Here is a 1087466-nt window from a genome sequence, read left to right as displayed (position 1 = left end):
ATGTCATTCAGTTGAAAACCCTCCGGGTGGAAGGCTCTTCGCCTCCCGGCACCCCCATGCCGGCGGGAGGTGCTGCTCTCTGGGTCCTCACACCCCGTTGCTGCAGCCCTTCGCTCAGCCGCCTCTCCAGCCGGACCAGCCTCTCTGCCTGTTGGTCCCTGCCCTCCACCCACCTTGGGGCCCCTCTGCAAAGCACCGAGGGTCAGGGGCGCGCGGGCATCTTCCTCCCAGCCCCACATCCCCCAGCGAGCTGAGCCGAGGGTCCGTCACTCCTTCCGAACCTGAAGCCTCCGTGCTCAGCGCCCCCTGCGACCCCACCCTTGCTGTCTCCTCCGCCTCGGCACCGCCCTCCCGGAGCCGTGTGCCCTCCCTGACTTCATCTTCGCCCCTCCCCTGCCGGGCTCTCCCACTGCCAGCCACCCCAACCCCACCCCAGCAGCAGCCGCGACTTTCCCGTGCCCTCGACGGCCTCGCGACGGACTCGGCGCGCGGCGCGAGGGAGGCGGGAGGCGGGAGGCGGGAGGCGGGAGGCGGGAGGCGGGGCCGCAGCTCCGCCCTCGGGAAATGGCTCCGCCTCCCTCGCCGGGAACTGTCTTCAGGTGCGGTCCGCAGCGACCCCCACCCCGCGGGGCCACGCCAGCTGCTCACAGCGCGGACGGGCCCCTCCGCGGGCGCAGAGCGAGTCACACGTGCATCCTCTCAACCTTCCCAGCTGCAGCGTCCGCTGTCCAGCCCTCTCTTCCTGTTTTCTCCCACTGCAGAGTTGGCTCAAGAACGTTTGCAGACTGGGGCGAATTTGCCCCTGTCCAGATTCCCGCTTCCTGGCCTCGCGGCCCCGCGGCTGTTTTCCTCTCCCCTCTCGGACTTTCTCTCGCTCACAGCCCCAGCCTCTGTGGCCGCGGCCTGCGCTGCCTGAGCTGCGCCCGCGGAGGTTCCGCCGCCCTCCGCCTCCCCCTCCTCACTTCCCGCCTCCCTCCTGAGAGGCCGCTGTCGGGAGAGAGGACTCGGAGCGTGCTCCGCTCACCCTCCGTGAGATTCCCTCAGGGCACAGGCAGAGCTTCCTGCAGCTGGGTTAGCCCCCTCACCCACCAACTGCAAGGATGGGGACCCTGCCTTCCTGATCGCCCGTCGCCCAGGGCCCGGCCGGAGGAGGCCTCTACCCTGGAGGAGCTGCCCGCGCTTCCGTGTCTCAGCCAGCGCACCTGCCCGTGAACTCAGCGCACCTGCTCGTGAACTCAGCGCACCTGCTCGTGAACTCAGCGCACCTGCTGGTGAACTCAGCGCACCTGCCCGTGAACATGAGGCAGCCGGGGGGTCCGCTGGGGCAGAGTGCGGAGTGAAGGGGTGCACTGGGCACTCAGCGCGGCCCTTGGGAGGCAGGGCCGCCCCAGCCTGCTGTCCCGTCTAGGAAGACAGTCCGGAAGCAGAAGCCCGGGGGAAAACAACTGGCTGGACAGGGCGGCCTTCAGGGTCTCACCCAGCCTGAGAGTCGCTTCCCACCACCTCGGTACTAACCTGCTTTGTGGTCTCCAGCAAGTTCCTGCGCCTCCTGTCTGTAAAATGCAGGTCGTGGCGTCTTCCCTCCCCGCTGTGAGGATCGTGAGCCAATGCGTGTGAAGCCACAAACTCCCAATTCGTATTAACGGCTGGAAGCAAGGGAGTCAGAGCACTTAGCGGCTCTCTCCTCTGGTGGGGAGAGAACAATGATTTTGTTAAGGACATAGTTTCCTGCTGGAGGCTTGAAAGTGGCTACAGCTGGGGCCTCTGGACGACGGTGCTGAGTTATGTAGTGGCCAGTTCACTGTAGGATGCCTGCTAGATTGTACGCTTGCTGAAGGCGGCACCAGTTATCTGTCGCACTGTTCAATACAGAATTGTCAGCATCAAGCACAGCATGGACTCTGTTAGCAGTGCAGTAAACATTTGATGAAGGAAGGAAGGAGGGAATTGAGGAAGAAAGGAAAGAAAGAAAGATATTTAAAAAAAGGCCGGGCGCGGTGGCTCAAGCCTGTAATCCCAGCACTTTGGGAGGCCGAGGTGGGTGGATCACGAGGTCAGCAGTTCGATACCAGCCTGGCCAACATGGTGAAACCCCCTCTCTACTAAAAATACAAAAATTAGTCAGGGGTGGTGGCAGGTGCCTGTAATCCCAGCTACTTGGGAGGCTGAGGCAGGAGAATCACTTGACCCGGGAGGTGGAGTTTGCAGTGAGTCAAGACCATGCCATTGCACTCCAGCTTGGATGACAGAGTGAGACTCTGTCTCAAAAAACAAACAAACAAACAACAACAACAAATTTAAAGACACACAAGGCCGGGCGCAGTGGCTCTTGCCTGTAATCCCAGCACTTTGGGAGGCTGGGACAGGAGGATCACTTGAGCCCAGGAATTTGAGACCAACCTGAGCAACATGGTATAAACCTGTCTCTACAAATCATAGAAAAATTAGCTGGGTGTGGTTGGTACGCACCTGTGGTCTCAGCTACTCAGGAGCCTGAGGTGGGAGGACCACTTGAGCCCAGGAGGTCAAGGCTGCAGTAAGCTATGATCTCACCACCGTGCTCCAGTCTGGGTAACAGAGCAAGACCCTGTTTCAAAAATAAATGAATAAAATAAAATAATAAAAATGAAGAACACACAAAGGTAGATTCAAAATATAACACACACTTTTACACCTGTATCTCTCTCTCCATTTTGTATTGGAAAGCACAAGTTCACACTGATAATCTCCAAGTCTAGGCAGCATGAGTCCATTCTTGTTTTCTCCCTTTCGCTTCTCTGCCAGTAAGAAACCCGGGCTCCACGGGGAGTGAAACAAATGAAAAAGCAGCAGTAGGTCACTAAGGTCCCAGCCTCCCTGTGCCAGCCTTGCCGTGGTGCTTCCAAGGGTGAAGACCTGCCTGGGGCAGAGGTCTTTAAGGAGACCAACTTGGAACCAGAAGTTTCTTCAGATTGAAAGAACAATGGGAAGTGTCAGTGCTTAGGACAGAGTTAGGATACCCTATAAATATACAGCAGGGCAAAGTTGAGTCAAGGGCCCCTGGAGCCTTCGGGGTTATGTTGAACCTCCAGGGTTCACCTGGATTAACTCCGGTGGCTTCCAGCTGTTGCTATCACCCTAGACGCAGGAATCTGAGGTATGATCTGAGTTAGAAATGGGAAGTAAGGGAGAAATGAAGAAAATTAAAAGAAAACAGAAAGTGTATCTCCACTTAAAAACATTAGTATTGGCCGGGCGCGGTGGCTCAAGCCTGTAATCCCAGCCCTTTGGGAGGCCGAGACGGGCGGATCACGAGGTCAGGAGATCGAGATCATCCTGGCTAACATGGTGAAACCCCGTCACTACTAAAAAATACAAAAAACGAGCCGGGCGTGGTGGCGGGTGCCTGTAGTCCCAGCTACTCGGAGGCTGAGGCAGGAGAATGGCATAAACCCGGGAGGCGGAGCTTGCAGTGAGCTGAGATTGCGCCACTGCACTCCAGCCTGGGTGACAGAGGGAGACTCCATCTCAAAAAAAAAACAAAAAACAAACAAACAAAAAAAAAACATTAGTATTGATAAAATTGACTGCATAAAAATTAAAAATTTCCATGTGGCAAAAATAGCTAAGATGAACCAAAATATAAGAAATTAACGGGGAAAATATTTGCAACACATGACAGTTAATTTTCTTCACATGCAAAGTACACTTCAGAGTCAATAAGATAATCAGCCCCAAAGAAAAATGGGCAAAAGACCTTTAAAAACCATAGAAGAAGAAATATGCCTGGCTTTCTTTCTTTCTTTTTTTTTTTTTTTGAGACAGAGTTTTTGCTCTTGTTGCCCAGGCTGGCGTGCAATGGCATGAACTCAGCTCACTGCAACCTCCGCCTCCCAGGTTCAAGTGATTCTCCTGCCTCAGCCTCCCAAGTAGCTGGGATTACAGGCATGTGCCACCACACCTGGCTAATTTTGTATTTTTTAGTAGAGATGGAGTTTCTCCATGTTGGTCACACTGGTCTTGAACGCCTGACCTCAGATGATCTGCCCACCTCGGCCTCCCAAAGTGCTGCAATTACAGGCGTGAGCCACCGTGCCCAGCCTGCCTGGCCTTCAAACACATGAAAAGGTGCTCACCCTCACTTATAATAAATAATTCTATTTCTAATAGTTACCAATACATAGTTTCCAATACATAAATTCAAAGTGTAAGAGGCTTTTTTAATGTATTAGATGAGTAAAAATTAAAAATTTTGATAAACTTCTATGTGAAAGAAGATGTGGAGAAATAGGTGTTCCGTGCATTATTGGTGGGAGTAAAAATTGGTACCCTTTCTTTGAAACAATCTATCAAACGCGCATATCTTTTGATCCAGTAAGCCCTCTACAAAATTGTCCTACAGATACACTCACACATGCGCACAAAGATGTCTGCACAAGAGATTTCCTGCAGCATTATTTGAGGAGCAAAGTCTAAAAGAACCTAAATGTCTGTCAGTAGGGGGAAGGGATATGAAACATGATTATTGTGCAAAATCATGCTATATATTGTTCGCAGATGTATATATGTACGTATATGATATATAAACAATTACAGAAAGGGTGTAAATAATTTCTGATAGTGCTCCCCTCTAAGGATGGGAGGAAGGACACAGAACTGGCCCTGAAGGCCACAGAATATTTCAGACTTCATCTGTAGCATTTTACTTATTTTTTATGTAAAAAAAGAAAAAAAACAACTATACTAAATGTTTTTATCAACTCTGGTTGGTGGAGACTTCATTTATTATACTCTTATTTTTCTGTATTTTTTCCAAAAAGCATGATACAGGTGGGTGGGTATAAGATGGTATCTTTTGTGTAAAAAGAGGCGCCCTGAGCTTGTTTATGTGTAAAAGTCCCTAGAAAGATAGTGAAGGTCACAGTGGCTGGTGTGGCAAAGGGCAACAAGGAAGTGGGTGGGGAGACTGGTTTTTTTCATTGCACATTCTTACTGCTTATATGTTTTGCCATTTGAATGTACTGCTTACAAAGAATGATTACAAAAACAAGCAAACAAAAGGCATGCCTCCTGTGCCCGAGAGGAAGGGAGGGGGTAAGAAAAGACTGCTTTCCCTTCTCTGAAGCCTTTGCCTGAGGCCAGTGGGTAAATACTGATGCTGAGAGCAGGGGAGGAGACAGAGACAGAGACAGAGATGGAGACACACACACACAGACACACAGAGACAGAGACACACAGAGATGGAAACAGGGAGGGAGAGACAGAGAGACAGAGACAGAGAGAGGCAAAGAGAGACAGACAGAGACAGAGAGTCCCCGGAGAGGCTGGTCGGCTTTGGAAATACTCGTGGTTCGCCCAGAGGAGCGAGCAGTGTGGGCCAAGCTAAGAGCCTTGAGAGCTATTAACACACCACGTAGGCAGTGGCCCAGGCAGGAAAAAAAACTAAGAAACGTCCAGTGTGGGCCAGGCGTGGTGGCTTGTGCCTGTACTCTCAGCACTTTGGGAGGCTGAGGAGGGAGGATCGCTTGAGGCCAGGAGCTCACGACCAGGCTGGGCAACATAGTGAGACCCCCAACTCTCCCAAATAGTAAAAAAATTAGCCAGATGTGGTGGTGCCTGCAGTCCCAGCTACTTGGGAGGGTGAGGCAGGAAGGTCACTTGAGCCTGGGAAGTTGAGGCTGGGCAACAGAGGGAGACTCCATCTCAAAAAGAAAAATACATATATCCAGTGTGGCCAGGATATTTTAGGGTGATGAGAAGGAGCAGGAAGCCTCCTAGCCAAACTTTCAGCCTCCAATCCTATCCTCAATGTCTGAGACTAGGAAGTCCTCAACAAGAAACAAAAACTAAGGGTCCAAACAATGAAAAACAAGCCATGAAGGACTAACTACCAACGTGAATAAACTTTGAAGATGTTGTGCTAAGTGAAATGAGCTAGTCACAAAAGGATGACTATTCTATGATTCCACTTCTATGAGGTACTACAAATAGTCAAATTCAGAGACAGTAGAACGGTGGCCACCAGTGACTGGCAGGGCAGGATGGGGAGTTAGTGTTTAATGGGGACAGAGTTTCAGTTGGGAAAGAAATAAGATTTCTGGAGATGAATGGTGGTGATGGTGGCACAAAAATATGAGTGCACTTAATGTCACATAACTGTTCACTTGAGTGTTTTTAAATTGTTATTTTAGAGACAGGCTTTTGCTCTGTCACCCAGGCTGGAGGTTAGTGGTGTGATCAGAGCTCACTATAGCGTTGAACTCCTAGACTCAAGTCTCAAGTGATCTTCCTGCCTCTTCCTCCCAAGGAGCTGGGACTATGGGTGTGTGCCACCATGCCCAGCTAATTAAAAAAAACTTTTTTTTTTTTTTAGAGGTTAAGTTGCTATGTTGACCAACCTGGTTTCTTTTTTTTTTTTTTTTTTTTGAGATGGAGTCTCGCTCTGTTGCCCAGGCTGGAGTGCAGTGGCCAGATCTCAGCTCACTGCAAGCTCCGCCTCCCGGGTTCACGCCATTCTCCTGCCTCAGCCTCCTGAGTAGCTGGGACTACAGGCGCCCGCCACCATGCCCGGCTAGTTTTTTTTGTATTTTTAGTAGAGACGGGGTTTCACCATGTTAGCCAGGATGGTCTCGATCTCCTGACCTCGTGATCCGCCCGTCTCGGCCTCCCAAAGTGCTGGGATTACAGGCTTGAGCCACCGCGCCTGGCGACCAACCTGGTTTCAAACTCCTGGTTTCAAATGATCCTCCCACCTCAGCCTCCCAAAGCATTGGGATTACAAGTGTTAGCTACTATGCCTGGGGCCTACTTAAAAATTGTTAAAATACCACCGGGCGCAGTGGCTCACGCCTGTAATCCCAGCACTTTGGGAGGCCAAGGCGGGCGGATCACCTGAGGTCGGGAGTTTGAGACCAGCCTGACTAACCCGGAGAAACCCTGTCTCTACTAAAAATACAAAATTAGCTGGGTGTGGTGGTGCATGCCTGTAATCCCAGCTACTCCGGAGGCTGAGGCAGGAGAATGGCTTGAACCTGAGAGGCGGAGGTTGCAGTGAGCCGAGATCGTGCCATTGCATTCCAGCCTGGGCAACAAGAGCGAAACTCCAAACTCCATCTCAAAAAAAAAAAAAAAGAAAGAAAGAAAAAGAGAAAAAAAATTGTTAAAATAATATATGTTATTTTGTATATATTTTACCACAATTTAAAAAATAACAGTTACCCATCCAGTTGACTGACAACCCTGGCATACCTAAAACCTTTCACTAGACATTTAACCAGTCTTACTGTCATGCGCGAACAGGCTTTGTGTGAGCAATATAGCTTTTTAATCACCTGGGCGCAGGCGGGCTGAGTCCAAAAAGAGAGTCAGCGAAGGGAGATAAGGGTGGGGCCGTTTTATAGGGTTTGGGTAGGTAAAGGAAAATGACAGTCAAAGGGGGGTTGTTCTCTGGCGGGCAGGAGTGGGGGTCACAAGGTGCTCAGTGGGGGAGCTTTTTGAGCCAGGATGAGCCAGGAAAAGGAATTTCACAAATAATGTCATTGCTTAAGGCAAGGACCGTCCATTTTCACTTCTTTTGTGGTGGAATGTCATCGGTAGGCGGGGCAGGGCATTTGCACTTCTTTTGTGATTCTTCAGTTACTTCAGGCCATCTGGGCGTATACGTGCAAGTCACAGGGGATGCGGGGGCTTGGCTTGGGCTCAGAGGCCTGACACTTACTACCTCCTCCTGATTTTCAACTGCACCCTCCTCTGTCTTTTTCCTGTAAATTTTCTGCCAAGAGTGTGAAATACAACTTTGACACACACTTACATAGGTTTTAAAAACAACTAATGACAACAACAGAACTAAACTAAAAGCAACAGACAGCTCCTCTGTGCTGGAAGCAGTGAATCTCAGATTTCCTTCACACAAAGCGGAAATGTCCAGTAAACCCACTGCTGTTTCCGCGCTGGCCAAGGGAGAGAAGCCGCACTGCAGACACCCGCCCCACCCTTCAACCTCCAGACAGACACAGGACTTTCTAACAAAACAAAAACAAACGAAAAACAGCCCAACGACTTCAAAACCACAAAGGAAACCCTTACCCAATCCAAGCTACCCCTTGCTACGGTTTGGGCAGGTGGCATTTCACCACTTTTTGACCTTTTAACCAGTATCCTTGCTGAATTTCTTTCCAAAGCCAGCGTCATAACACGTGAGAGCGAGCATATCTCGAGTGCTGGGCTTCAGGGAGCGCCCTGGTCTTTGGTCTGTGAACAGAACTAGGGCAGAGGGAGTCCTATCTTGAGGAGATGACGCTGCTGCCCTACAGCTGCTTTTGTAACTCTGTAGCATGGCCCAATCTCTGCGTGCCCCAACTCTGATCAGCCCTCTTTATTTCAGTCTCGCCTGTGAAATAAGTCTGGCTGAGAGCCAAGATGTCCAGTGGCCAAGTCATGCTATGCCACTTCTACCAATGAGATGGTACCTCCAGCCTCAGCTAGCAGAGACTGTCCTCTGGACCCAGAGCCCCACGAGTGGTGCTACGAGATCAGCACCTGGGGCCCCACGACCTGGAAGTGTAATTGATTTCAGACTCAGAGAGAGAGAGAAATGGAAACTGCTGATATTGATTGGAAAGCCTAGTTATAATATTCCTAATCTGGCTTGATCCTTGTCTAAAAAGACCTTTTATTGTAGTTGTAGCTTATTTGGCTGGCAAACAGGAGCTCTGGTTTAGGGAGGAGGAATGGGAATGGTGAGAAGTGGGCTATTATAATAATTGAGTACAATTTGAATCTTTTATACATTATGGTTTTTAATTTTTAATTTTTTATTTTTTAGACAGAGTCTCGCTTTGTCACCCAGGCTGGAGTGTAATGATGCGACCTCGGCTCACTGCAACCTCCACCTCCTAGGCTCAAGCAATTCTCCTGCCTCAGCCTCCTGATCAGCTGGGACTACAGGCACCTGCCACCACACCCCAGCTAATAGTTTTGTCTTTTTAGTAGAGACGGAGTTTCACCATATTGGCCAGGCTGGTCTCAAACTTCTGACCTCATCATCCACCCGCGTCGGCCTCCCACAGTGCTGGGATTACAAGGCGTGAGCCACCACAATTGGCCCCACATTATGTTTTTAATCACCCTCAAATAGATGCTAATAAGTTGTCAGAAACATCTTGAGCTGTTGCTGGGATCCTGCCCTTTCACAGCCCAAAGAGCCCCTTGACACATCTTGTTTTATTCTGGTGAAAAAACAAGAGGAATCATTTTAGTTAGGCTCATTCACAAAAACCAGGCGGACTCATTCTAGCCTCACACGGCCTCCAAAAGCTCAGACCAGAAGCGCACCGTGCTCCTGTCACACTCTAATTTGACTCTCTTTCTGGAAGAATTTGGAGAGGTGAGTGCCAATATCATATCACTTTCTCAGACTGAGAATTTGAGGGTGGAGCGGGGCAGGCTCCAGAGGGAAAGAGAATAAACTAGGAGAAAAGGGGAGCGCAGCCCTTTGGTTTTCCTTGGAGGCCTTGCTTGGGGGCCAAAGGTTCTCGGCCTGCGTCCTCCCCTCCTCCTCCCTGGGCGCTCATTAGCAGAGTGCCAGCCTGGCTTCCACTGCGGGCAACTCCACACTGCTCCTCGGGCGCCCTCTCCCCCTCACTCACAGCTCATTTGAAAAGGCTTTACCCCAGCACTTTGGGAGGCAGAGACGGGCAGATCACGAGGTCAGGAGATCGAGACCATCCTGGCTAACACGGTGAAACCCCATCTCTACTAAAAAACTACAAAAAACTAGCCGGGCGAGGTGGCGGCGCCTGTAGTCCCAGCTACTCGGGAGGCTGAGGCAGGAGAATGGCGTGAACCCGGGAGGCGGAGCTTGCAGTGAGCTGAGATCCAGCCACTGCACTCCAGCCTGGGCGACAGAGCGAGACTCCATCTCAAAAAAAAAAAAGAAAGAAAGAAAAGGCTTTACTCACCAACTTTGTCACTTCAACTGAATTACACCTTTTTTCATATGAAGTCGCAGATGTGCTCCCAGAGGGTGTCTGGCCTGGTGTTCTGAGTCATGTGTCTGCGGAGGCCGCTGCCCCTCAATGCCTGGTGAAAGGTCGCCATGGGGCCCTCACTGGTGGTCAGACCTTTGCAGGTGCAGTCGCTCATTTTACCCTGTGGTTCTGAACAAGCAGGAATGACTGAATCCTGAAGTCGAAGTAACGTAGCTTTTCCCTGAGATTCAGATGCGTTTATTTTTACACCTTCAAAAAAAAAAAACTTTTCACGCCTGTAATCCCAGCACTTTGGGAGGCCGAGGCCGGCGGATCACGAGGTCAGGAGATTGAGACCATCCTGGCTAACACGGTGAAACCCCGTCTCTACTAAAAATACAAAAAACTAGCCGGGCGACGAGGCGGGCGCCTGTAGTCCCAGCTCCTCGGGAGGCTGAGGCAGGAGAATGGCGTGAACCCGGGAGGCGGAGCTTGCAGTGAGCCGAGATCCGGCCACTGCACTCCAGCCTGGGCGACAGAGCGAGACTCCGTCTCGAAAAACAGCAACAACAACAACAACAACAACCAAAAAAAAAAACTTTATCGATACAGCTTCACAGACATCACGGCTCCCGCCATTGCTTTTTCTAGCTTTTAAGGCCAGACGATCACGAAGCAAGCTCCCCATCACCACCAGGCTCTTGCCCAGGTCCACAACAGGGATCAGAAACTTCAGCCAAAGCCCCACTGCTGTGGCTCAGACGCCTTGGGCCTGGCATTCGCTGCCAGCTTCACTCACATTGACCTCAGTGGGTTGAGTTTTTAAATAGCTTCCTTGGCCTCTAGTTTCTCATGAGGCTTATAGCCTGTAGTGCCTATGTCCGCCGAGCTTTGGTTCCTTTAGGCATCCCTCTACAATTTAATGTGATCCTGGCGAGGCTAGCAAAGCTAACGCCATCTCCTACCCAGCCCTCAGATGACCAAGCGTGGAAATGTGGCTCACTGGCCAATCTGAGGACTTTATCCTCATGGGCTGTGGTGATCGGTGGGGTGAAAGTATACACCCTTGTCAGTTCAATCAGGGTCCTTCTCAGATTTTTTTTTTTCTTAAACTAAAGTTACTTGGAAAGATAGTCTTTGTCCAGGAGGGCTGCTAAGCTTGGAGGAAGTAAAAAGGGACAACTACTAGACCTCTGGCCCTTGCCAACAGAGCCTGCACACAGTTGGAACAAAGCACTGACAAGCAACGTTCAGACACAGTACCGCGGATTGCATTACTCTCGGCTCAGCACTCCTTCCCTGAAAATTTATTTGTTTGTTTGATTTCCACATCTTTTGCCACTAACTTTGCAGTGCCTCCCAGAAAAGTCAATGGAATTCAATTTCCTGCCCACTGACTTTAGTCTTGGCTGCATGCCTTGCTGTGACCAATAGATTGTGGATGGAAATGACCAGTGTACCAGATCCAAGCTGAGGCTTTAAGACTTTCCACCAACTGTTTTGGACCTTGTCCTCTCTGCCATGAAAAGAACATGTCCCAGTTCATCCTTCTGCCTTGGTCACAGGATGGAGACGTGGAGCAGGTTTGTAGCCAACCTGAAGTCTAGAGTCCAGCTGAACCCAGCCAAGCCCAGCTGATACAGCTTATCAGTTTTTTTTTTTTTTTTTGAGACAGAGTCTCGCTCTGTCACCCAGGCTGGAGTGTAGTGGCCTGATCTCAGCTCACTGCAAGCTACGCCTCCCAGGTGTACGCCATTCTCCTGACTCAGCCTCCTGAGTAGCTGGGACTACGGGCGCCCGCCACAATGCCCGGCTAGTTTTTTTTTTTTTTTTTTTTTTTTTTAGTAGAGACGGGGTTTCACCGGGTTAGCCAGGATGGTCTCGATCTCCCAACCTCGTGATCCGCCCGTCTCGCCTCCCAAAGTGCTAGGATTACAGGCTTGAGCCACCACGCCCGGCCTACAGCTTATCAATTTAATCACAGCCAACCTGTGGACCTGTGGGCATGAAAGAAATGCTTGTTATTGTAGGCCATCGAGATTTTGAGGTTACTTGGTACACAGCATTGAGAGGCTGAGGCTACTTGTCATCATATAGCATGATTATAGCACACCTGACTGTCGTAGACGGCAAGTGAAAACGTTCTGATTACATCATTTAAACCCCTGAATCTTGGCCATGGCCGGTGGCTCACGCCTATAATCCCAGCACTTTGGGAGGCCGAGGAGAGCGGATCGCCTGAGGTCAGGATTTTTTTTTTTTTTTTTGAGACGGAGTCTCACTCTGTCGCCCAGGCTGGAGTGCAGTGGCGGGATCTCAGCTCACTGCAAGCTCTGCCTCCCGGGTTTGTGCCATTCTCCTGCCTCAGCCTCCTGAGTAGCTGGGACTACAGGCGCCCACCACCGCACCCAGCTAGTTTTTTGTAATTTTTAGTAGAGATGAGGTTTCAACTGGTTAGCCAGGATGGTCTCGATCTCCCGACCTCGTGATCCGCCTGTCTCTGCCTCCCAAAGTGCTGGGATTACAGGCTTGAGCCACCGCACCCGGCCAGGATTTTTTTTTCTTTCTTTCTTTTTTTTTTTTTTCTGAGATGGAGTCTCGCTCTGTCACCCAGGCTGGAGTGCAGTGGCACGATCTCAGCTCACTGCAACCTCCGCCTCCCAGGTTCAAGTGACTCCTGCCTCGGCCTCCTGAGTAGCTGGGATTATAGGCACACACCACCACGCCCGGCTAATTTTTGTATTTTTCATAGAGACAGAGTTTCACCATGTTAGTCAGGCTGGTCTCGAACTCCTGGAGGTCAGGATTTCAAGACCAGCTTGGGCACCATGGTGAAACCCCGTCTTTACTGAAAATACAAAAATCAGCCGGGCGCCTGTGGTGCCAGCTACTTGGGAGGCTGAGGCACGAGAATTGCTTGAATTGGGAGGTGGAGATTGCAGTGTGCCAAGAGTGTGCCACTGGACTCCAGCCTGGGAAACAGGAACTCAAAAACAAAACAAAACAAAAACAAACCTTCAATCTCATTGCATCAGAAGCCAAAGTCACCCTATTATTTCTATTGTTGGAACCAAACAAGTCTTGACTAGAGCAGGAACTTTTTCTAAGCTCCTAGAATATAGTTGTCACACCTTGACTAGCTGTCATCAACTCCCTCCCCACAGAATAGTAGCTCTTTATACCTGTTGAGATCCTGCGGTAAATGGTCAGGTCACCAGCAATTACACTGTTGCTACACCCTGACCTTTTTTTTTTTTTTTGAGATGGAGTCTTGCTTTGTTGCCCAGGCTGGGGTGCAGTGCTGTGATCTCAGATCACTACAACCTCTGCTTCCCCATTTCAAGCGATTCTCTTGCCTCAGCCTCCCAAGCAGTTGGCACCACAGGTGTGCACCACCATGCCCAGCTAATTTTGTATTTTAGTAGAGTTGGGGTTTCTGAAACTTTTTTTTGTTTTTTTTTTGAGGCGGAGTCTCGCTCTGTCGCCCGGACTGGAGTGCAGTGGCCGGATCTCAGCTCACTGCAAGCTCCGCCTCCCAGGTTTATGCCATTCTCCTGCCTCAGTCTCCCGAGGAGCTGGGACTACAGGCACCCGCCACCTCGCCCGGCTAGTTTTTTGTATTTTTTAGTAGAGACGGGGTTTCACGGTGTTAGCCAGGATGGTCTTGATCTCCTGACCTCGTGATCCACCCGTCTCGGCCTCCCAAAGTGCTGGGATTACAGGCTTGAGCCACCGCGCCCGGCCTGTTTTTTGTATTTTTTTTTAGTAGAGATGGGGTTTCACCGTGTTAGGCAGGATGGTCTCGATCTCCTGACCTCGTGATCCGCCCGTCTCGGCCTCCCAAAGTGCTGGGATTACAGGCTTGAGCCACCGTGCCCAGCCTTATTAATTAACATTTAATAGCATGGGTAAAGTTGCACAGAGAGAGCCCATTTCAGTTGTGCCGCTGCACTCCAGCCTGGGCAACAGAGCGAGACTGTCTCAACAAAAAAAAAAAGAAAGAGCCCATTTTAGTTGCTGTGTGAGGAAGGACTTCTTAATAGGCTGGTAGGAAGCAAAGGATTTCCAAGGAATGATAGTGAGGCAGAAAGTGAAGGATATATTCTGGGAATGGTAAATAGTTGGTTTGGCAGGACCTTGGAACCTGGTACATGTAATAATGTGAATGAATTTCTGAAATAGTAAGTTAGGGCCAGATTGTGGAGGGCCTTGGATTTCAGTTTAAAGGAATTCGGACTTTGAGAGCTTTTGAAAGTTTTTTCGGCCGGGCGCGGTGGCTCAAGCCTGTAATCCCAGCACTTTGGAGGCCGAGACGGGCGGATCACGAGGTCAGGAGATCGAGACCATCCTGGCTAACACGGTGAAACCCCGTCTCTACTAAAAAATACAAAAAAAAAAAAACTAGCCGGGCGACATGGCGGGCGCCTGTAGTCCCAGCTGCTCGGGAGGCTGAGGCAGGAGAATGGCGTAAACCCGGGAGGCGGAGCTTGCAGTGAGCTGAGATCCGGCCACTGCACTCCAGCCTGGGCGGCAGAGCAAGACTCCGTCTCAAAAAAAAAAAAAAAAAAAAAAAAAAAAAGAAAGTTTTTTCACTTAACTCATTTTGAAAGTTGGTCTTGGCAGCAGTAGATGGAGTGGATTAGAGAGTGTTGAGATTGACGACAGGCAGACCAATTAGGAACCTATTGCAGTAGTCCAGGGAGGCATGAAGGCACATAATAGGGATAAGGTCTGACAAAGCTCAGACCTGTTGAAATGACCAAAGCATAATTGTAGTTATTAACCAGATTGGGGCCAAGAAGAAATGCCAATACAGACATATGACAGCATTCCTTAGAGTAAGTCACTTCCCAGAAGAATAGCATTATGAACTCTTAGAGACTTGGTGATGTCCTGTAATGAAGTCACATGCTGTTTATAAAATGTCAGTTAATTGGCCTATTGAGCCAGCCAGAGTCCTCCTTTGATCTGAACCCAGACTTGAAAGCATGCGTCGATGCAATTTGAAAAACAGCATTAAAATAGAGAAAGTAGAGTAAAACAGATAGATCTGTAGCTCTACAGAGTATAAATATCTGTTTTTAGCATTAGCCCAAAGAGTTTTAAGTAGCTTCCTGTTATTTGCTTCTACTGTTTTTTTTTTTTTTGAGACGGAGTCTCACTCTGTCCACCAGGCTGGAGTGCAGTGGCGCGATCTCGGCTCACTGCAAGCTCCACCTCCTGGGTTCACGCCATTCTCCTGCCTCAGCCTCCCTAGTAGCTGGGACTACAGGCACCTGCCACCGCGCCCGGCTAATTTTTTGTTTTTTTTTTTTTTTTTTTTTTTTTTTTTTTTTTTTGAGACGGAGTCTCGCTCTGCCGCCCAGGCTGGAGTGCAGTGGCCGGGTCTCAGCTCACTGCAAGCTCCGCCTCCTGGGTTTACGCCATTCTCCTGCCTCAGCCTCCCAAGCAGCTGGGACTACAGGCGCCCGCCATGTCGCCCGGCTAGTTTTTTGTATTTTTTTTAGTAGACACGGGGTTTCACCATGTTAGCCAGGATGGTCTCGATCTCCTGACCTCGTGATCCGCCGTCTCGGCCTCCCAAAGTGCTGGATTACAGGCTTGAGCCACCGCGCCTGGCCGTTTTTTTGTATTTTTAAGTAGAGACAGGGTTTCACCGTATTAGCCAGGATGGTCTCGATCTCCTGACCTCGTGATCCGCCCGTCTCGGCCTCCCAAAGTGCTGGGATTACAGGCTTGAGCCACCGCGCCCGGCCAATTTTTTGTATTTTTAGTAGAGACTGGGTTTCACCGTGGTCTCCATCTCCTGACCTTGTGATCCGCCCGCCTCGGCCTCCCAAAGTGCTGGGATTACAGGCGTGAGCCACCGCGCCCGGCCTGCTTCTACTATTAATAAGATCTTCTAAAATCATTGCTTTGGACTTTCAATCTTCACATTTCTTAGCAGGACAATTTAATCACCTATTTCTATTGGGTTACATAGCCTTTTTGTTTTTTTTTTTTTGGACAGTCTGGCTCTGTTGCCCAGTCTGCAGTGCAGTGGCGTGATCTTGGCTCACCGCAACCTCTGCCTCCCAAATTGAAACAATTCTTCTGCCTCAGCCTCCTGAGTAGCTGGGATTACAGTTGTGCACCACCATGTCCAGCTAATTTTTGTATTTTTAGTAGAGATGGGATTTCACCATGTTGGTCAGGCTGGTCTCAAACTCCTCACCTTGTGATCTGCCTGTCTCAGCCTCCCAAAGTGCTGGGATTACAGGCATGAGCCACCGTACTCGGCCTGGGTTATATATCCAGTTAGCATGGTGACAACCCAGATGACTTGGTTTGCATTTGTTTTCCCATTGCTCTAGTATGTTCTAAGGTCGCTTTCATGTATATCCTGTGTGTGAATCCCCTTTCCCAAATTGTTGTGGATTGTATCATAACTTGTCAATTAGCTAAATGTAAATGAACATGGGCTTTCTAGAGATGCCACTTTTTTTTTTTTTTTTTTTTTGAGACGGAGTCTCGCTCTGTCGCCCTGGCTGGAGTGCAGTGGCTGGACCTTGGCTCACTGCAAGCTCCGCCTCCTGGGTTCACGCCATTCTCCTGCCTCAGCCTCCCCAGTAGCTGAGACTACAGGCGCCTGCCACCTCGCCCGGCTAGTTTTTTTGTATTTTTTAGTAGAGACGGGGTTTCACCAGGTTAGCCAGGATGGTCTCGATCTCCTGACCTCGTGATCCACCCGTCTCGGCCTCCCAAAGTGCTGGGATTACAGGCTTGAGCCACCGCGCCTGGCGAGATGCCACTTGTAGCATTTAATTGCTGAATGAAAAGCAATAGGACTATGAAGCTAAGAAGTTATTTGGAGAAGAACTTGAATTACTTGATTCTGAGGATGGGGGATCAAAACATGGTTGTGAAGAAATGGAGTTATTATATATGTTATATATAATTTATTAACATATGTATTTAAAACTTGAATGATATTTTGAAATTACATAGAGCATACTACTAAAAAGCATTCAGATACACTTGGCTCCCTTTTTCCCCTTTCCTTCCTTCTATTAACAATTATTGAGCACTCAGTGTGGGCCAGGCACTGTGTTATATGCTGGAAATTATAGTGGTTTGTTCTTCAATTTTGAAATAATTTGGCAGTTTATAAACATCTTTAAAGTTTGTTTTTTAAAAATAGTCAGTTCTGGCCAGGCATGGTGGCTCACGCCTGTAATCCCAGCACTTTGGGAGGCCGGGGTGTGTGAATCACCTGAGGTTGGGAGTTCGAAATTAGCCTGGCTAACATGGTGAAGCCCCGTCTCTACTAAAAATGCAAAATTAGCTGGGCGTGGTGGTGCACACCTGTAATCCCAGCTACTCGGGAGGCTGAGGCAGGAAAATCGCTTGAATGGGGGAGGTGGAGGTTGCAGGGAGCTGGAATTGCACCACTGCACTGCAGCCTGGGCGACAGAGTGAGACTCCGTCTCAAGAAAAAAAAAAAGTCAGTTTTTGGATTTTGATGACATGGTGCTATGTAAGGCTTACAGGGTTATTAGTGCCCTGAGTCCACACTTCACAGAGTTATTAGATTTAAATTTTCAAATTTTATTTTAGAGACAGGGTCTTTCTCTGTTTCCCAGACAGAATGGAGTGCAGCGGTGCAACCATAGCTGACTGAAGCCTGGAACTGCTGGGCTCAAGCAATCCTCCCACCTCAGCTTCCTGAGCAGTTGGGACTACAGGTGTGCACCACTATGCCTGGCTAGTTAAATTTTTTTTTTTTTTTTGGTAGAGACAAGGGCCTTACTATTTGCCCAGGCTGGTACTGAACTCCTAGGCTCAGACAATCTTCCCACCTCGTCTTCCCAAAGTGCTGGGATTACGGGCGTGAGCCACCTTGCCCGGTCTCATCATTGGTTAAAAATCTCTTTGTCTTTGGTAGTTGTTTTACAATTTTAAGCAACTAGTGGCTGTAGTAGGCATTCTTAACCAGGAATAAAGTCATACATGTAAATGTATGGTCTTGGAGGAGCGGGAGCAGTCCTCTGTGAATCTGTCAATCTTTGGTGTATACAGTGATTTTTCTGAGGGTATAGATGCTCAAAGGAGTCTATAACCCAAAAAAGATTCGGAGCAACTGTTTGCCTTGCTTCATTCAGCTCCCAGGATAGTGGCCTTTGTTACATAGACTAGTGATTATGCGTTTGGGCATTAGAGTCACACTCCTTGTATTTGAATCCTGGTTCTGCTATGTAATAGCTGTGTGACCTTAAAGAAGTCATTTAGGCCGGGCGCGGTGGCTCAAGCCTGTAATCCCAGCACTTTGGGAGGCCGAGTCGGGTGGATCACGAGGTCAGGAGATCGAGACCATCCTGGCTAACATGGTGAAACCCCGTCTCTACTAAAAAATACAAAAAACTAGCCGGGCGAGGTGGTGGGCGCCTGTAGTCCCAGCTGCTCGGGAGGCTGAGGCAGGAGAATGGCGTGAACCCGGGAGGCGGAGCTTGCAGTGAGCCGAGATCCGGCCACAGCACTCCAGCCTGGGCGACAGAGCGAGACTCCGTCTCAAAAAAAAAAAAAAAAAGAAGTCATTTAACCCCTCGGTGCCTCAGTTTCCTTATGTGTAAAATGGGGATAACAACAGTATTATGTCATGGGGTTGTGGTGAGGATTACATGAGTTAATGTATATAAATAACTCGAAAATGCTCAGCACATAGTAAATGTTCTATACATACATCAGCTATTGTTATTATAATAATCACATGGGTGTGGCACTGATGGTAATGATGGTGAAAACCATGATGACTTCTACCTTCCTGAAGCCACTTAAGAGTGAGTAACAACAGCCAAAGTTACTTAGGAATAAAAGATTAAAAAAAAAAAAAAGAGCATGACAATGGACAGCCACAATAAATGTTACCCAGCTGGTCATTCTAGGTAAAGCCGACACTGCCCTGCCCTTCCTGTTCTAGTTTATGGCCAGCGAAGGCTCTGAAGACTCGGTAGTCTGACTCAACTGCTGAGAGGAATGTATTCCAGTTGAAGCACAGTGGCAAAAGTCATTTGTTTTTTAGATTTAGTTGAAACCTATTCCGATTCTATGTTTTAGTCTTGGATGGAACTGGCTCTTTGCCACGGTTTGTTTTTCCCCATGGAATGTGTATTGTTGATGCTGTACCATGATAAAGGGAGTGAGGAAATGGGAACTTTTATTAGCTGACTTAAAGCTTATCTCTCCTAGTTCTGCCACAAAACACTCTGACAGTTTAAGAGACATTTCCTTTATCTCCATCTCCACCTACTGACCTCCCCAGCTGAAAGGGTTAGGCAAAGTAAATCAGATTAGAATTCATTCCAAAAGTCTTTGACTTTTTCCAGCTTTTAATGACCAAAGTTTTTAGATAGTTGCGTTTCAGGGCTATCTGATCACCTTTGTTGGGTCAATTTTGCCTCTCCTCAAATGCCTGAGAATGATATTTTTTCATGTATTATTTTTGAGGTCTCTACTTTTTTTCTTTATCCCTTCCTTGCACAAATAACTGCCAGTTCCTGAAGCCACTGCCCCCAAGAATTTGCTTCCTGTAACAATAGCTATTCTCTGTCTGGACTCTCCCTCTGGAAAAAGCTCATTCAAGTATCCCCTGATTCCAAAGTGCCAAGTAGAAATTGTATAAAGTGATTTAATTCAGATGCTGTATATCAGGCTTAAAATCCAATAGGTATGTAGGTAATTGTCTGAATATTTTCCGCAGTAAAAGATTGAAGGCTAAGGTCTAACTCCCATTGCAGTTTTGTAGTCCCCATGGACTACAAAATTGCAGGGCCTAGTGCAAAGAGATGAGGGGTCTCTTATTCAAAAGTTATTAAAAATTTCAAGACAGTAACAACAGAGCATCAAACCAAGAACAGGGGCCAGGTGCGGTGGCTCACGCCTGTAATCCCAGCACTTTGGGAGGCTGAGGCGGGCAGATCACCTGAGGTCAGGAGTTCGAGACCAGCCTGCCAACATGGTGAAACCCCATCTCTACTAAAAATACAAAATTAGCTGAGTGTGGTGGTGCATATTTGTAATCCCAGCTACTTGGGAGGCCGAGGCAGGAGAATCGCTTGAACCTCAGAGGCTGAGGTTGCAGTGAGGCGAGATCGTGCCATTGCATGATAGCTTGGGCAAGAAGAGTGAAATGCGGTCTCAAAAAAAAAACAAAAAAACAAAAACAAAACCCAAGCATACGGCCCTTTTGAGTATAGGACCCTGAGCAACTAACTGCGTAGGTCCCCACCCAGGAAGCCAGGCCTGCATGGAGCCCACGAATCAGAATCTTTGGAATCTGACTGGAAAAAAAATCTGATTTCTGGGGCCTACTAGAATCTCTCAGATAATATCCGGGAACTGACTTCTTTTTTTTTTTTTTTTGGAATACAGGATCTTGCTCTGTTGCCCAGACTGGAGTGCGGTGGCTTGATCATGGCTCACTGCAGCCTCAACCTCCTGGACTCAAGCAAACCTCCAGCCTCAGCCTTCCAAGTAGCTGGGACTACAGGTGTGCTCACACTGGTTATTTTTAAAAGGGTCTCACTATGTTGCTCAGGCTGGTCTTGAACTCCTGGACTCAAGTGATCCTCCCGCCTCAGCCTCCCAAAGTGCTGGGATGACAGGTGTCAGCCACCATGCCCAGTCAGAATTAACATTCTTTTTTTTTTTTTTTTTTTTGACACGGAGTCTCGCTCTGTCGCCTGGGCTGGAGTGCAGTGGCTGGATCTCAGCTCACTGCAAGCTCCGCCTCCCGGGTTTACGCCATTTTCCTGCCTCAGCCTCCCGAGTAGCTGGGACTACAAGTGCCCGCCACCTCGCCCGGCTAGATTTTTGTATTTTTTTAGTAGAGACGGGGTTTCACCGTGTTAGCCAGGATGGTCTCCATCTCCTGACCTCGTGATCTGCCCGTCTCAGCCTCCCAAAGTGCTGGGATTACAGGCTTGAGCCACCGTGCCTGGCCCAGAATTAACATTCTTAATAAACTCTCTAGATGTTGACTTTTGAGAATCTCACACCTATTTTCTTCATTTGCTTGGGAAGAAGATAGAGCAATGTTTTTTGTTTTTGTTTTTGTTTTTGTTTTTGTTCTTGAGATGGAGTCTTGCTCTGTTCCCAGGCTGGAGACCAATGGTGTGATCTTGGCTGACTGTAACCCCTGCCTCCCAGGTTCAAGTGATTCCCCTGCCTCAGCCTCCAGAGTAGCTGGGACTACAGGTGCACTACCACGTCTGGCTAATTTTTTGTATTGTTTAGTAGAGACAGGGTTTCACCATGTTGGCCAGGATGGTCTTGATCGTGATCTGTCCACCTTGGCCTCCCAAAGTGTTGGGATTTCATGCATGAACCACTGCGCCTGGCTCGTTTTTTTTTTGGAGATGGAGTCTCACTCTGTTGCCCAGGCTGGAGTGCAGTGGCGCGATCTTGGTTCATTGCAAGCTCCGCCTCCCAGGTTCACGCCATGCTCCTGCCTCAGCCTCCTGAGTAGCTGGGACTACAGGCACCCACCACCACACCCAGCTAATTTTTTTTTGTATGTTTAGTAGAGATGGGGTTTCACTGTGTTAGCCAGGATGGTCTCGATCTCCTGACCTCGTGATCCACCCGCCTCGGCCCCCCAAAGTGCTGGGATTACAGGCGTGAGCCACCGCGCCTGGCTGGCTCATTTTTTTTTTCTTAAGAGACAGAGTCACCCTCTGTCACCCAGGCTGGAGTGCAGTGGTGTGATCATAGCTCAATGCAGTCTCCATCTCCTGGGCTCAAGTGATCCTCCCACCTCAGCCTCCTGAGTAGCTGGGACTACAGGTGTGTGCCAGCCACCATGCTTTTTATTTTAGTTTTTGTAGAGATGAAGTCTCACTATGCTGCCCAGGCTGGTCTTGAACTCCTGGGCTCAAGTGATCCTCCTGCCCTGGCATTCCAAAGTGCTGGAATTGACCATGCCTGGCCAATTATCTTTTCTTTTCTTTTCTTTTTTCTGAGACAGAGTCTGGTTCTGTTGCCCAGGCTGGAGTACAGTGGTGGGAATTCGACTCACTGCAGCCTCCGCCTCCTGGTTTCAAGCAATTCTTGTGCCTCATCCATGGAGTAGCTGGGATTATAGGTGTGTGCCACCATGCTTGGCTAAATTTTGCATTTTTGTTAGAGACAGGGTTTTGACATGTTGGCTGGTCTCAAACTCCTAACCTTAAGTGATCCGTCTACCTCTGCCTCCTGAAGAAGCCACCGTGCCTGGCCCCAATTCTCTTTTAAAAGTGTTCTGCTTGCTTTCCTAGATGCACAACTGACAGCATTTACATTGCATCTCTAGCAGCATTTCTTTGAGCTCTCTCACACTTTTACTGTTTTCCTCTTTCTCCCCATCCTCTTTTGTTTTACGCTTGTCTTTTTTTTTTTTTTTTTTTTTGAGGCGGAGTCTCGCTCTGTCGCCCGGGCTGGAGTGCAGTGGCCGGATCTCAGCTCACTGCAAGCTCCGCCTCCCGGGTTTACGCCATTCTCCTGCCTCAGCCTCCCGAGTAGCTGGGACTACAGGCGCCCGCCACCTCGCCCAGCTAGTTTTTTTGTATTTTTAGTAGAGACGGGGTTTCACCGTGTTAGCCAGGATGGTCTCGATCTCCTGACCTCGTGATCCACCCGTCTCGGCCTCCCAAAGTGCTGGGATTACAGGCTTGAGCCACCGCGCCCGGCCTTTTACGCTTGTCTTGGGCCTGACTGCAATACCTCAGGTGTGGCTAGACTTGGCTGACGACATCCAAGGCGTATGAAATTATTAGAGAAAGTTTGAGGGGAAGGAGTAAGACTTTCGATAGTTGGATTTTTCGTTAAGAATTTTATTTTTGCTACAGCCTGCTTTTCCTACCCAGTTTGCTTTTGCTTCTAATCTAAACCGACAGAAAAGTAAAAAAAAAAAAATTGAGAAACAAAGCTACCTCAGTGATTATTTAGTCACAATCATTGGAATTCAAGTCCAGATCAGTTCTTCTTCCTTCACAGTAAATGCCTGCCAGTCCTTGCAACTTATTTCTGCAAATTGTCACTTCACCAGATTGCGACCTCAAGGGCTCAGGAATTCATCCCGTGTAACTTGATGAAAGTATTTATATCAAACTATCCTGACTAAACCTGGTCCTGAGTTCTGAGTTTAGCTATACATCATTGAGATATTGCAAGGTTAATAAACCTCTTTTTTTTTTTTTTGAGGCGGAGTCTCGCTCTGTCGCCCGGACTGGAGTGCAGTGGCCGGATCTCAGCTCACTGCAAGCTCCGCCTCCGGGTTTACGCCATTCTCCTGCCTCAGCCTCCCGAGTAGCTGGGACTACAGGCGCCCGCCGCCTCGCCTGGCTAGTTTTGTATTTTTAGTAGAGACGGGGTTTCACCGTGTTCGCCAGGATGGTCTCGATCTCCTGACCTCGTGATCCGCCCGTCTCAGCCTCCCAAAGTGCTGGGATTACAGGCTTGAGCCACCGCGCCCGGCCAATAAACCTCTTTATATTACGGATTTAAAATTTTAGCACAACAAATAAAATGCTCTTTTTTTGGCTTACAGTTCTGTATGTGTGGGTGAGCGCTTAAGCAGTCACTGACTGGAACAGATGCTGTCTTGAATTCTTAATAAAAAGATGACAGATTTTTAATTACTAGGTGCTTCTAAATTACTTAAGAAATGACATTTTTCTTTATTGATTTCACCTGTATTTCCTGCTTTTCCGTAGTTGTAGCTTCTAACACACATCTTTATTACTCTATATTTTTAAGGTAATGAAAACTTTGTGTTTCTATTTTCATTCTCACAGCCAAGGAGAGATTAAATGGAAACAACCTTTTATAACTTTGAAATATTATGTAATCTTGGCATTCTTTTTTTTTTTTTCTGAGACGGAGTCTCGCTCTGTCGCCCAGGCTGGAGTGCAGTGGCCGGATCGCAGCTCACTGCAAGCTCCGCCTCCTGGGTTTATGCCATTCTCCTGTCTCAGCCTCCTGAGTAGCTGGAACTACAGGCGCCCACCACCTCACCCGGCTAGTTTTTTGTATTTTTAGTAGAGACGGGGTTTCACCGTGTTAGCCAGGATGGTCTCGATCTCCTGACCTTGTGATCCGCCTGTCTTGGCCTCCCAAAGTGCTGGGATTACAGGCTTGAGCCACCGCGCCCGGCCATCCTGGCATTCTTAAAAGAATTTTTTGCTTGCCTTTTACTTTGGCAAAACACTTGTATCTAAAGATATGTAAAGAACACTGATGGCCAGGCATGGTGGCTCACGTTTGTAATCCAAGCACTTTGGGAGGCCGAGGCAGGCAGATCACTTGAGGTCAGAAGTTTGAGACCAGCATGGTCAACATGGTGAAACCCTGTCTCTACTAAAAATACAAAAGTTAACAGGGTGTGGTGGCACACACCTGTGATTCCAGCTACTTGGGAGGCTGAGGTATGAGAATTGCTTGAACTCAGGAAGCGGAGGTTGCAGTGAGTAGAGATTGCACCACTGCACGCCAGCTTGGGTGAAAAAGTGAAACTCTGTCTCAAAAAAAAAAAAAAAAAAAATTTGGCGGTTTCTCATAAAGTTAAACATAAATTTATATGATTTTGCTAATTCACCCTACTTATCAAAAGTAGAGGAAAACACATGTCCTCTTAAAGATTCACACATAAATGTTCACAATAGCTTTATTTATAATAATCAGGGACTAGACGTTGGACACAGTGGCTCACATTTGTAATCCCAGCACTTTGGGAGGCCAACATGGGAGGCTCCCTTGAGGCCAGGAGTTTGAGGCCAACCTGGGCAATTGAGCAAGATCCTGTCTTTATAAAAAATAATAAAATTAGCGAGGCGTGGTGGCACATGCCTGTAGTCCCTGCTACTTGGGAGGGTGATATAGGAGGATTATTTGTGCCCAGGAGATCAAGGCTGCAGTGAGCTACGATTGCATCACTGCACTCCATCCTGGGTGACAGAGTGAGACCCTGTCTCACAAAACAACAACAACAACAAAAACAAGAAATTACCCAAACAGGCTGGGCGCAGTGGCTCACACCTGTAATCCCAGCACTTTGGGAGGCCGATGCGGGTGGATCATGAGGTCAGGAGATCGAGACCATCCTGGCTAACACGGTGAAACCCTGTCTCTACTAAAAATACAAAAAAAATAGCCGGGTGTGGTGGCGGGCCCCTGTAGTCCCAGCTACTCGAGAGGCTGAGGCAGGAGAATCACTTGAACCCGGGAGGCAGAGCTTGCAGTGAGCCGAGATCGCGCCACTGCACTCCAGCCTGGGCGACAGAGCGAGACTCCGTCTCAAAAAAAAAAAAAAAAAGAATGGCCGGGCGCGGTGGCTCAAGCCTGTAATCCCAGGACTTGGGAGGCCGAGACGGGCGGATCACGAGGTCAGGAGATCGAGACCTCCTGGCTAATACAGTGAAACCCCGTCTCTACTAAAAATACAAAAACTAGCTGGGCGAGGTGGCGGGCGCTGTAGTCCCAGCTACTCGGAGGCTGAGGCAGGAGAATGGCGTAAACCCGGGAGGCGGAGCTTGCAGTGAGCTGAGATCCGGCCACTGCACTCCAGCCTGGGCGACAGAGCGAGACTCGCCTCAAAAAAAAACAAAAAACAAAAAACAAAAAACTAGCCGGGCGAGGTGGCCGGTGCCTGTAGTCCCAGCTACTCGGGAGGCTGAGGCAGGAGAATGGCATGAACCCGGGAGGCGGAGCTTGCAGTGAGCCAAGATTGTGCCACTGCACTCCAGTCTGGGCGACAGAGCCAGACTCCGCCTCAAAAAAAAAAAAAAAAAAAAAAAAGAAAGAAATTACCCAAACATTCATCAATAATTGAATGGATAAACAAATGGAATACTACCTAGCAACAGAAAGTGATGAACTATGATGAATGCAATAGCATGAATGAAACTCGAAAACCCCATGCTGAGAGAAAGTCAACAGAAGAGTATGTATCGCACCCTTCCATTAATGGGAAATTCTAGAAGAGGCAAAAGCATTCTATAGTGGCAGAAAGAATACCAGTGGTTGCTTGGAGCCAGGCTTGGGAGAGGAACTGCTGACTCCAAATAGGCATGGGGGGATTGTGGGGGGTGTTGGAAACGTTGTATATTTTGACTGAGGTTATGCTTCCATGGGAGTACACATTTGTCAAACCTCATTTGAACTGTACACTTAAAAAAATGGGTGCATTTCATGGCCGGGCGCGGTGGCTCAAGCCTGTAATCCCAGCACTTTGGGAGGCCGAGACGGGCGGATCACGAGGTCAGGAGATGGAGACCCTCCTGGCTAATACGGTGAAACCCCGTCTCTACTAAAAATACAAAAACTAGCCGGGCGAGGTGGCGGGCGCCTGTAGTCCCAGCTACTCGGGAGGCTGAGGCAGGAGAATGGCGGAAACCCGGGAGGCGGAGCTTGCAGTGAGCTGAGATCCGGCCACTGCACTCCAGTCCGGGCGACAGAGCGAGACTCCGCCTCAAAAAAAAAAAAAAAAAAGGTGCATTTTATATAAAATATACTTCAATAAAGTTGTTTTTTCAACTACTAAAAAAGTTCAGAGAAGTCTCTGATAAATATACATGTACATACCACCTAGGATTAATAAATGTTAAATGTTTTGTTACTTGCTTCATCCTTTTCATATAGAAGAAATGAAATATTACAGATAAAGATGATGTCTCCATGGCTCCCAGGCCTATTTTTCACCCCTTCCCACCGGCAATTACATTCCTAAAGTTGTATTTATCCTTTCTGTCCATCAAAACTATGTATTCACAGACATCTTCATTTTATTGATGAAAATATCAAAGCTTAACAAGAGCTAATGCACAAGCCATAGATAAACAACGGCCTTGTCAGCAGCACAGCCTGTAATGATGTTCTATCTGAAGTTCGATCTGCAGGGCTATGTTACCCAACCTGTGTTTGAGGAGCTGCTAATGTAATTTACGTAATTATTGCAGTGTTTATACTGGTCTTTGTCTTCAGTTTTAAATGTGATTACAACTGGCACAAATCAGAGTTTAGTGTGTCATGACGTTTCTCTAAATTTCCAAAATGCATTGCTTATACATTTTCAAATCCAAGATTAATGAAGTGTTTTTTTTTTTTTTTTTTTGTGAGATGGAGTCTCACTCTGCTGCCCAGGCTAGAGTGCAGTGGCTCCATCTTGGCTCACTGCAAGCTCCACCTCCTGGGTTCATGCCATTCTCCTGCTTCAGCCTCCCGAGTAGCTGGGACTACAGGCACCTGCCACCATGCCCGGCTAATTTTTTGTGTTTTTAGTAGAGACGGGGTTTCACCGTGTTAGCAAGGATGGTCTCACTCTCCTGACCTGGTGATCCACCTACCTCAGCCTCCCAAAGTGCTGGGATTACAGGTGTGAGCCACCGCGCCCAGCCCTGATTAATGTAGTTTTTTTTTTTTTTTTTTTTTTGAGACGGAGTCTTGCTCTGCCACCCAGGCTGGAGTGCAGTGCCGGATCTCAGCTCACTGCAAGCTCCGCCTCCCGGGTTTACGCCATTCTCCTGCCTCAGCCTCCTGAGTAGCTGGGACTACAGGCGCCCGCCTCGTCGCCCGTGTAGTTTTTTGTATTTTTTTAAGTAGAGACAAGGTTTCACCGTATTAGCCAGGATGGTCTCGATCTCCTGACCTCGTGATCCGCCCGTCTCGGCCTCCCAAAGTCCTGGGATTACAGGCTTGAGCCACCGCGCCCGGCCAATGTAGTTTTAAACAGTATAATAATTTGATATCAGTGATTTGTTTAATTGCAATTAAGATGAAACATAGATATTTATGTATTTCCCTCTAATTTTCTCAGATAGATTACTAGACTATTTGCAAAGCACCTAACACCACTGAATCCTAAATAGGTGGCTGGATTTCACTGTTCTATGGATACTATGAGACAATCAGAGGGACTGATTTGACGACATTCCTCGCCCTTTCTTTTGATTTATCTTTTTTATGATGTATCTTCTATGTTGTCTAGATTTCCCCCTCAGTTCTAATGTTTATATTTTTAAAGTTGATAAATATTGGAGCTGAAAAGAAGAGTTTAGGCTAGTATTAAGTATTTTGTAATAATAAAGCTGTTAATTTCCCTTTGTAATTTTTTTTAAACTTACAGACACGGCCGGGCGCAGTGGCTCAAGCCTGTAATCCCAGCACTTTGGGAGGCCGAGACGGGCGGATCACGACGTCAGGAGATCGAGACCATCCTGGCTAACACGGTGAAACCCCGTCTCTACTAAAAAATACAAAAAACTAGCCGGGCGAGGTGGCGGGCGCCTGTAGTCCCAGCTACTCGGAGGGTGAGGCAGGAGAATGGTGTAAACCCGGGAGGCGGAGCTTGCAGTGAGCTGAGATCCGGCCACTGCAGTCCAGCCTGGGAGACAGAGCGAGACTCTGTCTCAAAAAAAAAAAAACAACAAAAAATAAAGAAATAAATAGATAAACTTACAGACACATGTCTCTGAAAGAACACTACTAATTCTGGTTTTCATTGGCAAAGTAATTTTTCTTTTTTCCTTCTTTTTTTTTTTTTTTTTGAGACGGAGTCTCGCTCTGTCGCCCAGGCTGGAGTGCTGTGGCCGGATCTCGGCTCACTGCAAGCTCCGCCTCCGGGTTCACGCCATTCTCCTGCCTCAGCCTCCCGAGCAGCTGGGACTACAGGCGCCCACCACCTCGCCGGCTAGTTTTTTGTATTTTTTAGTAGAGACGGGGTTTCACCGTGTTAGCCAGGATGGTCTCGATCTCCTGACCTCGTGATCCACCCGACTCGGCCTCCCAAAGTGCTGGGATTACAGGCTTGAGCCACCGCGCCCGGCCATCTTTTTTCCTTCTTAAAAATAGATATGATTCTGATAAGAAAAATAATAAATGAAATAGTTTATCTTTTCTCTATAAGAGAAGCAATACAAACCAGTTTCAAACTCAAGTTTAAATTCACACTGGGGTCTAGGGTATCTTTTCTTTTAGAATTTGAAATTTGGCTAGGTACAGTGGCTCACGCCTATAATCCCAGCACTTTGGGAGGTAGGAGGATTGCTGGAGCCCAGGAGTTTGAGACTAGCCTGGGCAACATAGTGAGACTCTATATTTATGAAAAAAAAAAAATGGAAAGCTGAATGTTCATTTGCTTGTAGCTTTAGATACATATTCTTTTTTTTTTTCTTTAAGAGATAGGGTCTCACTCTGTTGCCCAGGCTGGAGTGCAGTGGTGCCATCATAGCTCACTGCAGCCTGGAACTGCTGGACCCAGTGATCTTCCAGCTTTGGCTTCTGGAGTAGCTGGGACTACAGGTGTGCACTACCAAGGCTTAGATATATATTCAAATCTCATTGGCTATTGCCTTGGATATCACAATGGAGTTTAACTCTGTCCATCATGTCAGCAACATACTATAGTGTCACTGGAGCCACAACTGGATTATGAATGTGACTCACCTAGTGATGCGCCATCCTTTTCAATAACATCTGATAATTGCAGAGATGACTACATCAGACTAGTTGAGCTACAGGGTTCTATTGGGTCACTGGTGACTGGCACGTGGGATGGGGTGGAAGGGACTCTTTTTTTGGTGCTGTAGAAGGGGCTCTACCCTCTTGTGGAGTAGTGTGATACCCCAAGAATGGAGAGAACAGAAATTCTCAAGATACGCAGCTGATGCCGGAGGATAGAGAATCTTACTGACTTTTTCTTGTTTTTTGGACAGCTAATCAGAAGACAATATGGTCAGGGAGAGGGCCTGAAAAATCTGCTTTGGAATATTTAACGGTGACATTTAGATAAGGGTTAAGGGTGAAGCCAGCCTTATGGATGCGGGGATCAGGGGAATGTTCCTCAGGTGCTCAGGTCAGGGACAGTGGCAACATCCTCAATAGCTAAGGAGGTGTGGGTGTTTTTTTTTTTTTTTTTTTAATACTTTAAGTTCTAGGGTACATGTGCATAACGTGCAGGTTTGTTCCATATGTATACTTGTGCCATGTTGGTGTGCTGCACCCATCAACTCGTCAGCACCCATCAATTCATCATTTATATCAGGTATAACTCCCAATGGAATCCCTCCCCCCTCCCCCCAGGTGTGGGTGTTTTGAGGAAACCATGTGGTTTGTTTCATCACTATATGAGCATCAGGAACTGGCAGTACTGATATGTGAATGGGCTCAAGGTGACTGAGAACAAGGTGTGAAACTTTAGGGAAATGATAAGGCTGTCTTTTACCTGGTTCAGCATACAGTGAACTTTTCCAGATGTAGCTTCTTAAAGCCCTTCGTTTTGTCAAAGCAGAATCTTTTTTTTTTTTTTGAGACAGAGTCTTGCTCTGTCACACAGGCTGGAATGCAGTGGCATGATCTCAGCTCACTGCAACCTCTGCCTCTCATGTTCAAGTGATTCTCCTGCCTCAGCCTCCAGAGTAGCTGGTATTACAGGCACACACCACCATGCCCGACTAATTTTTTGTATTTTTGTAGAGATGGGGTTTCGCCATGTTGGCCAGGCTGGTTTTGAACTCCTGACCTCAAGTGATCTGCCTGTCTCGGCCTCTGAAATTGCTGGGATTACAGGTGTGAGCCACCACGCTTGGCCTGGATACCAGTTTTTAAGAGAAAGGGATGCAGGAAAGATTGGAGATCTTTGAAGAATCTCTTTTTTTTTTTTTTTTTTTGAGATGGAGTCTCGCTCTGTCGCCCAGGCTGGAGTGCAGTGGCCAGATCTCAGCTCACTGCAAGCTCCGCCTCCTGGGTTCACGCCATTCTCCTGCCTCAGCCTCCTGAGTAGCTGGGACTACAGGCGCCCGCCACCTCGCCCAGCTAGTTTTTGTATTTTTTAGTAGAGACGGGGTTTCACCGTGTTAGCCAGGATGGTCTCGATCTCCTGACGTCGTGATCCGCCCATCTCGGCCTCCCAAAGTGCTGGGATTACAGGCTTGAGCCACCGCGCCCGGCCAAGAATCTCTTTTTTAAAAAAAAATCATCTTTTTCGCTGTAGTTCTGTCACCTTTAATAGACTCTTTATTAAGCCTGCGAATCTTATACTTCTTATCTCTGTTCTATGTGAGTTGGCATAATGGGTCAAATTCGCAATCCAGAAATGCCTGTATTCTGTTTCTGATGTGCTGAGGAGGTGTACAATTGTCTTCCTTGATTTCAACCTCAAAAGCTTTATATCTTTACCTGGGAACATAGAAGTCATTATTATTATGTCTTTCACAAATGATGTAAACTTAAAAAATTATATATATTTTCGATGTAAACTACTCCTTGGAGGAAACTGGTTCCTTTAACATTTATTTCCTAATTTTAATTTCTACTAGTTTTTTCTTTCAAGCTTAAATGAGTGGGCCTTAGTTCTGTATCACTGCCATCTTAATCATGTTCTTTGTGAGTTTAGTAGCTTTACTTTTTAAAACTTACATTTCCAGAATGAAGACTTCTGTATTTTTGCTTTTTTCTTCATATATCCTATCCCAGCTCCCTCAAGACCTGTCAGCTGTTCCCTGCACCGTTTGTTATCTCTTGCTGTGGTCCAACGGCAAGGACAGTAAGCCGTGGGCACAGACTTTTCCTAAATCGTATGGATTTCCTTTAGTCAGTAACAATAATTTTGATAGTTAAGGCATTTACGCCTTAAGAATGTGATAAATCCCCCTCCTACTAAATGTAAAGTATTTTTCTATGCAGACTAACTCATATTCACTTTTCTTATAGAATAAGTATGTAACCAAATCTGTTCTTGGCTTCTAAGAAGTTAGAACTCAATGTAAAGCTGACTTGTGGAAAATGACTTACCCATTCTGGGTAAATGGACACAGGTATTTAGTACTTAAGTAGTTTCTGATATACCATTACATTAACATCATTTTAAAAATCGCTCTGAATTATATGTATTTTAAGAGTGACTGGGTTTTTAAAAAAATAGAAGTGGTAGAGCATAAATCATAATCTTTAATAAGGTAATAAAAGGCAAACACTATTGCTCTGGGCAAAACTTGGCTAATGCTTTTGGATTTAATTCGGAAATCTTCACAGACGACGCTCAGCATCCTATCAGCCCTTGGCAGAGACACACGATCCAGCCTAAATCCTCAAATTCTGGCTCTCGCCCCAAGTGTGTAGCCAGTATCCATAGAGACTGCGAAAAGCATCTGCGAGACGGGGCGGCCCCCTCCTCCTCAGCCCCAAATTGCTTCCTTTTTCGGTGGGAGGAAAAACTCCGAGGAGTTGTGTGGGCGCCCAAGGAGCACACGCTCTTCGGTCCCTCAACGCCCAGTACAGTTTTCGCTAAGTTCCTGGCCGAACCACAGATCCCACGATGCACCAAGCTTCTAGAGCGGTCAGAGGGGCAGCTTCCGGTTTAGGACAGCGCGGCTGCGCACGGCGTGTGGTCTTATTGGCTGGAACCGCCTCGTGCGATGCGCGTCACGACGACGTACGGTCGTGGGGGCGGGGAGACGCGGCGGTCGCGGTCGCGGCGGCGCGAGCGCGATTCCAGAAGCGGCATCGCGGCGGCGGTAGCGGCGGCGGCTACACCGGGCTGGGCCCCCTCCCTCCTCCGTTTCCCCCTCCTTCCCCCTCCCCTCAGCGGTGGCTCCCAAGAAGTCCGAGACACGCGGCGAGGCGGCGACGGACTCCTGGTGAGGGTCTCTGGAGTGTGGGCGCCGTTTCCTCGGCGTAGAGGGAGAGCCTGGGGTCGGGGGGAGGTGAGAGCTGAGGGGGCGACTGTCCCTGGCGCGGGCGGGAGAGCGCGCTCTCGGCCCGGCCGGCAACTTGATCCCTAACTCTGACCTGCTGTTCGGCGCGCCGTGGCCCGAGGGGCGGCCGTGTGGGGGCCTGAGAGCCGCCCTCCTTGCGACCGCTGTCGGAGAAGTCCGGCGCCCACCGCCCCGCTCGCCTCGCTTCTCGCGGCGGAGGGTCGGAGCCCGCTGCCCTCTGCTCACCTTCGGGTGCAGTTGCTCCAGCTCCTTGCCCGCGGAGAGGATCTGCCCGCCCCTCGTGGTCTCTGTGTGTGTCACTTCTAGGAATGTCTTTGGTGGAGGCTTGGGATGGGTTCTCTTAGCACCACTTTAACAGCGACTGGGGTGGGGCGAGTTCCCTCACCTGTCTCAGGTGGCGCGTCGGGCAGCCTGCTGGGGACCCTGGGTCCTGTCTTCCCAGGCCCCTGTCCGTCCGTGTTCGCTTCTTTTAAAATTACCGGTAACAGGGTTACAAGTCAGTTTTTAGGGGGCTCGGAGAGAGTTTGGGTTGGAAACTGATAACTCTTTTTTTCCTCCTGGCTTTTGACCTTGATATAAACGTTTGCCTCTGAAATTTTAACAACTTCATAAGATGGTCCAAAAGTGAATTTTGGTAGAAAGATTTAAATGCACAATTGGGATTTTATGGGGTACGGTGACTTCATTGCAGGTTGACTTTTTTTTTTTAAATGAGATGTTCTTTTGATTTTTTGACTCTGGGTTTCTGAGACTTGGTGGTTGTTCCCATTTCTGTTCCAGAAGCAGACTTTTTATTACCCCTTCCCCTCAGCAAGAGAATCCCTGTAAACGCCGAGAAATCTGTCACGACATTTAAATTTATTTGATTACAAAACTTTTCCAAATGAAATGCTAAAAATTCCTTCAGAAAAAAACATCCATCTACCCATAGCATTCTTTTTTGCGGGGGTAGATTATAAGTCTTGTCAGTTCCGAAGTTTGAAGTGTCCTCTTATCAAAGGCTACCCTTATGTCTCCTTAAACGATTCTTAGGTAATTCCTAGATGTTTTCATCCGTTCTAATAAATTTGTTGTCAGTGCTGATTGTGATGATCTGTAACTAAAATTATTTCATCAGTAAAAATTTACACACATGTGGCAGCTGCTTGTTGGTGAATTATGAAATTTGAAAAAATTTCAAATTAAATGTGAGAGGCATATTTCTTTTAACTTCTCATTGTAACTGTCTGCCCACCAGTATACGTTCCTATCTGGACTTTGGTCTGCTTAGCAGATTTCCTCTTTTCATTTGGCACTAGGAATGAGAGTAGGATTTCCAGAGCCTAAAAGAGAGTTTGTTTTTTTTTTCTATCCCTAGGTTCCTTGTATGAATTTATAAATAAATGTTTTTTTCTATCAGTAGTATCAATTTAGCTGGTGCACCTTTTTTTTTTTAGTATAAATCACATTTTGTTTCCGAAAATGAAAATAATTTTATTTATTTCAGGGATTGACAGATTTTAAAGCCTGCAGGCCAAGTCCTGCCAGTTGCCTCCTTTTGTAAATAAACATTTATTAGCCCTGGTGTGGTAACTCACGCTGGTAATCCCAGCACTTTGGGAGGCCAAAGCGGTCAGATAACCTGAGGTCAGGAGTTCGAGACCAACTTGGCCAACATGGTGAAACCCCGTCCCTATTAAAACTACAAAAATTAGCTGGGTATGGTGGTGCACGCTTGTAATCCCAGCTTCTCAGGAGGCTGAAGCAGGAGTATCGTTTAAACCCAGGAGGTGGAAGTTGCAGTGCGCCAAGATTGCGCCATTGCACTCCTGCCTGGGCAACAAGAGTGAAACTCCGTCTTAAAAAAAGAAAAAAAAGTTTTTGTTAGAACATAGCCATATGCAGTCGTTTAGGTATTGTCTGTGGTTTCTTTTGGGGTACAGCAGCAGAGTTGAGTAGTTGTGCCAGAGAGCCATATGGCCTGTAACACCTAAATATTTATTTACTATGTGGACCTTGATGTAAAAAGTTTGCTGAGCTCCATTAAAAATGATAACTTAGTCAATGTTGAAAATTATAGGCCGGGCGCGGTGGCTCAAGCCTGTAATCCCAGCACTTTGGGAGGCCGAGATGGGCGAATCACAAGGTCAGGAGATCGAGACCACCCTGGCTAATACGGTGAAACCCCGTCTCTACTAAAGAATACAAAAAACTAGCCGGGCGACGAGGCGGGCGCCTGTAGTCCCAGCTACTTGGGAGGCGGAGGCAGGAGAATGGCGTAAACCCGGGAGGCGGAGCTTGCAGTGAGCTGAGATCTGGCCACTGCACTCCAGCCTGGGCGACAGAGCCAGACTCCGTCTCAAAAAAAAAAAAAAAAAAATTATAATGAGTCAGAAAATTGTAAAGGAGAAAAGTTATTTACAAGTACACCGCTTGGGGATTTTTTTGTGTGATTATGTTTATAGAATGTGTTGGTGGTTATTTTTTATATAAATGAACTAAAATTGTTAAATGTTGGTTTATAATCTGCTTTTTTGGTTTGTTTTGTTTTTTGAGATGGAGTTTTCTCTTGTTGCCCAGGCTGGAGTGCAATGGCATGATCTTGGCTCACTGCAACCTCCACCTCCCAGGTTCAAGTGATTATCCTGCCTCAGCCTCCCGAGTAGCTGGGATTACAGGCGTGCACCACCACACCTGGCTAATTTTTTTGTGTGTGTGTATTTTTAGTAAAGGCAGGGTTTCATCATGTTGGCCAGGCTGGTCTTGAACTCCTGACCACAGGTAATCCACCCGCCTCACCCCTCAAAGTGCTGGGATTACAGGTGTGAGCAACTGTGCCCAGCCCTGTAATCTGCTTTTTTCAAAAGTATTTCATTATTCGTAGTTGGGTTTTGATTGCTTTTGTATTTTCTACATTGGAGGTCTTTCTAGAAAGAGGCTTATGAACCGGCTTTTCCTGATTAGTCTTACCAGTCAAGATTTAAAAAGAAAATCCAGGAATAATAAATGCTTGGTAATGAAGATGCTGGTTAACATTTATGGAGCACTTACTGTGTACTAGACAATTTCCACTACTTTACATGTATTAAATTATTTAATTGCTGTAGCAGCTCTGTGAGTGTTTACTGTGATTTCTGTTTTACAGGTGAGGAAACTTAAGTCAAGGAGAAAAATTAAGTAACTGTTGAAGTTTATCAGCTAGCAGATGGTGGAGTTACGATATGATTTCATGCAGTCTGATTTGAGAAACCCAAATTCTTAATATGCTACAGAGCCTCTCCTTATATTATTGCTCAGTATAGAAAGTTTGCACAGTCCAGAGATAAACGGTTATCCCTTGGTGTCTGTAGGAATTGCTTCTAGGACCTTTGGTGGATACCAAGATCCACAGATGCTCAAATCTCTGATGTAAATGGCATAGTATTTGCATATAACCTGTGCATATCCTCCCAAATACTTTATGTCATTTCTAGATTACTTTTAATACCTAATACAACATAAATGCTATGTAAATAGTTGTTACACTGTATTGTTTAGGGAATAAAGACAAAAAAAAAGTCTGCACAATTCAAATACAGATGCTATATTAAACTTTTTGGATCCAAGCTTGGTTGAATCCACAGACATAGAGCCCATGGATATGGAGGGCCAGTTGTATAATGTAAAAAAAATTCCTCCTCATGCACTTATTTCCAGTTTCATGCTTTGTGGGTAAGCATGGGCAACAGTTTGATACAGGTCTTTAAACCTCTCTTTGTATGCATATACAAGTAATTATTTGCAAATTTGTTTGCATATGCAGAATTAAAAAATTAACCTTTTTTTTAACAGCTTTAGATGTACAGAAGTTTGAGCCGATAGTTCAGAAAATGCCCATATTGCCTTCCCTCCCCTCATTTCTCCTGTTGTGAACATCTTGCATTAATTTGGCACATTTATTGCCATTTGATGAGCCAATATCAGTGCTATTGTTTGTTAGTCCATGGTTTACATAGGGCTTGTTCTTTGTGTTGCAGTTTTTTTTTTTTTTTTAAGATCTCTGTAGCTCAGGTTAGAGTGCACTGGTGCCATCATGGCTCTGCAGCCTCGACCTCCTGGGCTCAAGTGATCCTCCCACCTTAGCCTCCCAAAGTGCTAGGGTTACAGGCATGAGCCACCACGCTTGGCCGAGAATTGTTTTTAAAAAATGTGGGATCAAGCCCAGTGGTGGCTTGTGCCTGTAGTCCCAGCTACTTGGGAGGTTGAGGTGGGAGGATTGCTTGAGGCTAGGAGTTTGAGACCAGTCTGGGCAACACAGCATGTCTCTGTTTCTTAAAAAAAAAAAAAAAAAAAAGTGGGCGGGGGGCGGTGGTTCATGCCTGTAATCCTTGCACTTTGGGAGGCCAAGGCAGGTGATCACCTGAGGTCAGGAGTTGGAGACCAGGCTGGCCAACATGATGAAACCCCATCTCTACTAAAAATCCAAAAAAAAAAAAAAAAAAAAAGTCTGAGTATGGTGGTACGCGCCTTTAATCCCAGCTACTCAGGAGGCTGAGGCAGGAGAATCACTTGAATCTGGGAGGCAGAGGTTGCAGTGAGCCGAGATTGCGCCACTGCGTTCCAGACGAGAGCAAAACTCCATCTCAAAAAAAAAAAAAAAGGGCGAAACCAGTCATTCAGCAGTCATTCACATTTTTTGGTGGTTTTCAGGATACACTGCTTTTGGACTTTTTAATGTAAACATTCTTGATTTACTAATTTTCAGATTAATGACAATTTATTTTTGGGAATGGAAGGCTGGCTGGGATGTTACTTTTTCTTTTTTTATTTTTTTGTTTTATTTTTTTTTTTAAAGTGTATCTCATAGTGGCAGCAGCTTTTTCCCAAAGGAATGCTTATTTTTTTGACTGGACATTTTGGCTATACCTAATCATCAAAGTTCTTCTTTTTTCTCTTTATCTCTGGATTTGGAAAATGGATTCATTTTGGTTGTCTTCCTCATAAATTCTTTTTGGTCTGTCCAGCCATTGTAATTGCTAGTCATGTCTCCTTGTCAGACTTTGGCTTTTCATGACAGTCATCGATGTTAGAAAAAATTGCTTGCTCTTTATCACTATCTATTTCTTTTTTTTTTTTTTTTTTTTTTTTGAGACGGAGTCTTGCTCTGCCACCCAGGCTGGAGTGCAGTGGCCGGATCTCAGCTCACTGCAAGCTCCGCCTCCCGGGTTTACGCCATTCTCCTGCCTCAGCCTCCCGAGTAGCTGGGACTACAGGCGCCCGCCTCGTCGCCCGGCTAGTTTTTTGTATTTTTTTAAGTAGAGACAGGGTTTCACCGTATTAGCCAGGATGGTCTCGATCTCCTGACCTCGTGATCCGCCCGTCTCGGCCTCCCAAAGTGCTGGGATTACAGGCTTGAGCCACCGTGCCCGGCCTATCACTATCTATTTCAATACATTTCCTCTTGGGCTTTCCCTGGGGGCAGCACTGAATTTTTTCCTTAGTTGAGCCATGCAGATTTTCTAAAAGTCATCCTTTAGTTTGGCTTTTCACTCCTCCGTAGGTGCTGTTCAGCTTCTAGGAGATTTCTTGCAGTTTCTATTTGTCAACAGATTTACCAGCAGCACCCTCCTCCTCACTGATACTGGTGCTTCCCCACCTATCTTTATCATTTTCAGCCTTCTCTTTTTCTTTCTCTTTTCTTTTTTTTTTTTTTGAGACAGGATCTTACTCTGTTGCCCAGGCTGGAGTGCAGTGGTGCAATCATAGTTCGCTGCAACCTCTGCTTCATGGGCTCAAGTGATCCTCCCACTTCAGCTTCCCAAGTAGCTGGGATTACAGGCATGCACCACCATGCCTGGCTAATGTTTGTATTTTTTGTAGAAACAGGGTTTTGCCATGTTGTCCAGGCTGGTCTTAAACTCCTGGCCTCAAGCGATCCTCGTCCCTCAGCTTCTTGAATAGCTGGATTTAAGAGGCAGGAGCCATTGTGCCTGGCCATGTTCGTGCACTCTTGATTTTATTGGGGCCTCTGTCAGCTTACCCTGGAATTTATTCTGCATCATCTGAGGATATGGAAGAGCTGAATCACAGTTGTAGTAGACAGCATCGTCTTCTTATCCTTGTGTATTTTATACTGGGACAGGTCTTGAGTCTTGAGGAAGTTTTTCTATCATGGCTAGGGGACATTGAGCTATATTACCTCTTATAGCGCTGATTCGGACTGTCATGTCTTCCCCAAAGTTCTTGACCATAACATAATGGTTGGTCACAGTCATGAGCAATAACTAAGTGATCTCTGGGACTTACAGATGATGAAGTGCATGTTTAGCAAACAGTGACTTCTGTTACTTCTCTGTGGTGCAGCAGCAGAAACTTTTGGTCTAAGGCATAGAGGTTAGAAGGCTTATGAATTCCTACCAATCTGGAGATAAGATTTATGAGCATCATGTTACTTCAGACCTCTGCTTAGAGATTTCTAGCTGTGTGCTTCAGGAGTGTTTTGGTAAAACTTTGAGGATCATGAATAAAACTAATAGCTTAAAAGTTAAACACCTTGAGTTTTTTGTTCTTTTGTTTCTCGGGCACTTTTCATAACCTTTTCAGTGTTTTGTGTTTGGAGCCACTCTTTCCAGTGACAGACTGCACTAGTAGGTCTCTTGTCATTTTATTCTCAGATTCTGAGTCTGTCCTATTTGTTTGTCTTCTTCATCTATCCTAGGAAGAATGTCACAGTGGCAACCAATATCTCGAAACACGCAGTTATGATGACATTGACAGTTTTGGCATCAGTCCAGATGTTTCTTGTAGAGTTCACTCATCACATCCAAAGATAACTTGGCTGCAGTTACATTGCTGTCTTTTAACAAGGTGTATATGAAATTCTGCAGTACTGTATCCACTTTATTCTTGTGTTTTACTGTTATATTCTTGCTATCAGTCACAACATGAGTATGTAAAGTCTCCAAAGCTTATTATGGCAACTTGGAAGTTCAAAGAAGAGCTTTAGCGAACTTGGTGGATAGATGTGATACTTCTCAGCAAGATCAAAGCTTTGCCAAATGTTAATAGATGATCTTGATTCAAGACAGTATAATTGTAGGAAAGTAGAACTTTTAGCTCTTGAGGAAAGTTACTTAGATGTTCTGGGTAACAGTGACCAATCTGTGCCATAAATATCACCAGCTCTGTCAATTCTTTACCAGGTTTATTGGTTTTAATTTGATAATCTCCATATTGGATTTGTAGTGCATATAGTATTGCTGTAGAAACCCTTTAATGTCAACCAGTGGCTCCACTTTATTAGATTCTGTAACTGCTGCTTGTTACTGGGCAGCTAGTTTCTGCAGAACATGTTGGCTGTAGACTGCATCCACAGTGAGTAGTTCTCAGAGAACCGTACTGCTGACACTTGCAAACCCATCTCAGCTGTGGTGTGGAGTTGTGGATTTGTACTTCTGGATGTGACGAGAAACAGCATTTGGGAGCTCAGCAGGTGATGCTGTCTTGACTGATTTTGTGTGTGTGTGTGTGTGTGTGTATTTTATTTCATTTCTGAGACAGGGTGTTGCTCTGTCACCCAGGCTGGAGTGCCATGGCACAATCATGGCTCACTGCACTCTTGAACTCAAGCAGTCCTCCCGCCTCAGACTCCCACGTAGCTGGGGCTATAGATACATGCCAGGCTAATGTTTGCATTTTTAATGGAGATGAGATTTTGCCATGTTGCCCAGGCTGGCCTTGAACTCCTGGACTCAAGTGATCCTCCTTGCCTTGGCTTCTCAAAATGCTGGGATTATAGGCGTGAACCACTATGCCAGGCCCTGTGTGTGTGTTTTTAAAATTAATATTTGTGGCTTACTTTACATCTGCATCTACTCTCTTCTTTTTAGTAGTTCTCTAGTGTATTATTAAATGGTTATGCTATGACTTAATACTGCTTTTATTGATAGATATTTAGATTATATAAATGGATTGTAGATTGTCCATACATTCTATTTATATTTATTGCTAGCTAATTCCTCTTCAGTAATTTTGTAATAGTTGAAGAAAACATGTTTTTCGTTTTGATGTGTATTATCAGACTGCCATCCAGAAAGGTCACAACAATGTAAACTCTCACCAGAAATGGGGGTGGGGTCAAGCTTCTCTGTGTCATTACAAACTTAAAAAAAAAACTTCTTTTATCTGATAGGAGGTTAAGCATTTACAGTATATTCTATCTAACTGGGAGATGTACTTTGTTTCAATAGCATTCTTTTAATGTTGATTTACGATTACTTCAGGTGGAGCATGCATTCTGTTCCTGGTCCTCCCTTAGGTGGAGCTGCTCCACCTATTTACCTTCTCTGGCTCTTGAAAGCATATGGTTTTGCTGTCACTGATCAAAAAGAATCTGGGTGCCTGCCTAATAGACTATATATTTCTTGAGCGTAAGGAATGTGTAACTTTCTTCGTATCTACTGGCGGGTCTGGTATATAGCAGGTGGTGAGTAAATGGTCTTTTAAAAACCTAAATTGGTTCATGTTCTGTTGGGGTTACTGCTGAGTGAAGTGCTTTAATTTTGTTAAAAATAATCTTTTCAAATTGTGAAATATAAACTTGGAAAACTGCAGTGTATGCTGGGCGCGGTGGCCCAGGCCTGTAATCCCAGCACTTTGGGACACCAAGGTGGGCAGATCACCTGAGGTCAGGAGTTCGAGACCAGCCTGGCCAACGTGGTGAAACCCCCGTCTCTGCTGAAATACCAAAAAAAAAAAAAAAAATAATAATAATTAGCCAGGCATGGTGACTGGTGCCTGTAATCCCAGCTACTTGGGAGACTGAGGCAGGGGAATCACTTGAACCTGGGAGGCAGAGGTTGCGGTGAACCGAGATTGCGCCATTGCATTCCAGCCTGGGCAACAAGAGCAAAACTCCATCTTAAAAGGAAAAGAAAAACTGCAGTATGAAATTGTCACTTTGGTGTGTGTTGTCTCTTATCTTTCATCTCTAAAATCAGTTAAATAGGATGAATTGATATCTTAGGACCTGTTAGGAAACAGTTAGCCTATTTTATAAGTACATTTGGTATTTAGAAATTGGAAGTTGAGGAATTTATTAAAAAGGGGATTTGCTTAACATTACTTCTGGTTTTGAATTTTCTGGATTGGAGTATACCATGTGTTAGAAGGGGATATATGTTGGCTAATGATATTATAGATTGGCTTAATTAGTCAAGTGTCCAGACAGAAGGAAAAGGGAAGCTAAATTCCGAGAATTGCCAGATTATCTTCAGGCGTGGGAAAAAAACCTGCAGAAAAGGACACTTTTAAATTTTTTAATGGAAGACTACAACAAAATGGTATTTTCTTTATAACTGACTGGTCATATTATACATTATTACTGGATTTATTGAATATAAGAATATTCTTATTTCCACAGTATGTACTGGAAAACAAAACATACAAAGCATATGGTCTTAAAAGGGGCAAAATTAGTTAGCTTATTACACTTTGGCCATTTAGGCCTTTCTTTTGGATGTTTGTTGTTAGTATATCAGCTAATTATTTTTCATTGGCAGCATATTCACTTTAATCTTGTATGTTTTGAAATTAAGTTTAATGAACATGTGTGCTTAGTTGTATCCATATATCCATTCCTTTGGTTAAGGAGGATGTCTTTGTGGTAGGGGTTACATTATGAAAACTTCAGCAGAATGGAACAGAAGGTTGACTTTATTTTCTTGAAATTTATTTTATCCTATTTCTTCCAGAAAGAATTTCTGGTAACTTAAAAGATCTGGAAGTGTAATAAAATATGTGTAAAAAGAAGAAATCAGGGAAAAAACAAAGCATATATTCTTTTCCCAAGTGACAGCATAATTCAATGACTAAGAATAAAAATTGGGTTTGAATTTGCTTGGCAGCGAGAGTAAAAATGGAAATATGGTAAAATACATAGCACTAAACTAAAAGGAGGAACAAGACCAATTTTTCAAGGGTGAAATCCTCTCTTGACAGATTTTAAGAAACTGTTTAAAGTGGACATTGTACAAAAGCTGCCTTAGATTAAAAAAAAAAAAGGTGAGGGCTAAACATTAAGATTTCAAGCCAATTAAATATGTTTTAGGGGTTGATTTGAATTTATGCTGCAGATGTGTGTTTTATTTGGCCAATGTAGGTTTTTTTTTCTTAAAATATTTCAAACGTACATGAGACTACAGAGACCAATATAATTAACATTCATACATTAACCATACAGCTGTAGCACACCTTAGCATGTTCCCATATTTCTCATTTTTTTGGGGAAAATATCATGTACAGTTGAAGCTACTTCTTAGATTACAGTTTACTGTCTTCCCAGAAGTTAACTGTTATTCTGAGTATGGTGTTGATAATTTTTTTTTTTTTTTTTTTTCCGAGATAGGGTCTCACTCTGTCACCCGGGCTAGAGTACAGGGGCATGATCATGGCTCACTGCAGCCCATCTCCTTTGCTCAAGCAGTCCTCCCACTTCAGCCTTCCAAGTAGCTGGGAATAGAGGCGTACACCAGTGTGCCTGGCTAATGTTTGTATTTTTTGTAGAGGTTGGGTTTCGCCTCTTGCCCAGGCTGGTCTCCTGTGCTCAAGCAGTCCATCCACCTTGGCCTCCCAAAAGTGCTGGGATTATGGGTGTGAGCCACCACTCCTGGCCTGATCATTTTTAATGCATGTTTTTATATAATTACTGCATGGGTATATATTCACAAACAAATCATAGTATTGCTTTGCATATTTTCAGATTTGATGTAAATGATATATTCTGCCTATTCTATAATTTGTCTTTCATGAAATTTTTTTTGATTTATATGAAACTGCTGATATGTTACCATTTTTGACCTACAAAAATGACAGTTTTATATGACCCACCCTAATAGTCATTACTTTTATCTGCTGTAAAATTATTTTCTATTATATGAATATAGCCAGATTAAATTTATTTATTCTCATGTTGATAGGCATTTAGATTGTTTCCAGGTTTTCGTGTATGAAAAACAATGTTACATTGAACATTCCTTATTAGGAATCATTGTGCTTACATTTAAGATTTTTGGCAAGTTTTAAAAACTGCATGTTGTGGCCGGGCACGGTGGCTTGAGCCTGTAATATCAGTACTTTGGGAGGCTGAGGTGGATGGATCACCTGAGGTCAGGAGTTTGAGACCAACCTGGCCAACATGGTGAAACTCCATCTCTACTAAAAATACAAACATTAGCTGGGCGGGGTGGCGGGTGCCTGAAATCCCAGCTACTCAGGAGGCTGAGGCAGGAGAATCCCTTGAACCTGGGAGGCAGAGGTTGCAGTGAACCGAAATGGCGCCATTGCACTCCAGTTTGGGTGATGAGCGAAACTCCATTTTAAAAAACAAATGAGCCGGGCGCGGTGGCTCAAGCCTGTAATCCCAGCACTTTGGGAGGCCGAGACGGGCGGATCACGAGGTCAGGAGATCGAGACCATCCTGGCTAATACGGTGAAACCCCGTCTCTACTAAAAATACAAAAACTAGCCGGGCGAGGTGGCGGGCGCCTGTAGTCCCAGCTACTCGGGAGGCTGAGGCAGGAGAATGGCGGAAACCCGGGAGGCGGAGCTTGCAGTGAGCTGAGATCTGGCCACTGCACTCCAGTCTGGGCGACAGAGCGAGACTCCGCCTCAAAAAAAAAAATAAATAAATAAAAATAAAAAATAAAAAACAAATGAACAAACGAAAAAAAACTCCGCATGTCGGGACTCCCTAATGGGTTGTGAAATCAGTTTAGGAATTAGAATAGAAAAGTATCAGGTTGTATTGCAAACAATAAGGATAAAATATTTTGTGAAATTTTTATTTCTGTGTGTATGTATGTGGTTATTAAGTTTGAAATGAAGTCCTCTATGGTAAATTACCCAGAAGTGCAGTTATTGGGCTGAAGATTTTGGAGGTTATGGGAATTTTTTAATCTGTATTGGATATTGTCAAATTTGCTGTCACTTTGCATATTTTAGCACTAGATTTGCTATCTTCCGATTGTTATGATTCATGGCATTGTCAGATTTTTTGTTTACAAATCAGATGAGTGTGAAATGGTACCACATTGTCTTAATTTTTATTTTGATTATGGGGTTGAGTATGTTTTCAAATGTTAGATGACTATTCAAGTGTTTGTTCCTTGAATTGACTGTTCTTTTCCTTCCACAGCCATTTGGGTGATCTTTCTAAATTGATTTTAGAAAGTTTTAAGTTCATTATATACTCTGATTATGTTTGTTAAGTGAATTGCAACTGTCTTTTCTTTTTTTTTTTTTCCAGGCTGGAGTGCAGTGGCCAGATCTCAGCTCACTGCAAGCTCCGCCTCCCGGGTTTTTATGCCATTCTCCTGCCTCAGCCTCCCGAGTAGCTGGGACTACAGGCGCCCGCCACCTCGCCCAGCTAGTTTTTTGTATTTTTTAGTAGAGACGGGGTTTCACCATGTTAGCCAGGATGGTCTCGATCTCCTGACCTCGTGATCCGCCCGTCTCGGCCTCCCAAAGTGCTGGGATTACAGGCTTGAGCCACCGCGCCCGGCCACAACTGTCTTTTCTCAGTCTGTGTGACTTATCTCTTAACTTTTTATATGGTTTGTTTTGTTAAATATAAATGATTATTATAAAATATATCACTATTTTCTTGTTTGTGTTTTATTTAAGAAATCTAGGGTGATCACTCTGGTTTTTCTCATGCACATAAATAGATTTGTTACTCCATTTCTTCAGTTGATTTCTCTCTTGTGAGTTGGTTTTTAAGTGAACCATTAAAGAGCAAAGGAGAAGTTTTCCCTTGGCTCCTACGCTGCTATTCAAAACTTCCTGGGTTATTAAGCCTTCTTGTGAATTGTCTTTAAAATGTTTATTAAAAACTCTTAGGAACTCTTACATAAAGTCTCAAATTGGTGTACAAAGATGCTGTCTGACATTGCTTGACTAGTGAAAAAAGTTAAAACAATCTAAATGTTAAAAATATGTTGTTATATGTATCCAGACTTAGAATTTTTTTTGTAGACATTAAGAGAATAAGCTAGAGCTATACATTGTGACATGAAAATGCCTACTATATACTAGTTAAGTTTTTTAAAAAGTATGTTGCAGAGAAAATATGCACAGTATATAATATGGTGCAAAATTTTTGTGGGCACATATGTATATGGTATATGCAATCTATATATGCATACAGAAGGGTCTGAAAATATATAATAGTTTTCACTGGAGTAGTATGTGTGTTTGCATTGCTTTAATTTTTTTCAGTATACAATTAAACAAAAATAAAAAACAATTTAAAAGAAATTCGGCTGGGTGTGGTGGCTCATGGCTGTAATCTCAGTACTTTGGGAGGTGGAGATAGGAAGTTTGCTTGAGCCCAAGGGTTTGAGACTAGCCTGGGCAGCTGAGCAAGACCTGTCTCTACAAAAAAATTAAAAAATTAGCCAAGTGTGGTACTGCGTGCTGGGGACTGAGGTGGTAGGATCGCTTGAACCTGGGAGGTCAAGGCTTCAGTGAGCCGTGATTGAGCCACTGCACTCCAGCCTGTGTGACAGAGCAGGACTCTGTCTCATAAATAAATAAGTAAATAGGAGAATCTTAATAATCTTGGAGTATGGAATAGATTTGTTTGGTTTTTTGTTTGAGACAGGGCTCAAGTAATCCTACCACCTCAGCCTCTCTAGTAGCTAAGACTAGAGGCATGTGCTACCACACATGATTAATTTAATTTTGTGAAGACAGAATCTCACTGTGTTGCCCAGGCTGGTCTCAAACTCCTGGCCTCAAGTGATCCTCCTGCCTCAGCCTCCCAAAGTGCTGGGATTACAGATGTGAACCACTGTGTCCCCACCAATTTTTTTTTTTTTTTAAGTTTTAGAAGTTTTTTTTTGTTTTGTTTTGTTTGTTTTTTTTTGTTTTTTTTTTTTAATATTTGGGTCTTGATTCTACTTGGAATTTTTTTTTTTTTTGGTGTGTGATGTGAGGTAGGGATCAAATTTAATTTTATTATATGCATACCCAATAACCATATTAGTGTTAACAGAGTGTTTTGAGTTTTTGAATTATAATTTTTAAAAGCAGCTCATGGTTTCTCGTTAAGCACAATTACAGTCTTTTTGTCCTTCACCAGGCTGCTTCATATATTCAAGTTTGTGACCTCTGTGATATGATTGGTGGATTACTTGATCCAGAAATAGAACCTAGAAGAGTAGATACAGAGTATATTTTATAGGTCTCACCCAAATGTCATTTCTCTCACTATTTAAATAGAAATTATATTGCACTTTCTCCTCTAATAAACTTGCTTTCACTTAAAAAAGCAATTGGATTGCAGACAGTTTGAGGATATACATTAATGACGAAACAGATTGCTGGTTTTTTGCATTGCTGGCTACAGACCTTGGAAACTAGAGAAGCAGATGGTTGATTGATTGATATCTTGTTTTAAAACTTGAGCATACTTACATGTGTTTGGTCATCCAGCTATTATCACATATATATTCTAACATTTGAGACTTTTAATTTTGACTTTAGGGGATGTATATCAATAAAGTTGTCTTAACTTTCTGAGGTGTGTGATATAAAACACTGTAAATCACTTAGTTTAAGTGTGAAGACTATTTTTCTTTCATCTTAAGAGAGTTTTTATTATATTTGTAGTCTAAGGACTGTTGCTGCTGAGGCCTTCAGATGTATATTCTAAGTTTTTCTTTTTTCTTTTTATTCCTTTCTCATACTGGTGGTCAGAAGAAGGCCTTATGATTTAGTGGAATTGAGCAATATTGAGAAAGATTGTAGATACAAGTTTATTTTTAGATTTCTTAGACTTGTAATATTGAGAAAGATAACTAACCACTTCCTTGAATTTTCCATCTGCAGCATTATAAAGCAAAAAACAAACAAACAAAAAAACAAAACAGACGTGTTCTGGAGGGTAAGATGTGAGATGAGGTAGAGCCTGGAATGATTGCTATTTAATAATGGGAGAAAGGTGCTTTATCACTTCAAAATAGGGTTTTGATTTTGCCTGAAAGGTTAGCTGTACAGGCCACATGTTTTATCTGAACAGATTTTACTTTTGAAGTAAACAGTGGGTTATGTGGTATTATAGTACAGATGATTTATGGAAGGAAGTCTTTACATATTTGATACATTTTGGCACAAAATATATAATCCTAGATTTTTCAGGATTTCCCTAACTATAATATTTAGAACTGTTGTTCCTTATATTAGCATTTTTATGTACAGATTGAGCATCTCTGATCCAAAAATCTGAAATCTGAAATGCTCCCAAACCTGAAACTCTTTTGACGTTGCAAGTGGAAAATTCCACACCTGACTTCCAGTGACAAGTTGCAGTCAGAACTTTGTTTCATGCACGCAATTACAAAACATTGTATAAATTTACCTGCAGGCTATGAAACAAAATGCATTTTGTGTTTAGACTTGGGTTATATCCCCATGATATTTTATTATGTATATACAAGTATTCCAAAATCGGAAACAATTCTAAATCCAAAACACTTCTGGGTACTAATCTTTGTTTCAAAAACAATACTCAGTCATTATTATAGATCTTGGGAAATGAGGATAACCATTTTAATATGGCTGTAAAAGAGTTGTAGAGAGACTTTCCTTCTTTAAAGACATTGTGTTTTTAGCTTTGACCACTACCAGTGGCTATAATGCATTGTTTCTGCCTTTATTGAAGTCCTGTAAGATGGTGGTAAAAGCATGGACTTTGAAGTCAGAGAGATAAAGATTTGAATTCAGGGTCTTCCACTTAAGTTTGTGTTTTGATGAATTGCATTATCTCCATGAACCTCAGTTTCTTTATCTGTAAAACGGGACCCCGTTCTTAAGGATTGTTTGAGATGATAGGTGAAGGGTGAACTACTGGGCTTTGTTCAAAGTTGTCTTCAGTAGTAAAGTACAATTCACCTTCTCCTTCAGAGAGATAACATCATGATGTAGGAAGAAAGAAACTACTTACTTTTGTGGGAGGCAGTGTTGTATAATAGGCCATTTCTTGCTTCTCTGTTTTGTACATTGTGTAACCTTAGGGAGATTATCCAGAAAGTTTTACAAAACCTCAATCTTCTCATTGGTAAATAGAGATAATGCTCCCTGTGTAACAGACAGAGTTTTAAAGTTAAATGAGAATATTTATAAAAGCTCACCTTATCTGGCACATAGTAACATGGTAACTTCTATTAATACATTTTTATGGTAATAGGCAGTAATATTATGCTTCTGAAGTAGGTAACAAGAAGGGCTTTTGGTTGGAGAAACCAGAATGGTTATGAATTAGTCCGTGTTTACTTTGAGGGAGTAAAGACTAGGGAGTGTTCATTGAAGGAAGACTGTTTAGGAGGTTACTATTACTTGGCCAAAACACAAATAATATGACTCGAATAATAGTTTCTCAAAATTTTGTGTGATCAAGGCTTGTAAATAAACTTTACTGTTGTTTTATTAGGATTTAAAATCAACTTTATTGAAGTATAATTTAAACAACGAAATATGCTCGTTTTAAGGGTGCAGTTAGATAACTTTTGATAATGTACATACCCAGATAACCATCATCCTAATCAAGGTAATGGAATTTCTGTTATCTCCAAAACCTTCCTTGTGTCCCTCACAGTCAGTGCACCACACCCCTTCCCTCCTCTGGTTCAGAGAAACCACTGATTTGTATACATTCGTTTTGTCTCTTAGAATTTCATGTAAGTGGGCTGGGCAAGGTGGCTCATGCCCATATTCCCATCACTTTGAGAGGCTGAGGTGGGAGGATCTCTTGAGCCAGGAGTTCGAGGCTGCGGTGGGCCAGGATCATACCACTGCAGTCCAGCCTAGTGACAGAGTGAGACCCGGTCTCAAAAAAATGTTTTTTGTGTGTGTAAATGGAATCATGCTGTACATATTCTTTAATGTCTGGCTGCTTTCACTCCGCATGTTTTTGAGTCTTCCATGTTGCTTTGTGTTCCAGTAGTTTGTTGCCTTTTATTGTTGAGTAGTATTCACTGTGGTATGGCTATACCACAATTTGTTTCTTCATTCACCTGATATTTGGGTTTCCAGTTTTTGGCTATTATGATTAAAGTGGCAATGAACATTGATGTACAAGTCTTTTTGTGGACTTAAGTTTTTATTTCTCTTGAGCAAATGGGAGTAGAATAGCTGAGTCATATGGTGTATATTTTGCAGTTTCTTAGTAAGTTAAACAGTTTTTCAAACTGATTGTGCCATTTTATCTTCCTGTAATCTCATTTATGTTATATGCTGTGTTTTTAATTTTAACTGTTTTTTTTTTGTGTGTGTGTGTGTGAATTGATATCTTATTGTGGTTTTTATTTACATTTTTCTTTTTGAATGCTTTGCTTTTTGTTTTGAGACAGGGTCTTGTCTGTTGCCCAGGTTGATGTGATCCTGGCTCACTGCAGCCTTGACTTCCCAGCCTCAAGGAACCCTTCCACCCCAGCCTCCCAAGTAGCTGGGACTATAAATAGGTGCATGCCACCAAACCCAGCTAATTTTATTTTGTAACAATTTTTATGTAGAGATGAGATCTTGCTATGTGCCCAGGCTGGTCTTTAAATCTGGGGCTCAAGTGATCCTCCTGCCTCAGTCTCCGTAAGTGCTGGGATTATAGGTGTCAGCCACCATGCCTCGCCTTATTTGCATTTTTCTGATAGCAAATGATGTTGAACACTTCTTCATGTGTTTATTGGCAATTTGTATATCCTTTTATTAGATGAGGTGTCTGATTCTTAATTCATTTTGAAAATAATGATTTTAAAAATTACTGAGTTACAAGTTCTTTTTATGTTGTGGATACAAGTACTTTGTCAGCCGTGTGAATTTTGAATATACAGTCAGCCCTCCTTTTCTGAGGGTTCCACATCCACAGATTTAACAAATCTAGGATAGAAAATGTTTGGTAAAAAAAAAACAACAATATGAGAATAAAAATAATACAAATAAAAAGTACAGTATAACAGCTATTTATATAGCATTTAATCATATTAGGTATTCTGAATAATCTAGAGATTGATTTAAAGTGTAAGGAAGATGTGCATAGGTTATATGCAAATATGATTTTTTTTTTTTTTTTTTTTTTTTAAATAAGGGACTTGAGCATCCTTGAATTTTGGTGTTCAGTTTTGGGTGGATTAGGAGGGTAGAGAGGGGTTCTTGAAACCAGTCCCCCAAGGAAAGGATACCGAGAGATGACTGTATTCTTTTGTTCTGTGGCTTGCCTTTCATTTTCTTAACAGTCTTTGGAAGAGCAGATGTTTCTTCATTTTGTTGAGTCCAGTTTATCACTTTTTACTAACGGTTAATGCTTTTTGTGTCTTAAGAAGTATTTAGCTACACCAAGGTTGTAAAGATTTTCACCTGTGTTTATTTTGGAAGCCTTACAGTTTTAGATATTACATTTAAGCCTATGATCTATTTCAAGTTAATTTTTGTGTATGATGTGAGGTAAAAGTTCAGGGTCTCCTCTCCCATATGAATATCCAGTTTTTCAAGCACCATTTGGTAAAAAGACTATCCTTTTCTCATTTAATTACTTTGACCTTTGTTGAAAATCAGTTTTTCATAAATGAGTAGGTCTTTTTATTATTGCATTGATCTGTATACCTATACTATTTTTTTTTTGAGACAGAGTCTTGCTCTGTCACCCAGGTTGGAGGGCAATGGCATGATCTTGGGTCACTGCAACGTCCGCCTCTCAGGTTCAAGCGATTCTCCTGCCTCAGCCTCACAAGTAGCTGGGATTACAGGCATGCACCACCACGCCCAGCTAATTTTCATATTTTTAATAGAGATGGGGTTTCACCATGTTGGCCAGGCTGGTCCCGAACTCCTGACTTCAGGTAATCCACCTGCCTGCACCTCCCAAAGTGCTGGATTACATGTGTGAGCCACCGCACCTGGCCCTGCGTATCTATGCTTATGCCAGTACTACATTTGATTACTGTGGCTTTATGGTAAATTTTGGTTACTCTAGATTCTTTGCATTTCCATAAATTTTGGTATTAATAGTGTCAGTTTCTATCAAAAAGCCTGCTGGAATTTCAGTTGGCATTGTATTAAGTATATAGATGATTTGGGAGAGAACTGCCGTTTTAAAAATATTGAGTCTTCCGGTCCTTGAAATGGTGTATGTTATTATTTTTTAAGGTTCTTTAGTTTCTCTCAGCAGTGTTTTGTAGTTTTCAGTGTAGGATGTGTTGGACATCTTTTATTGGATTTATTCTTTGTTTTTTTTTTTTTTTTTTTTTTTTTTGAGACGGAGTCTCGCTCTGTCACCCAGGCTGGAGTGCAGTGGCCAGATCTCAGCTCACTGCAAACTCCTCCTCCCGGGTTCCGCCATTCTCCTGCCTCAGCCTCCCGAGTAGCTGGGACTACAGGCGCCCGCCACCTCGCCCGGCTAGTTTTTTGTATTTTTTTAGTAGAGACGGGGTTTCACCGTGTTAGCCAGGATGGTCTCGATCTCCTGACCTCGTGATCCGCCCGCCTCGGCCTCCCAAAGTGCTGGGATTACAGGCTTGAGCCACCGCGCCCGGCCGGATTTATTCTTAATTATTTTAAGTGCTTAAATGAGAATTTTTTTTAAGTTTCATTTTCTCCAGTTTGGTGCTAGTATGTAGATTACAATTGATTGGTGGTCTGTCTAGCATGTAGAAATTCCTTAATAAGTAGTCGATGGAATTTAATTTGTTCTCATCTAACTTTCTGGGGAAATAATAATCTAAAACAACAAAAGATTATCTCTGAATTTGAATGGGTTTGAAATTTGTATGACTGTGTGCCTTATTTTAATTTCTCTGAATTTGAAATATAGAAGTACATTTGGATTTTATGATAAAATGTACAATAATAGATGTAAGTGGAGACAAGTAGAAATCATTCAACAGATAAGAGGATAGAGTTTTAGAAAAGCAGAGTTGAAAATTTTTAGATGGTAAAATAATATTCAATATTTATATTAAATATAAATATTTTAAAGTAGAAAGTGCTTGAGTAGTATGATTCAAAAGAGGAATCTCGTTTTCATTTGAATACATTTTGGCCTACAAGAATGTCTGTTACTGGCTTAAGTATTTTTCTTTGTATATACTGTCAGATGATTTACCATTTCCCAGCCAAACCTGATTGGTTGGCCCAGTACAACTTTATTCTCTCTTTTAAGCTGTGTCCTTGATAGTATTTCTGTTCATCCTGCCCAGAAGATTGTGTTCTCACACAGTTTTCTGTGGTTGGTTCTAAAACATGGTGTAAATGAAAGGATTGTAAAATGCGCCAATCAGCATTCTGTAAAAATGCACCAATCAGTGCTCTGTAGCTAGCTAGAGGTTTGTAAAATGGACCAATCAGCAGGACATGGGTGGGCACAAATAAGGGAATAAAAGCTGGCCACCCCAGCCAGCAGCTGCAGGCCAATTGGGTCCCCTGCCACGCTGTGGAAGCTTTGTTCTTTCTTCACAATAAATCTTGCTGCTGCTCACTCTTTGGGTCCATGCCACCTTTAAGAGCTGTAACACTCACCGTGAAGGTCTGCGGCTTCATTCTTGAAGTCAGCGAGGCCATGAACCCACAGGAAGGAATCAACTCTGGACACATCTTGGCGACCCAGATGGGACTATCGCCAAGTGGTGAGCACTATTGGACCCCTTTCGCTTGCTATTCTGTCCTATTTTTCCTTAGAATTCAGGGGTTAAACACCGGGCACCTGTTGGCCAGTTAAAAGCAACTAGCAGGGCTGCCAGACTAAAGACACGAATGTCAGGCTTTCTGGGGAAGGGCTCTCTAACAATCCCCGACTCTTCAGAGTTGGGAGCATTGGTTTGCCTGGAACCAGCTTCCTCTTTTCCTGTACTTCCAGGCTGAGCCAAGGATCGACAAGAGAGGTAAAGCCATTCAGCTGTGGGGTCCTGACAAAAAGTTGGTTGACCCTGTAGCCATGAGGGAACCTCTGTAGATCAGCCAAAGGGTCTGTGGGTCGGTCCAGGGGTCCTCAGTAGAAGTTGTTAGTTGAACTCATTTGGGGTTCCATTTGTAAGACCATCTGCAGCTTGATGGCATCGATTCTGGAGGAAACAAATTTGACAAAGAGGTTAAAAATACAGGGCCCGATGGTGAGTAATAGCAAGATGGCTGTTATGGGACCTAGAAAGGGGAGAAGCCATGTTGCCCAGCTCCAGAGGTTGATAGAAGAGTTTGAAAGGCGTCTGATTTCAGAAGCCTTTTCCTGTAAAGGCCAGGTGGCGTCTCGTGCTATCCCTCCCTGGTTAGTGTAAAAGCAACACTCTTCCCCTAAGAAGGTGCATAGTCCTCCTTTCTCAGCAGTGAGGAAGTCTAGGCCTTGGCAGTTTTGGAGAGTCCGTGCTGCCGAAGAGTCTATCTGGGATTGTAGAGTAAGGATAGATTTTGTTATTTCTTTCAAACTGTCTGAGAAATCGTTTGAGAGTGTGTGGTAGTAGGATAATGAAGTAGATAAACCTGCTATTCCAATTCCTGTAGCAGTGACCATTCCTAACCCTATAAATAGGGATATTAGTTGTATGGCTCTGCGCTGACAGACTTGAGCTTTGAAGAGGCACTGATAGAGTCTGATTTCCTGGAGCAATGTTAATGTTGGGAGTTAGGAAGACTAAGGTGCAGGTGCCTGTCCAGTTGGTGGGGAGGCAGATATAGGTTGAAGTTCCACATAAGAAGAATATGCCTTGGCTGGGTGGACAGAAATTTACCCTGGCTTTTAAAGGAATAGGGTATACTGTTTTTTCTTTACTACTGCTATCTCTCTTTTTGTCTCTTTGTCTGTTTCTCTCTCTCTCTCTTTCCTCTCTTTCTCTTTCTGTCTTTCTGACTTCTTTGTCTGTCTCTTCTCTCTCCGTTTCTCTCTTTCTGACTCCCTCTTTGTCTGTTCCTCTTTCTCTTTCCTCTCTGCTGGTCTTTCCCTGCCTCTGCCAGCTGCTTATGTTGCTGTTCTCCCCTCTCCTTTCCCTTTTTGGTGGCTTCAGCAGTGTAAGACTGCCACTTCCTTGGGTTTTTGCACCGCATGCAATAACTCCATGATTTCCTTGTGGTATTTAATGGGGGTTCCCCCAGAGGTTAGGAACTCCCTTTCTTTCCATATTGCATCATGGGCATGTAGGATTAGATAAGTGTACTTATTGGCCGGGCGCGGTGGCTCAAGCCTGCAATCCCAGCACTTTGGGAGGCCGAGACGGGCGGATCACGAGGTCAGGAGATCGAGACCATCCTGGCTAACACTGTGAAACCCCGTCTCTACTAAAAAATACAAAAAACTAGCCGGGCGAGGTGGCGGGCGCCTGTAGTCCCCGCTACTCGGGAGGCTGAGGCAGGAGAATGGCGTAAACCCGGGAGGCGGAGCTTGCAGTGAGCTGAGATCCGGCACTGCACTCCAGCTCGGGCGACAGAGCGAGACTCCGTCTCAAAAAAAAAAAAAAATAGATAAGCGTACTTATTATCTGTATACACATTTTTTCTTTTTCCCTTTCCCAGTTCTAAGACTTGGGTAAGTGCCACTAGTTCTGCTATCTGGCCACTGGTCCCTGGGGGAAGAGGCTTACTTTTAAGTACTGTTACATCACTCACTATGGCATAACCTGCCCCTTGTATCCCATTCTCTACAAATGAACTTCCATCGGTATATAGATTAAGGTCAGGATTAGCTAAGGGGACTTCTAAGAGATCATCTCAGGCGGCATAAGTCTGGACTATAATTTGTTGGCAGTCATGCTTGGTTGGTTCCCCATCCTCTGGGAGAAAAGTGACAGGGTTGAGGGCCACACATGTGCATATTTGAAGCACCGGTCCCTCGAGGAGTAGTGCCTGGTATCTAAGCAGGCGGTTTTCTGATAGCCATAAACTTCCTTTGGCACCTAGTGTGCCATTTACATCATGAGTAGTCCAGACAGTGAGATCCTTTCCTAGTATTATTTTGATAGCCTCTGATACTAAGACGTCCACCACTGCAACTACCTGTAAACAGGCCAGCCTTTTGCCACTGGTTGTGGGGTTGTCCCGCGAGTCGGAGTAAGGACTCCAAGAACTATTCCTGCTCTCTCTCAGACGTATAAAGAGAAGTTTTGTCCTGTGGGAAGGCTTAAGGCTGGAGCTTATACTAGGACTTACTTTAAGGTTTTGAAGGCTGTTTCTGCCTCTGGTTCCCATTCTACTAGATGAGTATTTGCCTTCTGGGTCTCCTTGATTAGAGTGTAGAGGGGCCTGGCTATCTCGCTGTGTCTGGGGATCCATAGTTGGCGAAAGCCGGTGATTCCAAGGAACCCCTGCAACTGTTTTAGCGTCTTAGGGCGAGGATAAGCCAGTATAGGCTGTATTCGTTCCTTGCTAAGGGCCCTGGTTCCTCTGGCTAAGATTAGGCCTAGATATTTGACTTGTCATAGGCAGAGCTGGGCCTTCGATTTAGATGCCTTATACCCTTGATTAGCTAGAAAGTTCAAGAGATCTACAGTAGCTTACTGGCATGAGGCTTCCGAACTGGTAGCCAAAAGTAAGTCATCCACATATTGAAGGACCAGAGTGCCTGGGCTTGAGAAGTGGCCTAGATCTTGGGCCAGTGCCTGACCAAACAGATGAGGGCTATCCCTGAACCCTTGGGGCAAGACCGTTCACGTAAGTTGGGACGTGTGGTCTGTGGGATCCTCAAAGGCAAAGAGAAACTGCAGGGGAGTCAGAGTGCAGGGGAATACAGAAGAAGGCATCCTTGAGGTCCAGAACTGTGAACCATTCTGCTTCCTCTGGTATTTGAGAGAGCAGGGTATAGGGGTTGGGTACAACTGGATACAGAGGAATTACTGCCTCATTGATGAGTCTAAGATCTTGCACTAGTCTCCACTGACCGGTTTTTGTACTCCTAAAATTGGGGTGTTGCAGGGACTGCTGCATTTTCTTACTAAGCCTTGAGCTTTTAGATGTCTAACAATATCATGTAATCCTTTATGAACTTCAGGTCTTTTTTTTTTTTTTTTTTTTTTGAGACGGAGTCTTGCTCTGTCACCCGGACTGGAGTGCAGTGGCCGGATCTCAGCTCACTGCAAGCTCCGCCTCCCGGATTTACGCCATTCTCCTGCCTCAGCCTCCCGAGTAGCTGGGACTACAGGCGCCAGCCACCTCGCCCGGCTAGCTTTTTGTATTTTTTAGTAGAGACGGGGTTTCACCGTGTTAGCCAGGATGGTCTCGAACTCCTGACCTCGTGATCCGCCCGTCTCGGCCTCCCAAAGTGCTGGGATTACAGGCTTGAGCCACCGCGCCCGGCCTGAACTTCAGGTCTTAAGGGATATTGCCTTTGATAAGGAAAAACGGTGGGGTCTTTTAGCCTTATTTGAAGAGGGCGGACATTTTTTGCCCTTCCTAATTGTCCTTCTAATGCCCAGACTTCAGAGCGGATTCCCTCCTCAAGTAGGGGACAACAAATGGGTAATTTGTCCCCATATTCACGCAGATAATAGCTCCAGCTTTGGCTAATACATCCCTCCCTAATAAGGGTATGGAACTTTCGGCATAATAAGAAAGGCATGTGAAAAGAGCAGAGTCTCCCAATTACCACTGAGGAGGTGGGAGAAATACAGCCTGGTTACAGGCTGTCCCGGGATTCCTCGGATGGTAATGGACCTTGAGGACAGCTGTCCGGGACAGGAGATTAACACTGAGCCTTGGATGGTAATGGTCCTTGAGGACAGCCGTCTAGGGCAGGAGTTTAACACCGAGAAAGCCGTGCCAGTGTCCAGGAGGAAGTCAATTTCCTGATCCTCAATGGTTAAACGTACCTGGGGTTCAGTGAGGGTGATGACATGAACTGACGCTTGCCCTGGGGCACCTACAGTCCTGTTATTGGATCATCTGGTTGGGGGCTTCTGGCCCAGAGAACCTTTGTCCTCGGGAGCAGTGCGCCTTCCAGTGATCGCCTCGGCATAGTGGACACGGGCGAGGGGGCAGCTTGTTTCTCGTTGGACAATCTTTTTTAAAGTGTCCTTGCAAACCACACTGATGATTGGCCTGCTCCATTTTCTGTCCTTTCTGAACCACCAAGGTCTGTTTCAGGGCCATGACTAAGGTTGTGGCCTTTCTCTTATCTCGCTTTTCCTTTTCAGTCTGTTCCTCTTGGTCCCTACTATAGAACACCAAGGTTGCCAGGTTTAATAATGCCTCCAAATTTTGTTCAGGGACCAGGGCTAGATTTTGGAGTTTTCTCCTGATATCTGTGGCTGACTGGGTAATAAACTTAACTTTTAGAATCAATTGACCCTCGAGTGAGTCGTGTAACAGGGTAGTATATTTTCTTAAGGCTTCCCTTAGCTGCTCGAGGAAGGCGGTAGGATTTTCGTCCTTTCCCTGAGTTGTGGTGGACATCATTGAATAATTCATGGGCTTTTTCCTAATTCTCCTTAGTCCTTCTAGAACATAGGTCAACAGATGGTTGCGACTCCAGTCCCCGTGATCTGAGTTGAGAACCCAGTGGGGATCCATACTGAGGACGGCTTGCTGACCAGTAGGGAATTTGTCTCTTTTTTCGACTGTCATTCTGTCATTTACTTGACTAAGATACCAGGTATCTCCAAACTCTCGGGCTGCATCTAAAGCTGCATTCTTTTCATTAAAGGCCAGAGTTTGATCTAACAATAGCATGACATCTCTCCAAGTGAGGTCGAAGGTTTGCCCTAGACCCTGTAGGACATCTATGTACCTATCAGGATCATCTGAGAACTTCCCCAGGTCTACTGTCATCTGCTTTAAATCAGAGAGAGAGAGAAGGGGACATATACCTGGGTTGGGCCAAATTCCCCTCCCCCTACAGCCTCAAGGGGACATAACCAATAGCCTGGGAGTTTTTGTGGTCCTCCTCCACAACATTGCAAGCTTTGCATAGTTGTGGATTATCCTTCAATGAAAAGAAAGCTTGGACATAAGGTATTCCACTCCATTTGTCTTCCTTCTTACAGAAAAGGTCAAGCTGCAGGATAGGATTATAATTTATACTTCCCTCAGGTGGCCATTTTTCCCCATCAGAGAGAGAATATTGGGGCCAGGCCGTAGTGCAGAAAAAAAATGAGCCAGGCCGGGCGCGGTGGCTCAAGCCTGTAATCCCAGCACTTTGGGAGGCCGAGACGGGCGGATCACGAGGTCAGGAGTTCGAGACCATCCTGGCTAACACGGTGAAACCCCGTCTCTACTAAAAATACAAAAAACTACCCGGGCGAGGTGGCAGGCGCCAGCTACTCGGGAAGCTGAGGCAGGAGAATGGCGTAAAACCCGGGAGGCGAAGCTTGCAGTGAGCTGAGATCCGGCCACTGCACTCCAGCCCGGGCGACAGAGCAAGACTCCGTCTCAAAAAAAAAAAAAAAAAAAAGAGCCGCCTCTTTTTCAGGATTTGCAGGTCAAATTGGTCCCAGTGGCTTATGATGCGTTTCAAGGGTGAGCCTGTTGATGCCTGTGTGTTTCCCATCTGAAAGAAAAAAACACCCGTGGTTTTGTTTTGTTCCCCCCATCCCCCAACCCCGAGTTATCGTGGCTTTAAAAGCCAGACCATTGTAGCTTTGGCTGGCCTAGAGAATTCCCCTTTGGAGGACACTACCACTGCAGGGCCCCTTCTTTGCCCCTATCCAGCAGGAAGTAGCTACAGCGGGCGTCACCCAATTCCCAGCAGCAGTTGGGGTGTCCTGTTTAGAGAGGGAATTGAGAGGTGAAGCCAGCTGGACTTCTGGGTTGGGTGGGGACTTGGAGAACTTTTCTGTCTTAAGAGAGGATTGTAAAATGCGCCAGTCAGCACTCTAAAAATGCACCAATCAGCGCTCTGTGGCTAGCTAGGGGTTTGTAAAATGGACCAGTCATCACCCTGTAAAATGGACCAATCAGTGCTCTGTAAAGTGGACCTCTTAGCACTCTGCTAAATGGACCAATCAGCAGGACATGGAGGGGGACAAATAAGGGAATAAAAGATGGCCACCCCAGCCGCAGTGGCAACCTCGTGGGGTCTCCTTAGACACTGTGGAAGCTTTGTTCTTTTACTCTTCACAGTAAGTCTTGCTGCTGCTCACTCTTTGGGTCCACACCACCTTTAAGAGCTGTAACACTCACTGCGAAGGTCTGCGGCTTCATTCTTGAAGTCAGCAAGACCACAAACCCACTGGAAGGAACAAACTGCAGACACATAAAGATGAGGAAAATTGTTCTTTAGGCTTTGAAGACCTTGCTGTGTGCACTTAGCATTGCTGAATGTGGTGGTCTCTGAGAGCAGTGTAATTCTGATGATACATACAGGCATTTGTCTGTTATAAAAATGGGATGAAATTGAAGATGGGTTTATTGCCTTTTATATTATCTTTTGGATTTGTGATAACTTAAGGACAAACCTTTGAGAATGTTTGTAGTTATTAATATGACCAGAAACTGGAACTGTTTCAGTCTGGCACAGGAGAGATTAGTAGTAGTATTGCTGTTAGTCATTACGTAAGAGATGTTGATGTTTGGATTTAACCTTCGATTGTTTGTAATATGGTATTCCTAACATTCCTGACTAAAAGGATAGTGAATAAAAAATAATGCATTTAGAACTATGTTAGAACTGCATTGCAGAAAGCATATGAAATTTCAAGTTTAGGAAGTTTCCTGCTTTAAAACTTTTTTCTTCACACTTCACACTTTCAGCACGTATGTGTGATGCATCTAGGAGATGCATCTGGTTTCGCAAATACAGTACTGCACCTGAATTACATTTTCTTTTTTTTTTTTTCTGAGACGGAGTCTTGCTCTGTCACCCAAGCTGGAGTGCAGTGGCCGGATCTCAGCTCACTGCAAGCTCCGCCTCCCGGGTTTGCACCATTCTCCTGCCTCAGCCTCCCGAGTAGCTGGGACTACAGGCGCCCGCCACCTCGCCCGGCTAATTTTTTGTATTTTTAGTAGAGATGGGGTTTCACCGTGTTAGCCAGGATGGTCTCGATCTCCTGACCTCGTGATCCGCCCGTCTCGGCCTCCCAAAGTGCTGGGATTACAGGCTTGAGCCACCGCGCCCGGCCTTACATTTTCAGTATTTATTTACTCAGTATTTATTTTCAGTCTTTATTTCCTGAAGGTTAATTTTCTTTAAAACCTTAGCAATTTTTCATCCAGTCTTTTTCATGTTATAATCATTTGCTTGTGTGATTTTACCACACGCTATATCCAACTAGGTAGCATTACTGGGAAACTTATTTGATTTTTTGCCAAGAGATGGTTAGAATATTTTTCGTGGTAGAGAATATGTGGCGAAAATGCTTTAATTGATCCCTGACCAAATTCAGCAAGAAAAACTTAAGTAAACTTTAATAAGCAGGCAATAGGAGTTAAGGTGATATTCTGACTTTGGGTATAAACACTCAAACATGAGCTTTGCTACTGTAAAGTAAGAAATAAAATTAGTGTTAAGTCGAGATGAGTCAACTTGTTGATCATCTGCCTAGCCTACTGTGATAGGAATGGTTAAGACTTGGAAGTTTTTTCCTGTCCTAAGTTGATAAGCATTAGAGTGGAAAGAGAGGCACTTTTCTCTTGAAGTTGTTCACTTTGGAATTTTCAAACTGTTTAAAGTCCTTTAAAATGTTCTGAGTTACTTCTTTCTTTTCTTTTCTTTTCTTTTTTTTTTTTTTTTTTTTTGAGACGGAGTCTCGCTCTGTCGCCCAGGCTGGAGTGCAGTGGCCGGATCTCAGCTCACTGCAAGCTCCACCTCCCGGGTTCACGCCATTCTCCTGCCTCAGCCTCCCGAGTAGCTGGGACTACAGGCACCCACCACCTCGCCCGGCTAGTTTTTTATATTTTTTAGTAGAGACGGGGTTTCACCGTGTTAGCCAGGATGATCTCGATCTCCTGACCTTGTGATCCGCCCGTCTCGGCCTCCCAAAGTGCTGGGATTACAGGCTTGAGCCACCGCGCCCGGCCTACTTCTTTATTTTCTAGGCTATTCCTATTAAGAGAAATATTGCCTTTTTATCCTTTAAAATCTAATACCCTCATCTTTAGTGGTTGTCTCTGCTTAGGTTATGTTGCTTAGGACATAACGTTGATATTTGGTTAAAATGTCACTGAGCCGCCGGGCGCGGTGGCTCACGCGTGTAATCCCAGCACTTTGGGAGGCTGAGGCGGGTGGATCACCTGAGATCAGGAGTTCGAGACCAGCCTGACCAACACAGATAAACCCTGTCTCTGCTAAAAATACAAAATTAGCAGGCGTGGTGGCACATGCCTGTAATCCCAGCTACTGGGAGGCTGAGGCAGGAGAATTACTTGAACCTGGGAGGCGGAGGCGCGGTGAGCTGAGATCGTGCCATTGTACTCCAACCTGGGCAACGAGAGCGAAATTCTATCACAAGGAAAAAAAAAATTCACTGAGCCTCCGAAAAGCACTAGGGAGTAAGCAATTTGATTCTGTAGGCTTTTTTTTTTTTTTTTTTTTTTGAGACGGAGTCTCGCTCTGTCGCTTCGGCTGGAGTGCAGTGGCCGGATCTCAGCTCACTGCAAGCTCCACCTCCCGGGTTTAAGCCATTCTCCTGCCTCAGCCTCCCGAGTAGCTGGGACTACAGGCACCCGCCACCTCGCCGGCTAGTTTTTTGTATTTTTTTAGTAGAGACGGGGTTTCACCGTGTTAGCCAGGATGGTCTCGATCTCCTGACGTCGTGATCCGCCCGTCTCGGCCTCCCAAAGTGCTGGGATTACAGGCTTGAGCCACCGCGCCTGGCCTCTGTAGGCTTTATTATTAGATTTGTGTATTTGTATTATAAGGAAAACAAAATTTTAGTAAAATATAATGTATTTTGTTCATTTTATTTAGTTCATTGCTGGATTGCCAGTCTGTAGAACTTTTCCTAGCACAGAATAAACATATAATAAGTATTTTTTAAATGATATACTTAATTTTATTACCCTACCATGCTTGAAACTGTGACTTTATATTATAGTTTCCTTTAGCAAAAGGTAAAAACTACAGTCAATATATAGACTGTAAATAAATTTTTAAAATTCTTCATTTACTGTAATGTAATAGCGTCATTTTACACGTATATACCTGCTTTTCAGATTTGTAACTCATTTGGTTTAAATTTGGGGCATTTGGATGTTTCTGATGTTGAATGATAAAATGTAGGCTTAAAAAATTCTCCTTCGAGTTTTATACTGCTGTATTGTGTATAGCCTCTCTTTCATAATGGTACTTGGACTGTGATGGTATAGAGTGACTCTTATTTTAATCTGGATGCATTTGAGATATTTCAAGTTCTTGAAAGACTTACACTTCTTGGGATGGTCATCATCATATTTTTAAAGCAGAGATCCTAAAACTTAAAAACCTTAGAGATAGTCTAGCATCTGTTTTCAGCAACTTGTTTTTTAAAGCTTTAGAACTTTGTACTCTTTGGTGAGGTGACAAAACAAATTTAGATTTTTTTTTTTTTAACTGAGGACTTCAAAAATTTTTTGTGATATTTATAGTATTTTGTCTCTTTTTTAGAAAGTCAAATTTGTTGAGGTATAGTTTACACTCAGTAAAATTCACCCATTTTAGATGTATGGTTCTGTCAATTTTGACAAACATTACTGAAATGGCTAAAGTGGACTGCTAACTAGCAGACAGTGCTAAAGTAGCAACTTAGAAATTAAAATGTCATCTTTTTATCACTTTGGGAAGATTCTCATTGGTATTTTTTCGTGGGTACAATAAGAGACCAGCAGTGTGGCAGGCTTTCGCTGGCTTTTTCCCCCAAGTCTGCTTCCCATAATGGTAAGATGTTCCTGTTTTCTTAGGAAAGTCATCCATTGGGGTAGGGTTAAGCTAGGATGGGTTCCTTGTGATTTTATTTAAAGGTTGGTCTACTTAATGCTGGGGGAAAAAAGCAGTGTAGTGATACAACACGTTGCCTGCCTTTACATTTTCAAAATAATTTGAAGGAAATAGATTGCTGTTTGATTCGAAATGCTTCTTTGTGTTATGGCAGTTAAGATTTTATTAACACTCCTTCTCAACTGTCAACTATACCTTTTTTTAAGGGCCATATTAGTAACATATGTTGGGAACTTTTCGCATGTTATCAGTTAAGCTTTTTCAGTTATCAGTTTTGTTTTATTGAGACTTTTCTACTCAGAAAGGTTCTGAGTATTTGGAAAGTACTCCAATTATAATCATTCTTTTTATTGCTTCTGAAATGTAGCAAGGCTCCATGTTCTTTCCTATTTCTTGACAGTTTCTTAATATCGTCAAACGTTGTAGAGTATAATGTACTATCTGTGTTGAAATACTTGGCTTTGGCATTTAAGTGCTATCATGCATTTATTTGAGAACAGTTTATGGCTCATTCAGACGTTGTGGGTAAGAGCATTGACTTAGGTGTCAGGCAGAATAAATTTAATCTGACTCTGCCATTTATTAACTATATGAACATGGATAAATTAATTATAACCGCTCTAACTGTTTTGTCATCTGCCAAATGGGGAAAATAATCATACGTATCTTCCAGTATTGTTGTCAGGATTAAAGAGATAATCAATGGGAAATACTGTATTGCATGTAGTAAGCACTCAGAGCATGTTAGCTGCTCCTGTCATCCTCACTCAGCAGAAGTTTTTTTGTTTTCGTCTTTTTTTTTTTTTTGGAGACACTCTTGTTCTGTCGCCAGGCTGGCGTGCAGTGGTGCAATCTCAGCTCACTGCAACCTCCCCCTCCCAGGTTCAAGCAATTCTCCTGTGTCAGCCTGTGGAGTAGCTGGGATTACAGACATATACCACCATGCCCAGCTAATTGTTATATTTTTTTTAAGCAGAGATGGAGTTTTACCATGTTGGCCAGGCTGATCTCGAACTCCTGACCTCAAGTGATCCGCCTGCCTCGGCCTCCCTAAGTGTTGGAATTACAGGCTTGAGCCACCATGCCTGGCCCTAGCAGAGGTTTTTGAGCTCTTACTTTGCATCCCAGACCATGCTTGATGTTGTAGATACGAAATGGATTCTAAGGAAGCCTTCCCCATCTTAAGAAGTTTCATAGTTCAAGAGGGAAGACAGGCAGTAAACAGTTGTGACGTATACTATATCAGAAACAAATGAAAAGAATAAAGGAGTTAGTATCATAAGCCTGGGAAGGTCAGGGAAAGACATTTCTATCTCTGACTTATTTTTGATGTGTGAAGAGTAGTTTCCTGTTGACTTATTTGGCAGATATTTACTGAATACACTTTACTTTTGCCAGGCGCTATTTTAGGTGCTGGGAATACCACTGGTTTCATGGAAGACAGTTTTTCCATGGACTGGTGGGCGGGGGGTAGAGTGGATGGTTTTGGGATGATCCAAGCGTATTACATTTATTGTGCACTTTATTTCTATTATTACTACATTGTAATATATAATGCAGTCATTATGTAACTGAACATAATGTAGAATCAGTGGGAGCCCTGAGCTTGTTTTTCCGCAGCTAGACTGTCCTGTGTGGGAGTGATGGGAGACAGTGGCAGATCATCAGGCGTTAGATTCTTATAAGGAGCATGCAGCCTAGATCCCAGCAGGGTTCAGGCTTCTAGGAGAATCTCATGCCACCGCTGATGTTACAGGAGGCGGAGCTCAGGTGGTAATGCAAGCAGTGGGGAGCAGCTGTAAACACAGATGAAGCTTTCCAGCCCCTCACCTCCTGCTGTGAGGCCAGGTTCCTGAAAGGCCACGGGAATTGGCTTGTAGCCTAGGGGTTGGGGACCCCTGCTGTGTAAGAGTTGTGTAAGGAAATTAAATCTTGGGGCCCCCATTTCCTAAACTAAAGGGAAAAGTCAAGTTGGGAACTGCTTAGGGCAAACCTGCCTTCCATTCTATTCAAAGTCATCCCTCTGCTCACTGAGATAGATACATATCTGATTGCCTCCCTTGGAAAGGCTGATCAGAAACTCCAAAGAATGCAATGCAGCCATTGGTCTCTCACTTATCTGTAACCTGGAAGCCCCTCCCCGATTGGGGTCTTCCTGCCTTTGCTTCAAGTTGTCCTGCCTTTCCAGACCAAACCAACGTACTTCTTACATGCATTGATCGGTGTCTCACATCTCCCCAAAATGTATACAACTAAGCTGTGCCCCAACCACCTTGGGCACATGTTGTCAGGACTTCCTGAGACTGTGTCATGGGAGCGTCCTCAACATTGGCAAAATAAAATAAACTTTTTTTTTTTTTTGAGATGGAGTCTTGCTCTGTCACCCAGGCTGGAGTGCAGTGGCACGATCTCGGCTCACTGCAACCTCCACCTCCCGGGTTCAAATGATTCTCTTCCCTCAGCCTCCTGAGTAGCTGGGATTATAGGTGCATGACACCACAACTGGCTAATTCTTGTATTTTTAGTATAGATGGGGTTTTACCATGTTGGCCAGGCTTGTCTTGAATTCCTGACCTCAAGTGATCCACTTGAGGTCAGGAATTCAGCCCTGCCACAGTGCTGGGATTACAGGCATGAGCCACTGTGCCCAGCCTGCAGAATAAACTTTCTAAATTAACTGAGACCTGTCTCGAATTTTCAGGGTTCACAGAGTAAAGAAGACAGATGATGTCTCTACTCTCAGGAGCTCAGTCTAGTGGGAAAAGATCAGCAGTAAACAAATAAAAATATCAGAGAGAAATGCTATGAAAGAGACTAAAAGGTGATGTAATAAGGAGAGACTGAGGAGTTGCTTTACATTGCATGGTCAGGGAAGGATCCTTTGAGTAGGTAACCTTTGAGATCTTCATACAGAGGAGTCAACCGTGGCAAGTATTAGAGAGATGAGCATTCTGCCGTAGGGAACCATGTTACACAGACCTCCTTAAGCTTTTGGCACATGTAAGGAGCAGACAGGTCAGTGTGGCTGGAATGTAGTGGGCAAGGAGTAGAGTGGTGCAAAATGAGATCAGAGATAGTCAGGGTCTAAATCATTTAAGGCTTTGTAAGCCAGAGTAAGGGGTTTCTAGGTGTAAAAGAAAGCCATTGGAGGGCTGTTAGCAGGGGGAGTGCCTTTTGAAAAAGATGACTGTCACTGCTGTGTGAGGACTGGATTCTGAGGATAAGGGTAACAAGGGTAGAATTTAGGAGACCTTTGGAGGCTGTTGTATTAGCATTGGTGAGAGGTGGTGGTGGCTTGGGCCGGAGAGTAAATTAATAGAGAAAAACATTGATTTGGGTTATGTTTTGAAGACCAAATCAACAGGACTTGCTGACTGCATGTGATCAAGGCAAATCCTAGGACTTGAGCACTTAGAAGATTGGTGGTGCAGTTTACTGAAATGGGTAAGACTGGAGGGGAGAGCAGATTTGGTGGGACAATCATGAGTTCTGTTTTTTTAAGTTTGAGGTGCCAATTAGACATCTATGTGGAGATGTCATACTTGGTGGTAGGTAATAGTAGTACTCTGGAATTCAGTGAGAGTTTAGGGCCAGGGATAAATATTTAGGAGTAACTGACATTATCTGCTAGATTTGGTAATAAGGAGTTCCTAAGTGACCTTGACAAGTGTGGTCTTAGTGGGAATGGAAACTAGATTGTAGAGAAGTATCAGTGAAGGATGGAATGAGAATATGAAGTTGGGGAATGGAGACAGTGACTCCTAAAAAATTTTCCTGTGAAAAGGGAAGCAGAAAAATGGTTGTGTCCACAAGTAAGGCCCAGATTCAAGTCTTACTTTTATACTTGCCTGGATACAGTTATTATGTGAGTGTATTCGAAAGTTTAAGATATTTTATGTACCCTACTCAGTCCTCTCTACAAATACTGAGGTATCTAGGTGATACTTTTCCTTCTGTGACATGAGAGTCCTTAGTTTAGGGAAGTTAAGTGACAGTCCAAGTAGAACCTGTATTTGGACTCACTCACTTTTGACTAGGTGCAGAGTACTTTTCATTATACCAAAATGCTCCTTAAACTTTTATTATCTTGGTCAAATCCAGTATACCTTAGAGTTTTTGGAAGTATTACAAGATGAGAAATGTGAAAATTCTTTGCAAGCTGTAAATTGTTACACAAATATAGAAATTCCTTACTTTAAAATGCCCCATTATGTCTTCTTTGTACATGATTTTTTAGGACATAGTAGGCAGTGGCCTTGAAGTTCATTTTGGATCATAGCCTACCTCATTAGAGCCCAGAGAATGTAAGCAGATTGTTAAAGACATAGAACCTGTCAAAGCTATCTATGGCATATGAATCGAATCTGGATCATGTTTAATTGAACATTTTTACCTGGTTTAATGATCTTGTCTCCTGTGCATGTTCCATAAGGTCCCATAATTCTCCCCAAAGGAACTCTTCCCAAAAATAATTCCTTCTAAAAATGTGGAGGGGGCTGGGTGCAGTGGCTCACACCTGTAATCCCAGCACTTTGGGATGCTGAGGCGGGTAGATCACCTGAGGTCAGGAATTGGAGCCTGGCCAACATAGTGAAACCCTGTCTCTACTGGGAAAAAAAAAAAAAAAAGCCAGGTGTGGTAGTGGGTGCCTGTAATCCCAGTTACTCAGGAGTCGGTGGCGGAAGAATTGCTTGAAGTGAGAGGTGGAGGTTGCAGTGAGCCAAGATCGTGCCACTGCATTCTAGCCTGGGTGACAGAGCAAGATTCCATCTCAAAAACAAAACAGAACAACAACAACAAAAGTGGAAGTAACTTAAAAAAACTGCAAAAAAGCCAATCCTGAAAGGTTACAAACTATATCATTCCATTTATATAACTTTTTTTTTTGAAGACAAGGTTTTACTCTGCTGTCTAGGCTGGAGTGTGGTATCATAAACACAGCTCACTGCAGCCTCGACTTCCCATGCTCAAGCGATCCTTCCACCTCAGCCTCCTGTAGCTGGAACTACGGGCATGCACCACCTATTTTGTGATTTTAATTTTTATGTTGCCCCTGAGTTTATTTATTTATTTATTTATTTTTTTGAGACAGAGTCTTGCTCTGTCGCCCAGGCTGGAGTGCAGTGGCCGGATCTCAGCTCACTGCAAGCTCTGCCTCCCGGGTTCACGCTATTCTCCTGCCTCAGCCTCCGGAGTAGCTGGGACTACAGGCGCCCACCACCTTGCCCGGCTAGTTTTTTTTTTTTTTTTTTTGTATTTTTAGTAGAGACGGGGTTTCACCGTGTTAGCCAGGATGGTCTCGATCTCCTGACCTCGTGATCCGCCCGTCTCGGCCTCCCAAAGTGCTGGGATTACAGGCTTGAGCCAGCGCGCCCGGCCGCCCCTGAGTTTAAAAGATCAGAAAAGCTGTGGAAAACAGTAAGGTGAGTCCTTAAATAGAATTGCCCTATGATCTAGCAATTCTACTTCTGGGTATATACTCAAAAGAACTGAAAGCAGGGTCTTGAAGGGGTATTTGTACACCCATGCTCATAGCAGCATTATTGACAACAGCTAAACCCTGGAAGTAGTCCAGCTGTCCACAAATGGAGGAACAGATAAGCAAAATGTTACCAGTATACATACAAAGTGGAATCTTTTTTTTTTTTTTTTTTGAGGCGGAGTCTTGCACTGTTGCCTGGGCTGGAGTGCAATGGCGTGATCTTGGCTCACCATAACTTCTGCCTCCCTGGTTCAAGCGATTCTCCTGCCTCAGCCTCCCTAGTAGTTGGGATTAAGGTGCCCACCACCATGCCCAGCTAATTTTTTGTATTTTTAGTAGAGACGGGGTTTCAGTATGTTGGCTAGGCTGGTCTCGAACTCCTGACCTCGTGATCCACCTGCCTTGGCTTCCCAAAGCACTGGGATTACAGGTGTGAGCTACCACACCCAGCCACAAAATGGAATCTTATTTCATCTTTGAAAGGAAAGAAATTCTGACATGCTACAAACTGGATGGATCTTGAGAACAATACGCTAAGTGAAACTGGCCAGTCAAACCAGTCACAAGAAGACAAACACTGTCTGATTCCACTTTAACGAGGTGCTTAGAGTAGTACACATCACAGAGACAGACAGTAGAATGGTGGTTACCAGGGGCTGAGGGGAGAGGGAATGCAGAGTTACTGTTTAACGGGTTTAGTTTCAGTTTTGCAAGTTGTAGAGTTCTAGAGATAGATGGTTGTAATGGTCACACAACAATATAAATGTACTCAGTAACATTGAACTGTGCACTTAAAAATAATTTAGATGGTACATTGTATGTTATGTGTATTTTACTACACCGTCAGGCCCAGCTAATTTTTAGTTTTGTTTTGATTTTTTGGTGACAGGGTCTCACTCTGTCGCCCAGGCTGGAATGCAGTGGCACAATCATGGCTCACTGTAGCCTTGACTTCCTGGACTCAAGTGATCCTCCCTTGAGATCACTCAAGTGATCTCAGCCTCCCAAGTAGCTGATACTACAGGTGTGCACCACCACTCCTGGCTAATTTTTACTAACTCACTGCCTTTTCTGCCTCCTTTAGTATTCATTCATTCATTTAACAGATGATGATTGAACAGCTGTTATGTATTACTAGTTATTATATATTATTCCTGGGTGCAGACTATTAAGAGTCACTCTATACCATCACAGTCCCAAGTGTCATTATGAAAGTGAGGCTATACACAATACAGCAGTATAAAACTGTAAACAGATTTTTTTAAGCCTACATTTTATCGTTCAACATCAGAAACATCCACATACCCCAAACTTTCTTTTTTTTTTTTTTTTTGAGACAGTGTTTCACTCTTGTCGCCCAGGCTGGAGTGCAATGGCGCGATCTGGGCTCACTGCAGCCTCCGCCTCCTGGGTTCCAGCGATTCTCCTGCCTCAGCCTCCTGAGTAGCTGGGATTACAGGTGCGCGCCACCATGCCTGGCTGATTTTTGTATAGTAGAGATGGGGTTTTACTATATGTTGGCCAGGCTGGTCTTGAACTACTGACCCCAGGTGATGCACCCATCTTGGTCTCCCAAAGTGCTGGGATTGCAGGTGTGAGCCACCACGATTGGCCACATGTCCCAGACTTAAACCAAATGGACTATAAAGCAATTCCCTGAAAAACTGGTATACATGTAAAATGATGCTATTACATTACAATAAATGAAGATTTTTAAAAATTTATATATAGTCTATATATTGACTACAGTTTTACCTTTAATATAAAGTCACAGTTTCAAGCATGGTAGGGTAATAAAACTAAGTACATCATTTAAAAATACTTTTATATGTTTATTCTGTGCCAGGCAATGTTCTAGAGACCGACAGTCCAGCAATGAACTAAACAAAATGAACAAAACACATTATATTTTACTAAAAATTTGTTTTCCTTATAATACAAATACACAAATTAATAATAAAGCCTACATTAATACATTGTACTAATCTGTCTTGGTGAGAAGTCCAATTTAACTATGAAGATATAGTAGAAATGCTTTTAGTTTCTTTTTTTCCCCTAGAGAATGTGATGTTATTTATTAATTCATTCATAATAAATTAATGTTATTTATTAATTTATTCATTCACTCAAGAAATCTTTATTGAATGTCTACTGTGTATCAGTTGCAGTTTGGGATTCAGTGGTGAACAAAACATAAATGCTTGCCTTTATGGAACCTACAATCTGTTGGTTTAAAAAAAAAAAAAATCTCTCCTGGATTAGTGTTAGATTTCTAGACCAGAAGTGTCAATTAAGTTTAACAATTTCTTCAGGCAGAGAAAATTGCTTTTGAGGTATCACTTAAACAACCTTAGTGCTTCTAAGCAACATAACTGCCTTTTGAGGTATGAACTGAAGGGAGGTGAAGTATAAAAAATAGAGTTGGGAATTTTTTTTTCTTTTTTTTTTTGAGATGGAGTTTCACTCTTGTTGCCCAGGCTGGAGTGCAATGGCACCATCTTGGCTCACTGCAACCTCCGCTTCCTGGGTTCAAGGGATTCTCCTGCCTCACCCTTCTGAGTAGCTGGGATTATAGGCGCATGCCACCATAGTCAGCTAATTTTTGTATTTTTAGTAGAGATGGGGTTTCACCATCTTGGCCAGGCTAGTCTCGAACTCCTGACCTCAGGTGATCTGCCAGCATTGGCCTCCCAAAGTGCTGGGATTACAGGCGTGAGCCACCACCCCTGGCTGAATTGGGATTTTTAATTTTCCATAGCTTTCCCATTAGGAAGGCAACCTGGTGTGACTATATTTGACTGAGAGTAAAGAGATCTGGGTTCTAATCCTAACTTAATCATCTAATACTTTGTGTGTTTCAGAATTCTTCACAGTCATCCTTGCTTGTCCTCACTCCTTTGTATAGCTTTTTTTTTTTTGAAGATTTTATCCACTGTTTTGCCAGTAACTATGCTAGTGTCACTTTTTTTTTTTTTTTTTTTTTTGAGACGGAGTCTCGCTCTGTCGCCCAGGCTGGAGCGCAGTGGCCGGATCTCAGCTCACTACAAGCTCCGCCTCCCGGGTTACGCCATTCTCCTGCCTCAGCCTCCCGAGTAGCTGGGACTACAGGCGCCCGCCACCTCGCCGGCTAGTTTTGTATTTTTAGTAGAGACGGGGTTTCACCGTGTTAGCCAGGATGGTCTCGATCTCCTGACCTCGTGATCCGCCCGTCTCGGCCTCCCAAGTGCTGGGATTACAGGCTTGAGCCACCGCGCCCGCCAAGTGTCACTTTTTATGCTAGTAATAGTTCTATTTTCAAGTTCATTCTCTTTCCTGAATTTAAATTTGTGTTTCCTAGTGCCAATGGAACATTTCTGTCATTTCATACTCCATTTCCAAAAAGCAACTCATTATTGTTCCACTTTGAATTTGCTTCCCTTCTTTATGATCTTTTCATCTCAGCAAATGGCATTGTTATGTTCCCAGCTGCCTAAGGAAAAACCCTGAGTCATCTTCTTTCTCTGTTTCATTGACCCTCATTCAGTCATTCAAATATTGCTTCTCTTGAGTATATCTTGAATCTATCCTTTATGCTCTAATTTCTGAACAGAACTGACACTCTTTGTCCTGCATATTCTACATTCTTTGCACAGAATACCTTTTCTTTAGTTGGCAAACTCCAACTCATTGGTTAATGTCCAGCTCAAATATTAACTCCTATAAAACCTTCACCATTTCTTTTAGGCAGAATTAGTGATTCCTGAGTCTCTGCTCTTAGAGCATGTAGGTCCGGTGTCTACTATATTTCTGTTCTTTCACAGTTTTTTATTCGATTGTCTATAGATTAGACTTTATTATTGTCAAGGGGAAGACAGCCTTAGCAAAATTTTGAAATAAGTCATTTTGTGCCTAAGCATACGTTAGTTTGTGAGAACATACTTTTTAAAGTGAAATGTAGTGGGGTGTATAGTATGTTTGAGTATCTTTTTCCAATAAACATTGCATGTATAATCATTCACTCATTGCATGTATAATTATTAATTAAATATTCTTTATTAATTAAAGACCACTCTGGTCTCTCCAGAAGTCTTCCATGGCCTCCCTCATCCCCACCCTCCAGAGGAATCTAAAGCCGCATGTGCTCCCTGGCATCCACAGCCCCTGCCTCTCCCAGAGCAGCAGTACCTGAGCCTCAGTGTATTCCAAGAATTGAAACCCTTGGTCGGCTGTCCCTCTGCACCAGAATGTTTCTATCCCATTCTTACCTACCCAAGGCCCTTTCAGTAGCCCCTTGGGGTATTCTCTTCCTACGCACCAGGGCAACTTCCGAACTCACCACTCACCTGGAAAGACCTCCAACATCTTGGGGGAGCAGTCCCCCACAGGCCGAACTCCAGATGCCCATGCACACAGGAACACTTCAAAAAAAAAAAAAGGATATTAGTGGGAGGGACTTTGTAACTGAGGAGGTTTAGGAATTGAAAACTCATAATATTTTCTTTCTTTCCCCATTGTCATTTCCTAGCTACCCAGAGATATTGAAGGACAACTGAGCTTCCCTACTTGTTGAAAATGCCTTGGTCAAATTTGTGTAGATTTCCACATCTATTTATGGGCTCAGAACGCTTTCTAATTACTTGTTCCTTCCTACCAGCTGTTTTCTGTTTGTGTTAGATTTTTTTTTTCTTCGAGATGAAGTCTCGCTCTTGTCCCTTGGGCTAGAGTGCAGTGGCGCGATCTCAGCTCACTGCAACCTCCACCTCCCAGGTTCAAGCGATTCTCCTGCCTCAGCCTCCCAGGTAGCTGGGATTTTAGGCGCCTGCCACTGCGCCTGGCTAATTTTTGTATTTTTAGTAGAGATGGGGTTTCACCATGTTGACCAGGCTGCTCTGGAACTCCTGACCTCAGATCCGCCCGCCCACCTCGGTATCCCAAAGTGCTGGATTACAGGCGTGAACAACCATGCCTGGCCTCATGCAGAGCTTTTAAAAAAAAACATCTTAACACGGCCGGGTCCAGTGGCTCACGCCTGTAATCCCAGCACTTTGAGAGGCTGAGGTGGGCGGATCACCTGAGGTCAGGAATTCCAGACCAGCTTGGCCAATATGGTGAAACCCTGTCTCTACTAAAGATACAAAAAATTAGCAGAGCGTGGTGGTGGGTGCCTGTAATCCCAGCTACTCCAGAGGCTAAGGCAGGAGAATTGCTTGAACCTGGGAGGCAGAGGTTGCAGTGAGCCGAGACGGTGCCAATGCACTCTAGGCTGGGCGACAGGGCGAGACTCCGTCTTAAAAAAAAAAAAAAAAAAAAAAAGAGGTCTGCATGATACAGTACAGTATTCATAGAATTTTGGCCAGTGAAAATTTTCTGTGTTAGTAGAATAAAAATGAGCTCTTCTAATTTACAGGTATTGATAGTCTGGTCTTTCCATCTTCCATCTTGACTCTCTTTTACTCTTAAAAATCTAAAGTAAACAAAGTAAAGCCAGTTCCAAATACTTTTCCTAGTTCTACACTTTTTTTTTTTTTTTAAACAAGACAGTCATTTGTCCGAGTACAACAGGACAGTTCATTGTTAATACTTTGGTTCTGTGTGCTTTAAATCTTTTTTCCCCCTCTACCCATAGTTTCCCTTTGTAAACTTTGTTTTTTTTTTTTTTTTTTTTGAGACGGAGTCTCGCTCTGCCGCCCAGGCTGGAGTGCTGTGGCCAGATCTCAGCTCACTGCAAGCTCCGCCTCCTGGGTTCACGCCATTCTCCTGCCTCAGCCTCCTGAGTAGCTGGGACTATAGGCGCCCGCCACCTCGCCCGGCTAATTTTTTTGTATTTTTTAGTAGAGACAGGGTTTCACCGTGTTAGCCAGGATGGTCTCGATCTCCTGACCTCGTGATCCGCCCGTCTCGGCCTCCCAAAGTGCTGGGATTACAGGCTTGAGCCACCGCGCCCGGCCGGTAAACTTTGTTTTGTCAGTAGAGCATCACCATAGGTAATGATACGGCACCTCAAGACTGTTGGTCTTCCCCATTCTTACTGGAATATGCTGGAAGCTATCAGGACTGAGGTTAATTTCTTCATTCCTAGAATTATATTGTAATCAATATTGGAATACTGACTTTTGTGTATTTTTTTGTGTTATTTAGTTTTTGGAGAAAGGAAATATTTCTAGACTTTCTTGACTTGTCATAATTTTTTATTGTTAAAGAATATAGTTTAAAATTTATTAAATATTAGGGAGCCTTCTGTTTCATTGGGACTTTAAGGAATGATAGCCATAGGAAGGATATGTCTTATAAGCTTTTAAAAAATAATATATTTATTAAAATTTTTTTAATTTTTTTTTTTTTTTTTTTTTTTAGAAACAGGATCTTACTGCATTGCCCAAGCGGGTCTCAAACTTCTGGGCTCAAGTGATTCTCCTGCCTTGATCTCCCAGAGCGTTGGGATTACAGGCATGAGCCAATGAGCTCAACCAGTTTTGTTTTGTTTTGGTTTTGTTTTTGGTAACTTCTAGTTATTTTCTTATCCTATCCCTAATAGTTGGCATCAGTTAATGAACTAGTTTTGATTCCCCAAAAGCCCCCTCTTAATTTCCTGTATTTTGCTTTACGTTCTCTTTTGTTTGTTTCTTAGGAGAGAGAAATGTCATTTATATAATCAGTTGTTATTTTGTAATACTGGGCAGTAAGAAAGCAGGGAAAAGCACAAAACTTGGCACATAGTAAATTTTGTTGCTTAAACAAATTAGTGAATGAATGAACTTGCATTTAGTGGTACTGTTTAATTATTTCGTGATCCTTAGCCAAGAACGAAGGCATACTGGAAGGGAACACACACAAAAAAGGTGAGAGAAAAGTGTTAATATATCATTTAAGTGACTGTTACAACAATATTACATTATGTTGTCACTCTTGAACATGAGATGTGATTCTCATTTACATTTCAAGCTAATTTGGTTAGCTGGGGGAATTCTTAGGCATCTCGAGAGATAATTAGATGTGCCCCCTAGGACCTCACATAATTATAATCTCTATTAGGAGTATTAAAGTTTGTTTATTTTTTTTTTTTGAGAAGGAGTCTTGCTTTGTCGCCCAGGCTGGAGTGCAGTGCCTCGATCTTGGCTCATTGCAAGCTCCGCCTCCCGGGTTCACGCCATTCTCCTGCCTCAGCCTCCAGAGTAGCTGGGACTACAGGTGTCGCCACCGCGCCCAGCTAGTTTTTTGTATTTTTAGTAGAGACGGGGTTTCACCGTGTTAGCCAGGATGGTCTCCATCTCCTGACCTCGTGATCCGCCTGCCTTGGCCTCCCAAAGTGCTGGGATTACAGGCGTGAGCCACCGTGCCCGGCCTAAAGTTTATTTTTTTTTTAAACGAAAGCTTAGGGGGAAAAGTTGTGATTGATCAGTATTTTTTTCTCTTAGTGTTCTCAAGATCTTAGGAGATACATTATTTGAAACAGTTATTTAATCAATACTACTTCAGTAGAAACCAGCCCTCTATATTGTTATAGCTAACATTTTGTTATCTTGGTTTTTAGATGAAACCTTTAGCATCAGTTGGGCTCATTAGCACCTCTTCTAAGAGAAGCAAGCACAGAATGGAAGGGAGAGCAAATTATAACTTTTAAAAACTTAACTTCTCCTTAATTAAAAGTTTGGAAGAGAAGCAAATTGAAACTGTGGACTGATTTGTAAAAGCTTGAGTTATCAACTCTCTTATATGTAATGCAGGCTGATTTTAAGTTTCTGGTCTGTAGTGATAACAAGAAAATTATGTTTATTATTAAAAACTTGTTTATACTGCATATATATGAAGGGCATTATACTGTGACAAAGCTAACAATAAAACATACATTTTAATATTTCAGATTCCTTATTTTATTTGTTTGTTTAGAGACAGGGTCTTACTGTTGCCCAGACTGGAGTGCAGTGATGCGATCATGGTTTACTGAAGCCTCGAACTGCTGGGCTCAAGTGATCCTCCTTCCTCACTCTTCCAAGTAGCTGGGACTACAGGCATGTTACACTATGCACGGCTAATTTTTAAATGTTTTGTAGAGACGAGATCTTATTATGTTGTCCAGGCTGGTCTCGAACTTTCTCCTGCTTCTGCCTCCCAAAGTTGTGGGAGCCACTGTGCTGGGCCAGATTCCTTTTTTTAAATTGTGGGAAAATACACATGATATAAAATTCACTGTATTAACCATTTTAAAGGGTACAGTTCAGTGGCATTAGGTATATTCACAATGTTGTACAATCATCACACTACCTAGTTCCAGAACTACTTTATCATCCCAATCAGAAACTACGCACATTATACAATAACTCCTTATTGTTCTCTTCTCCCGGCTTCTGGTAAGTTCTGTGACACTTTATGATGCTATCAATTTGTCTGTTCCAGGTATTGTATAAATGGAGTCATATAGCATCTTTTTTGTGTCTGGCTTATTTCACGTAGCATACATGTTAAGGCATATATCAAAATTTTATTCCTTTTCTTCGGGTTTGGTGGCTCATGCCTGTAATCCCAGCCCCTTGGGAGGCCGAGCTAGGCGGATCACGTGAGGTCAGGAGTTTGAGACCAGCCTGGCCAACATGGTGAAACCACGTATTTACTAAAAATATGAAAAATTAGCCGGGCATAGTGGCCTGCCCCTGTAGTCCCAGCTACTTGGTTGGTTGAAGCAGGAGAACTGCTTGAGCCTGGGAGGCAGAGGTTGCAGTGAGCTGAGATCGTGCCAGTGCACTCCAGCCTGGGCTACAGATCAAGACTCAGTCTCCAAAAAAAAAAAAAAGGAATTGTATTTCTTTTTATGGCTGCATAATACTCCACTGTATATATAAAGACCAATTTATTTCGTTCCTTTTTATGGCTGAACGTTTTATGATTATACTACATTTTGTGCATTCACATTTGGGTTGCGTCGCCTTTGGGCTGTTCATATGAATAGTGCTTCTATGTATGTTCTTTTTTAAAATGACATTTTAGGTTTTTCATTATGTGACTTAGTTATGTACATGTTAACCCAGATAATAAAACTTAATGTAATTTTGGTCATAAAATGTTCAAAATAATTTGAGATTTAATTTTGTATTGAATTCGTAGGAAGCTGGTGTATAATTCATGCCCAGAAAAAGCAAATTCTTATTTTTGACAGTTGTGTTGGGACAAATCACTAGCTTTTGAAAAATGTGACAGACTCAGTTGGACGTTCATTTCCAGTATTGCCTTTTCACGTAAGTGTGTACCTTGTTATCAATCAGATTGTATACTCTAATGGATGATTTTGTGGTAATTTTAAATTGGCTTGTGTGGTATTCAGTAAGAGACCAATTAAAGAAACAGAGGATACAGTTCATTTCTTCTAAAGTCTTAAAATTCTAAGGCATGTATTACTGCTATTCACATTGGCCTTGACTACCTTAACGTTACTTCCTTGGTTAGTGGCTCACCAATCCCGTCTCTGAAATCAAGGAGACTGAGTTTAACTGACAATTATATGGATTTCCCCTCCCCCCTCTCTTAAAATATGTGCTGTAATAATTGAAAGTTCTACCCAACTCTTTTTTTTTTGTTTGTTTTGTTTTTAAATTAAGGATACTTAGGAAAAATCCCAGAAGGGTAATACATTAATATAAGGTGTTCAGTTTTATATAAGTAAAACTAGGATTAAAGTGCTTTTTTTTTGTTTTTGTGGACTGGACAGCTAGTATAGACTTTACTAGAATGAATTTCATTTCGTTTTTTTCTTTGTAGGAATGATTACTAAAAATGTATTAATATAACATCAGAATACAAAATACAATTTAAAAAGAAAAACATCCAGGCTGGGTGCGGTGGCTCAAGCCTGTAATCCCAGCACTTTGGGAGGCTGAGATGGGTGGATCACGAGGTCAGGAGATCGAGACCATCCTGGGTAACACGGTGAAACCCCGTCTCTACTAAAAATACAAAAAACTAGCCGGGCGAGGTGGCGGGCACCTGTAGTCCCAGCTACTCCGGAGGCTGAGGCAGGAGAATGGCATAAACCCGGGAGGCGGAGCTTGCAGTGAGCTGAGATCCGGCCACTGCACTGCAGCCTGGGCGACAGAGCGAGACTCCGTCTCAAAAAAAAAAAAAAAAAAAAAAGAAAAACATCCATTAATCCATTACCCCAACCAGATGATTTTCACTTTTTCATTCCTTTCTCTCCATTTTAAAAGTTTACTTAAAGGGGGGTGTGGTGGCTCATGCCTGTAATCCCAGCACTTTGGGAGGCCAAGGTGTTTGGATCACTTGGGGTCAGGAGTTCGAGATCAGCCTGGCCAAAATGATGAAAGCCCATCTCTACTGAAAAAACAAAAATTAGCTGGGCACGGTGGCGTGTGCCTGTAATCACAGCTGTTTCGGAGGCTGAGGCAGGAGAATTGCTGGAACCCACAGGGCAGAGGTTGCAGTGAGCCGAGAATGTGCAGCTGCGCTCCAACCTGCGTGACAGAGTGAGATTTGGTCTGAAAACAAAAACAAAAAACACCCAAGTTTATTTAATAAAAAGCTTAGACTTTCTTTTGAGCATTTTTAGATTATAGAAAAATTGAGTGAAAAGTACAGTTTCCATATATCTACCTGCTGCTTAGTACCACCAGTTTCCTGTTACTAACATCTTGCATTAGTGTGGTACATTTGTTGCAGTTGATGAGCTGATAGTAATACATTTTTAATTGCATAGTTTTGCATTAGGGTTTACTAAGTGTGTTGTACATTCTGGGGGTTTTGGCACATGTATGAAAGGTATCCACTATTACAGTTATCACAGAATAGTTTCACTGCTCTAAATATTCAGTGTTTCACCTATTCATCCCTAAATCCCTGCCAACCACTGATCTTTTTACTGTCTCCCTAGTTTTGTCTTTTCCAAAATGTCATATAATTGGAGTCATATAATATGTAATCTTTTCAGATTGATTTCTTTCCATTGGCAATATACACTTAAGGTTCTTCCATGACTTTTCGTGACTTCATAGCTCATTTCCTTTTATTGCTGAATAGTACACTGTTGTATAGATGTGTACCACAGTTTGTTTATTCATTCACCTATTAAAGACTATCTTGGTTGCTCCCTAGTTTTGGCAGTTATGAATAAAGCTACTGTAAACACTTGTATGCAAGTTTTTGTGTGCATATAAGTTTTTTAACTCATTTGGGTAAATTGTATATGCCTTTCTTTTTTTTTTTTGAGATGGAGTCTTGCTCTGTCACCCAGGCTGAAGTGCAGTGGCCAGGTCTCAGCTCACTGTAAGCTCTGCCTCCCGGGTTTACGCCATTCTCCTGCCTCAGCCTCCCGAGTAGCTGGGACTACAGGTGCCCGCCACCTCGCCCGGCTAGTTTTTTTGTATTTTTTGGTAGAGACGGGGTTTCACCGTGTTAGCCAGGATGGTCTCGATCTCCTGACCTCGTGATCCGCCCATCTCGGCTTCCCAAAGTGCTGGGATTACAGGCTTGAGCCACCGCGCCCAGCCTTTGTATATACCTTTCTAACTTGTATTTATGCACACAACTTGTATTTTATATAGTTGTAAAACTTAGTTTTATCTAGTTGTAATAATTTTGTTTTATGTTTTAAGATACTGTAAATAATCTTCATGCTGTTTTTGAATGCTCCCTAATATTCAAATGAGAAAATGAATTTACTATGTACTTTTTAAATTTTTCTGTTACTCATTACTTGCTTCCATTTTCCCCCGCCTTAGTAAATACTTTTGTGTGTGTAGTTTTTCCCTTTTGTATTGCTTTAGGATAAAATTCAAGGAGAAACAGTAAAGAGTACAATTATTGGGATCAAGGCCATTTTAGATAATTCTTGGTATGCAGTAGGATTTCACAATGGGGAACCTTGTTAGATTTAACAGTGGAGGTTTTTGCTGCAGTTTGTTTTGTAGCCTTCCAGGCAAGAGTAGCACCAGTTATCTGTGTAATTTTACTTAGAAAAAACAAACAGCTTTTCACTGGTTCTTTGAAGTGGTAGTAGGCTTCCCTAATGTTGATTTTGTTCAAAAATCACTGTTTGCTATTTGCATCTTCTTGATTACTTCCGAACTTTATGTAATAGTTTATTGAAGTTCTTAGGTACAGGTAGCTAACATGGGCTTGACTTTATCTTACTATGGTACAATCTAAATATATATTTAATGTTGTTAATTAAGATTATCATTCACAGATGCTCACTTATATAGGTGGAGAAACTGAGGCTTCCCTTGAGACAGCATGCTCCTGGATATAACCCTGAGAGCAGTTAAACTCTTGAGACCTGCATTCTTTATTTTTCTTAATTATCAGTACAATTATTGGATCAGTTTCTTTCTTTTTTGTAAGTTATTAAATTCCGTTTTTAAAAGATATCTTTCGAATACATACATTTACAGGTTTGGAAAATATATTTCTAGTTAAACCATGTGTTCCTATTTTTGATTCAGAAAATTTGGTCAGAATTACTGTCTACACAGTGGGCCTGTTTTCATGTCTCCCAGGCATTATGGCTGAGTAAAAAGCCAGAAGGACCTGATTTTGAACTTTTCTCCCACTTACCAGCCATGAGACTGAGCAGTCTGCACAAACTTTGTGAGCCTTGAATTCTTCAGTTGCAGAAATGAGATGTTGAATCCTTCAGATTGTTATGGAGAATAAATGAGATAATGGGCACCTGACAGCATATATTTATGTTAGGAATATATAATTATTGCTGTTTGAAATTGTAGCCTGTATATGTTATATTTGCAGAGTGCCCAAATACTTGTTCCTCAGATACGGAGTTTACGTACATCTCAATGTACCTTTTATAGTTGAAGTTGTTTTGTTTTGAGAGAAGACTGAAGTTATTTGTGTTTTTTTTTTTTTTTTACAGTATTGTCATATGGAAAATACATGTTTATTATCAGGGTTTAGGTTTTCTGCTCAGTGTGTTTCAAATTAAGTCATTTCCCTCTAGAATTGGTAGTTTGTTGTCTTTATGTTATTGATAATCATTTCCAAGTTTACCAGATAGAAAAACCCTTAATGAAATTTTGGGAAAAAAGTACACCAGTGAGTTGTTTGCTAATCTTCCTGTAGTTGTCACACAGACTGACTGTTCATATATATATATATATTTTTTTTTTTTTTTTTTTAGACGGTGTCTCGCTCTGTCACCCAGGCTGGAGTGCAGTGGCCGGATCTCAGCTCACTGCAAGATCCGCCTCCCGGATTTACGCCATTCTCCCGCCTCAGCCTCCCGAGCAGCTGGGACTACAGGCTCCTGCCACCTCGCCCGGCTAGTTTTTTGTATTTTTAGTAGAGACGGGGTTTCACCGTGTTAGCCAGAATGGTCTCGATCTCCTGACCTCGTGATCCGCCCGTCTCGGCCTCCCAAAGTGCTGGGATGACAGGCTTGAGCCACCACGCCTGGCCTTGTTTAATAATTTTTTGGAGACAGAGTCTCACTCTTCACCCAGGCCGGAGTGCCATGGTGTGATCTTGGCTCACTGTGACCTCTACCTCCTGGGTTTGAGCAATTCTCGTGCCCTGGCCTCACGCTTGGGTAATTTTGTATTTTTAGTAGAGATGGGGTTTCACCATGTTGACCAGGCTGGTCTTGAACTCCTGACCTCAAGTGTTCTGCCCACCTTGGCCTCCCAAAGTGCTAGGATTACAGGCGCAGCCATCGCGCCTGACCCAGACTGACCCTTTACAGCATCACTCCTGTTCCTTGCATATTCATGCTTCCAATTTAAGGTTTTGTCAATTACTTATTACAGTTGCCGTGTATCAAGTTCCCTTTTTTGATAATTGGTTCTTTTCTCTTCTATATACTAAGGCAGAGGTGGCACTAAATGTCACAACATTACCACTACTTGATTTGATTTTAATGTGTTACTCTCTTGTACTCCTACCTTATTAGTTTTAGTAGTTTATGGCCTGGTGTGGTGGCTCTTGCCTTTAGTCCCAGTGCCAGTGCTTTGGGAGGCTGGGGTGGATAGATCACTTGAGCCCAGGAGTTTGAGACCGGCCTGGGCAACATGAAGAAACCCTGTCTCTAAAAAAAAAAAGAAAAAAAAAAAAAAGGGTTAACCAGACATGGTGGTATGTGCCTGTGGTCCCGGCTACTCGGGAAACTGAGGTGGGAGGATCACTTGAATCTGGGAAATTTTGGCGGCAGTATGAGCTGTGATTACACTACTATACTCCAGCCTGGGTGACAGAGTAAGATCTTGTCTCAAAAAAATGTTTTAGTAGTTTCTGTGTTTTGTTTGTAAATTTAACTCCGTATTGAGCCAGAAAAGCACAAGCCCTGTAATTTCTCATTTTAGAGAAAATCATTCATTTTTTTCCTTCCCCAAGGAGTTTCTCCTTCCTGTTTTTTTCTTTAAAGAGAGTTTGGCAGAATTCCAGAGCCTAAAATAATAAAATAAAGGTAATTAAATGAGTTCTTCAGCCAACAGAGACCATCTTATCTTGAATTGCTAGTGGTTTATGCTGGTCCCCATTTTCACCTTCTTTCACTTGTTGGAGGTGGATGAACTTTTCCACTCAAAACTATCTTGTCAGTCTCACACGTGTTTATTAAAGGAGTAAGTATGCTTAAGAGACAGATTTTTTGTGTTGGATGAAGAAACCATTTTGGATATTTCTCTCTATTGTGACTGGGACTGAATTTTTTTTTTTTTTTATTTTTTATTTATTTATTTATTTATTTTTGTATTTTTAGTAGAGATGGGGTTTCACCATGTTAGCCAGGATGGTCTCGATCTCCTGACCTCGTGATCTGCCCATCTCGGCCTCCCAAAGTACTGGGATTACAGGCTTGAGCCACCGCGCCCGGCCTGGGACTGAATTTTTAGATCGATTTTTATTTCCTTTGAAGAACAAAGGAATATTTTTCTCGAAAATGGGAATTAACAGGAGCATTAATTAGTAACAACAAAAAATCTGTTAAATGTATTTGGGGAGATTATTTTCTTTTTTCTTTTTTTTGAGACAGAGTCTGGCTCTGTCGCCCAGGCTGGAGTGCAGTGGCCGGATCTCAGCTCACTGCAAGCTCCGCCTCCTGGGTTCACGCCATTCTCCTGCCTCAGCCTCCCAAGTAGCTGGGACTATAGGCGCCCGCCACCTCACCCGGCTAGTTTTTTGTATTTTTTTAGTAGAGATGGGGTTTTCACAGTGTTACCCAGGATGGTCTCGATCTCCTGACCTCGTGATCCGCCCGCCTCGGCCTCCCAAAGTGCTGGGATTACAGGCTTGAGCCACCGCGCCCGGCCAAGATTATTTTCAAAGAATAACATTTCTTGTGTGAGTCATTATATTCAGCAAAATTTCTTTTTTTATAATTTTATGCTGCCATGAAATTTTTTGGGAAAATAACTTTAAGTAAAAAACTTCAAAAAATTTTATTTTAGAGGGGCAGTAGTGCAGTTGGAAGAGGAATTTTAAGTCAAAGAACAGTAAAACATGAATTCTTTCAGAAGACAGTTAAAAATTTACTGTGCATCAGGAACGTTACTTAGCTCTGAACATAAAAAATGATTAAGTTATTGCTGTTTGCCTTTATATCTTGCGTGTAGTCTAATGGGAGACACAAGTAAATAAGAAATAATGGATCACGGTATATATATATTATAGTAGTAGTTACGCAGGTAGGTGCATATGCTTCTAGTCTAGCCATTGGGATGTGTGTTAATTGTAGCCATGTGGAGAAGTCTTGAGATTTCCCTCTCTCAAAGTAAAATTATTGCCTTAGGGCAGGGTTAGCAAACTATAGCTAGCCCCTGGTTATCTACCTGTTTTTGTATGGCTCATGAGCAAAGATTGGTGTTTACATTTAAAAATAGTTTAAACAAAATAATGTTTTGTGATAGATAAATGATAATTAAATGAAATGGAAATCTCAGTGTTAATATAAGTTTTATTGGAGCCACATTAATTCATTTACATATTGTCTGACCACTTTTGTGCTGCACTAGCTGAGTTGAGTTGTTTGTAGGAGAGACCTTTTGTGGCTCGCGAAACCTAAAATATTTATAATCTGGCCTTTTATAGAAAACGTTTGTTGAACCTTCTTCAGAGTGTTATATGAACACTGACTTTTTATTACCTCAATCACACAAACAGCTTCCTTAAATTCTTTATTATATGTTTAAAATTTAAATTAGCCGGGTGCAGTGGCTTACGCCTGTAATCCCGGCACTCTGGGAGGCTGAGGTGGGTGGATGACCTGTGGTCAGGAGTTCGAGACCAGCCTGACCAACATGGTGAAACTCCGTCTCTACTAAAAATACAAAAAATTAACAGAGACGTGGTGGCACATACCTGTAATCCTAGCTACTCAGGAGGCTGAGGCAGGAGAATTACTTGAACCCGGGAGGCAGAGGTTGCAGCGAGCTGAGATCGCGTCGTTGTACTCCAGCCTGGGCGACAAGAGCGAGGCTCCCATCTCAAAAAAAAAAAAAGTTAAATTTTAAGTGGCTGTGTAAAGGATTATGATGATGCCTACCTTGAATGGTAAACTTTGAGATGTAACTTTTCAGTTATTTTTGCAGAAAAATGCTAAAGTGATGTGCTATTCTATTGAAAGCCAAGTGTTGATTTGCTAGGCCTGCCATAAAGTACTGCAGACTCGGTGGCTTGAATGATAGAAATGTCTTTTCTCACAGTTCTGGAGGCTAGAGTTTCAAGATGAACATGTCAGCAGGCTTGGTTTTCCTATCACCCCTCTCCTTGGCCTGCAGTGGCTCCTTCTCTCTGTCCTCACAGGGCCTCTCCTCTGGGCACGTGCTCCTCCCTGCTGTCTCTTCTCACAATGATGCCGGTCATAGTGGATTAGGCCCCACTCTTGTAACTTCGTTTCACCTTGATTACCGCTCTAAAGGCTCTGTTTCCAAATACAGTCACATTGTAAAGTAGTGGGGGTTAGGACTTAACATGAATGATGAGAGGCTACAGTCAGTGCACAGCACCAAGAAATTTCTGATAGAAGCTTCATTTGTTTATGTATTAAGCAGATCTTGAGGGTGTGTACTGTGTGACAGATCCTGTTTTACACATGGATGTGTGTGTACTATGTGACAGATCCTGTTTTAGATACGTATAATGAACAAGACAAACAAGATTTGACACTTAAGAGGCTGGTGGTTTAGTTGAGAAAGACAGATAATTAAAAGGAAAATAAATAATTTGAGAGAGTGGTAAGGACTATGTAGGAAATTAAACAGTGTAAAGTGTTAGAATGACTAGTGTGAAGGGTGGTCAGTTAAGGGCTTCCTGAAAAGGTGACCTTTTACCTGGGAGCTGAAATGGTAAGGGATAGCTGGCTGGTTAAGTTCCCAGGCATGTTTCTAGGGCCTGATGTTGACCAAGATTGGTATGGAAAAGGATTAAAAGAAGAGTGAGTCAATTAGGGAGCTTTATAAGTTGAGGTTGGAGAGCTTGGTGGGGCAAAATCATTAAGGGCCTTGTGGGAATTATGGTAAAGATTTGGACTCCTTTTGCACAAGGAATAAAATCTGGAGGAATTTTAGCAGGGGAGTGACATAATTTTTCTGTTTGAAAGAGCACTTTGGCTGCAAAATAAAGAGAAGAAACTGCAGGTATGAGAGTAGAAGATAGGGAGGCCTGTTTGGGATTATCAAAGTATTGTAGGTCAGAGATACTGGTGGTTTAGCTAAGATAGTGTCAGGGAAGAGGAAAAGAAAGGGAAATAATTTGAGAGACATTTTGGGAGATAAGATCCATGTATTATTTACTAATGGATTAAGTATGGGGGCTTAGGAAGAGGGAAGAATATCTTTGACAATAATGTTGTGTAATACTGTCCACTGTAGCAAGTGAACCTATAGTGTTAGCAAATCAGATAGATGATTGCTGCAGCAGCAAGTTATAGAATATAATTTGGAAAGGAAAAAAGCCTTCAGTCATTAAATAGGAAAACAGAAGGCAGGTAAACAATGTTATGGTTTAATTATGTTCAACTTACAGGCTTATAACTACTAGAAAACCAGTGGGGAATTCATAGTTTGCCATAGAAAATGCCTTTGGGCGGCCGGGCGCGGTGGCTCAAGCCTGTAATCCCAGCACTTTGGGAGGCCGAGACGGGTGGATCACGAGGTCAGGAGATTGAGACCACCCTGGCTAACACGGTGAAACCCCGTCTCTCCTAAAAAAAATACAAAACCTAGCCGGGCGAGGTGGCGGGCGTCTGTAGTCCCAGCTACTCAGGAGGCTGAGGCAGGAGAATGGCGGGAACCCGGGAGGCGGAGCTTGCAGTGAGCTGAGATCCGGCCACTGCACCCCAGTCTGGGCGACAGAGCGAGACTCCGTCTCAAAAAAAAAAAAAAAAAAAAAAGAAAAGAAAAGAAAATGCCTTTGGGACAGATAACCTGTTTGGAATGAAAAAGCCCTGGAGAGTATTACAAAATAACAAATGTCAGGTTTGATAGAATGACTGACTATGCATGCAATTAAGTGATTTTCTTTAGTGCTAGAGTTCTTTTTTCCTAGGTAAATCATTTTGAAAAATGGACCAGACCTTGTGAAAGTAGATATGTTACATAAAATAATGTTAGCTAAAGATGAATGGAATAGGTTAAGAGTGTCTTCTTGAAAATTTGAACTCTTTCACAAAGAATTTTATTACCTCTTGGCTGGACTTGACTGAAAAGTTAAAAAAAAAAAAAAAAGAGAGAGAGAAAATCTTATGATTGTTGAACTCCCAGTGTGAGGAGTCAGAGAATTGTGAGAGCCAGGGTCTGTTTTTTGTCACTTTTCTCTCTCTGTTTTTCAAAGATAGCATCTTGTTCTCCGCCAGGCTGAAGTGCAGTGGTGCAGTCACAGCTCCCTGCAGCTTTGAACTCTCAAGCTTAAGCGATCCTCCCACCTCAGCGTCCTGAGTAGTTGGAACTGTGGGTGCACACCACCATGCCTGGCTTATTTTTGTATTTTTTGTAGAGACGGGGTCTTGCCATGTTGACCAGGCTGGTCTTGAACTCCTGGGCTCAAGCCATCTGCCCACCTAGGCTTCCCAAAGTGCTGGGATTACAGGCATGAGCCACTGTGCCTGGCTGCCACTTTTTTCTGTGTTTAGAAATCTACCTCTGAGCTTTATTGCCCATCCATAAGGCAGGTAACCACTAGATGGCTAATTTTGAAAGAGCGAGAGCATTTAGAGATACACAGTAACTCTAAGTTCTGAGTAGAATACAGTCATCCCTTGGTATCCATGGGGGATTGGTTTCAGGACCTCCCATGGATACCAAAATCTGTGGATGCTCAAGTTCCTGATAGAGAATGGCATAGTGTTTGCATATAACCTATGCACATCTTCCTGTATATTGTAAATCATATTTAGATTACTTGTAGTACCTAATACAATGTAAATGCTTTGTAAATAGTTGTTATACTGTATTGTTTAGGGAAAAAAGTCTACATGTTCAGAATAGATGTAATTTTTAAAATCTGGATAGTTTCCATCTGTGGTTGGTTGAATCCACAGGTGCAGAACCCATGGATACAGAGGGCTGACTGAATAGAAAAGCAAGGCAAGTGTGATAGCAGCCTTCTTTACTTCAGGATTCAGGATTTACTTTTTTTTTTTTTTTTTTTTTTGAGGCGGAGTCTCGCTCTGTCGCCCAGGCTGGAGTGCAGTGGCCGGATCTCAGCTCACTGCAAGCTCCGCCTCCCGGGTTCCCGCCATTCTCCTGCCTCAGCCTCCCGAGTAGCTAGGACTACAGGCGCCCGCCACGTCGCCAGGATGGTCTCGATCTCCTGACCTCGTGATCCGCCCGTCTCGGCCTCCCAAAGTGCTGGGATTACAGGCTTGAGCCACCGCGCCCGGCCAGGATTTACTTCTTTACTTCAGGATCAAATGTTTTTACTTTTCGATTTTATTGTTTTGTTTGTGAAGACTTGGGAGTTGCTGGGTTTAGTTATACTACTCTCTTATTAAGGGAGAATGTAGCAATCCTCCTAGAGAGATTTGCAAACTACAGCGCTTGGGGAAACATTCAAAATTTGCTTATATAAGAAATTTTATGAGTCTCGAGGGCCGGTTGTCGTTGCTCACACCTGTAATCCCAGCACTTTGAGAGGCCAAGGCCAGAGGATCTCTTGAGGTCAGGGGTTTGAGACCAGCCTGGCCAGCATGGTGAAACCGCATCTCTACCAAAAAAAGAAAAAAAAAGAAAAATCCGGGCGTGGTGGTGAGCACTTGTAATCCCAGCTACCCAGGAGGCTGAGGCATGAGAATCCCTTGAACTCAGGAGACAGAGGTTACAGTGAGCCAAGATTGTGCCACTGCCCTCCAGCCTGGGCAACAGAGCAAGACTCCATTTAAAAAAAAAAAAAAATTCTATGAGTCTAAATTACATCAAGTAGCTTTGGAGGCAATAGTTTAAATTCTCTAAAATACTGGACACATTAGCTCATGCCTGTAAGCACTTTGGGAGGCTGAGATGGGAGGATCACTTGAGGCCAGTAGTTCAAAACCAGCCTGGGCAACAGAGTGAGACTCCAGGGCTACAAGAAATTAAAAACTAGCTGGTTGTGGTGGCACACACCTGTAGTCTTAGCTTTTCTGGATGGAGGCTGAGGTGGGAGGATTGCTTGGGCCCAGAAATCCAAGGTTACAGTGAACTATGATTGTGCTGCTGCACTCCAGAGCGAGACCCTATTTCTAAAAATATTAAATTTAAAAAAACCTGTACAACTCAAATTTCCAGGTACTGTTATTAATATGAGTTATCTTGAACTGTTGAAAAATTAATCATTTATTGTTGATTTCTATCTGCATGTTAAAGATCTGACTTGATCTCCTGACATCGTAATCCACCTGCCTCAGCCTCCCAAAGTGCTGGGATTGCAGGTGTGAGCCACCACGCCCAGCCTTTTTGTTTTATTTTTGTTCTCGAGACAGAGTCTTTGGCTCTGTCACCCTGGCTGGAGTGAGTGCAGTGGCATGACCTTGGCTCACTGCAACGTTTGCCTCCCGGATTCAAGTAATTCTCCTATCTCAGCCCCTTGAGTAGTTGGGACTATAGGCGTGCATCACCACGCCCGGGTAATTTTTGTATTTTTTTGTAGAGATGGGGTTTCACCATGTTGACCAGGCTGATCTTGAACTCCTGACCTCAAGTGATCCACCTGCCTTGGCCTCCCAAAGTGCTGGGATTACAGGTGTGAGCCACCGTACCTGACCTACTTGAAAATTCTTAAATGGTTGCCTTATACTTTCTGGTAATAAAAGCACTATTTGAATGTTGAGAACTATTTTCATTGTTTGCTAACCTTAGAATTAAAAAATCCTTTTATATTTCTCTCTGGATAGATATGAGGGGAACCTCAGAAAGTTTGTGGAAAAATGGAATTAAAAGATAAAAATGCAAAATATAAACTTTATTCTCAATATAAGCTCTATCGAGTTCAAGAAACTTTTTTTTTTTTTTTTTTTGAGACGGAGTCTCGCTCTGTCACCCAGGCTGGAGTGCTGTGGCTGGATCTCAGCTCACTGCAAGCTCCGCCTCCCGGGTTCACGCCATTCTCCTGCCTCAGCCTCCCGGGTAGCTGGGACTACAGGCGCCGCCACCTCGCCCGGCTAGTTTTTTGTAGTTTTCTTTAGTAGAGACGGGGTTTCATGGTGTTCGCCAGGATGGTCTCGATCTCCTGACCTCATGATCCGCCCGTCTCGGCCTCCCAAAGTGCTGGGATTACAGGCTTGAGCCACCGCGCCCGGCCGAGTTCAAGAAACTTTTGTAAGCAATAATGCTAGCCATTTAGTCCACTCCTAAAGAAGTAAGGGTCCTGGGAATTTAACCATATCAATATGTGCAGTCTGTTTTTTACATTATTAACTAAAGAAAAATAGGTGCCCTTTACATTTTTTTAAGATTAGGAAACCAAAGGAAGTCAGAAGGAGCCAATCAGCACTGTTTGGTGCATGCCTAGTGATTTTCCATTGAAACCCTAGCAGAATTGCCCATTTGAGAGGAATGAGCAGGAACCTTGTTGTGGTGAAAGTCAACAAGATTCCTTGAGCATTCCAAAAAACTTCTGTCGTGACCTTTGCTCTTGACGGGTTTGCTTTTGCTCTAACTGGATCGCTTTCATCTCTTGGTACCCATTGCTTTGTTTTTTTCTTTGTCTTCAGGATCACACTGGTAAAGTCATGTCTCCTGTGTTAAACGTTTTCAAAGAAATTCCACATGCTCTTGATACCACTTATTTAAAATTTGCATTGAAAGCACTGCTTTTGTCTGTGGCCGATCTGAGCACAATGGTTTTAGTACCCATCAAGTAGAAAGTTTGTTCAACTTAAATTTTTTTGTTAGGTTTGTGTAAGCTGAATGAATTTATATGTCTATGGTATTGGCTGTTGTTTGTGCTGTTAATCATCCGATCTCTACATTTAGGTTACAAAAGAGGTGAATTTTTTCCTAAAAAATTTATGTTGATAGTCTGCTACTGCAGGCTTCATCTTCAATATCATCTTGTCCCTTCTTACAGTGAATTGTCCATTTATAAACTGCTGATTTCTTAGAGGCATTGTTTCTATAAACTTTTTGTAAAGCACCAGTGATTTTACCATTCTTCCAGTCAAACTTCACCATACATTTGATGTTTGTTCTTGCTTCAGTTTTAGCGGAATTCATGTTGCTGTGTTAGTGTGCTCTTCAAACTAATGTCTTATCTTTCTTAGTGCCTCAAACTACATCTTGTTCAGATGTGTTATAACAAGTTAGTACCAGCTTATTTTGGTGCAATTTTTTTTGAAATTCATGCATAGTTTTTTCATAAAATGTATGTTACATGAACTTTTTGAAGATCCCTTGTACCTGCAGTCCAAAATTCAAAAGTTACTAAAGAATGTAAAATAAAAATAATTCTTCCTCTGCTTGTTTTCACTTACCCAGTTTCCTTCCTCGTCTTCCTGATGGATTAAAAAAAAAAAAAATGACATGATCTAAAAAACGTGATCTAGTTTAGGTCTAAGGACATGTATAGGTTGAAAGTGAAAGGATTGAAAGTTATCACATGCAAATAGTAACTGAAAGAGTGCTGGGACAGTTTGCTAATATCAGACAAAATAGATTTTTAGTTAAACACTCTTATAAACTCTTATAAGAGGCTGGGTGTGGTGGCTCATGCCTGTAATCCCAGCACTTTGGGAGGCTGAAGCGTGTGGATCACTTGAGGTAAAACTTCATCTTTACTAAAAATACAAAAATTAGCCAGACATGGTGGTGTGTGCCTGTAATCCCAGCTACTCGGGAGGCTGAGGCAGGAGAATCGCTTGAACCCGGGAGATGGAGGTTGCAGTGAGCCGAGATCGAACCATTGTACTCCAGCCTGGGTGACAGAGCAAGACTGCCTCAAAAACAAAAACCAAAAACCAAAGAAAACCCTCTTACACGAGACAAGGAAGAGCATTAAATAGAAGAGTCGATACACCAAGAAGGTACAACAATTATAATAAACATGTATACACTGAACATCAGAGCTCCACATAACCTGAAGCAAATACTGACCTCATTGAAAGGAGCAACAGACAAATCTAAAATAATAATTGGAGACTTTAATATGCCACTTTCAATCATGAATAGAACAACTAGACAGAAGATCTAGTCTAATTAGAAGTAGAGGACTTAGGCCGAGTGTGGTGGCTCACACCTATAATCCTAACATTTGACGAGACTGAGGTGGGAGGATTGTTGGAGCTCAGGAGTTTGAGACCAGCCTGGACAAATAGTGAGACCTTGTCTCTACTAAAAATTAAAAAATTAGCTGGGCATGTTGTTGCACTCCTGTTGTCCCAGCTACTTGGAAGGCTGAGACGGGAGGATTGCTTAAACCCAGCAGTTTGAGGTTGCAATGAACTGTGTTCGTGTCCTTGCACTTCAATCTGGGCAACAGAGTAAGACCTTGTCTCCCCCACTAACTCCACCCCCCCAAACAAAAACAAAAACAAACCAAACCAAAACAAAGAAATAGAAGACTTTAACACTGCTAGAAACGATTGGGCCTAACAGACATGTATACCACACTCCACTCAGTAGCTGTTTTTCTCAAGTGCACAGAGAACATTCTTCAGGATAGACCATATACTATGCCATAAAATTAGTCTTAATAAATTTAAAAAGATTGAAATTATACAAAGTGCCTTTTCTAATCACAATGGAATGAAAGTGGAAATGTGAGAACGAGACCTGGAAAATTCACAAATATGTGGAAATTAACACATTTAACCATTGGGTCAAAAATCACAAGGTAAATTAGAAAATATCAAGACAAAAACACAGCATACCAAAACTTAAGGGTTGCAATATATATATATCACTTCATACAATTGATTTTTCAAAATCAGTTAACACAAAAGGTAAACATTTGTATAATTACAGGTACTCTTTCTTTTTTGTTGGGGAGTGGTGGGTGGTATGTGGATTTGAATTACTGTTTGAGGTCACTTGCTTTCAGGCTTTTGCATTTCTTTTAAGGGGGATCTTCCAGGAACAAAATTGTGTTTTATTGTTTTTTAAAATCTGAGAAGGTCTGTTTTGCCTTCAGTTTTGAAATGTAGTTTTGCTAGATATAAGATTGGTTGACAGGTTTTTCCTTTCTTTTATTTGAACACTTTGATTATGTTATCTCATTGTTTTCTGTCTGCCATTGTTTCTGCTTAGAATTTAGCTGCTAATCTTACTGGGTTCCATTTTAAAATAATAAATCATTTGGTTCTTGCTGCTTTTAAGTTTTTCTCCTTGACTTTGACTTTCAACATTTTTACTGTGAGGTATCTGTCTGGATGTCCTTGCCTTCCTCTTAGTTAAAATATATTGAGTTTCCTGGATGTGTGGTATATTGCTTTCAATATATTTGTGAAGTTTTCCGCCATTATTTCTTTGAATGTTTTTTTCCCCCTCTACTACTTTTTCTCCTCTCCTTTTGGTACTCCCATAATGAGTACCAAACTCTGCCTAGTGGTATCCCACATGTCTAAGATTTTCCAGTTTACTGTTGAGCCCTCCCCTTTATTTTTAAATTTCCATTATTGTAATTTTCAGCTTCATAAGTTTCATTTGGTTCTTTTTTGTAATTTACGTCTCTTCATTGATCTCTATCTGAGGTGATATTGTCATTATGCTTTCCTTCACTTTTATTTTTTATTTATTTATTTTTAGTTAGAGACGGAGTCTCGCTCTATTGCCCAGGCTGGAGTGTAGTGGCACGATCTCGCTCACTGCAAGCTCTGCCTCCCAGGTTCACGCCATTTTCCTGCCTCAGCCTCCCAAGTAGCTGGGACTACAGGCTTCCACCACCATGCCTGGCTAGTTTTTGTATTTTTAGTAGAGACGGTGTTTCACCATGTTAGCCAGGATGGTCTCAATCTCCTGACCTCGTGATCCACCCACCTTGGCCTCCCAAAGTGCTGGAATTACAGGCGTGAGCCACTGCCTTCAGTTCTTTAATCATGGTTTCCTTTAGTTCCCTGAACACATTTATAATGGTTAAAGTCTTTTCTGTTAAATTTGACATCTTGTTTCTCATCATTTTTTATTGCCTGCTTTCCCCTCCCTTAGCGGATGGACTATACTTTTCTATTTACATGCCTCATAATTTTTTGTTGGAAACTGAACATGTTAGATAATACATTATAACAGTTCTGGGCACTGGTTCCTTTTCCTCCAGGGCTTGTTACTGTTAATTGCTCGGTATTTGTTTAGGGACTAATTGGATTCATTTAGTGCAGTTGGTTTCCCTCCTTAGTGTTCAGCCTTTGCTACTGTCCTCTGGAAGGCGTAACTACGGATATGCCCTCAGTTAGGATGGGTTGATAGTGCTTTTGGTAGGGCTCTCTCCTTTTCTTTCCTGGAACACACCCAGTTGTTAAACTCCACTAATTGCTGGCTGATTGCTCCAATCAATCAGTTGACTGATTTCAACCAATGCCCTGGGGTAAAATGTTCTATGGAATAATCCAAATTCTGACTCATTTGAAGGAATAGTTTCTGAGGTCAGTGTTTAATTTTTGGTCTGATTGTACCAGATACCGTATTCCCTGGTTCACTTCTGCAAACTGACCTATAGTTTAGCCTGTATCTTGATTGTCTAATTGCATGTATCTTGATTATCTTCCCAATTGCCTCTCTACCTCTGCTGTTCTTTAGAGCACCTTTAGGCCTTGACTTCATGCTGTGTTGCAAATGAAGTCAGGGTCTTTGGGAAGAGATTAGGTGCTGTTTTTTTGTTTTTGTTTTTGTTTTGCTTTTTAATCTGCTTCTCACCCCAGGCAAACAGTCTGAGCTTGGACTTTAGAGGTGTGGGAGTGGGAACAATGACAAGTTTCTCTCTGAGTGACATGCCACTGTAGAAGATGAGTCCTCAGTGGGAGGTAGGCAGTAGCCTGGGGTCCTCCTGGTACGGAACCACCACCTCAAGAGCAGGGTCAAGAACTATTGGGGTTTCATTATTCTCAGTGTGCCCGGCCCTAGGTAGGGCCTTCATTCCACAAGTGGGAGTTTGGCAGAAGGGTGCCTCCACTGCTAAACTGGGTTCATGAAGGACTTAGCCTTCAGCAGTAGGTAGCTGGGGAAGGATGGGAAGTACTGATGTCTTGTATCTCTGGAGAAGAAATCCCGTTGTCTGGGTGCTGGGGGCAGAGGGAGCCCTGTGTTCTTGCCTGCCTCAGTAGAGTGGAGTCTTCTTTTCTGAGCTGGGGGAGAGTGGGAAGGAAAAAAGAGGTTCAAATACCACAGACTCTTCCCTTTCTTACTGAATTTTCTATATGTTCTTGAGTAGATGTTTCTTCATTTGCTATTTGCCTTTTGGACCATTTCCGGAGGTTTTTGATGGTTTTTAAAAATAGTTTTTACAAGTTTCTCTTGGGAACAAGCCAGTGGAACCCTTGACACTGTCATTCATGCCAGAAGTCACTCTCCTTGTTGCTACCATTCTTAAATTTTAGTCATTCTGATTAGGTTTGTAGTAACATTGCATTGTGTTTTTAATTTGCATTTTGTCTGTTGCCAAGGCTGGAGCATGATCAGAGCTCCCTGCAGCCTCAGAACTCCTGGGCTCAAGTAATCCTCCCACCTCAGCCTCCTGAGGAACTAGGACTGTAGGCATGTGCCACAGTCCCCCACCTGGCTAATTGTTTTAGTTTTTCTTTTTTAAGAGATGGGGGTCTTGCTGTGTTGCCCATGCTGGTCTCGAACTCCTGGCCTCAAGCTGTCCTCCCATAGCGCTTGGATTACACGTGTGAGCCACCATGCCCAACGTGTGTTGAACATCTTTCCATATGATGATTTGCCATTGGCATATCTATCCTCTTTGGTGAAATGTTTGCTCATGTTATTTTCCATTTTATGGTTGGATTTTTTTTTGGTGCTGTTTAGTTTGGAGAGTTCTTATATAGTTTAACAGGATCATTCTTTTTTTTTTTTTTTTTTTTTGAGATGGAGTCTCGCTCTGTCACCAGGTTGAATGCAGTGGCGTGATCTTGGCTCACTGCAATCTCTGGCTCTCGGGTTCAAGCAATTTTCCTGCCTCAGCCTCCCCAGTACCAGGATTACAGGCATGTGCCACTGCACCCAGCTAATTTTTGTATGTTTAGGAGAGACGGGGTTTCACCGTGTTGGCCAGGATGGTCTCGATCTCTTGACCTCATGATCCACCCACCTCGGCCTCCCAAAGTGTTGGGATTATAGGTGTGAGCCACCACGCCTGGCCTTTAACAGGATCTTTCACGGAAAAGTTCATTTTGATGAAACCCAGTTTATCAGTTTTTCCTGCTAGAGATTGTGCTTTTGATTTTAAGTCTCAGAACTCTACCTACCTCTAGATTTTCCCTGTGTTTTTAATAAAAGTTAACTCTTTAAAAAATAAAAGTATGGTTTTGCGTTTTACTTTTTTTTTTTTTTTTTTTGAGACGGAGTCTCGCTCTGTCGCCCAGGCTGGAGTGCAGTGGCGCGATCTTGGCTCACTGAAATCTCCACCCTCGGAGTTCAAGCGGTTCTCCTGCCTCAGCCTCCCGAGTAACTGGGACTACAGGCGCCGCCACCGCGTCTGGCTAATTTTTTGTATTTTTAGTAGAGACGGAGTTTCACCATGTTAGCCAGGATGGTCTTGATCTCCTGACCTTGTGATCCGCCCTCCTCGGCCTCCCAAAGTGCTGGGATTACAGGCCTGAGCCACTGCGCCTGGCCTGAGTTTTACATTTAAGTCCATGATCCATTTTGAGTTAATTTTTGTATGAAGTGTGACCTAAATTTGTAGGTTGAAGTTTTTTTTTTTGAAGTTTTTTGCCTATGGATGTTCAATTATTTCAGCACCATTTATTGAAAAGGTTATCCTTCCATTATTGAATTGCTTTGGATATTTGTAAATGTGTTTAGGGAAAAACTCTCCTCAAACTGTGTTTTTTCTCTACTGTCATACCACAACAGTAATCAACACAGAAGACGACTTCTGGGATCACATGCATGGGGTTGTTTTCCCCACACACCAAGCAGCGGGCACCAGCTTGAGTGTCCTCTAATTCAGTTAGACACTTTCTCTGGGTCATTGATGTCAGATCCCACAGGTTGAGGGCTCCGTACCCAAGACTGCTGCCCCAGGACACCCACCAGTCGTAAGTCGGGGCATCCAGAACTTCTGACCAACCAACTTCAAGTTGGGGTTCCCATGGCCCCCTCTTTGGGTTCATTAATTTGCTGGACTGGCACACAGAACTCAGGGAAACACTTATTTACGTTTACTGGTTTATTATAAAGAGTATTGCAAAGGTTACAGATGAAGGGACGTGCAGGGCTACGTACGGGGGAAGGGGCGTGGAACTTTCATGTCCTCCCTGGATGCTCCACCCACCAGGAACCTGTGTGTGTTCAGCTGTCTTGAAGTTCACTGAACCCTGTCCTCTTGGATTTTTATGGAAGCTTCATGACATCAGCATCCCTACCCCAAGGGCATAGGATGGGACCCTACATGAGAGAGTTTTAAGATCCGCAATCAAAAAGGCAGGGGAACATTAAGCATGGAAGGAGGGCAGGAGAAAGTCAGAGGCCTGCCTCTGAGGCCTAACACTTCCAACATTATAATGAAAGACTGGAATAAAGGCTATGGGAGTTAAAGCCAGGAACCATGGATGAAGACCAATAAATACCATGGCACTACAGTAAAATAACAGGCATACTTGTGTGGGTCATTTCTGGGTTCTCTGTTCTGTTCTGTTACTGTATTTGTGTATTCTTTTGCCGATACCAACACAGTCTTGACTAGCTATGTAGTTGGGCTTCAGTGAGGTCTTCTTTTTTGATTGTTTTAGCTATTTTGGAGCTTTGCCTTTATGTAAGTTTTATGAGTTTTTACCTAGAAAAATCCTTGGTGGGATCTTGATAGGAATTGTATTAACCTATAGAACAATTTGGAGAGAATTGACATCTTTACTGAGTCAGTATATTGCTGAGAACATAGTATAATATATTGCTATTTATTTAGGGTTTTTGTTGTTTTTTTTTTTTGAGAAGTGGGGTCTCATGCTTTTAGTTCACTGCAGCCTCGAACTCCTGGACTCAAGCAATTCTCTCACCACATTCTTTTGAGTACCTAGACTACACAGGTGCATGCCACCAAACTCAGCTAACTTTAAAATTTTTTTTTTTTAGTGACATGATCTTGTTGCCCAGGCTGGTCTCAAACTCCTGGTCTTGAAGTGATCCTCTTGCCTCAGTCTCTTGTATTTGTTTAGATTTCTGATTTCTTCCATCAGCATTTTGGAATTTTTAGCATACAGAGCCTATACATATTTTGCTAAGTGTATACTTAAAGTATATAATTTTCTTTTTTTTTTTTGAGACAGAGTCTTGCTCTGTCACCCAGGCTGGAGTGCAGTGGCCGGATCTCAGCTCACTGCAAGCTCCGCCTCCTGGGTTTACGCCATTCTCCTGCCTCAGCCTCCCGAGTAGCTGGGACTACAGGCGCCCGCCACCTTTCCCGGCTAGTTTTTTTTTGTATTTTTTAGTAGAGACGGGGTTTCACGGTGTTAGCCAGGATGGTCTCGATCTCCTGACCTCGTGATCTGCCCGTCTCGGCCTCCCAAAGTGCTGGGATTACAGGCTTGAGCCACCGCGCCCGGCCAAAGTATTTAATTTTCTATGGAGCAGTTGTAAATGGTGTTGTTTAAAATTTCAGTTTCTACATGTTTATTGTTAATATATAGAAAAGTAAATGATGGCTGGGCACAGTGGCTCATACCTTTAATCCCAGCACTTTGGGAGGCCAACGTGAGAGGATCACTTGAGTTCAGGAGTTCAAGACCAGCCTGGGCAACATAGCGAGACTCCATCACTACAAAAAATTGAAAAAAAAAAAAAAAAAAAAAAAAAAAAGCCAGGTATGGTGGCATGCACCTGTAATCCTGGGTACTTGGGAGGTGGAGGGCAGGAGGATTCCTTGAGCCCAGGAGTTCAAGGTTACGGTGAGGTATGATTGCACCATTGCACTCCAGCCTGGGCAACAGTGAGACCCTGTGTCTCTAGAAAAAAAAGAAAAGTGATTGATATTTTAGTGTTGATGTTGAATTCTTGCTGAACTCATTATTTCTAGAATTTTTTTTTTTGTAGATCCTCAGTAACATTTGAAGATTTGTTTTGAAGTGTTTTATCTTTTTTCTTTTGAGATATATTCTTCTTTCATAATGACCAAATATTGTGGGGTTTTAGGATCAAGGCTGTTGAAATCCATATGTCAATTTTATGCCCAATCACATTGATGATTTTTCTTATTTGTAAATTTTTCTTTAGTTGATTATCCTGGGCTTTATAGAAAAAAGAGTCATATAATCTGCAAATAGTTACAGTGTACCTTTTTTTTTTCCTTCCAATTTTTATACTCATTTTTTCCCCTCATTTAATTATCTAAGACTTCCAAGATAGAGTTAAATAATGCTGGTAATACCATCTTCTGACTATTTAGACTCTTAGGCTTGTTTGCTTTTTTTTTTTTCCTCCTCAAGGCATTGCATGCTAGTAGGAATTCTTTTTATTTCAGTAGGTAGAATGCAAATAAAGTAAAACATATAGTAAATTTCAGTTCTCTAGAGTGTGTTCTAGTATTGGAATATTCTGTTTTGTTAAATTTATGGGAACCTGAAGGTTGACATACTTTTACTTCAACGGTTCTATTGTTGAAAGTCAGTATCATAGGCCTTCCTGCTTTCTGTAGAGTGGCGAATATTTGATTTCTTTGTAGATTTTGCGGCACTTTATTTTCTTCATTCTCATTTTGTCATACTTGTGAATTTAGAAAACATTATTGATAGGAATGTCTATTGATCTCAGGACTTTACTGGAGAGTTGATTTTCTTCTTTTTATTTTAAGGAGGATCCTTAAAAATTATTGGGGAAATCTTATTTCTTGTCATTTGATTTCTTTTTCTGAGATGAGAATTACAAAACAATTCTAACTAATAGAGCATTTCAGTTTTTCTTTTTCTTTTTTATTACGAGACAGGGTCTTTGCTTTGTTACTCAGGCTGGAGTGTAGTAATGCCATTAGAGCTCAGTGCAACCTTGAACTCCTGGGCTCAAGCGATCCTCCCACGTCAGCCTCTTGCGTAGTTAGGACTACAGCTACTAGCCACGTGCCACCACACCCGGCTAATTTAAAAAAATTGTTTTTTGGTAGAGGTGGGTCTCACTTTGTTGCCCAAGCTGGTTGTGAACTGCTGGGCTCAAGTGATCCTCCTGCCACAGCTACCCAAAGTGCTGGGATTACAGGTGTGAGCCACTGTGCCTGCCCGAGCATGTATTTATAGTCATAAATGAGCAACACTCCTCCATATATAGCTCCTGCTGATGAGAAGTTTGGTGTGGTGATATTTTTCTTTTCTTTTTTCTTTTTTCTTTTTGAGACGGAGTTGCCAGACTGGAGTGCAGTGGCATGATCTCGGCTCACTGCAACTCTGCTCACTGCAACCTCTGCCTCCCGGGTTTGAGCAGTTCTCCTGCCTCAACCTCCCGAGTAGCTGGGATTACGGGCATGTGCCACCACACCCAGCTAATTTCTTATATTTTTAGTAGAGACTGATTTTTTGTATTTTTAGTAGAGGGTTTCACTATGTTGGCCAGGATGGTCTAGATCTTCTGACTTTGTGATCCACCTGTCTTGGCCTCCTAAAGTGCTGGGATTACAGGTGTGAGCCACCGCTCCTGGCCTCTTGTTTTTTTTTTTTTTTTTTGGCTCGCTGCAACCTCCGCCTCCCGGACTCAAGTGATCCTCTCACCTTGGCCTCCCTAAGTGCCGGGATTACAGGCATGAGCCACTGTGCCTGACCTAGTGTGGTGATATTTCAAGAATACTTTACAAAGCTTTATTCTACTTGCTACAGCTTGAGCATCAAGATCCTGACTCTGTAGTTTTCTTGTGATGTAAACCAACTACCTTTAGGGTTCATTTTCTTATCTTTTACTCACCCCAGTCTTAATTTTGTTGCACAGTGGAAAGCACATGAACTTCATGAGGTTCAGAAACTGGTTATATAACACAGCTGCTTCTCTTTGAATCCTAATGACCTTGAATAAGTTATCCAATCTCTAATCCTCAAAATGGAGGATAATAATACCTCAGAGGCTATATTTAAAGATGCATGAAATACCACATGTAAATTATCTGGTACAGAATTTACCTTTGTTTATTCTCAGTAAATGTTTGCTGCCTCTGTTGATTCTCAGTAAATGTTTGCTGCCTCTCCCCTGAAACAAAATGAAATGGTGTGTGTGAATAGCTTTGTAAGCTTTAAATAATACAATTAAATAGAAGGCATTATTAGTTCTGTTTCTTCTTTCAGAAATGGGCATTAACAACATAATTTATAATCTCAGTAGTATAATGTGCTTGGCCAGGTATATGCCCAGGTTTGGTATTCTTTAGATTTTTGTTTCTTCTTGCTCTACATACTTTGAAAGCCCTTCGAGAAATCCTGTAGCAAACTCACATGAATTGTGAAACCAACAGTTGACTAATTTTTACTCTAATTCTATTTCTTTGACTAATTCTTAGTCTGTGTATCCATATATATGAACACTAATCCACCTATTACCTTCTTTTTATGGTGTCTAGGTTCTCCTACTTTGCCCTACTTCTCCTTTCCCCACTAAGAACTTTGAACCATATGGAATTTATTCGCTAGCATATACCCTGGTCTCTTCCTGTTTTGGTATTTCTGGTTAATAATCCTTAATTGGATATTCAACTGATTGTCTAAAATAAGCTTACGTCCATGAGTTAAGAGGTAGAGTGCCAAGGACTTGAAAAGCTTGAACTCCTAAGACTTACTTGCTGCAGTCCAGTTTAGAGATAAATTAATGATTTCTGAAAATGTTCTTAGCACTCAAGAGCATTGAAATATTATCACATATTCATTAAGCGTTTGTATGCATAGCACTTTCTGGTAACCCAGATGGATGTAAAATGTGTATGTTTTGGTCCTGAGTTTCTTCCTTCTAGGGTAGTCTAGTTAGAGTTCAGAATAACTCAAAGTTGAAATGTAAGACATTAAGCCTTTTGAATACAAAATATTATCGATAATATGTGCTTATAAATTTGAAGACTTTGTCCTCTTTATTTTTTGCAAAGTGTGGTGAATTTTGTTTTCCTTTACCTGTGAACTAGAAATAAAAATACCCTGTAGGGTCATTGTGATGTTTAAATGAGATTGGTAATGTAAAGCCCAGTTATAATATATAAACCTACATATATTCTTTCTAATATATACAATTAGTATTTAGAATTCTAATTTCTTTCTTCTTTTTTTTTTTTTTTTGAGACGGAGTCTCGCTCTGTCGCCCAGGCTGGAGTGCAGTGGCCAGATCTCAGCTCACTGCAAGCCCCGCTTCCCGGGCTTACGCCATTCTCCTGGCTCAGCCTCCCGAGTAGCTGGGACTACAGGCGCCCGCCACTTCGCCCCGCTAGTTTTTTGTGTTTTTTTAGTAGAGACGGGGTTTCACCGTGTTAGCCAGGATGGTCTCGATCTCCTGACCTCGTGATCCGCCGGTCTCAGCCTCCCAAAGTGCTGGGATTACAGGCTTGAGCCACCGCGTCCGGCCCTCTAATTTCTAATTGTATACTATTTTTTAAATTAAACAATATAATACATGGTAAAAAAAAAAAAAATGCAGGCAGAGCAAAGTAAATATTCTTCTCACTTCAGACCTGAGGTTCTGCCCTATGTTCTTCTGTACCAAGAGTATGGTTTTAAATATTTTTCATTAATTATTCTAGTACATATACACTTACATATACTTACATATTTTTATAACATGTAAGTGGGAACATAATATTCATGTTGCCTTGTATCCTGTGTTTTTCATTTAAAAAAAGATTTTTGGTTATCTTCCCATCAACAAATATAGCTTTTGAATACATTATTCTTTTATTGTTATTGATTGCTGAATATTCTATCGTTTGGATATATAATAACTGGTATTTTTCCCCCAGCACTCTTTTTAATGGATTTTTTCAAAACTTTCCATCTTCTTAGGATCAACTCACTATCCTGAAGGTCCATTCTCCCAAGAAGAAGGGACAGAAAGACAAACCTGTTTGTAAGAAAGGCTTGGGTATCCCATGAACGAGCCAACGGAAAACCGATTGGGGTGCAGCAGGACTCCAGAGCCAGATGTAAGGCTCAGAAAAGGGCACCACCTGGATGGTACAAGGAGAGGTGATAATGACAACCACCAGGGAGATTTGGAGCCCACTTTAGAGACATCCATTCTGTCTTCCCATCATAAAAAAGTAAGTCAAATTGGAAGAATGGTAAACAAAGGAAGAAATGTGGAGGGTGTGGCAGAGTGAGGATATGGAAAAAAAAAAAGCGTGGGTCCATTGCTGGAGGGAGGATGGCGTGGTAAGAAGGAAACTTGCACATTTGTATTTTTTTCTTCTGGATAACTTGAAGTTGTCGTCGTCGTCGTCGTCGTCCTCCTCCTCCTCCTCCTCCTCCTCCTCCTTTCCTCCTCCTCTTCTTCTTCCTCTTCTTCTTTCCTCTTCTTCTTCCTCTTTCCTCTTCTTCCTCTTTCCTCTTCTTCCTCTTTCCTCTTCTTCTTTCCTCTTCTTCTTCCTCTTTCCTCCTCTTCTTCCTCTTTCCTCTTCTTCTTCCTCTTCTTCTTTCCTCTTCTTCTTCCTCTTTCCTCCTCTTCCTCTTTCCTCTTCTTCTTCCTCTTTCCTCTTCTTCCTCTTTCCTCTTCTTCTTTCCTCTTCTTCCTCTTTCCTCCTCTTCCTCTTTCCTCTTCTTCTTCCTCTTTCGTCTTCTTCCTCTTCTTCTTCCTCCTCTTCTTCTTCTTCTTCGTCTTCTTCGTCTTCTTCTTCGTCTTCTTTGTCTTCTTCGTCTTCTTCTTTGTTGTCGTCGTCTTCTTCTCCGTGGTCGTCTTGTTATTGAGACAGAGTCTCGCTTTGTCACCCAGGCTGGAGTGCAGTGGCGAGATCTCGGCTTACTGCAACCTCCGCCTCCCGGGTTCATGTGATCCTCGTGCCTCGGCCTCCTGAGTAACTGGGTACATGCCACCATGCTAGGCTAATTTTTGTAGCTTTAGTAGAGATGGGGTTTCGCCATCTTGGCCAGGCTGGTCTCGAACTCCTTACCTCAAGTATCCTCCCACCTCGGCCTCCCAAAGTGCTGGGATTACAAGCGTGAGCCATCCTGCCTGGCGTCTTATTCTTAAATTAGCTTAGATATTACTTGATTTTGATTTTATAGTTAACGTCTTTCTGCTGACTCTTTTTTTTTTTTTTTTCCCCCGGAGACAGAGTCTCACTCTGTCACCAGACTGGAGTGCAGTGGCATGATCTTGGCTCACCGCAACCTCTACCTCCCAGGTTCAAGCGATTCTGCTGCCTCAACCTCCTGAGTAGCTGGGATTACAGGCACCTGCCACCATGTCCAGCTAATTTTTTGTATTTTTAGTAGAGACAGGGTTTCACCATGTTGGCCAGGATGGTCTCGATCTCGACTTCCTTATCCACCTGCCTCGACCTCCCAGAGTGCTGGGATTACAGGCGTGAACCACTGCGCCCGGCCTCTGCTGAGTCTTAGAAGCATACTTAACCTGGTTTATCTTGTTGAAGGGAGAGGTCGTGTTCTATGGGTACCATATAATCTTTCGAATTTAACCATACTCTTTAGTATGACCTTATCCATTATTTTTGGAGAAATTTGAATTGCGTGTTGGAGCTACTTTTCCAGAAATTGTTTACCTCCAGTGTATACCATGGGAGTCAGTAGAATTTCTGAAAACTGAAGCAGATTTTACTCTTTCATTTCCCAGAGAAAAGAGCAACCTTTAGGCAACTATACCTGTAGAGCAGAAGTATCAGAAAGTCATTGTGACAGACGTTTTGCTATGTGCTTTGGAATTTCCAAATTATATAGCATGTGTTTAATGTTTTATTACTAATACAGTGTTTCTCAAACTGCGGGTTTTACCTATTAGTGGGTTTTGAAATTAATGTATTATAAAGTTAAAAAATTAAAGATCAAAATAGAATGAAAACATTGAAGTGTGTATATAGTAATACACATTTAAATTGTTATTTTAGTTATTTTAGTTTTAGTTATGTATATAAATGTGAATAATATATGAAATACATTTCTTACTCTGGGTTGTGGTTAACATTTTGAAAGCCTCTACTTAGAGCAGCAGCTTGGGGAAGCGTATTTCGAGGTAGAGGAAACAAGCTAGTGCCGAGGTCCGAAGGTGGGAATATGCTTACCTTCCTTGCCTTCCCCTCCTGCCTCCCACCATCACCTGCGCCTGCTTGGATCATCTTTCTCTTCTTTCATCTTCTCCTTTATTTTATTTTATTTTATTATTATTTTGAGATGGAGTCTCACTCTGTCACCCAGGCTGGAGTGCAGGACATCATCTCGGCTCACTGCAACCTCCGCCTCCCATGTTCAAGTGATTCCCCTGTCTCAGCCTTCCGAGTAGCTGGGACTACAGGCCTGCACAACCACGTCCGACCGATTTTTGTATTTTTAGTAGAGACGGGGTTTCACCATGTTGGCCAGGCTGCTCTTGAACTCCTGACCTCAAGTGATCTGCCCACCTCGGCCCCCCAAAGTGCTGGGATTACAGGCGTGAGCCACTGTGCCCAGCCTTCTTTTGTTTTGTTTTGTTTTTTCTTTCTTTTTTTTTTTTTTAAAAAAAAAGGAGCAAAAGAAGGCCAGTATAGTTAGAGCATGAGGAACTAGAGGGACGAGTGATATGAGATGAGGTCAGTGGACCAGTCAGAGAACAGGTTATACAGGTTTATTGAAGGAATTTAAATTGTATTTTAATAAAATTGCCTGGCAAGTGGGCAGCTTTTGGGGTGTTTAAACATGGAGACATTTGTGTTTTTAAAAATATCACTCTGGTTGTGGAATGGATTATTTGAAGACAGAATAGAAGAGGGACCCAGGTGGTAGAATATAGATGAGAGATGATGTCACTTGAAACAGCATGGTGGGAGCAGCAGAAATGGAGGGAAATGGTTAGATTCTGGGTATATTTTGTGGGCCAAATCAACAAGACCTCCTGATGGATTAGCTGTAGAGTGAGGAAAATAGAGGAATCAAGGCTGATTCTCTGAGCTGAACTGAAATGGTAAAGCAAGAGGGAGGAGTGAGTTTAAAGTAGGGAAATCAAGAGCAGTGTTTTGGAAATGTGAGATTCGAGATTCTTATTAGATATCTTAGAAGAGATTGAGGAGGTAGTAACTGTATCACTATAAGATTTTTATGTACCTCTGTTTCTTAACTGTTTTTAAAACTGATACTGTTCTTATGGGATCTGAGGAATTTTCAAGCTTGAAAGAATTTCAGGCTAGCTAATTTGAGATTTACAATGTCAATAAAATTCTGTTTATCATTCCACATTATTTTAAATTACGTACAAAGATCTGACATGTCACCCAGGGACCATTTCACCCACTGCTCTGTTTGGTCGCCAGTCTTTTGTCTCTCTTTTCGGCAATGGTTAGGCGGATATCCTTTCCTCAGGGAAGAGAAATCCGTGGTTTGTTGCCCTTGCCAATGACAAAAATGTTGGAAAGTTTAGTGGCAAAGCCATTGGCATCTTTCATGTGAACGACATCAAAAGATCCAGGGTGCCTTTCTCTGTTGATTATCACACCAGTTCTTCCCAGGTTAGCACCTACAGTCACCATACACAGGTTACCAGTGTCGGACTTGATGAAATCGGTAATCTTGCCAGTCTCCAAATCAATCTGAATGGTATCGTTCACCTTGATGAGGGAATCAGGGTAGCAGATGGTGCCGAGCATCATGAGTCAGCAGATGAGGGATTCCTTTTGTGCCCACAAAGATTTTTCTCACTTTGTATTTGGCCTCCTCAGGTGTAATAGGATGTACAGCAAAGCGACCCTTGGTGTCATAGATCAGATGGAAATTCTCTCCCGTCTTGTCAATGCTGATGACATCCATGAATCCAGCAGGGTAGGCTATATCAGTTCAGACCTTGCCATCGATCTTAATGAACCTCTCTATGTAATCTTCTTTACTTTATCTCCTGTCAGGGCATACTTAAGTCTGTTCCTTAGAAAGATGATGGGAGTAACTCTCAACTTGTGTGGACTGGTGGATGGACGAGGAGCAAACACATCAGTCAGTTTATCCAGCATCTAATGCTTTGGAGCTGCTGCCCACTTCCGATGCTTCTCGGGACCATGCGCCATGGCTGCGTTAGGCAAGGAAAGCAAAAATATATTTTTAGAGTCCAGAACTTGCCCACCCAATCACTTTTGTGTCAGATTTACATTAATTGATTTTTCTGTGTGTTGTAATACTATGTATTTTTGTTTACTGTCTTCACTGGTTGGAGTGTTATCTTCTGTGGATATTTGTGTTTGAATTTCACTAATAAGTAATTAGGTGGATGGGATTTTTCCCATCCTTATGAATGAACTCGTTTATTGCCCCGAAAGCCTCTATTTGATTTTCGTTTAATCTTGAGCTAATGCAAAAGTTAGCAATATGAACAAAAGAACCATTTTCTCTTTCATTTGTTTTAATAGATTTTTATATGAGGAGCCAAGGAATGAAAGGATCCATAGGTTGTGGAATGTTAGAGCTGAAAAGGCCCTCCAGAGTCATCTTGTTTGCCTTCCTCAATTTACCAGTGAGGAAATTGTGTTTTTATTCCTAATGAAAGTTTGTCTTGTGTGTGTTGTTTCTCTTTGAGTTGAAGTTCCTTGCTGAAAAAGAGAATCTATATGCAGTACAGTCCCTTGCTGCCAGTTTCACGGTTAATGTATAGTGCACATGGGAGCTAGAAAAGAAAGGGGATAGAGTTACAGAGAACTGCAGTTTTGAGACTGAAATAAAAGGCAAAATATTAATAGCTTAATGATTTGAAGAGTTCTATATACTGATTTTTCATTTGTGTTTGGAGAAAGGACTCATTTCTTAAAATTTTCAGTTTTGAAGTTGAAACATCTGAACTGTAGACTGCAGCCTTCTCAGTAATTCTAGTAAGACCGTAATTGTATCACTTTCATAGACATTATCTCATTTGCTTCTCAAAACTGCTCTGAAATAGAAAGAGCAGATATGATTTCTTTTTGAAAGTGGACGAAAATAGGATTTAGAAAGGTTAGTTTAGTAATTTGCCCAAGGTAATGTGACAAAATGAGAGCACGTGCTAAGTCTTCTGACTGCTCTTTCTGCGAAACAAAGCTGCCTTTATGAGAATTGGCACCAGATTGACTTAATGTTTCTGAATTCCAAACTCAGTCCCTGAGTGTTTATATTGAACCTAGAGGTTAGATTCGGTAGTTGGTCTTGTTTTTTGACAGAAGTTGTTGCAGACCTCATTTTCTGTTAGGCCAGGGTAATTTTGCATCTCAGATGCATTCTAACTTTGTAATGGGTTTTCTGTTTATTTTGAAAGCAAATAAAACGAATATATCATAGTACAGTCGTTCACATTCCTAACAATTTTGCATCATTTTCTTTGTTTTTTCCCCTTTTTTAGAAGATGCAGATCTTAACTAAATTTCTTAGGCTTCATTTAAAACATGATGGGAGCCCTTAGGCTGTCTTAAGTTGTGGAGGTTGGCATTCACATGCCGATCGTGAATAAGGATAAAAGCAAAATAGGAAAAGCACCAGGGGTGTCTTGCTTTTTATTCAGTGTAATTCTGAATTTATAAAGTAAGATTTAAGGTAATTATGTGCATTACAGACTGTGGTATCTTTTTGTACAAGTCTTTATTTACTGCCAAGTTCCTTTAAATCAATAAACCTATTAGGAGTGCCCACCTGGTCACATATTGCCATTTATAGAAAAGTACAAATGCCAGGATTTTATTCCAGGCCTGCTCAATCAGAATCTTTGGATCCTGGGTATATTTTTTTTGTTTCACAACTAAGATGCTCACTACTGTTTAAAAACCTCCTTCCTGGCCAGGCGCAGTGGCTCACACCTGTAATGCCAGCAATTTGGGAGGCCGAGGCAGGCAGATCACGAGGTCAGGAGTTTGAGACCAGCGTGTCCATCATGGTGAAACCCTGTCTTTACTAAAAATACAAAAATTAGCTGGGTGTGATGGCAGGCACCTGTAATCCCAGCTACTTGGGAGGCTGAGGTAGGAGAATCGCTTGAACCTGGGAGGTGGAGGTTGCAGTGAACCGAGATCGCACTACTGCACTCTAGCCTGGGCAACAGAGTAAAACTCCGTCTCAGGGAAAACAAAACAAAACAAAACAAAACACCTCCTTCTGGTAGGAGATAGTTAAGGAAAAATAATAATAATAATAATAATAATAAACAGAAAACCAAACCAGTCCCTTTTTAAAAATATTTATTTATTTTAAATAAGTATTTTATTTAAAATAGTTAATGTATTAAAAACTTCTTAGCAACATGCTTTGCAAAGAAATCTCAACACATTCTCTGAGGATTATTAGGGAAATGAAATTAGATTTATTTACTGTTTGTTAAAGGAAAACATCACATTTACTCACAGTTGACTCTTAAAAATTTTTTTTGAGATAAATTTTACATACCATAAAATTAACTCATTTAAAGTGTACAATTGAATGGTTTTATTAGTCACAGGGTTTTACAACCATCACTTCAATCTAACTTTAGGGCATTTTCATCATCCCCTAAAGAAAACCCTTAACCCATTTGCCATCACTTCCCATCTCTACCCCCAACCCTAGGCAACCTCTAGTCTACTTTTTCTTTCTATGGCTTTGTCTATTCTGGACTTTTTAATAAATGGAATTGTAAGACATGTGGTGTTTTGTATCTAGCTTCTTTTACTTAGCATAATGTTTTTAAGTTTCATCAATATTGTAGTATGTACCAATACTTCATTCCTTTTTATGACTGAATAATACTCCATTGTATGGATTACAGAGGTCGTTTCTTATTTGTGGTTTCACATTCTGTGGTTTCAGTTACCCCTGGGTCAACCGAGATCTGAAAATATTAAATGAAAAATTCAGAAATAATTTATAAGTTTTAAACTTTGTGCTGATCTGAGTGGTGTAACGAAGTCTCACACCTTCCTTGCCCTGTCCTATCTTACCCAGGAGATGAATCATCCCTTGGTCCAGCATATCCATGCTACAGATGGCTGGCTGCTTACTTACTTAGTAGCCATCTTGTTATAAGGTCACAGATCACAAGAAGCCTGAGTACAGTACACTAAGATATTTTGAGTGAGAGGGCATATTCACATAACTTTTTTTTTTTTTTTTACAGTATATTGTTAAAATTGTTCTATTTTATTATTGGTTATTGTTAATCTCTTACTATACCTCATTTATAAATTAAACTTTGTTATTGGTATGTATGTATAGGAAAAAACACAGCATATATAGAGTCCAGCAGTATCCATGATTTCAGGCATCCACTGGGGGTCTTAGAACATACTTCCTGTGGATGGGGAAGCTACTGTACTATAGTTTATCTATCCAATAATGATTGATGGACACTTGAGTTGTTTACACTTTTCGACTGTTGCAAATAATGTTGCTGTATCATTCATGTAAAAGCTTTTCTATGGATTTGTTTTCATTTCTGTTGGGTATGTACTCAGGAGGGATTTTTCTGGATTATATGTTAACTCTGTGTTTAATATTTTGAGTGTTTTTCATAGCAGCTGCACCAGTTTATATTCCCACTAACAATGTGTGGGGGTTCCACTTTCTCCACACCCACACTAACTATTGTTACTATGTTTTGAATATAACCATCCTAGTGGGCGTGAAATGGTATTTCATCATAGTCAGTTAACTCTTGAGCTTTTATCAAGAGATCTGCCTAGGTTAGCTTTGCTCAGGATTTTGAATATTAACCTCTTTGAGGAATTTGGAAATAGAAGCTAAATTCAAACTTACTATAAAACTCAAGTTGTGTCAATTTAACTTCAAATGGTCTTCTCATTGTCTGTTCTGCCATTACTTTAAGCCACCACCATCTTCCATCTGGAATACACCTCCTGTCAGGACTTCTGTTTTGTTTCTTGTACTGTCCAATATATTCTTCACACAGTTCCTAGAGAGAGCTCTTAAAAATGCAAAGTTTATTATGCCATTCCATTTAAGAAATTTGTTTGTTTCCCATTGCACTTTTGGTGAAATCCCAAATCCTTTCTATAACCCGTAGGGTCCTGCGTGATCTCACTGCTACCCTCTCTGTCCAGCTTCATGTCAGGACGTTGTTCTCCATGTTCACTGAGCTGCAGCCGTATTGGCCTTATTTCAGTTTCTTAAACAGGCTGGGCTCTTTGCAGCTTCAGAGCCTTCAAACATGGCTCTTTCCTCTGCCTGGAGTGTTCTTACACCCACACCTCTGCCTAACTGCTGCTCATCCTCAGTATTCAGGTTAAGTTCTCTACCCCCACTTCATTCTCTATCAGGTTTCCCATTGTTATCTTTAATCACCTTTTATTTTCCGTTACAGTGCATATCATGACATATATTTGTGTGACTTATATATTTATGTTTATAAACATACATATACAACATATTTTATAAAAAATTTTAATTATTTAATAATTGTTTTTGCTTGTAGACTCTTCAGTTCCATGGTGGTAAGAATCTTGCCTTTTTGTTTTCCACTGGTATCCTCAGAGTCTAACCTGATCTTTGAGTGGCATATAACAAATAGTTGTTGAATGAATTTATCAGCAACAAATTTAAAGTTCTGTGTCTAAGTGGTTTCAAGTAGTTTCTTTAAAGAGATGTACAAAAGGAGCACATGGGGAGGTGTACTATTTAGATGCTTAGGGAAGCTTAACTATTCTACTTCTTTAATCTTCGAGAGAATAAATGCATTCTTATCAGGAGAATAATGGTAGTTCACTTTTATTGATCTTATACAATGGATGAAGCAATTTTTGAGCTCTTTTGAATATATTATTCATTCCTAAAGTAGCCTTATGGAATAGATATTATTAGAATCTGTTTTACAGATGAGGAAACTGAGGTTTCATGTGAATGTATGTGTATTGTACACTGGGACTCTTGTCCAGGGGGATGATATACTTTTTCTCTTCAGAGGGGCAGGATTTTCTTGTCATTGGTTTATTGTAAAAAGTGCGATATGGCAATTTCAGTGATTATTTGCCTTTAATACATTTTAAAGTACATTATTTCCGTAGATGATCAGACTTGTGGAAAAAGAGACCCTGTGATAGGTGATAGTGATCCACTGTAGTTGTGGAACTGGCTCTCAGGTAACATTAAATAAAGGACCTGTGTGTACAGTTAGATTACGCTTACCTGTGCATAGGAATCCCTTCCTTATTTGAGGTGATGGAGAGGTTAGTCTCTTCGATTCCTTATGAAGCAGAATGGATTTTTAGAAAGAGTATTAGAAACTAAATACTTTAAAACTGAAATCTCTGCAGTAGGAATTTGTATTTGTCACAAGCTCCCCTATGTGATTTTGAGACACACTTAAAGATTGAGAGCCAATGATCACAGTTTTTTTTTCATAATATATATATGTAAGTTCCAGACCAGCAGGAATTACATCAGGGTAAAGCTGGGCCTCGAGGAGCTGAGTTTTCCTCTTTTGTAAATGCAGTATGTAATAGTATGCCTCTTGTCTCACAGGGTTGTAATGAGAATAACTTAGTGCGTGTAAAGCAGTGGTAACACTGCCCGGTATAGAGAAAGCACTTAATAAATGTTAGATGTAGCATATCATTGGAGGTGTATATTTGGATCAAAAAGAAAAGACTTCCTCTGTTATATCCAAAGGACAAAGTTAAATCTCTCTTTATTTCTTTTTGTTTTTATTAGATTTGTATTTATCTTATAAAAAATAGATTGGTGGTTATCTGTCTCCACTCACTTGAACATGTTTATCCTCTGCATCCAAAATAGTCTAGGAATGGCTGGGCCTGGTGGCTCACGCCTGTAATCCTAACAACTTTGAGAGGCTGAGGCAGGCAGATTGCTTGAGCCCAGGAGTTCGAGATCAGACTGGACAACATGGCAAAACCTTATCTCTACAAAGAATACAAAAACTACCCGGGCCTGGTGGCATGTACCTGTAGTCCCAGCTACTTGGGAGACTGAGATGGGAGAATCACTTGAGCCCGGGAATTTGAGGCTGCAGTGAGCCATGATTGTGCCACTGCATTCTAACCTTGGCAACAGAGTAAGACCCTGGCTCAAAACAGAAAATTACACAAATGTATATTCCAAGAATATTGTATTTGTGCAGTATTTAAGTAAAGAAATGAATGATTAAACCTGAGTTTTAGTCCTGGCTGTATTGCCAGCCAGATGTGTGACTTTGGCTAATTTTCTTTATTTCTTTGGGTTTCATTTTCCTTACATTAAAATGGAGATGTTTAACTGGGTGATAAACAGCTAAGATTTTCTTATCCTCAAAATTTCTGTGGTCCCCAACACTATATTAATACTTTTTTGTAATGGAATAAAAAATGAGTGAGGGTCATAGTTTACTTTTTTCATAAATCAGTCCAGTTAGGTATCTTTGCTTAAGCAGCCCTTTTAATGCCTTCTTTGATAACTGTTATCATGCCTGCTTTTATTTAGTGAAGCCATTTCTGTGGACTAGTAAGTACTTTTGTAGGAAACAGTTTGGTAGAAGGAAAGAAGCAGGGTTTTGTACTCAGAGTGAGCCGAATTTGTATCCCTGATCTCTTCTATATCATTATTTTTCAAACTTCTGCGAAGGAGGATCCTTCAAAGAAAAACGACAAAAACCTTATTAAAGTATTACACACATACACACGTAGGTATATCATAAGTGGATAGTTTGATAAACTTTTATAAACTAGACACTCCTGAATAACCAGCACTCCTGGAGGTTCCTTATTACCTCCTCATACTAACTGCCTATTCCCACTCCCCCAGAGGGAACCATTACCCTGACTTCTAATGGCATAGATTAATTTTGCTTCTTTTGTACTTTATCTCATTGTAATGATTCCATATATACTCTTACATCTGGCTTCTTTTGTTCAGTATCATGTTTGTGAAATTCATCTGTATTTTCTGGGTATAGCTGTAGATTGTTCATTTGTATTGGTCTGTGGTATTTCTTTATATTACTGTACCAATTTTTATTTTATTTATATGAAGGCAATCTGGGTTCTATCTAACTTGGAGCTATTATAAATAGTGTTGCTATGAACATTCCAGTACTTGTTTTTTAGTGAACAAATGTATATACTTCCATTAGCTACATACCTGTGAGTGGAATTACTGGGTTAGGAAGATGATCCCATTCTCCCTTTAAACATCAGAAATATTTAACAGACCTCACTACATGATACATTCTAAATATTACTTTGAAAAAATACATGATAGAAATTGGCTATGAATTCAGTTCATCTTAAGTGAATTTGTATTTTGTAATTCACGCAGCACCTACTTGTATTTTAAAGTAGTTATACCTACTTTATGAATGAGACATTTATTCAGTCTACAGAAAACATTTGATGTGTGTATACACTTGCATAATTTTTGAAGTAATTAGGCAAGATGGTGGTGTTAGGTTGGGAATTAAGGTACTACTTAGAGCTGTGTACATTCTCATGGCTTCTGTTTCTTCATTTACCGTGCTTGATCTAGATTTCCACTTAATAAAATGGGAATAGAAATATACTCATTTCAGAAACTTGTTATGAAGGTTTGATTAATTTGTAAAAATCACTTAGTACAGTGTCTGGCATGTAGTGTATAATAAATAATAATTGTTACTCTGTCCTTCCTTTATAATAGTGCTTGACTACTATAACTGTAGTAAATCGTGATAAACACATTGAAGTTATCCACATATCTCAGCCACCCTTGACTTCAACAACCTTTTCATAAAGGTGATTTCTAAATCTATCATCGTAGTGCTGTCTTCTTTTTTTTCCCCTAGACCCTTCAAATGAGAAGTGCTTTCTTCTTTATTGGACTTTTAACCATTTCAGATTGAACTAATATTAAACTAACGTTAACTGTCCACTCCCCCACCAGCTTTTCCTTCTATTCTAACTTCCTAATCCTAATTTCTCTTAAATAGTACCAACTTTCTTTCACGTACTCAAACTTGGTTCCTAGACTGTCGAAGTGGAAGGGATCCCAAAAGTCATTTAGTTTAGTAGACACATGGATGCTTTTAATCCTTCTTCAAATGTTTTTAGTTTCTGTACCATGTGTTGGCACTTTGGACTTGAGAAGACATAGTTTTTGCCCTTAAGCAGCATGTAGTTTAGTTGGAGAGACAGGTAAATCAGTACATTTGTGGTGAGTGCTGTGTGATTTTATGCACAGATTACTATGGTAGTAACTCCAGCTGCAAATGGATTTAGCTAAGAAAGGACTAAAGGACATTCTAGACAAAGGGAACAGCAGATGTGAAGATTCAGAAGCAAGATATAATATGGTGCCTGTAGGGAACAGTAATAATAATAGCTAATGTTTATTGAGCACACACTGGCACATACTGATATCTGAACCTGAAAAATGTCCAGCATAGCTGGAATGAAAGGTCAGGGTACAGTGGGGTGGAGGATGTGGTAGTAAGACAAGACAGCTAGGACCTGAAATCTAGGTCTTTAGCCTCCTGGTCCAGTATTATACCATCATTCAAATTTCTTTTTGAAATTTATGTCAGTTTCAAATTTTGTGTAATGCGTACTTGTTGAAATGATTAGACCATTGCCTCTAGGCTTCTGACCCTAAAGCTGGGCTCTTAACTATATTTGCTAAAGTGTATAGTTAGGAGGCATTCTGTAAGCTTTTGGACAGAAATACGGAGGCATTTCAAACCAGGTTGTCCTAATCTTTATATTTATGGCTCCCCTCTGCCTCCTGCTCCCTTTCTGAGCTTTCAAGATATTAGGTTGAATAAAGAGATCAGCCTTTATGGTTGTCCTACTTTTCCTCTGCTCCAGATTCTTCTTTATAAATTGGGAGATAAGGAACTTTTATTCATTCAACCTTCATATTCTGTTAAACTGGTTTACTTTAACCAAACTCAAGAATGCCACTATATAATAGTTTATTATATGAAAACTAACTCGTAAATAGACTCTTGTCAGTCACTTCATTTTATTTTCATGGAGAAGTCTGCTTAAGAAATTCAATTAAGATGAGAGGCTGGGTGTGGTGGCTCACCCCTGTAATCCCAACCTCTTGGGAGGCTGAAGCAGGAGAATTGCTTGAACCCTGGAGGCAGAGGTTGCAGTGAGCTGAGAGAGCCGAGATCACGCCATCACACTCCAGCCTGGGGGGACAAGAGCGAGACCTTGTCTCAAAAAAAAAAAAAAGATAGAATTGCTATTTGAGAATTTTTAAGAAACTGAGTGATTTTAAAGATCTTTTCCATCAAGCTTTGATGAAAGTCAGAGTACATATATTTCTAGGCAGGCCAGAATGAATATTCATGTAGACTACATATTGCAGTTATTCTTTTGGAGAATACTGGGTATATATCCATCAATACTTACTCTTCAGCTGTCTTTTTTTATTTTTATTTTTGTGGATAGCTTTGTTTCCACAAACTTCTTTGTTTTCATTTGTTAGTAGTATCAGCTTGCTAATGCCCTTGGTACACATTTCCAGTTTCTAAAGTTAAGGCTGGCTTCAACCTGTCAACTTGGAAAAAGACCATAAAAATCACCTGTTGATCAAACTAAGCCAGGTTTATTATATACTCCAGTAAGGGTGAACCCTGCCTTAAAGAATCCTAAAAGTATTTCAGAAAGAAAGTATTGGATATGGATATTTACAGGGTTTTGGGGTCTGGGTTCAAGTAGTTTAAGGAGATTTTACTTGGCCCTGTGCTAAGTTGGTGATAGAATTCTTGGACCAAGTCTTGATAAACAAATACTCTTTTGATAAGTGAGCATGTTTGCCCAGTTGAGCAATTTATTGTTCTAAGGATCGAATTGTGCAGTCTGTTGTTCAGTTGAATGAGTTTTTGAGAAATTCCTAAAGCTAATGATGAAGTTATTTACTGGTTTGCATTCTTACCTTCCTGGGCAATAATTTCCTAGAACAAATAATAAAGTTATGTTGATATAGGGGCCATAGATCTTAGTCCTCATAATTAAGCTGTGTGAGTGCAGAAGGTCTCAGTTCTCAATGACATTTATAAAGGCAGACAAATTTTAATCAAAGGTTTACTGTTTCCAGCCCTGGATACTGTACCATTTCTTGACCTTTTTCGTCTAATTGTGGATGGTAGATAGTATCATGATTGAGAGTCTTTGTGGCACTTTGTGCACTTCCACTAACATTTAAATACATCATTTATGTTTTGCTACTTTCCTAAATGCACCTGAAGCTTTAGTTGAACTAGTCTCTTTTACTCAACATGGTACTTTTGCTTTTCCCACTTGGTTATTTTCCTTTATCTTATCTTTGCAAAATTTTTATTCTTCATGCAGCTTTTCATGAGCCTAACAATTTCTGTCTTTGAACTAGCTATACCTTTTTTTCCTATGATAGTTATTTATGTGGCTAAATGAGCACTTTATTAGATTGTAAGTCCATGGAAGACAGAGACTATGTTTTATTCATCTTATTTTTAATCATCTAATAAATATTTGTTAAACTGAATTACTCTATTGAATTGAGTTGGGCCAAAACCAATAAATACCCAATAGGTTTGTGAATTATTTTCATATTAGGCTGATCTTAAAGACCTTTTATCTTTATCACTATAGTTCTGTCTTTCCAAAAGTAAAGTGTACTCTGGAAAATTCTCATTTTGGATTGCAGTTTGGACAGATCATCAAAGTCAAATGTTACTATGTTTTGAAATACAGTCAGCAAAGTTCTCACAGATGGACTTTACTGAAAACAGATGGCAGGAGGGAAGAGATATTTCAAAATGTCTGTGTGCTCATTTCAAAGCATTGACCTCTACAAATTTAAATATAATAGTTATTCATAGAAAAACCTGGAGAATTAAGTTTTATGCCTTTATTCTTGGCAGCTTTGGTGTTGTTTAATCTTTCACAATGTCGTGTATCTTGTCATAATTTTGTTGAGGGTATGTGGTAAGGAGTATGACAACAGAAGCAGAACATAGCATGTATGTGATCATTGAATATAGATACAATTTATTGTTCAGAGAGATATCTTTGGGTACTGTGGTTTGGTGGCTGTTGGATGGAAGTTAGAAATAGTAATTTCACTCATAATAAAATAGTCATTTGGACTTAATATTGGAAGACAGAGACTATTTTAAATATAGTGTCTAGCATAGTCTTTCCAAGCCATCAGTATGTGACATACGGTATACCCTAGGGAAAGTATTTTTTATCCTGTGTTTTAGCCAGTGTTTAACTCTGCCACTGTATTCCTACTTTATCCTCTCTCTAACCCAGGGAACTGCATTTACCACCATCCATACCATGTGGATACCTCGTTAGCAACTCCATAATACTTGAACACAATAAATAGTTAATTATGGTCTAGTATTTTAATTTATCCTTTGAGAACACATTTGTGAATATTCCATTATACAAGGGTGAGAATTGGTCATAATACTTGATAAATCAACAGATTTATTAATACTTTGGCCTTCTGAAGGAAATATTTTTGTTTTGTTTGTTTCTCTTGTTGCCCAGGCTGGAGTGCAGTGGCACGATCTCGGCTCACTGCAACCCCCACCTCCTGGGTTCAAGCGATTCTCCTGTCTCAAGCCTCCTGAGTAGCTAGGATTACAGGTGCGCACCACCTCACCTGGCAAATTCTTGTATTTTTAGTAGAGATGGGATTTCACCATGTTGGCTAGGCTGGTCTCAACATCCTGACCTCAGGTGGTGTACCCGCCTTGGCCTCCCAAAGTGCTAGGATTACAGGCGTAAGCCACTGTGCCTGGCCGGAAATAATTCTTTTATAAAGATTCTGAATCTTGCTCACATATTGGGATGGATGGAAATATTTATTTTTACTAAAGTCATTTTTTTTTTTTTTTTTTGGAGACAGAGTGTAGCTCTGTTGCCCAGGCTGGAATGCAGTGGCACGATCACAGCTCATTGCAACCTTGACCTCCTGGGGCTCAAGGAGTCCTCCCCCTGAGCTTCTTGAGTAGCTGGTACTGCAAACAGCCACATAACACCACTCCTGGCTAATTTTTATATTTTTTGTGGAGATGGGGTTTTACCATGTTGCCCAGGCTGGTCTCGAGCTCCTGGGCTCAAGCCATCCTCCTGTCTTGGCTGCTATCAGTAGTCCTGTATGTAATCAGTTGCATTTAGTCTGATAATCAAAATTACTGATTGTGAGTAAGCGCATTGATTACTTACTGAATCATATTGATTCAGAGTGCAATTTCATCAGGTTTTACTTAATGGTAGTATACATTAACCATATTGTGTTTTATGTGCATATTTGTAGTTTTGAAACTGCTGACAGTAATTTGCATGAGAATAAAGACTGTTTCTGTTTCTTTGTGAAGAATCAAATACGTTGAATATGCATAAATATTTGAGCTATTTTACATAGCATGTAATTTTATATTTTTTGTGGAGATGGGGTTTTACCATGTTGCCCAGGCTGGTCTCGAGCTCCTGGGCTCAAGCCATCCTCCTGTCTTGGCTGCTATCAGTAGTCCTGTATGTAATCAGTTGCATTTAGTCTGATAATCAAAATTACTGATTGTGAGTAAGCGCATTGATTACTTACTGAATCATATTGATTCAGAGTGCAATTTCATCAGGTTTTACTTAATGGTAGTATACATTAACCATATTGTGTTTTATGTGCATATTGTAGTTTTGAAACTGCTGACAGTAATTTGCATGAGAATAAAGACTGTTTCTGTTTCTTTGTGAAGAATCAAATACGTTGAATATGCATAAATATTTGAGCTATTTTACATAGCATGTAATTTTATATTTTAAAATCGGTCTGCTGTAATCGTTTCAAGCTATTGACCGTTTTCAGGTTTTATATAATTTTAATGGAATTTTATCGTTTTAATTTCATGTTTAATTAGGCACAGCCCTCTTTAATCTATTGTTGAAAGTCTTCTAGAGCATTTATTAATTTAGCCATCATGTAAGTATGTTCTAGAAGCCATGGGGAAGAAGATAGACACTTAAAATCTAGTTTAGGAAATAATACATTAAAAATGTAAAATTCTATTAAACATTAAATAAAACAGTATAAATCAATAAAAGCTGTAATCAGATATTACTGTCAAATGAGAGGCACAGACTTAAGTGCTAAAGAAATCAGAAGAAGAAGTCAGAAGAAGAAACAAGTCAGAAGAAGCAACTGCTGTGGGTTAGACAGGTTATGCGGTTATGCAGTCTCTAATGAAAACTGGTTCTTGGCGGGGTGGGCGGTGAAAAACTATTAAATACTACTATGGTTTGTAACCCCCCATAGGGCCACAGTACATAGATAGTGTATCTGTGTTATTAAAATTCATGGGGATTAAGAAAGCAATCTAAAAATGTCCCAGGGCCAGGTGCAGTGGCTCATACCTATAATCCCAATATATTTGGAAGCTGAGGCAGGAGGATTGCTTGAGGCCAGGAGTTCAAGACCAGCCTGAGCAACATAGACCTCGTTTCTACACACACATAAACACGCATGTGCACACACAGATACAGTGGTGCATACCTGTAGTGCGCACTGCACACACATGTGCCCACGGTGGTGCACACACACATGTGCACACAGTGGTGCACACACACATGTGCACACAGTGGTGCACACCTGTAGCCCCAGCTATTCAGGAGGCTGAGGTGGAGGATTGCTTGAGCCCAGGAGGTTGAGGCTGCAGTGAGCCATGATCGCACCACTGAGACCCCTTCTCAAAGAAAAAAAAAAAAAAGATCCCGGGCTTGGGGGTAGCAGTAATGAAAGAAAGGTTGAAGAACATGAGTTTAGGATAGTTAAAGAAGGGTTTTAAATAGGAACTATGAAGGTTAGTCATTGAAGGATAGAGAGTACATTTTAGGTAAGCAAAGATGGAGGGTTATTTTATTCAAGATGGTTTTCTTGGAGATTATATGTTTTTATAAAATCAGACTGGGTGTGTAATATGTCTCACATGCCACATCATAGCCTCTAGTTAGTGTCTTATAAACTGGAGAACAGGAAAATTAAAATCTCAGAATTTCCTTTTAAACAAGATAAAATTTAAAGTGTTGTAGTAGATTACCCATTGCCTCTGTGTTCATTCTTACCAATTAGTTTTTCGATTAGATGTAGAGGATTCATTCATTTCTTTGTGCAGTGATGTTAGCAGTACTGTTTGTCTAAACAGACTCTTGGTTAGATAGGGAATTGTGGTTCTCTTGTGCTGTCTTATTAATTGAGTTAAAGAATTATAGAATTTTTTAGAGATGTAGAAGACTGTAGAGATTGTTTAAACTCCTCCCTTGATATGTAGGGAGAAAATGGACCTGCAGTGAGAATCCGTTGATGTTAGTGGTAGAGCTGGCCTCACCACTTTGGTCTCCTGACTTCTAGTCTGCTGCCCTTCTTCTCACAATATCATTGTATCTAAACCAGTATGAACCTTGGTCTGGAGGCAGAAATTTTAATTTTAGTAATTTATCTCTTTAGACCATACCGGATTGTCACTTTTTTCCATTTGCCTAGACAAATCAGTCATTTTCTTCAGAATGTGGAAAGGCAGCCGGGCGCGGTGGCTCAAGCCTGTAATCCCAGCACTTTGGGAGGCCGAGACGGGTGGATCACGAGGTCAGGAGATCAAGACCATCCTGGCTAACACGGTGAAACCCCGTCTCTACTAAAAAAAAAAAAATACAAAAAAACTAGCCGGGCGAGGTGGTGGGCGCCTGTAGTCCTAGCTACTCGAGAGGCTGAGGCAGGAGAATGGCGTAAACCCAGGAGGCGGAGCTTGCAGTGAGCTGAGATCTGGCCACTGCACTCCAGCCTGGGTGACAGAGCGAGACTCCGTCTCAAAAAAAAAAAAAAAAAAAGAATGTGGAAAGGCAGTGGGTTTTGGAGTTTGACTTTTTGACTTTTCCACTTCAGCTTTAAAACTTGGACAACTTATTTAACCTCTTTGCCTAATGCTCTTAATATGTTAAATGGGAATGAGAATACTTAATAAGGTCGTTGGGATTAAGTTAGATAAGCCTTTTCCAGGCCGGGCGCGGTGGCTCAAGCCTGTAATCCCAGCACTTTGGGAGGCCGAGACGGGCGGGTCACGAGGTCAGGAGATCGAGACCATCCTGGCTAACATGGTGAAACCCCGTCTCTACTAAAAATACAAAAACTAGCCGGGCGAGGTGGCGGGCGCCTGTAGTCCCAGCTACTCCAGAGGCTGAGGCAGGAGAATGGCGTAAACCCGGGAGGCGGGGCTTGCAGTGAGCTGAGATCCGGCCACTGCACTCCAGTCCGGGCGACAGAGCGAGACTCCGCCTCAAAAAAAAAATAAATAAATAATAAATAAATAAATAAAGCCTTTTCCTCTGTGTTGGATATATTTTTTTTTAAATTTGTTAATGTTTTCTCTCCTTTTTCTCTCTGCCACTAGAGTACTTACCACATTGTGTATCACAGTTATTTATTTCATGTGTCCCAGGTGTGAGTCTTGGAGGTTTTCCCCTCAGTAATTTCTCAATTTTATGTAATATTATTATGGATCTATGACATAATTCTTTTTTTTTTTTTTTTTGAGATGGAGTCTCACTCTGCCGCCCAGGCTGGAGTGCAATGGCCGGATCTCAGCTCACTGCAAGCCCCGCCTCCTGGGTTTACGCCATTCTCCTGCCTCAGCCTCCCAAGTAGCTGGGACTACAGGCGCCCGCCACGTCGCCCCGCTAGTTTTTTTTTTTTTTGTATTTTTTAGTAGAGACGGGGTTTCACCGTGTTAGCCAGGAGGGTCTCGATCTCCTGACCTCGTGATCCGCCCGTCTCGGCCTCCCAAAATGCTGGGATTACAGGCTTGAGCCACCGCGCCCGGCCTGACATAATTCTTAAAAAACAAACCAGTAAAGCCAGGAATTTGCTACTGAAACAAACACAGAGATGCTGCTATAGTAGACAGTTAATTCATCTGTCAGAGAAGAATTGAGTACTAGAGTTCATTTTTAATACTAATAATTCTATAATAAACTGACTTACTATATTGTTGATTCTTGTCTAAGGCCTTGTTTTAACCTTAAGAATTTCATTATAATTCTGCAAGGGAAATGTATTGATTGTGTCATTTGGCTCCCAGTCTCTGTCCTTGACTGTTTCTGTGATTGCCTTGCAGAGCTCTGAGGAACACGAGTGCAGTGATGAAGCTCCTCAGGAAGATGAGGGGTTTATGGGCATGTCCCCTCTCTTGCAAGCCCATCATGCTATGGAAAAAATGGAAGAATTTGTTTGTAAGGTAAGAGTGCAGTTTCTTGTCATTGTCATGCTATGTATTTAGCCCTTCCCAAACAGAAACCTTTAGAGAGAGTGGTAGTACTGTAGCCTTTGGTTTGCTTTGGGGAAGATCTGTGGCAAGATGGGGACAGAGGTGGTCTTGGGTCTCTAATCTTGTTGAAGACACAATACATTTGTTGGCTTGTAGTAGCCATGATAAAGCTCTGATAAAACTAGGATATCCAGCTGGGAAGCAAATATTTCCTAATGTAGGTTAAGAGAGTAAATGTCTTATTGGTGGTTTAGACAAACAGAATGAAACATAATCAGAAGTGGTTGATGCCTGGAGATACGAAAATGCCCTCCTCAGGTCCCTTAAATCTGTTCTGCTGACTGACTGCAATGGCAAATGTACTGTTCTTTCTAGGGATTCTAGGAATTCTGAGTAATCAGGCTACTCTTGAGAGAGAAATTTTCCAGTTTTAATGTACATCTGGTATTTTCAGTTCAGCTGGTATATATTCTGTCTCTAAGGTTTTTCTTCCAGTCCATTGTCTGATTCCCTAGGACCTATTGTGGGATTCTCTCTCTTTTTTTTTTTTCTAAAATAGTAATTAGAGTTGAGTTTGCTTGCTTAGAGAAAATAGACACATTGGTAAACTTCTAGGTACTTGATCAATCAGATCAATAAGGGCCCTGGCAGGTAGGATCTAATTAACATAAGTCAGTCTGTCTGTGTGTATATAAATTGATTTATTAAACATTTCTGGAGAGCTACTATTTAGAGAGAAATTTTTGTGACACTTAGCTTTTCATGGCTTTTATGAAACCAAAACTTTTTATGCACATGGTCTTAGATCCAGGAGACTATAGGTTTTCTTACATTCACAATAATGCTGGAAATAATTGGGAACAGTGGACTTAGAATACTATCACTTTGGACCAGAGTATGAAAAGAGAACATTGTGATCTGAACATAGACATCCTTTCCAAGACTAAGGGTCTAGTGGGTTTTCAGGGGGAATTTAAACATGGGTCTGAAATAGAAAATTTTAGACAGTTTGACAATGAGTGAAGAAACTGAACAAAACAATAGATTCGTTCTAGTGATCACTGTCTCAGGAGAATTAGCACAAAGGGATACAAAAGATTATTTTGTTTTTAAAATGAAAATTTGGTGTGAAGAAATCTCTCAAAGTTGGCAAATTTAGTATCTGGGCCATTAGGGAATTTTAATATTTAGAGATCAGCGGGGTACTGTAGCTGACTTAACTGCCTTTTTGTCCTCCCTTTCTGAACAGAGAGCAAAGAATAAAGCAACTAAAACTCTAAATTAAACAGTGAATCGGAGAATAAATAGGGCAGGACATTTGTTTGCTACAAACTATGATCTTCTGAAGAAAAGGAGTGTTTTAAATATCCCTTAGCAGTTTGTTTATGACAGCAGAATGAAGAGGCGTCCTGTTACACAGTGTTGTCTGGTGTGGCTCTACCCTGCCATGGCAATGCAACTGACCACACTTGAAAACCAGCCATGTCTAGTGGTACAGGGATTCTATTTCTTGGATTGGAAGCAAGTAAACAGAGACAGTTTAATAAGAAATATGCTGTGATCTTGGTCATTCTTTTTGCCCCTAGACTTCAGTTTTTGCTATTTTACCAGCATAACCAGGTCCATGTGGGAATAGGATGTATGCTACAGGCAGTTTATTTGTTTTTGAGATTTATTTATTTTTGAGTCTCACTCTGTCGTAAGACTGGAGTGCAGTGGCACAGTCTCCACTCACTGCAACCTCTGACTCCCGGGTTCAAGTGATTCTCCTGCCTCAGCCTCCTGAGTAGCTGGAATTACAGGCATGTGCTACCATGCCCGGCTAATTTTTGTACTTTTAGAAGAGGTGGGGGTTTCACCATGTTGACCAGGATGGTCTCGATCTCCTGACCTTGTGATCCGCCCGCCTCGGCCTCCCATAGTGCTGGGATTACAGGTGTGAGCCACTGCACCCGGCTGTTTTTTTAAGAAATGTTTCTGTGCATTTTATTTTATGGTCTAATATACCCACATACCCAGTGGATTATTGCTAAGATATTTGAAGGTAGGCAGTGTCTTTGTCAAGCTTATAAATAAATATGTCTTTGGCTAAGCTGTGATCTTCTTCTTTTATTCTAGGGGGTAAAAGAGGATATACCTATTTGTGTTGGAATTTGGCTGACTATATGTGACTCCAAGTTGAGAATGAGGGTGCAGTGTCTGTTGAATGTGTCACTAATTGCAGTGTAATTAAGAAAGTATAGCTCCTTGTCTCAGTATTTAGACCACTAGAACATTTGTTTAGAAATAACAGGGAAAATCACTCTGAAATTATATGCATATATAACCAGTAAGAAACTCACATATTCTTTTTGAATGTAAAAAGGGAACATATGACTCTTTTGTCTATGTAGGGTAGCAAAGTAGCACTTCAGATACAGCAGAGCTGTGTGCACATTGTGAATTGCCTTGAAGATGTAAGGATTGATTTCTATCTTCCTCTCCCTCTCAGAAAATAAAATTCCCCCAAAGTAAGGTAATAGTAACATTTTGTAAGGTTAATCTCAACAATAGTGGTCTTTTCCCAAATTCAAATTTGATGCAAAAAATTCAGTATCTTGGTCTCTCTCTGACACTAAAAGAAGCAGACTGCAGAGGCTGACAGACTTCCAACAGTTCCAACAGAAGGGATACTGGATCCCTGATTTCCTTTCTCTCTTTCTCTCCATAAAGTCCTGTGGAAGATCTTATACAGCTACTTTTGTAAGTGGTAGTACTATTAGCAGCAGCTGTTAAAAATAAAGATTAGTCTTTTGGCATTATTTTATTTTATCGTATGTTAGGAACAAGCATAGAATAGCCAGATTTGCACCAGTAACCATAGACCCCAAGTTTTGAGTTGGAAGGGGAGGGAGGAGAGGTTATGTATGGCTGGGGGCAGGAAGAGCAGGCAAGAGGCGGGGGGGCTAGTTTGGATAGAGTGTTAAGAGGACACATCTGTTCTTAAATTGTTAGTCCTCACTTCCTTTGGAGGTGGAGATGTTACACAGAGGATTAGTTCTTTTACAAATATCTGTAAGGAAGTAAGAGAGCACAGAACAAGAAACAGGTTGTGGAGCAAAAGGAATGGGCACAGTAGCTGGGAGTAAGTGGCAGTCTTTCCACAGAGTAGAGAGAGAGCCAAGTTTCTGTGGCTTACCCATATTGTCACAAGACTCCTGTAGTGGGTAGGGTGGAGGTCATTGTCTGAAGGTGAATCTTGCTGATTTGTAGCCTGGATTCTTGCTTTATAGGGTAATAGACTGGAAGAACTGCTCAGCCCACATTAGCCGGAAGATAGACCATATGCCTGCCATTTTTCCTTGCATCCTTCTGTCTAGCAGAAGCAAGTTAGACAAGATTAGTGGTCCTTGTGGTGTGAGCTGTTGGGGCTATGAGACATTAAAAGAAGCAGAGTGCAGAGGTTGACAGACTTCCTACAGAGGGGATATCGGATTCCTGATCCCTTTTCCTCTAGAATCTGATGCGGGAGGGACCATGAGGAAAAGGGAGGAAAGGGCGCTGAGGGACTGAAAGGGCAGTTAGGGCTGAGCTTCTTTACCATCTCTCTGCAGCACAAGCAGGAAGGTGGATTAGACACTAACTGTCCCACAGGAGATAGCCCCTGGGGATAGTCATATACTGTCTTTGGAGTAGATGCCAGGAATTACTAACTAATTCATGAAATGCTTTGTGTCATTTTGTTTGATCTTCATGATTTCCTTATGAAGTAACTGAAGCACTATTTTACAAAAGAAGGAACTTCAGGTTGGAGGTTTTATAATTAATTAAATCTCATAGCTAGTTAATGCCAGGGATCCACAATTTTTTGACTCCTGTTCTCTTTCTTTTCTGCTTCATCATATTTGTGCGGTGGGAAGAGAAGAGAGAGTAAGATGGAGAGAGAGATTTTAGCAAAAGGCACAAAAGTGTTATTCTGTGTAATTCTGTTTTTACCAATAGGAATATTAAAAATAAAAATGTTCATATTTAATACCACAGGGATTTATCAGGGGTAAAGTCTGTTACATAGGATGAAGGGGGTCTGTATGACTGAGACTTTGGAACCTTCATCCCACCGTTAGCCAGATTGAAACGAAGTTTGAAACTACTGTTGTAGGGCGTGTCCTATAAATTTATTTACTCTTTCCTTTTCCTAAGGTCCCCACTTAAAAATACCTCTTTCTTTCCTTCTTTCTTTCTTTCTTTCTTTCTTTCTTTCTCTTTTCTTTCTCTTTTCTTTCTCCTTCCTTCCTTCCTTCCTTCCTCCTCCTCCCTCCCTCCCTCCCTCCCTCCCTCCCTCCCTCCCTTTCTTCCTTCCTTCTTTCCTTCTTTCTCTTTTCTTTCTTTCTCTCTCTCTCTTCTTTTTCCTTCCTTCCTTCCTCCTCCCTCCCTCCCTCCCTCCCTCCCTTCCTTCCTTCCTTCCTTCCTTCCCTCCCTCCCTCCCTCCCTCCCTCCTTCCCTCCCTTCCTCCCTTCCCTCCCTTCCCTCCCTTCCCTCCCTTCCTTTCCTTCCTTTCCTTTCCTTCCTTCCTTTTTTTTTTTTTTTTTGGCAGAGTTTTGCTCTTGTTGCCCAGGCTGGAGTGCAGTGGCGTCATCTCAGCTCACCACAACCTCCACCTCCCGGGTTCAAGCAATTCTCCTGCCTCAGCCTCCCGAACAGGTGGGATTACAGGCATGTGCCACCACGTCCGGCGAATTTTTTGTATTTTTAGTAGAAATAGGGCTTCTCCATGTTGGTCAGGCTGGTCTCGAACTCCTGACCTCAGGTGATCCGCCCACTTCGGCCTCCCAAAGTGCTGGGATTAAAGGCTTGAGCCACCATTCCCGGCAAAAATATCTTTTTCATCAGTCTTTTTAAAGAACTCAGAATATAAGACATTATACATTTTAAGATGTTTGCCTTTTAAAAAATGAATTATTTTTCCCATTATGAAACAGTGTGGTAAGACATAGTTGTTAGGGATCAGTGTTGCTAAATTGACAAAATCACAAAGATGTTTGATAATACCCCTCTGCCAGGTATGGGAAGGTCGGTGGCGAGTGATCCCTCATGATGTACTACCAGACTGGCTCAAGGATAATGACTTCCTCCTGCATGGACACCGGCCTCCTATGCCTTCTTTCCGGGCCTGTTTTAAGAGCATTTTCAGAATACACACAGAAACAGGCAACATTTGGACACATCTCTTAGGTATGTAATGTCAGTGATGTGATGAGCGGGCGATTCACTGTCTTTCTTTTTATTTTCATGTATTTGATGGTAAGGACAGAACTTCAGACATGTATTTGGATTTGCCATTTTGTTCTCTGAATTTCTAATGATGAATTTTCTCACTGGTTTACTCCTAGGTTATCCTGGTTTGCACTATGATTTTGTTATCACTTAAGTCGTATTTCTGTCTACTAGATTTTCAGATATTGTCCTCAAACCAGGCCAAGTAAAAGTAGTTGCTATACAAAATGTGGTTTCATATTGTAGTAACCACTGAGAAGGTATTATTTAATAGAAGTAATCTGATCTTTTAGAATTCATTACTTATATGCACTGGTAATGGATAAACAAAATATGGTATATTCATACACCGGTGTATTATTTAGCTGCAAAAAGGGATGAAGCACTGATACACGCCACAACATGGGTGAGGCTTGAAAACATTTGCTAAGAAGCCAGACACAAAAGGTTACATGTTGTTTGATTCTACATGCATGAAATGTCCAGGACAGGAAAATCCATAAAGACAGATTACTGGTTGTTTAGGGCTGTGAGGAGTGGGGAATGGGGGATGACAGCAGATACAGTACTTCTGTTTGGGGTGATGAAAATATTTTGGAATTAGTGGTGACAGTTGTACAACCTTGTGAATATACTAGTTTCTGGCCTTACTCCTTACTTACCACACATTTGATTTCCATGGTGCCTCTAAGTTCCTGCCTGCTAGTATAGTGAGAGGAGAATAGAGAGTCAAATCAAGTTTGTTGCTGACTTCTAATTCAAGGATAATTTTTAATTAAAATGATAATTACTTAACAAATGTTGAACTTGAAATTTCTGTGCCTGCCTTGTGTTAGGTGGCCCTTCCCTAAACAATAGGAACGTGGCATCTTTCTGTGTAGAACAGTTTAGGAATTGGTTAGGAAATGGCCTGAGTAGGCATTTTACTGTCCTTAACCCTTGAATCTCCTGAACCAGCTGATGAGGACCAGAGAAGCAGCATGATGCTCCCTGACAGCTATTGGTAGAGGAAAGCGGTATTTCTTGGCAGGGTTTAGGGGTATTGGAATTCATTGTAAAAACAAAAGCAAAAGCACAATGGACCATTGAAAGCTGGACTATGATGTATGTGCCAAAAACTGTATAAATGAAACTATTCTACATCTAGAGGTAGGAGTGGCTTCTTATTATCTCTTCTAAGAAGTAGCCACACTGTCCGATTTCTTTTTAGATTATGCCCTTAGATAAGTTTTTACATTCTGTATATTCAGTTTATGAAGCTGAAGTATTTCTGATACCAGCAATGTTGGAAGTAAACCACGATTTTGGACAGGCCTGAGTTACTTGGAAAATTTTTCTCATTGAACTTTTGATTCAGATATTGTTATGATGCTGAAGGATTGAAAACAGAATCATTACATAATATTGTCTCTTTTAAAGGGTGATATTTTATCTATTTTGTGTGCTCTTTTTCCTAGGTTGTGTATTCTTCCTGTGCCTGGGGATCTTTTATATGTTTCGCCCAAATATCTCCTTTGTGGCCCCTCTGCAAGAGAAGGTGGTCTTTGGATTATTTTTCTTAGGAGCCATTCTCTGCCTTTCTTTCTCATGGCTCTTCCACACAGTCTACTGCCACTCAGAGGGGGTCTCCCGGCTCTTCTCTAAGTAAGTATCTGTAAAGTCCGTATTTTGGCCAATGATTTAGAGGTAGTGCATAACGGAAAAACATTCAGCAGAGTTGGCAGAATTCTTAATATCATCTCATGGAAACTTTTTTTTTTTTTTTTAAATAGCAACCCAGTTTGGCTCTTAGCTGTTGTTGATGGCTTATGTCATGAGGGATTTTTTTTTTTTTTTTTTGAGGCAGAGTCTCGCTCTGTCGCCCAGACTGGAGTGCAGTGGCGCAATCTCAGCTCACTGCAAGCTCCGCCTCCCGGGTTCTCGCCATTCTCCTGCCTCAGCCTCCCAAGTAGCTGGGACTACAGGCGCCCGCCACCTCGCCCGGCTAGTTTTTTGTATTTTTAGTAGAGACGGGGTTTCACCATGTTAGCCAGGATGGTCTCGATTTCCTGACCTCGTGATCCGCCCGTCTCGGCCTCCCAAAGTGCTGGGATTACAGGCTTGAGCCACCGTGCCCGGCCATGTCATGAGGGATTAATTGGAACCTGTAGTGGCTAGTAATTTTTAAATTACTGCATTAAATGGATTTTTTTTTTTTTCTCTATCATAGACTGGATTACTCTGGTATTGCTCTTCTGATTATGGGAAGTTTTGTTCCTTGGCTTTATTATTCTTTCTACTGTAATCCACAACCTTGCTTCATCTACTTGATTGTCATCTGTGTGCTGGGCATTGCAGCCATTATAGTCTCCCAGTGGGACATGTTTGCCACCCCTCAGTATCGGGGAGTAAGAGCAGGTAAGAACACTGGAGGTTCTACATTCGACATTCATTTATTCACTAGTTAAATTCACTATTTATTAAAGTTCTACCATTTGCCAAACATTATGCTGTGTATTTGTGATGCCAAGATGAAGAAATCACAGTCCTATTGTTGAGGGTTTTCTTTTATGTTGTAGTAGTAGTAGTAATAGTAGTAGTTGTTGTTGTCAGTAGTGTTTATTAATTGTCTTAAAGCATTAGGGTTGAGGGGTCATGGTGAGTATGAGGTGATATAATTTGGGACTGTTACTTACTTGAGTTTATGGCTAACCACCATCCAGAAAGCGGTAGTCTGTAACTTTTGTAAACAATGATTTTTCTTACTCAGCGTGGAGTGTACTTTTTGTAGTGATTCTTTTTTTGTTGTCATTTTCTGTTTTGTTTTGTATTTTTATTTTATAATGGATAATCTGCTTAAGGCTTCACCCCCGTACTGATTGTGTTTTGTTAAAGCAGGCACCATATCTCCCTTCTGATGTAGGGTAAAGGGACTTTTTATATTTAGGATAATGCCTGTTTAGCTGGAGATCATAGAGAAAGCCACAAGGCCCTCAGTGCCTTGGCTGAGTCTTCTTATAGGGTATGGAGTTAGCAGAGATGTTTTTGTCTCCCACTCAGTGTCAAACTCCGTGCCCACTGAGAATGAACAAGGAGTGTTTTTCCTTTCATCCTTAAACCCCCAAAACCATTTAGTATTAAAATCTAAGCCTTGGATCATCTGCAGGTACCTGGAAGGTTAGACACAGAAGTAACTTCATGTCAGTGACCACTGTTACAACACTCTGCCCTCCTCCTTTTTGTGTTGGTATGAGCAAATGAGCATTGATCAGGTCCGCTTTCAGCAGTACTTGAGTAGTACAGTGGTGTTAAGCCTGTTTGAGCACATGAGATAAGAACGTCTTTGCTGAGTAGAGCTGAGCGTTTTGCTATTTATATACATCAGAAGAACCAAGTTCCTGAGCCTTTGACTTAGAGAATGATAGGCAGAAACCATTAGCAGCCTTTGCTTAGCATGTAGAGGAAAAGAACAAGTGAAGAAATATCATGATAATAATTCCTTAGAGGAGCAGAGGTAGGAAATAGTTTTTCTTTAGGCCTGCTTGGTTCTTATCTTTTGTGAGAGCAGCATTGCCATTTTCCTCTTCTCTCTTAGATGCCCATTTTATTTGTGAGTATGCATCCTGTATCTGTGCTTACATATATTGCTGTATACCAGCAGTTTATTTGGTAATGTCCAAAGCAAGTCATAGGCTCTTTATCTGTGGAGAAAGCTTACCAAATGACAGCTTGTTTTGCAAGGGTCATTGTTAACTCTGTGTCAAAATGTAGGAGCAATTAGTTACTGGCTGAGGCAAGGAGTTCCTATGTTGCTTTGGCTGATACACAGGTTTCAAAGTGGATTTAGACTAGTGGCCTTCAAATTTTTTTTTTTTCCATGACATTTTCTATTACAGTCCTGAACACGTGTATCTATACATAAGTTCATGTATATATAAATTACAAAACTTTAACAAAATAGACTCCACTTATGTTACAGTCTGATATTTTAATTTTATTCTAGTTCATTTAAAAAAATGCTGGTTGAGACTCATTTAATTCATCTTAGAACTTAGGTCATATCTAGAAGTTAAAAAAACATTACTTTAGATTTCTGGAGGCAGTAAGGCAGTAGGGCTGTGGCTGAGTGATTTGCCGGACTTTTGTACCTGATTGTTATTTAGGGGCCTGGGAGCTTTCAGAAACCTCTCTCACTCTCTCTCATCTTAGTATAGTATTCTCTCCCATCCCCCACCCCCATTAGGTCATTTGTTAAAGGCATTGAACAATTTTTAAGTGCCCAGTTAGAGGTCACAGATTTGGATTAAATTTTTTTTTCTTTTTTCTTTTCTTTTTTTTCTGAGATGAAGTTTTGCTTTGTAGTCCAGGCTGGAGTGCAGGGGTGCCATCTTGGCTCCTGACCTCAAGTGATCCGCCTGCCTTGGCCTCCCAAAGTGCTCGGATGACAGGTGTGAGCCACTGTGCCCAGCCCTAGATTCCTATTAAAAATAGGTGATGCCAGGTGATATGATCATTCATTACCTCTCCACCCCAGGAACGTCTGTTGCTTCAAAGAGAAGATGAGATACGTAAAATAGCTTGTATTGTAACCTGTGTCTGTAAAAGGACAGGCTAGGACAGTTTAAATAAACTCCTGGAGCTGTCCTTTCTGCAAACATTTAGCAACATTAATTCAAAACCCTTGAACACTGCTGACTTACTAAGCTAGACCTCTCTTAGCGAGGCTCCTTGCTTCTTTTTTTTTTTGAGGCAGAATTTTACTCTTGTTGCCCAAGCTGGAGTGCAATGGTGTGATCTCGGCTCACTGCATCCTCTGCCTCTTGGGTTCAGGCTCAGGCGATTCTCCTGCGTCAGCCTCCTGAGTAGCTGGGATTACAGGTGTGCGCTACCATGCCTGGCTACTTTTTGGATGTTTAGTAGAAATGGGGTTTCACCCTGTTAGCCAGGCTGGTCTTGAACTCCTGACCTCAGATGATCTGCCTGCTTTGGCCTCACAAAGTGCTGGGATGACAGGTGTGAGCCACTGCACCCAGCTGGCTCCTTGCATTTGTAAATCTTTAGAATATAGCTGTGTTGTCTTGTGTGACAGTGTCCTAGAGTTTGAAGAACCTTCTTTTTCCTTTAAAACTGGAAGCTAATTTTGTATGCTACTTGGAAATATTCAGTTTACAGAGTTAATGGGACCGTGCTGTAATATTGACTTCTGGCTCTTTGTTTCTCTTCTGCGTTACTTCACTCTCTTCTTGTGACTCCTAGGAGTGTTTCTGGGCCTGGGCCTGAGTGGAATCATTCCGACCTTGCACTATGTCATCTCGGAGGGGTTCCTCAAGGCTGCCACCATAGGGCAGATAGGCTGGTTGATGCTGATGGCCAGCCTCTACATCACAGGAGCTGCCCTGTATGCTGCCCGGATCCCCGAACGCTTTTTTCCTGGCAAATGTGACATCTGGGTAAGTATGTCAGGGGTGATTGAGTGTGTGTAGGTACCTGCTCGTGGGTTATTGGCATACTGCAGAGTGATGCAATAGAGAAAGTTTTAGACTCAAAGTTAGGAGAGTTGTATTCTGGTCCTTATTCCTTGTTTAGCTGTCTTTCTGTGGACAATAAGTACAGTAATAACTAACATTTAGTGAGCACTTCCTTGATGCTCAGCATAGTACAGAGTGCTTTGCATTGATTACCTCCTTTAATACATTAGCCCTATGTGGTATGATAACTCCTGTTCGTGTCTTCATTTTACAAATCAGGAGACTAAGGCTTAGGGAGGTGAGGCCACTTGTCCAAGCCATGTGGCTATTAAGTGGTAGAACTGGAATTTGAATTAGGCTAATTTTAATATCAGAATCTGTGCTCCTTTTGACAATGGAAAGTCATTTTGCCATTCTTTGTCTCAGTTTCCTTATTTATGAAATGAGGATGATAGACCAGATTTTTACCTGAGTCCTTTTTAGGACCAGATTTCTACCAGGGTCTTTTTTTATACCGAAATTTAGTGATTTGTAATGAGAGACTGAGTGTATGTATGTCTGGTGGAAGAAGAGGGGTTGTGAAGAAGAGGGATTGTGAAGAAGAGGGAACTGGATTGAACTAGATTGTGGTCATTGGTAAGAGACGACGAAAGAGAGGAGGGAAAAGAAAATATATGGACTGATATAGATAGAAAAACTTATAACCACAGAGGGCCTGAAATATTTTTAACAAGACAAAATTGGAAATATGCTTAATGTGAAATCTGACCTTTGGAATTCTGTTCCTCAGCCTATTGCTGATTATTATAGACTAAGCTGATCATCTCATCTCTTTAAAGTTTAGTTTAGCTATCTGTAAAATGAAGAAGATCTTGAACTTAAGCAGTTTTTTTTAGCTTCAAATTAGCTCATTCATCTTTCTGATTGCATCATCGTAATTTTGACGTTGGTAAGGAGGGGTTTTTGCCCTTTATCCCCTTTCTTTGGGGAAATTAATCCCCTTTGGTTTCCTGGGAAACATCTCTTGGGATGTGACTTAATTTCTTCTAGTTTTTGCTTCCAAAATCAGTGTTTTTCTCTTGGTAAATCCTGCTTAGCCACTGTACTTTTTCATTTTGGGATTATAAGGACAGAATAGTGTAATTTTTGAAGTGCAGCAAGCAATTGATTACCCTTCTTGAGATGTGGAATAGCATTCAACAGAACAGGTAAAATCAGAAATAATGTCACTTGCTTGTAGACCAGCTTCTGACTTGTGAAGTAAAAGGGCCTGTTTGCTTAGTTTTTGACACATTATGTAGTTCATCAAATTTCAGAATCGTAGCACTGAAGGAAACTCTGGGGACCATATGTTGTGACATTCCACACACGATCCTGGAATCCTCTTTAGTTTTTCTAATAAGAGAGCAACATGTAAATGACCATAGCTCTAGTCCTCTTGTCCATGACAAAATGTCCATCAGCAGTGAGTAGGAAAAGGACTGTATGTGTAATCATAGTCCATGGCTAGGTGTCAAGGGATCCTTGGGACCTTTGTGGCCTGTTAGCAAGAGAGTCTGTATGTCATTTGCCACTGGTTTCAGTGTTAAGTGTGTAGATGTTTATGTGTAGAGCTGAGTGGCAGCACCTTGAGTTCTTTGGGAACAGCTGACTTTCAGCTCAGCAGAATGTGATACACCTAATGGATGTTCCAGGATCTGTGGACACCTTGAATTTGAGCTCTGCCACATCCATTCCCTGCCTTCTGCTCAGCGTGAACCAGGATTAAACATTTCTAAGAATCTTTAGCAGTCTTAATAATGTATGGATTTCTCTATCCCCTTCTCTTTTTTTTCCCTCTCCAGTTTCACTCTCATCAGCTGTTTCATATCTTTGTGGTTGCTGGAGCTTTTGTTCACTTCCATGGTGTCTCAAACCTCCAGGAGTTTCGTTTCATGATCGGCGGGGGCTGCAGTGAAGAGGATGCACTGTGATACCTACCAGTAGCCAGGGACTGTGACCCTAAACCAGGGCCTGCAGCACTTGCGGGCCTCCCTCCCGGCTACTGATGCCAGTACCAGAGGAGCCCCAAAACTTTGACAGCCTCGTGGGCTTTGTGACGGCCCAGGGGCTCTGCGTGGTACATGACTGAGAAGAGAAAAACAAAAATAAATCATACCTCAAAGGATGGAATGCATCAATTGGGAGAAAAGGAGACATAGCCCAAACCCTGGCTTATTCTTGGGATCTACTGATTGCGGGCTCTGCAAGACCCTTGGCAAACTGGCTTCTGATCCATATCATATTTATTTGTAGAAGATGGCAAAACAGTTTGGTGGTTCGTTCTTCTCCCTTTCTCTCTCTGTATAACAATAATACAAACCAATTTAGGTGGACATTTATATCCAGTAAGGGGTGGGAGTGTGATTTTAAATGCTCTTGGGAGAACAAAGAAATTAATGTAAATAAGATTTCTAACTGTTTAAATAAGACTTTATATACATGTTTAAAACGGGGTAAGGGAGGGAGGGAGAATTTTTGTATAGAATGAAACATGCAAGTACCACACACTGTTTGAATTTTGCACAAAAAGTGACTGGAGGAGGCTCAGGTGATAGCCCCAGAATGTACCATGTCTTGGTGCACCAAGGTGCCTTCTAAAGGCTGACATACCTTGGACCCTAATGGGGCAGAAAGTATAGCCCTAGCCCAGTGGTCACATGACCACGGTCAAGCCCGAGAGCCTTTGGGAGATCTGAAGTAGAGGGGAGTGGTATGTGTTTTCTCAGTGGAAGCAGCACACGAATGGCTGACAGGATGTGTTAGATAAAGGCTCTAGTTAGGGTGTCATTGTCATTTGAGAGACTGATGCACTCCTACCATCTGGTAAAGGGGTGCTGGAGACCACGGAGGAGCCCTGGAAACATTAGCATGGGCTGATCTGGTTATTTCCTGGCATCCCGCTCACTTTTATGGTAAGTCTTATGAGAGGGATGTGACAGTTTTCCATATCCTTGCTGTGGAGCTCTGGAACACTCTCTAAATTTCCCTCTATTAAAAATCACTGCCCTAACTATCCTTCCTCCTTGAGGGAGTAGAAATAGACCTTTCTCTGACATAGTTCTTGGCATGGAGCCAGCTACAAATGAGATTCTGACATGTCCAGGTTTCTCCTGAGCTCGTCTACATAGATTGGGAGACCTTTCCTTTGGATTAGGAAAGATGAGTTTTACCTTTGGTACACTGTCGTGGTAAGCCTGGATGTGACAGACACCTCGGCTCTCCTTGAACAAGAAAGCCAGCAGAACTCTTAAAGCCAATTGTAGTACCAAGTTGTCAGCACTCACGGAACCCCACTTTACAGGGATAGAGTGACATGGCATTTTAAAGACAATGGTATGTTATTGCCAGGGAGTGAGGTACAAGACAGTGGCTCATGTCCCAGGCCTAACCTGATACGGTGTCAGAGAAAGTGGTGGGGAAAGGATCTGGTTTATGGAATTCTGATCTTGGCCCATAGGTGAACCACCAAAATAGCGCTTGAGTCTTAGGTTACTGTCATCAAAGACTTGGGATGACTCCATTATATCCTGGGATTGTGGGTATTAGAACTAAACATGGAGGTCCTGAGCATGGGGACTGGCATCCTCAGTAGGTGTCTGGGAATATAGGAAGGGCCTCCTATTCAATAGAGTTTTCTCAGTTATTTTCCTCCCTTGCCCTTCCAATCTCCAGCAAAAGCTGGGATCCAGGAAGAAAGAATCCAGTGTAGAAGTTGAGAAGAACTTGAGCGTTTTGGTTCTGGATAAGGTCACTGCCCTAGGTGCTAGGTGGACCGAGCAAAAGACTCAGTGGATGAACTGATGCAGTGCCTGACAGAATAAAGAACAGTATTAATCCCTTTGAGAAAGCATAGTCCAGCAGGACAGTGGCCATTTGGACAGAAGCCCACTTAGTTTCTTGGGAGCAACAGCACAGATCAGAAGCCAGACTTGCTCTTTGGTCATGCCCTTTGGGATACAGGGTACAGGTACAGCCCTGTCACAACACCAACAGAAGTAGCAGCTCTCTGGGTGCAGTCACCCACACCCCAAAGCTGGAAGGATCTGGTTCAACATAGCACAAACCCTTAGGAAAAATGAAATTAACATCACTGATGTGTAATCCAGTAAAATCTCCCTCTTTTGGGTGTGTATGTGGGCATGTGTGTGCCCATTTCTATGTGTGTCTACGTGCAACTCACTACCAACAGCCTCATGTGCACTTGACCTGACAGTGCTCGCTGAGAACTCTCACCAGGTTGGCGCCTGAATGCCTTACTCTCAGCAGTCAGAGGCTTGCTTGCTCTGTGCAGATTTTTAATTTTCTTTTTTGGCCCTAGGCTGGTTGGGACCTCTACAGCTTCATTCTTTCACCATTAAATAGTGGCCTTTTTCAGTATTTTCCCTCTTCCCCTTTATAAATTGCTAAAGCCACAAAGCACATTTTTGGGGATCATAGAAGGTTGGGGTTCCAGAAGGGCATCTGTGTGATGGTTCCATTGATGTGGGGTTTCCCTACTTGCTGTATTTTCAGTTTCTAATAAAAAGAACCAAATGAAATATGACCTTCTGTTGTTTTTATTGTCGTTCAGCTTACCTCCCGTTAGCTTTTGGCACTTTTTCGAAGCTCTAATGTAGACACTGAGATTTAAGAAATATTTGGAAACTTGCCATTCGGGATGCACAAATCAAAGTGCTCATGCCCAACTCCTGTTTCCTAACTCAAGCTTTCATTAACTTGGACCAGGTTTAGAATGGAGGGGAGAGCAGCCCTAAGAGGCAGTTCTTACTTATTGTTGAAGTTTATAAAAATAGTCTCTAATGTAACACTTGATGTCAAGGGATGTGTTAGAGAACTGTCAATGTCACATGATCATACTCAACCCTCTGAGCCAGTCAGGAGTATATTCACTCTCATTTTATACAGGGGGAAACTGAAGCTTAGGAAGTTTAAGAATGACTCTAGTGCCGACACTGTATTGGAGAAAAGAGTGAAGAGAAAATTTGAGAAAACTTTTCTGGTTGTTTTTTTTGAGACGGAATCTCGCTCTGCCACCCAGGCTGGAGTGCAGTGGCCGGATCTCAGCTCACTGCAAGCTCCGCCTCCCGGGTTTACACCATTCTCCTGCCTCAGCCTCCCAAGTAGCTGGGACTACAGGTGCCCGCCACCTCGCCCGGCTAGTTTTTTGTATTTTTTTTCTAGTAGAGACGGGGTTTCACTGCGTTAGCCAGGATGGTCTCGATCTCCTGACCTCGTGATCCGCCCGTCTCAGCCTCCCAAAGTGCTGGGATTACAGGCTTGAGCCACCGTGCCCGGCCGAGAAAACCTTTCTGTATTTATTATTCTGATTAAACAGTCTCATGTACACTGACTTAAAGGTTTTGGAGTTCATTAACCTAGTCCCTTCTATATAAGAAGAGGATCTGGTTCAAGTTGGTGTTTGAAATGAAAAATTCCAACCCATTTGCCTTAGGTAAATTTAGTTTTTGGAAGGGCATTTCCAGTATTGGGATAAAATGTTCATTCTGAATTCTCATTTTTAAGTATAGATTTAACGTTAGAGTGTTCCATACCTTATCTGGGCGTAGACACTGGAATATTTCCTGCTTTTGACAAACAATATTAGCTGAAGCCTACTAATAACCCACTTTGTCTTTTCCTAGTCTCTTACTAAAAGGTATCTGAGCTGGGGTTGGTGGCTGATGCCTGTAATCCCAGCACTTTGGAAGGCTGAGGTGGGCAGATCAAAAGGTCAGGAGTTCCAGACCAGCCTGGACAACATGGTGAAACCCTGTCTCTACTAAAAATTAGCTGGGCGTGGTGGCAGGCACCTGTAATCCCAGCTACTCGGGAGGCTGAGGCAGGAGAATCGCTTGAACCTGGGAGGTGGAGGTTGCAGTGAGCTGAGACCACACCACAGCACTTCAGCCTGGGTGACAGAGCGAGACTCCATCTCATTAAAAAAAAACAAACGGTGTCTGTATGGTTCCTGATACTCAGGTGATGTTATGTGGATGTTGTAGAGGAAGTAGATAAGGACAAGTTTGGATTCTGACTACAGAGTGCTAGGCTCTGGGTGCCTAGAGAAGCCTCTGGGCAATGCTACTTTAAAATTATCCCGGAAACAACATCCTCTTCTTGAATATTCGGCTTCAATTGTGTTTCATTTTGTCCTCCCCTCAGAGGGCATGAACAATTTGCTAGCCAGCACCGCCCCCCAGCCCCCACCAACACCTTATCTAATGTACAAATCTTTCTGCCTTCAGCTGGTGAAACAAGGGCAGCCTGGCTGGCTCATGTAGAGGCTGCTTATGATGGCGTGGGGCAGGAAGGAAGCTTCATATACGGTGGCCTTGTCACTGCCATCCTACTGTACCACCGTCCCTACCCTGCTACGCTACCTGGAAATGAAAAAGCGTAACTTCAGATCTTGGGTTGTGCCATTTGCCATGTAGCTTGTCTAGCCTCGGTGTTCTGTCAAAATGAGGCCAAGGATCCATCCTCTAGATCCCTCACTGAGATGCTGGGGCTCCTACAGATTGTTTGCTCAGACTTTTCCAGTGATTGGCTGGGGTTTCTGCCAAACCCTCACTCCAATTCCGTCCTTTTGTGGACTTCGTTTATTTTTCTGGCCTTATGTTGTGCCCACTTTCTTGCCTCCCTCCCACCCCCGGAACCAAAACTTCACTGAGCTTTATGAAGTGGTTGAAGCATTTTCCCCGAAAGCTCTTCTATTGAAATACAGAACAGTATTAGGTGGATTTAGTAGTTAACATATCCTTGGTACTGAGGAAGGAGGATCTGGCAGCATCCTTAAGTTCCTGGTCCTCCAAAGGTGTACAACGTAAGATTTCAAAATTCCGCATTCAAATTTATTAAATGACTTAGGTTCCAACTTCATGCCTCTGAAAGCAGGTGATGGGCTTTAGAGTGAGCCAGGCTGCCACCTGCTGTCCTGTAGTGGTTCTGCTAAAAGTAGAAAAGGAGGAATCGTTCTGAGCTTCAAAGGCAAAACTTACGAGAATATTTTGTTCTCCAAAGTAGAGAAGGTTACTTTATCAGAAACGGGTTTTCCTTCCAATGGTCTTGAAAGGGATTCCCCTTGGCCATGCGGAGACATGGGGCCCAGAGGAAGCAGACAAAACAAGGCCGGAAGCTGCTCCAGCTTCCTAAGCTTGGCTTTTTAAGAGTTGATACATTTGCCTGAAAGTGCTCTTCCTGTTTGGGTGGGGAAGATAAGCCTTCCAAAAGATAACACTGGGTTATTGTCCTAGAGAGACTGCTGGTTGGTGTCTGTGAGTTGGTAGTTGGGGTCAAATGCAGTTGGAGGTCAGAATGTGCCTTAATGCCAAAGAATGAACAGCAGGTGGGCGGCCACGGCCTTGGCAGGGAGTGGCAGGGCGAGAGAGTGCTCACCCTGCTGTGCGCAGCACAGGTGGGGCCTCGTGACACATGGTTGGGCCACTCAGTGATGGCAGCCCAGGGGCTGGAAAGGGCTCCTTGCTGCTTTTGTAACCCTGCTGGGCTTGCTGGACACCTTACTGTTCCTGGCATCTAAATTGTGATTTCTTTGTCCCCACCTCCATGAAACAAGGTAATGTAATGATAGCAGTTAGCATGTATTTATTTAGCGTTTACTATAGGCCAGGCAGTTTCAAGCATGTTACGTGACTATATCACATTCAATCTTCACAATACTCTTCCAATAATTTGGAGGCAATTTTCAACTCTGCTGCAGTTTCTATAATATGGGACGTATCCACTTTCAGGAGGCTGCTGTGAGGATGGAATGAGCTGAAATACGTTATTCGGTACGTGTAAACCATAGCTGTTCTAGCATTATTCTGCCACTTAAGCTAGCTTCTCCGAGCTGCAGTGTCTTCTGCTGTAAGGGGGCATTACTACCGCCCTCACAGGGTTGTTGCAAGACATGACTAAGAGTGACATTCTGTAACCTACAATGTAAGTGTGTTTTACAGAGTTGGCATTTGGCCTACTCTAGAGGCAAGTTAGGACTATTTGCTGGTAGGAAACTTGAACAGCTTGTACTTTGAAGTGTGGAGGCTGAGGGTGATGGAGGAGCAGGGGGAAGGCCCCCAAATCCCTGCATACTATCCATGCCCATCCCTGGGGTTTGTTACATGGAAAGATTTGAGGCCTCTCCCAAATTTCTCCATGGTTTTGCTCTTAATGTTGCTCTCACTGTGGAGACTGTTGTCGCCTGGGATCCAGGTCTTGGGGTTTGGTGGCGGGAGGAAGCGGCAGGGCCTTGGGACCCTGGGGGAGATGTGTGTGCACTGGGGGTGAGTTCCCCGATAGACCTTCCCTCTCAGTGGACCCTGCTTAGCAAGTTGGAATGTTCCCACAAGTTCCAACCCTAAGGATTTCACTCCGGGGACAGAGTCAAGTAGATTCCTTTGTAAATCATTGGCCAGAAAAAGAACACAATGACTGCTCCTTTTAACTATTTGACAGCTGTTTTTGCCGTCCCCTGAATGTACATCAATTTCCATGCAGCAATTGGATGGCTCAGCCTGTTGGCTTTTCATAGACGCAGACTTTCCTTTAGGGCTTTGTAAAGAAGTTTTGGGAAGTTCTTCAATAGTAGCAGTTCGGGGACATCACATGCAGCCCTGTCGATATTTCCTGAACGGATTTCATTCCTTTCTCAGTCTTGACCATTCCCTTACCCAACCCCCACCCCAACACAGTCAAAACCTTTTTGAGCATCAGCTAGGAAAGTGAGCTGCCTTCCACCCTGAGCCTCACTTTGGGGAATCTATGCTTTAGTTGGGGCACGTTCTTGCCTTAGCCTCCTCTCCGCATTTGGCCTCATTCTGCTGCTTTTTCTCAGTGCCCGGAAGTCCTTAGGTTCTACCAGAGACCACTCTGACAGAAAGGGTCAGGCTGGGTCTGGACTCGGGAGTACAGGGGAACTAAGTTATTTCGTCTTGTTCCAAGCTGAGCTCACGCTGGCTTCCCGAAGAGGAGACAGGAAGGTTAGGTTACAAGTACGCTCATTTTGAGACCTAGGGCGGATGGTACCGGGCACCATGAAGCGTCTTGAAAGTGGTGCCAGGGGATTGGTTTCTTGTTCCAACAAGCATTCTCTGGAGGCCACCAGCCCAGGATTGAGAGGAGCATTGGCCTGGGGGCGACCCGACTGCAGTTAGCTGCATCCCATGTCCGTGCTGACTTTTTGGAATGGCTCTGGAAGGATCACCTTGCCAAAACACAGGTCAGGCTAGGTGGTGTCACCGCAGGAGGTGGGGCAGTAGCCCCCAGACACACAGAGGCAGCAGGAGTAGGGGCAGCGAGGCTGAGGTGTCCGAGGCGCCGCCGCAGTCCTGGGCATTCTCCTGCGAACCCAGAGCAGAGGTGAGAGGGCAGCACTCAGAGGGGGACCCTCAAAAAGGGAGGGGCTTCCACCATGAATGGGGTCAAAATCCTGGGGAAAGCGGAGTTTCAGAAAGCAGGGGAGGCACTGCTACCTTTCTTAGACGCCTCCCTTTTGGGGGAAAAGCCAAGGCTGGCCCCACAGCCTGGGAAGGGGGCACCAGCCTTCTCTGCTTGCCCCCAGGCTTGGAGTGGCTACGGGGTCATCCTCTCAGAATGGCTTCAGGAAAGTCCTCAACTCTGGGAGCATCTCTGATGGGGATTATTGTCCCAGCAGACGGGACTGTGTATGAAGCGCCCGGCTCAGGGCCTGACACCTGGGTCTTGGTTCTGGATCCGTTCCAGCCACTATGACTGTCATCCACATGACGGCCTCCTCACATTGCTCAGATCATTCCGAACCAAGCGTAGCGGGAATGAGGACAAGATGGGAAAACTGCATTCTAATTCACCTAGCGCCCAACCCCTAGGAAGCATGGCTCTTTGTTAAAGCACCTTTGGATCCTGGTTGACGTCGTATTTTAATGACATAGGGCTGTGCTGTGTTTTCACACCACCACTTCAACAAATGTGAAGGGTTTTTCCCACCCCACTCTCTGGACACCAACTGGGTGTCTGTCCTGAAATTCAATTCAAGTCTGACACTATCAAGACTTAGCATTAGATCCCGCAAGTTACAGGGCTCAGGCTCAGTCCCACAAGGTGGCCCTCACCTCAGATGCTAATCGCAAGACCCTGGTCTGCTGTCCTTCTGACAGACTGGCTGTAAATCTAGGGTTCCCATGACCCCGTCTCAGGCTCCGTGATCTGTTAGCGTGGCTCACTAAGCTCAGGAAGGTGCTTCCCTCACCATGACCGGTTTATTATTATTATTATTATTATTTTGAGACGGAGTCTCGCTCTGTCGCCCGGACTGGAGTGCAGTGGCCGGATCTCAGCTCACTGCAAGCTCCGCCTCCCGGGTTCACGCCATGCTCCTGCCTCAGCCTCCCGAGTAGCTGGGACTACAGGCGCCCGCCACGTCGCCCGGCTAGTTTTTGTATTTTAGTAGAGACGGGGTTTCACCGTGTTAGCCAGGATGGTCTCGATCTCCTGACCTCGTGATCCGCCCGTCTCGGCCTCCCAAAGTGCTGGGATGACAGGCGTGAGCCACGGCGCCCGGCCGACCGGTTTATTATAAAGGACGCAGCTCGGGCAGCTGAGTGGAAGAGACAGGGAGGTCAAGGCATGGGGTGCGCAGAGCTCCCACACCCTTTCACCAACTCGGACACTCTCCAAATACCATTGTTCAGGGATTTCATGGAGGCTTTGTTACGACAGGCACGATGGATTACATCTTTGGCCATTGGTGATCAACTCAATCTCCAGCCCCCTTCCTTTCCCAGAAGCTGGGCGTTGGAGCCAAAAGTCCCAACCCTCTAATCCTGCCTTGGTGTTTCCTGTGGCCAGCCCCCATCCTGTCTAGGGCCCCCCGCCACCAGTCATCTAATTCGCATTCAAAGATACCCCTATCATTCCAGAGGTCTTAGAGGCACCTGCGAAGGAACCAGGGACTACGACCAAACACTGTACCGAAAGATGCACCTATCACCCTAATCATTCAGGAAATAACAAGTGTTTTAGGAGCTTGCCAGGAATCAGGACAAAGACCAAATATCTGTTTCTTATTATATCACAGTGTCACAGGGCATAAACGCAAATGTTTCCCCCGAACAGCACAGGCACAGGTGTGTTCATTGGCATGCTCCTGTCTGCAGGGCACAGACCCAGGCACACAGGGCTTGGGGGTGAAGATCCAGCCCACCCTCGACCCGCCTCAACCCGTACCTCTGGATGGAAGGCGTGGCAGGAGTCTGGTCGCCTGCGGGGCTTCTGGGAGCGCATCCGCTCACATTTGACAGAGGCATTATGTGCAGAAGCCGCTGTTAAGGTCAGTATCTCAGGACCGGAGCCCATTCTGAAGACTGGAACAAGGTCTGGAAGAACCTGCTCTGGTGCCACCAGTTGCCCTGCAAGCAGCTTTGGGGCCAGGAGGCAGCACCGGGGCCCAGGGAAGGGTGAGAGAACAAATAACGGAGCCCCGTGGAGGACAGACTGGTGGTGGAGGAGGCTGGCCCCGCTGCTCAAAATCCGAGCCCCACAGACACCTCCTACAGCCCCGCCCCCACCGCACACATCCCCGAGGACTGCAGGATATATTTGACTTCTGTGGCCTCCTGCAGCACTGGCGGGAAGATGCTGCAGTCACAGGTGGGGTCTGTCACCAGGAGGAGGAGGTTACTGTTGGGAATCTGTTGCACCACAAATACCCTGCAGCAAAGAAAGGGAGTCGAGGACGGCTCCGTGGCGACCACGAGAAGCGCTTCTAGGGAAGGAACTTCTGGAGACTTTAGTGTGGAGTTAGGGTGGCAGGGAAGCCCGGAACCAAGAGGCAGTGCGGGTCGGGACAGCTACGGGAACGGCCCGGGCAGATGGTTCAGTTCTACTGGCTTTCCCCACAAGCCTTTGCTGCTGCATTTCCTTTCCTAGCAGACTGGAGAAAGTGAGGAAGTCCAAACTGGGCCGCTCTGGAGAGTGCAGAGTTGTTATTAATATATGCAGGGACAACAGGCGTCAATCAAGACCATCCAGAGCAAATGGGAGGGCGGCAACACTTGCTTTGGGTGAGGGTGGCGGGGGCAGGCCGGGGCGAAGCGGCAGTGCCGGAGCTGGGCCACCAGGTGGCGCGGTGGTCCCGCGCTCGGCGAGGCCGCCCTGCGAGGAGTGGCGCGGAGTGGGGCGGAGCCCGCCCACCGGGCCCACGGCCTTCCCAGCAGTCCCAGCGGCCGGCTGCCGAGCGCCTCCGCCGGCCGGGTGGTCTCCCACGTCCACACGTGCACACCACAGCCATGTACACTCTAAGCCTTCATGGCTCTCCATGAGGCTGCTATTGTGCCCATTTTGTGGCTGAGCAAACGGAGACGAGAGCAGGCGAAGTCACTGGCCCACGGTCAGGAGCCAGGAAGAGCAGAGCCAGTTTTAAACTCAGGTCTCTCTACTCTGAGGCCCTCGCTTCCCTCCGAGACCGCGGCTCTGTCCTCGCACCGAGCCTTGGAGACTAGTGCACAGGGGACGCTCATCTCAACCCTCAACCCTGCACAGAACCCGGGGAGACACCCGCGCGGCAGGACGCGCCGGAGGGGGAGAAGGGAGCCCCCGTGCCAGCGCCGCAGGGGCCGCACTGTTCAATGGGGTGCCACGGCCTGGGGGTCTGGCTGAGGCGACCCTCGAGGAGGCCGCTGCGTTCCCGGGGTGGGGTCCTCCCGGGCTCGGCGGCGGGGGTCAGCAGGAGAGACCCTTCCGTCCGGCCTCCCTGCCTCCCCGGGCCAGGGCGGGTTGTAACGAGCGGCTTCCACACAGCAGGAAGCCTGACCGGGCTGCTGTCCGCGCTCTGGGCCTGGAGCCTCCTGAGGTGGGCACATGGCAGAGGTGGGCACACGGCAGAGGTGGGCACACGGCAGAGCAGGGCCGCGCCATACAGGCGGGGACTGTGCCCAGCGCTCCGCTTCCTCCCAAGGCTCCCAGCGGCCCGAGGACATCGCACACTTTCCGGCTTCTCTTCTCGCACCTCCCTCTGCCTTCCAAGTGCTCCCCGTGCAGCTCAGCCGCGGGCACTGGCACCGCCCTGGGGCCCGGCCTGTGCCCGAGCAGGGGTGGGGGAGACCCGCTGAAGGGTCCTCGCCCAGAGACGCCGCGGGGTGACGGCCGCGGCCCTGGTGGGGTGGGGTGGGGCGGGCTCGCCACCTCTCCCCGCTCCCCTGCGGCAGCGCCCCCGGCGGTCCCGGTCCCCAGCGTCCTGCCCGCCGCAGACCTTCCGCCTCCTGCGTGTCTCCTGCCCGGAGGACGGCGGGGGAAGACCCTGGAGCGCGGGCTCGCGTCTGGAAGCTCCGCCTCCTCCCTGGGGGTGCCGGGCCCGCCCGGACTTCCGTCTCGCGAGGGAGGGAGGAGTGCGGCGGGACGCGCAGCGCCGCCCCGGGGCCTTACTTCTGGCAGGGCCCGCACTCGATGATCCCGTTGGCCTCCCGGATGGCCGGCTGGTACACGAACACGGGGTACTCGGTGTCGCAGGGCTGCAGCTGGTCCTGCTTCTTCTGTTTGTGGGCTGCGGGCAGAGAAGTGACATCAGCCTACTGAAGGGGCCTCGGAGGGCATGGCCTGGGGTGACCTCGCCTCAGCACTCCCAGGGCCAGAGTCCCCCCAGTCCATCTGCAGGGGGTCCCTCCTCAGGCAGTTCTCGGGACCCGTGTGGAGGAGCCGGTGGGGGTGAAGGGAGGGAAGGCACAGAGAGTGGCTTCACACGGGGGCGCCGCAGGGGCCCTGGGTCTCGGTGGAGGGAAGGGCTTGCTCTCTGAGAGCCCGGCCCTCGCTGTGAGCTGGGGGCGGTGCGCCATCGCCAGGGCTCCTTCCAGCACTCAGATCCCGGGGAGGGTCTGAGCGGGGAGCAGAAGCAGGAGGGGCACCAAGGGGTGGTTTGGGGGTACTTAGGCCCACCACCCTCCCCTCACTGTGGACAGACCTAGCGCAGTTCCTGGGCAATCCTGCCCTCCTCTCCCGCATAGCCAGGCCCACCTGAGCGCCTGGGGTGGGGGCAGCCGGGCAGGTGGGCTCCAGGCCTGGGCTGCCGAAGCCCAGAAGGCACAGCCGCCTGGCGCGGGGCTCCTTGGGGGCAGTGCGATTTGCCCTAGCTCCCTGGGACAAGGACAGTGGACTCAACCGAAGGCAGAGGCGAGTGCCTCAGCCCCGCTCTGGGGGACCCAAGTCTGTTCCCTCCTGGAGCCTCCTGAGGTGGGCACCTGGCAGAGCAGGGCCCCGCCGCACAGGCGGGGACTGTGCCCAGCGCTCCTGTTCCTCCCAAGGCTCTCTGCGTGGCCCTTCTGTTCTCAGGGCCTGGCCGTGGCCCCCAGGGATAGACCTAGAGGTGGGGGGCACAAGTGTGAGCTACCTTTCCAGGCTCATGTGGGGTCCTACAGGACAGCATGGGTCTCCTCAACTTCCAGACCCAGACACTTCCAGCCAGAGCTCGAAACCCAGAGGGGACACCAGCCGATGTGCAGAAAACCCTCGCTGAGAAGGGCAAGCCCACAGCGGCCAGGGCTGTGAGTTTTGTCCCCAGGGCTGGGCACAGAGGCCTGACAACGGCAGGGTTGAGTGGCGTCCCCAAGGTCACACAGTGGGCGGGGCTGCAACACCTACACCCCGGCCTGGGACTCCAGGTCCAGTGCTCCTTCACTGAGGACACTGACACCTGGCAGGCCAGGGGGAGGAGCTCCAGTGGACAGGTGCCCCAGAGAAGAGAAATTCTGAGTAGGCAGATTGAGGGGGATCATCCTCAAGATGCAGCTGCTGACAGAGGGGACAGTGTCCCCACCCCACGGTGAAGCCCTGTGTTTCTGCGCAGGGGGGTGGGGACCTGCTTCTAAGTGACACAGCGTTCCTGGTTCCTGTCACTGACACCTATTGACTGCAAACACCCCAGAGCAGCCCCACCCAGTCCATCATGGGTGTGAGTCCAGGAGTCTGGAGACACAGCCCTAACCACCCTGAGCCGAGGGGCAGAAGAAGCCCCAAGCCAAGGCCAGCAGGAGAGAACAAAGAGCAAGCCAGAGAGGGGACCACAGCAGAGATGAAGAGATGGGATAAGCTGGGGACAGCCCAGGTGGTGGGAGGTTTTGGAACCCCGTGGCAAAGGTACTATGAACACGGAGGAGCTGAGCAGAGCCCACTGAGGCAGATGGCCTCCTGTGGTCATGGAGTGCCCAGGCGCCCGGGCAGTGAGTGCTTTGAAAGGCCAGGCTCACTGCCGCCCTGTGCGTGTGGCCAGAGCCACTGGGCTTTGTGTTGGGGCCTCTCATGGTCGCTGCCTCTGGGGCACTCTGTCCTCAGACACAGGGTCCCAGAGGGGAATCGTCCTGAGTGCTTCCTGGGTCATCTGGAACCAGGAGTCCCGCTGAGGGGTGGTGATGCCCGGTCTACGGTGCCGCTCTTTGCTTCTCCAAGGGGTGGGCTGGCGGTTGCTCACTCATACTGGCTCATGGCCACCCGGCCACACCACCCTTCCTCTTGGAATCTTACATGTTCTCACCCAAGGGGAGGCTGGAGTTTCTCATTTTCCCTGGGGCCTGACTGTCCTCGTGTGAGATGAGATCTGGGCTAGACTCCCCAGTCCCCCAACCCCCAGGAATGGTGCTTTAAACCGGGACAGCTCAGCCTGCTTGGGGTCATTCCTGGGACGGGTCATGGAGGGCGGGTTCTTTGTAGCTCCTGCTGCGTCCCCAACCCACCGCCAGCAGGGATTGCCTCAGCAGAACTACTTACAGTGATGGAAGACACTTTTGGCTGGCCGGGACATGAGCCCAGCACAGGGTGGACACGGCACAGGAAGAACATGGTGGCACAGGAGGGCAGGATGTCATGGGGTGGTGATGATGGCACATGGAGTGGCGGTGTCCCAAGATGATGTCACACACGGAGCCAGGAGTGAGGGAGGTGATGAGAGAAGGCCACGCAGGGTGAGATGTGAACAACGATGCGCCTGTCCCCACTGTCACCCACCCCACGGGGAATGGTCTCACGAGTGGACCAAAATGCCGCTGCTCTTCAGCACATGGCCCTGCCGCTCCATGCACTCACCCTCAGCCCCTCTGTCGTACCAGGAGCCCCAGACGCTCCACTCCAGCAGGAACCTGTAGGACACAGGACTGAATCTCGGAGACCTCTGAACCCTCCTGACCTGGGTTACAAGGGGCTGGAGTATCCCTGACAGCCCCCGGCCCATCCCCTCTCCTCTAGGACACCCTCTTCCCTGCTTGAGGGCTCTGGGGTGAGCGGTGAGGTCCCTTCCAGGGGCAGCGTGCAGGGAGGAGGTGGTGTCCATGCCCAGGGGTTGTGCCCTCCTTCCCTGGGTTCTGGTAGCAAGTGGGTTGTCCTGGAGACCTTGCAGCCCCCTGCTCAAGGACACCCTCCTAAGCCACCCTTGCATGCAGCCCTCCACCAGCCCTATGTCTACCCCCACTCACAGCACCAGCTCCTGCAGCAGCCACCTGGTCGCCGTCAAGAAGGCAGAAATTGGCTGGGAAGGAGAGAGTGCACACCACTCACACCTAGGTCCAAGGCTGAGTGTCCCCCCACACCCCAGCACCACCCTCAGAGAGACCAGAGAGTGGGCTGCCCTGCCACTGGGAGCGGGGGCGGCAGAGCACAGGCCTGCAACCCAGCACCCACCATCCCCCTACCTCCCACCTGCCCTGCAGAGCTGAGCTAGCTGGGAAATGCCTATTGCAGGTCAGACGTCTCAGGTGGGGTTGGACATGCCCCTCCAGGAGATGAGGCAAGTCCTCATCCTGGTGCTGTACTGCTGAGGATCCCTGGTGATCAAGTGGCAGTGTCAGGGGCTGAGGCTGGGGCAGGTTGCTCTCTCTGTCTCCGCCAGAGGCCCTGTTATGTCACAGCTACCAGAGCAGTCCCTTTGAAGCCCCAAAGCCAGACCCTCAGGCCTGCCTGAGAGCGGGACTGAGAGCAGTGGCTCTGAGCAGAAGGTGGAGATGGTCAAGGTAGGGTCCTGGGGCCAGACACCCAAGGTGGGTGAGAACAGGGACCAGTGACCTCATTCCAGGAGAGGGCAGAGGACTGGCTGGCTGGCAGAGGGAAGGGCTGGGTAACACTCACGCTGACCAGGGGCTGGGCCGCGCTGTGGTGGTGACTTGAGGGTTTGCACATGGCCTGATAGTCATACATGGTCACTCTGAAAATCAGACGCAGGCTGTGATGAGTCCGAAGCCACCCCCACACCCTGCCCCTGCCTCAGGAGGCTTTACTAGCAGAGCGCCCATTTGCAATTTACTAGCAGAGCTGCCCCTGCCTCAGGAGGCTTTACTAGCAGAGCGCCCACAATTCCCAAAGGAACCTGAGCTAGGACAGCAGATCAGAAGACAGTTCATGCTGAAAATTCCATGTCTGCACTTGGAATGGTTTAAAGACAATGAAGAGCAAATGGCTTGCCCTCTGAGTTGGACGGTTTTCCCTCTAGGGTCTGACCTGCGGGGTCCCTCCCAGGGACGCCCACATGACCTTAAGCCCTCCCCACATCATGTTGACGCCCTGGCTCCATAAAGGTTGCTTTTGGAGCTCTTTAGGGGCACCCACTGTGGGATTTGGAGGTCAGGATCCCGAGATCCGCTTGGGCCACTTAGCATCAGCTCTCGGTTTGCTATGTCTATTTGGACGGGGGAGGAGTGTGCCCCACTTACTGGCTGAACACCCCCATGCTGAGCAGCTGGGTCATGACAGCACCATCCACCTCCCCCAGAAATCTTCCCGTCTGTAAGGGAGGGAGAGCAGAGAGAGAGGGAGGGAGAGAGATGGAGCAGGATGGAGCCTTCTGAGTCCAGCATTACTTTTTTAGCTCAGGTCGAGGCTTTTGGTGCCTGTCGGGCTTTCCCTCTAAATGCCTCTCAGCATCATCCAGCTGAAACCTTCCACCCACGCCCCTCTCCGGTCCTGGCTCCCTCCTTACCGTCCAGCCTGCTGCTTTCCAGGCCAGCTGACTAGGAGACCAGCCTAGAGGTTGCAATATGATTTTTAAATGGTACAGTATTCCTTGGAACAATTCTGTGTGAATCACTTGCAGCAAGGTTAAAGAATGTTTTATGAAACTGGATTTGTTGTACGTGCTGTGTGTGGGGGGGGGTCAGATAGAAAACACGTTTACACGTTTCTGCAGGTGAAGGTCAAAAGCAGCGCCTGTCTCGTGCACACTGGTATCCTCATCCTCCCAGTGTGAGAGGGCTGGTGTGGCTTTTGATGTCCCTCCATCACCTCCCACAATCCGTGTGCCCTGTGGATAGGTCATTTGTCCCCTCCACAACAATGACCTAACCAGATCCCTTGCCCTATCTCCACTGCCCACCTGCCCTCCTCACTGACCTCTCCCCTAGTCCCTGTGGCACTGCCAGAGTCATCTTCCTCAAATGCAGCATGAATGGGTCACTCTCGTCTTCACTTCCAAAAAACAAACAGGACCCTCCCTCCTGCCCTGGCTCCCCTTTCGTTGTCCATCAGCCAGTGCTTTGTGGCTTCTGTGCCCTGTGCCAGGCAGCGGCCCCCTAGCTGGCTGAGAATGGCCTCAGGCCCCCCATCCTGCCACCTCTCATGGCCTCTGTACCTGCCTTGGCCTATTGAGTCTGCTGTTTCTCAGCAGGGCAGGGTGGCAGAGCTTGGGCTTTGGTGTTGGATTTCAACTTGAATGTAGGCTGTCTTTAAAGATTGTGGATAGCGTGTGTCCGGCATGGGGCTCCCAGTAAATACTTGAAAAATGGCAGCCACTGTTAGGAGGAGCGGTCTGGGGTCCAGCTTGGCTGTTCTCCCTGCCTTGATTACCCTTTCTCTGTCCTCAAGCCAAGGAACTTTTTTCCTCACCCTCGCTGGGAAGTCTTTCGATTCTAACTTTTCCAGCCAGAACGAGGCCTTCCTCTGCACACTGGCAGCCTGTGACCTGCATGCCCATGCAGTCCCAGTCTCACTCTGCCAGGTAAGATATTTGGTAGAAAACTGTCTGAGAACAGGACCATGTCTTACTCATCTCTGAATTCCCCAAAGTGTCTTGGTACCTGGACATACTCAGTCAGTGCGGAATTTTGGTAGGGAAGGGAGGTGGGAACCAAGCTGAGGGCCATGTCAGGTTCTTCATGGAGATCTTTCTAGCTGCCAGGGCCCAAAATGATGACATGTGTGATAACTACCAATAAAAATAAATGCAAGGCTGGTACAGGAGCTGAGGCACATGGGTCTGGCCAATCTCAAGGAAAGGTAGGCATTGTCTGGGTGCCCACCTGGGGCCTGCCCTGGGCAGCCAAGTAGACTCCAGCAAGCCTTCTGAAGGGAGCAGAGATTTATTCCAGACAAGGGCTAGTCAGAATGCACAACTCCTGAACACCCAGTGAAAAATCAGAGAAGTTCTCTCTCAAATAAGAGGTGATGGTGCAGCTTCAGGACAATAACCCCAGTACTGTTCATAATGCTATGACCTATAATCAGCCAATATGGGGCCACAGGTCCCCAGATGCACCCACGCCAGGAATCCGGGATGAAGTCAGGAAGTATTACGTTCCAAATTGGAATCAAATAACAAAACCATCTTTACATCCTACAGTCTTTCCTGTGTAAGTGGAAACAGCTGACTTATAAAATTAAAACGTAAGGATGCAACCCACTAAAAATGCATGGCAAATTATAATCTGAAAATGGACAGGTCAATTACAAAAGTAAGCAGGAGGAAAACAGAGGCAGACAAAGGTACTCAGACTTGCCTGTCTACATTCTGCTAGCTCTTCACCTGGAATAGCCTGACCACCAAAAACGATTTCATAACACCTTTCATTCACAAGGCACTCAGCAGGTGAGTCTGATGCAAACATGAATGAAATGGACACCAATCAAGAGCTTCAGACTAGTTTGCACGGACAGACAGGGAACACGCAAACTCTCAGACAGGGCTGGCTGATAACCGGCACCTCCTACAGTGGCGGAAAGGAGTGGGAACCCAAAGCCCTGGTAGGCTGCATGGAAGAAGGCAGTGGACATGGCAGGGAGACAGCAGGGAGGGTCAAGGGCATTCCAGGGACAGAACAGCACATGGGAATGTGAAAGGCATTGAATTCCCGCCTGTTCAAGGTGCAGCCCTAAAGCTCTCCCTGGTGCCTCCAGCTAAACTCTCTCAGCTGGGGCTTGCTTTTTGCTATTCTAGTTTCTCTCTCTCTCTCTCTCTCTCTCTCTCTCTCTCTCTCTCTCTCTCTCTCTCTCTCTCTCTCTCTCTCTCTGTGTGTGTGTGTGTTTCCTCCGTCACTCCCTCACCTGACAGCAGGATTCTAGAGGACAGAAATCCACCTCTGTCCCACGGCACCACACCAAGTCCTGTTTACAGTTATTATTCCATGCATATTTGCTGAAGGAATGTGTGAGGGAATGAATGACCCGACTCTTCTGCTCCCTGGGAAGGTGCAGCGGGGTGGAGACAAGGCTTCTGACGAGGTTGGTCTTAATTCCTACAAGCCTGTCCCATTCTCCTTCCTAATTCTAGGCTTATTCACTAACAACCCTGTTGTTTAGACTTCTGAGAAGTCCCTGAGAGCAAGGATGTGTATCCTGGACACTAGAAAAATGTATCCCCCTCCATAAATAAATAGCTTGATTTTTCTAGGATTTGTCACTCTGGCAGAAAATATGCATTCTCCCCGTCTTCTTTAGTTAGGCACCCTGACTTTAATTATGGCAGCCATGTGCTCAGCGAAAAGACTCCATTTCCCAGTAGCCCTTGCAGCAAGGACTGACCAATGGAATGTGAGCAGAGCCGCTGGGCGAGACTTCCGGGAAGCGTTCTCAAGGCCTCCTGCCCCATGCCGCATGCGCATCCTTGCCCTTGCACTCTGGGAAGTGGACTCGAAGGCAGGAGCCCCTCCAGCAATGCTGGGATCGTGCGGATGGGGACAGGCCGGGCCCAGGCTGCCTTCATCTATCTATTCTTTTATGAGAGAATAAACCTTGAGTTGTTTAAGCCACTTCTCTTCTGGCAGCAGAACACAATTCCTGGCTGATAGTTTCTTTTGAAGTCTGTCAGGGCAAATCCCCGAGTCAGATAGAGTCCCTGAACCTGCAAAGCCAAGGTCCAAACGTCGACATGGCTTGCCTTGTCGATTTAGGAGCCCCGGACCGTCCTCGGAGTGGCACCCAAAGTATAGCAGGATGCCAGGGCCTGGCCGCCCCAGCTCCCCTTTCACGGGGCACTATTCACAAATAAGCAGCGGCCCATGGGCTGCCTGAACGCTGGGGCTGGGTCAGAAGGGTTGAGGACCCCCCTGCCCGGCCTTCAAGTCTGGAGGGAGGCCAGAGGGGAGGCGGGTCCTGTGAGCACCACCCAGAAGCCTGCAGGGGAAGCAGATGGGGGCAGAGGCAGGCGAGCAAGTGATGAGACATTGGGCAGTCCCAGGCCTGGACGAATTTGCATGGCTGTGGGAGGCTGTGCCCAGAGAGAAGGGGTGCTCTTGACTCTGGTGACAGATGGAGTAAATGTCCCATGGCCTCCTTACCTGGGGACAGCCTCCGTTTCTTCTCTAAAGGTGCGAGCTCATCCTCCTAAGGGGTGTGAACGCTCAAGTCCCTGTGTCTGGCTCGTGGGAATCGCTTTCCTTTTGTCTGCTCCTGGCTTGTGCAGCCTCTCCTGCCCCACGTCCCCCAGGCTGCAGTCTCTTAAGGAGTGTTTTGGACACTCAGGGGTGCCTGGGAGGGACGTGGAGGAGCGGGGTGGGGATGGGGCAGCACTGCACTCCCTGGAAAGCCACCTGAAGAACCTGCCTCTGACCACGACAGGATGAATTTTATTCCTGGAGGGCTCAGTGGAGCAGGGCCATTTGGGATGCCAGGAAGGCAGAGGGAGCGCCGCTGCCAGGGCATGTGGTGTCCCGGAAGATGGCCAAGGCAGGCTGCCCAGAGTGGAAAGGATGGGAACTCGTGCCAGGCTGGGATAGGGACTTGAAGATGAGGAGCCTGGGCTGGGCAGGCTTCAGGGGGCAGGGTAGGTGAGAGGGATTCAGAGAAACAGGACCCAAGGCCCAAACAGGCATGCCTGACGCCCCTGATAGCAGAAAGGGACGCCCTGCTCTGAGGGCCTGTCCGGTCCCAGCTCACTGGGCTAGGGCGTGGAGGGAGGAGATCCAGGGAATCTCTCAGGGAAAGGTGCTGGGATGGAGCCTCGGATTCTCTAGGCTGCAGTTGCTGCCCCTTGGAGATCCACTTTGAAGCTCCCATGGGTGGGTGCTGTCAGGAGGCAAATGACAGGAATCAGAGTCCCCAGATTCAGGGTGACAGATCCACTATAAATACGACAAAGCTCCACAAAGCTGCTGTCATTGTCCCCAGCTGTCTGCTTCTCTTTCTAGGCCCCACATCAAGGGTTACAATCTTGTCATCCATAACTCTTTATTATAAGAATGAGCCCCGGCCTGGAAGAGAGGCCAAATGTCTAATCAGCAGGCCTGGAACACCACTGGCGCCAGGAGAGAGCCAAGCAGCCACTCCCTCAGGACCCTTGTGTTTTCCCCACTCACTGACTATGGGGAGGAGGATGTGGAAGGACTTTGGGAAGAATCTTTGCATCTGTAGCTCAACAGGCTTCTTTCTCCAGGCCCCTGGGTGAACCCTAGCAGGGACAAGGAGTCGCTGGAAGCTTTGGACACATTTGCCCAGTCAGGAAAGTGACAGCAGCCAGCTAAAGTGCATCCAGCTCCACAGCAGCCATGAGGCCTGGGGAGGGTTCTCCACCCATCACGCACCCAGTCACCTGGAGGGCCCCTTTGAGCAGACTGCTGGACCCCAGTCCCAAAGTGCCTGAGTCCCTAGGTCTGGTGGGGCCCTGGCAGATCTGCATCTCTGACAAGCTCCCAGATGCTGGGGCTTCCATCCTTCAGCGGCACTGGAGGCCTAGAGATGAGCAGGGAGGAGCAGTAAGGAGTGGATGAGTTAGGGGAGGCCAGACCCTGTGGCCCTGGATGGCGCTTGTGTGTTTGGGGAAGAGGGGCAGGTTTGGGTCAGTTGGTGGGAGTTGGTGGTGGGCAGACTCTAAAGTGGTTCACAATGATCCTGGCCTCCTGGGAGTCCTGCCCTTGTGTAAGCCCCTCCTCTTGAGTGTAGGTGGGACATAGTACCTTGTTTCTAGCAAACAGACTACGGTAAAAGTGATGGGGTGTCCCTTCTGAAATCAGGTTCCAAAAGACCGACTTCCACCTTGGCTTGCTCAGTTTGATGAAGGAAGCCGCCTGCTGTGAGCCGCCCAATGGGAGAGGATGCTTCCGCCTCGCAGCCCTGGAGAAACCGAATCCTGCCAACGCAGGGCCGGATGCAGATCCTTCTCAGGTCAAGCCTGGAAATGACAGCAGCCCTGGGACCTTGATGCTGTAGCCTTGTGCAAGACCCTGAGCCAGCCGCACCCAGATCCCTTACCCACAGAAACTGCCAGATTTTAAGTCTTCTGGTTGTAAGCCACTCCTTTTGCGATAATTTGTTATGCAGCAATAGATAACTGCTACAGAGTTGTTAAATGAATACTTTTTTTCAAAAACAGCAAAAACAGATGGATGGACAGAGGGTCAGACAGTTGAACAAGTGGCATTAGCCCCAGACTTTCTACTGCCCTGTCTTCCACTCACCTCCCAGTCCAGCGCCTGCTACCTCTAGCCCTCACTCTCAGGCCAGTTCAGTTCTCCACACAGTTATCGAGGGTCTGCTGTGTGCCAGGCACCATGCCAGGCGGGGTCTCTGGCCTGCGGCCCTCCCATAACCCGACACAGTTCAGGCTGCATGGTCAGAGCTGTCCAGAGTGAGGAAAGAGGAAGTGAGCCCTGTCACAGTGTCTTGACTCCCAGGGCTTGACACAGGGTTGGGATTCCTGGGCCTTGCCTTTCAGGTCCTACAGGCATTGGTCCTACTTCCATGAGACTCAGCTGAGCGCAGCAAGTGAATGAACTCCGCCTTAAGCGGTGACAGAGTGACCTGGGTGGGGCTCAGGGCCAGGAGTGTCACCTGGCTTGCAGCCTCCACACCCACCAGAGGAGGCCTGTCTAGCTGGGGTCATGAACTGTGCCCTGCAGATGCTCAGGTCCCATCAAGACCAGTGTTCTCCCAGCTCAGTTCCCCTTCCAAGAGGTCTTTTCTAGAATCTTCTTCCCCCTCTTCTTTGCTGCTCTTCAGTTGGCTTTCCGGGTTTGAATTCTGGCTTTTCTGTGGCTGTGAGTTTTTGGGTTAATGCCCTAACCTTGCAGGATCTCATTTTCCCATCCTGTGTAAAGTGAGACTAATAAGGTCCCAGCAGATGATGTGGGGGGCCTTCCTAACCTCTGGGGCCTCACCGTTGGGGAAGCAAGGGTGAGCCAAGCACGGCGGGAGTGGGGGCCCTGGTAGGAGCCTCTAGAAGGTCAGTTCATTTCTGTCCTGTTTCATTTCATGGAGGATTTGGGATGGCATATAAAACTACACACAGGGTAAAAAGGTAATAGAATCATTGAGAAAATGGGGGTGAATGAGTTAAGTAAACAAATACATTATAAAATATAAATCTCTGAGTAACTGACTGCTACCACATCTAATCCAAACTTGTTCTCAGTGATTTTACAATCTGTGAAGACATGTGAGCTAATGTGGTCTGTACAGAATAGGACCAAAGTGGCCCAGTGGGTTATGAGAGGGTCCCTCGAGGGGTTCCTATCTCGAGATGCCACACGCTTGCCAGCTTCTCTCAAGATTGGGGTGGTTCCCCTCCAGGGCTGGCTCCCTGCATGGTTGTCCGGCTGCCTCTGGAGCAGGGGCTGGCAACCATAGCCCGCAGGTCAAACCTGGCTCACTGTTTTTTTTTTTTTTTTTTTTGAGGCAGAGTCTTGCTCTGTCGCCCAGGCTGGAGTACAGTGGCTGGATCTCAGCTCACTGCAAGCTCCGCCTCCCGGGTTCACGCCATTCTCCTGCCTCAGCCTCCCAAGTAGCTGGGACTACAGGCGCCCGCCACCTCGCCCGGCTAGTTTTTTTGTATTTTTAGTAGAGACGGGGTTTCACGGTGTTCGCCAGGATGGTCTCGATCTCCTGACCTTGTGATCCGCCCGTCTCGGCCTCCCAAAGTGCTGGGATTACAGGCTTGAGCCACCGCGCCCGGCCACCTGGCTCACTGTTAATTCGTGTGGGACCTTGATCTAAGACTGGCTTTTCCATGTTCAAGTGGTTGGGGGAAAAAAGTCAAAAGATTGATAACATCTCATGACACATGAAATTTATCTGAAATTCACATTTCAGTATTCAAAGGTTTTACTGGAGCAGTGCCACGTGCATTTGCTAACAGATTGCCCATGGCTGCTTTCTTGCTGCAGTAGCAGGGCTGAGTCTCATTAAGTTCAAAACCAAAATGTGCATCTTCCCCTTTAGGAAATGCTCGCCTACCCCTGCTCCAGAGCTCGCTCTCAGGCTTGCCATCCTCTCCCTCTGTCCTGCCACCTCCCATCCCAGTGTCCAGAATCCAAGCTCTCTCTGGGACGCCTTAGCCCATGCTCTGGCCCTTGAAAGCCAACACCACGGGAGGCCTGGGGACGTGGTCAGGCTCAGTTACCCAGGGCAAGAGGGGTCAGAGCATGAACGAGGGGGCATCAGGTAATCCCAGAGCCTCACACCAACCACTGGTTTCAACTCCTGTCATCACCGGCTTTCTCCCAGAACAATGGAAAAATACAAAGGCCCAGGCTCTTTCTGGGAAGGAGTGAAATGGCCAAAAGGGGGCATGAAAGGGAGAAGGGGGAAACCAGAGGCAGGTGGCCACGATGAACAATTAGCTGAGTCCTGCAAAGCCCTGCCCCCACTGCCACCAAGAGGAAGTTGAATGAAACCGTCTTTGGCTTCTCTGCTCTTGTGGCTGAGAACTGCTGCTCGTTAAGTGGGTCATTTAAACACTACCCCAAGGAGTTAGATTTCATGACCCGCTGGTGCCCTTTTGTCCTCACTTGTCCTCTTTCCCAAGTCTCCTTCCGACACCCCTGCTCCGGTTCCTGCCCTGTTCCGATGACTTCTTTGGATCGGAAGCCGCATCCCGGTCAGGCCAGACCACAGCCCTGAGATGCGTGCAGGTGGCCTTGACCACGACCTCTGCATCAGCCTCCATATCCCAGGCGGTGCGAGCCTTCAGCTGGGGCTGGCTTAGACACTGTGTAGTCCAGCCCCCAGCGAGACACGGCGAGCGGAAGTCGCTTGCCCACATCACTTTTCTAATTAGTAGTGAAGCTCACACAGAACCAAATACTATGCCCCTTTCCCCGAGGCTCAGGCAGGAGGCCGGTTGGATGCTCTTCCTCGCTTCAAGGAAATGCGTCTGGTGAATAGACCTGGGTTTGCTTCAGGTTGGAATGGGCTTCTTTTTCAGTTTGATTCCTGGCTAAAGGAATCATCCATTTTGAGGCCCCTTTGGAGCCCAGCAAGTGTAACTATATTACTGTACTTTCTCTTTTTCCTCTCCGAGTCCATGCTCAGTTCAGAGACAGGCCCACACCCAGCGGGGGCAGGGGAAGGTTAGGACGTGCAAGCCAGGCACTCAGGTGAGAAAGCGTCACATCCACTCCCCACGTCTTCCCTGGCACACCGAAGGCCAGGCGTGGTGGGCGAGAGTATAATGTTCCATAAGGTCCAGACAGGACAAGAACATGAAGTGGGGAAGACGCGTCTTCTGGGCCCCACGATGGTAGAAAGGCAGGAGGGGGTTGGGGGGTGATCTGATGAGTGGGTGTGCTTGGATCCCTGGGGGGAGGCCCCGCGTGAGGCTGGGTCAGTGTGGCCAGGCAGGGCCCTGAGATGGGGTTACTGAGTGGCTCCTACCAGGGATGGGAGGAGGCCAGGTTAGTGACAGGTAAAATGAAGAAGTAATATTTTCTCTGACTCTCTGAGTTGAAAAGTGCTCCAAATTCTGCCATCTTGCTCTGTTGACTTTGGCTTTAAGAACACCGTGTTCTTCAGACCTTTCAGCTGAATTGGCCCTAAGCAGGGCTCCCTCCTGGGGCCGTGGGGCTCTCTTTAGCTGGAGTGGCTGCCCGATGTCTCCAGTCCTCCTGCTGCCCTCTCCCCCTCATTCTACATCCCCAGTGACTCACCTCATGGGACCTCTTGGAGATCAGAATGAACCCATTGTTGTCGATGACGAAGCAGTCCAGATCCTGGGCGGAAACCCAGAAGGGAGGTTACGCCAGGCCCCTCGCCCACCCCGGTCCTCCGGCCTGTCCCCCAGCTCTGGAAGGCAGCACGGGAGCCTTCGCTGCAGGGAAGGAAGGGATCTGGGGGAGGGAAGCTGGCCCGCAAGCAGGACCGGTGGAGGGCCATGGCTCCCACCTCCAGTTTCCTCACTCGGGCAGAACTTACACTGTCCTCACAGCTCTGTGTGCACGGCCCGTCCACAGTGCTGCACTGGAAGGAAGAGGAGAGACTGAATGTGGAGACCGCATGCATGTGTGTGGTAGAAATGGCACGTGGAAGTGGGAGCACTGTGTGTGGGGTACGTTTGCAGTGTGTGTGCATGTGTGCATGGGGTGTGTATCTGTATGCAGAGGGCATGTGTGTGGGGTGTGGGATGTGTGTGTCGTATGCGGAGAGCACATGTGTGAGGTGTGTGCATGTGTGTCTGTATGCGGAGGGTACATGCGTGTGGTGTGTGTTAGCTCTGTGTGTGTGGCATGTGGCCTGTGGGTGCTGCATGTTGCAGGCCCTGGCTGGTGGAGTGGTCCAGGTAGCCCTTCTAGAGGTGCAGGCCCTGCAGCCCCCGGGCCTCAATGCTGGTGTGGGGAGGGGGCTTTGTGGACTCTGCACTGGCTGTCCGGTGAGGCGGAGGGTGACCGCAGCCCCCTGCCCTCCATCCCTCCCCATTCATTCTTGGGCTCCCTGCACTTGCCCAAAGCCAGGCCACAGCAATGAGTGATGGGGGCCGAGGGGGTCGGCGTTGCAGGACACTGGGGCTGAGGGAGCTTGAGGGAGGTGATGGGGGCGGCTCAGAAGCTCAGAGGGACCTGAGGGCTCTGGGGAAGCAGAGGGGAAAGGAGCCAGTAGAATGGACAGGACCGGGCCAGGCAGAGCTGGGAGTTCTCGGCCAGAAACCGCTGTCATCTCTGGCATCTCTTGCCAGCCATCAGGGCCTGGACCCTGGACCTTGGACAGTGGAGTAAGATGGCTCTCCTTCTGCAGAGGGGAGGCGAGCCAGTGACTTTGGGATGGCGAGAGGGGGTGACTCTGGGTCGTGCCCCTCAGCACTGGGCTGGGAGGGGCTGGGGACCAGTGCTGAGGCCCGGCCTGCAGGCTGGGGAGTGAGGGGCTGAGAAGCGGGAGGGGACTGGGAGGGCATCCTGAGAGTTTCAAGGCTGTGGAGCATCCAAGGGGATGCGAGAGGGTCTACACCCAGGGAAGCACGGTGAGTTCCCCACCCGACCTGGCCTGACATCACACCTACCTGCCGCGTTGACACCTACCTGCCGTGTTGCCGCCCAGAATTTGCGCTGGAGGAATTCCAGCTTCATTTGGACGCCCACGGCTACAGGGCAGGAAGAGAGAGGGCAAGGCCAGGGAAGAGACAGGGAGAGAAAAAAACAGAGTCAAGTTAAAGAGAGGAGGTGCTTCCGCCGGAATTGAGGAGAGAGACAGCAGCAGACGGGAGGACTGAGTCAGAGGGCAGAGTGCCACTGAGGTTCCTGGGGAGCGGGAGGGGTGGGGGAAGAAGAGAGACGGCAGCCCAGCAGCGATGAGGCTCCCGTTCCAGAGAGCAATGAGGGCAGATTCATCCTAGATCTCTGGGAACTCAAGGCCGGTGGATGGGACAGCTCAGTCTCCCCTTTCCCGTAGATGGGAATATAGAGGCCAGAGAGACCCACCCTTTTGACCAAATCACATGACCAAGAGTGGCGCCCGGAGACTGGAATTCAGGGCCATTGCCCTAGCAACTCATGGGCTCCTTGGATCTGAACCTGGTGTAACCATTTCTTTCACACCCTCTGCCTGCTCAGGCTCTTCCCCGCTTTATAAGGAGGCTCTTTTCCAGCTCAAAGCCAGGATCGGATTTGTCCGGGGCTGCAGGCAGGTTCCAGGAAACTACAGGCACCACCAGCTGGCAAAGAGTTCTCTTTTGATGACTGCTTACAAGGGCCACCCTTGCCTTTCTGGTTCCCAAATAGGCTTGGAGAACCCAAACGGGTGCTTACATATCAAGAGAAATCTGGGACAAAGAGCTCCAGGAAAACTTGGGGCCAATGAATAGAAAGAAGAGGCAGGTTATATTGAAAAGAAGAAGAATTTCAAAACTAGGCCAGCTTCCTAGTGTCTGGTATAATAATATCAAAACTGCGCTGGGCGCTTAGAACGTGTCCGGCACCTCACATGCATGAGTGTATTGAATCCCACAGCAGGCCAGTCCTATTATTATTCTGACTTTCCAAGCTGAAGAAATGGTGGCTTTTCAGAGTCACATGGCTTGCCCCAGTCACCAGCTTGTTAATAACAGAGGCAGGACTGCAGCCTGGACCTACCTATCCCTGAACCTGCCTCCTCTCGACCTGGACTGAGTCCTGGCGGTCGGGAAGGAGCGGCGGGCACAGGCAAGCCGCTCTCTACTCAGGCTCCGGTTTCCTCATCTGTGAAACGTGAGCAGATGTGGCTTCTTAACCATTACTCTGTGTCCATCACAATCATTCCCACTTCTCCAGTACCCAGTTGGCGGGAGTTCCAGTACGGCACAGAGATACAGAATTGTGTTTTCGTTTTTTCAATCTGGAATGATCTTAGAGAAATTTGATGGGTAAAATGAGAGCAGGGAAGGGTGACAGGCCAGAGGTCCAGCCCTGCATTTTCCAGGGTTGTGATCTTTGAATTTTGTCTTCTCAGCTGCAAGATGAGTCACAGTTCTACTTCCCCTAGAAGGGCAGAAGGAGCATAAGATTGTTGAGGCTCAAGTGAGATAATGTGTGAGGCTGTCACTCCAGACTAGAGCCTTGGTTTTTAAATTTCAGCGTGCATCACAATCGCCTGGAAGGTTTGTTAGAACCCCACCCCCAGAGTTTCTCCTTCAGGGGCTCCAGGGTGGGCCTGAGAATTTCTGAAGTGTTCCCAGGGGTGGACGATGCTGCTAGTACAGGCACCATATTTAGAGAACCCCTGTCCTAAGCCTTACCCACTGAACCTTCTAAGATGATGAAGATGGCCTACAGCTGTGCTGTCCTAAACAGTAGCCAATAGCCACACGTGGCTACTGAGAACTCAGAGTGTGGCTAGCACGCCTGAGGACCTGCATTTTAAAACATTTTACTTTTAATTAACTTAAATTTAAATAGCCACGTATGGTTGTTGGCCACTGTTTTGGACAGTGTTATTCTGGAGCTAATCTGAGTTTGCAGATGAAGAAACCGAGGCCCTGAGAGGCCCCTCCCCTCCCTTGGAGTCTCCCGGCAATCCTGGGGTGGTACTCTGGCTGGCTGGCCTTCTTGAACAGGTCCTATGCTATGGGAACATTTGAGTTCTTTGGGGGTGTCTTTGTTGCTTTGAGGTCCAGGTGGCTGAAAGGTGTGGGCTGGAAGGGGATGCGTAGACCCATTTGTTGGCTCATGACAAAGATGAGAGCTGCAGACACAGTGCACAGCAGCAGGTGAGGTGTGCTCAGGGCCTGGCACGGTCATGCTCCTCCTCCTGCTCATGTGCCCCTTTAAGGTTGCGGGGACCCCTCAGTCTCTTCTCCTTCTTTTCCCTTATAAGACCACCCTAGATATTCATTTTAGACAGATTTCTTTCAGAAAAGGCTGAATGAAAGAGGATCATCAGAGTGAATCATGCCAGTGTTCAGAACGACCCACTCTTCGGGATGGAAGAGAGTTTCCTCCATCCTGCCCTTGGCCTCCGTGGTCAAAGAGGTCTCACGTTGTTCCTAGAATGAGACTCTGCCTTTCCATTGGATGGCTCAGTGTCAAGTCGCATAGAATCATGAGATTTCTGAGCTGGAAGAAATTCTATGATTCTAACATGGGGAGTCTGGAGAGGGTGGGGGTGTAGGTTTTGAGTTTCCTTGGGCAGAAATGGGGGGAGCAGGGCACAGAGCAGATTTTCCCCCACTTGGTTCCATTCCAAGCTCCTCCAAGGCAAGCTGTGTGTCTTGCCTTGGTGTCCTTTGCGAAATTTAGGGCATTGCAACCGCCTATTGGCATGTCCTCTGCCCTTGGGTCACAGAGCGCTAATGAGTGTGTTTTACAATCCTCTTGTAAGATAAAAAAGTTCTCAAAGTCCCCACTAGACCCAAGAAGTCCAGCTGGCTTCACCTCTCACTTTGAATTTGCCATGTTCTTCCCCAAACCTGACCCTGCTTGAGACGTCTCCATTTCACAACACATTTTCTACCTGATTGCTATCATTTTCCCTCCTCCCATCTAAGGTCTGCACACCTTAGTGCCAAAATTTTATAAATCTGTCCGCTTCCCTCCATCTCCACGGTTACCACCCTTGGCCAAGCCAACATTGCCCTCACTTGGATTAATGCAAGCACCCCCGAGCTGTCCACCGCTTTCCACCCCGCCTCTCTCTAATCCATTCTCCACAAAGCCGCAAGAGTGATCTTTCTGAAGATCAAATCACACCACTCCCTGGCTTAAAACCCTCTAATGTCGTCCCATTGCTCTTTTTCGTTTTGTTTTTTTGAGACGGAGTCTCACTCTGTCACCCAGGCTGGAGCGCAGTGGCATGATCTCAGCTCATTGCAACCTCTGCCTCCTGGGTTCAACTGTTTCTCCTGCCTCAGCCTCCCGGGTAGCTAGGATTACAGGTGCATGTGACACCATGCATAGCTAATTTTTGTATTTCTGGTAGAGATGGGGTTTCACCACGTTGGCCAGGCTGGTCTCAAACTCCTGACCTCAAGTGATCTACCCGCCTCAGTCTCCCAAAGTGCTGTACTCTTCAGAAATTACAGGCGTGAGTCATCGCACCTGGCCCCCATTGATCTTAAAATCTAAACTTGTAAGATGGCCACATGAACTGGCCCTGCTGATTTCTCTCATTTTAACCAGAAACACTTCATCTCTCAAACATATTAAGCTCATTCTCACCCCAGGGCATTTGTACCAACTGTTTTCTCCTCCTGGAATGCTCTTCCCCTAGAATTTTACATGGCTGGCTCCTTCCCATGATCAGGTCTCAGCCCAACATCATCTCCTAGAGTGGCTGTCCCTGGCCTCCCGAGATAAAGCAGGTTCCCCCTCCGCCACCACCTTTCACTCTCTATCTCATTACTTGTTTAATTTTCTAAGTGACATGATTTGTTCATCTATTTGATTTCTCATTTATTGTCTGTCTGGGGCTAATACCAGGCAGGGGATTGAGTTTTGATGCCCAGCACCTAGAACCTGTTCCTATCACAGTGTGGCTCCATACATTGTTCTTGAGCTATGTAAGCTAATTCAATTTGAACCAGCCACTTGACAGGGAAGCAGAATTCTAGCAGGACTCACTGTCCCTTCCCTCCAAGCTTCAGGGGCCTTGCTGATCTCCTTCCTCTCCATTTTGCTGTGCCTTCTCACTGTCCCTGAACTTGAGATCCTGGAGCTTTAGCTGTGCTCTGGGTCCCTTGAAGACCTCAGAGGCAATCCACTGAGGAATGGGGATTTAAGTGAGACACGAAGAAGAACTTCCTTATGGCAAGAACTGTAGGATGTTGAAGACAAGATGTGGTATTGGGAGTAAAGGCGGTGAGGCACGGAAATATATTTACCAGTGAGTCAACAGTGTTCTGCGGTGCCCAGCTGCTTGCACCCTTTGGCTTGCATCATACTGAATCCTTCTATCAACTCCTGTCCCACAACCCAAGTTGTGCTTTTCCATTCCAGACACCCAGGGAACCGAGTCTTCTCCCCCAGGATCCCTGCTCTGCTCATTCAGGTGAGTGGCTACTTGTGGGGAGGACTGCCCTTCCTCCCATCATCTCCTGCTAGCCAGCTGTGTGTAGGAGACAACACCTTATGATATTATGTTTGCAGACAAGCTCACACCTTTCGGTGAAGAGAAATTCAGGCCAAGGGCCTGAGGGAATGCAAGGCACTCGGCTTTTCCGGTTGCTTTCCTGGGAGTTATCAGGAAAACTTCCCTCATGCCTGTGCATGCTGGGCCCCTGTTTTAGACCCCGACGTTGGTCCCCAGGGGGTCTGTCATGACCTGAAAGAGGAAGACAAATCTCAGACCCCTTCCTGCCCCAGCTGGCCTGAATCCCTTCCCTCCCTCCTGTCCTCCCTCTCCGGGCTGTCCCCTGCCTTCCCTCTCTGGCCTGCCTCTCCACATTGATCTCATGCCTTCCTCCATGCAGCTTTCCTGTAAGATCTCAGCTCAGCTCCGCTGGCGGACAACACAACAAAGAGCCTCAGTAAGGCCAGGCCGGCAAGCGGCTTATCAAGATGTACATCTTTGCTCTGCACGCAGACTGTCACCTTGGTGCTGCTGTGTCATCACAGATAGCAAAACCAAACAGCTGCACATGCACACACACATACATGCACACACAGACACACATGTATGCACACACACCTGCACACGCATGCACACCATACACATGCACACACGTACACACACATGCACACACATAGCATGCACATGAACATGTGAGTTTGCACACTGTTGAGTGCTGTGGTGCCAGGAGTCAGAAGCTCCAGCTTTGCCCTCCCAGCCCTTGTACCTACTTCTCTTTCCTCCTCCTCTGTCTTGAAAACCTAACCGGGAGACTGCGTGTTGCACGGGATGGGGACTGTGGAGCATGAGAGGGATCATCTTTTGTAACACATGCTGCGGACCCGGCAGGTGCACAGTGAATACTTAGGTCACAGAAGGCCAGTGCCAGAAGGGAGACCAGAGATCTCAACCCATCTCCTCATTCTGCAGGGCAGGAATCCCAGCCAGCAAGGCCCAGGGCTGCTGAGTGAACTCACTAGCTAGCTAGTCACTGAGCAACAGAGTCTGGAGTCTGGGTCCCCTGGTCTTGAGCTCTTTCATGTCCTCCATTCCTCACGCAGTTGACACAAAGTTGCTGCGGCCTGAAGGACACGGAACAGGTGAGGCTGGTCCCTCTGCTTGAACAGCTCTGTGTTGGGAAGGAGATGAAGCAGACCACGGAAAGCCTCTGCACAATGTGAAGGTGGCCCAAAGAGAATACCAGAGATCAGAGGAGGAGCAGGGCCAGTCCTGTGGTATTCCGGGGAAATGTTGCCTTGCAGGTGACATTCTGATTGAGATTTTAAGGAAGGCGGAAGCCACCTGATGGCGGGAGAGCATTGCAGGCCCAGGGAAGGCCACGCGTTCAGGGAAGGCCACGCTTTCAGGGAAGGCCACGCTTTCATGGAGATGGAGAAGCAGGAAGTGTGTTTATGGGGAGGTGGGAGCCTCCTTAGCTTGAAAGTGTGATGTGTGGGAGGCACCGACATGAGAGGTGAGAGGCAGGGGATTCCCCAGAGAGAAAAGACACTGCAGCTGAAGCCTTGTGCTGCCCGGGGGCCCAGCAGAACAGACGGAAAGGAGTGTGCAGGAGCATCCTTCTAGTGACATCCTGAGTCCAGGGGGTTCCTCTACCCCCACCCCAGTCCTGGTTATGAATCCTCCCAGGAAAGCAGGCAAAATGGAAGAGGGACATAGGACACGGTGATATATTGCTAGCATACTGCTTCATCTGTCTACAGGCAGTGGACGCAAAGGAAGGGGGATTTAGGGTTCGTGCTCCAGGCTAGGGGGGCCCTGGCTTCCTTCTAGGTTGGTCCCTGACTCACTTGGCCTTCAGATCAGCCACTTCCTGTCTCTTAGAATATCAGTTTTTCTGACTTGCTTTGTCCTGATTGGTAAAGAAAGAGGCCTCCAAGTTCTTGAATGACAGTCTCTTCCCTTCGCATGCCTGACCCATCACAGATAAGAGCAAGGAGCCCTGAGAAGCCAAGCTCGTCCCTGGCTTGAGAAAGGTCTGCAAGCAGCTGCTGCAGGCAGCCCTGTGCCCAAGCTCCCAGCTGCCAACTCTGGTATTCTGCTTCCTAAAGTAGTCCTGGCCTGGGGTGGTCAGACCCTGAGGCTCAGTGACCTCTGCATGACCATGTGATCCCTGGCTTTGTGGGGGCTCAGGGCCCTTTCCTGTAGGGCCATCTGGCACATGGACATCCCTGTGCACCCTTCTTTTGTATGACTGAGAGGAGGGTTGGGTTTTTCCTTCTCTCAGGCAGGATGGGAGACTCTGCCTCGCATGTCTCTAAAACAGGAGAAAGACCAGCTTCCCGGGGGTGCCTCAATGGGAACAAAAGTCAGCCGCTTGCTCAGTGTCTGCGCCTGTCCCTCTTTCCCCAGATGGAAGGGAAGAGAGGAGAGAGGCACAGAAGACAGGTGCAGCCGGTTGGGGGGGGGTGAGGGAGAGCCTGGAGGCGCAGGATGGAAGATGGAGGTGGTGGTGAAACAGCTTTCCTCCTCCCTGGGGTCGGCAGCGATTCATCCACAGGCGCCTTTTTCCACTGAAATGTGAGCGTGGCCAGGGTGAGCACTGCCCTCGCAGCCGAGGCGCCTCTGGTGTGTGCCTGTGTGTGCTGCTGCCGCTGTCATCACAGATGCACCCCAGCTGTCACTCCCCGCTCTGCTCCGGCTCGTCGCTCGCGCACACGCGCGCTCTCCTCCCTCGCCCCTTTCTTCCCTCTCTCCTCTCTCTCTCCCTCCATCCCTCTCTTTCCTTCTCAGTTTGTGACTGACCCAGCAGTCCCCTGCCTGCCGCAAGCATTCCACCTCCCGGTGCTGTGTGCTGCGTGCCAGCCCCTGCTCCCGCTGAGTGGAGACTCTGGCATCAGTGCCCACTGCGCTCTGCCTGCCGGTGGTGTCTGGATTTCTCTAGGAATCCCAGGAGGGTCTTACTGGAGGGTTGAGAGCCACCTGATTGAAGGCGTTTGCGGTCAGAGTAAAGACGGTGAGTGCCAAGTGACTGGTAGGAAGGAATGGAGGGTTGGTGGGGACGGGGGGGGGTGGTCCGGGCATTTGAAGTGGGGACCGGCCATCTCTGCCCTGCAGGAATAGCTACAGTTGCTTCCTACCTGGGGGCAATTGCTGGGGCCAAGAAGCAGCTCAGGCTCAGGCACCGGAGCATCCCAAAGGTGCACGACACCGGGAACTCTGAGCCCACAGCGCTGGGGACAAGAGCTGTGGATTCTGCTGGGAAGTGGGGAGGAGGGCAGCGCTGGCGCCAGATGACAGTCCCGGGTGGCATAGAAACGGTCCCTGCAGCACGGGAGAAGCAGCCAAGAGCCTTGTGCTGTCGTTGTGCCCGGCTCTGCACAGACAGCCCCAAGAAACTCGGGGGTCATGGGAAGCAGGTGGGATGGCAGCCGGGTGCTGGGGACAGGGCCAGATCAGAGGAAGGCTTGGGGTGGAGGGTGGCAGGGTGGAGGGCCTGGATGTCAGAGGCATGGGCACAGACCCAGGGCCTGGGCCTCCCCATAGCTTGCCTGCAGGTGACTGTCCTTGGACAAGGGTGTGGAGGAGCCCTCCCCCAGATGAGCATGGGTCCACTTGGCTGTGCATGAAGCCTCCCTGGTGACGGTGAGGCTGGGAGTGGGCAAGAGAGAGGAGTATTGCAGCCCTTCCCTGCTAGCCCAAGGGCAAGGCAGGAAAATCAGGCCTGCGAGAACCTGCTGGGGTGTCCCGCGGCTGTACACCCAACCGTTCATCTGCAAATGGGTCAGGGAGCCTTAGGGGGGGCTGTGCACTGAGCTTGGGTTGGGGGTACACAGCGGGGCCAGGCCTGCCTGGCTTCTAGACCCAGGCAGGGGGCATGGACCCCCTGAGTAGAGCGGGACAGTCACTCCCAATCCCCCTGGCCCATTTGAACAGTGCTGGAGAGGGGAGCAGCCTGACCAGGAGTCAGAAGTTCATATTCCTGCACCTCCCCGCAGGTCCGGGGCTGGGTTCCAGTTGGTGGCTCTGTCTCTCCCCTACCCCCAAGCTGTCCACATTTCTGGGGGGTGTTGGCACCTGGCTGTCAGGGCTACTTGGGCAGTGCCTCTTTGTGACTCAGATGACACCCCTGCAGCTTAGATAACTGCCTCAGGTGGGGGCGGGGAGGGAGCCGAGCACGTGGAGCTGAGGCGGGGGAAGTCCAGCTGGTAGGGAAACCCGACAGCAGCTTCCGAGCTGCCAAGAAGAGCCCAGCTCTTCCCACCCCCACCTCCCCACCGGCAGAAAGAAAGTCTCAGCACTGCCAAAAGAGGGAGACCAGGAAAGCCAGGCCCGTGGGGAGGGGTAAGGAGAGAGGCTGCTTAAGTTGCCGATCTGGTGTCTTTGGGGTTTGACGGAAGCTTGTCTGGGCCCAGGAGGAGCAAATCCTGCTCCCATTTTCCAGGCACCAGAGCCCAGGGGCCGCCTCTGGGCTGTTTTGGCCTCAGTGGGCAGTGTAGGAAGGAGGAGGGGACAGCGTGTATGTGATGGTTGGGGGTGTCTGGGAGCTCTGGGGGTGGGCAGAGGAGGAAGGAGCCAGCATAGAGGCCGTCTGACCCTCTGGTCTTCCTCCTTCTTCCCCCAGCCAGGCTTCCCCTGCGCCCTGCCTGGGGACACCACCCTGAGCCCAGCCCCAGGGCCCAGTGGACACCTGAGCCTCCCTCATATCAGGGAGCAGCTCCCATGAGGAGTCACTCAGGAGGCTTCTCTGCTGTGCTTCCCAGAGGGTCTGTTTGAGATGGGGAATGTCTGACAAGAAAACGGTGGTGCAGGAGGCTGGGGGTGAGGATGGGGCATGTGTTTTAAAATGAACCAGGAGGGCATATGGCTGTTCCAAGTACAAATATAGAGATCGTAAAAACCTAGTTCCTTGCTGCCTGGGCAGTGTGTGTGATGGGGGTGATGGGCAGGAAAGAGCTCGAGCATGTGTCCTAGCAGGCCTGGGTGCCCAGATGGGCAGCAGCAAGGGAAGCCCAGTCTAGACGGCATGGCAGCCTCCCTGCGTCCTAGGCATATGGAATCTCGGGCTGTCTTTGGCCCAGGGCTCTGGCTGCCCACTCTCCGGGCTCCCTCTCAGCCTTCCTGGGGTTGGCGGAAGGGCACTGCCTCTGCAGGCCCAGGGCATGGGGCCAGTGCTGGCTCTGCCTCTCTCTGGCCCTCTGCAGAGTGAAGGGGGTGGCAGAGTGGGCTGCCAATGCCCCTTTTACCCCTGAGTCCTGTGACTCTTCCATGCTGAGGGGTGTGGAGGCCTTGTCTTGAGTCAGGGACCCTTGACCAAGGGGAGATTCCAGGGGAGTGGGTGCACCTTAGGGCTAGCGTGATGGCCCAGGAGTCAGGAATTCAGAGGTGGAGGCCCAATGGGCATTATCTGGCTGCATGCCTTGGATGCTTGATGTGGAGGGATAGACATGAGCAGAAGCGTGAGAGGAAGGGCGCGGACACCAGGTCTGTGGAGTGTGCTGGAGGTTTCTAGCTAGAGTCTGAGACGAGATTAATTAACCTCCATCTGAGGAGAAATGGAAGGGGCAGGTGCATGGAGCGGTCCAGGCTCCTGCCATCCCAACCTAGTAGCTCTCTGCAGTGAGTGAGTGCGTGCAGGCTGTTCCATGCTCTGAGGGGCCAGGTGGGGCGCTAGCTGGGAGGCAGCTCCCACCCCCAGTCTCTAGGGGTGGCTGCAGCCCACTCAGCTCTGCACGTGGAACCCCCTGCTCCTACTGGGGCCTCTTGCTCCCCCATGGTCTCCCCAGCCTTGACTCCCCCACAGCAGAGCTCCGGCCTACTCCCCTCACCTCAGCACACAACCCCCAGCCAGAAAGGTTTCTAGAAAGCCCCCTCCACCCTCTGTAAGATCTGGGCCTCCCAGGACTTCAAGAAGGGAGGCTGGGAAGAGGAGAACTTGGCTTGCTTGCATCTCAGTCCAACAAGTCACAAAGTCTGTTCCTTCATCAGGGCAGTGGGGACAAAAACAGCTGCCTTCTCAGCTGCACCAAGAGTGGATCAGGCACTGCCGTGGACACTGCAGAGGGCTGTTCCGAGGAAAGGCGATGTCTTCCTTTCCTACCTCTGCCTTTCCTGCACAAGTAACCCCCACGTGTAAGCAGACAGACAACTGAGTTAGGAGCCAGAGAGCTCGGGCTCAGATCCATATGATTCCATTTGCCTAACTTTAGGCGAGTTAATTAATTTCTGTTGCCTCAGTTTCCTACATCTGCAAAATGATAGTAACAAGAACACGAACCCCAGAGAGTTGTTACAAGGATTAAGAAAACTACACAGGTTTGTGACTGTGGTAATTTTTTCTCCCCAGGTCCCAGTTAACCTCTCAGTGGGTCCTGGAGGCTCAGGGACAGGCCAGCACGGTCTCCTCGGTGACCGTTCGCCCTGCTGAGAGGTGCCCGGCCTCATAGCATAAAACTCGAATATGCATGAAAACCACCTGGGGATCTTGTTAAAATGCAGATTCTGACTCAGTCATTCTGGGTGGGACCTGAGCCTGCCTTCTTACAAGGCTCCCGAGCTAGACCAATGCTGCTGATCCATGGACCACACTTTGAGTTGCAATGGGCTACACTCAAAGGCCCGTGTTTCTGGCCCTCCAGAGTTCCTCATTGGACTGCTTTGAGCTCCTCAGCCTCATTCTCCCATCCTGGCTCTCTCTGGAAGGGAGGCCAGGGATTCTGGGGAGGCCTAGCCCCTCATCTTTGGTCTCCCTGTCTCTAGGACTGGGTCAGGAGCAGGCCCGGCATCCAGAGTGGATGAGGCCATGGGACTTGGAGACAGGAGATCTCGCTGTCCGCCATGCTGCACCCTGGGCAGGGCCTTCCCTCCCAGACTGTGAATTTATCTCAGCAGCTGCTCTCCCAGCCTGCCGCAGCAGCTGCTCTCCCAGCTTCCCAATGTAGGTCACCCCCTTTCCTTAAGGAGGCTCCACTCTTCTGGGGGTGGGAAGGGGCCCTTTGGATGGAGGTGTTGGTAGGCAGAGGCTCAGGAACTAGGGAGTGCTGGCTGCAGCCCCACCTCTCCCTAGGAGTCCTTCTGTGACGCCACACGCGTGTGACTGGTGTCCTCTGCGAGCTGCGCTATGTTTCTCGCTCTTGGGAAGGTCCTGGTGTCCAGGAGGAAGCCCAAGGGACCCAGGAAAGCAGGATTTGCTGCTCAGAGAGCAAGGGGCATATTCGCATGGACCTGCGGGCCCTGTTTGCATCACATTTCTCTAGACAATACCAGGATCAACAGTGTCCTGCCACCTTGCAAGACAACACCTGTGCGTCTGCATGGTGGGGACTTGACTGGCTTGTGCAGGTGACATCCCATTCGAGGCTGGAGATGGGACCTCCAGACCTGCACAAGAAGCCACCTTCGCCAGCCTGTTTGCTGTTAACCCCTGGGCTCACAGTGTGGGAGACACTGAGGGACGGGAAAGGGTGGGGTGGGAGGCAAAACAGGAGCCTACCCGGGGGAGGCAGAGGCCTCAGGTGGAAACTGGCCTGAGCTAGGGTGGGAGGCTTCTCCACTATCTACCTGCCTGCAGCAAGCCGGAAGCAGTGGGAGCAGATGCCTGGACGGGGCATCCAGCCTCAACATGCGCCCTGAGCACAGGAACTATCTCATGGGTTAGGGGCTGCTCCGCAGAGGTTCTCTCCGGACCTTAGCTCCAGGCTGGAGGTGGCTTCCACATAGGTCTGCTGGGGGCACTTGGGAGCTTAGAGGCATCTCATTCGGTTGCCTGAGTGTTGGCATTTGAGAAGTGCTGGAGTGCTGCCAGCAAGGTGCGTGTGCATGTGTGCAGGGATGTGGGCCCATGTATGTTAGCACATGCCTAGCTGCACAGCTCTCTGTGGGTGTGTGTGCATCCCGTGCTGTGTACAGAGCTCCAAGCACATGTCTGGGAGGCCTCTGTGTGTGCCCTGCTCTGTGCACACATAAGTATCTCCCTGAAAGGGCCACTGCCCGGTGACAGTCGCCAGGGAGTGATGGGCAGCCTAGTTCCGAAACCTGCAATCCAGTCCCTTATTTACCGTGTGACCTGAGGCAAGTGATCATCATCTCTATGCCTTGGGTGGCCGTGGACTGTGAGCTCTCGATATGGGCATTCTTGATTGAGTAAGAGAGATTGTGCTGAAGGTCAGGGCTTGAGGGACAGACAGCGTGGACGCTGCTGTTCGAAGGCAGGTCTGCGAGGGCCATAGGTGTGGGGCAGAAATACATAGACTCCACAGGCCCGGGGTGCTCAGGAATGAGAAATAACCTCACATGTGAGGTTGGTGGGATCGGGAAAGAAAACCGACCTGCTGCTGACACCCTCTCCCTTGGAGGGAGGAACTGCTGCTCCCTCATGCCTGTCTTGGGCTCAAGTCCAAGCTTGGAGCAGGAGCCTCTGCCTGGATTTCCATGGTGATGTGCACTGAGTGTGGCAACTCTCTTCCCTTCACTAGACTGATCCTCATAGAAATTCCACCAAGCAGGTATTGCGGTCACCATTTCTAGACATAAAGAAGCTGAGGCCCAGAGGGTTTAAGCAGTTTGTTTAAAGAACTGGCCAGAGATTTGAACCCAGAGCACCCACCCCTGCCAACTGGCACCAGGAGCCCACTTGGGCCTGGCCTTGAGACAGTGGCATCACCACCCTCAGGGCCTCCTCCACCCCTCATGCCAGGGACGTGGGTCCTCCCGAAAGCTAAATGGTGGGGGGTCCCGGGCTGCCTGCAATCCCACACTTGTGCCCAGTCTTGTGACCCCTCTGCCAGCGCCTGCAGGGCCCTCGGCAGACTGGCACCCTTACTGTGTGGGGGAGGGGGAGGAAAGGCAGCCGAGAGGACAGCCGAGTCGGGTCAGAGCTGACTGTCCTGTTCTAACTGGGCACTGCTGTGGCTGTCTAAGGAGCACCCAAGGAGGGAGGGGCTGAGGGGGCTGAGGGGAGAAGACGGGGCCAACAGGGTTTGCAGCAGGACCCTAACGCCCGAGTGGAAACCTGCACAAACAGGCAGAGATTCTGGGCTCAGCACTGATGCTTCCTGGCAACTCCATCTACCTCCGGGCCTGTCTTTTTCACTCTGATATTGTCTCCTGGGCTCCCAGAATTACGTAGGCCCATGGGGGCAGGGAGAGGCAGGCTGCAACCCGGAGTCACCCAGGGACAAATCTGGCAACCAAGGAAGGTCAGAGGCTGGAGCCGCCTGGAGCTGTGGGCTGACGCAGGGAGCCTGTGGAGGGCGAAGGAGAGGGGTGCGGGCATCCTCCCTCCTTCCCCACCCGTCCCCGCCCCTGCCAGCTGCAGCAGGTAAACACATACCAGTCCCCTGTCCCCGTCTCTGATGGGCTGGCAGCCTGGGCCTCCCATCTGGAAGGAAGTGGAGACCCCAGCACACATCCTGTGTCCCAGTTGGGAGACACTGGGGGGCAGACCCTAGAAAGGGTAAGTGTCCCCTTGTCCCCTCAGAAGGAAGCTTGCTCCTGCACCCCGGCTGCCTCAGCGCCCCTGCTCTGAGATCTCACCTCTCCTCTGTGTCCCCGTCTCTTCCTAGCAGCTGCCGCAGCATGAACCCCTGAGCTGATGCGTCTTATTATAGCCCGGCTGGCGGAAGACAGAGCGCTGCTGTTCACCTCTGCGCGGGCGGCGGTGGTGCAGGGGGAAGCGGCAGGCCGTCCAGTGGCTCACACCATACGCGACTGCAGCTGCCAAGGGCCTGGCCCCTGCCTCCCTGGGGCCATGGTGAGCTGTGGTGGGGCTGGAGAAACTGGGACCCAGGTGAGGGGTGCCTCCAGGGACAGGTGACAGCTGTGGCCTGTGACCCTACTCTGCTCACCTTGCAGAGACAACTCAGTTTCTCCACCTATAATTCAAGGAATGCCCAGATGGGAGACCAGGTTGTCATGAAAACATTTGAGTGATCAACAAGAAGGCAGAGGAGGCTGGGTGGGCACTTGGGTGCGCCCCCAGCCCTGCAGCGCTGTGCCTGACCCTCGGGCTCCTGGAATGCCGAAGCCTGTCCCGCCCCCACCCCAGGGGGTTGAAGGCTTCCCGGCTCCTCTCCTTCAGCTCCCTGGCTCCTCTTCTTCCCCCACGCAGGGAATCATAACTGAGAGGTACAGGAGAGGGCATGAGGAGTGTAAAGAGGCACCCGGGCCCTCTCCCTAACCCCTGGGCTGGAACGGGGCTCCTGCGCCGGCCTGCGCTCAGTGCTCCTCCCTCCCTCAGGACTGACGGGCGGTGCACCCAGGGGCTCCTCTCTCCCCAGAGCGACAGGGCCCAGAGAGCCGTGGGCCTCACCATGCTGGCGCCGGGCAGCAGCCCTGAGCAGAGGGGCAGGCTCGCCCTGCAGTGGAGGCAGGTCTCCTGTGAGTACACCCCTGGCCCCGGAGGAGGGTGCGGGTGGGGTGGGGGTGCCGAGGTGACTTTAGGTAGCACCATATGGGGCCTTAGCAACACTCAGGCTGCAGGGAGGCCTAGGCCAGATCTTCCTGGGATACCCGAGGCTACGTTCTGGGAAGCCAGGGTCATGCCTGGTGACAGCGTCTCTACCACAGTCACCGCTGAGTGCTGAGTGGTTAGACCTGGAGTTGGAGGCCTCGACAGTTGTTCTACCTCCCCCAGGTAAGTCTCTGTGACCTTGATGGGGTCCCCGATAAGAGAAGACCTCTGCTGGAATGCAGGCCTGCTGAGTCTTAAGCAGCCTCACTGGTGCCTGAGCTTGTCAGTCTGAGCTTGTCAGCTGTGGCGAGCCCTTTTGCTCCCATGGGGAACTGCCCCGTTGGCTGGCCTCGGCCAGGAGCTGGGTCAGCGTGGAGATGTCTCTTCCGCTCCTTATGCCTCCGCTTTCCCAACTCTCAGTAGAGGACCTGGTGGGCTCTTGGGAGGCGGTGCTGGAAGAGACTTTGGGGAGTGGGTCCAACCCCTCCTGCATCTAGGCAGACTGAGCCCTCCATTTACCAAAAAGGGGAGGAAGTGTGAATGAAGGCAACGCCAGGCAGCTGTCAGGGTGAAAGGAGCCCTGAGAATTCTCTTTATATGTGGCAAAGGGAGAAGGTCAACAAGGGCTGGTCTGCCCAAGGCTACACAGTGGCAGGGAGGAAAAGGTCCCGCGGGATGGGGACGGCATTCTGTCTGACTTCTCGCTGTGGCCAGCCCTGTGATCCAGGGCCCCACAACACAGACAGCCTGAATTATTCACCGTGCGAGAGAGGCTGGCCCCCGAGTGACTCAGATCTCCTTTCAACCTCATTCTAGAATCACTCAACACCTCGCAATACGGGATTATGTTTTCTTGTCACTGGAGCTTTTATGCCACCCTGGTCTCCAGGGCGGTGGGGAGGCAGGGAGTTGCTCTTCTGCCGCGGCTCTCGGCCTGCTGTCAGGCCCTTCCCTGGGAGGGGCGAGTGGCTTCTGGCGATGCAGACCCTTTTGAGAGGGAAGTTGAATGGATTGGATTTTTTTTTCCCCCCTGGGGAAAGTCAAGTCTGAAGAATGCTGATTCTCAGACGGCTTGGTGTGGTGGTGTGGGGCTGGCTGATCTGATAGCAGATAGGCTCAGAGGGGTGAGAGGTGAGCGGTGACATGAGGTAACCCAAGATGGCCAGAAAAAGGGTCTCCAGTGGCTTCCATGGCTGTGCCTGTGCTCACTTCTCACCAAGAACAGGGAGGCTCGCTGTTAGGCTGCAGGGAGGCCTAGGCCAGATCTAGCCACATGTCAGCTCTCAGCTGTCATCGATCCTCCAGGCAGGAGAAGGGGAGAGTCTCATCCTCTTCCTTCAAGCTCCACCCTTTGGGACGTCAGACACCCAGACCCCTGTTGGACAAGACTTAAGGCTGTTCAGACCCAGCTCACAGCCCATTGGTCCACCCCGACCTGGGACAGCCAGGCCCCAGGTCTCAGGTCCCAGGCCCCAGGTCGGGGATGGACCGATGGGCTGTGAGCTGGGTCTGAACTTCTCCATTACTTCTCTGGCTGGAGTCTTTTCTCTAGTCTGTGCGGAACTGACCTTGGCTGGGCTGACCTGGTGGGACTGAACTATTTTGAGCTCTTCCCCGTTCCCTTTCACGATGAGCAGGCTTCCCTGCTACTCAGGAGGACACTTAGGAGTTCTTGAGGCCGCTGTTGGGAAGGGCTGCTCTGCAACGGAAGGGCACGGCTCTGATGTGATTGTTGCCTGAGAGTCACTTCTCCCAGCCCTATACACAGGACCCCATGCTCGCTACGTAGAATAAGAGTCTTGGGCAAAAGATGGGACCGGGAAAGGAATTCTGTTAATCAGGCCATTATGCAGGAATGCTGCCCTGTACCCCTAGGAACAGAAGCCCAGGCTGAGAGCCTGGATGGTGTTAGGGTGGGAGTCAATGTGAAATGCGTCCTGGGCCCTATGATTTGTCAATGTTGAAGTGGGTTTATGCATCTTAGCCTGTCACTCCCACAGTGGAGCACAGCCTGGGCTCTAAACCCTCACGCCAAGTTGCTGGCGTCATCTTGGATGTGGGGTTCATGGAGACCTAATAGCCCGTGGGAAGCTGTGCAGGACAGGGCTGAGAGTGCTGTTTCGTGCGCTCGCCTTTCCACACACAGCTTGTCTTTAGGGCAGCTCCAGAGGTGGGGTGGGCCACAGAGGGGAGGAGCCAGCAGCCTGGCCATTTTCCATGGGAAGGAAAGACTTTGTCCCAGCAGTGACACTGGGAGAGGGCATGGGAGCAGGTTTCTCTGACAACCTTTTCTCCTGTATTGTGTCAACATCCATGGTGTCTGTAGGACCCAAGCTCCCCAGGAAATGACTGTGGGAGGCCCTGCGGGCTTTTCCTATCACTGTGCACCAGCATGGCTTGTCCTCTGGGCTCTGGCTGAGTCTGCAGGGTCATTCTCCACTCAAGTGATTGCTCTGCCAGATGTGTGGCAAGGGAGGGCGCCCTGCAGACACTGTGTGATGTCCATTACTATGGAAGTGGCTTTGGATTTGTTATCCTTTTATGTGGCTAATAAATGTTTATGCCTTGATTGTGGCTTGTGCCAAAGGAGATAAAGCCAAGAGCTTGTTATGATATGAGCTGGAAAGGAGGGAAGAGAAGCAGGAGGTAGTGACCTGGCCTGTTGCTTTCTTTCTCCCGTCTGTCCCCCCCATCAAGGGATCACCTGCTGGGTCGCCCTGTATGCTGTGGAGGCCCTCCCCACCTGCCCTTTCTCCTGCAAGTGTGACAGCCGCAGCCTGGAGGTGGACTGCAGTGGCCTAGGCCTCACCACGGTGCCCCCAGATGTGCCCGCGGCCACCCGAACCCTCTTGCTCTTGAACAATAAGCTGAGTGCCCTGCCAAGCTGGGCTTTCGCCAACCTGTCCAGCCTGCAGCGGCTGGACCTGTCCAACAACTTCCTGGACCAGCTGCCCCACTCCATTTTCGGGGACCTGACGAATCTGACTGAGCTGCAGCTACGCAATAACAGCATCAGGACCCTGGACAGGGACCTGCTGCGACACTCGCCCCTGCTCCGCCACCTGGACCTGTCCATCAACGGCCTGGCCCAGCTGCCCCCTGGCCTTTTTGACGGCCTCCTGGCTCTGCGTTCCCTCTCGCTTCGCTCCAACCGTCTGCAGAACCTGGACCGGCTGACATTTGAACCCCTAGCGAACCTGCAGCTGCTGCAGGTGGGAGATAACCCCTGGGAGTGTGACTGTAACCTGCGTGAGTTCAAACACTGGATGGAGTGGTTCTCCTACCGAGGTGAGCACAGCCGGCCCCGCTGGGGCCCCAGGGATCGGGACAATCACCTCTGGCCCCACACTTTCCTCCTGGCGGCTGGGTGCTGACTCAGAGAGCAGGCCAGGGGAAAGAAGGGGGCGACCCTGCCTCTGTGCCAGCTCGGCTAGAAAAGTCACAAGCCTCCCCTCAGATGAGCCATCACCCTTCCTGCCAGTGGGAGAGAGGCTGGTGCTGCTCCCTCCACCCCCACCCTCCCCTCCCTGCTCTGCATCCCCTCCCCAAGCTACCTCCCCGCTTTCTCCTAGGAGGACTCACAGAACTGGATCTCCCTTTCGTAGGTTACATAAGGGAAGTAAAGACACCTGGACTTTGTATCCCACCAGGTTTGCCTGTGGGCTTCCCGGGTGTGGTAGAAGGAGGGAGAAAAACAGCTCTTCTTCTGAAGAATACAGCCATCTCTTAAACACCTACCCTTACACGAGAGGGGAATAGAATGAATCCTCAGTAAAACCACAGCTTCCTTTTGGTGACAGTGCCAACTTCCTCTCCCAAGAAGTTTTGTCATCCAGACTTTAAGAAGTCAAATGAGTTAGGTTTTACTTTCTTCCCGTCCCCTTTTCTTTAATGTGGGAAAGTGCTGTCATGACCTATGATATGGTCACATGACATGGGAAAGGAGGGTGCGCAAGACGGTGGTGAGAAGGGCCAGATCTGCCTTTGAATTTCGGCTCTGCCACCTGCTAGCTGTGTGATCTTGAGACAGCTGGTTACCCTCTCACTGTGGCACCGTAAAGTGGGAAGGAAACAGTGTCTGCTTCGTAGGGTCATTGTGAGGATGAAATGCGGTAATGCACGACATGTGGCTTGAGAGGTGCCCAGCACAAAGTGAGTCCCCAATAAAACGTTCATTTATCTGTTCACTCCCTGGTAAGAATCAAATACGAAGTGGACTTGAAACGCCACTTGGTGCCCAGCACAAAGTACATGCTCAATGAATGTCTGCTGAGCTGATGAATCAATATTTAAGCAGTGAAAATAATGCCAATGCTTTTTGTTAAAGTCTTACCACTTTCATCTCCAGCCACAATTTCAATTATTTCCGTGAAATTCTTCTGTGTTAGTTAATTAAAAATGTTTTACATACTATAAAGTGCCACAAAATGTTAGTCACTATGATAATTTCTCCCATTTTCATGAGAGGGGAAATAATGATTATTATTTGTATAGTTTCCAGTTTACCAATATCTTTTCATGTACATGATTTTAATCCTTACAACAACTAATTGAGATAGACCTTCTTATTTTACAGCTAAGAAAACTAAAACTCATAAGTAATTAAATAAATTAAATAATTTTCACAAGATGACACAGCCAGGATTCAACTTTGGGTCTTCTGAGCAGGGAAATGAGGCTGCACCCCCATCAGCACTCAGCTCTGCATCCCCAGGCAGTACTGATACCTGCTCCTGGGATGTGAGGTTTGCTGCAGGCCACCCAGGTGTCAGGCGCATAGGGGAACTACTAGGCCAGGTGTCTTCAGACCCTCCTCTGCTATGGTTGTCGGGAACTGAATTCCCAGCACAAAAAGGCATGCCATGAGAATGTGCATTTTTCAGACTTTTTCAATAGCAGAATTGCTTTCAACCTTGCATTTCTTAAAAACAAAATCCTGGAATATTTCCATTGGCATCCCAGGGAAAGATTGATGCCTACTGTATGAGGAGACTTGCAGCAGACGGGCTGCAGAGGGAGCTGCCAGTGACGGAGTGGCTGCAGCCTGCGTCTCTTCAGCAGGGGTCTAGTGCCTGCATCTAGATTTCACTGGAAGCTGAAAGAGGGTCAGAATCCAACTTCCACTTTCTAGGGGACGTCTAGGCGGATTGTTGTCCTCAGCCACCCTCTCTCTCACCCCACCCCTGTCCTGCATCTGTGTCTCCCTATGTCTGAGCCAGGCTCCACCACCATCATGAAGACGTCTTGGCGAGCCTGGGCGCCCATGTACCCACACCTCCTCATCAGCACCAGCCTCCTCTCCTTGGCCTCATGTGCCTCCAGGATTCCCCCTCCAGTTGCCTTTGTACTCACAGGGCTGTGGTTGGGGCACTGATGGGGCCATTGGATTGCTCCTAAGGAGGAAAAGGAGAACATTCCTGCCAACTCTTTTCCTCCCTACACCAAAAAGGGAGCTGCCCATTCTTAGGCAACCAAAAGGTCTTGCATGGAGGGGCAGTGGCAGAGGCAGACGGTTTTGACTTTTGTCCTTTGAGTGAGATGTAAGAACCCTAGAAGGATAAGATGCTGTGTTGAGAACAGTATCCTGGGCTCGCAGACAGGTGATCAGAAGGCAGATTCAGGGGCAGACAGTGTGGCAGGGACACTCAGCTTTCTGCAATGACAGCCCTTTCCTGGGCACCTCCCGGTGTTAGCACTGCCTTACTCTGTGGGTCAGTTTGGCCCCAGAGAGGACAGGCCGGATGAAAGTGGCTGCGAGCTTCTCTATAAAATGGGAATAAAGACAATATCCATTTCACATGGCTCCTGTGAGGATGAAATGGCACGATATACGTAATTCACTGTGGACTTGGCTCAATCAATGCTGTTTTCCCTCCTCCGCTTCCTCTTCTATAGATGGCGATTCCAGGATTGACTACATTGCTGATAAAAACTACCTTCTGGGGCTTCCGTTTTGGGGATCTGGGGACGGGGAGAGGGAGTGCAAGTTCTGGATGCCTGGTCAGCCCCTCTTTCTCTCTCCTGCATGCAGGGGGGCGCTTGGACCAGCTTGCCTGCACCCTGCCCAAGGAGCTGAGGGGGAAGGACATGCGGATGGTCCCCATGGAGATGTTCAACTACTGCTCCCAGCTGGAGGACGAGAATAGCTCAGCTGGGCTGGATATTCCTGGGCCACCCTGCACCAAGGCCAGTCCAGAGCCTGCTAAGCCCAAGCCCGGGGCTGAGCCAGAGCCGGAGCCCGGCACAGCCTGCCCACAGAAGCAGAGGCACCGGCCGGCGAGTGTGAGGCGAGCCATGGGCACGGTGATCATCGCAGGGGTCGTGTGCGGCATCGTCTGCATCATGATGGTGGTGGCCGCTGCCTATGGCTGCATCTACGCCTCCCTCATGGCCAAGTACCACCGGGAGCTCAAAAAGCGCCAGCCCCTGATGGGGGACCCCGAGGGCGAGCACGAGGACCAGAAGCAGATCTCTTCTGTGGCCTGAGCGCCCACTCCCACCCGGCCAGGTAGGAAGGGCGGGGAGAGCACGTGGCATTGCTTTGCCACAGCCTCCACCTTGACCCGGCGCTGGCCACTGCCTCCCCCAGTCCACTCTCCTCCCTGCCCTCCAGCAGACAAGCCACAGCAGGCTCTCTCCCTGCACTTTCGAGGCTCCCTGGAAGCCGCCGTGCTGGGGGCTCCTGTGGATGCTCCTCTTGGAGCCAGTACATCTTTGGAACATCTGGGCGAATCTCCCTAAGCTCTGGCCACGGCAAAGCAAGGAGGTGTGTGCAAGAGGAGGCTTCCGGACTGGGCATTCCCCTGTCGCCCTTCCTGCCCTGGGGTGGCCACAGCTGGTGACTCTTCCTACCTTGCTGGTACCACCTTACCGGCATTGAGGGGACAGGGAGGGAAGGATCTGAGGGATGAAGGTAGATTTCTGAGAGTCTCTCCTAAGCCAGAAAGACGTTCTTAACACCCCTGCAGTGTGAAAGCTGGCCCAGCTCTACAACTGTTGGTACCAATGTGCAAACACACCAGCCCTGCCATCTGGACCCAGCACTCAGAAACACCATACACCCCTGGCTGACGCCATCATGCCTCTGGATCTGCTATAGGCCACACTGACCACATGCTCCTGGATTCACTGATTTACTCACTCTCACACCCATTGCATCACCAGTGCCGTCACACGGATTGAAAGAATACACACACACACACGCACTCACATTCTCACACTCACACAGTCACATGGAGATGGAGGTTATGAGCACTCGGACAGCAAGACATGCTCTTCCCTGGGGGCCTCCCTGAGATCACAGAGCCGCTCGCTTGCTCACTGCAATCTTCTCAAGTCAACAGCGGGAAGGAACTCAAACAGTAACACTAGGATCCTTTGAGATCCTCTAAAGTGGGCCAAAGTGGTACCACTGGAGCAGACTGCCTGTCACCATGGTAACCCTCTCACACCTCTCCTGCTGGGCTTTCCCGGGACACCCCCCAGGGGCCTGGAGCAGCTGCATGTGTGCATGGCGGCCTCCTGAGAATCCAGCCACACACCACTGGTGTTGCCTCGGTCCTGCCCACGCACATCACAGCACCATGCCCTGCGGGGCCCCCACCGATTCCTCCACAGCCTGCAGCCTGGCACCGTGACTCTGTGCCTCTCACCCTCCATCTTCAGTGCTACTGGCCTATGACTTCAGGGCTGGGACATGGTGGTGCTTTGCCATTGGTGGCACCCTCTGGGGAGAGCAGGTGGCAGGCAGAGAACACGGTGGCTCCCCTGAGGCTCGCTGCCTGCCAGCTTATCGCAGCCAGAGCCCGGGAGCAGGAGCGGGTGGCCACATGCTGCCCAGAGGCTCCCAGGATGGGGCCTCTGTTCCCGGCTTTGTCTGCTCAGTGTGGCTCCCCAGAGCACTTCCTTGCACCCAGGCGGGAGCCAAACCAGAGAGTGGGTGGGGAGCCTATCTGGGACGGAGCCACCTGCTGCCAAGGCAGTGCAGGTTTTCCAGGTTACTTGTCCCTCTCCCTAGCTCCATCCCTCCTCAGAGTGTGATGACGGTGGGTATCGAGGTGTAGAGTGTGATGACGGTGGGCATCGAGGTGTAGTGTGATGACGGTGGGCATCGAGGTGTAGAGTGTGATGACGGTGGGCATCGAGGTGTAGGTGTGATGACGGTGGGCATCGAGGTGTAGAGTGTGATGACGGTGGGCATCGAGGTGTAGAGTGTGATGACGGTGGGCATCGAGGTGTAGAGTGATGACGGTGGGCATCGAGGTGTAGATGTGATGACGGTGGGCATCGAGGTGTAGAGTGTGATGACGGTGGGCATCGAGGTGTAGAGTGTGATGACGGTGGGCATCGAGGTGTAGAGTGTGATGACGGTGGGCATCGAGGTGTAGAGTGTGATGACGGTGGGCATCGAGGTGTAGAGTGTGATGACGGTGGGCATCGAGGTGTAGAGTGTGATGACGGTGGGCATCGAGGTGTAGAGTGTGATGACGGTGGGCATCGAGGTGTAGAGTGTGATGACGGTGGGCATCGAGGTAGAGTGTGATGACGGTGGGCATCGAGGTGTAGAGTGTGATGACGGTGGGCATCGAGGTGTAGAGTGTGATGACGGTGGGCATCGAGGTGTAGAGTGTGATGACGGTGGGCATCGAGGTGTAGAGTGTGATGACGGTGGGCATCGAGGTGTAGAGTGTGATGACGGTGGGCATCGAGGTGTAGAGTGTGATGACGGTGGGCATCGAGGTGTAGAGTGTGATGACGGTGGCATCGAGGTGTAGAGTGTGATGACGGTGGGCATCGAGGTGTAGAGTGTGATGACGGTGGGCATCGAGGTGTAGAGTGTGATGACGGTGGGCATCGAGGTGTAGAGTGTGATGACGGTGGGCATCGAGGTGTAGAGTGTGATGACGGTGGGCATCGAGGTGTAGAGTGTGATGACGGTGGCATCGAGGTGTAGAGTGTGATGACGGTGGGCATCGAGGTGTAGAGTGTGATGACGGTGGGCATCGAGGTGTAGAGTGTGATGACGGGGGCATCGAGGTGTAGAGTGTGATGACGGTGGGCATCGAGGTGTAGAGTGTGATGACGGTGGGCATCGAGGTGTAGTGTGATGACGGTGGGCATCGAGGTGTAGAGTGTGATGACGGTGGGCATCGAGGTGTAGAGTGTGATGACGGTGGGCATCGAGGTGTAGAGTGTGATGACGGTGGGCATCGAGGTGTAGAGTGTGATGACGGTGGGCATCGAGTGTAGAGTGTGATGACGGTGGGCATCGAGGTGTAGAGTGTGATGACGGTGGGCATCGAGGTGTAGAGTGTGATGACGGTGGGCATCGAGGTGTAGAGTGTGATGACGGTGGGCATCGAGGTGTAGAGTGTGATGACGGTGGGCATCGAGGTGTAGAGTGTGATGACGGTGGGCATCGAGGTGTAGAGTGTGATGACGGTGGGCATCGAGGTGTAGAGTGTGATGACGGTGGGCATCGAGGTGTAGAGTGTGATGACGGTGGGCATCGAGGTGTAGAGTGTGATGACGGTGGGCATCGAGTTGTAGAGTGTGATGACGGTGGCATCGAGGTGTAGAGTGTGATGACGGTGGGCATCGAGGTGTAGAGTGTGATGACGGTGGCATCGAGGTGTAGTGTGATGACGGTGGGTATCGAGGTGTAGAGTGTGATGACGGTGGGTATCGAGGTGTAGAGTGTGATGACGGTGGGTATCGAGGTGTAGAGTGTGATGACGGTGGGTATCGAGGTGTAGAGTGTGATGACGGTGGGTATCGAGGTGTAGAGTGTGATGACGGTGGGTATCGAGGTTAGAGTGTGATGACGGTGGGTATCGAGGTGTAGAGTGTGATGACGGTGGGTATCGAGTGTAGAGTGTGATGACGGTGGGTATCGAGGTGTAGAGTGTGATGACGGTGGGTATCGAGGTGTAGAGTGTGATGACGGTGGGTATCGAGTGTAGAGTGTGATGACGGTGGGTATCGAGGTGTAGAGTTGATGACGGTGGGTATCTAGGTGTAGAGTGTGATGACGTGGGTATCGAGGTGTAGAGTGTGATGACGGTGGGTATCGAGTGTAGAGTGTGATGACGGTGGTATCGAGGTGTAGAGTGTGATGACGGTGGGTATCGAGGTGTAGAGTGTGATGACGGTGGGTATCGAGGTGTAGAGTGTGATGACGGTGGGTATCTAGGTGTAGAGTGTGATGACGGTGGGTATCTAGGTGTAGAGTGTGATGACGGTGGGTATCTAGGTGTCGGGCTCACAGGCTCAGGAGGCATCAGGCTCATCTCTGGCTCTTGGATGGAATCTCGATGGGGGCTCAGGAAGAGGCCAGCCAGAACCCTGAAGCCAAGGGTCTGAGCAGAGGGAGTTGGCAGGCCTAGCTCCTGATCCCCCCTCTGAGCCTCCCTGCTCATGTGGCAGTGGGTGAGTGAGGTGGGCTGGGGGCCCGGAGGAGTGCCTTTGAGGAGGTCGGTCCTGGCAGGTGGACAGAGGACGCCTGGCGTGGGCTACTTACTGGGACCCTAGGCCACCCTGGCCACAGCCACAGTCTTCCTTCTTCTTTTGGTGTGCAGGCTGGTACCAGATCTGGGGATTTTCTAAAGGGGCTGGGGGAGGGGAGGGCATTGTCAATGGTGGTATCTTTAGCCTGAGACAGAAGATTTTTAAAGGCAAAATTATATTTCTGGTTTGTTGTTTCAGAAGACCAATAAAGACTGTATTTTCCTACGTACTTCCTGGTTTCATTGGGAGGGAAGGGGACTTGGGTGCCAGGAGAGTTGCTTCCTGTCCCCCATCTCCCCAGGAGACTGGAAAAAGTGCCAGTGGCCATGACCCTGATGCGTAGAGCTCTGATGACAGACGGTGCCTCCCACCCAGGGCCAGGGCTGGGGCAACACTGGGAGAGGGCGGAGGCTGAGTCCTGGATCAGAGCGAGGCCCTGTGGCTGGGGACAGTGAGCTCGTGGCCTGGCAGAGCCAGGATGGTACTTCCATCCTGACCTGACAGGCAGCTTCTTGAGCCTTAGGGCAGTTTAGCTGGGCGGCACTGAGGTTGTGGTACGAAGGTGAGCTGGGGAGCCCGCTGTGGCCGTGCCCTGTGGGTGCTGCTCATCCACCCAGCCTTGACATGAATTGGCCCTGGCAGCCAGGACAGATGGGCTTGTGTGGCGAGAAGGCACTGTTTGCCCAGAGGATGCCACCGCACAGTGGGAGGGGAGGGCAGTTGGAGGGGCCTCTGATGACTGAGTTCTTTCAGCCTCACTGGCTGCTGGCGGGGAACAGGAGCCCGTTCAGGGCTTACGAGGGCACCAGCAAACCACACTCTGGGCCTGCAGAGTGAACCCTCCACGGGACTCAGCAGGTGGGCCCCAGAATTACGGACTGGAGGGTTGGGGAATGAGGCACCGAGTAGAGGGGATGAGGAAGAGCATCAGACCTCTGGGGTTATGAGTACACGGCAAGCCTCAGTGAAGAGTGGGCTCAACGCTCCGCCCGAGACCTCCCTCCTCGGCTATATGGTTCATTAGTCTTCAGAGGCCAAGGCGGAATTTTCTCCTTCCTAGGATCTTCCTTTGGATAACAACCCAGCAAGCCAGGAGCAAACCCTGGAGTGAAGTGAACCATCGGGGTCCCCCGGGAGTTCAGCTCCACTCCACGGCAGAGCCAGGGTGTCCGCCTTCCCCAGGCGGTGATAAGATGTTGCTCTCCTATAGCCCTAATAATTACAGCAGGGCCCAAGACAAGTCTTCCCGAGCCCCACTGCAGAAGCAGGAACGGGGCCCCTCCCAGGCCTGCCTGGCACAGGTCTCGGTCATGCATATGTGTGTAATTCAAATGTCATGGTTCCCAGACAGAAGCTCTCAAAGGTCTGAAGGCTGGGCCCGTACCGAGGCCGACCTCTCAGGAGGGGAGACCTCTTGCAGCCCTGGCCGGCAGGAAGGGCCTCTGTGCAGGGCTTGTGTACATTGCAAGTCGTTCTGGAAGAACGCCCGTCTGCCGGACAAACCTTGCCCATTATAGCCCCTCCGTCCTGGGGCTTGACCTCATGCCTTGCCTAGGGCGTGGAGGACATGGAGAATTGAAAACAGATCCTGATCCAAAAGTTAGATCTCTGGAAATTTTGCAGTAGCTGTCTATAAACTGCCTGCTTAGGGATGAACACGATCCCTCCTGGTCTGCTGCCCTTCTGTGTGAGCCGGTGGCGTGAGACACGGCAGTGACGTGCAGCCTGCCGCTGCCCCCGTGGCTGGGCTGAGTGCCCGTCTCCTAACTTCCCCTCGAGCTCGGTGCACAATCGTCACTACACAGCCCCCACCACAGACACCACACTCGGCAGGCCTGGCGCTCACACACTCACAGTGCCAGCCGTTTCCAGGGACAGCAAACGCACCACCCACCCCTCCTTCAGCAACAGGCTCCAGCTGGCCCCAGGATCAGGGAGGCTGAGCCACAGGCCAGGGAGAGGAAGTGACAGAAGGAGACCAAAAGAAAAATCGTAATTGAAGTATCAGGTCTCTAGCACCCCATTTCTTTTCCTCTGGCATTCACACACCCCAGAGTGTCAGAGCGATTGTCTGCAGTGAGTTAAACTGGAGGCACTGGGACACTGTTTCTATGGCAACCCCTCTCGGCTCTTATTCAGCTCTGAGTTAAAAATGCTATCAAATAATTGGAGAGTGCAGGAAAGCACAGCCAGCAGCCTGACCTCCTGTCCACTGTCTTTCCTAGACCTCCAGGTGTACAGGAGCTGAGAAGGCCCCCTTCACGTGGGAGCAGCACAGGCACTGGCTTGGCTGGGAGCACAGAACAGTCTGTAGGGAGACGATTTCAGGGTCAAAGTTTGGCCTGGAAATCAGGTCTGGGTTTCGTGTGCCCTGGGCCCAGGGAAGCATGGCAACTGGGAGGGCACAAATCCCTTCCAAGTGCTGCAGGTGGCTGCATCGCAGACGACCAGTGACACGGGGGTTTCTACCTGCGACGATTCGGCAATGTCAGACGGAGCCGTCCTCCCCCCATCACTTATCCCAGAGTGGCACACAGCCCAGGACCCCAACTCAGGGTGGCCCTGGTGCCCTCTCTGAGGCGGGAAGACAGAGCCCAGCCAGCTCCTTCCATCCCCTTTGCCCTGACCCTGTCTGCTCTGTCCCCATCCTGCTGCGAGAGTCCTCCCCTGGCCAGGGCCTCAGTTACAAGGCAGGTGCCTGACAGCTGCGTTCATGGAGCCAGTACGGCCGAGTTCGAGTGCCTGTTGGATCACCCAATGTTTCAGAACACAGCTGGGTTCCAGATACTGAAGCTAAAACAAGGGTAAGGAGGGCTTCATTGCAGGGACCTGATCTTTCTCAGACAGGCAGAGACACCAAGGACTCTGCGGCACTAAGAAACTGAAAGTCAGGAGAAGCTTGTGAGGGTCGCAGTTGCTCTCATCACATAAGCCATGGCAAACTGCAGCACGGGGCAGTGAACCTGGGTTCCAACAAGAGGCGGTCTGCATTCAAACCCCAGCCTCATTCATTACTAGCTATGGGACTTTGGGCAGGTAATTTTTCTGGGTCTCCGTTTCCTCAGCTGTAAAATAGAGCCCAAACCATCCCCTTCACTGGGTCACCCCAAGGACTGCATGGGAGGCCGTTTCCACAGTGTCTGGCACGTGCTGAACATACATGCTGAGCTCATGCCTTAGGGGTTCGAGTCACAGTCCCACTTCCCTCTTAAGCAGGATATGAGACCCCAAGGCAATAGGAGATGGAGCACGCAAGCGGATGACACAGGAATCAGCATCCACTGTTTGCTATGTAAAGAGGCAAGACCTCTCGGTGGAATAACACTTTGGGGAAGAGACCGGTCTGGACTGGATTATGGCATCCGATCCCCGCTGGCTGGGGCGCTTCGAGCCAAACGTTCTGAGCCTATGCTCCTCATTTATAACACAGGCACTGACAATGATACCTACACTCTAAAATATTCATAAAGGTTAAATAAGTTAATATTGCAAAAGAGCTTTCTCAAGCTTTAATGTTTAGGCAAATCAGTAGGAACCACAGTGAAGTGCACGCTGGTTGAGTAGACATGGGCTGGAACCCAAGACTGTGTTTCTAACAGAGGCCCAGGCAATTTCAGTGCTGCTGGTCTCCAGGTCATCTATTCAATAGCAAAGCGTTCAAGAAGTTACCACACTGTAAATCCTTAGTAAATATTAGCTCTATGGTGATGATGACTGGTTAGCTTTATGATGATGACGATGATTGATAAAAGGCCTAGAATAAAAGAGCTCTGCCTGCCAGCCTTCCTTTCAGCTACAGAATGCCTCAGCAATGCGCTATGAACCCGCAGGAGTGTTTCTCAAGAGAAGCTTGCATAGAGTAAACACATTGTATGGAAGAGGCAGTGGGTGGGGGTGGCGGGGGTGCTGGGCGGCAGTCTCTGTCCGGGGTGGCCGTGCAGATCTCCTGGCCTCTCTGGGCTTCCTTTTGCTTACTTCATGAATACGTTTACATCTAAAGTTTTATCGTTTTACAAATGAAACGGCTTAGGAAGAGTGCACTTCCGTCCATCCCACATTTCACCGGCAGGACTGTGGCCCCGGCCACATGTGCGGGGCCTCCTGCTGTGATCTACGCCTCGCTTTGGACACTGACCCCAGCTTCCCAGCCTCGGCGCCACAAGGGCAGCTCCTACCTGCAGCAATGGCTGTCTTCTTGTCCACGGTCACCGCCACAGCTGTGCTTGCCGTCACCACCGTGGGCTCCCCCGTACTTTCTGGGGAAAGAAAGACAACTCAGTCACTGGGGAAGAGCTGTGGCTGGGGCAGGTGGAGCTACCGCTTTCTTGGAATAGGAGACGGGAATAAAAGCAGGCGAAGACATCCTCGGAAGAATTGAGGTGAGGGTGGGGACAGGGGTCGTGTTTGGAGAAGTAGCTGCTGTGATGGTCATGCCCCAGCACGGGTCTTGGACAGACACATACATGGCCTCTGGCCACCAGAACAGTGCGGGGCTGCAGTGTCCCTACGACACCGGGATTTCTGCCTGTCTGTCGGCTGCAGCATGCATCTTGCCCACAACACCCATGTCTCGCCCAGTGATCCCTTCCAATGGAAGGAAGGATAGGCTGCATTTCAGCACTGGGTGGTGGGTGATCCTGGACTGCTCTCTGTAAGTCCCATTCAGGAAGATGCCATAGCTGAGCCACTGTGCGGGCCTGGGCAGCGAGGCGACGGACCCTCCACGCACAACCACTCTCTGGGTCTTTCACTTGCTTCACAGCTGACGCTCCACTTCTGAGACTCTGCAGCAACTCAAGGCAAGCCCTGAGGCTCCTGAAAGCCACAGGACTTGCCTTGCATTGCTCTCTCCACTTCTTCTGGAACAATCAGGCCACCATAGGTGCACAGTTTAGAGGGCAGTTTCATCTCCACATTGAAGCAGAGCTTTCTGGCTCTGACTGGGGCTGGCTACTGCAGGACCCCAGGCTTCTTCATTCTCATCAGTCCCTGACCCCGGACTTGAATTTCAAAGCACTCTTGTCTGCAGGTGAGATGCAGATTAAACTTCTGAGAAAGGGGCAAACATTTTCTGATGTGCTATCATATTTTGTTAGAATGTCTTGATGTCAAATGTTGCACGAAGCAACAGGACTCTTGTGCGGCAATTATTACAACAGTGTCAGTTGTCCTGGGACTTCACCACCAGCTTCTCACATCTGCCACGTGGCCAAGATGACCCATCACACCTGCGGTCATCAGCTATCTCAAGAAACCTAAAACTGCAGTCTGATTCCAGGAGCTTCCAATACGCAAGGTTGTCCTTGATTCTAGAAATTTGCCCATGATGTCGAAGGGCCCACAATTCCCCGCCTTGCATCTAGAGACATCTCGGAGGTGGTGATGTGGCGGCCCCGGCAGTATTCTCTGGGTCCCACTGCCCATTTTCTGGGACAGACTTTCTATTGCATTTGTAGCCAGCAGAGGCTTGTAGGAAACACTGAGGTGAGGATGTGGAGACCCTAACAATGCAGTCTCGGCGGACGTCAGGGATTTCAGTGCCCGGCTCGCCGTGGCGACCCGGCCCAGCACCTGAGGGGAATGATCAGGGCACCAAGTGCAGGAGGGGGCAGGGCCCAGAGAGAGGTGGGCTGTGGGCATATCGCTGAGGCGCTGCTGTGTGCGGACAGGTTTCTAGGCCAGTGACTGCGCCATGCGGCTCCATGTGGGCAGGACTTAGCCCACCAGGCCCTGGCAAAAGGCAGCCATGTCAGCCTGGACAGACGGGAGCTTCCCCTCACCCTGGAGGCAGCTACTCCTCTTTTCCCCATTGAAACGCAGTTGTTTTCCTCCTCTTGGGGTGGAAGGGAGTGTGCAGAGGTGGCCACGTGTCTAAGCGTGTGCGTGCGCTGAGCGGGTGAGCGGGCTGTGGAGAGGAAGTGGGCTCCGCCTCCCTCCTCACCAGGCCCCCTTTTTGGGCTCCAGCTTCCCTCTTTTCTCCTCGTGGCTCAGCTTCTCACCCACCCACCCTCCCACCTCATCGCCACATAAAGCTCCCCCAGCAGCCAGCAGCTCAGTCCTGGTGGATGCGGGCAGGAGGCGACCTGTTATCAGGGCCCGGGGCCTCACTACAGAACCTCTCCAGGGGCCTGTGGGTGCCCTCCCTGGGGAGCCCACTGTGCTGCTATCGAGGGCGTGGCCATCGAGGATGAGCTGCCTCTTTCAGCCTTGGGGTGGACGGTGTGGGAAGAAGGGGTCTCCCCTTTGCTTCCAGAGCCTTCCTGCTCGACTTGAGTTGGCAATAAAAACTCCCCCTCCCTCTTTCCTTACCTTCAGTGTGGTAACGGGGGCCTGGGCTTTGATTAGGGCAGTGCCTGGCTCTGTGGCTCCCTTGCTGTGTGACCCTGGGCAAGTCACAGAACCTCTCTGAGCCTCAAGTTCTCCTTGTATAAGTTGAGGGATGATGACAGCATTTATTTCATGGGGTTGTATAGATTAAATGAAAAACATGTGGAAAAATGTTTTGTGAAGCATCGTAGTTGTTGGCACGTGTGTAGAGGGAACTGGCACAGACAGGAGGGGGAGCATAGCACCAGGTGAGGAAGGCGGAATTCCGGAGGGGGCAGGGCTGGAGCTCCTCCCTGCCGTTTGCCTTCCCTGTCCTTGTCCCAGGAGGACCCCTGGGATCCTGGGCCTCCCCAGCCATCAGCTCCAGGGCATCTCTCCATCATGATGCTTGAGGATGGTTTTGGCAAAGTGGTGGTGGAAGGCCTCTGGCGGAAGGGCACACTAAAGGGGAAGTTCTGAGTGACCCCAGCCCTGGCTCTCCTTTCAGAAGTCTCCATCCTCCTGCACCCCTCCTGGGGCTCACCCCCCGGCCTGTGCACACCCTCCAGGCCCCTGGGTCCACGTGCTGGAATGGGATCATCCGCCCCAGCACTCACCTGCTGGAGGGCTGGCTGTGCCCTGCACTCTGGGACCCCCTGGACAAGCCCCCGAAGCTCCCTGGGCCACAGTCGCTTCGAGCATAAATCAGGAGCACCAGGCTATGCAGACACTGAAGCCTCTTCAGGTCTAAACATTTGGCGATTTTTCTGGCGCTCTGTTAGAGTCACTTAATTTTTCCTATTTTGGTTGTTTTCCAGAATGGGGGCTGGGGCTGGCTGGCAGTTGGGTGCCCATCAACTCTGAGACTCTTCCTGGCCCCTGGTCTGGCAGGGATTTTGCGACTGCCTCATACCCCACCCTCCCTGCCACCTGCCCGGCACAGCCTCTCTCTTGAGCTGAGAGGGGCTTGTGGAGCAGACTGGGAGTTCCCTGAGGCTGTTCTGGGTGGTCCTGAGTAACTGGGGACTGGCCGCTTTCTTTCTGTTTGGGAAGAGCAGGGCAGCCCCAGTGACTTGGTGAGTACTGCAGCCCCTAATGAAACCACCCATCTGGGTAGTTGATGAAACTTTCACAGACATGCAGGATAAATAGAAGAATCTTAGAGATCGACTCTTCGGATCTCATATTTGGAATCGGGGCTAGAATCCCGTGCTGGATTTTTAAATGCCAACTTTGGTGGCTGGCTAGGAAATAAAAAGATCAGGCCCACCTTCAGCGCAGGACCTGCGGTGTGGGAAGGCGCCAGTGAGCTTTCTTCAGTCACCAATGCATGGCAGGAGGGAAGGCAGGAGGGGAACCCTGGTGGCCTGGACATTCTATTCCATATCTCGTTCCCATTTCCCACTAAGAGCACAGCAGGAGGAGAGATGAGACTGGCCTGAGACTGGCCCAGCCCCAGGAGCACAGGGCCGTGGGTTACCTGGTCCTTCTGCCCAGCGGAGGTTGAAGACGAAGCTGCCAGCAGGATGCTCTGAGGCCTGGCGGTACCACAGTGGGAAGCTGTCCAGGGTGAACACACTGGCCTCGTCTTCAGGCGTCAGGAACTTCCTGCAAGGAGGAAGATGTGGTACCTCTCCCCAAATCTGTGAACACAGTCGTCCCTCTTTCCTGTTCTCATACGAGGTCATCTTGGCTGGGCTAGGAGAGTGATTGTAGCCCCTAAATTAGTACTGCCCCAGACAATGTTTCCCAGCAATTCTGGCCTTTTCCAGAAACAAAATGATGTTGCATCTGACTAGCAGCTAGAAGAGGTATAGGGTCTGCATAATGAGGAAATACTTTCCATTTTTATGTAAACTCTTTTGCCTGCAGCGTTTCTTTCTTTTGGATAGAGCTTAATTTCTTCTTGTCTGGCTCATTGGCACGTCTGAGGGAGGAAGCTGCAGAGTCAGCTCTGTCACTGCACTAATAGGAGGGCATCAACCCCCCAAACGGTTCCTTCAAGAGGATTGCCTCTAGGCTTTTGCATGCATGATGAGTTTCCTTTTTTCGAGCAGCTTTACCTTGCTAATTATGGTTTTGCATTCCCTGAACACACAGCAGCCCACAGAAGGGAGTGTTTGGCCAGAAGCAGAGTGGGAGGCAGGGAGAAGCGGGGTGGGGGTGGGGAGCAGACACATTGCTGTGGATAATCCACAAGGTGGATAACTGAGATTTGGTTCTGAGAGGGACGGGCTCACATGTACCAGCAGCAACCTGCCTTGTGACACAGTTCCTGAGCTGCCATTCACCTCCAGTCTGGGTGAAGGGAGCCCCCGGGAGTGGTCGCAGGAGGCAAAGGCACTGGGAAGGTCTGTCTGCCTCAAATCTCCTGCTTCCAGTCTTAGAAGCCTCTGAGAGGGGGCGAGGGAAGGGTCAGGGAGGCAGTGGTGCTCTTTTCTCTCCACCTCCGCAGAGATGGGTGGGGGGAGGAGGGGAGGGAGGAGGGAAGGAAAGGGAAGAGCAACTTAATTTGTTTTCCTAGAAAGCCTCAGCTTTGCTTAGCAAGTGTGGATTTGTCACAGAGTCCTGGAAGAAGCTCAAAGATGGCGCTCTGTGGCTGGGTGTGCTTAGCAAGAGGAGCAGCTGGCGGGTGGGAGGCGAGGAGAGTAGGGTCAGTTCGGCTCAGGGGCCCTGGGCTGCTCTCCAGGTGCGTGAAGGTCCTCACCTGTTGGAGCCTCCTGGGTTGCGAAGCGGCAGGTGGCACTGCTCGCCCCCGGACCCCTCCTCTGGGCTCCCATCCTCCTTTGAGCACCCGGGTGGGCCAGCCCCTGATTCCCCCAGAACCCGGCCTTGGCTTAGAGCAGGGTTTCTCAGCCTCGGCACGGGTGACATTTTGTGCAGGCGATTGCTGCGGGGGCTGCCCTGGCCTCGTGGGATGTTTAGCGGCATCCCTGGCCTCCACCCACTAGATGGCAGTAGGATGCTCTCTGCCTCCCACAGTGTGACAAGCAAAAGTGTCTGCAGACATTGCTGAATGTCACAAAATCACCCCCAGTTGAACATTCCTGGTGTGGAGGCCTGAGCCTTCCATGGCCTACAGGGAGTTGGGCCTGGATTCCTGCCAGGTAGAGTAAGAAACCACAACTCTGCCACACCAACGTGGGAGTGGGTGGTTCATGAAGGCTCTGTGGGGTGAGGTCTCCACCTACCACAGGGCCTCTCCCCTTAGGGGTGGGGAAAAGAGACACCAGCCAGAAGATTCAGCCTGTCACACAGAGACCAGCCCAGAGAGGAAAGCAATTTCGGCTTTCTCCCTTAGAGATTCCTATGGTGGATTCTCCGACCCACCCTCAACTTCAAAGTCTCTCTCCCTGACTGGTCCAGCCTCCATCGTCTCCTAGGGACAGCACCACCAGGAGGTGTGAGCCTTCGGGGAAGGGCTGCTTTTCCCACCATCCCAATCTGTCAATCCCAATCCTTCTGCCCTGCTGGGCTCCCAGGGGTCCAGCATGCTGGAGATCCCGTGCCAGTCCACCCACAGCCCAGGAACACACCGTGGGGCTCTGCCCCTCTCTGCCCTGCAGGGATTGCCCTCCCGGGGTGGCCGGCCCAACCCACCTGTCGGAGACCTTCTCGGAGCCCACAAACAAGCTGCTTCTCAGGAGTCCAGCCCGGGTGCCCAGGAAGGCCATGTCCACCACCTGCTCAGCCTCTCTGTGTGGCAGACAGAGTGGGAGTGGTCACCATGGGGCTGTGGCAATAGCTTGGGGGAGACCTGCAGGGGTTTGGGGGCCTCTCCTTGCTCCTGCCCAGCCTGGCTCAAGGGAGACTTTCCAGGAAGGCTGGGTTCCCGGGAAAGGGGCCAGGACGTGCACCCTGCTGGCATCCACGGTGCACATCAGGTGTCAGGCCCGGCTTCCGGGCAGCATCTGCCTGTGAAGTGGAGCCCTGGGCCTCTGCCTCTCTGCTCTGGCAGATCTAGCTCCTAATTTGTTCTCCTGGCTTTTGGGGAGTTAGATCTAGAAGACGGAACTTGGAAGGGAGATTCTGTCCTAGGACCTAAGGAACAGGGACTTCTCATGCCCAGCACATACCTGGCACCTCCTGGTCTTACAGCCCTCCACACACTTCCCTTATTACGGAAATGTGAGGGGAGGGGGAGCAGGCACTATCCACACCCACCCAGGAGAAGTCCCAGTGAACCTCATAACCTTGCTGTTGAGACTGGAAAGAAGACAGACTCATGAGCTTGTTGGTGTCACAAACCTCCCTCCCGGTTTCAAAGCCACAATACTTTGACCAGGGTGGGAAGTCATCACTTTTAACCCAGGTGATGTTCTTGTCTTTGGCACAGTCGACTGGAAGCTATTACCTAGTTCCTCTCCATGTGCACGGGTGTGTGCTATAGTGAGCATACAAAGTAGGCAATCCTGAAGCACTGCCAGGCTCAGAGGCTGGACTGTGGGGGTCTCCCTCATGGATAGACCCTGCAGTGTCTATGGTCTGGAAAGTCACTGAGGGAAAGGGTCTCCCCCACCCACTCCCATGCTGTAGCCAGGGGCCTTGTACAGGGTGTGCACGGGGTCATAGGACTCCAGCCTCACAGAGCCCTGCAGCAGACCTCTGACTTAGACTCTTTGGGAACAGGTCCTAAGCTCCTGGTTATCCCTGAAGCTTCCTGATTCCATTCTCTGTTCAAAAGCAGAGAGAATGCGCTAATGGGTCTCACTACCCAGAACCTGGCTTCAACAATCACCAGCCCGGGGCTGGTCTCAATTCAGCCACTGCCTCCTCCAATCCCCCAACTAGATTATTTTGAAGCAAATCCCAGATATTTCATGGGTAAATATTTTAATTTATACAATCAAAATATAAATAATTTTTTAAAAAACCTTTGATGCCATTCTTACACCTTAAAAACAACCCGATGATTCATTCATATCATCAGATAATCCAGTCGCCTCATGAATTACTTTTAAGTTTGGCTGAATCAGAATCTGCCTAAGGTTCATGCATGGCAACTGGTGTCTCTTATTTGTCTGTCTGTCTCTGTCTTTATTGAGATCATTCAAATACCATCCAATTCACCCACCTAAAAGTGTGTGATTCAGTAGTTCTTAATGTATTCACCGAGTTCTGCGACCATCAGCACTGTAAATTTGAGAACATTTTCATCACCACAGAAAGAAACCCCATAACCATTAGCAGTCATCTTTGGCCTCTTTTAACCTGATTCCCTTTCTCTCTCCACTCTCCCTCTCCCCTTCTCTTTTCCTTGCAATTGATTTGTGGAACAAACAGAGCGATAAAGGGCGCTTGCCTGTGGGGTTCTCCGGTTCTGGCCTTGGCGGATGGCCACCCTGGGGTGCTCTTCAGACTGCTCTGTGTCCCCTGCGTTTCCTGTCAACTGGCTGTGAGACCTCAGGGCCTAACCGGGTTCGGGTTTGTGTTTTTACCAGACTGTTCTTCACAAGAGGCACACACTCTCTGATTGATTAGGGCATGAAAAATACATGTATTCTTTTGTTTCTTATTTTATTTTTACCTGAAATACCTGTATAAGGAAAAACTTCTCCTCATCAATATTTAGTTATCCTGAAGTACAATTTTTATAGAAGAGGCAGGATAAATAATTTATTCTTTGTGTTTCTTTGTTAGGTTTTAGAATAATGAGTTGTTTTCCTAACCATCTTCCAAAGATGGCCAATGAGGTTTTTTTTCCAGGATCACTATGAACCCAAGGATTTTAACATATTTCATATGTTTTAATTCATTGCAGTTATTATTATCATTTTTAATTAAAGACAGGATCTCACTATGTTGCCAGGCTGGCCTTGAACTCCCGGGCTCAAACAATCCTCTTGCCTTAACTTCCCATGAGGCTGGAATTACAGCGGTGCTTCCACAGCCAGCTCCTGCTATAATTATAATTACTTCATCTACCTTTGGCCAGTGAGGGCCTCCTCCGGCTGGCTCTGGGGTCCTTTGGGCACAATATCATTTGTCTTTGGTAACTTCTTGCTTCCTCGTGTGACAAGATGTTCCAGGTTCATTGTGTATATTTCCTGCCCCTGTCCTAGAATCAGACTTTTCTTCTAGGAGCATGGGCTCGTTTTAATGAGGACTAACATTGAAAGTCCAAAGTCTAGGGCTGGGCCACTCACTGCAGTGGGTCCTTTCAGGGGAGAGAGCTAGGATATCCATTTAATTTCTTTAAGAGAAACTACATCGTGAGTTCAAACTGATATTTTGAATTCACATTTAGCATTCCATCTAATCTTGACTTCTTTGATTTTTGAAATTTGCATATCTCTTTTCTCTTTTGCTGAAGATCTTGGTTCTTAACGACATTAATATAATACGATTTGCTCTCCCTATTCAGAATAACAATGTCAATACTATTTCTAGCAATGTGATTACTGAGCACTGCTTAACATTTTATTTATTTAGTGTTTACAATTCTAAAGCCCCTTGAAAGAATTCCCATATGTTCGATTATTTAATGAACCTGATATATAGCTAGGTTTATTTGTTTTATTTGCTTTCAATTACTACAAGTTACTTTTTAAAATTTAATTTTGTTTTATGATTCGATAAAGCATTTACATAGTTCCAAAGTCAATATGGAGAAGGCCTATTCAGGGGAGTCTGTCTCTGTATCCATCTCCTTGTTCCTTTAGTCTTCCTGTAGGTAACCTGACTCTTGGTTCCTTGTGCCACTGAAAAGTATGTGTGTGTATGTGTACATACATGTATGCATGTACGTTTATATGTACATTTGTGACAGTAATTATGAAAACATATTTGTATTTCCTCTTTCTAGATAAACGGCGGAGATATCATTCATATTCTTTCCATTACTGAAGATTATTTCATGTAGAGATACTCCAGTTTTTCACAGCTGCATAGCGTTCCATTATGTGGATCCAGTACGATTCATTTAACTAGGCTTCCACTGATGAAAGTTTGGATTGTTTCCAATCTTTTACTGTTATTAAAGGTGCAGTAATGAGCAGCTCACAGGTACTTTTTTTCATATTTTTGCCAGTGTATCTTTGGGATGAGGTTCCTAGAAGTGAGGTTGCTGGATCAAAGTGTAAATGTACATGAAAGTGTGCCAGATGTCATCAAACTCCCCTTGACAGGGTTTGAACTATTTCGTATCCCACCCACAATCTACGAGGGCCTGATTCCCCACAGTTCTGCCAGCAGTGCGCGCTGACAAGCTCAGGTGGTTCTCAATCTGATAGGCGAGAAGTCCAATCTGGGCATAGTTGTCATTTGCATTTAAGATTAATGTTAGGTTGAGCATTCTTTTTTCTCTATATTTAAGGACTATTTGAATTTTTCTTCTAGGGACTATTTGCATTTTTCCTCTGAACTGTTCACATTTCTTGACTACTTTCCCTCTAAGATAGCTGGTCTTTTACGTCTCAATTTTTGAAGTCCCTTATCATGAATACATAATATATAGAGTAACCCTTTATCTATTTTATAAGTTGCAAACACCTTTCCAGTTTGTAATTTCTCTTTTTATCTTGCTCGTGTTTTTATTCCTGCCATAGAAACATTTTTTTTCCTTTTTTTTTTTTTTTTTTTTTTTTAAAGATGAGGTTGGCTGGGCTCACGCCTATAATCCCAGCACTTTGGGAGGCTGAGGTGGGAGGATCACGAGGTCAGGAGATCAAGACCATCCTGGCTAACATGGTGAAACCCCGTCTCTACTAAAAATACAAAAAATTTGCCAGGCGTGGTGGCGGGCGCCTGTAGTCCCAGCTACTTGGGAGGCTGAGGCAGGAGAATGGCATGAACCTGGGAGGCGGAGCTTGCAGTGAGCTGAGACCACACCACTGCACTCCAGCCTGGGCGATAGAGCGAGACTCTGTCTCAAAGAAAAAAAAAGAAAAAGAAAAAGAAAAAAAAAAAAAATATATATATATATACATATATATATATATATATGAGGTCTTGCTGTGTTGCCCAGGCAGGAGTGTGGTGATATGACCATGCCTCATTGCAGCCTCCACCTCCTGGGCTCAAGCGATCCTCCCACCTCAGCCTCCTGAGTTGCTGGGACTACAGGTGTGCACCACCACGCCTGGCTGTTATTATTTTTATTTTAGAGATGGGGTCTTGTCATTTTTCCCAGGCTGGTCTTGAACTTTTAGGCTCAAGTGATCCTCCCACCTCAGCCTCCTGAGTAGCTGGGACTGCAGGCACGAGCCACCGCACCCGACTACAGAAACACTTTTGACGTTGCTGAATTTACCCATCATTCCTTTATTGCTTCTGAATTTTGAGTCATTGTTGGGGAAGGTTTTCCCCACTCCTAGATTTTAGAGCAATTGGCTCATGTTTTCCTTTAGTATTTATATGGTTTCGTTTTTTACATTTGAATCTCTGAGTCATTTGGACTTCGTCCAGGTGTATGGTGTGAGAAAATGAGAAAAGAACACAATTTTATCATTCTCCATATGGCTCTAAAACCGGTTATTTAAAAATCCATCTTTCCTTCATTGATTTGACAGGATATCTCTGTCATAGACTAAATTTTCACATGCGTTTAGATGAGTTTCCGGATTTCCTTTTCTGTTCCCGTAGTCTGCCTGCCTTTTCATGTGCCAATACCACACTTTATAAATCTCAGAGGCTTTGTCATGTGTTTTAATATCTTGGTAGGCCCAACCTCCCTTCATTGCTTTTTTTGGTGTGTGTGTGTGTGTGTGTTTTAGAGATTTCCTGGTTATTCTTGCTTATTCTTCCAAATGAACTTGATAATCAGTTTATCTAGATGCAGAAAAAGACTGATGGTGTTTTCATTGGGGTTGCATTTAACTTATACGTTAACTTAGGGAGGATTAATATCTTTATGACGTTGAAGTCTCCTATCCAAAAACACTGTCTTTCCATGTGTTCCAGCCTCTACTTTTGTGTTTTCAGGAGTGTTTCATAATTTTCCTTATATAGGTTTTTGAACAGTTCTTATAGTTTATGTCATGTGTTCTTGTAGTCTTATAACTTTATCATGTATTATTTCTTGCCTTTTAAAATAAGCCTTCTCATATCTTCTATCTTTTTTTGTGTAGATAAAGGCTATTAATTTTTGAATGCTGATATTATAACCCACTACTTTACTGAATTCTCTCATTGGGTATAGTAATTTTCTTATTAATTCTTCTGGGGTTTCCAGATATATAATTATGTCATCTTTAAACAGAGACAATTTTACTTCTTTCTTTCCAATTCTAATTGCCTCTGCATACTTTCTCTTGTCTAATGCCTTCTGACCTTGCTAAACAGCAGTGGGGAAGTAGGCCTGCTTGTCTTGTTCCTGTCTTTTTTTTTTTTTTTTTTTTTTTTTTTTTTGAGGCAGAGTCTCGCTCTGTCGCCCGGACTGGAGTGCAGTGGCCAGATCTCAGCTCACTGCAAGCTCCGCCTCCCGGGTTTACGCCATTCTCCTGCCTCAGCCTCTCGAGTAGCTGGGACTACAGGCGCCGGCCACCTCGCCCGGCTAGTTTTTGTATTTTTAGTAGAGACGGGGTTTCACCGTGTTAGCCGGGATGGTCTCAATCTCCTGACCTCGTGATCCGCCCGTCTCGGCCTCCCAAAGTGCTGGGATTACAGGCTTGAGCCAGTCTTGTTCCTGTCTTTAGTGAGAGAGCCTCTAGCCCCATTAAGATGTTACTTGCATGCTTAGGTCAATTTTAATTTTATTGAGTGGCTTTAACAAACAAGAATGGTATGACTGGGCGTGGTAGCTCATGCCTGTAATCCCAGCACTTTGGGAGGCTGAGGTGGGAGGGTTGTTTGAAGCCAGGAGTTCAAGACCAGCCTGAGCAACATAGTGAGATCCCATCTCTACAAAATTTTTTTAAATGAATGACTATTAATATTTATTTAATGCCTTTTCTTTATCTATGCAGATGGTTATGTATTTTTTCCTCCTTAACTGTATGCTATTTTTTTGAGAGGGAGTCTTGCTCTGTCGCCCGGCTGGAGTGCAGTGGCCAGATCTCAGCTCACTGCAAGCTCCGCCTCCCGGGTTTACACCATTCTCCTGCCTCAGCCTCCCGAATAGCTGGGACTACAGGCACCCACCACCTCACCCAGCTAGTTTTTTGTATTTTTTAGTAGAGACGGGGTTTCACCATGTTAGCCAGGATGGTCTCGATCTCCTGATGTCGTGATCCGCCCGTCTCGGCCTCCCAAAGTGCTGGGATTACAGGCTTGAGCCACCGCGCCCAGCCAACTATATGCTATTTTATATTAACTTCCTAGGAAGTCTCTTCTGATGCATGCTCTGGTTAAGAATATTTCCTTCTCAATATTTCTGCACATTGAAAATCATCTGTGACTAATCTGTGAGGTTGGAAAGATGGAGATGGTGCCCCTCTCCAAACCTAGTGCTCCAGCCCTCTGTAGCAGGCACAACAGTGCAGGGTTTAAGAGTCTGGGAATGAGAGTGAGGCTGCCCGCTGTTGATTCCAGCTCTGCCACTTTCGAGGCATATGACTTCAGGCAAGTTGCTTAATCTCACTATGCTTTGGTTTCCTCGTCTGTCATATGGCACTAATGAGAGCTCTTGTGTGAGAGGACTGTAGTGAGGATCAAATGGGTTATATACACTAAGCACTGTTCTGACCTAGATTCTTTTTCTTTCTTTATTCTAGTTTAATTTTGTATAGGTCATATATTCATATGGTTCAAAATTACACCAACATGTTAGACAGGGTGAAAAGTGTCCCTTCCATCCCTGTTTCAGTTACCCATTTTCTAGCCAGAAACAGCTAATGAGGAATGTTTCCTGAGTAGCCTTGTGTAGATAGTATATAGATCATAGATGTTATCTATATAATCCACACAAATACTATGGCACTCCCTTTTTACAGAAAACGTAGCATACTATACTATGTAGAACGGTAGCATTCCACATCTTGCTTTTTTCAATAAGAGACTGTCCCTATAAAATTCTGTAGGTGTTTTTTTTATTAAGAAGGATAGCACTAAAAAACTAATATTTAATTTTCTAGTATCTAATTATGTCCTTAAATTTATTGACTGTCTAGGGGAGGTTTGACATCTTCACAATGTTGAATCTTCCTATTCAGGAGCAAGGTATGGCTCACCGTGACATTAACCTCAGTAATACCTTCCCCTTCCCCCCAGCACTCATGGGCACACACACGCCCTACACTCACACTCACATGCCACTCATCTTCCTTCTACCAGGCCACTAAACACGATAGTACCAGGAAAAGACCAGCAAAGGGAGCAGGGACTTCTAAGGGGCTGGGAAAACCGAGGTCAAGTTCATTGGTGCCGTGACCTTACCTGCTGGAAACCTATTGGAACTGCTCTTTGGCCGGGGGCACTTTGGCCAATGAAGTTTCATGGCTGGAGTCCAACCCAGAGAAAGGGGCTGTACGAATGGGACTATCGTGGCGTGGGGATTTAGTCCTGTGCCCAGGGGGACCTGCACTTGTTCTTAGGCCACAGGACGTGGGTGCTCTCTGAAGCCACCAGCCAGGTGGTGAGAGGGGCCCTGACTCAGCCAAGGGAATTCCGGGGGCTGGTTGGGGCCTGGGAACCTGGGAACCTGGACCTACTCGGAGATGTTGAGGGCCAGCGCTGTCCAGTAGGCTTCCATGGGGGCCGTCACCACCGCATCAAACAGCACCTCCCGGACCAGCTCCTCGTCACCTGAGTGCAAAACATCAAGGGACCAGGCCACATGCTTCCTCCACGCCTATGAACACAACTCACCCACCCGAAGCTCAGAGAAGAAGATGTGCTTCATGAACGTGTCTGTGGGACATGTAAAACTCTCTCTGTGAGCATGAGGGAGCCACCTCACCTCTGTCTGTCTTCACTTTCTCAACTCCAAAAAGTATGTCAGTACAACAGCTTGGTATCTGAGGCTCTTTCCAATTGTAACATCTGATGAACTTAGGAGACCCTCAGTGACCTCAGGTGTGATCTTCATTCTCCCTCATCTCAACTCCTCCTCCTTTGCTCCTCAATCATCTGGATATCTTGGCCTTTGGTCAGTTCCATGAATTTATTTTTGCTGTTGTTGTTGAGATGGAGTCTCATTCTGTCACCCAGGCTGGAGTAAAGTGGCATAATCTTGGCTCACTTCAACCTCCACCTCCCAGGCTTAAGCAATTCTCCTGCCTCGGCTTCCCAAGTAGCTAGGACCACAGGAGCACACCACATGCCTGGCTAATTTTTATATATATTTTTTTGTAGAGACGGGGTTTCACTGTATCGGCCAGCCTGATCTAGAACTCCCGACCTCAAGTGATCTGCCCACCTTGGCCTCCCAAAGTGCTGGGATTATAGGTGTGAGCCACTGCCTCTGGCCAGTTCTGTGAATTTGACCTTGCTAAGCTCCTCCTTGTCTCAGAGCCCCTACATACGCTGTTTCCCTTGGATTGGATGTTCTTTTTCCCAGTCTTTGCATGGAGGCTCTTTCTTTTTCCTCTCTTTTTAAAAAAATTTATCTTTGTTGAGGTAAAATTCACATAAAATGGAACTGACCAATTTAAAGTATGCAATTCAGTCAGTAGCATTTAGTACATTCACAATGTTGTACAACCACCACCTCTATTTAGTTCCAAAATATTTTTGTCACCCCCCCAAAGGAGATCCTCCTCACCTTGGTGAGGTGGTGTCACAAAACAGTCACACAAGTGGCTTAGCAGGATCTCCTTTAAAGCAGGCCTATTTCTCTCTCCTACAGCATTGTGTGCACGGCGCTTATCACAATTTATAACAACCTATATCTACATATGTAGGCTTATTTGTTTATCACCTGGCTTTTCCACTAGGACGTAAGCACCATGAAAGCAAGGGCCTTGTCTGGGTTATCTCTGTAGCTCCAATGCCTACCCCAGGGCCTGACACAGGGTGCAAGCTCAGTACAGATTTGTTGATGAAATGAAGAAATAAGTAAATAAGTGCCCTGTTGGGTTGGCATGGGGGGCAGTCTTCTCATGGGGGTGACAATTACGTGACAGGATGACCTGCTCTTTCTTCCAAAGAGAAAGAAGGAGGAACAAGCTAAGGATGTGGCCTAATGAGCTCACCACTCGCATTAGTGCAGGTGAGAAGGCCATGGGACCATGGAGCAGAGACTGAAGTGTCACAACTGCAAGACAAGGAGCACCTGTGGCTCCTAGACCTGGAAGAGGTGAGCAAGGTTAGCATGAGGAACTGGCTTAAAAAACACAGCCCACAGTCTTTGAGTCATCTGGCCAAATGCTCCCCTTGTGGAGATAAGGACTTCTGGTGAAGAGTGGCAGCCATTTGCCCAGAGGTCCACCTCTAGACAGTGGTAGGGAAAAAACTGACAGACTCTGAATGGTGCTCTCTTCTGACCCTTAACAGAGCTTGGTAGATAGAGGCTGAAAAAGATCCCAGTCCCTGACCTGGGGATCCATACATGTCACCACAATTCCAAGGGTGCTTAAATACCAGCTTAGCCCTGTGATAAGGATGGCTATGCCTTTTTCTTTGGGAATCTCCCTGTTTGATCTAAGCCATCCATGTGCTACTGGGATAGGGCTGTGCAACAGCCTCCCCCTGTCTTCCCACCTCTCCTGGCAAAGTCCCGAGCTTCAGGGCCCCAGAGGAAAAGCTCGCCTCAGTGGGTGGCCAGCACTCACACTCCAGATCTGCGTCCTCCCTGGTGAGGAAGCGGATCACAGCCTCTAGCTGGCTGAGCTTCCGGTGGTCCGGGTCAATATCTGTGATGCAGTAGATCCTGAAACCCAGGAAAGTCAGTGTTATCTCAAAACATTCCACCTATCTCCCTCCCATTTTTCACTCCTCACTTACCAGTCGCTGGCCAGGGCCAGGTCTGGGTGAAGCAAGTCATGCAGGCCTGAAACCAGAGTCCACATTCAGGGTGATGCTCCCCCACTTTCATGAGTGTGTGTCCCAATTGTAGAAATAGCCGCTCAGTGAGTTTCAGCTTTGTTTAAAAAACATACTGCCTTGAGGGACCTCCTAGTCCAGTAAGGCCTCCTGCAACCTGGCAGTGTGGCTGGCAGGCCTCAGGCTCTGCTGGTTTGATGACTGACCCACAGATCCTGCATGCCCTGGGAGCCAGGGACACACACACCCCTCTCCACCTGGCAGCATTGTTCTGAGAGGCTGCTCTGGAGCCTGGGAGCAGGGAGGCTGTCACACTGGCTCTGGTTGGGGTTGACCCTGTGTCCCGTGAGAGTCCCTTATTTTCCACTTAACTGTCCCTCAGCCCCTGGTGCCGACCCACCTTCTTCCACAGACGTGTTCCCCAAAAGGATGTATTCTCCATGGCCCCGGGACAGCACCACCCCCAAACTGTGGGGAGAGAAGAGAAGGCACTCATTCAGCAGCAGCAGACGCTGGCCTGCCCCCCGGCCTCATCTTTGCCCTCACCAACACTAGGTGTGGGGACTTTTTGTATCCCTGACGAGTGGTGTGCTCCTCATGCCCCCTTCTTTGCCTCTGGCCTCGCAGCCGTCCCCTCCAGAACGGAGGCAGTGCTTCTATTTTCCCAGCAGCCTCCCTTCCTAAGCAGGACCCTGGTCATTCTGTAGACTGAGAACCCTCTCAGCTCCCATTTTCATCAAGGGACATCCCGAACCTCACAGGGATCCCCTGAAATGTAGAACAGTCTCTGTTGCACAGGGCGTCCTGCAAACAGGATCTCCCTCTCCCACCTGGAGGGTCCTGCTGCGACTTCCTCTCCAGCTGAACATCGGTTTTGAGCCTTGGCTGGATGTCTGACTTTCTTGGAGAGCTTTAAAAGATGTGAGTGCATGGGCTCTACCCCCAGAAATTCTGATTAAATTGGTCTGGCCAGCCTGGGCAACACAGCGAGACCCCAACTCTACATTTTTTTTTAATAAAAAAATTAGTGGGATGTGGTGGCACCCTCCTATACTGTCCCAGGTACTCGGGAGGCTGAGGTGGGAGGATCGCTTGAGCCCAGGAGGTGGAGGCTGCAGTAAGTTGTTTGTGCCATGGCACTTCAGCCTGGGAGACAGAGACCCAGTCTCGAAAAAAACTGGTTTTGGATGAAGCCTGGGCAGTGGCAACTTCACATAATTCCTCAGGTATTCCAATGAGCAGTCAGGGCTGGGAACCAGGGCTTTATGGAGAAATCAGATAATTCAGAGGTAGTGGCCACTTGTTTCCTAATCTGCCTAATACCTAGAGTCAAATATTTCTATAGTTGCATGGAACCTGAGATCTTCCAATTTGATCCTCTCACTGCTTTAGGATCTTAAATGGATGATATCACTTAACTTCACAACATCACCAAGAAGCAGCTGTTATTGTTACCCCCGTGTTACAGATCAAAATCTAAGGCACAGAGAGGTTAAGTGAAACTCAAAGGCCTGTTAAGAGAGTTGTAGGAGGCAGAGGTGACGCATCAGTAAAGCAGGGAGCGCTGGACCTCAGAGCCTCTTCTCAGAGACAGGGCTCACTGCCCTCTGGGAAATGGCCTGAGAAAACGCTGAGGAACAGTGAAGTAACAACAGCAACTGAAGAGCTCACCTGGGGCCCACAGGAGCAGAGCACAGACCATACACTTGACCAAGCTTACACAGCCTGTAAGTGGTAGAGCTGGGGTTCACGTCCAGGCAGTTTGGCTCTGGAACCTGCATTCTAGGCTACACTGGCAAAGCAGGTCTAGACCTCAAGTTTCCTGAATGCTGACCTGGGTCTTTTGCTATGACCACAAAATTGCCAACTAAATATGAGTTGCTGGTATTCATGTTCAACCCCCACCCCCTGCAAATAAAGCCTGTGTCCCTCACCTGAAAGGGGTGTCACTGATGTCCGTGAAGAAGTAGTCATTGGTCAGGAAAAGAACTCGCTTCTGAAAGAGTAGACAAGGAAAGAGTGCTTATGCAGAGAAGAGTGGCCCCCAGCCCCCACCTCCTCCCCAGGGCTCTTGGGGTCTTCATCGAGCCACTGTACAGTCCCCTGCCTTCTTGTCTCCTCCCTCACCACCCCCTGCACACCTCATCCTAGTGACACCCATAGGCAGATCCTCTCGATGCAGCAAATTGCAGCCCTTTGGGGCATGGCCTGGATTTCAGGATCAAGGTCTGGACCTGCACTCCCATCACAGTAGTCCCTAAGCAGCATCGAGCACTTGAAACGTGTGGCCAAGGAGCTGAATTTTCAGATTTTAGTTAACATAAATTTAAACTTAGCAAATATGGCTAGTGGCTATACTGGGCAGTGCCAATGTAGACCATGACTCCAGGGTTCCCAGAGGGTTGAAACTGGGGCTGTCAGTGTGTGCTAAGAACTTCTGGAGCCAATGTATACACACACAATCCACTTAAACCTCCTTGCCCTCAAAGACGCCCAGGGAGAAGGGGCACACCATTCTCCCTCCACTGCCATCCGTGCCCGGGCCATGGGACCCTTTCACAACTTCCTTTTCCTTTCAGAGCTGCCAGCTTTTAGCCTTGGTTTACTTTGTATAAACTAGGACATCAGGTAGTACAGAAGTGGCTAAGGGCCTGACTGGGCTTAGATGAGCCAGGATTGAAGCCCAGCTCAGCCACTTTTGACTTGTGAGCTCTTGAGCAAGTTACTTCACTTCTCTAAGCCTTCGTGTTCTCATTTGTAAATCAGGATTGTCCATGGCCTCTCTTGCATGAGGCTTCCGTGAGGATGCATTTGGGGTGCTGAGGTTCTGCGGATTGTCCTGTCCACCACACAAGTTCGTGTCATTGGGAAACGCACATATTTTGCAGTTGGCCCAGGACTTGTTCTTATTCCCTTTACTTCTTTCTGACTTTCCTTGTTTGATTTTGGAAATTGGAGTGAGGTGCCAGAAGGGACACAGAGGGAGAGGATGGCAACAAAAGCCTTGCTTTCTCTAGGAAACTGGCTTTATGCCAAATCAGAATGCACTGTTCTCAAAACTGGACCCATCCCCTGGCAATGCCCTCCTGCTCCTCTGCCCAGTCAGACCCTCTCTGTAGCTTCTCCCCATTGCAGCAGTCATGGGACGTCCTGGAAGATGTCTTGGGGGAGTTGGGTGTCCTGTGCTCCAAGGAGCAACTGGCTTGAGTGTCAGAACTGGAGATCATATTTCTATCTTTACCTTTTTTTTTTTTTTGAGATGGAGTCTTGCTCTGGTCACCCAGGTTGGAGTGCAGTGGTGCGCGATCTTGACTCACTGCAACCTCCGCCTCCTGGGTTCAAACAATTCTCCTGCCTCAGCCTCCAGAGTAGCTGGGATTACAGGCATGCGCCACCACGACTGGCTAATTTTTGTATTATTAGTAGAGACAGGATTTCTCCATGTTGGCCAGGCTGGTCTCAAACTCCTGACCTCAGGTGATCTGCCCGCCTTGACCTCCCAAAGTGCTGAGATTACAGGCATAAGCCACCGTGCTCGCCCTATCTTTTTTTAATTGAAGAAAAGGGTGGAATGCACAGATCTTACATGTATTACATAATTACATGTATCCAGCCATGTGATTACCACTCCGTCAAGATACAGAACTGCCTCTCCAGTCTCTCTGCCTACCCCTTCTGGTCCATCCCATCCCACTCCTTCACAAGCAAATTCTGTTCTGGATTCTGTCACCCTAGATTGGTTTTGCCTGTTCTTACGGTATGACACACACAAACATTTTTTTTTTGTTTGTTTAAAATAATGTTTTCAGCATCTGTCTATATTGCTGTGTGTCTAGTAGTTTGTTCCTTTCTGCTGCTGAGTACTATCCCAGTGTGTGGACACAGCCCAGTATGCTTCTACGCTCACCGATTGATGGATATTTTGGTATATTTTGGTTTTTCCTACTTTGGGGCTACAATGAATAAAGCTACTATAAATATCCTGGAACATGTGCTTGCATTTCTCTTGGTAAAAACCTAGGAATGGAATCTGGATCACATGGTAAATGTATGTTTACCTTTATAAGAAAACTGCCAATTTCCCAGAGGTGCTTTGCCATTTTATACTCCTATTAGCAATGTCTGAGAATTCCAATTTCTCCACATCGCTGCCAGTATTTGGTGTTATTAGTATTTTAAATTTTAGCCATTATAGAGAGGGTGAACTGGAATCTTGCAGTTTTTTTTTTCTTTTTTTTTTTAACAGAGCCTCACTCTGTTGCCCACCACCATGCCTAGCTAATTTTTGTATTTTTAGTAGAGACGGGGTTTCGTTATGTCAGCTAGGCTGGTCTCGAACTCCTGGCCTCAAGCGATCTGCCCACCTTGGCCTCCCAAAGTGTTGGGATTAGAGGCATGAGCCACCATGCTCAGCTCAATCTCGTAGTTTTGATTTGCATTTCCCTGATGACTAATAATGTTGAGCATCTTTGCACAGCTTCCTTTATGAAGTGTCTGCTCAGTACTCTGAGCATTTTTTTTTACTGGGTTTTAGTCTTTTTGTTATTGCTTTGTAGGAGTTCTTCATGTATTTTGGATACAAGTCTGTCTGCTTTTTCATTTTCTTATTGGTGCCTTTTGAGGAGCAGAGCTGTTACTTTCGATGAAATCTAGTTTATTAAATTTTATTTCATGTTTAGTGCTTTCTGTGTTTTTGTCTAGGAAATCTTTGCATATCCTAAGGTTAAGAAGATTTTCCCCTATTTTTTCTTGTAAAAGCTTCACAGTTTTAGCTTTTACAATGAGGGTTATGATTCATCAGATGAGTTTTTGTGTGTGGTGTGAGCCTATGGCTCAATGATTCCCCTCCCCCATACATTTATTCAGTTGTTCTAGGACCATCTGTTGAAAAGATTGCCTTTCTCCAGGGATTTGCAGAGGTGTCTTGATTGAAAAATCAATGGATAATATATGTGTGGGTTATTTCCGGGTTCTCTGTTCAGGTCACTGACTTGTGTCTATTCTGTGGTCAATACCACCCAACTTGGTTATTGTAGCTTTACAGTAAGTTTTGAAATCAGATACTGTGAATTGTCCAAATTTGTTCTTCTATTTCAAGATAATTTTGCCTATTCTATGTCCTCTGCATTTTCATATAAATTTTAGAACCAGCTTGTCTGTTCCTAGAAGTCTGTTCAAATTTTGATTGGGATTGTGTTGATTAATTTGGAGAGAATGAATGTGTTAACAATACTGATCTTAACCCATAAACATAGTTATATCTTTCTATATTTATTTTTTTCTTTGATATTCTTTCAGCAATGTTTTGTACTTTTCAGTGTAGAGGTCATATATACCTTTGTTAAATTTATTCCTAAGCTTTTTATGTTATTTGATGCTATTGTCATTGGAACTTTAAAATATTTCATTTTCTTTTTTTTTCTTGCCTTTTTAAAGAAAGAGACTTTTTGTTAGCATTGTTATAGGCAATGCATTATGTGAGTTGGTCCTGTGTACAATCCTCCCAAGCCTGTGTACAATCCTCCCAAGGTAAACAGCAGACACTTCAGTAGAGAGAGCATCTATCCAACACTGTACACAGCGCAGAAACAGGATCACCCTGAATGTCAACAGAAGACTGAAAATCACTTTACAAAAAACAAACAAACAAAAACCCCATTTTCCTATATTAAAAAGTGCCAGCCCTTGAGTGGCAGAGTTTCAGAAACGCCCGAGGACATGCCACCAGGTGTCTTCGCTGGAACGTGGCTGCCAGCCTTGTGTGGCCAGGCCCATCCTGTCCAAAGATAAATGTTCGGAGTGCTTCAGTTCATCTTTAAAAGGCAGCCAGGCCCGTTTATCTTTGGAGTTCTTCTGTCTTAGGATGTTCCCTCTCTACTGTCTGTAATATCATGAGCATGTCAGCCTAACAGTGAGCCGACCTTCAGGCTCCTAAGCGTGAAGGCCAGAGACTTTCCCTTTGTAAGGTTTAAATCTGAGTGCAGTAAAGACTAAAGAAACTAACCCTGGACATTTTAAAGTCGAATGACAATGGAGCCAGTGCCAATTTTGAGAAGCACTCCCACCCTCCCTTAGAGTTCTACTTTGGTAAATATGAATGTTTAACCAGTTAGCAAAATATTTAACCCAGTTAGCAAAATTTACACCGTCATTTCCATAGTTACTCTGCTGTGTATAGCAAACGCTGCAAGATGAACATCACATTTGATGAAGCACATTTGAGAAACGTTTGCCAGGAAGTGTGCCTCGGCCTCAGAACCCTACGCCCGGGGAGATGAGCAGAGACCCCTGCAGCTCTGTGCCTGCTGCCGTGCGGGTGACTCCTCTTCCTGCCGACAAGGTGGGCGATGAGGACGAGGAGGACCAGTCCCACCAGGGCGCCGCCGACGGCGATGGGGATCAGCGTGTTACTCTCGTCCAGCAGACGCTCCTCCGCAGATCCGACCTGGTTGCCTTCCACCCTGAAAGCCTGGCCCCACACTGGGAATATGTGGATTGAAAATGGCCTCGTGCCGCGGACACGCTCCGGCCTCGCACTTGTAGGAACGGCCCATGGCGGCCTGCAGTGCTCGTGGGGAGTCGTTGGCAGCTTTAAAAGTGGGGTCTCGGCGGGCGCCTGTAGTCCCAGCTACTCGGGAGGCTGAGGCAGGAGAATGACGTAAATCCGGGAGGCGGAGCTTGCAGTGAGCTGAGATCTGGCCACTGCACTCCAGCCTGGGTGGCAGAGCAAGACTCCGTCTCAAAAAAACAGAACAGGCCGGGCGCGGTGGCTCAAGCCTGTAATCCCAGCACTTTGGGAGGCCGAGACGGGCGGATCACGAGGTCAGGAGTTCGAGACCATCCTGGCTAACACGGTGAAACCCCGTCTCTACCAAAAAGTACAAAAAAACTAGCCGGGCGAGGTGGCGGGCGCCTGTAGTCCCAGCTACTCGGGAGGCTGAGGCAGGAGAATGGCGTAAACCCGGGAGGCGGAGCTTGCAGTGAGCTGAGATCCGGCCACTGCAGTCCAGCCTGGGCGGCAGAGCCAGACTCCGTCTCAAAAAAAAAAAAAAAAAAAAAAAAAAAAAAAAAACAGAACAAAACAAAACAAAAAAACAACAAAAAAGTGGGGTCTCTGGCGTCAGGAAGACTCGTATTCAACTGGATTCTTCGTAGGAAAATCCGGCTGGAACCTGCCTTCATCCGGCACTGGAAGCCCAGGACCCTGCGCCCAGGTGGGTGAGGTCTTGCGCAGGCTGATATTGAACAGTCTGGTCACCGTCGTGTGGTCCCTCCGCTCTGGGTGAGGCTCGGCCGCAGGCCCCGTGGGAGCCGCTGGCGCTGCACCCGTCCGCGCGGGGACTGAGCGGCTCTCGGCGCCCTGGCGGGGAAGGCGCGTCTTGCTCCCTTGACCCACAAACGTAGTTACATCTTATTCCCTGTTGGAAAGCTAGGCCTGGATGGGGGCACCGCGCAGCCTGATGGTCTCGCTGGTCATGCCGACCTGGCTGCCTTGATACCTGGTAGAGATTCCACCATCTTGATCTCCTCGGAGCTTGCACTGGGGGAAATGTGTGTGTCTGACAAGCTGTAAACAAAACTCGTGAGCTGGACGCTGTCACGTGTTGCATTTCTTGTGAAATGGAAGGTCAGTGCCTGTCCTCCTCCAAAACCAATCACGAGCCGGGGGTGCGAGGTGTTCTCTTTACCACAAGGGCTGCTGTCTGCATTTGATGGCAGGTCAAAGGCCACGTGCTTAGAGCCATCTTGGAGTCATAGTTCATCAAGAAGGCCGCAGAGAAGCTGGCCATTATGCAGGCTGTCCCTTTGCCCCTTTTCACCGCATCCACTGTGTATGCGCCATGCACGAGGCCTGGCAGCAGCAGCACCAGGGGCAGCCGGGGGCTCCACAGCGCGAGAGGGATCAGCCCGGGAGACGAGGGGAGCTGGGGTGCAGGGAGACGGGGCATGGGCTGGCGGCAGCGGGGCGCTGGCTTGAGGGCCGGCCTGAGGGACGGTGGCATTCCCGGACCAAATATACGCCATTTTCTGTTGGCTGCTATATATGCAAATAAAATTATTTTTTATAAAATTGTGTTCTGTGAACTTACTACACTTACCTATTAGTTCTAGTGTTTGCTTTATAGATTCTTGGGATGTTCTATGGAAACAATACTTTTGTCCATGAATGAAGGCAAGTTTTACTTCTTCCTTCCTTGTCTTTGTGCCTTTTATTTTGTTTTCTTGCCTTACTGCAGTGGCTGGGAGGTACGGTGAAAGGCTGAATAGAAGTGGTGAGAAGTCCTCCTTGCCTTGTTCTCAGTTTTAGGGCGAGAGTGTTCAGTATTTTACCATTAAAAGGTAGTTGCAGGTTTTTCATAGATGCCTTTCATCAGAGGGAAGAAGTTTCTTTCTGTTCTTAGTTAAATTTTGCCAAATGCTCTTTTAGCATCTATTGAGATTACCCTCTGTCTTTTCTTTTTTATTCTGTTAATGTAATAAATTGCACGGATTGATTAATTTTTTTCAATGTCAAATTAACTTTAAAATTTTGAGATAACTCTGCTATGTGCTATTGTTGCCATATATTTCACACTTACATATATTACAAACCCCACAATGCAACATCGACACTTTTGCTTTAAATAGTCAGTTGTCTTTTTGAGAAATTAAGATAATAAATAAAATATAGTCTTCTATTAACCCACATTATTTATCGTTTCCAGTATGGTTGAGTCTGTCTTGTAAACCGCAGTTCCAGTTGATGTCACTTTATTTCAGCCTTAAGAATGTTCTGAAGCATTTTTGCATTTTTGCTGCTGGTCTGATAGTAATGAAACCCATTTCCTTCTATCTGAAAATGTATTTTTGTTTTTTTTTTTTGGAGACATAGTCTCACTCTGTTGCCCAAGCTGGAGTGCAGTGGCATGATCACAGCTCACTGCAGCCTCAACCTTCTGGGCTCAAGTGATTCTCCCGCCTCAGTCTCCTGAGTGGCTGGGACTACAAGCGCATGCCACCACACCTGGCTAATTTCCTTTTTTTTTTTTTGTATTTTTTTGTAGAGATGGAGTCTCCCTATGTTGTCCAGGCTGGTTGCTGGTCACAAATTCCTAGGCTTAAGTGATCCTCATGCCTTGGCCTCCCAAAGCGCTGGGATTACAGGTATGAGCCACTGCCCCAGCCTGAAAATGTCCTTATTGAAGACATTATCCTTATTTTTGAAGGGTATTTTCTCTTTCTACAGAAATTTGAGTTGACAGTTTTTTCTTCTCTGGACACTTTAACAATGTTATTTTGTTGTTTCTTATAGATGGCAGTCTTATTGTTTCTCGTTATGTAACGCATCTTTTTTCCTCTAGCTTTTTTGGAGATTTTCTCGTACCTTTGAATTTTAGTAGCTGGACTATGAAGTATCCAGGTGTGGTTCTCTTTGTCTTTTTATCCTGCTTGGGGTTTGCTGAGATTCTCGGATCTGTAGATTGCTGTTTTATATCAAATTCAGGACATTTTTGCCAATTGGTTTTTCAAATACACTTTTTTCTGCTTCAGTCTTTCTCCTTTCCTTCTAGGGTTCCAAGAACATGTCATTAGACCACTGGATACCATCTCACAGGTTGCTGAAGTTCTGTTTCTTTCTCTGTCTTTTCCCCCATTTTCCCTCTGTTTTTTTAAATGGGATAATTTCTATTGATCTATCTTTAAGTTCACTGTCCCTTTTTTCTACAACCTGCTGGTCAGCCCATCCAGTAAAGCTTTCATCTCATATATGGTAATTTTCAGTTTTAAAGTTTTCATTTGGAAGCATAAGAAACAAAAGCTAAAATAAAAAGTGACTAGAAACCTTCTGCATAGCAAACAATCAATAAAATGAAATGGCAACCTATGGATTAGGAGAAAATATTTACACATTCTATAAGGGACATAAAAGTCTTATAAAGTATATGGTTTGCAAATATTTTATAATATCCAAAGTATATAAGGAACCCACACAACTCAACAGCAAAAAAACAAAAAAAAAACAAAAAAATCCCCCACACATCCAAATAATCTGATTTAAATATGGACCTGAATAGACTTTTCTCAAAAGAAGACATAAAATGGCCAACAGGTATGTGAAAAGCTGCTCAACATCATTGATCATCAGAGAAATGCAGACCCAAACCACAGTGAGATGCCACCTCATACCTCTTAGGATGGCTTTTACCAAAAAGACAAGAAATAAGTCTAGGCAAGTGTGTGGAGAAAGGGAACCTTTGTACACTGTTGGTGGGAATGTAGGTTGGTGCAACCACTGTGGAAAACAATATGGAGATGCCTAAAGAAATGAAAAGTAGAACTACCATATGACCCAGGAGTCCCGCTTCTGGGCATACACCCAAGGGAAAGGACATCACCACCTCATAAAGACATCTGCACTTCCATGTTCATTGCACCATTGATAGCCAAGATATTGAAACAACTGAAGTATCTGTGGATGGACGCATAAAGAAATTGTGGTGCATATAAATACAAAGGAATATTACTCAGCCTTAACAAAGAAGGAGATTCTGCCATTTCTACAATATGGATGAACCTAGAGTACATTATGCTAAGTGAAATTAGCCAGATGCAGAAAAAAATGCTGCGTGATCTCACTTATGTGTAGAATCTAAAATAAAAAAGGAATACATAGAAACAGAGAAAAATGGTGGTTACTAGCAGCAGGTGAAAGCACAGCAGGAGGCAGGGAATGAAAAAATGTTGGTCAAAAGGTACCAAGTTGCAGTTATCTAGGATGACTAAGGCTAGAGCTCTAATGTACAACATAAGGACTAGAGTTCATTGTACTCTATTGTATTGTATACTGGAAACTGGCCAAGAGCAGAGAGTTTAGGTGTCCTTACCACCCATACGCTAAAGCAAGGGTAACTATATGAGATGGTGGGTATGGTAATTTGCTTGACTGTAGTCATCTCTTCACTTCACTTTGTATATCAAGGTAAGCATAGTTGGCCCTCCATATCCACAGGTTCCATGTCCCTGGATTCGATCAATTGTGGATCAAAAAGTATTCCAGAAGAAAGGATAGTTGCATCTGTACTGAATATGTACAGATTTTTTCTTGTCATTATCCCTTAAACAATACAGTGTAACAGCTATCTACATAGCATTTACATTGTATTAGGTATTATAAGTAATCTGGAGATGATTTAATGTACTAGGAAGGACTGTGTAGATTACACATAAATCTACACCATTTAGCAGAAGGGACTGGAGCATCCATGAATTTTGGTATCTGTGGGGTGTCCTGGTCCAATCCCCATGGATGCTGAGGGACGACTGCTCATCATGCTGTGCACCTTAAATATACGCAATTGAAAAGCAGGTCTAAAGCAAGAAAAAAATTCCTGTTTGGTTTTTATAATGATTTTGTATTGTGTCAAAGTAGCTAAGCTGGAACTACAATTCCAGACCCAATGCCTGGTGTGGTTTCAAGTCAGGGTCGGCCAACGAGAAGCATGTGTGAGATTTATGGACGGAAGTGCAGTGGCAGCCGTTTTGCACACTGAAGTCCTCACAGAATACCAGGCTCTGCCACTCTTTGCTGTAACCTACTGCTGTGCTTTCTTGGCATGGGGCCGCAGCCAGATTCAAAGCCACCTGCTGCTGCTGGTTCTCTTCCTCCAGTTTCCCTGAGACCTAGGCTGCTCCTCGTGGAGGGCACTGGTAGCTCCTCGTGGAGGGCACTGGCTCTGCCTGCAGGTCATCTGCCATCCTTATGGGTAGTGTTGGTGAGTGACAGATGTGGGTTACAGTTTGTTTCCAGGGATTCCTCTTTTTCCTCATGAGTTCCAGTTCATTCTTGCTTTCTTCCACATCTCATCCAGATTTCCTTCCCAACTGCTGGTCTTGCTGACCTACAGTGACTTCAAACTCACCACTGGATGCAGACACCAGCTTTCCAGAGATTTCATCACCAGCTCCCACAATTTCATAAGATCTAATCCCTAGAATAAAATCCTACATTCATGTCACTGACAGAGGCTCTGTTCTTTGACCTAGCCCTAACCATTTCTCTGCTGAGATTTGCCATCTATTCCCTCATTATGAATACCTTTTCGTTTAATTCCTTGTGCACAGTTACAATGTCTGCACTAAAGTCATTCTAATTCTAATGGCTGGGTCATAGCAATTTTATTGCATACCGGATATTTGAGGGGTAGGCCATAGATACTCTTGTCTTCCTTTGAAGAGTGTTTTTATATTAAGCAGTAGTTAAATGATTGGTTGATAAGAACTGAGTGTATAGAGGCTTGAATTCACATTTTGTTTGGGTGGGTCTGTCTCACCTTTAGGCCTAGAGTGAATCTCTTGGCCTTAGGACAGACAGTCTTTACTCCTAAGGTGTAGTTCTTCTGTGCTTTCAAAGGAAATCTCAAGGTATTTATCAAGTCCCTCCACCTCTCTGTGACTCACACTCCAAACTGTCCCTACTACACTTGCAAGAGCTGAGATCCCGTGTTGAGATCCTGCTCTGAAATCCTGTTTTTGGCTTTCCAGTGTCATATTCCACTGGGGAACTTCGAGGCTTCCCTGTGTCTGCAGGGTGCAGGAGTCAGCCAGGAACTTGAGAGGGGTTTGTATACAGATTTGTGGTCTAGCCTCCCTGCTTTTGGGCTAGCCCTCCTCATTTCCAGACACTCTGGAAACCCAAATTCTGTTCTCTGACACTTCACGGTGACAGCTGCAGCCTTCTGCTTGAATTCTAGCTGTTGCACTCCGGACAGACTGGGGAGTACCCTTTGGAAAAAAGCCATCTAAAAGTGTATCACGCCCAATGCAGTTCTCTTGATTCAAGGGTTGTTGCTGCCTGCTTTTGGTCACTTTCAAGTGCCTTTCCATTTTTGTTCTTTGTATTTTGTTCAGAGTTTATCATTGTTATCTGCTGAAGAGTGAGTCTAGTCAAGCTACATCTTACTCAGATGAATGTTGAGATCACCTTTTAAGGCTGAAGTAAAAGGAAGACAGAAGGGGTGTGGGGGGTTGGGAGGGGGTCTGTGAATTCCGTTAACAGAAAGAGAGAACGAGAGAGGTCTGGAAGAGGAGGCTGGGAGTAAAGAGGTATCAGAGCAATCTGCTCCTTTAATAGACTGAGTCCTGCTGGACAGAAATGTGAGGGGAAGAGAGAGAGAGAAAGAGAGAGTGTAAGACATGTCACAGAGTGCTCCAGCCCTGTGTTCCTGAAATCCAGGGCACAGGGATTCAAGGCACTGGAGGAAGACCAGGCGAAGCTGCTCTTCGTGCCAGCTGCTAGTGTGTGTGTATACGTGTGTGTTGCTGGTGTGTGTGTGTGTATGCATGTGTTGTGTGTGTATGCATGTGTTGCTGGTATGCGTGTACGTGTGTGCTGCTGATGTGTGTGTATATACACGTGTGTGTTGCTGGTGTGTGTGTACATGTGTGCTGCTGATGTGTGCGTGTACACGTGTGGTGTGTGTACACGTGTGTTGCTGGTGTGTACATGTGTACACGTGTGTGCTGGTGTGTGTACCTGTGTGTGCTGCTGGTGGGTGTACACCTGTATGTTGCTGGTGTGTGTGTATACATGTGTGTTGCTGGCGGGTGTGGATGCATGTGTTGCTGGTGTGCACATGTGTATGCTGCTGGTGTGTGCATATGTACACGTGTGTGTTGCTGGTATGTGTGTACATGTGTGTGCATGTGTGCATGTGTATACATGTGTGCTGGTGTATGTATATGTGTGTGTGTTGCTGGTGTATGTGTGTACCCATGTGTGCCACTGTGTGTGCATGCATACACATGTTACTGGTGTGTGTACACGTGTGTGCTGCTGGTATGTGTGTGTACACACATGTTGCTGGTGTGTACACGTGTGTGCCACTGGTGTGTGTACCCGTGTGTGCAACTGGCATGCGTGTACAATGCACGTGTGCCACTGATGTGTGTGTGTGCATATGCACATGTGGACTCCAGTCAGTGCAGTTTATCTGGAAGAATGCAAAGGCTAGGAAGGAACACTCTGTCTGCCTCTTCCCTCCCCCATTGCTAATTATTGTTTGAAATGATCAGAAACATGAGAGTAACAGAACGAGTCCTAGGTTAGACTCCAGGACGCTGTGCTCTTTTGCTTTCTTGTTTTGAACCGTGTCCACGGATGACTGGCCGGCGTGCTGCTGATGGGTTAGAAACTGTGACACCTGGCACTGGTCTACAATTTGGGACAAAACCCCTGCCATCCAAGTGGCAAATGGGAGGCCTGCGGCCAAAGCTGGGCTTCTTAGGAGTTGAACATCCTAGATGTTGGCCCAGGTTGTGTTTTTAACATTTTTGGAATTAGTTGCACACATCTTAAACATGGGTCTTAGCCGTCTCCTGCAGATGGTGTGTGTTTTCTCCAGTTTGCCACAGTTCCCAGAGCCCCCTGCACAGAGGCCTGCCTGTCTGCTTCTCTTATTTGCATTTCTTAACAAATACAAGTTTTGGCCCCATAGGCTCTGGGTTTGTGAGTCCTGCCCTAAATCATGCTGGTGATCTGTGGAAAATAAGGATACCTGCAATATCCCCTGGAGAGAACAACACAGCAGGTGGTCCTGTGCCAGGAGGATGGCTCGAACAGTCACAGATATTCCCACAAGGCTTTAAGAAAGCTTTCCTCAGCCTAGACCTAGACCTGGAGACAGTTTCTACTGAGAAACAAGCTCATGAGTTGAGACGCACCACTGAGCTGAGACGGAGGGCTGGGATAGATCACCAGGCAGGCCGATCATGGGGCAGTTGGATGGCTCTATGAGAGCTGTGTAGGGGAGACAGGGCCCTTGGCAGTGAAGAAAATGCAGCCACACTGGGGATGCGTGGCAGCCTAAGACATCAGAGCAGTGAGAGCAGTGAGAGCCAGACCAGCAAAATGCCCTGGTGGACGTTGCCAGGCTCCTGGGGTCAGGGTGAAGAGATGAAGGATGAAGGAGGGTTGAGTGGTGACAGAATGGGGTAGAGGGAGAGGAGAAGGTGATGAGTGTTCAAGGTGGAATAGAAATGCTCTGCTAAAGCGAATTTTGGGAAACCTTTAAGGCTAGAGAGTTGAGAATTCAGGGCCAGTCCTACAGAAAAGGCCTTCTACAGCAGTGGTTATGAATGGGAGATCTAGGAGCAGTTACACGTGGGCTTTGCAGTTGATCATCTGGGTGATGCTGGGCAAGTTTTTAGCCTCTCTGAATATCCTCATCTGTAAAATGGGGATAGGATAGGCCCACCCTCAGGTTGTGAGTGTTCAATGAGTGAATATTTGAAAGCGCAAGGTCCAGTTTCTTATAAATGTTACTTGCTGTCATTATTATTAGCTGTGCTAATAGCAGTAAGACATGAACACCTAAGTGCTATGGAACGTCCATTGTGGTCATGATCATCATCATCCTCACTGAACGTTCTTTACGTTGAAGCACCCGTATGTCAGGAAGCCTTTGTGAAATTGCAAATATGTAACCCAGATGGTTTATTAGTGGCAATGAACAAACTTTGAAAGGATGGGCAGAGGTTTCAGAAGTTCAGCCTGCTGCAACTGGTTAGGACTCTGCCTCAGAGGCTTTGAGAAGCATAAAAGCAGCACGAGATCCCTGGGCACTGGGGGAAAGGGCAGAAGAGAACCACACCCACTGCGTGTGTCAGTCTGTATTAGATACAGTACAGCCATATTCAGATCTACCTTTAAGCTGTCCTGTGCCATAAGCATACGAAATTCTTCATTGTTGGTTCAGTGCTGTGACCGTGCTGGGCTACGTGAGAGCTCATCTCTACATGTGAACAGGAATCTGGCTGGGATAAAGGTGCGGACCTATGGAAGAAGCCTCTATTCTTTTTTTTTTTGAGACAGAGTCTTGCTCTGTCGCCCAAGCTGGAGTGCAGTGGCTGGATCTCAGCTCACTGCAAGCTCCGCCTCCCGGGTTCATGCCATTCTCCTGCCTCAGCCTCCAGAGTAGCTGGGACTACAGGTGCCGCCACCGCGCCCAGCTAGTTTTTTGTATTTTTTAGTAGAGACGAGGTTTCATCGGGTTAGCCAGGATGGTCTCGATCTCCTGACCTCTTGATCTGCCCGTCTCAGCCTCCCAAAGTGCTGGGATTACAGGCTTGAGCCACCACACCCGGCCAATTCTTTTGGATCAGGAGAAGGAACAGCTGCCACTGGCGGTCTGACCTCACTATAGTGCCCAGTCTGCCTGAAGGAGGCCTTTCTCAGCCCAGAGCTTACAAAAAGCCACGCAGATGCCACCAAAATACAACACTGGTGCCAGTGAAAGTCAGTCTTGCCTAAAAGGGATTTTTCCTTGTCTCTCCCTGTGCTTTCTTGTTTGGCTTCCATGGAAGTCTGTGTTGTGAAAGAACTTGGGTCTAATTGCTGCAGGCAGATGCCTGTGTTCTTTTAGCTGAGGCAGATGGGCAGGGGAGGAGGAGGTGGGGGTGGCTGTGAGGGAGGAGGTGACATTTGTAAATATGTCAAGGGACAATGCAGAATCAGTAGACACATTGGAACCTTTTAAGTGAGAAGATGAAATGATCTTTCACAAATGATGCACAGGGCTGTAAAGATAGTAGTGGGATTATGAGGGCATTGATTCCTAACTATCTGGGGTTACAGTGCATGAAAATCAGCTGCAGGGAATAGTGAATATTTTCAAACTCTTCCTGTATAACATTTCACAAGAGCTGCTTACCATTTACAAAATTAGCTGTCACTTTCCCCCTTTTCATTATAAACAACAAAAGGGCCAGTAGCAGACAGCATAAGGAGGAAAGAAGAGCTGTAAATGCCTTGGCCAGCCTTCTACCCAGCTCAGCGGTCTCCCAAAAGCCAAGCGCTGCATGAACAATCCTCTCATTCCCTGGCTAGGTGTTTCTCCGGGGCCAACACACCCTGGGTGTGCTCCCTAATGGACCCCCATTAGGGTGCAGCAAGCACTCAACTCTTCAGCTATAATTAGGCTAAGTCCAGGTCCCTCGTCACTACTCCAAACCCAACTAACGAAGATGCCTTCCTAGGCCACGCCCTGGCTCTGTTTCTAGCTCCTTACCCCTTTATCCATCGGAACCTTCACGTCCATCGAGAGAGTACCTGTTTCCCTATTGATCATGGCTGTTCTCAGCTTCAGGAGGAAAGACAATGACATTAGTTCCTTGGCTCACAGGCGAGGGTGAAAGAATGGAGTTCTTCGGATCAGATTAGAGGTGATCCCCAGAAACATTTTTGGTTCTTGCCTTTGTCCTCTGAGAGAGATACCAGGAGGGAAGATGGACCTGACTCTAAGCTCCATCTAGCTCATAATTTCAGGCATTCACCAAGATCCCACTCCCAAGTGGACTGATGCATTGGGGTACAGAGTGCCAAGTTGCTGGGACACAATTTCCTCTAGGATGAGATACTGCGATCAAAAGCCAGGCCAAAACATCACTAAAACTCAAACTCTGCAGCTTATACACATGATCTCATCCGGCCTCAGTAGTCCTTGTGATTCAAGAAGATATTGTTATATTTTTATAGTTGTTAAAAGAATTGCTCATTTTAGGCATTGCTTGTGGCTTGATCTTGGAAAGGCTCCGGGATGGACCTGTTCTGCCTGACAGGAACAGAGTGACCTCAAAGCTCACAGCCACACAGCTAACCTATTTAGTTGGATGCAGAGCTAAACTAGCTTCCCTTCCCCCTATTTTCCCCACTCACAGATTCAGCCTGGTCTTCCCACTCCACTTCGGAGAGATCCACACTGTTGTAGTTAGGTTTGGGTTTTAGTTTCTTCCCTTCTCTGTACTGGAGTGGGCATGTTAGGAAGAAAAACGTGTGGTTAGTATACGACCTGGTCAAGTTTATCTCTTCTACAAAGCCTTTCAGGTATATTCATAAAAACAAAGGATTCCTTAGAAATCAATCAATCCAGTAATTACTTAAGGTTATCTGGGCAAACTTCCACCTGATACAGAGCTCCCCTTATTGACATCTATGACAGATGGTCTCATGGCCTCTGAGTGAATCTTCCCCATGGCAGGGAGCTCCCTATCTCATGGATCAGCTTGTTGGAGCTTTGGACAGCCGTAATTGTTAGAAAGTTCCTCCTCATACAAAGCGGAAATCCATCTCCCTGTGACTCCACCCACTGATCTTCCTTCTTTCCCCTGGAGCTGCATAGAACGCATTCCACCTGACAGCCCTTGGGATTTCCAAAGGTACGTGTCACGCCTAAGACTGCACTGCTCCAACTGAGTTTGCCCGGTGTGCGGATGCCTCAGCTCCCTCTGAATATGCTCTACTTTGTCTTCAATGTCACTCTTAAAATGGAGTTCCCCGGACAAAAGCCAACCTTCCAAATGGGGTCTGACCAGTGTGGCGTGGATGTGATCTGTGGACTAAGGCATCAGGGGGCCTGACTGCTGCCTGACTGTGGTTCTGCTGTCTTCCTGGCCAGCCACACGGACCTGGCAGTTCAGGCAGAGATTTCAGACAGTTCAGTCCCCTGGGTCCTCCTCATGGGACACACCATCAGATCCCTCTTCACAATTGTGTGCTTGGGCACTGAGTATTTCCCAGAGCTCTCCGTGCATCCCTAATACATTTCATCTTGCTAGTTTCAGCCCATTGTTTTAGAAGAATGCTTTCTGAATACGAATTTTCTCATTTAATGTATTAACCATACCTTCCAGACTCTATGGCATCTGCCTTCTGCATTTTCATCTTAGTGATAAAATATTTGAATGGGACAGGGACAAGGACAGATCAGTGTTTAATAAAGACCTCCCTTCAACTTGACATACAGTCATTAATCAACATGCTGAGTGTCATTATTTTCTGGCCCTGACTTCTCTCTCTCTGAAGCCAAGACAGATGTCATCAAGTTATCTATGATTATGTCTGTAGCACTTCCCAGGTTTAGTTTATTAACCCCAACCAAAAAAGGAAAGAGGATAGTTTATCACTGAGGTAAATTAAGGATTAATTAGCAAGTCTGCTTTGAGCCAAATGAGGCCCCCAGCAGATGCCTGGACAGCTCTGGTCCCCTATCACTGTGTATCTTGCTTCCGCCAGTTTTTTGTCTGCTTGCTTTTTTCGGGGAAGTATCATGCCGATTTCTTGCCTGTTCAGGGGATCTGTAGGGTCCCCTTTCCCCTCTTTTCCCCCTTTCCCATGCCTGGATCATGCTTCTTGATCTTATTAATGACCATATTCATCAAACAGCCCTGCCCTGCCATCTTTTACGTGGGATCTGTTTCCTTTGGGTGGGGCTTAACATTCCACTGCCATCTCCTAAATCCTGACAAAGCCTGAAGATCATCTGTAGCTCCTCACTTTAAAACCACAATTCTACTCCATCAGATACTCCTACATGGGGCACTGACATGGAAAGATTTCAGTCCAATGGGATGGCTCTTTTCATTTATTACTGGGCATATCCTCCTTATTTTTTCTTTTTCAAACGTAACTATTGTTTTCCTGATAGTGCTTTCCTCAGATAACTCATTACATTGGCTTTACTATATCTTTTGTTGTGTCACAGTGTTCTGTGTGGTATTATTCCCTAATTGTTTCATTTGTGTAAGTCTGGTTTTCCTAATTAGAGTATAAGCCTCGGTTTATAGCATTCTTCACAGCATCATGAGGTCAGGCACGAGGAGGTCCACACTGTCAATCAACTGGTTGAAGCCTTATATTCATCCAAAGCACATAGATGGGGACAGGCAGTTTCTGATCAGTACCCCTCAATTCTACAAGTCAGTTCCAGAATCAGCATATTATTTCCCTAGTGAGTCATTTTGCTGGCACTGGGGCTGCCCCCTGCAGAACCCCTTGGTACAAGGGAGTGACGTGGTATGGGTTCAGATGCTTGCCCAGCAGGGCCTGAATTGAAAGACAGTGTGAACAGAGTGGCTTCCAGTGTGCCCCGATCTCTCTCTATTCAGAACCCTTAGAATTTGCCTTAAATAGTTAATCATTGCCTTTCAGATATTCAGTGTCTATTTGAACCAAGTGGAATGAATGGAGTGTGGCTTAGACTGACCTCTCCAAATGACACCTGGACAGATGAGACCCTAAGTTCTCTGGAAGGTGCTCTGCTGTCTGTCTTCAGTTGCCATGTGTTATTCACCACAAGACTGGTAGAGGGCAAAGGGCTACGATTCTCCTAGAACTTTAGCTCCCTCCGTCCCAACAATCACATTGAGAGCTGTGGTCATTATTGCTGCATAGTGCTTGAGTGCATGACTAGCTCCTTAACCCTGAAGGCAGAGCTTTCGGATAAGACAATGCAACTTTCTTCCTCAGCCATCAGATGCTCAGTGGAACTCATGTGAAAATACCCCAGCCTCTGTGTCAGGGTGGAGAGGGCTGGGAGGGCCAGGAGCACTGAGCAACGCATCCTAAGCTGCGCTGCTCAGGAGAGGGCTTCCTGCCATTTCTATGGTTAGCTCCTTGTTCACCCAACTTCACAGGCCCCCAGAGTTCTGAGAGACTCCAAGCAGATGTGACTAATGGCCCTGCAGGCTCTTCAGCCTCAAAACTGCACACTTCATTACGTGCTCTCTGGCCTACTCATCAGTCATTTCACATGGTTTTGCCTTGTCTCTTCTGATAGATTCCAAACAACTTGAAAACAGGGACCATGACTCGAATACATTTTTTTTTCTCATACTACCCACTGGGTTCCTAAATGGAGCCCAATGTGTGTTTGTTGTTTTAATCGTTTTTGTGAATTACCCCCAAATCCCATATAGTAAGGATCCCAAGGCAAAGAAGGTCTGTACCTACCAGGGGTCGGAGGTCAGGATGGGAGAGGATGTAGCCATTGTTGGTGTTCAGAAAGGCGTATCCGTGCACTCCAAGCTGCCAGAGTCCAGGGTGAAGGGGCATTAGGCCTGCTGTTTGTGCTGGGCATCTGGAGTTGGGCAGGGGTTTGGGGGCCACAGGACAGTCGAAGATGGCAGCTCACAGCAGTGAGAGTTTTCAACAGGAGCAGAACTGAGCCAGTGCCATGCCTCCATCCATTAACTGAGGAGTCCCTTCCAAACTTGACTGTTTATAGCAACCATCATAATACATATTATCACCGACTTCTTTCCCACCACATGTTCGGGGTACTTTGATGATGAAATCGCACTCACACTCACAGCAGGACTGTGTGACATGGAGGAGCAGACTGAGAAACTGAGACACTGGGCAGGGAAAGGACTTACTGAAGGCCACAGAGCAAGTCATAGTTCGTGGTGGGAAAGGGACCCAGGGGCACGCGTTGCTGCTCCCAAGCTCAGCACCTGCACTTCTTGGGCGGTGACGAGAGGCCCCATCCCAGCTCTGGGCTTGGCTTGCCTGGAGAGAGGCTCCCGTCACGGGGGAGGGAGTTCGCTCCTGGGGAACCTGTGATCCCCACGGGGAACAGACCCAGGCTCACCTTGTACCGGGGCGCCAGCTTCATCAGCTCTCTCAGGGCCACATCTGAGCCCACCACACCCAGGAGAATGCCATGGGATCGCTGGAAGGAAAGACACAAGGAATGGGGGAGACGCAGCTTCCCTGTTCACAAGCTTAGACTGGATCCCGGGCCTGTCCAGAGCTTGGAAGAGGAAGCCACTTAAGCTTTAAGTGGTTCTTCCTCTGCAATTAGATTCTAGGCTGGGAATAAAAATCTAGACTCTATCAGATGAGGTCCCAGGAGCAAAACCAGCTGCTAGGAAGATTAATACCCGGTATTAATATTTAAGTTGTAATATTTAAATGGAATCCAAAGTTAAATGAAATATTAATCTTCACAGCAGAGGGTGAAGTTATTGGGTTCTTAGGGACCATAATTCATGGGTGCTTTGAAGCATATGGGGCCTGAAACATGGGGGGAAATGAAACATTTCCTGACCAGATGGAGGATGGAAGGCTCAAGAAATCCCCTCACCAGAGGCCTTTACAGACAAGTTAGAGTCTGTACAACCTGGCAGATTAGGCATGGCTTTGCAGGAAGGCTGGCAGGCAACCCGCCAGCCTTACATCCCCAAGGCAGGGGTCCCAACTGCAGAGCAGCAAAACAACTCCCAGCCAGCAAGCAGAGTCACTGGGGAAGCTGTAGAAAGTCACAGACCCCCCGCCCACCTCCAGCCAGGAGAGTCTGGGGAAAATCACAGACCCCCCGCCCACCTCCAGCCAGGAGAGTCTGGGGAAAATCACAGACCCCCAGCCCACCTCCAGCCAGGAGAGTCTGGGGTAGCTACTCTGGGACAGGCCTGGAAATCTGCATTCAAACCCTCCCAAGGTGGCTCAGAGGCACAGCCAAGTCAAGAATCACTGGTCTGAAGATGCCACTGCGGCCCCAGGTTCTAATCCCTGCTACAACCTCTCTAGGAGCAGCCACTCACCGTTTCGTTCTTCTTGCTGAAGACTGGCATGGCCACAGTGGTGAGTAGCATTAGGCTCTGAGCCTGCGAGCTGAGGAGCTGTCAGGGAGGGGAGAACAGGGGTCAGAAGCCGTAGCCTAGGGCCACTGGTTTGCTGTACTCAGAGCACCCAGTGCAGAGAACCCACGGTCACTGCATCAATTATCCAGAGTCACCTTCCCACAGGAAGGAGGAAATCCCAAATGAGGGTTTTTCTGCAAAAGGAGAGTTGGCAGGAATGCTGGGGGCCAGAGGTGGACTGGAGGGGAGGACCAGGCTGATGTCATTCAGTGGGGTCCTGAGCCCCATGACCCTGCCCCAAGCACATTCACTAAGCTCTCTTGTCTCAGGGAGGCCCAGGCCGAGTGTTGAGCGCGAACCCAGGAAACAGGCCTATCTGCACCTGCCCAGAAATAGAGAGGCTTTGCACAGCACCAGCTTTCCAGAAACCTCTGATATGGACTCAAGGTTGCCACAGGTGAAAGGGAGGACATTGACCCAGAGCTACCCAGAAACACAAGCACACCCCAAGGAACGGCAGTGCAAGTGCAGGCCGTGGTGTAGCTGTAGCGGCCCTTGGAGCCATCTCTAGCTCATCGGTCAGACCCACATGGTCTCCACTCTCAACACCACAGCCAAAACCCTTGCCAACCTCTAGATGGCTGTCCACCCTGACTGCCTGGGCTCGCCGTGCTGGCTCCTCCAGTTATTTGAAAGGGGCTCTGCACGTGTGCCCCACTTTATAACAAAGGTAGGATTCCGACAAGCATGTTGGAAGAGAGGTATCATAAGTCCGACCTTGGATGAGATCAACTAAAGGAGATTGCTGAGTTATGGAAGTCCACAGTTGACTTTCTTGGAGAAGGAAGCACATTTTGGCCACCATGTCTCTTTTTCTCACCTCTTCTGAGTTTTCAATTTAGAGTTAGAAGTAAGATTTTCTGAGAGTGAACCATGATGACATCTAATTGTTTTCTGAGCTTGGACACATCTCCATGGGCTACATGAGGGCTTTCCATTCTCCTTCTTGAGTTAGGAGTGCATGAAGCCAGCTTGTCCCTGGCTCCCAGGAAGCAGCTCCCAGGCTCTTGGAGGCCCCTGTGGCCTGCTCTCCCTAGGACATGTCTCAGCCTGGGCGGGGTCCATTCACAGCTGTCCCTGCACTCTTGTTTCTGGACACACTTGGGAGGGCAGACACCTGCCCTGGGCTCAGGGGAGTGACATCCTCCTCTCAGAGGGTTCCAAGGTGGGTCCGGGAGATCTGCAGGTCACTCTTAACTTCAGGGACTCCTAAGCCAGGGCCAGGAGAGGGAAGGAGGAAGACAGAGGAGATGTAGGGACTGGCTGCACAGGGTGGTTCTCCTGAGGGACACCTCAGGAGACAGGTGTAAAAGGGACAGACGTAAAAGTGAAGATCAAACCGTGAACTGTGGCCTCGTCTGTGTGCGTGGAGGTAAGAGAGCGCCAGAATGTCAGGCTGTCCATAGAATGCGAAGGACGTCCTAGCACCACCGTCTGACATCAGTTACAGCACACAAGGAAGCCGTGGTTGCCTCTACCTACCTTCTGCCAAACTCACACCCAACACTCCAGGCCACCTTCAGCAGGTATGGCCTGAGCCCAGCTTCTCTCATCGGATTTCAAGGTTCCAAAAGCCTTTGCTTTCCAGCTCCTGTGGCATGACCACAACACTCCCAGGCAAGGGAGGCCCACACAGAGCACCAGAGCCCTGGCCCCTCCTGCTGGGCTGGCTCCAGGCAGGCAGATGAATGCACAGGTGATGGAGAGGAAGCACAGGTGCCAGGGTTCACGGGAAGATAGCTCAAAGAAGATCCCCTCCTCCTGTCCTCCTTCTCCCCACCCACCTCTCTCTCATCGAACCTGGACACACAGGGCCCTACAAACACTTGGCCAAGGGAGGGAGAGCCCTGCCCAGAGGCAGCCAGCTCGTCCCTTCTCCGCAGCAGTCGGTGATGGTCGGATTACATGCGCTGGGCATGGCCTTGTTGGCTGAGCCCCTTTAAAGTAGATTAATGAGCTTTTCATCCCAAACTTGGCCAGGTGGCTTACGTCTACTATTAACAGGTGGAGGTAAGCATGCCACTGCCTTCGGACATAGAGCAAGTCAGAAGAAAGCTGGCCATTGCATTCCCAGCCTCCTTTGTCAGCACAGGGACTAAGTTCTGGCCAGTGAGAGGTGAGTTCTGGGTTCTGGCAAGAGTCCCTGCAAGTTTCCCTCACAGGGGCGAAGCCTCCTGCTGCCCCCTCCACAGCCTGAGGCTTAAATGTGGTTTCATTTGACTCATGTTCCGCCAGCCTCCTGAGCACAAGGATGAGGGTCACATCCCTGGGACAGCAAAGGGGACAGCAGGGAGGAGCCTGGGCCCCTGACAACCAGAGAGCTTGTGGTCACCTCTGGGCTTTGTTTACCCAAGGCGGACATTCACTTCTATCTTATTTAAGCCACTCTTTTCGGGTCTCTCTAGAGCCCAGCCTGATACATCATCACTGAAGCAGGTGGTTGCCTATGTGATGGGGATTTGAGAAGTGGCAGAACTGTCTGTCTCCCTTCCCCAGAAAGGTCCCATCTGGAGCTCTCCCTTTGATGTCCATTCTTGATCTGACCCCTTTCTCCCCCGGGTGGGTGGGAGACAGGGATGATGAGGGAAGCGAGGACTGTGGGGGAGGAGGGAGGAACAACTTTGGAGCAGGGACCCTGTCCGTGGAGAGCACCCTGGGCAGGTCTGCTGGGGGTCTGGGGCAGCATATGGGCAGTGGCCCCATTAGTGGGCCAAGGGCTGTCAGGAAAAGAGGAGGAAAAGCATGAAAAAGCGGCTTCATCCACCCCTTCTTAATGTTCCCTAAGGTGCTAGGCCCACCCTTCTCCTGATCCAAGAAGTCACTTCTTGCTCCCTGGGGTCCCTAACTCTGGATTGGGCTTCTCTAGCTGGGAGCTGCTGCCAGGCTCACCTTGCTGTCCATGTAGGCCTCTGTCCAGATGATGTCGTGGTCGTGGTTGATGACCATGGGGCGGCTGAGCACGTGCAGGTATTCCATCACGTTCTCCTGGGTGTCCGCCAGCGTTGAAATCTGCGTGTAGTAGCCTGCGGTGGGGAGGGCCGCGTGGGTGTGGAAGGCAGGGCTGCCCCGGGAACTCCTCGTCAGGGCCTGCACCCTCCCCAGCTACTGATGGCTCACAGCTGAATCCTCTCTGGAAACTGGCCCGGGGCGCAGGGAGCTGATTACCCACAGTTGTGTCCTTTACCCAGGGGCAGCTGCAGGCCAGTGGGAGGCCAAGGCTCACCGTGCCTCACCCTGGAAGACCTCTGAGGGGCGCTCTCCCACCCAGAGCTCCGCGAAGGAGCAGCAGGGCCTGATGCAAGGGCACTGGGGGTCAGCGTCTCCCTCTCCCAGGCCCGCCCTCCCCACTTCCTCACAGGAGCATCTCTTGAGAGTGCCCCATAAGCCTTCTTCTGTCATTCTTAGGTCTGTGTTCAGGGAACCCAATCAAAGGCAGAGATTTCTGCCTCTCCGCTCCTCCTTTTTCTGGTCCTTGTCCGGGTTGTGGGGTGGGTGTTACAGCCTCTTCCCCGGAGCCATGGTGACACTCCAAAGAGCAGATTGCGCAGAAAGCTGTGAATGACCTCTCTGCTCTCCTGGCCCCCACCTCCCACCGTGTTCATCCCCCTCACCAGTGAGATGCAGCGACTGTCTGCTCCCAGCAGGTCTCAGACCCTTTGAACACGCTGTTCCCTCTGCCTGGAACACCCTTCCAGTTGCCCCACTGACTTGGAGAGTGCCTCCCCCATGGCCCCCCAGCACCCTGAATAGTCTGTGTCTCTCCACCATCAAAGCTCATTTCAGGCTGTATCGTGGGTGGTGGTTTACTCGTGTGTCTCCCTGCTGGACAATACCAAGAGGCAGACTGACCCTGAGTCCATCCTGATCCCTCTTGGTCCCCCAGTGCCTGGAAATCGTGCCAGGTGCATAGTGGATGCTCAGTGACTTTTTGTTGAATCAATGGGGGTCTGGTCAGAGATAGATGGGGACCATTCACACACAAAATATTATTCCAAAGAAAACAGTGACTCTCTGCTTTTTGTCTGGGAGCAGAACCAGAACCACAGTCTATGGCTTAATTTGCCGACAGAAAGAATGGGGACAGGATGGAGACAGAGCTGACATCGTCTCACCTTTTCCAACTACGAAGGAGGGACTGAGGCTATTGTTCTTGACGTAATGCTGCTCCTCTTAGGGGCCACCGGGAAGCGCACGCTCAGCACCTCCAGGGCTGGGTCACCCTGTGCCCCGAATGCGGGAAGGCAGTTGCCGGCCCGGCACTCACCTTTGTTGTTGCATGCGATCCACTTCATGCGGTCAGCAAAAGACACTTCTCTCCCAATGAGGTAAGTGAAAACTCGGACCTAACCCACAAGACACAGATGCACTCAGCAGCAAAATCCTGGCCGTAAGTAATGTTAACATGGTTTATGTGAGTCTTAGATGTTGGGCCGAGTGCTTATCAGTCTTCGGGTTCTCCAGTCTCACCCCCTGAGGCCCAGGCAGCAACACAACACAACTCACCCAGGGCCATGGGGACTGCGGAGTAGGTGCAAGGCTGAGGTTTACAGCCTGGCAGTTCATTTTTTTTTTTTTTTTTTGAGACAGAGTCTCGCTCTATCGCCCAGGCTGGAGTGCAGTGGCGCAATCTCGGCTCACTGCAAGCTCCGCCTCCCGGGTTCATGCCATTCTCCTGCCTCAGCCTCCCGAGTAGCTGGGACTACAGGCGCCCGCCACCACGCCCAGCTAATTTTTTGTATTTTTAGTAGAGACGGGGTTTCACCATGTTAGCCAGGATGGTCTCAATCTCCTGACCTCGTGATCCGCCCACCTCAGCCTCCCAAAGTGCTAGGATTACAAGCGTGAGCCACCGTGCCCGGCCCAGCCTGGCAGTTCTGATGTCCCCAAACCATATTCTGGTCCTTCACCCCAAACCTCCTACATCAGGCCTCTGTGTCTCGGGTCACCATAGTTTTGGAACACCCAATTAAAATGTATCTGAAAGCAAGAATGGCTCTAATAGGAAAGCAGATTTGCATGGGGGCCATCCTTTTAGGGGCCCTGCTGGTGATCCCATCCATGGCAGTAGGAGAAGCTTTTTTTTTTCCCCGGACGCCCGTGGGAGGGTCACCTTACAGTCTGGCCAGTTATACTTCTCAAACACCGGCTCGTAGTCCTCCACGGCACCGTCACTGATCAGCATGACGGCCTGGTTGCAGAGGCTTCCTTGCTTGGCCTCTTGGAACTGTGTAGGGAAGAGGAGTGCCTGTGACCACAGGCCAAGCCTGCCTCCCCCCACCTGCCCCTTCCTCCCAGTCCTTCCCTCCCAGGCCTCATTATAGTGGGCACCTGCTTCAGGATCTGGAAGGCCTCTCTCAGGGCTTGGTCCACGACCCCCACACCTTTGACCATCAGCTCCTCCACCAGCAGTTTGAAATGCTGTCATGGGTGAGACATTAGAGGAGCATCAGGGGGTTGAGTGGGCCAGTGGAGCTTCCTGTTTGGTGTTAATTTAGGAGGCTGTTTAGGGCCATCAGAGGACATAATTGCAGGGCCTGTGTCTCCATGATGCAGCTAAGTTCATGGACTGGTCCTCTACAACAGGTGTTTCTCAAATGTCCCCAGGATAAACTGAGAGAGGGTGAATGACTTGGTACAAATCCATGGCCACTGTTGGCGGGAAATGCCAAGTGTGAAGCTGACTATGCGGGGAGGACCGTCCTGGGATGGAGGCAGGGTAAGCTTGGCTCCCAGACCACAGCCCGCAGCCCGCAGTCCAGGAGCGCGCGCTTCACAGTAGAAAGTGTGGAGGTGCCCAGGGCGGAGGCCCGGCTTCAAGAGGAACTCAAACCCCAACTCCCCCCTCACAGAGGGAGGAATCTATGATGTGCAAAAGCTCTCCTTAAAAAATTATTGCCATGTCCTCTCCTCCTTTGTCTTTTACCAGAGAAAAAGGACGATACTCGATGGGTTTAAATTTGTCCTCCTTTCAGGGAAGCTTCTCGTGAAAACTGACATAATGGAAAAGCCCAGGTGGGAGGCCAAAGGGAAAATGGAGACCTACATAATCCACAGGGTGAAAAACCAGTCCTGAGTCAGGAAGGTTCCCTTTGGTATGAGGTCTCTATCTGCTCACTGTTTGCTCTGATAAGTAGCAGCGTGTTTACAGGGTGGTTCTCTTGGTTGTTTGCATGGGTAACATGCTCTGTTCTCATTCCAGGTGCCATGGGAATAAGCAAAAGGGGCCACAGACACAGTCTGCAGAGACAATCGCCCACCATCCAGACACGAGCAGGGGCTTGTTAGTGTCAGGCCACAGTGGACACTCACCTCTCGATTGTCTCGGTCTGCCTGGACGAGGATCCCTTTAAAACAAGGCTCGATGTAATGGACGTAGTCATTGTACTGCAGTCGCAGTGAGGCGAGGGGAGGTGGGGGGAGAATAAACAGCATCAGTTTGCAAAGTCCAGGCCCAGCAAACACACTCATGCAGGGTCACAGGGTGGTCAGGGGCTGTGGGTCACCTTGGCACCTGTGTATGATTTCTAGAGGAAGTGAGAGCTATTCTAGAACAGGAAGGCACATTTACCGCAATGATATTAACAAAGTCATTCTCCCCCAGGGTGTCCAAGATAGTGGTGATGGTGTGCTTGGCAATAGTCATCCTCAGCCCCTTCATACTGCCACTCACGTCCACTAAAATCACTATGTCCTTGGGAGAAGTAGCAGCTTGAATGTACCTGCGGAAGAAAGAAAGTGACATGCCCAAGATGGGAAAACCAAAGCCAGAACCAATACCTGACCAAGGGTCTGCAGTTATTTCTATTCAGATGCTGGCTCAAGCCCACCCAAAGTTCAGGGCAACCCATCTATGGCAGGTTTTACATGTTTCATAACCACTCGACACAGTTCTGGAGCCATCTGGAGCGGCAGTGGTTGGAGATGTGCCCACCTAACAGGCCAGGTCAAGCCCTGGAGGTAACCCTTGTCCCTTTTGATTTAGAGCAACCAGGGTCCCTGAGGGGCTGATAGCAGAAAGGGAGAGAGCTGGGCTTCAGATTCTGTTACAAACTTGCCAAAAAAGGGGTGTTGAAGGAGAGGAGAGCCTAACAAAAGGTTGATGTGGAGACAGCTCAGTGTCCCGGAAGGAGGTTTAGGTTGGGAAAGACACGTATGATCAGTCCTGGAGTAAGGCAGCTGCAGAGGGAAGGGAGGAATGCTGGCGCTCTTCCTGTTCTTGTGTCTGGTTAGGGTTCTATACACCCAAGGCCCTTGAGTGGTGGGTCGGGGAGCGGGTGGGAGCGGAGGAGGACGAGGCAAAACCCAAAAGCTATGAGATAAATACCGGGGCTGCAGACCTTTCCCCTGTGAGCTCTTACCAGCCGCGGTTTCGGCAGTCAAAGGTAATGACTCCATTCTCATCAGGTGTCCATTTTATACCTGGGGGAATGAAGACTTGTTCTTTTACTAGCTTGGTGAGGCTGCCCCAGATCCCCTGGCTGGGTGTGGAACCCCAGGATGGCCACAATCCCCAGGGCAGAACAGCTTTGGAGCTAGGGAACAGGGTGGGGACCACTGGGACATGCCCTGTAGATTGAGACAAGCTGGCAAGGAGACATCTACCAGCCAAACTGCCCAGATGCAGAGCTGGGGGTAATTTCAAAGGTAGGCCCACATAGGTGGTGCATGGGACTCATTTGTGAGGCAAAACCTCATATCAAATAGTGGAAGGGGACGCTTTGGAGAAGTGTGACTTTTAACATCCATTACCATCCAGCAAATTGTGGACAAAATGTTGTTCACAACAACTGCTCTGACTTCTAACCCACTTGCCTCTAGGTGTTAAGCTCATTAGCACTCAAGATCCTTCCTGTTGGCTGGGATGGGATAAATGATTTGGTTCTATGACTGTAGGCTCTTTGAGGTCAGGGATTCCTAGAACACAGCAGAATATGTGCTTAATAAACATCTGTTACCTGAATGAAAGGACAAATGAGTGGATATGAAAGATCTTGCGTTGACCCAGTAGCAGAATGCTGGTGTAGATTTTTATCCTATTCACCTAATAAAAAAATCTGTATAGATGCACAGAAAACACTGACATAATCCACAATAGAATCTCGACTTGAAAAGACTTTATGATTGGCAATAGTGGGTTTAAAATAAGAAGAGTAAAAATAACAGGTAGAATTGCAATGTGTTGTGACTGGGATAGAAAAAATGACTGTAGCAATATCATGAATGTCTAGAAGCTCCAAGGGCCCTTCCTACTCCGCAGTGGTTAGACTTCAGATGACATACACCCTCTGAGGCATTGCTGGCCTCTCAAAGGCAGGAGAGGTTTTCAGAGACCATGCTCTTCAAAACCAAACCAATGAGAACACAGCCCCAGGGGTGAGGCGTAAGTGTGAGGTCAGCTAGCACCCAAAGCCTTGAAGGTGGGAAGCACAGCCATGGGAGTGTGGTGTGATGGGAGCTTGAGTACCACTGGTCTGACCTAGTCTTGCAGCCAGTCATGGGAAGTGGGGCTTTCCTGAAGCCGCATTCTTATAGTAACATAGTAGTGGGGAATTTGATCCTTAGAACAGCAATGAGGAGGAGAAGCTGAGTCTGAGATTACTGACTCTTAACCAAAACCTTCAAAGAGGACTTTGGAGGTCCTGGATAAGGGTACCCTCAAGTCCAAGTGGAAACAGAAGCAAATTTTCTTGTGGATTCCCAACTCAGACTCACTGGACTCCAAAGATGACAAGCAGCATGGCCTCACAAGCAAAGATTGCCAAATATATACAGAGAAGACCCCTATTCGCGGGAAGCAGCAGACTCAAGCGCTACCTTAAGAGCTGGATATAGCTTCTCAAGAGTTATAGATGTTGGAATGGCCAAGTACCAAACACAAACTAGGTAGGTATGAGAACAACACACAATACAAAGAACATGCAAGAAATGACCAGGAATGAAGAAACAGTTTTGCAAATATGAAGCTTTCAGAGATGAAAAAATGTATAGGTTGAAACAAATAACTTAAATGGAGAATGCTTTATTCATGGGTAAAAAGAAAATGCATACATTTGTGGATGTGTCTAGAGTTCTACTGAGGCTGGAATGAGAAGGTTTAATACACATCTGATTGGAGTCACAGAAAGAGAAAAGGGAGAGCATGGAGGAAAGGTGATGGTTAAAGAGATGATATTGGCAAATATTCTAGAACTGATTAAAAATGCAATTCTACAGATCCAGGAAGCACAGTGTATCCCAAGCAGGATGAATAAAAAGATATTCACATATAGACATACCGTAGTGGAACTGCAGAACTCCAAAGGCAAATAAATAAATAAATAAGCAAACACCACAAAGGCAGCCAGAAAGCCCACAACACCTACAAAGGAAGAGCAGTTAAACGGATAGATTTTCCTAACATCAAAGAAAGCCAGAAGACAGTGCATAAACAGTTTTCAGATGTCGAGCGAATAGAATTATTAATTTAGAATTGCATTGTCAGCAAAACTATCCTTCAAGAATGAGGATAAAAGGAAACATTTGTAGATAAACACAATCTGAAGCAGTTTATACTGAAGGCCCCGCTGTAGAGGAGCTTCTGGAGGATTTACTTTAAGAAGAAGGAGAATGATCTGGGAAAAACATCCTGACATGCGTGAGGGAATGGTGAAGAAATAAAATGGTAAAGAAGTCATTAATTCCAAGCAAACGATATTTATATCAAATAACAGCACCCGTGTGTCTGATTTGCGGGGACGACAAATCTGAAATATTGGCAATAGGATGAGAGTCTAGAAGAAAGAGATGGAAGCACAGAAGTTCTAAAGGCCTTTGCTGACCGAGAGGAGAGTGAAAATAGTATTTAATTTTAATTTTTTATTTTTAGAGATGGGATCCTGCTATATTGCCCAGGATGGTCCTGAGTTCCTATGCAAGGGAACCTCCTGCCTCAGCCTCCCAAGTAACTGGAACTATAGGTGCAAACCAGGTTCCCAGCTTAATTTTAAAATGTTATTGTATTAAATATGCCTGATAAGATTTCAGGGGTAATGACTGAAAGAATAAAAACAAGGGGACAAGCTCTAAACTGCTAGATAGAAAAAAAGTTATTTTAGGGACATTTATTATTTAAATGTTAAGTACTTAAATAGGAAAAAAGAAGAAAAAGCAAATATAAAAACACCAGGACAAGTAAAAAATTTTAAAAATAAGATAATAGGCTTCAAGATGGCTGACTAGAGGCATCTGGTGCTTTCCTCCTCTACAAAGAAGGACAAAAATAGCAGGTAGATAATCACACTTTGAATAGATCATCCAAGAGAGAACACTGGAATTCAACAGAGAGTGACAGGAAACACCTAAAGCAAGGAAGAAGACAGAAGCAAGTCTCCCCGCGTGGTCAGGATTGGCTGGGAGCCTCTCCAGGCTCCTCAGTGCAATGAAAGGATAAGTGAGAGACCCCCAGAAGTCCTCATTCCCACCATGGATTCATGCAATCCTAGCCACAGGAGAGCCTCTAGACTCTTGCAAGCCTTGTGACTAACATAGGGAGCTGCTTGGAGCCTGGGTGAGGGCATTGCTCCAGAGAGGGAGCTCACACTGGATCTCATACACTCCCAGATCCCTAAGCAGCAGCAGCACAGCACGTTACAGAGTCCAGACTCCACCAGACACCTGGGGGCCCAACAGCTTCTGGATCTTCATATCCCTGAAGACCCACTGACATTTCCTTCCCACAGGCACCACCATGGCTGGATGCTGCCACCAGGGCTGAAGCGTGAGTTATTGGCAATAACACCACTGCCCTTGGCAGTGAAATCACCACACATTTTCATGCACCCTGAGGACAAAATCCTCCATGTACAGCCATTGCACCATAGGCTGCTGCCAACAGGGCTGAAATACAAGTGAAGCAAGCACTCCTCAGCTGCCTGTACCTGGCTGCTGCCACTGAAAGCGACCTCACCCTCCCCAATAGCAGGGCTGCAGCACAGCCACTGCTGCCCCAACCCCAGCATTCCACCAGGGGCCAAGGGATCACCCCACCCTTGCCTACCACAGCCAGTGTCTGCATGCACCAGCAGAGGGCATGGGGACAAGTCCACCTGACCTGGCTCTGTGTTACCCCCACCCAGTACCAGTAGCCTGTCTGGGGCCTGGGAACTGCCCAGCCCACTCCATCACTACTGGCACCTGAGAACTTCTCCAGGGTCCTGAGTTCAGGGCCACTCAACCTCCTGCTACCACCACAGGTCACACCCACCCTTACATGCCACCTGCAGGCCTGGGGACTGAACTGCCCAGCTCATCGCAGCCACTGCCAAGAGCAGCACAGACCACTTAGGAGGCAGAGGGTTGCCCCACCACTGCTACTGGTTGCATCACTTTTGCCACACCCACTTCTCTGGGTCCTGAAATCCTGCCCACCAACCTGGCCCACCACTACCACTACTGTCCCCTGAGCAAGCCAGTTGGAGGCCCAAGAATTGGCCTGTCTGAACCCACTAACACCAGTGCCAGTATACACCTCCCTGGGACCCAAGGACATGCATGCTTGGCCCACTGCCACAACTGGGGCCCAAGGACAGGATCACCTGGCGTCCTTGTCCCCAGAAAAACTTCACCACAGCCTCCACTAACAATGGCACCCTAAGCCACTGAGGAAATCAAGACACCACCGATGCTGTTTACAGCTGAAGAAATCATATGGAGACTACACTACTGCATGCATCTAAGATCAAAGTAAAAATGTCCTACCCAACCATACCATAGATACAGCTTTAGGAAAAAGTCCTCCCATATAACAGCAAATTTTAAAAATGGGAAGACGCGACTATTACACCAGATGCACGGATATCAATGTAAGGACACAAGAAATATGAAAAAGCAAGGAAATACAACACCCCCAAAGAACACAATAATTCTTCAGCAACAGATTCCAATCAAAAAATAATTTATAAAATACCAGAAAATGAATTTGAAATAATATTAAAGAAGCTCAGTGAGATATAAGAGAAGACGGAAAAGCAATGCAAAGAAATAAAAAACTCAGGATATGAATGAGAAATTTGCTAAGAAGATAGATATACTTACAAAGAACCAAGCAGAAATTCTGAAGCTGAAGAATTCATTGAATGAAATACAAAATACATTTGTAAATGTTAACAATAGACTAACTCAAGCAGAAGAAAGAATTTCAGAACTTGAAGACAGGTCTTTTGAAATAACTCAGACAAAAATTTTCTTTAAAAAAAGAATAAACAAAGCCTATGTGACATATAGGACATCATTAAGTGGCCAAATGTTCACATTTTTGGTGTCCCATAAGGCAAAAGAAACAAAAGGATAGAAAGCCTATTTAACAAAATACTAGCTGGAAACTTTCCAAGTCTAGCAAGAGATTACGACATCAGGATACCAGAGGCGCATAGATCCCCAAACAGATATAATTCAAAAAGATCTTCTTCACAATACCTTGCAGTCAAACTGTAAAAAGTTAAGGACAAAGAAAGAATTCTAAAAACAGCAAGGGAAAATTGTCTAGTGGCTTACAAGGCAACGTCCATGAGACTAGCAGTGGATTTCTCAGCAGAAACTTTACAGATCAGGAGAGAATGAGAGGATATATTCAAATTTCTTGGAAAAGGAAAAAACCTACTAGTCAAGGATACTATAACCAGCAAAGTTGTCCCTCATAAACAAAGGAGAAATACAGTATTTCCGAGATAAACAAAAGCTGAGGAAATTCATCACCACTAGACCTGCTCTACAAGAAATTCTTGAATTGTCCTGAAAAAGAAAGGACAATATCTACCATCACGAAAACACATGAAAATATAAAATTCAAGTAGAAAAAAAATCATAAAATTCACATGAAACTGAAAAAAAAAAAAAGCCAGAATAGCTAAAGCAATCCTGAGTAAAAACAAAAACATAAACAAAAACAAAAAACAAAGCTGGAGGCATCACACTGCCTGACTTTCAAAGTATGTTTCAAGGCTATAGTAACCCAAACAGCATGATATTGGTATAAAAACAGACATAAAGACCAATGAAACAGAATAGAGAACCCAGAAATAAATCCATAAATTTACAGTCAGCTAATTTTCTTTTTAAAAATTAATTACTTAATTAGGTTTTAGTGGTAGGGTCTTGCTCTGCCACCCAGGCTGGAGTGCAATGGTGTGCAAGACTCACTGCAGTCTTGAACTCCTGGGCTCAAGCAATCCTCCCACCTCAGCCTTCCAAATAGCTAGGACGATAGCTGTGCACCACCACACCTGGCTACATTTTTAAATTTTTTGTAGAGATAGGGGTCTCACTATGTTGCCCAGGCTGGCCTCAAACTCATGGCCTCACATGATCCTCCCACCTTGATCTCCTAAAGTGATGAGATTGCAAGTGTGAGCCACCATGCCTGACCTCAAGCCAGCTAATTTTCAACAAAGGCACCAAGAACATACAATAAGAAAAGAACAATCTGTTCAATAAATGGTGCTGGGAAAACTGGATTTCCATATGCAGAACAATAAAACTGGATCCCTACCTCTCATGATTTACAAAAATCAACTCAAAATGGATTAAAAACTTAAATGCAAATCCCCAAACAATAAAGCTACTAGAAGAAAACGTAGGGGAAATACTTAAGAACATTGGTCTCTACAGAAATTTTATGGATAAGACCTCAAAAGCACAGGCAACAAAAAACAAAATAAACAAATGGGACTCTATTAAGCTAAAAAGCTTCTGCACAGCAAAGGAAACAACTTACAATGAAGAGACAACCTGTTGAATGAGGATAATTATTTGAAATATTTGAAAATATTTACAAACTATTCATCTGACAAGGGACTAATATCCAGACTATCTAAGAAACTCAAACATCTCAACAGTAAAAACAAAACAAAACAATCCCATTGAAATGTGGGCAAAGGACATGAATAGACATTTCTCAAAAGAAGACATACAAATGACCAACAGATATATGAAAAAATGCTCAAGATCACAAATCATAAGGGAAATGCAAATCAATACTATAAAGATATATCATCTCATCCCAGTTAGAATAGCTATTAAACACACACACACACACACACATACACACACACACACACACAACAGATGCTAGCAAAGATGCAGAGAAAAAGAAACTCATATGCCATTGGTGGGAATGTAAATTAGTATAGCCACTATGGAAAACAATACGGTGATTTCTCAAAAAACTAAAAATAGAACTACCATGTGATGCCATGTCCTAGAATTTATCCAAAGGGAAAGAAATCTGTTTATCGAAGGTATACCTGCACTTGCATGTTTATCACAGCACTATTCACAATAGCAAAGATACAAAATCAACGTAAGTGTCCATCAAAACATGAATAAATAAAGGAGATGTGATATATACACACAATGGAATATTTGGCCATAAAAAATGAAATGCCATTTGCAGCAACATGGATGAACTGGAGGTTGTTATGTTCAGTGAAACAAGCCAGGCACAGAAAGACGAACATTGGGCTGGGAGTAGTGGCTCTTGCCTGTAATCCAAGCACTTTGGAAGGCTGAAGCAGGAGGATCACTTGAGGTCAGGAGTTCAAGACAAGCACTATGTGTTCTCATTCATATGTGGGAGCTAAAAAAGTTGATCTTATGGGGGTAGAGAGTAGAATGACAAATACCAGAGTCTGGGAAATGTGCATGGTGGGTGGATGGAGGAGGAATAAAGAGAGGAAGGTTAGTGGGCACAAACATACAATTAGATAGAAGGAATGAGCTCTAATATTTGATAGCAGAGTAGGGTGACTATAGTTAGCAATGTATTGCATATTTCACAATAGTTAGAAGAGAGGACTTGAAATGTTCCCAACACATAGAAATGATAAATACTCCAGGTGATGGACACCCCCAAATACCCTGACTTGATCATTACACATTCTATGTATATAACAAAATATTACATGTTCCCCATCAATATGTACAAGTATTGTGTATCAGTAAAAATAAGATGATAGCATATTCAAATATACCAATGTTCACAATAAATGTAAATATGCTTAACTTGCTAACTAGTAAAAGCGATTGCCAGTTTGGATAAAAATATAAAAGCTATAAACTATTTTCAACAGATATGGCTAAAATGACAGAAAGTTTGAAAATAAAGGGATAAAGGAAAAAGTATGTAGCAGGTAAATATCAACCATGAGCATGCTGGTGTCACTCTACGACTATCAGACAAAAGACATTAAAATAAAAAGTGTGGTAGGAGATCATAAGGATCAAGCAAATATCAAATCAGCAAAGATATAGAAAATGTAAGCAATACAATTAACAAGCTTGATCTAATGGCATGTACAGAAGTTTTCATCCAACAATGAGAGCACACATATTCTTCTCAAGCACATAGGGAATATTGACAAAACTTGATGTCACACTAGGCCATTAAAATAAATTTAAATTAATTTCCCTTATATGCGCCAAATTCTTAGACCACAAAGCAATCGAGCTAAAAATTTAGAATAAAAACGTAAATATAAATATTTATCTACATTTCCATATTTGTAAATTTAAAAACACACTTTTAAATAACTGAAATATTGAAGAAATCACAGATAAATTTCAAAATATTTAGAAGCAAATGATAATTAAAACACTACCTCTATACCAAAACTACAGGCAACAAAAGAAAAAATAAACAGATTGCATATCAAAATTAAAAAGCTGTATATATCAGAGTGAAAAGGTAACCCATAGAATGGGAGCAAATATTTGTAAACCGTGAATCCGACAAGAGGTTAATATTCAGAATATATAAAGAACTCCTATGACTCAACAACAACAACAACACCTGATTTTAAAAAGAGCCAAGAACTTGAACAGATATTTCTCAAAGATGAGCAAATGGCCGGTAAGCACATGAAAAGATGTTCAAAGTCATTAATCATTAGGGGCATGCAAATCACAGTTGCCGTTAGATGCCACCTCACACCCATTAGGATGGCTACTACCAGGAAAACTAAAAAAAACTAAACAAAAAGAAAACTCCAGAAAATAACAAGCTGGCAAGGATTTAGAAAAGTTGGAACCCTTGTGATAGAGGCCTCATCATTTTACAATCCCACGTGTGTGTGTGTGTGTATATGTATGTGCGTGTATATATATGTACACACACAAATGAAATATTATTCAGCTTCAAAAAGAAGGTAAATTCTGACATATGCTACAATATGGATGGACCTTAAGGGCATTATGCTAAGTGAGGTAAGCCCATCACAAAATGACAAATACTGTATGTTTCCACTTATATGATGTACATAGAATAAATTCATAGAGATAGGCATAGAATGAGGGTGCCAGAGGCTAGGGGGGAGAAGAAAATGGAGAGTTATTACTTAATAAGTATAAAATTTTGCAAGATAAAAAGTTTTGGAGATGGATGGTGGTGATTGTTGCACAACAATGAGAATGCACTTGTTATCAGTGATACTTTTAATAGGTTCACTTAAAATGGTTAAGATAGTAAATTTTTATATTATATATATTTTTGCCATAAATAAAAATAAAATGTAAAAGAACTCACTACCAATAAAAACCTGTGAGATGCAGCAAAAGCAGAGCTTTTAGTGGCATAGTGTAGAATTAACATTTATTTTAGAAATACAGGGAGGCTGAAACTTAAAGCTAAGTGTCTCATTTAAGAAGTTAGGAGGAGGAACAAAATAAACTCAAAGAAAGGGAAAAGAGAACATAAGAAAGAGCTAAAATAGATGGAATAGAAAATAGAGAAATAGTTAAAAGCAGTCAACAAAGACAAAAGATGATTCCTGACAAGACTAACAAAGTAGAGAAATCTACGGGGAATTGAAAAGAAAAAAATGCCTAATACTGTAAATTAAAAGGGGACACAATTACAGATACAGCAGAGACTTAAAATATGATAATAAGAGAATAATAGATTCATACAAATAAATTTGAAAAGTCAGATAACATGGATGGATTCTAAATAAAACTACTTCAAATTTTAAGAAATAGAAAGCCACATTAGCATTACAAGTGATCAATAAATCAAAGCGGTAATTTTATCTTCCCATAAGAAAACATCAGGCCTACATGCTTTATAGATGAAATCTATCAAGCATTTGAGGAAAAGATCATTCTAATCTTATTCAATATTTCAAAAAACCAGAAAAAGAAGGACTAGTCCCAAATATATTCTATGATGCTAGTATAATTTTGAAGACCTAACAAGGATAGTAAAGGAATGACAAATTATGGGACCATTTCACTTATATAGAAGCAAAAATCCTAAATAAAATATTAATAAACCAAATCTGGCAATGCATAAAAGGATGATTTACTATAATCAAGTTAGGTTTCTCATAGGGATACAAGGATTGGTTAACATTAGAAAATTCAATAGTTGGCCGGGCGCAGTGGCTCAAGCCTGTAATCCCAGCACTTTGGGAGGCCGAGACGGGTGGATCACGAGGTCAGGAGATCGAGACCATCCTGGCTAACACCGTGAAACCCCGTCTCTACTAAAAAATACAAAAAACTAGCCGGGCGAGGTGGCAGCGCCTGTAGTCCTGGCTACTCGGGAGGTTGAGGCAGGAGAATGGCGTAAACCCGGGAGGCGGAGCTTGCAGTGAGCTGAGATCCGGCCACTGCACTCCAGCCTGGGCGACAGAACGAGACTCTGTCTCAAACATAAATAAATAAATAAAGAGCCCTTGGGCCCTGAATAATCAGTATTGGTAACCAGGTAGTACACACTGTGGGCCTTGAGTCAGACTCTGAGACATGCTGGCTTCAGGTGTGACCCAGCACATTCACAGCTGTGGTGGCTATGAGGACAGACTCCTGCTTGAGAAAAGCAGAGGGAAGCGTACAGTGGACTTTGTCTTGCAGCTTAGGCATCAGCTTGGACACAGTCGGGGCAGAGCACAAAGTGGGCTGTTAGAGTCCCTGATTCCAGGCCCTGGGTCTCGGGCAGAACTTCTGGACCTACCCTGGGCCGGAGGGGAGTCCACTGCCTTGACGGATGAGTCTCACAAACTGCAGAGCCCTTGGGTCTTTAAGTGAGCATTGGCAGTAGCCTGGCAGTACTTCCTGTGGGCCTGTGGTGGAGGTGGACATGAGGAGTGACTCTTCTGCCCGGGAAAAGGGGAGGGAAGAGTGGAAGACACTTTGTCTTGTGGTTTGAGTACCAGCTCAGCTGCAGTAGAATAGAGCACCAGGTAGATTTCTAAGGTTTATGACTCCAGGTTCTGGCTCCTGGGCTGCTTCTGTGGGCCTGCCCAGGATCCGGGGATCTTGCTCCCCTGAAGGGAAGGACACAAGCCTGGCTGGCTTCAACACCTGCTGATCATAGAGCCTTAGACCTTTGAGTGAACATAGGCAACAGCCAGGTGGTAGTTACAGTGGGCCTTGGGAGAGACCCTGTGCTGCCCTGGTTTCAGGTCTGACCCAGCATATTCCCGGTGATGGTGGATACAAGGGTGCTTGCGTCACCCCTCCTCCAGCTCCAGGCAGCTCAGCAGAGACAGAAACAGAGAGAGAGACTTTGTTTGTTTGGGAGAAAGTAAGGGGAGATAACAAATCTCTGCCTGATAATGGAGAGAATTCTTTCAGATCTTATCCAAGAACACCAAGATGGTATCTCTGCAAGTCTACAAGAACCATAGTGTTAACTGGGCTTGAGGTATTCCCTAATGCAGATATGGCTGTAGTGACCAAACACTTAGATCACAACACCCAAGTCCCTCTGAATACCTAGAAACCTCCCCAAGAAGGATAGATACAAACTTTCATTCTTCACAGCCCAGACTGTGAAGATTATAATAAATACCTAACTTTCCAGTGCCCAGACACTGGAGAGCATCCACAAGCATCAAGACCATCCAAAGAAACATGATCTCACCAAACAAATTACATAAGCCACCAGAGAGCAATCCGAGAGAGAGAGAGAGAGGTGACCTTTCAGACAGAGAATTAAAAATAGCCGGTTGGGGAAAACTCAAAGAAATTCAAGATAACATGGAGAAGGAATTCAGAATCCTATCAGATAAATTTAACAAAGAAATTGAAATAATTTGAAAGAATGAAGCAGAAATTTTGAAGTTGAAAAATGCAACAGAGGCAGGGTGCTGTGGCTCACGCCTGTGATCCCAGCACTTTGAGAGGCCGAGGTGGGCAGATCACTTGAGGTCAGCAGTTCAAGACCACCCTGGCCAACATGATGAAACCTTGTCTCTACTTAAAAAAATACAAAAATTAGCCAGGTGTGGTGGCATGCACCTGAAGTCCCCGCTACTTGGGAGGCTAAGGCAGGAGAATAGCTTGAACTCAGGTGGCAGAGGTTGCAGTGAGCTGAGATCACACCACTGCACTCCAGCCTCGGCAGCACAGCGAGACTGTCTCAAAAAAAAAAAAAGAAAGAAAGAAAAATGTGACTGACAAACTGAAGAATGCATCAGAATCTCTTAATAGCAGAATTGATCAAGCAGAAGAAAGAATTAGTGAGTTTGAAGACAGGCTATTTGAAAATACACGGTGGAGGCAAATAGAAAAAAAGATTTTTAAAAAAGTAGCATAGGTATTGGCCTAAAAGAGGAGGTAGAGAGAGAGAGAGAGAGAGAGAGATTGGGGTAGAAAGTTTATTCAAAAGAATACTAATGGAGAACTTCCCAAACCCAGAAAAATATACCAATAATCAAGCACAAGAAGGTTACCAAGCAGATAGAACACCAAGCAGATTTAACCCAAAGTTGACTACTTCAAGGCATTTAATAATCAAACTCCCAAAGGTCAAGGATAAAGAAAGGATACTAAAAACATAAGGAGAAAACAAACAGATAACAGAAAATGGAGCTCCAATATGTTTGACAGCTGACTTTTCAGTGGAAACCTTACAGGTCAGGAGAGAGTAGCATGACGTATTTAAAGTTCTGAAGGAAAAAAAACTTTTACTCTAGAGTAGCATATCCAAAAAAATAATTCAAATATGAAGGAGAAATAAAGACTTTCCCAGACAAACAGAAGCTGAGGGATTTCATCAACACAAGAACTGTCCTATAAGAAATGCTAAAGGAAGTTCTTCAATCTGAAAGAAAAGGACATTAATGAGCAATAAGAAGTCATCTGAAGGTACAAAGCTCAAAGGTAATAGTAAATACATAAAAAAACACAATATTGTAACACTACAATTGTGGTACGTAAACTATTAATATCTTAAGTGGAAAAACAAAAAGATGAGCTGATCAAAAATAATAACTATAACTTTTCAAGACATAGTTCACAAACGGTTAAAAAGCAGAGGGACGAAGTTAAAATGCAAAGTTTTTATTGTTTTCTTTTTGCTTGTTTATGCAATCAGTATTAAGTTGTCATCAGTTTAAAATAATGGGTTATAAGATATTTTTGCAAGCCTCATGGTAACTGCAAATCCAAAAGTATACAATGAATACACAAAAAATAAAAAGCAATAAATTAAAATATGCCACCAGAGAAAATCACCCTCACTAAAAGGAACACCAGAAAAAAGGAAAAAAGAGAAGCACAAAACAACCAGAAAACAGTAACAAAATGGCAAGAGTAAGTCCTTACTTATCAATAACATGAATATAAATGGACTCAACACTCCACTCAAAAGACGTAGAATGAATGAATGGATTAAAAAAAACAACAACAACAACAAAACAAAGCTTGGGCACATGTTCTCAGGACCTCCTGAGGACGGTGTCACTGGCAAAAAACATTTTTAAACCTAAAAACAAACAAAAAACACAGCAAGACTATTGATCTGTTGCCTATAAGAAACACACTTCAACTGTAAAGACACACATTGAAAATAAAGGAATGGAGAAAGATATTCAATGCAAAAGGAAACCAAAAAAAGAGCAGGAGCAGCTATACTTACATCAGACAAGATAGATTTCAAAACAAAAACTACAAAGAGAGACAAAGAATGTCATTAGAAAATGATAAACAGGTCAATTCAGCAAGAGGATATAACAATTGTAAAAATATATTTACTGGAGCACCCAGATATATAAAGCTAATATTATTAGAGCTAAAGAGAGAGAGAGACCCCAATGCAATAATAGCTGGAGACTTCAACACCCCACTTTCAGCATTGGATAAATCATCCGGACAGAAAATCAACAAAGAAACATCATACTTAATCTGTACTATGGGCCAAATAGACTTAATACATATTTACAAAACATTTCCCTCAATGGCTGCAGAATACAAATTATTTTCAGCACATGGATCATTCTCAAGGACAGAGTATAGTTAGGCCAGAAAATAAGTCTCAAAACATTTCAAAAAGTTGAAATAATACAAAGTATTTTCTCTGATCACAATGGAATAAAACTAGAACTCAACAAGAAGAGGAATTTTGAAAACTATACAGAAACATGAAAATTAAACCACATGCTATAGAGTGGTCATTCAATGAAGAGATTAAGAAGGAAAATTGAAAAATTTCTTGAAACAAATGATAATGGATACACAACATACTAAAACCTATGGGATACAGCAAATGCAGTATTAAGATGGAATTTTATAGCTGTAAGTGTGTATATCAAGAAAGTAGAAAAATTTTAAATAATCTAAAATACATCTTGAAGAACTAGAAAAGCAAAAGCAAACCAAACCCAAAGTTAGTAGAAGAAAAGAAATAGGCCGGGCGCGGTGGCTCAAGCCTGTAATCCCAGCACTTTGGGAGGCTGAGACGGGTGGATCACGAGGTCAGGAGATCGAGACCATCCTGGCTAACATGGCGAAACCCCGTCTCTACTAAAAAAATACAAAAAACTAGCCGGGCGAGGTGGCGGGCGCCTGTAGTCCCAGCTACTCGGGAGGCTGAGGCAGGAAAATGGTGTGAACCTGGGAGGCGGAGCTTGCAGTGAGCTGAGATCCGGCCACTGCACTCCAGCCTGGGAGACAGAGCGAGACTCTGTCTCAAAAAAAAAAAAAAAAAAAAAAAAAAAAAAAAAAGGAAAGAAATAATAAAGATCAAAACAGAAATAAGTGAAATTGAAATGATAAAAAAAATACAAAAGATCAATGAAATGAAAAATTGGTAAACAAAATTGACAAACTTTTAGCCCCACTAAGAACAAAAGAGAGGAGACTCAAATATATAAAATCATAGATGAAAAAGGAGACATTACAACTGATACCACAGAAATTCAAAGGATCATTAGAAGCTACTATGGGCAAATACATGCCAATAAATTGGAAAATCTAGAAGAAATGAATAAATTCCTAGACACATACAACCTACTAAGATTGAACCATGAAGAAATCCAAAACCTGAACAGATCAATAACAAGTAATGCTATTGAACCCATTATAAAAAGTCTCTTAGCAAAGAAAAGACTGGAACCTGATGGTTTCAGAATTGCTGAATTTTACCAAAAATTTAAGAAATAACTGATACCAATCCTACTTAAACTTTATGAAAAATAGAGGCAGAGGAAATACTTCCAAACTCAGTATACAAGGCCAGCATTATCCTGATACTGAAACCCAACAAAGACATATCAAAACAAAAGCCAAACAAACAAAAAACCTACAGGCCAATATCCCTGAAGAGCACTGATGCAAAAATTCTCAATGAAAACGCTAACAAAGTGAATACAACAATACATCAAAAAGATCACTCATCATGACTAGGAGATGAACCATGCAAAGAGATGAACCATGCAAAGATGGTTCAACAAATGCGAATCAGTCAATATAATACATCTTACCAACAGAAAGAAGGACAAAAACCATATGATCATTTCAATTGATGCAGAGGAAGCATTTGATAAAATTCAACATCTCTTCATGATAAAAACCTTAAAAAAACTGGGTATACAAGGAACGTACCTCAACATAATAAAAACCATATACAACAGATCCACAGCTAGTATCATATTAGATGAGGAAAGACTGAAAGCCTTTCCTCTAAGATCTGGAACAAGACAAGGATGTCCATTTTCACCACCATTATTCAACATAGTACTGAAAGTTCTACCCAGAGCAATCAGACAAGAGAAAAAAATTAAGGGACTCCAAATTCAAAAAGAAGAAGTCAAATTATCCTTGTTTGCAGATAATATGATCTTATATTCAGAAAAACCTAAATATGCCACCAAAAAACTATTAGAACTGATAAACAAACTCAGTAAAGTTGCAGGAGACAAAGTCAACATACAATGATCAGTATCATTTCTGTATGCCAACAGCAAACAATCTGAAAAAGAAATCAAGAAAGTAATCCCATTTACAATAGCCACAAATAAAATAAAATACCTGGAAATTAATTTAACCAAAAAAGTAAAAGGTCTCTACAAGGAAAATTATAAAATTGATGCAAGAAATTGAAGAGAACACAAAAAAATGGAAAATATTCCATGTTCATGGATTGGAAGACTTAATATAGTTAAAATGTCCATACTATCCAAAGCAATCTACACATTCAATGCAATCTCTATCAAAATACCAATGACATTCTTCACAGATATAGAAAAAACAATTCAAAAATGTATATGGAACCAAAAAAGACCCAGAAGAGCCAAAGCTATCCTGAGCAAAAAGAACAAAACTGGAGGAATAACATTACCTGACTTCAAATTATGCTACAGAGCTATAGTAACAAAAACAGCATGGCACTGGCATAAAAACAGACACATAGACCAATGGAACCGAATAGAGAATGCAGAAATGAATCCATACATTTACAGTGAACTCATTTTTTTACAAAGGTGCCAATACACACATTGGGGACAGGATAGTCTCTTCAATAAATGGTGCTGGGAAAATTGGATATTCATATGCCGAAGAATGAAACTAGACTCCTATCTCTCACCATATACCAAAATTAAATAAAAATGGATTAAATACTTAAACCTAAGACCTCAAACGATGAAACTACTAAAGGAAAACATTGGGGCAACTCTCCAGGACATTGAACTGGGCAAGGATATCCTGAGTAATAACCCACAAGCACATGCAACCAAAGCAAACATTGATAAATGGGATCATATCAAGTTAAAAAGCTTCTGCACAACAAAAGAAACAATCAACAAAGTAAACAGACAATGCACAGAATGGGAGAAAATATTTGCAAACTCCTATCCATCTGAGAAGGGATTAATAACCAGAATACATAAGAAGCTCAAACAACTCAATGAGAAAAATAAAATAAAATAATCTGATTTTTAAGTGGGCAAAAATCTGAATGTACATGTCTCAAAAGAAGAAAGACAAATGGCAAACAGGTATATAAAGAGGCTCAACATCATTGATTATCAGAGAAACACAAATCAAAACTACAATGAGATATCATCTCACCCCAATTAAAATGGCTTGTATCAAAAAAACAGGCAATTACAAATGCTGGCAAGAACTTGGAGAAACTCACACACTCATACACTGTTGGTGAGAATGCAAATTAGTACAACCACTATGGAGAACAGTTTTGAGGTTCCTCAAAAAACTAGAAATAGAGCTACCATATGATCCAGCCATCCCACAGATAGGTATCTACCTAAAAGAAAGAAAATCCATATATTGAAGAGATATCTGCACTCCCATGTTCATTGCAGCACTATTTACAATAGCCTAGATTCATAAACAATCTAAATATCCATCAACATTAGATGAATGGATAAAGAAAATGTACATGTACACAATGGAGTACTATTCAGCCATAAAGAGAATGAGATTCTGTCATTTGCAATAAGATGAATGGAACCAGAGGCCACTATGTTAAGTGAAATAAGTCAGGTACATAAAGAAACTTCACGTCTCACTTATTTGTGGCAGCTAAAACTTAAAACAACTGAACCCATAGAGATAAAAATTAGAATAATAGCTATCAGAGGCTGGGAGGGGTAGTGATGGGGTGGGGGAGAAGTGGGATGGTTAATGGGTACAAAAAATAGAAAGAATGGATAAGATCTAGTATTTGATAGCACAACAGGGTAACTATAGTCAGTAATGATTTAATTTTACATTTTAAAATAACTAAAAGAGTATAATTGGATTATTTGTAACACAAAGGATAAATGCTTGAGGCAATGGATACCCCATTTGCCCTGATGTGATTATTACATGTTGTATGCCTATATCAAAATATCTCATATACCTCATAAATATATACACATACTATATACCATAAAAATTAAAAATTAAAAAACAAGAATTATTAGTTTGTGGTTTTGGGCACACAATGTATAAAGAAGGAATTTTGTGACAACAGCCACCAAAAGGGGTAGATAAGGAACTGTAAAAGAGCCAAGTTTTTGTATGTTATTGAAGTTAAGCTGTTATAAATCCAAATTAGAATGCTATAATTTTAAGATGTTAAATGTAATCCCTCTGGTGACCAGAAATAAAATAACTGTAGAATACATATAAAAGGAGATGAGAAAGAAATTTAAATGTTTCCCTACAAAAAATCAACTAAACATAAAAGAAGACAGTAATGCAGAAAATGAGGAACAAAAAAGCTTAAGGCTTATTTGTTTTCTATAAGAAAACAAATAGTAAAATGACAGAAATAAGTCCCTCAACAGTAATTACTTTAAATATAAATGGATCAAACTTTCCAATCAAAACACAGAGATTGGCAGAATGGATAAAAACATAAAACTAGCAAGCAAAACTCAGGAGCATATTAAAAGGATTACACACCATAACCAAATAGGCCTTATTCCTGGAATGCAAGGATGGTTCAACATATGAAAATTGATCAAACTCAACACACAAAAATCAGTTGCATTTCTATACATTAATAGTGAATAATCTGAGAAATTATTTTTAAAAATCCCATTTACAATAACATCAAAAAGAAAAAAATATTTAGGAATTAGCTTAACCAAAGAGGTGAAAGACTTGAACAATGAAAACTATGAAACATTGCTGAAAGAAATTAAGGACAGGAATAATGAAAACACGTTCCATATTCATAGACTGAAATACTTAATACTGTTAAGATGTCAGTACTGCCCAAGGTGGTCTACTGATTCAATGCAATCCCTATCAAAATCTCAACTGCAAGAGAAACTCATTCTAAAATGTATATGGACCCTCAAGAAACCCCAAATAGCCCAAACAATTTGGGGGAAAGAAAAACCTATGGAGGCACACTTCCTGATTTTTAAATTACTGAAAAACTACAGTAATCCAAACAGCATGGCACTGGCATAAAGAGAAGTATATAGACCAATGAAATAGGATAAAAATCCCAGAAATAAACCCTCACATATATGATTAAATGATTTTTGACAAGAGTACCAATACCATTCAATGGAAGAAAGGCAGTCCTTTCAACAAATGGTGCTGGGGCAGCTGTATATCCACATGCAAAAAAGTGAAGTTGAACTCTTACCTAATACCATATATAAAAATTAACTAAAAATGGAAATATAAGACCTAAAACTATAAAAATTCTGTTAGAAAACATAGGGGAAACACTTTATGACATTAGAGTTGGCAGTCATTTCTTGGATGTGACACCAAAGGCATAGGCAACAAAAGATAAAATAATCAAATTGGATTTCAGAAAAAAATTAAAAGTTTGTTCATCAAAAGACAATATGAACAGAGTAAAAAGGCAGCCCACAGAATGGGAGAAATTATTTGCAAATCACATATCTGATAAAGGATCAATATTCAGAATATATAGATAACTCATAAAACTCAACAACAATAAAAATAGTGCAATTCAAAATAGTGAGAAATGGCCTCTCTACTGACTGATGAGTTCACATCTGGACTGTGTTGTTTACATATAAGTTGGCATCTCTGGAAGCCCTGATGTGGCAGGAATATTTACAGGAATTCCACCCTGGAGTAGACAGGAGGGGCATGTGAGCTGCGTGGAAGAAGGATAAACCTATTCACTGAAGCTCCAGAGAATCCAAACAGCTGCAATAGCTAGCTGCGAATTCTGGCAGAAGAACACAATGCCAACTATGGGAACTGCAGGAGCTCTGAGGTCCCTTTGCACTCCAAGAGAGAGAATGACTTTCCAGCCTGTGGACACAGAGGAGTCCTTTCAGGCCTTTCTGGTTTCCTGTTTCAGAAAAGTGGGATAACTTTAAGACTTCCTGGACTGTGTGCTAAACTATAAAAACGGGTTGGGGTGAAATGGAGAGCCAACTTATTTTAAATGGGAACCAAAAAGAGGTAGAACTCTTGGAAACTTTGTGCTCTGTGTGTTCTATTTTTATTGATGGACTCTATTAAGTTGGCCACTAGCCACAGAGTGGCCTGTGCCATTTTCTGGATTGCTGTTGAACACTTTTGGCGAGTGCGCCTCATTTTTCCAATTGGGACATAAAGTCCTTAAGGTAAAGAATTGTTTTATCCTTCTTTGTATCTCCCAAAGTACTTTTCATGGGACAGGAGCTTCATGTGGGCATTCAATGACTGGTTTCATGGTGTTTGATGGTTTCATTCATTCATTCATTCATCCAGCCATTCCACAGCCCTTTAATATGTGCATATCATGCAGTGAGAAGGGCTAAAGTGTGGGCTTGGAGATGCTTTGGGATAGGAGGACCAGCCCCATTCACTGGGGACCTGAGTGCCAGGGTCCATCTTCAATGCCCCATTGTCTTATTTCCAGAGAAGAATCCCAGAAGGTCATGGAGATGCAACTCCATGGCCTTACCTGGATAGATCCTGAAGAATCCAGTTGCACTGCCAAAATATTGCCAGGTCAACGTTGGGTCTCTCTGGAAGTTCTCCACAAAGACAGCATTCAAGGCTTCAGACATGTATACTCCATTTAAAATATCTGGGTCTGAAGGGTGAGATTATAGATGATCATGATCCTGTAGAACTTCTCAGGAAAATGGTGATCATGCCTGGTGGGTGTGCCTGGTGAGTGTGCCTGGTGAGTGTGCCTGATGAGCATGCCTGGTGGGTGTGTCTGGTGAGTGTGCCTGGTGGGTGTGCCTGGGGAACTTGCCTGGTGGGTGTGCCTGGTGAGTGTGTCTGGTGGGTGTGCCTGGGGAACTTGCCTGGTGGGTGTGTCTGGTGGGTGTGCCTGGTGGGTGTGTCTGGTGGGTGTGTTTGGTAAGTGTGCCTGGTGAGTGTGCCTGATGAGCATGCCTGGTGGGTGTGTCTGGTGAGTGTGCCTGGTGGGCATGCCTGGTGAGTGTGCCTGGTGGGCATGCCTGGTGGGTGTGTCTGGTGGGCATGTCTGGTGGGCATGCCTGGTGGATGTGTCTGGTGGGTGTGTTTGGTAAGTGTGCCTGGTGGGTGTGTCTGGTGGGCATGCCTGGTGGATGTGTCTGGTGGGTGTGTTTGGTAAGTGCCTGGTGGGTGTGTCTGGTGGGCGTGCCTGGTGGGCATGCCTGGTGGGCGTGTCTGGTGGGCATGTCTGGTGGGCATGCCTGCTGGGTGTGTCTGGTGGGTGTATTTGGTAAGTGTGCCTGGTGGGTGTGTCTGGTGGCCATGCTTGGTGGATGTGTCTGGTGGGTGTGTTTGGTAAGTGCCTGGTGGGTGTGTCTGGTGGGCGTGCCTGGTGAGTGTGCCTAAGCTGAGCGTGCTAGGCTACCTTTGTTGTACACGTTTGTGGGCAGCTGCACACTGCTGATGGAGGTGTTCACCGGCAGGTTGCTGAAGTGCGCATTGGACTCCAGGAGGAACTCGGCGCCCAGCTCCACGAAGTTGCCTTTCTCGTCCCTCTCATTGATCAGGACCGAGTTGTAATAGTCGAACTGGGGTGGACAGGTGAGGCCCATGGAGACGGCCCGAGCACAGGGACAGGCGGAGAGAGAGGAAGAGAAACGGCGCAGGTGAGAGGACGCGAGGGCCAGGGTGGAGCGGCCATCAGTGTCTACACAAGCACTTGCAGCAGCGCGCTGGGCAATGATAGGGTCCAGGAGGCCGCACGCAGAGGCAGGAGGCTGACGTTTGATGACTGTCGTCCTGGCCACTGCCTCAGTCCCCAACTTGGAGCAGCGTGTGTTGATGTGGCCGAGGTGGAGAGGAGACAGGCAGCCGCGGAGTTGAGGACAGGTAGAGACAAAGAGCCCCATCAGCCCCTCCACTTCTCGCGGGCCAGGAAGGTCCCAGAGCCCAGAACGGTGCCTACAGCCTTGGCCTCAGACAGGGCCCAGGTTCCAAGTGCCCCAGGTTCCGAGTCCCGCAGCTGCCCTCGGCCTCTCCAACGCGGTATTGGAGGGTGTGCTAGGATTGCCTCCAGCAGAGCCCCGGCCCCATTTCCTCCACACCACCGGGTTCACACCTGAACACTCCCCAGGACTGCCTCACGGACATTCCGACGCCAACTCCCACGCCAGGTTCCTGCACCCCACAACCTGGCTCCTCCTCAGGACACTGTGGCCCTCGCTGGCCTTCCACGCACACTCCCAGCCGCGTCCCCGCCCTGCTCAAGCCCTCCGCACCTGCCTTTCCCTGCTGAGAAAGGCCAGGCTCCTACGCTGGCACCCAAGGCTCCCCCCACCCCCTCACCTAACTGTCCAAGGCCACTGTCTTCATCATCAGCCTCTGGACACATAGGGCCCAGGTCCCACTGTTTGCTCAACCAACCTTGTGTTTTCTTATTTCTGTGTCTTCTTTCCACTGTGACCAAAGGCCCCTTTTCCAGGCCCTGTCTGCCTAAATCCCTTTGAGCCCTGGGCGCAGCCCCAGGCCGCCCTGTCTGCGGGAGTTTCGGGGCAGCCCTCCTGTTCTCAGCCTGCATTCTCCGGAGGCTCCATCCACCCATCTGTAGTGACTTGTGATGTGCCTTATACTGGAGTTCTTTGCACTGTGAGCTTCTTGAGGTCAAGAACAAGTTCCGATCCAGAGGCTAGCACATTGCTGTGCCTGTGTGGGGTGAGCAGTAAATGTCTATGGAATCAGTGGATTGCCACCCTACACCACCACCCCCATATCTGGTACTCAGGTAATCCTTGCCCTCTGGCACCAGTGCCAGGAGTGGGACTCACCACCAGGGATTCGTTGAATTCGTGGTTCAGGTCGGCCTCCTCGGCAGCCTCCACCAGATTCTGAGGGATGGGAACACAGAGGTAGGGAGAATGGGTAAAAGGAACCCAGCGGGTTTTCAGCGAGTGAAACAGTTGCCAGGTGACCCAGCAATTCCACTCCTGGGCGTATGCCCAGAAGAATTGAAAACAGGGACGCTAACAAGAACTTAGGCACGAATATTCACAGCCACACTATGCACAACAGCCAAAAAGCACGTGCATACAGCTAAGTGAAAGCAGCCCATCGGAAAAGGCCATATACTGTGTGATCCCAACAACATGGCATTCTGGAAAAGGCAAGACTAGGGAGATGGAGAAGATAAGTGGTTGCCAATGGTTGGGGATTTTTAGGGCAGTGAAATTCTTTTGTCTGATACTGTAATAGCGGATGCATGTCATTGCACATGTTTCCAAACCCACAGAATGTACGAGAGTGAGCCCTAATATGTGCTATGGACTTTGGGATAATGCAAATTCATTGATTATACCCAATCTACCATGGATACAGGGTGTCGATAGTGGGGAAGGCTGTGGCAACAGGGGATGTATGGAAACTGTACTTTCTTCTACATTTTGCTGTGAACCTAAAATTGCTCTAAAAAATAAAGTCTACTAAAATACGTGCATTTTGTGTGTGTGTGCGTGTGTGTGTGTGTGTGTATTCAAAGCCAAAAGATGGAAACAACTCAAATGTCTGTCATTTGATGAACTAATGAACAAAATGTGGGTTATGCACACAAGGGAATATTATACAGCCCTAAAAAGGAATGAATTGCTGATGCATGGAACAACACAGATGAACCCTGGAGACATTATGCTAAGTGAAATAAGTCTACAAATGGTCACATATTGTATGATTCCATTTACGTGAAATACCCACAATAGGCAAATCCATAGACAGAAAGAGATTAGTGGTTGCGGAGCTAAGAGGAGGGGCATAGTGGAGTGATTGCTTACTTAGTACTCAGATTCTGCTTGGAGTGATGAAAAAGTTCTGGAACTAGATAATGGAGATGGTTGTACAACATTGTGGATGTACTTAATACCACTAAATTATACATTTTAAAATAATGACCAATTTTATCTTACATGTATTTTGCTGCAATATTTTTTTTTTTTGGAGATAGAGTCTTGCTCTGTCACCCAGACTGGAGTGCAGTGGTGTGATCTTGGCTCACTGCAACCTCCACCTCCCAGGTTCAAGTGATTCTCCTGCCTCAGCCTCCCAAGTAGCTAGGATCACAGGCGCCTGCCACCATGCCAGGCTAATTTTTGTATTTTTAGTAGAGATGGGGTTTCACCATGTTGGCCAGTGTGGTCTCGATCTCTTGACCTCATCATCCGCCCACATCGGCCTCCCAAAGTGCTGGGATTACAGGCGTGAGCCACCGTGCCTGGCACAATTTTTTTTTTTTTTTTTAAGAGCAGGCCAGCACCACAGAGTGTCAGGGTAAGTCAGGGTGGGGGAAGTGTTTTGGGAGTCAGAGGACCCAAGATCCTGTTCTAGCTTTGTCAGAGCCAAGCCACTAAGCCTCTCTGGTCTTCTGCTTATACAACTATAAGTTGGGTAGGATAATCCCTGCCTCCCCACTCTCAGCCTACAGATCCTGGGATAAGGAAATTCCACAGGGAAATACTCATTTCAGGGAGGCTTTGCAGGAAACTTGCCATGCACATCCTCATAGAAGGTCTGCAACCCCCACATACCACCCGCAGCAGAGGCAGGGACCGGTGCTCAGAGAAAGTCCGCAGAGCAGTGCTTCTTTGGTGTCTGAGGCTGTGGAAGGGCACAGGGAGCCTGGAGCCCCAGCCTCTGGGGGTGTCTCAGGACTGCTTACTGCTCTCAGGGAGGAGACCACCCCTCATATTGTCTTTTGCCCAATTTCTGCCTCCAAAGAAAGAAGAAGTAAAAACTAAAAGGCAGAAATGAAATCCACAGGCAGACATCCTGGCGCCGCACCCTGGGCCTGGTAGTTAAAGACCGACCCCTGACCTAACCAGTTATGTTATCTATAGATTACAGACATTGTATGGAGAAGCACTGTGAAAATCCCTGTCCCGTTCTGTTCCGTTCTGATTACCGGTGCATGCAGCCCCCAGTCACTACCCCCTGCTTGCTCAATCCATCACGACCCTCTCACGTGGACCCCCTTAGAGTTGTGAGCCCTGAAAAGGGACAGGAATTGCTCACTCGGGGAGCTCGGCTCTTGAGACAGGAGTCTTGCCGATGCTCCCGGCCGAATAAACCTCTTCCTTCTTTAACTCGGTGTCTGAGGAGTTTTGTCTGCGGCTCGTCCTGCTACACGCTAGTGACACAAGGACCAACCCCTGAAGTCAGGCGAGTTTCATACCCCACTGTCTGTGTTTAACCCAAGGAGGCTGTTTACACAACGCTCACTGATTGAAACAGGCAGGCGTCACTGTAGGTGCCAGGCTATGTGTGAGGCTGGTGCCTTCCTGCTGTGGTGTGTGATTCAGGGACCCCGGATAGGCTCTTGAGTCCCCAGGCATCTTCTCGTTGGTTCCTGATGCTAAGATCTCTTGCCCCTAGGCCTGCAGAAATGCTGCTCATGGGAAAGAAGGCCCCAGCAACCCTGACCTTGGCCTCTTCCCAGAGTGGGGGTTGTGATGGGGGTGAGGGGAAAGGCAGCACACTGAGGAGGCCACAGCTCACCTGCCCTATCTGCCCCTTCCCCTGCTGCTTGGCCCTGGCCTCAGCCTCCCAACCCAGCCAACCACCCCCGATCTCCTCTCTCCTTTTTCTCCTGGCTGGTCTTACGAGTCCTTTCAGGGACAGCACTGGTCTTGGATGGTTCGATTCTTGACTGGATGGAGTGGAGGACTGTATCTCCCACCCACACTGTATCTACTGGTTTATACCATCCAGGTCCCCAGAGGCCTCAGTGCAGACACTTCATCCCAGAGAAGGGGACAGCTTCTGTTTCTCCTGGGCCCCACCAGCCTTGGTGGATGTCTAGTAACAGGGTCACCTGGGCACAGGGCCCATCCCTGTAAGCACCTCTGCTGCCCGGGTGGTCCTCAGAGCACTTTAGCCAGTGCTCTGATGGTGGGTGGGTCCTGATGGCTGAATGAGGGTAAGGGAGGAATGAGGAGAGATGAGAAGGAGGAGAGGGAACAGAGGAGCTTGACTTTACTGGCCCCAGCTAGGTCGACTCCCATCCTCCTTCTGCTCATCTGTCCGTCCATCCCCAAAGCAATTCCTAGGTGCTCACCCTGTGCAGTGCTCTGTACTGGTCACTGGGTATGGCCTGGTGACTCAGAGTTCCCCACAATGGCTGCAGGCTGACCCGGCAGTGCTGGGCATGGCCACCTCGGGGCAGAGCTCTGATGCCAGCCCCTCCCCTCTCCTCTTGTTTCCTATCATTTCCTCTTTTACAGGGATTTTTGGAGTAAGGGTTCTTTTGGCTAATGGAGGTACAAGGTGGACTCTTGTAAGATAGGAGAGGGTCACGAGGGTGGGAGGATGCAGGGCCATGACATGGGGAGGGTCACTCTGTCACCCTGCATCATGGGGCTGGGGAGAAATGCCCTGCAGATCACAGGCCTGGAGTACCTGCACGGCCTCGACTTTCCTCCGCAGCATGTTCTCCATGTCCTCTGAGAACTTCCTCACCAGCTCCAAGCCATCCACCTCCTCGATCTTCAGACTGGACTCCACATCCTTGTACTTCTGTTTGGAGAAGGTGGGAGAGATGGATGCACGTGGTTTTGTACCAGCATGGTTGCACCTGTGTGTGCATGGCCTCCATCCTCTCAACAGGTGCATTCTGGCACACGGAGCCTGCTTTACTCAACTAGGGGGAGGCCTAGCCCTCTCCTCCTTGGACAACATCCCCAGTGATATTATAGCTGCCTCTCTTCAAAGGTTTCTCTGTTCCAGGTGTTCTAGACGCATTGCAGCTATATCCTTAACAGGGGAGTAGACCGAGGCTCAGAGAAGTCAGTGAACTTGACCACCAAGTTCAGTGAGCAGATGACCCTTGATGGGGCCAGGGCTCCCAGGCACCCCTATATCCTTAACAGGGGAGTAGACCGAGGCTCAGAGAAGTCAGTGAACTTGACCACCAAGGTCAGTGAGCAGGTGACCCTTGATGGGGCCAGGGCTCCCAGGCACCCCTGCCCATGTCCTTTGTGCAGAGCCATGCTGCTTCCCAGGGCTTGTGAAACCACCCCGGCATCACTTTTCCCCAATGCCCCCAAAGAGGCATCTTGCTATGAAAGTGCCCCGTGCACATGGATGTGAACCTCAACTCCCCCCGTCCCGACAGAGCTCGGCAGCTCCAGGAACTGAGCACAGCTGCCTGATAACTGCCAGGGAGCCCAGGAAAGCCTGGAGCGGGGTTTGAGTTTTCTCTCTGGGCCCAGGGGAGACCAGCTCTCATTGACTGTGTATATTGTGAATGTCTATTCACCCAGCTCTGACATTTATTGGCCGTGTGACCACAAGCAAGCCAGTCAACCAGTTTCCTCATTTGTAAGATGTGACATTTACATAGCTTTAGTGTATGCTCTAGAACACATAGATTTTACAGAATACTTTTACCCCAAATGGCCACATCAGTACTGCTCTCTACCCCCCGGCCCAGGTTGTGGTGCTGTGCAGCATAGGAGTGTGCTGTGAGGGGCAGGCGGGGTCTTAGCTGTCATCGCTACAGTGACCTGTGGGGGCCCAGGGAGCAGCCCACCCTGGCTCCACTTACTCCAAGGACAGGCCTGGGGGCTGTGGGCAGGGGAGTTGAGGAGGGACATGCGGTCACATGCAAGCATAAAGGCCTGGGATTCAGGATCTTTGTGATATGGAAAAGGTGCCTCATGAATTAGTGGTGGGAATGAAATCATGACTATGAAGCTCTCAGTGAGTGGTAATAATAGAGGAGGGTGAGCTGCTGTTGGAACTGCTCTGGGGAGTTACAAATATTAGAGAACAGTGAAGTTGTTTATAACCTGGTAAGAAGACCAGCCAGCCGTTAATCTGCACAGAAAGCAATGCATATTAAGAGGGCAGATGCTGGACGTGGCTGGGGGCTGGGGGACTGAGAGCTGGAGGTATGGGAGCTCTCCCTGCACAGAGGCCACAGCCCGTCCACCTTCTATGGCCCAAGCAGCTCCTAGGGCCCTGCACATGCCCTCCAAGGCTCCGCTAGCATCACAGGTGTTAGGCCTGCATCCCACTCCATCCACTCCCTCTGTCTCCCCTTTATTCTTTACCCCACCCCCACCCAGTACATCTCCTGCGTTTAATTCCACCTTGGCCTCTGCTCCCTGAGGACCTGGCACAATGCTCTTGACCACGCCCCCAAACCGCCCCCACTGCCTTGCTTTGGGAGTTGAGCAAATCGTTCACCTCCCTGGGCCTCAGTGTCCCCATCTGAAATAAACCGATTTGATGGGAAGCCCAAGGCCCCTCACAGCACTGGCATTTGGGGGCTTTGATGGCTGACTGCCCTCTGCCACCCGGTGGGCTCTCTGGAAGGGGGTGACTGACCTTCTGCAGCAAGAGGGAGCCCGAGTATTTGGTCAGAGTGTTATACAGGTCCTCGCCAAAGGTGTCAGCCCACAGCTTCACTCTGCCAGGCAACGGAAGGACATGTGTATACACACAAGTACATGCACAAACACACGCATAGACATATGGATTCACACACATAGAAAGCAAGTGTCTACACACAGACACCAGCTGACGCATGCACACTCAAACACACAGACACATGATGCATAAGAAATGCACACACACGCACACCCACATACACACACACACACACACATATGCATACACACATGTGATATATGCCCAGAAACACACAAAAGAGCACCTGTCCCTCCTCCCATCCCTAAAGCTGTAGCCACGGCCTGGGCAGGAGACGCGGAGAGCCCTCCGGCTCCAGCGGCTGCACTGCTGTGTGTGAGCGTCCTCGGCAGGCTCTCCTGCTGAGGGTCGTGAGGCAGGGCTGACCAGTCCAGGACTGGGCCTCACCCCAAGCCTCCGGGCCTCTGGTTGGAGAGTGGCGGACCCAGAGGAGAGACGGAGGGGAGAGGCAGTGGACAGGCTCAGGCCAGGGTCGGAGGACCCTGAGGACAAAGGAGGACCTGCCTGGCCACAGCTGTGGCCTCTCAGTGAATTGTTCCCTCCAGGGCGCTCCACTCAAGGCCACTGGGGGCTGCCAAACCCTCTGTTGAAACCTCAGAGAACGCGTGAGGCAAGGGCGCAGGAGGAAAAGGCTCTGAGCTGCCACTGCTGAGGCTGAGGGCACGGCAGGCTGGGAGGGCACGAGGAGGCCACACCTTGCCCTCTGCGTAGGCAGCCTAGTGGGGAGCCCCGACCTCTGGCCCATGCCCCAGAAATGCACCACAATCCCACCATCTGGGCCAGGCTCCTGGGGTCCTGGGGGCAGGCACACAGGGCTGGGTCTGAGCCTCTCCAAATGGAGTGGAAGTGGTTTGCCTGTGCGATCATTTCAAGATCAGCAGTCGCCACTCAACCAGTGTTTATCAGGGTCCTACCATGAGGCAGCCTGGAGCCACCCCACAGTCCCCACCTTTGCAGGGACAGTTTTCTCATGCAGGTAGCATAGTACACGTCTGAAGGTGCCCACGAAGGTCGGGGAGAGGTAGTGGTATAAGGAAAGGCTTCCCGGGGGAGGGAGATCTGAGCTCTGGGTTAGAAGTTTGGTAGAGGTTAGCCTGCAAAGGGATCTGGAAGGCGATTGTAGGTAGGGAGTACAGAAGAGCTTGGAGGAGTAAAACATGACTTCCAGGTTTCCAGTGTGGGCTGTTGACCTGATGGTGTTGTTATTGAATAAAATTAAGACTATCAGGAAGGTCGGGGGAACAAGTTGAGGAGGGTGAAAGGTGATGTGTGTAACTTGGGCTCTGCTGAATGTGAGGTTCCCATTGCAGAGCTACCAAGTGCCATTGGGCAGGTTGTGCACTGCACAACTCTAGAAGGCACCAATTGTGTTTTCTCTTGAAAGACTCACATCTGAATTTAAAACCTCACATGAGTTTAGGAAAAGCTGCCCATAAGCATTGGGTATGTGTCTAACAGGTAGAGACAGGGCCGGGAGTCATCCGCACAAAGCTAAGGATTGAAATTCTGAGGATGGGAGGGCTCTCTCAAGGAGGGTGTGCAGCATGAGATCTCTGAGCGTTGACAGATGTTGGGGAGCACCCCCAACCTCATGGGGAGGCAGGGGAGGAGGAACACTTGAAGATAGCAGAGATAAGCGGTGCCCAGGGAGACCCAGCGGAGCGCAGTGCCATGGAAGTCAGCAGAGATAAGCGGTGCCCAGGGAGACCCAGCGGAGCGCAGTGCCGTGCCACGGAAGTCAGCAGGGATAAGCGGTGCCCAGGGAGACCCAGCGGAGCACAGTGCCATGGAAGTCAGCAGAGATAAGCAGTGCCCATGGAGACCCAGCGGAGCGCAGTGCCATGGAAGTCAAGGCACTGGGATAAAAGGAGAGGGGGGCTTGTGTGTCCCAAGCAACAGGGTCTGGGGAGACAAGGCCAGGAATGTCTCCTGGATCGGGCATGAGGAGGGCTTTGCGGACCCTGTGGAAACAGACTTGGGTGGAGGTGGAAGCCCTGCAGGCGGAAGGGAAAGACTGAGAAGAGAGGTTCGGCGGGAGTGAGGACAGGTAGGGCCAAGTCCTGGGCAGGTAGATGAGGCTGTGTGCAGGCTATGGTCTCCGGCAGCACCCAGAGCTTCTGCATAGACGGCCGCTGGGGCCCCCCTCCCTGAAGGCCTGGGTTCTAGCCACCCTGACTTGGCCCTCAGCCCACTCCTGGAGTTGGCCCTCTCCTATCAGCTGGTGTGGGTTCTGGGGATGAAAACTGTTCTCAACATCTCCTGCAGCAATAGAGAGCGTTACAGGCTGGCAGTGGGTGTGATGGTGGGAGCGCAGTCCAGGCTGACTGGAGTTCAAATCCTAGCACCTTCATTTCCTGGCCTTGTGAACTTGGGGAAGTCACCTGACCTCTCTGGGCCTGTTTCCTCAGCTGCAAAACAGGGATAAAATAAGCCCCTGCTGAATGGCTTTGCAAACTAACGGTGTCATTTGTGAAGCACCCAGCTCCGTGCCAGGCATGAAACAAGGAGAGCTGTGCGGCTTGATGGGAGACGATGCTGCCTAATCCACTGCTCAGCCAAACACATGCGCAGTGTGTCATGTGGGCTCCCTGTCCCCGCTCCTGCTAAGACATGCAGTTGGCAGGTGGCTCTGCTGGTGGCCTGGCTATGGTGCTGGGCTCAAGCGACTGGATTAAACAGGATGGGGTCTGTGCCACCTACAGTCTGGAAGGCTCTGTCCCCCACCATGTAGTGGAAACTGCCTTCCTAGGACCACCAGAGCTCGGGCCTAAAATACAGACACCCCGGAGAGGTTGCTCAGTAATTTAAATTTACACCAAGGGGCACATGACTGACAGCGGGTTCTTCCCTGGAGCTGGTCTTAATGGCCAGCTATAGCATCAAGGCTGGAAGGAGGCAGAAAGGTGGAGAAAGGGAAGACTGCGGCCCCCAAAATCCATCTTTTCCCCAGTTCCTGGACAAGCCACCTCCTGTGTGCATGAGATGTTCTGTGAGTTCAGAACTGCACCCCCTTTTTGGAATGTCAAAACATGCATTTCTTGCCAAATCCCCTGGGGAGCTGCGATGATGAGATAACCCGGCTCCCCTAGGCCGCCTCATCTCAGCGATTATCCTGAAGGAGCACCCGCCCTGCAGGTGCCCCAGAAGCTGCTTGTCAGGCCAAGAAGAGAGCAGCCCTGATGACCAGTTCTGCCTAAAGCCATCCTGCTCCTGGGGAGGGGCAGGTGGGACTCTAGAACTCGCAGAGCTTTTGGGAGGAGAGAAAGGAGGCCGGAGAAGAAACGGGTTTTGCAGCAAGAGAGTGGTCAGTTGCAGCCACTGGGGAAGAGCCCAGAGGGAGGGCAGGGGCGGGAGGAGTGGGCAGAGGAGGGAGGCCCAGCCCCGGAAGAAAGTGGGAAAGGGTGACGGGTTTTTGGGGTGGGGTTGAATGTGATGCTTACGTTTCCAGAGGAATCTTGGCCTGCCCCCAGGTAGGGGACAGGGAGGTGCCCAGGAGCAGCAGCCACAGGAGGGCCGAGGTCTTCTGCACAAAAGCCCAGGCCACGGGTATTGGCTGGCGGGGAATCCAGCAGCTGGTGGAGCTGAGATTTGCGTGGCAGTTGGGGGTTGCCGGCATGGTGGGCCTGGGGTTGGGGAGGGGAAGGAGGGCAGAGCAGCCACAGACCATGAGCTCTGTCTGCCTGCCTCCCAGACCCCAGGGACGCCCCAAGCCTTTGTCTTCTGGGCCCTGGCGAGCCTGGGGTCTCCAGCCTCTCAGTCCTGGGTGGGGAGGGCTTCTCTCTGCCCCACAGCTGCAGCTCACAGAAGAGTCGCCCCACCTAGCCAGCAGGCCTCGGGAGAGGGACTGGGGGAGAGGCTGTGGCAACATGAACCCCTTTAATCTGCTGGCCTCTCCTCTAATCCTCTCCTGACAGCAGGGAGGGGGTGGCAGGGGGTGGGGAGCTGCCTCCCGAGATTACCACGACTGCAGCTGGTTCCCTCAGGGCTGCAGTGCACCCCTCTGCTTTAAAGAGGTAGCCCCGTTCCTGCGGAACCACCTTCTGGACCCAGGAAGGGCTTGCTGTGACTCTGGCCAGAGGACAGCAGCTAAGTTTGCACAGTGCTCTGATGGACCCACAAATCTCTTGTTGACCCTGAGGTGGGGGCATGTCCTCATCCCTGCTTGGCAGAGGCTCTTGAGGCCCAGGGAGTCCCAGGGGCAGGGCTGGGACTCTGGCTGGTGTTTCCAGGCCTGGGGCCTTTGGGCCAGGTCATAGGTCATAGGTGAAGTCAGTGCAGGTCATAGGTCATAGGTGAAGTCAGTGCAGGTCATAGGTCATAGATGAAGTCATTGCAGGTCATAGGTCATAGGTGAAGTCAGTGCAGGTCATAGGTTATAGGTGAAGTCAGTGCGGGTCATAGGTCATAGGTGAAGTCAGTGGACCCACGCCTCCACATCTCAGCTGCTCGTGGGCAGGGCTGCGGACGTGTTTGCTGTGCAACTGATGAAGCTTCAGGGCCCCTGAGTCCACAGACTCCACCCTTTCCTGGAGAGGCCCTAGCAATGTGTTCCTGTGGCCAAACATTTTTGTAAACTATGCAGAAGTGAGATAGTTTAACCATAGCCGGTTGAGACGTCTGTCTCTTTCCATCCCAACTTCTCTTCTGTCTCATAGACCCTTAGTTGGATGATGTTTGGGTGGCCGAGGGCACTTGGGGGATCCAGTTAAGAGGGAAGTGAGCCAGGGAAACATTTAATCTGGGCTTAGAGGGATATGCTGATGTGGCTCACAGCGACTTCTTTGTATAGAGAAGTCACCTCCAGCTGAGTGTAGGAAAGGCTTCCAGGAACACTCGTCCCACAGGACATCCCACCAGCAGATGCAGCAAGAGAGGCTGGGCGGCAATGTGAGCGCACCCCACCCCTCTCACCCCGGCCATGTGTTGTGGGGAGGGCAAAATAACCGTCAGGAGCTCATCTGCAGAAAATCTGCAAAAAGCCACACAGGTAACATCGCTAGTGGAGGATCTGGTTCTCACCAAGGCCGGGCCAGAACAGAAGTTCTCTACTGTTAGGAAAATAGTTGATACTGAGAGAATCTAACTCCACTGTACATTGCTTTGTGTTCTGATGAGAGTTACACAAATTAGAATTGATCAAAATTCTTGTGCTGTGAGCCCAAACCCGTGGTAGTACCACACGGGTCCTCTGGGGTGAAGGCATGGATTTCATGCAGTCCCTGTACCCGATTGTTATCTTATTGTAACTGGTGCACCACGTCTTCACAAAATCTGGTGGTTCCAGCAAAATGGTACACAAAATTGCCGCCAACGCAGAGAAATGCTTGCAGAAGCAAGTGTTCTTATGACAGAACTCCTACACAGATTCATCAATAAGTCTATGTTGTAGTATCAGAGTAATCTGGTGGCACAGTTTTGTGGCTGAATACAATGTATTTTTTAAAGGCGTCTGAATGATTCCTATGAGTGTCTTAATTTCACATACATTTTGTACATGTTTCGAGGATTACAAATCAAACACATTTAGAAAAAATAACACACAGGTTCATTGGGCAGTCAATACATAAAAAAAACGTAACTTCTCTAGGTTTTGTGAATTTGGTGGCATTCACCACCTTCTTAAAATTTGTAATTTGGAATGATTTTTAAAACTAAATAAATATTCACCTTTTTTCAACTTTTTTATTGTGGCCAAATACACATAACATAAAATGTACCGTCTTAATCACTTTTTTAAGTGTATGATTTAGTGTGATTAAATACATTCATAATGTTGTTCCACCATCACCACTATCTATCTCTATAATTCTTTGATCTTGTAAAACTGAAACTCTGAACCCATTAAACACTAGCTCCCCTTCCCTTCTCCCCCAGCCGCTGGCGGCTGCTGCTCTGCTCTCTGTGCCTCTGATGTTGACGGCTATAGGGACCTCACAGAAGTGGAATCATCACATAGTTGTCCTTCCATGACTGGCTTATTTCACTTAGCACAATGTCCGTAAGGTTCAGCCATGGTGCAGCGTGTGTCAGGATCTCCTTCCTTTTTAAGGCTGATTAATATTCCATTGTGTGGATAGACCTCATTTTGTGCATCCATTCCTCTATCAATGGACATTGGGGTGGTGTCCTCCTTTCGGCTACTGTGAAATATGCTGCTCTCAAGACGGTGTGCAAATATCTCTTCGAGATCCTGCTTTCAATAATAAATACTCACTTTTATATTTATGTTTGCACTTGTGATTTGCATTATTTTTCATTTATGGATAACCACTCGCACATTATATAAGCTCCCAAGCCCTCAGAGCCTGCCCCCACCAGGTTTCAGCACCCTGTCTGGAAAGGCTTCACCTCCCTCTACTGTGTCAAGCGTGAGAGCGGCTTAGAAAGCTCCGTCCTTCACAGACATGCTAGTGGCCCGTGTCCTGAGCAGCCCCTTAGACATACTTAGGAAGCCTCCAAAACTAGGCCTCCTCGGCCCAAGGCCACCCCTGGCCTCCAGGCAGCAGACCTGCCCACTTCCCGTTCAGGCTCTAGCGACGGTTTCCTTCCCTGAGTGGGGGCTGGAGGGGCTAACAGCTGGGCTGCATCCTGTGTCTCCTACACTCACACCTTTCCCAAGAGTCCTTTGGAAACCAGCTTTCTCACCTGTTTCCCGCGGGCCCCTGTCTGGGAGCGGGCCTCCCCACGCTGCCTCTCTTCATCGATTCTTAATGCAGCAACTGAAGGATCTTTTCAAATGTAAGTCAGACCCTGTGGCTCCTCTGCTCCGAATCCCACAGGGCTGCCCATCTCTCTTAGAGGAAAAGCCACAGTTCTGACCACAGCCACGAGGCCATACCTGGCTGGAGCTGGCTTGATTTTAAAAATCATTCCAAATTACAAATTTTAAGAAGCTGATGAACGCCCCCAAATTCACAGCCATGAGGCCCTCCGGCTGCCGCCCACTGGGGTCTCCTGCTGCTCCTTGGGTACCTCAGGCACGCTCCCCATCGGTGTGGCTGACCTCTGAGTTTGCAGTCCATGCTGTGGCTCTGTCTGCCTGCTTTGCTCTGCGTAGCCGGCTCCCTCATTTCCATCAGTGCCTGGCGTCGGGTTTCCTGTAAGAAGAGCTGGTACTCTTGGATCGGGCAGCTTGAGAAGAGTGTAACAGAGAGGCTATTTACAGAGGTGTGGACGGAGTCCTGCAGGGACACTGCAGTGACCAGGGCTGGAAACTGCAGCCCTGGGGAGGAGGATGAGGACAGGGACAGGAAAGCCACTGGACCCTGGAGAGAACAGGCTCTATGGGGAGGACTGTGGCCTCTGGCCAAGTGATGTGGCCAGCACAGCAGTCCCATGGGAGGGCTGGGGCAGTGAACACCCACTCACCCTCTGCCTCCCCCCGCTCTCCTGCTGGTGCCCCACCTGGTGAACCCGCTCCCCCCCAGGACAGCCCCTCAGGGCAGGGAGAGCACTCAGAGGAGCCAGCAGGGGATGTCCAGCTCAAGGTCTTCAACGCCACCTTTTATGATGAAGATGTCCTTGAATGAGAGAGTGGCGGGCAGTGACGCACAACTCTGTGAATAGCCTGTCAAGCATTGAGCTGCAAATTTTAACATGGTGAATTTTACGGCATATGAATTACTTCTTTGTTAAAAAAACCTTTTTTTTTTTTTTTGAAAATCACCTTTTTAACGAGTGAAGCCTTTCTTGGCTACAAGATCCATCCTCTTGACCTGACCCCTGACGTTCCCTGTCCTTCTTCACAGCATCTTTCTTCTCCTCCGTGGCTAGCATGGGACATGCCATATACAGGCCGCCTCCTCTAGCACGCAGCCTCCATAAGGGGCAGGGCCTGCGGGCTGTTTGTCCCTGCTGTCTGCCCCGTCCCCCAGCACAAGGAAGTAAAAATATGATTGGAATGAAGGAGGGATTGAAATGGAGGTGATTCTGGGTGGAGGTGAGGGCGCTTGGGCTGAGTCCTGCTTGTCTCCGCCTCCGCTCTCTGGGGCCTTTGAACAGGAGCCCCGGGGCCCCGGGGTCAGTTTGGAAATCCCCATGTAGCCAGGCAAAGGCTTTCATTTCCCGTTCATTTTACAAATGGGTATGGATGGCTCATTTCATCTTCAGGTGACACAGAGCACATCACGAAGGCCTTCTGTGGTATCTGTACAGCACTATTCACTGCAGTGTGAGTCACAGCGGCAGAAGGTGGGAGCAACCCAGGTGTCCACCCTGCAGGGACACGGATCGTGGATAAATCCAAGTGTCAACAAACAAACTAAACGTGGCATTCACACGATGAACTATTAAAAGGAAGGAAATCCTGACACACGCTACAACGTGGATGAACCTTGAGGACATTATGGTGAATGAAATAAGCCAGTCACAGAAAGACAAATACTATATGATTCCATTTGTACATGGTTCTCAGATTCACTGAGACAGAAAGCAGAATGGTGGGCGCCCAGGGCTGCGGGGAGGGAGCAGTGGGGAGTCCGTGTTTAATGGGTGCAGAGCTTCAGTTCTGCAAGGTGAAAAGGGTTCTGGAGATGAAGGGTGGTGGTGGTTTCAGAAGCGTGTGAATATAATTAACACCACTGAACTCGACACTAAAACATGCTTACGATGGTGAATTTTGAGTTACGTGTATTTTACCACAATGTTTTAAAAGAAGTGAGAAAAAAGAGGTGTGTGGGGGGTGCTGTAGAGCTGCCCTGGGAAAAACCAGGAGTCCAGAACCCCCTGAATTCCTCATCTCCCAGACACGGCTTCCCATTCTTCAAACATCCATCGCTCCAAAATGCCAGTCTGGCTGGATTGCAGAGCTTTGAAAGGGAGAGTGCGTTTCAGACTCCTAATGCCTTTTGTCAGGGCCAATTTTTACTCAATGAGGGAGGATGAAATAAGGTCATTAAACAAAATGGTCTTGCTTGAACATGTGCCTCCTGCAACTACGCACACGGACACACACATGCATATGGACACACGCACACGGACACACACATGTACACGGACACACGCACATGGACACACATGTACACGGACACACATGTACACGGACACACGCATGCACACAGACACACACGCACACAGACACATGCACATGGACACACACATATATGGACACACGCACACAGACGCACATGTACACGGACACACGCACACACATGGACACACACAGACACAGATGTACACGGACACACATGTACACGGACACACATGTACATGGGCACACATGCACACACATGGGCACACATGTACATGGACACACACACGCACACGGACACACACGCACACAGACACATGCACATGGACACACACATGCACACGCACGTCTCCCCACCCATCACTAAGAAATGTAGCTTGGATTCAAGTGGTAAACAAGGTCATCAGCCTAGTGTCCACCTAGATTTGCTGGTGCAGTCTCCTGCCCGCGGGACGTCAGGCCTCCAACTTGTATCTTCTGCCTGGAGAGTCTGAGGCACATCAAAGCCAGGGAGCAGAGGGCAGCGGGCTAATTAGAGGCTGGCCAGGCAGGCAGCCGCTGCGAGGCTGTGCGAAGAGGCAGACTGCCAAAGAGCAGATCCCTGGGGACCTGCCGTGTCTATAAATACCCTGAAGGTAACTTGTTAGAGGGTGTGTGTGTGTGTGTGTGTGTGTGTGTGTGTGAGAGAGAGAGAGAGAGAGAGAGAGAATGGGGAGGTAAAGACTGAAGCAGAAGAAACTCAGAGGGCCCTGTGGGGATTTACAGCTGGGGGAGGACTTGGTGGTGAAAGGGGCTGGTCAGTTTCCACAGCTTCACAGCCCAGGAGGAGCGCAGAGAGGCCTCAAGAGGAAATTCAAGCATCAAAGAACAGGGTTTGAGAGGGAAGACCAGAGGAAGTGCTGAGAGGCACCAGCAATGTACTCATTTAACCGACAAGTGAGAGCTAGCTGTGAGCCCAGAGGATGTGCTCCAGGTTCTGACCTGTGATGGGCGGGCCCCAGGACTGTCCCTTCCTACCCTGTTATCCAAGGCATCTCGTTTTTCTTATCTGTAAAATGGGGATGATGCTCCCTGTGTCAGGCATAAATGTACTCAGCTGAAAGTAACAGAAAACCCAGATGACAAACAGGGATTTGTGAAAACAAGAAGTTTGGAGTGGGCAGTTCCAGTAGCATCCCGTCTTGGCTCAGCTGCACCGTGGTGTCTGCAGCGACCCAGGCCCTCCTTTCTGCCTTCCCTCCTCTGCCTGCTGGCTTTCATCCTCATGTGGCTCACCTCACTGTCACAAGATGGCTGCTGCCATTCAACATCACGTCCAGGTTTATAGTAGGGGGCAGGAGAAGGGCCATGCCTCTGACTAATTGGCCAAAAGTAGACAACAGGGTCGCCCTGAGCAGCAAGGGAGGCTGGAAAGATGGAAACAGGATTATCCTAACTTGTCTAACAAAACATGATCTGTTGCCTGGGGCTGGGTGTCATCAGGAAGAACAGAAGGGTATGATGTGGGCAATTAGGTTTGCCTCACTCCTGGGAGTAGTGAACAAAATGAGGCCGGTAAAGCTCTCAGCACAGGGCCTGGCTCTCAAAAACACTCTCCATTACCATGTACATGCGAGTTTTCTTCCTGTGTAAGGACTGATGGGCAAACCTCTACTCCCAAGACACTTTCAGCAGAGCTAGCAAAGGGTGCACCCCCTCTGCTTCAGAGCGGAAGACCAAGGTGTGCACAAAGGGGCAGAGACTGGGCAGGAACTCAGCTGTGGGGCCCGGGGCCCATTTGCTCTGGGAGCCTTTCATGGCCTTTCTGGTTGGGTGCAGTGGAACAAGCCTCCCCCACCTATGGGTCAGAAGACCTGGTTTTTAGTGTGCACCCTGGAACTGATCTCCTGTGCAACCTTGGCCTTTTCCCTCTGAATTCTGTCATCTACATACAAGAGAGTTGGGTGAGAGGATCATCGGAGACAGTGCATGTGAGCTCATGATGTTCTACGCAAATGCGAGACGTTTGAGCTCACGAGGGAGAAGCAAGGCAAGCTTAGGGACCATAGTGAGCTTAGTGACTGCGGGCGGTGGGCAGTGAGCACACATATGAACATGCACACACACGCATGCACGCATGTAATGCACCACACAGTACCAAGCACGTGTGGAGCACACGCGGATGAATGCACATCCCACACACATGAATACACAGGTTAGCTGTCTGCCAAGATGGACCCTGGTAACCCACGGTATAAAAGCCTTGCCAAAGGAGAGGGGGAGACGGGAGATGGAGGATGCGGCTGGGCTGAGGTCAGCCAGCCCCCAGCAAGACGGTCTTGGCTATTCTCATCACATGAGGCCAGAAGGCAGAGTTTCCAGGGTGCTCGCTGGGGTATGTGGACAAGGTGTTGACCATGTTGTTCCTCTTTGGAAACCCCCTCACTGCCCTTTGCAGTGACTCTATCCAGTAGGGTCATGTTGCTAGAAAGTCTGGTCTCCAGGTCCTCTCCATCTGCAGCTTTTCCATCCCTTTCAGGGCAGGCAAGAGGCTGTGACTACACAGTCAGCTGAGGCTGAGAAGGACAAGGGTAAGCAGAGGGGCCCAGTAGCCATGCCGGCCAGAGCCCTGGCTGCCCAGCAGTCAGGAGGGAGGGGGATGGAATCCTGGGGGAGTCGCTATGAAATCAGAAGTCCTCACAGCCTCCCTTTCAGCTCCCTACTTCACTTAGACTTGCACCTCTGCAGCTGTGCCAGGTCAGAGCCCTGAGGAGGTGGGCAGCCAGCACGTGTAGTGTTATACCAGGAGGGTGAGCATGAGAACCTGGCCGGGCAGCCACCACTGCAGTGGAAATCAGTCCCTAAGCCCTGCCATGAGAAACACTGGGGCCCACGCCAGCTCCTCTGAGGTGTTGGAAATGTGCTGAGATGGAACCGTGCACAGCTCAGAGCACTGGGCCAAGCCCAGAGGCCACAGCAGCCTGGAGGAGGCAACTCACACCAGTGAGAGTGGGGAGTGGGGCTTCCTGACAGGAAGCCGAATGCTTCCTCAGAGAACCAGGCCAGCTTCCAGGAAGGATGTCTGGTCCACGTTGGCAGCTTGCTGGGAATTTGCTCTTCTGAGCTCCCCAAGAACTGCATTCCGGAAAGGCCAGAGAGGGCCTTGGTCAAGGGTCTATTGAGGGTCACACCAGGGTTGGCATTACCCAGGGCCAACAAACAAAGACCAGCCAGGAGCCAGGGCTGCTGTCCAGGTTCTCCTTCAGGCAATCCGCGGAGAAGGCGTTGCCTTACAAACTGCGACGATGGGATTAAAACGGATCCCATTGGCGTTAGGAAGAGTTCTTCTACTCCTTCTGATGGGGGAAATGTACAGAAATGGTGCAAATGTTTGGTGGTAGAGAAATGGAATTGGGGTATGACCGTTTCGTGACTGTGACTGGCCTCTGGTGAACTCATGTTCCCTTGGCCCGCCGACCTCAGGGTCAGCCCCATGGCTCGCCATAGTTGGGCTGATGTTCCCGTGCTGAAAGCCCTGGACACACCTCAGAGGATAGAGGAGGACTCCGGACCCTGGTTCCCGCTCTGGGAACAGTCCCTGAGGAAGTGGCAGAGGTGAGTGGGAGCCATCAAATGCTCATGCTCAGTGGGGCTTCTGGAATTGTCGGAGCTCAGCCCTCAACTTTCCAGAAACATAACTGAGACCAGGAGAGAAGGGCCCTCCTCAGTGCCACGCCCCATTCACGAAAGAGCCAGGACCACCGAGCCCAGGCTGCCTGCACTCACCGCACTGCCTGTGCGAGGCTTCGTGCGATGGGCCTCTCTCCGTGTCAGGTACAGCAGGGGCGATACAGAGGCGAGGGGATGGGATCCTTGTGCTCAGAGATACACCAGGGATGCAATCAATGTGAAGATCGTAATAGTCAAGGACAAACGTGAGACGGGCTCTTGGATCGTTCCGGAACACACTGGCAGACACGTCTGAAGAGGTTGACACGACGGGATTAGCATTTGAGTTTGAAAGAAGAATTAGTCCTGGTTAAGCGTCCCACACAGTGGCACCAAGGAGGGTTGTAGTGGCTAAGGGCTTGTTTAGGCCCTGCCATTGACTAACCAAACTTCCAACTCAATTTCCTCCTCGATAGAACGCGGGGCAGTGAGACCTGCCCTGCAGATGTCGGGGGAGGCGATATGGTGTGTGTAACATTCCTCCACACTGCCCAGCAAATGGCGAGATATCTATAAACCCTGTGGTCATCGTGGCTCTCCTTGTCATTGTCATCCTCCTCATGAGCGTGGCCACCGTTCATGGGCGGGGCGCCGGGTCACACCGGGAAGGCTGTCTGCAGCCGTCTCCCTAGGATGGGGCCACTAACACCTGTGCAGCCCTTCCTCTGCCTGAGTCACACCTGTTCTGGACGAAATTAGGTGTGTAGGTGAGGAAGCAGAGGGGCAGTTACTGGTGCCGATGAATACCCAAAGCATTTTGGAGAATCACAGCTACAACTAAAGTTAGTTGGAGGTTTGTCCTCTTAGTCTGAGCCATGTGCTCATTTCAGAGTGTGGGGAAGGAAGGGGAAGGGGGAAGGAGGAAGAGGAAAAGGTCGAGGAGGAAAAAGAGGATAGGAGAAGGAGGAGGAAGAGAGGGAGGAGGACGAAGGGGGGAGGAGGAGGAGGAAGGGGAGGAGGCGGAGAAGGAAGAGGGGGAGAAGGAGGAGGAAGAGAGGAGGAGAAAGGGGAGAAAGAGGGGGAAGAATAGGGGAAAGAGGAAGAGGGGAAGAGGGGGAGAAGGAGGAAGAGGAGGAGGAAGAGGAAGGGGGAGGAGGAAGAGGAGGAGGAGGAAGAGGGGGAAGAAGAGGAGGAGGAAGAGGGGGAAGAAGAGGGGGAGGAGGAAAAGGAGGAGGAAGAGGGGGAGAGGAGGAAAAGATGGAGGAGGAAGAGGAGGAGGAAGAGGGGGAGGAGGAGGAAGGGGAGGGGGAAGAGGAGAGGAGGAGGAAGGGGAGGAGGAAGAGGAGGAGGAAGAGGAGGAGGAGGAGAAAGGGAGGAAGAAGAGGAGGAGGAAGAGGGGGAATAAGAGGGGGAGGAGGAAAAGGAGGAGGAATGGGGAGGAGGAGGAGAGGGGGACGAGGAGGAGGAAGGAGAGCAGGAGGAGGAAGAGGGGGAGGAGGAAGAGGAAGAGGGAGAGAAGGAAGAGGAAGAGGGGGAGGAGGAAGGGGGGAAGAAGAGGGAAAGGAGGACGAGGAGGGGGAAGGCGGGGGGAGGAGAAGGAGGAGGAGGAGAAGACCAGATGGGCATGGGTTTGGTTCCATCTGCTGAGGCTCACTTGTCTGTGCCCACTGGCCTGGGTCCCTCAGGTCTCCATCCTTCTGTTTCACAGCCTCAGTTCCTCTCTTGGTGGGGCCTCCTTAGGTCCCCATGAAGAGACCGCGTTCCATGAATCTTTCCTTCTCTGCCTGTCTGCCTGGCCTTCGGCTTCTCCTTTTCTCTTGCTCCTCAATGCCTCCCCTCCCTTCTCTCCCACAGTGCCTTTGCTACCTACCCACTGTATGCCTGGCCCTGTGCCTGGCCCCAGGGTCCAGAACCCCTTAGCGTGCTGGTGATTTCTTGCCCTGGAGGAGCTCACAGGCTGCTGAGCAGACAGACACAAAAGAGAATACCGAGAGGCCAGGGAGCTCGCTCTGCCTGGATCTCATGCCCTTACGAGTGTGGTTTCTGCCTGGAGTAAACCCCACGTGTCTGAACACCTCCTGCTCCACTGGGCCCTCAGAGTGGAGCATAGACCCTGCCTCGCCCCTGCCTCCGGGAGCTCAGAGTCATCAGAAGAGTGCCCAGCAGGGGTGCGGTGGGTACCACTTAGTACTTCCGGCTGCAAGGAGCAGGAAACCCCCACTTGGGGACTGAAATAATAACAGTGTGACAGCTCACACGAGGCTAGAGGCAGGTGGCTCCAGGGCTGGCGAGTGCAGCAGGTCCGAGATGTCGCCCAGGACGCAATTCCTTCCGTGTTTCCTCTTGCTACCCTCAGCATTTCAGGTTGTCCCCCAGCCAGCTCCCCTCATGGCCATAGGATGGCTGCCACTGCTCCCTTGCTGATTCCCAGGGCTTGTCCCAGACCTTCTGGATCCAAAGCCCTGACGTGCAAAGCCTCAGTCTCCCTGGGTGCCCCCAAGGTCCTGGCCGATGTTTGGGAGCCAGTCCCCCTGACCTTCCTGCGTGGATACAGGAACGTTCAGCCTTGAGCCGGGGGCACGTCAGAGGAGCAGTGAGGGCAGCACGTCCTGGAGTCAGCAGAGACTGCAGACTGGGCTTCCACACAGAACATTTGCCTGTCACCAAATTTGAGGACAAAGGTTTCTTTCTTTTGAAGTCATGGGTTTCCTGGATGGAGCGTCGTCCGACCCCAGCAGTGCAGTACAGGGGAGTGAATGAGCAGGAAGAGGAGTGGCATCTCGTGGGGGCAGGGCCGCGCCAGGGGCCTGTGCGTCTATCCCTGCGGAGCTGGTGGCAGAGTGGAGGATGCTGTGGTGGAGCATTGCGTGGAGTACTGGCGGGTGACACGTGCACATGGCAATGAGGGCGACATGTAAACACGGCATTTAGTGGGGGGAAAGCCAGACAGGATTCATAACACAGAACCACAGAAATTAAAAATAGATAAGCTGGGTGTGGTGGCGGGCACCTGTGGTCCCAGCTACTCAGGAGGCTGAGGCAGGTAGATCGCTTGAACCCAGGAGGTCGAGGCTGCAGTGAGCTATGGCAGAGCCACTGCACTATAGCCTGGGTGACGGTGAGATCCTGTCCTAAAAAAAAAAATAGGTCTACAGAGTTTCATACAACTGAATACTACACAGTGATTAAAAATGGACATAACCAGGATTGAAAGAATCAGATAAAAGACGGTGAAGACGCTGCTTCGTGTCACTCCATTTATGTGAAATTTCAGAAAGAAACCTGTGATGACAGGAATCGGCATAGTGACATCCCAGGTCAGTTTGACTAAGCAGGGTCTATGCAAGACCTTTTGGAGTGTCGGCAATGTTCTCGATTGTCGTCTGGATGTGGGTTAACACATGTACACAGATGGCTGTAAACTTCGCTGAGGTGTGCACTGAGGTCTCTGCGTACTTTTCTGTGTGCATCTGACACCTCTATAGAATTAATATAAAGCCATGCGCACAAAACAATATACATTTTGTAAAAACACAAACAAAAAACACGTTGGACAGAATACAATGGCTGAGGGGTTGTGGCGAATGGGAGTGGGGAACGGACGTAAACGGGAGGAAATGAACTTTTAAAGAATCCTTGTCCAAACCAATGATGAAGGTTTATATAAACTAAGGAGCATGATTACCTCGATTGCTTGTGTGCCTGAGGGTGGGGGCAGGAGAGAAAAGAAAGAGCAACAGCAGCAGAATAGCAGAGGCAAGAAGTTTAGGGCTTCAGAGGCTTGGACCAGATGCACGTGGGGAGTGGCGGGGTCTCTGCGGGCAGCCTGGCACCACAGCTTCCTAGGCCCATTGCCAAGGGCAGGCCGCCCTGGTCTGCTCAATGTCAAGAACATAATCCAAGATAGTGACAGAAGCAAGCAGGACAGAGTTCCTGGCAGTGGTTACCCAGGGCTAGAGCTTCCCAGTCCTGGTGGGGAGCTGGCAGTGAAGTCAGACTGAACGTGCATCATGCGTCTCTCTCCACAGCAGGGGAGATGGTGTGAGCTGGAGCGTGCACAACATTTAGGAGTGAAATTTTTAGTGAGCAGAAATGGAGAGAAGGAGTGTGGGCTGAGGGTCATGTGAGGTGAAGTGAAGAGGTTCTGCCTGCCTCTCCCTGGCTGCAGAGGGAGCATCCACTGGGCACTGCTGCGGGGGCCAAACCACAGGGGACGAGGCTCAGCGATGCTTGAAATGGGATTGGCAGAGGTTTGTTCCGCAGGATAACAGGAGACTGTTGGAAATGGGCTGGGGCGTGTGTGTGCAAATGTGTGTACATGTGTGTCTATGATGTGGATATGTGGAGGTGTATGTGTGTTAATGTATGTGTGCATGTATGTTGTGCAGGCATGTGTGTGAGTGAACGTATGTGGGCATGTGTGAATGTGCATGTCTACTGCATGTATGTTTACGTGTGCATATGTGTATGATGTGTATGTATGTGTGAGGTGTATGTGCGTGTGTATTGCATGTTTGTGTGTGCATATGTATGTATATGCATGTGTGCGTGTGTGAATGTGTGTGTGCGTTTATGGTGTGTGTGATGTGTAGGTATATGTGAGGTATATGTGTGCGTATTGCATGTTTGTGTGTGAATATGTATGTATATGTGTGTGTGAATGTATGTGTGTGCGTGTGTATGGTGTGTGTGATGTGTATGTATATGTGAGGTGTATGTGCGTGTGTATTGTATGTGTGTGCACATGTACGCACATGTATGTGTGCGTGTGTGAATGTGTGCGTGTTTATGGTATGTGTGATGTGTAGGTATAAGTGAGATGTGCGTGTGTATTGCATGTTTGTGTGTGTACATGCATATGTATGTGCATGTGTGAATGTATGTGTGCGTGTTTATGGTGTGTGTGATGTGTATGTATATGTGAGGTGTATGTGCATGAGTATTGCATGTGTGCGTGTGCATGTGTGCGTGTGTATACGTATGTGTGCAGGTGTGTGTACCTGTGTTCTGAAGAGACTGAGAAAGAATAAACAGGAGAGGCTCCCAGCAGGGGTGACTGGTCCTTTAATGAACCCCCCAAACTCTCCTTTCCTTTGCCTCTGGGGCTTGCCGTGCAGCCTCCTTAATTTATGCCTGTAGAATGCGTTCAGAGGCTGGAAGGAGAAGCAGCAGCTTTATAAAGAAACACAGACTTGTAAAGGTTGGCTAATCCCTGAGTCCCTGAGGGACAGGAGAGAGCTGTGCTGTGTTGGAGGAAGGGGCACCTTGAGTGGAGGAGGCAGCTGCGGGGTTCACTGAGGTTTTGGTCCCGGCCCCCATCAGCAAGTTACTTCTCCAGGGGCAGGCCCCGGCTCCTTTCTGGGCTTGTCTCCAGCAGCCAAAGGAAAGGCTTGGATTATGGCCTCACAAGATCCTTTCTCTTGCTCCCATTTTATACAGTGCCTGTTGTGGCCAAGGTCATGGAGCTGCCCCAGCTGAGCACAAAAGGGCACTTGAGAGAGGCAGGCAGGGGCCACGTGGCCGCCTCTCCCATGCAGACAGCCTCGCTGGCTGGAGCCAGCCATGGAGTGACTGTTTGCCGAGGTCCAGCACAGAGCTCTCTAAGAGGCTCGGCAAAGGCCAGCAACGGAGCAGGAGGCTCCCATCCATGGCAAGCCAGACCGGGGCTGCAGGGCCATTCCACATGCTGCAGAGCACCCTGACCTGGGGGACAGAGCGGGTCTGCAGGAGACGTGGAGGCAGAGAAAGTGGTGGCCGCCTTGCACTCATCACTCTGATAGTGACTTCCCCTGAACATACATCTTAACCAGAAGGAAGGACCTGGAAGGAGAAACGGCGCTGGATGCTGAGACAGGAAGAAACTACATCTGGTAGAGACTCTTCACCTGACAGGGGAACCTGCCCTGTGTTTGCCTGGCCTGGCTTTAGTACCCAGGGCGAAGTAGTGACAGAGCCGGCCCACTCGGCCTCCTGACTTCAGGGGAGCTGCTGCCTGCTGTCGGACTCTTTTAGGCTTATCTAAGGGATCCCTGAGGCCGGAAGTCTGGCAGGGCCTACCTGGTGATATGCATGGGGGTCACTCATCTGCGTTTGCCCAGGACAGTCTATGTATGTTTCTGCCTATTGCCTGTGTGATGAGTGACAGTTCACACCCAGAACTATCCTAGTTTGGATGATGAATTGCGTGGTCACCCCACTGATGGACAACTGGATGACACTAAAGAAAGAGGACTTGAATCTCCAGAATCTTTGACTTTTAGAACTTTTTGGACATCTGTTTTCTGCAAAATCCCTCCAAATGTTCTGCAGCCTTCTGCTGAAGTCGTAAACAAGAAATTATTCCTCATCTGCCCACGTTAGAGTGGGGTGTGATGGGGGAAGTGGGTGACCCCGGTATCTGAGTTAGAGGAGGTTCCCTGAGGCCCCAGAGCCAGGGTGGCCCCTACCGGACTAACATTTCCTAAGTGCTCACCCACAGGCACCCACAGCACCACCCAGCTCACAGGCGTGCTGAGTTGAAACTGCATGGAGCCCCTCACGTGTGAGGCATTATGTTTTATTATTGGCATTAGCAACTTCCTTATCTCAGAAAAAGAGGAACAGACTCCTGAGGAGGAGACGGTCACATCCTGCTCTGCGAGTGGCCATGCAGGAGCTAGAGCCCAGGTCCCTGGGCCCCGCCTCCCCTCCACAGGACACTGCCTCTGTGCACCTGGTCACAGTCAGAGCGAGCAGGGCGCCCTGCTGGCAGCCAGGCCTGGGCAATGGGGAGCAGAGGGCAGAATCCCTCACGGGGTCTCTGCCCCCTGGAGGGGCTGGATGGTGCTTTGCCAGCCACATCTCCTGCCAATCTCTGTCTTTTAAGTTCCAGAACACTGAATGGCTTGTATTCTACCCGCTTCCCACCCAATCACACACACACGCACACGTGCGCAAGCACACATATACACAGCACTATTGCTGCTGCTTGCCTTCCTGTCTTGGCTCAGGCCATCTCTTTTGCCTTAAACTCCTGCTGCCCTTTGAGAACCGGCATAGGCATCACCTCTTCCTGGAAGCCTTCCTTGGCCTCTTATTTGCACATAAGTGATGGCCCTCACAATGCCACCTATGGTAAGTCTCTTTCCCACTGGTCTGTGAATCCTCAGGGCCTGGGCTGGGTCTTACTCATCTCTGTCTCTCCAGCATGGCATCTGATGGGTGGAGGCCATTCACACACGGGCTGGGCGCTCCACTGCTGGGCAGAGCCCCTTGTCCTTTCAGGACCCGTTATCTCAAGATTTCCTATATCAAGCCACGGTTTCCCAGCCTCTGTGCATGCTGGGAAACCTCTATCTACACAGGAGGGAATAAAACCTAAGGAACTCGTGACCCTGGAGAAGTGCCATGGGCAGAAGATATAACAACATCAAAAATAATTTTGGACAGACACGATGGGGCCAAAAGTGGTGATAAGAAAGGCGGGGACACACCTGACCCGGGAGGCTGACGGGGGAAGGCCCAACTCTGCCTGGCACATCCCACAGGGCTGCCGTCCAGCGTAGACAACGCCAGCGTGGAGCACGCGCGGCTCCGGCCCAAAGCAACCATTGCAGGGTCCCTCCGATTAACCACAGAAAATCCTTTCCCCTTGACACTCATCTGGGCGGAGACAGGAGGTGGTGGCACTAGAACCCAGAGCTTTCTGAGTGCAGTATTCTCTACACTACGTCACATAGGAGGAGGGACTCCTGACAGCCTAGATCTGGGGACTGCCGCCTTGGTCTTCTGAGCCCCTTCAGTTGTGTAGGTGCCAGGTGTGCCTGACAGGCGGAGGAAGGAGCTGGGGCATTCACAGAACGGTGTGTGCCCACGGCTGGGTGGGCTGCAGCTTCCGTCCTGGGCCAGAACGTCATCTTGGAGACGAGGCCCTGCTTGTCCCCCAGCATCTCTAATGCTGAGAACTCCCACCCGTCCCTCGCGTGTCTGTTTCAGTGTCTGCCGACCTCAGCAGGACGCTTTACCTTGGCTTCTCCCTAGACATTTGGCGCCTTTCATCTTGGCCCTCAGACTTTTAGGGAAATTCTTAGACTTTGGCTTATGACTGTCTGGTCTCCCACCCTTTCTCTTGCCTACTCAGTACATTTTTACCTCCTTCCTGCCGTGCCCTTAGTTAACTTGTCCGAGGCTTGGATTTCTTTCTTCTGCCTCCTTCAGAAGCCTGGGCTGCACAGCTTGGGCTGCTAGCTGGCGCGGGGCCACGCGCCTGTCTGTACTGCCCAGCCGCCGGGAGTGCCAGTCACCCAGTGCTCTGCTCTCCTCCCCCCCAACAGTCTGCACACGCAGTTTTTATTTGTGTACTTTTCTCAAGACTCTAAGCTGTTGGCAGGCATTACTCATGACTCAATTTAGTGAACATCTATCTAGATACCCAAGGTTGAGTTAAATATAGTGAGTATTTGTAACCAACTCCCTCCCTCCTCTAATTGTAAGAGGGAGTGGGGTGCAGAGCATCTGAGATCTGAAAACCAAGTGTTCAGCAAAATGCAGGGCAGGCTCCCCAACTTGAGTGGCCACGCACCTTTCCACCACGAAGCGCTGCCTCAGCCTGCGCGCTGCAAACGACCCATTTAACCTCGAAGATGGCTCCATGTTCCAAAGCCTGCGAGGCAGGCTGATTTCTCGGAGAAGGGAGGAGGCGGCACACGTCTGAATAGAGCAGGCCGTTAGAAAACAGAAGGCTTCTTCATTGCTAATAGGAGTGAGTGGCCAATCTGTCCACATTAATCTGGAGACAGGGTTCCTAAAACTGCACCCAACGCTCTGCCCTCCCCGCCCCACCTGCATCTACACTGACAAATGGAAACCGAGCAAAGCCTGGTGCTCAGAGCACTCGTTTCTAATGTGCCCCTCCCATCCTTGGCACCACATACTCCAGGGAAACAGGCCTTAACACGTGTGGACTGTTGGTTTCTCTTTATACCCCAGAGAACCAAAGAAGGCTGTTACTCGATAGTTGAGATTTCTTGAGGTGGAAACGCACTTTCCTCTCAGATTTTCACCCTTCTCATTCCAGGGGAAGAAGGCAGGTCTTTCTGTCCTTTCTGGGTCTGAAAAGGGCAGGCAGGCTGCTGGTGTTTGCGGGAAGAATGAACTTACCAAATGCAACAGATCTGTGATTTCCAGGGCAGTCCTTCAGCATGCGATATATATATATTTTTGGTTTTGGTTTTGTTTGTTGGCTGGAAGAAGCCAGCACAAGGGGGCTATGTGTGTCAGTGGGGCTGGGTATGCACCAGACAGTTCCAGAAGACACCAACAAAAGTTTCTCTCACTCTGCAATTATCACCATGCCTGGCCTTCTGAAGGGGGAGACTGAGCAGAGTTTCTTTTCAGAAGATCCAGGAAGTACAAATCCTATCAAATAGCACTGCCTTCTCCCACCTTGCAATGAAGGTGGTGCTTTACCCATAACGGCAGGGGCAAGAACAATACCGACGTGGTATGTTACAAGTCATTGTACTGCTGGGTATGTGGACCTCTGACAGAGCTGTGGCACCTCCTTCGTAAGGAAGGCAGAAGTGTTACTGTTTTCATTCCAGTGATAAGGAAACGCAGGGGAGAAGACGGTAAAGCAAGGTGACCACAGATCCCTAAGTGCCAATGCCAGACTGAACACGCAGGTCCTGGTAGATGGCAAACGAAGGCCAGCCCAGCAGCTGCCGGCCTCTCCCAACAACTGGAGCATGGCCCCCCGCACCGCAGCCACGGCACAGAGGAGCTGTTTGATTAAATGCTGCTCCCATTTAATCCTCATGTGGACCGTGTGAGGGTCTCTCATTTTCTAAGTGAGAAAACCACGTCCCAGAGATGCGCTTGTTCAGGAACTGAAGGCGGGTCTGTGTGACTGCACAGCTGGGTGCTCTGTCCCCACAGCAGACAGCTCTGGCTTCCGGAACTTCCGCCAGGTTGAAGCCCACTGCACTGGATAAGGCTGCCTCTATGAACAGAAATCTCAGGGCTCCACCTGAGATTCAATTAGCTGAAAACGGCTGCCTGGGAGCCAGTGGCACCTAAGGAGTGGCGTCCATGATGTTCTCAGAATTTGGGCTGAGGGGAAAGAAGAAAAGCCCATTTATTTATGAAATCTATAACTTTGGGTGCCTTAGATCACCCTTTTTGATCTATTTCTTGGACTCACTAGAGAAAGTCCTTTTGTACAAAGACACTCTCATCTGCTCTGCTGTGTAGAAGAAATAAGTACGCCATCACCAACTGCCCTTTAAAGGCTGCCTTCGTCTTTGGTCTAAATGAATTGGGCCTGTCCCTTTTGAAATGATTTATTCCAGTGAAGGATGGAGAATTTATTATTTTTCAAAACAGATGACTGTGGTGTTGACCTAGAAAGGCCTGACTGAAGCCTGCAGGGTAGGTCTGACCGTGCTGGGCTTGGGTTTGTTCCTCTGTTGCATCAGAACATGGGCACCTTTTCACATCAGGTACTGCGACTGATATTCCTTTCTGTGCTGTTTACTCAATTCTGAAGCAAAAGAAGAAATATTTCAGGAAATTAATCATTTGTTACTGCAAATATGTTAGGAACATTAAGTATGGAATTCATCTCTCCTTAGCTAGTGAGGCAACTCTAAACATGTCATTAAGATCAAAGATATATTTTTCAGGTTGCTAGCAGTTAAGCAGATCATTGATTTTGTCCCGTTTTTGTACATGCGTTGCTGAAGCAAGCACTATTATCATTGGCTTTGGAATAACAGATCCAGGTGCGTCTCTGTCCTTGCCCCGTTCTCCTTACAAGACTATTGAGATTCCATATATGCAATTATTAGTTTCAAGTGTTTTGTGAAAACTCTGCATGGTTTATCACTATGTTAGATGTTGTAGGTGATACCAAAGAAACAGAAGAACTTAGCACTTCCTAAGTGTTGGAGGATAACACAGTAGACTCCTCGCCAAGGTCCGGCACATAACAAGGGTTCAGTAACAGTCAATCCCTTTTCCACCCACCCTTTCTCTTCACAAGAAAAAGCACCCTCCTGCGGAAGAGTAGGGAGGTGGTGTTCTAACAATGCTTTCACTTGATGGCATGGCTGAACAAAGGTCTAGCGCTTCAAGTCCAAGCCTAGGTCTCAGAAACTGTAGGGAAACCTGTTTTCCTCATGCTTCCATTTTATGAACTATAAAATGAGAATAAAACACCTGCCTACTGTGCAGTAATCGAAGATCTTTTTATTATCCGAGAATAAGAGGGGCTATAGAAATGCAAAGCTTTATTTATTACGAATACTCAGCAGGGACTGATTCCCATACATACTCTTAACAACTTGGCAGGGGCTCTTCCGACTCCTTCTAAGATTAAGCTCCTCATCTCTGTGAACATAAAACTCGATCTGCTACACAGCTTGCGGATCATGACGCCCTGAACATCACAGTCACAATCTCCTGTGCCCTCCCCCTCAGCATGTTCTGTGAAGGGTGATATACTATCCATTCGGAAGCTTAGGCGGGCACATCCTGCTGCTTGGGTCCCAAAGAAATACCATGGGCTGGATGGATGAAGTGTTGCTGGAAATCTGGGCCATTTGTCAACTCCTAGAACATCCTCTAGAAACCAGCTATAAATACCTTTAGAAATAACTTCCTTCAAAGGATTGGGTAAAACATGCCAAGTGGGTTTTTACAAATGAAAGGTTTACTTTGTCTGGTAAAAGAAAACCGTCATTACTTCCAAAGGCTCATTAAAGCCTTTGTAGGCTAACTGGTGGGACGACACTGCCCCCTGGTGGTCGGCGTGCACTGTGCACATTGAGCTCCCTGATGGAAATGACACACTGCTCAAAGGACAGCCCTTCCCACGGAGACACTGATTCTTCTAAAGGGGCCCCACACACGCAAGGAAACATACTTTACACTTAGCATTAGTGTGACCTGAGCAAAGAACTTTCCTGCCCACTCAATTCTTGGTACCAGGTGTACTGAAGGACATGATTTCTAAAAGCAAAAACACATAAAACACTTGAAAGGCAGGCCTGGTGGTGACAAAATCTCTCAGCATTTGCTTGCCTGTAAAGGATTTTATTTCTCCTTCGCTTATGAAGCTTAGTTTGGCTAGATATGACATTCTGGGTTGAAAATTCTATTCTTTTTTTTTTCTTTTTTGAGACGGAGTCTTGCTCTGTCGCCCAGGCTGGAGTGCAGTGGCCGGATCTCGGCTCACTGCAAGCTCCGCCTCCCGGGTTCACGCCATTCTCCTGCCTCAGCCTCCCGAGTAGCTGGGACGACAGGCGCCCACCACCATGCCCGGCTAGTTTTTTGTATTTTTAGTAGAGACGGGGTTTCACCGTGTTAGCCAGGATGGTCTCGATCTCCGGACCTCGTGATCTGCTCGCCTTGGCCTCCCAAAATGCTGGGATTACAGGCGTGAGCCACCACGCCTGGCCCCTGAAAATTCTATTCTTTAAGAATGTTGAATATTGGCCCCGACTCTCTTCTGGCTGGTAGGGTTTCTCCAGAGATATCCACTGTTAGTCTGATGGGCTTCCCTTTGTGGGTAACTCGACCTTTCTCTCTGGCTGCCCTTAATATTTTTTCCTTCATTTCAACCTAGGTGAATCTGACAATCATGTGTCTTGGGGTTGCTCTTCCTGAGGAGTATCTTTGTGGTGTTCTCTGTATTTCCTGATTTTGAATGTTGGCCTGCCTTGCTAGGTTGGGGAAGTTCTCCTGGATAATATCCTGAAGAGTGTTTTCCAACTTGGTTCCATTTTCCCCGTCACTTTCAGGTACACCAGTCAAATATAGGTTTGGTCTTTTCACATAGTCCCATATTTCTTGGAGACTTTATTCGTTCCTTTTCATTTTTTTTCTCAAATCTTGTCTTCATGCTTTATTTCATTAAGTTGATCTTCAATCTCTGATATCCTTTCTTTTGCTTGATCAATTCAGCTGTTGATACTTGTGTATGCTTCACGAAGTTCTCGTGCTGTTTTATTCAGCTCCATCATGTCATTTATGTTCTTCTCTAAACTGGTTATTCTAGTTAGCAATTCCTCTGACCTTTTTTCAAGGTTCCTAGCTTCCTTGCGCTGGGTTAGAACGTGCTCCTTCAGCTCGGAGGAGTTTGTTATTACTGACCTTCTGAAGTCTACTTCTGTCCATTCATTCTCCATCCAGTTTTGTTCCCTTGCTGGCGAGGAGTTGTGATCCTTTGGAGAAGAAGAGGTGTTCTGGTTTTTGGAATTTTTAGCCTTTTTGCGTTGTTTTTTTCCTCATCGTCGTGGATTTATCTTTGATGTTGGTAACCTTCGGATGGGGTTTTTGTGTGGATGTCCTTTTTGTTAATGATGGTATTCCTTTCTGTTTGTTAGTTTTCCTTCTAACAGGCCTCTCTGCTGCAGGTCTGCTGGAGTTTGCTGGAGGTCCACTCTGCACTAAATATGGAAAGGAAAAACTGGTACCAGCCACTGCAAAAAACATCAAATTGTAAAGACCACTGACATTATGAAGAAACTGCATCAACTAATGGGCAAAATAACCAGCTAGCATCATAATGACAGGATCAAGTCCACACATAACAGTATTAACCTTAAAGGTAAATCGGCTAAATGACTCGATTAAAAGACACAGACTGGCAAATTGGATAGAGTCAAGACCCATCGGTGTGCTGTATTCAGGAGACCCATCTCATGTGCAAAGACACACATAGGCTCAAAATAAAGGGATGGAGGACTATTTACCAAGCAAATGGAAAGAAAAAAAAAAAAGCAGAGGTTACAATCCTAGTCTCTGATAAAAGAGACTTTAAACCAACAAAAATCAGAAAAGACAAGGGCATTAGATAATGGTAAAGGGAACAATGCAACAAGAAGAGCTAACTATCCTAAATATATATGCACCCAACACAGGAGCACCCAGATTCATAAAGCAAGTTCCTAGAAACCTACAAAGAGACTTAAACTCCTACATAATAACACAGGGAGACTTTAACACCCCACTGTCAATATTACACAGATCAATGAGACAGAAAATTAACAAGGATATTCAGGACCTGAACTCAGCTCTGGACCAAATGAACCTAATATGCATCTACAGAACTCTCCACCCCAAATCAACAGAATATACACTCTTCTTAGCACCACATCGTACTTATTCTAAAATTGACCACATAATTGGGAGTAAAACACTCCCCAGCAAATGCAAAAGAAAGGAAATCATAACAAACAGCCTCTCAGACCACAGTGCAATCAAGTTAGAGCTCGGGATTAAGAAACTCACTCAAAACTGCACGACTACATGGAAACTGAACAACCTGCTCCTGAATGACTACTGGGTACATAACAAAATTAAGGCAGAAATAAATAAGTTCTTTGAAAGCAGTGAAAACAAAGACATAACGCACCGGCTAAAGCAGTGTTTATTTATAGCACTAAATGCCCACAGGAGAAAGCGGGAATGATCTAAAATCGACACCCTAACATCACAATTAAAAGAACTAGAGAAACAAGAGCAAACAAATTCAAAAGCTAGCATAAGACAAGAAATAACTAGAATCAGAACAGAACTGAAGGAGACAGAAACACGAAAAAAACCTTAAAAAAAAAAAACGAATCCATGAGCTGGTTTTTTGAAAACATTAACAAAATAGATAGACCACTAGCCAGACTAGTATAGAAGAAAAGAGAGAAGAATCAAATAGACATAATAAAAAATGATAAAGGGGATATCACCACTGATCCCAAAGAAGCACAAACTACCATCAGAGAATACTATAAACACCTCTATGCAAATAAACTAGATAATCTAGAAGAAATGGATAAACTCCTGGACACACACACCCTCCCAAGACTAAACCAGGAAGAAGTTGAATCCCTAAATAGACCAATAACAAGTTCTGAAATTGAGGCAGTAATTAACAGCCTATCAACCAAAAAAAGCCCAGGACCAGATGGATTCACAGCCTAATTCTACCAGAGGTACAAATAGGAGCTGGTATCATTCCTTCTGAAACTATTCCAAACAACAGAAAAAGAGGGACTCCTCCCTAACTCATTTTATTAGTCCAACATCATCTTGATAACAAAACCTGGCAGAGACACAACAAAAAAAAGAAAATTTCAGGTCAATATCCCTGATGAACATTAAAGCAAAAATCCTCAATAAAATACTGGCAAACTGAATCCAGCAGGACATCAAAAAGCTTATCCACCACGATCATGTCGGCTTCATCCCTGGGATGCAAGGCTGGTTCAATGTATACAAATCAATAAATGTAATCCATCACATAAACATAACCAATGACAAAAACTACATGATTATCTCAATAGATCAGAAAAGGCCTTTGATAAAATCCAACACTGCTTCATGCTAAAAACTCTCAATAAACTAGGTATTGAAGGAACGTATCTCAAAATAACAAGAGCTATTTATGACAAACCCACAGCCAATATCATACTTAATAGGCAAAAGTTGGAAGCATTTCCTTTGAAAACTGGCACAAGACAAGGATGCCCTCTCTCACCACTCCCATTCAACATAGTATTGGAAGTTCTGGCCACGGCAATCAGACAAGAGAAAGAAATGAAGGGTATTCACAAACAGGAATAGAGGAAGTCAAATTGTCTCTGTTGGCAGATGACATGATTGTATATTTAGAAAACCCCATCGTCTCAGCCCAAAATCTCCTTAAGCTGATAATCAACGTCAGCAAAGTCTCAGGATACAAAATCAATGTGCAAAAATAGCAAGCGTTCCTATATACCAATAATAAACAGCCAAATCATGAGTGAACTCCCATTCACAATTGATACAAAGAGAATAAAATACCTAGGAATACAACTTGCAAGGGATGTGAAGGACTTCTTCAAGGAGAACTACAAACCACTGCTCAAGGAAATAAGAGGACACAAACAGATGGAAAAACATTCCATGCTCATTGATAGGAAGAATCAATATCATCAAAATGGCCATACTGCCCAAAGTAATTTATAGATTCAATGCTATCCCCATCAAGCTACCACTGACTTGCTTCACAGAATTAGAAAAAACTACTTTAAATTTCATATGGAACCAAAAAAGAGCCCATATAGCCAAGACAATCCTAAGCAAAAAGAACAAAGTTGGAGGCATCACACTACCTGACTTCAAACTATACTATAAACTATACTTCAAACTATACAGTAACAAAAACAGCATGGTACTGGTACCAGAACAGATATATAGACCAATGGAACAGAACAGAGGCCTCAGAAATAATGCCACACATCCACAACCCTCTGATCTTTGACAAACCTGACAAAAACAAGCAATGGGGAAAGGATTCCCTATTTAATAAATGATGTTGGGAAAACTGGCTAGCCATACGCAGAAAACTGGAACTGGATCCCTTCCTTACATCTTATACAACAATTAACTCAAGATGGATTAAAGACTTAAACGTAAGACCTAAAACCGTAAAAATCCTAGAAGAAAACCCACGCAATACCATTCAGGACATAGGCATGGGCAAGGACTTCATGACTAAAACACCAAGAGCAATGGCAACAAAAGCCAAAATTGATAAATGGGATTTGATTAAACTAAAGAGTTTCTGCACAGCAAAAGAAACTATCATCAGAGTGAACAGGATGGGAGAAAATTTTTGCCATCTACCCATCTGACAAAGGGCTAATATCCAGAATCTACAAAGAACTTAAACAAATTTACAAGAAAAAACAAACAACCCCATCAAAAAGTGGGCAAAGTATATGAACAGACACTTCTCAAAAGAAGACATTTATGTGGCCAACAAACATATGAAAAAAAGCTCATCATCACTGGTCATTAGGGAAATGCAAATCAAAACCACAATGAGATACCATCTCACACCAGTTAGAATGGTGATCACTAAAAAGTCAGGAAACAACAGATCCTGGAGAGGATGTGGAGAAATAGGAATGCTTTTACACTGTTGGTGGAAGTGTAAATTAGTTCAACCATTGTGGAAGACAGTGTGGTGATTCCTCAAGGATCTAGAACCAGAAATACCATTTGACCCAGCAATCCCATTACTGGGTATATACCCAAAAGATTATAACTAATTATTACCCATTACTGGATATATATCCAAAGGATTATAACTCTACCTATTACAGGGTATATACACAAAGGATTGTAACTCTACTATAATTAAAGGATTATCATTCTACTATAAAGACACATGCACATGTATGTTTACTACAGCACTATTCACAATAGCAAAGACTTGGAACCAACCCAAATGTCCATCAATGACAGACTGGATAAAGAAAATGTGGCACATATACACCACGGAATACTATGCAGCCATAAAAAAGAATGAGTTCATGTCCTTTGCAGGGACATGGATGAAGCTGGAAACCATCATTCTCAGCAAACTAACACAGGAACAGAAAACCAAACACCACATGTTCTCACTCACAAGTGGCAGCTGAACAATGAGAACACATGGACACAGGGAGGCGAATGTCACATACTGGGACCTGTCGCGGAGTGGGGGACTAGCGGAGGAATAGCATTAGGAGAAATACCTAATGTAGATGATGGGTTGATGGGTGCAGTAAACCAAGGTACGTGTATATCTATGTAACAAACCTGCATGTTCTGTGCATGTATCACAGAACTTAAAGTATAATAATAAAAAACACTTGACTATAAAAAAAATCTGAAACATTTTACTTCATATTATACATACTTTTTTAAAAAAAGGCAGAAACATTGAAGGAAACAACACTCAACATGAAAGAACCTTGTGCCAGAGTTCTAGAAGGACCTTGAAAATCAGTTTTAAACGGACTTGCTGTCACATAGTCTTTTTCATGGCTGCTTGAGTCATGCTGAAGAGATAGGCTTCATAGATTATATTTAAGAAGTTGTCATCGTTCTGGAAAACAAATCGAAAGACCCAAGAGAATGTAACTTGGTTGGCAGACACCAAAGCTTCCTCTGTCTTAGAGCTGAACTGGCATTTGGAGGCTGAGACACTCATCTCTCCCTGTCTGATCTAACAGCTGGTGGTTTTTAATTGCACGTGTGAATGTTCAGTGGGGCTGACGGCAAGGCTGGACAGAGCTGATGGTTTTCCACGGCCGGTACGCACAGTAGCAAGAGCTCATTACGTGCAGCACAGATGGGCAGCCCAGCCACATGGCAGCATGGAGCAAGGTTTACTCAAGCACAGCCTGAGTCTGCGGCATGAAAAGACATGGCGTTAGGAGGACGTGATCCAAGTCAGTGGTCTCAAAGTTTGGTTCAGAGATTGTTGTGGTGTGTTTTTGATTCCTTGTTTTTGGGGTTTTTCAGACTGGAGCTCACTCTGTCACCCAAGCTAAAGTGCAGTGGTCCCATCATAGCTCACTGCAGCCTCCACCTCATGGGTTCAAGCGATCCTCCCACCTCAGCCTCGGGAGTAGCTAGGGCTACAGTTGCATGCTACTGTGACTGGCTTTTCTTTCTTTTGTTAAGACGGGATCTCACTATGTTGCTCAGGGTGGTCTTGAACTCCTGGGCTCAAGTGATCCTCCCACTTTGGCCCCCCAAGTGTTAGGATTACAGGCATGAGCCAATGTGGTTCTTAAAGGCCCTCCAAGTCACCTACAATGTGTCTACTTTGTTTTGGGCATTACTTAGGATTGTACTTGCAATATGCTTCATCAATACGTCATCAAAGCCAATGTAAGTCTTCCCATAAGTTATGGAAAGTTTCTGGCCTTTGCAAGTGGGCAGGAGTAAGACTGGTAATCTCTGGGCTCTTTTGCCTGGCTAAGAAGTGAGAATCATGGTCTAATCAGTGGTTTTCCTCATTTTTTAATTCTAGAGACTTCTCCCTCCCACCCAAATTCTTTACAGTGTTAGTAATTCACCCACACTCCACATTCCCCCTTCCTTCTCTCTTGGCACCCCATATAGAGTTAGCATCATTCTCATGTAATGAAGGGAGTGATGTTATCCCTCTTTTTCCTACAAAGTAGTCACAAAGTTCCTATGCATGAGACTGTGTCCTAACAAGAGGCCGAGACTAAAAACAGACTGCTTGAGTGACTGGGAATACGAGGTGTGGTACATGGGAAGAAGTACAATGCATGCAGAGAGTGGAGGGAAGGGGAATGTAATTTTTAACCTGCCATGTTCAGCAACTACTCTGGAGTAACAGAGTCTCAAGACGATGTGAATGGAATCAGCCAGAAAACATATGAATCTTTTAAATTCAAACTTAAGAAATTGGCTCAAAGTAAAGAGGTTCACAGACGTCCTATCTAATTCCTCAGGAACTTACCATGAATAGCTTTAAAAGGTGGCAAGTATTTTTATCCTGATACTTACTTATGAATTAGTAAGGCTCAATCATTTGCCGTATTTATCTCTGATTGCTACTATGCTTCTGCTGATTTCTAGCCCCATTCCTTTCATTCTCCCTCAAACGTTTCCTTCTTTTGTAGTCTCACTACGTTGCTCAGGCTGGTCTCAACCTCCTGGCCTCAAGCAATGCTCCCACCTTGGCTTCCCAAAGTGCTGGGATTACAGGCATGAGCAGCCACTGCGCCTGGCCAACATGTGACCTTTTAAAAAATGTTGCACTGATCGAGACCATTGTCTTTTTGAGTAGGATAAGACAACCACAGAAGGGGCTGGCCTGCGCTCTCAAGCACATCTGATGCTTAAGCAAAGTACCACGAAAGTTTTCTTAAAGACTATCTACCAAAAAGACACTTAAATATGTTAACTGGGGTGTCTGAAGTCTGTCTGGCTACAGATGTTCCCCTTTTCAAGGACTACCATTGATTTTTTGGGTGTGCTTTGCTAGGGCACCTGTGCTGAATGTTCTCCCGAGGCTGGTCCCTGGTAACATTCAAGGCCCACGCGAGAGTACGTGGGAAGTGGCACTCGGGGGCCAGGCTAGGGGGCATCCCAGCTCTGCTTATAGTTCTGTGCCTCAGGTTGCTCAGCCTCAGTTTCCTTGTCTGTAGAATGGGAAAAATAACAGGGTTGTTGTGTAAAGGAGTGAATGAGTTAATAGGTATGTAGCACTCAAAACAGGGCCCGGCACCAGCTCTGTGGAGTGCTAGCTATTACAGCACTCATTAGTATTTCATAATTTCATAGACAAGTGAGGCAAGTGGCTCACAAGGAGTCCTGTCACTCCATCCCGTCCTAATGAGCAGGTTTCAAAATGACTTATAAAACACACCTGTAGCAGCCATGGCCATTACTTGCTTCCCTCCCTGTTTTCCACTCGCTCAGTGGCCTGTTCCCCACTCAGCAGACAGCCCCTTGCCCAGGACTGCTCCTACCTCTACTTCCCAGTGGTGAGTTTTCTGTCTGGGCCCCCGGTAGCACCCAGGGTCCTCGCAGGGACTGCTTAATTCTCAGTGTATGTTTCCTTCTCTTCTGACAGGTGACAGCTTGGCGGCCTTACAGTCCTTCAAATTACAAAATCCTTGAAAAGCTGAGACACCCAAAGCCATACTTGGTATTATAAATAACACCTAGCTAACTGAGCACAGAAGCCGCTGGGGTCAGGATGAGGTGTTACGCACACCTGCTAGTCTCACAGAAGCTAAGCAGGCTTTGGCTGAGTCTTTACCTCATAGTTGCAGCCAGGAGGCCAACAGGTGCAGTCAGGTGCAAAGGGAGAGGGCGTGCCCGCTTACCTGAATGAGGTACAGCAGTGCCTCCTGGAGCTGGAGCTTGGTGAGTGGGCTGCTGGTGATCACGGAGGGCTCCGGGCCCTGTATGGGCAGGAGGAGGCTGGTGGCGGCAGCAGGTGGCTCCTGGCCTCCCACAGGCAAGGGGCCGCTCTCCCTTTCCTTTGGCGGGACAGAAGTGGGTTGTGCGAACACCATGGGGGACATGAGCAGAGAAGGAGCTGCTGTAGCAGGGACGCACCGAGGTGAGATGACCTGCTCACAGGAAATACACAGAGGGCGGGGCTCAGGAGCAGCTCACGGCCTCGCAGCAAATACACACAGAGGGCGGGGCTCAGGAGCAGCTCACGGCATGACAACTTGCAGCGGCAAATACAGGTGGTCTAAGCATTCCCTGTCCACAGCTTCCCTAGCTGAGAAGTCTACGGGTAACTGATTCTTGTTCCACTCTCCGCGCACCTTCCTTGGCATCACTGAGCAGCTCTGGTATGGTCTGCTGTGGCGGCTGCTCCCACTGCATAGGAAGCTTGGCCTCTGGGTGACAGCTTATTTTTCAGGCTACTAGTATTTGGCAAGTGCATTTAGGACTCCTGATCTTTTCCTTAGACCTGGCTGTCCATGACTCCGCCCTAAAAGTCTCACAACCTATGTGACCTGCCACCCTTGTTAGGGGCCTACCCATTTCCCCTCCTGACCTGGAGCACAGGAGGCACTGTGAGAGCAACTCCCCTCCTCCTGCGGCCTCACTCACTTCTCATTGGGAGGGAGACTGATGTGTGGGTTCCACCCCTTCTGGGTCCTTCCCTGACACGACCTGCCTGTCTGCAGAGAGCCCGCGTCTTCAGCTTCTGCAGCTGATGTGTTTGGGGTGACCCAGGCTGCCTGTTGCTCAGCCCTGCCAGGGCCTGTCTGGTGAGTCTAACTCCCTTGGCAAACAGACCTGAAACCAAGTTTTCTAACAGCCCTTTCAGTTATGCAAGTGACATTTTGATCCTTACCTGACTGACTCCTACAGCTATCATTTGCTTCTAACTCAGGGAAGAAAAAGAATGTTATTTATCAGCCTCCGAACTCCCCAAAAGAACTCCTAAGAGGGAGGCACGGAGGCCAGCAAGCTAGAAGTTGCTGTAATTTTATCATCAATCCCTTAGCATCTCTTTGAGCAAAAGTTGGCCTAGAGGAAGGCAGGCTGTTTCTTTTAACTTGTCCCTACGTGACATTTCGAGGAGCGGTGCTGAGCAGTGATGCTCCCGGAGGAGGAGTCAGGCATTCTGAGCACAGCGTGGGCTGCTGCAGTGCTTGCCTTTCTCACTTGGCTCTTGATATTTGTGAGTACTGAAAAGTCAAAGGAGTTGTACATCAGAAATTTAAGTCAGACTATATTCACCCCATTCTTCTAATTCTAAATCTTCAAAGAGAAAAAAGCAGACATTTTTAAAAGAGGGTCAATAACACTGAAATGAGGGGAGTGGGAGTTACAAATATTGTTCCTATAGCAGTCAGTACTCAGATTTGGGATGTTAATAAATAATAAATGAGAACACTTTGACTCAGGGGCTCACAAAGACTTTTGGTACATGCCTAAGATCTTTGTTTTCACAAAACTGAATTTTTTGTTTTGAGACAGGGTCTCACTCTATTGCCCAGGCTGGAATGCAGTGGTGTGAACATCGTTGACTGCAGCCTCAACCTCTTGGGCTCAAGCAGTCTTCGCACTTCAGCCTCCCAAGTAGCTGGGACCACAGTGGCGTGCCACCACACCTGGCTAATTAAAATCAAAAAATTCTTGTAGAGACAGGGTCTCACTATGTTGCCCAGGCTGGTCTGAAACTCCTGGGTTCAAGTGATTCTCCCATCTTAACCTCCCAAAGTGCTAGGATTATAGGCATGAGTCACCATGCCCAGCCAGAAGTGAAAGATTTTTGAGAAACTGTTATAAATTACATAATAGGTCAGGTGCAGTGGCTCACGACTGTAATCCCAGCACTTTGGGAACCCGAGGTGGGTGGATCACCTGAGGTCAAGAGGTCAAGACCAGCCTGGCCAACATGGTGACACCCCATCTCTACTAAAAAAACACAAAAAATTAGCCGGGTATGGTGGCAGGTGCCTGTAATCCCTGCGACTCAGGAGGCTGAGGCAGGAGAATCACTTGAACCCAGGAGGTGGAGGTTGCAGTGAGCCGAGATCGCACAGTTGTACTCCAGCCTGGCAACAAGAGTGAGACTCCGTTTCAAAAAACAAAAAAAAGATACATAACAAAACATGACAAAGGGCCAGTGATTATATATGTGATACACAGGCAGAACTTTCCGATTTTTAAACCCAATGTACTTTCAATGAATGTGTTCCAATCCAAAGGGAAAACAATTCGGTGTCAGATCTCCAGATGTTACCTACAGGCAGATGTGGTTTCCTCACTGTCCCAAGTCAGTGATAGACATGGAGAAGCGTCTTCCCCAAAGGACAGAATATTTCTAAAAACGGTCATATTCTCCCTCTCTGGCAGTTTGTGTGGGGGGTGGAGGTGGGTGGCATGCGTATCTCTCCTGATCTTCTGTAGGCTATACTGACGATACAGAGAAGGATAAAAACAGGCCGCACCTTTAAGGAGGAAATATGCTGTTTTTTGTTTATTTCAAGAACCTACAGCATGGGCTGTGGGTACAGGTAAGGGGTCTGTTTTCTTCATCATTATGTATCCACATGTAGACAATGCCTGACACATAGTAAGTGCTCAAAAATATTTACTAAATAAGTGAATAAGCAATAATTTACTGTGGACTGAAAAACAAGAAGAGGGGTCAGATGCTTGGCATTCCGGATTGATTTCAAGGCAGATCATACTAAGTTCCTATAGTCAAAACTTAGGGTTTTCTCCCATGTCTGTGTTGGTCTTCAGACCTCCTAACATTATGAAGATTTAACTCTACAAGTAAATGCTCTCAAAAAGGTGGGGGGAAGTTCTCAGATTGTTAACCAAAGTGAAGATTCTCCTTCCAGGTACAAAGTTCAGGCAATCAACATGCATGGAGGTGGCTTCTGGCACCCTGCTCCAAACAGAAATGTACGTGACACGTTGGTCCCTAGAGCACAGAAGGGGACTCTAAATTTCACTGCATTATAGTAATACCTTTTTCTTTGTCTTTTTTTTTTCTTAACAGACAGGGTCTTGGTCTGTCACCCAGGCTGGAGTGCAGTGGCACGATCATGGCTCGCTGTAACCTCCGCCTCTTGAGCTCAAGGGATTTTCCTACCTCAGCCTCCCGAGTAGCTGGGGCTATAGGCGTGTGACACCAAGCCTGGCTAAGTTTGTTTTTTTTTTTTTTAGAGACAGGGTCTTGCTATGCTGCCCAGGCTGTTTTATTTTGCCCCTGGTACAGATTTACCTGGAAAAGAGGAGTCTGCTGTTCTGTGCTGGATGTCTTGTTGATCCAGGATTCCAAGGGTTTCCCTGTTCCAGAGCTCTGAGTGAGCACAGGAAACTTAGCAGCCAAGGCTGGCCGGTTAGAGGCATGCAGCTGCTGCTCCTGCTGCACAACCTGAAGCTTCTTCAGTAACTCTTGAGGGGAGATCACTCCAGAACTGCCAGTCTGATTACCAGAGATGGGAAGTGTTTGTCTTGGGAGTGTGGACTGTTCTCTTCCACGAGCCTGACGTCCTACTGTGTGAAGTGGAAGGGAGCCATTGAAATAGGCCTGTGGTAGCTGAGTCAGACCCTTTCCTGGAGCCGCAGGGGTGACAGAAGTGGGAGCTCTGCTGCGGTTCAGGGCAGCTGAGCTGGCAGGTGCTGGTGTACTAGGGTCACACTTGTTTGCTGTCCCTGGGATACTCTGAAGTTTCTCGAACAGGTTCTGAGTTCTCGAAGCATTTTGTACACCACGAGAAATCCCACTGTTGTGAGGAGACCCTGGCTGGACAGGTCCTGTGAAAACTTCTCCCAGAGAATGGGTACTGCCATTTTCACAAGGCCGGTTTTCAGGCAGCTCTGACAGTGGGTGGAGGTCTGTGCTTCTGACCATGAGTTTCTGAATGGCTGGACAGAGCTGCTTCTCGATAGAGGGTGAGTGTCTTTTGGGTTCCTCATAGGACAGGGAGCGTACAACCGCCTGCCTAATTGGAAGCTTCTCTTGCTGCTGCGGCTGCTGCTGCTGCTGTTGGAGAGTCTGTGGAGCCTCCACAGTTTCCTGACATGTAGCTTTGTCCTGCTTCCTAAACAGAGCTGTCAAGGATAAGTGTTGGGGTTCAGGGTCTAAGGTCTGGAAAAAATAAAGATATCTGACATGAGTCTACAAACAATTTGGTTATATAAGGGAGCACTATGAAACATAACTTATCTGATGACTTATTCTATTTACAAAGGATTAGAGAGAATGAAAAAAAACTTACAATAAACTTTAAAGACCCCCTTTTTAATGTCAAAAATTTTCACAGCATGATCCCGTACACCCCCAAAACAGTTGTTACATTTTACTATCTGTTGACTGATAAAAATAGGCATAAGGTCTTCAGGGGCCTGGGGTTTCACAGATTGGGAACCACCTTGGTAGGAAATTATATGCACTAAAAAAACAAACAATCTCTTTAATAGGAAGTCCATCTAAGCCTGCAGAGTAATATGAGAATACAAAAGCACATAAGAATTTCAGAATTTCTAGTAGTTGTTCACAGAATTATGGAAATCTAGGGCTGGAAAGAAACGGAAGACTTTTAATCTAAGTTGATCCTTTCAAATATATACTGGTAGGATTTAAAAAGTCCTTGGATACATAAAATCTGCCTTGGCCCAGCCAGTTACAAAGCTATTTCCTTCCTGCTTTTTACTTATGTTGCTTTCTGCACTGTTGCACTGAGAAAACAGAAGGCCAGGCACAGTGGCTCATGCCTGTAATTCCTGCACTTTGGGAGGCCAAGGCAGGCAGACTGCTTGAGCTAAGGAGTTCAAGACCAGCCCGGGCAACATGGCGAAACCCCATCTCTACAAAAAATACAGAAATTGCCGGATGTGGCAGCACACGCCTGTAGTCCCAGTTACTTGGGAGGCTGAGGTGGGAGGATTGCTTGAGCCCAGGAGACAGAGGTTGAGTGAGCTGAGATGGTGCCACTGCACTCCAGCCCGGGTAACAGGAATGAAACCCTATCTCAAAAAAAAAAAAGAAAAGAAAAGAAAACACAAGCTTCATTTTAAAGTCAAAATATTCAGGTCTCGCTATCAAAATATAATAAAAACTTTCCATGGAAAACAAGCAATAAAAAGAAAGCTAAAAATTAGAAAGATTTCTTCTCTTTAAAAATTCAACATAAGATTTTCATTACTAGTCTTTATGTCTTTTGGCTCCATGTTCATTTTCAAAATTGATTTAAACTAATTCCTTTAAGAAAATCTTTTTAATTAGTCATAGTCGTGATAAAATGACATAGCAATATTATATTTACAATCATTAATGGGACCTGCAGATTGACAATTTTTGTCACTGCTGTACTATTCTGAAATATATATATATATATATATACATACACACACACACACTAATACAAAAGTTGATGTAATATTTCTAATTTAGATTGTAAATACAGTGACAAGTCATCATGTCTGAAGAGGAATTTTATACCACTCCTTTGGACTCTGAGCTCTCTGCAGCAGCTACCCCCATCTATTGTGCTAGCACTGCATCTGGCACAAAGGAGGTGCTCAGAAGTGTTCAATTCCATTTTGTTGCCTTGGTTGTTGTTCTCTTAGGTGGCCTGGGGAAACCACCCACCCCCAGAAGAATATGGACCCAATGTTTCTGTCATCTCTGACAATGTTATTAGTTTTCTAGGGTGTTTTTTTGTTTGTTTTTGTTTTCTGAGACATGGTCTTGCTTTCTTGCCCAGGGTAGAGTGCAGTGGCACATCTCATAGCTCACTGTAGCCTCAAACTCCTGAGCTCAAGTGATCCTCCCACCTCAGCCTCCAGAGTAGCTAGGACTACAGGTGCACACCATCATGCCGGGCTAATTTTATTGTAGAGATGGAGTCTCACTATGTTGCCCAGGCTGCTCTCGAACTTCTGGCCTCAAGTGATCCTCTTGCCTCGGCCTCCCAAAGTGCTGGGATTACAGGCTTGAGCCACTGTGCATTGTTTTTTAAAAAATACATTATCTTTTAAGGAGTTCAAGTTCACAAGAGATGAGCAAAGAATGTGGTATATGCCAAAAGTAAAAACTTTAACCCTCTTCTAGGAAGAGTAAGTTATTAATAATGAAAAAATCTGTATTTTGAAATCCCTCTTTCTTGGGTTTACCTGAAAGCATTCTTCAACAACACCAGGCCCTCCCCTGACTATATTCTGGGTCAAAGTTCTTTAAGAATTCTAGAGACACACTGAATACGACAAGCAGAGGACTCCGTACCTGGTTGGGCTGAGGTATACGCTGTTGCTGGTTTTCACTGGGTTTCACTGGAATTGGTTTGATGAGATTGGGATTGTCATAGATGGCAGAGGAACTGGTTATCTTTTTTGGCTCAGAACAGGTTTTACACTGAAACAGAAAAAAAAAAATCACCTCGTTTTTGGCTTAGAAAAGATTTAGTCTTTTTAAAAGACTACCCTTTTACTTTTTATCTAATTTGTAGATGGCTGTATTTTTGATAGATTTTCATGCACAAAACAAAATCTCTTAAATTTCTCTAAGAGCTATGTTTGAGTATAAATCAAGTTCAAATTTAATTTTTCTTAGTTGGACAATTCAGTGCTCTAAATAATACTAACACCACCAGCCTCCAGGACCAGGGTTCTTAGACACCTATATAATTGAAAGGTTCTACGCTTAATATCTCGACTATACATTTAAATATATGTAGTCTAATGCCTTTCAATGATAAACAAATATAGAAACCATTCCTTAAATAACATGTCTAGACAATTTAAGCAGCTGACTTAAAACTGGAGAGTAACAAAACAACTAAACCTTTTTTGGTCTACAAACCAAAAAGCTGACTCAAACCACTGATTTAAAAATTACTAACATCATCTTTATTTAATAAATGACTTCTTGCATAAACAGAATAATTCAAATCTGAGCGTTCTGAGCCACTTACTACAAATTAGAATTTTGTAGAGAAAGAGACAAGAGACAAATCTCATCACTTCCAACACTGACTCATTATCACATATTAATCTAACCAACCATGCAATTGCTAACACAGTAGGATTCATCACAAAAAGAGCATGGCAATGATACTGGTGTCTAGTTTGCGAAAACACTAAATAAAACAATATGGAATGCTGCTTTCTGTACGACAGACTCTCTGAAGCATCATTAGTTTCCACCGTACAGTCAAGGCCTCAGGCCCCAAAATATTCCACACTGTACCCGACATGAAATGAGATATAGACACAGTCTTGTCCCTCAGGAACCCAACATTCCCAATGTATTTTACAGTTATCAATGTGTATTTTCTAATCCAGCGATCTACGGGTGTGGCATCTATTACCACTATATGCACTGTGAGGTTAACCATACAAAACATTAATCATTTTCTTCCGGGCATTATATCAATAATTTCTATATTCAGCACAAGTATTATGTGGGACGCGAAATCACCTTATAAGTCATAAACACTGTTATTTCCAGTTCCTCTTAGGTGAATGATGGCATGGGCTGCACGGACCAACTGGCCTGGCTTTCCCAACTCATGGAAAACCAAGATAAGACAAGAATACAGGCTGAGATATAATCCCTTACACAATTCTGGCATGAAAAGCCTTGCTATTTAAAAGAACATGAATGCTTACTTTCTTTGAATGACCCTTTCTGTATTTCTTGTTTTTCTATGTTCAGAAACACTGAATTTCCGGCAAAGAAAAGCAGATTTTTCCCAGCTTCCCTATGCCCATATCCATATGGGCTAAGAGGCTGCTTTGTCTGTTAATATGCATAACCCTGATAGCTTTTCCGAGTTAAAATGTATCTCCAGAAGCTGTGTTGTGTGTCACTACAACTGTCTACCCACAAAGCCTTGCTTTTATGTAACAATTGCTCCCTCTTATCAGAGTGCTCAGAATTAATCATCCACCTCAGTAGTTTGTAGCTCATTTTCCAGTTGTTTAGTTTTCTATGCTTTCCCCGACCCAAATATCTTTAAAATCCTGGGGGAAAAACAGTTTCTGAAAAAGTATATAATGGATTCTTCACAGAGAACCTAAGGTATTTCCTTTTTTTTTTTTTTTTTTTTTGAGAGGGAGTCTCGCTCTGACACCCAAGCTGGAGTGCAGTGGCGCGATCTCAGCTCACTGCAAGCTCCACCTCCCGGGTTCACGCCATTCTCCTGCCTCAGCCTCCCCAGTAGCTGGGACTACAGGTGCCCGCCACCATACCCGGCTAATTTTTTGTATTTTTAGTAGAGACGGGGTTTCACCGTGTTAGCCAGGATGGTCTCGATCTCCTGACCTCGTGATCCGCCCATCTCGGCCTCCCAAAGTGCTGGGATTACAGGCGTGAGCCACCGCGCCTGGCAAGGCATTTCTTTAAAACCTCAAAAACTTCCTCTGTTGGATGCTGAGGTTAAAATACAATAAAACCTCAAAAAGTCTGTCATATAATGCAGTTTTAATCACACACAAATACATACATACATAAACATATGTATTTATGCCAAGAGAGACGTCTGAAACAAAATACAATAAAAGTGTACAATACAAAATACAATAAAAGTTTCTACCTTTGGGTTATAGGATTATTGGTGATTTTTCTTTTTATATTCTGTTGAATTTTATCATTCAACAAAAAAATTTCTGTAATTTCATAAATAACTCACAGCTATATCCAGAAAAGGGCCAGTGATTATTGTCTTAAACCACAAAACACAAATAGTCCACTTCTGAATACTCCAAGCCTAACTATGCAGTCTGTAGATCATTTCTGGTCCTGACTCTTGTTCTTACTAAAATTTGGTTATTTTATTGTTCACTTGCATCTCAACTAGAAATTGAATAGGGCGGATATAAAAAGACATTAAATGCAAATTTATATCTTTGCTACTTTAAAGCAGATTCACAGAAAGTTTTTTTCTCAAAAGAGAATGCACAAAATTTCGGCCAAAATAAGTTTTCAAATTATTTTATTCACCTCCTGTAAACTAGACAGACTTCACTTTACCAGTATCATATATACTGACAGCTCGACATTTTTCCTACTTCCGCTTCTTGGGATGTTCACAACTTTAAGAATTCTAGAGAGACTTAAACATAAGGCCTGAAACTATAAACCTACTGGGAGAAAACAGGAGAAAAGCTTCCTAACATCGGTCTGGGCAATGATTTTTTTGATGTGACCCTAAGGATAGGCAACAAAAGCCAAAGAGACAAATGAGATTACATCCAACCCAAAGGCTTTTGCACAGCAAAGGAAACAACAGAGTGAAGAGATGACCTATGGAGTGGAGGAAAATACCTGCACACCATACATACGATAAGAGATTCATGTCCAAAATATATAAGGAACTCAAACAACTCAACAGGAGGAAAAGAAAACAAATGTTCTGATCAAAAAATAGACAAAGGGCCTGAGTGGACACTTTTCAAAAGAAGACATACATGTGGCCAACAGGTATATGAAAATGCTCGACATCACTAATCATCAGGGAAATGCAAATTAAAACCACAGTGAGAGATCACCTCAAACCTGGTAGAATGTCTACCATCCAAAAGGCAAAACGTAAGTGTTGGCAAGGATGTACAGAAGAGGAAATCCTTGAATACTGTTGATGGGAATATTAGTTGCATAGCCATTATGGAAAACAGTACGTTGGGTCAGGCGCAGTGGCTCATGCCTGTAATCCCAGCACTTTGGGAGGCCGAGGCGGGTGGATCACAAGGTCAGGAGATCGAGACCACGGTAAAACCTCGTCTCTACTAAAAATACAAGAAAAATTAGCCGGGTGTGGTGGCGGGCGCCTGTAGTCCCAGCTACTCAGGAGGCTGAGGCAGGAGAATGGCGTGAACCTGGGAGGCGGAGCTTGCAGTGAGCCGAGATCGCGCCACTGCACTCCAGCCTGGGCGACAGAGCGAGACTCTGTCTCAAAAAAAAAAAAAAATAGTATGTTGGCCCCTCAAAACATTAGAAATAGAACTACCACATGATCGAAGAATCCCATTTCTGGGTATACATCCCAGGAAAATGAAATCAGTATGTTGAAGAGATAGCTGCATTCCTGTGTTCACCACAACACTACAATAGCCAATAGATGGAATAAACCTAAGTGTCCATCAAGGAATGAATGGATAAAGAAAACGTGGTATATAAACACAATGGAATACTATTCAGCCTTAAAAAAGAAGGAAATTCTGTCATTTGCAACAACATGGATGAACCTGGAGGACATTATATTAGGTGAAATAAACCAGGCACAGAAAGGCAAATATTGTATGATTTCACTCCCACGTGAAATCCAGAGAAGCTGAACCCATTGAAGCACAGTAGGCTGGTAGTTGCCGGAGGGTGGGGGTAAGAGGATTTTGGAGATGTTGGTCAAAGGATAGAAACTTTCAATCTGACAGGAGGAATAAGTTCAGGAGATTTATTGTACATCATGATTACTTTAGTTAGTACTAATATATTGTATACTGAAAGTTGCTAAAAAAGTAGATTTTAACTATTTTTGCCACACAAAAATGATAAATACGTGAGGTAAAACGTGTTAATTAGCTTGATTTAGGCATCCTATAATATACATGCATATCAAAATATCACATTGTATACCATAAATATATACAATTTTAATTTTTCATTAAAAATAATTTAAAAAATAAAACTTCAAAAAAAGTAAGTCTAGCATTGAAAAGCATCTCAGAAGTCTTTTAGTTTCATAGTGATCCAACACAAGCCAAATTATTTTATCACATCACCAATAGGTGACGGTTTAATCTCTTCTTGAACACTTGAAGCAATGGAGACTTACTTCCCAACAATAACTCTGAAGGAAGATTCTGTTTTCCTTCTCTCTCACCACCTCTCCATTTCACCCCTTTCTTCTATCTCAGAACCACTCTCCTCAGGGTCTCCACATTTTCTGAAATATCTGTGTGTGAGTGCAGAGACAACACGAATGTACGAAGGCGATGGAATGCTCCTTCCAAACATAAGGCACTGGCAGCTAGCAGGGCGCATGCACACCTAGTTAGGCAGGCCAAAAATAAGGGGATGGAAAAAGAACATCTGAAACAGGCCCTGAAAGATTGATCATATTTTGATGGTTGAAGAAGGGGAGGGAACAGTGTGAGAAAAAGCATGAAAGCACTCTCAGGAGGCAAAATGGGCATTTGGTTTGGCAGGAGCTTCAAATATTTGTACAGTGTGGTAGGGTTAGAAGAATAATCTGAGGCCATCTTAGGGAAGGCTTGAAGACTCCAAGGGTTCCTGTACTACGCAGTGAGAAACCAAGAAAAATGTAGACTACAAAAGTAGCATAATCATGCAGGTGTCCTGGCACACTGTATCACAACATCTGGCTGTTAATGGAAGAAGAAATAATTTCCTCTATTATTTATCTCACAGTTGGAGCAATTGACATTATACATATAACAACATGTATTTGATTTTTACAGAAAAGCATTGTCTACACAGGAATCAAGTGTCTGCATGTCAACATTATAACAAATCTGTGAGGGCATAAAGATGAACAGAACATTGTTTTAACTTCAACCAGTTTACAATGTACTGGGAGAAGCTGACTTAATGTAATAAATGAGGAAGAACAAAATATGTTTTAAATAGTAATAGACTGAGTTCACATGGATGAGTAATTAATTTGACTAAAGAGATCTGGGAAAACTCCACGTAAAAAGTGTCATTTTTACTGAGCCTTAAAGGATATGTAAATTCTGAAGGGTAAATAAAATAAGGGGAAAAATATTCCAAGACATAGGCACAGTATAAAGTGATGGCCTAAATTAAATCTCCAGAACCGTATGTGAGTGTTCCTGAGCGAGAGAGAATGTGTGTGCCGTTCTTTTATGTGATGGTCACTCAAGTGAGGCCAGAGGAGACACAGGGGAGTCTCAGGAAAACAAAGTCTATTATACTCACAGGTCCTGGAGACAAGAGGCATGCCACGCTGCACAGGGCCACATGTGGAAGCCTCCGGGTGCCAGCAGCAAGGGGAAGGCGTAGGCAAGGCAGAGCGTGGGAAACAGGGTAAGACTGGCCAGTGCGAGAAACTCCAGCAGACTCTAAACTGTGTGAGTGGTCCCTAGTTGCTGGGTACCCGGCCCTGGGATCATTAAGGCAGAGGAATATTATACAGGCCAGAGAGAGGAGATATGTATCGCTCAAGATTGGTGAGTGTACAGATTAAAGGCGTGCTCCTGGCCAAGCCCTTTGCTATCTCTGAAAACTGGCTGGTCTAGGAGGGGCAGTCTCCCCAGCCAGAAAGGATTTTAAGATATCAAAGCATTATAACATATAGAAGATAAAAAACAAACAATACAAGGTATTTGTATGTTGAGAGGAGGAAGAGAGGAAAATAATTTTGTTCAATATTTCTATTTATTATTTATTTACCATTGTTATGCTGTCTTCACAGAACATTAAATTCCTAGAGGGCAGAAATGTCACCTTTTGAAGATTAATCTTTAGTGTGCATAATATAGTATAATTAATAAGTATAACTATTTAATTATTCAACTAGTTGCCAAGTCATCATAATATATTTTAATGACTTTTGAAGAATTAAAAAAACACAAAACGAGTATAGAAATAGTTGTTAGTGTCTGAAGCTGAGATTGAGGCATCTCTGTCCAGGCCACACAATAGAAGGAGAATTAAACTGTGGCTCATTCACATTCACGTTCGTTCCTTCATTCAACAGCCATTATTCAGCGCTCATTATGTGCTGAGTACTTTGAAGACAACAAGGGATATAAAGATAAATAAAGGACGTTCTTTGTACTCAAGAAGCTCACAGTCAAGGCAAAGCATGTTCAAGAAACTTGTCCAACTGCTCTTATGTGCCACTTCATTCAGGATTTTTCTGATTGCTTCCTCGTGGCATCATTTAATTTGTTTTTCTACCTGGTCTCCCCTCACTCCCTCACTCACTTTCACTTTCTGTAAACTAAAAAGTTAGAGCTCAAGGTTTAATGAGATTCAGGATCAACTCTTTGGGCAAGTATATTTCAAGATGGTGCTGTACATTTGATATCTTATCACATTAGAAGCCAGAGTGTCTGGTTATCTAACTTTTAATGATGATAATCAACGGGGTTCAGGTGGAGGCAGACTGACGCTTCCACTGTCAAGTTTCTATCAACCTTTCCCATAACATTAATATTACTGATGATCACTGCCTGAATCAATTATTTTAACTAGAGTGTCTTTAAGTTCTATGATTCCCTCCACATGTACTAGCTGGAATTCTTTGGTAGAGAAGAGCTCTCCCTCATTGACCAGGGCTGTTTGATTACTCTGAGATCTAGTCCCTTTAGGGCAGGCAGGATAAAAGCTTAATTCATTCCCATTAATTACTAAGCTTCAGAGGAAGGGGTTGGTGCCTTAGCACCTTCAAAGGATGACTAATAATTATTCTGCTTGGTTTTATATGTTTGGTTTGCTTGCTCTCTTTCTCATTACCATGAACTGATGGATTTTTACACATTCAATGTGTTTTAATCCATTACAGTCATTCCTATTGATGTAAGAATTTGATGCTCTGATCAGTGTCCTTGAAGCTGATTACTGTGCCCGTTCACATGACCCTATTGGTTTTACTATTCCAGACCTGGAATCAGAAATTTCTTTAAAGAGCCCTGACACCTTTTGGAAGGAAGTAATATTTAGAAATAACAATCTGGGTGATATAGATGCTTACTGCTACTGAGTTAGTCACTTTTATTTTTATGTCCTTTCAGGGCAACAGTTAGAAACTCTATTTTTTGTTTCTATACCTAAGAAACAAAACATGAACTACTTCTGATATTTCCACTTAATCATATATAGTTTTAACTTATTAGATTTGATTTCTTTTTCCCCTTACACTAAGGTTTTGGTTCCAACCACATTTATCTAATTTCATATTTGTTATACCCACAACAGTAGAAAAATTACAATGCCAACAGTAGAAAAATTAAAATGCCAACATTACTATAAACAATAAAACCAATGAATGAAGTTTATAATTTCTTACAGTTCTTTTTGTCCTTAAAATATAACCCACTAAGACTGTTTAGTTCAAGCAGTGGGTTTTGAAGTCACTCTAATTTTTTTCTAAGTAATTACGTCATAATATGATATTCAGTTAGATACATTTATTTCAGCTAGCTTCCAAATTCTATTTTTTTAATTTTATTTTTTGCCCACTTTTCTAGTGTTAATCTTGTACTTCTTAATTTTTAGGAGCTCTTCATAAAATAACCTTCCTGTTACTCTGGTGTAAACAATTTTTTTCTCAGTTGTTTTTGTATCTTTCTATTTGCTTGTGTTGTATTTAGACCTTGTAAAATGTTATTTTATTTTTATGTAGTTTAATTAATTGCTTTTGGGTTTTAAGGCATAACTGAAAGATTTCTCTTTTCCTAGATTATAAAGAAATCCATACAGATTTTCTTCTGGTACTTGAATCATTATATTTTTACATTTAAATTTCTAATACATTTGGAATTTATCCTGGTGTATGTTGTAAGGTACAGACTCAATTTTGTATTTTTCCAAATGGCTACCACTTGCCCCAACACCATTTATTTAAAAATTCACTGAAATAGCTGACTTGAGATTATCATCTTTATCATATCCTAGATTTCATATACAACTGGATTTAATCCTAGACTTAGAATCTTAAATCTGTCCCATTGGTCTATTGCGCTGTTAGGTATCAAAACCATCAATAGCATACTGTTTGAAATGTTTAGGGCCGGGCGCGGTGGCTCAAGCCTGTAATCCCAGCACTTTGGGAGGCCGAGACGGGCGGATCACGAGGTCAGCAGATCGAGACCATCCTGGCTAACATGGTGAAACCCCGTCTCTACTAAAAAAAAATACAAAAAACTAGCCGGGCGAGGTGGCGGGCGCCTCTAGTCCCAGCTACTTGGGAGGCTGAGGCAGGAGAATGGCGTGAACCCGGGAGGCGGAGCTTGCAGTGAGCTGAGATCCGGCCACTGCACTCCAGCCCGGGCGACAGAGCGAGACTCCGTCTCAAAAAAAAAAAAAAAAGAAATGTTTAGGCTTCAATGTTTTAAAATCAGGGAGAGTTCGCTCCATCCCTCCTCATTTCCCCCATCTCCAACCCCTACTAATATCGCTCTTCTTTGCCAGGATTTTCCCAGCTATTCTTTCTTGCATATTTCTTCCCATGAGCCTTACATTCAACTTGTCTGGATCAGAGAGTAAGGGAGAAGTGGGGGGGGGGGGGGGTGAAAAGAAACCAGTGGTATTTATTTAGCGATCACCTTAAATGTAGAGATTTTTTTCTAAGAGCTTTATGTTGAACCTTCTTATCCAACAATAGGATGTATATTTCCATTTGTTCAAGTCTATTTTTATGCCTTTCAGGAGTTTTTAAACATTTTCTTTATATAGGTTTTGTCCATTTCTTGTGAATTTTATTGCAAACAATTTTATTTTCATTTGTTGCTACTGTAAATTGGGGTCCTGTAGTAAGTCTTCTGTTTGTATATATGAAGGCTACTGATTTCTCAGGCTATTTTTTAATCCACCTAAAGGCAAATAAAGATTTTTTATTTGTAATATAATTTTGTTTGGTGGGAGGAACAGCACCCACAGCACCTAGTGTTTCTAAACAAGAATATTCCCACTGCAGAATTGAAGTGTGTATGTATCACAAGGAAGGGCAAACACTCACCTTTGTGTATTCGTCTTTGGCCTTGAGAAGCATTCGTAAAATATCTACTTCTTTGCCCTCTCCTGAATTGAGTATCATCGGGGAAATTCCTGCTCCAGTTCCCTGATGGGCTTTCAACTGTTCATACTGAGTTAGACTAGAAAAACAGAGGGGAAAGTCCAAACAAGAAAAACCAATTCAACACAAACAGTGTTTAAAACCATCCCAGTTCTCACCTAGTTGTTTTCATCCTGTTACAACCATATTAGAAATAAGGCTGCTTAGGAATTTAAAGGAGAAAAATGAGAGTTGAGGTCCTGAATTCACTGACTACATAGATGAATCTAGGGTAGGGGTAAGCAAACCTGCAGGCCAAGTCCAGCCCCCACCACCTGTTTTTGTAAAGAAAGTCACAAACGGCCGGGCGCGGTGGCTCAAGCCTGTAATCCCAGCACTTTGGGAGGCCGAGACGGGCGGATCACAAGGTCAGGAGATCGAGACCATCCTGGCTAACACGGTGAAACCCCGTCTCTACTGAAAAGTACAAAAAACTAGCCGGGCGAGGTGGCGGGCGCCTGTAGTCCCAGCTACTCGGGAGGCTGAGGCAGGAGAATGGCGTGAACCCGGGAGGCGGAGATTGCAGTGAACTGAGATCGGGCCACTGCACTCCAGCTTGGGTGACAGAGTGAGACTCCGTCTCAAAAAAAAAAAAGAAAGTCACAAACACAGCCAAGCTCAACACAGCCATGCTCCTTTGTTTACGTGTTGTTCATGGCTGCTTTCGCATTACAAGGGCAGAATTCTATAGTTGGAACAGAAATCCTATGGACTGCAAAGCCTAAAATACTCACTCTCTGGTCCCTTTGAAAAGAGTTTGCCAACTCCTCACATAGTGCATTCTAAAGGATGCTCTCATTAGTAGCTAAGGAAACCCAATTTAGAGTTCTGAAATACTGAGGAAAGTACCCCTGACTTTACAGACTGCCTTGAAGACAAGGCAAGGTTGATTCTGGCAACTCAAATCCTGTAGCTCTCTGGCAGTTTCAAATCATGGTAAAGATTCCATTCTAACTCGGAGAAGAAGGGCCATTTTAAAAACCATTTACAGCAATGAGGAGTTCTTCCGTTGCCTGGAAAACAATACAGAAGAGACCAGATTGCTCCTACATGCTGCTAGGTGATGCCGAGGAAAATGTACTTTCCCTTCCTGTGCTGTGACTTTCAGCTCACATTCTTATTATTGCCATGAAGTTTATGGTAACACAGATCTGAGTACTTACTGAGAGACTTAATTCTAACTAGGGAGGGAGTCTGAATCCACACCAATCAGCTGCTTATTGCTAGTAAATAATCAATTTCCTGCCGGAGTTGTTAGGTAATTACTGCAGAATGCTGACAATTTTAACGTGGCCTCTTGGCTGAGCGACAGGGTACTTTTTAATCTGTATGAAATCCTACTATTACTATCCACTGCACAATTTACAGTAACACGAATGTTCTAGAACTAGTTGTTACGGTGGTAAGTACCAGTTTGAATACACTTAATCACCATCTGCACCTTGAGCTAGTTACCTGAAGTTAGCTATCTCTAGCTAGCCTTTCAGGAATCGATCTCATTTCTTAAAAGGTGCTCCCTGTTTTTCCTTTCTGTGAGGTCACTTTCTAGTCGTTTCATTGCCCCAGGATTTACAAGTGGGGACTGATTCTTTTGCACACAGAGCTACAGTGTCATGTGGCAGCAGCCATCCTATGTGCTTGGCCGAGTCCAGTCCCAGGCTGTGACACAGCATGTACAGGAAACTCATCTCACTCGGAGGCTCTTACCCACCCCCATAAATGGCAGGGAAATAATTGCCTCACATTGAGCAGCCCTGGGCTCCGAAATTGATCAGTCAACCAACTGCAGAGCAGAGGGCAAGCCCTCCTCTTCCAATGCAATCAGGGAGCCAAGGCGGGGAGTCAGACAGCAATTTTAGAGCTGCCCGGAATGCAGAATGGGACAAATCACAAGGTATCACGAGATTAAAAGAAAGAGACCAGTAACAAGGAAGAGAGAGACGGTCGGCTGGTCACGAAGCTAACAGTAACTCAGCAATTTCTAAGGAAACTGAAAATAAAGACTACCTTAACTCAGTGTCTGAGACATGGGAGGAACTTCTGAGCTCCCACGAACACGTGTACACAGTTAAAGGAAAGCACTTGCGGGAGGAAGGAAATGAAAGATTTTACAGAATCTGGAGCAGGCATTTAGGATGGCTCTGAATGTTCTTTTTACCGACAGGCATGTTGATAACTTTTCAAAGCAAAAAATTGCTAATTTACAAATGAAAATATTAAAGAAAACTGCCATCTGGAACAATTCATATATATTTCACACACAGGAAAAAATGAATCATTCTAGATGATAAATATGACCTAGTGAAAATGTGGCAAGTTGTTTATGTCTATTTTTCATTTCTTAATAAATACTAAATGTCTGCCTAACCACTGTGAAAAGGGCTGCTGTGGGAGATAGATTCTGTTAAGAGTATAGTATAGTTACATACACTTAGAAATACAAACAAAAGTACTAGGTCCTGAAAAATATTCAGCCTTTTAGTACTTACTTTTTCATAAGCTCTGCAATTCTTTGGCATTCTTCCTTATCATAAAACCAAATTCCATAGATGGACACTGCAAAAAGCACATCAAACAAATTATGAGCGTCTTCAAAACCACAAAATAGAAAAAAATCTCCTTTCCATCTTAAATACATAATAATCTATGTATTGAATTGATTTATTCAATAATTATTGAATAAATAAAAACAATCATTGGGGTTAAAGCTTAAAAATGCAGCGTCAAGCCAGGCACAGTGGCTCACACATGTAATCCCAGTACTTTGGGATCACCTGAGGTCAGGAGTTCAAGACCAGCCTGGCCAACATGGTGAAACTCCATCTCTACTAAAATATAAAAAAAAGTAGCCAGGCGTGGTGGCAGGTGCCCATAATCCAGCTACGCGGGATGCAGAGGCAGGAGAATCGCTTGAACCTGGGAGGTGGAGGTTGCAGTGAGCCAAGATCGTGCCATTGGACTCCAGCCTGGGCGAAAAGAGCGAAACTCTGTCTCAAAAAAAAAAGCATCAAAATTTAAGTCCACAGAGAAATCTGTGGTGGTTTTGTGCAAAGATACATACCCACACATATTCAATAAACTGTGTTCTCCTTAAAAATACAGCACCTGAACACAATAGGCATTTGGTAAAATCTTCTTAAGCGAATGAATACAGATTGAAAATGAAATCACAATTTCTAAACTTCCTGGCTTTGAGATATCATTGTTTCTACACTCCATTTGCACATTCATAAACACATCTCATCTTTACTTTTAAATATTCAGAAACCTGATAGTCAAATTATGCCTGGAAGCCTCCCTCCCCTTCTCCTTCTCTCAGGAACGTGTTAACTAAAAAACTGCCTTTGTAAGCTGTAAGTTAGGGATAGGCCACTGGAAAAAATAAAATTTAATAATAAATCTCTGGCTTCAAAATGGTACAGAAATTTACAACTGCTGAAAGATTAGATATGACTGTGATTTCATCACTCAGTAATGAAAGGAACTGTGACATAATATGCCTGCTATTGATTCATTAAATAATGTTCAAATAAGTTGTACACTTTAGTATGTGCCTATCTATATCATTTTTATAGTAAAGGCTGAAACAGCTCCAAAAGACGTTTATAAATATCTAGTTGAGCATCTGATGGCATTAATCATCTAAGTAATGTATTAACTACATACACATTTTAAAAATCTTCAGTGAAAATAGCAACAATATTATGATAGGGCAATGAAAACCAACAAAACATGTTTTTAAAAGGGAAAAAAGACTTTAAATTCAAACTTTCCAAACACGTAATTATATTAATAGTATTTTGCTGTTAAAACAGCTGTGATATTCTAACTACATCTTTTTTCTCCTCTTACCTGACCAATGTCTGGGCATGGAATTTCTGCTTCCTGTCAGTAATGATTCAGATATCAAAAGGTACAAGAAAGGTCTTTATAGTGCTATTTTAAGCAGGTATCTTAAAGAGGAACCTATGAATCTGAATTACTAACTTGCCAAAAGGTGGCAATAGGGCTTTAAACTTTGTTTTGCAATTATCGGTGTACCAGAAATCTTTTATCTTATCTTACGTACCTGCATGTGAAGTAGGGGGAAGTAGGGGAAAAGATTCCAGCTTTTCCTTGAACAGGACCATTTTACTCTCTTAGATGAAAATACATAAACATTTTCCTCCTTGGTACACTGACTTTTTTTTTTTTAAAGAACATCTGAGTTCTGAAGCCCATGGGCTATGAGAGCTTTTACATCAAAACAAAATTCTTTCATCTCAAGATCATTGAATGTGTATCCTGAAACTTCATATTCAAGGTTGCTTCCAGTCCATCAACAGTAATTCCATACTCTGATTCCCTACACAGATTCCTACACTAACCTGCCTACCCTCACGTTCTTGAAGTCAAAGCAGACTGCATCACTGACATTCAACCACTTAATAGATCTGAATATGTTTGTGTGTCTTGGTGACTTTAACCTTAGTTACAAAACTAGAAGCCTGGTCTATTTTTTTGGTTACAGTGTAAGTTTTCTTTCCTTGAAGACTGACTTTTCCAAAACTATCAAAGGAGAAAGGTGGCAGTAAGGGAGAAAAATAGAGCATAACTCAGAAACACGAGGCCCAACGGCAGAGGAAAAACCGGCCATTGTTGTCTCATGAGTAGGCTCTAGTAATAGGAATATTTTGGGTATCTTTTGTTTGATGTTATACATTTGTGGCATTTGACATAAGGAATTAGGCTTTCGTAAGGATGGGATGCCAAGAAAACTGTTGATACAAATAGAAAAACAGTCTGACATTGTCATCACCACGAGATAAGTGAAATGCAGACTTAGGGAGGGAAAATGCCATGGAACATCTTTCAGATGTCAAAGCAAAATGAAGGAAAGACTGAGTTTGCAGTAATCATTGAAGACACTGTGAAGACTTCTTTAGGACCCAATCATTTATCTCCAAAGCAACATGGCTTTAAAAATTAAAATGAGATCATTTCGAGATAACTCTTTTGATCCCAGTTTAGTCTGGACAGAAAATTTAAATAGCCAAGGAGGAAAAAGAAACATTAACCAAGAGTTCTGGCTCCCAAAAAGTGGCACCAAGATAAAATGCAGAACTGGGCCTAACTTTCTTCTCCCTAAAATAGTTTTGCAACTTGAGCTGCATTCCCCTGGGAAAGAGGCTGTGAATTCTATTAAAGTACGCATTCCAACTGTAGTTTCCTGCCTCTCAGCCCTAAGGTCTACCCACCCCTGGACAAACCTATCACTCTTCCACACAAGAGGGTCTATCAAAGCAGTCTGTGGAGATACATAAAAGCCAGAGATCATCATGCCTTCGGGAGGTGATGAGCTGACAGGCTGACAGAAACCATGAAGTTCACATTTCAATCCAAGTTTTCCTGTAAAGCCACTGGGTGAGAGGCCCATCCCTACATAGGCAGGGAGCAGAGCAGGGAAGACAGAAAATACAAGGTTGAAAAGAATCAAGCAAGAAGGTGTTTTGTTTTGTTTTGTTTAGAATTCTAAAACTTAAAAGTGATTTTACTGTAACCTAAACTTGCAGCGATATGATATGGCCGTGTAAACTTTTGTGGCACTCAAATGTTACTGCAGGAATGGCTTCTGAGTTTTAAAAAATTACAAGAGATCATGAGCTGGATAATTATTTAGCTTTAAAACTCAACCAATTGATATATATCTGGAAATTCACAATGCTTCGAGCCTTTGTTCAGCCTGGTACGCCTGCATACCAGCCGCTTCCCAGCCACCTGTCTGCCGACACGGAGGTCAAGTTTAAGGGTACTTTGGTGCACGAAGCTCAACTCAACTATTTCTACATCTCTCCTGGAGGTAAGAAACCCTAAAGCGAAATAAAGAGTAGGAAGAACATGTTGAAATTTACTCTAAATATTCTAATGATACTTAGAATGTGACTGCCTCACTCTAAGAACTCATCTCTCCATATTTAATCAGGATTTACCACACACCATTGTGAAATTTTGCCTATAACTGCACTATCCTGGTTTATGCCGTTCTTTGGAAATTCTCAATTGAAAAAAAAGTGATGTTTGAGGCAACAGGCAATGCAATACTGCCTTTACATAATAAAACACCAATCTTTGACTTTCCTTTTAACTCTGTCAGAAAGATCAAGGAGATCAAAATTTCCGTATCAGACTTCATGTCTGGATTTTGTAGGTCCACAAAGACAAGGCAGAGAGCAAGCTGATTATATTCAATAGTGATGTTTTCTTTTTTAAATTTCTTCAGTGGAAAAATCAAAAGCTGGTCAAATTTTAAAAGGCTAATTAAGAGGCCATTAAAGGTGGTATCAGTGTCACTCAAATGCACATTTTTCACTTGTAACCCTTTGATTCTTATTAGCATGGTGCATTAGTTCATTTTGCAGGTTCTTTGGGGATTTGCCTCATCTTGTTTATGTTCCTAATAAATATTTCTGTTCGATCTGTTAAGATATTTATAATTTGTTTTATATTTTACCCAAATACCATACAACTCCAAATCATGAATGACAGCTTATAATTGTCTAATGAAGACATGTGATAATGTTTGTGTAAAATTTTAAAAGAAGATATATATCCATTCAATTAGGAAGTGGACGATAAACACATAATTACATGGGTAAAATTTAAATAGGCAGGACATCTGATTTGGTAATGCTCTTTCTAATATAATTTCACTAATTCCTCTCAAAAGGATAGGGAAATATGTTTTTCTTAGTATCCAGCAAGGAAAGCATTTAAGTTCCTTCTTTTGACTTGGAAAGCCATGGAAACAAGGGAGTGTTAAATTACACAAACCTCTTCTGGGCATCTAAGGATAAGCCAAAAATTTAAAAATTCCTTCAAACTCCATTCCTTTCATGAAGGCTTTCTCAAAAGAGTAGAATAGTATTTTCAATGTAAGGATGGAGAACATCTAATCATATATTTGTGTAAACACTTGTTTCTGAGACTTCATTCAAATACAGTATTTCTTGATTTACTGCACCATTTATCTAGATCAAGCTTTAATAAATTTGGCCATCCTGATGATGACTAGTTACTAGCATATGGTAGTACACATGCACACACAGTTACTAGGCATTTGAAAGATCTCAAGATATTTAAAAAAACCAGAAAAAATAGAACCACGAAATTTTAGAGCCAGAAGTCAGAAGCATGCAGTTCAATAACCTATTTCACTAATGAGGAATCTGTGGTCTAACAAGGCTAAACAAGCTAGCCAAAGTCATTTTTCTTGGTTTAATCTGTTTCCCCTAAAATATGCCCTTCTCCTAGCCTTTCAAATGAAATAGATGAAGCATTCAAATTTGTTTTTACATATCGGTTGAGTTCTAGGCTTGGTTATAAAAGACTGGAATTAGTCTTTTTAAACCAAAGTTCATCTGGACTCTCTAAAGGAAAAAAAGAAGGATGGAATGAAGGGAAGGGGGAGATCAGTGAGGAAGGGAGGGAGGGAGGGGGAGAAAAAGAGAGAAAAGAAAGAGGAAGGGAATTAAGCTTTCTGGTAGTGGCAATGTTTTCACAGCAGTAAACACTCGAGCGGCAATGACGCTGCCTGTGTGCTGGCATCCATAGATGGGAAACACAGGCTGCGTCTGGCCAGCTCTCTGCGGATTCTGTACTTCTTCCCCATTTGGAATGTTTGCACTCAAAATGCTTTCCTCCAGCATGTTCTCTAATGCCTTTAAAGTAATGTTCTTCCATTCACCTTCCGCCTTAGCTTTACTGACCAAACACGGACACAGTCTTGTAAAATAAAATCTTCACTGGCCACTGAGAGTATACATAGCACTGTTATCTTTGGTCCTTGGTCTGCTTCTTTTCATATGACATGGTTTTACTGCACCTCACAAATCAGTGATCCCATGACCCGGGAAGAATGAAAGGTTCAAAGCAGATGAGAAGCAGTTTCTGTTTTACGGGTGACTAATACTCATGAACATTTTGGGGGAAACAGTAGTAACGACCCTCCCCTTTCTAAATAAATTAATGTTATTAGAAAGTTAATGCCATTAAAAACAAACAAAACTCTCTTAATTAAAGCTTTATACTAATTTGGATTAAATTAATATGTACTCTCCAACTACAAATGAGAATTTATTACTTTCCCAGTAAAAGATGGATTTAATCTTTTAGAAAGTTTTAATTCATAATGGATTCATATCATTCAATCTTCCTAATCTTCACAGAGGTCATTATCTTCCTAAACTGGGAACCTTGAGGTCATCTACTACCCTCAGGTTTACCAGAGGTCATATGGGATCTTTTTCATCATATACTAATTTCCTAGTTTTATTTGTTCCTTTAATCTAAGAGATATAACAGAGTAAATAAACTTTTAAAAGTTAGGAAGCCGAAAAGTCCATAGTTTGTAACAAATATAAATAGACACAACTTATTCTGCTTTACTGGCCACTTAAATTTATATTTTCATTTGTTCATAATCTTGCTGATAAATTTCAAAATCTCCTTGGCCACAAATATCATGCAGGGAGTCCCTAATACATCCTTTCCTTCTCTCTACTCATCCTTGAAGACCCAGGCTCTCTCACTCCTCTAGGGATAAACAGTCCCAACTTTTTCTTTGCTCCTGTAGTTTTTTTTGTACATCCTTGTACTAAAAAAGATAATAAATTAAGCATTTATAAATCTGTTCCCTCCACTAGACTATAAGCTCCTGGAGGGGAGGATTTTGTTAATACACCCAGTACAGCAACCAGCATGTGCCATTCAACAAATATGACATTCAACAAATACGTGCCGAGTTGAACTGAAATCTAAGACTTCAAGCTCTTCTACCATCAATAATCCTTATAATTGTTGATATCAATAATTATCACTTCCTGGAATAATTAAACATGTGGACTAGATATGCTAGAATTCTCTATCAATTGATCACACCTTCTATTAAAGATTTCAGCATGGACAGTCTCCTCACATCACCCCTTTTGTTCTCCTTCAACCTTCACTGAGAGTTTATTTTACTTCAAATGCTTTACCTTTTTATGCTTAAGTAATGTTGATGGGATTCTGTCATTAGGCTATGAGCTCCCAAAGACTATATATTTCCATTGATTCAGCACTATGTAGGCACTAAGGTACTCATTTAATGTGTATTTATTATTACAATCCTGCCATATACCATTCTTCCTAATTGACTACTTGTTAGGCACTAGCAACTAAGAGCTCAAAGAATGCAACAATTCTGCAGAAAATCGAAGATATTCATCTTCCAGTCGTGTTTGATAATGGTAGTCTCAAGCTTACATATATAAGTACCTAAATGATCTGAAAAATGTAAGATTTATATGCATGTCAATTATTCCAGCAACACATTGACAATCTATTACCGTACGGGAATCTCAATGTATAGAAATGAGTCCAGTCTCCTATAATTGCAGTTTTTGAGAAAGTTATATTTAAACATATCTATTTATGCTTAAGCTTATTTTTAAAACAGAGTATTTCTACAGGTCAAAAATTTGTTCCAATGAAGAATAGTCTTCTTCATATTTGAATCAGATGATTTAATTGAGTGTTTCACAATGATAGGAATAGCTCTGCTGAAAATAGCCTAACTATAAAACACATGATCACGGAAATATTTCTACAATTTGACATAGCAGTAGTCTAGCCAAAGAAGCCTAGTGCTACTTCCTGATTAAAGAAAAGTCAGAGTTTCTGTACTTTCTCATTTTTACCTTAGTCTGTGAATATAGACATGGGAGATACTACTTTCCAAAAGACTCTTTCCAAAAACCCTTTATGTTGAAACAGTTCCATTGTGTCTTGGTTCTACTATGAAACAAGAGCTCTAAAGCTATATATAAGGTGATTCTAATACAAGTTCTTGTCCAAAATTGTTTTCCTTCTTCAAAACCCGTAATTTTTCCTTCTGTGGGTTAAGCAGTAAATGTACTTTGATTCCAGAACTTGATTATTTGAAACTATTTGCTAAATGATTTTTGGACAAAAATTAGTAATATAAAACACAGAATCTAAAAGAATATACATTATATAGCCACAATGACCACTTACTATAGATAAAGGGTAGGGAAACTAAAAGATGCTTTCCTTATTAAGCATTTAAGAAAATGTTTTGGAACCCAGCTTTTCTCTCCCAAGATTTAGGCTTCCACCATGCTAAACTGGGCTCTCTTAAACACAAAATATAAAATACACTGCATGTCCAAGCCACAGATGCAGTGTATGAATCTGAACAGCATTACTATGTTTTCTTGGTCAAGCCGAGAACCTTCACAGTCTGTATCGTTCAGGATAAAACAAGTGACTTTGCTTTAATTTTACTCTCACGTAGCAGCTGTAAATCACCATATCTCACTTTGCCACATGAGTTTTTCCTCACCTCAGCATGTCAGATTGTTAAGTTACATAAGAGATGTATATATTCACATGAAGGCTCTCTCCGTGAGTCCCCTAGCAGCTATGACGGAAAAGTAGAAACTGTGTTAATTGGGTGATCAGGGTGAAGAGAAGGGTTGTTTACCCACATTGTGTATCTGCTTATGTGTGTGTTTCAAGGAACTATCTGGTGTCACAACTCAACACACAGAAAAACAGAAATACAAAATCCAGAGATACCACAAGGCTCAAGAGTGAAATTCTGCTTTACTTGAGATTTTTCAGAGCCTTCTTTAACTGGCAGAACACCAGTTCTTTAGAAGAACAGTCTTCTTTAGAGTTTAGATCTCTTCCTTTCAGCCTAAGTGGAGTACTGACAGAGAACAAAAAAGTCATTCTGGATTAAAGGTCAGAGTGACAAGTTTCATCACTCAAGTCACAGTAGATGTATAACCCTTCATCATATATTAACACATTAGCTCTCTAAGCAATGGTGCATAATAAATAGATCAATTTTTCAGTCAGAATGGCAAAGGAGACTTAGAGACACAAAGTAAGATTCAGTGACCACATTATAATTTTTAAATTTTGAGGGCTCTTCTTCCACTCTCATTAAGTGCAGGCTTAAAAGGAGTCCTTGAAAGTTTCTAATGCACCCAACCACTCCTCTCACATACAGTAGAAGAGCCTCAAGACTGTATAGGTTAGCAATTCTGACTGAGTGTGAAATGTCAGACTCCTCAGCTCCCATTCCATACTGCTCATGATTTGAATGCGTCTACTTTGAGGATTTTGTCTTGCTGGGCAGATCCCGAAGACAAATGTATTCTGTTATTCCTACAAATACTAAGTTTTTGCCTAGTAAGAATGTCAAGTATTTTTAGCCATATAGTTACTTTAAATATTAGTTTCTTGACCCTAGAGAGCTTTAGGGGTTCAATAAAATCCCTAAAACTCTATGCAAAATGTCATGTATATATGCAAACAGACATTTTGGGAAGTGAAAAGCTGCAAAGCATAGACCCTCTAGAACAATGTCTGGCACACAGTAGTCAAGCAAATATGTTTGAGGAAAGGGGGAGAGGGAGGGGGGAGGAAGGAAAGTAGGAAGTAAAGAAGGAAGAAATGAAGGAAAAAAGGGAAGAAGAAAAGTATTCAGATTCTCATAGGGATTTGTGACTCACAGAAGATTACGAACTACTATTTGCGACTATCAATATGCCAATAAATATCCTAGAATGGAAAACAGCCTTCAATTATCTGTGGGCAGATAATGTGTCTTTCATTTACTTAGTAAGGAATTTACACAGAGTTCACTTTTAACTTTCCAAATTGCTTTTGTAATCATTGCCTAAACCGACTGCAAGGTAACGAAAAGACATAACAAAGTCTCCAAGTCTTAGAATTTGTTAAGTTGGGCCGGGCATGGTGGCTCAAGCCTGTAATCCCAGCACTTTGGGAGGCCGAGACGGGCGGATCACGAGGTCAGGAGATCGAGACCATCCTGGCTAATACGGTGAAACCCCGTCTCTACTAAAAAATACAAAAAACTAGCCGGGCGAGGTGGCGGGCGCCTGTAGTCCCAGCTACTCAGGAGGCTGAGGCAGGAGAATGATGTGAACCCGGGAGGCGGAGCTTGCAGTGAGCTGAGATCCGGCCACTGCACTCCAGCCTGGGCGGCAGAGCAAGACTCCGTCTCAAAAAAAAAAAAAAAAAAAAAAAGAATTTGTTAAGTTGGAAGAGCTTCTATTCCTCCGTGTAGCCTGAAGCCTCGGAGAAAGCTTAAAAGGCACAGATCGGTTAGCATGCTCAGCCACAGAGAGGGTGAGTCACACAGTTCAGCTGTGGCTACTGGTTTGCTGAAGAGGTGTCGTTCTCAGTCTCTACAATGAAGTGGGAAACAGGAAGACATTTGGGAAAGCTGGGCAACTTTGTGGCTCCTGCTTGATCACTCCAAGCAGCATACCTTCAAAGCTTTGTCTTATGCATTCTGATGTTCCAGATGCTAGACAAAATCATCTATATATATACACACACACACATACACACACATATATAACAATTCTAGAATATGAGTGATTCAGGAATTTTGTTAAGTACACTGTACATGTCTATTTCTTATCTAAATCTGTTTATTCGGCACCACAGAATACAAATAAAAGATAAGATATGGTCTCTGCCCATAAGGGGCCTGTAATTTATTATCCATGCCACTGCCTTCTCAATAGCCTAGATAATTAGCAACCAGTTAATTAATGGTAACATAGTGGCAGAGAAAACGTTTTACAAAATGCATTCTAAGTATAGTGAGCAATATTGTTTCCAAATTATGACTCATCATTGTTCTGTAAATTTGACTTTCTTACTGCTATTATTTACTGTGGGTATATACAGGTACACTTTAACTTTGGTGCTTTGGAAGAAAATCAAGTTTATACTTCATAAGATGTTCTATAATAGCCACCAAGAAAATATCTACTATTATATTTTAAAACTGTATTGTTTTTACACATTTCATTCTAGAGAAAGCACTGCAGAGTAGATGCTAAGGCTTCTCTTTGCTAGGAAATTGACATTTTAAAAAATTGACTCTCAAGAGAGAAGTGGAAGGTTAATTCCTTCCACTCAGGAAAAATATTAAGTTGTACAGGTTTCCGTATTTTTGGCAAAAAGAAACCTTGCTTCTCTGACCACGGGGAGAAAGCAGATGTCACAACCCAGAGAAAGGTGGCATAGCCTTCTGACTGATCTGGAAACTAGAAATGCAGACTCAACTATTTCTATTACCTCACACTACTTGGGGCTTTCAGTTGATGTCAAGCTTTTGGTACCATGTTGGTTTAAAGTACTGAAGACGTGTTTTAGAACAAGGACTGCTTTATTTCCAGGTTGAAAAAGCCAAGACGCAAGGTGATAAGAGTTAATGTAATATTCTAGTTAACACAGCAGAGATCAGTTAGCACAAACAGTGGCCAATAATGTCAGGAAAATAAAGAAGGGTAAAAAGTTATCCTTAAATATTCATTTAGTCAAATATTTCTTTTATAAAGTTCAATTATTTCTACTTTCTTACACTGAAGAATCATTTATGTAAAAGAAAATGCACAGATCTTAAAGTGTTCTGCTCCGTGAGTTGGCAATAAAACCCTCTTATGTAACCAACACTGAAAACAAGATATAAAATATTTTTATCACTCTTTTCCAGTCAACAACCACACCCCACTTCCACCACCAGCCCCAGCAGAGACAACCAGTTTTTTACTTCTGTCATCCTAGATTAGTTTTGCCTGTTTTTAAACTTCATATAAATGGGGTCGTACAGTATATCCTCTTTTGTAGATGGCTTGCTTTGCTCAACATGTTTCTGAAATTAATTCATGTTGTTGAATATATCAGTAGTTCATTTCTTTTTATTGCTGAGCAGTGTTCTATTATTATATACCAAAATTTATCTGTGTAACTATTAATGGGTATCCGGGTTATTACCGGATTTTTTTTGCTACTATGAATAAAACTGCTTTGAGCATTTGTGTAGAAGTCTTTGTGTGGACATGTGCTTTCGGAGTCTCCCTCTGTCACCCAGGCTGGAGTGCAATGGCGCGATCTTGGCTCATTGCTGCAACCTCCGCCTCCCACGTTCAAGAAATTCTCCTGCCTCGGGCTCCCAAGCTGCTGGGACTACAGGCGCCCGCCATCATGCCTGGCTAATTTTTTTTGTTGTTGTTCAGTAGAGATGGGGTTTCGCCAAGTTGGCCAGGCTGGTCTCAAACTCCTGACCTCAGGTGATCTGCCTGCTTCGACCTCTCAAAGTGTTGGGATTACAGGCGTGAGTCACAGTGCCCGGCCTCTTTTTGTTTTTGTTTTTGAGACGGAGTCTGGTTCCATCGCCCAGGCCGGAGTGCAGTGGCGCCATCTTGGCTCACTGCAACCTCCCCCTACAGGGTTCAAGCGATCCTGCCTCGGCCTCCGCTGTAGCTGGGATTACAGGTGCCCGCCACCATGCCCAGCTAATTTTTGTATTTTTAGTAAGGGGGGGAGGTTTCACCATGTTGGCCAGGCTGGTCTCGAACTCCTGACCTCAAGGGATCCGCCTGCCTCAGCCTCCCAAAGTGTTGGGATTACAGGCATGAGCCACCATGCCCGGCCCATTTCTCTTAGGTAAATAACTATGAATGGAACTTGTTGGATCATACGCTAGTTATATGTTTAAGTTTATAAGAAAATGCCAAATAGTTCTCCAAAGTAGTTGTAGCATATTACTCTCTCAGAAGCAGTGTATCAAAGTTTCCATTGTTCCACATCCTCATTAACACTTGTCTTTTTAATTGTAGCCATTCTAAGGAGTATGTGATATTCTTATTTGGGCTTTAATCTGCATAGGTTTCCAATGCCCAATAAGCATATGAAGAAACGCTCAATACAATCTGTTGTTATGGTAAAATGCAAATTAAAACCACAATGAGATATCACTTCAGAATTCCCAGAAAATTTAAAAAAACAAACAATATCAAGTTTTGACAAGGATGTGGAGCAAATGGGAAATCTTAGACATTACTGGAGACAGCATAAATAGGCACACAACTGTTCAGTAGTATCTCTAAAGCTAAACAAACCCCTACACTATGTCTCCATCAATTTCACTCCTAGGTCTGAACCCAAGACAGATAAGCATACCTATTCACCTAAAAACCATGAACGGAATGTTCATGGCAACTTTATTCAGAATAGCTCAAATCTGGAAATAACTCAAATATCTATCGATAGGAGAATAAATAGACTGCAATATAATGATGCAGTGGAATACTACACAGAATAAAAAGCAAGAAACTACTGCTACATGCATTAACTTCAAAATACCTGATGAATAATGGTAAGAATCTTTTCATATGACTACTGGTATTTGTATATCTTCTTTTTTAAAGCATCTTTTCAAATCTTTTGCTAATTTTTAAGTTGGCTTGTCTTTCTGTTGTTAACTTCTAAGTGTTATTTACATATTCTCAATGTAGTACTGTGTCAGATATATGTACATGTTCTCAATATGTTTTCCTAGTCTGTGGTTCTCTTTTAATTTTCCTAAAGGTATCTTAAGAACAGAAGTTTTTAATTTGATGAAATTTTTACTTTTGATGAGGTAAAACTTATCATTTTTTGTTTTATAGTAAATGCTTATAAGTGTCATTTTAAATCTAGTGTTTGGTAATACTACCTTTAACTATTTTTAATAAATAGTTATTTATTTCATTGCTTCTATAAAAATGAAAAAAATTCTTATTTCATTTGCAGATAAAACATCTATAGCATAAGCTTTTCTGTTTAAACCACATGGCCATGTTTAACAGGGCCAGGAGGAAACAGAGATGTGACCTGTTTTCATATATCATAATTAAGATATCAAGTTTAAAATAGTGAATAAACTTCTTAAATATCAAATCACAGTATCTCAATAAGCATAAAACAAGTTGAAAGAGACATCCATAAAAGTGCTTTTTTAAAATTTAAAGTTCTATAAAGAAAATTTATATTATATATATGCATTATACATCATCTCGTTCACATAGATAAAACTAACATTTTCCCACATTACATATCTCTTCCTTGAACTATTAAATTTCCCATGATGAGGATGCATGGCATTCTCACAACTCACAATTACCTTTGAGGTAAATGTTGCTACTATCTATATTAAAGTAACCATGAGAATCAGAGTAGTTCCTAGGTAAGCTGCTAAAATTACTTACTGCTTTGAGTTTCTACACAGCACAGAGGCTTCTTAATGCCTAATGGCTAATGCTCCAAAAGAAAAACTAGAGAAATAGTTGTGAACTTTTAGGTTAAGTTTAATCAGTAGCTTTGAATAAAGAAATCCAATAAAAACAATTCAGTACTCATTGCAAATATTTAATTGTGCACATTTAATGCAAGGAATGCAGTGCTATGGGGGCACTGGAAAGATACCTTTGCCCTGAAGGTGCTTGCACTGTAACAGAAACTAGCACAAAATATTATACATAAGGTAAAATATAAGCACAACTAGTAATTGCCTTTATTTCTAGCTCAGATTTAGCATGTTATTTTGAACATATATGTTTACATGTCTATCTTTTGTGCTAGGATGGTAAACTGTAAGGAGGAAGGGATATATCTTTTTTTTTTTTTTTTTTGAGACGGAGTCTTGCTCTGTCGCCCAGGCTGGAGTGCAGTGGGGCGATCTCGACTCACTCCAAGCTCTGCCTCTTGGGTTCACGCCATTCTCCCACCTCAACCTCCGGAGTAGCTGGGACTACAGGCACCCGCCACCACACCCAGCTAATTTTTTTTTGTATTTTTAGTAGAGATGGGGTTTCACTGTGTTAGCCAGGATGGTCTCGATCTCCTGACCTCGTGATCCGCCCGCCTCGGCCTTCCAAAGTGCTGGGATTACAGGCGTGAGCCACCGCGCCCAGCCGGAAGGGATATATCTTATTCGTTACTTCCAAAACCCAACACAGAATCAGTATCAACAGACAAGTGCTCAATAACAAATGAGCAAAGCAAACATAAATACAACATAAAAGACATATATGCTGCAGGGAGACACCACAGCTATACAGGGGAATCACAAAAACATCCAGGGAGGTCAAGTTCCAGCTGGGTTTTGAAATATGAGTAGAATTTATCTGTTAGAGATTGGTCAGAATGAGGGAGAGAATTCAAGGAGAAAAAAACATATTTAAAAGCATGCAGGTAAGAGTATTCTGGGAAAGTGTATATGGCGTTGTTTACTTGGAGCATTAGGCAAGTGTGCAAGAGTAGTAGCAGACTTGACCTGAAAGGGAAACTGACCTGACTACAGCAAGCTTTACATGTTGGGTGAAAAGTTTTACTTGGTAGGCATTTAAGATTTTGAGAAGGAAAGCAACTTAATTAGGCTTGTGCTTTAGGAAGATAAATCCAGTTGTGGTTTTGGATGGAGGGGATAAGCCAGCTGTGAAATATAAGGCTAATGACATCCTTTTTATGAATTGCTGGATTCAATTTGCTAGTATTTTTTCCTTTTTTATTGTGTTAAAATATTAAAGACATTAAATTTAGAGTTTAAAATATGCAGTTCAGTGGCATTCAACACATCCACAATATTGTGCAACCATTACCACTATCCATCTCCAGAACTTTTTCATCATCCCAAACTAAAACTCTGTACCCATTAAAAGATAACTCCCCACTCTCCATTCCCTGAAGCCCCTGAAAACCACTATTTTACTTTCTGTCTGTATGAATTTGACACTCTATGTACCTCACAGAAGTGGAATCATACAGTGTTTGTTCTTTTGTGTATGGTTTAACTTAGTATAATGTCTTCAAGGTTCATTCATGTTGCAGTACATATCATAATTTTATTCTCTTTTAAAGTTGAACAATATTCCACTGTATGTGTATATAATATTTTGTTGACCCATTCATTCACTGATGGATATTTGGGTTTTTCCCACCACTTGGCTACTGTGAATAATGCTACTATAAACATTATTTTGTTCATATTTTGCCGCGGATTTTTATATCTATGTTCACAAGAGACATTGATTGATAATTTTCTTTTCTTGTAATGTCTTTCCCTTGTTTTGGTATCAGGATAATGCTGCCCTGATCAAATGAGCTGGAAAATATCACCTCTTCTACATTCGGAAAGAGATTCTGTAGAATTGGTATTATTCCTCCCTTGAATATCTGGTTGAATTCACCAGTTAAACTATCTGAACTTGGAGTTTTGTTAGATTTTTAATTACAAATTCAATTTCCTTAATATGGGACTATTTAGGTTACCTATTTTTCTTGAGTGAATTCTGATGATTTGTATTTCTCAGTGAATTAGTCCATTTCATCTGAGTTGCCGAATTATAGTACTCCTTTATTATCCTTTTCATGTCTGTGGATAACCTCTCTTTCATTTCTGATACTGCTAATTTGTGTCTTTTTTTTTCTTCTTCTTCATTAGTCTGGCCAGGTGTTTATCAGTTTTACTGATTCTTTTCAAAGAGAATCAGGTTTTGGTTTCACTAATTTTCTCTAAATAGTTTTTCTGTTTTTTATCTCATTGATTTCTCCTCTTTTTATCTCTTTCCTTCTGTTTGCTTTGGATTTAATATACTCTTCTCCTATTTTCTTTAAGTGAACGTTTGAATTACCGATGTAAGAACTTTCTTCTTTTCCAATACAAGTATTTCATGGTATAAATTTCCCTCTAAGTCCAATTTTGGTTGCATCTGAAATATTGTAATTTTCATTGTTATTCAGTTCAAATGTTCTCTAATTTTCTTTCTTCTTTGACACGAGTTTTTCAGAAGTGTGCTGTTTAATTTCCAAATATTTGGGGATATTCCAGGTACCTTTCTGTTGTTGAAGTCTAATTTAATTCTATTATGGTCCCAAGAATATACTTTATATGATTTCAATTCTTTAAAAATGTTTAAGGTTTGCTTTATGACCTGCGAGGAGGTTTATCTTGGGGAATGTTTCATGTGCACTTGAGAAGAACGTGCATTCTGCTGTCGTTTGATAGAATGTCATATAAATGACAGCTCTGTTTAATTGATAGTGTTGTTCAAGTCTTCCATATGCTTCCTGTTTTCTATCCTCTTGCTCTATTGACTGTAGAAAGTGGAGCACTAAATTCTCCAAGTGTAATTGCAGAATTTAAAAAAAAACAAAAACTTCTCCTTTCAGTTCTGTCACCTTTTGCTTCACACACTTTGAAGCTCTGTAATTAGGTGCATACACATTAATTATTATTATGCCTTCTGGATGACTTTATCCCTGTATCATTATGTAATTTCATTTTTTATCCCTGGTAATTTTCATTGTTCTGACATCTACTTTGTCTGTTAATAATCTAGACACCCCAGTTTTCTTTTCATGAGTATTTGCATGGTATATCTTTCTTTATCTTTTACCTTTAACCTATCTATATCATTACATTTAAAACGGGTTTTGTGTAGAAAGCATATAGTTAGGCCATGCTTTTAAAATCCAATCTGGCAATCTCTGTCTTTTAATCACTATGTTAGCCCATTTACATGTAACGTAACTACTGATATGGTTGAACATGGGTAGGTCTGCCATTTTGTTTTTTGTTTAATGTTTGTCATATTTTTTGCTCTCCTATTACCCTACCCTCTTTCTTGTCTTCTTTTGGGTTATCTGAATTTTTTAGTATTCTATTTGATCTCTTGGTTATATCTCTATATTTCTTTTTAGTGGCTGCTCTAAGAATTACAATATACATGTCTAACTTTACACAGTCTACTTAGAGTTTTTCTTTTACCACTCCAAATAGAATGTAAAGGCTCTATAAGTGTCCATTTGTCCTCTCTTTTTATGTTATAGTTGTCACACGTATCACATCCGTATACACTGAACCGCCTCCTGACAATGTTAGAACTTTTGCTTTCAACAGTCATATGTATTTTAAATAATTTGAGAGAAAAAATAAATCTCTTGTAATTACCAATATATTTACTATTTCTGTTGTTCTTCATCCTGCAGTTCCAGCTTTCCCTTTAATATGATTCCTTCCAGCCTGAATAATTTCTTTTAGCATTTATTCTACAACAGGTCTTCTGGCAAAAAAAAAACAAAACAAAAAAAACTTCTTTTTATGTTTCCTTTATCTGAGTATCTTTATTTCACCTTCATTCCTGAGAGATATTTTTGCTGGAAATGGAATTCTAGGTTAATAGCTCTTTTATTTCCAAACTTGAAAATGTTGCTCCACTGTCTTCTGGCCTACATAATTTCTGATAAGAAATCTGTAGTCATTCAAAACATTATTCTCCTAGATGTAACACAATGATTTTCTCTGGTTTCCTTTCAAGATTAAAAAAAAAAAAAAAAAAATCTTTGTTTTTCAGTAGTTTGATTATGACTAAATGTCATGTCATGGGCATGGTTTTCTTTGGGTTTATTCTGTTTGGGGATTCACTGAGTTCCTTGAATCTACACACATTTGTTTTTTTCACTGGATTGGGAAAGGTTTTGGACATTATTTTTTCAAATATTTATAAGTCTCTCCTCTTCATTGGACTTCAATGACACAAATTAGACCTTCTGATATTGCCCCACAGATCTCTGAAGGCCCTGTTCATCTTTTACAAATATCTGGCTCTATATTCTTCAGGTTTGGAAATTTCTATTGACCTATCGATGAGTTCACCAACTCTTCTTTCAACTGTCATCTGCATTTTGCTATTAAGACCATCCAAGAAATAGTATATTATTCAGTTCCAAATTTTCCACATGGTTATTTTTTATACCTATTTTTTATGCCAAGAATTTCTATCTTTCCATTCATTTCAAGAGTATCCAGTTTTACCTCACAGAGCATAGTAATAACTATCTTAATGTCACTGTCTTATGATTCTAACATCCAGATCATCTCAGGGTGGCTACTGATTTTTTCCTTGAGAGTTTGGCATATTTTCCTGGCTAGTAATTCTGGATTGCACCCTGGACATTTTTATTCTTTTGTAAGACTCAGAGTCCTCTTGAAACCCTCTGGAGAATGTTCATTTTGTGTATTTGAGAAAGCACTCAGTTCAGTTAGGTTTGGATAAGAAGCTCTGTCTTGCTGTCTGTGGATGACGCTTCCACGTCAGTTCCATTTTCTTTTTTGAGACGAGTCTCCCTCTGTCGCCCAGGCTGCAGTGCAGTGACACGACCTCTGCTCACTGCAAGCTCTGCCTCCTGGGTTCACGCCATTCTCCTGCCTCAGCCTCCCGAGTAGCTGGGACTACAGGCGCCCACCACCACACCCAGCTAATTTTTTTTTTTTTCTATTTTTAGTAGAGATGGGGTTTCACTGTGTTAGCCAGGATGGTCTCGATCTCCTGACCTGGTGATCTGCCCACCTCGGCCTCCCAAAGTGCTGGGATTATAGGCGTAAGCCACTGCACCCAGCCCTCAGTTCCATTTTCAAAAGTGTTTATGTCTGCCCTATACATATACTAGTTGGAAACTTGGAATAATGGTTTATATTGTAAGCTAATTCTCAAAGTTGTTGTTATTTCTTGGGTTCTGTTACATATATGTAGCTCACAGGTGGACCCAGGATTTGCATCAGTTCCTAGACAGAATTAGGAGATCTCCTTATCCAGCTCCCTCCTCTAGAATCACTCCCACTGCCAGCTGTCAGGGGCCTTTTTCCCCAGTCTTCCGGCTACAAAGTCAGGGTTTGTCTCAGGGTTTTAGACTCTCACACTGTCAGGCAATCTGTGCAGCAAAAGAAAATCAAAATAAAATGCATAATGGGGTTTTCCTCACACTCTTCAGACCACAGGGGCAGAGACAGGCTCTTTCTTGGGATTTTAGGTGCCTGTGCCACCACCATGACCACCACAGTGGCAGTTCAGCTTTCCTTGCAACTGGCTTCAGGGTAGGGATAGAAGAGAAAAAGAAAAGCGGGAAGTTTTTAGAAGGAGGGGTTTCTCTCAGGTTTTGTTATTTTTTTCCTAGAGTTCTATGACTTGGCACAGTCTTGTGTCAAAGCCAGGTGATAAAAGAGGAAAGAATCAAGCCAGGAACTCACCACCACAGCAGTTTTTCTTCAAGTTCTGATTGCTCTCCTCAGTGTGTCTGTTGTCATTTACTTTCAGAGGCCCCAGTTAGTTGTTTTTGTAATCTGCCCAGAACTTTTAGTTGTAAACAGTGGGAGAGATATATTGTAGTGAACTTACTCTGTTTTGGATGATGCCAGAAATTCAATCCCTTTTTGCTATGGGGGGGTTATGAAACATCCCAAGTAACACATAATGAAAGCCTGAACTGGAATAGAAGTGGGGATGGAAAGAAGGAGAGAAGCTACAGAACCACTCCAGAATTAAGAAACATGGCCACGAAGACTTCACAAGGTTTACTATTACCACACATGCTTAAAAAAACTTACAGGAACTCCCAGCTTTACAAATGATGTGTCAATACAAATGGGAATAAGAAGTACTCTGCCCTGCTGCTAAGGAAATTATACTCTTGGCGTCTATACAGTTTTATTCTTGAATGGATTTTCCTACAGAAATAATCCTACATATGCTAGTGCTATATTTCATATATACATCATTATAATGCTAGTATACTACTCTTAAATAGGTGCCTACTGGGCTAAAAAGGCTTTTGTGAGTTGACTTGGAAAGCTAACCACAACTAAAATTATGTTTTTTATGACAGAATATATTTTGATATCCAATTATATTTTTAATTTTTATTTTCATGAAAAGAATACATGTACATAATTTTAAAAGTTAAATAATATTGTGAAGTTTATAGCAAATAGAATCCTTCTCTAGTCACTCTATTCTTGATTACTGCTCCCTAAAAGCAACTTAAATTATATCTATGACAGTTCTTTCTGCTCTCCATTTCTCATCTAATTTTTCTTAGGGTATTTAAATCCCTTTCCCATATATCATGTACGTAGCATTTCTTGATTCTCAAAAATTGACTGAAGAGGATTCAGTTTTCTTACAATACACACAAATTCACACACAAATACACCACATACAACCCCATCCTTCCAATATAAGGCTCTCCTATTCAGTGTCTTTAACTATGTATGATGATTTGCAGAGCTACATGGTGTACTATGATTACATTTCCTTTTTTGTTCACTATTTTGTTTTCCCAGGAATTAAAGTGTTTCTTTTGTCTCCCTACCCCTTCGTTTTCAATGCTCCTTATATCAGCACCAAACTCTTAAAAAGGAACTGTAAATGCCCCAATAGATTCCAACTGTCAGTTGTGAATTTTTTCTTGGACACCATTCCTGAAGCCATTCACCCTTTGACTTTAAGTTAAATCCCCTCCAGTTGCCAGGGGTCATTATGGGACTCTTCGCCTTTGCTCTAGGAGATTCCCTTCTTCCTGGATGGTTTGTATATCAGTCATAATAGGCCAAGCTATGCTACAGTAACAAATGACACCAAAATCTCAATGGCCTAGCTTACAATGACAAAGGTTTATTTCTTACAAGCTACATGTCCATTATGGGTCACTTTTACCTTTGTGCCATGTTATCTTCATTTCAGAACCTAGGCTGACCAAGCAGCCTCTGCCTGGAATATTGCTGGTCATCATGGCAGAAGGAAAAAAGGCAGTAAATCTTGAGCTAGTTCTTAAAATATCTGCTTAGAAGTGATACATATCACTTTCACCCACATTTCACTGGCCAAAGCAATTAGTATAGCCATACTTGAGTACAACAAGGTGAGTACATATTCTGCAGGGTGGGTCAATGCATGGTAGAACCAACAGAGCAAAGATAAATAACCCTCTGTGAGGAGGCAAAGCTCGCATTTGTGTACAATGAAGCTATTACAGCATGGCTTCCTACTTCTTGTTTAATCCATCTCTTTCGTAAAATGGATCCTCCACTCTTTGGGTGTATGTCTTTTTTATGTTTTCACTGTCATTTCAAGAGAACTTCAGGAAAACCAGGAGTATGCTCACTCTGCTGTGGTTTACCCAAAAGTCTGCCAGCCAATCACTTTAAAAGGTAACTTTTTGGAAGATGCCTGTTTAGAAGATGAGAGCTGTCTGTAATTTTCCTTTTCATTCAGGGCACTATTTCCATTATTTACAGAAGTTTTTCCCAGATCCTATACATGTTCAGCAAGGATTTAAACTGTCATTTCTTTTTTAATACAAAACTACCCAAAATGGTAAATTCACTTTAAGACTTAGGAGGAGTTTTCTAAAATAGTTTTGGTCCTAAATATCTTAAGTTTGGCTTTTCTGATTTGATCTAAACTTCAGGTTTACATTTGCAATAAAATCTAGCATCTAAAAAGAATTTCATTGCAATCCTATAACTGTAGATAATAATATATTCAACTTGTTGGCCTAGCTCTGAAATCTCCCTGTCAGCTGGGCATGGTGGCTCCTGCCTGTAATGCCAACTACTCAGGAGGCTGAGGTGGGAAGATCACTTCAAGCCAGGAATTTGTTGCCCAGCCTGGGCAACACAGCAAGATCCTGTCTCTAAAAAGGTTGTTTTAAATTATCTGGGTATGGTGGTTTAGCCCAGGAGTTCAAGGTTGCAATGAGGCTACGACCATGTGATTGCACTCCAGCCTGGGTGACAGAGCAAGAACTTGTCTCTAAAGAACAGAACAGAAAAGAGGAAAGAGGAAAGAAAAGAGAAAGGGAAAGGAAAGGGGCCAGGCATGGTGGCTCACACCTATAATCCTAGCCCTTTGGGAGGCCAAGGTGGGCAATCACTTGAGGTCAGGAGTTGGAGACCAGCCTGGCCAACATGGTGAAACCCTGTCTCTACTAAAAACTAGCCAGGCGTGGTGCCGCACACCTATAATCCCAGCTACTCAGAGGCTGAGGCAGGAGAATTGCTTAAACTTGGGAGGTGGAGGCTGCAATAAGCCAAGATTGTACCACTGCTTTCCAGCCTGGACAAAGAGAGCAAGACCCCGTCTCAATTGAAAAAGCAAGAAAAGAAAGGAATCCCCCTGTCACTGCTGTCTATAACCTAAGTATTATATTTGGGAAAAGACATTTCCATATGCTAGGTTCTTACTTAGTTGCAAAATGAAAGACACAGTCAATGATGACTATAGGGCAACATTACAAAAGAAGTGGTCTAATTCAACTTTTTGTTCAATTAGTTTTTAATTTGGGAAAAACGAATCTTTCTAATAACTGATATATGCTTGAATCTCAAGGCTAAAAAAACTTGCTTTTTAAACGTTGGAGTGTACTCTAAAGTAAGTGTTCGTAAATGATAAACTTGGCTCAAATGCATTATTTACTGCTAATACTTTACTGCTTGGGCCTTGGGTCTTGAAGTTAAGGTTTCTTGGTTTAAATGGTGTTGCCATCTCAAAATAATCACGGACCACAGTGTATTACTTAATCCCTTTAACCTCAGTATTCTCATTTATAAAACAGGAGTAATAGTATTTCCAAGAAAAAGTTACGGGATAACCCATATAAAGCCTGAACATAGTGTTTGGTAGACAGTAAATGCCCAGTAAATGTTTGCTGAATAAATGAATGAATGAAATGTTTGCCCTAACTTTAACAGCTATCTTATTTACTTTTAAAGTTCATACAGGTCAAATCCCATTTTAACAATGTTTAAACCCTGTAAACAATGTATAAACCCTTTTCTGTAATAAAGTAATCTATTTTGTGTTTGAATGAAGTTACTTTATTTATCAAGCATCTTTTTTTTGACTGATTAAAGGAAAGGAGTTTGGGATTTTCATTTCTTTATTTTGCTCTTCTGCATTCATCCAGTTCAAGAAAGGGTTTTTTTTCCTCTCCTAATGAATCTAAAAAACCTCACCACAAACCTCTATCAATTCTACCTTTGTCTACTTGAAATGCCCAAATATGGCCTATGATAGACATAAGCCAATGTGAAATGCCAAGACCATACAGAGAGATTCTTGACTATATAGAATATCTTGAGGAAATAGTCTTCAAAAGAAATCCTGAGTGAAGCTGAGTTCCTTGCCCAAAGAAAGGCCAACCAATCTACATGCCACCAAAGAATATGTAAACCATACATAATTATTATATAACATATTTGAATTGTATTAAAATGTTTAAGAGATATCTTGGCCGGGCGCGGTGGCTCACGCCTGTAATCCCAGCACTTTGGGAGGCCGAGACGGGCGGATCACGAGGTCAGGAGATCGAGACCATCCTGACTAACACGGTGAAACCCCGTCTCTACTAAAAAATACAAAAAAACTAGCCGGGCGAGGTGGCGGCGCCTGTAGTCCCAGCTACTCGGGAGGCTGAGGCAGGAGAATGGCGTGAACCCGAGAGGCGGAGCTTGCAGTGAGCTGAGATCTGGCCACTGTACTCCAGCCTGGGCGACAGAGCGAGACTCCGTCTCAAAAAAAAAAAAAAAAAAAAAAAAAAAAAGAGATATCTTAAACTCTGACAGCACCTGTGGGCGAGATTGAAAAGGCTTTTGCAAACAACATAAAACTAAATGACTCTAGCGGCAAAGGCAATCAGAATCAGATATAAAGGAGAAAAAAAAAAAAGGGCAAAATGAATCCAGAAAAGTAAATAGATCCGTTCCCTTTCACTCTTTGTTGTTCAACTGATTCTATTTCTTTTGTATGGAAATTCATTAGAAACATTTTAATATGCATCCCAAATTTGCATCCATGTTTAATAGTAGAGCAGTACAGGTGGTGTGGAAAAAGCACTGGAAGTGAAATCAGAATCTGTGGGTTTTTACACAGTCTGCCACCTCACTGAGTCTGTTTTCACATCTGCAAAATGGCAGTGAAAATGTCTACTCTACAAAATTGTGATTATTAAATACAGTAAAATAAATGAAAATCATTATAAAATATGGAAACATAAATGAAAATATGAAAAACAAATTAAAATAGAACAGTGCCGTTCAATAGAAATATGAGGTGAACCACGAACGTGAGCCACATCTATTATTTTAAATTAAAAAATTCAAAGAAGCAGGTGAAATTAATTTTTACATTTTATTTTGCCCAATTTATCCAAGATATTGTCATTTCAACATGTTAGTATAAAATAATTAATAATTGAGGTTTTTCCACTTTTTTTTGGGTACTGTCTGAAAATTGGTGCCTATTTGACACTCACAGTACATCGGTTCAGACCAGCCACATTTCAGGTGCTAAACGGCCACAGCAGCTAGTGACTATTATCGTGGACTGCATATGCTTAGAACCAAGGTATATGTTTATTAGATCTAAATAGTGTTTCCTATCAGATGAGCCCTGTGGGACTTAAGAAGGCTATTTTTTAAATTGATGCATTAAAGAGAATTTGCATTTTTATATTTTTGATATAGTAGTTAATATGTGATATATAATAGGAATTTAAAATATTACCTATAACTGACCAGACCATGTATTTATCCAAAATAAAAGCAACCAAAAATGATGATTATAGGTAACTTTGTAGTTATTTTATTAGGACTTAAATTATATATTAATTTGACATAAAATCTAATAATCTTAAAAAAAACCTGACATAAGTATAAGCGCACAAAACAATTCGAACTATAAACAATTCAAACTGGCATTTCTGTAGAGAAGGAAAGGGTCTTAGAGTTGGAAATCCAAATCTTTAGTAATCAACTACAATTGATAAAGTCTACCTTTTGGCAAAGAAACATGAGGAGAAAACACAGTATTTTTCTACACTGCAAAACTTCATTTCACAGGACCTGCCATTAGTAAGTCATATTATAGTTTCAATAGCTTTATTTTTTTCCTCTCATAAAAATTTATTCTCTAAATAACAGGATGACCACCTATTGTGACAGTTATATATAGCATCATTTTAATGCATCTTAATGATGCATTGGGGTTAAAATGTCAAATATTATTTACATTATACTCACTATTAAAATTACACTGAATAGTATATGGTAGGCAGATTCTTGTATCTTGAGTTCAAAGAGTAGGATGAAAAATCTAAAGCAAACATTTCTTCACTGCAAGGTCTTTATGAAAGCTGTCCACAAAGCGTAAGGTGCCTGTGTGTGCACACATACATATTTATATATTATGTTCTTGTTTTCTGTGTGTGGAGGTGTCCCTGCAACTGGCATATTTTCAGCAGTCTTCCTCTGGGCTGACCAGCAGTGCAAAACAAGTGGTCAGAAAACCATATGAGAGTAAACTGTAGTATTAGAAAGGCGATGGCTACTTCCTTTCAAATCTGACAAGGACTATTTAGTTACTTACTATGACTTCCACATTACAAAGGGTTATGAAATTCTTAATGACGGAAAGAAACTTTTTGGACTTTGATTTTTTATTCACTTGTATTCAGAAGATGGCACTCCTACAACACAGGCCCTCAAACACTTTGTCAGCACACTGGGCCAAAAGTGATACATCAAGAAAAAGGGCCATAGCAGACTCGTTAATTCTTCATTCAGGGCGCCACCTATGTGTCTCTCTGGAGTCTCCTCACTAAGAACTTGCCTCACCCAGCCCTGCTCAGGCTTAAGATCAGCAATGGGTTCACACTATAAATCCATAAAGCTTCAAAAGACAGGGTTTAAAGGTTTATATCATCATATTTATAGTCACTTAAACTCTTCAGAGGAAGCATCTATTCCATCAGTTAGGCATGAATTTCCTAAACATCAGCATTTGTTAAAATGCTGACCACCCCCCATAGCCACTGATACCAAATGCAAACACAATAGCATACACTGTACAATTTTAAACACTTGGCCAAACTTCAGATGTAAAACTACCCAATGTAGTAAGAATGACTCACATCTGGCATTTCTGTAGAGAAGGAAAGGGTCCTGGAGTTGGAAATCCAAGTCTTTAGTAATAGGTTCTGTCCTATTTTCCATGCTCAGCCTATTCATAATGGTGAATCCGTGCTTTGGAGAAGCAGACCTAAAAATCACAAGGGGTCAGGGGGAGATCAATAGAAAAATTGCTTAGTATGCTATATTTTCAGTATAAGTACATTCTGATGTGTCTCTCAGCTTTTGTTTGTATATGCAGCTTTATACAAGCAGCCTGTACACATACTTCTTCACCACTGGTATCATTATGGACTAATTCCCATGTAATGCAGCAGCACTGTCATGATGACTCATTCGGGAAAACTGAGTCACACTTCATTTGTGGGGGGGTGTGTGTGTGTGTATGTGTGTATACAGTTGTTGTTTATTTCTTTACCTACGTTGTAAATTCCTTTAAGGCAGAGTAACTACTTTTTAAAATATTACTGACTTTTAAAGAATACTTTTTAAAAGTTAAATTAAAGATATTTTAAAACAATCTTGGTAGTTAATATTAGAGTGTACATCACAATTATATGAAGCAAATTTTCATAGAAAATGTTAAGTGTTAGTCTGAAACTGAAGGCTGCAAAATCTTAGTGATATGAATCAGCTCTGAACAATGAGTTTGTGAGGACACAGCCTGAACTAGAAGTTTACGTCACAGTGCAAAGGGCAGATACTTTGTTTTCTTCAATGCAAAGCAAACAGCTTCACAGATAAACCACTCTAGAAGTTTTTCTCTATAAAAATGTGACATTTAGTGACGTTTTATTTTCACTTCACTCAATAAACCTTGAATGCCTACTCTGCCAGGCAGAAAGAATCCAAATTATACTGACTCTAACAACTACAAGTGCATTCGTCTACCCTTGGGTGACAGCCATATAGTAATTCAACTGTTCGACTTCCGGTGACAAATGAAACAGCACATATTTACACACTGAAGCTGAAGCAAGCAGAATTCATTTATTTACTCTAAATGAGGGTGCTAGGGCTGTTATGAACAAACCCACAGAAATGTTATGAGCAACAGGAAGACAAGTTGTTTATGTCTTAGTTTTATTTTGCCTCTATTTGATACTGATCAAGGAACACAGCTACACAACCACTGCCAGGATTTTCTCCTGAAACCTCCAATTTTAAAACTGATGGGAGGCAATCCTTGCCTAGCTTATTTTACAAAGGGGCAAAGTGGTGGTGAGCATATGATCAATACCAGAAATAATCATGATCATCACTTCAACTTAAACTCAGAGGAAGAATGAAAATGTACTCCCAAAGAGCTCTGTTAGGGGGTCTTCTGGACATGTCGAGTTCAGAAATCACCAGTGGGTGTCTCTGCGAACTCTCTATTACAGAAAGGAAGGCATGGGAGGAAATAAATGATTTTTTAAATGTTTTCATACAAGAATCAGAATTTGATTCTTCACGTATTTCATTATCACAACTGGATCTCACCTCTTTAATAGCATGGCTACTATACCATCTCATAATTTAGAAAATAGGCCCAGGGGATAAATGTGCCGGCTGCTCTAAAGCGACTTCCGTAAGAGAAGTCAAAATACATCACTGCCAGCTCCATTCCCTGTAACACGCCTCCCGCCCCCCAACCACCATGAGTTTTACATGCTTTTTGTAATTCTCTACTGAAGAAAGGCCTCAACATACTAGGATCTGGGAGGTTTTTGTTTTGCAGGGGATAAGGGAGGCATCCTATTCTTGAGGAGTTAGATTTGGAGAAGAGACTAAAAAAAAGCAAAGGATTATTTTCTCAATTTAATGTTTTGTTTAATTGAGTTCCATTAGAAACTTGGAGTATAGTAAGAAATCCTTGAAAATACAAACCTATATTTGGTTTGGATATACAAAAGAAAATACTTGTATGATTTGTTCCTCTTTCATAGTTAAAAAAAAAAAAACCCTACTAAAAATTCCCAAAACCAATCATTAATACATACGAATACATCTTTTCTGTCACTTCTCCAAAGAGTAATAATGCCTGTCGTGAGAAATGAGTGAGAATGGATCCTGTGCGCACGGCACGTAGTACAGTTCAACCCTATGGCTTTTGCTGTAAACTTCAGAATCCTCAAGAGCGCTCATACTCTATTGAATAAACCTGCCTGGGGGCATGCTCCGGTGCTCTGGATGTTCGGAAGCATAATGTAGATGCAAACGCCAAGGGTTCTTGGGTACGCCACTGCTTTTCTGAGACTGTGAAGAACCTCACCTCCTTGTCACCGAGTGTGGTGGCCTTGCCTCCCATTCCTTCCTCCCCCCTCCCATTGTTACCTCCACTGGAACAGACCTTCCTCCCCTGCAGCTGAGCTCCCTCCTGCCCAGCACACACAGACCTCCATCATGCCCACACTTTGCCCCCAGTGGGCCTCTCTGTGCTGTACTAGTCCTGCTTTTATCTTTCTAGCTGACTCCTCTGTATCCTTGCCGGCCCTCAAACCTAACCATAAACCCTCATCGGTTCCTCTTTATACTCACTCCTTCAGGGAACAGCTTTCTTTCATGGCTTCAACTACCAAATTACTTCAGACAACTCTAAACCATCTCCAGCCCTGCCCTTACTCTGAGGGGCTGGACACCTCCACCCGAATGTCCTGCTACCAGTCCAGATCATTACTTCAAAGTAAAATGAGGGCGGATCCTCAAACCACATTCTTGACCTCCTGTCTTTCTATTCCACCAATGCTTCTGTCATTCTCAATCTTCCATGTTCAAAATAGCGTCATTTTTAAAATTTCACCATTGCAATGCCCTTTCCATTTCAATTCTATTATTCTAATCCCAACTCTCATCATTTCATATCTACTCCACTGCAATAATCTTCTCACTGTCCTGACTCCAATTTCTTCCAGAACCAGTGCATCCCCATGAAGTTAATACACTGACTTTCCCCACACATTTTCTCTATTACGCTCCTGTTCGTAAGCCTTCAGTAACTTCCTACTGCTAAGAAAATAAATCTCAAAATCCAGAGTCTGCCATTCCAAGTCAGCAAATCTCTTTACACTTGCTAAGTACTATAAACCAGTATAAGCCCACTGCACCACATCTCCCTCACTGTCCCTTTTACACACCAGGTTCTATGCCTCTGCTTTTGCCATTCTTCCTGCTGAGACTGCCTTTCCTTTCCTCTATGCAAGCAAAGTTCTACCATATTCCTGAGGCCCAATTCAAGACCCATCACTCTATAAAGCAGGGGTATCCAATGTTTTGGCCTCCTTGGGACACTCTGGGAGGGGAAGAATTGTCTCGGGCCACACATAAAATACACTAACAATAGCTGATAAGCTTAAAAAAAAAATCTTCTAATGTTTTAAAAAAGTTTACAAATTTCTGTCAGGCTACATTCAAAGCTATCCCGGGCTACATTTGTCCAGCGGGCCACGGGTTGGACAAACTTGCTATAAAGCCTTCCACGATCACAGCAGCCCATTCATTGCTCAGAATCTATCCACTGGCACTTAGGGTACTCTATCCTGTATTGTGGCTTCCCATAAACATGAATATATGTAGAAAGAAAATACACTTGTGTGTGTATATTTCCTGTCTCCCCAGTGAAACTGATACCCCTAGAAAGGTTTATATTAGGTCTTTTAATTTCATCTTTGTACCCCCAATGAAGGTGATGATCTTTCGCTATGACATTTTATGTGAATGTTTATGTGAATGAAAAGTTTATTGAGCCAATATACATAATGTATGTCTCTATATGCACTTGTAATTTGATATTAATAATATAACAAGAAATGACTAAAAACATGAGCTTATTAAATCTATCCTGAAACATATTCTGTTAACTAGACAATGGAGGACTGAAAGACATCTTCAATTCTGGATCACGCTTTTTTAAAGAGTCGGTGGTGGGAGAAAAATGATCAACGGCCGGACGCGGTGGCTCACGCCTGTCATCCCAGCACTTTGGGAGGCCGAGGTGGGTGGATCACAAGGTCAGGAGTTTGAGACCAGCCTGACCAACATGGTGAAACCTCCGTCTCTACTAAAAATACAAAAAAAATTAGCCAGACATAGTGGCGTGTGCCTATAATCCCAGCTACTCAGGAGGCTGAGGATGGAGAATCACTTGAACCCAGGAGGCAGAGGTTGCAGTGAGCTGAGAGCTGTGATCGCGCCACTGCACTCCAGCCTTGGCGACAGAGCGAGACTCCATCTCAAAAAAAAAAAAAAAAAAGAAAGAAAAATGATCAATGATCAATGAAACCCTTTTCCAAATATTAACTGAACAATCTAGTATTTCTCATAGTGTTCTTCTAGCTCCTGGCCGATGCATTATATTCAAGAACTTTGTGCCATTCATTTGAATCAAAGAATATTTAATCTATTTTAAACAGTGCTCAATGATTGAAGTTCATCTATATTGAAGTTTAAATTATATTCTGAAATTAGTATTCATCACAACATACCCGGTGACATTATTCAGTATTTATTCCCTTCTTCATGTCAACTAATAACTTCAAAACTGAGATTTAAGGCCGGGCGCGGTGGCTCAAGCCTGTAATCCCAGCACTTTGGGAGGCCGAGACGGGCGGATCACGAGGTCAGGAGATCGAGACCATCCTGGCTAATACGGTGAAACCCCGTCTCTACTAAAAATACAAAAAACTAGCCGGGTGAGGTGGCGAGCACCTGTAGTCCCAGCTACTTGGGAGGCTGAGGCAGGAGAATGGCGGGAACCCAGGAGGCGGAGCTTGCAGTGAGCTGAGATCCGGCCACTGCACTCCAGCCTGGGCGACAGAGCGAGACTCCGTCTCAAAAAAAAAAAAAAAAAAAAAAAAAAACTGAGATGTAATTCTTTTACTTCTTTCTGAAATAAAACTGCATGCACTTGAAGAGTGACACGACTGAGCTAAAATATTATCTCGAAGGTGGTTAGTTTCTTTATAAAACTGAAACACTCTTACCTTGTATAAACAAATAAGGTTCCTTCCACATCCGTTTTCTCCTAAACAATAAAACAAAACACACAAGGCATGTATGTTCTCTTCCTTCACAAAGGTGTAAAACAACTTCTCACAGAAGAGGAATTACATCCAACTTCAAGCAGGTGAAACCGCCATGAGTCAGATACACCCAACATGAGGAGTTATTCTCAGGAAAAGGAGAAAGCAAGTTCTATGCCATCATTGTGCCTCTGCAGATTAGGCAGCAGGAAGCAGTCTTTCTTTTGTCATTTATAAAATAAGCCATCATTATCTCCCTTTACCAAATACAGGGACAGCAACATACCTCTAGCTGAAACAACGAGAAAATAAGTGTGCTATGTGGATTTAATTAGAAAGAAGAGCGCTGTCTTTTTCTCCAGCCACCACACTGCATATGGAGCAAGCTGCAGACATCACTGGTGTCTGCATTTCACTCTTCTTCATTTTGTTTTCCTGGTTCATTTTCTCTTGCCATATCCAGTTACTTAGGAGGGCAGATGATCTGTCAATAACTCTACTTTGGCTGCTAGATAGAGAGGGCAATGACGGCCACAGAGTTCTCAGATGAATCAGCCACCTACTTAGTGTAGTCTATTTACAGTCAAGGTCTGCCCTGAGATTCCTGAAGTAAAGTTACACAAGTACTACCAAGTTAGGACTCAAGATATTTGCCTGGGAAAATCTGGGAGAGGTGGTAAAGTTAAAATGATGCTTCAACTAGTTCATTTGACATTTCTTTTCCACTTCTCCAAAGGCAGGAAGCCGGGCCATTATGGTAATATTCATCCATATAATGCATACTAAAAACATACATATAACTATCCAGGTGTTTGATTAACCAGTAACCAGGCCTATTGTAATTCAGAATTTAAAATGTATTTCTGCAATTTACATGGTTTAATTTCAGCATTCTATTTAAACCCCTGGTATTTTATTATTAATATTCATGACCATAATCATTCAAAATTTAAGTACTCTATAATTTTGGTGAAAAATATGCCCTTTTAAAAAAAGTGTAATGTCAAACAGCAATTTTTAAAAGGCACGCAAGGCATGATCCTTTCACATACTCAAGCAATTTCAGCCAATTTCTCATTCACTTTAGTTCAGTGGGCCTCAAAGTGTTATCCCCAGATCAGCGGCATCAGCATCACCTGGAACTTACTAGAACTGCAAGTGCTTGGGCTCCTGCCCAAACCTACGGAATCAGCAACGCTGGGGATGGTGCTCAGCAATCTGGTTTTCATTAAACTGTCCCGGTGATTCTGATGTATGCTAGTCTGAGAGCCACTCACTGCTTCAGCTCAACAACATACTCTCTGCCCATGAAATTATATTACAAGTCCTGAAAACAAAATCCATTATGGCACAAATCGTATCAAGCTATTATAAAGAGTAAATGGCTATAAAAAAATCATTACTTAGTAACAAAATTTTTAATCTCAAGATGTTTATTATTATGGAATATGAAATTATAAATAAAGAATTTAGACCAGGTTCAGTGGCTCATGTCTGTAATCCCAGCACTCAGGGAGGCCAAGGCAGAAGGATCACTTGTGGCCAGGAGTTCAGTTTGAGACCAGCCTGGGCAACATAGTGAGACTCTGTCTCTACAAAACAAAAATTTTTTAAATTAGCCAGGTGTGATGGCACATGCCTGTAGTCTCAGCTACTCAGGAGGCTGAGGAGGGAGGATGGCTTCAGCCCAGGAGTTTGAGGCTGCAGTGAGCTATGATTGTACCACTGCATTCCAGCCTGGGCAACAGAGGGAGACCCTGTCTCTTATAAATAAATAAATAACAATTAAAACAACTTTAGCCAGTTTTTTCCCTAACATATAAGCATAGGTAAGAAAGTCAGGGAGTTCATCCTTAAACTAGATTCACTATGAAGTTTGTATAAATCACTACCATATACTGTGCAACATATCCTTATTTCTGAAATGTGGCTCATTTACCCCTGTACTTTGAAAAATATCCAAGTCAAAATGAAAAAATATATATACAGAAACATTACCTATCTTTCTTTGAAAACAAACATGGTTAATTCCTATCTGTTGACAAATGTACATTCTGAGTGTACTTTAAGCACTAAGAATTACTTAAACCCAAACCACCAAAGTATTAATCAGGAAAACAGCCCCTACAGTACAGAAAATACTACCTGAACAAATTTTTGGCTGTCCCTAAAGTTTAAATGATTCAGTCAGCATGTATTCACAAGTCCACAAAGCATTTAAAAATAAATTTGTAAAAACTAAGTATTTGGTATTATCCATTATATTGTTAGGAAACTGAGCCAAGATACAGGTGACAGAACTAGGACTTTGCAGAACCTCTATGTACCATCAGGATCACGCCCCACAAGATCAAAACACTCTCCCGGTATTCCAGTATTTGACCTGGGACTGTTTCATCGTAGAAATCCGAATCAGGATATCTATATACATCAGCACACATAAAACTAAAGAGCTTCTGACTTGTTTCCTTTCTTCCTTGATGTAACAGAAATTCTCTTAATTTAAAAAAAAAAAAAACCTTTAATGCCACATTTTAATTTTTAAAATTCCAAGGTCAGAAATGTAAAAGGCATGCTTCTCCTAAAATTAATCTCTAACTTATAACAAGCAATTGTGAAAACTAAGATTTTTATTTAGCGTTACACATAAAGAATATGAATTTGTTCACAGGAAGGAGTTGTGTTTCAGTAATCACAACCTGGGACCTATAGTGGGGTTCTTGTCAGATCATGCTGGGCTAATTAGCTTATTATTATATGTCTCAGTTTCTCCATTGAAAAGAGATAACCAGGCCGGGCACAGTGGCTCACACCTGTAATCCCAGCAGTTTGGGAGTCTGAGGCAGGCGGATCACCTGAGGTCAGGAGTTCGAGACCAGCCTGGTCAACATGGAGAAACCCCGTCTCTACTAAAAATACAAAAATTAGCTGGGCATGATGGCAGGAGCCTGTAATCCCAGATACTCGGGAGGCTGAGGCAGGAGAATGGCTTGAACCCGGGAGGCAGAGGTTGCAGTGAGCCAAGGTTGCGCCATTGCACTCCAGCCTGGGGGACAAGAGCGAGACTTCGTCTCAAAAAAAAAAAAAAAAAAAGAGATAACCAGCTTACTCTACTCAGATCTTTCGATGAAAAAACGTCAGGTGCTCTATGATACCTGGATAAAAGAGACTTTGAAAATGTACATTTCTGTTCTAGTATAGCTGCCCAAATGCATACATTTTCCTGGCCCCTCCACAGTTATCCAAGGACAACCAGATTATTTTTTTCTTTCTGAGCAAAGTCCAGGGTGAGGGATGTGAAGAATAGTTAAAACAAGATTACATGTTCCTTAGATCCTTTAAGGAGGACTTTTATGTTAAAGTATTAGTTACCAATCCTGGGGTATTTTAGCTTAAATTTTAAAAGTACAATTTGATGATTTAATATTATATTCTATTATAAAATCTAACAAGTGCTAAAGAAATGAGCAATTCAGAATTCAAAATACTAAAAAACCCAAAATGGAATATAAAATAGTGCTGTTTTGCAAATTTTGGGGACTGCACACTGACACAAAATAGCTCAGCACAATCTCTATTTTAACTTGATTATTCTCAATTAAAATAATCAAAACGTACGCCTCAACTTATCCTCCCAAATCTCTCTTAATCATGCATGTAGCATCGGCGTCACCTATGAAGCTTTCAACAATCTCAAATGCCTGGGTCTCATTATCCAGAGGTTTTAGTTTGGCATTTTTCACTTTTAAAAAACTCTTAGTTAATTGACTACACCAAAAACTTAGAAGACCACTAGCTCGGAACACAACCTCAGTCACTGTAGGGCAGTTTTCAGGCTCAGCATTCCCTTGCCTCTACTCTGCAGATGTCCTAACACTCTTCCCTTCAGTGCGACAACCAAAAACGTCTCCAGACACTGCCAAATGTCACCTCGGGGCAAAATCAACTCCAGCTGGAAGCCACTGGTCTAAGGACTGACAGCTGGAAAATACCAGGGTTATGGTCTTCAATTGACACATCAGTATTAATATTTTGGAGGGGGGGCATCTTTCCTGGCAACAGGGAGGAGATCTAACTCTAAAATTCCTATTCCAGTCATGACATAATCTTTCTTAATCCTTCTTTAAAGCAGTTCATTTTCTATACACCTTTCCTTCCTAATTTCTCCTCCTCTGAAAGGCTGAAGTCATTCTTCATCCATTTTCAGGGCAATAAGAATTCCCCTCTTTAACATCTCCCCTGCCTTCTTGTAAATACTTTCTCCTCTCTTCTCAAGAATGTTCTCATATTCTTAATAGGTTTACAATCAAACTGCTCCCACCCAGAGTGACAGCACATGGAGACAGTGGTCATAATGTGTTTGCCTCCAGCAACTGCTCTGCAGCAGAACTAGGTCGCTCTCTTTGTTTTACTGGCTACGACAGCCTTGAAGATTAGAACTTTGAAAGAATGACCTTTTCCTGAGTGAATTATGCCCTGTCTGAAGGCAACATGTCCAGCAAGCAGGAGAATATAACTCCTGTAAATAATGCATTGTGACACATCTGCTTTTTGATGAGGCTTTAGGTACAATAACCATCTGTAACTATTTTAAAAGGTATCTATCACATAGATAACGGTCAAAAGCCTATAGGAAACAACTATTATTCAAGAGAAATGCTCTACTTTCTTTACATTAACAGTTTCTCAGGATTCTCCAGGCTCAAATCCCAGTGTCAAGTCAACTTACAGAACTATACATCCCTGGTCCTCATCTCTCTACTATGGAATTAACTTTTACAGGATTATAACATTATACCTTTGGCATTTTTCTACAGAGCCACAAAATAGCCATATGTAGAATATCTTCATATATATTTTTAATTACCATGGAGGAAACTGTCCACTATGTTGCTCAATGTTCTTTATGTAAAGACCTAGGTGACAAATTCCCCTGGAAACTAGGGGGAAATAACCTTTCTCCTGATTAAGTGGTAGGCTTTCTATTACAGAAGAACGAATATTAAAGAGCTCTTCCTGTTCTCCTTTTGAGTTTGGCTACTAGGAGCGCAGACCTAAATTCTTTGCCCCATTCCTGTAAATTTCCTCTGTTAAGACCTTGGAGCAAAACTGTTTGTCTATCCCATTCTTGCTTGTCTTTTTATTTTTATGTTAATGATTTTCAGGTGAGTTTTTACTACAGGCTGCTGAGCTACACTGGAGATAAGTAGGCTTATGAATGTGGGTGTTAAAAAAAAGAGTTGTTCAACATAGATGTTTTCCTTGTCTAAGTTCTGATGTTTATACAACCGACTTGAAGAACACAAAAAGTTTATCTGAAATCCATTCATCAAGGCTAAGTTCTCCATAGTGTTTTGTAACTTATTTTAAAATGATGGATATCATTGCCCATTTAAAATGATATATAATGGGCAATATATAATGGATGATGAATATTATTTGGACAAAAATCATTATGAGGAAAGAAAAAAAATTACATCTCTCTACATTCGAGTGGGTGGGTTACAAAATTACAAGCAGCAATTCTTGCAACAGGATTCCAGTGTTCTAGGCTTCTACGCCATTCTAACTGTGAGGACAATGAAATTTCATTCCATTACCATTTATTGGGACTCTGCTTTGAGAAGAGCACTAAAATAATCTGGCTCCCAAATGGCTTCCAATATCAAATTTGGTGTGCTGTCGTATACTAATCCTCCCAAGAGCATCAGCCTCCTTCTAAGTGTTGGACTCTGCCCCATTTTGTCTTTTATTTGACGAGGTTGGCTCTTTTCTTGGCGTTTCCCTAGTTTACAACTTGCAGATTTCTCCCCTTCTATCAAGTTTTGATTTCTCTTTGCCCCATCTAAGACTGACATTCCAAAATCAGAACTCTGCACTTTTATTCCTCTGCTGTCCCTGCCTCCCCCATAGCCACAGATTCACCGTAACAGAACTCTGCTTTACTGTCTCGAGCACATCGGTCTTCCGACCTTAAGGCATCAGGTCCTTCCTTTCCTTCGGCTCTCGGGGTGCGGTACCCGATCGGTCTGGTCTCCCAGCGTTGGGTACATTAGAGATTTAAGTCTTTTCCCAACTCCAGGTAGCTCCACAGATCCGCCTCCCTTCTCCCAAGCCCCCGGGAGCCCATCTCCACAACTTCGGCCTCAGGCCCCAGATCCACCCACCTCCAGGGCGTCAACGTCTCCTCCCCCTCACCGGGTCCTCAAGTCCTGAGTCTGACGCCCCCCGCCTCCACCCCAACCCTGGTCTGCACTGCTCCGCCGCGTCCGCACGCACCCACTCGTTGGCCCGATGGCCGAAGGTGTACAGAGCCACCTGGCTGGCCACGTCCACGATGCGGTTGATATAGGGGTCGTGGCGCTGCAGGGCCGCTAGGCTGATGTCGCGCCCCTTCCCCACCAGGCCGCCTGCCGCCACGGCTGCCATCTTCCCTCCCTCCCCGACATAGGCACGGGGCTCTTGGAAGCCACTCTCAATAGATCGCAGAACGAGCGAGCTGCCTCCCCACCAAGAACCCACGGCGACCACAAGGCCCGGGAGGCCTTCCGGCTCCAGGCACCCACACCGTCCTGCCCGCCGACTGACGCAAGGCCTCACTAATCGATGGCTGCGCTCCGCCCACTGAGGATCGTTGCCACTGGCAACGACAAGCAGAGGCCTGCCCTCTGCATCCCGTGTCTTTCTCCAAGAGCTGTTTTTCTTCACGCTCGAGCCTTTGAGCTGTGTGCGCGGTACGACTTCCTTCTTGGATGTGTTCGACGCCTTGGCATATCTTTTCTTTGGCGCTTCAGTGATCAAACCTATCACAATAAATAAGCCTGGAGCATTAAGAACTCTGAAGAGAAAGAGAACTGAACTGATTTCTGAATGCGCTGTCAGTGGTTCTCAAAGTGTGGTGTGGTCCTGGAACCCCTTGGGAGTTTCTGAGACCCTTTCAGGGGATCTGCAAGGTCAAAAAAAAAAAAAAAAAAGTTTGATGACAATGGTAAGACTTACTTATTTGACTTATTCACTGTGGTGACGTTTTGCAGACAATGGTTAAAAGTACTGGTGGCGGGCCGGGCGCGGTGGCTCAAGCCTGTAATCCCAGCACTTTGGGAGGCCGAGACGGGCGGATCACGAGGTCAGGAGATGGAGACCATCCTGGCTACGGTGAAACCCCGTCTCTACTAAAAATACAAAAAAAAAACTAGCCGGGCGAGGTGGCGGGCGCCTGTAGTCCCAGCTACTCGGGAGGCTGAGGCAGGAGAATGGCGTAAACCCGGGAGGCGGAGCTTGTAGTGAGCTGAGATCCGGCCACTGCACTCCAGCCTGGGCCACAGAGCGAGACTCCGTCTCAAAAAAAAAAAAAAAAAAAAAAAGTGCTGGTGGCTTACCCCAATCAAGGCAGGGACACCAAACTGTATTGCTAGTCAAAGTAGGCACGCGTCACTAACCTGCATTCTCAGTTAAAAAAAAAAAAAAAAAAAACTCGAGAGCCCGTGTCACCTGATGGTGTTCTTGATAAGCAGTAAAAATTACAAATTTTATTGAAGCTTAATCCTTGGGTACCATTCTTTTTAGTATTCTGCATGAAAAAATAGGAAATAGGCATAAAGCACGTCTGCTACAAAATGAAGTGTGTCATATTTGTCTCTAGGAAAATACTTCTGTGCTTGAGTTGTGGGCCGAATTCATGTTTTTATTTTTATTTTCATAAAACGTTTTTACTTGAAAGAAAGATGGGCAAACTATGATTATTCAAACAGGTACTTGACAGACATTTTCCTGAAAATAAATAAAGTGTGCCTGTCACTTTCAGGAAAACAAGGGACAATTACTGCTGCCAATGATAATTTTTAAGCCTTCAAGCCAGAATTAAAAGTTTAGAAAATGTGTATCTGCTGCCACGAGCTTGACAACGTCTCAATATTTAATGTTTTTTTCTGATGAGATCAATGATGATATTAATGAGTGCAATTTTAACAAATCTTGTGTAAAAAGTGTCAGTATCTCAAAGATCTGCTTACCTCAGTGGTCCAATATTTTCCAAATGACCGATGTCTCATGCTATATCATCATGCACAGGCAAAAGATCCATTCAAGGACAAGGTGGACTAATGGATTTTTAATGTAACAGTATGAAAAGTTAATAGGATTTCAGATAGTACATTGCAGCTAAGCTTTGAGAAACTCCAGCTTGTCAAGTTTTGGTATATTATCCGAGAAGAATATCCACAGTTATCTGAAAAAGTCTATTAAAATATCCATCTGTTTTCCAATTACATTATCTACATATGAGGCCAGAGTTTCTTCATATACTCCGAACAAAACACACATAGCCTGGCCTCTTTAAAGTTATTTTTAATTTCCAACATGGTAAATATAGGTAGATATAACTCACATAAACAAAAGTTCTCTGAGGGAGTCCTTAATATTTTTTAAGAGTGGGCCAGGTGCGGTGGCTCACACCTATAATCTCAGCACTTTGAGAGGCTGAGGCGGGCAGATCACAAGGTCAGGAGTTCAAGACCAGCCTGGCCAACATGGTGAAACCCTGTCTCTACTAAAATTACAAAAATTAACTGGGCGTGGTGGTGGGCACCTGTAATCCCAGCTACTTGGGAGACTGAGGCAGGAGAATCACTTGAACCTGGGAGGCAGAGGTTCCAGTGAGCCAAGATCCTGCCTCTGCACTCCAGCCTGGCTTGGAGTGCATAAATAAATAAATAAAAAGTAATAAAAAAGAATAATTTTTCAGAGTGTAAAGGGGTCTTGAGACTAAAAAGTTGAGAACGGTTGATCTAAACCATGTATCTAGCATTAAATATTAGAACAACTGTGCAGACATTATTACATTCATAAATTCTTACCTATTTGATACAGAAATATCATAGGTATAGCACAATAACCTCTCATAATAATATGTTGCAATATCATCTTTGCAGTCACAATTTCAATTGTACTGACATTCTTGGTTAAGCTGCGTTTTGTAGTCTCAGTCCTGTTGATTCCCAAGCCTAACTTCCCAGTGGGGAAGAATACAGCAATGGCTTTCAAACAACTTTTTTTTGACTGAGGCTGGGGTCATTTGCAGTCTGACCCAGAACATATGTTTATATATTTATACCTGATATTAGCTAGAATAAATGTTTCACGAAACAATACTAAGAGATAGACATTTTTTAAATTGCTATTTGTGACTTTGTAAATGGATCTCATGATCAACTAATGGATTGTGACCTGCAGTTTGAAAAACACAGGGCTACAGCAACTGAACAACCACACAAAGCTGACTAGACAACTTTCCGTGTTAGTTCACTGCCTTTTTCCAGTGTTACTGACCTGTTTACTCTTAGTCACATACGTGCTTCCAAAAACAAGTCTAATTTGTAATACGGGCAATGGAGAATTTTGTGATTAACGCTTGAACTAGTCATACTCTCTCACTTGATTAGCTGTTCTAATTTGGATTTTTCAGCATGAACCCACAGATTCTACTTTGCATTTCCTTCATGCATATAATGAGGCATTGTTTTTCTTTTGTCTGTTAAGTTCTGTGATCCTTACACAGATCATTTTCCAGTCTTTCCATCTTTAAAGTGTAAAGAATAGATCGTGGCCTCCAAAGAATGAATTGCTTTGAGCTCAGTAGAGAAGACAGGCAGTATGGGGGCCATTGTAAAAGCTTAAATGTTCATAAAACAAAAGTGCCTTCGGGTCTTGGTGATCTGTATGACTACAACGGCAAAGCAGTTACTGAGTGCTCACTTGATGAAATTCATTAATCCTTCGTGATTTATTGTTGCTTTTCGTGTCTGTGCTGAAATTACATGGTCATGTCATCTCCAGTCTTTGATCTCACTGATGAGTAAGATGAAGATACCCTTACTGTGCTTATGGGGAAGATTTCACATATGTGAACAACAGGCCACTATGATGCTTAGTAGAGAAGGGTTGATTTTGTGTGTGTTGAGAGTTAATGAAATAACCCACCTTCTGGGCCAGCCTCCTTGTATCTGAACTCTTTTCTCCCAAGTATCTTACACGTTCCCGTCTCTGTACCTTCGCCCATCTGTCTTCTTGGCTTGGAATGACCTTTTCCTGGAAAACTCACCTCCTGTCTTCTCCCATACAATCCTTTCAGTCTGTGAATCCTCAGTGCAGTCTGTTGCGATTTTTCTTGTGGCACTGAATTCACTTTATCCTGACTTAGACTTATTTCTTTACTATGTTACATATACTTTTTTCCAGTTCTTAAAAAAAAAAGAGTCGTTGTAATAAAAGAGAATTGTAATAGAAAATCTAGTCTGAAAACGTTATTGCAATTGAACAAGAAATTTAGCTTTGAGTTTCTTGACAGATAAGGAAAAAGGAGGAAATAGTATGTTTCATAAATTTTTATTTATTTATTTATTTATTTATTTTTTGAGACGGGGTTTTTATCTGTTGCCCAGGCTGGAGTGCAGTGGCAGGATCACAGCTCACTGCAGCCTTGACCTCCTGGGTTCAAGCAGTCCTCCCACCCCAGCCTCCGAGGTAGCTGGGACCACAGTCGGGTGCCACCATGCCCAGCCAATGTTTTTTATATTTTGTAGTGATGGGGTCTCATTATGTTGCTCAGACTGGAGTTTTTTTTTTTTTTTTTGGGGGGGGGGGACGGAGTCTGGCTCTGTCGCCCAGCCTGGAGTGCAGTGGCGCGATCTCAGCTCACTGCAAGCTCCGCCTCCCGGGTTCACGCCATTCTCCTGCCTCAGACTCCCGAGTAGCTGGGACTATAGGCGCCGCCACCACGCCCGGCTAATTTTTTGTATTTTCAGTAGAGACAGAGTTTGGCTGTGTTAGCCAGGATGGTCTCGATCTCCTGACCTCGTGATCCGCCCGCCTCGGCCTCCCAAAGTGCTGGGATTACAGGCCTGAGCCACCGCGCCCGGCCAGAGATGTTATTTTTTATGTGCTTATCACCCATATAGTCTCCCTAGCACTTGGTCCAATGCCTTGTGCATAATAGAGATTCAATAAATGCTTATTCTTTTGAACTAAACCCTGAGTGAGTGGAATTTACTCATTAAATGTCAGCATTTTTTAAAGAGCTCATGATTTATAAAATAATGAAATCCAAGTTGGGATAAAAGAACATATAATAGCAAGTCCGGATTTCTCAGATTTTACATTCTAAGGGAGATAGAAAAAAATGGAAAGGTTTTTGGTTTTTTAACTTTCAAACAAAAAACTCTTGAAGATTAGACATCATACTCAGAGAAAAAAGATAAATAATGTTGCAGTGACTTCAGCATTGCCATATTGTTCATCTCCCCGGCCCACAGAGCTTTATTTTTTTAATTCTTTTTTTCTGCCCCCCAAAGTCCTAAAGCTCTGACCTTCTAGGATGACGCCAGCCTTCTGCCTTCTTTCTGTTTGAATAATCTGTGTTTGTAAAACCAGGTCATCATCACTTATCCAAATATACTAAGTTGCAGGCTCGATGTTAGTAAAAGACCATTTCAAATAGGCAAATTCTTTTTTAATCCATGTAACTTCCATTTCTGTTGGCGTCCAGAGGGCTGGCGTACTTCCACTGTGTTTCCATAAGCCTCACCATGATACCTTGGACAAATATTGGTGACTTCGGGTTTCATGATTATATTATAATTGTCATTATGAGATTAAATATATGCTCACACTTGGTTTTATAAAGTTGGATACTGCAATTTAAAACAAGTTTGTAGTATGATAAAAAAATTAATGTTTGGGTCTGGGGATTTTATACCATGGCAATGACTGGGTAAGACAAAATTCAGCACCTACTCAATTAAGATAATTGTAAGAAGACTGTGTTTAGATTCTTTGAAAATCAGAATATAATTGAAAACTGGTTTTGTCGGTGTGAATGAATGTTTGTTTACAAATATAGATTGACTATATCGTAATTTTAAAACACAAATACATGATCTGCTTTCTTAGTACTCTTTTCTTTGTTGTGTAAATACCCTCTAAGTCAGGCATTTGTCCTGTAGCAAAATATGTTAGAATGAAGAGGAAGAGAGGAGCTTCCAGGATGCCCCTAAGAATTTGTGATTCTGAGATGACTTAAACAGCCTCTGATGCTGTGCTTTTGCCATGTGTATGAGTTGCCCTTTTTTTGCTAGGAATTTTATTCCAAAGGATGATAGAAGTGAAGAATTAACTCCCTCTCCCTGTGGAGGAGAACAGTTTGAAGCAGTGTGTTATCAGTTGTTTTCAATGCGTGGTTCCTTTATTTTTTAAGCAGCAGAGCACAGTAGAAAGGGCACCCCCCTGGAAAGGGAAACTAGTTTCACCTCTTTCTATCTATGTGACATTCAACCAATGACCTCACCTATACCTTGGGGAACATAATATTTGCTCTACCAATTTCACTGGGTAAATGAGATCAAGTGAGAAAATGTACCAGAAAAAGCTTTGCAATCTGTACAATGTTCTGCAAATGAAAAAAAAAAAAAACCAAAAAACTATTATAATTAGCAGTAGTAAGAGTATCGCTGTCTTCATCATGATTCTTATTAGTTTCATGACCCGTATTATTCTTTCTAATAGAAGCCCAGAAGGGATACTTTTAGTCCAATTACCCAATTAGTGTTCAAATCAAAAACATTCTGCATAAGTGACAAAGAGCATGTTAATTTCTAAGGCAGCACATTCCCAATATTTTTATACAATAAAGGATGCAAGTTAAAACATACTTATCAGAAACTTCACAGAGGAAGATAAAATATAGGAGACATAGCTCTTTGTTCTGCAAGGTTGTACAAAGAGGTTACAATTTGAAACAATTGTTTGGAAGCCAGAGCAGAATGAGAAGGGGCAAATATGGGGTGAAGATTGGGTAATGTGAGGAAGGCAGACATCTACCAGGGGGCTTTTGCTAGGGTAAGAGGTGGCGGGCGCCTGTAGTCCCAGCTACTCGGGAGGCTGAGGCAGGAGAATGGCGTAAACCCGGGAGGCGGAGCTTGCAGTGAGCTGAGATCCGGCCACTGCACTCCAGCCTGGGCGACAGAGCGAGACTCCGTCTCAACAAAAAAAAAAAAAAAAAAAACAAGAGGTAACCTATACCTTTGAAAAGGTCAGACATTCTCCAGTCTGGGCCTTATAGCTCCCTGGACTAGACCTCTGTTAACTTGACCTGGAGCGGGGTTGGGGTAATTAGATCTTTTTGGAATGGAGAGACCACTCTTGAATTGACCACTCTTGAATTGACCACTGCATGAATTTTCTCTTTTGGTCTCTCTTTGCTTCTCTCTGCCAGTCCTATGAAATGTATTAATTTTAGTGTCACTGTCAGAAGTCAGGTGAAGGCATAGTGGGTCTAGAGGATCTCTGCAATAGCTACTTCTTTTGATTTGTTTCTTTGTGTTTCTGGGCATCATCCTAAGATATGAGGAAGTACCTTTAATTCCACATGAAGAGATCATGGGCTTAAAATGCAAAGACCTGATGCTGCTACCCAATGTCCATGAGTCTCAGTCAAAGTAATCAGTCATTTGATTACCAAGAGGGAGAAAAAGATGTTAAGACAGAGGAAGTAGAGGTCGGACACAGCGGTTCACACCTGTAAACCCAGCACTTTGGGAGTCTGAGACAAGTGGATCACCTGAGGTCAGGAGTTTGAGACCAGCCTGGCCAACATGGCGAAACCCCGTCTCTACTGAAAATACAAAAAATTAGCCAGATGTGGCAGCGGGCGTCTGTAATCCCAGCTACTTGGGAGGCTGAGGCAGGAGAATCACTTGAACCTGGGACACGAAGGTTGCAGGGAGCCAAGATCGTGTCACTGCAGTCCGGCCTGGGAGATTAGAGCAAAACTCCATCTCAAAAAAAGTAAAAATACAAAAATAAAGGAGGAAGTAGAAACTGCAGAAGACAAATCTCTGTTTTATTCTCAGTGTACCATGGAAAAGACAATGGAAGTTGCTTGCCATGCCTCTGAAAACACAGGCGGCTCTGTGTCACATTATTGAGGAAGATGTTATTGGATGTGGCTGATTTCACATAAAGGAGCCTTGTCCTGGGACATGGAGGAGCGTTGAGGGTTGTCACCGGATTGTCTTTCACATTAACTAGGTGTGTGCTAGCTGATTCATTATCATAGCGCTAAGGTCATAGAGGGATGACCTGAATGATTATCTGCTTTGAGCAAAGAACCCACAGTTCTGGGCAAGTCACTTCACTTCTCTGTGTAATAAAGAGATTGAATTCGAAGACTGCTACCCAGCTACAGATTCCATGGTTCTCTATTAAGCTACCTCCATTCATATCAAATGCATATCAAATCTTTACAAACATACAGATAAGCCCAGAAACAATACTGAACGATTTGTTTAAGGAAACATCTCACACTGAAATTACGTCAGGGAAGCAGCCCATTAAAGACTTTTTAATGTTAAAGCAAAACTAAGGGCTGAAAAGCCTTTCTTCTTCCATTGGTTGTGTTCCCGTATGCTCCAAGGAAAGCTGTTGTGGGGAGGAAGGAATGTTTCCTCTTGCCATGCTGTAGACGGCTTCCTGCCCGGGTGGATGGGCTCTCACTGTCGATTGCTAATCCAGGTGAAATGAGTATTTCAAATCACCTATGATGATTTGCATGGCAGTCTGTAAGAAGCAGCTGGGAGTGTCAGAGACTCCTTGGTGGAATGCGTTTGAAGAATTTTGTAATTACTTACTGTTCTTACAACCTACTATGTTAGCTTTCCACTTTGTCATTGATTTTTCTCTTTTTAAACTGATGTATGAAGCCCCAAAGGTAATTGGACTGCAAAATATTGTGCTAAACTAACCTTAAGTCCAAGATGAGAGGCTTTGGAAAAATACTTGGCTTGGTCAGGGGCTAGAACTCTAGTAGTGGGGACTAGAAGGCAGAGGGATGAAAGGGAGGTATGGTATCTACTTCCATAATGCTGAGATTTGAGAATATTTCCTTACCCAGTCCCTCAAGCCTAACATAAATATTCTATATCGGGTTGACAAATTACAGTTCACAGGCTAAATCTGGCCCTCTGCCTGTTGTGTAAATAAAGTTTTATTAGAACACAGCCATGCTCATTGAATTGTCTATGGCTGTTTGCACCCTGCAACAGCAGAGTTGAGTAGTTGCAACAGAGACCATGTGATCTGCAAAGCCTAAAATATTTACTATCTAGTCCTTGACAGAAAAAGGTTTTTGGCTTATATTATTTAAACAAATCAATACATAAGTTATATTGAGGACTTTCTACATGCTTAGTCGGCAACCAGTTTGTGCACATTGTGAATACACAATAGATTGGAAGCCCAGTTTCTATTCTCAAGGAATTTAAAATGTAGTTGAGGAGACAAAGACTAGCATACATGAAAAAATAGTGAACAGTAAAAGGCAATGTATAATCAAGGGTTCGACTGTGATGTACAGGCAAGTACCAGAATTTGGAGAAAGGGAAGGAGGATCAGTGAGATCTCTAGTAGTTGGGGAAAGCAATATTTAATATAAAAAGTTCCAGGACACAATCAGAGCTTGGTTGCTCCCTTGAGAGCCATTGTAATTGGATTTGACCTGTATTTCCACTCCAGTGTCATTTAAATCACTGTTATTTTTGGCCTTGTGCTTAGAAGACACCTAAACGACCAGAAATATTTCTGAGTGACTTTAGCTGACTGGCATTTGGGATTCCTTCAATCTCCCTAAACTACAGAAAATTAAATCTAGCCATAGTGGCATAATGTCTTTCTCTTTTGAAGACAATACAGCAAAATGATTGCAAGCATGAGCTCTGCAGTCAAAGAAACCCAAGTTTCAATCTCCCTCTAGCTGTGTAACCTTGGGGAGACTCTAAAGCTCTGGGCCTCAGTTTCTTCCTTTATAAAGTAGAGACAACAATAATGGCAACCTGCTGGGGTTATTGTGATAACTAGATCATATAATGCCTATGACGTGTTTAGAATATAAAGTGCCTGCCTGGTATGAAGAGGTCTCCATGAATGTTTAGTCATTGGCCATTGCTCCTGAGAATAGCAAGGTTTATATCCTGCACAAAAGAGTCATACTTACTTCCGGAACAAAAATTAGTACTTTATCATTTATAAAGGCACTTACAACAAAATGTACTCATGTAAAGCAAAGAATTACTGCTCCCCATTATTTGGTTTGCTAATGGTTACGATTTTTAATTTTTAACATATCGCCATTGCCAGGCCCCTGATTTATTTCTGTGATGTCCTTGGAGATCTTGGGACCAGAAGCGTGATGCAAAAAACGCAGATACAGATCTCCACTCTGATACCAATGTAGGCATCTTGGGAGTTTTCAGGACCTGTAGTGACTATCTTTGGAGGTAAGGCAGAGGGCAGTGGTACCAGCCTTGTGGGCTGGGAGGCAGCATCTGCAGGTTCTCACCGATTTCTGTGGTTATGGAAGAAATTATGTAGAATCCAGACCAGTTTTTCTTATCTCTAATAAGGAGATAATGTTATAACATTTATTTTTGTGCTTGTTGTGAGTATTGCTGAAAGAGCTCTTTGAAACACTTAAGTGTTTTGATGTAATCACAAAATATGAGGCCTTAAAAGTAGGGTTTGAGCATCCACAGAAGGCTCTGTTTTCTCTGTGGATAATGTCTGATGATAACATTGTTTTCTGTTTTCCTTGAGGTAATTTGAAGATTAAAGGGCAGGGTGTTTTCCACATTTCCTGTTGGTAATAAACAGCCCTCTCCCAGTGCTTTGACCTTCCCCCGCTGCTATGGAGACTCCTAGGAACAGTGACCAGGACTGCAGCCAGCCAGACCCGTGTTGTTAACACGGCTGACTCCATGGGCCTTCAGTATTAGCGTATTTATAAACAACTCCAAACACTGAAACCACTGTTTGGTTTTGTTCGCTCTTTTTAAAAATTATATGGTCTTTAGAAGAAAACAACAAACTGTCAGAAAAATAGGCATCTTTTTTTTTTTTTTAACCCAAATAAGCCAGTGTTTAGTCTATAATGGGAGAGTTCTTATAATAAGCATAGCCGCTCATGGTGCAGCACTTCCCCATGGAATAGGCAGCAAGTATTGCTTATTCGCTTATGAGATAACCTTTACATTTAACCACTTGTCCATTCAAGGAATATTGATTAGGCTCTCACCATGAGACAGGCACTGGGTGGGAGCTGGGAATATGGCAGTGAACAAGACAGGCACGTTCCCTGCCCTCCTAGAGCTTAGAGTCTCACCGGGAAAATGGACATATAAACAGGTAATCGAAATAAAGTGGGGTGAGTGAAACGTTTGGGATGCTGTGGGAGCATGGCAGACCCACCAGAGGCTCCAGTTTCTTTAAATGAATTGCCAAGTGTATCGACCTGAAGACACTGTACGTCCTGTCTTTGTGCCTAGACCAGGGTGGAACGGTCCTAAGAGTTAGAGGCTGGTCTCAGTTATTCTTGGACATAAGAATTTTCTGATTGGTTTGAGCTTTAGGCCTTAGAGAGGAGCCAGAGACTTGTTTGAGTAGTGCCATAAGTGTCATCCTAAAGCCACCTTGGTCCCCACTGGCCTTGAAGCTAGTCAGACTAAGAGCCTCCCAAGAGCACTAGGAATGGGAGCCATCCCTTCCTACTCGCGGACTGACAGGTCTTGGCCCAGGGATTCACCTGTGCAAATAGTACATCCTTGAACCACCAGTAGTTTTTACCTGCTCAGCTTTCTCTTGTTCTCCTTCTTGGAGTTTCCTTTCCCAAGAAAACAGACTGGATCTTCTGCTTCTCCAAACCCATCCCTCTGAGGCAGGGCTGAGAAGACCATGTCGGTCAATGAAAGGGTAGTTTACCAGCCAGGGGACTCTGCTGTACTCTCTCTCCCTTTACTTGGTGCCGAAAGACCATCCTCAATTAGGGCTGACAAGGGGCACCCACTGGGCTACATTTATCCTCCTTATTCTTCTTAAGAAGCTATAGCTTTTACTTGCTGTACAGCATCTAACAAAATAAGACTGTTAGCTTATCCCAGCCCCAAGTTTTCTGTAGTGGAGGCTGAAAACTTCACGGGAAAGCTTTCTGGAGTCAGATGTGGAGAGTCTAGGAGTCCCCTGTTTGCCAGGGCCTAACGTGGGAAGTGGAGGAAGGGCAGAGATAATTTGTAGGCATTCAAGCTAGAATTATTGCCAAGATAGGTGGCTTCAGCTACCTCTTGGTATAGAAGAGACTGAAGCACAGAGAAGTGGCTTTTGGGAGGATACAATGGCTTAGAATAGAGAGAGCCTAGAGCCAAAGTTCTCAACCCTGGCCATGCTTTGAAATTGCTGGAAGACATTTAAAAAGAAGCCCCAGTGGCCAGGGCTCATCTAGAGGAGTTAACAGGATTCTGAGGTTGGGCCCTGGTCAGTCTCAAAGTGATTCAAACAGCAGGCAGGATGGAGAACCACTGCCTGGTTGGCAGCCTCTGCGCTTCCTGGGTTCAGATCTGGCTCAGCTAGTTTGGGAACTTGGGCAGTTTACTTGTCCTAGGTTAACCTCAGCTTCCTTCTCTATAAAATGAGGTTGCTAATCATATCTATTTGGTAAGATGATTTTTGAAGATTAAACAAGCAAATACAAATAAAGTACCTGGGACATATCAAGCACTTAATAAATACAAATCACTGACTTTGTCATTTGGTAATGATAGAACAGGACTAGACTTCAGGTCTCCGATTTCCAGGCAATGCTCTTTCTACCACGAGGATTTATCAAGGCTTATGATGATCAGTTCAGTGGGAAATGGGGTGCTCCCTCTTTAAAATAATTCCCTTTATTAAAAAAGACATGAATGACTTCATTTCTTAGTTCGGTGTCTCCTGGTTGAAATCATTCATATATTTGTTCATTTGTTTGTTCTTTGATTTGACAAACATTTGTTGAGTGTCTTATTAGGTGTCAAGTACTTATCAGGTCCCGAGTACTGTCTAAATATCATCAGTACAACAAAATAAATACAGACCCTACCTTCCAGGAGCTTAAAGTTTAATGGAGGAGATACACTAAAACTAACTATTATATAATGTGTCAATGAATTGATTATGACAATGGGTTTGTTTAAAACATTTCCTTCCTTCCTTCCTTCCTTCCTTCCTTCCTTCCTTCCTTCCTCCCTCCCTCCCTCCCTCCCTCCCTCTCTCTTTCTTTTTTTGAGACGAACTTTTGCTCTTGTTGCCCAGGCTGGAGTGCAATGGCACGATCTCGGCTCACTGCAACCTCCACCTCCCGAGTTCACGCAATTCTCCTGCCTTGGCCTCTCAAGTACTCGGGATTACAGGCGCCCGCCACTATGCCTAGCTAAGTTTTTGGGTTTTTAGTAGAGACAGGGTTTCATCATGTTGCCCAGGCTGGTCTCAAACTCCTGACCTCAGGTGATCTGCTTGTCTCGGCCTCCCAAAGTGCTGGGATGACAGGCGTGAGCCACCGTGCCTGCCTGTTTAAAACATTTCAAGAACAGTACCTGAGCTACCAGGCAATCTGGATGACCAAAATCCTAATAGAGTTTTGGTGTTACCTAAGGTGCCAGACCCTGGCTTTACCCACAGACCTTCTGATTTAATTGACGCAGGCTGTGGCCTGGGCATTGAGTTTTTTAAAGCTCCCAGGTCATTATAATGTCCCTCCAAGTCTGGGAAGCCCTGGCTTAGAAGCTTCCTGTTCCTTAAGGATAGAGCCAACTCTGGAAAGACAGGCTGGAGCTGGGTGGTTAGGAGTCTTCTGGGACCACGCTGGGACTTGGGGAATTTGGAGTTGATTCTCTAGGCAGTGAAGTACAATGACAAGTCTTTAAAAGGGGAAGTGACATCAGAGTTTCAGAAAGGTAATTCTGACTACAATTTAGACAGTTGTAAGGCTGGGCACAGGGTAATTGTTAGGAGGAAGAGATGACACCGAGGGCCTACATGCGACTGGGATGGTGGCGTTCCGATGCTAGGCAGCAGCAGAAACCCGGGCACACGGGGAAAAAAGAGAATTAGAGCAACGAAAATGTTCTGCTTCTGCTGGTTTTCAGCTTTGAAATGTCATTGTGGCCTTGTTAGTAATCATCTAAAGAATTCAGTTAGTACTTATTAGCTTGGTTGTAAATGGGGACAGTCCCTTCAAGAGCTCTCAAGAATTTGTGGGTTTCAGAATGATACAGAGATAATTGATCACCCTTAAAAAATAAAAGAACTCGACCGGGCGCGGTGGCTCACACCTGTAATCCCAGCACTTTGGGAGGCCGAGGCGGGTGGATCACGAGGTCAGGAGATCAAGACCATCCTGGAGAGCACGGTGAAACCCCGTCTCTACTGAAAATACAAAAAAATTAGCCGGGTGTGGTGGTGGGCACCTGTAGTCCCAGCTTCTAGGGAGGCTGAGACAGGAGAATGGCGTTAACCCGGGAGGCAGCGGAGCTTGCAGTGAGCAGCGATCACACCACTGCACTCCAGCCTGGGCAACAGAGTAAGACTCCATCTCAAAAAATAAATAAATAAATAAAAATAAAAATAAAAGAACTCAGTTAGCTTTTACAGTTACCCAGTTAATTTTGGTAATGTAGATCATTAAGCTCCCAGATAGAATTTTTCACAGGAGGTGAGGGGAGAAGAGATGGTCTGGCTACTTAGACTCCAATTACCTGGATAATTGCCAGATACCAACTAAACATGGTGATGTAAGCATGGTTTCAGTCAATGTATCTTTTTCTCTCTTTTTTTTTTTCGATCTAATGCCTCTACTGATAAAAATATATTTTTACTATTATTGGTTCTGTGGAGCTAGTATGACTGTGGTAGTGAGAGGACTGGATTCATTTGCCTTGTACTCCATCAGAGTCAGCTATCGGTGCGTCCTCATGCCAGACTCATCATAATTAGGAAGGAGGCAGAAAAGGCAAGAGCGGGAGGCTCTCCTTTTGGCTTGAAGGCAGTAGCACCACAAATAAGAAAAATCATTGCTTGCCTTCTACACGGACTCCACACAATACTCTTGTGTCTACCAATGGGAGGTTCTGAATATTGTTTTACAACCTTCGAAAACATAAAAACCATTCTTAGCTCAAGGGACATAGGAAAACAGGCCACAGGGCAGAGTTTGCAGACCCGTGGTCTAAACAATTAGCAGAACAATAAATCAAGCCCGGATGTGTCACATTTGCTGACCTCCCTGTTGTAAATACTCTCACGATGACTTGATTTCAGAATCTCCACGTAAACACGGCTGTGTGGGGAGTTAGGGAGAGTCGTGCAGTGGTTTACCATTGTGTGTGCTATTTCCACCACGCAGAGAGCATAGGCTAATGGGTGTGATAAGCAACCTTGAGAGCAAAGGGAATGGTAAAATGTAGTAAAATAATTAGGAAGGAAGGAGTTTTTGAGTATTTATTCTCTTTGTTTCTCCTATGATTTATTTAATTGTAAGTTTACATAATTTCGTTTTTATACTGGCCATGTTGAACAATCGGCTGGCAAAATTTCTGAAAATTTAACAATCTTCTCTCACAAACTAGTACAAGCTGGCTCCAGTACACCACGGCTGGAGAGGGGAAGCTAGAATGCTGAGAGGCAGTCAGGATGAAAGCAACAGAGCAAGGGAAGCTGAGGTTTATGGTTGCGGATGAGCACTTCCTCCATCAACTGGGATGGAGCCACGCGTGGGCATTGCACAGGGCAGCAGCCGATGATGGGACAGAGCTGATTCAGGCCCTCTGTCTTAATAAGCATGACTCAACTAATTTGGAAAGAAAACTCACTTCAGTTGACCAGTACCTGGCGGGGACAGGGAACTTGACTTAATATATAGTAAATCTGATTATAAAAATACAGTACTGTGCTCAAAATTTACATGTGAGTAGAACGATCGTGAGTGAAACAGAAGATAGAAGTTTTCCCTTACCATAACATTGGATTTTCTTTCCAAACCTAGCTCTCCTACAAACATGCAAATAAACTGAACCAGCTGAAGAAGTGGTCCTAAGGTTTTATTTAAAAAAAAATATTTAACCCTTCCTTAAATACTATCTAATGAGGGAGCAAAATGTGTCACTCTCCCTTAACAGATGGGATTCTGATAGCTGCTGTTAAAGGGGAAAAAGGAGAATCCAAACTGGGTGACTCCTTGAGTTAGATCTTTGGCTCTGAACTCTGTGAGTCTATGGTTTGATAGGTTGGCAGGGCAAAGGGAAAAGCAGAGATTGAGCTGACTGAGGATTAGAAATGGAATCTGGGGCTGGGTACAGTGGCTGACACCTGTAATCCCAATACTTTGGGAGGTTAAGGTGGGAGGATCATTTGAACCCAGAAGTTCAAGACCAGCCTGGGCAATATAGTGAGATCCCATCACTACAAAAAAATATTTTAAAAAAGTAGCTGGGTGTGGTGGCACGTGCCTATAGTCCCAGCCACTCAGGAGGCTGAGGCAGATCACTTGAGCCCAGGAGTGCAAGGCTCTAGTGAGCAATGATTATGCCACCTTACTCTAGCCTAGCCCACAAAGCAAGCCCCTGAATCTAAAATAAAAATAAAAAAGAAAGAAGAGAGAGAGAGAGAGAGAAAGAAAAAGAAAGAAAGAAAGAGAAAGAAAGAAAAGAAAAGAAAAAAGAAAAGAAAAGAGAGAATCTGGATGACTCCTAATGTAACATGGTATTTTTGAGAGGGGATACTATCACCTATAGCAATCATTTGATTTACTCACAGATTGATTTAGTTTTTAGTGTCCATAATATGTTAAGTATTTTAAAATATGAAGTATGTACCTACATGTATTTAATATTTATGACTTAATTGAATCCTTAAGATATCAGTGGTAGATGGCTTTCTGTTTCTATTTATTTCTCATGTTTTTAAACTTTCTGCAGGGAGGAACCATTTGTTAAATTTCTTTTTATGTTTTTTACTATGCAGCATTGCACCATGAATATGGAGGGTGAGCTTTAAAATAGTAGTAAAGGCTGGGCGCGGTGGCTCAAGCCTGTAATCCCAGCACTTTGGGAGGCCGAGACGGGCAGATCACGAGATCAGGAGATTGAGACCATCCTGGCTAACCCGGTGAAACCCCGTCTCTAGTAAAAAATACAAAAAATTAGCCGGGCGTGGTGGCGGGCGCCTGTGGTCCCAGCTACTTGGGCTGCTGAGGCAGGAGAATGGCGTGAACCTGGGAGGCGGAGCTTGCAGTGAGCTGAGATCCGGCCACTGCACTCCAGCCTGGGCGACAGAGCAAGACTCCGTCTCAAAAAAAAAAAAAAAAAAGTAGTAAAGACAAATGTTAAAAGGTACACATTTCTTTCAGAGAACTTTTTCTCTCTCTTTCTCTCTCTGAGAGTGTGTGTATATCTCCTGTGTCTCTCTTTCCCTCTCTCACGTGCACACATATGTGCACACATGTGCACACACATGCATACACACACTTCTCTTGGAAACTGAAGGAGGCAGGAATATGAGGCCATTAACAAATGCTCTTTGGTGGACAGCAATAATAATAACTGCTAACTTTCACTGAGGACTACTTATGTGCCAGATACCATGTGAAGCGCTTTGCTTGTATTAGATCACCAAAACCTCGGAAAAACTCTATGAAGTGCGTGCTAATATTTTCTAGATTCTTCAGATACAATACTGAGGGTCAGGGAGATTGAATAAGTTGTCCAGTGTCACCCCTGGCAGCTGAGAGAGCTGATTTGGGTGCCTAGGGCTGTTTGTCTCCAAACCTATGCCTTGCACCCTTAGCTCTGGTTCCTCCCCTCTCACGTCATGTAATCAGCACAGATTTCCTGAAGTAAGCCTACATGCATATAACAAGAATAAAGGAATAAAAATAGAGGACGCCGTGGAATGGGAGAAGGTGGACTACTTAAGACAGCTGAGGAGACAGTAGGAAAGGAAAACTCTAGATGCTGTAAAGCTTCCTGGGACTGTAAGTACACTTGGCTCCAACAAAATGGTTGAGCAGGAAAGAAGGGAAGACAGAAGGGCTGATTTGGTGGAGGGCCATGGGAGGAATAAAATTAGACATCATAGCTACAGAATAGAAGCGCTGAAATTGCACCAAATCCATCGAATCTCAGGAGTGGAGGAGAATTTGAATGCCATCTGCCTAATACATAAATTTGCTCTGCATCTTGACAAGGTGGTGGTTCAGCCTCCTTGAATGCCCTTGGCCATGAAGAACTCATTAGCTCCTCTCAACAGATGGTGAATTAGAAAGTTCTTCCCTGTATGGAACCCATATTTGCCTACCAGTAACTTCTGCTCAGTGGCCAGGAACTGACTTCTTGGGGCCATACATGAAAAGTCTTTCATAAAATAGTTTACAGGGTAAATAGGAAAATATCCACACATCAACTATTTTTCCCTAGTGGTAAAATTATTTCTAGATACTGGGTTCACAAATGCTTCCTAATCACGAATTATCAGTCAGTACATTTCTTAATCAACTGGCTTTTTACTAGGTAATAATAATAGTTGATAATAACCAACTGCAAATAGCTTTGCATAGTTCATTTTTTATGTTGTCATTTCTAACTTACAGTTGAGGAAGCCGAGGCTCAGAGAGCTTAAATAACTTGCTCAGGGTCACCTACGCTACAGGCAAAGGAGTCAGGATTTGCTACAGGTAATTTAAACACAGAAGTAGGGCACTATCTTAGTCAATTTGGTGCTGCTCTATCAGAAACCTGAGACTGGGTGATTTATAAAGCCATTTATTTTGGCCAGTCGCTATGGCTCACGCCTGTAATCCCAGCACTTTGGGGGGCCGAGGTGGGTGGATCACCTGAGGTCAGGAGTTTGACACCAGCCTGGCCAACATGGTGAAACCCATCTCTACTAAAAATTCTAAAAATTAGCCAGGCCTAGTGGTGGGCACCTATAATTCCAGCTACTCAGGAGGCTGAGACGGGAGAATCGCTTGAACCTGGGAGGTGGATGTTGCAGTGAGCCAAGATCACGCCATTGCACTCTAGCCTGGGCAACAAGAGAGAAACTTCATCTCAAAAATAAAAAATAAAAAAGACATCTGTCACAGTTCTGGAGACTGGGAAGTCCAAGATCTAGGCGCCAGCATCTGGTGAAGGCTTTCTTACTGCTTCTCACACGGCAGAAGGCAACAGAGAGCCATGCAAGCCCTTTTTATGGTGGTATTAATCATTCATGAGAGTAAAGCCTTCACAATCTAAACACCTCTAAGAGGCTCCACCTCCCAACATTATTGCATGGGGGGTTAAGTTTCCAACACATCCATTTTGGAGGACACATTCAGACTGTCGCAAGTACAGCAGGTCTTTGAATAAATTTATTTTGTTCAACATCATTTCATTATGACATCGATGAGAAGAAAAAACTGATTTCTGGCCAGGGCCACTGACTGGGTGGAGTTTGCAAGTTCTCCCCACGTCTGTATGGGTTTTCTTAGCCTTTCCTGTTTCCTCCCACATCCCAAAGCTATGCACTTAGGTGAATTGGTGTGTGTGCATGGTCCCAGCGTGAGTGTGTGTGTGTGTGTGTGTGTGTGAGTGAGTGCTCTATGTGATGGAATGGCCTCCTGTCCAGGATTGGGTCCTGCCGTGCACCCTGAGCTGCCAGGATAGGCTCTGGCCACCTGAGTTCAGGGGAACTGGAACACTTGTGTAAATAATTATCTCATTTCTGGTCATCTTTCTTAAATGTATTATAGCTCACATTTGTTTCAATGTTTAGTATTGTCATTGTTTTGGTCTTTATTTAGAAATGTGGGGTTTTTTGGGGGGTTTGGTAATGTTTTCATGACCAGAAAGATGCCCTAAGGAACATTTTTTTTTTTTTTTTTGAGACAAAGTCTCACCCCAGGAGACTGCAGTGGCACAATCATAACTTGGACTCCTGGGCCGAAGTGATCCTCCTGCCTCAGCCTCCCGAGTCGCTGAGTAGCTGGAACTACAGGTGCATGTGACTACACACAGCTAATTTTTGTATTTTTTTTTGTAGAGAAGGGGTCACTCTATGTTGCCCAGTCTGGTCTCAAACTCCTGGGCTCAAATGATCCTCCCATCTCAGCCTCCAAAAGTGTTGAGATTACAGACATGAGCCACGTTACCCAGCCTTAACTCTTGTTCGTATCCATTAGCTTATGGTAAAATGGGTTTTGTTATACCAATTTTGTAATACCCTTATATCATCATTTCTCTTAAAGTGACAATTCCTGAGAACCTATCGGTGACATTAAGTGAGGACTTATTGTACTTAAACCATTCATTCTACTTGGTATAAAAAGAGAATGCTGTGGAAGGTAGAGTCTACCCAGGGTTAGCTTTGAGGACATGCAACTTGTACAGTCTCCCAGTGAGAAGGGCTCTGAGCCTGTTTTTATGCTCTGCTGTCACAGCCTTGAAATTCTTAATAAAGTTTGAACAGGGAGCCCTGTATTTTCATTCTGCACTGAGACCCCCAAATTATTAACTTGTTCTGGGCCTGCCATTAAAAACGAAAGAAAACAGCCAAGCTGACCAATAGACCACCTGTTTTGGTGGTGGTGCATCGAGCGTTCTGTCATTCTGTAGGTTCACGTATGTTGGAGTGACCTTTAGAACCCATTCTGTATTCTGTGGCTTCTGGTCTTACTACCCTGGAAAGCCCTAGTGGGCAGGGAGGGCGCGTAGGATGTGGAGAGTGGCTTCCTTTCTTGTATCTTTAACACCATGCGTGGAGAAGGGCTGAGTTCTGGCAGGAATGCTTTTACATTTTTGGTTTTTATCACTTTCTACTCCTTAGACACTGTGTCTCCTGTCAAAGGAAATTTATGGGCACATTATAGTAGTTGACAGGAACAACGAGCCTCCAGGATTTCCCCAGGAGAAGCTGCCACCTGCTGAGTGAGAGCTTCCTCCTTCTGGCTGGTGTGGAAGCTCTGGGCTCTCCTCATTACTTCCTCAGCCTGTCCTAAATGCCAGGAGTGCAGGTTTCACAAAAGCAGGCAGAGGTGCGCTGTTAGTAACTGCTCCAGGACGAGTCGTTTGGGAAAGGTACTTACTGTGCTTCTTGGATGTCTGCTTCCAGTCATCTTAGTAAGTCCAGTTTAACAAAAATGTGCCTTTCTGAGTAAATGTGGCTCACAGCTCACCGTTGCCAATTTAAAAAAAAAAAAAAAGGACAGATGTAACGTGTAGGAATGCATAGCCACCCAACGCCTTCTTCAGAACCCCAGGGCCTGATAGTAGGTTTTGCTGCTTAATAGGCTTCATTCAGATTATGAATGCCTTCAAAGTGGCAGTAAGATATCTTGGAAAGAGCACTGCACTGGGAGTCAGGAAACCTGGGTTTCCACCTAGTTTAATCTTCCCAGAGTAAGGGAAGGAGTTGAATGAGGCAATAGCTAAACTCTGCCCTTAGTACCCAGTGCAGAAATGTTATGAGGCTCCCTCTTTTGGGAATTTGCAGATGTTGAGCTTGGGTTTCCTTCTCTTGGCTCCAAGTGAACAGGCTTTTAATCAATCTGGAGATATTTACCTAGATCTTTTCATTTACTACACTGCAAGCCCTGTGGCAGAACGATATACAGGCAAACCTGAGGCTCATTATGAGAAAATTGCATAAGGGGCTTCTTTTTTTTTTTTTTTTTTTGAGACGGAGTCTCGCTCTGTCGCCCAGGCTGGAGTGCAGTGCGTGATCTCAGCTCACTGCAAGCTCCACCTCCCAGGTTTACGCCGTTCTCCTGCCTCAGCCTCCCGAGTAGCTGGGACTACAGGCTCCGAACACCACGCCCGGCTAGTTTTTTGTATTTTTAGTAGAGACGGGGTTTCACCCTGTTAGCCACGATGGTCTCGATCTCCTGACCTCGTGATCCGCCCGCCTTGGCCTCCCAAAGTGCTGGGATGACAGGCCTGAGCCACCGCACCCGGCCGGGGATTCTTTCCTGACTTCCACATAGGCCCAGGAATCTTGGCTCTGACTGTTAGGCCAGCTCCACCTGGGCCAGGTATTTATAGACCACATCCTTAGATGGGGAATACAGAGCTAGCTGCTCTAATAGAAACCCAAAATAGCAATGAATTTAATGGGGGTAGACGTTGATTTCTCTCTCAAGCAATCTAGGGTGTCCCCGTGTCAGACTCCCAGGCCCCTTCTGTGTTGTTGCTCCTGCCCCCTAGAGTGTTGCCCTCCCTGCATGGCCCATGATGGCTTCCCACTGTGTTCACCGTCCAGGCAGCAGGATGGAGGAAGAGGAGTCAAAGGCAGGTTGTACCCATCTCTTTTTCCTCCCAGCCCAACAACCAGAACTTAGTCCACCGAAAGGTAGGAAATGCAGTCTTTGTTCTGGGCAGCCATGTGGGAGAGTGGATACTGGCAGACAAGTAGCAGGTTCTGACATGTGGCCTGTGTCTTGGGATTTGATTAAGATGAATAAAGGGCCTGTGGAGAGCGTCTGCACTCTGACCTGTCAGATCTCTACGCACTGTAGGCCACAAACTTATATGCAACAAACCACGAAGACCAAAGCAGGCTGTGGCACCAATCACCCATCCCTCCTGCAAGGAGCTGGTGCAGACCCTTAGCTGGTTTGGCCATGGCTGTGGTATCTGTGCTAGTCCAGTCTGGGTCTTCTCTGACTATCCTGCACTGTTCTTGTTTGGATTGTTCGGGAGTGCCAACTTTTCTTCACAGTTCTTCTGATTAGGTACTAAACTTCATTTATGCATTTGTCCAAATGGAGGCTCTAGGCACTTATTTCTGGGGAAGGCAGGCTTAGCCTTCCCCACAGCCTCTACAAAGTGCTGCTGTCAGTTCCCTTACTCTGCGTTTTCTGTCTCTGTGCAATTCTATGGCTGTAGTGAAGGCAAGGGATCCCCTTCTAGTGGGAAGGGTCACTTCCGACTTGGATTCAGACTGGAAAGATGACCTCTAGCTGTGCCGAGACATGTTCCATGGTTCTGCATATTCCACCCAACATCTGGAAGAGTTGATCCCAGGCAGTGGTGCCTCAGCACAGCTGGGGCAGTGCTGTCTGCCTCCTGCCATGGTTGACATCCATTAGGTGAGTACCCTGGGTGTTGTGGTGTATGTTAGAGACTCTGGAGGTGAATGTGGTGGTCAACTTCTCCTGTTCCACCTCTGCACTCTCTGCAGAGTGGAGGGTCAGACACTTCCTTGTTGAGGACTTAGTTTACTCTAAGCCTCCAAAAATGGTTCTGGGCCCATGTTACTTTGAGTCTCCAAACACAGTTTGGGCCTTCCTGTTTTCCTTTATTCTCTCACATCTCAGCCTTCCAAAATGCTGTTCCGTCTTCGGTCTTCTGACTCAAATTCTCTTCATCCTTTGAAGACTCCAATAACTCCTCTTGGAGAAGCTTTCAGCTAAAATACCAGCCTTGGGATTTTTATGGCACCTGTCTATTCTCCCCTAATTTCTTTCTTTCATCGGCCGAGCAGAACCATTACCCATCTCTATTGTTCAGTATTTAACTTCACATATTTTTGTCCTCTTCTCAGGTTTTAACCTCCTGACTTGTTTTATTCATGCATTTATCAATCATTTATGAGGATTTGCTAGACACAGAACAAAGACAAATAATTCCCCTCTGTAGCACCTCGCTAGGATAACCAAGGGGGGAAGGCAGTTACTGGAAACAATAACAGAACAAATTGTTATCTTACTAGTAGACGTATGTGCAAAAGCCTTTGAAAGACCAGGAGAAAGCCAACGGCCTGGCAATGTTGGAAAGTTTCATGGAGGAGCTGGCATTCTTTTTGGCCTATTCAGTGGTGGATGGATGGAAACAGTTGCTGGCTGGAAGAGGTGTGAGTATAAATGGTCAACAGTTTGAAGAAGGTGAGAGTTGGAGGTCTATGTATTTGGGTGGGAGAAAAGGATACAAAAGAGAAGGATGGATGAAAGAAGATAAAGCTGAAAATCTGAGCTGGGCAAGATGGGCAAGTACTTATTGGCTCTGCTAAAGCTTTTGGATTTTCCTGTTGGTAATAGGGAGCCTTGAAAATGCTTAGGGAGGGAAGGTACATGGTCACATCTGCGTATTAGAATGATGAGGTTGGATTTGGAGGGAAAAATCGATTGGGGTTGAGGAGGGACCCTCAAGTCAGATGGATCAGTTAGATACAAATTTCTGCCAGACAATGACCCAACAAAGGTGAGAGGTGAGGCGAGTTCTGAATTATTAGCAGTGGCAATGGGTAGGAATGAATGAAGGGAACACATTTAAGAGACACTGAAAGTGAGTAGTTGGATGCGTGTGAAGTTGCAGATACTGGAAGCCTTCACTCCTCTGTATAAGGCAATGTCTTTTTTTTTTTTTTGAGGTGGAGTCTCGCTCTGTCGCCCGGACTGGAGTGCAGTGGCCAGATCTCAGCTCACTGCAAGCTCCACCTCCCGGGTTTATGCCATTCTCCTGCCTCAGCCTCCCGAGTAGCTGGGACTACAGGCGCCCACCACCTCGCCCGGCTAGTTCTTTTGTATTTTTAGTAGAGACGGGGTTTCATCGTGTTAGCCAGGATGGTCTCGATCTCCTGACCTCGTGATCCGCCCGTCTCGGCCGGCAATGTCTTTTTTTATTCAATTAATATTGCCTTTTTTACACTGTGTACAAATGGTGTATGCTTTTCCGAACATTTGGGTTTTGACACAAACTTCTAAGACTTAAACCATGTGAATATTCTTTTTAAAAAGTAAATTGTAAAGATTTCATGTGAGAGTTTAGTGTGTACAAGACTTTGCAGTGTTGATTTTCAGTCAAGCTGGTGGTCAGATTCTTTTCCTTTTTTAAAATTATTATTTATACTTTAAGTTCTAGGGTACATGTGCATAACGTGTAGGTTTGTTACATATGTATACTTGTGCCATGTTGGTGTGCTGCACCCATCAACTCGTCAGCACCCATCAGCTTGTCATTTACATCAGGTATAACTCCCAATGCAATCCTTCCCCCCTCCCCACTCCCCATGATAGACCCCAGTGTGTGATGTTCCCCTTCCCGAGTCCAAGTGATGTCATTATTCAGTTCCCACCTATGAGTGAGAACATGCGGTGTTTGGTTTTCTGTTCTTGCGATAGTTTGCTGAGAATGATGGTTTCCAGCTGCATCCATGTCCCTACAAAGGACACAGACTCGTCCTTTTTTATGGCTGCATAGTATTCCATGGTGTATATGTGCCACATTTTCTTTTCTTTTTTTTTTTTTTTTTGAGACAGAGTCTCGCGCTCTGTCACCCAGGCTGGAGTGCTGTGGCTGGATCTCAGCTCACTGCAAGCTCCGCCTCCCGGGTTTACAGCATTCTCCTGCCTCAGCCTCCCGGGTAGCTGGGACTACAGGCGCCGCCACCTCGCCCAGCTAGTTTTGTGTAGTTTTTAGTAGAGACGGGGTTTCACCGTGTTAGCCAGGATGGTCTCGATCTCCTGACCTTGTGATCCGCCCGTCTCGGCCTCCCAAAATGCTGGGATTACAGGCTTGAGCCACTGCGCCCGGCCCACATTTTCTTAATCCAGTCTGTCACTGATGGACATTTGGGTTGATTCCAAGTCTTTGCTATTGTGAATAGTGCCGCAATAAACATACGTGTGCCTGTGTCTTTGTAGCAGCATGATTTATAATCCTCTGGTTATATACCCAGTAATGGGATGGCTGGGTCATATGGTACTTCTAGTTCTAGATCCTTGAGGAATCGCCATACTGTTTTCCATAATGGTTGAACTAGTTTACAATCCCACCAACAGTGTAAAAGTGTTCTTATTTCTCCACATCCTCTCCAGCACCTATTGTTTCCTGACTTTTTAATGATTGCCATTCTAACTGGTGTGAGATGGTATCTCATTGTGGTTTTGATTTGCATTTCTCTGATGGCCATTGATGACGAGCATTTTTTCATGTGTCTGTTGGCTGTATGCATGTCTTCTTTTGAGAAATGTCTGTGCATATCTCTTGCCCATTTTTTGATGGGGTTGTTTGTTTTTTTCTTGTAAATTTGTTTGAGTTCTTTGTAGGTTCTGGATATTAGCCCTTTGTCAGATGATTGCAAAAATTTTCTCCCATTCTGTAGGTTGCCTGTTCACTCTGATGGTAGTTTCCTTTGCTGTGCAGAAGCTCTTTAGTTTAATTAGATCTCATTTGTCAATTTTGGCTTTTGTTGCCGTTGCTTTTGGTGTTTTAGACATGAAGTCCTTGCCCATGCCTATGTCCTGAATGGTATTACCTAGGTTTCCTTCTAGGGTTTTTATGGTATTAGGTCTAACATTTAAGTCTCTAATCCATCTTGAATTAATATTTGTATAAGGAGTAAGGAAAGGATCCAGTTTCAGCTTTCTACTTATAGCTAGCCAATTTCCCAGCACCATTATTAAATAGGGAATCCTTTCCCATTTCTTGTTTCTCTCAGGTTTGTCAAAGATCAGGGCTGTAGATGTGTGGTATTATTTCTGAGGCCTCTGTTCTGTTCCATTGGTCTATATCTCTGTTTTGGTACCAGTACCATGCTGTTTGGTTACTGTAGCCTTGTAGTATAGTTTGAAGTCAGGTAGCATGATGCCTCCAGCTTTGTTCTTTTGACTTAGGATTGTCTTGGCAATGCGGGCTCTTTTTGGTTCCATATGAACTTTAAAGCAGTTTTTTCCAATTCTATGAAGAAACTCATTGGTAGCTTGAAGGGGATGGCATTGAATCTACAAATTACCTTGGGCAGTATGGCCATTTTCACAATATTGATTCTTCCTATCCATGAGCATGGTATGTTCTTCCATTTGTTTGTGTCCTCTTTTATTTCACTGAGCAGTGGTTTGTAGTTCTCCTTGAAGAGGTCCTTTACATCCCTTGTGGTATTTTATTCTCTTTGAAGCAATTGTGAATGGAAGTTCATTCATGATTTGGCTCTCTGTTTGTCTGTTACTGATGTATAAGAATGCTTGTGATTTTTGCACATTAATTTTGTATCCTGAGACTTTGCTGAAGTTTCTTATCAGCTTAAGGAGATTTTGGGCTGAGACAATGGGGTTTTCTGAATATACAATCATGTCATCTGCAAACAGGGACAATTTGACTTATTCTTTTCCTAACTGAATACCCTTTATTTCTTTCTCTTGCCTGATTGCCCTAGCCAGAACTTCCAACACTATGTTGAATAGGAGTGGTGAGAGAGGGCATCCCTGTCTTGTGCCAGTTTTCAAAGGGAATTTTTCCAGTTTTTGCCCATTCAGTATGATATTGGCTGTGGGTTTGTCATAAATAGCTCTTATTATTTTGTAATGCGTTCCATCAATACCGAATTTATTGAGCGTTTTTAGCATGAAGGGCTGTTGAATTTTGTCGAAGGCCTTTTCTGCATCTATTGAGATAATCATGTGATTTTTGTCTTTGGTTCTGTTTATATGCTGGATTACATTTATGGATTTGCATATGTTGAACCAGCCTTGCATCCCAGGGATGAAGCCCACTTGATCATGGTGGATAAGCTTTTTGATGTGCTGCTGGATCCGGTTTGCCAGTATTTTATTGAGGATTTTTGCATTGATGTTCATCAGGGATATTGGTCTAAAATTCTCTTTTTTTGTTGTGTCTCTGCCAGGCTTTGGTATCAGGATGATGTGGCCTCATAAAATGAGTTAGGGAGGATTCCCTCTTTTTCTATTGATTGGAATAGTTTCAGAAGGAATGGTACCAGCTCCTCCTTGTACCTCTGGTAGAATTCAGCTGTGAATCCATCTGGTCCTGGACTTTTTTTGGTTGGTAGGCTATTAATTATTGCCTCAATTTCAGAGCCTGCTATTGGTGTATTCAGGGATTCAACTTCTTCCTTTAGTCTTGGGAGAGTGTAAGTGTCCAGGAAATTATCCATTTCTTCTAGATTTTCTAGTTTATGTGTAGAGGTGTTTATAGTATTCTCTGATGGTAGTTTGTATTTCTGGGGTCCGTGGTGATATCCCCTTTATCATTTTTTATTGCATCTATTTGATTCTTCTCTCTTTTCTTCTTTATTAGTCTTGCTAGCGGTCTATCAATTTTGTTGATCTTTTCAAAACACCAACTCCTGGATCATTGATTTTTTTGGAGGGTTTTTTGTGTCTCTATCTCCTTCAGTTCTGCTCTGATCTTAGTTATTTCTTGCCTTCTGCTAGCTTTTGAATGTGTTTGCTGTTGCTTCTCTAGTTCTTTTAAATGTGATGCTAGAGTGTCAATTTTAGATCTTTCCAGCTTTCTCTTGTGGGCATTTAGTGCTATAAATTTCCCTCTACACACTGCTTTAAATGTGTCCCAGAGATTCTGATATGTTGTATCTTTGTTCTCATTGGTTTCAAAACATCTTTATTTCTGCCTTCATTTCGTTATGTACCCAGTAGTCATTCAGGAGCAGGTTATTCAGTTTCCATGTAGTTGAGCGGTTTGATTGAGTCTTAGTCCTTAGTTCTAGTTTGATTGCACTGTGGTCTGAGAGACAGTTTGTTATAATTTCTGTTCTTGTACATTTGCTGAGGAGTGCTTTACTTCCAATTATGTGGTCAATTTTGGAATAAGTGTGATGTGGTGCTGAGAAGAATGTATATTCTGTTGATTTGGGGTGGAGAGTTCTGTAGATGTCTATTAGGTCTGCTTGCTGCAGAGATGAGTTCAATTCCTGGATATCCTTGTTAACTTTCTGTCTCATTGATCTGTCTAATGTTGACAGTGGGGTGTTGAAGTCTCCCATTATTATTGTATGGGAGTCTAAGTCTCTTTGTAAGTCTCTAAGGACTTGCTTTATGAATCTGGGTGCTCCTGTATTGGGTGCAAATATATTTAGGATAGTTAGCTCTTCCTGTTGAATTGATCCCTTTACCATTATGTAATGGCCTTCTTTGTCTCTTTTGATCTTTGATGGTTTAAAGTCTGTTTTATCACAGACTAGGATTGCAACTCCTGCTTTTTTTTTGTTCTCCATTTGCTTGGTAGATCTTCCTCCATTCCTTATTTTGAGCCTATGTATGTCTCTGCATGTGAGACGGGTCTCCTGAATACAGCAAACTGATGGGTCTTGACTCTTTATCTAGTTTGCCAGTCTGTGTCTTTTAATTGGACCATTTAGTCTATTTACATTTAAGGTTAATATTGTTATGTGTGAACTTGATCCTGCCATTATGATATTAACTGGCTATTTTGCTCGTTAGTTGATGCAGTTTCTTCCTAGCCTCGATGGTCTTTACATTTTGGCATATTTTTGCAATGGCTGGTACCAGTTGTTCCTTTCCATGTTTAGTGCTTCCTTCAGGGTCTCTTGTGAGGCAGGCCTGGTGGTGACAAAATCTCTAAGCATTTGCTTATCTGTAAAGGATTTTATTTCTCCTTTACTTATGAAACTTAGTTTGGCTGGATATGAAATTCTGGGTTGAAAATTATTTTCTTTAAGAATGTTGAATATTGGCCCCCACTCTCTTCTGGCTTGTAGAGTTTCTGCCGAGAGATCTGCTGTTAGTCTGATGGGCTTCCCTTTGTGGGTAACCCGACCTTTCTCTCTGGCTGCCCTTAAGATTTTTTCCTTCATTTCAACTTTGGTGAATCTGACAATTATGTGTCTTGGAGTTGCTCTTCTTGAGGAGTATCTTTGTGGCGTTCTCTGTATTTCCTGAATTTGAGTGTCGGCCTGCCTTGCTAGGTTGGGGAAGTTCTCCTGAATGATATCCTGAAGAGTGTTTTCCAACTTGGTTCCGTTTTCCCCCTCACTTTCAGGCACCCCAATCAGACGTAGATTTGGTCTTTTTACGTAATCCCATACTTCTTGCAGGCTTTGTTCATTTCTTTTTCTTCTTTTTTCTTTAGATTTCTCTTCTCACTTCATTTCATTCATTTGATCCTCAATCGCTGATACTCTTTCTTCCAGTTGATCGAGTCAGTTACTGAAGCTTGTGCATTTGTCACGTATTTCTCGGGTCATGGTTTTCATCTCTGTCAGTTCGTTTATGGCCTTCTCTGTATTAATTATTCTAGTTATCAATTCTTCCACTCTTTTTTCAAGATTTTTAGTTTGTTTGCGCTGGGTACGTAATTCCTCCTTTAGCTCTGAGAAGTTTGATGGACTGAAGCCTTCTTCTCTCATCTCATCAAAGTCATTCTCCGTCCAGCTTTGATCTGTTGCTGGCGATGAGCTGCGTTCCTTTGGAGGGGGAGATGCGCTCTTATTTTTTGAATTTCCAGCTTTTCTGCCCTGCTTTTTCCCCATCTTTGTGGTTTTATCTACCTCTGGTCTTTGATGATGGTGACGTACTGATGGGGTGTCCTTCCTGTTTGTTAGTTTTCATTCTAACAGTCAGGACCCTCAGCTATAGGTCTGTTGGAGATTGCTTGAGGTCCACTCCAGACCCTGTTTGCCTGGGTATCAGCAGCAGAGGCTGCAGAAGATAGAATATTGCCGAACAGCAAGTGTACCTGTCTGATTCTTGCTTTGGAAGCTTCCTCTCAGGGGTGTACTCCACCGTGTGAGGTGTGGGGTGTTGGTCTGCCCCTAGTGGGGGATGTCTCCCAGTTAGGCTACTCAGAGGTCAGGGACCCACTTGAGCAGGCAGTCTGTCCGTTCTCAGATCTCAACCTCCATGTTGGGAGATCCACTGCTCTCTTCAAAGCTGTCAGACAGAGTCGTTTGCATCTGCAGAGGTTTCTGCTGCTTTTTTTTTTGTTGTTGTTGTTGTTGTTTAGCTGTGCCCTGTCCTCAGAGGTGGAGTCTACAGAGACAGGCAGGCCTCCTTGAGCTGCTGTGAGCTCCATCCAGTTCGAGCTTCCCAGGGGCTTTGTTTACCTACTTAAGCCTCAGCAATGGCTGGTGCCCCTCCCCCAGCCTCGCTGCTGCCTTGCCTTTAGATCGCAGACTGCTGTGTTAGCAATGAGGGAGGCTCCGTGGGTGTGGGACCCTCCTGGCCAGGTGTGGGATATAATCTCCATGTGTGCCCGTTTGCTAAGACCCTTGGTAAAGCACAGTATTGGGGTGGGAGTTACCCGATTTTCCAGGTGTTGTGTGTCTCAGTTTGCCTGGCTAGGAAAAGGGATTCCCTTCCCCTTTGCGCTTCCAGGTGAGGCGATGCCTCGCCCTGCTTCAGCTCTCGCTGGTTGGGCTGCAGCAGCTGACCAGCACCGATTGTCCGGCACTCCCTAGTGAGATGAACCCAGTACCTTAGTTGAAAATGCAAAAATCACCTGTCTTCTGTGTTGCTCGCGCTGGGAGCTGGAGACTGGAGCTGTTCCTATTTGGCCATCTTGCTCCGCCCCCCATCCCCCACTCCCCCGGTCAGATTCTTTTCTTACAAAGTACTATGGGGGAAATTTCAAGGAGTATGCAATATACATTCTTGGAGTACAAAATCAAAATGTGTACCCTGTTATGTTTTAAAAGAAGAACTAAAACTATGAAATGATGCTTTTCCTTCAGGTTTTGTGGGTTTCAAAAAAAGTTAGTGGAGAAATAGCTTTCTAGTTCCTTCTGGCCATTTCCCAAAGAAAGATACTGTGATATTTCACTAAATTAAAAACAGGGTTTTTTTTTTTGTTGTTTATTGTCATCAGGCTAGCAAGCCAGATGATGCTGGGGTGTAAAGAAAAGGAAAATGTTTCCTGGTATAAACTCTCTTCCAGTGCTGAACAAGTGCTTTGCCCCTTGGGTGGCATATACCACCCAAATGGCAGGGCAAGGGGGTTTAGGAGAATGTCTTTTCCTTTTTGCCTGGTGTTGCCCATAACTACATAATTGTTTCTTGGTTAATTGGTTCAGATGCTACATTGTTTCCAAAGGAGATCAGTCTTTCTTCTCTCCATCTCTCTCCTTCTGTCTACCCCCCATGTATTAAGCTCCTTTGCTTTAATGCTTAAATGCTTAACAGTCTGATCTGCTGATCCCCTCAGTTCCCACATACTGGAAATAAATTACCTTTATGTTACGGCTGCTATTAATATATTCCTGTTTGTCTTGGCCTCTGAGTTATGGGTAGCCATCTGCCTTGAACACTGCATCATAACAATTGTATAACCTCTTCCAAGCACTGCAGCAAACTTAAATTGATAAATCCCTGTGAAGTGAGAGGAGAGAATGGAATTGACTTGAGCGTGGGCATTTAAAGCAGAAGGTCCCTTCCCTGGAGGCCTCTGTCAGTTGATCTTTGCAGAGCGAGCATGAAGAACTCACTCTCTCCCTGACACTTTTTATCCAGTGATTCATTGAGCAAGCTTGATGAAGGGGACCAGAGGAAATATCAGTATTAAGTTTTATGAAGAATTAAGTAGTACTACTTTAATCAATGTTAAAAACTCTATTAAACAAGCCAGCTTAATAATTGTGGAGCTATTTAGAGAAAACGCACAGATTGAGAACTGAACAGCTTGTCTCCCGAGAGGGGCCCACTGGGCTGGTAGCATCCAGCAGTTAGAGAAGAGGGTTTAGGTTTTGGACATCCTTATACGTCCTTGGAATGATCCCCTTGCACTTCATACCTGAAACCTTCGCCTCCTCTCTACAAAGCCATCAATCCAAACACATGTTTTTGAGCAAAGTGACCAGAAGATTTTAAGTTTTCCCACAGTGTTAAAGAACGCCTAAGGATGAAGTATTTGAATTAAAGGTTTTTAGGTTTTTTCAAAAGAAACTTTGGAGATTTTCAAATTGTATTCCACAGAGTTACAAGGGTTCCAAGACAGTGTCTCAGGAGCTGCTTGGGGCATGGAGAGTGGGTCTGCATCCTCCTTCCCGCACCTTGAGCCAGAACAGCTCAATGCTTGTATGTTGTAGATACAACATGTAGAAATCTATGTTGTAGATTTCTAAGTGAGGTTTAATCTGAAGACAGTTACACTGATTAAATCATTGGAAAACTATTGATCTAGTTCAACTTCTCATTTTATAGAGGAGGATGCTGAGGGCCAGAGAGGTTTTATAATCTGCTCAAAGTCACAATACCAGTGACCAAGATGGATCTAGAATACAGATCTTCTATCAGTCCAGTGTTCTTTTCTTATCCTATTACCTGTAGAATTCCTCCGTTTATCCAGGACAAGCATGGTCCTATCAGCACCAACCTTAGACCTAAAATAAAATCCACAATAAAATGGATCCTGTCTATGGAGAGGCTGTGAAGCAGAGAGGTTAAGCATGTAGACTCTGGACCCAGACTTTCTGGGATCAAATCTCTACTCCACCAATTATTTCCTGTATGATGCAGGGAATATTTCTGTATGATGCAGGGAACCTTGCATAAGTTACTTACCTTCCTGTAGCTCTGTTTTCTCATCTGTAAAATGACTGATGAAATAAACCAGTGCATATACAAATACTGAGAACAGTGTGTGGCAAGTAGTGAATAATAAACATTAGGTTTTATTTAAAAGTTGGTATCATCAGCCTTTCTCTAAGTTTCTGTCAGATACTCTGTAGTCTGTCGATCCTTCTGCCCTCTGTGTTTGGTGCTGAGGATGACCGTGGTCATGGATGTGTGTTCTCTCATGTCTGTTAAAACCATTCTCCCAGAAGTAGGAGGAGTAATGGGATCACAGACCATCTGGACTGGAAGCATGTCTTATGTTACAAGTACCTGAGTGAGAACTGAGGCCCCATGAGTGGAAATGACTTGCTCAGTAATCTTAAGGGGCTTTCCAAAAGGGCGGGGGGCAGGGAAGGAGAGACTCCTGACAGTCCTGGGAACCTGCATTCTATCAGAAAGCCGGTTTTCATTCATTGGACCGATATGTTTATGCTGCATTTACAAATTTTTAAAAATTGAGGTGTGATTCATTTAACATAAAATTAACCTGTTCACATTGTAAAATCCAGAGGTATTGAACACATTCACAACATACACCATCACCACTAACTTTTTCATTAATCTCGAAGGAAACCCTGTACCCATTAAGAAGTCACTCCTGGGCCGGGCGCAGTGGCTCAAGCCTGTAATCCCAGCACTTTGGGAGGCCGAGACGGGCGGATCACGAGGTCAGGAGATCGAGACTATCCTGGCTAACACAGTGAAACCCCGTCTCTACTAAAAAAATACAAAAAACTAGCCGGGCGAGGTGGCAGGCACCTGTAGTCCCAGCAACTTGGGAGGCTGAGGCAGGAGAATGGCGTAAACCCGGGAGGCGGAGTTCGCAGTGAGCTGAGATCTGGCCACTGCACTCCAGCCCGGACGACAGAGCGAGACTCCGTCTCAAAAAAAAAAAAAAAAAGAAGTCACTCCCTATTCCCGGCTCACCCAAGGCCCTGGCAGCCACCGCTCTGCTTTCTGTCTCTGTGGATTTACCTCTTCTGGAATTTCTATACAAATGGAATCATGCACTAGGTGAACTTTAGTGTCTGGCTTCTTTCACTTAGCGTAATGTTTTCAAGGTTCATCCACATTGTAGCATAAATCAATATTTCATTCCTTTTTATGACTTTCATGTTGCACTTTGGTTAAAGAATTGTATTGCCTTTCTTTGTCTCTCACCACCCCCAAAGTGAGGCTAAGTGACTATGACATAGTTTTCTGTTTTACTATTTCTCTCTCCCTTTTCACCCCACACCTTGGTCATTGGTAAGAGGCTAATACTGTGGTTCTATTATTTACAGAAAACTTGTTCCTGGTTTCTTGGGTCAGGAGACCAACAGCAGAGAAAGTCCAGCTGCTGCTATACTGGTGGGACCTGCTCTGTTAGGTTCCCTGCCTGTCACTGTTCTTGTGCCCAGGTGTTTGTGAGGGCCAAGGGTTGCAGCATGAAGAAGGAAGGGAGTTCAGGGGCTGGGCGATCTGCCCCACCGTGATACCTGGGTGTTGCACAGAGCCCACATGGCAGTGGCGAGGCTATCTCTTATCGGTGCCTTAGGTGTCAGCTTCTTCTCACAACCCCCAGCTTGCCAGGGGAACCACACTGATAGGTGGGCTCTCTGGGTCTTGGCAGCAATGTCATAACGCAGACTACCAGAGCAATATGTCATGGTGTCATTTTGCAGTGTTGAAGTGTTCCATTTGTTAATGGGGTGAATTTCTTGTCTGTAAACATGAACATCTGAACTGTAGAGGAGAGATTAACAAAATAAAATCACCATACTAATCAGGCCCAATAATTCCTTTTTTAAGCTTGGATCCAATGCTGAGGAATCTCTGGCATCCTTCCTTGGAATCAATTATAGTCAATTTCTTCACATTTTATAAAGGAACATTGTCAAGATAAAATCTTGCCCAACATAGATTTTTTTGTTTTAATTTCCTTACTCTCATAAACCAAGACCTTCATAGGTTACTTTGCCAAAAATGCATTTTTAGAGCCAAATCGCTGGTTTGTCTTTATTTGGGCTGTGCTGAGGAAGCAGCGTCTTCCTTTCCTTTGGTTCACGTGTTGCTGTGGGCCACTCTGTGGGTCTCAGATGTGCCCTTGGGGCTGCATTTTGTCCACACAGGAGCCTGTGTTCTAGTTCCTGTGAAGTCGTGTGCCCGTGAAGTCGTGTCTGCCTGGCTGATGGGGTTATTTGTGCTATTCTTTCTGGAGCCTGGGCACAGGCCACAGCAGGGCAGAGATACCTGGAAGGGGTCAGGGCTGGGTGCCAACATCCTAATGGGCCACAAAGTCAGGCAGGCATGAGGCCACATTCCACAGGCTTGAAGGAGCAGGCAGCTTGGGCTCAGGGAACTTAGTTGGGGCAGAAAGGCTCAAAAGGCACCAGAGGTGAGGTGGGTGGAAGCTGGAGGCCCAGCAGCAGGTCAGGAACATCACCCGTGAGTTTAGTTCATAAGACAGAGGCAAGCTTTGTCCTGGCGTCGTTGCCCTTCTCTTTTGTCCTGTGTTAGGCAAGAACTCACAGGTGCGTGTGTGTGCTGCTAGAAGGCAAGACAGGTCTCTGCAGGTCCAACTTACCCATAATTAAGGATGGACAGCAACCTAGACCTCTCAGTGGTTTCCTAACGTGAGTTGCTAACAATAGATTTTGTTCAGTTGCGGTAAAGGGACCCGGAGACTTGCTGCCTAAGTGCCCATGGGCATCCTTGGTTCTTCCCTACCAGGCAGGCCCTCTCCTCCTCATTCGTATTGGAGGATCCAATCACTCTCTTGGGGGTCCAACCTGGATTTTGTCTTTATCAGCATTGTGGTCTTAGTATGGAGACACCAAAACCCATGGCACTCAAGAGCTTGTTCACTCTTCTCTTCTCCAAACCCTCTGGTGTCCAAGTGAGTTTGGACTAAATGGGAGGCCAGATTCATTGGCACACAAGTGGCAGCATGGTGAATGGGGGGCTATGCTGTATTCTTCAGGCTCAACCTTCCAGAAGACAATGCGTGCCTCTCTCCTCTGCTGCCTTCCTTGTCCCATGTCTTTTGTTTGAACAAAAGAGGATTGGATAATGAGTTTCTTTTTTATTTCCATCCTTATGTTCTATGGACATGAAGCTTGAAAGTCAGCCTTCTTGGGTCTCTATCTCTCTACCTATCTATCTGACTACCCCTTACCCTAGAGTAAAGATTCTGAATGTAAAATAAAGTTATTGGCGAGATTTTAAAATTCTGATGTTCAGGCTGTATCCGAAATAAAATTAATGATTGGATTTTATTATACAGTAAGGAATGCTTTGGTACCATTTTGAATGTAGATGACTCAGTGGCTTTCTTTGGCTTTCTCTAAGTCCTGCTCCATCCTTCTGAGATGCCCTGAGAATGCTGGCTTCTTGAGCAACAGTGGCAGGATCTCAGGAGACAGAGGGCAGCTGTGGGCTGCGTCTTTTCACGAGTATGCAATAGTCACCTTTGTTTATTATTTCCGCACCCTGGAGAAAAATATGTTGCTCTCTCTGTGTGAGTGTGTGTGTGTGTGTGCGTGTGTGTGTGTATGTGTGTGGAACGGGTAAGAGCAGTGCAACCACAGCTCCCATCTCCATGCTGCAAGGTAGGGGGAGGGGAGGGGCTCACATGTGAGTGGGAGCATGGCTTGCTGGAGTCTCGGCAACTGGAGGGGGAGGGCATGCTCTAAGGGAGCCAACTTGGAGGAATTTCTGTGGTCCCAAACACCTATCCATCTCTGCTTGAGTTTTTTCCCAGTTTTAGGTTTCATATGAGTGCTTATATTACTGTAAGTCACATCAGCCTTAGTGCCATGGACAATCCCTAAAGTGAACATCAATCTCTCTGTCACCTGCCATATTTTGGATGTATCCTAGGGGACTTTAGCACACCCAGCCAGGAGGCTCAAGCCCGTGCCTGTGGATGGCACATATTGAGAATGGACTCTGTCGCTCTTGAAAAGGATTGTTAAAAGATCAAGTTAGCATCTCGTTTGTCAATGTTAAGAGTGTTGATGTTTCAGAATAATTGACAAGCATGAAAATCTGCTGGAAACAGGAATATTATGAGGCGACTGTGTTTGTGAGTGTTTGGATGTGAATCGAACCAATCCATTACACTTGTTTGATGTTCATTGGGCCTGCAATATTTTTATGCAGAACCCGTGAAAGGAGACACAGTTCAGTGGTATTTATGAGTGACCCTGTCTTGTCCTCTGAATTATGGACAGGCAGCTCAGAACATCAGGAGCCGGTGCTAAGAACTGTGCCGTGTTTTCTTCATATTCCGTATCCCTGAGATGGTGCTGCCATCTCGGGCTTAGATTCTGAAGTAGAGAACATGAATGTGGCTTTTCAAATCAGAAATATTTATAGAACTAGGTCCTGATTTAACCATCGCTGAAGCTCTGGTCATGGAAATAATAACACAAGTCAGGAAAGAGAACCTCCCTCCCTATGAAACATCCCTCCAGTGCTTGCTTTTGAGGGGACTTTTTGTGAAAAATAATGTGTGCCAATCTGATCAGAAGGGTTTTAAACTGAAGGTAGGGGGTGGTGAAGTAAAATGCCAGGTGAGCCTATGACACTGACAGGCAGTTCCTGGTTAGGTATAGTGATTAGCTAACCCTTCCTTGGGGAGTTCCGCTGGCCTGTTCCACCTCCAGAGAGGAGGTGCTTGACTCTCCATTCCTTGACGTACAAGGAACCCTGAGGAAGGTGTGGGCAAGATACCCCAGAACAAGTGAAGCCAGTCTCTGTGTCCAGCTGGGTCCTCTCTCTGGCCCTGACACAGATGCTCCCATGATGCCTGTGCTCGGCAGGCTCAAGTCCGCCCATATGCTCGGCCACCGCCTGGCCTGCCAGTCTATCCTGGGATGCTGAGGGGGCAGCTCTGGCATCCAATGACACTCTGGAAACCAGAACATGGGTCCTGTTTTCTCTCCAAACCCAGACTATGTTTATACCTTCAAAACACATAAGGCCAACTGTCCCTTCTTTCCTGAAAAATGGAGCTTCACCTCCACTCTTACTAGGCTATATGTCTCCTGGGGTCTCAGAGTCCTTGGGGCTTGGGGGCATTGTCTTCAGGACTTTGAACATGATTCACAGTATAATCCTAAGGACAAAGTTTTTCCGGCAACCTCATGCTAAAACATGACAACAATAACAACAACAACAACAACATCCCAGCTTGCTGTCATTTAAAATCATTCCCCAAGTCAAATCTCCAGCAAACATCCCACTAGAGAAATGAGAATAACATAGTCAAAATGCCCAGTAACCTCAGCAGATGCAGCTGCCAATAAAGCTAAAGTAAACGTAGGCACCATGAATAGATGTCTAGCATTCCAAATTGAGGTGGTGAGAGTTTGCCTGGCCCTGGCCATACTGCCCTGGAAGACAGCTTAGCTCTGGCAGCATGTTCTGAGAGGAGCACTGATGGAGAAGAGGAGCATGGAATAGGATGGGAGAGTGGCTCATGTTCTGGTCTAGAGAAGAAAAGATTCATAGAGAGAGGAGGAAGATAATATAGTATTGCAACATTTATTAATAATAATGACCGCATTTTTAACATCTGCTATACCTTAGGCCTTTAGAATATACGAACTCATTTTAATCCTCACAACAACCCCATCAGGTGGATATTTTTATTCCCATTATACAGATGACAAAACTGAGGTTTGAAGAGAGAGGTTTAGTGACTTGCCCAAACTCACATGCTTAGTGTGGCAAAGTTAAGATTTTGCCACAGCCAAGTCCTTTTAGATCCAAGGCCATATTCCTTGTTCTAAGCCTCCCCGGTGTGTGGAAGAGAGTACGCTTTCTCCGTGAGATGCCAGATAACTGAATGAGAACTACAGGGAAGATGTCAGAAGAAAAAAATTCAACTCAACCTGATAAAGAACTTGCTCATGGTCAGAGTTGTCCAGAGATGGAATGAACAAGCCCAGCCGGAACTGCGCTTCCATCCCTGGGAGGTCTCAGGCAGAGGCTGAGGTACTAAGGTTGAGGGTGCAGTGCTGGGTTATTTAATATTATGAGTCCCTCACAATGCTTCCTGTTTTATTACTCTAAAGTAAACTTGCCAAGCACGCAGCTCAAAGAGAAGGCCAATGTAATACGCTGGTTCAGTATCCGATGACTTTGAAATAATTCGAGGACTAACTGGCTCATCTAGTGTGATAAAAGCTCACAGTTTCCCATTCATGTATTTATCGCTTATTCAAAAAACATCTTTCGGAGGGCCTGCTTTGTGCCAGGCTCTGCAGATACCGTTGTGAATAACAGTCCCTGTGCAAGGAATCTAGAGCTGGGAATGGGGAGAGACGGGCAAACAGGTGATTTTCATTCTGTGTGTAAATAAAATTAGGAAAGTACAGGATGCTATGGGACAACGAATCCAACCTTGTGGGAAAGGGGAGAAGACTTAGGCGCTGGCGAGGTGAGGGGGTGAGGAGGGGGAGGAGGTCTGGGCACTGGAAGCAGCGCACGTGAAAGCGGTAAAGGCGGACGCAGCCTCAGAGCCGGAACTGCAGCAGCCCCGTCGTCCACCTCCGGTGCCGGCGCCCCCTGCTGGTGCACGGAGGCGCCCCCTGCTGGTGCGCGGAGACCGCAAGGCCCGGGGGCGTGTCCTCCCCTGCGCCGGGCGGGTGCGCCTGGGCCCTCCGCGGCGCGCTGCGTCTGCGCCAAGGCACGGTCTCCTGCTGCCCCAGAACTGCCACCTTCCAAGTCCTGAAGGAGGCCGTTTTCCTGTTATTTTCACCTGGCCGGAGCCATTCTGGATGTTTTAAGGAAACGAGAAAACCATTCTTGCCTCTTACTGGATGCTATGCTATGTCATTTGGAAACAAAGAAGGGCTCTGTTTCTTGGAGTCCATGGGTTCTGTCTGCAAGAGGGGCAGTCGTGAGGCTTGCAAAGGACTGGGTAGGATGCAGGGAGTGGGTAGGATGGTGCTACAAGCGGCCGGGAGGTGATGGGGTCCAGGGAAATAGACATTTCCATTTCTTCCTCCTCCCTTCTTTTCTCCCCAAAATCCCCTGTGCGAACTTCTTCTGTGCAGACACCTTCCCACCCCACCTCAACAGAGCCCTATGGGCCTCCCACGCTCTGTAAGTGTGCGGACTCATCTGAGTGCCAGTAGGGGACACAGCCCAGATTCAACCTGGAATCCCCATAATATGTGCACCTGCCGCCAGGTGTGACTATAGAACCACAAATGCGACAGGTGAGGGGATCATCTTATTATTTTCCTACTTCCAAGGCAGGACGGTACTTAAACCATCTCAGACAGATGGTTAACTGTCCTATTTTAAAAGATCTCTGGGGAGGACGATTTCACAATTCCCTGTGGCTGTCTGTTCTAGTATTTAATCATCTTCATTACCAGCGAGTTCTTCTTTATGCCGGATCTAAATCTCCATGGTTGTGATTTAACTTTTTTTCCTTGAGGGTAGACGCTGTGGCTCTTCTGCTTCAGGGGAGGGGAGGATTCTGGTCCTAATTCTGCGATCTTGTGAATCATTTATCCTTGTAACACCTTCTTTGGGGTTTATTTTCTTTATTGGTAAATGGGGTTGGAGGGTAAGTTAGGGATGGTTCCCAATGACTCTTCTACCTCTAAAAGCTATGACTTCTCAAATGTCATAGCTTTTAGACAAATGCTGCATTGGTATCCTGTGCAATTCAATACTTAGTGGAAATAATAACGCTTTGTTGCATGAAAAGTGTGTAGCTGAAATCTGAAATGATGCCACGTAGACCTAGTCCAGAAAGCCATCTATCCCTTAGTGGCTGAATGGGCCGTGGGAAGGAATGAGCAGTGGAGTGGGCTGGGCCACTCACAGCTGGACCTTCCAGAAGTCACTTCAGGGTAGGCACTCTGGTCATCTATTGCACAGAAAAGGGGAATCAGGCTTTGTGGGTGCTGCCCCAGCCTCTAGCTCTGGAGAGCTCAGAAATGAACACCTAGCAGAGGGCAGTTGTATGAGACGGTGGATTTTCCTCCTCCCTCCCCTTTCCTATCTTTTTTTTTCTTTTCTTTTGCTTTCTTTCTTTTCTTTTTCTTTTTCTTTTCTTTTTCTTTTCTTTTCTTTTTTTTTTTTGACAGAGTCTCTCTCTGTCACACAGGCTGGAGTGCAGTGGCATGATCTCGGGTCACTGCAGCCTCTGCCTCCTGGGTTCAAGCGATTCTCCTGCCTCAGCCTCCCCAGTAGCTGGGATTACAGGTGTGCACCACCACGCCTGGCTAATTTTTGCCTTTTTAGTAGAGACAGGGTTTCACCATGTTAGTCAAGCTGGTCTCGAACTCCTGACCTTGTGATCTGCCCTCCTTGGCCTCCCAAAGTGCTGGGACTACAGGCATGAGCCACCATGCCCAACCTCCCCTTTCCTATCTTTAAAAAGCAAATGCCCTAGGAAGGGTTATACCTTAAGTCATTATCAGGTAACCCTTTAGCGACCGGATGAGGAAATGGGCTACAGAGTAGCTGCTTAGTCTCCAGACTGGAGGGGTTAGCACAGGAGGATTCGGGATACCCTGGGAGGGAGGTATGCCAACAGCAAAACAAGGGCTCCACACTAGCGGCAAGAGACCAAGTTCACTCATTTCCCCTTGTTTTCAAAACCTTCTTGTCTGCTTACTTTGGTATGTGTGTCCTTAGGAGCTGATTCTTGCTCCAGGTGGCATGAGTTACCTTGCTTTAGGGGGCAGTTTTCAGGAAGGATTCATTCTAGGCAAAGTTCCACCAGCCAAAGCTCTCCGAGCATCCTGCCTCATCTACACATAGGAGTAAACAGAGCTTCAGCCAACGACTGGATCACATCATGAGACAGAGTAATCTGCTGTTTACTTGTATTCTCTTACCTCCTCAAGTTGTTTGAGACAGGCATAAAGACTTCCTTGTTTGGTAGGCATGGGAGGAATTTTAATCTTCTGCACACGTAAATGTGAGATTGTAGGATTTCTCTTGCCTTTATTACTGGTATCATCAAACATTACGTTGGGCTCACTGACTGCTAACAGCAATTCTTGTATTATTTCAGAGTTAGCTGGTAGTTAAAGTATCTTTGGACCTAACTTGGTCTTGAAATTGTTAAAAGGTATTGGGTACACCAAAAATGTCCTTGGGCCTCTGAAGGGGAGAGAAGGGGCAGAATGGTCCCAACTCAGATATGTCTCCTGGGAAGGGACGTGTTCCCCGCTTTGCGCAGGTCAGGCAGGGGTGCACTGCAGAACTGGCTTCCACCATTGTACCAGTCATGGAAGGGTTTCCATTAGTTCAGGATTGCAACTGTGTCCCGCTGGAGGAACAGCATGAAGTTCTGAAGATACTTGGGCCTTCTATATAACCCCCACTTCTCAGAGCATGTTCTGGGGTACAGCAGCATCAGCCTCACCTGGAAGCTTGTAAGAAATGCAGAATCTCAGGTTCTACCCAGCTCTACTGAATCAGAATCTGTATTTTAAAAATAACCCCAGGTGATTCTTATGCACATTTAGGTTTGAGGCCCCCGGGCTAACCCGCTGGAAAATAGAGTCCTTCTTGGTGGATTTCAAGTGCATTGTTCTAGGCAACATTGTAAAGCAGGCGAGGCTTCTCTTCTGGACCACTGACTACTTTTCAACATTCTTTTCTCTCAATAAAGCTTCCTTTTCCCCGCATCTCCCTTCATTCTCTCCCAAAAGCACCCAGACAAAACCCTACTGATGAAGACTGTGCACTCAACATAGCCCAGTTCCCTGACCTACTGGAGAAAAGAGACATGATTAAATAATTCCTATTAAGCTGTTAGTGACTTAGGATTTGAAGGGTTCTTTCTCATATGGATATTGCACTCTAAAATAGGATACTTAATGAATCACTGTTTAACCTAAAGATTATATTTCCTTTCATAGAATTCGAGTCACGGTGGCACTCTGACAGAGACTGCAGATATCTGGGGATAGGGTGACTTTTCTAATCACTAATAGGATGCTATGTGGGTGACTACTTAATCCAACTATGTAACAGACTGGACCCCAGGTTTTGGGTGACCCCCAAAACTTCCCAGCTCAGTAAGCCCTCATTACTGCTCATAGGCACTGGATTCTTAGTGCTGCTTCTCAGATATTTCTTTCTTATCTTTATTATTTTGCTATGTTTGGCCACTTAAGATACAGAGTCCAGTTTTGAAAATAAGGAATGGATTTTAGGAGAGTTTTTGATAAGTCAAAGAAACATAAAAGAAGAGAATTGTTGAGATATGATTCAGGAACTATTTCTGGAGATAGCTGAACCTATGCTTAATAGGGTGCTGGTTTTGCCGGGCGGCTTTGACACGTGACAACTGTTTCTTCTTTTAATTTCCAGTTATTGTAGAAATAAATCTGGCTTATATGGTATTTCTCCTTTTTATTGCTTGACCTGACTTTTTTTTTTTCCATGCAAGTCACTTCCTAGCAATTCACTCCAATATTACAGCAAGTCCCTGACTGTCCTGGGTCCAGGTATATTGACAGGTGAAATCCCTTAACATAAATTTTGTCAAAAAAACCTGTAAAAGACAGATGCTGGGAGATAGAAATGGATACATCCAGGTGTTACAGATGGGACACTGGCAAATGCAAGGATTGCAAATGTTGTATAAGTAAACACAATGTCCACAGGTAGGAAATTGCCAAAGACAGATGCTGTGAATAATGGTCTATGAGGTCAACAGACAGCCCTTTGCCCATAACATGGGCCTCTTAATAGACAAATAAAAGCTAAAACTTTCATGCAGAGTTCCAGTCCCCTAGTAGAGGATCTTTTTAGCTAAGGCACTCACTAAACAATGATGAGAGGACAAGTGTAACAACCTCCCTTTAAACTAATCTCCCTGGGTAACCTGCCAGGGAGTTTTTCCAGGAACATTAGCTACCAGCTCAAGAGCAGCCTTTCATGTAGATATTTTATGAGATGATTGATAGAAGTAGGGCAAGTCTCTTGGTCTCAAAATTTCTCTTCTATCAGCCTGCAATATGCCTGAAATTGCACCATGAGCAATATATTTTTGGATTAATTGTCTACCACCAACAGGATTGATAGATCAATCATTCATTTATTCATCAAATGTTTATGAAGCACTTACTATGAACCAAATACTATTCTTGGTAAAGGAAATTCAAAGGTAAGTACAATATGGTTCTTGCCCTTGAGATGTTCAGAGTCTAGTTGGGAATATAGGAAGTAAACAAATAACTACAGCAATATAACTAGTGCTTTGATACAGATAGCTGTAGGCTCTATGGGAACACAGAGGAAGAAGAACTCGACCTGGGACTCTTGAGCTGAGTCTTAAAGGAAGAGTAGGAGTTTGCACACAGATGCAAAGGATGGAGGTCTGCAGTTTGGGTGTGGGAGGGGAGAAGGAATAAGGGATGATTTTGGACCATTGGGCCATAAGGGTGAGCATCCCTGTACTTGGGCAGGGATTACAGTTCTTGGGTTCATGCAGCATCATGTCAGTGTTGGCTGCCTATATATGCAGACAGAATGCTTCTGGAGATGGAGGTGGGGGTAGGATTTATGCAAAGAGGAGATGGAGGATGGCGGAGACCAGTGCATCTACTTGGATGCCATGGAAAGCCTGACAGCACTAGATTTTTCTTTCAGGTCATCACCTCTTCATTCAATTTGCTTTCCCATCCAGGTGCTTTTCTACCCAGTGGTGATGCACCCATGACTTCAGCAGGGACAGAGTTAAGACTTTGAGGATGGAAGCAAACCTCCATCTATTTTTTGGTTTGTTTGTTTCTGTTTTTAACATTCGTGATTTGGGTATTGTAGAAACTATCAAAGATGGCTTAAATGAGGTCTGTGTGTGATAGGAAATGTTCTTAGCTCTGCGCTTCCCCAACTCTTTTAACATTGATCTGCTCTCTGCAGAACATCCATCTTGGTGGGCCTTCGCTAAATGCATAGAAGTGACAGCAAATAATTTAGCTGGTCTAACTACCTCCCTTATAGGGTTTACTTTCAGAGTTTTAAGGGAAATTTTCAAGCAGAAAATGGTTACATGGATAAAACTGTTGAGATTTAATTAGACTTTTATAAGAAATGTGGAATAAAAGACAAAAAGAAAATGGTTGGAATTGTGGTTAATGATATTTGGGTTGGACCAAGAAAGACTGTTGGGTGCTTCAACGGATTGTCAAAGATGATAGAAAATTCCATCTTTGGCTGGGCGCGGTGGCTCAAGCCTGTAATCCCAGCACTTTGGGAGGCCGAGACGGGCGGATCACGAGGTCAGGAGATCGAGACCATCCTGGCTAATGTGGTGAAACCCCGTCTCTACTAAAAATACAAAAAACTAGCCGGGCGAGGTGGCGGGCGCCTGTAGTCCCAGCTACTCGGGAGGCTGAGGCAGGAGAATGGCGTAAACCCGGGAGGCGGAGCTTGCAGTGAGCTGAGATCCGGCCACTGCACTCCAGCCTGGGCAACAGAGCAAGACTCCGTCTCAAAAAAAAAAAAAAAAAAAAAAAGAAAATTCCATCTTTGTGGTAATAAGTACCCTGCTATATCTACACTTTTCCTTGCCAATACTTTTTCATATAATATTTCACTTTGTACTCAGAATCCATTCCTTGAAAGTTCCTTGGTTTATGGTTGAGGGAACTGATACTCAAAGAACATAAGAGCCCTGGCTAAAGTTACACAGCCAAGTGGTAATAGATACAAGGTTTAAACTCAAGAGTTCTTTCTCATACCTGATGCTTTTTTCTTCTAGACTGTAAATGAAAATACAGCAGAATCAGATCTGTCCAATAAATCCTGACTGAAAGCAAGGCAGGAACTGAAAGTATTTCTTCTGAGGCTGAGAAAAATTCCATCTCTAATCATTGAAAGGGTAGAAATAGGCAGTGAAGTCCTAGTGTCTGCTGTGTTTGGCCTTTCTGGGTTAAAAACATACTTAAAATTGAGTGACTGTGTTGTGGAATAAAATCCAAACAACCTGGGTTGAAAAAGACTGCTTAGGGGTGTGTGGGTCACAGCGCTGCTAAGGGTATTCTTGATATCCTCTGGGATAATGTGACCACAGGACACCTTGCTTGCTCGCTCCAAGAATCTCAAGAAGACTAAAAACCCCAAGAAGGGAGGCATATTGTTCAAGATCATGTTTGGGATAGAAGACAGAGTGAGAATGAGAAAGCAGAGATGTTCATTTGTTTTATGAACATTTACTTATCTGCCAAGGTCTGTAGCCCTGGCCTTCCCTGTGAAGAGCAGCAGCCTGCACCAACAGTCAGAGGCCGGGGCTGCCAAGCTAGGACCTTACAGGGCCGCAGCCTGTGCTGACCCAGGGTCTCCCCAGTGCTTTGCTTGCAGATCCCCCCAAAAGAGCTGTGAAAAAGTCTATGCCTCAGCATGCATTTTCAAGTTGACATCCCAAAAGTTTCATGATAATTTTAAATGGTTGTAAATGATGCAATTTCTGGTGCTTTATAAATCTTGACAGTTTAACATAAAATTGTTGCATTACCCTTTTAAAGTTTCCAATAAAATATAAACACTGCAGCTATTTGATACCTTCTATTATGTATTCAAAAATATATAAAAGCCCTGTTTTTAACAGTCAAAGATTTTTCATCATTTCTTTTTCTCCTTGGATACATATTTACATTCCATTTCCTTCTTAAAATTTTACCCTAATACAATATATTTTTATGCTTGAAAGTCTTTTACTGATCACACTATCATATTACTCTGCAACAAAAAGATGTATATAAATTAAAATTTAAAATTAAAAATTTTATAACCATAAGGCTTTGTGTTATACATTTCTTTTGGGTTGAATTATCATCACAGATACTATTAATATACAGCTGAGCAAAACAACATAATTACATTATGAGCTTTTCAAGGTAATTCTTAATATAAAATGTACCAGAAATATATATTTTAAAAAGATCATGATTGAAGGGATATGTTGTCTGATTCAAGAGGCTTTCTAGACACCTGTATTTCAAATGTCTCCTTGTCTGGGCACCCGTATTTCCTAGATCTCCTTGTTTGGTGTCCTGGGGGCATTCACACCACAGGGATATGGACCTGGAAGGATGCAGGGTGAATGACAGGTGTGCCTCTCTGCTGAAGTGTAGGAGATGGATACCCCTTTGAGAGACAGGAGAGGCGGCAGGTGGGCCCCAGGCTCTGCCCCAGGTTGTTTTCCGGTGAACATGAAGACTGAGCACATATGGAAGTTGAGGATCTGGAAATGAATTCTATTAAATCGTTACTTGTACACGAGTTTCAAGATGTCCTACACTACTCCAATCACTTTCCAAGTCCACTTGGGAAATTGTTAACATGTTCTTGATTCATCCACACAAGAATAGTTTGCATAAGCGATTCAATATAAACACAAGCATAAATATACCTGTACTTTAAGAAGATTTTAAGAGGAAAACGTATTTTGGGGTATTTCATCTGCATAATCAGCTGCTATAGACACCATCACCAGTTTATCTAGAACAAATAAAACTATTATATGTTACATAAGTTATAAATGTTTTCAATATTACTTCATCGCAAGATCATTATGGTTACAGCCTGCCCTCCTACAAATTAGAATCATTGACTGATACTATGCTGATTGGAATAGAAGTCAGTTCAGTGAATCAGAACTTGGCAAATCCCTAACCACACGTGGGTCACACACATGGAGTTGTTGATTTATTCCAGCCTGTTAGTCAAGATAGTTAACATTATACTATGGTAATATTTTCCACATTCCTGGAGCTTAATAGAGTACAAATCTATTTCTTGATCATACTATATCCAGAGGGGGCTAGTGAGAGGTTCTGGTTCACAAAGTCACTCAGGGATCCAGGGTTGATGGATGCTTCTCTATCTTGCAGCTGTACCATCTGGATAATGTGGCAGGAGAAGGGAGAGACAGAATAATTGCAACAGGTCTTCCATCACCTCAAGCTGGAGGTGACACAGTCACTTCTATTTACATTTTATTAGTCAGGACTAGTCCAATATTTGTGTCCAAATGCAGAATGGTTGAGAAGTTAACTCTGCCCTGTGCCCCAGAGGAGAAGAAAACAGAATATTCTTGCTAACTAAACTACAGTAGAAGTTGATATGGGTGGCATTGGTCAATTGTTCATTGGTTAAAAAAAAAAGATTACCAAGAGTTAGTGATTAATAATAAAATAATGGGGTTATATTCATCACAAAAATCATTATGTAAGCAGGACCAAACACGACAAAGGCAGAAAATCTGAATCTGCTATGTAAAGAGGCAAAAATGATAAATCTTGGGAGATTGAAACTTACCTTGAAGTATGACTTTGGCTGAAGGAAGACCTATCTAGCTGGTAGAGGTCCTTCAGCTGGGTCATATGAAGACATGACTGGAAGTGTCCTGCCATACTTGACAAATCTGCTTAGCTCTTGTTTCCACCAGGCTCCACTTGGCCACTGAGTGGAAGTCATTTGGCAAGTTAATGATGGTCACTACTGAGAAGATATCTTTTTGGTTGCCCTCTTGAGTTTGCCTATATCTAGATGTATTATGGAGCAATGACCTCCCTAGCAGGGTGGTGATGATTAGCTGTAACCTCCCCCCTCCCCAGGTACTTGGAAAATGGCCTAATCAACAACTTAGAGTGAACTAGCTAAATGTTCATTAGTTTTATGGCATTCGAGTTTACCGTTCCAGGAATGCAAATATTTGGAATTATTCCTATCAGTGCAGTCTATATTCTTGTAGATTTCAGGGATGGGACTGCTGCAGGTTGACCAAAAGGTACCCCTATAAAAGATCATTGGAATCTACAATTAGAACAGTGCATCATCTTTAAAAAGGAGGTTTTAGAGAACAAATATCCTTTTTCATCTGTTGAGGTGGTCAGGTCCCAAATGTCGTATCAAGTAAAGGGTTACCTGACCTGTGTCAGACTAGGAACCAGAAAAGTTCATGGCTATATAACCCTAGTCTCACATGACTTCTGATACTGTAGGAAAGCAAGCTGGAAATTAACATGTGGAATTCTAAGAGAGATGCATGCAAAGTGACCATTCAGGAAAGAATAATCCAGAATGCAAATACAAACTGAGCCATCATTTATTATTCATCCTTGCGTGAGAGGGAGAAGAACCAGGGGTCAGAGAGAGAAGACATTACAGATTGAATACCAGCTGAAATATGGAAGGAAAGGTGAGTTTGCCAAGAGTTATATTAACAGGAAGACTGTGAATAGAATGAGGGTTGATGGCTGATTTCTGATGGCCAGATAAAGGTGTTTACTCTTAGGACCGTGTTTTGAAAATGACAGAGAACTTAGAATGCATTCAGAGAAGGGCAAAACGAGAAGAGAGAACATTTATAAAGCTAATTAGAAGAGGAAGGTTCTGAAAGCCCTACTGAAAAGAACGCTTTTCAGCTTCCTTTGAGAAGACATTTTTCTATATAGCTCCATTGAATACGTTTGAACTGGCCTGGAACGGTTAAGAAGGTAAAGGGGTTAGGGAGGTTGAGGATCAGAATGGTCTTTGGGGTTTAAAGCCAGGTCCGCTTCTACCCAGCTGAGTTGGCTCGGCCAGGTTACTGAACCTCTCCAAGCATTTAGTTTCTCTAATCAAATAGCCGAGGGTGATTCACTGAAAGGGTTGTTTAAGTGTGAGATTGAGTTCTGTGGGTAGGAGCATCTTCCATAGTGAAGCACCTTTGTCACCACTCTCTTAAGCTCTAACATATGGCAATAACTTCTGTTTTATAAGTGAAGAAACTGAGCCTCAGTGGGAGAGAGAAAGAGGTTGCTAAAGTTTCAGGAATTAGTAAACGTTGGGCTTGAGATTCAAGTGAAAATGGATGAAGAAACATTCCTGTAGGTTAGGGCAGTGTAGTGGGTTGAATAACGGCCCCTCAGAATGTATGTACATGTCCTAATCCCCAGGAAGTGTCAATTTTAGCTTATCAGGAAAAAGGGTCTTTGTAGACATAATGAACTTAAGGATTTTGAGATGAAGACAGTGTCCAGGATTATCTGGGGAGTCCTAAATCCAATGACAGGTGTCCTTGTAAGAGTGAAGCAGAAGGAGATCTGACTGCCAGGAGATGAGGAGGCAAGGTGACCATGGGGACAGAGTGATGTGGCCACAAGCCAAGGAATGCTGCCAGCCAGCAGAAGCTGGAAGAGACAAAGAAGGGGTTCTCCTTGAGGGCCACTGCAGGCAGCACACCCTGCTGGATTTTGAACTTCTGGCCTCCAAAACTGCTAGAGAATTAATTGCTGTTGTGTTAAAACATCCAGCTAGTGGTAATTTGCTATGGCAAAAGTTGAATACAGGTGGGAATGGCTTGCGCTTTGTGATGGCCTTTGAACTCCTAAAAGAGTGGACACAATAGCGGATGGGTCTGAGCCTTGACTATGCGGTTCCTTCTGGGGGTCAGCAGGTCACCCAGATGAAACAAATGTTCTCAGAGCCTTAACAAGTGATGAAGGCATAACTTTGGTGATTGGGCGCTTCCCTTGGTATCAACTTCTCTTTCCAAAGAGCCTCAGGAGATGAGGCCACGCATTCCCATTTTGCAGAAGGTATAACTTTGGTGATTGGGCGCTTCCCTTGGTATCAACTTCTCTTTCCAAAGAGCCTCAGGAGATGAGGCCACACATTCCCATTTTGCAGAAGGTATAACTTTGGTGATTGGGCGCTTCCCTTGGTATCAACTTCTCTTTCCAAAGAGCCTCAGGAGATGAGGCCACACATTCCCATTTTGCAGATGAGCAAACAGACGTCCAAGATAGTTACATAATTAGCATGCACCATTGGTTTGCTGAGGTAGAGAGGGCCATGATTTGAATTCACACATGGTAGATGAATTCTCCCACCTGGAGATCCAGTCCCCAGGATCAAGCCATAAATAACCTTGCTGCTTTCTGTCTTTGGGGGCTAAGTATTGCTGAAAATCACAAGGGTATTCATGTTAGTCATGTTACCACACCTTGGTATCCTAACAACTTAGGCTGCTGTAGGATGAGGCTTGAATTATCCTCACACCCTGAGTACTCCAGCTTCCCCTTGGGACGGACGCTGGGGCTGAGCTGCCAGGAGAGTTTTCCCTAAGGGTGGTGTATAAAGATAGCCCGGTGGGTTAGGTGGGATCTGGTTCGTCCCGTGGCTTCTAGATAAGCAGACAGGAGGAAGGATGGAGATGTGATGGAAGGGAGAACGCTGCCAGCAGAGGTTTTAAATATTAACATGAGTTGTGAAGAACTCAGCGTTTTTATGGGTCTTCCAGAAGAAGGAGAAAGGTCATTCTGCAGCCTCTTCAGCTCTGCTGTCTGAACTGTGGGTTGGGGGATTTTCCCCAAAGCCTTCCTCTCCCCTCCATTTTAGTTCTAGTGCCTGAAATGTTGTGCACAGTAGCGGCCAGTGCATGGCCTCTGGGTTTGTGTAGACTTGGGTTCAAATCCCAATTCTAGAATTTGCTGACAAACCAATCTTGGGCAAGAAAGTTAACCTCTTAGCTACTGTTTTGCACCTGTACAATGGTGGTAAGTCTCTTTGGCAGGGCTGTGGTGAATTCAGGGCACATAGCAGATAGTCAACAAATCTTCCTTACAGGGATGAAGGATGGTAACAGCTAACATTAAATGAGCATGCTGTGCACCCCACACACTTTACCTGGACTGTTTCATTTCATTCTCACAACCACCCTATGGAGGTAGGTACCACTATTAGCTTCATATTGTAAAAACTGGGTGTTAAGAGTTAAAGTCAGGTGTCCACATTCCCATAGCTCATAGCAGGCAGAACCCGGCTCTGTGTCTGGCCTGTCTCCAAAGACCAGGCTGTTAGCTGTATTTAAAGTGCCTATCATAGCACCTGATATTCACCAGGCATATTAAATGATGATAATTAGTATGAATTCAACAAACATATATATTGAGGGCAACTATGTGCCAGGCACTATTTACTCATAAAAATATCTAAACAAGTAACCTGGTCACAGGTGGGAGCACTACACTGATGCATCAGTCAGGTTTGATCAAGGAAGTGGTACCACCGTGAGTGACATGGAGGAAGGGATTGATCGCAGAGATTAGACCTTATCCAGTTGTGGAAGCTGGTGAAGAATCTACAGAAGGCTGCTCCCTCTGCATCTGAGGATGGGTCTGAAGTCGCTATAGTGCCAAAAGGCAGGAGGAAAGCAGGACATGATGTGGGAGAGAGTGAGGCCAAAGCGGAGCCCACAAGGACAAATAAAGCCCTTGTTTGCCTTTTACCATTGCCGATCTTGACTATGAAACATAAGCTGGAATCTTTACTACAGAGCTGGACATGTACTTTGCCCAGGCCTCAGAGTAGCTGAAGGAGGAGATCTAGCAGGAGCTGGAGGAGCTGTGGGCTCCACCGTCAGGGTAAGCCAGCAGATCGGTGACAATGAGTGCATGCTGCTGCTTCATGTCCACCTTCCAGAGGCTCCACAAATACCTGTTGTAGACAATCTTAATGCAGAACCACATAAGGAAGGCAATTCTGGGAAACAGGTTCCAGCTTAGTTAAGCTGACCTAATGCAAAACCACCACACTGATGTTCCCATCTCTGGCCTTTGAGAAGGAATGGTTGTGCGTGGCCCTATGGGGAGATAAAGAAGGGAAGGTGTCAGAAGGCACATTTAAAGTGGGCTTTCTGACTCCCCTCTTCCTACTCTGGCTTGCTAATCAATTTTACCTGGTTTGAAATGTCCACCCTTATATACAAGCAATTATGTGGATTAGAAATTAAGGATGAAACATCTTCCCAAAAGGTCATTGTTAAGATTTACCCATCATCTTGGTGTTCCTAGCTCTCTACCACCAACACAGAGTGACTGACGCTTCAACCAGGCAGCTCAGATTGCAATGAGGACAATGTAATGCATTTGGGCTGGAAACACTGGACAGGTAATTTTTTGCAGGTGGGTGGCAGCATTTAGTGCTGAGTGGCTGTTGTGGTGGGCAGAAGGAGAGAAACAGAAGGGACACCTTGCAGACTTGATGACAGAGTTATTTTGAAGAGATTTATTAGTGGTGTCTTCCTTGGCTAGGCAGTCGGGGGAGGGCTCTGTGTCAAGAGGTGTGTATGCTAAGGGAAGAGGAAGAGCCTGCTTGGTAACCTGGCTTTCCAAGCCTTGGGCCAGATAGGGAAGAAGAAGAAGAAGAAGAAACACTTATGTGTAATCCCCCTCCCAAAGAAAGCTACTGTCAACATTTTTTTCCCCTACATACCCCAGCTTGAGGATACTGTCAACATTTTGATGTTAACCTTACTTAGTCTTTTCCCTAGTTCAAATACAAACCTGATATTAAAAGGAAAATGAAATCATATTGCCTGTAATATTTTTGTGACTTGTTTTTCTTTTAGTGTATATCATTTTTTTCCACGTTACTAATATTCTTAATATTGTTCTTGTCTACGTAGACTTTCACTGTGTGAATGCACTCTAGTTCATCTATGTGGTGGTTAAGAGCATAGGCTCTGAAGACTGCTAGGGTTCAAATCACAGATCTTTCAACATTAGCTGGCTGTGAAAACATGGGCAAGTGAGTAAACCTTTCTGTGCTTTGGTTTCCTCACTGGTAAAATGGGGATAAAAGCAATTCCTTTACAGGGTTGTTTGGAGGAGCAAATGACTATTTATATATGTGAGGCACTTAGAATAATCTCTCAGTGTTATTATTTAACCAACATTTTTGTTGAATATTTAGTTCATTTCCAGGTTTTCACTCTTACAAATACACTGCAATTAACAAATTCAGTGCACTCTTAATTGCTTCCAAATAAAATATCTGTGGTCACATTTAAAAATCTTTTCCAGAGTGAATCATGCACTCAACACAAATTGAGTGTCCATATGTACAAAGCATTATGTTATGCACAAAGAATAAACACAGTTCTCTTCTTGAAGACACCTAAAATGTAGTAAGGAAGAGGAGAGAAAACGCTCATGCAAATATAAGCATAATACTATGTAGACAGAGGGCACACATGAAGACCTATGGGAGATTCTTTAGCTGGAGAATCAAATCATTCAATGACAGAGAAAAACAGACTCCCTCCTCTGCTCCCACCCCTTCCCAAATCCCCAAATCAGAATTCACAATGGTCTCCTTTTGTCACGTTGAGTATTTGTTACCTCGAAAGAGCACACCCAGGGCTGTGTTCCAAGTTAAAAGCTGGGATATGGGCGTATCCTGCAAGACCAAATATTTAGGAAATACCTTTTTCTGGAAAGGAAAGAACACATTTCACAGCTGAAAAGAGAAGTGAAAAATGAAACTAAAGGAGCATGAAGGTAATATTTACTCGCTAGATTTATACAGCGCCTACCTTTAGAAAAGCTGGGCTATCAATCCTGCACGTGACCCCCTAACACACATACACTCTGTTCCCAGTGACTTGGCTCTTTGTGAATTATCTGCAGCATATTTTGCAATCATTTCACACTGTTCATCTCCCTGCAGCCCTGCCCCCACCAGCTCACCCACACTTCACCCCCTCAGAAGAAGGAGTAAGATAATGGTAGAGCCTGAGTTTGGTGCCAGATATGCCTGGGCTAAGTCCAGGCTCCACAGTTACTCACCTGGGTGACCCTGGACATTGTAATTTAAGTCTCAAAGTCTCAGTTTCCGTATCTATAAAATGGGGATAATAATGACAATAACACACAGCTTATTCGGTTGCAATGAGGATTAAATAAGATAAAGGCTGTAAAATGCCTGTCACAGTACCTGGCACAGAGCACTCAATAGTGTTAGCTATTATTATTATTCCTGCACGTGTGTGTAAAGGGGATGCAAACCAAGTTTAGTATTCATTTAAACCAATTATCAGCTACAGCAGCCTCTGAAACACAGGCCTATAATGTATCCTAAAGTAAATGGGAAATATTTGAATTTGTGTCATTTCTAATTTTCTCTATGAGGTTGAAAATTGAGTATGAACACACCAGAATGGCAAAGAGGCCAGATTTCTCTTGTAACCAACAAAATTGAGATCGCTATTCACATTAGAATGAAGATGACTGATACAGCTTAATACCTCTCCCAGGGGCACTTGCATTTTAAACTGGGGCCAGAACCACTGGACAAAGGAAGGAAACACGAGTGGTAAGGTTTCAGGGATCCACTAAGGGACCAACAAGACGCATTTTGATAGGGGGAATTGCAACACTCCTGAAAGTCCTCAGGCACTCATTCATTCATTCAACACATATTATGTACTTACTATCTGCCAGACACTGCTCTAGGCACTGGTGAACAAAATAGATGACTTCCTGTCTTCATGGGGGTTACATTTTAGTGGGGGGATACAGATAATAAACAATAAAGTTAATGAATAAGTAAACTATATACTATGTTAGGCAGGGATTCAATAAGAGTAAGGGGAAATTGGGAGTGCTGTGGGGGTCCGTCAGGATGAATGAGGATGAGGTCCTGGTGAGCCTCACTGAACAGGTGAGATTTGCAGAAAGCTTTGAAGAAGCCGAGGGCGTTTGTGTTCCAGGCAGTGGGAATAGCTAGAGCAAAGGGCTTAAAATGTGTGGTGTGTTGGGGAGTCATTTCTGGACTGTCTGGGGCCCGGCCAAGAGGCTAGTGTATCCCGAGTGAGGGGGACAGCAGTAGGAGATGATGTAAGAGGATTTGTACCCGGCCATTCCTGTAGGTCACCACAAGGACCATGGCTTTCACTAAGTGAAATGGGTAACCACGGAGGGTTTTGAGCAGAGGAGAGCTGTAATGTGATGTTTTAAATGGGTTACTCCGACAGCTGTATTGAGAAAATACCAAAGGAGGGGAGAGGGAAGGTAGGCCGGGGGGACCAGCTACTGGAGAAACCCGGGTGAAGGATGTTGGCTCAGCCCCGGGCGGTGACAGTGGAGGAACTGAGAAGTGGTCAGGTTCTGGATTCACCTGAAGGCAGTGCCAACAGGATCTCCTGATGGACTAGACGTGGAATGATGACAGAAAGGAGTCAAGAGTGACTCCAGGATTTTGATCTGAGCAACTAGAAGTATGGGATTGTCATCGACTGCGATGGGGAAGGCTGTGTGAGGAGCAGGCTTTGAAGAGCTCAGGAATTCAGGGTTTGGATGTATTAGGATTGAGATGTCTATTAGACGGAGTCGGCTGTAGTCTGGAATTCAGGAGAGAGGTGTGGGCTGGAGACAGGCATTTGATCTAGACAGCTGCTGAAAGCCACAGGAATGGTCAGCGTCACCTAGGGAATGAGAGTGGATGTGGAAGCGAGAAGGTCTTATGTGGAGGCAGATAGAGGTTTTCCCCAAGAGGGAGTTGTAGGCCCCCCCTGAAAGGGATCACGAAGCCCTACTGGAGGGGAGCCTGGTCCTGCAGGGGGTGCCGTGGAACTTGCTGCGGTTGCAGGGAGTTCTGGAGGAAGGAGAGGTGCTGGATAGATTCCTGCCGGAGTTGCAGAAATAATTAAGAGAAGTAGGTAAGGATATCCTAGTAGAACACGTGCTCGGCTGCCTCCAAGGAATTAGCAAACCTGGGTCTAGGAATCTGTTCAGACATCTGGGCACCGCTGCCTCGCCTCCCAGGCTCCGCCTCGCTGCCCCTCCCGCTTCCCCTCCCCGCCTCTGTCACTTCTACAACCGCTCTGATTGTAATTGATCAAACAGAATCACGGAATCACGGCTCATTTTGCCGTTTTGTTCGGTGGCCCGATCCGAAACCAGACTCCGGTAGTTGGGCAAATTGTATTTCTCCTCCTTGAAATTCCGCTCACAGAGGCCTTCCCGGCGTGGCTGGCCCAGCAGGGACGCGCCGCCGCAGCTGAGGAGAGAACGCGGGCGGGGGTCTGCAGGCCGGCGCGGGGGGCGCGACGCCGCCGGCGGGGCGCGAGGGGGTGTGTCCGCGCCGCGGCCACCGCGGCCACCGCGGCGGGCGCCCGGGTCCCCCGCGCGCCTCGGCCTCCCCGGGGGCTCCTCACGCCGCCCCTCGCCCGCCGGCGGCCGAGGCCCGCTCCCCTTGACGTCATGCGGGCCGAGGGCTCGCTCGGGCGGCGTTGCGGCGGGCGCCGAGAGGGGGCCCAACTTCGGGCTCCAGTCCGCCGCGGTGCGCCCCGCGCCGTGCGCCCGGCTCCCTGCGCGCCGCCGCCGCCACATCTGGAAGCGTTCAGCGCGTCTGCCTCCGGCGCGCCGGGCGGGCGGGCGGGCGGGCGGCGCGGGCAGGGGCGGGCGCGGGCGCGGCGGGGCTGGGCCGGGGGGAGTGAGCGCGGCGCTCTCGCGCGCCCGGTGTCTCCCTCTCGCTGCCTCTGCAGAAACAGCTCCTGCCAGAGCGGCGCTCGGCGCGGCGCGGCGGGCCCGGAGCGGTGGCGGCGGCTCTTCCTGCCTCCGCGCCCAGGAGTTGCCGGCTCCCTTTGACAGCAGAGAGCCGGGCAGGGGCCTCAGGAGGACTCGCCGGGAGTGGGCAGAGGCGCCTCGGCCCCTGCCGGCCCAGGCGGGCCCCGCGCGCCCCCCGCCCCTCCTTTCCGCCTCTTCTCGCCCTGCCTCTCCCGATTTATTTTTTCAAATGGTGTAGCCGCCAGAGGTGCGGTGCTCAATTCTTGGAAGGGGCCCGGATGTACTGAGGATGCATTACAATTTCACTCGAGGAGGCAGTAGTGGAAAGGAGCAGTTTTTGGGGTTTGATGCCATAATGGGAATCAGGTAATCGTCGGCAGGGAAGAAGAAACACTGCAGACCACGGCTTCCTCGAATCTTGCACGAAAGCCGCCGGCCTCGGAGGAGGGATTAATCCAGACCCGCTGGGGGGTGTTTTCACATTTCTTCCTCTTCGTGGCTGCTGCTCCTTTTAAAACCATTTTTGATCCATGGTCAATGAGAATACGAGGATGTACATTCCAGAGGAAAACCACCAAGGTAAGGCTGGACCCCGCCGCCTCGCCGGGGCTCCCTGCCTTCTCCACCGGGTTCCTGCTCTCCCCGCGCTCCCCGAGGCCCCGGGGTCGGTCCCTGCAGAGTGGCCCGGGGCCGCGTCCGCCAGGGGCGCCTCCGCCTCGTCGGAGCGCCCGGGAGCCCGGCGGGACCGGGGCCCGAACCGCCGCGCGAGACGGAGCGGAAAATTCCCGCCCCTCCCCCCCCCGGGCCCCAGCTTCTCCAGAGCATGTGTTTCCTATGAAATTCCAGGCGAGGGGGGAAAAGTTCCCCAAGTGGCTGCCGCCGCCTCGCTTTCTCGCGTTCGCCTGGAGAGCCCGGCTGCCTGGCTAGCCGCGCGGGGGGCAGAGGGCGCCGGCGCCGCGGAGCCCAGAGGCCCGGGGTCCCTCGCCCGGCTCGGGGCGCGGCTGGGAGCGCGCGCGCGCGCACCCCGCGCCGGCAGAGCCCTGCGCCCACGGCCGCCCCTGGGGCACCCTGGCGCTGCCCGGCGTCCACTCTCGTCCAGGCGCCCCTGCCCCGGGCGGCGCGCTCCAGGTGGCGGGTGGGGGCGGCGGTGCAGATGTGAGCCCCAGCGCGCCCCTCTCGCTCCCCCTCCGTCGGTCCCCTTCTTCCTGTCTCCCTCCCTCCTCCGTCGCTCACCTACACCCACCCACCTCTCCACTGCCGTTGACCCCGAGCGCGCCCACGCCGCGTGTGTTCTCATTCGCACCCATATGTGGGCTAGCACCTGAGGATGGAAGCGGCGAGAAGCCGGGCGGTGTGTGGCTTTGCTGTTTCGTGTTTGAAGGAGATCATGAAAGGGTGTGCCTGGCTCACGCGGCTCCATACTATTGCCCAGTGTTTTCCGAGCATCTCCATCCTTGGCCGCAAGTGTCACCAGCTCCCCCTGTGATGGTGAAAGGCAGTCAGGTAACTCCCTACTTCCTGGAAACTTTCTCCCTCACCGCTCTCCCCCCATATTAACAAGTTATTTTCTTTGACGTTGCTCGGCATTTAAGGTGTTGAGGCGGGGGAGTGCAGACAGGGTGGTCCCGCAGGGCTTTCTGGCAACCTCCAGGCGTGACATCTCCTTCTTCTCGCCACTGCTCTCTCTGTCTCTTTGGGTGTAGTCTCTCCCTTTTCTCTCCCAGTTCCCGGAGCCTCCCTGTTTCTACTCTTCCTCTTCTCTTGCCCTGAAAGCCTGTCTGTCACTGCTGGTCTCTGTTCCTTCCCTGGGTTCTTCCAAGTGATCCTCTGAAGACCAGCCTGGTGGAAGGAGTTGTCTCCAGGTCTTTCTGTCCAGCTTTTCCCCTCTGTTTGCTCCCAGCTCCACCTTTTGGAGACAGGGCCTTCACTCTTTAGAGCCAGAAGCTGCCAGCCAGCCTGCCTGGTCTCCATCTCTCCTGCAACTGATTTTGGGGCCAGTCTTCTCTGCTTTCCAGCATGGGTGGCAGCGTGGGGATTTTGGCCTCCTTTGGAAGAAAGAATCTTGTCAAGGGTCGTGGGTTCTAGGGTGAGCCAGGACTTCGGGGTCACAAGGGCAGCATCCATGTTTGGATTTCTCTACTGGTGACCCCATCCCTCACCTGATCCCCTGTCCCTTCTGTAGCTGATGGGGTAGTGAATGGTTTAGGAGGGAGGCAGACACAAAAGAGAGTGGTATTTGTGAAGAGTGGGGATGCAAGATGACTCCCCTCCAGGTTCTGAGACCTCCTCAGTCTAAGCAGCATTGAAGAGGAGAGCTCTGTAGTATTGCCCTAAGTATCACTGTCAATGGCAATGTACTGTGGTAATAATAATGATTATTCACAGGATGATAATCGTAACTAGTTTACAAGGACTCCTCTTAGTGCAGGATAAACCCCTTCTGATCTCATTTCCTTACTCTGGTTGTTTTCTTTTGCCCGTTTGCATCTCAGCATCTCCCTGCCGTATGCTGGGAGTAGACATTAAAAGTAGGAGTGCCAACCCCAGAGAGGTTCCTGAGAAAGGTAGAGGGGAAGGGAGCAAGGGAACCAGTGGCTGGGAGCTCTACCTTTCCAGCAACATGCCAACAAACACTATGGCAACCTGAATTCCAGTTCTCTCCCTTGAAGCTGCAGTGATTATATAATTCATGGGAGCAGTTTTGCCTCCATTTCTAGATGCGGTTCCCAGGTGGAAGAGCACCAAGATCCCTGTCCCCACTCTGCTCTCCATCTTCTCTTCTTTAGTTGGTTGGCATTGTCCAGGTTTTTGGGGTAGGAGAGGGGAGGAGGGTGGTGGAGGCGGGAAAGGCAGACCTAGAAGAGGATGAATATTGACAAGGAAGAGGTTGCTGTGGCTAATCACTAAAGGGGGTGGGTGAACCATAATAGGGGTTAGAGTTTCAGGAGACAGAAGAGGAGTCTAGGACTGCCTCAGAAGATCAGTAATGGTGACGAACCAAAGAGTCAAGAACCAAAAAGTTGCCAGTGGCCGGGGCTGTGCATCCGTCTCTTCCCAACATGCTCCAAGACATGGAATGCACCAGTCCTTGCTCCCTCACCTTTTCTGTGGAGTGTGTGCATGTGTGAGTATGTGTGTGTGTGTGTGTGTGTGTGTTTTGAGGGTTGAATAGGAGACTGGAGGTCAGTGCCCGGGAACAGTCTGGAAGTTCATGGAAGGACGAGCTTCTGACCCTGGGTTTCAGGCTGGGGTGGCACACTCAAGCCTTGCCTCGCCTCTAGTGCCCTGTCTGCTCTGGGCCTGTGCCAGCCTCCTACTTTTCTGGGCTGATTTTCCGTTGCAGGCTCCAGTTAGCAAATGAGTGTCTTAATAGTCAACCATTGAACAAATAAAACACCAGAATGTCCCTTATCTGCTAGAGACAAGGCAGAGGGGAGAAACATGTGTTCTCAGAGTGCAAGACACACTGTGCTTTTCTTTTAACTACTTAGCAATTCAGCAGAATAAGGATCTCTGTAATAATAATAATAATGATCACAGTTAACTTTCTTTACAAATGGTCAGAGAACAATGTTACTCGTACATCAGCTTAAGCAGGTAAAGAAAGCTGTGGCATTAGCTTTGCTTTTTCTTGATCCTGCGTGGAGGAAACTGGAGGAAAGGGGCTTTTGGAGTTCAGCAAATTATTCCTACTATTGGTCAGGTACTTTTTAGTGTTTCAGAATATGACAGAATATATTAAAAAGAGTCAAGTTTTCATTATTTCCATAGAATACACACTAACAGTATTTAAGTGTGTGTGTGTGTATACACACATGGAATAAGGAAAAGCTGTTTAAAATAGATCACACAAGAGGCTAACGCCCTTCAGGGACCTGGGGTGTTGAGAGGGGAGCATTGATAATGCAGTCTCCTAAGACTGTTTAAACGTTTCTTCTTCATAGTAAAGGGAGACTTGTTCTTACAGGTAGATGCTGCAGGCAAAGTGCTTTGCAAATGAAATGATGAGCCATTAGCACCCTGGGACCATTTCTCCGTCTTGGCAATGACCTAGGACTCTTCAATTTTTTCTTAACTAAAACTGCTTGAGTTGGGTTCTTCTGTAAGACCTACCAAAGGGGTCCAAGGAGCATACCGAATGGAGATTTTGAGACCCAGCTAATCTTCGGATCCCTGCTTCCTAGTACTGGCCGCTGCTCAGTCCAGGGCTTTGATGCAAGGCTGAACAAATCAATGTCTGCGTGAATAAATGAATGCCACCTGGCCAGACCTGCAGTAGATGTGGCTTCTGCCTCTTCCAGTAGGTGGCGCCACAGGGCTTAGGAGTCAGGAAAGGGGCTTCAGGGTCCGGCTGGGGATGAAAGGTGTAGGGGGAGTTTGGAGCTTGTGACCTGTTGGAGCTGTGCTGCTTTCATCAGGACCACACCTGCCCTGGCACAGGCATCCCAGAAGACCAGTGTGTCTCCATGCCATCGCCCACACTGGAGGCCCTCGCGGCATCACTGAGGGACTCAGGTCCCACAGTGACCTCTCCACCCTGTTGTGATGAAAACTCTTTTGGAGACCACCCAGTCCATTGCAGGCTCTTCCCACAGCCGTCTGTTTCCTCCCAGCACAGACAGCATCCCGCTGAGCCTGGAGGGAGCCTTTTGGGTAAATCGCTGAACTGGGTATGGCCGTATGTTAATTTTCTCCCTGATTTTTCGCTGATGGTTAAGTAACGAGAGGGCCCGGTGGTACCCAAGCCCAGTGGAGCATGGGGTGACCTGAAGCCATGGGATCTGGGAACCCAAACCTGGGCAGTCACGAAGCTTGTCAGCCAAAGGCAGGAAGACATTTTCCTAACTTTAATAGGGAAAAGAACACAAAAACAACTGGGTGCATTTCACAATTGATTTCCGTTTATGAGTCTGCCTGGGTCTCCTGCTGGGTAATGGTAGAAAAGCTCAGGAGATCCAGGTTAGGAAGTAGATTTGTTCTAATTTGCAGTGATGTTTTCCAGCGCCTGGCATTTTCTTTTCCATTCCTTTCTTCACTTGGTTTTCTTAGTTGCGTGGCAAGTTCCATGAGGTCTGAGAAGCCCTTGGCACTGTATTAAGAAGGGGTGAGTGGCTGGCAGCACTTTCTTCCTTTTACAGTAATTCCTCCCGCCTGACACAGCAGCTACTTGTTCTGTAGGAGGTACAGGTCAGCCGGCGTCATCTCACCTCTTCCTTGCCAGGACCCTGAAATCAGTGCTCAGCATTCAAATTCAGCAGACAATTTAATTCTCCAATATGGACTACAGAAAGCTGATAGACTGTTTGGGAAACACCTGGAGACTTAACAACAAGCCTAATGAACAAAATAATCACACTGATTTAGTCTGTTTCTAGATTCCATCCTCACAGTTGCCTAGGTTAATGTTGGGCACTGTGGAGGAGAACAGAAGATTGGTTTAAAAAAGGCATGGAGAATTGTTTTGCAACATATCAGGTGCTAAATATTTAGCGACGTAAGTGCTAAACATTCTGATAATGAAATAACACTCTGAGCCATGGCTGTCATTATTAAAATAATTTAGTAAACACCTGTTTACATGTACCTCAAGGTTAGATACCACGTAAAACAAGGAAAAGTGACAGGATCCCTCAGGGAAAATGGAATGGAATGTTTTTCGGTGCCATTTCAAAGCGGGGTGTGTAGACTTAAACTGAGCCCACTGCGGGAAAAGCAGAATGGAAGGCTGAAATGATGAATGCCATCATTTGAACCTAAACCCGGGCCTTCCAAAAGAGCTCTTCTCTGTGTTTTAGTTCCCAGATGCGGTGCTTATTTGTTCAAGACCAGGCTTTCCTGAGCCCATGTAGACACGAGCCTGGACCAGGTGGGCAGACCCTCTTGGCTTCTATAGTTGAGGAAGCCCTGGAGGCAGCTGTTTATCATGGCAGGAAGGGAAGTGGGCGCATTCTCTACTGCCCCCTTTCCCCTGCCGAATTCAGGCAAGACCCGCGCGGGTCCCTGGAGAACCTTGCTTCCGTGTGCCGTGTGGACAGGACCCCAGCTGGGAGATGGGGAGCCCGGGATGACCCCACAGAAAAGCAGACCTGTGAGATGGCTGCAGCTTCCAAGAGCTGAGCTGCAGAAGATGAGGGGAAGCCAGAGGAGCCCCAGCCCACTAGGGTGTCTGGGAGGATTTGGGGAGCAAGGTCATTGGGGCAGTCAGTTACTCTTTGTGGCACTGAACTGAATTTAAGTAGGGATTGTAGGGACTGTAGGAGACAAGTTTGGGCCTGGAGCTCAGGAGTCAGACAGAGGTTGAAAATAGACCCTTCATTCCCCGGAAGCTGAGGGAACTAGAGGAAGGGTTCATCTGGCTGAAGCAGAGGGTGAGCAAAGCGAGGGTTAACTGGCAAGAAACCTGAACCTCTCAGCCCCTCCACTCCCCAAAACCCCACAAAACAGTTCTCTCCAAAACACCCTCACTTTAAAATGGGCTTCTTGTGCTATATACCCTGTGTATATAGGGGGCAGGGAGCTAGGCTCTGGTTCTTTAAAGGGTTTGTCAAACATAGAATAAATGTCATGTCTCTTTGGGAATTTACTTTCTAGGATCAGGACATTTTATGGGTAAAGGAACCTTAGAGACAATCCCTATTTCCAGTCGAGAAAACAGAGGCCCCTCAAGGGTCACCGAGGCAGGGATGTAACTAAATACAAGCTCTTCAGTCTCTTTATCCTCCTGTCTTTACCACACTTGGTGCTGGCTCCCTGAGAGAACATTGTTAGTGCTTCTGGCTACATTTTGCTTGGTAGATCTCTCAACCTCTCTATTCTTCCTCCCCCTGCCTCCACCTTTGTACTGCCTTAAAATAATTTCTGCGATGTTAGATTTAGGAATGGAGTTGGAAGGGTGGGGTGGGGGAAATCTATCATTGGAAAGGTTTAAAAATACTTTCTTAGACTACAGAGTAGAAGTTCATACATGTCCACAAGAAACTCCTGCAAAATTCAGATCACGATTTTGTCTGCAAACAGATCTGCCTCTAAGTCTTTTTTATTTGCTCACTTCCTCTCGGCCCCAATCTAGGCTTGTTTCAGCCCCTCTGTAAGAGTGGCATGGGGACGGGAAGCCAGGCTGTGTTGGCGAGCTGCTAGGGGCTTCATGGACCAGCTGGCATTACCAGTAACCGGGGTACATGGACCAGCTGGCTTTACCAGTAACCGGGGTACGGACACACAGCTTAGCCCCAGGGTAGAGACTGTGAACAGGCTGCCACAGACTCCACCTGAGCTGGGCGAACAAGGGCATCTTTCTGCTCCCATGTCAGGGCTGGTCTCCTAGGACCCCCGGCCTACTCCTAGGAGACATTCTCAGCCCATGGAAGAGAGTCACTAGGACCTGCCTCTGGCATTCCCATCTTCCTTGAAGTGTTCATTGGCTGACTTGTTTGATACTCTTTCAAGTCATCTCCAAGAAACTGGAAGGCCTCTGAGGCTGACTCGGTCTAGCTTGAAGACGGAGGCATGAGCCAGGCTTATGTCTAGAGATGTGGCCTTTGAGTTCCCTGGAGGAAGCCACCATTTCAGAACATAGTGTTGTGATAATTTCATGAAATATTCAAGCTGCCAATTTGCCAACAGGGGCTTCTTTTAATACACTCGGCTACACTTGGTGTTGCCCGCTTGAACCTAGCTAAAAGGAAAATAAAATAATCTTGTCTCCTGTCCTTTAGAGAACCAAGCCAAAATCTAGACAGTAAATGAGTGTTCTTCTCCGTATTGCCTGTGGGCAGAAATGTTGACTTGATTACTCAATTAAGCTCTATTTACTTTATAACCATTGTGTCATGTTCAGTCATTTATATTCCTTTTTTTCTTCCAAAATAATCTAGGTTGGGCTAAAACCTTTCAAAGACATTAACAAAAGTAACAAAGTAAATAGCTAAAGAATAAATAAGGCTGTAGGCTAGAGAAATGACTTGGGTCTTGGGTCACATTCTTTGACTTGATCTCTTTCTCTGAGAGTTCAGAAGGAATCAAATCTCTCTCTTTTTTTTTAATCTGTAAAGTGGAGATAATCATCCATAGCCAATTCACTTCACAGGGCAGCTGTGAGGATCCAAATGGGAGAATGAGTGTATATCACTGTTCAAACATCAGCTATTCTTATTCTCCCCATCAGAGAGCAGAGCACCAGAGTTTGGAAAAGCAATGCCATGAAGTAACATTCACAGCATTTCAAACAACTTTGGAGGTGTTATTGGAGGGCTGATATTATTCAATATTTTAAAGGTGAAAATGTAAAACAAAGAGAAACCAGAGTCTGAGGTGGTCTGACTGATACCAGAATAATCAAGGAGGAAGTGAACCATTGGTTGAGATGGGCCTGGTATTTTGCCCTCCAGAGAGTCTAGGAGCCTGTGGCCAGTAGGCTTCCAGGACAGTGGAGCCATGTGAACTGCTGCTGTTTCCAAGCTGAGGGTGAGGACGTGGGGATGCATGGTTCCCAATGCCTGGCAGCCGTCCACCTGCCATGCTGCTGTCCCCTCACTGCCACCACACATGGCTGCCTGCCTTCGGCCTCAAGTCCAAAGCCATGCTGGCTGGAAGTCCTCTGATGGCCTGAATATCTGAAAACAGGGCCATTGAGGGCAGGAAGGACACCACCTGGCAAACCAATGTCTCCTCGCTTTTGAACGTGAATTCCCCAAACCTAAACACAACTTCCCAGTACAGAAGGACGGGCTGGAAAATAAAACTTTGCTTCAAAAGTAAACTTTGGGTTTGGAAAATAAACGTATTTATTTTTCATAGCAAAAGTGCTGTAGGTTTGGAGATAGAGGGAACAGTTCTGTGCAGCTCCCTAAGACACTGATCAAAATAGGAAAGGGCTTATCATTACAGTCTAAGTGACAGGATTAGTTTTAGTTCCCAAAGCAAAAATAATCCCATCATCAAAAAGTAAGCTGGGAAACTTTCTCATTTGTTTGCACCTTGCTCTACCCCCAGCTCTGGTCCTGTGATCTGTGGAGCCATATATGTTTTAATTTTTATCTAAAGAAAAAAAGCTATATTGAGGTATAACATCTACCTTTTTATAACTTTAAAATGGAGCAAGAGTAGTAGCCACCATTTATTGAATGCCTAGCATGTGTCAGGCAATATTCTTGGTGCTTCATGTGCTTAATATGTTTTATCTTTACACTGATCCTGCCACGTGGGTATTAATTATATTTTTTAGATAAGGAAACTGAGGAGCAAAGATCTTAAGCAATGTGGCCACAGCCACCCAGACAGTGTTGGGGCTGGAAATTAAATTCAGGTCTCTCAAAACATTTGTTCTTTCTCTTACTTCTCCCCATGGGGAAGAGCAGAAAGAGGAACCCACTATCCATCTATCCTGGGAAAATGACCTTGTCCTCGCCTTCTGGAACCTTGGCTTAGATTTGCCTTGTGGAAGCTCAGAGCAGGAATCCTTGTTCTTACTTGATGGCCGTATGTGGTGCCGGTACCCCGCCTCCCCTCCTGGTCCCATCCTCTGGCTTTCCCCTTATTCCCAGGGTTTCTGCCAGGGCCCTCCTTGCGTCTTCAGATGTCCTCATAGGCCTTCGCAGACCACCTGGGTCAATATACCTTGTCTCTTGGGGGACTTCTTTGTGGGATGGCCTTGCTTTAGCACCCATTCTTGGCATATTTTCTCAGTCACTCCCATCTGGAAAATAGACATTCTCCATTCTCAAACGGGGTTCCTGTGAGTCCCAGGGACCGTCCCTGTCTCTCCATTCTCAAACGGGGTTCCTGTGAGTCCCAGGGACCATCCCTGTCTCTCCATTCTCAAATGGGCTTCCTGTGAGTCCCAGGGACCATCCCTTTAAGCTGAGCTCTCCAGACTTCATGCATTATTTATTTATTTATTTTGAGATAGCAGCTTTGTTGAGGTATAATTCACATACCGTAAAATTTACCCTTTTGATGTGTATGATTCCGTGGTCTACCTAGTTCCCCAATATTTTCATCACTCCCCCCAAAAAATCCTTTACCCATTGGTGGTCACTTTTCATTCCCCTCTCTCTCCAGCCCTTGGCAACCATGAATTTACTTTTGTCTTTATGGATTTTCATGCATTATTGACAGCAATAGTAATTCCTTTTCTTTGTTTGTTTGAGGCGTAATCTCGCTCTGTCACCAGGCTGGAGTTCAGTGGCACGATCTCGGCTCACTGCAACCTCCGACTCCCTGGTTCAAGCAATTCTCCTGCCTCAGTCTCCTGAGTAGCTGGGACTGCAGGTACCCGCCACCATGCCTGGTTAATTTTTGTATTTTTAGTAGAGACTGGACTTCACCATGTTGGCCAGGATGGTCTCGATCTCCTGACCTCTTGATCCGCCCGCTTGGCCTCCCAGAGTGCTGGGATTACAGGTGTGAGCCACTGGGCCCGGCCAACAGCAACAATAATTCTACAGTTGGAGTTTGCTGCGTAGTCTGACTGTTGGCAACATATCTCACAAATTTCAGACCTAGATAGGTCATAGCAATCTACATGATAAATGATGAAATTAAAAGGAAGCACGTGAAATTGGTTAGGGAGCTGGCTGTCATTTGGAGGTGGAATTAAGCATTTTCTTTCAATTACACAAGAAAGTGGTTTTAGCGTTTTTCAAAAGTATCTCAGCAAAATGTCTTCAAGGTTCATCCATGTTGTACCATGTGTCAGGACTTCGTTCCTTTTCATGACTGAATAATATTTCATTGAAAGCACATGCCATATTTTGCTTATCCATTCTTCTGTTGATGGACATTTGGGTTTCCACCTTTTGGCTATTGTGAATGGTGCTGCAATGAACACCAGTATTCAAGTATCTATTTGAGTCCATTTTTAATTATTTTGGGTTTACCGAGGAGTGAAATAGCTGGCCCTGCAATATGACTTTTTAGCTTTAAGAGTCCACTTCCTTGTGTAGTGCCCCAAGTTTGAAGCCGGTGTAGATGAGACTACAGCATTAGGAAATCCTATTGTGTCGGTAGTGAGGGTTTGGTATTTACTCTGAGCTCCCAGTTCCTCTATCAGAAATTTGACTTTAATTGGTGTTTCACAATCTGACAGCTGCCTTTTGATGAGGAGTGACTGATACTGCCTCTGTTCAAAACAAAACAAAACAAAAAAACAAAAAAACAAACACTGTCTCTGTATCCAGTTCAGCTTTCACCTCGTTGCTGACCTGGCTTTGCAACTCAACAGGAAATTGGTGTTTGGCAAGACAAAGCTATTTAGTCTGTCTCTGTCTCTCCCTCTGCCTGTGTGTCTAGTCCAGGAGCACCCATGCCTGTGGCTAGAGATGTGGGCCTGATAAGCCTGAGGACTGTGGGAGAGGGTGGCTCCCCTCATGTGTGGCTGGGCCGAGTCCTCCCTGGACTGTGTGGGGGAGGCTGCTCTGTGCTCGGCGCTGGGCGCTGGCCGGGGGCTGCCTGCCCTGCCTCAGGCACGACTGATTAATGAGGGATCTTTGCCTTCAGCCTGAAAGCTACCTTCAGGGGGGAAAAGCAGCTTCCCAGGGCTCTCACCTGCTCCTCACACATCTCAAGTCTAGGCAAGAAAGGCAAAAACGTGAGAAGAAAGGTAAATAGTCCGGGGAGAAAATCAGGAAAGGAGGAAGGAGAGAAGGAAGCGAGCAAGGGGTAGACAGCCAGGGGAAACAGCAGCACGTGGTAGGCTCTTGGCTGTGGATTGATGCCCCAGTTAGATGACTCTGGAAGTCTCTTCCCATTTGGGGTGGGTATTTTCTTGGTAATCATTTTACCTAAGGGTGATAATATCATCAGCTGCATTTCTGTCTTAGCATGCTGAACTCTGCTAATCTGAGGAAGAAACAAATACACACACTGATGCCTCGGCTGAACCCATTAATCAGAGACCGGGGTATGGGCAAAAAAGCACACAGGCTCATGGAGGTGTGTGAAGCTCAGAAGACTTTGCACTTTGAAAGCCAATACACTTAATTTAATCCAACCTACTAGGAGTAAATTCCTCTCCTGTGGGCTCTGCCCTCACACCCCATCACTGGCCCTGCTCACAGGTGCATCTGGGCCACTGTCCAGAGCTGGAATGTTACACAGCATTTCTCCAAGGTGGAAGCTTCTGTTGCCGTATGTGGCTGCCTGAGACATCCTGGGGATTCGAGCTCCACATCCAGGTGGATTTCAGTGACTCAGAGCTCATATTTGGTCTGCCGTGAATAGGATCTTGTGCCTCTGGTTTTTAAATTATTTAAAAGGCAAAAATTTTGACCTGTGCCCAGCTGTCTGAAAGACCGGGAGATAAGAAGCCTTTTCTAGGATAAATTGACTGTGAAATATCTCTGAAGATGGAATGTCTCATGCCAGTTGTGATGAAAACAATTCTAGATAGTTTTTTTTTTCTTTCTCCAGAATAGGCATGGTTAGTCATTAACAAAAAGTTATTGAGCATCTGCTGTCTGCAAGGCAGTTTGCTTATAGGATCTCTGGATTCAAGGTACCTTCAAGGTTATAGCCCTCAACTATCCCTTCCTTTAAGGGAACTATCTATTCTACTAGGAGGTGAGATGCATGCCTAGACACACAGACAACCACAACTGTAACAAAAGGCAGAATATGCTTGATGTTACAAGGATATAAAGGTAAAGGCTCACAGGTTTAAGGAAGAAGGGTGATATGGAAAGATGGACTAAATGGAGGAAGTGTTATATGGAGGTTGTGACTGAGCTGAACCTTGAAGGGTGGACAGAAATGGGGTGGAGAGGCCGGGCGCGGTGGCTCAAGCCTGTAATCCCAGCACTTTGGGAGGCCGAGACGGGCAGATCACGAGGTCAGGAGATCGAGACCATCCTGACTAACACAGTGAAACCCCGTCTCTACTAAAAAATACAAAAACTAGCCGGGCGAGGTGGCGGGCGCCTGTAGTCCCAGCTACTCGGGAGGCTGAGGCAGGAGAATGGCGTGAACCCGGGAGGCGGAGCTTGCAGTGAGCTGAGATCCGGCCACGGCACTCCAGCCCAGGCAACAGAGCGAGACTCCGCCTCAAAAAAAAAAAAAAAAAAAAGAAATGGGGTGGAGAGAAGAGGTGCACATTCCCAATGGAAAGGATGGGATGGCCTGTAATGTATTCACAGGGATGTGCATTGAATTTCAAAGGAGTAGTGAGTTGAGTTTGGCTGGAGCAAAGTTTTGCAGGGGGGAGAAGTGAGAGAGAAGGTTGGAATGGCAGGAAGGGGATAATGTGTGGAGCACCCCGTATTGGGCTGAAGAGTTTGCATGGCATTTGGTAGGCAATGGAGGGCCATTTAAAGTGTATGAGTGGAGAGAGGGTGTACTCAGGGCAGCTCTTCCAGGCAGCAGGCTAGAGGATGAGGTAGGGGAGTTGAGGCTGCAGGTAGAGGGGCAGTTCTGAGGCTGTTGCCACTGTCCAGGCAAGAGAGGGAAGAAGTGATTTTCCCAGCAGAAAGCCAGAGACAAGGGAGCCCTGTACTGTGATCTAGATGGGAAGGGTAGAGGTTGTCTTCGGAGGCAAGTAGAAGTTGCCCAGCATGCACACAGAATTACAGTTATGTCTAAGAAGGTGCTATTTGAAGCTATGGAGATGGAGCCATTAGGGAGAGAGAGCAGAGGGAAGGAACGATGGAGAGCTGAAGACAGACAGGAGGAGGGTAAAATGGAGGAGACAATGACAGAGCAGTCAGGGAGGTAGGGGGAGAGCCTTACTACTGCAGGGTCTGGAAGATCAAGGCAGGAGAGCGTTTCCAGGAAGCTGTCATTGCTGAATGGAGTCGTGGAAGGGAAGATGGGAACTGAGAAGCCCACTGGATTGAATGATTGGCTTGGAGAGTGGGTTCAGAGTGACTCTTGTCCAGCCCAACTGTGCAATGCTGAGGTGTGGTGGTTGTGAAGTCGGGGCAGCACATGGGGACCACTCTTTCAAGAATTTTGGCTGTGAATAAAAGGAGAAGGGAGGGATTTCTTGGCACGTGAGAGATTGGAAATGCAAGAGAGGGGAGCCGATTGGGAAGCAGGCAGTAGGCAGTGGCATTGGGGATGGCAGTGGAAGCCCCAACCCCAGCAAAGGAGGTAGCACTCTGTCTTCAGAGGCAGCCATGCAGTAAAGCAGGGGATGAAGAAATGGAGAGGGGTATGGGGGTGAGCTGGAAAGGAGGACAGGAGAGGCCTCAGGCAGGGGTGCTGAATCCTGGGAGGGATGAGGCACCTGGAGTGGGGCCTGAGCTTGAGGAGACTGGAAGAGGGAACAGTCACTGGGAAACACTGTGAGACACCCAAAGAAATCTGCAAGGGTGCGCAGGTTCCAGAGGGCACCAGCCAAGGTCTGGAAGCATGAGTTGGGGGCCAGGAGTGATTGGCGTTCCTAGAGAAAGCTTCCCCAGAAATGAGTCTGGCAAAGTGAGACAGCTGCTGAGTAGGTCTGGGGGCAAAGGGTTCTAGCTCTGTAAGGAGGCGTGCCAAGCTTGAGCTGGTGTGGGAGAATCGAAGTGGCCAATGGGATGCAGGAGCCAGGATGCATAATTTTAGTGGGAGTCAGGGAGTCTGAATCCCCTAGCCTACCTCCATCCCAGGTGGATTAGTCATCAGAATAGCCAGTGGGCCCCTTGAGCTCTGAGTGGATGCATAAAGGGCCAGGTGGGCTTTCTCTGGGGAGCATAACAGGAGGAAGATGGCAAAAGCCTGGGTGGTGGAGATGGTGGCAGTTTAAGGATGTGGGCTTAGGATTGTGGACTAGGATGCAAGTGTGTGTGTGTGTGTGTGTGTGTGTGTACCTGTGCCTGTGTGTTAGGGTAGGCACGTGAAGACAAATTTTACTGGTTTAATGGTTTGGCCTCCAGAGGGTCTTCTGGGTGCTGACACCAAAGCGGAGAGAGAGCTCGTAGTGTGGAGCCCTGAGGTCATATTTGTAACATGGATGGAAGAAAGTAGGGGATGTGAGGACTGGTAGAGGTGGACCTGAGACACCAGGCTTCCCACAGACTGTCTTAGGCATCAAGGACAGGGAACCTGCACTGTTTTTTTTTTTTTTTGAGACAGAGTCTCGCTCTGTCGCCCAGGCTGGAGTGCAGTGGCGCCATCTCAGCTCACTGCAAGCTCCGCCTCCCGGGTTCCCGCCATTCTCCTGCCTCAGCCTCCCAAGTAGCTGGGACGACAGGCGCCCGCCACCTCGCCCGGCTAGTTTTTTGTATTTTTTTAGTAGAGACGGGGTTTCACCGTGTTAGCCAGGATGGTCTTGATCTTCTGACCTCATGATCCGCCCGTCTCAGCCTCCCAAAGTGCTGGGATGACAGGCTTGAGCCACCGCGCCCGGCCGGAACCTGCACTGTTAACCCCAGTGAGGGCACAACGGTAGAGAGGAGGAGTGATGGGGCCATGGAGACCACACGTGCCAGCCTCAGTACACTCACTGGGAGAACACTTGCCATCACACTCTTCTCGCCCCGCCTCTCCATGCCCCTCCGTCCAAACCAAGCCCAGCTTTACAGCCGATGATGTTGGCTCTCTGGAGAACCAGTTAGCCTTTGTGGAGTGTTAAGCCCTGCGATTGTATATCCTTATAATTATATCAGAATATCAAATTCCTGAGAACAGAACATTTTATTATTTTTTTCTTCATCCTCTCCCCTGTTATCATCCCACAAGAAAAATGTTACAAACCACTGGGAAGCCTCTGGTTGGATCCCATTTGAGCTTTGCAATGCCTGGATTCCCTGTCATCAAGAAAAAATATGATATCCTGAATGTTCCATGAAAGGATGTGAGTATTTGGTGCCAAGGACAATAACACTCTTTGAATGCCATGGAAATATGTTCTGCTGAGTGGCTCTGAGCTTACCCTTGGTGCAGGAAGGTGTGAATGAGCAGGAGGTACCCCCTAGACTCTGCCCGAGTCCCTGTCACATATGCAGAGGACTCTGGTGGGGAGCGGTCTGGTGTGGGGGTTGTGAGTGACCTGGAGGCCTTTCCGAGAGGCAGGCAGAGAGGCGGTGGCTGCAAAGGCCTAGTGTCTCTGATTTGGGGAGGCTGGTCTTCTGCACCTCACTCAAATTCTCGGCAGCAGCCAGAGCCCCTGCCTCCATTCTTGTATGTTGGCATTGTTCCCAAAGGAGGCACAGTTGTTGACTTCTCGTAGATGCCAATTTGCATGATGTTTGGAGTGTTAGCTCCTCATGGTGAAATGCATAGACAGTCCAGTGGCCCCAAGGCCTTGCCTTTGTTCTTCCATTTTTGGCTAGGGAAATAGCACTGTGTGCCTTGCCTGGAAACAGTGTGTTACGGCAGCCCTCGTGGGAGTTGGCATGGCAGGCCCTGTGGCCACCATCTCACCCTGTCTGGCCTCATCTGGAAACCTGCTTGCAGAGTTTGGCCTTATTCTGATGAACTTCGAGGGCAGCACTGACCCCAGCTTGATCTCTTGCTGGGTCTGGGCAACAAAAGGCTTTGGGATTTTTCCTTTTTTCCACTCCAGTGAAACTTAGGCAGAATGCAGTGTTTTCCTCTGAGGGTATCAGTTGGGGAATGAACTCAGAGTCCAGATGGGCAGGGTTCCACAGTTCCAGCTGCTGCCACACTCAGACAACTGGTCCTCTGCATTTCTTTGGAGTTTGACTTGGCTTTAATAAAATGAAGGAGAAAAGAAAATTTTGAGGAAGAAAATGACCAGAAGAAGAATGTCCTTGAGTTGGGGGAAGCCATGGAATGGTCTGGTGTCCCGAGAAATGGACTCAGCTCTTCTTCAGAGACCTGTAGACATCACAGCCTGCAGTCCCATGCATCCTTGGCCCTCAGACTGGCACAGCTAGCACTCCTGATGATTTTTCCTGGGTCTGTCTGAAAGGGAGAGGATAACATGGCAATCAGGGTCATCAACTTACATCTTTCAGGCCCAGAAGGAAATGAACAGAAAATTTAAACCAAAGATGGAACGTTATGGAAAGGTTCCTCTAACACTTGGGGGCCAACCCTTTATAAGTTATTTGACTTGCATGTAGTGGGTGTGCGTGTACATGTGTGAATGTGCATTCATGTGTGTCAGAGAGAAGAAGCAGAGAGAGGAGAGAGCAGTGTGACTGAGTTTGTAACCCCAGAAAGACAGCATGTTGTCACAAGATACAGACATATCTGGGGGCAGGAATTTATGTTTAGATGTATTGTCATCTGTCACATTGGCATTTTGATCGAACTATTTAATTTTCCCATGTCTAGGATTCTGCTTCTGACCTTCCCACCTTATGAATCTATTTATTCTTGTAACCCTATTTATAATGACTGTTACTTGAGTATTTCAAAAGGATTGATGGAAATATGGCAGGAGAAAACTTTGTGTCTGGTCCTTTATGTACTATCAGCTGCATTGGCACATTATAGCATAGGCTTACATGCTTAAAGAGTATTTCTTTTCTTTTCTTTTTTTCTTGAGACAAGGCATCACTGTTGCCCAGGCTGGAGTGCAGTCATGCAATAATGACTCACTGCAACCTCAAATTCCTGGACTCAAGCAATCCTCCCAAGTAGCTGGGACTGTAAGTGTCTGCCACCATGTCTGGATACATTTTAAATTTTTTGTAGAGGCAGGGTCTCACTATCTTTTCCAGGCTGGTCTCAAACTCCTGGCCTCAAGTGATCCTCCTGCCTTTGCCTCCCAAAATGCTGGCATTATAGGCTTGAATCACCATGCCCAGCCTTAAAGAGTATTTCTGAGCTAAGTTCGCACTAAGAAAGAATGTCTTGGGGGTGGAGCGGGAAGAATATAAAACAGCTGTACTCCATGACATCAAAAATAGTACCAGGGACAAAGGACTTTGGGTCATAAAGGAATGGGGATGTCCCACATTTCCATAGCCTTGCATATGAAACTACTGAGAGAGTCTTGAATTGGGGATACTTTATCTTACTTGTGGTAGATGTGACTAAGAAATCACATCCATTTTCAAGAAAGTCTTTGAGAGGCAGCTTTATTGCATCTTGCATTCCTTTTCTTCTTTCTGGGTTTCTTTCCTTAGTACTGAAGCAAAAATTTTGTAGTTCTTTCAACAATGGTCTATGAGTGGTAAACTTCCTCAGTCTTTGTCTGAAATTTTCTTTTATTCCTTTTGGTTTCTCATTCTAGAATGATAGTTTAGTCAGGTACAGGATTCTGTGATAGCAGTCTGTCTTCAGTGGTTTAAAGATATTCCATTATCTTCTGGGTTCTATTGTTGCTGATGAGAAGTCTGCTGTCAGTCTAAATGAATAATCAATATTCTGATTTTTGAAAAGATATATTAGTGTTATGCGGTTTTACAATGGTGTGTTAATTACATAGATTAAAAAAATATTGTTGGGAGTTGGTGAGATACTTCAACTTGAGGATTCATATCACTCACCAGTTCTTAGTCATTATCTCCCTCCCTTCCTTCCTTCTCTTTCTCTTTCTTTCTTCTCTTCTCTCTTTTCCTTCCTTCCTTCTCTCTCCTTCCTTCCTTCTCTTTCTCTTTCTTCTTCTCTTCTCTCTTTTCCTTCCTTCCTTCTCTCTCCTTCCTTCCTTCTCTTTCTCTTTCTTTCTTCTCTTCTCTCTTTTCCTTCCTTCCTTCTCTCTCCTTCCTTCCTTCTTCCTTCTCTCTCCTTCCTTCTTCCTTTCCTTTCCCTTCCCTTTTCCTTCTTCCTTCCTTTTTTCTTCCTTTCCCTTCCCTTCCCTTCCCTTCCCTTCCCTTTCCGTCCTTCCTTCCTCCTTCCTTCTTCCTTTCCCTTCCCTTCTCCTTCCTTCCTTCCTTCCTTCCTTCTTTCCTCCCTTCCCTTCCCTTGCCTTGGCCTTGGCCTTGGCCTGGCCTGGCCTGACCTTGCCTTGCCTTGCCTTCCTGCCTTCCTTCTTCCTTCTTCCTTCTTCCTTCCTCCTTCCTCCTTCTTCCTTTCCCTTCCCCTTCCCCTTCCTCCTTCCTTCCTTCCTTCCTTCCTTCCTTCCTTCCTTCCTTCCTTTTTTCCTTCCTTCCTTCCCTTTCCTTCCTTTTCCTTCCCTTTCCTTTTGACAGGGTCTCACTCTGTTGCTGAAGCTTGAGTACAGTGGCACAATCTCGGCTCACTGCAGCCTTGACCTCCCAGGCTCAAGCAATCCTCCCACCTCAGCGTCCTGAGTAGCTGGGACTACAGATACGCGGCACCATGCCCAACTAATTGTTTCATTTTTAGTAGAAATGAGATGAGGTCTTACTCTGTTGCCAAGGCTGATCTTGAACTCCTAAGCTCCGGTGATCAGACCACCTCGGCTTCTTAAAGTACTGGGATTACAGGCATGAGCTACTACCGCTCCCAGCCTCATGATCTTTTCAAATATTATCCCTCCTCTAGTCACTCTATTTTATTCCTCGGAACTCTATTATTAAAACACGTATTGATCTTCCTCATTTTACTCTTTCATTTAAATGTTCTTTCATATTCTATGTTTTGTTATCTATCTTCTGCTACATTCTGGATAATTTCTTCTGCTTTGCTTTCCAGTTCACCAGTTTCCTCCTCATTTGTATCTGTTGCTTAGCCTTTAAATGCATTTGCAATTTCAATGAAATTTTATTCCTAGAAATTCTACTTTTTCAAATATTTTAGTTTTTTCATAGAGTATCTTTTCCCCTTTATAATTTCTATTGTGAATGAATTCACAATATGTGCATGAATTCTCCATTCCTTGGTGATCTGAGCATGGCTTGCCATATTGCCAGAACTGGAAATTTGAACCTGTGTTTTATAGACTACTAATAATACTTCTACTACCATCACAAGGATGTTGTGAAGACAAATGAGATAATGGATGTGGACATGCTTTGAAAGTATTTGTATATTTACTGGAAAGGGGTTATAATAAATATACCTCTGCTTGACTTGTTAAATAATTCTCTCTTGAATTTAATCAAACTATATTTGTAAGGAGAAACTCTTCAAATTTATGCAACAAGATTATATATAATACACAAATGTATATACAAACACATATATACACACATACATATATAGGTATACACATGTGTACACAAATATACACACAAACATATATACACACATACATATATACGTATATACATATATATACATGTGTGCATATATATATGTGTATATATGTGTGTGTGTATATATATATTTGGAGACAGAGTCTCACTCTGTCGCCCAGGCTGGAGTGCAGTGGCCGGATCTCAGCTCACTGCAACCTCCGCCTTCTGGGTTCAAGCAATTCTCCTGCCTCAGCCTCCTGAGTAGCTGGGACTACAGCTGCACGCTGCCTTGCCTGGCTAATTTTTTTGTATTTTAGTAGAGACGGGGTTTCACCGTGTTGCCCTGGCTGGTCTCGAACTCCTGAGCTCAGGCAATCCACCTGCCTCGGCCTCCCAAATTGCTAGGATTACACCCGGCCTGACAAGATAAAATTTAATAACTTACCTCATTTATTGCCTCCTGTTCATGGCACCTATTGATTTCTAGTCTGTTCGATGGAACTTCCTTATTTACAGAGTGTTTTAAACATTCAAGATGTTAGTCCATGGTTTCTCCTTTTCAATGTTTTGGCATATAATTTGATATAAGATGTATACATTAGATCTACATTAAGATATCTTTTTGGTACCTTAGGTGTCTGTTAGGTAAATTAAGTTAGGTATATGGGGTGTATGTCAGGTATATTAGGCTAACTCATTCTACTGCCTTCGTTTAGGGAACCAAAGACAGGGTAGACTGTCAATCAGCAATCAGTCAATCTGTGTTAAATGTGTGTGCTTACTGTGAGCTTGGCACTGTGATGGCCATTGGCAGAGGGCATAACCAGGCAGAACCAATTTTGACAGCCATGTATTAAGTGTCTACTAGATACCAGACAGACACAGTGGTAGATATGTTGATGAATAAAACAGATGGGCATCTGCCGTGCTAGAGCTGACGGTGGGGCCACTGGCTGGAAGTGCATCACACGTTCTCTGTGGTGGCAACACAGGCCATTGTTAGACCACGCTTGTTTGAGAAGTGAGTGAATCTTTCAGTTCTGAAAGTCTTGCTCTGTTTTCCATGGAGCTCCAGTGCACAGGCAGATACCTTGATCCCATCGAGGACTAAGTGTTTAAAAAAATGTAGTCCAAGAGATCAGCAGCTTTTGGTATAGGGGGGTCAAAGACAGGATGAAACATGGCATTTTGTGAGGTTGAGTGGCTATCTCTATGTCACTGAAGTTTGTCGTTGGTTGTCATCTTACCCATCTATGCCCTTCCGTTGCTGTGGAACGTTCTCGCTTCACCCTCAGGGGTCTAGGGCTCTTCCCTTGTATCTCTCCTTCCCTCTGCTGAAACATGCCCATGGAGAAAGGGCCCTTGCTGCACTGTTCTTGCTCATCCTCGCAATGCAGTGCTGGCTGTGTCTTGGAGGAGCTGGGCTGGCCCTCCAGGGCAACTTTGCTAGGAGAAAGCACAGGTGGGAGGAGAATGGTCTTTAGGATGCAGCTGAAAGCCCCATCGGAGCAGGGCCACCTGGAAGCTGCTCAGAGGCAGGCTGGAATCAACTATTTACATTTTTGTATACATTTAAGTCATTTTGTCTTCCCTCTGAAGTATTTGCATGTTCAGCCTTTTCTCTAATTGTGAAATGAAAGACTTTGTCTCCTTTCCAGGAATTTCAGGCATCAGCAAATAAGTTCAGGAGGAATTAGTCAGATGAAAATCATTCTGTGGATGATTTTGCCGAGTCGATGACTTCCAGTTAAATCCGGCAAAGGAGAAATCTAAGATGACAAATAGGTTTCAGACCCTGTGTGGATTCAGGACTGGTTATGGCCACTTGGAGTGCTGTGTTGAAAGGATCCTGAACCATTGCCTACGCAACTAGGGGAAAGTGTTCAGTGATGGATTAGTGATGTCTGCCATAGGCCTAGGCAGGAGTGAAGGCACGTGGCACAACTGCAATTTTGGCCATTCCTCATAGAGTGAGGGAGGTGCTTAGGTTGTATTTTACACAGCAAATTGATTCAATCATCTCTGTCAAATAGCCAATTCAATGAAAAAAAAATCTGTTGAAGTATGTGTTAGGATAATGTAGGAAAAAGCATCTACCCATTAAAAAATTATATTCTTCCCTTTTTATTCAGCTGGGTTGGTAAATCATAGACATATTGTTAAAGGGGAATTGATTTGAGAGCTTCTAATTTCTGGTCCAGCTTTCCTGAAGGAGTCAGTAAATAGTACTTTATAGTTTTACTGCACCTTCATTCTAAGGATTTTTCAAAACATCTCATGCATGTTGTGTCATTGTATTGTTTACTTGACCTCAGGACAGATTTATTTCCAGCATACAGGTGGGGAAACTGAGGCTCGGAGATGCTCTGACTTGCCGAAAGTTGAATGAGCAGGTGCGGGCGAAAGTCTGAGCAGGTGCGGGCTTGGCCCTGCTCTTCTTCCTTTGCACCATGAACTGGTTGTGACTCCTCTGGGGGATGGAGATTTCCATCCAGGGAATCCTGTTATTGATAGGCTCTCTCAGGGGGAGGGGACTGTTAGTGCGGTGACTCAAAATAGCTGTCTCTTCCCTGCCGAAGATGTTGCCGATTCCGCAGCAAATGGATGAATTAGACTCCCTTGCTTCGATAAAATACTTTAGGGTTTATAGGGTGGAAAATTTTGTTTGGAAATGAAAATAGCCCATAGCCATCCATACCCTGAAGCTGTCAGCTAATGCCGTCTGAGTCACCCCTCCCTGTCTTCTGGCACCTGTGGGGGGCCTCCCTGTGGTCCACCTCACGGGGTCTGAGCTTGGCCATATTTGGCATTCTAGAGCCTGCTGGCTTTGGAAGTGCCTTTCAACCTGCCAACACCCACATGGGGACCCGGATCAAGCCGAGTGTTTAAATGACTGGGCTGTGGAGGGAGCTCCAGTGGAGACGTCCAAGGGATGTAGGGCCATTTACTTAACATAAATCAGTTTCCTGAGTGTGAGTGTCTTAATGCATTCCTTCAGTTATAAACAGTTTAGAGTCATGACAGCCAACATCTTTTCACCCCCACTCTCCTTAGCCCAGGCCTCCATTTGGATTTGTTTCTACAGCCAGAGACTTTGATGATTGCAAGGGATGATAGGGAGGCCATTCTGAAGACAAATAGCCATTGTTTATGGAGCCCTTACTCCTGGGGTGGCAGCCACTCACTGGGTGCAGGCAAGAGCCCTGCTCATCAGCTCCTGGTAGGCACTATGCTAAGTGTGTCCCATGCACTGTCTTGTGTAATCTTCCCCTCCCATTGATGAGGTGGGGACCTCTTACATTTTACACTTTACGGAAAATTTTACATTTATGGAAACCCATTTGACAGAGGAGAAAACTGACGTTCCCAGGGCCTAAGTAATTTGCTCAAGGTCACACAGCTAATGAATGGGAGAGCTGGAATTTGAACTTGGGCAGCTTGTTTTCTGAGCTCTGGCTTCTAAAACGCTCTGCCATGTTTATGTTATTTCCTGTCTAATTTGGATGCTTTGTTGTTGGGCTTTTGAGATCTTTCTTGCTTGCTTAAATAGCAGTCCATAGGTTGGCAGAATAAGCCTGTGGATACTACCCTGGCCTCCCTGAGTCAGAGGAAAGTTTGGGGCAGGAATGTTCACAGAAGTGGCGTCAGTGCCATGGATTTGTCCTTGTCCCAGCCTCCGATGTAGAACAGTGGAGCCAGGTTCCCAGAGTCCTGGCTTGTGCTGTGCCCCAGGTTTCTCCTGGGAGCGGATGTGCCAGGGCTTGTTCTTGGGAGTCTGCCTGCACCCATGGAGAGCTGACAGTCAGGGAACCCATTTTGGTATAAACAGGGGTTGGTATATTTAGAAATAATCTCTAGAGACTGTCATATGTGCTTATCTGCATGCTCAGAGATAAAAGTCAGGGAGGTGGGTCAGTAAGAAAATGCTGGGGTTGACATCCAGTTGACACATGGCTCTTTCCCAGGGACACAGGGCAGCCTGATACATAGGGCCTATTTTAGGGTCTTTCATTATCAGTTTGGAATTGTCGCTGTCTGCACTGCAGTAAAACAAGACTCGCCTGGATCTGCCTTTCCTGACTTGAGAAAAAGATCCTTACACAGGCTTCCCTTCGATTCCCGTCTTTCTCCAACGTGCTCGCATGTGCTAGGGCTTTTTGTTTTCTCTCTGCAACCCACCCGCAGATGTAACCTTCTGATTCACTGTCTAATTTAGGGCAGAAACTTGCAGAGCAATGTCAAATGGGTCTGTTTTCACTTCTGGATGTTACACATACTTAATGTTCTTGCTTTGAAAGCATTCCAAGAGGATACGATAAATAAAGGGGCTCGTACACATCCAGCTCAGTGGCCACGTGGCTCACATGGGTCTGCTGCTTTTGGGAGGGAGCCATATTTCTTCTTCTCCCCTTGTTTCCCTTGCCTCCCTCCCTACCTGCCCCCCCTTCCTCCCTTCACTTTTCCTCCTCCTTTCTTTGTTAAGCAAAATAATTTTTTCATTCATGAGCAAAAACAGTTTTCCAAGGGATGTGAAAAGGCAACAGAGATGGCATCTCTAGCACCCTGTATTTTTCAGTCACAAAATTATTTGCCTCTGGCTTTTTTCCCCAAGTTCGATTCCCATTTATTCGGTAGTCAACTACGCTTGTATCGGAACCACTGCTGTTTTCTATGCGATGACACAGTTAAAATGAGCCTCTGCTTTATAGCATGGGACTTGTCAGATGGGTCACCCTGTGTGGAAGGCCCAGGAGACCTCTGGCTCTTTGAATACGCAGTTGCTGTGTGTGAAGGATACTGGGTGCTGCTATGTGGTACTTTCTGCTGAGTGGGAAATTGAGAGATGGAACATGAACCAGCCACCCCTGGAATCCAGGAGAGGGCGGAAGCACTGGCTGGCCCGTGGCCTGGAGCGGACGCCATGCTGAGTTCACTAGCTGGGGCTTCATGTTTAGCAATGAGGTTGAGCAACATTCGTGACAACACATTGCCTACTTAAGTTTGATTTAAGATGTGTACCGTTTATGATCAACGGGGAAATTTAATTTAGGTATAGCTAGTAGCTGTATATGTGAGTGTGTGTGTGTGTTAGGTTGGTGAGGGTTTCAGGCATTTTGTTTAAATTTGGACATTAGCTAACCTTCTAGGTAAGTGTTTCATAATGGGGTGTCTCACATATAAAAATGACATTAGGGTTCAGACTTTGCAATTGATTGCAGATCTCTCTTTTGTTTTTGTTTTTTTTTTTAGTTAGTTTTTTTTTTTTTTAGACGGAGTCTCGCTCTTTCGCCCAGGCTGGAGTGCAGTGGCCGGATCTCAGCTCACTGCAAGCTCCGCCTCCTGGGTTTACGCCATTCTCCTGCCTCAGCCTCCCGAGTAGCTGGGACCACAGGCGCCCGCCACCTCGCCCGGCTAGTTTTTTGTATTTTTTAGTAGAGACGGGGTTTCACCGTGTTAGCCAGGATGGTCTCGATCTCCTGACCTCGTGATCCGCCTGTCTTGGCCTCCCAAAGTGCTGGGATTACAGGCTTGAGCCACCGCGCCCGGCCAGATCTCTCTTTTCTAAATGTTTTCTTCTGTCTTTTTCAAGAGAAAGGGGAGCTCTTAATGTATGAGTATTCCAAGGTACATAATGTTTTATATCACAGTTTTACATTTGTATTACTTTTTAAAGAGGAAGTTGAAGTAGTATTGGCTAGACCGGGTTGAGTTGGGATTTGCAAGTAAAAATAGCCTTACTTTATTGAGTATCTAGCGTACGCCAGGCCTTATATCAGGAATTTTATGTGAATTGTATAACTTAATTCTCACCGCAACCCTGTGTTGTAGATATGAGTGTGAACAAAGGAGAGGATAGGTGCAAAGTAGCTAATGCTATGGCAGCCTATAGAAGTTTGGAGCTGGATATAGGGTATAGGGTTTGGGGCTGGGGAGGTAAGCGTTATGGCCTCAGGCCTAGAAGAATTTGGTGAGCTGGAATGGAGCCCTTGCATAAAGCCCAGAACCTTAAAGAGCTTCCTGTTCAGGGAAGGGAGATGAGAAAACTCTGTTTACTGCTCTGGAGTCAACAGCAAGGAAGTGTTCTGTGTGTCCTGGGGGTTGCTGTGTCACCTTTGAGAAGGCGAAACTCTCAGGCTGTATCACTCACATGTGTGGCACCTGAATTCATACTACTTGCATACTATAGGAACTTTAGGGTAAAAATTAACGTAGAAATGAAATCTAAGACATTGATAGATGAATGGATAAAGAAAATGTGGTATATACATACTGCTGTGGACTGAAAAGTGTCCCTCCAAATTCATGTGTGGAAGCCCTAGCCTCCAATGTGATGGTATTTGGGGATGGGGCCTTTGGAAGGTGATTAGGTTCAGATGAGGCCAGGAGGTAGGCCTTCAGGATGGGATTAGTGCCCTTAGAAGAAGAAACACCAGAGAGCTTGCTGTCACTTTCTCCCTGCCACATGAGGACACAGCAAGAAGGTGGCCATCTGCAAGCCAAAAGGAGAGTCCTCACAAGAAATCCATCGGCTGGCACCTTGACCTTGGAGTTCCAGCCTCCAGAACTGTAAAGAAATAAATTTTTGTTTCTTAAACCAGCTAGACTATGGTATTTTGCTATGACAGCCTGAGCTGATTAAGACACATATAGCGAAGTATTATTCAGCCTGAAAAAAAGAAGGAAATCCTGTCATATGCTACTGCGGGGATGAAGCTTGAGAACGTTGTGCTAAGTGAAATAAGCCAGTCACAAAAGGAGGAATACTGCATGATCCCATTTATACGATGTATCTAAAGTAGTCAAACTCTTACAAAGTAGAATGGTGGTTGCCAAGGGCTGGAGGAGGGGTAAAGAGGGGGTTGTCCAAAGGATATAGAGTTTCAGTTACACAAGATGAAAAAGTTCTAGAGATCTGATCACAATAACGCACATAGAGTTAACACTAGTATAACTGTACACTTAAAAATGGTTAAGATGGTTGTCTTAGTCAGTTTGGCTGCTCTAACAATTTACCATAGACTGAGTGGTTTAAACAGCAAATATTCATTTCTTACAATTCTGGAGGCTGGGAAGTCCAAGATCAAGGTGCTAGCAGATTTGATGTCTGGTGAGGAACTGCTTCCTGGACGACTGCCTTCTCACTGTCTCCTCACTGGCAGAGGGTTGAGAACTGAAGAGCACTCTCATGGCTCTTTCTATAAGGGCACAAATCCCACTCATGAGGAATCATCTTTATGACCTAATTACCTCCCGAAGGCTGCACCTCATACTGTCACATTGGGGGTCCAGTACTTCAACATATAAATTTTAGGGAGACACACATTTAGTCCACAACAATGGTAAATTTTATTATAGTTTTTGCCTTAATAACAAGAACCCCACAAAACTAGATCTGGGATAACTGAGACACATAGGACCCTTCAAAAATAATCACAAAAACTCTGAAGCCTTCTTCTACAGCTCAGGACCCTTCAGACTTTTATAAAATAAGCAGTCCAGGCTGAAGACAAGCTTACAATAAAAAATAATATACACCTCACAACAGAGTTGAGGAAGAGTCAGCAGATATAACAAATAGAATTACTACCTTGAAAACTAAAGTCACAGGACAATTTGAGGAGAATATAAAATAACTTTGTTTAGGTTGGGTGTGGCTCACACCTGTAATCCCAGCACTTTGGGAGGCTGAGGCAGGCAGATCACTTGAGGTCAGGAGTTTGAGACCAGCCTGGCTAACATGGCGAAACCTTGTCTCTACTGAAAATACAAGAATTATCTGGGCATGGTGGCACACGCCTATAGTCCCAGCTCCCTGGGAGGCTGAGTAGGGAGAATGTCTTGAACCCAGGAGGCGGAGGTTACAGTGACCTGAGATTGCGCCACTGCACTCTGGACTGGATGACAGAGAGAGACCCTGTCTCAAAACAAAACAACAAAACAAAACAAAACAAATAAAATAACCTTGTTTAAAACAAAGATAAAGGAAGAAATAGAAAGCATAGTAAAATATTAGTGCTGTATGAAAAAGGAGATTTTTAAAAAGGGCCCAATTATATTTTTGGAAGTGAAAAACACATTTAAATAAATAACTTAATGGATGGTTAAACATTAGGTTAGATATGGTAGAAGGTAATATCAGTGGATTGGAAGTTAGATCTGAGGAAATTGCATAGAATACAGCCCAGATATATGAAGGAATTGAAAGAATTGGTAGAAAGAATGAAAAAGGTTAACTTACATCTAAATAGAGTTCTAGGAAACAGTGGAGAGAATGATGAAAAGGCATTACTTTAAAAGATAATGCCAAGAATGTTTCAAAATTTAAGAAAGCTATTGATTTTTAGATTATAATAGCACACTAAGCATTGAGTAGGGTAATTAAAAATATATCTCGATCTAGACACTCAATGTAGAAAACTGCTTAAATGTCAAACAAAGTCTTAAAAGCAAGCAGGGAGAAAAGACAGATTATTTCTGTGCAAACGTCAGACTTCATCAACCAACAGAGGACAGAAGACAATGAAATAATATCTTCAAAGTGCTCAGTGAATATCAAACTAGAGTTCTATACAAAGCTAAATTTTCATTCAAGAGTTAGGATGAAAAGACACTTTTCGGCCTGGCACGGTGGCTCACGCCTATAATCCCAGCACTCTGGGAGGCCGAGGTGGGTGGATCATGAGGTGATCAGGAGATGGAGACCATCCTGGCTAACACAGTGAAACCCCGTCTCTACCAAAAAATAAAAAAAAATAGCCAGGTGTAGTGGCGGGCACCTGTAGTCCCAGCTACTCGGGAAGCTGAGGCAGGAGAATGGCGTGAACCCGGGAGGCGGAGCTTGCAGTGAGCCGAGATCATGCCACTGCACTCCAGCCTGGGCAACAGAGCAAGACTCTGTCTCAAAAAAAAAAAAAGGAAAAAAGAAAAGACATTTTTCATATAAACAAAGGCTGAGAGTATTTATCTCTAAAGTGATCTGTGCAGACAGAACTACCAAGGGACATGTTTAATAAAGAAGCATTATTATTTTTTTCATGAACCTGGCATTGCAAATGTATTTTTTAAAAGAAGGTTAAGATTTAGGACGATTGAAAATTAAGGTGGTTTTAGACATTGAACAATAATAAGGTGGAAGGTTAGTGAGAGATGGGGTGGGTGCAAAGATCAGAATTTAATGTATTCTAAGGTCTTGGTATTTTTCAGAGGAATAATGGACTATTATTTGAAATATTTCATAATTCAAAAGAAAGAAGAGAGAAATACCCAGACATTGACCTTTGGGCACCATCATTATCACTAGAATAACAACTAATATATGCGGAGTTCTTACTGTGTGCCAAGGTCTTTTATGATGTTATTCCATTTAATCTCACAGCAACCATGTGGGAAAGGTAATGCCGCCATTTTGAGAGGTAAGAAAACGGGGGATGGGGAGATTTTCACTTCAGTGCTGCCATCACTGAGGGTAATGTACAGCAATAGTCTGTGTTCAGTGAATGTGGATGAACCAAACCAAGCTGAGGTTAAACTACAATAAGCACCTTGCTCGTGTCACATGTTAGAAAAGTGATGAAACTGTGGTTCTAGCTCGGGCCTGTCTAGCCTCAGACTCCCTGCTCTTCTCCACAGTGTCTGCCCCTTACTGTTTCCTTCTCTGAGTAGACGACTCTAGAATTGTCAGACCCTGGCCCTGCACTTCCTGTGAGTTAATGCCCCGCTTTTCCCCTCTCACACGTGCTTTGGTCTGTGCGACTTGCCCCTTTCAGGCCCTGATGTCCTAGTGATGTCTTTCCAGATGTCACAGAGCCTGGCAGAGTCTCCTGGATCCTTGCTTTGCTTTCAACAAGCCCGGGCCAGCTGTCGTTCCCCAGTTTCTCTGTGGCAGTCAGACAACACCCCCAGCCTGGTGTTGCTAGGAAATGCAGGAGCGATCATAGCATTTGGAGAAGGGGCCCTCTCTCCTGCCTCCTGTACACACCTGCCTTTACCATCTGTTCAGGACGCTCCTGACACCTTGGCCCTGCCACACTGAGATGCTCCACTGTATTCTAGACTGTGGACCTTAGAGCTTGGGTTTTCTTAATGGAGGAATTATCAGGGGGAAAACTGGAGTCTGGGGTTGCTAAGCTACACTGGACCCTGTTTCTAGTCACACACTGGAGAAGAGGTGCTGAGAGTGGGATGTCTCGCGTTCGAGGAATTTTCATTCAGTTTCCTATATTTTCAACAAAACGCCTATCTCTGCTCATGTCTACTTTATATCCTATATTTATATATAGATATGCACACACATATGTATACATACACACACTGAATAATTAACTTGTTATGTCTGTGAAAATAGTTTTTTGGTGGTGTTTATTTTTTGCCCCTTTGGTTTGTTTAATCGTGGACTGTGCTGTTTGGTTTCCTGAATTGCCAGTTAATTTCAGGCTAAGGCAGCGAATCAGGTAGTCCCACATGGCCTGGCTTGAACATAGAATGAACAGGGAGCTCTGAATGCATTTAGGTTCTGATTACTGGCTTCTCACACACTGTCATCATTCTTTGGAGGGTTTTTCTTGACCTGAGCTCAAATCATTCCATTCCAGAGGGACTCCTGATTTAAATTGTCAGTGTTAGCAGGCCTGGTGGACAGATGGTGTCTTAAAGGCAAACAAAGGCCCTTGGCTTGCTGCTCATGGAAGCCATGGACTCCTCCAATTTCTACTTTTCCCCCACAGAGGCCCTGGCCGTAGATCCCGGCATTGCCAGGGCATCCTGTGTTGTTGAGGACTGTGTCCTGCGGTTTGGTGGCCAAGAGCATTTCGGCTCTCCCAGGGGTGTGCCAGAGGATCAGGCTATCCCTTTCTTAGGGGCACAGTCGAGGTGGCTGGAAACCGCGTGCGCCTTGCCGTCGGAGGAGCTGGGTTTGTGCTGTGACTCACCCAACCATCTCAGGTTGTGGTCTTGGGAAAGTCTTTGATCCTCAGTTTCCCCAGCTGTCGATTGGTGATATTTATCTCCACAATGTAAAGAGAATTTATGATACAGAAGAAAATGCTGTGTAAACTTTAAAACAATACAAATGTAAGGCATTGCTCCTCTCAGTGCTTGGAGGATGTTTTGTGGGAAGTTAATGGCCCTTGCTCTACCATATTTCAGTGCCAAGAAGAACAAGAGCTGTCAATAAATATTGATGAATGATGAGGTGGAGAAGCCATTTGACTCTGTGGAAGCCCGTGCTTTATATATTAAATGCATGCATTCATTGGATCATTCATTGAGCAAATATTTATTGAGTTCCTATGAAACACGAGGCACTGGGAATAAAACAGTGAGTAGAACAAGTGGAATCATGACGAATGTTTCCTCTGGCTTTCAAAGAGTTAGAAAAAATAGGTGTGTTGTTTTCATAAAATTAAATTATTCTATATATATAAAGGATTTTAAAATGCTGATAGTATATCTGTCCTCCTCTTTGGTGTTCAGATGTCTCTTCTTTTGTGTGATGATGGTGATGGTTGATTTTCAAAAAACTTTTTACATAGTAAAATTTAAAAAGGTGTTGTAACTTGTCCTTGAAATCCATCTCGGGGATGACTAATCCAGCCCAACTCCTCACCCAGGGCAGGCCTATCTTCAGCATTCTTAACAAGTGGTCATCTGGTTTCTACTTGGATAGTTCCAGGGAAGGGGGCCTCACTAACTTCAACACACAGCCGTTGGAATGTTAAATAGTCATTATCTTTTGAATGTTCTTTTTTATATTAAGTTGAAATCTGCCATCTTATAACTTCTGCCCATCAAGCTTGAGTCCTCCGTCTGGAGCAAACAAAATATATTTACTTCATTTTCTTATAGCCCTCTAGATTTTTGAAGCAGACTATTATGTTTCTTCCAAGCATATTTTCCAGACTTCTTGTCCCCACTTTCTTTACCCAAGTTCTCTCATGGCTTCATTCCTCACCCTCTTGCCTCTGCTGGTCAGCCTCTACTTGCCAGTGTTCCTCTTGGAGTCTGTTCCCCAGAAGGGACACAGGGCTTCAGCTGTGTGCTGCCTTGGATGGAGTGCTCAGCCTGCTGCGTCCCTGATTCAGAGCTCTGAATGCAGATTAAGGAAGAAGTAAAGATTGCATTTGCCTTTTTGGCAGCTGTGCTCTACTGTTGACTCATATTGAGTCGCAGCCTACTAAAATCCCTAGGGTCCTTGTCATATAAATTGCTGATAAGGCAAGCCAGGGTTCCACCTACCCTATGTTTATGCAGTGAATTTTTTCATCTAAGTATAGTCCTTTACATTCATGCTTGTTATATTTCGTCTCGTTCGTGTGGACTAGAGTTTCAGCTTGTTGAGGTCATTTTGATTCTGACTCAAACTTCCAATTTACTAGCTCTTCCTCCCAGATTTGTGTCAGCAGCACATTTGACAAATTTGCCTTCATCCAACTTTTTAATTTAGTGTTCAAAAGGCTAGAGCCAAAGACAGAGCCTTGGGTCACATCAGTAGAGACCTCCCAGTGTAAATGTATCGGTGAGTCAACCCCTAGGCATCTGTGCGTAGACTCAGTGCATCTACGCATGTGTCAATCACCAGTGCATTTACGCATGTGTCAATCATCAGTGCATTTACGCATGTGTCAATCATCAGTGCATTTACGCATGTGTCAATCATCAGTGCATCTCTGGATCAGCCAACTGCAGACCCTCCTGAGTGTATTAGCCACACTGGTGATGTGAGTTCTATTTTCAGACTCTTCTACTTCTCCTTTTTTTAGGCAATGTCCACCTTTCCCATTATTGCACCACCATTGGTAGGATTATGACTTTCCAATTTACCTTTTCAGCTCGGATATCTGTCTCAAGTTTACATTTTTAATTTTTTAATTGGATAGCTGCAGAATGTTTTAATTTTTCAAAGTAAGTCCACTATCTCCATGTCCTCTGAAACCTTCTTCTCTTTCTGTGACCACTATTTCAGGGATGGTGCCACCAAGTTGGTCAAGTCAGGTACCTGGAAGCCATCCTCAGTGCTTTTGCTTTCTTCTCACTTCACAGCTAATTCAATTAAATAGGGTAATTAAAAATACCCCTAGCTGTTCTAAGAGATTCTACCTCTTTAATACATCGTAACACACCCGTTGGACTCTGATCTGTCTTGCCTATACAACTGTAAGAACCTTCTGACTAGGTTCTGTACTCCTGGCCTAACTCCTTCTAGCCCTCATCCTCTGCTGTGTCACCAGGAAACAAAGGCACCACTCAGACTATGTCAGTGTACTGCACTGAGGCCTTCGCTGGTGCCCTGTTCACTGTAAATGATAGGTGGTCCTGCATCATCTTACTGTTCTCAGCTTTTACTGTTTCTTCTACCAACCCTACACTTTAAATGTGCTGTCTACTGCTGGTTCCCAATTGCAGCATGTAAATTCATACTTGGGATATGCTGTTCCCTGTACCTGGGATACCTTTCACTCCTTCTAGTCAACTGACTTCTCCTGCTTCTTTGGGATTCAGATCAAGCATCCCCTCCTTTGGGACTCCTTCCACAGATCTAGACTGAGTTGGGCATCCCTTTTCAGCGTCACTGCAACACTCTAAGTGTGCCCATTGGATAACTCATCACTACATGCTAGATTGCTTGTCTGCCTCTCCCACTTGGTTGAGGGCCCTCGCAGGGCAAAGCCTGTGCTCTATTTATCACTGGAGCCACAGCTCTTAGCACATAGTAGTAGGCACTTGGGATTTGTTGAAAAAATGGGCGAATGGATGATTTGACAAATCATTTCCAATTTGCCTTGGACTGAGTGACCATTACTTCCCTTTTAGCATTACTCTATGATTCTGCATCTGTGGCATCTTCTGCATCTGTGGCATCCCTTTGATGTGCTGGCCATATAATTCCATTCAAAAAGTGAAAGTGTACTTTGACATTGATGAGGTTTTTTCTCCATCGGTGTTCCACGTCCTCTGATTTCTAATCTATTCTAGACTTGTTAAACTCCATTTTTACCACGTAACTGCATGTTTGTTTCTCTGATCCTGTGTTGGTTAGGAAAGGCTAGCAGCTGTTACAAGCAGCCCTAAATCTCACTGGCTGGATGCAATACAAGTTTAATTTTCAGTTATGTCATAGTCCAGTGCAGTTATTCCTGGTCAGGTGGCCTTCCACATGGTGGCTCAGTGACCATGGTCCATTTCGTTCTGCAGGGCTTCTCTCTGTGAGGTCTTTGACGTCTTCTCCATTCAGCTAACGTATGGAGAAAGAGAAGCAATTGCAAGTGAGGAAACAGAGGGATGGTGCATGGGAGCTTCTCACCAGCCCAGCCTGGACTAGCACACCATCACTTCTGTGGCCACATTTCACTGGCCAGAACTGAGCCAAATGGTCATATCTAACCGCCACGGCAGCTGGAAAATGCAGTCTAGCTGTGACCCCAGGAAGGAAAAGAGAACACAGATATTTGTGAGCATGAACAGTTGCCATTGCGTCCATTCTTAGATTCTGGACCTCTATGATTCCTGGGGCTGCCTTCCAGAGCTCTTCTTAGTAAGGGCATTTTCTGTGCTCCAAGCACTTTGATCTTCTATTTCCCAGGCTGCGTTTTTTATCTCTGCCCTTTGCCTCTCTGTTCTCTCAAGCCCTCTTGGCCATTGGTACCTGACTTCTCTTTTCTTGCTGGCCTGTCTGATCTTGACTCCTCATCGCTCCAGTTTCCCAGCAGCTGATCCTCGCTTGCTCACGTATCTGGGACTAGACCATCTGATTCTTGGTACCTGCTTGCCATTGCCAGGTGGGTTCCTCAGGGACAGCCCATCCCATTCCAAATCCCGGCACAATCGGGGAGAGTCCTTTCACTGTGTCCTGTGCTTTGAAGTCCTTCCTATGAGTCCAGGGTATGGATTTGAACTCTGTTTTTAGAGATAATTACAGAACTTAGAGAGTTACAGTGAGAGCCATTGGGAGATGTGGGCTTTGGGAAGCCAAAAGAATCCATGCTGTATGTCCCGAAGCAGATAAGCCTGAAGTGAATGGATAATCTTTACATATATGTAGAAAAATTGCAGAGGTAGTGATGCTAGAGGACATGTTCTTTTGTTACTCTGAAAAAGAAGAAAGTGTCACATTTTAGTGTGAGAATTTTAGGTAAGAGACAAAGAAAAAAATCATAAATTTCAGAATTTGGGATGTCATTATGGGTTCCTGAGAGGGGTTAAGTAATGTGCTTTCCTAGAAAAAAACAGGAGTGGAAGAGCCCATCGCAGAAGGCTTTGCAGTGACCTGCTGGGTGGCAGGAGATGGATGAGCAAGCTCAAAATCGCTTCTTGTGCCATGATTCTTTGAAAAAAACAAAAAAGCTGGGTGTTCTGCTTTTGACTCTGACCTTGTTTGAGAGATGCTCATACTGAACGTGTTTGTCTCTGGGTAATGGTTCCGGATGATTTTGTAAGTGGAAGGGGTGTTGCCTCGTAAGGTTTCAGAAACTATGATGCCTGAGTTCCCTTACCTGTTTTGTCACCTACTCATTCTGCAGGTTACTCACTTGGGCAGGTCACTTCTCCTTTCTTTTGATGGTCTGCTTGTCTATTAAGTGGGGATGGGAACAGGATGAATTTTCAGGAGGTTCGAATGAGAAGTAATTCATGTTTCTAACATGCTTCAGAATACATAAGTACAACATCCTATGGGAATTCAAAATACAATTATACTTTTGTTAGGTTTATTTCTCCGTGTGCTGGTTCTTTGGTTCTTGCCTTGAGACATGCAGCTTTTTGCAAATGCTGTTCGCTAGAAATAGCTCTTTACATGTGTCTGCCTCTCCTAAGTGAGGGCTGAAATGGTACCCTCTGCTGGGTTGGAGGCTGGGGAGGAAGGAGAGGAGGCTGGAAGTCAACACCCTCAGGCCAGGGCCCTAACTCTAGAGGCCATGAACATTGTGGTTAAAGCGCGTACTTTGCTGTCAGGCTGCTTGGTTTGCTGGAGGCTTTGCACAAGCTGGTTAGTCCCTCTGTGCCTCAGTGTTCTCATCTGTGAAGTGGGCGTCATAATAATGCCTACCTTATGGGGGTGCTGAGAGGATTAAATAAATCAATGTATGTAAAATCATGAGAACAGGATCTGGCCCACAGGAAGTACTCTGCAAATATTAACTCTTTTTTTTTTAGACGGAGTCTTGCTCTGTCGCCCAGGCTAGAGTGCAGTGGCTGGATCTCAGCTCACTGCAAACTCCGCCTCCTGGGTTCACGCTATTCTCCTGCCTCAGCCTCCGGACTAGCTGGGGCTACAGGCGCCCGCCACCTCGCCCGGCTAGTTTTTTGTATTTTTTAGTAGAGACGGGGTTTCACCGTGTTAGCCAGGATGGTCTCAATCTCCTGACCTCGTGTTCCGCCCGTCTTGGCCTCCCAAAGTGCTGGGATTACAGGCTTGAGCCACCGCGCCCGGCCAACTCTTATTTTTAAACAGGTATTTTAGAAGGATGCTTTGCCTCCGATGTGTTCTCCTTGGTTACTTGCTGAATAAACAACCTCCTCCCATGTATTTGAAGGGCCTCAGATCTGCCTTCATGCTTGCAGACATGAGGAGAAGGACCTTTCCACTGTCCTCGTGCTGGCTCAGCTTATGTTAAGAGATGACCATCAACACATGGGGAAAGCAATGTTTCAGTTCGTAGGATTTAGTTGGAGTGTTTATTATATGTGACCGCAGCACGGATGGAATATCAGAGGACTCCACTGCATCAGGCACACTGGGCACTTGCTCGATGTTGATACTCTTGAATGAATCACAGTGTTAAATGTGGAGGGAAGGCTGTGCGTGCAGACCTATATTCTTACTTCTGGGAGACCCTGTGGGGCTTGAGACTTTGTACTTCTTAGTCCAACCAACTTGAAGCAGTCCCTTGCTGCCACTCATTCTGCTTTTACTGCTGATTCTGTGTTCTTGAGGGATTCATGGTTCGTGCACACGTGGAAGGCTGGGGCGGTGGGTAAAGGAGGTATATTACGTGAGTGTGCAGACAATAGCTGCACCAGGTCACTTACAGCTGGGCCTCTTCCGTAAGCCCTAAGCCACCCCGTCTGTCCCCCCGACCCTGAGGGAAGCCATGGATGTGGGGGCGAGTGGTAGACTAAGCATCCCTTTGGAAGACAAGGATTAATTTGCACGAAGCTAGGAACACACGTTTGAAAAATTAAATCTAACAAAGGTCTGCTGAGCACCTCCGATGTGTGAAGCCCCATGCTGGGTGCTGTGCAAGGTGCTTGGGGTAGTAAGACTCGACTTCCGTCCTCAACGAGCTCAAGATCTCTTGGGGGAGATGAACACAGGAATAAAACAGGTCGTGATGAACATGGCAGCGGAGCGCGGTGACAGCAGTGCCGTAAGAATCCTGAGGCTCTGCTGGGCTCATCCGGGTCATGCTATGTACCCAGAGACTTGACATTTTTTAATTTTTAAAAACTGCGGTAAAAAGTACGTTACACAATTTTCAGTCTGAATCATTTCTAAGTGTTACAGTTCAGTAGTGTTAAGTATATTGTTGTGGAACACATCTCCAGAACGTTTTCATCTTGAAAAATCATAACTGACCGGGGGCGGTGGCTCACGCCTGTAATCCCAGGACTTTGGGAGGCTGAGGCGGGCAGATCGTGAGGTCAGGAGATCGAGACCAGCCTGGCCAACATACTGAAACCCCGTCTCTACTAAAAATACAAAAAATTAGCCGGGCAAGATGGCGGGCGCCTGTAGTCCCAGCTACTTGGGAGACTGAGGCAGGAGAATCACTTGAACCCGGGAGGCGGAGCTTGCAGTGAACTGAGATCGCGCCACTGCACTCCAGCCTGGGCGACAGAGCGAGACTCCATCTCAAAAAAAAAAAAAAAAAAAAAAAAGAAAAGAAAAGAAAAATTGGCCGGGCGCGGTGGCTCAAGCCTGTAATCCTAGCACTTTGGGAGGCCGAGATGGGCGGATCACGAGGTCAGGAGATCGAGACCATCCTGGCTAACACGGTGAAACCCTGTCTCTACTAAAAACTACAAAAAACTAGCCGGGCGAGGTGGTGGGCGCCTGTAGTCCCAGCTACTCGGGAGGCTGAGGCAGGAGAATGGCGTGAACCTGGGAGGCGGAGCTTGCAGTGAGCTGAGATCTGGCCACAGCACTCCAACCTGGGTGACAGCGCGAGACTCCGTCTCAAAAAAAAAAAAAAGAAAAGAAAAATTGTAACTTTGTAACTATATACCCATTAAACAACTCCCCATTTCTCCCTGCCTCCAGCCCACCACCATTCTACTCTCTGTTTTTATGCATTTGACTACTTTAGATACCTCATGTTAAAGTGGAATCATTGAGTATTTGTCTCTTTGTGGCTGGCTTATTTCACGTAACATAATGGACTGAAAGTTCATCTGTGTTGCAGTGTGTGTCAGAATTTCATTGCTTTTTGAGGCTGAATAAGATTCCATTTTATGGATAGACTGCATTTTTTTTTTTTTTTTTTTTGAGACGGGGTCTTGCTCTGTCGCCCAGGCTGTAGTGCAGTGGTATGATCTTGGCTCACTGCAACCTCGGTCTCCCGGGTTCAAGTGATTCTCCTGCTTCAGCCTCCTGAGTAGCTGGGATTACAGGTGTGCACTACCCCACCTGGCTAATTTTTGTATTTTTAGTAAAGATGGGGTTTCACTGTGTTGGCCAGGCTGGTCTTGAACTCCTGACCTCAAGTGATCTGCTCACCTCGGCCTCCCAAAGTGCTGGGATTACAGGCGTGAGCTACCATGCCTGGCCAAGGATAGACTATATTTTGTTTGTCCATTCTTCTGTCAGTGGACATTTGGACTTGTTATTGTGAATAGTGCTGCTATGAACCTGGGGATGCAAATATCTCTTGGAAATCCTGCTTGGAGTTCTTTTGGATACATATCCAGAACTAGGATTGCTGGATCATATAGTAGTTCTATTTTTAATTTTCTGAGGAACCGCCATACTGTTTTCCACAGTGGCTGCTCCATTTTACTTTCCCGCCAACAGTGCATAACGTTCTTATTCCTCCACATCCTTGCCAGCTCTTGCTAATTTCTGTTTTTTGATAGCAGCTATCCTAATGAGTGTGAAGTGATAGCTTGTGATGGTTTGGATTTGTGTTTCTCTGATGATCGGTGATGTTGGCCGTGTGTATATCATCTTGGAGAAGGAGCTATTCAAGTCTTTTGCCCATTTTAACATCAATACTCGAGGACTTCTATTTCTGCTCTGCCTATACCCTCAGACATTGGGACTGGCCTGTTTCTGCAGAGGTGGCCAGATCAACCCTGAGCCAGCAGAGGCGGCAGATGCTTCTGCCTCTGGAAATCCCGAAAGTATGCGGGTTACTCTTCCCCACTGGCCGTATAACTGGCACCCCCCTGAACTGCTTAGCTCTGCCCATCCTGCTGTGTCCACCTTGCGATGATTTACATGGATGAGAGGCTGGGTATATTCATTTCTTCTTCCTTCAGTATAAATACATTACCACGAACTTAGTGGCTGAAAACAACACAGTTTAATTATCTTCTATTTTTGAAGGTCAGATGTCTAAAATGGGTCTGCAGGGCTGCAGTCCTTCTGGAGGCACTTGGAAGACTGTTTCCTTGCCTTTCCCAGCTCTAGAGAATTCCCACATTCCTTGGCTCATACCCCCGCTCCTCTACCTGCAAAGCGAACAGTGTAGCATCTTTTGCTCTCCTCCCCTGCCTTCCTCTTCTGAGGACCCTTGTGATGACCTCAGACCCACATGAATAATCCCCCCATCTCAACATCCTTAACTTAATCACATTGGCAAAGTTTCTTTTGCCACATAAGGTAACTTACTCACAAGTACCAGGGAGGAGGACAAGCACATGTCTGGGGTTGATGGTCATTATTCAGCCCACACTGGGCCTCTGCTATGTGGAAGGCAGGGGTAAGAGCAGCTTTTGTAGGGAGGGTTCTTACTCTGTGCCTTCCGGACTTAGACTTTACCCTGGGTTAGTAGGGAGAGCATCCAGGGATCTGAAGGCTTGGGCTTGACTGTGGTCTGGCTTTGACTGGGTGGGAACCTAGGGGACAAGAGGCTTGCTTTCTCTGAGCTCCTGTGACCTCACCTTTTAAAGGAGGCGGGTGGGCCAGGTGCTCTTCAGGTCCCTCTGTCTCTGCCATATCCTCGTCTGCTCTCATTTCTCGTGTAGTGTCCTCACATTGCTTTTTCCCATTGGCTATGGAGAGACCGAGGCTGCCTTGAAGAGTAGAAGAGGAAAGTCATGTGAAGCTTTGGGAAATGGCTCCTGGGCACCAACTAATTCAAAGGAGGACAGGAATAGCAGAAATGAAGGGCGTGAAGGCACTGCTTTATTGCCCGTCTCCTTCCTCCAGCCCCTACATGAAGCATCCTTGGAACAAACAAATGGAACTACTACACACCCTGTATGCCTAAGTGGGTCATACATAACTTGTACAGTGATTTCCTATGAAACTTCAATTATCCCCCTTTTCCAGTTCAAACCTGATAAGCTCGAATGTTTGTCAACTGCCAAGCAGATGGAAGATGTGTCTCCCTGTGGCTTGGATATCCTGTAACTCACTATGTGTGGTGACTGGCATGGGCATCCATATTCAAGAAGGGAAGGAGCCTTGCACCCTGGACGTGGCATTAAGGGGCAAGAAAAGGTGTTGTTTGTTCTTTTGGGGACAGGTGGCCGGACTCTCCTCTGGAGCAGGCTGGGAGAAGTTGCCAAGGACAGCTGGCGTCCTTCGGAGGCTGGGGAAGCAGGGGGTGATTCTTGGGTTTCTTGTGTCATTCTTCGTCACTTCCAACTCAAGGGAGAATGTTGGTGTGAAATAGTTAACCTTTAGTAAGCATGCATTAGTATTAATGCACCCTATTTAATCCTCATTATATTATCCCCATTTTACCGATAAGAAAGCTGGGGATCAAAGAGGTTAAGTTAACTTAGCAAAGATCACATGGTCAACAAGTGGAGAGCTGAGACTCGAAATGAGTCTAATGTCTAATTAAATGTCAGATTTCAAAATGCATCTCTTTCTGCTATGCCACATCCTATCTTCTGGCCTCTTTCCTTCATCTAAAACCATTGCCCTTGGGCGTGGAGTGTGGAGCTGTGGGTGAAGGAGGAGGCACCGAGCCACAGCCTGGAGGAGGTGATGGCTGCAAACCCCGCACTCTGGCAGAGGCCAGTCAAGCGCTTTGGAATGCCAGGCTGCCTGGAGCTAACTGTGGGCCAATGTTGTGTTGGCCACTTTGGTTTCAGGCCCAAATTTAGTTGCAGACTCAGAAAGAGCAAGGCCCCTAGCCGGGCAGAGTCACCAGAGAGTGTGCGTGGGTATGTGTCTGTGTGGGTGACTGTGCGGCAGGGCCTCTCCTTCCCAGGGAGGCTTCTTGTGGCAGGGGAGTATCTTACACAGCCGTGCCTCCCACTCTCTTGTACCAGTGGAGCCCCTGGTAGGCCTGTACCTCGATGCTTCTTGACCACTTGTCCTATGCTAGGCACTGTGGGGCCACATAGTGGAATGAGACAGGGCTCTGCTCTCAGGGTTATGTTCGATCTGGAGGAGATGTTACGTGGATATAAGAAAGGCAGTGACCAAGGCCACGAGCTGCACAGATGCAGATAGCTATGCTTTGTGCCTCCGCGTCCTATGCCGGCAACATGCGTTCGTACGTGTACTCGTGTACCTGTGTGCGTGTACTCAAGGATGACTGTAGGATCATGTGGGTCTTGCCTCCCGAGCCCCTTCCCCTGGGCAGGTGGTGGCTGCTCCTTTCCCCCATGGCTGAGCCCTTTACACAACTGTATGATCATGGATGATCTGGGGCCTGTGGGGGCGGCTTGGTAACTCTTTGGCTCAACTGGGAAGTTGGAGCAGGTATTTGCCACCCTGAGTGTGAGCCCTAAGACCATAGTTTTATGCAGGAAACCGCCCCTCTTTCATGACACTCAGTGCCCAGTGCCTGCAGTTGCAGGCTGCCAGGGGGCCACCCAGTAACAAAGCTATGTTGAAGCCATCTGCGTTTCATGCTGAAAGGACATTTTTCTTCAGTACCATACTGAGTGCATAGAGCAGACCAAAGCAGACATCCCGTTTTCCCCAGTAACCTCCGCGTGTGTGAAAACTAGGCGGCTCTCACCTTGAGAAAGCTGCTGCGGGGTCACCCCAGAGATTCCACATACGTGCTGTTTGGTGCCTCCTTGTCTGTGTGTAGCTGCTATTAGCCCCATTTCACAAGTGGGAAAGGCAAAGGCAGGAAGGCTGCCAAAGAGCCTGGTATTCAAGGGAAGCGAATGAGCAGGCCGTTGTAATCCCAGTGGCATCCCTTTCCACAATCTGAGTGCATCCCCAAGGGTTAGGGAGAGCAGCTTACGAAACCAGCAGACATTTCAGAAGCTGAGCCCTATGGGCGGTGAACATCCCATGCTCAAGGAGTTCCAATGGTCCTAGCCCGTTAGCCACGTTTGTTGAGACTCAGGGGAGCACCCCCAGTAAGTGGCTGCCCTATTCAGGAGTACTTTTCAGATTTAAGTCTTTATCAGCATTAAGGGAGGAAATTCAGGGGTAGAGGTGGGCGAGTAGAGGCCTCCTCTCTCTTGGGAAGCCTATTTCTTTGGCCAGCATGTCCTGAGTGATAAACTTCTCCACCACCCACTAGTGAATTCCAGAATCACTGAATGCCAGAAAAGTGCATAGGACCTTAGAGATCATTTGGTGAACACCCTCATTTAACAGATGAGGTGACTGAAGCACAGAGAGGGAGATAAACTTGTCTAGAGTCACACAGCTGCTTAGTGGGAAAGGGAGGAAGAGACTCATGCATTCAGCCCCACTCAAAAAAGTGACTCAAGAGGGACAGCCGGCCAGGAAGTGGGAGTGACTGGGACTGTTTGTGCTTCAGGGGAAATGTTGGGGGTTGTGAAATGCAGCCACTCTGGATGGGGCCATGCTGGGGTGCCTACAAGGGCCTTCCAGGTGCTCAGCCCCTCCTGTGCCTCTCCTTCATTGTTGCAGGCCCCAGGGGCTCAACCCCCTTTAACAATAACAAAACGAGACCAATTAATGACTACTTCCCCCTGAGAACTTAGTAGAAGGCTGCACCATGCTAAGTGCTTATAAATGTTTTAAGACTCTTGTCACAACTCAGAGATATCTAAGTCTCAGAAATGTAAATAAGTTGCCTGGGCTTACAGGGCTAGTAAATGGCAATACAGACGGGAGCTTAGGGCTCCTGCTTTTGCTGTTAACCACAAGATCACACTATCTCTTCGCGGAGGTGGCTGCTGTCATTCACTCAATGCCCTTGCAGTCCTGTCCCCCTAAAACTCAGTAGTTCTAGATCCTGCACTCTACCTGTCCACTTTTTCTTTCCTGTCTTCATAGACCAGAAACAGGTCCAATTTGTCTTAAAGGTTATGACCCTCCTAATTCCTATGGGGACATAGTCAAAGGAGAGGACCAGAGGTAGGGAGACAGAGTTACAGAGATGATGGAGTGTTACAGTGTTTTTACAGTCCTGGGTTCTGTGCTGTGAGTCCTGACTCCATTCTGAGATGAAAAATGGTAGTGCCATGGACCTCTGCCTTCTGCTTTCGGGCTGTTAAAGATGGACTTCTCCTGACCTCCCCTTCTTCTCCCTTTTGGCCCAGACTTTCAATGCAGTTGAGGCTGCGGGAGAATCCAGGCAGCACCATAAGTGCCCTCGGCCCGAGTCAGGCCATCCGGTGTTTCCCCAGTCCTTCAAGGAGAAGAGGACCCTGGAGGAGAAGGGCTAGGCAGGGTCGGATACCACTGGCTCCAAAGAGTGTCAGAAAAACCTGAGCAGAAAGAAGAGAAGGGGGAGCGCAGGACACAGGAAGATGGTAAACAGATGCCCACAGAGGAGGAGAGTGCACGCGTCCTGTGGGGACGGAGCGTGGATTTATGATACCAGAGAAATTGGAAGGTTTAGGAGTGGAGAGGTCAGTCTTAGCCTGGGTCCCACTGGATGGAGGCTGCGTGCTTCTCTCTGCCTTGGTTTCATTATACACCATCCTTGGGAATAATGTCATTTGTCTCTTTACTTAAAATGATCAGGCACTGAGTTGAAATCAGCATTCCTTCAGCAAACACTTCTTTTCATCCTGGCTGTGTGCCAGGCTCTGGGCTAGGCACAGAGCCACGGAGATGAGCACGTCATGGCCTGCCCTGGAGATACTCACAGGTACCCAGAGTGGAGCTTTTGGACAGGAATGAAACTGTGCAGAGATGAGGGGTTGATCTAACTTGCCATCAAACCAGCTCTCGCAGCCAAAGGTCCGATGCCTGATTGTTAACGGTGCTTGAGAAAACTGTTGATATATTTGGAGGTGAGTCTGGTTTTACTCAATTGTGAAGGCATGTTTGTGCATGTGCACATGTGATTTATTTGATATTTGAAAACAATTTATGACCAGAATTCTTTGCATCCTTCTCTGGGCCTATGTCATGTGCTGAGGGCTCGCCGGAAGCACTTGTATAGGGTAGAGACTTGTCTTGCCACATATCTCTCCTCTGGACTGGCCTGAACTCTATCCTCCCATCTCCTTCCTGAAGGACAGCTTCCAAATGCCTTCCCCTCTGGTTCTCTTTTCCTGAGAAGGACAGACCTCCTGTTTCCTCTTGGGATGTTCTTCCAGGTATTCTGAGTCTCTTTGGCTTTCCAAAAAACATTAAATTGAGATACTTTTTTGTTATGGTAAAATATATGTAACATAAAAATGATCATTTTAACCATTTTAAGTGTACAATTTAGTGGCATTAAGTACATTCACCATGTTGTATAACCATCAACCACTCTCTGTCTCTAGACCTTTTTGTCATTCCAAACCAACACTCTATAACCATTAACTCCCATTTTTGCTTCCTCCCTGGCCCTGGCAAACTCTATTCTACTTTCTATCTTTACAACTCTTCTAGGTACCTCCTATAAGTAGAATTATTCAATACATGTTCTTGTGTGTATGGCTTACTTCACTTAGCACCATGTCTTCAAGGCTCGTCCATGTTGTAGACTGTAGCAGAATTTTGTTCTTTTGAAGGCTGAATAATGCTCCCTTGTGTGAACAGACCACACTGTGTTTGCCCATCCATTTGTTGATGGACACTTGGGTTGTTCCCATCTTTTGTCTCTTTGCATAATGCTGCTATGGACATGGGTGTACAAGTATCTGTTCGAGTCCTGGCCTTCAGTTCTTTTGGGTATACACCCAGAAGTGGAATTCCTGGTTCGTATGGTAATTTTATGTTTAATTTTTAAATTTTTAAATTTTTATTTATTTATTTTTTTGAGACGGAGTCTCGCTCTGTCGCCCAGGCTGGAGGGCAGTGGCGTGATCTCGGCTCACTGCAAGCTCCGCCTCCCAGGTTCACGCCATTCTCCTCCCTCAGCCTCCCGAGTAGCTGGGACTACTGACGCTCGCCACCACGCTAGGCTAGTTTTTTGTATTTTTAGTAGAGACGGGGTTTCACCGTGTTAGCCAGGATGGTCTCGATCTCCTGACCTCGTGATCTGCCCGCTTTGGCCTCCCAAAGTGCTGGGATTACAGACGTGAGCCACCGCGGCCGGCCATGCTTCATTTTTTTGAGGAACTTTCATCCTGTTTTCCATAGTGCTGGCACCATTTTACATACCCAACCAGAACACATAAGGTTTCCAGTTTCTCCACGTGATTGCCAATACTTGTTATTTTCTGATTTTTGGTAATAGCCATCCTAAGGGGTTTGAAGAGCCATCTCTGGCTTTCAGGATTTCCACGTAAATTATGGTGAGCCGCCAGGGCTTTCTGTGTGGCTCTTCCTAGCCGGCGGCCCCTTGGGTTGAACTTGCCCTGTAAACACAGGCAGATTGGAGGCAGCCACTCAGGATAGCTGAACGTGCTCTCAGGCCACCTCTGCAGCCGGGAGAGCCCAGCCAGTGGGCAGGGCGGAATGGCTGCTGGGCTCCACCTGGTTCAGTCCCTGCTTTGAGATCAGTAGGGAAGGAGATCCAGGCACCAAACAACTGGGAGTGCGGGGGTGAGGCCGGTTGGAGAGGCTGAGGGGAGCAGTGAGATGTCTGGACCAATGAGTTCTGGAACCTGAGCTGTCTGAACTAGAAGGACCTCCTACGGTATCTGGTCGAGCCTCCTCATTCTGTGGAAGAGATTGAGAGTCGAAGAAGGAACATGATTTGCCTGAGTTCGCACAGCAATTGAGTGATGGGCCTGGGGCTGGAATTCAGATTTACTGACTTCTGGCCTAGTTCTTTTCCCACCGAACTTGGGAAGGAGTCAAGATAACATCACATCTCTATGAAGTTCAATATTTACCAAGGAATGACAGCCTCAGGGGAGACTTGCGTATTTTTTCGTTGCCTTCTACCTTCTTGTCTGCCTGCTGTCTGGTGGGGTTTTGTGGGGATTAATCAGATAAATGGCTTTGACTTTTCTAAATGAAAGAAGCATTATATTTTATACAAAGCATCGTTATTAAACGGCCTGTGAGTATGTAGAAATAAGCTGATACTGTTTCTTTTGTCGTGCCTTAGTGAGAATTAGAGACTTCCAGGAGTGGCACAAACAGGCTGTGTGTGGGTACATTTGTGTGTGTCATGTTTTTAGTGTGTACATGTGCAGGTGACCCACCTGCCCCGTACAGTGCCATCCCCGGACAAGGGAAGAATTTCAGGGCCTTTTACTAACAGAGGATCCTTGGGAAATGCAGCAGAATTTTCAAGGATCTCTGGAATTCTGTGTTCTGAATTATCTGGAGAGATCCATTCATATCTGGGTATGGGATATAGCAATTATTTTTAAGAGTTGGTTGCTTACCATGGAAAATGTGCTTCTGGGAAAAAGAGTTTTAAAAACCGGGCTTTCATTGTTTTATTTTACTTCATTGAAATGAAGTGCTTCTTGGGTGCCCCGAGGCTTTATCTGTGGAGTGATTTTGACTACATAATTCTTCATATTCAGGTAGTACTTTCATAGACATCATCCCTTTTAGTCTTCACCATTGTTCTGTGAGGGATGTGGTATCATCTCAGTTTTACAGATGGGGAAACTGAGGCGTGGAGAGCATGCGTCACTTGGCACTAGTGGCACTGCTAGCACTGCTCAGGGTGTGAGGGGTGACCGCAGAGCTAGGGCCTGCGTGCTGAAGCCACGTGGCTGTGTGGCTGGGGAAGCCCTCCCTCCCTGGCGCCTGGTTCTGCGGTTATGTGCATGGTGCACCCTGGACCAGGGCATAGTCTCGCTGCCGCTCACTCCGGGCGCCTAGCCCTGCTGTGCTTCACGAAGCCCAACGGATAGGAAACGGAACGGTTTTTCTTTTTTTTTTTTTTTGAGACGGAGTCTTGCTCTGCCACCCAGGCTGGAGTGCAGTGGCTGGATCTCAGCTCACTGCAAGCTCTGCCTCCCGGGTTCGCGCCATTCTCCTGCCTCAGCCTCCCGAGTAGCTGGGACTACAGGCGCCCACCACCTCGCCCGGCTAGTTTTTTGTATTTTTAAGTAGAGACGGGGTTTCACCGTGTTAGCCAGGATGGTCTCGATCTCCTGACCTCGTGATCCGCCCGTCTCGGCCTCCCAAAGTGCTGGGATTACAGGCTTGAGCCATAAGACGAAAAGAAAAAGGAAAAGATGAAGAGAAAAAGGAAAGGATCTTGCCCATGTTTCTCAGCTAATTTTCTTTCTTTTTTTTTTGGAGACGGAGTCTCACTCTGTCGCCCAGGCTGGAGTGCAGTGGCCGGATCTCAGCTCACTGCCAGCTCCGCCTCCCGGGTTCCCGCCATTCTCCTGCCTCAGCCTCCAAGTAGCTGGGACTACAGGCACCCGCCACCTCGCCCAGCTAGGTTTTTGTATTTTTTAGTAGAGACGGGGTTTCACCATGTTAGCCAGGATGGTCTCGATCTCCTGACCTCGTGATCCGCCCGTCTCGGCCTCCCAAAGTGCTGGGATTACAGGCTTGAGCCACCGCGCCCGGCATTATCTGCTTTTTACCAGTAAGGAAGCTGAGGCACAGAGAGGCTGTGTGCCTTTTCAAGTCTCACAGCTAGCAACTGACAGAGCTCAAATCTGGATCCATTCTGCCTGGTTTCCAGGTCCGTGCTCCTGAGTGCTAAGCTGTACTGCCTCTCAGCACGTGTATATCACCCTACACTTAAAAATAACACTAGTGTTTCCTTCTAGTCTTTCTTCTATGAAAATAAACATAAAATTGGATGGGGGCAGGGTGCGGTGGCTCACACCTGTAATCCCAGTACTTTTGGAGGCTGAGGTGAGTGGATCACCTGAGGTCAGGACTTCGAGACCAGCCTGGCCAACATGGCAAAATCCCATCTCTAGTAAAAATATAAAAATTAGCTGCGTGTGGTGGCACGTAATCCCAGCCTGTAATCCCAGCTACTTGGGAGGCTGAGGAAGGAGAATTGCTTGAACTCAGGAGGCAGAAGATGCAGTGAGCCAAGATTGCGCCACTGCACTCCAGCTTGGGAGACAGAGCGAGACTCCATCTCAAAAAAAAGAAAAAAAATTGTGGTCCCATTGTATATACTTTTGTGGGCCCTGTTTTTACTTAATAGTATACTGTGGAGACAATTTCTATATTCTTTCCTATTTTTCAAAATGTAATTTTCATGGCTTCCTAAAAATCTGTCAGTGGATGTGCATTGATTTATCTCACCAGTTCTCCGGTGATGGACTTCTTGGTGATTTCCAGTTTGGTACTGGTATCATTCACACCGTCATGAGTACCCAGGCACAGAGCTTTGCCAGAGCCTTGGATTACTTCTTTCAGGGGAGCTTCTGAGAAGGGTGGTGAATGTTGGAATTTCTTAACGACTCCCACCAGAGTGCTGAACTGCTGTCCTGACGCAGGGAACAGACCATGCTTCCCCCGGGCAAAGTTCAGGAGGCTCTGGGAGGGGTCGGGGGCTCAGCCTCCCCCTCCCAGGTGGGGCTGTGGGAGCTACAGCTTCATTGTCCTCACAGTGCAGAACAGAAGGGCACGCTCCACCTCCCTGAGGGTCAGGTCTGTGGGTCCATGAGCGCCGAGCCTCAGGAACAGGGACAGCTTCTGCTGCGGGGACCACTGTGCCATCCCACTGAGTCCCGTGACCCAGGAGGCTGGGTGTTCAGAGGCACGAGGTGGAGCGCGAGCAGTTCCTGCGGGCACGAGGGTGCCCAGCCAGTTCGGAGGGTGACAGTGAATACGTAGGGTGACTGAGGGTTAGCTGAGGGTACCATTCTCTTGGATGGTGGCAGAAGGAGGCTGGGGCCACCGAGAATACTAAAAACGGCCCTCGGGAGATGGCTGCCTCCTGTGTTCTAGTTCTGGTGCCCGGGAAAGCTGTACTCACCCTCTGCCTCTGCCCTCCTACCAATAAAGTGGGCCAGAGCGACAGAACCCCTGCATCATGGGACCGAAGCCCAAGTAATTACTATTATGGGGAAAAAAGCCTTGGGACAGATACATGTTGAGTCATCCTTTCATTCAGCATGTTGGTACGGTGCACATACCACACTCGGGCTGCCCTGGGCTCTGCGAATACGGTGGTACAAAACAGACAAAGGCTCAGGCTTCCTGGGACTTCCCTCCCGTTGGGAACAAGGAACACGTATTCATTTAACCAGTGATAATAGATACATTGAACATATGGCAAACATACTAATTTAAAATCATGGAAGAGCATCTTCCCCATATACTTCTGCACAGAAACCTTTGAAGGCCAAAATTAAAGTTCCGTAAAGGAACTTCCATGTGGCCAATGTGTTTTGATTGCCTCCTGGCAATACCGGACTAGGATTTGAGGCCACAATGCTGTTTCCTGCTCGCAAGGAGCTTGTGAGTTGCTGGGAAAATAAAAGAAGGACCCTAGTATTTGAGTTGAACTCATCTCAGGCGTTCAGCAGCCGAAGGAAAGGGGAGGCTGAGCCAGTGGCTGGGTTCCCTCAGTGTGGTGCCTGGCTGCTGGGGCATTCTTCCCCGCCATCTGCACCCCGTCCCTGCTCCCCAGACATCAGCAACCTGAAGGATTTCTCCTTTTTGTAGAGGGCTCTCTGTCTTCAGGCAGGCAGATTATTTTTTCTTTTTGTTTTTTTTGTTATACTTAAGTTCTGGGGTACATGTGCAGAATGTGCATGTTTGTAACATAGGTATAGACATGCCATGGTGGTTTGCAGCACCCATCAACCCGTCATCTACTTTAGGTATTTCTCCTATTGCTATCCCTCCCCTAGCCCCCACTCCCTGACAGGCCCCGGTGTGTGACGTTCCCCTCCTTGTGTCCATGTGTTCTCATCGTTCAACTCTCACTTATGAGTGAGAACATGCGGTGTTTGGTTTTCTGTTCTTGTGATAGTTTGCTGAGGATGATGGTTTCCAGCATCATCCATGTCCCTGCAAAGGACATGATCTCTTCCTTTTTTATGGCTGCAGAGTATTCCATGGTGTATATGTGCCACATTTTCTTTATCCAGTCTGTCTTTATGGGCATTTGGGTTGGTTCCAAGACTTTGCTATTGTGAATGGTGCCCCAGTAAACATACGTGTGCATGTGTGTTTATAGTAGAATGATTTATAATCCTTTGGCTATATACCTAGTAATGGGATTGCTGGGTCAAATGGTATTTCTAGTTCTAGTTCCTTGAGGAATCGCCACACTGTCTTCCACAATGGTTGAACCAATTTACACTCACCAACAGTGTAAAAGTGTTCCTATTTCTTCACATCCTCTCCAGCATCTGTTGTTTCCTGAGTTTTTAATGATCGCCATTCTAACTGGCATGAGATGGTATCTCATTGTGGTTTTGATTTGCATTTCTCTAATGACCAGTGATGATGAGCTTTTTTTTTTTTTATAGTTGATGCATAAATGTCTTCTTTTGAGAAGTGTCTGTCCATATCCTTTGCCCACTTTTTGATGGAGTTATTTATTTTTTTCTTGTAAATCTGTTTAAGTTCTTTGTAGATTCTGGGTGTTAGCCGTTTGTCAGATGGGTAGATTGCAAAAATTTTCTTCCATTCTTTAGGTTGCCTGTTCACTCTGATGATAATTTCTTTTGCTATGCAGAAGCTCTTTAGTTTAATCAGATCCCATTTGTCTATTTTGGCTTTTGTTGCCATTGCTTTTGGTGTTTTAGTCATGAAGTCTTTACCGATGCTAATGTCCTGAATAGTATTGCCTAGATTTTCTTCTAGGGTTTTTATGGTTTTAGGTCTTACATTTAAGTCTTTAATCCATCTTGAGTTAATTTTTGTATAAAGTGTAAGGAAGGGATCCAGTTTCAGCTTTCCACATATGGCTAGCCAGTTTTCCCAACACCATTTATTAAATAGGGAATCCTTTCCTCATTGCTTGTTTTTGTCAGGTTTGTCAAAGATCAGAGGGTTGTGGATATGTGGCATTATTTCTGAGGCCTCTGTTCTGTTCCATTGGTCTATATGTCTGTTTTGGTACCAGTACCATGCTGTTTTGGTTACTGTAGCCTTGTAGTATAGTTTGAAGTCAGGTAGCATGATGGCTCCAGGCTTCTTCTTTCTGCTTAGGATTGTCTTGGCTATACGGGCTCTTTTTTGGTTCCCTATGAAATTTAAAGTAGTTTTTTCCAATTCTGTGAGGAAAGTCAATGGTAGCTTGATTGGGATAGCATTATATCTATAAATTACTTTGGGCAGTATGGCGATTTTGATGATATTGATTCTTCCTATCCATGAGCATGGAATGTTTTTCCATCTGTTTGTGTCCTCTCTTATTTCCTCGAGCAGTGATTTGTAGTTCTCCTTGAAGAGGTCCTTCACATCCCTTGTAAGTTGTACTCCTAGGTATTTTATTCTGTTTGCAATTGTGAATGGGAGTTCACTCATGATTTGGCTCTCTGTTTGTCTATTATTGGTGTATAGGAATGGTTGTGATTTTTGCACACTGATATTGTATCCTGAGACTTTGCTTATCAGCTTAAGGAGATTTTGGGCTGAGACAATGGGGTTTTCTAAATATACAATCATGTCATCTGCAAACAGAGACAACTTGATTTCCTCTGTTTCTATGTGAATACCCTTTATTTCCTTCTCTTGCCTGATTGCCCTGGCCAGAACTTCCAATACTATGTTGCATAGGAGTGGTGAGAGAGGGCATCCTTGTCTTGTGCCGGTTTTCAAAGGGAATGCTTCCAGCTTTTGCCCATTCAGTAATCTCTCCTGCCACACTAAAAGAGTTGAAATGCTGATTTTCAATAAATGTGAATTAACCCTCAACTAGGGCCTGTAATTTAGGTTTGCTATCACCAGGTGGTGATAGCTGCTTTAGTTCAAGTAGGAAGAGGTCGTGACTTCCCTCCTCTCCATGCTTGGAAATAAGTGGAAGAAGCGTTTGGTTATTATGGCAAAAATTATGGCAATTTGTCATCTTTAGTTGAAGGCCATGGCTTAGCTGTGGGTCTCTCAGTTTGTTTTCTTCCTTCTGGTCTCTGATGTCAATATGAGAGCCCTTGAGTGCCAAGGGTGTGATATCAGGCTCCTCTCGCCAAAGCGGTGTTGGCCTTGAGATCATCGCAGGTGGTTTGCTTCTGGGGGTTCCTTACGAGGCTTCCTTTTCCTTTCTCTACCTTCTTTCGGCCAGCTGTCCTGTAAAGAACAGAGAGCAGGTGTGGTTTGCTGGATCACTAGCAGGTGTGAATGCTGTAGCTTTTCGGCTTTTCCCATTGGCTTGGGCCTCTGAAGTGCTCCAGGCTCTTTGCCTTCTCCTGCCTTCATGCAGTCATTGGAGGCAGGTGGGTTGTAGGATAGAAAAGAGACAATTGTATTTGAGGGAGTACTGGTCAGTTGGGTTGGGGAGAGAGCTGCAGATGTCCTGTCGCCCTCACAGTCTCCTAGTTTTGGAGTACATTTGACTGTTGTGGTCATGGGGCCTCTTCTGGGCACCCCGCCTCTCATGAACTGTGTCTGTAGCAGGGTAGGGAAAAGGAAGGCGGGCAGAGTGACAGAATGCTGCTGGAGATGGTGTGAAAATAGTTCAGGTAGGAGGAAGCGCAGTCAGATGCGTCTCGGCGGCGGGTGCATTGGGAAACCACTGGGCGCCCGCCCTGGAGCGGGTTTCCACCTGAGCTGGGGAGTCCTGAAACCAGTGGGCACCCACCCTGGAGAGGGTTTCCACCTGAGCTGGGCATCCTGAAGCCACTGGGCACCCACCCCGGAGCGGGTTTTCACCTCAGCTGGGCGTCCTGAAGCCACTGGGCGCCCACCCTGGAGCGGGTGTTCACCTCAGCTGGGGAGTCCTGGGGATTTCTCTTGCTTAGGCTGGAGGGGAATGCCAGCTTCCCCATTTGCCCATTGAGAAGAAAGTCATCTCTCATTTATGTCATGAGAGTATTAGATACTGAAAAAGGACTTTTGGTTTCTACATTGTTTGTTGGATCTTAGAATCTCTTATGCTTTGAAAATATGTCTTTTTGCATAGGGTGGTTAATTCCTGATCAGAAAATCCACCCACCCATCAACATCTGAATTCATTCTCGATTGCCTTTTTAAAAAGTTTTTCCACAATTTTGAATTCAGTGCTCTGCTCGTCATCTTCCTTACTTCTCACACTTCTTCGTCACCAGGCTCTTCCCACAAGGACTTCCTCTTAATACAGCACAACCTGTGTTGCCCAGTGTGGGAGCCTCTAGCCACACGTGACTATCTAAATGTACAGTAATTGAACATTAAGTAAACTTCAAAATGCATTTTGGCAGATGTGCTAGCAGCAGTTCAGGTGCTCAGGAGCCGCGTACGGCCGGTGGCTAGGGCTCTGCAATCCAGCCTGGGATGATAGAGCGTTTCCATCGCTGTAAACATTGTATTGGACGGCGTTGCTATAGACGGGTCTATATATCTCGGTCAGGGTTCAGGCCTGTCACAGAAACGTCTGCAGCCATTTTTGGAGGAAGGACACTCAGTACAGGAATGTGGGGGTTTATACAATAATTGGAAGTGCTTCAAGAGCAGGCTTTAGGCTGGGTCTGTGGGAACGATTCCCAAAACAACGCTGCAGAACACGCCCGCTGAGGAAACGGCAGCTCAGGTACAATGATGAGGCTGGGGGACCTGGAAGCCACTGTGCCAAGGACTGGCTCTGGGATCACACCACCTTAGGAATGACCCAGGAATCAGGAAACCACTGGCATGGCCCTGCCAGCTTGTTACCTGCAAAATAGACGCCTGCCCCACCTGACTTAGTTTTGATTCAGTTCTTGATTGGCGAACGTTGTGTTGGGATTTCTCGCTCCAAGGGAGGTTGGGAGCCGTTGTGTTTAGCCCTCTATCCCCTGCGGTCCAGCGGGCACAGTAGGAGGAGGGTGGAAGAGCTGCTGAGACCGCCAAGTTTACCAGCCTCTCACCCACCACATGGTGCCCAGCACACGCCATCCTTCCAGAGAAGTGTGCCATTGGGCTTGAGATGACAATTATCAAGCTGGGCCTCGGCCTATCGTCTGAGACCAAGAGACGGTGTCCTCTCTGTTCACGTCCTCCAGCTATCTTTAATAGATAGGGAAGATTAATGGCCCAGCTTTCTAGTCACTGGGCCTTTAGTGGGCAGAGAAAGTCCGGTTTCTGTTCCGGGTTGTCTGCTGTGCTCTTAAAGGGAATGTAGACCCCTTGTCACTACAGCAAGATGACAGACGGCGAGAGTCAAGTGGGCTTCTAGGTGACATGCTGGTCTGAGAGAAGGCATTCCCTTTGCCCCGCGGAGATTGCTCAGTGGTCAGGACTTCAGGGAGAAATTCATTGGCAGTTCTTCCCTTTCTCGGTGTGAGCGGCGGCTGCGCGCCCTCTAAATCAGTCTGGGTGTCTGTGTCTGCAAAGGTGGAGGAGTGACCTGCCTTTGTGCTCACAGAAGGCGCCAAGGCCAAGCAGGGGGACTGCTGCTGAAGCAGGCTGGTCGCCTCAGACCTTTTCCTACACACGGCTGATTGGGGGGTCCCTTTCCAATGCCAGGGCTGTTGGGCATGTTTATTCAAGGGTGGCATGGAGGCAGGGAAGTGGGGAGAACACTGGCAGCTGTTTGAGTTCTGCTTCTTTGGAGTAGAGGCTTGAAGAAGGGATCACCTGAGACCAAACCTGAACTGTGAGAAGGGATTGCCTAGCAAAGGGCAGAGGGAAGAACATGGAGACATTGTAAGTACGTGCAAAGGCACTGTGGCAGGCGAGAACTGAGCATGTCTGAGGCATGAAATGAGCCACTGTGTCAGGAGTGCATTGGACCAGGCCCAGAGGGGAGTGAGGTGAACTCAGAGAGGTGGGCCAGGGCCAGTCTGTGCAGGTGTTGTAAGCTGTCACAAGGAGTTTGGATTCTGAAGGGATCTAACTAGGGGAATGACGGGGCCCAGTTTACAAGTTCTGTTTCTAAAAGGTGACTTTGGCTGCTGCGTGGAGATTGGCTTGGGGATGGCCAAGAGTGGGCTGAGGGACATGGTGGGGGGACATGGCGGGGGGGCTACTGCAGCACTTCTGGGCAAGAAACAGGTAGTGGCCTGGACTAGGATGGACGTCTTCCTCACCGCCCCTTTCCTCAGAACTTCTGCCCCGTGGTTACATCCAAGAAGTCAGTAGAAGAGCACGTGGCTTGAGAATAAGCGCCTTCTTTAGAGATGGATGGACTGACTCCAGACAGCGTCCCTGTAGTCCACCTTTATCTGTATCATGACAACAGTATGATTACAGTCGTTAGCAAACTGTTGAGCATTTTCTGGGATTCGGCCCTGAATCAGGTGCAGAAATAGAGATGGATTAAAGAAAAAAAAAAAAAAAAACCAATTGTTTCATCACTGAACACTTTCCAAGTCCCCAGCACCAAGCCCCTCACGCACAGGGGGCACCCAGGAAGCACATGCCACTGACTCCTCACTTGGACTCCTCACTTGGACCCTTGCAGAGCAGAATGACACGAGGCTGGCCAGACTGCGCTGGGGTCCTGCCTTCCTCCTGGTCCCCAGCAGCAGCACCTGGGTGCAGGAGGAGAATGCAGAGGCTGTCTTCAGGGCAGCTGGGCCATTTGACAGGTGGGAGGCATTTTCTTATGTCTGGGGATTAGGTCACTGCTGGGGGGCACCTACCTATTGGTGTGTGGCCTGATCTTCCAGACAGCTGCTCGGGGCCTTGTTCAGGGGTGGGAGCATCGGTGGAAATAGCCCAGTCAGGCAGAGCCAGAGCAGACTTAAATGGTGGCATCCTTTCAGCTGGCAGCCAGGAGCCTGAGCTTTGAATCAGCTTTCTAATTTGAAAATTGATCTCTTTGCATTGGGTGGTGATTTTGTGCTAACCAAAGCCATCAGGGACACAATGCTGCCTGCCTTACCTTCATGGCACCACTCTGGATTCAAAACATCGAGCCAGAGATGGGGATTTTCCACTCCTGGGAGCTTTGGGTAGTTGTGCCACCCTGTTGTGGGTGACCCGGAGATACTCATGGAGCATTTCAAGTGCTCAGGAGCCACATATGACTGGTGGCTAGGGTATTGGACAGCCTAGGATGATAGAACGTTTCCATGACTGTAAACATTGTATTAGACAGTGTTGCTATAGAATGGTCCGTGTGTCTCAGGTCAGGGTGGGGATCTACCGCAGTGCGTGGGGAAAATTACTTGGAGAAGGGAGGCCCAGGCCCAGAGGTGGCCAGTCCCGTGAGGCCATACCTGTCTCATCTGTGTGTGGCTCCGCGTTCCTGTGCAGGGCCCTCGTCATGTCATAGGACCACAGCAATGCTCAGAGCTGCCAGGACCAAAATAGTGTAGGTTGTTTTCTTGGCCTCTGGCTAGGGAGAGGTTGACATTCCATTTTTCCCCATGGGCTGGTTCCTATGTGCTTTCTCCAGATGGTGTGCTCCAGAGAGGTCCTTGCGCTCTGGGAATGGTTTACAATATAAATAAGGTCCCCCATGGAGTTTTGGGAGGGCTCAGAAGGCAGCTCACCAGGATGTGGTTTTCAGAGCTGCCCCGGGGCTCTGCACAGCCAGCTGCCATCTTGGAAGCTTCTACCTCGTGCTCTAGGAGGTGCACCTCACGCAGCTTTTCTGGGTGGTGCATGTGTTCTCAGGCTGGGGCTTCCTGCCCTCTTTCCAAGTGTTGTCCCCAAACTCCTGGGACTCTTGGGACTGGTAGCCTGTATGAGAGGGGGAGATTAAGGGCAATGCATGGGGGTGAGTACAAAGATTAAGGTCTGGGGACAGTCATCTCAGGGGAGGCGTGAGCTGAGGAGGGCTTACAATGAATGACGGGGTCTGGGAATGCCAACAGTTGGGGACAGGGCAGCTTTTATGTATCTGAGGGAAAAGGAGAAGTTAGTCTAGGAACTAAAATAGTCTATTAAATTTTGTCAGTGCCAAACAGAGAGTCTAGGAAGAAAAAAATTATATACCACAGATTGAATGGAGCAAAATTAGAGTTCCAGCCTTCCCTAGCAAGCCAAAGAGGCAGGAGCTCGGTGGCTCCAGTGCAGCAGATGGAAACAGGGGCGCTTTCCACTTTTGCCTAAGAGGCGCCCCAAGGTTACTGCGGGGGCAGGTGGCGTAGTGGATGCTGTCACGTGGAGATCATAGTAAACAGAAAGAATGTTCTTGGGCTCAGAAATCCAGCCCCTTGTATATCGAGGCCTGGAGAAGCCCAGGAGGAGGTGTGCACCTTGTCTATCACCATATACACGAGCACGTGTGTGCGTGCATGTGGAGTGTGTGAGAGAGGGCTGAGGAGGCAGGAGTAGAGTCTAGCAGCTCACTGTGAGCCCTGTGCCAGCTGCAGCAACCCTCCGTCGCCCATTCTGTGACCTTTAGTGAGTCAGACACTCCTTTGTCTTCTTATGTGTTAGATGGAGACACGCATGCTCGCTGGGTGTTCAAGCAGTTCTCGTGCTTTGGGTGCCTTTATTAATTCAAATGCATTCTTTATGTCTTTTCCTGCTGGATCTTGTGAGAAAGGTTAAGGTCCCAGCCTTACTGGGGTCTTCCTTACTTGAGGCTTGGGATCTACACAGTGAGTGCAGGGAGGACAGGGACGCGTTACGGGAGAGATGAGACGTCTCCTGGTGGGGAGTGTCACGTCCTCCTTGAGCCTGATGTTCTGGTTAATGCAGTTTATCCCTGGGACAGAGAACAGGAGGAAGGTGAAGGGAATATATATGGGAAGGTGAGAGTTGGTGTCGCATTGAGAATGTGGCTATGAGTTGGGTGTGGCAGGGAGGTAATTTTCCAGGCCTTGAGGAGTGGAGGCGGGGCTGTGATGCTACAGGGACCAGATGGAGGTAGAGCAGGTGGCAACTGTTGTGGGATAGGAGGCAGCTGACCAGCTCGTCTCCAAGAGGACCTGAGGGGTCGTCTTGGGATCATGCAGGGGTGGTAGGTATGTGGCATGAGTGATGCCATTCCCTGCCCTTTGTGCCCATGGCGGACAACACTAATCTTTCATCCTCAGAGTCCTTTAAGTATATAGCATTTTGGACAGTGATGTCCATCAATTGGCATAAAAGTTGAAACTTATTGTCTGTCACTGGTGTGATGGAAAGGAGATAGACTGGAGTCCAACAGAAATGAGAGCCCCACCAGGTCCAAGCTTTGGGCACCGACCAAGCATATTAGGTCGTTTTTTGGTTGCAAGGGACAGAGAGCCGTTTCACATTAGCTTTGGCTAAGTTACTTAAGTCACTTAAACATCACGGTGGGTGGGGGAAAATTACTTGGAGAAGGGGAGGCTCAGCCAGCCTTGCAGTACAGCCCTAATGGAGGTCAGCCCCAAGAGGCCACACCTGTCTCACCTGCGTGTAGCTTAGGGAAGGGCTAACTTCAGGTGTGGCTGGATGAGGAATCTGGTGAGGTTGCTGGGGCTCTGCCTCTGGGGCAGACTCTCTCTAGGTGAAAATGTTCACATGGCTAAGCCGGGTCGTGTGCTCTTCACAGGTTCCTGTGGGGACGGGGTGGAGGGGGCGGTGATAGGTTCTAGAAAGCAGGTCACATGGGGAGCAAAGTTACCTTGGAGGTCAAACATAGAAGGATCAGTCCAAGATAAGAGTTGGGGAGGTGGCTGGGAGAGGCACCAAGTGTTCATCTGTGTCTTAGTCACAGGTGAGGAGAGGGAGGGGGTCAATCAGGTTGAGCCTGCAGCCTTTGGACCCAGCGGCTTCCCTGGAAGACCTTGTGCACATGGAACACAAAAGGTCGCTGTGGGCGGCCTCGGAGGTGATGTGTGTGTGCAACTGGTCTGGCTGCTCCGGCCACAGTCTCCCGGGCAGCTGAGGTGGCCTCAGATGCCAACCTCACCGCCCACAGTAGCACCCTCTTCTCTGCGGCTTTTCTTGATCCCGCGGCACCTGGCCAATTGACTAGCGGTACCACATCTCAAGGTCACGCGTGTGTTCTGGGAGATTCAGGTTTGGGCCAGGCTGAGCTGGTCGCTTGGCAAACCTTACAGATTCTAGAGCGAGGCATCCAGCCTAACAGGCCAAAGAGTGTTTGCCAAGCATATGTGCTGTCTTAGGGACAGCCTCAGAGGCTTCGTTGCCTAGACACCGGAGCAGGGCAGCTGTCCCTGTACAGGTTGGAGTCCTGGGTTACACTGGTTCCAATCAGATTTCCTTCCTGACATTGTCCCTCTCCCCTACCCCATCAACCCCTGCCACTCACAGCTTCCTTTCCCAGATAGCCAATGCTGTCTAATGAATCACCCCAAAACAAAGTGGCTCACAACAGCAGACACCCTGTTATTGCTTAGTCTCTGTGGGTCAGGAATTCAGGAAGTTCTTGTGTGGGTCAGTAATTCAAAAAGTTACTGATTTGGGGCAGTCTTGACTTGGGGTCTCTCCTGGGGTGGCGGTCAGATGGTGACTGGAGCGGCTGGGCTGGCCAGGACTCTCTCTTGCCACATGGCCTCTCTGTTGAGGCTAGTCTGGGCTTCCTCACAGCCTGGCAGCTTAGGGCTGAATGGCTGCCTTGTGTAGGGGCTGGCTTCCTCCAGGGCGACCATCCGGAGACAGTCGGGGGGTGCAATGTGGCCTTTTTTTTTTAAGCTATCCTTGGAAGTCACATGGTGTCACTTTTGCTGTACTTCATTGGTAAAACAGTCACCAAAGGCTGACCTTATTTCAAGAGGAGGGCCTAGATCTTTCTCAGTGAAAGGGATGTCAGATGTGAAGGGATTTGTTGACATGATTTAAAACCATCACAGCTCCCCTAGCCTACCCTTCTGGTCAACCAACACTTAAAGCCCAGATGGCTTTGAGGTAGCTGGATGTGACTTTACTCTAGTGCAACCTTCTTACTTTATTATATTTATTTTTGTTTATTGGAACTCAGATGCGGAGAGTTGAGTGAATCATACTCTAGTTCATTGTACCTTTTCATCATTGATTCATGCGATGACCTCTCACATTCACTCACTCATTCATTTATGCTTCCTCCTTGCCCCCATATCTTACTCTCATTTTCCTCCTCACCGTCCTTAAACAGTCATTCTATTTGATTTCATGACTATCCTTTCGTTTGCATGTGTTCTTAAAATACATATTTTAATTTGCAGGTAATGTGTTGTGTTTTATCTGTTACTGCTGAGGTCCATACGTGCTGTCATGCATGGATCTCATCTCTCACCCACCTAAGGTGAGGCAAGGAGACTAGAGCGGAGTGACGTGCCCAAGGTCACCCAGCTGAACCAGGACCAGAAGGATCCTGGCCCTGTTCCCTCAGCATCTCACACTCATGTTTCCACGTGCCACCTCCTAACCACCTGCAATAGCTTGAAATAAGGTTTTGAAAAAATTGTGAATCTGGGGTCCAGAGAGTGTCGGAAGTGCTCCTATTTTCTATCTAGTCACTGTTGTGTTCTTTTCTCTTTTGCCACAGGTTCCAACTATGGGAGCCCACGCCCCGCCCATGCCAACATGAATGCCAATGCAGCCGCGGGACTGGCCCCTGAGCACATCCCCACCCCGGGGGCCGCCCTGTCCTGGCAGGCGGCCATCGACGCAGCCCGGCAGGCTAAGCTGATGGGCAGCGCTGGCAACGCGACCATCTCCACAGTCAGCTCCACGCAGCGGAAGCGACAGCAATATGGGAAGCCCAAGAAGCAGGGCAGCACCACGGCCACACGCCCGCCCCGAGCCCTGCTCTGCCTGACCCTGAAGAACCCCATCCGGAGGGCCTGCATCAGCATTGTCGAATGGAAATATCCTTTGTTCGCGGGGCTGGGCATGTTCCTGGGACCTGCACCCTGGGGCCAGCCCTCTGAGGCCCACAGGCCTGGGCCACGGGCTGTGTCAGTGGTGCTGGGCTACAAACGGGGCCTTGGGCCTACTGCATCTGCATCACTGGGGTGCCATGAAATGCAGAGTTCTGGGCCCTGCCCTAGACTTGATGAATCAGAATCTCTGGGGACAAGGCTCAGCAATCTGCTTGTATAATAAGCTGCCTGGATTGGTTGTTTTGTTTTGTTTTGTTTTTCATAGAATAAGCAACATTTGAGAAAATGAGCCTAAGAAGTTATGAAATATCATCTCCTGTAGCTGAGCTTGCCCAGGGGCCCACTCATGCCTTGGGGTAATAGTCGTTAGTTACATGCTGCCTCATTCGCTTCTCTCCCCTCTGTGCCGTGGCACTGGATGGTTTCATGGCCTTCCCTCTCTCTAGGGTGAAGGGGCTCAGGAGATGCAAGAGCGTCGTGGTCAGGGCCCCTGGCTCTTGGCTCAAGGGCCCCGAAGCAGTGGTTCTCAGCCTTGACTGCACATTAGAGTCTCCTGGAAAGTTCTAACAAACTACAGACCACTCAGTTCCACCTAGGCATAAAAACAAACAAAACACAACAACAGAAAACTCTCTGGGTAATTCTAACGTGCAGACGAAGTTGAGAACACTGTCTGGAAGTGTTCTGTCTGTCCATGTGGAAACAAGTGAGTGGGTCCCTCAGAGACAGTGGCTTTGAAGGGCTGGGCTCTCTCTGGGGAGTTACAAGTGCCTTACTTCATCGGGATCCTGGGGCTGTAGAAATTGGGAAGGAACTTTAAGCGCTGAAGTTCCACCCCCACTTCCACCAGTGATGAAACTGAGCCCCCCAGGAGAGGCTCTCCAGGGTCCTGTGGTCAGGAACAGATGGGACTAGAACCCTGGTACTGACTGTGGGAATTTTCTTAGTAAGAATTCACCCAGGCAGGATTGCCATGTCTCTCAAGGGCCAGGATGGGAGCATTAGGCTTCATCAATGAGTTTCTGCGGAAAGATTTAAAAGTCTCAGGTACTGGTTGAAAGAAGATAGCCCACAGATAAAAGAAAGTTTCTGTTGAGACAGAGATGTTAGTTCTATAAATGTTTGAAGCCAGGTGCTGTGGCTCATGCCTGTAATCCCAGCACTTTGAGGGGCCAAGGCAGGTGGATCACCTGAGGTCAGGAGTTCGAGACCAGCCTGGCCAACATGGTGAACCCTCCTGTCTGCTAATAATACAAAAATTAGCCAGGCGTGGGAGCACAAGCCAGTAATCCCAGCTACTCGGGAGGCTGAGGCAAGAGAATTGCTTGAACTCAGGATGAAGAGGTTGCAGTGAGCTGAGATCATGCCGCTACATTCCAGCCTGAGCATCAGAGTGAAACTCTGTCTCAAATAAATAAATTAATAATAATAAATAAATGTTTGAGCCCCTCAACTTAAAAGTATTTTAAGAAAATGCATTTTAAAACAAGTGGCTGCAGCTGCCTGGCTGGCCTGCCCGAGTGGCCAGGCCTGGTTTTGGTCCCCGGGGGACTAGGCAGGAGGCTTGGTCTTGGTCAGCCCCGTAGGACGGCTTGCATAGCTGCTCATGGTGGAGTCAGGGAGTGGGAAAACTGAGGGCCCTGCAGGTCAGACACCCCTGACAGAAGGGCAGCAAGGCCCAAAGAAGCCAAAGGACTTGCCCTAAATCACGCAGCTGGCGACTGACAGAGCTGGGTCTCAAATCCAGGTTCCCCTAACCCCAAAGTCCATGCATGTCCCACACCCTTTGCATCCATAGTACTAGGCAGGACTAGGCAGGTGCTAGTAGATATTAGGTAGAACCAGTTAGGTACTTGGGAGGATGTTCGGGGGCTGCAGTCCGGGTGCACTGGGACATGCTGGACCTGGATCTGGGCCTAAAACCTCCTCCCTGGGTGCTGTGGCCACTCCTCTGGGGGAATGTACCTTCCCACCTGGAGGAGAGGAGGAGAGCCCAGCCTTAGCAGTGCCAGGTGGGTGGCATTCCAGGATTGCTTGGAAAGAGTGGCTGGACAGGGAAGGAGATAGCCTGGAGTACTAGCCAGCCAGTTCTTGAAAAAGTGGCATCTGACACTGTCATTAGGAAGGAAAAGCAGTTTAAAAAGTAATCTGGGCCTCAAAAGGTGACACGGAGCACTTCCCAGGGCTTACCTGGGTTCTCTGCTTTTTAGCCGGTGGCTTTTCTTCTCTGCCTGATTGGTTTTTACACATGATTTTCTCTGGCATTAGCCCAGTGCCTTTAGCAGAGAGTGAAGGATGGATAGATGGATAGTCTGAATGAGCGGAGGAGAACTGGTAGTACCAGAAACCCCAAGCTCAGCTGCCCCCCGCTGTGGTGGAGGCAGTGAGGCGACATTTTGTGGGTGTGTGTGCACGGGTCTGGCTTGGCTAGGCTGTTGCGTCCTTGTCCCGATGGGGAGAGCACAGGCACCAGCTGATGGGAATGAAATTGGCCAGCCTGTGGGCTCAGTGTCACTTTCCTAAGCAGGCGAGAAAAGGTTTGGGAGGCAAGAGGTGGTGCAGCAGGAGGGCTAAAAGGACTGCCTACAAAGCCTTCAAGGTAACTTTAGAGTGGATCAGTATGGAGTAGTCCTTAACACTGAGACTGCCCGAGCTTGGATCCCATCCTACTACTCGCTCTGTGACCTGGCACAAGTTAACATCTGACCCTTCTGTGCCTCAGTTTTCTCATTTAGAAAGTGGTGATCACAAGCGTACATTCCACGCAGGGCAATTCCATAGGGACATAAGAATGTGCCTGGCACTGAGCAAGCTCTTGGCAGAGGTCAGCTTCTGTCCTTACTGTCACCAGCACCAGCATCAGCATCTGTCTCCCATCATCACCACTTGTGCCTCATCCAGCACAAGGACAGCAGAACGTAAAAGCTTAGTCAGTCAGTCTGGGTTCCGGTCCAGGCTCTGCTGTGTGCCAGCTCGGGGTCTTGGACTGGCTGCTTTACTTTTCACACCTGCAAAGTTGGGAGATTGACGGGTCCACTGTGTGGGATCTTTTTTGATATCAAGGTGGACACAGAAAATGTTCTGCAGGAAAATGGGTCCTCAGAAGTACCCACAGGGCTAGGGAGACCAGTGCTAAGATAATCACTCGGGTTCCTCCCAGTTCACAATTCTGTGACCCTGGCCCAGGGTTGCCGGTGAACACGTCAGAAGGCCATCTGTGGCAGGGGAGTGAACGCTGGACTTGGTGATTGGGAAATCTGGGTTCTAGTCTCAGCTGGTCACCAACCTGCTGTGGGGCCTTGGGAAAGTTTCTCAGGCTCTCTGGGCCTCAGAGTGTTAGACTGAATAATCTCTAAGGTCTCTTTCTGCCTCAGTATTCACTAACTTTGTGAGTATGGATTTCCCTGAGAGAATTATGGTGGTCCCCTCACCCCGGATCTCCACCCTTCTCTGTCTTCCTCCTCCTGTGAGACTCCACAAACTGGGCTACAAACTGGGCTGCAAACTGGGCAATGGGAGCGGGGTAGGTGGGAATGGAGCTGGAAGAGCATAGACAGGCCCTTCCATGGAGGGTGTGGGGTGGTCCCGTTGGAAGGGGTGTTATCACATTAGCTGATTTTTCTCTTGAGAGTGTGTCCTTCCCTGAAAATGTGATGAAGAAGTCAGGGCATGGGAACCTCTGCCTGCACTGCTCCTGGTGAGGGAACCTTGGACTGTCCCGCTAGAGCCCAGCACACACCAAGGAAAAATCAAGAGGTCTTGGAATTAAAGCTTTGCCTGCTGAAGCAGGACCTCTGCAGACCAAAGGTGTTTCTATGCTGTCTGTGAGACTCAGCCTTAAAGAGGAGACAGCCTTCCTTCCCTGTACTCACTCAGGACGGACACCCTGCCATGCTCTTGGTGGTCTTCAGGATCTCTGGATCCTGTCAGAGAATGAGAAGAAATGGAAAACCACTCTTAACTTTAGTTTAAAAGATTAAAAATAAAATCTCCAAATGTCAATGAAACCCAGGGGAAGTCTCTCTGTCTTAGAATCCCATTCCACGCATGTCCCCCGTTCCAGGTGGGCCCACAGGCCGCTCGGTGTAAGCCGTGAAGAAACGGGGTGCTTGGCACAGGCCATGCTCTTTAGAGGCAACCCCAGGCACACATGGGGAAGGATGAAGACCAGTGCAATCCAAATAAATAAAAGAGGGGAGAAAAGTTTTTAGAACTCTGTGTTTACTCTGGCACGCGACTGGCCTCCACTGCTTTTGACATATTAGGGAAAATGTTGGCGGGGACCCACTAGCAGTACTTAAAAAGGCATATGTTTCTTTTCAGAATGCAAGGGGCTTGGAATGCATTGTTTAAACAAAATTCTTATGAATCTTTGATTCATTTGAAAAAATACGTACATGTCTGTTTGTTTCACTTGTGTTTTCTGTGGCATTAACTTCCTTAACTCCCTTTCTCAGACCATTTGAAATAATTATTTTACTGACTATTTTTGCCAATTGTGTGGCCTTAGCGATCTATATTCCCTTTCCAGAAGATGATTCCAACGCCACTAATTCCAACCTGGTAAGTCCACCATCCTCAAGTCTCTGCTTTTTCACTCGATGGAGAACTGTGTTCAGATCACATAGATTCATGAAATGTGGGAGAGAAGTGAGCCATGTGTTTGGCATGTACAGAAGCCCTGCAGAGCTCACATCCCGCATGCTATTTTACTCTTGATTCAAATCAGCACCTGTCTCATCCCGGCCTGTTTTCCAAAAGAATATTCCGCTTAGGTGGTGGTGAGCTGGGTGTGTGTGTGTGTGTGTGTGTTTAGTAGCAAATCCCATGACTGCTACAAGATGGGCTGCAAAAGTTGTGAGTGAGGTGTTTGCTGCAGCAAACACCTATTCTTGGGTTGTGTGTTGTATTAACTTTGAATGTCTTTGTTCCATTGGTGGGGTTTTCTCAGGTGATCTGGAGCGTTGCTGCTTGATAAATAATTTCTAGGAAGCTTTTAGGAACGTTTGCTTTTGCAGCCAAGATGTTATTATTGAGTTAGAAAGGCTTTCTTTTATTAGGAAAGGCGGCTTTCCATTTGGATTGTTGAGGGGCCAGCTCTGGCAATTCGGGGTTAGAATTGATCCATGGAAAAAGTGGAGAGAGTGTTTACTTTTGGCTGAGCTTGAAGTCATTACAAAGACTTTTGCTCCGTCTGGGCATGTGCGGAAAAGAGCTCTGGAATGCAGTTGGCAAAATTGGGGCACTCCAGGATGCCTCTACGAAAGGCACTCAGGGAACATCCCGTGTCTTTCTCCCCCTCCATTGCAGAGACGCCGTCACTCTTCACATGATTTCCACATGGCATGTTTGGTCATCAGAGCCACCATCTTTCCCCTGCCATGAGCACCTTCCTTTAATTACTGAGATGGGACCATCCAATGAGATGGTGTTCAAAAGAAGCAGGCAGCTTGTAGGATTCTCCTTTCCACAGCTGCTGGGCTGATGCCATCACATGGTTGTTCTTGTGTTTTGTAACCTTCGACATTTCCTTGGGCCCTTTCAGCAAAAACAATCTGATGCACATTTTAACTTCTCTGCTGTCACCCCAGTTTTTTCAGGTAGCCGCTGATGCATAGCAGGTAAGGTGTTCGCCGCCTGTGGGCTGTGGTGTCTTGTGGCTTGGCTTGGGGCCATTTGTTGGGGACAGGCTCCAAAAATGTCAAAGCTGGGCACGGCACTGAGTGATGACGTGGCCGGAGTCGGAAGGCAGAGCATCGGCCGCCGTCCATGAGGCTGTCTGAAGCGTGACCTTGTCTCTTAAGGGGCAAGAAATCTTTACTGTGTCAAAATAAATACAAGCCAGAGTGTCTCCCTGAAGCAGGAAGTGTCTGCTTCCCTTGGTTCTGTTTCTTCCCTGTGCAGCCACCTCCTTCCCCTGCCATGGTCCTCCCAACCCTCCCGCAGTTTAACATTTAATCTGCAATTTTTAAAGAGGAGCCTTGGTTCCAAAGAGAATCCATATCTTGTTCTTAAGCTGATGATGCTTTGGGCTGCCCAAGGCCCAAGCAGTGGTGAAAGTGGGTAGAGGAGTTTGGTTTTTCTTAGGTCCTAGACATGGCCACATGTAGCCCCTTCATCCCTCGGTTCTCGGGAGGTTTAAGGGAGCCGCTTGAGTTACTGAGCTAGAGGGAAACCTTGGGCTGGCTGAGACCCCTCAACCTTGGACCTCCTGGAGTAGAGGGGCTCGTAGGAGAGGACAAGAGGTCACCCTAGACTTATTCTGGAGCTGGAGTGAGGTTGCTGGGTACAGATGATGCGGGAGGGATGGTGGGTTTTTATCACACTGCAGAGTGATGGCAATATTCTACACGAGATGATGAGGCTGCTTGCACAACCGTGTAACTTTATCAAACATCATCGGATTGCGTACTTACAATGGCTGAATTTTATGGTATAGCAATGATACCTCAATAAAGCTGCAGATGAGTCCTTATTCTCCGCATTCCACGGTCACAGGGTCGCACTTTCCCTGGGGCAGTGAATGCTGCCAGCTGAAGGGGGAGGGAGGGGGGATCGGTGGGGGGAGCATCAGAAAACCCCTAAAACAGACAAATAAACACTACCTCACATCAGCTAATAAATCAGAACATGATTCAGCCCCATGGAGAAACCCATTGCGAGTGCTGTGACCTCGCCTCCCGGTCCTTGCTCTCTACAGCATCTTCAAGCTGCAGCATCTCTGCAGATGCCCCCTTTTCAAAACACATTCTCCCCTTGCTTCTTCCAGCCTCTCTTCCTGTGTCTGCATGAACGTTTACTAGGCTTCTGTCCTGAGCCCTCTGATTTTCTTCTCCACTCTCCCCTTGGAGAGCTCCTCTGTGTCCACAGATTTAAGTTCCCTTTCCCGGTAAATTGTTGCTAAGACTGACATCTCCAGTGCTAAGCCTTTCCAAAGGCCTGGCCCAGTATTTCCTGCATTGGAGAGGCCTGTGGTCAGGCGCAGCGACCTCAAAATCTGCACATCATTACAACCCCAGAGAACTCCAACCATGCAGACCCCAGCACCCTGGTGAATCCGATTCACATTTAGTAGTTCTGGGGCATGGTCTGGGGATGTGCATTAAAAAGAATTCCTCACAGGGATGCCAGTGATTAGTCAACTTCAGGAAGAACTGGCCTCTTGGGCAGAGCAAAACTTGACTTGGACAGACCTGACTTCAAATCTTGGCTTCTCCACTTTAAGATTAAGTCTGGGCTGGGCGTAGCGGTTCACGCCTGCAACCCCAGCACTTTGGGAGGTCGAGGCGGGTGGATCACAAGGTCAGGAGATTGAGACCATCCTGGCTAACACGGTAAAACCCTGTCTCTACTAAAAATACAAAAACAAAATTAGCTGGGTGTGATGGTGGGCACTTGTAGTCCCAGTTACTCGGGAGGCTGAGGCAGGAGAATGGTGTGAACCCGGGAGGCGGAGCTTGCAGTGAGCCGAGATCGCGCCACTCACTCCAGCCTGGGCGGCAGAGCAAGACTCTGCCTCAAAAAAAAAAAAAAAAAAAAAATTAAGTCTGAATCTTAATCTGAGGTTATTTAATCTTTCCAAACCTCAGTTCCCCAGCTTGTAAAATGGAAGTGATCTCAGAGGATTCTAGGGAAGAGTAGGGTTGGCAGTGACAATTATATGTGCCAGGATGTCTTACCGATACCTCAAACAAGCCCCAAATAGAACTCATTCTCTCTCCTGCCACATGACCCTGTCCCGCTGAAGAAAACAAAACATAGCCCAGGTGAATGCTGCTCCTTTTCTTTTCCCTTGGCCACATTGATGGCATCACTGGCCTTGTTGTCACACAGAACCATCTCTGACATCTTCTTCCCCTTGCCGTGCCCATCTGAGCAGGAATCCAGTCTTGGAGATTGTAATTTGCAATGTATCACATTTAGCCTTCTTTCTATTCTCAAAGTCATTTGTTTAGACTTCCTGTGCCTTAGTTTCTTCATTTATGAAATGGAAATAACAATAATGACAGTACCTATCTCATAGGGTTGTTTTGAAGATTAAATGAGTCCAAGTATGTAAAGCCCTTAGGAGAGCACCTTAGTAAGGGCTAAGTGTTGGCTCTTGTTCATAGTGCTGGATACTATTGTTGTTGTTGTCATCATCGTCATCCTTGTCACCCTAACCCAGGCCCTGTTGCTTTTTTCCTGGACTCTTACAGTTGCCTCCTTCCTGCTGTCCTCCCTCTGGTCTCTCCTTCCACTGGTCTAGCTTGTGTGTGTGTGTGTAGTCATTTGCCAAACATCTATACCAACAAATAAGTACTGTGATTAATAGGGAAGATAAACCTGTAAACAGATGTTTCAAATGGTGAAAGGTCTTATAAGGGGTCAGGGTGGAAGAACTGATTCATTTTGCTGTAGAGAAAGGATTCATGGCAAGTTTCATATAGGTTGACATATTTGCATTGCGTCTCTCAAGAGGATGCTGTAAGAGATACTTCAGGCTGAAGTATACTCATGTGCAAAGGCCCTGTGGTCACATTCTTTAGGACCAGCGGAAGGGGTGCTGGTTTTGAGGGAATGAGAAGAGCTGGGTGATGGGGGCTTGATGGCCCATGCAAACTGTTGGACTTAACTGCAGGTGAGGAGGAGGCTCAAAGGCTTTAACAGCAGAGGAGTGCTCTTGCAGCATGAGGCAGATGGCTCAGATGGAGGCCTCACTGTGAAGAGAAAAAGAAAGCTTGCCAGAGTCCAGATGATGGTGACAATAAGGATAGAGAAGGGGCAGTGGATTTAGGAGGCAAGCTTGCCTGGACGAGTAACCAGATGGATATCATGCATGGGTGAAGGAGAGAGCTGGATCCCAGGATGGTGATATGAGGAGCCAGGTGCCCTTGGCCAGGAGAAAGACTTTAGGAGGAAGGTCATATTTGAGGGGCAGGGAATGATGTGTACGATTGATGATTGTCAGGTGGAGGAGCCCGTGGAGCATGAGGTTGGAGATGTCCCATGGGCTGTCGACAGGGGCCTGCAGCCCAGGAGACTGTTTATGCTGAGGATGGAGACTTGGGGGCAACAGGAGGAGAGACACAAGGAGAAGCTGTAGGTATGGTCCAGAGCACCTGCATCAGGGTGGAGCGGGAGGGTAGCAGTGACCACAGCCGGACCCCGGAGAACAGTGACGTTTGCAGAGGGTAGAGGAAGAGGAGCAAAGGAAGGACATACACCACGTGTCAGGAAGGCTTAGCCCGAGAGGAAGGAGGGCAACCTGCTGAGAGTGGAGTCTTAGAAGCTAAGGAAACAGAGTTTAAGATATCCAAGAGGGGCTGGTCGGTAGTTCAAAAGCGTGGCTCATGGCAACTCAAGGCCAATGACATGAGGATTGGCCTGACTGTGAGAAGAGCTGAGCTTAGGGCCGAAAGTAAGAGAAGAGGATATTGATCTGTGTCTGTACCCCTATGGAGGCCCTGAAGTACTAGGTGCATGACAACGGTTTGCTGAGGTTCAATGCTTGAAACATTCCCATTGTGCCAGAGTGGGTTGCCCCAAATCGTTTATGTACCCCAAAAACGAAGCTTGAGAAATCCTCCATTGGTTTCATAGCTTTTAAAAAAAACATTAAAGAATTGCTATTTCAGAGCCCTGCTCTGAGAAATAGCAAAGAAGAGATGCTGATGCACCTGCAGCAGTGGCTGTCAACCCCTGTGGCATAAGATCCTAGAGATGATTAAAATGCGTGTTGCCAGGCCCTGCTCCCAGGAATTCTGATTCTGGAGTGGGCCCTGGGAGTTGGAAGTTTTAATAAGCTCCCCTGGGATTCTGATGCAAGTGGTCCTGGGCTGCTCTTTGAGAACAGTGACCTAGAATGTTCCTCATGGTGTGACTGGATCCACCTTCAGCTCCCTCCGCAATCAGCTCTGTCTACCCACAAGTTCCCTTTAGGATCCAAGCAGAAAGACGACACATGTCAACTGCTGAGAGCTTTCCCACTCCATTGGGTTCAAGAATAATCTGTTTAGCAAAGCACACTCACACTGTCACAGAATTAGAAAAGATTCTTCTTTTCACACACACTTGCAAATTCACATCTGTGCTTGCTCCTGCTCTCAGATTCCCTCGCAAACTCATCGGCTTCCACCCATTCTCTCGCAGGCCCTTTCCTTTCTCCCACCTGCTTAATTTAATCTCCCCTTATTTTTCTAACACTTTGCTTTCTTCTGTTTCCAAGAGATGAAAAGTATTCCAGAATAGAGTTTTTTTTTTTTTTTTTTAAGATCTCTCTTGCATTATTTAAAGTCTGTTTGTTGTAGGCTCCATCTAACATACACTTTTACACCAAAATCCGTCATCTTTGTTATCTTTTCCTCATGCTAGTGAAGCATAATGAAAGCTGAACTGGGCCATGCCATGACATTCTTTAGACTCAGTGCTGTTATTGGCAATACCACCTCTATGTAGCACATGATTTTAATATAGCCGCTGTAACTCCCGTCTACCAAGAGCTGTCACCTGTTAGGTCGATTGTCTGATGTCTTTTGAACAAGCTCTGCAAGCGGAGCCGACTCACTGTGTGTGGAAAACTCCCTCTTCTCTGCATACCCTGAAGTCCACAAAGACTTGGCTTGAGTTGAAATATTAAGAGAATATATTTGGCATTTGACCTTGTGCAAAGAACAGTGCATGTACTTTCTGGAGCAAGAGAGCCAGGCTTGAAGTGGAGGTGGAGAGAAGAAGGGATGAGGCCAGAAAAGGGATCATCCTTTGGCTGGGCTTTCTTCCTTCAGAGGCTGTGAGAGGAGAAGCCGTCTGTCAGAGGGGCTTGAGCTCAACTAGGAAGAAGGTTGAAATGTCAGATTTGCCCGTTTGTTGGTGTAAACTTGGGGCAACGAGAGTCGCATCATAACCTGGTTGAGAGGATTAAGTGAGTTAACGTAAGTAAACTTCACAGGACATGCCCAGCACAGGCGAATGTGTGTTGCTCTTTAGAACTCTAAACCAGGCTGAAGGCCCCTCCCCTCCACTTGGTCCCTGGGGGTAAGTCAGGGTCATTGGCACCTTGCGCTAGCTTTGGCCTCAGAAGGGTGGGAGAGAGGAGACCAAAATGCTGTGCTTTTTGGCAGCTCTGACCCAGCAGGATTGGTGTCTGTGTGCTCACCCTTGCCTCTGACTACACAGGGAGAGAAGCGGGGATCCATTAATGGCCAGAGAAGAGCCCCAGAGGGAGAGCACTGGTGGGGGACCCCACTCCCCCACCCAGGCTTTGTGTGTCTCTTGCCAGGAGGTGCCTGTCAGCCTGAGGTTCCCCCACTCCCACGCAGTGCTGCTTTGAATCTCGCGACCTGGGGCCCTGCACTTGGACCACCACCGCAAGGTCGGAGATGCCTCTGAGCCCTGTCGGCCCCCATGCTTTGAGAAGTGAATGAACATGCCAGTTTGGGTTCCCCTCTTCTCCCTGCAGTGAACTGTGTTTTCTTTTATTATCAGGTTTGCCTCAGAGTGAGAAGTCTTTTTGTGGGGCTTTCATGCATCAGCAATAATGGTGATAAGGAAATGAGCTTTATTATTTTTGCTATCTCATATGTGTAGTCCTGATGCAGCGGGCGTTAGGGTTTGCAGAAATGCTAGGGTTATAAAATACACTAATAGATAACTGCAAGGAACAAACCACATAGCCACTGTATCATGTACACACACCCTCTCCTGTGCTGTGCAGTGGGGTGTGGAAGGCAGGGTGCAGAGCCTGTTTTTGGATGAGAGAATGAGCTTGACACAGTGCGTTGGGAACGTGCCTCTACTGAGTCAGGTCTCCCCTCAGATTTTCCTGCCGAATGGGTCTGAGTGGGACCTGGGTGTGGGTGTGTCTTAAAAGCTATGCCAGAGCTACAGTTGCAGGCACTGACCTAGGAGGAGAGATCTGAACTGTGTGGCCTTAGGTCAGTCACTCAACCTCTCTGTTGGTATCTCTTTTGGCACGTGGAGTAGTAACGCTTGCTTAGTCATTGTAATTGCCTTTATTGAGTGACCACTAGGTGCCAGTGCTTTGCGTGCCATGTTTCTTTTTGTTTTTATTTATTTATTTATTTATATTTTTGAGACGGCGTCTCGCTCTGTTGCCCAGGCTGGAGTGCAGTGGCCGGATCTCAGCTCACTGCAAGCTCCGCCTCCCGGGTTCACGCCATTCTCCTGCCTCAGCCTCCCAAGTAGCTGGGACTACAGGCACCCGCCACCTCGCCTGGCTAACTTTTTTTGTACTTTTAGTAGAGACGGGGTTTCACTGTGGTCTCGATCTCCTGACCTCGTGATCCGCCCGCCTCGGCCTCCCAAAGTGCTGGGATTACAGGCGTGAGCCACCGCGCCCGGCCGTGTGCAATGTTTCTAATCTCTACAACTGTAAATTATCCTTTCTATTTATTTGTTTACTTGAGGTTCAAGAACGTATCCCTCTTGTTCACGGCTGTATCCCCAGTGCTTTGGCAGTAACAGACACACGTAAGGCTCTCCGTAAATATCTGCTGAGTGAACCCTGGGTGAGTGAGTGGATCCTGTGAGGTGTTGTCCCTTTATTTCAGATAAGAAAGTGAAATCTCAGGGGAGTAAGGTGACTTGGCGAGGCAGTGGCAGGGCTGGAGTGGGAGCTTAGGACTGTATGAAACCGCAGCTTGGGTTATTTGCGGTGTTCCCTGGGATGTGTAGGGTCGCTGTGAGTATCCAATGAGGTATATGTGAAAATGGTTTAAAGATTAAACACTCTGTAGCAGTATTAACAGATTTTGTTAAAAAAAAATCAAAACTTGGTTCTGTTGCAAAATAAATTCGGTAAGCACCAAGTTAGCCAAAGGTAAATACATTATTATAAGACTTCTCCAAGCCTTTACCACAATAGCAACAGACACTACTTATGAGTTCATACCACATAGATGCTGCTCTAAGTGCCTTGTGTATAAATGCATCGAAACATGGTTATAGCACGATGAGATGTTATTATCCCATTCTATAGATGAGCACACAGAAGCTCAGAGAATGTAAATAATTCACCCTGTGCGATGTAGCCCTGAAGCGAAGTCATGGCCATGCAGATGTGGGTGAAGCATCTCCTGGTCTGTGTTCTTAGCCATTCTGCTACAGCTGCCTCCTTATGTGGTAAGGTGCTCCATGAGTCCCTGGACCAGCCAGCCAGCACATCACCTTTCCCACTCATACTGTCACAGTCGTCTTGAAGAATGGTGTTCCCGGGCTCACACCTTCGGGAAATGCTGCTGTATTAAAACCACAGAGGAGAAAACTGTTGCCCCAAGAACCGATGCATTAGGAGAAAGGACAGAGCTGGAAACAGGATGACACACGTTGCAAGGCTGGTGTAGGAAAGCAGCAAAGACCACAGGACTGTCTTCATCAGGAACATAGCATTTTAAAATAGATGGCAGCTTCTGGATGGGTTTGTGCTGAATCTCATGGTCATAAACCTGCAGAGAGCCTGGAGCAATTGTTTGACTCAGTGTTTGCTCACTAAATATTTCAGAGAGAGGAGAAAGCATTGTTTGCTCTGTGTTTGCCAGCGGATGGGAAAAGAGAGATGATGATTTGAAGTCTAAATATGGTGGCACCTCTTGCTCCAGTTTTATCCGTCTTTATTCATTTTGGGGGGGGGGAATGTTCCAAATAAACCCACTGTTCATGTAATAGAACCCCTTTCATATACCAAACTTCTTGTAATTTAAGTACATTTGAAGGAAGTCTTTCCAGAATATAAAATACAAATCCCTGGATCCTTAAAAGAAAAATCTGGACGTGTTTCATCCTTTTTCTGGGACTATACAATTCTTAGGAATTTCAGTGGTTGCACCTGTTGTAATGCTGGGCAGCTGTCAGGAGAACTGAGCAACCCCCAGAGGGTCCCAGAATGTCCTGACCTGGGGAAGATTTGGGGTGCGCCTTTCATGCACCTCCCTGGTGGGGTGTCACCTTCCTCCAGCACCAGCCCAATTAATTTGCTCCCCCCTCTCTCCTGCGGGCTTGGGAATCAGTTGATCAAGTCCATTACAGTTATGTGCAGAGTTAGAGTAAACAGATTCTGATTGAGGACCTGCGGGGCTTACTTATGAATAAAGTGCATTAGCTTTAATTTATGGGTTTTATAACATTGATTTTGGCTTCTTAGCCATTTTTTTCCTTTATCCTCTTTGTTCTCTCTAGTTTCTGTATGATTGAAGTTGTTGGATTGGCGCCTTCTGACTAATAATAATAGCAGCAATAACGTCAGCCCTTAATGCTGCTGGCATTGCTCTGACTATGGTCCATGTGTTAACTCATTTAGTCCCCTTGACTACCCCATGAGACCTTTCTTATAATCACCCCATTTTAAAGATGAGGAAGGGGCACAGGCCAATGAACTAACTTGCCCAAGGTTGCATAGCTATGAAGCAGTGGAGCTGGGATTCTAGCCTGGGTGTGTGGCTCCCAGGTCTGTGCTTTTAATTGCTATGCTGTGTGGCCCCCAACTAAGGTGAAAATGAGAGAGGTATTTTGCTTTGAATACGGTGCCTTAATTATCAGGCTCTCACCTAGAGTTTATGGAGTGTGTGCACTTCTGTTTTTACCAAGAAGACCAGGGGAGGAGCAACAGTGAAGGAGGGAGTGAATGTCCCCGGGCTGGGTGGTGTCTGTAGGGGTCCTAGGGGCATGCCACGGAGCCCCCAGGCCATGCCATTTGGAAAGCATAAGGGGTAGGCAAAGGGAAGGCTTTTTCATCTGCTACCACCTGAGAGGTAGACTTGGCCTTGTGGCCATATTTTCCCAGGGATTGGTGATTCATATTACCTGAGATCCTCAACCAAACAGGCCCCCAGACCTCCTCCTAAATAGATGAGGATCTCTCGTTGGGGTGAGGGAACCCGGAATCAGCTTGACTTTCTGAGACAAGCTTAAAACTTGAGGGACCCTTCTGGTGGACTAAGACCTTGGAAGCAGATCCTGGGAGCTGCCTGGGTCTGCATTTGAACTTGGGGCCTTCATGGAATCCCAGTCAGACTGGTGGTTGGCAGGGCTCAGAGCATAACCTGTGGGGGACCCCCGTGGCGTCCCGCCCAGGTGACAGCAGTCCCCCTCTCATGCTGAGAGGCTCCACAGGTTCTGCCTGCGCACCCTGGGCCCTGCTGGAGATGTGGAGATCATCATAGAGCTACGGCCTGAACACCAGGATGTGGGATGGGTAGTAAGAGAGTGCTGAGCTGCAGGTCGTAGCCCTGGGCTCTGGTTCCACTTCTACCCCTGCCTAGCGGCACGGTCTTGGTACTTCACTTCTCTGAGTTTTAGGTTTCTTGGCTGTGAAATAAAGATAGTAATTCCTACTTCACTGAGTTATGGCAAGGGCAAATGAGAGTATAGATAGAAATGCTCTACCCAGCTCTACCAAAAAAAAATGTACTATATATGTACAGACACACACATTAGCTGGGCCTGGTGGCTTGTACCTGTAGTTTTAGCTGCTTAGGAGGCTGAGGTGGGAGGAGTGCTTCAGCTCAGGAGTTCAAGGCAGCAGTGGGCTGTGATTACACCAGGGTGATGGAGCGAGACCCCATCTTTATTTTTTTAAATGCTCTGGAAAAATGCAAAGTGCCATATAAACGTAGAGGCATTATCACGATCATTATTACTGTTATGATTAAAACTAGACAGATATATTTGTCTCTAAAATATGTACTTTTTTTTTTTCTGGCACATTCCTCTACGAACCTTTTTCCTCAGCCTCCTCTCAAGATAACTTAGAGATGCAAAAGAACTAAAAGCCAAGTTGCACATTTAGTTCTTGACCTTTCCAAGATGGATGGTGAGTGGTGCGGCCATAACCTGCCTGCTGCCAAGAGCCTGGCAGAGCTGCTGGGGTCCGGGAGCGCCAGGCCAGGGGACCCTGTCTTTGTGTGCAGTCCCGGAGCCGGCGCATCGCCTCATACAGGCGCCCCTGCCGGGAGCTCATACAGGCCACTCCTTGTTTTCTCATGGAGTCTAGCTGAACTCCGGCACAGCTGAGTGCAGCTGCTGAGTAGTTCGTTCGGTGCTGTCCTGCGACTTGCAGACCCCTTCCTCAAACGCATAGCAGAAATTGTGGGGAAACCCCAGGGCTTCACTCTCCGGGCTCTCAGGCACGTAGTCAGAAACGTGGCCTGGGGCAGCCTCTCTCCCCGGTGTCTTTGTGTCCTGAGGAACAGGGTCAGGCATCAAGAATAAGGAGGGCTGGGATATCCGGGAAGAGACCTCGTGTCTGCACCGAGGCTTCATCAGATCTGACTGGAAGTGCTGTGGTCCCTGTGGCCAGGCCAGCCTCACAGGGCCGGGAAGCACAAGCCTTGGTGCGGCCTGTGCTTGCAGATGGATCTTGGTTGTGTGGGGGAAGGCAGGTAGCAGGTGGTGGATGTTATGTTTGAGGACTGGGCTGTGTACACAGCTCACAATGTGGAGATGTTTGAACCCTGGTAGTTGGGCAGAGTTGATAGGGACGGGCCTTGTGGGAAAAGGTGTCGAAGGCCAGGACGTGGCTCCGAGTCCCACCTCTGACAGACTGACTAGAGAGAGCAGGTAAGAGAGTGACCAGCAGCGGGCCGGGGTCACTTCCACACTCCCTGCCCATCAGAGGAATGTTCCAGAGGTTATCCCGGAGAGAGGTGAAGCCCAACATGGTCTTTCAGCCCTGTGATCTCTGCACATGCTGGGCTCCCCTTCCCCTTCTGCCATGAGTGGAAGCAGACTGAGTGGAAGCACCCAGAAGCAGATGCTGGAGGCATGCGTCTTGTGCAGTCTGCAGAACCGTGAGCCAAATACACTTCTTTTCTTTTTGAGTAACCCTGCCTCAGGTATTCCTTTGTAGCAACACAAATGGACTTAGACAATCCCCAAGGCCCAGACTTGGAGTCCCTTCTTGTAGGAATTTTTCTCTGCTCCTCCGTGACTGGCTTTGGTGCTGCCCTCTCTGTTTCCGTAGCATTCTAGATGACCCCTATCTAAGCACGTTTAGCCTCCTACTTACTCGTCTGTGTCCCTCATCATATTTGTTTTCTAGCACTGCTGTGAAAATACCACACATTTGGTGGCTTAAAACAATCGAAATTTGTTGTCTTACAGTTCCAGAGGCCAGAGTTTCAAAATCCAGATGTCAGTAGCATTGGTTCCTCTGGGCACTCTGAGGAGCGTGTTCCGTGCTCCTGCCCTGGCTCCGGTGTTGCTGGCAGTGCCTGGCATCCCTTGACTTCCAGGTGCCTCACTCCAGATCTCTACCTCCAGCTTCACATGGTGCACTCCCCTGGGTGATTTTCTGTGTGTGCCCAGCTTTCCCTCCTCTGATAAGGACGGCAGACATTGGATTAGGGCTCCTTCACCTTAATCCAGTATAACCTCATTTTCACATGAGTCCGTCTGCAAAGACTTTATTTCCAAATAAAGTCCATCTGCACCTCTCACCAGCAGCGAGCCCTGTGCAAGAAGGGATCACGTCTACACAGATCCAGTGCAGTACCTGGAGTACAGCTGGAGCCCTGTGCGTGTCTGTGAGGCCAGACCAGGCTGTTACAGAGAGTGTTTCTTAAAGGAAGGTGTGCTTCAGTGTGGATACTGGTCCTGACTGGGCTGCTGCCCTTGCCTGTTACCTCCAGGCAGTGTGGGCTTCTGTACCCGATTACAGCACAGCTGCCTGAGGGACAGTAGCATGTGTGGCAGAGGAGATCTCATGCCCCACTGAGGTCCTCCAATTATAGCTTAGTCCTGCAGCTTAGCAGCAATGCCTCCTCATTCTCTGCCTCCGCTGCCCGCTGGCCTCAGACATGCACCCTAAAGATGGGAGGATACAGAGTGTGAACAGGAGGTGCCGGGGGTAAGGCCGCTCCCAGGACACAGCAGGCCTCATGCAACATGCCCTGGCTTCTGGCTCCCTAAGCACCAAGGCCATCCAGGGAAGGGCTGGCCTCCTCCCTGGCTCTCAGGGTGCTGTGAATCAGGGTTGGCAGGGGTCTCAGCAGGGACTTATCTCTGCCACAGTTCAGTCCAAACAGGATGAGCAGCTCTTGGTGGACCAGCGGTGACCCAGGCAGCTCCTGGTGCTGTGTACCAGGCTAGGAGCTTTGGAGGGTGTCCCTTCCTGCAGACCCCTCTCTCACTGCCCATGCGGCTGTGTGTTGTCATGTTTTGGCAGAGGACCTGTCCCATAACCAGAGAACCTCTGTCCTGGGACAGGGACAGGCCCCAGCTGACTCTGGGAACAGTCACGGCAGGTGGACGATTTGCAGAATGGTCAGAGACCCTCCAGCAAGAGGATCCATTTTTCACGGCTGTGGGGTGATTTCTTTGGGATTGCAGACTAAGGGCCTTCCAGTCACTTTTGGTTTGGCCTATGTTCTTTTTGTTTTTTGAAATGGAGTCTCGCTGTGTCGCCCAGGCTGGGGTGCAGTGGCGCGATCTCGGCTCACTGCAACCTCCACCTCCCGGGTTCACACCATTCTCCTGGCTCAGCCTCCGGAGTAGCTGGGACTACAGGCGCCCGCCACCATGCCCGGCTAAATTTTATATTTTTTAGTAGAGACAGGGTTTCACCGTGTTAGCCAGGATGGTCTCGATCTCCTGACCTCGTGATCTGCCCATCTCGGCCTCCCAAAGTGCTGGGATTACAGGCTTGAGCCACCGCGCCCGGCCTGGCCTATGTTCTTAACACAGTTCCCGAAACATAGAAGGCACTCGATGAGTATTTGCTGAATAAATAACTGAATGAATGTGTGAAGAAGAGAAGCTGTGCGTGGACTAGGGATTCTGGCAAGGTGTGGCCTGGCTGAGAGAGCACCAGGCGAGAGGCCAGGAAGTTTCCACCCCAGACTTCTCTCTGCTCCTCACCAGCTGAGTGACCTTGGGCAAGTGTCTGCTTCTCTTGACCTCTGTTTGTTCATTTTTCACAATCTAGGAGAGGCGTATATTTAGAGGATTCTTTTATGTTCTGTGCATCGGTCGTCTTTTGCCTGACAAGTAGACCATTTGACTTGATATGAGCACATTCCTTCATGCATTCATTCTGTCCTATTTATTAAATGCCTACTGTGTACCAGGCTAGGTGCTGGAAATGCAGGATGTGCAGAAACAAGGATGCGTGGGGTCTCTGCCCTCATGGAGCTTACATTCTTATGATGCCGGTCGGTAAACAACTGGCAACTTCACACACACAATGCTTTCAGAGCGTTGTGAATATTAATACTATGGAGAAAGTAAAGGAGCGAATGAGATGGAGAGTTCCAGGGTGAGGGCCCACCTGGAGTGAGTAGGCAGGAGGGTCTCTCTGAGGAGGTGACGCTGGGGCTGAAAGGTGGTGACAAGATGGGCTGGCTGTGGGCAGACCTGGGGAGGAGCGTGCAGGCAGGGGACAGCAGGGCCCACCGTGGCTGCTGCTCAGGAGGGAGATGAAGGAGGATGTGAGTGGGGTTGGAGGGGCAGACAGGGCTGAATTATGTGGGCCAGCATGAGGAGTTTGCTCTGAGTGTGACGTTGGCAGGTCTGTGCACTTCCCAAGGCTCCAGAGGCGCAGGAAGGATCTGGAGGAGGTTTAGGAAGGTAGCAGAGATAGGTGAAGGTTACGGCCTTGACTTTAGCATTCCCAGAGCAGTTGATGTGGTTGCCAGAGGGCCTGGCCAGAGCTCACTGGGGAAGAAAGCCCTGGATGGTGCGAGCTGCCATTTCTTGAAGGGAAGTCGGTCATGGAAACATGTCAAAGGGACCTGCCAGAAGCTTCCGGGACACAAGGCTCCTGTGGGGTGTTTTCCTGTCTCTTTTCTGTACACTGTGGGCTTGGCCATCCAGTCTTCATTTCCCTGGCAACTTCTCTACATCCAGATCCACAAGAGAAACCTTTCTGGTCACTCCGAAAGGGGTGCAAGCTCCGTAATGAGCACTCAAGGTCCTCGCCTGTGGGGGCTGCGAGGTTCCAGAGGGTTAGCCCATGTAGCCGGCCACTCCTTAGCGGGTCTGGCCCTGGGTAGACTTTGGCCTCAGGGGAAAGGAGTGTGGAGACAGAGCTCTGGACACCCAGATTGCTGTATATCTGAAAGCGCTTGGCCCCCATCTGTCTGGAAGTGGGGTGAGGCAGACTGCATTTTCAAGCTCGACCCTTTCCTTTATGGCAGCTGGGGTGGTGAACAGTCCTGTGTAAACCATAATAACCCAGCTACCATAATAACCCAGATACCATAAAGTGGAAGCCAGGCGGCCCTTTGAAGGGATAATGTGGGAAGGGTATCCACTACTTTCCATTCATTTGGGGAGCACTGCCTCCTTGGGACAAGACTCCGTATAGAGGAGGCAGCACTGAGCGGGGAGGTCCCTGGTCTGGCGGGGTCAGCCACTACCTGGCACGTAACGGTGGTGAGGAAGCCTAATGCTTGTGAGTGCTGCAGTGTGCAGCTCTGTGCCTTACACAGGCCACCTCCCACCATCTCCCAAGGACCACTTGGGGTGGATTGTACAGTTAGGCACTGCGTAACAAGGGTCTGTCATGCCTGTAATCCCAGCACTTTGGGAGGCTGAGGCGGGTGGATCACAAGGTCAGGAGATTGAGACCATCCTGGCTAACTCAGTGAAACCCCGTCTCTACTAAAAATACAAAAATTAGCCAGGCGTGGTGGCGGGCGTGGTGCCTATAGTCCCAGCTACTCGGGAGACTGAGGCAGGAGAATGACATAAACCCGGGAGGTGGAGCTTGCGGTGAGCCGAGATCGCGCCCCTGCACTCCAGCCTGGGCGACACAGCGAGACTCCATCTCAAACAAACAAACAAACAAACAAAAACAAGGGTCTGATCAGCGACAGAGCACGTGTACGATGGTAGTCCTATAAAACTATCACGGAGTCGCAACCTCCCTATCTTCTTGCCATCGTAATGGTGCAGTGGTGCTGTTGTAAACAAACCCACTGCGCTGACAGTCTTATCGGAGTCTGGCACAGACAGTTCCGTATAGTACACAATACTTGATAATAAAGGACTGTGTTACTGACTTATGTATTTACTACACTATACTTTTAACTGTTATTTTAGTGTATACTCCTACTTATTAAAACAAACGTTAACTGTAAAACAGCCTCGGGCAAGTCCTTCCGGAGGTAGCCATAAGAAGGTGTTGTCATCATAGGAGATGCAGCTCCTTGTGTATTTTCCCTGAAGACCTTCCAGTGGGACAAGATGTGGAAGACAGTGATATTGACGATCCTGACCAAGGATCCTGATCCTTGATATTGACGATCCTGGCCTAGGCTAATGTGTGTCTTAGGTTTTTTTTGTTTTTTTTTTTTTTTTTGAGACGGAGTCTCGCTCTGCCGCCCAGGCTGGAGGGCAGTGGCCGGATCTCAGCTCACTGCAAGCTCCGCCTCCCGGGTTCACACCATTCTCCTGCCTCAGCCTCCTGAGTAGCTGGGACTACAGGCGCCCGCCACCGCGCCCGGCTAGTTTTTTGTATTTTTTAGTAGAGACGAGGTTTCACCGTGTTAGCCAGGATGGTCTGGATCTCCTGACCTCGTGATCCACCCGTCTTGGCCTCCCAAAGTGCTGGGATTACAGGCTTGAGCCACCGCGCCTGGCCTGTGTCTTAGTTTTTAACAAAAACCTTAAGAGTTAAAAAAAATGTTGCAAATAGAAAAAAGCTTATAGAATATGGATAAAAGAAAAGTATTTTTGTCCAGCTGTACAATGTGTTTGTGTTTTAAGCTAAGTGTTATGACAGAAGAGTTAAAAAATTAAAAGGTTTGTAAAGTAAAAAAGTTACAGTAAGCTAAGGTTAATTTTTAATTGAAGAAAGAAAATCTTTAATTTTTTTTTTTTTTTTTGAGATGGAGTCTTTCTCTCTCTGTCACGCAGGCTGGAGTGCAGTGGTGCTGTCTCAGCTCACTGCAAGCTCTGCCTCCTGGGTTCAAGTGATTCTCCTGCCTCAGCTTCCCGAGTAGCTGGGATTACAGGTGCCCGCCACTGCGCCCGCCTAAGTTTTGTATTTTTAGTACCGATGGGGTTTCACCATGTTGGCCAGGCTGGTCTCGAACTCCTGACCTCAGGTGATCCACCCGCCTTGGTCTCCCAAAGTGCTGGGATTCCAGGCGTGAGCCACTGCGCCTGGCCTAGAAAATCTGTAAAATACATGTAGTGTAGCCTAAGTGTACAATGTTTGTAATGTCCACAGTAGTGTCCTGTAATGTCCTAGGCCCTCACATTCACTCACCACTCACTCACTGACTCACACAGAGCAACCTCCAGTCCTGCAAGCTCCATTCATGGGAAGTGCCCTATACAGGTGCACCATTTTTTTATCTTTTATAGATTATTTTTACTGTACCTCATCTATGTTTAGACATGTTTAGATATACAAATACTTACCGTTGTGCGACCGTTGCTACAACATTCCATACAGTCACAGGCACGGTCTGTGGCCTGGGAGCACGAGGCTGTAGCGTGCGGTCTGCGTGTGTTGTGGGCTGTGCCATGCAGGTTAGTGTAAGTGCACTCTATGATGTTCACACAACAACGAAATCACCTAACGACTCATTTCTCAGAATGTATCCCCGTCATCAGGAGATAACAAGACTGTAATTAGGGGTAAACTGTAAAGGACTTTGTTGAGAAGGTCATTCATGTGGGGTTTCCTGGATTTGGTTGGATCGTGGTACCTCCTCTAGTGATGTAGAGCCTTCCTGTGATTTTTCTCCCCGCCCCACCCCAATGCCCACCCTTTCATTTGCTATTTCCTCTCTTCACCCCACCCCAACACCCAGTGCTATTTACATGCTATCTGTATGATGTAAGTTGTGTCTTCAGTTTACTGTTTAGCTGCCTGAAGACGTTTGACTGTGAGTTTATAATCACTGGTATTGGTTGCAGGAGGCTCATTAGTTGGTCCAGTCAAACAAAGATGAACTGATCCCTGCTCCCTTGCTTGTGGTCAGCACCATGTGGGCACGCAGGAGGGCTCGTCGCTACTGTGTAAATGTTGAGAAAACAGAAATAAGACACATGGAAAAATTAGGAGCTTTCTGCAGGATTCTGACTGTAGTGTGATCATTAGAAAGCCAATAAGGCAGTGGTTAGCATGAATTGGAGTGGTGGAAATGATTTCTTGGAAGAAGCTGGGCTTGAGTGCCGTCTTGAAGGGTGTAGAGGAATTGTCTGGGCCAGTGGTAGGAGTGCTGGGATTCCAGGTAAGGAAAAGAAGAGACCCCGTTCCATATGAAAGATATCATTTTGACATATAAACACGGAATTTCCAAAGTTCAGTCTAAGATCATTCTTAAGGTGGTCTGCTTTCATCCATTCAGAAATTGTCTATTGAGCACCTATCATGTATGAAACACAACAGTGCTTAAAACACACACAGTTCCTGCCTTCACAGGGCATCCTTCTAAGGCAGACAGGTATTCAGTATCTATTTAAATAATTATTTATGTCATGCACGTCCGTGTGAAGAGACCACCAAACAGGCTTTATGTGGGCAATAAAGCTTTTTAATCACCTGGGCGCAGGCGGGCTGAGTCCGAAAAGAGAGTCAGCGAAGGGAGATAAGGGTGGGGCCGTTTTATAGGATTTGGGTAGGTAAAGGAAAATTACAGTCAAAGGGGGGTTGTTCTCTGGCGGGCAGGAGTGGGGGTCACAAGGTGCTCAGTGGGGGAGCTTTTTGAGCTGGGATGAGCCAGGAAAAGGAATTTCACAAATATTGTCATTGCTTAAGGCAAGGACCGACCATTTTCACTTCTTTTGTGGTGGAATGTCATCAGTTAAGACGAGGCAGGGCATTTGCACTTCTTTTGTGATTCTTCAGTTACTTCAGGCCATCTGGGCGTACACGTGCAAGTCACAGGGGGTGCGATGGCTTGGCTTGGGCTCAGAGGCCTGACAATTTATTCATTTATAACTCACCTCTAAAATGTTTAGGTTTGGGGTGTGACTATATTTGTTTTAATATTTTACCCATGCTACTGAAAAAACAAAACCCAAACTCATGGTCACTGTATTTCATGGAAACGGGGGTTGTCTCATGAAGATGACATTTGTCTTAAATTATGATTGAAAAAATGTTTTAGGGTAGATTGTTTGTGGAGTTTTTCATCCTGCTAAAGTGATCCCTAAATCATAAAACTTGAGACTTGCTGAATGAAAGGGATGAAAGAGTGAGGAGGACCTACCAGTCTTTGTGGGGAGTAGACTGTGTCAGTCTGAAGTAAAGCCACACCTGTCATGAGGGTCGAGGGGAGGGTTCTAGGAGGAAAGAGAACATAGCAGGGAAAGAACTGAGCAAATTTCCAACCCTCTGCTGTATTAGAGGTGGACAGGAGGTCAGCGCTATATTGGAGAGATTGTTAAACTGAAAACTCAATTAGCATGCACAAAAAGTGTATGTGTTTAAGGCTGTTTTAACTGTTGGGGAGATGCTGAGCTGCTAAGAGCTGCCTGCTGTCATTACCTATTAGCAAGACTTTAAATTCTGACTTGCTGAAGTCCTATTTCTCCCTGTAGCTAGCCATTTCTAGTAAAGCTTGTTTATTTCTATTTTTGTAAAAAAAAAAAAAAAGGTTATAGTTAATTTATCCTTTTGGAATCGGAAGAGCTTTCTGCCTGAATAACTTTTTTTTCTTTTCATTTTCTCCAATGTAGAATTCCTGGTTTTGGCCTTTTGGAGCTAAATAATAAAACTCTTTGTTTATTCTGCTGGGTCTTTGCTTGTGTTAGGGCTGTTTTATCTCAAACATTTGTAATTCTATAAACTGAAATCAGCTTTTCTTACACTTGTGGATTCCTCTAGAGTTGAAATCTATTCTTGGTTACATTTATAGCTTCAATACGCCTCTCGTTGTAGGTTTATACATGTGTTTGCTTGCTCATTTATTTTGTGATCATTTGCTCATTTTATTACCATTTATTGAGTGCTTACTGTGTACCAGGCACTGGGCAAGGGGCATTCTGTGAGAGAAGGCATGGTACCTGTGGGCTTAAGTAGCCCATGGGCTTGTGGGGAAAACACTAGATTAAATCTTGAATACTGTAAATGTCAAGTATGGTCAAGTGTGGGATTTCATGGCAGGAGTGAGCTTTCCTGGAATTTGTCTTTCTTGCCTCAATTTGCCTGATAGTCATTTCATGCTAGGGATGTTTTAAAGTCTCTGGAGAGGCCCTGCAGTGTAGAGGAAAATGCTGAGCCCACACCAGAAATGCGAACCTGACTCTCCTTGGGCAAGTCACTTGACCCTCCTGAGCCTCAGTTTCCATCTGTCACTTAGAGCTGATTATACCTACTTAACACCCAGGCTTTTTGTGAGGAGCATTATCTCATTAGAGATAATGTTTTTAAAAGCTCTTTGTAAATCGTGTAGCGTTCAAATGGAAGGTATTGTTATTTTTATTATTGAGTGCCTTCTAATTCAACACTGGGAGGGTAACAAAACAAGAGAGGGGTTAGTATCACCCCTCTTCCCGGTCGCTGTGGGGGTGTTGTGGGTGTGTTTGGATTGGGGCAAGGAGAGGTTCTCACCCTCGAGGAATTTATAATCAGACTGGGGAGACAAGAACCAGTTCGAGAAGCAGGTAATGGTAGTTGAGAGAAGGGAGAGAGGGCTCAAGAATCTCTCTGGGCCTTTCTGGCACCAAAATTCTACAGTGGGAGTCAGGAAAGGCTTCACTTGAGAAGTGGCACTTGATTGAGGCTGTCGTCAGCGTAAGAATCAGAATCATCTTTGTATGCTCATCATAGTCAAATAAATATTGATTGGGTAGCAGTATGTGGCAAGGGACTAAAAAATACCTTTTGGTTGAGGAGTCAGGTTACTTGGATAAAAAATGATAATGACTGGTACAAAATTCCCTCCACTGGTGCCAGAGGAGGGGCAGTCCCAGGCCTGAGGTCTTTGGGAAAGGTGTGGGAGAGGCAGTGGGCACAGGCCTAGGGAAGGGCAGGATTTAGACAAAAGCAGAGCCATTGGAAAGGCATTCTGTGTTTCTGCTATTGACAGTCTTAACTATCAGTTTTCCCATTCAGCTGGACAAGATTGCTTTCTGCTCTCAATACCCCATTCTGTTTACCTGCTGGTGGGCAGAGCACCACACAACCAAACTCATATAGCCTTCTCCACCCTTTCCCCTCTTTTCTGCAGAATGGGTTTTGTTATGATTTGGCTGTGATTTTTCAGGCCCTTAATCATCCAAGGTGAATTACTAAGGGTTAATTGGACCCAAGCAGGGCTGAGAGTTGGGGGAGGCGGGGAAGAGAGGGGAAGGACAGCCTGAGCCCTTCCAGACACAGGCAAAGGAGGACAGACATATCCTCCCTGAGAGCTTCCCAGCCCCTCCAGTTATCAGAGCAAATCGATGTCACTCTAAGTCATATCTCCATACGAGCTCTATCCTTTCTCCTGTCCCTATCTCTAGGTCTATAAATTCGGGGCTTAAGGATAAGGATGGCATCTAGGGCAATTACAACAAACGAATCACTGAGAGAGGGTGGCAACCCCCAAAATGTTGTGATTTGCTTGTTTGATGTTTCAGGATCTTGAAAGGAATTGAGCAATTTAGATTAAATTTCAAGAAGTGGGGCTGTCGAGAGAGAGAGGAAGGTTAGAAACAGAGTGCTATAGAGGTTGACGGTGGAAATAAACTCTGCTATTTTAGCCAGGCCAGGCTTCCTTCCAGACAGTGTGCTTCTGTATGATGTGAATAAATGGAAAAGTGATTGACAGCTTCCTTAGGCAACTTTGGGGAGTGAAATGCCAAATTTGGGCAAAGCAGACGTCTAGCTTTATTGGTATTGGGGCTTCACCAGAATTATCTGCTATTAAATACTTCCAGGGACCTGTTGCCTCTTTGTGACAAATGTTAGATAATTTCCATTAACTGCATTATTGATGGAGAAAGCAGAAAGGTGAGAGAGTGGAGAGAGTAAAGATTGAATGAGTGTCAGAAATAACTGGAGGAAGAGGGAAGATAAAGATGTGAAGAAGTATGTATCTGAGGATAAAATGTAAAAGGAAATTAATGAAAATACGATGGTCAGATTGGAAGGAGAGAAAATGTGAATTATAGAGTGAAAGAAGACGTCTTTCTACTCTCTCAAACATTTTGGGGGGTAAATAGGCAGTAGGTTTTCACACAGGTAAAGCATTTTGAAAAACCCACCTCTTCATATTTTAGCTTTCATGTTCTTGGTTCGTAATCCTAGGATTACCATTGTCAGTTGTGCAGAATCCCATTGGAAAGCAATATACCATCGGTATATCTGGTAACAGGAGGATGCTAGGAATGGGAATACAGTATATTTATGCAACTTCTAGGCTTCTAAAAATTGTATGTTTACATGCATATATACACATACATGCACACTTACGTAAAACCTGTCAAATTTTTCAAAAATTTTTGAAAGGATTAGCATTATAATGTCATAAAGAAATCTCTGACGGGACTTTAGAGAAAGATGTGGGAAAAAGCCTAAATATATCACTCTGCAGCAAACCAATCATCCACACAACCACAGACATCTCTGATAAATCTCTTGTGAACTAAACTCCCTGTTGCCTGACGGTTCTTTCTGGAAACTTTGTCTCTGTCTTTCATATTAAAATATTGCACTGAAAAGACCTGCCATGGAGATATTGATCCCACTTATGGGCAAGAAGGCATCTGAACTTGTCTTCCAGCCATGGCTTAAAGACTGCAGATGGAAATCCCTGCTATTCACATTTGTATATTTAACCAAACTCTTTCCATGGCCTGACCGGGCTCCAGGGGTTTTGGGTCACATCTTCCCTCTAGCTGCCATTTACTTTGATCGTACTAGTAATGATTACCACTGTATACTAGTAATGATTACCACTGTATTCTAGTAATGATTACCACTGTATACTAGTAACAATTACCACTGTATACTAGTAATGATTACCACTGTATTCTAGTAATGATTACCACTGTATACTAGTAATGATTGCCACTGTATTCTAGTAATGATTACCACTGTATTCTAGTAATGATTACCACTGTATACTAGTAATGATTACCACTGTATTCTAGTAACGATTACCACTGTATACTAGTAATGATTACCACTGTATACTAGTAATGATTACCACTGTATACTAGTAATGATTACTACCACTGTATTCTAGAGCATGTATTATGTGCCAGGAACTTTGAATTTGTCATCTTTTTGGTTTTCTTGAGACAGGGTCTCACTCTGTCACCCAGGCTGGAGGGCAGTGGTGTGATCTCCGCTCACTGCAACCTTTGCCTCCCGGGCTCAAGCCATCTTCCCACCTCAGCCTCCTCAGTAGCTGGGACTACAAGGCATGTGACACTACACCCGGCAAATTTTTGTAATTTTTTTTTGAAGAAACAGGGTCTTGCTGTCCTAAGCTGGTCTCAAACTCCCGGGCTCAAGCTGTCCTCCCACCTCGGCCTCCAAAGTGCCTTCCCTCCCCGCGGTCTGGAGGAGGTACCTTGGGACCTGTGCTTCCTTGGCTCTATGCGATACTCGATGCAGTCCAATGGGCAGCCTGTTGGATGTCCCTGGGACTCATTGCTTTGCAGCCTGTCTGGACCATCCCTAACAGTTTATTTTTTTGACTTTTCCTGTGGAGATTCCACAGAGAATTTGATTTTTCCTTGGGTCATCTGTAAAGACTTGGCAAGTGATGTCTTGCATCTGGGAAGATGTGGTCTTGGGGGTCACCTAAGCATCAGAAGAAAGCTTGCAAGATGACATTTGGGGCTAATGTAGAATTAAGTAATAGACGAATGAGTTTGCTTGATCTGAGAACTCACAGAGGGCATTGAGGAAGAAAGGGCAGCTGTGGCCCATCTGGGGGCTGTGCGTTTTGTTCTTGTAACCCTGTGGAAATGCTCAGTTGAGTGCACATGTTCAGCCTCATGCCAGGCCAGTGTGAAGAATCAAGCTGAGTGTGCATCCTTCCGAGGCTCGACGCCAAGAGAAAGAGAGGGCTGGTGAAATATCATGGGAAATGTCATGGTCCTTTCTGGACTCACTTAAAAAGCCCAAGACCCGTTTAATGTTTCGATTGCAAGACTTATCTCTGCTGGATGGTGTTTTGGAAAGCTGGAGTTTAGGAAAATCCTGGCTGTAGGAATGCCCTACTGCTATGAACATTCCCGCTTTATAAATGCTCATAGCAGTACAGAGCGGGCTACTGACTTTTCTGGTTTTCAACAGTGTCATTTTTCCTGAACATTTATTAACTGTCTGTCCTATCGGAGAACTCAGATTGGGACTTCCCTTGAGTAAGAGACAGTGACCTGAAATGCAGGGTGAGAGAAGTTTCTTTTAGTTGAGGGCAGAAGGAGGGACCCAGACTTAAGAGAGCCAGCCCCAAGTAAGGAAGACCAGCTCTCACTGGGCATGTGTGGGGCCCAGGCTGGAGCACACCCCAGGAAACGGCTGCTGCTGGAGCTGGAGGTCTGACCTAGGGTCCAGGCTGAAGTAGAATGTCAGCACCTCCAGTAGCCTGGGAATCTGGATAGCAGGCAGAGTTTAAATGACCAAACTGGAATTATGAGTCAAGACTGATCAGGAAGCAGGAAGCAAGGGTGAGGATCCAGGTTATGATAACTAGTGATGGATGGGGTGTCCAGGCCCAGAGGCACTAGTAAGGGGTCAAGGACCCAGCATGGAGACTGACTGTGCTCATGGAATCTGGGCAGCAAGAGTAGCAGCTCCCAGAGGGGCTGGCTGGCAACCCTTTGTATCAGCTTAGGAATTTTCATGTTGGTCGAGAGCAGAGATGCGGTCCCAGTTTTAGCTGGCCTGAAGCTTGCAGATTGAGATAAGCCTGTGTCTGGCTGCACTGTAAAAATAACACGGAGAGTAGGATGGGTCTTGTCCTTGGTCTCTAGAAGAGCTACTGCATGGAAGAAAGAGGTAGAAGGCGGGTGTCTATCAAGTGACATCAGTGGAACTCAAGAGGACTGAATGTCACCTCCATTCCCCAGTCTCCCACCATTACTTGGGGAACAGGGCAGAGGGAAGACAGAGTAGGGGCATTCCAGGATAAGCTTCACGCACCCAGAATGTGGAATGCTCACCAAGGAAGAACAAGAGCCCTGTTCACATCATGGTATTCCACCCTCTTAATTCCCAAACAGGGCTCCCAGGCTCCAAAGCAGCTTTGATAACAGCAGTGCACTCCCTCTCCTCTAGAAAGTTAGGTGGCTTTAAAATAGGTAAGGCTCATTTTATTCCTTCTGTGAGTTCTGATGAAAGGGGCATTTGGCGAAAAGCGTGTGTGGGTTGGCCTGCAATGAATACTTATTTACACGGGTGTTTGGAAGACAACGACACGGAATCAACATTTAACCCACACATTTAAGTTTTCAGTTTCCTTCTGCTTCTCTCCTTTGAGAAGTCGAGATGGGAAACTGTGTCTACTGCTCTTATTTTCTCACTCTGATAACGATCTTTTCCATTAGTAGAGTGCTGTATGAGGTACAGTGCACTTGGGAAATGCCTCTTGGGAGGTGACATGTAAAAACAGTGGTCAATGCCACTTCTGGGCAGGTGCCAAGGCCTATAGCAGCCTGTGTCTTGTCTTTGGGTCCTGCCTGCTTTCCTTTGTGTTGGCTGGTTCCTCTTGCTGAGTTCACTGTTGGTCTGTCTTTGACAATTACGGAGAAGCGTGGCAGTCACAGCTTCCCTGAGTTCTACTGGACTCATGAACTTGGTTCATAACAGACTTTACAAGTGGTACAGGATTCCTGTGGCCACAGCTCAACTCAACTCAGTAGCAGTCAATGTTTATGGATCATTGGAACTAAAAGAAAACTTGCAGATCAGATCATCTCATCCAATTCCCTGACTTTACAGAAGGAGGAAACTGAGGCACAGGAAGTTTTTTTTTGCCCAGGTCTGAATAAAATTGAAGCCACCCTTACCATAGCCAGGATTCTTTGTAGACACCACTGGCTGACCAGTGGTAGCTGAAAAAAGGGATTTGAGATGGTAGGATGGGTGTCTGACTGAGGAGCCATTTTTACAGGTTTTTATAGGCATTTGCATGGATTTGGAGTAGCAGAACCAGAAATAGCCTTTCCCTTTTCAGAAGCAACTCTGCATAGAAGACTCACTGGTTTTGGACTCTGTCCCTATCATATACATTTCAGTAGCCAGGCCGAGGCATCTGACTGGGAGGCTGGGTGCGTCTCAGCTAGAGAACAAGTGCTTGTCATAGAATGAGTCGTGAAGCTGGGCAGAGAGCCAGGCTTGCAGAAATGGCTTTGTATTGATGAAGAAGGGAGATTTTTACCTTGTCTTGGCCTTCATCATGGTGAGAGTGCTACAAAAAAGTACGCATGGTAGCAAGCCACTCTCGGAGACTCAAACGAAGCTTGTCTTCCTCCATCCCAAATACATAGGTCAGTGGACCCTCAGGAATCCATTCTGATGCAGGGGGTGGATGAGCCAAAGGCTGGGCAGAGGCCATTTCAATAGCTTAATGCTTGCCAGGCATATCTGAGCTAGTGCTACCCCAGGGACAGAGTATGCCTCTGGGAGATCCGAACCAAGCAAAGGTGTGGCAGCTGGCCGATGAGGTACAGTCAGCCTATCTGGGCAGATTTTAAACCCTGGTGTTTTTAGTGCCTTGACTAGTGTGAGAAACTTGGAACTCAGTCTCACTGCTCTTTATGGTGGTGGCCATTTAGTTTCAGGAGAACGTCAACTGTGCCTTTCCCTAGATAGCCACATTGCAATGGACCACATTATGGCATGCACATTCATGTAGGGGTCGCTCCTACAAAGGAGGGCACAGGCGCCACTTGTGACAGAAATGACTTATCCCGTGTCCGTTCTCTACCTCTTTCATCGTGATGGAATTTTCAGCTGGGCACATGACTGCCTAGAACGAAGACCTGTGGTTCTCTTCCTCCCTTGTCGCTCAGTGAGGTTGTGTGACTAAGTTCTAGCGAGTCGGATGTCAGCAGAGGCGATGCGTGTGACTTCCGGTGTGTGCCCTTGAAGGGAAAGGCACGCGTGCCCCTTTCCCTTTCTCCCTCTGCAGGCGTGAGGCCGTCATGGTGAGGAGCCGTTTCGTATCATGCAGACTGAAGACCCTTTCCAGGTGGTGGAGCAACCATTCAGAAGGCCGTGACGGCTGGGGGAGGGCTTACCTTGGCGAGAGGAAGTAAATGTCTCTGATGGGGAATCCCTGTTGTTTTGGTCTCTGTCAACCACGGTTCAATGTAGGACTTAAGTTATACCCTACTTATTGGGAACTTTGATTTTGGAAAACAAAGACATGTAAAAATTAAGACATAAAAATAAAACAACAGATAGCACTTGGAGAAGATGGCCAAGTTCAAGTAACACAAAAAAGTCAGGACACGGAACCAGAAGGTGGACGTGCTTGTTTCTTCTCCCTCTTTCTGGTGCCCGTCTCACCCCTAGGACTGGTGTGCCCTGTAGGAAAGATTGGCAGGTCGGTGCCCATCTCACCCCTAGGACCGGTGTGCCCTGTAGGAAAGATTGGCAGGTCGCACCGGTCCTGAGTATCCTACAGCACTTTGTATTGGATAATGCTGGGACTGGATTATCCTAGAGATTGGGAATGGTGGCAGAAAAATTAAAATTGGGAAGTGAAGGCTCAAGGAGTTAGTAACAAAGCAAAGCAAAACAAGCCAACAGTTTCCGGCGTCCAGCTGCCTTTCAGTGGTGGTCACTATGGCCGAGAACAGCAGAGCGAAGGGCTGGGAGACGGGCTCATTTCTGATCTAACTTTAATAATCAATTTTAATGACCCCTGAGTGAATGGAGCCGTTGATTTTCCTCTCAGTCCTCTCTGTCTGTGTCTGTTGTTCCTGCAAAACCTATTGGGACTTGCCTGAGGAATCGGCCCTTCTCCTTGAGGTTAACGAAAGACGACACTCATTTCATAGAAACTTCCCACTTACAGAGACTGTTTCTCCAATTTAGAATGGAGGCTACTTTTTTTTTTCTTTTTTTTATTGAACTGTGGTAAAATATACATAATATAGCATTCACATTGTAACCACTTTGAAGTGGCATTGAGCAAATTCATGCTCTTGTACCACCATTACATCCATCCATCTCCAGGACTGTTTTCTTCCTGCAAAACTGAAACGCTCTACCTATGAAACAATCAGTTCCCATCCCCCTTCCCCCAGCCCCTGGCACCTACCATTCTACTTTCTGTCTGTGAATCTGACCACTCTGGGAACCTCATGTAAGCGGAATCTCAGAGTATTTGTCCTTTTGTGACTGGAGCTGGTTTTCGCTAAGTCGTGGGAGAGGCGAGTGGATCCCTTGCTGGTAGGAAGGACAGGGCTGTGTTGACGGGGACCATGAGGCCTCCACCCTGCAGTTTTCCTTTGTCCTCTGCGTGGGGTGGGGCAGCCCCCTGGGGGAAAAGCCTCTCCTCATTTCATCTTTACTTTTCCTTCCTGGTAGATGGAGAAAATGGTGCCTGCCTTGTCTGTTTGGAGCACACAGGCATAGATCATTAATAAGAGAGTTGGAATGTACTTGGCAAAATATGAATATTAACGATCTCAGAGAGGCTAAATAATCACAGGGTCTCACCCAGCTCCACCTCCACAAGGGCAGCTTCCACCTGTCCTTGGACGTTTATTTCCCTTTGTCCACACTCTGTTCCCTTTCTCCCAGAATGCTGGGTAGAAGTTCTTTAAAATGCAAGAAAAAAATAAGACTTCATCTTCTCCCCCATGACACTCCCGGCCTCTTCTCTCACTCGAGCGATTTCCTGTATAAAATTCAACAACAGGTCCACCCAGAGGATTTCTTTTTCCTCCAGCTTCTCCGTTTAAAAATCTTGGGTTCTTCCTGACAAAAGGAGGCTTAGTCATCTTCCCCCAGTGACAGGCCCTACTTAAAAACAAACAACGAAGAAATCCTACATCCCACTCCAGCCTATGCCGCGGAGCCTGGCCGGGGAGGGATAGGGGATGGTACACTTGGAAAGGCAGTCAAAGAGTGGGCGGTCAGAAAACAAAACCTGCCAGGTTATCAAAAGGACACCACCTCTGAGGCACAGAGCTGCTTCCTTCCTGCACACACAGAATCTTCCTGCTGCCTGCCCCACTCACCATGGTCATGGCCAGCTGTGTCCAGCAGCCTGGCGCCCACTTAACAAACAGGAGCAATGAGGGAGACTCCCTGCCAGCGTAGGTCAGGGAAGAGCGTTGAGTTAGGGCTCAGGAGTCTCAGCCTGGAGTCCTGTGTTTGCAGCTACAACTCCAAGGCCTTGGGATTTGCCTAGTGGGGAGTCCTGGGCTCCAGGGCAGAAGTCACTGAAGGTTTACCAGGCAGACTCATAAATGGGGAGAAACTGAAGCCTAGAACGCCCCCCTCTCTGATGACTGCTGCCTACGCCGCCTCCTTCCTTCTCTCAGCTCCAAAGGCACAGAATGTCTGATCAGAGAGTTTAGCGTGCTGCTTTCTACTGTTTTCTCACAGTTTCATTTATCAGCCTTGTCTTGCCAATGATACAGAAGCTCCCCGCAGGACAGTGGGTAGGTGGGAGCTTCACGATGATCGTATGGGTGTCGACAAAGCTCCCCACAGCGGAGTATTCCCTCAGGCTGGTCTCCTGAGCCAGCTCTGTGCTCTGAAAGGGGTCCATCCTGCCTTCCTGGGGCATAGCTGCTGTCTCTCTCTGTTTGTTATTGGGAAATGAAAGATTTTTTCACTTGGTGAATCCTGGCATTGTGGGAAGACTCTTCTAACGCAGACATAATTCTCTTGCAATCACACAGGCACGCACATACACAGAGTCACACCCCTGGTGTGTCATGGGCGTTGTTTTGCATGGAGAATGTGGAGCGTGAAGAAACGTTTTCTATGACAGTGGTTCCCTTGGTGTGGGGTTGATTGGCCTGTGGACAACAGGAGTTTTGTTAGTGCTCTTCAGGGTCTTGGAGATCACGTACTGGAACACCTTTCCTCCACAGATGAAGAGACTGCAACCCGGAGAGCTTAGACACACTTAGACACACAATTTTACTTCGCTTGGGCTTCAGTTTCCCTCTATGAAAAGAAAAAAAAAAAAAAAAAAAAAAACAGAATTGCCCTAAAGGATCCTAAGGACTTTTTCAGAATTCTGTACAAAATGAGTTTTTATTGTCATTTTTCTCACCATTCTTTGGGCTTTGTGGAACTGACTAGAATAACTCAATTGTTTGTCAAGGAATTTCTGACCTCAGTCAGTTTTCCTTATATAAGGAGTTACCCGTTTTAGAACCTCATGTCACTTGGGGCTGTGCCTCACTTAGAAGTGCTATGAGAGAGAGCATATTGGATTGCTGAAAGGAGAAACTGACCACCTCTTAGAAGACATCACCACTTCAAATGAGGGTGTCCCCTTTCCCAGTGAAAATGGGCACGTAGACTTGTTTAGAGCCACCGGAGGTGGGAGGATGAGCCAGATGTCCCTGGAAAGCCAGTTTAGGGGTGCTTTTCTCATGTTTTCAGAGTTTAATTGTGCTCTGCGCTTGAGAGAAATATTTTTGAATCTGAGGATTTTTCATCGTAATGTTGAATAAATTATTTATCTTTCTTTTCCTGTCTCCTCCGTAGTTCCCCAATGCCTCTAATTTTTATTATTGTTATAAAGCATTTTTTCTTAAAGAGTAAAGATGCAAAAAAAAAAAAATCTGCAGCGTAGACACCAGAAGGAATCTGACAAAGCTAAGGTACAGTGAAAGAAACACTGCAAAGCGTGTGTGTGTTCAGCAGGACTCCATTCCTGTGAAGCTAAAAATGGGCCAAATGAAGCTATCTTTTAAGGTACACATACGTAAGTGGCAAAACCATGAAGAAAGGTCAGGAAATGATGATAGCAAAGTCAAGGTAGTGTTGTGTTTCTTGATTGATGGTAGTTACAGGAAAGTTTGCTTTATTATTCATTAAACTATAAAAATATGTCATATGTACCTTTTAAATAAAAATCGAATAAAAGGTGACATGGAAATCAGAAAAAAACTAGTAGCATAAAAATTGCAGATTAATATGGTGGATTGAATGCTCTCTTCCAAAACCACACTAGCGTGATGGTAAAGGAATTGTTAAAACATGCATAAACCACAAAGACAAAATGAATCCAAAGAAGACATCACCAAGCATATGCATATACATATACACACATACACATATGTATACATATACATATATATACACATATGCATACATATACATATATATGGAATCGTTTTTTATTTGTTCATTTTTTTTGTCTTTGAAATACTCTTTGATGACATATTTGGCCTTGATTCTTTGGCACTGTCCTTAACAACCATACAGCTGCAACACGTTGCTTACAGGGCTTTGCTTTTCTGCTGATTTTGCAGAGGCCTTACCCATTCCTTTAGTTTGACCAACCTCAGTTAAGCTGATGTGGGTGTCAACAAACAGTTCCTCAAACAGGTTTTTCTGCGTAGACTCATGAGAGTCAGATGCAAGTACACATGAATTCCACAAGCTAAGCCATCGTGGACGAGGGTGGTCTTCAGCACCCATTTGAAGCAGTGTTAATGTCCCTTTTTCCCCCAGCAGTAGTGCCTTTCTTGGCCATGGTGGAGGCTTAAAGTTGGAGCTGAATGTTGAACGCACTGGAGAAGTCCTGCCTTCATGCAGCCCAGTGGTGGCTGGGAAAGCTGGAAAGTAGATGGAGAAGTAGTAACAGACTTTGCATGTACTGTATGAGAGCTGAATCCTAAGCGGCAGTGGGGAATATTGAGACACAAGTAAACTTGCAGCTCACAACCTCCAAAAGGCTTGGAAATTGTGGTCTCAGGTATTTTTGGAAGTGACTGTTAAAATGGGGCTAAAAACTGGAGAATTGGTTCCACATTTGTATTCTTAGAAAATGCTAAGAGTAGATGTACAGTGTTCGCACCACAAAAATAATAACGATGTGAGGTAATGCGTATGTTAATTAGCTAGATTTAGTCATTCCACGATGTAAATATTCTTCAAAACATATTGTGCACAATAAATACATATAATTTTATCTGTCCATTGAAAAAAAGTAATTAGACCTCAGACCCCTACTCCTGTTCTTAGCAACTAATACTCTTTGCCATTTCAGCTGAGGACTGGAGGATAAAGCGGAATGTCCTCTAGTGGGGATAAAGCGGAAGCTGTCTGTTGGGGGCGCCACTGGCACAATTGAGGGCAGCACGCCCCAGGTGAATACAGGGCTGAGACTTCTGGAGTATCCCCTACTTGCTCTCCCATCAGAGCATATAAGGAGTTACCAGTTTTAGTGCTGTCCCATAAGCCCTGACTCTCTGGGCAGGAGGTCTGAATGTCTTTCTCTGAGAGAGTGAATCAGCCTAAAGAAGACAGCCCTAGAGGGACCCCAAGATCTATCCAATAAGGCTTTCCAGCCACAGGCCCCTAAAGCAAAGCCTAGTGCGTCGTAAGCCACGCCTGCGCTCAGAATGTCCCATCAGTTTTTGGTGGTTCTCTCTTAAATAAGGTCCATCAGTTAAGGATCCCTAAATATCCCTAAATATCTTAGGAAGGCCTTGAAATTAGAAACCAAAGCAAACAAGCAAAGGATGCCTATTTAAATCAGAATATACAAGAAGAAAACTTAAAAAGAAAAAAACCCAACATTATTTTCTGTCTTTAGAGAGATAAGATATTATATCCCTGATACAGAAGCTGATTGGTATGTAAAGGGAAAAATTTTAAAATTGATAATTAAGAAATGTAATAGCTGAGTGCTGTGAGTGGTTAGAAAACAAAATTGAAGAATATCCAAGAAAGCAGGGCAAAAAATCAGAGATGGAAATTAGGAGTAAAAAAAACATGACAATTAGACAACCAGTCCAGGAAGTCCAATGTCTGAATACTAGGAGTTCCAGAAAGAGATAACTACAAAAACAGAGGGGAGGAAATCACCAATGAGACAGTTCTAGTACATTTCCTACAACAGAAGGATATTAGTATCCAGATTGAAAGGGTTCATTAAGTGCCCTCACAAATAGATGAAATAGGCCTATACCAAGGGTACATCTTTGTGAAATCTCAGAAAAGTAGGGACAATTGGATCTAGGTTTCTAGGCTGGGTGCAGTGGCTAATGCCTGTAATCCCAGCACCAGAGGCAAAGGTGGGTGGATTGCTTGAGCTCAGGAGTTCCAGACCAGCCTGGGCAATATAGCGAAACCATGTCTTTACCAAAGATACAAAAAATTAGCCAGGCATGGTGGCACGTGCCTGTAGTCCCAGCTACGCGGGAGATTGAGGTGGGAGGATTTCTAGAAAGAAGAAATGTATTACAAAAGGTCAAGGAATCCGCCTGATTTACCAGCAGCAGTGTGGGAAGCTAGAAGTCAATGGAGAATTGCCTTCAAAGTTCTGAAGAAAAATGATTTCCGGTTGACAATTTTATATCTGATCAAACTATCACTCAAACAAAAAGGTAGAAGAGAAACATTTTCAGATAAGTAAAAATATAAAACAAAAAGAAAAAAATAAAACTTAGCCCTGATGCATCTTCTCTCAGGAAGCTACTGGAGTTCTTCACCATAAGGAGGGAGTAAACCAAGGGAAACGTAGGATCCTGGAAATGGGGGCCAACATAGAAGAGTGGCGGATGGAGTATGTAAGAGGAGGCCCTTCGTAGTCGTGATAAAGTGGACACAGGACATTGATCCAAACTAAATCATGACAGAACTGTTGCAGAGAATAGGGAAGAGGTGAAAGAGGGCTAAACCCTTACCTTCTATAATGAAGAAAAAACCTTAAAAATCACTAAGGGCTACATAAGCATATTATTAAAAATATGGAATGAAATACCAAAAGAAACAGCTAAGGAATTGAAAGAGGTTATTGCTGTTGAGGGGCAGGTTGGGGAGGGGGATAAGAAGAGAACTGTGGATTTTCTTTCTTCAATGAACCTTTTAGAACAAATTGACCCTTTAAATTATGTATATAGGCCAGGCATGGTGGCTCATGCCTGTAATCCCAGCAGTTTGGGAGGCCGAGGTGGGAGGATTGCTTGAGCCCAGGAGTTTGAGACCAGCCTGGATAACATGGCGAGACCCCGTCTCTACAAAAAATACAAAAATTAGCCGGGCATGGTAACGTGTGCCTATGGTCCCAGTTACTCAGGAGGCTGAGGTGGGAGGATTGCTTGAGTCTGGGAGGTTGAGTGCAGTGAGCTGTGATTGTACCAGCCCTGGGGACAGAGTGAGACCCTGCCAATAAATAAATAAATAAATAAATAAATAAATAAATAAATAAATAAAATGTATGTATAAGAGATAAAGATTAGAACTAGAAAAATTAATAGCTTATTATTGGTGTTTATATCCTTTAGATTTCTTTCTTTCTTTTTTTTTTTTTTGAGATGGGAGTTTCGCTCTGTCACCCAGGCTGGAGTGCAATGGCACAATCTCGGCTCACTGCAACCCCCGCCTCCCGGGTTCAAGCAATTCTCCTGCCTCAGCCTCCCAAGTAGCTGGGATTACAGGCATGTGCCATTACACCTGGCCAATCTTTTGCATTTAGTAGAGATGGGATTTCACCATGTTGGCCAGGCTGGGGGTGAACTCCTGACCTCAGGTGATCCACACATCTCAGCCTCCCAAAGTGCTGGGATTATAGGTGTGAGCCACCACACCCAGTCTAGACTTATTTCATGTAAGTAAAACAAGAGTCCTGTGTTGTCCATTCATTTATTCCACAAATTTTGTTTTGAGTATCTTATGTGCTGGGCATTGAGGCAATTTCTTTTCTTGTTTCCCCTTGTTTTCATTGCTCCTGATCTGGACTGTCCTGCTGGGATCCTATTTAAGGAGCTCGTTACCACCCGCCCCATACGCCTCTCTCTGGATTTGTGCTGGGTGTGGCTGTGGTCCTAGTGTGATGTTAGGGAGATCTTACTTAATGCTTCTGTCATGCTCTCCAGTGGTGGGTTGTTAGAAGTGGTACGTTTTGCTTTTTCTTCTGAGATGGGAGAAGCCTGCCCTGTCCACAGATTCCTACGTGGCACAGTTGATGGTTTATTTGCTTAGCACATGGCCTGACACATAGCAGACACTCAGTGGATGAACGAACATGGGAACTGTGACATGTACTCACTTTCTCTCTCCTGTCTCTGATCCTCAAAGAGGACCAAACATCTGCCACCCTGCATCCTCGGACGGCTCATAGCTTTGGCAAAAAGGGACCACCACGAGGGCCTGCTGCAGCCTTCCCGGTTCCCTGATGTTTCCACTTTTGCTACCTGAAATCTAATGATTTGAGATCCAGTACTTTGCGTCTTGAAGAACGTTTGGAAATGAAGGAAAATACAAGTGCCCCCTAAGAGGAAAAATACTATGACCTATTATCACAGTAATTTCCAGCCTGGGGTTCCCACACGCTGAGGTCTCATAATAGGCATAATGGTGGCCAGAGAGCACTTTTTAATATTTCAAAACACCTAATGGAAACTGTGCATTTAAGATAAGGCTGCAAAGAGTAACTAAAATGGCAAGTTTCTTTGCTTTCCAGTGAAAGAGAATCGATTCGGTATGGTGGCAATGATTCAGTATGGTAGCTCTAGTTATTTTTTATTTTATTATTATTATTTTTGAGATGGAGTCTTGGTCTGTCACCCAGGCTGGAGTGCAGTGGCTTGATCTTGGCTCACTGCAACCTCCGCCTCCCAGGTTCAAGCGATTCTCCTGCCTCAGCCTCCCGAGTAGCTGGGACTACAGGCGCCTGCCACCACACCTGACTAATTTGTATATTTTCAGTACAGACGGAGTTTTACCATGTTAGCCAGGCTGATCTCGAACTCCTGACCTTGTGATCCACCTGCCTCGGCCTCCCAAAGTGTTGGGATAACAGGTGTGAGCTACCGCACCTGACTAGCTCTGGTTATTCTATGCTGAATAGATGCTTGAGTTGATAGCCATCTATCAGTGATAAACACAAGAATGGAAGGAGAGAATAATTATCAATAACAGCTTATGTGGTTGACAAGACCTTGCCAAAGGCAGTGTGGATGTGGTGGAATGGGAAAGGGGTCTTTGGGAGGGGAGAGACGGGGGCAATGCATGCTACTTAGTTATTCCTGGGGTTTGTTGGCAGCTGCACTGAGGACAGAGGGCTCCAGACAGGGGCAGAGCAGGGGCACAGAGAGTGGTGTGAGGCTCTGAAGGCCAGTTTGGTTGGCCCACTTTGTCATTTTGCTGAGGGCTGGTGGAGGTGCCAGTGTGGCTGTGCCACGCGTCCCGCCTGTCACCTCTCCCTGCAATCCAGACCCTATCGCAGAGCCCATGGCAGCGGAGATAAATGCTTCAACAAGGCAAATGAATCTAGAGGGAATGGGAGCCTCAAGCCGTGAAAAATTATGGGGACTGTGGCCTACTTTCTTGCTTTGTAAAAGTCACTTGCACTTTTCTGGGACACAGCCAAACTGAACGGGATGTGCGGGAATGCTGTTTGGCAAACAAAGAGCGCTCTCTGGCCCCCAGCGGTTCTGGCTTTTGAGCCCAGACTCAAGAAAGCCAGGCTGGAGACCGTATATCAAACTTTGTAAGCCCATTTATATACTTTGCTGGTGACTCAGGGGGCAGAAGTGGTGGTTGGGTATCTTTGTGTTTTGTTTTGAAAGAGTGATGTTTGGAAGCAGAAGCACTGAAAAATCCATCCTGACCACTGGCACTTAAAACAGCCACCAGAGCTTGGTTCTCATGCTATGTTCTAATTTTCTGTTTCCACCTAGATTGTAAGGTCAACAATGGCAGTTTATTTACCAGTAAGTCTTAGTTTTTTCATCTGTAGAAATGGGGATAAAAATGAAGGTTTACTGTGAGTGTTAGGGGTTCAGGGTTTAGTTTTGGGCCTAACTGCTCCCGTCTACCTGTCTTCCCTTCCAGTGCCTCTCAGGATACATCTTACTCCCAAAGCACAATGTCCAAATGGCAGAGGTAGTCCCTTTCTTAAAGAGCTCCACAAGCACCTGACCACCACCCCCTCCCATTTGAGGCCTCCCTGTCCCCTCCCGCTGAACCTAAACAGCTCTGAGGAGCAGCTCACCAGCCATCATTCCTGCCTGGATGAGGATGCTAATTTCTTGTTTCGCTAAACAAGTCTGCCCTGTTTGCTTTCCATATGGAGGCTGAGAGTACAAGAGAAAGTTGGGGGAAATAGCAAGCAAAGTTCAGAGGGCAATGGTCTAATTTTTCTTATCGCCACAAAACAACAAATAAAGGAGGAGGAGGCTGTGTCTTTGAGGCACAGTAAGCCTGCCCACTGAATGTCCCTGAGAGTAACTAGTTATAATAGCCACTCCTTCTACAGGGAGACCTAGAGACGGGGCAGAGAGAGGAAAGGACGTGCTCCCGTGAATAGCAGAGGGGTGAACAAGAGGCCTGGGGGAGAAATTGCTTTCCTGACAAGGAGAGTTGGAGATGATGAATACAAAACCCCTGGCACACTGCCTGGCCCATAGTGATGTTACCATCAGTAGTGGCTTTGCCATTTCCAGATTGACATCCATGCCCTAAACAGAGAACTTTGCTGAGATGAAATTTCCTTGTTGGTATGCTTTTGTGGACTACTCCATGAGAACCAGCACAAAGCCATTGTCTTCTTGAACATCTTCATTAAAACTAGAATCTCTGCCCCTCATTTGCCCATGCACATGGAAAAACCCATGGATATGCCTTCCCTGATGAAAAATATGGCCAGTGATGGGAGTTCAAGACCAGCCTGACCAACATGGAGAAACCCCATCTCTACTCAAAATACAAAATCAGCCAGGCGTGGTGGCGCATACTTGTAATCCCAGCTACTTGGGAGGCTGAGGCAGGAGAATCACTTGAACCCGGGAGGCAGAGGCTACAGTGAGCCAAGATCATGCCATTGCACTTCAGCCTGGGCAACAAGAGTGAAATTCCGTCTAAAAAAAAAAAAACCACTGAAATGTGTTTAATGCTTTAAAATTGACAGTGAATTTTCTCATCCATCATTTGAGCTTCACAACAGCCTTGTGACGTAGGCAGTATTAGTATTCTTACTTCAAAGATAAAGAAGCAGATGCTGGAATGGCTTGGGCGCCAGGCCAGGTTCATACAGTAAGTCAATGGCCAAGGCAGGGCATAAATCTTTGGACTCCACACCCAGCGCTTTTTTTTTTGTCGTCTATGATGCTGCTTCTGCCCTGCTGTTGATAGCCTAGAAACAAGACGTGTGACTTTTATTATCACCCCCTGGTGGGTACATCTTGGGTACACTTTTCTGTTTTCTAGTGGGGATAAGGAAAATGGCTTTCAGTGGTGAAGGTTCGCAGAAAGAATGGGATCCAGAAGCGTCTTCCAGCATGGTCCAGGTGCCAGAAGACTTTGGCAGGCGAGTTTACCATGGCTGAGTCAGGCGCTCCTCCCCCGCTCCCTGGATTTTGGATCGATTTTGCAACGGCTCTGGCGGCTCCATGTGTTTCCCTTGGCCTCTGAGGCATTCCAGTGATGATGATGGCTCGGCGGGGTCACGGCCCTGTACAAAGCAAGGGCTATTTGTGGCTGATCTAAAACATAACTGGAGCCACCTGCATCCGAGCCTGGCTTCTCGGGCTCTGGGACCTGTAACCCAGCCGGAGTAAAAAGTTCACGTTCCCGTGTGGAGCACATATCAAAAGTGACGTCTTGTTTTTTTTTAGGTTTGGCTGCGTAATTGGAAAACCAAGCTGCCCGTTACCTTGCCGTGGCGTCTTCTATCCCTAGGGCCTGGACTGGCCCTCCTCCCTCCCTCCCTCTATCCAAACCCTCCTTGCTGCAAGACCCTGCTCCTTCCATGGAGTCTCCATTCCCAGAATGTATGTGACTTTATTGTTTGTCATCCATGTGGGGGCTTTAAAAAATAACCCCTTGCACCATTTTATGACTGCTTCATGGATGATAATCGTGACTGTGTTCCTTGGGGTCAGACCCTGGGTCTGCTTTCCTTCCTCTCTCACAGTGCCTGGCTGTGCTGGGTACACATGAAGGCTGATGGGTCACTGAATGAGGCATTGTGGAGGGTATAGAAAACATGGAGACCTGGGAAGGCAGAGACCAGGTTTTGTTGTCAGGGCAAATCCCTTTGCCTTTCTGGGTTGCTCAATCCGTATCTGTAAAATGAGAGTTGAACTGGATGATCTCTAAGGCCCATTTCAAATTCAAAGTTCTAGAACTCATTGTAGACTAAGCAGGAGAGATGCTCATCGCCTTTACCTGTCTCTCTGTGCTCCCCGTATTGCAACTCGGTAAGCTGTTTTGGCGTTATCACCTGCACCTATGACTTGCCTGAATGTTGCTTAAAAACATATCTTCATATCTCAGGAAAGTCACGAAAGAGAATGAGGGAGTGTTGAGTAGTGTTTAGAAGCAGAGACTGGGGAATCAAACAAACTTGGGTTTTAGTCTTAGCCCCACCACTTGTTAGTTATGTGGCCTTGGGCAAGGCACCTTGTTAAGTATCCCCTTTCTTTTCAGAAACATAGCAATGCCAATCTCACAAGGCAATGGAGGAATAAGTGAGATAATGCAGGTATGGTGCACACACAGTGTCAGAGCTCACTTGATGGTAGCAATCGTCGTTATTAAAGTGGGGAGGGGCAAGAAGCAGAGGAGTGTGTTTTCCAGTCCTTTGGTGAGCACTTTCTGACTTGTAAACTATTGGTTGCATTTGGAGACAATGCCTTTATCATTTTAATAAGCAATGTAATGATTTGAGGAAAACCACTTCAGTTCTGAGAACACTAGCAGTACTAATTGTGCACATGATAGCATTTTAATAGAATTCCATTATTTATGGAATTGGGAAGACTTACAAAAACATGGGTTGACTCTAGAGTCTTAGGTTTCTAGTGAGTGATTGAAACAGGCTGCTCTTGCTTCCTGCCAGTGCAAATAAATCAAGTGTAAACCTGCACTTTTAAACAAAATTGTGAAAAAGGAAACAAATCCAGTGATAAGAAACTATTTTAACAAGACACTTCATTCTTGAGGTGATTTACTAAGGAGAGATTTTCCAGACTGTCCCTAAACTACCAAAAGCAACAGACCCACTGTGGTACTTGCTTCTCTTTTTCTAGCTGCTCTGGGTTTAAGTAACTGAAGCCTCCTCAAGTATTACATTTGGAGGGTGGCTCAGTGATCCAAGCAACGAAGACTCAAGAAAGACTTTTGGTCTGAATCAAAGTTTTCTAACTGCCTTGCTCTGAGTGCTGAGAAAGTCGCTTCCTAACCTTGGATACCTCAATCTTACCAACTAAAAGAGTGGTGAATGGCAGGATAAACATTGCCCAGCTTTAGACAGTGAAACCTGGATGAACTTAACCTGGCTTAAGATGATCCTTTTCTGTTTAAGTGGAAAATGCATGTTGAGTGAACATTACCTTTCAAGAAACTTCTGGACAGAGTCCAGATGTATGTGTGTGTGTGTGTGTGTGTGTGTGTGTGTGTGTGCATTAGCCTGAAGTTCAAGTACTTGCAAAGGTTTCTAGCACACAGTGTGCGGTAGGTGAGCTAGACTTAGTTAGACTTAGGACTTCCAGATCTCCCATGTCTTATCTTGACAATTATGTTTAACTGAGTTTTAACATTGACTCTCAGAGGCAGAAAGAATTCCAGAAGATAAAGGAAAACCAGAAAGCCAAACTTTAATAAATACTCAGAGAGCAAAAAGAAATAATGGAAATGGCATACGTGCAGAGGGCACATAGTTAGTGAAGAAATAGCTTTTGATGGAACAGGACAGGGTGAAACTTCAAAGACTTGTCTTTTATCCATTAATCCCATTAGTGCTCCAGTGATTTCTCAAAGATTGATTATCTCTGGGGAAATGTGTTACATCAGCCCTCAGCTTTCCAGTCCCATTAGACCCAGCAAACATTCTGACCCAGCAGTGCTGCTGGGATGATGGGCTTCTGTGCCATGTTTACCAGTATTCCTCCAGCTTGGCCCCCTCCTCACCAGCTCCAGTCGGGAACAGAGAGAGGCCTCCACCCTCAGTAGTCACTCTTTGGGATTATCACTCACACCCGTTTGGAAGGGAAGAGAAACATAAAGAGAATGGGCAAGCAGCATGTGCTCAGGTTAACTTTACATTGGCTGATCAATTCTTCATATAGCCTTGGGCGTTTATTAGGACTTTCATGGTGAATAGACACACTGTCCCCATTCAAAGTGCCTCTAAATTGGAAGTGAGATACCTAAGGAGTATCAACAAGGAGGAACAATGGGCTTCTCTTGAAGTCTTGCTCTTTGTCTAGTATGGTGGGCAAAGGAATTTGTCAGTTACTAATTTTGTAAATAACCTTCTCACAGTCTCTGTTTTGTCATATGTAAAATGGCAGCAATATAATGTATCCCTCATAGGGTTGTTAGGAGGACTAAATGGGTTAGTATATGTTAAATGCTTGGCACTGTGCCTGCCTCACACCATACAGTCTCTCAATAAAGGTTAGTTGAAATCATATTAACTAGTCTAAGCAAAGGATTAGTAGGCATGTTGGAACTGATGCTAAGAAGGAATAAGACTCACCTTGGGAAGAGTGGGGATCAGGGAGAAGACTAGGCAGCAGGCTTCTGAGTGTGGGAGTGTGCAGGATGTGAGCACATCTCTGCAGTGCCTGTGCCCTTCTTGCCACAGAAATAACCTACATCAGACATAGTAACTGAAAAAGAACCCAAGCATTTTCAAGACAATGTGAGCAAGGTAGAAAAGGGCGACACATGAGTCAACAATACTCAAGCTTTTATCAGTCTCAGTTTCTTCATTCTTTGTTTCATTCATTCAACCCACGTTTATCATCAAACCTCTGCTGTTCATTGATGTTATAGATGAAAATGAACCACTCCCTACCCTCAAGAAAGCAGAAGAAGGAAGCAGGTAAGTAACTAGACAATTAGATAACAAGTTCCTGAGTGATCAGGAGGAGTGAAGTGCTCTGGGAAGGCTTCTGAGAGGAGTTGATTCCTCAGATTAGATGAGTAAGAGTTATCTAGTGATGGGAAAGGCATGGATGACAGAGTACTGTGTGTGACAGATCCGTGTCTGCTAATTCTCACATCTAACTCATCTCAGGGTCAGTCTCCATTGATTGCCTATTCTTTTAAGTATGGGCTATATTTTTATGTCTAGTAATTTTTGATTATATTCTAGACATTGTTGATGGTCTAGTGTAGGGCCTATGGATTCTGTTATGTTTCTCTGGAGAGTGTTAACTTTTTATTTTAGCAGGCATTTAATTGGACAGAACTCAAACACCAAACTGTCTCCTCCATAGTGGGCAGAAGCTGAAATCTCTGATCAGTTCTATTAATTTTAGATGGGTTGTTTGGAATCTGCCCCATGCATGTGTAGCTCAGGAGTCAGCCACAGATTTGGATGGAGTTTATATGCAGAACTTGGAGCATCCCTTCTGAGGCTTTCTCCTTTTGGGGATTTCTCCTTCCATTTTCCAGCTGCCCCAACCATTTGCTGCTTCCATTTTCCAGCCTCCCCCTTCTGATCCTGCAGATTTCTATCTAGTTTCTAATCACTGTATATACTACAGATTGAGTTCTGCTCTCAACCAAAAAAAAGAAAAAAAAAAAAAAGTGAAGCCCAGAAACTTATCCAATGCTCCCTTCTCCCAGGTTCTACCTGCTTTGAGTTGCTCTCTAGTGCATGCAAATAGGTATTTTTAATTTTTTGTTAAGTAATAGTTATGTTCCAATGATAGGTCCAATATATACTACTCTGAGATATTGGAAGCAAAACTCCCACAATGGATATTTCAAGAACTGCAGGTAGGTCAGTTTGTGTGTGGGGGGGTGTTTGTGTACATGTGTGCGTGCTTGTGTTACAGGGCCCTGGACAGATGCACAGCATCGAGGAAGGCAGAGGTCAGATCATCAAAAGCCTTCTGGGTTATATGAAGGAATTTGAACTAGATCCTGAAGGCTGTGATGGAGATCTTTAATCAGAAGAGTAAAATGATCACAATTGTTCTTAGAAACATTGCTGGGCATCTGTCTGAAGGATGAATCAAAAGAGGTAGAAAGATGGTTAGGGGATTGATGGGGATTTTGTCCTCTGGAAGATGAGGGGTTGAACTAGCTGATCGTTCATGTCTCTTGTGGCTCTAGTATTCTGATCTTCCCATTAATGCCTTTACTTGGTCCTACTGTAGCCAGGAGTTCCTGCAAGGCTGTTTTTTTGCAGAGCACTATACACAACCCTTAAAGCCCAGGCTTTAAAATATGCCATTTAGTGATGTTTTATGACTTGTGAACAGATTAAAGTAATGGAGGCACAAAACAACACACATGAATGCACCACGGGTGGGTAAACAGCCTTTGAATTTCTCCAGCTCTCCCTTCAGACCTCCTGTATCACAACAGGTATTTGGTCATTTTATGTGATCTTAAATGGCCTACTATTAACCTGGCTTTGATTTTTTTTCAGTCCTCAGAGAGATGGAGATGGGCCTAGCAGGAACCCGATGCTAGGGATTCATTGCAATAGGGGTACCCAAATTGGGAAGGGCGAGAAGCTATTCTATGATGGTCTTATGAGAACCTCACGAGATGCTAGTGGTGGTGTGATGGGCATGTTGGTTTCATCCTTTCCTGTTGCTGAACCAATAGGAAAATGAGGCTTCCTGAGCCTCAGGATGCCCTGCCCTTTCTAAGGCTTCCTGGAGAGCAAAGAGTTCCTGCTCTGCCCTGGTATGAGTCAGAGATTGTGATGACACACTGAACAGCAACATCTGTCCTTGCTGGGGAGGGGATCCAAAGTCCAGCCGCTCGCCTTCAACATGACACATTTTTCTGTGCTTTGCCTCGTTAAGAGCTCAGTGCTTGAAAGTAGCTTCAGTGCTTGAAAGTAGCTGAGTGCACCACCTCTGTAAATCGATCCCGCACTCAGTTCATGAAACGTCAGGTTTTAGAAATTGGAGAGGCAGCAATATAATTTTTGTGTGCTGTTGCTTGAGTGAACTGTAAACCACGGCTTGCCACCCAGGATTGCACAGCTTTTTACTTTGATGAATGTCATTTTACTCAGAGTTGACTAAATGATATTGTCTCATGTGGCTCTCAACTTTTTCTCTGATCTGCTCCCAATCTGAAACGTGTGAGTACATCACTTCAGATGTTTGCTAGGCATCTGAGGTTGGCCTGAGGATATTCACAAGCATGATTGAGAAAACATGCTTGTCCTCAGGAAGGCCCAAGTCTAAGCACCTGCCCGTGCCCTTTCCTTGGTTGTGTGGCTTTTCTGCGCTGCAAACCAAGCTTGTAGACATGGTGTACCTTTTCATAACAGGTCTCTTCTATCATGTTGTGGTCACCGAATTGGATTTGGCAGAAATACCAGGAAATGGAGCATGTGGTTGCAGCATGTGACCTTCAAGTCAGGTCGCGGCTGGCATTTGCCAGCCTCCGTTTGTTGATTCTGGTGGAATCAGGCCTATGTGTGGACTCTGCTCCTACTATTTGAGGGCATTGTGAGGCCTTTTCTGAGTGTGTCTCCTGCCTCCTTGACTCCGTGCCTGAAGTTTCTGCCATTGATGGAATTTATATACAGCATTGCTTCTAGAATTCTCCTGTTTATGAAGGCCTGTTCTGTTAGAACAGGTCGATTGAGGAGCACATTACCTACTTATGGTGCTCCATCTGGGGACTGTGGACAGCAGAAGAGGGAGGTGGGGTGAGCTTGAGGGGTTGAGGCAGAGTGACACAGAAGAGCAGGGCTGGTTCCCCTGAAACAGGAGGCTCCCCTGTTTCAGTCGTGGCAGGCTCTCTGCCTGGTTTTTTCCACTCCTTTATCCCCAGCACTTAACCTCATGTTTGGCTCACAGTAGATGCTTAGAAGATGAAAGCCTCAGGTCCAACCATGGCCGGCAGTTAAATCTGTGAATCTCAGACTTGATTTCAGCTTGGCCAGGTCTGAGTCATTAAAGGACGTTTTGCATTTTTGGATAGTGGAACTTTTGCCATCTTATTCTTTTTCCATGGTGTCATGGCTTTGGCATGATCAGGGTTATGAAGAAAGGGGGCTAAGCCCTCTGCTCTGCCGTGATTGAGATCAGACACTGGTTTTTAGAGGGAAATGTCCATTTTAGAGCAAGAGAAAGAGGACCTTAAGCATGACCTAAAGAAAAGAGAGAGGCCAGGCTGTCCCACCACTTCATGCTTGGTTGACTGAGCCAAGTTTGACTGCAGGACAGGGTCTTGGCCCATGATGGAGAATATTCACTAATGAGGCAAATGACTTCAAGAAGATCAAAATAATTAGTCAGTTTTCACTGCTATAGTGAGTCACCCTTGTGAAGACATTATGTTCCAACTGAAGAGTGAGTGAGTTGAGGTGCAAGTCTCCTGGCTCCTGCTCCTTGGGGAGTGCAGAGTGCGTCTAGAAGCCTGGGCTGGCAGGCCATGGAGTGGGGACTGAGCTGTCTCCTTCCGCCTGTGCTTTCGCTCTTTCCTCTCCCACGTTCACTGGGAGGCAAGGAAGATGAGGACGCGTTACCTCAGTAGGTGCCACAATACGCCTCAGAGGTCTGCTTCCCGGGCCCCTGGATTCTAGGGAGGGCACTCCAGGCCTGCAGGGGCCCTGAGGTGGGGGTTGGTGGGCATGAGAATGGGGCCCACTCCTGCTGCTTGGGAGGGTACGTGTGGCCCTTGGAGGCAAGGAGAAGGGCTGGACTGTCCCTGCACTTGGGCACTCCCATCGCCACAGTGCCCCGTGGCAGGGAGAAATGGCTTCAGAGCCTGTTTGGCTTTTCATGTTCCGGACTGGATTGCTGAGCATATCTTTCCCCTGGGGGATCCCTGAATAGGTGAGGTGGACTTGGGTCTGGAAAGTTAATTGATATCTTTTCTGAAGGCCAGGGAAGGGCAGGGGCAGCCTGACCTGTCAGGGCGATACAGTCCGTAGCTGTTGGGCCAGAGTGAGAGGAGTGTCTTATGGAACAGGACTTGCCTTGAAACTGAGCAAATTGGCCTCCTAGAGATTGAGCCTTGGACCTTTGTTCCCCTGAGTCCCCCACCCCAGCCAGCTCACAGATCGGAGGCTGGAGAAGGGAGTGGGGCGGATCACACGCCATCTCCACGTGCTCTCTGCGGGTCTGTTCTCTCCACGTGCGAGGAGGATGAGCATTCTGCAGGGAGTCTGTCAAGATGAATCCATGGTGGAAAAGCTCACAGGTGGGGCGGTGGGGACTCCACAAGGTTCCGCCATTTCCCGGGAAGGAAACCTTAGGAACATCGCTTAAACTCTTTGAGCCTTCTTTCTCTTCTTTCCTCCCTCCCTTCCTTCTTCGTTTTCTCCCTCTCTTCCTTTTCCCCACAGATATTTTCTGAGTGCCCATCAGGGGTTGTCAGTGCTGGAAATGCAGTGAAGAATAGCATAGACAAGGCTGGCGCTATGGTGGGAAGAGAGAACAATGAAGCAAACAGTTAAGTCAGTCAGATTTTCAAATATGGGTAAGTGCTTTCAAAAAGTAGGATAACAGGTGGAGAGGGCTGTGCGACGATCTCAGATAGCGGAGGAGAGGAAGGCCTCCCCGAGGGAATTCCACCTGGTCTGTGACCCTATGATAAAGAGCCCTTCATGATAAGTCTGGGAGAATGGTCAATACGCACCAAGGCAGCAGCACATGCCATGGCCCTGAGGAGGGAAGACCCGTACGCAGATAACCGCAGGGCCCTATGGGAGGACAGAGACCAGTCTCTGAACCGAGCTGTGGAAGAGCGTGAATGCAGGGTTGTTCGTGCTTTGGACTGTGGGCAATAAATAAACTCCTATTGTGCCCAGAGGCCGCCTCAGTGTTGGGGTGTGTTTGCTGCAGCAGCTAGTGCCACCCTAATGACTGCTGTCTAATCATTGTGTGTGGCAGTTCACAGGACCTGAAGCAACTGGGAGCTTGAGCACAGGGAAGTAAAGCTCATTATCGCCTCAGCAGCAGGGGCCCTGGGAGAGCCAAAGGCCTGCTCCTCTCTGCTGCTGGTTCTTCCTGCTAGTCTGAGCCAGAGGCTGTATCCTGCTGTAACGCCAGTTTAAAAGGCAGCCTTTCCAGACTCTTGTCACGTCACCAGAAGCTCTTGGTCCTCTAATTAAGTAGTAATGTGCTTGTCCAATAAGTGCCATATGGTTGCAATGAATCAAACCCAAATTATCTTAGCTCTAAAAATTAATATTACTAATTATGATAAACTTTCACAATTTTATGTCTGCTTTTCTTCTGAAGAGCTCAAAATGCAAGTATTACAATAATATGTGCAAATATCCTACGTTAGGAAGAAAGGAGGACCCACAGAGAAGTTGGGAAGATGGCTTCCAACGTTAAGATAAGGCTCCTGTCTTTCCCTTGTCTTTATCTCTGACTCCATAAAGATAGCTACTCTTTCCTGGCAATAAGCCAGAATAGTGATAGGATTAGGGAAACGGGATTATCTTAACATCACAGAAAGGAGATGAGGCACAAATGAGGGACTGAAGCTAATTAGATACTACAAAATGCCAAGATTGGAGAGAACTGGAATAGACTCACCCTGATGGACCTTGTCTGTGGAGAATGGATATAGGGCAGGGCCAGGAAGACTGGCCAGCCTTGGCTGGGGCCTCATGGGACCAGAAGTGGCAGCAGACAGCAGAGTTGGTGAGGAGCTGGGAGGGGATTCATCAGGAAGGACTGAGTTCTGAATGGCAGGGACGTTTGCAGACAGGAGACTGGCGTCTGTCCAGGAGAGAGCAGGGCTTACTGTGAGCGAGGGAAGCAGTGGGATCGGTGTGTCCAGGGGTGTCTCTTACTTACGAGTGACAAAGGAAGAGTGCAGGAGTTTCCGTGTTTGGCCCTAACCTAGGTCCACTTCACTGCCTCGAGAGATGCTGTGGGATGACGGAGGGGACTGGGTGCAGAGTGGATATTTAAGTCTGAGAGGAGAAGTTAGGAAAGGGTTGTGGGTCACAGAATTAGAGAGTTACCAGGGAAACTGCAGAGACCATTACTTAGTCAGTTCTCCATTTCCAGGAAGGTTTGTCACCATAGGAAAAAATTTCACCAACCTTTTATTCAACGGGTATTAATTGGCTATTATGTGCTTTTCTTACCCCACAAGAGCTTATGATGGAAGGTGATCATCCAATTTATGATCCTAATTGGGACACATTTGAGAAGGAAAGGTGGCATGATTATGTGGGAACAAAGACTGGTCCATGCTAGCTGGGACATGTGGTCACCTTACTTATCATCCATGAAATGTGTAATCACCCCATTTGTTGATAACAGGTGCAATGAGATGCATGCTCTATGTGCAGTGTGTGTTTTCACCCTGTATCACCATCTTCTGCTGGGAGCAGGACTCCCTTTCTCCCAGCCTGAGCCGGTTCCCCTCAGTGTCAGGATCCAGCTCAAAAACTACCCCCACCTGCCCCACCACCGCTGCCCCCCACCACCACCACTACGCTTGCTACTTAACCTTTCTGTGCCTCAGTTCCCTGATCAGTAAAACGGGGCTAACTACAGTACCTACTACTAGAGCTGTGCCCGACTCAAAGTAGGCACCAGATACGTCCTGCTAGGATGGCTGGGAATCCTGTGATTTGGTAACTTCCCCAATCTCTCTGCACTTTTGTTTCCTCATGTGGGAATCAGGGACAATATTACCTGCCTTTTAAGGGCCTGGAATTCAAGAAAAATTAGCCTCCCTTTCCCCTTAGAATCAGCAGCAGACATCGAAGGGCGAGTTTTAATACTTTCCACACAAGTTCACAGATTTATTACATAATATGTTTAGTTGTGGTTAAAGAACATCTAAGGGGCCGAGGAGCTGCCCAAGGGGAAGGAGGCAGACGAGAGGCACATGTGTGGCCTTACATGGAAAAGGGAAGTGGTATCCCAGAAAAATGGTGGCCAGCCTTCCCAGGGTTCTCAGGCAAGAGAGAAAACTCTAGAGGTCAGCAGTGCCTGGGCTTTGTTGCAGGCAGAGATGCGTTCTCTAGAAAGGAGGCAAGTCCCTGTAGTCCTAAAATGACTGTCTCTTCAGCTTCTAGTACTTGACCTCCAGCCAGAATTGATGGGGTGCTCAGAACTATTCTAGGTACTTTGAATTTTTTTTTAACCTCATTAAGTTCATCTATAAGACATTTTTTTTCAATGTTCATCTGTAAGTTTTACATTTTAAAATGGTTTTATAATGGAAAATTTCAAATGTAATCAAAGAGACATAGATCATTAGTTCCCATGCTCCAGTTTGTTTGGAAGCAAATTCCAGCAATTATATAATTTCACCCCTAAGTACAGTTGATCCTTGAACAAAATGGGGATTAGAGGTGCTGACCCTTTGGGTGGTTGAAAATCTGCACATAAATTTTGACTCCCCCAAAACCTAACTACTAACAACCTACTGTTTACCTGAAGCCTGACTGATAACATAAACAGTCGATGAACACATATTTTGTATGTTGTATGTATTATTTAGTGTATTCTTACAATAATGTAGGCTAGAGAAAAGAAAATGTCATTAAGAAAATCCTAAGGAAGATAAAATATATTTACTATTCATTAAGTGGAAGTGAACCATTGGAAAGGTCTTCATCCTCCTTGTCTTCATGTTGAGTAGACTGAGGAAGAGAAGTAGAAAGAGGAGGAGGGCAGCTAGATCTTGCCATCTCAGGGGTGGCAAAGGTGGAAGAAAATCCACATGTAAGTGACCCATGCTGTTCAAACCTGTGTTGTTCAAGGGTTGGCTATCCTTTGGCATGCATCTCTAACAGACAAGATTTTTAAAAAATGTATAACCAAATGCCTCTGTCACTCCAGACAACAATAACAGTAAAACACAAGAGATCCTTAATATCATCTAATATTCAGTTCATATGTAAATTCCCCTTATTATGTCAAAATATCTTTGCCGGTTGGTTTGAATCAGGATTCTAATAAAGTCTACACGTTACATTTGCTTGTATGTGTTGTAAATCTCTTTTTATCTATGATTGTTCCCCCTCCCATTTTGCATGTCATTTGTTTGTTGAAGAAACTAGGTCTGTTGTCCTGCAGAATGTCCTTCATTTTGATTTGGTTGGCTGCTTCCTTATTTTGTCCTTTAATTTGTTCCTTCATCCTCCATGTTTTCTGTGACCTCGGAGTTAGATTCAGGTTCCATTTGTTTTGAAGGGAGTGTCAAGGATGTGCCAGCTGTGGTTATGCCCCCTTCCTGTTCTGATACTGAGATGGGTGGGTGGGCTCCAGGATCGACAGCCTCATCCTTCATCTATTACTGAGGCACCATCAGCCTTTCCCCGATGGTTTTCACATCCATCGACAATTGTTGGCCAGATCCATTATTTCATTAGAGCTTGAAATGCTCATTTTCTGATTCTGTCATTCCTTTTGCATTGAGTAGCTGGAATTCTTCTATAAAGAACACTCTCTCATCAACAGTTTGGTTACCCTGAAATACCATGTGACAGAAAAAGCAGGACAGGTGCTTTCTCATCACTTACTGGCTTTAAAAGTAATGAGTTGGTCCCTTGCAAAGGAGGATAGGTCTTTAATTAATTGATTAAACAAATATGTATTGAGTTCCTGCTATATGCTGGGTATTGTTCTAACATCCTGATGGTTCAGCAGTGAACAAAACAGATAAAAAATCCCTGCGTTCTTGGAATTTACATGCCAGTGGGGGAAGATGGATAGTGAACAAACTGGTGTGCTATATATTTAGTTGGCGGATGATACGGGTTATGGAGGAAAGCAAAGCAGGACAGGGACATGAGGCTGCTAGAGGGGTGGGATGCTAGAGGATGCTAGATATTTGGATTTGCAATCTTGAATAGGGTAAGAAGGCTCAGGAGGTGTCATTTAAGCAAACTCCTGAGAAGGTGAGAAATTGCTGGAGAGGAGCCGGCCAAGCAGAAGGCTGGAGTGCGTGAGGGAGGGGTGCTGGTGTGGAGCCTGTGCAGGGAAGGTGGGAGGAGATGGCCCAGAGAGGCGGTTGCAGGGGCAGGCCAGGCAGAGTCTTAGAAACCATTTTCAGGGCCTTGATTTTCCCCTGAATGAGACGGGCAGCCCTGGAGGACTGTAAGCAGAGGTATAGTTGGACTCACCTTTTTAAAGGGTCCTGCTGGCCACTTGCGGAGAGGATGAAGTCAGGTAAGGGTAGCACTGAGTTTAGGCTTGAAAGCAGAAAGCCTTCAGCCCTGGTCAAGTTTCCTTCCTTTTCAGCTAGTGCCTGGTGTTGGTGGGGTGGGGGTGGGGGGGATGGAGCGGGGGGGTGGGGGGTGGGCAGCAAGTGCTTCATGTGTTCCTAGGGGTCCTCTGTGCATGTAGCATTACACGATATGCTTCCCGCTCAATCCCATCCTTTAAAATTCGTAGGCATAGTGTTCTCCTTGAGCACTTCAGGGCATAAAATCCCAGAGCAGAAACCTTCCTCCCCGAGTCTCTAAACAGAATGGCTACATGTCCATCACCCCCGAGAACTGGAATTCCATTTTATACTGAAAGCGGGATACACGAGGACAATGCTATCACTTGACCCATCTTCTTTCACAGTTGGTGATGGGTCTTTTGGACCATCTTTACCATCACTGAAGAATTGGCGTTGGCTAGCTAGGCACATTCAGGGGGAACTTCTCATGATTCTAGAACTCAGTCAGCATTTGTGATGGGATCGGCCATCCATCTATGGAGGGTGACCACTCTACCCATGGCCAGGTCGGCTTAATCAAGAGATGCCCGATGGCATAAGGTACAGAGCAACAGGTCACCTTTTCCTTTCCATCCAGATTTTCCCAGCCAGCTTGAAGAGCACTTTTTACCCAGGCTGCCTTCCCAATACCCAGAGAACCTTTCTGTGGATGAGCATCTCTCCTTGCCTGTAACTCTCTCCTATCAAAGGCTGCTTGTGAATTTCTGGGTGCTTAGCAACCAGGAGAGGGGACGATCCAAGCCGCCTCTATGCCTGTCAGGTAGCTGCTCCCGTTGTTTGTCTTCTCCTCTGGGTTTGTATATGCAGTGAAAGCAGCCAGAGAGACACTCCACCTCAACTTAAATAGCAGCTTCTTAAATAAATAAAAAAATACACAGAACCCAGTTCAAGCAGATCCTGCCTCAAAGACAGCTTGCAAGTATCACTTCTCATCATTCCCTTCCTGATTTCCAGTGTTTCTCTCTCTCTCTCTCGACAGAGTCTTGCTCTGTCACCCAGGCTGGAGTGCAGTGGCATGATCTTGGCTCACTGCAACCTCCGCCTTCCAGGTTCAAGTGATTCTCCTGGGATTACAGGCTCCCACCACCACACCTGCCTAATGTTTGCATTTTTAGTAGAGATAGGATTTTGCCATGTTGGCCAGGCTGGTCTCAAACTCCTGACCTCAGGTGATCCATCTGCCTCGGCCTCCCGAAGTGCTGGGATTACAGGCATGAGCCGCTGTCCCTGGCTGATTTCCAGTGTTTCGATGTAACCTTCTGAGATTCCCACAAGCCTAGCATGAAGATGAGACACATCAAGGGAGGTGAGGAGCCAGGAGAAGGGCACGCCTCTCCAAATTGCAAGTTTCTTCTCAAAGTGCAGATCTGCAGAGAAAAAGGAAGGACACAGTGAATGAAGAAGATTCTCCAAGGAAGGGGTATCAGGACTTAAGAACAGACTCTTTGCCTCTTATTAAAAGGAAAGTTGCTTGCTGGGGAAGTAGCAAATTATTTCAGATGGGCATCAGTCCTTGGTAGCCACCAGTATCCCTCAGTTTAACAGGAGAGCAATTAGAGCTGTCATGCCAGGAGGATTTTGGAGGAGCCAGCGGCTGGCTGTCGAGAAGGGAAGAGAGCTAGCACTTGCTGAATTTCTTCAAGGGACCGTGCACTAACTGTAGGAAGCATGGACTTCGCTGTTTGCATGGGATGAACCTAACTCAGAGTTGATGCTGCATGTAGGATTATGCTTTTCAGACAGTCCGAGGATCTGCAGAAGGCTTGCTACAGGATCTGAGCGGGAGTCTAAGCAGTTGCCTTGTGGTATCAATGCTTCTGTGTCTGGAGAGCTGGTTGCTAAGTCCTGGAGTCTGGGCCCCTTTTGGGCTGTCACAGAAGGCTGTGAACACCTCTCTGCTCCTGGAAAATGCCTTCCTTTCCCGGCCCCAGGACAGACTTTCCGACTTCCTTCATGACCGGGTTCCCACTGGGGAGCCTTTGGAACCGCTTGAGTACCAGATAATTAGCAGGACCCGTGTTTGTGCTTTTTTCCCCCATACATATTCACAGACCCTGAGAAGAAAAGGAGAAGATAGGCTGGGCGCAGTGGCTCTTGCCTGTAATCTCAGCACTTTGGGAGGCCGAGGCGGGCAGATCACCTGAGGTCAGGATTTCAAGACCAGCCTGGCCAACATGACAAAACCCCGTCTGTGCTAAAAATACAAAAATTAGCTAGGTGAGGTGACAGGTGCTTGCAGTCCCAGTTATCCGGGAGGCTGAGGCAGGAGAATCGCTTGAACCCAGAAGGTGGAGGTTTCAGTGAGCCGTGATTGCACCACTGCACTGTAGCCTGGGTGACAGAGCAAGACTCTGTCCAAAAAAAAAAAAAAGAAAGAAAAAGAAAGATGTGATGAGGGTCTTTTCTGTACTTAGAACAACCTAATACTTATTTAATGGATAAACAAGCTTAAAATGAATGTTTGATGACTTGGAATCCAGTCTTTTACAAAACTCTCAGTGTTTTGTGTCTGCAGGCACTCATGGCTGTGCAGGCATCCTGCCAGTTGGAGCCAGGGGTTCAGCACAGAAGTAAGTGGGGGAGGAGGTGTGCATTGCCACAGACATAGGAAGCGTTCCCTGGACCTGCTGATGATAGGTTAGTGAACTGATGGTCTTAGCCATGTTCCTGAACAAGCGAGTTGTCTAATGAAAGGAAAACATACAAACCTGTTAGTGGAGTCAGCACCTTAGACCCATAGACTCTAAGGTTGAAAGGACTGTTGAAGTCATCTAGCCCCTTGCCCCACTCGATGCTTAATTAATAAAGCACCACAAAAACTCTGGGCTCTGCATACTGAACATTGACCCAGACCCCTGTTGTGTTAGAAAATATTATTGGAATTAGTGGAATGCTGCTAGAATATTGGCTCCAGACCTGAGTCCCCACATTGGAAGAGATTTAGAAAGAAGGATGTTCAGAGGAAGGAACAGACATGAGTGAAGCTGGAAAATGGAGATTGGCAAAGAGTAGCTTGAAAAAGAACAAAGTTTCATAATAATGACCACAAATGAGTATTTGGCTGCTCAATGGAAATATGCCTACTCCACGCTCATTGGATGCTAGCCTGCTCTCTGGAAGAGTTCTTGCATTCCTGCCTCAAAACCACTGTACACACCGTTGCTGGACTGATCTCCCAGAATTGGCTTCTACCATGCTCCTTCTCTGCTTCCAATGAAATTTTGATCATTTCTCTTCATCTGACAGGTGAAAATCAGAATTTTCTGAGCTTGGTCCTCAAGGCCCTTCCTTTCTTTCTCCATTCATTCTTTGGCCAGGCAGGCCCTCCGACTGCCTCCTGAGCAGCCTCACTCAGGTCTTTGCTCATACGTGCTAGAACGGAGAGCACGTCCTCTCGTTCCCTGTAACCCCAAGTGTCTGTTGTAATGTTAAGCACACGGTAGATGGATGGATGAAGCCTTCATTCTGAGTAAACATGCCTGCAAGTATAAACACATACCTACACACAGAAACACCAACACACTCTGAAGTGTGGATGAAGAGAAAGAACCCTTTCTTTCTTTCCTGGGGTCCGGCAAATGCCAAAGGGGTAGTGGGGAAAGCATTAGGATACAGAGGCTCTGGTTCTTGTTCCTCCCTGGAACTGGCTTCTGCTAGGAAGCCCAGCAGGGCCTGAGTGCTGGCAAGCCTGGCATGGAGCCCTCCTGCTTTGGAGGAAGCGAAATGTCCCAGCAGGATGAGTCAGTGGGAGAATGGAACCAGAAAGTGAGTCATTTTGGGAGGAGAGGCTAAAGGATCTTCTCTGCTCAAAGATATTTTAGATCTTGGTAGGTTTTCCCCACTTCTCTTGTTTAGATATAAGTTTGGGGCATGTGACTCTAGTGGCTCCGTTCCCAGATGTAATGCTGAGAGACTGTCCAGTGCGCTGTGTTCTAGAACATTTTTGCTGATAGGGAGGCCGTAAAGTGAGGGGCTGGTTTTGGAGCCAGGCAGATTGGGTTCTAATCACACCATGCCCCAGAATCAGCTGGGCACCTCAAGTGAGTTATTTCATCTCTTAAAGTCCAGTTTTTCTCATTTTCAAAATGAGAGTTGTCAGAAATGTCAAATGTTTGTTAAGCGAGTGTTTGTTGAGTCCCTACTATGTGTCTGGCATAGAGCTGGGTGCAGAGTACAGGGTGCTGAATGCTGCGGCCACGCATCCTGTCCTCTGGGGATGGGTGCAGCTTGGGATTGTGTTATATTTGTAGCAGTTCTGATGACAACAAGAATAAAATAAAACACCCGGATTTGTTTCATGGACATAACCCTCATATCTGCACTCCCCTAGTATGTGTTTGGACAGCTGAATTTTGGAATCTACATATCAGACTCAAATGTTTTCCTCTGGGGGGTTATAGTCTGGGGGAGACCCCTGTGTAAAGCATGTAGCATTGTGCCGGTGGACAGGAGTGCCCAGTCCCGACGGCAGTAACAATGGTCATTACTACCTCTGTTATTTCCCGTAGCCAACTCACCTCTTTGCACCTCTGTTTCCTCGTCCAGAAAATGTTCAGCTGAATTGCAGTCCTCTCACAGAGGCAGTTCCTGAGTCTCTAGTCCCTGGGCTCATGCTTGAAGTTATTTAGAGAATCTCTAAGATACAAGTGGAGAGACAGCTGGAAGGGGCAGCACCCAGGCCTTCAGTGTGGGGCCAGAGTTAAGATCCACATGATCACAGCAGACTGATAACTGTGAGCTGAAACAAACAGGAAAACATTTGAGCCTGATATTCGGTTCCAAAACTCAGTCGCTGAAAGGCGTAATAGGGGAGTGCAGATTGGAGGGTCATGCCCGTGAAAACAAATCCAGGTGTTTTTTTTTGTTTGTTTGTTTGTTTGTTTTGAGACGGAGTCTGGCTCTGTCTCCCAGGCTGGAGTGCAGTGGCCGGATCTCAGCTCACTGCAAGCTCCGCCTCCCGGGTTTACACCATTCTCCTGCCTCAGCCTCCCGAGTAGCTGGGACTACAGGCGCCCGCCACCTCGCCCGGCTAGTTTTTTTTTTTTTGTATTTTTAGTAGAAACGGGGTTTCACCGTGTTAGCCAGGATGGTCTTGATCTCCTGACCTCGTGATCCGCCCGTCTTGGCCTCCCAAAGTGCTGGGATTACAGGCTTGAGCCACCGCGCCCGGCCCAGGTGTTTTATTTTATTCTTGTTGTCATCAGAAATGCTACATACAAATATGACACCATCCCAAGCTGCACTCACAGAATAGTGAGTCGTGTGTCGGCCAGGGCAAGAAAAATAAGAGCAATAATAGTTATTTTAGTTATTGTAGGCCAAGGGACCCACATCCACGATGTCGTTTGTTTACAGCTCATTACTAAATCCTCACAATAACCCTGTGGGCAGTTGTTATTGTTTTTACTATTTTATAGGTGAGCACACTGGAGCTTAGCCAGGGTAAGTAATGGACTGCAAGGACGCTCTGCCCCTGGCCAGAGGAACAGCTGGAGGATGCAGGCAAGATGTGTGTTAAGGGGGTCGTGCAGAGCCGAAGTAAACTGATTCTGGATTACTCATTAATGTAGACCTCTGACCAGTGGGTGGAGGGTATGGGTTCAGTAGGGAGCTCTTCAGAAATGGAACACGTTGAGAGGCCAGGAGTTCTCTATCCCTGAAAGCATTTAAGGAGAGGCTGGGTGGCTGTGGGAGGTGTTGGAGAAGGGATTTTAATGTGGGGAGGGAACTGGGGAGATTATGTGTGAGTTTCTGTCTGCAAAAAAAAAAAAAAAAAAGATGGTACTGACCTTGAACCCGTGTAATCTTCTTTAGTAATATTCAAGCAAGAACAGCCACCATAAAATTGTGTGAGCAAATCAGGTCATACTGGTGAAAGCGAAGCACAGGCTCCCCGTTGTGTGAGTGAGAACATGGCATTGTTAGGGTGATGGATTCCTGCACCCTGGGGTGGGCATGCTGATGGTTTCTTTTGCTTCTGCTTCTACGAGGCTCCTCTCCCCATGCCTTTCCCAAATCTCTCCTTATGGAGATTTTTCCCCCTCCTAAACCACCTTAACTTGAAATCCGCTCACATTTGTAGCCATTTCACAGTCTCTCTGCATATTGGTGAGCCCTGTGGGGGTCACTGGTATCTTATAGTATTGAGGTTACAAAATGTAAAGTTATTCTGGGGAAATTCCTTCTCTTCTGAAGTTGTAATAGGGAGAAGGTGGTGAGCTTAACCCTACACTCCTCTCCTTTCCTTTGTCTGATTCCCCCACAGGACATGTGTCCAGTGCCCACTGTGGACTGGAAGTGTGCTAGGGACTGTGTACTGCAAGGCGACTGGGATGTGCCCCTGAACATCCCTGAGTCCAAGGTAGGGGAAGGAGGAAGTGGTCGACGATCACACTGTGGTGATGGCCATCCTGATGAAGGCACACCCCACCCTGCAGCGGCTCGGGGAAGGGGCACGTGTCCAGACATCTTGCAGGCAGGGTTTCGATGGTGCTGTCCTCAGAAGAGAGGACTTCGGAAGCAGGTGGTCTTGGTTTCAGTCCTTAGTCCACCGGATGCCAGGTCATCCTTAACCTTTCTGAGCCTCTGTTCTTCACCTCTTAACTGGGGATAACATTACTTCCCCAACATGATCTTTTATTTCTTTAAAAAAATTATTATTTTTAATATTTTTAATAGAAATGGGGTCTCACTATGTTGACCAGGCTTGTCTCCAACTGCTGGCCTTAAACAGTCCTCCCATCTCGGCCTCCCAAAGTGCTGAGATGACAGGCGTGAGGCACCATGCCCAGCCCCCGGACATGATTTCTATGAAAATCAAATTAAATGAGTTAATTTAGGGAAGCCACTTAACGTAATTCCTGGCTCAAAAAAAGAGAAGGTTTTCTTCCCTTCCTGACCTTGGAGGAGAACAGAGCTCCTTCCCCTGAGGTGCTTGAGTCCCTGTGCAGAGGTTCCCTAACACCTGGTCACAGGTCAGTGTCCCGCTGTCTGGTGAGCACCGGGAATGGTCTCTTAAACACAATGTTTGGGCTGCCTCCTCTAGAGATTCTGTTTCCACACGTGTGGGAAGGGGCTGCACGGGGATCAGAAAAGTTGCCCCAGTGATTCTGATGCATAGTTCGGTTTAGAGACCTGCTAACAAATATATAGCAACAAAAGTTGTGTGCGACTTTTTCTGGAGACAGACCCCCACCAGCTTTCATCAGAATGTCATGGTCTCACACAAGTGAAGATGCACCCTCGCGTGGTATGTGCTAGTGGGCACAGAGAGTGGGGCTGGAGAACGAGGGCTTGGGAGGCGAAAGGCCCCAGGGCCAGCCCTGCTCGGCCCTCCTCTCTTGCCCTCCCGCCAAGTGGTTCTGGAAATAGAAACAGGTGGTCAGTCCCGGGGCTCTCCAGCAGGTAGGGCAGTGGCTGGGGAAACAGGGGTATCTCATCAGCTCTGTCTCTAGAGGTTCTTAAGATACTTACTTGTCACCAGCCTGAGAAGTCAGCATGGAAAATGTTCCAGCCTGGTTCCTGTAAACGTAAAATCTGTTATGAATTATGTCCATCCGCATGGAAGAGGGAGACAGAGAGTGATCTGGTGTGTGCAGGAGGGCCAGCCTCTGCCTGGTCTGAAAGCTTTTGCAATTGTTCCTCATTGGCCCAGTCCTTTTCTGTAGGAATCTCCTCTCTCTTTTCTCCATCCCATCCCCCACTGCCTGCAGCTTCTGATTTCTTGGCAAGGCAAGCAGGCACCAGAGCTGGGGCTGTGGTGGTTCTGAAGGACTTTCAGGTGTGCGTGTTGAAAGCCGGCAGGAAGAGAATGCTGGCTCTGTGTTTAGCAGCCGAGGGGACTTGTTATTTAATGTGTCTTCTGAAGCCACGAGGCCTCGGCTTTGTAACTCGCTTTCTTTATTCTTATAAATCTTCTAGGATGCTCCGTGGACTGTAGGAGGAGCTCTGACTTCCCGACCATACCCTTGTGTTTACCACTACAGGGACAGAGGTTCACAGCTGCTTCTGGTTGCTGTGGATGATCTGGTCCCCTGGTAACTTGAGATAAGTTTGTGTTAGTTTGGAGTCTTTGGTGAAGACTTTAGGGTACATGTTTCTTCGTCGTTCCTGGCAGGGCTGATCATAGACCACGTCAACCCAAGAATGTGATTCCCTCTCCGATGAGGCTACATCTAGAATATGAAAGTATTGAGTGCTTAAGTATCTTTCTGCATAGTTTATTCATTAGTCTGCTCATTTATCTGTTCAACAAGTATTTCTTGCTTGTCTACCATGTTCTAGACATGCCATGGGCTCTGGAAGCAGGGTGAGAAGCAAGGCTGAGTCCTGCGCTCACAGAACTTAGGTTCTAGTGAGGAAGACAGGCAAACAGGGCGCTGCGGAGAGGCAGGCAGAGGACCTTGCTTTCCAACCCTGCTCAGAGGTGCATCTCTTTATATTCCCACTTCCGCTATCCCTAAACATGCCCATGAGCACTGACATCTAAAGGACTCAAGGTGAATTAAAATGTGACCCCACCTCTGGGTATTTAGTCATTTAGTATTTAACTGGGGTTAAAGTCCTAAGGAAAGGCATGTGGAGCTAATATTTTTGGGGGGACAGGCCCTACTGGAAGTCGTGGAATCTCACTGCGTGGCTCATTGTTCCTGGGCTTTACAACTCAGTGCAGCTGTAACTCATTCACCGTGCCATGGCCAAGCAGCGGGAGTTCACATGTCCCCACTGCCATCCTCCAAGTTGTCTCTCTCTTGGGTTTCTATTTCCCTGGCTTTTGTCCCTCCCACTTCACTTGTGGCCCAAATTCTTCTCTATTTTAATGTGTGGCAGCCAGGCGAGATAGACAATGGGGAGTTGTTCTGCAGGAGGGAAGGGGACAGTCCTTTCTCCAGCCTGGAGCAACTTCCTGCACCTGCTCCCCACCCCTGTCTACTCTCCATATCCCACCACACCCTCAGGGCCTTGCCCTAACCCCAGGAAGCCCACCTATCTCTTGGCTGACTCCCATGGGCTGAGGTGGGTCCCCCCAAAACTCATGTGTTGAAGCCCTGTCTCCTGTACTTGTAGAATGTGACTGCATTTGGAGACAGGGTCTTTAAAGAGGTGATTAAGTTAGCATGAGACCATTAGGGTGGACCTACTCCAATATGATTGGATTTATAAAAAGAAGAAACTTGGACACAGACACACGTGGAAGGAAAAGCATGTGAAGACGTGGGGAGAAGAGGGGCAACTGCAAGCCATCGGGGGAGGCCTCATGAGACAGCCACCCTGCTGGCACCTTGATCTTGGACTTCCAGCCTTCAGGAAGTTCATTTCTGTTGTGTAAGCTGCCCTGTCTGTGGCACTTTGTCAGGGCCGTCCCAGCACTACCTCCTGGCCTGTCGGTGTGGCCCTGGGTGGAAGTGGCCTGGGAGCTTCACTCACCCTCCCCCCTGTACCACGTGTCTTTACCCGGTGGGTTCCAGCCACGCCTGGGCGGCAGTGTAGACTTCCTGCAGTGTCTCAGGCTTCTCTGTGGCTGTCCTGTGCCGAGTGCCCAATGCACACTTGTAGCCTGATTGATTGGTTTTCTCAGCCAGGGCACCGATCGTTTCCCGGCCACCATCTGGCTCCTCTTTCAGGCGCCTCACCCAGTTCCCTACTCCGAGATGGCTACGGCCAGACTCGCGTCAGCAGCTGCCTTTACTATGGGCTGTGGTTTTTGGTAAGCTGCTTTCAGTCCTCTCATCTTTATGGGAAAACTGCCCAGCCCAGGACCGATTAGAGTGGGATGGTTGCAATAAAGGTCTCCCTTCCTGACATGTGGCCAGCACGGAGCCTTCCCTGGTTCCCTCCCAGCATTCAGTCACAGTCCCCAGCTCTGTGGTGGGGCCGCTCAGCTCATGTTATGGGTGACCGGGAAGGCAGGCTCTCTTGGGGTCTAGGCCCAAGTGACTGGGTGAGGCAAGGTGGCTGCCTCTGCATCCTCCTGGGGATGTCCTGAAGTGGCTGTGGGCCATGGGCAGGTGGCCACTGATGGGGTAAAGGTTCCTTTCAGTGAGAAATGTGCCTCTACCCAAGAGAACTTGCATTCACTTTTTAAAAATTATTATTATTTTAAAGAAATGAAGGGAGAAAAAGAGACTAAAAACCCTGGAGGTCAGGGTCTGAGAGACAGAAACTGAGATGCGCTGGGGACATTGTTTATGGATTTATTGATCCCTGATTTGTTCATATCTTGTGCCTGGAATTCAGTACTCACACGTTTCCATAGCATAATGGTCATCAGTTTAACAATAATAGGATTTCTTAAGTGATTACTGTATGCCAGGTACTATGCTAAGTCAGTTATCAACACGACCTCCTTTAATCCTTTCAACAATCCAATGGGAAACCTCTCATTAGCCCCACTTGCCAGAAGAGGAAACTGAGGCTCAGAGTAGGTCACATGACTAAAAGAGCAGGGGCTCTGCCTTCAGGTCTGCCTGACCCAGAGTGTATTCTCTTGAACATACATGACACTTCTTGCTTGCCTTCCTGGTACTGCACCATCTGTTTTTTTTCCTGTGAGATCCCCTTTCCTCCCAAACTGGCTGTGAGCACACCCGACCCCTTGCCTGTCCTGCTGCCCCCATCCCTCGGTGCTTTGCTTGTTGCCGGCAGAGTCAAACACACAGACTCGAGGTAAAATGTTGTCTTACATTTGTCTACCGTTTCATGTATTCAGGACCTTTTCCAGGCAGTATCTAATTTAATTTTTACCATCATTCTGTGAGTGGATATTATTTTCTGTCTTATGGTTGGGGAAACTGAGGTCAGAGAGGTTAAATCGTTGCCTGGGGTGGCACTGCACAGCCTCTGTGGGGTGGAGCTAGGACCCAGTCCAGGTTCAGAGTTCTAATCCACCACTCTACCCTGCTAGGAACCTCTCTGCAAAGCCAGCCCGCACAGCAGCCTCTCTGTCTTGAGCCAAAGATACAAATCAGCAATGGCCAGGAAATTATTTGCATGAGGAACTGAGGTGGGGCGGTGGGCAGGAGAGAGGCTGAGGCAGCAAGAGACGGAGTGGACACATAGAAACTTCCCTCTGGAGGCCTCAGCCTCTTCCCAAGGCTGAGCGTCCGTGCGATGGCTTAGTTTGTTCATTCCTGGGAGCTCCGGGTAAGTCTCCCCTCTCAGAGGGAAAAGCTGATTCTTCCAGGCAAGGGTGAAGAGACCCACCTTTCTGAGTCAGTGACTGACGGGCCAGAGGGCTGAAGGTGTGGGCACTGCGGTGGGAACCGGAGTAGCCGAGGAAGCAGGGCGGTCCCCACGGAGTGGTGATTGGTTTGTGGAGAGCCTGCCTATCCTCCAGGGAAAGATGACTAAGGAGCAGAAGCCAGCTTTGCTCGGTGACCCCTCCTGGTGCCACATCCCTCACGCCTGCAGCAGCAGGTGGGGAGCTCCAGGCCCCTGACAGGTCATTCTGATCTCAGAGAAGAGTCTGCTGCTCCCCAGGACGGGGACTGAGCTGAGGGCGAGGAGGATGCCAGGGGAGGCACCGTGGCCCCTGCTGTGGTATTGGCCGCAGGTTGGGAGCTGCCTTTCCCCGAAGCCCTGGCTCTGCTTCTGTCAGAAGCAGACACCCAACAGCATCAGCAGCCTGCCTAGGAGGCTTTTCACTGGGACTTAAAAACACAAAAAAGGAACTTTTTTTTTTTGAGACGGAGTCTGGCTCTGTCGCCCAGGCTGGAGTGCAGTGGCGCAATCTCAGCTCACTGCAAGCTCCGCCTCCCGGGTTTACGCCATTCTCCTGCCTCAGCCTCCCGAGTAGCTGGGACTACAGGCGCCCGCCACCTCGCCCAGCTAGTTTTTTGTATTTTTTTAGTAGAGACGGGGTTTCACCGTGCTAGCCAGGATGGTCTCGATCTCCTGACCTTGTGATCCACCCGCCTCGGCCTCCCAAAGTGCTGGGATGACAGGCTTGAGCCACTGCGCCCGGCCAAGAAACTTCTTATCAGCATGTACCCTAGGGGCCACATGGAATGATCAGTGGTGTCTTCCCCGTGGTCTCCTAAGACCTTCGAAGGCCCAGACCCTCAGTTGGTAGCTTTGTCTTTCCGCATATCAAACATCTGAAAATGTATCTACCTCCCACATCAAATAGAATGTATTTGCTATAACAAAATTGGAAAGAAGGGTTGTATTTTTAATAATATTGAGTTTTATGAAGAATAAATTATCCATTTTAGTCTTGCAACATAAACTCTATTATTCTGATCAATAACTCTGTGGCTTGAGATGCATTTGACTAGTTGACACAATATTAATTTTTGTAGATGTGTTAAATATTTATTTTGTAGTTTTATATTTTGAACCTAATCTAGTTTTGTTTTTGATTTTCTTTTTTTTTTTTTTGAGACGGAGTCTCACTCTGTCACCCAGGCTGGAGTGCAGTGGCCGGATCTCAGCTCACTGCAAGCTCCGCCTCCCGGGTTTACGCCATTCTCCTGCCTCAGCCTCCCGAGTAGCTGGGACTACAGGCGCCCGCCATCTCGCCCGGCTAATTTTTTATATTTTTTTTTTTAGTAGAGATGGGGTTTCACCGTGTTAGCCAGGATGGTCTCGATCTCCTGACCTCGTGATCCGCCCGTCTCGGCCTCCCAAAGTGCTGGGATTACAGGCTTGAGCCACCGCGCCCGACCTGTTTTTGATTTTCACATTTTTTTCCAGGACAGTGAAAAGCTTATTGGGTATAAGAGTTGAACCTAATGGATAAAATCTCTTCTGTCCCTCCCCATCCCCAGAGAGAGAGAAAAAATAAAAAGAGAAAGACACTGTTTCAGCACATTGATATTGAGTTTTTAGGCCTATATTATACTCGTGTCTCGGGTCCTCTACTGTCCTGTTTGGTGGTGTCCTTATAAAATATAAGAAGTGTTCTCTGAGAAATGTGGAAAATTTCCGACTATTCAAGATGATACTAAATCAATTGCCCCAAATCCTTTAGAAGGAGGAAGAATACGGCTAGGCACACTGGCTCACGCCTGTCATCCCAGCACTTTGGGAGGCCAAAGTGGGTGGATCACGAGGTCAGGAGATCAAGACCAGCCTGGCCAACACCGTGAAACCTCATCTCTACTAAAAATACAAAAAAATTAGCCGGGCTTGGTGGCGGGCGCCTGTAGTTCCAGGTACTCAGGAGGCTGAGGCAGGAGAATGGTGTGAATCTGGGAGGCGGAGCTTGCAGTGAGCCGAGATTGCGCCACTGCACTCCAGCCTGGGCGAGAGTGTGAGACTCCGTCTCAAAAAAAGAAGAGGAAGGAAGAATACAAATTCCCAACGTGAAGCATCAAACAGCTCAGCTTTTCTGAGTGTTGGAAGAAGAAGTGGAGAACACTGGTTCTCCTGGGGTGGTGCCTTGGTTAGCACCATTGTGTGGATCTGGTGTAACCTGGATGCAGGATTTCTCCCCTTGCCCGGTAAGAGAGCCTTGTGCTAGATGCAGTGAGGACAGAGGCCCCTTGCTGGCTGTGTGTGCAAATATAGAGCACCAAATGGCTACCAGAGGAATGGGGAAGAACTGACTCAGGATAAGAGTGGGATGCGTACAAGGAGAGAAGGCTGGAGAAAACCTTGCACACTGCAGGAGCAGGCTGCCCAGGACGTGTCAGAAGGGCCCAGCCCATGGAAACAGGGAGACTTGCCTTATGGACCATCATGGCTGCCTGTGTGGGGACCGAAGGTGGGCACTGGCTGCTGCCCGAGACAAGGGGCCCAGGTCCAGCTTCTAAAGGGCAGCTTCCAGGCAGAAGGCTGCTAACTGGCTGGAAAACTATCAGCGCATGGAGTGGGACCCTGTAGGGCCAGGGAAATGAAGGAACCTTTGGCCGTCTTCCGCCATTATGATTTACCTGCCATAAGAGAAACTAAAGTAAAGCAGCATGAAGTTGTGGTCAGCCCCATTAAAATAACATGCTCATTAAGGGCTCTTATAACTAGTGATATTTAAAGAAGAAGAAGAAGAAAAAAAAACTCACAAAAGTACTTGAGGCAATTATCTACAGCAAAAGAAGATACAGATCCCTTGAGATCACGGATGCAAGAGGACAAAGGAGATCCCAAAAGAGGCTGCCTGTGATCCAGGTGAGAGCCGAAACCTTCAAGGCTGGGTACCAGCGCTTCTTACACCTGAGTGAAGCATCTCCGGTCATGCCTTGTGGTTCTCTGTCAAAGGAGTAACACAGCCAACCAGAACCTGCTCTTTGTTAATGGAATGGAATCCTCTTTCTGCACTAAAAATGAGATGATGTGAAATCCTTTACAGTTTATTGGAAGGAGGGAGGGCTTTTTTGTGCATGATGCGTTGCCATGAAATGACACAGTCTCACTCCTTATTGCCTAATTAGCAATATTGTACTTCTGTGTGAAATGGCGTGTTTAAACATTGCCAATCGATTTAAACAAAAGATTTCAAAATACTGTAGGATGGAGCGCAGTGAAAAACTCCTTGCCAGCCAGCGTTTTCCTAGGTAAGGTTTTTGTCATTCAAAGTGTGGCTGCACAGCGGCAACTGTGCAGCAGGGAAGGCTTTGCTCATCCCTGCCCCCCAGTGCCCCATTCCCTCCATTGGGGGCTTATCTAGCATTGGGTCTGGTTTTCTGTTTTTTGTTTGTTTGTTTGTTTTAATTTTTTCAGGGTATCGTAGACACGTTGGGTTCCCCTGGGCCCTGCCAGCCATTCACTTATTTATTCATTACACACTTAATGAAGACATAAGCTGTGCATTCTAGGTGCAAAGGATGTAGAAATGAGTATAATACAGTTCCTTTCCTCAAGGAGTTAATCCAGTGGGAAACAGGCGTTTTTGTGGAAAATGGAAACAGCCTGACGGGCGAGGAGGCTGTAGAGAGAGGAGCACCACGCTGAGTAGCCTGTCTGCTATAGCCAGTCAGCCTCAGCACCTGGTGGCTTCAGAGTAAAGGATAGTTTCTTGCTCACATCACAGCCCAACCTGGATCGGTGGGGTGGCCATAAGGGTTATTCAGGGTCTCAGAATCCTTCTGCCTACAGGCTGTGCCATCCTCTCGGGCCTTGGAACCCCCCTTTTAAACCCCTGAGTCTAGCTGACAGATAAGGGTGCAAGTCGCACCCATGTTTTAGGGTCTAGGCCTAGAAAGGGTGCCCGTCGTTTCCTGCAAGTCCCATTGGCTGGGACTCAGCCTGTGGCCCTGCCTTGTCCAGGGATACTGGGAAGTGTGGGCCAGTGCCGTGCCCAGATGTGGTGCACATCAGCCATGTCCCCACTCTGCGGAGCAGCTCGTTCACCCTGGCGCCGTCGGGAGGGGCTCTGTCAGAGAGGATTTTGCCAGGGAGACGTGGGGTGTGGGGTGCTGGATGCTAGGTCCAGGAGAGCAGGGGCATGAGAAGAGCGACCCAAGCAAGGAAGAGGAGAAGGCCTGGATGTGTCTTCAGCTAGAAACAGATTGAAGCGCTGGCCACACTCACCAGCCCCGTGGCTTTGGGCCTGGTCCTTAGGTGTCCCAGGTGTCAGCCTCAGCACATCTTCCCAGGCCTTCTCCAGCATACTGGCATCACCTGGGGACTGGCCCTCTGCAGTCACGCTGGCTCCAGGCTCACCAGGAGTCACTTTCTCTGGCTGTGACTTTCCTTTTGTGTGGATTAACCCAGACGTGGGCCTGATGCTTTTTCTTTAATGTATACACACACATACATACATGCACTCACACATACACGCACACACACATGCACTCACACACGTGCACTCACTACACAGACACACGTACACACAGGCACACACATGCACTCACACATGCACACGTACTCACACAGGCACACACAACACACAGGCACACATGCACACATGGTCTCATACACACAGGCACACACGTACACATGCGCACTCATACACGTGCACTAACACAGGCACATCCATGTACACACGCACACACATGCATTAACATACACATACACGCAGGCACACACATGCACTCAGGCACATACATGTACACACGCATGCACATGCATTAACACACACGCAGGCACACACATGCACTCACAGGCACATGCATGTACACACGCACACATGCATTAACACACACACAGGTACACACATGCACTCACAGGCACATGCATGTACACACACGCACACACACACATTAACATACACATGCACACGCACACACATGCACTCACAGGCACATGCATGTACACACGCACACACATGCATTACACACACACATACGCAGGCACACACATGCACTCACAGGCACATGCATGTACACACACGCACACACATGCATTAACACACACACGCAGGCACACACATGCACTCACACATGCACGTACATGCACGCGCACACACCCCCCTCTCTCCCTCTCAAGGTTTTTGATTCAGCCTGCACTCAAGTTTTTGGGAAGATGGAGCTGACATCACGGTAATGTGAATGTTGACTGTCTGAAACTTCTGTGCTGAGAAATCCCCTCCGGCCTTTTTGCCAGGTTGGCTGCTGTGTCTTCGTATATTTCTTGTCCTTTCCACCTCTCCCCCTTGGCTGCTCCCAAGCAACTCTAACACCCACCGCCCCCTGTTTTGGTTATACAGAGCAAAAACAGTCCCCACCCCTGAGCTCAGCTCCAAGCCGCCTTCTGTGCATGGATTCCCGGGCCTGTGGACCCACGGCAGGCCAGGCCGGCTCACGTGGGGTGGCCCCTGTCTCCTTCCACAGGGAGACGGGCAGTAAAGACATCCATTTTCCATGCTTTGAAGGATGTCACTGTCTCAGAAGGCAGAAGCTAATTGTGTCCGTTTTTAAGTACTTTTTCCTTTCATGTGTAATTTCATTAAAGTTAATTTTCCCTTATGTAAAATGGGAATGCTGCCACCACAATTGCAAAGTTGTTGTGAGAATTAAAAAGATAATGGATGAAAGTGTGGAACGTGGTACCTGGCACTCCCCCTACTCTCCCCCTCCTCCACAGAGCTCTGGAAGACTTGGTGGGTTGGGTGGTGCTGTGACAAGTGCAGTGTGTGACGGGGAGCAGGGAGGGACAGCCGGAGAGGGTACATGGACCCAAGTTTCATGCTGTGTATTTTTTCCAAGGAGATGGGCCTTTGTCCTCTGCATTCAGAGTCAGAAGAGAGCTCATCAGGTACAAATGGGAAGAAAACCTTTTAAATAGCTGTCTGTTTGAGCAGATTTCCCCCCCTCGGGTTCAGGATGTCATTCCATGTAGGTTTCCATTTGCAGGGCACATCCAGGAGAAGCTGTTAGTTGCTGTGATTCCATACCTGGAGTGAGGGGAGAACATCATAGTTTCCTGCCAGGTGTGCTGGGGCTTACTGGCCCTGCCAGGAGCATCTGGTTGAAACTTGTCACCTCAAGACCCTGTGCAGAGGCCCATACCTGAAATCCCAGCACTTTGGGAAGCTGATAGGTGAATCACTTGAACCCAGCAGTTTGAGATCAGCCTAGGCAACATGGCGAAACCCTGTCTCTACAAAAAGTATAGAAATTAGCCAGGCCTGGTGGCGCATGCCTGTAATCTCAGCTACTTGGGAGGCTGAGGTGAGAAGATGGCTTGAGCCCAGGAGGCAGAGGTTGCTGCGAGCTGAGATTGCACCAGTGAACTCCAGCCTGGGCAATAGAGCTAGACCCTTTCTCAAAAAAAAAAAGAAAAAAAGAAACTTGTAAACGTTCCACGTGCTCCTTCCCTACAGAGGCTGGTGTTGAGAGCTCGCCACCTTTCCTTCTGTTTAGAGGTAGGAAGAGAACTCAGGCAAGTGGTGAGCAAGCTGTCTGAATTGAGCAAGGGCCTTGGGTTGGAACCCTTCTCTCCCTTGCTTTCCTGGTATCACAGTGCTAGACTGGGCCTCTGCTGCCCATGCAGCCAAGGAGGCCCTTCTCCTACAGCAGCCTTGACAGGTCTGTCTGGCCTCTGCCCTGACACCTCCAGGACTGGCCATCTATGTGAGGAAGATTATGATTGGAAGGAAGGTTTTTCTTAGAGCTGCCAGTCTTTATTTTCTACCTGCTGCTCTTCATTTTGTCCTCAGAGGAGGAATGTGTCCTCTCTTCCCTGGGACATCTGTCTTGGTGTTGAAGATAGTGCTCCTGTGCTTCTTATCTTCCTTGAGGTTAGCCACCTGGTCTCTGCACCCTCTCCCTCAGTCCTGGCCACTCCCAAATGAACCTTGGTGTTTATTCCTGACCCAGGATACCTCAGCTCCAACTGGACCCCAGGCAGTAAGAGGCTTCCTGTTGGAGTCAGCGGATTCCCGCTGATGCAGCCCAAGATTACCTGCCCCTCTGGGCTTCTGCTCCTCTGGCTTCTCCCTGCTCCTCTGGCTTCTCCCATTCTCCTCCTCCTCCTTCTCCTTCTAGTGCTTCTCCTCCTGCTACCCTCCTCTTCTTCCCTTCCTGCTCCCCTTCTGTATTCCTCCTCCTACTCCTTTTCCTCCTCCTCCAATGCCTCCTCCTCCAATGCCTCCTCCTTATTCTCCCCCTCCTGCCCCCTCCCTCCTCCTCCTACACCTCCTCCTCCTCCTCCTCCTGTTCTTCCTACTCTGTGCTCTTTCTCCCCCTCCTCCTCTTGGTCCTCCTCCTCCCTGCTCTTCCCCTTCCCCCTCCTGCTCCCCCTCCTCTTCCTGATGGTCCCCTCCTCCTCGTCCTCTGAGCGGCCACATTACAGACTTACTCACGTTCAACGTGTGCTGCCGGCGAGCTTGGTTTCTCCCTTTCTGTCCGCATACTATTGTTTCTCTTGGATGTTTTCTGCCACATGGTTTTCATTGATGACTTTGCTCTTTGGGTCCCTTGTCCGTCTTCCTTCCCCCTTCCTGCTCTGCGACGTTCTTGTTTACATGCCGTCTCCGCCGTGGGCCTGGTATTTCAGTGACTGGAGAAGTTTTGGGCCTTATGTGAACTTCTTTCCTTGTTATCACTTATGTTCTCACAGCTCGATCCATTTTCTCGTGCAGGAATGTTTCTCCCCAAAGTCCTGACCCTGCCGTGGAGCACCTGAGGGGAGGAGTCACAGGTTTCTGGCCTCAGAGGAGCCCAGTGTTTCCCAGGACTTACCCTGCATCCTATACTGGAATATCTGAAAATTTCATCACTGTTGAAAATAGGAATGTTTTCTGAACTAAGGTCTTCTGAGGACATTGGGGACACTTTATTCCCAAGAGCAAACACTGACTAGGATGTCTTTTTGGCTATGATGGGATCTGGTAGAAAGTTTCAAGTTACTAAAATAGGGAATGGATTCTAATGTTGTCTTGAAAATGAACCAAATACACTTCCCTGAATGAAAGAAGAGATGTGTGTATGTTTAAGTCACCGATAGCAGCCGTGATGATGGTGACGGTCACCCATGCCGTACCTGGCACCTTGCTAAGCGCTCGCACACATTGTCAGTTGGTCCAGGCAGTAAGTCATGAGGAGTGGGTGTTAGTATCCCAAAGCCTCAGGGAGGTTAAGGCCTGTCCTGATCACAGCTGGAGGACCTCACCACGCCCCTCCCTGTGGAAGGGGGGATTGATTCTTCAGCAGGAAACGGAGTTTTCCCACAGAACACAGGACAGCAGGGAGGAACTCACTGGGGCGCATGGCTGTACCGCTGCTACTGCCATCGGGCAAGTCTCCGGGCCTCAGTTTCTCCTGTAGTAGAGTGGTGGGATTGAATTAGATGCAGTTAAGTAGGTTTCCAGCTCTAAACATCTATGATCTGATGTTTCCCTTATTTCAGTGACAAATGCCTTTGGAAAACTGTCACAAGAAAAATGCCATCATCAGAATGTCTTCTGACGTTGGACAAACTGAATGGGGGTTAGGAAACCACTTCTGTAGGAAGCAGGGGTAGGGATGAAGGCGAGGAGGGCAGATGGACGAGCATCCTAAACAGAATAGGGAAATAATTTTAGAACTGATTTTTCAGGGAGTCGCAAGATTATATTAATCTAGCTCTAGCTCTGCCCCTGGAATTGGACAGCGCTTAGGATAGGGAATGTCTAAACCAGGAAGGGGCTTCCCCTCAGCCCCGAACTCAGAATTCATATGTCAGGTCTGGAGAGGGACCACAGTGACCACTTAGTCCACTCCTTCATTTTATGTCAGCATCCCTGCAGACCCCAGCCTTTGGGAGAAAGACACCCCTGATGCCACATGGCCCAAGCTCCTGGAGCATGTCTGGCAGAGGAGTCTTCAGATCAGTTGCCCACCCCCCCCAGCCTGTACCCACCAAGTGTACCATCCCTGCTAAGGAGATCTTAGTGGAGTAGCGCTCACTTCAGGGTTGTAGAGCTTATTGGGATCTTTCAGCCTCTCTTCCAATAACTTCTGCTTTAGAAATTAGGAGGTAACTGATGAGAACTGTCTTGAGATTTCCTTTTGTACTTCGAGTGGATGGGACAGGCTGGTTTAGTGCAGTGTACCTGGGGCAAGGAGTCTGGTGTCCTTGTGTTGGTTTAGGAAGCTCCTCTTGTCTGTCTGGCCTGGATACTTGTGATTTGCCAGCTTAGTCTAACAGTGAACCACCTCTTAGTGGGAAGTAATGAATCCAGGATTCTCTGCTACTTCTCAGGTGATAAATTGTGATAAAGTCAAGTCAGAATTTCTCAGCTTAGGGGCTGTGAAAGTCCAAATGAGGCCTGATTGATAAGATATTTTGAGTTTTTCATACAGAAGTAATTTATAGATGATTCCCAACTTTTGAACTGCTCTTTTATTTATTATTAAGTTGGTGTTTCAAACTTAGAAAACTGCAAATGGCATTTAGTTTTCCAGGCTGGCCTGTTTAATGCATAACACAGCTGACACACTATATGGTTGCCATAAATCATAATGGAAAATAGTATTTTTGCAAATGGATAATGTAGAATTGCAGTTGCAGACTCCCTGAAAGCCTTCAGCGGTTCCAGCCAGCACATGAACACATTTACATTGAAGCGTGAAGACAGTTGCTTTATGCATCTTTACTCAGCTGTGAGGGCCATGAGGAGCAAGAAGTCACTGGGTGTCTTCAGGCAGTCCCAGGCAAGCAGCAACCAGAGCAGCAGGGTTTAGCCTTCTTATGGCCATGGCTGTGTGCAGCCACACGACCTCCTGAAACACCAGTCCTGGGCTTTTCAGAACTGCCCCAGACCAACCAGAGTTGTTAGGAGCCAGGTGGGCTGGGGAGAGCAAAGGCTCTAGAGCTTCTCGGGTTTGGAGCAGGACAGAACCTGTTAGCCACCTGCCTTTTGCTCAGAAAAGGTAGACTGGAGCTGCCCAGCAAAGTAAATGCTGACCCTTTCTAGGTCAGCAATCCAATGCCCAGTTCTACCTCCAGAGCCTGGCTTTCCACGAGGTACAGGCTGACCCTGAACATCTGCCTCCTTCCAGGCTCTGTGCTGTGCTTCTGAGATCAGGAGTGGAAGCTGGCAGAACCAGGAGCATGCAATGCTCTGGCCTCTACCTTGGCCCCGAACATACCCACCACGCCCTTGGAAGTTTAAATCCTATCACTCTCTCTGATGCTTTTCCCTGTCACAGCGTGTAAACTGAGATTCCACACTTGGAAATTCATGTCTTCCTCTCTGGGGAGACCTTGCCGCCCCCATCTCCCTGCATCTTGTGTCCACTGGATCCTCTCATTGACCGTTGAGAATGCGCAGTTTAATGCCAGGCAGTGCACATTCAGACTGTACTCCAGGCAGTTTAATCCTGGGCGGCGCACACTCGGACTGTACCCCAGGCAGTTTAATCCTGGGCAGCGCACACTCAGACTGTACCCCAGGCAGTTTAATGCCGGGCAGCGCACACTCAGACTATACCCCGGGCAGTTTAATGCTGGGCAGCGGACACTCGGACTATACCCCAGGAAATCTGACACAAACCGTGTTTCCCATTGATTTCAAAAATTAAGACTCAATGATATAATGCCACTCATTATTACGTAATAAACCCCTATTATGGCTAGTAATTTTTCAGTGAGTAACTGAATTTTACTTATTAGTGTTCATTTAAATCTTAGCCTATAATATGTTCAGTGCAAGTACTAAAACTGCCTTTCTTCAAACATCAGAAATTTGAAATTTTTTCATCAGTCAGGACTACCTTCCTTTCCCCTCCTCCAAAAACATCCAGAGAAGTGAGATTTTCTCACATTTAAGTCAATGATTGAATAGAGCCAAACTGGGGGATGATTAATTTTTGAATCAGTAGCACCAAACGGAAATTAATTTTACTAATTTCAAAATCTGACAGTTTTGAGGACCCTGTAATAGAACCAGAGCTTCTGAAAATAAGCCCCTGCTGAATCGGTTCAGTGTGGGAATGAACCCAGGTCTCGAACTGCGGTGTTACGAGATGATTTCCAAACCGAGCTGCTGTTTCATTTGGAACGCTCCCTTGATTTACATGTTCTGGGTTTCGTAAGTTTAATTCAAATTAATTTTCTCCTAAATGAATTTTTACTACCGGAAGGCCTCCGTATGGAAATCACCTCTCATTATGCAGCTTGCCTGGCCCAGAGGGTGAGCGGGCCTTGAAACGAGAACAGCCGCCCTGGCTGGGAGTCGAGGCCAAGTTCACATCCAAGGCTGTAGCATAGTGCAGCCCACAGCAAAGGGCGTCCTCAGGAAGGAAGGTGCTTGTGTTTGTGCCTTTGTCCTTTAAGACTGAATACCCAGATCTGGCAGCATCTCCTGCAGCAGCAGGGGCTGATTACCTGGAGCTCTGCCTGCCCCTCTCCCAGCCTCTGCCTCCCCCCAGAGAGGCGGCTTCTGAGGAGGCTGCTGTTTGCGGCCAGGAGAATTCCTTGTCTCTGTGGAACCGGAGGCCTCCCCTCTGCGGCTATTTAAATGTGTTCCTCCGGCTGGAGGATGACTCACCGTTTAACAATTAATTACAGCTCCGCATATTGTAGGCACTGCACCTACATGGGGGTGTAATCTCGGTGCTGCACAATGTTAACGAGCTTCTCCACATTACCAAACTGTGAGGACTTCGGTTTTAAAAAACAGAAATTGAACCAGGCTTGGAGGAAAAGGCAAATTTATACAACGTCTTTGATATGAATTCTTTTTATTTTTTACTCTGTGGCTTGCAATTTCTACCAGGGTAAGGCAGGCAAAGGTGGCAGGTGGGGAGGGAGAGACAGGGGATTCTGGCTAGTAAAGGAATGGGCAAGGAAACTGCCCACTATGTGCTGTCATCCAGTGGCTGCTGTGGCCGGCCCTCATTCCCACCACACCAGAGAGAGGCCTAATAATCTTAGGTGATTTTTTTTTAAGTTTTCAAGGTAAGAATGCATTTTACTAATATGCTAATTTTTCTTAATCATATGTTATAGTTTATTATCGACAGATCTTGTATTGGCTGCATCAAGTCCTCTCTCCTGAGATTTGTTGCAAGTTTGTCGTTTTCGAGATGCATCGAGTGGCTCCAAGTCATTCAATCATGATCATGTCCATGACATCTTGATAGACTTTTAAGCGTGAATCCCCCGATCTCTGTCTTGCTGCCTTCCCCCTACCATCCCCTCAACTCCCCTCCAAGCCACGAATTATACTTCCTCATACCCAGTTTCTTGTGGTACAAGGAGAGGGCCATGCTTGTTCTGGCCTCAGGGACGTTGCGCTCACTACAGCTGACCCTTGAACGGTACAGGTTTCAACTGTGCAGGTCACTGACACGCGGATTTCCTTCCGCCTCTGCCACCCCTGGGATGGTAAGACCAATCTTTCTCCTTCCTCCTCCTCAGTCTACTCAACATGAAGACAATGAGGGTGAAAACCTTTATGATGATCCACTTCTGCTTAATGAACAGTAAATATATTTGTTCTTCCTTAGGATTTTCTTAATAACATAGTCTTTTCTTTAGCTTACTCTACTGTAAGAATGCAGCATAAAATACATATAACATAAAATATGGGTTCATCGACTATCCTGTTGGTTGGTGAGCCTTCTGGTCAATAGTAGGCTATGAGTAGTTAAGTTTCTGGAGATTAAGAAATTACCTTGGATTTTCGACTGTGAGGGAGTCGGCGCCCCCAGTGCCCGCGTTCAGGGGTAAACTGCATTCTTTCTTCTTGGACTGCTCTTCCCACAGGCGTTACCCCCCTCCCTTTTCCTCTGTGAGATCCCAGAGCATGCTTTACCACCACAGAGAGGACTCTGCAGATACCTATCTAAAGGGGCACCATTTGCTTGAGCCGGGAGGTCAAGGCTGCAGTGAGGCAGGACCATATCACTGCACTCCAGTCTGAGCAACAGAGTGAGACCCTGGCTCAAAAATAATAGCAATAATAAAACAAAGGTGCTGCCATCCTCCCAGCTCCTTGCTCCCAGGCATCACTCAGGAGCCAATGGTTCTGTCTTATTTTTTTCATAGCACAATTACTATCTGAAATGATCTCATTTATTTACTTATTTTTTGTCTGCCTCCCACCAGAATGTTCTCTGTTCTCTGCTGTATCCTTAGCACCGAGCAGTGCCTGCACATGGTGAACGCTCCACAAAAATTTATTATAAGGATGAATGAATGGATGGACCCTTGATTCTGTTATTATTATGATGTTTTAATCCAGGCAACACTCAGGAGTTTCACTGTGTCAATGTATCCCTTAGGAAGGTTAGTAATGTGTGAAAACTTTCCTGTGAATGCTTTCATTTCGTCCTCTTACGGTGCCTAACCCAGTCTGTAAGGGGTAAATCCTTCAGCAGATTCTTGAGGAGTGTTTACCAAGTGTCAGGCCCTGTTCTAGAGCAGAGCTTCTAACCTAGGGATGATTTTGCCTCCCCAGGGGCAACTGTCAATGTCTAGGAACATTTTTGGTTGTCAGGGTGGGTGGCAGGTTACTACTGGCATATAGCGGGTAGAGACCAGGGATGCTGCTAAGCATCCTGCCATGGACAGGACAGCTCCGCCACAAAGAATCATCTGGCACAAAATGTCAACAGTGTGAGGTGGAGAAACCTTGTTCTGGAGTCTGAGGATGCAGTGGTGACAGGGCAAGGCTCCTACTCCCCTGAAGCTTATATTCTATTGCAGGAACTGGGATAGATACACAATAAACAAATGAGATTATTCCGGGAGTGACGAGGCTGACAGAGAAATCGAATAGAATGGTGCAGTGGTAGCTGTGGGAGTGACTTAGGTCAAAGGATTGAGGAAGGCTTACTGAGGGGTGGCATATGAGCTGAGACTCCTCCAGATGAGCTGGAGGCAGCCCTGGAGATCTGGCAGACCCTACCAGGAGGAGGGGGACAGCAAGTGCTAATGGGGAAGGGGACAGCTTTCCAAAGGTTCCGAAGTTTAGGTTGGTTTAAAAGAGGATCATTCACTCCGGGGCTTAAATGTACTTTTATTCAATGAAGGTAGCCTAGAAATCTGCTTGAAAAACCATTAGATTAGTATTCTTTTTTGCAATATCTCATTTTTTTGGAAAGAGCTAAGCTTCCTAAAAAACGTATTTTTCTAGACTTCAGAGTTCCTTAGGAGTGGTGGTTTATCTTTCTGAGGTTGGCTGCCATGTTGATTCCTCCTCCCGTTTCCCAGAATTAGGAATCTTACAGCTTTGTCTCTCCACTCAGTGCTCAGAGAATCACATACACAGCCCCAGGATAGGACATTCCAGAAAATAAAGAAGGGCACAGAGAAGGTGGGAGACCTTCCCCGCAACTTAGCTGCAGTTGGATTTTCAATAATTGAGCCTGAAAGATCATTATAACTTCCTCAATAATAGTTTGGTGTTCTTATCTATTAGGTTATAAAGCTCCTAAAATGCAGTACAATTCAATACCATTGTGTTGCAAACCCACTAACACTTTCTTCTCCACTGCCCAGCCTGGCTGCTCCTCTTAGGGGTCCCCTGCCCATAGTTGAGAGAGTCCCAGAAATTCTGCCTCTTTCTCTGTATTCTCCCAGACTGAACAGAAGACTGGAAATGTCTTCCCTAAGGTCTTTGCTGCCAATCTGGGAAATGTCAAAGGAATTAGCTTTTCTTTCTCTACTTCTAGCATGTATTTATCCTTGCTATAAATGTCACTTTTTTTTACTGCTTGTGTGTCAGGTTGCTTTTGGCTGCAAGTGTCCTCACGACCCTAACAACAAGTCATTGTGTCACATATCAAGTTCTGGGAGAGGGGATTCCAGGGGCAGCAGGAGAGCATGTCTTCCTTGAGTGAGGAACCCTCTCCAAGAACCCTCCGGCAGGCTCTGCCATGCTTCATTGGCCAGGGGCTGGCCAGATATCTCTTCAGCAGGGAGGATGGGGTTGGCTTGGGCGAATTGTAATGTGCCTGCATTGCTGGGGGAGGGGTGACGTCAAACCAAATCCGGGCACTCCCAGCAAGGGAGAAGAAGGGAGTGCTTCTGGGTAGGCGACGATTCCAGCTTCATCGTTTGTCTTCCTGGCAAGGACTCGGAAGATACTGATCATTTATATATTTTTTTATTATTATTTTTTAATTAATTAATTATTTATTTATTTTTTTGAGACGGAGTCTAGCTCTGTCGCCCAGGCTGGAGTGCAGTGGCCGGATCTCAGCTCACTGCAAGCTCCACCTCCTGGGTTCATTTATATTTTTCTAGTTCTTCATCACATGCAAGAATGTCTTTTGTTAGAATGATTAGAGAAATGATAATGATCGTGGGCCTTTGTTTCCCCTTGCCTGAGCTGGGCCTTCACAATGCGCAGACATTGCTTTTGATAAATTGGATTGACTTAGAGGATTTTAGACTTGGAAAGCCTTAAAGAACGGCCAGTTCAGTCTTTGTCTTTCCACATGGGGACACTGAGCCCAGGCTGGCGTGTGGCCTGCCGAGTACCTCACCGCTCGTTCAGCTGAGGCCCGCGTGCTTTGGAAGCACAGACTCTCATTTTGTGTCTTTTACCTAATTTTATTTTTTATTTTTTTATTTTTTGAGACGGAGTCTCGCTCTGTTGCCCAGGCTGGAGTGCAGTGGCCGGATCTCGGCTCACTGCAAGCTCCGCCTCCCGGGTTCACGCCATTCTCCTGCCTCAGCCTCCCAAGCAGCTGGGACTACAGGCGCTGCCACCTCGCCCGGCTAGTTTTTTATATATATGTTTTTAAGTAGAGACGGGATTTCACCGTGTTAGCCAGGATGGTCTCGGTCTCCTGACCTCGTGATCCGCCTGTCTCAGCCTCCCAAAGTGCTGGGATTACAGGCTTGAGCCACCGCGCCCGGCTTTTACCTAATTTTAGGATGCCTGGTCCCCGTTTGCCTCCAGCTAATCAATGCTGTTGTACATGTTTAAGTCTCTATCTCAGTTGAAACCTGCACAAGAACTGAAGAACTAAATAGTAGTCATATATAGCTCAGCATGAATATTAGATATTTCATATTTTAAGTCTTCTCTTGAATCATTTGCAGACATTTCAATCATTTATTAACAGGTATGGAAGTTGTTTTAAGGGGTGGAGACCTTCAGTCCTCTTCCTGGTCCTTCAGGACCACACCATCTGGGCGGAGCCTCTTCTGCCCCTTCCTTCTCGAAGGCGCTCGGCCACCACTAACAGCCAAAATGGAGAAGAGAAAGGTGTCTTGCTTCATGTGGGAAGGAGTGTCTCACCTGACAGCATCCTTGGGCTCTTATTTAATTTAAAAATGTTTCGTGAGCAAATTCTGGGCTCTGCTGTCTTCTTCCCCATGAGCAGAGGGTGGGATGAAGCTTGAGGATAAAGGACCCTGGGCCCTGAGAATGCTTTAAGCCCCGGAGATGAAGTTCTCTGTCTCACAGAGGTCCCCAGGTCTGCATCCAAAGAGAGGACCTCTCTTCTCTATGAAGAGATGCTTTGCTTCTGGAAACCCAAGTACAATCCTAGAAACCTAGGAGCTGGCCGTTTGTACACTGAAAGTTTTCTTTTTTTCTGTGTGAATGGAATCCACATGGGGAGCCTATTAAAGTTCTCTGGGGAATTTAGAAAGGTCTTGATTTCCAGGCTGGGGGTGTAGCCATGCATACCCTGTCTGCAGTGAAATGTACATAGTCTTTTCCATGAAGGGAAGTGCCTGCAAACTGTTCAAAGTATCAGGCCATGGGAGCAACCAGCCAGGACCGAGAAGGTGGTGTAGGATGGGATGTGCGCCTGCAGTCTGTCTGCGTGCTGTCCTGTCCTCATGTCCTCATAGAAACAATTATGGACATTGGACTTCTTCTTACAGTCCCCCTCGGTTGTGCTGTTGGCATTTTTGCAGGTACCATTCATTGTTAGGGGCTATCTCACCCACCGAAGGGTGTTTAGGATACTTGGCTTTTACCTTCACTCAATTCCCCACCCAGGTATTGTAGCAACCAGAAGTCCCCCACTGGCTTCTCACCACTTCCTGCTGGGCAGACTGCTCTGGGCCTCTGTTATACACAGGACAGATTAGGAGTCAGGATCCTGGAGGTGGCTGCAATCCTATGGCCAAGCTGGTACCTATAGCTCCAGGGATCCGCATTCTTAGGGCAGTTTTCTGAATGTAGGGAAAGTGCACACCGGGGGACACTGCTCCTTCGGGGTCACCCACCAGTGCATCATGGCTTCACTCAGCCAAGAAGCACATTACATTTCCTTGGGGCCCCCTGGCATCTCCTCTGCCTTCATACTTGGTCCTGGGATGCATGCATTTGGGATATGTTTTCACACCAGAGAGCTTGCTAGACAGAGCCCAAGGGGATGGAACTGAGTGAAGTGACCTATAGGTCTGCTTCTGGCCAAATCTCAGGGCCCAGGTCCCTGGCACAGGTCTTCGCTGCATGTGATGTCTGCCCCGTCATGCAGGGCCAGGAGGCTCTGCAGTCTTTTGGACATTAAACGATGCTTGCAAAACAACAATGTGATGAGTTAGGAATGAATCAGAAGCAGACGAGGGACATTTAAAACCTCTTATATATTCATTCCCTCATGCTCACATTCCTCCCCAAAGAACCTCCTTCCTTCCCAGGGGGAGGGTCTTGGTCACGTGTGTGGGAGGCTCTGCAAAGCCAGTGAGCTCTTCCACCCACAGCACTCCCAGGGCCCTGTCCTTCCTCCTTCCCTTTCCTGGCTGCCAGCCTTCCTAGAAGGAAGCCACGCATTCGGATACTTCTGAAGGACTGAGTGAAACCAGGCAACAGACTTCTGCACGTTACACTGGGAAAGCCAGTGTGTGGAGGTGCAGCGTGACCCCAGCCAGTTCTGAGGGGCCAGGTGTCCACACTTGGCTGTGGGGCTTGGCTGGTGGGGGTGGGGCGTGTAGCCTGGGTACAGGGAGGAGGAGTCTGCCCGGAGGCACTCGCTCTTAATTTGGCTTTCTCTTTGGGACTCATTATGTGTCACTTAATGTGAAAAGTCTGCTTTAGACTCCTATTCTAAATCGTCTTAACCTTTCATCTTGCCCTGTGGTGCTCTTGGTTCCTATAGTGCTGAAAACATTGTGTAATTCTATATTTATTTGTGTATTGATTATCTGTCACCCCCAGTAGATGGTAAACTGCATGAGTTGGGGTCCTGTGCATTGCAAGTGCTGGCATCTAAGTAGCTGCCGAATGAATAACAGTGGCAGTAGCATCCTCTCGGGCTGAGTTTTCAAAGTAGGAAGTAGGCAGAAGGTTTGGGGTCATCTTAGTTTGCTCAGGCTCCTATAACAAAAGACCGCAGTGGGGGGACTACAAAGACAGAAATGCATTTCTCACAGGCCTGGAGGCTGGGCAGGCCCAAGATCAAGGTGCCAGCAGATTTGGTTTCTGGTGAGGGCATTCTTCCTGGCTCGTGGACATTTGTCTCCTCACTGTGTCCTCACATAGTGGAAGGGGCGAGGGAGCCCTCTGGAGTCTCTAAGAGTGTTAATCTCATTCACGAGTGCTCTGCCCCATGACCTAATTGCCTATGAAAGCCCCTCCCCCAAATCATCACATCACACTGGGATTTCAGCATGGGAATTTGGGGGGACACATTTAGTCTATCACCATGTACATGGACTGCAGTGGGAATTACCCTGATTTGAGGAGTATTTAGGTAGGGGGAGGGCGAGCTGGACAGACCTGGGATGGCTCCATATAAACCATGTCTGCAGCATCCTGGGAGCATGCTTGAGATCCGGACCTTCTAAGGCGCTCCGGGAGACTTACAACCCAGCCCTTGGAATGAGATCCAGAGGGAAGAAGGCCAGTTGATGACTTATGAAATGTAGATTTGTATTTTCAGAAGTGCAGAGTAGTATTTTAAAAAAGCAAATGAGACTCTGAGGGTTGGGAGAATGGCAGAGCATGGGAAGTGGAGGCTGCTTCTGATCCGAGAGGAGGCACTGTGAGATGTGGAAAGAGCTCGGGCTTTGGAGTGGAGCCTGCGTTTGATTCTAGATTTCACCGCTGGGTGGTTGTGTAGCTTTTGGCCAAGTCAGTTATCCTGTCTGAAACTCAGCATTTTTATCTGCAAAATGGGGCTAGTAATACTGTCCTCTTTGAGTTGTCATGAATATTCAATGAGATGACATGTGTACCCACCTCCCTGCCTACCACGTGCCTGCTTCGTAGTGAGTGTCCAACGAGTGTTTGTTCTTTGTTCCTTTTCTCTCTTGAATAGCCAGCGTGGCCAGTTTTAGATTTCTCTTGGTCTCCAACCTAGTCTAATTTATTCTGTCAGCTGTCACATCTACTAACTAGGTAGTCCGTAGGTGCATATTGTGTGCATGTCGTGGACCCATTGTTGTGTGAAGGGTGGTGAAGATTTAGGACTACAGATTTCTCCTGCAGACCATCTCCCACATTAACATGTTCCTGGGAGAACACGTTTTGGGTTTTTAATGCCCGTGCTTCATATTTTAGGCACATATTTTAATAAAATGATTTTAAGCTGATGTTTATAGAGGAAATTATGTTTACAGCCTCCAAACGCAATATAACGTTTTAGTGAAAATCTTGAGTTACATTTCAAGCACAGTTGGTAGAATGTGGGAATCACTTGTGGGTGTTGCGTAGAGCCCGTCGAGTGTCAATCAAGGGGACATGCTTTGGGGGTGTGTCTGGGCCCCAGGACTACATTCAAGGAGCATCTTTCCCTTCCCAAGGCAAGGCATCCTGGCCACTTGTGTTGGAGGATTTGCAGAGCCAGGATTTGGGGGAGAGACCAGGCTGCTTTCCCGACCCATGACACACCTGGACTCTCTTTCCTTCCCTTTTTCTGGCTGACAGTCTTCCTAGAAAGAGGTCATTTGTTTGGTCCCTCCATGGGACTGTGTGAAGGCAGCTGATGGGCTGCTGCACATTAAGCTGAGAGGTCAGAAAGTGCTATTTTAAGCACATTATATCCATTGTGATAGTTGATGTGATAGTTATACTATATAATAGACATGCTGTATTTTGTTACATTTTAGGAAATACATGATGAAGTGTTTTGGTTACATTTTAGGAAATTGGCTTTGAGTTGACATGTAATGCATGATAATGTTTCTTATTTAAAAGATGAGAAATAGGCCAGGCGCGGTGGCTGAAGCCTGTAATTCCAGCATTTTGGGAGGCCGAGGTGGGAGTCTAACTTGAGCTCAGGAGTTGAGACCAGCCTGGGCAACATAGCAACACCTCGTCTCTACAAAAAAGTAAAAAAGTTAGTTAGGTGTGGTGGTGTGCACCTGTAGTCTCATTTATTCTGGAGGCTGTCACAGGATGATTACTTGGGCCCAGGAAGTTGAGGCCGCAGTGAACTGAGAGTTGAGATCGCACCACTGTACTCCAGCTTGGGTGACAGAGCCAGACCCTGTCTCAAAAACAAAACAAAACAAAAAACATGAGACATAGGCTAGCATTTCCCACAGAACATCTGACTTTCAGGAAAGGCTTATGATGTTGTGCCTTTTTACAAATGGTCTCTATCTTCAAGGAGTGGATAGTTTTTTTAGGGAGACAGAACGAACAATAATAATGGAGCATTCATGCAAGGAACATAACAAATAGCACAAGGAGGTACGCAGCCAAATTAGTGGACCTTTGAGGACAGCAGGGCTGGAGAGGATGGGTAGCAACCACATAGGCCATGGCTCTTGGAATTTCCGACTTGAGCAGTTTCTCTCAATGAGTGTTCCTTGAGTACCTGCCGTGCACAGGTGCTGTGCTAAGTATAAAGTGATAAGCAAGGAAGCAGAAAACGTAGCATGATGCGCAGCTTGAACTTCTTTATGTCTAAGAGGAATGAGATGACAGTAAAACAACACAGCAACATGATTCAAGGTCGAAAAGTTACAATGTGCTAAAAGAGAAGAACAGTCAGACAACGCACTGCTCAGAGAGGAGAAATGACGTGCATGTCTAAGAGGTTGCTGTGGCTTTGGCTAGGACAGCTATCTTCGCTGAGATGGCCTTAAGGCAAGGTCTTGATGAGGGCTGCCCATGTTATGAACACCTGGCACTGCAGTGCCCGTCAGAGTGGATGCCCCTGGCTGAGGGAGCTGGCAGGCTCTGGAGCCGTCTCTCCACTAGGCATAAATCCACTATGCACTGCATTGGAGGGAAGCTCCAGGGATCTATGGAAGGAGGTCTGGATGGTGGGCAGCATTTGAGGGACTCAGGGCACTGATATTTACCAACCCATACAGTGTTTTACTATTTAATGACCGGTATGTTTTACCATGTATAGTAGCTGAAGATCAGCCCAAATTGGACCCCCAGGGGTAGGTAAGCTAATGAAGCCAGAGGTGTAGGCTGTCCATCCTTTTTCATCCCAATGCAGGAAATGTATTTTACCCAATAACAACTGTCCTGTGTTCTTGGAGGGTCTTCTACCTGGCTTAATCTAAGGGTCGAACTTAGGGTTTAAGTACCCTACATTGAAATAGTAGAGAAACCTGTGACCTGACCACTCTAATTATTCTAATCGGAGGGCTCAGGCACCCCTGGGCCTCACCCCCATCCAGTAAATGGAGGGTTTGTGCATGGCAAAGCTGAGGGCCACAGAGCCCCACGCCAGCTCTCCTGGCCAGGAGCGTCCGTTCTGATGGCAGTGTTTGTGCAGCACCTGGTGTTCAGTCTTGTAGCTATCACCCCCCTGGTTCCCATGCCTGCCACTTCTGTCAGTAAGAAACAACGAGTCACACGGTACGACGGTGAAGTCTTGGTTTTGGATGAGGTATATGATTATAAGAATTTGTTTTTGTGGCCGGGCGCGGTGGCTCAAGCCTGTAATCCCAGCACTTTGGGAGGCCGAGACGGGCGGATCACAAGGTCAGGAGATCGAGACCATCCTGGCTAACACAGTGAAACCCCGTCTCTACTAAAAAAAAAAAAAATACAAAAAACTAGCCGGGCGAGGTGGCGGGCGCCTGTAGTCCCAGCTACTTGGGAGGCTGAGGCAGGAGAATGGCGTAAACCCAGGAGGTGGAGCTTGCAGTGAGCTGAGATCGGGCCACTGCACTCCAGCCTGGGCGACAGAGCAAGACTCTGTCTCAACCAAAAAAAAAAAAAAAAAAAAAAAAAGAATTTGTTTTTGTAAAAACAGTGATCATCCTAAAAATTATGTAAGCCTCCCCTCTATAAATCAGTATGGTTTGAAAGAAGAGCAAGTACAACAAACACCAACAATCCTTACGAACAAAGGAGTGGGAAGGGGTATGTTTGATGGTTGTAATAGTAAGAAATTCACAGGGAGGAGTCATAGTGTGCTTGAAGTTTGGTGGCTCTCTGAAGACAAATGGCACTCCATCTGTGTGAAAGGGAGCGAGGGAGGGAGGGAGGCACGTCCGTGGTTGCTCTGTAGCTGGGGTGCTGTTTCATAAGGTGGTTCACTGGCTGGTACCACCGTCACACAGCACCCTATTACCAGTTGTTTACCCAAGAATAAAGAATCCTAATTATATTTTAGAAATACAATTTAAGGAGCTGAAGTTTAAAGTAACTATCTTGAGCTTCAGAAAACTCATCTCTGGAAAATATTCATAGAGTGATATTTGTACTTCCCAGGGAATCTGATGGGACAAAAAACAAGTCCGATTTCTCTACTTTTCAGTTAGTGGACTCCTTAAAGATTATGTTCGTATTCCTTTAAAATAGTAATTGCTTTGTTTCCTCAAGAGCCAAGATCCATCCAGTCCCTAAATCAAATTCTCAACTAAAATCAGAAGGTTTAAGATACAGTTATTTTAAGTGCTGCATACTCTTAAAAATGTGTGTCTGGTTATGTTGTGTATATAAGTGGCTCATATCAGAGATGCAGCAAGTCAAGCTATATAAAATTCCGTAACACATGCCAGAGAGGGAAGGAGGGGATAGAGAGAGAGAGAGAGAGAGAGAGAGCGAGCGAGAGATTGAAAGAGAGAAAGAGATGCTTATCCTTTTCTCCAGGAGAGGCTCGAATTTTACTTTCAACCGGTTTCTAAAAATGGCAGATACAAAGTAAGAAAACAAATGTATCTGTTGCAGGAAGGAAGGAAGGACAGAGAGGGGAATCTGATCCTCAGCTTGATGTGATATGTTTTTATCTGAATGCTTTTGCAACAGAACATCTGGGAGGCAAGTGAGAACTGGGGTATGCCCATGTTTCAACAATTTCCTTAGGGTCACAGAGCTTTATTTCCCAGGGCTGTGATAGAAAATATGAACTCTTTCCATCGTTGGGAGTTGAGGAAGGGGTAGGCTGAAACAGTGACGTATGTAACAGTGCGTGCCATCAGTGGGATGTGATGATAGTGCTTATCACAATAGCTTTAAGACTTACGCCCTCTTTCTTTGGAGGCATGTAAATAGCGAGCCTTGTTTCTCTTTCCTAGGAGGAAGCCTGGGACTGATGTTGGTACCTCCATCCTGAAGTTTGGGAAATGGGTGGGGGGTTTGTTGACTCATGTTTATGAGTGGATTTTAACCCAGTTCACGTGGTACTTGTGCTGACACTGACATTTTGTGCTGCCTGATCTGGAAGTCGAGGCAAACATTATCAATGTTAGACTGGCAAAATCTCAGAGGACAGAGTCCAAGTTTCAAAGTTTAGAAACATTTCATTGATCAAAGTGTATTAGAGAAAAAAGCGTTAAGTTAATATTTTCATTCAGTCATTGAGTCATGCAACATACCTTTCTTAATCATCTGCCAGGACCCCAGCACATTGCTAGAGGCTGTATTTGGGGGCAGACTGAAGCTAGGTGCAGTGTCATCTCCTCTCCGGTAACTCCTTTCCAATGGAATCTGCAGCTATAACTGGTATTTAGTGCCAAAGAGAAGGAATAAAGTATACAGGTGGGCAAGCTGGGATTATGTGAATCAAGATGGTTATAGTGATGGAGGAACTATCTCTTTTGATGCAGTTTAGCAGAAAGGAACATAGAGCATTCAAGAGTTCTGTTCTCCAGTTAGTGTCGGGACTGACTTTTTTTTGTTCTGTGGTTAAGGAAGGCCCGACTGAAAACTCAGGAATCAAGGTGGGTGTTTGCATGAAGGTGCCTTCAGTGTCAGCAATGAGAGCAGTAAATCAGGCAGAGTTCCCTGAATTAGGAGTCCTCCCAGGCTGTCAGGTCAAGGTCAGATTTAATTTGGGATTTTGTAGCTTACAGGATGCTACCCACTTTCTTACACCTTGCAGTAACCATGTTCCAGCAGCTTATCAGATTGGTCCAGGCTGTGCCTGGTGGTGAGAACGTCAGGTTTTGTGGGTACATGGCTTCACCAGGAGAGGTCTGGGGTGTCTCATGTTGGTAGAGAAGGAGTATGTCCATGGACTTTAACTTCTCTACAGGCAACGCCAAAGGCAAACTGGGTAGCTCTTGCTTCTGTAGTTTTGTAAATCTATGACCCTCTGTTGAGGCCTCTAACTCTAGCAGCCTTATGCATCTTTATGATTAATTCAGTAGGACCCCACCAGCAGATTCTCCTTCTTCCAAGAATGTAAAGTCATTCATGCAGGTTTGGCCTTGCTTGGAGGTTGGGGCTTGGGGGGACATGAGCAGGGCTTGCCCTCACATTCCCCGTCATTTGGCTCCTCCTTTCTTTCACCTTTCACTCTTTCTGCTTCTGCTTCTTTTTTTTTTTTTTTTTTTTTTTGAGACAGAGTCTTTTGCTCTTGTCTCCCAGGCTGGAGTGCAATGGCATGATCTCGGCTCACTGCAACCTCCGCCTCCTGGATTCAAGCGATTCTCCTGCCTCAACTTCCCGAGTAGCTGGGACTATAGGCACCCACCACCACTCCCGGCTAATTTTTTTTGTATTTTTAGTAGAGATAGGGTTTCACCATGTTGGCCAGGCTGGTCTTGAACTCCTGACCTCACATGATCCACCTGCCTTGGCCTCCCAAAGTGTTGGGATTACAGGCGTGAGCCACCGCGCCTGGCCTCTTTCTGCTACTTTTAAGTTATTCACACAAGCTTGGAGGACTAGAGGCAGGAGCTGGTATTTGGATCAATGACTGGGTAATCCAGAGCAGTTAAAGAACCAAGAAATTATTAATATTTTGTTCTGGATTATATGTTTTTATGGGGTGATGGTGAAAGAAAGAATGAATTTTGCTTCCTAAATGTGTGTTTCTTGCACTGATAGCAAAATTAGCCACTGTGTGCATTTCCTGAGCACTCATCAGCCTATGGTAGAGAGAAAGAACTCAAAGGGAAGTGTGGTTGCAAGGAAAGAAACCAGGAATCCTGTGGTTGCCGCTAGCTTCATTCAATATATAGATCCAGATTATTACATATTATCTGAATTAAACAACTTTTACTTTAGAGAGATCATGCAGGTTCTGTGTTTGAGGAAATCTTATGATTGCTTATAAAGGAAATCATTGCCACCAAAATTTTGGATTTTAACTGATCTGATCTGCTTAAATAAGCATGACACCTGCATACTTGCTAACTTATTTTTTGAGAATAGAGAGTTAGATAAGGAATCGGATCCAGTCCTTAGAATGCAGAGCTTATAATTTGAGAAAGAGATGTATTTGATTTAGGTCAGATATTTGTACTGTTAATATCTTCACTGTTTTATCTAGAACGTTGACTCCATTATGCTTGAGTCAGTTGCCCCTTCCTCTCTTCCTCTCTCCTCTGTGTATTTACTGCACACTGACTAAGTGTCTGGGGTGACAGCAGATGCTGCGGTCATAGGGGTGACAGCAGATGCTGCGGTCATAAGGGTGACCAGTTAGACATGATTTCTGCCTTCATGGAGCTTACAGGCGGGTGAGAGGGATGGACAGAGGAAGCACAGAACTGGACACCATGCATTTTCTCCTCTGACATCAAGCCAAACTGGAAGATCCTGAAAATAATTCTATTGCAGGTCCCTTGGAGATATTAACAAATTGCTCAGTGATTTTGATTGTTGAAATGTCCTCCTGTTTGGAATTGTTATCACAGTGGCCCCTCTGGTTCCTCAGTGGTAGCAACCAGGAACTGTCCATGTGCCCAGTCTAGGCTCCTGACTCCCACAGATGCCTCTGGGGCGGGGGCCCAGCTAAGTATTTTCCAGGAGAAAAGTGGTCAGTCAGGAGCCAGCGTCTGCCATTTCCCATTCTGTCAGAGCCAAGGAGCTGGACGGGCATCTGACAGCCTGGAAGGGCCCTGCTCCAACCTGGAGCTGAGGTTAACACTTCAGGTCAGCAGCTTCCTAAGGGAAGGAAAAATCCCTCCCAGGTGTTACTTTGAGCTTTCTCTGGTGCTGCTTGTTGCTGGCCTTCAGATTTTGGCCACCACTATCTTCGGGTACTGTTCTCTGTCCTCCCTTGGAGAGGTGACCTTCCCCTTCTGTGCAGGGCACTGTCTTTCCCATGTGGGCTTCCAGGGCTGGGGTGAGGAGGCGGCGGCGAGATTATTGCCTGTTACACATGGACATCTAGACGGGGGAAGAAACATAACAGCTTTATTTTTAGGCTTTGCTAATTCTCACTCTTCTCCTAGTTCGCTGCTACCTGGCAACAGCTTATTGTCATGGCAACACCGATGTTAATGAGTGAAACTCTCAGTGTGTCTGCTTTCCTGGTGCTCTCACAGACACTGTGTGGAGCTATCTTTCTGGCCATCAGAGGCTAAACGCTAGGCTCCCTTCCCCTCTGCAGGCCTCCCGGGCCCCGGGCCCTGTCCACAGAGGAAAGGCACGAGGCAGTGTTGACAACGGATTTATGGCTTTGCTTACACAGTCCTAGCTTCCCCTCTCTACATAGATGGGCTGCTGGCTCTCGCACTGCCCCTCCTCCCGCAGTCTATCCCTCCACATTTTTAAGCAGCAGCTGTAGCCCGTTTTCTCGTGTTTGGGGTACCTCGAGATTTGAGCAGGTTTTTATGGCGCCTTCTCTGCAGTTGATCAGCAGGGCTGAATCGCGAGTTTTGAGAGAGATTTGTGGCTGGAACTGGCGCTCACACTGAGGAGGGAAGACCTGCACCTTTAGCCCTTAGACTGAGAGTCAATAACTCCACCATAGCTTCTTGTCTTGCTTCCCTGACATCTGTCACTCAAGGGTGCCTTCGCAGCATTCCAATAACTTGTGAGGAAGAGCAGGCAGAGTCTGCTCCAGCCTCCTCGTGCCTCAGTTTGTCCATCTCTAAAGCAGTGCGTATCTGAAACTGGATGGTCCTTCAGTTGGCACTGCTGAGGAGGGGTTCGGGCTCCTGCTCACCATTTCTATGATGTGGGTGACTCGCTCCACCCCTCTGTGACCCCACTTCTCACTGGTAAATAAGGGTAGTAAATAACTACCTCAGAGTGTCATTACCAGACTCCAACCAGATACAGATGTGTCCAGGGCTTATAATAGAATCATGGTTCAGTAAATCTTAGTTCTTATTACGTGTGGTCATTATTCAGTCTTCACACTGATCTGATGAACTAAGGACTATTATTATTCTTGAATTACAAAGAAGGAAACAAGCATGGAGAGGTTAAGCAACTGCCAAGGTCGCTGGAAGCGACGTGAAGCCTAGGCGTGCCCTGAGCCACCACACTGCACACTGCAAGGTGAGCCTGAAGGGGATGGTCCTGTATGCCCTCAGTGACTGCTCCCTGTTCTAGGGAGGTGGGTCTGGGGCCCCAGGAGTGTGCCTGAGCACCTTGTACTCCTTGGATAAGAGGTGCTATGTGAACACAGAATTACCAACATAGTTTTTTTTTTTTTTTTTTTTTTTTTTTTGAGGGACTCGCACTATGTCACCCAGACTGGAGTGCAATGGTGGGATCTCAGCTCACTGAAACCTCCACCCCTTGGGTTCAAGAGATTTTCTTGCCTCAGCCTCCCGAGTAGCTGGGATTACAGGCACCTGTCACCACACTCAGATAACTTTTTGCAGTTTTAGTAGAGACAGGGTTTCACTATGTTGGCCAGGCTGGTCTGGAATTCTGACCTCAAGTGATCCATCTGCCTCAGACTCCCAAAGTGCTGGGATTATAGACGTGAGCCACCATGCCGGCCACCATCATTGTTAAGTGTGACCTCCAGAGGGGTGTCATTCAGCTGCTGTGGCCCATCATGAGGCCAGCACTGCTCTGCCAGGCTCTTTAACGAGCAATGGAGTAAAAACTGCAGCCACCTCTGTGTAACCCTAGCCTCTTCCTTAGGATGCAGTCCCTGGCGAACACCTCTCAGTTGGGCTAAGGAAGCACATTGCCACTTATTTACTGTGCTAGTTCATCCAAAGCTTTCAGCAACGTGTGACAGCTCTACTTTTCTTTTTTCAGAGTAACAGTCCTTTTAATTTTCCTATGTATCTTTTGAAAAGGTAGCACTTACACATGGTATAAAGTCAAAAATATGCAAAAGGGTATATAGTGATGAGTCTCTCTTCCCCCTTGTCCCAGCCCCCCGGTGCCTCCCCTGCAAGGAGGTCTGTCCATCAGTAAGCATAAACATGTATATTGATTTGTAAACCTCTGATGGGAACACTGATACATTCTGTCCTGCGTTATGTTTTGTTTTTTCCACTTAGCAGTGTATCTGAGAAACTGCTCCCTAGCAATTCACAATCTATGAGGGTGACTTCATTCATATTCAACAGACACCTCAAAAATCTTATTGTTTTCCAGGTAAATGAGGTCAAGTATGTGAATCATTGTGAAATATGCTTAAGAAAGCCTAACTGCTTGCAATAAGTTAATAATACTGAACGAATATTATCACCATGATAATAATACCAGGATTCTTCTTAATCCATGATACAGTTTTTTATGTCTCGTTTTAAAGCTGAAACCTGAAGTCATGGAGCTAAAAATGTCCCTGAGTCGCAGTTTGAACCTGAGTCTGTCTGTCTTCCATCCCTCTGTCGGTTTGCCTGCGCCGCACTCCTTCTCTTATAGAAATGTGCTCGGAGTGGGTCTTGGCCACAGCATGGCCGTAGGCGTTGACTCCTGGGAGTTCCCATGATGCTGTAATTCAGCGACAGCATCACAACACAGTTCTCATCACTGCCAGCCCGCCTTCCTGTCTTCCCTGTAGGCCCGGCACTCATCCACAGGCAGACACTTCTAGTTAGCGCACACGGCTGATGGACATGTGAGGTTCCTTTGATCCCATCCCTTCTAGTCTATGCTTCTGCTTCTTTACTTAGAAAGTGTGCAGCCGTGTCTCATCTCCAGCAAAAGAAGTACTCAAGAAGAGAGAAGACGAATGTTCGGTGTCTTCTCCCCATGTCCCCTTTTCCCCCAGTGAGGCAGAGGGGCTCTCTCTGGCTTTGGACTGGAGCACCTCACGGGTGTGAAGTCAGGAGGAGCCAGAGGCAGTGAGGACCTGCATTGCAGCGGGTGTGTTGGAGGGCTGAGCAAACGTGTGCTGCATGAGATGGGGAAACAAAGCTGTGTTTGCCGGCATATCTGGGGTTCCCTGGTCACTGAGACATCAGAGACATGTCAATCTGAGTCCCTTTGCTTGGATTTAACCTTCTGCTATTTGTGGGTGTTCTGTTGCATTAGGTGGGGGTTCAGTTTTCATTTTCCTTGTCCTTCGCACTTCCTCGTCATTCCCTTTCCGTGAGCTTGCCCACGTACTAGGATGGATCCTGGTCAGTGGATCAGGTGCTGGTGCTGAGGGCCTTGTTACCCCGATGGCTTGCCAGCTTGCAGGGCCCAGCATGCCTGTGAGGGCAGAAGGGTTCTGAGTGGGGCCTATTCCTCTGGATGGGATGCGCTCTCCCTCTTCCTAGGCTTGGTTCCTCTCCTTCCTTGGGGCCTGACTCCTCCGGCTCATGCTCTTTCCTCAGAGTTCCTACTACAGTCCCTGTGCCCAATGCCGTTGGCACTTTTACATCAGCATTGCATATGGACATAAAGGGGCATTGCAGCCAGTCCCCTGTGGAGGACTCAGGATGTCCCAGCCCTTCAGGGACAGGCTCCAGGGTAGGCCTGGCAGAGGGAAGGACCATGTTCTCTCCCAAATAGGCCAGTCCTTGGGGCTGCTGCCATGGCTTCAGCTCCCAATACCCTGTTTGGAGGGCTCTTTGCAAAGAGGCAGAAGAGCCCCAAGGTGAGTTGAAGGGCCCTGGAGCTCCAGGCCTGCCTGCCTGGGGAGCAGGTGATGGCGAATCTGTGTCCTAGAACACGCCCTGCTGCTGCCAGTGTCACGTCGGCCGTGGTTGTGACATTTCTGACAAAGATGCTTGGAACTCATCCTGTTCTCGAAGTCACCGTGCTGCCCATCAGTTAACGTGCTCTGCTGTCAAGAACACAAGAACCAGAGAGAGAGCACACGCAGCAGAGATGTGTCCTAGGGTGTTAGAGGAGGGAACCCCATCACAGATGAAAATTAGCAAAGACAGAACTGGGCAGAACCACCAGAGGTCCCTGGGGCACGCCAATTAAGTAGCTTGGCGTCTCTGGCAAGAGGGAGGGGAGGCCAGGGCTTAGGGATGAAATGTGAGCATGGGGAGGGGCCTCTTGAGCAGGCTCAGTGCCTCAGTCGGGCACTGGATATGGACTGGGACCACATCTTCTGGCCCCCTCTTATTGTCCCTACTGCCTTGAAAGGACTAGATGATAATACCTGAAGGACGGAGTAGGCCTGGAAATACTTCCCTAACTGCTTACTCATATCAACATTCCTTCCAAGAAAGAAGCAGGCACGCAGTCCATAATTAGAGATAAAAGGCTTCAACTGGAGGAGGAAAGGCCGTGGAGCGAACGTTTCCGTTGAAATGCAGTCAGTCAAACAACTAGGGCAATTGACTGGTTATCAAACCCTTCTAGGCTTTGATGGGAGGAAAGAAGAGGAATTACTCATAAGGCAGAGATTTCTTAAATAAAGAGAAGGGCGCCCAGAGGAAGAGGCTTCAGGACCCTGATTCTTACTCTTGTCTGTACAGTGGAATAATCTGGGCAGCCTTTTAAAAATACTCAGTTCCTCTGTCTCAACTCAGAGGAGTTCTGCTTCAGTGGGCTTCATAGGGCTGGGTCATCAGGAGTTTTTAAAAGCACCCCTAGGTGATTCTAATATGCAGCCAGCGTTGAGAACTGCTGGTTTAGAGGTGTTTAAAGACAGAAGGCAAAATGTGTAGACTCCAGCATAGAATTTGCTGTTTTCCAGGCTGACACCCATAGAAAGCCTATCCTGATTTTAATTCACAGTGGCACATTCTAAAAGTATACTCCAGGATTTAAAAAGTCTAGGGGCTTTTGGAAATATTTGTTTGCCCATGTTCATATCAACATTATTCATAATGGCCAAAAAGCAGATGCAATGCAAGTATTCATCCATGGATAAATGGATAAACAGGATGTGGTATATACATACAATGGAATATCATTCGGCCTTAAAAAGGATGGAAAATCTGATACATGCTACAACACGGATGAACCTTGAGAACACTATGCTAAATAAAATAAGCCAGACACAAAAGGAGAAATATGGTATGATTCCACTTATATGAGGTACCCAGAATAGACAAATTTATAGTGACAGAAGTAGAATGGTGGTTGCCAGGGGCTGGTGGAGGAGGAAATATGGAGCTGTTGTTTAATGGGTACAGGATTTCAGTTTTTCAAGAAGAGCAAAGTGTTCTGGAGATGGATGGGGGTGATGGTTAAACAACAATGTGAATTTTTTTTTTTTTTTTTTGAGACGGAGTCTCGCTCTGTGGCCCAGGCTGGAGTGCAGTGGCCGGATCTCAGCTCACTACAAGTTCCATCTCCTGGGTTTACGCCATTCTCCTGCCTCAGCCTCCCGAGTAGCTGGGACTACAGGCGCCCGCCACCTCGCCCGGCTAGTTTTTTGTATTTTTTAGTAGAGACGGGGTTTCACCGTGTTAGCCAGGATGGTCTCGATCTCCTGACCTTGTGATCCACCCGTCTCGGCCTCCCAAAGTGCTGGAATTACAGGCTTGAGCCACCGTGCCCGGCCCAATGTGAATGTTTTTAATGCTACTAAATTGTACACTTAAAAATGGTTAAGATTGGGCTGGGTGCGGTGGCTCAAGCCTGTAATCCCAGCACTTTGGGAGGCCGAGACGGGCGGATCACGAGGTCAGGAGATCGAGACCATCCTGGTTAACATGGTGAAACCCCGTCTCTACTAAAAAATACAAAAAAAACAAGCCGGGCGCAGTGACGGGCGCCTGTAGTCCCAGCAACTCGGGAGGCTGAGGCAGGAGAATGGCTTAAACCCAGGAGGCGGAGCTTGCAGTGAGCTGAGATCCGGCCACAGCACTCCAGCCTGGGCGGCAGAGCGAGACTCCGTCTCAAAAAAAAAAAAAAAAAAAAAAAAAAATGGTTAAGATTGTAAAATTTATGTTACATGTATATATTTTACCACAACCTAAAAAATTAATTTCAGATGAATGAGAATCATCTGTCTATTTTAATATTTTAGAAAAACAGAAATTTGTAAAGGAGAAAGTTTAAAAATTACCACTTGGTATCTAGATGTATTCTTCCTCTGCGTGTACTTAATCATGCAAATGCATACACACATTGAATGTTACTTTCTTTTTTTTGTTTTTTGAGACGGAGTCTCGCTGTCACCGAGGCTGGAGTGCAGTGGCCGGATCTCCGCTCACTGCAAGCTCCGCCTCCCAGGTTCACGCCATTCTCCTGCCTCAGCCTCCCGAGTAGCTGGGACTACAGGCGCCTGCCACGTCGCCTGGCTAGTTTTTTGTATTTTTTAGTAGAGATGGGGTTTCACCGTGTTAGCCAGGATGGTCTCGATCTCCTGACCTCGTGATCCGCCCGCCTCGGCCTCCCAAAGTGCTGGGATTACAGGCTTGAGCCACCGCGCTCGGCCTGAATGTCACTTTCTATGATGGCTTGCAATCTGGGTTTTCATTTGTACTTGATTTGGTTTAATCCTTGTTTCTTTACAGAGATGGTTCCATCTCAAGGGTGGAGTAAGTGAGGCGACGTGGTAGGTGGCGCCCTAACATATCCACACAGCCAGCTTTGGAATCAAACAGTGCTGGGATCACAGTGTACCTGTCACGTCACGATCAGTGTGACCTTGGGCCTCCTTCTGAGCCCGAGTGTCCTTATTTCAGGCTTGTTTGGGAAGTTAAAGATAACTTAGGTGCCAGGTCCCTGCTCAGGCCCTCGGGAAATGGGAGCTGTAACTGCAGAGTCACTGGAGACTTCCACGGACACGTCTGTGTACTTGAGATAGATATTCAGTCTCCACTTATACGCCCTGTCTAACTTAGGAGCGAGCTTCAGAGAAGCCCTGATCTGAGATTCAGGAAGTCGCCAGGGCGGCCACATGGTGCTGTGATCTTGGCAACACCAGGTTCTTTCTAGGTCTCCGTTACTACTTTTACAAAGTAAGCACATTGGGTTTTGGGGTCTCTGGGTTCCTCCCACCTCCCTACTGTAGCATCCTTTGCTTCTCCATAGCCTCTCACTCCCTGAGATGATGCAGAGCCCTCAGTGGATGTCCAGTGAATGTTTATTGACAACGAGGCTCCTGCAGGTTAATCATCAACAACATGCAACAATATCCCAGATATGACTGGCTCCTCCAAAGAGGGAAACCTGCTTTTTGGCAAACTCATTGACTTTCCTTCAGGAAATTAATTTCTGGTGGTGCAGCACCATATTCTGCAGGAGCTTGGATAGGCTGTGCCGGAAAGACAGGGATATTTTTCCCTAAAGGCAGTGCATAGGGGCAGAGGGGCAAAACTCCTTTTTTGATTCCTGTAGTGCTTGTACTGGGGCAGAGGAAGCAGATGGATTACCAAGAGCATGGAAAGAAGTCCTACGTCCAGCCTAGAGCTCAGCACATCTTTCATTTGCCAAATGGAAGGTCTCTCTGTGGCAACGCCGGGGAGGAAAATTGAGTTGGACTGGCTTGTTCCAAATAAAATGCTATATTTAATTTCACTCTGGGAAACATTTGATGTCCGGGCTACTGTAATATGTGAAATACATTTAAGAAGATCCTTTTTTTGTTAGAACAACAGAAAATACAAAACAGGGAGGTCCTGAAATCAGTTGCAGGTTGCACGTAGGGATCTGATCATTTCAGTGTGGTTTTTAATCATCTGGCAGCTGCTGGTCAAGGGTTGACTAGTCGGTATCTAGCAGCCTGAGTGTCACTGTACACGTTGAATCTGTCTCAATAGTTCAGCCTCTGAAATGCCTTTCAAGTTAAGCCAAGGCACTCGGCGCAGGAATGGGAAACTGTCAGTTTGTAAATCTGGGATGTGCCTTTGTGTGCTTGACATGTGGAAGGGAAGGGCTGAGTATGAACCAATGCCGAGTTAGATCAGCATATATGTATCTGACTGTAGGATCTAAAAATCAGCCAGATACAGTCCCATCTTCAGAATTGCTGTCCCTTTTATGAGGGTCATAAGCGCTGTGGCTGCTGGACGCTTCTCCCGCTTTGTGGAGCTCTGCCCTGGTGCATTTCTGGGCTAACTGGCCATGCAGGAATTTGGGGAAGGAACTCACAGACCTACTCTACTTTTCACATTGTTCCTATCCCTTTGGGCTTCCACTTCTTTCCTTCCTGACTCTCCTGTTATTTTTTGGTGTGAGGTCAGAAAAAGCTCTTCACCGCTCTTCTGCCTTCATTCATTTACCATTCAGATGACCTCACTGAAGTGGAGATACCAACAGATAGGGTTGCCAACTCAACCCTGGAAATGCTCCTTTTTTATTTTACCTGGCCCACTAGAAACCAAGTGTTTTATTTGTCTATTTATTTAAAAAAAAATACAGAATGAAGTATTTTTGGGGACTGTGCCACTCTTCTGGGCTGTAAGTAGAAAAGAACAAATATATATATTTTTGTCCAGCTTTTCCTGTTAGACCCTCAGAGGAAGAAGCTCCAGCCCGTAACCTGTGAGGCTTTATCCCTTGGTGATTATGTGAATTAGAGAGAGAAGCTAATCTTTTTGAATGACTATGAAAGTTTCTCTGTGGAGCACCTGAAACCCTGGAAGCACTTGCTTCCACACACACTGAGGGCACCCTTATATGTGGAAAGAATTTCAGAGGCCAGGTGTCAGGAGAGGCCCTGGGAGAGTAACGAAGTACAAGCAGCTTTTGGTGGGATCTAGAGGCCTGTGACCCAGGCAGAGGAGGGCCCAGGAGGGAGGCAGTCCTTGAAGAGCACTCTCTGATGTTGGTTCACCTCTCTGACGTTAAAGTTGTCATGAGAACCCAAGCTGCTCTCCATGGTAGAAAAGATTTCCTCTTCCTCAGACGCTGAGGGAAATGGTTCTTTGCATCCTGCATTCAGAGTCAGCACAAGACGGTGGAAGTGGTCAGGGACTGGCATCTGGGCTTCCCCGTTCTCCAACTGGGGTGCTATGGGGTCCCTGGGCAATTGTACAGAAAGCACATATATAGAGTCAGATAGATATGTGTTGGAATACTGACACAATTCATAGCTCCCTCTGCTCAACTTCTGTGAGCTGAGCTTAATTCATGGCTCTCTGAACCTCAATTTCCTTATCTGTACGAGTGGGAATGATGATACTGCGGAGTTGTGAGGCCTGTGCATGCTAATGCATGTGATACACTAGCTACAGTGCTGGCTCCCTGGTAAGGCTCAGGCTTAGGGAACTGGTTCAAGCATTGCCTCTGCCCTCCCGTGGGCAGAGGGGTGCTGATATTTGGTGTGAAGAGGGGCTGACACTAGGTGTGAAGGGGTGCTGACACTAGGTGTGAAGGGGTGCTGATACTAGGTGTGAAGGGGTGCTGATACTAGGTGTGAAGGGGTGCTGATATTTGGTGTGAAGAGGTGCTGATGCTAGGTGTGAAGAGGTGCTGACGCTAGGTGTGAAGGGGTGCTGACGCTAGGTGTGAAGGGCTGCTGATACTAGGTGTGAAGGGGTGCTGATATTTGGTGTGAAGAGGTGCTGATACTAGGTGTGAAGGGGTGCTGATGTTAGGTTGGGTTCTCCTAGATCAGTCTGATGTAGGAGAGGTATTTTCAGCTGGAGCTTTGGATCTGGAGTTACTGACCAGTCTGGACTCACCATTGTTTGTGGTGTCTCTTGTCTTTTTTTTTTACTTGTTTCCGCAAGGCAGCTGGTGGTAAGTTTTACATTAGATTTAGCTTGAGTATTATGCTTGGTTAGTGCAATACTAAAATTATTTCCTTTTTCCTGTGCATTCATCTGTTCAACACGTATTTATCGAGGATGAACTATATGCGAGGCACTTTGACAGGCACTAATGATGCTGTGCTAAGTGAGAGTTTACATTCTCTGTGCATATGAGGGCAAGAAGAGAGGAGAGATGGAAAATGTAGGTGTAAGCAAATAAACGAAATGAAAGAGAAACAAGCAGAGTTTTGTGGTAACTCTGCTATGGGCGGGGGTTACTTTAAGCTGGTGGTCAGGGAGGTCACCTCTGGGACCTGGAAGACAAGAAGGAGCTAGGGTTGCAAAGAAGGAGAGAAAGAGCCTTCCGGGGGAGGGCATTGCAAGTACAAAGGCCCAGAGGCAGGACAACTTTGGCATGTGTCAAAAACAGAAGAGCAAGGCTGGCACACAGTGAATGACCAGGAGGGTGCAGGTGAGCTGGTCAAAGGGTTAGCAGCGGGGGGAGGGGGAGCGCTAGATCATGACTGGTAGGGAGGTTGACGTGTCTTTTTTATTTTTAGGATATCATCATTCTGCCTGTGGATTAGAAATGAGAGTTGGGAGGGAATGAGAAACTGGTTGGGAGGCCAGTTGGGTAAGAGAATAGAGGCTGGCACCAGGTGCCAGCAGTGGAGGTGAGATGAATGGGTAGAATTTGGCCAGTGGGATGAATGCGAATGCTTGGGAGGCAGAGTTGCCAGGGCCTGCTGGGCAGTTGGGCAAGGAGGCCCCAAAGGATGCCAGGCAATTTGTTCAGAATAAACATCAGCAGTGAAAGTCTTGTCAAGAGTGTTGGGAAGTTGGACATTTTCAGATACAGTTGATGGCAGTGCAGAAGTTCCACTCACCTTGGAGGGTCATTTGACAAAATGCTCAAAGGCTTCAAAATGCTCCTTTCTTTTGGTTCAACAAGTCCATAGGATTTTATCCTACGGAAATAGTCAGAAATACACAAGGATTACCTACAAGTGTGTTTGTTGTAGTCTTATTTGTAATGGGGCTAAACCTGGGATAATTTAATTTCTCTCCTCTATTTTTCAATCACCAGAGGGCTGGGTAAATAAGTTAGGATGCATCCATGCAATGGAACACCATGTAGCCATTTAAATGATAACCTAGAAGGACAGTTAATGGCACATAAAGCTGTTCAACTTCACTGCTAAATGAACAAATGTAGACAGTTATCTACAATATGGTCCCAAATTTTATGAGACGTATAAACTATTTGCATCTCATGTAAGTGTAGACAGGATATACTATACCCTGGAAGGTCTAATAGGTATACATTAGAGTGTTAATGGTAAGCCAGTTCAGGGAACAAAATTTACAAATTATTTTATTTCATTATTTATGATTCTTCTAAATTTTCTACCATAAACATTTGAAATAAAAACTTTTTAAAAAAACCCTGTTATTTGAAAAAACTTGTGATGTCTTACCATGTCCAAGTATAAACTGAATAGTGAATAAATCAGTGGGCTGGTGGCCCTTCTTAATACACAGCCGTACATAGGACAACCATTTGTATTCAGAAAGTTTGTGTTGAGAAAGTCACTGGATTTGAGTCAGAAAACTTGGAGTTGGAGTCCCAGCTCAGCCGTTCACTGGCTTTGTGATCTTGAATGTGATGCTTAACCTCTGACGTGCAGACCCTAGGCTGCTTCAATTTGCAGTGGGAATGAATGGTGATAATAAGAACAAGAGGCTGGGCGCGGTGGCTCACGCCTATAATCCCAGCACTTTGGGAGGCCGAGGTGGGTGGATCACAAGGTCAGGAGATAGAGACCATCCTGGCTAACACGGTGAAACCACGTCTCTCCTAAAAATACAAAAAAATTAGCCGGGCGTGGTGGCGGGCGCCTGTAGTCCCAGCTACTCAGGAGGCTGAGGCAGGAGAATGGCGTAAACCCGGGAGGCGGAGCTTGCAGTGAGCCAAGATCGTGCCGTTGCACTCCAGCCAGGGGGACAGAGCAAGACTCCGTCTCAAAAAAAAAAAAAAAGAAAAAAAACAAAAAACAAGAATAATGCTTTCATGCAGTTGTGAGGATTCGATGATAGGGAATTAGAAAGTATTTTGTAAGAGGAAAAGCACAATGTAAATATTAATATTCCAGGGCCCAAGTCTTTGACATGGACATGACTATGGGCACCAACAAATTTTTGGATGGATCATTTATGGTACCCTGTCGTGCCCTTTAGTGTGCATCTCATGCAACCAAATGGCCAGCTCACATCTCATCCCAAGCTCTGAATTAAGCAAGCAATCTGAACATAAGGGACAATGAGTTGTCCTGAGCGGCAGGCAGCTCTCAAATGAGGAGTGCTTTCCCATTCACTGGAAAGCTGTAAGTGAAATGCTGCTTCAGCAGCCGCACCCAGAGCCCCTTTGATACATGGTTCAGCTGTTCTGTTACATAAACCTATTGGAAATGAACCTGCAAAGGAGTTGAGCAGAGGGAGGTGCCCATTGGAGTAAGGATGAAGGAGCAATGCACTACCTCTCCATTTAAAGGAGACATGACTTTTTAATGGACCATAAACACTGGGATCTGAAATGTCACAATCTTTACATACTGGAATGGACATGCACATAAATGCTGATGAACAGCTCAGCAGGTACTTCATTTTTAAATCCTTGATTGTTCAAGGACAGGGATATCCTACTTGGCTCTGCAAGACGCATAGTGTACTGGACAATGTTGTCTGCATCAGGATGTCTTAATGGGGAGTCACACCTCCAAAAGAAACTGTATAGTGAATGGGTCCAAACATAAGGGTTTGAGCCCCTGTTTTCTGCTGGGATTTTGGGATAAAGGGAGATGAAGCAGCCAAGTCTAACCAACTGCTGAGGTTTATTTCTTGGGGACTCCCAGCTCCATTGAGGTGTAGAAAATATAGCACCTACCAGTTACCAACAAGGATATCTGTTCCTGGATGGAACTGCCTGGTTGGAAAGAATGCTGGTGGTCAGTAGTGCCTTCTGATCCTAAGAAGAGGACCCTAACCTGGCCATTTTGAATAAGGGATCCATAGCTGCTGATTAAGTGTGTCAATAGTGGGTTCCTTGTGATGTAACATTCATTGTCCTTCCTGTGGTGGATGACCCTACAGACCCACCTGCTGATAAGCTAAGCTGCTTGCCCAAGGCCATAAAGCTACAGAGGTATTAATCCAGAGTTTGAACTGGATCTCTCTGACTCTAAGATTCCTGCTCTGAAGTCCTCCATTCTCCTGCCTCTTACTGAGTTATTTTGCCAGTGCTATTGGATTTGAATTCAATAGTATCCTATGTACATTAGAATGACAATGTATAAATCTTAGAAAATGAATAAATCATGGTTCCATCGCTCAAGAAACTTATATATACTCTTATTATTTAAGAGTCTGAAGTGCATAGCAAGAGCTCAATAAATCATTATTGAGTAAATGATAATACACAAATATATTCTGGTTTATTTATAGATATCCATAACCCCAATCAGATTATGATGCATCTCATAAAAGGTGCACACACAAAATCCTGTGGGAGTTTGAAGACGGGAGAGAATACCTCTGGAGAAATCAGGAAAATATCAAGTTGGATGTATCATTTGAGATGGGTCTTAAAGACCTGTAGGCACTTTGACAGGTAGAGATGGTGAGGCTTGGTTCCCACCCTGAACCTTCTGCCTGCTGACTGACTCCTGCAGTAGACCCTAGGTGCCCTGGTTTATTTCTGCTTTGTAATTCCACTTCTCAATGACATCAACAACTGGGAGCTGGGAAATGAAGTTTTTATTCTGATAAACCTGACTTGCCACAAGAGGCCTACATGAGAAAGTATGATTTCTGGTCTCCTCTCCACTGTCTCTGATATGCAAATGAGTCACACATCTGTATCTTCATTCTGGAACTCTCTTTTGAACTGCTAATCCCCCTGGCTGAGCCTCTAATCCTGGTTATCCAGCATTCTTCTAGATTTAAGGTTGAAACAGAATGCATGACCTTCCCAGATTCCCTTGTACATGAGCTCCCAACCTCCCAACCCCTGTTCTGTTCCACCCCTTGTGGTGGTGGCCAGGGTGGTCAGCTGCATTGCATGTTAGTAGTAAGGGAAGACTGGGGTGATGGGTCCAGAGTTGTGTGTTATAAGATGACTTTGGAGGTCAGGCTGTTGTTTTGGCTCACTTCGGGATTTTGGGAAGTGGCATACGTTGCCATCAATTTCCTGATGAAGAAAAGGCAACTTGGCGTTCTTCGTACAAGCAAACAGGTCAGTGTTGGAGATAATTACCTTATGAAGCACCGTGGGTCCCAGAGGTGGGAAGCCTCATGTAACTACTACTATGCTATTGCCATCATGGTCTGGAGGAGATGATAATGTAGTATTTGCTTGCAAAATGGTTTTCTGATGTTTGGTCGAAAGAGACAGTTATGTACCTTAGCCAACTGTTGGGGCTGTTTTTCTTCTAGCACAATTTATAAAGTGCTTTCTGTCACACCCAAATTTTGCAGGACTGGAGAACTCAGATATTTAAGGTTGTGGCTTTTTAGAATGGATGAATAAACATTAGCACTCCAAACTGAAGAGTGTGAAGACTTGTCAAGGCTCCATTTCTGATTTGCTTTCTGATCTCATGCAAGTCACTTCACCTCTCTGCTTTTTGTTTTTCCATCTGTGAGACATTGCTCACTTTGTCAGGATATCTTCAATATGAATAAGATAATGTGTGGAACCCTTTCAGTTGCTGCATCATTAAAAAGCATTTATTCAGCACTTATGTAGCATTGCACAAAGAGAATTATAAAGACTAGATCCCTGCCTTGGTTATATTCTAATATCTTCTTAAAAAGGCAGAAACTAGGCAACTAAAGAGAGCAATAATTCAAATGTTATCTTTTAGGCTACACAAATAACAGTAGCATAAATAATTAGCAAGCACCAATGTGGAAAGAAATCAGTTATCAAAAATACATAGATAAAATTATCAGAAATTTCTCACCTTTCTGGAGCCAAGTCATACAAGAATCTGGTTTCATGTACATGAAATTGCCAGACACTGTCCCCTGGAACCTGAGCAAGAAGAAGATCCCAGTTTTACTTGGGATTCTGGTATTTGGGTTTCTGTCACTGTCTCTTCTCCCTTCAAAGTCAACTAATACTCAGACATTAAGGTTTAAGGCCCTGTTAAGGGGAAAGGTCTATGCTTTAGAGAGGATGTGTAGAGTGGTAGGCAACCATCATTCCTCTTCTGAATATTGTGGTCATTGCATTGTGGGCCTTCACTGAATGATGAACCACCACGAGAATGAGATCCAAACCAAGCTGGATGGAAACCAGATGGATGAGGCCCTAGAGATTGAGGACGCCATACACATGTCATCACTGAGCTGTCTGAACCATCTTGAGAAACTTCTGCAAGTCTGTCTACATCTGACTTCCCCATCAGTTACATACTTTGAAAAGAGTACCATTTGCTTCCCCAGTGCTAGGAGAGGAAGGTGATGAGACCGAGATTACTAACTAAATTATTTCCTGTGACTTCTTAGAAAAGCTGAACTCCCAAGGTATGCTGCTTGGAGATGTGGGGGCATGCACATACGTGCGCGCGCGCACACACACACACGCACACGGAGTTTTCTTCATATAGGGGTAGTAAAACCTCTCAGGAAATTAATTAAATTAGCTATTATTTGTGTTTCTCTTATAGTTTACAGCATCCTTTCGCTGATTTGATCTCATTTGACATAAAAAGACTAGCTGTCAATGTAGGTGAGACTAATATGAATCATCCCCATTGTACATAAAAGGAAACCGAGACTCAGAGGTTCGGTAACTTGGCCAAAGTCACACAACCAGTATGAACCTGGCGGAGACCAGATTTAGATATTCACTCTAATACCCTGACTTTCTCTCTGGAAGGTGGTCAGCATTCTAAAGCCAATGTATTTAAATACCACCTGTCTATCACAAATTTTGCATACAAAGATATCAAGCCCCATCTAGATACCTAGATTTCCTCTCCATATGTCATGTTTTTAAATTACTATTTTGTGTCACCATAGTGCACAGTATGCTTAAGACCCGGCTTGCTGATGTTAATAATTACATAGTATCATTGTTTCCTCCACGGAGACTCACAGTGGAAGCTAGCAAGCCAGGAACTTGTCCTTCACTGCACTTGGGTCTTAAACAACTACTAAATACACAGAGTTTGACTCCCATCTCCCTCCAGTTGTCAAGCTGTCTCCCTGTTGGTTTTCAGCAAGGGTTTCAAGTATTCTTTCGGCAGGAGAAGAGCTCTTGAAAAATGGCCCATCGCAGTGCAGATTCTTTTCTAATGAATGCGCTGGGCAGGCAATAAATCTGAAAGGGCTGCATCTGAATCCCGGTCCAGGTGGAAGATGCTAAACGGGCCTAAGGCTTTAAAATATGCCTGTCCTTAGCCTACTTGATTGCTGCCATTACTGCTGATGCCACGACCTGTGTGGGGGGAGGCGATCCTCACCAAGAGCTCCCCCCGTAACTGCTGGGTGGTGGGGGGAGTGCTGCAAGCTTTCTCTGTTCCCTGCCCTCCCCTTTTTAGCTATTCCCCTCCTCTTTGAAATCATCCCCTCCTGACTTTGGTCCAGGATCTCCTTCTAGCTCCTCTCCTTCCTCTAACCAGGACCAGCTTTCTGGAAAAATGGTTCTTGCACTCCAGTGTCAATTTTCCCTAAGAACATGAGCATTTCAAGCTTTGAGTGCTTGATTTGGGGATTTATCCAGTCAAAAGGGGTTTCCAAGACAGACACTGCATTCTGCTGATTCGGAACCATAGTGACTCTGTGATCAGAGGGACCTGAGTTAGAATCTCTACACCACCTTTGACTGACTTTTGGCAAGTTACCTAACCCTTCTGAGTCTGCAAAACGAAGACAAGGCTATTGTCCTGTTAGAAGGATTAAATGATATCACATAAAGTGCCTGGATGTGCTCAGCCTGTGACGAATCATTATATTTCAGTTCCATTTTTCTGTTTCTCTCCTGAAGAACTCACAAAGCCTCTTTATCTGTTCAAGGTCACTGGACGACTTGCTAAGAACTAGGCAGAAGCCAAAGGTCATTCTCCCATAAGTTATCACTCCTACTTGACAATACACACCTGATGTCAATTTGTTTTTGGTTTGACCTACTACATTTGACTGATTCTACTGATCCTGACATTTTTTCCCCTACACTTTCATTTCTCTGAAACTAAAGTGCAACCTAAACTAACAGGTTACACTTTAGTTGGCATCATTTTTTCTTTCTCACTGATACATAAAATAATGGGCACGTCTTACAAGTTACAACTTTGATTTGATAGACATATGGTAATTATTTTTAAACACCTGAGTTTAAATTCCCTGAACTCAAGTGGCAAACAACTGCCCTGACCTGGTGATTCTTGATGCAGTCTCTTCCCAGGTGCCTTGTGCTGGAGCGTCTGCAAGATGTCCCTATGTGGTGGGCTGCCATCTGGATAAAGGGGCAGCAGGAAGAAGAGTTTCCGGGCTGCTGGGAGACATTTGAATAGAGTGCCAATGACCCTTAGGGTTGCATTCTTACATCAGAGTTCAGGTGGCTTGTGCAACCCCGCCCCTGTGTTTGGCCCCAAGATGCCTTCCCACATCTCCCAATATTACAGGACAGGAACTCTGTCATGTAATATTCAAAGTGGGCTTTTCAACCAAGATTTATTGAGTGCTTACTGTGTATTAGGCCTTGTTAAGCACTTGACATATGTATGCTGTTTTAATTAATATGATTTCTCCATAAAGTAGGTAATTCTTTATCTTACACATGAGGAAACCGAGGCTTAGGAATTAACTTACTTGCCCAGGTCTTGAACTCAGATCTGTCTGGCTCCAAATGTCCTGATCTGAATCTCTCTGGCCTTCTGCTTCTCTCCTAGCCTGAGCTGGCAACTCTGCCTTACCTAGTGGCAATGACAAAACAGCATGGGAGTTAAGTCTGAGTTTTCGTTCTCCTAAGAATCTGGTTGACAAGGTATGTGCTAAAGAGGTAGGGGTAGATTATAGAGTTTGTAGAAAGGGGAGGATGGAGAGGAGGAAAACCCACTACAGAGTTTGAGCCTGTCTGAGTGAATTTTCAGCTCCTCTTCTCCAGGTACACTCATTCCATCGTTTCAACTCTGGCATCGCGCCAGCATGGTCTCAGGGCCAGGGGTGACTGTGGCCACCTGGCATGAACAGTGCCCCACTTTTCCCGTCTGTGATTTTTTTCCTGTCTTCTGCCTTGAATCAGATATGCCCCAGGTGCCAGGGAAAGAGGAGTGTGTGCTTGATGTTCTGTCAAGACAGGTAGAGGGAAAAATTAACATCTTTAACAGTGAGTGATTGAGATTGAATATTTTCCAGGAGCTAGAATATTATGTGTGTGTGCGCACATCTCCTGGAAAAACAGGAGGAGACGCTCCTGTGGCCTCAAGAGAGCTCAGTTTGGTAGTGAAGACAGCAGATGTATGGACCCATTACTGTTAGGGAGGCAAGTTCTTAGGGGTGTGAGAACCAAGAGAACCGTTGTTTGGTGGAAAGTGCACAGGATTTGGAGTTCTGAAGGGCACGTTGAGCGTTTTCTTTTCCTTGTTCCTTAAACTCCAAGCATTAGTCTCAATTTTATAATGTGGGTAGTCCATTTTTCTCACGGCCTCATTGAAAGACTTAATGAGACACTCAGAGTGCCAGGCTTGATACAGGCCTGGGATGTATAAATTGATACAGGCCTCCTCCAGGGCCTCGGATGTATTAATTGGTGGTGCTCCCTCAGCGGCAGCCTTGATATGTACACTTAGGAATATATATATATGCGTTTGTATATGTGTGTATGGGTTTTAAAAGTCCGTCCTTCATTCATCAAATATTTATTACGCATCTGTTCTAGGTGCGAGGGAGTTAGCAATAAATAAAACAGGCCTCGGTCCCTGCCCGCGGTGAGCTTACATTCTGGTAGAGAGAGACAACGAATAAAATAAGTCAGTTAAACACAGTTTGTTGGATGGCAATAGGGGCTGTGGAGAAAGGTAAAGCAGAGTAAGGGGGTGTGAGCGGAGGTTTATGTGTAAAGACGATGAGGGGACGCCTCCGGAGGGGATGCCTGAGCACGGTCTGTGGGAATGAAGGGGCCAGCAGGGTGGACTGACATTCGGGAGGAAGGCATTCCAGGCAGAGGGAATTGCAGTCGCAGACACTGACAGACCAGCGAGCGGCCTGGCAGGCTCAGGGAAGGGCGAGGGAGCGGCACGAGCAGGGTGGGCGCTGGTTGCAGGTGAGGGGTCAGGAGACGGGCGGAGCAGGGCCTTGCAGGCCACGGTGAGCACGTGAGCACGGCAGCTTTTGCTCGGAAGGAGGCCAGAGCCATTGCAGATCTGGAGCGGGTGTGGCGTGGTCTGACGCGGGCTCCCCAGGTGAGCACGGCTACCGTATGGGAGGTGACAAGGGGGCTGCCCTGTGTGCGCGCCGGCCTGGCTCCGCGGCAGCGCCGAGAACTGCCGGCAGCGATTCCCTCAGGTTACAGGCGGAAGGGGAAGAAGAGGCCTGGAGAGGTGTGGTTCTCGGGCGGGACGTCCCTGGCGGACTGTGTGCAGAAGGTCCCGGCCCAGGCGGTGAGGGGCTGCTGCCGAGCTCCACATCCCGGGGCCGGGCCCGGCGCTCTAGCTCGTGGTCCGAGGCCGGGAAGGGCGCCATGGGCGTGCGTGAGACAGCGCCGGGCTGCGGCTGAGACGCCAGGGCCTGCGGAGGGCACGCGGGGCCTCTCGCCGCGCACGGTGCCTTGTGAGGAGCAATGGCGGTCCCGGAAGGGAAGGCGGGACCGGAGCCTGAAAGCATCGTCAGCCCTCTGCCAGCGAGGAGCTCTCAGTGCGACCGCTCAGGAAGCGTCTGAGAACGGAAAAGCTGAGAGTAGAACCTGAGTGTCCGAAAGGCTGAGAGGAGAACAGAAGGGAATGCTGGCTGAGGTGACACAGCGCCCATCCCGCCCTGCGGACCGGGCTCTTCCCGCGCCTCATCTCTAATGTGGAAGGACTGGCTGGGCCTTCTGGAGAAAAGAGACTCGAATCTTCCATCTTGGGTTGGGCGGGACTTTATTCCACTGTCAGTCACAAAGCCATAAATGCATTTCTCCAAGACGAGAAAAGGGTAACAACAACTAACCCTTCTCCAGTGCGTATTTTGCACAAGGTGCTGTTCTGAGTGCTTGGTTTGTACTAACTCCTTTCATCTTCAGTAAGATCTGGTGAGATGGGTCGTATTACTATTCCCATTTTGCAGAGGAAGAAACCAAAGAAGGACTTGGCCCAAAGACCCACAGCTAACAGGTGTTGAGACATTATCCAAACGCATGCTTCTGACTTTGTCAGTCTCTTAATTTCTTATTTGCCACGTGGACTATTGTGAGGGAGTTTTTGGAAATAATATATACAGATACACACAAAGGTCAGAAAGGGAAAATAAAAACCCGCTTAAGCCCCTTTCTTCCCATATGCATATGGGTACCTACCTGCCAGGCAGCTGCTGACTGGCAATTTTCACTTCTTATTTTATGTTATAATTTATTGATGTATATGTCATCCCGCTTCCTAAGGCTGGAGACTCATGAGACCAGAGTCCATGTACAATCCATTTTTATATTCACCATGGTATCTAAGCCAGTGTCTTTAATATAATAGGTGCTCAGTAAATATTAAATCATTTGTAACGTTAAATGGATGCATGTGGTAACCAGCTCTCACTTAAGCCATTCCGTTCTGAAAACAATGAGAATGAGAACCTTTAAATATGTGAATCATAACACAGTTACAGCTGCATAATGTTTTTATGATTTTCAAAATGCTTCCACACAGTTTATCTTGTTTCATCTTCCTGCTAACCCTTTTGAGAGTGGGAGGCACACATTACTTAATTATAAGAAAATGAGAAAACTGAAGGCAGAGACAACAGATGAGCTACCCAAGATCACAAATAGGTTTTGTTATTGTTTCTGATTTTGTTTTTAAAATCAGAGCAGAGATCAGAACCATCTTCTCCTGATCTTCCTATTTTGCAAGCAGTGCCCAGTACACACCTGTTGGATACACAGCTTGAACACAGGACCTAATTGTTCACTAGGCATGAACAACAGGGTGTTTTGACTCTTGTAAACTGCCAACAGTCTTGCATAGTGCTAGACTGTGCACTAGCACCATCTAGAATGTGATCCTTTGACCGGTAGACCAGTTATCACTTACCAGTTTTTGGCAAGATCAGGAGCTTGTGACAGCATGTAAATCAGCTGTGTCTATAAACACACTGCCTAGTTTACCTTTTATTTTTATTATTTTTTTACATTTTATTTTGAAATAATTTTAGGCTTAAAGTTGAAGAATAGTGCAGAGTTCCCATAAACCCTTTTGGAAACTTCCTCTAATGTTAACATCTTGCATGACCATAATATAATGATTAAAACTGAGAAACTGACATTGGTATAATACTTTTAACAAACTTCAGACTTCATTTTGATCTTACCAGTGTCTCCACTTCAGTCCTTTTTTTTCTGGTGCAGGATCCAATCCAAGATCCCACGTGACATTTAGTCATCATGTCTCCTTTGTTTAATCCAACTGGTGGTAGTTCTCACTCTTTCCTTGTTTTTTTTTAAATGACTTTGACACTTTTGAAGAATCCAGGTCAATTATCGTGTAGAATGTCTCTTAATATGGGTTTGTCTGATGTTTATTCATTATTAGATGGAGGGTATGCGTTTCTTGCATACTGAATGCATACTTCTGAATACCGCAGAAGTGATGTGCTCTTCATAATGTGCCCTATCAAAGGGTAAAGGATGTTGATGTCTTTCTACTGGTGCTGTTGACCTTTATCACTTGGTGAAGGTGGTGTCTTTTGAGTTTCTTTACTATAAAGCTGCTATTTCCCCATTTCTAATAAGTATCCTGGGGGAGGTATTTTGAGACTATGCAAATACCATGCTTCTAGTCAAGCTTTTGCCCATGGTTTTAGCATTCCCCGGTGCATCTTGTTTACAACAGTTCTTATGTTTGGCTAATTATGATTTTTCTGTTGTCCTTTTTGCCTCCATATCTATTAACTAGAATTCTTCCATCAAGGAAAAAATTGTCCCTTCTTCCCCAGTTATTTATTTATTTAGTCATTAATTTGTGCCAGCATCATGTTTATTTATTTTATTCTATGGGCAATAATCCACGACTACTGTTAATTTTGTTGCTCAAATTGTTTTAGCTTTGGCCATTGGGAGCTCTTTCTGGTTGGCTTCTGTGCCTCTCAACATACCACCATCCTTAAGTGTTTTCTTGCTTTGGGACCACAAGATACTCCAGGCACATCTTTTATTTTTCCTCCCCCAGCCCTAGAATCAACTGTTACTCCAAGGAGTACTGATTCGTTTTATTGGAGAGTGATAGTATGTGAAAACCAAGACCTGGGCACTAGGTGCGCTCATTGCTGTCAGCTTGTATTTATATGGAGACTCTCCTGATGAAGAAAGTAGTGTGTTGATTCACATTTTGGTGCTAGCTTCGTATCTCATCATATCAGGACCAGTTTGTGACTCTCCCACTTTGAGTCTCAGTGGTCTTTAAGTTCTGTTGTGTCACCATGTCCATGTGATTCATCTGAGGGTAATTTCAAATTCCATTGAAGTAAAGTTATGAATCAGTTTCACTCATTCATTAAGTTAGTATGTCTTGCTTGTACACTGTGTGTTGGGCCTTGTGATAGGCACTGGGTTTACAGTGGTGAGTAAAATTCTGCCCTTAACAAGTTTATACTATAGTTTCTTTTTTTATTATTATACTTTATGTTCTGGGGTACCTGTGCACAACGTGTGGGTTTGTTACATATGTATACATGTGCCATGTTGGTGTGCTGCACCCATTAACTCGTCATTTACATTATGTATATCTCCTAATGCTATCCCTCCCCCCGCCCCAACCCCACAACAGGCCCTGGTGTGTGATGTTCCCCGACCTGTGTCCAAGTGTTCTCATTGTTCAGTTCCCACCTATGGGTGAGAACATGCAGTGTTTGGTTTTCTGTTCTTGCGATAGTTTGCTGAGAATGATGGTTTCCAGCTGCATCCATGTCACTGCAAAGGACACTAACTCATCCTTTTTTATGGCTGTATAGTATTCCATGGTGTATATGTGCCACATTTTCTTAATCCAGTCTGTCATTGATGGACATTTTGGTTGGTTCCAAGTCTTTGCTATTGTGAATAGTGCTGCAATAAACATTCGTGTGCATGTGTCTTTATAGCAGCATGATTTATAATCCTTTGGGTATATACCCAATAATGGGATGGCTGGGTCAAATGGTATTTCTAGTTCTAGATCCTTGAGGAATCGCCACACTGTCTTCCACAATGGTTGAACTAGTTTACAGTCCCACCAACAGTGTAAAAGTGTTCCTATTTCTCCACATCCTCTCCAGCACCTGTTGTTTCCTGACTTTTTAATGATCACCGTTCTAACTGGTGTGAGATGGTATCTCATTGTGGTTTTGATTTGCATTTCTCTGATGGCGAGTGATGATGAGCATTTTTTCTAAACTATAATTTCTTCAGTGGCGTCTAGGAGACATTACTCTTTTTCTTGGTTCTGCATATGATCAGAACTCAGATTGTTCAGCATTCTAAAATCACGTAAGTTCAGCCTAGGGAATTTCAAATTTTGATTTTAGATTCAGAGGTTGTTGGAATACAAAGAGACCATTCCCTATCTCAGTAGCTCCTGGGGCCATTAAAAACCTTTGCCCATGCCTTGTGTCAGATACATAGAGGGTTGACTTCTTCAGATGCGGGGAGAGTAAAGATACATACTTTGACTTGATAAGACCTCTGCAGTCTTAACTGTTCCCTCTAACCAATGCTCTCTGGCCAGTGCTTCCCTCTCCTATGGTGTTGGGGTATAGGGTAGGCATCCTGCTCTTCAAACCACTCTCAGACCCCAAAAGGATCCCTTCAGCAAAGACCCAAAAGCATCCCTTCAGCAAAGGTTCTGTTGCTTGACTTTCCTCCACCTACAAATCAAGTTGCATCTGGGATCAGCTTCAAGGGGGTTGAAAGTGATGGCAATTAAAGTCATTTGGATGGGCATGATCCTCACTCCCAGGTCTACCCTTCCCACTTGATTTAATACAATCTGGCATTATTCCAACACTTCTCCCTCTGGCTGGTTATTAGTGTTTCCTTTAAATTTTTGAACATAAATGGAATAAGAATCAGTTTCACAGCCCAGAAAGTGTCTCCAGCAAGGCATGTTCTGCTGGACAATGCAGCCTTTTCTAACGAGTCAGTTAGCTGGAAGTGTCCGATATTTCCTTTACTTTTGGAAAAGATGGGAGTGTTGAAAACTCATGCTAAGGCTGGTTCTCTGTTTCTGTTGGTTCCTTCCTGGAATGTGTTAAATTATGTCTTTTGTGTTCTGAACAAATGTGTGTTCTCAGCATGCAAAATATGCACACAATGGCTGACCCATTGCCTGTTCTTGGGAGGAAGGGAACAGTCAAGCTGTGGTGAGTTGATTGCCATGCCCTCTGTGGTCAGAAATGTGAGGGCACCATGGGTCACCTGCGTTTGCCTTGAAAAGTAATGTAGGGTCTAGGCACCTGAGCATCTGTTCATCGGGTGTGCCACAGATACTGCCAGAGGGCTGCTGTGTGCAGGCTCCTCAACAGCCTGGAGCATTTGCCGGAGGTGGCCCAACCCCCAGCTTTGAGCCTGGTGTAGGGCCAGGGGCCAGATTGTGGAAATGAGTCTTTAGTGCCTCCCTCCATTTTTATGTTGGTGTTTTTCGCAAAAATTTTCTCTCTGTGTGTGTATTTTAATACATGAAATCCGGTTTAGAGAACAGCCTCGTATGTCCCATCCTGCTTGTGATGCAGTGATCTGCCCTTGAGAATTTTAAATTAGCTGACCTACATAGCTTAACTATTTCAATTAAAAGTAACAGGCAGTGTAGATTGGCAAGAGGTGGAGGACAGGGACGGGAAGATCCCTCCCAGGAGCTTTGGTTCAGGCAAAACAATAGAAGTGACAAGCGATTCTGGGAAGAAGTCATGACTGATCGTTGTCACGGAAGCTCTGACACCCTTTCCATGGCGGAGGTTCTCATGAAGGTGGCTTCTGGATATCTGCCTGCCGTGAACACATAGCCTTTGTGGGATGGTGCCAAGCAAACTCTCTTTAAGGGAAGGATTCAGGCAGCATTATTCCTTGCTCTTCTGCACATCCGCTCTTCCATTTCCAGCATCTCTATACATGGCTGTCTGAGGGCCAGTGTTCTCCCAACCCCTTTGGCCTGTTCCCAGGGGAATACATGGAGCGCAGACACTGTCGGTGGTACAGGGGGGCCATTCTTTCTCCCTTTCCATTTCTTCTCTACTGTTCAGAATTCTGATTCCACAGAAATGCCTCATTAACTCAGTTGCTCTGCAATGACAAGCTAACATCTGGAGCTACCAAGTCAGGAGGGCCATTCAGCCGGGGTCCAACACAGATTTTCTCCCCTCTGCACCCAGCTCAGCCACTTGGCACTGCACCAACCCTGATGTGGCAGGATGAGGATGCCAAGGGCTGGAGCAACTCAAGGCTAATTTTTTTTCACCTAGAAAATCATGGGTTAGATATTTTTTAATTGCTGGCTTATTTCGCAGCTTTTTTTTTTTTTTTTCTGGTAGATGAGGAGATCTTGTCATCGCTGGGGGTCCATCTCTCCCACATGGTGCCTTGCAGTGCTCCTCTCCCTAGACTGTCTCTGGGTGATGCCAGTTTACCCAGGAATGGGATGGGGTGCAGTGTGTTATGCTTCAGGTTGTATATATGGCCCCCTTGGGAATCAGGTGCAAAGCAGGGCTGTGCCTGATGTGGGGGCTGGGACAAAGGTCTGAATGACTAACAAAAAAGCTGTCTCTGGCAGGCAGGTAGGGGCAATCTGGTGCACTGGAGCTGTAGAATGACTCCCAGGTTCCATTCTTCACCTCCGGTTTGCATCCATCCTTCCATCTGCCTGCCCACTGCGTACAGTGCTTACTACCTGCCTTGCCTAGTCTAAGTGCTTTATATAAATGAACTCATTTGACGTTCACAGGACATCACAGATAGGCATTACCGTTGTCCCTGTTTTATAAATCAGAATACTGAAGCATTGAAAGGTTAATAATTTTGCACATGGACATTTGCTTCTGGAGCTGGGCCAGGCAGTTTGGCTTCCGAGTCCACTGGGCTCTATCAGAGTCTTGCTATCAATTACATAAGTTCCATTCCATCCCAGCCCCAAGTGTTTTCAGAGACAGAGACCTCGCGGTGTCTCTCAGGACAGTACTTTTCAGGTTTAAATGTGCCTATGAGCCATCTGGGGATTCTGATAAAATGCACATACTGATTCAGCAGGTTCAGGTTGGGGCCTGAGAGTCTCAGGTCCAGCAAGCTCCCAGGTAATGTCAGTGTGACTGATTGCTAGTCCACGCATTGAGCAGCAACACTGTAGTAGACTACTGTCATGCCTGTGTACTATTTTCACTGTCAGCTTGGAGTTAACTGCATTTGGGTAGGGAGCTCTTTTAGCGATAGAATAACACCGGTCAGAATTTTTAATGGGTGATCGCCTATAGTAGCAGACAGTAATCAATTTTTTGTTTAAAAACTATCTTTCCTAGGACTCTAATGGAAAATGGAAAGGTTGTGTCCCCCTTTTCTGTATCTTTGCCAAGGGGCTTTCCTTTGTTCCTGGGTTTAACTTGGTGCTTCTAGGCTACTTGAGTCCTAACTTTTCTCAGTTACCATTATATGCAGTTCTCCCAGCCACACCCCGGCCATGTACAAGGGATCAGACACAAGGTTGCATTCCATCACAGAAGGAGAATCACCATGGTAACTGTATCCTTTGATTCTTGAGTGTGCCCAGCAACCTGAGCAGAGGCGATAAAGTGAACCAAGTTCTCCTGAGAAATGGAGGAGAGTGGTGCCAGGCCCACGCTAGGGTGCAGTATCTTCCTCTCTACAGTGAGGGGCTTCCATTTTCTCTGAAGACTCCAGACACTCAAAGTCTCCTCCCCTCCCTTTAGTCCTGCAGTTAACCTCCAGGGGTTTCTGGTCCTCAACTGCTACAACGATGAGATTACTACAATGCCTTGTAATACTCTTGTTCTTCTGGTTTGGGTTTTGATGGATAACCACATCTGAGTCTTGCTGTGTTAATGCGTCAGTATTTTGGTGTATCTGCTTGCTTGTCGTGTGTGGCATATGCCAAGTCCAGTAGTGGATGGGCTGGGGAAGACCAGACCTTACTATACGGTGGCCTTGGGGGAAATCTTAATTCTAATGTGTGAAACCAGTGAAAGTGTGATTTTCTGGATCAATTTTTAAAAATATACATTCAAGCGAAAAGCAACCTACTGTCTCTTCTCTTTCTGCCTCTGTACACGGCAGCCTCCACTACCTAGCGGATGATAGTGTGGGTTCACTTTGTCCATCTCATTTGGATGACATCAGCAGACATGCACTCTGTACCTCTCCACTGAGGCCTGTGACAGGACCTAATGTTTAATGAAGCTGAGAGAAAATAAACCAAAATGACCCAACGGGATATAAATGCTGATTTCTGTTCCCATTGTTTGAAAGGAAATAATGAACTGAGATGCAGTAGCCTGGCCATGTGATGTCTTGACAAGCAGCTTTCAGATTTGGAGATGCTTCAGAGTGTTGTATTGAGTCTCTAGGAAGACCCTAAGCACTCAGTTCCCAGTGGTCAGTGGTTGGCCTCTTTTGAGACATAACCAATTGGAAGGAAAGATGGACCTTCCTGCTCCCTATGACGTGGCCTTTAAAAGACATTTTCTGAGAAGAACTGGGCAGATGGTGGCTTTAATCTCAGTAGCCTTGTTCTTCATTTCTTAGCTAATGCTAAGAAACTAGCATTAGCCAACAGCACTGTTTTTACTGCTAACCAAAACTTCAGGAAAGAACATCCTTCAGTAGAACGTTAATTAACAAACATGCTGTCAGTCCAGATGAAGACCTGTGCTGCTCCCTCTGCCCTCCCCAGCTCCACGTTTATTTACTTACCCAAAACATTTGCAGTGGTATTGAGGCGACAATGATAGGTTTTAATATTTAAGACCTAACATTAATAAATGCAGTTTTGATTGCTGTTCCTATCCGTATGTTCTTTAAGGAGGTTTGTTTAAAAGCCAAACAATCCCACGGGTTGCAGAGACTCTTTGTTCTAGCCTTCATCGTCAAAACAGACAGAATCAGGTTTGGGAGCAAGACTTCTACACAGGAGACTGGGAAGCTGTTATGCAGAAGAAGCATTTTTTGTTCCCCTAGGTAACCAATATAGTTATTAGGCTTGATATGTATATAAACCGGTATATGTTTCCTGTGATGGAGTAACGAGGTAACTAGGTGACTTTGGCATGACCCTCCCACGGACATAATGGTGCTGGACCATATGCAGACAAAGATAAGCTTTCACTTAATATGGAAAGAACTGAAATGTAGCCAAAAACTGTGTCTCCTCACCCTTGCCTTCACTGTGATTTCTGAGCTACAGACTCGGAAGTTTCTCGCATTCCATGAGATAGTGGTGAACGGTAAAAGGTTTGGGAATCAGGGAACTTCTGTAGGAACTCCACCAAAGTCGTGTGGAATCTTTCAGAGAAATGGGAGGAGTCAGTCAGTCTGACTGTCTTGTAAATGAGAATGGGCAGGTAGCTCTGACAGGCCTCAAAGGAATAGGCTTTGGAACTGACCCGCCAAGTGCCCACTGGCCATTCTCTGGGAGCAGAGGGAACCTGGATGACGTGGTCCTTTGTCCAAGGAGAGTGTCCTGGAAAGGCATTCCCCATCTAGGTATTTTCTCTGAGAAGCAGAGGATGAGGGCTGAACTTGCAGGAAGCCAAGAGGAAGAAGTGAAGTCGGGAGAAAATCTGCCTGGTTAAGGCTGAAATTTGGGGACTCATGATCCAGAGAGGTTCTAGAATGCCTAACCCTGGTTTTGGAGGCCAGGGTTTTTCATTTTGACTGGCTTAGCTCCTTGGCTTATTAAATGTCTTTTATTGAGTGGCTAAACCACCCTGAGCCTTGGTTTCATTACCTGTAAAGTGGGAATAACACTTGTTTCCGAAGGTGGTTAAGAGGATTACTTGACATAACACATATGAACCACTTAGCTAGCGTCATGCCTGTCACAGGGTAGCTCGTGAAATTTTAGCAGCTATTTTTACTCCTCGTTTTACTACAATAGACTGGGAAAGCGTCCGTGGGCAGCGCAAAAGGGAGGAGCCGTGAAGATAATCAGGAGGTCAGCATTAGAGTGGGTACCAAAACAGCCAGAGAACTGTTTGAGAGAAGTCGCCTCCAGAGCACCCCTGTTTGGTCCCCTCCATCAGGGTCCACTGGTCATCGTGTGCCATGTTGCCTGAATGACAGCAAGGTCTGGGTCAACACCAGCTCTCCCAGGCAGTGAGGCTTTCCTACCACACACACAGGCTTCATCTCAGAAGGCTCTTGGTGGGAGCCGCAGCTGGGGCACTGCTGGAGGAGGGGTCAGCTGCACAGACCTCGCGGCCCTTTGCCCAGTCCCTGACGTCAAAAGGGCCATTCATTCCCAGGGCTGCTGTCTCCACCCAGCTGCTGGGTCTCAGCTCCTTTCCTGGGAAGCCCAGCGCTTTGTGGGTAGGAGATTCTATCCCGACAGCCTGTTCTAGCTCCCTTCCCTGTTTGTGACTGTCCCTCTTCCCTCCCACTCGCCTCCCACGCTGTCCCCCACCCCCTGCCTGGTTTCCAATTTTAGCGGTGTTACCAGGGCAGGTTTTCAGGAAGCCTGCTCCAGTGGCTCTCGCCTGGGCCATTTCCACAGAGGCTGTGTGCCCGGCTACCATTCCCTAAGGCTCAGCCATTGCACCCATCTGTTCCCCGGGCTACAGCCAGCGAGCATCTGTGGGGGGCGGTGAAGGCTGAGGATGCCCAGACAAGGGGCAGGGAGGGCCAGCCCACGTGATGGCCAGGGGAGCGGGATGCCCAAGGGAGATGGCATAAAGGGTTCACTGGTTGGGCAAAAATGGAAAACAGAAATAAGGTTAAAATTGAAATGTTTTTAAAAAGTAATTTGTGAAGACTTAAACAAATTTCTTTCAAACTGCTTTATTACTCATAGAAATTGTATCAATCAACAGTGATGGCTAAATTGCTGGATCAGTCAGAAAATATTGTTGCTGCTGAAGAATCAATGCTAATTGGATCATTAGGGCATTATTACATGAAACACAAATAGCTCAGGATGGTCGCTCTTTGCTTGGCTTGATCTGTAGTCTTCAGAGAAGCAGGGAAACCGGGATTGTTTCCTGCTCAGCTGACATGCAGTTTCCCCTCCCTTGCTGCCTTTCTCGCTGGAGTTAAAGGTGGATGCTGGTTGCAGACATTTCCCCCTATTTAGAAAAGCAAAGACATACCATGGTCCTTGAAATCAGTGATATTAAACAGTCCTAAAAAGTAGAGAGGTTAAAAAGGGATCTGGATTGCATTTTAGCAATCTTCTGTTGGGGTCTATGATGTGTGAAGACACATCTGCACCTTCACTGAGGCAGGTAGAATCCAACAAAAGCCAGTGATGAGGCTTGAGACAGGGGTCAGGGCCTGCATTGAGGGTAATGGTCACAGCCTGGACACTCAGCCTGAGCCGTAAGCCAGCTGGAAGGACTCCTGGAGGGGTGAGACGTTTCGTAAGATCTGGGAGGCCAGCGTCAGCGTTGGGCACACCATCCCCCAGAGTGCCTGGTAGTGGTGACCTTGCTGCATGGCAGATGCTGTTGGGTAATGACTGAAGGGGCATGGTGCCCTCTCCACCCATGCTTGGTCATTAGCAAATGGTTAGGTGGGCATGCGTGGCCTCCTCAGGGTCTCCTCTTCCACCTCTCTTTTGACCATTTTCCTTGCCCTCTCCCCGACCCCCTGACCTCTGGCAGCCCAGAGCTCTCCTCAGCAGTGCTCCCCCCAACTCCCTCAGGGCCTGAATTTCCAAGGTGAGCGTCCCCTCTCTACACCATCGCAGCAGGTGCTTCTGCCGGTGTGGGATCTCGCCAGGGATTATGCTTACATCTTAACAGGAAATTTACAGGAGATGGAAGTATTAACCCAAATGGAGTTACCAGGGAGGGGGTTTCACATGTTTCTCAAATAATGCCACAGAGAGCCATGGTTTACATAATCAGTACGAGGTGATGGTGGTGGGAAGAGGGCAGGCATTTCCTTGCGAGGCTCCCGGCAGCTTTATTTCTGACTTGCGAGTGGTTCAAGAAGCCTCCGTCCTGCGATGCGTGGAGAAGGCCAGCATTGACTGCAGCCCCGCTATGTCCCCGCGCTGGCCTGGCTGTGTGTTCTCACATAGATGAGGTCATGGCAGCCTTATAAAAATTCTCTGAGGCAAATCTTATTGCCCCCGTTTTTAAAGACAAGAAACCAGAAGCTGAGGATCATGTGATTTGCCCAAGATCATGTGAAAGGGCTCGAGTTCAAGTCACCCCAATTCCAGATCTTTTTATCATGCCATGTTTTTTATGCCTCCCCCCTTGCCCCAGAGTGTGGCAAGCAGAGGAGAACACGTGTGTGGGATGGGATCAATTGATCAATTGTGTGCAGCCTGGCCAAGCAGGTGGGGGAGTGGCAGGACCAGCTATGTGTGTTCTCACACTCAGGTTCCTCTGTGTCTTCCGAAGATAGATGGGGCGGCGGGTTCCAGCTGCTTTGTGCCTTCACCAGCTGAGCATTGGCAGGTGGGGCATTTTTAACCTCACGCCTTAACTGTCCCCTCTTCCAGTCACAGTCAACTCTGCCAGTTGTCCTCCATGACTCAGAAGCACCTATCTTTAATTATTCATGGGGGAATTTTGTGGAAAGATCCCTCCCAATGTGGCTGCATCTGCCACAAAGTGGAGATTTTTGTTGTGTTTGATCCCCTGCCTGCTGTATTCCCAAAGAACTCAGTGTGTCTGGCACACAGTGGGTCCGCAGTAAATTTTTGAATGAATGAGTTTGCGAGGCATTTCTCCTGGTTCTTGCCCATCAGAATTTCTATTTCTCCTGCTCCCTGGGCTGGCATTACCATGCATGGTGCCCTTGTCCCCACCGTCGCCATCATCATTCATGCTCCCCGCTCCATTGTGCAGCCTCATTTCTTAGCCCTAAAGTCTTCCCAGTCATCCGTTGTCCCTGTCCCCTCTGTGTAACCCCTCCTCCCAGTCAGGCTGCATCCTCTGACCTGGCCTCCCATCTCCATGCTCAGTTTTTCCAGCATACTTTGCTCTTGTTACATTCCCGACACCGTATCTCCTGGGAGTCTCTTTGTCCTTCAGGTCAGACAATGCAAACTTAAATGCCTGCTGAAATAAGCAAGAAAGGTACACAGGTGCGGGAGGAGTCTTCACTTTCCCACAGAAACACACTCCCATTGCTACACGGAGACAGCAATGCAGGGGTAATGAAAGCTGCTGACACTTGGTCTCCATGCTGGAGGAGCGGTGGGGGACCAGGGGCACTGTGATGAACTGAAATGACAGGTGTTTCCTGAAGGTGGCGGCCACAGCAGACGGTCACCACTGAGGAAGTCTGTGCCTGCTGTTATGAGCTCTTCTGACTTTTCAAGGCAGAAAATTTGGATTTTATATGAAACCTACTGTTTCTTAAGTGTTGACTCAAAAACAATTATTCTTAGTCAACTCTGTCAGCCAAAAAAATCCCGTCTGTGGGCCGCATTGGCCTGTTGGCCGCGAATGGGTGACCTCTGCTTCAGGGAGTCTTCCTAGATCACTGAGGCCCAACCGGATTCTTTACTTCCTACCTGGTCCTAGTTAGTGAAGCATCATCATGGACAGGACAGACCTCCGGCCAAAGACCCTAAAAACCTGAGCCCTGGACCCGGTTCTGCTTGCGGCCTCAGTTTCCTCATTTGTAAATGAGAGCAATAATATTTGGCTTGTCCAATAATCTACCACTGTACAGCTGCCTGGCTTGTAATTTCAAAGTGCTTTCATACATGTGATTTCATTTGAGCCTCAAAAGAACCTTGTGTGGTTAGCAGGGGCAAGTATTGTTATTCTTAATTTAAGAGGAAAGAACGGAGGCTCCGAGAGGTGAAGTGACTTATCCACGATCGTACAGCTTATACGTGGTAGAACTGGTTGTGTCATTTGAGTCTTTTATCTGCTGTGTGGTTTGGTGTTTTGTTTGAACTTTTGGATAGAATGAGATCTGTCTTTGTAAACTGTTAAGTGCTATGTGGGTGCATAAGAAGGAGTAAGGAGCTTACTTATATGGGTTATTACTAATAAGTATATGCTCTCCATTTCCTCATAGTGTGGCACTCATCCATATACCATGGTAATTGAGCTCTGACGATTTGATATGTAATGATCTTACCTCTCTAACCAGGTTGTGTGTGAGTACCTGGAGGCAGGGATGAAGTCTAGTGCAGAGAGGCCCATAGAATCATTTGGTAAGTAATTGCTGATGAATTAAATCATAGGAAAGTGGAGATGCCACTTGAGAGAGAACCATAGCTTGAAACCAAAGCTGGGCTGTGCTTGAGGTTCGTCAGTAGCCTGGTGGCTCATAGTCCTAAACCCTCATCTCATGGTCTGCTAGTAGCCACGGATCAAACATGCATGATAGCCTGTATGACTGCTGCCGTCAGTATGGTCACCATTGAAGAAGACCACATGGGGGGATGATGAGAAGGTATGAAATGATATAGTGGAAATGGCATTTTGGAGTCAGATCTGGGTTTGACTAATCCCTGGCTGTGGGGCAACTTAACTCTGTTGAGCCTTAGTTTCTTCACCTATATAGCGGGATGATAATAACTACCTCACGAGTCTGTCCCTGGAACAGGCCAGGTGCTCAAGTGCAATGCATAGCCCAGTTATAAATTGCTTTGTTAGAGCAGTACTCACAAGGGCACTGTTTATCTGGTTTTGCCAATGCTGGGCACCGAATTCCTCACTGTAATTGTCAGATGAGGTTCAGTCAATACAAATATTCCTTTATAACAGTACTGGGAGGAGCCTTTTAACTTGAGGTTTTATTAAGATAATAAAGACAACTGGAGAATGACTAGGTACACATAAGGGAAATGGAGCTATTTTCAATTAAACTTCAGGCCAACTATGTACAACTATGGATATAGAGCTGAGTTATGATGTGGAATTCCAGTTTCTCTCCACTGAGGACCTGAGTGAACTGTTACCAGAGAGAGAGGCATCTCTGGAGAGTTCCTCTAAGCATCCTGCCCGCTCTGTGGGGCCATCCCCGGCTGCTCTTGGCTCAGATTCATTTCTTTGTTTCAGGGCCTTTGCCCTCCTCAGTCTGTAGTTAGCCACTTGCTCCAAGAGTCTTTCAGCTACAGCCTTCATTAATTTCATTGTGAAGGGGCCTTCAGCTCCCCTAGCATGCGTTGTGGAACGTCAGCGGCCTGCTCTGCTCATTACCACTAGCCCAGGAATGCGGTGTTGACTCATGGCTGCAGCTCTGCTTTTGAACAGAAGCACTCAGGGCCTGAGCTGTATTTATCACTAGGCAGGAAAGGTCCTAAGGGAAGGTTCCCGGTGAACACAGACCTCATCCTTCCATCATTACCTATGCAAAACACTAAATACAGCCATCTCCTCCGGAAACTGCCCCCCAAGTCCCAGCAGTAGTTCAGCATTCCCTTGTTAACCATGTTGTGCCCACTGCCTTTCAGGCTGCACACACTTCCCTCCGTGTTGAGAGAGAAGGGAATGCAGAAATCTGCCGTGTAGGGCATGAGGGGTGAAGCCACAGGTCGGTCCTATAAGCACCTCCTCCTTCCTAGAGCAGAGCCATCACCTGCTTTAGGCCGTGCCAAGGCTCTTGTTGAGCAATTCAGTGCCTCACGTGGACTCCCCCTGCAAGAATTCACTGAGGATTATTGGTTAATGCCGGTAAAGCACTTGGGCTATAAATGTCAAGTTTAATGTTAATAAACAGGGGGATTAGGTTCATTTATGTAAAAGGGAACGTTTCACAATGGATACTGGGCAGGGGAAGACTACTTTTATCAACAAAAAACAAACAGCGTAAACTGTAAACCCAGACCCATGGAAGCCAAGGCCTTCTTGTCTGCTCACTATGATGTTCCCACAGAGTTTCTCTCTGCGGCTGTAAATGCAGGTCCGTTGCTGAACTGATTGCCTGAATGTACTTGTGTGCTTGATGTCTTTCAAAAAGAAAGTGTCTACGAAAGTGCAAAAGAGGAGCAGGCGAGGCGAGGTAGTGCGGCCATGTGGAGGGGCTGCGCCGATGGTGAGAGCAAAGGGAATTGTATTATTCCTTGGGATTTGCCTACCTTAAGAAGGTGGTTCAATTAATGGCCTTCTGTTCCTCCTCGTTGAAGACGGCAAAATGGAAGCCTAAGGATTTGCTGAGTCCTCCCACCAGAAAGCTTCGTAGCTGAGCCATTCTCAGCTCCATTCTCCATGGAGAACCCTTCCGCACATGATGCGTGCGTGCTTAGCCACCCGGGTTTCGGTTCTCACTGACTGGACAGTAAAGGGGAGAAACAAACACACATGAGATCGCTGAGCAGAGTGTGTCAGGTGCTTTGTAATAAACCTGTCCTTGCCTGGACTGTGTCTTCCCATTTCACAGACCAGGCAACTGAGGCTTAGTCCAGAATGCACCCACACTAGGGCTCCTTTCCTTGTGCCTCCCAAAGGCAGCAGTTGTACGATTTCCTTTGTGTGAAAGTATTTATCCTTATGACCCCAGAACACCTAGGACAGATCCAGAGCCATTTCTCTGTAATTCTGAAATCCCCGAATCTCTGAAAAGTGAGAGTTCATGTATTATCCCGCTGACAACAAAACTTGGCCTATCCCGAATTCGTCTGGGGCAAAGTTGGCCTAAGCTGATACAAGGGTCGTTGCAGTCTTATTTAACCCGCTTGGAGTGAATCTTCATATGAGTCACTGCAGAAATACCTTGGCTTCTGGGGCCCTCCACCCTGCTGTGCTGTTACATACAGTAGATACACAAATGACTTTACCTGACACATTCTGAATGCTGAAATGCGTTTGGCCTCAAGAGTTTCCAATCAGGAACCATGGAGCTCTGGAAGGCCCTGCACACAGTGAGCACTGCCCGCATGTTGTTGCTTAATTAGAGTGAACCCTCAGTACCCTCACTTTGTGCGTGGTACACCCATGGTGGGATGGACACAGAACCAGGCCCCCTCTTCAGAGTCACCACAAAGCACCTGCCGTGAGGGTGGCAGGAGGAAGGGCCAGCAAACAGAGCAAGAGAAGATGTGGCGCCGGCAGCAAACAGCACAGGGCAGGGCGTGGGGATGATAAAGGTGAAGAGTGCCCACAGTCAGTGCTGTGGCGGACAGCTGCAGTAGGACCAGCTGGGCAGAGCTGGGCAGGGGGTGCAGAGCTGGGCAGGGGTGCAGACGCTGGAGGCCTTGCTGCCCAGCAGATGAGAGTGGACCCAATTCTGTAGATTGGGGGCCAAGGCTGAATTCTGAGCAGGAAAGTAATCTGCTGAGTAGGAGGCTTTGGTAAGGCCTTTTAGATGGTGGCTCCCGGAGTGAACAAGATCCTAAAATCTCAGGCTTTCCTTATCCCACTGAGCCATGCTTCCCTCCCTGAAATGTGTTTCTGAGTAACAACAGCTAACACTTATACAGTACTTCCTACGTAATAGGCACTCCTGTAACTGCTTAACCCGTGACAACTCTGTGCAGTTCATACCATTACTGTCCCCGTTGTACAGATGAGAAAACTGAGGCACACCGAGGGTAGGTCATCAGGTCCTGTGAGTCGTGAGTATAGGGGCTGTGGTGAGAACCCAGACAGCATGGCGTGTGTGTGCTCTTAACTGCTACCCTCTGTCCTAACCTGTTCTTTTATAGATCCCAGCAAGGAAGCTTTTCTCCTGGTCTACACCGCCCCCTGGGCGTGGAGAAACCCACTGGCACATTGGCCAAGGTCAGGGGTGAAGGGTGATGTCATGACCCATCCAAGGAGAACTGTAATCTCCTGTCTTCAAGGCGGCCAGTTCCCTTGGCTGACACTCATGCACAGAGGCAGCATCCCTGCCTTCCCACTTCTCCATCCCCTCCCAGGCCATTCTTCCCCCATGCACACACATGCCTATGTATTGTGTGTCCTGCAATAACTCCCTGATAGATAGAATTAAAATTTTGAAAAACTTAAGCTAAGGCTATAAAGTAAGAAAGGCGAAATCAGCTTCCTTCCTTCTTCTCTTTGACTCCTGCAAATCTGTAGCTTCCTTCAATTCATTCTGGAATTTTTTTTCCAGTTTTCACCCTGATAATCCTTTATTCTTGTCTTAAAAATAGGCAGGACATTTTCTTTGGGCATTGGGGTTGGCCTGTTACAACCTTGCCTTCTCTATGTGGTCACAGTGCATTGCATGGAAGTTGGGAGCACCCTTGCATTTTCCTATGAGGCCACTCTTTGATTTCCTGCACCCTCTCTGCCCTGTCAATGCCACAGGGTCTGTTTTTCCTGTAAGTCTGATGCTCTCTTGCCCTTGAACTCCTTTTCTGGGTGGGGTTTAATTAGCTAAATTTGCATGTGACAAAATGGGATACAAGCTTTGTAGGGAAATTCCTCACAGATTTCTAGGCTGGGAGAAATCGACCATGCCATTTTGTGCTGGAGTGTCCCAGTTTAACATGGCAATGTGACTTCAGACTTCATTCGCCTGGCGGGCACTCTGTCCCCATGGCAGAGTTCCAGGCTTCCTGACCTTCCTGGTGGGCAGCCAACGCGAAATCCAGACTTCCTGGTCCTTCCTCAGTTCCCTATGGACGATGGCAAGATTTTGCAAAGGGACAAAAGGGAACTTTTGCTGAAACCTTGTAGGTCTTTAATCACTTGTTCTTTTTCCTTCTAAAATTCTGGATTCTTACTGAGCCTCTTTGTGCTTCCTCTCTTCGTTCTCTATCACCTCCACTTAGTCTTGTTCTTACCTGCTCCTCTTTCTCTTTATTCTCCAAGGGAGGGGAAGACAACTTGAATTTTAGGAACAAAGCAAGAAACAATACATGGAAAGGAGAGAAGGTAGCTGTGGCTACTGCAGAGGGTGGACAGGTGGCTGGGAACCTTGGTAAGCCAGAAAGAACTCTTCTCTCCCATTCTCAAATATAATTAGTTATTTCTAAAATTGAGCTGAATCGTGGGCATCTTTTTCCACTCAAACTTTTTTTAACTTAAAAGTTCTATGTATATATGTGTGTGTGTGTTCACTGGAGAAACAGTAACACCACAACTTAGCTAACCTAGGAAGGTTTGGCTCAAATGTCCTTTACAAAGTAATTAAGAATCTCCTCTTCTCTGCTGTGTTTACACTGCACATTCCCATAATGTCCACTTCCTGGCTGCTGGACTCTGCTCTATACATATAACCAGTGAGCAGTGTCTCTTTCATGCTCAGCTCCTGACTGGTTAAGGTGAGGAGGAGATGAGTCCAGGAACCACAGTTGGAATGCTGGGAATCTCCATGCTGTCCTTCCAGGGAACATTTCTCTGCACTGGGCCAAGGACCCAAGAGAACATCCCTTTCCATTGTGAAGGAACCAAGGCTCCATCGCTGGGCTCCATTTTCCAGTATTTTAGTTAGCAGCCTGCGAGTGAGTGTTCTGCCTGCAGTGCTGTAGAAACTGACAGATGCTATGTGTTGAGTGGCGTGCGGGACAGACAGGAGTCAGTACTGGAGAGGCGATGGCTGCAACTGGGGCACAGAAGTGAGCCTTCCTTTCTTCCTGGGGGTGATTATCCCCAAGGCAGTGCATCAGGCTCCTGTGTCTGCCTTTTCTTTGGAAAGAAGTAACCAAAAGACGGGAATGGATGTTGCTTCCTGGCAGGAAGGCCTCACAGTGTGGAGGGCAAGGGCCATCCCTGGCGGCGATAGTCTTGGTTCTATTATGGCTGTAGTGCTTGCTGACTCTGGGACCTTGAGCATGTTATGGTAACCCTCAGCCTCCATTTCTCCCTCTGTACAGTGAGCATCACGATAGTCCTGTTCTCACAGAGCTGCTATGAAGGTTGCATCTGGGAAGCACCTGGCACCGTGCCTGGCGTAAAATAGGCCCTCAGGAAATGTTGGCTATTATTATGGCCATGCTTGACTGGCACCTCAGTTTGATGTAGTGGTTGTCACGTTTCATTTCTAGCGTTCTGAAGAGGCTATCAGCAGAGCGGTAAGGACTCTGGGGCCAGACCGCCTTTGTTCGAATCCCAAGCCTGCCACTTAACAGCTCTCTGACATTGAGCAAGTGAATTCGTGTGACTGGGCCTCACTTTTCTCATCTGTAAAATGAGTATGAACTGACGTATACCTCACTGGGCCGTGGTGAGGGGAAGTATGCAAAGCAGGAGTGGTGAACTGGCGAACAGGTCACATCCGGCCCACCATCTGCTTTGGTAAATAAAGTGGTATCAGAACATAGCCGCACTTACTCATTTATGTCCTGTCTGTGACTGTTTTTATGCTGCAGCAGCAGAGATGAGTAATTGTGACAGAGACGGTCTGTCCTACAAATCCTAGAATAAAATCCTAAAATATTTACTACCTGACCCTTTACGGAAAAAGTGTGTTGCCCTCTGGTTGCCAAAGGTTTAAACAGTGTGTGGCACAGAGCAGATGCCAGGACCATGTTTCTGTTATTCCTGCTGCTGCTCCTCTGCAGTTCGTCACCCCCAACCCTCACATTCGCCGCGTGAAGTGAACACAGAGGTGATGGCTGTTCCCTGTTTACTGTACCTGGGATTCAGGGGACTCACGTGACCTGTCCACGGTGAGGCCAGGCCTAAAATCTGGTCTAGGGCTCACTTGGCCGGTGGTTCCACATCAGTGACATCTGCCTTGCCTTCTCTTTAGATTCCTTGAGGACAAGGACATGTCAGTCTATCTCCCTGAGGCATGGACAGTGCCTCACAGAGCCCACCCAGTCAGTATCTGCAGAGTTCATTTGTCTTCCGCCCTCCACCTGGCCAGCATCAGCACCGAGCACTCCAGAAAGAGACATTTCCAACCCTGGGCCGTTCACCTCCCAGCGCCTGGAGTTGGGAGCACTCAGCTTCTTAACAGGGCAGAAACTCCCAGGTTGCACACACAGCCCCGAATCCTGAAGGGCACAGGTCGAGACCTCTCTCCATCCCCAGACCTTGAGTCAGGATTGTGGGTGTGGTTGATGACAGCTGGTATCTGGGTAGTAATTTATGGTTCACTGCATACTTTTACATCCATAATCTCATTTGGTCTTCATGGCAACTACTCAGGGGGCGAACTGGGTGATGGCCCAACCTGTAGCTGAAGTGGAGAGAGACTAGCGCCTCCTCCAAGGCCATGCATTAAATACCCCCTGAGCCAAGAGATCTCTGGTCATCCATCTCTAATCCAGTGGCCTCCCAACCCCAGCTGGCCCTCCTGACTTAATCATTGTGGTGATGCCAATGCTGTAGCCTTGGGCACTCATTCCATTGTCTAATGACCCTCACTGTCCAATAATTCTTTTTTGTCTGTAACGGAAATTCCACATGCTTTAGGGGTTGGTTCTGCTCTCTGTGGAGATGACGACAAGCTGCCCAGAATAATAGCTCTACTTTTTAGTCTTCAGCCTTGAGGCTGTCCTCTCCCTCACCAGTCCAGGCTGGCTTTTCTGTCCTTGTGGGTTTGCTGGAACACAGACCATCCCATCCACCATGGTGACTTCTACCACATCCTGTACTTAGAGCAACTTCCAGCATGAGGCAGAAGGAGGGACAGTGTGTTCAGCGTTGGCTCAGTCCGTCTGCAGAACAGTCGTGTCACTTTGGAAGAGCCTGAGTTTGGGAGGGATGTGCGTGTGCTCATATGAATACTTCTTGATCATTTAATTTCTCTCATCAATATCTGGGGAGTGGAGAATCGTTGCTGAGGGCTTCTGAACAGCAAGGGAGAAAATAGATTACGTTGACAGTCAACATAAGGTCGTGGGGGTGAAGGGCAAAGGGAAGCTGAGTGGCTGCTGGACAGTGTGGTCTACTGACACGTCTCCTGGGATTGTGACCATCACAAGGGCAGGCGGTCGATGGCTGGTCAGAGCTACACCAGCTTTCTAGTACAGTGATCCTAAAGGACATGGCTGAAGCATGTTGAAATCCTCGTTTGTAATGAAAATTCTCCCCTGCAAGGGGAGAAGTAGCTCCTGTGAAATTTCCAGCAGAGGTTTCTAAGACAGGGAGGTTGAGGTAGGTCATGGAGGCTGCAGGTGCTTGTCTAAGCGGCACTGCCACAGTCTTTGAGTTTCCATTACCGGCCTCCTGGATTCAGTGGAGGCCTGCTAGACGTTGTCATTGCAGGGCAACCAAACCCAGCCCCGGGCCCATGGGAATGAACATACATATCTTCTGATGGTTAGAGAAATAAATTACTTTATCACCAGAATACCCTTTTGGTTATGTGTCTCCCTTGGACAAATAATCAGAAACAGCTGCCCTGCAGTTCTCCAGAGAATGGAGTCTTCCTAGTTTCCGTGAAACGAGCATGCTTCGGAAATCAGAACTGAATGAGGCTGGAGCGAGAGGTGGGGCTGAGAATAGACTCCTGGCACCTCCTCTGATTGATCCTAAATCACTTTCTCACTCTGGCCTTCGGTTTCTGCATCTGTTAACAGAGCTGATGAAACCTGTTTCTTACTGCAACTTGACACCATGAAAATTTATTCTCTCATCCGCGGCAGGCTTAGGCAAAGTGGCTGGCCACATAAAACAGCTTGAATCCTTAAGCATGGTGGATAGAGTTTGTTTAATGAGTGAAGCTGTGTAGCCCACTCCATGTCTGTCCTACCATTAAAATTTTTATTGTTATTTGTGAAGTATCCACTGGAGTTCAGGAAAAGACTGCACACCACTAAATCAAGTCGGCTCAGCTCCTGCTGCAGTTAAAATGAGTGCTGTAACCCCAATTAATAACGATTTTTTTTTTTCCACCAGAGACGGCTGCTTGCATGGATGTATTATTTGCTGGGGGCTCTTGTGGGGCTTGCTTGAAGTGTGTAAATAGTCTGCCTGAAACAGAAAGTCTAAACAAGGGCTGGTTTAGACAGAGTGGCCTCTACAGTCTGGCCACAGTCAAAGGCCTCTTCAAATCAGTGGCTCTGATACGATACACAAACGTTTGGGTTGTAGGATAGTCTAGAAAGAGGACCCTCTGGGAAGCCAACGTACTGAGTGGAAGGTGGAAGGAAATGGAAAAGCAGCAGCCACGCAGCTGAGGCTGAGAGCTGAAGAAGCCCTGGAGCGGGCTGGGGGGGCTTCTGTGTGATTCATCGCTTGTCCTCCACTGTCTATCGAGAAGCAGGGACAGGAGTTATGCACTTTAAATGTCAAGGTTGCCTTCGTAGGTGGTAGAGACCTGGTTGCTTCCAGGAGATTATTCAGGTTCTATGTAGAGCCAATTCCAGATCCGATCAAGGTGTTTGTGCGGGGACAGCTGTGTGTTTTCCGTTACAGACCTGTTAGGTCAAACCCCTTCTTTCTTTTCTCTAAGCTCTTACTCTGCCCCAGTTTCTACTTCCCAAGACTTTCTTGGGTCCTTCCAAGTCCTCCTTAGAGGATGGCCCTTTGCTTGGTCCATGGATTTGACTTTTTGCTTTTTTTTCAATCTTCCCCATATTTTTGAGTTATGTTGAAAGTGTTGATGACCCTCTCCCCCGGGTCCTTCCAAGTCCTCCTTAGAGGATGGCCCTTTGCTTGGTCCATGGATTTGACTTTTTGCTTTTTTTTCAATCTTCCCCATATTTTTGAGTTATGTTGAAAGTGTTGATGACCCTCTCCCCCAAAAGGAATATCATTTACTCCCTACCCCCTGTGTTACATAGGCAGGGGGAGGAGGGAGTTTCTCTGTCATGTTCCTAGAAGGGGAGGTGTGGGAGGAACACATCCCACTTTTCCCTGTCTCCTTATGCCCGTGTCCCCAGGGGAGAAGTGGCCTCTCTGATTGGTGCGTTTGGTGTAACCCTTCCTGGGACTCTTGTTTGAATCCACTTATCCCCGAAGAAGAGTTCACCGAGTGACTGGGACTGACCTGGCCCTGTGGGGAAAGCCTGTGGTGGGCTCACCTTCTGGCAGGGTATGTACGTTTAATAGTGGCTAAAATATTAGGAAGTCCTTTGAAGCCCATCTAAGCTACTTCCTCTATTTTATAATTTGTTCCTAATCAAACTTTTGGTTTGATTTCAATCTGTGTGTCTCCTATATCTTACTTCTTAATTGGTTCTGAGCTTGTAAGGGGCAGAAAGGATGATTGTTTATTGGCTGTCACCCAAAGGCTTAGAACTCCTCCTTGATCATTGACTGAGCCATTTGGAAGACTCTCCAAGCAGCTCTGGGTACAGTGGAGGCCAAACATATGTGAATCCTTTTCCCCACCAGGGTACTATTTGCAAGTCATTGGAACCTAAGTCTGTGGCTTCTGTTTTCTAAGAACATCTGCTTTGGAAATGCTATTCTTTTCCTCTTTCTTCATCCCTGAAATAATGATACCTTCCTGGCAGGAGGGTGTCTAGGACTAAATAAAATAAAGCACATTCACACACTTAGGTAGTCCGTAAATGTCAGTTTCCGTCTCTCCTGCCATCCACTGGTAACCTACGTTGTGGTTAAGTAGCGCTTACCACTATTCATTCTGATGTCCAAAGCGTGCCTCTCATGTTGCAGTGGAAGATTTCTTCTATCTCATTGGGAGCACTTTATAACCTTTAATACATAATGGGAAAACCTTCTGTCTCACATGCCTGATTTGTGGGATCATTGAAGAGAGAAAACTTTGAAACCAACAGGGAAGTGAGGGATGCGTACTGACTGGGAGAAGCAACAGTGCTGGGATCCAGGGGAGGGCTGGCGGGAAGGGCTTGGTCATGGATAGGACTGAAGGTGTGCTGGTGAACCTGTAAGCCATCACTGGGCGACTGACCTCACCTGGGCACTTCTTAGTTTGGATTGCCTTATTTAAAGTAAAACTTGACACAATCCAGAAAAACTCACAATGCAAAAGCACCTCACTTTTCTGGAGCTTTACTGTGTGTGCCCAGCACTGTGCTCACCACTTGAGAGCCCCTAGGCAGGCACACTCCCTCCAGTTGCTCTAGGAGAGTGGGGTGGAGAGTATCAGTACAGAGGAGAGCCTCAAATGACCCCAGACTCTGTCAGTGTGCTTCTGGAGGACGTATGCTGAGTCTTACTTATCCTCTCAACCCCCGATGGTCTGTGGTGGCCCTTCCATTTCTTGTCTTCCTTAGACACATGCTCCAGTCTGTTGTTTGGAGTGTTGGCTGTGAACTCTGCAATCCTGTATTTTCTGTTTTCCTCTTAGTTTGAGAATGAAGGTGTGGGCCCGGATTCCCCTGTTACTCTTGTGTCCTGTGCACCTTTTGTATCGTACTGTGGCAAACCGGCACAGGGGCACGTCGGCTCTGCACCCTCTGCTGCGGATTGTCCAGGGTCCAGGTTTCCTCTTCCTACTGCTCAACCCGTCCCCTTTGCTGTTAACACCTGCCCGTGGGATATGGGAAAAGGAAAAAGCCACTCAAACGACTCCACTGTGAGAGTGGCTGTGGAGTCAGGGCTGAAGTGGGGTTGGTTGACTCATCAGAATCTGTGAAGGGGGACGATGTGTGTTGAGAAAGTGCCTGGGTGATTCTGATACGTCCCATCTACACTTTGAAAACTGCAGGTTCATTACCACTGCCAAGAAAAAGGTCTTTCCGTATCCCCCTGTCCTCTCTTTACTTGGATGGCAATTGAGCCTCTGAAAGAGATTCATCCCAAAGGTCTTTTAAGTGAAGAGAGGCAAAGCTTAGCTTAGTATTTCCTTTCTGAAGAGCACATGCCCCTGTGTAAAACTGAGGAGCAAGAGCTTTAAATGGAAGCAGCTGTGATTCCCCGACCCTGTGAAAGGGCTGTGGCCCTGCGGATGCCGTGGCTGTGGATGCATAGAGCTTGGATACCCTCCCTGGCTTCATGGCTGACCTGCTGTGTGACCTTGGGCAAGTCAGATTTCCTCTCTGCTTGCCATCTGCAAAATGTGGATACAGACCTGTGCTCCCTTCTGGTTTTACTGAGGTACTGTGAGAGCCAGTGAAATCATGGATATGGGATGCTCAGCATTCTGCTGCAGAAATTAAAAAAGAAAACAAAAAACAAAAAAAAAACCTAGTTACTAGGAAAGCACCATTCCCCAGGTGTGGGAGTTCTCAGTATCTGTGTGGAGTTTGCTAACAGACCTGGGGTCATTTGGGGTGTGACAGGCGGGCCCTCTCTCCTAGATCCAGGTCCATTTACTAATGTCCTTGCCCATCCGTGCCGCCAAGAAGGAAGGGATGTCTGAGCTGTCAGGAGGTGGTGGGTACAGATGGTCCCTGGCAGAGCAAGAAGGAAGTGCCAATCAAAGGAGGTCGGTCTCTTCAATTAGAACTCTGAGCAGATGGGGCTTTGGCAGCCAGAAGGGGCACTTTCCCGGTTTACTAAGTGTGTGACAGTAAGCTGGTGGCCTTCAGAAGACCAGAAGGGTCACCTAGTTCATTTCCTTTCTTGAAGGAAGGGTAGTATTTAGGATAAGTCAGATGAGATTCCTCCTCATTGGACAGATAGTCAGCTTTATTGTGAGTTAGGCAATATGCTCGGCCCTGCACATGTCACATTAAACAAAATAGACCTGATCCTGACCTCACTAATTTACAGTCACACCCACTGTTCCTTGCCACTTGCATACAACTCATGGATGGGGTAGGAGGAATGTCATAAATGCAAATTCCTGTGCCCTACACTGGAACTACTAGATTAGACTACCTGGAGGCCGAGCCCAGGAACCTACATTTTTAACAAGCTTCATAGTTCAGCCTTGCACATACTAAATTTTGAGAACTGGTTACTTCTCCACCATGCACAGGGTAATCAGTCACCTTGAGCACACTGGTGTCTTAAAAATGACTTAAACACACAATTGGAACTGTTGTGCTAAGTCTGGCCTGTGTCTAGATTGCTAGAAAAGCCCTTTTCCCTCTTATTCTGATGGTCTAGAAGGAAACAGCTGCTTAAATCAAATGAATTAACGTGTTGATTGAGCTTTTATTACCTGCCTAGCTTCATGCTGTTTGGAAAATAAATATAAAAGCTATAATCTTGGCCCCTGATGAGCGTACAGTGTTCTTGAGTTGATAAAACACACCAGTTAACCCGTTAGAAATGACGAGAAGACGGTGCAAGATTAGGAGCCAGGACATAAAGCAGATGCGTTTCCAGGGGTAGAGAAATGAGGACATCGGCAGGTCAGCATTGCAGCCACATCCTTTCTAGCCACCCTCAGATTCCAGCCTAATGATCAGTCATAACCTCCAAAAGAATTTTTTTAAAAATCCTGGGAAAATACAAGAGATCCAGGGTGTAGTGTAGGAATCTGTTTAACTAAAACTCTCCACAGGTGGTTCTGATGGGTGTTTCCAGGTTTGGAAAGCAGCACACTACCTTTTAACATAGTCAATAGATTAGTTATCTCTTTTTAGAGGGAGCATGAGAACAACAATTCCTTTATCCATTTTCCTATTACACCAGCTATGTGACAGTTGCATTTAAAAATCATGGTGACTCAACACAGCGGAATGTAAACCCAACCAGGACTGGGGTGGCTCTGCTCCATATTGTAGGGGACCAGGACTTTGCTGTCTTCGTTGGTGGCTTTCCAGGCCTCCCTGGGTGTTAACATCCAGCACTCAGCCAGTCACAGAGGAAAGAACACAGGCGTTTGTAATGGCGGCCAAGATCGTCCAGGCCCGGAAGTTGTGACTATCACTTTCACTGACATTTCACTGGCCAGAAGTCAGCCATGGGCCACACCTGTCTCCAAAGGAGGTTGGGAAATGTTGCCCAGCTGAGTACCCTGGAGGAAGGGAACTGCCTGTGGTGGGACAGTTCAGTCTTCTCTAGCACGGCAGTCTCCAGCCCTTTTGGCACCAGGGATCGGTTTCGTGGAAGACAGTTTTTCCGTGGAGGACCGAGAAGGGATGGTTTTGGGATGAAATTGTTCCACTTCAGATCATCAGGCATTAGATTCTCATCAGGAGCATGCAACCTAGATCCCCAGCATGCACAGTTCACAGTAGGGTTTGCTCCCATGAGAATCTAATGCTGCTGCTGATCTGACAGGAGCTGGGGCTCAAGCTGTAATGCTAGCTTGCCCACCGCTCATCTCCTGCTGTGCAGCCTGGTTCCTAACAGGCCATGGACTGGTACCTGCGGATTGGGGACCCCCGCTCAAAAGCATGTTCCCTTCCTCTACAAGTCTTTTTTTTTTTTTTTTTTTTTGAGACGGAGTCTCGCTCTGTCGCCCAGGCTGGAGTGCAGTGGCCGGATCTCAGCTCACTGCAAGCCCCGCCTCCCGGGTTTACGCCATTCTCCTGCCTCAGCCTCCGGAGTAGCTGGGACTACAGGCGCCCGCCACCTCGCCCGGCTATATTTTTGTATTTTTTTTAGTAGAGACGGGGTTTCACCGTGTTAGCCAGGATGGTCTCGATCTCCTGACCTCGTGATCCGCCCGTCTCGGCCTCCCAAAGTGCTGGGATTACAGGCTTGAGCCACCGCGCCCGGCCGCCTCTACAAGTCTTTAAGCATTTTCAATGATCTCTTCTCCTCCAGATTCTCCCAGGTTCTCAAGCAGTGAGGTTCCAAACTAGGTTTAACTCTCTAGTCTTCAGCATGTTCTCTTCTAACTATTAGAACTGCAAAGACAGCCTTGAAATGGTGTATTCTTTATACCTGTTGCCTCCACTTCACTTGGTCTTACTGTTAGGCTGAACCTTAGGAAATCACTGATATTTTTTGACCTTCAGAGGTGGCACTTTCATACAAGTGAATGCTACCCTCTCAACTTGATCGGAAGAGCACCCTCAATCTGCCTTCAGCGCGTGCACTCCCACTCTGCAGTAGGCAGAGATTTGAGAACCAAGCCAAAGGAAAGAGAAGATGGAGGCAGAGTTTCTTTGTACTAAATCTCATCACCTGGTGTGTTTGGGGTCTGCCCTATCCCACCATAGTAAAGCTCATATCCCACCTCTTGCTGAAACCTTAATAATGACATCTTATTTCTGGTGATTTGCCAGAAGCTTTCACACATATGATCTTATTCATTGATTTGAGGAATTCGTTTGTTTCCGCCTCTCAATTCATGAGATAATGAGAGTTAGGTAATAATTCCCTTCTTCAATTTAACTGCCAGGAAACTTAGGCCAGCATTTGTGATTAGAATAATTTTACTGTGTTTTTTGTTGGTATATATTGTTTAAAAATATGTATTTTACTCATTAATTTTTGAAAACTCATTTTTTTCTCAAGTTTTTTAAAGAATGAAATTTTAAAAATCTCAAGTTCTTCTTAAAAAAGGATGTGGGATAAAACGACTAATGTTAATTATATCATCATCTTTGGAGGACGATGTTATCTTCATCTTGCATATGTAGAACCTAGGTCCGTAAAACCAAATTTTCTGAGCCCGTAAGGCTCCTTGGTGGGGTAACTGGGACTGGGTTTCCCGTCCAGATTTAATCCTGTGCCTTCTGCTGTATCGGTGCTGCCCTCACAGACTGCTCCTTCCATCTTCGCTTTAGTCTCTTCCCTCTCGATTTCAGATAACTCGTATTTTAAGATGTCTGAATATTTTCTGTCTTATTTATTATTGTAGATATGTGAGCACCAGCTCCTTAAAGTTACCGAATATTTCTGATAAAATTCTGGTTATTTTTGTCTCATTAAAATGAACTTTTAAGTTTTCAGGAGAGAAGAAGGCACAAATGTCCCTTAAAAAGTAATCCATTTCAGAGATTGATTAATAAAGTAATGTTATAAATTCAATATAAATTAACTTATATGCGTTTTCAAATTCCAAAAATTGTGAGAGAAGATGGAATTACATGAGTGAGTTCAGCATGATCCCTAACCAAGGCCATTTCATAAGTGGAAGTCTTTTACCTGGCCCTGGGGAAATCACGGAACTCAACATTTCCTTCACTTCATTGTTTTTCTTTTCGGTTTAAGGAAAGGTAGTTTAAAGCAGTGGTTCTCAGAATATGGCCCTGAACCAGCTGCATCAAAATCACCTGGGTACCTATTAGACGTGCCGATTCTACAAAAAGGACCCCCCCATCCCCACCCACGCTCTGCCCTGCCAGACATGGGACCCAGCAGTTTGTGTTTTAACAAGCCCACCAGGTTTTTGTGATGTATGCTGAAGTTTGAGACCAGTTAGCTTAAAACAACCTCTGAGAGGGGCTGGAAGCCACTCTTTATTTGGATCATAACTGAGTAGTTAAAACATCCCTGAGTGAATTCAAAATGCTAATGAGGAAAATTAATGTCTTTAAAAAAAAAAAAAAAGAACAAAACAAACCTCAGGAGACCAGAAGTAAGTTGCCTCTTTAAGAAGCAGAGCTGCTTTGAGGTGTTACAAGGGGGAGCTAAGAGCATGGCAGAATTTTCCAGGGTCTTTTGACAGGAGGAAGTAGTTGGGGATGACTTATTTTTGTGGCCTGGAGAGAGCCTGTCGTTATTAGACTAAGCATCGTATCAGATCTAAGTGTGTGCTTTCTTAATGTATTGTAGAGCAGGAGCTATATGTTTTTTGTTTGTTTGTTTTTTCATTTTATCATTAAGAAGGAGTGCATTGCAGCCTGGGCAATGTAGCAAGACCTAGTCTCTACTAAAAAAGTAAAATAATTAGCCAGGCATAGTGGCACATGCCTGTGGTCCTAGCTACTTGGGAGGCTGAGGTGGGAGGATTGCTTGAGCCCAGGAGGTGGAGACTGCAGTGAGCTAGGACTACACTTGTGCCTGGGTGACAGAAAGCACTAGTAATAGCATTGTGAGCGAAGTCCTGCTTTGTTGGGTGTTCTCATGGTCATGCTCAGAGAATCCCCCTCTCCCCACCAGCATCCACCAGATTGCACACTGGGGTGCAGGAGAAACCAGCTTGCCTTGGCAGCCTGGGTCCAGCAGTCCCAAACCGTCAGAAGGAAAGCTGACATAAGCAATATTGTTTCTGAAAAATAATTTTTTTCTAAAACAGAAAAAAAAAGCAGTGAGAAGAGTGACATTGCTTTACATTTGTGTAGATCAGCGTCTGGCTTACTAGTGCCCTTCCATGTGGTCACTAATTCCCTGCTGTGGGTGGCACATTTTGGCCTGAAGTAGGCACTTGGCTGACACAATCTGGGGAAGAAAAGAGAAGAACAAGCTGGGTACTGTGGCTCTCACCGGTAATCCCAGCACGTTAGGAGGCCGCAGCAGGAGGACTGTTTGAGCCTAGGAATTAGATCAGCCTGGGCAACATGGTGGGACCTTGTGTCTACAAAAATAAAAATAAATAAAAATAATTAGCTGGCCATAATGCCACATGCCTGTAGTCCCAGCTACCCGGGAGGTTGAGGTGGGAGGGTTGCTTGAGCCCAGGAGTGTGAGGTTGTAGTGAGCCATGATCATGTCACTGTGCTACAGCCTTGGTGACAGAGACCCTGTCTCTATTCAGAAGAAGAAGAAGAAAGAAGAAGAAGAAAAGAAGAAGAAGAAGAAGGAGGAGGAGGAGGAAGAAGGAGGAAGGAGGAAGAAGAAGAGAAGAAGAAGAGAAGAAGAAGAAGAAGAGAAGAAGAAGAAGGAGAAGAAGGAGAAGAAGAAGAAGGAAAGAAAGAAGAGAGAGAAGAAAAGAGAAGAGGAGAGGAGCACAGATTGCTCAACCCCATGGAGGCAAGGATCTCACTTCTGCTAGTGAAGCCCTCAGCCCGTCCTGGAGTTGGGGTAGCATCATGGTTAAGATCACATGGACTCCTTGGCTCAATTCCTGTTTTGAACACTTGTTGGCTGTGTGATCTTAGATGAGCCATTGTTTCTCTCTACCTCAACATTCTTGCTCCTAAAATGGGGATAATTATATATACCTTGCAGGGCTATTCTGAGAATTAAATGAGTTAATGCAGCAATTCTGAGACTTTTTAGTCTCGGGACTCCTATATATTCTCAATAACTACTGAGAACCCCAGAAAGTTTTTATTTATGTGAGTTATAGCTACTAATGTTTATTGTATTAGAAATCAACTTAATTCATTAAAAAACCGATTGTGGCCGGGCGCAGTGGCTCACACCTGTAATCCCAGCACTTTGGGAGGCCGAGGCTGGTGGATCGTGAGGTCAGGAGATCGAGACCATCCTGGCTAACACGGTAAAACCCCGTCTCTACTAAAAACACAAAAACAAAAATTAGCCGGGCGTGGTGGCGGACGGACTACTCCCAAGTAGTCCCAGCTACTTGGGAGGCTGAGGCAGGAGAGTGACGTGAACCCAGGAGGTGGAGCTTGCAGTGAGCCGAGATCACGCCACTGCACTCCAGCCTGGGCGACAGAGCGAGACTCTCTCTCAAAACAAAAACAAAAACAAAAACAAAAACAAAACTGATTGCATGTTAACATAAGCAATATTGTTTCTGAAAAATAATTTTTTTCTAAAACAGAAAAAGCAGTGAGAAGAGTGACATTGCTTTGCATTTGTGTAGATCAGTGTCTGGCTTACTAGAAAACAGCTGGGTTCTCATATCCGCTCTGTCATTCAGTGTGTTGTGGTACCACGTCATGTAGGCTCTGGGAAATTCTGCTGTATATTTGTGAAAGCATTACAATAAAAATGTTAGAATTATTATAAAAATAATTTTCTCCTCACAGATACACTAAAAAGGTCTCAGGGATCCTGCTAGGGTCCCTTTGGGACACACTTTGAGAAACACTGGATTAATAAGTCATGACAAGTATTTAGTATAACACCTTGCATGTGGTAATCACTGAATAAAAAAATTATTACAGACAACACTATTTACTAGGAGATATAGCATCACAGGTGGTTTTCTATACATGTATGGGCCAACCTCTAGAAGGGTCCCTGTGCAACACACACACACACAACAGATGCTTTTGCTGTTGCCACCAAGCAGTTCCATGTCATCCCATCTGGCTGGGGGGAGCCCTGAAAGTGTCTGGATGTATCTGAAGCTGCTGTCCTGGGATGTGTGCAATACTAATATGGGAATGACGGTGGTGGACATCACATCACATAGTAGCCTTTCCTCCAAGGAGGCAGAGGACTCACCTCCCCATCACCCAGCAGTTATCCTCATGGAGGAGGGAGCCAGTCCAGTCCCTCGGGAAGGCAGTGCCAGGGCCAGGATGTGAACCTGCCTTTCTGACCTACAGCAGAGTCAGGCTAAAGAGGGCAGACAGAGGCTTGCCAAGGGGCACAGCAGAGTGCTTCAGGACTCACAGTTGCTGGGGCTGAATGCGGGAAACGGCCTGTCAGTTCAACCCAGGAGATGCTAAGATGCAGGCCAGAGTCCATGACTTTGTCCTCCCATCAGGGGACTTGCAGACCATGTGACAGTCAGCTGGCACTCCCTTGACCTTTTGGTTAAGTCCAGAAACAATAATGCAAGCAGTGGGCTGAAAGCTGTGGCAAGCTGCTGTGTTGGCATGTAATTTGGAAAGCCTCTTCACTTAGCCACCTATTAAACACCTGGTATGTTTTGAGACCCCAATCTGTTTTCTCGCTCATCTCCCACCAAGGGAAAAGCAACACTGACCCATCAGAAGGCAGGCTCAGTCTTATAGTCTCAGTAGTACAGTCTTCCTTGTAGCCAAGACAGTGTCTCCAGCATCTGCAGTGGTGTGTGCAGCCATAGGTTGACAATGAAATGCAGGGAGCCAGGATCAGGAATCTGACCTGCACCAAGAACTGAGGGCAGAACAGACCAGCATCTGTCTGATGCTGAAGCTGGTGGTGCGGGAGGCCAGGAGGCGGCCAGGAGCCAGAGTGATGCCTTGCAGGACTGGGGTGGGGTGGGGGCTGTCTAAAATGTGGGACGAATGCTAAGAGTCAAAAAGTTAGTGACCACAGGCAGAAGCTCAGAAACACACAGTAGATGTGAAAAGTGCTCCTTGCCTGGCTTTTTAAATGTTCTCTGAATGCTCACAGTCGGCAGACGCTGCTATTCAGTCAACAAGTAATGGTCAAGGGCTGGGCATTGTTGTAGGTGCGTCACTAGTTACATCAGTGAATAAAACACAACAGTCCCTACCCGCAAGGAGGTTGCACTTCTGTGGAAAGAAGAAAATAAAGGAAAGGAGAACATGAAGGAAAAAATATAAATAAGATACATAGTATTGGGCACAGTGGGGGGATGAATGCAGGGAGATAGGGCGCTTCAGGGTGGGGTTCTGGCTTTCCATAGTGGGGTTAGGGAAGCTGTTACTGTGAAGATGATGTCTGAGCAGACCGGTGGGAGATGGCGAGGTGAGTGCTGTGGATCTGGGGAGAGGGCATTCAAGGGAGCAGGAGGGCCAGGTGCAGAGGCCTTCAGGGAGGAGCAGGGAGGAGGTGGGCATGGCTGGAATACAGCAGGTGTCCAGAGGTGAGGTTAGTGAGGAACAGAGGACACTTAGGGGCTTGCAGTCATTGTGATAACGGTGATGCTAACTTGGGGTGAAGTGTGAAGCTAGTGGAGGCTTTTGAGCAAAGGAGTGACGGATCTGACTGTTTTGAAAGAGAATCATTGCCAGGAGCTTCTCGGGGTTGGTAGAAGTGTGACGGTCAGTCAGGAGACTGGATCGGTAATCCAAGAGGCAGATATTAGCAGCTTGGACCAGAGTGATAAAGGTGGAGGTAGAGAGAAGTTGCTAGATCCTTGATACATTCTAGAAGTACACTAGAAATAATCTGCTAACAGACTGGACATTTGGTATGTGAGAGAAGGAAGAGGGAAGATGGATTCTATATTTCTTGGCTTGAGCGAGGGGAAGGCTGAAGAGTCGCCATGATCTGAGATGGGCAGGAGCTGGTTGGGGTGGGGGAGGCTCAAGAGTTGGGGTTTGGACGTGCCAAGTTTGAGATGCCCAAGTAGAGACTGTAGAGGTCTAGACTGGAGCAGACAGAAAGACCCAGGATGTGCACAGGAAAGAGGGAAACAGCAGCAGTAGCACTTGTTTAGCCAAGTCCTACTTCAGGGATCAAATGCATAAAGGAAAGGAAATCTCAGAGCCAACCTCTAACCCTGAGCTTAATCCCAAAGAGCAGCAGAGTAGCCTGGGCTATCCACTCCTCCATCCACCCTGGTGGTACTGCAGAGCCCCTCTTGTACTCACAGGGGGCAAGAGGCAGGGCTCAAAGCTTACCTCACAGGAATGGCTCCCAGGGAGTACATGTGGGGTGAGGGCGCCGCTGGAACTGGAATGTACACCTGTATCGTGGTGCCTTCTTTTTTTTTTTTTTTTTTTGAGACGGAGTCTCGCCCTGTCGCCCAGGCTGGAGTACAGTGGCACGATCTCGGCTCACTGCAAGCTCCGCCTCTCAGGTTTACGCCATTCTCCTGCCTTAGCCTCCCGAGTAGCTGGGACTACAGGTGCCCACCACATCGCTCGGCTAGTTTTTTTGTATTTTTTTTTAGTAGAGACGGAGTTTCACCGTGTTAGCCAAGATGTTCTCAATCTCCTGACCTCGTGATCCGCCCGTCTCGGCCTCCCAAAGTGCTGGGATTACAGGCTTGAGCCACCGCGCCCGGCCTCGTGGTGCCTTCTAAGCCTGGGGATGCCTCTCAAAGAGAAGCAGGCTCTGCCTTTCTCAGATCAGCCCTCTGGCTCTGTTGTTTCCTGGGGTCTGTCTTCAGATAACCACAGTCATCCAGGGAGATGAAATTGGCAGATGAGAAGCCCTTGATTAGACCTGCAGAATGTCTGAACTGACAAGAACGGCAGAGAGCGTCCCGTCCAACTCTCCTCTTACAGATGGGGTGACTGAGGTCCAGGAAGATGATGGGACTTGTCTGGGTTAGAAACTTCATGACCTAGGGCCAATCACTGAACCCTTGCAGTCATGCCAGGGTGAGAGCATTTTCCTAAATGCTCTGGCTCAGAGATGGCTGTGTGCTCATGGTTCCTCCTGTTTCTCCCTAACCCTCTTCCACACGGGCTTTTTACTGCCAGATCAGGGTTTGGGGAATGATTGGCAGCCCAGAGGTCAGCCAGCCCTTTTGGCAATCCAGTCAGATCTCCCCATTGGCTGATGAAACATGGACTCCCTTGGCAGCCAGTGCTTCCTCAAGAGAGATTTTGCTTAAAACTGATGGTCCTCCTTTGGCTTTGCTATTCCCCATGTCCTTGGTGGGGCAGAGAGGTAGCTCCATCCCAAGTTCTTCTCCATTGCCAGAGTCCACCTCCACCCCATCCCAGAGCCGTTTGCTTTGCCCTGTCCCATATTGGCTCCTTTCACGCTCTGCAAACCCTTCTATCCTTCCCATAGTCTGAGCTGCCTTTTTCTTGACTACTTCTTAAGCCTCTGGATTTCTCCTTAAATATCAGCTCTAGGACGCCTGCCCGATGAGCTGAGGTCATTCCTACCCTCAAGTGACCTGATGAATTAAGCAACAATACCAGGGATTCCAGGACAGTGAGTTTGAAGATCAGCATCTTTGCTGGCCTGGGGGAGGCCCTTGGCCTGCTGGGGGTGGATAGAGTGATGCTGACCTTCTGCACAGGCTTTGGGAGGGAATGGTGAGTTACCGCAAATGTCTGGCTGTCTAGGTGAAGCACTCCCGACCCTCTGCCCCTCAAATGTAGTTGTGAATTACAGAGCTGGAAACAGCCCACGGGGGCATTTGTTCCACTCCTGTTTCAGGGACAAAACTTAGGCCTGGGTCTCTAAAGCCAGAGGTGTTTGAAGCTTCATCCCAAGGCTAAAGGGGCAGATGCCCTCTCGATCTGGCCTTGTGTCTTCCTCTACTTCCACCTTACTGTAGAGTGGGGGGCTGACACGTTGGCAAGGATCAAGGACTCCTGTACCCTATCTCATTCTTCTGCTACACCCCATCCCTTCATTACAGATAATCCAACCTCTTTATTCTGTGGTTGCTGAATAGCATCCCCCAGGAGACCATCTTCCCTGCAAGTGCAGGGTGACGCCATGGAGTCGTTTCTCTGCCATCATCTTTTCTCTGCTGGGGATGCCAGAGCATAAACCCATGATACAATGGAATGTGCCTGGCAGCGAGGAGGAAGACGCCAGGGCTCCAGTGTGTTCCGCCCCTTCCTCTCTATCAGCCTGAGTGCTCCCGCTCCCTTTGGGCCTCAGTCTCCCACAGAAAGGGAGAACTGGGTGGCCCAGCAATCTCTGGAGCCCCTTCTGGCTCAGACCTCCTGCAGTTCTCTGTAGCCTCCTGGTTCCCAGTGTATTTTTAAAGGATCCTGTGTTATTTATCTCAGCATCTCTGCCCCCCTCCACTGCACACTGCTATCCGTGCAGTAATGACATCCAAACACCCACACTGTATCTTAACAATCTGATGAGATAAATCCCTCATCCTTGGGCTCCGTGGACACAGAGTAGCAATTCTCCTATTCTGCTATCAAAGAGCTCTGAAACTCAGGATACCAAGGCAGGACGAGCAGGCATGTGGATTGCCATGTGCACATCATTGCCCCAAAGCCCCTGTTTTCCCCCAAAGCTGCCTCACTTTTTCCCTTCCTCCACCTCCAAAACAATGCCTTTGAGCCTGCTGGCATTTGAGAATGTGCCAAATGGCATTTGCGAATGGGCGGGCGGCACTGGGGGCATGTGGCCTTGTTATTTTGCATGGAGCCCCTAGTGGGATGCACCAGCCGCTGGCCAGGTCCTGGAAATAATTAAGCTGAGCATATTGATCTGGGGGGTTGCAGGGCCTTGGGCATGCTCCAACCTCCAACACCTGCTCTCATGCTCCTTCTGCAGTGACCCTCTCGTGCTCTAGGCACACCTGTTAGATGGAACATGGGACTTTCAAGGTTGTCACTGCCAGGGCTGGCATGATGTGCTTGCACCCCTGCTCCCTTTGTAGAGCCGGGAGCTGGGAAGGTGCATTGGGTTCCAAGAGAAGCAAAAACTGATTTGGTCTTGTAGTGAAAATAGACCTGGCTCTGGTCTGGTAAGTGAGTGACCTCAGACTTAGTTTCCCTAGAAGCAGAAAAGGATAACAATAAGTCTTCCCACTTTAAGGAATGTTGTAAGGATCAAGTGAGAGAATGTGAAATTGTCAGGAAAGCTGCAAGGGAGCCTACCTGTTAAACACAGAGGCCATGGGACACAGAGGAAGGAGTAAGGGCTCTGGAGCTGGGCAGGCCTGGGTGTAAATTCCAGTGTTTCTCTTCAGGCTGTGCTGCCTGGGGAAATGTACTTACCTGTTCTGAGCTTTTCTTTGCTCTTCTGTAAACCAAGGGAAAATGAAGCTACACTGACTGGTTACTCATAATGATAACAGGAGTATCTATTATTTATTAAATGTTTATTTGGAGCCAGGACCTTCGTTCCTTTTCTTTTTAAAACCTCCCTAAAAGTAGCTGGATTTGTAATCACACATTACTTCACATAGACTTTGGATGGTTTGTGTAGTGTCTCTGTGAGAGCAGGGGTTCTGGGGGCTTTGCCCAGTGCTGTATTTCCAAAGCCCAGCACATGCCTGGCCCACGGTGGGCGCTTAAGAAATGTTCATGCAGTCGAGGCAGTGCAGCTGCCTGGCAAGGAGAACCCGGGAAGTTCATTTACCCTTCTTATTATTCAGTTCCTTCACCTGAATTCTCTTAGGCTGGAGCTGAGCTTTGGGTTCATAATATATAATTATTATCCCCATTTAAAAATGAGTAACATGAAGTCAGGAGAGGTTAAGTGCTGTGCCCTAGATCACTCAACTAGGAACTAGGGAACTAAGTCTTGTTGTACAGTACTTGTTAGAGCCTCCTTGAAAGCTTGGGAAAAGGGTGTGGGCAGGACTGGGCAGGGAGGAAACAGCTGGGCACCTACCGGATTCACGGTCTGCCCCAATGAGGATACATGGAATCCTCTGTCTCTCATCACGGCCCCCAGCAATGCTCATTTTACAGATGAGAAAATGAGGCCGAGAGGGAGAAAGAACCCGAAGCTCAGCTCCAGCCAGAGAGAGTTCAGGTGGAAGAACTGAATAATAAGAAGGGCAAATGAATTTCCAGAGTTCTTTCATCCCAGAGTAGGATCCTCAGCCTTGCCAGGCAGCCGCACTCAGCCTCCTGCCCTCTCTGAGCAGGGGGGTTGGAATGTGTCTGCGGAGGGCAGCGAGGAAGGAGCCTGCTGGAATTCCTTCCCTGTGGCACATCTGGGAGGGGTATTCCCCCTGGTGATACTTGGGAAATCTTGCTGGCCGGCCGGCCTCACCAGTCCTTTTTTCCACTGTTCTTTTGGTCTCGGAGCACCCGCCAAACATCTGACACTGTTCAGGATCGATTACACATAAAATGAAGAATGGGTATTTAAAAAACAGGTTTTTTTGTGTGTTTTTCCCCCTGTTGTCATCTAAGAAGCAGGTTTTTAGGTTCTTTGATTCTCTCCCAGAATAACAACCATATGGGGCCTTCACTTACACTGAGCAGCCTGTGCCTTGTGCCAGGGACTGGTTTGTTTCCATTGTCAGCAAACCTTGACTGGCTCCAAACATTTTCAATCAGGTGGTTTCTGAAAGAGGGAGAGACTGAGGGGAAAGTGATGATGTGGTCCCTCTGAAGAGGGTTTAGCTTTCAAAGGTATGGCAGGGGTGGGGCGGACAGCCAGAGGGATGTGACTTTGAGAAGCCAACTCACCGGCAGGATCCAGCGAGATCCAGGCTCGGCGGCTGGAACAAAGAACATTTTGAACCACATGGGGCTCTGGCATGTTTGTTGATCGACTTATCCAAGGACTGGGCCAGCTGCTTTTGTTCCAGAAGATTTCATGGATTAACTCCCTGGGCTTTGGAAAATTGTTTCTTTTTTAAGAAAGGGAAGTTTTGAAAAGCAAATGCTCCTGGGCAGTCTGGGGGTGTGGGGAGTGTTGGCTGGAGTGGGAGGTCACATTCGCCCTATGGTGCGATGGCCAGGGGCTCCCAGCGAGGGAACAATTGGACCTGTGGTGTCCTGGGGGGAGGGTGCCTCTGAGGGTCCCTAATGAACAGAGGAGTGTGGACGCCTAAGCCTGGGAGCATCGTGGGCATTTAGACCAAACCACGGGAAGGACCCCCGGTGCTGAAGTTGCTAGGCACTGGGGGAGGTTCCCAGGGAGACTGTGGCTAGAAACACCATCTGCCAAAGATGATTTAGTACCGGAAGAGACAAGGGATAGAACGAGATGGTCCTTTCTGTCCCAGTTAATCTTGGTGCTGTTCATTCAGGGCTGAGCATCCCCTCCCTGAAGTGGAAGAGAAGACAGACTCTGAGCATCTTGTGAAAGGGAGTCCTACCTCTGTGGCTTTGTCCCCAACCCGTGACCAGGGCCGGATGTCTTGGGAGCTTGCCGGCTCTGTGCCCACTGTCCTGCCCTGTCAGCAGGTACCAGCAAGCCTGTGTGTCATGTGGGGTACAGGGAGTCACGGGCATATGATTAAATACTCACGCTTTGTCAAAACACTGACAGTTACAAAATGCCTCCGCCTCTACTCAGGGAAGGGTGAGCAATGAGGAAAATGACTTCAATATGCAAAAGACATTCCAAGGAGTCTGGGAGGGAATGCTCATTCTAGAGCCAGGAGGGAGTAATGGGAATTAGTTCTGGATTTATAGACTGATTGAAAGAAATCAGCTAGGTTAAACGTGCCTAAATTGTGCTATCTGAGTATGTGCTTAAGGAGATGGGCTCAATGAACTTTGAAAGACTGTCTCTTCTCTACTGATGGGAGTGACAGTGAAGTTCCTGATGAAGGAAGGTTTAGGGTGGAAGAATTCTGAGCCCCTGGGTTCTGGATTCAAAATCACACACAGCCCTCTAGACAACACAGAGGTACAGTCTTTGTGGATAATTTGGAAAACGAGAATGGTGATTGTCTGCTTCGGACAGATTTGGGTACAGCCGCTCAGGGAAGCCAGGAACCAGCTTCTAACCATGGAAGCTTTGTGTTTTCTGTATAAACTGTCCTTGACTATGGACAAAGAATGGGTACCCAGTGTTCAGTTGGCATCGTAATAGGAAACAGAATTCTACACAGATGGTTCAATGGAACGGAGTTTTCTGAGGGGCATATTCACAGAGAGGTAAGGAGACCAGCAACGGATATCGAGGCACTCAGGGCTAAACGTAGAGGGAAGCTGTTGCCACCTTAAGGCCTGAGGAGGAAGGGGAGAAAATAGTGTTTGGGGGGCCTGGTGGCAGCTGGAGCAGGGAGGAGGACCATGAGGGAGAAACCATAGTCATGGAAGGATGTTGTCACTGCCAGGACCAAGGCACCAAGGTGGGGGACATGGAAAGAAAACACCCTGCCTTCCCTGCCCTCCTGTCTCTAGTTTCCTATTGACACTGCTCATTGGCGAAACCAATCTGAAGCTGGAGAACCAGGGAGCCGGGCACCTCGAGCAGTCCCCAGGTGCCAGGCTTCCAGGGCACGGGTCAGGAACAGAGGGTGGAAGGGGTCTAGGGGAGCCAGCAGGGAGCCAGAGCTCATTTGTAATATTTGCCTTGTTTAGCCAACTCGAGAAGGCTCGTCCTGAGAAGGTGAGCTTCAAAAGCTCTTACCGACTCTCAAATTATTCTGTCGTCAAGACTAGTGTGTTTACCTTGCAAACTACCTTGAGCCAGCTGTAATGAAATTCTGAAATGTCTCCCATAAACCCTCCTTCTCTGTGAAATATCAGCTTTTTGAGGGCAGGGCCTGATTCTTTTATGAACAGTTGTCTCGATCACTTCAACCCCTCCACACCTGGAGTGCCTTACACTTTCCAGAGTGCTGTACTCAGTGACCCCATCAAGTCAATGTTTTGAGGCTTTTGAATTGGTCAAGGTGATCATCTTGCTGAGTGGCCTGAGTTCCCCAGCGAGAGAAAACGAGTCGTCTCCTCGAGTGAGGGCCACAGCACTCCAGACATGGTGGTGGAACCCTTTAGGGTGAGAGCCCACAGCCATGCCACCAGCCAGACAGGAACCCAGGAGGCCAGGATGGAGGAAGCAGGAGTGGAAAGTCATCGGATTCCCTTTCTGGTTCAAGCTTGGCCATGCAATGTCTTAAGTAGGGCTTGTGGTCCTAAATGTCACCTCCATCCTGATGCCACAATGTCTATATTGCCACTATTCCATTTCTTCTTTTGGGTGAAGGCTTACTCCACCTGAGGAGAGAGCACATGAAATCATTAGCAGGTGCTGGCACAGACAGCCAGCCATTCCCCGCCCTGGCCAGGCTGGAGGGGCTGGGTGGTGGTGGGGAGTGTGGGTGAAGTGAGCGTGAAAGGAGAGGTGAAGTGTCACACTTCACCTCTGTGGTTTGTTCTCTAGGACAACGCGGATCTGTTTGGGGTAATGGCAGGCACTGCTCTTTCTCATCCAGCTGTCTCTTCCTCTTCTGAGTCCCACAGGGTCCTGGGGCCAATAGGCTCTGTCACCTCCAGCCTGTATTGGGTAGCCACCTGTCACTGCTCAGGCCGGGTTGGAAGGGCCTGTGAGGGGTGGGGTGTGGGATCCAGTTCATGCCTTCCAGGGCCAATTGGGGTGAAATGCAGATGCTCTTCCACTCCTGTGTTTCTCCTTCCCAGTTTCATTCTAAATGGAAAATATTTCTGTAGGTTTAAGTCCAAGGTGTAGTCCCAGAGCAGGTGTTTTCCCTTTTGACATAAAACAGAAAGTGGAGGCTTCCCTGAGCCTTGGGAAAAGTACTCAGAAAGAATCTTCCCCATGAGGCAGCATAGCTTAATGAGTTAGGTATTCTGAGTACCTCCAAAGCCTGTTCGTTCTTTCCATTCCAGCTCAGACTGCCTGAGTTAAAGTCCTGGTGTTGCCACTTACTAGCTGGGTATAAGTTATGTAACATTTTAGTTCCTCGATACCCTAATCTATAAACTGGGGATGAAAATAGTGTCTATGGTAGGGAATTGGTATGAAGATTAAACAATTTAAATTGTGTCAAGGCCAGGCATGGTGGTGGCTCACTCCTATAAAGCCAGCACTTAGGGAGGCTGAGGCAGGAGGATTGCTTGAGCCCGGGAGTTCGACACCACTCTGGGAAACCTAGTGAACCCCATCTCTACAAAAAAAAAAAAAAATTAGCAGAGCATGGTGGTGCATGCCTGTAGTCCCAGCTACTTGGGAGGCTAAGGCAGGAGGATTGCCTGGGCCCGGGAATTTGAGGCTGCAGTGAGCTATGATCACATCACTGCACTCCAGCCTGGGTGAGAGAGTGAGACTGTGTCTAAAAACATTTTTTTAAAGTGTGTCAAGTGCAGAAAACAGTGCTTAATGCATGCCATGTGCCATGCAAATGTTTGCTCTTATTTATTTCAAGAAGCATACTCTTCTGAGCAGAGCATCCTCCTAGGACTCTGGAGAGATGGAACATCTGCAGGGCCACCAGCGGGACCAGGATCTCCCCCCAGTGGCCCCCAAGCATCTCTTCCATCGAGCTATTGCCTTGCTCACAAACCCTCAGTGAGTTGCTTGTCTGGAGATACAGGCCAAATCAAGCCTGTCTACAATCTGTTGTCTGGCTGTGTCCATTCCTGGCCACAAACCCTCTGCTTCACCAGGAAAACCTGTTTATGGGCCCCATTCTCCTTCTTGTTTTCACCTCTGCCTTACCCTGCCTGAAATGCTCTCCTTCCTCACGTTCCCCTCCAAAGCCTATCCATTCTTCGATTCCAGCTCCAGTTCTGCCTTGAAGGCTTGCCCATGCCTGTGGATCACCGTCCTCTGCCTCCTGCCTCCTCCTGCTTCCCCGGCTGGTGTCTGTCTGGTATCATCAGTCATCTCCTCCCAAGCAGCCTATTACTTTCTCTAGTGACAATGCCTTGAGCTGGAAGCCAGACAGCGCATATTCCAAAGCTGAAAACCTACAGATTTGCCTGTGTATTTGCTATATTTCTTAAGAACACAAGAAAGGCTGAACTTCCTAGAAGTTATTCCTAGGGCCAGCATCATGGAAGTTTGAAGGTTGGCTGTGTAGAGCGGTCACTCCAAGTCAGTTGATTTGCTTTCTTGTTCCTCTCACCCCATCAGTATCATAACATGGAGCTTCCTCTGCATTGTGCTGTGAGATGACAGTAAAAGGGCTGTCACCACTGCCTGGGACTTGATCTTTCCCTGAAACAGGGACAATTTCTATGACTAGTGCTACATTACATTTTTCCGTTCTATTGGACACACGTTCATAGGCCCAGGATCAGAATAAAGTAAGTCCACAGCTAGAAGAAATCAGTTTATAGGCAAACAAGACTCTGATGTTGGCCCTTAAAAAGAAACTGTTTGTATTACATATTACAGTTTAATTTTGTCCCCATTAGACGGTCCCAGTGATATCTTTGCTTCCTAAGCACAGTCTGGTTTTTAAAGGTTATTTGCACAGGTGACTATTTTTATCCTTTCCAATCTAAATATAGTTGTCCCTTATTATCCACAGGTGATTGGTTCCAGGACTCCCCAACCCCTTGGATACCAAAACCTTGGGTGCTCAAGTCCCTTACATAAAATGCATAGTGTTTTCATACAACCTTTGCACATCCTCTTGTGTACCTTAAATCATCTCCAGGTTACTTATACTACCTAATACGGTGTAAGTGCTATAAAAATAGTTCTTATGATGTATTGTTTTCATTTACTTGTATGATTTTATTGTCATATTATTTTTATTAAAAAATTTTTTTTTCAAATATTTTCTATCTGTGGTTGGTTGAATCACCAAGAGTGCAAGGGGCCAACTGTATCAACAGCTCAGAGTGGAGAGCCCAGGGCCCAGGCACGGATCATCAGGGGAAGACTAAGGCTGGTGGAGAAGAAACGGGACCCCCAGAGCTGGGGTTCTTTCTGTGGGCTGGGAGCTCCTCCAGGATGCTGGGTTAGGACCAGCAGGGCGGCCAGCACCATGGAGACGTGCTGCTGGTTTTGGAGATGGGGAGAGGGATATGACCTTTTCTGGGAATCAAATCAGAGTGAAACCAGAAAAAGAAGCTAGACTTCTTGGGGTAACTTGGCAAGCAAAGCTCAGACAGATGGAGGGGTGTTCAAGGAACTTTGCATGATTTCCTGTGGGCTAAGAGAAGACATTTGTAAATCTGAAAGGGCAACATAGGGAGAGCTCCTGCAGGGAAGGGAGAGGGTCACTCCCCCTCTCTCCAACCCCAGGCTTGGTTAGGGGACAGAGAATGGGATGGGGTCAAGGAGGCTGTCTGTTTCCCTCAGTGCAAATGCCTGGATAGCACGTGTGTGCAGGCTGTGTGCCCGACCGACGAGCCCCTGATGGGCGGCTGTTGACTGACTGTCCATGCAAGGGGTATGGGCTGTGCTTGGCAGCCCCCAGCAGGCAGGGCTTGTTCACCCGCGTCCTGTCCAGGAGCTATCCTGGCCTCAGTGTTGAAAGACGGCCCTGGGTTGAAGGAGTGGCAGGTCCCACTTGGGTGCTTGATGATGATCTAGAGCCTTGTGCCTTTCTCTTCATGGCCTCCTCCTTTATGGCAGCAAGCCATCATCCTATGGGGCTCATTTCTGAGCTGGACGCCCAGCAGTTACCTCAGAAAGTGTTGTGGGGCCCAGGTGCCCTCTCAGAGGATATGCGCACTCCTGAGTCGTTCTCACTGCGTGTGTTCATGTCACTCACCGCATGCTTCTTCGTTCAGCTCCGAGTACCTGCTGCTGTTTCTGAGCTAGGAGGGGCTTCCTTCAGGTAATAGGGGAAGCATGTTCTGCAAAAGGGAACGTTTCCTTTTGCCCCATGGAGAGACATCCTGAGACACTTCATGAACCAGGAAGGCTCCTAAGCAGCCACTGGGTTGCAGTGAAAGTGTTCAGCCGCCGGTGACTTCTCTGGTGAGACTTGTGAGAGAGAACAGTGCTGGTGAGCATAGCAGCCCCTCAGAAAGCAAACCAGGGAGTGGGCGCCTGACATGCACGATTCCTAATTCACACAGTCCCTGCATAAGCTAGGTATTCCTGTGTCCTGTTTTCACATGAGGAAACTGAGGCCCCTGGAACTCACGTCTTTTGCCCGAGGCCATCCAACTAGGAGGCTGTAATTAGTGAAGCTGGGATTCATACCCAGGGCGTCTGATTCCCAAGCTGGGCTCTTTCCACGGTGTGGCCTGAGGGTGCAGTCTAGAGCAGGGACTGATGGGGTTTGAAAGAACATGAGATGGTGGAGTGCCAGGCTGGCTGGTGTGGGGCCTCGGCTGGGATGAGACAGTGTCTTCAAGTGTCAGGGATGGACACGTGTCCCTGTCGGTAGATGTTGGTCCCTGGCAGCCAGGCATAGTGGCAGCACTCCCAGCCTGGCCTGCCCTGCACCAGCCTTCAGGCACATGGGCTTCTTGACAGAGTGACAGCTGGGGTTCCGTGCCTGCACCAGTGGCGGGAGAGATGCAGGTGGAACAAGGGGGAAAGGACTGTAATTACCTCTTAACAGGTTCCACATTTCTCTGCTGTCAGAATGGTTTTGTTTTCTGATTTATTTTGATCTGCTGGAAAATTAGTTGCGGCAGTGTGTTTGGTGTGTTATCATTGTCCTGCTAGCTAGCGGTCATCATCAGCAATGTTAGCCCGGCAAACGTGATCTTTCTTTCCTTTGCCCAATTCATGTCAGGCTCTGTGCAGCAACGGCGAGGGAGAGGCATGACGGTGTGTCTCTGCCTGTCTGTGGACCCCGACTCCTCACCACCACCCAACAGGGGACAGCCCTGCTGTCTGTGTCTTCCCGGAAGGCTCATGCCCCCACAGATTGTCTGGCAAGCCTGCCAGCTGGACCGCATCGCTCTGTGCATGTGACCTAGCTCTCTCCCAGCCCCCTGCTCCATCCCACATGCAGCCTCTGTCCACTGTCCCCCAGCTCGCAATCCCCATGCAGCCCCACCTTTGACCCACCACCTGCATCTGCACCTGCTTATGGAGGCTGTGTCATGGAAGAGGCGGCCTGACCAGTCTCAGCCCACAACACGACTGGATCTTTCCCCTCTCTCTGTGGGAAGACAGCCGGTCTCAGACTGGATTTGACCTTTTCTCTTGTGGTTGGGCCAGGATGAGCAGGAAACCATTGTTAAGGCACGGAAGCCTAGGTGGGAGAAGAGAGCCAGCACTGTAGAGTGGGGAGGACTCAGTGCTTCCAGGGCTGGATGTTGGGCAGCAGGCCCCCTCTGGTCTTTAGTGAAGGTTGTCTGCAACAAGCACTCAAAAAACATGAGTTTTAGAGCCAGACGGAAAGTCATTGAGCCCAGTTACAGTCATCCCTTGGTATCTGTGGGGAGACTGATTCCTGGACCCCTCTCAGATACAAAACCCAAGGATGCCCATGTCCTTATATGTATGTAGATTATATGCACATACTACACCATCTTATGTATTTTACATATGGTATGTTTTATTTTTTAATTTGTATTATTTTTGAATGAATTTTTTTTCCTAATATTTTTGACCCAAAGCTGGTTGAATCTGTGGGTACAGAGGGCCAACTGTATTTCGTTAGTCGGAGTAAAAACTGAGACTTAACACAGAGGCAAAGATGTGCTTAAGAACTACTTTGGTTGGCACCAGGTCTGGGATGTGAACCTGAATCTCTGTGGCAGTCTGTCCAAAAGTGGGCTGAGCTGGTTTCAGGATTGGAGCAGATAGCTGCCCAGGTGCTGGAATTTGAGAGATCTGCCATTTCCTCCCTAGAATTTCTACCTTTAGCATTACCTTTAGAGTAAGTCAGGGATCACCAAACATCTCATTACCAAATAACTCTTTCTTCCCCCATGACCCAACACAGACCAGAAAAGAGCAGAGATGCTTTGGTTCAAGTGCATGGGACAGAACGGATGACTCAGAGCTGGCCTGTTCAGCTTCTTCTGATTCTCCAACGAGGTCCCTTATGCATCTTGCTAGCACCTTTAGAGTCCCGTGGAGTATAGTGAGAAATGTTTATGGCCTCTGTTACCAGGGCAGATGAATGGGTGCAGCCATTAACAGCTTCTACACCTTAATTAGCATGGGTGTGTTTAGCAGAATAATGGAGAGCAGAGACTAGGTTGATAAAAGAATAGGGTTCCCAACAGGATAGTTTTTGATTAAAGAAATATTTGGAGCGCTGTGGAAATGCTTGAAACGTAGGAAGGTCAAGTTCAGCTGGGGTGTGTTGGGATGACGGAGGGTAGGGTAGCGGGGTAGGGTGAGAATCGGGGCAGCCTGGAAGCTGGGGCCTGAATCACTGGGGCGGGGACCAGAGAGACCAGAGAAGGTCTCAGACATAAATTCTAGCTACTCCGTAAAACTACCTAGAGCATGAAAATCCCAGCGCCTCTCAGCCCTGGACGTCACAGGGGTTGCAAAGTCACAAAGATCATGGCATTGAGCTTTCCTACCAGGAACTATGTCCTCAACTAATATTAATAGCTGACATTTGCGTAGCAGTTCACAGTTAATATAACACTCTCATATGTTAGGTGCTTCTCTTAATACCCCTTGAGGTAGCTGCTATTATTGTTATTATTATTATCCCTGTTTTAAAGGTGTGGAAACACAGGGTCAGGGGCCCAGTGAGCCATTACTTGGAAACACTGTCATTAACAATTACTTCTCATAGTCATTTCTAGCAACTCATGTCCTGGAAATGTCTGGTTTAATTCATCTCTCTCTCTTTCTAGTAGACAGACAGACAGACACACACACCCACTCTGAGGACTGATAGGGAAGAGGACTTCACTACTGGCTTCTCCACACTCATTTCCCAGTTGTTGCTCTCTAACAAGAAACCCCCTTCAAAACCCTCAGCCCTGCTCAGAAATCTAAGGAGACTTCAGGCAGCAACAGTAGGGTCCACCCCACCCTGAAGGGCTGCTGCAAAGATCTCCAAGAGGAGGCCCCCAATACCATTCCTCTTGAAGGTCCCAGTTCAATGTGGCTTGAGTCCTTCACCTCTGAGTCTCAGCCAGGCAACATCCCAAGGAGCTGAGGAAGCCTCCTTTCTCCTGCCTCCTCTCCCTCACAAGAGATGGCTACTGTCCTCCCCATCTCCCTCCCACCCTAACCGCTCACCAAAAATGGACTTGTTTTCTCTGATGCTGCTTTAATGCATCTTAACACTTCATTACTGGACTTGATCCTGTTATACTTGCATAAAGCAAGCAGACCAGAGGGCCCTGAGCATGCGGCATTAGATGGAGAAACTGCCTGCAGTCTCATCACGCTGAGATGCCTTGCACAGCGCACCACTCTTAGCAGGGTCTGAGGCTGGCCGGGCCACCCATGCTGGGTGCTGACAGGCCTCAAGCCTGCAGTGAGGGCCAACCTCAGTCCTCATGGTCTGTACTGGAGACAGAAGTCATCTGATTTTAAATTCCATAGAAATAGACCAATGGGTGGAGTCACCAAACATCCAGATGTTTTCTCCCAGCTTTCATATCTGCCATTTATTTTTAAAGATGTTTTTATGGGCTAGGTATAATTTTCATACAGAAGGTAAGATTCACCCATTCAGTCTACTGTTCTATGAATTTTTAAAAACAGCTTATCTGAGGTATCATTGGCATGTAACAAACTGCACATATTTCAAGTGTATACTTTGGAAAGTTTCAACATTGACCGTCAGTGCAATCAGGAGGGTGAGCATATTTATCACCCCCAAAGTTTCCTTTTGCCCCTTTGTAATCCCAGTAGCTCAGCCCTCCCCACCCTGGCTATTTCTTTTCTGTCATCATAGATTAGTTTATATTTTCTGGCCGGGCGCGGTGGCTCAAGCCTGTCATCCCAGCACTTTGGGAGGCCGAGACGGGTGGATCACGAGGTCAGGAGATCGAGACCATCCTGGCTAACACGGTGAAACCCCGTCTCTACTAAAAATACAAAAACTAGCCGGGCGAGGTGGCGGGCGCCTGTAGTCCCAGCTACTCGGGAGGCTGAGGCAGGAGAATGGCGTAAACCCGGGAGGCGGAGCTTGCAGTGAGCTGAGATCTGGCCACTGCACTCCAGTCTGGGCGACAGAGCGAGACTCCGCCTCAAAAAAAAAAAAAAAGTTTCTATTTTCTGTTGTTTTGTATCAGTGAAATCATACTGCATGAGCTCTCCTGGCTGCCCTCTTTCATTCAGCATAATTATTTTGAGGTTATGCATGTCTCTGGATGTACTTATTCCTTTTTATTGCTTAGTTGTGTTCCATTGTCTGGATATAGCACAGTTTATTAATCCATTCACCTGTTGAGTTATTTCCAATTTTGAGCTGTTTAAATAAAGCAGCTATGAACATTTGTATATAAGGCTTTGTATGGATGTATGCTTTCCTTTTCTCTTGGGTAAATACCTGGGAGTGGAATGGTTACATCATGTGGTGTAGTGTATGTTTAGCATTTTAAGAAGTTGCCAAACTCGTTTCCAAAGTGGTTATGCCATTTTGTGCTGCCATCAGCAGTGTATGAGAGTTTTGGTCCTTCTACGGCCTCACCAACACCTGGTGTGGTCAGTATTTTTAATTTTAATTTTAGTCATTATAATGCGTATGCAGTGGCATCTCATTGTGTTTTCAATTTGCATTTCCCTGAAGACTAACAATATTGAACATCTTTCCTGTGGTTATTGGCCATTCATATATCTTTTTGGTGAATTATCTGTTCATATCTTTTGCACACATTATACTTGGGTCATTTTCATATTATTGCATTATGAGGTTTCTTTATATATTCTGACTGGCTATACGTTTTTTTTTTTAAATCAGATATGTGCTTTGCAAATGTTTTATCTCAGTCTGTGTCATCTTTTCTCTCTCATCTTTGTTGGAAGTCATTTTCCATATATGTGGCAGTCTATTTCTAGACCATCTGTTCAGTTCCATTGATCCATTTGTCTATTTTTACACCAATACCACACTGCTTTGATTACTATAGCTTTATAATAATAAGTCTTGAAATCAGATAGTGCTAGTTACCCCTTTGGTTTTGTTCTTTTTCGTAGTTGTTTGGTTATTCTAGACCTTCTGCATTTCCGTATGAATTTTAAAATCAGTTGGCCTATTTCTCCAAAGAAAAGTCTTTGCTTCATGTGTTTATCTTGAAGCTCTGTTAATAGGTGCATGAACATGTAAGATTGTTATGTGCCCTTGAAGACTTGACCCCTTTGTTGTTTGGAAAAGCCCTTTTTGATCCCTAGTGATAGCCTTTGCACTGAAATTTACTTTGCCTGATATTAATATAGACACTCCAGTGTCCTTTTGATTGTGTTAGTATCGCATAGTTGGCCCTTTGTATTCTTGGGTTCTGCACGTGCAGATTGGAAACACTGGAAAATAAAAATAAAAAAATAACAAAAATAATGCAAATAAAAAATACAGTATCACAACTATTTACATAGCATTTACACATTGTATTTTTTTTTTTTTTTTTTTTGAGACGGAGTCTCACTCTGTTGCCCAGGCTGGAGTTCAATGGCACGATCTCGGCTCACTGCAAGCACTGCCTTCTGGGTTCTCGCCATTCTCCTGCCTCAGCCTCCCGTACATTTTATTGGTTTTTATAGGTAGTCTAGAGATGATTTAAAGTATGTGGAGGGATGTGCATAGGTGATATGTAAATATCATACCATTTTATATAAGGGATGTGTGCATCTGATGATTTGGGTGTCTGTGGGGCAGGAGGAGGTATGTCCTAGAATCAGTCCCCTACAGTTACTGAGGGACAGCTGCATATCTTTTTCCATTCCTTTACTTTTAACCTATTTGTGTCTTTATATTTAAAGTGGATTTCTCGTAAGCAGCAGATAGTTGGGTCCTGCTCTTTTATTCAGCCTGACTTAATTGGCATGTTCAACCAATTTGCTGTTGATACCTGGCTATGCTTATGTTTAACCTCTTGCTGTTGTTTTCTATTAGTCCCATATAGCCTTTATTCCCTTTTCTCTCTTTTTCTGCCTCCTTTTGGATTAACGGAGTATTTTTAAGGATTCAGTTTCATCTCTTCTGTTGACTTATTAGCTAAAATCCATTGTTTTGTTATTTTAACAGTTGCTGTAGGGCTCATAGCATACATTCTTAATCATCACAGTTTGTCTTCAGTTTACTAACCCACTTCACATATAGTACAGGAACTTCAAAATAGCACACTTAGATCGCTCCCTTCCTGGCCTTTACGCCATTGCGGCCATACATGCTAATTGTGCATTTGTTCTAAACCTCACAATACATTGTTACTATTTTTGTTTAGGCAGTCAATGATCTTTTAAATGAAAATCATATATACTTCACCATGTAAGTACCATTTCTGGGGCCCTTCATTCCTCTGTGTAGACCCACACTTCCATCTCATACTCTTTTCCTTTTGCCTAAAGGACTTCCTTTAACATGTCTTGTAGTGCAAGTCTGCTGGGATTAAAATCTTTCAGCTTTTCTGTGTCTGAAGAGAAGTCTTTATTTTTCAGTTTTACTTTTGAAGGATATTTTTACTTAGTATGGAATTCTTAGGTGATCATGTTTTCTTTCATGACGGTAAAGCTGTGATTCCACTGTCTTCTTGCTTGTGTTGTTTCTAATAAGAAACCTGCTGTCACTCTTGTCTGTTCCACTGTACCTAAATGTGTCTTTGTGCCCTGGCTACTTCTAGCATTTTCTCTTGATCACTGCTTTGAGGAATTTGATTATGATGTGCCTTGGTATAATTCTTTTTTTTTTTTTTCATGTTTCTGGTGCTTGGCATTCCTTGAGCTTCTGGAACCTGTGGGTTTATATTTTTAAAATTAAAATTGGTAAATTTCTGGCGATTATTTATAAAAAATTTTTTTTTGCTTCTCCCCCCATTCCTGTGAGAATTCTGATTACACATGTATTAGGCTGCTTGACATTGTCAGACAGATCACCAGCACTTTCATTTTATTTAATTCTTTCTTTTTCTCTGTCTTTCATTTTGGATAGTTTCTACGCTATGTGTTTATGAATCTTCTCTTTTTTTGCCATACATGATTTGCCTGCCTTCTTCCCTCCCTCATTCCTTCTCTTCCTTCCTTTAGAAGAACCTAGGTGGATGTACCTAATTTTATAATGATTATTATTTCAAAACCAATCCAGAGCTTCCATTCCCAAAGCCAGACTGCCGGTTGGAGATTCTGGAGGCGGGGAACACAGCAGGTGACATTCCTGGAATTTGGGGGACTTTTCAGGACTTGACACTTTAGAGGTTGGATTAGGATACATCCAATTTCTCCTGCTTCCTCCCTCTTCTTCTTTCCTATCCCCAAAGTAAGGAGAGTCCTGTGAGCCCAAAGGCACCAGACAGCCCTAGCACACTCTCGGCAGGCAGGGCTGAGTGCCTGGGTTTCCCTCTCAGTAGGGAAGCCTTAGGGAGCCTCTCACAGGAGTGAGACAGGAACAGCAGCTTTATGGAAACTGAGTTCCAAATAAACACCCGGAAGAAAACTCAAGCTTCCTTGTAGGCCTGGAAAGCTTTGTCTGAGACGATGACCTTAGGAAGAGGTCACCAAAACCACTTCTTCCCTCACAGCTCACGGGATCAGAGCCAGCTGTGCCTGCTGAATGAGTGGTCAGGTACAGCGCACCTACCTCCTGCCAGAGAAAAGGAGACCTGCAGTCTGGCTGTGGCAGGTCTCAGCAGAATGTTTAGCTTTCTTCAGGCTTGATCAGCTGCCTCAAGACCTGTGCTCATGTAAAGAACAAAGAGTACATGTAGGTTAGGAATGTTTTCCACTTCACGTAACAGGATACTTAAGGACTTTGAATTGGTTCAGCAGCTCAAGATGCCACTGAGAACCATGGCTCTTTCTCTCTTTCCACTTCCTTATACTGAGCCTGTTGGCTTTTCATATTCAAGCTGATTTCCTTATGGTTGCAAGATGGTCATCAGTGGGGCTCCAGGCATCATGCCCCCATTCAAGGCAGGTGGAACCAGGAAGGAGTGGAGCCAATAACACTCTGGCCCTTTTTTACATAAAACAGGGTCTTTCCCACAAGTCCCTAGCATAGTACTTAATTTAATCTACACAAGGATCCCCTGGGGATCTCGTTAAAATACAGGTTTGGATGTAGTAGATCTTAGGTAGAGTCTGAAATTCCGTGTTTTGATCAAGCTGCCAGAGTGTGTCAGTGTGGCTGGAAACTGCATTTTGAGTAGCAAGGTGCAAGGCTACTTCTCCTTATTCTTGGTGACACAATCCAGTTAACTGATTACAACTGGCTGCAAGGGAGGTTGACAAAGTATCTTACCTTTTTCAGGGGAGAGTTTGGGTAGCAAACCAGTATCAGCCACAGAGTTCTACTGAAAATGCAGGGTAGGACGCATCTGAAGTCACAAGGTCGGGCTGGGACAAATTAGAGCCTTCACCTCCACGAGGGACGACCATGGACCCCTTCCTGTATGTCCACACTCAGCCTGCAGGGACAGGGCATTATTGCCATGAGCCAGTCTGTCCTGTATACTCACTGGACTAGGGATTCCACTTTCAGAATTTTATCACCTCAGCACCCAGCACAGTGCCTGGTACACAGCAGGTACCCAATACGTGTCTATTACACTGAAATGTTTATTGGCACATGGTCTAAAGATGGTGCCAGGGAATCTTGTGAAAATGCAATTCTGATTCAGGAGATCCAGGATGGGGATCCAAGATGATGCATTTGGAACAAGCTCCCAGAGGATGCTGCCGTCGGTCCGAATCCTGGCCCCCACTTTCAATAGAAAGGGCCTAGGACATGCAGAGTTAGCAGCAGCTACTTGTTCTTCATTCATGCAGACCCGAAGCTGTTTGCAAGGGTGTTAGCAGATATTAGATATGGCCGGTGGGGAGGAGTAAGGAGGGCCTTGGCTATGCCTTTTTCCAAGATCCAGGAGCTGGATGCCCAGAGATCTCATCCCTGGCTTCCTTGTCCACTGAAAACAAAAATCAACAGTCTACCCGAGTGAGGAGAGACCAGCCAAGCACATCTTTCAACAGCTCTTAACTTGCTTGGCCCCAGCCATGAAACAGGAACCCGCCATCCCCCTAGCTCAGCCCTGGCCCTCGGGAAGTGCCGGGCACTCTGCCGGCTGTGTGAGTGAGGGGCCAATGTCTTTCAGATGTTGGGGCTTCAGCGGGGAAGTGGGGTAAGCCGGGGAGAGGGAGCATTTTTTTGTGAATATTTTACCCATGGGAAAAGCTGAATTCTCTAGAGCAGAGCTCTGGATTCTTTTTTTTTTTTTTTTTTTTTTAGGTAGTGGGAAGTGAGTTACTGGAATTTCTTCTGAATTCGAAGCCAAACAAAGTTTCTTGCGGTTTTAGTTACACAAGCGGCTGCTGCCAAGATGGAATGAATGAGAAGAGCCACTGAAAGGAAGAGACGGCGAGGGGCTGGGGGAGGAGGGTGCAGAGCAGGACCCGGGCGCCGTGCAGAACAGCCCTCCAGGCGGGCATGCTGCCTGCTTCTATGCTGTCAACTCTTTAGGGAGAGAACTGACTGTTCTGTCTGCCTCCCAGGATCAGAAGTAAAAAGAAAAAAGGTCTGTGAAAGTGAGGCATACACTGGCAGACACACACACACATGTGAATGATTATCATTGCTTTGTAATTTACCATAATTCGGGCCTGTGCACTGTATGGGGTCCTGCTTTGTTCAGTTTCTTCACTGAGTGGCAGTTGGACGAGACAGTTCTGCCCCTAAGCAGCAGGCAGGCGGCTCTCAGTTCAGCCTTGTTCCAGTGTGAGTCTGCAGCGATGCCCGCTGCTCCAAGGGGCAGCAAAGATAATTAACTTCTAGCGGTGATCCCCAAACTTCATTTCCCTTAGAGCCTGAAGCCTCCTCCTTGTTACCTTTCCTGGGAGCCACAGAATGGACCAGGGCCATGTGTCTCCTTTCATTTCTCCAGCCTGCCCTCTGGTGGGAGCTGTCCTGCAGTGAGCGGTGCCCCGGCTAGGGCCTTTCTACAGATTCTGAGTTGGCTTCCAGTGGCGCCTGGCATCTCTTCTGCTCTCTGGGAGGAGGGACGGGCCACTAAGTGCTGACAGCAGCCTGTCACTCACACTTGGCTCCCTCTGTAGAAACGCCCCGTGTCTCTCCATTCCATCCCTGCGTGTTACCTAGCAGGAATTTCCTCTTCCTTGGGTCAGGTGGGTGAGAAGGGCTCATGAGAGCTGGCTGAACTCAACCCTTTACACTGGGCATTCAGTGTCATTACATTGATAGCTTGAAATGGGCAGTAGTGGGAATATTTACACCACAAAAACTGGCATATGCTACAACCAGAGCTTTCCTCCTCTCTCCCCGAAAAGCCAGTTGTTAAAACATTTAACAACATGCCACTGGCCGGAACCTCTTGTGAAGGTGAGGTAGGGCTGCAGGGAGAGCCCAGGTAGAGGAGGAAATTGCAGCCTTCCTTCCTTGCCCATAGCATGTGCCGACCACCACTCAGGAGCTTTCGGAACTTAGGAGCTCTCTTCTGAAACTCTCCTTAAACACCTCCTCATCCCAAATGGGTTGACCTTCAATTAGAGGACCCTGCTGTGGAGCAGAGCTGGAATTACTCAAAGCAGAGTTATAGATGAGACTTATTTTCTATGTTCCTAGGCTCCCTTCCACTGTTCCCTGTTCTCCAGACCCCATGTTCTTATCCGATGGTATTTCTACTCTTTTTCTCAACGTGTTGCTAATGTGCTCATTCAAGAGAGGCTGGTGTGCACCTACCCAGGGACTTTTTGGGGGAGGTGGAAGGGAGTGTTTTATTAGGAATTTAAGTTATGTGTGTAAGGAATAGCACATCCATGGTGGTATTCCTCCACATCCATGGAGGAAGGTTGGGTCAGTGGAGATCAGTGCCGGAAGAGCAGTTTCAGCCTGCGTGGTCTTGATGTGGGCTTGGCTGATGAGAAGCTCTCTCCAATTCTGTCATTCTGAGATTTCAGCTGTTTTCCACTGAAGACAGGGATTTTTAACACTGCACAGCTTTTCAGGCGAGTTCCTTTAGGCCAGCCCTCATGTTACAGTCAGGGAGTTTGAGGCCCAGGGATGTTTCCCAGGGGCTGAACTCTAACTAAAAATGAAGGTCTCCTAGTCCCATTGTCTGTTGTCTTCACTCAGCTGTTTCAACGGATGTTGTCTCATGTGAATTATGGATGACTGCTGGAGTTATTAGAATGAACAGAGTTACCGAGAGCTAAATACTCGTCATTTATACCTGGCCGGTTCTGTGTTCAGTTGTCCTCTTTCTTTACAAAGAGCTTTGAAACAAGACTGGCCTGTTTGACCTTCCATTTAGAGTTAATGTCAAAGCTTGCCGAGGCCTGGGAAACAGATTTCATTGTTTGCATTAAAAGGGAGTAGGAAACAAGAACTTTGATTATCCTAGGCTCTGGCCTGTTCTTTAATAAGGAATTTGAGAAGATGTCTTAGTGGCTGGTATTCCTAGAACATAATACTTGAAAGTGGAACAAGCAGATGAAAATATGCCTTAGGCAGGAAACCAGATGGGAAGGGCTAGTGTCCACAGGATCTGCACAGTAAGGACCCTGTGGGAAGATGTCATGGGTAACCGGGCCTGATGGCCCAGCACCCAGCTGCTTTGCAGTGGTTCTGGCTTCAGGGCTTCTCTGGGTGGCTGAAGAACAGGTCGTGAGGTTCATTCAGCAGCTCCTGTTGATCAAGTGTGGATTGTGTGCCGGACCCAGGGCTGGGCTGTGGAGTCAGGAGGTACAGTCCTTCCCTCGAGAGCGCTCTGGCCACAGAGTCACAAGGTTAGGCTGGAAGGAGACAAACAAGAAACAATGACAGGACCTGGGCTCAGGCTGTCATGGGCAGCCCTCCTCTGGACAGCGGGAAATGTGAGTTGGGGACTCATGTTTACGACTTTGTTGTGTTTTTTCTTACTGAGCGATGCTCGTAACAGGAGAAAGGATTTCTTCACTGTCCCAAAAGAATGTGCCTCAGGACGGAAATTGGTAGTGGCCCTGCCTTACTCATGTGCCCCAAGCACGTTGGAACCCCAGAGGAATTTTAAGCAGATTTTTATTCTTGTTTTCTGGAGACAAAATCTAAAGTGAGGGCTGTGTGTTGTGGGCGGGGGTGGGGGTGGGGGTGGGGGGTCATGCAAGAAATTTGGAAGCTGTGTGCCTTGCCTGGCTGACTGTCCCAATTACCCTGGCACAGTGGGGGCCTCCGGGCCCAGATGTGGGAGGTCCCACAGGGGCCTGCTCCCAGTTGACAGGGGCTCTTTACCATTAGGACCTCTTCTGGGTTTCTCAAATTATGGCTTTTCCTCCTTCATGGTCTCCCAGTACTTTTAACCCCTTCTCTCCATTTTTCCCAAGGAATGTTCTAGAGGAAGGGTTTCTGGGAATGGGTACCCTTCTCGCCTGACCTTTGCAAGGGGAGGGATCGGGCAAGTATTGAGTCGTTCCTGCTCATCTTGATTGTGATTGTGACCCGGGCCTCATGGAGTGTTGCTGGATAAGCAATCGTGTCCCTTGAGGCAGGGCTGCACATGGTGCAGTTCCAGAGAAACGAGGGAATGAGAATGAATGTGGCTGCTCATTTGTTCAGTGGCTCTTTAGGAAGGTTGGGTCAGTGGAGATCAGTGCCCGAAGAGCAGTTTCAGCCTGCGTGGTCTTGATGTGAGCTTGGCTGATGAGAAGCTCTCTCCAATTCTGTCATTCTGGGGAAAGCAGGGCGTGTCCCATTGGGAGTGCTCCTGTGAGTCTTTAAGTTAGTAATTCTCATCTCTGGCCACACAGAAGAATCATCTGGGATCATTTAACAGAAACAATGTCAGGATCCTACAGTCTACTCCAGGCCCTTCATTTTCAAACTTGAGTGGGCATGAGAATCACCTGGAGGATTTGTTAAAACACAGATTCCTGGGCTCCCACTTCCGAGTTTCAGTGGCTCCAGGATGGAGTTTGAGAATTTGCATGTCTAAAAAGCTCCCGGGTGACTCCCTGCTGCTGGCCTGGGACCACACTTTGGAAATCATGATGATGAACGCAGGAATCAGAATTTCTGCAGATGTGGCCTGGGCATCTGAATTTTTTCACATTCTCCAGGTGGTTTTAATGTATAGCTCTGGCTGAAAATGATTTCCGATCATTTATTTATTTATTTATTTTTGCATCATCCAATAACTATTCATTGGTCAGATTGTGTGTTAATCACTGAGTTCGGGTGAAGACCCTCAAGAATTCCACTGATGACTGCATCATCAAAGGGAACCGAGCCCTGCCCAGGGACACACAGTTATTTTCCTCTTCCTCGTCCTTTGGAGAAGCACAGTTGAAGTTTCCTCCCTGCACCGCAGCCCCCACTCCTTGAGCATGAATGTGCAGTGAGAGCCTGCCGTTTACCCTACCCGGACTCCCTCTCCAGCCAGCATCTCTCTGAGGAGTGAGGATTTCTTGCTAAGTACATGATGATGGCCTGTTTACTTTGCTCTGGAGTTTGAGGCTCTTGCGCAGATTCTGCCTTCCCAGACAGTTCAAGAACCAATCAACCAGCTGGCCCTGGCGACCTAGAAAGCATAGTCAGTTGCCCTGGAATAGGTTGATTGCACCCCAAAAGTGCTTTTCCACCTCTTCCCATCACAGGTGTTTGCAACTCCATTTTCCCTCTGAGTCAGCTTGTCCATTACTGGGTTTGTGTTCCTTGATGGGGTCTGTTTTTCCAAGGTCTTCAGGAGTGGCGCTTTCCACCCCGTTTGGCTGCAGGGCTGAGAAGGTGCCTTGCATTTTGTATTGTGTGTCCTTGGCGGGTCTCTGCCTCCCTTCTGTCTGTTTTCCCTCAGGACCACCCACTGCCCCATGCTTGTATCTTGCTGCAGGGTGCCAGTTACCCAGTGGCTCTGGCAGACCCAGTCAATGGATCCTTTAGTGTGGCCTTCATCAGTAGAGCTGCCACTGCTAGCACCCAAAAGGTAGCACTAATATGCATGTGTCACCTGAAAATTACAATGTAAACAGTGGGGCAACACATGTATAGGAAGGTAAATTTTAATTAAAAGTCTGTTCTCCAACTTAGCTTGCCTTTAAAGATACAGAAATGCCAAGCTGTCAGGCTGCCGGTCAGGTTAAGAGGGTTCTCTCGTGCACTGCGGACCATGCTGGAAGAACTAGGGCTTCATTGAAATCAGATGCCTTTGATTAATTTTCTACCAAATGCATCCCATATGGGGAAGATGTGCCCTCAAGTGGTTAGCAGAGTCAGCAGGAGCCAAAGCTTCCTGAGAAGTGCTGGGTCTTCTCTCCTGCAGTGTCAGGGGGTGCAGACAGTACAGAGGGAGGGTATGAGAATCGAGACACGTGCCAAAAAGGAGCAGGTGGGAAAAAAGAGCCCATGGCTCAGCAGCAAATTGTGAATGCTGAGTGGATGTGGCTTTTGAGGCACTATGCCCAGTGGTCATCCTGAATTTGCTGCACTGCCTGGGGAGGGGGTAGATGGAGGAGGGAAACTAGCTACCTCCAGAGGCAACCCTGCTGGACAAAACTCACTGTTAGAACCATCAGAAGTCCATTTTCCTATGGAAATCTACAGGGAAGGGGTAGAGAAGAGCTGCAGAGTCTATTAAATGTGTGCTTGCTGCCTGGTCTCTGGTACAGTCAGGAAATCAGATTTGTACAGTGGAAATTCATTCATGCAACAAATATTTATTGAGTGCCTACAATATGCTGGTGGTACTAGGGACTGGGGATACAGCGGTGGGTGAGCTAAAGGCACAGTGCCCTCACCGAGACTTGTATGCCACTGGAGAACATGGGTTAGACAAGGCATTATGTGATCAGCATATCAGTGCCATACGGGCAGTGGTCCAAGGTGCTGATGGGTGCACACCGGGGACACCTAGTTCTTAAGTGACTTTTTAGGCTTGTAAGTGGTCAGAACAGCTTTCCTATTTTGCCATTTACATGTTCATATTCACTTAGCTCAAGTTACCCTTCTGGTAAGAGGAAATTTGTGTCCAGTCACATAGAATCACTGAATATTTGCACTTGGAGGATCACCTGGCCTAATTCTTCTGCTTTAAACATGAAGATGCTGAAGGAGAGAAGTTAAAGAACTTGTCCAAAATTGCACAGCTAGTTAGTAATAAAGTTTGGATGGAAATCTGCTTTTCTGACTCCCAGATTAGTATGTCTTTGACTTTACCTCACCTTTGGAAAAATGAAGCTGATTCAAGGAAAGTTCCTGGGCACTTATGGCCAACTGCCCTCGCTCTGAAGATGTCATGTTTTCATTGGCCCGGCTGCCCTCGCTCTGAAGATGTCATGTTTTCATTGGCCAACTGCCCTGGCTCTGAAGATGTCATGTTTTCATTGGCCCGGCAGAACTGGAGTCCACAGGTGGTAAGCGGGGACAGGTGGAGAGCCAGCATCAGAGAGAGCCTCCTGGCCAGTGCCTGCCTTGCTTGGCAGATGTCAAGGCAATTGAGGATGGGGGGCACGGTATGATAAAGGGCATCAGGAAAGTGGCAGTGCTGGGGCACTGTCCTCTGGGCCTCCCTGGACTCAGCCGGGCAGGGGCGTGTCTTCAGAGACAATGGTGTTGACTCCCTCTGGGCAGCCCTGCAGGGTGGCAGTCCCACAATGGAAACCTTGGAGCAGATATGTTGGAGGATATGTATAAGAATGAGGGATTCGTGCTGGTTGGGGGCAGAGAAAATGCCCTCTTGGGGAGAAAGAAATGATCGATGTCAAAGGACTTCCTTTCCTAACCAGGCAGACTCTGGAAGATGACCATGAGGCCGGGTGGGAAGGTGGCAGTGGGAATGTGATTAATTGTACTGTCCATGGACAGTGAGCCGAGGAGCTTGTGCCTGGCTTTATTAGGGACATACACTCAGGGCTGCTCCACCCAGAATCCCTGCTGCTGCCTCCCGGGCTGCTCCACTCAGTGTCTTAGAGATGAGAAAAGGAGTGAAGGACTCCTACCAGCATGGAATGGTAACCTCTGGAGAGGAGGTAGGTCTCCCAGGGATCTGAGACGTGTTCCGGGAATGGAATTCCCAGTATCCTCAGCAGTCATTTCAGGATGTTGGAGACTTAGGGATGCTGTCCTGACTGCTCTAAGATAGCACTTCCTTGGCTTACTCAAATGTATTGTCTGAATCAGCAGGCTTCAAGGTGAAATCAGGGGGTTTGTAGCACGGGTGTTGGAGCTATGTAGACTGGATTCACATCCCCAGTTCTAGCAATTCCAGCTCTGTGGGCAGGGCACTAGAACTTGCTGAGTCCTAGCTCCTTTGTAGTATGAGGTGATGGTGGATATGTCATAGGGTTGTTGCCTGGATTGAAAGTATGTAAAGCACCTACTAGTGTGTCTGGCACCTGGGAGGTACTTAAATGGTCACCCTTATTACAACAAAACAAGAAAAGGTCCTTCCTTTTAAGCCAGAAAAGCTATTTGGAAATGGAACAGTCTTTTAATGAGGAGGCCTTAAAATCCCAAACCACCAGCCAAAACCATCAAAATGGAACCCAGACGGATATTTGCCCAAGGGCCCCCGGCTTCTCAAGGGCCTCCTCCGCAGCAGAATTTGCCTGCACCACCTACTGGTGGTTTCTTAGAACTACACACTCTCTTTCTGAACTGTGCCTTGGTGAGCAGGACGCCGGGAGAGGTGGGGAGGAAAGGAAGGTAACTAGTAGTTTTGCAACTGTTTTAATTACTTCAAATTGAGATGTTTGTAAATAAGATGTTAGAGTCTGGAGCTTTTGTCTGGTCTTGTGTTCAGCATAAATATAGTTTTATAGTCACAAAAGTGCCCTGCAGTGGAGGGTGCAGGATTTTGCTGTGACAGCAGAGCTAGAGGCGACTTGCAAATGGCGGCGTTTGGAAGTGCCTGTTGTGGGTAGACATCCAGGCTGCTTTCGATTTGCTGTTTGTCCCTCCCAAGAAGCAAGAAAGGTGAATGTAGCCAGCCCTCTGGAATCGGTCCTTTTGCCGTTAACGTCACCTCTGTTTACTACGTGGGAAGAGTGATTCACATGCAGGAAGAAGACCTTTTCCAGAAATCCTCCATCAGCTAGAAGGAGAGAGAGATCCTAATTAGGGAGCCATGCCACATTTCACTCTGAGATTTTGTTTGGAAGCATTTTTCCAACTGAGAAGGCAGGAGCGGGTCGTTTAAGTTTGCCACTGTTCTGTTGGGCTTAATGACCTGCCCAGGTCTCAGGCTGCTCTGAGCTGAACTGTCAGTGAGACCAGCAGGAGGGCATCACTAGGATTGGAAATAGCGTGGAGTCAGTTGACAGACATCCATTCAGCACTACTAAGTGCCAGGCCCTGTGATGGTTGCCGGGGAGGCAAAGAAACATAGAATATGACCTTGGTCCTTAAGAAGATGAAAGTTCAGTCAACAAGACAAGCTTGGGCTAAATCATGGTACAACAGTGAGTGAAGCAGGTGATGAGCCTATTGGATAGGTCTACCCTCTTGTGGAATATTAGAGAAGGAAGCGTGCCTGTGTTTAGTTAGACACAGTTTCTGACCTCCAAGGTGATGATTCCATTCCGTGCACGTTTATTGTGTCCCATTTTGTATAAAGAGAGCACGTTTGTTGATATTCTAAGGTATTTGGAGCAGGATACAGTTGAGTACCGTTTTCCAGTGCTTTCACACTGTGCAGCACGGAAGTCAGGAGCACTGTTTCAGGAATCAGACAGCCCATGTTGGAAACCCCCAGGACTTGCCACCTGTATGTCCTTGGTCAAGTTACCAAACCTCTCTACAGCTTCATGTATTCAATCAACAAACGTTTACTAAATACTGTGCCAGCACCAGCAGGCAGGCGAGAGGGATTGAGGGGGATGTACAGAGGTTGGTGGAGAGGGTGGGCAGGGTGGAAACTGAGGGTATCTAAGCAAAGCTGCCTGCTTTAGGTGGCCTGGGGAGCTTCTGGTTCTCAGCCCATCTCTTCCCTGAATGCGCAGAGCCTATGGGTGAAGGTCCAAGTGAGGATGTGGCTGTAGTGTCTCTGCCTGCCTTTCTCCCGTGCCCTGCAGCACCAGGCCTACACTGGAGTGCTGGTGGGAGCCGGCATGCCTGGTTAGGAGCATGCCAGAGAGCTTTCCATAATTGCTTCCTTCCTTTTATTTTCTGGTGTATTTATGAGTTTTAAAAGCCCCTTGGCAACCCAGGAAATTCCATTTCCCTCTGCAGCTCATTTATACCTTCCTTGATATATGCCCAGGCACAAACACTTCTGTGTATTATTTGGTTGTTCGTGGGGGATCTTGTAAAGTCTGAGGCCTTAGTGGGTGTACTTCAGGCTTGAGGGCAGGAGAGGGAAAGGAGCAGAAGGCAAGAAAGTAACCTCTGGCAAGGAAACGGTGACACTTTTAAATCTCCTCTGAAGACCAAAAGCGAAAGCAATTGGCTCAGCCTGTAGCATAAGTGTGCTAGAGTAGACACAAGCAAGGTTTTCCTGATAAATGTCAAATGCCTTTTTGCCTGTTCACAATAAACTTTTATACATATGAGTGATTCTCATCTGATTGGGACTTGATGCAGGGAGTGGAATAAACTAGATGTCTAGTGTGCTTAACTGGTGTTGCTATAATTAATATTTTTCAGCCCTTTGACCCCATGAGTGCCTCTAACACCTAGAGCTGGCTTGTCCAACCCGTGGGCCACTGGCCACGTGCAGCCCACGATGGCTCTGAATGTGACCCAACACAAATTCACAAACTTTCTTAAAACGTTATGAGATGTTTCTTGCATTTATGTTTTAGCTCATCAGCTATCACTAGTGTTAGTGTGTTTGATGTGTGGCTCAAGACAATTCTTCTCCTTCCAGGGTGGCCCAGGGAAGCCAAAAGATTGGGCACCCCTGGTCTAGAGCCTTTCACAGTTTGACCTTTAGAGTAGCTTGTTTTGGCTTATGATTTTTCATACTTCATTTTCCAAACTATATTATACACTTATCATTTCTATTTATATCCGTACCACAGCCTAAAATAGTGCCTGAATATAGTTGACAGTAAGTGTTTGATGAGTGACTAACAGATAACAGCAGCTTCCAGCATCTGCCAGTACTTACACTATATTATAATTTATCATTTTTTTCTTGAGGTGACAGAACTCTTGTAATAACTCTAATAGCAAGTCTTCTTTTGTACTAATATATCAATTTAATCATTTATTAGCTTTCTAATAATATGCAGCAGCCACTGTCAGGCGCTAGTTATTCAAAGGAAGATAAGACATAACTCTGACCAGACATGAGGGGTGTTTACCATCCACATGGGAGATGGGCGTATAATTTAAAATGAAATAGCAATTGGTAATATATTAATGAAGCGCATGTATTCATAATTTTGGACAGAGGGAGTGCTTTTTGCCTGGCATTAAAGGGGAGAGTTTCACGGAGGATGTATCCTCCATCTTAAAGATGATCTTAAAGATGAGCAGGAGTCAGCAAGAAGAAATGGCAGTGGTGGTGGGTCCTGGCAGAAGGAAGAGCGTGGCCCATAGCATGAGGCATGGATGTGGTTGTGCCTGGGGAGCCCTGAAGAGGCGACTGCTGAGGAAGATGGAGCTGGAAACATAGATTGGAGTCAAAGCACGAAGGCCTTGAATACCCTGGGCAGAAGCTGGGCAGGCAGTCAGAAAGGCCCTGAGGAGACTCAGACGGGTCAGCTGGGGCAGTGGAGAGTGGGGGGCAGGGGAGGCTGGTCACGAACCATCGCGATAGGCCTGGTGTGGTGGGGGAAAGATTCCTTTCGTGCGTGCTGTCAGGATACATCATAGAGCCTGAAGCATGCCAAGAGGCCAAGACAGGGAGCGTGGCCTCATGCATGCCATCCGAGCCAGAGGAGCCCAAGTAGAGCTGTGGGTTAAATGGCTTTGTTAGTTAATATGTGACATGTCACCTCAGTATTGAGCGTCTCTGGCAGCCGCTGGGACTGCAGGCACATTGTTGGTCACACTGACCCAGACAAGTAGTCAAGGCAACTTTCACCACAGATCAAGCAAGAGTCAGCAGTAGGTGGGGCAGGCGGTCTCCGTCTGTGTGCACACGGTGCTCAGCGAGTCACATCTGCTCCAGTTGTGTCATCTCCGTGGGCAGTGAAGCAATACTGTGCGCACAGTTCTGTGTTGTGCCTCTCCCGGGGAAGGGGTGTACTTGGCCTGTACCCCACCCCAGCCCTCCTTCCTCTTCCCTCTTTCACCACATCTTCCGGGGCTGGCTTGAGTGCAGGAGTCTTTTTGCCAGCTCCCTGCCTACAGCCGCCCACTCACCAGCCCTTCATGTGTGCCTCTGAGAGTCTTCCTCCTAAACCGCCTCATGCCCTTCAGTCCCCTTTGAAAGAGCTTGGCTTTGTGAAGCCTGGGCAGTGAACATCCTTAAGGCCTTAGCAGCTTCCCTGAACACTCCCCATTATCCTTCAGGAGTCCTTCCATATGGTCAAGCAGATGAATTCCCTATTTCTTATTCATATCATGCTGCTTCTCACCTCTGGCAACCCCGTCTAACATGCCTCTCCTTCTTCGGTCTTTCAAGGTTTCATTCAAACCAAACTTCCTTCATGAAGCCTTCTAGAACCACACGCCCCTCAGTGAAGCCTCCTTCCTTTCTGTGCACATGACCCCTGTGGCTTGTGGCAACTGGGCCTGGATACCCCAATTTCTCTTTTCAAGGCAGGGAATGTTCTTGTACTTCCTTTAGTCCTAGTACCTAGCAGAATTCTGAAAAACAGCCATTCAGTGACTGTGTTGGTATCAATGATTCTGGCACAGCTGAGGGGGCCAAATAAATGCTAAGTAGTATTAAGAGTGATTATGGTTTTTGCCGGGCGCGGTGGCTCAAGCCTGTAATCCCAGCACTTTGGGAGGCCGAGACGGGCGGATCACGAGGTCAGGAGATCAAGACCCTCCTGGCTCACATGGTGAAACCCCGTCTCTACTAAAAAAATACAAAAAACTAGCCGGGCGAGGTAGCAGGCGCCTGTAGTCCCAGCTACTCGGGAGGCTGAGGCAGGAGAATGGCGGGAACCCGGGAGGCGGAGCTTGCAGTGAGCTGAGATCCGGCCACTGCACTCCAGCCTGGGCGACAGAGCGAGACTCCGTCTCAAAAAAAAAAAAAAAAAAAAAGTGATCATGGTTTTTAAATAATAGCAATACCTACCATTTAGTCATTGCAATGGGTCTGTCACAGGGCTAGACCCATTACGACCCTCATGTGACTGAATCAGCGTAACCTCCCTGTGTCTTGACATTACTTCCATTTTGCAGGTAAGAAGTGACATACCTTGACCAAGGTCACGTGGCTAGCACGTGGCAAATGTGGAAGTGGGCCAGTTCTGCTTCTCGGCCACACTCCCAGCCTCTCCACACGTGTCCTCTGCCGTAGCTGCGTCTCCCAGATTGCATGGGATTTTTTCATTGTGTTTTTGTGACCATGTTGCTCCCTTATCCCTGTGAGTGGGTTTTGCCCACATCTCTCGTATAAGAGCAGCCTTGGTAAGAAGCAGGGAGAATGGAAGGGATGTCACATGCCAGAGTGGTCAGAGAAATGAGGTTGCTCAGCAGGTGCTGTAAGAATGGATGACTCGTGCCCTGTGCCTCAGAGTAAAGATGGAGAAATGGAAAGGGAGTGGGGAGCAGAGAGACGCTGACAGATGATGAGTGAGCACCAGTGTTTATCCATGCTAATGGAGTGGGGACGTGATAGCCACTCTGCTCGAACGCTTATGAGGAGCAGTCTGTGGGCTGCAAATACAGGAGCACAGGGAATCTTCACCCTAGTGTCAGGGGAACCTAAAACTCCAGGCTGCAGACACTGGCTGGAGCATCTCTGTGACAGTCTGGCCTCGCAGGTCCAAAAGACAGGTCATAGACAACAAAGACGTCTGATATTTCCTGACACTGCCATCCTCTGGGCTCTGGGGGAGTCCGAGATCATTTGCAGCACTGCCCTGGGAGAGGTGACAGGCTGGAGGAAAATTACTAGGGTCCGAAGGAGTGCAGGCCTAGCTTTCCTCTCACTTCCAAGGCCAATCCAAAGAAATAATTGGTGCTGCTTTCAGCATATCCTCACGTGGGACCACCACCACCTCCACTAGACTCTGTCCCCAGCCTCCTGCCTCAGGCTTTTCCACCTCACACTACAGACTATCTAATAAATTCTCTACTGTAGAACCAAGGAGTGAGGATAAGGGAAAGGAAAGCCAGGGGTTCTAAGGGACCCAAAATAGTATCAGATTCCCCCATTGATCTGTGGTCCAACAGTATGGAAGTGGATAGCCATCTGCGTGAAGTGGAAATATCTCTTCTTTGTAAATGTCCCACTGCCTGAAATTTCACCATTCCAGCTTGACTTTGCTTCCATTATTCCATAGTTTCCACGGGAAGAGAAAACTTTACCTGGTTAACACCTTGATCAGAATCACTTCATCACAGATCAAATACATCCACAGAGATGACTGAGGAAACAGAGAAGAGCTTAGAAAGCCAACTCTTCATCACCTTTTGGTCTTGGTCCTCCTGCCTTGGGGGTATAACCCTCTCTTAGTTGGTGGGAGAAAAATGTCCATGGTAAGAAGAAAGATGTCAGGTCCAGGACAGCAAAGGAAACCACTCAGTAATAGAAGCAACTCCAAGTGTATGAGCAGTTCTCTTGAGTGCTGTCCTGTCAGCCTACCGTCCACATTCCTAGTGTCATCACCTCCCTAGGGACAGGAGCACAGAACACGTGGGAGCCGCCTCTGCGACAGTAGCGTTCACCAGAGGCATTTAACGACTGTTTCATCCCTAGCATTGTCTGGGCTTTGAGAGAGAAATCCCGCCTGCAACAGAAGACTGAAAAATAGAAAACCATTGGCAGTATCAGAGAATTGTCATGAGTGGACCAGTACACTGACTTTATTCACCAGGGCTGTTATTATGGCTGTTATTTTAATTCCTCAAGAGGCAGTGGGTTGTTGGAGAACATGGGCAGTGGCCCTGGCTTCCCAGGAGGAAAGGCAAAGGGAAGAGAGATGCCAGGGGGTCATTTCTGTAGAAAGCAGATGCCCAGGTGTATATTTTCCCCACCGCTGCCAAGCCCCAGCATGGCTTGTGGATGTTACAAGTGATATTGTGACATTGAAAGCATTCCGTTGTGTCTTTGTGAGAATTGGGCGCCCTCTTTTCTGCTTCGTCTAAGTATCTACAGATAAATATGCATCTATATTATGTATGTGTTTGTGTCTCCATACTCTGTGCATATACTTAAGTCTATAATGGGCATATACCTGTATCTGAACAGTTAGATATATATATATATATAGGGCATATACCCGTATCTATCTGAACAGTTAGATATATATATATATAGGGCATATACCTGTATCTGTCTGAACAGTTAGATATATATATATATATATAGGGCATATACCTGTATCTGTCTGAACAGTTGGATATATAGGTGTATTGCAGCTCTCCAACCTTTACCAAAGAAACAAAAAAACCCCAAAACCGCACACACACATATGTGTGCACACACAAATAAATAAATAGAAAAGGAGAAGGAAGCAAAGAAAACGGCTAGAAGGAGGTTGCCTTTTCTGTTTCAGGGACCTCAGCGGTTCTTCCCAAAACAGGCTTGTGTCCTTGCTGGGCAACATCTAAGGGAGACGAAATCGCAGGGGATCCAGGCAAGGGCGGTGGAGTCAGACAGGGGGGTTCAAATCCTCACATGTACGGCTGTGACCTTGGTGCAGCAACTCAACTGCTCAAAGCCTCAGTTTCCCCATCCGAGGAAGAGGGACAGTTCTTCCTGAGAAGAGCACCCTGTCCTCCCCGTGACAAGGGCTCAGCAATAGTCTCAGGCTTCTTTCACAAGGAACAAAATTGCTTATCCTATAGTTACAGCTCAAGTTGACCACGCAAGCATCTCTCAGGTGACAGGGTCTTTTTTTTAGACAGAGCTCTGTTGCCAGGCTGGAGTGCAATGGCACAATCTCTGCTCACCGCAACCTCTCCCTCCTGGATTCAAGCAATTCTTGTGCCTCAGCCTCCCAAGTAGCTGGGATTACAGGCACACACCACCACACTCAGCTAATTTTTGTGTTTTTAGTAGAGACGGGGTTTCACCGTGTTGGCCAGGATGGTCTCCATCTCCTGACCTCGTGATCCGCCTGCCTCAGCCTCCCAAGGTGCTGGGATTACAGGTGTGAGCCACCGCGCCGGGCCAGGTGACGGGGTCTTAACATGGAGGCTTCTGGGACAGATTTGGTTCATGTCTGCCCTGGCATTCAGAAGGTGCCAAGTAGAGCCTGGAAGGCTCTCAGACTAACTTCTGTAGACCCGTGCCCTCTGCAGCCATGGAATTGGCTTCTCGTTCCATGTTACTGCTAGTGCTTTGTGTGTCCCCAGCCAAGCCGGTTCCCATCTTTGGACCACAGTGGACCCATTGAGGGGCTCTCTCGAGTCCTCCCAGCCCACCCTTCTGTGCTGGGCCACTCCAATCTTGCAGGACACTGTGCCGAAAACTGACTTCAAGGGTAACACTGATGTGGCTGCCACCTCCGGGGACTTTGTAGGTTTGAGTATGTGTGTGGGAATGCGGTCTGTTTTATTTACTCTTCCTAATGAGGCTGAACGGAGCTAGTGAGGGCATTAAAACATTTTAGTGTTATTAGTTTTAAAATTAGCCCGAGCTGTTAAGGAGAGTCCCTGCTCACTTTGCTTATGTGAGAAAGGGGCTTCTGAACGCCAAGGCTGAATGGCCAGTATCTTTCATCCTAAAAAAGACAACTTTATGAGCTATGCATTAGAATGACCAGGGAAACTTTAAATTTAATGATATGGGGTACCTGGGCCCCGCCTCCTCCTTTGCTCCACCGGCCCTCCCTGGACATCAGGGGGTGTGGTTTTTGCTTTTTTGTTTTTTAAGTTTTCCAAGTGGTTCTCATGTGCAGCCAAGGTTGAAGCCCACCGGGCTAAACTAAAAACATTTTCCGGTGTATGTGGGAGGCAGGTGGGAGGGAGGGCTGGCATGCTGCCCAGCTGTGTACCATTTCCTGCTTGGTAGATGCTCGGAGAGTGTTTGCCAGAGAGCTGTCATCTGATGCTTGGCATGGCTAGTTCAGATGCTGTGGACAGAGGCGTGGGTACCTGTGGGACCAGTGCTTCTCAGTCCTGAAAAGATGATCAGAATCCCCCCAGGGTCTTTGAGAAAATACAGATTCCTAGGCCGCATCCACATTTGCCGGAACAGAACCTCTGAGGGTAGGAATGAAGAATCTGTTATTCCTGTTATTCTCAGTGAAGCTTCCCAGAAGATGCTTTTGATTCAGAAACCACCGGAAGGGGAAAACTCGATCCTCATTTCCTAGGAGGGAAGATTTTACGTTTTCCTTTTGGTCATCTGATGGCCCTAGGGTTCGCTAGATAGGCCACTTACTCGCCATGGGACCCGGGCAAGGCACTCAGCCTCTCTAAGCCTCAATTTCATCATTTGTAAAATGGGAACCATAATGGTATCTGCTTCCTAAGAGTGTTTCGAGGATTAAATGAGGTAATATGCATGTTTGGCACACTGTACATGCTCAGTGTGTTAACTGCCATCATCATCGTCAGCACTCTCATTTTGTAACTCAGACAGAAGCTACACGCTGTAAGAGCAATTTCTAAGATTTAAGGAATATGAAATAAAAAATTCTGGCTGTGAAGTCTGAGGCAAATCTAGAGGCTAGCGGGGATAAATTCGTTTTAAACTTGTATCTGAACCAGAAACTTCTCTGGAGAGAGTTGGAGTAAGATCGCACAGGTAATCCTCAAGACCTATTTGTTAAGAATACAAAGCCATAATTGGGAAAACAGTGAGGTCCTGATTGTCATCCAGAATGAATTAATTAACATGCACTTATTGAGTGCTTCCTGTTTGCTCAGATTTGTGCTTGGTGGCATCACATATAAAAAGGACCAGGCCAGGCACAGCGGCTCATGCCTGTAATCCTAGCACTTTGGAAGGCTGATTGCAGGTGGATCACTTGAATCTAGGAGTTTGAGACCAGCCTGGGCAACATGGTGAAATTCTGTCTCTACTAAAAATACCAAAAAATACAAAAAAGTAGCTGGGTGTGGTGGCATGCACCTGTTGTTCTAGCTACTGGGGAGGCTGAGGTGGGAGAATCACCTGAGCCTGGAAAGTTGAGGCTGCAATGAGCTGTGGTCGCACCACTGCACTCCAGCCTGGGTGACGGAGTGAGACCCTATCTAAAAAATAATAATAACAAATGATAAGGACTGGATTCCTTTCCTTCAGGGAATTGGCAGTCTGGTCTGGGAAGTACAATTAGCACCCCTTTGAAGAACAGGAGCAGGATGAGAGGATGTGTAATTAAGTGCTAAATTTTGTCATTGGGACTCTCCAGCGCTAGATGATTCAAGCATGGCAACCCAGTGAGCCATGGAGGTGGCTGGGGACGCCTCTTGGGATGGTGGGGAGGGACCTGGAGCCGGAAACTACAAGCAAATCTACAGAGATGTCCAAGGAGGGGCCTGGGACGAGAGTGACGGCTGAGATGGGGATGACGAGCAGCTGCCCTATCTGGATGGAAGAGGAGGGTCCCTGTTGTCCTGGAGCTGCACAGCCACTTATAACTGGGGTCATCTGGGTCTGTGGCCCCCTGACAGCTGGTGGTAGTCTGCAGGCATACACTCCATGTCCTGTGGTGGGCTGGTCCTCAGGGCGGCAGGCACACTTAGCACGGCCCAAGGGTACTATCTGCAGGAGGCGTTTGGCTCCGGGGCTGAGCTGATGGTGGTTGGGTGGGATGTGGGCGAGCAGGTGGACGCCTTCCTCTGTGCCATTGCTTAGGAGGCATCGGTAGAACCCTCTGTCCCAGAAGTCAACTCCATATCTGTGGGTCTTAAAAACCTTCTGATCTTGTAAAATTACATTTACAAAAATGGTTAGATTTTAGACCTTAAATTCTATGATTTTGGGCCAGCAATGTAGCGTAGAGGCAGGGTAGCATTTCGCACAGAAGGTACCTGATCCGTGATTTGCTCCAGAGGTGAAAATGAGCAAGGTTCTGTTACTTAAATGAACATAAGAAACGCAGCAGCCTCATCCCCGCCCCGCCCCTCCCCGCGGAGAGTCACAGAGATGCTCACTGGCAGTTTAAAGCTTCAGAGAAGTCCTGCAGTGAAGAGCCCCGTGTGGCCTGCAAACTCTCTTGACCACAGTGCCCTTCTCACATAGACCCTGTGAATGTTCTGGGCAACCTGTGACCCAGCCTGATCTCCTTTGGAAAAAACTGGAGTGATGAGGTGCTGCCAGACTGAGCCTGAAGGAGCCTTCTGTCTGCCTGTTCAGTTTCCAAGCCCCAGACACTGAAAGGAGATTCCTAAGTTCCCCAGCCTGGCCCCGCAGTGGTGGGGAGCCCCAGATCCCAGGTCTGGTTTAATGTTCCTTAGTTGTTAACCCGCTGGAATTAAGGCTGAGAGGAGACTCGTGGGCAGGCTTTGCCATTGAATGAACTCTCAGTGTGGTTGCGAGGCTGTTTTGAAGACATTTTAGATTGTTTTTGGTTCTGTAATCTCACAAAAAGGAGTATGATCCAACTGATTTATTAGGAAAAAATTTGTAAACTTTGGTTCACTTACAAGAAAGAAGTGTTTGGGTTTTTGAAAAAGATCCTGCCTTTGAGGCTGGCTGATTTTCGTGACTGACTAGTGTTTATGAACTGAAATCTGGCTGCCTCTGCCACTCAGTGAGCCTCGCACAGTGAATTCCTAGCCCGAGGCTTCATTCGTCGCTATTAACCCATTCACCGTTCTCTCCCACTGCTGGGACTTGCAGATGGAGGATGCCTGGCCTGTGTCTTGGCAGGAGCCGAGGCTGACGTCAGGAACATAAGGTCATGCCATGATTGCTATGCCCCCTGCCACCCCCGCCGCCTCTGCTTGCTAGTGCCAGGCTGCCCAAGTGCTGAGAATGCCAAGGTCACCCTTCCAAAGGAGGCAGGAGGCGGCCATGGCGTCAGTCCCTTGCCTCATCCATATTCCCCATCTTCTTCCAAAGGCAGAATTCCTAGAAGTTCCTCCCCTTGTGGCTCTGGCCTCTGGGACGCCTGGGGACATTTCCGCTTTGCCGGGAGGGGAGGGTCCTCCCGGCCCCTCGGATGCTCCACCAGTGAGCCAGGGCCTGGGGTAGGTGTTGAGCCAGGGCTTGGGGTAGGGAGTGGCCACTTACCTTTGCTCCTGTATCTGCCCGGTCCTTAGAGGGGTTTAAATACATCAATAGCTTATTCGCCAAAATGTATCCAGAACTATTTTTAGTGCTTTGAACATGTTGACTCTTACATAAGATTCATTCAGTATATATAAACTATTCAGTAAATATTCCCTCATGAGAAGAATGGCATTTTGGTCTATTTTGTCTCTCTGCCCTCTGTGTTCTAATTTGGGACCAGGGAGTCTCTTGGCTCCATCCTGGGGTTGGCTGCTCCCAAACCTCACTCATGCTTTGGCTAGGCTTGCTGCCTTGGCCATAGAGAGGGGCTCTTGCAGCCCCGGGAGCGGGGCTTGGTAAATGCAGAGCCCGCATCACAGCACCAAGTGCGGAGCCCAAGAGCAGGGCGCAGAGCTCCTCCTTCTCCCAGGATGGCGGCGGGCAACTGGCGGTGGCAGCCTCCCTGGTGGGAGCCTCCCTGGTGGGGACCATGTTCCCAGTCCAAAGGGATGTGGTTGCATGCTGGAGCCGCTAATATGGACTCATGAAAGTGCCTTCCAGGTGGGAAAATGCATGAAGAAACCTGGGGTCATTTGCAGAGCACCACAGACTGGGTGGCTCGAGCGAGAGAAACAGATTTCTTCTCAGGTGGGAGGCGGGAGGCTGGAGGCTGCAGATCTGAGATCAAGGTGGTGCAGGGTTCCTTTCTCCTGAGGCCTCTCTCCCTGGCTTCTCCCTGGGTCCTCACATGGTGTCCCTCTGTGCATCTGTGTGCACACTCCCCCTTTCTGTAAAGACACTATTCCTGTTGGATAAGACCCGCCCTCATGCCCTCATTTTAACTTAACAGCCTCTTTTAAAACCCTACCTCTAGGCCAGTGCAGTGGCTCACACCCGTAACCCCAGCACTTTTGGAGGCTGAGATAGGAGGATCACTTGAGACCAGGAGTTCGAGATCAGCCTGGGTAACATGGGGAGACCTGGTCTGTAGAAAAAAAAACAAAACAAAATCGTATCCTGTCTCTAAATACCATCACATTCTGAGGTGCTAGGGGTGAAGGCTTTCACACGTGAGCTTTGACGGGGACACATCCAGCCCATAGCTGAATGTCTATGCTTCTGTCTAATGGGCGAGGCTGCCCTGCAAGGCTGTGGGGAGCAGGCACCAGGCGGAACTCCAGGGGAGGCGCCTCAGTCTGATGCCCGAGGAGGCCCCCTATGGACGGGTGTGGCCCAGAAAACCTGGGTGTTTCCCACAGGTTCGGGGTGATGAGCTGCTTTGGGGTAGAGACAGGTCTTGTTTGACACTTCACCCCAGTTCGTATCTGCACATGGTGGGCGCTGGCTCGGCGTCTGGAGCGGAGTGGTGGAGAGAGATTGTGGAGGCACTTCTTGCGATGGCCCCTGCCTCTCTCCTGGTGAGATGTGGGCTTTTCTTAAGAAAGCTCCAACATGTGCTCCAGGAGATACCTGGGCTCCCTGGCCGGGGTGCGCAGGATAGGGAAGGGAGTGTTTGCTGCGTCTTCTGTCAGATCTGAGGGATGTCCCTTAGGGGCTGTGAACTCTGGTGGAAAGTACAAAGTCCCATGGTGGATTCTGGTGGGCTGCCAGCCGGGCGTGTGTGTGAAGGCCAGGTGGGGGGTTTGAGGAGGTGCACGGCCCCAGAAGAAAGCTGGAGGGTGACAGCCTAGGACATGCTGTGGGCTTGCAGATCCTTTCCTTCCTTCAGGGTCAGGCTTCACTAGGCAAGCCGAGGGTCCGTCTTACAGCAGCAACAGCAGCAACACAAATGACCTGATATCCTAAGTCAGTGCCAAGGAAGACCCCCACTACCAGGCTGTTCTGAGAGCGTGAAATCACCTCCATCCTGACACCTTTGTGTCCCCGTGCTTTTGCTGTTCCACCTCCCGAGCAGGGCTGGATTAACCGGATAAAGCTGGAAGAGTAAGTGCCAGCTCCATGACCCGGCATCCAGGGCAGGCAGCCCCTGCCTCCTTCTCCTCTCTGTAAAGGCACAGAGAGCGGGTTGCCCCATGGGCCACAAAGCACATTCCCAGGAGGCTCTGGGTACATCCAGGCCTCCTTGAGGACCAGCCCTCTGTACCACAGAGGTAGATCCCTTCCTGCTAGGACAGCCGGTTGTTTCTAAATTTAAAAAATGATCCTTGCCTCCAAATGCAAGAGCTAAGGTGAGTTTTGCTGGATATCAACACTGGGACACAAAGAAGGGGTCTTGGGCAGGGCGGGCAGGGTGAGCAGAGGGTTTGAGTGAGAAAAGCTGCTGTGCCCAGAGGCTTTATGTTGTTACAGAGCTTTCATTTCTGATGTGACGTTAAATTCTTTCCTAGTTGAACACGGCTCTTGGTGGCTGGCTGGCAGCTGTGTGCGGTTGTTTGCAGGATGATAACTGCCTCAGCATCCGTGCCATCCTGAGCTGCTCGGAGGACTGCTGGGCAGAGACTCCTTGGCAGGGGCTCCGGGAGGCATCTGAACATCCATCTTCCCTGATCTCCTGTCCCGCACACAGATGCACACACTGCAGGGCTATTTCTTGACTCAGTTTGGTTTTGCTCTCACCCCCTAGCCCTCCCTGTGCCCAGTACCTGGGTCTAGGAACATAGAATTTAAAAGCTGGGGCAGATTCTGAGAGCTCTTATTTCAATCCCATCATTTTACTTGGGAGGAAGCTGAGGCCCAGAGATGCTGAGACATGTTCTCAGGACAAAGCAGAGTTTACGGTGCAGCCTGAGGTGGAGCCCAGGTCCCCTGGCTCCCGGTCTGGTGCTCCTTCCCCTGGATGACAGCATATCTGTCCTTCTGTTGATTTGTCCTGCCTGGGGTATTCTCGCCATCCTCGTGTCTTTCTTCAGCTGGGCATCTTTGTAGAGGTCCAGACACAACTCAGGCTGGGTTGTTTCTTCCCCACCCTCAAGAAACAGGTTGCTCAAGGCAGGTGCAGAGGCTCATGCCTGTAGTCCCAGCTCTTTGGGAGGCTGAGGTGGGAGGATCACTTGAGGCCAGGAGTTAGAGACCAGCCTAGGCAACATGGTGAGACCCTGTTTCTTAAAAAATTTAAAAATTAGCTGACCATGGTGGTGCGTGCCTATAATCCCAGCTACTCAGAAGGCTGAGGCCGGAGGATCACTTAAACCTAGGAGGTGGAGGCTGCAGTGAGCTGTGATTGCACCACTGCACGCCAGCCTGGGTGACACAGCAAGACCTTTTCTCTTAAAAACAAAACTCAGATTACTAGCGAGGCCAACTCGTAATATAAAATTTGTACTAGAGACACTTTTTGAGGGCTGACCATGTGCCAGGCCCTATTTAAATATATTACTCATATTAGCTTATTTCATCCTTATATCGACTGTCCCCATTTTACAGTTGAAGAAACAAAGGCACCAAGAGGTAAGGAACTTGCCAGTTATGCAGCGGAGAGTAGTGGAGCCAGGATTTGAGCCCAGGCAGCCTCCCTGCAGGCCTTGAGTCAGGTGCCTCTCCTCTGAAGAGAGCCCCGCTGTGCTGCTCATCCTGTTTAGTGACAGTCTGCTAGGATGTGAAGGGGACGTTGGATACTTCCAGAAGCTGTGGTTTGGCTGTGCGGATACTTGTTTCTTAGGCTCTGGTCCATAGTGGGAAGCACTGAATGGGCAGACCAGCCCACCTTCCGCCTGTGCGCTCTGCTGTCTGACACCCTCTACCCTCAGGGCCTGATCACAGGCCAGCAGGCAGCTGGTGGCCCTCTTGGGTCCTCTGTCTTCTCCTGAGATCTCTCAGAGACAGCAGAGAAAAGATGAACCCAGGAAATGCCTCATAGCTAGTTTGAATCCTAGCACTTACACAGTCATAAAGTTAAGTCCTTGTGGTCTTTTATCCTGTAGAATATAAAATTAAAGGAAAAAGGTCCTAAAAAGAATTCCTCCTCTGCCTGTCCCCTCTCGCCCAAATCCTCAGAATGTCAATCTTTCCCCAAACTCTGCACACTCTTCAAGCACTTCGGAAACTAATACTTTTGTATATCACAAATTGACTTTCAAAGAACATTGGATAAAATTTTCTTGTAAAAAGGGTATATTAGTCAAAAACAGTTTGACACACACTGGCTTAAAGTCATGCTAAACAGGTTGATGTGCCACAGTGTTTTCTCAGGACCTTTGATATGCGAATGTCCTCGGGAGGCCGAGCCAATCCACAGTTTGGCAGAAGCTGAGTCCCTTCCCCTCTGTCTCACATACAAATGAGGGATTGTTTTCAAGGCCTGTTGGCACTGCCAGTGGCTGTCCTAGCAAGCTAGTAGCGTCCATGGGCTGTCAGGAGTTGTGCTGTCAGCCCTTCCCTAGCCCCGTGACTAGCCTGAGAGGAAATAAGGCTAAAACCGGAGCCCACTCTTAGCCATTTGCCGTGGTCTCAGCTGAAGCCATGAGGCATCCCCGCAGGCCAGTTCTTCACAACTCTTCTTGGCCTGTCAGCTCCTGGGTTGTACCCTTGGGATGGGCAAAGCTGCAAATCTGACCTGGACGTTAGGTCATTGGCCCAGAGGACTCACAGCTATGTTCTCTGGTCCTCTGGGATCCAGTAGGGCTTCCTGCTTCATTTTCATCTGCTTTCTATACCCAGAATCTGAGAAGTTCCTTTGGCAAAAGCATTTCATTGCTAAAAAAGAAAATCTGAAAGCTGCTGATTTAGTTTAACCTCCCTTATTTGACACTTGAGGCAAATTAAGGCTCCAAGATGCTGAGACCTGTGCAGGATCACACAACTCCTTGGAAGCAGCAGAGCCAGGACTAGCACCCGGCTCCCTGCTTCCCAGTACTCATGGTCTTTCAGCTGCATGGCTCTACTTCTCTGCAAAGGTGCTGGGGCCGAGATTCATGGCCTTGAACTATGGTTCTTAAATGTTACTGTGCTGCAGACCCACCCAGGGCACTTTGTAAAAATTACGGAATCGTCCATCTTAAAGGGCCAGGGTCTTGGGAAAGTTGCTTCATCTTTTGATGCTCTAGATGGAGTGTTCTTTCTCTGCTGCTGAACCTGGAGCACTGAGAAGCTTTTCCTGTTCTCAGGTGCATTTGAAGTTGCATGGTCTCTTTTACAGGGCAAGAGGTGCAAATTCCTATTGCTTACGGCCACTTACATAACAAACTGGCCACACCTTCAATCCCGAAAGGCAATGCAGCTGCCCACTATTGCAGACTCTGAAAAGTAAAGGTAGAAATGAACTCTGGGAGCCACAGAAGCTACTCTTCATGGGTTTATTTAAAGGAAGACCTCTGGCTGTGTCCCCAGAGATTATGATTTAGGAGGGCTGGGGTGGAGGACAAAAATCTGCATTTTAACCAGCACACCCTCTTCCAACCTCCACCCATGTGGTTTTGATGCAGTTCATCTTTGGACTACACTTGAAGAAATGCTGACTTACATAGTAAAAAACCAAAACTGTGTAATTATAGGAATCACTCAAACACCCACATGCTAGGATACGAGGCTAGAAATTCAGGTTTATGATTGTCCAAGTGGGTTAGAGAAAGAAGCAAGGCATTCTGATTTTTAATGTGGATAACATGTAGCACAATGATATCATCCTGATAATGTTTTTTTAAATTTGTTTTTTTTTTGTTATTGAGATGTATGCATTTCTTAAATATTTTGGATATTAACCCCTTATCAGATACATGGCTTGCAAATATGTTCTTACAGTTAAATCTTTAATCCATTTTGAGTTGATTTTTGTTTATGGTGTGAGATAAGGGTGCAGCAGACAGTTTTCTCAGCACCATTTATAGAAGAGACTATCCTTTCCCCATTGTGTGTTCTTAGCACCCTTGTCAAAGATTAGTTGACTATATATGCATGGGTTTATTCCTATGGTCTCTATTCTGTCATTGGTCTATGTGTCTGTTTTTGTGCCAGTACCATACCATTTTGATTACTATAGCTTTGTAGTACAGTTTGAAATCAGGAAGTGTGATGCCTCCAGCTTTGTTCTTCTTTCTCAAGAGGGCTTTGGCTATTCAGGCAAATAACCTGATGGAAAAATGGGCAAATAACCTGAAAAGACATTTTTCTAAAGAAGACATGCAAATGCCCAATAGGCATTTTGAAGGTACTCAGCTACTGATCACCAGGGAAATGCAAATCAAAACCCCACACCTGTCAGAATGGCTATCAAAAAGACAAGCAATGACAAGTATTGATGAGGATATGAAAACAAGGGAATCCTGGTACACTGTCAGTGGGCATGAAAATTGGTATAGTCATTATGGAAAACAACATGGAGGCTCCTCAAAAAAAAAAAAAAAATAGAACTACTATATGATCCAGAAGTTCCACTTCTGGGTATATATCTAAAGGAAATGAAATCTGTATTTCTAAGAGATATTTGTACCCCCATGTTCATTGCAGCATTATTCACAATAGCCAAGATATTGAAACAACCTAAGTGTTAGTCGGCAGATGAATAAAGAAAATATGAGTTTGTATATATAATGGAATATTATTCAGTCTTAAAAAAGAAGGACATCCTGCCCTTTGCAACAGTGTGGATGAACCCAGAGGACACTATGCTAAGTGAAATAAACCAGACACAGAAGGACAAAAACTGTGTGATCTCACTTGTATGTGGCATCTAAAAGACCCCAACTCATAGAAGCAGAGAGTAGAACATGTGTTGCCAGGGCTAAAGGGGTTTGGGGGAAGGGGTAGTGGGAGATGGGGAAGGGGTATAAACTTGGTGCTCTAATGTACAGCATGGTGACTATCATTAAAAATACTATGCTGCATATTTGAAATTTGCTAAGAAAGTAGATCTTAAGGCCTGTCACACCACACACACACATACACACACACACACACACACACACACACAAGGAATTGTGTTATTCAGCTAAATTGTGGCAATCATTTCACAGTGTATACATACATGAAATCATCACGTTGTATACCTTAAATATATACAATTTTTTTATTTGTCAGTTATACCTCAGTAAAGCTGAGGAAAACTGTAAACTATAGCTCTATTTAAACTACAAATCTGTAAAAAGATAAAAATAAATAAGAAGAAAGTATTAAGCATCGCCTTGCAGATCGCATTGTGAGTACTGTACTGCATGCATGCAGCAGTCTGCACAGATACGGCCCCTGCCTTCTGGCGACTTACAGTCCAGGAGGGAAGGAATGAGGAAGTGGAGCAGTGAAATACCAAGCAGCAAATGCCCTGGAGGAGACAGCTGGATCATAGGCAGCCAGGGAACTGCATGAGTTTCCCAGGTTTCTTAAAGGTCTATATGGTATCTCTCACGCTCTAGGGTTTTCAGCAGGGAGCAGTCTGGGAACACCCTAGTGCTACCTGTAGTCAGAGACCTGGTGGCCTGGAAGTCTATGAGATCTATGTTTAAATCTTGCTGCCTGGTCCGCAGGGCTGCTCCGTTCACCGGTTGGCTACGATGCGGAACACTTGTCATACAAAGCCCTCTGCGATGATTAACTCATTTAACCGTTTAACAACCCCATCAGATAAGTAATGGTATTACACACAAGGAAACTGAGGTGCTCAGAGAGGCCACATAACTGAACCCACATCAGGGGCCCCAACTCAGGTTTGTTTGACTCCAGGGCCTACATTCTATTCCCTTCAGTTCCCTCAACAGGAAAGATGGGGCAACATCTTGTCCTGTCCTCTGCCTCCCAGTTAAATAAATATATATATATATATATGAATAAAGACTTCTTGATGTGTATCACCAACATATCTAACTTGGTTTTTAATGTGGGAAAGGCAAAATGACATTGACAGATAATAGGATTTACATGAAATTCTGGTTTGTTTAGAGATGCTATAAACTGCTTGGCATTGTTGACTCCTTTGGAAATTCAACTTCCAAAGGAGCAAATGCAAAGTATTTCTCAAGCCCCAGCCCTCCATTTTTAGATCTGAAGAGGGAAATTAACAAGGTAGGTAACTGAAAGTCTGGAGTTGTTTCTACTTAGCTCTTCCTAAAGGCAGGGGGATGGACTAGAGGAAACCTGCAAGGGCTTTCGACTCACAGGGTTCTTTCATTTTGTGGGCTCCAGTTCTCTGGGCATAAGAGATGCCAAGGAGCTGGTGTGTTTTGGAGAACTCATGCTCTGAAGCACATCAGAAGAACCAGTGGTTGCTGCAAGACCCCCTTCCTTTTTTTTTTTGAGACGGAGTCTCGCTCTGTCGCCCGGGCTGGAGTGCAGTGGCCGGATCTCAGCTCACTGCAAGCTCCGCCTCCCGGATTCTCGCCATTCTCCTGCCTCAGCCTCCCGAGTAGCTGGGACTACAGGCGCCCGCCACCTCGCCCGGCTAGTTTTTTGTATTTTTTAGTAGAGACGGAGTTTCACCGTGTTAGCCAGGATGGTCTCGATCTCCTGACCTCGTGATCCGCCCGTCTCGACCTCCCAAAGTGCTGGGATTACAGGCTTGAGCCACCGCGCCCGGCCTAGACCCCCTTCCTAATGCAGATGGAGTTTTCTGTGAATCCCAGAAGATGCACTTGGGTGTGAGGGAGTTGAGGGCTAGAAAAACGAAGACAACCCCCACCTTCAGCAGAACCCAGGGCTGGTGTCTGCAACAGCATAAAGTACCTTCTAGAATCTAATCCTGGTCGTCCGTGTAACATCTCTTCTTCTCTAAACCCTCATCCTAGACTTTCTTTCATGCTCATGGCCACACACAGTGAGGCTTTCCTCTCTGCCCAGAATCCACAGGGCATCACCCTTCCTCTGGAGCCAGCTTGGGGCTTTCCTGACGTCAGGAGTTTTGGGGGAAGCCAGTGTCACCTTATCTCCGTCTTGAAGCATATTTAACTTTCCCAAATAGCAAACTCTGGCTCTTTGAGCAAATGACTTCCAGATGCTGGAAGCAGCGGCTAGTGGAATTTTATTGCCCCCAAACTGTGGTTCTGGGCTGCATACTTCTGACATGAAGGTAATTTGGAATGTAAACATTGCAAGACGTGTACTGGAATTAATTAAAGCAACCCTGTATTCTCTAAGGCCTACAAGCCTGCAATTAACTGTTTACGTTAACACCAAGCCAAGCAGATCAACCAGAGGATGCAGGGACCCTTGATTTTCACTTTCTTCCTTTACCTTCAGAAAAAAGTGAAATGGGAACCACGCTGACCCATTTCCACAGTCCCAACCTGAGACAAGGCTGCTTCAGCCATCCTCTCTCGCACAGCGAACAGGAGACAGCGTGAGAAGCCTAGCTGGCATCACGTGGAACCAAAGGCAGACAGGAACCTCTTCCCCTGATAGGTCAGAGACTTCTTTAACCAGAAATACAAGTGTGCCCTTAAACACGAATGGCCACATTCATGGTGGGCCTGCAGAGAAAACCGTGGCATCTCATACTTGCCTGATAAAACTGGAAACAGCTTTTGAGAATAATTTTGTAACTTCATCGTGGCATTTAAAAGTAGCATGAAAGTTTTGGAGCTGGATGGATTGCATAATAATGTGAATATACTTAATGCCACTGAACTGTAAACTTAAAAATGGTTAACATAGTAAATTTTGTGTTATGTATATTTTATCCCCCAAATAAAATAGCAGGATGTTCAGACTTCAAAGGCCCTTTGGGATTATGTAAACTATGAGAACCCCTGGAATAGTCCTCATTTATTACCCCCATGTGATGCAAGAGGGTGAAGTCCTGGCTTCCTGGGAACAGGCCCACACAATGTCAGGATATTTCAGGGGCATTTATGTAAAACCCCAGAAAGCCATGCCCCTGAAGCTGACCAATCCCTCACATCCCCTCCGAGTTTGTTAGAGGGGTGACTCTTTTGGCAGGGAGCACTGAGAAATGCTGATAAGTGGTCGCCTTCACTACTGGGTATAACTATGAAAAGAGTTGCTGGAGGCTACCTCGTTACCCTCACCTCCCCCAAAGGAGAAGAGGGGCTTCAGTATCCTGCAGCACGGCAGTGGGGTACGTGTGCGGGTGTGCACACGCGAGCTGTTCTGTTGTTGAAACTCTAATTGTTGCAGGTTCCTCCCTCTTTATATAAAGCAAAGCAACACCCGCAACAAAGCACTGTAATCTCTCCACTGACCGTCCTTCTGCCCTCAGATCAACACAAGGGCCAACTCTGTTCCAATAGCACTTTACGTCTTTGAAACTGCTGTGTCCTGCCAGAACCTCCTCCTCTTCTCTTCGGTTTCTTCCTCATATGACACAGTTTCCAGACCCCCAACCACCCTGGGTATCTTCTTGGGGTATACAGTAGTTTTTCAGGATAATGCCCAGAACTAAACGCAATACGAACAGTGGTCTGCTCAGAGAGGGGTATGGGAATTTTATCATCTGTTCTGTTCCGACTTCCATAATCCAACATTATCCCCCAGTGTTGCATTTCAACCATTGTACCATCCTTTCCTTAAAAAAGCTTGTGATCATCCGAAGCCTCAGGGATTTTTTTTTTTTACATGAATAACTGTTGAGCAAGGGCTCCCCAGTCCTGAAATTAGGTAAATTTATTTAACTTAAGCCCAGACATTTACTAGGAATCTTATTATTATTCATTATGTTAGAATCAGGGCCTTTGATATCCAGGTACTGAGTCCTGACTCCCTCGCCCACTGTCCTTTCCTAGCTTTGGGTGTGTCTATGTCTTCATCTGAGTTAGAATTCTATATAGCACAACTTGATGGAAATGCTGTACAGAATTGGCCTGGAGTACAGAGACCACCCTTTCCGTTTACAGTGAACCATCAGCCAGAGCCATGTGGGTGTGGTAAGGCCACCCTGGGTCCACCTAGCCACTACCATCCAGCTTGGGTTTCTCCACTTTGCTCCCAAGGATTGATGGAGAGTGTGCGAGGATTGGTTCAAGAGATGTGCGCTGTGATAGAAAGGACAGGCTGGCAGGTGAGGTGGTGCCCAGCACGTGGCAGGTACCCACTACATTCTGTGGGCTGAGCCGGTCAGTGAAGACACTGGTCATCCCCTGGCCTCCTTGCAGGTGATCATTCAGACTTCCTCCCCACCCAAAAAGCTGCCTCAAAACTGCTCGAAAAGTGGGGGCTTTGAGTTTAATTTCTCCTGGAGCCCTCTGGTAGGATACGAATCAGCAGGAAACTGGCTTGCAGGTCTTTGGAAAGAAAAGTAGCCTAAGATTCAGGGCCTAGAAAATCCCCCAGAAAAAAAAAAAAGAGCATTCCTGTAATCAGTGAGGATAAACTAAATGACAGTTTGGGACAACATTTGGTTTCCTTGGTTCATTTAAAACATTGATTCAGAGACTGGGGACTGGCGTTTCCTGACTTAAAAGCAGTGGAGCCCTTTCCCTGTGACGTGGACGCGCTGGTTCCCTCCCTGCCTTAGGAAAGGAGTCTGTCAGGTTGGAACTAAGAGGGCCCGGGAGGGTCTTTCTTGGTGAAGCAGCATTCGCAGTTGGTTGAGACTGAGGCAGACAGGGTTTCAGCTGAAAAGGCTTTTATCGCTTTTTATCTATTGACGCTTTCTCAATTAAGGAGTCTCCCCTGAGATGATCTATTGCCTCCCTGTCTGAGCAGGAAATAATTACCAGCAGAGCAACTCCATCACCTGCCACATGTTTTTCCCATGGCCAGGGAGGCTCAGGAAAATACCAACAGCCTGCCTGCCGCTGGCAGTGCCTATGTGGGCACAGGGCACGTGGCCTTTCCAGGTGGCCTAGCCCTTTTCTCTGTCTTCTCCTCCCCTCACTTCTTATTCCCTTTGACCAAGGTTTTCATATTAGACCCCGTCACCATCAGGGAATCTAGCCATGTCACCTTCTCTCCTGGCACCTGCTCTTCTAAGGAGCTCGCAGCCTTCTAGGCTGGGTCCCTGCTTCCTCTTGTTCCAGGGCCCCCTGTACTGTTCATATATTCAGATGCCCGGGGACATATTCCAGCGGAGGCTACCCAAGATAACATTTCTATCTCACTGAGGTTTTTTTGGAGCCTTCAAAATTCCATGATCTGATATTTTACAGTAAAAGCTTTAAATATAAATGTCATTGAGGTGTAGCACACAGACGGCAAAATGCAAACATTGTGAGTGCACAGCATGAATTCTCACCTCGTGCACGTGGCTGTGTCGCCAGCAGCCGGGTCAAGACACAGAACATTACTCACACCTGTCGTGCCCCAGCTCATCACTGCCTCCCTTCCCCAGGAACCACTGCCCTGACTCCTAAACAGCATAGATCCATTTCCCCTCTTTTGTACTTCATATAAACTCATGAGATCTATATTTTTGTCTAGATTTCTTCACTCAGAATCATGTTCATGAGATTCATCCATGCCTGTAGTTGTTTGTTCATAGCCATTGGTTTAAAGTTGTTTGTTCGTGTTCATTGGTGTATAATGTTCCATTGTACAAGTGTGCCACGGTGTTTCCACTGATTCTGTTAGTGATTGATATTTTCTGTCTTTTTTTTAATGGAGAACATATGCATGTATGCCTATGTACCTGTAATGCCTAGGAGTAGAAATGCTGGGTTGTAGGGTATGCCTATGTTTAGCTCAATTACTGCCAGTTTTACAAAGTGCTTGTGCAACTGTGAAGTTTTTTCAATGTAGAAAATGTAAGAACAGTTACCTCCTCAGCCCCTGCTGACTTGCCTTTATGAAAGAAAACAGAAGTGGGGACTTGTGCAAGGTGAGAACTGCTATTTCTTGATCCCTGGCCTAGTTACCTTTCTATTAGCCTGCAAGGACCCTCTCTTTGGAGGGACCTGAGAGAAAAGGACGCATCCTCCTGTCTCTCAGGTCACACTTTCCCCCAACGCATTCTATAGCTCATGTAATTTTCCACAAAATGCCTTATTTGAACTTCAAATGTTCAAGGCCAGATGAGCACCATAGATATAGCCTCTTCTTATTTATCCAGAGGGTTTGGGGAAGCACAGCTCCCTGACACTCATTGATGGATATCATCTGCGACCGCCTGCTTTCCTTTTGTGCCAATAATCTGGGAACGGGAGAGAGATGAGTGTTTGCTTGAGATTGAATTCATGACAACACGGAACCGCCTCCTTCAGTTGGACTGAAGAATGCCTGGGTGAACATGCCACAGTTTGCGTTTTTTCTCCTTCTAGTCACCACCTTTCTTGATTAGGAAGCTGTGTTGTCAGTGTGCTGACTTATTAGGGAGAAGAATGGGCTCTAGCAGGCCTTTAACCATCACAGGTCTCATTCAGGAAAGAAACCAAGGCAGGTGCTGTACGCCCCGTGCCTCTCAGAGTCCCACAAGCTGCGGGTGTCCTCAAACCATCCATCCATCCTCCCTTGAAGGGCTTGGGGGAAGGGGTGTGAAAGGGAAGAAAAAAATGTACGAATTGTACACACATTAAGTTCTAGGCATTATTTTAGGCGCGTGTGTACAATTTCCTGGGTGAATGAGTGAATGAATGATTAGTTTTAAAATACAATTAAGAGCTTTGCTGGCTTCCCCAGAATAGAAATTTTCTGAGATTTTTCCTAGATCACTTTTAGCAGTAAGAGTGCCCTAAGAATAATGGCTTTTTGGTCAAAGTCTCTTAATGTCACCGAAGCTTGGGAACATGTTCTCATCAGGCAAGAGAACAACAACAGAAAGATCCACGTTCCAGTTCCTTGTGTATAAAGGTTCTCCTGGCCTCTTTGGCCCCAACTCTAAGGGTGAGAATAACCACAAGTCATTGCCAGAGGGCAGCGCCTTCATGGACAGAGGGCAGGTGTTTGAGGGTCCGGTGCTCCATCCAGGAGGCTACTGGCTGCACTGAGAGATGGGCTCTGGGCCTGTTCAGTTTCTACCAATGTAGGGCAGGCCCCCAAAGCTGAACATAGGTGGAGACACAGCAGGGCAGAACAGTTAAAGATTTAATTCCACCTTTGCCATCTCTTACCTGTATGGTCTTGAGAAAGTGCCTGTGTTTCTCTGAGACCTTGATTTCCACATATGTAAAATGGGGAGGATCATACCTACCTTATTGGGTGGTCATGAGGATTAAATCAGTCAGGGTATGTAATGTGCAGGGCATGTGGTAAACATTCAAGAGTGTAGGCTTTGTTTTTGTCATTGGAGAAAACATTTGTCAGGTACCTACCATGTGCAGACAGAGGCCAGATACGCCTTCAGGTGCCTGCTTCGTGCACAGCTGAAGCTGACACAGTGCTCAGTTAGGGGCAGTCATTACTTGAGGCTTTGCTTTAGCTGACAAGGAAAGCCCTCGGCCATCCTGTATGCAGTGCCAGGCTTGGGCTCATGGATAGGTAGAGTAGCATGTATATGGCCACTGAGTTTCAGTGGAGACCCCAGTGGCCAGAAAGAGAAATCCCACCTTTCTTGTTGATGCCCAAACACCATGAACTCATTAGTTCTCACCAACAGAAAACTCCCAAGTATCTGCTGAAGTTGGGGCTTGTGCCGGCAGCCTGCGTGGCTCTGCGGGTGTGTGCTATGAAGAGCTGATTTGCAGTGGAGACCCATGGGCACAGGCATAAAACGATGGCCAGGGACCTTGGGGAGAATGCGGACACTACCAGCCGACTGCTGGTGTGACTTGGACTGAATAAGAATACTCATGCCAAGCACCCAGCGTAGTACCTGAAACATAAAAAGAAATCATTACCTTACACCTACTAGGATTTTCTTGTTAAACAAAACAAAACGGAAAGCAGAAAACAAGTGGTGGCTTGGATGTGGACAGACTGGAACCCTTGGCACTGCTAGTGGGAATATAAAATTTATCATTTAGAAAAATGGTATGGTATTTCCTAAAAAAATTACAAATATAATTCTCATACCATCTAACAATTCCGCTTTTGGGTATGCACCCTAAAGAGTGGAAAGAAGAGGCTCAAAGAGATATTTGCACACCCAGGTTCACAGTAGCATCACTCACAAAAGCCAAAAGGTGAAAATGACCCAAGTGTCCTTTGACAGATTAATGGATAAGCAAAATGTGCAATGTGATTGCAAGCTTTAAAAAGGAATGAAATTCTGATCCATGCTACAACATGGATGAACCTTGAGGACATTACGCTAAGAGAAATTAGCCGGTCACAAAAGACAAATGCTGCACGATTCTATTTGTATGAAGTGCCTAGAGTAGTGGAATTTATAGAGATGGGAAGCAGGATGATGGTTGTCAGGGGCTGAAGGGAGTGCGGAATGGGGAGCGATTGAAGGAGTACAGAGTTTCAGTTTTGCAAGATGAAGAGCATTCTGGAGGTCGGTTGCAAAGCAATTTGAGTGTATAGAACACTCCTGAACCACGTACTTAAACGTGGTTAAGATGGCAAATTTTATATGTATTTTCCCACTATTTTTAAAAATAATAAAAAATTTAAAAACACAAAAGGAACTCAAATAAGTATTTGCTATATCTGAATCCAGATGAACAGAAGAAATCCCCCCAAGCACCGTGGCCCTGGGCAGGCCGGAGGCTCTGGTGGTGATTGGATGTGGGCACATGGTCTGAGTGGAGAGATTTCAGGAGAGAAGAGGGAACGGAGCCATCCCCTTCATTTCATAATCAAGCTGAAAGCAGCCCTGGGAGAGGTGAGGATGCAGTGACTGAATCTCATCCTAAGGAATAAATAACTGGCATCACATTTTAATTAGCGGAGAAGCTCCGGGAGCCAGACCTGAGGAAGTGCGCCTTCTGTGGGTGCTCAGAGGCAGACGGGGACAACAGGGGCGAGCCGAGGGTCTGGGACATTTGAAGGGTGGTGAATAGGAGTGGCCCTGCGGGTGACTTGATCTGACTGGCCCAGGGTTCGAAATAGACGGTTGTTCTCACTCGGTTGACCTAGTTGACCTTCCTCTCTGAGAAAAATTCGCAAGGTATTTAAAGAATGATCTTTGGGCCGCTTGGCCTGGGTGCTGTCCTTCTGGGGCGGGAACTCACAGGATGGGGAAGGTTTTGTCGGAGCTGTGGAGTGTAATTACAGGCCTGACAGGTGGCAAGTCAGAGGGAACATCTTACTCTGTAGCCGCTGAAACAATGATTTTAAGCAAGGTGACAGCGGAGAATTCTCCCTAATGTGCAAGCCAGCACTGTTGAGCCACAAGCCAGCACCACATCCCCAGTAAAATCAATTCCAGTGGTGGAAGGAGGCCGCCATCCGTTGGACCTGGCACCCAGCCCACATTGCCCAAGAGCTGTCTCTGGGCCTGGCATATGCTGCGCCCTGTGCTACGCTTCTGTAAGCATATGGCTCCTGCCTTCAAGGGGCGCAGAGTCTAGAGAAGGCTCTGCTAAGGGTCCCAGAAATCAGAGGAGTCAGGCTGGGTGCTGATTCCCAGCTTGGAGGAGTTTACAGATCGCCAGACAGGCAGGTGCTACACGGCACCTAGAATAGTATTGGGCACAGACTAGGTACCAAAATAAAGAGAATGGAGGGAGAGAGGAAAGGAGGGAGATGGCACAGGGATGGATGATGGGAAATAGGGCAGGGAGACAGTGGGAGGGGGACAGGGAGTGCGGGGCTAGAGGAGGGGGCAGAGAGACAGGGGAAGGAGGGAGGGAGGTGGATAGGGAGGGATGGATAGAAGAGAATGGAGAGAGAGAAGGAGAGGGAGGAGAGCAGGGAAGGAAGGGAAGGGAGGGAGAGAGGCCTACTCCTCTAAGTCCTCAGGAAAAGGACTGAGAAGCTCAGAGTTGAGCTCCTTTTCTGACAATAGTGGTGTTTCTGAGGACCAATCTTTAGTCTCCAGAGCGGGGCTTGTGAGTCTCTCACACCAGCTGTTTCCTGGAGATGTGAAGTTCATAGGCTCCTTTTCTTACCCCATCACCTACCTGTCACCTGTCCTGGGCAGGTGCAGCATCCTCATGGGCTCCCCTGCCCTGTCCTGGCAGTATATATGATGGGCAGCTTACATGATGTATAGTGTACATGGGGGTGGCATGCATGGTGGGTGGCCTATGGGGGCGGCATGCGTGAGGGCGGCGTGCCTGGGGGTGCTGTGCATGGTGGGCGACATACATGGGGGCAGTGTGCTTGGTGGGCTGTATACCTGATGGGTGGCGTACATGGGCAGCATACATGATGGCCAGCGTACACGATGAGCAGCCACCATGCATCAGGCAGGAAGAGACCTCGCTCCCATGCCACAGCCCCAGGCTTCTGACACCCTGGCTGCGGACCCCCAGCAGCCAGCGGGTGGGTTGGATTCCAGGGTCTCCACTCAGGGGCATGGCCGGGTGTGCCTGAGATAAGGGTGTAGCTCTGCTCATTTCTGGTGTTCTCCACACACACCCTCCAGGCAGACCTCATTCTTTAGACATTTCTTTTACTCTTTGGCTTGCTCTTGCTGTGTCTTAAATTTGATCTGGGGTGTCTGCAAATGTTGGGCCTCACGGGGGTGTGCTGGGCCAGGAGAGGTTGAGCATTCCCCAAGAAGGAAGCCAGCACAGCACGAGATGGGAAGGGGCTGGACCCTGAGAGAGCCTGCCAGGTGTCCCCTTCTAGCAGGAGGGGCCCCCAGACATCTCACGTCATTCCTTAGGCATGAATCATTTTCACATTTCAGGGAAATGTACATCCTTCCCAGAGCTGAGGAAGCCCCATGAGCTATTCTGGTCCTGACACCAGCTCCCACCCTTTAAAGCTCCTGTCCCTGGGGGTTTTGCTGCAGGATGGTCTCTGAACTCTGCAGCCAAGTATTTCCCTTCCCTTCTTAGAGAGCCACCTCCCTGGCCTCTTCCCCAGCCCCAGGGATTCAGGTCACTGGGTGTGTCCCTGCCTGAGGATAAGCCACAGTATTACTGACCTGGGCCCCTGACTCCAAATTGAGCAGTAGATTGGGTTTCCAGTGGTTGGTCAGTGCCTGCATGAAAATCCCAGACTTCAGGTCTTGAGGGATCCAGCTTCCCTCATCCTAACTCCCTCCTTTGACTTTATTCCAGGCTGACAGAGCAGCCTGCAGTTCCACCCTGTATAGCTGCCTATTGGCCTTGCTTTTGTTTATTTCCCATGTATTTGTTGAATATGTATGCATATTTTAGCAAAAATAAAAAGTAAGCAGAACCCAAATACCAACACGTCCTAGTCCATCAGGTGGCAGCGTATGTGCTCTCAGTCTGAGAAATATACACAAGTCATTAAATAGTAATTATTGTAATTAGCAGAATGTACACGTGATTAATCACCCTCTGCCCCCGCTCCTCCATTTACCTTGCCTGTGGCATTAATGGATACCGTAAGGGGCTGGGAGCCAGCTTGTGGTATAGAGGAAGGAGAAGGGGAGGGCTGGTTTCCCTGGGGTTTCTTTTCTCTCTGGGGGGTGCATGGTTCTTTCTTTCTGTGTTACTCTGGACTCCCTCCAAGGCCACCTCTTCTCTCCTCCCTTTCTCTGTGACCCATCCCAAAACATGGCTTTCCTCAAGAAAAGTACTGTATTAAATCAGCAGCTTGGAGGTGTGCGGCCTCAGCCAGGCATTCAGGCCAAGGCAGCTAGGGGTAGCAGCAGTAGACAAAAAGGATGAGATTCCTGGGTGCTTGGAAACCCTCATTCCCTGCACCATGGCTCGAGGACAGTCACCGGTCCCGGGTGACCTGCCAGACCAGCTAGAGCATCTGCAACCCTGGGCCCAGAGGAGGGGCTTCCATCACCACATGGACACTGCAGCAGCAGCTGTGTAAGGCTATGGATGGCTGAGGCTGCAGCCTATAATCACATATTTACAGTTGCTGCCTCATGGAAAATTAAAGGTGTGTGAGGCACAGCCTCTTCCTTCAGCCAAGAGGTCGTCTGCTTGGGCTCAGCTCAGGCAGCCAGTGTCATCTGCAGCTAGAACTGGCTGACCTGGCGGTTCTGACCCCAATGGCTCTTCAAATCCTCCTACCTGTCCAGGGGAGGGGCTTCTTCTGGTTTCCAAGGTGGTGGTGGTGGGGGGAAGAGCAGGTGCCTGTACTCACCTTGGCTCCTCCTTTGTCGCCTGGGTGGGATGGATTTGTGCTGCTTTCTGTCCACCTGTTAGGCAACATAGCTTTTGGAGTCCCATTATGAGCAAGGTGCGTTAGCCTGGCTCCGTTCCTCGTCTGTGAAATGGGCACTTGTACCCATCTCATAGGGCTTATGGGATGATTGAATGCAATACTGCTTAGCCTTGTGTTTACATTAATTAGTTTATTAATTCTGGTGGCTTGATAAATATTGAGTACCTACAGTGTGTCAGGATGAATGACTCTAGGTTCTGGGGATAAAGCAGTGGCTAAGATACAGCTTGCATTTAGTGGTATGTGTGAGCATGTGTGTGGGGAAACAGACAATTAAGCAGGTAAACAAGTGAATAAACAAGGTAATTTCATATAGTACTAGGTGCCATGAAGAAGGTAAAGTCATATGGGCTGGGAGGTGAGGGCTCTGAGAAGGTGACATTTGAGCCGAAACTTGAATGAGAATGAAGTCCTAGCCATGTGAAGATCTGGAGGAGAAGTTGCTAGGCAGAGGGAACAGCTCGTGCAGAGGCCTTGGGACAGGAACGAATGAAGTCTGATTATGTTGTGATGGCAACTGGTTCCTTCCTCGATGGAAAAGTTTGGATGAAGGCTGCATTAAATCCCAAGGTGACCTGGTGGTAAACATCAGAGAATCTTCCACCTGGGAGTGAAGGGCTGCGTTCTTGGGAGGCGTCCCAGATTAGCCTGATCTAACAGAACTAGATGCAGCTGCTGAGGTTGGTTATTGTGTCCAATAGCCAACACTGATTTATGTATAGGGCATTATTAAGAAATCGATTTAATTGGCACTTTGGGTCAGTTGAGTTGCCTCACACTTGTGTGTGCACATTGTTTATCTTTACAAGTTATTTTCCGTGCACATGTGGCTGTGCGGGTGATGAACAAGGAGTGGTGCTTGAGAGCCTGGGAAGGGCACATCTGCCTACAAGGTGAATCGGGTAAATCACAGGAGCACCCCCAGATGAAGACATCTATTTTCAATGAATGTAGTAAAGCTTTTCCTAACTTCAGGAGACAGCGGGCGGACAAAGGGCTGGGAGGGCCCGCCCGGCACATTGACTCTGGAGATTATGCGTGATATATTCCTGCCACCATGGGAGATTCCCAATGGCCACCAGCGGTCATGATGCCCGGGCACAAGCTGTGAATCGCTTCCATCTGCACAATATGCAGGCTCAGAACAGCCCTATGAGAAGGCAAGAGAGAAATCATCTCCATTTTACAGATGAGAAAAATGAGGCTCAGAAACCTTAGTGGACTGTCCAGGCAAGAGATGGGACCCTCTCAAAGTCAGGTGTTCCTCCCCCGTGCCTCCCTCTCTCCCTTCCTTCTGCTCACCCCAAATGCTTTGTTGAGCACCTTCTTACCATGCCGCATTGCACGGCGGTTATGCATGTGACATTACGACCTGCCAGCTTGCCTAGGCTCCAGTTTCAGCTCTATCCCATAGCCTGTTGCATGAGCATCTGTCTCACGAGGTTACCTTAGAAGTTAAGTGGGTGAATACATGGCAAGGACTTAGAACAGCACTTAGTCCATAGCAAGCACTCCACAAACATGAGTGGTTGGGTGATGAAGTACCCCTCCGCCTGCCTGCTGCACCACCCCGTCCCGATGCTGTCTGTTCTGAAGGTCCTCACCACTCCCCCTCACTGTGGTCCAGCCCTGGTCTCTGAAGCTCTTCTTTCTTGTCCTCTCCATTTACCTGCCTGTTCTCTGTGACGATCCTCAAGCCCTATGCTCTTCCCCATCTTCTCCCTCCCGGCTTCCCTCCTTCCTTCCCTGTTTCTCCCTCTTCTCTGCACACACAGGAGACCACCAGACACGGCTGCAGCTCTTTTTCAGCCGACCTTGCTTCCTCTATCTCAATCTGGTAATTCACAACTCTAAGGAAATTTGAAGTTTTGAAGATGTTATTTAAACTCACAACCCAGAAAATAATAATTTTTTAAAAAGTATTGGAGCAGCCTTCATTGGCAACAACGTCGAGAGGCTCTGCTCCCCCTGGAGAGGCCTCTCTGGGCGAGATATGCTGGGCTCACTGCCTGCAGCTGCACCTTGGCAAGGACTGAGGGAGGAAGTTGGGCCTTCTGTTTGTGGAATAGGAAAATAGTGGCAGAATTTGAGAGGATGGTGAGTGTCGCCATCAGAACAGGATTAGAGTAGACCCACATAGGAGGCGGGATCTTCAGCTGGCCCCGCCATACCTACCCCCTCACCACCCTGTCCTCCCCTGCAGTGCCCACACACTGTGCTTGCTGCCCTGGACCTGTCCCCTGGCAACCCTGGAAAAACCAGACCTGAGGCAGCTTCGACCCCTGCCCAGTGACAGCTAATTCCACAGTTTATCTTCTGCAAGTTCATGCTTCCTGTTCCTAGGTTATAACCCAGCACATGACCAGGAGATTTGGGGAAATGGTGCATTAACTTCAGGGTGAGTCTAATGGAGGCTGTGTAGGGCATTGTGGGAGTCCGTGCAGGGAGGAGCTTTGGGAGGTCTCTGTGGGAGGGGGTTGGGGCAAGGACCTCTGTCTCTGTCTGGGATCAGAACCTCCCCCTGGTTCCCAGCAGAGCCTAGACAGATGGGGGCGTACAGTGGGGTAGTGGTGGTGAGAGAAGGGCATGGAGAAGATGAAATCCGAGACCTTCCGTTCCAGTTCTCCATCGCAGGAGCCGGGTCCGTTTATCTGGTGAGTCTGGCTTATGTAGTCAGTCTGGACATTTCCATTTGAGAACAAGCCAGTTGGCTCTATATATAACCCAAATGTCCAGAGAATTGTCAATCCTTCCCTTCAAGTCTAAAAATAGGAGTGCAAGTCCCAGTTCTGATGCTTAAAGATGACTCACTGTAACCACTGTCGCCTCAGTTTCCCTCAAAAGCCCAGGGGATGGGAATGACACCTCAGGGCTTCCATGGGCCTGGCACAAAACGTGAAACCACCTCACAGGACCACACACACTTAGAGAGGCCAGACAAGTGTGCATTTCTTGATTCCTTTTGCTTTGGGGAGGTTTTGGATTTTTGGTGATCCCATTTCTCTGGACCAAGAAGGGACAAGCCACGCCCTGCAGCCCGAATCTCCACCTGGTGGCACCTGAGCTTGTGCCCAGATGACACACTGGAGTTGTACTGTTTTTGCCCAAGACCACTGCACACGTGCCTGAGGAATACACAGCAGCCCTGGGTCCCGAGCTTGCACTCGGAGCTGCCCGGGCCCCACCTCCCCAGGAGAAAAGAGTACCTGAACCGCACCTGCCGGCGCAGGCGTGCTGCCAGGACCCTGATGTTTCAGCTGCTTCTCCGCTCTGTGATTCTGTCTGAAGTAGGAAATAGGGCAGGCTTGCTGGTAGACTCCAGAGGTCATTAAAAATACGCAAAGGAAATAAGCAGGCCTCCATCAATCACCTCCTTGGCAGGCTTGCTTGGAAGGGTGCTGGGGAGGGGCATGCTGGGCCTGGGGAACAGAGCTGGGCCTCTCAGGGGTTTGCCGTCTGTCTTGCTCTCCTTGTGAGGAGTACCTACTATACACCAGGGACTGTGCTGGATAGCTTTGCGTAAGCTATTTAATTGTTACTGTAGCCTGGTGGGGAGGGAATTACTGTCTCATTTCCACAGATGAGAACACTGAGGCTCAGAGAGGTTAAATGACTGACAGAAGAGGTTAAATCACACAGGTTTAGACCCAGTTCTGGTTTCAAGGCTCTGCCTGGACCTGGGCTCTCTTTCCCAAGGTCTGTGCCAGTCGAGAACCCTCCGCAGTCCCGTAAAGTGGATGAGTGTGCTGCCCTACCCTGGCTCCCATCTCCTATGCTCTGTGTGTCACCTGCTGTCCGGAGGCGCCCACCCTCACTGTAGCCCCTCCTGAGCAACCTCTGCCCACCATCCATACTCTCTGGTCTCAAGACCCATTTCCTCTGAGCTGCTCTCACGTTGGAAAATTATCCAAGAAACTCTGTGATACAGTGAGAATACCTGGTCTGGAAATAGTAGATTAGTTTACCAGGGGAGCACCTTGTTTTAACACAGGCAGTGTTTTAACAGAGGATTCCTGGAACCAGTCCTAAGAAGTGAATGTCTAATAGTTGAAAGTTGAAATTTGTTCTTTTGGGGTACATGGTCTATGGTTTATTGGAAGGAATATCGGCTCTAGACTTACATATCAAATCCCAACCCTCACTTACTCGTTGTGTGAACTTGGACAAATTATGCAAACTCTCTGAACTCCTGTTGTACCATTTGTAATACAGGGATAAGTGAAATTACACACACGAAGTGCATAGCACCACAGCACAGAGCCTGGCATTCAGCAGGACCATCAATAAATATTAGTTTATTTCCTTTCCCTTTGACAGCAAGCGGGTTTTCCTGCTTTCCTTCAAGTCACGTAATAGCTCCCAACTCCACTTATGTATCAGCCCAGCCCTGGCCGTGTAGACAAGGTGTTGGTGTTCTGTATCTTTCATGAAGGGACACTCAGGCCATGAGCTCTGAGGATGGCAGGAAGTTTTCTCTAGGCCAGGAAGGAAGAGGGGGACTGAAATAGGACCTCCTTCAGACCTCGCTACTCTGTGTGTGAGTGCAACTGGCTTTTCCCAAGAGGTCCTTCATCCCACTCACGGCAAACGTCAGCCTGGCCAGCCCCCTGAGGACAGCTGTGAGGAAGGGCACACAAGGGCCTGCAGAAACTCTGGGGGCAGCACGGGGAGGCAGGACTCACCCACATTTCAGGGGGAGCGTTTTTGTTCTTCATCAATTTTTTCAGAAGGGCTTTTGAGGGGTGGACTAAAGGAGGCAGGGAGAGAGGAAAAGGAGGATGACGAGGGAGGAGAGAGAGTGCAGAGAAATGGTGTGTAAAGGGGCAGATAGTTAAGAAGATTAAGGTGGACGGTATGAGCTGGCCTTCCTTCAGAGGGAACACGCTGATCTCATGTTCATTAACCGTCAGCTGGGAATCTTGTTAAAACTGCGCATTTTGAAAAATTAATGAAAATCCTAGAACTTGGATTAAATGAGTCTAAACTAGGGCCCTAGGAATATGCATCTTAACCAGCTCTTCTAGCAATTTGGATGTAGACATTTGGAGACCACACTTTGAGAAGTACAGAACCTTCAGATGGGCCCTGGAATGGGGATTTTCAAAAGTCCCAGGCTCCTTTCCCTGGGAAAAGCAGGTTCTTCAGCTCGTTAGAGGGGCTGCCACTGCCTTTGGACTACAGGAGCTATTTTCCAGGAATGTAATCAGGCTTGACCCCTGCCTCCTAGCTCCCCCCATGCTGTGTCTCCTAGGAAACACCTGCCTGCAACTCTCAGCATTGTTTTTGGCCTTGAGGGCCCGGCCTGTATTTCACCCTCTTCTCAAGGCCTGGCTGCATTGATCAGCCCACTGGATTTACTGCCTGAAACAAAGCTTAGCGTGATACTTCATTGATCTCTCCTCATTTCATGTCACTCAGAATGGCTCCCACTGGAAGGTACCTGAGAGACAATCTGGTTCAATTGTCCTTAACCAGGGTATGCATCAACAGCTGCTTGTGAAGCTTTTTAAAAACAGGCACGGCCAAACTCCAAGAGGCTCCTGATTTGGTGAACATTCTCTCTACAGTGCCACGGCAGATATATTAGTTACCCCCTACTATTCATCCTTGCCTCCTTCTTCCTCTGCTGGAAATGTGGATGTGATGGCCACAGCTTTAGTTGCCATCTTGGACCATGAGTAGGAGATGATCAGTGAGTGAGCTGGAAGCATCTGGTGTCCACAGACTGGGTGGGGTAGACTGTTCACCTCCGGCGTTTTACGTAAGAGAGAAGAAATTAACTTCTGTGTTGTTTAATTAACAACAACAATAAAAGGAAGCCCAGACCTATTCCTCGAGATTGAGGTCCTGGATGCTGAATTCCTGTTCCTCTCAATTTTCCACTAGCTTTGTAAGTTATTTGCAGGTAACTGCTGTACATATACTTCCTCTGCAGATCTTACAAAATGAAGCACACTGCCAGGCATCTACAGTTAAGCACTCAGTTGACTGAGCAAGTGGTTGATTAGGTTGCCTATCCCCCTCTTTCTACTCAAAGAAAATGGGGTTCATTGGTAGCATCAGGAGTTCTGGGCTTTCTTCCTGATTCTGATTTCGTGCTGTGCCTTGGCATTCACTGTGGTCCACTGTAGAATGACAGTCTTTAACCAGATGACCTCCACACTCCATCCATTTCTAACATTCTGACCTAGCGGTAGTTCTAAGAGGTGTTTGTGTGGTGTGAGCCAGAACTCGGAATATGTGAACCTGATTGGCTAAGCTCACCTTGTGGTTGGTTGACAGATGACTAGGAAATGGATGCAGCTGGGGGTTGATGCAACAGTATACTCAGAAGGAAGATGGTGAACTTGGAAGGTTGCCTTGCCAAAAGCAAAATGAAAATTCAATTACCTCATTATAGGTACTCATGAAGGAAGATGGTGTCAGAGGAAAAATCACCATGACTAGACCTGGTGAGGTAAAAGCCCTGGGAGGTGAGGTTGTACCTGAAAACTGGACCTCAGTGGAAGACCCTCAGATGGTTCCTCACCTTACTTCATCCTTCACCTATGGCCTGTTCTCCTGACTATCCAGTTCAAAAGATGAGATCATGTAATTACTCTGTAGGAGAATGTATCTTCCAGATGCCCTAGATGGGGAGGGCAGTTCTTTGCAGAGGAAAATTTTGATAGAACTTCAGCCAAAAGAGTAGTTTCATTAGATCTGTCAAAGAGGCAAGGCTGCTGGCTTCTTTTCTCCCTATGCAGAGAGTGGAGAGGATGCTGGCTGTAATATCTCTTGCCCGCCCCCCCCCCCCAATGATCCTTGAGCTTTGAAGGTTCACAGAAACTTCCCGGATGTCCCAATTCTTTCTGCTTAGTACCTGGGCAGCAGAACCTCCCTGGGGATACTCAGATCCCTTTATTAGAGAGCTTCTGCCCAGTGAGGCTTCGTGCCCAGGTTTAACATAAGTTCCTAGGATGCTGTAATAGTAGTAAAGTCACTAGGATTCTAGCATTTTTGCCCCTTCTTTTATTTTAATTTGTCCAAAGGTGTGACTTCATTCTGACCCCAGAATGGGTGTTAGAATGAGCTAAAGGTGGAGATGTCTAGATTAGTCAAATTTAGCTCCAAATGCAGCCCCCATTAGACGTCTGCTCTTGTTCATTCTCCCTAGGAAAGGCAATTAGGAACCCTAAAAGTGAACATTAGTGAATTATCAGTCTTCAGACCAACTGGAGCAGCTTCAGTATGGAAAACATAGGTGGGCATGGGCTTGATAGATTAGTTTTATGGAGGCTGGGAACTGAATCAATAAATGCCACTTGGTCTGTTCTTGGGCCATTTATTTGCCATCTTGGTGCAATTAGAAAAGGGTCTAGATGGGGGCTTTTACTGTGTCAGCTCCAATTAGCAAGTCATTTTTAGTTGCTGCTAATGCATCTTCTTTATTGTGCCATTGATCAACTGCAACATTCACTTTGACAGTGTGGGTAGACAAGGCCACTCAAGGCAGCCTCCACAGAATGACTAAGGAGCAATGCGGTGTCTCATCTGGGACCAAGTGGAATTTGTCTGCATATGAATCAGGTGAAATTAAGTACTGCTTGTTGTCACCCTTGTTCTATTTTTACCTCTCAGATTGATTTGTTCAGGATCAGTGACCATATGGGCATTAACAAAATTTGCTGCGAATGCCTCCTGGTTTTGTGATAGATAACTATAGATAGTGCCCTGACTAGCAATGTTGGTGTACAATGGCTTCCTGGTCCCACTGGCCACCTACTGAGTCTACAAACACCACAGTCCCTGATCGGTGCTGCTGGTCTAATGACTGCATTTCAGTCTCCACCCGTTTTCTCTACCAGCATCATGTTCTTTTCCTGTATATAACTTTGGGATGGTTTTGATTAGTGGAATAACAGCATCAACAGTGTCTACCATTACTGTAATTTTTCAAACACATAGGACTCTATAATACATTAGCCAGAATTAGGTTCTCTGTCTTGACATTATTATAGCTGTTTGCCATACTCAAGCCCAAGTGTGGAAACTTGCTCATGAGGAAGAGTCCCTTCAGCTGCAGTGTCCGTGCACCGCCGGCCAGTGTGGTGAGGTCTGATGCCTGTCCCCATCAATGAACATCATTCCTTTGTGCCTCTTGTCAAGCAATTGCATCCTATTCTGCACATGTCACATGCTCTGTCCTGATTTGTCACTTTAGGCTCTTGCAGTCTACCCCCCAAAATAAAAATAATTCTTGATTTTAGCATTTTGGCAAAAGGAAACTGTTTTTGTTGCTGTAGATGTTGTGTGGTTGTGTGATCATGGGGACATGGTGAAGAGTCCAGTGTGCACTTTAGGAAGTTTACATTAGAGGAGAATAAAACAGGAAAAGGGGAATGACCTAAGACAAAAAACGAGCGGCAGTCGGGCGGCCGCGACTTCACCCTCATGGTCCTTGTAGTGAATAAACTCCCCTAGGAAAGGGCCACACTGCAGAATGGCAGCCACTTCTTGTGAAGGTCACGAGAGCTGGATTTTGCTTCAGGAGGATTAGCGGTCTGTTGCTGGGGCAGTTGAGCTTCAGATGGAATAATTTTAGTTGGTTTACATTTAGGGCCCGTGCTCTTTGAAAATACATATCTTTAAACACTAGAAACCCACTCAATATGGTGAAGAAGGGCCACAGGAACTGAGAAAGACAAACTGAACAGCCGTCGGGGTCTCCCCACTCACATGGGGTGCACGTATGCTGAGAGAAAGGTGGATGGTACCACACATCCTGTTTGAATTGCATCCTCCCTCCCTCTCACCTTCCCTCCCTCTCACCTTCCCTCCCTCTCACCTTCCCTCCCTCTCACCTTTCCTCCCTCTCCTATCTCGTAGAGGAATTTGCCTACCTTGGTCAATGCCATGGGGCTTGACCTGAGCACGAGATGCTGGGGAGGACCTGCCGTCTTGTAGGAAATGTATCGGTGTGGGAGGGCTGGGTGCATGAGCTTGGAGGATCACTTCATATTGCTAAGCCTCAGTTTCCCATCTCAGACATAAACAAGTTAACATAAAAAACAACAAGATAATTGAAAAAGAATAATAACTAAGATTTATGGAGTTCCTCTATGTGCTAAGCACTACTTTAAGCATTTAAGTGTTTTGACTCCTTCAATACTCATGATAGCCTACCAGGTGGGTGCACGGATTAGCCCCATTTTACAGGTGGGAAAGCAGGGGACCTGATTTGAATCCAGGCAGCCTGGCTTCAGTCCAGAGGCCAAGTGCTTAGCCAGGATGCTCTTTTTCCAATGTTCTAAATGATGTGGGACTAGGAGAGAAAAACGGTTTTACCCTGCAACCTTGATAAAACCTACTTGGCCAGATGGAGATACACAAAGCAATTTCTAAAAACAACAATGATAAATCAGTGATGAAGGGCAGGATTATATAATAAATGGTGCTAGGACAATTGGTTAGCTGCTTGGAAGAAATATCAAAGCAATCTGGATCCTCATCTCGTACAGTTTGCCACAATATATTCCAGGTTGATTAAATATATTAATGGAAAATGAAGAAGAAAATAGAAGCGAGTATCAAGTGTCTGACTGGGGGAGGACTTTAATAGCTCAAAACAGTGAAAGAAATTATAAAAATGGGGGATCGTTTCAACTTTAAAAAACTAGAAGTCTCTATATCAGGAATCAAAGAGCAAACAATACATTTGGGAAAGTACTTACCACGAATGTAATATTTTTCCTTAATATCTGTATTTAAACATGTATCTGAAGAAATGCGAAGACTCCGATAGATGTGCAAAGGAGCCGTATGATACCCTGATAACATTTGGAAGGGTTCAACCTCAGCAATAATTTTAAAAATTCTAATTTAAAAAGAAATGCCATGTTAATATGTTTGTGCACGTATATTATATGTACATGGATGAATGTACATCTAATATGGATTATATACGTCCATACATACGTATCCTAACTCGATACCTGCTGAAAGGACTTAGAAATAATGGCACCCCTGTAGCCATATGTGAATCTAGCATCTAGATTTTGGTTTCTAATATTGTGCCTTACTGAAAGGAATCAAAGGCAAAGTTAGCACAAGAGAACTTCTTGCTGTATCTGGTGCCAGAAAGTTATGCTCTCAGAAGGATGAGGTTGTGTCAAAGGACACAGAAGTCCCATCCAAGAGCTTCCTACTGCCTAAATCCCAGATAATTAGAGCATCAAAATAGAGGATGACATTAACAGCTTAAATAAGCATCCATGAGTCCATGCCGATATACGGAAGTTAATGAATACATGGGGCAGAATGAGGAAAACTTTTCCTTAGGTCATAATGCCAACTAACAAATGTGGACACTCTACCCAATGTGATATCCCAAGACGGACCCAACGTCCCTTCTGTGGTGTTCCTACCCAAAATGCGTGATTCTGAGCTAATCAGGAGGAAATATGAGATAAACCCAAATCGAGGGACATGCTACAAATATCCTGGCTTGTTCTTTTTAAAAATGTCATGGTCATGAAAGACAAAGAAGGATGGAGAGAACTGTTTTAGATTAAAGGAACTAAAGAAATATGACAACTAAGTGTCATGCATGACTTAGGTTGAATCCTGGACTCCTTTTTTTTAAAATTTTTTTTGGTATAAAGGGCATGGGGTGAAATTCAAGGCCTACAGGTTAGTTACAGTACTGTGTCCATGTTAAATTTCTTATTTTGCTCATCATAGTATAGGAACATGTCTTTGTTTCTATAAAATACATTTTGAAGTATTTAGGCACAGAGGGCGTCCTGTTTGGAACTTAGATGATTCAGGAAAAATATGTGTGTGTGTATGTATGTGTATGTATGTTACATATGTATATTTCTGCCTACCTACCTATCTATTGGGGAATAATAAAGCAAATGTGACAAAAATGTTAGCGACTGACCATCTGGGGGAAGGGCCTGTGTGTCTTTCTCTGTTCTTGCAACTTTTCTCTAAGTTTGAAATTATTTCAAAATAAAAAGATAAAAAGAAAAAGGCAAGTGCCCTGTTTTGCTTGTTGATGAATAAGGACAAGCCATTGAAGGAAAGGATGTGAGGGTATAGTAGGAACTCCAAGCCACAGGAAAGACTCGGCCAGACTTTTCTGGAATGCAGCTTGGCAGTTTGTATTAAGAATCTTAAAAATATTCATAACTTTTAGTCCCATTTAGGCTCAAATAAAATAAACAAAAATGCAAAGACTTAGGCACAAGTATCTTATTACGGTGCGACTTCCAACAATAAAATATTGGAGACAATTTAAAATTTAACAATGGGGGCCTGGTATAGCCCTACCGTGGAATAGGATGTGCCCATTAAATGACGTCTCTGAAGAGTTTTTAACAGCATGACAAGGTGCTTATCTTGTAATGTCCTGTGACATACCAGAATAAAATGTACATGCCGTAGAACTTCAATTACATCCAAAATATGCATTATAAATCTGGAAGAAAGTAAACCAAAATGCCAAAATGTTGAGTATACTTGGTAGCATTTCTCCCTACTTTTTAATATTTTTTTAGTAATATCACATTTTTTATCATAAGGAAATATCCTAAAGCCAGAAAACAACAAAGTAGCAATGAAGTTCTGAGTCTTTCTGTGACCGGTGACGACAGTGTCTGAACGGTTCTCCCTCCGGCAGCGAGGAGCAGCCCCTTGGACGTGCTCCAGTCCCAGTTCTTGAGAAAGTGGGGAAGACTCCGTGGGGGAAGAGGAGGGGTTGCTGATGGTATGGTGACAATGTGGAGTGTGACACACCTACAGGTCATGATGGACTGTGTGCTGGGCACTCCAGAATCTCATTTAATCCCCTAGTGGATGAGGAACACTAAGTATTGGAGAGATGGAACGATTTACCCAAGGCCAGTGTGTAGTAAGAGGTGAGGCTGGAATTTCAAGTGAGATCGGGAGACTCCAAAACCTGTGCTTTTAACTCCAGCCCTGCCCGGCCTCCCAGGTCATGCCCGTGGTGGGTGATTTGAGGGCGCTGGCCCCCACGTTGCCATCCTGACTAGTCAGCCTGTTTGCTTCCTCCTTGCTGTTGTGATTTCCTCAAGCTTGTTATTAAATAGCAAACATCCTTATTAAATAGCAAACATCCTTCCTTCTTTTTCTCCTGGAATTCTCATCCCACAGTGGCCTAAGGGGAAGACAAACTGTATGCTTGTGCCTAGGAAGCATGACTGCGCCCTCCAGCCTCTTTGCAATGGCGATGCACCAAGCCTTCCAGCAGCAGTGGATGCAGCCTTGTTAGAGTGATTCTGACTCCTCGTTCTCCGTCACCTCACAAGGTGTAACTACAGGGGCAGCTGCAGGGAGAGATGTAGGTTGGCATTCAGAAGCCTTTCTGACAGCAAGAGTGAATCAACACAAAATGAATTACACAAAGACACCATTCATCGTCTCCCCAGAGAGTCTGGAAAAGAAATGCCTGCCATTTGTGTAGCTCTTTTTGATGTTCAAAGCTCTGTGGCACACGGCCCTCGTTAGGTTATCACAAGAACTCCCGAAGAAAGACAAGGCAGGAGTTACTTCCCTTAGGAAAGGAAACTAAGGCTCAGAGAAGCCAAGTTATTTGCCTCTAGTCATTGGTGACTAGATCAGTCTTCTAACTTCCTCTTTATCCCTTCTTACTCCTTCTGCAAACGGTACCAGTAGGATGCTGGCAGAGGGGAGGATCCCTTATTGTCTCACCCTGGGGCAAGGAGATGGGCTAAATCAATCCTAATGCTGCTTCCTGCCTGGGAAGATGAATTTGCCTCCAAGAGGTGGGCCCTCCCTGCTTATAAATCCTCCTTCAGGTTACCCCACTTAGTGAAAAAGATTTACACAAGGCAGAAAGTGGGTGGAAGCCATTTGACCACGCTTATGATGGCTTATTCTAGAGGAGGCCCCCTGAAGATGCCACAGCATTACTGCAGTTCAGCAGACATTTACCAGCACATGCCAGTCACTCTACTGGAACTGAGGAGAGAGAAAGCCAGGGAAAAGGTTACTATGGGTTGAGTCAAAAGAACTCATTCTAGGCTCAAAAGGACAGGAGTGCTGGTTCATTAGGATGCTCAGGTTCTATCTAGCAGACTGGGCAGGTGTCCTAGAGAGGAATTGTGCTGTAGTGAGGCGAAGTGGGCTTGGATGTCTGGCAAATCATGGTTCAGATACTGACTCCAGCCAGGCATGGTGGCTCACGCCTATGGTCCCAGTGGCTCAGGATGCCGAGACAGTAGGATCTCTTGAGGCCAGACTTTGAGACTGGCTTGAACTACATAGCGAGGCCCCATTTCTTCAAAATAATATGTATTTTTTCAATGTTGACTTTACTTCTTAGTTGTGTGACTTCCAGCAAATTCTTTAACTTCATTGAAACTCAGTTTCTTCAGCTATAAAATTAAGAGAATAAATAAACTGTCCCATGGTATGATTGCGAGAATTAAATGAGATGACAGCAACTAAAGGCCTGCCACCATCAACTCTCAACAATTTATTTCCCTCCTAAATTAGATAGAAATGTCATGGTTTGGGGTTGCCATTGTGTGTTCAAGAAATATAAGACCGTAACGCCTGTCTTAAGTGTCCAAGCTTCATTATCAGAGCCTCTCACACATTCTCTTTAAGCTTTTCCCCCATAGACCTATCCAGTGGCCCCAGGCTGAGGCACCCATTCCAGGGACTCCCACGCCTGCTTCCAAGCCAGCAGTGGCCTCTCATGAGCCTCAATGCTGTGCTGAAGATGCTCTGGGCTTGGCGGTCCTAGTGTCTCAGCCACACATATGCCATTTTACCTTGTCCCAGCTGGCCAAAGTGTGACTGTGATCCCCTGTCTTCCCCTCACTCCCCCAGCAGCCTCATCTTGGCTGCTGGAGATTTTAGGCTGGGTTCCACAAGTGGTGCCAGTGATTTACAATCCATAACCCAGTGGTCTGTGCCCCCATGCCTGCAGGCTCCCACCTTCCGGAAGTCGTTGGAATTTAAAACACCATGAAAACAAATATCTGTGATTTACGATGTTAACAGCCATTTCCTTCCTCTTGAGACAACCTCCAGGGTTATTTCCTTTTTAGGTCATCTGCTCTGAAGAGCATATGAGTTAAAAAAAAAAAAAAAAGAAGCAAAAAAGAAAACAAACAAAAAAACCACCTCAAACATGATGTAGAAAGATGTGCAGGTATGGAAGACAGAATGGCAGCACCTTTCCACAAGTGGCAGCCATCAGACAGAGCAGGACGTGCACAGCGTGGCTCCCTCCTGTCCCTGGAAGGCAGGTCTGCTCTGTTCTCTTCTTTCACACGTGTCTACTCCCAGCCTCTCCAGGTGCAGGACAGGGCGAGCATCAGAAACACTGGGTGAGAGACCGGCTCTCCCTCTGAGTGCTTCCTGCCTGCACATCTGAGTCCCATCTGTAGACCCAGAGTGATGACATCTGCCCAACCTCCCTGCAGGCTGTTGTGAGGTCAGCGGAGGCCCAGAAGCCGTGGTGACTTCTATAGGAGAGATGCAGGATGAAGAAAGTTGTCATGACTTTTGCCCAAAACTGTCAAGAATACTTGACAGTGGTATAGATGTTTTTCCCCTAAAAAAGTAAGGCAAAAAAATCAAGGCTGATCCTAAGGCTGTTCAAGTACAAATAGTTTGTAAGTAATGGAAAAAGCTATAAAATTTTAATATAGGGAGACCTCAAAAGTCTTGAAAGGAAATATAAAACAACTCAAAAAAAAAAAACAAACCAAAAACCTAAGCATCCTCTTTGTTCTTCAGTGACAATTTCCTTACTATTTTAAGCCACATTGATTCCCAAGAGAGAAACTGGCAAAGCAATGATGGAGAAGCTTCATTTCCCCTACCACTGCTGTGAAAATACCCTATGCTACTTTAAGGATATAGAATTTTCTAATAAAAACAACCAGAGTGCACTAGGCACAATTATTCCTGCCCTTTCTTTCTATTGTATCGGTCCATCTACCTTGCCGATTTCCAAAGGAATTAGAGATGGCTTTATTACATTTAAGATAATATGAAAGAGGACAAGTATAGCCCCTGTTTGATTTTTATGTTACAGATCTGGCAGTAGGTTTTTAAAGAGCCGTATTTGACTCTGTCCTATTTTGGGGCCCAGGTACATTATTCCTATTTTTAGCAGCTCTCTGGTATTGTGAATCTGAGATTTCAACCACCAGTGAGTCAGAAGGTCTGGCTGCCCAGAGATATGTGACTCAGACAGGCAGGAATAGTCTGTTCACCAGGAGATGAGGGCTTAAAGGGGAGCTTTTGTGCTTAGTGAAACACGCAAATGAAAACAAACTTTTAAAAAGGAACCTATTGCCCTTCCGGAAGGCTCTGTCCCTGTCCCTGAAAGTTCTCAGCTCACACCCAGGGAGGAGCTGGTGCTGCTAGCTGGGAAATGAGGCCAACGCCCTGGCTACTTCCTCCTCTTTAGGGACCCTCTAAGGCATCTGGGAGGAGGTTTCTGAGTGGCTTCAGCCTTCAGAATTAACAGAACAGGGCCGGGCGAGGTGGCTCAAGCCTGTAATCCCAGCACTTTGGGAGGCCGAGATGGGTGGATCACGAGGTCAGGAGATCGAGACCATCCTGGCTAACACGGTGAAACCCCGTCTCTACTAAAAAATACAAAAGACTAGCCGGGGCGCCTGTAGTCCTAGCTACTCCGGAGGCTGAGGCAGGAGAATGGCATGAACCCGGGAGGCGGAGCTTGCCGTGAGCTGAGATCCGGCCACTGCACTCCAGCCTGGGTGATAGCAAGACTCCGTCTCAAAAAAAAAAAAAAAAAACAGAACAGCCTCCTGATGGGCAGCAGTGGGGGGAGAAAGGAGTGAGTGGAGTACAGTGTTGGGCAGGGTCAGGACACAGGAGGAGATTCTACTCTTTTAATAGTAAGACACTGCAAGAAAAGGTGGCTTCCTCTGGAAAGGCGGGAAGCAACAGGTTGGTGTTTTCTTGATTAGAAATGCTGTGGAATTCATTCATCCATTCGCCATCCATCCATCCATCCATCCATCCACCCATTTATCCATCCAAACAGCCAATGCATATGGGAAGCTGGCTATGTCCTGGGTCCTTTGCTAGGAACTAGGGAAGTGGTTTCTACCCTCAAGAAACCCACAGGATTGTGGGAGGAAGATAAGCAGGTAGAGAGGCAGCCTGGCTGCAATGCCCTTCCAAGACCAAGGTTTTGGGATTCCAAGTTTCTGGGGTCTTCTGCATGGTCAGTAGTCCCTAAAAGGTCCTTCCCCTGAAGAACTGAGTGAGCATTCAGGGTAAACCTGGGTAAACACAGACTAGCCGGGACCATTGTTTCTGGCCATATGAACACCCTCCTTTTCCTTTCCTCCAGACTTAGACCCCTTTTGGAGCCAAGCACCCCAAGACTGTAGGCCTTCTCTGGGCATGAGCCTGAGGATAACAGTGCTCACCAGCCCTCCAGCCTCACGAGAATGAAGATGCTTATCATGGAGGCCGGGATAGTTGTGTTTTTAGCTGGTGTTTAGATGTTCCAGTGTTCCATGAAAGCTCCTGAATCTCTTCCCTAAATAACAAAGTCCTGTTTGGTATTTGTTGAAATGTTTGGAGTGCCGTGTTCAACCAAGCTGAACTAAGCTGCTGACAAAATATTGTTTCAGCCCTTTAATAATAATAGCTAACATTTGTATAGCACTCCACACTTTAACAAAGCACTTTAAGTGCACCCAGCCCCTTTGAGATGCGAGGGCAGTGTTATCACGTGCGTTTCACCCAGGAAAAGTGGACTGCCCGGAGGAGCTGAGTAACACCCTCCAGGACCCACCCCTGGAGAGGCCAGAAGCTGGCCCTTCTGAACCAGGCGCTTTGCCTTTGGCCACCTTCTCTGAAGGCTGCGGTGACCGCACCTCCTCTGACTTCAGGTTTGGTCTTTGCCTGTGGTCTCAGCCCCCTGTAGTATCCCACAGGCAGCCCCCAGGCAAATCTCCTTAATTGTCCCCTTTCTCTGCTTCAGCACCTGGAATGACTTTCCCAGGATTAAGTCCACACTTCCAGCCTGGAATCCCCTCTCTGCACAGCCTGGTCCTATCCCAGGATCCTACACTCCCCCTCACTACCCCCGGCTTGCCTTCCCTACAGCCAGGCAGGACTTGGCAGGAGCATGCCACGCCAGCTTTAGACCCAGTGCTGGCTATATGGGAGGAGGAAAGGGCAACTCGTATTTTTCTGTTGTACCCTCCTTGATGTCTGGCGAGGGGCTGATTAGCAGCAAACCTCTTCTGAATGAGTAAGTCAGAGAATCTGTAAATGAATAAAACGGACATCCGTGTAGGCATAACAGCATCCCTGTGCAGTCCATAGCAAGAAGAGACCCCAGGGTGGGCGTCTTGTGCACAAGGGTCTGTCGGAGATAGATGCCAAGGCTAATGGATCCATGCCATCCACAGGTCCTGGCTGTGTGGCTCAGGATGCACTGGAGCCAAAAGTGGCCTGCATGCCAGAAATGCCCCCCCACCCCCACCCCCATGAAGCTGGGACAGCTGGAACCATGGTCTCCCTTCCTCCAGTCAGTGACACTGACCACTGATGGCTCATCTCAGCTGTTCTCTTGGCAGATGCCATTCGTTTGCTCCCCAGAGAGTGGGTGATGCCTGAGAGATAGGGTTCGGGTTGGCAAGGTTGGTGTGAAGTGGGTAACTTTGGAGGAGAGAGCGATCCGGTATGCCTGTGCATCCAGGACACAGGGCCCAGGAAGCAGGAGAACAGCAGAAGCCTTGGAGGAGGTGCCCTTAGAGGTGGAATAGGGCTCTTGAGGGCTTGTCCTAGGCCCAAGGAAATGAAGGGAACTCCCCTCCTTCTTGTCCCTTTCCCCCAACACACCCCCAAGTCGAGCTAGCATACCGATCATGCTAAACAGCTTTCACAGGTTTTATGGTCCAATCTGATTATCTTACTATGAGTTACAAATTGTTTCATGGGAAAAATGCTTTCCCTCATATCAATCATAGCTTCTCTTTTACTTTAGAGAATAATTTCAAAATTATAATTACACAAGTATAGCCATGAATTGCTTAACAATGGGGATACATTCTAAGAAACGCATTGTTGGGTGATTTCATCGTATGTGAACCTCATAGAGTGAATTTACACAAACCTGGATGGTTGAACCTGCTGAACACCTAGGCTATACGGCATAGCCCATCGTTCCTTGGCTTCTGTACAGCATGCTACTGTACTTCAGTACTGTCAGCAATTGTAATACAATGCTAAACGTATCTAAACATAGAAAAGGTACAAAGTACAGTATAAAAGATTAAGAAAGTGGTTTGCCTGTGTAGGACATTGACCATGAGTGGAGCTTGTAGGACTGGAAGTTGCTGTGTGTGAGTCATGAGTGAATGGACATGACTACACACGACTGTGGACTTTATTAACAGTGGACACTTAGGCTACACTACATTTATAAAAAATATTTTTCTTCCTGCAATAATACATTAGCCTTAGCTTGCTATAGCTTTTTCACTTTATAAACTTTAATTTTTTCACTTGATGACATGTAGCTTAAAGCACATACAGCTGTACAAAAATATTCTCCTTATATCCTTTTTTCTATGTGATGCATTCTATTAAAAATTATTTTATTTTATTTTTTGCTTTGTAAATTTTCTGTTAAGAAGTAAGACATGCACACATAGTAACCTAGACCTATGCAGGTCATCAAGATGTCATGAGGGGATAGGAATTTTTCAGCCTCATTATGACCTTATGGGACCACCATTGGGGATGTGGCCTGTTGTTGACTGCAGTGTTATGCAGCGTGTGACTGTCACACATAATCATTATTGAAAAATTAAGAGACAGATTTTTAAAAAGCAAAGAAGTTCATTCAAAATCTCAGACCAAAGGGACACTACTCTCTTTTATGTGTATATCCTTCCAGTCTTTACCATGCAAATACAGAAATATATTCTTTTTTTAAAAAAGAATCCTACTACACATATTACTATGTAATTCGGTCTTTAAAAATTACATGTCATGACTGTTCTTTTGTGGCATTAAATACGAATCTGCAGTATAATGTCGAATCCTGTGAAAGTGTCCTGATGTTTGTAATTCCTCCGCTGTTTGGTGAGCACTGAAGCTGTTTTCGCAGTGTCAATAGCACAGTGAAGAATAACTTTATTCTTCCGTATCCACCTTTATAATATACATAATATATAATATATGTAAAATAAATAACATATATATATATATGTTTTTGCAGTTGCTCTTCCTGATGATGTATTCTAATAGAAGGATTGATAGGTGAAAAGTTATTTTTTTTGCTTTATTTTGCCAAAAGGCACTTAAGAGAGCCTGTCCAAATCGAGATTTGCAGCAGTAGCAGAATATGAAAGTTTCTGATACATCACGCCCATGCCAACAGGCTGAGCTTTATCTTTATCAATCTGAAAGGTAGAAAACAAGTGAACGGGACATAGCATTGGGAAAATGCTTTCTGAACCAACACTTACTCTTTTGAAACACAATCCAAGTGCCAGGTGTGCAACCTCTAACAAAACACAGCTGGACCCGAGCTGGGGCATTCTTATTTCTACCTGTAGTTAAGATAAAATTCTGATCAACAGAGGGATTTGGTGGGTCCTTGGAAATATGTTGAGAGGGGATTGATTTGATCCATAGCTGAAGTTGCCTTGAAAAAAGAAACTGGGCCGGGCGCGGTGGCTCACGCCTGTAATCCCAGCACTTTGGGAGGCCGAGGCGGGCGGATCACAAGGTCAGGAGATCGAGACCATGGTGAAACCCCGTCTCTACCAAAAATACAAAAAAATTAGCCGGGCGCGGTGGCGGGCGCCTGTAGTCCCAGCTACTCAGGAGGCTGAGGCAGGAGAATGGCGTGAACCCGGGAGGCGGAGCTTGCAGTGAGCCGAGATCGCGCCACTGCACTCCAGCCTGGGCGACAGAGCGAGACTCTGCCTCAAAAAAAAAAAAAAAAAAAAGAAAAGAAAAAAGAAACTGGCCGGGTGCGGTGGCTCACACCTGTAATCCCAGCACTTTGGGAGGCTGAGGCGGGCAGATCACCAGGTCAGGAGATCGAGATCATCCTGGCTAACACGGTGAAACCCCATCTCTACTAAAAGTACAAAACATTAGCCGGGTGTGGTGGTGGCGCCTGTAGTCCCAGCTACTCAGGAGGCTGAGGCAGGAGAATGGCGTGAACCTGGGAGGCAGAGCTTGCAGTGAGCAGAGATCGTGCCCCTGCACTCCAGCCTGGGCAACAGAGGGAGATTCTGTCTCAAAAAAAATTTAAAAATGACAAAAGACTTGGCCTTTTAATGAAATACAGCAGTACAGCAGTAGGCACCTCAACACTCGCTAGGGGGAGTGGATATGAACGTTTTTGCATGTAAGACTTGGTCGAAAGCCCTGGTCCAGGCCTGGACGTGCCACTTGTGACCCTTGCCACCTGGACAGGCCTCTTCCTGTTTTCACCTGTGGTGACTTGGGGCAGTGAGGGGAGCGCTGGGGCCCTGGTTACATAGATCCTGATTCCTCCCTCCATCCTGGCTGTGTGACTGGCAGGCGATCTGCAGAATGATGGTGTCTCTGACCCCTGGAATAGCGGGAGGATTAGAGCACATGGTGAGAGCTTGGCACTTGGACATCGTTTTTCCTTTGGCCCTTTCCCTTTTTCATCTGTTCCAGCGAGGGATTAAATTATCTGATGTCTCAGAACCCCATGAGATCCAATTTCCTGAGGATTCCAAGGCGGCCCAAGTGAGGCCCTGCTCTTTTAAGTATGAAGTTCATAGTCGCTGTGGAATCCCGGCTCCGGGAGGCGATGCTTGTGCGGGCCCTGCGTTTAGCACAGGTAGCCACAGGCCCCCGGGCACACCCGAGAGGCAGCCTCCCACGGAGCCCTGCTGAACTAGGATGTTATCCACATGCCTTAGCAGATGTCTGTCATTGTCTTCTTGGCTTTGTGGGTTTGTCCTCTGTTTAGAAAATGAATTTCCTGAGGGCAAGACCAGGTCCGTCATCTCCTCTGACTTTTGCCTGCCCTCAAATAAGTCTGGAGCTAGTATGAGCACATGTGACGGACCCTCATTCAAGGGCAACTGACTGGTTGATAAGGAGTTTGACTGACAGGGAAATGATTTCAATGGGTCAGCCTCTCTGGCCCTGGCTGTGATGATCTGTTCACTGCAGCCTGACCTTAGTGGATTTCAGCCCAAGGGCACACCTCACATAGCCCCATTCAGCTCATGGCTGCATTTAAGGCCCACTGATATCCTTAGAGTTGCAGGGTGTTAATCCCATGCTTGTTGGGTAGGCTTTGACCCAACCTCACGGGTTAAAACCGTGGCAGTGAGGTATTACAGGGCCCAGTCATTTGTTAGGAAATAAAACCAAACAGATTGTTTCCAAAGAGGAGAGAAATAGGATGACTCATGAAGTATTAACCACTTAAAAACTCCTAGGCCAGGCGTGGTGGCTCAAGCCTGTAATCCCAGCACTTTGGGAGGCTGAGATGGGCGGATCACGAGGTCAGGAGATGGAGACCATCCTGGCTAACACGGTGAAACCCCGAATCTACTAAAAAATACAAAAAAGTAGCCGGGCAAGGTGGCGGGCGCCTGTAGTCCCAGCTACTCGGGAGGCTGAGGCAGGAGAATGGTGTACACCCGGGAGGCGGAGCTTGCAGTGAGCTGAGATCTGGCCACTGCACTCCAGCCTGGGCAACAGAGCGAGACTCCGTCTCAAACAAACAAACAAAACTCCTTGGGCATGTCTTCCCTTGGTTCCCTTGAGCAGTGTCACCCGACAGATTGCAGTAGGATTATCATTGCTAAGTTGAAGTTACCCACCCTGAACTCATGCTGGGCGTCCTCAGTCAGGGCATCGTTCCGTTTGTTTCTCCTTTGTGCACATAACTGGTGCCTTTTCTTTTCCCTGCCCTGTCTTGTCACTTATAATATAAAGGGAGTTAATCCAGCCACATGTATAGCCCGAGTCCTTTTTGTGTATCCAGCACTTTGTAAATTCACTATAGGCATTCACTCATCTTCTTCCTCATTCCATCCACAAATATTTATTAGCAGGATAACAGCTGCTTGCTTTGAACAAAGTGTTTCTTTCTAAGCTCGTGAATGGGACTATGCCTAGCACAGTGCCTGGCACATTGAGGTGCCCAGTGCATATATGAAAAGCACCTCTCAGGGTTCTTGATGGAGCTGTGTCATCCTGAAGCCCCTAGCCTAGATAGATTGGCCTGGATGAAACACTTCCCTGTCTTCTTAAACAGAACGCATTGAATTTACTTTCATCTTTTCCTGATGCCTCCAAGCCGTCATTCTGAACATCAGTGCTGCAGCAGGATGATGTGTCACCTCTGTTTTATCGAGGTGTACCGGTTCTTTGCCCTTATGTTAAATCAGTCTGAGTGTTGTCTTTGTGAGCCCTTGTGTTTGATTTCTGTAGTTTGCCTCCTTCCTAGCAGTGAAACTGAGGATGCTTATTTTTTATTCCTTCAGTGTATCTCTGTGATAACAAACATCTTACATGTATTTAGCACTTTTCATGTGCATTATTTTATTTAATCCTTATATCAACTCCGCAAGACAGATAGGATCATCTCCAATTTGTTGATTAAAAGAGAAAAAACAAACAAACAAGGAACAGACTGAAGCTTTCAAGAGCTCACAACCTGCCAAAGATACATGGCTAGAAGGAAGACAGTGGGATTCAGGGCTGTGTGTTCTGATTCTAGGCTGGGACTCTGTCTGTGCCAACATCCTTCTTCCCTTTAGCAACTCCCAATCTTCTTTCTAGTTTGGTACTGGTAATTTGCCACAAAGCTTGTTAAAATTGGGCTTGAAATGACCAGGTGAAGGTTTAAGAGTCTCTCCTTTGGACACAGTGTTTGAGATTTAGTGCATGGGTTTTGTGGCCTCTCTTTATTTGGCTGTTGACAACCTTTTTCTTCTCTCTCTCTGAAGTGTAAGCAAGGAGGACAGATAACAGATCGAGTTGCCCGATTTAACAAAAAACAAAACAAAGAAACAACAGAACAGAACCAAACACAAGATGCCCAGCTGGATTTGAATTTCAGATAGACAACAAATAATTTTTTGTAAGTATGTCCCACCTATTACATGGAGCATACTTATACTAAAAAAAAATTATTTGTTGTTTATCTGAAATTCAAATCTAGCTGGGTGTTCTATATTTTATCTGTAGCCCTAATACCAGGGCTGTGACTGGGTGGGCAGTCTCTGATCTGTAATGACAGCAGAGCCTTCAGTAAGAGTGGGGGCTGGGAAAATTAATGGGTTACAGAATGTACAGTGTTAATTAGATAATGCTTCCTGGAAAAGATGGATCTTGAGTTACTATTTACAGGGCAGTGGGGAAATGATTTGGCCACTAGCTGCAGAAAGAGCAATTCTTAAGAAAAAGGATGGCAGACTGGAGAGGCCAAGGCTCAGAGACACATGCACACACCAAATAAGGGTCAGTTTACTTTGACTGTAAAAGTATATTCCTTTTTGACTATACCAATGTTTCATCTCCTGCCTAACATAATGACCAATTTGGTTCCTGTCCTGGAAATAGAGAAAACGGTGCCACCTTCCCCACACACTTGAGTTGATCTGACAGTGATTGTTTGAAAACTTTGGCTCCCCCAGGCAGTACATTTAAGGAGCAACCCTGTCTTGAAAATGGAATTAGGTTACCAAAGACTTCTCGGCTGTGAGAATTTCTTGAAATCCGGGATATCATATTTTCCCAATAATGCCTTCTTGAGATCTCACAAGTCATGCTTCTAAGGTCGATTGCTACTCCTGTTAGGAAAGTTACCTGTGATGGTCTCAGGTAAAGGAAGTTGTGGATAAGTTGAAAATTGCCAACCTGTTAATCAGAATGATATAGCAAAGAAAGGGCATTCTTTTTGAACACGTCCTCCAGTGTGCGAGCGTTTCACACTCTGCATTTTCACAGCATCTTTGTGAAAATAGCTCTGGATTCTCTTGCACCCTGGAGAGGTAGGAACATGCCTAGTGCCCTCCTATGAGTCTGTCCCCTCTCTTCTTTTATTAGGGGCATTTGCATTACAAATCCACAGGCCAAGCAACTCTTTTTAAAACATTTATATTCAACTACTTTTTTGAATGCTTATCATTCCAGTGACTGTGAAGGTGCATGGCCCAAAACCTCCTCCCTCAATAGTGTCTTGAGTGCTGAGTCTGTGGGCTGTCCTGGGATGGGCTCTCACCGTGCTTTATTCCCACAGCACACCTCACTCCCAGGTGAGGATGTGCGCCTATGTGTGTCCCTGTGTGTGTAGAGGCTGAGACTGCAGGGACTTGCCACATGCCCCATGTAGCACCACTGAGATTCAAGCTCATGTTTTTTTATTTGAATGTCATACTTTCTACTTGCCAGGTGACTCCCTCCAAACAGTGATAACAAACCAGGACAGGGCAGACGGCGCATAGTGGTGGCGGAATTGGACGGATTTAACTGTTTCTTTAAGAAATATTTACTTTCTTGAGCATTTGCTGCTGCGCTAAGAGACTAGCCTTGGGGTTTTCCTAGCTTCGCAGAAGTGTGGACATTGATTCCAGCTTTTCCCAAACATTTTTGGCCTTGAAATGAAGCTGGGAACCACACTAGGTCAAGCTCTCTGGCCGTGAGCCCCATGTCTGTGGATCTGAGGGATCTAGAGAGGAACTGCATGCTCAATCAGAACCCTGAGGAAGCCGAGCAGGGTTAGAAGGCTCCGTCCCTCTGAGAGTAGGAAGAAGGTGTACCTCAGGAGCTTGCCGAGTGCGTAGAGGTGAAAGGGAGTGTGAGAGAGTCCATGGGGCAGGGGTGACATTTGAACAGGGAAGGATGCTATGGCATAGATATCAAGGCTGGCACAGGCAGCTCCCCCTGCCTGCGAGGCGTTAACTGGATTGGTAGCTGGATTGCGAATAGGTCCTGGAGCCCTGGAGAAAGGGCCACGGGGCGGGAGATTCTCAGGGAGCATAGGGCAGTGTCCGCTAACCCACTGGTTCCAAAGTGTTTTAATAATGTAAGCGCTTAAATATTAAATGCTTTATTACATATATTAACTCAGTAACTTTTACAAATAACCCAGAAGTTAGATTTTCTTAGTATCTCCATGTCACAAATGTTGAAACTAAGGCACAGAGTGGTTAAGCAACTTCTCTAAAATTGTAGCTAGAAAGTGGCACGGCTGGAATGGAACCATCTGTTTAATTTTGAAAGCTGTGCTCTTAATGACAAGGTGACTTTTTTCTCCTCATGCAGATTGCCTGCTACTGTCCCTGCAGGTTGATCTAGGCTGGCCACTAGAAATAGTTCACTTCAGAATGATGACCTGGAGGTGACTGAACAGGGTGGGTCATATGGTACAGCCATGATCGTCTGTCCCTGAGGTCCTAAAATGGAGTATGGTGAGATGTTTATGCTTTTGAACCTTCATGAACTTTTCCGTTCTTCCCTGGGCCAAATTCCAAGGTCCAGGACCTGGAGGAAGGGAAGTAGAAACCCACTCGCCTCCTCAGGACCCTGCCTGGCTTCATAAAACCCCCATTAATCACCTCTGACGCCTGGGCTTGGTCTGTGAAGGAACGTGGGCCATATGGCCATGATGGGAGGAGGCTGAACTAGTGCTGAAGATGCAGAGCCTCTGTGTTCCATCTAGAACCACTGAAGCTCCCCGGGGCACCAAGGAGCCTTCCCAAGACCCAGATCCCCTGCAAGGTCATAGCCACGGCTTGGTTGTCTGTGGGTGGAGCCGAGAAAGGCAGAGGTGTCGTGAGTGTCTCTGTGTGTGTCATCTCTGTGTGTGTCTCTGTAATGTGTGTGTGCACCTATGTATGTCTCTGTGTATTTGTGTGCGTTTGTGTGTCTATGTCTGTGTTTGGGCAGGACTGTGTTCCACCCCCTTCCCCAGGCTTGGGACAAGCTCACATTCCACAGGTCCTAGAGGAAATGCTTTTGCTGTCCAGGGCTTTGAGACAATGGACTTGCTGCTTTTTAAATTTTGGGCCCCAGGAAGAGAGTTGCCGCTGTGTTAGGATGGCTGTGGCTCAGTCACATACTCCTCCGTTTCTCTTAGCTGGCCCCAGTGTGTATCCTGGGAGTGTAATCACTGACCTTCAAGCCTGGAGAATGACTGCGTCTTCCACCATGATGAAGTGCAGGCTTTGCCAGGGCTTAGCAGGGGGAATTGGAAGGCCTTAAAAGGAGCATTTAGAAATCAGGAGTCAAACGTGACTTGGACATTAAACCTTGATTTTGGCCGGGCGTGGTGGCTCACACCTGTAATCCCGGCACTTTGGGAGGCTGAGGCAGGTGGATCATGAGGTCAGGAAATCAAGACCATCCTAGCTAATACGGTGAAACCCAGTCTCCACTAAAAAATACAGAAAAATTAGTGGGTGCCTGTAGTCCCCGCTACTTGGGAGGCTGAGGCAGGAGAATGGCGTGAACCCAGAAGGCGGAGCTTGCAGTGAGCTGAGATCATGCCACTGCACTCCAGCCTGGGCCACAGAGCAAGACTCCATCTCAAAACAAACAAACAAACAAACAAACAAAAAACCCCCAAAACCTTGATTTTGTATCCAGCTCATGATAAGAATATAGCAGCATATACACAAATACACACAAAGCAGTATGTATATGACAATCATTTGGGGCCTCACTCACCTCCAAGGCTTGTTGGGGGTGCCATGATTTGAACCATCTCACCTCTGCATTTTTGCTGATGTCTCCCTCTTCTCAGAAGGCTAGTCCTTTGTATAACCCTTTCCACTGACTGGTGCCACAGACCTTACAGGACTAAGAGGCCATCTGACCCCCTTTCAATGAGTAGGGTGCTCTCCTTTTGTGTAGGATCACACCCCAGTTTTAGCCTGCCTGACCTCTTGTTATAGTTCTTTGCTCCCCTATGTTCCTGGAGGGCAGAGACCAAGCCTGGCTCCTTGTGCTACCTCCAGGGGTGTGTGAGCCTGCCACGTGTACGCAGCTAGCATCTGAATGAATGAATGAACAAATGCAGCCTTTCTCACCTCCCCACAAACGCCGCGCTTTCCCCACATCTATCAGTGAGGAATGAACTAAGTGAGATGCACCAGCACCCATGGTTGCCTGTCTTCCAGATCATACCGTTTTCATTTGTAGTTCAGCCAGCATCCAGTGCTGTGTGCTAGGCACAACCACAGCATCACAGTTTCATTTCATGCTGCTCACAACTGTCTAAGCTTATCCTTTCTAGAGGGAGATGGGGAAGGAAGTTAGACTCCACATTTGTACCAGTAAAAAGCTTCAAGAGAGGTCCTGAGTGCAGTGGGCTCAGGATCATAGAAGTTAGCAGGCTCTGGGCCTGATGCTCATAGAGGAGTATCCCAGGGCTTCCTCTGACCCAGTCAGTAGGAACACTGCTCCAGGACCAGAGAATCCTGGAGGACAGGAACCCAGGAGCCGTGGGGGCCAGTCTCATAGCTCCTGCTTTGGGATTCGTGGGAGGGTTTGCCTTATGGGATTCCATCCTCTGAGCCCCACCCACATGGCCAGGCCCTATGCCCTCTTTGCCTGACTCATGCCTGAGCTTGGACACTGAGCCAGACCTGCTCAGTGATGTTCCTGGCCAGCTTCTACAGGAGGACACATCCCCACCTTGGGAGCAGGTCCCAGACTCAGATCTTGCCCTTTCTCCCTCCCCACCCATTCCAAGGGGCTGCACACTTGGTAGGCTATTGGAGTATCACACCAGATACCAGAAGAGGGACCAGGAGCAGGGGGATTGTGCCCTCGGGCCGTTCTCACCAGACTCTTGGAAACAGTCTTTTGTACCTGCTGAGAGAGCCAGTGCCAGCTGGGAAATCTGTGAGGTCTCCCTGAGGAAGCTTGTCCTAGAAACTGCAGTGAGGTGACTGTGTGGTAGGCCCACTCTCAACTCGAGGGGAGCCCCTCCTGCCTGCTGCGAGAGTGGGGGCGTGGGGCTAGCTGCCAGTGGGATGGCCCCAGACGGAGGAGCTGGGCAGCGCAGCAAGGCGCCAGCTGGGCCTGACTCCTGAGGCCTTCTGCTCACTGGAAGGGGTGCAGGTCTGCAGCCCCTCCCCTGCTGCCGGGCCAGGGCAGGCAGTCCTGAGTGCTGGCCCTGAGGATCTAGACCCTTTGCATCCTATATGCGGAGGACTTCCCAAGAGCTCCCAGCCCACGACTGAGTCACGCGGCTTCTTAGCAACTTAGTCAGACAATCCAAACGTGGAGGTGATTGGCATATGTAAGAACCCCCTTTCCCGTTGGCGTGTATGGTGTATTCTCACTGAGCCGCAGCACCTGGTTTAGGGCTACAAATAGTCTCCCCGAGGGAATGGGCTCATACGCCGGGTGGGCAAGGATTTCAAGTCGTCGGCACAAGAAGAGGCACTATATTAAGGCCTGGTTATGTTTAGAAGCTGTCCAGAGAATGTTTGGCATGCTGAATATAAACTCATGCTTCCGTCTGCTGCCACACTTTAAGATTTCTCTCAGAGGGACCCAGAGTGTGGGGCGCCCTGGAGAAGGAGCTGGGAATGTCTGGGGGGAAAGGTCTCTTCCTTGGGAACGGGGTGGCATGGGGAAAGGAACTTCAAGCTTGCTCATGCCTGGACTTCCCAGATACAGGATGGGGCTGGGGGATGTGACCCGTAATATCAGCGTTCAGAGCCTGGCAGGAAAAAAGCCTCCTTCAAAGTGAACCCAGTTCCTAAAGGCTTCCTTAATGAAATTCCTCTTAGAGATGGGCGTTGTCTGTCTAACTGGTGTTTTACTTTGGAGTTCAGTTAGCCCAGAATGATGAAAATGACTGTCACCCAAAACACACTGAAAGGAAGGACAGCGGTGCCAGAAAAGGCTGTGGGTTATCTTATCCAGCCCCTCCATCTATAAGATGGGGAAACCGAGGCCCAAGAGAGGATGGTGACCTACTCTACTGATGGCATTCAGCACTACACCAAGGTCACGGGAGGGGTCTGCTCTAATAGCATATTCCCGCGATTGGAAAACATCACGAGGGTAGAACACAATACAGACACCGTTAGGGTTGAGATGTGACCAGCATGAAGTCCCATGGTCCTGTGTGAGTGGAACCTTGGTTTGGGAAGTGGGCCACGGCAGCGTTGGGACATAGAGCAGTTTGGGTTGGGTTCTAACGGGGTATGGAATTTCAGCAGACTCGCAGGGAGATTCTCTATTACTGTCTCCATTGGAATCATCGTTTTTTAAAGTTAAGAAGAAAAATGGAAGGGCTCAGGTGAAGTAAACATTCTACAAGCAGATGCTTGCCTCTGCCAACCTGGGGGCATTTTGAGTAGGGGTACGGCATGCAAAGCAGAGAAGAGCTCCCACGTCTGCCCCCTACCCTCCTCCCCTCTGGAATCTTAGCCCCTGCTTGGCATTGCCTTGGGCGTGAAAGGTGGTGTCTGGACTCAGGAGGAAGGTACTGCAGAGGGTGGGAAGAGCTCTGCAGTGGCCCCACGGATCTGGCTTTAAACCAGGAGCTCTTGCAAGTCGGGAGCTACGTGAGTTCTCTGAGCCTCTGTTTCTTCATCTGCAGAATGGGGATAGGATTGTTGTATGGGAGGAACGCACCTTGCACAGTGTCTGGCACACAGCGCCCTCTGAAAGGGGCTCTGCGTGTCCCTAGGTGCTCAGGAAACATTGCACATCTGACTAGGAGTTTTGAAATGTGTGATTTACTTAGTCTTGGGGAGGAAAAAAGAGTCATTTTCCATGGATCAGTATGTGGATGTGGTGGCAGAGAGAGAATCAGAGAAAGAAATGGAGCCAGGACAAAGGGGTGGCCCCAGCATTCACAGAAGGTTTCAGAATTCCTTTCTGGGTTTCTGGCTATGACACCCTCTTACGAGTTGTGTTTGTCATATGGAATTCCTTCTTGCTGTATGTGCCTTCTCTTGCCACACTAGTGTGGGACCAGAGACCCCACCTCACCCCCGTCAGGTGAAGATCCAAAGCGGAGAGGGGCGCCTGAATGGACCTTCCCCAGGCGTGGGCTGTGATGAGATGAGTGGTTATCAGCACTGAGTGAGGGGTGGTCATGGGCCAGATGCTGCTGAAGCCTTTACTTGCTAGCAGCCTTGTCAGGTAGGAGACTGGGACTCTCCCGTTTTACAGATGAGGACGTTGAGGTAGTAAACTGTCATATAACTTGCCCAAACCCACACAAATAGTGATGATGCTGGGATTTCAGCCAGGCAGTCTGGCTCCAGAATCTGTGTCTTTCATCTCTAAGCCTTTCAAGTGGCAGCAAGAGAAAGATCAAGGAGGCAATGGGGCCTGAATATTTCCACAATGAGGGCAAATGGAAGAGGAAGTGTGCTGGGTTGCAGGGCCATTGATGCCCATGAATTGAAGACCCCGAATGCCCAGATGATGAATGGCTGGTCACCCCTCATATGGGCAGCAGAGGCTCTCTTCAGGCTCAACAGCTGAGCTCTCATTGGCCTGAATGAAGTCCTCTTTTTTCCAAGCCCTTTTACCCTGGACAGTTGCGGAGCTCTGCCCCTTTTGGCAGGCACCCCCGCATGTCACAGGACACCAGAGTCTTTGGGTTGGAAGGACCTTGGAGGTCCCCCTGTTTATTCTTCCACCTGACTCAGGAGTCTCACAGACAGCCTTCTTGGCAGGACCTGTCGAATCAAGCAAGGATGATGGAGGAGCCCTTGGATGTCCATCTAATTGCTAGAAAGTTCTTGTTTGTAAACTCAAGCTGAAGGCTGCCTTGCAGCAGCTCCAGCCACTGGCCCTAGCCAGGCCCTTTGATCTGTTCCCTTGGGACACTCCTTCTGAAGGCAGTTGCTGAGTGAACTGTTTGAGATACTCTAATGGAAGTCTCTTGGCCTTGGACCTGTTGACATTTGCGGATGGATAATTCTTTCTTGTCCAGGGCTGGCCTGTGCATGGTAGGATGTTTAGCAGTATCCCCGGCCTCTACCCACTGGGTGCTAGTAGCAGTCATACCCTGTCCCCAGCTGTGATGACCAAAAATGTCTCCAGATACTGCCAAACGTCCCCTGGGGTGAAGCGGGATGAAACCGCCTGGGTTGAACTGCTGTTCTAATTCTGCTTTGCCCAGTGCTCAGAGAGCAGCCCCCACCCCAACCTCCGATGGCCATTGGCTGAAGCAAAACCATCTCCTTTCACCTGGCCTCTGCTGAAGTGGCCTGGAGTAAACAAGGCAGCGATCCCCAAGGCCACTTTCTGGTCCTGGAGGGGGTCTGGTTTCCTCAGTCGCCCTGTCGTAACGGGCGGCATGGGGGCCTGTCCCACCCCTCTGTCCTTCCTCTCCTCAAGGGTGGCTGATGCAGGAGTTGAGGGACCGTAGGGTCCAGGGAGCAGCCGGCAGTGGAGGGATGAGTTATTTCTTTTTCTTTTCTTTTTTTTTTTTGAGGCGGAGTCTCGCTCTGTCTCCCAGGCTGGAGTGCAGTGGCTGGATCTCAGCTCACTGCAAGCTCCGCCTCCCGGGTTCACGCCATTCTCCTGCCTCAGCCTCCCGAGTAGCTGGGACTACAGGCGCCGCCACCTCGCCCGGCTAGTTTTTTGTACTTTTTTTTAATAGAGACGGGGTTTCACCGTGTTCGCCAGGATGGTGGGACGGGTTATTTCTAAGGTCTTTCCCGCTTGTCCTTCCGCTGGGTGTGTCTGCAGTGATCTTCTCATTTGGTTGATGTCTACCATGCTGCAGAATGGAAAGCAGCATTGCACACCTGTGTCCTGGCTTGGGGTGACGAGAGCACATTTCCTCCCGTGTGGGCTCTGCAGGTGCTTCCTTGGGCTTCCCCTTTCCACACCCTTACGGTTAAATACGCACCCACCGCCTCTTCCGCACACCCTGGGTCCAGAAATTACCCAACAAGGAGACAGGAGCAAGGAAAAGACATCCCCAGGCTCTGGAAAGGCCTGAGGACAAAGCCAGGATTCCAGTCTTGTCAGGTTTTCTGTCTGCCCAGTGCAGCAGACCTTAGTAACCTGCCCTGTTCTCTGTGGTCTGACTCAGAAATGTGTTGGCTGAAATGTCAGGCTTTCACCCCAAATGCAACACAATCACCCTGTCCCCAGAGCCACAGAAATTCCCTTTCTTTGTTTCTAGTTTGCTCTGTAGCAGCTTGGTGAGAAGACAGACAGTCTAGAGCATCATTAGGTGAGACGCTCAGACCTGCACTGTGGGCCTTGGCAGAGGCCCCGACTTGAAAACATTACTTTCTTCTCCCACTCTTCTGCTCAGTTGACGAGGTCTCCTAGGCTGCCTAAAGTTGTCAGAAGGTCTGTATGGTGAGACCTCAATTGACAGGCCCTCTGGAAATGTAGTTACCCTGTAATTAAATTCTTATGCTAAAAAAAAGTCTTCATCAATCATACAAAATAAGCTGCCTGCATTTGATGTGTGTGGGTTGCAGAAAGATTTGGGGAAACGTGGTCGGGTTTGAAGACCTTCACAAGACATGCCAGGTGAATTCTGTGTCGCTGCTGTCATCCCGCCTTTTCCAGTAACGGCCTCCTTTCTTTACCTTGGTGGGGAGATGCTGATTACCCCCAAGGATGCTGAATTAGCCCTGCGTTATTTGTTGGGGGAAATAGACTCTGTGGACTGTTGAGTATCTGGCAAAGAAAAATGAGTTCAGGACTAACCCTGCCCTACCTCTTGGTTGTGATACAGGATCTGAGAAGGCCCCTTTGACCCCCAGTGTGGCCAGGTCTGTAAGACTGGATAATGATGTCACACTGACTTTCTCAAAGCACTGGTGAGGATCACATCAGACTCTGCAAGACAAATGCATTTTCAACTTATGAAGCATACACACAAGGGACTGATGGGTTGTTATTGTGGAAGAAAAGGGGGGAATGTTATTTTTAAGGAATCTTGTCCTTAAAGTAATCTTGGTTGAGCGTTCCATGTGCAAGGCAGTGTTCTGGGTGCTGGGGGAAAGTCACCTGTGGAATTGGCATGGAAGCAGGTCAGGTGGGAGGGAGTTTAGAGGAAGGCCACGTCACTCTGACTGGGATGCTGGGGGCTGTTGTCCTGGAGGAAGTGGCCTCAAGCTGAGTCTGGCAGGTGGGTGGAATTTTCACAGGGAGAGATGCTGGCCTATGCAGAAGCTCTGTCCCACCCTACGAGTCTCCAAGGCCCGACTCAGACAGCAGAGTGAGCCCCCTTGGTGCTGGGAAATTCCGAAGCCCACGGGACAACCTTGTCCCCCTGGCCGTGCTCTTATCCTCCCTGCATGTCCCATGCCAGGAGCACTTCTACGCTGCCGCCTTGGAAGACTGGCCTGACAGGCAGCGCTACCACACTCAGCACCTGGGCTGGGAAGAAGAGCACTTAGTTTGCCTCTCGGAGCCCTGGGGCTCCCTGCAGCAGGAGGTGGAGAGGGAGACTTGGAGGGTCTGCTTCCATCCAGTCAAGGTCCAAAGGGCCCCATGGAGGAGACGGGTCAGGAGCCTCTGTCCTTGGATTTGCCAGGTGCCCCCCAGTGTGTTGCTCAGGGAGAAGACTCTGGTTTGAAGAGCTTCCTGGAGGAAGTGGAGCCTGACCCATGCCTCAATCTAGAGGGGACTTGAAGGGGAGGCTGCCTGGGGGTGGAAGATACAGTGTAGGCCCAGGGCTGAGATGGTCAAAGCCTGTTTATGGGATTCTGATGAGATGACTTGGCTGAGGCAGAGCCGTGTGGGAAGAGGCAGGGGAAGGAGGTCAGGGCGGCTGGGAGCACACCTCCTGGTCCCGAATGCAGGGCTGTGGTGCTGCAGTGTTCTGCCGTCAGCAGTGGGCCTTCTGTGTGTGGTAGGATGAGATGCTAGTCATGTTTGGGTGTGATTAATCTGGCCACTGTGTTCACATGGGTTAAAGGAAGGAGAATCTGGAGACAGACACCTGCCCGGCGACCACTGCAGGGTCCCGGGAGCTGGGTGAAAGTGACAGAGCTGGGAGGTTGCTCTGAAATGCTGATGGGGATGGAGTAGGGGCTGTCAGGAAGGACTGGAGGGAGTCTGTTTTTCCAGAACCCCTTAACCCAGTGGAAGCCCCGCCTTTCATGTGGGCCCTGCACAGTTAGGCTGCCCGAGTCCCTCTGTCCTCACACCCTCACCTGGCTCTCTTGCCTAAGCCTGTCACAGAAGCCCTGCAGAGCAGGAAACATAGCACAGAAGGCCACGCACACAGCTTTGTGTTTCCTCTGGCGCCTCCAGGTCGCTCTGCAGCCACCTGCTTGGAGTGGTGATAAGCCAAATCTTTCTTTAGAGGAGCAAGAACACAGCTAGCCAGGGCTGCCGCTGTGACTGCAGCCTGTAGGGAAATGCCGGGCGGAACGGGAGACTGTGGAGAAGGGGACGGAGAGCCTCCCCAGCAGCTGAATTGAATTCCATCTTTGAGACCCAGGAGAGGGAAAATGCCTTTCTGCATGCACGCTCTCCTAGCTGCGCTTGTGAGAAGTGCGTGCTTCTGGTTGGGAGAACCCAGGAATGGGGTCCATCCTTTCTCCTGGCCTCCAGGGAGAGCCCAGACACTCCTGACCACAGAGTGCCTTGTAATTTGGCTTTTCTGAGCACGGCAAGAGAATCCTCCGTGTCAGTTGGGCCTTACACCTGCTTTTGCCTTCTCCAGACACAGCAAGACTGGTCTTGACTTCTGGTTTCATTCTCATTTCCTTGGGCTGCTCTCCACCTTCCAGGTTCAGGCGGAATAACCATTTCAGAGCGGGTCATTTCCCTGCACCTTTAGATTCTGTTTTGCTGAGGAAATTTACATTACCCAGGTGTGCACTTGGGCAGGCTGAGTGACCTGAGTGAGATGAAGCCACGTCCTGGAAGTGCAGGTGTGAGGATGGGTCTGGGCGTGGGGTAGGAGGGAGGGCTGAAGAAGGAACTGTAACATTGTATAAAGTTGCATATTAAACCTACTGCAGCAAAACCAACTCTGTGCCCCCTCCCGCTGGGTATTTATCATGCTTACCTTCTACTGCACACACTGTCAGTGTGAACTATGGCATAGAAAAGGGTTTTCCAACATTGTCAGGTCAGAGCTGATTAAGCCTTCACTTAAGACCAAGAGTGGATTAAACTTTGGGATCTGCCCTCCTCCAGAGGGGGAGAAGCTGGCTGACGTCCACGGACATGTGGCTGCATGGCCGGGTCAGTTGTTAAAATATTGAGAAATTTCAACTGTCCTGTGTCCCTGAGTGCCCATCCCCCATCCAGGACCTCCCACCTCCCCATATTTCCTCCGTGGAAGGCTGCTCCCTGGACTCACTTTGGCTGGTGGGTGCCACCGTGGTTCAATATTTTCAGAAGCTCACTGTAACCTGTGGGTTATGCCAAGTCCCTTGACACTGGATCCTCATATCTCCTGCTGCTGTATTTTTTCCTTATGAGGTAGAAATGAGACTTGTCAAAACCCTCCTGACTCTCTTAGGCCCAGCCCAAATGTCACTTTGTCTACTGAGTCCGCCCTGGTCACCTGTTTCTTGGCCCACCTGACACTTGGTTTACACCTCTTTTATGGAAAATTATATTTAACTTCCAGTTACAGCTATGGCTTGCAATGGGGGCGATTTTACCACCCGGGGACATTTGGCAGTGTGTGGAGACAGATTTGGTTGTCACAACTGAAAGGGGTGCTACTGGCATCTAGCGGGTAGAGGCCAGGGTGCTGCTGAAGAGTCTACGGCGGATGGGGCAGTCCCACCCCAGAGGGTGATCCAGCCCAACAAGTCAGCAGTGCTGAGCTGAGATGTCTACAAGTCTCCATGTCTGTTCAACTCCTTCCTGTGACCTCCCAGAGGGCAGCACACAGCGACTTGCATCTCGCCCCAACCCACTCCTCCAGGCCCCCAACCCCCAGGAACCAGGGCGAGACATGGCATTTAGCTGGACACTCAATAAATGGGGCTGAATTGAATTCATTTAGTTAAACAGAATCAAATCGAATTGAACCTAAGCCGCCCTGCAGATCGTTAGGCAAATGTACCAATTACCTGGTGCAGTAGCTTAGTCTTTCCTTTGCTTCACAATCAAGAAGTGACCTCCGTGGCCTAGACTGGGGGCTTAGGGACGAGAGTGAAAATTGAAAATGCTTGTAAGCGGTGGCCTTGAATGGTTTTAAACACTCCTCATTTATTGTGCATCTTAATGACACAAGTAATTCTCTGACCTTCTCGTCCCAAAAGTGATGGGGCCAAAAACAGCCCCTGCCCCAACTGTCTGTTAAGTTAAGTTGGAAAAGTGCAGGACTGTCCAGAGTCTATACTGAGAGGCAGTGTGGTGTGGAGCTGAGCTCCTCAGCGTTCTCACATGGGAACCCACATAGAAGATGCTTCCGTCTGAACTGTATGCCCGGGAAAGGGGGCAGGCAGGCAGCTGGCCCAGGCCCTGCCCTTGGCCCCAAGGCTGTGGGGGCAGAGCCTGTCACACCGGTAGCGCATTAGGGCACACCGTTTGTGTGAGCACTCCGGTGAGGTGGAAGAAACATGACGTGAAGAAGCAGATGACCTCTGTGTGGCCAGCCCCTTCACCAGCGCTGTCTGACCCGGACCTGTGGGCTTGCCCTCCTCTGTAAATGGCAATAAAAATTCTTCCCTACTTCCAGACAGGGGTTGGACTCGATCAGCTTATGTGCCTCTCCCCAAATATACTAAGTGCTCTGTATACATTGCTCGGCTCCCCTCCATCTGCGTTCCCATTCCACAGATGAGGCCGCTGGAGCACAGACAGATTGTGTTGCTTGCCCAGGGTCACACAGCTAGTAGGTAATAATGACCGGTTTCAAACTCAGAGTCCCAGAGCCTTGGCCGTTCTAGAGTGCTGTGGCATCCTTTTTATCCACTTCTCAAAAATGCAGCCTCCGCCCATCCTTCCATCCTCCATAGGGTCTTGAAACTCAAGACTGCTTTTCCTGGGTGTTTTTAAGCTATGCTTGCAATATACACAGTCTTCTCTGGGCTCTTTATGTGTCACACATTGATGAGAACCAAAACTGGACACGATTAGAAGTGAGGCTTTCCTTCTTTCCAAGATTGGATTTTCTGTTCCATCCAGAACAATCTGCTGTTCCCCAGCTACACACCCCGGTTTCAAGCAGGCCTCAAATTACAAGAGAATCACCTTGCCCCAAGGCAGCTGGCATCTCTGTTTCCCGATGAAAGTAGGTACTAGAGCGTGGAGCTACCCAGAAACCAGGGGGTGGCATGTTGGCCATGTGGAGGCAAACAGAGCTGTGTTTTCTTTTCTTGGCCTTCTGAAAGATGTATCTAATTTGGGGCATGTTTTGTTTGGTTCATCTTATATCTGGAGAGGTTCTTCTTTTCTCCCTAAGTGACATCCCTCTTGAGTCCACAATTCCCTCTTCTCAAGGTGAGTAATCCTCTCTCTAGCTGTTTATAATTGCTAATTAGTGAACAAAGAGGCTCACCAACAAAATTAGCTATTGGGCCAGGGTTTAGAATTGAACCAAAGGGTGGAGAAGGGCTTTAGTCTGCTTGTTTTTTATTTGTTTGGGTTTTTTTCCTTTTAAAAAAAGAAAGAAATCAGCTGGGCGCAGTGGTTCACACCTGTAATCCCAACACTTGGGGAGGCTGAGGCCTCCTGATCACCTGAAGTCAGCAGTTCAAGACCAGCCTGGCCAACATGGTGAAACCCCTTCTCTACTAAAAATACAAAAATTAGCTGGACATGGTGTCGGATGCCTGTAATCCCAGCTACTCGGGAGACTGAGGCAAGAGAATCACTTGAACCCAGGAGGTGGAGGTTACAGTGAGCCAAGATCGTGCCATTGCACTCCAGCTGGGCAACAAGAGTGAAACTCTGTCTCAAAAAAAAAAAGCAATCACAACAAAACATACGGCCCTTCCCCACTGGTAATTTATCATAGTCGCATCTAAAGTGTTCTTACCCAACATGTTCACCATTTGAGGAAACATCACTGATGATTCCTTATCTCATCAGCTACGGAGGCCCCAGAGGGGTTTTCCAAAGGAAATGCCTGACCTCAGCATAGGATGGAAGAAGGAGGTGCCATTTTCCAGGAGGCTGTGTCCACCCCAGCCCATCTGCCACTGGGCTGGCCCGAGAGAAGTGGTGTCCTCTGTGTGTGTGTGTGTGTGTGTGTGTGTGTGTGTGTGTGTCTCTCTTTCTTTGTCATCTTCAGCATATCCAGTGCAGAAAGAGATAGAGGCATTCATATTCAGTGAATGTTTCTTGGCATGTAATTACATCATCTCTTTAAAATCTCATTACAACCCTTTCCATTTATTGGACCAAGAGATTGAGGCTAAGATTTACAGACTTCCTCTGGGCCACACCTAGTAAGTGGCAGTACCAGAAATTAACTGTGCTGTCTAAAGTCGGTGGCGGTAGTGTTAGGAATTTATGAGAAATAAGTGCCAATTCTGTTGGGAAGACAAAAATTATCATATAAGAAAGGATTTGAAAGAAAGGAGAAGTGCTAATTGACGAGTTTCTAAGTGCACTAGGCTTTCTGGAAACTGCACAATCCAGGTTAACCGCGAGCAGTGGGCAGTTTGTGGGTGAGAGAACAGTACGCACGCCCACACGGCTGTTCTGTGAGATCACCTCTTGGGAAATATTTAGAAACTGGTGCCCACTTTCCCAAGTTTCCAGCAAAGCCTACAGTCACTGTCCTCACTGGAGGTGCAGTCGGTGTTTTTCTGGACCCCAAAATTGGGAAGGCAGATTCTCACTCAATTTCCGTGCCTCTTCCACTGCCCTCTCTTCCCTCTGCTGTCTTCTCCCTTTCCTTCTGCTCTTTGGAGAAAATAGGTCTGCAGCCCCTGAACTTGGTCTCTCTTTGTTCTACTCTTGGTCTTGCTTCCTTTCTTTCTCCGTCCACCTCTCCTGGCTGATTTTTCATATCATCCCCTTGAGAAAGCTTTTTGCCTTCCTTAAAAATCTTCTCAAAAGTGAATTTCTGCTTATGGTTTAAACAGATGCCATTGTCAGCAGGGGTCAGCGGTGACCCACCATCTCCTACACTCCTCCCCTTTGCTCTCTGGTTCCCACGTTCGATTCTGTTTGCTCCACTTGCTCGGTCCTTCGGGTACTCCCATCTTGCCCTGATCTCTACCTTGTGAATGGAGGGAAAGCTAAGTCGTCCTTCCTGGCTTTCTGGTGAGCCAGCAGGTGGACTTTCAGCCCGTAGACTCACCTTTCTGCCTATGTGAGCATCCAGAAAACTCTTGGGGTGTGTTGCCATGGAGACAATGGAGTATTTATTGTACTACCTTCCTTAGACTTTCTTATGCAACCTGCCCTCTTTCCCAGTTTGCTGTGATGCTGCAGGGAGGTTTCTTAAATTAATCTTGTCAAAATAGCCTTCGAATCCTTTTGGAGCAGGATTTTTTTTTTTTTTAAATCTCACAAGACACAAACTGTTCAAGGGAAGAATTAGGAACAAAGACAACTCAGGGGGAATGGAGAGAACTTGGAGAGCATTTAGAGAAAAGCAGGGAAATGATTGATGGGTTGGAAAATCGGAGCATGGATGAATGGTAAGAGGAATGGGGATGATTTAACTGGGACAGAGAGGCTGACAGGTGACCTAGTAACAGGCTTTCAGTTTGTGGAGGGTTAGGACATGGAGACTGGCTTCCCATTACCAGGAAAGAAAAGACACTTGGAGTGGGAGGTAGGGGAGCCTGAGGCTGCAGGAAGAACTTCTTATCACAGGGTCTGTTAATTATAGCAAGGCAGGATGGATCACAAGCTCTTCTACCGAGCCGTCTTCCCAGACGAGAGCAGCACTGGGATGGTGGTAGGGCTTCTGTGAGTCATCCGGTGCACAGCTTCCCGATCCCTTGTCCTCAGATAGTAGCGAGATGGCTGCCTCAGCATCTCCAGGGACACGTGGTAAAAATACAATTTCGTGGGCCCTATCCAGACCTCCTGGTTTAGAATTTCTGGGAGGAAAGTCCAGGTGTCTGTATTCTTAAAACACACACACACACACACACACACACACACACACATACACACACACACACACACACACACTCTCCCCAGGCGAAATGCAGAACTAACTCATTGAGAACCAAGAGGCTGGTGATGTGAAGAAAGAGGAAGCGCCTCCCCAAATTCCTCTGGTTGTTCCCTGCAGCATCCCGCTAGAGCTTCCACTGCCCATGAGCTACTCTGGAGCCCAGGCCACCCCTGCCCCACTGCCCATGAGCTGCTCCAGAGCCTAGGCCACACCTGCCCCCCACTGCCCATGAGCTGCTCCGGAGCCCAGGCCACACCTGCCCCCCACTGCCCATGAGCTGCTCCGGAGCCCAGGCCACACCTGCCCCAATGGCTCCATCCAGCATCCCTGCTGGGTCACTTGGAATGGACCCTGGGGCATCAGATCTGCCCTACAGCTCTGAAGAACCCGTGTCTCTCTTTAATCACAAGGGTGCTGGGGAAAATGCTCGTTCCATGTGTTTATCTGGACTTCACCGGCAGTCACTGAAGTCTTTGGTCACAGTTCTGTGGAGTTTGCCAATGCCAAGAGGTCCTTCAGACGCCACCGCTGCCCCACAGGGGCTAGAATGGAATGAGCCTGGGAGTCAAGAGATGTATTTCCCTTGAGCTTGGGCAGGTTATTTTACCTCTCCCCATCGCAGTTTCTTTCTCTGGAAAAGGAGGCACTCAGACTGGACAGTCTCTAAGGTCCATCCAGCTCTACCTTTCTGTCTCTACTGGCTGTTTGAAGAATTGCAGTGCTCGAAGAGTATAAAGTCGTAGATTCAGTGTAATATTTCGTAGTGAAGTATTTTAAATTCAATGTTTTTTTTTCCTTGCATAACTTATCTTGGGGAAGTTGGGAAGGATGAGGGAAAAATATACGAATCCACTCGTCTCCAGCTAGCTCAGCTTGTGTGTGGGCCTGCCGTTCACCACACACGACCATGCGCAAGCTCCCTGGTCCCTTGGTGGCAGCATACCAAACTACAGATTCTGTTCTTTGGCCTCAGAACAGTTTTGTGTATGTTTTAAATGTGTAGCTTGGAATCAGTGAGTATTGTTCTTGGGGATACTAGGAAGGTTGGGGGGCTGGGATCATTATTTCACACACTTATTTGCTTGTTCCCTGCCGAATTCCAGGTTGCGGTAGTACTTAAAAAAAAAAAAAAAGTTCCAATATCAATTATTAAGTTTGCTTCTAAGCTCTTGGGACCAGCCACACCTTGACACTTCAAAAATAATAATGAAATGTTAGTATAAGAAAAATTGCTAGCTGTCTATCCCAGCCTTCCTCCTTAGTAACTAAACCTGATTTGGGGCACATTACTACCTAGACTGTAATAGTAGATTTTCCAGTGTCCTGCGTGGCCAGGTGAGCTCTGGACAATGATGGAGATAAACTAAATTACTCTATGCTATAATTTAAGGAAGCCTCCTTTAAAAAAGTAAGAAAGGATCCTGTTTTCCTTTCTCCCTTCCCCCCTTCATTTCTCCTTCCCTCCCTTCTTCCTCCCTCCCTCTTTCCCAGGATGCAGTTATAATGGCTGGAGTTCTAGCAGCCACTTTAGACCATAAGATAGAAGCCAGGCATTAAGGATGGCAAAGCAGAAAGCTAAAAGCCTGGGATATGATGACCATGGGGCTGCCATCCCATCCCAGGACTGTCTCCCTTCAGACATCTTTCATGTAAGAGAAAAAGCCACTATTATCTTTTATTTTATTTCTGCAGCTGAACCAAATTCTAATGAATCCATATAAGTTCCAGATGAGCTGGCTTAGATGGGGAGAACCAAGGTCGAAGGCAAAGGGTAGCCCTGATACGCAAATGCCACCGCTGAGTTGCTCAGAGCAGTAGACTTTCGCTATAACATAGCACAAGAAAGGAGAGATCCTGGAGACAGATGGAGTGTGACATGGAGCTCTGCCTCAGACCGACTGTTGATCTTGATCAACTGATTGTCTTGAGTCTGGATTTCCTCATTTGTAAATTAGAGTAATAATCTCCACCTACAGGCCATTCATTGGCATTAGACATCATATTAGGTGTCTGGTTTAGTACCTAGCACACAGCTGGTGCCTAAAAGTAGTGGCTCTGTGTGTGCACAGGCACGTTGTGCGTCCACCTGGCCACAGACACTGTGCTACGTGCTGGGGACATACAGAGGCATACGGTGTAGCCCCTGCTCTGAGAGGGCTCAGAGGCCACTGGTACATATCCAGTGTGGTAGCAGGGGGTCCAGGTATGCAGCATGTGTGTGCCTGCATGCTGAGATGCTTTCCAAGCCTGTGTGCAGTGCCAGAGATTGAAGGATCCCATCTTACAGTAGTGCTTCTTGGCCTTCACTCACATGGGCCCGCAACTTGGGATACTTCCCTTCTCCTTTACTCCTTCTGAATCCTACCTGTTTTTGTGGCTCATGGAAGTCCTTCCTCCCCCATAGACCCACCCAAACTAGTCTAGCTATTCCTCAACATTTGTACTGAGCTTATTTCAAGACCACACAGTTCAAGGCTTCACTTGTTCTCCTGCTGGGGTGCATGTGTGTCCTCTCCAGCTGGACCATAATCCTCCTGAAAGCAGAGCCTAGTTCTGATCGTTCCTTCTGTGTGGAAGGCACAGTAGGCACTCAGTGTTTTTATGGACAAAGCTGAGTTTTACGGTTAAGAATTTTTGGCCGGGCGCGGTGGCTCAAGCCTGTAATCCCAGCACTTTGGGAGGCCGAGACGAGGTCAGGAGATCGAGACCATCCTGGCTAACACAGTGAAACCCCGTCTCTACTAAAAAAAAATACAAAAAACTAGCCGGGCGAGGTGGCAGGCGCCTGTAGTCCCAGCTACTCGGGAGGCTGAGGCAGGAGAATGGCGTGAACCCGGGAGGCAGAGCTTGCAGTGAGCTGAGATCTGGCCACTGCACTCCAGCCCGGGCGACAGAGCGAGACCCCGTCTCAAAAAAAAAAAAAGAATTTTTTTTTCTGCGAGGGCTCACATCAGGCCTGCAGCCCTCTCTCTCCTGTGGCTGCAGACTGTAATGAGGGAGCATGGAAAGAGAGCACTGAGGGATGGCTCGGCCCCAGGTGCACACATGGCCCAGCCCAGATTCTAGGCCCAGCGGGCATCAGGGCAGCTGTGCCAGGCAGACACAGGGGAGCCTTCCTCCGACCCAAGTGGGAACTGGATGATAAGAGATGGTTTCTCACCCTAAGGAAATCTCTACATAAAAGAAGTTCCCTCCTCAAAATCCTCCCAGTGGCCATAACAGGCTGTTAGTCATATGTGATAATGGCCTGGGGTGAATAGGTGTCAGGCAGCTGGACTGAACTGCCTCCTTCCATCAGGAGTGAGCTCTTGCGATCCCACACGGTCACAGTATGGCCCTCCAGAGGAACACTTCCCTCTCCCAAGAGCCAGCCCTGCATCCTCCTGCCCCAGCTATGCCCTTTCCCTGGCTGACCATAGCATTGTCTCTGCCCTTGGAGGTTCCCCATGAGGAGACAAGCTACCTTGGATGGCTTCCTGATTAGGGGCCTGCTTCTCTCTGGAAACCCACCTTGTCTCATCTCAGTCTACACTGCGGAGGATCTTGGAAGCCACTAGAAGGATCATTCTTCCCCTCTCCGTATCATATCTATATTCCTGTTTTTAAAAACTCCACATCATTTTGACCTGGCTCAACCAATTAGGTAGTCCACTCCAAATAAGTTACCAACCCGAACTCACAAAACCACTTTCAGCTGTCGGAGGAGAGGTGGCTATCTGGCGCTGTTTGCAGATGTCTCTTTCATTCTGTTCTTGCTGAATCCTTCCCCAGTTTGCTGGGGTTCCCGGTGAGGGAGAGCTTCCACAGTACCCACCCCACCCCAGCCTCTGCCTCTCCCCACCTTTCCCTGTTTTCTAGAGCTTTTTTCTTTCTTTCCCTTGAAGGTGATCTCTGTGTAAGAGTAGCCACAATGTAATGTGGGAGGTTGAGCAACATAACCTGGAAGGTCTCTTCTAGCCTCTGGAGTCTTAATTTTCTTGAGTGTCTTGGGCTGGACAATGGTGTGTATTAAGGTTTGGGGCAGGGGGACAGTAAAGAAGGTCTCTGCTTCTTCTTGGAACTGTAAGTGAAGCACAGGTTGGAAGGGAGAAGGTTAGGAATGTTCGAATAGTAGGCAGACCCCCTGAGCGACAGTAGCAGGTGTGATGCAAACTTACTGGCGGCCCTGGAGGCCAGGAGGCCAGTGCCATCATCCTCTGTTGCCTGGTGACAACCAGCCCTTAGAGCTTTGAGTGCCAGGTTAGCAGAGAGGGTGGACTGATCCTCGGTCTCCTCCAAGGACAGCCTAACTTATCAGTCAGCATCCCAGCTCCAGACCAGCCCCAAGGTCCATGGCATCTGATGTGAGTCTTCAGACCTAAATGAGAGGTGAGGCCAGAGTGAAGCCCGCACCCCTCCTTTTAGTTCTTTTTTGTTCTCCATTATTGGCGTGATTTTGAAAGTCTCTAGGTGAATGCATTTAAAGACAAAGGAAATAAATTTAAAATGTGAATACAGTAGGGAAAATGCAATTTTTACAGGCGTCTCTGAGAGGTGGTTTTCAATTTAAGACCTGGCAGTGGCAGTAAAAGTGCACACCTTGTTTGAAAGGTACAGCATCAGTGGGAGAGGCTGCGAGTGGACCGGACATCTATGAAGTCCACACCTGTAAACCTGGTGTGGCGGCCCAGTGCAGAGACTTAGTAAGGATATAAAGAGAGAGGAACTTAAGTTATATTGTGGAAATATATCACAGCCTGCCTGTATAAACAAAGATAGGAATAGTGACCTCTTAATACCGTTCAGAAAATAGTGCAGAGGCAATAGTCTCATCTTCTGCTAGATATTTCACTCGGCTAAAAGCAGAACATTTAAATACACTCTTGCCATGAGCTGCTGAGAGGTCCAGCTCTCAAGAAGAAGTAGGAGCAGCTCTAGGGATGGCCACGCTGGACTCACTTCTGAGAAAGAGGAAGAGTTAGTTGGGGTGAGGAAATCATGGAGGAGAGAGGCCAGTCATTTCGGGCTCCTCCTCCTGAAAGCAGAGACTGCTATACAGAACCATGGAGGTCAGCCACGGAGACCTCAAGAAGCACAGAGAAGAGAATGATCTTGTGATTCCAGGAGAGTCTCTGAAAAGAAGGTAGTTCAAGAAGAGTAGAACAAGCAGGGGCTTGCAGAGAATGCTGAGAATACCACATGGGCCTCTGCGGTGAATTTAAGGCAAGAAGCAGAATGAGGAAGCAACAGCCTGTGCCTGTGAGTGGCCCACAGGCTAGACGCAGCACGGTAGACGCTGCCACAAGGGAATTGACCCAATGCATTTACAAAGCATTCCAGTCTTTCTTGTCCAGCTTGATCCCAAGTAGTGGAAGAACCTTCTGATATTTTCTTAAAGCTTCTGACAGTGATCTCTGTGAAATTATGGAGTGTGTGTAGAGGCCAGAGAAGCAAAACATTTTGATTTTCTACAGCTAGGAGGCTCTAGGAGAGTAAGGTTGATGCTAATTTCTGGAAGTCTCTTAGGGGATATTCTTGTTTTCTTTTTTTTGGGGGGGGGAGGGGGTAAGGATGGAGCCTCTGTTGCCCAGGCTGGAGTGCAGTGGCACGATCTCAGCTCACTGCAAGCTCCACCTCCTGGGTTCACGCCATTCTCCTGCCTCAGCCTCCCGAGTAGCTGGGACTACAGGCGCCCGCCACCTCGCCCGGCTGATTTTTTGTATTTTTAGTAGAGACGGGGTTTCACCATGTTAGCCAGGGTGGTCTCGATCTCCTGACCTCGTGATTCGCCCGCCTCGGCCTCCCAAAGTGCTGGGATTACAGGCGTGAGCCACCGCACCCGGCAGGGTATCTTCTTTAAAAGATAGTGTGTGTGCTTTCAAAAGAAATTGGTAATTTTAGGAAGATGGCAAATTAACTGAACTTTCTTTTATTGTAGGTCTACTAGGTTTAGATCAAAAGAATACCAAAGGTAGTATTGATTTTATTAAGGCATTGAGGGACATCTATCATGACTTCTTTTGAAAAATATGGAGAAATATGTTAATAATTGATGGGCCGACACTGGCCCAAAAATGCAGATTAACAGATTGATGTCAGTTTGGCGGGAGGACTCCAGTTCATTGTCACGGGGCTCAGGTCTAGTCAACATGTCTACCGCCGGCCTTCATGAAATTGCAAAATAGAAACTTAACGAGTTTGTTGAAGACACAAAGTTGGGAGAGAGACTAATGCCATAGAAATCATGCAGAGAAAACAATATTTTAAAAATCCATGCTGGTTTTTAATTTAACATGACGAGAGATCAAATATGCTTGATATACTTCCTAAGAACATATAAATAAAGTGCCATAAATATGCCAACAAGTTTAAAACTTCCAATCACATTGTAAATCAAGAGGCACTAAAGAGCAAATGGAATTCCCGCCGGTGGGAATGGATGAATTGAGAGGCATTTTTCTGGCCTGCACTTCACATGTCTATCAGCTGACAGACCCGAAGAGCTGGATTGTTGAATGAGATGTGATTCAGGCAGAAAAATATGAAGACATATGAAAATATGCGAGGTCTCAGAAAATAAAGCACGCATGTCCTCCTCCAGAGACAATGAGTCAATTAATTTTTAATGTTCCAAGTGACTGAGATGTTGAAAATCAAGGATCCCAACATAGTATAAAATGGACCAATGGTGAATTGAAACCAGTTAAATCGAGCTGAGGCATCATGGGCAAGAGCATAATAAATCAACTTTATTAGTATTATTAATAAAAATAACTGTTAACGATAGTTACAAAATAAAAATTAGAATTTACTTTTAAAAATAATATTTTAATGGTATGGAGTTAATGGGTGCAGCACACCAACATGGCACATGCATACATACGTAACAAACCTGCACGCTGTGCACACATACCCTAGAACTTAAAGTATAATAACAAATTTAAAAAATAAAAATAATATTTTGAGAAATAATATAAGAAATTGCCTGTATAATACAAGACTAAATTGGTAATGACAAGGAAATATTAGGTGCTGGAGGGAAGCAGGTGTTACATGTATTTTAAAACTTACTTGTCTTAATGAAGGGAACCATGAGTTAAAGTTTTGTTTTGAACTTTGTAAATTATAGAAGTTTAAGTTGCAAATGTTTTTAATAAGTATAAAGGCTAAAAATCAGGGGTTCCAACTTTCAAAAACATCAGGATAAAACAAAAGTATATGACAGCGGTCCCCAAACCTTTTGGCACCAGGGACCACGTACTAGTCTGTTCTCACACTGTTATAAAGAACTACCTGAGACTCGGTAATTTATGAAGAAAAGAGGTTTAATTGACTCAACAGTTCCACAGGCTGTGCAGGAAGCATGGCCTGGAAGCCTCGGGAAATTTACAATCATGGCAGAAGGCAAAGGGGAAGCAAGCATGTTTTGCCACAGCAAAGCAGGGGAGAGAAAGTGCATGCACGAAGGGAAAGTGCTACACACTTTCAAACAACCAGATCTCGGGAGAACTCACTCACTGTCATGAGAACAATAAGGGGAAGTCCACCCCCATGATTCAATCACCTCCCACCGGGCCCCTCCCCTGACACGGGGGGATTCCAATTCTAGATGAGATTTGGGTGGGTACACAGAGCCAAACCATATCACACCAGTCTCATGGAAGATAATTTTTCCACTGGCTGAAGGGATAGGGGCAGGGTTTTGGGATGAAGCTGTTCTACCTCAGATCATCAGTCATTAGATTTTCATAAGGAGCACGCAACCTGGATCGCCCACATGCACAGTTCACAATAGCGGTTGAGCTCTTATGAGAATCTCATGCTGAGAGGAGGCAGAGCTCAGGGAGTAATGCTTGCTCGCCCGCAGCTCACCTCCTGCTGCATAGCCGGTTCCTAACAGGCCATGGACCGGTACTGGTCCACCATTGTGGGGACTGGGGACTCCTGCTCTATGAAACAAAAAATGAGAAAGTAAACATACAGATATCCAGAAGCATAAAACAAAATGACAGAAGTATGGTTGAACGCTTAACTCTGCTAAAATATGTAAGTGGGTTAAACACTCTTATTATTAAAAGTTTAAGACTTACAGATTTTGGTTAAAACAGAAAATGTATCCATATTCTGTATAGGAGACACTAAAACAAATTGTTGCAAAAGGCTAAAAGTTTAATTAATTAATTAGGAAGCAGTTTCAGAATAGATTTATAATATAAAGCAGCTGGTGCTATAAAATACAAAATTTAATAAATTAATTTACCTCTGGAAATTTAGAAATAAAAAAGAGCAAAAATTAATAAGGAAACATAATAGCGTAAGAGAATGAATGCTCTTCATAGTGGTATGCTAAGAAATTTGAAAATCTTAATTGTAACTTTCTAGAAAAATATAAATTTCCAAGTTCAGATCATTTGTTTCAAAATACAGAAGAACATTAAAGTTAAAAATTTATTTAATAAAATTAGCATTATCTTGACAAAGATGTCACAAAAAAGTTTTAGAATCATCTTACATATGTACACAGATGAAAAATAAAAATGAAATAAAATGGAATCCATTGGATTCACAGTTAGGTAAGACACAGCCAATGAATTCAAGAACTAGTCAATGCTAGGAAATTTACTAGTGTAATGTGTCACATTGGTAAATCAACTAAAAAATGAAGCATGCAATAAAACTCAATATCCATTTTAAATACAACTCTTAAAATACGAGGAATAGAATGATACCTAATATGATAAAGAATATGTACCTGAAACTAACAGCAAACATTTAGTGATGACGTCCTAGAAGCCTTTCCTTTAAAATCAAGAACAAGAAAGGAATGTGCACTCGAATTGTTGCCAGTCAGCATTGTGAAAGGTCGAGGGATTGCAACAAAGCAGGACACAGAAAGGAAGAGAGAAAATTATCAATAGTTGCAAACGGTGTGATTATAGTCCTAGAAAATGGTTAGCATTAATAAAAGGGCTCAAGAAATGTGACTGGATATGACATAAATAGTGTAATAATCAATAGCTTTTATATACCAAAAATGACCATCTAGAAAATAAAATGGAAAATAATTCCTATTTACAATAATTATAAAACTTTTAAAATGTGCTTAGGGAAAATATTCTAAACACATGGGACTGTATGACAAAATTAAATTTAACTAAAAGATATAGAAGAACAGCTTGAATAAATGAAAACATGTCATATTTCTATAGGAAAGATTGAATATCTGAAGATGCCAAATCTTTCCAAATTAATTCATGAGTTAAAAAAAAATCCTAATCAACAGCCCAGGGTGTATTTTCTTTGTTTGTTTTATAGTTTGGGCATTGCTTGTTGTTCTGGTGGTGAGTAGAAAGAAGGAGAGTGCTTAGAAAAATAATTCTAGAGTTTATCTGGAAAAATAACCAGGCGAAATTTACCAAGAAAGACATATCATTAGCACAGTGAGGAAAGGATAAGAAACGGAATTCCTACGGTTAACAGAATGGTGCAGGTAAAGGAATCCATGGACAGAGCTGTGAAACAAACAGCCAGGAAACAGCCTCTAGTAATGATATTTGTTGGGGCATAAAATAAAATTTTTGAAAATAAATGTGTCCAAAATAACCTTGTATGCAACAGCACCATTTTAAAAGTAGAAGGCCAGAGCCATAAAGTAATGCATTAGTCAAAGGCAGAAGAAAATTTGCATCCTCCTATGTGTCTCCAAAGTAGCATATACTGTGTACTAGAAAACAAAATCTGTTTTCCCTTACAAAACCAGTTTAAAATTACCCTCAATTCATGTATGGTAAAAATAACTTTAAGGTGTTTCTCTAAAAAATGAAACTAGTATGTGGTGTGTCTATGGCTCATGAGAACCTACTGTATGGTAAAGGAAGCCAGGAAGTTCTAAGGAAGGTGGGTGAGGCCAGGGACTGGATTGGTAAGTATTTGAAAAGAAAATAACTTTACATACCTTTTTTTTTTTGAGACAAAGTCTTACTCTGTCGCCCAAGCTGGAGTGCAGTGGCGCAATCTTGGCTCACCACAACCCCCGCCTCCCAGGTTCAAGCAATTCTCCTGCCTCAGCCTCTCGAGTAGCTGGGATTACAGGTGCATGCCACTGCACCCAGTTAATTTTTTTTTTTTTTTTTTTTTGAGACGGAGTCTCGCTCTGTCACCCAGGCTGGAGTGCAGTGGCCAGATCTCAGCTCACTGCAAGCTCCGCCTCCCTGGTTCACGCCATTCTCCTGCCTCAGCCTCCCGAGTAGCTGGGACTACAGGCGCCGCCACCTTGCCCGGCTAGTTTTTTTTTTTGTATTTTTAGTAGAGACGGGGTTTCACCGTGTTAACCAGGATGGTCTCGATCTCCTGACCTCGTGATCCGCCTGTCTCGGCCTCCCAAAGTGCTGGGATTACAAGCTTGAGCCACCGTGCCTGGCCTTAATTTTTTTGTATTTTTAGTTGAAACAGGGTTTCACCATGTTGGCCAGGCTGGTCTTGAACTCCTGACTTCAGGTGATCCTCCTGCCTCGGCCTCCCAAAGTGCTGGGATTATTACAGGCGTGAACCACCACGCCCAGGCTACATGCCTATCTTATACATTTAGACAAAGCAAATTACAGATGGATTCAAATAGTTAAATGAAAGATAATAAACCGTAAGGCTTGAGGGAGAATGAATACTTAACTGCCTTCAGAATTACGGAAGACTTTATAAACATGAAAGTAATGGAAGAAGGCACAAAAGAAGAGACCGAGATTCAACTCATAAAAATAGAAAACTTTTACACACAGAAGAATTAAGGAAAGTTTTGGAAGGCAAACACACACTGGGAAAATGTTTATTAAAGTGATAGACACAGACTCAATATTGCTGCTGTATAAGGAGATCTTAGAAATCAATTTAAAAAACACGTCCTCATTAGAAAATTTGGCAAAGGATGTGAACAGATTTATTCACAAAACATAAACTGCACACTGGTAAATACATTTTGATTTTTAAAATCAGCCTCACTAGTAAGATAGAAACATAAATCAAAAGAAGATGCCATTTTTCACTTATTAAAGTAACACAGTTTTAAAAAAAAAATACATTAGCAATAGGTGTGGTGAAATGGGCCCTCATATACTATGGTAGAAATAGAAAAAAGTTATAACCTTTCTGGAAACAATTTAGCAATGCATATCAAGGTCTTTGAAATGTTCATACCCTGTTACCAGTAATTTTCCATCTAGGAATTTGGGCTGAAAAATAATTAGACGAAGTTTTATATTTATATATAATGATGTTCATTTCAGCTCATGTATAACAGCAAAAAAAGAGGAAAGAAACTAACATCAAAAGGAAATGTTTAAATGCATTATAATTCATATGATGAGCTAATAAAACTTATGTTTTTGAAGCCAACAAGTTGAAATGCTCATTTTACATTAATAGCAGGATATAAAACATATGGGCAGCATATGAATTTGAATAAAGTTTAAAAGGAAAATAAATATGCATAATATCACATTTGTGTGCAGTATAAAAATAAATTCAATAGTATCTTAATAAAAATTCTGGACCAAAACTAATGAGATAAATTTATTATTAGAAATGCTAAGTTGTGGGCTCAGGCTCAGAAAATAGGAAAGAAAGAGGACTAACTTAACTCTTGCATTTATGAAAAGGACCAGGGGGATTTCATTGCCCCAGGCTTGGTGGTGTGATTGTGACCGAAGCTGACCTGGGTTGCCTTGGTGACGGTCTGCCGTGTCCAGGTGGGGAGATGGCAGTCCCGATACTCTGTACAGTCAGGCACATCTGCTCTCCAAGTTTCAAGAGGAGCAAGGTGTGTCCTCATCTCATGTTGGTCACATTCAGTGAGGGGGTCCAGGGGAACCATCTGGAAACTGTTACATAAGGAACCACAGAGGGATCTAGGAATGTTTTACCTGGAAACAAGAATACTCAGGGGCAATGGAATAGCTGATTTCACATACGTAAAGGGCTACATGAGGATGAAAAACCAGACTCATTCTGAGTAGCTTTGGGAAGCAGAACTAGATTTGGGGTAGGAGTGAAAGGGAGAGGCAGGTTTTAGAACCATGTAAGTGTTCATCTTGCAAAATGGTGAGCTCGCCAGGGCAAAAATCATCTTTGAGGAGTGAGACCAAGAGGCTTCATTGGGCAGAAGTTGGAATAGAAGTCTCCAAAAGACTCAGCCGTAGGATTTCTGCAGTCCCATCACTGACTGACTGGAGGCCCAGGTGGTCAGAAAGAAGGTGTTGAAGGTGCATAGACTCCTTAGGCCAGTGGTTTTCAACCTTTACAGCACAAGCACCTGAGGAGCTTGTTAAAAGAGTGCTGGACCCCACCTCCATAGTTTCTGATTCTGCAGGTCTCGGGTGAGGACCTGAGAATTTGCATTTCTGACAAGCTCTCAAGTGATGTTGCTGCTGCTACCACTGCTGCTCCAGGAATCATACTTTGAGAACCATCACCTTAGGTCAAGAGCAAGAAATAAGAAGATATTCTTAACCCTGATGGTATAGAGAGCCTAGAAAAAAAAATATATGGCACACAAGAAACACATACTAAATGACATATGCCTTTTTTTATCTCAGACTCTTGGACAATAGTGTTGAAACTTGTGGAATTAAATCACAGACTGGAGGCCGTTCTTTCCAGATCCACATGTCTACCTGGATGCTGGGCTCTACCACCAGGCCAAAGACATTGATGTTGATTGTTAAAAGCCTCTAAGGGGAACGGGTGCTGCAATTTTCTTCCTTCCCCTCTTAGATGCTCCTAGATGGTGGGGAAGTTCATTGTCACTTAGAAATTCATGAAGGAAATAGAATATTGCTCATGGACTTCCGAATGGCCCATAATTAGCTCTTTTGGGTTTTGTTTTGTTAGTTTAGTTGTTTATCATTTGTTGTTTTACTTGACCCTGGAAGGAGTCTTCCTCAGTGAAACCTCTTATTATGACAACAGATAGTATATGATGTAGAAAACCACAGATGGGACCCCAAAGTTTGATGACATCTCTGGTGTCCTGCAGTTATTCCAACAAAGATGTACAACTCCCATCATCATCTCCATTCAGAGTGAGCCTCATTTTTTTGAGCCTTCAGCTAATTGGTTTAGGAAGAGATCTGTGTACAGCCTCCCCCACGACTCACCGCCCCTTGCTGCTCTCTTCCTGAGCTCACTGTGTCAGTGTGAGCAGACCGTGCGCCTAACACACTGGAGTCTGTTGCCATGACGCTGGGGAGGAATCTTGTTCCTATGGCAACATCAGGTTGACTCGTTGCACCTTGCAACACAGGTCGATTTCCAGCAGGAGCTTCTTTGATCTCCAGTTCATCCAGGAGAGAGGGACACGTGTAGCACTGGAAAATATTCCGTTTTCCCACAACCCATGTAATCCTGCCTGCCTGCCTTTCATCCCCCACATTACCGAAATAATAATGATAATTAATAAATTCACATTCCTTTTTTTTTTTTTTGGCAACCTACAAAAATAAAGCAATGGATCACTTTAGTGTCTTCATTAGATTAAAATGTAGTTTGAGGATCAGTCCCTACCGCCTCCCTTTCCAAGGCCAATCCATCCATCACCACGCCCCCTGGCACGTCCCTCGAGGCCTGTCCGTCCGGCCTGGCTGGCTGATGAGAAGTCGTGTCAGCTGCAGGCACCCAGGGACATGCCAGTAGTGTGATGGCAGCTCCCTGGGCAGGTCTAAGAGGCCAGGGACTTACTAGCGATGGCAGGAGATGGATGCGGGGGCAGCCCCGGGAGAGGTCAGCTAGTCCGGTGCTGAGAAGCTCCTTGACTCACCATCCAAAGGAACGTGGATGTTGGTTGGCTTCTGTGTGTCACAAAGTGGGCAGCCGGCCTGGGGTGCCCAGCACATTCCTGGTCTTGTCTGTGGCTTGAGAAATGACAAGGAACCGGATCATTATTGACAGGAAAGCATCTCGCTGTTCTTTAGAGAGACCTTTAGTGAAGGAGGATCCATGATTTTCCCCAACCCTTCATTTGAGTGCCTTTCAGCCTTCCTTGGGGAAAACATCCATATTTTTTCTACTTATATTACGTACTTGTCACCCCTCATTCATTCCACAAATGCTCACCGAGCTTCTTCATGTGGCAGGCTCTGTTCTAGACCCTGAGCACTGAATCACATAAACAGGGTTTCTCCTCTCCTGGCATCTACATTCTCATGAGGGAGATAGACAATAAGTAAAGAAAGGAAGGCCGGGCGCGGTGGCTCAAGCCTGTAATCCCAGCACTTTGGGAGGCCGAGACGGGCGGATCACGAGGTCAGGAGATCGAGACCATCCTGGCTAACCCGGTGAAACCCCATCTCTACTAAAAAATACAAAAAAATTAGCCGGGTGAGGTGGCGGGCGCCTGTAGTCCCAGCTACTCGGGAGGCTGAGGCAGGAGAATGGCGTGAATCCGGGAGGCGGAGCTTGCAGTGAGCTGAGATCCGGCCACTGCACTCCAGTCTGGGGGACAGAGCGAGACTCCGTCTCAAAAAAAAAAAAAAAAAAAAAAGGAAAATGTCAGGACCATGAATATAAAATGGAGTGGCTCAGTGGGGAGTTATGGGGGAGGCTGCAAGGTGAGTGGTCGGCAGAGGTCTCCTGAGGTGACCCTGGGGCCCGAGTGCCCTGAGGAGCCTGCCCTGGGACAAGCTAGAGAGAGGGCATCCCAGGCAGCACGCAGAGGCCAGCATGGAGTGCTCTGAACTGGGCAGAGCAATAGGGCAGGAGTTTGGTGTGGATCCAGGGGCTGTGGCTGTAGGGCTTGTGAGCCGGGGGAGAGAGGGGATTTTAAGTGATAGATGTGGGAACCATTGAAAGTATTTTAGAAGGAAAGCAACAGACTTATATTCACATTTATGAATGTGTTCCAGCTGCCTTAACAAGCCCTCTTCAAGCCCATTTTCCTTTTGCCTTTCCATGAGTGGCGGTTCAAAAAAGATATTTGCCGTCCTTCTTAGGCTTGAAGGTGATTTGCAAGTCAAACCTCATGCTTTTCTCCAGTATCAATAAGTTCAGCCCCATTTTTCCTCTCTTGTGCATGATGAACTTTATTATGCCAGCCTTCAAGGGGTATTCCAAATTCCTTTTTCTTAGAATTCTAGAGCCGGCGGGGCCCTTAGAGATCACTGGGTCCAGTCCTTACTTTACAGATGAGGGAACCTGGTTGCCACAGTGGTCAAGGGACCTGGCCCACATCACAGCACCGCCAGCCAGGGCTGGGCCTCCGGTGCTAGAACCCTGCACCCTCTCCCACCTCGCGACTAGTGGACCATAGACAAGCAGTCTTCCCACACGCACTTTTACTTACCAGCACTCATTTTTATCTTCTCTTCCTTTTCTGCTTCTTCTTCTTTGCCTTCCTCTGATCCTGCATTTTTCCCCGGTTTGCTGGAATTTTTTAGTAATGGACTGTTGATTGCAGTATGTGGGAAATTTGGCCGTAAGTTTCGGTTCTATGTGGTTTCTTATTGTGGTGGCAATTGTTTTCACCATTTTCTGCTTTGGTGTTATTTGTGGCTCCCACTGGGGCCTTCCTAAGCCCTGCTTATTTTCCCATGACTGGGGACTGGGTGTTATTGTTTGTAACTCAATATGCCAGCCATGGCATTCAAGGCCACCAACCCTCTGCCTGTCTCAATAGCGTATCACAGCCCACGCCACACTGGCCTTCTGTGGGCCAGGCCTCGGGGTGGGAACTCAGCCAGCGTGGTTTTCCTACTCTGAGGCCTTGACAGAGCGGTCAGGGCTCCCTGCTGGGTCACACCCACACAGCAGCTCCTGACTCCACAGTTTGTCTTCCCCTCTTCTGTCCACTCCAGCGCAGGCCCCTTAACCATTCACTCAGCAGACAAAGAATACTAATAGTAGGTGATAACCACTGCTGCAGGGATGACACATCAGCATTAGTGACAAATAAACCATCTCCAGTCAACATGATCCCTGCTGCATCCAACCAGCACAGTCAGGAAAGCAAGCAATGAGGCCGTAGCTGGTTTCCTCACTCTCAAAGCCGTGTATGCACGAGAAGTTGGGTTCACTGGAGAGCGGGATGGCTTCACGTCGGGATCTGTGGCAGGAGAGCCTCAGAGCTTGGTGGCGTTGTCTGGGAACTGGGAGATAACAGTAATAAGGTGCTTCCAGTGACGATCGACATCTTCATCTTTACAGAAGCTTTCAGAGATAAGAGTATTGCCCCAGTGTTCAGACAGGGCACAAGATGAGACAGGATTAGTGATTCTTTCAAGGTCAGCAGGCTAGGGAAAGTCAGGGTTGGAACATGAACCCAGTGCAGGGTGCACTTCTCACACTCTGCCCTTCTCTCCAGGCAGCAGATGTGCCTCCGCTGAGTGGCCGCCAAGGAGACAGGATGGTTGAGACTCCGCTGAAGAAGGGCTGGTGACTTCCCTGTGCTGCCTCAGTGGGGCAGGCTGGGCTGAGATCTGCAGGGTACAGGCAGGGCTTGCTTGGGGTTCTGATGAGAACGATGCCCAGCGAACGATGCTCGGGGTCATGGCTCAGCAGAAGAGGCCTGGCGTGGGGCTCAGGAGATGCGTGTCCTGGGTCTGGCCCGCCTCCGGCTCCTGCGACACCGTAAGCACTCTAAGTCTTAGCTTTCTGACCACCAAGTGAAGGAGTTAGCCTGGAGGTCCCCAGCGTCACACTCACTGATACCATTCTATGATTTACAAAGCTCTTCCTTGCTGATCAGATGTTTCCTTTCTGAGGTATTTCAACTTCTCATTTATAGTTAGTATTGAAGTGCCACCTGTGGTTTTTCAGGCCGCTGTCTCTTTTCTTTATACATCATACCCTAAGGATGCTGATGATTGCTGTTGTTATGAAATCAAGTCCTTATCTTAGTATATATATCTTAACATATTGAGTTAGAGACAGTGCCTAACTTGACAGTTCTGACAGTGTTGATATAATCCATGGAGAGTCTTTAGCCCGCCGGTTCTGCCCAGAGCTCACTGGTGGAAGTGGAAAGACGTTGGCCACACCACTTGATTGGGAGCTGTCTTCCTTCCATGGGATGTAACCAGTCAGGACCTTCTCACATGGGAGGAGTATCAAAGACTAAACCAACCTAGAACCAAACAACCAAGCAAGCAAATCAGAAAGGGGGAAGAGGACCAGCAGGGCCCAGGCTGTTTGGCTGGTGCCCAGCACAGGGCCTGGCACTAGTAGGTGTTTGAGAAACACTGAGTGAAATGACATGATTGCCCCGTAGAAGGAGCAGCTATACTCAAGGCCAGAGTTACCCCTTTAGTCTCAGCCATTGCTTGGGGAAATGGTGTGTTTTTGCCATTGGAGAACACACTGCCATGGAGGACACCCTAGATCAGAAGTTCAGGTTGGAGTCATGACTTGGTGACCTCCTGTGTAGCTTTGGGCAAAAGCCATTGACCTCTGAGCCTCTGTGTGTGAGGACAAGCACCAGTTTTTCTCCTTCTTATTGCAGAATCCTCATAAAATACAAATGGGGCTGGGCGTGGTGGCTCACGCCTGTAATCCCAGCACTTTGGGAGGCCGAGATGGGCAGATCACAAGGTCAGGAGATCGAGACCATCCTGGCTAACATGGTGAAACCCCGTCTCTACTAAAAATACAAAAAATTAGCCGGGCGTGGTGGCGGCGCCTGTAGTCCCAGCTACTCGGGAGGCTGAGGCAGGAGAATGGCGCGAACCTGGGAGGCGGAGCTTGCAGTGAGCCGAGATTGCACCACTGCACTCCAGCCTGGGCGACAGAGCGAGACTCCGTCTCAAAAAAAAAAAAAAAAACAAACGGATGGTGCCCCTTGAGTACCTGTGCTTGAGGAGGGGGGCAAATGGCACCACCTTTGTATCCCCAGCATGTGGCACAGAACCTGCACTCATTAGGTTCTCAGCAAAAATGAGTGGGTGGTTGGATGAATGCACAGCTTAGGCAGACAGGTGGACAAATAAGTGTGCAAGGAAGGCTCTGGGAACTGCTGGAGGCAAACTTTGCTTGCTTCCAAAGGGTTGTCCTGCCTTTCTCTAATGGGCTAGGGGGCTGTGAGCTGCAGTGTATTTCTGCTCATAGGAGCCCTTTCCCTTGGGGAGCTGTGTGGAGGGCAAGACCACTGCCAGGAACCCCAACATGAAACCTTAACTGGGATTCTGCTGCTCTAGGCTAAGCAGTCCTGCATTCTTGACTAGAAGAATGTGTCTTGGGCATGCATTGCTACACAGAAAACCCCCCACCTCCTCCCTGCTTCACAGAGATGGGGTGAGAAGTGGCGGTGCCCTAAGAGTGCAGAGCCCCTGTGCCACACAAAGCATGCTCGCTACGCCCACTAGCTGGCCAGGGATGGCAGGAATCGCAGGGACCATGATCAGGCCTTTTCTGCTGGGGCCACCTGCTGCTGCTGTTGTCACGTTCTGTGCTCTGCCGCCATCCTCTGCGGGGGTAGAGCCAGCATCTTGGCAGCCTCAGGGTAATAATTAGGGGTGGAGCAGCTCCCCAGCTGGTGTGATATTTGAGGAGGGGCCTGGAGGAGAAGGAAGGGCTGGGACCTGGCCAACAAAAGGAGAAATTAAATGGGCTGTCCCGGGAGCCCATAGTTAGCATTTAAACGCCAGCATGAGCTGTGGGTTTCACCGAGCAGGGCTGTGTGCAGGCTCAAGGCCTCCTCTCCCAGCCCCCGTTCTGTTTGTCAGCACACTCTGGGAGGACTCTCAGCAGAGCCCCGAGATGTGATGTTGTCATGCCGAAGCCCAGGATTCAGGGGCTTTCATGCAGTGCAAGGACAATTGTGGCAAACACACATGCACCTAGCTACAGCAGCGCTGCACCCTGACCTCCTCACAGCCTGCAAGGAGCTCACCGCCCAGCCGAGCCCTGCAGCGGCCATCGCACGTGTGCTAGGCCCCTGATGCCGAGGGATTTAGGGTTTTGTTTTATATGCTGTCAGCATGGCTCGTGCTGCCACTTTGATTGTGGGGAGATAGCCGGGAAATACTGAAGAAACACCGCATACCTCCTTTACCACAGCCACAGGTACTGAGCATTGAGCACACGTTCCATGTCCTTTTCCTCCTCCAGTCTGCACTGCTCACTTAAAAGCTGGGGCAGATCATCCCCATTTCACAGCTGCGTAAAGTGAGGTTCACAAGCATTTTGTGGCTGGCCCAAGTTCACACGGCTAACGAGGAGAGGAAAGGATGGCAAGGGAGTCCGCTTGGCTCCTGGAGCTCCTGGAGCTCCTTCTGCTTCTCCGTGCCTTCGGAAGAGCACACAAGGCCTCCCTGTGTCCCGTGGGAGAGTTCGCCGGCTCTCCTATGTGGGAACATGTGAAAGAAGGTAGGCCCGAGGGCTCCCGTGCGCTTTGGGGAATGAGAGCTGAGTGAACGGGCCTTGCTGAGGGATCTGGCAGTGATCTGGTGGTCTTGAGCCCAGAAGAGGGCTGGAGAGGGTGTGAAGAGTATGATCCCCCGCAGAGCCGAGTCATAACTTCTCTTCGGCCAGGAGCTCACTGGACTCCCATACCCTTCTTTGGACTTTAATTTCTTCCACTAATAATGATGATAAAATCTAGAAATAATACAATTAACAACACAACTGAGTTAGTAAATACTTGGGAATGAGTGAAGTGCTAGGTCTTGTGAGTAGATTCTAGAGGTAGAAACAGCTCCAGAAACACAAGCTAGAAAAATAGGAACAGCTTCCAGGAGAGTTCCAGGCATCCTAAGAGAAGCACAGGCCCCTGCGTGTGGATGGGTTCGAATGCCAGATTCCAGCACCACTCTATGGCCTCTCCAATCTGCAGACTTTTAAAATTGTTTTTACATTAGAACATCACAGGGTTGGACTGTGCCGCCACAAAAGTGCCCGTCTTCATTACCCATGATTCCTCAAATCATCAAACATAAGCACATAGATGCCAACCAGTGTCTACGGGGCGAACCAAGCACAGGCCCATGGTAGGTGTCTACCCTGTGCAGGCAAGAGGGGAGTGGTTGTCTATGGGAAATTTAAAAACAATCATAAAACTCACAGAACAGTGGTCTACTTTGTGTTGTTGTCATGACCTGGTCATTCTAAATAATGTCAGGGGTAAAATACTCCCCCTGGGGAAGAATGCTCCCTCACCACTTCACAGGCTGCTCAATCTTCATTGCTCTCGGCCATTGCTTGGTTGTTCTTGCTTTTTTTTTTTTTCCTTCCTTCCTTCCTCCTTCCTTCCTTCCTTCCTTCCTTCCTTCCTTCCTTCCTCTTTCTCTCTTTCTTTCCTTCTTTTTTTCTTTCCTTTTCTTTTATCTTTTCTTTCCTTTCTTTGCCAATAGGCCACCGTAGTCAGTTTCATCTGTCTTCCTGGTCAATCCCATGTTCACTACACGAACTTAGGTTTCTTTTTTGTGGTCCCTTTTAGGAAACTACCTAGAGAATAGTGAGAAACCACAGGAGGGAAGGAGAACAGCGAGAAAAATACTGTTTTCTCTTTTGGTTGTTTACTTATAAATGTCACAGAAGTATTTCAAGTCCTTTTTGGTTTTTGTAAAGTGCTTTTTTAAACCAAGGCTTAAATCAAGGGCCGCTCTTGGCAATGTCCCTTTGACAGAACCGAGGGAGGGTGGCAGGGCAGGGAGGCACGAGCTGCAGAGGCACTTGTACTGTACAATTTTCTGGGTCCTGACTGATAAATTATTGTGCATCTTGTGCGTGCTCTGACATGCAATACAATTCGTCCATGTAACAGTGATGATAGGCTGTCCCAGGCTAATAATCATGAACCCTTTATTTAGCTCCTTCAGCCTTTTAGGGAAATCTTAAGTAACCGTTCATGTCCCTTTATCGGTTTTCTCTTCCACATTTTAGCATAAGTGGAAAAAGCTTTTAACCTTGAGAATTTTACTCACCCTGGGGCTGGGGACAAGGAAGAAGGCATGTTGTTAAAAGTGTACAGGAAGTAGGAGGACCTTGACACTCCCGATAGAATGGCTTTTTCTTGGTCTGCCTCATAGGAGTGTGAGGCTATCTGGTTGGTAGAGATTGTCCAGTCCATCTCTCATTTGACTGGTGAGGAAGAGACGCAAGCCCTGAGACATAAGTAACTGGCCCATGGTCACATGGCACAGTCATCTGGAAGTAACACTGAGCTCCCTTCACCCGTTGCAGAGAGCCCGCTATGACGTGGGACATAATAATAGAATTAAAGACATAATAATACTAGCTCTCCTTTGGCACAGGTCCCCTGGTTCCCATCCCCACCCACATGATGGTCAAGTCAGTTTAAGCACATGTTCAACACTCTGCCCAAATGACTGGGTGTCCCTTGTATCCTTTTCCGTGTCCACGTTATTGATGGTAGATTGTGTTCTCCGGAAGACAGATGCCATCCTGGAGGTAATTGCTTCCTGTAGCATCTGTGTAGTCTAACCCTAACTTGCATGGTGCTTGCATGGCACTTTTTGGACTTGACTTTGCAAGCCTTAACACATGAAGCTGCTTGTTTCTTTATAGGCACAAGCTTGCAATTGGGGTGACTAAAAAGCAGTACCTGGACAATGGTATTATGATTCAAATATAGCTTCTAGGCCGGGCGCGGTGGCTCAAGCCTGTAATCCCAGCACTTTGGGAGGCCGAGACGGGCGGATCACGAGGTCAGGAGATCGAGACCATCCTGGCGAACACGGTGAAACCCCATCTCTACTAAAAAATACAAAAAACTAGCCGGGCGAGGTGGCGGGTGCCTGTAGTTCCAGCTACTCGGGAGGCTGAGGCAGGAGAATGGCGTAAACCCGGGAGGCGGAGCTTATAGTGAGCTGAGATCCGGCCACTACACTCCAGCCTGGGCCACAGAGCGAGACTCCGTCTCAAAAAAAAAAAAAAACAAATATAGCTTCTAAAAGATTGGAATGATAGCAAGAGGGCATACAAGCATTCCATCTGAGTGTTTAGGTGGTGGCAAGGAGCCTTCAGTTGTTCTCTGTCTGCAGCTGATGTTTTTCACCCCTCTGGGAGCCCTGTACTGACCTCTTCTGATAAACTGGGCTCTTAATAGGTTGGTTAGATTCCCAGTGTTTCCCCATCCCTCTTTCATCCCTGGAGAACATACACAAGGGGTTTGTCCCAGTTTGTTCTCGGATGAAGGCTGGCACGAGAGGGCTCTGCCAGTGAGCAACATCAGAATTAAAGACATAATAATACTAATTAACTTTCCCATGCCTGTGATCTCCGCATTTATTATTTGTGTAGAGATAAAGCCTTAAATAACATGACCGGCCTCTTTGGGAGCCCTGCATGGGAGTGGGTGGGGGGCAGTGTCCTCATTGCAGCACGTAAGATGGATGGTGTCCTGAGGCAGAGGCACCAAGGATCACCTACGGAAGGTGCAGCCTCCTTCCCAGCTGGCCCATGTGTTTTTTTTCATGGGGAGGGGGACTGAGGCGTGTGAAAGAAGAGAAGAAATTTCCAGGGATGTGGCCCTTTGCAAGGTCCACATCCATGGCCATCTGCCTTCCAGGACCTGCTGTGAACCATGCAGCAGAGACACTCAAGCTGGCTGCCTGTGGCTGTGGGAAGTCCCTCACTTCTCTGTCCCTCTGTCCTCAGTTTTGTCATCTCTGAGTGGAGAAAGGGAGATTAGATCAGGCTTCCAAGAGTCCTTGAAGTTCCTACAATTATATTAAAATGTGAATGTGTGTCAGGCATTTGTCAGGAGCTAAAAGTCCATCGCCTGTGATTCTCAGAGGTCCCTGAACCAAAGGCTGGGGGCCACCAAGTGAGATGCTCCCCAAGGATCCATCATCCTCTTCCCGATTATGGTTTTAGAGCTTCCAAACCTAACTTGTGTTGTCAGCTCAGACAAACTCAGCGTTTGGGTTGTAGAGACAGATAAGAGACACTCGATCCGAAATGCCCTATAAATTAGCTACTTTAAAAGTATTGACCAAGTAGCCTCCCAGGAAAGTTCCCCAAATGAGGTGGCTGTGGTGTTCCCACCTCATCTGCAATAGCCCTGGAAAGTCTGGCTCCTTGCCTCCAGATTATCCTCGACGTAAGGCCCCCCCACCCCAGGACACTGTAGCAATCCTGGGGCTAACCCTGAAGACCATTTCCACCATTGGGCAGCCTTGGTGGTTTCCTTGTGATAGAGAACTAACCCGGTCTCCCCAGACTAGCTGCCTTCTCATCATCTCACCGTCGTAGCTTTCACTCAGATAGAACGATCTCAGAGCAATCGACAGCATTTCTCCTTTGGAATTTTACGAACAAATTAATAATAATGACTTTGACTATGGGGATGCGTAAGAAAATCTCCCAGAGTCCTTGGAGGTATCCTGGGAGAAAATAGAAGCAACTCTGAGAATCAGAACATCTGGGAGGAAATTCTGCCGATGGATCCCAGGGACACCCTCCTTCAAAGCAACTGCTGCCTCCAGCCTGGGGCAGACCCATCCCTCTCTGTGTCGTTCGTTTCCCCAAACATTCCCTTCTTAAACTGGGGTTTGTGAAGTCTATAGATGGAATTCCAGAGGGTTTATGAACTTGGATGGGAGAATAACTGGATCTTTATTATCACAGGCTTCTAACCGAAATTTATCATAGTACACCTTCGCAAATATAGGCAACAGACCACAATAGCATTAGCAGTTTCTGTTACTTTGTCCACCGTTAGAAACCATGAATAATTTCTTATCACATTAAGATGGTTGCAAATATCTCAAAAATGGTGTTTGCTTTCAATACGACTTCAAAATTCTGGTAGTCCACTAGATTTTGTGGTTTAACACGTTATCGAGGAAGCATGCATATTTGTGTATTACAAAATTGTCTTTAAATATTTTTGATATCTAGGTTTCAACATAACTGGCTTTATTTGCAATCCTTTATTTCCATTTAAGAACATCATTCTGAGAAGGGACCCACAGTGATCATGAGACCCACCAAAGGCAGCCACAGCACAAGAAGCTTATAGACTTCTCCTCTCAATCGGCAATTCACATTTCGATCCTGTGTGGCTTGTGTCTAAATCATATTGAAGGGGGAGCTCTGGGCTTATGTGAACATCGAGGCTGTGGGAGACAGAAAGGAGAGCTGTAGGAGCCAACTTTGTGTGTGCTGAGAGTCTAAACCAGTCATATATCCTATAAGGAAAGATTCCTGAACTGGCAAATCCCAAAATGTATTCTGCCCTGGGCACCCTTTACCTCCTCATTAAATAAGAAACTAACCCATGAGTATTTGAAAGGAGCTTGCATCAACATGGAACTGACTGACTTAGAATAGAGCTCATCCACGATCTTGAGATTGACACAGCCGCCTTTCAGGTGTTCTTGAGAGTCCCACAGGGTGGGGAAAGCCTTGGTATTAATCACTGGGATCCGAGTTGGGAAGCTGCTTAGCTCTGGGCTCAGCAGGCTGGACCAAGGCCACTTGTAGGTAAGAGGGGCAGTGTTCCCTAATGCACTCTAAATCAGCGAGAACTTGTTTTCAATCCTGGATTCAAGACCCAGCACTATCATTAATGAACTCTGTGACCCAGGCAAGTGGTTTCTCAGCCTTCTCTTCCGTAAAATGGGGTGCTGTGCTGTGTAGGCGCTGTGCTGTGCTGTGTGCTGTGCCTGGCTTGTAAGCACTAAACGAGTGTACCTCTACTATGGACACATGCAAGCAGCACTTGTAGCATTTGGAAGGCTCAGGAAAAGAAGGGTGGGTGGGAGCAAAGGTGAACAAGAGCAGTGGAGACTAAAGCAGGTTGTCTTGTGGCAATGCTTAATCTAGGGACCCGGAATTTCCTCCTTTGCCTGGTCTTACTGTCGTTGGAATAATCATAACCACTCCTGGGTGGTAAGAGACCAGCAATATAGCTGTAGTTCCTTGAGTGGCAGGAATGTGCCCTTTGTCCTTGTTTTCGAAGTAATGATGTCTTCATGTCCGGTTGAGCCGAGGGGTCAGCTTCCACCCTACAGTAAACCAGTGGAGTTATAAATGGAAAGCCTGAATTCCCAGACAGAGGAGGGGAGCCAATGAGACAGCAGAGTAAGCAGGAAATTTTCTCTGCCTCGTCTGCAATGGTAATGTGAATGGCAATAATAATCATCCTAAGAAAGGATTTTGTCTCAGAGCCACAGCAAAGAAAAGAGCCTTTTCCCATGCCTTGCTGGGGAGAGCTAAACACTCAAACCACGTCAAAATAGAAGGAAACAAAAATATAGCGAAGTACCCTTTGCCCCAGTGAGAAGCCAGTGCAAGACAAGCCCCTGCGGAATGGACCAGAGAGCAGAAGAAGAGGCCGGGGCCCAGTCCTGAATTTCTCTGTTGGTTTTCACTCCCTCCTTTAATCATTTCAGAAGAGCTGTTAATGAGCAGGAAATCTAATTGATTAGCATTTCATTCCGGCTTCCCTTTCTGCCAAAGGTGCTAATGAGCAGGGAAATCACATATCCTTCGGGCGCAAGGTGCCACCCATCCATGGAGAACCTCATCTGAACCTCAGCAAACTGATAAGGACCACTCTGATTTTTAAAACCCTCCAGACAAGCTGCCTTCCTTCTGTGAATCACACACCACCCAGGTTAGCAGCAGCGCCACCAGAAACACTCTGTTGCACTCAACACAAGTTTTCTCACAGGTGACTCATCGGAGTGCTCCTTGGCGGGGAATCGCAGGTTACTGTACTGTCTTTCTGGAAGAGTTCTTCATATTCTCGAAGACGTTTGTTACATCTTGTGTCTACTGTCTTTCCTCCAGGTTACACATTGTGCATCTTTCACCCTTTCTGTGCAAGTTGTTCTTTCTGACCCCAATCACCTTCTTATGTTGTTGGATCTTACCCCAAGTTCATCTCCTTTGGTTGTGGATTCGGAACTGAGCTTAGAATCCATGAAGAGCTCTAGCAAAAATGAGCACAGTTAGAGGTCTCCTGGCACCCTATTGTTTGCTCCTTTTTTTCTTCCTAACAAAAGCCCATGGTCAGTCTCTCCAGTTCATGACTCTTTTTCAACCCCAGCCTCCTTTTCGCATTTTGTGTACGTGCCCTATTTTTCTTTTCCTGGTAGACAACCTTGCACTTTTCCTTCTCTGAGCAGCAACAGTGAAAGGGAAAGGAGGTGAAGGGAGAGTAAGCCACATGGGCAACCTGCAACCTGGGCCTCCAGCCTCTTGCAGTCTTGGTCCTCACCGTGGCATAGTATAGCGTCAGTAGAGGCACTGCAGGGACAGAGGAACTCCATGGCAAGGCATTGCAGAGGTCTTTGGAGAAATTCCTTTGCAATTTGAGCAAAGCCCACTCCTTGGCTTAGCGAGTCTTTTTACTTTTTGGTCTGCTAGAATTTACTGCGTGAGTAGTTATCCAGAAGGTACGTCTCTGTCCCATTCGGCTTTATTAGACGCCATCTGGAAAGGGGCTGGGAGTGGTCAGCCTCAGGGAGGGGAGCCGACTGACCGTGAAAGGAGGGAGATGAGAGAGAAATAAGCATAGTGCTCACTCCCCAAGGATGGAAATCGCCTCCCCCGAGCTGAAGACTTACAAAGACGTAGTCTGGATTCCCAGAGCAAATGAGGCTTTATACCCATAACAAGTTGTAATTTGAGTCATAGAGGAAGTTAAGAAAGTGAAAACATGAGCAAATGCCAGTGTGATGGAATCAGAGGCTCCATGCTGGAAGAGACTTCAGAGGGATCTGCTTGAGCTCCCTGGCTTTATAGACAGGCGCCCTCACAGGCACACAGCCAGGTACTGCATGGCCGGGGCAGAGGCTTATCTGATGCCTGCCTCCCTCTCCCGGCAACGGAACCTCATCACCTAGTTCAGATAGGAAAAAAAAAATGAGGTGATCAGAAAACAACTTCCTCAACTTTCTCAGTCTCCACCAGCAACTAAAATTGTTCTTGTATCCCCCTCACTTTATCCACTTAGCACCCCTACACCCAAGGGCAGCTAGGACCCGCTGCTGTCTCTCCATGGCCTCCCTCCCTCTGTAGCCTTAGGTAAGCCCCTGCCAGCTTTTGCCTGGACATTTGCAACAGTGTCTTGACTGGTCCCCCGGGCCTCCCTCCATTCTTAATTCACCTGTCACTGTGTGGCTGAGTTACCCTTCTAAAACGCAAACCTGATACAATTTCTTCTGTTTACAAGTCTTGAAATCCTGCAGTGGCCCCAATGGCCCTTAGGATAACTATCAAACTCCTTAACATGGGCTACAGATAGGTGGTTCTCACCCGTGGGTGTACCTTAGAATCACCTGGGATCTTTTTAAAATTACCCATGCCTGGGTCTCACCCCTAGTGACTCCACAGAGTGGGTCTGGGTGGGGCCAGTGGTGTCCTGCAGCTGGAACCAGCTCCTGCGATCCCCAAGAGGCCATCGCTTCCAGGAATCTTCTGAGTGGGTTGTTAAACGACCATTATTAAAAATTAAATTATATAAACTTGTAAGTAAGTACATAATATTAAAAACAAAGGTGATAAATACTCAAACGTCAGGTTTGCCTGATGACTTGACTGCCTTTCGAGGTCATTTCTGTCGATTGTATCTGTTGGGTGGAAATAGTAGAGAATGGTACGCTACTACACATCTCTCCCAACTCTGCCATCAGTGACATCCCATTGGTACCTTGAAATTGACCGTGGCCTGAGTATTTATACCATAGAAATTGACAAATGCTACAAATCAGCCCCTGCCCCCCAACAACAGTCATTCAACATTGATATCACTGGCTGTGGCTCAGGTATTTACATGATTTTTTAAAATGCTCCTCCAGTTGATTCTGATGAGCAGCAGAGTTGAGAAGCACCGGCCAGGATCTGACTCTTTCTGCCTCTTGAGCGAGCCTCATCTCTTGGAAAAACTCTCCTCTTCCCCCCAAGTTTCTTCAGTCCCGCCACACACAACCAACTGCAGTGGCCCAAACACGTAGGCCATGTTGTTTCTTGTTCTGTGTTTTTACTCCTAGACACACTGATGCTTCTGCCTGTCACTTCCTTGTCTGCCTGGCAAGCACCTATTCATCTTCCAAAACTCAACTCAGTACTTTGTCCTGTGTGAGCTCTTCCTATGCCTCCTGCCCACACAGGTTCACCACTCTGCCTCTGTGACCTGTATGTCTTCTCATTAAGGGGCTTTTAGAATTTTATGGTGCTTTCTGCTCTATGTCTCTCTCTATCTCCACCCCATTCGACACTAAGCACCCGAGGGCAGTGGCATGCCTGTTTCTCTGCATCCCGGCATGGAGCACAGCACCAGCATAGGAGATACTCAGTCCATGTTTACTGGATGGATAAATGAGCTAAACCAGATTTCCCGACTCCTGGGGCAGCCTTCTTGCCACCCCACTCCTCCACCTGACCCAGCCTTTTTAAAGGCAGGAAGAGTAAATTATTGCCATAGCTGTGATGGACCACATTCTGGGCTTGCTGCTGCCAGACATGGTATGAAGATGGTTCTCACAGCTCTTTTAACGATAAGACTTTTTAAACTGACTTTAGTTTTTCCAGGTTTACAATTCTGTCCATTCATTAGTCATTCAATAACATGCCAACATTATTCCAGTCCTAGAGATGCAGTGGTGTGCAAGGCGGGGGGGGCACTTTCTTCAGAGCACTTTCAGTTAGGAGGTGACTCAGATGATTAAATAAGCAATGATTGGCTGGGTGCAGTGGTTCATGCCTGTAATCCCAGCACTTTAGGAGGCCAAGGTGGGTGGATCACTTGAGGTCAGGAGTTTGAGACCAGCCTGGCCAACATGCTGAAATTCCAGCTCTACTGAAAATACAAAAATTAGCTGGGTGTGGTGGCAGGCGCCTGTAATCCCAGCCATCCAGGAGGCTGACGCAGGAGAATCGCTTGAAACTGGGAAGCAGGAGTTGCAGTGAGCCGAGATTGCACCACTGCACTCCAGCCTGGGCGACAGAGCAAGACTCCATCTCAAAAAAAAAAAAAAAAGAAGAAGAAAGAAGCAATGACTAATAAGTGAACTAAGAGCTATAGCATGGAAAGTGCCGGGCTCCATCCAGGGTTAGCTCCTAGTCTGTGGGGTTTCATGAAGGGCTTCCAGAGTAGGTGGAGCCAGGGACTGACACCTGAGGCAAAGAGGAAGGTGGAAAGCTGTTCCCTGAAAGTAGAAGATCCTGTGAAAGGGCTCCAGGGCCAGAGAGAGCTCAGCAGCTGCAAGGAACAGAAAGAAGTTGCCACAAAGCCTGTGAGGAGTGACAGCGGAGGGACCAGGGCAGGAGGAGCCTTGGAAGCCATTTTCAGGAGTCTGGATTCTATCCTAGGAACAGTGAAACCCCATTGAGGCATAAAACCAGGGAGCCCCCTTACCAGATCTGTACTGAGAGAACTCACCCAGAGCAGTGGTCCAGGAGAGACGAAACTAGAGGGCAGGAGAGGGGTTTCAGAAGCAGAACCATGTCTCACTTATATATGGAATCTAAAGAAATGAAACTCACAGAAGCAGAGAGGAGAAAGGTAGTTGCCAGGGGCTGGGGCGCTGGGGGAAATGGAGGGATTTGGGTCAAAGTGTACAGAGTTTCTGTTGTAAAATGAGTTTTGGAAAACAAATGTGCAGCATGATAACTATAATTAATAAAAATGTACGCTTGAAATTTGCTCAGGAAGTAGGTCTTATGTGTTCCCACCATATACACACACACACTTGCTATGTGTGGTGGGCACATGTAAGACTATGGTGACTATGAGGTGACGGATATGTTGATCACCTTGGTTGTGGGAAGCACTTCACATTGTATACTAATGTCAGTCTTACATCTCAATAATATACAGTTTTTATTTGTCAGTTATACCTTAATAAAGCTGGGGAAAAATAAGCAGAATCATGGAACTTGATAACTGGATTTGATGATGGAGGTGAGGAAAGTATGAAGAATCTGAGAGAGGTAGGGAGAGCTGATCAATTTGTGGTTCATATTGGGCTTGTGGAGTTGGCAGTGCCTATGACATACCCAAGTGCAGTTGATCGGTTCATGGTTTATCTTTGGGTTTGTGGAGTTGGCCGTGTCTGTGACATACCCAAGGGCAGTTGACCAGTTCCTGGTTCATGTTGGGTTTGTGGAGTTGGCAGTGCCTATGACATACCCAAGTGCAGTTGATTGGTTCATGGTTTATCTTTGGGTTTGTGGAGTTGGCAGTGTCTGTGACATACCCAAGGACAGTTGATCAGTTCTTGGTTCATGTTGGGTTTGTGGAGTTGGCAGTGACTATGACATACCCAAGTACAGTTGATCAGTTCATGGTTCATGTTGGGTTTGTGGAGTTGGCAGTGTCTGTGACATACCCAAGTGCAGTTGACTAGTTCATGGTTTATCTTTGGGCTTGTGGAGTTGGCAGTGTCTGTGACATACCCAAGGGCAGTTGACCAGTTCATGGTTCATGTTGGGCTTGTGGAGTTGGCAGTGCCTATGACATATCCAAGTGCAGTTGTTTAGGTGTCACTTAGAAATTCAGTTCTGGAAATTTGGGAAGAGATGTGGGAGAGTAATGTAGATGGGGTTCATCAGTGTATGATAACTGAAACTGTAGGAGCAAGGGTCATTCATTACCTAGGAAGAATGACTAGGGTAGGAGGAGAATAGGACATCACATTTAACCAATGACCAGGGTAGACAGAGCTAGTAGCAGATATGAGATGAGTGGCTAGAGAGGTAGAGAGAAAACCAGGAAAGTGTGGAGTCATGGAAGCTAAGGAAGGTGGTGTTGGGAACAGAGGTGGTGAACAGAGTCCCCTGTTCTTACTGATAGGAGAGGCCAAGTGAGATAAGGACAGAGACGTGGCCTTTGGATTTGGAGATGTGTTGATCACTGTGCACTTGGCAAGCAAGACAGAGGAGTGCTGAGGCAGAGGTCAGGGCACACTGTGCCAAGCAGTGGGAGGCAAGTGATGGAGACAAGCATCTGAACTCCTTCAGGACACTGTGCTGGGAAGGAGAGGGGTGAGAGAGGGCAGTTTTTGGATCAAGGGATATCTTCTATTTTTGTTGTCGTTTGTTTTGAGGTAGGAGAGGCAAGCTGGCTAACTTGAAGTAAAAGGGAAGATTGTGATCCTGTCCTCTGTGAGTGAAGGAGAGCATCCATTTAATGTGATCAGTGCCTGGTGTCATCTTACAACCCCTGTGTCTAACCTGATAGTCATTTAGAATGGCCAAGGCTTCCTGGACTCACCTCATTTCATTGATGACTGCTTTTGCAGAGACTCCATTGCCTCCTAATTGTCCACACTTGGGGCCTCCATTTTTCTCTGCCTTGGCAGAATTTTAGAAGAAGCCTGCTGTCACCAGCCTTTTGGAGGCCCCACTGATACTGGTGTGTGTGCCCTTGCTCCAGTGCCGCCCACTCACCCTCGTTCTTCCAACCCTCCGGCACCGAGTTCCTCCTTTTACTCCCTTTGTCCCCTGGGCAAGTTCCAGCTGGTTACAGTGAACTCCCATATTTCCCTCCTGTCTTACTTCTCATTCATCTGAGTGCACAGAAGGCTGCCTGGAATGCCTTCTACTCGGCTGAGGAAATTAAAGTGGCTGAAATTTGTTATAGCCTCTCTCAAGAATATTTCTAGAAATCATAGAGTCCTTGTGCCTTATTACTGAATGGAAGTTGAGGGGTTATTTGACCCATTCCCTTACTTCCAGGCAGCTTGATTTCCAAACTCTTTGTAGGTACATCTTCTTTAAGATTTCTATATAAAGATCCCCCAAGCCCAGTCTTGATGACTGGGGTGACCATGTAATTTTTCATTCAAACAGAGATGCCAAAGGGGACCCTGACCAAAAAGGACATGGGAACCCAGGTACAATCTTTGGGAACACCAGAACAACATCTGGTGTAAATGAGGACTGTCCTGGGCTAGCCAGGACATGCAGTCTCCCTGCCTGTGATGAGCGATGCAGCCAGGACATGCAGTCTCCCTGCCTGTGATGAGCGATGCAGCCAGGACATGCAGTCTCCCTGCCTGTGATGAGCGATGCAGCCAGGACATGCAGTCTCCCTGCCTGTGATGAGCGATGCAGCCAGGACATGCAGTCTCCCTGCCTGTGATGAGCGATGCAGCCAGGACATGCAGTCTCCCTGCCTGTGATGAGTGATGTAGACAGGACATGCAGTCTCCCTGCATGTAATGCAGTAATGGGGGACAGAACCTGAGAGAATCTTTTTTGGCTGGTGCTTAACGTTAGGGGACAGTCACTGAGCATTTACTATGGATTAGGCATTGTTCCAGATATTAGAACCAACAATATGATATAATCCTTGCCTTAAAAAACTGTTAGGGAAGAAGGACACAAATAAAATTCGCCATAATTCGGTGTGATAAGTTTTGATTTCAGTTTTGGTAAGTAATAGCTTTACGGACGAAGTGCTTTGGAAACAAAGCAGAAGAAGGGATGTGTTTGGAGGGGTTCGAGAATCAGAGGAGGTGGCAGGAGAGCTGGGCTTTGAAGATGATCAGGATTTCTCCGGGAATAGGGCTGCAGGAGAGGGAATGTGTGCCAAGAGTGTGGAACGGAGACACAGTGGGTAAAAGACAGAGCAGGAGCTAAAGCTGGGAACTGGACAGGGCCCTGCCAGGACCCATTCACCTTCTGGAGGCATCATTCATTCTGTGCATTTGTGATCTCTTTGTGCGTGAGTGCAGGGTCTGAAGCGGCCTGTGGCATGCTGGAGCTTAGTAGACACATCTGGTGAAGGCGTGGAGAAGGCCAGAATAGGAAACCACTAGAAGTGGAGAGGTGACCTCAGAGTCTCTCCACACAGCAGTGGAGATGTGGTGGCTCTGAACTAAGGCAGGGTCAGAGAGCACAAAGAGGAGGAGGCAACTCCTAAGAGAGCATTTGGCAGCAGAGACGATAGGACATAGTGACTGACGTGGAAGGTGAGGAACACAAAAATGCCAAGATCAGACAAGCCTGCTTTGGAAGACCAAGAATATGGGGTTTCCCTTCACTGAGACAGGGAGCAGGAGAGCAGCTAAGTCTGACATCACCAAAGGCCACTGGGGGCACGTTTGGGTGCTTGTGGTGCATCCACACGGACATGTCCGTTAGGAGTTTGTATCTGTGGGTCTGGAGCTCAGGGGACAGATTCATGCTGGAAATACCGACTCCTCGGTGTACTGATCGAAGATGTGATTGTGGACGAGATGACTCAGGGAGCAAGTGTGCAGCGAGAGGACTTGGGAACCCAGGGTTGATTTTTGGGAAACGTCTAACCGCAAAGAAAGGGCAACCATGAAAGGCTGTTCAGAAGCAGCATCCAGCAGAGTGGGAGGGAACCAAGAAGAGGCCTGTCAGGGAAGCCCGGAGGGAAGCAGGGTCAAGCCGAGGACGCTGGATGAGCAGTTTTCTTGAAGTCACGGGCAGGAGCCACGAGAGTGGGGCGGGAGGCAGAGAGGAGGAAACAGCAAGGTGTAGGCTGCTCCTTCCGAGCGCTTGAAGTGGGGCAAAGACAAGGTGTGAAGATGGAAGGTGAGCTGGGGTTTAATTAAAAGTATTTCTTTTCAGGTTAATGGAGTTTTAAGGAGGTCCCTTTTTACAGTGAATTCTGAAAGAACACCCACTCTGAGCATCGGTATAAGAAAACTTAGCTGTTTGCCCTCCAGACCTGGGCTGTCGAATCCACTAGCCACTAGCCAAGTGTGGCTATTTAAATTTAAATGAATTAAAATAAATAAAATGTAAAGTTCTATTCCTTAGTGGCACTGGCTGTGTATCAGGTACTCAGCTGCCACGTGGCTGGTGGCTGCCATGCTGGACAGCACGGGCATGGGGCGTTCCCATGTTTGCCAGGAGTTCCGTTGGACTGCCTTGTTTTAAACTCTGCATTTCACCATCTGCCCAATCCTGCCTTTTGGAACTCAGTAGAGTATCTCAGCCCAATCTGCTTATCTAGTTTCCAAACCTAGTTCTGAGGTGAAGAACACCAGGTGGTATTTTTTTCAGACGAGCTGAAGAATTCTTACAATTTTTAAGTCAACATTTTTTTCAGGCATTGACCTATAATAAATGGCTCCATGAGGTTAAACATAAGAGAGAGAAATGTGAACGTGAGAATTATTTCTGCTGCGCCATCTATTGAGTCTTTCCATAGCTACCATCATAACTGTTTCCATCTGATCATTAGCCTTTGTGCATCCATAGTAACTTCATTTTGCTATTTTTTTGAAGTTATGAGCTCATTAGGGAAATCGAGCACCATAACCTCTTCCTTCCAGGAAGCTCCAGAGCCCCTGCTAGCTTTCCACCTGTCTGAGCACCTAAGCAGACCTTGTCAGCTGCTGGGAAGAAAAAGCATCTGATTTGCCAGCTCCTCACATGTATCCATCAGCCGGGGGTGGGTTTCTGAGAAACCACTGTGTCTGGGCCCAAGCTCAAAGCACACTTCTCATTCCTCCCTGAGCTGTTTTCCTCGTTATTCTTTAGAGGGGGTTTGTCATGGGGTGATTTTCTGTCTCCGAGGTGGCTGGGTTTAAAAAGGTCCTTTGCGTTATTCTGCATGCAGCAGGACCTGGACTTGGGCTGGAGAAATGTTGCTGATGCCCAAATGGGAGGCAGAGGATTATACCTGAGAACTCTCCCCGTGGCCTTTACCTGGGGGAGGAGAGTGTGTTGGCAGAATGTTCGCAGGACTGGCCCCATCCCACATGGATGTGTTTGGCAGCTAGGGAGCTTTTCTTTATGTCCGTCTGGCCTTTGCTATTTTGCTGGAATTCCTAGACCAATCCTTGTGTCCGTAAGAACCCTGTGTCCTTACATTGTGTAGACTATTGACTACCGTTAACCCTCTAGTATTAGCACAGCAGTACTGTTGTGCACTTCAAGCCCCTATACAAACACATGCCCCTCAGCCAGACCTCACCCTAGGAGCTGCTCCTGAGTCAGCAGCCCTTGAAAGTGCATTGTCCTGCCTCATAGCTGGAAGCTAAGGCTGCAGCTTCATCTCCCATGGAAACCTGGGCTCACGAGGAGAGGCAAGGCCTCTAGACTACTGTTTTACTATAGAAGCTGCCTGGCAAACTGCAAACTATGCAGAAAATGCAGGCTGGGCTGAGGAGGCCTCTAAGTGATTACTAGCCAAGCAGCGGAGGGGTGAGTGGTGTATGAATGACTGCTAGCTCTAGGCCTGGACCATGGACTCAAACCCTGCTGGCTGGCCCTCCACCGTCTCCTCCTCCAAGGAAAGCTGTGGCATCCAGTAGTGGGGATAGAGTACATGCTTCTGACTGTGGATCTTTCTCATTTTCTGGCTCTGCCATCTACCAGCTGTGTAACTTTGGGCAAGTGTGGCCTGACAGCCCAAAGCTTACCTCCACTCCTTGCTAGCTATATAACTGGGGGCAAGCCATAGGACTTCTCTGAGCCTCTGTTTCTAGTCTGCAAAAGAGGATAAAAATACTTACTGTGCAGAGAGTTGCAGAGATTAAATGATGTTTTTCAAATGCCTAACACAGAGGCTGTATAGATGCTGGTTCTCTATTCTCTCTGGTTTAAATCCTTGTTGTGTACTGGTTTTCTTACTAAGAAGGTTATAAGATCAAAATTTCTTATTTTAGGAAATTAAAATTCAGGAAAGGGTTTATATCTCTGAATTAGGCTGAAAAGGGACACTGGGGATTGGGGGTGGAGGCTCACACCTATAATTCCAGCACTTTGGGAGGCTGAGGTGGGAGGGTCACTGGAGGCTAGGAGTTCAAGACCAGCCTGGGCAACATAGCCAGATCCCATCTCCACATGTCTACAAAAATTAATATTAAAAAATTACCTGTGTCATGTGACTGTAGTCCCAGCTACAGGCTAAAACAGGAGTATCCCTTGAGCCCAGGAGGTCGAGGCTGCAGTGAGCTATGGTTGTGCCACTGCACTGCAGCCCAGGCAACATGGGTAACAGAGCAAGACCCTGTCTCTAAAAAAAAAAAAAAATGGAAAAGGAGGGACACTGGGGAAGAAACTCCACAGTTTTCCAAGGTGCCAGGGTGAACCAGCATGGGCCAGGCAGAGGCCTGTCGTCTGCACTCCCACATGGCCCTCCTCCTACTCCTGATGTGGCTTCTTTCTGGTGTGGATGCAGGAGCTGCTCCCTGGCCCACAGGAGAAACTTGGACACAGTCATGATAAATACAGGCTTTATAATCCAAGAGCTTGAGAAGATAAGTGTGACTAATAAAATAAAAATTCTCCATTTCTTCATGCTTGACTTTCAAGGGAAGATGTAGAATAAATTTGAGGCACCCTCCCCCCAAAGTATACCTTTAAATAATAAATATTTTAATTAATTATAAAATTCCCTGCTGCCTGGAGAGAATGGCCACCTTCTCTCCTTATTGGAAATGATGTCATCCCATTTACTGAGTATGTGAATGGAAAGTGTTTTCAGCCTGTAAAACCCTGGATGGGGTTCTGGAAGGCCTCCTCCCTGGGCCTATCCAAAGGGGTCTTCAGAAGTGTGTTGGTGACAAAAATGACATCAAGTAGGAAGGGCTCCAGGTGTAGGGGGTGGGGAGCAGACACCTCTGTCAGGAAGAGTTTTCCTTATCCAGGGCTATCAGGATCAGGAGCTAGAGCCCACCTTTGGAGAAAACACAAGAAGTAATACCAACTCAGTGAGTCTTGGGTGAGAAATCAGAATCATTTGGTTTCCCATCTCTAACCTCTAAGTTGGCCAGATGTACCATAAGCTATATCTGCAAAGCCAGTGTAAGGCTAGACTTTGGTTCAAGTAGGATCCAAATTCTTCACTGTCAACTTGCTTAAGTTTTTGTTTGTATTTGTTTTCCTTAGTTTCCTAGTGAAATTTTCATTTGAAAATTCCCAGCCTTATTTATGTATTTATTTTTTAACAGAGACAGGACTTCCCTTTATCACCCAGGCTGGAGTGTAGTGGCACAATCATAGGTCACTGCAGCCTCGACCTCCCAGGCTCAAGTGATTTCCTGCCCCCGCCTCCAGAGTAGCTAGGACTATAGGCAGGAACCACTGTGCCAGCGCTCCAGCCTTATTCTCTTTTCTCTAGTTGGTTTTTTTGTTGTTGTTGTTGTTTTTAAATATTTGAGACAGAGTCTCACCTTGTTGCCCAGGCTGAAGCCCAGTGGCGTGATCTCGGCTCATTGCAACCTCCGCCTTCTTGGTTGAAGAGATTCCCCTGCCTCAGCCTCCCGAGTAGCTGGGACCACAGGTGTGCACCACCATGCTCAGCTGACTTTTGTATTTTTAGTAGAGATGGGGTTTTGCCATGTTGACCAGGCTGGTCTCGAACTCCTGGCCTCATGTGATCCGTCCGCCGTAGCCTCCCAAAGTGACCAGCCTTATTTTAACTGAATAAAGGGAAAGGGGCTTTGTTTCATGACCCTAAAGACAGAGGGACTCGGTGCGCCCCCAGTGGCCAGAGGCTGTAGTTACAGGGAAAGCATGTCGGGGTCCCTCTGAGCCTCTGGAAGAGCCAAGTGGCTGCTGGAACTGTCCAGGAGAAACCAGATTTTCCAGGCTAGAGCTGTTTCTTTTTTCCAGTCTGAGGCTTCCCATGTATTCCTTTCAATGCAGCACCTCTATGTGCCTCTCTGAACCCTATGATCTGAGAAAAGGTAGCCGAACACTCGACTTTCTCTTTTGCAATTACATTAGCACAGATCTGAGCCACGTAAGCAGTTGCTCGTACCATTATCTGCCTTTGGTTGAGAATTTACAAGGTGCTAGGCACAAACACAGCATCTTATTTAATCCTTACAAGCCAGGATCCAGTACTAGGGTCCCCAGTGTTCAGAGGGATTAATTTGTCAAGATCCCACAGTGAGCAGATTCTAGTCTAGCTCACTGGAGCCTGGTGCCAGTCCCCATGGTCTGCACTCCTGGTGTTGAACCTCAGCAGGCGCTGGCCCTGGCCTGCTGAAACAGTTCAGCTGCTGCAGGAAGTGTATGTGCGTCGTGTCATTTGTACAGTCTCAGCCCCTGGGTCCGACCCTCTGGTGGTCTTTTAGGGTGCTGGGTTATTTCCTGGGGTTCTATCTGTGCCAAGCTATGTATCTTTCAGTGACACACATCTGTTCAAGCCTTCTGAATTGGGGAGCAACAGAAAGAGGTGAAGAGAGAAAGCACACTGGGAAACATGGAAATATTTTTGCAGCCTGATTTTCTCTGCATGCAACACTAGCAAAGCTGTTTCTGCTCCCTTTTGGTGTCTGAGTCAAGGGGATGAAGAGGCCTGCCCACAAAGAAGAGGGATGATTTTTCTCTTTCTGTGGTTGGGGGCAGAAAGGCGATCCGGCTGCCCAGGAGGCTTAGGTCAGGCCTAACCGGCTCTGTGGCCTGTGGCCTAGGGAATGTGCTGAGCTTTGATTCAGCTGAGCACTGGCTTGCTGCCCAGGCCTGTGGTCCTCCAAAACACCAGCTGAGGATCCCAAAACCTAGGGCCCTTGTGAACAGGGTGAATTGTTGTCACCAGGACTTGCCCTGTCACCACCTATTACATTTTCTGGGGACCCAGCAGCCCCTGGCCTATGGCCACACAGCAGGCGCCTCTTGGCCAAGAGCTCTGGCATGAAGCTAGGCCTCTCCAACTATTTAATGTTTCATTAGCGGTTTTCTAAAGGCACGGGGCCAAGCCTGGCCGAGCCACACCATTCAGAAGTACGTGAACACTTCATAAAACCAAACTGTTGAAGGATCCCAAACCCAGGAATCTGGTCACTTGGAGTCCAGGCTGGAGGCCCAGGGCGGGCTGCTGCACTGTCTCAGCTCTTTGTTGGTCTGGATACTTCTGGGCCACGCATCTGTCTCTCAAACTGTTTAGCCTCTTAGTAGTTCTAAACTATTTGGGGTTCACCAACCTCTTTTCATATCCGATGAAAGCTTTGGACTTGCCCCAGAAAGGTCCATCCATGCACATACGTACAACATTGTGCTTAGAACTGCAAGGCATTCACAGGCCACACTCTAAAGATCGTGAGTGGATCCACGTGGAGAACCCCTGTGCTAAACCACACTTGCTTCCACACTTAGACTCTGGGGACTGTGGAGTGTTCTCCATCAAAAAGAGTAAACAGGTATTGGGTTTTGTGGGTTTTTTGATTTTTGATTTTTGATTTTTTGGCTTTTTGCTTGTGTCTTGAATTTTGAATCGAAGTCCTTGAGTGGTAGAATGGGGGCTAGATCATTAGAATCACTCCAGACTTCACAGCCATGAGTGGGAGCTCAGTTGAGTGACAGGCCCATCCCAGACACAAAGTCACTCCAGGGCAATTATTCAGAGCCCCTAGGAGCTTTAGCGCTCTAGGAGCAAGTCAGGTAAGCAGCAGCAACACACGTGCTGCGGAGGCGGCAGCTGCATTCAGACGCGCGTTGCTCTTGATGGACTGTGTGGCCCTGGACCAGTCCAGAGTCCGTGGCTCAGGAAATGTTAATCAGGCTTGTGGTTGCAGGGGAATTTATGTGTACCAAGTGTCTGGCATGAAACAGAAGCCCAATACGCTCCGTGCTGGCGGATGATAGAGACAGTGGAGCAGCAAAGCTGGTGAGGATGGAAACAGCCCATCACCCGTGAGTGGGATTAGAGCGTCTGCAGAGGGGATCCTGCTGGCTTCCCAAGCCAGGAGTCTTCTGATAAATCGTACTCACTGCTCTGTCAGAGCTTCTGATTTCGGGGTAGGGAGGGGCAGTCAAGAGAAAGCAGAGTTAGCTCTCGGGCAGCTAGCCGTGGCAGACAGCAAGCTTTGGCCCTCGGATGAGCCACCACAAGTGCCCTTGGCAGACAGGAAGGGCTTTGAAATGTGGTGCCCCAAAGGGCTGGTCCAGGAGGCCCCTACCTGGCCCCTGGGCCTGTCACTCCTGAATCTCCATCATTGGCTCGAGGGCAGGCCCAGGCTTGAAATAAACTCAGGCCAAGCCGGAGGGGCGATTAGAAGGAAGACAGCCATTTGGCTTTTTCCAAAAGGTAGGAAGGAGGACTTCTCATTTTTGTGCTTTAAATATCAGTGCACTCTTTTGATGCCATTATTTGCATTTTCTGAGTTCCATTGTTCTCGGGCAAACTCCCGTAGCCCAGCTCTGAAGGCCTCCTCCGCATACCTGCCCCTCCCCGGGAGAATCCCTCACACCTTCTTTGAGCTCCCGGGCCAAGAAAATTGTATTGAGCTTTACCTTGTGAAGTTTGCATTTTAAAATCAAGATGTGTTTTTTCATCTCTAAATATAAAGTTTTCACATTGAATAAGCTTTTCCAAGTTATACACCCTGCCTCTGGATACTCTGTGGAAGCGAAGGGCAGCACGGCTGGGTGGTGCTGAGTCGGGCAGAGCTGTGGTCTGTGCCTCAGGAGACTGGCCACTCACCAGATGACTTCTGGGAGCCACCACTCCTTAGCTGAAGGCTGGGCAGCGGGGGACCTCCGTACCTTGCGTTCTGCCCACCTTCCATGGGGTTGTCATCATTGAATGAGATTATGTCTACAGCAGCACTTTGAAATGCTGCTGCAGCATCCCAGGTGAGAAGAGGGTGGTCCACACCACCCAAAGCTGCAGAAAGAGAGGGGAGCGTGGGTCCAGAGGAGAGGATGTGTGAGGTCTAAAGCTGCCCAAGACAGTTCCTGGTGAGACAGCCCAAAGGAGGCAGCAGGCTAGAAACTTGCAGAGGAACAAGGAAGCTGTGACACCTTCTTACCTGGGGACCTCAGCACAGGAAGAATTCATGAAACATTCTTACTGGGAAAGCCAGAAGAGCTTCCCTAGTACTGCTGTTATTGGTAACACCTGTGAGGTACCCCTTCAGGGCCCTAGCAACTGTCATTGTCACAGACCCCAGGAACATGGGGCTTTGGGTACAGTGTGACCCTCTCCCTGAGATGGAAGAGCTCCCTTAACAGCTTCACCCCGGGACTTGAGACAGGGGGACAGGGGTGGCTCCTTTGCTTGGCTGCTGTATTCGAACCCTTTGTGGGAGGAGGAGCATGCAGGTGAGTGGGTACAGGAACCGGGGCAAGTGTTCTTGGGCTCTGGCAGGAATGAACCCCACACCTGCCCACAACAATGTCTAGTGGTTACCTGTGACCTCTAGAGCCGCAGAGGGTGTGTGTTACAAACAGTGCTCCTTTAGTATTTTCCATCCATGGAAGACTAAATGTTAAACCAGGTCAATGGAGGATCAGGGTGACAGCCTTTTACGCCCTCGTGGTGCCTGGGTTCTTGTCTGACATCCAGGAAGAATCAGGTCACACAGATGTGAAGGATGGTGAATGCGGAGATTTTATTGAGTGGTGGAAGTAGCTCTCAACGGGATGGGAAGCTGGAAAGGGGATGGAGTGGGAAGATAATCTTCCTCTGGAGTTCAGCCAACCCCAGCCAAACTCCTGTCCAACCATTCCCAGCTGAACTCCTCTCCGACCATAGTCTCTGATGTCCAGCTGCCTCTTCTCCTCTCAGTGTTCAGACACCTCTTCTCTTCTCTCCTTCTCTGCCACACTGCTCTGCTCCTCTGCCAGCGGAGTGTGGGGTTTTTATGGGAGCGTGGTGAGCCAATTGGGTCACATTTGGCAACATTTGGGCAGGAGAATATGGCAACATTTGGGCAGGAAAACAGGGATGTGAACTTTTCATTCAGGGCCGTGGGTCCAGGCTTGGGGGTGGAACCCTTGCCAGGGACCCCACCCTTTTCTTCCCTGCTTCCTGTCCATATCATCCCCGTGGGTTTACTCCATCTTATTAAAGAACTACTCACAATGACCTAAGATCATTAATAACTCAGCATCTGAACCCTGGCTTCCTGTCTCTTGCTTTTGGGATATATTAATGCCAATGTGGCTGCCTGTATGCACCAAGGGTTCGGTTCCCCCTTGCAAGGTTTTTAGGAGATTTAGATAGTGAGTCTTAAAACAGCTGTGCCCAGTTTTTAAAGATGTGGCTTCCTGGAGGTGAAAGCAAAGGGAGTGTGTTCCTAAAACTGTATCACCAACAGTGTGAAGGGCCTGGTACTTTGCATTATCTCATTTATTCCTCACTACACCACCATGGGGTAGATAATATTAAACCCATTTTACACAGCTGAGAACTGAGGCTCAGGGAAGTTAAGTAACATAGATCACTGGTGGACCAGGACTCAACTCCAGCCTGTGGAGCTCTAGAAACCAGGTCATTCCTTCATGCCCTGTTGCCTCTCTCTGAATGCAAAGGCTAAAGCAGAGTGAGGAACTCGGCAATGAGTAATGGCTCATTGTGAAGCGGACTCCAGGTGTTGCCTACGGGGCCGGGGCTTATGTGCCCATAACTGACTCCATCTACCTACCCGGTCCTCATTAGGGTCAAAGCATGCGATTGGAGTCAGAGGGACCCGGGTTTGAGAACCTGCTCCTTTTACCGAAGAATTTCATCCCCATGCTGTATGAGCAAACTTGGCTTTGCTGACCTTATCTGTAGCATGAAACCCACACAGGGCTGCTACGAATACAGAATGAGATCACGCATATAACGTGTTTAGCACGGCATCTTCTCTGAACACCTCAGGTTAGCTTAGGGTTTCCCACTCTGCACCCCACAGCATTCTCTGCCTCCCTTGAAGCATTCTTCCCTCTTGTTTATCCACCTGCCCCCAAGCTACCTAATTTCAGGGACCATCTGATCTGCTCACCACTGAGTGCCCGGCCCTGACAGTGCCTGACGCCTGGGCAGAGATGTACACTTCTAACGCTGATCTGCTGACTGGTAACCACAGAAGGAGGTGCAGCAGCTACAGCTATTGTTACTGCTTCCTTCCACCCCCGGATACACTTGACGCTTCAGTTGCATCTCCCTTCTGCCCTGCCCTCCACATGCCAGGCATCTGTATCCTCCTCCTCTCAGCCTTTTCTCCCAAGTCCCCTGCTCCCTACTGCCCTCAGACCCCCTCCCTATCTCGGCCTAGAAGCCCTCCAAGGCTTGGTCCTCCCTTCAGTCTCTCCCAGCTCCTGCCCTCAAGTCTTCTCAGAATAACTGGATGGCCCTTGGTGACACCTCAGGGAGGGTCTGGAAGAGGCCAGAATTATTCTGGTACTACTGCATTGGAGTCTCCAGTCCTTGTTGGTGTGCTGGGCCTCTGTGGCAGGGGTGGGAACCTGTGTCCCCTGCCCCCTGCCCAGGCCCAGTACCAGGCTGCGCACAGAGGAGGCTGCAGGACGAGTCTGTTGGGCAGCAGCCAGGGTGCCCACAGTTAAGTTTCAAAGGAGGACTTAAGCTGCACCTTAAAAGAAAAAGATTATTATACTGACATTCATTTCACACCCTTGTGATAAAGGACACATTTCCATGACCTCCTCTGATCATCATCAACCAGCCTATGAGCTCAGTAGGTAGGACAGGCCTCTCCTTTGAACAGATGGGGAAACTGAGTCACAGAGTGCAATGTTATAGAGCTAGCAGACAGGAGAGCCACCACAGATCTGGGTAGGGCATCCATGATGGTCAAGAACAAACCCGAGAGCCAGACTGCTCAGGTGTGATTCCCAGCTCCTCCATGCATAGCTTTGTTTCCTTGGCAAATTACTTAACCTCCGTATGCCTCAGTTTTCCCTTCTTTAAAATGGACATAATACTTAGTTCATAGGCTTACTACGAAGAATAAGTGAGTTGTGATCTTCAAAGCCAATATTAACTGATTATGTGCCTGGCAGCTAGTAAGCACTGAATGTTGTAAAATAATGCAAGCTAGACATGCATATGGAGTTCTTTATACTATATCCTCTCCTTTTGTACACTTCTGAACACATCCACAATGAGAAGGAAGGGAGTAAAGTGTCACCTATTTTTCTGTTATTTAAAGAAGGCTCTAGATATGGCATGAACCTGTGACAATGGGATGAGGACCTCATTCTTTAAAACTTTTGTTTAAACATGGTGACTTTCCTTTACACATGAATATTATAGTTTCATGCCTCTTGGCAGAGAAGATGAATACAGGCTGAATTACAGTATCTCAAAAGATGGCAGTGTTCATTGCAAATGCTGGAACATCCTGCTTGAGAAAACTTTTGATTTCTAGTCTGATTCTATGACTCCACCAAAGCTAGTCAATTACCCAAGCAGCACCTGACCTTTTTGACTGTTTATCTTATTGGCTGGCAGCGGTCCAGGCCTTTAATGTTAAGCTTCTCCTCTTGTTCCTGGAGCTTTGAGGAAGATAACGAAATGAGTTGAGCGCCATGTGCAACATGGTTGGCTAGGAGACTCTGCTGGAGACTGCAATTGGAAGGGGCACCTCTGTGTGCTTCCAGCGTCCTGGGCCAGACCTGACCTGGAGCTCTAGAGAACAGAAGCCCACCAGCTGGAAGAGGCAGGCAGGAGGTTGCATTGCAGGCAGTGTGAATGCGGACAGCAAAGGGTTTGCTATCCCAGGCCTTACTCTGCCACTTGCTGCTGTGTGACCCTAAGCAAAGCCTTTAACCTCTCTGAGTCTCAGCAGTCCTGTCTGTGACATGATAATTTTAATACTGGCTCTGACGACTTCACATGTGAAATTGACCTACAAATCTTCAAGTGCACGCGGATGTTGTTGTAATCTGGTGATAAGCAGCAGTCTACTAGCAAGAACCTTGCATCACCATTCAGCTTTCATTCTCCTAACCAGCCCTGTGAGCCCCCAGTGCCAGTGGGAGCCCTCGTGGCCTGGTATCAGGTCAACAGGAAGGGTCTGCTGTGCCCCTACCACCACCACTAGAACATTGCTCCCTTCAAGGATTTATTCCTTGGGTTATGATTTAAGCCACATCAATTATAACACCTTAGGAATAATAGGTCCATTCATTTTTTTCCTACCCATTTGACCCTCTGCTATGCACAAGGTTATTTGCTTTGTTTTGCTTTTGTGTTTGGGTAGGGATGAGAGAGAGACAGACAGATCATGAGGATCCTCGAGTTGGGGCATTAGAATAGCACTGTGGGGAGGGCAGAGGGACTTGTGTGTGTAGGCAGCAGCACACAGACACGGGGCTGGGACGTAGGCCTGGAGTGATGAGGGTCAACCACGGTCTTTCCAGCATTTCCTGGAGGTCAACCTGCTTTTAACACCCTTAATTCTTTTCCAACTAGTGTCTCACTGCCCTACCCCAAGATCAAGGTGAAGCAGATACAACTCCAGGCCAAAGACACATCTCCTAAGACTGACCTTCTGGTCCTGGCCACACGCTGACTAGCTGCTTGTGTCGTTGGACGAGTGACTTCCCCTCTTGTATCAAGGTGGGCTGCAGAGGGATGGCATTGGAGGCAGGAGTGAGTGTGGAGCTGTGAGGACCCAGGGAGGAGGGTTTAGAAGTCAAGGAGGAAGCCGCAGGCATGTGACTCCTGCACTGGCCTCACCTCTCACCAGCTCTGCAAGGCCCGGAGCTGCCATCCCAAGGCTGCTTTTCCTTTCCTTTCTTTTTTTAAAATTCTTTAATTAAACTTTTTTGATTAAGTGACAGCTTTTACCACTCCTGGCAGCTGCTGTGAGACAAGATAATTTATAGATGCATTGACACTATATGATTAGGACAAGTACGGTAAATAACAGATGAGAAGATGACTCGCGCAACCTGCAGGGCCCCTCCTCCGTCTCTTCAGTCCAGCCCCCACCATCTCCCAGTGAGTCCCAGGTAGATGTCTGCTGCATCATTCAGGGGCTGCGTGGAGCACTCGTGCCTTTCCCACCACAAGACGATAAAGATGCTGGTGTCGACAAAGTGCTGGTGTCCGTGGACCACAGCTCTGCCCTGGGGCCCCAGAGGCTTTCTCAGAGGTGTCTGTTTCCACCTGGAGGAAAGACTTAATGATTCTCACCCTTGAAAGTGTCTACAGAAGTCCTCTAGTCAGAATGTCCTTGCTGTGTGCCAGGGCACACTGTGGGCTCCGTCCAGCCAGGCAGGGCCTGGACTCAGGATCCCCTAGGCTGGTCACCTCTGGTTGTGGGTGCTTCATCCATTTCCCTGTGGATGCCATAAAAGCACTGTCTCCTTTCTCTGTGTGCCACACTGTGGAAAAGGTTGAGAATCACTGCTAGTCCACTCCTGTGTGTGCAGCAAGAATAGTAATTAGAGTGCCTCGGGAAGTGCCAGCTGTATCCTTTAGCTCTTTGGCACTGCCGAGCCCCATGCTCCTCAGGAATGAGCCCCTGGCCTTTTCCTCACGGTAACCAAGAGTGCTCATGGGAGCAGCCTTAGCCTGTCTTTCTGGGTGAAGCACATTTCCCCTTGGCCCCTTGTCTACCCTCACATTCCATTTGTTCCTTTCTTAGGATAAAGGCCACCCTCTTCTTAGGAGCCCGGCACCCAAGCCACAAGGAGTTCACTTAGCAGGCATTTTGCATGGAAGGGGTGCCCTGTGTACTTATAATCAGTATTTTCTAAGCGAGATTAAATCAGTGACATTCAACCGTGTACAATCCTGCGTGATCAGACTATTTGTTGGAAGGCAGGACTCGATTCCCCCTCAGAAGCTGGCTTGCTGTGCACACCTCTCCTAATATGGACTCTCCTTATGTGCCCAGGCAGAAAGCGGCCGGCTCCCAGCCGGGTGCGTGGGGGGCCCTGGGTTCCAGAAGATCAAGTGGCCAAGCACATGAAGACAAATAGTTTGTCTCATCAGCTTCTGGGGATTGCTTGTTCACGTGGGAAGAAACCAAGCAGTGGAGGTTCCCATAGAAAGATTACATAGCCAAAGTTTGTGACTGGATTTTTTTTTTTTTTTTGGTGGCTTTTCTTTATGAAGAGCTAAGCACGAAGGACTGAGGGTATCCAGGAAGAAAAGCAGCTTTGGGACTATCAGGAAGGATCCAGGTACATGTCCCTAACTTCTCCAATTGCCTGGCTCAGTGCTCAGGACATAGTAGATCTTTCCATACACACACTGCGAAACTGCACAGGAACTTACTCTGTTAAGGGAGCTCCCTACCTCTGTTTCCCCACCTGACGAGCCTACTAGTTTAGACTCCTTGGAGGATAATCAGCTACTCCCTGTGGGAAATCTGGAAAGAGTGGGGACAGGATATAGATACATTCTACTGATCCAAGTCACTTTAAATTTTTTAAAGATTTTAAATAATTATAGGTTCCTGGGAAGTTTCAAAGGTAGCACAGAGACAGTGCCCTTCACCCCGTTTCCCCCAATAGTCACACCATATGTACATAATGATGGCACCATATCAAAACCGAGAAACTGACTTTGGAACAATGTGTATGTATAGTTCTGTGTTGTTTTATCATATGTAGATTCATGTGACCACTGCCGCAGGTGCAGACCTGTTCCTTCACTATGGAGAGCTTCCCTGTGTACACATTTAGACACACCCACCCTTCCTCCTCACCATCCCTAACCCCTGGCAACTACTAATTTGTTCTCCATCTCTATAATTTTGTCATTTCCAGAATGTTATAGAAATGGCTTTTCTTGAATTTCTGTGGATTAGTTGAACATTTTTTAGAACTCCATTTTTATCTACCTCTAGTGTTTTTGAGTGTATCTCTTTGTATAGCTGTTTTGTGGTTGCTCTAAGTATTACATTATATAGACATAATTTATCAGTCTACTGGTATTACTTTTTTCCAGCCCAAATGAAGTGTGTCTGTCTCCCTTTTATCCTCACCCATTTAGGATAGAATTACCTTAGGTGTTTCCTCCACACACATGAGAAATGCGTGTGTTACGATTTTTGCTTCAACTGTCAAAATTTAGAAAACTCTAGAAGAGATAGAAAGTCTATTCATTTGCCCATATTCTTGCTCTTTCTGTTCTTCCTTACTTCCTGATAACCCAAGATTCCTTAAAAAAAAATTTCCTTTCTGCTTAGAGAACTTCCTTTTACCATTCTTTTAGTGTAGGTCTGTTGGTGACAAAGTCTTAGATTTCCTTCATCTGTGAAAATACCTTTATTTCCCCTTCATTTGTGAAGAATATTTGCACTGGATATATCATTTGGGTGGACACTTTCCTTCATTATGCACTTGCAAAATGGTATGCCACCTCTTTCTGATACTCATGGTTTCTGATGAGAAATAGGCTGTCATTTGAATTATTTCCCTCCCGGGCAAGGTGACATTTCCCTTGCGCTACTCTCAAGATATTTTCTTTGGCTTTGGTTTTCAAGGGTTTGACTGTGATGTATCTTGGTGTGGATTTCTTTGGGCTTGTCCTATTTGGGCTTCACTCAGCTTCTTGAATTTGTAGGTTTATGTCTTTTGCTAAGGAATTTTCAGCCATTATTTCTTTGAGTACTTTTTCAGCCCCATCCTCCTCTTTCTCTCCTTTTGGAACTCTGATGACATGGATGTTAGAGCATTTGTTATAATCCCACCGGCCACCCAACTCTGCTCACTTTTTAAAGATTGTTTTCTCTCCATTGCTTATGTTAGGTAATTTCTGTTATTCTACCTTCAGTTTCATTGATTCCTTCCTTCATTGTCTGTATTCTGCTATTGAGCCCATTCATTGAGTTTTTAAATGTCTTTTATTGTCCTTTTTACTTTTAAAATGTTCATTTAACCTTCTTTATGTCTTCCATTTTTTTACTGAGGCTCTGTTCCTTTGCTGAGACTTTCCATGTTTCCACAGTTTCAAGCGTGCTTGTAATTGCTTGTTGCAGCATTTTACAGTAGCCGCCTAAACATCATCGTCAGATAATTCTAACATCTGGGTTATCTCAGTGCTGGTGCCATCCAAGTGCCTTTTCTCATTCAAGTTGGCGCTTTCCTGTTCTTGGTATGAGGAATGATTTCCAATTGGAACCTGGATGTTCTGGGTATTATGCGGCTCCGGATGTTATTTGAAGCCTTCCCTTACAGCTGCTTTCCTTTGCCACTGACCCAGCAGGGAGGAGGGATGCCACCATCTTGGTATTCCAGTAAGGGTGGAAGCCGGACTCCCACTCGGCCCTCATCAACACTCAGTGAGGCAGGGCCTCCTCATTACTGCTGGCGTGGCTCAGGCTCCCTGCTGGACCTCTGCGGATACCACCCTGGCTGGAGGCAGAGGGGAGCCTCCTTACTGCCTCACTGACACCGTGGCAGGGGGAGAGGCCTCATTACCACATGGTGAATGTCCTGCCCCTCCCTTAGGCCTCCCCTGACACTACTTCTGCAGGGAAAGGGAGGCATACCTCATTACTGCCTAGTTGGGGTGGAAGTTCAGGTTCCTCACATGGTCTCCACTGACACCATGTGGGTCCTGGGGAGCTTCATTATGACCTAGTGGGAAGGAGTGTTCTTTTGATAATAGCCATCCTAATAGGTGTGCAGTGGTATCTCATTGTGGTTTTGATTTGCATTTCCCTAATGACTAGTGATGTCAAGCATCTTTTCATGTGCGTATTGGCCATTTGTAGATCTTCTTTGGAGAAATGTCTGTTCAAATCCTTTGCTTGTTTTTATATTAAGACAGAAAATTTCAGACAATAACTATTCTCCTCCAGCCGAACACCATAAGGAAAACAGTGGCTTTACCCACTCCTACCCCAGCAAAGGCCAAGTGGGGAGCCTTGACATCCATCCTCATCAGGCTGTAACAAGGCACCCCAACTCTTTTCCTGGTGTGGCATCAAGACAGGTGGGGAGCCAGAAATTTCCAACACATGCTACAACATGGATGAACCTTGAAAACATTATGCTAAGTAAAATAAGCCAGACATTAAAAGGCAAATATTGCATGATTCCACTTATATGAGGCAAATTCATAGAGACAAAGAGTAGATTTGTAGTTTCCAGCAGTTGGAGAGAAGGGATAATGGGGATTTATTATTTATTAAGTACACAGTTTCAGTTTGGGAGGATGAAAAAGCTCAGGAAATGGATGGTGATAATTGCACAACAATGTAAATGTGCTTAGCACCGCTGGATGGTACACTTAAAAATGGCTAATGTAGTACATTTTATGTTATGTATATTTTACCACAGTTTTACAAAGTTTGTGTCTTGCTAGACTTCCCCTTTCCTGGGCTTTTGGCTAATGAGAGGAGGCTTTAATTGGGGCTTTTTTTTTTTTTTTTTGGTCTGTACCTTTTGATGTTTCTGGGTTCCCTAGGAACCCAGAGAACTCTACCATGTCATTCCTCAGGTCCTGGGGTTCCCTTCTGGTCTACTGTCTTCTCTCCTCTTTTACAGTCTTTTCGTGTTTCTTTTATATATAACGTACAGGGATTTTGGTTGCACTTAGTAGGGAAAGATGTGTCTACTCCATCTTTCTGGAAGCAGAAGTCTCCAAACCACTTTATATGAAGAGTTTTGTCGACATTTAATTTCCTTTTGCTCACTAGTGAAGTCTTACTCATTTCAATTTAGTATATAAAACTTATAGCTGAAAAAATATATTTAGTTTTCATGGAAAAGGACTCCTACTTCTGAAGACTTGCATTGATATTTCTAAACATTTCCAGGGCACCAGTCATAACATCAAGTAAGAAGCCTATTGCCATCCTCTGTGACATCCCCCTCCTCAACATCTCCTTCGCCCCATGTTGCAATAATACTAATCCCGGGTGTGTTGACTAGTGCCACTCATAATCACATTAGTTTATCCTACTTATGCTGACACTTGTCTTCTTGTCCTGTTACTGTCTTCAGCTCATGGCTCTCTGTTCGTTGTTAGCACATGTGATCATACATGCTGACATTGGACTTGTCCTTTTGTCCTCATGGTAACTGCTGACTGTTAAAACACTCCTTGGATGAAGCACCCTGGTGTGGCACCCTGGTGAAAGCAGTGGGCTTTGAATTGGGATGTTTGGGTTCTGACCTAGTTTTGTCACCTGTCAACAGATCGTCTCCTTCCCCCAGATGATTAGCCTCAGACTCCTCACCACTAAAGTGACAGGTGTAGAACTAGGTCATCCCTAGGGACCCATCCTCTGGGAAGTATCTTCAGGTTCAGGCTACTCAGCTCTGATAAAGTCAAGAGCATCCTCAGACCAGGAGGTTGAGAATGGAGGTATCACCGTAGGTCTGCCCTCCTTGATGAGTTTCTGTTGATGGATGTATTAACCAGCAGTGGATGGTCACTACTGGTAGAATCTTCAACGAGACTCCTATTTTAGGTTTCTCACCATAATTTTTAAATTTTTGTTGGCAATTGTGCTTGAAGCAAAAACCAAGTTAAAAATGATGCTTGTCTGTTCCCCCTTGAAGTTGGGGGCCTTGATTGTGGGTCCTCTTTGTGTCTTTACTACTCTCCTGCAGTCCCCCAGCCCCAATCCCTTGTCGTCCTCCCTGAAGCTGCAGTGTTCACCTTAGCAAGGCAAGTACCTGTGCTCCCTTGGTGCCTCCCATGGCACTTGTGCCAAATGCAAGAAAGAGGAGCCCACGCAGGGCCCGCTGCCCAGCAAGGGAGGTGGAGGCAATGCAGATGTGATGCACACAATCCGTCTCAGGTCAGGGAGGAGAGGGAAGTAGGGCTAGGAGGAAATGGGGCAGGAGAGGAAGGGAGAGCACGAGAGAGAACAAGCAGAAGGGAGAGATGGATGAGCGGGACAGCTCAGAGAGACAGGAATGCAAACAGAAGAGAATTTTCGATCGGGGTGGGAATGAATCATCCTCACCTGCCAGCCACGGGCCTCAGCAAGCTGGCAGCTTCGTCCTCTCAGACTGTGGGTTGTTTTTAGCTGTCAGACTTGGATGGTAGGCTCATGCATCCTGTTCCCATTCCAATCTGCTGGAAGGACAGGGACCTTCCCTGGAGCAGCGAGGCTTGGCCAGGCCTGATGCCTATGGCGACGGCAGAATCGACCTCGCTGAGCTGGTTGCAGGGCGCCGTTTTAGCAGCCCCACCACCCTTTTCTGGAAACACAACCCTGGCCTCCCATTCACAGCAGGAAAGGGCACAAAGCCCTTCGTGCCCCACCATTTCCCTTCTCTCTGGAATCACTGTGGCTCCTCGTGGTTGTGGAAGTTTGTCATGAATGGACCCCAGCAAGGAATTGGTGCATGATATAGTTTTCGTTTTCAAAGGACCATGATTTCCATGGATTACTTTGTGCAAAGGATGCCAAAACCAAATATTTAAAGTAAATGAGGAAAAAATATGCTTGGAGTAAAAAGCATCTGGACCCTGTGCATGTGTGTGTGCGTGCGTGTGTGTGTTCCAGGAGCTGACTCTAGCTGTGAGGATGGCTGCCCTCTGTGTGTGTATGTGTGTGTGTGTGTGTGCATGCGTGTGTGTGTTCCAGGAGCTGACCCTAGCTGTGAGGATGGCTGCCCTCTGTGTGTGTGTGTGTGTGTGTGTGCGCGCGCGTGCATGCGTGTGTGTGTTCCAGGAGCTGACTCTAGCTGTGAGGATGGCTGCCCTCTGTGTGTGTGTGCATGTGTGTGTGCGTGCGTGTGTGTGTTCCAGGAGCTGACTCTAGCTGTGAGGATGGCTCCCCTGTGTGTGTGTGTGCATGTGTGTGTGTGTGTGTGCATGCGTGTGTGTGTTCCAGGAGCTGACTCTAGCTGTGAGGATGGCTGCCCTCTGTGTGTGTATGTGTGTGTGTGTGCGTGCGTGTGTGTGTTCCAGGAGCTGACTCTAGCCATGAGGATGGCTCCCCTGTGTGTGTGCATGTGTGTGTGTGTGTGTGCATGCGTGTGTGTGTTCCAGGAGCTGACTCTAGCTGTGAGGATGGCTGCCCTCTGTGTGTGTGTGTGTGTGTGTGTGCACGCATGCATGCGTGTGTGTGTTCCAGGAGCTGACTCTAGCTGTGAGGATGGGTCTCGTGTACGTGTGTGCGTGTGTGTGTTCCAGGAGCTGACTCTAGCTGTGAGGATGGATCTCGTGTACGTGTGTGTGTGCGCGCGCGTGCATGCGTGTGTGTGTGCGCGCGCGTGCATGCGTGTGTGTGTGTGCGCGCGTGCATGCGTGTGTGTGTGTGCGCGTGCATGCGTGTGTGTGTTCCAGGAGCTGACTCTAGCTGTGAGGATGGCTGCCCTGTGTGTGTGTGTGTGCGCGCGTGCATGCGTGTGTGTGTGTGTGCGCACGCATGCATGTGTGTGTGTGTTCCAGGAGCTGACTCTAGCTGTGAGGATGGCTGCCCTGTGTGTGTGTGTGCACGCGCGTGCATGCGTGTGTGTGTTCCAGGAGCTGACTGTAGCTGTGAGGATGGATCTCGTGTACGTGTGTGTGTGTGTGTGTGTTCCAGGAGCTGACTCTAGCTGTGAGGATGGCTGCCCTGTGTGTGTGTGTGCGCACACATGCATGCGTGTGTGTGTTCCAGGAGCTGACTCTAGCTGTGAGGATGGATCTCGTGTACGTGTGTGTGTGTGTATTCCAGGAACTGACTCTAGCTGTGAGGATGGCTGCCCTGTGTGCGTGTGTGTGTGTGTGTGTGTGTGCGCGCGTGCATGCGTGTGTGTGTGTGTGCGCACGCATGCATGTGTGTGTGTGTTCCAGGAGCTGACTCTAGCTGTGAGGATGGCTGCCCTGTGTGTGTGTGTGCACGCGCGTGCATGCGTGTGTGTGTTCCAGGAGCTGACTGTAGCTGTGAGGATGGATCTCGTGTACGTGTGTGTGTGTGTGTGTTCCAGGAGCTGACTCTAGCTGTGAGGATGGCTGCCCTGTGTGTGTGTGTGCGCACACATGCATGCGTGTGTGTGTTCCAGGAGCTGACTCTAGCTGTGAGGATGGATCTCGTGTACGTGTGTGTGTGTGTGTATTCCAGGAACTGACTCTAGCTGTGAGGATGGCTGCCCTGTGTGCGTGTGTGTGTGTGTGTGTGTGTGTGCGCGTGTGTGTTTCAGGAGCTGACCCTGGCTGTCAGATTTCCTTTGAGGATGGCTTACCTGTCCTTCCTTTCTCCCGGCTGCCTCCCGTTGTGACATGGATTTTTCTCTCATCTTTCTCTCCCTACTCCCCTTGCAGCATGACAGGCCCAGCCCCTGTAAGACTACCAGGCTCTGCCACTCTCCAGAGAGAGGCCAGTTCTGCCTGTGAGGAAGGGCCTACCTCAGCGCAGATCTCACCATCGCGATGTCCCCAGGTGCCAGTGTATGTGTTGGGTGTTTCCAACTTTCCCCAGCAAAGCCTGCCTCCTCCCCACCTCCTGAGCCCTGTGGGCTGTCAGCAGCCTCACCAGTCGGGCAGGGAAGAAGGACAGAGCAGCAGCCTCAGCCCACAGCAGCCCTGCGGTGGAGAGCTGCAATGAAGGCAGGCCTTATATAGACAGGAAAAGAAGGGTGACTGGAAGTGCTCAGGCACGGGCAGTCAGAGCCCTGGGGCCTTTAGGGACAAGGCAGGTGAAAGACCTGTTAGAATCAGGGGTGAGGGGCTGGAAGTGGGGGGTACACTGGAATGTTACGGTTCTATTTTTCGCTGAATGGAAACCACTAATAACAACTACAGAAGCTCTGCTCCTGCTGCGGGCTCAAATGGCGCTGCTGGCAGTGTGTTCAGCGCAGCTAAGAACCAGGAGGAACAGAGCCCTTGCCTCCTCGCCCTAGTCCCCAGGCCCTGGCCTTACTGGAGTCACCAGAGGTAACCAAGAGCCCTCCATTCAGAAAGCAGCCATGAGGTAGCCTGGCCACCCTTTCGCCTTTTACACCAGGGAGCCCAGAGGTTTCCAGGGCTTGCTGAGATGAATCCAGTGAAAAGAAGATGGCAGATCCTCAGGTGTGTGCCGGGGATTAGCCCAGCGCTGCTGTCTGTCCACCCTGAGGCTCCTCCCCCATCCTCAGGATTGCTGGGCTGGAGGCAGAAAGCTGCCCTGTCCTTCTGAAGCTCTGCCCCAAAGGAACTGCAGGCGTCTGCTTCCTTTCATTTGGGGAGAGAAGTCAGAGGCACAGGGGCCATGAAAGGAGAAGGCCTTTGACTTAGATAGCCTCTCCCTCCTGGCCGTCCCTCTGAGCTGTCCTGTGGAGCCAGGAAGAGCCTTTCTGGGCCCCAGAGCTGTCTTCTTGCTCAAGTTAGGCCCTGGCTCCCCACGCCCAAGGCCCCCCTGCCCCGCATGCCTACCTGCCTCTCCACTGCCCTTAGCTCATTACCCCTGTGGCTGTGGAGGTCCCTCAGGAAGAGCAGCCCTGCAGGTAGGGATCCCTCCCTTCCCTCGCCACAGCCCCAGCCCCGCTGCAGGACGCCCAGGACACCGCACAGGCCCCCCTGCAGCCACTGCTGGCAAGGCCGTCCTTCTGCAGAACACACACTGGAGAGGCCTCCTCTGTGTGCCTCGATAACATCGGACCTGGCTTCTTAGAGAAACGGGTCAGGGAGTGACGTTTGTGGCTTTGAACTCCATTAAATGCTCTTTAGGCCCTCCCTGGATCTTTTGAGATCATGGGGGTAAGGGGCGGTGCACAGCAGACCTGGCAGCTTAAACCATGGTCTCCAGGAGATAGGAGACACGTCAGACCCGGGAGCCCAGCAGTGAGACAGGTGCACCCGTGGCCAGAGGCTCACACTGTATGCTTTGCTTTAGGGCTCGGGAGAAAGTGCATTGAGCTGCGAGTGAGGAAGCTTGCCCTGTCTCTGTCATTAATTCAATATCATTCAGTCACCTCCACTTCATAGTAAGTGCTCAATAAATCATCTCACTTTTTTTGAACCAGAGAATAAGTATGTTGATCAATATGTAAATACATAGATATTTCAGAGATGCCAATACAATGGATTTGCTGAGTTTTCAAACTCTTGAAATCAGGAGGAAGGGGCTGTGCTGGAGGAGTAAACGTGTCCGAATGTAGGTTTCTCTCGTGTTGAGTACGTAGCAGAGAACCTACCCTACGGGACAGAATTGTGGAATAAATAACACAAGGGAACACTGAGAAAAGACTCTGAAAAGCATGAAACTCTGTCCGAGCCTCACAATTCAAAATATAGGTAAAATTTATGATATAAGTGAATTGGCTGCTAGAAAGATACACTCATAAAATAAGCTGCTTCTTGGGCCCACCCAATGCTTTTTTGTTTTTTTGAGAAGGAGTCTCGCTCCGTCACCCAGGCTGGAGTGCAGTGGCGCGATCTCAGCTCACTGCAACCTCCGCCTCCCGGGTTCAAGTGATTCTCCTGCCTCAGCCTCCCAAGTATCTGGGACTACAGGTGTGTGCCACCACGCCTAGCTAATTTTTGTATTTTTACTAAAGACGTGGTTTCACCATGTTGACCAGGCTGGTCTTGAACTCCTGACCTCAGGTGATCCACCTGCCTCGGCCTCCCAAAATGCTGGGATTACAGGCGTGAGCCACTGCACGCAGCCTACCCAGCGCTTTTTGAATGACTGCATGAACAAATGAAAGCAATTTGATAAAGTGTGAATGACTCTACCCTCTATCCTATCCCTGTTCCCCCTCCTCCCCCACATACTCTTCCCCTTCTCAGTTTGAATTGCCATGTGAATTTATTGCTCCTGCCAAATGAAGTCAGCTGAGATGGAAATGTTAATTTATTGGACCAGACATGTGTCAACAGAGCTCTGATAAAATGCAGCGACATGCTGTTCCAAAGCCCGCTATCCCAAAACCTCCTACCATCCTGCTGCAAAACTGCTGTGTTTGAGGTTTCACAGCTGCTCTGGCTGGATCTGGCCGCCGTCCTACCATCTCGCTCAAGTTCTGCCGTCCCTCCATAACCTCATGTGAGACACACGGGTCCCCAAAGCCAACCTGACCTTTCCCACCTGCATCTTTGCTCACCATAGTCCTTCCACGGAGAAGGCCCTTCACTGCCATTTAGACCATTGGAACCCTTCTGTCCTTTAAGGCCCAGCTCAAATGCCTCCGCTTCCAGAACTAGAGGTAAGCTCCTCTTCTTCTTCCCCAGGGAAGAGGAACAGGAGTTAGGGAACAGGAGTTTTCTCTCCTGCTAGACTATAAGCTCCTTAAAAGCTGAGACCATCTGATGAGTTTTTAAATCACCCCCCACCCAAGGCTGCCCCCAAAACTCAAACCAGTGCCTTGTACAGCAGGGATGCAACATTAGGCAGTGCAGAGAGGGTGGATTCAGAGTAAGACTGGCCCAAGTCCCATCCCATCTCCATCATTTGCCGGCCGTGGGACCTGGGATAAGCGGCGTCATCTCTCTGAGTTTTAGTTTCCTTATCTGTAAGATGGGGATGACACTAGTCACCCGTGTTCCGAGTGTCCCTTGATTTACTGTCTTCACATGGCAGTCACTCAGGGCATTAGCTGCCTGTCTCTTTATTCTCCTCACTCCACCAGGGCCCATCATTTTCAATATTTCTTTTAAAAGGACTAGCACTTATGCAACACAGCCTTCCCATTCCTTTTGTGGCTCAGAATTTGGGAATGGGAATTTTACTGAGATGATCAAACGGTGAAGTCGTACATAAGCCACGGGGAAGACAACAGCGTCCCGTGGATGGCCGGATTTGGTTGCCTGTGCTTAGTGGGAACAGAAGGGAAGGGAAGGACCTGGGAGGCTTGGATAGGAACCAAGTTCCGCTAGTGTCCTTATGTCTGGGTCGCGCTTCCCACCTACCAGTCTCAAAGGAAGGGCAGCGTCCTTTGAGATGTCAACAGGTCTTCTGAGATTTTAAGAAAATGAAAGGGTTCTGTGTTCCGGGTGTCAGCACACTGCAGCCCCTACCCCTGTTTGAGTGTTTGAGGTTTCACAGCTGCTCTGGCTGGATCTGGCCGCCGTCCTACCATCTCGCCCAAGTCCTGCCGTCCCTCCATAACCTCATGTTACAGGGCATACCGGCTCATTAAAGCCTCTGAGAAGTCCTATAGCAAAGAAACCTTTTGACTTTGCTTAACCCAGTGTTTCCCAAGTGTTTTGTACCCCTTACTGAATGTGGGCAGCGCTGAGCTGGAGATTCACTTCTAGCCAGAGGGCAGTCAGGTGTCTGCCGGGGAGACCCTGGCTTCAGTGGGACAGGGGTACTGGGATCATGGGCTTTGTTTCTCCCAAGAAGGAATACTAAGGCCCAGTTCTTTTCCCAGGGGACCCAAAACTGCTTGCCTCCTCCTGGAGTCAGGGATGAGTCATGCCCAGCAGGCTCTCTTCTCCAAGGCACCCGACACGGTCCGACACGGTCTGTGTGCGGGCTCCTGTTCCGCAGGCACGCACTCTCTCTTCTGGCGGCAGATACCTCTGGGACATGCGAGTGTGGGACCTGAACCCAGGTTCCGTCAGGGTGGCGAGTGGGCTCACCTAGAGGTTGCACTTTTCTGTCTTGCTTTTGCATGTTTTATCTTCCTGTTTGCCTTTTTATTCTCCTTTGTATTTTTAAACGTTCCTCTCTAGTAATTTTTGCTAGTCTTTTTTCTCTCTCACCTCGTTTCCTCCACTGGAAGTACGCTTACCCATTCGCCTGTTGTCCTATGAGCCACATCCACGCTTTTCTACCTACATTTCCGAACTGGAGTCTGGCCGGTACAGACTCCCAAGCCTCTCGTGAAGGCCGCACAGTCCCCCTGTAGAGCCCCATGGCAGCAAGCTGGTGTCCTGAGCTGTGATCATGAAAAGGAATTATCCAGCTTTTCTTCCAAGTGGAAATACTTTGTGTATTTTCTCCAAGGCCACAGAAAATGAAAATAAAAAACAGTACCGGCAGCAGGAATAAACACCACCATCCCAAGAAGAAGAAATAGAAACAGTGACGCACTCTGTGGCTGCCCCTGTCCTCCGATTTGATCAAGCAGAGGCACTGGGGAGGCAAGGACTGGGCAGTGGTGGCCGTCAGTGGCAGTTACAGCTCTATGTGTGCAGGGCCTTCCTGCTTGATGTGGCCAGAGCTGAGCTTGGCGGCTCTCACGGAGCAGCTAATGCAGGAGTCCCCGCCATGGTCGCCTTTTCCCCCAGCCCCTCTCACTCTTTGCTTCTCTCTTTGCCTACCTTCCTCTCCTCCAAGTGTGATTAACCTGCCCCTTCCCAGAGGGCCAGCTCTTCTTTGGTACCCTTTCCCCTGCTTCCTGGCCACCCTTCTCTGATGTGCTGGGTGACTCTCAGTGCTGACTGCAGGCTTCTCTTCCTGCTCCTTCCTCTCCCCTTCCCTTTCTGTGCTCTCAGAGTAGCCCAGGTTTTGGGCTTCGCTGAGGTGAGGGTATGGGGGCAGGACCTCTTCACACCCTCAAGTCGGCCCCTTCTTGCCCTGCAGGTCCCAGCTCCAGTGCCTCCTTCTCAGAGAGGCCTCCCTCAGTCCTGGTTGTTTTCCTTTGACAGTTCATCGCTATTTTAGAAAAGTCTTATTCGTTCACTCATTTACCGTCCTTCCCACCTGCATGCGTGCTTCATGACAGCACCCTTCCTTTATGGCTCACATTCTCTTTCTTCTCTTGATCCCCACTCTATTTCATGGGCCTGGAAAGTATCAGGCACGTTGGAGATGCTCCACTGGAAAGGAAGAAAGGAATGGAAGAATGGAAGGAGTTGGGGAAGAAAAGGAAGGAGGGAAGGAGGGAGGGAGGAAGAGAGAGGGGGAGGGAGGAAGAAAAAAAGGAAGGAAGGAGTGGGGGATGATTGTAATATTTATGCTTTAACCCCATGGGGTAGCTGCTACCATCTCCATTTTATAAAGGGGAAACTAAGGCACAATGCTTACGGATTTGCCCCAAGTCAAATCACTAGTAAGTGGCAGTACGTGACTCCAAAACCAAGCAGTCTGTCTCCAGAGACTGGGCTCAACCCCCACGCTCTGAGCCTGCAGTACTATGTACAAGGCAGGAGCCCTGTGGGTGGCAATTGGCCCTCCACCCACCATGCCAGGGAATGTCTCCATCAGGAGCAGGAGAAGAGGAGTTAATTTTCACTTGGCACTGACTGTGGAAGTCATGGCCTCAGACACTTCACTTCCTTTTCATCACAACCCTTTGAAAAGGACCCTTTACAAACGAGGACTCTAAGAATCAGAGAGGCTAAGGGACTGGTCAGAGTTCACACAGCCAGCAAGAAGCAGAGGCTGGATTCGAACCCAGCTCTTCCAGCTCCACATCCGGTGTGTTCACATTCCTCATGCTACTTGGCTTTTCATCCCAGCCAGTCCTTTAGAGGTTAGTGACTGCCTCTTCCTGTTTTGAAAAGTCTTATTCCGTACACACATCTCTTAAACATGCTTGCAATGGGTCACCTGTGCTGTTGTGGTCACTTCTGTAAAATGTGGAGCGTCTGGCCCTCTGGCAAGGATGTCACTTTGGTCCAATGGTGAAATCAGACCTAGCTCATGTCATGCTGATGTAGAAGGCCTTTTCCTAAAAGTGGCCCCTTCCGTGAGTGGGTCCTCCTTGTAGCTAGCCCATACTCTGTGATGCCCATTGTACCTGTGGCTCCCGCCTGGTGATGTCCTGTAATGCTCTGCTTCCAGCAGCTGTGATCCACTTGCAGTCATTCACCTCGTGGGCCTGCACGGTGGTGCTGTAGACACCCACAACGGGTTCGGGGGATCTCAACTCTGGCTGATGGTGCTTGTGGGGTGCTTTTAAAAAATGCTGATGCCTGGGGCCCTTCCCTGGCCCCTGTTAACCTTGTCTCTGGGGATACGGCCCAGGCACTTTGTTCCCCAGGAGGTACGCGCCGAGAACCTCTGCCCCGCCTGTTGGATCAAGGGGCCCTGTGTATGTGCTGCAGTCTGTCTGGTGGCATGTGACTGGCTGCAAGGTGGTCCAGGCGGATGACAAGGGAGAGGTAATGATGCTGTTAATCAGAAACACTAATCTGTGCTAATGTATCATCCCTCCCATGTAGCAGAACGTTCTCATTCAGTTAAAAATCTCGTCTCCTTGAAAAGGCCCTTGAGCAGTGAGTGGTGTGAATGTTGACAGTTTTGGAAACCAGAGAGAGATTTTTGGGCAGGAGACTTTTCACTGTGCTCTAATTCCCCACTACAGGTGGCTACCCCTCCTGCCTGTAGCAGTAAAGGTTGACACAGGAATGGCAAGCGGGGTGTCCCAGAGCAGACATTCTTCTAGCTGCATATTAAGCAAATACCTGTGCGGGACCTCCCAGGTACAGGTGCTGGGCTCACCACGGACTTCAGCGGAGACCAAAACCAGACACAGTTCCTGCCGTTACTGGGCTTACATCAAGCAGAGGAAGTTGACCTTACTTAAGTAATTCTTTCCCACGGGATGAGGGGGCCATTCCCTCTCTGCTTCTGGGTCCCTGTCTGACCTTCTGCCTCAGCTCACTCAGCTGCATAGACAGAACCCTAGCATTACAGCTGGAATCTCTCAGGCTGGCTTCTCCTGGGCTCAGGGCGGCCTTTCATTTTGGAACCTCTGCTGCCCCACAGTGCTCCCCAACTCCCACCACTTTTGCCTTTGGATGGGGTCTCCCACATTTCAGATGGCTATAAACACAATATGTGCAAGTTCAGATGCTCCAAGGAGAGCGACCTCTGCCTTTGGATCGTGCAGTAAGGTGTGAATGACTAACATCAGATCTGTCCTGAGAGCAGGTTTTAGTAGAGGGAGGGAACCTGGCAGAGGTGGGGGCCTGATGAGGGCAGGTGAAGAGCCTGTAAAACAAGCCTTGCCTACAGCAGACTATTGCTCAGTTAGGCCAGAGCTGTGTGGAGGAGATCAGTGTTTGGGTAAGGAGAGAGAGGAGGAGGAGGGCAGGAAGAGGAGGAAAAGGCTCTTGTGTAATGTTCCAGTTATGCACCCCAAGGACAGCATCATCCCAGGAAGGGCCCAGGGTCCTCCTCCAGCAAGTAAAATGAGTTTCAAAGAGTGCCCAGGCAATCCTGATCAGTGGGACTCACCTTTGCCCACAGGGAGCTGACACCCCTGGACAGCTGGCCAGTGGAACCTCTAGGGAGGTGGGGGCCTACAACCTGACACTAACCAGCTTTAGCCTCAGATGCAGCCCATGCTGACTCCCCAGTGGGAGCACGCTGACCCCCAGCTCCACTGCCTGTAGAGGGGATTGGGAGCTGAGGGGTTCTTCACCTCCTGGGGTCACAGGGCCCTTTGTGGTCTGTTGGAAGCTACAGACCCCTATGGAAACATAGAAGCAAATGTGTACATGCAGCACTGTATGTGATTTTACATCATAAAATAGACACTAGGGGGGAGCAAAGGGATGGGGTGTTCACTTTACAGATTAGAAAACGGAGGCCCTCAGGGGCATGACGCCTTCCCCCAACCCTAGGCCTCTCCACCTACATTAGGCAATTGTTGCGTTGCTATAAAGAAATACCTGAGGCTGCGTAATTTATATGAAAAGAGGTTTATTTGGCTCACAGTTCTGCAGGTTGTAAAGGAAACTCAGCACCAGCATCAGCTTCTGGTGAGGCCTCAGGAAGCTTCCAATCATGGCAGAAGATGAAGGGGGAGCAGGAATGTCACATGGCAAGTTGGGGAGCAAGAGAGAGGGAGGGAGGAGGTGTCACACACTTGTAAACAACCAGATCTCATGAGAACTCACTATCCCAAGGACAGCACCAAGACATGAGGGATCCATCCCCACGGCCCGAACACCCCCACCAGGCCCACCTCCAGTCCCCCAACATTGGGGATGACCTTTCAACATGAGATTTGAGGAACAGATATCCAAACTATAGCACCACCATGCCAGTTCCCTTTCTTTCTGTCATCCCAGATCTACCATGAATCATGTGTCACATCAAATTAGACTCGTTAGGGTGTAAGGAGGGGCCCTGCAGTCCAGAATGTTCCAAATAAATTGAGACTTGTCCATCTCCGTGTCCTGATTTGGGGGTTCAAAGAACAGTCCCTCTAGACAGGGGCACACGCCCTTCCTTCACACACAGTAAGCCCTCGAGGAATAGTGGTTGCAGCAATAAAGAAGAGAAGAGAATTCTCAAGGGTGTATGTCGCCTCTCCTCCGAAGAGATTTTGACTCTGCAATCCAACCTCAACCACGCGGGAGAGAGGGCAGCCAGTGCTGAGGCTGAGTGGGGGCATCATACCTATGTCACTGTGGGTGCCAGGGCCCATCACCTGCCCTGTGCTAGGGTAACTTCCACACCATCTCTGTATCCCCGCCACCCATCTCCAGTTTGGCCCACATTGCACTTTCAGCCTTGCTCTGGGCCCTGCCAAGCTTTTCATAATGGGGTCACTTTGGCCATGGCCCCACCCCGTTGAATGTCAGGACAACGCAGCCAGACAGGGTAATCAGACTCAGGCAAAATGATGTGTGTGTGTATGGAGCAGGAGGGAGCATTCAACAGGGAGAGAATACCAGGTAATAAAGAGCTACAGAGCCAACAGGGACATGGAGCCACTCCCACTAACTAAGCCTCCCTCCTCTTTCCCTCCACCCTTGGAAGTTGCGTTCTGGCCAGCTGCCACTGTTAATTCAAGTGAGAGATTAGACCAGGGAGACGCCACCAGGCTTTCACCCCTGCTGAGGCGGTGGGAGGGATGGTGTGGTTGTCTGGGGCACATCTTCATTAGACAGAGCTGCCATCCTGATAAAGGAAAGGCTTCTTGTCTCGGACCTGTGTCCTCCCACTGGCTTCTCTCCCTGCATGCTGTAACTGGTCATCTCAGTCCTGAAGCAGGTGTGTGGGGGGCCAAGGTGGAAGGAGAGTGATGCTGTTATTAAATTAACCTAGTCTCTTTCATTGATTGCATCCTCCGAGTGAAGAACAAAAGGGATTTTGCATTTGTCCATAGTATCTCTCTAAGCAAGGTCTCTGGAACATCTGTAGGAACGCAGACACATTTGGAATAGGCAGATAAAACGTGGTGGGCATCCAACAGCAGCCCGGCGTGCTGGGCAGAGCCAGGACCTGGGTAGGGATCAGAGCAGGATTCCAGCCCTGGCTTTGCGCCTTGCGTCGCTCAGTCCCTCTCACCTGGCTTCCATATCTGGAGAAATACACCTATTTCTCACGATCACTGTGAGGATGGAATGGGGTTTTTTTCCGAAGCTCTGTGTGCGGTTCTGGAGCCCCGAATGTCCTTGTGGGTGCTCTGAAACCTTAGTGCCTTTATCTCTCCTAATGGTAGGAAATGCACCTTTATTTGTTTTTTGTTTGTTTGTTTGTTTTTGAGACGGAGTCTTGCTCTGTCACCCAGGTTGGAGTGCTGTGGCCGGATCTCAGCTCACTGCAAGCTCTGCCTCCCGGGTTCACGCCATTCTCCTGCCTCAGCCTCCCGGGTAGCTGGGACTACAGGCGCCCCCACCTTGCCCGGCTAGTTTTTTTTTTTTTGTAGTTTTTTTTTTTTTTAGTAGAAACGGGGTTTCACCGTGTTAGCCAGGATGGTCTCGATCTCCTGACCTCGTGATCTGCCCGTCTCGGCCTCCCAAAGTGCTGGGATTACAGGCTTGAGCCACCGCACCTGGCCCGCACCTTTATTTTAGTCAGATCCTGTGAATTAAATTTTAAAATGGCCGTAATAACTAAGAAGGTAAACTATTAGTGACTAACAAAGTTGAAGTCTCCATCAGTGTCAAGAAGACAGTTTCATTTGCTCTTACATAAAATTTTCAGATTGTTTTTCTCATACTTCCAACCCAAACATGCAGAATATTTAAAGCTTAGCAAAAAAAAAAAAAAAAAAAAAAAAAAAAAAAAAATTATAGGGAACTTAGAAATATATAAAACATGTGATGATTGTAATTTTCTTGTGTTAACTGGGTTTGCAACTATTTTGCTAGGATAATCTGCCCAATTAACCTCACATATAACTTCTGAAAACCTTGTTTCATAGAACACTGAAGGGCAAGGGAAAAGCAAGACTCAGTCAATGTCTGAAGCAAACTAGAGTCAATGAGGCAATGCCTGGTTAGAACTTTGCACGCTTGAAGTTTCATACTGTTAATTAAATCTGCCTCAATTCTTTTGTGAGGGACAAATGGGATTCACCGTGGGAAAGAGAGTTATCTTAGAGGAACTTCCCAGATCTGAGAAGGAAGAGGTCAACTTAGCCCAACTAGAGTAGTAGGACAGTTTAATTCTATCTCACTACAATGTAAGTGTTCTGTCAGGTCAGCCTGCTAACTTCCTTTCCTCTCTTCTCTTGGGTCTGTAAGAGTATCGCAATTCTGGCGAGGTGCGGTGGCTCACGCCTGTAATCACAGCACTTTGGGAGGCTGAAGCAAGCAGATCATGAGGTTAGGAGATCAAGATCATCCTGGCCAACATGGTGAAACCCCGTCTCTACCAAAATACAAAAAATTAGCTGGGCGTGGTGGTGCGCACCTGTAGTCCCAGCTACTTGGGGGGCTGACGCAGGGGAATTGCTTGAACCTGGGAGGCAGAGGTTGCAGTGAGCCAAGATCATGCCACTGCACTGCAGCCTGGGCCACAGAGCAAGGCTCCATCTCAAAAAAAAAAAAAAATGAGCATCATAATTCTCTGTCTCTTGTCATGGCCACTCTAGGACATGGAGAACCTGCAATGAATGAAATACCTTTCTCTGTTCCTCCACTCAGGAAAATCTACTAATACTTGGTTAGACTTTAATTTTTCAATTTTGCAATCTAGAAACAGAAAATACCCATAAATCTCCCAAAATAGAAACCAGATGCAGCCCATTCAATTACCAAAAAGTAAACAAAATATTCTTCCTCCATGAGATGCCTGAACACATTCATAGCTGGCTAATTAAACTACCATAGAAACAATTATTCAATATAGGAGGAGAAAGAGGAGGAGGAAGGAGTGGGAGCGTCAGCAGACATACATGGCTTTTGGCTAGGAAGGTAATAAGCTGTTACGGGCCAGCGGAATGGAGGGAAAGTAATCCACGTAGGGCAGAGTCATTTCTGCAGAGAAGTCTATGAACCAAGCTGAGCCTTTGTCCTTTTTTACCAGTTGAATTTCCCTTCTTTCCCTTTGGTGCCTCCCGAGCCATCTGTAGGAAGATGATCCCAACAAGCCTTCTTTCAAGTCAGTTTCAGAACTTTTCTGCGCCACAGGGTCTTGGGTGTATCCTGGATGCCCTGGGAGGCTCATTGAAATACCATAGAATGGCCATTTTTTCCGGGTCATCTGAGATAACCCCAGCGTAATTACCTGTGTCTCCCACAAAATTATTAATGGTTGCGCTCTTTATCTCTCTAAAGTGCCCTTGTTTGAGTGCTAACTCTTTTTTTTTTTTTTGAGATGGAGTTTCGCTCTGTCACCCGGACTGGAGTGCAGTGGTGGGATCTCAGCTCACTGCAAGCTCCGCCTCCCGGGTTCACGTCCTTCTCCTGCCTCAGCCTCCCAAGTAGCTGGGACTACAGGCGCCCGCCACCTCGCCCGCCTGGTTTTTTTGTATTTTTTAGTAGAGACGGGGTTTCACCATGTTAGCCAGGATGGTCTCGATCTGCTGACCTCGTGATCCGCCCGTCTTGGCCTCCCAAAGTGCTGGGATTACAGGCTTGAGCCACCGCGCCCGGCCTGAGTGCTAACTCTTATGTGTCACTGCTGACTGGCAGCAGCTGCTGGCGTGCCGTGTTGAGGACGGTTCTGCAGTCGTGTTGTGGCTCGGCAAGCAAAGCCCTGGCAATGGGATAACTGCAGTGGCCAGTGGGGCAAGTGAGGGAGAGGCAGCACTCCCTGCCGGCACGGAACGAACACTGGCCAGGTCAGGGTGTGGGTTTCAGTCCAGCTCCGCTCCTAGCTTCCTGTCATCTGAGTGGGATCGTTTCTCCTCTCTGACGTTGGACCAAGATACCTGTAAGTTCTCTTTCAATTTCATGATTCGAATCTCATTCTCCATTGAGGATTAGCTTGGAAGGGAGCTCCGATGTCATCTAGCACAATTCCCCACTCCCTCCATCTACTGGAGGACTGTGCAAGATAACATGTGAGCTCCCTTCCAACCCTAGAATCGTGTGATCCTATGATAACTTGGTGAGAGGGTCCTCTCTGCTCCAGAGTGAAGCCGCACTTGGGGGCAGATGTCAGCTACTATTCTCATAGTGCATTCTACAGTTGACAGAGCACTTGCACCTATGTGGCCACAGTCACATGACTCTGGCTTTATTTTCATCATCTTCATGTTATAGATGAAGAAATTAAAGCTAAGTAAAGGCCAAGTAAAGGGTACTCTGGGCTCGGACTGCCTGGGTTCAAGCACTTGCCATAGCTCTCACAATACATGTGGTTTGGTCAAGTTCATCTCTCAGTGTCTCAGTATCCTCATCGGTAGGGTAGGGGTAATATACTTACATCATAATGATGTTTCGAGGCTTAAATGAAATGATTCATGCAAGCTGCTTGGGACACTCGTTGGAATAGAGATCACGTGTAATAAAATGAGTTGACAGAGTGAGTGGTAGAGGTGGCGGAGGTAGCAATTAACCGTGGTGGCAGTAGTAGTATAGTAGTTACACCCAGCAAGTAAATGGCATAACTGGGACTCTTCTCCAAAACTGGCCCCAAGGTCTGTATGTGACCCCAGTGACCCCAGAATTTATTGCACTGTGTCTACCTTAGGATGTATATCCACAGGTCAGAAGCAGCAGGCAAGGTCATGAGAAAAATAAAGATGATGTTTAAAGAGATGTTTTCTCCATGTAGCACTGAGAGAGTATTGGCTGCGGAGCTGAAATGCTCCCCTCCTTAACCTCAGATCATCTGGTAAAGTCAGTGGCAGGTGCAGGGTGCTTGTTATGCCACTGCTGTACTGTGGGCTCGTGGCAGGTGGGTGAATGGACAAGCTCGTGCTCCCTCCCGCTCCCCCTCCCCTCCTCTCCAGAGAGGCTGCCTGCAATGTCAGTGTTTCTTCAGTAACCCACACTCATTATGCGGTTCCATACGGGTCAGGAAATGTCCCCCAGTCTCTGTATCACAAGGTCTGGTGCCTCATTAATGGCGTCTTCAGCACCACAAGCTGAGGCTCGTAGCTCTGTGTTTTTCCATTTTCAGTGGGTCTGCACACATTTTCAGCAATTTGCAGGAAAGACCTCAATTAGCCAAATTCCTATGTGACTCAGTGAATGCCCTCAGAATGTACTCAGCTGCCCATCCTCAGGTGGAGAGCGGCGATCTGAGAGGGCCACAGAAGAGGCAGAAAGAAAAAGCAAGCGAGAAGAGGCAGAGAGGAGAGGCAAAGTCAAGGAGGAGGGAGGGAAGATGGGGAGAAGGTGAGAGAAACCACAGGAGATGTGGAGGACCGTGCGTGAGGACATGGTTATTTTCACCCAGTGTGAGACAGATTCCCTTCTTTCTTGGATGTTTGGTGTCTTGGCTAAAAATATGTCAACTGAATGTTGTCTCAGGGACAGGAGATGGAGAGCAATGGGACACTGCAGAAAGCCCAGGCCTGGAACAGGGCTTTCTTTCACATGTGGGTTGGGGGTAAGTGCTTGGGCTATGCCGAGAGTGGGGCCCAGAGCATCGACAGTGCAGAAACTCACTTCTCCAAGAGCTTCAGCAGCTCCAGGACCCCTCTGCCTGCCTCCCTCTCCCAATTCCACTGTGAACTGGCAAAGTCTGTTCCAGGTACTGTGTCCTGTGGGAGGGTGAGGAGGAAATTGGGGAAAGCCTCTCTCCCAGAGACCGAGCTGGCAGAGGCCATGGGCGTGGGTGCTGATAAAGGCCAGGAAGCGGGGAGAATCCTCACACCATGACAAGCAGGTCCTTGTCTGCAGTGTCACAGGGCTATGGTCCTCTGCTGGCCAACAGTAGCTCCTCTGCACCTGGAGGAGGACATGGGGACCACTGGACTCACCTGGGCGATTGCGCCGTGGGAGGGAAGAAGAGTCCAGAGGTCTAGTCAGGGACTGAAGCATGGCACGAGGCAGCCCTGGGGCTAATGCAGGCCCTGGTTGTCACACTCCCCAGAGAGGGAGAGGCCCCGAATCTTTGCTAGGTGGCATAGAAACCTAACACACCAAAAGCAGAGAATTGGTTAAATAAATTATAGTACAGCTATTCCTGCTACTAGAATGCTATAAGGTTATTGGAAATGATATTGTAGACAAAATGCGATCATGTATTAAATGTTTAAAATCTGTTGTTAAGCAAAAATAGAGAATATAAAATGATATGAATAGTAGAATCGCAATTTTAGAAAAATACGCACCCACAAAGGAAATAGATTAATCATATAAGCGAAAACGTTAGCAACAGCAGCTTCAAGGAAGTGGAATATTGCTCCTTTTCCTTTTCCTGTTTTTTGAGTGGTTGTCTCAGAGTTTTCTTAAATTTATAACATAGAATTTGTTATTTGGCTATTGGAAAATAAAATTATCAAGATTATAAGAAATAATTGGGACAACAGCAAGTCACATGTTGCTGATTTCTTATTGGCCATTTGAGAAAACTGAACCAAAGGATGAAACCATGAGAGCAGGGAACCCTGGTCCTTACCTTTGCAATTTAACCTTTTGCAGCCAGTCTTTAGAGGTCTGCCTTTAAATGCACTTACCTCATTCGCAGCCTGGACTTAATGCTCTCCTCATTTGCAATGCTAAGCTTTTTATCTATTTTCCCCTCATAGCTTTGTAGTTCACTTTAAAGACTTTACTGAAAGCGGAAAAGTACGGGAAGCCTGGATTATCCAATGCCAATGCCTGGGACAAATGAAAGGTCACAGGAATGAGAAGAAAAAGTTTCCAGAAGGTTTTAGAAAGCCCCAGGAGACTTGGGAAGTCAAGTAATAATTTGGCCGGAGGGGTCTTCCTTGCTTTGGTTTGGGTGTGCCTCTCTGGATTTTGTGGTATTCTTTAGGGGGAACAGATGATCATGTTCCTCATGTTCTCTAAAGCATTTGTGGTGGGACTGAGAAATGAGCCCAGTCCACATGGAAAAGCATGAGAGAGTAGGATCTCGCTCAGAGCCGGGGGCAGAGAACATTGCTGAGAACCAACCCAGCACGGTTATTTTCATATGCCCACTGCATTTCCAAATCTCATCAATCAATGAGCAATGCATATGCCCACCCTGTGCAAAATACTGGGTTAAAAACTGGGGCATCTAAATATGATACACACCTTTGCCATGAAGGACTGGCAATCTAATTGAGAAGGTAATAAACCCAAATACTGGGTTAAAAACTGGGGGATCTAAATATGATACGCACCTTTGCCATGAAGGACTGGCAATCTAATTGAGAAGGTAATAAACCCATCTGAAGTTCATGTTATCAGAAATAATTGACAACAGTGTGTGAGAGATGCCACAAGGTGACTAGTACATGATTAAGGGCCAGGGGAGTGGCATAGACAGTGAGTGCTGGGTCTGTAAGAACGAGTAAAATCTAAGGATACAGGCAGTAGATATTTCAGGCCTGGGGGGAATAATTTAGGTAAATTCTTAGAGATAGGAAAGCCCAAACTGTATCTGAAAGGCAATAGAAGAGTTTAGGATGCCCATGAAAATTGTGGTCAGAAAGGTGGCATATCAGTTAGCTTGTGCTGCGTAACAAACTACCCTGATACTTAGTGGCTTTAGACAACAACCAGTTATTGACTCACATTTCTGCAGGTTGGTAATCTGGATTGGCTCAGTTGAGCAGTTCTTCGGGACCTAGCAGGGCTCCCCGATCTTGGTTTGGTGTTCAAGTGTCTGCGGTCAGCTGGTGCATTGCTAGAGCTAGGTGGCTCATAGTGGCCTTGGCCGGGATGGCTGGGATGGCTGGGAGTCCTCTTTCCACATGGCCTCTCATTCTTTAGCACACTATCTTGGCTTGTATGTGTGATGGAAGAAAGGTTCCCAGTGTGAGAGGAGAAGCTGCAAGACCTCACGTGCCCTAGGCTTAGCTGTTGCACAGTATTACTTCCACAATATTCTTTTGGTCAAAGTGAGTGACAAAGTCAGCTCAGATTGAAGAGATGAGGAAATAGACTCTGATTCTGGAAAAGAAGAGCTGCAAAATATTGTGGCCATTTTTGCCATCTTCCACAGATGGGTTGAATGGATTGGGTGCCAGACCAAAGAATGCCTTAGTAGGAAGGACATACAAAGGATGTAATGAGCTAGAGAGTGGGAAGGACCTTTGCTTCCCAGTGCCAGTCTGCCGACCTGTGCCAATCTGCAATGAAGGTTTATCAGCCTGCAGTTAGAGGAGAAAAACAGGAAGAGTGCATTGTGTCCATGCCAGGGATGGGGATGGGGATGGCAGTGGGGGTTGTCCACTGCTCATTATTCTAGTATTGCTTCTCCTTCCTTTTATGAAATGAAAAGGATAACAAATGATCATTGTTATTTTTAATATATTATTGGCAGAATAAAAAGTTGGCAACCCTGTGTCCATTCCTAACATTTCTTTTGCTTTTGTACTGATCCATAAAATCTTGACTAGAGTCTGGGTGTCACTGGATAGCCTGTGAAGATCCAGAATTCCCAGAAGGAAGAAATGGCTTGCTACGGACCCACACAATCAAGGAAGCCTTCCCAGCAGAGGTGGGATCTCAGCCGGGCCTAGAATGGCTAGCACTTTGTGAGGCATATTTTATTTTACTTTTTTATTTTTTTAATTTTTTTATTGTTTATTTTTTATTTTTTGAGACAGAGTCTCGCTCTGTCGCCCAGGCTGGAGTGCAGTGGCGCAATCTCGGCTCACTGCAAGCTCCACCTCCTGGGTTCACACCATTCTCCTGCCTCAGCCTCCCGAGTAGCTGGGACTACAGGTGCCCGCCACCACGCCCGGCTAATTTTTTGTATTTTTAGCAGGGACAGGGTTTCACCGTGTTAGCCAGGATGGTCTCGATCTCCTGACCTCGTGATCCACCTGCCTTGGCCTCCCAAAGTGCTGGGATTACAGATGTGAGCCACGGCGCCCGGCCATAGTTTTTTTATTTTTTGAGATGGAGTTTCACTCTTGTCACTCAGGCTGGAGTGTAATGGTATGATCTCAGCTCACTGCAACCTCCGCCTCCCGGCTTGAAGTGATTCTCCTGCCTCAGCCTCCCAAGTAGCTGGAATTATGGACAGGTAAACCACGCCCACCTAATTTTATTTTTAGTAGAGATGGAGTTTTACCATAATGGCCAGGCTGGTCTCAAACTCCTGACCTCAAGTGATCTGCCCACCTCAGCCTCCCAAAGTGCTGGGATTACAGGTGGGAGTCACTGCGCCTGGCCATGAGGCATATTTTAAAAAGTAAAATACCATTGATTTTAGAATGTTTATACTATATTAGTGACTCCTTATCAGATCAAACACTCAGTCTATCACTTTAGAGCTTTCAAACTGAGAAACACTTTCAAAGGAAAGGCTATCTCTTACTACTTGCTTAAAAATGGAAAACCTGTTTTAATTATACCCGGAAACTACTTTCATAAGATTGACTTATGTACTGTCTGTTCAAAACTGCTTACAGAAGCAAGCCCCAATTTTTTTCACTGACATTTGAAGCCTTCCCTGAAGGGTCCCCCACTACGTCCCCACCCTCTGTGCCATCCCTCCTCTGCAAACGCCCGCTTTAACCAGGTCTAATGCGCTGTGCTTGAATGAGCTTGTCTCCTGCTGGCGTTGGGTCCTCCCCTGCCTTTCAACCTTCTCTTCTGCCCTCTCTTTGGTGGAAAGTTCCTACACTGCCTTCTCCAGGAAGCCCTCACTCGTGGATCCAGCCAGCTGTGGTGTTGGCTTTGTATGTCACTCACCTGGTATTTAGTTCTATTTGGGGGGCTATTAATCCTGCCCGCCTAGACTGCCACCTTCCTGAGGCACGGATATTGTCTTCCCAGTCCCTGCGTGCCTCTAGTGTGTGACACCTCAAAGGGAGGGAGCTTTGCTCACTCTGAAAGGAGCCAACATAGTAGAAGCCCCAGACTGTGGGGCCCGGCATGTATCTCCCTGCCACTTACTTATCTGTGCTCTGACACTCATGGTCCCACTGAACTTGCAACCCACTGAGATGTCCTTCTCGTTGGCTGGACATTTCCTTAAAGGCATGAGAGAAGAAAGAGGGCTCATTAAAGTCAGAGGTGCTCTCTGCTTGCATTGGGCAGTGACTTTACAGCGGGAAGCCAAGAGGCTGATGCTGATGTTTAGCCTGTGTCCAAGCCTTGTCACCCTGATTCTGTGCAAAGAGGAGAAGCTGGGAGCATCTTAGGCCATGGCCGTGTGTTAGTTACTTAAGGATGCGGTCACAAAGTACCATGAACAGAGTGGCTTAAGACAACAAAAATGTATACTCTTGTATCCTGGAAGCCAGAAGTCTGAAATCAAGGAGTTGGTGGGGCCATTCTCTAGGGGAGAATCTGTTCCATGCCTTTCTTTTCGCTTTTGGTCTTGCCAACAGCCTTGGCATTCCTTGGTTTGTAGATGCATTAATCACTCAGCTTTGCCTTGGTGGTCACATGGCTTCCCTCTTTGTGTGTGTCTGTTTTCCCTTCTTATAAGGACATCAACATATTGGATTAGGGGCCCACAAACTCCAGGATGACCTCATCTTAACTAATTAAATTGGCAGTGACCCTATTTCCAAATAAGGTCACATCCTGAGGTCTGGAAAAGACATGTATTTGGGGAAGGGAGGACGCTGTTCAACCCAGTGCCAGCCTGGATTCTGTAACAAACTGACTGGGAACGAGTCTGTGCTCTCCTCAGCTAACAGAGAGAATTCTGGAACCTAACATCTATTCAGCAGGCACACACCAAGTTGATCTGGGGGAAAAGCACTGGGGTAAGCACTGGGGTTGGAGTCAGAAAACTTAGGTATAAGCCCACTCTCCACCGTAGTCCAGTGGGGTAAGCCTTGCTTTCCTTGTCTTTTCCATGGGGATGATAATACCCTTTCCTCCCTCCCAGGGTTCAGGTTAAGAAAATCCACCCACACAAAAGCTCTTCATAGCCTGCAGGCAGGACGCACATGGTGGATGGTACCGTGCTTCTTTTTTGTCCAGGAGATGGCTTTGTATGTTAAATTCAGAAATGTGCAAGGGGTGCTTGGAGATATTTGATAGATACCAGTCCCTCTGCTCACTCCCAAGTACTTCATGACATTCTATGGGCCAAGACACCAGCCATGCCCAGCTCCACCCATCTTAGGTGATGAGGAAGAGTAGTTTCCACAAGCTCATGAGTTCAGGCCAACTGTGGTGGGGAGTAGGAGAGGAGGCTGTGCATACAAAGACCTGAGATTTGAGCAGTGCCTTAGTCAGTTCAGGATGTTGTAACAAAATACTATAAACTGGGGTATTTCGTGGGGACTTATAAACCATGAAAATGTATTTCTTATGGTTCTGGAGGTTGGGAAGTCCAAGATCAAGGTGCCAGCAGATTTGGTGTCTGGTGAGGGCTCATTCATGGATGGCTGTATTTTTTGCTGTGTCCTCACATGGTGGAAGGGGCGAGCTAGCTCTCCTGGGTCTCTTGTATAAGGGTCCTAATTTCATACGTGAAGACTTTTGCCCTCATGACCTAATCACCTCCCGAAGGCCCCACCTCCTAACACCTTGGGGGTTAGGATTTCAACATAGGAATTTGGGGGAGGGAATCACAAACATTCAGACCATAACAAGCAGCGATCTTAACTTTCCATAGATCTGCCGTGCTATATTTCATTTCATGAGTTGGCAGGATAGGTGTTCTTATTTCTAACTGGAATCTAGAGACACTCAGTGTGCTGCCTGAGGATCTGCAATTAGTTCATGGGAAAGTGACCCAGATACCACCTTGGTTCATGGTCCAGTCTATTGTTTTAGCTAGTTCCCAGGACTGTTTACAGAAAACTGTAGACCTATCCACCCTCACACTTGCCTTGAGTTTGCTCTCCCCACCTGCCCACCCCTGACTTCCTCTGGGAGGTTGTCGGGGGTCCAAGCATGTATGAGACCCAATGCTGGCCCAGAGTCTGTGCTCTGTAAACACTTCCGTTCTGCTGTCCCCTGTAAGCTCAAGCACTCTGGTCTCTGTTCTTCAGGTGCCGCTTATTGTATACTCCTTCCTGGCATTGTAGGATCTGGAGATGGAGGTCTCCTTCCCTCAGGGGTATAGGAGGCCCTTCCTTTGTGTTCTCTGCAGTCCTCAACATGAAGCTGGGCATGTGGAGCCCAGTCCCCACAGGCTGATGGCATTGAGCACCCCGGCCTCACTCTGTTTCTCCTGTATTCCTGAGCCTCCCACCCGGGAAACACACCCACTGCTGACTCCATGTCCCAGTACCCCAGCCACACATGGCTCCTCCGTGGGCGGCTTCAGGCGAAACTTCTGCCTCTCCCCACCCACTTTGCACTTCCTGCCCTGCAGGCAGAAGGAGCTCCCTTCCTTGATGGGTGGCCACAAGCAGGGTGATATGTTTGAGAAGCAGCGAACCCTGTAGCTGAAAGGAACTGTGGGGGGTGCTTGGGTCAGTAGTTCCCAGGCCCTGGTACTTTTCAGAAATGGGGAGCTTGTTAGAAATCAAGATCCCCAGGTCCTCCCCAGGATCTTCTGACTTAGCAGATCTGGAGTGGGGACCCAGGAGTCTGCATTTTTAACAAGTACCCCAAAATATCTGTAGGTGGTTGTAGAAGAACCGGAGTTTGGGATCCACTCATATACTCCAACCTCTTCACTATATGGATGAGAAAAATCCGGCTCATAGAGGCTGTGTCGCCTACCCAAGGTCACCCAGCTTGATAATGATGGAAATGAAATTAGAACCCAAGGTTCCTAGCTTCCAGGATGATGCTCTTACTGCCACAGCTTGCTCATTGCCCTTGCTGTTTCCAGAGGGAGAAAAACCATAAGAGGCAATGTGGAATCCAGCGATCCAAACGTGCTCTGTGCTGAGAGGTCAGTAGAACGTGATAGTTAAAACGCCAGCCTGGTGCCAGGCAGACCTTAGTTCCAACCCTGTAAAATGAGAATAATGATTATACCCACCTCCCGGGGTTGTTGTGAGATCATTTATATAAAGCGTTAAACACAGGACCTGGTGTGCAGCAAGAACTAGGGGTCAAGGGTTTGGCCTGTATGAGGGATTCGGGCCCAGTTACTTCATTTGCCTGGTGTTATGGCAATGGAGGAGTCCCACAGGCAGGTGGAGGGGCAGCTGCCATTGCATTGCTCTGCAGCAGAGTCTTCAATGCAGGGACCACCTGGGCACTGTGAGCCCTGGTGTTCCAGGCCCCAAGATTCCCATTCCCTCACCTACCACAACATTCGTATTCATCTGGGAGAACCAACTCAAGGCTCAGCCCACCCCTGCCAAGGTCACCAGAGGATAAGGCCGTGAATCACTTTTCCCACAACTTCCCTTTTAAGGGCAGGTCCCCAGCTTTTACTGTACTCTGTTTTATATCATTATAATTGTACTGATCAGCAAAGAGAACAGACCCATTTTTACAAGGGAAAGGAGACACCCACAAAAAAAGCCAAAATTATGACAGTTTAAAGCTTGCAGCAAACACTTTTTAAATTAGATCTGCCTTCAGTATGGGTGTCAGACAGCTTCAGAGCAGAGCCTGATTTGGAGCAGAGACGAGTTAGCCCTTTTGTGGGGCATGTGGTCAGCAGAGAGGCCAGGAGCAGTTATTGGGAATAAAATTCACTTACTTACAAGAAAGGAAGTGGATGGAGGGCTCCTTTGGAGCAGAGACTGTGTGTTTCTTTGCATTGCTGGTGTCCTGGTGCCCACCATGATTCCAGATGCGCCTTCAGTGCCTGGAGAGGGAAGATGACCATCCTGATGGTCAGCCCTAAAGACCTACCTCTGGCTGACCTGGGGAAAGGGACTCGATGTTCTGGGGTTCAGCTTCTTTTTCTCTGGGAGTCTGACCCTCTGACCTCACCCACCCAACTCTCTTGCTATCTTGGGGATTAGTGACCAGGGCTAAGGGAGTTGGAGCAAGACCAGGGCTGGGAGACACAGGTGCAAGTCCAGATAATGGAGCAATCATCTGTTCTGGATGGTGGATCAGAAAAGGCATACATGCAATCTTCTTTTTAAAAAATGGAGTGTGTAAATAAGCATCATTACCACGTTACTGATAGTGCTTGGTTCTGTGGCCTTGAGCAGGTCCTTCCCCCTCTTTTTGCCTTACTGTCTTCATCTGGACAACTAAAGCCTTGGACCGGATGAGCCTCCATATCCCTTCCAGCTAGAATGCTTGCTGTGCACCACAAAGCCTGTTAGTCTTCTGCAGCCTTCCAGCTGGACCACCAGGAAGGAATTGGAGACTGAAGAGGGCAAACAAACCAGACACTGAGGCTGGGATGAGGGGAAGTGTTCCTTTAGAGACTAACCCTGTGCCACTTAGGCAGTGACAGTCCCCTTCCACAGCAACCCATGCCAGAGGAGCCTGGCTGCCGGAATGAGGCTCCTGTTCCATGCATTTGACATGTGTGCTGATGACTCTGCACCATATGGTAAGGGTGTCCGGGCTGCCGCTGGTGGGCATTTTATTTTCTTGCCTGTTGGTTTTAAGGAGCCTGGATAGATGCTGCCCTGTGCCTGTCTCAGCACAGGAAGCAGAGCTGAGCAGCAGAGATGAAAGGCATACGGAGGCCAAGGAGGCATCCAGCCTGGTGTAGCTGGTGTGCTTGGAGCCACAGGTGGTCTTGCTCAGGGGCAGTCCCTCTTGTGGGGCCACAGACCTGGAGCAGTCTTAGCCTGGGTAAGCCCAGGTGCAGGAGAGAGGAGGGAGGTTTGGCTAAGCCAATAGAAGCCCTGCAGTGCCCTGGACCCATGCCTGCTTTGATAAATAGCCTTTCTCTGCCTCCATTCATCTATCCACCCACCCATTCATCCACCCATTCACTCACTCATTCAGTCATTCCTCCATCCACCCACCCATTCATCCACCCATTCACTCACTCATTCACTCATTCCTCCATTCACCCACCCATTCATCCACCCATTCACTCACTCATTCAGTCATTCCTCCATTCACCCACCCATTCATCCACCCATTCACTCACTCATTCAGTCATTCCTCCATCCACCCACCCATTCTTCCACCCATTCACTCACTCATTCAGTCATTCCTCCATCCACCCACCCATTTATCCACCCATTCACTCACTCATTCAGTCATTCCTCCATCCACCCACCCATTTATCCACCCATTCACTCACTCATTCAGTCATTCCTCCATCCACCCACCCATTTATCCACCCATTCACTCACTCATTCACTCATTCCTCCATTCACCTACCCACTCATCCACCCATTCACTCACTCATTCAGTCATTCCTCCATCCACCCACCGATTTATCCACCATTCACTCACTCATTCAGTCATTCCTCCATTCACGCACCCATTTATCCGTGCACTTCCTTGCTGTCTTCTCACTCATCAATGTGAGGACATCTCGTGGCATCTAGTGCTGTTGGTCATCAAAGGGACCTCAGAGGAGTTATGCTCTAACTCTCTCTGAACTGAGGCTTAGTCCCTCCATTGTCTACAGACAGCCCTTCCTTCTTGGGGAGCTCCAAATCTAGAAGTTCTTTCTTGAGACAAGATCCACCTCCCTCTCGTTCCCGCTGCTTAGTCCTGCCGACTTCCTTCTCCCTTCCAGAGCCACATGGACCAAGCCTGATCATTTCAAGGGACAGCCCTTGAGCCCAGTGTTTCCCCAAGTATGGAATGAGTCCTTCGCGTGGCTGGGGAGACAATTTTGGAGTAGTACATGGGCATTTTTAATAGTTATTTTTACTGTTACCATTATCATAGCAAGCGACAATAGTGGTGCTCTGATTTTTTTTAAAAAGTTCCCTTTCCAAATTTTTATGTAAGAAAAAAGTGAGTTGAGTCAATGAAAAAATGAGGAAAAACACTATGCGTACATGGACATGGCAAGGGCTACGATGGTCCTGAGGGATGCTGCACTGGGTACTCTCACCTGTGCTCCCTTCTTGCACCCGATCCCTCTGTTCCCCTCGCTTCACACTTTTCTTTGATTGTGGATTTCACACAACTATCTGTATAGGTTATTTGTCAAGCCCACCTGTCAGTCCTGAACCCCCATCTCTAATCCCCACATACATCTCCACAGGGAGGCCATCACTTCTCTTCATCATGTCCTGTCTGAAGTGAGCTTCTCATACCCTGGAATTCTAGAACCACTAGGGGCTGGGGAAAGGGAGTATTTCCTATTTAACGTGCTAAGTTCACATTTTCCCTTTAGTCCTAAAAGAGCCTCTGCAAGAAAATATTCTCTCCATTTTATAACCAAAGAAATGGAGACACGGGAAGGTTAAATCATGTGTCCAAGCTGCAATGGTTGTGGAAGAGCTAAAAATTGTCAACTTGGTTTGTCTCCTTCCAGCGCCATGGACGTCCCACTACACTGGGATGCCTTCTAGCTGCATGCAGGAAGGGGAGCGGGGATTACCCAGCCACGTTCGCTTTCGTGGATAAAGAAACTGCGGTCTGGCAAGTTTGCATGGCATGTCCAAGTCCCCTGGGGTCACTGGCCAGCCCACCCTTTGGACTCTGTCTTCTGTGAACCTTTCATTCTTCCAGCCGTTCTGAGTGAAGTCTGGAGGCCATGTTTGATAGTCTCCATCAGGCCATAACATTATCTCACTCTGTCTTTTCTCTTCCTCTTCTCCCTCTCTTTGATTCAGACTGTCATTGCCTCCTTCCTGGACCATGGCAGAGGTCTCCCCACTTCAGTCTAGTTCATCTAAAGATTGTTTTTCATATTTGTTTCCTAAAACATAGCTTGGCACATATCACCCTTTGATCATGAACCGTCGTCAGCCCACGTCAGCATGAATGTTAAGTCCCAGGTACAACATCCTGGGTAGGGAGTGTAGACTCTTCCTGTGATCCTGGAGGCTGGCTAAAGTTTAGACCTCACCTGCCTGTGCAGAGGCTTTCCTCCACCGTGCAGACACTCCAGCAAACAGGGGCTGCTGCTTGTTTCCCCTGAGGATCTTGTGTTTCTCGTGTGGAAGTCACCGACCTTGACCAGAACCCCACTGTGCAGCTCCTCCCCTGCCACCTTCAGGCCTCGCTGCCACCACACATCCTGACCACCAGCCCCAGAAATCGCCTTTTCTCCAAATCCTTAAACTGCTGATTACCGGCAGGGCTCATGTGGCAGGCTGCACACACAATCTGTGTTGTAATTTCTCCATGGTGTGTGTCCTGGGGGGCAGGGGAAGCATCTCGTGCCCTTTGTAACAGCAGTCGTTCGTTCCAGTGCCCTCAGGGTGGGCCCTCGGCACAGGCCGTCCATGTTGAGGACACCAAGGTGTCCTGGTGGGTGCTGCTCATTTGAATTCACATGGTCAGGGCAGGGGGAAGGGGCGCCCAGAAAGAAGGGTGGCCTCTGCAGCACCCCTGGAGTGGCACCCTGAGTGCTGCGAGATAGGCAGCCTGAGAGGTAAAAGCATGTTGTCAACCATGACATGCTGCAGGCACCGGAGGGAGGCCATGGCTGGGACATTGACCTCAATGCCACTCAGTGCCCTTCAGCTTCCACTCTGGAGGACTCTGTGAGCCTCCAGTGCCCGGCACTGTACAATGCACTGTGGATAGAACAGGAAAATCTGCCCTCAGAGTGCTTCTACTTCTGAAGCAGGAGCGAAGTCTTGCACGCTTGCTGAATGGGAGGGCCTGGAAAGCAGGCCATCGTGCCATGTAGCAGTATCCCAAACGAGCAGTGGACAGACTGGCCAGGAGGCTGCAGAACCACAGGAAAAGGAGACCGAGAGGCTGGACAAGCCAAAGCACCCTTCCAGGGGAGGAGGAGTCCAGCTGGCCTGGCTGTGACAGCTTCCCAGACAAGGAGCTGCAGGGGCAGTGATGGAGATGGGTGGTCAGGAAGGCAGCTTCTCTACCAGAGCAGTGAGAGTTGGGAGAAGACAAGATACGTAGGTGGGGAGGGAAGGATTTACGCAGAGAAGCTGGGCCTGATGAACTACTAGTTGGGAATCCTTATAAGTTCTTGAGTTAGGGAAGTGGCATGTCCAAAGTGAAATTCCGGAAAGTTCCTTGTCAGAAATTCGCTGCTCAGAAATTCCTTCATCCCTCGAAGGCAGGAAGAAGCCATCACTAGCAGGGGGAAATAGTGGGTCTGCATCCCTGTGTCCAGCTGTAGATATGAGGCTGTTGAAGAGGCCTCTTCTCGGCCTCCTCACCCTGGCCTCTCTATGAGCTGTAACATTACTGCCTCCCTCCCACAGCCTCATCCTCTGCTTCACAGCTCTGTGCTGTAACAAGAGGCTAAGCACAGAATTACATGGACTACCCTCGGCTGGGGATTTGGGCTGATCTCTGTAGATCTAGTCTGAACTAACCATCTCCCGCACAGGCTGGGAGCTAACAGGGAGGCAGAACAGCACTTGTCTTCCAGTGTCTGCACGCTACTGCCTTTTCCACCCAGGCAGGACTAAGCTGGTCTTTAATATGCCCAAATGGTTGATAAGGGGTGGAAGCACCAAGCAGCCTTGCAGAGACATCAAATGAGCCAATCAATAGAGCTGCTTTCAGAAGCAAGTACTAGAAAACTCAACTCGGAATGACTTTCACAATAAGGAAATTTTGTCTCACATACAGGAAGCCCCAAATTAAGGTGGCATTGAAGATGGTTCCACCGCTTCCCCCAGGACCTCAGTTCTTCCCACCTTTTCTCTTTGCCACCCTCAGTATGTTGCTCTTGTCATCAATTAGTAGTCCTCATGGTCCCCAGATGGCTGCCACAGTTCCAGACTTCACATATAGACATGGATGTGTCCAGTTCAATGAGAGATCATAGTGCTTTTGTGCTGGTATGCCTCTCTCTCTCTCTGAATCAATGAGAAAAATTCCCTTCATGCCACATTGGCAGGGTTGGGTCTCAGGCCACTTCTGAAGCCAATGGATGGAGGAGAGAAAAGGGATAAGGTCAGCTTCAGCTGGGTTAGACCAGTGGTGGGTTCAGAGCCAGCGGTGGTCCTCATGAGATGGTGACCAGGTCTGACAGGCAGTGGGAAGAAAGTGTGTGGTGCGGGGAGAGGGGGGAGGTCTGTGCAGCAGCCAGCACATGACTCAAAAATCGGGCATTCAGTGTAGCCCCAACAAAGCCCCAACACACTTCCCATTCTGACAGCTGTGCCAGGTAAAGGGGATTCTAGGGTGGTTGGGAGGTGAGCTGATGGAGTCCAGCTTTCTCTCTAATCGCAAACAATGGGAAAAAAAACATTAAACTCAATGTTCTGGCTCTACCACCTACTAGCAGTAAGGCATTGTGGAAGATTACCTAAGCCCTCTGATCTGTTTGCTCATCTGTATATTGGAGATAGTTTTTATCCATCATGCAGAGTTACTGTTAGGATTAGAACAGAAATGTCCAGGCTCAAACTGCTGTTAATGGCAGCTATGGTGGAGGTGATGATGGTGGAGATAGGGGAGGTAGAAATGGTGGGAATGGTGGTGATAGTGGTGGCAATGATGGTGGTGGCGATGATGGTGATATTAGAGGTAATTGGGATGGTGGTAATGGGGATGCTGGTAATGGTGATAGTGGAGATGGTAGTGGTGGTGGTAATGATGGTGGTGGTGATGGTAGTGATTGTGATGGTGGTGGTAATGGTGGTGGTGGTGATGATGATGGTGATAGTAGAGGTAGTATTAGGGATGGTGGTAATGGTGATAGTGGAGATGGTAGTGGTGGTGGCGGTGGGGTGGTGGTGGTGGTGATGGGATGGTGGTGATAATGATGACGATGGTGATGGTGGTGGTGGTAATGGTAGCGGTATGATGGTAGTGGTGGTGAGGGTGGTGGTGATGGTGGTGGTAATGGTGGTGGTGGTAACAATGATGGTGATAATAGAAATAGTGGGGATGGTGGTAGTGGAGATGGTGGTGGTGATGGTGGTGGTGGTAGTGGTGATGGTGGGGACGGTGATGATGATGATGGTGATGGTGGCAGTAATGATAGTGGTAATGATGGTGATGATGGTGGTGGTGGTGGTAGTGGTGATGGTGGGGATGGTGATGATAATGATGGTGATGGCGGTGGTGGTAATGATAGTGGTAATGATGGTGATGATGGTGGTGGTGGTGGTAGTGGTGATGGTGGGGATGGTGATGATAATGATGGTGATGGCGGTGGTGGTAATGATAGTAGTGGTGGTGGTGGTGGTGGTGATGGTGGGGATGGTGATGATAATCATGGTGATGATGGCGGTGGTGGTGATAGTGGTGGTGGTGGTAGTGGTGATGGGATGGTGATGATAATCATGGTGATGGTGGTGGTGGTAATGATAGTGGTAATGGTGATGGTGGTGGTGGTAATGGTGATGGTGGTGGTGGTGGTGGTGATGGGGATGGTGATGGTGGTGGTGGTGGTGGTGGTGGTAGTCATCGTGGTGGTGGTGATGGCGGAAGGAGGTGATGATGGAGGCAGGCAGATGGGGATTGATGACGTGGCAGGCAGATGGGGATTGAGAAGTCCATAGCAGGGTGGCCACTGAGCTGCATCTTGGAGGAGTAGGAGTTCTTGGAAACGGAGAAAGGGGCAGGGATGGGAAGGGCATGAAGAAGAGAGTTGCCGGAAACAGCCTGCCTGGTTTGGGTGTGGTGAGCCTTTGGTGTGGCTGGAGCACAGAATGTGGCTGGGGGACGGGGAGGGTCAGACTGTGATAGACTGAACCATGCTAAGGAGGCTAGATCCCATTTAAGGGCAGAAAGGAGTCATTGAAGGCTTTCGAGCAGCAAAACTGCCTGAGTGTCAGTGAGCATGGTTAGGAAGCTCTTTTAATATCCAAACAACCCATGATGGGGGCCTGAGTGGGGAGAGGCCATGGGGTGAGGCAGAAAGACAGGGTCCTGTTCCCTGGACCAGATGTCGGTCTAATTCCTGAAAGAAGGTGGGCAGCTAGTGGAGAGTTTTAAGGCCACTGCTGCACTTTTTCCCATTTGGGAAATTATATGCTAGCCCACAGGTCACTAAGCAAATGCCTATTGTCCCCCGGTGTAATTCGGCCCTGATTGGTAATATCTGTCACCCTCTCCACTCCATTGCCCCCAAAGAAGAGGTAATTACCATGAGCACAATGAGCTCCTTGGAGAGTTTGGGGCTGTGGCCACGCTCTGACACAGCTGCCCAGCGACAGAACATGTAGCTTTATGAGGACACGACAGCCCTGGGACAGAGGAGGCCAGTGGAGAAGGGGCTCCTGCCCTGGGCAGGTGGCTGGCCTGGGTGGCATTTGGGCTTCCTCTCAACTCCAAGAGGGTGACACAGGTGGCAGTGTGGCAAAGGTCGATCATGCCCTCTGTATTGTTCAAACGCTGGACACCAAACAAAGAAATCAAATGCCCCATGCCTGCCCTGTAGATTGCAGTTAGAAAAACGTGGGCCATGAGGAGACCACTGGGGTGTGCAAATCTCCCACGCTGGCTTCTCATCCCCAGGCCTGTGAGAGGTCAGCACAGGCACATGTCTGGGCTGGGGCAGAGGAAGTGAAGAGCCCAAGAGGCGTGCACAGGGCTAGTGTCAGACAACGAGGCAGCTTTCAGCACCCTGGATCTGAGCACCCACACCATGTGCTGGGGCGGGGAGGCAAGGCAGGCCCACACCCACGTGCTGAGGCAGGGAGGAAGGCATACACGCAAGAAACTGATAGGCAAATAAACCATTTCAACTTAACATCGTGGGCAAGTACAGAGAAACAGATAAGTTTGAGAAGGGTTTTTTTGTTTTTTGGGTTTTTTTAATTGAGCTACTATAAAACCAATGAAACTAGCATATACTTTTCAATTCACCCAGCTTCAATTGCTGCTTGCCCTCAATAAATAGGTGCATTGTTCTCTTCAAGGCTGGGCTTTGCTGTTAGGCTATTACTGGTTTTCCCTGTCTTTCTGCTTTACAACAATGTCCTGAGTATAAGCCCAGACCCTTGGGAGCAGCAGGCACCTTCTAGCAGAGACTGCTGCAGAAGGCCCTCAGCAGGACCTGCCTGCAGGATTGTGAAATCGTAGCATTGTCCTACCTCCCTGCCCAGCCCTTCTTCCCAATCTAGGCGCACCCTGCGCATCTGTCCACTGCCCCACCATAAAAGGCTGTGCTGTCAAACATTTAAGATCCAAAAGAATGCTTTTTTTAAAATTGTGGTAAAATATATATAACACAATTTACCATTCTAACCATTTTAAGTATGCAATTCAGTGGCATTAATTACACCCACAATGTTGTGCAACCATCACCATTTCCAAAGTTTTTCATCTCCTCAAACAGGAACTCTGTATCCATTAAGCAGTAGTTCCCACTTCTCCCTCCCCCAGCCCCTCATAACCCGTAGTCTACCCTGTGTCTCTGTGAATTTGCCTACTCTAGATCTCTCATGTAAGTGGGATCATATGGTATTTGTCCTATTGTGTCTGGTTCTTTCGTTTAGCACAGTGTTTTCATGGCTCATCCATATTGTAGCGTGTGTGGGGATGTGTAGGCACCACATTTTGTTTATCCATTTTTGTCAGTGGAAGGAAAGCTTCTTGATGGCTGAATCTCAGGCATAGGTGGAGACCCCAGGAGGAGGAGGCCTTCAGTGAGGAAGGCCTGCTGCCCACCGCTCCAGCCATACCTGACAAGCAGCCTTTTACCTGCCCAGCGGCTCCTGCTGGGCACAGTAACCCAGGGGTTTCAGACAGTCCGTGGATGGAGACGGCCATGCTTCAGCAGAAGGAATGCCAGAGCAGCCATGGAGAAACCCTCATGCCCCTCACACAGGGGAGACGTGTGGCCTTGAATCAGCTCCCTCACCTCCGTATCCCAAGGAGTTTGGGAAGGGGGTCCTGGTTTTTGTCCCTCACCTCTGTATCCCAAGGAGTTTGGGAAGGGTGTCCTGGTTTTTGTCCCTCACCTCTGTATCCCAAGGAGTTTGGGAAGGGTGTCCTGGTTTTTCTCCTGGCCTCTTACATTCTCCAACTCACTGATGTCCTGAGAGGGCAATGCGGCAGGTGGTGAAAAGTGCTGCAGCTCTTGGGAAGTATTTGTGGCATGCTGGATGAAGACATGGGAGAAGAATGAGGTAGTGAGAGCTAAGGGGTTGTGCTTCCTTCGTCTCTCAGATAGAGGATAGGCAGGAACTGCATGTAGAGGTCAGGCTGATTAGTATTCAAGTTCTGAAACAGCCTGAGATACAACGTGTGTGCTGCTTGAAGTATTATTATTGTTTTGATTGTCTTTTGCACCTTGTGCTGAGATGGAATTGCATAACTGGGCTTCTCATCAGTTCTATTTGGTGGAGAATTCTTGCTGGCTTCCATAAGTACATTTACATAAATCGAGGTGGGCACACACAGGCTGTCTTCGTATGAGTTCTCACTCCTGAGTCTGTCGCCTGGTGAATGCAGCCATACAGTGTTCAGCGCAGGTGGGCGGGCATCCCCCAGCTCTACGGTGCACCTGGGAATAGACACTTCAGTCTCTCCAGACTGCCCTGGTCCCAAGAGATCTACCCTGGCATGGCTTCTGCTCACAAGGAGTCTGTGTTCCTCTAAAGTACAAATATTAATAATCTCATTAATGAAGGGTGTTTTATTATAAAGTCTATTTGTATTCATGGTGATCCTCCAAACAACGAGGAGAGGAGTGAAGAAGAGGAGCTCTTTATTCCATCCCGTGTCCTAAAATCTCACTGTGCCTTGGGCAAAAATGCACAGACCAGGGCCTGGCGATCTCCCTCGCCATAGCACCTTGGAGGGACTTTGGAAGTTATCTACCACTTTGGAAGTGGTATTCAAAGTACCAAGAAAAATGAAAAAAACACTGATCCCTCTTCTCAAATCTTAGGCAGAACTCGGCACATAAAGCCAATAAAAGTCTTCCAGAGTGGTCAGTAATAGATAGCTGCTGCTTTTTGTGTGTATTCTCTGTCCACACTCTGTCATACTGGCTCCCTGGACCCTCTTCAGCTGTGTTAGAACCCTTGGACATTCAGCATGTGGGTTTATGGCGTTGCTCTGGTTCAAGAGAGGATGGGGAGTCGAAGCCTCCTTGCTTAGCCTTCCCCTTGCCTATACCTGCCCCGAAGCTCTCTGTGGAGGCCTAGAGCTCTTTGCAGCACTGTAATTTTCTTAAGTCCTTTTTCACATGAGAAAATAGACCCGGAGAAGTAGAGTGACTTGTCCGAGGACGGGCAGCCAGTTGGTGCCAGAATCGAAATTATTACCATCATTCAAAGACTTCTCATCGGTAAAGACTCATCATTATTATTCTCATTCTTGAGCCTTTGTCCTCAAAAGCTTATAATGTAGTTGAAAAGAGTGGTAATATATACATGAGAAGATAAATGGAAAACTAGGATAGCCGGTACACATCAGTGTCTAATTAGCTCTACAAGTGTTTAGAAGCCATCATGATTCCTGGAACTGGGGCTCTCTCTCCACTGACCTCTTCTAAATATTTCAGACGTGAGTGTGGCCATGGACCCCCAGTTGCCAATAGGAGATCTAAGAAATGAACAGGGAGAGAAGGAAGAAAGGGAAAAGAAGATGGAAATAGGAAGCAATAAAGGAAAAATGGAACTGAAGAGAAAGTGATAGAAAGGAAGAAGACGGGAGCTATCTGTGGACAAGGTCATCAGCCTGCCTCAAGGCTGGCAGGGATCCACGCACTGTCAAAGGAGCAGGGTCTTCCAGGAGTGCTGGGGAATCCCTTCCAGCCTGTATTGGGCCGTTGTTGCACTGCTATAAAGAACTACCTGAGGCTGGGTAATGTATAAGAAAAGAGGTTTGATTGGCTCATGATTCTGTGGGCTGTACAGGAAGCATAGTGCCATCTGCTTCTGGGGAGGCCTCAGGAAGCTTCCAATCATGGCAGAAGGCAAAGGGGGAGCAGGCACATCACATGGTGAGAACAGAGCGAGAGAGAGAATGGAACAGGGAGCTGCCACACATTTTTAAATGCTCAGACCTTACAGGAATGCAGAGCGCTCACTTATCACCAAGGGGATGGGCTAAGCCATTCATGAGGGATCCATCCCCATCACCCAAACACCTCCAACCCTAGAGATTATCGTTGAACATGAGATCTGGGTGAGGTTATGTTCAAACGATATTCTGCTCTTGCCTTTCCTAAATCTCATGTCCTCCTGTTGCAAAATACAATCATCCCTTCTCAATGGTCCCCACAAAGTCTTAAGTCATTCAGCATTAACTCGAAAGTCCAAAGACTCATCTGAAGTAGCAGGGCTGGAGGGCCCAGCAGGAGCCAGAAGGAAGGCAAATCCCTTCCACCTATGGGCCTGTAAAATCAAAAGCAAGTTAGTTACTTAGAAAATACAATGGGACTATAGGCATTGGGTCAACTCTCCTGTTCCAAAAGGGAGAAATGGATCAAAAGAAAGGGGTCACAGTCCCCAGGCAAGTTCAAAACCCAGTGGGCAGTCATTAAAGAGCCAGAATGATCTGCTTTGACTCCATGTCCCACGTCCAGGGCACACTGGTGTGAGGGGTGGGCTCCCAAGGTCTTGGGTACAGCCCATTTGCAGTTTGGAATGTCTGGGTGCTTCCATGCTGTTGGTCTGGGATTCGTTCTCTCTTCTGCAGTTGTTCACACCTCCTCTACGCTATCCAACCTTAACACTGAACAGTAGGAATGGGAGTCTTCATCTGTCCCACTTGGCTTCCAAAGTTTCCCAGTTCTCAAGATCACCAAAAGGGCCAGTTTGCATGCTGAATATTTGGTGCCTTCTCAATGAGCTCTGTGACCACCCAGGATTCAGGAGGGCACACAGGCCTCTGGCTTCAGAGTTCAGGCATGAGGAGGGCCACAGAATTGTGTATTCCTGGAACCAGAGGCGCTTGGGGCATCCATGAGAACAGTCTTTGACCAACTTTTTATTTTCTTCACTCCATTCATACTCGCCCGTAGATGTTTCTGTGACAGCACAACATATGTTTTGAAGGAGTTAACCAAGCTGTTTTGCTTGTTTATGGTTTTGGGTTTTTTTTTTTTAAGTAATTCTAGAAGGGCAGTCATGCCTCTAAGGTCAGACTGAATAACACTGCTTGTTGCAACATTTAGTCAGCACACGCACACACGCAGTGCACGCACACACGCACACATGCACACACGCAGACACGCAGGGCACACACGCACACACGCAGTGCACACACACGCACACACACATGCACACACGCAGTGCACGCACACGCACACACGCAGTGCACACACGCGCACACACGCAGTGCACACACGCGCGCACATGCACACACGCAGTGCACACACATGCCTCACGGTGACCGTGTCCCAGACTTTTCAACAATAGGCAGCTGTCCTTCTCTGGGTTCTTGTTCAGACCCCTTCTTACTGGCTCCCTGGGCCCTTTCAGTTCTATCTCGGACCCTTAAACAATCAGCCATGAGGATTGTGAAACCAGCCATGTCTCTGGGGATAAGTGGGACCAGTGAACTGTGTTTCTCCAGTACCCCGGCAGGTGAGATGGGATGAACAGACCTTTGGCTTGAAGGTCAGAAAGTCTGGTTTCCTGTCCTCTGTGTGTTTCTTCCGGGCTTCAATATCTTGTCAGTATCCTAGTTTTTCAGGTGAGGAGTTTAATTAGATAATCTTTAAGTTTCTTTCTCTACCAGACTTTGTGATTTTAAGAGAGGTCCTGTAACTTCTGCTGGAGATAAATTCGCATAATGTGAAGGGGTTTTCTTGGGGATGAGGTTTCTGATGGGATGCACGTCTTGATTGGTGTTTGTAGTGGCTGTTCCATACTGATTTGGAGCCCAGCCTCTGCCCTTTTCTCTTTAGTCTGCACACTCTCCTCTTTCAGCCCTCCCCTGCAAGATGAACTCTGCTCTGGGCCCCACCTCTGTAGGTCTGATCACCAATATCTCCAATTCAGCAAGTTCATAACCGATGTCTCTACCTTCCCCCAAAACCCCTCTTCCTCTTCTTGAAGTCCCCTGCTGTAGTGAGAGGCATCACCATCCACACAGTCACCCAAATTAGAAACCTCAGGGAGGGGGCATTGCACATCTCTGCACTGCCTCTTCCCTCAACCCCTACGTGCAACCAGAAAACAAAGCACATGCTTTCTCCTCTCAAATCCACCTACGTCTCACCAATCCCACTGTCTCTACCGTGGCTCCAGCCTCCATGATCTCCGCATGGGTCACTCTCCCCTACCCTTAACCCCATCACTCATTCTCCAGCCAGTGCCAGATTGCAGGGCATATCTCACCAGGTCATTCCCATTCTCCTCAGAATGGAATCCAAGCATCCAGGCATAGCCACAAAGTTCCTGGTCATCTTGCTCCTGCCAGGCCCTCCAGCCCTGCTACTTCAACACCCTCACTCCAGCCAAATCAAATGTTTGCATCACAGAGCTGTCCATATCTCCCATCTTCTTAGTTCACTCTCCACCTGCAATGCCTGACCCCCTCCACATTCCCTACTCCCTACCCCCAGCCCCTAACCTTCTTCACCTGGACAACTCTTCATCCTTAGAGATTCAGCTTGAAGATTCTTACTTTGGGAAGTCCATCCATAGCCAGCTGTGCTTGCCTCCAGAATGCCATGTACTAATTGTATTGGAATCATCTGTCCATTTGCCCTACATTGTACCAGTACATCCTTGAGGTTTGTTTCTGAGACTTTTTTTCTCAAGTCTCCAGCAGGTCCATCTGGGTCTCCCTATGTTCTATGCCAGGATGCAGGACAAATGTTACATGGCATGGATCAAGGAATAGGCTTTTTTGGGAAAATTTGCCAAGGCCAAAGGTCAAAAAGAGAAGTCACATCGCCCAGCCCTTCCATCTCAAAAAGAGATATGCCAGGTCCAGGATGCTGCTGGTCCTGCAGTAAGCCTGTACCCCAGTGGAGGACTCTCATCACACCCCCCAAACCATGGCTCTCTCTTTTTATAGGGCAATTAAGTAAGAGAAAGCAGCCTGTCAATGAGAGAATAAACAGACTGCTTGGTACCAGGTGGTCTGGACTAGGGATGCCAGCTGTTTACAGGAGTTGTCTGGGAATGCCAGTTTCCCAGCACATAGGACCCTCAGAGCCTTCAGGATATTGCTGCCCTCTCTGACAGTGGGAGGAGGGACTCTGTGCTTGAGTGCTACCTCTTCTGGAGGGCTCATTATCTAGACAACCCAGAGGAAGATACAGGGTCACTTTTTGACAATGCAACTAGTTGTACCACACCGATCATGAATGACTGAGGGGACAGATGGGTGGATGGATGAGTGGGTGAATGGGTGGATGGTGGGTGAGTGGATGAGTAGATGGATGATAGGACAGATGAATGAGTGAGTGGGTGAATGGATGAATGGGTAGATGGGTAGATGGATGGATAAATGTATAGGTAGGAGGATGGATAAATGGATGGATGGATGGCTGACTGGCTGGCTGGATGGATGGATGGGTAGGTGGGTGGATAGATGGATAGTTGAATAAATGTATAAGTGGATGGATGGATGAATGGATGGATGGATGGATGTGGGTGGGTGGATGGACGGATGAATGGGTAGGTGGGTGGATAGATGGGTAGTTGGATAAATGGATAGGTGGGTGGGTGGGTGGATGGATGGATGAATGGATGGGTGTATGGATGGTAGGTGGGTGTATATATGTATGTACATGTAGGTGAGTAGGTGGATGGATGAGTGGGTGGTTGGATGAGTGGGTGGTTGGATGGATAGAAGAATGGGTGAGTGGGTGGGTGGATGGGTGGACTGATGGATGGGTGCTTCAGTGGGTGGGTGGATGTAGAGTTGGGTGTATGGATGATAGGTGGGTGTATATATGTATGTATGTGTGGGTGGGTGGGTGGATAGAAGAATGGGTGGATGGGTAGACTGATGGATGGATGGGTGCGTCGGTGGGTGGGTGGGTGGATGGATGGATGAATGGATGGATGGATGGATGGATGGATGAATGAATGCACAGGTGGGTGAATGGGTGAATGAATGGATGAGTGGGTGGGTGTGTAGGTGGGTGAGTGGATGGATGGATGAATGGGTGGGTGGCTGGCTGGATAGGTGGTGAGTTGGTGGGTAGTGGATGGATGAATGGGTGGGTGAGTGAATGGAAAGATGAATGGAAGGGTGAGTGGGTGGATGGATGGATTGATGGGTGGATGGACAGGTGGATGAATAGATGGATGAATGGATGAATAGTGAGTGGGTTGGTGGGTAAATGGATGAATGGATGGGTGAGTGCGTGGAAAGATGGATGAATGGATGGGTGAATGGGTAGATGGATGGATGGATGGATGGATGGATGAATGGGTGGGTGGATGGGTGGATGGATAGATGGATGGGTGGGCAGGTGAATGAAAGAGTGAAAACAACTAGCACATATGAAAGCACCTGACGCCTAATGGATACCCAACTTCTGTTTGTTCCCCTTTCCTTTTCCTTCTTTCTCATCTCAGCTTCAACTTTCTGGGAATACAGAAAGAAGTGACCCTGTCATTTAGTGGCAGACATGAAAGATCTGAACTATCACGGGTTGGGGATGAGGAGATGGGCTGAGTGGCTGTGTGACAACTCCTCTATTCCTATTCCCACAGACATCCTCAGGTTCCCCTGTGCTGGGATGTCTCATGTATTCTCCTTCAACATGGCCCTGATGTACATTTTAACCCAACACCACCTGACTTTAAAAGATTGGAACTTCCCACACACTGTGATTTGTTCCTGGGTCACAACCCCAAGGGAGCCGCCTCCCTAAATGCATTTTATGGCACAAAAATGGGCAGGAAGGGAAGGACGAATCTGCCTCTGAGATGCTGATTAAGTCTGACCCCCGCACTCTCTTCCCACTGCCTCTGCGTGATCTGGGCTTTCATCAGCATGTGAGCTGGTGGTTCTTCCGGGTACCTCAGAAACACCTGGAAATTGTCTACAATGCACATTTCCAGGTTTCACAGCCAGGAGATCTGTTTCAGTAGATCTGGACAGCGCCCAGAATTCTACAGTTTTTAATTTGCATCCTCAAACTGCTTCACAGTGAGGCTGGCACTCCCTACATGCCCAGGGGATTGTGATGGAGTGAATGGGAGCCCAGGTACCTGAAGGCTCCCTACAGAGCTTTCCATCCAGCTCCCGATGGCCCTGCCTTGGAGGACCCTCCCAGCTGGCCAGGCAGGAGGAAGTGGGCCTTTGTGGGTAACACTCCTCCTTCAGAATGTGGGTGAGCCTGGAGCAACCCCTCACCACTGCTCCCACATGCACACACCAGAGCTCCCTCTGACTGGCAGAGGAGGGGAAAATGGGTCCAGGGGTTCTGAGCCAAGTGCCCACTTGGGGCTGTGGACAGGCCCGCCCCACTCTGGAGGGCCTGTGCCCAAATGCAATATGGATGGGTGTTTTGTGGCTCCAGTGAAGGATGGCTGAGGCTTCTGCAGAGGCGAGCAGTGGAGCATGAAGGCATCCAGGCAGCCTTTGCCTGGTGGGGGCCATTAAGGCTCTGCACTTGGGATGGGGAGTGCAGAGATTGGGATGTGGAGAAAGCAATTAGTGGCGAGGGAAGAGCATGAATCAGCACAGAGTCGGCTCGCTCTAATTGAGCCAACAAGTTTGTCCTGTTCGCTCTGGGTTCCCAGGGATGGGAGCTGCATCCTTAACTGCAAAGCCCTTCTTCAAGGTGTCAGGGGAGGAAGAAGGCTGTCTTCTGCCCCTCGAGGGAAGAGAAGGGCTCTTTCCATTCTCCACCCCCACCCAGTGCCTGCCTCCATCCTCAAAATGCCGATTTTCTCTGCCGAAATGTTTGATGTCTTTGGACAGAAGGTTTTATTTTCTTAAGAGATTTCACGTTTCTGGATCAGTGTATGTGAGCAGGTGGCCTCTGTCCGGGCTGCTCTTAAGGGATCGTCACCGTCTCCATTTCTTTGTGGCTGCATTTTCGCTCCGTCATTTGGAGGAACTCAGCTAGTACCTTCCCCAACACCAAGTCCGCTGTCTTCACGGCTTGTTCCTGCAGAATTGTAGCACGATTTTCCAGGAGCTCTGCTTTATCCCCTTCTCTTTTTGCCCTGACATTGTTTTCCATTAGATGGAGACATTGTGACTTCTCGTCTGGGAGGGCACAATAAAATGTCAACTGATTAACTAAATAAAATGTTTCAAAAAGTAGGAGATTTTTCCACTAATCTAATATTTACGTTTTAATGGGGGAACTTTGACGAAAAAAAAAAAAAATCCCATAATCCCCAGTAGGTTGGTGCTGTCGTGGTAGAGCTGTGGAGTTGCTCATTTGGCCTGGCTGTCCCCACTTGGTCCCACCACAGTGGGGGCAGCACTGTTTTCCATCTACTTGTGAGATCTGCTGGTTCCAAACTTTCCAAATCCCCAAACGAATGACTTATTTTTCTCTCTTTTCTATTTTTGTTTCCTAGGAACGAGTGGAATATCTCTTTCTCATAATTTTTACGGTGGAAGCATTTTTAAAAGTCATCGCCTATGGACTCCTCTTTCACCCCAATGCCTACCTCCGCAACGGCTGGAATCTGCTCGATTTTATCATTGTGGTTGTGGGGTAAGTATCCCTGCCTGTCTCTTTCCCTTTATCGTACCAGTGTTGCGGGACTTTTCGTTAGGTTTGCTAGAGACGGGGTCCTTGTCATATGGCCACAAAAACTTAGGCTCGCAGATGATTTAGAGAGTGAGAAAAATGAGATTTATTTTGCTAAAGGAACAGAAAGGGAAAGAGAGATTCTTGGCAAAGTGAGAGTGTGCGCTTCCTGCCCATGGGCTTCCCGCCTCGCAGACAGAATCCAAGGTTTTAGCCAGGAAAAGAAGGGGTCAGGTCTCCCTGCTGCAAACGGTGGCGTGAACGTCTGTGGTTCCACCCCCGTGTGCACTCCTGCCAGTGTGCAGGCTGGCTGGAGTTTCTCTGGGGACCACTTCCCACCTGGCTATCTCACCAGTACATCCCTCTTCTTCCTTCTGTAGTATCTCTTTTCAATTCGGTCCTAACTGTGCTGGCCTTCAGGCAAAAGAAAGGATCCCTGAAAATCACTTTGAATTCAGACTTCCCCAGAGGGACAGGATGTTCCCTCTACCACTCCCACACCCCTCTCTACCACTCCCACACAGGAGTGCACACACACACACCCCTCTCTGCCACTCCCACACAGGTGCGCACACACACACCCCCCTCTCTGCCACTCCCATACCCCTCTCTGCCACTCCCACACAGGTGCACGCACACACACACCCCTCTCTGCCACTCCCACACAGGCACACACACACACCCCTCTCTACCACTCCCACACCCCTCTCTGCCACTCCCACACCCCTCTCTGCCACTCCCACACCCCTCTCTGCCACTCCCACACCCCTCTCTGCCACTCCCACACAGGCACACACACACACCCCTCTCTGCCACTCCCACTCAGGCACACACACAGTTAGTTGGACCTGAGTGCTCCTAATGGAACCCATGCCGCTCGGTGCCGCTAAGGATGTCCTCTTGCTTAAGGACTTCATGTCATCTCAGACCACATCTGGTCCCGCAGTTCCTCTGCCAGTTTCCCTGCTGTATCACTGAGCACATTTGGGACAGCTCGTCCGTGAGCATACAGTCTGCAGGTGTGGGGTGAGGGTGGGGCGCACATGGGCTGTGCCTGTGCTCTGGACTCGTACGGAGGCCACATCCCCATTCTCACTCTACAGGGGCCCTGGTTCTGTGGCCCCAGGGAACCAGACTGCTCAAGACAGGTGGGTGAGAAGGAAACAGGGAACTATGAAAGGCAAAGAGGACAGGTAACCAAACCCCAATCAAATGCAGCTTCCCCCCAGACACCCTGCTCCACGGTAGCATAAGAGTCCGTCTAGGCTTTCAAAACAGCAATGCAAAGAATCTGAAATAAAATGTAGAGTGATCTCCTTATAAATAAGTTAGTAACCCCACAAAAAGATTCTCCATAAACGATTTGTACCTAACAGGCCTACATACACTGGTGAAGTGTAGGTTATTAAAACGCAGGTGATGAAGTTCCGTCAACACATCCGTCTTGTCATAGGAGGGAGCCCATTGCAGCAGATTTTACCCTGAGAAGAAGCCGGCTCCTTTGGGCTAGTCCCTTGTTACTCTGAGCCCAGTGAGTGCTCAAGTGGCTGCCGCCTTGGACTCTCCCTCCCTTGAAATCCTGGCAGTCTGCAGAGTCAAGGCCAGAATGTCAGGAGCTCTTTGTCCCAGAGGCCTATTTTTGGAGGATCCTTTTGTGCCATCCCGGAGGAGACACAGCCATTGTGGATGTCTCCAGAGCACCCGCCGTTCACCATCTTGTGAGAGTGCCTGGTCTTTACTGCAGGAAATAACGCAGGAGGACATCGAGATCATTTACGAGTTATTTCCTCGTCTCTGGCCATCTGGATGGCTCACGAGGTTGCTTGGAACCACGTTAGGGGTTCTTTTTTTTTCTTTGTTGCGTTATTTTGCCTGGCCAATGAATGATGCACTTTGGCCATATGAACCTCAGGAATATTTAGGTGATACGAGGGGCACTGAGGTTATTAGTGTCGTTAGCCAGGTCTAGCTCTGGCTCACAGCACTCAGGGTGTGCATGCAGCTATAGGAGAGATTTTGCGGCTTCTGCTCATGCCAGGATAAACAAAGAGCGGCTAAACGCATGCCTTGAATAGCTCAGTAAACCATAGCCAAAGTCCTTAAGGTGGGTTGTTCCAAATGCCCCTAAATCCTTTTCAGAATTCGGCATCTTTCTTAAGGCCTCAGTCTCCTGGGAGCCTTTTGCACATGCATAGAAAAGAGCCTTGGGAATGGGAGCAGCTGCTTCTGGGACCAGTGGAGGGATGAGGGTGACTTGCAGGGACGAATTTTATTTAGGCAAAATTTTGGAATTTTGGAGTGAGTTGGAATTGATTATATGTGCTTTGCCCCATATGTGGTCTTAATTAAATCATGAGTTGGGGACGCAGAGACAAGAAGTACAGGGGGAGTAGGCACCAAACAGCAGCCCTGGGAGGGAGGGGCCCTGCCTGAGTTGACAGGGAAGCAGTACAGTGGTGCATCTCTGGCCCATGCTTCATGCCTCACCTGCAGCCTGTCTGGACCCAGCTTCATCCCTTAGACTCCTCCCCACAACCATAGGGGGCCAGGCTTTTCTGTGGGGTCAGCCCGGATTCCAGTCACATCTCCCTGGGGTCTAGGCCATGAGGCTGATGAAGAAAGGGAGGCATCCAGTTGTGTGCTCCTGTTTCTTTTTTTTTTTTTTTGAGACGGAGTCTCGCTCTGTCACCCAGGCTGGAGTGCAGTGGCCAGATCTCAGCTCACTGCAACCTCCGCCTCCCGGGTTTACGCCATTCTCCTGCCTCAGCCTCCTGAGTAGCTGGGACTACAGGCGCCCACCACCTCGCCCGGCTAGTTTTTTGTATTTTTTAGTAGAGACGGGGTTTCACCGTGTTAGCCAGGATGGTCTCGATCTCCTGACCTCGTGATCCGTCCGCCTCAGCCTCCCAAAGTGCTGGGATTATAGGCTTGAGCCTCCGCGCCCAGCCGTGTGCTCCTGTTTCTAAGCCACAGAGGTTATGACACCAGCAGTGGCCCAGCTTGTGGTTGTACTTGCACTGGGACGTATTTGGCACCTAGTCTCTCTTCTCCTAAGGGCTCTTCATCCTGTCTAACTCAGCCCATCCTTATAACGATCCGCCATCGCTGGAGGGTGCAGCTTACCACCTCTCTTCAGCCCGCCTCCTTTTTCTGCTTCCTTGGCAATGTTAAGTAGTAATATTGGGTAGCCCTTTGCTTCTCTGGGTCTCTTGGAAAATATCTGCTATCCTTGGCCCCTCCTCTGTAGCTGTAGGGAAAGGTTTCCCCTGGCCTCCCACACAGCTGGGGGAGCCTGACTTGCCCTGGAGAAAGGTGGACCTGCCTGCCTACTGCCTGAGTGCCAGGCTGAGAGCCTCGTCTCTGCATTGCTATTCTGGTGGCACATGACACAGGGCATTCCTTTCCTTCCTAAAGCAGAGGCCTCTTGGTGGTGGGACTGCTGAATAAACATGGAGGGACTGTGGTGGCCTCAGATTCACCTCCCCCTACCCAGGGACCATGGAATCCTCAGTGGATCTCCTGCTCAGGAGGTTCCATGCCAGCCAGTGAGGCTTTGTTGCCCTGCCTCCCTAGCAGGGTGGTGGCCCTGCCTTTCCCATTATCTGGGCCTCACGATCATTCTACAGCCTCACGATCCTTTTCTTCTAACAGCTCCACTGCCTGGCTACAGATTTGCCAAACACAGCTCCCAGAGCAATCCTTCAGCCAGGCATCCACGTCAGAGCCCAATCCTTAGGGACCAGTGGGCACCAAGCAGTGGTTTTGCCTTTAGAACGTCTCATTGAGAAGAAATACACCAGCCACTCCTACATCCATGTTTGAATTTTCTACCCTTTGAAAATTAAAAGCGGATAAAGGGCAAGTTGTCTAATCTCCACTCCCTTCACTGAATCCTATTTTGTGAACATCTTTTATTCGGATAAGCATATTGCTTTCTTGCAGGAAATACTGGGAACAAAATCTGGTTTGCATTTGGAATGTTGTTTGACAAATTTGCAAACGAGTCTTCGTTTCCTCTGGTCTCAGTGATCCAGGCTTCAGTGGAAAGAACATTTCCCTTGTAGAGAAAGAAGCCCACTCCCCCATCCTGGCAACTTCTGCCTGGGATTCAAGGCCTCACCAGCTAAATTAGGAAGCTGTCAAGTCGCCAGGCTGAGAGACACTGCAGATACGGCCTGGACAGGGTCCTCAAACTTCATTCGGCTTCAGAGCCCGCTGTTGAGAGTCTCGCTCAGAGGTCCAGTACACAGACCAGATAGAAGGGACGTCCTCTGGACCAGAGGAGCCAGAACCCCAGTCACTCAGCCAGTCAGTGCCTGGGAGCCTCCATGGAGCGTTTCTAGGCCAATTCCCTCATGGCTCAGCCCTGCCTGGCCCTGAACTTCTGCTAATGCATCTGGCTAATCCCCCAGCTGCAGCTTCCCATTTCTAGCTCCAGTTACCTGGGACATAAGTCACTTAAGAGCTCAAGCCTATTGCTCCTGAATCAAAGTTGCCCTGGCTCATAGTTCAGACCCGATGTGGAGACCCACTCCCCATACCTGAGCGCCCTCCTTGATCCCAGGCCCCACTACTGAAGAAACACGACCCAGCGTGTAGTGCACTCTGCTGCCAGTGAATCCATTGCGTCCTCTCTGGGTATAAAGGACAGAAATCGCCCTGCACGCCCTTTCCCCTATTTTTCTCGGTTGCCATGAAAAGCCCAAAATTCTTGAGTCATCCCTCATCACCCGGACTCCTGTTCCCATGTGGCTCTGTGCATCCTGTGATCTAACCCCTCCTTTCTCACTACCCCACGGCGGAAACCTTCCCACTGTGCCCTCCCATCCCCATAGTCTCTCGCCTGTTCGGGGTCAGTCAACTTTTCTGTAAGGGCCAGATGCTGGTTTTCATCTTTGCAAGCCAAGTCTCTGTTCCAGCTACTCCACCCTGCCCAGCAGCAGGACAAGAGCAGTATCTCCATGAGTGGGTGTAACTGAATTCCAACAAAACTTTGTTTGCAAAACAGGTGGCCCAGTTCTCAGTTTCCTTTCCAGTCACTTCCAGATTCTCCCATGAGGGTACAGCTTTCTCTGCTGTCTCTCAGCAGGCAGCCACTTCCTGTCCCAGAAGCCTCCTTCCACTGCACCAGATTGCCAGGTCTAAGGGGGCTCTGCCAGCTCCTGATTTCTGCTCCACTGCACCCCCCCCTCCCTTTTGACATTTGTGTCATCAGATCCTCTATGCCTTACTTCTCTTTACTGCAACCTTCTGTAGACCTTTGAGTCACCCCTCCTTGTGCCTTTAGGACATGGGCTCTTGGCTCACTCTACTTCACTCCAACACTCACTTCTTCTCTACCTTCCCTACAGTAGCTTCTTGGTTCCTGGATATCTGCCTTCTGGGGAGCCTATCTCAGTAGGCCCACTCCCATGGTTATAGCCAATATCCCTGTCACCACTGATAACACCTACCCCATAATCCCAAATCTATACATCCTACTGTCTAACCAGCACCACCGTCTTTCCCGTCCCCTCCCTCTCTCACCCTGACTCCCATGATCCCTTCATTCCACCGCACTCTAATCCCTTCGTCCCACTGCACTCTTCATCCCTGCCACCATGTCCACCCTCCTTCCAGCCAGTGCAGATGCCATGTGCCACTGCTGCACTCACTCAAGGCTTGCATTTATGCTCAGCGCATTCTTAGTCTTCTGTCTGTTTATCTTACACACCTGGAAAAACACCAACCCTAATCAAGTCCAACTAGAGATCTGCTTGGTATCTGGAAAGGGTCAAGAAATCTGCAAAGTTGAGCAGAGTCTCACTTTACACTCATGACCTCCAACCTTGAGGAGGCCCCTGGTGACACCTGAGGGCTCTCCTGCTTTGTCTCCACTCCATTCACCCTTCTGCTTTCTGAGAGAATTCTTTCAGCACCCTTGCCTCTCTCTTCACACTTCCCATCTCCTTCCCCTTTTCACATTTTCGGCTGATGGCCTCGTTCCCCAGTTCCCTGAGAAAGACGCAGTCAGGAGGGGACTTTCATATATTCCCACAACCACGAGTCTGTGCTGACAATGTGCCTTCTTACTGAACCATGGCACACAGCCCTGCCCCTGCACAGGTGGACACCCTTCGTGTGCACCCATCCCCTTCTTGCCAACGAAGGAGCTCCGTCCTACCAGCAGCGGTTCTCTCTCACTTCTCTGTCATCACATTTTCTGCCTCTGTTAGATGATTCCCATCACATAGAAAAATGCTGTCCTATCTCCCATTCAGAAACAAAACCCTCTTCACTCCACTCCCACTTCTAGTAACCCCCTTTTTTTCTGTGCTCATTTACAGCAAAATTTCTCAAAAGACGTGTCTCTACGGTAGCCACATGTGGCCATTCGGCACTTGAAATGTGGCTAATCTGAATTGCAATAATAATCATAAGTATACAATATACAGCATATTTCAAAGATTTAGTTACAAGACAAGGAATGACAAATGTCTCATGAATAATTTTTTATATTTATTACATGTTGAGATGATAATATTTTGGCTATGTTGGGTGAAATAAAATCTATGATCACTGTTAATTTCACCTGTTTTTACTTTTTAATGTGGCTCCTAGCAAAGGTAAATTACACCTGCAGCTCACACCTGTGGCTTGCCTCATATTTCTGTTGGCTAGGGCTGTCTATCCTCACGGTCTCCCGCTCCTCCCATGCTCTCTTGAACCTATATCTGCTAGGTGTTTGTCCACATCGCTCCACCAACACAGATGCCTTCAAGGTCTAGATGGTCTTGATGTTGGTAAACCCAGTGGTCGGTGTCCAGCTGTGTTTCTGCAGCATGTGACACCACTGCCTGTTCACTGACCACCTGCTTCATGGGGTGCTGTTCTCTCCACGTCACTGCTCTGCAAGCCATCCCTCATCAGTCTCTCTTGTTGCTTTCTCCTCTCTTGACCCCGCAGTGTGGGAGCACTGCAGGGTTGGGTCCTTTCACATCCTCACCTTCTGTGCTGGCCTCCTAGGTAGTCCCATACAATTTGACTTTAAATATGAACTATGCAACTACTGCGCTTTTGTCTCCAGCTTAGACCTCCCCACTGACCTCCAGACACAGTAGAACCAACTCAAGACATGCATTTGATGTCCAAGCAACAACTTAAACTTCAAGAAGTTCTCGGCAGAACCCTTGATGTCCATTCCACCATATCTCATCATTCCTGTTGCTCACGCCCAAACTGTTGGAATCTTCTCTGATTCCCCTCTCTTTCTCACACCTCACATCTAGTCCATCAGCCAGTCCCACCAGCTTTACCTTAAGGTAAATCTGGTATCCAACTTTTTCTCACTACCTCCAACACCACCACTCGTTCTGAGCCACCAGCGTCTCGTGCCTGGGTGACTGCAGCAGCTGGTCTCTGGCCTCGCCCCCGACAGGGGAGTCTCCCACAACAGCAGAATCATTCTTTTAGACCTGTAGTTAAGTCACTGTCACTCTCCTGCTCAAAGTCCCGCAGTGGCTTCTGTCTCAGAGAGGATACCAGTACCTGCTGGGGTTCCCTATTTCCTCTCCAACTTCCTCTCCCACAGTTCTCCTCTTTTCCTGCTCTGCTCCAGCCACACTGGTCGCTGTTGTTCCTCTAACGCACACCCTGCTCCTCCCTTGGGCCCCTGGCTCGCCTGCTTCCTCTGTGCCTGGAACAGTCTCTAGATAATGAAGTGGGTCCCACCCTCACTTCCCATAGGCCTCTGCTCAAGTGTCACCTGCAGGGAGTTCTTTGTGCAGACCTCTCAGGTGGGAAGGGAGGCAGCCCTCACCCTCTCTCTGCAGAGCCCCTCGCTGCCCCTCCTGCTCAGCACTCATCACTCTAAGCTGCAGTGTCTGTTTATTGATTGCTCAGTTTATTGTCTGTCTCCCTGCTAGAATGTAAGTTCCATGAGGGGAAGGGCTTTGTCCATTTTGCTGTAGCCCCAGTGTCTAGAACAGTGCCCAACACGTCACAGGTGTTCTTGTTTGTTGGAGGAGTGAATATGCCAGCTCAGACCTACAGTGGCAGGGCCAAAAGCCCTGCATCTCAGTTACATGCACGTGTGGTTTTGCCCCACTTGAGACCTTCTTGTTTAACCACTGAACCATTCATTCATTTGTGCAGCACCTGCCTCCTGAGCAGCCACCGAGGCCAGCACAAAAGAGATTTCCATGGGCCAGGAACAAGTCAAAGAGAGGGGGTCTCTAGAAGGAAGGAGGTGGGGAAATAGAGCACGTGGTTGCTGGCACCCCTGGGAGGGGTGCTGGGATACCATGGAGAGGGCAGAGGGCTCCTCAAGGAGATGAGGACTGACGACAGACGTCACCTGCTTCCCACTTTTGTCCAGCACCTGTCCAGCTCATGCTTTATGATGGCAGAGGGCCTGTCCCTCAGCTCGCTCAGGCCTCCCTGGGCCGTGGTGGCACCCTGGGCATAGCCACCACCCACACTGAGGGGATGTCAGCTTACAACTACCCACAGACTCCACGCATGCCCACAGCGCCCACTCCTGGGCTGGAGACCCCTGCGCAATCTGCTTTTCCGGGCTGCATCCAGAGGTCAGAGCCCCAGCTGGGCAAAAAAAAACCCAGTCCTGACAGTCCTTCTCTCTTTCCTCTCTTCTAGGCTTTTTAGTGCAATTTTAGAACAAGCAACCAAAGCAGACGGGGCAAACGCTCTTGGAGGGAAAGGGGCCGGATTTGATGTGAAAGCGCTGAGGGCCTTCCGCGTGCTGCGACCCCTGCGGCTGGTGTCCGGAGTCCCAAGTAAGTGAAGCCTGTTCTTGTGTACAGTGTTATCTTCTCACCACCTCCTGCTGTCCTTTGCTGAACTGCCAACAACACTCTACAAAGGGACCTGATTTCATATAAATGGAGGGGTTTTTGTTTTTGTTTTAAAATGAGTTCCTTTGAGCTGAAGAACCCTACTCTGAGGTAAGTACCTTAAAACACACTGTGGTCCCAGCTCCTGGAAACTCCTGGAGACAGTTCACAGCAGTCACTCGGCCACATGAATACCACATAAAAGAAGTAATCCCATGGCCATCTGAGCCACCCTGGAGGCCCTGGGATAGGGATTTAAATACATTTTGCAGCAGAAGAGCCAGGTGGCTAATCCCCAAGGCTCCAGAGCACTTTAGCCAATGAGATTATCTCTACTTTCTGTATTTTTCCAAAGAACAATGAGGAAAGCATCAGTGGATGTTGTAAAAGTTCTGTTTTAACCTTTCTCCCAGCCCTCTCCTCCCGTCCTGTCAAATAGGGCAGTCCAGGCCTCAGGAGCCCCACTGGGGACACCACACCTGTCATTGTGAGAAGTGATTTTACCCAAAGAGAGGAGGGTATTCAGCTCTCTGAATCAGCGGAGGGGTTTGGAGAGGTATTATCTATCTGGATGTCAGTCACGTGGACAACACCTCTTCTGCCACTCCTGCAGAAGCCTGGCCCATTATGGATGCACCCCAGGTACTGAACACAGTGGCTTCAGGCCCCCTGGGGAGGTGCCAGCAAATGCCAGCCCAAGGTGCTCCTGGGGGCTCAGTCCACTTTAGGAGAACTCCTCCTACTCTTTCCTCTTCAGTTTGTGGTGTCTGAGAACAATTCTGGACTCATTTGCTTAAATTTTACTTTCAGTTCAGCTCCAGTAGATTTGGCCCATGACTCAAGACATAGGAGACCTCTCAGACTAGGCTAGGACCAGATGAGCTTGGAGATGGGGTGAGGGACAGGAAGACAGATGACCTCCAGATGCATAGCCTCTCCTACCCTTGCCATGCACTGAGCACTTGGTACCCAGTGTGCTGCTGGTTGGTATCTCGTGGAGTCATGAAACTGTGGAAATGTGAGGGGCTTTATATTAACCAGTTATTCATGCATGGAACAGTGAAAAGATCTTCCTGTGACTTTAATTAACTAGCAATAGAGCCAAAACTAGAATCAGGTCTCCTGATTTCTAGACCAGCTCTCTTTCCTACCACACTGCACTGCCTCTTTTAAAGAATTAAGTGGTATATATCTCTTGATTGTCTTGGATTTTATTTTATTTATTTATTTATTTTTTGAGACGGAGTCACGTTCTGTCACCCAGGCTGGAGTGCAGTGGCACAATCTCGGCTCACTGTAACCTCCACCTCCCAGGTTCAAGTGATTCTCCTGCCTCAGCCTCCCGAGTACCTGGTACTACAGGTGCTGCCACCATGCTCAGCTAATTTTTTTTTTTTTTTTTGTATTTTTAGTAGAGATGGGATTATCACCATGTTAGCTAGGATGGTTTCAATCTCCTGACCTCATGATCTGCCTGCCTCAGCCTCCCAAAGTGCTGGAATTACAGGCGTGAGCCACTGTGCCCGGCCGATTGTCTTGGAGTTTTACACATATATCCTATCTCTTAAACTACACTATAAGCCCCTTGAAACCAAGAACTGTGCCTTCTATTGCCTCTGATTCCCACACAATACCTAGTTCAGTCTCTAAATAAGCAAAGGGAACCTACTGAATAAGCAAAAGCAAGAGTTTGTTTTCTTTGCAGTGGGACTCCCTGGGCAAAGCTTGTGGCCTGTCTTAAGCTCAAAAGGCACACAGCTGAGCACACAAGCACAATTAAAGCCGACTTTCTCTACTCAGCCTTGACTGTTTGGGAGTACTTAGGAATAGAAACTGCATATATCATGGCCAGGACCCACTTCTTTTTGAAGCCTAAATTATTTGGGTTTTCCTTGTCAATCAGCCATAACTCAATAGCCCAAATCAGGAAGTAGGAAGGGAAGATGACGGTAACTTTGAACATGACTTTAAGGAGCTGGTAATGGTACTGCCAGTGTGTCAGTGATAGGAACTAGGAGTTAATTCCAAATGCCAGCCAACCAAGCAAAATGGACACAGTGACCCTTGGCCTGTTATCTACGTACTTATTAGGGGCCTACAAAATTCTTATTAGGGGTATTAGGGCATATCATAAAGAACAAGCATGGTTCTTTCACTAGATAAATTTGACAGTCTAATAAAAGAGTGTATCAGTCAGCTTTTGCTGTAGGAATAGACAATCCCAAACTCTCCACGGCTTACAAGCAGCAGCTTTTACACCTGGCTCATGGCACCTGAGGATGGTGGTCAGCTGCAGCTCCTCTGCCCGCAGCTGGACTCTGGGCTTGACCTCATTCTGCGTGCCATTCAATTCCAGAGCCCAGGTCAAAGGAGCCCTCATCTTTGGTGGTAGGCCTTATAGTTGTCATGGCTGAGGGCAGATGCTCACAAAATGGGGCCTAGAGCCAACTGCACCAGCAACTTAAGGCTGATGCTTAAATGTGGCTTCTGTCTTAGCTGTTCACATTCCACTGGCCAAAGCAAGTCACATGGCCACCCTCAAAGATAACGGGGCCGAGAAGTGTGCTGAACCTGCAGAGAAGCGTGGGTGAGCGATTGAGATTGCATAGCAGCCTACCACAAAGAGACTGTGAGATGATTGTTATCAACAGCAGTAGCTACAGTAATTGCTGTAGTCCAGAGATTCTTAATTAGAGATGAACATGGTTGAGAGCCTCTCATGCTACAGGGCATTAAAAGGAAGAATTAGATTAGATTGGGTCACTTGGGTTCCACTACAGAGGAAACTTCCCGAGAACGGAGCCCTGTCTCCATCTGCACTGAAGTAAGGTAGATGTGCCTTGCAGTGGTCAGGAAGCAGTAACACTGCTAGGAATTCTCTCAAGAGGATGAAGGCCTCAAATGCAAAGCCCTCATGTTACCTGCCGTGCAGTCTGGGAAAATATTTTCGCCATTAGAGATGATGACACTGAGATGGTTTTGCTGTTGTGGGTGCCTTGCAGGTAGCTCCATGCTTATGCATAGGAGCAACAACTGTGTCTGGTTTCCTGTGGGTCACCAGTAAAATGGTGACTTCCTCAGCTCATCCAGCCTTCTGCCCTTTCTTGCTGGAATAGTGTCTGTGCAGCTTTTGAAACAGGGAACCATGCAGACCATGGTGGATCAGTGCATTTTACCAGTGTGGTTGGTGTCATCTACAAAGATGTCAGCAGTATCTCCCCCGACTACAAACCCAGACAAATGCCTCCTTCTTCTACTTCTCATAACCATAGGTTATCTCCTCTGTATTTCAACAAAACTCCTCAAGAGTTGCCTCTACCTGTTGTCTGTGATTCTTGTCCTCCCATTATCTCTTGAATCCACTCTGATGGGGCTTTCTTTCCCACTGCTGCACCAAAACATCTCCTGTCCAGACCATCAGCGATCACTGTGACTGCACCCAGTGCTCTGTGCTCCAGGACCATGTTACATGATCTGTTGACAGCTTTGGATACAGCTGATCACTCCTTGTCTTTGAGCCACTATTACCCTTGGCCCTTGGGACACTGTTCTTTTTTGTTTGTTTGTTTTGTTTTTTTGAAATGGAGTCTCGCTCTGTTGCCCAGGTTGGAATGCAGTGGTGCAATCTCGGCTCACTGCAAGCTCCTCCTCCTAGGTTCACGCCATTCTCCTGCCTCAGCCTCCCTAGTAGCTGGAACTACAGGCACCCGCCACCACGCCTGGCAAATTTTTTTTGTGTGTTTTTAGTAGAGACGGGGTTTCAACATCGTTCGCCAGGGTAGTCTCCATCTCCTGACCTCGTAATCCGCCCGCCTCGGCCTCCCAAAGTGCTGGGATTACAGGGCGCCCTGCCCCGGAACACTGTTCTTTCTTAGCTCTGCCCTTCATGTGCTTGTTTCTTCTTCTTGGAATCCTTTGCTGACCTCTGTCTCATCTTCTCACCCTCTTAACATTGGGACGCTCCAGGGGTAGATCCTGAGACCTCTCCTGTGTCCACACTCACTCCCTAGTTATCACGTTCAGCCTCCTGGTGCTAAATATAATCTATGTGTCTTCCAATAACCACCAGCTGTGTGTCACCAGCCCAGACCCTTTCTCCAAACCTCAGACTTGCATCTCTACCTGCCGACTCCATTCCTCTCCTGTCTGAATAGCTAATAAGTATCTTGCACTTAGCAAGACCCATGGCAGAACTCCCAGTCTTCCCAAAGTTTTTCTCAGCTGGGTAAATGCTAGCCTCATCCTTCTAGCTTCTCAGGCCTTATTGGACTTATTTCTTTTTCTCACTCTTTGCATACAATCCATCAGAAAATCCTACAAACTTTACCTTCCAAACATATCAAGAATTTATTTCTTACCACCTGCATACTCGGCTCAGCGCTGGCCGCCCTCGCCTCTGACCTGGATGATGGCGACAGCCTCCTGCAGGAGTCTCTGCCTCAACCTCTATCATGGCCTGGACCTAACACAGCATTCAAATAGCCCTCTGAACAGCCAAGTCAGATCATGTTCCTGCCCTGCTCAGGATCCTCCAACGCTTCCGTGACTTGCCCAGAGTGAGCGCCAAAGTCCCACAGGCCCTGCAGTCTCACGCCTTCTTCCTCGCTGAGCTTACCTCCTTCACCCTCCCCTCCTCTCCCTCCTTACCAGCCCTCCACAGTGGCCCCCTTGCTATTCCTCCAACATTCCAAGCTCACCCCACTGTGGGGTGGTGGCCGGCGCTGCTCCTTCTGTCTGAACGCCCTTGGCTCAGCTCTCCACAAAGGCCTGCACACCTCTTCTGCCCCCGCTGATGCCGTCCCCTCACCCCATTCATCTACCTTCCCTGCTCCATTTCCCCACATCACCTCTCACCATCTGCCATTCTATACGTGTATGTGTTCATTTGCTTATCACCCCTTACCTCATGAGAATATAACCTACAGGAGGCCAACAGTTTTTGTTAGTTGTGTTCACAGCTATGTCCTCAGCACCGACAATACAGGTGATAAATATCTGTAGAATGAACAAACGTGGTTACACGGATGCCCATGGTGGCTGGCATGGATTTACATCACAGGCCCTATGAGTCACCCACACTCCACTAAAATGATGTGAGGAGTGCTGCCAGCTTCCTGGACAGGTGCCTTTGCTGGCCTTTCCGAAGGGTCTTTACTTCTTCCTTCTCATTTGGTCTTCATGACAATTGGGTGATATGAAGAAATGTATAGAGGTGATATGTAGATATGTAGGGTTTTTCTTACAACAAATAGGTTCGTTGGGCAGTTTTTGACATCTGCAATTCTAGACCAATAGTGTTAGAGGCTCCAAAAGTTGCATTTTTTAAATGCACTAAATGTACTAAATGTCATTGAAATCTTATGATCACAGGTTGTGGAAATAGATGATTGCGAGAGTACAAGTCCATGAGTCATTTATCAATTTGTTCAACAAAATCGACTGAGTACTTACTTTATGTAAGGTTTTACTAGCCATTATAGCAAATACAGAAGTAAATCAGATGCTAAGTGTGTTCTAGAGAGCTTGAAGTGTAGTAGAAGAAAAAGTATTCATGAAAGTGATTAGATAGAATAAAACTTGGAGATGCCAAAAAGCAAAGTTTAGGTACGATGTGCAATGTGATGAATTCTGTGACGAGCATGCATTGGAGACGCCATACTTTGGGGAGAGGGGATGGAGAATCGGGAGAGCCTTCTTGGAGAAGGTAGCATTTGGGAGGGAACTTGAAGGATGAGTGAGGAGAGGCATTCCAGGAAATCACACAAAGGAAGGAGAGTGGCTGTGGCCCTCAAGATGCACACCGTGAGGCTGTAAGGCTAACGGCTTGATGACGCTATGGAGGTGAAAATCAGATTGGCCCATCCAATGGAGTTCTGTGTAGTTGAAAGATCTGGCCATTTGGCTTCATAGAGACCCTTCTGCAGTAACAGAATCCGTTCCCTCTGCTGTGAACATCCAGTCTCCCACAGCAGCAGTGCTGTGAAGCATGCATATTACACCAAAGGCTAAGCCATATGGAGGAATCAACGTTATACAGCGAGATGAACAATAAATAGGGAGAGTTGTGCTGAAATATTTGCAATGTATTTGTGAGGAGTACGTTTGCTTGTGAAGCAGTAAGCAAGGGGTCCTTTCCTCCTTTCTGTTTCATCTCATGTGCCTTCTGGAGAAGAACTTTCAGGAGGGGCTTGATAAGGGGAGAAGACAGATGGGGATGAGAAAGATGCGTAGGGTCTTTGACGAAAACTCACAGCAACCTAGACTTGATCTGATGATGAAGGGAACTGAAAAACCGCCTCTGTGTAAGACCAGCACTAGCCTTGGAAGATAACGCTTCACCCATCATGAATGTTTATTGAGCAGCCCCTGTGAACCGAGCACAAAGCTAGGTGCGGGGACAGAGGTCGATAGCGCACTCCCATCAGTCAAAACAGAACACCTGTCCGGTTTTCATAAGGACCATCCAGTTTTAAATCTGGACCTCCCAGTCCAGATTTGATACAAGAACATCTTTCTAGAGCAGAGAGTCAAAATCATGTAACTCATCCCCTGAAACTGACATATTTTGGAGTTCAGAGAATATCCCTGAGTCAGAGCAGAGGCTCAAGCCCACACTGCTTCACTCTTCATCCTTTGCTTTTTCCACTGCCTGTGTCCTCATCTTCCCAGACTTCCCTTTCATCCTGGTTGATGTGATTTTAATTCAGTCCTAATGGAACGCTTTAAGGACTTTTCATAGTATACATTTTCCTAGTATGCGAGTCTTTACAAGATTAGATCTTTCAGGATGTCCCTTTTGTCAGTAAAATGTATCTGGAAGCACACAGAATAGAAAACAGCTCGCTATTAAACAGGAGTTTGCTTTCATCCTGAGAGGTGAGAAGGAACACTGAGGATCGTGTGTGGATAGAGGTCAGATGCTTCCATTTTTGCTTGCTCAGGTATGGACCGTTTGCTGAAAACAAATCAGCACCAGTTAGTAGACAAATGTCGGTGGAGTGGATACCATATAGAAGGCAAGGAAAGGCTTAAGACATGCTGGTTTTGAACATGAGCTCTTGAATCAGACTGCTGGCTTCTGCCACTTACTGACTCTGTGGCCTTAGGGAAGTTACTAAGCCCCTCTGTGCCTTCGTTTCCTCCTATGTAAAATGGGGAATTGTAATCGAACCTATTTCATATGCTGCTGGAAAGACTAAATGAGTTAATGCATGCAAAGCGCTTTAATGGTGTCCTGCTTATAGTAAGTGCTCAGTTAAGTGATAGCTGTTACATTCTATTATGTTACATAAGTAGCCTAGAAGTAGAGGACAAGATCATTCTCAAGAGACAACAAATATACTTTAAAAGAGAAGGAATATTCAAGAGTTAAATAGCAACTTGAGACCAAAAATCACCAGAGAGGCATGTGTATGATTATTTGAGTTGCATAGTGTAGATGATGAGATGGATTCAAGGGGAGAGTTTACCAGGGACCGTGGCAGTCCAAAAAGTTTTATGAAGGAGGACATATCGGAGATGAGCCCTGAGGTTTGTGTGGAAGAGGCAGGGATGGAGATGGAAGGATGTCTGAGAGTGAAAACCTCATTTGTTTAGGTCACCAATGCAGGCCAGCCTCGGCCAGCACATAGGTGTGGGGTGCCCCAACCCATTACTGAAAAGGAAGTACAGGTAGTGAGAACCAGGAGACAAAAGTCCGCAGTGAGCAGACTGAGCTGGGTCTTGGATGGCATGCCAAGAGGCAGTTTTCTAAACAGCCACTGCTGTTCACTCTCCATACGAAACATTCAGAAAACCCCACTGCAGAGACAGGTACATGTCTTGGAAATCTACAAAAGGAGGTCAGAACTGACCATGGATCTTGAATTTCAGGGAGGTTCACGAACCCACCCTGGCTGGTGGCAGAGCTGGGGTCAGAGCCATACCGAAGCTGCCACTGCTCTCTCCCACCCTGCATGACTTCCATCCCAGAGGCCAGGTCTGGGCCATCCTGCTCTGTCCTGAGCACCCTGCCAGAAGATCCTATGCTGCTTGACACCGAACACTCTTTTTTTAAAAATTGTTACTGAGACAATGAATAGTGACTTAAAAATTCCTGCTGCAGAAGTTGGAAACTCACCTGAGTGCCAAGTCCCCAGGTGAACCACACTCATCCTGAGATGTAGTTTTCCTCCCAGGATGGGTTCTGTCCTCCTGGGGATTAGTCATTGTGAAACTGGCCGCACTGATTAGCAAGCAGTGCCAGTTAATCAGACCACTGGGGGCATATTAGAGCTACTAAAAGCAACTTTTCTGAGTGTTTTCACACTTTGATGGTTTAAAGGCACTCATGCTGTCCTGTCTGAAATTTGCTGTTGGTAAATTGAGCACAGCAGATTTGCAATCCCATTGTGGCTCCCAGGAAAGTGTTTTCTGGCCGCATTGTGCAAGAGAGGAGGCTAGGCAGCAGGCATGGTCCTTGCAAACAGCTCCTGAACCTCACCTGCAGTTAAGGACGCCTCCCAGCCTGGACTGATAAGAGAACATCTTTCTAGAGCAGATATTCAAAATCATGTAACTCAGCCCCTGAAACGGATATATGTTGGAGTCCCAGAGAAGATCCCAGAGTCAGGGAAGAGGCTCAAACCACAGTGCTTCACTCCCCATCCCTTGCTTTTTCCACTGCTTGTGTCCTCATCTTCCCAGACCTCCCTTTAATTCTGGTTGATGTGATTTAACACTGAAGTGCCCACAGGATGCTGCTGGTGCAGCTGAGCACAAGCCTGGGTAGGCAGAGGACCCAGCCTCCAGTCCTGCATTCACCCAAACAAGCCTGGGACCTTGGGCAGGTCTGCCCTCCCTCTGGACTTTGTCCTGCATCTGGGACTTGAAGGGCCTGGACCGGCTGGCCTCTGCATCCCTTTTCTCCTGCCACATGCCCATCCTCCCCACACCAGCCTGTATCCTCACTGCTTGCAGACCTTCAGCCTTTCCACCCCTTGTTCTCACCCCCTCTTATGTCCTTGGACTTGAACCTCGTTCTCCCCTCACTTTCTATTTTGCTTCCTCTTGCTTTTTTTTTTTTTTTTTTTTTTTTTGAGACGGAGTCTCGCTCTGTCGCCCGGGCTGGAGTGCAGTGGCCAGATCTCAGCTCACTGCAAGCTCCACCTCCCGAGTTTACGCCATTCTCCTGCCTCAGCCTCCCGAGTAGCTGGGACTACAGGCGCCCGCCACCTTGCCCGGCTCGTTTTTTTTTTTTTGTATTTTTTAGTAGAGACGGGGTTTCACCGTGTTAGCCAGGATGGTCTCGATCTCCTGACCTCGTGATCCGCCCGTCTCGGCCTCCCAAAGTGCTGGGATTACAGGCTTGAGCCACCGCACCCAGCCTTTCTCTTGCTTTTTATCCCCTTTGTCCTTTAGGGGTCTTATAGGCCACATACCCTTAAACAGCATGAGGGGACATTTACAAAGCTGCTTATGAGGACAGGGGCGTGTGCAGGGGGCCACCCCCGAGGCCATCCCTCATTCTCCTTAACACAGCGCTGGAGGCTGCCCGGTCCCTCTGCCCGCCCATCAGAGACGGTCCCTGTGACATCTTCTAAGCCCTTTCCCTCCCACTTCTTTCACTGCCACAGGAAGTACTCAAACCTTGTCCCCTGTATGCGTCTCATGGCACTGGTCCTGAATCTGAATGTCTGGGTGGGAAGGGACTAGGCTATTCCAACCGAGCTTCCATTCTACAGAGAGGAGCTCTGTGGCCGGAGGGCCACATGACTTTCTCAAGGTCACAGAGTGACCTGATGGCAGGTGGGCAGGACCCTTGCTTCCTGCATGGTCTGCAAGGGGACTCTGATGGCAATGGTGAGGGAACCCTCAGGGCTGCTGATCTTTGGCACCCCCAGGTCTCCCAGCCTCCCCAGGAGGGAGGAATCCCCCAGAACTGGCCCTCTGCCTTCCCACCCAGGTAGCCTGGGCTTGTGCTCTGCAGATGGAGCAGAGCACCCTGGAGGGCAGCCAGAGACAGCAGGGGGCGGGTGGGAGGGGCCCTTCATACTGCAGGAGCCTTGCCTCTCAGAAACAGAATTGAGAATGGGGTGTGTCCCACACCCAGCCCCGCTCCTTAGCACCTGCCAGGCCCACCCTCTCCCCTGTGTCTCCTGATCTCCCAATGCGGACAGGCTTTCCCCTTGACCACTGCCTCCCCAGTTAAGCAGCTATCTTCCAGGCCGCCTCCCATGTGCCCCTGAAAGACGCCTGGGCCAGCAGCTCAGGGCTCACTCAGAGTCCCGGCCCTGCTGCGACCTCTCTGTTGCCCTGCCAGGTGCTTTGCCTCAGTTTCTCAATCTACAAGGAGTGAGTGATAGGGGTGCCGTGGATAAAGAGAAGATTTCACCTGGACAGTCCTATGAGCTCCCAGCACCCGAGACCTCTTGGAGAGGGACACCGTGGGTTGTGAGGATCCACCACACCAGATAGGAAGGCAAGAGGCCCCCCATGTGGAAAAGTGAGCTGACTGACACAGTAAGCCCACTCACAAGTTCCCGCCTCCACTGTAGTGGAGTTTCACTGAGAGGTTACTGAATATCCACAACAGTATGTGGCTGAACTGAGAACATCTTTATTATTTAGTGTTCTAGATACAGCAGGGTAAAAAGTCCTCATGGCAAAGAATGCATGCAGTCACACAGGAACGTCACATGTGTGCTAAGGCACACACACATTCCTCCAGTCACGAACTGGTCTCTTTTTGATTTGAGAACAAAATGTAGGAGGCAGTGAGAAATGTTAGGGTTACCTCCAACTGCCAGCAATATTCAGCATCCGTTCAAGGCCTTCAGACTCAAAGAGCTTGATTAGCTGACGAATCAGCCCAGTGGTCTAGGAACGCAGGGATGTTATCCCTAATTTAGAGATAGGCAAATCCAGGCTATCTTGTTCGGACTGTTTTCCAGTGGGGATAACTCCCTTCAGCACTTGGTTTCTGTTGTTTGGAAGGGAGCACAGCTTCCTGAGCCAAGCAAAATCACACTGCTTCTGGGCTGTAGGGTGCCCTGCCTGGCTCTGGAGATTGAGAGTGGTTCATAGTTTGCCTGTGGCCTTTATATTTCAAGAGTTGTAAGCCCCTTGGGTGGCAGGGCCTGATGGCAAATAGTATTGTTGTCACCTCAGGAATTGTGATGGAGTGGGAGGCACTCCGGCCTGCCGGTGAGAAGACCAGGGATCTAAGTCTGGCCAGCTGTGTGACCTTGTCATTTAACCTCTGACCCTCAGCTTCCTCATCTGTAAAATGGGAGGGGTACACCTGTATTCGCCCTGGAGTTTTAGCCTGTACGTGCCTACCCTGCTCACCTTTCACCATGGCAGTTGCCCTCTAATCATGCGTAGTTTTCGGTCAGCTCACTTCTTGAGCACCCCCTTGCATATTAGTGAGTGAGTTAGTTAGGTTTGTTTGTTTGTTTGTTTTAATTTTTGGCTTGGGAACATTTCAGAGCCACCAAGGCTGTTGCCACTTCTGTTGTGGGTACCCCGGTAGACTGTGTGGTACGTGACCCCAAGGATATACAGAATCACATTGGGAGGGGAAAAACATGTTGGGGTGCGTGTGTGTGTGTGTGTGTGTGTGTGTATCAATGTGTGTGTATATATATGTGTGTGTATATATATATAATGTTGAGATATATGTGTGTGTGTATGTGTGTGTATATATATAAATGTGTATGTGTGTATATATATGTGTATGTGTGTATATATATAATTTTGACATATATGTGTGTGTGTATGTGTGTGTATATATATAAATGTGTTATGCATGTGTATATATGTGTGTGTGTACATATATAATTTTGATATATGTGTATGTGTATGTATATATATAAATGTGTTATGCGTGTGTATATATATGTGTATGTGTATATATATATAATTTTGATATATATGTGTGTTTGTGTGTGTGTGTGTGTGTATGTCTATATCTCAACATTAGCCAGGGGAAATGGTTCTGTGCCTCTCACAAAAAGCTCACCAAACACTGTGGTCTGTGGCAGCAGCAGATGATACTGATGATGACAGAAAGGTCTATCTTCACTCAGACTTGCTACCGGTCAGGAGCTTGTATTCAGAGACTACTATCTGCCAGCCATTGAGCGACACGAGCCACCGGTCTGTCTTTTCATCTGTGCCGCATTGTGTTGACCCGGGCAGGGGATTAAACAGGAAATGCAGTCATATCATAGGGTGTGTCAAGCTGTGTGTCAGGGCAGAAAAGAGGAGAATAATCTGGCACAAGTTGTCGATATCTTCCCTCTGAAGCTATGGGTGGTTGGAACAGCATGTCATCAGGTGAGTTTTCAGGGTTGCTTCAAGTTCTAAGCTGGGATAATTCTGAGTATTCTTAAAATGTACTACTGTTGGAGGATAATGGAAAAGCTGAACTCAGAAAAAGCCTTGGGACCGTGAGCACCATCAACTCCATTGAGGAGACATCCAAAAAAAGTAGAATGCCTTCTTCAAGCTGTTCACTAGACCATATAGTCCTACTAATCAACACTTCTGCAAAATAGAAATACTTTCTTTAAAAATAATATATGTATTCACTTAATTTTCCCAGAAAGAATGCCTTGATCATATATTTTCCCCAGAAGTTGTTAGACTTATCTTCTATTGTCAACAAGAGCTTTCCTGAATCTCTTGAGATTTAGTGAAAGCGGGTAGATGTAAACTATATTAATTAAATTGCATTTTCCAGAAATACAAAAAAAAACAAAAACTTGTAATACCCATAAAATTCCTCTCAGTATTATCATCCTGTGCTTTGATGATAGAGAATAGCAGTGACCTAAGAATTTCTTTTTTAACGACTAATTCTAGACCTGAAGATGTCATTGACAGAGTAGGAATAGCAGTGACCTAAGAATTTCTTTTTTAACGACTAATTCTAGACCTGAAGGTGTCATCGACAGAGTATGACCCGGGGCAAATGCCACTCTTTCAGCTCCCAATACAGTAGCAATCACACAGTCCAGAGGTGGGAGAATAGGTCCTAAAATAAGAGCAGGTATTTGTTAAGCACTCCTCATGAGCCCAGGACCATTGCAGGTGGTATAATCATCACAAGAGACAGGCAGGCTTCTTGAACTCAGGAAGCTCCATAATGGATTCCTTTTTGTGTCTGAAGACCCCCAAACATGAAATCACAGCCAAGGTGATGACTGATTAAAAATAATGGCAATAACAAAGGCCACGTAGGCTTCTAAGTGACCCAGGCTTTCTAAATGTTGGAAAGAAAAATGAGGGGGGAATGCAAGGAAGATCCAGTGAGGCCAGCGTCCTGTGAAGTGATCAATACGTAGAATGTGAGCCCCATGTGTCTTATGATTGGTTGATTCTCTTGTGCTGATTCATGACACTTAGTGGTTAAAAACGCAGATGGTGGAATCCCACTACCTAGGTTCAACTTCCCAGAGCCACCATTTATTAGCTATGTGCCTCGATTTCCTGATCTATAAAATGGGGGCTAAAGTTACACCTGCCTGCTTCATGGAGTTGTTGCGAGGATTAAATAAGTAAATGCTTTTAAAGCAATAGAATTGTGTTAAACACACAGGAAGGGTTCAGCAACTATTAGCTGCTAGTACTCTGTGGGTCCAACTCCCTATCTGTCTACCTCAGGCTCCAAGTTGGACTGATCAGAGAACGGGACCTTCTATACTTGATTTTTTTTTTTTTTTTTTGAGACCGGGTTGCACTCTGTCTCCCAGGCTGCGCTGGCAAGATCTCGGCTCACTGCAACCGCCCCTCCCGGATTCAAATGATTCTCGTGCCTCATCTCACAAGTAGCTGGGATTATAGGCATGTACCTCCACACCAGGCTAAGTTTTGTATATTTTGGAAAGACAAGGTTTCACCATGTTGGCCAGGCTGGTGTCGAATTCCTGACCTCAGGTTATCTGCTCTCCTTAGCCTCCCAAAATGCTGGGATTATAAGTGTGAGCCACTGCGCCTGACTTATACGTCATTTTAAAAATAACTTTATTGAAGCATGATTTATATTCAATAAAATTCACCTATTTTAAGTGTACGCTTACAAGCATAATAACCTTAACATCATAGAATTTCACTTAACCCCCGTCCTGTGTGATTGCTATATGTCTTCTATTTGCACATATATCATAAGTTCCACCCAACAATGTTATTATTTTTACTTTAGTCAATTGTCTTTTAAGTCAATTATGGGGAAAATAAAACATAGTGTTTTACATTTACCTACTTACTTACTGTTTCTGGTGCTTCCGCTGCACATTCTGTAGATCCAAGTTCCCTTCTGGTATAATTTCCTGTTATCTTGAAGCAACCAGTAGCATTTCCATAATGTAGGTCTGCTGCTGGCAAATGAGCTAAGCTTTTGTTTATCTGAACGTGTCTTTTGTCATCCTCTTTTGAAGAATGGTTTTGCTGGTATAGAGTTCTTGATTGACAGGTTTGTTTGTGTTTTCTTTTAGAACTTTAAAGATGTTCCATTTTATCCTGGTTTCCACTATCTCTGATGAGAAGTCATTGATTTCTTTTTAATTTATTCTTTTTTTTTTTTTTTCTGAGATGGAGTCTTGCTGTGTCGCCCAGACTGGAGTGCAGTGGCATGATCTCAGCTCACTGCAACCTCCGCCTCCCGGGTTTGAGCAGTTCTCTGCCTCAACCTCCTGAGTAACTGGGATTACAGACACCCGCCACCACACCCGGCTAATTTTTGTATTTTTAGTAGAGATGGGGTTTCACCATCTTGGCCAGGCTGGTCTTGAACTCCTGACCTTGTGATCCACCTGCCTTGGCCCCCCAAAGTGCTGGGATTACAGGTGTGAGCCACCATGCCCGGCCTGATATTATTATTATTATTATTATTTCCCTGCACATAATGTTTCTTTCTTTGCTGACTGGTTTAAAATTTTCTCTCTCAGTTTTCAGCAGTTAGACTATGATGTGCGTCATTGTTATTTTCATTATATTTGTTCTACTTGGAGTTTTCTGAGCTTCTCAGATACATTCATAAATGAGAAGTTTTCAAGTTCAGGACTTTTTGGGCCATCATTTCTTCAAATATTTTTTTCTACTCCATTCTCACTCTTCTCTTGCTGGGACTCCTATTATACATAGTGTTTGGCCATGTTGTAGTATCTCATTGGTCCCTGGGGCTTTGTTCTGTTTTCTTCAGTCTCTTATTCTCTGTGTTCCACAGATTGGTTCATTTCTGTTGATTATTCTTTCAATTGACTCACGTTTCCTCTAATGTCTCTATCTTCATTAAGCCTATTCGTAATTTTTCATTTCAGTTACTTTTCAATAATGGAATTTCCATTTTGTTCCTTTTTATAGTTCCCATTTATTTGTGGAATTCTCTGTATTTCTGTCTTTAAGATCGTATACTCATTTATTTCATTTAATCAGTTTTTCTTCCATCCTTTAAATACATATATCTATATATGGATACATATGTAGCTCTCTCTCTCTCGCTCTCTCTCTATATATATACACACACACACCCATATATACACACACACACACATATATATAGCTGTTTTAAAATCATTGTCTGCCAAGTCCAACATCTGAACAATCTCATTTTTTGTTTCCTATTGACTGCTTTTCTCCTTGACTATCACATTTTACATTTCTTTATATGTCTAGTGATTTCTTTTTACCGAATATTAGAATCATGGATAATATGTTGTTGTGATTCTGGATTTTTTCATATTCCTAAGCATATTGATTCTTCAGCAGACAGTTTAATCACTGGCTGGTCACCATGAACGTGTGTAGGCTTGGTTTTATGCTTGTTGGGGTTGACACATTGAAAGCCCAAACCCCTCGACCTCCAGATTTAATTTTCCCCTCCCGATGTTGTCAGGGCGTTGATTTTGGCTTTGCCAGGATGGATCTAGAGTGGGTCTCACTGTAGAGGAAGGGCCTTACTCCCAGGAGGTGCCCTCGCAGTGTCAGAGTCATCTGTCCAGGGTGGTAATGAGATGTTAACTAGGTCTCTCCACAATTTCAGGGTCGTCAGTCCAACCTCCTGACACTGCTTTTTCCCCAGCACTGATGAACCTATACCATCTCTTTTCTGCTCTCAACCCTAAAGTAGCTGCTATCTGATACGCCTCATTGGTTTCATCCTGTACCTGTACAACCCAGCCCTAAGCCACGGACACACGGGCAACCCCTACACAAACTTCTAGGGACCCATATCTACCTCGCTGTCTCTTCCGGATGTCCCACCACAGCCGCTTCAGCTTCCCACATTCTGACCTGATTTCTGCATTCTCAATTCCACGGGGCTGCCGTGGTGTGCTTGAACTGTAGCTCTTCGTGCCGCACTCAGGAAACTGTTCTTAATTATAGTATATTATGAAATATAATGTTACATGTTATATATTACTTTATATGTCACACATTTACTGAGGATTTATTGTGTATACGGCACAGTAGTAATTGCAAGAAGGAACGGTACTAGAATCTTGCTTTATTTGGAAAATAACAACTTAGAAAATTTTAGAGCCAGATTGCACCCTGTCATCCAATGTCCACCTTTTAAAGATATTGAAACCTAGACCGAAAAGGCAGCATGACTTGTCAAGGTCACACAGTTATTAATAGCAGAAGAGGAAATAGCCTGGCATTTCCCCCCACTAAATCCCTCCAAAAATATATTTAAAAAGAAAATCTAAGCATGATGTTTAGAGATTTTTCCCACTATAGAAAATTTGGTTAGTGCCAAAGTCCCTATTAATGTGATAGTGATCTGAGCCAGAATTAGAAAATAAGTAAGTATGTGGCCCTAAGAGCATTTTGTTTGAGTTACATAGAAAGATTAGCTTACGGTGTAGAGTTAGCATAAGTTGGCAGCAATGAACAAATTTGGTTCTTTGTTACACCCCATCTCAAGAACATCCAGGGAAAAGAAAGCTATTGCCTGGGTTTAATGGTATTTGCCAGAAAAAATCATTAGAGAGGCACAATTAGGACTAGTTCAGTAACTCATTCAACTAGATAACTCTGTAGTGAGTACCTCTCATTTACCACCAAAACCATAGAGATATTTTGAAGTTTTCCCCAAAAGTATACCATTTTTTATATTTCTAAAGGGAGGAGTGAGGATTTGCAGTGAGTGTGACCAAGCCACCCTTTCCTCCTGTTTGGCCTTATTATCAAGTGTATTGCTCAGCAAACAGCCAGTCCTCAGAAACTTCACTCCAAGAGGCTCTATCAAGGGTTTGGCAGTAGGAGAATTTGGCAAAGATTTTTCCAATGCTCTAGAATATATCCTTGTTTTCAAAATCTAGTTGTCTGGTTCTGGGAGTGAGTGTGGCAGGAAAAGCTATAGTTGGATTCCGTAGGTAGTTTCTCCCATAAGAAGTGCAGGCCAGGCCAGGCGCAGTGGCTCACGCCTGTAATCCCAGCACTTTGGGAGGCCAAAGCGAGCAGATCACTTGAGGCCAGGAGGTCGAGCCCAGCCTGGCCAACATGGCGAAACCCCATCTCTACTAAAAATACAAAAGCTTAGCCGGGTATGGTGGCGCACGCCGGTAATCCTAGTTACTCGGGAGGCTGAGGCAGGAGAATCACTTGAACCCGCGAGGCTCAGGTTGTAGTAACTGAGATCACACCATTGCACTCCGGCCTGGGAAACAACAGCGAAACTCCATCTCAAAAAAAAAAAAAAGAAGTGCAGGTCACTTTTGCTTTCAGAAATGGTAGCTGAGATGACTCAGATCAACTGTCCTGCTGAGGATAATTAGAAATGCTGAACAAAATATTCTAAATCTTCTTTCTGGAACTTGGAAAAGATGCCTGATAGAAACAAATATGAATCCTCTCTGGAGAAGGATGCCATCATCAACATTTTGAAATTATTTTGAAAAGCAGTTTTGTGAAACTAAGGTTTCATTCATGATACCAAATAACTGGATACACAAGGAGACAAAATAACCTGAGTGAAAATAGAGAGAAACTATAGACCATAGAAATAGACCCACAGAGAATCGAGATATTGGAATTATCAGATATAGACTGTATTTACCACGATCAGAGATATCAAAGACAGGACTGGTAATTTTCCAAAGAACCAGATATGGAAAAGAACCAAATGTAAATTTTAGAAATGAAGAATACAATCACTGAAATGAAAAGTGCAGTGAATGGATTTAAAAGAAGTCTTGGCACTGCTGAAAATAGAGTTGTTGAACTAGAGAGAGAGCAGGGAAAAATACTGATAATCATACACAGAGACTGAAAAGATTTGGAAATGCAGAAAAGAGTGCAGAATATTAGGGAATAAATGGATGCTCACATTTATGAGATTTTTTTTCCTACATCTACTGACAGAATCATTATTTTTAAATGAATGTGGTGAATTACGTATTAACTTGTTATGGAAGCATAACATAGTGGTTATCTTGGTGCAGGAGGGGTAAGCGGGGCTACTGCAGAGCTGGTGGGGTTTTATTTCTTGGTCTGAGTAATAGTTGCATGACTGTTTGTTTTGTGATAGATCATACATTGTAGCATCTCCCTTTCTTGCATTTTTTGTATGTATATTTCACAGTTCTTTCCAAAAAAAATATTTAAAAAAGAAGAAGCAAACGTACAGGCCCAGGTAGCTACATCATTGGCAGATGCCAAAAGAGATCTGCCCCTTATTCTGCCTGGAGCAGAAAACTAGTTTGCCACCAATAGGGAGGCAGCACAGAGGGATGGCTGTCGTGATGCAGGCACTTCCAATGGATTAGAGTTGTCGTGAGAGATGCACTGTTGAGAAGCATTGTGAGGCCCCATCAGGACCAGAGGGAAGGGGCAACATCTGCCATGGTGCAGAGCCAAGAAGTGACACATGTATGCCGTGTGGTGGTCATTTTGCCTGGATAAAGGCTAAGGAGTGGAAGTTGTGGCTTCAAGTTGGCTTGGTTTCTAACTCCAACTCTGCCATTTACCAAGTGTGTAATCTGGGACCATGTATCTGTCTTACCTAAGCCTCAGTTATTTTATCTGTATCAAGACGGTTGGAGAATTAAATGAAACAACGTATGTAAAGCACTTCAGGGGTGCCCAGTAGGTGCTGAGTCCTCGGGAAATGGTAGTTAATATTATTACTGTTGTTGTTTGCTTTAGATCATCTTGTCTCCCTTTCACCATATGCAATTTTCTTCCAACACAGGGTTTCTTTTCTCTCTTTTTCTCTGAACTTCTCTTTTCAGTCCACATTGATAATACAAAAAACTAATTCAACTTGAAGGTTGATATTTTAATTACTCCTAAAGTTTTAATTTATTGGGGAACCATTTATCCGCCATCCCTTTCCTAGGACAAGAACCCTCCTTTAGTGTTCCTCGTACTGTGTGTGGGATGCAGAATTTATTAATATGGAAAGGCTAAATTAAAAATAAATGAAAATCTCTAATGAATAAGGACACTCTAATGAGAACATGCAAAAATCATAAAACTTGAGGCTGTAGGAAAGCTATCCAGGCTATAGTTCTTTCCCTCTTTGTAGGAAGCTTTTTTTCCCAGTAAGAAAATGCGTTAGACACTTTGGAAGCTCAGCATGATAAACTTACTCCCCTCCCCAAGGGAGAACTATCTGCCTTCCTAGTTCTAGACCTATTTTCTTTTGAAAGCCATTAAGCCTGTGAGACCATTAAAAGTGTCTGTTACTTCATCAGCCAAATGAAGGCAGAAAACATGATCTGTGAGATTCATCACATCTCCAGCTTCTAGCCAGTGCAACATGATTCATGGAGATCAGAAGTAAGCGTGGGCTAGTAGTCACAACCTGATGATGGCAGTGGTGATTGTCACCACCACAAATGCTAAAAGGAGCACTCGTTTTTAGACGCAGTCAGGTATGACTTTGGAAGATGAGGACCCAGAGTTGGCTAGTGAGTTATAGTAAGAGGATATTTATCTGATCACTGTCCCTGGGAGGGAACTTGTTGGCTCACAAAACTTAGAAGCCCTCCAGATGGAATACCTCCTCCTGGCTTAAAGGAAGGGTGACGGTGGCACATAGAAAGCCACTCTGTCTTGTCTGCCAGCCAACCTCCAATTGCACTACCACATCTGCTCTCCACCATTCCCCACTCTGCTCTCTGGCTGGGGAGTTGACCAGATGGCCTCCGTCAACAGGCTGCCTCATCTCCAGCTTGTAGTTGGGTTCAGTCAATGGAGAGCCAAGCAAGAGCTCAGCAGGTGGGAGCAGGGTGAGGTCAGGTTCTTCCATCCCGAGATCCTTCCCTGCAGGTCTGGGCTGGCATTGTCACAGCCTCTCTGGATGGTCCTTTCTACAAAATGCTCTCCTTCCCACTTTCTGTAACCACTCTTTCCACTTCTTCAGCCAGTGGTGCTAACAGATCACTGTTATTGCCACTTCCAGGCCACCCTTGTGATTCTCTTTACCCCATTATACCTTTATAAAAAACACCAGTCATCTCAAATTATCTTAATTTGAGTGTGAGGAGATGGTGGGACAACCTCATAGAAATATCTAGTAGGTTTATGAAGCATGTCTTGAACTCAGAAGAGAGGACAAAGAAAATAAATGTAAGGACAGGTGTGGATGCATCTGCTTAGTGGTGACTGTTGGACTCTTAGGAAGGAGTGAAGTGCATGAATTTTCTGAGAGAGGGAGAGTTTAGAGAGAGCCACACAAAGGACAGAAGACTAACAGAATAAAAGGGCAGAGAGAAGCTCCACCCATGGACACAGCTCACAGGTCCACGCTCTGGGAACTGTTTTCTTATTTTCCTAGGTGAAGATAGTCTCTCCCTCTCCTCTATGCTTCCACAGTCCTTTGGGCATAATTCTTAGGAATATTATCACTGGCTTTGCAATGAGCTGTTTCCATGGCTGCCTCCCCATCTAGCTGAAAGCTCATGGGCAGGGACTGCATCATTTTTGCCTCTGTGATATTCCTCGGACTCAAAGAGGCCCAGAATGGAGGGAGGGGAGAATGGAGGTGAAGAATTAAATATGGAGTTGCAGGAGAACCAAAATTTTGCCCTGCCATGGAGACAAGGAGAGACCATTTTGAAAAGAAGCAAGTCATCAATAGTATCAAATAGGTCAAGGAAAATGATGGCCAAGTCAAGGCATGGATGGGCCCATTGGAGCCATCAGTAACCTTGAGGATGCAAGCTCCGTGAGAGTGGCAGTGACAGAAGCCACCAGCGAGAGGGGAAATCAGATGGAGCTGCTCAAACCTATAAAGCTGCTGCACTGGGTTGTGACTCTCTGCATGACTCTGTTGAATGGCTGTTACTGCTGCTGGAAGGAGAGGCACTCACACATCATTTGTGCTCCCCAGCAGTGTGGTGCAGGTATGTGGCTCCCGGTCTGGCCCTCTGCAGTGATCATGTGTTTACCAATTAAAATTAAAATTAAAAACTTAACAAATAATACCGCAGGACCCTCACACCAGTTAGCGTATATGGTATTTTCTGCATCCAGCGTTGGCTTCATGCACTTTACTGATTATACAAATTATTTGAAAGAGTGATGTATTGAGGATAAGCCCCATGCAGGCACAAATCCAGTCACTGCTTGAGAGTGTCTCGGAACCCCAACGAGACTGGACGAGGTTGCTGCAGCCTCTCAGGACGGCCAGCGTGCCTCCGGGCCTGGCTGCTGTCTGGTGGAGCAGCAGCTGCAGTGTCACTTGAGACCTGGTTAGAAATGCAAACTCATTCCCCGCCCACGATGGAAAATTAGAATCCGCATTTTGACAAGATCCTAGGGGACCTATGTGCTCATTCACCCTAAAGGGTCCCACTGAGATCTGTGTCATGCTTGTAAGACTACACTTCAAATGACAATGACTATCACTGATGTGGCCTTTACTATGGGCCTGACGTTGTTCTGGGCACTTTGCACAAATTAGCTTGTTTAATCCTCACAGCAACTTTATGGGATAGGTAAGCGATCATCCTGTCTTTAAGATGAGGTCAATCGTTGGTACAAGGACATGTGGCTGAGACGTGGTGGGATTGGGATTCATTGGGGTCCTTTGGCTCCAAGGATCCCTCTTCTTCAACCACTGCACTCTCCTCCTTCTCCCGCCTCCCATGGCAACCAGCAGGGTGCTTCATAGGTTCTCCGTAGGTGCTTGGAAGATGCATGAGTGAGGGATGGCGTAGCTGTCTGTGGTGGCCTCAAGAAAGGGAACCTTGACCATCTGGGGAAAGCCCGGGTACATCTGCCTCTCTCATCAGGGAAGGGAGAGACTCTCCGATAGTATTTTCTCAGATAGAGGACGTAGCTGAGGATGGAAACCTTCATTCTAGATTCCCCTCTGGGAGAAGCTGGTGTTTGATCTACACTTTCTTAGAATCTGCGTTGCAAGTCCAAGGTTAGGTTCAAGGGCAGTTATGGGGCTCAGTGGGCACAGTAAGGACAGTGCCCTTCACTTGAACACCTGTTTTTTTTTTTTAGTTTTTTTAAAAATTATTTTAAATTTTCCTTTTTGTTTTTAGAGCAGGGTCTTGTTCTGTCATCCAGGCTGGAGTGCAGTAATGTGATCATAGTTCACTGTAAACTTGAACTCCTGGGTTCAAGTGATCTGCCCACCTCTGCCTCCTGAAGTGCTGGGATTACAGGCCAAAAGCCACTGTGCCTGGCCTTGAACACCTGTCTTAAGAGAAATCTATTTCTTTCAGATGACATCTAATTCTAAGAGGAAGGATTTGTAGGGAAGCTTAGAATTTGCCCATCATCTAGTGACTCTTTTTGTTTGGGTTTGGCTAAAGTTTGTTGGGAAATACAGAAGGCATAACTTGTTTTGGTAGGGCCAGTCTCAGTCAGCCATCATTCAGCTAATCAGACATCTGGATTAAGCAGTATTTCTTTCTCTTCCATTCTGCAAAGACAGCCAGTTCAAGTTATGGAGTAACTTTCTAAAACTCCATGTCCTGACTCCTGCCCCAGTCCTGAAAGTGGGCTGTCACTGTAATGCTGGCTTGAAATACAGCAGAATACAGAGTCAGCCCCACTGCTGGGAAGCCCTGACTGCATCGGGTTCGGGGATATCACGTGTGGAGGGCTTTTCCCAGGCTTGAGGTCGACTCGCCATTTCTTTTCATCTAGGCTGTCCGTATTGGCAGAATCTCACATGGTGCCACAGCCCTCTCTTCTGTTGGATTGGGTCTGCTGAGAAGTTGTGGTTAACATTGCCCCAGTAAAGCCAGCAGAGCAGAGGACCTTGGCCTAATGCTGTCCTTCCCCTGGCCCTCTGTGGCACCAGATGGGGATTATTTCCTCCAGTTTACAAGTGAGGACGTTATCAGGAGGGCCTTCCTTGTGTGCTTCCTGAATTGGTTTCCCTGAAAGTACAAGTGATACCTGCTTCCTCTGACTTCACACAGAAGCAACAAACTGGTTCCTCAAACCTCTTTCCAGGGATTTCTTTTAAGAGATAGAACAAGGCTGGGCACAGTGGCTCATGCCTGTAATCCCAGCACTTTGGGGGGCCGAGGCGGGCGGATCACAAGGTCAGGAGATCAAGACCATCCTGGCTAACACGGTGAAACCCCATCTCTACTAAAAAATACAAAAAATTAGCTGGGTGTGGTGGCAGGCACCTGTAGTCCCAGCTGCCTGGGAGGCTGAGGCAGGAGAATGGTGTGAACCCAGGAACCAGAGCTTGCAGTGAGCCGAGATCGCACCACTGCACTCCAGCCTGGGTGACAGAGCAAGACTCTGTGTCAAAAAAAAAGAGATAGAACAAAGCCAGGAAGAGCATGGGGCTGACAGACGGAGAGCCCTGGGTGTCCGATAGCTATCCAGGCTACGTCGCAGTCTGGACCTCACAGCCCTGGCGCCGGGACCCTCTGCCTGCACGCACCTGACCAGGTCCTCTCCCCATTCAGCCTTCAGCTTAAGCACCACTTCCTGGAAAGCCTTTCTGCAGCCTCCATGCCAAAGGAGGACCCTCGTGGTACCCTGTTCCGCTTCTTTAAGACTCTTCGTAGAGTTTGTTATTACACGTCCATTGCGTGATTATTTGACTAATGTTTGACTGCCTACAAGCTCTGTGAGGGCAAGGCCTGCAGGCCTTTTAATCACCACCATATTCCCATCTCTAGCACAGCAAGCATGGCTCATGGCCCGTATAGCTTAGCTCAGTAAATAGTCTTTGAGTGAGTGAAACGAAGGCACTGGGTTAGGTGATCCCAAAGTCCTCTTCCTGTCATGGCAAACTCTGAGTCTGTCTCTGAGAAACTTGTGCTCACCAACCCCCTAAACCCAAACTTCTCTCTTCCTAGTTCAGTGATTCTCAGCATTGTCTTCTGATGAATTCTGTCATCAAGCCTCCTTGATCATTTTCATACCTTCCTAAGGCTTGGCTGGAATCTTCGAGTCTGAGTAATTGGGAACGTGACATGTTCATGCCTAAACACCAACAGAAAAGCAGAGCATCAATGTGGAATCCAAACAATGGAATCTAACATTGGCAATGATCTCCAATTCTAGGGTCTTCAACAGTTTCTCCCTGTGCCCTCCCATTTCCTGTGAAATGACTCAAAATATGAATTCAAAAGAGGGAACTATGGGTTGAAGATCACATGAAAAGAACAAGAGTCCTTAAGAGGAGCCTTGAATCAGGCACGTTACCGTCCAGCCCCAGAAGTTCTCATTTTCCTCTTGCTCATAAAGGCATTTTCATACTCTTTTGTGATCATATTCCTGGGTCTCTGAGCAGAACAATTCATCCCAAAAGTAGGGCTTGGTGAGATGCTGTTTTATAAAGCAAAAGAGGGTGGGATCTGTTGTCAGCCCTCGTCAGTCATGGTGGACAGTCTGGACCAGGTAATGGAAGCACCAACTTTGACCAATCTGGGCATCTCCAGACTAACCTCAAAACCACCGTAGAGAAAAGCGTCAGGTATTGCTTTCTGCAATAGATGGCTTCTCTTGACCTTTTAAGGAGAAACAGGATGATTTATATATGCAGGTCCTCTAAGCCTTTCCTAACTGGAATTGTCAAGTTTCACCCCAGAGGGAATGCAGGCAGCACTGTAAGAGGAAGAAAGGAAAAGCCATGTCTGCTGGCTAAACTCCATCCTCCCCTTTTCCCAAGCCCAGCACTGAATGATGCCACTGCCCAAGGCCCCGTCTCCCTGGAAGGTCTTCCTGGTACCTTGAGAGTCTTTCCACCCACCAAGAGGCAGTCACTTGACATGAGCTCCAAACTAGCGAGACTGAATTTCTAGGTTATGTGCTGTTTGATCTTTGCATGGAATTGTACGTTCCAGATTTTCCAGTAGAGCTCTCCTGTCACATATTCAGTCCTGTTGGTCCCTTAGGTACACATGTGTTTGTCAGATCTTACCCTGATTTAGGGCTAGAAAAACAGGCTCATCACATGCGTGGGCCAATAGTGATCTTGTATTCACAGAACATTTGACAGCAGTTGCTTCACCAGGCTTATCTAGGGCCCGTTTTCTTTCACCAACATGAGCAGCCAGCCCTGAAGAAGGCCCGACACTCGCTTATCAGCTGTGAGCATGGCCTATCTGAGAACACTTGGGTGGAGAAATGTCGTGTGTTTTCCAAATTAGAACTTGAGTTGGAGGAGCTGTTTCTGGGGCAGCTGTGAGCCAATCCCAAGAAGCTGTTAAACATCCAGGCCCCAAGAGCCAAACTCTGTACGGCAGGGTGGAGAGGAGGAAGTCTGGCTGCACGCCTTCACAAGCCAGCCTGGCTCTGCCACCCCAGGCGGGCCGCGAGGAAAGCAGATGGAAGCGAGAGCCTTTCCTGGACCAGCCTTGGAAACATCTGGGCTCTCCTGGAAGCAGGGACTCCACTAGACTCTCCCGCCTTCCCAGCAGATGTTGCAAGCACGTGTCACTGCTTTGTAGACTCAGGTCGTGGAGGCAGAGAGCCACTGTTTAAGTGTGGGGGGGGGGGCATTTGCACAGTAGTGAAGCCACAGGCTAGGAACCAGACCACCTGGCACTGAGCCCTGTGCCACCACTTCCCAGCTGTGTGACCCTGGGCAGATCACTCCACTGCTCTGGACCCACTCTTCTCATCGGAAACATAGGTTCCAAATAGTGCCTACTTCCTAGGGCTATTGCGGGGAGGAGCTGGAATGATCCAGTAGAGTGCTGAGGGCTGCTCTTGCCCATGGCAAGTCTTCAGGACATGCTCATCAAGTTGGAGGGCCTTTGGTGTTCCAGGACAGTCCTTCACCCACTGGCAGAATCCCCAGCCAGGCACTTCCTCAAGTCACTGCTTGGATACCTCTGTGGATGGGGAATCCACATCTCTTAGAGCGCCCTACTCCACCTTCAGATCAGCCTGTTTCTTGGACAGATAAGTGTTTCTCTGTGTTGAACCGAAGTCTTTCCCGGACACTTCCCAGCTGGTCCTAGCTCCATCTCTGTGGTCAGACAGAACTCATCTGACCCCTCTTCCTCAAATAGCAGTTGAGGTCCTCTGACAATCACTGACGTTACCCTCCTGCCTGTGCCTTTTCACCGTTCCTGACAAAACACCTTCAATTTCTTCTCATGATTATTGAATGATGTCGTTTCCAGTTCCTTCGTTCTTGTGGTTTCTGTCTTCTGAAGGCACCCTGTGCTTACGAATGTGACTTGGCTCCATGTGCACGGAGTCCCTCCCACGTGCCTGAGACACAAAGATGAGAAGACGTGCTGAGGCTCAAGGAGCTCTCGGCGAGGCAGGGAATGGCGTTCCAGGCAGGGGGAACCACATGCGCTGGGATTGGAGGCACGAAGCCTGGGAACTGCAGGGTGTATTGCTGAAGCCTGACGTATAAACTGGGAGTCATTTGAGATCAAACTGGGGAAGAAGGCAGGTGAGTTTACGTGCAGGTGACAGGGAGTCATTGGGTGACTTTCAGCTACAAAGGGACATGTTCCAGTGTGTATTTTAGGAAGAGCATTTTAAGTATCACTCGAAGACTGGGCAACACTGAAAGCCGGGAGACCAGTTGACCAAATGACGAGCACGAAGGGGACAGAGGAGGAAAACGAGTCGTGGACGGGAAGGGCTGACAGTGGCTCTTCTCCTGGGGCCCAGACAATGAGTGGTTTTGCTTTTTTCTTCTTGCTTCCCTGTGTTCTGTAATTTCTCTGTAATAAGTATTTTCTGTTTTCTCTATAATTAGCATATATGATTTATACAGTAAGAAAAATGTATTCATGTCTAAAGATACTTTGAAACCAAACCGGCAGGGCTTGGTTACTGAGTGGGAGGAGGAGCCTAGGAGATCAGTTTTCTGGCCTTGGTGCTCAGGTGAGTGGCGTGGCCCCAGCCTGGGTGGGGGTGTGAGGAACAGGGCATTTGGCAGGAATTCTTATGGCATCGCTGACAGCTGAAACGATGCCCACAAGCTGCTTTCACTCCACTTGGCCTCTCTCCAACCCGTTCAGTGGCCTCTGTCCCCTGCAGGCCCTGAAACTCACCTCTCCCTTAGACACCTATCTGGAAAGCAGATGTCTGTGCAGCAATACTCAGCAGCGCTGCAGGACAGCAATAGCATTTATTTAGATGATACATTTTGTCAGTCCTTCAGTAAATATTTACTGAGTTCCCACATATGCTCAGCACCAAGCCAGGCCTTAGTGACAAAACAGGGAGAAGAACAGGCACAGTCCCTCCTCACAAAACTCAGCCTAATGTGAGAGACAGATATAAATGTGTTAAAATCCGTGAAGGAACATAACATTTCAAACTGAGGTGCACTCTCCAGAGGAAAGGAAATTGTTCCAAGAAGACTTAAAGGACACATCTCTGGTCCAGGAGTTGGGTGATGATCCCTGGGGAAATGATGGACCCTGGGGAAACAGATGCTTGGGCTGAGAGTGAAGGATAAGTGGGAGGGAAGTGGGGAAAAGCGTTCCAGGTTGAAGGACCAGCGTGTGTGGTGGCCCTGCAGTGGGAGGAACAGTAGCATATTCCGCTTTCTAAAAGAAGAGCTGTTTTACTGGAGTGGGCTGGGGAGAGGCAGTCAGCGGAGAGGTGGGTGGAGGAGACCCGACAGGGTCCTGTAGGGCCCAGGAAGGATCTTGTCTTCATCGTAAGAGCAGAGGAAGGCATTCAAAGTTCCAGCAGGCCCGAGGCAGCCTGCTGAGCAGCCCTCTAGCTGCGGCCTGGAGGGGAGCCTCCCAGTGGGTGTCCTTTTATGTCCCACACCCACCGTTTTCTTGCCATTGGAGGCTGTGGCACTGAGGCCCACCGAGACACCCCCTTATGCCTGGGTAGCCCAGATTTGGGGTTCCCCCGACCTCGAGTAGCAGTTGGTACACGTCCCCCACCCCCACCCCCAGCAGATGCCCTGAAAGCTGCTTTGCGGTTCAATTTTCAACTTTCTCCGCGGCTCTGCATACTCTAACACGAATGTGTGTACAACTTGCTAATTAATGGAATCATTTCAATCTGAAAACATCTTGTTCTAATGGGAGGCTGCAAGCACTCCCATTAATTCACAGGTAAAATCATTCCAGCTTTTCTTTTCTTTCTTTTTTTCTTTTTTTTTATCTTCCCAGCTTGGCTTAATAGCTGGGAAGAATTGTTCTAATCAGCCTTGTGAGAATCACACCACCGGAATGAAAAGCACCAGCAACAGCCTTGGGGTTTGGGAAGGGGGTGACCGGCCTTAGTTTACCCAGGGGCAAGCACAGTGGATAAACGTGAGGGTGAAATGCCCCACACACAGAAGGTAAAGACACAAAAAGTGACCTGTGTAGTGTGACTTGGACGGGGTGTCCTCCTGTGTATATCAGAGGTGGCACTCAGGGTGACTTTCTGCACCACTGGCTCTGCTGGAGGGAAGCAGGAGCTGCCTCCACATTCTCACCTGGAATGTGAGGACTCACTGCGCTCGCCTGGGCAGGAATCTCACACGTGACTTTCTCGGGGCTGGCTGTCATCTGGGGGTGACTTGGTGGTAACCACCTTCCTGCCATTTGCGAATGATTTGCAGTGTCGCTTTAAGTAAGTGGCATCCCCAGTGTGTTATTTCTGATGTAGCTGAGCTTAGTAAGGGGGCCTTCTCCCCACAGACCATGGTGCAAGCCCCAGACCTTGTCCCCAGGCGGGCTTTTCCTTTACTCTTTTTACCAGAAGGATCTGGGTGCTTTCTAGAGTTTCTTTTCTTGTGGTAATAAGAACATAACAAAATTGATCATTTTAATGATTTTTAAGTGTCCAGCTCAGTGGCAGTAAGTATCTTCACACTGTTGTACAACCGTCAGCACCACCCAGCTCCGGAACTTTCCCCAGTCCCACCATGGGGAAAACCTGGAGGATCGTCTTGAGTCTACATGAGCTCTCACTATCCTGAGACGCTGCTCTGGGAGAAAAAGGCGCTCAGTTGCCTGTAAGATGAGATATTACACAATCTGATAGTTATGGATGGAAACAACATGTTCTTCCCCTCGGAAGTACAGCAGCTGCCAGTCCTTTGCTTTGGATGAGTCTCCAAGACAGATTTGGAGTGAGGCCAACCTGGATTTAGACCCCTGCACCATCAATCCTTGGTGTGTGGCTCTGAGCCTCAGTCTTCTCATCTGAACAACAGGGCTGGCAGTTCCTTCCTTGCAGAGTTGCCGGAAGACAGCATGAGATGGCATCAGCACGGTACCCGCGGTGATGCTTGGTTCAGTGAGTGGCTCTGTCCCCACAGGTCTCCAGGTGGTCCTGAATTCCATCATCAAGGCCATGGTCCCCCTGCTGCACATCGCCCTGCTCGTGCTGTTTGTCATCATCATCTACGCCATCATCGGCCTGGAGCTCTTCATGGGGAAGATGCACAAGACCTGCTACAACCAGGAGGGTATAGCAGGTAAGAGGGCCAGGCGGCCACGCTCCCAAGGCCCTGCCCTCTGTCACTCCTGGCACCTTTCCTTTCCCGCTGCTGGCTACACCAGCATGACCAGCAGAGCCCAGGGAAGGTACTGTTCACTCAGACGCCCACTGGGTATGTTGAAGTGAGAGGCAGAGAGACTCATATCCTTTTTTTCTCAGTTCCAATTTTTGTTTTAATCTGTTAAACCGGCCTAACACAAACTTCATTCAGCACTTTTCAATAAGCTACACAATTTGAGAAATATTTGAATAACTTAGATCCTATCTTTCGTCAATCTGCCACTTTTCAAGCCAACCCTGAGTGTTTTAAGAATCAGAGCCAACCTGGGAATGTCAGTCTCTACTCCTTCCACGTTTCAGTGTGGCTGGCCATCGGGTGCCCTTTCAGGGGGGGCCGCTCAGCCCTGAGCAATAGGCTCTCCCAGCACTGCTCTAAGATCTTTCTACCTTCGTGGTGCTGATTCCAGATCCTCTGTAATTATTGTTTCTGCTTCTCCATTCACAGGCAGATTCCCCCTAGCCCCTATTCCAGGTAGGGGAGGAGGATAGGTGGGAATCACCCCCTTGCCAGCAGCCAAACTTCCTCCCTTCAAGGAGAAGGCTTAGTTCTACCCCATGACTCCCAGTGCCTTCCTTTTTGAGCCTTCTCGCTTCACGTTCCTTCCGTAAATCAATATATTTAACAGCAATGCTGGTTCATTAGGCACTTCCCTGCGTGGCACTGGAGTTTTGGCTTGCAGGATATGCTGCAAGCTGCTGCTAAAGCTACTAACATCGCAGCTTGGCCTTTTAAAGAAACATTTAAACAGAAATTGACAAGGCTTTTAAACAGACAAATAAAGCAGCTTAACACAAAAACTTGTTGAAAAAATATTCCCCGCCCCAAAGGGGCTAGCCATGTTAAATGTATGTGATCTTTTTTTCACACAGCAAGATCCATCATCTTAGTTTTCGGCATCTTGGTGGAGAAAGGGGAGCATCATCTGCCGGGAACAGTGAAGGATACCTAATTTTCTCCATCGACACTGCCCCTCATTCCCACTCAGTCTTAGCATTCAGTTAAATGGGACCTCTCGCTTCACTGGGGTGAGGAGGGATAGCTTCCAAACAACAGGGAGTGAAATTCGTAGAGAAATCAAAATAGAATACTTTCTATGTATAATCTAGGATGACTGGATGGATTAACTGCATATTTGAGGGGGTTTCTAGTTTATTTCCACATAGCCACAGTCCTAAAAACAAAACAAAACAAAAAACCACACACACAGAATGTATACTCCTATAGACACAGAATCACACAAATGTTTTCACTTTTTGGATGGAAGTCTGTTTAACAGGAGACTGTTTTTTCACTCTAGAGAGAATTTCCAAATTACTTGGGTCATAATCATATAAAATAAACTATCCTGTTTTCAAAAATAGAATCCTTGTTAAATTGGAAAAAGCAGATCTTGCCTGTAGCTAAAATTCTGAGATTTTCAGCCTTGCTTAAAGAAATGCCAAACCATAGATGAATAATATTTTCCCCTTCAATTAAAATCCTTCCTTTTATTCAGGTTGATTTGTGGCTAGCTCAGAACCAATAAATTTATTGACTTGTGTGGCCCTGTGAGAGCTCGTTTTAAGACTCCTTAAGAACTGACTGTGGTGTGTCTAAAATTGATGCAGTTGTATTGAAATTATCAATGACCGTTTGACCCAAACTCCTCAGGAAGTCACAGACATGTGGGGTCTCAAAGATTCCCCGTCAGTCCAGCAGTGACGATGGTGAGGCTCTCACCAGCAACATGGGGAAGAGCGAAATGGTGGAATTCAGCCGTCGCGCCGAAGATGGCGGCCCTGCTGTGCAATCAGATGTCTGTGCACCACAGAGCTAAGGAGAGGGGCTCCAGTATTGCAGGTGGTTTCCATCATCCTAACGAGAAAGCAGCCCAAGTGTGTTTTCTGCTGGTGGTAGGCTCTTGCAAGGGCCTGTGGGAATAAGTGGCCCTGAATACTGGTTGGAAGTCCAGGGCTTTGTTACCAGGCCTCAGTGACCCTGGACAGTCAGAAATGGGTGGGCATGGCAGACAAAGAAAGCATGGCACAGGGAGGGAGCAATCCTCAAGGTCAGAGCCACAGGGCCCAGTGAAGAGGTCGCCCCAAGTACTGAACCTGTCATGGACTCCTCTTCTCTTAGGACAAAGATAAGACTTGGCCTCCCCAGTTGGAATGACCAATTTAGGATCACATTGTCTGTCGTTGATAGTAAACAGGACCAGGAAAAGTGCCTGAGAAGTTGCCTCCTACCAAGAGACTCATCAGATGGTTTATGTGATGGGTTTATCTTTGCCTGCAAGTTCAGAAGAGAAGTAGGCTCCCATCACGGAAATGGCCATGGGCCAAGGGGGCCAGGACAACAACAGAAATGCTCTAGAGAGAAGGGCCCTGCCAGGCTCCATGAGAAGGTGGCCTCACTCATTCACCTGAACCAGAGTCCCTGCTGGGAAGAGGGGCCCAGGACACAGCTGCAGAAGCCTGTCCTCTCAAATACTCTGCAATCAAGAGCTTGCTGTCCCTTCGTTCCCAAACCTGCCATCTGATCACAAGCCAGGACCCACTCCGTCATTCTTAGCACAACATGATGCTGCTGCCGTCAAGTCCTTGTCCACCCACATAGTCGGCAGTGCAGACAAGGAGGGAAAATGTGCAAGAACCTAGACATATCTGTGCAGTTGTGGAGCAGAAGACCAAATACTTGCAGGCTTTGAAACCAACCCTTAAGTGTTTTGGAGAGTTTTATATAAACTTTGGAATGGGTGGTTTAAATTTTTTCTTTCTTTCTTTCTTTTTTTTTTTAATTTCAGACTCTGGGTTGAATTACCCTATTTTCTGCAAATTTAGATGACACAAAAGTGCTTTGTGAGCTCTCATTGTAATTTTTGATGAGATTTACATCAAATTATTTTTATAGTCCAATAGTATTTCACAGACTGTGAATTGTATATATCTCTAGATTTCAAAATACATTGGACTTTGATCCATGTTTCCAACAAAATCCACAAAGAAAGTTATGGAATTGTTCAGGTGAACCATATTCTGCCTCTAGACTGCCCTTCCAGGCAACAGCCCCTGGTGAAGATGGTCTCAGAAGAGGCGGCATTTCCCTAATCCCGGAGACATCTGCAAGGCGCCTTCTCAGCTCCTCAACAGACACATCACCATATGCCGATACCTTTTGTTTCTGGTTGTCCCATCTGTTTGATGGTGTGCTGAGCCAGGTCACTCTGAATAGCTTCCCAAGCACAGTAATGACCCCTGAGACTGGCACAGAATTGGTTGGCTAAAACCTGGAAATGAAATCATCTTCATTCTATTCACTCCTTAAAGTTGAGTTTTAAAAAAGTAATTGATTTTTGTCTCTAGTGATTTCTCCTTGGAATCACTCACTGGAGCTCTCCCAGGATTTTGTGTTTTTGTTGCTATTAACTGCGTTTCTAAAATCTCTCCTAATCTTCATCTCCATTATTTTACCGAAAACTTAATTTGGACTTTCCAGAATGACTCTACCTCTCTTCATTCCTGTCTTAAAATACAGAACTTGCATTGCTTTGTTTCCTTCTCCCACCTCGTGTTCCCACTTTCCTCCCCAGGACTTCATGACTCTGCAAAAGAAAAACCAACACATTTTTACGTTTTAAGCAAATTTCTCCTCACCCTAGAGTGTGCGTTGCTAGGACCTGCTGATTTGTGTGTGTTCACATTTTTTCAAGTGTTCGCTTTAGTGCTTTTTATAGATACCTATTTTTACCAGATCATCACTGCTTCTTAATTGTTCTCAAATCTTTTGCATTATTGTTCAAATCAGATTTTAAATAGTGGGATGGCACTAGAGCCTTTAGATAATGTTTCTGAATCTCATCCCTTTCTCTCTTATTAGTGAGACCACGTCCCCTTGATGCCATTTTCTTTTTCACAGATATTCGTAAAACCCTCAGAGATGTTTTCCTTCCTCGAGGACACTCAGAACTCCCTTTGGCAGCCTTCTCCTTTGCCCTCTTTGTGAAGTTGCGGGAATTGAGAGTGCAGGGAATGCTGTCGGGTGAGCGGTCCCAATGTAAAGATAAACTGCATCTTTATTCTGCGAAAAAGCAAAACATGAGAAAAAGATGCAAGAGCTTCCCCTTCACTTTTTCACCCTCTCTCTTTGTCCCGTCTCTCCTATCATTCCAGCACTTTTATCACAGTGACTGAACACGTCTCTCTAGAAAGCTATGACTGGAATGGGTGAGAACCCAACAGAATTAATGATCTGCTTGGCACTTGGTTTTCCGGTCTCTCAACTCTCAAATTTTTAGGTGCTTGTTATCCACTTTTTCATGTATTATTTAGGCTTAGGATTTACATTTTAGTCTCCCCCTTTTTTGTAGCATCACATCCCAATCTCTAAAGATTTCACATTTTTAAAAGTCATAAAAAGTTGTGGTTAGAAGACTGCTTATTTCAGCTGCGTTAACGGAGCCCTCCTGGGAGCTAGACCCTGAAATAAGGAAATGGTGTGGATACTATCTCTCTAACAGTTCAGGGACCAGCAGTGGAGACCTTTGCACCTCGATCAGCAAACACAGGACTCACACACAACTTTAAGCACTGGCCCAAGAATAAGCCAGAAAGCAGCGTTATTCATAATAGCCCAAACCTGGACACAATCCAGACGTCCATCAGCTGGTGAACGGATAAACATACAACAAAATACACTGCTCAGCAATAAAGAGAAACAGAGCTTACTGATGTATGCAGCAGCACGGATGCAGCTCAAAATATTATGCTACGTGAAAGAAGGTGGACATAAAAAGCCTCATAGGATGTGATTCCATTTATATGAAATGTCTAGAGGAGGCAAAGCAATGGAGGCAGAAAGCAGATCAGGTTGCCATGGACAGGGGATGGGAGCACGGATTGACTGCAAACCGGCGAGGCGGGTTTTGGGGAGTGATGGCCGTGCTCTAAAACGGAGTGTGGTTATGGCTGCATGACTATGTAAAAATTTACTAAAAGTAATGAAGCTGTACATTTACACTGACAAATTCTGAGGCATGTAAATTGTAAGTCAATAAAGCTGATGGGGTCAGTGGGAGAGAAAGAGAGGAGAGGAGAAGGAGGAGGAGGAAGAGAAGGAGAAGGAGGAAAATGAGGAGGAGGAAGAAATGAAATTGACAGAGAACAAGGAGGAGGAGGAGGTCACAAACATGACCACGCAGATGCTGATGACAATGAAGAGGAGGAGGAGGAGGAGGAGGAGCTGCCACTGCTGCTGGGAAGACACAATCGGGCATATATTTTCAAGTAGACAATATTCTCCTAGGAATTATCTCTTACTTAAGGATTAATATTTCTCTTCTGGTCTTCCTCTTGGGAGTGAACAGTTTCAAATTTAAAGCCACCAACTGAGAATCAGCCCACCGGCCAGTTATCTTCAATGCAGAGCCTAATGTAGGCAAAGTAATCACACTTATGATTGTTTTGATACATGAAACCAGAAAACAATCCTGGGTGATCTGTTGTCTCTAAATGAAGAACTATAAGAAAATTCTCTCTGTCTCTCTCTCTCTCTCTGTCTCTCTGGAAGCGTATTTTCATTGTTATAGGCAATCGTTTATTTGTTGGAACTGGGGTCTCTTCTGTCTGTTATTGTCATTACTTTGTCTAAGGACAGGACAATGTCCTTGATTTCACGAACTTTTGTGAATTCCACACCATTACCTTCCACAGCCAGCGCCAAAACTGTCTCAGTGTTTTCCCATAATAGAAATTCTTAGATCAGCCAGGTCTTGTTTAAATTTACCAACAATCTCCACACTCAAAATATAAGTCACATCTTCATTCATTAATTTGCTGGGAGCTATTTGCCGCACGTGGAATTAGTCCAACTGCGGCCTTTAGCCACAGACACTGTATTCTACTATTTCCTGACCAAGCCGCATCCGTACTGAGGAAGCACACTCCCTGTTATTCACTGCTGCTGTGTCTTGATTAGAGGTCAGAAAATGATTCTTCTCTTCTGAAAGGTATTCATGCTGCAGAGCAAAGGGCAGAGCTGCGAAGTCCCACATGACATGCATGAAATACAGTCAGTAGTGTGTACTCGCAGGCTGCAATGAAAGCGGCTGCAAGCGATCCCTCTCCCCAGCAGTCAGAGTCCGTTTTCCGTCTTCCACCTATATAAGGCTTCACTGTAAAGTGACTTGCATCCCTGGCAATGTTTTATCCTCTAATACGTGATGGGCCCATGTAGTTAGAAAGCATTATTGGATGGGATCAGTTGGCTTACTATGTGAAGGAGTGTTCGCATCAATGTTATCCTTACCCTAAATTCTGGTATTCCAATACAAGTGTCTGTAGAACTCTACCACCAAAAAAAGAAAATATGGACTTCCTAATCGCTTTCTGGGTCAGTTTCCACTTGCAGTGGTGGCATCATCATTATTTTTTGATTGGCCATTTGATTATGATGCTGACATGGTACAACAGAATGGGCAATAGAAATCAGTTACTGAGATTAAAATACAGCTTTTACAACAGCGAGTGAAAAGGACTGACCTTCTAAATTAACGGCAGCCTAAACGGAAGGCCTACTTTCTTATGTTGCTTGATTCACATATAGGGGACATGATTTAAGCGTGTCTTGCACTGTTGTTGCCATGGTTGCTTTGCCCATCCCATCAACCTCATCCTGTCACTTTTCTCTCTTTTTTCTCTGCCCACATCTCTGCCCCGCTGCTGCTCCCGTCTCCTGTCTTCTTCTGGCCATTTGAGATGTTCCAGCAGAAGATGACCCTTCCCCTTGTGCGCTGGAAACAGGCCATGGGCGGCAGTGCCAGAACGGCACGGTGTGCAAGCCCGGCTGGGATGGTCCCAAGCACGGCATCACCAACTTTGACAACTTTGCCTTCGCCATGCTCACGGTATTCCAGTGCATCACCATGGAGGGCTGGACGGACGTGCTGTACTGGGTATGTAGCATGAGTGGGCAGTCAGAGGGTGGGGGCACAGAGGCCGTGAGCCCTTCCCTGACATCTCCCTTTCTCCTCCTCCCCATGGTCTTGGGGTCACATACACATCTCGATAGAATGGTTGATGAAGAGCGTCTTTGATTTCTTCCAGGTCTTGCCTGAGAAACAAGGCATGAGCTTTTCACCCTAACAAGTCCGCTCCCCGACCCGCTGGCCTTAGGGAAAGGTCGTTTTTTTCAGTGTGTCCCGCCACAGTGCAAAACCCTGGTGTGCAGGCATGGATGAGCTGGCCAAGCTGGCGCAAGGGTTCCGTTCACCTCCTCCTCCCATGCGGAGTTCCTTCTGCTCTCATCCTTCTCTTCTTTCCTCAAAAGGGAGCTGGAAGGCAGAATTATGAATTCTTTGGACTGAAGAGAAAAAGTCAGTCCTGATTTTCTAAAAATAAATTATATAAAGAAACCATTTTTATTGAACTGTGAAGCATTGTGACATGCTATTCAATTTTTACTCTTTATTTTAATCTTACCTTAACATGTTAGAACAGTCCATCTGACAAATGCGTTGGCAGCATTTTTACCATTCCCAAAACATGCTGCTGGTCATGTGATGCCTGTTTAGAAATACACTTTTTAAAAAATGTTTATTTTACTTTCAGTTCTGGGATACATGTGCAGAATGTGCAGGTTTGCTACGTAGGTATACACGCAACACGGTGGTTTGTTGCACCCATCCACCCGTCATCTATTAAACCCCACAGGCATTAGGTAGAGAAATAGCATTCTCGAGAGCCACCCAATCAATAGTAAATCTTCATTTACCTTAAAGTTGCCCCTTTTATTATCCAGTAGCCAACACTACTTTGCTGCGCTTCCAGCCTCTGAAGTGCCAGATTTTTGTACAGCCTACCCCACAGGCAAACCCACACTCCGTCTTTGAGCTGTCTCGATTCTGGCAAAGTCCATTATTAGGAAAAACTCCAGAAAATAGATTCTTCATCGTGTCTCCAACTTCAGCATGAGAAATGACTTGCCAGAATCCAGCGCTGTCCTCCAGAATTTGGGTGAATAAAAAGCATACTGCCAGTCTTACAAATACCATCTCCTTCAGAGTTTTGCAAATAGGCAAATGTATTTGGCCATCGTGAAAACAATCTAAGAGCCTACTCAGCGAACATGTCTACAAACCGAAGCAGGGAAGAGGGAGAGGGGAGCAGATGCTTCCCGTTGAGCAGAGCTGCCAGATCAAAAGGAAATCATGCCAAGACAGGCATTGACTTCTTCCTGAATTGGAAGGAAGAGTTTTGTTACCATACAGAGATGTGGTGCACAGTATTCTGTCATATGATTTCTTTAAAAGCACCATGTCCTATTGACTCGAAATCCCTCTTTCTCAGTTTTTATGTGATAGTCAACATGCCAACACCCAGTGTTGCTATGGCATGTGTCCCTCTCTCTGTAAGTGATGACTTGAAACTCGCCCGAGGACTTGGTACCCAGCAAACATTTCCTGAGTGTCCTTGCATGCCAGGGGTGCTCCTAGGCTCTGAGGATTCAGTCGTAAATAAGATCCAATCCAGTTCAATTAGCTCAATCTAGGAAGAATCCAGTTCAATCTAGGAAGCCAACTAAATTCTGAACCGAATAATGGCAATATGGCTGGACCCGTGGCGCGGCAAAGCTGCTGCGTTGTGATGCTTTCAAAAAGAAGACAAAGGTCAGATCCCCTCTGCCTCAAGCTAAAGTGAGACATTGGAAACCATATTTGAGATTCATGCTCAATAAGAACTTGGTTTTGAATAATTTGTAAGACAGAGAGAAGGAGTTGAACTTATTACACTTAGCAAATTTATTTTGTTTAGCAAAGCAGACCAAATTCCCAGTGGCCCTAACTGGTCCTTCTTCCCGGGGTGGGTACCTCTGACCAGCCAAGGACAGAAACATCCTTATCCTTCTGCCAATAGGCAGTTTCTGCCTACAGGCCACAGAATAAACGATTGTGTGGGACTGTGCTTTAGGGCCTCATCCCATAAACTTCAGACCCGTGCCTTCCATGGCATCAAACTGAAGGCAAGTGGCAGCGGAAGGTGGGTGGAGGGTAGGAATAGATATGATTGCCTTTGCTGATGTATTTTTGTGTTCTTCCTTCACCACTCCCTTCTTCTCCCCCACCACAAGTCATTGATGCCCCACCAGCCAGATGTGACCCAAAGAAATACTATCATAATGACAGCCGGAGCGGGGAAGCAGAAGCAGCCACAACTGCAACCACCAATTTTCAGCAGCTGTGTTGTGCCTTCTCCCCTGGGGTGCGTGTGACAGAGCTCAGGCTGGGAATGGGAAACGTGTCAGAGGTGAAGAAACAATCCCAGGCTCATGGGACATGCCTCTCTCTGATTTTCCCAGCACCTTCCCACAATGGCCATGTTGTGTGTGTGTGCATTTGTATGTGTGTGTGCACCTGCATGTGTGTATACACACATGTGCACATACACACACCTAAAACTGAAACTTGGGTATTCATGGTAGAAGCCCTGCCTAGCCCAGTGCTCCTGCTTTCCATTTCTTTAATTGCTTTGACCTTTCTATGGCTGTTTCTTCCTTCTTCCTCCCTCTCCCTCTTCCTTTCTCTCCAGTGTCCCTCCTCCTTAGCCTCTAGGCCAGTATCTCCAAAGCACAGACTCTCAAATCTCAAAATATTTTAGCATCAAACATAGAGCTTTGTCAATATAAAAATACCCAAACCTCCCTCAGAGCCATTGAATTAGAAGCTGTAAAGTCGGGGCCCCAGTCTCTGCATTTTGAAAAACCTCTCCAGGTGATTCTGATTTCCAGGCTGGAGTTTGAAAACGCTGGAAATCTAACCTATTGAACCTCCTGGTGCTGGTATGATGCTGCTGACTTTGAACCTTTCTAGGGGGATAGTTTCCACAGGGAGGAGGGGGAAGTAAGGCCTTTCACTCAGAGGAATGAATTGTCCTTCAAGCACAAAGGGCAAGTCTAAAGGACTTGAGAAGGAGCAGCCAAGATTTTCAAGTGTAGTAATGCATGGAAACGCCAGAGCTCCGTTCATTCTAAATCACCAAACAGCTGGAAAAGAGTAAGTCACGAAAGCATCAAAGAAGCGACTGGTCAGCCGCTGGATATGGCCTGAGATAGAAGGGACCAGGGAAGGCACCTAGCACATGGCAGCACTTGCTTCCTGTTGTAGAAAGAGTCTCTTTGTCTTTTCCTCTGACATCCGTGATTGCATTCCATTGTACGATTTTGAAGAGTGGACTAAAAAAAAAATCAGACTCGGTCAAGTAATACTTGAACATTGCTTCAGCTATGAAAGCCTTTGGCCATGCATTGCGCTGAGGCTCCCACAAGCCGAGCAATTTGCTGAAAACATTTCTTCTACCTACTCTCCTGTTCGAGGAGTGTTCAGATGACAGAGTAAGGAACGGTGGACACCGGGGATTTGGAAACTAAACAAAACTTGGGTTTGGGGTGTAGTTTCCTTAGGAAATTATGTCTTCGGTCAAAGACTCATCCTTTACTCACAGAATATCCAAGCTTCTTAAAAACAGATGGGCAGGTGTGGGGAGTGTGATCAGATAAAAAACACTGGCCTTCCTCAGAAGCAGTGAAGCACCAAGGAGGGAAGAACCTAATTGTATAATGTTACCATTGGTTTCCATTCTTAGTTTCACATGTTTTGTTTTTTTCAAAAATCTAAACATCCCTAGCCTTTTGCACATCATTCAAGGCTGCTTGTCTCCCATGGTCTACGCATGTGCTATCTCAAAGATGCAAGAGGCTGCTGGGTCAACCTCCTTTGCAGGACCTTGTCTATGGGATTCGTAGGCATACTCTGAGAATTCTGGTTGGTCTGAAACTCTGAGCATGACCTCTTACACACTGTGGGCAATCACAATCAGGTAACAGAAACATCCATCAATTAAACATTTTTTCAGTGCTGACTTTGTGTTCAGCACTTGAAATGAGCCCCCTGCTCATGGCAGATGGTCTGGGGTGGGACACATGCAGAAGGTTGCAGGTGAGAACTGTAGGAGGGGGGCAGCAGCTAGACTAGGCATCACACCAGAGGATGTGTTTCTAGCTTTTCAGGAATCTCGATGCCTGAGTAATTCATCAGGAGCATTCTGTTGACTTCTGTCCACCCCATGCCCTTCTGGGATCCCCAAGAATGTGGCACGCTGTGAACCACAGTAAAGAGCCTCTGACCCACGTCATCCTGGGTTCATGCCCCTTCCCATCCTGTTGGGGCCACCCTCTTCCTGACGCCACCAATTGCCCCCTGCATTCGTTTCTCCGCGATCAGTTCTTCAACTGATGTTTTTTCACAAGTTAAAAATTAAACTTAAAAATAAGGGTGTAAGAAAATACTTAATGAGAAATCATAGAAAAGAAAGATTTTTTTTTTAGAGTCACAAATAGTGTGTTCTGTAGTACCTGGGATTTGTTTTGATTCAGCCAACAGGAGATCCTTGGAACAAAAATCTAATCAGTTAACTTTTCATAAGTCACTTGTCAACTCCACCCTTCATCTTGCCATCCCACTACGTGTCTGGATGTGCAGAGAACGTATTTCTACTAAATTCATACACACACACACACACACACACACACACACACACACGACAGCTATTAGTCTCTGGTCTTGGTGCTGCTGAAATATCCCTTGTTTATGACAAAGACCTTTTGCATCCAAGCAGGTTGAATTTGGGTGTTTTACCCTATTTTTGTCTACTCTATCTTCACAAAGCCACCTCTTTCACTACAGAATATAGAGTTACTGAAGGTGTCATAAAAGGTAGAGCTGAATTCTATGATGACCTAAGAGTCATTCTAAGTGAGGAGCTGAGAAACCCTCAAGTAACCCAGAAACAGTATCCAGGGCTCTTTCTCAGGTATCGGAGTAGAGACCATGTTAGGACCTCTGTGGTCCCTGACTGTTCACCTGCCTCTGGGCTACCCCCAGAGTGCACCTGTTGCCTGAGATGGAGAATCCCTGATCTAAACAGTAAACTGGCTGTTCAGAAGCATATCAAGGAAGAGAGTCAGCATCCCTCGAAGCCATTCTTTAATTATTGGGTTTCATTTTATTTATTTTGCTGGCATTACATGAGTCCTTATGATTCTGTGATTTAATTTAGCAAACATTTATTGAGCATTTACTGTTTCCTGGATGAGGGATGTGGGAGCACAGAGAAGAATAAGGCCTGCCCAGGCAGTTCAGGTCTAACTAAAGAGGTGCAGGATATGCGGAGGAACACAACTGAGTTGTGTGAGACAGTACGCTCTGTGGGAGCAGGATAGCCCTGAGGGGCACAGAGCACTCCAGGACCAAGTGGGGCTTTGCTGGACCAGGAGAGAAGGCTCTTCTGCCTGGGGAAAGCAAGCTTTGTCTCAGCAGGGAGGCTGCAGAGACCTGGATTTTAGGTTCTCTCAACATCACTGTGGCAGTGAGCCAGTTGTCCCCTGCACAGGTCTTCAAACTGGGGCCAACTACTGTCTAGGACAGGTCCCAACCTCCCACATGATGTCAGCACCTGAGTCCATCTGAGTCCAGGCAGTTTTAAATACGTGGAAGAGCTTATTTTTTTGGCTTGCCTTAGTGCTAGGAGCTTGTTTTCTTCCCCTATGTAAACTAAGCGTTTCCCTGGGCTCTGAGGCACCCCTGGGTTTTCAGCACGCAATAAGCAGGTGCAGGGGTGGGGAGGAGCCAGGCAAAGCTTGTTCCATAACTTCCTGCTCACTCAGTGCTCCATGAGGTAGCTGCCCATGTCCCAGCAAGCAAGGTGACATAGGTTATGAAAGCCGCAGGTTGATGGAGCTGTTGCCCTGAGCTGACTGGTGTTCACTGGCAGCAGCAGATCCTGTCCCCCAGTGACGCTCAGTGTAAAGCACCTTGGCTTTCAGAGATTTCCACCTCCTGCCTTTCCATGGCAGGTGTCAGCCTCTCTCTCGACATTTGCTGAAACGATTCCGTTTTTTTGGATCCACAGTGCCTGTGCCAAGAACCTTACGGGAAAGGTACACACAGCTTGAGAACCCGTGGAAGTCTGCTAGGCGGGATAGTGGCCTTGAGGAGACGGGCTAGGGAAGCTCATTCCCCTATTTGTCTTTTTGGGGAAAGAGAAAAAGCGAACTTGAGGGTTTAAATCTGGGGTTCCCTTCAAGGAATTAGATGCTGGTTTCCGAAGGGTCTCTGGTAGTTTTCATTCAATGCCCCTCCCTTTGTAGTGAGGCTGTTTTGGCCAAGGCAGGGGCCATCCTGCCAGTACTTGGGCCTGGAGGCACTCAAGGCTACAGACAATGAGCTGACTTTCCTTTGGAAAGTCAGGAGACCTGAGGAACATGGCTTAATGGCTCTAGAAGACCTATCCTTTACTTCACCTCTAAATAAGGGTGTCAGCAATCTGGGTCATTTTTTTTTTTTTTAATCTGACTTTATTCTTTGTCTTCTTAATAGCTCCATTTCAGCTGCTTTAGGACATCAATCTCATGACTCCAGGCATCGTCCTACTTCAGAGCCACCCAGCTTTGTGTGCTCTCTACTCAGCCAGCCCCCCAAAGTAGGTGGCCCAGAATAAAGAGGAGAAAGTAAAAGGAAAACAAAAGGAGAACTTTCCTTTCAGACCAGAGCCAGGCAGGTCAGAGAATCACCTTCTGTGGCGGCCGAGCATTGCTCACCCAGGCGGTGGGGTTCTGAGGACCACACTGGCCTCATCCATCTCCATGTCTCGTCTGTCCTCCTGCCTCCTGCCTTCGCCTGCTGTTCCCCATCTCGAAGCTCTAAAAAACCAGCCCACAGCCCAGGAGGGACCAAAGCAAAAGTGTGGGATGGCAAGGGGGGCACATGGGTTTCCACTTATGGCCCTGGCTGTCTGTGGGGCCATGACCTTGAGGTCTGTAGCCCCCACTTTGAAGTCCTTCGTAAGCTGGAAGCCTCTCACCTTGTGTGTGGCACAGAGGAAAGGATTCCCAGACTATGCTCGGGCCCTAGGAAATCTCCAAGGCTCGTGGGTTTGTGTGGCCTCCAAGGCTGCATTTTCGTGAGGTTAAATGTTCACAAAATGTAAGGGGTGTGAGGAACCAGTGAGGAAAGATTTCATTTTGAGGAAGTTGCCTGGGCGCCATCAAGCCCAACTCCCACTTGCCATCTGCCCAGGCTCCAGAGGCAGCTTTGGGAGGGGAACTGTGGTGCGCACGCCGTGGCCTCCTGGAACTGGCTGCTCCCATGTGTCCTGAAGAAGGTGGGGTCTGTTATCCAGAGAGGAGCAAGGGGAGCTTGCCAAGAACAAACCTCCTCTGCCACTCCCGATCCCCTGAAGCACAGCTGGGGAAAGCTCCTCTAGGGTTGAACAGAACAGGCCAGCCGTTTGGAGTGGGTCCGTACCACGGGGTCCTGCACGGGCTTCAGGGTGCCAGTGTGCCCTCGAGGCTGTCTGCAGGCTGCTGTGTGTGTGCAGTGTACATTACTTCTGGTGGGAGTCCATAGTTCTTAAAAGCTTTTCATGACCACCCCACCCTTTCAAAAAAGTAAAGCAGTAGGCATTTAGAGGAAAAGAATGGGACTGCTTCTGACCCTCCTTAGCAAGATTTACTCTGAGAGGAAAACCTACAAGAACACCCACAGGCTCCCCATGACCTTGGTTCCAGGTTTCCCTCTTCCTCGGCAGGTGCCTGGGACTCCCATTCCAGGGCTGTCTCAACCCCATTGCTCTCGCTGTAGCAGAGTCCAATACACAACAGAACCCTTACACAGGGAGGTGCTCAGTAAATACTTGTTGAACAAATGTGGACTCTGATGTAACCACTGCTAAGAATAATCAAAGAATGACCTCACAGTTCCCATGGTCAAATGGGACCTGCAGCCCACAGCCCATCATGGCCAGCAAGGCTGTCGGGGTGGTCTGTGGTCAGGCAGCTGTTGGGGCTCTCCTGCCTTTCTCTCCCTAATCTCATGTCACCAGTCCCACCCCATGCTGTATCGGCTTGGGTTTGTTTTTCTTCTCCTGGTGATTAAGTCTGGCATGGTTTCCTTCGCAATCTTGGTTCAGACAGTTACCTTCTGGCTAAAGGAAAGCTCCCAGGCTCCCTGGGATGGGGACAGGGTCTGATACACAAGGACCTTTCACCCTGCCTCTCCTAACAGCTGCTGTTTTGCTGGATATTTTAGTAGTTCAGCCACTGGGAGAATCCTCCATCCCGCAGCCGGGATGGCTTTACAGCCATAGGCTCTATTTTTAACAGTTGCCAACTTCTGCAAACCTCCGTTGCTATCATAGGACCACATGGACTCTGGGGCTTCCTTCCTGCCCTTTATCTCCATTGCCTTCAGTGGCTGTGCAGTGCAAGGCTGACACAGGCCTGCTGAGCCTGGCCCTTGCCCTGCTCAGCCTCACGCAGCCACTCTCCCACTGGTGGAAGCCTTCTGGGACCCTGCGTGCTTCCTCCTGCAGTTGCAGCTGCCAGCCTGCACTGTAGCTGCCTGGTCATTTCCTGTCTCCCCTCCAGCAAGGATTTTGTGTTTCCAGCACAGTGCCTAGCACATACCAAGTTCACTCATTCACTCAAAGAACATTAGCTGAGGACCTACCATGTGCAAGGCACCCTTATAGGCACCTGGGGTATACCCGTGAACAAAGCAGGCCAAAACCACCTGTCCTCGGGGAGCTCACATTCTAGCATGGAAGACAAGCAGCAAATAATAAACGTAATAAATAGATAATGATACCAAGTGGGAAGCGCTCTGGGAAAGCAGACCAGACGCGGGAACACGAGCACGCTCAGTAAACCCACGTTCGATTGAACTTCGCAACGGCACGGCCAGGTGGGCACATGCTGGAAATCTTCTCTCCCCATGAACACGGGGGTCCCTCAGATGGAGACCCCCAGACACGATGTTTGCACTATGCACAATGACTACGTTGGGTGAATTTTCCTAACCAAAATTTAGTAATATCAGATACATATGAATGGATCTGTAGAGAACATATTGGGCTGTCACACTTCATACCAGTCAGACTAGCTAGGTACTTCTCAGTCTTCTATTCCCCGCATGCAGAGAACATGTTTATCCAGCGTACTTAGGCAAATGCAAGCGGCTGCTGAAGCTGCAAAGCCCAAGGGCTGAGGGCATTAGTATCCCACCTGCCTGAACTCCTTTGAGGCCCCTGGGTGGAAATCGTGGGGTGGTTATCTAACTTGAGGACACCCTAGAATCACCTGGGGAGGTTAATGTGCAGACTGTGGGCCACTCTGAGATCTTGGGGCCGTGGGGCAGGAATCTGCTGTGTTAATAGCTCTCCCAGATGTTTCTAATGCTGGTGGTCCTCGGACCACACTTTGAGGAACACTGCTATGAAACCTTGTGGAGGTACATGACGAGCCACAACACTTGTGTTGTTGCATGTGAAGTTAGGAGCTATAGAGAGAACAGTGTGATCAGTGGTGCTCAGGCGTGCATCAGAATCACCTGCAGAGCCTGTCAAAATGCAGGTTGCTGGGCCTCCCCCACAGTGTCAGGGTGAGGTCTAGGTATGTGCATTTCTGAACAGGTTCCCAGATGACGCTGAAGCTGTTCGTCCGTGGGCTGCACTTTGAGATCCATTGATGTGAATCATTCAGGATGCCTGTGTGCCTTGGAAGTTTGGGTTTCTATGAGCTAATCACAAGGACAAAGGGGTTCATTTTTAGGAAGCCAGAACTTAACTCTGTTTAGTCATAAAGCATCAGAAGAGAGAGATTTGAGAAACGAAATCAGAATAAATTTCCTCTGATGGAAGCATAGCTCTGCAATTTATCTGCACATCCACCCTCCAGCCAGTGGTGAGCTAATAAATGTTTAAGCATCTCTTCTTAGAGACAGCGGGTACAGGGGGCTGATTTATTGTTTGCCTATCTCTGTGGTGTAAATACTCCCACCATGGTCAGTTTCAAGCCACTAGTGTGGTCGCTGAACACGGAGCTGGGAAGAGATGTGCACGGTGAGCTCCCCACAGTCCCCAGAAGCCAGCTCCAGTGCACCACTGCCTCCGGCTGCCGTAGGGGTTTGTGACCTTTCAGGGCGTTAGTTACAGTCAGTTCCCACATTAAGGACCATATCCATCTAAGCTGTGGTTGCAGTCACAGGACCTTTCTCTGAATACATAAACCAAAATGATTGCCTCTCCCAGCCGGTGGCCCACAGTATGTGTGAAGCACTGGGGTTTAGCCTCCAACTTCTGGGCTTGGCCCGTGGTCCAGGTGGCAAGCCCTTGAGGAAGGTCATCTTTCCTCACACCTCCTCTGAGGTTTCAGTTCTCCAGGCCTGTCCATTGAGGAGCTGACGCACTTCATACACCAAGGTCAGGGGCCACGAAAGGCTTAATGTCCACGCAAACCCAACTGAGCTAAAACCAGCTGAAGAAACTAATTTTTGCGGTGACCCATTTTCTCAGACAAGTGAATAGAAAACATTGGAGAAATGTTTGTTTTTCAGAAAATAAAACCACAGAAAGATAGAGTGATTCCTGTTGAGGCAGAGCCAGCCGAGGTCCCTTCGGTCACAGGAGGTCCCCTGCACGTGGGTGATGCCCGGGTGACATGGGTATCCTGGGGCACATGAACAGAGCCCACGTTCAGCCCCGTCTGTCTCCTCCCGATCTGCTCACACCTGCTGCCTGCCTCTTTGCTGTAACCCAATTCTGCTGCTTCTTTCCTAACTTTCCTTCGTCTTTCCAGATGCAGGACGCTATGGGCTATGAGTTACCCTGGGTGTATTTTGTCAGTCTGGTCATCTTTGGATCCTTTTTCGTTCTAAATCTGGTTCTCGGTGTGTTGAGCGGGTAAGCTGACCGTTTCTATGTCCTCTCCACAACGCAGCCGAGCAAGGTCTCAGGTTCCACTCCATACATGCCCGGGGTCCTCAGGGACGGGACCCTGACAGGCCCAGGAAAACCACAACAAAGTCTCCGTTCAACCACAAATTCTGACCCACTGGCCAGGCAGGCTGTTTGGCCTCTGATTTGCACCTAGAGGGTCCCCGGGTCCCGGCGCTGTGTGGGTCAGTGTCCCAGGAGCCGGGGACCAGCACTGGCCGTGCTCGGTTGCTGAGTGTGCCTCACTAACTATCATTCCGTTCTTCCAGGTCAATGATGCCGTAGGAAGGGACTGGCCCTGGATCTATTTTGTTACACTAATCATCATAGGGTCATTTTTTGTACTTAACTTGGTTCTCGGTGTGCTTAGCGGGTAAGCAGGACCAAGGAAAAAGGTCTTGATTTTTCCATTTGTTTTTATTTATTCTTTCTGCTATTCCTGGCTGTGTTCTTCTTCTGGCTCTGATGAACCTGGGATAAGGGGTCACCACAGGAGCCTTGAAGTGGATGTCCTTGTCCTGGCTGGGTAAAGGGTCAGATGTGCCACTGGTCTCGGTGGTGGACAATGGAGGAGAGCTGGCTTCACCACAAAAACTGGGTCCAGCCAGCGCCTCCCAGCCTCAGGTAGCTGTCCAGGCAGGCAGGGCCCTTCTCCTTGTGCCTTCATGGCCTCTGGTGAACAGGCCTGGGTAAGAAGAGACTGGTTTAAAACATGAAGACAGACTCAAAATCTAATTCTCTTAACGTTTTAATTCATAGACTGAGCAGTCTATCTCTGACTTTCCTTTTCTGAATGGAAAGGAACCTTAACTGTTTGAAGCCATAGATTATTTAAGAATAGAAGAGATAGGGTACACTTTCCTCTACCTTTATCTAGTTGGCTGCAAGTATCACATCTACCTAATTTCAGCCCTTGCTCCCATGAAATTAGAAGTGGTAGAAGCAGCTGGGCATGGTGGTGCACACCTGTAGTCCCAGCTACTCAGAAGGCTGAGGCAGGGGGATCACTTGAGCCCAGGTGTTCAAGGCTGCGGTGAGCTATGATCACTGCAACCTGGGCAACATAGCGAGAGCCCATGGTAGAAGTAGCATGTGGCTGGAAGGTCAAGGAGCTTTTCATCATGGAAACGCATGAGATATTTCCTCAGCCCACTTTCTTCTTCAGAAGTCCACACCAGCCATGCCAAGGCCTAACACCTAAATGCTCCTGGTGACCGGCTCATGGGTGACCACTGTGCTGTCTTTGCCACTTGGGGGAGGGGGTTAATCTTCTACTCTGCTTGAGACTGTCAGCTGCTTTGCAGAGTCTTTCCTAAGTATCTAGAGAAGTTAATGCTGGGAGAAATGTAGGTATAAAGAGAAAGATTGCTCCCCACATTTCCCCAGTACATAAGCTGGGAACAGCTACTCCCAGCTCCTACAGCTGCCCTAATGCAGTGCAGAGCAGTGGGCTTGGCCTTCAGAGCTGTGTAGAGGAAACAGTCTCCTCCCAGCCCTTCTGCCTCCCATGGAGAATGGCCCGATAGAGACCTTGATGGCAAAATGCCTTTTTTCAAGGTGAGGCCACACGGGAGACTAGTGCCTTCCATCAGGGGTATCAATGATGAGCAGAACAACGTAAGTCTCTGATTCATTGCCTGGAAGGTAGAGAGGTTTTCAGTTTCATGTTCAAACACAAGAAAATGCCCCTGTGTTTATTTGTGAGTCTCCAAGGAAAGGATGGAAAAAATCAGCCTCATCACCCTGAATCAAAGCAGAAATTGAGGCATCCCAGCTCTGCCCTGGCTGGGTGCGTCATGTTGGGTGGTTTCACCTTTTTAAATCTTAGATTCCCCATCTGAAAAAGGGAAGATGATTAATTCCGGTGCATAGGTGGCTGTGATGATAGGATAAGATCATTTTCAGAATACTTAACACAGTGGTGTATAGTAAGGGCCTAATAATGGTGCTATCATTACAATGATTATTATTTACTGGGTGCCTGTTATAACGGGAATTACAGAATCATCAGATGTTAGAAATGCTCCAGCCTCTCCTCGTAAAGATGAGGAACGTGAGCCCAGAGATGTTAAGCGACTTGTACAACGTCACTTCCCTGGTAAGCAGCAGAACCAGAGCCAGCACTCAGGCACCGCCTCCCATGAGATCTACGATGAATGAGCTTAAACGGCAACACAAGCCACAGCTGAAGACTTTTAAATGAATGTAACTCCACTTTCTTCCCCTGGAGATTGGGAACCAAATCTGAGCAAGTAACCCCCCGCCAAGAGCCTGAAGTGGAGAGTGAGGGCTGGACTCTGAGGGTCCTCCCTGAGCAGAGCGTCTGTCCACAGTCACTCTTGGTCCCCCAGAGGAGTCATCTTCCTGGTGGAATCAAAGCAGTGACGTCAAGTGACAGAAGCTGCTGATGTTGGAGAAAAAGCCACTTTGAAGGCCATATCTTGGCTGACTCAGCCTAAATGTGCTAGAGTGTGTTCAGACACCTCACCCCAAACCTGGAGCTTAGTAATACTCAAAAACGTTCGTTGACTCAGAACAAGAACATTAAGGCTATTTGACCTCTGAACTTAGGAGTCTTTGAGTCTATACGCTGGTCTTTCCTGGAGACCTTCCCCAACCTTTCTTTCCTGACCCATTCTGAGAGCTGCCATCTGCTCCTTGCAGCTCCGAAATCACTGATAGAACATCTGCCAAGGCTTCCTTGGCCAAGGGTCTGCTCTGAAGAGCAAAGAGGTGTGTGTGGGTGAGCACCTCCCCTTTCTGGTTTAAGGAGGCCTCTCCTCATGTGTCAAGGACTGGCCACTCTGAATTGGTTCCCCCCCGCCCCATGCAGTGCCAAAGCTGGAATCAGGCTTCTGTTGGCTGACCACTCAGAGGCAACGGTTTCCAGTCAGTCTTGATTAGCCAAGACCGTAGAATAGTCGCACACTTACTGGGTGCAGATGTGGTCGACCATGCAGTCAAACGCCCACTTATTCATCAGACTTCTGATGAAGCTACACTTCCAGAAGCATTCAAAAAGGTCTCACAGCTCCATGAAATTGACTGTCACAGTGACAGCATTAACAGTCCCTAGCACTCGCTGTGTCAGGCTCTGTGCTCGGCGCTTTTGCTAGATTCACTCGGTTAATGCCCGTGGCAACTCAGTGAGCTGGGGTTATTCCTGTGTCCGTTCTACAGAGAAGGAAAGGGAGGCTTAGCAGCCGAAACGACCTCAATTCCAGCAAGTGAAAAATACAGGATGCAGAGCGGAGCCCAAGCAATGTGAATCCATGGCCTCTATTCCTGACCTCTGTGGTGTACTCTCCCCAAATCCATGGGACAGGTTCATCCCATGCTTTTAAATGGCAGGCGAGAAGTGGAGAGGGGAAGAGCAGAAGCTGCAGTAGGAAGGGTGAGAGGAGCGAGCGGGCAGGCACAGAAGCAATCAGCACAGGCTGCGGGAAACAGCCAGCAGGCACACAGAATCCCAGCAGGAAGCTGCAAAGGCAACCACCCAGAGGCCTGCAGCAGGGCAGGGCTGTTTAGCAGAGGGGCCGGCAGCCCTGCAGATCTTCATGGCCCTTGAAGGAGAGCGAAGCCACTAACTGAATAGCACTGCAGTCTTGGCGCCTTCTGGGACTGGGAGGAGTGTGAAACCCTACATTCCAACAATTAAGGATAATATGATTTTATAGCCCAGCACAGTAACTCATCCTCATAAATTATGTCCTTCAGTCACTAAGGAAAGATTGAATGGTGCTTGGTGTGTTCTGCTCGTGAAGGTAGAGAAGATGACTCCATAAAGCTTCCATTTAAAGTGTGGAAATTCAGGGCTGTGCATGGCGGCTCATGTCTACAATCCCAGCGTTGGGAGGCTGAGGCAAGAGAATCATGTGAAGCTAGGAGTTTGAGAACATCCTGGGCAACATAGTGAGACCCCTTCTCTAAAAACAAAATTTTTTTTTAATTAGCTGGGCGTGGTGGCAGCACCTATAATCCCAGGTATTCAGGAGACCAAGGCGGGAGGATCACTTGAGTCCAGGAGTTTGAGGCTGCCATGAGCCATAGTCGTGCCACTGCACTCCAGCCTGGGTGACAGAGCAAGACCCTGTCTCTAAAAGTAAAAAAGAAAAAAAAAATTAATGGAAATTCAAAGACTTTGGCCCTGAGAGGGTTAGACCTCTTCTATCTGGAGCATGCACATATCCAGAACACCTATTTCTGATGAGGCCAGATAGAGTCAATATAAAGAATAGATATTAAAGGATTTTTTCTAAATACTTCATTATCTGATGGTCCTCACGTTAACCCTATGCAAGACATAGGGCTGGTGCTTGTATAGTTAATAATCAGATTATGATTACTTCCCCTCAGAAAGCTCAATCTCCAGCCAACTAGAATAAAGTCTACAACAGTGACGATGAGATGCTTGAAACTGCCTTTGAAGCTGTAATGAGGTGGAAGCCTCTGGACTCTGGACTCCGGTTACTTTTTGTTTTTAAGCGATTGCAAACAGAGGGCTTGGGAAGTGCGCCTCCGGTTGGCAAAAGACCCATGATTTCTTACATAAGTAGTCATCCCATCCCTTTTCCCACTGGGAATTGGACGTGTCTTGTCCCCAAAAAGCAGAGAACCCCTGGAGGCAGGCATTTTACAGCCAGGAAGTACCACTGGACCATGGCCCCACAGTTAAGGCACAGTATCTGGGACCAGAAGAAAGCAATGAAATGTCAGGACACACGGGCCTTGTGGGTGGGAGCAGAAGAGATGGCCCAACGTACACAGTCAGTGCCCCTTATTCATGACAGTTACGTTCCATGAAGTCACCACAAACATGAAGCAGTGAACACTGAGACGTTAGTTCTGGGGAACTACAGGGTTATTTCCTGTGAGCCTCTGCTCACATTTTGTCAACCAATCAATACATAACCTTGTTTTAAGTGTGTTTCTATTTAAAGACACTTTATTTCATATATATGATTGATTCATTAACATTAAACTCGTGGCCACCAGCAGTGTAATTCGCGCCTGCGTGAAGCTTACGTAATGCACGTTTTCTCTGTGCAGCACATCATAGCCCTCCTGCGCATAGTGACACTGGACGGCACTTCAGCATTATGCTTGGGGCCATTTTAAACAGCAAAATCACCAGCAAAAAGCACAAAAATGAGACAACATGGCACTAAGTGGACGGTGAAAAGGACACCTCATAGTATGAGGGCTGAATTGGGAAGGCAGAACTCTACATGCCCCCTTGTTTGGCCTCAGCGGGAACACATAGAGTTTTTGTCATCTGCACATGTCCACAGGTGACTAAGTGCCACGAGTATTGATTCTGGAGTTACAAACAAATTTTAGTGAGTATGCGCATTTGTAGATGTGGGATCCACAAATAAGGAGCCTGGGCGGTATTGATGATGGAAGGGCCTGCACACCTCGGGCTGTTGGTTGAATTCCACACACACTGCCCCATGCATACTTTACACCGCTGAGCCCTGGCCCCCGGCTCTCCACACCACCCCTCGTTTTTCATGTTGGCCATTGCTGGCGAGAGATGCAGTCCTGTCTCATGACGAATCCCACAGCAGTGACTGATTGTCTTGTCGGCTCTAGTCCTTGGGCCTGGTACAGCCTGTCAGGCTGGAGCTCCGTGTCTTCATTAGCTCAGTCCCCAGAGCAGGAACATGGCTGGCATCCAGGTAAGGAGATAAAGAGAGCCAGGCACTGCCACCAGCAGATCCTTTACTCTGTGGGGACTGCCGAGGGAAACCTTGGCTCACCTTCCATCCAGCCTCAAGCCTGGCTGTGCCTCACACTCCATGGGATGCAGCCATGCTCCAGATCTGACTAAAGCCCTTCTCCATCCCTCTCACACTCCCAAAACACATCCTTCCTCTATAAGGAGAATTATCTTCAAGCCAGGCAGAATCAGCAGCATACCTCATGTTCTATTTCTCCCCCGGATGTTTATTTTAGATCCCCAAAGGCCTTGGGGTATAGATGGTGAGCTTCATTCCATAGGGCTGATGCTGTAAAACAGGATTGGGCCAATTGTCCCTACTCCAGTTGAGTCCCAGTCCTCTTCTCCCAACTCCAAAAGAAGGATGGGTAGGTGTTTTGTAATCAGAACTTGAACCCTCTGCAAAGTCACTCAAAAGAGCCGAAGTGAGCCCTTACAAAGGACTGTGAAGTTCAGCCCCTTGCAACTCCAAACCCACCCCAGAGGGGTGCAAATGCAGGTAGACAGAAAGACAGTCAAGAGAGGAGGCCTTGAAACACAGTTTTTGGAGTTGATTTGCATAGGGAGAAAAATGCTATATGAGGTTACTGTCTCCAGGAGCAAGACTAAGGCCCCGGAGGCTTAACCAGGTACAGGGGATAAAAGGTTAGGAGGAGAGGGGATGGCATCTCTCTATGATCATCCCCAACAGGGAAGGAGCAGAGCTTCCCTCTCCGTTGTGAGCTGTCAATCTGTCCGCTTTTCCCCAGCATAAAACTCCTTGGGAAGAAAATGAAGGTACCCGCTGGTTGGCAGGAAGCCCAAGAAGCAGTAAGTTCAATCCAATTAGAATTGGATTCAATCAAATTTAAGAGGAAAATTCAATCCAAACCAGAGCATCATTAAGGCAGCAGTTGAAGAGAACTGGTTAGCTTGAGAGCCCCCACATTCTCCCAATTAAAAAGTTCCCTAGGCCCCACCCCAGCCCCAACTCCATCTCACCGTAAAGATGGTACATGCTGAAATCAGTGCGCTCCCAAGTGGCACAGGCCAAATGCAAGCACTAGGCAGTGCAGGTAATGATGGAGCTGCCCCACAGGACAGTAGACTCAGGAGTAGAGCCCTTTGCCCTCTTATGGTTTGTGGTGCCATCCCTCCTTCCATGGTGCCTTTCCTAGAGTGTGGCTTGAGCAAAAAATTCTCCAACGTGCTTGCAGCAGCCTCTTGCCCTGAACTAGGCCTTCACTGGTGAGAGAGGAAGACACCATAGCTCCAAGAATTAACCAAGATGTCCTGTGCATGTACACATACACACACACACACAAATACACACATCCACGCACCACCAAGGGCCTCATTCCCCAAAGACTGCACATCAAAACCAAAAATACTCCTCATACCTATTTTGCAAGAAAAGGCACAGACTTGCTTTGAGGGTTGAGAATTTGCTGTGTTGATGATTGCCTTCTGCTGCCAGGCTCCTCCTTGCTCAGAAAGTGAATTCAAAGTCAGAGAGAAAATTAGGACAGAATCATAGAAAAGAAATAGTTATTGTGTCAGAAATTTTTCAATAGGCCCTTCTTCCGGCAAATCTCACTCCAGTTTCAACGTCTACTCATTATTACTTTAAACCAAATGCATCGTTTAACTTTTATATCATCTTGATTTCAGGTATTTTTCTATTCTGATTGGATTTCTTTAAACCAAAAGGGCAGCCCCCCGGACATTTTCTTGTGTTTGGAACCTTCATTTGTCTCCATGTAGGAGAGACCCTTCTCTAGATTAGAAAAAAAATCCTTCCAGGAATGCTGAGTGGCAGGTTGAGCTCATCATAAGAATAGAGATTGAGGACATTAAATCTCCTGGGTCCCAAATCAGTGGTATACTGGTAAATATTTAACAATAGGCTATCTGGGGGGAAAGCCCTGGTTTTCAGCATTTGCCAGTTACCATGGTGTAAATATTCCCACTGTGGCTGATCTCAAGCTACCAGTGAGACATCCCTGAAGCCAGAGTTGGGAAGAGACATGAATGATTGGCTCTCAGGACCTGGTGCGAGTGAGTGGGCTTTGGTACACTGCTGGTCTAACACCTTGTGTCACCTGGAGATCCTTGGGAGAATTTTAAACTGCCACTTGATACCGGGTGGGATGGAAATGCATGTTCTGGAATGGTGGTGGAGGTTTTTAGTTACTGCTTGGAACGGGTTTCCAGGTCTTGGGAGAACAGTTATTAAAAAGCAAAGCCTGTGATCATGATGCAGGAAAAGAGGGAGATGGACTTCATCCATCCCCTTAAGCCTCTCCTGGCCTGTGTCAGGATTGTCCCCTTACTGACACTTCCCATCAAGGTGAGAGTAGACAAAACCTAGACTGTCTAGCGGAGCTATCTGTGGAAAGTAGGGGCGTGTGGGCAGGTTTCTCCCTACAAAGCAATTAAGACTCTTGTTTCTCCTTATCTCCATCTCTCCTTCCATCCTTGACCCTTCTTGGTGTTCCCTCCTCTGTGCTCTCCTGCCCTGCCCCTCCTCTCACTCTCACCAGAGAGTTTTCCAAAGAGAGGGAGAAGGCCAAGGCCCGGGGAGATTTCCAGAAGCTGCGGGAGAAGCAGCAGCTAGAAGAGGATCTCAAAGGCTACCTGGACTGGATCACTCAGGCCGAAGACATCGATCCCGAGAACGAGGACGAAGGCATGGATGAGGAGAAGCCCCGAAACAGTGAGCAGCCATCTTCTTCTGTGTTTGGGCTGGGTTCTGGGGGAGAGGAGACAACATCGGGGTCAACACAGAACTTTGACTGCCACCCTTTCTTGGCAGCCCATGGTGTGCCTTCCTGGAGCCGCACTTATCTCACTGATGGCAGTCACTTGCTACACACAGGCATTGGTCACATGCGGGAAATCATAGCTGTGGATCTAGAAAACCTCATGCTCCTTTTAGAATATCTCACCTTAAAAGACAGTTGAGATTTTGCTAAGGCAGAGGCCCTTTTAAAATCAGAGATCCTTCTCCTCCAGGTTCCACCTTTTAGGGCCAGGGCACAGGCTTCCCATTTGAAAGCACAGGCTTGTTTGAAAGGAACAATGTCTCCCAAGCAGCTGCCTGGAAAACTTTATACCTGCTCAGGTATCTTTCCCCTCTTTGCAGAAGATTTCCAGACACTGCTGAGCTTTCTCGTAGGAAAGGTAGCCAAAGATTTTTCTTAAGGGGGTTAGCTTCAAAGACCTGGGGAAGTGCTAAGTGGGAGTGTTGGGGGAAGCCCAGAGGAATTTGGCAGAATCCAACTAGGTGATGGAAATTGAGCCAAATCCCTTCCTCAGGGGTTCACGTGGCCCATTGTTGGCCAGGCTGTGGCTGGGATAGAAATGAGAGTGATGGATGGCATTGACTCACAAATATGTAAAAAATGATGGATCATGAAAATTCAGGCTCTTACCAGATTAGCCCAGTGGTTCTCAGTGCGGGGCGCCTGATCAGCAGCATCAGCATTACCTGGAAACTTGTTAGAAATGCAAACCCTTGGGCCCCACTCCAGACCTACTGACCCAGAAACTGTGGGGATGGGGCCCAGGAATCTGCGTTTTGACAACTCCCCCAGGTGATCAAGATGCATAGTAAATTTGAGAACCTTTGGGTTAACGCTAACCACTCTCTGTATCTCATTTGGCCTCGATCTCTGGGACTCTAACCATACTCTTTCTTTCTTTCTCTGTGTGCCATATCTTTCTCTTTCACTACACTTGTTTGAATAGGTGCATTTCTGTCCTCTCAAGCAGCCTTAGTTAAAAACAGTTTCCTAAACACTGAGCATCTAGAGTAGTCCAGGAAGCAAACAGGTTAAAGAACCGTCCAGGGCATTTGCTGCGTGGAGTCATGCTGATAAAGGCAGGGAGCTGGGACTTCACCCCGAGCACAGGGCACGATGGGCAGAGCTGCCAGGAGCAGAAACAGGTGCAGGAAGAAGGGACGAAGACAGCCAAAGATGTTCTTTGAAATCTATCATTTCAAAGATAGATTTAATACATCTATCAACGGCTGCCTTTCTGATAACACTGCCCAAGGAGCAAATACAAATTTAAAGCACACAAACAACAAGGGACTGGTAACAACATAATTTAGTAACCTAAGGAGGCTTTTGTGCTCTGCTAAGTGGTTTTGCAAGTTGGAATACAGGGCCTTTGAATGGATTATAACAATGAGCCATGATGCCGTTGAGGGTCTTCCTGGAAAAATGCCTGACAGCTTCTATTACACTGTTGATGGAACTGAGGAGTAGTTGATTAGTTTGTGGCACTGAGTGGTATGCTAAATAAATAAGTTGGCCTGTGAGCCACGGAGAAGCATACCTCTAAAATGCAGGAGTTTGTATGCTGGCTCCTGGCTCCACCCTAAGTCAGAGCACTGGCCCTACCTTGTGACTAAGGGTGATGAGCATTTCTGTAGCATGTGTTACTGAAAAGCTGCAATAGCCACTGCATGCTTAGCAGCTAGTGGCTGTCCACTGAGATAACAGAACATAGCTATTCTGTTCTCTGCCCAAAGTAGGAGCTTCCAAGGGAGAGTGTGCTGGTTCTCCATCTAACCCATTAAATGAATAAATTCCTAGGAGGGTTCCCAGCATGGAGTATTCTTTGCAGCTGGAGCAGATCACATGGACAAGGCCCATCTACCCAACTTTCTTGACAAACTTTGAGAAGAGCGTAATGAGCTGCCTACCCCAATAGACAGTCTCACCAAGATTTTCCTAAGCCTAGATACGGATGACCTTAGACTCTGGAGACTGGTTTCTCTCGCCTTGCACTGCTTCCTGACGGCTGGAGGAGCCCTGGGGGTCTGTTTCTTGTCCTAGGAGGACTGGAATGGGACCCTGGCTCCTTCATTAGTGGAAATGCTAATTAGTGGGACAGTTTCAGGGGATGAGGCAGGGGAATGAATATTTTAAAAAGCAAGGTGTACAGAGTAAGATAGACACATGCAATGAAGTGGAACATGAGAGATAGGAATGGAGCCAGGAAGAGAATCCAAAGGACTGCGTCTGTTGGGGAAGTCCAGTTAAAAGTAGAATTGATGTGATGAAATGATTAAGGAATCGGAGGCCTAATTCACTTGCAAAAAAGGCAAGACAGTGGCTCAGAAACCATCTTCCTGTCTTGAGAATTTCACAGATTGCCCTTTGAAACAAATACAAGGGAAGAAATCCTGCTACGTTTGAAGCCTGTGTGTTTCAATTACCGTAATATCTTAGCCTTTGAAGCTTCTAAAAGACTACAGTATGGTATGTTTGCCAACTCTCTTTAGCTCAAAAGCTAAGTCATCTTTTAAGAGAAAAGGCTGATCACTCCTCATCAGCAGCTATGGTGACTCTGCTTCTCCCCGGGCAGCATCCATATTCCCGTGGTGTGACGCTAGGGAGGTGGGGCTGGGTGCAGTGCAGGAGCTGCTTGGGGACACACAGCATACCTGAGGGGAGCCCAGAGATTCTGTTTTCTTAGGGAAAGCTGCAAAAACCACCAAGGAAGTAGAAAAAATGGGCTGGAAGGACAACAGAAAGAAAGCATGCAGTTGGGAGGCATTTCTCTAAATATTAGAGTAAGTGAAGTAGCCAGTAAGTTATATGCAAAAATATGTTCCAGTTCATTCATTCATTAGTCCACCCACTCACAAATGAAAGGTCTGCTCTCTGCCAGGCACTGTTGTAGACACTGGTGATAGAGCAGTGAACAAGGGAGTCAAAAATCCCTGCCCTCGTGGAACTTAGATTCTAATAGAGAGACAGATGGTAAATTAAATAGCATGCCAGAGAGGGGCGAAGCAGTGAAGGGGGAAGAGTGTTGAGAGGTTGTGATTTCAGAGGGGCAGCCAAGGAATGTCTCACAGAGAAGACAGCATTGGAATAAAGACTTGGAGGGTGGAAGGAAAGGCACCCTGCAGATAGTTGGGAAAAGAGCGTTCTAGGGGTTAGCAAGAAGGGGCCAATGAGAAGGGGGCCACGCTGATGAATCCGGAGCTGAGGAGGCTTGTGCAGCTGGAGAGGAGGGAGCAAGGGGGTGAGTGGTGTGAGGTGAGGCTGTGGGACCCAGGGAGTAGGGTATATAAACTGTTGTGAGAACTTGGCTCTTACTGGGAGTGAGCCAAAGAGCCTCTGGAGGGGTTTGAGCAGAGAAGCAACACGATCTGACAGACACTCATCCGGGTCCGTCTGCCTGCCATGTGCAGAATGGAGTGAAGGTGGGCCAGGGGGAGGCAGGGGTCCCGTCAGGTGCCTGCTGCCTCAGGAGATGCTGGGCCTGGTCTTGACACCCATGGAAGTGATAAGGTCAGTATTCAGGATGATGTCATTTGCAGACGCATCAGATATGGGATGTGAGAGAGAGAGGTCAGGCATTTTCCAAGGCAGTTGTTCTAAATGATCCCAAGAGTGGAACTGTCATTTATGGATATGGGGAAGTCTGGGAGAGGAACGGGTGTCAGGACAGGAGGATCAGGAAAGCCATCATAGACCCTGAAGTTTGAAGTGCCTATTAGACATCCAAGTGGAAATGTTGAGTATGTAATGGCGAATGAACCTCTCCAGGAGAGAGATCTGTGGCTGAACTGTAATTTTGAGTCAACAACATATAGAAGATGCTTATCCCCTGGATCTCTGGATGAGATCACTGGGGTATGAGTGTAGACAGAAGTGAGATGCTGTCACAGAACTGAGTCCTAGCCCTACTGATGTTTGGAGATTGGGATAAAGGGAAAGAACCAGCAAACAGGACTCCTAAAGGCATGATCAGAGAGACAGGAGGGAATGCAAAGGAAGGGGTGTGAGTGTTGCTGCTGTGACTGGAAACTGACCATTGCACTGAGCAATGTGGGGCTCACTTGCTGGTGCCTTAACACAGGCTGTTGGATGAAATGCTGGGGAGAAAGCTTCCTGGCGAATCAGCCTTCCCTGTGCATCTCTCGAGTCTGCATGCCTCCTGCAATGGGGAACGTTGCTCTGCAGGCTTCTTGCTTCTTTGGCATGGCCCAGGTTCCAGCCACCTGAAGAGTTTGGCCATGAGGAAACCAGAAAGAGGACAGGAGGACACTCACACAGACTCTGGCATGCCCATGGCCTCAAGACAGTCAGTGTCTAAAGCTTAGCCCATCATGATGTTCCCTTCTACAGCAATGCCAATACTAGCCACTGCCTCTGCAACAGGTTATCGACAGTCTTGGAAAAAAGAGAACTTGATACTCAAGAGCCATTTCAGAGCCAAAAAGGCAAGAAAGAGGCATGTTTATGCACTATTACCCTGGATGCAGCTTCCTAAATGGGGCAGCCAAGAGCCAGGCCCCTTTTCTCTCTGGGTATAGACTAGGATAATGTTGAGGTCTCCCCACTCTAGTGACTGCTTCTTCCCTCCCTCTAAGCAGCAGTGAGCAGCGCCTGTGAAGGGACCCATTGCAAAACCATCATTACCACATGGCTTTATTGTCATCAGCAGAGATGCACTGCTCCAAGGGACGGGGCTCGTTTTCCAGCTCCAATGTTAAATCTAATAGAAGGTGAGACACTAGAGGGAGAAGCCATAAAGAAAAAGAGACAGATTTTCTTCTTTTTCCCCTTCAAGATCAAAAAACACATTTATTAAATATCCATCTTTACAGGAATCTCTCTCTCATGTCGTTAAGACAACTTAAATGCAGCCCTGGCTCTCTAAAGCTTGCAGTCTAAGCCAGGCATTGATGTGGATGAGCATGTGAAAAGACAGACAGACAGTGGAACCAAAATATTGAATTTCCATGCAGATAAGCAGGATTAAATATTTACCCCATGGTACTGAGTTGTGTGACTCGGGAGCCACTTTTGCAGTCATCACCAGCTAGCAGAGCCACGTGCCTGCTGCCTGCCCCACAGAGTCTAGGATCACGTATTATTGAGACAAGAAATTGGAAGGCTTGTAAGAGCTGCAGGTTGCCCACGAAAGGGCCCCGTGTGGCTTGAGAGCAGTAACCTGAATATCGTTGATTTACATTATATATGTGTCAAGGGCATGTACATAGTTATTTGGTCTTTAAAAAAAAAATCAGTTTGATCAATATTTACCCTGGACGTCTGGATACCTACAACACAATCCCGTGAAGCATCTGGCTCAGATTACGTGAGAAGACACACTAATGTTTGTTTTTGTCCTTGATTCTGTTCATACCTTGCCCTGTTAAGTGATCGTGCTGCCAGGCCATGAAGTGAGAGCAGATCCTTAAGGCAGAGCCTGGAAGTAGGTCCCGGGCCTTCACGTAAACTCTTAGCTGGTCCTAATCAGAGCCCTGGAAACTTTAGTGCTGGAAGGTTGCCGGAGAGATCAGGTGAGGAAACTGGAGCCCAAGGTGGGTAACAGCCACCTGGCTAAATGTTACTGAAGTCAGCACTCAAACCCAGGGCTCCAGATTCCCCACGCAGGACCCTGCCCTGCAGACTACAGTGCTCCTTACAGAAGCCTTCTCGGACACCCAGGCAGCAGCACTCCCTAACTGTCCCTCTGTCCCCATAGCTCTTAGGGCATGTCCCCACTTACCTTGTGGAATTACATCCACCTCGTTACAGTTGCTTGCTGGGCTACACTGAGAGTTCCTTCACTGGGCTGCCTTTAATTCACCCTTGTATCCCCATGACCTGACATAGCTCAGAGCATGGGAATGTCATGGCACATATGAGTCACATGATCACACGCAAGCGCGAGTGCTTGCCACATGCAAGTTTTGGCAAAGCACCTTCTGCCCTGCTCTGAGCTGATGGAACAGGTGAGCTCACACTGCCACTGGACTGAGTTGGCTCATTGTTCTGTCTGCTCAGAATTGACTTCCTTATGGCATCACCGATGACATCCTTTCAAAGTCATTTCCTTTCATGAACACAGTTGCTCTTCAATAGCCCTCAGTCACTCTCAACTCCTGGAAGGCACCATTTGGAAACAGGCGAATAAGCACAGAGCCCCCTACACATGTGGACAGTGGTGATAACAGGGAAATTGAAGTGCCGTGGGAAAGCATTGGGAGTTCTTAAGCAACGAAATTGTGCTGTTCCCTGAAGACCATGGTGACTAGCGGGGCTGAGTACTGGGGCTCTGCCGTGAAACCACTGATGGATATTTCTGGCTCTGGTAGTCATGAATACCCATGGGCGAGGTCCTGTGGACTTGGTGTTGTGAGAGGCGTCTCACCCAGTGTGGGGGGTGGGGGCCATGTTGTAGTAAGGATCCAGAAGGGGTCTGTTTATTGGTAGCACATTACCTTTGGAGCACAGCCTGGCTGCCGTACTGTCTGGCCCCATAAGTGTACAGATGCCATTTTCCCGGCCAGGGGAGCAATGGAAGAGCTATGGAAGGGCTGTATTGTGTATACAGTGTGAAGTAGGCACGTCAACCTGTCTCAGTGAGCTGTCAGACACTTCCCAAAGCAAAACCACCAGACTTGGGCAAAGCTTGCTGACTTAAGCTATTGGGAAGCTATGACAATCTTCTCGCTGACCAATGGCCGTGTGCTTCGGAGGAGTGGGAAGGTGACAGCCACAAAGCATTTTGACAAGAGACATTCACGGCTTCCTGGGCCTGGCATTAGATCAGCATAAAGGTGCCTGGCAGCTCTGCCAAGCCATCAGCTAATAAAGGCTCTGCTCCCCTTAGGGAGATGCCTGCTTGACTTTAGGGGAGTGTCCAGGCCAAAACAATAACCTTGATAAGCCAACAAACTGCAGAATCCAGATGGCTAGGTTTATGGTGGAGAGTATTGTCAATACCAGCTGAGAAAGGTACCATAAGAAGGATTCCCACACTCTTTTTAGATACCTGCCTTTGTGTTGGTCTACCTTTCACTGTGTAACTGCTATGGTGGGAACAGAGGTTGTGTGGAGGGGCCCATGAGAAGCGGGGGCCGAGTAGGGTGCTGTGGAGGCCGCACTGTGGTTTTGGAGGGACAGGAGTTATCAGGGAGCTACCGGAAGCTCTCCTGCAGTTTAAAGTGGATGTGGATGAGGAGCAGCTGTGTTCCTGGGATCACTGGCCAGCCAGCCACCCCACAGGGGCAGAGCAAACAGGCTGTTAGCTCTTGAACTGCCAGGCACACTGGGGGTCCTTGACAAGGAGTGGAGCATGAAGGCCCTCTTCCTCTTCAGGGCCTGGAGGACAGCATCCTCTGCCTGCCCGCCAGGGTCCTGGCCCAAACCAGCATCTTCCCAGCCCACTTCTCTCTCCAGAGGCTTCATTATCTTCCCAGTTCCCCAGGCTACAAAGCCTCCTTCCTCCTCCCTCTGCTGTGCCCTTTCACAGTTATCAGTGCCTGTGTTCAGTCAGTCAAGTCGTATGGGCTGTCCTCTTCGCTTGGACCTCTCATTCCTTCCCTCTTCTCCCCTCACCTCTCTCTGCCTGGACTCGCAGCCCCCTTGCTGCCCTGCCTTCCAGCCCCACTCCCACGCAACCTGTGTAATGCAGCCTAGTTCATATTTCTGCAGCCAACTGTGTCATTCCCTTGTTCAAAAGCTTTGAATGTCTCTCCGTGGCTACAGAATAAAGTCTGAACATCTCTCAGTATTTCAGGTATCTCCAATCTGTGCCAGCCAATAACTTGAACCTTATCACTCCCTACTGCTCTGCCACAAAGCCAGACTGCATCTTGTTTTCCAGAAATGCCTGCTGCTGTCCTGTTTCTGCACCTTTCTCCATCTCCCATCCCTCTGCCTAGAGCACCGGTTTCCTCCCCTGCTCCTCCGCCGCCTCCCAGCCCAGGTCAGAGAGCACATCTTGGCTCAGGCCTCCCAGAGCCCCAATCTTAGGACAGGCACCATCAGCATTCAACCCTCACCTACCCACCAGTGGGTGGGCGTGGCCCAGCGCTCTTGTTATATAGAATGCTCTCGGGAGGCAGGAGCACGCACTGGTAACTTCTTATTCACTCTCCCACTCAGTGTGCAGGGCAGTGATTTATATTTCACAGACTTCCCCCCAAAAAAAATATTGAATTGAATCCTCTTCAGATCAGAGAATTAAGGTCTCATAGCCCTACATTCATACCTAGTTGGCCAAATACCGTTTTTCCAGTCTTAGCCACATTCATGGTAGCCCCCAGAGAGAGTACTGTGGCTGACAGAATGGGGGGAAATTATTTGGCATTGTGAAAGCGGGCCGAGAGGAACGGTTGGAAGAAGTTAGAATTATATAGTCCCAGGAGAAGAGAAAGCCAGGAGTCGACAGCACAGGGACAAAGCTGCCTCATGCCCACATACTACCCATAGGATGGGCCATTGTGTCACTGGTATGGAGTCAAGTTTTAGACTCTGAGTTTGGATCACGGACACATTTTGGCCCTCTGGGGCTCTTCTGGGCTGGAGGACAGAGGAAGGACAGGGACAGAGGCATGAGAGGGGATGTCTTTTTCTTGCATGGAAGGTGAAGAAGGCCTGGATGGTCTCCTTTTATCTTGCTCAAGATCATCTCACATGGGTACTGTTTGCCCCATTTTGCAGATGAAAAAAGTGAGGCTTGGAAAACTTATTCACATTGTTCAGCTTGTAAGTTGCACAGTTATGATGTGGGCCTTGCTCCCGGTTCTGCTCCCTGCATACCATCCTGGTCTCTACCACAAGCCCCCTCAGGAATGCCCTGCTCTTCCAACCAGGAGGAACCAGAAGAGGGCCCTCCAGTCCCCCAGCCAGAACAGCCTGTGAATTTTCCTTGGTTGTGGCATTTATCGCTTCAGCCTAATATGCAAAGCAGGTGGACGGAGAAAGGAGGTAAAGAGCGGAGATGGGGGTGGGGGTGGTTGTGCAGGTAGTAGGGCATGGGTTTGATTTTTTTTAAGTTGAAATTTATGATTCTGAGAACTGTATTTGCAGCATGGAGAGAAGTTATGGCATTACCTTGCTCATGGAAAGAAAAAGCGAACTGAGGTCAAGCGCCATCCCTTTGGAATGGTTTACGAGGCGATTTTGTTTGGAAGGAGATGTGTCAATTCTGTGACCTATCCGAGTTTCCTTCAGTTCAGGGTTGCTTCGGACTGGCTTAGAGGAGGGTGTTGATCAGCCAGAATGCTCTGGGAATGGGAGTTGTAGCTTACCACTTTCCTGCCTTGGCAAGTACGGTGTGAGGAATGGCATAGAACCGTCTCTGATGGTTCTGGGCTGTGCAGTGCTACAGCGTCATCACTTCCAAGTCTCCGATCCCAGGACCTCAGCACTACGGGGCCCCGGGTGGGGGGATCACTGACATGTGGTATCTTTGGAGAAGTCCTGTCACCTACCTAAAGCCATGGGTCACTTTAAGAATGGACCTGCCTGTGTCCACTTGGCCTTGCCCAGAGTAGGCACCCAGTAAAGAGCTGATTTGATTTTAATTTGGTGCTTTGCAGATAAATCTATACACCTAGGAGTTAAAGTAGCTCAGCAGAGGGATGGAAGAGGAGATGAATCATCCTAAATTTCCCTTTGATCCATTTCCTCCAATAATCAGTGCTCAGCCCGCCTACACTACAGTTACCCTTGGCTCCGCCACCCACTCCACGCTTCCTTCTCCGTAAACACTGGGGGATAAGAAGCTCATGCCACATTAAGACATCTTAAGTATCAGAGGCTATCAGTGGAGGGAAGAGTGACGGCTCCAGCCTTTCTCACTACTTGCTGATGTGGAAAATTATCATCCAGTAATGGAGGGAGATCAGCCACGTATCGTATTTCCATCATCGGGTGCATGGCATGGGAGGATGATTTATAGAACATGGAACCCTGGAGCTAGTGGAAAGGGCACAGAAAGTAGAATCATTGGCCTCGGAGCAGTAGCTAGTGTCTGGGGGAACCTCCTCAAGCCACATGCGTGCCAGACCATCCTGAGTGCTTGAGAGAGAGAGACATGGGCACATTAACGCACATTTAAGTCCCAACAGGGCACCCAGAAGACTAAGATCAATAGACAGCATCTCTGTCCCGAGGGGACTTACAGCCTAGTTCAGGAGACAGATGCACCAACAGACAGGTGACAGTGATGAATTGCAGTCATGAACCAGGGTCTGGAGAAACACAGAAGAGGGAGAGCAGAGTTTGGAAGAGGGTGGGAGGGGCTGCCTGCCCCAAGAGTGATTCATGAAGGTGCCGTATCAGTCAGGGTTGGTGGACCATTGTAATGAGCAGCCCCCAAATGAAATCTCAGTTGCTTTAGTACAGTAAAGGTTACTTTTCACTCCACAGTGGAGTGTGGGCTGGGGATTGGACGGAGGAGAGTTCCGCCGCACCAGTCTTCAGGGCCCAAGGCTGCATCCCTTTGGTGGCTTTGCCACCCCCGCGGCCTCGCGGTCTCCCCTGTCTGCTCTGCATCAGGCCAGCAGAAGAGGGAGCATAGAGGGCCTGCTGGAGGCTTCAGCAGCCAGGCCTGGGAGTGTGGGCATCGCTCCCGACACACCATCGGCCAGAACACAGCTCCCAGTTCCGCCTGACTTCTAGGGAGCTGGCGAACAGCCGCTAGCTAAGTGCTCGGGGGCAGAAGGACTGGGGCTGGGTGGGCACAGGACAGGGTCCCTGCTGCAGTTTGGCAGCAGGTCACATGGCCAAGAGATCACAAACGGACCTTGTAAGCTGAGAGGGCTACAGTTGCAAAGTTGTAGAAGCAAAATATTTTTTAAAAGAAGGAAAGGAAATGGAATTGCCCATGTTTCCTGGTGATTTTAGTTCAGGGTGCACAGGGGAGAAGCCAAAAAGAAAGATCAGGCCGGAAAGACTGGGACCTGGTCCCATAGGGCCTTGGAGTGGGACTCTATCCTGTGGTTAAGGAGGAGCTACCGAAGAGATTTAAGCAGAGGGATGACAATGTACCAGCTTACCATCGAAAGTTTGCTGTGCAGCTGGGTGTGGACAATGGGCTGGAAGCAGAGAGAAGCTGGAGGCAGAGCAGGGGGGCAGTCAGAGGTTGATAAGGCCTGAGTGGGAGTGGACAGGCAGGGAAGGATTGGAAAGAGCCTGTATCCACTGGGATAGGGTCCTAAGGGCTGACAGGCCCTGAACACCTATCCTGGAGGCTCCAGGATAAGCAGCTTGTGCTGTTCAGCCTCAGGGCTGATGGAGGAGGTTGCACAGTGCCACGCCCCTCTGAGGAGCTCTTCCTGGCAGTGGGTTTGTCCTGCCTGCTCCATGGCGGGATCCCTGCCATGACCCTCTGCCCCTTCGCATTCCAAGGCCTGTTTAATACCCATGACCACAAACACACCCACAAGCGGTCCCCTTACCCTAAAAGGTGCCACATGGAGAATTCCAAGTAACTCAGCCTTATTAAATCCCTGCCCTCATGATTAAGTGCCTCCTGGGGAAAAAGTCGAGTAACAACCCCAAACATGGGCTTTGATGGCTCCATCCTTCAGGATGACTTCACCAGATGGAAATACTCATGCCTCTGGTGACAGCTGCAGTGTTTCCAGAAGAGATTTCTACTCTCATATAACAGGAGACTTTGTCCTCTTAAATAACTATAATACCTGCTGTAAGTACTGGACTATTAATCACTGTGGTCACTTTGTGTTGAAGCTACACTGCTGGAGGGACAGAACTGAAGCCTTGCCAGAAACAACAGAGAATCTGCTTAAGGAGTTGCCTAATAAAAAGGGTGGGCCGGGCGCGGTGGCTCAAGCCTGTAATCCCAGCACTTTGGGAGGCCGAGACGAGTGGATCACGAGGTCAGGAGATCGAGACCATCCTGGCTAACATGGTGAAACCCCATCTCTACTAAAAATACAAAAAAAAAAACTAGCCGGGCGAGGTGGCGGGCGCCTGTAGTCCAAGCTACTTGGGAGGCTGAGGCAGGAGAATGGCGTGAACCTGGGAGGCGGAGCTTGCAGTGAGCCGAGATTGCGCCACTGCACTCCAGTCTGGGCAACAGAGCGAGACTCCGCCTCAAAAAAAAAAAAAAAAAAAAAGGGTGGTCTGTTGGGGAGATAGATGGAATTCTTCAAAATAGAAGGCAATTGGCAGCGTTAGGCTGGGGTGAGGGTGAGGAGAAGAGGGGCAGCTGGGGAGAGAAGGGCTGGCTCGTGTATGTTTTATTTTCTTTCTATATCCTGGTACCAGGTGCTGGATTCCTTATTTAGCCACATGGTTATCTCCATCGCAATCCAAAAATGACGGAATCCTAAAACCCTGGGGTATAAAGGGGGCTCCAGGTCCCTGAGTCTGTCCTCATTCCCTGGGCTTAATCATGCATCCCTGAGCCACACCCTACCCCATGGGGGGCTGTTGGCCCAAAGACAAGTGTCTGTGCTGCTGTTCCAGGGCCTGTCACATCACAACTGGAGTGACCACCTCCCAGCCAACAGTGCTCCCAGATTCCATTTCTTTGAGAGGTATGAGCAGGTTTCAACACTGTCTCTGGAGAAATCACAGGACATGCTCAAAGATAGCGTCATGGGAACAGGGCAAGGGCCTTCCACGACAGAACAGGAAGTTGTCCTCATTTCCAAACACGGGGCTTTGAACCTAAACTTGCACTTTACTGATAAGGCCATAAACTCTCCTCCTCCTGCACCTAGTTTGATTCACCAGCAGGGCCCACACATGAGGTGCCATCCAGAGTCACCCCTCCTCAAAGGAAATGATGGGCAAGAAACGTGTTTGCACAAGTCTCTCTAAACACGGCCCATGAATGAATGGTCTCCGGTGAAGGTAGCCTGGAGTGATAGAGTAGCATGTTCACTTCTGCATGGGAGCTGCAGAGAGCCGAAGAAGAGAATGAAGAAAGAAAAAAGCGTGGCCATTTACTCAGTCATAAAAATATACATCCATTGCAATTTAGACTTAATACATATTAGTTCCTCCCACTGAGGAAAAGTAACCCAGCCGAGATCTGCAGGGCTGAGCCACTGGACAGAAGAGGTTTGATAAGAGAAACGTAAAGGTTTATCCTTTCTAAATAGGTATATTTGAATTTTGATCAAGTTATTCAGTGTTTTGTTTTATTCTACAAAAAAGGATATGAAGACATTTTTAAAATGTCTGGGCAGAGGAGCCCTTGCTGTTCCCTACATCATGCTCTGAAACCTTATTTGCTAAGGCTGAGGCTGGTTTTGACTAACATGGCCCAAGTCTTACTCTAAGGACTTCAGCGAGCGTCTTGTGTGCAGGATCGCAGTGTATGAAGATCAGAGGTCAAGCGAAGACAGACCCCAGACCGGCACCGTTAAAGAATGATTACAACTGTGCTGGGACTTGTTTGTGTCTTTTGCTTGAAGGAATAGACTAAATCGACTCTCAGCAACTTACTGATGAAGTTGAAAAGCCTTAATTATTTGCTTGACAGGCTGGCTTTAAAGGAAAAAGCCTTTGTTTACCTTCTCAATTCCAGGCTTCAAATCAGCCTGTCCAACCATTGTCTCTCATGTCCACGACTCACGAGATAGGATCGTGGTGTCCAATATCAGTGATTATGTTAACAAAATTATCTGAAAATAACCAAATGCACACCCACTAACACAGGCACACACCCCGAACACAGGAGCAAGAAGAAATGAAGGGCTCCTTTCTTGTCAGGAATATTCAGAATTGGAGTCTCAATGTATTTACTAATATTCGCTAAGGTCAGCTGGGTCCAGCTTTGAGGAAAAAGCTTGGCATGATGTTTGCTCTGCCTGGCAGAGGCAGAGAAAGAGATCCCTGCTGTCCCCACAGGGGAGCGCATCTGCTTGGCATGAAAAGTCATGTCAGTGGTGGGTCCTAGCCCCTTGGCCCACTTCTGCATTGACTAGGAAGCTAAGGGGTCATTTGCTAACCCATCCTAGGTTTTCATCAAGAAGATCCCAAGCTTCAACAAAAACTGCAGAGTTTCTTCTTGTACCTCTTACATGGTATAAAAATCATTTCCATTAATTATAATTTCCATAATTCCTTAGTAAACTAATTCTATTCATCTATGAAGTCCTACCCCTTGATTAGATGAGTTGAGAGTACAGCAATCTGGGATGAATGACCCTCCTCTCCCAACAGGATGCCAGAGTTTTGAGCCTGAACAATTGTCGTGTGCCGTACAGGAACTAACAGGAGCCAGAGAAAAGCAGACAGCCTGACTTCACGGCCCCACTTAATAGCCAGTCTGCAGCTGGCCTCTCCCAGTTCCCTTGTTTGTAAAAGGAGGGGAAGGGGGTTTAGGTCAGTAAAAGCCACTCCCAGCTCTGGTGTTTGTTTCTGTAGTTCTAAGTTGACACACGTTAGCTTTAGCTCCAGAAGCCTGGGCCAAACCTGATCGTTTCCGTCCATCAGACCCCAGAGGAATTCAGTTGATTCTAGAATCTTATAGTCCACAGACTCCTGGAATTGCGCTTTTCTTCCTGCAGGCTTGCCTGCACCCTGAAAGCCAGCCCATTCTTCCAACGATCCTCCACACACTGGTGCACACCCTGATTTCTCTGCACAGAAAACCCAGCCCCTCCATCTGCCTTCTGAACTGCCACTGTTACCAAGCCAGGCTTGCCCTACCCATCATGCAGTGTGCCAATCACTGAGACACAAGTTTTTCAGCGGAGAAAGGGTTTGTTCACAAGGCAGCCAAGCAAGGAGATGGAAGAGCAGGTCTCAGATCCACTTCCCCAAAGATGGGGTTTTAGGGATATTTATGGGATAGAGGAGCAAGGTCCAAGGCGTGGGGAAAGGTGATTGGGGGGTAAAGAAAAGTGAGGCAGTCAGTGGTCTATGCAAGTGTGGTCAAGTTTCACAGCTTTTCCTAGGATTCAAGTTCACAAAATGGCATCGTTAGCGTGATCTGAGGATGGATGTTTAGGCCCTCTGGTGTCAAAAGGTCGCCCACTGGATACTCACGCAGGCGCAGTTGGAGGATTAGTGGTCTCAGCTAGCTTGAACTGGACAAAAGCTGACCCCAGTTCTTGAAAAATGACTTAAGCAACCATTACCATGGTGACTTATACGTCAGAGATGTTATCTGTAAGGAGGCTTGTGGAAGTTTAGTTATATATTGCTTAGCTACATGACTTTTAGCTGCATATGTTTTAAAATCAACTAGAAGCCAGTGAGGCAAGTTAGGTTTGGTGGACCTCATTAGGTTAGCCCTTGCTTTTACCACCCCACCTTCAAAGCCCCATCAACCGTCCCTTCCTTTTCTGCCTTTCCTATCCTCACCACCTCTTCTCCCCAGCAGAGTCTTACCCCCTCCTTCATGCTCCCAAAAACCCCATCCCACAACTGCATCATAGTACTTATTGTACATGAACTGTAGTATCTCCCTATCTGCTGTATTCATTGCGTTTTATCTGTGGCATTCATCTATCTGATACCATCTGCTGGGTAGTACATCTTGAGTGTGGGGACTTTTGTGTTACCAGAATCCCATACATATCCTGGCGCATAGGCAATCAATGAATATTGGTTGGAAACGGGTTTGGAAATTGAGGGATAAAAGTAGGGTCTTGGCTTGGAAGTCCTTGGAATTCTACCTCTGGGAATGGATCGCTTAGGCCTGCTTTGTCACTGTGTCAGATCTAAAATCAGGTTGGGCAGGATCTGATCCAGCAGAGGCTATGTAATTAACCAGACACACACATTAATTTTTAATCTTCCTTTCCTTGCCTGTCAACATTTCTTTCTCATTTCGCAAGGAGGACATGATTATCCCATGATGTTTTTCTTCGTGTACTCATTTCTCCTCCTTTTTCTTCTTCGAACATGTCCAAGGAAGTGTCAGAAATATTTCTCATTTTCATCTGTCTCAAGAAGGCCAGGTAGCCAGCTAAGAATAGCCATCAGGAAATAAGAGAATACCAAGAATAAATTCTGAGTTGCTTCTTTACAACTAGAAAGCTGAATACGTTTAAGGCTTGAAAGGACAACACCCTTCAAAGGGAGCAGAGGTTTCATTTCATCCATTATGTGGTCTTCAGCGTAATGCTCATTTCATTCACTGGCTGCAATGGCGATTTATGGAATAAATGTTATCACAAGCTGGGACGTAATGAGATCTCAACTGTGTCTCCTGGCTGTAGTGGAAAGCAACCATTTTGGTAATAAATAGAGGACAGCATCTAATTTGTAAATTCCTTTTTCCGTTGCTAAGTTTAATCAGATCAGGGAAACTAAAGGGAATTGTTGATGACCAAAAATTATTTTTCATGCCTTAATCTGGCCAGGAAGCATTACTCCTAATGGAAATGGCATGTTGCTCTGGCAATGGAAGGGGATGACATTTGTCATTAGACTAACCCAATTGTTGCATATTGAAAAATATGTTTAGACCAAAATCTATTTAAAACCCAACAGAAGCTGAGGCCCCATGTTGCCCTGGTACTGGTATTACTGGTTCATAGAAGTGAAAACTCTTTCCAGTTAAGCTACAGAGATCTGTAGCAGTGGCCATCCTAAAGATTTCTTCTTGACCCCATTGAACAGCCAGAGCAAGGCCAGAAGGACCACCATGGAGCCCAAACTGTGGTCACAAGTGACCTTTCCTGAATGGCAGAGAGTGGGTTCAGAGAACAGAACACAATCCCTGGCAGGGCCTTGGCTTACTTTAGGGTTAAAAAAAATTCAAGGGGGCACAAAAGGGCGTTGAATGCGGCTCTCTTTTTTCCAGATGTGCTTCAATTTTTTTTCATGATTAAACATAAAGATCGTTTCCAGGATAGGGACCATGCCATAGGTAAGTGACTGTTACCACCCAGTAGGAACTTCATGAATACTGCATCATGAGAATAACAGCGATGAGGAGCACATCTGAGAAGCTGATGGCCCCAGAGGGAGCATGGCTAACTGTGACATCTTTAGGGGGTGGCCCTGAGAATGCTGTATTCCTTCCAGTAAGAGTACCGTCTCCAGGTGACCTTTAGATACAAAGCAAGGGGTCCTAAGGACACTCTTCTCTTGGTCTGCACTTGCTTTTGTATTCCCCAGTACATATGCCAGGGTCCAGTCATCCTACACACTCAGAGCTCTGATATTGAATATGAGGAACGACAGCTACTGCTTATGAAGCACCTCCTTTTGCCCATATTGTCTTTGCCCTCACTTCACCCTCTGAGACTGGTATGATCTCCATTCTCAGATGAGAAAAGCGAGGTTCAGATCATTGGCCTGAGGCCAGTTGGCTAACAGGAGGTTTACCCAGGCTCACACCCAGGTACGCCCCATCTGACTCAAAAGCCTTCCCTCTTTCTCTTTTGTCAGAGAGGCAAGCACATGGTAGACCCCCAGAATCATGAGCCTGGTGATAGGAGAAGTGGAGTGGAAAGAAGCTCTAGAGAGGGAGTATGGAGACCTGGTTCCTAGTCCCAGCTCTGATACTAACTGACCCTGTGACCCTGAACAACCCTTTCCTCCCTGGGCCTCAATTTCCTCATAGGTAAAAGTAATACCCAAAGGATCTGTAATCGTCTATTAATCTTTCTGCATTCTAATCCCCTTGAAACCCCCTCCAGCCCTGTCTTTCTCTTGGAGTCTTATATTCCAGAACAAGTGTGTGACTGAGCTGAGGAGAAGATGCCCTCATTTTGCAAACAGACACTTCTCCCATCTTGGCCAGGCAGCAGAGGTCACAAGAGAGGAAGCGTCCACTGTGAAAGGACTCTGAGCAGCTTCTCTGCCAGCATGCATCCGGCAGCTGACTCTTTCCTCGGGGCCCACACTCTCCTGCCCTTTTCCCAGAGCCTCTACCCTGACAATGTCTATCTTTACCTTGAGAGCACTGAACAGTAGAACCTCAGTGCTGGGAGGTATCCTGAGGCTCTCTCCTTCTCTCCCATCATCCCCACCTATGCATGAAACTCCTCTACAACACCTTCACTATGGAGTCTCTCCACCCTGCTTCCTACATACTCTCCGTGTAGGAATTTACCAGTCACAACAAACCCTTCCATCTTTGTGCAAGCCCCCATTGCTGGAAGGTTCTTCCAGCTGACACCTGCAGTTATTGAGTGGCAGTGGAAAGACAGTGTCCGGGGTGCAGCAGCATCCTCCCGATGGTGTGGTGAATTATCCTGGCATGGTGAATTACTCACACTAATTGCTTTTCTGTCCCTGCGCTCCCTCCTGCCTTACTTTCCATGAGGGGTTGTGCTTTTGAGATCATTTCCCACCACATCTCCCTTCGTCCTCCCAGTGACTCTATGAGGGAAGGACTGAGCTGCTACACCATGCACCTTCTCAAACAAGGAGCCGGCACTGAGCAGAGAGGGGCTCTTGCCTCTTGCCTCTGGCCCAAGCAGGCTTCAGGGACCTCTCTGCCTCTGTCTGCCTCTCTCCCTCCCACCCCTCGACACAGCCCTTCCTTCCTCTCCGACACATGTGCTTGGTCACTCCCATCTGCAAGGAGGCCCGCTCTCCCACAGTATTACTGAGATAATAACAGGCCACTGTCTCCTTTCTGCTTTCCCCAAATCAGGCACATCCCAGCTTCACCATCCAGGTAGTTGTTACTCTTGTAATGCAAGCAGCGAAAACGATAGAGCAGCTTGAATCTGCCCAAGGCCCATGCTCTGGCTGGACAGGCCCTCCAATGCCTGTCTTCACACAGCCCACACAGCCCAACACTCCCATTCCTCACCCCAAGAGCCTTCCTGTGTTCCATCTACCAGGACCAGGACTCCATCCCCAAATTAGAATCTCTGTGTCCTTTCCTTCCTTCTGGGTTTCCTGGGCCACTGAGCCTGCAGCATGAATCCTCCTAGAATTTAAGACTCAGAAGGAGAGCGGTCACAGAGAGGTGGCAGTGTACCCCAGGCAGTCGGGCCCAGGTGAACCCAAGGTCAGGCCTCACATTTCAAGTCGATTTCAGGATCATTAGCATTCCCACTTCCTGTCATGCCTCCAGGCCTTTTGCTTGTGGAAGACAGTGGTCCCTGTTCTCTGGATTTCAAAGACCATTTCTCTCTTCTGAAGAAAGAACAGTCAGCGTCCCCAACAAGCCCAGCTCTCCTGAGAAATGACAGAATAGTTCTAAGATTCGGGCAAAGAGGGAGGAGGGATGAAGGGTGAAGAAGGCCTTTGATTCAGACTCAGCCTTAAGAGGAAGGATCTGGAGGGAAAGACTGTTCAGTAGAATAATGAGTGACGGAGGCCGGCGTTCATCCCCATCTGTTCTCTTTGCACTTTTGGTTTGGGGTCAGTTTCTCCTTCAGTGTGCTTGGCTTAGAGCTGCCCCAGCTGCTGTGGGCATGAAAACCACTGCCCACCAGACCCCACATCTTGGCCCTTACCCAAAATAACCCAGAAGGGAGGAAGGAGCTCATGGGTGGGTGGCTGGATAAATGGCTCTGAATAATGGATCGAACATTGAATGAGTGAAGCAGTACACACCCTGTCCCTTGGCCCCAAGATGCTCATTCATACCCTTCTCTGAGCGTGAAGGAGAAACAAAAGAAAGCTGAATTTGGGGTATGTGCCCCAGTGCCAGCCAGTCTTTCCAGGTTGCCCCGATGCCTCCAGTGCAAGTCCCCAGCCATGCTCCTGCCCTGGGGCACTCCCATCTGCCCTCCCAGGGAAGGCGGCTTGGTGCAGCAGAGGTGTGTGCTCTCTGGGCGCTTCGGTGGAGAGGAAAGGACAGGGGAGTCAGAATACAAGAGCTGGTAGAGTCTGCTAGGTGGGGCTAGGGCAGCCTCACTCTTCCTTGTCCCAGAAGCACATGTCAAAGGCGCCAGGGCTGGGGAAGCAGCAGGGAACAGAGGCTGGAGAAGACCTGCGCCCCTGTCCCAGTTCTGCTCTCAGCAGCCTCAGTTTTCTCATCTTCACCTGTGGCTGGAGACGCCTTCCCCAGTGGTCTCCCCGAGTTGTTGTGAGCATTAAATGAGGTGATGTCATGTGGGTGCTTGAACAGCACACGCTGCTGGACTCTCTAATGAACGAGCAAAGAACTGTATGTGTCAGAGCACCAAGCTACCTGGCACAGATAGTAAATACCTCAGGAAAAAGGACCATTCTGGGATGCCATGTAGGTCAAGGAGCCTTCAGGGAGGTGGTCGGGGTTGGAGGGTAGGTAGGAAGGCTTTTGTGCATGTGGGGGAGCGGTGGGGATGGAATTCCAAGAGTGGGGCAGCAGGACAGAGACCCCAACATAGGTACATAACTCTCGGCAAGCACCCTGGATGCATTAAGCCCTCTGTCAATGGTGTCAAAGCAAGAGGAACCGCGTGTGGCATGTTCTGGAGGCAGAGAGTAGGGCTGAGTGCATGGATCAGAGGGCGAATGCTGGAAAGGGAAGGTGTGGTTCGATGGCTAGAGTGAAAGCGATTTACCCAGGGCCCTGGGAGCCAGGCCAAGGGTCCCGTGTGCTGAGTGATAGTGATATGACATGGTGAAGTCCCTGCTGAGAAAGACTCCTCCAGAAGACGAGAGAATTACGTGTGGGCTTCGAGCGCCTCTCTCTCTGTGCCGAGAGTCCCCTTACAACCAACAACTTACTGTTTCATCCAGTCAACCCACTCCTTTCTTGTACAGCTCAATTTTTTTTTTACAAGGCAAAGAAATCTTAAGAGATCTCCTCTCAACCTTCACCTCCCCCACCCCTTCAGCAAATGCTTACCCAGGCTTTGCCTGGAAACTTCTGCTAATGAGCAAGTCCTCATCTCTGCAGGTAGCCAGGCCATTTGGAAAATGTTTCATCCATTAGGGCACGATCTTCCCCCTCCAGTTCTCCTTCTTTGGTGCAGCGCCCTCTAGAACTACTCTGGGCAGGCGGTGTCTTCCTCCCGTGTAAAAAGACTTCAGATATTGGAAGGTGGTGGTGAGGTCTCTTAGGTTCTCCTTGTCTAAATTAAACCTTTCCATTTTTTTTTTTCTGCTGTTCTCTATAAATGACACAACATGATGTACTGGCCCTTCCCCATCAAAGAACTCTATTATTGCCCCCTTTAAACATGATCCTGAGCACTGAACCTCTATCCTAAGGGGGTGTGCCTGATACAGGGGAGAGGGAAGCCCTTCCTCCCTGGGTCTTTGCCTGTAGCAGTGAGCCTGGAAATGCATGAAGCCACAGGACCTCTCACAAAAGATGTGGGTAATTGAAGCAGCCAGAGCCGGGCGCGGTGGCTCACGCCTGTCATCCCAGCACTTTGGGAGGCCGAGGCGGACAGGTCACGAGGTCAGGAGATCAAGACCATCCTGCCTAACACGGTGAAACCCCGTCTCTACTAAAAATACAAACAATTAGCCGGGCGCGGTGGTGGCGCCTGTAGTCCCAGCTACTCGGGAGGCTGAGATAGGAGAATGGCTTGAACCCGGGAGGCGGAGCTTGCAGCGAGCTGAGATTGCGCCACTGCACTCCAGCCTGGGCTACAGAGCGAGACCCTGTCTCAAAAAAAAAAAAGAAGGAAAAGGAAAAGCAACCAGAGGCGGGGTGTGGTGGCTCATGCCTATAATCCCAGCACTTTGGGAGGGCAAGGTAGGATGATCGCTTGATCCCAGGACTTCGAGACCAGTCTGGACAATGTAGTGAAACCTCATCTCTATTAAAAAAAAAAAAAAAAGGCAAAATAATTAGTCAGTGTGGTTGTGTGGGCCTGTAATCCTAGCTACTTGGGAGGCTGAGGCAGGAGGATCACTTGAACCCAGGAGATTTAGGCTACTGCGAGCTGTGATCACACCAACACACTCCAGCCTGGGCGACAGCAAGACCCTGTCTAAAAAACAAAAACAAAAACAAAAACAAAAAACACATGAAGTAGCCAGATGGAGCAAAGACTGCACCAGGGCAAGGAGGAGGAACACAAACTGCAAGCATCCAGCAGGCAGAGTTGGGAGAAGAATTAAAGCAAAGGCCGTGCCACTTAGCAGGGCAAGCTGATCGATATCCTGACAGCTGCCCATAAACTCATTCATGAAATTATGGGGCTGAAGAGACACCATGGGGTTGGAGTTAAAATGACTCACTTCACATAAATGTCATCAATGGCGGCAGCCTAGAAATTTAAGGCAGCAATTTATTTGCCTGCTGGAAAGGAAGACACAAATGAGACCTGTCTGAGGAAGTCTTGCTCCGTACTCAAGACGGCTCTCCCTCTGTGGCTGTTCACGGCCTTCAAGATAGTGCTGGGCCCCTGTAGAGCCTCCTTGCAGGAAATCTGACCTGGTCTTCAGCAGCAGAAAGCAGTGAAGCAGGAAAGATGGGGTCAAGAGACGAGAGAACAATGAGGGCAAATTGTGAGCTCTACATAGCTTTGTGAACGGCACAGAACAGGGTGCGAACATCAAAACTCATCCATAGTAAAACTCTGACTTCTGTACAGGAGAGGGAGCCTGGGGCCTGTGTCCATCCCTGATGCTTTTCTGACCAAGGGTGGGCTCCTGGCCTCTCTGTGATGTGCATCAATGGCGAGTGAGAAAGGGAGGCAGCACTGATGGTGGAAAGAGGTTCAAAATTCCACCACCGTCTGCCTATGCAACTCTGGACAAGCCGATGACCCTCTCTGGACCTTAACATTCTCACCTATACAATGAAGAGCTAGGTGGGGCACAGTGGCTCATGCCTGTAATCCCAACATTTTGGAAGGCTATGCGGGAGGATTGCTTGAGGCCAGGAGTTCGAGACCAACCTGGGCAACATAGTGAGACCTTGTCTCTACAAAAAAATTTGAAAATTAGCAATGTATGGTGGTGCATGCCTGTGGTCCCAGCTACTCTCAAGGCTGTGGTGGGAGGATCACTTGAGTCTGGGAGCTGGAGGCTGCAGTGAGCCAAGATCATGTCACTGCACTCCAGCCTGGGCAACAGAGTGAGACTCTGTTTCAGAAAAAATAAAAATAAAAAGTCAAATGAAGGGCTGGCCTACAATCGTACAGATCCCTTCTGACTGCAATGATGTTATGATTAAGATCTCCATTTTACACTGGGGAAACTGAGCCACAGAAGAGTGAGGTCACATAGCTCCAAGTGGCAGAGCCAGGATCCAAACTCAGGCCCCTGGCCCCTGAGCCCATGCTCCTAACCACACTGCCTGCTGACTGTCTCCTTCTGCCCAGAGGAGCCGGCAGGGAGGTCCTGAGCAGGGTCATAAAATAAATGCCTTCTCCCCAGGACCACCACCTGCACCCACTGCCCTCCTCCTCCACTTAGTGATGCCAGCACATCCTCAGGGCTCTCTTACCCTTGCTGTCTCATGATAGATAGGAAAAGGCTTTGTAATTTCATCAATAAACATTATAGCTAAGAGGATGGACTTGGCATCAGATATACCCGGGTTCAAATCCTGAATCTTATTGGCGCTTGCTTGGAGTAAATGACTTAATTCTCTAAGCCTCAATTTTCTCATCCAAAAAATGGGGACATCTAATGCCTCCCTCACAGGGTTACATCAGTTAATATATGTAAAGTGCATGGAAGAGTAGCTGGCATGTAGTGAGTGATTGAGAAACTGAGCTGTTATTGTTAATATGAAGATAGAAATGGCTGATGTTGCTATTGCACACTCGGGGGACCAGGCCTTAAAATCAAGGAATGGCCATTAGGTGTCATGGAACTGAGTTGGAGGAGGATTGGGGGTGCAAATCATTCTCTATCCCTTTCCAATCATACCACATGGGTGACCATCTGGCATGTGGCACTTAGCACTTAAAAGGACACTACTAACCTCCTTTTAGTAGTGAGAACTGGGTTTCCAAAGGAGGCCTCTAGAGAAAGACCACCACACTGCATGTCTAGAAGATCCCTGTCCCATCCCTAACGGTTGCAGGCAAGCTGTGTTTTCCCCTTAGAGTGTCTCGCCCTCCTGTGCGGTCAGATAGTCTGTTTTCCCCATAGTCCCCGAGGATCTGAGCATGTCCCAGGCTGCCCTACCGTCTCTAGTGAAGGTGGGGTGGGGGTGGGAGAGGGTGTGTGCCAAAGTTTAAAAGTTCGCTGGGTGCAGCTAAACTTCCTGCCCCTGCCCCCTCCCTGCCCCGTCCACCTCCCCATCAACCCAGCAGCAATAACCAAGGCAACCCGACAGACTCCGTGGTGCCATAATGGTGCAGAGAGATTTTCTGCTTGGGAGCACAGGATGTTTATGGCCTGCTGAGATCACAATAACCCTGGCTTTCTTCTTTGGATTATGGCTGCAGATCAAGGGCGGCGTTTATGCCTCCTCCCAGTTTATAGCAGTGATCATAATTATGATGATGGCAGAGCGTGCGTCTATTGTGCCTTTTTAATAAGGCCACTTTGTTTGGCTTCTTAATATTTAATCCTGTTTTATATTTACTTTCTGATGGCTTAAAATCAACCAGGTTTTAATTGCTTAGGCAGAGGAAGCCTAGCTGGGCCTGGGCTGGCAGGGAGTTGTTGAGAAGGTTCTGGAAGCTGATGGCACCTTTCTCTGTGACCTTTTAACCCAAGCAGGCTGCTGTGACCTGGGGACCATGTTTCTTTTTCTCTTCTCTTTTTCTCTCATCCACTCTTTCCTCTTATTCTGCAACCTTCTTTTCTCTTTTGTTTTTCCTTTCCTTTCTTTTCCTTAGAAGAAATCCTCAATTTACCCTCCGGTTCAATTTATCCTCGTAAGAGACCAAAGTTTTACTGTGACCTGTCAAAGTTTTGGAGCTACTTAGGGCAAGGCCAAGGCGAGGACTGTCTTTGTTGTTTTTCCTGGACTCACAGGATTAGAGACTCCTAAGACTCCAAACTGGGCAGACACATATGAAGAGTCCCTTCACCTATGCACTTGAGAATACGTGTGGCCACGTGCTTGATCTATCCAACCGTAGAAGAGTCATAAAGAATAACTTTCCAAGTTATTGTTTTCTGAAAGAGAAAATTAAATCAGATGAAACGTGCCGTGCCACAGTTCCTGCATTCCTGGGAAGTAACACAACCCAGTCGCTCAGTTCTGTTCTGCTGTGGGGCTGGAGCAACCCTGCTACAGGCCCCTGCACCACCAGCTCTCAGCAGCAGTCCAGCCTGCAAATGTGCACTCCAGCAACGTCGCCTGATGGGGCTGAAAAAGGCCTGGACTCAAGACCTATCATTCTCTGCCATTTACTAGCTCTCCCCTTGGGCACCTAACTTCAGCCTTTGGGGACTACACTTTGTTTTGTCAGTGGGGATAATATCTACCTTGCCTATGCCATAGGGGTATGTCAGTCAGGGTCTCCATGGAAACAAAGTACTCTTAAACTAGGTGACTTACGGAGGGTTTCATAGAGATGCAGACAGAGCTTAAGGAAGCCAGCAAGTACCCCAGTGTAGCAGCTGTATGGATCTGTTACCAGTAAAGGCTGGAGGAACTAAGTGAGGGGCATCCTTGGAGTCAGAGAGCAGCTATGTGGAGAGGGCCATGGGGCAGACATGTGGCCCTGGGCAGCAAGAAGCAGCCAGTCTACACCCACCCTGTGTGCTGGAGTTGGGGAGTGGACGCCTCACCTCTCTCTCCTCGGGTCCAGCCACAGACGTCCTGCTAGTGCTGCCCATTGACCGGCCCAAGCGGGAAGCAAGGTCAGCTTCCTGGAGCACCAGGCCCGGGGAGAGGGGAGGAGAGTGGGTCTGAGGATAGACGTTAACTGTCCAGCACCTAGGAGTCCCCTTAAAACTCCATGATGATATGAAGTGTTATTCTAGGGAGAGGGTGAAACCAAAACACAGATCCAGTTTTTTACTTAAAATTCTCACAGACTCCAGTGTTGCAAGAGCTCAGAAGAGCAGACTCGGTGGGCAGGAGAGTGGTCTTGGGAGCTGCCACAGATGTGAACTGGGCCTCTGAGAAGGGATGAAATTTGGGTAGATCGGGGTCAGCCAACTTCTTCTAGAAAGGGCCAGAGAGTGAATATCAAAGGCTTTGCAGGCCACACAGAGCCTCTACTGAAACTCCTCCACTCCACTGCTGTGGTGTGAGAACGGTGATAGACGGCACACACAGGGCATAGCAGTCCCAGGAGGACTGTGCTGAAAAAGACAGGGCAGGCTGCAGTTCGCTGACCTCTGGAATACGTGCAGGGAGGTGGACAGGCACTCCAGGGGCAGGGCATGACGTAGGGCCCCGTGCATGGGAAAGACCAGGGGTTGGAAGGGAGCCGGCCTGTTGAAGGATGGTGAGGAGGGCAACCCCGTGTGGATGGAGTTTCTGCAGGAAGTCTCGGGACATGAGAGGGTACTGACAGTGTCTTAGTCGGCCAGGGCTGCCTAACAGCCTGTCACAGACCCAGGGACTGGAACAGCAGGAACCGATTTTGTCAGTCTAGAGGCTGTAAGTCTGAGATCAAGGTCCTGGCGGGCTTGGTTCCTCCTGAGGGTCGCGAGGGAAAAGGGGTCAGTCCCCAGGCCTCTCTTTGGCTTGCAGGTGGCTGTCTTGTCTCTGCATCTTCACATCGTCTTCCCTCTGTACCTGTCGGTGGCCACTGTTGTTCTGCTTATAAGGATCCAGTCACACTGGATTCAGCCTACCCTCATGACCTCATGTTAATCTAATGACCTCCTCCAAGACTCTGTCTCCAAATATGGCCACGCTCAGAGGTACAGGGGGCTGGGACTTCAGCATCTGAATTTCCGAGGGGATATAACTCAACTCATAGCAGATAAGATGAAGCCAAATTACAGGGCGTTTTAGATACCAGATTGGAGTCAATGAGGTAGGAAATGAGGAATCCTTTTGCTTGTTAACCATAAGTCTGATTAGTACTTTGAGAAAATAAATATAAATTATGCCACTCATATGCAAAAAAATGTAGTAAGATGGGCACCTGGCCAAGTATATGGCAAAGTCGATTCCTCACTTCCATCCTGGAGTGCCTGGAAGCCTGGACACTGGATCCCAGCAGGCTGGTGACCTGGACTCAGCCATTGGCCTTATATGACATCCCACCACCCTGGAGAAGTTTGGGTGGGGCAAGCAGTGCTCCCGATACCCCCAGCCACTGCCTGGGATGTCTGGGCCTGAGGCATCAACCCTCTTCCTCCCGGAGGAGGCGTAAGATTGACAGCGGCTGGTGAGCTCTCTGGCCTTGGATAACGAGCTACCAGCTAAGTTCCGGAATACAGACTGGGCATTTTTCTTAGCAAATCTCATGAGAGGCCAGCCGCTCCTGCTGACAGGCACATCAGGACATTACAAAGCTCCATCCCTGGGACAAAGTCAGAGCTATTCTGGGTGATCAAAGGTTTCAGAACTCGGCAGCTTGTTTCATCTCGCCCCACATCCATCCCTCATTCTCTCATGTCGAGCTTTGCTCTGGTGCCACTCACTCAGTCATGACACATAAAAAGCTCTGAGACGGGGGCGCCAGGAACAGGCCGGATACTCTCTAGGAGGATGGTCCTCCCTGTCCTGCCGGTCTCGGGACGGGAAGGAAGGGAGTCAGGATGTGGCAGGGAGGAAGGAAAGGAGACTACAGCAGCGGGCACCAAAGAAGATTTTGCTCACTGTTTCCTTCGTGGATTTCTTGCTGTCACCTTAGTGCCTTTTTTTCTTTTTTATCAAAACTAAAGTGGTTCTGACTCTCAATCCTTTGCCAAAACCCCTTCTGGAGCCATTTTTTATTCATGTGGATGACTTTGGTCATCTTTGGACACATCATGCTGGCCCCATGGTGGCTAAATGAGATCCAATTTCTTTTTAAGGAGAACATGAGTGTTCGCACACTGGCACAGCCTGCAGCAGATTGACTACTTGGAGACTTGCTTTCAGCAATATGGGGAACTGTCAGGAGAGTCGTTCGTTTTATAGAGAGCTCACTTCCTATGGGGAAAAGTGAGGCCTGTGTGCTCTGAGCCTGCCCATTCTCTGTTGACCACAGCTGTGGAAAGGCTGGCCCGCTGATCGCTGCAGCCATACTTTCAAAGCACCATCTGGTGTTTAATGGAGGATTCCCAAATTTCAGCGAGTAAACCCTCAGAGGGTTTGCAAACCCAAACACCAAGGAAGGGCAGTCTACACAATGGCTTAGCTCTAGTCCTCCCCCACTAGCACAGCTGGCATGCTTCCAGTTTCAAGAGATTATCCCAGGGAGAAAATGACTTTTTATAATCTCCCCAGTAGTCACACAACTGTTCCCAAAGCAGGTCGGGGAGACATTGGTTGCCGAAGACAATAACTGTGCACCTCTCTAGAGACATAGAAATAGTCCTACTAAGCACTGTTCAAGCAAGAGTGGCCACCAAGAGTATATGTTTGGGGGGTCGGGGGGAGAAGACACTAATTAAAGGATGTAATCAGTTATTGGCAAGTTGGCCATACAGCTTGCTGTAGCCGTTGATAATATTACTAAAAATGCAATGATGTTAGCCATCTTGAGCTACCAGCCAAGTTCCAGAATACAGACTGGGCATTTTATTAGCAAGTCTCCTGAGAGGCCAGCCACTCCTGCTGGCAGATGTATCTTACACTTTCAAAGAAATCTCATTTTCTTGTGAAGTCTTCTCAACAGAAGCAAGGGACTGGATAGCCCAGAGAAACACATTTGGTCCACAGCACGTGGTAAGAGGGAAGTTAGAAAACTGGAAAACAAGCTTCCTGTCTAGCTTTCTTCCCCAGCATTCTCCCTCCCAGATCCATTCGATAAAGCATATTGTGCCTTATAAAGGATGTGCTAGTATGACATTGCCTGCAGATGAGCAGACAATCAAGCTTCACTTCTAAGGACATTGGAGTAGGTTGCCTTTAGAGAAAAGGTGCCCCTTAGTTTCCAACCAACTCATCATTTGAATGGCCAAGGGAGGGGTCAGGCTTTCCATCTCATCCATTGAATAAGTATCCAGCATTCATGATTCTAAACTTTCAACAATTTGGACATTCAGCTTCCTAGAAGTTTTCCTTGAGGAATCAGCTTTGATACCACTAGGTAATCCCTTGATAATAGGAACACAAACACCATTTCACCATTTTATTCCTGCAGGTGCTTATGGGATAAACTATCACAAATTAATAGGCAGTAATGTGTTCATATATTGCTTCTTCCAGGTGAGATATTTTTATTTCAGAAAGGAACTTTAGATATATGCCATGCCCCAAAAGAAAGATCTGAGACTTCCATGAACCATCCAGGGAGATGATTTAGTTGCTCTTCAGATCATTTTCCGTGCAGCTGACTGCCAACTTGGCCCCCATGAAAGACCAGCCCTGGTCAAATTCGTGTTTATAAAGTGATCATACAGTCACTTCTGAAACTGGACAAGATAGGACACTTAGGATGTCAGAGCCAAAAGCTGAATAATGCTTCTGCATGGAAGGTGTCAATGTTCTGGACTTTCCACCACTAAGCAGGGCTCTCATCCCCTCAGACAGCCACCACACAGATAGAAACTTGGAGACTGGCAGCCTACGTCTACTCCCTACATCTCCAGATAAAAGACCATTCATTATGAGAGTCCCATGTTAGTGACTGTTTGAGACATACCGTTCCCTAGAAGGGAAACTTGAACCAAGTGGCTCATTTCAGCTCCTAACTCTCAGTGCTTTTTGCATGTGGGATTTCTGAGAAGTGAAAAAAAAAAAAAAAAAAAAAAAACCTTGCCAGGTATGAAGTCTCTGTTCATTCCACACTTTGTACCTTAAAGATGAGTGTGTGAGACACAGCCCTTCGGGTTAAAAAGAGGTATGGCCCTTTTCTATCACTAGCCAGTCTCCAAAATTCTCCTTACCAGGCAACATCCAAGGAAGTCCATTGAGTATAATCTGCGTTCTAGGAGAAGGGGATGAAATATAGAAAAACCTAAGACTTGGGTTGCGTCTTCTCTCATGCCTTTCCTCGAGGTGATGGGGCCACCCATGAGTTCAGCAGGGCACGTGCTTCCTTCTGTGAGTGGTGACCGACTTCCCGCCTGCATTTGCTGCCACTCATTAATATTAGGTTGGTGCAAAAGAAATTGTGATTTCAGACCATGAATTTTAAATCATTATAACTAGGCTCAAACACATCTTTATTAATCAAAATAGGAACCATTACAATCAACACATTTTTGCCAACAAGAGATAAGATTTTTATTCCTATTACGTAAAAATCCATGCTTCTGGATTCAGCAAACTCTTGGAAAGCATTTTCTGCATCCTGCTGGTTGTGAAAAGCATTTTCCCTGCAGAAAGTCGAGATGCTCGAAGAAGTGGTAGTTGGATGGCAAGAGGTCAGGTGAATATGGCAGATGAGGCAAAACTCTGTAGCCCAGTTGGTTCAACTTTTAAAGCATTGATTGTGCGACACGCGGTCCTGCATTGTTGTGGAAAAGAATTGGGCCCTTTCTGTTGGCCAATGCCAGCTGCAGGCATTGCAGTTTTTGATGCATCTCATTGATTTGCTGAGAATGCTTCTTAGATGTAATGGTTTCGCTGGGATTCAGAAAGCTGTAGTGAATCACACTAACAGCAGACCACTAAGCAGTGATCATGACTTTTTTTTGGTGGAAGTTTGGCTTTGGGAAGTGCTTTGGAGCTTCTTCTCCATCCAGCCACTGAGCTGGTCATTGCTGGTTGTCATATAAAATCGACTTTTCCTCACACATCACAATTTGATCAAGAAATAGTTCGTTGTTGTTGAGTAGAATAAGAGAAGATGACACTTCAAAACAATGTGGTTTTTTTGGGGTGTTTTTTTTTTGGTTTTTTTTGCTCAGTTCATGAGGCACCTACTTATCGAGCTTTTTCACCTTTCAATAAGCTTCAAATGCCAAACAACCATAGAATGGTTGACATTGAGTTATTCAGCAACTTCTCGTGTAGTTGTAAGAGGATCAGCTTCGATGATGGCTCTCCATTGGTTGTCGTCAACTTCCCATGGCCTGCCATTATGCTCCTCATCTTCTTCATTACACTCCTTGTCTTCTTTGCAAAACTTTTTGAACCACCACTACGGTGGACGTTCATTAGCAGTTCCTGGGCCAAATGAGCTGTTGATGTTGCAAGTTGTCTCCACTGCTTTATGACCCAAATCACTCGAATTTGCTCTTTGTCTAACATCATTTCCATAGTCTAAAATAAACATAAAATAAACAGCAAGTAATACATCATTAACAAAAAAAAAAGAGAAATGCCCATTAAAATGAAGTATAACATAACCAAATTTATTTAAGAACGTATTTCAATACCAAATGGCAAATTCCAACAATGCAAAAACCACAATTCCTTTTGCACCCTGCATAGTGACCTCGCAGAGGCACAGCTCATGCCAGTTCTTTCAAATGAAATGGGAAAACTTTATCTGAGCAATTAGCTAAAGCACTTGACATCCAGAACTCCAAGTCCCTACAGAACTTCCCCTTCCCCATGCAGTGATTAGTGTCTTCATGCTCTCCAGTGCAGTGGCTAATGTCTTCACACTCTTCCATGTAGTAGCTGGAGTCTTCACACTCTCCTATGCAGTGGCTGGTGTCTTCACACTCTTCCATGTAGTAGCTGGTGTCTTCACACTCTTCCATGCAGTGGCTGGTATCTTCACACTCTTCCGTGCGGTAGCTGGGGTCTTCACACTCTTCCATGCAGTGGCTAGTGTCTTCACACTCTCCCTTGCAGTGACTGGTGTCTTCACACTCTCCCATGCAGTGGCTGGTGTCTTCACACTCTTCCGTGTAGTAGCTGGTGTCTTCACACTCTCCCATGCAGTGGCTGGTGTCTTCACACTCTTCCGTGTAGTAGCTGGTGTCTTCACACTCTCCCATGCAGTGGCTGGTGTCTTCACACTCTCCCGTGCAGTCACTGGTGTCTTCACACTCTTCCATGCAGTGGCTAGTGTCTTCACACTCTTCTGGAGCACTCTCCTCTTTAGCTGTAGCCCAGACCCAGCAGAGCTCACAGAATTCTTCTCCCTTATTTACAACCTTCCTCAAATGACCACCCATTGACAGGCAGTTTAACAACTTACTGGCCCATTTAAACTAATTAAAAGCAGATACATATATGTTTTGGGTATGAGCCCTAGGCCTTTGATGGGTCTTTGCTGAATAGAATTGAATTATTGGCCGGGCGCGGTGGCTCACGCCTGTAATCCCAGCACTTTGGGAGGCCGAGGTGGGCAGATCACGAGGTCAGGAGATCGAGATCATCCTGACTAACACAGTGAAACCCCATCTCTACTAAAAATATGAAAAATGAGCCAGGCGAGGTGGCAGGCACCTATAGTCCCAGCTACGTGGGAGGCTGAGGCAGGAGAAGGGTGTGAACCCAGGAGGCAGAGCTTGGAGTGAGCTGAGATTGCGCCACTGCACTCCAGCCTGGGCGACAGAGCAAGACCCTGTCTCAAAAAATAAATAAATACATAAAAAGAATTGAATGATTGAACTGAACAAAGGAGCAAGTAGGTCAGTGGGTTGTTCTTCCACCTGCGAGTGACTCCATCCAGGTGCAAATAGCAAGGAAACCCTTGAATCCACTACAGGTGAAAGTTTTGCAGTGTGGTCCCATGTGAGGGAGGAGACAAGTCACCTGGCTATTGGGTAGGGATGAAGAGGATACCAGGGCTACTGCTAGACTTTAGCAGTGACCCCACTTGAGCCTGCAAAGGGCAACAGCCCCCTAAGGAAGCAGCAGGGATGAGCGGCAGCCCCCTCCTAAGAAGCCCTCTCAAAGTCTTTCATTAGATTTGCCAGATAGCCTCTCTCTCCTGGAGTAATTCCTTCTCTCCAGGGTCATCATTTGTTTTGTGATGTTAATTCATGTGAGTTGGGGGTTTGGTTCTATTTTGTTGTTTTCCTATATGTTTTGATGTATTGCTTTGAATTTTTTTTGTTTGTTTGTTTGTTTTCTGTGATAAAAATGGATGTTCTATGTGAAAGCTGAGTTCCTTGTTTCTTTCTTTTGCCCGTGGCTGACTGCATGTGCTCTGTTGATGTCTTGTTCCTGGTTCTTGACACTGACCATCTTGTCTGTGAAAGGAGGCACTCCGGCGGGCATGCTTGATCAGAAGAAAGGGAAGTTTGCTTGGTTTAGGCACTCCACAGAAACCCATGGTAATGTCCCCTGTGCTGTGTGTGTGTGAATGTGTATGGGTGCATACCAGACAGAACGGGAGGGTGTTTCTCTTGTTGGCTTGTGCCGCAGTAGTTGTGTGTGTGTGCATATGTGTGTGCATATGTATGTTGTGTGTGTGTGTGTGAAGGGATGGCAACCTGTCCCCCTCAAAGGCACTGCCTTGTCATTGCTTCGTATGTATAAAGTCAGTGGGTGTGACAGCTGGCAGGCCTGTTCCTCCAGGAGCTCTTCCTTTGGGCAGTGCTGGCCTAGAGTAAGGACATTGTGAATGCACGGTTGGAACTAGTACAGGCAGTGCCTCAATTTAGAAGGTGCTGTCCTTATTTCTAGTGCCCAGGCCTGCCCCTCCAAGTTCATTTGTCTTTCCAAGCCTAGCATCGCCACCTCAACAGCACTGTACTCACACATAAGGCTCTGGGAACCAAGTGTCACAAAGTCACAGAACTTTTTCTACATGGCCTGGCCCTTCAAACAAGGATGTCCAGAGGGTGGAGAGCTAAAAAATTTTTTAAAAAAGGAAAAGAAAAAAAAAACTTAAGGCCGAGATGGCTGGAGATAGACGGATTGGAAGACTGAGAGTGCTTCCATTTTATGGCTTCCTTAGTGTGTGGTTTGAGCAGGGCCCTGGCAAGCTCTGAAGGTCTGTTTTCCCAGCTCCCAGGCCTGAAACCATCCCTAAGGGCTGTTCTCACCAGCCCCTGCAGACTTCAGACTAAAGTGAGTGTAATGCTATGGAATTCAGTGCCCCTATTTGGCTACTCACTGTCCTGCCCTAGTAGGCTTTAAGAAGCTTGTCTTTGCCTAGGGTGTAGAGTACAGAGGCGGTTGAGACTGGGGCACTCAAGATGAACATGGTGCAGGGGGTGTGACACTTGTGCCCTGGTCCCGGGCCTCCTCGAACACACCACGTGACTGCGGGCATCACATCCCTTCTCTGGCTTCACTTTCCTCTCCTGCAGAGTGAGGAGGACGAGTTAGAGCCAGATAGTTTCTAAAGCCTCACCTAGCTCTAGAGTTATATAAAATGACATCTGGATTTTTTTTAAATTCAATTTTATTAAAAAGGTCAGAGAGGTCTCATACACAACAGTCAAACATACGGTAAGTCATGGACTTTGTTTGTATCTTCCATGTGCTTGAAATGATTCTCTTCTCACCATCCTGGCTTGTCTTAATCTGAAGGAAAGGAAACCGGGAAAAATCCACATCCATCAACATTATCCGTACGACCAGTAGAAGTGTTTCTTGGGCGCTGGCAGCCTCACGGGGACTTGTCACCGGAGGCCACTCCCTCACTAACAGCAGATTCTGTGTCTGCTGAGGGCTGGTGACTTTCTCAGCAGATAAGGGGTTCTATTCTGCAGGAACAGCAGAACCAGGACCAAGCATATGATGGCCACTCTAAAGAATAAGGGTTACAGAACTAAGGAACGCATTGTGTCATAGTAAGAGAGTGATGGAAGGTGAAGAAAAATGATTTGAGTTAAACTTTTATTTAGAAGAAAAAAATAATAATAATAAAAATGACTTCTTTCAGGCCACCAAAGTGGGTTCTAAGCTAGAAAACTCCCATTGTTCTGGAAATTCAGCCCACAGCTGCCTTGGGAGGAGGGTGGACAAGTTGAATTAAACGGCTTATATCCAAGTCAACCTGTTGACATGGGAATGTCAGGGTGGCTGAAAGGGGAAATAGTATCCCTGCAGGCTGTCTTCTGACCACAATTAAACATAATCGTGTGGACTGCACACTTCCACTCCTCACTCCTGATGTCTCCAGGGCTAGTTTGAGTCTTAGTGCATGGCTCTGGGAACGGCCATTCCCCTCAAGCCCTCTGTCTCAGTTGTGCTCCTGGGAGTAACCGACTGCTGGAAAAGGGAGGCCTCCGTCCACCCAGCAGCTCTTCAAGGCAACAAGCACGCCCTTTCTACAAACAGGCTGGTCCCTGTTCTTGGAGATGGAGCCCCTTAGAGATGGTGGGTGGGATAAAGTAAGGAAAATGATATATTTTCACGAAAGCTCCTCTTTCTATGGCAAGTGGTAATTGCAAATGGAAAAGCCTCTTCCAGTCCACAGAGTGGAGAGGAGAGATTCAATGGTCAGTTTTTTCAGGATGTATCCTATAAGGTAAAATGCTCTTATTACCAGATGTCCTCCCATACTTCCATTAGTTTACAGTGTTCTTGGCAGCAAAACCTGCCCTGGACAAGCAGCAGGCATGTCAGTCAAGGGGATCCTTGCAGATTAGCCAGCCAGTGCACTCAGGCTCTCTTTCTGCCAACCCGCACTGGGTCTTGCGGTGAGCGTGTTGCAAACTAATGCTCTTCTGTTCCCTTCTCTCCCCACCCTCAATGCCTTGCTCTGCTTCCCTTTGACTCTTGCAGTGAGCATGCCTACCAGTGAGACCGAGTCCGTCAACACCGAAAACGTGGCTGGAGGTGACATCGAGGGAGAAAACTGCGGGGCCAGGCTGGCGTGAGTAGGCACGGCGAGCCCAGACGCTGGGGCTTTTTCTGGAGCACGGGTGGAAAAGCTGCATGTGGAAATTACAGTGGGCTGGCTCATCACTAGGAAGGGCAGAGATTAGAGCTGGTGGCAAGAAACAAACCTCAGGTGGGAACCAAGATGGGAAGCAGAGGGCCCTGGGGTGAGGATGGCCCTGGCTGGGGGTGAGTCTTAAAATCAAGGCTCGTCTTCAATTCAGCACTTCAGGGGTGCTGACTCTTGGGTTTTGAGCTACTTTTCTTCACATCTGAGAAATATATAGGGGGTGTGTGTAGGGGGCGGCCCTAAAGTCTGTTTCTTTCACTCCAGTCCCTTTCACCCCTCTTCAAAGAGATGGTGAGGTTAGGGTCCTGAGTCCTGCTGGCCACCCCTTCCATTCTGATAAATGTGACCTGGGAGGGAAGCAGACAGGTGAGAAGATGCGCTGGGAGATGACCGGCATGTGGGTCCTTACCTGAAGCTCTGTCATCCTGCCAGTAAGGGAAGCAGAAGTGCAGTGGAACCTGCTGTTCTGTTGCCTTGGGGTGTCACGACTGTAAACTCACCTTGGCTGCTGGAAGAACTGCAAACAGAGGCTCTGAGTCAGACCAGTCCCAGATACAATGCATTTCTGAATTGCTCCATCTGGGAGGCAGCATCTTCCCTCCCTCCTCGTCTATGGAATGATGGAGAGCCTGGGCGAGCACAGCCCTTCCACAACGCTGAGCTGTGAAAGAGTCTAAACCAGCAATGCCGGCCTTGAGCGTGGCCTCGGAGCCCGTGCGGGGGAAGGAGAATGAGGATGAGGCCAGAGCAGCCCTCATAGCCACTATTTCCAGGGAGCATGGGGCTTCAGTATCACTCACTCTGACAGTGGCACCAGGGAGTCTGCACTGCAGATTTCTCAGCATTGTCGGGAAGCAATTATTGTCAAAATGTTGTTAAAATACGATGCTAATTACATTTTTAAGCAGCGGTGCAAACCTCTTCTTTTGGAGTCATACAAAACAAGCACTTGAGTTCCTGGAAGTAGGTCCCAAACAGCAACTCAAGGAAAGGCCTGTAGGAAGGCTTCAAAGTCCATCAGTTCTAGGCCTTTCTGTCGTCTTGCCACCAAGACGAGGCTTAGAGAGATGATCAAAGGCCCTGCAACTCTGGCTGTTGAGCAGGTCTAAGTCACATACCTGGAGGCACCAGGGAGCTGGCACCAGGAAGTCACTGGACCGTACATTTCAGGAGAGCCTGAGGCTCTGTTAGGAAGGATACTCCCCCGCGGACGGAGGCTGGCAGTCTCCATGGATCTGTCGTTTGCTCAGAGCACGTGCTCTGCAGCCTGGAGAGCGCTGCAGAAATGGTCCCTGTTATCCCCATGTTTAGCCACATTCGTACTCTGTACATACAGAATGCTGAGTCACATGCCAGAATTATAACATGCCCCTAATAAAATGTGGTCTTTCCCCATCTCCCTACCTCCCACCCCAACCCAGACAATGATGGGCCAAGACTCTGCCAGCATTCCTGGCGGGAGAAGCAGCATGGGAACTGAGACTGAGTGTGATGGTCTGAGGGGACAGTGAGTGACCAGGATCTTTAAAGCTAAGGGTTAAAAGTCTTATGTAATAAGATGAGGTCATGACGAGGACTGCTATGTAGTAAGAAGGCCTGGATGGGGATGGTTCCTGTTGGGGGAAGGGAGGAAAGAACTACAGCATGGTATTTCATGGCAGCAGGGGCAGGCAGGTGGAGGTAATGAAGAGGAAGGCGCCATCACAGTTAGGGAAGAGGATAATGAGGCGGAAGTGAAATCTGAAGCAGGAGCCCAGTTGGAGTGACCTGCAAGTATCATGGAGACCACGAGATACGGAGGTCCGAGGCTCAGCTCTGAACACATGTTTGAGGTTGCCGGGATGAAAACGACCAATGAGGTGATAGGACGGGGTTGTTCAGAGCGAAGTAGAAAACAGAAGACCAAGGGCTGAATCTTGGGAAATGGACACACAGAAGAATAAGACCAAGCAAGCAAAACAGACAAAGGAACGTTAGGAGAACAGGCAGCAGCGCCAGCCTGGAAGCGCGGGGGGAGGAATTTCAGGACAGAGCTGTTGATCTGTGCATTCGTTCCACAGTCTGCCCAGCTTGGTGCTAGGCTAGGTGGTGGTGACACACAACACGGGAGGAAATTGACGCCATCATACTGGAGCTCACTGTCTAGTGTGGGACAGACGCTATGCAAATAAATAGGCAACTCTAAATTGGGGTGAGTGTTAAGAAGGAAAAGTATGTGTAATGTCGGGCTAATAACACAGGTTTCTGATTTGGACTGGCAGGTTAGGAAAGGCTTCTTTGCAGAATTAAAATTTCAGCTGAGAACAGAAGGATGGACATGAGTTATTGAGGGCTTGGCAGACCCTTAACCATTTGGGTCTGCATCAGAAGAGTGTGAGAAGTCACTGAAGGGCGTTCCGAACAGAGCTGAGTGGGAGGTTGATTTGGTTAGTTCCGAGCTCCTGAAGGATCACAGCGATGTCAGGAAAAGAGCAGGGAGGAATGAGAAGCCGCAAGAGCCTGGCACAGGTGCGAGGTAACGTGGCAGCAGCTCAGGCTGCAGAGGGAAAGAAGGGCTGTGCTATGTGTGTGTTCTGGGGTGCTACCCCTAAGGGTTGCAGGGCTCTGGTCTTGGGAGTCGGTCTCAGTGAGGGAGAAGGGTTGGAAATGGGCCAGAACAGGGTGCTCACTCAGGCAGTGAGGCCATGGACAGGGAGGAAGATGGGAGCATGTGAAGAGGAGTAGCATGAGTGTGGGAAGTGCTGGCCTTCGTTGTAATAAAAGCTAGGGCAAGCTTCAAGGCAAGGAAGAAGTCACAGAGCAGGAAGAGGCGAAACAAGCTGGAGGGGAAGCAGGTGCTTATAGGAAGGCATTGCTTCTGAAGAGGAGAAGGGTGACAGCAAAGACAGTTTGAGGCACTGAACTTGCTCAGGAAAGAGGAGCTTCTGTGCACCTGGGACTAATTGGAAAATGAAAGGAGTCCCAGAGTCTAGTGCCCATCAACCTCCAGCTAGCCCTGGGATCTTGGCCAAAGCGCTCTGCTCTGGGCTTCAGCCTCATCCTCTGGGAAGAAGAAAGGTCGGACTGACGTCTCAGCAGAGGCTGGGGCAGGGGGTGGAAACCACCTGCAGCGGTGCAAGATTTCATGTGAAGAAAGCATTCTATACCTGGAGAAATTGCAAACTGTAGGTCCACATGGTATCTAAGGGTCCCTTCCAGCTCTCAAGGCCTACAGTTCTGTAAAGAAGATAGAATCAGAAACTGGCTCTGATGAAGGGGTCAGTGATAGGAGTCACTCCGAATGAGCTCAGCCATCTCATCTCCCAAAGCAAGAGTCAGGGGCCACAGGAACTTGAAGGACAGTACAGAGACTGAAACCAGTGAGTCATCGAGAATTGCCCAGAGGTTACTGGGCAGCACTGATGCCACGGTAGAGACTGATATCATAAATGTGCAGTCAGCCATATTTTTGGCAGACTCTGCAGCCTGAGAGCACGAAAAAGAGACAGCGGGGTGACCCAGGGTGGGGCTTAGCCATGCAGGCACAGCAGAAGGCCCAGGCGGTGTGGAGTCTCTATGGTATTGAGGGCAACATTGCCATGACTGTAGTCAAGCCTGGTGTTGAAGGGTGTGAGTGATGGGGAGGATCCAGTGAGGACAAAGGTTGGGTCCTCTGAAAGAGCAGGGGGGATCATAGAAAGGGAGGCTGTGGCCAGAGTCATGGAGCATCTGAGCTCAGGACCCAGGAGTGGAAGCAATCCAATGCCATGGCAAGAGCAGGATGTGACCCTCCCAATCATAAGAGCTGTGCTGGAGAGGAAGCCCCAGAGTTAAGGATGCTGAGTCAGACGCATTGTCAATGTGGATGATGACTGCAGTGCCATCTGACTTACGTTAAAGGCAAATTTGGGACAATTCAGGGAAATACTATTTTACACAGCAGGTAGTAAACATATGGCACTCGTTCCTCTAAGAAGAGGGGAGAGGCTGAAAATATAAATAACTCTCAAGAAGTTCAAATGTTTCTCAGATAATGACAAATGCAAACTGAGTAACTAGGGGGAAAAAAAAGAGTTTGGGGCTTGTTTCTAATTCTGAACCTGAAAAGCACAAAGGAAAATCATGGTCCCTCCGAAGGTTTGTCTTAGAGTCCTAGGTGGAGAAAGTATCTGGGGTCACATGAACTTCAGTTCCCACCCACTGGAACTGTGCTGATGGTCTCGTGTTCCTTACCAGCCTTCTCTCCCTCCTCGCTCTTCAAGAATCCGCCCAGCCTGAGGTAGGAATTGTGCCTCATTGGAACAACGATGGTGGAGAAAGCCAGGAAGCCTTCTGAGTGCACTGTGCATAGGGAAGCCAGAGCCCCCAGCTGTTCTCAGGGTTCTTTGGAGATTGTGATGATTAGTAGCAGGGAGGCACTGGCCACCGTGAACCGGCCTAGGATGTGGACCAGCACCATGGCACCAAGGCACCCGGGCTCCTGGCTTGCGTCCTCTCACTGCAGGAGCACCTTTCCAGCCCAGAACCCTGGGCCACCTCCCAGGAGGCAGAGAGGTCCTAGCATTAACTCCAAGGTGTGCAAAGGGAGCAGGAAGAACCAAGGCGTTCAGATGTCACCGAGTTCTCACCTGAGCTCCCCACGGGCATGGAGTTTTCCTCAATCGCCAGACAAACACCGCTGAGCAGTGTCCTCCCCTTCTCCAGGAGAGGAGCCTGCCCGACATGGAACTTAGCCATTTGGCGGTTGCTTGTCAAAAGTGCCAGCCTTTAAAAGGGGATGAGGTTTTGGTCCCCGCGAACCTAAAATTCTGCTCACAATCCCAGAGAACAGCAACAATAGCAACAAAATCAGTCTTTTTTTTTTTTTTTTTTGAGGTGGAGTCTCGCTCTGTCTCCCAGGCTGGAGTGCAGTGGCTGGATCTGGGCTCACTGCAAGCTCCGCCTCCCGGGTTCACGCCATTCTCCTGCCTCAGCCTCCTGAGTAGCTGGGACTACAGGCGCCTGCAACCGCGCCCGGCTAATTTTTTGTATTTTTAGTAGAGACAGGGTTTCACCATGGTCTCCATCTCCTGACCTTGTGATCCGCCCGCCTCGGCCTCCCAAAGTGCTGGGATTACAGGCGTGAGCCACCGCGCCCAGCCCAAAATCAGTCTTTAAATGTGGTGCCCAGGCTTATCCATCCGGACCTGTCACAAAGCAGACAAGATGGCTCTGTCCACTTCTTGCTCAGAATGTGCCCAGATGCCACAGAAGGACCTGCAGTCCACGACCATGCTTGAAGCAGGACCTCCTTTTCCAGCACCCCCAGCGCCAATCCTGCTTCCCAGGTCATTTCTCAGGGTTAGGTTTCCCCAGAGAGGAGCGTTTCAGAGCCCACTTGCACTTGTGACCCACTTGCACTGCGAGCAAGAGAACGCCTCATGGCAAAGGGCCGGTGGTCGTCATCAAGGGGCACCCCAGGCAGGACTACTGAGGTGTTTCTGAAAGAAGGCCTGGGGCCAGGCTAGGCTTGGAGTCAGAGTGACAAAGCTGAAGGCTGTGGTCACCCACTTGGGCTTATGGGTAACAGCAAGGGGAGACAACCACCCAAAAGCAGCCTGGGAAGATGCTGAAGGTCTGAAGCTCAGCATGGGCCCGCTGGAGAAGAGAGCACCTGGGTTCCCCAGCACCCAGTTAGCAGCTGGGAAACATTTGTTTGCTGGTTAAACTGTGGCTGTAAATAACAGTGTTGCCCTGGGCTCCCAGTCCCCCTCCCACACACTGTTAATGTGTGATTAAGCCCTCCAGCCCTCACAGGCAGACTATGGGGGTGGGATGAGGTTATTAGCTAACGGTTCGGAGCAGTAAAGGCACTTGGCTTTGATTCGCAGTGCCCCAGAGATATAATTATCTCATGCACGATGGCTTTGCCACCTGTCACATCTTCTGGCTTAGTTTTTTTTAATAAGAAATAACGAGAGAGGCTGGCATTTTCTTGCTCTGCGACACAGCTCGCTGTGTGCCGGGCTGGGACGTGGCAGGCCTGCGGCGGTCGCCTCCCAGACTGCCTTCTCATGTTTCCTCCCCATGCCTCTCCTTGTTGCTCCACCACTGTCTCCGTTGCCTTCTTCCTCTCTAACTTGCGTTCTGTCCTTCTACTTGTCCACCTGAACGTTGTCACCACCTGCACTATCCCCAGCGTTCGCGCCCTTCTCCTAGCACCAAAGCCAAGCTGACAGGTACCTTCTAATTGCCTCAACTGCTTACATTCTCTCACTCTGTTTCTCTCTCTTTGGCTCAGCCTTCTCTCCTCCACACTTCTCTTTCACAGTCTCTCCCGCCTGCCCTCTTCTCCCAGCCTCCTGCCTCCCGTGCACTCTTCCCTACGTGAACTAGGGAGGCTCAGGACTTCCTTGAAGGTTCCGCCTTTCCGTGGAACCCCCTCCCTGTTCAATGACCCTTCCAGGCAGCCACCCTCACGCCCACCCTGAGCTTCTGCCCAGAAGTCCCCAGGTCTTCAGGACTGCACGTGACTGTCAGCATCCTGGGTTTCTCCTCTGAATCTGGGGCTGGCTCCTTAGGCCCCCTCTGTAGCTCTTGGGTAGGGGCTGTTGTGGCCCTTCCATTTCTGGCTGGCTCATTTTGCTGGTCTTCCCTTCATAACCCCACTCTAGCTGGGCTCTGGCAGACAGCTGGGAGGTCTGTGCCGACCTGTTCTTGCCTGTGATTTTTTTCTGCTACTGGGGTCCTCTTGTCATCAGGAGAGGTCTTTTCTTCCTCTGCAGCTTTTCTCAAGATACAGCTCTTCCTAACCTGACCTCATAGAACTTTCTAGGCAGACCCGGAGGACCTGGTGCTCTCCTTCTACAGCAAGAATTGTCTATACTTAGAAAATGCTAGCTGGGCCAGACCTCAGTCCCCACATTCAAATACATAGCGTTCTTTCTCTCCCAAGATGTTCTAATTCACACCATGCCTCCTTCCAGCGCCTACACGAAGTTACCTGGGGAACATCAGATTTCCCTGGGACAGTTGAACATCTTTTAAATGCACGTGTGTTTGGTAACATTTCCTTTTTCTCTTTCAGCCACCGGATCTCCAAGTCAAAGTTCAGGTGAGTGAGACGCACACTGCTCTTCCTTCTACCACCAGCTCTGTCCTCAGCCACCCTGTTGGGTGGCCCAAGGTAATACCTACGAATTGTCGGTAGGGTAAGGGGTATTCTTCTTAGGGGGTAACTACTTTCTGTATGGCCATTAAGAAAAAGCTTATGGCTCAGATCAGACAAATAATCCAGTGGTTGACATTTGTTGAATGATCTTGGACCGTCCATCTTTTTGGCAGCAGTGTCGCTAGGAAGTTGTCAGACCAGATGTGTTTTCCTCCCTTCTAAGATGAAGTCCAGTTAAAAGAAACATAAAATAAACCCTTGTAACTGTCATGACCTACTTCATGTTTATAGAACATGGCGAGATGTGAACTATGATGATGATGGAAAGCACGTAGGATTATGACACCCATCTGTGTCGCTGCTCTTGACAACAACAGAACCTACAAAAGGACCCAGGGTCCTCAGCCCCCATCTGCCTCCCAGCCTCACTTCCTGCACTTCTGTGAAAATAACCTTTGTTCCTCCTACAGGGAACTTCTTGCAGTTATCCAAATGTTCCCTGTCCTGGTGCACGTTGAGGCCCTTGCATGGAGCCGTTCCTCCACTTAAATCACCATGCCCCCTAGGCCTTCATCTGGAGAACTCAGACTTCTGTTCAGACCCTCAGATGTTACTGCTTCCATGTTACTGCTTTCTCTCCCGTTTCGCTGGGTCTGGAAAATACCTTCTGCAAGCTCCAGGGAGAGTTACTCAGCTCCCCCTTCCCTGGTGCTTTGCTGGTGTCTCTGCCACAGCACTCAGCAGATCACACTCGGATTACTGGCTCACAGTCCCCTGCCCCCAGAGGCTCTGCCTGCATGCCTCACAGGGGTTACTTTCAGAGCACCCAGCTCAGTGCCTGTCCAGTGGTGAATGTCCGTACATGTGTGTTGAATGAAGTAGTGGACAGACGCGTGCAGGGAGAATGTGAATTCACTCCCACAAAGCGTGTATCTACCAAAAAATATTGATTGTTTTTCATCATTGAGCTCATCTTGATTCCCTAGCCCTACCTACTACAAGGCAGGAGCATAAAGACATTTTCATCCAGCTGAGTAAATGTAGCCCAGTGCTGTATTTTAAACAGTCCCTTAAGGTCAAGTGATTCGTCTCTCCGATTGCCTCTGTCCCAGCTCCTCTCTTAGATGGAGCTGGACACATGGGGGAGAGGGACTTTGCGATTCCAGGAAGCAGGGAATGATGAGAGCTGGTCCTAGGAGCCACACGAGCCTTCTGGATGCTTGCTCGTCTCTGCTGCATGGGGCTAGGCTGGACTGCTGTCTGAACTGGTACCCACTGAGGTCCATCTGGTTAGGGCATCCACTGCTGGAGTCCATGCCCTCTGCTTGCCTCTGGCCTTGAAATCTCCACCTCTGCTCTCTGACCCTTGAGTTCTGTTGGCCCACTGACTTCAGCACCTCTGCACCTCAGCTGAGTACACAGACACGTCGAAGTCCCTGACGCTCTCTGAAGGAGCTGGGGGAGGCAGCAGCACTATGGCAGGCTCATTGGTCTACTGGTGTCCCATCACGCCCTCTGTAATAGCCAGGATAAGCTTCAAGCCAAGGGCTGACCTCCGAGGGTCTGCCAAGGTACTCCACCAGCCCCAGTGTCCCTGGGTCTTCCCATGGCCAGCTGGGTGTTTCTAAAGCAACCCCCTGCCAACCTCTTGAGGTGTGGTGCCCAAGGGCTAAAAATTAAGTGAGGATCCTGGTGTCTGACTGTTGCTCCACTTCTGACACATTCTTTCTCTCCCATTTCACTAGGACTGGAAAATACAGGCTTTTTTCCCAGTTCCTTTTTCTCTCAAACCAAGACCTCGTCTACATAAAAATCTAGGGTCCGGCCCATCAGCTCTGGCTCTTATTACAGAGAAAGAGCTCCAGAAATATAAAAAAAAAAAAAAAAAATTCTCTCTCTCAGTAATGCTTGGCTCTTACTGCTTTATCTCCAGCATCTGGAGAAGTGGCTGGTACCTAACAAGGACCTAATAAATATTTGCTGAGTGAGTGAATGAACTAATAAATGAATGATCTTGCCCCAGTAAGACAATAGACTTGACACAGATTCAAACAAAATATCTAATTTGACAGTCAAAGCTGAAAAAGCATGTTGTGCTTTAGCAGTTCCAAAGCCCCCACACAATAAGAGTAAAGGGATTAAAAATACACTTGAAAATATTTCCAAAATATCATTCTCACTTCATGCAAGTGGTTAAATCATAAATTAATAAATGAATGAATGAATGAATGAATATGATCCAGAGGATGGAAGGGAAAATTGCAGACTTGTGTCTCAAGTTAGAGATTGCCTGGAACACTCCGGCAACATTATTTTCATCCAGTGATCTATGGTGCGAGCTGTGCTTTTGAACAAGAGGGAAAGAGCTTTGGTGCCTGTAAACCTCTGGAGTCTCCCTTGGCCCTGAGGCTTTACTACATGCTGGCCATTCGGCCCTGATCATCTGCCTCTGGGAAGGCCTTCTTCTTCTGCAGCCACCCCTCAACACACCATAGCAATGCAGACAGCAGATTTTGTTCTCCTAAAGGCTTGCAGCTAGTAGGTTGGCACTATCATCGAAACTCATTTCCAGATGAGGATCTTGAGGCTTTGAGAGGCCCAGGTCACAAGGCTCTAGTATGGCTGAGTCAGACCTCATACCCAGGGGCTCTGCTGCCAATACCTGTGCCATCCTAGTGACGAGGTTCTGCCCAGGAATAGTAAACCCTGTTCCTGTATAGCTAGTATGTCCACAGAGTGCATAACTCTAGAGCCATGCTATTCAACAGAAATATAATGCAAGCCACATATGTACTTTTAAAAATATTCTAGTAGGCCGGGCGCGGTGGCTCAAGCCTGTAATCCCAGCACTTTGGGAGGCCGAGACGGGCGGATCACGAGGTCAGGAGATCGAGACCATCCTGGCTAACACAGTGAACCCCGTCTCTACTAAAAATACAAAAAACTAGCGGGCGAGGTGGCAGGCGCCTGTAGTCCCAGCTACTCGGAGGCTGAGGCAGGAGAATGGCGTAAACCCGGGAGGCGGAGCTTGCAGTGAGCTGAGATCCGGCCACTGCACTCCAGCCTGGCATCAGAGCCAGACTCTGTCTCAAAAAAAAAAAAAAAAAAAAAAAAAATGTTCTAGTAGCAGGTTAAAAAATAAAAGAAACAGGAAATTTCTTTGATTTAACCAGTGTCTCTAAAACATTACTATTTCAATATGTAATTCATATAAAAAGTATTAATGAGATATTTTGCATTCATGCTTTTGTGCTAAGTCTTTTGAATTCAGTGTGTTTTGCCAGTACTGCACATCTCAGTCTGGACTGACTACGTTTCCCATGCACAGTAGCTGCATGTTGCTAGCGGCTGCCACACAAGGCCACATGGCCCTGGAGGTTTCACACATGAGCAGGTATCACCCAGCAGCTGTCCGATCTGGATTCAGCAGTTCACTGATGGTGTCTGCTTAGGGAATATCAAAGGCTACAAATAGATTGAAAATGCCAGCAACATTTTGAAAGGATTCCTAATCATTTTCTCAAGTTAGGTGAAACAGTGTAACAATTACAGATAATGGAATTTGAGTCTCAAACTGGCCTATTCCATTTGCAAAACAGAATGATCCAAAGTCATGTTTCTTTAAAGGAAGTATGAAGTCCCCATTTCCTCTGGGGACCCTTCTTGCCTAAGGTGTCCTTTTGTGTGCTCTTTAGGGAAAATTTGGCCAATTAATGGATTACAGCCATAGTATATTACAGTCATAGTAGAGTATTCCCTTGGTAATCCAGGTTTTCACTTAGAGGAATTAGTTAAAATAAGAGATTTGTGGCATCTGGAGCTCACTGTTCAGAATAGAATGTAAACAATTAGGAAACAAATGATGCAGGAAGTCTTTTGCAACCTGAAGGGATTAATTAGACAAGTTGGAGCTTCTGGAGCTCAACTTTACGGAGTTCTGAAGTGAACCTCACGGGGTTCTAAAATTCGGAGGACTGGCTTGCCCAGTCTTCAGTGAAATGTGCTTCCAGTGTTCTCTTCACTTCTGCCATACCAGCAGCAACAAGGCACAAATCCAAATTTGCCCCAATCTCTAATAGTCCTTCGTAAAGTTACTTATTTACAAGAGAATTAAACTTAATGATTTTCTGTGCTGTTTGTTGTGGTTCTGGTGAAAAATTTTTTAAAAATTGGAAACTTACTCTAGCCACTAGAAGGAGCGTGCAGGGCCCATCATTTTGATGTTGTCTACGATTTCAGATGCCTGTCCACCATTGCGTATCAAGCAAACTATTTTAGGTATTTTAGGAGCACTGCCCTCTCCTCACCTCCACCCTGAGCCCTGGTTCACAAGAGCTCCGGGAATCTTCAGCCTTGTCTTCCAGAGGGAGGTGGTCCATTTGCGTAGAGTTCATCTCTGCTGCTCAACCATGCCATCAGCCAGGGGTTCTTGTGCAGGATGGACTGTGCTGAGTCCCGTGGGTCTGTAACCAAGTGTAAGACACAGCCCCATTCCTTCGTGGGTCTTGTGAGCTCTGTGGAGAGGCAGGACCATACAAATAAAAGGTAACTGACAATACAAGGAAATAGTAAGTCATTTCCTCTGGGGACCCTTCTTGCCTAAGGTGTCCTTTTGTGTGCTCTCTTGTGGACCCGCCCAGCACTTAGGCCCTCCTGTGACTGCTCACTTAGTGGTCTGTGTCTCTGGGTAGGTTTTACACAGAGGAGGCCTGTGAGCATCGTGCTAGCTGCTGGGTATCTGGTACCCTTCCATGGTCGGTGTTTAGTAACTATTTCTTGAATGTGTAACTAAAATGAGTAATGCAGACAGTAAGCACTGAAGAGTGCCAAGGTTGAGAAGACTAGAAGCATGCATCACAGAGAAGCTGGGACTCAGTGTGAGCCCCACAGGAGGGGCAGGACAGAGAGGATGGAGCAAAGGTGGAGTTTCCGGTAGCTGGGAGGACTTGCCGTGCAGCTGGACAGGCAAGAGGAAGGTCCAGTGTAGGGAGAAGGGCAGGCGGAGCTGGGGCTGCGAGAGCAGAAGTTTCCCCTGGGAATGCAGTGATCCCGAAGTTTAGAGACATAGATGAGACCCATTCGTAACCATCCCTCTCTCCTGTGTCTACATATGGAAGGTTCTATTTTTAGAGAAAATGACTTCCAGTTAGTGTGAAGGGAACATGAATAGCAGGCAAATTTCTCCTCCCTATTTTATCATTTAATTTCTGTATCCTCCATGCATATGTAAACACAAATAAATTTACACATTCTAATAAACCATTACATTTATTATACAGTAGGAAGTGTTGCCAGGAAACCAGTTGTCAAGCAAAGCTATATTTTGAAGAGTGGGAGGTGTATAATTATCTTTAAATACTTTCTCTGGATAGTAATTACCCCACCCCCACCCCAGCCCAAATCCATGTGACTCTCCCAAATGGGTCTGCTCAGGAGCACCCCAGTTTAAAGGGACACCGTCCTGTCGGCTCCGGCCACTCCTCAGCGGTCTCTGCAGAGCAGCTCCAGACCCATGGGACAGGCCTGACCACCCAGCACCCATACCCACTACCCCCAACCATGAGGAAAGAGGGGCATAATCAAGTTCTCATATTAAACCCACTCTAAGACAGCTCTGCATACCGTAAAGAAAGCAACCTTGATTGCCTTGGACTCTGAATAACAATTATCAGTGATTTCTGGAACTTGAGATTGTATCTATTTAAAACATGTTCTTTGCAAACTTCACTGTCAGCTGTTTAAGATCAGATATGAGTTTGTCCTGAAAATTCATTTTTTAGGAGAAAAAACTACTTGCCAAATTTCTGTACAATATTAATAATCACAATCACAGGAAAGAAGCGGTGGCATGCCCTGCAAGATAAGACTGTTTAGTATCAAGATCTGGCAAACGTCAGAGGTCTCCTCTCAAGAGGACCATGTGGGACTCATTGTCCCATTCCTTTGTCCCTCCGTCCACCCTCCACCATCCTCCCTCGGATCCAGGGCAGTATGTCTGGGGGTGCAAGAATCCCAAAGTGCATTTAGAAATCATAACTTTTTAAATTGTTAATGACTATGGGCACTAATAGGTGTATATATTTATGGGGTGCATGTGACGTTTTGATCCAGGTGTAAAATGTGTAAAAATCAAACCAGGGTTATTGGGGTATTCCTCACGTCAAGCACTTATCATTTCTTTGCATTAGGAACATTCCAATTCCACTCTTTTAGTTATTTTAAAATATACAATAAATTATGACTGTAGTCACCATCCTTCTCGCCTATGTTGTATGATCAAATATTACATTGTATTTATTCTATTTAACTATATTTTTTCACCTATTTACCATCTCCACTACTCATTCCAGCTTTTCTGGTAACCATCATTCTACTCTCTGTATCCATGAGTTCAATTGCTTTAATTTTTAGCTCCCACCTGTGAGTGAGAATATCACAATTTGTCTTTCTGTGCCTGGCTTATTTCACTTAATATAATGGCCTCCAGTTCCATCCATGTTGTTGCAAATGACAGAATTTCATTCTTTTTTATAGCTGAACAATATTCCAGTGTGTGCACGTACCGCATTTCCTCCATTCATCTGCTGATGGACGCTTCACTTGATTCTGTATCTTGGCTATTGTAAATAGTGCTGCAGTGAACATAGGAGTGCAGATATCTCTTCAGTATACAGATTGGAAACCATATTTTACACCTGGTGACCTGCTTCCCTGTGTAGTGGATTTTCCAAGTGGTAGGCAAGTGTCCCGTGTAAGGTGTGGCCCTCACTGGAGATGGCCTTCAAGCCAGAGCAGAACACTGCTCGGATTCATCCTTTCTCCCCTCCCTGCTCCTCAGGCCAAAAACTAAGTTCTCCCTGCAGTCCTGAGGAAAGAGTACCCTTCTTAGATTACTCTTCATTCTCCTAACCTCATCCTAGATTTAGCAAAGGCTTGGTAACAGGATTTTCTGCAGACCATGGATAGAAAAATGACAGAATAGAAAGGTGGATGAAGTCAGGCTACTCCAAGGGGCAATTTTGAGGGGGGTGGGTGCAGGGATCCATAACAGCTGAGGTCCACATCCTGGAACCTTGGAACACTAGTTGTCCCTAGCATCTTGGAGTTTGCTGATGTTTGGAGGAGCTTCTGGTCTGGAAGTAGAGGACCAAGGCTGAGGGCAGTGCACACAGCACAGAGCTGTCCCTGCCCCCTGGGGCACACCCACGTATGGTGCTGCTATGTGCCCAGGGGCTGGAAAGGAATAGGCCATTCACAGACCAGCAGGTTCACACAGATGGGACTTGCTGTTCTACCACCAGCATAACCTGACCCAGGAGGTGAGGCTGAGGCTTGATGGTCATCTCTGGCAGGAAGACTGGAGAAACGGACTCATGCCATGGACTCTGATTTAGAATAGAGGATCTCAGTTCAGCTTCCTCACGCTGAACTGGAGGGCCAGTTTTCACATCCAGACTTAGTATGCCACACACACACACACCCCGGAAACAAAGTTTTAGGTAAAAAATATTTTCCTTACTGCTTACTTTAAAAAGCAGTTTCCTTATGATATGATAGGCACTGTGATATTTTCCACTCGATTCCTTTATTCAGTGCCACGTATGACCTCAATAGATTTCATGACCCACTAATGGGCTGCAGTGTGAGGTTCGAAATCTCTGCCCTGAGGCAGATTCTGCATGCTTATTTAGAGGGAGGTCTGTCTAGACTAGAGAGATTCATAGAAAGGAGATCATTTTATGGAAAAATACAGATATTCATGGACTTTATCACCAGGATTCTACTTTATTTCTCCTCCTGCCTTCATTACCCAAGCAGGAGCTGCATTCTATGCCTGGTGGGTCTGCGTACAAGCCCTACAGGTGCCCCAAAGTCATGTGCAGAGCTAAGCACCCCACGCTTCTCATAACTGACCCCTCTGCCTGGAGCTCTACTCCCCCTCCTCTGGCCCTCCTCTGTGCTGCTCTCCCAAATCGCCCCAGCTAAAAATGTGGGCCTCCCTTCCATACCTGTCCCTCTTATTCTGCACATCCTCTCATCTCAAGGGCCTGTTGATTCTGCCTCCAAAATTGCTGCCAGCTCTGTGTCGTCTTTGCCATTAATAAATCTATTGCCTTCATCATCTCTAACCTGGAGAACAGGAAGAGAATTCCTCATACTGTCCCTGGTCTGGAAGGTGACGGGGGGCTGTTTTTGGGGGGGGGTGTTCCAGTCCAACCTGATCATGTCCTTTCCCCTCCCCAAGCCCTCAGCATGGCCCCTGCAGTCTCCTCCTCAGCACCTCTTCAGCTGTGGTTCCTCGCTCCTTGCACACTGCAGCCATTTATTAACCATGTCGTCTACTGAATTCAACCAAATAGAGCTGTGTATGTTCTCTGTATCAGGAAAATGAAAACGCCTCCACCATAGACTCTTAAAATGTGTTTCTTTAGGATCATCTTAGCCAGTGGTTCTCAACCATCATTACACAGTAGAACCACCTGGGGAACCTTAACAATACCCAACCCCCTAGAGAATCAGACTTAATTGGTCTGGTGTTGGGGCTTGCGGACCAGTGGGGTTCTGGGGAGGGTTCCCTAGGTAATTCTGTGCATAGCCAGGTTTCAGAATCACTGACAAAGGCCTTGAACCAAGATACTGGGAACAGTCCACGGAGCGTGAATGAGCTTCAAGGGGTCTGTGTGCTGCATGGGCTCACGTGGAAAGGTGTGTGTGTGGGTGTGTGCCCATGCTTCTGAAAGGCAGATCTAAACACTGATCAGATTCTGGAAAGATTCTATAACCCAGAAAAACAAAGAGCCTGTGCTCCAGATGAACCCCTTCTACCATGTGGATGCAGCACGCAGAGTCAGGGCCGGGAGGCTGGGCAGAAAACCACGCCTGGCTCTGCCCGCTGTGGTACCAGTCAAGGTACACAGCCTCCCCGGCCCCTTCGTTTTCTCCTCCACAAAAATCAGGATGATGCATGTTTTGCAGAGTTACTGAAAGAATTGGAGAGAAGGCATGAGAAGTGCCCGATGTGGTACTGGGCCCCTCCACCACTGTTACTAAGAAGGCTCTTATTGCTTGCAACACTATTTCTAAGAATGCCGTTTTACAACAATTAAAAAAAAAAACTTCCATTTATTGAGCACCTTCTACTTCAAAACAGCCAGATGCATTAAAAGGGATTTGATCCATCCCCACAATAACCCCATGAGGTTGGCCCTCTTCCCGTTTCACAGATGGGAGAACGAAAGCTTGGAGGAGTTCAGGAGCATCCTCAAGGCGGCAGGGCCTGGTTAGCTGGGTGAGAAGCTGGGCTTCTTGCCACCAGGTTGGGCTCTTCTAGCAAGGCCAGGTCAGTGAGGGGTGAGAAGAGCCACGGGGCTGCATCTTGGGTTGGAGGAAACCTGAATTCACAGGCATGCCCATCCTTCTCTCCTTGTCCCCTTTCCAGCCGCTACTGGCGTCGGTGGAATCGGTTCTGCAGAAGAAAGTGCCGTGCTGCAGTCAAGTCTAATGTCTTCTACTGGCTGGTGATTTTCCTGGTGTTCCTCAACACGCTCACCATTGCCTCTGAGCACTACAACCAGCCCCACTGGCTCACAGAAGTCCAAGGTGAGCGGCGGCCCCACCTCTGCCCTGGTTTCCTCCTGGTAACTCAGCCCCAAGGCCCAGGGGAGGGCATAATCACAGGCAGAAAGTAGATGGGAAAGCAGCCAATGGTCGGGGCTCTTGGCAGGTGCTGTGCTGGAGGGCCTGCAAGGGCCTAGCAGTTCTAAAGCCCCACAATAAAATGCACTACCTTGTTAAAAACAGATACGGCTTCCCTGACTGGGCCCACACCATCAGCCTGCCCCAAAGTCACTGTTGGGCCCGGGTGATGAGGAAAGGGGCTGCAGCTTGTTTGCCTGTCTCAGACCCCTGGCTGCCAACTTCCCAGCATGGATTTTAAATACCTGGGAGCCTTCCTGCAGCCCCGAGGTGGCCTTAACCAGAACACGTGAGGATGGAATGAGCAAAAAGGCAGAGAAGAGAATAGGGCCTGAGCACAAGGAACTGTCTTCAATGGGTCGTTCATTCTCATTAGCCTTCCTTGGGCCCCTAGACGAGGGTCCTGCTAGCCAGGCCTCATCATCATTGCTGGGCAGTCAAGAAGACCTGGCCCCATCCTCCACAGCTGCATTCCAGAGTCCTGGGAGGCAGGGGGTCTGGTGGTGGAGAAGTCAGACTCAGACAGTACAGCTCCAACTGTTGGCTGTTTGGCCTGCAGATTACTCACGTCTTTGAACCTCCTTTCTCATGTCTGAAAATGGGCATGACGATGGTGGTGCCATCTCCACAGGCCTGCTCTGAGGAGGAGAGCTTGTGTGTGCTGCGCCTATGGTGCATGGGAGATGCTCAGTAAATGTCTGTTACGATTATGACGAGAAAGCCCTTCCCACTGGCTTGGCCCTAACTGTTCTGTTTTGGCCAAGGTGGATGGCAGTGGTGTCATGGGGGATCTTTTTTGCGGTGGAGATAATTAGTATATTTCCTTTCCCTGCCTCCCTCTCTGCCCTCCTCTGGCCCTGCTCGGATCTCATCCCTCTCCTGGGCCTGCCAGACACGGCGAACAAGGCCCTGCTCGCCCTATTCACGGCAGAGATGCTCCTGAAGATGTACAGCCTGGGCCTGCAGGCCTACTTCGTGTCCCTCTTCAACCGCTTTGACTGCTTCGTCGTGTGTGGCGGCATCCTGGAGACCATCCTGGTGGAGACCAAGATCATGTCCCCGCTGGGCATCTCCGTGCTCAGATGTGTCCGGTTGCTGAGGATATTCAAGATCACGAGGTACCGGGCATCTCCTCTCACTTTGGAGAGGGGACTCAGGGAGAAGTTCTTCCAGAGGGCAAGGGAGGTGGCAAGGTCTAGGTGGGAGCGGGGCTGTTCTTCCTCAAAGGTTGTCTCTAAAGTTCACATGCAGTGGGGGTAGTTGGTGTTCATTTAGATGGCACATGATTTGGAAATTAGCAAATACCAGAGACTCAACTCAGTAGTGTAAGCAAGCTAGGGACTTATTCAGCCACGGAAAGAAAGTCCAGAGGCAGCTAGCTGAAGTGGCTTCCAGAAAAGGGTCAGGGACTCAGTCTCTTCTCCTGTGCTTCACCAGCCGTGGTGCTGATTCCTCTCCAGGGTCAGAAGTTGGCTTCTGGAGACTGAGCCATCACATTCAAATTGGAGGTGGGAAGAATAGAAAGGAGCAAGAAGGCTGACCACCCTGGCCGAGTCAGCCTCTCCACTCCCAGAAGTCACTCCCAGACACACCCATTAGGACTGCTGCTGTCGAAAACCCTGAAAATCCTAAGGGTTGGCAATGACATGGAGAAATTGGAGCCTTTGTGCACTGTGGGTGGGAGTGTAAAATGCAGCCACTGTGGGGAATGGTATGATAGTTCCTAGAAACATTAACAATAGAATTGCCCTCTCATCCATCAATTCCACTTCTGGGTATATGCCCAAAATAATTCAAATAGGATCTCAAAGAGATATTTGCACACCCAACTGCCTTAGACAGATGAATGCATTTTTAAAATGTGGTCTGTACATACCGTGCAATATTATTCAGTCTTAAAAAGGAAGGAAATCCTGACACATGCTACAAAGTAGATGAAACTTAAGGACATTATGCTAAGTGAAATAAGCCAGTCACAGAAAGACAAATATTGTATGATTCCATTTATACGCAGATCTTAGAGTAGTCAGATTCATAGAGACAGAAAGCAGAATGGTGGGCGCCCAGGGCTGCAGGGAGGAAGCAGTGGGGAGTCAGTGTTTAATGGGTGCAGAGCTTCGGTTCTGCAAGGTGAGAAGGGTTCTGGAGGAGGGTGGTGGTGGTTTCACAAGCGTGTGAATGTATTTAGCACTACTGAATTCTACAGTAAAAAAAAAAAAAGGTTAAGATGGTAAATTTTATGTCTATTTTAACACAATGAAACAAATTGGAAGAAATCTTCCAGAAATTTCAGCAAGGGCTTCTGTTCTTGGGCACCTGAGCTATTAGGGAGGCTGAGAAATGTAGTCTTCTAGCGGGACAAGTTCTGCTGAAAATGTGATCAAGATCCAGCCACTGTAAAGGGCTGTGGACACTGCACTGCAGATGGCGTTCACCCTCTGTCCACAGGGCCACCCCTCCATATATCAGTCCAGCACCTACCCACAGCAGGCCATCTCCCTTACTGTCTAGGCCAAGCAGTGACTCTCATGATGAGGACAGGGCTGAGGGGCACCATTCTCTAGGACAATGGTTTTCACCTGACTTGTGACCACTGGGAGTGGTGGAATCAATTTGTTGGATCACAACCATCATTTTAAAACAGCTCTACTGAAATATAATTCATACCCCATATATTTACCCCTTAAATGTGTAATTTAATTGTTTTTTATATTAGCAGTTACGCAACCATCACCACGTTCTAGTTGTAGAATATTTTCATCACCCCAGAAAGAAACTCTATTACCCATTCCATATTTCCCCCATCTTCCCTCCCAGAACCAAATTCACTTTATGTCTCTACAGAGTTGCCTATTTTGGACCATTCATATGAGTGAAATCTTATAATATGTGTTTTTGTGATGGCCTCTTTGACTTAGCATAACGTTTTCAAGGGCCATACATGTTGTAGCATAGATCACTACTTTGTTTCCTTTTATGGTGAATAATACTCCATTGATGGATATACTACATTTTGGTTATTCATTTGTCAGTGATGGACATTTGGTGGTTACTATGTTTTGGCGCCTATGAATAATGCTGCTATGAACATTCATGTTCAAGTCTTTCTATAGATGTACGCTTTTGTTTTTCTTGGATACATACCTCAGAGTGGAATTTCTAGATTATTTGGTAACAATATGTTTAAGATTTTGAGGAACTGTCAAACTGTTTTCCAAAGAGACTAAAGCATCTTACATTTCCATCAGCAATGTATAAGGGTTCCAATTTCTTCACATTCTCTCAAGCATCATTTTTAAAGAAAGAATGAAATAGAATAGAAAAACATCAGAGGGTCGGCCGGGCGCGGTGGCTCACGCCTGTAATCCCAGCACTTTGGGAGGCCAAGGTGGGCGGATCACGAGGTCAGGAGATCAAGACCATCCTGGCCAACACCATGAAACCCCATCTCTACTAAAAAGAAAACACAAAAATAATTAGCCGGGCGAGGTGGCGGGCGCCTGTAGTCCCAGCTACTCGGGAGGCTGAGGCAGGAGAATGGCGTGAACCCGGGAGGCGGAGCTTGCAGTGAGCCAAGATCGTGCCACTGCACTCCAGCCTGGGCAACAGAGCAAGACTCTGTCTCAAAAAAAAAAGTTGAAATACAGACTTGACTTGCAGTATAATATACATTTCTTAATGTGCATTATGGTCAACCTTAGAAGACAGACAGGAAACAGTTGGAAGGTATTTTCAGCCTGTGCCCCTCAAAGGTACAAGTCCCTTGTCCTTAAAAACCTGCTTTGGGAGCTCCCAAAATCTCTGCTTTGGGGAACGTTTGATAACAGGAGCTCTAAAACCATCAGCTGGACTGTGATGGGTGAAAAGGGATGGAGGTTGATGTCTTCTGCTCGGGATCTAGGGCTGATGGCACCTCACTCAGAGCATGTTTCTGAACTTGGCTAGGTGAGGCTGGAAAGTGTCCCTAGGTATTACTCTTGTCATCACAATTCTCTTGGCAGACACCCAGAGCATGGTCACATGGTGTTGTGGATGGTCCAGGGAGGTAGGCATTTAAAGTGTTTCATGTAGTGCACAGAAAGGACTCAATATGCAGAAGCTTTTATTATTAATCTAATATTATGACTGCTATTATTAGAAGGAAGAAGGAGAAGAGCACTAATAGTGACCTACATATTCACATACTCTTATTCTTACTTATTTACCCACCATGTATATACTGTGTATTGAGCTCGGAGAGATGGAAAAAATCAAAAAATAAGGTGTATGGCATGAACTAAACCCAGGAGAAGTGTATAGTCTGGTTGGGGAGATGGAGTTTGTGCACATGAAAAGATGAAAGGAAAATCTAAGACAGAATATAATGAGCTGGTAAAGTGTGGTGGGTGCGGGAATTACCGCTGTGAGAAATTGGGAGCAGGAGGTAGCTCCTGGAGAAGGTTGAATCTCAGATGAGGGACTTAATGGATACGCACAATTACAATCCAGAAGTTTAATGCTCCTAAGCAACAGCCTTCTTTCCCTCTCTGACCCCATCGAAAGAGAGCTCTTCCTAAGTGTCCTGAATATGTTGGCATTACAGAAAGTCCTTGGTTTACAGTAAAAGTGGTAGAAATCCTTATAACAGCAATGATTACCATGCACCAGTGCTTACTCTGTGCCAGAGAGGGTGAGCCAGAGGCCTGCGAATGTTAGCTTGAGTCATCCTCCCAACTACCTACTTGAGGATGAGGGTAGGCTGCTACTATTCTTATTCCCATTTTGCAGATGAGAAAACTGAGGCTTAGAGAGTTGTCAGTTGCCCAGGGTCACAAAACTGCTCAGAGGTAACACTGGGATTAAAAGGCAAGGCAAGTCTGTGGGTCTGACTTGAGGTGCTGTGCTCGTAACCACTGCTGTGCACCGCAGAGCTGAGAGCTGACCTGTCTTCTTGTCTAGTTCCCTGAGACAGGACTTAAAGGATCTTTATGCCCTGGTTCTTGTTAGATAATTGCCGATTCTACTTGCTCCTCCTGGGGTCTGGTAAAAGCTATTTTTAACTTGGAGTTTTCAATGCCTCTTAAATAATTCTCAAAAGACCCTGTTTTGGGTTATATATATATATATATTTCTATAGAAAAGAAATCTTGCTGCCATATATTGTTATGACATCTTGAAAAGATTTAACATTCATTCTATTTTTAATCACCAATTTATTTCTAATCTGAAGATATTGCCAAGAAACCATTTTTCAAAATCTATCTTAATCAGAGAGCTTCCTGTAGTCCCTTTACAAGAAAGAGTAGTAGTATTATCAGATCTCTATGAAGTCTATAAACAGAAAATAAATCCTTGTCTAATTGAAAGTGACTTTGGCAAAGGCCGTCACCTTCCTATTTTCAAGTCTCCAAAGCCTCTGGGGGTTTTCGGAAAGCAACAAAGAGACTAATGAGGTTGGGAAATCCCATAAGCCTGTCTCCAGCCCCAGCCTTGGGACTGGGTGACAGTGACCAAGAAAAATGCCTAAAATATGGGCTGGGAGTAGACATTGTGTTCCCTTCAGCTGAACCTTGAAATGAGTCATCTGTGCATGGTCCTGCCATCAGACAAGTGCATGCGTTCTTCTTCTTTTAAAATATCTTGGAAAATACTTTGCAACGTCTTGCTGCTACTCATATGTAGAAGAAATTTCCTCTTTTTTTTTTTATTTTTACAATGTAGTCTGAACCAGTGATTGCAATTGTTAAACTTAGCTGAACCCATGAAGGAGCTCATTAAGGAGCTCATCTCTAGAGATTTTGGCCAGCAACTCCTGGAGAGTTCCATGCTGGTGGTCCAATGACCGACCTCACTTGAAGAACCACTGGCCTAATTTCCTACTGCTGCTCTTGGTCTGCTTTCTTCTCCTAAAATACTGCCCTTCATGTGCATTTAGAAAACTTTATTATTATTCCTCCTCCTCCTTTTCCTCCTTCTCCTCCTCTTCCTCCTTCTCCTCCTCTTCCTCTTCCTCCTCTTCCTCTTCCTCTTCCTCCTCCTCCTGCTCCTCCTCCTTCTCCTCCTGCTCCTCCTCCTTCTCCTCTTCCTCCTTTCCTCCTCCTCCTCCGCCTCCTCTTTTTCCTCCTCCTCCTCCTCTTCCTCCTTCTCTCCTCCTCCTGTCCTCCTCCTGCTCCTCCTTGTCCTCCTCCTCCTCGTCCTCCTTCTCTCCTCCTTCTCTTCCTCCTCCTCTTCCTCCTTCTCCTCCTCCTTCTCTCCACCTCCTCCTCCTCTTCCTCCTCATCTTCCTCTTCCTCATCCTCTTCCTCCTCCTCTTCTCCTCCTCTTCCTCCTCCTAATCTTCCTCTTCCTCATCCTCTTCCTTCTCCTCATCCTCTTCCTCCTCCTCTCCTCCTCCTCTTCCTCCTCCTAATCTTCCTCTTCCTCATCCTCCTCCTTCTCCTCATCCTCCTCCTTCTCCTCCTCCTCCTTCCCCTCCTGTTCCTCTTCCTCCTCCTCCTCCTGTTCCTCCTCCTCCTCCTCTCCTCCTCCTTCTCCTCCTCCTCCTCCTTCTCCTCCTCCTCCTCCTCCTTCTTATTCCTTTTCTTCTTCTTCTCTTCCCTCTTCTTTTGTCAAGGCAGGATCTCACACCTCACTCTGTCACCTAGGCTGGAGTGTGGTAGCATAATCATAGCTCACTGTAGCCTCAAACTCCTGGGCTCAAGTGATACTACCCCCTTGCCTCAGCCTCCCAAGTAACTTGGCACTATAAGTGCCATGTCTGGCTAATATTTTTATTTTTTGTACAGATGGGGTCTCACTGTATTGCCCAGGCTAGTCTGAAACTCCTGGTCTTGAGAGATCCTCCCACTTGGCTGACCACCTTGCCCAGCCAAAAAACTTGATTCTTACATCTCCACTGTCTTCTCCATACTGTGTTCTCTAATTCTGTCAAGATGGTACTTTTGATAGTTTTTGACTGAGAAAACACATCAAGGTAAGAGCTACTATGAATTCAGTAAAGCTTTTAAATTTAGATTCCTATACATCTGTGTATGTTTGAAAAGTGGTAATGTCAATGCAAGACAGGCTGTTTATTCAGAGTAGTATAATGTTTGGTGTACACATGGATTCATGGCTCCCTTTCTAGAATTCTAGAATTCCAGGCTGCTCTTCCCTCACCCAGGGCCCATTGCCCAAGAGTCGGGAACAGGGATCTCAATCAATGGTTCTCCACCCTGAGGTCATGACACACTGGTACATCCAGAGCAGCTGGACGGTGTATAGTAAGTAATTTATTACTGAGAGCTGAAATTCCAAAGTTTGTGAATAGTTTCTTTAAAAAATAAAACAAATTAATATTGTCCTTGTAACATAATAGCATCACTCTGTCACTTGCATTACAAAATGCTTTAATGAATGGGTGGACTTACAACTCATCCATGATGCCTGAAGGGAGCAGATGTCTTTGATATATCATTATGAGGAAAATGAATTCTTGACATATATTTTTTGTGTTTTGTCAAAACCTGAGATCACTTTAAGGAGTACACTACACGTATGCATATCATTCATCTTATTGTTTCAAGACAAAAAAAAAAGGCCAGGAAGACTGTACTAGACTATAAGAAAATTACTTAATAGAAAAGATTGAGGAAGATTAGATTCCTGCCCATTAAGAACAGTGGGGCATACACATGGCCAGAATCTTTGTCCTCTTTGAGTAAATGCCCCAGTACGGTGGGCCTTCCAGCCTCATGATGGATTGGGTTCCTCCACCTGTGGCTCTCAGTGCCGCCCAGATTCAATACCCAGTTTGTCTACTCTTTGTCAGCCCAGTCTGACATATTCTGAGGGTGGGAGAAGGGCTTCAGACAGATTCAATCTGGACGTGACACCAGCTTACTAATCACATCTCATTTTTGACACACTTGGTTTTCAAGTGCAGTGAGGCCCCTCTAGCACTTGCTGTTTTCCCTCGCACACCTTCAATCCCTCTTTGTTTCTCCTGCTGCTCCTCCCCTGAAGCTCCCTTCCCAGGCCTTGCAATGGGAGCTGGGGCTGATTCAGCACAGACAGATTGGCTCCTGAATCTTGGCCACATATGGGCCCCACGGAGCTCCAGGTGAGAGCCTTTAGCACATCCCCCAGGCTCGAAATGTCTTCATGTCCCCACCAGTGTCTGGCCTTCAGCAGGAGATCCAGCCCCATACCTTCCCAGCTCTCCCATCACCTTCTAGCCCCCACTCTTCTGAGGCCCCCTGGAGCCTCTGAGCTCATTGAGGGCCATTATTAAGGAGGTCTGTTTGGCAGATGCCCAGTTCCCTGGCAGGGGTCTATGGCAAAGGCAGCTCAGACTCCAGAGCCTGCAGTGTGGCTGTCAACACAATGGGTGGTTCTCCTCTGGAATGGGAATGGACTGGTGTCACCTACTAGGAGAAAGATTAAGAAGATGCAGGTGAGGATGACTCCCTAGCCCTGACACAACTGTGGTTGGAGGGGCCAACTAGATGACACTGGGTGACTAGGGCCCTGTGGCCCAGAAGCTCAGAGAAGCACACTGATAAGGCCGTCCCCAGGTCCAGGCCAGACCACCGTGCCCTCTTGACCAGATTACACTCCCCATGCAGGTTCCGTTCTCAATGTGACCAAGACATCTGCTGCAAATAGGGAAGACAAGATCTTTGAAATTGTTAACCAAGTCAGCCCTTGCCTCAAAAGTGAAACCACAAAATGATCTTCCCAGCCTGCTAGAAGGGACGGGAGCTGGGACAGGTACCAGTAGAAACTGAGCCGGTAGATGAGGCCCAGGCTGTCCCAGATCAAAATACTCTAGAATTCTGCTTGACTCCTCCAGGCCCAGCCCAGCATATACAGTTCCACCTCTGGGCATACTAATCCCTCCCAGCTCTATTGTGTCTTAAGGGGCCAGGGCTCAACTTGACGGAAGCTCTGCTCTGAGGACACCCACTCCTGTGCTCACTCGCTGGATGGATTCTACCTGCTTCCCCAGGTGGCCTCAGTTGACTCTCACTCCTCCTCACTCCATGGCCTCCCGTGAAGCCCCAGCCACACAGTTTCACCACAGGAGATTGCTTTATAAATGCTCTTTTAACAATACATCACTTGCCACCGAAACTAAGAATTTTTTTTAGCCTTCAGGATGAGAGCATTTTGGGCAGGTATCAGACTCAGTTATGACCTTCTCTGGAACACAGAGAGAATAGGGTGGAACATTTGCAGAGCATCCAAAAGTGGTGGCTACTGTTATTTTGAAGATCTCTTATTTATGGCAAGCTCCATGTTCTGTTCTGTACCTAGAATAAAGGTAAAGGACCTGGCCCTGAGCTCTTTGAAGCAAAAGGTTCACAAGATGAAAGTTCCAGTTCAAGGAAGGCTCAGGTCTCTTTATATTATGGAAGAGGAGGAAGAATTCCACAGAGCCCCAAACCCAGAGACAGACCTAGAGAAGGGGAAACAAATGGAGATAAAAGGGTTTCTGAACAGATGGTGGTAACTTAAATCAGGAGAGGCAGAGGGAAGAGGTAGCAGAAGTGACATGGCGGTCAGCAAGTGAGAGGGCTTAAAGGGAGGCTGGGAGTAGGAAGGTAGAGGGAAGGAGAGAATTTAGGTGGCAGAGAACTTGACGTGATGAAAAGCCCTCAGATGTGCCATACTTTAAGGATAAAACAGTGAGCCGAGCGGGTCAGATGGGGGATGGGGTGAGTGAGGACGCACAGTTTGGAGAGAATGATTCCAGCAGCCAGAGAATGGGAAGGGAAAGTTGATGCCAAGGATGGCGACGCAGGCGGAGTGTCTGGGGGGTGATCTAGAGCCGGACACCTGCACCCAGGTGCTGTAGAGCCCACAGCACTGAATGTGAGCTTGGGCATCTGTGGGCATGTGTGTGCACTACTCTGATGAGACGGTGCTTCATTTTTCCACTTCTCCATGAGGTCTGTGACCAACAGACATGAAGCGCTTTGCTCTGCTCCTGCTTGCTTCTCTCTAAAGCTCTTGCCTTTTTGGTATATGAGCGTGTGTATTTCATATTTTTGACCAATGAGGAAAAAAGCTTCAGTTGATTGTGAGTGTGCCATTAACCCCTCTGGTTTGCCACCAGTGAATATTCCTAAAAAAAGAGGGTGATTCTAGGATAGAAGGCCATCATCCAATCTTCAGGCCATAGCTGTGCGAGCCATCAGACTACATTAAGAGGAGGGAGTGTGAGGACCTGCAGGACCGCCAGCTGCTTTATTTAAGTGGTGTTTCACGTCACCCTACCCACCTCAAAGGCTGCCACCTGGACACCTCCAAATCTCATCCATGTCAGTGATAGTGAGCCCCCACCCTCAACGTGCTACCAGCCAAGACCTGCCAGGCTCCAGAATTCAGCCCATCTCCTCTGAACCCTATCAGCATTCTTTGCCACATCGTCATTTCAGCAATTCCTTTGTCTCATCGTGTAGATGAGCACATAACACATCCCCGATAATTTGCACATTAGGAATGGAAGCCTTCTGCTCAGCAGGCTGAGCACCCCTCATGATGCCAGGCCCTGGGCAGCAACCTGCCCTCTTTATCCTGCTGCAAAGGAAAGGAAAGGACAGGTGGCAGGCCTGCCTCGGGCCCAACCCCATCTTTCTCCCTGTTGAATGGGAAGCAACAGTAGGCTGAAGACAAACAGCAGAAACAACCATATCTCTGTCTGTCTGTCTGTCTGTCTGAGCCGTGTTTTCGCTATGTTACTGGTCCTCAGGACGTGTCTTTCACCCCAGGTGTTTTTCATGTAGACAGTAGGCTGGTGCCAATTCATCTTTTAAACAGAGACTGACCTACGCCCTCAAAACTGGGACCAGTGAATCTGAGAAAGTGAGTTCTTCCCCAGAGGTGACACACCTTCACAGCGATCTGGAAATCCTACCCCAAGGGTTGCTCAAGCCACAGAAACTCTGTTTTCTGTAGGACACATTGATGCCTATTAGTCTGATGCATGGTCTGGCAATGGAACAGTCAGGAATCTCAGAAAATCCCTCCCCACGGATGTAAGGAAGCTATGGGGATAGGAAGGCTATGCGAGCAGGGGCAGGCAGCCACTTCTCACTGGCAAAGTGTGTTCAACTTAAGTGCACACGCACACAAACGCACATGCACAGAAGCACCCATGCAACTCCTTGGCCTCTCGCCTTTCCCTCCAGGAAGTACCAATGTGTCATACGAACAGTAATCTTCATTCATTCACTGAACAAAATGTTTGCTCATCACCTACTTTGGGCCAGGCACTGTTCTAAGCTCTAAGGGTATAAATATAACAGATGGGTTCCCTCTCCCATGGCCTCACATTCTGGCGAGGGCAAATAGACAATAAGCAAAGAAGTAATTATTCTTTGAGAGTGATGAGGGATAGAGCGGTGGCCAGGGGAGATGTGAGGTCTGAAGAGCTGAAGGGGTGAGCCCCACTGACGTCTGCTGAAGAACCTGCAGACGGACAGCAGCACGGCCTTGGCCTTGGCCAGGCAGGAGCGTGTGTGGGAGCTGGAGAAAGAGTGAGGGAGCCTGAGGGAGGGGAGTGCAGCTGGCTGATCACTGAGGCTCTGGGGCCAGAATCTCCCAGGCCTTTGGGAGGACTCTGGCTTTGACCCAGAGGAGAAGGGGAGGTGGTTGAAGCAAGACTGAGGCTTCGTGGGCCTCACCTCATAGCAACACCTGCTGCTGCTGCTGCTGCTGCTGCAGCTTAGAGAGCAGCTGCCCGGAGCGGGGGTCCAGGCAGAGAGGATGAGGAGGCGGTGGGAACTGGCCAAAGTCAGGACTCATTTTGAAGATGGTGCAGAAGGATTTGCTGATGCAGAGTGTGAGAGAGTCAGGAAGATGACTCCAAGGACTTTGCTTTGAGCCAAAAGCTATGGTTCTCGTTTCCTGGAGATGGGGGAGGTGATGGGTGGGAAGCAGGAGCTCCGTCAGAGCACGAACCCCCAGTGTTGTATAGCTCAGACTTTCCCAGACACCCCAGGGGTTGAGGGAGGCAGGAGCAGCAGGGAGAGTGGGCGGAGGGTGCTCCTCCAGACACAGCTCTGTGTCCACACGCGCGTCCTTGCCTTTGGCCATCGCTCTGGGAGATCCCTGCCAGTTTCCATGCTCCATCTCCGCCTTCCCAGGGGCGTTCTTCCCTCTTAGAGACTGGATCTGTTCCTGGCCCACAGCTGCCTCCTCCCTGGAGCCCCAGGCATTCCAAGGGGCTCCCAGGTCAGGAGGGCCCCGCCCCGCACCTCACCGTCCCACTCTGCCCTTCTTCTGGGGCCTGCCCCAGACTTTCTTACTGATGGCACCTGGCCCTCTCCCTCCACAGCCATGACCTGTTTGTCAGGCTCCCGTTGGTCCCCATGGCTGTCAGACATACCTGAGTCTCAGGTATAATCCCAGTTGGAGTTATTTCCCACATGCCTCTTTACTTCATGAAAATGAAGGCTTCAACCTTCCATGGCCATTAAGGGTTTTCCAGAATCTTCCATGACGGTTGAGCACACCAAGGATCTCTAGAGGATTTGTGACTTCAGCACACATGCAGACACTCTTCCCTCGGATGCAGCTGGAAATTCTTGTTATAAATATGCTTAAAGTTGCTGGTTCCCAACTCCCAGAGTATTGGCACATGTTGAACTGGCTGCGTGAGGATTACCCCAGCCCCAGAGTCAGAGCTTAGAGTTTCACAGTGCAAGGGAGGGACCTGGGAATCAGGATTTAGGAAATGCTAACACACCCCACTGGTATTTTTGTTGTTGTTGTTGTTCTATTGTTATCAATTAATTAATTTTTTAGGACAGGGTCTCACTCTGTCACCCAGGATAAAGGGCAGTGGTGCAATCATAGCTCACTGCAGCCTCGAACTCCTGGGCTCAAGCAATCCTTCCATCTCAGTCTCCCCAGTAGGCGGAGATGCACTACTCACATGCACCACCACACCCAGCTAATTTTTTTAATTTGTTAAAGATGAGGTCTCACAGTGCTGCCCAAGCTGGTCTCGAACTCCTGGCCTCAAGCAGTCCTCCTGCCTTGACCTCCTAAAGTGACAGTCCTCCCAAAGGGGGTTACAGGCATGAGCCACCGCCGTGCCCAGCCATCTCTACTGGTGTTGATCACCAGGCAGGCTTGGGAAAACTGCTTTAGCTGTAAGAGGGGAGGGTGTTCTACCCCTAGAGAGGTTCTCTTACTATTTTCTTTAAGCAGATCACTACAGCCTCTAGCCTGCAGGGGCTCCAGGCAGTCCATCACACATAGTGGGTTGTACGGAATTTATTTAAGGACAGAGATGGGGAAGATGGAGGGGGAAAAAACCCTGCGATCTTCTGCCGTCTAAAATTTAGAGCCTGTTTTGGTGAGACAAGACTGTATAGAACAGATACAAATAAACATATATTAATATTCTGCAACAGAGGGGGTGTGGCTGGCAGGCAAAATAGAAGCGAGGAAAAGCTGGATTTGTGGAGGCCAAAGGTGCCCTCGAGGCTGCAGGTTGGTGAAAAGTTCATGTTGCCATCCAAACTATGACCCCTCTGCTTCTGTCCCTTGGTATGGAACCATTCTCTGCAGAGATGAGCCCAGGCTGTGGCTGCAGTGGGAGTGGCTTGCATGTCACTCACAGAAGCAGCAAAAGCAATCCACTGTCTGGATTGGTGATGAGCTGGGAATCTCTCAAGGTAGTGACCTAGGAAGCAGGTGGGCCAGAGGGGGCCAGAGGGAGATGAGATTGTCCTGTTCTTGCCCTTGCTCCCTTCGGGGCCATGTCCTTTTGCTACGGTGCACTTCCTGATCCTGAGCGGACCCTCACCCAGGCGCCCACCCAGCATCCGGCAGTCATTAGTAGGTTCCCCCTCCCACTTTTTCATGAGAAAGGGATTTTCCCAGGATCTCTGTATTTATAGTGGAGAGAGGCCCCAGGACTGTAAGGAGTGGAGACTTCCTCCCCAGGGATCCCACTGAAAGCCCATGTCCACTCAGGACCGAGCTCCTGCCCACTCAGAGGACTCGTGCTTTGAGCTGCCTCGGTGGGTGTGACAGGTTTGCTACAATCTAGGATTTCCCAAACTCACCTGCTGATCAGAATCCCGTAAGATGCTTCTTAAAAACAAAGATATCTGGTCCCCAAGCTACAGCTAATGAATCAGAATCTCAAGAGCAAAGGCCCTTGAAAAAACAATTCTTAGGACGCGGTCAACTTGGGAAACTTCACCGAGCCATGAACTCTCTCTTACCCTTGGGTGACCTAATTCCTGCCTCTGCTAGAAAGCTGCTGCCTAGGCTGAGCTCAGACAGGCATTCATGGGGAAAAAATAAAAATAAAAATAAAAGCTTTTTTTCTGTTTAGAGACCAACAGCGACAACAATAATTACCAACCTTTATCAACTGTGTGCCAAGTACTCTCCAGGGGGCTCTTTGGGGAAAGGTGGATCGTGTCACACAATTCTGCCAATAGCCTAATGAAGCAAGGGCTACAGCTGTCTCCATTTTTTCAGATGGGGATGCAGAAGGCAGGGAAGTGAAATGTCTTGTCTAGAGACGCATGCAGCAGGTAGCCAGCAGAGCTAGGTCACGGGCTTCTGACCACTGCCCCCTTCTCTTCCCCAACAGATTAATCATCCTGGTACCTCGAATTAACTCCCTCCACGGTGGCAACTCACACCACCACCAACACCCCTCCCCACAGACAGGGAAAAAAAAAGAGCATAGAGTGGCAGCTCCTCTGAGAACCTGCAGTGGGCAGTTGTGAGAATGAGGCACAATGGGGAGGACAGCAAGGGGCAGGGTGCTGACCTCCCTCTTGTTGGCCCTCAGGTACTGGAACTCCTTGAGCAACCTGGTGGCATCCTTGCTGAACTCTGTGCGCTCCATCGCCTCCCTGCTCCTTCTCCTCTTCCTCTTCATCATCATCTTCTCCCTCCTGGGGATGCAGCTCTTTGGAGGAAAGTTCAACTTTGATGAGATGCAGACCCGGAGGAGCACATTTGATAACTTCCCCCAGTCCCTCCTCACTGTGTTTCAGGTACGGACTCTTCTCTGCTGGGATTCGGACTCGGGGTGGTTGAGTGGCGGGGTGGTGGGGGGAGTGTGGAAAGCTGCACCCTTTCACCAGGCAGCCACAGCCAGCCTAGATCAGCCCGGGAGAGCCCATGCCTGGGAGAGTCTTGAGTTTTTTCTGTAGTTTCCCCTGTCCCCATCTGCCGTGGAATTCCACTAGTGGGTGGACCATTAGGGGAAACAATCTAAGTGGTTTAAAAATGCCTTCTCAGGAGAATCTCTTGAACCTAGGAGGTGGAGGTTGCAGTGAGCTGAGATCCCGCCACCACTGCATGCTCTAGCCTAGGTGACAGAGCAAGACTGTCTCAAAAAAAAAAAAAAGAAAAAAAAAGAAAGCCTTCTTATCCATGGAATCCTTTACTCAAATTCTCCATGAAAGCCCAAAACATAAACAAAGAAAAGCAGACTGCTCTTATTGAGGGGGGAGAGGGTGACGAAACCCTGGCTTTCCTACCCACCATGCTTGTCCCTGGAAAAAAATATTACTGGCCCCATCAAATTTGTGATTTCATAGATATTTTGGCTTAGGGCAAACTCAGAGTGGCATCTATTTAACTTTAAAAGTAGATTGAGGTAAAAATGAATCACAGGTAGATGCTATGAAAATCTTAAAGTGAGGAATGTTTGGGGAAAGCTGGTGTAGCATGTGGCTGTCTCAGCAAACACAATACTGCAAAAGGGCCCTGATGCCTTACCCCCAGGAATAGCTGATGGTCAGCTCAAGCATGTGTGGAGAAAGTCAGAGATCTTTGGGCCAAAAAGTCCTTCTAGTCACCCTGCAAATACTATTATGCCAGTGGCCAGGCCTTTTGTCTAAGGACAGTTCAATAGCTCAGAGCCCCTGGGGAGGAGGACTGGGGGCCAGGAGGAGGGAAAGGAGTGAAAGGAAATTTTGGACAATTCTGTTGACGTAGTGGGGCAGGGCAGGGTGGTGTTGGGTTTGCTGTTGGTCTAACGCTGTGTCCCTTATTGGTGGGAATGTGTCATTCAGATCCTGACCGGGGAGGACTGGAATTCGGTGATGTATGATGGGATCATGGCTTATGGCGGCCCCTCTTTTCCAGGGATGTTAGTCTGTATTTACTTCATCATCCTCTTCATCTGTGGAAACTGTATCCTTTGCTGCTGCCCCCCACCCCTGCGGCCCCCAGCCCCCAGCCCCCAGCCCCCAGCCTGCAGCCCAGTGCCAAACGGGCACACCCCACAGGTCCGGGCGGTCCTGCTCGGGTTCACACCACCCAGCCTAGAACCCCGTGGCGGCGGAGGTGGGTCTGGGTGGAAACCTGCAGCTTTGGCATAGGTGAGGTTCACCTTCCCCAACCCTCCGGGGCGGCAGCGGCGCCGCGCTCCGGGCGTGCGCTCGGCGTCATGTAGGTGAGCGGCGCCCCCTGGCGTTGCGGCGTGCGGTGCGCAGCCACCCACACAGGCCGCGGTAGGCACAGCGGGCCGGCTGCCCTGGGGCCGCTGCGTCCGCTCGGAGGCGGGACGCTCCGTGAGGGAGGGTGAGCCGTTGTCCTTCAAGTGACCTTCAGCTCTCCTCCTGCTTTTTGCTCAGCACCCCTCCCTCTGATGCTGCTCTCCAGGACTGGAGTCGCAGGCAGAGCTGCACAGACTTCACACAGCCCTAAAAGCTCCTTCCTGATCCTGGCTCGGGCGGGTTTCCAGGGTGGCAAACCACAGGTGCTGCTTCTCTTCCCCAGCTCACAACCCTGAGAGAGTCACGTCCAGAGTCAGGGGTAACATGGGAACAGCACTGGGCCAAGTCCCAGTTAAGGCAGTGCAGAAAACACAGTCATGGAAGCCTGCAGACAAGGTTGTCTCTTTTCCCAGCTGGGCGGTCCTCTACCTCAGTGTCTGTAAAATGTGGCAGTGGAATCATAGAACCTACTACATAAAGGGTCATTGGGAGTTTTAATGGGATCATGCATGCCAAGCCCCTACCACATTCAGACGCCTCCCTGGACAAGCCCCTCTTCCCCTGCCTGGATTGCGGCTTCCCTGTGTGTGAAATGATATGAACGTCTGGGTGCCTGGGGCTGGGGGTCAGACTTCACAAACTGACAGCCCCCTTCCCGCTATGCTTTCTTTGATTCTGCACTTTTCTGACCCACAGCGTTTCTGTTGGTGGAGTGGGGTGGGGAGAAAGGGCAAAGAACTGTCTCCACTGGGAACTCCCAAGCCTTGGCTGGCTCCAGCTGGACCCTCCAAGGGTCTTCGTGTGTGCAGGCTCACATTAAGAGTTGGCAGAGATGCCAAGCCACCCCCTCAGTGCCTCGTTATAATAAACCGCTCTTAAGAGCATTCTGCATCCTGCTGGAGACAATGCTGTTTATAATGTCAATTACAGCCAGTCATCTCAGTGGGGAAACCAATCATGAAACCCAGCAATTAAAGTGCAAGGCAGGGCTTGCTGCCTCACTCCCGCCTGCTCCAGTGTGCAGGCTAGCCTGTTCTCATCCTTCTAGATAGCTCCAGGTAGCTAGGAGGGTGATGGGGAGGAAGGGGAGGGGAGTAACACTGTTGGGGTCTGACTCCCTCAAAGTGATTTCACCGTCCAGCTGTCTCTGCGGAGGAGCTCTGCCTTGCACGTCCTACACCCCCCTGCCCCCTGTGCCACCAAAACCCCAAGCCAAGGGTCATTTTCTTTAAGAATGGACACAAACAGATATCCTACTGAATGTGTTCTTGGCCATTGCTGTGGACAACCTGGCTGACGCTGAGAGCCTCACATCTGCCCAAAAGGAGGAGGAAGAGGAGAAGGAGAGAAAGAAGCTGGCCAGGTAACCCTCTAAGCTTGCCCAGGCCCGGGGCTCCAGGACCCCCATTCTGGACGGTCATCCCACTGGTGGCAGAGAGAGGCTTGACTGCCAGTCTGTGTTGGCTGTCCCTCCTAGGAGGACTCTGGGTTTGCGGCTTCCTAAGTTGGGCCTTTCTCCTAATTCCTGAGCATCGCTCTCGTAGGGACCATGGTGAATTATAATAGTCTCTACAATGGTGTCATATTCTCCACCTGTTGGGATTATCTTTTGAGAAGCTGTGATAGGTGGCGGGAGTGTAGGGTGGGGAGAGAGAAAGGCAGCCACTCAGTTGGGAAGCCCAACTCCAGCTTGTGGAGGGAGTCCTCCTCACTACTTTATAATTCATCTCCAGTGTTAGGAAGGCAAGACGGGGCCCTATAGTTGTATTCTATCATTGTCTAGACGGGACAGTTCCAGGCCACACAGCTGTCAGGCACTGAGCAGAGCTCCTCCAGGAGCCAATCCTAGAGGAGATCCACCATCCTTTTCTGCTTTGGCGACCCAGGCATCTCTGGAGCTGCAAGAGGCCAGTTGCGTGTCAGGCAGAGCAAGTGTGGTTCAGCCCCATAGCGCTTGTGACTGATCTGCACACGAGAAGTGCCCTGGAGAAAGGAAGATGGACTCAGACCCAGGGAGCCCCCACTGGCCCCAAAAGGCCACAGGGCGGTTCCCTCCTACACTTTTCCCTATCACTCCAGTAAACAGCCATTTATTTTTTCTGCTGCTGACTGGCCAGGACTGCCAGCCCAGAGAAGAAACAAGAGATGGTAGAGAAGCCGGCAGTGGAGGAATCCAAGGAGGAGAAGATTGAGCTGAAATCCATCACGGCTGACGGAGAGTCTCCACCCACTACCAAGGTGAGGAGCTGTCTCCTTCCTGGAGCTGTGAGGCTAGTGCTGGGGAGGGAGGGCCACAGCCTTCCCCGGCCAGACCCCATGGAGAAGAGGAGAGAAAGACACCCAGTGGAAAGAAAGCCAGTGGGGATGAACAGGAGAGCTGGGAGGAGAAAGAGAAGGCAGATTGGCTGGATCCCAGCCATCTGCTGATGTCTTGAAGGGGATATGCAAAGTGACAAGGACCTATTTTCGAGCTAAGTCACTGACTAAAATGCAATTTCAAGGCTACTGCAAGCCTCTTAACTTGTGGAGATATCTAACTGAATTCTTCCTCCTTCTCCCCTGTGACGGTCTAGATCAACATGGATGACCTCCAGCCCAATGAAAATGAGGATAAGAGCCCCTACCCCAACCCAGAAACTACAGGTACCAGTCCCACTGCCTAACCTGGGATTGGGAGATTGGGGGCAGAGATCTAAATTCTAAAGCCACGTGGGAGTGGCCGTGTATTAGGGACCATGGTTCCAGTGTCCCTCCATAAGTACCTTGCACTGCTGAGTGTCTTCCGTCTCTATATTTAAGCATCATCAGTCAGCATCTGGGAGACAGCTTTGTTTCTGGTTTCCTCATAATACGATCACATTTGAGCAGTGCTTTTGTGTCCTTTCCAAGCTGGATTCTGTGTACATTTAAATTTTTGTTACATTACATGTTGTAAAATCATTATTAATTTATATAATGTATTAGTGTGGCATATGTTGCAACATTATGCTCACTTAATATTAATAGTAAATCCCAAATCTGCCTTGCCCCTACTCAGGAGGCAGTGCCGAGTGCAGGCACAGCTGCCACCACAGATGTCCCACTTGTTGCTTTAGAAAATGATTTCAGGTCTCATTATAAAAGGCGCTCTTACTGACTCCATCTTCTTGTGCTTCTATCTGATACATAAATTGGCAGGCAGTCTGCTTCTCAAGGGCTTTAATGTCAGAGGTCAGTGGTCTTCCCTCCAGGCTTCACTTCCCAGCTTCCTGAAAGGCCTTGGCTTACCTTCCTCTGACCTAGAATTGCAGATATCATCGCCAGTTTCAAGCTTGAAGTCAATAACGTGTATCAAGGGACTGTTGATTCTACTGACATTTCCTTGTTCCTGTAGGTTAGGCTGTATTTGGGTTGTTCACCAAGTTAGGTGGCTGAGAACCTCCTACATTTATGAGCAAAGCTCGGTTTCCCGTTTTGCTTTCCCTCCACTGGTTCTCTGCTTAGAACACTCACAGGCATCTTCTGTTATCCTTGGGAACCAGACACTGTGGTCACACCATCCTCACTCCCCTCCTCCTGCAAGGAAATAGGATGTGGTTTCCTGGAGCTTGGATAGAAAGAACAGGAAGGGTGTTTTCATGTGCAGGGCATTAAGCCTTTGAAGTTCTTAAAAACCGTTCTAGGGTGAAACTGTTAGGGAATTTCAACGACGTACTAGAATTATTGAACAAATGCAATGGGAGGATCTTGTCTTGATCCTGAAGCAACAAATACACTTTAAAATGACATTTTAGAGGTAAGTGGGGGAAATTGAATATGGACTTGGAACTAAATGATTTAAAGTAGTTTTGTTAATCTTGTTGGTATAATATTTTGTAGTTCTGTTTTTAAACTGCTGCCGTGTTTATAGCCAGAGTCGAAAATGTTTACGAGTTGCTTTGCTTTTAAAATATTCCAACAACAAAAAAAATGGGACAGAGAAGATAAATGGAACAAGATCAGCAAAATGTCCAAAGTTGTTGAAGCTGGTTATATATATGAGGTTTAGTATGCAAGATTCTACTCTTGTGTAAATCTTTAAGGTTTAAAATGAAAGACAGTAATAAAACAAATTCCTTAGGGCCCTGAGAAGAGCCCTCCCATGGGGCCAGCCTCCAGGATGGGCCTCCCTGCACACACCACAAGGCAGATCTGGTATGAGGGTCTTTTCACACAGGCACCCAGCTGCAGCCAGGCCTGTACAGCAGATAACACCTCTTGCATCTTCAACAAAAATCTCAAATTCTATTATTCTAAATACTGTACTCTTGGCTTTTCTCTTCTTTGTTGCTCTAATGAAATCAAAGAGAAGAATGTTAAAAAAAAAAAAAAAAAAGCTAATAAGGATTTTGTCACCACGTCCGCCGTCCTAGAAATGCCTCTAACATAGCTACCCGGTGGCTCTGAGGACCGGGGATGCTTACGCTTTCCAGCTGAAAAGCTCTTCCTCCCCTCCGCTGAGGCCTCAGGATTCTTGAGATTTTTGAGCGTGTGTCCCGCTCCCTGTCATTTCTGTTGGTTACATGTGTCTCTTTACTTTTGTGTTGAAACCTCTGGTCCATACCCTGACTGCCCCGCCACACACACCAGCCACCACTCCGGCCTTTGAAGCCAGCCCCAAGCATGCCCGTTTGTACACTATCCCCGGTCTCCAGGTCCTCATCCAGGAGGTCCAAAGGGCAGTATGCTCTTAAAGCTGGTGGCCCCACACATCGCCCTGCCCCTAAAGGCTAAGTCAGCCTGTCCTTCCCAGCTCCTCCCGCCTTCCCACTTCCTCCCTTCGCTGCCTGCCCAGTCAGCTCCTGGATCCTTTAGTACCAGGTGCAGCAGAAGTTCCCAGAGACTCCACCGAAGATCATGTGGCCTGTTGTCTCCGTTCTGGTCAATCTCTGGTTCCCTCCTGCTTCTCTTCTTCCGAACCATGAATGGCGAAGAGCCTGATCTACCATTGTGCTCCCAACCGCTGCCCCTTCCAGGCCGCTGGCCCCTGCCATGCCTGGTTCGTGCAGGTACCCCTTAGCAGGCAGCACTGGTGAGCGTTCCTTCTGCTCTGCCTTCAGCCAGGCCACTAGGGAGAAAGGGCCAGTGCCAGGGAGCACACTGCCATGCTCTTCTGCTGCCTCCCCGTCTCTCTCTTGCCCTGTCTCCTAGGCTCGTCCCCTGCCCTCTCCCTCCCTTCTGGGCTGTCCAGATTGCACCCAAAGCGATATATCAGAGTGGCCAAGTAGGAGCTGGACTCCAGAGTGCACTCTGCTGGCTGCAGCTTCAGTTGCCCTCACATGACCATGAATACTCAGAGGAGGGGCCTGTTTCTAATTCAACAAGGGGCCATCGAGGCCAGCCATAGCCCTAGAATCCTTCCCTCTCTGTTTCATCTGAAAAGCTCGCCAGCCGGTTTCAGCCTCCCAGATCAGTATACCCTAATTATAGAGAAAAACCCCAACTCACTGGAAAAAAAATCATTGTGTCCAGATGAGTGGAAGCTAATTCTACTTTTGTTTAATTTATTAATTTATTTGAGTGAACGTGTAGATGTTTGCAAGAGCCACTAAGGACTTAAAGTTAACAGGTACACATTTGAAAAAGGAGTGCCACCAGACACTGAGTAGTCAGCAGCGCCTGTGCTGGGGGAGCCTTTCATTGTTGCAAGGGGTTCAAGGTCAAGGAGAGCCATGAGGTCGTGGAGTCTGGGGGCTTCATGCAGAAGGGTGGTCTTGACTGAGCTTTGAATCGGGGTGTTGGAGAGGCTGAAGGAGTTTTTTCAACATCGTACAATCATCAGAGATGCTGAGAGTTGGGAGGAACCTTGTAGGTATTCATGAACTATTCATGAAGCACTTACTTGTGTGCCAGGCCCTGTGCTAGGTACCAGGGACATGGGGGTCCCTGTGGTGGGCAAACAGGGAAGACCCCCAGCCTCCTGGAGCTGACATATCAGTGGGGAGACAGGCAGCAGGCAAACCAACCAAAAAGGTGACATCACATGATGTGAAGATAGTAAAATCAAGGATTGTGTTAGGGGATACTCAGGGGTCAGGCTGCTTTGACTGTGTGGTCAGCAAAGGCTTCTCTGAGGACACAGCATTTGACTGGAGCCTGAATGATTCAAAGGAACTAGACACGGAATCAGAGCAAAGAGCTCTCTAGGTGGAGAGCCTGAATGCAGAATCTCTTACGGGGGATGCACTGGCTGTGGGGACTCCAAAGAGGGCCAGTGTGCCTGAAGCAGAGAGAACCAAGGGATAGTGCCCTGAGGCAGGAGGCTGGGGCAGGGCAGGAGGGCAGGGCAGAAGGTGCAGGGCCACACGGGAGACTGGGTCTGATCCAGTGCCCTGGAGGGCTGCCAAAATGTCTGAGCAGAAGAGGCCCTGACCTGATGTCTGACACACCCTTTCAGAGATTCCCTCTGGGTGCCATGTGGATAAAGAGCAGTGGTGGTCGAGAGCAGAACTGGGGCAGGGAGGATACTTGTGCAGTATCCAGGCAGAGAGGATGGCAGCTTGGGCAGGGGATGGTGCTGGAGATGCAGAGAAGTGGTCAGACTTGGGGTACATTTTGCAGATAGAACTTTGTCTCTCTCCAACATCTAAGCTATGAGCTGGATTCACTCATAGCTTAGATGTTGGAGAGAGACAAAGAGGAACATAGGGTGACTCTGAGGTTTTGTAATTGAGCCAGTGAAGAGAAGATCCCCAATGCAGAAACTATATCCACCACCTGTGCTCCTTGTGCCCCAAGGCATTGCTCTGGGTGTCTGGCCCTTACCAACCAGGCACTCCCTTCAGCTGGTAGCAGACTCTTGTGCCCTGCTAGAAACTAAGCTCCTTGAGGACAAGAACCATGGCTTTGTGTTCTCAGCCTTGGGCTCAATACTCCGTAGGCACTAGATCTTACAAATGTCTTTACTTTATGTGGCCAAGAGCGAAATCACAGAAGTGAGGATGAGCACCAAATGGAGAGGGGCAAGTGTTGCCAAGGACCAAAGGTGGAGCTTCGAGTGCTACTCTGGTTTTACTTTGGAATCCTCTGACCTGCCGTCCAAAATGCAGCAGCAACTCCAGAGTGCAGCAGTGCCTCACTTCCCGTGCTTTTTCCAAACCTCCAAGAACAAAAATGAGAAAAGAAAGATCCCTAATGTATTCCACTGGCATTTGGGAGTAGAAGACTAGGTGGTTCAGTTGCCAACACCAAAATGAGCTTTGCCTGACTTTTCCTGATCTGTCAGCCTCCCTCCGTATCCATAATACCTGCTAAGCATCACATGCTGTTGAAGTTGTGTTCCTTTACAAATCAGAGTTTGTCCTTCAGAAATCGTTTCCCCCTAAGCACTGTGCCTGGCATTCAGCTGCTCTGTGACTAAATGGACCAGCTAACTGGCTTCTCCCCAGGAATGGAGCTCAGCATGGAGCTTCATAAACAGGGAGGGAGCTCGTACAGATGGAAGAGCCTGCACCATTTTCCATTAGGAACTTGGAATGGCACAAAGCTATAGTAAATATGGGTTGCTGTAAACACAAATGATTAAAATAAGCACAGAATTGCCTGTTATCAAATTACCATGAAGAAGAAAGTGTTGGGTCATTTTGAGCAAAACTGAAAAGAATACAAACACCTAGGCAGGAATGTAAGATCCTTCTCAGTTAAATTTCACTTGAAATATCATGATTTAGGCCAATTCTGTTTTACTTATTCAACTTTAATTAGAAGACTTTTCTTTTACATACCAAGGGTAGGGTGTCACAAGAACTCCAACTCTTGGCCTGTAGACAGTTTTTCATCTTGGACCTCTCTTCTGCTGAAAAAATATCAGTTGTCTTGCTGGTCAGCTCTAATTACCCTAGGGAAAGAATCTGATTGATGCCTGTATGGTACTGGTCCTCCAAAAAAGCCCTGGGTCCCTAAATGCTTGAATGCTTTTTGCTTGATAAAGAATTGCTTTCTGTGTCAGGCATTTTTTCTTTGCAGTACCTGGCTTTGTTTGAACCAGAAGAGGGAGAACATGCAGAGACTCGGCTGCATCCGTGAGACAAGCGTCCCATAACTGTCTTTCTCCAGCCAGACTAGTATCCCCTTCACCTTCGTCTTATACAGAGTCCCCTTCCTTCTGAAGGGTGTGGAAGTTCAATCGTCGTCAAGAAATAAGGGCTTCTAGTGCCAGGCATAGCTTTTCTTTCCAGGGTTTTTAGCACACAGAGAGAAAGGACAGACATTTAAAATCAGTCATCGAGGCACTGGAGGCAGAGGTTCTGGTGGGATTCGTGGAAAGATCGTTCCCTGGAGCACGAGTACTGAGGAAAGCTGGATGGAGGATGCTGTCTGGATTGTGTGCTCTGCAGAGAGGGAGATGAAGAGCAGCTCAAACAGAGAGAGAGAGCATGAGGAAGGGCGGCGCACACAGTGAACTTGTCAGCCCACTAGGGCTGCCATAACCAGTGACCACACGCTGGGCAGCTTAAATAGCAGCATGCATCCTTTTATGGTTCTAGAGGCTGCAAGTCCAAAATCAAGGGGTCTGCAGGGTCAAGCACCTTCTGAAAGGCTCTTGGGAATAATCCTTACTTACCTCTCCTAACTTCTTGTGGTTGCCGGCAGTCCTTGGCTTGTAGATGCATCCCTCCAGTCTCTGCCTCTGTCTTTACATGGCCTTCCTCCCTAAGTGTGTTTTTGTGTCTCTGTACCTGTCTTTGTGAGGAGAACAGTCGTTAGATTTAGGGCCCATCCTAGCCCAGAATAACTTCATCATAACCAATTACATCTGCAAAGGCCCTATTTCCAAATAAGGTCCCATTGTAAAGTTCTGGGTAGGCATGAGTTTGCAGGAAAACTGTTCAATGCACTATAGTGAAGTGTTCAGAAAATAGTTCCATGTGAGTGGACAGTTTGTTAGGGAATAATAGGTGGTAAGGATCTGCCGAGAAAGATATTGAGCATTAATTTACAGGCTTCGCGTCTGTCCCATAGCGGCTGCTATGTGCCTGGCACCATTCTGAGGTATAGATGTACTGTTATTATTATTCCACCTTAGATGGAGAAACTGAGGCACAGAGAGACTCAGTAAAATGCCCACAGCTAGAAAAACAGAGCCAGGATTCTGATCCAGGCGACTGGCTGGAGAGTCTGCTCTTCACTCCCATGTTATTACTTTCCCCTTCTGAGCATCTTCAACACATGTGACCAGCACAGGATATGCAGTGCTTCCCCCCGTGAGCATTGTGCTTGCAAGCGCAGAAATAAGCTGCCTGACTTTCTTCCACAGTAAATATGGCCACTGGCTGGGAGAACAAAGGCGCTTCTTTAATTGGTGTCCGTGTCTAAACCTTTGCACGAAGGGCCTGTTGTGGTCAGTAATATTGCCCTGTCATCTCGACAGCACATGATTTTGCTGTTGTTGTTGCTTTGTGTTCTTTCAGAAATTGGGAAAGTGTTGGGTTTTAATTCCTGGAACTTCCAAGGGTGGGGTTATTTGCAAGGGATTCCACAAGCCAACTAAGCCAACCTGCAGCCTAGACAGATGAGTAACACCTGGCAGTGCCCTGTCCTACCTGGTCGCCTTTTCTCATACCTTACAACTAGGATGACCAACCACCCCAGTTTGCCCAGAACTAGGGGGTTTCCTGGGATGTGGGAATTTTAGTTTTAAAACCAGGACAAGTCGGTCACCCTACTTACAGTGCCCCTTATTGTGCACTGCCAGATACGTCTTCTCCAGCAGAGATGAGCTGCAGCAGCACCCACAGGGAGACAGCAGAATGTCTGTCTTGGTTGGTACCCTACATTTTCAGAGCCATAATCATGTCTGCCAGTAGGAAGGTCTCTGAAAGTGGTAAAATAAGTGGGAGTGCTGGAGTTATTTAGAATGGTGCTGTTCTTCTTACAGGAGAAGAGGATGAGGAAGAGCCAGAGATGCCTGTCGGCCCTCGCCCACGACCACTCTCTGAGCTTCACCTTAAGGAAAAGGCAGTGCCCATGCCAGAAGCCAGCGCGTTTTTCATCTTCAGCTCTAACAACAGGTGTGCAGCAATGGTGGGGAAGGTGGGCTCCTGCTCTCTCTAATACCAGCCTGGCAGTTTCCTGTGTTTTACCTGAACCTCTGGATGGAGGCTGAGACTCTCCCAGCTCCCTGTAAATTGTATAAACAGACACTGATTTAGGAAATAGTCCTGGATTTTGAATCAGAAGGCTTGTGTTTATTTTTCTCTCCACTTTTTGGTTTTTTTTTTTTTTTTTTTTTTTTTTTGGAGACTGAGTCTTGCTCTGCCGCCCAGCCTGGAGTGCAGTGGCGCAATCTCGGCTCACTGCAAGCTCCACCTCCCGGGTTCAGGCCATTCTCCTGCCTCAGCCTCCCAAGTAGCTGGGACTACAGGTGCTCGCCACAGTGCCCGGCTAATTTTTTGTATTTTTAGTAGAGACGGGGTTTCACCGTGTTAGTTAGGATGGTCTTGATCTCCTGACCTTGTGATCTGCCCACCTTGGCCTCCCAGAGTGCTGGGATTACAGGTGTGAGCCACTGTGCCCGGCCTTTTCTCTCCACTTTTTGAAATGTTTAAACTCTATTTCTATTCTTTGTGTGATTACCCTTGATAATTTACTAATTCTATTTAACTTAACAAAATGTGATGTTAAACAATATCAAGAATCTCCTCCTGTATAATAGATTGACCTTAGACTATTTTAACTCACTCATCTGCTCCTTACTTACATGGAATTGTCATTAGTATCTTAGTCCAACTTTTATTTTTAACCAACAAGTTAATGAGTCTTATTATCATATAGATAGTGTGTGTTTGGATATATGTACACCTTACCATTTTATTTGTTCACCATTTTTTTATTCATTTCCGTCCATCCTTTAGCTAACATTTTCTTTCCTCCTAAAGTACATTCTTTAGAAGCCCCTTTAGTTCCATAATGGCAAATTCACTTGGCCTCTACTTACCTATAACTGTTTTCACTTCTTGCTCTTGAAAGATAGTTTTGCTGTGAACACCATTTTAGACAGTTTTTGTCCTGCAGCACAAGAAAGGTGTTATTCCACTGTAAAGTCAGGTATCATTCCAACTATGAGTTCTTTGTGAGTAACCTAACCTTTATTTGTAGCTGCTTTTAACATATTCTGTTGCCTTTGTGGTTGTACAGATTTACTACCATGTGTCAAGGTGTGGATTTCTTTCCATTTATCTTGCTTAGAATACATTCTGCTTCCTAAGCCTATGGATTTAGATTTTTATTTAGTTATTGGAAATGTATAGCCATAATGTTTAAATGTTACTTCTTTTTAATTCTATATTTCTTCCTTTTGACACTCCAAGTGGACATCTGTTAGACTTTTTCATTCTGTTCTCCCTCTTTCTTAGAGGGCCTTACATATCTTTCATCTCCTTGTCTTTCTGTATTCTGGGAGATTTCTTCAGCTGTATCTTCCAGTTTCTTAATTCTATTTTCAACTTAATCTGTATTACTGTTTAAACCAATTTTTTATCTTGACCATTATATGTTTTTGTTTTAGCTGGTTCCATTTGTTGCTTGATTTTCCAGATTCATCTCTCTAAATCTAGTAGTTTCTATCAATTCCTCATCTTTGTGATTTAGTCCTTTATTTCATTAAATATTTCAAATATAGTTGTTTTATAGTCTATATCTAATATTTCCAATACCCCCAGTCTTTGGAATCTAAATCACTTATCCGGTGTTTCTTCAGATTTCCCATCTTAGTGGCTTGTCCTTTTGTGCATCTGATGATCTTTGATTGTGACCCCAACACTTCTTCTTCATTTGTGAGAGTCCTGAGGACTAAAGTAGGTCTGGGGAGGCTTTCATCCAGATGCCCCTTGGAGGTGTTGGCTCGGCCTAAAATTCCCAGGCTTTCCTGCCCCACCTCAAGACTGGCTTAACCTGCAATTTCTTGACAGCACTGCTGTTATTGGCTTCCATCCTCAAGCAATTCTGCCTTCCTGGCTGGCTCTCTCTCCATACATAGCCTCAGCTCAATGGAGGTTGGTGGGAGGGGTTGTTGGTTTGAAGCAGATGATTCTTACAGCCATCTCCTAACTCTCATAAACCAGAATTGTCTCCGAGAGCTTGGCCCTTCGAGGGTTTGGTGCTTCTGCAGCAGGAGGGCTTCTCAGAGCATTTAGTCAACCATAATGCCAGGAGCAGAAGTCTGAAGGCTTGAAGCCCTGACTCCCCAACACTAAGGCTATATTTCTGGGCAAGCTTCTCCTACTTGGGTTTCAGTGTTCTTACCTATGAAATGAAGATGATGACACTCATCCCCTCCTTCCTACATTGTTGTCAAGATGAGATGGTGTACAAGACACTTTCACATTTAGGAACCTAGCATTTTTGGTACTATCACTGAGTGCCTAGAAGCTCAGTTGGGTAGTTGTGCTGGGACATGGAAGTGAATTGCACATGTAAAGCTCTTACACAGGAGCAGATCACCTACAGAAAGCCAGCTTGGCCAGCTCCTCAGCATACCCAGCTCCGGGCAGTCCTATTGTTCCCTGTGCATAAGCATAGAGCAGATCTCATAAAGTGATTTCTTTTCAATGACAGGGAAAATAAGTACCCAAACAAAAGCCAGTTATGAATGTCAGAGCAGGATTTGGGAATTCAGAGATTCTCAAAGGTCTCAGATGTAACCTTCTAAAATATCAAAGATGATATCTGCACCATGGGGGTCAGGGGTTATCATTACCAAGCGGCAGTAAGACTTCAAAATGAAGAGGTCACTTGAAGCCAACAAGCACCTGTTGCCAGCTGCTGGGAAGAGCTGAGGAGACGGGCTCCCAAGAGCCGACTGCTGTTTCCCCGTGTCTGCCTTGACTTGTCTCTCCTCCTGTCCCCCCTCCCATACAGGTTTCGCCTCCAGTGCCACCGCATTGTCAACGACACGATCTTCACCAACCTGATCCTCTTCTTCATTCTGCTCAGCAGCATTTCCCTGGCTGCTGAGGATCCGGTCCAGCACACTTCCTTCAGGAACCATGTATGCATTGCCTGTGTCCTCTGCCCTCCTTCCCACTGGGGCTGTGCCGGGCCCACAGCTTCTGTTGCTGACATCATTGTTCAATCCGGAGCCCAATTCTAGATGTCATAATCAGATGCACAACTAACATTTCATTAAGAGAGTAGGGCTTGATAGAAAACCACCCTAGAACCACAAACAAGTAAGAGAGCATGTACCCAAATGCTCAGGCTGGTTTGATCATGGGCAAAGGGTAGGACTTCCATTGCCTGTGGATGTTCCCCAGGAAGCTCTAGTTCCCTGCAAACTTGGTAAAATGTGGCCACTGACTACATGCCCTCCCTTGCTCCCAGCGTACTATAACCAGAAGGGGAGCATCGGCAAATAGGTGCCAGTGATAAGGCTGACCTTACCTAAAAGAGAGTCTTGGTACCTTCAGCAGAGTAGACCAAATGTGAGGGCCCACCCAAGGCTCTGTTGAACAACATTAAAGGCCAGTTTAAGAATTGCTATATTTCAAAACCTCAAAACTTTGTCAAGTCCAACCAAGTGGGCATGAAGACAGCCTGCTGATCGAAAGCCATACCCATGCCAAAGTACTCTGCACTCCTGGGGCCTGCTTGGTCCCGGGCTGTCTTAGTGAGGTTAGCAGGTGTTGGCCCCACCCCGATCCATCACCTGAAATAGAATAAGTATGCAATCCTGCAAAGCTGGTCGTCAGCCTGTGCAGACCTCACCTGAAGGATGCACCTCCCTTGCCCCAGAGGACATAAGCCAGGAGTAGATTTCTACCAATACAGGAAGCTCGCCAGCTCAGTCCCACCCACATGAGCAAAGCATTTTTAATCTCCCTGCAAAAAGACAAACCCCATTCTCTGTCCTTTTGACAAGCATCTCAGTGGTCCGATTTGGGTTTGTAAGTAAATTGGATTAATGGGAAAAGCATCCAACCAGATGCTGCTCAGATCCAGTACCAGCTGAGGCCAGCCCAGGAAGCTCACCTCACTTATCTGGGGGCTTCAAGGGAAGCCGCTGTGCTGCCTGAGGCTAGCCCCACCTCAGGATCGCTGTGTGAGTGCTGCTCGCCCCCCATTTCCATCTGTGTCCCTGTGCAAAGGCTCAAGTGCCATGCATCTCATTTTGAAGTGTGGCCCCTTTTCTGGTGAACATCCACTGACCTCTCTTCCCATCCTGCTTTTCTCCCTTCCCCATCCCATCCTCTCCCTGTTCCTTTTTGTTTTGCAGATTCTGTTTTATTTTGATATTGTTTTTACCACCATTTTCACCATTGAAATTGCTCTGAAGGTAAAGCCCCCATCCCCCTTTGCTCCTCCTGTCCCCCTTGTGCCAGCACCAGGTCTCTGCCGCTGTCTGTCGCTAACACACATGCTCCTTCCTGTTGGTGTCGGGTTCACTCTCAGAGCCACTAATCCAATTATGCTTATTTTTCAGATCCTAGGCAATGCAGACTATGTCTTCACTAGTATCTTTACATTAGAAATTATCCTTAAGGTAATGCAACCTGGGCAATGCATCCTCTGTCGCTTTCTTTGTGTATCTCTGCTCTGGCTGGCTGGCTCTTTTCTCTCTTCTGTTTCTTTCACTCTCTCTTTTTTTTACTCCCAAGCCTGAAATTGGAAAAATGAGTGCCCCTCACTTTGTGTGATGCACTTTGCCCAGACTCAGAAACCAGGAGCAACCTACCCCACTACAGCCCCTCCCTCCAGCCACCCCTAAGCAGTCTGTGCCCTGGAAGGGACACGTGTTGGCTGTGCCAACATGAAGGCTGCCATTTCACTGGTTTGGGCTGCAGCCGTCGGCAGCACTAGACATACATGCCCACATGCACCAGCTCTGGTTAATTGATACCCGAGCCCACGTAGAACTCTCCTTCCCTCCTCCTGCTCCATTCACTCTGAAAGTGGGAAACCTCCTGGGGCGTGAAAGAATCACTTCGGCTGCTCTCTTTGGATGCCCGTCCTTAGCATCATCCTCAGTACTTGCAGCAGACATTGGGTCTAAGCTGGGGTTGGGGGCACGTAACAGTGATCACAGGCCTGCTGTGAGACGTGGAGCTGGTCTCCGAGCTGAGGGCTTTCAGCAGCTAACTATAGACGACTGCCGATCCCTCAGTCACCTGCTGCAAAGCTTTGTCACAGCGCCCCTTGCCCTGATCGTGGGGGAGGGAGAACTACTGGAGAGCTGAGTGCAGCAGGGTGAGAGCTGGTGCTGCAAGGAACCTGAGCACCCAGCCCCCAGCCCCCAGCCCCCAGCCCTCGCCTGCTGCTGGCCCAGCTCAGTTCTGCTAAGGGAACTGCTACAACATTGCTACCCTCAGAACAGGCAGAGCCCACCGCTGAGCAACACTGGGATGGGAGAGAGAGTATTCCTCCATTTTTCTGGTATATTTCTGAGTCTCTAAACCAATGCATGGCCAAGTCAGTTCATCTGAGAGTCAAGGTGTGAGTTCCATGGCCTCAGGGAACGTGTGTTCCTTTCTGAGCAAGGGGGTAGATTCTACCCTTTCCCCAAACAGAAGGACTAAGGCTCTGAAGTCCATGCTTCAGCTTTAGCTTCTTCCTGGGAGACTAGCCTGGGACTCCCCCTCCCAAGGAGTCCAGAATCCCTTGTCATCCTCTTGCTGTGGCCAGTGCAAGCTGAAGTCCACGCCTAACCGATGCCACTGCCAGCTGCAGGCCTTTCCTTCCCTGATGAGACTCCCTCATGATGGCCCAGCCTGTTGATGGACATGACAGTTCAGTCACATCCAAATACAAATTGAATGGGGCAGTTTTTGTGTGCCTTCCCCTGTGTCCTTGTGCCCAGGATACTCAGGTGTCCCCAGCTTCCATCCCTGGTTCCCGCTAGCCAAGTATGTGGCTCAGATTTTTCTTTTCTGCTCATGGAGAGTAGATCTGACCAGGCTCTGGCTCCTGGAGGTCGGGAGAGGGAACCGAAAGTGGTGTGGCTGCACCAAGATGCACTGCGGCAAAACCTCTTTTCCATGGTGAGCTGCTTTGATTCCTGGACTTCAGATGCAGGGAGGCACACAGACACCAGAGCTCTTTCCTAGGACAAGAGAAGCTCTGAGGCCCAATTCTCAGTGCCCTTCTCCAGAGCTGCCCTTGTGGATTTCAATGGTGCTATTTCTCCTTTGGGATTGCCATACAAGCCAAAGTGAAAGGTCTCTTTGCAACCATTGTCATGGCAAGGTCCTTCCCTCCCCCCCTCCATCCCCTCCCTCTTCTACTCTCTTCTATGCTCAGCATGCTTCTCGATAGAAACCCCAATGCCGAAACACCTCCCTATACCTCCTTCCCACTGGGTCCCTCTTCCTGGCCTAAGGCCCAGTGTCATGTTGTGGCACAGATGACCGTGGCTGTCCAAGGGGGACATTTAGCACAAGGAACAGTGGAAGGGCCTGGAGGTGTTTGGCCTGAAAAAGGAAAGGCTTGTAGGCCCCCAACAGTTGGCCTGAGTAATACAAGGGACTGTCACATAGAAGAGGAAGAAGGAGGCCGGGCGCGGTGGCTCAAGCCTGTAATCCCAGCACTTTGGGAGGCCGAGGCGGGTGGATCACGAGGTCAGGAGATCGAGACCATCCTGGCTAACCTGGTGAAACCCCGTCTCTACTAAAAACACAAAAAACTAGCCGGGCGTGGTGGTGGGTGCCTGTAGTCCCAACTACTGGGAGGCTGAGGTGGGAGAATGGTGTAAACCCGGGAGGCGGAGCTTGCAGTGAGCCGAGATCGCGCCACTGCACTCCAGCCTGGGCGACAGAGCGAGACTCCGTCTCAAAAAAAAAAAAAAAAAAAGGAAGAAGGTAGAATCAGGACCCATGAGTAGAAATCACATAAAAAAGGCCGGCGCGGTGGCTCAAGCCTGTAATCCCAGCACTTTGGGAGGCCGAGACGGGCGGATCACGAGGTCAGGAGATCGAGACCATCCTGGCTAACACAGTGAAACCCCGTCTCTACTAAAAAATACAAAAAACTAGCCGGGCGTGGTGGTGGGCGCCTGTAGTCCCAGCTACTCGGGAGGCTGAGGCAGGAGAATGGCATAAACCTGGGAGGCGGAGCTTGCAGTGAGCTGAGATCCGGCCACTGCACTCCAGCCTGGGCGACAGAGCGAGACTCCGTCTCAAAAAAAAAAAAAAAAGAAATCCCATAAAAAAGACAGGTTTCCTAACTAGGAGAGCTGCCTGCAGAGGCAGGGATGGCCCGTGGTTGAACAGAGAGCGTTCCTACCCTTCCAGGCAGAGCCAGCGAGCCACGTCCCATTCCTTTCCTTCCTCAGGATAGAAGCACCCCAGCAAGGGTCGCTTCCCGAGTAATGGTGTGGAATTAGGAAAGCAGGACCCAGGTGGCTGGCAGTCGGAAAACAGGGTCAAAGAGGGACAGTTAGCACGGGGCACCTGAGCCTGGCTTTTCCTGATGTCCTGAATGCCACAGATGACTTTCAAGTAAATGCTCTGTTTTCCCCACGTCCGTTTGCCCTTTCTCGTACAGTCACTCTTCCTCTGGCCCTGGGTGCATCCTCCCACCGCCCCCACATGCACACACATGCACTTGCTCAAGTGTTGGTCTCATTTGAGGGTCCCCAGACAAAACAGGAGCCCAAAACCAGAGGACAGAGTCGGCACTCTGAGCCTCACTAGTCCACCCCTCCGAGGAATGCTTTCCCCTGAGCGCAGAGGGTTGTCAGAGTTCAGCAGTAGCCTCGGAAGATCCAAGCCAGGAGCAAGAAGGAATCAGACCCAGTGCCTTCCTCACACTAAAAGCGAGCTGGCTGGGGAAGGCCTGGGCTTTCTGCAGGCACAGAGGGCTGTTTAGTTAATGTGAACTATGGGAGCCTGCTGAGTCCAGTCTCTGGGAGTCCCAGGTCTTCACTGAGAGGCGGAGAGGCAAACCTTCCAGATGGTGGGCCTTCTGGAACTATACTCCCTTGCATCTTTTATATAATCTACCCACTTCTAAAAATCATTGCCCGACACAGGTGCCTGAGTCCTGTGGGACCCCCTGGTGCAAGAGATCAATGGAAAGAATTAGGTTACAAGAGCTATTTTTGCCCATTTCCCCCTGTGTTTGCTTTTGAATGGCTCTGCGGACACTCTGCCCTGGGCATGCTCTGATTCCAAAGAGATTAACTGGGCCCCAGATGACCAGGGAGCCTTGCTCCCCTTCTCCATCGTCAGTTCCACATTTTTCCCTTTGGCCGATGCTTCCTGTCTGCTGCCTGTGACCGCCCTTATCCTGGATAACCACAGGCCCTTATGCAAGTCGGCAAAATGAGAAAGGCTATAAAGGTGATTTGTTGAGCGCCTGCAGTGCACAGCTTTACACCAGGCTCAGAGGGTGGTAATAATGGCCAGGTCCTGTAACAGTCATCATCATCTCGTGTGTTCTCTTTTAAAAAGTTTCCAAAGGGCTTTCACAAAGCCAGGGGATAGTTTCCTCACTTTATGATGAGAGAACAGAACTTTCCTCGTCCAGGAAGCATCCAGAATACAAATCCAGGCTGTAGTGACAGCTCAGCCTTTTATGGGGCTCACTGTGGGCAGGGTGGGTCCTAAGTATTTTACACAGAAGTACCCGCTTGATGCTTACAACCCTGTAGGGTGGGTCGTATCCTCGTTTTCCAGTGAGGAAACAGAGGCACTAAGGGAAGTTGAGTTTCTTGCTCCCGGCCACACAAATAAAATACCACAGGGCTGGGATTCCAGCCCAGGCCGCCTGGCCTCAGAGCCTGTGCTCTTAGCCACGGAGCCTCGTAGGCCCTCTGATCACACAGTTTTTGCCCTTAAAAAACTCCAGATGCAGTCTAGAAGCAAGACGGGAGAATTGAGTTTAGAATAGTTGGCATCAAGCGTCAGCATCCTTTGAGGCCAGGAAGGGGAGGTATGCTAACTGCCAGAGTCACCACTGGAACTTCTCACCAGGCACCAGGGTGACCAGCTGGCCTAGTTTGCCTCAGACTGAGGCATTTCCTGGGATACAGGATTTCTGATGATAAAGCAAACCTGGGCAAACCAGGATGGCTGGTCACCCTGCTGGGCATGCCCCCCCCCGCCCCCACCACCACTCCCTGCAGATGCCTGGTGCTCTCGGCTGGCCTAAGGACTCAAGCGTTCGGAGAGGCAGTCGGGACGTGTGCTCCCAGCCCGAGAGTGTCAGGAAAGGACCTTGCAGGCCTGAAGCCATGGACTTGGGATGTGGAACAGTGGGAAATTAGAGTGGGATGGTGGGGCCCACGTGAAAAGGCTTTGAATGTAGGACTAAAGAGCCTGGCGTGGCCTGGCAGGTGCAAGGAGCCACCCAGAAGTCCTGGGCTGGGAGATTCTTGGGCGATTGTGTGCATGGTAGCAGAACTCTTTCCTTGGCACCATATTGCCGTCTTTGTCCTTGCTGTTCCCCATGGATGGTGCTTGGGACTTGCCCAAGGAATGCTGTGGGAGGAAGGGGTGGTGTGAGGGGTCTCTGGGCTCGGGCTAGGGCCACTCACACGGGTGTTTCTCCGTCCCTCCCTGCAGATGACGGCTTATGGGGCGTTTCTGCACAAGGGCTCCTTCTGCCGGAACTACTTCAACATCCTGGACCTGCTGGTGGTCAGCGTGTCCCTCATCTCCTTTGGCATCCAGTGAGTGGGCCCCCTCAGCCCTCGACGGGCCATGCAGCTAGCAAGGGGTGCCAGAGAGGACAGCCAAACCCTGGGGGGCCCGCCTGCAGGGCCACCGCAGTGTGATGAGAGCGGGGTGGGGCCTCCGAAGCGGTGCATGGCGGCGTTGAATTCTTGGATCCATGTCTTCAGTGGTCTGACACTTGGGGCAGGTTGATCAGGCGCGAATATGTTTAAATACCTGGGTTTTGCCATGACAGGCGGGGCCAGGCTCAGCTATTAAGAAACGGTTGTCTCCAGGACCTTCCTGCCTCCTCCACCACGGCCCCAGTGCCCTAGGCTGACCTTCAGCAACCCATAGTCTGCCACTACCGTGGCCTCTCCTGACCTGGACCCTCCTCCCTTTCTCTCCCCTCTCTCTCCAGCCAAAGCACCTCATGTATGAGTGTATGTGTGAATGTGTTATATATGTCTGTGTGTGGGGTGTATGTGTGCATGTGTGTGTATGTGTGGGGTGTGTGTATATGTGTATGTGTGTTTGTGGATGTGTGTATGTGTATACGTATGCACTTGTATGCATGTGTTTGTGTGTGTGTGTCTGCATATGTGTATATGGGTGTGTATGTGGATGTATATGTGAATGTATGTGCGTATGTATGTGTGTGTATGTGTGTGTGACTGTATATTTGTGTCTTGTGTGTGTGCATGTGTGTGTATGTATGTGTAAGTGTGTGTGTGTGTTTTTCATTTCACTGGGCTGGGGTACAGTCTGGGTGTGAGTTCTAAGAGATCTCCAGGTGACTCCCCTGTACAGCCAAGGTTGCAGACCTCGTTCAGATGTGGAGGATCTGATTACTAGTTTCTACCAAGTTCTAACAGCTGATAGTGTGAATCCTACACTTTAACTTTCAAAGCACTTCCACATACAAGTTCTTCTATGGTCCTCACACACACAAAACGATGGGGGAGACAGGGCAAGTGTTATTATCATCATTGTGTAGATGGGGAATTTGGGGTTCAGGACATCATGACACTTGCTCAAGGTCACACCTATGGTAGAGAAAGGCCTAAGTCCCATGGTTCCTAGATCTCTCCTCCCAAGCGTGTTTTCACGGTCGGCTGAGATCATGCAGGGACCGGGGCCTTGGGAGAGACCCTTTTCTGTGATCATCAATTGTATTACCCCGTATTTTCTGCCTGGGAGCCTACAAGTCTAGATTTGAATCCCAGCGTGGCCACTCGATCACTATTTAACCTTGAACGAGGAATTCTTCCTCTTTAGCCTGTGTGTTTCCCATCTGACCTTTAAACCCCTCCCGTTGTAATTCAGTGCAAGCTGACTCCCTCCCAGAGAGACTGTAGGAGAGACACAGTGATAGACAGCAGTGGCCTTTGCATCTCTTGAATAAAAGAGCTATGCGCCAGAGAAATCGGATCTTTCTGCCAGCCCCTTCTTGAGCACATCATCCTGACCACACAAAGAATAAATCAGCACTTGCTGGCCTGCCATTCATTGTTAAGGTCCCAAGGCAGGTATGAGGCTCTCTAAAAGCTTGAGAGGCTGTCTCAGGTAGTTAGCCCGTGAGGGTTAGGATGTGCTCCACAGCTGCTCCCCGAGGTGGTATGGTTAATAAGCCCCACCTGGGTAGGACGGACAGCTCCAAAAACCATCCAGGCATCTTGCTCAGGGGCCTGTCTCCTGCTGTCTCCATCGCACTGGGGAAAAGCAGTATCCTGAGACTCCAAGAAGCTCTGGCTTGGCCTCAGTGTCCCGGGAGTATGGAACCTGTAGTGCAGTGTAGGAGCCAAAGGGCCTTCTGAAGGGTCACTAAAAAATCAACCGACAAAAGAAAGGTTAATTGGAGAAAAAGCGTTCACATTTATTTCACGTGTATACACAGAGCCTTCAGAATACAGACCCAAAGATACAGGGGAAATTGTCCATTTTTATGCTTTGGTTCCAAAAAAGTATAGACAGCCATGTAGAAATGTGATTGGACAAGAAGGGTAGGATCTAATGTGAATGGACTGAGTGGGGAACGCAGCAAGGCCTGTCTCTAGGTTCTTCGCCTCTCTGTGAAGCATTCCTTCCTTCTGGCTGGGGACAGAATCCTACCTGCAATAGGAGTCTTAGGATCTTCACGCCCACGTGGTAGATCTGATGATTTTTTATGGCCAGTTTTTATACAGAAACGCAGAGGGAAAATTTGAGTAATATTTTTAGGTTGTGTGGCTGGCTTTGAGGAAATGGGGTTCTGGGTTCTGGCTTCTTGACCCATCTTGGAGAAGAGGGATTCTAGTGTCTATGGCTAGCCTCGGAGGAGAAGGGGACTGAGACAGGAGGGCAAGAGAAGTTCAGAGAAAAACTTGTGCTTCCAAGACGCTTCTAAGGCAGTTGTTTCGGGTGTTGTTTCCTGAGCCCCAACAGTAAAGCCCACCCTTCCTTGGAGTCCTGAGTGTGCTCTGGGTGAGTTTTAGGTGTAGGTGCCAGGGGCAACTGTCTAGGGTATGTGTTTGGAGAGACACATTAAGAAATCTCCTCCCCATGCCCATCACCTCCAGCCACAAGGCCCGAGATCCCACCATTAGTACGGCATTCCTTTCAGTGTAATAATGTCTTCAGCAGGCATCATGATAAAAGGTACCATTTAGGCAGTTTATCAAGCACACGGCTAGGTGATTTACATGGAACTCTTATATAACCCTTGCAAAGACCTTCTGAGCTGATTACAGACCCATTTTACAGATAAAGAAACTAGAGCTCAGAACATTGAGGAAATTTATCCTCAGAGCCTTGGCTAGCAAGTGCCTGTGCTGGGCTCTGAATTCCCATGGCCTCGCTCTGGATTTCTTCTGTGACACTGTGGGTGCCCCTGCAAGTAGCACAGTACATTGCTAATGACCTGCCTTGAGCCACCTTGCGTATTATTTATTCACCCACAGGAAAGCCCCAGGGTTATAGGCAAGCTCTAGGCTCTCACAGAGTGGGAGACAGGAGTAGAGAGTGGTCCCAGAATGCAGACGTCCCCAAGATGAGCTTTACGTTTTCTCAGGTTTGCCTGGGATTCACCTGTCAGGACACTTCCTTACCACATTATTTTTGCTCCCCCCAGAAACAGGAGGAGCTTACTACCCTGCCTGTTTCCCTCTCCCAGGTCCAGTGCAATCAATGTCGTGAAGATCTTGCGAGTCCTGCGAGTACTCAGGCCCCTGAGGGCTATCAACAGGGCCAAGGGGCTAAAGGTAAGTTGAGGGCATGGGTAGGGAGGCTCCAGCCAGCCCACTGGGGAGTGGGAGCTCCACAGAGGTGAGGGGTGGGTTGGAAGGAGGAGATGATGGTCAGGCCAAGTGGCTGCCATGTGGGGTCCCGGACACTGGTACCACTGCATGTCCCGGATCCATAATGAACAGAAGAGTAACAGAGGCAGTCATCCAAAGCGTCTTCCCTAAGCAGAACGTGCCAAAGGGAGATCCCATGAAAACCCTGGGCCCCTGTGGTGCCGCCGTCCCTATATTCCTTCCACTGTAAGATGGGAGGTCGGCAGGGCTTTTGTCCTTGTAGTCACGGAGAGCCCAGTGGGGGCCTTTGCATCCCATTAGGGTCCATCACTTCCCATGTGCCCCTCTCAGCCCAATTATTCTCCCTTGTGGCAAACGGGCTGCCCCGCTACCTCCTGGAAAGGCTCCTGGCATCTCCTGAAGCCACATCTCTCTCCCCGTCCCTTCCCACTGCAGCATGTGGTTCAGTGTGTGTTTGTCGCCATCCGGACCATCGGGAACATCGTGATTGTCACCACCCTGCTGCAGTTCATGTTCGCCTGCATCGGGGTCCAGCTCTTCAAGGTAAAGTCTGGGCTACGCTGTGGTGCTGCTTCCTCCCCTCCCATCAGCATTCCCGGGGAAGGGAGCTGGCAGATACAGGACAAACAAAACAGTGGCCCAGGCCAGACTTGGCCTGGATGTAACCTCCACCTGCAGCCCAACTCCAGCTTCAGACCAGGGGAGGGAGGTGCTGGAAGGCGGTATCGGGCCACCAGGCCAGAGGCCCCTCACCCTCTCCACTTCACCTGCCCTTCAGGTCACTGCCCTTCCTTCTAGAAAGAGAGGGAGAGGGACTTTCATCCTGTGGAAGCTCTGTGTCAGTCACTTGCTTAAAGCCTGCAGCAGTGACCTATTACCAACAGCATCACGTCCCTGCTACACCACCCAGCTTTCAGAGCCCTGCACCTGTCAAAGTCAGCTCCCGCTGCTTCCTGCAGCACTCCTCGGCTACAGCGAGGCCAGTGCCCTCCTTGGATTCTGGTCTTTTTTGTCCTCACCCTTTTAGTTCTGCTATTCTCCCACCTAGAGCATTCTCCCCTGCCACCCCAACCCCCGCACTGTGTAGACTCCCATCTAATTCATCCCTCTGAGTCCGGCTCCATTTCTCCCTCCCTGGCAAGACCTTCCTGGAGAGTACAGCTCCCATGCACCTGAGCTCCTGTTTTTGCATTGCAGGGCTACTTGCAGCACTGGTGTCTGTATTCACCATTTTGTGCATGTGAGTCAGGCCCTGCGCATCTGGATTCTGCAGTTTTGTTTTGTTTTGTTTTGTTTTTTGTTTTGTTTTTGATACGGAGTCTTGCTCTGTCGCCCAGGCTGGAGTGCAGTGGCGCGATCTCAGCTCACTGCAAGCTCTGCCTCCTGGGTTCATGCCATTCTCCTGCCTCAGCCTCCTGAGTAGCTGGGACTACAGGCACCCACCACCATGCCCAGCTAATTTTTTGTATTTTCAGTAGAGACGGGGTTTCACCATTCACAGGATGGTCTCTATCTCCTGACCTTGTGATCCTCCCGCCTCAGCCTCCCAAAGTGCTGGGATTATAGGTGTGAGCCACCGCGCCCGGCCGGATTCTATGCTTTTTGTCCCTAGCACAGTGCTGGGCTATGGAGGTGCTCACTAATTGTTTTTGGATTGACTCATTGGTTACTGAACATCTCTAATACTCTGTTCTCTGCCTTCCAGGGAAAGCTGTACACCTGTTCAGACAGTTCCAAGCAGACAGAGGCGGAATGCAAGTGAGTGGAGGTGGGAGGGCAGCCAGGGCCATGGCCAGTCAGCCCCAGGAGGCTGGAGGCTTGACCAGAAAGGAGGGACAGCTCATTTTCTAGGACTGCAGTGGCACCTGGACTTTTGCCTGTGTGTAATCTGGCCTCGCTGACACAATGGGTAGCATTTTTTCTTCCTGAAGTTTCTGCCCACTGAAGCTCCTCCTGTGGCTGGAACCGTGAAGGTCAAGCCAGGCAGGCCCGTCCCACCCAGCATTCGGGGTGACTGGCAGGCGTGAGGGAAGATGGGAGACCCCAGAGTAAACTCCTTCTCCTTTCTCAGGGGCAACTACATCACGTACAAAGACGGGGAGGTTGACCACCCCATCATCCAACCCCGCAGCTGGGAGAACAGCAAGTTTGACTTTGACAATGTTCTGGCAGCCATGATGGCCCTCTTCACCGTCTCCACCTTCGAAGGGTGGCCAGAGTGAGTATGCAAACCAAGGCCTCACGAACCCTGCCATTCAAGGGCCAGTACTGACTTTCCAGCCCAACCCCAAGTTGTGTTCATGTCCCGCACTCCTTCCGAACGTCATATTTACCTGGGTCCTCCCCAGGCAGTGAGATGTCTTTCTAGAACGACTTATAGTCCACTGTCACTGCTGAGACACAGACTCTTCCTTCTCTAGAAGGTGTCAAGAAACTCCCACCAAAAGGACCTTTTTTTAGCCCTCTCTCCAACCTCAGCATGAGCCACAATGTCAGAGGTCTCTGTCATTACCCTTCTGGCATCTGGGAGTTGGGTGTGGGGAGAGCTTCTCCAGGTGCGGGCCCTGTGGTCACCATAGAATTCAAAATTACCACCACTCCCAGCATGCCCTTCATTGGGGTAAAGATGGCTGAGATATCTTTATTAACTGGACCTCGGTCTCCTTAGAAAAAGCCTTGCCTATATTTACAGAGGATAGTAAGAAAGGTGATGGAAGCCTGGGCCCCACTTCCTCTGCAGAGGCAATGCGTTTGTGCCTAGAGCAGCCCATGGCCCTTGCACACTGTGTCACCTCTACCAGGCGGCTTCCCATCAGGTCCTTATATCTTTGTATAGATACCTGTTTTTCTCCCAATGTATATTCCAGTGAAATTAGAATCTGAAAGTCAGAAAATTCTAAATGTTTCTAAGTCAACAACAATGCATGGATCTTAGGTGAGAGTCATCATTATTATGTGGTAAAATATAGGTGATAGAGAATAACCAAGTGCTGTGCAGGGCTACAGAGGAAGGGAAAGAGATAATCCCTGTCTGTGAAGAATAACAAGCTCCGTGGGGCATAGAGCCAGGCTCAAATGACTGGCATATGTATGTAAACTGCTTAAGTCTAAAACCAGACCATTGGTAGTGATCGGAGTAGCATGGGTCATGTGAGTGTTTTTATCTAAGTGGATATTTGCTCTCGGAGAGATTTATTTTACATTCCCTCTAACATCCTCTGAGTCCAGCCAGTTTGCAAAGCTGTCTCAATATTTACCAATATTTCCAGTATTTGAAATCAATGCCCATGACTCATGTTACATTTAAATAGCTCTTCACAGTTTCAAAACACCTTCCTATACATTATTCTAACTTCCCTGCAAGGTAGGAAAGTCGGGAATTATTGTCTCCAATTTACAGATGAAAAATCTGAGTCTCAGAGAGGTTAAGAGCTTTGCCCAAGGTCACACAGCCAGTAAGTGGCCAAGCTGGGACTCTAGCCCAGAGCTGTCTCCTGCACCCTGATCCCTGGGATCCCTGGAGCAGTGGTACCATCCTTCCGCAGAGGGGACCCTGCTTCTCCAGCTCCCTCTGTGGGACCTGTCTCCTCCTGCAGGCTGCTGTACCGCTCCATCGACTCCCACACCGAAGACAGGGGTCCCATCTACAACTACCGCGTGGAGATCTCCATCTTCTTCATCATCTACATCATCATCATCGCCTTCTTCATGATGAACATCTTCGTGGGCTTTGTCATCGTCACCTTCCAGGAGCAGGGGGAGCAGGAGTACAAGAACTGTGAGCTGGACAAGAACCAGGTAGCTTCCTAGGAAGGAGCGGAGGGAAGCGGGGCCCGTGGAGGGAATGGCGGCCTGCGGCCCACCCCGCAGAGGAGCTGCATCAGGGAGAGGCCGTGCAGATATTGAGATCGTCTCTCCTTCTCAACCAGAGTGGGCTCTCAGTCTTTTTGAGGGACCTGTGCAAAAGAAATGCATATTCCCGCAAACCCCAGATCTGGCAAATGTGCTCAGCCCACAAATATCTATGAAGCTTCTACTTGAGGATACTCTGAAAGGTTTTGTCAAAAAAAAAAAAAAAAAAAAATCTCATGCCCTAATCTAGAAGTTAACAAGATAGAAGGACCCAATTGGGTCGGCACCATTGATACAGAGGAGAGAAACTAGAACTACGAGGGAGTGAGGGCTTTTGGGGTGGGGAACAGGACGGCTTCAGGAAACCACTCTTCTATGGTTTCTTGAGTAAAACCCAGAGGACTCTGTGGGAGGTGGGGGCAGGAAAGAGGCTTAAGTGGGAGTGAGATGGCAATGCCAAGTATCGTGACAGGTTCTGGTAGCCGTGGAGAGCTGGCAGTGCCGTGGCTGAGTCAGGAAGCTGTTAGGGTGGGAGGTAGGTGTAGTGCCTCAGGTCTGTTCCCCAGCTCGGCTCCCACTGGGAGGAGTCCGTGGGGAAGCACATCTCTGTCTGTGAATAAGGAGTGCCCACGGGAAGGAACGCAGCATGGTGTGCCCTTTGTGACCCTCACCAGGCCAGCCAATCCCCTGTGGGTCTTGAAGTCTACATCTCAGGCATAGACTCACTCTGCTGGCTGCTGCGTGGACCCTGGATTGAAAGAAGACAGGAAAGAGGGGAGGCCAGTTAGAAAGTGGAAATGAGAGAGGATTAGACCCTGATCTAATATCAGGTTAACGATGGTAGCGATGGAAAGAATAGGAGGAGGTAAAAGCGTTAAGGCTCAGGCATTGGACACCGGGACTGAGGGTTTGAGAAGAGGCTGGGGAAATTCCCCAGTTCCTGATCTGGAAGCCTAGGCAAAGTGCAGAGAAACGGACTGGCTCTTTGCCAGAGTCCCAAGAATCTAGTTAGTCCAGAATCTTCTTCCGTCTCAGTGAACTGTGTTTTTCCATCTTATGGACACTGGCAAATAAGAAAGATTGATTTAATTGGCCAGGCACAGTGGCTCATGCCTGTAATCCCAGCACTTTGGGAGGCCAAGGTGGGTGGATCACTTGAGGCCAGGAGTTTGAGACCAGCCTGGCCAACATGGCAAAACCCCATCTCTACTAAAAATACAAAAAATTAGCTGGACGTGGTGGCACATGCCTGTAATCACAGCTACTTGGGAGGCTGAGGCAGGAGAATCGCTTGAGCCTGGGAGACGGAGGTTGCAGTGAGCCGAAATCATACCACTGCACTCCAGCCCACTGGATTTAGGACAGGAAAGAAAAACTGAGGAGAGAAGTACCCAAGGAAGGTCTGTGGCATGGGATGTAATCAGCGAGAAGCCCAGCTGTCAGTGGGTCAGCAAGCACATTCTTAGCGATGCCGACTCCCTGCTGAGGCACATGAAGGCATCACCAGGCGGAAGAAAGGAGATGTATGGTCCCTGCCTAGGACCTTGATACGGGGATTTGACAAGAAGGGGCTCTCTCCTTGATTAAGGGGGCCGTGGAAAAATCGAGACGTTTTCCAAATAACATCTCCCACCTGTAAGTGAGCCAGAGCAGCCCATGATTTCTCTGACTTCTGGAGAACCCCACCCTGCAGTGTGTGGTTTCATTCACATCCCACACTTCTCTGCCAGCTCCCCCCACACCCTCCAGGTAACTAACCCCCCTCTCCCCACCCTCCACCACCCTCCCAGCGACAGTGTGTGGAATATGCCCTCAAGGCCCGGCCCCTGCGGAGGTACATCCCCAAGAACCAGCACCAGTACAAAGTGTGGTACGTGGTCAACTCCACCTATTTCGAGTACCTGATGTTCGTCCTCATCCTGCTCAACACCATCTGCCTGGCCATGCAGGTCAGTCCAAGGGGGAGCACAGCCACGGTGCTGCAGGAGGGAGGCATGCCATGGGGATGGAAAGCGTAACGGAGCGGCAGGCAGCTCAGTGCATTGCCTTCCTGGTCGCCAACGGAGGCAGCTGGAGAAAGACGGATGTTCCCTGCCAAGGATGTGCTCCTCTCTGGGCCTTAGGGAAGAATCCATGGCACCCTGGGTTGATCAATGGAGAGAGGGGAGGAGATGGAGAGGGGAGGGAGTGAGCTGGATGCATTCATTGTTGCCGGGAAGGTGTGGCGTGTAGAGGTGGGTTCTGCATCCACCCGTCTTCAAGGACAGAGCTTGTTCCCAAGCTCTCTTGAGTGCCGGAAGTCTCCATAAAGTTGTCACGGCCAACCGGGGAAATGAACACAGATGTGTTCAGAGATGGTAGAGCAAGGAAGAGCTTGGAGTTCTCCTGAGTCCTCCTGACTGCCCACAGAGAGGTGGGCGGCCCTCTGGGGTTGGGTTCGAGGAAGGTCTTGCTGAGACAAGGGCCCCCGAGAGGGGTGGGCAAAAGGTGGGGAGGAGGAGAGACCTCCCTGCCCCATGTTCACAGCTCCTCCCCTCTCCTGATGCAGCACTACGGCCAGAGCTGCCTGTTCAAAATCGCCATGAACATCCTCAACATGCTCTTCACTGGCCTCTTCACCGTGGAGATGATCCTGAAGCTCATTGCCTTCAAACCCAAGGTAGGCCTCTGAGAAAGACCTTTGATTCACAGGCATCGGGGTGGACAGGACAGGGAGGTGGGGTGCAGGTATTGAAGGCAGAATCAGGAGAAAAGGGAAAAAGGCATTGGTGAAAGACCATCCCTGCTCCAATGATCAGTGCTCCAACTCCTCCACCTGCCCAGAGCTGAACCAGGGCAACTCCGGGAAACCCTCTCAGCTCTCGGTGTTGACCCCAGCTGGGATGCACAAGCTGCAGATTCCTCGCTGAGCTGAACCTCTGAGCCTCTCCTGGGAGAGGCAGGTGATGGTCTTTCTCCTATGTCCCATCCTCTAGTACATAACCTGTTAATAGAAGAAACTATGCCCATAGACTGGCAGACCAAACCTCTCTGGGTCCAGCCCCCCAGATCCACTCAGGCCTCTGTTCCACCCTCCTCCCATTTCATCAGCCACACAGACCAACCTCGTATAAAACATTCAGCCAGGGCTGGATTTGCTCAGGGCTCAGGGCTACAGCCTGTGGGCACTCCTGTTCCCTGCCTCAGAGGCTATGGCATTGCTGCTTACACGCTCTGGTGCAGGAAGAACAATTACCTGCAAATTTCTCTGCTTTGTTCCTCGTTTGTAAGGGCAAGATTAGGCCTGCTCTACTGAATGAGACAGGGTCAGAATTCCTGTCCTTTGGATCATCTGTGCCCTTCCTAGCCAGTCACCCCTGCTGTCCTCAGTGGTGCAGGAGCAGACACTGCTATGAGCCACACCTTCCACCCTGGGACTCTGTAGATGGATCAGAATCACCGGCATCCACTGGCCGGGATTCACCACCAGGACAGCTGCTTCTGAGGGAGGCTGTAAGAGCAACTGAGCAGCCCCCAGGCTACCATGACACCTTTTGGAGAAAGATGAGAAGGAACGAGTTCTAGGAGCATCATGCGGTTGCAGACTTGAGACAATCTCTCCAGCCCACTGAGCCTTCTCCTCCCTCCTTTAGTATTTTTCCCAGATGCAACACAGATCAACAGGAGGCCAAGAGCAAGAGTCCCTGGCCGTATTTTCTGTTTTCATTCAAGTTTTTACTAGTCTCAAGATTAACTGGGGGTGGGGGAGGGTCCAGCTTGGCCTTCGAATCCGTGTTCGTTGAGGAGATATCCGTAGCCTTCTTCGCATGAATATTCAACTCACACTTTTGATTCCGTGTCATGTGCTACACATATATCACCGCGTGTCGTCCTCAAAACATCCCTATGAAGTAGGTATTAGCATCCCTCTGTAGAGAGGGAGGGGGAGTGAGGCTCAAACAATTAAGTGCCCAGTATTCATTGCTCCACTACTAAGAACTGGCAGAACGGAGACTGGAATCTGGCACCTCTGACTTCACTGTATTTTCCACCACACTGAGGTTAATTAGCATTTTCCCAAGTCAAGTGCTGTGCGGGTATTTTTCAGGAAGAGGGAAACAAGCTTGGAAGGACTTAAAAGACAAGACAGTATTCCTACAATGCAGGTGCTTCTCTCGCTCAAAGAGTGCCTGGGGAGCCCAGCTGATTTTCTTTTTTTTTTTTTTTTTTTTTTTTTTTTTTTTTTGAGGCGGAGTCTCGCTCTGTCGCCGGGACTGGAGTGCAGTGGCCAGATCTCAGCTCACTGCAAGCTCCGCCTCCCGGGTTTACGCCATTCTCCTGCCTCAGCCTCCCGAGGAGCTGGGACTACAGGCGCCCGCCATCTCGCCCGGCTAGTTTTTTTTTTTGTATTTTTAGTAGAGACGGGGTTTCACCGTGTTAGCCAGGATGGTCTCGATCTCCTGACCTTGTGATCCGCCCGTCTCGGCCTCCCAAAGTGCTGGGATTACAGGCTTGAGCCACCGCGCCCGGCCCCAGCTGATTTTCATAGAGGAAGGCTCCTAAAGGACATCCTTTGGTGATAGACCGGTGGTTTCCTGCCTTCTCCAGAGAAGCAAGTACACTCTTTTTCACCTTCCTGTATAAGTCCCATTTAGGAGGACAGATCTTGTCCTGACCTAGAGAGGACCCCTGGGTTGCCCTGACACCTTCCTTAGGGCGCACGGTGTCTCTGCCGCTGCATGGCCCTGATCCAAGCCCTGCAGCCCAGGAGCTCTGACAGTTCACCACCCACAGCAGCATGACCAGCTGAGGCTAGGAGTGCAGTCACTGCCGAGCCGAGCCTCAGTGTCGGGTGACATCCTCTCAGTGGGAAAACTGGCGTCGTTTTCATCCAGTGTCAAGAGACATATGGTTTAAATATTTCAAAGCCTTGAGTCATTCCACAATTGACTCAGATGTGTTTCTGACGATGTCTGAGGCAGTCTGGAGAGCCTGCAGTGGACTATCTGAATCATGCCTCCTGAGCACAGGAGACATACGGACAGCCTTCCCTGGGAAGTGCATGAAATTGACACCTGCGGGAGCTTCGGTCTAAAAGACACTCCACCTAAATCCTGCAAAGCAAGGAATAAGCCAGTTTGCTAGGAAGTAACTATTGCGGGTGGTCTAAACCAGAAAGTGCCTCCTAATTTCCTCTGTCCCTGGTTTTCTGTTGTGAGAAGATGGGGCAAGATAACAGAGACTTTTACCCAAGAAGAAAGAGAGCCATCCTGGGGCCATTTGCGTTTCACACTCCTATGGTGTAAAGAGAAAGGAAAAGGGATCTTTCCCTGTGAATTTCCCTAAAAGGGCTCTGGCCAGAGGGGAATAAAGGTGTCCACCGAGTTGGGAGCATCATGGAGCACAGCTAGGTCCCTGGATTCTTTCTGAGCTATTTTCTTCATTCACAAATAGACTCCAGGAAAAGCAGCTCCAATTTTTTCAGGCAGAAAACCAAACTGGAAAAACCTGAAGCTCTGGAAGAGCTATTCAGCTGGATCTGGCCCAAGAACCAGTGACTTCTAACCATGACCTGAATCCATGACAACTTTCATTTCCCACCATTAACTAGGACTCTGTGCTGCACTTTTTATTTCACTGGCATGCTGTTTGTGTATGACCCAGATGAGCATCAGCATTTGCTGTGAAAGGACGGCTAGGAACCAAGGATGTCAAAGACAGTCTGAAGTTGTCACTGCTTATGTTTCGTCTCTGTAACTGGCTGGTTGGTTGTTCCATCAGCCAGTCAACTTGTATTCTTGCTTCATTCTTTCATTGTTTTCATGGTCATGGATGTTCCCAATTTCTTCATTTCTGTGTGTTCTCCTCACTACTCCATGGAAAGTAAATTTACTCAAGTAAGTCCCTGCCTAAAATCTAACCATCCCACTCCTTAAATTCATACTCTGTTCACACACACAAAAAATCACACAAAGAAACTAGGGATCAACATAAACCAGTCTAGATTGAGTCGGTCCCCCACAAAGCCTCAGGAACTTGCGGGGATGGTTTGAAGAGAATGAGATGGATCATGGCAGCATTGATTTGAACAGTGAACAGTGATCCAGAAGGATCTCCTTCCATAGAAGGGAGAGGCCATGACCTGGAGATAACCGGATGGCCCCTGCGCCCCACACGATGGTGCAGGACCAGGTTGGGCAGCATGAAAAGTGCTGGCTGGAATATTCTGAAGGTAATTAAATAACTGGATTGTTCTATCATGAACTGATGCTTGTCAGCAAAGACAGGAAAATAAATTTTAAAGATACTCTTATAGATTTGAACTGAAAAATATGCAATGCCTGGGGAAAAAGTCTAATAGAAACGGCTAAGATCTCTACAGAGAAAATGATAAAATTGAAAGGAATTCAAGAAAAGCTGATAACTGAAGACATCTGCTACGTTCCTGAATTGGAAAGCTCAATATTATTAAGGTATCATTTCTCCTCAAACTGATCCATAGGCGCAATACCATTCCAGTTAAAACTCCCAATTGCACTTTGCTGGAGGTGAGAATGGCAGGAGAGGGAGCCGCACTGCAAATCCTTTATGGCCAACAGGATGAGGCTGGGTGGTCCTGAGGCTTCAGCCCCTTTGAGCAGCTCCGACGTCACCAAGGAGGCAATGCACAGGAGCCTGGCGCGGGAAGCAGTGTCTGTCTCAGCTACTCCACTGTCAGCTGCTGTTAGTGGGAGTGATGATGTCACTTAGTTGCCTGAGGTTTGCTGTCGAGGATGTCTCAGCAAGGGCACTGGGGGAGGAGGAGCTGCAGGAGGCAGTGAGTGAGAGGCTGGGCTCCAAGCCTCTCCTCCTCAGTGGAACATGGTATGCCCAGGAAGGCAGGGGTTCACCCCATGGAAGGCTCCTAACTCGTCCCTTCCCCACAAGCTCCCACCTAGACCATGGAGGGGTGAAGCAGCTGAGACTCACCTCTGCCCCTCAGCTGGAGCCAGCCCACACAGGGAGTAGCCAGTACTCACCTCCCCGAGAGGAGGATGCTGGAGGGGCCTTGACCCTGGAGGGACCTTGACCCTGGCAGCTCTCTGGAATCAAAGTCTCAATCTCCCTTTTCGGTTTTCTCCCATCCTGAGAATGGTCCAGAGGGGAGAATGGACCCAGAGTGAAAGCACTCATTGGCCCTTCTGACACCCTGCTTTCTTTTTTATTTATTTATTTATTTATTATTATTATAGTTTAAGTTCTAGGGTACATGTGCATAATGTGCAGGTTTGTTACATATGTATACTTGTGCCATGTTGGTGTAGTGCACCTGTCAACTCGTCAGCACCCATCAACTCATCATTTACATCAGGTATAACTCCCAATACAATCCCTCCCCCCTCCCCCCTCCCCACAATAGGCCCCGGTGTGTGATGTTCCCCTTCCCGAGTCCAAGTGTTCTCATTGTTCAGTTCCCACCTATGAGTGAGAACATGCGGTGTTTGGTTTTCCGTTCTTGTGATAGTTTGCTGAGAATGATGGTTTCCGGCTGCATCCGTGTCCCTACAAAGGATACAAACTCATCCTTTTTTATGGCTGCATAGTATTCCATGGTGTATATGTGCCACATTTTCTTAATCCAGTCTGTCACTGATGGACATTTGGGTTGATTCCAAGTCTTTGCTATTGTGAATAGTGCCGCAGTGAACATACGTGTGCATGTGTCTTTATAGCAGCATGATTTATAATCCTTTGGGTGTATGCCCAGTAATGGGATGGCTGGGTCATATGGTACTTCTAGTTCTAGATCTTTGAGGAATCGCCATACTGTTTTCCATAATGGTTGAACTAGTTTACAGTCCCACCAACAGTGTAAAAGTGTTCCTGTTTCTCCACATCCTCTCCAGCATCTGTTGCTTCCTGACTTTTTAATGATCGCCATTCTAACTGGTGTGAGATGGTAACTCATTGTGGTTTTGATTTGCATTTCTCTGATGGCCAGTGATGACAAGCATTTTTTCATGTGTCTGTTGGCTGTATGCATGTCTTCTTTTGAGAAATGTCTATTCATATCCTTTGCCCACTTTTTGATGCAATCTACTCATCTGACAAAGGGCTAATATCCAGAACCTACAAAGAACTCAAACAAATTTACAAGAACAAATCAAACAACCCCTGCTTTCTTGAATAAGCAGCTGAAACCTCAGGAGGCCTGGCCCCGTTCCCACAAGTTCCCAGTCTCCACTTTCCTCTTTCTGTCTGGGCCTCCTCAGCCCAGTTGCTCCAACTTCATGAAGCCAGATGGTTTCTCTCATCCCCCCTACCCTTTCTTCTGGTGATTTTCTGCCAGAAGTTGACACATACATAATGGAGCCCCTCTTGACTGCATTAGACAGTCTCTCGCCCTGGCCCGAGTGAGTTTCTCCCACTGTCAGTTACCCCGGCCATCCCTGGCTTTCCCCAGCCGGTGGCAGCTGCGAGCACCCAGGCCCTTTCCCTGCAGACTCTTTCCCACCCAGTTAGTCTTGCCGCGGCGGGCCCCCGCAGGGTGTGTTCCAGTGAGCCATGGGGCATCCAGACACTCTTTTCCACAGTCGATTGGACTCTGTCTAGATTTCCCCATTAACATTTTACTGCCCTAGTGATACTGATATCTGAGAGCCCTGAGCCCCTCCGGATTCTTAGCTGATCCCCTCTGGGGTACAGAGCCTTGTCCAGCCGCTGGCCAGACTTGCTGCCTCATGGCCTCCATGCCGCTTCCAAAGCGGGGACAGCCTCCTCACCACGGCTCCTCTCCAGCCTTCCTGCCGATGCCCTTGCCCTGCCCGCTGGTCTCTGCTGGGCCTGGCAGGTCTTATCACAGCCATGTAGGTTGTCTGGGGCTGTGGCTCCTGCCTGTCCCCACACACAGAGGACGTGGCTGGCATTTTCAGAGTATCAGCTAAGAACGGGGCAGTAGTTCAGTTGCCACAGTCTTGTCTGCTTTGGGGGCTTCTTTGAAGCCCCTGTTATCTTTCAGGAAAGAGGAAATGAAGGCAGTGAAGCCTTGGCCGTGGCTGCTTCTCAGAAAGTAGAGGCAGAAAGGAGAGGTTTCTCCGGTCCCCCGCCTGTTGTCCTGAGGAATCCATCAATGAGGCCCTGGGCATTTCCCTAAACGAGGGTGAGAGATGAGTCAGGACTAGTCGGTAGCCTGGTGAATGAGATGCTGCCAGAACCAGAGCTGCTTAGGACCCTGAAGGTCCAATGCTGGCTCTCACTGGGGCCACCCTTCATAGCACAGCTCTGGGCCAGCCTTGCCCCAGTCTCCCTGGCACAGGTACCACCTAAGCTATAGGGAGAGCCAGGAGGCTCTGGAATGGTCCTCCTAGTGGTGGGTACCCTGGAGTTCCCGTGCCAAAACCAGCCTGCTCTGCGTTGTGAAGGCTCTGAGCTGACAGAGGCTATGGCTGGCCTTGGACTTTCCACACTCAGAGGCAGCCCTCCTCGTATCTAGTGTGCCCACGTGGGGCCAGGGATCCCGTGGCTTCCAGAGCTGTCTTTTCTCTGCAGGCTCTGCTGTTCTTAGGACTAGTTTCTGCTCATGGGAATGCTTCTTGGCCCTGACATAGGTGGGCACAGGCCCTGCAGAGGGGAGAAATCTTTGGGGATACCCGGAGGATGTGGCTCAAATGGAAACGTCGTCACCAGCTACCTCGTTTTCACTGGGCTTGTGTCAGAAGGTACAGATGAGAGCTGGGTTGGGGCTCTAGGTTCGCATATGGATGGGCAGAGGGAAAGTTGGAACGGGGAGGTGCATGCATGGGAAACACTTGCTTCCACGGAGAACAAACAGCCCAGTTTCTCATCTACTCTGTCAGCTCTGTCCATGTTTAGAAACTTCTGTCCTTTAGATTCAGCATGGCCTCTTTGGGTAAATAGCTTTTGTCACATGACCTGAAGATGCTGTGGTCCCTCCTCCAGCCAGCTTGGGGTTCTCCAGGGGCATCCATACCCTGTGCAGATGCAAGGGGACTTCAGAGGCTGAGGGTCCAGATGGCTTAGGTGTGGACCTCTGTTTTAGGTGTTGGAGTGTTTGGCTCCAGGAGTGAGCCGCTCCCAGGAAAGGGACCAGATTCTGACATTCCCCTGGCAGGTGGAGAAGTTGGGAGGGCACCCTCAGCAGACAACTCGGCCCCCAAGTCAAAGGCCAGATCTGCTTGTCTGAACAAGGGAAGAGAAACCACCTTACAAACTGTAAGCCAGGCCTCTTTTCCTGCCCAGGCCAGGGTTTCAGCCTGGATGGTAATCAGACGTGTTCTCTGTCCCCGGGAGGAGGCAAGTGGATGGCACACCAAAAACAGGCTCCTGAAGGTTGCCAGTGGCGACAGAAACAGCCACAGGAGAAGAGAGTGCATGAGCCTGTGTCAGAGCAGCGGCTCACCAGCCTAAGGAGAGGTGGTGTGGCAAAGGCCACAAGGCCCCAAACTGCCCCACCGGAGCCCTGGGGCAGCCAGGGCAGAGGCAGTGGGAAGAATGCCAGGGCTAGAATTCTTCTAAAGGCACCAATGTGGCCACCTGAGGGGCCAGGGGAACCCTGCAGGCCTAAATCCATCAGGCCTGAGCTGAGCCTTCCCCCGGAGGCAGGAGAGACGCCAATGTCCACATACTCTTCCATGGACTGTTGAGAGACATTTCAGAACTTGTTCTTAAAAGCTCAGTCAAGGACCAGGAGAAGGAAGAGAAAAGTGGGGTGGCCAGGAGGAAAGGATGCACACTGGGGCCCCTTCCTCTTTTTGAAAGCTGAGAATCTTCCGGGAATCTTGGTTTGTTTTTCAGTCATGTTTTTGGCAGTAATGACATTGCTGGCTGAAATGTACTTTCTCTCCAACTTGACCTCTGCCTCCACCTGTGCCACTCTCCAGGAATCATCCTCTTCCAACTGTTTTAAAATGGCCGTGCACTTCTGCATGATGCAGTGATTTTTGTGAAGTTTTAATTTTTACAAAATAAATTTTGCTTCATTTCTTCGCTTCATCATCTACTGCCCCCAGATCCCACCCAGAGAGGAAATTCTGGTAGATTGAGACCCAGGAAGCCTAGATCCCATCTCAGCATCACCTTGAAGAAGCCAGGGCTGAGCAGACAGGACAGGAAGAGCTTCCTACAAGCACTTGTTCCTTCCACGTCTGTTTCTCCGTAAAGTAGGAAGACTGCCTTAACATACTGTGGTGAGACTGAGTGAGGTCATCTCTACAGAGGAATGAAGGCTTCAGGGAAAGTGCCATTCAAATGAAACTCAGCCGGATCCCTATGCCTGGGGAGTCTGCACCCAGTCCTCTACCTCAGCACCAAGGAACTTCACCTCCAGCCTGGATGTGCCCTCTCGCCCGTGACCATTTTAAATAGGCCCTTTTGTAATATTGGTATTCTGGCATCTTTCATCCTGAGCCAATATATTCTATCCCTTCAGTCTGATGTCCGCCTCACACCATAAAATAACTTTAAGGCTCATCTTAATGCCTCCTTGAAGGTGGGTTGTGCAAGCATCAACCATGCTACCAGCATCTAAACTATCACTCCCCTTTCCTGTGGCTAATGCAACCCATTAGTTGGCTTTTCAAGCCTTCAGCTCAGTTTTTCACCATTCCCTCTCTTTCTCGGTGCCTAGGCCTTGCCATTCTTCATAGTCTTTATTTCAAGAACTCTTTGTTTGTGTGACTTGGCTAATGTTTTGCTGCAGGCTAAAGTTCACCAACAACCCCCAAAATATTTTGTTGAGCAGCTCATGTGCTAGGCGGTATGCTTGGTGCCAGGGACGAATCATGAGTACAAGCAGGTAGGTAAGGCCACACTTGCCTGGAGCGACTTTGGCCCACTCTTGGGACTTGTAGCGTCCCCAGTTCACCCTCTCATTTCACTAGGAAACCTCCTGTCAGCTGACATTCATATTTCATTCATATTTCATATGACATTCATATTTCAACTTAAAAAGAAGCAGTCAGTAAACGCATTGACCCATTTTGTATCAATGCCTACACCCGAAGGTGTTACTCAAGTAACATTTAGAAGCACTGGAGGGAAGCAAACAGCATATATTGTCAATGAAGAACCAGACATGAAGCTAGATATTTTACTTTCCTCATCTCATTCAATCCATAAGATGAATATTATAGCCTCCCATTTTACATCTGAAGAAACTGGAGGTCAGAGAAAGGCTAAGTAAGGAGTCCAGAGCTGGCTTTTTGTTGTTATTGTTAACTTGCAACAAACACCATCCTGCTTAGTATGCGCCCTACACTGCTCAAGCACCTTAACAAATAGGAATGCATTTAATCATGGTAAAAATCCTAGGATTCTAATGCAGGTTTAGGTGACTCAAAGGCCACTCTTTCCACCACAACCCCATTAAAACAGGAAATGTGGACAGGCCAGGTTGTTGCTATGCACTCAGTGGGCCCTCGATACGTGTTAGCTGTCTTCCTTCTAAGAAGATCCGAGACAAAAAGAAAGAAAGCCATTATCGAGTGACCACCTTCTGGAATGGAAAGTGTTCACTCCACTCCTGCGTCCTGCCGCCTGCTCCGAGGCCCCTTGCCGCCCTTCCCTCTCATTCAGCCATTCTGTCTGTGGCCCCTGCCTTCCCTAGATTGCTTTGGACCTTCGGATTTTGTTTCCAAATCTGAGTTGACAAGCACCTTCAGGAGAGGGGGCAGTCCGCTGACAGGTGGGCTCAGGAGAGTGAAACACGCCTGCTACACACTCATATGCATGTGTTTGCACACATATGTGCAATGGGAAGACTTACACGTTGGGGACACAAATATTGCCAGATTCATCAATGGCAGGAGCTGTTTCATGTTCATCTCTGTGCCATGAGAGGCATTCAGTGAAAGTTGGATGCACGAATGGATGAATGAGAATTATGAGCCAGGAAAAGAAAGTCAGAATATTCGTGTCAGAAAAGATTGGGACCATTGAGCTTCCCTGAGTGCAGAAGTCTCTACACTGTCCTACCTTCTGCCATACGAGTCTCCTTGTTTCTAGAGGTAGCTCTGTTGGAAATCCTTCTTTATACTGAATTAAAACGCACCCTTCTGTAACGTCCCCTTATCCGTACTTCCTTTTCCATCTTTTCTTTCTGTACGTAGTTCTTGAGCGCCTCAGTGATTATGTGGAAGCCTAGTACCATCTTTACAGGGCTCACAGAATAGTGCAGGACACACCAATACACAATAAACAAAGGTTTCAGATGGGGTAAGGGCTGGGGTGGGGAAACGGAAGAGTGTGGGTGAAGAGTCACCTGTTTAAAATAAGGAGGTCAGGAAGGCGGTATTTTGGCTGAGCCCTGGAGGCGGAAAAGAAGCCAGAAGTAGCGCATTTCAGGCAGAAGGAAGAGCAAAGACCCTGAAGCAGGGGCAAGCTCAGCTCGTTCTGGAAACTGAGAGCGACGGTGAAAAGGACTGTGCTGGAGCCTCAGGCCCTTCAGGACCACAGTAAGGGGTGTGCACTTCCTGTGACTGTCCTTGGAAACCACAGGGATGGGCCATTCAGTAGGGGGATTATATAATCTGATTTCCATTTTTTAACCAGCATGCTGGCTGCTTATTGACAAATGACTGGTGTGGTGAGATGGGGAGCAGCAAGGAGCCCGATGCTGGGAAGGCAGGTGGCCATGGAAGAGATGGAGCGAGGGGGGCAGAGTCATGACATCATTGGATGGTGAATTGGATGCGAGGATGAGGAACAGGAATCAGACGGCTCCAGGGTTCCTGGCTTTCCCTGAGTGGATGGAAGAGTGGTGTCATTTGCTGAAATAGAGAAGAACAGGAAGAAACCAGTTTAAAGTGAGAATGTGGGGATATATTAGGTTAGAAAATGTCACGTAGGCTGTGAAAATCTGGAATTCAGACAGGCGATCTGGGCTGGAGATGTATTTTAGGAGTCAGCGCCATCTATTCCCTCTGAAGATAGAAACTCCAAGAATCCTGTCCAGAAGCCTTCATGTCCTGGGAGAAGTGTTGGAGAACGTGCAGAATTGGAAGGAAACTTGGAGAGAGGAGAGGAAGGAGGAGGAAAGGGGTCTGGAGGCCAAGAGCCAGCTGAAATGAGGGGTGGAGAAGAAAATATCGTTTCCCAGGATAAGAGTAGGGATGAGTTAAGCCAGCTGCCAAGAAGAAAGAAACGGTCCTCCAGGCCTTCTAGAAACAGCGGACAGGCAGAGGGAGGCCAGAATGCTGCCCTGCTGTCCAGAGGGTGACGTGAAAAGGGCTGGACGGAGGCCAGTGCGCACAGGCCCTTCAGGACCACAGTGAGGGGTGTGGACTTCCTCTGACTGTCCTTGGAAACCACAGGGATGGGCCATTCAGTGGGGGGATTGCATAATCTGATCTGGGGTCTTCAGTGTGCACCTTTGCCCTCACGCACGTCTTTCCTTCCTGAGCATCACAGATGTCCCTGACTGTGCCCCTCCTTCTCCCATACTGGAAATCCTTGCCCTGGAGGAGCTCAAAAGCCAGGCCTTCCCAGACCTTGCTGGACATGTTTGCGACAGAACCAGGGCCTTCTCCTTTTCCCAGCTGTGCAGAATTGAATTTACAGGCCTCACGATTCCATAAAAGGAGTTTCCAAGACAGACCTTCTGCACTTCTCTTTGGCTAAGAGGTTCTTTGCTATAAAAATCTCAGATAATGGGGGAGTGTACCCCGCCCCCGGTCCAGTGCTGAAGCTAGGGACAAGCGTTCTCTTACAGCTCTCTTCTTCCCTTCACAATCTTTCCTCTCTCCTCGCTCTGCCCACCACCCACCACCTCACCTGTGTTCTGTCCCTACAGTGGTCAGTGCAGCCTGAGGCTCAGAAGTCTGGCCGGCTCAGTTTTCCATCTCCTGGTGGGCCTTCTGTGGGGCCTCGGGGCAGATCTTCAGGGCCAGTGGCTCTTCTCAGCCTCGTGGGGAGAACCCTGACCACAGCAAGAAATGCCCTGCTCTTGGAGTCACTTTGGAGGAAGACATGTTCATCTCTATGCAGTCTTTCAATGTACAGGGAAAAGGCTTGAAATCTTTTGCAGGAGCCCAGGGCTTGGTCGTTCAGTGCTCTGTGTTCAGGCCTGCTCTTTGGGAAGGTATTCAAGAACAGTCTAAGATGCTGACCGAAGAAAAAAACAGTGGCAGTCTAGTGGGACAAGGGTTTAGGATTTGGGATGAAAGGAAAGTGGCTGTGATTGGGTCACATTCAAACATCGAGACTGTTGGTTCCTGCCTGGCATTCTCCCTCCCATCCCTCCCCTCCTCTGCCTCCCCTGCTGTAGCCTCTCTGGGTCTCTGCAGAAGCCTCGCTGTTCCTCATGGTTCTGCTTCGTCCTGAGTGCCCCCACGAGCCTCTCTGTGGTTCCCCATTGTCCGCAGAGGCAGCTGCTCTGGCCGGCCCTGTCCTCCAGCCTTTGTCTCCTGTTCAGGGCCACCCATGCTCTGGGTCACACCTCACCTTTTCCTAAACACCCTATGCTGGACTTCCAGGCCAGGCTCCCATGCTGCATCCTTCAAGCTGCCTCCCGAGATCAACCTGGCTAGAAGCAATCTCCACTGCCTCTGAGCTCCCAGAGCACGCTTTTCTCTTTTCTGGCATGTAATCAGAGCTCTTGATGGAAATGTCTCATCCCTCTAGCAGGACTGGTTAGTCTTTGAGCAGGACTGTCTCTTGGTGGCACCCACACTGACCGCCTTCCAAATGCTAGCACAGTAACCCCGTGTGCCTGTCATCTCTGTCAGTGTCAGCTGAATGAAGGCCAACCAAAGACAAGACAGGCAGCTTCCTCTGGGGTGCCCCTCCTTGCAAAAGTGACTCCAGCCCCTGGCTCACAAGCTCCAGCATCCAGCGAGGACACCCCCTTCAGTTCTCCACCCACCCCAAGAGCTTGTCACTCTCTGGGGTGGTCCGCTGGAAAAGAAAGCAGAGATAGAAGGCAAAGACGATGGCTTTGGAGCAGCCATCGTGCCATGCTCAGCAGGACTCAGCAGCATGGCCACCCAGGTCAGGGAAATTCTGGCTTAAGTGTGCTCAGACAGTTCAGTGCAGAGGGCCCTGAGACTACCCCAGGCCAAAGTTCTGAAATTCAACCCTCCCAGGCTTATTGGAGGATGGGGTCCTTGTTTGGGGGTTTGTTTTGTTTCATTGGTTGTTTGTAATGCCGATTAACACCCCCACAGACCTAGTGTTTTACAGAACACGGTTCTGGAAATCCGTAGGGGCGTCCCCATGATTCGGGGAGGTAAAACTGACATTTAGTGGGTGGGACTGAGGATGCCGAAGGAGGGTTCAGCCCAGCGAAGGAGCATCCTTGGGCCCTGTGGCATGTTTGGGGAATATTTATCCGAGGGGCCCCCTTCATGGGTGATGTTCAGTGACACTGATAGTGGGGGAGTCTTCGGTGGCTGGCCAGTAGCCGAGGCTCAGCAAGGATAACAGTGCCACTAGAAATATGACCCTATCTTGGATTGTATGACTGCATTTCCTCACTAACCTGGAATATTCACATTGAAAAACTTGAAGAGCAAGCAAGAATTTTATTTCAAAAATCCTGTGGAAACCTAGACACTGTCTTGGGCTAGGTCTTCAGTCCTTTCTGGACCCAATGCTCTTCCTTTCGGAATAGTCTCCCCACCCACTGTATACTCCATGTCCCTACAGAGCTCCGCAGCGCCCCGTGGTGGCCAGTGTCACCCCCTCGCTAAGAACCCACACATAGCCTCAGGCTGGCTGACTCAGCCTCTTAGTGACTTTTAGATGAAACCTATTTATTCCATCTGTTGAGAAACTGCAGTGTCTGCCACCGTCCACGGAAACCCCAAGGTAGAAAAATGCATTAAAAGGAGTAGAAAAGGGACCGGGAAAGAAGGGCAGCAGCTGGGGATGAAATGCAGCAACTCTCGCCCCAGCCTTCGCCATCGGCACAGAATTCAGAGGCCAAAGCTGTGTGGGCCCAGCTCCTGCATTCCCCTGATTATTATTTATTTGCAGAGTGCCCACGGGGCACCTGGTGCCATGCAGCGCTCCTTAAACAGGCAGGCCCCAGCTTTGCCAGGAGGACCTTCCCCGCTGTGGCTCTGCACCCAGGGATTTGCATATTGCTGCAACATTGTGACAGGTTTCTTTCCTGCCTGGTGCTGGAGAGCTTAAAAGTCACTATGAAGGATAAAAAATAATTATATGACTTGCATAAAGCCTTCGTGTGGGAAGGGTAGTATTAGCTACTACATTTAATTATTTAATGTAGAAAATGATTCTCACTGTGTGAAAAGGCCCGGTGGGGAAGTACACTGTGGTTTCCGTCTCTGGCCCTGCCATGGGGAAAGAAACTGGAACACGCCGGGCTGGTAGGAAGAAGAGGGATTCCCCGACCTACCGGGTGCGTCGGCGGTAACCCAACCCACTGAAGCCTGAGGTGCTGCCAGTGCTTCTGGCCCTGCGCTGGGCCAGCCTGACTTAGGGGCAGGAAGGACCTTCTGTGACACAGAGGCTGTGGGCGTGCAGGAAGGTAGCCTCTCAGCAAGAACTCCAACAACGACAGTAATAGTAGCAACTGCAGCAACCAGTCAGCACTTTCTTGGTGCCAGACAGGGCAGGTATGAACTCGTATCATTCTCACAAAGCCCTACGAGGGGCCAGGCACAGTGGCTCACACCTGTAGTCCCAGCCCTTTGGGAGGCCGAGGCCGGAGAGCCATTTGAGCCCAGGAGTTCCAGACCACCCTGGGCAAGACCCCATCTCTACAAAAAAAAAAATTCTATTTTTTTAATTAGTCAGGTATAGTGGCACACACCCGTAGTCCCAGCTCCTTGGGAGGCTGAGACAAGAGGATCTCTTGTGCCCAGGAGGTGGAGGCTGCAATGAAATATTATTGCAACACTACACTCCAGCCTGGATGACAGAATTAAACCCTGTCTCTAAAAATAAAATAAAATAAAAACCCTACCAGGGCAAGTACTCTGGTTATTCCCATGCTGCAGGTAGGGAAGCTGAGGCACAGAGAGGTTAGGTAACCTGCCTGCACAACACGAGGCTCACTGTGGGAAGTGAAGGCAGTCTATCATTTTATTCACAGCTTGTTCAAGAGTGTGGATGCGGGTTGCTGGCCAGATCCCCTGGCAGAGGAGCACTCGCCCGCTAAGTTAGAGACGCCACAGGACAGGGGTGATAGGATGGGCTGTGGGAGCTTTCCGAGAGTACTGAGCAGGAAGGGACCTCTCTGATCGGGGTTGGGAAAGCTCTCTCCATGGCCTTGGTCCTCTGGATTGGACTGGAAGGGGTTCTAGGCAGGCAAGAGGTTTTGAAGGGCTGCCACAGATCCCAGCCCTCCCACAGCAAAGGAGAGATTGCTCCGCCTTGTTCCAGCCACACCTGATGCTACTTGTTTTTTGCCTTCCTTTCCTCAGAGTGCATGGTTGGTGCTGTTCATTTGAGCTTAAAGTTGCCGGTGTGCATGGCCGTGTGTCTGCCCAGCCTTGCCCCTCTCCAAGGAGGTGTTGATTCAGCACCCTAGTCCTGAAGGCACCTTTGCAGAAAACGGCTCATTTACTCTAGCATGAGTAGTGCGAAGCAGCTATTGGGATCCCCCAATCTACCCAGGTGCAAACTGAGGCAGAAAAAGAGCCTCCTGAGGCCCCCAAATGGAGCTTAACCAATAACCCCATATTTTCATCTGCTCCCAGTGGGGAAGATGGCAGGCTTCAGGAGGGCTGATTCATGTTTGTATGCCCAAGTCTTGCTTAGTTACAGGCCTCTAGTAAGTGCTTATTATGTGTTGATGAGATAAATAAATGAATGAGTAAATAAATGGACAAAGGCCTTCAAAAATGTCCTGGGGAGGAAAAGCCTTAATTCCAAAGAAAAATGGGAGCAGAAAGTGTCCAGTTAAAAGTGTGCATTTTCAGGAGTGTGTGTTCCTCCTGCAAATAAGAGAGCAGCCCCCGTCGCCTCCACCCACCTGGGTTCCTCTCACGAGGCAGGCACCCAGCCCCCTGCCCACTCCTGCCCTTAGTCCAAGTAGTTCTCAAGCTAGCTATGCAGAGTGTGTCTTGGGGTGCTTCTGAATTAACACATCACAGGATGGGAGCTGACAGAGGAGGGCAGAAAACCCCACCTCCTCCCAGGCTGCTGGCAGCTCTGTGCTCCAGTTATGCCTTCTCCATTAGGCGCCACTAATTTCCATGATTACTGTTATGTCTAAATGGCATCCTGGTGTAATACAATTTATATTATCTCTGCTTGGTGTCGGTTACCATTGTTTTCATGATATTCAATGGGATCAACTCTGCATAGACACACAGACATGCACTGAGACTTCACTGCCACTGCCACCACCGCCAGCTGCCGGTGGGACCCAGCTCCTCTCCCCGACTCATTCAGCTCTCATTTCTGGGACCCAGAAAAGATCAATGTTTCCAGGAACTGGGCACGGCTCCCTCCCTCACAGCCACCTCTGCCCAGCCCCCTGCCTGGCGCACCTGCGCTCTCTCCAGTGCTTGCTCACTCAAGCAGGACCTCTGCTCTCTTGCAAGGACCCCCTTCCCTAGGTCTGATGATGCCATCTGTTGCCCCTCCCTCAGCCCCGCCCCACCTTGGCAGCCTCCAGCTGCTTGCTGACTGATGTTCCTAACCCTGTCTGCAGGGACCCTTCAGAGGACACTTTGTCCTTTCCCACTCTCCGTCTCAATCTCAGCAGCCCCACTTCTAATCCAGCCCAGAAGCCCTGCAGCCCCCCAGCCAGTGCGCTCCGTGCCCCGTGTGTCCTAGGAGGGGAAACCAGGTGTTCAGAGTCAGCTTCCCCACAGGGCCGGGGCACTCAGGAGCTGGCTGCCCCCCCGTGTTTCTTCAGGCAGATAAGGAAGGCAGGCAGGAAGGAACAGAGAAGAGAAAGAAACGAGTCACGGCAGTGACAGCACCTCTGCCCTCCAAATGCCGAAGACTGACAGCACCACCCCAGGTGAGGAGTAAAAGGTGTGCGCAATTCCTCATGGATGCCTTCTTGCCGCCAGCCTGATCGAAAGCTGGTGCTGCCTCTGAGGAGACGGCAGGGCGGCCTCTGCTCTGGGCAGAGAAGAAGCTAAGGACCCCAAATTCAAAGGCAAAGGCGTGCACCCGTCACCCCTTCAACAGCAGTCCCCTCGCAGCTCTCCTGTAACAGCGACAGAAAACGGGGCCCCTGCCGCCGCCCCTCTCGATAAAAGAAAAGTGGCCTGTGCCTTCCTCGGTAGGAAGAGTGGTTCCTAAGAACCTAGCAGTTAATTGTCTACATGAACTCCAGTCTTACAAAATGCAGCCATGACAACCTGCACCCTGTCACCAATGTCAAACGGTATCAGCCAGATTTCATTCAGGAGAGTTTGAATACTAGTGACCTGGAGGATGGGCAGAAAAGGCCTGAGAGACAGACTAAAGGAAAACTCAAGATTCCAGAACCTTCAGCTTCCTCCTTCCTCTTTTTACACACCTAGGCTTTGTCTCCCTGGTGTTGAGTCCCACACCCAAAATAGAACCTGTGACTCCTACCTCACTAGGCAGAGCAACACTGCTAAATAATGACAGTGGCTGGCTGGGCACGGTGGCTCACAGCTATAATCCTAACACTTTGGAGGGCGGAGACAGGAGGATCACTTGAGGCCAGGAGTTCTAGACCAGCCTGGGCAACATAGCAAGACCTCATCTCCCCAAAAAGTTAAACCATTAGAGGGGCATAGTACTTGGGAGGCTGAAGAGTTTGTGACCACAGTGAGCTATGCTCATACCACTGCACTCCAGCCGGGACAACAGAGAGAGACCCTGTCTTTAAAGTGAATACTTTGTTTAAAAGGTAGAAATTCAAAGATTTTGGTCATTAGAGGGCCAGGCATCCTCTCTCCGGAACATTCACACATCCAGAACACCTATTCCCGAGGAGGCCAGATAGAGTCAATATAAAGAATAGATATTAAAGGATTTTTTTCAAAATACTTTCCTAGGTATTGGTCCTCACATTAACCCTATGCAAGACATAGGGCTGGTGCTAGTATGGTTAATAATCGGATTATGATTACCTCCCTTCCAGAAAGCTCAGTCTCCAGCCGACCAGTGATGATGAGATCCTTGAAATTGCCCTTGAAGCTGTAATGAGGTAGAAGCCTCTGGACTCTGGACTCCAGTTACTTTTTGTTTTTAAGCGATTGCAAACAGAGGGCTTGGGAAGTGCGCCTCCGGTTGGCAAAAGACCCACGATTTCTCACATAGGTAGTCATCCCATCCCTTTTCCCACTGGGAATTGGGCGTGTCTTATCCCCAAAAAGCAGAGAACCCCTGGAGGTAGGCATTTTACAGCCAGGAAGTACCACTGGACCATGGCCCCATAGTTGAGACACAGTGTCTGGGACCAGAAGAAAGCAATGAAACGTCAGGACACACGGGCCTCGTGGGTGGGAGCAGGAGAAACGGCAAGTTCTGAGTGCTTTGGATACACGGTCTCCTTTCACCCTCACCTCAGCTCTGTGCTTTATCCCATGTTCTAGGTGTGGAAACAGTGGCATAGGGAAGTTAAGGTATTTGTTCAAGGCTACCCAGCTAGTCAGTGGCAGAGGTAGTGTCTGAACCCAGATCTGCCTCCAGAGATCACGCTTAACCACTATGCAGCCTCTTTCAACTTGGCATATCTCCAACAATGGAGCCAAATCAGGGCGTGGATAACCAAAATGGAAGAAAATCCGCAGTTCCTGTGCATCCCATGATGCTTTTGCAGCAGTTTTTCCTCCCCAGCAATGATTTTCTGATGTCAATATCAATTCGGTGTCCATTTTCTCAGCCCACGCCTATCAGTGAGTGGAGGTGCTGCGGCACTCAGGCCTGGGTACTGGGAGCCTGGGGTGCACACAGGATCTGCCCTGGGATGGCCAGAGGAGAGGCCCATCTTATGAACACTTCTCCAGAGTGGAGAGTTGGAAGGGAGAAATCCACTCAACCTGTGGGACTGGGGGATGGCGAGGGCAAGGCTTCCAGCTGCAAAAACGCTTTCCCTTCCGGGCAGCCCGCCCTGCGTGGCTCTGAGGAGCTGGACAGTAAGAGGTTTGGTTTGCCACTTCAAGGAGAGCCAGGAAAACCCTTTCTCCAACCCCTTCCTTCTCAACCATTTGGGACACAGTCACCAGAGAAATAAGGGGCAGCAGGTAGAACCAGGCTCTGTGTCAGACTGATTTTGTAAGACGTGTATGATTTTTTTCCCACCCTCCCTTCCCCATTACACCCTTAAAACCCCTATTACTAATGGTTTCCAGCAACCGAGGGGGTGACAAAAACAGAGAGAAGAGAGATGAGACAGCATCAGGCCCTTACACTCCAGAGAGTGTTGGGAAAAGTATTCCTCCTAGGACCCAACCACCTGGGGACTCGGGGACCAGCAGGGAGGACCTGGGCCTTGTTTCTGGGCAGGGTGTGGTCCAGGTGGGAGGAAGGGGCTGTTGAAATAGTGGGAGGAGGGGACAAAGGGACAATGGGGATGGAGGCCTGAAAGCTGGGCCTGAAATTGTCTTCATGGTCCAGCTGGAGGACTGAGGGGCTCTGGGCACCAAGGACAGGATGGTGGGAGGATGGGTCAGGGTGAAGAGCTGCCTCTTAAAGGGACCCTGTTTGCCCCCAGACATGTACCCTCACCCGCTGCATTCCAGCTCTCCGGAAATCCCTCAGGGCTGGGTGCACAGGAGCTCTCGGCGACAGGGAACCTGGTTGGTTTCTGCAGCCCCCCAGGTAGTGTGCCACCAAACAGAGATGTCAGTCTAAAGCCTGTAGTAGCACAGCCTGCTGAGGGCAAGTGTGAGGCACGAGGCCTTAACTCCAACAGAGCCCAGCCAATGCCAGTCCAGTGGAGCCATGGGTGGAGGGGGCTGTGATCAGGAAGGAGGGGGCTGTGCCTTCTGTCTGCACATATATGAGGAAATCCGGGAGAAAGGGTGACCGGGGTGCACAGCCAGGCGGTTGACGGTTCCTTTAGGTCTCAGCCCTTCACCCTTGTGCGCCCGTTGATTAACTGTGTGTGTTTCTCTGGTTTTCAACACCAAACCTTTGCTCTGTTCTGTCCATTTCTTCCTTTTCCTTTCTCCGTCTCAGAGGTGTTGCAGACCAAGGCCAACTTACCCATTTTGTTTCAGGTCTCTCTGGTGGATGAAGATTCCAACCCACTCTCCTTTCTTGAGCACTGACACTCACACCTTCCTCTCTCTCTCCTCCTGCTCCCACACCCAAATAATGTTTTCTTGCACGTTTTCTAGGCTGATGCAGAGAATTCCTGGATTCTGCTCTTGTTCTTGTTTCTCTCGCTTCTCTTCCTTGACTTCCCTGCCCTTCCCTTCTGAAACAGCTCAACCCACAAAGACGGTATTCAATCGAGAGGGCCGCCCAGTGTTTTCCGAAATCTAATTTTAAGACTTATGCATAGCGGTAGTTCATCTGGGGTCTTCACTCCTTATTCCCCTCTCCCCAAAATCACTATCCTCCTTTTGCCCTGTGAATGATATCTGAGAACCTGAGAGCAAATTGGTTATTTCCTGCTCACAGCACGTGACTTACATGGGAGAAAGAGGTCTCTCTGCCTCAGAGGCTCCACTATATTCAGAAAAATACCCTGGGAAGCCAACAAGAACGCCCTGATTTGAAGCTGACCCTCACCTCACCCACGCCCTGGTCAGCTCATCTCTGCTTCCCCCATCCGGGCTGTCCAGGGTCTCTGTGGTGGCGTTTCTGTTTTCTTTTGGCAGAAATGCCTGGGAACCAAAAGGCCCCTTTCCCTGTGACCTGACCTCCCACGCTAAGAATAACAGCCCCAGGACAGCATGTCTTTTGGTCCCTCTGGAAAGAAGGCATGGCTGGGAAGTGGGAAGTTGAGAGAGCTGAATAGAGCTGGGAGGAAAGGGAAGAACACAGATTCTTGGCTTTGTGAGTAAAAAATAAAGAGGAAAAGTTGGCAGCCTTCCAGGGAGCTGGGGAGAGATCGGGGAACCTCTCGGAGGATGCTTCATGCTTTCCTACCGCGCTCTGACCTCTTGAATTCCACCTCCTGGAAGCCCAGAGGCAGGAAAATCCTGGTCCCAGTGAAAAAAATGTGGCCAGCCCTGTCTTGTCCCCTTTGCAGACCATATCTAAACTGAAGGCATAAATGTTTTTACTTAAAGAAAACAAATGTCTATAGTACTTGGTCCTTCCCCCTCTACCCATGGGGAATATGACTGCCTGTAGCTGGGGGTGTATGCCCCCATTCAGTCACAGACAGTGCTCTGCAGGCTCCTACACCTCCCACACCCAAGAAATCCATCTGCTAAAGAGTCCACTCATCCAGGACACCAGGGGTCCTATAGGGCCTCTGGGACAGCCCATTCCTTGGTTGACCAGTTGTCCAAGTACATGAAAAAAAATCTTTTAAGAACATTCATCCCTTCTCTTCTCCAAATATGGTGAAAAATAAAATCCATAGCTACAGAATCAAGTGGTAAAGTCAGGACACGGGTCTTCCCCTTCTGTGCCAGAATCTCTCCTTTAGGGCACCACTGCCTTCATCCCCTTCTAGGCAGCCAGCCTCCCCCAACCCACCAGCCTGTCCCTAGCAAACCCATCCTCAGGAAAGGCTTTGATCACTGCCTGCCCTCTGAGTGGCATTCGCATTCAGCAGGACCCTACCTCAAAATGACCTTGAAAGAACCTGGGGAGGTGCTTAGAAAGCCTCAGAAAGCCCTGTCAAGAGCCACATAACCCACTCCCAGAGTAGAAGCCCCGCCTTGCCTCTGTCTCCTTTCCCTTAGGACAGTCTTTGCCAGGGTTGGAACTGTCCCTAGAAACACTGGGGCACCCAGTGCAGGAACTAGGGTGACCCTGATTTGATCTGCAAGACTTGCACTTACTATGGATCTTATTTTAACAATTTGGTCCTTCTTTTATTTTTGAGCTTTATATGAGTCACTTCTGAGCCCAGATAACCTGCCACCCTGCGGCCCACACTGATGGCTGTGGTTTTCAAAGCCTTTTTCATCCCCAGCTTCACCCATAGGACTGAGCCCATTACCCTCTGAGGGGTCACACACCTGTGTTCCCTCCGTCCAGATGGGCCCTTCTGCTAGAAGAGGACTGGGGGTGAAGGAGATGCTCAGCATGGACTGAAGAGAGAGCATAGTAGCCACATCCTGTCCCCTGGTGACTTCCACCACCCCACCCCCACACCCACTCCTGCCCCTGGAGGGAAGTGGACAGGGCCTCTGTGGAGAAGGGGTAGGGTGGGTGGATCTGTAGGATGGGGCCATGTGATGGAGGGAATGCGGGCAGTAGGGTAGTGTCACCTCCCTGCTGCTCCTTCCCTGCTGGTGCTCCTGGGCTCCTGGGCTCCTGGCCATGGTGAGGGCGTCCGGAACTCCAGAGGCAACACGGAGGTGCCTGGACGATGATTCTGATGGTGGTGTTGCTCTGTTCTTGTCTGTCTAATATTCCTTTTTAATCCCCATCCTGCCTGCCCTCCCTTATGTAGGGTTACTTTAGTGATCCCTGGAATGTTTTTGACTTCCTCATCGTAATTGGCAGCATAATTGACGTCATTCTCAGTGAGACTAATGTGAGTATTACTCTGCCCTCCCCAGGAACCTCCTCATTCCTCCTTCTCTGCCTCCTCTATTTCTCTCTCTCTCTCTCTCACTCTCTCTGTTTACCTTCTTTTATTTTTTTTTAATTTCCTGTTTTTACCCGCCTCCAGTCATGCCTTTTATTGAACCTGCCGTCGTCCTGTGGGGAAAAAAAGTGGGAGCTTCTCCTCCTTTTTTTCCATTTACCTCAGCTCTGCCCGGCGGTGCCGGGCTGGGGCGTGGAGCTGAGCAGAGGGAGTGGCGGTGCAGGGGACACACCGCCTGGTTCCCCGGGGCGGCCACAGCCCCACGCCACCTTTGAACTAACCCAGCTTTTGTCAGGCCTCTGCACCCTGCGAAAACCAGGTTATCCATGTTTGAGCCGCCAGAACTGTAGAGTGGTAAAAGAGTGTTTAATATGCCCACGTAACCTCTTTCTTTTCTCATTTTTTTTCTCTTCTCTCCCTTTTTCCATGCCTTTTTTTTTTTTTTTTCATTTTTCCTCTTCCCTTTTGTTTTGTTTTTCTCCTTTGTTGTTGGTTTTTTTTTCTTCTCTCTCTCTCTCTCTCTTCTCGGCTTCTCTGCCCCATGCAGCACTATTTCTGTGATGCATGGAATACATTTGACGCCTTGATTGTTGTGGGTAGCATTGTTGATATAGCAATCACCGAGGTAAACGTAAGTACATGGCGTCTGTACCTAACTGTCCGTGCCTGCTCTAACACTCATTTGTCTTTCCCCGGTTTTCTCCTTCGTTTTATTTTTTCTCCCCACCTTCTTATTTTTATGTCTTTTTTTTTTTAATTTGTTTAATTGTTTGAATTGGTTTGAAGGTTTTTTTTCTTGTTGCTTTATTTTGAAAAAAAAAATTTTTTTAACTTTGGAACGCATTAGGCCTTCCCCTTTTCTGTTAAGTTCTGATTGCTGCATCTTCTCTCTCTCCCGTACAATCAGCCTGGCATGAGTCACACTGTATTGGAGGAAGCAGCTCTGGGAGCCGCGGAGTGAGAACATGAGGGGATGTTTGCCACTCTGGGCAGCTGCTGGGGCAGGGACCCAAACCTCTTCTGACCTCCACCTTCTCCTCCAGCCACTGCCTTCCCTACTGTCTCCTTTCCATCCCCACAGCATCTTAGAAGGGAGCTCTCTCAAAGTAGAATACCCTGCGTTAAGGCTAAGACTCAGCCTACATAGTCAGCCATAGCCCACCCTCGCCCAAGGACCACCCATCATCTTGGGTTGAATGGGCTGTGTTTCCATTTAACATCAGCAGCCCATGCAGGCATCCAGGTCCCTGCAGGCTCATTTGGAAGAGGAATGAGAAGAGGAGAACCAGTCATGTTTGGACTCTTCTCTGGAGGTGGTGGGTGACCTACTGAGAGCTGCTCTGGGTGGACCTTTCCTCCTAGTTGCTATGGAAGCAGACCCCATGTGAGTGCCTCACTCCCACATGCACCTGCCACCCCTGGCCTCAACCCCTGACCTCTCACACCCCTGCCTCTGGCTCCCTAGCCTCAGACAGAACCCCAGCCTCTGTAAGGCCTCCTGCCACCTCCTTCTCCCACGAGGTGCCTCCTTCTATACAGTTCCTATCAGTTCCTGCACATGTCTTTTCTGTTACCTGGCATGTTTAAATCTCTCTTTATCTATAGGCAAGCCTTCTTGTGGTCAGTCTTTAACATGTGTTGTTTAATTTTTGTCATTATTTTTCTTTAATTAAGAGACTTGGTAATGTTTGCATAGACTTTTGATGCACTGAACCATTGAATAACAGCACAGAGCAGATGCTTTAGAGTTTTGATCTAAGATGTTTGGAACTACCCAGCCCACCACCCCCAGCTCCTCCATGCACCCGTACTCCCCTCTCCACTCCATCTTTTGCTCCCAGTCAGTTACACTGCCATGTTATTTTGCCTGCCAGATTCTTCCAGATTAGAAGCCCCTGTCTGCTCCTCTTCCAGCAGGTGGACTTTGGAAAGCGGTTATTACACTTGTCATATGTCCCCCGCCGTAGCCTGGTGCCCCAACCCTGCTCACACTATAGCTCCAGAGACCATGGCCCATCTGTCTCCCTGTGTCTCTGAGAACTGTCTTTGTCCCGTGTGTGTATGTGTGTATATGTGAGTGCATGTCTGAGTGTGTGTGAGCATGTGTGTATGTGTGTGCATGTGTGTATATGTGTGTGTGCGTGCATGCATGTGTGTATGTGAGTGTATGTGTGTATGTGCACTCTCTCTTAACTTCTCCCAGTAAATCCTCAGATCATTTTTTAAATCAATCTTCCGACTCATGCTCTGAGACTCCCCTCCCCTTTCTGAATGGACCCGAGTTTTGCAGCTGGATGAGCCCCAAGTTGCTGTTCCCACTCATGCACATAAAGGCCAGAGCTTCTGTGCCCAGAGCTTGTGCCATGCAGTGCTCAGCCCTGGCAGACACTGCAGGGAGAGAAACAGGAAGGACAGGACAGCAGTGGGCTCTGCCCTCAGGAGGTTTCCTTTCCAGACAGCAGTGCAGAGCCACACAAAAATCTGTGTAGAGGAGCCAAGAGCCCCACAGCAGGAAAACGCAGAAAGGTGACTGCGAGCTGCCCCCTTGTGCAGAGGCCCACGGCAGCACCAGGGTTCCTATGGGTTCTTCCTACAGTCGGCAAGGCCCCTATCACTCAGTCTGCCATTTTCTCCCAAACTATTCACGTCTTTAAAGAAAAAGAAAAAACAAAAAAGCATTTTCTATAAAATTTATACAGAAAAGGGGGCTCTGTTGGGGGTAAGGAGGGGGCCTGAACCCAAGTAGCAGCTCCTGACATTGGAATAGTGGTTTTCTATTTACAAGTCACTTTGCATTTATCTGACTTAACTCTAAACTGCCCTTTAACTTTGACAGGTAGGAATTCTCATCCCCAATTTGCTGATGCTAAAGGTGATGATGGAGAGCTTAAGTACCTTTCCAGTGCCTCAGAGTCAGCCTAGCCCTCCTGGGGCCAGCTCACTTCCTGCTAGGCCAGAATTCCTGGTTTCTGTACTCCACAATGCCTTTTGGTAAACAGAAACCTCACCTGTCCCTCCCGGTGTACTGCCACCAGCCACAGTTTACTCAGAACTTACGGTCTGTAATTGATATCTTAAATAACCACAGGGTTTTTTACACTTTGTAAATAAGCAATAATCAGCCCCCCTGAGAGTTCCACTGCCCTGTGTCCTCCCACACTGAGATGCCCCAGGCCGAAGCACTCGTGGCTTTGAAGTCCCACTGAAGGACTGTCGGGGGACAGGGTGGCAACCGCGCATGTGACTGATAGCAAGAGGAGGTGTCCTGAGACCCGACACCTATTTCAGAGCCACTTTCTCCCTCTCCCACACAACTGATGGCTTCTGAACCAAAAGAACAAACATAACATCCCCCAAGGCAGGAAGGCGGTTTGGGAGAGGAGAAAACTGGACTTGAAGTCAGAAAACTGGCAGATTGTTGAGTCTTGCTGCTGCTTCCTGTCAAAGCGTTACCAACATGCCCAAAGACTCTGTTTTTTCATCTGTCAGAGGAATGTGGTATTTACAGCAGTGTGTTTTGAAGCTCAAATAAGAGCATCTATTTAAAAACTCTATATAAACTGGTAACGCACTGTGGAATGGGAGAAACTGTGGCACCCAAGCAAATGACATTCTTTCCAAATTTACTGCTGGTGTCACTCAGAGGACCTAGTCTCCAACCAAGACCTTTCGGTTAGTCTAATTATAACCTACAACCCACCGTCGAGAGCCCTGTTTCCCAGATATGCTTAGACCCATAGAGCTGGCCAATAGGTACAACCAGATCAAAACCAGCACACATACACATACCACGGTCCATTACTTTGAGGCCTGGAGGGGCCTGCTCTGAAAGCACAGTCTGGCTTGACCCTGCGCCCACCTAGCAGCCAGTGTGAGGGACGGCAGCTTAACTGAGCACCACTGCCTATCCTCAGAGGTCGCTCCCTCCCACTAGATGGTTCTGCCTCTAGGACATTAGCCCTTATGGACATCCCCAGCATTTTCTTCCCAATCCCATGGGATCCTTCAGAAAATCCTGCATCCCTGGGCCCTGCTCCGGGCCTTCCCACATATTTTGAGTCATACTCTCATCACAAGACATATATTCCCAGGGATATGGTCTATTTGGAAAGAGTCTACATTGTCAGCCTCAGTGTAATCCATGAGGGCATTTTACCTGTAACCTGCCATCTTTAACTCCTAAACCCCTCCCCAGATGCCTTCTCCACCCTAACTTTCCTCCAAATCGTCCCCACATTTAAACTCCCCTCACCTTTTCTCTTTCCTGGGCTATGGGGCCCCTCCCTCTCAGGAACCATCATTCATTCATTCCACAGCATTTAGAGTCTCACTTCCTATATGTCAGGCACCGTTTGAGGCACCTGGGATCCATCAGTTGGCAAACCAAAAGCCCCTGCCTTCACAGATTTGCGCTGTAGACGAGAATAGTCAGACAATTCACAATGCAACAAGGACAGAAAATAAGGAACTCGTACGGTGTGTTAGAAGATGATAGACGTTTCAGGAAAAAAAGTAGTGCCTGATAAGGGGGCTCCAAGGTGCTGGGGAGCAGTGATGGCAGGCGCTGGTTTAAATAAGATGGGCTTCCTTAAGGAGGTGACAGTTGAACAAAGTAAAGACGTGAAGGAATTGAGGATTCTCCATGCGGAGATCTGGGAAAAGAGGTAGCAGGGCAGGAGGATCCAAGCTGGCTGGTGCAGACTGAGCTGGGAAAGGAGAGGGGAGGGTAGCAGAGGGGTAACTAACAGGGTCCACATTTGGGCTTTTACTCTGAGCAAGAAGGGGACATACTGGTGGCTTTGAGCAGAGGTGTCACGTGACCTGACTCTGGTTTTTAAAGAGACCAGTCTGGCTGGCTGTAGGAGTCAAGGGTGGAATCTGGAAGATCATTTGGAAGACAAATGCAGTCATCCAGGTGGCAGATGTCCATAGCATGGAGCAAAGTTGTGGCAGCAGAAGCGGTGGAAAATGCTCAGCCCGTCACTCTGTTTTGCAAACAAAATTAACAGTGTTTCCTGACAGACTGCATGGGGGCAGGAGGAGAATTGCCCAGGAGGACTGGGAGATTGGGCCTAAGTCAGAGAAGGATGGAGCCGTTAGGCAAGGAGGCGGGCTGGAGGCGGGGCCTGTGTGAGTGAGGAAAAGCCAGAGCACGGTTTTGACGTATCTGTTAACCCTTGGAAGGGAGATGCCAGGTGGACAGGTGGACACACTGGTCAGAGGCCTGGGGATGGAGTCAGTCACAACAAGATGGTCCCCAAAGCCCCGGCACTAGAGAAGAAGAAGTGACAAGAGGCGGAAGAGTGGAGAGGCCTGGGCCAGGGCCTCTGGTGCGAGGAGATCAGGACCCGCCGCCAACTTCTGTTCATCTGGGAGATGCCTCTGAACAACTGCCAGATGTCACAAGAGGACTGTCTTCAGGCCCCCTCATGTGGTCATGCTGAATTCTGCCTCAGTATCTGAGCCATGGGCCCCTGCCCTTCTCCTCCCAATGCATCACCTGGGTCTAAATCCGAGCTTTTCTTCCTCTGTAGCCGGGGAGATAAGAGTACAACGTCCTGCTGCTCTAAGGAAGCCTCTTGGTCTTCCTCAGTGCTTGGGTCTGAAATCATATTTTCCTGCAGTTGTTCATGAAAGTTACTATAGCATCAAAAGCTGCTCCCTAAACATCCCAAACTGGAATTAATTTGACTGCTTGGGCCAACAGCCTTTCCCGACACCCTTCTTTTTCATTCTGTATTTTAAAATATACTGAACAATAGAAAGTGCTGGGCAGCCTGAATTCCTGCATTATGGACATAGAGAAACATTCCCAAGTTGTGAATGAAGAAGCCTTGGTTATGCTTCCAGCTCTGGTGACTTAGAGCAATGAACTCCATTCTCTGGGCCTCAATTTCCTTGAATGCAAAAGTGAGGAGTGAGAGGTTTGGGATGGTCTCTTGCAACTCTAGCAGGCCGTGATTCTGACTTGGGCATTTTCTGCCAGCTGGAGGTGGATGCTTCCTTGCCCCCATTGCCTTGCTGGGTTCTGAGGGGGTGTTTCCTGCCATCGGGCGCCCATGGCTTCACCGGGGTGATTCCTCCAGTGAAGAAGTCGTCTGCATAGAGATAATCCGCAAAGCCACAGTGCTGAAGGAGAGCAAGGGAGGAGAGGCTCCCTTGGCTTTGGTGGAGCTCACGTGGAGATTCTGCAGAGAAAAGGAGCAGGAGAAAGACCTTCAGGGAGCAGAGCAGGCACAGTGAGGGGAAAGAACATTGGATGTGGAGCTTCTGGGCACAACTCACTGGAGGAATTACCGAAGGCTTTGCCCGGCGCACAGACGTGTCCAGAGCAGGCAAATAAGCGAAGGCGGCAGTGGCTGTGAACATGAGGAGAAGAGGACCAACACGAGCACGACCTGATGAGCACGGATCAGGCATCATGCCGAGGACACCATACACATGATCGGATGAAAACCGAGTGCTTACTCTCCACAGGAGGAAATCAAGGCTCAGACAGGACAAACCTCTGCCCAAGGCCACATGGTGAATGGGAGGCAAATCTTGGATTCAAGCTCATTTCTGTCCAAGAATTGGCTCTTGCATTTCCACAGTGCCCGCTGGCTAAATCCCTGGGCCAGGCTGGCCTGGGCATGGCATCACTGAAGGGCAGGGCCCAGTGGCTCCTGCACTCCTCATTCAGTGCCTCCTGGCAACGGGACTTGGGGCAGAGCTGTCTGACTTGACTTCTTTGTGTCGGTTGATGCTGCAGATGCTGGATCCACAAAGCCTGGGATCCCCCTGGGATGCTCAGACAGAATGCAGGCTACACCAGAATCCATGTCTCTGGTTACAGGGACCAGAAGGCAAAGGCCAGGAGGCGTGGAGCAGCACCACTCCCTTTACCCAGTTGGCATCTGCATCTGCAGCTGAAGAAAGAGACGAGGAGGAAGGGAGTCAGAGGGAGCAAGCAGCAACAAGGCAGGGCAGGGAGTGTCCAGGGATCAGCATGTCGGGGTGCTGGTCCCACGTCTTCCCCACCTTCAGGCCCTGAAAGCCTTTCTACTTGAGCATCTGTCCACTATAGGCCCACAGGCACGACTTCCAATAACTGTCACTCACTGCTCCCTACAACAATCAAGCAAGCCGGGCTCCTCTCTGACTCTGGGTCCTGGAAGGATGGAGGAAAAGCAGTCAGTCCTGAGTCAGAGAGAGAGCTGCTTGCTGCACATCCACCCCCTCAGGGGTGAGTCAGCTCAGCCTGCACGACTCCAGCCCTCTCTCTCGGCCTGCAACCCACAGTGCTTGCGTTGGACAGTGGGCCTGGCTCTCTCTGTCTGCCTTTGTGGCTGTAACCACGCTCACTGCCCCATGCCATGGCACAGAAGGGACCAGAATGGGCAAAAGAAAAGCAAGGCTGGACGGGCGTGGTGGCTCACGCCTGTAATCCTGGCACTTTGGGAGGCCGAGGCGGGCAGTCAGGAGATCAAGACCATCCTGGCTAACACGGTAAAATCCCGTCTCTACTAAAAATACAAAAAATTAGCCGGGCATGGTGGCGGGCGCCTGTAGTCCCAGCTACTCGGGAGGCTGAGGCAGGAGAATGAAGTGAACCCGGGAGGTGGAGCTTGCAGTGAGCAGAGATCGTGCCACTGCACTCCAGCCTGTGCGACAGAGCGAGACTCCATCTCAAAAAAAAAAGAAAGGCAAGGCTGAGTGCCCTCCCGCCGCCCATAGTTGTGATGAGGGAGGAGAGTAGAGAGATGTGGTCAGAAAGCAGATCTGTCCAAGGACATTAGGGTGTACACACCTTAGAGACCACGTAGCCAAAGCCTTATCTGTTTATTCTTCAAAGGTACCTTGAGCAGCTGCTCTGTGATATTGCTTGAGGATATACTAATTTTCTAGGCGAGGACACAAAAGGCCGGAGGCAGGAAACAGGTTACTCACTTTCACAGGTTTTCCACAGCAAGCTGACCAGAACTCCCAGTCAGTAGGGGGTTCAAGAGGGTGCTGTTGCCAGCCATTGTCTAGGTGACATTGGTGGGTGTGGCCTGAGCTGGTTCTAGGACAGATAGATTCGATCAACCTCCGTGGTCTCAGGACAGCTGGGTGGGGCAGAGCTTATTCTTGACACCTCCCTCCAGCCCCACTTCTCATTGCTGCAGCCTCCTGTTGCCCTCGGAGTCCCTTCCAGCTTCTTCCCACTTTCAGCAACACCCCCCACCCCCAACAAACCTAATGCTATGCTACCAAGGTGCTTTGTTTCAAAATGAAGTGATTCCAGCACAGTAATTCGTGCTGGGTGGTAGCAGCCTAGTGAGCTCCCCTTCTAATAAATCGCTGTACCTTGAAGAGAAGGCCATGCTCAGCCTGCAGGTGGAATGTTGACTGTATCTCAGGTGAGCCTTCAGCAGTGCGACCCCTGAGTGGGGAGGATACTTTTGTGAGGTCCCTCCCCATCCTCCCTTTTCCTAGTCGCTCTTTGTAGAGCAACTAGGTTGTTTTCTACTCTGCTTAAGAGTACAACTGGCCCTGGAGAGAGTTAGCAGAGCCACCCGCATTCCTAGAAGTGGGAGGAAGCATCAGCAGTCCCCTGGGAGGAGGCCAAAGGCCCCGGATCTCAAGGTCAAGGGCGAGGCTTGCTGTGTGAACTGGTGTGATGTGGGGGTGAGGGGGTGGGGACAGACAGACGGGCCTGAGAAGTGGCCCGGTGCAGTGAGTCTTCTCAAAAGCTTTTGCCTTGAGAAGTACCCTGCAGGTTTGACCCAAAAGGTCATGGGAACCTGTTTCTTTTTTATAGGCATCCAATCTGGGTTCTTAATTCAGCTGTGTGAGATTGCCGAGGTCTGATGCGGCTCTGACCCGTCCAGGCTCCCCTTGCCCTCTGTCTTCTGCCCCATACCATGTCACTTTTCATTTTCCTCAGATGCTCTTTCCTTTCCTGTTCTCATCAACCCACATATGACCCTCTATTCCCCACCATGTAAGGGTGGAAGTTGCCTAGCACACCCCTTGCTGTGGCAAGACAGCTGATTGTACCTGACCTGACACTGTAGTGTCTGACACTTTAGTTCCTACAGGCTCAGCAACCTGCTGTTGGGGTTTTTTCCAGAAAGCTTGTAAAGCAAAGGCACCTCGAAGATGCCATGAACTGGTAGTGAGGAGCCATAGGCAGGCTCAAAGATACGTAGGGTGGCTGGAGAAGCACAGCCACCTCTCTTCATGCCCATTTACTCTCATGGTTGGCGCTCCCACCCTGGGAATCATGTTTGTTTCCTTTTTGAGTCTCTGCCCCTCCCTGCCTCACCCACTGTCTGTTTCTCTGCCTTTCTTCTCTATCCTGTGGCCTCTCCCTCTGGCATAAGGCATTCTTTGGTGCAGTTGGCACTGCTGGCACACCGATTTCATTCGTTTGTTCTCCATGGGCTTCTTGTTGGTGGAGGTTGGTTTGTTTGAATGACTAGATGCTGGGCTGTCCTTCCCAGGGGAAGATGAAACTCCCAGGCAGTTGTGTAATCAGTCTTGTTTAGTGTGTTTCTGGCAGGTAATACCACCTTGAGAGCCTTCAGGTTGCAGATGATAACAGTGAGACCCTGAGGCTTCAGCCACTTGCAGCCAGCAAACTGGTCACTGCAGCCAGCAGCACAGGGCATAGCTCTCAGCCATCCACAGCTTCGCACACAAAGCAGGAAGAGCAAAAGAGGGCCAGGAGCCGCAGCCCCATGCTGGGAGCCCACTGCCAGTCCCCCTGGGGCCAAAGACCCCTTGAGGGAAGTTCTTAAGGGGCATTTCAACTCAGTGTCTGTAACTCCAAACACACAAGAAAGGCAAGAAAGGCCCTCTCCTTCTAGCTGGAATTCCACCTTGGAGAAACACGAAAGCCCATGGGTTTCCGACCTTGGGGAGGTGGCCCGGGACAGAGTTCTTTCCTTGGTCCCCGTCCATCGCTAGCTTTATCCTGGTGCGTTCCCTGCCCTTTGTCTTCCTCTGCTCAGTGCTCCTCCCCCATCACTTCCATCTCTCCATTCACACCAAACCAAAATGGGAATTCTGCTGAAAATTGCTTCCAACGACACATATCTCGTTCATTTGCTCTTCTGTCTGAAAGCCACTGGCCTCTACCCTCAGCTCCTGTCTATCCCAACTGACGTGTGTTTAACCTTCACCTCTCTTAGCAAGTACCTGTTCATTCAACTTTAGAAGTCTTGCAGTTTAAAACATGCTTTACTTTGGCCTCCTAAAATGCCTTGCCCTGCTGCCATCCCCAGTGGCTCCAGGAGTCAGCACCTCCTGACTCCTCCTGAGATAATGTGTTTCTCCTGGTGGGAAGGGGAAATAAAAGGATCGTGAGGACCCACCTACACACCCTTAACCTATAGCTGCTGGCTCCTGACCATGAAGTTGGCGTTGGATGTCTCTAGCAGCCCCTGACCCCTGCCATTCCCAGCTCTCTCTGTGCACCAACCTGACCCACCTCCTCCCAACCTAGATTAACTCCAAGGTCTCTCTCTCAAAGGCCCACCCCTTGGTCTTCCTCCACACCATGACACCCCCCAACAGAACCAGCTGTTGTGTCTTGCAGATCAAATTGAGATTAGAGGCAGTACAAGCAGAGAAGTCGAGCATGGGGATGGGGTACCAGCTGGATCGAGACCTTCACGTGGCTTGGAATAAAATTTATATCAGATCCACCTCCCTAAGTTCTGGACAAGACATTTAAAAAAATACAGCAAGGGTTCTGTAGCAGGACCACGATTTAGAGACTCACAATCCCATGACATTACTTTGGACATCTGTTTCAGAGGTGCGTGGAATCTCAGTGACACCGAGGTCATAGCGTTATTTCAATGGCAGCCATTGGAATTGGGCGGTCCTTTTCTGTAGGGCCAAGAGCCAGCCTTCCATGGAGGAGATCAGAGGTCATCTGCATCTTTCAAAATCAGCCTGCCAAGGAGAATGCAGCCATGGCTTATGCCCCCTTCACAGTGCTCTCTGGCCACCTGACCACAGGAGAGTATTGTGGAGGACAACTGGGCTGAGTATTCCAGCCTAGAGATCTACTGCTCGGCCCCTGAATTTCTATAATCCTTACACTTGGCTGTGCTTTCAAAAAATAATAATTATTTAAAAACTGTTTTTCGTATGGTGAAGAGCTATTTTTCAACTACCTTTTAAGTCTCCAGAGAGACCGTGTAATGTGGCAACCAGGAAACACATCCCGCAGCCACCCACACCATCCTGGCGGGAAAATCCTCCACCCAGGAGGATCCTGTCTCTGCTGGCCTCTGGCATTCCCTGAGTATCACCCCTCAGCATCGTAAATGTGGCCTAGACCTGGCACTCCAATGAAAATAAGTGCATAGTGACTGCCTTCCAGAAACAAAGACTTCATCCACGGAGGTGTTACTTCTCATTTGACCCTGAGCTTAATTCAGAAAGACAACTTTCCAGAGACCTCCTCTCATTAGCTGCCCTGCACCGCTCCTCTCCTCAATGCCAGTTCTGCCAAACCAAGGCAATCTGCATAAGCATACTGAAGGAAGGAAATCGGCTTTCCTTTCTATTTGCCCTGAGCCTGTTATCTGGAACCACTAACCAGAGCTCGCTCTCTCTGAAAACGCCCGACCTCTGCTCAGATACGGAGTAATAACTTATTTCATTTATATCAATTACGTGAAAAAATTAATTGCCCCAATATCATGCAATCGTTGAAAATTACCAGATCATTAGAAAACAAGGATGAAAGAATTGGCTGCTCAGAAATTTCTCCACGCCTACCATTAGTAGAGACAGTGCCGTATTAAAAATCAGCCGGAATGTTCAGGTTATGTAAGCAGCTCTGATGGCTGCTGTAAAAGGGGAATGCAGTCTCCAGGCTCAGGGGTGTATGTCTCCAGGGAATCCTACGGCCCCTTTATTCCCCCAGAAAGACCACAGATGGAGAAACTACAAACTAACTCAAAGGCCCCGGCAGTAAATCTGGGAAGGGGTCAGAGATGAATGGCCCAAGTATTGATGGCTACCAACAAATTCTGAATTTACATGCAAAGGTAGAACTGATGCTTTGTCGTTCCCCAAGGCACTGTCCTTGGTATTTAAAGAGAGTGGTAAACCACAGAAACGTGTCTCTGAGCTAAAAGTGCTGATCCTGGGATACCACAGATGTCCAACTCCAGCAAGTCCAATCTCTCCTTCCATCTCCGAAGGGGATTCACTTGCCAAGGGGAAAGGGTACCAAAGACCAACGATGACTTGGGATCATGTAGGAAACGTCTAGGGCATCAGTAGACCTTGGGGGCCTTGGGGGCAGGGGCTGTGTCTCAGGCTGCTTCCTATTGTTACCATGTAGAAATCACTCAGGTGTACTCTCTGATGTCATTGTGAATGGTTATTCGTTTTTGAGAGCACGGGCCTTGTAAACGTAGCTCCTCATGTGAAAACAAGTTTGTGTGATGTTAGAGGCAACACTGTCCCAGCTAGTCAAAAATGCCCTGTGAACAGTATGGCTTAAGGCGCAAGAAAAAGTGAATCTTTGAGTCTCTAGATTCTTCCAAAGTTGGTCTCTTTGGAGAGTTGTCATTACCGGGGCGGGAGAATGCCACATAGAGATCTCAGAGTCTTCATTCCTCCTCTTTCTACTGTCCTCATAGCTGCTCCTGACTTTTCTTGTCTGCTATTATAGAGACATGCCATAGGAAATGTTAAATCAATACATGTTATTAAAATACAAAATACTATCAAGATTATCAGAACAGACCTAAAGTCAAGTCTTGAAGTGAAATATGACTTAAATAGACGAGGTCTTAAATGGGAGCTATAAAATGCAACAAGAGAAAAGACAGTTAAGACAAATGTTTAAAAATCTAAAAATCCCAAATGAAGGATTCTGAATGTTTTAGACGTAAAATAAAACTGGTGTTTTTTTTTGTTTTTTTGTTTTGTTTTTTTGTTTTGTTTTGTTTTGTTTTTTATGCCTAGAAGTTGGTTCAATTAGGCCAGGTAAGCCAAATACCTGGGTGTGTTGTCAGAATTATCTCCATTTTGGTCCTGTTCAGGCTGGGATTGACCCAGAAGACCTTCAAGCATTTGCCCAGGGTTCTTAGAAGTGATGAGCAGCTGTGATGGTTTGCAGGATGAATCCAAGAGTCCAGCAAATGGCTCAAGCTTCCTGGGAACTCTGCCCAACACTCTGGAGTTAACGTGGTATAGGTTCCCTCCCTCTGGACCTCCCTCCCTGCCCCAGTGAAGCCTGAGAAACATAGAACTCCTTGTCCATGAGCAAAAGAGCCCAAGCACCGGGCCAGGAGTGGGGCAGAACGATGCCAGAGGGTAGCCAGACCTGACCATGCTGGGCAACTATCACACACCAGAGGAAATGGGGTTTAGGTGCTTTGCCAAGAAATTTCTTCTGTGCATGCCTATATGAGAGAGAGAGAGAGAGAGAGTGTGTGTGTGTGTGTGTATGTGTATGTCTACCTAAGTTTGTCTCTGTGTTCAAGCTCAGCCTGCTAGCCAAATCCTAGGGACCCCACACCCTGCAGTCACAAGGATTGACCTGGCAGGTGGAATCTTCATGAAGCAGAAGCTGAGATCTAGAGAGCCAGATCTAGAGTGTTCTGTAAAAGCCTAGAGAAGCATCCCTTTCTTTCTCTTCCCTCCCCTCACCCTATACCTTCACCATCCCCTAAAAGGACATCCTACCAACTAGCTATGAAAAAAAAAAAAATTGCGGAGAAATCTGTTACCCAAGAAATATTTCCAGGCTGCAGGCAAATGTCTAGTTGTGCACATTTCCATCCTTCAAAAATTCCATTACACATTTTCCCTATTTGTACCTTAAAAACAGAAATACAAGAGCAACCATCTGAAAGTGGAGGGTAAAAGCCAAGTCCTGATTTTCTAGAAAGAGTTAGCAGCTCAGATGGTCAAGATTGGTTGGGGCTGAGCCCTCTGGGCTGGAGCCCAAAAAGTAAGGGCATCTTCCCAGAGCCAGGCTCCAGGAACTCGGGGAGAGGGCTAGCCCTGGGATACTCACCAGAGGCCAGTTTCCTCAGCTTCTACCCCCAAATGAGTTCAGCAGTCAGACCTGTTGAGAACAGCTTCCTGGGGTGTTCGTATCCTAAACTGTGTGCAGGGCTTTCAAGTTTAGAAAACAATTCAACACTCATTATTTCATGCCAATGGCCAGGGCTTGCCGCATCTATAGACTAACTGCTAAGCAAGGCCATCTCCTGCCTGAGCCTGAGCTTTGAGAACAAGCCCCATTATGGAGTGAGTTGAGGCCACCTCTGGAGGCCCTCCTCAGTGCTGACTTGAAGTCATTCTCCCCTAAACCTGAGAGGCCACTGCCCTTGGGCTGCTTTGCTTAAATATATGTGGGCAAGGATAGGCCCTGGGGTTAGCAAGGCCTCTGTCCTTCAACTGGCCCTGCCTGGGGTAAGCTAAAGTGCATAAAGCCCAAGTCCTCAAAGGTTAACAATGGCTAATAAAACAGGCTTGGCACAGTGGCTTACACTGGTAATCCCAGCAGTTTGGGAGGCCAAGGCAGAAGGATCACTTGAGGCCAGGCCACAAGTTTGAGACCAGCCTGGGCAGTATAGTGAGACCCTATCTCTACAAAAAAAAAAAAATTAAATTAGTCGGGCATGGTGGTACGTGCCATAGTCCTAACTACCAGGGAGGCTGATGTGGGAGGGTCATTTGAGCCCAGGAGTTCAAGGCTGCAGTGAGCTGTGATTAGGCCACTGCACTCCAGCCTGGGCAACAGAGCTGAGACCCTGTCTCTAAAACAAAACCAAACAAAACAAAACAATTACAAACCTCCATCCACAAAATCCCAAAGACCTCATCTGCTTATGTAATAATATTACAGGTGTGAGTTTTAAAGGTCTTAGGTAGGAGAATGCCTGTGGGTCCTTGCTTGACATGAGACCCAGCAACACAAACCCCACAGTCTCGGGGATGCCCCAGGGCCTGCCAGGCCTACGCTTTCACGTTTCTTTCACTTGTTTCCTTTTGCCCTCTTCTGCCACTGTGTTGCTCCTGTGTTAGCCAAGACCTAGCATACCGGGCATCTTCCTGGGAGACTCATTACAGCTTATCTCTATCTGCCTTTCTTTAAAGCCAGCTGAACATACCCAATGCTCTCCCTCTATGGTAAGACCAACCCTCCCGACCATGCTCCCGGCTTCCGTGTCCCCCTCTAACACCCCTACTCTCCCCACCCCGAACTCCAGAGTCCCTGGGAGCCCCGCCTGGCTCTCACTGCATGTGGCCACCGTGTCTGCTGTGTGCCTTGCCTGCCTGTTCCCTTCTCGTGTGAGCTGTGAAGATGCTGTTTGTGCAGTGGTGGTGTTTTACCCCTGAGCTTTCCTTGGGGTGGTAATTCACTGTGATCTTGACTATCTAACAAGCCACTGGGAGAGAATGGGACCTGAGGGCCGTTTCCTGTTAAACGCCCTGAGGACTCCACTGGCCAAAGCCTCTGACCTTAATCTGATGTGAGAAATTTGCAGAGGGTGCCTATGAGAGCCATGGTAGGGGCTCCAGGGTAAGGAGGGAAGAAAGAGGTGCTCTAGCCAGGGGATGGAAGGGCACGATGATTCCTATTCATCAGTGTCTGCAGCTCCTAGCTTCCCTGTGCTTCAGGTGGAAGTCCACCATAGAAGGTTTAAGCTGGGATTTGTTACTGAGAGCGTGATTGAATTTCCAGGCACTCCAACCTTGCTACCCCTTGCATTTTTCTAAATTCCTGAAGTCCATTAAAATTAGGCTACAGCCACTGTTCTGCAGCAAGCTGGAAGCAGAAAAACGAGCTCTGTTGATTGGATCACTCCTGCGGTAGGAGTCTCTGATTTGCTTTGGTGAACGTGATAAAAGAGACGCCATTCAGTGTGACTTTGAAGCCTCCTTGGCCCAGGCTCCTCCAAAAGGCTGCCGTTATGCATTTCAAACCGGGCCAAGTATGAGTTTTTAGAAGGACCAGTGGGGTTGACTGACCAAGCCACAAAGTCCACAGGCCGAGGCAAGCTTGGGTGGGTTGATGGGTTCCCCAGTGCAGCCTGGCCCTGCCTGGCTGCAAGGCTGCCACAGGAAAGGCTGAGCCCGGGGTACTCTACCCCGCTTCCTGGGGACGCTGCTTCCTGGATCAGCCGTCTGGATCTGCCTCTTTTTTGCATTGTCATTTGGTTTATTAGAGCCAATTGGTGTGTCCAAATGGCAATGTGTTTGTTCCCCTTCTCGAGCAGCATTAGGAAACTGCAGCCACAGGGGAGGGTTCTGAACAGGGGAATGGAATTCACACTGCAAGCTTGGTGTTTGGTGTTTTCTTTTTTTGTTTGTTTGTTTTGTTTTTTTAACTGAGCAGATCCAGATGCCCCTGTGGCACCAACTTCTCAAACTCTTGACACTTGGAGCTGAAGTTCTCCACTTAAGCTTGTTCTTTCTTTTTTTTTTCTCCTTTCTCGAACATGGTGGAACTGACAGCTGAGTTATAAAATCCTAAGCCTCCTCTGCATACTCCTTTGGGGGAATACAACCTCCTTTTAAGGAGTGAAAATAGAATTTCAAGTAGATACACGGGTGATAGAAATACAGAGATTAAGGGCATCAAAGGCTTCAGAACACACAGGCAGGGCAGAGCCCAGGGCAGGACAGGGCTGCTGCCTGCAGCTCTCGACCCCGCCCCTCAGGTACCCGTGCAGCAGGTCCCGAGACCCACCAGTCTGTCCCCTGCCTTGAGGGGAATGGGAGCCTTAGGAGGAACTGAGGCAGCTCTGATTTTGAAACATAAGAAATATTTTTCCTCTTCTCCTGTCTGGAAGGTCTGGAAAGCAGGAGAGGTCTCTAGCTTGCTTCTGTGCAGAGTGGTGGCTGCCTTCGGGTCTCCCTGCCTCCCTCATAATCTCCTGTCCTGCGTAGTGAGGGAAACGGCCTCTGATGTCACATCAGGGTCGGCCAGAGCAGGCAGTGCAGGTAGAAGGGCTTTAGCGCTGGATATTGCCAGGGAGAGTCCGACCTAGAAACAATTCCAGATAAAAGGCAAGTAAAGCAAGGAGTGGGGAGGGCCCAGGTGGCCCCAGTAACAACCTGAGACCTCCCACCTCAGGGAGGTGTGGATGGGAACAGTAGCAGGAAGCCCCGAGGGTCCATTCTCTCCTGGTGTCCGCAGGGCTGGGTGAGCTGCACTAGCTCCGGATTTGGCAGTGGCTCCCTCCTAGGTTCCTGCTCACCAGGCCGGTGTGGGCAGAGGAGGAACAGGTGGGGAGTCAGCTCATGTTCTCAGGTTTGGAGGCAGAGGATGGCAGGGCAGCCTGTCCTGAGTCCTGGCCAGGGATGTGCCCAAGCCCCCAGGTTCCCCCAGGTCCAACAGCAGCAGCCCAAGCACCTCCACTCACCTGGGCCTGCACTCCACCCTTCCTCCCCTTCGCCTTCCCTTTCCCCTTCCCCGGGGCCCCTGAGGGAGGCCATCTGCAGGAGCATCACTTGCAAGGGAGGCCTCCCCTCCCTTATGCTGCCCCTCTCCCTTCCAGGGTCTTATACAGCCTGGAGGGTTGAGGCCTCCCCGAGGCCCCAGGGCAGAGGGGAGTAGGAGGGCAACAGCTTCAGAGCAAGGCCTGCAAACCTGACCCTCTCCAGCACTGAGGAGTACCCCTAATCCCTCCCTTTGGGACAGGGGCTGTGGAAAGTAGAAGGAGGTGATACAAGGGAAGTGCTGGAGTCCCAAGCCCCTGGGGCATGAGGTCCCTTCAGGGGGCCTCAAATGCACGCATACCCACAGCTGGGAGAGAGGCCATCCACCAACCCGTGTCCTCAGAGTGCTGGGCTCCACTTAGGATGCAGGACTCTGCCCAGACAAACGGGAGAGAGGCTAGGGCTGCTTCCTCAGCAGTGCAGAGGCTCCCAGGGCAACTGGCTGTGGGCCTACAAGATTCCAAAGCTTATGGTAGTTCCTGATGGAGTTGTCTGTTCCTCCACCCAGGGCATTAAGAACTAGGAATGAAGGGGAAGTGGGGAGAGTAAAAACACAGGACCACAGCCCAGCGGCCTGGGCACAGTCTAGCTCTGCAGAGACCACGGGGCTGAGCTGTCCACTCATTACAGTGGGCGGCTACCCTCCCATCTGAGGGGGAAGTCTAGTGCAGCAAACCCTGGCCTGCCTTCTGCCACTGCCACTGAGGTCTGTATTTCTCGGAGGGGCCCTTCTGTTCTCACCCCCCCTCTTGCTGTGCTAACTGCACCTCCTGTTGCCGACGGGTTCCAGAACGCAGAGGAAAACTCGCGCATCTCCATCACCTTCTTCCGCCTATTCCGGGTCATGCGCCTGGTGAAGCTGCTGAGCCGCGGGGAGGGCATCCGGACGCTGCTGTGGACCTTCATCAAGTCCTTCCAGGTAGCCGCCCCTCATGACCTGCGGCCTGGGGATCCCAGGGCTGCCGCCTGGCCCAGAACACAGCTGGCACAGGGAGGAGCCCTCCACTCTGGGGCCCTGCTCCTTCCTCTGTGTGGCAGAATTCGGCCGCTCTACCTGGCTCCCTGTTTCCGCACTGAGAGGCTTAGACGAAGCCTGTGGTTTCTAAGGCAGGCTCTGAGCCCCAGAAGGCCAGGTGGTAAAGGAGGGATGGGAGCTAAGGGGAGGCGGAAAGGGTCTGCCTTACTTTTAACCATCATTTATGTCTTTCTCCACAAGAATTTACTGGACCAAGGGGTTTTGTGGTAAGGAACAAACCTGAAAAACACGGGTCTGGACAACCTGGTGACCGCTATTGTCCTTCGAATTCAGCATTTTCAGAATCTGGCCATCGCCCTCCTCCCCGCAGGCATTTCAGCAGCATCTGCTGACGGCACCTGATATGTCCTCGGCCAGAGTCGCAGGACCCTGGTGTCCTCCGCTCGGCTAGAGAGGCCTTTCGAATGGGCCCAGGACTGCCTGGCCACGTGATGCGTTCCTTTTCTCAGCCACTGTTTTCCCGTTAAAACAGAATGACAATCAGCCCCTGCCAGCTCGGAGGAGCCTTTGTAGGTTTGAAGTACGAGAAGCAAAGCTGCTGGGCCACTTGACTTCCCCCAGATGAGTGCAGAACCAGTGAAGGCAATTCATGCTTCCCTGGGCTGGCGGAACGCAGGCTTCTCTCCCCCCATGGAGGGGCCGCTCTCAGCCTTCCCCAGACCAGAATCTGTCGGGGAAGATAGCCTTTGTGTGCCCCACCCCGGCCAGTCCCCACCTGGGGACTGGGCGTGCCTGGGCCTGGTCTAGTGTGTCCATGGCTATAGCTGTAGCCAGAGGAAAGATGCCCGTCCCGGCTCTGCCCCCGGCAGCCTCCTGCCAGGAACTGACCATCCAAGGCTCTCGAGGGAGCTCCCAATGGCCAGGCCTCCTCTGAGCCGCCAGGGCTGACCCCCGCCTAATGGTGAGCTGGGGCTCCTGCACTCCCAGCCTGGGTCGGCCCAGGCTCCGGGGATTCGGAAAAGTAGACCCCAGCAGAAGCAGGACTGCCGCTGACTCTGCACTTGGGTGCACCTGGAACCCATGGCTGTGAGTGGCCATACTCGCCCTGCCCCCCGACATCTCCCGGGCCTGGGAAGAGACACAGACTGGGTGACTGCGAGGGCCTGACCGTGGCGCAGGTGTTCGGGCCGGGCAGCCGGCGCCTGCTCTGGCTGCACTCTCTAGTGACCCGTGGCGGCTGAAGCGGCACCTGGGAACACGGACCGGGCCTCTCATCCCGGGGAACATGGCCTCTCCCTAGAAGCGGCAGGGGCTCTGGAAATTGAGTCGTCCTAGTTGCCAGGCAGATAATGCATTAAGCGAATAGAATGTATGGAACCCAACTCTGTGCAAGGCATGCACTAAGCACTTTATCAGCCTTAAATCATTTAAACCACGAAACCTCTGAGAGGTCATTATTATCACTTCCAGTTTTCTGATGAGGAGACTGAAGCTCAGAGAAGTTAAGTGCCCCAGCTCTCATAGATAGAAAGTGGCAAAAACAGGATTTGAACCCATGATCTTTCTTTTAAATTTTTCCTTATTAAATGTTTTCATTGTAATAGTAATACCTGCTCACTACAACTAGTGGGATAGAATGAAGCTGTGTAAAGGAAGGGTGTCACTTGCCACTACCCCACTCCTCCACAGGTAACCACAGTCAGCTGGGTGCTGTCCACGATTCCTCCCACCTCGTACAGACATAGCGCACATGTGTAGTTGGAGGAGGTTTTGCTCATTCTTGATTGTTTTGCCCAGGTAGTGTCGCACTATATGGTTACTCTGCGGCCTGCTTTGAAAACCCAGCTGAAATGGGAAGTCAGTTCCGGTTTCTCAGACCTTCTCCCAGGTTCCCCGTAGTCCTCTGCTTTGAAAACCCAGCTGAAATGGGAAGCCAGTTCTGGTTTCTCAGACCTTCTCCCACGTTCCCCGTAGTCCTGTGGGACTCTTGGAAGTGTCCCCCAGCCCAAACCGGGCAATAGCTGATGGCTGCAGAGACAGGGAGGCGGCGCTCCCTGGGAAGGGGCCCAGCTGGCCTCTGCACTCCGGCCTCATGGGAGTCTCCTGCACTTCCTTCCAGGCCCTGCCCTATGTGGCCCTCCTGATCGTGATGCTGTTCTTCATCTACGCGGTGATCGGGATGCAGGTAGGGAGGCTCCCATCACGGGTCCCCTGGCCTCCTGCTCTCCTCCTCTCCTGCTCTGTCTCTTCCCAGTTCCCAGCACCACATTCCCTCACGCCTTCCTCCCTCCCTTCTCCCTTTCATTCCTGACTGTCCCTCTCCCTCCTCTTCCATTTTCTGAGGCCCAAAAAGCCACAGGAATGGGAACTTTCCCCAAATGGATCTCCTGTAGGTAACAGGAGAATGGCCAGGTACAGAATACACAGCCCAGAGAGCTTCCCTCCCCGAGGCCTGGGTTCTGCTCTTGGTAGAGGAAAGACACCCCTGAGTTATGCAAGGGGCCTTGGGAGAGACACGGCCCCTTCTCAAGAAACAGCAGCAAGGTGTGTCTGCCCAGCAGCCCTGTTTGTGTCCAGGTCTGATGGGCCTGAGAATTACCCTAACCAGATTCATTTGAAGCTAATGACTGAGAGGGAGGGAGGAAAGAAGGAAGCAAGGAAGGGCAAATCAACACAGGGCTCAGCACATCAAACATGCAGCAGTTTTCTGGGGCCTCCCCTCCCAGGTGCCCACTGCATCTCTCACCACAAACCTGGAGCTCTCCATTCCCATCTCCGGGCTTCAGCTTGAGGTCCCGAGGTCAAACCTGGCAGGATGCCCACACTGGCCCAGAGCGTTTCCTTGGCCGCTCCTCCAGGAAGTCCCCTACTTACTCATCGCAGAAAGACCCAAGATTCAGGTGCCAAAACCTTTTGAGACTAGAAGAGCTACCTTGATACCTGATAAAGGTGGCAGTTTCTAAGATAAGCACAGCTTTAAAAGACCAGGGAAAAAAAAGGGATTTCAGGAATGAATTAAGCCTGTCCTAGCCCCAGATCACTCACTCCACATCACTCCAAAATGCAAGAGCTAAATTTGAAAGAGTGCTTGGGCATGCAGAGCTGAAATAGCAAATAAAATAACACAGCGCATCCTGTGTCCTGTCAGAAGCAGGGTCCCCGTCCCAGCATCCACCACTCTCAGCCCCAGCTCCCACTGGGCTGTAGGGACCTTCCTGAGGCTGTGGGCTCTTGGATTCTCATGCTTGTCCAGTGAGGGGATTGTGCTCAGAGGCTGGGTGGGGCAGCAGGTGCCTGCCAGGTTGCATGGGAAGACTATTCAGCTTGTGGCGGCCAGTTCCAGGGACACCTGAGACCCCTGAAGAGACCATTGAACAATGGTGAGAAATTAGGATCCTCTCTGTCCACAAATCATTAAACACCTCTTCCTTCCCTCTCCTAGGTGTTTGGGAAAATTGCCCTGAATGATACCACAGAGATCAACCGGAACAACAACTTTCAGACCTTCCCCCAGGCCGTGCTGCTCCTCTTCAGGTGGGTCCCTGAGGACACAGGTGCACAGATACACACACACCTGCATGGTGCCACACTGTGGCCTGGTGGTAGAAAAAAGAGAACTGTTTCCCGGGGAGTAGGAAGGGAGAGGTTGTGTGCTTGGTGTCTGCCTGACAAGGAGGCCAGTGGGTCCATTGTCATTTACGATAACTTTCCACAGAGAAACACACTAGGCACTGGCGCACCTGCTGGAAACCAGCCAAAACCATTAGGGGAGCAAAAGTCACATGCTGAAAACAGCCTGGTTTGGAGTCTGAGCAGGCCCAAAGCCAACCTGCCAACATGCTTTGCGACCTTGAGCGAGACATCTAACTTCTCTGAACCTCAGTTTTCTCGTCCAATAAGTACAGATATCTATCACGGTACCAGCACCTGTCTGTGCCATTTGCTGTGCTGGGCGCTTATGTCCACATGCACTGGCGTCGTCATCATTTCATCTTCAACACAATACTAGCAAACTGAATCCAGCAGTACATGAAAAAGATGATACATCATGATCAAGTGGGTTTCATTCCAGGGATGCAAGGATGGTTCAACATATGCATATCAATAAGTGTAATACACTATATTAACAGAATGAAGGAAAAAAGACCCACATGATCATCTCAATAGATGCAGAAAAGCACTTGACAAAATTCAACATCCTTTCATGATAAAAACTCTCAACAAATTAGGCATAGAAGGAATGTACTGCAACACAATAAAGGCCACATATGACAAGGCCACAGCTAACATCACACTTAGTGGTGAAAAATTGAAAGCTTTTCCTTTAAGATGAGGAACAAGACAAAGATGCCCACTCTCACCACTTCTATTCAACATGATAATACTGGAAGTCCTAGCCAGAGCAATTAGACAAATTTTTAAAAGTTATCCAAATAGGAAAGGAACAAGTGAAATTTTCTGTTTGCTGATGACGTGATCTTATGTATAGAAAATCCTAAAGATCACCAAAATCTATTACAACTGATAAACTAATTCAGTAAAGTTGCAGGACACAAAATCAACACACAAGAATGAGCAGCATTTATTTACACTAACAATGAACTATCTGAAAGAGAAATTAAGAAATCAGTCCCTTTTACAATAGCAACAAAAACCTAAAATACTTAGGAAAAAATTTAATGATCTATAAACTGAGAACTTATAAAACATTGATAAAAGAAATAGGTGTGACACAAATAAATGGAAAGATATCTTGTATTCATGAATTAGAATAATTACTATTGTTAAAATGACAATATTGGCTGGGCGCGGTGGCTCAAGCCTGTAATCCCAGCACTTTGGGAGGCCGAGACGGGCGGATCACGAGGTCAGGAGATCGAGACCATCCTGGCTAATACGGTGAAACCCTGTCTCTACTTAAAAATACAAAAAAACTAGCCGGGCGACGAGGCGGGCGCCTGTAGTCCCAGCGACTCGGGAGGCTGAGGCAGGAGAACGGCGTAAACCCGGGAGGCGGAGCTTGCAGTGAGCTGAGATCCGGCCACTGCACTCCAGCCTGGGTGGCAGAGCAAGACTCCGTCTCAAAAAAAAACAAAAAAAAACAAAAAAAAAAAACAAAAATGACAATACTACACAAAGCAATCTACAAATTCAATGCAATTCCTATCAAAATGCCAATGTCATTTTTTATGGAAATGGAAAAAAAAATCCTAAAATTCATATGGAACCACAAAAGACCCTGAATAGCCAAAGAAATCTTTGAGCAAGAAGAACAAAGCTGGAGGCACCACACTGCCTGATATCAAAATCTGTTACAAAGCTATAGTAACCAAAACAGCATGGTACTGGCATGAAAACAGACACATAGAGCAATGGCTCAGGATAGAAACCTGAGAAATGAACCCACCCATTTACAGCCAATTGATTTTCGACAAAGGTGCCAAGAACACAGAATGGAAAAAGAACAGCTTCTTTAATAAATAGTGTTGCCAAAAAGGGAAAAAGGGAATTACTTTGAAGATCATCATTAGCATTAGACTTTTCATTAATGAAAGTATATATGTAATAGAAGACAATGGAATAATATGTTCAAAATTATGAGGAAAATGTATTCTTGAACCTGGCCCTGTATATGCAGTCTAATCAGCATTCAAGTAGCCAAGCAAAATACATTTCCAAGTGTTTAAGAACCCACAAAGTTTCCTGCCCCACGTAAGTCTTCCTCGAAGCAATTACTCAGGCTGTACTTCCACAGAATGAAAAACGAATCAAAGAAATAGGATGAGCAGAGTAATGATATGAGTAAAAAATAATGAAGTTTATAGTTGTGAGTTTCGAACAAGGACATTATAAAGTTTATATAAAATCTACATAATTGTTAAGGGGAAAATGTACAAAACCTTAATGACAATTTGGAAGTAATATTTTATGTTATCTCAACAAGGTAGGACGTGAGGTGGTAGAAGAATTAGAAACATGAAACCACGCTAAGATTCTTCTCGTTTGCGGATAAGAATAGATACTGTTTAATTTTGTACATAACTAAGGGAAAAGTGTGTATAAATATATATGTTAATACTTAAAGGTCAATCACTAAAAAAATAGAAATGGAATGTATACATTCCAAAGCACTAGAGGAAAAAATGGACAAAGAAAACTTAGCAATTCAGCAAAAGGAAGGTAAAGCAAAAGTAGAAAAATAAATAAATAAAACATGGAAATTAAAATAATAAAACGAGATGGCAGGAATAAGAACAAAGATAATTACTAAACTTATTGAGCTAAAGTTCACTATTAAAAGATAGATACTCTGGGCCGGGCGCGGTGGCTCAAGCCTGTAATCCCAGCACTTTGGGAGACCGAGACGGGTGGATCACGAGGTCAGGAGATCAAGACCATCCAGGCTAACACGGTGAAACCCCGTCTCTACTAAAAAAAAAAAATACAAAAAACTAGCCAGGCGAGGTGGCGGGCGCCTGTAGTCCCAGCTACTCAGGAGGCTGAGGCAGGAGAACGGCGTAAACCCGGGAGGCGGAGCTTGCAGTGAGCTGAGATCCGGCCACTGCACTCCAGCCTGGGTGACAGAGCGAGACTCCGTCTCAAAAAAAAAAAAAAAAAAAAAAAAAAAGATAATACTCTGATGTTGGCTTTAAGAAATCTAGCTCTAGCCTGTTTATAACAGATATAGTAAAACAAAATGACCTAAAGAAAATGAAAATAAAAGGACAGAAAAATGAATACCATGTAAGGCTCACAATGTAGATGTAATAATAGAAGTAGCAGAAGAAATAGAATTCCAGGTAAAAGGCATTAAACAAGACAGAGAGGGATTTTATATTGATAAAGGGTATAATCCATCAAAAACATGTAACAGTCATAAAACTACATGAGCCTAACAATATAGTTTGGAAATGTATCAATTACATATTGATAGAAGTATAAGGAGAACACACACACACACACACACACACACACAGAGGAAGATTTAATACAGGTAGTAGAGCATGACAGATCAAATAGACCAAAATAGAAAAAAGGGTAAAGAATATCTAAGTAATACAAGTAACAGACTTGATCTTATAGATTTATAGTCAATAAATGGCCAAAAAACCACATTCTTTTTAAACACCCCAGAAACATTCACAACAATTAGCCAACATTTAAGTCACAAAGAATTTAACAAATTCTAAAACTGCTCTTACTTTGATATAGCAAAATTAGAAATTAGCCATAAAAACAATAACCTTTCCAAAATCTACTTAAAATTTTGGCACTCTTCTTAGTGACTCAAGGCTGAAACTACAATCTGCAGTCATGTGCCGCATGATGACATTTCAGCCAATGACAGTCTGCCTAAAATTACAATGGAGCTGAAAAATTCCTATCACCCAGTGACGGGATACATCATCACCCAGCGCAGTGCCTGACTCAGGTGTTCGTGGTGCTGCCAGTCATATGAAAGTATAGCTTGGCCGGGCGCGGTGGCTCACGCCTGTAATCCCAGCACTTTGGGAGGCCGAGACGGGCGGATCACGAAGTCAGGAGATCGAGACCATCCTGGCTAACACGGTGAAACCCCGTCTTTACTGAAAAATACAAAAAAATTAGCCGGGCATGGCGGAGGGCTCCTGTAGTCCCAGCTGCTCCGGAGGCTGAGGCAGGAGAATGGCGTGAACCCGGGAGGCGGAGCTTGCAGTGAGCTGAGATCCGGCCACTGCACTCCAGCCTGGGCGACAGAGTGAGACTCCGTCTCAAAAAAATAAATAAAGTATAGCTTATGCAATTATGTACAGTACATAATATTTGATAATGAGAATAAAGGACTGTGTCACCAGTTTATGTATTTACTGCACTATACTTTTATCATTATTTTGCAGTGTACTGCTTCTACTTTTTTTTTTTTTTTTTGAGACGGAGTCTCGCTCTGTCGCCCAGGCTGGAGTGCAGTGGCCGGATCTCAGCTCACTGCAAGCTCCGCCTCCCGGGTTTACCCCATTCTCCTGCCTCAGCCTCCGGAGTAGCTGGGACTACAGGTGCCCGCCATCTCGCCCGGCTAATTTTTGTATTTTTTAGTAGAGACGGGGTTTCACCGGGTTAGCCAGGATGGTGTCGATCTCCTGACCTCGTGATCCTCCCGTCTCGGCCTCCCAAAGTGTTGAGATTATAGGCTTGAGCCACCGCCCCCGGCCTCTACTTTTTTTTTTAAGTTAACCATAAAACAGCCTTAGGCAGGTCCTGCAGGAGATATTCCAGAAGAAGGCATTGTTATTTTATTTATTTATTTATTTTATTTTATTTTTTTTTTTTTTTTTGAGACGGAGTCTCGCTCTGTCGCCCAGGCTGGAGTGCAGTGGCCGGATCTCAGCTCACTGCAAGCTCCGCCTCCCGGGTTTACGCCATTCTCCTGCCTCAGCCTCCCGAGTAGCTGGGACTACAGGCGCCCGCCACCTCGCCCGGCTAGTTTTTTTGTATTTTTTTTTAGTAGAGACGGGGTTTCACCGTGTTAGCCAGGATGGTCTCCATCTCCTGACCTCGTGATCCGCCCGTCTCAGCCTCCCAAAGTGCTGGGATTACAGGCTTGAGCCACCGCGCCCGGCCAGAAGGCATTGTTATCATAGGAGATGACAGCTCCATGCATGTTACTGTCCCTGAAGACCTTCCAATGGGACAAGATGTGGGGGTGGAAGACAGTGATACTGATGATCCTGACCCTGTGTAGGCCTAGGCTAATGTGTGGGTTTGTGTCTTAGCTTTTAACAAAAAACAAAAAACAACAACAAAAAAAAGGGTTAATAGAAAAAAAAACAAAATAAGGATATAAAGAAAAATATTTTGTACAGCTGTACAATGTGAGTTTTAAGTTGCGTTATTACAGAAGAGTCCAAAAGGTAAAAAAATTTAAAAGTTTATAAAGTAAAAATGTTACATTAAGCTGAAGTTCATTTATTACTGAAGAAGGAAAAGTACTTTTTATAAATACGTGTAGCCTAAGTGTATAATGTTTCTAGTCTCCAGTGGTGTATGGCAGTGTGCGGTCATGTCCTAGGCCTTCACATTCACTCACCACTCACTCACTGCCCCACCCAGAATGACTTTCGGTCCTGCAAGCTCCATTTATGGTATGTGCCCTCTACAGGTGCACCATCTTTAAATCTTTTTTTACTGTTCCTTTTTTACTGTTCCTATTTTACTGCTCCTTTTCAGTGTTTAGGTATGTTTAGATACACGAATACTTACCATTGTGTTCCGGTTGCCTGCAATATTCGGTACAGACACATGCTGTATAGGCTTGAAGCCTAGGAGCAGTAGGCTGTGCCATAGAGCTGAGGTGTATAATAGCTATAGCATCTAGGTTTGTGTGAATCCACTCTATGCTGTTTGTGCAACAACAGAATTGCCTAACCGTGCATCTCCCCATTGTTAAGTGACACAAGACTGTACTTAGAAATGAGAGCCAGTGCACCGTATCTGAAATGTATGAGATGCGTCAATGAACACCAAAGAAAAAAATTCAGAGCCTAAAATTTATTTATTTATTTAAAAAGATGTATATTAAGTAAGCTAAAAGATGGGGAAAAGAATAGTAAAATAATCCCAGAATATGAAGGAATGCATTTTTAAAAATAAAAGCATAAATTAATAAATCATGGATTTTATCAATAAACCCTAAAGCTGATCCTTTGAAAAGACCAATAAACAGAGAAACCATCAAATCCAATTAAAAAAAAAAAATACACAACAACATCAGGAATGCAAAAAGCAACATAATTACAGATGCGGAAGTGATTTTTAGAATGATAAGAGAATTTCATGCCTCTGTTTTGTGGCACCTCAAAGGTGATCAATTGCTTCAAGATGAAGCAGAAGGTCTCCTTCCCAGCCAGTGGCTGCCAGAAACTCATTGAAGTGGACAGTGAATGCAAACCATACCTTCTATGAGAAGCATATGGCCTCAGAAGTCACCAGTGCCACTCTGGGTGAAGAATGGAAGGCTTATGAGGGTCAGATCAATGGTACAAATGAAGAGCGAGGTTTCCCTATGAAGCAGTGTGTCCTGACCTGTGGTTGTGTCCACCTGCTACTGCATATGGAGCATTCTGTTACAGACCAAGGGGAACTGCAGAAGGAAAGCACAGATTGTTCAGGGTTGCATTGTGAGTGCCAATCTGACTTCTTAATTTGTTTTTTGTAAAAACAGATAGGGGAGAGAGAAAGATTAGACTGACTGATACTACTGTGCCTTTTCACCTGAGGTCCAAAAGAGATGGCAAGTCTAATAACTTTTCATTCCCTATAAAGATGATGTCCACCAGTGAGTAAGTCCCTAAACAAAGGATGTCAGGAACCTAGAACCAAAGCACCCAAGACTCGGCACCTGCTTACTCCACATGTCCTGCAACACAAATGCTGACGTATTGCTCTGAAGAAACAGGACACTAAAATAAAAATAAAAATAAGGCCGGGCGCGATGGCTCACACCTGTAATCCCAGCACTTTGGGAGGCTGAGGCAGGTGGATCATGAGGTCAGGAGTTCGAGACCAGCCTGGCCAAGACGGTTAAACCTGTCTCTACTAAAAATAGAAAAATTAGCCAGGCACAGTGGCAGGCATGTGTAATCCCAGCTACTCGGGAGGCTGAGGCAGGAGAATCACTTGAAACTGGGAGGTGGAGGTTGCGGTGAGCTAAGATTGTGCCACTGCACTCCAGCCTCAGCGACAGAGCAAGACTCTGTCTCCAAATAAATAAATAAATATAAGGAAGAGGTTAAACAATATGCTGAACTTTTGGCCAAGAGAATGAAGGAGACCAAAGAAAAATGCCAGGAACAGATTTCCAAGACGTGGAGGCTGTGTTCACTGAGAGCTTCTAAGTCTATCAAAAATAAGATTTTCAAGCCTGTAATCCCAGCACTTTGGGAGGCCGAGATGGGTGGATCACAAGGTTAGGAGATCGAGACCATCCTGGCTAACATGGTGAAACCCCATGTCTACTAAAAAATACAAAAAACTAGCCGGGCGTGGTGGCGGGCGCCTGTAGTCCCAGCTACTCGGGAGGCTGAGGCAGGAGAATGGCGTAAACCCGGGAGGCGGAGCTTGCAGTGAGCTGAGATCGGCCACTGCACTCCAGCCTGGGCGGCAGAGCCAGACTCCGTCTCAAAAAAAAATAAAATAAAATAAGATTTTCACCAGGCATAGCAGCTCTCACCTGTAATCCCAGCAATTTGGGACGCTGAGGTGGGAGGATCAATTAAGACCAGGAGTATGAGACCAGCCTGGGCAACATAGCAAAACCCCATCTCTAAAAATAAAAATAAAAATATTAGGCAGGTATGGCGCCATGCGCCTGTAGTCCCAGCTACTTGAGAATCTGCGGTGGGAGGATCACTTGGGCCCAGGAGTTTGAGGTTACAGTGAGCTAAGATGGCTCCACTGCACTGTAGCCTGGGTGACGAAGTGATATCCCATCTCTAAACACATATACACACACACAAGATTTTTCTAAGAGTAGCAGACAAATAATATCAGACTTCAAAAAAGAAGACAGAGAGAGCATCATGAACAAATTTGTGCCAATCTATTTGAAAACCTAAATGAAGCAGATGCTTTTATGTAGAAAATAAGAATTATAAAATTACCTTAAGAATTAAAAGAAAAACAACTGCAACAGAAATTGAAAGGGTAGTCAAAAATTTAGCCTTTGAAAAGGCCCAAGATTCAATATTTTTATTTGTGAGGTCTACCAGACTATCAAGGAGTGGATCATTCCAATGTTATATAAACTTTCCAGGAACAAAAAGTTGCCAAAAACCTCTTCACTCATCCCATAAGACTAACATAAAGCTAATGCCAATGAGAAAAAGAGAAAAAAGCAAGCGGTTATAAATGTGAAAATATGTACACATAACTGCCGTTGTTTGCAGATGACAGGCTAATTCAAGTAGAAAATCTATGCAAATTAACTAAAAACCTTTCATGACAATAGAATTAATAAAGTGGAAGATTAAAAGATTAACAAAGAAAAATAATTGTTTTCCTGTGCTGGCAATAACTAATTAGTAAATGTAATAGACAAGATGTTATGCTGTCACTTTTTCAATATTATTATTTTATAACTCTTACCCAATAAAATAAGACAAGAAAAATAAATCAAATGATAAGGATTGGAGAGGAAGAAACAAAATTAAATGCCAAAAAAATTGATTGCCTGTGTGTATATACAAGAAAAATTACAGAAAATTGCTAAAACTAATAGGAGAGTTCAGCAAATATTCCATAATATGAAATCAATTGTATTCCCTCTATATCAGCAGCAAATGGATATAGCTTTTAAAATACAATGTTGAAACTATACCATTTTAAATGTACAACAAAATAAAAGGAAGGATATGCCACATTTCTGGCCAGGAGACTTAATATCATAAAGATGTCAGGATTCCCCAAGTTAATCGATATCCCAATGCAATTCTAATAAGACTCCCAACAGGATTACTCATAGAGCCTGGAACTGACTCTACTACGTCTATGGAATAGAAAAGGAAACTGAATAGCCAAGACAAATGTTGAAGAAGAACAGGTTGGAAGCACTCCTGCACTGTGAGAGGGCAGGACTTACCATAAGGCAACTTACTATGAAGACAACACAGTACTTCCGTACCAAGATAAACAAATAAACCTAAGGAATGGAATGGAAAGGCTAGAACACAACCTATACACCTATGGAAATACAACTTATGGCAGAAGAAATATTTCAATTAAGTAGGTAAAGATGTACTATTCAATAAATAGTATTAGTAAAATGACTTATCTATACAGAGAAAAATAAAAGCATATTTCTACCTCATATCAAACATGAAAATAAATTTCAGGTTAGTAAGTTATTGTGAAAAACAAAACTTTAGAACCTTTAGAAGAACATAGAAAAGAATGTCTTTATGACCTAAAACAGAGAATGATTTTTTAAAAAAGATGCAAAAAGCACAAAACATAGAGGAAAAACTGTAAATTTGACCTCATTGAAATACAAAACTTAGATTCACCAAAATACATCATAAATAACGCCAGAGATAAGCCACAAATTGGAAGAAGCTATTTCTGATGCATATAACTAACAAAGGATTAAGAATAGACATGAAACCACCCTGAGATACCACCTTACTCCTACAAGAATGGCTGTAATTTAAAAAATAAAAAATAATAGATGTTGGTATGGATGTGCTGAAAAAGGAACACTTTTATACTGCTGGTGGGAATGTAAACTAATACAACCACTGTGGAAAACAGTATGGAGATTCCTTAAAGAAGTAAAAGTAGAACTACCATTCCCTCCAGCAATCCCACTCCTGGGTATCTACCCAAAGGAGAAGAAGTCATTTATATGAAAGGGACACATGCACACACACGTTTATAGCAGCACCATTTGCAAAATGATGTCATGGACTTTGGGGACTTGGGGGAAGGGTGGGAGGATGGTCAGGGATAAAAGGCTACTGCTTGGGTGATGGGTACACCAAAATCTCAGAAATCACCACTAAAGAACTTGTCCGTGCAAGCAAAAACCACTTGTTCCCCAAAAACTATTGAAAATTTTTAAAAATAATAGAAAATAGAATATCTTAAGCACCCTACAAACGAACAAGAAGACATCCTGAATCAAACAAAAACATGAACATGCAATTTAATGGAAGATAAAATCTAAATTCTCAACCCACTAATCATTTTATAACCAAATTAAAACAGCAATGACATATTATCTCACAGGAATTATACAAGCATCATTTAAAACAATTCACTAATGAACAGATGAGTTTGTACAGTAGTGTCATTTCTCCTACACTGATAATAGGAGTCTAAGTTGGACAAACCCTTGGAGTTCACAGAATATCTAGTAAAAATGAAGACACGTGTACTTTAACTGGCAATTCTACTTCTAAGTGGATACCCAAGATATAAATCTGCATGTTTATTGCAGTGTTTTTTGTACTAGTAAAAGAAAAAAGTGAAAAACCTAAATGTTCCTTAACAGGATGGTGGATTTTTTTATGGTAAGTTCATAGAGCATACTCCTATACAGCAGTTAAGGTGAAGGAACTGGAACTAAAATACATCCAAAAGGCTAAGTCTCAAAAACATCATGTGGATTGCAAAAACAGCAGGTTTTCGGAAGTGGTGCAATTTGTTACTGTGTATATAAAATTTGAAATCTTCAAAATAATGCCATGTGTTTGCATACTTAGCGAACATATCAGAGCATTCGGGGAATGATGAACATCAAGTTCATTTTAGTGATTCCCTCTGGGGAAGGAGGAAAGGGACAGGCGGGGAGGGATGCAGAGGGCCCTCCTTGGCATCTGTAGGATGGGCTGCATGGATGTGGCTCTCCCTCCCCTGTAGGTGTGCCACCGGGGAGGCCTGGCAGGACATCATGCTGGCCTGCATGCCAGGCAAGAAGTGTGCCCCGGAGTCCGAGCCCAGCAACAGCACGGAGGGTGAAACACCCTGTGGCAGCAGCTTTGCCGTCTTCTACTTCATCAGCTTCTACATGCTCTGTGCCTTCCTGGTAAGCCAAGGGGGAACTCAACAGCCAGCAGCCATGAGTGCCCAGTTCCAGGGCAGCCTGAACCCTCTGTCTCTGCAGCTCACGGTCAGGGCAACCCCATCGGAGGAGCTGGCTTGGGAAGACTAAGTTGGCAGGAGTGTCCAGCCACAGGGAGAGAAAGGCAGAAAGCCCTGGGCCAGAGTGAACTCCACCAGCATCTTACTTGTCCATTCTTGGCTCTTGTCATGGTGGCATTGACACAGGGGACATGTGGAGGCCTAGAAAGAGCTATACTTTTTTGGCGTCTTGCTGAGGAGTGAGGAAAAGGGGATAAAGTCCCCTCTGTCCTGCGCAGCCTTGCCCAGCGGCTCAGTAGGAGGGAGGCTGTCCAGCTTGTGATGTGGGTTCATCACACACAACTCTCAGGGAAGCTGTGTCAAGTTTATGTCCGAGAGACCCAGGTTCTAAGGCTGGTAGGATGGATTACTGGTCTTTAGAAAGGTTGGCTTCTGCCATCAGTGGGCCCCAGCTGGCAAGGGGGTTCCAGAGGCAGGTGTGTAGGAAGGTCTTCTCCCAGCACCTCATTGTACTGTTCCCTGCAGATCATCAACCTCTTTGTAGCTGTCATCATGGACAACTTTGACTACCTGACAAGGGACTGGTCCATCCTTGGTCCCCACCACCTGGATGAGTTTAAAAGAATCTGGGCAGAGTATGACCCTGAAGCCAAGTAAGTTCCCAGAGGGAAATCCTGATTCCCTGAGCTGAGAGAGGGTATCGCTGACCACACCTGCAGGAGGGCTCGGGAAATCCTGATTCCCTAAGCTGAGAGAGGGTATCACTGACCACACCTGCAGGAGGGGCTCACGGTTGGCCAGCACTGGGTGGATCAATTAGAAACACTGAACTGCATCAAACCCCAGGGTTTGCCAGCAGGAGGAGGCCTGGCGCCTTCAATTAGTCAAGAATATATCTACTAGGCTGGGTGCGGTGGCTCAAGCCTGGAATCCCAGCACTTTGGGAGGCTGAGGTGGGTGAATCACTCGAGGCCAGGAGTTCAAGACCAGCCTGGCCAACATGGTAAACCCCCATCTCTACTTAAAATACAAAATTAGCCGGACATGGTGGCACATGCCTATAATCCCAGCTACTCGGGAGGCCAAGGCACGAGAATTGCCTGAATCCGGGAGGCGGAGGTTGCAGTGAGCTGAGATTGTACCACTGCACTCCAGCCTGGGCAACAAAGCAAGACTCCATCTAAAAACAAAAAAAAAGAAAGAAAAGAATATATCTACTACATTCAGTTGAATGGAAGGATAGGAAATTCTAGTATCAGGAATAACTAGTTAAGTGTTCAAGTTAGGATACACAGGGCCGGGCAAAATCTTGCCTCCATTCCTGCTTCTGGTCTAAAGATCAATCCCATTTGGCTGACTCTCAGTAAATACCTTTTGGTCAGAAGGTTAATTCACTCAGTCAGCAAGTATGTATTGAGAATTCTGTTGCACTGCTAAAATCCCTTCCACTTTGAACATGGCGTGGGCAGAAAAGTATTCATTAAAACCTAAACACGTGTATATGTATATTGGTTTGGGGCTGTGCCATGCAATTCTGCAGCTCTGCACTGAGTGTGACTAATAGGGCCACCACACACTGCAGTGTTGCCCATGTGAGTGGGCCCCACCCCTCAGGTGCATGCGTCCTGGGCTGCTGACAGAGACCACGGCTCTCTGATACCCTGTCCCTCCCCTCCTTCCTCTTCTAGGGGTCGTATCAAACACCTGGATGTGGTGACCCTCCTCCGGCGGATTCAGCCCCCACTAGGTTTTGGGAAGCTGTGCCCTCACCGCGTGGCTTGCAAAGTAAGAGATAACTGGGTTCATGGGAGGAAGAGGGAAGAGAGGGGAGGCGAAGTGCCCATTTCTTGTGATCCTTTAAGGGAATTAACATACTAGTTTATGTGCCTAAAGATTACATTTTAGGCTGGGCGCGGTGGCTCAAGCCTGCAGTCCCAGCACTTTGGGAGGCCGAGACGGGTGGATCACGAGGTCAGGAGATCGAGACCATCCTGGCGAACACAGTGAAACCCCGTCTCTACTAAAAAATACAAAAAACTAGCCTAGCGCGGTGGCGGCGCCTGTAGTCTCAGCTACTCGGGAGGCTGAGGCAGGAGAATGGCATAAACCCAGGAGGCGGAGCTTGCAGTGAGCTGAGCTTCAGCCACTGCACTCCAGCCTGAGCGACAGAGCGAGACTCTGTCTCAAAAAAAAAAAAAAAAGATTACATTTTAAGGATCCTTCCAGCTCTAAATTCTCAGACTCTATAAGGGAATAACGGAGTGAATGCCTCCTGTCCCAGTGAGCCAGGGGCCCAGTCCTGGATAAAGGGCTTTTTGAGCCCATCCCACTGCACCATCCGGGCATCCTGGGGTGGGAGACTCCCCAGCCTAGGCTAGAGGGGTTAGGCGTTCTTTTCCTGGAGGTGGAGGGCAATTAGAAAGCCCAGGCATTGACTTCAGGGGTCTGTGAGTCCTAAAATTGTACATAAAATCACTAAAATACAAAGTGTACCAGGGGAGGATTTCTCACTTTCCTCAGATTCCTTAGTGAGACCATGACCCCCCAGAAAAAGTGTCATTTCCATTTCTCCCCTCCTCTCTTCTGTGGCCATTCTGCGCCCCTTGTTGGGGCAGTAATGAGCTGGCAGAGAGGTGGGCGAAGGGAGACCAGAGGGCTGGAGAGAGGAGGAAACAGATGGCAAGAGGATTCGGCTCTGTGAGAATCCACTCATGGAAAACGCAGACTGAGGGAACATAGAACCTTCTACTTGTGCTCTGTTTACTGAGTTTCTTCTCATGTGTGCCTCTACTTTACTCCAAAAAAAAAAAAAGAAAAACAGACTTTAAGAGATTTCCAAGGGCATAGAAAATATCAGAAAAAAAGGAGTATAAAATAAATGCGAGGTACAAACACCATGCAAGGTGAGGGTGGGCAGGGATGCAGCCTGGAGGGGGCTAAGGTGCATCCGTTGTGGCCTCCGGATGGGCCTGGGCAGGCTGAAGCCTGGATGCGAAACTTTCCAGTGGCCACGATACAGTTCACATCATCCATGAGACTCACCAAGATCTGGTCACTCAGGAAAAGTGTAACCCTTCTAGACATTGAGACTAGCAGGAGGTCACCGTGTGAGCTGACGAATAGCCCCCTTGAGCATGTCCTCGGCATGGATACTGTGCTGAGCTTCACACCACGCTTGCTCATCGTGACCCAGTGCATGCTGAAGGCCCCACACTGGAGCTCGGGGCCAGGGAAGCCTGTTCTGGGGGTGTGCTAGGTAAGAAGAGGGCAAGACAGCACTATCCAGTGTCAGCAGGCTTCTGCTCCAGCTTGATGCAGAAGCATATTTGGCAATACACAGAGAGGACATGTAGCATCTCCTGCAGGCAAAGCTCCTGTGGTCCCTTCTCTTCTCTGGGCTGTGGGCGAATGCTGCCTGGCAGGTGGGCTCCCAGCATGTGCTGGCGTGCAGTCGGTCTCTGCTGCTGCTGGAGAGCATACCTGCACGCCTGAGCAGACTTTCGAGCAGGGCGCAAGGTTGGGTGGCCTTCACATCCTTCTGTGGAAGTGAAGGTTTAATGAGGACAAATTTCATACCTCTCCCACTCTGTGAGGAGGGTCAAAAGTAGTTGTGGCAAAGGCAAGATTCTCCCTGGAATGCTTCAGGGAGCATTCACTCACTGCCCACTCCAACAGCACCCACACAAGCTGCGTGTCTCCCCCAGCATCCTCTGTGTATTAGGCCATCCTTGCAGTGCTATAAAGAAATACCCGAGACTGGGTGATTTATAAGAAAACAGGTTTAATTGGCCCACAGTTCAGCAGGCTGTACAGGAAGCTTGGCACTAGCATTCTGCTTCTGGGGAGGCCTCAGAAAGCTTCCAGTCATGATGGAAGGCAAAGGGGAGGCAGGTGCATCACATGGAGAGACAGGGAGCAAGAGCGAAGGGGGAGGGACCACACGCTTAAACAGATCTCATGAGAACCCACTCACCAAGGGGACGGCACCAAACCATTTATGAGAAATCCACGCCATGATGCAATCACCTTTCACCAGGCCCCACCTCCAATTCTGGGGATTACAATTCAACATGAGATTTGGGCGGGGACACAGATCCAAACCATATCCCTCTGCCATGGTGTTCTGTGGTCCCCTAAGCACTGCCTGCCATCATCACCAGCTTTGCTCCCCTTCCCCCGCAGCGCCTGGTCTCCATGAACATGCCTCTGAACAGCGACGGGACGGTTATGTTCAATGCCACCCTGTTTGCCCTGGTCAGGACAGCCCTGAGGATCAAAACAGAAGGTAAGGGCGCCCGTGGGCACTGGGAGAGACACTCAGAAGGTCTAGCAGATAATCAGAGAGGAGCTCGGCAGCCTGCACAGTGCTCAAGGGACCTTCCTGCCCCAGACAGCATCTGAGCGGGGATACAGGGGTGACCTAAGCTCCAGGACATCGCAGGATCCCAGCCTGCTCATGATTTATTTGCTTCCTGAATGGTCTCCCTGCCTCTAGCTCAGGGGTATCCAATCTGTTGGCTTCTCTGGGCCACATTGGAAGAAGAATTGTCTTGGGCCACACATAAAATACACTAACGATAGCTGATGAACTAAAAAAAAAAAAAAAAAAAAAAAAATCGCAAAATACTCAATGTTTTAAATGTGTTGGGCCACATTCAAAGCCGTCCTGGGCCGCATGTGGCCATGGGCTGCAGGTTGGACCAGCCTGCTCTAGCTTATTCATTTTGAACTCTTGCTTTCCATGAAACTCTGGGACTCATTCTGGTGGTATCTTAAAGTCAGAGAGTATAGCTCACAAAACAGAAGAAGACGGGTGTTAGCTAAAGCAGGACCAACCCCTGTCTAAAAGGACTTAACACTAGCTACAGGTGGGCATCTCAAATGCTCAACTCATTAAATTAATAGGACTGTGCTGGGAAGACATGTGTGGGAAAGGGGACATAGTGACAAGTGGTGGCTGTGGTGGAGGTCATCGCACACATTGTGTGGGCTGAGCCTGGATCAAGGCTGTCAGCCAGCAGACAGGTGAGGATTCAGACCTCACCAGTGCCACCTACTCAGACTGGGCTCCCTCAGGGCTGTGTCCACCTGGAGGGGCCCTTCTAGTTTTCACGAGGCACCCTAAGGGCTAGCAGCAGCCTGAGTGAGATAATCTGCTCACTTTATGATGGATAAGAGTTTGTGAACCACTGTGGAAAAGGCTGTATTAAATACTCCTAAGAAGATGCCATTTCTCTCCAAGTGCGTCCAGCCTTGGAGTGTCTAGTGTTTCTTATTGCGTGGTCAAAAGACCACCTGCTGCAGAATCAGCTTTGGACACCTGTTTAAGCTACAGAGTCCCAGGCACCCAGGCAGATCTGATGATGCCAAATCCCCAAGCATGGGGCCCAGGAATCTGCATTTTGAACCAGCTACAGAGATGAGTCAAACCCACTGGTGTAGTAATTACAGAAAACACAGATGAGACAAGCAGTATGCTTCCTTCCCCTTCCTACACTTCCAGCTTAAAGCTCAGGCTGTCCGTCAGTGTGTTCCTCTGGGGCAACAGAAGGGGCCCTGGGCAGGGAGATGGGAGACTCGAATCAGAATCCCTACTCTCTCACTAATGACATGAGTATGGGCCATTCACTCTGTCTCTATTTCCATTGCTTCGTTGGTAGACTAGAGAAAGGTGATGACATCTGGGAATTTAATTCATTGAATAACCCAGACATGGGCCTTCTCTCAGTTAGATCCTTCAGAAAAAAATAACAGAAACATTTGAAATGAAGTGAAACAAGAACCAGTCCACCAAGACAGAAATCAAAATAATTAGCTGATTTTTAAAACATAAAAATAGGAGCCAGGCGCGGTGGCTCATGCCTGTAATCCCAGCACTTTAGGAAGCCGAGGCAGGTGGATCACCTGAGGTCAGGAGTTCAAGACCAGCCCGGCCAATATGGTAAAACCCCGTCTCTACTAAAAATACCAAAAATTAGCCAGGCATGGTGGTGGGCACCCGTAATCCCAGCTACTCAGGAGGCTGAGGCAGGAGAATCACTTGAATCTGGGAGGCAGAGGTTGCAGTGAGCTGAGATCACACCACTGTACTCCAGCCTGGGTGACAGAGTGGGACTCCATCTGAAAAAATAAAATAAAAAGTAAAAATAGGACAAGTTCTGCTACTAAACTGAAAAAAAAAAAAGCAAAGGCTAAAAAAATATACCATCAGTAGCCAATGCAATCACCCAATCTGAAACGGGTATAAATAGGCCTATTTCTGACTACCAGAAAACAAAAACACACTTTTTTTTTTTAAATGGATCTTACTCTGTCACTGGAGTGGCTGGAGTGGAGTGGCGCAATCACAGCCTCCTGCAACCTCCAACTCCCTGGTTCAAGCCATTCTCCTGCCTCAGCCTCCTGAGTAGCTGGGATTACAGGCATGTGTCACCACACCCAGCTACTTTTTGTATTTTTAGTAGAGACAGGGTTTCACCATGCTGACCAGGATGGTCTCAATCTCCTGACCTCATAATCTGCCTGACTGGGCCTCCCAAAGTGCTGGGATTACAGGCATAAGCCACCGCGCCCAGCCAAAACACACATTTAATTCACACATACGTGTGTATAACAAGGAAGAAAACTGGGAAGAAAATGTGTTCGTATGTTAACTGATTATCATGAGTAGAAAGATCAGCAGTGACATCTACCTTACTCCTTTAGTTTTTTTACTCTCCAAATTTTCTGCAAGGATTGTCACTACCCTATGTTCCGAGGGAAGAAGAGGCGATATAAATGACTGCCAGGAGGAATATGCTGTAATACTTAAAGCTTAATATAAATTGAGGATGTAAGATTTTGTTCCAACCGGTACCAGCCATTGCAAAAACATGCCAAAATGTAAAGACTATTGAGGCTAGGAAGAAACTGCATCAACTAACGAGCAAAATAACCAGTTAATATCATAATGGCAGGATCAAGTTCACACATAACAATATTAACCTTAAATGTTAATGGACTAAATGCTCCAATTAAAAGACACAGACTGGCAAACTGGATAAAGAGTCAAGACCCATCAGTCTGCTGTATTCAGGAGACCCATCTCACATGCAGAGACATACATAGGCTCAAAATAAAGGGATGGAGGAAGATCTACCAAGCAAATGGAGAACAAAAAAAAAGCAGGGGTTGCAATCCTAGTCTCTGATAAAATAGACTTTAAACCATCAAAGATCAAAATAGACAAAGAAGGCCATTACATAATGGTAAAGGGATCAATTCAACAGGAAGAGCTAACTATCCTAAATATATATGCACCCAATACAGGAGCACCCAAATTCATAAAGCAAGTCCTTAGAGACTAACAAAGAGACTTAGACTCCCATACAATAATAATGGGAGACTTCAACACTCCACTGTCAACGTGAGACAGATCAACGAGACAGAAAGCTAACAAGGATATCCAGGAATTGAACTCATCTCTGCACCAAGCGGACCTAATAGACATCTCTAGAACTCTCCACCCCAAATCAACAGAATATACATTCTTCTCAGCACCACATCGCACTTATGCCAAAATTGACCACATAATTGGAAGTAAAGCACTCCTTAGCAAATGTAAAATAACAGAAATTATAACAAACTGTCTCTCAGACCACAGTGCAATCAAACTAGAACTCAGGACTAAGAAACTCAATCAAAACCGCTCAACTACATGGAAACTGAACAACCTGCTCCTGAATGACTACTGGGTACATAACGAAATGAAGGCAGAAATAAAGATGTTCTTTGAAACCAATGAGAACAAAGATAACATACCAGAATCTCTGGGACACATTTAAAGCAGTGTGTAGAGGGAAATTTATAGCACTAAATGCCCACAAGAGAAAGCTGGAAAGATCTAAAATTGACACTCTAACATCACAATTAAAAGAACTGGAGAAGCAAGAGCAAACACATTCAAAAGCTAGCAGAAGGCAAGAAATAACTAAGATCAGAGCAGAACTGAAGGAGATAGAGACACAAAAAACCCTCCAAAAATCAATGAATCCAGGAGTTGGTTTTTGAAAAAATCAACAACAATTGACAGACCGCTAGCAACACTAATAATAAAAAAAAAGAGAAGAATCAAATAGACGCAATAAAAAATGATAAAGGGGATATCACCACGGACCCCACAGAAATACAAACTACCATCAGAGAATACTATAAACACCTCTACGCAAATCAACTAGAAAATCTAGAAGAAATGGATAATTTCCTGGACACTTATACACTCTTCCAAGACTAAACCAGGAAGAAGTTGAATCCCTGAATAGACCAATAGCAGGCTCTGAAATTGAGGCAATAATTAATAGCCTACCCACCAAAAAAAGTCCAGGACCAGATGGAGTCACAGCTGAATTCTACCAGAGGTACAAGGAGGAGCTGGTACCATTCCTTCTGAAACTATTCCAATCAATAGAAAAAGAGGGAATCCTCCCTAACTCATTTTATGAGGCCAACATCATCCTGATACCAAGCCTGGCAGAGACACAACAAAAAGAAAATTTTAGACCAATATCCCTGATGAACATCGATGCAAAAATCCTCAATAAAATACTGGCAAACCGGATTCAGCAGCACATCAAAAAGCTTATCCACCATGATCAAGTGGGCTTCATCCCTGGGATGCAAGGCTGGTTCAACATTCGCAAATCAATAAACGTAATCCAGCATATAAACAGAACCAAAGACAAGAACCACATGATTATCTCAATAGATGCAGAAAAGGCTTTTGCCAAAATTCACAGCCTTTCATGCTAAAAACGCTCAATAAATTCGGTATTGATGGAACGTACCTCAAAATAATAAGAGCTATTTATGACAAACCCACAGCCAATATCATACTGAATGGGCAAAAACTGGAAAAATTCCCTTTGAAAACTGGCACAAGACAGGGATGCCCTCTCTCACCGCTCCTATTCAACATAGTGTTGGAAGTTCTGGCTAGGGCAATCTGGCAAGAGAAAGAAATAAAGGGTATCCAGTTAGGAAAAGAAGAAGTCAAATTGTCCCTGTTTGCAGATGACATGATTGTATATTTAGAAAACCCCATTGTCTCAGTTGCTTAAGCTGATAAGCAACTTCAGCAAAGTCTCAGGATACAAAATTAATGTGCAAAAATCACAAGCATTCTTATACACCAGTAACAGACAGAGAGTCAAATCATGAATGAACTTCCATTCACAATTGCTTCAAAGAGAATAAAATACCTAGGAATCCAACTTACAAGGGATGTAAAGGACCTCTTCAAGGAGAACTACAAACCACTGCTCAGTGAAATCAAAGAGGACACAAACAAATGGAAGAACATACCATGCTCATGGATAGGAAGAATCAATATCGTGAAAATGGCCATACTGCCCAAGGTTATTTATAGATTCAATGCCATCCCCATCAAGCTACCAATGAGTTTCTTCACAGAATTGGAAAAAACGGCTTTAAAGTTCATATGGAACCAAAAAAGAGCCCGCATTGCCAAGTCAATCCTAAGTCAAAAGAACAAAGCTGGAGGCATCACGCTACCTGACTTCAAACTATACTACAAGGCTACAGTAACCAAAACAGCATGGTACTGGTACCAAAACAGAGATATAGACCAATGGAACAGAACAGAGCCCTCAGAAATAATACCACACATCTACAGCCATCTGATCTTTGACAAACCTGAGAGAACAAGAAATGGGGAAAGGATTCCTATTTAATAAATGGTGCTGGGAAAATTGGCTAGCCATAAGTAGAAAGCTGAAACTGGATCCCTTCCTTACTCCTTATACGAAAATTAATTCAAGATGGATTAGAGACTTAAATGTTAGATCTAATACCATAAAAACCCTAGAAGAAAACCCAGGTAGTACCATTCAGGACATAGGCATGGGCAAGGACTTCATGTCTAAAACACCAAAAGCAACGGCAGCAAAAGCCAAAATTGACAAATGGGATCTCATTAAACTAAAGAGCTTCTGCACAGCAAAAGAAACTACCATCAGAGTGAATAGGCAACCTACAGAATGGGAGAAAATTTTTGCAATCTACTCATCTAACAAAGGGCTAATATCCAGAATATACAAAGAACTCAAACAAGTTTACAAGAAAAAAACAAACAACGCCATCAAAAAGTGGGCAAAGGATATGAACAGACATTTCTCAAAAGAAGACATTCATACGGCCAACAGACACATGAAAAAATGCTCATCATCACTGGTCATCAGAGAAATGCAAATCAAAACCACAGTGAGATACCATCTCACACCAGTTAGAATGGCAATCATAAAAAAGTCAGGAAACAACAGGTGCTGGAGAGATGTGGAGAAATAGGAACACTTTTACACTGTTGGTGGGATTGTAAACTAGTTCAACCATTATGAAAACAGTATGGCGATTCCTCAAGGATCTAGAACTAGATGTACCATATGACCCAGCCATCCCACTACTGGGTATATACCCAAAGGATTATAAATCATGCTGCTATAAAGACACATGCACACGTATGTTTATTGCGGCACTATTCACAATAGCAAAAATTGGAATCAACCCAAATGTCCATCTGTGACAGACTGGATTAAGAAAATGTGGCACATATACACCATGGAATATTATGCAGCCATAAAAAAGGATGAGTTTGCGTCCTTTGTAGGGACATGGATGCAGCTGGAAACCATCATTCTTAGCAAACTATCACAAGAAGAGAAAACCAAACACCGCATGTTCTCACTCATAGGTGGAACTGAACAATGAGATCACTTGGACTCGGGAAGGGGAACATCACACTGGGGCCTATTATGGGGGGGGAGGGGGGAGGGATTGCATTGGGAGTTATACCTGATATAAATGACGAATGATGGGTGCTGACGAGTTGATGGGTGCAGCACACCAACACGGCACAAGTATACATATGTAACAAACCTGCACGTTATGCACATGTACCCTAGAACTTAAAGTATAATAATAAAAAAAAAAAAAAAAGCAAAAAAAAAAAAAAAGATTTTGTTCCGTAGAGGAACAAAAGGCAGGGAGGTATGGAAGCAAGGATTCAGCAGGATTGAAGGTTCACTGTCAAAGCAAGCCACATGCCAGCTAAAGAAGACCAATAGCTAGTAACAGTGCGAAAGACTGATCAATCAAATGCAGAGACCCAATTCTGAGGAAATAGGCATTCCAGAGAAAAGGGGAGAAGCCAGCCATGCGGGAACTACAATCATGTCAAGAATTAAAGACTATCTTTTAAACACAAAGACATTTCAGAACAGCTACCAAAGGGCCCATAATGCCCCCACCGAAGGGTGAGCCTTCATCAGACACAGGCCCTCCACAAACTTGTTAAAATCTTAAGAAAGGAAGACAAAGTCAAGTCTTAGAAACAACTAGAAAGAAATGGGAGAAGGCACCTACATTTGTGAAGATAAGGCTGGCATCAGTCGTCACCCTTCAGACTTCTCAGCCTGGAAGGAATTGGGGAGAAATTAACACCTACCTCAGAGAACCAGAGCTCTCATCCCAAGTCCAGTACCAAGCCAAACAAGCTTTTCTCTTGGACCATAGAAGGAAGATATTGAAAAATACTCAGATGACATGAAACAATTGTCAGCGAACTTCCACAATTACATAGACCGTCATGAGAATAAATTAAGGCTGATAAAAAAAAAAAATTAAAGGTCCTTTTGGAAGCTATGTTAATTTCTTAGGTCTGCTGTAAGAAATGATCACAAACTGGGCAGCTTGAAACAAGCGAAAGTTCTCTCAGTTTAGGAGGCCGGAGGCCTAAAACTAAGGTGTCAGTAGACTTGGTTCTTTCTGGAGGCTGTGGGGAGACTCTGTTCCACCCTTTCTCCTAGCTTCTGAGGGCTGTGGACGATGCCAGATGTGCGCTAGCTCACAGCAGCATCACGCCATCTGCGCCTCCATCTTCACATAGCCTCCAGGGTCTTGGTTCCTCTCCCCTTCTTACAAGGACACCAGCCACATTGGACTCATCCAGAATGACCTCGTCTTAACTAATTACGTTGGTGAAAATCCTGTTTCCAACGAAGGCCACGTTCTGAGGTTCTAGGCAGACATGAATTTTGGGAGGACACCATTCAGCCCAGTACCGAAGCGAAGCATATTTGAATACCATGTGTGTTAGGATCTTGTACTGCATGTGTCAGAAACCTCCAGCTACCTCTCCCGTGAAGGGGATTGATCGCCTGCATAGCTGGAGGGCCCGGGAGTCGTGCCCTGCCTTCAGGTCCTGTTTGGATCTGGCATTCGGGGAGCTTGGGATTCCGTCAGTCCCTCTACTGCCACCTCTGCATGCTCTGCCCTGTGGCCCCAGAGGTGGATTTGAACCCAGGCAGTCTGACACAAGAGCCCTCCACCACGATACTGAACTGCCAGTCCTATGCAAGAGCAGTAAACATCCCATGTTGGTTTCCTATTCTGCAAAGTAAATCATTACAAGCTTTTCAGCTTAAAAAGATACCCTGTTGGCCAGGCACGGTGGCTCATGCCTGTAATCCCAGCACTTTGGGAGGCTGAGGCGGGCGGATCACCTGAGGTTGGGAGTTTGAGAACAGCCTGACTAACATGGAGAAACCCCATCTCTACTAAAAATACAAAATTAGCCGGGCATGGTGGTGCATGCCTGTAATCCCAGCTACTCAGGAGGCTGAGGCAGGAGAATTGCTTGAACCCAGGAGTCGGAGGTTACAGTGAGCCGAGATCGCGCCACTGCACTCCAGCCTGGGCAACAAGAGCGAAATTCTGTCTTAAAAACAACAACAACAACAACAACAACATACCCCGTTATTAGCTCATGGTTTTGCAGGTCAGAAGTCCAGCAGTGGTGAAGCTGGGCTCTCATAAGGCATATCCAGGATATTGATCAGGCCATGGTCTCTTCTGGGGGAGATCACGTTGTTGATGGAATTCATCCATTGCAATTGTAGGTCTGAGGTCCCCACTTTCCTGCTGGTTGACAGCTGGGGACCCCCTCAGCTCCTAGAAGCAGCCTCTCTTAAGTTCAGCCCACATGAGTGTTTGCTTTCTTCCAGGCCAGCTGGAGAGAACTCTGCTTTTAAAGGGCTCGTGACTAGGTCAGGTCGGCCTAACCTCCCTGTCTTAGGTCATAGGTGCCGTGTGCCATATAACCTAATCTCAGGAGTAAAATCTATGATGGTTAGGGGCCCAGGGGTTTGGCAGCACGCATACCCTGGTGAGGAGCATCTTAGAATCCTGCCCCCCACATCTGCCCTTACAGCTGTAAGGAGGCTCGGCTTTCCTTTTCCCCACTATAAGGCTGGGACCCCAGAGGCTGCACAGGGCAGGCATCTAAGTAGGGGTACTCAGGACAGAGCCCTCATTGACAGATGTACCCTCCAATCATCCATGTTCCCTGTGGCTGCCCAACGAGTTCCATGAGAAATGCCACCGATGGGGACCCCCTACTGCCCGTGGCGGGGCCATACGTGTTCCAGCTGGTGAGCACATGGCTGCCATTGTTCCTGCCCGGGCGCTGGACTCAGTCCACAAGGAAGAGCACTGAGTGGGGGCGGAGGGGCCCCCTGGCTGGCCTGAGCCACAGGCAGGGGGAAGGGGAGAGGAATGGCATTGGACAGGGCACGAGAGGGAAGGGGGAAGGAAGGAAGGTAGAGAGAGGAAGGGGAAGAGGAAAGAGGTAGAAAACGGGAAGACTGGGGAGAAGTGAAGCCAGCGAGAAAGAAACTGATGTGTCAGATTGCGTGGGGAAGACGCCACCATCTGTGGCTTCCTACCTTACGCAGAGGGACCCAGCCCATCAGAGGCCCACCAAGGGGCTGAGGATCCTTTCCGCCCTGCAGGGAACCTCGAACAGGCCAATGAGGAGCTGCGGGCCATCATCAAGAAGATCTGGAAGCGGACCAGCATGAAGCTGCTGGACCAGGTGGTGCCCCCTGCAGGCGGTGAGTGCTCCCTGGACCCCGCACCTCGGCCACGACCTGGCCGTGCCTTCCTCGGCCTGCCTCTCCTCCAGCGGTGGCACCCTTAGAATGTGGATGCATCTCCTGAGCCTTGCTTCTTGAGTCCCCTAGGCTTGCTGGAGTTCTGCCTTCAGACCCTTCCTGCGGGACTCAGAGGCCCTGTTGGTTAGAAGGAACGCAGGTGCAATGCCCTGCACAAACTCAGAAACAGAATGTCAGGCTGGAAATCTGGTGCAACCCTGCTTTTTACATAGGGTAACAGGCGAGTCCCTGATGCTTAGGGGTTTGGCAGAACTTCCAAGGAAACTCCACAAAGTGTAGGTTTCCCATAAACCTGATTGCTGTAGGATTGCTCTAAGGCCCTGAAAGGAGAATCCCCTGAGATTCCTCCCCTCTTGGATGAAATTCTTTTTGTTCTTCCAAGAGCAGTGTTTCTTGACCCTATCAAGCCCCAAATCCCTTTTTATAGCAAAGAGTTTATATTGCCTTTACTATGATCCTGAAGGCAAATTATAGATAATATAACTTTCCTGTACATACAATTTCCAAAATATTAATATAATGCCTTCACTCTAACATAAAATCTATTGAAAGCAGATATTTCCAATATGTAAATACTCAGGCATAACTATACCGGAAGGTACTTTTAACTGATGAGATCTTCTCATGTACACACTTACAACACAGGAAGTAAGACAATTGGGTTCACAGGAAGTAAGACAATACTGAATACTGTCAACACTTTGTATCTGTCATTTTGAAATAAGGGGTAAATCAGTGTATTAAATAACTGTGTATAAATAGCCCCACACACATAAACACACACACATACTTACACGTATGCAGAATAACCATGACATGACACTTACGGTGAGTGACCCAGACACCGCAAAAAGCATCGCCATCAGGAATCCAGTTTTCCAAAACGCGAACCTCTCTCAGCCAAGTTTAAATACTCCAAGATATAGTTTTCGTCAATTTACACAGCAGTTGTATTCCTGGAAACTTTTAAGTATGTTAAAACCATGCAAAACAATGTCCTGTGTTCATTTGCACAATGGAATTATGTTCTGAGCTCAGAGAATCCTAAGCAGAATCATGGATGTGTGGCATAAACTTGAAAGCCCAGCAGAGTGCAAAGCTGTGATTGCAGAACATGCCTGCACTTCAAGGGACAGGTCTGGAGCTGCTTAATGCCGGTGGCACCCCCACAGTACCCTGACAACTAAAAACCATCCCACACATTTACTGTGCCCTCCTTAAGAGGCGACACCACTTGTGTTGAGAACCACTTGCCAGAGGGAAAACCAGACTTGGGCTAAGTGAAAATCTCGCCAGTGCCATGTGATGTTTTACATACATCATTTTGTTGAATCCTGACAACATTTCTGTGAAGTTTGCTCAGGGAACTAAAGTTCTTAGAAGCTAAGTTGCTGACCCAAGGTTACCTGGAGAGTCCAGAGCAGATTCAGGATTCAAACCCAGGCCCCAGGGGACCTAGGACTCCAGGCTTGTCCCACCATGCAGTTCTTCCTTCCTGACTATGCGGGAGAGAGGACCCTGGGTTTTTCCCTCCCACGTGGCAAGGCGGTGCTTGCCAGAGAAGGGAGGGGTCATCACTGCTATGGACTTGGCTGTTTGGGAGGGACAGGAAGGAGGAGGACCCTCACCAGCCCCTAGATCTGTCTCTTGCGCCCGTTGCATCTCTTCACAGAGAACCAGGAGGTGGAGCCAAAGGGCTCCTTACCAGGCATGAAATGTTTCCTGTAGGAACTTATGGCTTCTCCACCATCAGGTTCACTCCCAGGACAGGGACTGATGATGTCACATGTAATCTTGGGTATCCAGCCCAGCAGGGATGCAGCCAACCCACCTGGCACAAAAACCCAATCTGGTTTGAAAGAAAAATCCAAACTTCCATGGGAAGAAAGCCCTCCTTCCAGCAGCCGCTCCCTCCAAGCTAAGCTGAACTGATCTGGACTTGCACTTGGAAGAGGGTCCAATTGAGGAGGGACATTTGAAGCTCTGGAATCAAATAAGAGTCAGCAAATATCAGTAAAGTTAAAAAAAAAAAGCGGGAAATAATTTTGATAATAGGCTAGCTTTTCCATAAAAAAAAAAAAAAAAAAAAAACAGGGGCTAAGAATGTGTTTGATGATTTACATAACTAATTTGCACTAAGAATCTCCGAGAAAATACTCGAGAAACTAGATTATCTATAGGAGGTGGTGACTGGGCAGATAAGGGCTGTGGCGGGAGAGACTTTTCACCATAAGCCTTTTTAGGTATTTTTTTTTTTCTCTGTTTAAGCCATGAGAATGTACTACCTCTCCAAAAAATTAAACCTAAAAAGTTTTTAAATTTTTGGATGCTGAAAAAAAAAATGAATGAAGTTCAACTGAATTCCCTCTTACCCCCTCTCCCCACGTCTCAGATGATGAGGTCACCGTTGGCAAGTTCTACGCCACGTTCCTGATCCAGGAGTACTTCCGGAAGTTCAAGAAGCGCAAAGAGCAGGGCCTTGTGGGCAAACCCTCCCAGAGGAACGCACTGTCTCTGCAGGTGAGGGCCTGGGGGCGGGCCCACACTCCAGGAACGTCCTGGTCACTGCCTCTGACCTCCAGTCAGGGTCCCAGTCCCTTCCCAGCAGGCTGGAGGCCAGGTCCCTGCAGAGGGAACCTTTCAGAGAACTCCAGACCTTTCCAAAGATGGCTGTGAGAAGGGGACGACGTGCCCTTCCCCACCTGCCACCCACCGACTGCCCTCCATGGTCCTGCCTGCTGTCGTAGCCCCCAGATCTCTCAAACACTTCACTGAGGCTCCCATGACAGCCCCTGACCCCTGGTGCCCCCTCCTAATGAGCCTTCATCCCTCCTGGGTGGGCGAGTGGATTCTTCCATCAGAGGGCAGCCCAGCCCCCAGTTCACACACAGACAAACCTTCCGGAGGGTCGACTGGCTGGGTGGAGGATGCCAGGGCCCTGGAGGGACAAGTCTTGGCCCGAGGCTATGGCTGGCTGGTGAGCTTGGAGGAAAGGGAGCACGGTCCTCACCATCCTCCGCTTGGGTTCCAGGCTGGCTTGCGCACACTGCATGACATCGGGCCTGAGATCCGACGGGCCATCTCTGGAGATCTCACCGCTGAGGAGGAGCTGGACAAGGCCATGAAGGAGGCTGTGTCCGCTGCTTCTGAAGATGACATCTTCAGGGTGGGTGGTGCCATGGCGCACTCTCGGCCTCTGTAAAGTTCAGTTTGGAGCAAGAGGGTGGGCTGGGGTTTTGCGGGGAACGTCCAGGGGAAAGAGCTACACCAGAGGAGAGGGCCCATTCCAGGCTCTTCCTGATTAGCTGTCTCCTCACCCCTTTGCCTTTTCCAAGCCTGACTCCATCCCAAGGCAGGGCTCCCTGGAAATCGTGGCTCCCCGTGTCACTGGCTCTCAGAGGAGTGGGAAGGAGCCGCCTCCCTAAGGAAAATGTTTCCTAGGACAAACTTCTACGTTAGAAGTTGCAAAGTGGCCACCCCTGGGGCACGTCTAATCTACAGGCTTGTTTTGTTTGTTAATATTTGAAAATCTGGCACATTCAGGTCAAAATCAAGATTTCTGGCATTCCTTGGAAAAGTCAGGAGACCTGGCAATTTTGAGCTTGCGTTCCCACAGGGCAGCAGAGGGCTGGAGCCTAGTGGCGGTTGCCCTTTGAGATGGAGCATAGCGTCTGTTCTCCAGGTCTCAAAGACCCCTCCAGTCCTCCCCTTTCCTTCTCCTTTCCTGGAGACTGAAGCTGCCCAGCAGTTGCAATAGTGAAAATTTAAAAGGCTGTATTGGAATGAGGGGCATTTATCACTCACTTGTGTTGCCTGCCTCACCCCGCTGGTGTTTGGTTACAAATCCTTCTATAGCAAGGGAGAAGCTGCCAGCCATAATTGTGCAGGGCCCTGCTCACACCTCTCTCTCCCCGCCCCGAGCCCAGTTCCCAGGCTGTGGAACACACAGGGGGCAAGCTGAGCCCATCCTGCCCCTGCTCCGTCTCTTCCTCATCCTTATTCTCATCACTGGGAGACATTCATCACTGAGTGGCCTCAGAGACATGGCATGGTGGTGACACAACCCGACAAGAGCCCAGAAACCAAAGGCTCAGTCACCAAGGCCCAGGGATGTTCTGATGTCAAGGGTTGGACCAACCTTGCAAATAGCTACTTGCCCACTTCCCCAGGACAAGGAAAAGAATACTGGGGAAAAACACTGGCTCCAGGTTTTAAATCTCTCTGAGTCCCCGAGGGGAAAAAAGACCATCATGGAGGAAATTCTTCATATTCAAAACCATTTGGCCAACACAGCTTTTAGCTCTGTGACCACATTGGATTTCCATTTTTTTAATCTAGTTAGAATCTTCTGGTTGCTCTCCCAGCCCCCGCCCTCACGGTGTGCTGGCTGCTCTTAGGGACCACCATCCTGGATGTGCCCTGGAAACTCACCCCAGCCCAGGGGCTTCGCTGGAAACCTCCAGGGCAGCTTGTACCAGCGACAGCCCCTTGCCCAATCCATCCCCACAGGTGGGTGGGTTCTCCCAGCTGCCACAGAGGGGAGCCTGGAGCCTTGAGACTCCCAGTCCCTCCCTCTCTGGAGCTGCCAGGCGTGAAGAAGGTCCTCAGGTGCTCCTGGCTCCCAGCAGGGCTGTGCCTCCCTGAAAGAAGGCAGCCTGGCCTCCCAGGCCCTGTACTTCCCTGACCTGGCTGTGGAGTCTGTTCTCTGGGAGGAGTGGGTGCTGAGGGGCTTCTCCTCCACCCGCCCCTCCTTCTTGCCTACAGAGGGCCGGTGGCCTGTTCGGCAACCACGTCAGCTACTACCAAAGCGACGGCCGGAGCGCCTTCCCCCAGACCTTCACCACTCAGCGCCCGCTGCACATCAACAAGGCGGGCAGCAGCCAGGGCGACACTGAGTCGCCGTCCCATGAGAAGCTGGTGGACTCCACCTTCACCCCCAGCAGCTACTCATCCACCGGCTCCAACGCCAACATCAACAACGCCAACAACACCGCGCTGGGTCGCCTCCCTCGCCCCGCCGGCTACCCCAGCACGGTCAGCACTGTGGAGGGCCATGGGCCCCCCTTGTCCCCTGCCATCCGGGTGCAGGAGGTGGCGTGGAAGCTAAGCTCCAACAGGTAAGTGGGAGCCTGGCCACCCCAGGCGGTACACAGGGCCCACATGTTGCAACCCTCAGGAGACAGTGGAGACGGAGGCCTCGGCCGGCCACTTGCCCCTCAAGCTTCCAGGAGGTCGCTGCCCCAGACCCCAGCAAGAGCAGGAGGCACTATGCTGTCTCCCAAGTCCTGCCCTTGATCAGACATGGCAGGCTCAGGGCAAGTCAGCAGTGTCCTGCGGCACTGGTTCTCCCTCTCCTCTCCCATGCTTCCTGAGTGGCCCAGTGTGATCCTCAGATGTATGCGTTCTGGCTGCACAACAGAAACCATCCTGTCTGCCCTTTACCAAGTCTCTGCTCAAACCTGGCCTTTCTCCCAGCTGAGATGGGAATGGCGTTTCCATTGCTTCCCTGGAGCCCTTTTGCCAGCCTCCCGGGCTGTGGGAGGGCACCCCGCTGTGGGAGGCGCCGTCTGTAGCACTGGCCCATTCTGCCCAGCATAGGATCATTCCTGGAGGTCTTGACTGCACCTCTTACCCTGACTCACTCTTTTCTCCTTGTCCTCTGATCCCCTGTGCTCTAGGATGCACTGCTATGACATGCTGGATGGTGGGACTTCCCACCCGCCCTGGGCCCCCGTGGGGTTCCTCCCTGTCTGCATTAGCAGCTCCGGGGTTCCCCAGTGGGGCTGAGAGCGGACACACCCTGCGTGGTGCCTGGCCACGCTTAACTGTGCTGCTCTTCCAGAGTGGGACAGTGGCTCCCAGCAGGCAGCACAGCCCCCCAGCCTGCCAGGTTCTTGACATGCCTGCCCTCCAGCTCAGAAAATAATAGAGAAGTAGGAGCTTCTCTCTAAACCCCTGGAAAAGTGTCCATCCCAGGAGCAGGCACACCTGCCGCTGGCCTGCCCATCCCTCCAGAGGGCCCATTTTCAAGTGGCTGCATGCAAGCCCATGGGACACAGGCATTTAACTGTGTCAGATGACAGACCAGTTTAAAAGACCATCTCCCTGTCTGCTTTCCTTTCTGCAAGGTTGGCTGGTTTTGCCACCCAGAAGCAGCACTGGGGGCGTCCTTCAACTGATGAGGCCTGCACTGCTGCCTTCTGTGCACAGGGCAGTGTGCTCGGCACTGGATTTTAGGTGCTGGCCTGAAGGGCTGGCTTTGCATAGGAGAGGATCTAATCTAGGCATCTAGTCTTGGGCGCCTGCACCTGTCGTGGGGGCCTCATCCTTCTCTGCAACCTTACGCCCCTTCCACAGCCTTTGAGGACTCAAGTCCTGGGTCCCCACACCCCCTTCTCCCCTCTGCTTAAGGAGGGCTCCATGTCCGTCTTTAGCATCTCAGGGTGAATTAAATCCCACCCTCTAAGGGCATTTTCATGGAAGCTTTGTTCTCTGTGACATAAAGGGAGATGGATGTTTAGAGGAGCTGGGGGAGGAAACCCCAGGGGATTTCCTTGTCCCCACAGATGCATCTCTCCACATAGCAAAATACATGCAGAGCACCCGGCACAGTGCCCAGCGCTCATGAAATGTCGGTTCCCTCTGCCCACTGCAGTGGGTACAAACAACACTCAGGGCACACAGGGCATCAAGCCTCAGCTTGGTTAAGAAGAGGAGCATAGCCCACGTCCCAGCTCCCTCGTCCCTGTGTCACAGCTCAAGGCTAAGGGCAGCTCAGGCCCTAGCTTTGCTTGTGCTGAGGATGGGCCAGCATGTCCTGTGCCCGGTGGCCCCCAAAAGTGCTGTTGCTTGCCTGCTGCTGCTTTGTGTCTCCAGCTCCTCCCACTGTGCCTCGCCAAAGCCCACGCCACCTCCTTCCCCTCCCAATCCTCCCAGAGCTCCCACCTCTCACCTTTCCTTCCACTGAAGGGCGGGTGGCAGTCTGCAGCCCTCCTCTTCCTCGAGCCTCCCAATCCTCCCGGAGCTCCCACCTCTCACCTTTCCTTCCACTGCAGGGCAGGTGGCAGTCTGCAGTCCTCCTCTTCCTCGAGAGAGAATTGCTTCTACCCTGCCTGAGATGCTCAGGGCCAGGGCACTGATCTAGCACTCGGCTCGGAGATGATGGACCAGGATCTTTCCCTGATGCTCCCAGGGGGTTCTGAGGATAAAGTGGGCCCAGCATGCAAGGTCTATAGAAAACAAGACAGAGGGAGGCACTGAGCTGAGCTCAGACAGGAAAAGAGGCTTTGGTCCAGAGCTGAAGAAGACATGACCCTGTGAGCAGAAGACCCTGTCCCAGCAGGGAAAGGCACGCCCTGGTGTGTGAGGGTCTGGAGCTCAGGAGGGACTCAGGCTCAGCAGGGACTCAGGCTCACTGCCCTCTGCTCAGGAGAGCAAACCCCTCTAGGTGAGGCTCCCTCTCTGTGTCTTTACCCCAGGGTGCCAGTGTCAGAGTCAAGGGCACCATCAAAATAGGATGCCAGGGACTTCCCAGCTATGCCAGATGCCAAAGACCCAGGTGTCACAGCTAGGGGTGAGTGGGAGGCAGCCTCTAAGTCAGGCAGGGCATATGTCATTCCAATTTCATAGAAAGGGAAACTGAGGCATGAGGTGGACCAAGTGACTTGGACCAGTGGGTAAGTGAATTGGGGTCAGGACTCAGATTTCCCTGGATCCACAGCAGACATCCTTCTCCCAAACGGGACCCTCACTCTAATCTTAACACTTCCACGGATCCATCAGCAATCACAGGAGAACAAAGCACCAGCAACTGTATGCCTGTTCACCTGTGTGTGTGTGTGTTTGTGCACGTGTGTATGCATGCATGTGTGTGCGTGTGTGTGTGTGTGTGCTGCTTTACTTGCTGAAGGAAGGGGAGGAGGGTTAGCAGTTCCTGATGTTTTTCTTCATCTTGGATATTGTAGGTGCCACTCCGGGGAGAGCCAGACAGCCATGGTGGGTCCGGAGGAGACGTCTCAGGATGAGACCTATGAAGTGAAGATGAACCATGACACGGAGGCCTGCAGTGAGCCCAGCCTGCTCTCCACAGAGATGTGAGCTCTGCTGCCCTCTGCCGAGGCTGACCCAAGTGTGGGAACAAATCTGGGGAGGCAGGGGAAGGTCCCTGAGATCCCTTCTCTGGGGCTGATTGCAGGAGGAGAGAGCATAGAAAAAACATCTGCACCATCTCTCTCATCTCCTCAGTGAAATGGGGGCCCCCATCACACACACACACGCGCATGCACACACACACATGCACACACACACATACACGCACACATGTACACATATACACACACATACACACATACACACACACACACACACACACACACACACACACACACACATACACACACACACACACACACACACACGATGCCCTTTTTAGCTTGGTCTTTCCTCGCCAGGAAAATTTCTGAACATTGTTTTATAAACATTTTAGGCAGTACGACACGGTCATAAAGACACTTTCTGGTGAGACTCAGTGCACACATACATACATCTATTGAGAATCACACAAGTGTTTCAAGACACGGCTTATAATAAAGCTGCCCAGAAGAGGGCACTGGTGGCAAAGCCAGGCCTGAGATTTCTTCTCCTTGCTGGACTTCTTGGAGGATTTTAGCTGCAGATCTAGATTCTTTAGAAGGCTGTGACATTCATTTGGTCACTAATGACTAGCCCTTAAAAGCAGGCGCAGCACAGCACAATAGAAACTATCGGAATGCGCCAAATGACACAAAGATAAGCACGTGCTGTGAAACTCTGGCTTAATGGCCCACAGACGTGTATCTGGGGGTCGCCTTGCGAAACGTCTTAGGACTGTGGGTGACATCCACAGAAGTTTGAGACACATTGTTTCAGAAGCTTTTCTGGCTCTTTTCATTCACCCTCAAAGCCCCATCTCATCTGTTACTTTGTGACTCACCACAGGCCTCTGAGGCAGGCAGGGCATACGTCGTTTCAGTTTTGTAGAAAGGGAAACTGAGGCATGGGGTTTTCCCCAGGGGGAAATGCCTGTGTCCCATGGGCTTGCATGCAGCCACTTGAAAATGGGCCCTCTGGAGGGATGGGCAGGCCAGCGGCAGGTGTGCCTGCTCCTGGGATGGACACTTTTCCAGGGGTTTAGAGAGAAGCTCCTACTTCTCTATTATTTTCTGAGCTGGAGGGCAGGCATGTCAAGAACCTGGCAGGCTGGGGGGCTGTGCTGCCTGCTGGGAGCCACTGTCCCACTCTGGAAGAGCAGCACAGTTAAGCGTGGCCAGGCACCATGCAGGGCGTGTCCGCTCTCAGCCCCATTGGGGAACCCCGGAGCTGCTAATGCAGACAGGGAGGAACCCCACGGGGGCCCGGGGCAGGAACGAAGCACTCACCGACCCGTCCCAGCATGTCAGTCCGTTCAGTTCCTGAGAGGACTTTAGAGTGAGGAAGGGGTAGCCTTGCAGGCTTTTGAAGACAGGAAAGGTGTGGCTGGAGGTGGTGGGAGGGGGCACCAGGCCCCCCACTGTGGGGGTGTAGGGAGAGCGGCAGCCAGGCCAGCACAGCATGCGGCTTCCTGGGGTCCAGTGCTTTCTGCTCAGGAACTGGATGGAAGAGTAGCAGAAGCACCTCTTTTTCCCCAGCATAGAAAGAAGAATCCAGTGAGTAAGGAAAAGCCTGGAAAGAGTCCCAACCAGCGACTCTTGACAAATCCCTGAACCACCCTGTGCCTTCGTGTCCCCATCAGCAAAGTGGGACGGTGGGGGTGACAGGCCTTCTACTTTTCTGACTCAGCAAAACACAGACAATGTAAAACCAGGAGAAATATCTGAAGTTCCTTATGAGATAATATTCTCTAAGTTGATTTTTAGAGAATACACACGAATGCCTGACCGCCTACCCTAGAAATCAGGAAGAGCATGTATTTTAACCTTTTCTGGTTATTCTAGAGTGCTTGGTGCACCAGGCACTCTGCTAGGTCATTAAGAACCCAGTCTCCATCCTCAAGGAAATTCCACAAACTAGGAATCTAAGAGGGTCTCAGGAGAGGAAAATAACATGGAGAGTTGCTCACTACCCCCAGAGTGGTACAACCCCCAGGGGTACAGGCGTTCAGAGAAAGTTGAGGGCAGGGTGACCTTAACTGGTACCATGCACAAGGTGAAACGGAAGCTGGGTCTGCAAGAGTGGGGGTGATTTGCGTAAGAACAAAATATAATAGGCAGGCCTTACCTAGCTGAGAATAAGAGCAAGGCTAGAAGGCATAAATACCGCAGTCTACACTCAACCAGCATTCCTGCACGTCTATAAATTATCCAAGTCTCTGTGCTTTGCCACGAGCAGGCGTGGAGTGACCGTCAGAGGTGTGAGGTGGCACCAGGGACCAGCGAGTCAGTGATCTCATCTGGGAATGAGGTTGGAATACAATGGTGCTTCTTGGACTCCAGGCTGACCCAGCAGGGATTGTGAATCAAGATTTCAATAAAAATAGAACAGACTAAAGTGGACTAGGACTCCCCAGGGTGCAATGCATGCACCGAGGGTAACCAAAGGCATGAGGTTTCATCCCATCAGCTGTGTCTGTGCATGATGGGAAGGTGTCAAATCTACTTCTCATTGAGTCTCCATCAAAGGCCTGGAAGCCATAGACTAGATGCCCCCGAGGTCCCTCACAGCCCCTGCTGTTCACCTGCTGAGTGACTGTCGAGTGGTTGTAGGCAGCTGCTTATGTGCTCTTGCTGAAGAGGGGGTGGCAGGGCAGGGAGAAATCGGGGGGTAGGGGATAAGTTTGGGCTAAAGTTAAGAGTCACTGAGGAAAACAGCATCACCTCATGCAAACACGGGAGCCAAGGCCATTCCCCAAAAGAACTTCATGGGCCTAGGATTCTTTCCGCTTTCTCAACACCTTTGAACCCAGAGTGCCTTCACTGCCCCAAGTCAGAACTGCAGGCTCATGAGACAGGCTGCGGGTGAGGAGCTGGCAACTCCCACTGAGCAGGCCTGGAAGACGCCAGGGGCAGGCCAGAACTTCTTGGGGTGGCAATTCCCCAAACCAGTCTGTAAGCACAAAGCGGGCGTCCCTTCACTAAGGATCAAAGTGCTTTCCGGGGGTGCAGCTGTCCCTGTGGGTGGCCACTTCTCAGCCTCCAGGAACAAGCCCCAAGAGCTCTCTGTTCCAGGCTGTCCTACCAGGATGACGAAAATCGGCAACTGACGCTCCCAGAGGAGGACAAGAGGGACATCCGGCAATCTCCAAAGAGGGGTTTCCTCCGCTCCGCCTCACTAGGTAAATGCACCCCTCGCTCTCCAGATGTGGCCGGTGGTAACTCCCAAGAGAACGCCGGTCAGGTACTCAGGGATGACTGAGAAACCATGGTGGCCTGCCTCAAACCAGCCCCACACAGTCGGGGGATTTCCAAAGCAAGGAGACAACAATCCAAAGGCAGGGTGTGCAGGGATGAGCCCTGGACAGATGCTTCAGAACACGTCTCAGACGAGGGGAGGGGAGAGGAGGGTGTCTCGGGCCATAGTTACTGCTCCTGGCACCCCACCAGAGCGTGAACCGTCACAGGCCAGCGTCCTGTTTTCCTGCCCTGATCCTGGCTCTCTGGCTGGCTTTGCAGGTCGAAGGGCCTCCTTCCACCTGGAATGTCTGAGGCGACAGAAAGACCGAGGGGGAGACATCTCTCAGAAGACAGTCCTGCCCTTGCATCTGGTTCATCATCAGGTAGCTCACACTTTTGGACAGGCCACTGTCTCCTGCTAGCGGGCCAGACCGTCCCGGGGGTGATGGACAAATCCTGAAGACCTCAGTGGGTCTTGCCTGTCTCAGATGGCTGGCACGTCCTGCCCCTGCCCTAAGAGCCATCCCTGTAAGGCTTCGCACTCCTCCTGTGCAGGTGAGAGCCACAGCAAGGTCTGCAGCATCGCAGGGGGCGCCTAGGAAGTACTGGTCTCAGGAGCTCTTTGTGTGATCCTGAGGACCCAGAGCTGCGGGTTCCACCTGAGCTTTCTTCTTAGGCTGCCACAGATGCCACTGACTCCCCTGACACTGGCCTATGCTGCAGGGCACTCAGGAAGATGTACGTGTACCTAGGGTTTGAACATACCTGGAAATTGTGCCGGGCAAAAATCCATCCAATGACATAGAGAAGTGATTCAAGAACCCACCAGCAACATGGTCAAGGGTAGGGAATGACATCCACAGAAAGCAGATCCAGGGAGATTCCATAAAGGAATTGTCTCTTGCTGTGGCTGACCACAGCTGAGACAGTGAAATCCAAGATGCCAGGATCAAACATACCGTAGTATCTTTGAGCTTCAGTGTCATATAAGGCCAGTCTATGAACTCCAGGCAAACAGGTCTCAGCCTGGGTTTCCCAACATTCTGACCTTTTTAAACATATACTCTCTTATAGCATGGACCTATGTTTTAAATGGACTTATGCTTTGTACCCAGAGATATTCAACTGCCAATCAAAACTCCTAATCAGCATGAGATGGCCAGTGTGGCCTGGCTGCGTCGACAATACTTCAGCTCCAAGAAATAAACAGGTTTTCTTAGCCTGTGTGGCGTTGACTTCCACTGGGCTTTCTGAAATAATGAATATGGCCTTACACTTTTCTCAGATTCCCAGGGACCCAGGAGCCCCAGGCTGAGGACCACCATGGGCTGCGGCAGGAGGTGGAAGGATGTGGGGACACTGTGTGTGCTATCTTAAAAGATTTCTAGAAGTCGATTTCACTTATCTGTTCTTGTCGTACTGGCAGGCACGAAACTCTCTTCTTCATCTCTTTCTCCTCCTGTACTCTGTGACCCTAGAGGTGGGCTTTCCCCACCACAGTGTCACTGTCTCCCGGGAGCACATCCCGTCAGAGCAGCTCACTCTGCAGCGCCTCTGCCTGGGCAGGTCGTCATGGCAACAGCCAGGCAGGCCTGGTCCCGACCCTCAGGATGCTCAGGAACATTCAGGGACAGAGGGTGCACCATGTGAATCTGGTTTTTTTTGTTTGGTTGGTTTTTTTTTTTTTTGAGACAGAGTTTCACTCTTGTTTCCCAGGCTGGCATGCAATGGCAAGATCTCGGCTCACTGCAACCTCCACCTCCCGGGTTCAAGCCATTCTCCTGCCTCAGCCTCCCGAGTAGCTGGGATTATAGGCACGCGCCACCATGCCTGGCTAATTTTGTATTTTTAGTAGAGACAGGGTTACTCCATGTTGGTCAGGCTGGTCTCGAACTCCCGACCCCAGGTGATCTGCCCACCTTGGCCTCCCAAATTCCTGAGATTACAGGCATGAGCCAGTGCTCCCGGCTGTGAATCTTTTAACCACAATACAGCACCAGATTTAACAACGGTTCAGAGACAACGTGAGCTGGAGACTGGCAGGGCATTATGAATGGCCCCATTAACTGTAAGAACTAAAACCACAAATACTGGTTTTCCCAACTCTTTGTGAGGTGCACAGTGCTTCACAGACCTCATTGCACTTGAACCTCACACCCGCCCCACAGCGAGGACGGATAGACAGCATTCGTTCTCCGGCTTTACCGACATGCAGGCCTCACCCTGCTCTCCATTCTATTGAGGACAAAACCAAGAGCAAGAGAATGCACAGCTGACAGGTGACCAGGCCAGGGCTAAAAGCAGATGACCGCAACTCCACCCAATCCGGCTTTCAGAAGTTATAGGAGAAAGAGATCACTTCAGACCCAGATGATCCTAAGATGTATTTTGAGATGTTGAAAGTCATGCCAGGTTGAGAAAGGACCGAGAGGGGAAAACAATGGCATGTGAATGCCAGGCAGGTGGAGCTAGCTGGACGCAGCAGCTGCAAAGCAGTGTTTGCTCAGAAGCAGGGGCCTGCCTTGCTTGGGGTCGGCCACTCCTATTAACTCGCACCCCTTGTGTGTCCACAGGCATTGGCAGTGGCAGGCCTGAGCCCCCTCCTCCAGAGAAGCCATTCCCCTGCCTCATTCCCCAGGCCTTTTGCCACCCCGCCGGCCACACCTGGCAGCCGAGGCTGGCCGCCACAGCCCATCCCCACCCTGCGGCTGGAGGGCGCCGAGTCCAGTGAGAAACTCAACAGCAGCTTCCCGTCCATCCACTGCGGCTCCTGGGCTGAGACCACCCCCGGTGGCGGGGACAGCAGCGCCACCCGGAGAGCCCGGCCCGTCTCCCTCATGGTGCCCAGCCCAGCTGGGGCCCCAGGGAGGCAGTTCCACGGCAGTGCCAGCAGCCTGGTAGAAGCGGTAGGTGACTCACAGACGGGCAGGGGGGAGAGGCCACGGGCAACAAGGGGACTTGGCTGAGGAGGCAGCACCTGGCTCTTGCCAAATCCATTGCAGTCAGTATCTGAGCCGGACAGACCCTCCCTCTCAGGGCTGCACGAGGGCTGGGATGTGGAAAGCCATGACCGCACAAGATGCTGTGGGCTCTCTTGAGGCGAGGCCCACTGCAGAGGGCAACAGAAATGACTGGGCAACTTATCCCAGCCAGAGGCATCTGTGCTGCAGCTGCTCAACATGCAAATGTGAGCCTAGCTGCCTTTATACACAGACAGGCAAGATCCGAGGTGCTCAGGCCTGACTGCCCGTGAGCATCACCTGGGGCGCTTTGGAAACCCAGGACAAATGAACTGATGATTGTTAAAGCTCTTCAGTGATTTGAATGTACCACCAGGTTGGGAGCCACTAGTCTAGAACAAGAGAGCTTTCAGTCCCACGACGCTCTGCCTGGCCAGAACGTCTAGTGCCATCCTGGTACCACATTATTAGGGACCTTTGACACATTGGAACAAATCCAAAAGAGGATGACCAGGATGGCGAGGTTCCTAGAAACCATGTCCTAGAAGAACAGGTTCAGGGAGTTAGGGAAGAAACCCTGGAGAGGAGGTGACTATGGAGGGTGCAACACACCTCTTACACCTTGAAACGGGTGGAATGGGGAAAGGGTGGCAGGCCGGAGCAATTGGCTCAGCCCACCAGCAGGCAGATTTCAGCTCACACGAGGAAGACCTTCCCAACAGCTCTTCCAAAATGAGAGGGGCTTGCCTGAAAAGTAGTGAGCCCCCCATCATCAGACATAGCCAAGCAGAGACTGTGCTCACCTGGACATCAGGCCGTCATGCAGGAGGTGGGGAGTTAAACCAGGTGGCTTCCAAGGTTTACCTCTCAAAGTCTGATATTCCTGTGGCCTTGGTCATCCTGCATTCATTTCACAGACCTCCCCTGAGGGCCTACCATGTGCAGGTGCTGTTCTAGGTACACGGACACAGCTGAGGAACAGAGCTTCTGCTCTCATGAGCTCACATCATGGTGAGGAGAGACAGATGATGAACACACACATACATACCACATCAGGAAGGTCAGGAGTGCCAAAGAAAAACTAAGCAGGGTGAGGAGAGAGTAAGTGGCGTGGGCAAGGAGCAAGACAAACAGATGTCTGCGAGGAGTGAGTGCCAGGCTGCACTTGGCTTCCCCCCACCCCCTGGCTCAGGAGCCGATTTTCCCATAGGCAGGCACTACGCAGCTGGTGGGGAGGACAGAGAAGCTTGAGGGTCACAGCCTGGCCCTTCCCCGCAGAAGCAAGGCAGGGGCATGCACCGTGTTTGCACATATACCTCACCCCTAGAAAGGCGGTGGCAGGCAATGGGCAGTGGGCCTGTCTCAGCAGTTTCACCAGGGAGAACGGTTTCTCTGAAAGAATAGTAGAAAGGTCCGGTGGGTGTCAGAAGGGAGAGAGGCAGGCAGGGCAGCCTCCCTGGTCCTTCTGAGAGTCAAGCCAACTGTGGGTTTTATTTTGGTTGTTTTTGAGACAGGGTCTCGCTGTGTCACCCAGGCTGGAGTGTAGTGGTGCAGTCACAGCTCCCTGCAGCTTGTCACTCTGTCACCCAGGCTGGAGTGAGGTGGTGCCGTCACAGCTCACTGCAGCCTGGGGCTGCTGGGGTCAAATGATCCTCTCACCTCAGCCTCTGGCCTTGCTAAGATCACAGGTGCGCATCACCACGCTCAGCTAATTGTTATAAAATTTTTTGTAGAGACGAAGTTTCCCCGTGTTGCCTGGGCCTGGTCTCGAACTCCTGGGCTCAAGCAGTCCTGCTGCCTGGGCTTCCCAAAGTGCTGGGTGACAGGTGTGAGCCACGGTGCTGGGCCATTAGCAAGTCTTTATATATTTGATGACAGTGTTTGACCACCCCAGCCGAAACTTCTCTGGCCTGCACATCCCTAATTAATTCTTTTGGCAGATGCTCCATCTCTACTTGTTCCCTGTGGGTGCCCCTCCCAACACACACAGGTCCACGTGCACAGGCACACTTCCCCGAGTGACCCACCAGACACCCCTGGCTCTAGCCCGCAACAGAAGAGCTGGGCTCCAGGAATAATGTTCCTTTGGTTCTTCATGGCTCCCACCCCGCTCCTTCAGGTCTTGATTTCTGAAGGACTGGGGCAGTTCGCTCAAGATCCCAAGTTCATCGAGGTCACCACCCAGGAGCTGGCGGATGCCTGCGACATGACCATAGAGGAGATGGAGAGCGCGGCCGACAACATCCTCAGCGGGGGCGCCCCACAGAGCCCCAATGGCGCCCTCTTACCCTTTGTGAACTGCAGGGACGCGGGGCAGGACCGAGCCGGGGGCGAAGAGGACGCGGGCTGTGCGCGCGCGCGGGGGCGCCTGAGCGAGGAGGAGCTCCAGGACAGCAGGGTCTACGTCAGCAGCCTGTAGTGGGCGCTGCCAGATGCGGGCTTTTTTTATTTGTTTCAATGTTCCTAATGGGTTCGTTTCAGAAGTGCCTCACTGTTCTCGTGACCTGGAGTTAACCGGAACAGCGTCTTCATTCATTTCTGTTGGGACAAGACGCGGAGCCTGGGTGCGCGAGCCGCCCTCCGGGAGGAAGGCGCCCGGCTGCGTCTGCAGAGGCGGGGAGAGGAGGCGGCGAGGGTCCCGGGGCGCGAGGAAGGCGCCTGCCCTCTCCCAGCCCGCAGGTCCCCGGGCCCGGCCGCGCCTCTGCGGGGAGAGCACCCCGGCTTCCCGCGCGCCCTCACCAAAAGGACCCTACAGCAAACGGGTGTCTTTCGACTCTGCTTGTAGAAACCATTTGCACATATTCTGTACGAGCCTTGCTGTCTCCCTAGAGCCAGGGTCCTGCGGATTTGGAGAAGGGAGCAGGGCAGGACTTCCAGGAGGACCCCAGCCCGGCCCGGAGAGGGAGGAGGAGGCCGTCAGGGGCGCGGAGCTTTGGGGATGGGCGTGGGGCCGGCCATGGTGCCGCTCACCCCCACCCGCCCCTGCCCACCTGCGACGGGATCCCCCGACCGGCACGGGCCACGCCGAGCTCCCGGCCAGCCGCCGGCCCGCAGGCAGCGCGAGGGAGGAGCTGCGCCGCCGGGAAGGGGCCGCCGGCTCCGCGCAACCAGGTGGTGCTGAGCTTCCGCTGAGCGCTCTTTTGTTTTGTGGTTTGACACTTTTCTTGACAGCATGTTGCAGTTTCTTTTTGGTTTTGGGTTTTTTTAATTTTTTATTTTGTTTTCCCAGGGGGAGGGGAGGAAGAAGAGTGTTTACAAAGTCCTGTAGCCCCCTCACCTTTCTGTTTTCACTTCTGCCAATGTACATCGGGTTTGGTTTTCTTGTATTATTTAAACGGTTGTGGTTTCCTTTTTCCACGGAGGTTCAATAGAAGCCGCTGCAGGAGAGTTTTACCAACCATTGTGTATGCCCAATAATTTGTTATCATTTCCTTAGGTAGTAACCTATTTTTGTTCTGGTTTGGTTCGGTTTTCTAATGGAAAGGTAATTGCAATGCACTTGATGTGGTCTTGCACATGTGGGTGATAGAGTTGGGTTCCTTTTAATGGTGGGTGTACAGGTGGGTTTGGGAGAGAGGAGCATGCGCGAGTCTCCGAGTGTGTGCGACGCGTGTGTGTGTGGTGGGTTGTCTGTGTGCATATGTCCTGCGTATGTATATGCACCCACACCATGTGCCCGTGCACACCAGTGACTACGCAGTTCCCCCTTTCTGGTTTAGCTGTGGGAAGATCTGAATCTGGGGCCATTTGAAAGCAAAAACAAACCACTGTCTCTGCTTCTGAAATGGGAATCAGTAACTCTGCATTTTCTGTCCCACAAGATATGCAAAAACAATGCAATAATATTCATTTAAAAATACAATTGTGAGTTGTGTTGGCATTAAAACTGTATTTTAAAAAAAAAAGACAAATTTAAGGGAAAAACACAAGAAGGCATTTTGCTTCAATATATTCCGTGTAATGTTTTATTGCATTGATCATGTTTCTGTTGAAGAAACCGTTATACTTGAATTCAGGTCAGTTTCAGTATTTTTCAAATATTTTTTTAAAACTGAATTGCAATTGTGCCAAGCGAATATAATGAATTGAATTAAGTTGGTTTTCGGATTCACTTCTTGTATATTTTGCTGCATGTAAAGTAAATCATTTTGTATTTGGAGTGTGACAAGCTTTACCTTTGAACTCTTAAGTGCTTTTCTATATGTGGTTGGGGGAAAGGGAACAAGTTTTCTTTAATTTGCACAATGAGCAAAGGTATCACCAGTGTAGTCATTATTCTGCTCTCCACAAACAGGTTTGGACATAACTGTTTTGCATATCTTGTGTTCGCTTCCATTTTCCTCAATTTTTCCAAAATCATTTGCTGGGTATGTTCGTACCGCCTCTTGCTGTGATAGACCAGGACCTATTTTATTCCAGGCTTCACTCTGTCCACTCTGCTCTGGTCATCTGATTTGGTACTTCTCCAAGAACAGCCCTTCACTATTAGGCGTAGGCAGGCGTTCTGAGCAGACCTCCCTCACCGGGCTGGCATCCACATCCCCCACGGAAGAGGTGGCTGGCTTTCCCTTCACTCCCACCACACAGACTTTTCTCGTTGGCTTCCTTAGGAAAGTGTACACCAACCGGGAGGATAAAATTAAAGTCAGGCTGCTTGGAGGGAGGGGCATCCTCACTTCAGGATTCCGCTCTACCCAGCGAGGACAGCAGGGGCTCGAGAAAGGAACGGGTGAAACCCTGATCCATCTGAAAGTCAACTCTGCGTGCTCCTTTCTCTGTCCACTCCTCGCTCTGGAGCAGCCTTTCCTTCAGGCTTGCCCTAATGTTTGGGCTGCTGAGGAGGAGGCCAGGACAAGGGAAGAGGCATCCGGAGCCCACAGTGGGGGTGGGAACAGATTTTGTGGGGGCATCTCTGATGCTCACGTATCTCCCTAGAATATCACTCTTTTGGTGCTGTATCCTTCAAATGTATGTCAACAGTGATGGCTGAAAAGGGACTGCTCTGGGGAAAACTGGACCCAACCATTCCCCCAGAATTGACCCACTGAATCTCTTTCAGTCCTAGTGTTCCCTCTTGGCACATATATAAGTAAGCTGGAAATTAAACTAAGGGACAGTCCATTCCTCTATGGCAGCTTGCTGGAGTGATCCATGAAAAAGTAGAGAAATGTACTTGATACTCCCCGGATAACACAGTCTAGAAACAGAGTTTCTTTATGGATCTCCACACCCAAGTCATCCAGACTTTCTTGATTCCTTTTCAGTGCCATCAAGGTCCTCTAGAAATTGAGTTTAGGTATCATCCTTTGTAAAGTTCCCAAGATTTCTAGCCGGAGGTACACACGGGCGTTCCCTGTCTAGGGCAGGAGGACTGTCCTAGACTGATTTTCCGATCTAGAATAAGACTGGTGTATGATGCCTGTCATCACAACAGACTGGCACAAGTCGTGACACCAATGAACCGCATCCACAACTTTCCGAGTGATGTCTACTCTCCACCTAAAATGGAACTTTCCCCATGACCTTGTAAAACATAATTGTCACATCTTCCATATCCCTCCTGACAGCCCCCAAGTGGCAGGAGAAAACAGCCAGGGGCTAAGAGCCCAAGGGCCTTGAAGAAACACAGTTTAAGGGCTGCAGTTTGATCAGCTTAATTCTTTGTCCTCTGACCAGCCCTGCCTCTTTCATTTCCAGACCTTGGAGAACTTTTCCCAGCTTTGATTCAGAAGGTATTATTATAACCCCTTTCCTTCTTCTTAATCCAGTAGGTCTCACTCTGGTAAATCCACTCAAAAGAGCAAGGCAATGTCTCTCCTTCTGTTTCCCAGTTCCAAATTCCAGGTGCTTGTCTGGAGTGAAGCTGCCTGTTCTTCTCTCCCAGCTTTTCTCCACCCAGCCTGTCTCCTGACTATGTAGCTGAAGACATGGGGGGCAACCTCAGGAAACGCAGGCCTTTCCATGCCCAAGTTCATCTCCTGAGAAATAGGGACACCTTGAAAATGAGGACATTGGAAGCCACCCAAAGGATGGTGGCTACTTTATGGAGTCCTGAAGATACACAGCCACCACTCCTAAAGGCAAAGAAGTAGAACAAGAATGTAGGTCAAGGATAGAGTGGAACCCTGGTCATCAGGGTTTTTAGCCTCATCGTGGGAAAGGTGGCAAAGGAGGATGATGGCATCTCTGTCCCTAGAGGCCTAGAATAATTGAAATATCATTGTTGAGGATTTAGAAACAATTCAGCAAAGAGGCCACACAAGGGGCCTGCTGACTCCCAGAAGACCTCTTTAAACCCCAGGGGGGGCAAATACTTGCTGACGCAGTCCAGGCCAATTCCATGTTTTAACGAAGACCTGCCTCTGGGGCAGATGTCAGCACAGAGAGGACTGGGAGGAGAATGGAGGCAAGAAAAGGGCATATTTTGACTCCCTCTGGGTCTCTTCCCAGTTCATGGAAGGACATGTTCAGCTCACCCACCCACAGTGATCCGTGTGGTGGAGCCACTGACATCTCAAGGATTTGGGAAGGTGAGAAGAGTACACGTTCCATCTGAGGGTGTTGTCCCAGCCACGTCAGCCTACCTGGCGGGGTGTGAGGGTATCTGCCGCCCTGCCCCTCCTCTGCTGATGTCCCTGCCCTCATGCGGTCCAGGTGCCACCTGACACAGGCTCCTGTGCAAAGGCAGGCAGGGAAGCCTGAACCTCACTCACAGGGAGGCCCTCAGCCGCCAGAGTCCAGGTTCTCCAGTGGCTACGATTTGAGGAGGTTGAGGGGGAAGACAGGAGGCAAAGAAGAGTCCTACAACTGTCAGGAATGGGGCACCTTTCCCTGTCCCTAAGCAGAGCTCCCTCTTCCCACTGCCCTCCCCGGCCCCAGCTCTCTGTCTTTCCCAACACCTAGTGAGAAAGACGGTGCATGGAAAGGAGTCCCATGGGCAGATGCTTACACAACCTCTTTGTGAAGCCACTTCTGGGCTTAACTTCATTCATCAATTCATTTTCACGTCAAAGCAATGAAACGCTTCTTTGTGGAGCCAGATACCAGTATAACAGGTGAATGGGCTTCTGCCACATCTCTACATTATTGTGGAGGATGCTTGAACCATCTCCCTAGGAAACACACCTTTAAGGCACAAGAGCTGGGGTTGAGCTCCAGATAAGGGACTTTCCTGCTCCTGCAAGGGTGAGCACTGTATACACAGACAAGGAGGGCGCAGCAGTGACTCCCTCAGGTGGAAGCAGTACCATCAGAACCTCCTATTATTATGAGATACATTCTATTTATGTACATTGAGAGAATACTACAATCAACACTTTTACCTGGGATGACTTTAAGAGGTTTGAGCCAAAGCACCTGAAGTGGCAAAGATCCATGGTCTTTGTGGGGTATTAGAGAAGCATTCCAGGCACCCCTGAAAGCACTCTAGATCTTGCAGCTGAGTGGATGAAGGGTAACACATCTGTGGAGCACCGAGAGGAGTCAGAGTTAGCATTTTTCATGAAAATTCTCCCATGTCTCTACTAAGAATGAGGAAGAAAAGATGAAGACTAGGTAATTACACAGAGGTTTGAAATGTCACGTCACCAGAGCCAAGTCCTCTCCCTTCAGATCCGTTACTGGCTGCTACACAGGGACACCCCCACCTTTTCAGGGCATCCCATGCACCCCAATTCTCAGAATCTAAGGAATTTGACTTTGTAGGGATCCCAGAAAGGGCACCATGCCACTTCCCCTGGCATGAATCAGACATACATTGTACATTCATTTCTAAAATTCACTCATGCACCTCAAACCAAGGTCATTATCAAAAAGAAGCTCTGAGTGGAAGAGCTTGTAGGTTTTAAGAGAGGGTCATTTCTATGTGAGGAAATGCAGAAATGGACAGAATGATTCTTATTCACTGTTTGGGTCTGGAGAATTCCCGTTATGGAATTCTTAGAGATCTCAAGTTTATTACCAAGAGAATTAGGAAAAAGAGGTGAGCAGGCACCAGGCCAAGCAGTGACTCCCTTGCCAAGGAACCTGAGGCTGCAGGATTCAGGGACCTCCTTGAGGAAACCTCTCCTGGCCATTGTCCAGGAGAAAAGAGAAGGCTCTCCTATAGAGTGAAAGGAAGCAAAAGAGAGTGGGTCACTGGGTCCTATACATAGCACCCAACCCCAAGACTTCCCAACATGGAGAAACTATGCCAATGTTTAAAAGGGGGAAAGGAAAGAACTTGCACATCACGGGAAGACGATTTGTAAACACACAGTCCTGTGCAAAAAGATCTCCTTCAGGAGGTGTCTCCAGCATCCCAAAGCTGTGCGCACCTCTTTTCCTGCCTCAGGCCACCTATGCATCCAGCTGCAGCCCGTCGCCACACCTGAAATCCATCTCTTGAATCCCAGCCAGATTATATACCACCCCATTTCCATGTCCTGTCCTGCCCAGAATGCATGCTGTTCTCCCAGAGCCTGGTGGGAATGAGGCCTTGCAATGAGGCTGTGGGAAACAGAGATGAGCAAGTCTGGACAAGTCTGTGATGGTAGTGGATGAGAATAACCCATGGCAAAACATGCACGCTCATTAAGAAATAGGGTGACAGATTCCCCATTGGTGAAGCACTGAAAGGTCTATTACTCTCATAATATTGCTGTTTTATTTTAATCCACCAGAGCTACCATGCAAAACTTTCCTCCCATGAAAGGCTCCAGATAAAGCTCCCCTCTCCTCGTGTCCTCCTGCTCAAACCCACCTTCATCCGCCAAACCAATCTGTACCATGCCTGTTATCAGAGAGGCACAGAAAGATGGGCACTGCCTCCATTGTCACCATTCCCCACACCCCTACACAACCCCACATCCTCCCCTCCAGGCTCCACGACTTCACAGTCTTACTGTTGTAAATATCATTGTACAGTTTGTAATCCTCAAATAATCCCATTGTCAGAGGCCTCACCTGATGGCCTTCTCACCCTCGAGAAAGGCCAGGGAATCTAGAAGGGGCAACCCTTCAAGGAGAGCTTCAGGGTCACCTCTGTGTGAGACACTATTGTATATTCCTGTAAGATTGCATTTTTATCTAAGGAATGATGTTATTTAAAAAACAAACAAAAAACACAAAAAATAAGAATTGCAAATAAATTTCTTAACAATGTCTACATTGGCTTCATTGTATCTTCCCTCTTCCATATTTCTTCCTTTCTCCTGTTTCCTAGAGGTCGCAAAAACAAACTTCACCCGGTTATCTCAATTGTCTGGGATCCCCAAAAGGAAGAAGACTGGAGAGAACACAGGAAATATGAATCCAATGATAATACCTAAGTCCATTCAGCAGTTAATCCATCCCCTATTTCTTCCTTCTCATGAAAGAGTTGACAGGAAAATGGCCAACAGTTAAAAAGGAGACAAAATCAGAGGAATTAAATGGCTAATTCGCACGGATTAGACAGGAAAAGCTGTCTCCTAAATTGGTTTTGAAAGAAGGACAGCAGGGAAGAGGGATGGAACGTAGGAGAGAAGGAAGGACGGGGAGACATGATAATATATAAAGTACTATGAGGACTATACAAATGTAAGATTGCTTTTCTTTTTTTGGTTACTATAACTTAAACTGACTTCAATAAAGTTAATTCAGAATAACCCCTTAACTAAAATTAATTTGTCCCAGAGATTCTGGAAGATGGCAGAGTAAGGAGCACCAAGAATCCTCCCTGATAGACAACAAATACACTGGCAGAATCTGTTTTGTGTAACTATTAATATTTTGAAACTCTGGAGTCTAATGAAGGTTTGCAACTTTCAGGGGCAGGCTCAGACAGTAAATCAAGGTTAATTTTGGTCAATGCCCACTCTTAGTACAGTAGCAGCTAATCCACTCTCCTCCCCTAGCCCATTCTCTACTCCTGGAAGGGTGAGCACTGCATAGACAGGCATGAAGAGAGAACCAGGCTTCCTTGGGTGGAAATAGTACCAGCAGAACCCATTATTATTATGAGAAAGTACTATTTATCTCATAATACAGGCAGCTGAGTACTTGTCCAATACCAGCTTGCACACAGCGTGTAGAGGCCAGAGTGGGCTAAAAGTATCCTGTTCTTCAAATTTCAGGGGTCTTTGTTCAGGATACTTATTGCTGCTGCTAATCACAGAGGTGCAAACACAGAGGTGGGCAGCTACTTTTGTTGTACCTCTCCCCACTGCTGCAAGCCCCTCCACCACCAGCTGAAGTGATTTCCAGATAATTTGAAGAGCCAGCACCTCCTCCCCCTTCGCTTTTCTCTTTTTCTTTCTTTGGGAGCCAGACATTAAAGACTAAGACACTCAAAAGCAACTGCATATACAAGGAAAATTAGAAAGTGACTGCACATACCCAGGGAGAGAAACAAGCTCAGGAAACACCTGAGAAGACCTGAAGTTTACACCTCATGCTGATGCTTGGCACAGAGTGACCTAAAAAATTAAAGACAAAAACACCACCACCAAACCCTAAGGAAGGAGGAAACTCTGATTTCCAGAGTTATCACATTCGTAGATTCAAATGTCCAGTTTTCAACAAGGCAAAGAAAGAAACAGGAAAGTATGGTCCATTGAAAGGAAAAATAAATACATTAACAGGAACTGCTCCTAGAAAAGACCTGATGGCAGATCTACTAGACAAAGAACTTAAAACAACTCTCTTAAAGATGTTCAAAAAACTAAAGAAAGATATTAAGTCAAGAAAAAGATGTATGAATAAATGGTAATATCAATAAATAGAACACCTAAAAGGAAACAAAAAAATTCTAAAGCTGAAAATACAATACCTGAAATGAAAATTTGACTAGGGTAATTTAAAGTCAGAATTGAGCAGGAAGAAGAAAGAATCAGTAAACTTAAAGATAGGACAATGAAAATTATTGAGTCTGAGGAACACAGAAATAAAATATTGAGGAAAGTAAACAGAGCCTAAAAAGACTTGTGGGACACCATCAAGATCCATGTACACATTGTTGGAGTCCAAGAAGAATAAGAGAGAAAGAAAGGAGAATAGAGAATATATGAAGAAATAGTAACTGGAATTTTTCCAAATTTGACCAAAGACATGAATATAAATATCCAAGCTTAACAAACTCTAAGTAAGGTGAAAAAGACCCATACTAAGACATGTTATAGTTAAGTTTTTGAAACATAAAGCAAGACTCTTAAGAGCAGCAACAGAGAAGTGACTTATGACACACAAGAGTATTCTGAGTAAGATTAACAGCAAATTTCTCACCTGAAACTTTTGAGACCAGAAGGCAGTGGGCCAGTATATTCAAAGTGCTGAAAGAGAAAAAAACAACTATCAGACAAGAATTCTATATCTGGCAAAATTGTCTTTCAAAAGTGAAGAAGAAATTAAAGTATTCCCAGATAAGCAAAAGCTGAAGGAGTTCATTACCACTAGACCTACCCTGCAAGAAATTCACTCCTGCAGGGTGAAATGAAAGGACACTGGGCAGTAATTTGAAGCTGTATGAAGAATAAAAGATCTCAATGAAGGTAAATACATGGACAATTATAACTCTGCTTTTTCTTTTCTACTCCACTTTTATTTTCTACTTAAGAGACTAGTACTTAAAAAAAATATTAATCTAAAAGGTAGTATTATTGTAACTTTAGTTTGTAACTCAACATGTTATTTTCTACATAATTTCAAAGACTAATGCATTTTCCAAAATTATTAGTTTGTGTTTTGGAGCACATAGTGTATAAACATGTAATTTTGGGAGAGCAACAACTCAAAGGGCTGAGGACAGAGTAGTAAAGAAACAGAGTTTTTATATGTTATTGAAACTAAATTGGTATAAATTCAAATTAAAGTGTTATAATTTTGAGAGTTTAAATACAATCCCCATGGTAACCACAAAGAAAGTTGCTATAGAATATACACAAAAGAAAATTAGAAAGGAATTTAAGTCCTTTACTACCAAAAAAACCAACTCAACACAAAAGAAGACAGTAATATAGGAAATGAGGGACAAAAGAAGGTATTAGAAAACAATGGCAAAATAACAGAAGTAAGTCCCTCGTTATTAGTAATTACTTTAAATTTAAATGGATTAAACTGTCAAAAGACAGAGCCTGGCAGAATGTATTGAAAAATATGAGCCAACTATATGCATCTGCAAGAGACTCACTTAAGATCCAGACACAAAAACAGACTAAGAGTGACAGGGAAAAATATTCTATGCAAATAGTAACCAAAAGAGAGCAGGAAGGGCTATACTGATATCAGAAAAAATAGACTTTACATTTTAAAAAGCTTACAAGAGACATTATATGTTAATAAAAGGCTCAATACAGCAAGAAGTTATAACAATTATAAACAGTTTCACACCTAATAACAGACCATCGGTATATATGGAACAAAAACTTCAGGCAGAATCAAAGGGAGAAATAGACAATTCTACAATAACAATTGGAGATTTCAATACTCCAGTGTCAATAATAGATAGAATAACCAGAGAGGATAAATCAGGAAATAGAGGACTTAACACAATAAACCAACTATATCTAACAGACATACAGAAAACATTATCCAATTACACCAGCATACACATTCTTCTTAAAAGCACATGGGGCATTTTCCAGGATAGACCATATGTTAAGCCACAAATGAAATCTCAATAGATTAAAAGCTGTCATATAAAGTATCTTCTCCAACCACAGCAGGATGAAATCAGAAATACAAGGTAGAAGGAAAGTTGGAAAATTCACAAATTTGTGGAAATTTAACAGCAGACTCTTAACCATTGAATCAAAAAAGTAGGTATCACAAGGGAAATTGGAAAATACTTAGAGACAAATGAAAACAAAAACACAACATACCAAAACTTATGGAATGCAAAGAAAGCAGTGCTAAACAGAAATTTTATAGCTATAAGTTCTTACATTAAAAAAAATTAACAATCTCTCCTTACAACTTAAGAAATTATAATAAGAACAAACTAAACCCAAAGCTAGAAGAAGGAGGGAAAATTATAAAAATTAGAACAGTAATAAATGAAATATAGAATAGAAAACAATAGAGAAGTACCAATGAAACCAAAATTAGTTCTTTGAGAATATCAACAAAATTGACAAGTTTTAGCTAGACAGACAAGGAAAAAAGGAGAAGAGACTCAGATTACTAAAATCAGATATGAAAGTGGAGGCATTACTACCAATTATACACAAATCAAAAGGACTGTAAGAGAGTACTATAAACAATTGTACACCAAAAAATTGGATAACCTAGATGAAATGAACAAATTCCTAGAAAAACAAGACTCACCCAGACTAAATTACAAAGAACTAGAAAATGCACATCGTGCTATAACTAGTAAGGAGATTAAATCAATAATCAAAAATCTCCCCATAAAGAAAGACCATGAACCTGATGGCATCACTGGCAAACTCTACCAAACATTTAGAGAACATCAGTACCTGTCAAACTCTTTCAAAAAAAATTGAAGAGGAGAGCACACTTCCTATCTCATTCTTTGAGGCCAGCATTACCCTAATACTGAAGCCAGACAAAGATACTACCAGAAAAGAAAAGTACAGACCATTGCCTTTTATAAACATTGATGCAAAAATCCTCAACAAAAACTAGCAAGCCAAATTCAGCAATATATTAAAAGGATTATACACCATAATCAAGTGGGATTTATTCCTGGAATGCAAAGATGGTTCAACATATGAAAATTGATCAATGTAATAGACCACATTAATAAAATACAGGGGAAAACACATAATCATCTTAATTGGTGCAGAAAAAGTATTTGACAAAATTTAATATCCTTTCATGATAAAGACATTCAACAAACTAGCAATAGTAGGAAATTACCTCAACCTAATAAAAGCCATATGTGAAAAGCCCACAGTGAGCACCAAACTCAATGATGAAAGACAAAGAACTTTCCCTCAAAGATCAGGAACAAAGCAAGGATGCCCACTTTCACCACTTTTATTCAACATAGTACTGAAAGTTCTAGCCCTAGCAATTAGACAAGGAAAAAGTCATCTGAGTTAGAAAGTATGCAGTAAAATTAGCTCTGTTCACAGATGATATTATCTTCTATGTAGAACATACTGAGGATCCCAGACACCAAAAAAGTTAGAACTAATCAATGAATTCAGCAAAGTAACAGCATACAAAGCCAACACACAAAAGTCAGTTACATTTCTGTACACTAATAATGAAAAATCTGAAAAGGGAATTTTGAAAATAATTCCATTTACAGTAGCATCAAAAAGATTAAAGTACTTAGGAATTAAGTTAACCAAGGAGATAAAAGACTTATACAATGAAAACTACAAAACATTGCTGAAAGAAATAAGAAAGACATAAACAGCAACATACCCCATGTACATGGATTAGAAGAATTCATATTATTAAGGAGTGAGTGCCACTGAAAGTGATCTGAAGATTCAGTGCGATACCTACCAAAAATCCTAATGATACTTTTTGCTGAAGTAGAAAAACCCATCCTAAAATGTATATGGAATCTCAACAGACATCAAATAGCCAAAACAATCTTGAAAAAGAACAAAGCTGGATGACTCACACTTTCGGATTTCAAGACTTACTACAAAGCTACAGTAGTCAAAATAGCAGATAATGGCATACAGACAGACATATAGACCAATAGAATAGACTCGAGTGCCCAGAAATAAACCCTGTATATAGTCAGTTGATCTTTGACAAGGGTGTCAGGACCATTCAACGGGAAAAAGAACAGTCTCTTCAACAAATGATTCTTGGGAAAATGTATATCAACATGAAAAGAGTGAAATCAGACCCCTTAGTACTACCATATACAAAAATTAATTCAAATTGGATCAAATACCTAAATGTAAGGTCCAAAATAATCATAAGAATGAAATTCTGCCGTATACTACAACATGGCTGAAACTTGAGGACATTATGCTAAGTCAAAATAAGCCAGTCACAAAAAGACAAGTACTGTATGATTCCATTCATACGAGGTACTCCATGTAGTCAAAATATGCATTTCAGTTTTACAAAATGAAGAGAGTTTTGGGGATGATAGTGGTGATGGTTGCACAACATTATGAATGTATTTGATGCCACTTAATGGCTACTTTGTTTTGTCTATTTCACCACAATTTAAAAATTAAAAAAATAAAATCTGTTCCCGAAATACATGTATATTAGCTGAACACAGTTGTAAGAACCCTCCTAACCTCTCCCAATTGAAGATCAAGTGAATTCTGAGAATTAGAGCCAACTTCTGTTTGTAAAGTTGACATAAGCCAACTTTTCTACTTCCCCACTAGAACCTCCTTCCACCCTGCCCCATCACCCAGAGCCTGAACCCTGAAGTCTCGAGTTGTATGGGGGGAAAAAAAAAAGAGGAGTTCAAAAACTAGAGAGAGGAGCAGAGGATTGACCTCATCTAAAATTGCTACTTGCCTCGGCTCCAGGAACAGGTCGGAGGTGTATTCACCAGGACCTGGCACACCAGGTCATAATCTGTTGGTAGATCACAATCAGTTGTAAAATGTTGTTACCAGCAATCATTAAAACTTCAAAGTTTGCAAATGACATTCTGAATCAACTAAAACAGATGCAAGACTTTTAAAGAAATTTCTCTTTTTCATTTTGGTATGCTTTCTTGAATGAGAGTAAAAAAAGTGGAGGTATAGCCGATGCCAGGAATTAAAAAACCATGGAAGCATTTCACCAGAGTGAAAGTCATGCATCGTGTGTGTAGGGCCACACTTCTGCTTTATAATTTGGTGTCAGCTGCTTAGGTCTATCCTGGCCTTCAGCCACCTTTTCCTGCACCAGATCTACTTCTGCCCATTTTATCCTCTATATAGTAATAGTAAGCAGAGCCAAACATTCTCTCTATCTCTAGCTCTTATTTTATCTCTCTCTCCCACTATTATCATATGGTTTACCAAGTAAATGACTCAGCAGTCTGGCAATCTCTTGCTCTTCAGAAGCACATTTGGATATATCAGCTTGAGAATTCAGACTGTGGAAAGTGGTCAAATAGAAGACCCTGAACTGACCATGAACCAAACTGCTGGGCTGCAATCCAGCATTTACAGAGCTCTCTGCTGCACAGTATTCAACATTATTCCAGCTAATAATGAAATAGTAGTTATAGTTTTATTGACTGTAATTTCACATTTATAATTTCCTAGGGAATCTCACAGGGAGGAGAGGCAGGGCAGGACTCGGCACTCTTGAACAGCTTTAATAACAACAAAATTTCACATAACCCCGTAAGATACGGTGACTGCTTAGCCCAGGCGTTTCAATGATGTCCCCACTGACATACCATGTGTCACAATTTTAGAATCAGAAGACAGTTTACACATTTGTGTGCAACTATCTGTATGGCATGACTCCTGGGACTCAATAAAGCCTTCACTTCTCACAGCTTATGCATGCAACTCTAGCATCACCTGCCTTTAACTTGAGGCATTACTCTCAAAGTGTGGTTCCTGAAACAACTCTCAAAAATCACATGAGGCCGGGCGCAATGGCTCGTGCCTGTAATCCCAGCACTTTGGGAGGCCCAGGCGCCTGTAGTCCCAGCTACTCGAGAGGCTGAGGCAGGAGAATCGCTTGAACCCAGGAGGCAGAAGTTGCAGTGAGCCAAGATTGCACCACTGCATACGAACCTGAGCAACAAAGCGAGACTCCATCTTAAAAAAAAAAAAATCACATGAGATGCTTGATTAAAACACGGATTCCTAGGTCCCACCCCAGAACTTTTAAACCAGATTCTTAGGTATTGGAGCTCATCGATATGCATGTCAGACAAGCTCCCCACATAGTTTTTTCTTACGTCAAGGGACCACTGGTATAACTTTGATTCCTTCTAAAATGCAAAGTCACTGGGAGAGGAAATGTACAGTTTTTTATCATTCCATTCCCTTATAGTGGAAAACAAAGGTTGGAGGGTATAAATAAAAGACTGGAGAACAGGACTTGATGGAAAATGGGTCCAAAGGCTGTCAGCTTTATGGTAAATTAATGGAGAGGGAGGGAAAATATGACAGAAAGTGGGGAGAGTAATGGGTTAGGTAAAACAGCTAGAGGCGTCTTAGGGCAAACCTCCTGTTTCACCTACCTGTAAATTTTGATTTAGCTGGAGAAGCAATGAAGTCAGCTAAAGCAGGAGCTCTGGCTTCTGTTCCAAGGTCCAGGAGAAGTAACAGATGGCTTGCTCTTCTGTACATGGCTGCATTTTGGACATCTTATTAGGAAACTTGAAAGGCTTCTTCTGCAAAATCCTTTGTGGGTATCCTGGTCTTCAAAATAGGGCTGTTGTCAGTAGGACCGTCCCTTAGTCCTATTTATGTCATCTTAAGTTAGAGGAATGCTAACACTAGACAGCAGGAATTACACCAATGGGCTAGGGCCTGCCAGTATGAAGAAACAGGAAAGAAGAAAGGATTCTTAGGTGTTGATACAAACTGTGTGTTTTCTCCCTCAGTGGCCTTTGCATTTTAACAGGAACCAGTCTGGTACCAGTGGCTCCTATCAGTAGGTGGGGTGGTTGGCGGGGAGGTCCTGAGGAATTACCCATACTTCAGTCATTCTCCAAAGATAGCAATGATACAGCAGTCACTCCTAGAAATTCTACCTAATGCTCTTGAAATTTCAGGCTTGTTTTCAAGAAAGGAGAGGATTTGAGATATGTTAGAACCAGGTGACCATATAAAATATGGTCTCAAACTATAACGTTTGAGAATAAGGAGCACATGAACCCTAAGTCGTTGCAGGCCAACTAAGACATTTGATCATGCTGGTTAGAACTCAGGAGAGAAAGTGAAGCCTTCAGAAGATGCAGCATAAGTTACCTGGCACTTGGCAAACGGGAGCCTCCCTTTTCTTCACTCTTGTCCCGTAAAGTCAAGTATACACCTAATAATCAGACTGATATTTTTAAACAAATTAGACCACACCACACCCCTGCTCTAAAATGTTCAATGCTTTCCCATCACACCTGGATTAAAATCCAAAGTCTTTGCCATGATCCATAAAACCCTACATGATCTGACTCCAAGTACCTCTCTGCCTCTCAGACCTCATTTCCTACATTGTCCCTGTCCTATTCACTCACCTCCAGCTGCAGCAGCCTTCTTTCCAACCATTAAACAAACAAGTTTATTCACTCTTGTGCCAGGTATCAGTTTATTGCCTCCCAGCTATAAATCCACCCTTCTTTACCCTGCTTTGAGATACTAGAGGTAGGTCCTGTAAACATTTCTCCTGTGCCAGATGACTCAATGTCAATAGAGGCTTTGTCAATAGAGAGCCCTGAGGGGACGCTGCAAGGCCTTTGCAAGCTAAAGGGACTTTTCCCTAAATTTATGTGCTGTTTTTAAGCATGGCAGCCCATGTAGTGGTATGCGAGAGATCTGGTCATGCTCATCTCAGTAGCCCTTGCAGACCAGCTCCAGCCTGCCAATGCCCTCTAACTAGTTTCTCCTCTACCCAGCAGGCCACTCGTAGGAGCCAACACTCTGGCCAATGCTCTCTGGAAAATTTCTTTACCACTGGCAGACTGTGCATGCCAATGGCAGCCGTTCCTTCCAAAAAAGGTACAAATCAGTGTTGAAGTGGATGGTAGGGAGAGTTTTTCTAAGTTCTCAGTTTCTTCTTAATTTGCCCTCCCTCAGCTCTAGAGCTAGATAGCTGCTTTTTGCATTTACTACTTCTCTTTTGATAATTAATCACCTATTACAAGTTGCAATTATTAATATTACATTTTTCTCATTTAAATTACTAGTGTGTTTTCTGTTTTGATTGACCCTGCTATAGTATTGGTATTTGGAGTGGTCTGAGAAGACAGATTTTCAAAGATGGGATTTGAGAATTGGATTAGTCATGGATTTGGGTTAGATGAAAGTGCTGAGTTCATTGCCAATGGGAAATCAGATGCTAGTTATCCATGACATACAGTGACATTTCAACAAGTTAGTTAGATTATTACCTGTGGTTGATTATGATGATGTGCTAACTAAAGCAAATGCCTTGGGAGCCCTAGTAGCTATTAAATTTGATTATAACAGCAGTAGTGATCACAACAGTTATTGTAGTTTGGAACTGATTTTCCTGAATGCATTACCACACTTACAGAAAAGGACAAGCTCAAGATCACAGTCTGAGAGTCGGAACATTTCCATGGCAGTTTTAATACATTCTCATGTCTCATCATCACAGGGCCACTATTGCTGAAAATCGAACACAAAATTTAACTGTGAAAGTGGCTAGATTACAATAGCACTTGAATTCACAGCCTTAACAAGTTTTTCATGTGAACATTAGGGAACTGATTGAGAAATAATGAGACCCTGAAAGTTGGAATTGGGAAATCTGGTAGAATTCAAATGGAATTGAGAATCTTACATTTTCAAATCACTCTGATCACCTTTTACAGTGGAAGTAGACGACTTCTACCATGACTAACCTTCCTTTGCGGGAAAACCCTATGATAACATCATCTGGGGAAGATGCTTTGAAAGGGTTGTTATTTCTCCTCAAGACTCACTGTAATTAACCCTTGTTGCCTGTAGACCCACAACACAAGTCAAATCTCAGCATGTGTCAAATACACGGTATGACCCAGGAGAAAATAGCTCATACATTAAGATAGTTAAATATACACTTTTCATGTGTGTGTGTGTGTGTGTGTGTGTGTGTGAGAGAGAGAGAGAGAGAGAGAAAGAGAGAGGGAGGGAGGGAGGAGGGAGGGAGGGAGGGGAGGGAGGGAGGGAGAGAGAGAGAGAGAATGAGTGAGTTTGGTTCTGTGTTCCCACCCAAACCTCATCTCGAATTGTAATCCCCACTTTATTTTTTTTTTTTTTTTTTTTTTTTTTTTGATATGGAATTTTGCTCTTGTCACCCAAGCTGGAGTGCAGTTGTGTGATCTTGGCTCACTGCAACCTCTGCTTCCCGGGTTCAAGCGATTCTCCTGCCTCAGCCTCCCGAGTAGCTGGGATTACAGGCACCCACTACCACGCCCGGCTAATTTTTTGTATTTTTAGTAGAGACAGGGTTTCGCCATGTTGGGCAGACTGGTCTCAAACTCCTGATCTCAGGTGATCTGCCCACCTCGGCCTCCCAAAGTGCTGGGATTACAGGCGTGAGCCACCGCGCCCAGCCAATCTCCACGTTTTAAGGGAGAGAACTGGTGGGAGGTGAATGAATCATGAGGGTGGTTTCCCCTATGCTATTCTCTTGATAGTGAGTGAGTTCTCACAAGATCTGATGGTTTTATAAATGTTTGACATCACACATTCTCTCTCACCTGCCACCATGTAAGAGGTGCCTGCTTGCCCTTCTGCCATGACTGTAAGTTTCCTGAGGCCTCCCCAGCCATACAGAACTTGAGTCAATTAAACCTTTGTTTTATGTATATTAGCCAGTTTCAGGCAGCTCTTATAGCAGCGTGAGAGTGGACTAATACAATATGTATGTATAAATATATATATACACACACCAACACATGTATATTGCATATATAATATACATTATACATTATACACATTATTCTTCTAATCTGCACATGGAATATACTCTCAGATCAGCTACATGCTCAGTCATAAAGCAAGTCTCAATTTTAAAAAATCTCAATCACACCAATCATCTTCCCAGACCACAATGAAATAAAATAGAAATGAATACCAAGAGAAACTCTCAAAACAACACAAATGCATGGAAACTGAACAACTTGCTCCTGGATGATTTTTGGATAAATAACAAAATTAAGGCAGAATCAAAGAATTATTTGAAACCAATGAAAATAGAGACACAATATACCAAAACTTCTGGGATGTGTCAAAAGCAGAGTTAAGAAGAAAATTTAGAACACTAAATACCTACAGCAAGAAGATAGATCTCAAATTAACCAAACCTTGCACCTAAAGGAACTAGAAAGACTAGAACAAACTAACTCCAAAGCTAGCAGAGGAAAAGAAATAACTAAAATTAGAACATAAATAAAATTGAGACCCAAAAAACCATAAAAAGGATCAATAAAATGAAAAGTTTGTTTTTTGAAAGGATAAACAAGACCCGTAGCTAGATTAACAGAGAAGAAAAGAAAGAAGATCCAAATAACCCAATCAGAAATGACAAAGGTGACATTAAAATTAAACCCACAGAAATACAAAAGATCCCTGGAGACTACTATGAACATTCCTATGTATGCCAACTAGAAAATCTAGAGGAAATAGATAAATTCCTTGAAACACATGACTTCCTAAGATTGAATCAGAAAGTAACAGAAATCCTAAGAGACAAATAGGAAGTAATAAAATTGTCCAGGCACGGTGGTTCACACCTGTAATCCCAGCACTTTGGGAGGCCAAGGCAGGTAGATCATGAGGTCAGGAGTTCGAGACCAGCCTGGCTAAAATGGTGAAGCCCTGTCTCTACTAAAAATATAAAACTTAGCTGGGCATGGTGGCAGGTGCCTGTAATCCCAGCTACTCAGGAGGCTGAGGTAGGAGAATTGCTTGAACCTGGGAGGCGGAGGTTGTAGTGAGCCGAGATTGTGCCACTGCACTCCAGCCTGGGCAACAGAGCAAGACTCCATTTCAAAAAAATGGAGAGAGAGAAGAAGAAGAAGTAATAAAGTTGAATTGATAATAAAAAACTTAACCAAAAAAAATCACTGGTGCAAAGCGACTGACAGCCAAATTCTACCAGACATGCAAAAATGAGCTGGTACCTATCTTACTGAAACTGTTTCAAAAAATCAAGGAGGAGGCTGGGCGCGGTGGCTCAAGCCTGTAATCCCAGCACTTTGGGAGGCCAAGATGGGCGGATCACGAGGTCAGAAGATCGAGACCATCCTGGCTAACACGGTGAAACCCCATCTCTAATGAAAAATACAAAAAACTAGCCGGGCGAGGTGGTGGGCGCCTGTAGTCCCAGCTACTCGGGAGGCTGAGGCAGGAGATTGGCGGGAACCCGGGAGGCGGGGCTTACAGTGAGCTGAGATCCGGCCACTGCACTCCAGCCTGGGCGACAGAGCGAGACTCCATCTCAAAAAAAAAAAAAAAATCAAGGAAGAATTCCTCCCTAACTCATTCTATGAAATCAACATCATTCTGACACCAAAATCTGTCAAAGACACAACAAAAAGAAAACTCCAGGCCAACATCCCTGATGAACACAGACACAAAAATCATCAACAAAGTACTCAGCAAATTGGATCCAGCAGCACCTCAAAAAATTAATTCATTGTGATCAAGTGGGCTTTATTCCTGGGATCCAAGGATAGCTGAAAATATACAAATAAATAAATGTAGCTCACTACATAATCAGAATTAAAAACAAAAACCATATAATCATCTCAATAGACACAGAAAAGCATTCAATACAGTGATAAAAACCCTCAACAATAGCCAGGCATGGTGGCAGATGCCTGTAAACCCAGTTACTTGGGAGGCTGAGGCAGGAGAATCGCTTGAACCCAGGAGGCGGAGGTTGCAATGAGCTGAGATTGCGCCAGTGTACTCCAGCATAAGCAACAGAGCAAGACTCCATCTCAAAAACAAACAAACAAAAAACCTCTCAACAAACTAGGCATTAAAAGAATATGCCTCAAAATAATACAAGACATCTATGGCAAACCCACAGCCAACATCCTACTGAAGGTGCAAAAGCTGGAAACATTCCCCTTTAAGAACTGGAACATGGCAAGGATGCCCATTCTCACCACTTCTATTCAACATAGTACTAGAAGTCCTAGCCAGAGCAGTCAGGCAAGAGATAGAAATAAAAAGCATCTGAATAGGAAATGAGAAAGTCAAATCATCTCTCTTCACTGACAATGTGATTCTATATCTAGAAAACCCTAAAGATTCTACATCAAATAAACGAACTCAGCAAAGCCTCAGGATAGCAAATCAATATACAAAAATCAGTAGCATTTCTGTACACCAATAACACTTAAACTGAAAGCCAAATCAAGAACATAATCCCATTTACACTCAGCAAAAAATTAAAATACCTAGAAATCTAAGATTTCTAAGATTACATCTAAGATTTCTACAATAACTACAGAGAGATGCAAATCAAAATCACAATGAGATACCGTCTCACACCAGTCAGAATGGCTATTACTAAAAAGTCAAAAAAATAACATGTTGGCAAGGTTGTGGAGAGAAGGCAATGCATTGTGGGTGGGAATGTAAATTAGTGCAGCCCCTGTGGGAAACAGTCTGGAGATTGCTCAAAGAACTAAAAATAGAATAATAATTCTATCCAGCACCCCATTACTGGGCATATACCCAAAGGAAATAAATCATTCCACAAAAAAGACACATTCACTTTTATGTTTATTGTACTGTTCACAATAGGAAAGACATGGAATTGATCCAGATGCCCAGCAACGATGGATTGGATAAAGAAAATGTGGTACATATACACCATGGAATACTATGCAGTCATTTAAAAAATGAAATTATGTTATTTCCAGAAACATGGGTACAGCTGGAGGCCATTATCCTCAGTGAATTAATGCAAGAACAGAAAACAAAATACCACATGTTCTCACTTATAAGTAGGAGCTAAACATTGGGTACGCATGGACACAAAGATGGAAACAAGAAACACTGGGAATTCTGAAAGAGAAGCAAGGGTTGGAAAACTACCATCAGGTACTGTGTTCACTACTTGAGCAATGGCATCATTAGAAACCCAAACCTCAACATCACGATATATACTCATGTAAAAAATCTGCACATGTACCCCCTAAATCTAAAATAAATAATAATAATAATAAATTTTTTTCAGATTTGGATTGAGTCACTGCAATGAAGAGTCATGGTCTCTCACCCAGTTTCCAGTCCTAAGCCAATTTACAGGCCCAGAGTCCCATGGTTGAAGGGGTGGGACTCTGAAGCTTTGCTATTGCATAAGCAGTAACTATTCCTCCAAGACTTCCCTCAAGAGATTTGCAGTCCCTTAGTGGAGGGACCAAGCACTGGAGAAAGGGAACTACTCAGACTCCTTAGGGATCACTAGACATGGGCTCTGAGTTGCTGCTAATTCCTAAGGACTCATGACATCATTGTGTCCCACCAGTCAAAGTAGGAGCTTACGGTTCCCGTGTAATAGATGGAGTCTCAGCCCAGGTTCCACTCACCTTGGTTGGTCCATGAACCCACCCTGTGGCTCTTCTCTCAGTTCCTGAATGCATAATTAGAATAAATGTACTCAGAAGCTGGAAGAATCCCCACATTAGCTCTCTGACCCATAAGGCAGGTGCGATTGTGATACAAAGAGCTAAGTGGAAGCTCCTAGAACTTCCCCTCTTTACCAAAATGGAAGGAACATCACATACCTAGAGGAAATGCAGAGATCAGTGTCACCATCAAAGACCTGAGAGATACAAGAGTAGTGATATCTAACACATCTGTATTTAGCATGCCTGTTGGGGCCATGCAAAAATTGAACAAATCTTGAAGAACACCTGTGGATTATTGTAAACTTAATCAGATGGAAATTTTGATTGCAGCTGCTGTCCTAGTTGTGGCATATTTACTGGAGCACATGAACATGGCCTCTGGCACTTGGTATGCAGCTATGGACCTAGCTAGTGCTTTTTTTCTCCACATTAATTTGCAAAAGATAACTAGAAGTAGATTGCTTTCACTAGGCAGAGCCAAGAATACATTTTGACAGACTTGTCTCAGGACTACATCAACTCTCCTCCTCTACCATAATACAGCCCAGAGAAATCCCAATCATTTGACAATCCACTAAACATCACACACAATACCATTATGCTGATTAAGTCTGACAAGCAGGAAGTAGTAAATAATTTGGATGTCTCAGCAAGACATAAACGACCCAGAAGGTGGAGGATCTATATCACACAAATTGGAAGCCCAGTAGCTCCTGAAGTTTCAGGGAATCCAAAGGTCTGGAGCATGTTGAGATATCCCCATCCAAGGTGAAAGGCAAGTTGCTGCGCCTAGCACCACTTACCACACACATGCGTGCACACACACACACGCACACAGAGACACACATACAGACACACACAGACACAGAGGCACACACACAAGACACAGGCACACACACACAGACACACGCACACACCAGACACACACAGAGACACACAGACACACACACGCAGACACACACATAGACACACACACAGACGTGCAAGGCTTGGTAGTCTTTGTATTTTGGAAGCAACACCTTGTCCTGGCTTTTACCCAAGTCACCAAAAAGGCTGACAATTTTGAGTAAGGATCAGCGCAAGGGAAAGTTCCGTAGCAAGTCCAGGCCACAATGCAAATTGCTCTTTCACTTACCTTATTATCAAGCTGATCCAATATTTTCTAAGTGTCTGTGGAAAATAATAAGTTTTTGGAGTCTCCAGCAAGCACTAATAGGAGAATCACAGTGCAGACCTCTCAAGTTTTGAAATACATCTATGCCCTCTTCTGCAGATGAATATTCTCCTTTTTGAGAAATACCTTCTGACTTGCTACTGGCTCTCGATAGAGATCTAGTCATAGAATGTTAGGACCACACAGGCTGAACTTTTTATCAGAAATCCTGTGTTATCTTATGTTAGTCATAAGGTTGGGTGTGCACTGCAGCAATCCATCATCAAGTAGAAATGCTATAGAAAATCTGGGCTCAAGGAAAGTCAAGAAACAAGTTACACGGACCAGTGACTCAGATTCCTTTGATACTAACACCTCCTACATTAACTTC

General features: G+C 47.0%; 6 protein-coding genes, 3 long non-coding RNA genes and 1 pseudogene across 57 annotated transcripts; 3 read left to right on the top strand and 7 right to left on the bottom strand.

Moving 5' to 3' along the window:
* The first annotated feature begins 32368 nt into the window (after positions 1–32368).
* On the top strand, positions 32369–139116 carry ADIPOR2 (adiponectin receptor 2). 4 transcript variants are annotated; one of them, XM_033223268.1, is made up of 8 exons: positions 32369–32590; positions 103481–103737; positions 123687–123806; positions 128876–129047; positions 130547–130733; positions 131299–131486; positions 134325–134518; positions 136381–139116. In XM_033223268.1, the coding sequence occupies exons 2-8, from the start codon at positions 103567–103569 to the stop codon at positions 136507–136509; spliced, it is 1161 nt and encodes a 386-aa protein (XP_033079159.1). In that variant the 5' UTR covers positions 32369–32590; positions 103481–103566; the 3' UTR covers positions 136510–139116. The 4 variants fall into 4 exon arrangements, with proteins under 4 accessions (XP_033079159.1, XP_033079161.1, XP_033079160.1 ...); XM_033223270.1 differs by lacking the exon at positions 32369–32590 and adding an exon at positions 45379–45470; XM_033223269.1 differs by lacking the exon at positions 32369–32590 and adding an exon at positions 97444–97573.
* On the bottom strand, positions 106853–107285 carry LOC117090714 (40S ribosomal protein S4-like). The gene has a single exon (XM_033223273.1). It carries the CDS (start codon positions 107266–107268, stop codon positions 106978–106980), a length of 291 nt encoding a protein of 96 aa, XP_033079164.1. The 5' UTR covers positions 107269–107285; the 3' UTR covers positions 106853–106977.
* A 3041-nt stretch (positions 139117–142157) lies between the features above and the next one.
* Positions 142158–270664, bottom strand: CACNA2D4 (calcium voltage-gated channel auxiliary subunit alpha2delta 4). Its single transcript, XM_033223267.1, has 38 exons — positions 270077–270664; positions 266535–266616; positions 264603–264719; positions 260990–261049; positions 259591–259753; positions 258700–258831; positions 238406–238466; positions 237616–237766; positions 237357–237431; positions 236376–236465; positions 236158–236271; positions 235312–235390; positions 233937–234070; positions 230949–231026; positions 229997–230077; positions 229357–229431; positions 226285–226371; positions 225638–225709; positions 210527–210588; positions 208993–209060; positions 208554–208599; positions 208382–208479; positions 206321–206414; positions 198333–198428; positions 196213–196340; positions 192602–192682; positions 163015–163076; positions 161918–161962; positions 161653–161715; positions 152239–152309; positions 151658–151733; positions 151009–151061; positions 150623–150675; positions 150308–150328; positions 147977–148094; positions 146151–146263; positions 145781–145863; positions 142158–143916 (listed from the first exon to the last, which is right to left on the bottom strand). Exons 1-38 carry the CDS (start codon positions 270502–270504, stop codon positions 143812–143814), a joined length of 3615 nt encoding a protein of 1204 aa, XP_033079158.1. The 5' UTR covers positions 270505–270664; the 3' UTR covers positions 142158–143811.
* A 9469-nt stretch (positions 270665–280133) lies between these two features.
* Positions 280134–289048, bottom strand: LOC117090930 (annotated as a pseudogene).
* A 513-nt stretch (positions 289049–289561) lies between these two features.
* Positions 289562–356470, bottom strand: DCP1B (decapping mRNA 1B). Of its 9 annotated transcripts, none has more exons than XR_004440102.1 (10): positions 355773–356020; positions 349455–349495; positions 344496–344623; positions 318329–318395; positions 315744–315879; positions 306302–306430; positions 303296–304165; positions 299913–300161; positions 299553–299681; positions 296915–297145 (listed from the first exon to the last, which is right to left on the bottom strand). XR_004440102.1 is itself a non-coding variant. In XM_033223263.1 (10 exons), exons 4-10 carry the CDS (start codon positions 344590–344592, stop codon positions 297065–297067), a joined length of 1629 nt encoding a protein of 542 aa, XP_033079154.1. In that variant the 5' UTR covers positions 344593–344623; positions 349455–349495; positions 350641–350820; positions 355773–355888; the 3' UTR covers positions 296915–297064. The 9 variants fall into 9 exon arrangements, 6 of the variants coding, with proteins under 6 accessions (XP_033079152.1, XP_033079154.1, XP_033079155.1 ...); XM_033223263.1 differs by lacking the exon at positions 299553–299681 and adding an exon at positions 350641–350820 and having other exon boundaries at positions 355773–355888; XM_033223261.1 differs by lacking the exons at positions 296915–297145; positions 299553–299681 and adding an exon at positions 289562–289771.
* Positions 321260–1065918, top strand: LOC117090701 (voltage-dependent L-type calcium channel subunit alpha-1C). Of its 38 annotated transcripts, XM_033223244.1 has the most exons (50): positions 412915–413588; positions 473836–474157; positions 478630–478735; positions 813948–814087; positions 822758–822897; positions 852623–852781; positions 859600–859796; positions 870936–871039; positions 878911–879083; positions 914588–914678; positions 921799–921825; positions 931322–931482; positions 932471–932696; positions 946364–946571; positions 947598–947718; positions 949272–949386; positions 950141–950261; positions 950597–950666; positions 957919–958051; positions 960900–961029; positions 962254–962313; positions 962461–962520; positions 967538–967644; positions 970779–970866; positions 971359–971466; positions 972629–972681; positions 972995–973141; positions 974520–974721; positions 976566–976724; positions 977324–977434; positions 1000235–1000318; positions 1000920–1001003; positions 1015478–1015510; positions 1018617–1018745; positions 1020922–1020987; positions 1022245–1022336; positions 1033194–1033359; positions 1033941–1034068; positions 1035104–1035200; positions 1037598–1037700; positions 1047257–1047358; positions 1049811–1049938; positions 1050450–1050584; positions 1052183–1052535; positions 1054761–1054865; positions 1055383–1055511; positions 1058620–1058726; positions 1059064–1059167; positions 1061358–1061690; positions 1063864–1065918. In XM_033223244.1, exons 1-50 carry the CDS (start codon positions 413540–413542, stop codon positions 1064161–1064163), a joined length of 6666 nt encoding a protein of 2221 aa, XP_033079135.1. In that variant the 5' UTR covers positions 412915–413539; the 3' UTR covers positions 1064164–1065918. The 38 variants fall into 38 exon arrangements, with proteins under 38 accessions (XP_033079116.1, XP_033079115.1, XP_033079114.1 ...); XM_033223225.1 differs by lacking the exons at positions 412915–413588; positions 962461–962520; positions 1054761–1054865 and adding an exon at positions 321260–321678 and having other exon boundaries at positions 859612–859796; positions 1047200–1047358; XM_033223224.1 differs by lacking the exons at positions 412915–413588; positions 962461–962520; positions 1054761–1054865 and adding an exon at positions 321260–321678 and having other exon boundaries at positions 859609–859796; positions 1047200–1047358.
* On the bottom strand, positions 877786–885136 carry LOC117090709. Its single transcript, XR_004440106.1, has 3 exons — positions 884912–885136; positions 879005–879119; positions 877786–877851 (listed from the first exon to the last, which is right to left on the bottom strand). It is a non-coding gene; the product is annotated as an uncharacterized LOC117090709 (long non-coding RNA).
* LOC117090710 lies at positions 913248–915184 on the bottom strand. Its single transcript, XR_004440107.1, has 3 exons — positions 915163–915184; positions 914601–914736; positions 913248–913381 (listed from the first exon to the last, which is right to left on the bottom strand). It is a non-coding gene; the product is annotated as an uncharacterized LOC117090710 (long non-coding RNA).
* On the bottom strand, positions 1037571–1050456 carry LOC117090708. The gene is made up of 3 exons (XR_004440105.1): positions 1046219–1050456; positions 1044831–1044880; positions 1037571–1037681 (listed from the first exon to the last, which is right to left on the bottom strand). It is a non-coding gene; the product is annotated as an uncharacterized LOC117090708 (long non-coding RNA).
* LOC117090707 lies at positions 1064160–1070887 on the top strand. Its single transcript, XM_033223266.1, has one exon. The coding sequence runs from the start codon at positions 1064177–1064179 to the stop codon at positions 1065113–1065115; it is 939 nt and encodes a 312-aa protein (XP_033079157.1). The 5' UTR covers positions 1064160–1064176; the 3' UTR covers positions 1065116–1070887.
* Positions 1070888–1087466: the final 16579 nt, after the last annotated feature.

This window comes from Trachypithecus francoisi, unplaced genomic scaffold (assembly GCF_009764315.1).
Source record: "Trachypithecus francoisi isolate TF-2019V2 unplaced genomic scaffold, Tfra_2.0 Lachesis_group11, whole genome shotgun sequence".
In the NCBI taxonomy this organism is placed as follows: Eukaryota; Metazoa; Chordata; class Mammalia; order Primates; family Cercopithecidae; genus Trachypithecus; species Trachypithecus francoisi.
Note: the sequence above shows the minus strand (reverse complement) of the source record. Positions and strands in the feature narration are given on the sequence as shown.

What these genes read in the sequence shown, in the direction of transcription:
- ADIPOR2 (XM_033223268.1), top strand. Translation starts at nt 103,567, where the DNA reads ATGAACGAGCCAACGGAAAACCGATTGGGGTGCAGCAGGACTCCAGAG. An exon ending in GTATCGGGGAGTAAGAGCAG is followed by an intron (nt 131,487 to 134,324) that starts GTAAGAACACTG and finishes TGTGACTCCTAG; the next exon opens with GAGTGTTTCTGGGCCTGGGC. An exon ending in CTGGCAAATGTGACATCTGG is followed by an intron (nt 134,519 to 136,380) that starts GTAAGTATGTCA and finishes TTCCCTCTCCAG; the next exon opens with TTTCACTCTCATCAGCTGTT.
- LOC117090714 (XM_033223273.1), bottom strand. Translation starts at nt 107,268, where the DNA reads ATGATGCTCGGCACCATCTGCTACCCTGATTCCCTCATCAAGGTGAAC.
- CACNA2D4 (XM_033223267.1), bottom strand. Translation starts at nt 270,504, where the DNA reads ATGTTGCCACAGCCTCTCCCCCAGTCCCTCTCCCGAGGCCTGCTGGCT. An exon ending in GACTGCCGAAACCGCGGCTG is followed by an intron (nt 237,767 to 238,405) that starts GTAAGAGCTCAC and finishes TTTCTTCCGCAG; the next exon opens with GTACATTCAAGCTGCTACTT. An exon ending in AGCATGGGGGTGTTCAGCCA is followed by an intron (nt 151,734 to 152,238) that starts GTAAGTGGGGCA and finishes TCTGATTTTCAG; the next exon opens with AGTGACCATGTATGACTATC.
- DCP1B (XM_033223260.1), bottom strand. Translation starts at nt 355,922, where the DNA reads ATGGCAGCCGTGGCGGCAGGCGGCCTGGTGGGGAAGGGGCGCGACATC. An exon ending in TCTCTACAGAAATGCCAGAT is followed by an intron (nt 318,396 to 344,495) that starts GTGAGTCATTCT and finishes TGCTTTTTGCAG; the next exon opens with TGTCCATCTATGGAATTTGG. An exon ending in AGCAGACTCCTCTTTTCCAG is followed by an intron (nt 300,162 to 303,295) that starts GTAAATCTGTAC and finishes TCCTGTGAGCAG; the next exon opens with GTCATCTCACCTCGGTGCGT.
- LOC117090701 (XM_033223244.1), top strand. Translation starts at nt 413,540, where the DNA reads ATGGTCAATGAGAATACGAGGATGTACATTCCAGAGGAAAACCACCAA. An exon ending in GAGAGAAAGAAGCTGGCCAG is followed by an intron (nt 949,387 to 950,140) that starts GTAACCCTCTAA and finishes CTGACTGGCCAG; the next exon opens with GACTGCCAGCCCAGAGAAGA. An exon ending in CCTGAGGATCAAAACAGAAG is followed by an intron (nt 1,037,701 to 1,047,256) that starts GTAAGGGCGCCC and finishes TCCGCCCTGCAG; the next exon opens with GGAACCTCGAACAGGCCAAT.
- LOC117090707 (XM_033223266.1), top strand. Translation starts at nt 1,064,177, where the DNA reads ATGCGGGCTTTTTTTATTTGTTTCAATGTTCCTAATGGGTTCGTTTCA.